General features: G+C 35.7%; 1 protein-coding gene across 2 annotated transcripts; it reads right to left on the bottom strand.

The window, feature by feature from the left end:
* Positions 1 to 293,711: 293,711 nt before the first annotated feature.
* CSMD3 (CUB and Sushi multiple domains 3) lies at positions 293,712 to 1,065,431 on the bottom strand. Of its 2 annotated transcripts, XM_084864313.1 has the most exons (71): positions 1,065,047 to 1,065,431; positions 972,574 to 972,796; positions 954,672 to 954,784; positions 901,540 to 901,734; positions 864,870 to 865,077; positions 828,481 to 828,593; positions 789,876 to 790,187; positions 772,365 to 772,442; positions 765,295 to 765,382; positions 757,612 to 757,736; positions 722,229 to 722,350; positions 694,947 to 695,050; positions 684,786 to 684,898; positions 621,169 to 621,351; positions 618,231 to 618,557; positions 615,129 to 615,323; positions 608,033 to 608,171; positions 604,007 to 604,194; positions 599,287 to 599,475; positions 595,462 to 595,578; positions 593,219 to 593,434; positions 591,425 to 591,613; positions 558,510 to 558,679; positions 547,055 to 547,211; positions 536,450 to 536,641; positions 530,381 to 530,507; positions 528,875 to 529,077; positions 516,181 to 516,372; positions 509,795 to 509,933; positions 505,168 to 505,355; positions 496,641 to 496,835; positions 476,125 to 476,241; positions 423,353 to 423,466; positions 422,733 to 422,828; positions 420,952 to 421,155; positions 414,075 to 414,199; positions 407,325 to 407,421; positions 402,149 to 402,253; positions 389,025 to 389,143; positions 387,631 to 387,700; positions 383,524 to 383,640; positions 379,536 to 379,745; positions 376,994 to 377,182; positions 376,126 to 376,303; positions 375,159 to 375,304; positions 361,270 to 361,350; positions 360,488 to 360,601; positions 357,012 to 357,200; positions 356,484 to 356,630; positions 353,444 to 353,632; positions 352,484 to 352,669; positions 351,024 to 351,218; positions 348,949 to 349,122; positions 344,839 to 345,012; positions 342,961 to 343,134; positions 341,942 to 342,127; positions 339,697 to 339,870; positions 336,936 to 337,118; positions 331,325 to 331,501; positions 323,335 to 323,514; positions 321,148 to 321,321; positions 320,262 to 320,435; positions 318,232 to 318,305; positions 311,077 to 311,188; positions 308,595 to 308,774; positions 305,946 to 306,011; positions 304,844 to 305,002; positions 301,569 to 301,681; positions 298,880 to 298,967; positions 296,693 to 296,828; positions 293,712 to 295,602 (listed from the first exon to the last, which is right to left on the bottom strand). In XM_084864313.1, exons 1-71 carry the CDS (start codon positions 1,065,222 to 1,065,224, stop codon positions 295,443 to 295,445), a joined length of 11,124 nt encoding a protein of 3,707 aa, XP_084720439.1. In that variant the 5' UTR covers positions 1,065,225 to 1,065,431; the 3' UTR covers positions 293,712 to 295,442. The 2 variants fall into 2 exon arrangements, with proteins under 2 accessions (XP_084720439.1, XP_084720440.1); XM_084864314.1 differs by lacking the exons at positions 422,733 to 422,828; positions 423,353 to 423,466; positions 772,365 to 772,442; positions 789,876 to 790,187.
* Positions 1,065,432 to 1,153,433: the final 88,002 nt, after the last annotated feature.

Below are 1,153,433 nucleotides of genomic sequence, written 5' to 3'. Positions count from 1 at the left end.
TATTAACTTTCACTGACATTAACAAGCCACCATTATCTATTATTCTTTCAAATTTATCTTCCTTTCTTCAAATTATGTTATACTCTCCAGTAGATGCTGAGAGAATAATAGGAGTAATTTATTGAAACCAAAACAATAGAACAAAATCACTATGATCTTCACCGTTAAACCTATTATCAATGGCTTATTATTGATAAAATCCAAACTCTTTATCATGGATTTTATGACCTTGTTTGCGTGATGTGGTTCTGCCTTGCTATCCAACTTCCCATAATACTAGCACCTCTTTACCTGTTATACTGCTGACCCTGGGTTATTCTTTTTCTTTACACAGGAAAGACCTTTTTGAACCTACAACATTTGCATACTGCTTCCTCTAATGCTATTATTTTTATCCAGCTCTTCACAAGGTTCTTGCATTTTTCACTTGGCAGTCTGTATCATTTAATATATTTCCACCTACAAATAATATAAACTTAATTCAAACTGGCATATAAAGTAAAATAAAGATATATTGGTCTATGTATTGGAAGTCCAGATGGAATGCTGACTTCAGGCTATTTTAATTCAATAACACAGGCTTTATTTCTCTGTGATTCTCTATGGGTTTCTTCCATGGGTAGCTTTTCTCTCACAGTGTTTTCAAATGACTACAGTGTTTTCAAGATTCAGAGCTACATTCCACAGTATAATATACAAGACAAAGATTCTTTTTCTGTTGCTTCTATGTTCCAATCTAGGTATTTTTTAATATCCTCAGGAAAGCTACTTTATTCTCAAAAACCAGAAAGCACGATCTTTCCTGAATCAATGCCTATAAAACAGGAACTATTTAAATTATGCCTGTATCAGCTACCTAACTCCTAGGTACCTGTTAGCTTCCCTCCATACATATGAGTTGTGGTTATGCAAAGTTAGTGTTATTCAAGGTAAATAACTTCTGGAGCTCTTTATACAGCATAGTGCCTACATCTAATAATTCTGTTTTGTATACTTAACATTTGCTATTTGGATCTAAATAATAATAATAATAGTAGCAGGAGGTAATTTGGGGAGGTAACGGATATATCTATGGCTTTAATTGGGGTGATTATTTCTAGGGTATATAATTATTCCCAAACTCACTGAGGTTTTGTGTTTATTTGTTGTTGTTGTTTTGATTTTTAGACCAAGAAAGGGAGAGAAAGAAACACTGATTTGATTTTCCACTTCGTTATGCATTCATTGGTTGTGTCTTATATGTGCCCTGACTGAGGACCAAATTTGCAGCGTTGCTGTATCGGGACCATGCTCTAACCAACTGAGCTACCCAAAAAAGACCCAAACTTATTGTTTTATACATTAAACATAGACATATTTTTACATGGCAACAATACTTCAAAAAAAAGTGCTTTGAGAAAGAAAAGAAATGAACTTCAGTTACTTGCAGCATTATAATAATATCAGTGAAACAATTAAAGCCTGAAGGTCTATATGCAGCATAATGTAGTTCTAAAATTAAAGACAACTAAACACAAACAAACACACTCTTTCATTATTTTTAGGAAATGAAGCAAAGATATAATGAACATGGAGTTTAAGTTGTCATTTACCTCAGGTTAGGAAATAAAGTGGTTGTGATAGGGAGGCTGCATAATTAATGTTATTGTTCAGCTCTTAGCTTTCGTTTTGATTGATAAAACCAAACCATGGGAGTTTGTGGCACTATTAAAAAATAACTAAATAACTCCTGAAAAAATATAAAAGCAGACTATGAATAAATTGGAGTGTCAGGAACCGGGATATCATGATTATGAATTAAACCATATGGTCCAAAGCAGAAAAAAAATGGGGGGTGGGAGAAGGAAGTACAGTACTGTTTTTAATTTCTTATCATTATAGCCTTTTAGAATATGTATTTTTAAAACAGGTTCATTATTAAATACAGAAGAGTAGAACAGTGTCACTTATTAAAGATAATATTAGTGCTTAATATCATGAGTTATTGACTGTTTTTTACATAACTTTAAACTTTTGAAAGATAAAAATATTTTCTGCTCTGTGAAAAATAAATGCTGTATTGTGTGTCAAAAGAATGTTAAATAAAATGAACATATGCCCATGAAATAACGTCATGTAGTTTTTTAAAGGAAATCATATAATATTTACCGCTATTAAAAAAAGTAACACCAATGTCTGAATTCACTGCTCTGATCAACACATGTAACTCTGACAAAAAAAAAAATGTCTTTGGAAATTGTAGTATTTGTCAAATAAATAAGTGAAACATCTGTAAATTATTTTAAAAGTTAAAAACATTTTTTTTCCTTAAGAAAATACATTTATTCTATTACAAAATCAACCTCAGAAAGAATTCATTGAAAAGTTGCATTTTTAAAATAGAGAAGGAAATCCTCAAAATCTGTAATTACATTTTTGGATAAAGTGATTCACTCAGCGTTAGATTCAAAGGAGATTTCCAGGTGTAATGCTCATGATCATGCAATGTGAAACTTACAGGAATAAAAACGATGTAACAGGGCATCGAAAATATCACAATTGTGCCTATATTATCATTAATCTAGGTATGCCAGAGTCTGTATTCTTTTACTTTGGGTAGCCCACATTCTCTCTTACACTTATAACCTGCTACATAGATAGATAGTCATAATCATCATGAATAATGACAACTGTGACATTAGCGAGGCAGAAAGTTAAAAATGCATCATTTTAACAGATGAAAAATGGAGCTTTTGTTAAGGAGAGGGATTGCCATTGTTTATTACAATATGTTGGTAAGCTACATGGAGATTGAAGATGAGGTCCTGAGAATATTGTTTGAATGAAAATTGTGAACCCAAAGGAGTTATTGTAATTGCTCTGCATAAAGAATTAGTACTTAGGTGAGAAATGATAGAACACAGGAAAATTTAGGGGTGTGTGTCTGTGTGAGAAATGATAGAACACAGGAAAATTTAGGTGAGAAATGATAGAACACAGGAAAATTTAGGGGTGTGTGTCTGTGTGTGTGTGTGTGTGTGTGTGTGAAAGGGGTGGATAGATATGAGCATGAGATTTGAGTCATATGTAAGAAAGCAAGAGCCAGTAGGTACAAGGCATTGGCCATATTCACTTCCCAGAGATGGTATGGCCACGGATATTGTGAGAGTAGAGAGACCTAAAATGCAGTATTACTTTGCTACATTTCCTATTCTCTGAACTCACAGCATGTCTAACACTCCCAATTTCCCAATTGTAGTGACTTGGGGCAGTGAGAGGACATTTCTGATGCCCATTTCTGATATAAAATCCTTTCATCTCTATAGAAAGTAGATCCTAAAGGTTCCGTTTATGACCATCACCAAGGTGAACAATACCTACCACTGAGCTTAAGTGTTCCAATGAAGTGGCATTTTGGGTGGAATTCAGGGCATTACAAAGATCAACCTCTTTTTCTCAAACACATTAGAGGGAAGTGACTTTAGAAAAAGGAAACACTGACATCTGGATTACAGTGATGTAATCACTCATTCACAGATGGAGAATGATTTAATTATTTCAGGGATTCCTATCTGTACGGCTACACAGCTAAACTAAGATGTTCTATGCCATTTAGAATGCTTCCAAATGTAACTTCATTCCGAGGATCATCACCGTTATGATCCAAATGATGGGAGCATTACACTGCATAACCTTATAGAGGAGACGTTTGGGCTGCAAATAGTAGTCTTTACTGAGGGTGAGGGATAGGCGCATGGCAAGTAGGAATACAGAGGAGAGCAATACAAGAGGGGGATATTCTTTACATTTTGAGATTTAGAAAATAGCCAAAGATGAGAGGGCTTTCGAGTCATGTTCTTCTATATGCAATAATCCATCTGTTAGATGACTTTTTTTTTAGTCACTTAAAGGCCGGCATGTTCATTTATTCCACCACCTTCCCAAGTGCCCATCTGCAGTAATATCAGGCAATGTGCCAGGGGCATTCCCAGGCAGAGGGCATCTGAAGAACGCATTTGTGATCCGAAAAATAGCACACCTAAAATAACGTCATCTCAGATTCGGACTAATATATAGATATAAGCAACAGCCCTTACGGTGAAGAAAAGAAAAAAAAAAAAGTACTGCTGCTGAGTTCTAAAAAGTAAATCAGAAATGTTTTGCATCTGAAGACTGATAGGAAATAAAAGAAGAAAATAACAGCATTATCAGGTTATCAAGTGCAAAAGCAGAAATACCAGATTGGGATGAAATGTAGAAGTGTAAAATACTGTCTAATATAATGAACATATGATAAATTTTCTACCTCTAGGTGGAAGTATAAACTTCTATTTTATTTATTTTCCATTGAATTTACTGGGGTGACATTGGAATATAAAATTATATAAGTTTTGTGTGTACAATTCAATAATACATTATCTGTATATTGTCTTATATGTTCATTACCCCAAGTCAAGTCTCCTTCTATCACCATTTTTCCCTTATATACCTTCTTCCATCTCCTCAGTAATCACCATACTGTTGTCTGTATCTATGAGGTTGTTTTTTAAAACTTTGTTTTTTATTGATTTTTAGAGAGAGAAGAAGGAATAGGGAGAAAGAGAATACTATCAATACAAGGATTATTGTAATTTGCTGTAATCCTTTTTACACACACACAAATACTGGCAATATTTGAATAGAAATAAACACAAAAGCATGACATTGTTTTCAATCTCCATATCTATCCCCCTTGTTATAGGCACTACAAACACTAGGAAAATGTGTTATTGGACACCCCCTGAGGTGAAGGGAGAGGGCTGTTTCTTCCTTACTTCCTGTAGGAAGGAGTTCAAATGAGTGACCCCGGATGATTGTGTTGTAGTAGAGCAAATTTATTAAAGAAATGAAGCTGAAGCGAGTAGATTTAGCTAAAAAGCAAGGCAAGAAAATCTATCAAGTACATCTGTCTTGTGAAAGCACAGATGGACTTCCAGCTAGTCTGAGAAGTGAGCCTGGTAGGGGTACAAGGGGTTTTGTACCCTTCTGTCTACAAGTTTCAAATTACTCTGCTGTAGATCTTGGTACAGAGATTAACTCACGTTTTCCCTTTTATTTTGTTACCAGAATCCCCATGCACGAAATTCATGCCAGGGGCTCGGCACTGGCAGCCCCAGTTTTGTCAGAAAGTCATCTGGCTATCTGGTCTAATTAGCATTTTACACTTTTATTATTATAGATGGCTTTTCCAGAATTTATGAGAAGCATTTGGCAATTTTATCTTGACAACTCCTGAGACTATTGCCTTCTCTGTTTAAACAGTGAGATGAAAACTCTTTTCTCTCCTTCTTTCCCAAACTAGCTGACTTCTTTGAGATAAATCTCTCTTTTTTTTCTTTCCCCCTTTTCTCCTACTGTCCTAGCAGTTTTAAGGTGATTTAGGCCATGTATTCTCTGGTTAGAGAGAAGAGTTAAGATCCCCCCGCCTCTCCTGCATTCTTTGGTTAGTGAGGAGAAGTATTAGCCATTTGTTCTCCAAGTGTCCTTGTTGGAGACAAATGAGATATTGTGGCAAACATGTTGTTTTTGGAGTTCTTTACTAATTCCAGAGACTCCTATGACGAGGTTTTGTGCAAGTCTGAATGGACCTGGGATATGGGGACAAAGAAGAGATATCTTGAACAGCATTGATTAAAGGAAGCTTTCACATGGAGGTGACAACATAAATCTTTCTGAAAAAGCAATAGTAACCTGGGCTAAGAAAGCATGGCTGTCATTTTTATTGGCTGAATGCTAGTATGTCACATTGGTGATCCCCAATGAATCGTTCCTCCTTTATTCACACCCTTTTGAGGACCTGCCTAGATCTTAGCTTCATGGTGTCTAAATATGGCCAGTTGAGAACCTGGCAATGTAATGTAAACAGAGGCTTACTTACATGCATTGTTTTGGGCAGAATGTTTATGTCCCCCCCACCCCCCAAATTCATATGTTAAATACCTAACCCCAATGTGATTCTTTGGAAATCAGATCTTTAAAGGAAGTGTTTAAAGTTATATTAGGACTTAAGGGAGGGGTGTTGATCTAATAGGGATAGTATCCTTGTAAAAAGACTCATCAAACATCTCGCTCTCTGGCCATGTGATGACATAGAGAGAACGTGGCCATTTAGAAACCAAGAAAATAATTCTCACCAAAAACTGAGTTGGCTAGAACCTTGCTTTTGGGGTTCTAGCCTCCAGACCTGTGAGAAATAAATTTTGTTTTTGTTTTTGTTTTTGTTTTTGCTGTTAAGTCCTGTATTTTGTGATGTCATTCCGAGCTGACTAAGACATGCACACTCGCAGGATTTGGATTGTGAATCCAGCTGGACCATTTTGGAAGTGTAGATTATCCTGCTATTGAGAGTCTGTGTGGAGAATCCCTGGAATGTAAAGACACCACATGAAGAGAAAGGATGTGTGGAAGAAAACTGAGAACCCATCTCCCTCTCCCCCATTCACATGCAGCCCCAAGTGACAAAACATGGGGCTGAAGACCCGACAACAATATTGAATAACAAATATTAAGTTATTGTTTTAAACCACGGAGGTTTCTGATGGCTAGTTTTGAAATAGTTGTCAACTGAAACAGGTAAGTGGCTTGAAAATGATGAACATGCTATCCCAGCCCAGCCTTACAAAATGGTGAGGATTTCAATACTCAGCCTTAATAATAAAGTGCAATATTTCAGCAACCACTAGAAAGCTTTTCTAGTATGCTCCATGTCTGGATGTCCTAATGATATCAATAATGTTGTTAATTATGTGTTGTTATTCACTAATTAAGTTAATTTTATTAAGCATGTATAAGTCATCTTCAGGCATTTTAAGAATCCTTTAAATTGTTCTGTAGAATACCTTAATTAATAAATAGACTGGCAGTATTAGAAAGCAAACATTATTGCCAATAACCATTCAAATTGGTGAGCACAAATGTAAGAATGCATTTTGGATCACAACAATCATTCATTTTTACTTGAGTCGAAATGTTTAATTGGAATTTTAAGACATCAAGTAGCATTTCTGATCCATTAGATTTTGACAGTTTAATAATATTACTTATTGAATTATTCCTTATTTTTTTTAGGGAACACATCACAAATTACTAGGAACACTAAACAGAAGGAGAATAACTAAACATGTATTTAGTTGTATATAACATAATAAATATTTAAGTAGAAAAACATAGTAAACTGTACTTTCTCATACTGAATTCATTATTGTCCTGAGACAGACTTGGAAATCATTTCACGTTAAAACACATAAATCATATATTTGACTCTCTGAACTTCCAATGAAGAAAAAGTATAAAAAGTTTAGGCCAAATGTTTTATAAAATGGTGGATTATGAGGCTGTCAATTAACTTTAATACCATAGAGTGCTAATTGATGGTAGAGATACTAACTGAAAGGGAAAAATGTTTTTCACAATAAATGAATGTTCTATGTTAATATTTAGGCAGATAATAGTTTTATTTAATACATATACTCAAAAGAATTACATAAATTTACTGTCACTTAGAGACTAGGTACTTACTTTTGAGGAAGCCATATGTAAAAACTGTAACACAGAAATATCCAGGGTGTCCTTTTAAATATATTTGATATACCTTGTTATTTTTTGATGAAATTATTAATTGTAAACATATGCTAATGGAAATGTATTATACAAATCCATGCTTCTTTTAGAAAAAGCTTTGCTTAAAGCCATTTCTAATTTTAAAAATCAAGAGATTTGATTACTTTAATTTGCTGTTATTGTTAAACTAGTCATAAGAATTGTGCACCCAGATATTCTAAAATATAATGGCCTATTATAGATATACCTTTATAAATAAATCAAAATGCTGTAGAAGTTTTTAAAATGATATGGAATTCTATTTAGAGACAGATTAGTTCTTTTTCTGTTTTAGAAAATTTTTCTTAGAAAAGATTAAAGTAAATCTACAGTATTTATAAGAAAGAGTTAAAGTTCTTTTTGCCTAGCACACTAGATTTGGTCTGTAATCTTTGGTTTGCCTAGCACACTAGATTTGGTCTGTAATCTTTGGTTAAAAGCTTTAATATATATATTTTTTTCATTACATTTTACATGTCATATGTTTATATTTCTAAATATATCTGAGAACCCATAACATTTAGCAAATATTCTCATTCACATTTCTATAACAAAATTGTATCATTCATCCCTGTACCATAATGGTATTAAATCTTACTGTGAAACATATTATGAAGAGTTTAGAAAAGATTTTATGAATCTCTGAAGAAAAATTAAGCCACCTATTATCTACTTTCTTATATTTTATTATTCAATATATGCAATCTTTAAAAAAGTTCTTAATCTTTTAAATCAAAATGTTTTTTAAAAAGCCAAGAATTCATGTACTGGAGGAATCATAAATATAAACTCAATCTGGATACTTAGAAAATGAAAAGATTTCCCAAAGCTATCATATTTTGTAGAAATATTACTTTTACCAAATAAAACAGAAGGAACAGTTGTCTACTGACAGTTAGGTTCACATGGCTCTAGTCAGCAGGAATATTATGAGTCCCTGATGCCTATGCAAATCATCGAAACATGGTTTCATTGAGAAGAGAGTGATTAGGGAACTATTTATATAAAATAAATCATTTTCTTATGGGAAGGCATCATGAGTTAGAAATTTTTGCATTCTAGCTTGTTTATTTTCTTTTCATCTTCACTTTAAATCAGAGGAAATGAATATGGTTTATTCTGTCACTTAGTGAATATAAATTCTATAAAGGTATGTACCAAGCATACTATAATATTTCAGGTGGAAAATTATTATAGGGCATTGATGTACCTATGCACAGAACAGCAATTAAAGGCCTGGATTTTGTTTTGTTTTGTCCTCTCCTTATCCATTCTCTGTGTTGGATTCATCCGAATGCTGGTAGTAAGGTGGCTTTAGCAAATCAAAGTCTTATCACATCCAGACACAGATGTAAGACAATGACTTCATGGGGAATTTGATAGAATCAAGAGAGCTTCCCATCAAATTTTCCCTATTTCATTGGCCAGGACGGAATGTGCCTATTTCTGAAATGATTCCTGACAAGATAAGTGGGATTACCTTTAGGCTTGATTTGAGAGTGATTGGGTTTACAGTTTCACCTGTAATGCAGGCTACAAGGGGGAGAGTTGTAGACATGAAAACTTTAGATTCTGTAAGGAACAGAGAGGTCAGAGTACTAAGTAGGCAACTAACAGTTTCTATCACACAAGCTATACTAAAGAAAGTAAAAATATTTTATACACTAACTGCTAAAAAGCATAATGACATGTCTCCAAATAAATGTTACAACAGTATTCATAAAACCAATCTCAGTTACTTACCATGCATGGTTTAAAATCTACATATCTGTGATAAAGTCATCATAGTGGGCCAAGGAAATATACCATGTAGACAGGGTGTTTTGTTCCCAAAAATTATCTTTTTGGTACTCTTAAGTATTTTTCAATTCATTGATTGAATAAAATTAATATTTCCCACCCTAACTGGTTTGGTTCAGTGGATATAGTCTCAACCTGCGGATTCAAGGGTGTCAGGTTTGATTCTGGTCAAGGGCATGTACCTTGGTTGCGGGTACATCCCCAGTGGGGGTGTGCAGGAAGGAGCTGATTGATGTTTCTCTCTCATCGATGTTTCTAACTCTCTATTCCTCTCCCTTCCTCTCTGTAAAAAAAAAATCAATAAAATATATTAAAAATTAATATTTCCCCCCAAATATTGATCTAATTAATTATTTATGCCAATTATTCAACAAGCACTGATTGAGCATTCTGTAAAGTATGTAGTGCTTATAATGGGGGAAAGAGGGAGAACAAACAGCAAGGAAATATTTACTGTCATTGAGTTTATAGAGTAAAAATTAACAACAGGTGCCCAAAAGCTGATAGGAATATTTTGAAAATAAGAAGGCAGATTTGTATTTGATGTAAAATGCAATGCAAACAGTTGAATATCCTTTGGAAGAATATTGAAAACCGCTATAGAAGTCTAGAAGCAACAATCAAGTTGTTTAAACAAACAATGCAAGGCCATGGGTTTGCAATGCAATTGCATAGTGTGGCGCACTAAAAATACACAGAGCCTTTACTGTAGTTATGAATTAGCTTAATTTTTCTTCTTTTAACAAGGACTATTTATACTTTTACTGACCATCTGCCTTCTCTGCTTTATCATCCATTCTCTATTCTCAAGCATGCTTTCTCCATATATAACTGGAGGTGGTTCTGGTGGTTTAGGGTTTTGTAACCCTAGCCACCAGCACTTGTTCCTTGAATAAAAAAGATGAGGCTTCCTCCTCGGCATCCATACTAATCTCTAAAAATAATTTGTATTGGCGAACCTATCTCCCCCCATTGTAACAAGGAAGGTGAGACAAGTTGACGTGGCAGGGAAAGCTGTTTTGTTTTTTAAAAGGAATGCCAAACTAATGAAAGGAGAAGTCCAATACATGATATTTAAAAAGAAAAAAAAAAAGACTTTTTTCATAGCTTCATTACAAAGGTTAAAAAGAGATGGAAACTCCATGAATGTTAATGCTCATATTATTGCTGTGATGAGAACAATACAGGTTTCATTGCCAAAACTTGAAGATATCCTATTCTTTTTTTATGCAACCCTACATCACTATTTAGTGGCTGGCAAATGTTCAACAATAAGACTTAAACGAATGTGTGTTTAGATGAGTAAAAACAGATAAACTTCGACTAATTATTGGAATGCTTTCTATGTTAAGCCTTATATCAGTAAAAATTTTAAAAGCAAGGAAGAAAATAGCCTAGACGTTATCTTTAAAAATTTGGACCCCAATAGGAAAGATATCTATATATTAATATATAAAACCAAGTGACCATTTGACCATCTGACTGTTTGACCAGTAGCTATGATGCGTACTGTTCACCAAGGGGCAGATGCTCAATACACAGGCATTGAAATATGAAACAGACTGATGAATCTCTGAGGGAATGAGGGGGAGGGCATGAAAACCTTAACCAAAGATCTTATATGCATACTAGAGGCCTGGTGCATTGATCCATGCACCAGTAGGGTCCCTTGGCCAGGCCTGTGGGGATCAGGCCAAAACTGGCCACCTGACATCCCTTGATGGGTTCTGGATTGCAATAGGATGCAGGTAAGCCAAGGGACCGCAGCAGTGCATGTCTAATGGATTTGTGCACTGGGCCTCTAGTAATATACTATGTATATATTTATGATAACAGTATCATAGATGATTATTATATGAAATTTACCAGCAAAGATCTCTAGAGGAAAAAGCATGATGTTTAATTTCAGGTGGCCTGGAAGGGTTGAAAAAGGATTAGGGACAGCGATTAGGGATAGCTTTTGAAAATAAAATTATATTTACCTTGGGTTTTGAAGGTGGATAGGATATTCAGTATGTGTTGGTAAAGAGACACCATTAAAAAGAGAATATATTCTATATCTGACTTAATATGCTTTAAAGCAATCAATAAATAATGGCATTCTTTCATGTAACAAACATTATTGAATCTGTACAATGTTACCTACATATTTCTCAGAACCAGGATTATAGAGATGAATCAAACATTTCTTATTTTACCTGTGTTATAGTGGAGAGGGTCAAATAAAGGAACAATAAAAAAGGAGAAAAATATATATCAAGAAATGTACAAACATTACAATTTATTATTTATTAGAGGCCAAGTTTATGAAAATTAATGCACTGGAGAGGGATTCCCTCAACCCAGCCTGCCCCCTCTCACAGTCCAGGAGCCCCCAGGAGCGGGAGGCAACCCAGTGGTCAGAGGAAGGCAACACCCTCCATCACACCTCTGCTGCTGCCACTGCCTGCAGTGCAAGCCTTGGCCAGCCCTGGTTACCTGAGCCTTGGGTGGCCCTGGCAGCCATCTGAGGCTTGTCTACACTGGAGAGCTGAGGGTGGGTCCGGCTGCACTGTGCACCTGCCATCCCCCAGCGGGGCTGAAAGGACTGGGTGACTCTGGCAGGGCTGAAGGGTCTGGGTGTTGCCATCTTGTGGCTATCGGCGCAGCCATCTTTATGACTATGTGATGGTCAATTTGCATATTCCCTCTTTATTAGATAGAATGATTCTCCACAGGTACAAAATTAAAACTAATATTTTCCTTACAGTATGGGTAATCTGTGCCATAACTAAAAGCATATAAACAACATGAGCAATATAATAACACTTTATGACTAGAGACTAAATATATTTATCATAATATAAGTCCTGGAGCAAATTAAATTAGCTAAAGAAATTTAACTTGACAATTCATCTTTCCTCCATAAATTAGCACATTGAGTATCATGCCAGGAGAATTGACAAAAATGATTCTTAATTTATGGATGTTAGCTTCATATATTTTTATTATACACATTATTGTCCATAAGTATCACTTGGGATTTTAAATAAATTATGTTGTTAAACTAAATACACTGTGTGAGGCTCTGTAGGGGGCTGGTAATGTGAATAGTTATTTACAACAATTTAAGAATATAATGTTATTGTCGAAAGCTATATCTATAGTTGCATTTATTGCATTGACAAAACGTATATTGAATTTACTTATACATTTAACTAGATAGTGTGAAATATTTTAATGATGAAATAATTCCTTAAATATGATTTTTCTGAAAAAAATAGGAAAGTGAAATAATTTGTTGTCTTTTGAAACAGAAATCACTGTACTGCAATGTCAAATTAAGTTGTCCTCTTTCCTTGAAAAGTGGCTTATTAAGATTTATAAGATTGTAGTAAACTGGTTTCATTCAGTGTTTTGAATATTGGCTTAATATAGATACATTTTATTCATAATAAAGGTGTTATGCATTTAGTATACACAATTACCATAGCACAGAACAGTTCAATGTAACAAATCTCTCTAAATATTTTTAAATTTTTAAAATAAACCCTTTAAAATAAACAGTTATAAATCCATAGTCATTTTTATCTTCATCACTGTTATTGCCCTGAGTGTGTTCAAATACATGCTGGCAAGATCTGTCAGGAACCAGCTGGGCTCCCTGGGCAATGCCCACAGAGGCTGAGAGGAAGCTCTCCTGGTGTTAATTGGCAGTTTGTTTTCATGGGACCACTGTGGCTAATTGATGTCCCTGGAGCTGTAGGTGGGGGCAGAAATGAGAGACAACGATGCACTTCCCTACTCTGATCCCGTAATTCTAGAAAATTGCTGAAACAAACAAACAAATAAAACATAGATTTCATCTCCAAATTTCATTGCCCTTTATTCCCATTTCACTTTGCAATCACTTCATTAACATGGATTCTGCTCACAGAGCTTTAGATCTAGTGAAAATGTTTCTGAACAAGTATTTTTTTTTCCTCTTTAGGAAGAAAATATTGACATCTGCTGTAATAGCTGAGGCAATCAATGTCCTATTCTGAAAGATATTGCTAAGTCATGGAAACCAATATGTATCCATTGTCAAGGTCACAGCTATTTTTTTTTTAATAGAAACACAGCTTTAGTGTAAATTTCCACTCATATTTAATAATTTACCATATATTTATCCTTTTATTCAGAAGGTTAACATGATTTTGCAAGACACACTCACCCCATTCCATCTTGATCTAAAAATTTACTTTAAAAATGTCTTCTATAGAAAACATATATTGATTTTTGTTGTAGTTAATATTTTACCATTTTTTTTTTTTGTAACCAAGTGGTTTTGTTTCTGCTTTAAGGAGAAAAATCCCCAGGCCCAATCTAGTATGAGTAATTGGAGATATGGGAGTGTGTGGAATATTATTTCTTGCCATTTCAGGTTCATTCCCTACACTTCCCCTCTTAGGAGAGCTTGGGATAGCTACCCACCTCACTGGACAGTCTTGCCCACTAGGTTCTTGTTGAGTTTGACTAATGATGAGCAAAATAAGAGAAACTGAAATTGGCTATTTATTCCCTTGACTCATTTTCTTTACAGGAGTATCATTAGGATGGCTCTTTTACCACATAAGGCCAGAGCTTCTACCATTGTTCTCTCTCTCTCTCTCTCTCTTTCTCTCTCCTTCTCTCTCTCTCTCTCTCTCTCTCTCTCTCTCTCTCTCTCTCTCTCTCTCTCTCTCTCTCTCTCCTTCTCTCTCTCTCTCTCTCTCTCTCTCTCTCTCTCTCTCTCTCTCTCTCTCTCTCTCTCTCTCTCTCTCTCTCTCTCTCTCTCTCTCTCTTTGTCTAGGAAGTGATCCTTTCTCCCTTTTAGTCATAAGAGGGCCAAAACCGGTTTGGCTCAGTGGATCGAGCATCGGCCTGCAGACTGAAAGGTCCCAGCTTTAATTCCAGTCAAGGGCATGTACTTTGGTTGCGGGCACATCCCCAGTAGGGGGTGTGCAAGAGGCAGCTGATCAATGATTCTTTCTCATCGATGTTTCTAACTCTCTATACATTTCTCTTCCTCTCTGTCTTTTCCCCAAAAGTCTGAATGATACAGGGAATATACTACTTTTCCTCACTATTGTTCTTATTTTTCTGAATAACTGTAGTGATTTTAAATATGTTAGAATTTATTGGAGTATAACATATATTATAGTCATGGATGTACTTTTTCCCACTGTATTAGATTGCAAACATTTTGACAGCAGACACCTTGTCTAATTCACATTACTGTCGAAAAACACCTTGCACAGGGACTTCGAGTTGTAGGAGAAGCTCGGGTTACATTTTCTGAGGGTTGAATTATTTATGGGTAAATTGATTACATGTGAATTTATTTGATATTTCCTCTATCTATGGCAGGGGGACAATACTCTCTTAAATATTTGTGTCTTTTTCTTTCCAATGTAAATTTTATTGAGTGAATAAGCAATTCGTTATCAAAGAAAATAATGCATTCCTTTCTAGTTTGAGTAATTTGGCATGCTAAGATTTGTAAGCAGAAGTTATAGAATGTAAAAAGCTTGGTTTTCATACTTGTACACATTTTTATTCAAGATCAAATTGATCCTTAAGACATCATATATAAAATGAGAAAACACATATTTTTGAAGATTATTAGTATATACAGATTATATAAACACACATTCATTTATATATAAATGACATGTGTTTCTATGCAAAGGAAGATTTTTGTACAATGCTTGGCAAATATTCGAATCTCAATAAAATATAGTGATTACATGAACCTTCTCTTAGACCAAATATTAGCACGCTCTTCTTATTCCCCCTAGATATATTTACTATTTTGAATCAATACAGCTTCTCCCTAGAGTACATCTAATTCATTTGCTTAAACTTATATTACAGCCTATAACTGATCAACAAGTACTGCATTGATTGTCCACAATTATATCTTTTCATTTTATTTTATTTTATTTTATTTTATTTTATTTTATTTTATTTTATTTTAATTGTACCATTTTATTGAAGTATGATTGGCATTTTAAAAAGCTGTAAATATTGAAAGTATACACCTCAATAATTTTTGGAAACTAACTTGTGTTTGAACTTCAAGAAATCCACAATATGCAATGAAGTTTGATTAAGCACTTTCTTCGTCCATTATTTCATACACACTTTTTATTTGCTGCTTTATCAGTTCAGCCTATATGTAAAATTGTGGAGACGGACACCCTGCATCCTGTAAAGATATGTATCTGTTATGAAGAATTTGTTCCTTAGCCATTGTATTTCTCACACTACCTTCTATTTCATCTCATCTGCATCCAATTTCCTGCCTCGCATGTGGATAACAGCCATATCAACAACTTAAGCCTCATCAATCTCCAGAACTCCAACATCTCCCCGCTATTTGTCGCACAATAAAAAGAGCTGTCCGAGATATTAAGCTTTCACATTTCCAAAACACATTGTTCCCACTTCCTGAGTGTTCTACCTCAGTGCTGTTTCCAGCTTTAAATATTGGCATCATCATCCATCAATTTCTCAAGTTACCCAAACTAAATTTCTCTTTGTAATTTATCACAAAGCCCAGTTGTTTCTACATCTGAAGTGCCTCCTGAATAGTCCACTGCTCTCCATTTTTCTATTGTTCATTTTACTTTTCTTCTGTACAGTTGCAATCATCTCTTTAATGTTTCTAGCATCCCCCAATAGTAATACACCTCGATTTTGAATTCCACAATTCTGTAATACTGGCCTGAACTCTCCCCAACCCCTGTTTGATAAATCTGGTTGTGTTATAATTTATAGAAAACTCTTTGGTTACAAAATTATCACTAATGGACACTTTGGTTACCAAATTGTTATTGAAGTTCTAATTCTGTAACTTGATATTTAGATCCTTCAGATCCTGGTATTTTCAACCTCATCCCCTCTGCCAACTCTTGTATCTTATGTTCTGAACTCACTAGTTTTCTTAGTGGTCTTTTATGACCACTTCATACTGTCACACATCAGTCACACACACTTATGATTTTTCCTATAGTCAGAGTGCCCTTTTATGTTCACTACTATTAAAACCCTACCTATCTTTTCAAGCCCAATTTTAATCTTACTATACCTACGGAGCTTTTCCATTGTTTATTTAGTAAAAATATTCAAAATCATATTGTTTTTATATTGTATATAGTACTTTATGATTAATTAATTAATTAATGTAAAACTAGAGAAGTGGATCTCCATTTTTCTCCATAGCAAAATACATGAAATTTCATATTTGGTTGCTCACTGTGACAGTGATTCTTAAGTGTGTGTGTGTGTGTGTGTGTGTGTGTGTAGTGTATGTGTGTCAAAGTTAAACTTGTAGTTAAAAAGAAGCCTCATAAGTGGGATTTTGTTTGTTTGTTTGTTTTCCAAAATTGCCTTCCTGAAGTAGGTTTCCTATTTTCTTGAGTAATCCTGTTATTTGCCAGTTGTGATTACAGATTAAAAGAGTGACTTAATAAAATCAGTAGTTTTTGGTGGGGGCTTATTTATTTCCAAGAACATTTGACAAAATCTGGAGACATTTTTGGCTCTCAGGGTGGAGAGAAATAGCATCATTCTGTGGGTAAAAGCCAGGGATACAGCTAAACATCCTACAATTCAAGAAACAGACCCACAAACAGATTATATGGCCCAAAATACTAATAGTGTCAAATTTGACAAATTGAGCATTAAACTCATGCCTACGTTGTTTAACCTAAGTTCAGTGCATGATTATGGAATTGAATTAAAATTACCCTTATATTCAATTCTTATAGCAAAAACTAGCATTATCAAGAAATAATACATTCTTTCAAAGGTAAGATGCTGCTTTTCTGTGAAAATTATTTTAAAATATCACCATTCCATTGTGACCTTTTTTTGTGTGTATGTAACCTCTCTCTGGTCAAAGATAATTTACTTTTTTGAAATTATATGTTCACATCTATCCACAGAAACACACATACCTACCCTGTTTCCCCGAAAATAAGACAGTGTCTTATATTAATTTTTTCTCCCAAAGTTGTGCTAGGTCTTATTTTCAGGGGATGTCTTATCTTTCCATGCGCTAGGTCTTATTTTCAGGGGATGTCTTATCTTTCCAATGCGCTAGGTCTTATTTTCAGAGAATATCTTATTTTCGGGGAAACATGGTATTGGACAATTTATTTTATGTTGTGGTTTTATAACTACTATCAAAATGTTGGAATCCTTAAAGTATAGTTTTGTTGACCACAAATTGTAGTGATTTTTAAAATGCTAATGGCATCTTTTTAAGTGTTATCAATCAATTGGTCAACTGTGTTAATATATAATTAATCTAATGTATCCAATTAAATAATAAAATTTATATTACACAATATGTAACAATTAATTTTGATTTTTCAACTTGGCACCATAGAAGCAATGAAATTAATATTAAAAAGGCATCATGTAGCACAATATTTATTATATCTTCAAGGCTTTAATATAAAAGTTTTTGTTTATAAATAAAAGTTTTTTATTTACTTTGTCAAATAAAATTTAATTACATTTGCAAATAAGCTCTTGTTCATAACTCCCTTTTGCTCTTACAAGAAGTGGAACTTCTGAATTATTAAATGAGTTCAACTTTTTTTTCCTCTTTCTTTAATTTTTTTTTTTTAATTTCAGAGAAGGGAGAGGAAGAGAGAGATAGAAACATCTATGATGAAAGAGAATCATTGATCTGATGTCTCCTGCACATCCCTCTTACCCCCTACTGGGGATCTAGCCTATAACCCAAGCATATACCCTGACTGGGAATTGAACTGTGACCTCCTGGTTCATAGGTCAACACTCAACCACTGAGCACACTGGCCAGATGAGTTCAACTTTTTAATATCTCATTCAGTTGAATAGGTATAAAATATTATTTTGCATATCATCTACAACAATGATATCAGAAAATTATTTCTCAAAAGTTACTATTTATATTTAAAACTGGAAAAGATAAATATGCATTATTGAATTACAACTATATATTTTTTAAAGTTGACTAGAAGTCAGACTTAGTAAAGGACAGCTTGCACTATTTTTATGGGATGAATATGAGGTGAGGGGATTTCAGCTTGTCCACAGACCTTGAATGTGTCTGAGGAAGACTGTCAGGAACTTATTCGCCTGAGATACAAGGAGTTAACCAAAGTTTTCTTACTTTAAGGAAAATGAGGAGGAAGGGAAAGGAGAGCTTTTGTGCCTATAATGATAGCTGTCACTCAAGTTGACCCACGGGGCAGGTTTGAAGGAGACTGGACAGAAAGGATTAGAGAAGTGTAGTTCTTCATGTAAACCTTTGTAAGCTGAGGAGAACCTAAGGCAACACAGTTTTGTAGGTTAGAGGGATCTAGGCTGAATGGTGGTATCTTAATGGAATTACCTTGGAGCATATTAGGGTATGGAAAGGATGGTGACCAATGTATAAAAGTGGACTAAGCACTAATTATGGTTGAGGAAGAAGCTGCTTAGTTCACCAATACAGGAAACAAGATCTAGACAGGAAGAAGGGATGTCGTATCACACTGATAATTAGCTTATGTATTTTATTGTGCATGAGTTGAGAGAATGCTAATAAACAACATTTGGTTAATGTGGAGCATTAACATTTCAAATTATAGTTTATTTTTTAATAACAGAATTTTTGTTTTAGTGTGGGAATCTATTGCCTAATTATGAAATGACATATTTGATGGTCCTTGAAATAAACATTACATTTATTGTAGTTGTATGTGGTAGAATTCTTGTACATCATTATGTTTTTAGTGCTACGTTAAGTGACATTACTTTTTCCCCCTGTTGCTTGTATGTGGAAATACAATTGGATTTCCAAATTTACCTTACAAATCTAGTCATTACTTCTCAAAGTCTAACTGCAGCTCACATGGTATAGCAATGGAAAAAAAGCAGAGGGGTATCTCAGTAACTCACATAAAAATACATATGTTGATGAATCTTCATTATACACCCAGCACTGTGATAATTACTGTCCTGATTTTCTCCTTGTATTCTAGAAATAGCAGTAGCATACTTGCTATTGAAAGGAATTTTTAGGGGTGAAATAGGCAGGTTTAGGAAATTTTGGAAATTAGGGGGTCTATGGAAAAAGCATAAAGCTACAGAGCTACAAAAGACAAAGTAGTTGGGAGAGGCAGAAGTTACATTTTCATAAGACAAGGGAGCAGCATAAGTTTTATTTCCATGGAGAAGGGAGCTGGGAGTAGCAAAGGGTACACATTCACAGAATAAAGGGAAGGAGGAAGAAAGCCCAAGAGGGAATAGGGGAACAATAAGAAAGGAGGGGAGGAGAGCCTAAGTGTCCCAAGTGAGGTTTGACCTTTGAGCTCTGGAGTTGCGATAAAGACCAAATCAGAAGGGGATATTGACGAGTTGGAGTGAACATCAAGGCATGGAAACAGGAAGTTGGTGGGACTCTTTTCCCCTCCTCATGTGGGAGTCTGTGCTGTGAGATTCTTTCCCCTTCCCCACATGGGAGTCTATACTTGTTTTTCAGTAGATTTCCACCTTTGCTATACCACCTTCCATCTATGGTTTTCATTTTTTGATTCCACCAAATAAGCACCCGGGAATGGCCATCCTGTCCAGGAAAACACCATGCTTTCCAGTCCAAAAATCCTGTTTCATTACTATCTTTGTTTCTCAGAATTTAAGAATGGCCTGCTTTGCCTGCTCATGTGAACTTCTATAAATTATGTGAATCCTGGATTGTTTCTGGTTATCTCTTCCACTTCTATTTGGATAGCTACCCTTTGTAAGTGTAGCCTAACTTTTCACAAATATAGTACATCACCTTTTTTTTTTTTTTTTTTTTAATAGAGCAGTGGTTGACTAATTAGTTTGCTGACCACTGTCTTAGAGATTAATCTCACAAGTTCATTCATTTACTTATGAATTCTTTCAGTAGATATTTACTGGTGGCTATTCTGTGCAGGCACTGTTCTGGTCACTGGACAATTAAAAAAAAATCTATCTTGCTCTGATGGAGCTTAATTTTAGTGAGAAAAAAAAGATAAATTAATTATCAAAGTCTCATTGGATCATCATTGCTGACAACATATTTCATGCATTTTCAGAATTTTAGCCACACTATCGATGCCACACTATCTATAGAGTACTGGATTTATCCGTTTAGCCATCCTATAACTACTGGAACTCCTTTTTGGATAGTTAGGCATTGAGTATGCTGTTCCACACCTCTGTATGTAAGACCTGAGCTATTGAACTCCTTAAATAACCAGTTTCTATATATTTTTTTCTTTAATAAACTGTGAAATGAGCTGGTTCATTGTTCATTTTTCACATATTCAAACATAAAATGAGAATGTATTCTTCTGACAGCATTTGTTCATTTTCCTATATGGGAGACTGAACTGTTTCATTGCTTTTCATTAGCAGCCTATTTATATAATGGGATGGTGAAAAAATAATGTCAAAAACAATTGAACTTGGAAGAGAATTTTGAGTTTACAGAGTGCAATTAATCAAATTTTTGATGACACTATAATAATAATCCTGCTTGCAAAAAGTACTGAAGAGTCTTTAAAGTGTCAGAGGTGTGGCTTTGTATTTCCTTCTAAAGAAGATGGTCTATTCAGCAAAAAATAAAGTTGAATCTCTAATTATTTTTCTCTGTGATTTTAGTAAGAATAAAAGTTTAAGACTACTAAAAACAAAGTAGTCTTAAATGTGTACTCTCACCCACAAAGCATGCTAACGGGTTTCTTAAAATATTTCTAATTATTACTCAGTAATCAAATGTATCTTTTGCACTGTAATTTGAAGTAATTTCTGATGTTTCACAAAATACCATTTCAGAAAGGAATTTTTGCTACGCCCCACAAGCATTGTTTTCATTTTTGTTTAGTTCAAAATTATGTCCAAGTGTCTCTTGTGATGTCTTTCTTGAGCCTTGTGGTTCTTGACGAGTGTGCTGCTTAACATCCATGCATTTTGGGATTTTTACAGTCATATTCCTGTTATTGATTTCTAGATTAATTCTATTGTGGTCTGAAAGCAGACAAAGTTGTCAATGATATCCAGTTGATTGACGGTGTTGTTGAGATGAACTGTGTTCTTGTTGTAGAAGACTGGAGAAACCCAAGCAACACTTAGAGAAATGGAGTCACACAGCTTTATTACACTGGCGGTCTCAGAGGAGTCGCCGCTAAACCCTGAGCAATATGGTGGGAGCTTTTCCTTTATATCCTTTTGGTGTCTCTGTCCCTCCAAAACGGGTTATACTTCTGGACCTTTCTTGGGGTTTGCAAAAAGCCCCAGGTATTGGGGATCGTGAGATCATACCTAAAGGCCGGGTCTGGTGCCAGCACTGATAACCCCCTCTGGGGGATGTGTGCTGTTCATACAGGGGTCTTCAAACTACGGCCCGCGGGCCACATGCGGCCCGCAGAAGAGTCTGATCCGGCCCGCCAGGTTTTTTGGGCAGTGAGCGCAGCCGAGGTGTTACAGTAGGAATTAGTAGTTCATATAGTCCGGCCCTCCAGCTCTCTGAGGGACTGTGATCTGGCCCCCACTTTAAAAAGTTTGAGGACCCCTATGGCCTCTGTAAAATGTGAGCATTTAGGTAAACTGGGAACAGTTTGTGGAGAAAGGGCAATGACTTAATTATAGGGTATTAAGAATGTACATTAGATTGCTGACACAGATTCGGATTGCTACCAAAGAACTTGCCCATTTCTGATAGAGAACTCCAACTAGAACAGTGGATTCATCTTTTTCTCTTTGTATTTTTATCAGATTTTGCCTCATGTAGTTTGATACTCTGTTGTTAAGGATTGTTATGTCTTCTCGGAGAATTGATGCCTTTATCATAATGTATAGACCTTTGTATCTCCAATAACTTTTCTTACTTTGAAGTTTAGTATGTCTGAAATTACTCTAGCTACCCTTGTTTCCTTTGATTAGTATTAGCGTGGTATGCTTTTCTCTATAATTTAGTTTCCATCTATATGTCTATATTTAAAATGGATAATGTAGACAACAGATAATGTTGTTGTTTTTTTTACATTCTAGTAATCTCTTTTAATTGTTGCATTTAGGCCACTGACATTCAAAGTAATTATTGAAATAGTTGAATTAATAACTAGCATATCTTTTACTGTTTTCTATTTGTTTTTCCTTATTCTTTGTTCCTAATTTGTCTTCTACTCTCATTTTGTGGTTTTTAAGTAAACATTTTTTTAAAATATATTTTATTGATTTTTTACAGAGAGGAATAGAGAGTTAGGAACATCGATGAGAGAGACATTGATCAGCTGCTTCTTGCACACCCCTACTGGGGATGTGCCCACAACCAAGGTACATGCCCTTGACTGGAATCGAACCCGGGACCTTTCGGTCCGCAGGCTGCCGCTCTATCCACTGAGCCAAACCGGTTTCGGCTTAAGTAAACATTGTACACAATTCCAATGTCTCTCCTTTCTTATCATATTCAGTATACTCCTTTTAAAATTTTTTAGTGATTCCCCTAAAAATTGTAATATGTATTTACTATTAATCTAACTCCATTTAAAAAAACAACAGCACTATGATACTTTGCAGGTGATATTCTAATACACTATTCGTATTCTTATTTTGAACAAATAGTTCTCTCTTAAATCAATTAAGTAGTATTAAAAAGTCAAAGCTTTTATTTTACTTTACATATTCCTTCTTCATTGTTTTTATTTTCTTTATGTAAATTGGAGTTTCGGGTGAAACGGAATTTTTGGACTGGAACCCAAATTCTTTGTCCACCAGAATTGAAGAATAAATCCACAGACAAAAGATGGTATAGCAAAGGTGGACACTTATTGAAGAATAAGTTCGGACTCCCACGTGGGAAGGGGGAAAGGGTCCCACTGAGTTCCTTTACCCTCTGGCTTATAAAGGCTGCAGATCCTAGTGCCTTGATAATCCCCTCTGATTGGTCACTATTCCCTTAGACTGGTTACTATAGTAACTCCTGAACTCAAAGGTCAAACACCACATGGGACAAGGGATGCTCTCCTCCCTCAATGTTCTTTTTTTCTGGCTTTCTTCCTTCTTTATTTTGTAAATATAGACCTATTTGACTACTTCCAGCTCCCTTGTCTTATGGAAATGTAACCGCACCTGGCCTCCATGTGTGATGGAAATGTACCTTCTCCCAGTCTGTGTTTTTCCATGGACCCCAATTCTAAAAATTCTCTAAGCCTGCTTGTATCCCCCTAAAATTCCTGTTTCGTTGGCACATGCCATATTTTCTTCTCATTAGAACTTCGATTAATATTTCTTGCAATGCAGTTCTACTGGCAACAAATCCCCTCAATTTTTGTTGAGAAAGTCTTTATTTCTCCCTTACTTTTGAAGGATAATTTTGCAGGGTACAGAATCCTACGTCAGCATTTTATGTTCTCTCAAAACTAAGTGTTTCAGTCCATACTCTTCTTGTTTATCTAGTTTCTGAGGACATGGTGGATCTCACTCTAATTTTTATTTCTCTGTAGGTAATGCACTTCTTTCAGAATTCTTTTTTCTGTGATTTAAAAATTAACTATACATCTAGGTATAGTTTGTTTGTTTTTTAATTTTTTTGGCAATTTTTCTTGCTTGATGTTCTCTGTGCTTTCTGAATCTGTGCTTTGGTGTGTATTAGAATTTAGAAAAATTCTGCCATGATTATTTAAAATATTTATTTTGTTCTTTTTTTTTCTTTTTAAAAATATATATTTTATTGATTTTTTTATTGACTTTTTATTTATTTATTTTTATTTTATTTTTTTTACAGAGAGGAAGGGAGATAGAGAGTTAGAAACATCAATGAGAGAGAGAAACATAGATCAGCTGCCTCCTGCACCCCCTACTGGGGATGTGCCCACAACCAAAATACATCCCCTTGACCAGAATCGAACCTGGGACCTTTCTATCTGCTGAGCCAAACTGGTTTCGGCTGTTCTTTTTTTTCTCATCTTCTCCTTCTGGTGTTTCTATTAGGCATATATTATACCCTTTGATGTTGACCCACAGCCCTTGGCTGTGCTGTTCTACGTTTTCAGTCTTTGTTTTCTTTGTTTCTTTGTTTTGAAGGTGTCTGAGGAGTTACCTTCAGGCGCAGGCTTCTTTCTTCAGCTGTGCCCAGTTTACAAATCAGCCCAGGGAATCAATCTCCACTTTGTGACAATGGGTGTGTGTTTTACCTCCAGCATCCCTTTCTGATTCTTATTTAGATTTTCATTGCTGTGCTTTTATTGTTCACAAGTTAGCCATTAAAGTCTTTAGCATATTAATCATAGTTTTACATCCCCAGTCTGTTCAGGTCAACATTTCTGCCCAATCTGGTTCTGATGTTGCTCTGTCTCTTCAAATTGTTTTTTTTGCTTTTTGGTATGTCTTTATAATTTTTCCTTGCTAGGCATGCCTGGTAAATAATGTCTTGGGCAAGGGAACTGCTCTAATAGGCCTTTCATTGTAGTGGTGATAGGGGAAGGGGCACGTGTCCTTACAGTTTAATAATTCGGTCATAGTTTTTTTTTTTAGTGAGTCTTTGCCTGGGTTCTTGAACTTCACAAGGATTTCTTGGGATTTTTTGTTGTTGTTGTTGGTTTGTTTTTTTTTCCTTTCCTCTTTATATAGAAGAGGATGACCAGAGTGGGCTAGGAGGGTATTTTCCTCCCCTGGGTCAGCGAGGCTCTGGTAATACCCCAGCAGGCTAGTGTCTGGTTAACTAGTTTCTCCTGAGGACGGGCCTTGTTAAGAACAGATACTGTCCCTCCCCCTGCCAGGAGCACGAGGCGATTCTTCTCCAGTATATATTGTGGAAACCTGGGTGGGCTCCTGACGGTCATTCTCACAGAATGGTGGCGGCAGCCCCATGACGCAGGCCTCCTGATGTTTTTCTCTCTCGGAATTGCCCACACTGAGTGTGCAGAGATTCTCCAATCACAGCCCAGGTGTTCCCACCCTGGCACCGGTCCCCACGCTGGTGTCCTGGTCCCCAGGGAGGTTTCTACTCGCGTCTCTGCTCCAGCAAGGTAAGCCATGACCCCTGTCTCCGCCTGTCTGTCTCTCCATTCCTGGGGCGCAGGCTTTCCCTGTGTCCTCACCTCCCTAGTGACTCCTACAAGAGTTTTGTTGATGTCACTGTCTGGTCACCTTTTCCCTGGTATGGACAGAACAGAAACTTCCAAGCTTCTTATATGTGGATTGCAAACTGGAAGGCCCTTGCCATGCTTTATTCACTTCTGGAAACTCTCTATTCCATACTTTCCACGGTCCTTATACTGAATGCCAGCCTCGCTTACCCGTCATGCTTATTATCCCTCCATGAATGCAATGTTTGGGTTAATGTTTTGGATTTTGTTTTCCAAACTTCCTCAGGAAAGCATTGCTTCTGCAGGCTTTTGCATAGTGAAGGAATATCAATAGGAAGGGATATCTTTATGGCTAACTGAAATGTTGAACACCTTGTGGCTGGGTTTATTGTATCATATTTGTTCATTTGAAGATTATAAAGGGAAATCATAAACTTGATGTTTATTGCCCCGGTCATACTACAGACATTTTATCAAGTAGGGATACATAAGTATGAAAATAAACATGGTCTAAAATAGTAAATTAAACTAAATTAGCCATTCCATATAAGCCATTCAGAAATTAAAAACCTTTTCAAACGATTACTTAATTTAAGGCTCATTGAATACTGTTTTCTTCTGTGTGCAGATTAATTTTATTGGCTGTATGTTTCATTTCTAGCCTGCTCAGGTTTATAGTGTTCTAGGCATTTGATATGGATAATTTACTTAAGTTGGATAGTTTTAATTAGTTCATTATACTGCAGTCAATACCCAAATAATATAAACAGCATTTTGCAAATAAAAGTTTTAAAACAATTAAATTTTATTATTTCTGGGGGGGGGAAATTAGCAGCTGCTCATGAAAAATTTGTGCCTTGCACAGGCAGACTTAATTGAAGAGTTGAGTGCTTTTCTAGTATACTCCGGAAGTGATGACAGCAATCAGGTGATTTGAAGTCGCTAGTTTTTCTTTGGTATTAACTATGGTAGTGGTCGGCAAACTCATTAGTCAACAGAGCCAAAAATCAATAGTACAATTGAAATGTCTTTTGAGAGCCAAATTTTTTAAACTTCTGCTAATGCCACTTCTTCAAAATAGACTCGCCCAGGCCGTGGCATTTTGTGGAAGAGCCACACTCAAAGGGCCAAAGAGCCACAAGTGGCTCACGAGTTGCAGTTTGCCGACCATGGCAAACTGTTTTCATCTGGTTGTGTTAGTACTGCTGCTAACTTAGCCAGGTTTGTAGGAATGGGGGGGGGGGGGGGGAGGATAAATAGAAGTTGAAAATATAAGCTTAATTCTCCTTGTTGCAAATAAGGGAGGAAACTTCCACCACACGTTTCTTAGAGCATTTACTTTGAAATACTTCCAAATGATAATATATTCTTGCCTCTTTGAAGTGGGTGAATTATTTTAAAAGCTAATTAAACCTCTTGCCAGCGTTCAGCCGAGGAATACCTTTCTTGAGACTAGGAACCATCTTCTCTTGGAAATAGATGGGACCCCTGCCTTCCCATTTGTGGGAGGGGAGGAGCATAACTTCAGTGGTGCCTCTCTTCAAGTTACAGACTACCTCTTGTCATAAATGTATAGAAAGTATATTTTTCCTTGTTCTAAAATCAATTGATGGAAAAAAAGGGTCTTCCCAATTACCAAATAAATTTAGGGTAAGTGTGACATATAGTGTTGGCCTCTTACTTGATCGTTATGGTTTTTCTTGAGGGTGTGTAATGTATGTATGTGTAATGTATGTAATGAGTTGTATCTATTTGGCTACAGAAAAGGGTGAGATTTCTATCTTTGAAATCTCTTAGCAGGTTAACTGCAATGCACATCAGGATCAGGTTTCATGCATATGCAATAATAACATTGCTTCATTCTCTTTTATCTTGGTGGAGAGGTTTCCTGAGATGAGAAAAAAATTTCATCTTATATTTCTGGACAAATAAACTACTGCTACATTATTTTTAGCACTTGCAATAAAAAGGAAGTGGACCATAATTAGCAGAGAGCCTTTAAGTCAACCAATAAAATCGTATTTTTTAAACAACGCTACTATTAAGATACCAAGATCTGTGCAGCTCTTTATTTCATGTTTTGAAGTACCAAAACTTCAAAGAATCAAACCTGCAGATATACACTTTTTTGAAAATAGCTTCAAACACTGCCTGTAGGGTTTTTTTTTATTTTATATTTCCAAAAAATGAAGTTGCATTGATTTGGGGAAACTGTTCTTGATCTTGGGCTCATAATTTGAATACTTTCCAATTTGAATTTGTTTATAATATAAGGCTTACGTTTTTAGAGTTGGGAGATGTAGTAGATCTTCTGCCATATTTTTAGGTTAGTATTTTAATTTCTCAAACAGTTATACATTCATATCTGATAATTCTGTTTCCAGCAAATATTTATATAATATCAAGGTAGCAATTACTGGAAGGTTTATATAAAATCTATATATTTTTAAATACTAGAATGTTAGGTAGCCATTAAAATGCTTATCTCTTTGTAAATCTCTTAATTTTGTAACAGCTATATGTATAAGATATTTAATTTTAAAATAATGTTTAGCAAATGCTGAGTACCTAATTCATGCTGAGTAGAGAAAAGTACATTATCGTTGATTATTTTAATGTTATTTTTAAAATTATTTTTTATTCATCCTATCATGGGCTATTCCTTGTGTTAACATTTTCCTTAAAATGCTTTTCAATGATTGTCACATATCTCCTTTTGTTATAATGAATTCTTCTGATCTGGATCATCTTTGTTTATCAATTCTTTTTTTCACTAACACTGCAATAGGAAGTCTTGTATATACATTGGAGCAACTGATACTGTAGAACTGAAAAACCAGTGGTCATTTCTTTATTGTGTATTTTTGGATAGAATATTATACTTCTATGACTCAGCTTTCTTGTCTGTGAAATTAAGATAATAAGATTACCTCTATTAATGATTTTAAAACATTAAATGATATAATAGTTACAATGCATGTGACATAATTCCTGAATATAAGTGTTTAGTAAATGTCATGTACTTTGGTTGTTACAGGTGGGAAATCTGAATTAAATAACCCTAGCCTAAATACAACCTTTGTACTATCACATGCTGAATAAGTAGTTGCATAAAGAAATTATTGTACCATAGCTTATTAAATAAAATAATAGTAAAGTATGTAGATTAGTATCTGAAGATATTCTACCAAATTAGAAGAGAAAGCTTTTATATGAAGGTAACATCTTTTGAATCTTAGAAGATGAATAGAAACCCAATAATAAAGTCCAGATGATAAGCAAAAAGTTGTCAGCATGAAGAAAAGAAGTATAGTAAAAACTACATGTTTAAGGAGAACTATAATACTGCAGGATAAAATGAGTCAGACTAAAAGAAAATATCTAATCATCACCTACATACAGAAGCAAACTGCTATCTTAGCTGTACACCTAATAACACCCAGCCCGAGATCTAGTGCAAAGTTAATTTACATGACCCCATCTGCATCCCAACCAGGGCCAGAGATTGAGTTTTCGAGCCTGCAACCAAAGTACAAAGCAGGTGCCCTTGACTGAGAATCCTACCCTTGATCCTTTGGTCCAACGGACAATACTAACCACTGAGCAAACTGGCCAGAGCAGGAGGTGTCATTTTATACCAATTAATAGAGGGTGTGATTTATTGTGAGAGAAAATGAATTGCACACAACAGAACATGCAAGGTGCTTTCAACATAGTGATTTCACTGAATACTTTTTAATTCAGGTTGTATTTAATGTACAGAAATGCAATTGCTTTCTGTATGTTGACTTTGAGCCTTGCAACTTTACTGAATTTACATATTCTAGCCATTTTGGGTAGTTTTCTACATATAAGATCATGTCATTTGTAAACAAACATACTTTTATTTTTTACTTGTTTGTTTCTGATTTGCCTATTTTTCCTTTTCTTGCCTATTTGCTAGGCTAGGACTCTCAGTACAAACTGAAAAGAAATAGTAAAAGTCAGAATTCTTGTCTTGTTCCTGATCTTAGAAAGAAAGCTTTTAACTTTTAAACTTTTAATATGATGTTAAGTAAGGGCTTGTCCTTTGTGGCCTTTATTATGTTGATGCACATTCTTTCTATATCTCTTTTTTGAGTGTTTTTATCATAAAATACTGATTTTTTTCAAATGATTTCTCTGTATCTATTAATAAAATAATGTTTTATAAGAATTTTTAATAGATTGATTAATCTATAGAGTACACTATTGGCTATGAAGTAAGTTATTGATTTAAGTTAGAGAGTTCATACCATTTTTTTGATGAAAAATTTTATTTCTGTTTTATATACTTAATTTTGTGTTGAGATCAATAGAGAATATAGAGATACATTTACATGTTGCATCTTAATTGAGATTTTCTCATATAATGAAGACACATTATTTTAGAAATGCCATATACATATATACTAATGAGTTAAAATGTCAATGAGAATATTAGGGACAGGTTAAAGTTTATCATGATTCACTAAAGGAAGGAGCCAGTGGACCCCTGGCATAATGGCTTAGAGATAATGGCATCCCTGCATGGTTATGTTAGTATTTCTACATTGCAGCCTGGGTCCTGGGACCAAAAGTAGACCTTATTGGAGAGGCACTGGAAAGCAGCTGGGTCTCAAGTTAGAGAATAATATATTTTTTTTCCATGAAGTTCTTTTTATTCGTTTGTTTAAATCTCCAAGGAACAATTTCAACAAGCTCAATGTATATTAGAATTACAAACTTCTGATAACAGTTCTAACATTAAAGAGCATGGGAGTTATAAGTCATACCCCAGAGAAAAGAAAAAGCAGAACAAACTTAACATCAGAATTATTTCTTAGACTCATCAGAGAATTGAATTTGCAGGGCAGACTGCAGTTCTGAAATCTGGAGAGAGATTTCAGCATAGTCACAACCAAGAAGACACCCCTACCTGGAACAGAAGCCCTTGTAGCTGAAACCAGCAGAAAAACAGAAATAGTTATTTTTTTTACAAGTTGCTGGAGGCTGAAAGTAGACAAAAATAAACCACTCTGCAATCATGTTGAACATAGACAAAAGATCAATTGCCTAAGATCCCCAAATGACCAAGCATTTCCCTCTCTGAACTATTGTAAGATGAGTGACTGCTCAATTACACCTTTGGCCTCAGTCTAGTCTTTCTTCTGCTAAGTAAGACTTAAGATACTCAAACGTTGAATTATCCCTGCTTCTTGACGGCATCCGATCCAGAGCAAAGTCCTGTTTTCTTAAGCCTCCTCACAGTTACCTCCCCCAAACCCAATTTATAACACATGCTTTCTAAGACACCTACTGAAACACCGTGTGGTTCCCCTTAGTGTGTGTGACACAACTTGTTCAACCACATGAGTATTTCTGGTAGTTTTACCTTTAAGGCTTTGACAGCTACCCACTTACAAACAATTACCAAAACTCATCAGGAAAATTTTAACAAAATTCAAAGGCTTTAAAAAATAATTGGGTGAAGGTCTAAGGTGGCATGGGAATCTGGTAATGGGATGCAAGGAGGTGGGATAAAAAGGGGAACACCTGTAGTACTCCCCACAATAAAATATTTTTTAAAAGTGTAATTAAAAATTTTTAAAAATATATATTCTTTAATACAATTCTAAAGACTCCAGAAAAAAAATGTTTTGAGTGCATAGTTAATTTCTTAAAATACAGAGCCTAATTAAATTTTGGTTTCCCTTAAATTAGTCTGCTAGAGGGTTCCTTATGCTCCTAGCTGTACCAGTGCTAATAATGTAAAATATGTATATAATCTGCCTTCTGCTTTTCATTTAGTCTTTTCTTATTCAATTACGTGATTTTGCCTTGTTGAATGGTGGTTCCCCAAATGTCAGCAACACTAAAGTTTTCAGTTTATTTCTTCCCGTGATAACACAACGTTTTGGAGTGTCTCAGAGAGGAAAGCACAAGTGAGAATTTACTGGAAATTTAGTTGGTTTTAGGACTGATCTTAGATAATTTTTCACCTATAGACTTAACTGTCCATCTTCTAGTGTCTATTAAACTTTATAAAATATATATGCTTGTTTTTCCATGGTATGCAAATTAAAAGATTGGTTTTTAATTCAGAGGCTTGATTCGGATCAATTAAGATTCATGTTATAACTGTTTGCCATTGGTGAATACAACAAGGTGAAGATTTTGAGACAGCCTTAACCTGTTTGCCTCAGTGAACAGAGCTTCCCCCTGTAGTCTGAGGGGTCCTGCGTTCCATTTTGGTCAAGGGCCCATGCCAGTAGGGGGCGTGCAGGAGGCAGCGGATCAATGATTCTCATTGATGTTTCAATCTCTCCCTCTCCCTTCCTCTCTGAAATCAGTACAAATATTTAATTCGATTATGAGACATAAATACAAAGGGAAGATAAGATTTGGTGGTGCTTTTTATGAAAGAGTTGATATAGCTCTTAGGAAGTTCATATAGTAAGCAATTGTTATTTTCCAAATAGTAATCTCCTAGAATATGAAAGTTATGTTAAAGAAGACAAAATAATTAAGTCATCACCAATATAGCTAGCTATTATGGAGCGGGGTGGGGTAAATAATTTCGGTTCAAACTGTGTTGGGGAAATGAAAGTATGTAGGTGGTTTCTGTTCTCGGGTTAAAATTGGCATTTTTTTCCCCCTACCATTAGTGTCTCTTTTTCTAATCTCTGTGCTTACTAAAAACTAATTAATGTCTCCTACAGTAATATTTTACTTTGGACAATCAATACCCTAAGATGACTCCCTGTTGCTGAATTAAATTGAAAAAACAAACAAAAAACAATGAGAAAACATCTGTGTTTTTCCTAGTACATGTCAGAAACTAATAATGACTTAGACATCATTAAATCCCTAGTGGCTAATCACCGCTTTGTTTCCTTTTCCAGGCGGGCTTCCTACTTGTCTTATATCCCTGCTATTTCTTTCATTCGCCCCTTCCTTCTCACGTCTATGTACTCTTTCTCTTTGTCTTGCACATTCAAGGTGGACATGTTCATAAATGAGTACATCTTCATATTCATCTTGGGAAAAACTTGGAGGATGTCTTAAGAACGTATTGTAGCATACAGGTTTTCTCACATCCCCTTGATTAAGAAATACAGCCTTACCTAATGTAGTAGAAGTGACTGCTTTTCATTCACATCCCTCAAAAACAAAATTATAGAATGCTTTTATTTGACCCCAGGAAATGTAGTTTAGGAGTTTGCTACTCAAGTGGCCGTGTGACATGGGAGCTAACAGCACTGCCTAGCCTGAGAGCTTTTATACATGCAGAACCTCAGGCTCCACCTGAAGTCTACACAGAATGGGATTTGACAATTTAGCAAGCCTTCCAGGCGATCCAGATGCACACTGAAGTTGAGGAAGCACGAGCTTAAGTGATTTGCACATCTCTGAGGGAGTTCACCTAACTGTACTAGTCGTGGGTTGGAATTAAATCCTCTATGAATTAGTAATTGGTTCCTGGCACCATAGCTTCTATCTAAGCTCCTGAAAATATTTAAAACACGGGAGTCCACCAGGAATTTTGCTTCTTTAAAGTTAGAAAAAAGATCTCTCCCTTCTACCATATGTGGTGGGAAAGGACTTAGGGAGCACTTCAACTCAGGTGGGCTTTATGCATTTCAAGGCTATATCCTTCTTTAGAGAAAATTCTTAACTTGACCGACATAGACTCGTGAGAGTCCTAGAAATCCCCAAGTTATTTGAATATTAATACACTTTATTAAAGGATAGGATACAATGAAAACTCTATAAGAACCTCTGTCAGGAAAGGTCTTTCTTAAAGGACATTTATTTTTTTGACTGGGACCTGAAAGATGAGTAAGAATTGCCCATATGAAATGGCATGTGGGAAACAGCAGAGTACCATATATCAGGCAGAAAAAAGGAGTAGAAATCCTGTTTAATATGTTCAGGAAACAAGCAGTTAGAATATAGATATTGGGAAGATCACTGGTTATATCTGAAAAACCTGATTCAATCTGATAAATAATGGTTATCTCAAACTCATGTGAATATCTTTTTACTAAGAGAAACAAGCATTTTCTTCAATTAGAATGCTATTGTATCTGAGCAGAATAATGACAATTTTTTGTCTGGAGCATTGAATACCAGAGGAAATGAACTAAAACCCACTAATTACAGAATTATTTGGACAGTAGAGTCATCATGACTTACTGTTTGGAAAGTATAGAGGGAGATTATATTTTTTAAAAAAACAGCTCTCAATTTGCTGGATCTTTTTTACTTTTGCTATCTCATTTCTTTCCTCTCTGATCTTTATTATTGAGCTTCCCTTGTTTTTCTTTTCCCTGTTCCTTAATTTTTTCTTCCAGGTTCCTTAGGTTGAGGTTTTCTATTTTCTTAATATATGTATTTATTGCTTCTCTCTTAAAATTGCTTGTGTAGTATTCCATAAGTTTGGGTATGTTTTGTTCCCATTTTCAGTTGCTCAAGATATTTTTTTAAATTTTGCTTTAGGTTTTTTTTCCTTTGACCAATTGTTTGTTCAGGAGTATATTGTTTAATTTGCACATTGTAGTTTTACAAGCTTTCCTCTTAATTGATGGCTAATTTCATATGATTGCGGTTGAAAAGGATACTTGGTATAATTTGTCCTCTTTTATTTGCTAAGATTTGTTTTGTGCATCCTGGAAATGTTTTATGTGCCTGTGAGAAGAATGTGTATTTTACTACTGGATGGAAAGTTCTATAAATGTCTGTTAGATCTATTTGCTCTAAACTATTATTTAAGTTCAACATTTCCTGGTTGATTTTCTGTTTGAGTGATATATTTCTAAAAATGCAGTATCGAAGTTCACTGCTCTTGTTGTATTGTCTATTTCCCCTTTCACATATGTCAGTATTGTTTAATAAATTTTGGTGATCTGATGTTGAATGATGAATTGACCCTGTTATCATTATATAACAACCTTCTTTGTCTCTTGTTACTGTTTTTAAAGTTCATTTTGTCTGCTATTATTATAGCTACCGTCTTTCGGTTTTCTTTTGCATGGTGCATCTTTTTCCAGCTGTTCACTTTGAGCCTAAGTATGCCCTTATAGCTGAAGTGAATCTGTTGTAGCCAGCATACATTTTGGTGTTGTTTTATTTCATCCATTCAGCCAGCCTGTGCCTTTTGATTGTTAAATTTAATCTATTTACATTTACAGTAATTAATACAAACTTACTACTTTTATTATTTGTTTTCTGGTGTTTTCTATTTATATTGTTTCTTTATTCCTCCATTTCTGCCTATCTTTGTTAAATGGCAGCTTACCATAGTGATAAGAAAAGGTCTGTTTACCTTTCTTTATCTTTTAAATTTACTCTAGGGTCTTTGTTTTGTGGTTACCATGATGATTACATAAAACAGCCCATAGAGATAATAGTCAATTTTAAGTTGATAGCCATCTAAAAATTAATTGCCTAAAAAAAAAAAAAACTCCACCCTTTTAACCCCCTTTATATTTTTGATGTCACAATTCACCTCTTTTTGCATTGTATATTTATTAATATATTATAGTAGCTATAGTTATTTTAATACCATTTTTTTCATTAAACTTTATACCAGTTAAATGGTTAACACATCATCCTATTGCTGTGTATAATACTTACGTCTACTAGTGTGTTCTACACATTAACTTATTTTTATGTCACTGATTAGTTTCTCTGTCTAATTTTGAGCCTCTTTTGTTTTGAGCTTTCTTTGCATTTCTTGCAAGGCAAGTCAGGTGGAGATGAACTTCCTCAGAATTCAGTGTCAGACTTACCTACCTCATTGGGCAAAAGAAATGCAGCTATAAAACATTCAGATAATAGAGTTTTCAGACATGCATTTTAGAGTAATTATGTTTAATATTTGAGAAAATAAAATGAGAATTTTGTTGGCAATGCATATATAAGGAAATATATTTGTGATACATGTAACTGACTTACCTACTCCCACACATAATAACAAAAACAAAAAAATTGTCATGGGGCTCAAATAGCAATTTCACACAGGATTATAGCCACAGTCATTAATTTGTGGGAAAATAATCAGTTTCATTAGTCATCAAGGAAATGCACATTAAAACAGTGATTAGCTACTTCTAAATGCATACTGGAATGTCAAAAATTGAAGAGGGACAATACCTAATGACAACAGGAAGTGGAGCAGTGGGAACTCTCTTGCAGTACCAATAGATGTATAAATTTTTATAAACACTTTGGGAAAAGCTTTAGCAGTATTTTCTATGGTTAAACGATAAGCACAAAATATGACCCATCAATTTTACTTATAGCCGAAAAGCATATGTGCAAATAGTATGTACAAGAATATTTTATAGCACCATATTTCTAAAAGCTAAAATTTAGAAACAATTTAAATAGTTATGAACAATAGAATAAATTGATAATTGGGATCTCATACAATGCAATACCAACTCAGCAATAAGATATAAGAACAATAGATTCAAACAGCAACTTGGATTTATCTCAGAAATAAAATTGTACAAAAGAAGCCAGACACTGAAAGATGCAAGATGCATAATGAAGATTCAATTTATATAACAAAAACAAGCAAACATCTGATGTTATGAATTACTACTTTTGGAATGACAGGAGTCATAATTGGAAATCAGCAGGATGGAGGCTTTTACAATGCTGGAAATACTTTAGTTAGTGACACAGATATAATTACTTCAGGGTAATTGATTTAACACAGGATTATATGTCTTGTGCATTTCTGTATATTTATATTGTCTTAATAAAAATTTTATAGCACAACTCATATTTACTGAAAAGTATATGCAAATGAGGCTACAAGATATATGAAAAGAAAAGGACACCATTTCCCAAACCTTACTATTATACTACTTTACTATTGATGATTTTTGCACACAAAGGACTGTATGCATGGACGTGGGCATGACCAATGGACACAGACAGTAGGGGGGTTAAGGGCATGTGCTGGGGGTAGGAGCGGGTAAGGAGAGATCGGTGGAGGAAAAAGGAGACATATGCAATACTTTCAATAATAAATCATTTTAAAATATATATAAACATGGTTCTAGAATTGTATATTTTAATCTCATACTCTTTAAAGGATAATGTAATATTAAGTTCTCCAAGTGGTTATTTTTATACTCTTTTTCTATTACAATTGTGTGAGATATGTTCTTGCATTTGTATTCTTGAATACAGGTGAAATTGAATGAATTCCAAGTATATTAATCAAATAATGTTAATTTGATATATTTGCGAAAATAGCATAAAATTATTTTCCTTTATACTATGTGCACCTACCTTCCTTTAAGTATCTGCAAACTACCAAGAGTTATAAGTAAAAGACAAGGATATATTGCTATGATACTGATGTATTTCATGGAATAAAAATAATAATAATAAAATAAATGGATGGAAAGTACTCTTCCCTGGAACATAACATCAAGAGTATACCCCACTTTCAAGAAGTGATAAATCATGCAGACAGAAAATCAACAAGTAAATGGACTTGAACCATACTTTTAGCTAAATGAGCCTAACTGACATATACAGAATATCCTATCCAGAAAGGGCAGAAGACACAGACATTCTTCAAGTCCACTGGGAACATTTTTCAGTCTAGTTCAGTGTTTTTCAACCTTTTTTGGGCAAAGGCACACTTGTTTCATGAAAAAAATCACGAGGCACACCACCATTAGAAAATGTTAAAAAATTTAACTCTGTGCCTATATTGACTATATATAAAGTAATTCTCTTGAATAGGAATCAAATAAACACAAAGAAAGTATTTTATAATTACTTTATTATGAAATATTAAGTAAACAAAATAGTGAAAAATTATAAAATTCTTGTCATGTCTGCACCTACGGCACACCAGGCAACATCTCGCGGCACACTAGTGTGCCGCGGAACAGCGGTTGAAAAACGCTGGTCTAGTTCATATGATAGGTCATAAAGCAAGTGCTACCAAATTTAAGAAGTTGGAATTATACCAGGTATCTTTTCTGACTAGTAGTATGAAGAAAGAAATCAATGACGAGAGGAATCACTGGAAATCCACAAAAATGTGAAATTAACAGATTTCTCAACAACAAATGAGTCAAAGAACTCAGATGAATCAACTCTGCTTCACCAACATTTGGTTTGGCTTCAACCAGTGTGGAATAATTAGACATTTGTATTCTTTTAACCCAAATTCCACTTTCCCATGCCTGGCCCAGGGTCAGAGTATTTGGCACAATGGTAGTTATGAACACACCCCAGAGTCCTGACTTACTCCTGCCTCCAACACCAGCTAGTGGAGCAGCCCTAAAAGCCTGCTACCTTTTGGATGTTTTCCACAGTTCCTGCCATCACCAAGCTGCTCAACACTTCCATGAAATCATCCCTTTCCTGAAGGCCTTACTGTGTTTTCCTTCCTTGCAAACCTAAACTCCAGGTCTTCCTTCTAGCATCTTCCAGTTTCCCTCTCTGCTGGAGCTTAGCAGCAACTTTAAAACTACACTCCCTCCAATTCTATAGACAATGTACCTGTTCCTCGGGCTTCCCCTTTATCCATTCCTCACAACGTCTCTCTTTAAGGATTCCATCATTTTTGTTCTTTAAATGGCTTTAAATCCTCAATAGCTAAAAATGTTTACCTTCCTTGAAGCAGTACTATATCTGGCCCTAGCCCCAGATGTTCCGTGATCTGGGAGCAGTCCTGCTTGTCCACGGACCTGCCAAGAGACAAGCCCATCCTTCTTCTGAAGGCAGGACCACTGATCTTGGTCCAATGTCAAATCTTGAGGGAGCTCTGTAACTTGGCTATAGCTCATCTGAATCACAGTGGTCCTCCCCATGCAGGGATCCAACAAGAGACATTCTGTCCAGGCCCCTGAGACAGGCCCACTGATTTGTCTGACTGAGAATGTTAACGATGATTTATACCAAGTCTAGCTCCTCTCATCTGCAGTCCAGAAGTGGTCCTGTTTGACAGAGACCTGGAATGAGACACACTTGCCCATGACCCTGGAGGCGGGCCAACAGATTTAAGTCCCAATGATGAAATCTGAAGCAGCCCTGTGATTCTCTTCATCCCTGCTCAGCTGTGTTCTGGGCCCAGTATTACCTGTCCAGGGACCAACCCAGTGAGAGCAGGAGCTCTCCCTGAGACCTTGCGGGAGCCACACTCAACATACATCTAGAAACAAGCCATGCCAGTGGCAGACCTGGAAATGGACCCTTATCCAAGTGCAACCTTAGAGAACAAAGTATGTGAAGCCGCCCTATCTTCCCAAGGTTCAGACAAAATCCATTTTGCCTAAGCCACTGGAAACTGTCTCACCAACCACAGACCTCACTGTGGACCTGGCCACATGACCTGGCTACAACCCTGCTCATCCGCTTTGGAATACAGTAAAGCACTAAATGCTTTTTTGTTGTTATTGAATGGAAAAAAAATACCCTTGAGAAGAGTATGGACAATTTGTGATAACAGATATGCAAACTTTTAATCATGTATACTTGTCAAAATTCTACCCATTGTCCTGGATCCCAACATCTCCGTAGAACAACTCTAAACATCTATTATAATACTACCTTTAAACATAGCTGTAGACAGCTAATTCTCTAGTACATAGTACACTGCAAAACAGAAGAAACAAACCAAGCTGTCTTTCTTTTTCTTTTGTTAATCCTCACCCCAGAATATTTTTCATTGATTTTTACAGAGGGAGGGAGGGAGGGAGGGAGAGAGAGAGAGAGAGAGAGAGAGAGAGAGAGAGAGAGAGATTGATTAACTGCCTCCCACATGGAGCCTGCAACTGAAGTATGTGCCCTTGAATGGAATTGAAACTGGGACCCTTCAGTCCTTGGGGCTGATGCTCTATCCACTGAGCCAAACCAGCTATGGCCAGTCATTCTTTACTAAAATGTCTCTCAACTTTTCCTTATAATCTTTTTATTACTATAAGCAATCTTTCATGTTTTGGATATTACATAAAGTTTCAAAATAGTAAAATAGCATCACTTATTTAGTTTCTCTGTACCAAATTCACCTATACATTAATCATTCACAACATACATTTCTGTTTCTCACCTCATATCTGCTATAAAAGTTCTCATTTCTCCTTTGCCATATTCTCAGTCCTAAGTATGCCTAATCCACATAGACTCCAAATTTTAAGGATTCCATAATGTTGTTGTCTGGTTGTTTGTGTGTTTACTAAGGACATAGTTCTTCTCTGAAAACTTTGAGATGAATGTCTTATATCTCAGAATATTTTAGAACTGGGTCTGGTGGGAGAATGGATTTTACAATACAGTCTCTGATAGCTTGCAGCTCAGTGTGGTGGAGCTCCATATATCTTTCAGTCTAGTGTCCTCTGTTTCTTTATCGGTGAGCTAAAGACTGACAACGGGACACACACACACACACACACACACACACACACACACACACACACACACACACACATCTTCTCAAGCTCCTGATTTTTCCCAAACTATCTAGGGAACCAAAGAAGGGCTGGGTCAGGTGACAGCCAGGAGTCTCTCAGGACCTCCCCAGGATATTATATATTCCGGCCTGTGCCTCACACATGTCTGGGATTCCAGCGTTTGTTTGTTTTGTTTTGTTTTTCTCCTGGCACTTGCACTTGGAGCAGAGCAGAAGAAAAGCGTGGTGACTGTCATCAGCTAGATGACTAAGCAGAACTTCTAGGATCTGCTTATTGGGGACGAAAGCCCTGCTGGGACTGTGTTCTAAGAAATTGACAGAAGCTTCCAGAGCTGCTCCGGGCTTTGAGCAACAGCCAACTCAACAATAGGGCCCGAATAACACCATCACAAAGCGAGTGAGGATGCCTTATCTCAGCGTTTTTCAACCGCTGTTCCGCGGCACACTGCCTGGTGTGCCGTAGGTGCAGACAAGACAAGAATTTTATAATTTTTCACTATTTTGTTTACTTAATATTTCATAATAAAGTAATTATAAAATACTTTCTTTGTGTTTATTTGATTCCTATTCAAGAGAATTACTTTATATATAGTCAATATAGGCACAGAGTTAAATTTTTTAACATTTTCTAATGGTGGTGTGCCTCGTGATTTTTTTCATGAAACAAGTGTGCCTTTGCCCAAAAAAGGTTGAAAAACACTGCCTTATCTCATATTTGGAAAACAAAATCATGACTGTACAGCAAAACATTATTTTAAAGAAAACAAAAACAAGCATGAATGAGGCATCAAAAAAAGAGGTGCCTGCCGAAACTGGTTTGGCTCAGTGGATAGAGCATTGGTCTGCGAACTGAAAGGTCCCAGGTTTGATTCTGGTCAAGGGCATGTATCTTGGTTGCAGGCACATCCCCAGTACCGGTGTGCAGGAGGATAGCTGATCAATGTTTCTCTCATCGATGCTTCTAGCTTTCTATCTCTGTCTTCTCCCTTCCTCTCTGTAAAAAATCAATTATATATACATATATATATATATATATATATATATATATATATATATATATAGGTGTGTGTGTGTGTGTGTGTGTGTGTGTGTGTGTGTGTGTGTATATATATATATATGCCTATAACAATAGTTTAAGATGCTTGTGTGTTTAAGGTTATCAAAAGGGGTCACTATGTTTTAGGTCAGAGGTTATGATTACACTAAGGCAAGTTTTTTACAGATCAATATACAACTTCACTATTTCAAGAAACTTTACACTTCTTAAAATTTTAAATTTGAGGCAGACTGTGTGAGGCATTGGGCATTAGAGAAGAAAAATCTGGCTTCAAAGTTTATGAAGCAAAGACTTGTATTGATTGGAATTTATACACTAGAGGGTAGATAATCCTGATTAGAAAGGTAGGCAGATGTCAGAATATGAGGGATAAACTCCACTGTGTACGGGTGGTGGCATTTCTGCTCTAAGCTAGATTTCAGGGATGTTAAAAAATGAATCTTAACATCTTAGGAGAAGTGTGTGCTTGGAAAAGACCACCCACAGCTATTTCGCCATTGTATAATGTTCAATTGATTAAATTCACGTGTTATTGAACAATACTTTGCAAACCACTTTTTTCTTGAGCATTTAAACATGGAGTATGTATTTGATTGATTAAATCTCCTTAAACACTGTAATTACAAATTGAAATACCTAATAGGACAATGAATAGTTACTTTTATGTTGCCTCAGGATTGTAGGGAAAGCCGCGTGGCTGAAAATAATAGGTTTACCACCTCCCTATACTGAACATAACTACTAAAAATAGTTCCCATATATGGCTACCATTACTTTCCCCAAGTTTCCAAAAAGGAGTATAGTAGTTTAAGGAGAAGAATGCCCTAAAATAGGGACTCATCTTCCTGGTGGGAGATGGACTTTTCCCTTCTCTTTCCTTGGGAGACAGGTGAGGGGGAAGAAAGAGCAGGGACATTGCTTTCCCTTAGTGCAAAGGTAGCATCTCTGATCGGGTAGAGCACCTAGACTATATGAGAGATGAATATTGTATAGACTCTGAATAGACTTGCTGAGCTATTAAATTTTTGCAAATTTAATCCAGGGACTAAATGAATAGAAATGGCAGGGAGAAGACATGATACCCCAAGGTCCTGCTGGTCCTTCCATGGTGTGGTCTAAGTAAATACTTTGAGAAATAGCAGGCTTGTTCTCTCTTTCTCGTATCTTTACCAAGAAAACTTATAGGAAACATTCACTCCAGTACACAAAGTGCCGGGTATGCCACAGGGAGCAGGAACTGCGGAGGGACTGGAGGAAGTCAGGCCGGAGCACATCTCACTCATAAGGCAACAATGAAGCAGGAGATGATGGAAAAGGAAAAGCTACAGAGCACGGCTTCCCGTTGCTCACATACAGACAAGAATATAGGAAGTTCTTTCTTTTAAGCCGTTAAGTGCAATAAGAAAATCACTTAAAAATATAATACATGTTGTAATGAAACTGAGCATAGGAGAGTTCTGTCTGTTGATACAGATGAATACACTGAGTGGGGGCCGGCTAGCCTGGCCAGGGAGAAGGGATATGGGCGGTTGGCCAGTCTGCCTGCTGGTGGAACTCTGGTTGAAGGGACAATTTGCATATTAGCCTTTTATAATATAGGATATACACTGAGTGGCCAGATTATTGTGTGTTCAGAGATCATAATAATCTGGCCACTCAGTGTATCTTCCTTGAGGACTCAAAACATAAGAAGTTGAGATTCTCCTGAGGTAGATTTAGCTTGGAAAAAAAGGAGTTTGCAACATAGCTTGTTATAGCAGTTAGTTGTTGCTGGATTATAAAGACTGTATCTTGAAACCCAAGACTTAGCCTTTGGGAACATGACTATGGGAATTCATGGAGAGATTTAATCTGTTGAGACAGAGCCCCAAACAATGTAAGTACTAACTTATTTCTCAGAGCTCTAAGGGAGACAAATGAGGGAAAGCTTATCCATGCTTAAGTGACTTAGATATGACATAGAGGTTTGAAGTTTAAGAATGAATAGGAGTTTCAAGATTGAAGATGCCAAATGATGAGGTCCTGAACAGAAAAGAATTACAAAATGCAAGAAAAAGCAAATCACAAAGGCCAAGGTTATTAAACCAATGGTTGTTCTAAAGTGCTTCATTAAGATTGTGTTATTTTCAGGATTTTAGGGTCATTGAATATCATGACCCAAAGTTAAAACACATTAAATCTTATGTTTGTTTTTGAAAAAAAATACAGCCTAGCCCAGCTGTTATGGCTCAGTGGATAGAATGTCATCCCACGTACCAAGAGGTCACTGGTTTGATTCCTGGTCAGGGCACATGCCCAGGTTGTGGGCTTGATCCCTAGTAGGGGACATGCAGTAAGCAACAATTGATGTTTCTCACATGGATATTCCCCCCCCCCCCTCCTTTCCTCTCACTTTAAAAATCAATAAAAAAACAAAAACATTAAAAAAAACAAAACAAAAACACTACAGCTTAGCATTCTGATATCCCATTTCTCTTTTGGAGTTCTATGACCCTCTTTTCAGAGGCATTAAAAGCACTACTAAAATATGTATCTAAGCCAGGCACCCTCCCCTGTTGTACAATTGTCTAATCCAGGCTTTCATGATCTACCAGTGGCCACCAACCTTTTGGACCTCACAGACCATCAGTGGTCCATGGACCACCGGTTGGTGACTGCTAAACAATTTCAGGAGCATTGTTATTAGCATTCCAAACTCAGTTCCTTTCTATCTCAGTTTTCTTGCCTTACATAACTCATGAGAGGCTTAAAACATGCTTTTCTCCTATTAATTAAAAAATACAGAAAAATCAATCCCATGCCTACATGCACGCAAGCCCATGAGAACCACCCTTCTTTTGTCTTTCAAATTCATAAATAGTCACCTGAGGCTCTGTTTTGATTTGCAGTTTGTCATAACATTAGAGTATTTTAACTGTCTTCAAACTCAGTTCATAATAAACTTGGCAATATCTCAAAATCATAAGTAATTTACACCTACTATCACACAATTTTTCATGACCATTAAATCATGGCATTCCTTTGGGTTTGTTGTTTCATTGGTTCTGTTGTCTGTTCTCTTTTTTTATCTTTTAATTGAATTTATCTGATAGACTTGAAATAGCTTGCTCTCTGTCCAGAGAGTGACTTGCAGACAGACGAGGTGAAAAACACAACTTGGTTCCAGTGTGCCTCCCATTACATTTTTCTGGACTGTCTTTCAGCAACTCATGCACCACAGCCCATAATAAAACTCCATTTTCCTTTTAGTCAGTAAGTTCCTGCTTCCTTAAAGAGGAGCAAGGAGTTGGACCTTAGGTGAAAAATCTCTCCGTAATTTTAAAGAATAAAAATAACCCCATTGTCCTCCTATTTCCCTAGACCTCACTTCATCAATCATTTCCATTTTTTCGGTAACCCTGCCTCTCTAATAATTTCCTGATCCATATTTATGATATACTTAGACATGTCCTAAAATAAAATATATATTTCTCTCGTATCTTTTTTTAAAAAAAAAAAAAACTATTTACCTTGCTTGCTGATTTCTTTAAGTTTCCCAGTTCTTCTATCCTGACTGCTTTGACACTCCTACACTTGTTGCATTTAGTCTTTTGTCTCCAATGTGTAGTCGGTAAATACCATCATTAGTGAAAGTTCCTTTTCATCAACTCGCTTATACTCATGTATCATAATCTCCTTTCATTATATTCTTCAAAATATTGGGTAAACTCAAGTTTGCCAGAAACTTTCCTTCCTCTTAAGCTTCATTAAACAATGCTATAATATTAAATAGCTTTTAATCGTTATCTCTATGTAATGGGAATAGATATAACAGTTATTTTAACAAGAATTATTGAGCCTAAATATTTGCTCTTATTTCTTAGAATAATTTTATCTTGCCATTTTCCAAAGAATGTGAATGACTATCTAGCAAGGAATTTCTATTGTAACCTGTGCATAGTAAAACAGTTTCCCAATATGGAATATGTTTCACAGTTTTGCCCATTCTAAGCTCAGTGTATATGTGAGTTAAATTTAGATAATTGTTTGGTAAAGACTAATACTATTCAAAATAATTAGTCTGCTAAGAATAATTATAAGGCAAGAAGGCTTTCCTGGGCCCTTTTGCTAATCCTGTGATCAGATATGTAAACATAGTTATTTAATTGCAAATGAGAAAACATTTTTTAAATATGCAAATAGAAATTATCATAGGATAAAATTAGGGTATCAATGGAAATGCATTATATCATTAAAACATAATAGTGTAAAATGTCACATACAGTTTTGCATTTTATTATCCTATCTTTAAGGTTGCTATAAAATAGTTTGAAATTTCAGTTTGTTCATTTGTAAAATGTACTAACATTTCCCCCCAAGTTTTTGGTTAAAAATGGTTGATTTGTACTTCCCTGAAGATTAGTATGTGACCATATTTTCATATATAATATATGTTGGCTATTTATATATCTTTTGTGGAGAAATGTTTAAGGCCATTGCCATTTTTTAAAACAGGCTATTTGTTCCTTTGCATTAAGGTTGTAGGAGTCCTAAGTGGTTTGTCAATATTTTCTTCCCCTCATAGATTTTTTCACTCTGCCAATTGTTTTCCTTTGCTTTGCAGAAGCTTTTTAGCTTGCTGTAGTCCCCACTTGCTTATTTGTGCTTTTGTTGCCTGTGCTCTTGGTGTCAAGTCCATAAAATCACTACTTATTAGACCAATATTATGATAGTTATTTCATATGAAGTATCCCTATGTTGAAATGGAGTATCCCTATGTTGAAATCTTTAATTCATTTTTACTAGATTTTTGCATGTGGTAGGATATGGTCCAATATTCCATGTGGCTATCCGGTTTTCCCAGCAACATTTGCTTAAGAGTTTATTTTTTTCTCTATTCTTGACACCCTTGTTAAAGATCAGTTGACCTTGATGGTTTTATTTGCATGCATGGTTTTATTTCTGGGCTGTTATTCTGTTCTATTGGTTATATGTCTATTTTTAAGTGAGCACTATACTGTTTTAATTACCGTAGCTTTGTAATATATTTTTAAATTAAGTGTGATGTCTTTAGCTATATTATTCTTTCTCAAGATTGCTTTAACTATTTTTGGTGTGTTTGTGATTCCATATAAATTTGGTGTGTTTGTGGTTCCATATAAATAAAGGTTGCTTTAACTATTTTTCTTTTTTGTAATTCCATATAAATTTTAAAGTTATTTTTGATTTTTATAAAAATGTTATTGTTAGTGAAACCAGTTTGGCTCAGTGGATAGAGCATTGGTCTATGGACTGAAAGGTCCCAGGTTCGATTCCGGTCAAGGGCATGTACATTGGTTGCAGGCTCATTCCCGGTAGGGGGTGTGAGCAGGAGGCAGTTGGTAGATGTTTCTTTCTCATTGATGTTTCTAGCTCTCTATCCCTCTCCCTTTCTGTAAAAAAAATCAATAAAATATATATTTTAAATGTTATTGTATATTTAATAGGGAATGTTTTGAATCTATAGATTGCTTTGGGTATTATAGATATTTAAACAATATAAAGTCTTCTAATCCATATACATAGTCTATATTTAAATTTATTTATATCTTCAATTTATTTTATCCAAGTATTGTGGTTTTCAGTGTACAAGACTTTGACCTCTTTGGTTAAGTTTATTTCTATGTATTTTATCATTTATGTTATTATAAATTGTATAGAAATGCAATATGTTTTTCTGTGTTCAATTTATATCCTGCAATTTTACTAAATTTATTTATTAGTTCTAATAAAATAATTATTAATAATTCTAATTTTTGTGGAGAACCATATCCTACCACATGCAAAAATCTAGTAAAAATGTATGAAAGATTTCAGCATATATGTGCAATTATATAATAATACACATATACATCGGTATGTGTATATATGCCTCTTTATTATAAAGAGGTATCTACATATGGATATACAGGGATGGACAAAAGTAGGATTATAGTTAGTTTTGAGTACACAAAACAGTTTATTGTTGTATTATTTATTAATTATTAAACTATTTATATTAACAACCATAAACATATTTTTGCCCACTATTAATTATTAAACTATTTATATTAACAACCATAAACATATTTTTGCCCACTCCTGTATTGTCAGAGTAATATATATTTATCTATATAGATAGATGTATTTTTTTGAGAGAGACAGAAGCATGTATACACGCACCTATGTATGTTGTATATGTAAGTGTTCATACATATATAAACATATATACACACACACATAAATACATAAATAAATGAGGTAATATATGATGTAATGCCATGTAGAAATAACCATTACAATAAAAAATAAGAATAAAATAAAAAGGATGGGGACATTTGAGCAAAAGTCTCAATAAGGTGAGGAAGTTTAGCCATGTAGAATCTGAATCTAGAGTGTTCTAGTAAAAGGAGACAGTAAGGCAAATTCCTTAAAGAGGTATCATATGTGAAAGTTCTACAAATAACAATGAGATCACTGCTACTAGAGTGCAATAAGAACAGAAAGGAGGTATGTGACATTGGGAGTTTTGATTTTATTTTGTGTGTTAAGGGAAACCCCTGAAGTGCTTTGAGAAAGTGACATCATCAGATTTATATTTTATAGGAAGCACTCTCTAACTGTGATATGGAAAACAGACCTTAGGTGGGCAAAATCGAAGCAGGGAGATATCCAGGAAAGCTTTTTAATGTGAAGCATAATGTTTGAACTACTATGATAGTGGTAAAGAGGATAAACATTGACTTTTATATTGGGAAGGCATTAACTGTAAATGAGTTTTTTACAAAGATACAAAAAAAAAAAAAAAAAGTCAAGGGGAATGCAGGTGTTTGGCCTGAGGAAATGTAAGAATGGAGTTCCATTTACTGAAATGAAAACTCTGTCATAGAATTGGGTTGAAGGTAAGAAAATATTAGTTTGATTTTTTTCCTAAGTTACTTTTGAGAAACCTATTAGGCATCCAAGTCAGATTTTCCTATAGACCAGAGATTGTCAACCAATATGCCAATTTTTTAAAACATGTGATACCTGACTTTTTAGTCAGGGGCACTGATCTCTTTTTCCTTAGATTGTCAAATAAAAAAAAAATGACAATAGCCAACACAATAGCCATGTGGTGTGAATGAATAAATACCACACCTATATTTTTGAGACATTGGCAAAAAATACATTTTTGGCGGGCTGCAGAATTTTAGTAATTAGTTTATGTGTGCCATGAGATAAAACATGGTGAAAACCACTGCTATAGATACCTGGCTGTATATTTTCTAAAGACAAGTCTAGACAATATCTTGAAAGTCATTAGGAAATGATTGGTTTTAAACTAAAGGGACTTGATAAGATTACATAGAATGTAACAATGTAGGTAAGAATAAAGATTCAATTTTGTGCTTTACACCAAAATTTGGAGGTTGTACAGTGTAAGAGGCTCCACCAATGTCAGAGGCACTATAGTAAAGTATGAGAAAAAGTGGTATTGATTGATCTAAAAGCAAAAAAAAGTTATCAACAGTGTTAAGTGCTTATGAGAAAGCAAAAAAACTGAAAATATGCCATTGGGTTGGGCAATTGTGGTTTCAGTGGAATGATAGGGCACAAGGGTTCTAGTCTCAGATGGGAGCTGGGAAAGCAGAGAAAGAATATAGACATTTATTCCTAGGAATTTTGCTCTATAGAGAGCATATAAATGGAGTAATGGTTGGATTGGCCCCAGGGGAATAAATTTTGTATATGTATATCTCACCTAAAACATTTAGCATGTTTGTTTACTTAAAAGAATTATCCAGCTATAGAGAGAAAAGAATGATGAAATAGAACTGAGAGAACAAATGTAGAAATTACTTAATCTATAAGAGTTGAAGAGAAATGTAATTAAATTCATTATAGGCCCAAATTTTTCACCTTTTTCTTTCACATCCTTCTGTGTTTTAATCCCTTCTTCTAGAGGGGACAGATAATTTTTCTCTGATAACCACTGGGGTCAAACAATTGTTGGATTTATAAACTAGAAGCAAAAAACTTAAAGGTAAGAAGTGCTAATCTGAAAGATGGAAGCTTAAGTTATATCTCTCAGAGGCTGCAATTTCTTCTAGTGATAGGTGTGGGGTATGACCAAGAGGATTGACAGAAGAGGAGCATAGAGAACAAGCAAAGAATGTAGAGATCATTAGATATAACAGAGAAGCAAGAATTGATTAATCATTAGAGAGAGAAAAAAAAAAAGTAAACAGTGAGTCAAATAGTAAAACTCTTTAATGAATGAGGAAAGTGAGCAGATTCATAAATAACCATAACAAGTAAAGGTAGTCTATCTTATAAACCAAGAACTATACTTTAAATCAGTTGGTTTCTAGAGAAACATCTAACCCCCTTTAAAAATTCCAGTAGTGCATGCATTATAACAGGACAATAGCCCTCACTGCAGATGCTGCAATGGAAACAGTCTTTATGAGACAGCTGGGCTTTGTATAGCAGAAGCTGAAGAAAAATTTCAGAGCTATAAACTATGGTTTTGCTGATGAAAAAAAAAAAAAAAATCCATGGGTTAATATAGGTTTGGGGGGACTAGGGTTGGTATCATGGTGGTATCGGGGGAATATATCAAATAAGGGTATATTCAGAGCTGAATGAAGATAAGATTGCAGATGAGGGGTCTTTGGAGCTTCCTTTGGAGACTGAAAACTATAGATATATATGCATGGCAACTTTTAGCATCCTGCCTGTTCAGGCAGTTGTTGCTCAGTAAACTTCACCATTATGGCAAAAAGTTGACTCTTGGAGAGGAGTAACAGATTAAAGAATAAAAACTATTCATTTTAACACATCATCCGTCCCCTTTGGAAAAGGATAAGGAAGTCACCTTCTTAATATAACTTGATGACAGTAACATTTCTATCCCAGTAACAAATAGGTGTAGTTTTATTTTATTTTGTTATTTATCATTCTCAAAAAATAAGAAAATATTCAAATGTGTTTTCAAATAACCACTTTCAGAATAAGGTGCCAGTCAAAATTTTTGCACTGATTAGTCTGAGTTTCTTAGAGTTTTAAGAGATTAGGAGTTCATAATTCATTGTTATTATTAAAAAAAAAAACTTACTTTAACCTATTTATTTAAAATAGTTTTTTTTACAGTGAATATTTATTTAAATTAACCAGGTTATATATACCTTATAACTCAATAAAGTCATATTCTATGTTCATTTGTAATGTGCTAATTGTGTTATTTAATATAAAAACAGCAATAAAGGGTCACAGGACATTGATTAAGAAGGAATTCTTTCCTTTTGAAAGTAATTATCTTATTAAGACTACTCAGAGGTATTTAATTACTATTTATGATACTTCAAAATAATGCAGAGTAATACATATAACTGTTTCAGAATGCCAGGAGATAAACTTTCAAAATTGGAAAACGTTATAATGGAAAACAAATGTTGTTGATTTTCTGATATACTTTGGTGTTTTGAGGATAGTTTTATTATTAATAATGTCTATGCAAATACAATTCTTCAACAAAGTAAATGCCTAATAAACAATCTGGGCTTTTGTAATGGCAATTAGAAAAGCTTAAAATGAAATATGCAAATAAGCAATGCTCCTATAAATTGGTTGCTTTATTTTCTCTTCTGAATTAAAAAAAAAAAAAAAAAATGCAGGCAAATAAGGAACTGTGAAAACAAGAAATGGAATAGTCATCTGCTAGCAGATATTTTGTTCTAAAAATCACATTTTACCTACCATTCCTTCAGTAAAAGTGGACCTCTGAGAGTTCACTTTGCCATGCTGATATTTGCTTTCATTTAACATATCAGATCATTAATAACGCAACAATCTTTATAGTGATCCGACACCACAGTGGCAAATGTTCCCAATGTTAAAGAAATAATTGGAATGGAAAATCTTGATGCATGCCTAAGTAAGTTTGTGTTATGTCGTAGGTTTCTAGTCAATAAATAGCAAAGTAACAATAAATTGTAGAATTAAAATCTCCCTAAATTGTAAATAGTTGATTTTTTTAAAAGAGATATTAAGTGATCAGCAGTTAATGTCACTAAGAAAATCAACAGTTGGGGATGAGACAGATCTTGGTTCACTTCCTAGTTATTTTATTTACCAACTCTTTACTTTTAGGTGATTTACTTCATTTTTCACATATAATTTACTATAAAGGGGGAGAATGTCTTGAGGTATTTTGATCAACCATAAACAGATAATGTGTTGGGGGAAAGTACCTCTGGTTGTGGCATCTAGCGGTCTCTCAATAAATAATAACAAATATGGGTTGATTGGCTTGGTAAAGGAAGAAATGTACTTTAAAACAAGAGGGATGGTAGGCATAATAGTTCTTGGGAGAAATTGAACTAATAGAATGTGTATGTGTGTGATGTGTGTGTGTGTGAGTGATTGATTGATGACCCACATTATAAAGGGCAATCTGCTTTGCCAATTAAAATGTTACTCTCATTCAAAACTACGCTCACAGAAATACCCAGAATGTTTGACCAAATATCTGGGTACCCTATGGCAAAGTTAAGTTGGCATAAAATTAACCATCACAGGTAGCATCTACCATATTGCAAAATTTAGGAGCCGCATTTGCTTACCTATAAATGGCTTGGAGACTAAATTAGGGGGAACTAAAAGAAAGCAAGGACTCAGGGCATTAAACAAGTAAACAAAACTACTACAACATGGTTCAATTTGGGGAACTGTTTTATCTTCAGCATGTAATACAAAAATTATGTTTGAGTTCCAGGGGAGAATATATTAGAAATTCATTATTACAACAAATGTCTAGCTAGTGAGTCTCCACTCTATGCTAAATGCCTAAAATTTAGCAATGCTCTATGCTAAGTTTTAGGCATTTAGCATAAAAGTATTGAAAATTCCAGAAAATATTCTTCCTACCTAAATGTATAGAGGACAATTATTTTTGAAAATTGAATAAAAATTCTAGCAAAATAAAGATATAGTATAGAAGAACAGAATGGCCATCCCTGGTTACAATTTTCATGTATGGGGCAAAGCAGAAAAGTCAAAGAAGGCCCGTGGTTTTAAGATCAGCAATTACAAGGATAAAGTTGCAATTGATAGTTACAACTCCAGTGGATGCTATGAAGATAAAGGTATTGTTCATTATTACAGAATAGACTATTGGAATTTTAAATGAAAAGTTAAACCTATTCATATCCCACATGTAAAGAATTAATGCAATGCTGTTGAGCTTTTATATAATAGATTTAGACTAAGGAATGATTATTACCTAGTTATATGAATGACTTTAAAAGGCTGGAATCACAATAATTTTATTATGTGGTACCAAGTTTATTGATAAAGATGAGATGTTAAAGCATTTTAAAATATAAATCTCAGAGTGAGTCATTTTTTGTAAAAGTATGAAGAAATTTCTTTAGACTATTACAAAAAATTTGAAACAAAAATAACCTTTATTGCGGTAAATCGCCTATCTGCTTGAATGATTTTCTATCTCTACATGACAGCTAAACATTTATATAAATGTGCATAGGTGAATTAATCAATAGATACATTCCTTAGAACTTAAATAGCAGTAATTTAAGTGTTCCTTGACCTTGGAGTGTGTTGTCTTTTTTTTTTTCTTTGCCTATTATACAACTGTGAATCAATAACTGTCCAATCACTGGGGGAAGGTAGTCCATTTTATTCTCTAGCTTTGCTTTATTTATGTCAGTTTAGTTATTCCATGGCATTTTATTCATCTGAGCATAAGATTCTAAGAATTCTTTCCTCTAGATCTTTATTTAATCATTAGAGACCCGATGCATGAAATTTGTGCAAGAGTAGGCCTTCCTTCCCCTGGCTGCCCGCACCAGCTTCCCTCTGGCACCCGGGACCTGGACATCCCCCTGGTTGCTGGCAGGCTTCCCTTGTAGCCCCAGCTTCATCTGGAAGGTCGTCCGGAAGGACTTCCAATCTAATTAGCATATTATGCTTTTATTATTATAGAAGATAATAGAAGCCAAAAATAAAAGGAAAGAAGGAGAAATACAAAATTACAAGGTCAACTGTTTATATTCATTGATGTCAAGGATTTTGTTTACTTTTTACTTGCTGAGTAGTAAAGTAAGCAGTACAAAAGCAAACTCAGTTTTATTTGCAACTTAATGTTAGTTCCTAATTTTCCATCGGTTTGCTTAAATACAGGATATATCAGGTTAAAAATAGGACATAAGACTTTCCAAATGTCTTAGTTGTACTAACATTATTAGTAATATTATCATTGTTTTGTGAATTTTTTAGAAATATGGAAAATAGCAGAGAACATACAAAACTTCTTCCAATATTATGTATTCTTGGATCCTTTGTATCATAATATCCCATTAATATTTGAAATCTTACTAATTTTAAATAAAAATATTGTTGAAAAAATTTCATGACACAGAACCAATCTTTAAATTAAGAAAATAAAATAAAAATAAATTTAAAATATTTGTAATTACATATACCACTAAAGTATTTTTATTTAGTCTATCAGTGCTATTACTAAAAAATATAGTCAAACTTTGCATCTCCAATGCCTCCCATCTTGAACAATTCAATTATTGACCAAGTTGTTAATGAAAAAAATGTCTGTCATTGAACAAAACTTTGGTTCCCAACCTGACAGCCCTTTAAAAAAGCACTTCCCAGGCCACAAACAAAAGAGAATGTGAGTCAGTTTACTGCTAAATTTGTGCTGTGAATATTTTGTTGTTGTTGTTGTTGTTTTTGCTTTTATTGCTGGCAGTGAAGGCAGTCAAGAATGCTGATGCTGCTAAGGGTGTGAAAGAAACAATGACCACAGGTAACTGAAAAGGTAGAAAAACTTGTTGATTTGGATAAAGAGCAGCATTTTGGAGGCAGTGATAATGTGGAAAAATGAAGATTGCTGCATCTAACTTCCTGAACCGACACCCCTGGAATGAGTGTTGAAAGCGAGTACTTTAAGGCTAGCAGGGGATGGTTTGATAAATTTAAGAAATGAGCTGTTTATAGATTAAACAATAATTAGACATATACTTTATATATTAAAGGTTAAAACAGAATCATTTGGGTGTGTGGAACCAATTAATTCAATTTACATGATTTCTAATGGGGGGAAAAATATTCTTTTTTTTTTTTTTTTTTTTTTTAAAACAAATTCCTGCTTGAACAGCCTTCCAGAATGGATTAAGCTTGAAAACTGAGGTTCCACTGGATCCTTTTCAAGAAAGGGAGAATTTGCCAAAACTGGTTTGGCTCAGTGGATAGAGCGTCGGCCTTCAGACTGAAAGGTCCCAGGTTCAATTCCGGTCAAGGGCATGTACCTTGGTTGTGGGCACATCCCCAGTAGGGGGTGTGCAAGAGGCAGCTGATCGATGATTCTCTCTCATCGATGTTTCTAACTCTCTATCCCTCTCTCTTCCTCTCTATAAAAAATCAATAAAATATTTTTTAAAAAAGGGAGAATTAAAACTACAGATATCCTTATAAATGCAATACTCCCTAAAAAAAGGGACAAATTATTGAATGGAAGGTAAAAATACTGCCTACTATTTGTTCACTAGGAATAGACATATGAAAGTTGCTCAAAAAGTCACTATTCATCAGAGAAATGAAAATTAAATCCACAATGAGATAGCACTTCACACTTGTCAGAATGGTTATCATTAAGAAATCAACAAACAGGAGTTGAAGAGGATTTAGAGAAAAGGGAACCCTAGTGCACTGTTGGTGGGAGTGCTGATTGGTGCAACCACTGTGGAAAGCAGTATGCTGTTACCTCAAAAATTTAATGGAACTGCTTTATGACCTAGCAATCCCACTTCTGGGAATCCTATATAATAAAAGCCTAATATGCTAAGTGTCCAATCGTCCAGTCATCAGTTCAACCAATCAAAGCGCAATATGCTAAGGCTGCTCAACTGCTTGCGATGACATGCACTGACCACCAGGAGGCAGACAGTTGACTGGTGGACTAGTCACTATGATGTGTACTGACCACCAAGGGCAGATGCTCAGTCTGGCAGGTTAGCTTGCTGCTAGGGTCTGGCCAATTGGGACTTATCAAGATGGACTGGACATGTCCTGAGTCCTCCTGAGGTCCCTCCCCAGCTGGCCAACTTCCTGCATCCCTCCCCAACCCCAATCATGCACCACTGGGGTCCCTTGGCCTGGACTGTACCTTCTTGCAATCCAGGGGATGTCAGAGAGCCAGTTTTGGCCTGATCACACAGGCCAGGCCAAGGGACCCCACTGGTGCATAAATTGGTGAATATACTGGGCCTCTAGTATATTAGAAGAAACCTGAAACACTAATTTGAAAGAATATATGCATTCCTTTGTCCTACTGGAGATGTGTCCACAACCAAGGTACATGCCCTTGACAGGAATCAAACCTGGGACCTTTCAGTCCACAGGCCGATGCTCTATCCATTGAGCCAAACCAGTTAGAGCTAGGTCTTAACTTTTAAAATGTTAGTCATAGAATGTTACAAAAGAAAAAGAAAAAAAAGATGAGGTGATTGAGGCACTCTGAAAACACAGGATTGCTCGCCATACCTGATTTGCTTTTGAATCTAGTTGAATCTTCATGATTTCTGACAGATCCTCAACCAAAAATTTTAATATTATGCAGAGGCATTATCTTCTTAATGAAATTATCTCATTTTTATTGTTTACTTCTTAGAGAAATCTCTGTTCCTTCTTGCCCTCAACAACTTCCAAATAGCCAGCATGTTTTAATGAAAGCAAAGACAAACAAAACACTGTTTGCTTTGCTATGTCACTTAAATATTCCAATTTTAAAGGATAGTTCAAAATCAACAAAAACTGATTTAATTGGATGTTTATAAAGTGGACTTTGTAGTAATCTTGAGATGAGCTGGCCACTGTTCTTATGGAAAATATTGGATTCCTTATCTGTAAGCAGTGCTCAGTATTAATGTGGTCAATAGATAATGAAATATTGAACAAGGATCACAGGCTTGGCACTTAGTTGACAATCAACATGTAATATTTTTCTAAAGGCACATCTTTCACCATCACTTTCACCACTAGAAAAAGAAAACAATAATAGCTATTACCTACTGTCTCTTAAATCACATGGACTATCTGTTATGTTCAGGAAATTAAATTGCATTTAAGAAAATGTACATGGATTTAAAGTTCACTCATTTATCATAAAATGGAGGCCTGGTACACGAATTTGTGCACAGGTGGGAGCAGGGCAGGGAGGGCTGCAGGTGGGTGGGCAGGCTGGTCAAAAGTTTGACCTGCCTCCTGGTCAAACTCGTGATCCAGAGGACAATTTGCATATTAGCCTTTTGTTATATAGGATAATTATACACAAAGTATGATTGGAACATTTGACAGTGTTGACAAAAGGTTAACAAAACCTTTCAGTGCTGTGTGTGTGTGTGTGTGTGTGTGTGTGTATAAATAAATGATTTTTGTTTCTGTTCCCCTGGAAACCTACTACAGGGAATAATGAAAACTAAATTGCTAGGCAACATCACTTATGGTTACAAATGATCTGGTTTTTGTACTGCACCTAGCCTGGGAAAACTATAAAAATGTGATAGGTGCAAACTATTTTATTTATCCCTGCAGTTACTATTTTAACTGGCCATGTCTCTTGTGAGAAACATGAAGCTCTGTTTATAGGAATATTATCAAAGATATTAATACATATAAAATACTGGGATGGTCTAATTCAAAAACTCAGGCAAAAGAAGAATGTCCAACATTGTCCTGCTGGCAAGGGGTAATTTCTGTCCTAAAATTCTTTGATTAGACTGGCATCAAATGTAATTTTTGTCTTTTGAGTCTGAATATTTATTAGTAGAATCTAAAACATATGCATGGTGATCAATGGCAAAATACCCTAAAAATATTTCTTAGATTTAATTGTTCAATATAGGACATTTAGGAGTACATTTTTTTAACAAGTATTGTTTATTTTATCTAGCCTGTATTTTTTCAGTTATAAATTGCACTTCTATTACAGAAATGATCTCAAAATCCTCATGTTAAAATATGAGAGTCTAGCTCTGAATAGATTTTCTCAGGTGGGAGTAGAGGGGAGGATATTTCTACTTGTGTAATAGAAATAATATTAACTTTATTTTCCATATATTAAATACTTAAAAAACAAAGTGGGTAATAGATATATGAATTTCATAGAGTGATAGGAAAATATATATGTTGAACTTATACCTTTTATGGCATAGTCATTTTTTTATAATCCATTCTTTTAAAAATCCACTGAATTCCAATATACTGTGCTAAAGGCCAACAAAATTAAAAAGATAAGAAGATGTTACTATTAAGGAGGAAGGGGAGTTGCAATTAATATATTCTAAAGTCAGCATGTAAACCAAAAATTACATATAGTCAATATATGAGAGGACATTGAAAGCTAAATGAACATGTAATTACAACTGATGAAAAATACAACTGAGGCAGATTTGAAAAATGTCTCTCAGCATCCATACCCTTTTGTGTCTTCCCACATTGACTCTAAGCTTGGTGGTAGTTGCTTTGGCCAATGGAAATCCGCGAAGTGGTATCATTCTACTAGGTACTTTTGTACTGGGACTTGCCCTTTTAGAACTCTGCTGCCACCATGCGATGGAATCTGGTGTAGCATGCTTTGGAATGAAAGATTATATAAAGTGAAAGGTCTATGGAAAGGTCTTGCTTCTATGCTACTGCTGTCTCTGTGGAACTATAGTCAAGCATCTGGTAGATGGATTAAGAATATTGCAGGCCCTTTAGCTGGTTTTACTCAGTAGGTTGAGCATAGGCCTGCAGACTGTAGGGTCCTAGGTTTGATTCTGGTCCAGGGCACATGCTTGTGTTGCAGGATCGATCCCCAGTAGGGGGCGTACAGGAGGCAGCTAATCAATGATTCCTTCTCATCATTGATATTTCTATCTCTCTCACCCTTCCTATCTGAAATCAGTAAAAATATATTAAAAAAGAATATTGCAGGCAAATCGGGCCAACAGTTATGGCAAGGTGGATGCAGAAGAGAGAGGAGTGATGGCATTCTCTAAGCACTGGATGATTTGGTGAATCACCCCTCCCTCTGAGTGTAGAGATCAGAGAGTTCCTTTGCTTCCACATTTCAGATTTTGTGCATATTTCCTCTCTAACACAGGGGCACACAAGTGAAATGATACCAGGAATTATATTTCCCAGCTTACCAAGTCATCCAACCTATTATATAACAGAGTCCACCTCCACATGGTGTCTATATATGCCTCTTTTAACCACATTTACCTTTAATATAGAGTAAAAGTATGCTTTCAGCTAACACGATACAACTTATAATACTGAAAATACATAAACCCTCTTTTCAAAAGTAGAAACATAAAGTCCCAAGTGGTTCTTAGTCCATCTGGGAGTCATGAATAGTTCACACTCTACTTTTGATGTCTGTAACTTAAGTACAGACATGTAAGACTGGCCACAATTAGAAAATCTACGTAAACAAGTAGGAAAGTAGAAAAAGGGGAAAAAGAGAATCACTCTGTATTTATGTGAAAGAACTGAAAAATTATGACTATATTCATCAGGTTCAGTTAGAAAAATATGAGATAGCAGTATGTTGTACAAATTATAGCTTCTACAATTGTCGATAAAGCTGGTAGAGGTTTAGGAAATAGAAATTAAAAGGGCCAGACAAAGAATCTCCAACGTCATTTTGAGAAGTCCAGGTGCCCAGTTACCAGAATGAGAACAAGGGCGAGGATAACAGAGAGGGGTCTGTGGGGAAGGGATGGCTCTCTGGAGGGCTGCAGAAAGCAGGAGCTGGCTGTGAAACGAAGGAGAGCGAGACAAGCTGGACTCAGCATTTCTGCCCCCTATTTCTGACTCTCCATCTTTCCTGGAAGCCACCCCATATTGCCTAGATCCCCCACAGCACTTATCCCCCCGGTTACAGACACCGCTTCTGACTGACAGCCCTCGGCGAAAAGCCTTCTCTGGGAATTTCCCGAAGCTGAGGAGAGCCACCTTGCCAGAAGTTATGCTCTACTTCCAGGGACGACCTTCATTTAATGATCTGTCGGTATGAATATATAAATACCTGCCCCCTTTGCTCCCAACTCAGAATAATTTTGAAAAGTCTCACTTGAAACGTCCCAAAGGCGTTGACTAAGCACTTTGAGAATGTGTGACAGCCTTTCTCCCTTTGCATGATCTTGCTTTCTTCCCTGCCTGCGAACCTCCATCCTAGAATCTCTTTCCTGGGGACTGAGTGGATATCAGGAGAAGGACTTGAGTAATTAGTGCTAGGAGAGAGGTTGGAGCTGGGTTACTCTTCAACCCGATGAAAATAGCCTGTGAGTGGTGCAGGACCCAGAGCCCTCGCATGCTGTGACATGAAATAACGCTAAAACGTTCACACATCATAAGCTGGTATGATGAGCTGGAAGAAATGTTGATGAAGTGCAGGTTTTATACAATTATAGTCCATTGCCAGCTGTGTAAATGTGTGCGCACATGGGTGTGTGTGTGGGGGGGTGCTCTATGAACTTTTAATTAAGCTACCGTATTTTCTATGCGTGCTTTCACCCTACCACAGTAAATTGTGGTAGGTGTTACAGAAGCTGTATTGTCCGAAAAGCCTCAATTCTTTACAATCTGGCCCTTTACAGGAAAAAAAAAAACAAAACAAAAAACAAAAAACTCTGCCTGACTCTGTACTAGTGAGGAAAAGGTAGCAGGCATTTGAGAAATATGGAGGAAATGTTAATTATAAGGATACTAAAATTGGATAGCAATTATTGGGGTTAATTGATGCTTGAGATGGAGATAATGTAAAGCTAATTAGGTAAAAGCTATGTGTGAAAGCCAGAGAGAGACGTTCTGGCAGTATATAAAGAGATACCGATCTCCTGTGGATGGAGAGCCCGAGGAAGCTCAGGGCCAGGACCAAAACTAATTATAAGAGGAGCAGCGTGCCTGAGAGCTTTAAATTCTTACTCTAAACAGGTCTGCTATAGCAAGATCAGGGCCCTGATTGGGGAACAGCTGGACCATCAGAATGTGATGGAGATGTCTGAGTTGATGCGCTTAAAAATCTTGAGTTCCCCTGCCGAAGGGTTTGTTTCTCTTTATATAGGCCATTAAGATGATACAATCCCTGTCATCCTGCTATGTTACTAAGAGTTAAATAACAACATCACCTAGGTGAAAACGTGCTTGGCTTACTAAGAAAGGCAAGGGATAATTATTACTCCCGAAGAAACGGTAGCCCCTGATTAACACATACCAGAAGGAGCCAGAAGAGTACATCTAGAATATTACTGAGTATACTAGATCCGGTATTTGGAACATAAAGTTGTGTGAAGGAGGAGTTGAATGATATAGCAGCATTCTCTCAGGATACAGGATCTACCATCCTCGCAATATGCTGCGAGTTAGTGCAGACACACCACAAAGGATGTCTCCTAGAAACTTGGCAAAAACAATGCTTTAAATGAAGTAAAAATTCCAGAGAATGGGACACGCTAGAGTAGACTTATTCAAGTCCAGAAAACTACCAGGTGACTATTTCTATGGAAGAGCTCTATAAGATATAACCCCCACCCAAAAATAAAAATGAAAAGAGAAATAAAGTGAAAGAACTATGCTGGTGAGAGTGATATCAGGTCATGTAGAATCTTGGTAGTGGCTCTCTGTTACTATTGACTAATAGTAAGATACCTTCAATGAACTGAATCACCATAGCAATCTATACTAATAAAAGGGTAATATGCTAATTAGACTGGGAGATCCTTCCAGACATCCTTCTGGACAAAGCCATGGTGGTGGGGCCAAGGCAGAGGCAGTTAGGGGCAGTCAGGCTGGGAGAGGAGGGCAGTTGGGGGTGAGCAGACTGGTGGGGGGGGCAGTTGAAGGTGATCAGACTGGTAGGAGGGGCAGTTGGGATGAGTAGGCTGGCAGGAAGGGGCAGGTGGTGGTGAACAGGTCAACAGGGAGGGGCAGTTGGTGATGAGCAGGTTGGTGGGGGGAGGAGTTGGTGATGAGCAGGCTGGTGGGGGGGCAGTTGGGGTGAGCTGGATGGCCGGGGGACAGTTGGTGGCAAGCAGGCCAGCGGGGCAGCAGTTGGGGGTGAGCAGGCTGGCCGGGGGGTGGGGGGTGGGGAGGCCAGTTGGGGTTTATCAGGCTGGCAGGCAGAGTGGTTAGAGGTGATCAGGCAGGCAGGCAGGTGAGTAGTTAGGAGCCAGTGCACCCAGATCGTGAGAGGGATGTCCAACTGTCAATTTAGGCCTGATCCCACACAGGGTCAGGACATTCCCCTAAAGGGTCCCAGATTGGAAAGGGTGCAAGCCAGGCTGAGGCACATGCCCTTGTGCATGAATTTTGTGCACTGGGCAACTAGTGGGATAATAAAATGCCAAAATAATAGAGAGAAAGTGGTAGTGATCAGTAGTAAAAAAGCAGGAGGCATAATTAATGAATGGCAGGGCTGATTTTGGTAGCTGGCCTGCACAGAACCTGAGTCTAGACGCCAGTTAGGTGGGCAGCTAAGGGAGTTCATGCTCAGTCTATACATTCAAAAGAAATCAGGAATGCATGATTGCCCAATTTGTTGAACTGAATCAGTTCCCTGATCTGCAACCAAATAACTGAAGGAGTGGCCAGGTTTTCAGAAGAAAGAATCTTGCAACAATATATACGTCAAGTACATATATTACTTGGGGACCTGTAGAACTTTATTCACATAAATATGCATGAATTGTAAATGGAATACTTAAACATTTCTGAGGACTTATGGATACAGGGTCCAAACTGACTTGATATAGAAGTTCCATGGTATCCATCTTATTAGAAGAAAAAAACAGGCAAACCAATAAGTAAATGGCATCTTATCCCAGGCCTGGGTTATTGTGAGTTCACTGAGTTCACTAGTTCTAAAGTTCTATCTGGTTGACATTTATTTGGTTCTTGAATGTATACTTGGAATGGGTATTCTTGGTAATTGGCACATTCCACATACACATGAAAAGTCTGTGTATTCTCACTACAGATAGCCATGTGATGGCCATCACTATATTCTAGAGTTATGCATTGTCATGCTATGTTCTGCTCTCTTGGAAATGGAACCTCAGAAAAGTCCACACCAGCTCCAGAAGGGGCATTTTGGGAAAAGGTTCTATATTCCCATGTATCCAGAGGACGGTTCTAATCGGGGAAGAGCATGGTATATAGGATGGCACATTCTCTTGGGAAGACAGAGACAGAGAAATCCATACAGTGTCCTCTAGAACCAAAGCCAAGGACAGGGCTCTCTTTAAGGCCAGCATTGACAGAGAAGAGAAACAGACTCTGAAGCTGCCTAGCTCCATTGGCTCTGGGAGATAAATGTTAAAATACCTCTCACAACATGTGGCACTGATGTATTTATTTTAGCTGGATAGTGCATTTTGATGATGGTAGAAAATCTCTCATCCTTAACAATTATATTTGAAATTTTTCTGTTCTTGAACCAACTGGATTATTTTTCTCTGCCAACTGGATTTTAGGAACTATACATCAATTTCCAAAAATAAATCTTAGGATTGTGACTGGACTTGCATTTGATTTATAGATTAACTTTGAGGGGGAAAAAATTTGTATTATAGGATAGTAAATCTTGTCCTTGAACATAATTTATGTCTCCAGTTTTGTGAGCTTTCACAGAAAATAGGACCCCTTGAGTACTACTGAGGAACCTGAATTAGCCTTACCAATAAGAACAATTTGGAAATATCAAAATAGAATAGTTGAAGGTGTAAAAGTTATATTATTTATAATTTCTAAAATATTTGCACAAGAAACATAGAAAAAGGACTTTTTATGTGAGAGTAAACTATTGAAAATTATCTAGTTGTATAAGAGTAATGGAATATATAATTATTATAATTCATACACAAATAAAAAATAAATTAAACTCTATTTGAATTCTTATTTATTAATTGAATCATATTAAAAAGAATTGGAGAGAGAATGTTTATAAACCATATAGTTAGTAAAGAACTTGTACCTAGAATATGTAATGAACTCACAAAAATTGATAGCACACAAAATTCATTAAAAACGTGCAAAGGTTAACACATTTCTGTAAAAGGAATATACAGATAATAAACAAAACTTATTAAGATATTCAATTTTATTAAAATAAAACTAAAAACCACAATAAGTTCGCTGCACATCTATAATAATAAAACTGTGATATACTAATTAGACCGAACATCCTTCTGGATGACCTTCTGGATGAAGCCAGGGCTGCGAGGGAAGCCCGGGTCCCTAGTGCCAGAGGGAAGCTGGTGCCAGTAGCCAAGGGAAGGAAGGCCTACTCTTGCACCGAATTACATGCATCAGGCCTCTAGTCTATCATAACTACTAAAATAAAAAATAGCAACAATCCCGAATGCAGTCCTGAATTTAGACAGTCCTGGTCACTCACTCGGGGGTGGTGGGATATAAAGTGAAATAATACAGCAGCTCAGGAAAACACATCGAATATGCAACTACCATGGGACCCAGCAGTTGCACTCTTGGCCATTTATCCCAGAGAAATGCAAACTTGTGGTCACACAAATACCTGTGCACAAATGTTCTCAGGAGCTTTATTCATAATAGCCCCAAATTGGAAACAGGGCAAATGTCCTTCAGCAAGTGAATGGTAAATCAAACTACAGCATATCCATGTCATGGAATCCTACTCAGCAGTGATGACAAATTGTTATGTAACAATTTGGATGAATCTCTAGAGAACTGTAAGTCAATAACAAATTCCAAAAGGTCATATATTATTGTAGAACATTCTTAAAATTATAGAGAACACATTAGAGGTTGACTGGCACACTAAGAGGGAAGGTGGTCTTGGGAGGGTGGTGTGTGTGGCTATCAAAGAGCAATAGGAGGGATCCTTGAGGAGATGAAATTGTTCTGTATCTTGACTATAGCAGTGTCAGTATCCTGGTGTGGCAATGCACTACCATTTTGCAAGATGTTATCATCTGAAAAAACTAGGTAAAGGAATAATTCTGTATTAGTTCTTACCAACTGTATTGGAATTTATGCTTATCTCAAAATAAAAAAGTTCATTAAAATATTAAAGTAAAATGAAGTGTACACATCAAATCATATTTTACATAAAATCTGAATTTTTTTGTTTGTTATGGAATTAGAACATTTGCAAACACTTCACCTATACTCTTTTCTGATATATTTGGCTTAAATTGCAGCTGCCCTTTTATGCAAAATACATTTCTCCAGGTTGCTAGGGTAACAGTTATTCCTGACTTGAATTTCTTACACTTGAATCCTTCACTTATTTACACAGTCTTTTTTTAAAAAAAAAAAAAATATATATATATATATATATATATATATATATATATTTTGTTTAAAGTATTACAAATAGTAGTAGATATATCTTCTTTATTTCCCCATTGACCTTCTCCTAGCCTTCCCTACCCCCCCCCCCCCATACCCTCCTCACCTCTTGCCCTCCTCCTCTTCCCCCAGTGTGTTGGGTCAATTGGTTATGCTTATATGCATGTATACAAGTCCTTCGGTTGATCTCTTAACCTCCCCCACCCCTTCCCAACTCTCCCCAGCCTTCACGCTATAGTTTGACAGAAGATTAATTCTGTTTGGCACCACATGACAGATTGGATTTTTGATATCAAAGTACAGAATTAAATACAAGTTTTCATGTCCATGTGGATCTAGGAAAGCTAGCTACCTATCTCAGGACCATTCTGTAACTGTCATTTCATCTACCCCATCCACCTAATTATATCTTTTTTGGTTTTCTCAGATGCCCATAGCTTTGATTCTTTTCTTGTTTTCAGGAGCAGGGACTCTATATAATATTTTAAGAACATAGCTAAGCAATATACTTTCTGAGTTAATATACTATAATAATAACTTTCTATACTTGTACCAAAAGAAAAGTCAGTAAATGTCTTTGGGGAGGGGTCACAACACCTTTTTTTACTTGGTCTCTTTAAAGTCTAAAAAGCAATTTTTACTGTCTTCTGGCACTTGGTGTTAGGAAGTTTTACCTAATGTAATTATAATTTATTCTAAATTAAAGCTATATAATTTTATTCTGGTGGAATTGTTGAAAACTTTGTGCATCTTGATATAAAAATTCACAAATCTAAGTATAGGAATATGTCTCTTTTTAATAAATTTTCCTGAAATATAGAGTTCTTTTAAATTTTCAGATATATTTTTAAATCTTAGAACACTATTCTATTATATTTTTGAGTTTTTTCCCCCTAAATTCTTCTACAGAAATCCAGTTATTATTCATGGATAGATTTTCCATTTCTGTCATACCTTTTAAATTATCTTAATAACAGAGCTACAATGTATTGAGCATGTGCCATTTGCCAAGCATTTGGCTATGTTATCTATTCATATAACTGTATTTACTTTCATAAAAATCTTATGAGGTCAGTATTTTATGGAAGAGATCATAGAGGTGAAACCATGGGAAATTGGTACAAGTGATGAGAGCATATCTGGTCTTTGTTAAAGGGCGATATGACGCTAACCATTCTACTCTGAGAGGGAAAGCTTCAAGATCCATTTCTGTAGTATTACTTTTGTTTAGCATACATGTCAATGCATATTTTAATTGTCTTTTTTTTTTCTTTTTTTTTTTTGCAGCCATTTGCCCCATTTGTTTCAACTTGATGTTTTTAAACTTGCTTAATTTTTTTTTTATGTCCAGATGTGTTAAAGTACCTGGAGTTTGTTTGAACCAGGTACGGTAAGACATACAGACAGAGCAATAGTTGTCATGAAGAAAGTAATTTTTGTTCACAGAGCCCTGGAGCCAAAAGGCAGGCCATGCCAGGCAGGGCTACAGGGGGAAGGACCTGAGTTGGTCAGGAGTCAGAGGGGCACAAGGTGAGAACTTGCCCAGAGAATTGGCTGGATTTTTGAGGAGAGCAATGAGGGACACAGGGTAAATTCCCTCAGTTAGTTGAGGATCAGATAGTTTGACTAATTTCAGTGGAATCTGGGTTATGCTGATGGTCCCTAGTGACCCAACCTGGCCCTGGAGTGATTTAGGTAAGGTGACCAGACGTCCTGCTTTTGGCAGGACAGTCCTGATTTTTAACAATTTGTCCCGCGTCCCTGGGCATTTTACCTTAGATTTAGGGCAAGCTTCTTGTATGGCAGTGGTCAGTAAACTCATTAGTCAACAGAGCCAAATATCAATAGTACAATGATTGAAATTTCTTTTGAGAGCCACATTTTTTAAACTTAAACTTCTTCTAACGCCACTTCTTCAAAATAGACTTGCCCAGGCTGTGGTATTTTGTGGAAGAGCCACACTCAAGGGGGCCAAAGAACAGCAAGTGGCTCGCGAGCCACAGTTTGCCGACCACTGTTATATGGAAATTCGATAAAGACATGATTCTGGGTGTGGGCTGGTGGCAGGTTTATATATTAGAGGTGTGCTCTAAGTAGATTCTTTGGATATCTCTAGGAATTAGCTCATTCATTCTCTGCGGTATCATGGCCTTAAACACGAGAGCATTGAGAATACACAACTGGAGAAAATAAGTATGATCAATATACTCTGTCTCAAAAAAGGCTATTTTTAAATCCTTCTGAGAAAACAAAATAACATTTTAAAATAATATTCTTTTGGTATCTTCTTTGAGATACTACTATTTCCCTTGTAGCAGTTTCATCATTATTATTCTGCCTCCTTTATTGTCTTTGTTTGATCCCATCATGCTTGATGTGGGGAGACCATTCTAGGAACGAGGTTTGTCAAGAAGGACTATAGTGTGGTGAAAACCTGTGGGTTAGGGATGGGGGGTGAGGGGATCAATGGGTAAAGAAAGGGGAACATCTGTAATACTTTCAACAATAACGACAAATTAAAAAAAAAAAAAAGAAGAAGAAGAAGAAAGCTGATGTATGTACTGTTAGGGTTTTTCATTCGCCTTATTTCAGACCAAAAGCTAGAGATGTTGCCTGGCTGTGTCAGATTCATCTTTTCTGGGAGGCTTTTTATCTAAGTTACTAGCCAGTGGGATTTGCTTCTGCTCCCACTCAGGTTCTCTGCTTAGAAGGAAGAAACAAAGTCTGGGTACTCGCAGTGTTTGTAGTATTGCTTTCCTGGATGCTTTGTGCAGAAATAAAAACCTCACAATGTGTAACTCAAAATTGTTGTCCACAAGAGGGATCTTTATGTCTCAGAATAAAAACCATTGCTACTTATCCCCATGTAGAATTTCCTCTCCCCATTCGTCACCACCAGTGTTATAACAGTGAGTTATAATCTTATGTATGGAGATAAAGAGGAAGTCAGAGTAATCCCTTTTCTACAGACTTAGCACAGAAAATCCTTTTCATTTAAGCAAGTTGATACACAATTGTGCACTGGCATAGACAACAATGCAATTGATATGATATCCCCTTATTTTAAACTGCACCATATGCAGTTACTACATAAAAAATTTAGCAGTTTTACTAAAGAAAAAAAAATTTAAATCTTACCTATTTGTCTAGGTTTTTATGTTTGCCAATATCTCCAATGGAGTAAATATACATCCCAGTTTGCACAAAATAGTCCTAATTTACATCTGTTGCTGCAGCATCCCATCTGGTTCAGAATTTGTCTCTGAGATGAAGTGTCTCAGTTTAGACAATATGTTACGTGGTAATTGTGTCTTGATCACAAAGCCTCCCACAGAAAAATTTTAAATGTAATTATATTAGGTAAACAATTTTAATCTTGTAATCTTAGGCTGTCATTTAAGCTCTCAAAACATTGGTCTCTGTCTTCATTAGAAGTCATTTAGTCAAGAAAATTAAATATTATATAAAAAAAAACTTTGCACCAGGCATTGTATTGTGCAAACATTAGATGCTATAGGAACTTGTGTGAAGTTAATATTCTGGAACTTGCCTGGCCCGTGTGGCTCAGTGGTTGAGCATCGAATCATAAACCATGAAATCATGGTTAGATTCCCTATCAGGAGATATGCCTGAGTTTCAAGTTTCATCCCCAGGAGGGGGGGAGAGGGTGTGTGCAGGAGGCAACCGAGCAATGATTCTCATCATTGATGCCTCTGACTCTCCCTCCCCCTCCCTTCCTCAATAAAAACATATTTTAAAATATTTTCTAGAACTTTAATTCTTAAGGCTTCCGAAGGTTAATACCAATCCTTTTTGAATTGCATACAAATCAATAATGAAAGCAAGTTATAAATCTAACGCTAAGTAATAAATTCACAGAATGTAAGAAGTTACAGGCAAGAAAATATTACTTTGCAGGCATTGGCAGAATGCACTGGTGGCTTACTGGAGAATATATATTTTTTAATGACAGAAAAGTATGTTTTCCCTCTAGAAGTTTCTGGTACTTGCTAAATGAGATTGTAACCTTTATCCAGTTAAAACAAACAAACAAACATGTAAGTTCCATGCTGCGCAGGATCAAATCACATTAGTTCACTGGCAGCCTCTCACACCCCTGATGGCTTCACATTGCATCTTCTTCCCATGGTTCCTTAGTTCCTAACCTCAGATGCCCATCCATGTTCACTGATCCTGTTGAAGATTGTCCAGCTCACCTTATGCAACGTGTATCACTTAAGGAGCACACACATGACATGTTAAAAAAATATATATTTTATTGATTTTTTACAGAGAGGAAGAAAGAGGGATAGTTAGAAACATTGATGAGAGAGAGAGAGAGAGACATCAATCAGCTGCCTCTTGCACACCGTCCACCGGGATGTGCCCGCAACCAAGATACATGCCCTTGACCGGAATTGAACCTGGGACCTTTCAGTCCGAAGGCTGACACTCTAGCCACTGAGCCAAACCGATTTCGGCCACACACAGGACATTTCTAAGTGTGTGTTTGATCGTTATTCAATATGGGTAATTCAACTTACAGATTTATAACAAAATATTTTAATTAATATTTTTAAATATTGCTCTTTTTCCTCATGCAGCATAGCATTTTTGTTTAAAGGTAGTGTTGAGTTTAGATTAAAACTTGCTATTTTAATTAGAAAATAATTAGGAAATAAAGTGTAAACATTGTGGTTTAGGGTTAATTTTTTTGTCTACTGTTATCTAATTGTTCCATCTCCATTTTCTGGAAAAGCCGTCATTCCGTCATTGAATTTCTTCTGTAGCTTTGTCAAAAGTCATCTGGGTGTATTTTTGTGATTCTATCTCTGTTTTCTCTACTCTTTTCCACTGATATGTGACTAACCTACCAATAGCTCACTGCCTTGATAACTGTAACTATGTAGTTGGACTTAATATTGGGTATGGTGATTTCTCCCACTTTATTTTGTTTCAAGAGCCTTTAATGATTTTAGGACTTGTGTTTTTCTATATAAGATTTAGAATTAGCCTGTCTATGAAACCTCTCTGGGATTTTTATAGAAATTGTACAAAGCCTGTAATTCCATTTGGGAAAAATTTTTTCTATGTTGAGTCTTCAAATCCATGGAAATATGTCTGTTTACTAGGTCTTCTTTGAATTTTTTTATTAGTATTTATAATATTCAGCTTATTTAGGTTAGGTTTATAATTTAGTATTTTACCTGAAATGATTACAAACAGTGTCAAATTTTTAAATTTCAGTTTCCATATTTTCCTTATTAGTATGCAGTTATTTTTAAACATAATTTTGGTCAAACATAATACAATTATAGATCAGATTTATTCTGGAATCTGCAAGGTTGGAAATTTTCCTATAGGCAGTGGAATCAATACAAAGTGATATTTTGTTGTTTAGTTATGATAAATAGCTGATAAGGACAGTAAATGGATTTATTATAGTTAGGCTGTTTCTCAGTACGAAAGTCGGAGGATTGTGTCTATGGTAAAATACTTATCCTAGCAAAGAACTAGTAAGCTATATAACTAAGGACTATGAAACAGTGTGGAATAAATATACTCAGAGCAACATAGGATGCTACATCCTGGGTATATGGTAGAAACACAATACTTGGATGTCTCATGTGCAATTGGATTATTCATACTCTGCTTGTGTTCATTAGTCTTGGCTCAGAAATTTACAGTGAATAAGTCTCTATATATGAAAGGAGCCTTAATACCTGCAAGGATATGAGAGTAGGGACAAAGAGAAGTCAACTGCTCTTATTCCCAGATAAAGGGAGAAACAAATCTTAATGTTTTTCCATATATTTCCATTTCCTACAAATGACAAACTCTAAATGACTCAAATATTTGCTTCTGAGAAACAGGAAAGATTTCTTTCTCATATCAGAATACTATTCCGTGTGTGTGTGTGTGTGTGTGTGTGTGTGTGTGTGTGTGTGTAACATCTTTTTTTTTTTAAATCTATTTATTGATAAACACTTAGGTTGTTTCCATACCTTTAACTATTGTGAATAATACTGCAATGAACATGACAGTAAAGATATCCTTTCAAGATTTTGTTTGCATTTCTTTTGGATATGTAGCCAAACAAGTTTAGGCATCTAATATGCAGCATATGAATTGTGGTTAATAATACTGTATTACATACTTAAAAGTTGCTAGGAGAGTAGATCTTAGATGTTCTCTCCATGAAGAAAAATATGAATATGTGACATGATAAAGGTGTTAGCTAAAGCTACGATGGTAAATATTTTGCCGTATACAAGTGCATCAAGTCAATACTTTCTACACCTTAAACTTAATACAATGCCAGTTATGTCTCAATAAAGCTGGAAAATAAGAAAAGGAATAGGAAACCACTTAATGTCAAGAAGAGATATAGAATAATAGATTGAAAACATGGCCACTGTTTCTCATAGATCCCATTCAGAGATGGAGGCTATTTCTCTACACCTTGAAATTGTGCTGGCCTTGTGATCTGTGTTGACCAACAGAATATTAGACCATGGGCCCTCAGATATTCCGAAGTTACTGTTCTTGCTCCTGTGGAATGCTACCCTGAGACTGTAATGTAAAGAAACTTGATCTAATCCATTGGAGTTTTGATACATAGAGTAGAACTATGGAGCCTTAACTGACAGTCCCATGGACACTGGAAGTAAGAGTAAAGACATTTGACCTCCCTGTCCAATGAATGAGCCCATGCAAAACCATTAGAAGTACCATCTGCCCAATCCATGGAACTGTCATAAATAATAAGTCATTGTTGTAAACCAGTATGTTTGGGCACAATGTAGCAACTAATGCCTGATCTATGTTTCTTATTAGTTGAGAAATTCAGAGAGGAGATTTAAATATACTTTAATTTTTGAAAACTCAGATTTGTGGGGGGTAAGAAGGCTGGCAACTAAAAATGATGTTTCAACTTTTCAGCTGTAGGATTCTTTAACTTTGTAATACTTATTTTGCAGTCTTGATATCTTGAAATTTGAACAGTTAGTTATAAATACCTTAGTAGTCCTATGCAGCAAGCCAGCCATTATTAATATTGCAAAGCTACAACCATGATAGGGATTTTCAATGTATTTTAAACACAGAAATGCCCTATATTGGTATCATCTATCCATTGCACAATTAGAAGTTATGTGTTATTGTTCTTAACAAATTGAGGCCTATAAAATTAAATTAGCAAAAGAAAACTTATTAGTTTTCATCATTTTTTTGTTTTTGTGTTAGACATCATTTTTTTGTTTTTGTGTTACTACAAATATATACACAGACACATTTGGAGTTAGATTTAAATTTATTCAATCAACTGAGGAGATTTAAACAATCAAGAGCAATGTAGGTTTATTTTAAATGTTACTAACATGAGGCTTATGGGAAGAAAATTGTGGTAATCTTAGAAAAAAAAAAATCATTGATTTGTGCCAAGAAGGTAAAATGGAACCCACCACTTATGTATTTCTTTTCCTTTACTATTTTGCAAAGTGGGTATAGAAAATACTCTTCTGCTTTCATTCAGTTAGATTCTAAAGCAAGTTCAAATTCCTTTTAGACGCTGAGAACTCATTCTATTGTTATACCTTCATCTTAAGTGTTGAGTCAGAAAAAAAGAAATAAGGCTTTCTGCTGAGTTTTGAATAAAACATTGCTATTTTTTACTATCATCTCAGGACTTTCAACTCATGATAGGCTCTGAGATTGAACAGGGGAAAAAATGTAACCCTAAAAATTACAGCTATAGAAATGCAGAGCGTTTGACTAGCTTTCAGGAATGTTTGGACATCTTATATATCCTGATTTGTCTTTTCAGCTTGTAGCTTCTGTTATGGATGGAAATTGAAATCCTGCCATCTCTACTTCCATTCACACAGTTGCTTACACGTTAAGTCATCTCACTGCTGTTATTTTAAGATGCTAAATGCAAAATAAGTGACTTCAAAGGCTCTATGATTGACAGTTTCACCTGCAGGTGACCAAAAAAATAATCAGGTTGACAGTTGAAGTTTAGGTTGCAAAACCAATAACTCACTATAGACAAGAAGAAATGTCAAATTCAGATTTATTACTCATTTATGTAGTTGGTAATAATAATTCTTTCCACTAAAAAAAATATCAAAAGAATCCATTGGACTTCAAAATTCAGTCATTGTAATAAAAATACTTTGAGTTAATAAAGGTTAATATTCACAAAACAGATCCTAAAGACTAAATTATTTTATCTACTATAAAATACTTTACAGAAAGAAATGCTGCTTGCATGTTACAAATCTAAAATGGGTAAAGTGTCATTATATTCAGACTTTTTTTTAAAATTAAATTTATTGGTGTGACACTGGTTAACAGGGACATATAGGCTCCAAGTGTACATTTCTGATATATGAATTTTATATTGCATTTTTGCCTACCACCCAAAGTTAAAAGTCATATCAATAGTTACAGTAAAAGCATTTGATAAGATACAATAGCCAGGAAAGATTAAAACACTCAATAAAATGGGTATAGAAGGGAAGTACCTCAACATAATAAAGGCCATATATGACAAACCCTCAGCCAATATTATATTAAATGGTAAAAACCTGAAAGCTTTTCCTCTAAAATCAGAAACAAAACAAGGATGCACACTCTCACCACTATTATTCAATACTAGGAAGTCGTGCACTGAGGGTTGGGGGGATCCCTCAGCCCGGCCTGCGCCCTCTAACAGTCTGGGACCCCTCACGGGGACAGGGCCTAAGCCGGCAGTCAGACATCCCTTTTGCAATCCGGGATCCCTCTCACAGTCCAGGATCCCTGGCTTCTTACCTCCTGCCTGCTCGCTGCTCTTTACTGCTTTGCTCACTGTTCCTTAGTGCTACTGAGGAGGTGAGAGAGGCTTTTGGCTGAGTGGACGCTCTCCCTGGGGGGCAGCTCCTGCATTAAGCATCTGCTTCCTGGTGGTCAGTGTGCATCATAGTGACCGGTCATTCCGCCATTAGGTCAATTTGCATACTAGGGTTTTATTATATAGGATAGTTCTGGAAGTCCTAGCCAGGGCAATCAGGCTAGAGAACAAAATAAATGGCATCCAAATTGGGAAGGAAGGAGTAGAAACACTTTTTGAAGATTACATGATCCTGTATATAGAAAACCCTAAAGACTCAACCAAAAAACTATGAGAGGGGGTGGGGGAGAGAGAGAGAGATCAGTGATAGAGAGAATCATTGATTGGCTGCCTTCTGTAAGCCCCCTATTGGGGATTGAGCCCATAAGCCAGGCATGTACCCTGATGGGGAATCAAATCGTGAACTCTTGGTTCATGGGTCATGCTAAACCACTGAGCCATACTGGCCAGGCAATATCTACTTCTTAAATAGCAACATGATGAAAGTGAAAATGGCTGAGAGACTAACAGGGATACATAGAAGCAGGTACAGCATTGCTAAGGAATTTAGGAATAGAACTTGGCATTGCATTTATTGTGGTTTTAAAAAATGGTATAAGATTTTTGTAAATCATCTAAACATGTTAAAATACTTTTGAAAAGTTGCTGGAAATCATTAGTGAAACCAATGTATCAGCAGAGACTGAACATGGAGAGAAACAGGGAAGAAGAAGAAGAAAAAAAAAACACACAAAAACAGTAGAAGCCCAGGCAGCTGCACCTCTCTCAGGGAGGCTTTTATCAGAATTGCCTGAGTAAGCGTTCTTTGCCTTGACTGAAATCAATTTAGTCATTCTTTGTTATGCTGCCTCAGGAAACAGTCTCAAAGAAACTACCTTGATGTTCAATTGTCACATGCTGCAAGTTAATCAACCTTTAATTTATGGTTGGCTTTTTAATAACCACAAAGATAATGCCAGATTGAAAAGGACGGAGGGAAGAAAAGAGGGAAAGAAAAGAGGAGGAGAGGAGAAAGAGAGCAGAGAAAAAAACAACAAAAAACTTCTTAAGATATTTTGCCTAAAGGCCCTCCTTGACATCATCAAAGCTCTGGTTTTTAACTCACTGTTTCCGGACCCGATTGCACTATTTTTATAGCTTTATTTCGGGATTGATTTAGCAGGGATGCAGAGGTGGCAGAGGATTCAATGAGGAGAGTCATTCTCCAGGGCTTATCTGCCAGTATGTGCTCTTCCCAATACATTTTATTTTCAACTATAGACACAGTCAGAATGGAAGGCCTATTTGTAAAAATAAAAGATTCTTTCAATATGTTTCTCTACCACAGCGTTCACTCCAACCCCAGAACAGAATCACGTGGCCTAGGTAACTCATGCAGAGGTCATGCAAGAACCAAGCCGAACTTCTTTCTTCCTGGTTTCTGGTTTTCAGGGAAAAGGGATTAAAACACGGGTGAAATGAAAGCTAAAATATTTTTAATATAAATCAATAAGTCAATTCTGGTCTTCCCAAACCCTGCTGTATCCAGAGATCAAGAAAGGAGGTGTGTGTGTGTGTGTGTGTGTGTGTGTGTGTTTCTCTAAACCATGTTTTATTAGCTCTCTTTGTTGATTTTTTTTTGGGAATATAAATTAAAGCTAAATCTTCTCTCATCCCAGATACTCTCCACAAATGCAGCAGTGAAATAAAACACTCTTATTATTGGACAAATATTAACCTAGAATGTGGTGGGTAGAACAGGCCAGTCTACTAAGAGATGACAGAACATCTTACCCTTTGATATAGCCATTACATACATGTTCTCAAGATAAATGATAATTAATCCTGAGTAAGAGGATTGGCAGTACCATTTGTCATACACAGTTCATCCTAGACCCCAGTGATAATTGTAGTGACCAATATGTTAGCTAATTGCCTTTATCCAGAGGAAAAACAAACCTCTCATAAATTATCGCAGGAGATAGTTTTGCACCTTGGAGCAAGCTAGGGTTCCTACCTGAATCTGAAAGATAAGGCTGCCATCTTCCTCAGTGTTTATATTTCAAAGAGATGGCTCCCAGGTTCTTGAGAAAGACATTTCTGGGTCTTAAAGCTGACAGATGTCATATTTATCTTTAAAAATTATATAATATATAATTATAAATATTAGAGATTATATATGCAATATATATAACCTATTAGTTATATGTATTAGAAATTATAAATATTCTAAATATTCTAATGTAAATTATCTAAGAAAAGGGAGAGAAGTCTCTTCTCTTATTTCCAATCAGGAGTGTTAGGCCTCTTTAATTTTTATTTATTTTTGTTAATCCTCACCCGAGGGTATTTTTACATTGATTTTTAGAGAGAGTGGAAGGGAGGGGGAGAGACTGAGAGAGAAACATTGATGTGACAGAGACACATTGATTGGTTTCCCCCTGTATGTATCCCAGCTGGGGCTGGGGATTGAGGCTGCAAACAAAATGCATGCCCTTGACCAGAATCAAACCTGAGACCCTTCAGTCCACAGGATGATACTTTATCCACTGAGCCAAACTGGCTAGGGCAAACCTCTTTAATGTCTTAAATTTATTGCAGAAACATTAATTAATAACGTTATATACATCTTGGATGTACAGCTTTGTAGCATGACATCTGTATACTCTGTTGTGTGCCCACCATCCAAAGTTTACTCGCCTTCCATCACCGTGTGTTTGACCCTCTTTGCCCTCTTTGTTCTCCCCCATAACTCTACCCTCAGGTAACCACCATTCTGTTGTCTGTATCTATCAGTTAGTTTGTTTTTTCATTCTTTGTATGTTTTATTTCTTTTTGTTTTATATTCCACCTCTGAGTAAAACCTGTCTGCTCTGGTTCTAACATTTAAATTCACACAATACTCTCAAGAACCAGCTTGTTGTCGCAAATGGCAGTGCTTCACCTTCCCTCATGGTTGAGCAGTATTCCACTGTACTCTGTAGCATATCTTTTTTATTCACCAGTTGAAGCACACTTAGATTGTTTCCATGTTTGGGTTATTGTGAATAACGCTGCAGCAAACTTAGAAGTACATAAATTTTAAAAAGTAGTTGGGGGAGGAAGTGGAGGAGGACCTAGAAAGGATATATGGTGATAAATGGTGATGAAAAAAAGAAAAAGAAAAATTTTGTTAAATAACAGCATTGGAATCTCTTCTGTATAACAGTGTTTCTCATGGAGGGACAATCCACTCTGCCCCCAGGAGGGTGATATGCTTGGCAAAGCCTTGAAGATTTTTGGCTCTGAATGGAAAGGACAGGCAGAGGGGCTCTTGGCATCCAGCAAGGAGAGGCTAGGGATGGTGCTAAGCATCCTACAATGCACAGGGAAGCCCACCCCATAGCAAAGAATTATGCAGTTCAAAAGTCAGGAGTGCTAATGCTAAGAAAACCTGATGTATTATGGTTAATTTTTAAAACAGTGATTAGCACATTCAATTTTTTTCCACACTGAGGTGTCTCATCTGGTACTGATCTACAGATCCTAACTTATAGCTAACGCTGCTATTGATTTGCACTGAAACCGAAATTATCGAGTATGAATAGATCATTACTCTAACCTGTAAGATGCTTAACAATTTTCTCCCATTATCGAATAACCTGGCGTAAAATATCTGAAGCTGACAAGATGATAAAGCAACATATGTAGTACAGAGGTAAAAGCTATCCCAAAAGCCTTCTTTCTTGACAGTTTATTGTGAAATGATTTAGTATCACAAAAACACATCAACAACGTGGAGGGCTTATCCCCAGGTTAGCAGACACAATCTGACCTGGACAATGTTTCATAGTTTGAACCAAGCAATATGTACAAATTAAATCACAGTAATAGCTCCATTAAGCATTAAAAAGCATAGAAAATCTTTGGCCACTGAAAATGACATACTTTAAAAATATAAAGTTTAAGGCAAATAATGTTTAAAAGAATTGAAAGTGAAGCCTTCCTTAAAGCACTATCTGAAAAAAGAAATATCTGGGGGAGAGTTAAATTGTATTTTACACAATGAAGATTTATATGAGGACAGACATTTTTTACCAACACATATACATTGATCAATATTAGTTTTTAAAGGTCAATTGGGTGTATTAGCTTTATTGCCCAAATTAATGTTCAAAATATAAATTTCATTACCAGAAACAGAATGTAATTTGCATATTCTGTTAATATACAATTAAAAAGCTATATGTCCATGGTTTGAGGGGTGAAGTTATAGAATTCTGATCATCATAAACTCTTTTATAGTCATCTATGGGGGATATTTAAGATCTCCTACTTACATAATATTCTTCACTTCTACTTAACCCTTATAATTTAATCAAAGTTGATAAGGCTATTCATAAAATGACTTCATGCCAAGGACCAGAAAATCTCTTTGCTATGATTACCTTGTTTCAAAATTTATTACTTCGCCAACACATCTCTGAAACAATATCACTATGATTGTATAGTATCAAAAGCTGTATCTTTTATTCACCAAATAATGTTTTTACTTTTTTAGCCCCAGACATAATTATCTTCACTTTGATTATAATAGACCCAATCTAAATAGTCTCCTTTCCTTTCAGACAAGTTTTTCTTCATATTTGTCATTTTCAGAATCACAGCTATCTGCAAACCACTTATAAAGCCCTATTCTAAATAATTACAGAAATTCTCATTTCAATTTATGACGTATGAAAGAAAAACAAAAAAAATCTTTGTGATATACTTCACATGTATATGCTTACTATATTCAGAATAAAATAAAAACTGAAACAAATAAAAGGAAATTTAATTTTAAAAAAGTAAAGGAAAAGATCTAAGGACTTAACTTAGGGGAAACATTTTATTAGTATCTCAGTTAAAAGACACATTAAAGGAAATTTCAGCTAACCACATTTTTTTCATAAAATAATTCCAAAACCCTGTGACAAGGACTCTTAAAAGAACATCTTTGTCCCCCTCTTTCATCTTTACCAATGACTTCCTGTGGTTATGAGTCCCTAGCAAGTTTGATTTCTTTGGATGAAGATAGAAAGAAAAATGGTGAGAGCTTCACTCTAAATATAAACAACAACAGCAACAAAACCACAACACATTTAAATGATCCATGATATGAATTTGTAAGGAGAAAAATTTTGAGTGTTTTCTCAACAACAGTACACAACAATTATACCACACATGCATACTTTTCTAGTTATTAGAGGGGATAAGAGACTAAACTAAGTTCTGTTTATTATGACATAGGCTTCTTGATACATTTTAACATTAATCAAGTGGCCAGCATTACTTAAAATTACTTCTATTTTCAGGCTGATTTCAATTTTAATTATATTTCTCCCCACTATTATGTTTCATGCATCCTTAATTAAATTGTTTCATGTATTCATCTAAATGATGTTCTTTGCTCCACTATTTCATGCACCATGTACCAATCTGATAATACAATAAGAGAATTCAAGACCTTATTAAATTTAATTCACTAACTCTGAACTTACATATTTATGTATAAAACTTATTGTCATCATGGCATTTCTCTCAAATACAATAATACTGTATTCTATCCTTTTTACTATATTTAAGATTAGAATATAGTTTATTATGAAATTAATATTTGAATGTTAATCTGTTCTTCACATGATATATAAAAAAAAGACCTCATCCCTAACCACTGTCACCCACTTCCTCCCTCAAAACAACCACCATTACAACTACAACCACAATCACACATTTTTTTTAGAGTTTATTTGGAAGCTGTAGAAACTTAAGGTATTTATTTCCACACATTTCTATGGTTAGAACATTGGACTAAGATTTTTGCTTTGCTCTCCTACCAACTGTGAGAAAACCACTACTTTCTCTGAACCTGACTTATTTAATCCATACAAGTGAAAGAATAGTATCTATGATAGATATAGTACATAGTTATGGTGAGGATCAGATAAGGTAAAATAGTTTGAGGGTATGGTAAATTGCAAGACAAATATAAATAATGACTCTTTTATTTGATATTTTATAAAAAAATAGTATATAATCATTAAATCTGTTCACATAAAGTAGCTATGTTTAGCACCACTTAACTATTTTTTTATTTTATTTATTTATTTATTTATTTTTTAATAAATTTTTATTGTTCATATTATTACAAGTGTTCCTTTCCCCCCACTTCCCACCCCACCCTCTGCCCTTTCCCCACTCCCCATTGTCCTCATCCATAGGTGCACAGTTTATGTTCAGTCTCTTCCCACATTCCCCTCTCCCCTTTTCCCCAAGAATCATCAGTTCACTCCCCTTCCATACCTCTGATTCTATTATATTCAACAGTTAATATTGTTCATCAGATTTTTTTTTTTAATTTCCTTGGTTTTTAGATTCACTTGTTGATAGTTACGTATTTGTTGTTCATAATTTTTATCTTTATTTACTTTCTCTTCTGAAAGAACCCCCTTCAGCAATTCATATAATTCTGGTTTGGTGGTGATGAACTCCTTTAGCTTTTTTTTATTAGTGAAGCTCTTTATCTGACCTTCGATTCTGAGTGATAGCTTTGCTGGGTAGAGTATTTTTGGCTGTAGGTTCTTGCTATTCATCACCTTGAATATTTCTTGCCATTCCCGTCTGGCCTGCATGGTTTCTGTTGAGAAATCAGCTGACAATCGTATAGGTGCTCCTTTATAGGTAACCCCCTGCTTAGCTCTTGCTGCTTTTAATATTCTCTCTTTGTCCTTTGCTCTTGGAATCTTAATTATGATTTGTCTTGGTGTGATCCTCTTTGGATTCCTCTTATTTGGAGTTCTGTGTGCTTCCTGGACTTGTAAGTCCAATTCTTTCCCCAGGTGGGGGAAGTTTTCTGTCACTATTTCTTTCAGTATGTTTTCGATATCTTGCTCTCTCTCATCTTCTGGGACCCCCATGATTCTGATGTTGGATCGTTTGAAGTTGTCCCAGAGGTTTCTTACATTATTTTCAATTTTCTGGATTCTCTTGCCTTCTAGCTTCTGCAGAGGAGTGTCTTCTGGCTCTTTATGTTCCAAATCTTTGACTTGATTCTTGCGATCTTCTATTCTGTTTTTAGGACTCTGTAGAATATTTTTTATTTCAGACAATGTATTCTTTATTTCTTGTTGATCCCTTAGCATTTCTTGTTGATCCCTTTTCATATCCTCATAGGTCTCATTTATTTTATCGGCCTTTTCTAGGAGTCTCTTGAAAAACCCTATAAGTGTGGTTTTGAACTCTATATCCAGTCGCTTTTTGTCCTCCGTTTCTTTCGTTTGTGATCTATTTGGTTTAGGCATTTTCGCAGGCAGCTTTTCTGTTGGGGCGGAGTTTCAGGGTGGAGCCTACAGCCTTGGCTTCCGTCAGCCCCGCCCTATGCGACTCCTGAGACTCAGGGTCCTTCAGTACTTGTTGCAAGCGCCTCTGAGAGAAAGGTGCCCTCGATTTTCGCCTGCTACCAAACAGTGTAAGCTCTCCCGCAATGGGTCCGAAACTGGGGTTCAGTTCAGTTGGAAGTGGAGTTGGAGGTGGCGTTCAGAGCAGTCTGGAGCCTGTTTCCTTCCCGCCAGGGCAGCCCTATGGCACAGCCGGCCGGCCCTTCTCTGCGCGCTGTGTGTGCGCCTCTGGGACCTCCTTTCGCCGCCTTACAGCCCAGCTCCCTCTGGATGAGCCTGGGTCCCCGGGGTCTGGCCTAGAACGGGGGTTCAGAGCAGTTGGGGGCCCAGCACAGTCCGAGTGTTTATCTCCTTCCCGTTAGGGAACGCCAGCCAGGCACTCGGCCTCCCTCCTCTCCGGCTCCGTACTCTCCGCGCGCGCCGCGTGTCTCCGTACCTTGGGCTTTTACAGCTCCTCCGCGCTTCCTTCTGGTTTTCTCCTTGCTTCTCGTTGTAGAATTTCCAGTCAGTTGACTTTCCTGTAGTTCTGGGTAATGTCCATTTTATATTTTAGTTGTATTTTATTGAAATTGTTGCGTGCGGCTGCGGCTAGGTGCCTACCCGAGCAGCCATCTTGGATTCTCCACTTAACTATTTTTTTAAATGTGTCAACATTCTCATCCTGCAAAGAGGATGCATTAAATCACCAATTCATCAAAATTTATAAAACATAGCAAGAATTACAGGCTCTTTAAAATGATTATTATTTTATTATTCTCTGTGTAGTTTGCATGTCAAACGTTTGATATCAATAGAAGGTAGTGTGATAGGTGGAATAACGGTCCCGTAAGGATGTCCACGGCCTAATCCTGGTAGCCTGTGAATATGTTACATTTAATGGCAAAAAAATACTGACATTTTTATTAAGATTAAGGATATTGAGTTGGGGAGATTATGCTGGAAAATCCTAATGGGACAAAATTAATCACATATATCCTAAAAATTGGAAGAAGGCAAAACTCGGAATCTGGAAGATAATGCAGAAGAAGAGATATAAAGGAATTCAAAGGACTTCACCAGCACTTGTCGGCTTTGAGATGAAGGAAGGAACCCAAGGACCAATAATGAAGGGTTGCCTATACAGAGCAGGAAAGGCCCTCAGGAGGCTGCCAGGAAGAAAAAGGAGACTTCCTTCCTACAACTGGTTATCACTGAATTCTGCCAACAACCTGAAGGGTCAAGGTCTTAATCCTCCCTTAAAAACTCCAGAATGGAAGGCTGCCCTGTCAACACCTTAACTTCAGCCTGGTGAGAGCCATATTGGACTTCTCACTAACTGAACTATCAGATAACACGTGTTGTTAAAGTCACTAATTTGTGGTAATTTGTTATGGGAATAATTAGAAACGAATACATTAGTTGATATGGCAACAGGAAAGATTTGCCAAAAGTTTGATAAAGTGCAGCTTTCCAAAAACATTTCCACACGGATCTCTTCCTTTGCTCAAATCAAAAGGTAGTATTCACAGATGCACCACATATTTCAAGAATTCACTCGGGAAGATCCTCTGCCAAGAAATCCCCAAGGAAATAATTTCCTAGGTTTACTGTGCTTTGGAGAATGCGATACGTACCACTCATCGAGCACTTGTGATATTGCATTTTAAATATGTTTATGGATCTGCTCTTCCATTAAAATTTAATTTTAATTGGGTCATATTGTTGTTGTTCTCACCGTTTCCTTCCTCTGTACCTAGCATAATGCCTGGCCTATGCTAGGGTTAGAGGAAGGAATTTTTTTTTTAAATAAGTAAATGTTCAATTGAATGTCTAGAAAAATGTAATTATGTCAACTCATCAACCACAAGTCAGTTTTCTAGCACATAGTTACTTATTTATATTTAATGTGGGATGTGGATAGCCTCTAATATATCGGTTATGAGGTAGGATGGGACCTCCACAGTTAAAGTATCTGGGGCCTACCACAGCCATTTTTAAAAAAAAAAAAATAACTTTATTTTTTAATTACAGTTGGCATACAATATTAGTCTTAAGTATACAACATAGTGGTTAGACATTTATATAACTTGCAAAGTGATCACTCAGATAAATCTGGTACCCAGCTGACACCATACATAATTATTAAAATATTATTGATTACATTCCCTATGCTGTTGTTTACATATCATGACTTTTTAAATATATAACTGCCAGCTTATATATATTAATCCCTTCCCCCTTTTCATCAGTCATCCCAACCCCTTCCCATCTGGCAACCATCAAAATGTTCTCTGTATCTACACATATGTTTCTTTTTGTTTGGTTTGTTTTTTAGATTTCACATATAAGTGAATTCACATGGGGTTTGTCTTTTCTCTGTCTGACTTAATTCACTTAGCATAATATCTGCTAGGTCTATCCATGTTATTGCAAATGGCAAGATTTTTATTCTTTTTTGTGACTGATATTTCATTGTATATAAATACTATCATTTCTTTTTTCACTTGCCTATCCATGAACATTTAGGTTCCATATCTTGACTAGTGTAAATAATGCTGTAATTAACATAGAGATGCATGTGTCTTTTCAAATTAATGTTTTAGTTTTTTTTGGATAAATAATGTGAAATAAAGTCAGGATAGTTAATAAAAAGCAACCAGAATTAAAAATCCTGTAAGCATGAAGCATAGTCACCCTGGGGTTTGCTGCTGTAGGGTCAGAATCTGCTATGAGTCCAGTCCTTCATTTATCCTTACTCAACAGAATGATAACAGACTTATCCATGAAATACACTGAGGAACATTTTTGAAAAGTCTGTAGTTTGTCTTATGTTTCCTGGATTCTTACTTGTAAGGAAACATACTGAGTTTTTCCTCTGTTTCTATTACCTAAAATTCTTTTGTTCTTCCCTTTAAACAAAATGTGTAGAAATCTCTTATTTACATATGGTTTTTCATTTATTATTTATATACTAGAGGCCTGGTGCACAAAATCTGTGCATGGGTAGGGTCCCTAGGTCAGCTCTGATCAGGGTCAATTGAGGCCTTTTGGCTGCCAGCCAGGGCCTTCCTTCCCTGGCTGCCAGTTGGGCCCTTCCTTCATTCCATGCCACCCCCTGGTGGTCAGTGCACATCATAGCGAGTGATAGAATTCCTGGTCTCTTGGTTGAACTCCCAAGGGGACACTTTGCATATTAGCTTTTTACATATATAGATTATCAAGAAAATATGCACAGACTGTTTAGCTCTATTTGAGTAATAAGAGGATTTTGTTTCATTTGAAAAATGTCAAGCATTAACAAGCAATCAAAAGAGATTTGAGGGAAATGAAGAAGTACTCAAAAATACAAGGGTTATCAATAACTGACTCTGATAATATCTCGCTTAATGAGAATAAATAATGATTAAGGAAATGGCTAATATACCTCAGGGTATTTTCCCCTTGGAGATATTAATTTCTTACATGTAATTGACTTAGTGACTGGTAGCATATCTGATTGAGACACCATGGGTTTTGTAATTTTGGATAATCTTAGTAAAATTAAATTTTTTGAAATAGTACATGTTAGGCTGAAAAATGGTTGCCCAAAGATGTCCTCATATCTAATCTCTGGAATCTGTGAATATGTTTCTTTACATAATAATAAGGATTCTACAATGCCATAAAGTATTATGAGATGGGTAAATTACTCAGTATTATCTGCATGGGTCTGGGGTAATCACAGGGGTCCTTAATAAGAGAAGGCAGAATCTCAGAGTTATGTGAGAATGGTAGGAAAGTTTGGAGTAATATGGTCACAAACAAAGGAAGGCCAGCATCCTCTAGAATCTGGAAGTGGCAAAATAAATAAATAAATAAATAAATAAATAAATAAATGACCTTTTTCCTGGGAAGTTCATAAATAATTAGTATAGTCACCACCTTGATTATAACCCTATAAGACTAATTTTAAAATTCTGACCCCCAGAAGTATATGAGAATAAATATGTTAAGTCCCTAAGTATGTAGTAATTTTTTATAGCAGCAATAGGAAACAAAAAGATTGTGTTTTGGTTTATTAACTAGAGGCCCAGTGCATGAATTCATGCATGGGTGAATTCCCTCGAGGTGACCTGCAGGGATCGGGCTGAAACTGGCAGTCCAATGTTGCCTGCTGCTTCTGCTTATCTGGGCCCTGCTGCACCTGCCACAGGCTTGCACCCAGTCAGTTGTGACCAGGAGAGGCTCACACCACTGCAGCAGTGCTTGCCAGCTGTGAGCCCGGCTGGTGAACTGCCGGGACAGGTCGGTCAGCTGAGTGGTGCTCCCGCTGTGGGAGCACACTGACCACCAAGTGGCAGCTCCTATGTAGAGTGTCTACCTCCTGGTGGTCAGTACATGTCATAGCAAGCAGATGTTGGGTCATTTAGTCGGCCACTTAGGCTTTTATATATATATATATATATATATATATATATATATATATATATATATATGTGGAAATGCTGTTATATGTTATTTACAAGTTTCTTTCAAGGGTCTGAAAAGATAACTATATAATAAATCCGGTGTATTTACTCAGGAGGTTAGTGATTATATCCCAATCTAGGTATTGCCATAAAGGCATAGTTATGATACTATGCAGAGATTTATGCTAATATCACTTAAATTGGTAATAGGCATATTATGTTCTCAAAATTGTGCTTCTATGACAACCCAATGAGCAAGTATAAAGATCTATAGTAGCTCGAATAAATACACTGTACTCAAGGAATTCTGCAGTTATAGCAATCAGTACACGTTGCCTGCTTAGAATACATAAACATTTTAAATCAAACTGAATCGAGTCCTCTGGTTATCTTACCCATAAATATTATCTGTGCCTTTTAGTGAACTGTATTACCTTCAAACAATAATGACTATTGTATAGCTAGGTAAAAAAAATAGTGGCTTAATAAGCAAATTGTTATTTGGTAATAGTCTCAACCTTAATGTCTACTATTTTGTGTTGTTTTGTTTTTGTTTTTTATACTGTGGTGGCTAGATTCGGAATAATACCATCAAATAAATTATGCCCGCTTACATTTTCCTTGCTTAGTCACACCTTATAGTGAACCTGAACTGGTTCTACTACTCTATCTTAATGAACAAATTGGCTGTAAAAGTAATTCTGTGTTTAAATTTTGTGTCCTCAGAATCCCTGAGTCGCCATGTATGGAGTCTAACTGCCCTGAAGCCACCATATGGTAAGGAAGCCCAAATAGTCCAGGTGAAGATAGAACGTAGGAAGAGAGATTGAGACACCCAGCCAGCTCTCATCTGTCCCTACTGAGTCATCTTGTAGGTGAGTACAAAGCAAACGTACAGCATGTTCAAGCAATTTTGCCATGAGGGGCCCTTCTATTTTGTATTGCTCTATGACAAATCACTCCACAGCCTAGTGGTTCAGTGCCACACAGTTCTATTTTCTCTTACAATTTTATGGGCTTTTTTTTTTTGGCAGCTGGGCAGTCCGTGCTTGGCATCTTACATGCCAGTGCTTTCAGATTATAGTTGGTAATAGGGTCATTTGAAAGCCCAGTAGGGCTGGACATCGATAATGAACGGCCGAAATATTCTAAAAATCACATCACATTAAACCACTTGGTATTGCTGCTTGTTTGGTATATGTGCGTAGGCTTGTGCACTTATGTATTTTTGTGTCTATAAACACGTGTGACAGCTTTGTTTTATCAGTTTTCATGTGAAGTGGAAGCCACCTGATGTTACTTCCTTAATTATATAATTGATATTTGAACATAATATTGAAGTAGACAGTCGACTCAAGCTCACATGTCACTATTGTCAATATTATTGCATCTTATGAAATAATTACTCTGCCGAAGTTCCCTTTAGGATTTCATAATTTTTACAATCTGAAGTAAAGGAAGTTGGCTTAGAGCTAGTGCCTGTGTTTTTGAAGAGTTATAATTATCCTAATTATCTGCTCCAGTGCAATGTTAAAATGTTTGTAACACACTACTCCATCTCCGGAGGAATGTGCTTAGTTTCCAAGAAGTGGCCATCTGTTTTTTGTTTGAACATTCACTGTAGGTTAAAAAGCTACTTGTGTGTTTAGTGCTGTCAGAGTCATCCACGCAAATGGAATATTTTAGGGCCAAATATTTTGCACATTGCTATGAAAGCAATAGCCGCAGTGCAGAGAAAGACCCAGATCTGACCATCTCTGTTCCCTCCTTTACCTAGAAAACATAGAGACTATTTTCATTCTTTTTGCAACTCTTTTCTTTCTTTTCCGCAAATGGACTTTCAGTTGTCTTTGTAACCTTCCTTAATTCCCTTCAGTTCTTTGTTAATGTCCATATTTTTATAAAGGGGTATGCGAATATTGCAATTTGAGAAAAAATATTAAAATGAGTGGAATAAAGAGGTTGAATGTCACAGTAACGTCATATTTGGATTAAATTGAATCAATGTAGAAGACATCTAAGTTTGACTTAAAGTTATACAAAATATCAACCAGGACTGTCAGTTTATGCCATTACTAGTACTGTAAACATCCAATCCTGATTGCAATTGATTGTCAATCAATAGGATAGTTTAGATAAAAGGAAATTATTTATTCTGAAAAAGTTTTATGTACTTAGTGGCTTGTAAAGTGGTATAAGGGTTATGCTTATCTCATAGAATATTTGGGAATGCCTCTACCTCTCTGCTCTTTGGAAGTCTGAGAAGAATTGACTTTAATTCTTCTTAAATGTTTGGTAGAATTCTCAGAGGAACTATCAGATCCTACGTTTTTTTCTTTCTAAAAGGTTTTCAATTACTGTTCAATTCCTTTACTAGTTACAGGTCTGTTCAAATATTTCTTTATTTTTTTATGATTCAGATTGGGTGGGGTGTAAGTTTCTTGGAGTTGATTAATTTCTTCCAAATTGTATTTGTGTACAATTGTTCATAGTAGTCTTTTATAATAATTTTTATTTTTGTGGCATTAGTTGTAATGTTTCACTTTCATTTCCAATTTTAAATATTTGACTCTTCTATCTTTTCAAAATATTAACTCTTGAATTTGTTGATTTTTTTATTACAGAATATTTGTCATATTTTTTTATTAATTAAAGACTTTAAATCAGAAAACATAATTTCATAATCTGACAATTAGTAGCATGCAAATACTTCAGGCCAGAGTAGCATATTTGTTTTTAATAATTTTACATATAAGTTCTTAATGAATGTATATGTAATTTCTTAACAAATTTACATATAATAAGTTCTCACAATATTTAATTTAAAAATGTATATATAAATTGGCTTGCATAATTAATAATTTAAATGAAAAAGTAAACAAGTTAGATTTAAACACTACTATTAATTAATGAGTCAATTCAAGGTTAGTGACTAGAGAGACATAATCTTTAAAAAAAATCTGAGATCAAAAAATCTTTAGGAAGCAACCATGAACCCATGTACATTTAAAGATGGAGGGCTAAAATCCATTCTTCATGAATACCATTAAGCAAAGGATGTACAGCATCCATCATACAGCTCTTCAGAAACAGCATGTTTCCAAAATTATACATTTCTTTACAAATAGACATTACAAGATTAATAATTATAGAGAACTCATCAGAATGAGTTTTAAAATATGTTAACTCTCACAAGGCATCCCCAGGCCATATCTTAAGCCATTTATTTTTTTATCATTTTTTTCTTTACTGATTAAGATATTTCATATGTATTCTTATCCCCCTAGTGTGCCCCCCCCCATTATGTCCTCACCCCCCTCGTGTCTGTGTCCATTGGTTAAGGCATTTATTGCTTTATCTTTATTGTTGACACTATTACAGTTGTCCTCATTTTGCCTCCTTTGCCCACCTCCACCCTCACCTCCTTCCCTCTGGCCATCAGCACACTGTTGTCTGTGTGAGTGGGTTGTGCATATATTTTAATCTTGGGGCTTTGAGAACATCTTCTTTGCTTTAATTGGTTCTATGTCTCCATTTTCATCTTCCTAACGGGCACAGTCTTCTTTCTCAGCAGATTTTATTCCACTGGTCCCCACCAAGTTCTCATACCTTATAGTCATATCTTCTCCTGACACTGTTTCATCTTCAACTTCCTCCGCTTTGTTCTTAGCACTCATCAGACACATTATGTCTCAACTGCAGATTCAATTCTCTGAATGAGATTCTCCTATTGAGAATATCTTCACATAACAAGAACTTTGCTCTTCTATGAAACTTTTTCTTTAAGCGCTGGCAGATCCCAGTTCCAGTGCTTTTCACTAATGATTTCTTTTTCATCCTGTTCTAGTTGTGTCTTCGTTTCTGAGTCCAGTTCCCTTTGCATGAGCTTCACACACAGCAGGTTCTTGTAAACCTTAGTCTGGCTCTGGGCCACCACACCATGCTCTGCCACTTGAATTTGTTGATTTTATCAATTGTTTTTCTATTCTCTATTTTACTTATCTTTTTGCTAACTTTTATTGTTTTCTTTGTTCTGCTGACTTTGGTTTAATTTGTTCCTTTTCTAGTTCCTTGAAGCATAATAAGTTTAAGTTATTTATTGAGAACTTTCTTCTTTTTTAATGTAAGCATTACCAATATAAACTATCCTCTTAGTACTGCTTTCACTGTATTCCTTGAGTTTTTATGTATTTAATCAAAATGTGGCAGTATATCAATTAAAATAACTACAAAAATAATATACTACTTCAACCCTGGCCAGTGTTGCTTAGTTGTTACTAAATTATCGGCCCATGAACAGAAGGGTCATGGGTTTGATTCCCAGTCAAAGACTCATCCCTGGGGATCCCAGTAAGGTTGAGTATGGGAGGTAACCAATCAATGTGTCTCTTTCAACTCAATGTTTCTACCCCACACACACTCTCGCTCTTAAAAAACAAAATATACCATCACTTCACTCTTCATTATTCCTCTACATTTCTACATAACATTTAACCTTGATTAAATTATTTACTAAAATTTTATTAAATGAATGAATCAAGCAACCCATTACTCGAGTATTAATGCTCTAGTATAAATAAACTCACTTGTGCTACATTCCCTGAGTTCCTGGTGTCCTATATTCTGTCAAAGACTGAAGCTTCTTGGGTCTCTTTCAAAACAGCTTGTTGTATCATTATATTCATTCTTGCCAATCAACACAAACAATGAAGTCATTCAGTTTCCTGGGATAAAGACTGTCCATAAATAAATGAAAGCCTTTCACTCTCTATTGAAGTATCTGAGAGAGATACAATTTTGTCTCTAATGTTAAAAAACAAAACAAAACAAAACAAAAAAAAACCACACACATGAGAATAATACTATTTCACAGTTGTCTCCAGAGAGTTTCATACAGGTATCAGATTTTTGTCCTCTCTGTTCTAAACTCAGTTTTGTAGACAAGATCTCACTTATTTCCTCAAGAGAATAGAGACAAAAGTAAACAACTGATTCAAGGTTAAAGCCAATTTGCACTTGATGAACTGTGCCTCGGGAGGTTACTGCTTCTTTTGAAGATATAACGCATACCCAGTCTTGGAAAATAGAGTGTTTCCCCCAAAACATGTATATACACTTTACCAAAATGAAATATATTTTTAGTAAACACTACCTTCATAATTATTTAAAATATGTGTATACATGTTTTGGGGACACTCTATATACAGAGTCAAACTATCTTTAATCCTCTAAAGATATGTTTTCTTTATGTGATTCAATATTACCTTGGCATTCAAGTTAAATTTCAACACCTATTAATTAGAATTCTGATGATGTGGCTCCGAGGAATCTACATTTTACCTAATCAGATCATATATTTTTTATGCAGGTGTTATTTTGGACTTAAAAACAATGTTGCAAAAATGCAAGCTAAAGATTTATTCTAGCTGGGAATTGTATGGGTGTAGTCTAATTCTTTCTCAGCAGTGATGGGAATGTTTTTGGTAAACGAGGGATGACTCTCTTCAGTTTCACATGGAATTCCAGTGTTGTGGGAAAGGATTCTTTACTCTGACTCTGGTTGTAAGGCATCCTCTATTTCTCCTTTTTCCAAGGGAAAACTCTCTAGGCCTGGCCAGCTAGTCAATGAGCCTGGAAAAGGGGGACACACACACACACACACACACACACACACACACAACAGTGTTAGCTCTTTTCTCATCACATTGCGTAAAGGCTAGTCTATTACATCAATAACTAGACTCCAACTCATTTTCATTAACAAATTTGGTCCTCTGATGTTTTTAAATTGTAATTTTATAAAATAAATTTGAATAGTATGGTTATGAAAACAAATCATTTGAATTAAATCTAGCTGAATCAAGTTATATCTACACTTCAAAAGAAATCATCAGTAGTAGTATTCCATAAAGAAAACCTGCAGAATTTCCTATCAGCTGTCATTTTTATGTGAATAAAATGTTTGTTTTCATCAATTAATGGTAAATTACTTAAAATTTCCCAATGAAACATTAAATTCAGTCCCGAATTAATTCTTGGTGTAACACATATGTCACTGGTTACCTTTTAGGATCATGGAGTTTTTCTAAACATCAGGGATCAAAGTAGGGAAATACACAAAATTCCAATTCTCATAGAGCATAGTGGAGACAATAAACAAATCTATATATATATATCGGAAAGTATTATGGAAAAAGAAAATTGGGCACAATAAGAAAATTGTGTGTGGCAAGGGAGCAGTCACTTTGCAAGGGAGGCTGCTTCTGTGACAGTCATTTGAGGATTAACATGGAGGTTGAAAGAGTTAGCCATGTGGATATTTGGGAGATGAGCCCTGCAGACTGAGGTAACAGGGTGAAGGTCTAAGGTTCAGCTAGAATCCAAACACAGCCAGGAGACCACTCTACCCAGAGTTCAGTGAGCATAAAACAGAGTAGAAAACAAGGTCTGAAAGGATGATGGGTCCTGAGAGGCACTGTGGGTACTTCATTATAAGGACTCTGGGGAAGCCTTCCCAATGAGCAAAGACCTGACAACCAGAGGGTCAGTCTGGCCGTTGGGAGTTACAATAACTATGGTAACAAATTCTCTATCTTAAGTTTGTTCACAGATTTATTATATAGTTCAATATGATTGTGACCCATAAAGTTTTCTTTAAAAAAATCTAAATTCTTCTGAGAAAAGAAAGTAGAAATTATTTTTAACGTCATTTTAAATATTGTAATTTAATAAATACAATAATATTCCAGGCAAGATAATAAATGCAGACAGCATAAGAATGACATATGCTTTTGAGTGAACTCTCAGCATTTTTAAGTGTTGTTTTCCTCTCCACTAGAATATCCTCTGTGTTTGAAGTAATTATTAAAGTTGGACTTCATTTTGGGGGATGTGAAAAGATATCAAAGTCACATGGAGATATATGAACTTGTATAAAGCATTTCTACAATTGAAACAATACCCTATTAACTCAATGATTTAGTGATTAAATGAAGTTCATAGTAAGAGTACTTTTATTGCCTATATAAGAAAATATATATATAACCTTGACTTTGAATTTATGAATAACTATCTGGACTTTTCCCCTAATCTGGGTTGTAATGGATCTACACCTCATATTGCTTTGTATCAATTGTATGGAATTGAGTCAATATCTGTTTTAAAGACAATTGTCTGCAAAATATACATAATAATAATGAACTATCCCGTTATACTAATTTTTAAAAATAAGATAATCTAATACATGACTTTTTAGTTCAGGTTTCTTTGCATACACACTTTTTTCCAAACCAAGGCCTTTCTGGTGCTATTTGCTTACTATCTTAGAGTTCCTTTCTTCTAGTTTTTGTCATTCTTCTGGCCTTCCAAGCCTCTGTAGAAGTAGTGCTGTATGGAAGTCATGGCTGAACAGATCATTTAAAAGCATTCCCTCCTCTTTGATCACCCAGCTCCTCTTTGTTCACGCACTTTTTTCATCCAGAGAATTTAATTGCATTTGTAGTTGTTAAGATTTTGTTTGTAATACCTTAGGAGCAGTTTTGCCCATTATGCTCTAAGCTCTATCCATGTGTGCTTTGTTCAGCACTAATGACTCCTAGCTTTTAGTGGGTACTCAGGATATGAATAAAACAATTGATCATTATCCAAATCTCTGTTTATGCCAACGCATACACATAAATTCAAACTGAAGAACCATAATTGAGATATAAATGCATGTATCAGTTTACTGTTCTAACAGGAAGGGGGGGGCGGGGGGGGGGGGGGAAGATGACATCTGTGATTCTCCCAGATATAAAAATAGACATAAAATTTTAAACCCAAAAACAACACATACAAAAATAAAATAAATGAACATATCCTTAGGTGAGAATTTTCTTAAAATTTTACCTTTCCAGGGAGCAATATATAGAAATATTTTGCAAATACTAAAGGTGTTTAAAATAACCAATAGAAACTAGATAGTAAACATTTTGTATATTTTTAAAAAATATTTTTTTATTGATTTCAGAGAGGGAGAGAGAAATAGAAACATCAATAATGAGAAGGGAATCATTGATCAGCTGCCTCCTGCTTGCCCCCCTACTGGGAGTTGAGCCCACAACCCAGGCATGTGACCCTACAGGGAATCAAACTGTGATCTCCTGCTTCACAGAATGACGTTTCACCATTGAGCCACACCAGTGGGGCAAACAGTTAATATTTTAATGGTACTTCATGGCAACCTGGTCCACCTTTAAGCATTGTGGAAATTAGTGTGCTCTCTAAAAGCAAAACTCTGGTTAAAGGAACCAAATGAAAGATACCTTCATAACCAAAGCCATTTTACAGGAGTGAAAATTACTTCTTCACTTAATCATGTTATGACAAAATCCATTATGATGATGGATACACCCAAGGACATTATTAATATTGAAACAAAATTTAAAAAAAAACTAGTTGTTTCAAGTTTGTCTGAGTTTTCTTAGTATAATTGTGGGTAATATAAGAAAAATGGATTTCATATGAAGATAGATATGGTTTCATTTTTTTAAAAACTCTATTACAATTATGATTAATAAGCATTACTATTTTAAAGGAAAAACAAATTACTAGGGAAAATGATTAATAGTAAAGTACTTATAATAATTAAACTACAGCTCTGACATTGATAGACTATATATAAGCTTTTTTGCATAAGTAACTAAAAAACCTTTATGTATAGCAGAAAGTAAGGGTATGAAGGGTTTGTATGTGTCTCCTTGGGCACACAATTAATTTGGTTGATTTGTTTTTTTGCTTAGTATATTCATAAGTGATGAGGTAAATAAACACTCTATAGCTCTGCTGATGTGGTTCAGTGGCTCAACGTCAACCTATGAACCAGAAGGACACGGTTTAATTTCTGGACAGGAACATGCCCAGGTTGTGGGCTTGATCCCCAATATGGAGGATGCAAGAGGCAGCGGATCAATGATTCTCATATTGATGTTTCTCTCTTTCCTTTCCTCTCTAAAATCAATTAAAAAAACATTATATAAAAATTTTATATAATACTTCAATACGTTAGTGTGTTCAAAAGAACTACAATGATTTCAGTTAAAAACATGTATGCAGAATTTCATTATAAATTATAAGATTTTAAAAAATTTAACGTATTCATAAATTTTATTAATGATCAGTTGTGAGGATACTCCAAAAATCATTTAAAGAGTCTTATCTAAAACTAAATGTTCCCTCTTTTCTGCTACCATAGCCTTCTGTAAATTATTATACAAATTTTTTTCTAATAAAAGTGTAGTGCTTGAAAGAAATAATGCTATATTTTTTATTATAGCATAATATCTGGCATTTGTTGGATTAATAAATAAATGAAAGCTAGTTAAAATAAATGAAAGATGTTAAATAGTACCTATCATTACCTCATCCAGTCAAGTTACATAAAAATATTGTAGTCCGAGTTTTAATTAGCATTGATTGTGTTGTGTTTTGTAATATCCATCATTTCAAAGAATGCCTTACTTCATCGAGGATGGTTCTGCCCTTTTCTTTGCCACATTATATTTCCTAATCCTGAAAAGCTCCCTAACCCTCATTCTCATGACAACCTACCCTTAAGATTCAGTCCATGAATCTCCTCTAGTGGAAAAATTTGTATTTTAATCACAATTCAGTTACATTACTTTCCTCTATACTACCATTTATTTCTATGTCTGTTTCAACCCCTTCTTTGAATAGAGTTGAGTCTTAATGTATTTCTGTATTCCTACTATATTATACTTGAGAAAATACTTTCATTTATTATATACTAGAGGCTCAGTGCACAAAATTCCTGTGCTGGGGAAGGGGGGGTCCCTCATCCTGGATTGTGAGAGGGCGCAGGCCAGGCCAAGGGACCCCATCAGTGCATGTTTGGAGCTGGGGAGGGAAGCAGGATGTTGGCCAGCCAGGAGGGACTGCAGAAGGGCTCAGGGCATATCCAGCCTGTCTCTCTTAGTCCCTATCGGCCAGACCCCAGTAGCAAGCTAATCTACCAGTAGGAGCAACTGTCCCATGGTGGTCAATGCACATCATAGTGACCAGTCGACTTTCTGCCCTCTGGTGATCAGTGCACATCATAGCAAGTGGTTGAGTGAACTTAGCATATCATGCTTTGATTGGTTGAGTGGACAACAGGACACTTAGCATATTAGGCTTTTATCATATAGGATGCTTTTATCATATAGGATGTTTGGGGTTAATTCAATATAAAAAATAGAAGAGTACTAAAAGATAAAATAAGAGAACCATTCTGTAACAATTGGGACCAAACAGATAAAAAGCAATACACATAGAATTGTACACTTGAAACATATATAAGTTTATTAACCAATGTCACCTCAATAAATTTAATGGAAAAACAATCAAACTCAAATTACCCCATAGGTAAAAATTTAAAGGATGTAGTTTTTTCTTCACAACTGAAAAATCCAGGTGAATATCCAGCATCCTCCTCCTCTTGGCTTTGCTGTAGGATACAACATGTCCACAGAGTGAGAGAGACACCTGCAAATTCCACCCCTTCCAAGCAGATCCAGGTTCTTAAAAGTTGGAAGAGGGACATCTCTCCCGGAATATATAATCATCTCCAAAAAAGAGATTATTCCTACTTATATATCTCATCCTGGACCAATCACTTTATATAGAGATAATTATTTTGAGTGGCCACCCTAGTTAAAATGCCTCATTTTTAGTCTCCACTTTCACCCCCATTAGAATCACATAGATATATTTGGGGAAGGGGTAGTTTTGATAGAAATGATAAATCAATGTTAGAGATAAAATAATATATATCCACCATATAAGTAGACTTTTGGTTCCATTTACCTCAAATGCTAAATCCGTCTTTAGCATTTGTGAGCTATTAATAGACAGAAGGTTCCTTAAGTGCATTGTACCTCAGTTTCCATTTTTAAGATGCTTTAAGAATAATACCCAGAAATAGTGTTTATCTTCAGATGATGAAGATAAGGGATATCGGGGATAATGCAGCTATAACATTCAACATGATGGTTCACAAATAATAAGCACTCAAAAATATTTGCTATTCTGACAGTAACACAATTCTGGATCTTAAGCATTTCATAGTCTGGTCCTTTGATCCCTGAATACTTTTTTTTAATGCGGCATTAATTTATCAGGTTTGAAATAGTGATTCATAGAGATCTGGGCTAAATGCTCTCTGGGGATACATAGGAAGGAGCGAAAGGGAGAGGGAGAAATTCATCTCATCTGAAATTGGAGCCAGTCCAAGTCCAGCTCTTATGAGTTTTACATGTTGTGCCTCTAAAGATTTTATTTGGAAGTGGAATTTCAAAGCTAAAATATATTTTGTAACCTGCTGCGCTAAAATATCATCTTTATAGGTCTAGGTAAATCACAAATGGCCCACCTAAGATAAAACAAGACTTACAGCAAGTGTGCTGTGCTTATTACAGAGGACTGAGCAAAGAGCAGCGGTAAGGGATGTCATACATGGCATTGCTCCGGGAAAGCAATTTATAGTCTCCACTCTACTGAGCGTATTTCAGCTGTGTCACTTTTATAGAGAGAAGACAACACTGTTGTATTATAATGCCATTAACTGTATCAAATGTCACATGTTTAAAGACCCGAGGATGCATAGCTTCTTTTTCACTGTAAAAGCGTCTTATTTCTTTCCCAAGTATAATCAGAACACTGACAGATAATACAGCAATTTATGAACTGTAGACAAAAGGGAAAGCATAAAAGCACAATCATATTAGGATTCCAGCTATGCTTATCTTGTTATCTCAGTCAGAGAGAAGAGATGTTTATGTACAGAGGATGTTAACTGTTTTCAAAAGATCATTTTTAAATATTTGAAATGGGAATTTAATAGTGTGTGTAGAACACAGGCACAGTTCTGGAAAAAAAAAAAAAAAAGCGTGGTACTTTCCCAAATATTTGTCGAAATATAACCTCTAATACCCATCTCCTTTTCTGTGATTCTCAATTGCTGAATTTTGAAAGAATATATACTTTTTCTGATCATTCTCTACAAAGTAATTGCCATTTTTTTTTCCTCTTATAAACATTAACGTCTGGAAGTGTCAAAGCCTCTGAATGACATGAAAATTTTCATTAAACTTGGAAAATAAATTATTTTTTGTATTTGGTTACAGATGTCCAAACAACTGTATTTCCACAGAATTTATTCACTAATTTCAGGTTTTTAAAGGGTTGGCGTTATTACAGACGCTCCCCAAGACCCTCAGCCTTCACCATATTGTTGTCTGTATCCATGCATTATGCACATATGTTCTTTGGTTAATCTTTCAGTCTCCCCTAAACACTTCCTCTCTGAGATCTGTTAGTCTGGTCCATGTATCCATGCCTCTGGCACTATTTTGTTCATCAGTTTATTTTGTTCATTAGATTCCACATATAAGTGAGATCATATTGTATTTATCTTTCTCTGAATGGTTTACTTTGCTTAGCATAACCATCCCCAGGTCCTATTGCAAAGGGTAAGAGTTCCTTCCTTTTTTTTTTTTTTTAACAGCTGTGTAGATAGTTTGTCTTCCTGGTGTTGAGTTATATAAGTTCTTTATATATTTTGGTATTTTACCCCTTATCAAGTGTATCATCAGTGAATATATACTCCCATATAGTGGGTTCCCATTTTGTTTGGTTGATTGTTTCTTTTGTTGTACAGAAGCTTTTTAGTTAAGATTTTTTTTTTACAGAGAGGATAGAGAGTTAGAAACATAGATGAGAAACATTGATTAGTTGCTTCTTGCACACCCCCTACTGGGGATGTGCCCACAAGTAGGGTACATGGCCTTGACCAGAATCGAACCTGGGGCCTTTCGGTCCGCAGGCCCACGCTCTATCCACTGAGCCAAACAGGTTTCGGCAAGATTTTTTTATTTGTTCATTTTTAAAATCAAGATGAGCTCTTAATTGACCATTTTCCTTGTCATTTTATCATCATCTTTATACATTATCCAACAAAAATAAGACTCTTTTGACTCATATTTTAAAATTAGCCTAAAGACTCCATGGCAGTCCGAGGGAGAGATGAGAGACATTCAGGTATCTAAAGGTGGTCTTGTACATGCTTAAAGTCTGAACTCTTAGGTAAATAGAAGAACAAAAAGAATGTGTTCATGTATCATGTTTTGTTGTTGATATTATGAAAAGAAGAAATATGATTCCAACTTAAGGTAAACAATTGTTGGGATTAGCAGATAATTTTAACAAAGTCATTGTGACTATGCTGAAGTATGTAAAGAAAGATGTAAGTTGTAGTTGATATTATGGTTAAAAGAATAGCAGCAAAATGACTAGAGAAGCGAAAGGAGGGGACTTTGAAGAATAAATAACATTCTGCAAGAAGTAGATTGATGGGCAGCTCTTGTACTACATAGACTGGTACCTTATCTTTGCTAATTAGTGAACTTTAAAATGGCCTAAGATATTCCTAAATTGATATTTATTTTTTTGCACTCTTTACATTTAGATTTCATTCTCTAGAAACTTTTATGGACATATGTTTCTCCTAAACTAGACTGTGCTTCTGTGACACAAGGGATGATGAGAATCTTAATATTTATGAATCTTAATATGAAACATGTTGCCCATAATGCATTCTCTACCTTGTTTCTCTCTTCCTGCGAGTCTTTCTGAGCAGAATTGCTTACATATTTCTACTGGTTTGTTCAAGGCAATCTAAACTTTTCCTGTTGCTCAGCATTCTTCCGCGTCTGCCACTGCCTTTCTCCAAAGCCACTTCCATGTTTTCAGGTGTTTGCCACAGAAGCAGTATACTTTGAAATCTGTATCAGTTTCTATGGCTGCTGAAATAAATCACAAAGAAAAAATAGAGGCTTAACACAAAATAATTATTTCACCATTTACTGGTCAAAAGTCTAAATTGGGTGTCACCGAGCTAAAATCAAGACCTGAATCTCCTCTGGAAATTTTAGGGGGGAATTCACTTTCTTGCCTTTTCTAGCTTCTAGTGGCTACCCACGTTCTTGAGACATGAACCCTTCTCACCCTTAAAGGCAGTGATGACTGGATGTGTCCTTCTTACATCACTGCCTCCTCCTTCCACATTTAAAGACGATTCTGATTACACTGGGCCCTCTTGAATAGTACAGTATATTCTCCCTGATTTAACATTAGCTGATTAGCAACTTTAATTCCATCTGACAATATAGAAAAAAATTGAAGAATATTCTCCTAAAGAAACATTTGTGTTGCTGGTATTATATTAATCTAAATTTGATAGAAGCACTTAGAAGACAATTTGCCTTATATGTTTGTTTGAGATTTGCATCCCTCTGATTTATCAATTCCATTTTGAGATATATAATAAGCAACACTTTATACATGTGTATTAGGACGCATGTATAAAGATACTCAAAGCATCTTTTAAAATTTTACCATTTCTTTACAAGAAAAACTAAAAATGTCCCCAATATACACTAACAATTAAATGTTTAAGTACACTGTCCAGTTGGGATACTACATTTGCCTTTATAAGCACAGATGAATATTAGAGTAAACTGTAGAACATAAGGGACAAGGTACAGATATTACATGTAGTAAAATGTAAGTATATAAAGATAATAAAATATCTAAGGTTATTACATATTTTATAAAAGCAACCTAAAAGTAACAGTAAACACAAAATCAGTGTTTTATATAACCCTTTCTAATAAAACTTTCTAATTATAGATTTCCTGTCAGATAATAAATTAGTTCTTCATTGTTCCACCTAAATATTTTAATAAAAAATGTATTTAATATTTTATGAAACTTTTGAATAACCGATCACTGATTTAAAGTTTTTGCAATGTTCTTAGTATATTATTAAAATCTAATTTAATATAGTAAAATACTGGTTCAGTTAAAACTGAATCTGGTTAGTAGAAACTTCAGGTATTTAGACTTAGTAGATTTAATGTAAATTGTGTTATTAACATATTTGGGACCAAGAAAACAGTATAAATCATGAATGTTAATACTTAAAATTAGAACTATAAAAAGCTTATAGAAGAGTTACCATTTAAAAATACATATATAAAGATTGAAATCTAATAAGCATGTTAGGTAAAAGCAGAAAATGGCTGTGTAGGTAAAAATCATGAATAAATATTTAATATTCCTATTTGAGAGTTTTTACCTTTAAGTAGAAGAGAGAGAATATATTAATGCCAGAAAAATAAAAAGGTATATGTTCAGATTTATTAAATCATTTACTGAATTTAACTCATTTTAAACACTATTGAAGGAAATAAGTTCCAATAACATACTTGGTTTGGTTTAAAACTGATAATATGCAATTTTGAACAGTTTTGTTAAAACAAGTTTTCTATAAAATATGGTATATTATAGAATGTAGGAAACATTAAAGGTATTTTCCTTACCTGTAAAGAATGTGTAAAAAAATCAATGAATTTCAAGTTATTTCTAGCCATGGGCTTCTGTGAAATTAATTCTGCTGTAAAGATGAAATATAGTGAGAGAGTTTGTCTGAGTGAAGTGAGGATGGAGGTGGGAGAGTCATTTCCAACCCACTACCCATCCTCTATTCCCACTGCATCATCAAATCCTCTTAGATTCATATGTGTGGTTTTTCCAGGAAAATGTTATCATCACTAGATTAATTCATAGACTAAATCTAAAAGTCTATGAATTCATAAAAGACAAGCCTTTTAAGTTTAGAAAATTATGATTCACAATATCCCTAATCTTCCCATTCACAACATGAAAATGGTTTTTCAATGTAATTTATATATTGGGCAAATTATAATTTCCAAAATATGGACAAAAAAAAATGTGTTGCAGAATTTACCAGGCAACCAGAAAACCCACAAAGGGTACTCAGAAGATTCAGGAAAAAAAGAAACCTGTATTCAAAGCAGCAGTGCTGCTGGCTCAGGGGATTCGAAGATACAAAGCCTGAACCCCCTTATGTATATTCCTAAATTCTTTGTTTCCTAACTTCCAGGCTTTTGTGGCAGACTCTGGCAGCACTACCTAAGTTAGTTAGAATGGGGAAGTGAGATTACAGCTAAAGGCCTGGCCTGGGTGGGTCCAGTGACCTCCCCTCAGGCTAAGTTGTTAAATTCTTGGTTTTGTGAACCTTATAAACTGGGAGTATTTAGGAAAACAGATTATTGCCCAAAGTTGGGACATTTACTTAATTATAGGCTGACAATAATGTGCCTCAGGATACTGGTTACTGGCGTGGATTCAGATTGCTAGCCCTCTCCCCACCCCCCTACCCCCTTGCCACACACACACACACACACACACACACACACACACACACACACACTGGTTGCCCCCTATATTCCTCCTCAATTGGACTGAAAATACAAAGCTTCCCTAAATCCTTTAGCCAATGAGTTTGCAGTAAGAGTTAACATTATTATTATTATTATTATTATTATTATTATTATTGGCTTATAACATTGTTCCTTTGACAGAAATCAAATACCCCCGAAAGTTAACACATTGTTACCATTAGTCACCATTCCTCAGGGTCAATTAGTTAATAAAATAGTATTTTAAAAAGTTAGCTTAGGATGACCTTTTTAGGGAAGTGAAATATCTGGATGCAGGAGATAGGACAACCTTACCAGAAGCAGTTTCCAATTGTCCTTAAAAGCTTTGGCCTTGGGTCATACAGATACTTCCTGATACAATCACTTACTGTGGGATTTAGAAATGCCACCTGAACTCTCCAGACCACATTATCTTCAGCTATAAAAGGAGGTAATTGTAGCTATTTCACAGGCTATCATAGTGATTAAAGAAAGAAAAAGCACTAAGAACAATTCATATAGAATAAATTCATATTTATTAATAAATAAGTAGTAAATATAGATACTATAGGGTCACCATGCAAGGAAGGAAAGAATGTGAAATTAGGGAGGAAAATGGAAATGCAAACCTAATTAACTCCGAAATCAGGAGGCAAGAGATGGAGCTCCATTCACAGCTCTCTGTAAACTATTTTTGTGTAGATAATTTTAACCTCTTTGCATCTCATTTGTAGAAGGAAGGAGAAATAGAATGGGCGGATAATGATTTTAAGTGTCCTTTACTTTCAAATGTTCAGTGATTTTCATAAATGTGTCCTGTACTTGCCCTATTACAACCTGAAAATAACTTCCCCACATAGTGAATTGCAATGCCTAAGAAGTAGCTTTTTCCAGAAGTTATTTTAATCTTGAAAGAGTTGGTGGGCTGGATGATAGGCTGTAGAGCAAGAAGGTCTTACAGAATGTAGACTGTTTAAATAGCAGACTGGTAAATGTGAAGAAAATAAAGACTGTTACGGCCACATTTTCTTTTTTAATTCTTAGGTTAGCAGAATTCAAAACACTTATAAGGGGGGAATTTTATTTTAGAAACACTTTGTAGTCTTTGGGTCAGGTAAGGCAGTAATTTCTCATTCGGTCTAATTGGAGGAAGTAATAAAGCAAAGGGAGAAGAAGAAAAGCTTTTTCTGTAGGTTCCCACCACCTTAAAATTACACACAACCTCATTAAGCAGTAATGGCAATGGAAATGACTTCCTCTTGTAGCTCTGATTGTGTTCCTGTTAGGTCATTTGCATACTGTTCTCTGATTGGATTACTGGTGGGGCTGAGAGGTCTCAGAATGCTCTCCTAATGCAGTCTCATCTAATTCTACTGCTGTGACTGAGGAGAAATCATTTCCTGAACTTAATAATAGGATCTTCATATGAGCATATAAGCCTTCTTTAGATTTCATATGAGCAGGAGAAGTGTAAACTGGTCTGATGTTGACTCAAAGCTGCATAATTTTTAAAAGCTTCAAATATACTTTCAGTGTTATGCCATGGAATACTAATGACTTTTTAACAGGTCTAACCATGATAAGCCAATGCATTTACAGTAATGGTTGGTAGCTAATGAAACAATGGAAATCAGAAATAGCATAACAATTTCTGGCTAATATATACTCGCCAGTTTTTTGTTGTTTTTTTCTTCTCTGCTTTCTCTTCTAGTAATTTTTATATTATTTGAGGATATGTAATTCACTCCCATTATAAGTCCCTGTGAAAATAAAAAGAGTATTTTATTTCTTTGTTGCCTCGGAACTAATACCTAATAAAGCCCTTTATATGTAGCACATATTTAACACATTTATTTCTAATCTATCTACCTTCACATATATACACACACGAGTAAAGTTTTAAAAAAGTAAAAAGTATATAGAACTCTGTCTGTATAGTCACTTCATCCTGTAAAAGGTTTTTTAAAGAATCATTCATGCTATTTACTCCATTTCAGATATTTTTTTTGTCCTTAGTGTAGAAATATGAATGATAGCCATGCAAAAATCCTGGACATTTAAAAGAAGAATCTGTCATCATCTTTTTTTTAAAAAATAAATTTTATTTTTTAAATATATTTATTGATTACAGAGAGGAATGGGGAAGGAGAGATAAAAATATCAATGATGAGAATCATTGATCGGCTGCCTGCTACATGCCCCCTACTGGGGATTGAGCCTGCAACCCAGGTATGTGCCCTTGGCGGGAATTTAACCTGGTTCCCCTCAGTCTGCAGCTGACACTTTATCCACTAAGCCAAGTGGGCTAGGACTAAAAAAATTTTTTTTTTAATTTTATTGATTTTTTTTTTTTACAGAGAGGAAGGGTAGAGAGTTAGAAATATCAATCAGCTGCCTCTTGCTGGGGATGTGCCAGCAACCAAGGTACATGCCCTTGTCTGGAATCCAACCTGGAATCGAACTCCTAAATATTCCTAGAGTATGCCTTTTATTAGTCTGTGTGTGCTAATTTATGCAAAAATAGTTTTAAGGTTAGGCAAAGGAAAGTGTAATTACAAATATAAATCTCCCCCAAAACACTCAGGACTCACTCCCTCCACACTCACATGTTCTAGTTTTCAAAAAGTTACTTTATCGATTAGAACCATTACTCTTAAGCCAATTCACTACGACTCTGGCAATGAAGCCAGAGCCTAATTATTTCTGTATTAAATGAATTTTGGTTCTGAAGAAGTCAGGTGAGATGTTTCCCATGAGGAAAATAAAAACGGTGTTACACAAGTTGTGATTTGTAGATCTGAAGCAACGTTCCCTTCCATAACCATATTTTGTGATCCTTCTAAGGTTCCTAGGATACACAAGGTATTCATTCACTTCAATATTTATCACTGAGGTTGATATTGGCAACTGGGCTAGTTTTTATTGTGCAAATGCCCTGTGCACAGCTAAGCATTCAGCATCCCTGGCTTCAAACCTCTAAATGCCTTTAACCATTTCCCTCCCATTAACAGCCAAAAACATGACTTTATCCACTTCCAAATTCTTCAGGGGCAACATCACCCTTTCCCCTGCCTCCTTAGTTGAGAATCAATGCTAGAGTAAAAATTCAGTCACATTCTTAATAATTACTGCTTCCGTTCAAATTTCTTTGTCACATGAACTAAATAGGCGATTCATTATATTAATATGGGCTTATATTCTCAATACTCATTTCCCACTCTATGCCTTTGCTCATGCTATTTTAATACAAATGGCTCAGAATTTTCTCTCTCTCTCTTCTCTCCCCTCCCCCCAGGCTAGAAGCTGTACGCTGTCAAAATGCAGCTGTATTAATTGTAGCTAAATAAACAAACTATACATTCTTCTGTGATCTGACTCTAGTGCTCACATCCTGTGTAAGGGTGGCACTTGTTTTTCCTTAGATATCAGATGTTTGACCTGCAAGCCTTTGATGGGTGCATCAAAAGTTATGAGTTTGCAGATTAATAACAACAACAAAAAAGATGGATAAAGTGACTTTGGCACTTTTCCCAGCTTTCTTCATTGTAAGTGAAAGGTGTTCTATTTCTTCTTTTCATAGCTATCTTTTTTTTCCAGTCCCATTTCTCTTATTTCCCATAGCCAATCCTTAATATTTTGACAATTCTTGGGGGAAAAGGGAGGAATGAGAAATGTGGAGACCTAATGATTGTACCACTTTCTAGGTTATTCTAGAGCTATTTTCTGTTGTCAGCTTAAAATGTATTCATGCATTTTCATATAACAGTTTTGGTTCTTTTCAAAGTTTAGACTCAAGTGTTGGTTTACAAAACTACTTGACATATAAATTCTTTTATTTAATTTTTAAAAGTTTATATTGATGGCCTACATTTTGGGGTAAGAATAGTAAGTATACTAGGTAATCTGGTTGCTGGGATGTTGAAAACAATATCTAAGAGTATTCAAGGTGTTATAATCTGGTGTGCTCTGGGCTTTATCTTATCTCCTGTATCATTTTTTTCTAGCTTAGAGGCAGGATTTACAGTAGTTACACTTTTAAAAATCCAAGCTCAGGCTGTGTATTTCAAAAGCTGGTTTTACAACCAAAGACCTATATAACCCTGGACAAATTATATTTCTAAACCCAATTCTCAAATATAAAATTGGGATAAGCGTTGTACTTTGTACATAAGACTGTCATCAGTATTACATAAGGCACTGCATAATAAACTCTTAGTCAAGGATGAAAACACACAGCAATGCTAAGAAAATATTAAAATACCGTCATTTAAATACTACCACCATTTAAAATTTTGTAAGGATGAAGCTCTAAATCACTTTTTCCCCACTCATATTTTCAAGTTTAGGGAGTGCAGTATAACCATAATGGTTAGCATCCAATAGGCTCATAACATTTTTACTCAAACTTCAGTGAGTAGACATTTTAAGAATAGAGCTTTTAGCCGCAACTGGTTTGGCTCAGTGGATAGAGCGTTGGCCTGCATACTGAAAGGTTCCAGGTTCAATTCTGATCAAGGGCAAGTACCTTGATTGTGGGCACATCCCCAGTGGGAGGTGTGCAGGAGGCAGCTGATCGATGTTTCTCTCTCGTAGATGTTCCTAACTCTCTATCCCTCTCTCTTCCTCTCTGTAAAAAATCAATAAAATATATATATTTTTTAAAAAAATAATATAGCTCTTAGGCAGTATTACTGAGGGAGCATCCTATATCATAAAGATGTAATATGCAAATGGTCGTTACACTGTGAAGCGTAAAGACCAGATCATGGATCAGCTGGAGGATGGGGCATCAAGCTATGAGTGAGGAGAAGGTAGCTACAGGAGGACAGCAGCAAGCTACTGGCTACAAGCGGGATGCAGAGAGCTATAGGAGAAGTGGGGGGCGGTCAGAGGGAGCTACAGGAGGGTGGCAGCGAGCTACTGGTGCACAAATTCATGTGCAGGCTACTAGTGGATTAATAAAGACAAAATATAGAAAGATGTCATAGTACCGTTCTGGAGAAGCTGGGATAAGGTTGGTGTAATCACTCCCAAAGAAGTGAGGGATAGAAGAAATAACAAGTTTGCCTAAAACCATCCTAGAAGCAAAGGTTGTGTTTTACTTAAAAATTCAGTGCTCATACTAGCCTGTCTAGTGTATTTGAGTCTTTATGTATGGACATTGTTGCTTGTAATCATGTTTTTATCTCCCAAATATCTTTCACGCTGTTTTAAATGTTTAGTGAAGAACTGAGTACAATGGTTATATACGAGAAAGATTTGGTTGGTGCTCTTGATCAGTCATTAACTACTTTTAAAATACAGTATGTGTTCATAAATAAAAATTATAGCTTGAGTAGGCTATTGTATGTCACTTTCAAATAATGCAAATTACCTTTTAGATTTAATAATTACACAGTAATGCTCAGTCATCCCATGATTTTTTTCTTTCTACTCTGAAATAATTATCCTATTTTCTAGTCATAGATAGCAACTTTTCTATGTAAATTTCTTTTAGAGCAGGACAAAATTGATATCTACATGAATTATTTTGTTTACATGAAATTTTTACACATTATTTCACCTAAATAACTCTGATATGAAGACTATTACAATAAATGTATAACTTTTTTCACTATAATTTGGGAAATATTGTTAATTTGCCCTTATTCTAGCATCATCTATTTATGACCATTTTTCACATTCATGCTTCATTTTCTGGCTCCCTATTTAGCTAGCAAATTATATTACTTGAAGAAAGCATTTTATTTTTAATATTATTATTTTATAAAAGTCAGTTCCATAGAGTATCTTTTTTTTTAGCAGAATATTTTTTAGCAGAATATAGTGGATATCTCTTGTTCTTGGGATCAATAATAATTATGCTTCTTTTATGTAACTGACTTTCCCTTACCTTATTGGAATACAAAATTTATCTTAGCAACCATGTTGGCTTTTGCATTGGTGGTTAGAGATTGTAGAGTAAAAATTTTGACTCCTCTGGTTAATATTTTTAACCTTGAAAGGTAGAGATCCGTAGTGTTTCTCTGATAATTTGATAAAATTCAAGAGATGATCCCATTTCTCTGTTATCAACTTCTCACACATATTCTGAAATTACTGAGCAGAGAAAGCTGTATTTTCACCTTGGCTACCTTCATTAAGAAACTGATGAGAATTTTTTAATATTTGCCTAATGTGTAAGACAAACATCAAAAGTCATTTATGTATATTAACTTCATAGATATAGCATCAGGATATTTAAAATTTTATCTTCTTTCTAAACTTTTAAATATAAATTACTCAGAGTCGAATAAATTACAGAAAGATCAGGTAAATCTTATTTCTTCCTAAACAAGGCACATTATAGGTACATTATCTAATTATCAATATATATATATATATATATATATATATATATATATATATATATATATGCCTAAGCAACAATTACAACCAAACGACCAGTGGCTATGATGTACACTGACCACCAGGGGGCAGATGCTCAATGCAGGAACTGCCCTGTTTGGAGGGCCAGCCACCCAACCTTCTTCCTGGCTGGTTGGTCCCCCAATAGGTCAGGACGAGGGATCCCACCTGTCATGAATTTGTGCACTGGGCCTCTAGTCCTGTATAGTAAAAGTCCAATATGCTAAGTGCCCACTTGGCCGTTCTACCAATCAAGCATAATATGCTAATGATATGCTAAGGCAGCTCAATTGCTTGCTATGATGTGCACTGACCACCAGGGGTCAGACACTCAGACCAGGAGGTTAGGTTGCTGCTGGGGTCCAACAGATTGGGACTGAGCAAGATGGACTGGACATGCCCTGGAGCCCTCCTGCGGTCCCTCCTGGCTGGCCAACCTCTCGCATCCCTCCCCTGCCCCAATCATGCACCAGTGGGGTCCCTCAGCTTGGCCTGTGCCCTCTTCTAATCTGGGACCCCTCGGGTGATGTTGGAGTGCTGGTTTTGGCCTCATCCCACAGGCCAGGCTGAGGGATTCCACTGGTGTGCAAATTTGTGCACCGGGCCTCTACTATGTAATACAAACAGTACCTAGTATGTTTAGTTGTCACATGTAAGTAATACTATCATCCTAATTCATTCTAAAATTAATTTATATGAAAAATTATACCCTTTGTTCAGCAAAAAGCTTATTTTGCTTCTTAAATGGACAGATTTTTCTTCCTTGATTTACTTTTACTATATTTAAAATATGTTTCTAAAAATAATTTAATTTTTATAACTGAGCATCAAATCACACAGGTAAAACTGATAAAATGAAAGATTTTTCCATAATTAATGAAGCCTCCGTTCTCTCAGTTGTTTATTGAATTTTTATTTTGAAAGTATGATACTGAATCCAGAAACTATGTGTTTTGTTTGTATCATACCCTCAGTGTCCAGCATAGTCTTGGCTATGGTACCCATTCAATCAATATTTAATTAATGAACAAATGTTAACACATACTTTATAGAAAGGAAACAATTTTAAATCCGTCTAGATTGCAACTCTATCAGACCCTGATTTTTCCTCAGGTTATTATTATTTGCCCACTTACCTCCTCTCAGTTCTTCCTTTGGCTTTTTTCACTATTTGCCCAGCTAAGCTCAGAAGCCATTTGAGGATCTCTGTCACTACTGACATAGATTGGAAGAGTGAATTCCCTGAGTACTGTTTTCGTGCTTTCTACTAATATTAAGATGTAATCTACTTAGCCACCAGCAAATTTCTTCAGCTTCAATAAATTGTTAAAATTTGGTAACCAATTTGTTCTTAATTTTAGAAAAATTCTCCAAGTTATTTTTACTTCTGTGTTTTAAGAACACTTAAAATATACTATAACTCTAAAAAAAAAAAAAAAAATTAGAACCCATTTCAGTGTTGTTTTAGATGTGATGAAGACAAAGACAATTAATTATTCTTGTCATGTGATTCCTTTTTTTTCCAAGGGTGAATTTACCTTTCAATGAATAAGCAAGGAGTTTTTTATCCTCAGAGTTCTGGCCTTTGTATTTCTGTGGTATATTAACTATTACGTAGTGTCTCATAGAGGAAGGCATATTCAGTGACAACCCTAAAACTGGGTTTCCAGGCTATAAAATATCTAGAACTTATTTTTTTATTGATATAATCAAACACTTTCCTGGAGGTTACAAATCCTTATCACATTGCTTACATTTTTATCTGGGAGTTCAAGAGACTTGCTGAGGTAGAAAAGGAAAATTGACATTTGTATTAAAGAGGCATGATAAATATAATTTTATTATATAATATTTCTTCTCTAAAATAACTATCCTATTTTTCCACTTGTATTCTTTTTGTGACATATAATAATAGTTGTAGACCTTTTATGACTTTTCACCTGTGTTTTAGAGCCACTTTAGTATATGTACAAAATAAGATTCTGAAGAGTTTTATGAATGACTTATTTCAATAAGTAACTTTCAAAGTTTAATTCTTCTTTGATACCATACTAATGTCATATAATTTATTCTTTCTTAAAAAAAAAAACTTCAGGAAAATTGTAGTGGAAACTTTTCAAAGAGAATCGAAAACAGTACTTCACAGTGACTTCTCTCACATACAAACACCAACTTTTGTGTCTTAATGACAGTTGCCCAATTCCCATCACTGCATCTTTTATATTCATTATGTTAATTGTTCTGCCTCTTTGACATTTAAGTTAAAGCATTCTATAAATATTTAAATTAGAGTCTATCTGAGCAAGGATGCTCTCAGTGAATCCTCAAGTGAATTTTAATGCTAATATGGCCTAATGATCCTTGGTGATAGTCATTAAACAGCACAGATATACTTAAAAGAGGTCATTCAAAGAGGTTGTACAACTAGAAACTAATGGAGTTGAGAGTATAGAAATTATAGTTCATTGTCAGATATAGAATTTTCAGTATGGATAGGGATTAAGAAGTACTGGCGAGCCTGGTGGAATTTTAATTAATGAATGTTGTCAAGATGAATAAGACAGTTTGGTAGCATGAAGATTATAATTCTAGGCTCAAGCCATGTTTGATGCCTATTGGCAACACATCCACAATCACAAGATTTGTGGTCAGTTTATTCAGAGAAAAATTTTAAAGTGATTTTATAAACGTAGTGGAATGAATCATTCGTCACTATTTTACATATCTCGTGATTCCATAAAGCATTACCTCCATGAGATGGGAAGTATTTGAATACTTTGTTAGTGAAAGATTCCTCTTTTTCATAAGAAATAAGTTATAAGGCAGTCAATCCCAGTTGCTCATGCCAGAAGGAAAAAAAATCATTTTGATCTCTCTTTCCTAATGTTAACTATGTCAAATGTCCATCACAAAGCTGTCCATCAATCTACTCTACTTACTCCAGTCATATGTGCTGAGGACCTGATTCTTTGCTTGAATTATTGTCCAATATTTGTTTCAATCTACTTTTTACATTGCCCTAAAAGTCATGGACTTAAAACAGTTACATTGCTGAATAACCTTTTTATGGCTGAACACTTGTTAGGACAGTGGTTGGCAAACTGCAGTTAGTGAGCCACATGTGGCTCTTTGGTCCTTTGAGTATGGCTCCTCCACAAAATACCATGGGCGAGTCTATTTTGAAGAAGTGGGGTTAGAAGAGTTTAAGTTTAAAAAACTTGGCTCTCAAAAGAAATTTCAGTCGTTGTACTGTTGTTGACTAATGAGTTTGCTGACCACTGTGTTAGGACGTACTCTTAGCATGGTGTCAAAGACTCTGGAGGGTTAATAGAATATTCAGCAGCTTTATGCTAATGTACCAAAATGAGATTTAGTCTCTTAATCTGTCTGTCCTTGGGTGTGGTTGGCAAATGACCCTTCATTAGATTTCTGCTATCTGTCTCCCTGAGGAGGGCAATTTAAGCTGTTTACCCTCTGGTTGGGGAGAAGGGCAAACCATTTACTCTTAAGTGTTATTGGTTTAGGGTCAGAGTTTCTTTCTGAGTCTGTTTATTAATAAACAGCTTAAAATCAATATCCTCAAAAGCAGCTTCTGAGTTACAAAACTTTGGTTCTCTTCAATAGACTTTAAATCAGGTTTTCAACCTTAAATGTAACTTAGTAACACTCTAAGCTTTCAAAATCAATTACCAAAAGATTTCTAGAAACTATTTTTAAATACACATACCATAAAACATTTATTTCTGAAGTTTCAACTAAAATACCTTTTATTTACATCTACTTAATTCTCAATAATATTTAGATTATTATAAAAAATTAAGACAGTCAATTACCAAGCTAATTAAACAGAGCTCTTTTTATAGAAACTATTTTTATAAATTTCCTCCCAAGGTAGACATATAGATATATAGATGATAAAAAACTAAATTATTAGGTCTCTGGTTGTGTCTTTTTATTTTTTTATTTTTTTTAAGCTATGATGCAGGCACAACAACACTATTGAGATGGTTAACTTGAAACCCAGGCAGACAGGGCAGGGGCAGACATGGCAGTTTGAGCAAGCCTAACCACAGAAACTAACCAAGTAGAAATAATAAAATGCTTCTAGACTCAAAGCAGGAGGCACGGGAAAACAAGTGAGGACTTACAATAAGGTGTTCTGGCACAGAGAAAGTTCAGCATAGGAACAGAAAGAGAACACATAGAAACGTTCAGATCCATTGCTGGGCAAGAACACTGGAGGGAATCAATCAGGTGATGACAGAGGTAGACATATAGCAGGCCTGTAGCAAACCTATACTCCTGGACTATAAGGCTTTACGGGCAGCCCATTTTTGGGTACCCCTCTCCTTGCAGGGAATCTGAATCTGCTTGTAATAATTTTTCCACACTTTTGTTAAATCTTCTAGTCTGCGGAGCTCATGTTTTGGTGTTGCGAGAGACAACCCTGAGAGGAAAAAACCTGGGCTCACTGAGCCACTTATCACTGTTAATTTATAACATTTAAATAAGCTAAGTTCATTCATTCAGATGGTTAAAGCTTTGAGATGTTTTGTTTTTGCTGAAACCGGTTTGGCTCAGCGGTAGAGCGTCGGTCTGCGGAATGAAAGGTCCCAGGTTCGATTCCGGTCCGGGGCATGTACGTTGGTTGAGGGCACATCCCCAGTAGACGGTATGCAAGAGGCAACTGGTCGATGTTTCTCTCTCATCGACATTTCTAGCTCTCTCTCTCCCTTCCTCTCTGTAAAAAATCAATAAAATATATTTAAAAAAAAAAATGTTTTGTGTATTCCTGATAAACCATTGCCTAGGCAAGGGAACCTTTTTAGCTACTTGTGATTTTCTAAGAAGTTTTTCTTCTATTTTTTGTCATTTTCCTTGGGTTTGTTTAGTCTCAGGCAGGTGTAGGTTGTGTTTATGTTTCTGCTTATCAGTAGGAAGGCCCTGAAAGCTAAGGAGACTTAGGAAATCCCATTAGACTTCTCATTTTGTCAAATTTCTGAACATTCTGAACATACACATCAGGTTTCAAGCAGAACAGAGTGCAAGAAATTTGAGATTGGCTCTATTTTATGATCCCCATCCTTTTGTTGAACTTGTGTTTTCATGTATTATTTTCCTGAGTTTGTTGAGTGTTCTCTTAAATCTAATCGAGGCTCCTTGAAATTACATTGAGCTCTGTATTCTTTGGGCCAGTTACTAAAAAATTGTTTCTTTTGTGGTGTCATGTTTTCTTGCTTTTCTAGTGGCTTTTGTTGTCTGCCTTACTGAGGAACTAGACCATCTTCTAGCCTTTCTGCCAGCTTCATTGTGGACCATTCTTCACCTGCAGGTGACGGCAAGGGTATAGTGGCATAATTTCTCTGTTCCTTCTTTTGAAATTGAGATTGGTAAAGTTTAGGGAGCCCTTGCTGATCAAAGCTACAGCTGTCTGGTAGCAGTGATGGCTAAGGCTGTTGCGAGTTGCTTGGGTCTTCCTTTTCTCCTTTTTTTTTTTTTTTTTTTTTGTGAAGGAGATGGTTGTTGAGGTCAGGTCTGGTGCACAGCTGTGAGAGCAGCTGTGGGGCTAGAGTCCTGGGATCAGGGTTATGCAGAACTACCATGGCATTTGGAGCAAAATAGCTTTAGCCATAGTACCAGGTCTGAGGTGTAGATATGTGTAGACAGCCATGGCACTAGGTTCTGTGACTCTGCTCTTTACTGCTATGCCTTGGGCCCCTAAGGACCTGCCTAGAGCAAGATGCCAGAGTGGCATGGCCCAGTGGGTCTTGTGGAGCAGCAGCCTGGCCCCAAGGATGGCTAGTCCAATGCCTGTCTTAGGACCAGAGAGTGGGGCAACAGAGCTATTATAGCGCAGGCCATTGATGGTGGGTCACAGCTGAACTCAGGACCCAGGGGTAAGGCTCCGTGAAGTCCTCTGTTCTCTTTATGTGTGACTGCCATGGCTCAACTTAGTTTTAATAAATGACTTCTCCACTTGAAAGACAAAGGATGGGCTTTCATTTTGAGATGCCTACCATGACACACCACATCAAATATTAAACGGCGGAAATTGAAAATGTCTTTAGTAAAACACTGCTGTCATCGCACCATTGTATTTGTTTTCATCTATTTTCTATTGTTGAATCACTAAGATTGATTAACCTGTGGTGGCTTCCTGTCCATCCTCAGGTAGTTGAAGTTTCAGGGCAATGCCGTATATGAGCAATACAGAGGCAGACTGATAAGGCTTATTTCAGTCATGAATAAAGGCTTATTTCAGTCATGAATAAATGGAATAACACTAATATTTATAAAGACAAACTATTTTCCTTGGAGCAGTGGTTAGGAATTTCAACATTTTACAATTAAACGTTTTACCTGACCACTAATATGATTTTTGAACTTGTCCTTTTCTGGATGTTGTCTTACCGTCTTCCCATTTTGGAAATAACCCTTTCATTATTTCTAATTAATTTCAATGTGGTAGAAACTGTATTTTATGCCCAATAACTGAATTAATAGACTTTACTTATAACATATTTAACAGTTTTGTTATATATAACTTTCTTATACTTTTTCAATTTAATGATTTCTAGTGGTTCTTAGTTGTGTGTTGCTTTTATTTTTATTTATTTTTGGTGTAAACACATTCTGTTTCCATATTGCATTCCAAGTTTACAATTCTATTAAATGAATACTCTTATTTTCTACTCGTAGACTTACCCTCTAATTTAGTTGCAACATCTAGCATTCATTCTGTTGAAAGGCTCCACACTGGCCAGGTGAAGAGACACAATAGTCAGTAGTGGTTTTTTTGTTTTTGTTTTTTTGTGTGTCCAAAATGTGTTTTATGCTTATTTGGACTGATCCCTTCACCCCAATTAGCACTAAGACCTGGTTTTAGGAGCATTTAATTTCTTTATCTTTTTGCTACAAAAACATTAAACATGCCCTGTGGAAAGATGCTTAGCATGCCATTCAATGCTCTAAAACCACAGCTTTAATTTTGTATTTCTACATCAAATCTTTGTAGAATCCAAGACAACAAAGATTTTTTTTGTGCTTTTTACAAATTTTCTATTTGCAATTTATGTTATCTTGTTCATGTAATCTCTAAACATGCCTTTTTTTTTTTTTTTTTTGCCAGTGAAATATCTCTTCTCAAATCTCACCTCCTTTGTTAAGCTTACCTTATGCCCCCCAAATAGCTTTGGTATCTGGCTGAGGCCCCATCACAGTAATTACCTTCCTTACTGGACTTAAATAAATCCCTGTCTTCTCTGAGATGTCATTCTTCCCTGTCTTCTCTGAGATTTCATTCTAACTCTCTAACCTGAGCACTCTTCTGGTTCATAAAAAGATGGAAAAGTTCTTGCTAAAATGAACTAAGAAGTTATAAAAGTCAATGCTGACTTTCAGTTCTATATTATATTTAGTATCATTTAATGCTATGAGCTATCTTCTACTTTTATAGTCAGTTTCAAGCTAATACAGAATATAGATTTTTTTTTTAAATAGCATGATTGTTTTAAAAACATACAAAAAAGAGATAGAATGGTTCTAGGATAGGATATTAGGAAAGCACATCGAAATACCCAGAACCAGTTTTGTTGTTTTTGCCACACGTAATCAACTACCATAGATGAACGTTACTATGTGTAAGAGCAGCTACCATAGATGAACGTTACTATGTGTAAGAGCCAATCTGAAAAGGCTAGTAGTGGCTAGCCAAGGCACATTTATGCCTACCTAAAATCCTACACACAGCTCTTTAGAGCTTTTTAACTAGAGTTGCCAAAACTTGAAAGCAATCAAGATGTTCTTCAGTAGGTGAATGGATATAATGTGGTATAACCAGATACTGGAGTATTATTCAAGTCATTAAAAGATAGTAAAGTTCCTCCCCATGTGAAAGATCCAATCTGAAAAGGCTATAGATTATATGATTCAAACTATATGACATTTTTAAAAGGTAAAACTATGAAGACAGTAATAAGATCAGTCTTTACCAAGGGGTAGGAGAAGGGGATGAACAGTGAGAGCACAGAAGTCTCTCAGGGCAGCTAAACTATTCTGCATTATACAACAATGTTTGATAGATTCATTATAAATTTACCATAGTCCATATAATGTATAATACCCAAGGTGAACCCTAATGTAAACTATAGGCTTTGGGTAATAATGAATAACAAAGTATCCGTATAGGTCAATCTATTATAACCAATGTACACTCTTGTAGTCTTGAACTGAGAAGACTAAAATGTCTTTAGTGAGTATGCTATAAAAACAAGTAGCTTTTATTCCTGATGGAACACACAATTTCCTGCAACATATTATTTAGTAAAATTTTGAAATTCTGAAAAGCAATTTTTTTTACCATCATTCATAACTTGTATTAATAACTACAGAACAATATGGGAGGGAAATTGTAGTCATTTTGAAGATATCTGAATATGATTTATATGAAAAGCACTCTGAAAACTGGCTGGATGCAATTTTCTTTAGTCTTGTAAAAGTGGTTGATTTTTCTTTCTAACTGTCCTTTTGTATTGCTTCATTTTACTAATTTAGAAAAGACACACCATATTTGCTGAACTATAAAATAAAAATACCTTCTTAAATTCTTTTGAGGTCATTTAATATATGATCCCAAGTGTCATAGTTAGACATCACCCACACATCCTTAAATTAAAAATAGAAGTGGGCATGATAGAAAGTGACTAATGACAAAAATGGATTGTTATATCAAATATAGTAAAGTGATGAAAGTTTATATAAAAAAACTTCTGGATATAATTATAATCAATAAGGTATAGGTTAAAAATTATGACATTTTAAAAATATTGGATCTTGTTAGATATTTTTTTATAAACAGGAACATAATAATATATTTAAAATATACCCTGTAATGTTTAAGGAAGATATGGCATTGCTCATAGTTGAATGCAGTGTAAACACGAGTGTATATACTGCTTCCTGAATCATGGTGGGATTGAATTAGTTACTATATTACTGTTTGTTTTACCCACAAACAGATTTGAATTCAGAGTTCTGGAGTAGAACACCATAATTATAAAAAGAAAGAAAAGAGAAAAGTTTAAAAAAAATCAAATTATCTTACTGAAAGGAAGATGGAGGCCTGAAGTATGTATTGTGAATACAGAGAAATCAATCTAATTTAAAATACCACAAGACTATCAGAAAAAGTACACTATTGAATCTGTTCTAGAAATACTCATTGAAAAGGAAAGTCAAGAAAACTAGAAGAAAAAATCAAACCCTATTGCCCTATATATCTTCTTTTAGTCTATTTCCTTACTACATACTACCTTTTTTAAGACAGGCTCTTTATCAATATGTCCTTGTCAATACTGTTATAAATTATAGATTGCGGCACTGATTATTATGTAGAAGCTTGTCACAAATCATAATCTACACTGAGTGGCCAGATTATTATGATCTCTGGATACATAATAATCTGGCCACTCAGTGTATATTCTATATAATTAAAGGTAATATGCAAATTGTCCCCTCGATCAGGAGTTTGACCACCAGGCAGGCCGGCCAACCACTCATGACCCCTCCCCCTGGCCAGGTTGTTCAGACCCCACTCATGCACAAATTCATGCACCAGACCTCATATACACACACACACACACACACATGCACACACTGAGTGCATTCAGAGATCACAATAATCTGGTCCCCCACTGTATAATAACTAGACCAAATTCTGGGAATACAAAATTCTTAAACATTCAGAAAATGTTATATATATAAACCATAAGTTATTCAAGTTAGGATCAGATGTCATTTTCTACCCTTTTATACTCAATCATAAATTAAAAATGTAACATTAATACAAATTACTCAGAGTAAATTTTACAATAGCAGTGATATTAATAAATTTTAGCAAGGACATTTATAGATCATCCAGATAGAATGTCACTAAGGAACTTTTGATCTTAATGACACATTAGACCAAATTTTTCCTCAAGTGCACAGGGAACATTCTCAAAGATAGACCATACATTGGGGCAGAAAACAAGTCTGAATATATTTAAGAAGATGAAAATCATACCAAACATATTTTCTGACCATAACAGTATGAAACTGGAAACAAACTACAAGAAAGCTGCAAAAAGCATAAATGTGTAGAGATATCTTATCTAAAAACAAATGAAAATGACAATATGATGTTATAAAAAATTTTGTATTGCAGCAAAAGTGGTATTAAGAGGGAAGTTGATAGCATTGCAGGCCTATCTCAAGAATCGGGGGGGAAATAAAACAAACAATATAATATTAAGCCTTAAAGAACTCAAATAATAAGAGCAAAGCCCAAAGTAAGCTTAAGGAAGAAAGGGCAGGATTAAGGAATGGAAAAAAATAATGAAACAAGGTGCTAGTTCTTTGAAAAGATTCATAAAATTGACAAACTTCTGTCTAGGCTGACTAAAGAAAAAGTGAGAAATGAAAGAGGATAAGTTGCAATGGACACCAAAGAAATATATAAGAATGCTCTGAAAGGCTATCTGCCACAATATTTGATAACCAAGAAGAAATGGACAAATTCTGAGAAGTATATAACATTCCTGAACTGAACCAGAAATAACTGGAAAACCTAAATAGACCAACAGTTAGGAAAATATAACAGCAATAAAAAAAACCTCCTAAGAAAATGAAAGTCCAGGACTACTGGGCTTCAGTGGTGAATTCCACCAAACACTTAAATAATATTTAATACCTAGCCTTCTCAAACACTAACAAAATTTTTTATTTATTTATTTATATATTTTATTGATTTTGTACAGAGAGGAAGGGAGAGAGACAGAGAGTTAGAAACATCGATGAGAGAGAGTCATCGATCAGCTGCCTCTTGCACACCCCCTACTGGGGATCTGCCCGCAACCAAGGTACATGCCCTTGACCGGAATCGAACCTGGGACCCTTCAGTCCCCAAGCCGACGCTCTATCCATTGAGCCAAACCGGTCCCGGCAACAAAATTTAAATAAGTAGAAATACTTCCTTATGAGTCCACCATTACTCTGATATCAAGGACCAAAGCAAAAGCCGGAAATTACAGGCATATATCTCTGATAAACTCAACACATTCAAATCAATCATTGCAATACACCACATTAACAAAATATAAAAATCAGATGATCATATCAATAGTTGCAGAAAAAGTATTTGACAAGATACAACACTCATTTATAATAAAAACACTTACTAAATTGGATATAGAAGGAAAATACCTTGATATAATGAAAGCAATATATGACAAACCCTCAGCTAATATCATACTCAATGGTAAAAAACTGAAAGCTTTTCTCTAGCATCAGGAAAAAAAATAAAGAAACAAGAATGCTGACTCTTACCAATGTATAGTACTGGAAGTCCTAGCCAGAGCAGTTAGGCAAAAGAAAGAAATTCCATCCAAATTGGGACTGAAAAAGAAACACTGTAGATGACACAATGCTATATAGAGAAAACCTTGGGGTTCCACCAAAATACTATTAGAAACAATAAACAGACACTGTAAAATTGCAGGATATAAAATCAATATACAAAAGTCAATTGCATTTTCATAAAGTTATACACCTGTAAACTTATGTAATACCATTAATTAATGTTATCCCAATAAATTTAATATAAAAATAAAAGCAAAATAACCAATATCTTTACATGCATTTAATTTAGATATATTTTCTTAACTTATAGTGTCATTTTAAAGGTGGTAATTCAAATATAGACAGGATTGATTTGATTTGAAATAAAGTTAACTTAATGTCAAGACTATTCATTTCAATATAAAATCTAACAAGATAATTAGGTTTTTTATTGTGCATAATATGAGTATTGTTTCATTTGCCATTCACATGTAGAATGTACAAATAAATGTGTAATTACATGAAAATAACTCAATTAAATTTAAACATTTGTAATTCATTTTCTGATACCTTGGATCCAAATGTGCTTTTAACCTTTTTTTACTTTAGAAAGATAAATGATGCATAAACAATGTACAATATTACAACCCTTTATTTCATAACCAATCACTGACATATATGTACCAAAATCAACCCACATGTGTGGGATAAAAACTTTAAAAAGGCTGACATCAGTTTTGGTCTAGCTTTATTACCAAATGAATTAAGATTAGTTTTGGATCTGTGGACAAATGAGCAAAATATAAACAAAATTATTACACACAAAGATTTTATTTGCAAAGCTTTGGGGATTACAGATGGCATATGATTGGTATTCTACATATTTTTACAAGTCTAAAATCTATGTGAATAAAAATAATAACCTCTGATATTATGAAAGAGCAATGTACTTTTCATTAAAGAAGTAGATCAGTGTTGTTGTAAAGAGTGGCAAATTATCAATATTAAAGTAATTTTACTCCCTTGTTGATTAAAAATTAACCCTAAATATAATAATAAAAATATTGATGGTAACAGTGATAAGTACATTTATTAAAAGCTTACTAAGTCTCAGATATCTCAGAAATAGCTATTAGCAGTAACATATAAATGAAAGAACAGAATCTAAAGATACTAAACAAGGTAATGCAATTAGTAAATCTTGAAACCAAAGTAAAACCCAGATAATCTAACTCAGTGGTCTGCAAACTCATTAGTCAACAGAACCAAACATCAATAGTACAATGGTTGAAATTTCTTTTCAGAGCCAAATTTTTTAAACTTAAACTTTTTCTAATACCACTTTTTCAAAATAGACTCACCCAGGCCATAGTATTTTGTGGAAGAGCCACACTCAAGGGGCCAAAGAGCCACATGTGGCTCGCGAGCTGCGGTTTGCCAACCGCTGGTCTAGCTTTAGCACAGTCTGAAACTAAGCTCAACTGCATAAATTTCTATTTTATATAAAATGTCGCTTGAATTTTTGTTTGCATCCAATTTGCAATGGAATAAATTCGGTTTTATCATTATATATTTATAATATCAATATAAAAGATAGTATTATAGAAATTGATGTTAGAAATAGATTAGATAGATAACATATCACAATGCAAATGCATGGGATTTTATTTATTTTCCTTAATCATTGGTGGCTCTGCCCATAATATTGTGGGGGTTTTTTGTTTGTTTTTTACAGTGTACATCTTCAATTGAAAAGCAGAAGGTCATATTCTATCACAGTTTGAATTGTGGTAAGTCACAGTAATGCTTTTAACTTTTAAAATATATATTTATTATATGTGTGAGTCTTTTTCAAATATTTCTGGGGTACTTGTGTTATTCTAAATTCACCAGTATTACATTTTGAAATTTGCAATTTTTACTTGAATGAACATAACATTAACTAAAGCACAAGTCAATGTAGAACCTAATAACAAAAAAAATAATCCTAAATATTTTAGTATATATATATTCTAATTTTTATTTCAACCTTATAAGACAGGTCTTATGATTATAATATTACCTTAAGATGTAGTACATTTCTCAAAAGTGTATATCTGCTATAACAGCAAAATATTACTTTAAATGACTCTTTAATTGCAAACTGTTAGATTTTCTACTATGAAATAGAAAAGCAAAAAGAAAATACTTTAAAACCTGCAAATCAATTGGACAATATATATATATATATATATATATATATATATATATATATATATATATATATATATTTGGCTATTTACAGAGCAAATCTCTTTTCCTTGTTCTAAAATTTAACAATTTTTGTATTATATTTATTGTATTTCAGTGATATTGCCCCTTTCTTGTCATTATAAAACAAATTATGTTTAGATTTTTGTAGCTAAATACCAAAACAATTGTGTATGTGTATATATGTATAGTTGTCACTGAAAGCAAAATAGTTTCTTTAACAAATATATGTGCCCCCCCCCCCTCAATCTTTTGCCCCTTTCAGTACATTGTGTATATGAATATGGATTTGGCACCAGGGTCCACTATATGTTGTTTGCAGTATGATCATGTCTTTTAATTTTACTTTTTTTTTTTTTTTTTAAATTTTGCTCTGTCACCTTTGCTTCTCAAAAATCAATACTGTAATGAAGTGGCTTAAAATTCACAAAGATGTCAATATTTGCATCAGATGTAATAGCTATTAGCTATTATATCAGGATTTTTCCTTTGTTTTTCAAAATAAAAGGAGCTTTACTATTTTGCCTGATTACAAAAGTAGTCAACATTACTTGGAAATAGGATTTAAAATTAAGAACCAAAAACAAAACCATGTAATGATAAGATCTAGGGGAAACTTAGAATTTTGAGACATTCTTTAGGATACTACTAGTATACTTTTATTCTCTCCCCTATGTGTTTCAATGCAAAAATGAAAAAACAAACAAACAAAAAACAACAACACAAAACTTTCAACCTTATGCCTGAGATTCTTTTTTTTTGTTTTGCTTCCTTTCTTTTAGGGTGAGTCAAATGGAAACAAATTATCTTAGTTTTTCTTCATCTGAATGAGCAAAAACACTTCAAAGGAATTAAAATTATAAAAAAGAAAATATTTTTCAAAATAAGAAAATATAAATCACAATTAAAATTTAAAGAAAATATAGAAAACATAAAATTTAGAAAACAATTCTGGAAGTGAAAAATACAAGGACTGAACAAAAAACTGTACTAGAGCTTCAGTAACTGAATTGATTAAGCAGACAAATCAACAAATTTGAAATAACTTGAAATTACTCCAAGGAGAAAATCTGAAAGTGAAAATAGCTTATGAGAGAAAGTGGATACCTTTAAACTAACTACCTATGGTCCAACAGTCCAACTTCTAGTTACATATCCAAAGAAAATAAAAAAAATCACTGTCAAGAGATATCTTCTATCTCAGGTTCAATGCAACATTTTTTACCATAGCCAAATTAGGAAACAACTTCAGTATCTGCTGATGAATGAATAGATGAAATAAATAAGTGTGGATTATAAACACACAGCGATGGTGATTACTATGAAAAGGAAGTGAATCCTGTTATTTCAATAGCAAGGATGAATCAAGAGGACATTATGCTAAGTGAAATAAATCAGACACAGAAAGACAAATACTGCATGATGTCACATGTGGAATCGGAAACAGTCAAACTCATAGAAGCAGAGAGGAGAATGGTGGTGGGAGGAGCAAGGTGGGAGGAAGAAACGAGGAGTGTTGTTCAAAGGGTAAAAAGTTTCCTTTGATGCAAGACAAATCAGTTCTGGACATCTGAAGTATAACAAAATGACTGTAATATACTTGAAACTTCTTGAAGGACAGATATTTTAATACTATTTTTCACACGTTTCCCCCCCCTCCCCCCCAATTCCATAAATTGCATATCCAAATATATCTATATGAAGGCTAATTAATTTCTTTAACTATAGCAACTGATGCCATTGGCATAAATCCTAACCTCTTACAGGCAACAATTTACACAGTTTTAAAGCAAGTAGATATCTACTCTACTCAAGTGCCATTAAAAGGTATGATAAGTTAAGTGCTCTGAGCACTTAAAAGGAAAGTCACCCTTGAAGAAGGTAAGGGTAAGTAAACCAGGATCAGAAAAATATCACAAAATAACACTGTTATTTTATTTCCCCCTCTGATGATTGGACAGGATTTCAGGAGGATGAATGTTTGGAGAAGGCTTCTAAGCTGAAGATTGAACAAGTACAAAGGAGTGAAGGTAACAAAACACAAACCTTGTTCCGGAGCTGTTGGCGGGCCTGGGCAGCTGCAATGCTATACAAGTGCGCAACCTAAGCGGGTAATAGGCTGGCAAGTTCTGTGGAGGTCATTTTGTGGAATTATTTAAAAAATCAGGCAAATGGATCTGTATTTAATTGAACTGATACTCGGATGTCACTTAAAGTGATTGGGCAGGATAAGGATTCAATCAGGGTTGCACTTGGGGAACATCGATCAGCCACAGGAAGTTAAGAATGTGGCTGAGCCAGAGAGAGAAATACCAATTAAATAAAGGCAACAGGCAGAGAGCTGGCGAGAGGATTAGAGGTTCTCATTAAAATCGGAATGAAAGTAAGGAGGAAGAGAGAAGCTAGATTTGAGAGTTAGGAGATACTGACAGACTCAACATAGTTAATGTTAATGTTAATGGGCATTCCATATTTTCTCCAATACAGAACTTAAGATAAAAACACAGAGGGGAAAAAGTGAGCATTTGGAATTGCCTAATGAGAATTGTCATTAATGGTTTTCCAACAGGCATTTTCCCAGCATTTTTGAACTATAACTGACGTATAACATTGTATTAGTTTAAGGTCCAGAGCAGGTATTTTTGAAGCAACCTGATTTTGTTTACAAGTCTGCTGCAGATTTTCTTTAAGGAAACAAGGCATTACCAGATTAGATTGTTTTTCCTTATGTTGCTCTCCCCTGTAACGTTGCATTGCCATTATCATAAATGCAGTGCATCTTCTCTACATGATCTTTAAAATATATATGCATATGTAGAAAAATGTAGTATTTTAGCATTTCCTTAATTTTAATTAAACTTCTATTGTTCTATAATTTGCTTTCAAAAATGTATGTCATAAGATCTACCTATATTGATGGTATGTAAATCTGGTTAATTCATTGTTAACTTTCATATAGGCTGAATATACTGCTATGTATTTTTTTATTTCCTAACAAATAAAGTTTTAGGTTGATACTTAAGTTTTATTTTTGCATTATTTTAAACTTTTCATGTTAGAACAACTTTTAATTTACATTAAGTTGCTAAGATAGTTCAGAGTCCCTGAATAACCCTCTCCAAGTTTAAATTTCACCTAATGCTAACCTTGTACATTAAAGTGATACACTTATCAAAACTTCAAAAACATTACTACTACAGATATATTTTTCTACTACAAATAATTCCATCTCTGGTAGGCATTCTAGAGAAATCAAAGAGTTGATCGGTAAGTAGGTGGACAGACAGATGTAAGGATAGAAATATGTATGGTTAGCATTTTTAAGTATGAATAATTGAAAATATACTGTATTAATATATCACATTAACATTGGCAAAAACAGGGAGGTTTTTTGTTGTTGTTGTTGTTTTTTGTTTTTTTTTTTTTGTGTGTGTGTGTGTTTTTCTTCAGAAAATGTTGGGCCTAAAATTACATGTTAAAAGACTGTGAACCCAGATGGCCATTGTCACAAAGATAGTAAAAATAATTTTTCTTTGACTGATACGCTTATGTCCTAGTCTAGGCAGTATTTAGATGTCTCTGAGTGACAATTAATTGCTAGTTGAAATAAAAATTGATTGCTTTTGGCAAAGGAAACAATGTATTGGGAGGGCTGTCACAAACATGTTAGAAGTAACCCTAAAACTTTAAAAAGCACTGGAAGAAACCTTGGAGGCTACTCAAATATTCTCGTTATACTGAGGGGCAAGCAAGATACAAGAGAAGATTAAGTGATTTTTCTCAGACATGGAACTGACAAGTGCATCCCCAGGGAGCCAGACCCAGGTCCTTGGACTGTCAGTCCAAAGCTTTTATTTCCACTGAGGAATGCTTATGTGAAACATAGAACTAAATTAAATTGTTGTAATTTATCATATTACATTTATAAGCAATGGTATTTATTGGCTTATCTTTATATATAAAAAAAGGACTAATCATTACTATCCTTAATATTGAAGAAAAAAGAGACATGTTTTTCAACTTAAAAAGACCTCATGTTAAATAGAACATCTGTGAAAATCCTTATTTTTAAATCCCTTCATTTTTGTGGTAGATTGAAAATATGACCATCATTTTTCACTTTTCCCTATGTCCATGCTCTTTGCCATGTGAGTTCCCAGCAATTAAGATCAGAGAGGAATCTCTTTCCTCTCTCTTTACGTGTATATATATGCCTTATGCCTTCTTGTGGTCATGTAGTGCAATGCAAGTAATATGGTACCACTTCCAATTCTAGGCTTCAGAGGACGCTTTGTGTACTTCCACCCTTTCCCTTGAAACCCTATATAGCCTCTGGGTGAAGAAGCCCAGAATGGCCTATAAGAGGTGGGAAGAGGAACTTGTCAGTCCCCAGCTAACCAAGCAGGTGACCTGGCACCTGACCACAGATGCATGAGCTTAGCTGAGAGGTCACTGATCAACAGAACCATCCAGAGGACACAAGGTAGATAAAAGATTAAAGATTGTTGTTTGAAGCCATTAAGTTGGATTAGTTTTAATTACAATAGCTAAATGATATTCTTTAAAGTTATTTCCATGAAAGCATCAAAAATTAGATTACATGTTACTTATGTGAAATATGAAAGTTATTTGATGACAATATGTTACATTATTTGTAATAAGGATATTACAAATATTAATACTGATATTCTGTAATATTTCACAATAAAATTTTATTTCATTGGAAGACATAAATCTAGGCTTTATCACTAGGTTAAGATGATTCTCATCAATTTTCAAAAATGATACACCCTGCTATGTTCATTATTTCTTAATATTATGTTTTTAAGATAATTATACTAATAATAGAGTAATATGCAAATTGTCTAGGACTCCATCACAGTAATGACTGAATAGCAGGCTGTGTGGGGCGACAAGGCTGACAGGGGTTAGTGAGGGATGGCCAAACGACTGAACAGCAGGCTGCGTGGGGTGACAAGGCCAGCAGGGTGGGCAGTTGGGGATGATCACATCAACAGGTGGGGGCAACCAGGCCAGCAGGGGGAGGTAGTTGGGAGCAACCAGGCCAGCAGGAGAGGGGGCCAGTTGGGGGTGATCAAGCCAGCAGAGTGGGGAGGGGCAGTTGGGGGCAATCAGGCCAGCAGGCAGAGGTAATTAGGGGGGAATCAGGCTGGCAGAGTGGGGCAGTTAGGAGTGATCAGGGAGGCGAGCAGTTAGGAGCCAGCTGTCCCGGGATGCCCTACTGTTGGTGTAGGCCTGATCCCCAATTGGAGAGGATGCAGGCTGTGCTGAGGGGACACTCCTCCCCCCACCCCCCCGCTTGTGCACAAATTTTGTGCACCAAGCCTCTCGTGTTTTATAATCTTCTTGAATTTTCTTAGTTTATTTTTAGTTTTTTTTAAGTATTTTACATTCTTTCATTATTTAGATTGTTATACCTCACAATCAATGCTAAGAAAACAAATCAAAAGCCTCAATTTTAGTAACTAAGCCTGGTTTAAAAATAGCTCCTGTTACAGTCAAACACACAGAAATAGAGTAGAACAGTTTCAGTGCCTGGGAGCAGGGGAAATGGGAGTTCCTGGTCAACAGGCCTAACGTTTCAGTTATACAAGACGATTACGTTCTAGAGATCAGCTTACTGCAAAATTCTCCCTATAGTTAACAATATTGTATCACGTTAAGTGTTCCTCTCACAATTAAAAAATAGAATTGCAAATTAAGCTTATATTTATGAGCTTAGTGTAATATTTGCATGTGACCACTAGATAGAGCTAGCATAATATCCTGAAAGAGTAACAAAAATAGATAAAACACTATCTTATGCTTAGCACATGTAGTTTGCTTTTCTTTACGATGCAGTTTATATAATGCTATGAACTCTGAATTTGTTAACTTTAAACCAATATACTCTTCTCAACTGTGTTCTGTTTTCACTAATGAAAACATCTAATCGCCAATATATTACGAAGTTTAATTAATAACAGTCATAATCCTAAAACCATAACATATTAGCAGGAACATTTTCCTAAAGCTACCAAAAATATTTTTTAAATCGTATCTTATGATATATATATATAGTATATATAGTATATAGTATGTATCATGTATGAGGCAAATCATGCTTGCTACTTCCAGATAACAATTAAATATAAAATAAAGAATATACAAAAATAAAATAAAGAATATACAAAAATAAAGGATAAGCCTAATACTGAGATTCTAAAAGCAGAATAAGTTTGTCTAAAACTTGTTTCCCCCTTCTTTTTATGAAGAGAGAGAGAACACCTCTTTTATAGAACCAATAAAGGGCAATACAATTTGTAAGAAATTTAACACTTCTATAAGTACACATCACTATCATGATCATCACCATAAAATATAAACTAACATAAGAAGTCCTTAGGGATGCATTCTTAACTGTAGTTATTTGCCAGCAATATTAGTTCATTATTTGCAAATATGCAGACATTTATTTGATAATTTTTATTGCAATGTATGTATTATTATAATTTCAAATTATATATTTTAAAATTTCAAATTAATGGCATCTGGAAAACTCAATTTCTAAATCTGTAAAATAGGTTTAATGTTATGTGATTTAGAATAAAGTTAGGAGCAATTGTTTTTGCTAGTCGATAAACAATGTCAGATCTTATTGAATATGAGAGTCATATTCAAAGGAACATTGAGCTTATCTCCAGATAGTATGACTTCATTCTGCTGTGGGCCCTAAAATATGCATTTTTAACAAGTGCTCTTAGGAGTTCTCATGCAGAAGTCCTTATACCATCATTTTGGGAGCACAGACTTAAGGATGTAGACCCAAAATTGAGATAACCTGAAGTCTAAGCCTCAGTTTCTAAATCAATGAAATGGAACAATAAAATCTAACACAACTAGCTGCAAGGGGTTAAAGCAGCTAACACTAAGAGAGCAACAATGCCGGCACATCGTAGCAGGTCTCTAATTCTGTCTGAACTGCGTGGATATTCTCTGCAAAATTTTCAGGGAAACAAATGATGATGCTAGTGACTGGTGTTTTTATTATGTCTTTGTGTTTTTATTTTTCCTTGCCATTTATGATATTATGCAGTTCCTGTTAATCACATCCTTACATGAATAGCAATGTCACTTTATCTATTAATAATTACTCAGGGCCTTGTTCTTGCTTTAGAAAAAAACAACCAACAACTATGTTTAGGAACAGATTACATGGCCACAAGGTGTACATGCCTCGTTCAGCACAAATGTAAGTTGTCAAGAAAAATAGACTGCGTGCCTTTTCTCACCAAGAGCTCTCCAAAAGGGTCTTCAGAACTCCCGCCTGGAGAAAATAATTCAACTGAACATTGTCATCTAATATTTTAAATCCTTTACTTGTCATGGGGTTGCATATAAAACTGTTAACACGTGACCTTCAGCGAGTCCATTGAACTAAGCCGCTTTTGTAGGCCTGCATTTACCTAATCCTGCTCACTGGTCCCATCCTATTACCGAAGAAAAGCATGGGCTGTGTGTAAAATACACTGACCATCTCTTAACAATTCTCTCTTCTTTGCAAAAGGATGTACATTAATAGGATGTTATTTAAATGGCTTTTGAAAAAAGCCGCTGCCCTACACTGACATAGCAAAAAAATATTTTGTATTAAAGTGATACTACTATACACTGCATGATAATGTAGTACTTGTTCGAATAGCGAGCTATTTAGAAGGTAAACTATTTCAAATGATTTTACCATGTGTTTCCTCCCAACTCCAACTTAAAATTAAGGGAGCTGGGAATCATGTTAGCTAACATTTACGAAGCACTAACTTCCTAACAGTCTTCCGAGTGCTCTGTATTTAATTTAACCCTCACACCCTCACAAGGTAGACAGCGTTATTTTCATGCTTTGACAGCTGGGACACAGAGAAGTGGAAGGAGTGGGCCAATGCTCATGGAGAGAGGAGGCAGGAATTAAATCCAAACTGTCTACTCCAGAGCCTGTTTCCTTAAATAACGTCAGAAGCGCCTCCCCTTCTTCATTCCCACAGCCCCATCTCCAGCTGAGGCCCTTACTACCTTAAGCAGAGTTTTAGGGAAGTAGGGGCATTCCAAACACTCCATAGTTTGGTTTTAATCTACTTCTCCAACCATATGGTAGTAATTCCATTTTCCATCACTTCCCTTGCTGGTATCTTAAACTTGACCACCTGGAAGCTATTGCTTAAGTCATGTGAGTTGCACGGCTTTGTTTTGAAAAACACCAATATCATAGCCATGGTTCCACACCCCATTCAAATCCTTCCTGCTTTGCAATGTGTTTTTCATATACTAATATCTCCAGGGCAATTTTTTTTTTCTGATCCTGGTAGGAGTATCTTGAAATATCAATCTGAGAAAATCTTAAATTTATAGATGACAACTAGTAAACTCGAAACCAGTCTCGACTCTGATGCACTTCTATTTCCCAGGAATCATTTTTGTGCTTTGGGACATTTCCCAACCATTTGGGTGAAATGCCCTTTATCATGTATACTGCATTTAGGAGATTTAGAGGTGACCCACGTGATGATTTATAACTCTCAGTGTGGCTATTCAGGAGGAGAATAAATCATAAGCCCTACAGGTCCAGTAACTCACCCCACAGAAGAGTCTCAATCCCACAGAAGGATTTATCTAGAGAGACTTCTAGACATGAAGGTATAAATGAAGGTGCAGTGGGTACAATGCTTAGATTTTCACTTTGAAATTCCCACTAGTTCATTATTAAACACTAGAAATGTATGTACTAGAGGAGTGGGGGGTTGGGGGAGTCACTCAGCCTGGTCCGCACTCTCTTGCAGTCTGGGAGCCCTTGGGGGATGTCTGAGGGATAGCTTTGGCTCTCTTCCCAGGGGAGTGGGCCTAAGCCAGCAGTCAGACATCTTTAGCGCTGCCATGGAAGTGGGAGAAGCTCCTGCTATTGCTGTTGCTCTTGACAGCTGTCAGCCCAGTTTCTGGCTGAGCAGTGCTCCTCCTATGGGAGTGCCCTGACCACCAGGGGGCAGCTCCTGCGTTGAGCATCTGTCCCCTAGTGGTAAGTGCATGTCATAGCAACCGACCATTCCACTGTTGGGTCAATTTGCATATTAGCCTTTTATTATATAGGACTAGAGGCCCCATGCACGAAATTCATGCAAGGTGCTCAGCCTTGCAGCCCTAGCTGCCTCAGCTGGCCCTCACAGCCCTGACCGACCCTCACAGCCCCTCACAGCCCCTCACAGCCTCGGCTTCATCTGGAAGGTTGACCAGACCAGAAGATCATTCGGCTGTTCGATCTAATTAGCATATTAGCTCTTTATTATATAGCCATGGTTGGGAAACTTGTGAGCCACATGCAACTCTTTGGCTCCTTTAGTGTGGCTCTTCCAGAAAATACCATGGCCTGGGCCAGTCTATTTCAAAGAATTGGTATTAGAGGAAGTTTAAGTTTAAAAAATTTGACTCTCAAAAGGAATTTCAATCATCGTACTATTGATATTTGGCTCTGTTGACTAATGAGTTTGCTGACCACTGTTATATAGGATTGTCTCTATCAATGGTCTCTAGCTTTTCTTTGTTAAAGAAAAAAAAGCAAAAAACTGTTCATAAATACCAATATGGTAATCATTACATATTCAATATATAAATTGTTTTAAAACAAAGGCTATAATGATTTCAGTAACAATTTGAATTTTGTTAATTCCAGTAGCACCTGTTATCACTAACTATGCAAGATACATTTTTAATCATGTAGAAGATAATATGTGGAATCTATGAATGGGAAGATTTATTGTAGTAAACATCTTGTTAGCCATGATCTGAGAACCACAAATTGAAACTTCTCAATAGGATACCTTATTTAGAACCTTACTATTTATTGCATTGTGATATTTGTCTAGTTCATACTTTTTCTGCTCTCTTCTTTTTCTGTTTCTCCCCTCCTCTTTTTTCTTCTTGTCATTTAATAATTCTTTTTTTAATATATTTTATTGATTTTGTACAGAGAGGAAGGAAGAGAGATAGAGAGCTAGAAACATCGATGAGAGAGAGTCATCCACCAGCTGCCTCTTGCACACTCCCTACTGGAGATATGCCCGCAACCAAGGTACATGCCCTTGACCGGAATCGAACCCGGGTCCCTTCAGTCCCCAAACCGATGCTCTATCCATTGAGCCAAACTGGTTTCGGCGATTTAATAATTCTTTTTCTCTGTTAGCAACTCTATAGTTTACCCTTATGATCACAATGCAGACACACATCCTGAACACTGCAATCCCACTCTGAGGTTTGGAATAGAATTTGGTTTCATTCCCACTCAAGGATATGTTTTAATGTTTTTTTTGTTCTGTTTCGTTTTAGGAGAGAGTGAGGAAGGGAGAGGGAGAGAAAGATCTATGTGAGAGAGAAACATGAATTTGCAGTTTGATCTACTTAGAATCAAACCACAACTTGTGTGCGTTCCTTGACTGGGAGTAAAACAGATGACTCTTCCATGCATAGGAAGGTGCTCCAAACAACTGAGCCACACTGGCCATGGACAGAATTCAGTTTAATGGAAGCCTGGGCTGCCTCTCACCAGCCACGGGTAATGAATATTAGTCACTCAAGATAAATCAAGGTACTTTTTTTATTGGTGCCAATGACTGGTTGTGTGTCACCAAGTAGGTTTAAGAAGGTCTGTCTCCGTTACACTTGTGAAAGACTTTCCTCCATGATAAAACATAGAGAAATTACCTTCCCCATTGATGGATATTTTTCTGTGAAGCAACAATGCCGGTGATGACAAAAACCCTGTTGCAACCCTAAGGGACCTAACGTTATGTTGAGAGTGACAAGGACACAGATGGAAGAAAACCAGATTCTAGATAAATGTTATCTACCATCACGTCAGTCTTCACACATGTTACTGTAACCTCACTGTTGAAGCATTATTAAAACGTTACTGAAAAGTCAGCTCATTCTGTGCTCATTTTAGCACTCCTACTTTCTCATCAGTGCTGTTACAAAGAAAAGTATGATGAAGGTCTACTTTAATTGTAATGATACTACATAACATATCTTTTTGTTACATTAACATAGTCTGTAAGCTATCTGAAGAATTCAGGAGACAATGTAATGTAAATTTAACTTTTCATTTCAGATAGCTTCTTAAAATTAACAATGGAGGAAATTGGAACTATAATAATGATTACAAAAGTAATTTCATAAAAAGTTTTAACCTTCTGTAATAAGTTAACTATTACAGAGTTGGCTAAAATACACAAATTTATATTAATGCAACAAACAAATATGTTTATATTATTTTAGGGAACACCATAACTTTTTTGTGGAATTTTATTGCTTATTATAATTACTTATAGCAACATTCATCATATGTTTTCATTTAAAATTGAGGCCTTAAATATGACTTAATTATAAATGATCATTATCCTTGGGGGATGTCTGACTGTGGGGAGCAGGCCTAAGTTGTAGTCGGGCGTCCTTGGCACTGCAGAGAAGGCGGGAGGGCTCCCAACCACTGGCCAGCCCTCAGCCCAGCTTATTGCTGAGCGGCGCTCCTCCTGTGAGAGCACACTGACCACCAGAGGGCAACTCCTACTTTGAGCACTGGCCCCTGGTATTCAGTGTGTGTCATAGCAACTGGTCGTTCTGTTGTGCAGTTGATTTGCATATTAGCCTTTTATTATATAGGATACATATGCATAGCCCATGGATGTGGGCAGTGAGATGGTGAAGAGCTCGAGGAGGTGAGTGGGTAGGAGTGGGAGAAGGGGAGTAAATGGGAGACATCTGTAATAGTATCCTATCTAATAAAAGAGTAATATGCAAAATAACCATCACTCTGCTACATTCACAAGCCATGCCCACCAACCAATCAGGAGCAAGTATGCAAATTAGCCCAACCAAGATGGCTGCGGCCATGGAGAGAGCAGGAGGGTTAGGTTTCCTTGGCAACGAAGGAAGCCAAGCTTTCCGCAAACCCTGGCTAACGCAGGCCACTTAAGGTTACAAAGTTTCAATTATAGAAGATAAATCCCAATAAAAATGGCGGCAGCCATGGAGCTAGAGAGAGCATAAGGCTTGAGTTTTCCCAGCAATGGAGGAAGCAAAGCTCCCACAGCTCTGGCCTGCATTGGTCTCTGCTCAAGGCTACAAAGTTTAAATTATAGAAGATAAATAAATCCCTGAAACCATGGCCTCCACTTGGTTTGCCAGGGGGAGTGGCAGGCCTGCAAACCAACACAGGCCCCTCACCCAGGCTGCCTCATGCCCCAAGGGAAACCCCAGGACACCCTTCAGGGCAAACCACCTGGCCCCCACCCATGCACCAGGCCTCTATCCTATCTAATAAAAAATATGCAAATTGACCATCACTCCAACACACAAGATAGCTGCCCCCAAGTGGTCAAAGATCCTGCCCCCATGTGGACACAAGATGGCCAGCAGTGGAGGGCAGTTGGGAGAGACCAGGCCTGCAAAGGAGGGCAGTTAGGAGTGACCAGGACAGCAGAGGAGGAAGTTGGAGGCAAACACGCTGGCAGGGGAGTAGTGAAGGGGTGATAAGACTGGCAGGCAGAGGCGGTTAGGTGCAATCAAGAAGGCAGGCAGGCAAGCAGTTGGGAGTCAGCAGTCCTGGATTGTGAGAGGGATGTTCGACTACCCATTTAGGGCCCATCCTACTTGGATCAGGCCTACACAGGCAGTCTAACATCCCTTGAAGGGTCCCAGATTGGAGAGGGTACAGGCTGGGCTAAGGGACACTGCACGGACCTCTAGTCAACAATAAAACATAACAAAAAACCTAATTCTTGATTCTAATACGTTTTATTCATTTATGTTTATCCTTTCACTAATATTTATTATCTTAATTATGGTATCTTTATATTGATTTAGAAACTGGTAGTAAAATGTATCTTTGCCCTCGTAAAGTTGGATATGCTCAGAAGGTGTAGCACTTCAATATGCAAAAGAATCCTTATGTCCCTTAAGAAACAAAATTGATAGCAACCTGTCAAGTTCACAAGCTATGTTACAATACCAATATCAAAATGAGTTTGAATCCCAGCTGAGAGTTAAATAGTGTTGGAAAAAATGGAACGGCAATAAAGAGGGCATTAGCTATACTTGGTCTACTGCTGGGTTCTGATATTGAAAGCGAAATAGAAGATAAATCAAGTATAATTTTCTAAATGTGTTTGGCCTAACTGGAGAAAAATCTTTTTAAAATTTTGAATATACATATATAAACAATATTTGCCATCTTAACCATTTTAAAAGTTTACAAGTCAGTGGTTTTAATGTTACAATGTCTTACAGCCATCACTACTCTATATTTCTAAACATTCATTGCAGAAACTCAGTAAACATTAAAGGGTAATTCCCCATTCTCTCCTCTCCCCAGATCTACTTTCTGTCACTATGAATGTGCTCGTTCTTATATTTTATATAGGTGAAATCATACCATATCTGTTCATTTGTGCCTGGCTTATTTCACTTAGCATTGTGTTTTCAAGGTTCATTTCTGTTGCAGCAGGCATCGGAATTTCATTTCTTTTTATAGCTAAATAATATTCTGTTGGATATAAGAAACCATGCTTTGTTTATTCCATTTGTCTGTTGATGGGTCCTGGGTTGTTTCTACCTTGTAGCTATTATAAATAGTGCTGCAATAAATAGCAGTCTACAAGTATTTGGGTGTGTGCCTATATTAAAACTGCTGGGCCATATGATGATTCTATATTTTACTTTTTGAAGAGTCACCATCCTGTTTTCCATAGCACCTAAACCATTTTACATTCTCACCATCCATGGATGAGGGGCCTAGTTTGTCTTCATATTCAACACCTATTTTCCTTTTGTTTTAATTACAGCCATCCTGGGAGGTATGAAGTGGTAGCTCATTATGGTTTTTAAATATATATTTTATTGATTTTTTGCAGAGAGGAAGGGAGAGAGATAGAGAGCTAGAAACATCGATGAGAGAGAAACATCGACCAGCTGCCTCTTGCACACCCCCTACCGGGGATGTGCACGCAACCAACATACATGCCCTTGACCGGAATCGAACCTGGGACCTTTCAATCTGCAGACGGATACTCTACCAATGAGCCAAACCGGTTTCAGCTCATTATGGTTTTTATTTATATTTTCCCAATGACTAATGATGATGAGCATCTTTTCATATACTTTTGACATTTTTAAATCTTTTTTTAAAACAAGTTTCTGTTCAAATCCTGTGCCTGTTATCAATGGGGTTGTTTTTCTTTTTGCTATTGAGTTTTAGGAGTTAATATTTACTGGATATAAAACTCTCATCAAATATATGATTTATAAATATTTTATCCCATTCTGTATATTATCCTTTTACTTATTTGATCATGTCCTTTGATGCCAAAAGTTTTTAATTTTGATTACATCCAATCTGCCTTTCTTCTTCACAAGCTAGTGTCTACTATCAGATAAAAGAATCCATTGCCAAAGTGAAAGTCCTCTAAATATTGTTCTAAGCGTTTTATGGTTTAGCTTTTATATTTCTTTATTCATTTTGATGTACTTTTTTTATTTATTGTAAGAGGTAGGGCTTCAATTTTATTATTTTTCACGTGGAAATTCAGTACCAGCACCTTTTGTTGAAAAAATTATTCTCTCTCTATTGAGTGGACTTGATATCTCTGTCATAAATCAATTGCACATAGACATATGGGTTTATTCTGGATTCTCAATTCTATTCCATTGGCCTATATATTTATCCTTATGCCAGTACTATACTGTTTTGATTACTCTAGTTTTATAATAAGTTTTGAAAGTATGAGTCGTTCAATTTGTCCTTTTTTTAAAAAATATTTTAGTGTTTTGTTTTTTCTCTTTGGGGACACTTAAAACTTCAAATGGATTTGAGGTTCAGTTTTTTTCATTTCTGAAAAAAAAAAGGCTGTCGGAATTTTGATAAGGGTTGCATTAACTCTCTACATCACCTTGTGTAGTATTGGCAGTGTATTTAAACATCTCTGGGCTGAAGCCTATATTAAATGATTTCTTTTTCTTTAAAAATCAGTCTTTCATAATTTATCTATTAGAGAAACATAGATTGACACATTCCATTCCCTGGATCCATATGGAAATTCTAATGTGTCAAAACTAAGAAAAAATATACTTAACAAACTTATTTATGAGAGAAGAAGGGAACATTATTTGATTTGTTGATTTATATCCTGTCATAGCAATGTTAGATTTATACTTTCAGTGGCCATTTTAAAAGCCATACATGTAGCTCTTTTATTCTCTCTGGAAAGTCTGTGCTTTATAGAAAAGAACCTCAACATTTGTTTTTGAGTGTGACAGCCAGAACAATTTTGAACTACTATAAAATAAATGTATGTCTTCTCAAGGGGAGAGGACTAGTCATTTTTCTATAAGCGGTAACTTCTATTTTAATGAAAAAAGTTAAGTAGCATAAAAGAGGGAGAATGACAGTGGTCAAAATACAGGCTCAGGATTCCTGCATTTGAATTGCAGCTTCACCGTTTACTAGCTACATAATGATGGGCAATTTACTGAAGATCTCTCTGCCTCTGTTGTCTTACCTAAGAAATGAGGATAATAGAAGTGACTTCAAATAGTTTTCATGAAATTTAAATTACTTTAAAGTAAGTATTAAGTAAAGGTTAACCATTATATATACATATTAATATATAGCATCCTGCTATTTAGTTGTTTGGTCATCCCTCACTAACCTCCTGCTGGCCTGGTCATAGGCAGCCATCTTGTGAGGATGTGAGGGTTAATGTGCATATTACCTCTATTATATAGGATTTTAACATATTATTAGTCCCCTTTCACAGATAAAGGAACGAAAATTCACAAATTGTGACATACTGAGGGCATATTAGAAATCAAAACCTATAAAGTTTTACTTACACAGGATAAGTAAGTTCTAGAGATCTGCTATACAGCATTGTGCTTATAGTTAATAATACTGTACGTTAAAAAATTTATTAAGAGCATCATGCTGAGTGAAATAAGCCAATCAACGAAAGAGAAACACCACATGACCTCACACATCGGTGGATGATAAAGATCTTTATAAACTGATGAACCAAGAGACAGATATAGAGAAAGTAAAGCAACAGGCAGACTGTCAAATTACAGTGGGGAGGGTAGGGATATCAGGGGGAGATAATAGATCAACCGAAGGACTTGTATAAATGCATATAAGTACAACCAATGGACATAAAACTATGGGGAGGGAGGGGATGTGTGGGAGGGAGGGAGGGGGGCAATAAAAAAAAATCAAGAAAATATGTAAAAAATAAATAAATAAATAAATAAATAAATTATTAAAAAAAAAAAAAAAAAACAAAAAAAAAAAACAAAAAAAAAAAAAAAAAAAAAATTTATTAAGAAGGTAGCTTTCATGTTGTCTGTTCTTGTCTCATACAAAATAAAAATCTATAAAAACAAACTATATTAAAACCAAATGCTTGTTTTTTAAGCTTATATTCTTTCCACAAGAGCAAATTGATTCCTCTTGATATTAAAATTAAACATTAAGAATAATATAGAATAAAGTTATAATAACAAGATAAATTGAAATAATGAATTTTTACAATAATCTGCAGAAAGTTAAATACCTATTCCTACTGTTCATATATTTTTTTCTTTCTGGTTTTCAGTAGAGAGAAGTTGAATTACTGGTTGTGAAATTTATGCAGTGGTTGGCAATCTCTTGAATGTGGAATCATATGTAACATTTGTACCACTCTGACTTCATTATAAATAATCACAATTTATACTAAGACCCATAACTATGAATGCAATCACATCAACAATAAGCTATACTTGCGTATCTGCTTTTTATATGAATAATCCTTGATTACTGACTCATAATTTAAGGAAATTTATTGTTCATTTTTGGAATCTTATAAGCATAAGTAAAAATGAAAGATAGCATTGACTTTTAAAAAGATTTATCAGTACAACTTAGAAAAATATAAAATATGTTAATAAGCCTATTAATTGAATTTAATGAACCAGTAATCTAGTTAGTAAATATATGTCCATGTATGAACTTTACTATTATTATTAACAACTATAATCAGAGGCATTTAAGACATTCTGATTGATGTCATGGCTTCGAATTAGATGCAAAAGAGATGATAAAGATTGGGAAAGTGATTTCCATTGCCTTCAAACAGATGTTAATTGAAAGAAAACAGTATTAGCTCTATGTCATCAGAATAACAAACATTGAGGCATCAAACACATGCACATAGGACTCAAAGTTCAATAAAAAGCATATTTTGTAATCATGGCATTAAATATAATTTTACTTATTGGTAATATCTACATACTTGCACCAGAGTTGCACATGATAGCTGAGATTATACCTATGCTGAAAGGATTATTGGTGTTTCTGAACTCTATTTAAAAGGATGTTTAGATTTGTCATTAGTCACTTAAGGTAGTAAATGTAGTTCAATTAAATTATTAATAAGTTCAGCAGTTTAGTAAATGATTATTAAATGTCCATTCCACTCCAGATACAATAGTAAATATTGAAAATACAAGTACTTAGATAGAATAAGACCTTGGAATAATATTCTGAAACCAAAGATATTAGACTCAACAGGCATAATCAAAAAGAGAAATGAAGTTAGTTTGATATAATTCAGAATAAGACTTTAGAATAACAGCCTAATATTAAACTAAACTGGCACAATAAAAAAGAGAAATGAAGTTATTCTGAAAATACTTGGTCTAGTCAAGTACTAATGATCAGTTCATTTAAAAAATGCAGCTAAAATTATTATCAAACTTCTTTTAATGGGCTTTATTCCTTAGAGCATTTTTTTTCAGTTCACAGCAATATTAATCAGAAGGAGTACAGGACTGTCAAAATTGTTATTCTCTATTGTAAATTGCTTTATTTATGTTTTGAAAATCATTTATTTTATCTCTAAAATGTAATTACTTTTCCTGTGCTACTAAGTTATTCTTTAAACTTTAAGCTGAGTTAATTCCTACTTAGTTTCACTGAAATTATATGCTGGTATAATATTTTAATAAGTGGTTAATCATTAATTATTAAGTAGTTAATTATATTTTTTCAGTGAGTACATGATATACAATTCAATAAGTAACATTTGGACAATTGTATAAAAATGAGGATGGAAAATTAAGTTCATAAATCATATCCTTGCTCCAAATAAATTTCTAACTAACTATTTACAATTATAGAGGAAAAACTATGAAAACAGTGTAACGAATGTAGAATAGTATATTAGAAAAGTAATCTAAGGGTAGAGAATTTATTCCTAAGCAAAATACAAAGTTAAAAAGCTATGCCCTGGCTGGTGCTGCTCAGCAAATAGATCAGCCCATGCACAAAGGGTCTCCGGTTTGATTCCTGATCAAGAGCGTGTACCTGGGTTCAGGTTCATCCCCAAGCCAGGATGAGGCTCATGTGGGAGGCAATCAATTGATGTGTCTCTCTCATCAGACACACTGATGTTTCTCTCTCTCTCACCTTCCCACTCTCTCAAAAAATCAATAGAAAAGATATCCTTGAGTGAGGATTTTAAAAAACAACAACAAGCTATGAAGAAAGAGTAAATACTATATTATATGTATACTATTTTCAAAAGTATTTATATTTAAAGATGTCATAAATAAAGTTGTATATTTTAAATAAACTGAAAAACTAAATAAAAACTATTTAGATTCTCTCTAACAAGACATGGCTTTTTATAAAACTATCAGAAAGAGCAGGAGGATCTATGAAGATAATAAGTCTAACTATTTAAAAGATACTTTGACAAATATATAAAATTCAAGGAAATTAAAAATTCAGTGATAGAATTGACATACATAGGTGACAACAAAGAATAGACATGATAAAGTGTAAATTTATATAATGATATAAAAAGCACTCTCAAGATAAAAATGAAAAGTAATGGAAAACACGAGGGGAAAAACAATAATAAAACAGATTAGCAGAAACCAACTTGCTAAATGATGTGTGCTCCCAACAATGAAAGAACTATCTAAAAGGAGGCACTAGCCAGACTAAATGTGAAAATAGCTTATTAACCAAGAAAAGCAGGTGAAAAAAAAGTCTCGGTACTCAGATAAAAGGGATTCACTATGTTTTAGCAAAGGGATTTCAGGGAAGGAGCATGGCTGATCGAGTGCTTCATCTTGCCTCCCAACCTTTCCACCTCCCGCATTGGTGGGCAAGATTATCCTCTGCTGGGGTTGCTCCTTGCTGAGTAATCTCATGAGATAAAATATCTTCACACACTGCCTCCATTCAGAGAGTACTATCCACACGCCTCTCCCCCAGACCTCCTTGTTATCAGTGCTTGAATTATGGGACTAACCCAGTGGATGGCAAACTCATTAGTCAACAGGGCCAAATATCAACAGTACAGTGATTGAAATTTCTTTTGTAAACTGACTTCTGCACATGGGCCACAAAGTTTCAATTGCACTGTGCGTGCGTGCCCGCATGTGGGTGGTGTTTTGTGGAAGAGCCACACTCAAGAGGCCAAAGAGCCGCAAGTGGCTCATGAGCTGCAGTTTAAACAAATGCCAAGCAAACAGAAATGCAAAGGCTTTATATTTATTTTTATTGTTTTGAGTTTGCTATAACCAGGGACTCAGCCACTGGGGCATGTTTTGGCAGAGACTCGAAGACGGGGGAATGGTGGAAGAGCAGGTGGAATTGCTAGGCTTCAGGTTCACCTTGATTGGAGGTGGTGGAGACAGTGAAGCTGTAAGTAAGTTCTCTAGGCGAAAAGTACCCTATGTGCTTGGTTAGGGGCATATAGTTGACTTTCTCTGGTTTGTACTAAGTTGAAATTAGGGTCCAAAAATAGCGGAGATGTCAATTATTAATCAAGTTGTGACTATATTGGGTCAACTACTACAGAAGTTTTTAAATCCTGGATTGTTACCAAAGATAGCAATCTGGGTTCCTGCAAGTGATTTATAGCAACTGGTTTGGGGGGCTATTATAGACTAGTAGCCCTGCGCACAAATCCATGTGAGTAGCTTGCTGCCACTTGCCTCAGCTGGCCACCCGCCCACCACCGCTGGTAACTCTCTGCTGCTCATAGCTCATTGCCCCCCCTTCCTGGAGCTCTCTGCCCACAGCCCCACCCTCCTATAGTTCCCCCTGCCTCTCCCCCATAGCTTGCGGCCCTGTCCCCTCCTGTAGCTCTCTGCCCCACCCTCCTGCTGCTCCTTGATCTAGTACTTAAGCTGTCAGTTGCTGCACCTCAGGGCATAACTGATAATTAGCATATTCCTCTCTTATTATATAGGATAAAGGGTTGGTTTGCTGATAAAATTACTTCACAGTGTGGGCAGAGTTCTATTTTTTGTGCATTGTCTGGCCATTGTCCATGTGTATACTCAGCTCCTTAGTATTGTGTTTGTCCCAAGTCCTGGATCCTTATGCCAAACCACTGACCCACTATGACTGAATCAGTGCACACCTTATCTCTGGCCTTAACTACTTTCAGGCAAATTGTACACCGGGTGCCTTACATTAAGTTCTCTCCAGTGAGAAGATTGACCTTTACATCTGTCCTTCAGAACCACCCTCAGTGGAGACCCGGTATACTGATCTCATCCAGCTTGGGGTACTGCTAGCATCTTGTACAGAATTATCTGCAGAAACATCCCTTTCCCTCAGCCAAATTGTTCATAGAGAACTTGCTGTGAGGTAGAGTATAATTTTGTGAGAGAAAAAGAAATTTGTCCTGAGTGGGTATTTAGGCCACTTACTCATCAACTTATTTGTGCTATCAGGGCTTGCTTGAGCCTAATCTTGAACACACCGCTTGAATACACAGCTGATATTGGAGTGCTTGCCGCTGTGGGTTAAAGCACATATTTCCTGGTGGTCAAGTTTCAGTCTTTATTAGGCCCAGGAGCAAACAAGAAGCTGCATCTTGCAAGGTGAATATTTATTTACAGAAGCTGACCCGTCCTTCCATGGAATCTCAAAGGTCTGTGGTGTGACTCTCCTATAGGAATTTACCACCTGTTTTCTAACCTTCCTAAATGCCAGACACTCCGCCCCCACCAGATCTGCTGGTCATTTGGCCCAATGGCAACACAGATTGTATGAAAGTCTGTATCTGTAGCAGTTTTTTTCTTGCTCTGGATCTCACTCAAAGCAGGCGACCTTGCCCTAACTGGTTTGGCTCAGTGAATAGAACTTCAGCCTGCGGACTGAAAGGTCCCGGGTTCAATTCCGGTCAAGGGCATGTACCTTGGTTGTGGGCATATCCCCAGTAGGGGGTGTGCAGGGGGCAACTGATCCATGTTTTGCTCTCATCAATGTTTCTAACTCTCTATCCCTGTCCCTTCCTCTTTGTAAAAAATCAATAAATATATATTTTAAACAAACAAACAAACAGGCGACCTTTTTTTTTTTTTTTTTTTCTTCAGTTCCCTGGGGATTGGTCTGGTGCAGCATATCCAAATGAGGAAATGCTGCTTCGAAATCTAAAGACCCGTTAACCAATGTGTTCTTTCTTGGTGATAGAAAAGCAGCTGTAGCAAATTATCTTTCTGCCAAAAGGGACAATCCAACCTTCCCAAGAGAACAGTGCACCCAGAATTTCACTGGGGTGTCACGGCCTCAGATTTCTCCGGCTCTCATGTCCCACTCGCTGGCATGCTTGTTTCTTATCAAGGCATTTAAAGTGGTTGCAACTTTCTACTCTCAAGATTTAAATATGTTATCAATATGATGAACTTGCATAATGCCTGTGGAATAGACAAGTAGTTGAGACTCCTATATAGAACACCATGACTTAGAACTAATGTACTGTACAACCCTAAAATAACACAGTGGGTGTGTATTGCTCATATTGCTCATCCTGCTGAAAGAAAACTGTTCCCTGGGTTCTTTTTTATTTATTTTATTTATGTATTATTATTATTTTTAAAACAAATCATCTGAGGATATGTTTCCATTGATTTTTAGAGACAGGGACAGAAGGAGGGAGAGGGAGGGGAAGGAGGGAGGGCAGAAGAGAGGGAGAGAAAGAAACATCAATTGGTGTCCTCCCATATTCACCCCAAATGGGGATCAAACCCACAATCTAGGTGTGTGCCCTCACCAGAATCAAAGCCACAACCTTTTGGTATACAGGACAATGCTCCAAGCAACTGAGCCCTCCAGTCAGGGCCCCCTGTGGTCTTTTTTTTTAACAAAAATGTTTATGGAATATGTTTATTCAAACAGTACATTCTGGAATCGAGGAAAATAACCACAGGGTGTGTTCAGGAACTTCCTAAACTACCATGAAATAGACTTGAGCCAGAACTCTATTAATTTCCTATGCTTCATCTTTCTCATCTTAAAAAGAGGGAGATATAACAATAACATCTACTTTATACTGTTGTGAGATATGAATGAGATAACTCTAAGTGACATTTTTATTAAAATTTTGGCACCTAGTAAGCCTAAAAATATTAGATATTATTTTTAAATGTAAGACTCATTAAAAGTAGTTTTCCTGTCCTGGCAATTCTATTTCAGCAGTACAAACTTAATTAAGTAGAAAAATTAAAATTAAGAAATCAAACCAACTACATGGTGATTATTTTTCATTATGAAATTCTGAACTTTAAAGTTGATCTTCATTATAATATTTTTGACCCACTTAGACTTTTTAAAATTTAAATGAACAATGTTTATAATAAAAAATTTTAAATAATTTGAATGTACATAACTATTATAAAATATGCATAGAAAAGTGGGAGGAAATACAATTAAATGTTTATAGTGGGCAGTAATTCTTCAGTTTTGTAATATGTATCTCTGTATATTTTCATAATATTACATATGACTGGCTGACATATAGAAGTTTATATCAAATATTGAAAACTAAAAGTCAGAAACCACTTCTGAAATTGTGAATAGCCTCCTAGGCATTGTGCACATCCTTTGTTACTGTGAGGACAGATGGGGAAGAATGTGGATGAAGTACAGACAGCCAAGGACATTCAGGACTAAAGCAAATCTCTGAGGCTTGTCAGGGAACAGAAAGGACAGAGAGGTGGTCACAAGAATGGTAACATGTGATCTGCTGCTGTCATTCCTGGGATGCATGCAGAGGATTGAAACAGCAGAAAGAACAAAAAACCCAACGTAAGAGATGAAAATGAGTAGCAGGAAGGGCTATCAGGAACCCAGGGGGGAACGCAGCAGGGAATGGAGCAGCTCTCTCCATCCTTTCTGCTCAGCAGTCAGCTTGTCCTAGTAGCTCTACAGAAACATTCCCATCCCCGCTGTGACTACCTGGAGGCACTGCTCCGCATGCCTCTGGTAGGACTGGCTTTGCTGGAACAACAAACACCACAACCTAGAGGGGCTGAACACAACTGGAGAGGATTTCTCCCTCCTGCCACAGGGTGCCCGGAGTGGAACAGTCCTTCCTCACGCAGTGACTCAGGGACGCAGGACTTCAGGTCCCCATGGCATCTTACACACAGACTGGGAAAAGAGAGCGATGGGTGGGTGAGGCCCAGAGACTGAGTGACTCCTCCTAAAAGTGATATACTTGCCCTCCACTCCAATTGCTTTGGCCTATGCCAGTGGTCGGCAAACCGCAGCTCGCGAGCCACATGCGGCTCTTTGGCCTCTTGAGTGTGGCTCTTCCACAAAATACCATGGCCTGGGCGAATCTATTTTGAAGAAGTGGCATTAGAAAAAATTTAAGTTTAAAAAATTTGGCTCTCAAAAGAAATTTCAATTGCTGTACTGTTGATACTTGGCTCTGCTGACTAATGAGTTTGCTGACCACTGGCCTGTGCTGATCACTAGGCAATCCTAACTTCTTGGCAAATAGGGAACTGTTGAGAGGCACGTGGACACTAACGGTTTCTTCCATTCCACCTTCTCCATTTCTCCCTAAATAACATAGCCTTGCTATTAATCTTCTGACAATTTTCTCCACCAATTTTAGCCCGTCTATTTCCTTGGCTATTCTCCTTTCTCAAGTACCTTCTGTGATAACCTATCACTACTAACTAGGTTGAAACTAAACTCCATATCCTGATTTTCTAAAAGCTCCATGCTTAGGTTTTACTTTGTATAATTTTAATATATTTTATTGATTTTTTTTTTTTTTTACAGAGAGGAAGGGAGAGGGAGAGAGAGTTAAAAACATCGATAAGAGAGAAACACCGACCAGCCGCCTCCTCCACCCCCTCCCCCCCTACCCTGGGTAAGTAACTTGAAGATTACTATGTTGTCTGGAATATGTAAGTAGGGAAATAGTGTAATAACGATGTACATATGTGTGCAATATTTTATTTGAATTAGAAATGAAAAGGTCACTAAAGTAGCTTACTGAGTGAGACCCAAACTAAGAAGTCATTCAAATTAAAGAAAAATATCAACATACAGAATTATAGAAAGAACCTAAATAAATAAATGAAACAAAACAGGTAGAAGAGTCAAGAATTAAACAGAGAGCCTAGACAGACTCATGCATATGTAATCAGTTAATTTATGGCATAAGAGCCAATGGTGAGTCTCTTTAATAAATGGTATTGGAAAAATTGGATGTGAAACAGTAAAACTGGATCACTGTTTTACATCATACACAAAAATCAATTCAAAATGAATTAAATACTTAAATGCAAGACCTAAATCCATAACATACCTAGAAGAAAACATGTGAGGTACATGTCTAGATATCAGTATTGGCAATGATTTTTTTTAATTTGACACAAAATCAAAAGCAATAAAATAAAAAAAAACGGGGGGATTATATCAAATTAAGCAAAGGAAATCATAACAATATAAAAGGCACCCTACTGAATGGTAGAAAATATTTGCAAATCATAGCACTGATAAAACATTATCGCTGGCAATATATAAGTAACTCACATAACTTGACAGAAAAAATCCAATTAAAAATGGGCAAGAGATCTGAATAGACTTTTTTCCCCCAAAAAATAAATTAGAATGGCCAAAGGTACATTAAAAGGTGCTCAACAATATTAACCATTAGAAAAACCCAAATCAAAGCTGCAGAGATCATCTCACACCTGTTAGAATGGCTATTATAAAAAAGACAAATAAAAAAGTTATGGTGAGAATTTATATTAAAGTGACCCCTTGTACATAGTTGGTGAAAATGTAAATTGTTCCAAGCACTATGGAAAACAGTGTGAAGGTCCTTTTAAAAAATTTAAATACAAATACTGTAGCAATTTCACCTCTGGGTATTTATCTTAAGAAAACAAAATCGGCTAAAACCGGTTTGGCTCAGTGGATAGAGCCAGGTTCGATTCCAGTCAAGAGTATGTACCTTGGTTGCAGGCACATCCCCAGTAGGGGGTGTGCACGAGGCAGCTGATCAATGAGTCTCTCTCATTGATGTTTCTAACTCTCTATTCCTCTCTTTTCCTCTCTGTAAAAAAAATTAATATATTAAAAAAAAAAACACAAAAAAATGAAATCACTATCTTGACAAAATATCTGTACTCCTTATGGAAGGTAGCATTATTTATAATAGTCAAAACATGGAAATATCCTAAGTGTTCATCAATGGATAAATATAATGTTTAATATATAAATACATATAACAAATGAAAGCCAGACTTGCAGAATATGTTCACAAAATGTATGTAATACATGTAGAAGACTCACATTTCGCTAGTGAGAATGCAAAATGTTTTATTGGGTCGGCAGCTAAGTAATTGCGGGTTTCACACACATATGGCTTCAGTTGAATTTTTAGGTTTGCAGACGTAGTACAAATGTAAAACACATTTTGTTATTTGATAGTTGCTATTCAGCTGTTAATCAGTAAAAAAAGTTTTTTGATCTGTTTTGTAGTTTTCGTTTGGCGTTCGTTGAAAAATGGAAAATCAAAAGGAACATTTTCGTCATATTTTGCTTTTTTATTTCCTCAAAGGGAAAAACGCATCACAAGCTCATAAAAAGTTATGTGCTGTTTATGGTGACGAAGCCTTAAAAGAACGGCAGTGTCAAAATTGGTTTGCCAAATTTTGTTCTGGTGATTTTTCACTCAAAGATGAAAAACGCTCTGGTTGTCCAGTTGAAGTTGATGACGCCCTAATCAAAGCAATAATCAATTCGGACTGTCACAGTACAACACGTGAGATTGCAGAGAAGCTTCATGTATCACATATATGCATTGAAAATCACTTAAAACAACTTGGCTATGTTCAAAAACTCGATACATGGGTTCCTCACAAACTGAAAGAATCACAGTTAACGCAACGCATTAGCAGCTGCGATTTGCTAAAGAAACGTAATGAAAATGATCCATTTTTAAAATGACTGATAACTGGCGATGAAAAATGGGTTGTTTACAACAATATCAAGCGGAAAAGATCGTGGAGCAGGCCAGGTGAACCAACTCAAACAACATCAAAAGCTGATATTCATCAAAAGAAGGTTTTGTTATCAGTTTGGTAGGATTACAAAGGAATTGTCTACTTTGAACTCTTACCACCCAACCGAACGATCAATTCTGATGTCTACATTGAACAACTAACAAAATTAAACAATGCAGTTGAAGAAAAGCGGCCCGAATTGACAAATCAAAAAGGTGTTGTATTCCATCATGACAATGCAAGGCCACACACATCTTTGGTCACTCGGCAAAAATTAATGGAGCTTGGTTGGGATGTTTTGCCACATCCACCATATAGTCCTGACCTTGCACCATCTGATTACTTTTTGTTTCGATCTTTACAAAACTCCTTGAATGGTAAAAATTTCAATAATGATGATGATGTCAAATCGTACCTGATTCAGTTTTTTGCTAATAAAAACCAGAAGTTTTTTGAACGTGGGATTATGATGCTGCCTGAAATATGGCAAAAGGTCATTGATAAAAATGGGCAATACATTACAGAATAAAGTTATTTAGTTCCATGAAAAAATTGTCTTTTTCTTTAAAAAATCCGCAATTACATAGTTGCCGACCCAATAGTAACCTTGCCAAATGCTTTAGCAGAACCTTATCAGATCCCGAAAATCATTTCCTAAGAATTACTCAAGGTAAGTGAAATGATATGTTCACACAAAAGCTTGTACGGTACCTGAATATTCATAACAGCTTTATTCATATTATCCAGATGCTGGAAACAAGCCTTATGTTCACTGGCATATGTATTAAAGAAGAAATGTTATATTCCTTACAGTGGAAATCTACACAGCAATAAAAGCAGTTAATTACTGCTAACGCCCAACAATATGCGTGAAAGTCAAAAGGAGCATATTAAGTGATAAAAGCATCAGACATAAGACTATCAACTCTGTACTTTATTTATGTGATATTCTGGAAAAGGTAAAATGATCATGTTGGAAAGAAAAGCAGCAGCTACCAGAAGCCAGTGGTGGGTCATGCAATAGGATGACTACATAAGGACATGGGAGCATGGCACAGTTTTGGAAATATTTAACACATGTTTTTTAAACTCCCAGAATTGTATGCTTAACATGGCTAAATGAATGTCATATGCAAGTTATATATTGAAAGTGCTGATTAAATAAGCCCCCTGCAACTTGGTTATTTAAAACAAAACCACCCATATTTTTTTTTTAGTAAATAACAAAGTTTACTAGGTAATGGCTAGTCATAATTCATAACAGAACTCAAGAGTTTTCATCTTTATAACTCATTTACTAACTGTCCAGTCAAAAATCACTGTTTCTTCTCTTAAAACTCCCACTAGAGGCCCAGTGCACAGAATTTGTGCAAGGGAGGAGGGTTCCCTTACCCCTGCCTGCCCTCTTGATTTAGGATTGGGCCTAACCAGTAGTCAGACATCCCTCTCCCAATCCAGGACTGCTGGCTCCTAACCGCTGGCCTGCCTGCCTCCCTGATCGCCCCTAACTGTGTCTGCCTGCTTGCCTGATGGCCCCTAACCACTATCTGCCTGCCTGATCATCCCTAACCACTCACCTGCCTGCTTGATCGCTCTTAACCACTCATCTGTCTGACTCATCACCCCTACTGCCTCTGCCTTGGCCCCCACCTCTGTGGCTTCACCAGGAAGGACTTCTGGAAGGTCACTTGGATGTCTGGTCTAATTATCATATTACGTTTTAATTATTATAGATAGGTTCCTTACACTCTTTTTAAAAATATATATTTTATTGATTTTTTTTAAAGAGAGGAAGAGAGAGGGATAGAGAGTTAGAAACGTCGACGAGAGAGAAACATCAATCAGCTGCCTCTTGCACACCCCCTTCTAGAGATGTGCCCGCAACCAAGGTACATGCCCTTGACTGGATTCGAACCTGGGACCCTTCAGTCCCAGGCTGACGCTCTATCCAGTGAGCCAAACCGGTTTCAGCTCTTTCACTCTTAAGAAAGCCTGATTTACACATGTACTCCCATATCTTCCATTAAATTTTAGCATTTTCAAGTAAAATACAACATGACATAATGTTCTGTAAACTAGAATACATTATAGAAATTATAGCTACTGTTATTTATTATCCTTTAATGTAAAAGTGGTTCCTAATTCATCTTTGTTTGGAAACAAACAGTGCATACACATGGTTTTTGCTCACTGTGTGCTGAGTGTAGTAGTTAAAGTGATTAGAATCCTTATTTTTACAGTTGGACTTCTTCCAAGTTGCAACATTTAATTGAGGCACCACGCGGCAGCATTATCTTGGGAACAAAAGCTGAGTAGTGACTAACGGTGACTATCTTGTGTTTCTATTGGTTTTACTCATCATCGCATTTCCTCCAAGTGAACTATTTATGGAGTTCCAGTAACACTAAGTACAAAGGACAATTAAATTGATTCTCAACAAATTACTGAGAAACACTTCCTTTATTTTAGTGTTTTCCCCTTAATTGTGAAGCCGTGGCAGTTCCACAAATAAATGGGTCGCTTAACAGACTCCACTGCTAATAACGTGAAACGCTCACATTACCTAATGCTGCTTACAGCATCTCCATTTCCACTCTGGAGGTATCCAAGAATAGAGGGATAGAGACAAAAATAACTGCTATATTTTTCACTACAAACTGCATTTACAAGCACACACACGTTAAAATAGTAAACCCATACATGCTTTAGAATGGTTTGCCCCCACTTAATTGCCTTCATGTGAAGAATTCATCTCTTCTAAGAGGTTTACACAGTAGACAAGAAAGTTACATTTTATAGATTAGAAAACTAAGTCTCCTTTGGTTGATCTATCCCCCTTAGTCCCACCCTCCCCCCTGCCTTTCCTTTGAGGTTTGAGCCTCTCTGTCTCTGGATCTATTTTGTTCATCGGTTTATAATCCACAAATGAGTGAGATCATGTGATATTTATCTTTCTCTGACTGACTTATTTCACTTGGCATAATGCTCTCCAGCTCCATCCATGCTGTTGCAAATGGTAGGGGTTCCTTCCTATTTACAGCAGCGTAGTATTTCATTGTGTAGACATACCACAGTTTTTTAACCCACTCATCTGCTTATGGGCACTTAGGCTGCTTCCAAATCTAAGATATTGTAAATTGTGCTGCTAGGAACATAGGGGCGCATATATCCTTTCTGATTGGTATTTCTGGTAACCAATGGATACAGGCACAGGGCTGGGGGTGAGGGCATGAGTGGGGGAATGGGGAACAATGAGGGGATAAGGACACTTTTGTAAAACCTTAATCAATAAAGGAAGAAAAAAAAAAGAAAACTAAGTCTCAAAGAGTAAAGTACATATATATTATTGGGGGAAAGGTAGGGGAAGAGTTCCACAATTCTACTTTAATTTCAACCCAAAACTGTTTCATTACCCAAAACTAATTGACTGTTTTCAGAAATCAAGTATGAGCTACATGGCAGTAGCTCCATGTACACATTTTCCAGCATTTTATCAGCAGTGCCAACCACATTTCTTGATCCATAACGCCTGCAACAATTAGAATATTAAATATAATGACTACTTCTGAAAGCCTACATTCCAGAAACTATCGTATATTCAATGCTCTATAATATTCAATCTCATGAATTCCCACAACGGCCTGTGACATGGGCTCTCCCACTCCTGGATTCCCCTGTACGCAGCGGCCCCTCCCTTCCATGATAACCCCCCCACCCCCGCCCACCATGTATTAGCTGTCTATAGCTGTCCTGATACAGTTCTATTACACTTAGTGGCTTAAAACAGCACACATTGATTAGCTTACAGTTCTGCAGATCCAAAGTCCGAAAGCCAAGTTGTCCACCCATACTCCTTCCTGGAAACTGGGGAGGGGGGATCTGTTTCTTCGCGTTTCCCACCTTTGGAAGGCCACTCGCCTATCTTGGCTCATGGCTCCCTTCCTCCATTTTCCAGAGCAGCAAGCTCCTCTCTGCCCTTCTGTGGTCACCTTTCCCTTTGTCCACCACCAGGAGAGAGGTGCAGCTCTTAAAGACCCGGGATTAAATTGGGCCCACTTGACAGCCCAGGCCCCTCGCCCAGCTCCAGGTCATTAACCTGGACCATGCCTTCAAAGCCCCCACTCTGTGCAACCAAACTTATCACAGACTCTGAGTTTGGTATATCATGGATGTCTTTCACGGTCATTAATCGGCCGGTGTCACCTGGATCATCAGCTCTTCAGGGACCACTCCATTGTGCTTCTGGCTAAATGGAAGGCTAGCTTCCTTTCCCCCTTTCCCGCCCAGTGCTTCAGAAGGACCTGAGGTGGGGCCTGCCTCACCTTGTTTCCACACTAATTCCCAAGCGTTATTTCAAAGCACTTATTCTTAGGAGTGTCTTACTATCCACGCAAAGTTTCTATCCACTTTTTTTCATTTTTCTCTCTCTGTCCTTAGGCTTAATCATCCACAATTTTTGCCACTGATTCCTGCGGCCTCATCCTCAAAGTTGCCTCTAAATCTAGACTCTCGATTCCAATAATTACAGGCTGTTGTTGTTCCTTGTGATGAAGCCCCTAGACTGCTGACATATAACTGCTTATTTTCCCTTGTTCATGCTTGTTTCTGCCTTTTTTTTTTTTTATACCTGTTTTGAAGAGAGAGGACTGAGTTTCATCTTTATGGGTACCAAAGAGCAGAAAGAATTAGAACATCTTCCTCCATATTAGTCTGGCTCTTAAGGTTCCTCAAAACTACAGCCAGGAAACAATGTGTTTAATTACTAATTGGCACATCTTAAAAGGCAAGTACAACAAAAGAGAGAAAAGAACCAGCCCTTGACAAAATGTTTCTGCCAGAGGTCAGGGGGAAAAAAAATTCTTTGAAATTAGCCTCCTCCAAATATTCTCTTGGTGAGTGGCACCATCCCATCCAGAACCTAACTTGGTTCTTTGCCCTGAGACCATGTTTCTATTTCCCAAGTGAACCGTTCATCAAATCTCACCATAGAACTCTCCACCCACCTCAGAGGAAAACCCACTCACATACATGGGGTTGATCGTACAGTATTGACTGAACCCATTTTTCCTTGCCCATTCATTTGCCAAGATTTGAGGAGTCAGGAGTTTGGTGTGTGGGGGGGAGAGGTGCAGAAGATATTGGTAGTGTTGGAATGAATTCTGGAACTCTACCATTAAGAAAATGGCTACACATAGATCTTTATTGTTATTTTCACTAGTAAGAGGTTAAAATATGATTGTTTTTCAACTAGTGAACCTGCCAGCTCAAGCACATATACATAATCCAAGGACAGACAGTCAGGTGGAGAAATGGTCTAATCTAAATCCAAATGGAACACAGACAACTTTCCTACTTAGCAAGCTCTTTGTCATTTCCTATAAAGAGAGTAATTCCCATTTCTTAGTTCATTTTCATCCACCCTAAGTGCCTTGTCAAAGTAGCAAGCATAATAAATTACCTCTAACTAGGTTTCTCCTTGGTTATCGCAAAAAAGGGCCTAGGTTGTTCACTCTAGTAAAGACAAAAAAAAAAAAAATGTGTATTATTCTATTTGTCTTTTGGATCTGGAGGGTTTGTAGTTTCTTTGGAGAACTGTTTGTTTTCTATAAATGTGCATTTATTCCACAGTATGGAACTGATTTTATTGCAACGGATGTGGAAATATGGAGTTTGGTGACAATGCTTAGCCTCTTTAAACACAAAGCCCTGAGTTCAAATTTTATTTCACTCCAAATAATCACTACAAATTTACTGAATCTTCTGAGCCAGTTTCCTCATCTATAAAGTGAGGACACTGTTATTCAAGCTAAAGCTTTATGTACAGATCATGCCACTTTACTAATCCTGCATGTATGCAGTTAATGCATGTATCAGTACTCAAAAAAAAAAAAATGAAAACTGTTACAAATATTATTGCAATCTAGTCTTACTTGGTTTCTCAGGTATATGTTGCTGTAAGGAAAGGATAAATAAACTGCAAACATAAATATCTGATTTTTAAGTTTTTTTATTTATAGTTTTAATTTGAATTTTTTTTTTTTTTAAATTCAAATTAAAAATTCAAATTACCCTTGAGGAACTTAGAGAGACCACATCAAGTTGTTATCTTGACTGGACTTGACTAAGCACCATGATGTATTTTTCTGATGGTAGAATCACTTCTCTCTTAGGTTGTAACTAGCTTATGTGAAAGTCACATTGAATGGGGTATGATCTTTACATAATGATTTTCTAGGACTGATTGTAGAAAATATTTTAAGTCACTTTTATTCCTTTTATTCTTTAATTTTTGTTTTTATTTTACCCTATTTAGGGTAAAGTCTGATATTTATCTAAAACTAGTAGCCCTGCGCACAAATCGATGCTGCCCTCCTGTAGCTCTCCGCTCACTGCCCCACCCTCTTGTAGCTATTCCTGCCCTCCTACCCCCTCCCCCCATAACTTGCTACCCTGCCCCCTCCTGTAGCTCTCTACCACCCACTTGTGGTTTGCTGCCCCATTCTCTTGCAGATCCATGATCTGGTCATTTTATGTGGTTGGTCTTTATGCCTTAGGGCATAATGATAATTAGCATTTATAGCATGTATCTTATTATATAGGATACAGGAGGATAGCAGTGAAGAAAGCTTTACAAATAGTAAGCTTCATATTCTGAAAATATTTTTAAACTTTTTCTATTATAACAAATGTTTAGTTTTCTTCTAATTACTATAAATATTATTTGATATGCCTATATTTGAATATATTTATAAATGTAAACCATGTTTTAGAGGTGATTTTTCAGAGGAGATTTTAATAAGTAAATTATACCAAATAGAATGTGTATTAAATATTTGGAATCATCTGAAAAATAGTTCTTAATGACTACTAATTCATGACCCTTACAAGATGAATAATATGAAGTCTTTGATGCTTACAAAATATAATTTTCAGGCATCAATTCACTCTGACTAATAATTAAGCTAATTATTTTAATTAATGAGATTTGTTGGCTATCTATTCAGTTTTATTGGAATTCATTTGAAAATTATTGTATAGGCACATTATTCTGACTGGAGATAAGGTTCTATAATGATAGTAATAAAATATTTTAAAATAGTTTATGCCAGTCATTTTATGTAACTTAAAATTGTGAAAACTATATAACTTTATTAACCAATGTCACCCCAATGAATTCAATACAAATTCTTAAAAATAAGTGAAAACTTATCTAATTCTCTGGACAATATCATCATAACAGTTATATCATTTAGCATTTTATATTCAGTTTTTCTATCCTGAGAGCTAATGTAAATCATGTTCATTTTACTCAGTTTTCTTATCTAAATTGAAGTTGATTAAGTCAAGTTAGCATTTATAGAATTAGAAATTGTTTAAAAGGTAATTTATCACTTTGCTCTTCTCTATTTTGTTCTTAAGCTGTCAGAATAATTTTATTAGTACTCACAACTCTAACATAGCAACATTTTCCCATAAAATGTGAGAGGTCGCACTAAAAGAATAAAATCAACATAATTTTATTACAAAGGAGTAGGAATTGCATTCAAAGCATTTGTAATAAAAATATCTAGCTAAACATAAAATTCTTTAAGAGATAACTATTTTGAATGAATGCAAAATAGTTACAAAAATCATTACAAAATATTTTTATGCTTTTGCTAATGTATTCAACAAAGATTTTAAGTTGTATTTGTCAGGCATTATGAGAAATTCTGATATCCTGAGAGAGTTACTATGGAAGCCAAATCCCCCTGCTGAAGGAGCTAACCACTCCTTTTATTACTAAAAATAGATATTTCTTTTCTTAAAATATATTTTATTGACTTTTTACAGAAAGGGAGAGAGAGGGATAGAGAGTTGGAAACATCGATGAGAGAGAATCATCGATCAGCTGCCTCTTGCACACCCCCCACTGGGTATGTGCCCGCAACCAAGGTACATAACCTTGACTGAATTGAACCTGGGACCTTTCAGTCCACAAGCCAATGCTCTACCCACTGAGCAAAACAAACAAACAAACAAACAAAAACTATGGTTTCTCTTTAGACTGCATAAATCTTTCTCCTTTTATTAAAAATAAATATTTCATCAGAGATGTTATTAATTAGACTTCATATAAGTCATTTTTTTTGTTTTGATGTTCATAGTATATTTTATATTTACATAGTTGTTACCCAAATTGTAATGTGAACTATCCATGTTAACATATAAACGATGCATTTAGGTTATTAATAACACCCCCCTTGAACCCAAGATTGATTGATTGTTATGTGCAGTGAAAAAAAATAATGTATTACATTAGAGCTCATACTCATTTGTTTTCATCTCTCTCTCTTTTTTTTTAGCTCAACCAAAGATTCAAAACAAATCCAAAATAAGATTTCTTAAAATAAGTGATAGCTAATTTTGCCCATACATTGTATTTAAATACATGATCTTGATCTATCTAAATACTATATATGTACTGTATATATGTGGGAATACATAACTGTCTGCACTGGAGATTAAGCCAAAAGAAGTCTGTCAGAGTTTCAGTTCAACCATTGCTCTGGTTGTGGGACTTGTGCCTGACCCCTCTGCTTGGTTTGCAATTTCAATATGAACAGAGAGAAGGGGTATGTCTCCACACTGAGGCAGGCTACAATTCTGAGGATTATTCCCTCCCCTTTCAATGGCATGCACAGGTGCACTTATTTACAAAAACTAAAAGCCTTTTTTTCTTCTATGTTTCCTTGCTTTGAGTGGGGCTCAGACAGTCTTACAATTCTTTGAAAGAGCATTCCTTATATGATCCTTCCTTTATCAATATGCATGGTTTTATTTGACTTCTAAGGTCAAATATCCTGATTATTTTTTCAATAAAAGTGCTCTTTTATAGTTCTATACTATCCCTACCAATAATGTATCTTTTTTGGATCCAAGTCTCTCATCACCTGACAGTTCCTTATTCCCCTTGCTGTTTCTGATTTGCATAAAGACACCCCATCCTATCTATTAAGATTTCCATTTTCACTCCTCGTACTGGGCAGAAGCTGAAAACTTGAATTGCTTCAACAGTCTTCTTGCTAATTTGCAATGCCCTCGAGTGATAATTATGCTGTATCTCCTTCGATTTCAACAGGGATCCAACTACTCTGAGGGACAGTCCATTTCATCATTCTGTGATTCTAAGATGAGAGATACCTTCTTTATACACAGCCAAAGCCCACTTCCTTATGATACCAAAGACTCATTCAGTATGAAGTGAGTTCTAGACTCTATGAATAAAACAAAAACAAATTGTATTATCTGTCTTGAAGGCAATACGTTATTCTAATGGGATAAACAACTACCAATGGAATAAGGATCTTGTTCTAATGAGGTAGTTGTGTAACCATACCTTCCTCTTTCTGTGGAAGAGTCCAACTAATCCTTCTAATCTCACATTAAACACCATGACGCCCCCTTGAACCTAAAAGGATCATTTGTTATGTGCAGTGGGAAAAAAAAAAATAATGTATTACATTAGAGCCCATACTCACTTTGTTTTCATCTTTTTAAAAATCCTCACCTAAAGATAATTTTCCCATTGATTTTAGATAAAGTGGAAGGAAGGAAGAAAAGGAGGGCGGGAAGAGAGAGAGAGAACAAAAACAAGGGAAAGAGAGAAAGGAAAAACATCAATGTGAGAGACTCATGGATTGATCTCTTCCAACTAGGGCAGGGGATTGAACCCAGGTATGTGCCCTTGACTGGGAATTGAACCTGAAACCCTTCATTCATACAACCATGCTCTAAACATTGAGCACAAAAGCCACGGTGTACTCAGATTTTGTCATTGGGACTATATAATTTGTCTTTCCTCCATTGCACTCTAAGCCTCATGGGAGTAGGGAGTGGACTGGATACTTTGTTCATTTTGTTTCTAATACACAATAGTATCTATTAAATGACTAAGTTAGTGAGTGAAACAGACATTTTAGTATTTGTCCCACTTTTCACCACATTATAACTACAGTAGTTTTCTACTGCTGCATGACAAAGTCCCACAAAACGAGAAGCTTAAAATAATGTGTACTTCTCTCGGTTTCTACAGATCAGGGTCACCTTGGAACTTGGCTGCAATTGAGGTGTCAGCTGGGTCTCAGGCCTCATCTGAGGCTTGGTGTCCTCTTCCAAGGTCACTGTGTGTTTTTCTAATTGTTGTGTGTGTGTGTGTGTGTGTGTGTGTGTGTGTGTGTGTGTGTGTGTTTTCCCGCAGAATCTAGTTTCTTGTAGTTTGTAGCTTCTAGAGGCCGCCTGTCATTTCCTGCAGTCGGACCCTCCCTACTGCCTGGCAGTTGGCTTCCTGAAGTCCATCAGGAAAGGCTCTCTGGAGCTTCTTGTGTCTGCTCTCCAGATTCTCTTTTAAAGGTTTTTTTTTTTTTTTTTAATTGAGTTTTTACAGAGAGGAAGGAAGAGGACTAGAGAGTTAGAAACATTGATGAGAGAGAGACACTGATCAGCTGCTTACTGCACATCCCCCCACTGGGCATGTGCGCTTAACCAAGGTACAAGCCCTTGACCGGGATTGAAACTGGGACCCTTCAGTCTGCAGGCTGATGCTCTATCCACTGAGCCAAACAAATCTGGAGGTTAGTTAAGATAAACTGCCTAGAGGTCTCTTTTGCTGGGCCAGGCAGCCGGCAGTGACTTCCCAATGGCACTGGCCCCTAAGCAAGCACGTGCCCTACCTGGATAGCAGTCCTTGCAGTCACAAGTAAAAGCAAGCTTCTAAGGTGACATCTCCAACAGCCTTGTGTTCAACAGTCTCTCTGCCTTCCAGTGCTTCCCAAACCTACCTCTTCTGGTTTGAATTAACCCATCTAGTCTGAGACTTGGAAACCTCAAAGCACTCTATCCACAGATTCTAATAAAGATAAGCTGCCCAGGCACTGTTTCCTCTCACTGAGGAGGCCCTTGGGTGGCCTCCTCAAGGCATGCCAGGTACTTGTGCCAGGACCTGTGAGGAATAAATCTCTATTCCAAATCCGCTTGTGGACATTTTGGAACCAAATAACCCAGTCAGATTATTATGCACAGAGACTGTTACTTGATGCAATTAAAGCTATGTAGAGTGACCACAGGGTATAACACAATTCATTATTTTCTAATCTGGTTGTAAAGAAAAAGAAAAAAGAATGAGAGTTCTCTTTTATATCTCCCAATAGTATACATGTTAATTAACATAATTGTATTGGCTTGAGTCATTAAAATGGGACATTTTTGAAGTCAAATATAAAGGTAATTTAAAATTAGAATGGGTACACAAAGAAGTTTGATGAACTTTTTTTTTGGGGGGGGGGTGGTTAGTAAATGTCCTTTTTTGAGAATAAAGATATAAGGAAGGGTTGAAGTTTATTTAAAATGTCAAGAATTATATAATTTATTAAAGAGAATCTTATTAAAAAGAGAGTACCTTTTTTCATTTTTTTCTTTCACTCTAAAAATTTTATTTTAACAATCTTGCAATATAAACTGATAAAATCCTCAAATAATTGTTTTTTGAACAATAAGTCAACTTGTTAAAGAAAATAGAAAACTTGTTTATAGTATATTATTGCAATTTGAGGAAGCAACTAAAAATATTAACAGATGACTAAAGTAATTATTTTTCTCTATAATGTGTTGGTGTATATAAGTATACCAAAGCTCATAGTTAAGTGATATTTGAAAAATGCCAGCTTTATCATGGAAAGCAGAAGAATAAATAACATTATAAAGAGGAAATAATGAATGCTTAATATAAAGAGATTGGGGGGGGGGAGATTTGTAAAGTATTGAGCTAGATTTTCATTCAACATAAGGAATTGCTTCCTAACTGACAAAGAATACATGGAGCATCAGTGGAAAATTTCCAGCAGGAAAGATAATTATATACATGTAATAATTAAACATCCTGTAGCTGCTAAAGGTTCATCTACGATGACACCTTCTAATTATAAGGTGTGTGCTTTTTTAAGTTCCAATACTATAAGAAAAAAAAGTATAAAAGTACATATTAGAAATGATAAATATTTCACAGTTTAGGACCTAAACTTTAGGTTATACTGACTTATACTGACTTTTAAATCATTCCCTAATTTCATAGGAGAGTGAAAGTTGGTTAAGTCCTGCTCATATTTATTTTGTTAAAGAAATAACTAAGGACTTAACTATAGACCAAAGCTAAATTTTACTTTTATTATTTCAAAGAAAGTACAGAGCTTCTTACTATATTATGGGTTTTCTCTTGAGTTTTAATAACATTGAAGGGCACTTCTTTGATTAAAAAGTAATGGCCAGATGCCAGAACATTTTGTTAACAATTTATAAAGAAAGATCCAATTTATCTAGAAAAAAGCTTGCCCCGAGTCTTTTCCAAATGACTACCACATAAATTTGGCAGAACTCCGGATAAATAGCACTAAACAAAGGAAGCTTATATCAGCTCTTACTTCTGCATGGAAGGGATGTTAAGTCCATACCAAGCAAAATAAATGCACAGAAAATATTTGGCACATTAAGCAGTGAAGACAAACACGCCTCATAATAGAAACCCCCAAATCCAAATTCACCACCTCCAAAGTATAAGGAAAGGAACTCATTTTTTATTTATTATTTTTAATATATTTTATTGATTTTTTTTTACAGAGAGGAAGGTAGAGAGATAGAGAGTTAGAAATATAGATTCGAGAGAAACATTGATCAGCTGCCTCCTGCACACCCTCTACTGGGGATGTGCCCGCAACCAAGGTACATGACCTTGACAGGAATCAAACCTTCAGTCCATTGACCCAAACTGGTTAGGGTGGAACTCATTTTTCAAAGAGAAAAATAAAAATAATATGAAAGAACAAAGTATTATAATGAATATTGTGATATTTTGAAACATCATGATGCTAAAATATTTCTGAGATCCCAGGAGCCATGATTCAAGATTTCAAATTATGATTCAAATATCACCCCCATCGCCCACTGTCAAAGAACAACTTCTTTTAGTATTTTTTATTTAAAAAAATTTAAAAAATTGATTTTAGAGAGAGAAGAAGGGAAAGGGAGAGATAGAAAACTTAATGAGAGAGGAACATTGATCGGCTGAGCCCACAACCTAGGCCCTTAACCTGAACTGAACTGTGAACTCTTGCTTCATAGGTTGATGCTCAACCACTGACCATACTGGCTGCACTAGTATTCATTTTTAATGGACAAAGTTTAATATGTTTTCCATCTGCAATTTATTTTCTAATCTATGTCTTCTTACATGCTTTATCCAGTTCTATTAAAAATCCCTTCTTACTTTACCACGTGATTGAAAGGACATATGGGATTCAGTCTTTTCAATACAATGTTGTTAACCATTTCATGGGTCTTAGCAAGGACATCTTTTGCTTTACTCTCCGTATCCATCAGATCCTGGTAGGAAACGGCATATTTTGGGTAAACTAGGAAAGTTTAATACTGTAACATTCTAAACTGTAGGCAGGGTATTACAGTGTGGTTCCCATCCTGACAGCAGGTGGTTACTAGAATAAGCACCCTTAGGTCTGAAGAGTGGAGGGAAAATAGCCTTTTCCAGAACTCAGAAAAGATAGTCACATGCAAAAGGCCACCTATATGGGAATTTAGATTGAAGAGTTCAACCAACCAAAAGTAATCCAAAAGCAAAGGAATTGGGTGAATACATAATCCAACCTCATTCTTTGTGATTTATGCTCTTGCTGGGTCCCTCCATCAGCCAAATCAAACCTGAAGGCAAAGAATAAGAACATCTCTTGATAGAGCCAAATGCCACCAGTCAGAACCCTGGGCATCCAGAGCATGATGGAGAAGGACAGAGAAGGTAGGAATGAGATTTAAAGGGATAGATGAAAGATATTCCTTAGATATTTAGAGGTAATTATATGAGATAGATGTTAGTTCATACTGAGGGTCTCAAGTAATTAAGAGTATTGAATAAAGAATAAGATAATAAATTTATATAAAAATAAGACTGCTTCCAAAGTCATCTCTGAAAGTCTTAGATGAACCCCTTCCCAAGGGTTTCCTTTTGTCCATGTCTTCAACTTTCCTATCTAATAAAAATGTAATATGCAAATTGACTATATCTCTGCTACACCCACAAGCCATGCCCACCAGCCAATCAGGAGCAAGTATCCAAATTAGCCAAACTAAAATGACTTCAGCCACTGAGAGAACAGGAGGCTTGAGTTTCCCTGGCCTCCACTCAAGGAAGCCAAGCTTTCCACCTGCCCTGGCCTCCACTCAAGGCTACAAAGTTTCAATGATAGAAGGTAAATAAATCCCAACAAAAATGGTAGCAGCCATGGAGCCAGCAGGAGGCTTGGCTCTGCTCAAGGCTACAAAGTTTCAATTATAGAAGATAAATAAATCCCAGCTACCAGGGCCTCCACCTTGGTCACCGGGAGTCATGGCTGGCCTGCAAACCACCACAGGCCCCTCGCCCAGGCTGCTCCATGCCCCATGGGAACCCCCAACCTGATCCGGAACACTCTTCAAGGCAAACAAGCTGGCCCCCAATCGTGCACCAAGCCTCTATCCTATCTAATCATATCTAATAAAAGATTAATATGAAAATTTGCCATCACTCCAACACACAACATAGCTTCCCCCATGTAATCAAAGATAACTGCCCCCATGTGGACACAAGATGACTTCCACAAGATGGCCAGCAGAGGAAGGCAGTTGGGAAGGCCCAGGTCTGCAAGGGAGGGCAGTTGGGAGCAATCAAACCTGCAGGGGAGGACAGTTAGGGGTTACCAGGTCAGCAGAGGAGGTAAGATGAGGGCGACCAGGCCAGCAGGGAAAGCAGTTGGGGGGACCAAGCCTGCAGGGGAGGGCAATTAGGGGTGACCAGGCCTGCAGGGGAGGGCAGTTAAGGGCAAACAGGCTGGCAGGGGAGCAGTTAGGTATCAATCAGGCTGGCAGGCAGAAGCGGTTAGGGGCAATCAGGAAGGCAGGCAGGTGAGCCATTGGGAGGCAGCAGTCCTGGATTGTGAGAGGGATGTCCAACTGCCCATTTGGGTCTGATCCTCTGGGCCTAAACAGGCAGTTGAACATCCCTCGAGGGGTCCCAGGTTGGAGAGTGTTCAGGCTGGGCTGATGGGCACACCCCCGCCCCATGCATGAATTTTGTGCATCGGGCCTCTAGTATTTTAATAAAACTTGTGTATCTATCCATAGTTTCATTCATATCCAAGAATATATGCATTTCAAACCACATTCAAGGGGTTCACAGAATATGTTCCCATCCTAAGATTCATCCCCTGTTCCCAGAAGTAAATTTCTCAAAGTCAGAATCCATATTTCTCAAGTAGCACCCAGAAGGGGCAGCAACAGATAGGTGCATGGAGCTGGCAGGCACTCTGCGTGGAGACCACCTGGAGTTCTTCTGATCAGATACACTTCCATATCCACCCAGTTGTCTGCAGATAACTGTAGCATACATCACACATACATGTGCACAAGCATGAACACTCACCCACAGTCACACACACACACACACACACACACACACGGAAATCTATTATTTCTCTTTGACAGTCTAAACTGCAAGGAGAAAAATAAGCATTTTCCTAACTGGAACATATTCAAACCACATAATTACCAAGGTCAACTCTCTTGAAATGGAATTATTACTTTACATTAACATTCAGAGCCGTTTTATTTCTTTGTTTATCTTCAGCTGCCCTCTATATTCAAATCTTGCCCTCTAGAGCCTAGAGAGAATACGAAATGCACCCCATTATCGTGTCACACACAGAAGATTGTTTGGGAGTCAGCACACCAGAACCATCCAAATAACAATCTATGATGACTTTCTGTGATCACTCATTTAAAACAAACAAACAGTGACAAAGAAAAGATGTCAAAATAATTGAAGAATTCTACGCTCTACAGCACAGTGTGTGGTAATGCCATTCTCTGCTCAGCTCTGAGTAACCACTCAGGAATATCTCAGTGGATCAGTGTTTATTACGTGAGCTAAGAAGTACATACCAAAGAGACAGAAGAAAATGAGGTCAAATGGAAACTTTTCAGATCGAAAATACCATAACTATCAGAAAGAGTAAAGAACTAAACGGGATATAGCTGAGTTTGTGCAAATTATGTTACCACATTCTTATGTGCATGTAACGAAGAATTTTCCGTAAGTAAAATATGCACATATGTTTTGGTGGAAGGTTATTGTCTATCATTTTAATGATATATAAGTTTGTATTAAAATTTGACTAGCCTTTGGTTGATCTCAACCACAGGACTTGTATGCATGCATGTAAGCATAACCAATGGACACAGACACCAGGGGGTGAGGGCATGAATGGGGGTGGGAATGGGGGAATAAGGACACATATGTAATATCTTAATCAATTAAAAAAAATTGACCTGTCTGAGTAGGAAAGTCAAAGTAAAATAATTATGTCTAGGTCACTGAGCTTTTGATATATCAGGTTTTAATTTAACATTTTAGGAATCTTGGTATTTTTATGAGAAATGTTATAATACCTAATACATTCTTCAGTTGATTTGTTGAACACATATACCATTTCCATTTAACATAAAGATTATATAGTACACATATACTTTGTTCACATTTGTTTTTTTTTTTTTTTTTTTATCACATCTCGCATCCCATGCTTTACTAAACCTCTCTTTTTGTTCTCTCTATGTTTTGGAATCAAGAAAGATGGGTTTCAGAAAGAAAAAAATACATGGAAATTTTTAAGTAAAACATGTCTAATGTGCTTTTTAATGATTGCCTTTGAGCAGTAAGACCGGTCTGCAAGTTCGAAATAATTGCTTTCCACTGAGATTAAGTCCTACAGATGAGGTGCTGAACTCTCCTGGGGGAAATCAGTTAATTTTTAAAAATAAATAAATAGCATACACAGAGGGAATAGAACCAAAGCCACATGTAGAAGCTTGTTTATTTGTTGGAAAGGCTTAACCTACCTGCACTGAACTCGCACTCACCGTGAAAATAAATAAATCTGCCCACTGCCCTGGCCAGTGTTCTCAATGGTTAGAGTGTTGCCCTGCATACCTAGGATTGGCTTTAATTCCTGACACTGGCCTGGTGCGTGTGGGAGGTGACCAATCGTTGTCTCTGTTTCTCTGTCTATGTCTCTCTCCCATCTTCCTCTCTCTCCCTTCCACTCTCTCTAAAGATCAATGGAAAATATATTTTTGGGTGAAGATTAACAAAAAATGAAAATAAATAAATAAATAAACCCACCTGCTTTGTCGAGCCAGCAGGTGAATTTAACATCAATTGCTGCATTTCCTTCCTCCAGGTAATAAAAAGCAGTATTTGTTGAGAGGAAAATAAACAAACGAAATGAGCACTTCATCCTGACTCTGTCACGCTAGTTTTATGCTTTGGAAAAAATGATTTAACTTCCTAGAGTCTTAGTATTATTCATTCAAATATTATTTACCCAACCTGGCCTGTGTGGCTCGGTGGATAAAGTGTGGCTCAGACTGAAGAGTACCGGGTTCCATTCTGGCCAAGGGCATGTACCTAGGTTGTAGGCTCCATCCTTGGCCCTGGTCAAGGCCCATGCAGGAGGCAACCAACCAATCAATGTGTTTCTCTCACAAAGATATCTCTGTCTTTTCCTTCTTTCTTCTACTCTCTCTCTCTAAAAAAAAAAAAAAAAAAAAAAAAAAAAAAAAAAAAAAAAGGGAAAATACCCTCAGGTAAGGGTTAAAAAAAAAAAAAAGGCACTTTCTAAAAAAAAAAAAAAAAAAAAAAAAAATCAATGGAAAAGTATCCTTGGGTGAAGATTAACCAATTAAAAAAAAAAAAAAACTAAAATAAAAATAACCAACAAAAATTATTTACCGAGAAGCTGCTAGATATGGGAGATTCAGCAGTGCTCTTCAACACTTACTTTTGTTGAGGAAAGAGATATTAAGGGTTAAATTATATATTCAATAACATAATTGAAATTGTATTAACTACTGTGAGAAGTAGTTACTGGGAACTAAGAGGATATAGGATACTTAACTGATTAACAGACTATTGCTCTTTTGGGACCTAGCTCATGTTTTTCACATAAAAAAAATTATAGATTAAAATATGTTACAGAAATGCCAGCTTCTGTTTGTTAGCAATATTTTATAATTCTATTTAATATTAAAATAATTTCAATATTAAAGCCTGCACAAAAAAATATTACATCAGGTTTTTTATTATAATCAATTAAAAATGTTGGTCTAATATTTAATTTTTTAAAAAAATTATTGACTTTATTGGGGTGACATTGGTTAATAAAATTATATAGGTTTTGAGTATACATCATCTGTATATTATATTGAGTGATCACCACCCAAAGTCAAGTCTCCTTCCATCAGTATTTATCCCTTCTTCACCCTCTTCCACCTCTCCTCACCCCTTTTCCCTCTACTCATCCTAGCCTAATTTTTAAAAGGTTGAGAACTGACTTGCTCTTTTATATTTAATTCATTTTACATTTATTGTATTAAATCTGGCTTAGCTTAGTCTCCTTTTAAACTATTCAGTCTCCTTAAAAAGCTACGGTTTTTCTTTCTCTTACTCACATGAGCCAGAGAGCATCAACTTGGTACCTTCTAAAATAAGAATTTGGGGTGTCCTAAATTGTGGATTTTTAGCAAGAAAGTGGTGACAAGTGTGGTTGGATTTCCATTTCCAGTAGGCTGATGGCGGATGAATTAGCAACCTGAAACCTCACTGACTGAATACAGGGTAGGTGGTGTGGGCACAATTTTTGAAAGAGAAAAGAAAAAAGGTCACAAGAAAGTGTTAAGACAACCAATATGCAATGAAAACAAGCAAACAAGGTAATATACAAAAAACAAACAAACAAACAAACAAAAAACCCACAAACATTAAGTTGTACTGGTTGGCACTGATTTTTTGGTTTGGAGTTTGGAAGATGCAAATTTTACTCCTTTATTCTGAAACAGTCTACCTTCACCACTTTTAGACACAGAACTTCACGGTTAGTATTTTCTGGGTGCCCTCTCTGAACCAGTCTCCAAAGAAAAAAGTGCAGTGGGCTTAATACTCAATTCACAAAGTCACTTGTGGACAAATGGAATCTTTTATTTGTATGTAATTCAGAATGAGTACCTCTGACTTCTGATTTTTCTGGCCAAGCAGCGTAACATTTTTAAAATCACAACAAATAACTAAGTATTTTCTGGACATTCCTATCTCTCTTTAGAGTTGTGCCACAATTGTATGCATTGCTGAGAAATGGCAGAGGGGAATGGAGTTTTAATATGGTCCCCAGTCAATCTTTCACTTGCAAATATAAGCCCTGAGGCTGCCATTATCCCCTTGCATAGCACCCTGTCAAAGCTATCTAGGTTTCATCTATTTTCTTTACATTTATTTGGTGCAGAAATCATTTGAGAAACTATGTATGGATTTTTCTCTAGAATGCAGGCTAACATCATCCTGTGCCATCTGAAACAGACTTCTTTCTCTCTCCTTCTTTCAGCCGGGGGTGATCCCTTACTGTTCGTAATATAGGTTGCCTATCTTATATATTCAACTGGAGGAAAGCAACAGCAGTGTTTTAATCTTGCTAAAATTCACCCTTGATGTAAACTCATAACTGCATGTATTGAATAACTCAATACAGCTTGAGCTGGGGAAAGATAAGGAAGTGGTAAAATGTAAAGTTCTAGCTGTACTAACCTATCCTATATTTTCTCTCATGTAGTTTAAACATTATCTCGAGAATATAAAATTATTAATTTGTGGTTTTTGCTGTCAAGAGAATTAGAGTCCAGCAGAAGTTGTATATTTGGAGAAATAAACACAGTCATATATTACTTCACTAAAACTATACATGGGAAAGACATATTTTAGGCTATAAAACTATCATAGGAAGTACTAAAACAGGAAGATGCAAATTAATCTAAGATGCATGTGCATAATACTGAGTGACTGGGACTCCTTAAAAGGCTCAATGCATTTAAGATCATAAGAATAAGAGAATATGAACTAAATGGGTGGGTTTTTTTGTCTATAAATATCAGATAATAAATTTCAAAGAAATAGAGGAAGAAATTGGGTACAGAGTTGATGTTGTAATTACTGTGCCATTCTCTTCTCTATGATATTCTAAGTATGAAGAGCTGTCTTTAACCTCATAAAAATTCTCCACTGACACCCTTTCAAAACTTTATGCCCACTGCTACTGAAAGAATCTGTTGCTTTGTAAGATTTTTTATAGAATGCTTTATTTAGAATGGTTTCCTTATCACATGATCTACACTTTTTATTGACTAACCCAGGGGTCCTCAAACTTTTTAAAGTGGGGGCTTGATCACGGTCCCTCAGAGAGCTGGAGGGCCGGACTATATGAACTACTAATTCCTACTGTAACACCTCGGCTGCGCTCACTGCCCAAAAAACCTGGCGGGCAGGATCAGACTCCTCTGCGGGCCGCATGTGGCCCGCGGGGCCGTAGTTTGAAGACCCCTGGTAACTCAAGTGTTTGATTTTTAAAAATCAGAATTTCTAGTAGAATGCTTGACACATTAATAGGTTGATTAATAACAAGTGTTAGAAGAATTTCTATTGCACCAGGAATGTTTATTTCTAATTCCTATGCAAGTTAGAAATTGGGCTCAGTAAGAGACATGCTTCTCCAGAAGTAGGCAGAGAAAATCAAACAAGTGAATGAAAGAGTGCCTTCCTTTCTTTCTTCCTTATTGCCTTTTCTTCTTTTTTATTTTATTCTTTATTCACGTATTTCATTTAGCAGGGAATCCAACTGGACTACTTAGATTAAGTAGATGAAGGAAACAAATTATAGAGGCAAAAGAAGGGCCCTTGGAGCTTAGGGAAAGAAAGCGAAGGTATGTGCCCAAGGGAAGAAGTGGGAGAGAGAGAGAGAGAGAGAGAGAGAGAGAGAGAGAGAGAGAGAGAGAGAGAGAGAGAGAGAATCCAATGCTATTTGTTGTCCTACCCAGAATCAGAATAGAAGAATGCATTTCTCCTATAGTACATCTTAAAAATAATGAAGATTAGGCATCTTTGCGAGATGAAAAAAGAAATTGGTTTTGTTTTTGTCCAATGAATTTTAAACAGAAAATATAGTGATTAGAAATACAGGAATACAATTGTTCCTGTCTTTAAACATTTTAAAGCCAGAGTCTGAAATACAAGTACTGGACCTCTCATGAGATAAAGATTTCTGACATGTCTTCGAGCCTTATTTTTGTCATCAATGACAGTTCAAATGAAGAAAAGGATCTCAACCTCCCGAAGCTTTATGATTCATCCATCACAAATTTAACAAAGCATTACTCACTCTGTTTCACAGGCTGTGCCAAGGAGAGGTTTTGCTAAAGCTTGTCTTTTAATCAGTGAATGTGAGGTGAGATCTTCCCAGAGTTAGGAGTGCAGAGATTAAATATAACATGATCTCATTTGCGGAATATAATGAACAACATAAACTGATGAACTAAAATAGATTCAGAGATATAGAAGCATGGAACAGACTGTCAAGCCCCTGGGAGAAGGCAGGAGTGGGTGGGAGGTGGGGGGTAAGAGATTCAACCAAAGGACTTGTATCCATGCCTATAAGCATAACCAATAGTCACAGACAGTAGGAAGGTGGGGACATGTGCTGGGGTGGTGGTGGTGGAGAGCAGACAGAGAGAGGTCAATGGTGGAAAAAGGAGACATCCATAATACTTTCAACAATAAATAATTTAAATTTAAAAAAGACATGAATGCAGAGAAAAGATATATATAATTTTCAGATTCATTATTTCTCAGAGCCATGAAAGGATTACCTACTTATTACAATGTTGATTTTTTCAAATTAACTTCTTGTGGTTTTTATTGAACAGTGTACATCTTTGCAAATCCTAGACACATATTTTATTCTTATAAGCAAATTGTTTTCATGTATGTGATTCATTAGAGATTTAATATTTTAAGATAATTTTTCCAAAATATTCTTAGTGCTTATTAAATATTTCTTAATTTAGTTTAAGAAAAGTTTTTCATTGTTTGGAAAAAAAACATTAAAAAGCGACTGAACTGTCTTGAATGAAGAGAGTCCAGGCTAATGTGAGAACTTGTACAAAGTCTTTGAGATGAGATAGAGGGGAAGTACAGATTTATGGAAGAAGTATCTTTCCTGGTTCTGGCTTATGCCACCAGCAGTATATTCACTGGCATCTAAATCAATTGACTATTATAATGAGTCCAACCCAAATTCATCAGAATTTTTACTTTTCATAGTCATTTACTTAATCAATTTGTTAGTAGCTCACTCTGAGGTTATTCTAGTATTTTATTGACTTCACTATCTTACATTCCCTATTTATTCTCTTTAGCTTTTAAGAGCAAACTTGTTTTAAATCTCTTCAGCTATGCTCATCTTCTATTGCTCCTTTAATTCTATTCATCTGTAATGATATAGCTACTGTTTTATTGTTTTACCTCTTCCATCAGCCGAGTGGAGCCCAAAGGCTCTGAAGTCACACTAATTTAAATTCAAATACAGAAGTGAGCCACATCATTAACCTTGATAAAATTTAGCTTCCTCATCTGGGAAAGGTGGATGTAAATAGTTATCTCAAGCATTGTTAGAAGACTGAGAAGGGAAATAAATATCTCTTAATGGAGTGTTCACATGTATGTTTTACTTCATCATGGATTTATGTGACACATTATTTACAATGGGGGAACTAAGGTTCGGTTAGACTGATTGCAGTTGTAGAGCTGGGATAAAGCCTGGATCTTTCACATCAAGTTTAATGTTCTGTCACCATGATGTCTTATCACAATGCTAAAGCTTTTTTTTTTTTTAATCAGAATTAATGTATAATATAGAAATATTTGAATGCACAGAAAACCCTACAAAATTCCATTTGCCTTAAACTCGCTTGCTCAGCAACTATATGAAACATGTTGATATAGTAGCAAATCCTTAGAGAATCCTCTTATATACTTACTTTATTTTTTCAAATATATATCTTATTGATTTTTCACAGAGAGGAAGGAAGAGGGATAGAAAGCTAAAAACATTGATGACAGAGAAACATCAATCAGCTGCCTCTTGCACACCCCCTACTGGGGATGTGCCTGCAACCAAGGTACATGCCCTTGACTAGAATCAAACCTGGGACCCTTTAGTCCGAAGGCCAACACTCTATCCACTGAGCCAAACCAGTTAGGGCTGTATACTTACTTTAAAAAATCTCTATAAAATCAAATAGCTTGCCCTTTAATATTTTCATCATTTATATGTTAAACATTTGTTTTACCATGATATATTAGATACACTCTTACAAAATCAATTTTATTGCAGCCACAGCAATCTATAATATGAATACAAAATATTTTCCAAGGCCAATATTACTTTTTTTTTTTTTCCTTAAAGAGGTGCTATGATCAACATCCTTGTGACTATCAATTACAAATTCTTTAAAATAAATTTCAGGGAAGAGTTCATGGGTTAAAGGCACAGGGCACAATGATTTTAAGACTTATTTTTTAAATTGCACATGAGAAGGACTGCATTATAAAAAGCTTTTCACAATTTGATTTAAGCATTGGCACTTCAAAATTTCATGAATAAATTCTGAAATTCTTTTCCCCCTGAAATGCAACACCCACACTGCAGAATAAAAATGGCATTTTATTTCACTTTATTTTATTTCTGGCATAGTCAAAGGTAATTATCTCTTACCTCACCCCTATGCTCAAAAGATTATCCTGAGAAATGCATGTTTAGGTAACTTTTTCTCTAATGTAAGATGAGCTTTCAGTCCTTTCTATTTCACAGTTTTTAAACTATAAAGATTTTTTTTTTTTATTTTGCTAGTGAAAGAATGAGTTGCCTATATTTTTTCTCATAAAGACACATTATATCATAATTTTAATCTTTCTCAAGCATAACTTTCTTTATTCCATTTTGGTCATAATATTGAAAATAAAGATAATAGAATTAGTGTCTTATTTGGAAAACGATTTTCAGTCATCAGTGGCCAAACATTTTTATATGTTTTATTAACCAACAGATTCTGTTTGCTAAGCGGTTTGTGCAACAGCGTATCTAATATTTAAGAAAGTGTTCAGCTTTCCTGGATATTCATCTGAATATAAATATGTCTACAACTAATCTCTTGCGTTTTCCCTCAAACTTTCTCATCATCAGTGTTCAACCTCTCAGAATCTCCATTTATCCAAAAGCTGAGGCAAAACTCTTGTGACATACTTAATTCTTTTGTAACCCTTATCCAAACCACCAGCAAATCCTGTTAGAACTGGCTTTGAAATACATTCTGAATCTGACTCTTACCACCAGTCCAAATGCTGCCGGCTCCTACCTGGACTGCAGCCATCATCTGCTCTCCAGCCTCCCTGTGGAGTCTGGTCCCCTCTAGGGACCAGTCCTTCACCAACGTGACACATAAAACAGATCCTGTCGCTATCCTAATCAAACCTTCCATGGTTTCTCCTGCAGTTTAGAATAAAATCCTGAATGCTTCTATGGCAACAAATCCCCATGTAATTCTTGGTTTCATCAATCTTATGACTACCCATTTCTTCCAGCTAAAAAGGCAGTTGAAAACAACTCAGCTATGTCACTTTGCTTTGGTCAGTAGAATAAGGCAGAAGTGACTGTGGGCTAATTCAAATAATCGAATTTATAAATATAGATGGCACTGACTTAGAATTGATATAGCAAAAAAAAAAATTGCTACAATAGCTATCTATTATTTAATTCTTTGACATATGAGCAATAACTCAATATTTTTCTCTCCCAATAAATTGAGCATATTCTAAGGCAAATTGAGTAAATTAATGTAATTATAAATATAGGTATACAAATTCTCTTATTGATCAAAAAGTAAGACATTTATACTTTTTGGTTCTTAATAATTATTAACAGCAAAATAATTGTGACATCCTCAAAATAAAATCACCCTTTCAATGTCAATAATGGATTAAAAAAAAAAGGGCTGTCTCAGAATCATAATTTTACATATTTTGGTTGGGGTGGGAGATATTATTTGCCCTATTTTCTAAAATATAACCCATTTTATGTTTTGCTTTTCATTTTATTGTCCATAGAATTTATACTTAGGTTCATACTTTCTGGGAATATCTTTCAATCAATTTTTCTTCCAACAGTATATCTGCTATACAATTTCATGTAAAAAGCAAGACATAAAATTTTGGAGAAGATTGATTCTTTTATTAAGAGCTGTAATTACTCAATTAAAATGTCTAATATTATAATGCTGTTACTAGATACTTGAAATATTTCCTAGATATTCCAACACTCTATGTTTGATGTCCATCTCTTTTATGTGGAAAAAATATATAGAAACGTTTGGATGCTTTTTCCTTTCTCACCTAAGTGGCAAGAGACATGTCCCATTTCAGAATTAAGTATGGCACTGACAACCCCTACAACCTCCCTCCCTACTTACCAGCATGCCTTGCACACTATTACCTAGTTGTAATGGGATTTCAGAACTTACAAAGCAGTTCTGTAAAAACTACTTTAGTAACCAATATAGAAGAAGTGCATGTCTTTCTTTGAATTACAAGACCCTAAATAATAAGATCAGAGATAAATGTAGCAATCTCCATTTATTGCAGGATTGGGAACTGAAGTGTTGAATTGATACACGCTCTTAGAAGATGTTTTTCCCTATTAATGATATTTCAATTTCCTCTAAGAGTCTCAGTTCTAGTTACTGTGCAGAATACGGTACGTGTATCTCTGGGGACCTCTTTCAAATTTAGGGTTTTGTCACTCTCAATAGGTGAGAAATAGAGGCAAGTTTTAAAAGGACTGATTCATTACTTTGGGATGTGCCCTACCATGCCACTATTGCACCTGAAAATATATGTATTTATTTCTTTCTGAAAGGAGTTAATATGAAATTTTGTAAGAGCATCATGTGTCATATTGTAAAACGTGAAGAGATTTCCTATAACTATGGCTTGCCTATAGTAAGTGCAATTTAAATTATATTAAGAATACTGAGATATTTTAAGACATTAACGATTTCGAATACCTCACTACTAATACAAGACTTTAACACATGCATTAAGTATATTTTACATTTTTTGGAATATATTAATTATGTATTTTGGAACCAAATATATTCTTTACTCCCAAATAGATAAATTGTATTCTAAAATTTTAATTATTCTCTTAAAAATCCCTTTTCATACATACCACAAATAGAAATTTAAAAAAGAGTATTTGTTTCTGGTGTCATTGTTTTGCTTATCAAAACTTGTTTAAAATTCAAGGGTCATAAATTTAGAGATGACAATATATGTCATCCTTTAATTCTAGTTCAGAATTAGCTGAAAGATTTTAACTAGAGTTTCTTTTTCTTCCTCCCTTACCCCTCTCCCTCCCCCTCTCTCTATTTCTATTTCTGACACACACACACACACACACACACACACACACACACACACACCCCATGGTACTTTGTCCAGTTCCAGGATACATCTTTCCTATTGTAGTCATTATAGATTTATATAGTTAGCATGACAGTCATCCTGCAGAATTACAGTAACATGCTTTGTGCTTTATTCAAGAATGCACAAATGTTATTTTGGGCAAGCAGAGGGGACATGTCTAATCTATGATTTGGTAGAAATATATTGCCATTGCTCCTCTTTCACTTTACTCTTTTTTTAAAAATATATATTTTATTGATTTTACACAGAGAGGAATTGAGAGGGATAGAGAGTTAGAAACTTTGATGAGAGAGAAACATCGACCAGCTGCCTCTTGCACACCCCGTACTGGGGATGTGCCCGCAACCAAGGTACATGCCCTTGACCGGAATCGAACCCGGAACCTTTCAGTCCACAGGACGATGCTCTATCCACTGAGTCAAACCGGTTTCAGCCTCTTTCACCTTACTGTTATACTCAGGCAAAAATATTAATCATGCTAAAGTAATTTACAAATATGAACTAATTTATATGAATATGATAAATCATCCTTTTATTTGTCAATATTCACTTTCATTCTCATTCAGTAAAAATTTACCATTTCTGATCCTGTAATAAATGCTGAGAAAATAATGAACAAAACAGAGAAGACCTTGCCCTCATGAGATACAGAACTTTCATTATCAAGGAAAAAGAAAAGTAGAAAATTAAAAAACACACACAAATCTATCAGAGTAATGCATGCTATGGAGAAAAATATAATATATCAAGGCAAATATAACAAGTTGTGCGTGGGGAGAGGTCCAGAATCCCCTTCAGGGAAGGCCTTGCCAATAAGGTAACATATGGGCATGGGCTGGAGGAAGTGAGGAAGGAAAGTGGGCATGAGGATACCTGGGGGAAAACAAAACAAAACAAAACAAAACAAAACAAAACAAAACAAAACAAAAACACTGAAGGCAGAGAAAACTGTAAATGCAAATCTCCTTGGTCATAAGTGACCTTGGGGGCTCCAAAACCTTCAAGAGGGCCAGCAATAGAAGAGAGTAAGAATAGCAGGAAATAGAAGCCAGACCAACAGGAAGTACCAAAACATGAAAGCCACAGTAAAGACTGTCTCCTATAAATAAATATAATAAAGACAGTGAATGGGTGTGGTTTCAGAGACTGACTTTTCAGAAAGAATGTTCTCCAAGTCACAGAGCAAAGCTTGAAGTTGTGTTAATGAATTTCATTTAAAATCTTCCAGACGTTCAGACTGGTTCCCGACAAGGGGCCAATCTCTCCACCCCAAAATTTCTTTTCCCAGAATCTTTACTTTTCTTGAATATTGATTAATCAGCTAATTAAAATTAGTCATAATGTTCTTGGATGAAACAGAACTGAGGAAGAGAGTACATGGAAAGTAGGAAAGGGCATGAAGCCGAGACCATGAAACCATTGGTTACCTTCTTTTATTATTGCATCATAAACTCTATGGTATATAGAAAACTTAGATAAATATTTTTTCCCAGTAGATACCCAGAGATGCTTATTCTACTTGCAACAAACATAAATTGTCATGTTTTAAACTAAGATAGAGAAGAACCATCCATTTTGCTGAGTTACCACACAATACTGCTACCTCTAAAAGGTATGCAGGGTTTATCATATTTTATTTCAGATTTGAACCACAAGGTGCTAATACAACGCTACAACTTATAACCTTCTCTTTTAATGACAAGATGGAGGTCCTGATATTAACTTTCACCTCTTATACAGACTTTACATGGTAGGTTCTACCATCTCTCTTAAGATTGGGGGTGATCAGGTGGGTGAGAAATGAAGGCAACATGAGGGGATGTTACTGTTTACCTGTCATAGGCTCTTATACCATTTGAGGGCTTAATTGAAAGCAAGGGAACTCTCGGCAGGAACATGCTCTATGCCCCTTCAACATGTTCCATTCATTGCAACACTGCAGTGAAGTGAATGTTTGGATGGATAAGGAACTACTTGTAACTTCCAATTCTCAACAGCGAAGTTGCAAGATGCATTTGGTATTCTCAGTGATCCACAGAAATAATTATTTTCTTATTTTATCTCACCTCTATAAACTTATAAATCTTCTACCTCCTTTTTTGGTTGATTCTGAAGAACTGTTCATTTTTTAAGTTGTCTATTTTTTTTTCCTCATTCTATTTATCTTGTTTTCACTGAACCTTAACTATGTCAATGATTCTTCATTGTTCTTTTATCTTTGCCTGTATCTTTTGTATTATCTTCTGCTAAGCCTATAAATATCCTAATATCCCTCCAATGAAAGATTTTTAAAAATTTAGAGTCTGACTATTGGTAAATATCACTGTTACATGACTACTGTATTTATCATTAGTTTTTAGTCTAAAAGAGTGGACATTCTGTCTCCACTTTCCTTTTGACCCCTACTTACCCAATAAATTTATCTGACAATAAATTCCATGATGCTAAACTCACTGGACAGTTTTTATTCTTGTCTTTTTTCTGTCTTTGAACATTTTTAACATCATTAAGTTTCTGTTCATATAGGATCTACACAAGTCTATCTATTGTATTTTTTAAAAAAAACAACAACACACAAAACACAAAACCTAATCATTTCTTCCTAAAATTCCTCACATCTTGATATCACATAAAAACGTTTCCTTAAGTTGCCTACTATTTTCTGAACTACCTTAAACCTGTTAGTGGAAATTCCTTCTCCTCCTTTTTCTTAAAAATTAGCATTCCATTCCACAAGGCTCTGTAAAATGTCACTGCTCCTCTGACTTCCTACATATGCTATCCAGAGAACCTCATCCACTTTCATAATTTTAATACTTTATTATGACATTCTCTCTGATTTATTTTTAAAGCTGGATACTTTGTGGTTTTAGACATAATCCAGTAGACATCTTTATTTTAATGAAGAGAAAGATGAAGATTAAATAGAAGGAAGAACAATAGATGAGCTTTATTAACATATGCAGATTTAATGTACACTATAACATTCATTATCATATTTAATCCTTACAAAACCTTAGATTCAATTATAAATATTATTGTATCAATCTCACATATGATGAAACTAAGGCTTAGAGATATTAATAATATTTCTACAATCCCATAGCCAAAAAAAAAAAAAAAAGTGCAAAGAATTAAAACACATGTAAAATATCTAAGCCAGTAGTCTATGCAATTTTTGCTTCTTGGATTATTCCAAAACATTTTTACTTTTTATTTCTGTATTATTTCTCCCTGTATATGTTAATTCTAATTATGACATTTGCATCTACTCAAGTCATAAAACTTGGCATTATTTCAGTTCTATGAAGAGCCCCTGTCAATCTGGCCCATTTCAGCTCCCATTACTCCTTAAAATGTATTTCAAGCTGCAATAACATTGGGCAGCTTGTATTTCCTCAATGTTGCCATGGTATTTTATTTCTCTGTGACCTTGTTCATTTTGTGTCCTCTACTACAATGCACTCCATTCCATTTTTTTAAAATTTAAGTATAGCTATAATGTAATATTATATTTGTTATATTAGTTTCAGGTGTACAATATAGTTATTTGACAGATTTCACCCCACTAATTCTAGTAATCATCTGTCACTGTGTAAATGTATAAAATATTATTAACTCTATCCCCCTTAATCTTTTTCACCCACTCATCCCTCCTCTTCCCTCTGGTATCCATCCCTTTGGTCTCTTTCTATGAGCCTGTTCTTGTTTTGTTTTGTTGGTTGGTATGCTTTGTTTTCTTAAGATTCCACAAGTAAGTGAAACTTTACAGTAGTTGTCTTTTTCTGTCAGACATATTTTACTAAGCATAATATCCTTTAAGTCTATCCATGTGGTCACAAATGGCAAGATTTTATTCTCTTTTTTATTGTTGCATAATAGTCCATTGTGTGTGTATACAAAAATATACACATATATATCACATCTTCTTTATCTATTCATCAGCTCATATTTTAAATCTAATCCTATACATGTCGTTTCTTGAAAACAAAGCCACCCCAACTCCAAGAAGTACCAGAAGACTCATAGAGGATATTTGTTTAGAGATGACAACAAACTTCTAGTAGAGGCATCCTATATAATAAAACCCTAATATGCAAATCTAGGGTTTTATTATATAGAATAATAAATGTTGGAACGACCGGTCGAAAGACCAGTCACTATGACGCCCACTGACCACCTACAGGCAGATACTCAACACAGGAGGTTGAGCTCCTACGTTGAGCATCTGCCCTCCGAGAGGGAGGTGACCAGTAGCAGTGATTGGGGGGTGGGGCCTGCCAGTGGGCAGCACCAGGCCACCAGCCAAGGTGGGTGACAGTGGGGGCCCCGATTGCTCTGCCTGCCGGTCGCCCCACAGATGGTTCTGGTCACTGGGCAGGCCTAGGGAACCCTACCCTATATATTAGAAACAGTCTCTTAGATTTAAAAATTAAAACCTGGCAAGGCTACTTACTCTAACACTGAAAGACAGGATGATGCAGTGATGACATGCATGGACTCTGGCTTGCACATTTTGTGGTCAGCCCTGATTCTGACACTTATAACTGTGTGACAATTAACTTTTCTCTGCTTCAGGTTTTTCCACCTATAAAATGGTGGAAATGGTACTACTGCCTCAGAAGGACCATGCAATGTACTACTTTTTATAGTCAGGGCAAAAAAATGGAGCTGCCCATACAACAGCAAGAAGCCTTTCACCTGTATGTAAAGTATGGTCACTGGTGCATGCAGCATCCTGGATTGTGAGAGGGATGTCCAACTGCCAGTTTAGGCCTGACATCCCTTGAGGGGTCCTGGAATGCGAGAGGATGCAGACTGGGCTTAGGGACTTCCTGCCCTCCTCTTATCACCCCCGTACATGAATTTTGTGCACTGGGCATCTAGTAAAGTATAATTACATATCATTAAGAAACATGACATCTTTTTCCTAATTTACACAAATTCTTACAAACTTTAAAATTTGAGCAAATGTCCCTCCTAGTGCTTCCTGAATCCTCCCTCACATAAATGGTTAGTTGCTTAACCCAACTATAATATCTAGCCTCTTTTTTCTCTTCTGCCAGAAAAATCCACATCACATTTGCTGTGTTCAAATTCCAAACATTTACACGTGCAGCCTCTTTTGCTACATGGGCGTGTGACCCAGCCTTAGCCCATGGAACCTGTCAGGAACTCTGCCGGGGGTAACTGAGAAAGTCTTTACTCCACAGTAACACAAAAGAGAAGGATAAGCAAGACCCATTTCTTGGCATGCTCCCTAGATGCGAGTTCTAGCACTGCCATAATTAAGCATCACACACTGAGCAGCTTAAACAACAGAAGTTTATGTTCTGGAAGCTGAAGTCCCGGATGGCGGTTCTGGCAAGGTTGACCTCTTTTGAGGTCTCTCTCCTTGGCCCCCAGAAGGCCTCCATCTTCCTACCTTTTTAATTAATTATGCCTTAGTACTCCCGGTGTCTCCTTGTGTGTTTAAATTTCATCTTCTTATAAGGACACGAGTCAGATTGGACAAAGGGCCCACTCTCATGGCCTCATTTCAACTCAGCCACCACTTCATAGGGCCTATCTCCAAATACACTCACATTCCGAAGTACTAGGGATGCAGGGGTCCTCAAACTTTTTAAAGTGGGGGCCAGATCACGGTCCCTCAGAGAGCTGGAGGGCCGGACTATATGAACTACTAATTCCTACTGTAACACCTCGGCTGCGCTCACTGCCCAAAAAACCTGGCGGGCCGGATCAGACTCCTCTGCGGGCCGCATGTGGCCCGCAGGCCGTAGTTTGAAGACCCCTGGATTAGGGCTTTAGCATACAAAGGAGCGGGGTACAATTTAGCCTACAATACTCCCCAGCAGTTATCTTGGACGTTGCCATGTAATGTGATATTTTGTATGGTGACTGGCTCCTGAGGGGAAAGGCAGAGAACCCCAGAGAAGGCAGCTCAGAACCCTCTTATCACTCATCTGCTATAGTAACCAGCCTCAGAAAGCCTCTGCCTCTATCCTGTTTTAGATTAATAAGTGTACTTACACTTTAAAGTGATTTTAGGTTACTATATTCTAGAATATTTAATGGATATACTAATATAGCTTGCATTCTAGAATATTTAATGGATATACTAATATAGCATTTCCATAATATAATAATCAATGAAACTGATTTTAATTCAAAAGCAATATTGCCTTTATCATCATTTTGTCTGCTACCCGATACAGTGCCTAACACTCAATAAACATGTATTCAACTGAATGAACTCCATGCTTCTGCACCTGGAATCATTCATTAAATTCCCTCTCCTGACCCTTGAATCTCTCTGGGAAAGTCTTCATGAAGTCACCTTTTCTTCTACCCACTAGAAAAAAAATTCTCCTTTATATTCTTTTCTCCAACTCTGCTGATATCTCTAAGTCTTTCCACATTTTGGCTTTTCTCTGCTTCCTACTTATTTGCATCTCTCAGCAGTCATGAATCAATAGTGACTTTATATTTTACAGAATAATACATATTAGTTGTGACTTTATTATATAAAATATATGACCCAGTTGATAGTTCATAGTTGATATATATTTTTTGGTTCATTCTAAAGTTCAAGGTTGGAAATAATAATTTCCTGGATTTAGGAAGCACCTCTAGTGCATTCATCTGTGTCCTGAAGCAGGCTCAGTTCTTCCTCATTTAACTCAATGGGGCTCGTTCAATAATTTTTATCAGATGAAATGCTATATTCACTTTAATATTACATTTTATGGCCTTTAAATCAGAGCAGGAGTTGTACTGCTTCTTGGAAATATGCAATGCATTGTGACATGACAATAATCTACAATTTGAGCCTTCAATTTTTAAATATTCTCAAGTTTTTAAAAAGACATACAGAAATATGGGTAGCTTCATAAAATGAATACTAATACTGCTTACTCCTTTATTTAGCTTCACAGGAAAAAAAAAATCTTTCAGGTTGACATATGTTTCATGCTTCTCTGATCCATTACTATGGGAACTCACGACTCCCCGAGTATTCGCAGAAGCTCTGAAGTGATGTATATTTCTGGTGAAACGCAGCCTTTTACTACTTCCTCTTGACAGTTGTGGGAATCACTCTTCTCCACAGCCAAAGACAAACCCAACTCCGGCCACTCCCTGATACTTTAGATCAGCGGTTTCCAACTGGTGTGCCACAAGAATTTTTAAAACATGCATTACCTGACTATTTAATTTAGTTAGGGGCACTGAACTCTTTTCCCAAACAAACAAAGAAAACAAAACAAAATAAAAAACCCAACAAAAACAACAGAAAAAATAACAATAGCTGTTCGGTGTAAGTGAATCAAAATTATACATATTATTTTTGTCAGATTGGCAAAAAAAAAAAATATGATTTTTGGGTGTGCTGGAGAATTGTAGTGGTTAGTTTATATATGTCATGAAATGAAAATGGTTGAACATTGTTGCTTTGGATAAAGAAGATTGCTTAATATCTTTGCTCTATTATTTGAAAATGACAATTTTCCCTTTGGGAAGGCTCGGGGGTTGGTGTTAGGGGAGGGAATGGAAAAGACACCATCTCCTGTTGACCTGAAAGCTGGACCCAGGGCATATGAGGCTCCTCAGACCCACCCCCTCCTTGGTGTATGTTCTGGCCAATGTTCCCACAGTGGGGACTGTCCCAAGGATGCTGCCTTCAGAGAGTAACATGTGGAGACCATCCAGATGGTATGAGTGACTGAAACCAGTTAAGGATTCTATGTAAACTTTTAAGATTCTGGAGGGTCCCTTTGAAGATCTACTCATTTTGTGCCTATGCAAGTTCCCTTGCTTATTAAATGTTTTGCCTCTTTCTTCAGTCTCTTCTTGCCTTCCTCTCCATGCACAGGGGCCAGTTTGTGAACCAACAGTTTGATTAAAAAGGAGACAGGGAATCTGTCAAGATGATTCCATGTAAACTACAAGGGTCTTATTTATATTCATTGTCATAGTAAAAGAAAACTATTGGCATTAAATTTTTCAATGGGTTACAGATATGCACATGGTGCTACATTAGTCACAGCACAGGTTCAAGATGACTGCTATTTTCTAGAAGTACAAGAATCCAAGATAACCGCAAAAGATAGTAAAACTACCCGAATAAGCAAACAAAAAGGAACTATGAGAGTTGGTGGAATTAACATTTTTTTCTTAATTAGTTATTATGTTAACTAAGATATGAAAATCACTGTGTCAAAAGCATACCTTCAGAACACTTTTCACAATTTTTTAAAAGAGTTCTTAAAATGCTGTTTTTTCTAGAGTAATCACAGCTATTTCCAAATGTTGTATTTTGTAGGGTTGTCCATAGGAGTATGTGTTTAGATTCCGTATTATATCTTTATGTGATGTTTACTATATTTATGTTCCTATTGCTTACTTCATGTGACTAAATAGTAGGATCAAATTTTCTTATAAAAATATCATCCTTAATATGGAGTTTTTAAAAAGTTATCTCACTGAATTGAACTACAGAGATAATATGTAAGATGTTCTTCATAAAATATTTTACCTACTTTTAGTTAGATTCCCAGGCATACAGGGTTGGTAGAACTGCTAAGCAGAAGGAAAAACACCCAGTTGAAAGATGGAGGTTACATACAATTTATCTTTACACAACAATCATTTCAACGGGGAAAAGAAAGGATTTGAGCTCTAAATGCGGGAAAGTGAACAATGGCTTTCCAAGGAGCTGGGTCTGTGTATTTTCGGAAGTCAAGAATAAATAAATGTTGGAGATTCCTGCCAGGGGCATCCGGAGGATGATATATGGTATTGTTGAAAACAAGCTTCTGTAAAGGACTTTTTGTGGCGTGACACCATAATTTTATAGCCACTGGGCAATTGTGAAGTGTCTCACAGAGACCTTCAGATGGTATAAAAATATATATTTGTCATTTAAAATAAAAATTCAGAAAGGATATCTTATTTTTTTTTAAATGTCTCTCATTCATGAAAATGCTGGTCAATGCCTGATCCTGGAGGACACGCAGCTCTTAGTTCCTGGAGCCTAGAGATTTCTAAAGATATCTACTGATCCTACTTGTTTGCTTTGACAAAGCAATCTGCAGCACCGAAACTAATAGCAGCCTTGTGGCATTTTAGGAAAGTGCAATAAATAACAGATTATAGAGAATACATGACAATAAATAACAGACATCGAGAAAGTGTCATTTAAAAGAAGAGGGATGATTCAGGGCAAGAAAGAAGCCAGGACACAATAACATAGCAGCTACATTTTCCACACTGAGCATTTGTGAAGCTGCAGCAAAATCAGGGGGAAAGGAGAGGATGAAAGTAGATTCCGATCACAGGTCATTTACTGGATGTACCAATAAATACAGAGAATCAATCAGCCAAAGGGCTATAGATTGGAAATGAATACGCCCTGTTTGGAAGGTTTACTAAATTCAAATAAACTTATTTCCCCCACATTCACCATTTCCCTTTAATGTCATATCTACCCAAGACCCCAAAGTTTCAGGAAAACCACCCAAACCTCATGAAATGTTAAAACTGTTGAGATTACCCTATTGTTTTCCTACAGGGGAATATACACTGTTTAATTTTGTTCTCATGAGACTTTTGAACTATAATGGATATTTAAATGTCTTTAAGTAAATACTTGGGCTACAGGTTTTTATCAGACCTGTATCTATTGTTAAATATATCAACCAGGTATACTTAAGAGTGAAAGGAGATTAATTGAACTTTTTAGGCAAGTAAGCAAGCTGTGTTTTTCACAGCTTTAGGAGAAACGATCATGAAAATAGAAGCAAAAAGAGGTACTCAAATCTACCTGAGATTAACTGAATCTACACTTGAACTCTGCACAGTAGCCAAATAGAAGCCAGACCATTCAGATTATCGTCAGATCCAGGATATTACAATATTCTCTGCATTTTACAATGTAAATGACCTCTTGAGCAATTTTCTTCTGTCTTAAATCATCAATTTCTCTCTCGGGAATATTGAGTCCATGAAAATACATACATGTAATTATATTTTCCATTTTTGAAAAAATCGCTTTTTCCCCATATCCCTTTCTAGCTGCCATCTCATTTCTCTTTTTACATCAAAGGTCCTGGAAAAATTATCCACGTACATTGTCTCAATTTCCTCTTCTTCTATTTTCTCTCCTTTCATATCCAATCAGTCTTCTTCTCTCCTGAATTCAACTAAGGCTGCTCCTATTAAGGTAAAAAATTATCTTCACTGTCTAAAGCTTGATATCAATTTTGAGTCCTTTTCATGTTGGAACTATCAGCAACATTTGACATCATCGCTTACTCTTGCCTCACTGAAGTAGGGTCTTCCCCTGGCTTCTAAGATATCACATACTTTTTCTCTTCCCATCTCTCTGGTTACTCTGCTTCACTCTATTTTGTTGGTCATTTTTCAAATGTCCAACAAATAAACATAGTAATTTCTCAGAGCCTACTCATTTGACCTACTCTGTTCTTTACACTTACTCCCTGTATTCATCCAGCTCCTTAACCTCAAATAACATCTATTTGTTGACCAATTTTTATCTCCATCCTAAGCTTTTTATTTCAATCCCAGTCTTGTATAGCCAAATGCCTACCTAACATCTCTAATTGGGTAACAAATGCATTACAAACTTAACATGATGAAAAACAGACACCTAATCTTCCATCCAAAATTCATTTCCCCCCTTAAATCTCCCTCAGTTTAGTCAATGGCAGCTGTATCTTCCCAGGTGCTCAAGCCTCAGTCAGTCATTCCTGACTCCTCTCTTCCTCACACTTTGTCAAATCCGTTAGAAAAGACTCCAGGAGTACACTTTTAAAGTGCATATGTTGTCTCATCACGTTTTATCACCCGTATTGCTACCACACTGTACTATAAAGTATCATCAAATAAACTGCATTGTTGAAATAATACCCCCTCTTTTACTGTTGCATCCCTAAAAATCTCTTCTCTTCCCAGCAGCCAAAGCAATCCTTTTATGATGTCATTCCAATCGTGGCACTCTTTGGTTGAAATATAAATGCCAATCTCCCACCATTGCACAGAAGGCTATTAGATCCAGACTTCTTTTACTATTCTATGTAATGCACTACATCCTAGGCACACTGGCTAGCTTTTTCTTAACTGCTTACATAATGTATAATATAGCCTTTTCTTTAATGCATAAGTCATGATTGAGGCCTCTGCTCTGACAGGTCCTTCTCCATATAAAAGCTCCTCCATTAATGTTCACACGCCTTGGATGTTCACCACTTTCATCTCATTTGGTCTTGACCACATTATGCAAAATAACACCTCCTGTCATTTCTAACTCCTCACATAGTCCTCCTTACTGCCTAATTTTTCTCCATTATATTTACCACTCTTGATATAATCTATAGGTCATTTACCCTTCCATTATTTGTCTCCACCATGAGAATAAGCATAGGGATTTGGAACTGTTTTGTTCATTATTTATCCTCAGCACATGGAACGATGCCTGACACTTAATAAGGTATTTAAAAATGAATGCATAAAGTTATGTTGCTAAGTTTTAAATATATTTTGTTCAGATGAATCATTTTAGTATTCATGTAACTTAAAGTTACAAAATTTTTGTAACTTAAAGTTACAAAAGAGAGAGGTACATATGGAAATTCTGAAAAATCAAGTGGGAAGTTTTCAATTGATTGACATTCATTGTCAGAATAGTGCCATGTTCAAATTTTTAGAACATTCCCTCATGTACATTGGTAATTTCTAACTTGAACTTATTGCATTAGTACAATGTTCAGTGGTGAATTTGGTAATAATATAATTAGATTGAAAGACCATAGCATATCTACCACATGTCAAGAGTTGAATTGGACAATTATTATGTCCCATCTCAAGATCTTCTCATCCCAGACCCTCACTCCAGTCATGGCTACAGCAACCAGTTCCAGGCAGAAATTGGTTTTGCATGGGGTACCCTCAGAAAATCATGTGCATCCACATCTATGCATGTACAGCTGTGATGTCAGGGTGTGAACGCTGGAGAGACAGCTCATGATCTGTAGGGAATTAGAATGGATGGACATTGATTTCATCCTTTTGTCCTCTGGGCAATCAGTTCTAAAATGCATTTAATAAGCTTTTTCATAATGTACTGGCATCATCAAACAGCAGTGACCCATAGCAGTGGTGTACTCAAAAATGCACTCTCGCATTAGCAAGCTTCCTTGTTTCACATCCCTCTGTTGACTTCTGCTTTGGGCATGTAAGGATTTCTGACATGTGGGAGCCCAAGTCTGGAACTGTATTAAACATTCAAAAATATTTTTAATGTGTTCCTTTGGAAACTTACCATTACTTCTTCTTCTTCTTCTTCTTCTTCTTTTTTAATCTCCATTTTTTCAAAAGAAGAAAATGAGTCTCATCTAATTAACATGAGTCTCATCTAATTAACATATCTCGGAAAGCTAAGAGTCAGAAGTGAAGTCATTTTTTGTCTGACTTCAAATTCATGTTCTTTCTATGGCACAGAAAGACGTAAACCAGTCAGTTAAAAGAACTCCTAAACTCATGATGCAATTTGATTTAAAAACAGAAAGTAGGGGGTACAGAGTTGTAATGCACAAAAATTAAGATTATAGGATAATTCATTACACTAAAACATACAGGGATCCTATAATAAAATATGTTAATTTGTGGGTATGTGATGGATGATTTCTGTTTGAGTCATCCTTCTTGTCTTCTATTTCTAAGAAGCTCATCTTTAAGAACTAGACAATCCAGCTCTTTTGTCCTCTGGTCACAGCTAGTTTCAGCTGGTCGGAAGCATCGTAAGAACACAGAATGGGCTGAAGTTTGGCCAGGCTATCTATTACCTCACGTCCTTCATCGCCTCTAGGAAACCACACAACTCCTGTATGTAGTTCTCTGTCTTGTGTACCAGCCCTGGGGTAGTACACCTCTCCTTGATGGCTCTATCTCTTCACCTACAACCTTATAAATTAGCTGCTTTATTAAACTCTTCTTAATGACTCTATATTTGACTGTGCCATCTGTTTCCTCCTGGGATTCTGGATCATACAACAGACCATTAAAAATCATTAAAATATAATATTCTTAAGAAAGGAGATGTTGAAAGTAATTAGGGACAGATTGTCCGCTGGGAGGGTGGAGGAATACAGTCATTATTAAGGGGGATGGTACAATAGGTATATATGGAAGAGGAGAAAATAAATGTTTTCTTTATGGGTCAAAGGGACCCTTGTGGTATAATGTGAGAAATGTAAAGATTTACATACTAACTAAATTGCTGACTCACTAACTAAAAGCCTTTGCTGTGTATATTTTGTAAAATAAATACAGGATCCAGCCTTTCATTGTTTTGGTTATCATTTGGTAATGCTCCATATACTTAACAAAATGTCAACCTTGACCTATAACATATATTGCTTATGTCCTTGATTGTAAACTGGCATATGCATTGACTGCAGAGATATTCACTGTAAGTTGTATGGTTTAGAACTTGAAATTATTTTTATAGGAAAAGCACTCTTCTCACCACTTATCGGTTTGTATTAAATGGATTTATTCTGACATAGACTTCCCATAAAATTGGAGTCTAACGTTAAATTTTATGGATATGAAACCATGAAATCCAACCTTAATAAAGAAAATTTCATACACTGCTTCAGGACTGGAGATTCAGATAGCTACCGAAAAGGGAAGATTAATGGGGTAGAAAGCCTGGAGTCCAGCTACTGCATTTCCTCCTCTTTGCAGACTTGGTGTTCCACCTCCTATCACCTGGCAATTTTCTAATCTCTCTCTTCACATTTCTCCTCTTCCTTTATGACTTCCGCTTTAAAAATTGTAACTGTTTCAGCCTTTAAAAAAAAACAACAAAAAAACTCTCGATAGCTTTTAAAATTGGTGCAAATTTCAAAATCTGAGACTTTCTTAATTATGCTCTCTCCCAATTTCTATAGAAAGAAATCATCGGAGCCCTTAAGGGCTCACAGAAAGATAGGGGACTTTCAACCTCGGCATTTCAGATAAGCATCTTTCATATTATTTTACTTCCATATGGGTTCAGCATGTTGTTGTAGTAAGCATAAGGGATACCAATCCAAAATAATGAGCTAATGTGTTCCACATACTGGCAAGGATGGTAGATGTAAAAAGGAAAGCAAAGAGCACTTAGTAGAGATAGGGCAGAGAGAAATAAACCAGGAGCTGATGGCTAGTTAGGCATGATGAACTAAAGAAAGGGAATGTGTGTTAGTAATGATTCTGGGTGGTTGGGCCAGGTAACAGAATCTGATTCTGTCATAATCACAGAGAGAAAGCAGGAGGGAGTGTCTGTCATGGAGCATGGCATGTTTAGATGCCACAAGTTGAAGAATGTAAAGAGACAACAGGAGATTAGGAGAAAATGAAAAAATAAACTTGGATAATAAGAAATACATTTGAGATCACTTTGAAAGCGGTAATGCTTCCCACAGTGATCACTACCTTGTGGTTAAATAGAAATGCTGAAGAATAATCCTTTCTATTAATACACATATGTGCTTAATGCAGCATCAAATGTAGTTGCTGTTATTTTTGCAATCCTTATAGTCAAATAATTTCATTAGTGATTTGTATATTCTACTACGGCATTGGTATGTATCACTGTCGATTATTCCTTGAATATCTGCCACTCTTTTTTCTTTCAGAACAGTTTTTTTTTCCTTAATCTTCAGTTTAATGACAAAACACAACCACTACCAGCCTCTAAGCCTTATTTTTATGACAGCGATTACTACTTACTGACCCAGTACCATTTTTTCCAACTTCATTCATAATTGAACTATGATTTATAGATGATTACCCCACCTCATAGAATGAAAACCATATTTTGTAGTTTCTTTTCTAATAATGGTGGTTTTAAAAGTAAAAGCTAAATTTCTTAGGGAGGAAACCATAAGTGAGCATTTGAGGTTTTTCTTCATTCCTCCTTCCTATTGGCCAAAATGCAAATGTGATAGCTAGAGTGTTAGCAGCCATCTGGCATGGAATAAGAAGATGGAAATTAGTGTTGTGGATGGCGGAGCAGAAATACAGAGAAAACCAGTTCCTTGGTGATTGTGAAGTCACCAAAACAAGAGAGGAGTACCAATCTGCAGATTTCTCTAATATGAGAGATAAATAAAGAAAGCCACAGCCATTCTTTTATTAACAATCAAAATTCACACTGATACTACAGCATGTTCTGTCCAAAAGCCAAATATTTCAAGTTCTAAAATCTTGAGAGATTTAGTTGCAGAACTCAAATTAGATTTATGCCATTTTACCAGTCAACTTCTTTTATAAGGGAAAAGTCTATTTTACAAAACTATTTTTTTCCCAGGTGGAGATGGCAATACTTCTCTGAAAATGTGGGGACCAGGCAAGACAACACAAAAGATGATCAAGAAACCTTTCACAAAATGTCTACTTTCTGCAAGTAATCTTGGATATTTTTAATCTTAAACAATATTCTCTTGTGTTCATTTTTAAGTGAGTTATGGTTAACATAAATAAATGAAAATTATGTGAGTAATAGTGTATGACTTTAAGCAATAAAATTCACTCTTTGAGGCTCAGAGCAAGATGTAAAATGAAATTGTAATGTCTTATCTTTATTCCTGTGTGCAGTATAAAATGCAAGATAATAGATTGTTTTAATTTCACTAATAAATATGCCATGTTGGATTGAAAAACTATGCATAATGAGAATGACAAATATTTTTGTTACCAAGAAGACTAAAACTTGATATTATAATCTATGTAAAAGCATGTGACTCATTAAATTTACTTCATAAATTCATACAATTGTCTTGACAAGGCATCTATTTCTAATGCAACATATGCTTGTTAATGTTAACAACCAACATTTTGTCATAAAGTCAAGGAAAAGTATATTTACTTGGCAGATGGTGCAATCATAACATTTCATTGGCTTATATAATGCCAAAGTTTGTTGAATTTACACTGTTAACTTTTTTTTTTATCACTTTGTGAATGATTTTTAAATTATTTAGGTGTAAAATTTAAAAAACTATTAACCCCAAATTGTAGATTAAGCTAACATAAAGTATTCAGGACATTGTATTTAATTTCTATATATAAGAACTCTCTTAAAAGTCTGAATATCTAGGTAAGCAGAAGATTAAAATGACTTTTTAAACTCTGTTTTTTGTGTGTATGTGTGTGTGTGAAAGGGGATCTATTTCTATAAATTAAAAAATGTTAGAAAATGTGCACAGAATGTTTACATTTAATTCTAAGAAAATAGAAAGTTCATATTTTGGAAAACAAAATTCCAGGCAGTTTGATAAAGAGATATATTCTTAGAGTGAATGTACAAAAATATATTCTAGTCATATTTCTGCATTAAGTAGCTATAACTTGGGCAAAGTCACTCAATCTGTCAGTTTTCTCATGCATAAAAGAAAGTTAATTTTACCTGACTTTGCATAAAGAACATGAAGAAAAAAAATGTGCTAATAGGAAATGCATTAAAGAAATTTTTAAATTTCCAGTGATGGAGCTAATCCAATACATAGAAGTAACCACAATTTGTCACATTTAACCAAGTTATATTTCAAATATTTTCAATGCAACTTAGAACATCTGACACAGAGAAAGAAGATGAATTCATGTTACTAAAGTTTGGGAAATATACTGTATATATATGCATGTAATTATATTTTAGTTTATGTATTATTCTATTCAATTAGAATAGTATGGCTGAAATGGGATTTTTACTTTGCTTTATTTTTTAGTTTGGAAATCCTGAGTAGAGTATGCTTTATAACACTCAAAAATCATAAGAACACTACTTTAACCTGTGAATGAGAAATAATAGGTTCTTATTTTATAAATTAGTTTTCATTTAAAAAAATATTTTCATGAATATTGAGTGAACTTTTGAAGTCTTTAGACCAAAGATGCACAAGACTAGAAGTGATATTATTATATCATAATCTATTATAGTGTTTCATCAAATATGTAATAAAGTCTATGTTGTAAAATACAGTTGTAAGAGCAGATTCAATATTTATTTCAAAATAACAATTGAAACATCTTTTTATTAAAGTAACCAACCCTCCTTTCCAAAGAAACAGAAGAATTACATTTCTAAAATATGCAAATATATATGCAGAAGTTTTAGTTCTAGGGTGACTGACTTATATCACTTTGACTTGGAATCTCCCAGTTAGCACTGAATTGCATGGCATGAATTGTATCAGTCCCAGGCAATCTTATTTGGGGTTTAAAACTGATAATCCCACCTTGTGAGGACACCTTCAGACCCTCATAAACCAGGACACTCACTCACAGTACTTAGTTCACTGACGAAGCCCATTACAGCTGGAGGAAGGGAAAATAAAAATTCATAGGCAGGAGGCATAAATAAGTGCCAAATCCAGACTTTCAGCTTGCCATGGGATAACTGAAATGGTTTCAACTTCGAGACAAAAGGACATCATTATATATTCTCAAGGTTGAAGCTTATTTACAACAAAAGAGACATCATTTCACATTCAACCCCTCATTATCAGATTAACAACTTTTTTTTTTAATTGCTGAAGGACAAGGAAGATCAGAGTGATAAAAATCCAGAGGTGTAGCATAACAAATGGAAAGCAACAACAGTCAACCTTCAGCCCAATCATCCCCCAACCTAAACACAAGATACTGTTAGAGGAATGTATGGCCTGTGATATATTAAGAGTACACAGAGAAAAAGCAAACACCACACCCAGAAAAAAACAAAACAACACCTGAATATATCGACCCAATTCCTTCAAATAAAGTCCTATTTCCAAGCATAGAAATTGCATTTTTTTTTTTTTAAACAAGATGTCTGGGTTTTTACCAAATATGTTAAAGCATACAAACAACAAGATAACAACAACCCATTATCAAGAGATATAGCAATCAACAAAAGCAGGCACAGATGTGACACATATGTTAGTAATATCATACAGCAAGTTTAAAATAACTGAGATCAAAATTCAGAAAAGCATTTGACAAAATTCAACACCATTTTGTGATAAGGTATCAAAACAAGTATAGGAGGTACTTACCTCAACATGATAAAAGCCATATGAGAAACCTACATCATACCCAATGATAAAGAGCTGAAAGTTTCCTCTAAGATTAGGAAGAAGATAAGGAAGCCTACCTTTGTGACTTCTGTTCTTCAACATAGTATTGGAAGTCCTAGTGAGAGCAAACTGAAAAAAACAAAAGTCATCCAAATCAGAAATACAAAGGTAAAATTATCGTTGTTGCAGATGACTTGATTTTAGATAAAGAAAACCCTAAAAACTCTATCCCCGCCCTCTCCCCAAAGAAAGCCCTGTTAAAACTATTAAATTCAGCAAAATGTATAAAATCAATGTACCAAAAATCAGTTGTAATTTAGACATTAACAATAAAATATTAGAAGGAGAAATTAAGAAAGTGATATCATTTGTAATAGCATAAAATTAAAATAATCAGGTAGAAATGTAACAAATGAAATATCTGTTCCAAAGAAATTGAAATTGTTAAACATAGTTCATTATAGATAATAAAATAAATCTGAAAAATGTAAAAACAAAAAAAAACAAAACTGAAATTGTATGTACGTATTTTTTTAATTTTGGCTAATCCTCACCTGAGAATATTTTTTACATTGATTTTCAGAGAGTGGAGGGAAAGGGTAGAGACAGAGAAACCTTGATGTGAGAGAGAGACATCCATTGGTTGCTGCCCACACATGCTCTGACTGGAGCCAGGGATTGAGCCTGTAACCCAGGTTAGTGCCCTTGACCAGAATAGAACCTGTGATCTTTCAGTCCACAGGCCAATGCTCTAACCACTGAGGTAAACTGGGTAGGGTTGAATTTTTAATGACTTTCCCCTAAAGAAAATTCAAGACCAATACAGTTTCACTGGAAATTTTTTACCATTAAAAAAAAAAAAGTAATACTACCATATTTTCCGGCGTATAAGACGACCCCCTAATTTTATAGTTAAAACATAGGTTTAAGCCTATAGTCGCTGTATAAGACTGCCCCCCACTTCCGAGGCAACACCAGTTCTTTTTTTAATAGACCGCCTCTCTGACTCTGGCCAATCTGAGCAGGCTTTTTTTCGTTTCAAAAGTCGTCTTATACGCCGAAAAATACGGTAATCCTCCACAATTTTTTTTTCCTCAATATAGAAAAGGAAGAAACACATCATATCAATAGACTAAAGGAAAATATATATATATATATATAGGCCTGGTGCCTGAAATTTGTGCATGGGAGGGGGAGGTGTCCCTCAGCCTGGCCTTCACCCTTTCACAATCCAGGACCGCTGGCTCCTAACTGTTAGCCTGCCTGCCTCATCGCCCCTAACCATTCGCCAGTCTTCCTGATCACCTCTACCCCTCTGCCTGTCCGCTCCTAACCACTCTCCTGCCTGTCTGATAGTCCTAACCACCTTTGCCTCGTCCCCTGACACCATGGCTTCATCCAGAAGGATGTCTGGAAAGGTCATTTGGCTGTCTGGTCTAATACACTTTCATTATTATTGATTAGCACTAATATATAATAATATATATATATTTGTTAGTGCTAATATATAATGTTTATTAGCGCTAATAAATAAGGAAAATAAAACCTTTAAAAAATCCAAAAGCTGTTAGTGATCAAACACTCAGCAATGAACAGAAGTTCCTACATCTAAACAAGGGCTTCTACAAACACTTGTATCTACTTCGTACTTCATGATAAAATATTAAATGTTTTTTTACCACCAGTAAAAAGGCAAGTATATTTTCTTACTACTCATACTCATCATTGCATCAAAGTCTTAGACAGTGTAATAGAGCAATAAAAATAAAGTTATCAGGATTAGAAACAAGAAAATAAAAATACATTTTTTTTCAGACAACTTAACTCTTTGTTAAAAATCCCAAGGAATCTACCAAAAACATACTAGAGATGATTCATGAGCTTAGAATTGTCACACAATACCAAGTGCTGATCAACATGCAGGGCAACTTGACTTTTCATGCATTGCTGATGGTGTTTTAAAATGGTATAGACACTTTGGAAAGTTCTTAACAGTATCTTTTTGTGTGTAATACTTGAGGATTTTTTTTATTGATTTTTAGAGAGATGAAGGGAGAGAAAGAGTTCAATGTGAAGAGAACCTTTGATCAGTTGCCTCCCAGATGTACCCTGACGGGGAAGCAAACCCTCAACATGGATGAGTGCCGTGAGAGGGACTCAAATCTACAACCTTTCAGTGTACTGGATGATGCTCCAACCAGCTGAGCCACCAGGCCAGGGCTAGCAGTAACTTATCCAGTTAATCATACAATTACCATATGACCACGTAGTCCCACTCCTCAGTATTTCTCATATAAAACTGTTGCATGAATATATGTGGAAATTTTATTTATAATAGCCCCCAAATGGAAACAACCAAGGTATTATTTTAGAAATGAATGAATAAACACTCTACAGGATAAGGGTATATACTGCTTAACCCTAAAAAGTAAAGGTTAACTGCAACACACACAAAAATATGGATCAATCTCAAATGCATTCTTGTTAGTGATAGAAGCCTATTTCAAAAGGAAGCATACTCTATATATCCTTTTATCTTTTGAAGTCTCAATGCCCTCATATCTTTCTGCCCTTGCTTACTTCAAATTTCTATTTCTTTTCCCTCATGCTTTCTTTCCCTGTGCAATGCTCCTGTTTCTCTTACCTCCTAAACTAAATATTCTCATCATTAGGATCGTTAATATCATGCTTTTCCTTTTTTGCTGATATTTCTGCAAATTTTGAGACAATATAAGATGACATTATTTTCCTGGCAATTTTACAACATTCTTGGAACATAGAATATATAGGCAACTAAAGTCCCCAGATTTATTATCACATACAATTATGAATAAATAAATATCTCCCCTCTTTCTACAGTTTATTTTTCAAACTTGTTTGTGGGGGGAGGGATATATGTGTTTATATAATATATTAAATCTCCATTAAATCATTATTTGTTTATTTTTATCAAGTTGGAATATTTTTTGCAAAAATAATTTTGTCAATGAACACATTAGCATTCTCTTTGGTTAGTATGTCCTGTGAATGTCTAAAGCATATATCTATTTTCTAATTGGAGCACACTGATAAATATATCAAATAGAGAGAGACAAGCAGATTTCTATTCTATTTTACTATTTGCAAGCATCCTGAAGTGTTTGTCTCAATTTATTTGTTAAAAATCAATGGAAGTGGAACATACATCATCATTTTCTACTCTTTGCATAAGAATATTGGTCTTGGGGAATAAATAGTATGTTTAGGAAACCAGTTATGAAACTTATCTGCACAGCATTTTTGTTCAGAGTATCCTCTTGCTCATGAGAAATGTTCCGGAAACCCTTTTTGAAATGTACGGACCTTGTGTTTTATATTATGTTTTACATCTACAAGTCTTATTTTCTTATCAGAAAAATGGGGGAGGGGACAGAATTCTTTGCAACTCCCTAATCATTTCTCTGAGTCTCCCCTCAACTTAGTTCTGCACTCTTCCCTGAGCCTGAAGAGTCAGTCCCACATGAATGCTATCCCCTCCACAGATCTTGCTCCTAACAGCTAGATTAAATTCCAATTGAGAGCAAGATAAGAGGTAAATTTCGAGAATCGGTATACAAATTCAGAAGAAAGCGAAGAGTCTGAGTTGTTGACGTGCCCAACTTTCCTAGAATTCTTAGAAGGATAGAAGATGCTTCCCTGTTGGCAAGAGGGCTGAACCTGTAGCGTAAAGCAAAGCGATCCATCAATGAAATTTTGACTTGAACAGAAGCAAGAAGTAATTACAGTCATTTAAAAAGCAATCACCTAAATGATTTCAAATATCCATTATTTCCAAACATTCAGGATTGCCTCTATTTCAGCATAAAAATATAAGGACTATGATTGACTTAAAACTGCCTTGTGTTATGATTTTAATATAAACATCACCTTGTAAGCCTTTATTCCCAAATTTACTTTTCAGAGAATGAAAATAAAAATGTTGGAATAGACAACAATTTTTCCAAAGCACATGGGAAATAAGGACGATAGCCAGTGCTCAAATTACATCCCATCTGATTCCAACCCAGTTTCTTTTAATTTTCCCATTTTGCAGTTTCAGCTAGGCTCCCTTATGAAAATGGATTCCTCTAACATTCGATCACAAACATTGGAAACTTCGGACTTATAAATGTAGAAACCTACGGTTCTATGTATTTCAGAAAAGATCAAATTGGGTTATAATTTATTAATGTGACTTAATCTAATAATTACATTATTTAAGTAAAATGGTTGCTTTTTATGATTCCTCATAAATCTATTTCAACGTGAAATACGCATGCTGCAGAGTAATTCTTTAAGATCTCTGCAGAGACCTAGAATTTTTTATTATTATTATTATTTTTTTTTTTACTTTACTCTGCCCTTTCAACTATCTTATGAACTATCTTATGAACTTCAGGAAAGAGAAGGGGAGTGCCAATTCTTCCCTTTATATTCTCCCAAATGTGTCCACCATAGTATTATTCACTCAGCGGGGAACCAATTTATTTTGCTGGCTGAAAGATATGGTTATGTAATACATTTTTCTTTCCTTCACACCAATTAAAGTAAAATAATGACTAAAAGTTGTCATGCAGCTTCCAAATAAGGCCTGCTTAGTAATGATGATGAGTAATAGAAATTATTAGTTACCACACAGTTCAGGGAATACTAATGAATATAAAGTATTTTTTTTTTTTTTTTTTTACTAACTCATTTTCTGAAATGTTCTTGGTAATAAGTGTGAGGATGGGGTCAAAGTCATTTTCGTTATTTGAAAAGGAAAGATAATGCTAATGCTCAGAAAAGAAAGCTATGCAATCTGCCAGGAATTTTAATTTTTAAGCTGACAAATGTTTTAGCACTTATATCTGATAACCACCGTTATATGCATACTCTAATCTTCCACAAGTCAAAAGTGAAATATGAGTAACAGTAATGTGAAAAATGCAATGCAACTCTGAACTCTGATCAAATCCCAATGTTATCAAATTATGTTAAATTGATGTGCCGATGGCGATGCTCCCAATTTCCATATCTAATGTCATTCTGCTCAGAAGCTATTTTCCTCTGAAAGGGAAATAGGAAGTGAAGTGGTTTCATTTAATTGAATACCTGATAAAAATAATCAACGATACTCCAGGTTTGATATGAAAAAAAAAAAATAAGTAAAAAAAGGTGGAAATGCTTTCCTGTCACCAGAGACACTGCAGAAAAATAGATGATAGGAACAGAATATGAAATACAGTTTGTAAATCTCCTTATGCTTCTGAGAACCCAGGCACTAACCTCACCTAACAAAACCAGGAAAAGCAATGGAACAAAGGCCACGGATGGAGGGAATGATTATATAAATGTCAGCTAATGGATGTATTTGATTATGTCCAATAGTAGCTGACTAAAACGTTGACTTGTTTTAAGAATTCAAAATATGGGTGGCGGGGAGGGGATTAGCAGAATTGACAGGAAGTAAAATGAAGAGGGTAGGTGCTCAAAGCAAAATCTCACAAAACCCATCCGGGTACATGGAAGTTTAGAAGCATGCAAAGGCACTGGCTGTTCTGCTTCAACCTGAAACTTGTAAATCAGGAGAAACCCCAGCAGTCAGGGAGAGGGAAACTGATAAGGTAGAATTCTTAATTTTCCGTCCATAACGTGTGGAAAGGCCTTGGGGGTCACTGCTCTTATTAGCAGAGATGAGACGTAGGACACCTTACTTTGATCATGTGGAGAGTTGCTCTGCACAGATGCAAGTCAGGAAAAACTTTCAATTCTAGGAAATTATGCAAGAGGTGAGGTGTTGAAACTTGGAGGTGAATCTAGTTTTGCATCACTGGTAACAAGTTGAAATAATGAAGTTCAATGCTCCCATAGTCCAGAAATACGTAAACGTGTCTGACTACAAACTATTTCACCACCCACAGGCACTGCTGAATGTATACTGTGTCAGTGTAACGAATGCCGCTCACCAAACAGAGCCAAACTCCTGGGTTTCATTCCGTGTTCCTTGAACATGTTTCTACCTCTGCCTGGAATACACCACTCCAGTCATGTACTAGGAAGATTGATAATTATCTGGTTGATACCTAGATCCAAGAAGACTGCCCTGGATTTTTTTTCCTTTAAAAAAAAATCCATTGAGAATTGATTAGCCTCTCAATTGCTACAATTTCTCATATCATATTTTAGTCCTCTGCATCTCTAGTCAGGCTGTGAGATCCCTGTGAAAAATCTTCATGACTTATTCATCTTTTTAAATCATGTGCTTAGCACAATTATGCTTGACATAGAGAAGTCAAACTGTGCTAATGGAAGCACATAGTTTTGATTTTTAATTTCTTATTTTTCCTATATTATCACTAAATTATAGTTTAATATGTCCCTCTGTATATGTGTATATATATGTATATCACACCATCTCTCTTTTATTCTGTTTAAAGCTGTTAATGCTTTAAATATATTTGGGGGAAAGAATAATGGTTACTTTTGGTTTTACCATGATGTGTCAAAATATTTTAAGAGTGTCATTTATGCCCAGCCGGTGTGCTCAGTGGTTGAGGGTCAATCCATTAACTAGGAGGTCATGGTTCAATTCCTGGTCAGGGCACATGCCCAGGTTGTTAGTTCATTCCCCAGTGAGGGGGTGCAGGAGGCAGTGTATTGATGATTCCCTCTCCTCATTGATGTTTCTATCTCTCCCTCTTCCTTCCTCTTTAAAATCAACACACACACACATAGTTGGTCAGAAGGTTGTGGGTTATTGTTAAGCTGATTAAAATCAATACACACATACACATATGGTAATTTATCATGCTAAGGCTTACTGTTCTCATGAATATGAGGTTTGATGATTATATCAATTTTGCAACAGTTTTAATCATTATCTCATTTAGCCTGTTTTTTTTCTTAATTTTTTTCTAGCAACCCATTTGATGCATTTTTATTTTTAAAATTTTCTCCCTATCTTTTAGCATTTTATATAGTATCTTATTTTTATCTTTCTGCTCTGTTCTGTGTTGTTGGTTTTTTTTTTTGTCAACTTTTAATTGGCTTGACTATCTTTTAAGTTTTACATTTTTTCAGTATTTTATAAATACAAAAATTGTGTCCATTTGTTTTATAGTGCCATACCTTGTATCAATTTCAATTCCTTTTACTTTTACAAATTTATTAAACATATACATTTTATAGTCTCTAGAGAATACATGCAAATTCAGCATATGCTGTAGACTTTTTGTAAAAAATCTTACTCATGTAATCTCTGTCTCTGTGTTTTTAAAATGAGTTTGTACCCCTCCTAACTACATTACAGGAATTATTTGATGTCATGGTTTAAACTGATTCACCCAAATGCTTTCCCTGTCATTTTGGCAGGTGCTGGTTGAGGGGCGGGAGAGTGGATGTTGATAAAAATCTTGGAATACATACTTCAGCTTAAATTTTTTAATGAATCTTTTGAACCACATAGATATTTACGGAAGGCAGCATTATGGTAGGAATTCTCAGGGAAAGTTTTCACACCTCCTCACATCTTCACACCCTTCTGCCTTAAAGGCGATAGCAGGCAGGAACCTGAATAATGTCTCCCTCTCTGTTTTAGTCTAGTTTTTTCTCAATGAACGGGTTGCCTTTTATAAATTCAAGCTTCACAAATGGTCTCCTGCAAAGTGCATTAAAAAAAAAAAATGACAAATCCCAGGAATTGACAGATGCCTTCTGGCACATCCAGAGGTATCCTAAGCGTCTGGATTCATGCCTTTTCATTGTTTCTCATTTTTAAGGATTTGTCTTAATCTCCTATTAGGTTAACGCATACATTTTCTAATGTGGGAATTATATTTTATGTTTTATTTTTTTTCTTTGTTTTCTTATTTCCCCCCTGTTATCTCTATCATCAAATATGTCATTTCATGGGGAATATGAACAAGTTTTAAATTATTTACCTGGAAAACTTATTATTCCAAGAACTATATTATATATCGTTGGTACTGTGGTAATTAACTAATTAATAGTAGAAAAGGATCAAAGGGGGAAGCCAGCCATTATAGGCATGTCATTTGGGCAGCTTCGACCAGGAAGCTTCGACTTTACTGTCCCCAGGGAACTACTGGTCCATTCCCTACAAATCACTGAGGGGAGGGGTCCAACCAAGGGGAAGATGTGTGCACACACAGTGAAGTCTGGATGATGTAGAGGAGATGCTTGCCTGTCAGTCTGACCTGGGAACAAAGATAATTGCTTCAGGGATGGAGCCACAGCAAGCCTACAGAGTATCTCAGAAGGCTAAAATTCCCTGTTAAAGGAATCCTCCCTCTGGTTTTCCTCTTGCTTCACTTCTGCTTCCTTGTACTCACCCGTGCTCCCTCCATACCATGTGGCCCCAGAAGCTGCGTGGCCCGTGGCCACGCAGACCCACATGCAATGGAATGCAAGCTAAGCTAGCCTGGTGCTGGACTGGACTGTGCAAGTGTGAATTAGAGCACCTGGACCCTGGCTTTAATCCTAGCTCTGCTGAAGCTAGAATGGGACTTCTTCTCCTTGGCAGGTTGGAGGGAAATGGGACCTTGGAAAACCAGGGGTTTGGTTCCACAGAAATTAAACTTCCCACAGTCACACATCAACCCACAGTGGCCTCCAGAAATTCTTATTCCAGGGGCATCCCAAGAACCCCACTTCCACTGGCAACAGGTGGGGACACAGAGAACTCCCTATGATGACAAAGTGATTAATGACAGAATACGGTGTTTGGAACCACCTCCAGGTGTTCTCTGTAGAACTGGAATTGTTCTGTCTCTCAGGCAACATCCCACATTGAAATTGATTAGTTCCATCCACTCACTCATTTATTTACCTACATCTATTTGGCATTATCACAAACTCCTAATTGTGTTGACTAATTAATCCATAGCATTAATCAATTTGATTATGCACTTCCAATGAGCAAATGAGGATATTTATCATTATTAATTTTAATGAATGGGATTTACTTTTCATCTGTTGTAAATGTAAACATGCCTCCTGATAAGAAACAATTTTCTGAAAAGACACCTCTATAACAAATTCTAATAAAAAATGACTATCTCACTGAATATTTTTTTCCCTGTAACTTGTGTATCTCAGTAATAAACAATAACTGTTAAAAATTCATCTTTGTTCCCCCCCCCCCATTTTATTTATGGCAAGGGTCCTGATATTTATAGTTTGATGACAATTCACTTTTTTTCTTATCAGTGATACAAAGATCTAGTATTAAATGGTGACCTAATAAAAATGGACACTTTTTTTTTTCCCCTTTTAAATGACCTTATGTTATTTGAAAATGACATAGGTTTAACAATGCCCTCCTTCACATGGATAAATTGTTTGGAATGATGTCCCTTCTAGTCCAGAGTTCATCAATATTTTCAATGGCTCAATAACAAATGTAAAAAGCAGAATCAGAATAAAAATTTTAGATTAAATAAACCATGAAATATAGTTAAGCTTAGATTAAAGCATTAAATTCCTTTATATCTGTGAAATACATATCAGTTCAACCTCCTGACTTTCAGATATCTTTTCTCCGTCATTATTATAAAGCATCACTATCAACATCACATAGAAGGAAAATTGAGTAATACTGATTCCTTGATCATAGTTTTAATAATATAAATCATATTTTCCATAAAACAAGAGCTTTAGCATTCTTATTTGAAACTTGCTATAAAAAAAGTGGGACACTTTTTTGTCTCACAGGATTCTATAAAAATCTTTTTGAATTTTAGATGGATTATTATTTTTCAAGCTCTACATGAAAAAAAAATATGTTCTTAAAAATTTGGGGATTAGTGATATAAAACACGACACAATGTCTATCAGTATATTTGCCAATAATGTTTCATTTTCTGTATCTACACAAGGCAAGTTTTTGGCCCAACTAGGGCTAACACACATAGATACCTTCTGCTGTGAGGGGATAAGAAAATTTGTATCAATTCTAAATTACAAAATTAGGAATTAATCAGATGCCTGGAAAAGAACTGTTTTGAGAATCATGAGTCCTTTCCCACAGTTCTTAGAACACATATTATCATTGAGATCAGTGAGCAAAGAAGAGATACAACATGTACATGAGGAAGGAAACTGGATAACTGAGCTCACTATTGGGTCCTACACAACTGAGGGTCTGTATGCTTGGGGGATCAACATGTGACTAAGTAAACACTACAGCCTCATCTGGTCTCCATATCACATGTGCTTGAGTTCCTCTAATAGCAGTGCTTATACATGACCTTTATAAAGTATAATAATGAGATATATGGCCCACAGCAGTAAATGACCTTTATAAAGTATAATAGTGAAATGCATGGCCTACAAAATGAAGTATAATAGTAAGATTTATACACCCACACAGCCATCCACATATATACATACTTTGGATATATATATGTGTGTGTATGTGTGTGTGTGTGTGTGTGTGTGTGTGTATACATATATATATATATACTTTATTTCAAACATTTCATTGCTTTCTATTTTTTCCCTATCATTTATAATGTTGTGGTAATAAACTTTGAATACATACCTTTGCACATATATATTTGTATATTAATTTTCAGAAATTGAACTAGGACATTGCCAAATAAGAAAAACAGCTTAATTCAATGTACTTTTTATTTCTATCATGTGTGCTTATTTGATTTCCCCCCACTTATTTAGAAATGAATACAGTAAATTCATTTTTCTGATAAGGAATAGAAGCTCTGACAAAATCCCCTGAACTGTATTCACTACCTAGAATATCCAAATTGTGCATTGTGATATTTCAGATTTTTAAAAACACATCCTATCTAATAAAGAGGGAATATGCTAATTGACCATCACGCCCTCACAAAGATGCTGGTGCCCACAGCCAATAAGGAGGGAATATACTAATTGGATGGCACACCCTCAAAGATGACAGCACCCAGTCCCCTCAGTCCTGCTGGGGCAGCAGGCACATGGCACGGCCAGGCCCAACCCTAGGCGAATCTGGCCACTCTGTGCAGCTGCCTCCAGAGTCTCTCAGTCCCCTCAACCCCTAGCCACCCAGGGCCAGCACAAGGTGAAGGCAAGCCTCAATGATGCTGCCCAACCATCCAGGATCAGCCCGAGGCACAAGCAAGACTCGGATGGTAACTGTCCAGGTGCCCAGGGCCACCCGAGGCTCAGGTAACCAGGGCTGGCCGAATCTGGCGCTGCCAGCAGTGGCAGCAGCAGAGGTGTGATGGGGGTGTCGCCTCCCACCCCTAAGGGCACTCCAACTGTGAGGAGACAGACTGGGCTGAAGGACTCTCTCCAATGCATGAATTTTCATTCTCCAGATCTCTAGTTTCAAATAAAAACAGTTTGGATTTTTGCTTCCAGGAAGCACATATGAGTATTATTTGTTTAGTACTCAAATGAATGACTCATGCATTTTGGCATTAGTTCTATGGATACATGCAGGTGCCCATCGGAAGTAAAACACATGAGACAGTGCAGATTTCACAAAAGTGTTTAATAAAAGTCACTGTCATTTTTTTGTTGGTTTTCACAGAAAGAAAAAAATTACACCCTTTTTATTGACCGAGGGCTGGCTGAAATGGTTCTAGCTTTGCATGAGGGTTTTTATTTCAAGGCTGTGTACAACTCAACATGCCTTTTGTCTAGCTGTCCTGCCTAGAACACTGATAAATGTTACATGAATTTCCCTGCCTGGATTCTCATTCCACATGCTTGACCCATGGACATGTCCTCACCACCACTCACCTTTCTCTCACATGCTTGTTTTCCTTGTTTCGGTGACCTCCCTGAACTTGACAACACACATTATTTTCAGCATCAAATATCCTTCTATCTGGCTGTTTATCTAATTGAGAACCTTGTCTATCCCATCGCCCTAGAGTGACTGACCCTGACATCATCAATCTTAATAGAATTTACTTTTAAAAATGTTTTCTAGAGTCAAAACAGCATATTGGTAGTAGTTTGGATAATTTTAAAAAATGGTAATATTTTCTATATTCTAGTAATTTCTAAGTTAATAGATATACCATAGACCAGTGGGAAACTACTGGATGAGTGATGAATCTAGACTCTAGTCTGTCCTCCACATTATAAAACACTGTATAATGTTAAGCTAGACGAATAAACTATGCTGAGTCTGTAAAACGGTGAATACCTATTAATCTGTCTACATCCTAACTCTGAGGATTAAGTACAGTAGTCTTCTTTGTATTAGGTAAATGCTATACAAGCACTTTCTTAAACGCCTAAGAAATATTTAGTCAGTGGAAAGAACGTACCATTTTTCTCACTTTCAGGAAATTAGAAATTAAGACTGAAGGAGGTTAAATGAGTCACAGAAAATACTGAACCAGAAGAAGACCCAGCATTTTATAGATTTCGTTTCTGCTTTGGATTTCCTTGCCCCAAATGTAGGATGTATGCCTACACTTACTGGAGTATCACGAACATTACAATTAAGTTACATTTGTTAATGACCAGGATGATAGCTACACTTTAAAGCACATGTGTCAAACACAAGGCCCGCGGGCCAAATCCAGCCCGCCAGGCCTTGCAATGTGGCCCGCACCGCGCTGTCATCACTGCACTCCACTGTCAGTTTATGACATTGTCAGTTTATGACTGTTCAGTAAACCATTCTGCCCGCGATTTAGGCTGGATTTTAGATTTTAGCCCCTTCTCTGATTGAGTTCGACACCCCTACTTTAAAGGATGTTTTAGAGGCTTGCTTTGGTTATAAAATAATTTTAACTTTTCCTCTCCAGGTGTATACAAAACGGGTTAACACAAATATTGAGGTCTTTTACAAGGATCTTTACGTAATAAAGATATTTTCGCTCATTCTGAGTTTTCATCTATTGGAATATTCTGAAATTCTGGCATCATTTTAATAATACCTCTTCTCAAAGGAATAGAGCAGTTTTTTTAAAGTCATCTTTTACAAGTGACTGCACAGTGATGGAAAGGTGCCATTTGCCCTCCCGCATTAGCATCCTCAGTCATTTTTCTCTTCAGATGGCAAACACTGACCCAGATGCCCAGCTGTGAACCACGGTTGCCCACAGCAGCAGCTGGCTCCTTGGCAGCCTCATTAAGTGGTGGCAGTGGCCCCTCTACTACTGCCTGGAGGTCTCACACGTCATTATGCTGCTGATAGCTGCTCTGGACTCATGTCCTTCTGTTTCACTCGTCCTCCTGACTAATATGCTTTCACAGATCTTGCTAATTTTACAAACTTATTAATTACTCAGTCATGATTTGGTTCTTGTACACAGGAAGAACCATCCATGAACGACATGAAATCTATCGTTGCTTTCCATCTTAATTCGATGTAAGATAAGACTGGTTATTGAAATCTCAACACGGAAAAAGGTGTTTTCTCACTACCAGTTCCCAATCTGAAAAGGAATATTATTTATGATTTACCTGTAGTGATAATGATCAGACAAAAATCTCTTCTTGAGAAGGAAATTCATAATTTTTAGCCACAGGAAAAGAGGAACTACCCCATGTATCTGTTGGCATTGTTTTCTCTCTCTAAAATCAGTTGGATTTTGCGAATTCCTAACATGTAGGATAAAAATAAAAAGATAAACCTATCCATACATTAATCATTTGGCTTTAAATAATATCAGTGAAACAAACTGACAAACGTAGCCTTCCAATGGCTACTTGGTGTGGAGAAATGAGTGTCCTAGAAACATGGAACAGACTGATGAATCTCAAAAGGAAGGAGGGGGCAGGAAGAGATCAACCAAAGAACTTACAAGCATAAATGCATAACCAATGGAAACAAGCAATTGTGTGGTAGACCTGGGTGAGGGTGGAGGGCAGAGGGTGGAGGGAATTAATGGGGGTAGGAAGTGACATCTGTAATACTCTCAACAATAAAAATAAATTTAAAATAAATAAAAGAAGTTCCCCAAGTTGAGATTATACATGAACCTTGTGCAGTGGAGAATGGCTTGACAGGGGCCTAGAAAGGAAAGACCAGAAGATGAAGGGGAAAAGGTTTGGCCTAAAGACATGAGGTCAGATATAAGGAAAAACCAGAAATGTATCCTCACAGAAATCGTATTAAGTTTGCCTTTCCTGACTACAGAGCCCCTGCAAGTACCACTCTCTGCAAGCTTAGCAGGTGTTTGCCCAGTGGCACGGATCTCACATTCACATTACAAACATTACACCCAACTAGGGGACACAAAACGCAGCAAAGGAGGTTAAAGTGAGCAGATGAGCATAGAGCACTCGGCCCATTTCACCCAGAACCCGCTGGCCTAAGAACAGGGAAACAGCCTGCTGAGGATGAAGTTGAACCTCTAGCTCAGATCGGATACCATCCCCAACGAAGCAATACACACACTGAGCCAAAGAACTTTCATGGTCCTATATTCCAGCAGGAACAATACAGAGGTGTAGGGACCAGCGGGTAGAAGCCAAAGTGGCCCCACACATCTGGGTTCTGCAGTTTGAGGTCCTGTTCTCCAAAGGAAGAACACTTTCACCAAGGAATGCAACCAAAGCCCCATTAAATACAATCTATAGCTGTTACCTACAGATCTAGTCAATTTTATTTTATTATTTTATTTTATTATTTTAGACGGAATAGTGTGGCTACACATTGTGGACACCGAGTCTGGTATCATTCATTTATTAGTGCAGACTATTGACATGGATAAATTGGCTTATCGCTTGGACTCTGTAAAGGTTTGATTTTAAGCTTTGTGAGAGTGTGTTTGCGTAACATTGGGGTGTTCACCAAGTCCATACAACTTTTTTGGACTCAAACGTCAGGTTCTATTTCACCTTCACCTTCCAGAGCGGAAATCTCTGCTCTTTCCTTTCAGCCTGCCACCTGTCCCTTTCTCCTGGGTGCACTGGTGTCCCCTCAACAAATGTGGCACTCAGTGTTCAACCAAGAATTTGAAAGGTGTTTCAACAAAGGGATGGGGATTCCCCCTAAAGGTATGGGGCTTCTTTCCAGGATCTCTTCCCTTAAGTTTCAGTTGATTTTGGCAGCCCCAAATTCTGATACCTCAAACCAAAAGACTCAAATACCCTAGTTGACACCTGTTGACTCAGGGGGGCCTCAGGAGTAAGCCATAGAGAAGTCGGTGTTACCTAGTGAGCTCCCCTTCTTTCAAGGGTAAAATGCCCTTCAGTTTCTGCTCACATTGAACATTCTGCTGTACCATTATATACTTTTTTCCCCCTGTTAAATATGTTTTATCTAAAGCTTATAACTTTTAGAAGTATCATTGCTATCACTATTTCTCAATTAGTCTAAAATGCCAATCAGTCATTTTTTATTCTCTATTGAGTGTGAATTCAACTTGGATATGGAAAATGATTTTTGTATTTTTTTTAAAGGTACAATTCATTTGGGAAATAGGTCGTCAATATGATGGGATATCTGAGGCCAGAGAGAAGGAAGTACTATAGCAAACCAGAATTTACCACATCTCGCATATTGGCTAAGGATGCAGACATAGGAGGCAGTGATACAGGAGCCCAGGTGCTAGGGTTAACCAGACGCAGGAATTATGTTCGGTCATTCTGGCAAGATTTTAACCATAAAGGAGACTCAGCTGTCAAATATATTGCCTAGGTCAGAAAGTGTGTGTGTGTGTGTGTGTGTGTGTGTGTGTGTGTGTAAGAGAGAGAGAGAGAGAGAGAGAGAGAGAGAGAGAGAGAGAGAGAGAGAGAGAGAGAGAGAGAGAGAGAGAGACACCCAGGCTTTTCTCTTCCCCTGTGCTTAAACTACTGTAAGTACATTCTGTTGGCTAAATCAGCAGAAAATTGGCCAATAAGGCAACATGTGAAAGAGAAATGGAGTCTCTCAAAAAACAATGAGAGGAAGAAGAAAATATGGGCAAGGAGGAGATTTGAGGGCAAACTAGATCACAATACTTTTTTAAAAATTCTTTTTGTGATTACCTAAAAAAATTTAATTTGCATGTTTAATTTATGTAAGTTGAAAATAATGACATTGCTTTTTCTTCCTCCTCAATAATACATGTGATCGACCACATCTTAATACTATATACCTATGAGTTGTCAGGCTTACACATGTTGTGATTTTAATGTGTCCTTTATTTTAACCCAACTGTTAAGTCATGATTACAATGAATGATTTATGCAGTCAGTATTTATTTATATGTGTCACACATCTACATCATGCTTGTCTCGTTATTCCTTCTTAATCTCACAGCCTCAATGGATATCTCTTGATATTACAAGAAAATGCTTTAGAATTTCTTCAGTGAGATTGTGCTATGGCAAACAATTTCATTCTGAAAATACTTTTTAACCCTAATTTTTGAGAAGTTCTTTCAAAAGGAATAGAATTCTTGACTTTTTGTTATGTTGTTTCAGGACACTTATAACAGCATTCCATCATTTTCTGGCCTCCATTGTTAGTATTAAACAGCATGTTGTTAGTCTACCTTTGGAGCAAATAAACATAGCCTGTCAATAGATATGATTTATTTAAAACATATAATTTTAGGACCCTACTCCTGGACCAGCCTGATAAATATACACTTACTTCAGTTCACATCAAACAGAAAGAAATGATTTGTCTGAAGCAAGAGCTTTAAAATTATACATCTTTTATTTGGAAGGTAGTCTAATATATATATAGTTCACCCCACTGGGCTTTTCAACTGCTATACTGCTCAAATAAAATATGAACCAATAAGACAGCTGTTATTGTACACTAAAACTAACTTATTTCTTCCCTTGAGTATTTTTAGGTATTTTATGACTTTATATAAATGCAGAATGAGCACAATGCTATAATTTGTTGAGAAAACAGCAGTGCTGTAGAGTAAGCTTTTATTTTTTCATATTTCTTTTTAAAATTCCCCCTTACCATCTTTATTCATTTTAAGAAGTCATTTTACCAAAATAAAAAGTACCATATACAATAATGCCAGATAGCTATTTTTTTTTAAGAATTTGCTTCTAGTTATCAGCTCATTTTCATTTACATGAAAAAAATTTTTTTAGCAGAGCATAGCAGAAAAATATAGCTAAACTATTATAAATACCCTAAAACATACTTTATTCAAGAAATGTGATATTGACATTGGCCATGAGGGATGTTGCAAAATTATCAGATTCCCAGATTCATTAATCCCAAAATCACTTATCAAGTAAATAAGAAATATATTTAGTCTTTAAATCCACAGGAATATATGATTTATACTTTTTTTACCCATATTAGAATCCTCTACTGGAATTATAAGCATGAACTAATTTTTTATGTAAACTATGTAAATGTTTATAAACATGCAAAGCAGTGTGGTAATATAAAGAATATAAACTAAAGATACTTTATTCTTAGTATCTGAAAATATTTTTAATTATTTCATTCTGGAGACCACAGGTGGAAAACTGGATATAGCTTGGCATAATGCAACATAATTTTATGTGGATTTTGTGGAAAGGATGTTCTAATTTTTTTTAATTTTTTTTTTTTTTTTTTTTTTTTTATAAAAAGACACATCTAGTTATATTGATTTTCTAGTTGCTAGGGCATGAAAACATGATGAACAAAAGATGTCCATTATGTTTCATTTTACCTCTCTACTCTGAAAGACTGTTTCTGGCAAGATCTCCATATTGGGGAGGAAAATAGTGATCAACCACTTCTTCAATAGACCAAAAGTTAATTTTACATTTGCTATGAAAACTGGTAATGCATCATTAAAATTTCTTCCAGTACTGATATTTTAACAATAGCTAGTACTTGTTGTATACGTTGTTTCCTTAGATATATTGTAAGAATTACTAATCAAGGCAATGGCCACTGTTTTTTGGAAATTTTTATTTTTAAGATTTTAATTGTAAAATAACAGATATAGAAAGCCAACAACAAATCCAAACCAGCATAGATACTTAATTTAAAACAAATATGGTGATTTGATTAACTTTACCAAAGATCAATTTAGCACAACTTATGCTACCAAATTCCAGGTAACGGGACTCAAATCATGATCAGCTAGGATGTTTTCTGAAATGAGAGGAGGAAGGATTGATAGGTAGATAGACAGATAGACAAACAGACAGACAGACAGAGAGACAGACAGAAATTGAAAGTGATAGTCTCCTTTATCTTTAGACATTTTGTCATATGACCTAAAAAGCTATAGTCAATTTAAATCAAGAATTGTTTTATGAATAAAACCACAACTTTAAAGATAGCCAATTATCACATCTTTACATCTTTTTGCTTTGCTATGTCTTTGAGCCACTGAATTTACCAATCCTGAAGGCATCATAGTACCTGGCTGTTTTGTTTTGTTTTAAAGTGACATTATAAATTGCTTAAATCAATTTGAGTTATATTTTCCACTAAGTGCAACTGTATAACAATTCACTTAACTTACTGAAGAAATGAGAAAGCAATGAACCAATGGAAATAAGGAACTAAATGAAGTTCCACCAGTTACTCAGAATATATTAGGATTTAAACCTAACTTGTCTACATCTAAATTCTATGACACCGTGGGAACTAGCTAAATTCAACAACTCTTCCCCATAAAATTCTAGAAAGCTTAATTCCAAAAAAAAAAAAAAAAGACATACATTGAAGTATGTCCATAGACACTTAAAATCAGGTGATAAAATTGGCATCTTAATTCATGTGGAATGATTCTTAATGCAAATAAAAGTATTTGAGTCTGGATTACAAAACAGTAAAGGTTTTCCCAAGTACACTTTTTGGTTTGCTGCAAGAATACATAATACCTAAAATACTAATGGTTTATCATTAGCTTTAAACCATTGATTGATTTTGGTATATATTTTGGTATATCATTTTAAGTATTTTCACCAAATTAACTACTTTTACATTTTTTTCCCTTCTGTGACTTAAAGAATTACCTTGTAATACTGTTATTTTACATTAAGTGTTACTAATCTGGGGTTCCAAATTCAATTATTTAAAAACAAAACAAAACAGATTTATTGGATCGTTCTACAAATATTCCTTTTGTTTTGGTATCTTCTTCTCTGTTTCCCATCAAAAGTTTGTTATAGAAAATAATAACAGTGGGAAGTTTTAGACAAAAATGTTAGAGGAGAAGCTAAAGAAATGGGCTTGTCCAGCTGGCATGGCTCATTGGTTGAGCATCGACCTATGAACCAGAAGGTCATGGTTCCATTCTGATCAGGGAATATGTCCAAGTTGTGGGCCAATCCCCAGTGTGGGGCATGTAAGAGGTGCCTGATCAATGATTCTCTCTTATCATTGATGTTTCTCTCTCTCTATCCCTCTCCCTTCCTCTCTGAAATCAATAAAAATCTATTAAATAACATAATTTGGCTTATAAATAGAAAAATTGTCTTAAGTCTGCAGGCTGGGGTCTTTGAGTACTGCATCCCTCTCACTGGCTTTTCCTGGAGTCAATATACATATCACAGACTTTGATCTCTTCTGCCCTGTTACCTGGTCTTACCACTCTGATTCTCTCCTGCCCGGGGGTGGAGTTCATTTTTCTGGTGACTCTATGAGATAGCTGGGGATCATAAATAGTTGGACAACCTTCTCTACTTACATCTTTGCTCTTTGATAATGGTAAGAATGTCAAAGTTACCTTAAGAAATTGAAAGATAGCAATTAGGACATTTTGAAACCCATGAAAAACTAGGTAAATGAACATTTTTGAAGTATCATATGAGTCTTTTATTTATGACTGTAGTTATATGAAGATAGCCATTCTCACATACCAGCTACTGACCATTATCAATGTTACCTTAAAAGGAAAAAGGGATCTTTGCAGATATGATTAAATTAAGGATCTTGGAATTGGGATATTATTCTGGATTACTAGGGTAGGCCTTGATCTGTATAAGAGGCAGGCAGAAGGAGATTTGATACAGAAAGAAGGCAATGTGATCATAGAAGCAGAGATTGGAGTGATGTGGCCACAAGCCAAAGAATGCCAGCAGCCACCAGAGCTGAATAAGGAAGGGTTTCATCCTTTAGAGCCTCCAGAGAGTTCACAACCTACTGACCTTCTGATTACAGCTGAGTGATACTGATGTGGGCTTTCTGACTTCCAAAATGTGAGAGAACAAATCTCTGTTGTAGTTTAAGCCACCACATCTGTAGTAATTAGTTACAGAAGCCCAGGAAATTATATATATATATATATATATATATATATATATATATATATATATATACCTGAGTTATTTTATAAGGTTATATGCTCCACCATATTTACATCTATTTTTAAGAGAAGACAACTGTGTATGTCAATCATTCTACAGGTATTCTAAATTTGGAAACCCTGCCCATACAGAGAGGTAATGAATATGTATTAAAATACCTTAAGTAACTCAAGTACCTTGCAAATTAAATTTAAAAATTGATCTCATTTCTAGATCATTATACTAGTACTTATCTTATCCTTTTTGTATAATTTAAGGAAATATACTCCATTTAGGATTTATGAGATTTAACTGTGATTATTTTGAGTCCTCACAAACTCGCTTTTACATTTAAGGGACATAAAATTTATATAAAAAAGATGAGAAATATGCATATACCATTCACATGGGAACATGTTTACACTGACAATGACCAGTGACTGTGCTGTTTGCAGCCTTTGTTTCAATTCTGATTGACAGGAGTGGTATGAATAGTATGTGCACCTTTACAACATAACCCCACCCCCTTTAAAAATTGTGCCCTTTAAGATAAAAGAGAATTTGTGCGGGCACAAAAATATCACAATGAAAAGTAATCTTATGAATCCAAAGTGGAACGTTTTTACCCAAGTTACACACGAAACATAAAATATATAATTTAGGGGACACGAGCCTTTAAATCTTTACAGTGATAAACCCCTGTTCATGGTTTAAAGAAAGTTTTATCTAAATAATAAGGATTACAGCAAGATTTGTTGCTTAAATGTGACCTTTAGTTCCACTCATGAAGTATTTCAAAAGATTTTCATCATTTTGATGACTTCGGAATTATTTTCATATTATATCAAAATGTTCCTTGAAGTTTGTATTTTTTTTTCTTTTTATGCTCATGAATAATTTTTGACAAAATAACAACTTCTGAAAGATTGACCTCCCAAAGTACAATTTCTTGGAAATGATTTGGACATGAAATTTGTTGCTGCACTGTGATTTACATTCACTGAATGGTGATTACTAAGGAAAAGAATACACAAAAACACAACAAAACACCTCCATAAAAACAAAAATGAAATGAAGTAGCTTTTAGACATAAGTAACACAGCTCTATTCCTGAACATATACAACTTCAGAAATAAAGTACAGGACTTCATCCTAAATTATATAAAAGCAGAACTGAAGAAAAATAATTAAATGCAGCCAGATAGTATGTGAAAGCTACACACCTGAAGATTCCACATAAGTACAAATTACTATGGTCCATACCTGTAGAATTCATTTGAGCCAAACTGATGACAATTGCTGGGAAGCAAAATCTCAAAGGATTGAGAAAAATGCTCTGGAGATTACCTTTTATTTTTGCAGCTTATATTATACTGGAGGCCCGGTGCACAACATCCATGCACTGGGAGGGGAGGGCCCCTCAGCCCAGCCTGCGCCCTTTCACCTTCCTACAGTCAACAGTTTGACATCTTTAGCACTGCCACGGGGAGAGAGAAACTCCCACCACCCACCACTGTGCTTTGCCAGCCATCAGCTCAGTTCCTGTGTTGTCTGCCCCCTGGTGGTCAATGCCTGTCATAGCTACTGGTTTTTGCCCCGTTTGGTTGATTTGCATATTAACTTTTTGTGATATAGGATTATTATGTAGGTCACACATGTGTCAAACACAAGGCCCGCGGGCCAAATCCAGCCCGCCAGGCCTTGCAATGTGGCCTGCACCGCGCTGTCATCACTGCACTCCGCTGTCAGTTTATGACATTGTCAGTTTATGACTGTTCAGTAAACCATTCGGCCCGCGATTTAGGCTGGATTTTAGATTTTGGCCCCTTCTCTGATTGAGTTCGACACCCCTAGGATGTTAGTCAAATGAGGAGACATAAGGGAGGCTATATAAAATCTATTTTTTGGTAGAATGAGGTGACAGAAAGAAGTTGGAGAAATCACTGAAATTGGATAAAGAAGACAGTTGCTTATACATTTGTGGATATAGGCTAGTTTAACAATCAACATTTACAGCACAAGGAGATGGTATTGGGGGAACTAGACAACAATGAGGGATTGTGGGCTCCTGCTCTGGGTGGTGGATAGACCCTGAGGGGTTTGGAAAAAGAAAATTAACATTTCAAAGGTATGTTATCTTAGATACAAACAGACAATAGGTTCACTTAAGATAAAGACAGCCCTTTTTCAAGGAAGCTGCAAGCCTAGGATGTGATTGCCCACAGTGACCCCTGTTCAATTAGGAGTTTTTATGTTCAAGCCATCCTTTGTGGTTACTATTGGTCTCCCTAAAGTCCACCATGCAGGCCTCATCTGAGCTTGTCAAGTTTACTACATGGCCCCTTTTTGTCCACACTGTGTACAGAGTTTCTTTCTCTGGCCATTTCATCATATTAAAACTTTGGGGAAAAAGATGAAAAAATGCTACAGCTTTTATTATTTTTATTTTGTCTTCTGCATGAAAAACAAAGAGAATCCACGGATACCTATCATTTTTTACATAAAATGACATTTTCAACTGATATAATTGGCATGATCAGGTACTAGTGTATCCACTAAAGCCTGCATGTTTAATTATGAAAGATTTTCCAAGCCAGAAATTCTACGTGTTCTGTGGGGAGCTCACTCGCTTAAGAACAAAACCTGAACACTAACAACACTCTTTGAAGCCTATCGAAATAAGAACTGGAGAAATCTGCCAGGATGTGTTAGAAGATTAGCGTCTTGCTGCAGAGTTTTGGAGATTTCATTAATTCTATTTGACACTAAAGAAAAAAAATGTAAATTCCTTTATGTATTCTTCATTGGATAACTCGGATGTCTCACCAAAAGCATCTACGTGGAATAAGAAAGAAAACTTAAATGCTATCACATTAAGACTAGCTTTCCTTACTGTGTGAATTCATTTCTGGCGAAAGAATGATTTATTAAATGGAGAGTTTCCATATACACAATGACATTTTACTTCAAGTCCAATTTATGAGATCTAATGCCATTTTTTTGCTAGCTGTACAAGTTCCACAGTCTATAAATTCAGATAAAAATGGAGGAAACGCAGACGGTTCTTATCAGTTATTTTATGAACCTTGAGGATCTTACTAAAAGTCAAGGTTATATATTCATAACTTATAAATTATAAACAAGTATCTAATTTACTCCAAACCTAGTCTTTAAGCTACAGTTGCAGGAGAAATTGTGCATAAAAATTTCCTTTGAAATTTAAGAACTGCTCAGGGAACATTTTTTTCTAAAAACCTACACTGAAAGAAAAATTAATAAAAACTATAAATAATTTACAGTAAAAACTGAAGAATAGTAAGAACATAACAGGAAAATATCTTACTTAAACAAAAGAAGCTTATACTTGCAACATGCTTTAGGAAAAAGACATTAATAACACCATTCTGTTAAATTCTTTACATATACTCAGGTGTTTTTATTTACTTGCTGGTTTGTTTTTTGGGTCTTGAGAAAATTCTGCAAGAAATTTATACACTGTTCATCGGTTCCTTAGGTCACTATTCTCCCCAATCCTGTGGTCGACAAACTGCTGCTTCAGAGCCACATGCGGCTCTTTGGCCCCTTGAGTGTGGCTCTTCCACAAAGTACCACGGCCTGGGTGAGTCTATTTTGAAGAAGTGGCATTGGAAGAAATTTAAGTTTAAAAAATTTGGCTCTCAAAAGGAAATTTCAATCGTTGTGCTGTTGATATTTGGCTCTGTTGACTAATGAGTGTTCCAACCACTGCCCTAATCTATACATGGCCAAGTCCCCCTTTTCCTTCAGATTTCAGCTTGCCCATCCTTTTTTCCTCAAGGTCAGGCCAGACTGCTTCCTTGTCATCCAATATGTAATTAGGTGGCCAATCAGTGTTCTCAGTGTGCCCTTCATTTATATATATTATCAACACAGAGCCACAGTCACTTATTGCAAATGCTATTTATATTACCTTCCCACAAGACCATTAACTCACTAAGTTTTCAGGGATTGTGTCTGATCATCTAGCCCTAAGGGATCAGCAAATAAGAGGTGCTCAAAAACTATTGTTATCTTACCAGGTAACACCAGGGATCAACCAGGGAGTGAGAAAACAGAAAGGACACTGGCATTGAAGACACAGGCTTGTTTATTTTTTGATAAGAGGTGTTTAATTCTGTCATTTTCACCCACTAAAAGCAGATGCTATGGCCCCCAATTAGTAGAAATTCAGAATTAGTTTCCCTGTTTACTCAATTATCATGAAACAAAGTGCTCTGAGTAATAAAGAATTCAAATGCTGAGCTTTAGAGATTGTGTCACTTTCTGACAAAGACCCAATTTTATAAATAGAAGTTTAATGAAGCCTTAATTAGCCACACCATTTTCAGGAATATAAATTGTTTCAAGCTTTGTCCATAACTCACCAAAATGCAAAACTCATGTATGTTCTGACCTATAAATTTTAAAACTATGTAAAGATACATGTATAAGAATAATTGATTATATATATATATATTAGTTAATAATTATAGACAAACCCAAACTCCATCTTTTAGAGTCTGGCTTGATACATTATGGTTCAGTTAGATAACAGGTAGCTAATTAAGTCAGTAAAGGTGATTTGAATATATTGATATGAAACAAAATTTCAAACTATAGAATGTGATTGTATTTTTTCTGTGTAGACACATACATATGTGTGTGTGTGTGTATACATCTATGTATATTTTTATAATTTAATAAACATTTTCATAATTACTATATACTAAGAAATGTTCTGTGCAGGAAATATAAAATGGCAAATAAACAAGGTCCTTGGTTTTTTACTATACATTCCAATGAGAAATAATGCACTTTTTATAAATGAATATGAGATGGTCTGGAAAAAGGCACCCAATATTTTCCAGATTCTCATGATCCAATTTGTAACATTTTGTTTTGTTTTGATTTTTTTCAGAGAGGAAGGGAGACAGAAAGAGAGCTAGAAACGTCAATGAGAGAGAAACATCGAGCTGCCTCTTGCATACCCCCTACCAGGGATGCGCCCTCAACCAATGTACATGCCCCTGACCGGAATCAAACCTGGGACCTTTCAGTCCGCAGACCGATGCTCTACCACTGAACCAAACCGGTTTGGGCCAATTTGTAACATTTTTATATCACTTTATATTCTCCCACTTAGATCGTAACTTTTGTAGAATACAAAATTGTATCCTGTTCATTTCATCCCTAGATCACCAAAGATAGTGCCTGCGGTAGAGGAGGTGCTTTCTAAAAGTGTGAATGAAAATGTGTAAATGGCTTTGGAAATTATGACCTTATTCTGAATATCTCATTTCAGATAATATAGATCATTTTATTTTTTTTTAAAAAAGTTGTAAAGCATCACACTTTTACTATTCTCTTCTAATCAAAGTGTCTTAACTTTATATATATTTTAATGATTTTTCTTTTTTTGAAAGATGAAAGATAAAGCCATTCCATTTCCAGTAAAAGACTCCACCCTCATAGAGTGACTCTCAAAATATCCACATTTGGCAGTCACATCCAATATATAAAACTGGATCACTTATTTGATTAAAAAAATGACAGGTGTTAAATGTTGTTGTGTGCCAAGCAATTTCACAAATTTTGCCATATGCGAAAAATCATTTGGGTATCAACAGACCTGAATTCTGTTTAATGAACTTTAAAGTTCCTTACTGAATAAGTTTGATGCCAAGGTCAAAATCCACTTACTGCATAAACTAAATGTCTGTTAGGCTTAATAGGGATCAGAGAAGGGATTTATGGCTTAATACTCATGTGTGGCCAAGAAATACTAGGATCAAATAGCTATTTAACATCAAAAATCAAATAAAAGCCAGGATTTTCCTCAATTTTACTAATTAAAACATGAGAGAAAAATGGATTGTTAAGGAGACTTAGTGGAAACATGTTTGATTAATTTGGAAACAGGCAAAATGCTATCGGATCACAAAGTAAATGTTCCCTCTCATTGGAAATGAGTTCATGAGAGTAACCTACTAACAAATAATGAGAAGAAAACCAAGGTGGAACACAGAACGTGATATTTGAAAATGGAGACTAGAAAGCAAGGATCATGAGATTCCCAAATGATGTACTTTACCAACAATCAAGTTGCTAAGGGTGCGAATAAGAACCTTTTTTGTTACTTTTAGCTTTTCCACAAACTCTATATCAAAGCAGTGTAAGAATTCAAGAGACTAATGAAAGACCAATAGTTTATCTGCTTCCCTGCTTTCATTTGGCCACCTCCTCTGCCATGTCTCTTGACTTCAGAATCTCACTAAGAAGTCCCCCTGTCAGGGTGATCCTTTGCAATCGAAAAGCACATGCATGGGGTATAGTATCAGAAGGAGGCACTGAAAGGTGAGTGATAAGCAGACAAAAGTTGGCTTTGGATCCATACCAGGAAAAGAGAAAGCAGCTGGTCTTAATAAAGTGAAGGATCTCAATGCTACACAAACAAAAACCAAGCATACAAATGGGCTTTTTGGATTTTGTTCCATAGAAGGATACATCAACAGATAAAATAGCATGAACATTATTAATTTGCCATTCATTCTAAATCTTTTCTTTTTTTTCTCTACCAGATTCTGGAAGACACAGGAATAACAACGTAGGGAGATGATAGAGAAAGGAAAAGGAAAAAAACAATAACAACAACATAAAAGCCAAAAGCGTGTTTCTCTTTCCTGCTATAATATAGTATTAAAAATCTGGATTAGGCCTAAACTGTGGAGGGAGTTGCTTTACAGTGTATGACAGATGGAAGTGTTTTGATGTTTCACTGGTCTGGTATTTCTAATACTGGAAATCAAAGTTGCTAATCAATATGTGAAGGGATTAGGAAAGATGTATGGAATTAGAGCAAGGAAACATACAAAAATGGAGAGGAAAAGTCCACAAGAGTGATTTTGAATGGTAGTGGTAAAACATTGCAGAGACATTTCATTTTTTATTCTTCCTGAGTCCAGCTCATTTAGTTAGTAGTGAGTCATATGTGTGTGATGACAGAGGCTTTTGAAGGGTTTTAATCAAGAACTGAAATTCTCTAATTAACAGGCTGAACATATCACTTTCCTGGATGTGGGGGAAGATTTCAGGAGAGAAAGAGAGAAAGCAAGGGGACAATCATGAAGCTATGACATCAGTTCAAACAAAAGATAGTGGTGTTTTGGGATAATGTGATTATAATTGCAGATGAATTGAAAGGGATCGTTCTGAAATGTTTCAAAAGTAAATGCAATAGGACTAAGGATATGAGAGTAAAACAGAAAAAAAAAAATGAAGAGTAAATTATATATTTTAGGCTCAAACATCTCAGCACTAACATTTATGAGATATAAAAAATGAGAAAAAGAACAGTTAAGGAGAACATTCAGAGCTGTGTTTTGACCATATTGAATCTGAGGTCCAAAGTAGTCCTTCATTTGGAGATGTGACATTTGGAATTGTCGGTAAGAGTCTGGATTTATGGAGAGAAGTCGGGAGTGGATATGTAGATTATGGAGTCTTCAGTGCACAGAGAGTATTTAAAATCCTGCATTTAAAACAAGTCATCTAAAAAAATGACTCTAAAGAGAAGGGGTGCCACGTTAGAAAACATGTGGCACCATAACATTTGGAGTTTAAGCAGAGGAAAGAATCAAAAAGGAAGCAGGAAGAACCCAGGTCAAAGTAGTAGAAGAAAAAAAAAAAAAGAATGTTTTATCTCAAAGCTATGAGAAGAATAAGCATCAAAAAGTGGACAACAGCCCTAACCAGTTTGGCTCTGTGGTTAAAACATAGGCCTGTGAACTCAAGGGTCCCAGGTTCAATTCCAGTCAAGGGCATGTACCTTGGTTGTGGGCACATCCCTGGTAGGAGGTGTGCAGGAGATAGCTAATTGATGTTTCTCTCTCATGGATGTTTCTAACTCTCCCTGTTCCTTCCTCTCTGTAAAAAAATCAATGAAATATATATATTTTTTAAAAAAGTAAACAATGTGCTGGATATTGCTGAGAACTAAAAAAATAAAATAAAATAAAAATAAAGCATTTATCATTTTATTTTATAAAAAGTAAATAATTGATGACTTTGGCAATTATTCTCAGAAAATTGTTTGAAAAATAACCCAGATTTGGAGACTTAAAGGGAGAATGCGATATGAGCAAAATCACACAGCTTCAGATGAATCATTCTCTCAAGAAGTGAATGAAAAACAAAGAACCCAGAAGTGCATCTATGGTCAAGAGCCATGAAAATAAATTAAACAAATAAATAAACAAATAAATAAAATTAAAACCTGGTTGAACGTGGAGGACATGTTTGCACACTGATGAGAATGAATCAATGGAGATGGATGGATAGAGATGGGATTAAAAGAGCAACATTCCTGAGAATTGACAGATCATAAAATACAGCATAAAGTTAGAAGGTGTGGCCCTGAGATGAGCAGAGAGGCTTCTATAGTTAGAGGAACAAGGACAAAGCAGACAGTTAGGGCAAAGACTCAAGAAGGTAGATTACTTTTATGGCATCAAGATGAGAACATTCCTAGATGAGAGCTTTAATTTGTCATCTCAACGAACGGCTTCACACAATGAGTTCCTTTCATCTCCAATTTTGAGAAGCTGATTCTCAAAGGTATGCATTCTCTTGACCTTCAGCCAGCAGAGCCATGGTAATGGGCACAGCGCCCTTTCTAGAAACAATAGCAACCCCAAACTCTTCTTAGGTTACCAGGAAACTGCTTATAACCTCCTCTACAGGATTGATTTAGAAAACCATATCTACAATCACATACACTAGTTCTATTTTCAGTCCACAGAGCAGCTTTTTATAAAAGATATATTCTACCCTTGAAGTGAGTGGTAAAAAAACGATAATGGGGATTTACATAATCCTGTTTAACTACAAACAGCCATCCTCCCCCAAATAAGCTTGTGTTTCAGAAGCCTAGATAATGTTGCTCATTTTTGGAATTAGAATAAGCTTTTCTAATTTATGGGTGTATGAGAACCATGGTTAATGCCATTAAGAGGTGAGAGATGCAGGAAATTATTTCCAATTGAATGAAAGCCAGTAGCTGGTGGGTCAGGGTTGCAGTGTACATCTTCAAGGATACCATTTGTGTGAACTACAATGTGGATAGTGTAGTTAAGTGGCAGAATGATCAGTGCTCCACAATTAGAGCAAGGGTTTGTCACAAGAACTATTTCCTAGTGGAAGAGCTCCAAAGAAATCTAAGTTAGTATATCATTGATTTGATTATAATTACTTAGAAGGTGAGTTGTAACACAATAGCCCACAATTTTACCTCCTCTCCTCTATGGTGGAAACCTTCATTCCCCTACACCTTTGTAGGTACTAATAAAATGTGTTACACTTGACAAATGAGAGAAGTACATTTACTTGTCCTACTAGTAAGAACTTTAAATAACCAAGCTACTATCTTGACATCTGTATGTAGGCACAGATTTCAGCATTCCTATTTTATAGCTTTATTGTAAAGAAGCCAAAGTAACATTATGAAAATAGGCATCCTCATGCAGTATTCTACTTTGAAAGGTCAGTCTGGCAGAGGAAATGAGTATATATATATATATATATTTTTTTTTTTTTCTCCCTAGCATCTAAAAGGTTTAGAACGGAACACAATTTCATAACTAAGAAATGGAAATGCATGTCCCCTGATATAATAAACACATATTTATCTGATTTACATTAAAATGAACCAGTCAGCTTCTATTTATCCCGTACACCAGAACATTTATATTCCTTCTATTTTTCCTCCTGGATGTGATTTATTTTTCAAGAAAAACTGAGAACACACCGATATCATGACAAATTGGCCTCATGATACAGCACATGCCCTATATACTGTACACCATGTCTGCTATAATCACCATCTTTATTACTAATCATATAGTCTAAGTTGGGTGTCTTCTTTCCATCTCTTATTCCATACTCCCATTCCCATTACACACTGCTGGACTCAGCCAGTTGAGAGTTTGTAACTGAAGGGGTGACCCCCAATACATACATTCCAATTTATCCTGTACTGTTGGTTCCCACAGTTACTCACTCACTTCTGATACTGCTCATGGATACTAGTAGCTGCTCCCAGGAATCCTCAGATTTCTAGACATAACCCTTGTATTAGTTTCCTGTTGCTGCTACAGCCAATTATCACAAACTTAGGGGATTATCAAAAGAATTCAAACTTAGTTCTGGAAGTAAGAAGCCTAAAATGGGCTCACAATGTTGCATTTCTTACAGAAGCTCCAGGGGAGAATATGTGTGAGCATGCGTGCGTGCGTGCGTGCGTGCGTGCGAGTGTGAGTGTGAGTGTGAGTGTGTGTGTGTGTGTGTGTGTGTGTGAGCTTTCCAACTTCCAAAACTGCCCCTCCTTTGCCTCATCACCCCTTTCTTCCCTATCAAAGCTAGTAGTGTTGGGCCTCAAATATTCTTCCCTCTGTCTTGTGTTTCTATATTCTGTTTTTGTAAGGATCTTTATGAGTACATCACAGGACCTAACCAGATCATTCAAGACCAACTCCCCATCTCAATATGTTTAATTTAATCACATCTGAAAAAACTTCCATTGTATATAAGATAACATGCTTTACATGTTCAGGGTTGATGGACATAGCTGGGAGACGATTATTCAACATGCCACAGTTCTCGTTTTATTCATGGTACAGCAGTGATCCAATTTCTTCTTGGTAAGTTGAATCGAAAAAGAACAAACCTCTTTTTCATCATTGACTTATTAGGAGGAGGAATCAAAAACCATGGGTCAGCATTCAGTCATAGCTTCCAGTTTAATGCTGTCTGGGCCACAAGGGCCTCCCAATTATCTGAGTCCAAAGCTGTACGCAAGGGAAGGGAGATAAGGGATTCAGATTTTAAGTGGAACATGTAAAATATCTCTTCTACTCGGATCCCTTAGTTCCTGGACTCATATTTTGTCAGTGGGGGAAGCAATACTATATATCAACCTCTGTTTTAAATAATTAATTGTGTCCTATTGAACAACAAAATAACATCAGATGAAGCTCTGATTTAATCATTGGAAGGCATTTCATCATGAATAGGACTTTGATTATAGGAAATGGCATGGGTGAGTGCCTGCTGCTGCACATCCTTTGCCTTACAGCCCATCAAAGTTGATGTTTCTCTCTCATTGATGTTTCTCTCTCTCTCTTCCTCTCACTTCCTCTCTAATAAAAACATATTCAAAAACAAAACAAACATATCTTTTGCCTTAAAGTGAGCTTCTGTCTAGCGGAAATATTACATGTGTAACATGTTGATAAACAGTGAGGTGTTGTCTTGGACTGACCATTCTGGCTCTTGAGAGACAGTTGTTAAAATTTTCAGGAATTTTGTGAATTGGTTGTGAAGCCTAGCCATTAATAAAAACTAAATGGTTTAAACTTACTTTGGGAAACCAATCTCTCCTGAGTTTTTAAGTGATTCTGTATAAGCCCCTAGCTTCCTATGACCATTCTCAAACTTTGAGAAGAATATAGTCATCTCTCCAGTTAATTTCTCAGATCCAGTAGGATAATAAAACTTATCTGACCTGACTAAAGACACACAAATAGTTACAGCCCAGACAAGGTTCTCAAGTTAATCTCCCAAAGTGCCAGGGACAATGGAGTGCTATTTCTCTAGGTTTGATACCAAGACTCTGGCAAAGTCACCAGGTTATAAAAGACAGTCACCTGGCATTTATGTGGCCCTTGACATGGCATATTTATATTCCAAAAGGTTGGAGTAAGACCCAGGATGGATGGGAGAATCCAGGATCCAAAGGAACAGAAGTGAGTTTTGTTGTTTTTCTTTTGTTAGCTCTCCTTTGGGAGAGAAGGGGGTGTGCCTGTCTCAGGGTTTCAGCATTGACCTTTATTATTGGCAAGAGGGGAAATCAATATAGCTCAGTATTGCAGTGATTTTGGTGAGGAGAAGTCTGTACTGCTGAATTCATACATAACTTCTCTTCATCCCTGTCACCAAAATAGCTCACCTGTCAGAATTGGGGGCATAGAGAGCTAGATCATCCATTTAAAGGTTGCCTATCTTCCCAGAAAGTGTGTGTGTGTGTGTGGGGGGGGGGGGGGGGGGGGGGGCGGGATGAGCCTACTTTTTAAAATATTCAAAACTAAAGAATCATCTACCTAGCAACATTAGCCAACACTATAATTAAGACATTAATCCACAGATTTTCTTGCATATTTCACAGTGAGTAGGATTAGACAGGATAAGAAAAATGAATACAATTAAAATTTTTTAAGTGGGAAATTGACTGTCATTATCTTAGCCAGTGGCATTATCCTCTTATCTAAAGAACTGAAATGATCATTTGCTGAGTGACTGTTGAAAATATGTGGAGACATTTTAAGCAGAGAATTATTTTTTATCAGGGATAATTATTTTCATGCCCAGGTGAAGAGGCCCAATGCCTGTTAAACTTCCCCAATGGCTCTATTTATGAACCTGCAAGCATTCAAGTTTGTCAGAGTTACATTTGAAATTTCGAGTTCTTTGTTAATACTATTGCAGTTGAGGAGGAAAGGCAAACATACTATTAAAGCTTATTTTTATTTCATAAAAGCTGCCTTAAAATTCAGTTACTTATTTAAATTAGAGAAACTAATTAGAAGTCATAATTTACTCCTTAATTCTAATGGAATATACTTTCCTCCCCCTCATGATTTTATTTATATATCCCCTTTCTGCAGTATTAATTTTCTGCCAAGGAACTGATTTATCTATCACTTCTCAGTCCCTCTCATATATACGTGAAGGTTGTACATGGGAATGAAAAACTAATGTAAAGCTCAGTGTAATAAAAAATTAGTACTTATATTCCCAAATATTATTATTACTTTTTGAACTTTTTAGGTTGAACCATATGAAGTTGCTATTTTTGTGGTTCAAATACAGGCTAATAATAAACATTTCTTATGGTTCAACTGAATAGTTCATGATCATTGTAACATAAGAATTAGGCTAAGAAATTAAGAATCTCTGTGGTTTAGTCTATTTAAAATTTGATGGTGAGCTAGTAACTTCATCATTCAGTAAGCACCAAATAAAGGCGGAAAGTGACAATGAAAGGAAAGGCTGGAGAAAAAAAAAATATATATATATATCAATTTTATTATTTTTTAAAATATATTTTTATTGATTTTGTACAGAGAGGAAGGGAGAGAGATAGAGAGTTAGAAACATCAATGAGAGAGAGTCATTGATCAGCTGCCTTTTGCACACCCCCTACTGGGGATATGCCCGCAACCAAGGTATATGCCCTTGACTGGAATCGAACCCGGGACCTTTCAGTCCCCAAGCCGATGCTCTATCCATTGAGCCAAACCGGTTTCGGCTCAATTTTATTATTAATGACATTCAATCAGATGTAACCACACACATAAAAAATAGATTGGACTAATTAACTGGGATCTGGTGAGTAATCATACATGGCGGTGCCATTTAGTATAAGGTACTCAGCCTATATGTGGAGGATTGAAATGGTTTCTTTTCTTTTTTTTCTATGTTAGACACTGAGGAATTTCATCTAATTGTTAAGAAACCCTGTATCTCAATCTTATTTTTCAGAAATCTGAAGTACAATAATTGACTTAAAGAGAAACAGCTGATAAATAGCCTACTTGGAATTGACCCCACATCTCACTCAACACAGAGCTCCTGTTCTTTTTGTCATCCCTGGATTGATCCAAAGCAACTCAAAAACAGTAAAACACAATCTCATTAAGAACTCCAGTGACAAGTGATATAAAGTGGGGGGAAAAAAGCAGAAATGATTTTTAAAAATACTTAAGGCCTAGGAAATGGACTGCACCACTGCGAGCTTATTGTTGGGCCAGAGAGAATCTTCGAATGGATCCTGTAAGCAGGTCTTTCCCCCATAATCCAAACAATAAAGTGCCCACAACCATCATGCTATCCCGAGAGCTCAGTGGCCTGTAAAATACCAGTTGAGAATGGACATGGTGAGTTAGAAAGCACAAGCACAAAGAACTGCCCTTGTGATCCTCCTCCTTTTCTCATTTGGATGCATTCAGCTCAAATACTCAAGTGGCATACTCATATAAATCCTCACCCGCATGACTGTGGCCTTTGAAAAGCGAATTTCATCTCCAGAATTACTATTACTGCCTGATTTGCAAACTCAATATGATAAAAAAGAAACAGGCTGGACAGAGCAACCTATTTTTAACCTTCTGAAACAATTCCAAAGTCACTCATAATTTGCTGGTGTTATCATTTTGCGTGGTAGTATTAAAATTTTTGATTTAAATAAAATAAAACACCAGTAGGAATAAAAATTAAACTATTTTCTTTGTAAATACGCACCAGGTCAAATATATTTGCATAGAACATTTGTATTTTCTGATAAAAATAAGATAATGATTTCATTTTCTAAATCAAATTTGAAATGTGTGCTTCAAGTTTTATTTTGTAGCTTACCCTATATAATAAAAGCCTAGTATGCAAATTGCCCCCTCCACCAGAGTTCTGCTGGGAGTTCCACCACTTGCTATGACATGTGCTGACTACCACGGGGCGGCTTGGGACGTGGAGGGCGTTGGCGACTCGGTGCTGGCAGTAGAGGTGCTGCAGGCCCTGGTGGGCCCTGATGAGAGTGGGACCAGGCTGGGATGGAGGAGCAGGTGAGTGGGCGGTGGTGCGGGCCAATCGCCCAGCTGATCCGATTGCCCCATCACCACTGGGCAACCAGCTGCAGTGGCGGCGGGGGACCGGGTGGGTGGCTGGGGAAAGGGAGGGAGCACTGGACAGCTGCTAGGGACCCTACCAGTGCACGAAATTCCTCTAATTATTTTATAATCCTTCGTTAAGTACAGTGAACATAAAATTTGCTTATCATTCTGTTGAATTATGTCAGTTCACGTACTCTAAACATGACAAAATATGTTGAAAGATGAGTCTTACAAATTGTTATTTATTCAGAAGATGGTCAGCAAATCCAGTCAATATCAGAAATCATAAGAATAAGTCAATGGTACAAATTTGCTCCCACCTCCTATATGTCAGCTATCTTATGCTGTCAAACATTCTTTGGTTTTGAACACTGTCTTTGTAAACAGTTAACTACATTTCAGATATTCATAACTTAAATTGGGAACTGTAGTCTCTTATTTATCAAGGTCCCAACAGTGAAAACTTTCAGCTAAAAACAATTTGCCATTAATCAAATGCCAACATGTTTTTATTATGCTTCTCATCATGCTTTACCTTCTATTATAATTATTTGCAAATAAGTCTTTTCTTCCTCTCCATTTTTTTTTTTTTTTACAATTCTTGAAGCTAAGAGTGTTTTCTCTTTCATCTTTACCCATGCACATAAATGATTTTTTTTTTTTGGTAGTTGAATGTTTTAATGTGTTAAACACTTCAAATGTGTTGTTTTAATTGACATACCACCCTGGTCCATATGTGTACTAATGGGTCTGGTCCAAGTTGAGTTAGTATTTGTATTATGCCCCAATTAAAATACTTCTTTATAAAAACGGTAATATTGCCTTTTACTAATATGATGAGTCTAAGCTTCTCCCCCTTCAGTGGTAGTAAAGAGGAGGAGAGCATCACTTTTCATTTAACACCTGGAAAATCATACCTTTATGGGTAGCATAACACTCTGTACTTGACATTGCTCAAAAGGAAGTATTTAAAAAGTTTAATCAATTGTAAGTAACCCCAACACGCGTTCGATCAGAGTAGCAATCAACCTCGATAGATCGTGATGCATATTTCTAAACATGGCTCAAACATCCACTCTCCTGAAACATCCCTGTCCCCTGGCCACAGCATGTCTCACATCCGTCCCTGTGCCGTGGTTGTCTGAATTGCTGACAAGGCTAAAAACATCTTCTGATGCATATTGGTCTCCCAGTTTTCCCCTTGAATAATTGCCTAGAACACAAACATTTTCAGACAATGCACATTCTCTTAGTATGCTACTGGAGGGCTAACCGAAAGATGAGTAAACAAACAGTAAATAAAAGCAGACCAGAGGGGACCTAAGAATCATGGGCTGGTGGGTGGGGAAGGAGGGTGGTGAAGGAGGTGCTCAGCCTGGTGCTAACATAGGAACAGCCTGGAACTGGGCAGCAGAACCTGGAAGCACAAGGTCTGGACAGGGACTGAGGGAGCGAAGAGAAGAGTCTCTCTGGAAAGACACAGATAAAAGACTTGCTGCACTTCCGCCTTCAGGAGAGTTTTGCAACTTTAGGAGTAAATTAATGAGACTCCTAAGGGGGAAAAAAATCAGCGAATATAAAAATGAGACAATTTCAAAATGGAAAAAGACACAAATAAAAGGAAAGACATTCTGTGCTCATGAATTGAAAGTATTAATATTCTTTAAATGTCCACACTACCCAAACCAATCTAACAATTTAATTATAATTCCAATCGAATTAATCCATAATAGAAATAGAAAGAAAACAATACTGTAATTTGTATGGAACCACAAAAAAATAAAACAAAAACAAAACAGTAGCAAAGAAATCTTAACAAGAACAAAGCTGGAGGCATCACACTCCCTGATTTCAAAGTATATCACAAAGATAGAGTAAGCATAACACCAATTAATTTACAAAAAAAGTAGATACATAGATCAATGGAATAGAATATAAAGCAAGATATAAGCCCTCACATGTTTGGCCAATTAATTTACAACAAAGGAGTCAAGAACATATAATGAATAAATAGTGGGGGAAATGTGCATTGCAGACAAAAGAATTAAATCAGATCACTATTTTACTCCATACACAAAAATTAACTCAAAATGGATCCAAGACTTTCATATAAGACTTACCACAATAAAATTCACAGGAGTAAACAATAGGTGGCAAGCTCCTGGATATGGGTCTTAGTAAAGATTTTTTGATTTGACACCAAAGCAAAGACAACAAAAGCAAAAATAAATAAGTGGGACTACATTAAACTAAAAAAGTTTCTGGGCAGCAAAGGAAATAATAAAAAAATCTACTTAATAGAAAAATAATATCTGAGAATCATATCTGATGGTTAATATCCAAATTTTTTTTTAAATCTTATACCACTTGATAGCAAAAAAATAAATCTAATTGAAAAATAGGCACAATAGACATTTTCCCAAAGAAGACACAAAATGGCCAATAGGCACAAGAAAGGATGTTCTACATTTCTAATCACCAGGGAGATAGAAATCAACACCACACATGGTCTCACCTCACACCCATTAGAGTAACTATTATCAAAAAACAACAACAAATAACTGGTGTCGACAAAGATGTGGAGAAAAAGCAACCCTTGTGCACTGTTGGTGGGAATGTAAATTGGTGCAGCTACTTTGGAAACAATATGAGTCTCCTCAAAAAATTAAAACTAGAACTGCCACATGATCCAGCAATTCCACTTTGGCTCTTTATCTGAAGAAAATCACGCACACTAACTAGAAAAGCTATATATATTACTGTCTTCATTGCAGGACTTACTTATAGTAGTTAAGGTATAGTAACAACTTAAATGTTTATAGATGGATGAATAGATGAAAACATTGACACATACACACATACACACACACACACACACACACACACACACTTGAATATTACTCAGCCACAAAAGACAATGAAATCTTGCCATTTGTAATAATATGATAGATCTGGAGAGCATTATTGATAGGGAATAATTAGAGAAAGACAAATATCACTTATATGTGGAATCTAAAAAAAAAAAGCTCATAGATACAGAGAACTGATTGGTTGTTGGCAGAGGTGGGGTGTGTGGGGGTGTGGGGTATGCAAAGTGTGAAAAGCGAGTCAAATGGCATAAGTGTTCAGTTTAAAATAAATGAGTCAATGTCTGTAATGTACAGCTGTATTGCATACTTGAAAGTCGCTAAGATCTTAAAAATCCTTCACGCACAAAAAATTCCCTATGTGCAGGGACAGATGTTAATTAGACTTATTATGATGATCATTTCACAATATATACAAATATGGAATCATTCTGGTGTACAACATGAAACTACAATATCAACTATACCTCAATTAAGAATAAATCCATTTACTTCAGTTGGGTGGAAAAGGTGTCCTCTGCTTACAAACAAAATCCATGCGGCTCAAATGTAAGCAGCGTATTCTCACAATAATCAAAACTCAAGCACTCTGAAATTGATTTTAAAATATTGGTACCATCCTCTGAGGCTGGAACTGAAGGAAAAAAAAAGTGTTTTTCTGTGTCTGAACAAATATTGCTCAGGAAGAGGGAGGTAGTTAAAAAATTGAAAACTCTGCATAATAAGTAATAAGACGAAGTGTAGGCTACAAAAAAATAAACTGTGGGACAAATATCCTCTCTGAGGGTGGGAAAGGCGGACCGCTGTTTCACTGGATTCCTTTGTGATTGTGTGTGTGAGTGTGCACACGTCCGCGGTGGTTTATTTAAGGGAATTCAATGAGCCAGGGTGTAAAGGTGCAGCCCTCAGAGAGGATTTGTGATTGTTCACGGTGCTCCTAGCTGGTGGTCTCTTCGAATTAATTTCTCTGGCTGGATGCTTTTGATGCCACCTATGTCCCGAGAATTTAAACTTCAATCTTGCCCAAGGGCAGTTTATGGTTCTGAATTCTCAGGAGTGACTTTCCTTCTCCCATCTGGTGCCAACACTGTGTTAAATGTGCTGAACACCCCTTTTACACAACGGGTTATTTTTAGTTTCTCTGACACTGAAATTGTAGATCTTCAGAGGTCTCCATGTGGGGCTATTATTTGGATTCCCTACCTTGCACAGCCAGGAGGACTCTGTTCTTGCTCTCCCTGCAACCATTAAGAGTCAAGAACTTGAGGCAAGTGCCCTTCGAGCAATCACGGATTCAGCACACTTAATAAGCTCCATTCCCTGCTCCTGTCTCCTTCTTGTCCTTTGAGGAGGTTGATTACTTTTTCATTTCAGCTCTGTCCTTTTAAAAGATGTGTTCAAACATTTCACGTAGCATTACAAAGGATCACAGCTTTATTGAGAAGTGACTCACATAGCATCGAGCATGCTGAATTGTTTTGTTGTAGGAACACTTACAGGGAATTTAATCTGACATATTTTTAAGAATGGGAAACATTAATATGTCTTTATTTTCCCCCTCTCCATCTTACCAACTGTGTTTAGTGTCTTTCTGGATTATTTGCCCGATACACAATCAGGCAAATCAATCTCCTCAATTCTTATCTTAATCGTGTGTGTGTGTGTGTGTGTGTGTGTGTGTGTGTGTGTGTGTTTAATTACTCTGTATTTCTTCTTTCTATATTCTTTCAACATTGTTAACCCCTGCTATCATGTTTCATTCCAAGAACTTAGTATTTCCTTAGTGTTCCTTTCTACCTAGTATGTCATTCCATTTTACGTTATAAATGCAATATATACCCTTATACTTCTGAAGATATAATTTTTGGAGATTTTACTTTTTGAATTATTTTTAGCTTGCCTTTTTTTTTTAAATTTGATATAAGAAGCATTCTGAAATAATCTACAGATTCATGGATATTCATTTATATTAAAGAGTAAAAATCTTCAGTGAAAGGTATGGTTTGTCTAACTTAGAGGTGGTAATATTGACAATATATAAACAACGAATTCACCACCTGAATCTTGGGACTGTTTAGTTTCTCTACAGAGGAGATTCCCACTTACTTGCCTAAAGTCTCAACTATGATTGACAGCCTCTTATTGATAAGAAGGAGGAGTGACACAATTTTCTTATTTGCCATGAGTATCAATTTAATTTCCCTATTTTGTTTTTTTTAATGGGGTAAGCCATTCACTGTTCTTTACCATGAGGGAGAATCTAATTGTCAATTTCCCCAGCCTACAAATCTTTATCTTTTCATGGTGGGGGAATAGTAGTCATTTAGCTATTGGTGACAGAGGAAACAAATAGTTTCGACAAATTCTTCTATTTTTTTTTTCAGCTGCATTTTTATCCACTCCCTAGAGTATCCAGAGCCAAGATCCCGATCAGTGTAGATCGTAGAAGCAGATCTTACTTTTTGTTGGCTTCCCCTCTTGTCAATCTTGGGCTTAAGCTTCTCAGCTTTCAGTCAGTGACCACTTTCTTGGTAACGTCCGTCTTTCAAAATCATGTTGACACCTCTCATCCACTGTTGTTTTCCCTCTCAATCTCTTCTTTGCTGTGCCTTTATACCATTGTTATTACCTAACGGTTATTTTAATACGTTTTAAAAAGAGAGCGGAAGAGGAACATTTCATCAATCCACCATGTTTAACTGGAATTTAAATGAACTGCTTATTTTTTTTTCTCTAGTGGTTTGGATAGCAAGCCAGGATAGGAGAGCCAGTAATTTCATAGGTGAAAGTAAAATTTGCTAGGTTACCTGGCTTTTCCTTGTCATTAGTTATATCCTCCTGCATTTATTATTCTGAGTATTCCTTTCATGAGTATTTCAACTGTTGTGTGTGATAATAGATCCACTTTTATTAGAAAAAAAGGTTTTTTATCCCAGTGTTGCTGTTGTTTTTGCTACACCACAGTATTTATGTCAAATACCTGCTACCACTGTTGTGTTATCTTGTTCTAAAGTTTCCCAACATATTTGCCCCTTATTTTAGATTCAGCTTCATTGGAACAAGTGTCTAGTGGACTGTTTAAACCTTAGAGGTATCAGGAAGCACACAGAAAAGGAACCAAATATATTTGCCTTCCATGATGGAGCATCAACAAGAAGCTGAGATGCCTGATTGTCCCCAACCCTTACTAAGACTATACACAGCATGGATGTGTTAGTTAGGACAATGCTAACTGCTGTAATAAACAAAACCCAAGGTTTAATGGCTTAATACAATAGAAGTATATTCCTCAGACAGATAGCTGCCTAACATAATATAGCCTTCTGCAGGATTATGCTAACCCAGGTTCCTTCCATATTGTGATCCATCCCACTCTTAGGTCTTAAAGTCTTTTACATTCAGCTGGAGAATGAATAAAGGCAATGAAGGGTATACCCACTGCTTAAGTTTCTTGACCCAGATACATACATGACCTCTGCTCTCATTATTGGCAATAATCTGTCTGATGGCTTCAACTACATGTAAGGAGCCATGAGAAGCCTACTAATAGGCAGATGCTTCCAATAAAAGTTCCTACATTCTATAAGAGGTAGAACAGTCTTCAGTGGACATATAATAAGCTCTGTAATGGGAGATCCCCCTATAAAGAGAAATGTGGGCCAATAAGAAGGGAATAGATAGGATGTGTAACAGGCAAAAACCTATATACGTCTGCTTCAAAATTTATTTCCAGAAGCTGGTAAGGAAGCCCATATTTTAATTTAGATGAAGTTGGCTGTACCTCCTTTATCAGAGTTTATAGCCCTTGAGGTAGGCTATTGCCCTGAGAGGTCCAACTGCTGCCGGGCTAGAATCCCCTCTGACACCCTGATGATGAAGCAGTACTCCTCCTGTATTCCTAAACTCCTCAGAAGCAGTGTATCAAGTAGGATGACTTAAGAAGGCTTAATAGAAAACCGAAATTCAGAGTGAAATCCAGAGGAAGAGGAGCCTTTACGTACAGGGTGATCAGCAGTTTAATGAACAAGTCCTTTCCATTTCTCTCCTCTGCCATTCTCAGTGCTGGTTTCATTTAAATGATATTTTAAGATATTGAAAGTTTAAAGTTTTTCTTTCAAATTTTTGAAAACCTTACTCTTGTGCCTTCAGTTATGTTTTTGGGAAAATCTAAGTAAAATAAGATATGCGTGTGTTTTTTTTTTTTTTTTTTTTTTTTTTTTTTTTGTGTGTGTGTGTGTGTGTGTGTGTGTGTGTGTGTGTGTGTGTGTGTATTAGAGGCTTGTTGCATGAAAATTCATACAATAGGCCTTCCTTCCATTGGCTGCCAGCACAGGTTTTCCTCTGGTACCCAGGACCAGGCCACAGTAGATCCAAGCCTTCAGCTTTCAGGCTTGGCTCTGGCCACAGCAGAGCCTTCAGTCTTCAGTCTTTGCTCCCTGGCTGCAGATGCAAATTAACCCGCAATTTTGTTGGGTTAATTTGCATACTCACTCCTGATTGGCTGGTGGGTGTAGCAGAGGTATGGTCAACTTGCTCCTTTCTCTTTTATTAGTGTAGGCATATTCTAGGCATATTCTTCTTTCTTGGGATCTTCATTATATTCACTCAGCTTTAAAGTTTAAGTAAATATTTAGAGGTAAATATTTCTATTTGTTTCATTTCAGTTTTGTTTAACATTCTCTCACATTTTATATAGGTTATTGATTTGGGGAAATTTTAAGTAACTGTTTCATATAGTATTTCCTTTTTATGTATTTTTCTTTTTTTTTATACTTGTGTCATTTGTTAAGACTTTTGCTTGTAATTTCAAATTGTTAAAACTTATTTTACATTTTACATTTGATTATCTTCTAATGCCCTCTGCAAAGTTCCTCAATCTGATTTTTGACTCTCTAACTCACTTTTCAGTTCATCTATACTGTTAGGCAATCCATCTGTTGGCTTTTTTATTTCAAAATTTTGTATTCAGTGTCTGAAATTGGTTACTTTAATGATCTCTTGCTCCTGTTTTATGTTTCTGTGATCCATTTTATGTCTTTGAGGATATTTATTATGCTTATTTAAAATTGTTATTTCTTAGATCCATTAGTTTTGCTTCATCTTATATAGAATTAAAGAGGAAAATATAGTCTCAGGATAGAATCTCTAATATTAACTGTAGGCTAGCCTTCCTTCATTTTCATCCCCTTCTACTGCCTGGCATTCTCTCAGTTAACATCCCTCAATATCTATTTCTCTCTCTCTCTCTTTCTCTCTCTCTCTCTCTCTCTCTCTCTCTCTCTCTCTCTCTCTCACACACACACACACACACACACACACACACACACACACACACACACACAATATTGGCCCTTCATGTAAACTCTGGAGTGGAGTCAAGAGAAGGAACACTCAGCCACTGACACATCTGCCAGATACTAAGTTGCCAATATGCCTCCCAAACTGGGACTGTCACTGGCCTTGCACTGTGGGAATAATCTGAAGAGTAAAAGCAAAGCATTCTTCTCTCGCCTCTTGTGTTTCTTAGGAATCAGCATTTTTCATTTCCATCTCACACTGAAATCAGCCATCATTGGCTACCACAAATTTATCTCCATTCAGCTCTTAGGTTAGGTTCCACAGTCCTCCGTTGTGGCTATGCACAAAGTAAGGGACAACAGCACTGGGAATTTTCTGACTGCTGACAGTCACGCTGTGCTGTTTATGAGGCGAATGTAGTTAGTTTTAAAATGATATATGTAGATAACTACTAAGAGGATTTCTGCTTCACAAGGATAGTCTGACAGTAATGAGAATAAGAGTTAAAACTATGATCCATAAGGGACCTCATGAGCACAAATCCAGTAATTGGATTAGTTTCCTAAAGTAGACTTTTTTTTTCTTTTTTAATGTCATGGTGGAAAAAGCAGATTATGGTTCTTATCCTCAAACGTTAAGCAGGATTAAGGAAAACACGTGTAAACTCCTACCAATTCCCAGATATTCTCTAAATGCTTGGGTTCTTTGTTTCCATTTTTTATTTTTTTCCTATTTGATCAATGTGTGACTAACCCCCAAGAGTTGGGGTGGTGAATTCTTTACTCCAATACAAGTGGCTTCAGGATATCTTGATTTATCAAAGATCTATCTTGTGATTTTTAGAGAATCCTGTCAAGTGAGAATCTATAAAGTAAGGTCTCCAATAATGAATCAACTAGAACATGCTCCAGAATAATTGGTTTTTTAAACATGATGAATATAATAATACTTATTCTGGACAAGGCTCACCTGGACCAGTGCTACCTAGAAACTATAGCTCCATAAAATCAGCACCATAATCCCTTATCTAGGGAATGAAAGAATTGTCTAGAGCAGATGGAGTCAATCAGTCAATTAATCAGGAAACCAGGACTGTGTGAACCAACAGAGGATAAATAAAATAAAGGTGACTAAAAGTTTTAAAAATACGATTGATTCAAATCTCTCCTGCTATCCCAAATAGCATATGTTTGGACTATTTCATGATGCAGTTTTTTTCCAGGGATTTATCATTAATTATTTACACAATTTGAAGCATAGACCTCAAGAGCTATTTCAGTCTCAAAATAGATTTACTACCTACCAAGAACAATATTTATAGAGCCTATTTTTCAAATAACTGCTCCTTTAAGAGATGAGAAACATGTCTAGACAAGTATCCTTTGGTGGTCCAGACTTAAGTGGTGGAGGAGGACAGGGCACCTTGCTTAATGGTGGTGATAATATGTTTATTTGATAATCAGTATAAGAGGAATATTCCAGTGCATAAAAAATACTGTCTTACAGTGGGACACAGATGTTTAATTCTTTGTTACTGGCTCTTTATGGCAACATGCACTGCTGAGAACATCTGGAATTATTTAACCCAACAGTCTGCTGCTATGTTTTCATTATGGCCAAAACAAGAGAGAGAGAGAGAGAGAAAGATCAATGTGAGAAGATCTAAGAAGCTAGGTTTTACCTTTGGAAACAACTTAGAAGATACGGATACTATGAGGGGTTTTTTGTCTTTGGGTATTTACAACTACATGTTGGATATGGTCATGGAACAGATGTAAGCATCCTATATAATAAAAGCTTAATATGCTAAGTGTCCAGTTGGCCTTTCACCCAAAGCATAATATGCTAATGATATGCTAAGACTGTTCAACTGTTGGCCATGACATGCACTAACCATTAGGGGGCAGACGCTGAATGCAGAAGCTGCCCCCTGGTGGTCAGTGTGCTCCCACAAGGGGAGCACTGCTCAGTCAGAAGCTCTGAGCCAAGCTCACAGCTGGCAAGCGCAATGACGGTGACAGGAGCCTCTACTGCCTCCATGGTTGCACTAAGGATGTCTCACTGCCAGCTTAGGCATGCTTCCCCGGAGCAGGCCTAAGCCACTCATCAAACATTCTCCAAGGGCTCTTGGTTGCAAGAGGACACCCATGGGTGCACCAATCTCATGCACTGGACTTCAAGTCTACTATAAGATTTCCTGTCATAATATTTATGAGATACTCCTAGTTTTGTTTATACCCATAAGTGTTTATGATAAAGTTTCAGACTGTTTTTTTAAATACATGTTGTCATAGTTTGGCTAATTTGATACGTTAAGATCTGCTTACATTCTCAATTGCTCCTAAAAGAAGGTTAGAGGTGCAGGACTTGCTGTCTACTGAATTTTACTGGTGAGTTTAAGAACCTCATCTGTGAAAAGGGTCTCTCAGTTATTGGCAGATTAAACGAGAAACCCACAGGGAAGAGTGGATTTAAATTTTTCGTTATGGTGTAATTTGTTTTTCCGATAGACTTGAGTAATGCAAAAATAATCATACAATTGGCAGGTGCCATTTATATAAATTTCCATTAATTCGTGCAAAAATATTTTTGAAGTTGATATGTTTTCTATTTTCCCATGAGTCATAGAGTCTACAGACATGACAGAGAAAAATAATTTGAAGGACCCCCAAGCAACCAGACAGAGCCTGCCAAAAATATTCAGCATGTGCAATTAAATTTCTTCTTCATAATCCTTGGAATGCAATTTAATAATATTTTACATTTTTTGGGGGGTGGGGGAAAGCGGGAGGCTTTAGATATATTTCATTTTAATTTAAGAAAAAAAGAGCTACAGAGGAAAAGTTTTAAGAAATTTAATACACTGGATGAGAAGTACCCAAGGTATTTTTAAGAGAGTTTATTAATAATTTGCTTTGAAAATATTGTCAAATTATCTCAAATTGGGTTTATAGTTTGCAATCTAGACATGGCCTTCTAATGGCATCTAAAGCAGTATAGCCTTTCAAAAGAGAGAAGAGATTTTAATATCTCCCCTGAGGTATTACCAGAGAAAATAAAAATGTAAAAGACCTAATATAAAAACCAGAACCTCATACCGTTAACAGAAAGTGGCAATGGGAGGAATAATGTCTGTGCAATTTTGCTTGGAACTCTTACTTAACTCTTTAATTTTATGTGACAAGTGCTGAACACCCAAAATTTAGAAGGCATTTAAGTTAATGCAGCTATCATTTATTCATTGGCCATCCAGAGCAATTTGGCTTTGGTTTTAGCATTTACATCGGTCTAGTCATCTATTTTGAACACACTGGGTTTTGTAGGGGTGAACCTTGCCCATGAAATCCTCAGATTTTAACTACCCTGAATTGTTGCTGCTATTTAAACGTGATTTAACTGTTCGTGTTCCATCAGTACCTGCACTGAATCAGAGAAGGAGGCTCCTCCGCCTGTATCCCCCTCGGAGCCCCACCCTTGGGCCTCTCTGCTGCCACCTTCAGGGATGGTCACTGGTTCCCTCCTGGGAAAAGGCCAGACGCGGTGCCTCCACCTCCAGGGTGCCTCTGGGAAGAGCTAGCTCCTTCTGAGGCCCTTCATTTGGGGCTGTTTTTCACCTGAGCCCGCCTTTCCTCATCTGTTTCTTTATTCCACAAGAAGTAGGGAAGCTAGACTCCAACTGCCCCAAAACTGACTTGAAACCCATCACAGTAGTCTCTGTCGCCTCGGAGAAGTCCAGGCCTTGCTTGGGAGATGCTACAGGACGTCGGCCCGGCGAACGTTAATAGAAAATGCTGGCTCTGGTGATTCAGGCTATTTTGCTATGTGTTAACTGACTTTGCTAATAGGCTTTCCACTGGTTAAAGCAGTCTATTAATAGTCTCTCCCCAACTCTCACTCTCTCACCCACAAATAAATTCATCTTTTATTTTTTTAAAAAAGGAATAGAGAGGCATTTAACCAATACACCAAATGTTCTCCCTCCACCCCTTCTTTCCCCCCCTGTTTTATGACATGCCACCTTGGCAAGGCCCAAGGCACATTCACTTTTTCCTCATATTGCAGCCTAGAGATCCATGCACAAACACAATCAGGCATGAGCAAGAAAAACTAGTTACTAGAGACTTGAATTGTAGCCTACCATACAATTTAGCCTACAGTCAATATCAAACATTTAACCAAAATATTCACCTGAGCTCATTTGTTACTGGTACAAGAAACTCACCAAACATATTTACCTTTAAAACAAGAGAAGTTGTTTATTGACACCCTATCAACAGAAGTTTAAATGTTAATTAACTAATTTTGATTTTCAACTTGGAGGGCAGGGTATCCATCCAGTCCCAGAAAACAAGCATTCTTAGCTTCTGTGTCTAAACATTTATTTTTCCTTTGAACCCAATTATTTTCTTTGAACATAGATTTTTATATCCAGACCTCAGTGAAAGAGATTTAGAATATACTCCAAACAGAATTTCACAGTAAATGTGAGGAAAACATGGAGTTTCCAGAAATTCCAAGAACATTTTTATATGCTGAAACCTCTTGAGTAAGAAAAATGCTTAACCTATGACAGTTTGCCCACCCCAAATTTGTGGTTTTATTATTAGAGAAATATTAAAAACAATTTTATATGTACCATTTAGCTTCCTAATTGAATTTAAAATATTCACAGAAAATACCAGCTGTTTCTGACTGAGCTTCTGATACATGCTCTTTGATTCCATAATTTGGATGAACAAATGCTTTGTTATGGGAATTAACTGACTTTCTGATTGATGCATCTGATGACACCGGTTTATTGGCTTCAAGCAACTGTTTACAAAGCTTTCCTGCTAATGGATCCATCATATCAAGAGCTATCATCACACTTATCCTAAGTGCAGTCACACACACAAACTTGATATCAATAATGAGCCAAAATAATTTAGCAGAAAAATCATCTGCTATAATTAAAAAGTCATACTTTACACAGTATTGTGTAATAGCCTTCTGCAACTTCCCTGGTTAAATGTCCATGTTCAGGCAACCATGTTTTAGTACCTACTAACTTGTGCAGTATATCTGATGCTTTTTCGGTAAGTGGATGGTCTTCTGATTTTCATGTGGCCAGTGATGTCACCACAGCCCCCCACGGTGGATGGTAAATGCCAACAAGTATTTTGAGTGTCACACACTTATCACCAACTTTTTGAGAAATCTAAATTCATTTATCTAATCTCTCATGGGACACACACTTGCTTTTAGTTTATTGCTGTTGAGTTTATTATAAATTTATAAAAATATGAATATCCAGTAAGACAAAGTCATTAATTGCTAATTTGAATGGTGTAGGAGTGTGCTTAATACAAAGATTTTTTTTCTTTCCTTTAACTCATTCGAGGTGTTATCCTCTCCCCACCGCAACCCCCACACACAAAATATCAAGTCTTCATCATGAAGCAGTTATTCAGCTGTATATTCTCTTTCACACATTTAAATACCAAAAACAAAACAGTCTTTCTTCACAGCAATGGAAACTAGAGACACATTTACCAAGTAGATGTTAGCACACTGGGAGGAGATATTTCAGCGACGAAACCTGATAAAAAATTAACATTTTAAAATGTATTGAACTCCCAAATTAAAAAGAAAATATAAAAATTTAAGAAAAAAATAGAAAAAGGATTTGCACAGGCAATTCACAGAATGGTTATAAATTTATGAAAATAAGCTCAATCATTTTAGTAATCAGGGAAAAAAAGTAAACTTCAACAATCATGTGCTACTACTATCCTATACTCTCTAAGATCTAGTAAGGAGCATTCTCATATGCTCTTGGAGTGGGAGTCTAATCAGTTGCTGCCGCAGCTGTACAATCTGATAGCACACAAAAATATGTAAGCACAAACTCTAGGAATAAATAGTTTAACTCCTAATATTTACTCCAGAGAAATTTCTTATAGAACCATGTGGGTTCCAGCTCTATTTGGCCTTTGGGGGGATATACTTAATTGCCATTAGAGTGAAATAATTAAGTAAAATGTGGCAAAGCATTCTTTCTCATATGATGAAACAATTTGATCAGCTGTCATAGAGAAACATACAATGTGGATATTTTAAAGTCGGAAGGGAATATTCATAACATAATGAGAATTACTTAACTCTACTAGTAGGTATTCGAAGATACCTCACACCCACAAGCAAACACAAACATGCTGGAGTAGGTTCATTTGAAGGAGAGAAAAGAAAGAATATTGGAAAGAAAGGAAAATTAACTGAATTTGCTAGACTAAACAAAACAAACACATTGTGCCATAGCACAGCAAAAATGACTTGTAAGAGGGAGTGAGACACACTGGTGATAATAGTGTGTAAGATCTGAAGAATAAAAGTAATGTCTATTGTCTGCATTTGCAGCTCAAAACAAAGTGCACACACAACACACACACACACACACACACACACACACACACACACGTCTTTATCAGGACTATAAAGTATCACCCTAGTGTGGCAAGAGAACTACACTTCCACGAAGTCACACATAGCAAATAAGGCAAATGTTGAGACCATAGACTTTGTAAGTGAAGGGTAGCAGAATATACGACCCAACCTGGGATTGCATGTGTTCAGAACATGCCACCCCAAAATATGCCCCTTTGGAGCTAAGGACTCTTTAAAAAAACAACAAGTAAAAGGAGAGGCTTTCTCTGAATTCCCCTTATCTGCCCCTAAAGGCAGATCCTCAAAATGGAACTCAGGTGTCATAAACACTTTCCTCAGTGGGGTCATTGGCTGGGGAAGGATGACTCATCACAAGAGAGGAGGCCAGAAGTTGACACCAGACTGCCTTTGTCACAGCCTGTCCTAGTTCTCATACATTCTGCTAAGGACCAAGTCATCTTCCCTAAGAATTATGGAGAGGCCCACATCCCTCCTCCCCTTTCCCAATGAAATGGAATTTAAGTCTGGATTCTAAGCCCCCTTGGGAGTGCCTCATTCATCCTGGCTATGTCCTACATGTTTATGAAGTGTACGTGTTAATACTCTGTTTTTCTCACGTTAATCTGCCTTTTATTACAGGGGTGCCAGCTAAGAACTCAGAAGAACAAAGGGAGAATTATTATTCTCTCCCTACCTAAGCTTATAGAATGAAAGTGTGACAGCCCAAAATAGTAAAAGCGATTCCTACAGACAGCAGAGAGCCTTAGGTGCATCATGGGATTTTCTACCCCCCTGCCTGCCCATATGCAGTACAATCTTGGATACAATCAGGGACATTGTGTGATGTTATAAAACACACTAAAAAAAAATACGAAGAAGTTGCCTGGGTTTGATGAAGAGACTAGATACAAAGAAAGCCTGGACAAGGAAAGGAAGTGAAAAAGTGAGAGCAGAAATCACAGGAAAGCCTGTGAAAGGTCCTAAGCTGAGTGACCTTCCAGTTAACATTAAGTATTGAGGGAAAGGAATACCCCAAGGACATTTGGGTTATTGGAGGAGGAGAAAAGCCAGTGATTTTTTGGCATTTAAGCTTTTGATTTCTGACATTGGAAAAATCAAGATTCGTGTAAACAAATGGAAAATAAATATATTTTTCTAAGCACATCAAGATCAATGGAAGAACAGACTGAAAGTCCCTTTAAAAAAAAAAATCTAAACCATTGAAATTCCCCTTTGATCACATTTGAATTAGTCCTTTTCTTCTTTAATTCTACATATTTAATGTGCATTGAATGAACAAATGCCAATTTTCAGTGTGCATTTATTTATTATTTGATGCACCATTATTTTACAGAGTAATTTCGTTCTGAGTTAAAATGAATTGGTGTTTGCTAAATTAATCCCATTCTTTGAAAGTTAATCCTATGTTAATAAGGCTTAGAAGCCAAAACTTCTTGAATTCATCTTGATATTTGCTTATGTTAATAAAAGCTTTTTTATGTTCTAATGTAAAAATAATAGCTTGATTGCAAAAATAAAAGATAGTTCAATAGTAGCATCAGATATGACTTTCATTTACTTTATAAATGAGAATTGTTATTAGAAAGAAATGAATCATAATATATGTACTTATAAGTACTTGTGGATTTTTTTTTTCACATGTAAGTTATTTGTTAGTAAGATAGCCCTTAAGATTAAAGTTATAATTGTAAACCTACTGGAAGGTTTCAAGTGAATATAGAAAGAACATTTGATTGGAAGTGAATTATAGAACTTAGCCTCATATTATGAAATTTGCTATAAAATTTTCCAAAGATGCACAAAAGTAGAGAGTACAACTAATGTCTGTATACTTACCAAAAATTAAATATTTTCTCAAACTTATTTTTAATCAACTCTCATACCATTTTGTTTTATAAGGTATTTTAAGGCATAATGCCATTGTGTACTTAAATAATTAAAAATACAACTCCAAAAATTAATATTTCTTTATATAACCATAAAACTATTATTAAATTTAACAGAAGTAATAATGTCTTAGTTACTAACATTAATTTAATCTGATATACAATCAAATAATAGTCTTCAATAATAGAAAACACTTGAATGAAAAAAAAGAATGATGGATTTGACTACTGTAGAAAATTATTTGGCATATCTACATAGCATACCCAATGGCCTCGCACTTTTTTTTATAGGTTTACTAGAAGCCCAGTGCACAAAATTCATACATCGGTAGGGTCCCTAGAAGCTGCCAGCTGGGGCCTTCCTTCACGCCTGCCTTGGTCTGGCATTGCCCACTCACTAGCTCCACCATCCTGCCACGGTCCCACCTCATCAGGGCCATCACCAACACCTGCCATGTTTGATGCCACCCCGTTAGTCAGCACACACTTAACTCCTGATTGGTCAAACTCCCATCCGTAGGGACAATTTGTATATTAGCCTTTTATTATATAGGATACCAACAGAATTATATAAAAACAGTCACGAAAAATATATACAAGAATGTTCTTAGCAACACTATGTGTAATAGTCTCAGGATAGATACAACCCAAATGTCTATGGACATTAGAATAGACATAATGATGAATATATGCTCATTCAAAGAATTTGGCAATGAAAATGAATGAACTATTCTTACAAACAACAACATGGATGAGTCTCCCTAACACAAAGTTAAGTAATGAAGCCAGGCACAAAAAATTGAAATAGTTTTAGTCACATTTCAAAATAGGCAGAATTTATCCATGGTGTAAGAAGTAATTACTTTAAGCACGGCTTTGCATCTGGAAGGAATATAAAGAGGGCTTTGGGATACCTGCACTATTTCACTTCTTAACTTGGATTTTCATATGTGTTCATTTGTATGCTTCATTTGTGAGCTGTATGCTTATGATTTTTTTTGTATATACTTGACACTTTACATTTTTTATAAATATATTTGTGTTGATTTCAGAGAGGAAGAGAGAGAGATAGAAACATTAATGATGAATCATTGATCTGCTGCCTCCTGCAGACCCCCCCACTGGGGATCGAGCCCACAACCTGGGCATGTGACTTGACCAGAAATTGAACCATCACCTCTTGGTTCATAGATCAAAACTCTACCACTGAGTCACACCAGCCAGCCTGTATTTGACACTTTAAAGATTGCTTAGAGTTAGACTATTAACTCCTAAACCCACTGATCAACATATGTATCACAACCTCCAAACGTAACTGTTTATCACTATATTTTCATTATTCTGCAGTTCTCCAACATGTTGCTTTATATGTTTGAAAATTAGTATGTTAGGTATATGTATATTTCTGATTTTCATGTTTTCTTAGCATTTTATTCTTTTTTTATTGCATATATAGTGTTCCTTTTTAACTAGATGACATTTTTGTCTTAAAATTGCCCTAAACTAAGTCTATACACCACATTTCTTCAGATTTATTTTTTCCTAATATGTTCATTTTCATCCCTTTAAGTGCAATCTTTTTCCAGTTTTTTAATGTGATTTTTTCTAATACGATATATTGCCTTGGCTGACAAAAGTGATGAGTAATCAAGGGAGAAAGACAAAGTTCAATGTATTCTCTTACGCCCTTTCCAATAAATTTTGAATAGTGTGCTTTAGGATTTAAAAACCTCCCTGCCTCCGATTTTATCATCTGTACCTCTATCTTGGCACTATTGCTTTTTCAAGACTATTGTTGTCTCCTTAAGCAAGAGTAGGCTACCTTTGGTGTATGGAAGAGCTAAGAAATGATAGAATTCTCGAAGCCAATAAGTCTGTATGTACCTATTGACATCTTATTTCCACCCAAACCATGTTTCAGAGCTACATTAGCCCACAGTGGAGGAGAGCTGTTGTTTTCTGCTTTGTGGTAACACAAAGGTAGGCAAAGAACTACTGAGAAAGGGACATAACTAGTAAGCTTTTTTCTAATTTGCTTCTTATATGTGAAACCTGGCCCCATTTCCTGAGATGATTTTGATGCACAAATAAAGAGACTCTTGCTACTATGACTTTTCCAGGAACAAGCCAATGACACAATTCAAAAATTATCTGTCCATGTGACATTGGATGATAAATTTACAGGCATGACTAAGTGTGATTTATTCCAGGGATGCAAGGTTAGAACAATATCCACAGATCAATAAACATGATACACCACGTAAGTAAAATAAAGGATTAAAACCACGTGATTATATCAACAGATGCAGAAAAAGCAATGCCTTGTTAGATTTTTCCTTTTATTGTTTTCCATTTACCGTTGCGAATATCATAAGCATTGTAGCCTAGTTTAAATTTTTTTGTGTAGTTCTTCGGTGTCAGATTCTTTGCAAATCATTGGAGTCATAAACATGGAATGTATTTTGAAGAAGTCTGGAATTAAGTGGTAACACACTGAAACCTGAAGAATGTTCCAGTTTTAAATGGAGCCATAAAACAACATCCAGTAATATTTTATTAGTAATGCTGAAATCAAATTATGACTTCAGAGGCTTTTCTCATTAAAGTAGAGTGCATTCTATTATATCATATCAGGATGATATTCCAGTGAAAAATATATTAAGTACACTCTTGCAATATGTCTTTTGTGATTTAATGTCTTTATTCACTAAGGGTTTAGGATGAGAAAATGAAACAATGTAAAGTTTAATATACGCAAAAAACAGAAAGGGGAAAATAAGCTTTTAGCAATATTTTAGAACCATCAAGAATTTTTTCAAATTACTTTGATGAAGAGAAAATTGAGGAGCAAAGAATACATGTAGAAAAACACCCCAAAATGTAAATAACTTCAGGACCAAAGTATAGTGTGTTCTTTAAAAAAAAAAAAAAAAAAAAAAAAAAGGCTGCATACCTCCATGGAATACTATAAAAGCCACAATATGTTTTGCTAGATTCTAGAAATCCTTTTTGTATTAAAAAATATTTTTATTGATTTTTTTTATAGAGGAAGGGAGAAGGATAGAGAGTTAGAAACATTGATGAAAGACAAACACTAATCAGCTGCTTCCTGCACACCCCCTACTGGGGATGTGCCTGCAACCAACATACATGCCCTTGACAGGAATCGACCCTGTGACCTTTCAGTCTGCAGATGGACGCTCTTAGATTCTAGAAGTTATTTACTTAATTTACTAGACTGGGAAATTTAATTTTGTCAATATATCCAAATATATTGAAGCTCTCTGGATGAGACTCATACTAACTAAGCACAAAAGGTAGGAGAAAAACTTGAAACTGTCAGTTATTTGATATGTAAATAAAATGTTAGTAAGACTAGGAAAATGATAAGACACTAAGTACTTTTTCAAGAATTCGCAAATATAAGACCTATTCTGAGCCTTGCAGTGTTCTAGACATGCAACATGAAATCAAGGTACTTAAGCTTTCTCTTCACAGGAAGCTTATATTTTGCTAAGGGGGTGGAGGGGTTAAAAAAATGCTCAATTAATATACGGACAAAAGAAAACATACTGTTAAAATAATTAAAATGAGTGCTATAAAATAGGGTCATCAGCGAGGCTACTGTGGCTCAGCGGTTGAGTCTTGAACTGTAAACCAGGAGATTATAGTTCGACTCCAGGTCAGAGCACATGTCAGGGCTGCAGGCTCGATCCCTAGTGTGGGTGTGCAGGAGGCAGCCGATCCATGATTCTCTCTCATCATTGCTGTTTTTATTCCTCTGTCCCTCTCCCTTCCTCTCTAAATCAATAAAAACATATCTTAAAAAAAGGGAGTCATCCGATGGCTAATTTAAATTAGATTGTCATGAAATGCTTTCTTAGGGAGGTACCATTTAAAAGTTAAGGTCTGAATGTCAAAAAGGATTCTGTTATTATAAACTCAATAGGGCTTGCATCATACATAGCAGAGATGTTTATGGAAAAACCCTAATACAAAAACATGTTGACATATTTGTGAAACCAAAATTTTCCATTGGGGCTAAAGCATAGTGGGGGAGGCAGAGACTGTGAGAGAGGAAGAGAGGGAAGTTGACAAGAGCAGGTGATACAAGGCCAAGGCCAGAATAAACAGTTTAGAATTTGCCCCTAAGTGCAAAGCAAAAGCTGTGGAGAATCTCAAGCAGACAAGTGACATAATAATGCATGTTTTAAAAAAAGACAATTCTAGCTGTTGTGTGGTGATTTGATGAGAGCAAAATTGTAGCAGGAAAAACAATTTAGGAGGCTATTGTGCTATTTCAAGTCAAAGATTACAGTAATGCTGCCTTGAGAACTGGGAGGTAAAGAGAAATCAAATTCAAAATATGCTTTCCTGGGAGCTTTGAAAGGACATATAATGGATTGGACGAAGTATGCCTATCCGTTAAGACGCTTTTAAATGCAAGGAATACAAATTTAACTGAAAGACACTTAAGTAATCTTATATAACAGCAAATACATTTCCAGAGCTAGTAATGCAATCAAGGATTCGGGATTGTTCTGCCTTTTTTGTTTGCTGTTGTTCAAAATGATTAGCCTGATTCTTAGGCTTGCCCCTTCATGATCACAGATAGCTGACATGGGTGTATACATTCTGTATGTCACGACAGTTTGTAGAAGGCATGAGAAAAGACCATCACTTTCTCCTTCTCTTTCACGGAAAAAGATTTCTCTCCAGTTGCAAAAGCGCACACGTCTTTTCAAATCCCTTTGGCTATGATGAGAAGTCACGTTTACTAGTATGTTAAATAATAAAGGGAGCAGGGACCAGGGCATGTCTAGCATTTGTAGCTTCTGAAATGGGCTCTGGCTGGTAGTCAGAGATAAAGATACTATTCCAACTCTGATAAACACACACTTCAAAAAAAACAACAGCACAGTAACTATTGTTTTCCCTATGAATTACATAGCAATGAGACTCACTATTTATTAAATCCCATTTAGCTATACAATGGGCAAAATGTTAATATGATGTTCAATATTAAATGCTATAAAAATATTGGTAACTACACATTAACCTTACTCTGGCTTCATATAAGCATTCTGGCTATTAGGGAGCAGATTTTTAGGACAATAAAATATAAAAAGAAAAAAGATGCAAGCTTTTTAAAAAATGTTAAACTGTCTAAAGTTACTAACCAAAGGTAGAATGAACATGCACTTTTTAGTATCAGTGATAGCCTATATATAATTTATTATGAATATATGAGGCATGCATATGTGCAATTTTATATACTAATGTGTCAACAGTGCAAGATACTAAATTTATTTAGTAGTATATACAAAGTTAACGATCCAGAAAATTAATGAATATATAACATATCAAACTCTAGTAATAAAGTCTAAGTTAGGCTCTATCTACATAGAAATACATTATCACCAAAAAAACAAGTCACTGGAAGAAATTTCAGTAAGAATAAAAAATTGCTATATATCATAGCATCATTTAATACTTCAGGAGCTGAGTCACTAGCATATTCTACACATGTATATATGAGTCACTAGGATATTCTACACGTTCATATGCTAGCATGATTTCCACAACAGTTGCTGACATTTCCTGCAATCAGGTCAGATGTGTCTTTTTTAATGTTTCCAGCAGAAGAGGTAAATTTGCTTAAACATTAAGTTAATATAAATCTTAACTTAAAATAAGTGACAATTTTGAAGAACTTTACACTTCCTAACGCATTTTCCCAAAAGACAACTATCAAGATACAATTTGACATAATATGACATTCAAGTCATGATGTATTAAAAAAAGAGCTGGTGGAAGAGTCAATAAGTGACTGAGGAAGGAAAGCATATTCTCCACCAAGAGAGGTCTCCAACCTGATCCTGATCAAGCCTGGGCAGGATGGAGAAGGCTTATCTTAGACTGTTGTCAACACATTTTGGCCAAATACTATCACGTTGCAGTTACATATATTATAGAGTTGATTGAACAGGAGGAGGTTTTTTTTGTTTTTTGTTTTTTTTCCCCCTATTGCATAGGAATAAAAAATGCTCTCTACAAGTTACCTAGTTTGAATCATGTTTTTTTGATTGTTATTCTTTTCAAAGACAACAAAGCCAAGTTGGCTGAAACTGTTAGAGACAATTTAGACATAGAAGGATGTGCTAAGTGACTTTGCAGGTTTCATTGGCACTACTTCACGTCCTCACCTCTTTCCTTAGTTCTTTGTTATCATCAGCTCTTCTCAACCTCTTAGGAATAAATTAAATGGCACCCAATCAGAAAGGCCTCTCCTAGGAAAATAGCACAAAGTAGCTCTCTTGTACCCCTCGATATTATTAGGTCATTCAGTCGATTCATGGGTAAATAAACTATGGCTAACAAACAAACTATCATGTCATGAAAAGACATGGAGAAAACTTAAATGCATATCACCAAGTAAAAGCCACCAACCTAAAAAGACTCCATATGGATAGTTTCAACTATACGACATTCTGAAAAAGGCAAAACGATGACGACAATAAAAACTCAGTGGTTGCCTAGGGTTGGAGCAGGGAGGGATGAAAATGAGGTATGAAACTTCTCTGTATCATACCATATGGTGGATACATGTCATTGTACACATGTGTAAACCCACAGACTGTATAGCACCAAGAGTGAACACTGTTGTAAACTATGGATTTTAGGAGATAGAAGTGTCAATACAGATTTATCAACTGTAATGAATGTACCACTCTGGTGGGATATATTAAAAATGGTGAAGACTGCCCTAACTGGTTTGGCTCAGTGGATAGAGTGTCGGCCTGTGGACTGAAAGGTCCCACGTTTGATTCTGGTCAAGGGCATATACCTTGGTTGTGAGCACATCCCCAGTAGGGGGTGTGCAGGAGGCAGCTGATTGATGTTTCTAACTATCCCTCTCCTTTCTTCTCTGTAAAAAAAATCAATAAAACATATTTTTAAAAACTGGTGAAGACCATACCTGTTTTGGGGTGGAGGGTGTGTGGAAAATCTTGGTACCTTCTCAATTTTGCTATGAACAGAAAACTGCTCTAAAATTTTTTTTCTTACAAAAAAAAAGTGTTTTTCCAACTGAGACATGATGCATCTCTTTTTGGTTTCAGTTAGTTCTACTCAATTGCTCTGTGGGTAGAAATTTTGTCAACTATACCTTGTTTGGCAGAATGACAAAATCTCTTTCCACGGTTAAGTGCTAAAATCCTGTCTTCGTGTACCATGGTAAATGTGGGACTCAATGACACAGACATTTGGTCCTTGAGTGGAGTGGGGCCCAGCTGTTGGAGATCAAAAGCAAATGCAACAAACGCTGGGACTAGGGCCTCTAGAATGGCATCTTTAGTCCTTTATTTGGGCAAGAAGTTCTATTACCGTCTGCTACACTGCTATGGGCCCAAACAAGATCACCAGCGCTCTTGCATTCTGACCCTCAAAGTAATTTCTTGAAATAGTTCCAGGCAAAGTGACTCAGTTGCAAATTGGACATTCATTGTTTCTGAATCGGTTCTCTGGACCGTTTTCACTTCTGTAGCATTGTACTTAGCAGGCATACATTTCAATAAAGAATCCTGATGTGTTCTTCATTTGAAATTCACACAAAAGCACCACATCGCCAGGAGTTAATGACCTCCCGCCCTTCAACTATTGATTATGATTCCCGATTTATTTTCTCTCTCTCTCCCCATCCTCTAGCTAAAAATCACCCTTCCTAACCCCAAGATTATTTCATTCAACAAAGTGACCTTGCTATTATTTCTTGCAGGCATAAAGATTTCAGCATCTCCATGGATTAATTTTCTGGCTCTCAAGTATTTTTATTCTTATAAATTGTCAAGGTTTCCCAAGTGGGATTCTTTCTTCTTTCAATTAGTAGTAAGTAGTGTGACTCTTTTAAGCATGAAAAACCAAAAACCAAAAACAAAAAACAAACAAAAAAACCCCGCATCTCTTCTTGTGGTTGTACATTTTGGCCAAATACAATCGTACTGCAGTTAAACCGATTATATAGTTGACTGGGTTAAACAGAAGGAGGATATTTTTTCTGGTGCATATGAATAAAAAATGCTTTCTGCCAGTTATCTAGTTTGAATCATGTTTTTTTGATTGTTACTCTTTTCAAAGACAACAAAGCAAGTAGGCTGAGACAGTTGGAAATAATTAGACATGGAAAGATGTGTGCAAGTGACTTTGCAGGTTTCACAGCCGCTACTTCAGGTCCTCAGCTCTTCCCTCAGCTCTTTGTATCTCTAGCTCTTCTCAGCCTCTTAGGAATAAATTAAACGGCCCCCAATTAGAAAGGCTTTTCCTAGGAAAATAGCACAAAGTAGCTCTTTTGTCCTCCTTGATATTTTTTATCATGCATTTTGTATTCCATGTAGAGAATTTATCAGACTTTATAGTGGTTTTATTTACATAATGACCGACGGTGCCTCTCTCACATGCCAACATAAGATCCCTTCACTTAGGTACTTTGCCTTATTCACCATTATGTTCTCCAAGCTTAGTGAGTACCGTCCTAGCCTATAGTAGGTCTTCTGTAAACACTTATTGGGGGAAGAAAGAGGGAAACAGAGGAAGACATAGACACTGTTCTTCAGTTTGATTTCTTTCCTGTCGTTTGTTATAAAACGTGGTGGACTAAACAGCGGCTTCCAAAGACTACAGGCTCTCATCTCTGAAACTGAGCATGCTACCTCATGTGGAAAAATGTTTGTACAATTATCCTAACTATTGTTGTGGCCCCTAAGTGCCACCGAGGTGTCCTTGTAAGAGAGGCAGAGGTAGATGTGATAACGGAGGTGAAGGTGGTGTGAAATCAGAGGCAGAGCATGGAGGGGTGAAGCTGTAAGCCAAGGAATGCCAGCCACCACTGTCAACGGAAGCAAGGGAGGAGTGCTCTCCCGAGCCTTCAGAGGAATTGTGTTCCTGTCAGAACCTGGATTGGGGCCTAAGGAAACTGATTTTATAATTTGGCCTCTAGCATGTGAGATAGTAAATACCTATGGCTTTAACTACCCATGTGTGCTAACTTGTTACAGCATTCATAGGAAACGAATACATGCCATATTTAAAACCGAAAAAATAAATGAAAATAGTAATTTAATACATATGCACTGCTACCCAAATGTAACAAATGGTATTTATCTTTTTTTTTTTTTTTTTTTTTTTTTTTTTTAATCCTGAACTGGGGATATGCTTTCTTATTGAGTTGAGAGAGAGAGGAAGGGAGAAGGAGAGACTTAATATAAGCCCTGGCCAAGTAGCTCAGTTGGTTAGAGCACTGACTGGATATGCCACATTTCTGGATTCAATCAGGGCACATACAAGAAGCAACCAATGAATGCTAAATAAGTGGAATAACAAATTGATCTCTTTCTCTTGCTCTTAAAAAAAATCTATAAATTAAATAAAAATTAAAAAGACAATATGGTTAACATGGTATCTTTAAATTTATCTAAAATTTAATGCAATTCTTATCAAAATTTCAATGATATTTTTATAGATTTAGCATAGCTGATACTGAAACTCATTTAGGAATTCAAGGGAGGCAGAATAGCCAAAATTGTTATTCAAAAGAGGAACAAATTTGGCAGATTCACATGTCCCAGTTTCAAACTTAGTACAAAGCTACAGTAATCCAGATATTATTGCACTGGCATATGGATATACATATAGATTGACATGATAGAATTGAGAGTCTGGTAAATAAATCCAAGCATCTATGTTCACTTGATTTTCAACAAAGGTGCCAAGATCATTCAATGGGAAGAGAATAGTCTCTACAACAAATGGAGCTGTTTATTCTCAGCTCCACTGGAATAGCCAATAAGAATGGATTACAATTGGATGTTCACATATAAAAGAATGAATTTAGACACTTACTTCACACCAAATAATAAAATTAGCTCTAAATAAATAAAAAATTTAAGTATAGGAAATGCATATATAAAAATCCTGGAATAACATATGAATATTTGTGACCTTAATTTTTTTTTATAAGGGTATTTTTTTAAAAGTATATTTTATTGATTTTTCACAGAGAGGAAGAGAGAGGGATGGAGACTCAGAAACATTGATGAGAGAGAATCATTCATCAGCTGCCTCTTGCACACCCCCCACTGGGGATGTGCCCGCCACCAAGGCACATGCCCTTGCCGGGAATTGAACCCGGGACCTTTCAGTCCGCAGGTGGATGCTCTACCATTGAGCCAAACCAGTCCCGTCTGTGACCTTAATTTTGACAATACTTTCTTAGATCTGATACCAAAAAAGCAAAAGCAATAAAAGAAAAGTCAGAAAAATTTGGTTGTCGCCAAAATTAAATAGTACTGTACATCAAAGGACATTATCAAGGAATTCACAAATAGGAGAAAAATGTTTTCACATTACATGTACTAAGAGTTTATTATGAATAATACATAAAAAATGCAATATATTAAAAGATAATTAAATTTAAGGAAGAATCAGAATAGCTATTTCTCTAAAATGAACAAATGGGCAATACACACATGAAAAATTGCTCAACATCATTTGTCATCAGGAAAACGAAAAACAAAAACAAAAATCCCACAATGTGGTACCACTTGACACTCGATGGAATGCATAGGCATATCCAAAGATATGGACAAAAACAAATGTTAGTGAGCGTGGGGAGAAGCTGAATCCTCTTGGGCTGTTGTCGGTAATATAAAAGCATGCCGCTGCTATGGGAAAAACATCTGGCAATTGCAAAGGCTAAACACAATTTTTGGATGACCCAATAATTTCTACTTCTGGGTATATACCTAGAAGTAATAAATAAATACCATATGCACACACACACACACATACACACACACACACACACACACACACACATGACTTGTATGCAAATATTCAAAGTAACATTACTCATAATCACCAAAAACTGGCAACAACCCCAAGTCCATCAACTCATGAGTGGATACTGTAAATATAATGCAGTGTTCTATACAATGGGATATTATTCATTGTTTAAAAGAAATGATACATGCTGCAATATGAACTTTGAAACCATGACCTAAGTGAAAGGAGCTAGTCACAAAAGATCACAGTATAGGATTCCATTCATATGGAAAAACCAGAATAGACAAATCTTTATACAATTGACTGTTTTCAGGAGCTGATGGGAGAGAGGATTAAAAGGAATATTAATTGGCACTTGGGTTCTTGTAGGGAATAAAGATGTTCTAAAACTAGATTGTCATGATGGTTGCACAACTTTGTCAATATTTTAATTAATTGAATTGTATACTTTAAATGAATTAATTGCATGGCATGTGAATTATCTCAATAATGCTGTTCAAAATAATAACTGGAAATAAAACCTGTAATACAAATATTCTCTAGATAGAACTGTTCATATCTTTTAGAACCAGCTGTATGAAGCCCTTATACATTTTATATAATTATTCAAATTTGGACAGAAATATTTTTGTAAAACATCATTTTTAGATCAGCTGGTGTGGCTCAATGGTTGAGCATTGACCTATGATCCAGAAGGGCATGGTTCTGTTCCTGGTCAGGGCACATGCTCCGGTTGTGGGCTCAATCCCCAGTAAGGGGCATGTAGGAGGCAGCTGATCAATGATTCTTATTATTGATGTTTCTATCTCCCTTTTCCTCTCCCCGTTTTCTCTGAAATCAATAAAAAGTATTTTGTTATATTTATTTGATTTTTAAAAGTATTTTTAAAATATCATTTTTAGTGTTTGTAGTTTGAGATACTTCTTTATGAAAATTCACATCCAAATATAAAAATGTACTGAAAGGAAGGTGGAATAGAAAATAAAAAATGTAATCTTTCCTGTTTTACTGCTTTTCCAATGACAATATCCATTAATAGGCTTCCTTCATATATTTCTGTACAAAAAGCCTTTTTATGATGTACAGGTATACTTAATATTTAGAGACATATATAACTTAGTGGTTAAGAACATAATTTCCAAAATCAGAGAGTTTGGGATAAACTCCTATCCGCCAATTACTAGTTTAATGACCTTGGCAAGTGACAATCTTTCTAAGCCTTGATTTCCTTTTATTTATTATTGGCTGGGGGGGGGTGAGGAAGGGAAGGGTAATATAAAATATTTTGTATTATAGCTTAGTTGCTGTGACAAGTAATGATGTATAGAAAGAAAAGAAATTGTCTCTACTATTATATGAAGGCTTTTTATCATGTCTGCCATATTAATTTCCCCATTATTTCCAAAACTGTCACCATTAAGGTCACTCTTTAACCTTTCTAGTGTAGTAGTCATTTTATATTCATTGAGATATTAGGATTTCTAAATGAGCTCACTTTTAGCCAGACTGTTACCATCTTTTTTAGTAAAGGACATCTGGCCACTTCACAATTTTAAAACACAATCAATCTTGCTCTTTGGTACAAAGTCAGCTATAAAGGATATAAATAGGCAGATATGTTTATGAGATTATGTAAGAAACACTGCAAATGGCAGCCATTCTGATGGGTGTGAGGTGGTACCTCATTGTCATTTAATTTGCATCTCTCTTATTAGTGATGTTGAGCATTTTCCCACATGTCTTTTGGCACTGCTGGTGGGAATTCAGACTGGGAAAGTCACCACAGAAATCAGTGTGGAGTCTCCTCAAAAACTTAAAAATGGAACTTCCGTTTGACCCAGTAATCCCACTTCTAGGAATATGTCCTTAGAAGAGTGAAACAACAATCAGAAAGAACATATGCACCCCTATGTTCACAGCAGTGCTTTTTACAATAGCTAAGATCAGGAAACAACCCAAGTGCCAATCAATAAGTGAGTGGATAAAAAAACTGTGGTACGCCGAAACCAGTTTGGCTCAGTGGATAGAAAGTCTGTCTGTGGACTGAAAGATCCCGGGTTCGATTCCAGTCAAGGGCATGTACATTGGTTGCGGGCACATCCCCAGTAGGGGATGTGCAACAGGCAGCTGGTTGATGTTTCTCTCTCATCAATGTTTCTAGCTCTCTATCCCTCTCCCTTCCTCTCTGTAAAAGAATCAATAAAATATACAAAAAAAAAAAAAAAAAAAAAAAAAAGCTGTGGTACCTTTACACCATGGAATACTATGCAGCAGGAAAAAATAGGATCTCTAACCCTTTGAGGCAGCATGGAAAGACCTGGAGAGTATCATACTAAGTGAAATATGAAATAATCTCATAAACATATCTGCCTATTTATATCCTTCATACCTGACTTTGTACCAAAGAGCAAGCACCACATGATCTCACACATATGTGGAATCTAATGATCAAAATTAAGTGATGAACAAGATAAGCACCACATGATCTCACACATATGTGGAATCTAATGATCAAAATTAAGTGATGAACAAAATAGATCCAGAGACATGGAAGCATGGAACAGACTGTGGAATCTCAGAGGGAAGGTAGGTTGGGTGGGTGGGTAGGAAGAGATAATCGAAAGAACTTGTATGCATGTATGCATAACCCCTGGACACAGAAAGTAGAGTGGTGAAGGTCTGGGGTGGACAGCAGGGGCAGCCTAGATGGGGTCATTTGGGGGAGGAAGAGAACACATGTAATACTTCCAACAATAAATATTAAAAAAAAAAAATAAAACAGGGATGCTAGGGATTTCTAGCATCTGCTGAGTGTCCTCTCTAGGCTAACCCCTCTGCCATGCCCACTCTGTAGACTTCTTATCTCCAAAACAACCTTTACGTTTGTATTGTAGTACCTACTGCCTATTTTATTATGTACGTATCCCTGTTTATAAGGAAGTTTTGTTCTCCACTTTACAAATCAGAAATTAGAGTTCCAGAAGGGTAAGCAACTTTTCAAATTTACAAAGCAAGCAATTGCTGAAGCCCAAGATTAAAATTAGATTTGCCTCACTTAGCACTTTTCTCTCACCACATTTACTATCTACTCAAATGTGTCTTTTTTACAGCCCTGTTTTCCTGTTTGTTTGTTTGTTTTTACTTCTATTGGTCCGAAATCTTAAGTATTAAATTTACTCCTTTGAAAAAGATACTAAAGCAGAAAATGTGTCTTCATAAAGACATTTAAAATACACATTCTTTCAAAATATCTAATATTCCTTTATTTCTAAAAAAAAAAAAGGGGGGGGGGCAGTAAATTGCTTTGTAAAAAAGGTTTCCTTTACATCAAGTAATAATTTTAAAATCTCCCCTACCATTTCCTTTGTTGCAATAGCTATTCATATTAGTTAACTAAAATGGAGTTCAAGACTCTTTCAAGGAGTCTAACCCATTGATTGCCATTAAAATTTAGCCATATAGTTCATCCAAAATACTTGTACTTTAAAGAATCAATGAAAAATCATCACAAGTAGATAGCATTTAAGTAGGAATTGTCTCCTATTAAAGACTTCCTGTCTGCGAGATTTGGGCAATTTAATTTTATGAACCAAGCTTTGGGGTAAATTTAAAATCATATTGCTATTATTGATCTCTAGGACATTTTAAATAGGCATTTAATAGATATGTAATTATAATCATGAACTGCTTTTGAGGAAAAAAAATACAAAGAATTATAACCATTCAGCTTTCATGAAACAGCCAGCTTTTTAAAGGTATAATGCCTTTGACAATGAAACACTTTTAATCTCTCAATATAGTTGAAATTTAAAGCTAGAAATGAATACAATGCTGAAAAATCCTTGCTTAATTACATCCAGATCTGAAGTATAAAATACAGCAGGTGGTGAATTTGGGCTTCCATTGTTTTTGATTTTTCAACCGTATGCCTGGAAACTATAGACAAAAAAGTTAAATTGCCAATTGACATCATTCACCTATGCTACAATATGATTTTCCCTTTTTTCTATTACTTAGTAGCAAAGAGAACTTTCTAAAATGTAAAAAAAAATAAGTACTAATCTAGAAATAACATAATTTTAAAATGTTTGAAAGGTTTTATATACATTTTTATACAGAAATTATGCACAGAACTAATAGTTGTCGTACCTACTGCTTGTTTTTATTTAACATATCCCTGCTTGTAAGGAAGATTTGATAAATGAATATTACTTATAATAATGTCATAAATATTCATAAAGTAATATTAAAGGATTATTTTATGGTGTCATTATTTACCATTTATGTGGCAAGAGTTAAAGTCCTCTGTATCTATAAATAATCTAAACATCAAATGTTTTGGTACATAAGTTATCTAAAATGGAAATTGAAAAATAATACAGAATACTAAATATCAATGTATATAGTTTAATCACTAGGTAATAATTCATACTGAAAGGGGTATTGTAATTCTTTATATTCATTCTTATCTGAATACTTTAATTACCTATGATAATAAAAGTGTAATATGTTAATTAGACCAGACGTCATTCCGGACGTCCTTCCTGATGAAGCCAGCTGGGTCCCGAGTTGCCAGCAGGAAAGCCCTGGTCCCGGGTGCTAGAGGGAAGCTGGTGCTGGCAGCCAGGTAAAGGAAGGCCTACTCTTGCATAAATTTTTATGCATTGTGCCTCTAGTATTACATATAATACATAATATATACAATATGTGATATATATTATAAAAATATTCTATAGAATACAAATTTATCCTAATGATGGGGTAAATTATATTTGAAGTATCAAGTGTATCATCAATTCATTTAGTTAAGATAACTACCATATATATATATATATATATATATATACATATATATATATATAAATATATTTTATTGATTTTATACAGAGAGGAAGGGAGAGAGATAGAGAGTTAGAAACATCGATGAGAGAGAGTCATCGATCAGCTGCCTCTTGCACACCCCCTACTGGGGATATGCCCGCAACCAAGGTACATGCCCTTGACCGGAATCGAACCCGGGACCCTTCAGTCCCCAAGCCGACGCTCTATCCATTGAGCCAAACCGGTCCTGGCTACCTTCTATATTTCTGACTCCCTCTTCTATCCCCACTCCAGCTGCTCAGAACTACCAGCTTTGACTCTACCAGCCTTTTACTTTTCTTCACCACACCTCACTTCCTCATTTTCTATCTTCCTCAGCTTAAATATTAAGATCCTGACTCACATACTCACCTGCTTTTGCCCCACCTTGGATGTGTCCATCCAACAGCCAAACATGGCTGAAGATACTCGATAACCACTTCAGTTTAAATCATTTTAAATTCTTGATCACTGACCTCACATGAACTATTTACAGTCACTAATCAGTTACACTAGTTCAATGTTTTGTCTTGCGGACCATTTAATAGCTTCTCCTTTCTCCTCAGACATGTATATTTTCCTCCACCCTAACTCTTGGTAATACTATTACTAAATATTTGAGAAGATGGGGGTGTTAAAAGAGGACTTCCCCTGACTCTAGCAACCACATCTACTCATCTGTGCCTGGGACCATAGACTGTGCCTTCCAGCTGGTTACTATGGGTTACATGGCCAGGTAAGATATCACATTCCCCTTATCTATAAAAAGGCCTGGGTGTGTTTTTGTTTTATGTTCTCTTTTTATTTTCCTTTTAATTTCTTCACTAACTATAATTGCAATTTTGGAGGAGAGGCAAGGGGGGAAAACAATACATTTCTTGTCATATACTATTGTGCTAGTATGTTGCTATTTTATGATGTGTTAGTACAGTATAGTACTAATAGTATAAACTTGTTTCTAACTCTCTAGACCTTGCAGCTATTTCCAGCTCCTCCTCTCCTGGACAATTTTCAAGATTCCTGAGGAGTTCCCCTGCTGGGCTCATCCCTTGATATGTCTGCTGCCTCTCCTACAGCTGGACGCTTTTATTTCAGCTGTCGAGTTCCCTCACCCTCCCATGCAGTCTTCTTTGATAGGACATCAAAGGCCAAGCACCTCCCTCTTGTCCATGGGAAATGGAGAGGTGCTTCTTGCCATCAGTGGGGGTGTGTACTGCCTACTGCAGGCCTCGGCTTTCTTCCTTCTGCCCTGCGGCCACCACTTCCTACTGAGTGTCACTCTGGAGGTCCCTCAACCACAGATAATGCATATTGGGTGTCAGGAGTATTTCAGGTGACTCCCTATAGACTCCAAATCCTCTTCCCCATGCTCTCACAGCCTAGCCCAGTGGTCAGCAAACTCATTAGTCACCAGAGCCAAATATCAACAGGACAACCAGTGAAATTTCTTTTGAGAGCCAAATTTTTTAAACATAAACTTCTTCTAATGCCACTTCTTCAAAATAAGACTCACCCAGACCGTGGCATTTTGTGGAAGGGCCACACTCAAGGGGCCAAAGAGCCGAAAGGGGCTCGCTGCTAGCTACAGTTTGCAGACCACAGGCCTAGGGCCCACTTCTGGTTGCTACTGCTGCGCCACCAATTCTTTTAAAACTCGAAGGTGTACAGATTAATCGTATTGTGCTCACAGATTCTGTGAGTCAGGAAATCAGACCGAGCACAGTGGGGATGGCTTTATCTTGCTCCACGACATCTGGGACACAGGGAAGGTGGGCGCTGACTTCTCCCTGGGGATATGGAATCATCTGGAAGGGTTTTCTGTCATCACATGTCTCATGGCTAATACTGGCTATCACGTGCGACCTCCCGTGAAGCTCTGGACAGACACTACGTTTTTGTCTCTCCCGGTGGCCTGGGGGTAGCTGGGTTTCATACAATGCAGTTCAGGCTCCAGAATCAATACCCCAGCTAACAAGGCGGAAGCCTTCCTTTCATGGCATAGTCTCAGAAAACACAGTGTCACTCCTGTCACCTCCCATTGGCTGCAGGTGTGTCACGGTTCTATTTAGATTCAAGGAGAGAGAATTAAGTTTTCCCTGTAGGTGGGGAGTGTCCATGTTCTCCAAGGGCCTTTGGGAATGGAGGTATATTACAGCCAACTTTGAAAATAGCCTACACGACTTTTCTTCTTAAGGTAGCTTTATTAATTAAATCCTTTTTTTCAAAATACATCTCCTACCCTCCCCCCCCTTTTTTTATTTTAATAAACTTGTTGTGACAGAGAGGCCTCGGTGTCATGGAATATGTTATTATGCACCGCCTTAGTAAATTATGCATCGTAAGGTGTCATGTTATCTTGCTATGCTGTCTTGCTATAAGGTTTTAACATCTGGTTATAGGAAAAGGGAAGGGACAAGTAGCCATTCCACCATCTTTACCCACCTGTCATCACCTCCACACGTGTGAGAAAAGACACCTCCACATGCCACTCACAGTGGTGCTGCCTTTCCCAGTCACAAGAATCGGAAGTCTTTCTTGCGGTTTTAAACAGCCGAGAGAGAACTTGGTTCTTTGAGCTGGAACTTCTCGGTTTTAGTCCCAAGGCTTTAGAACTATGACAAGGAAGTTGCAAATTTTGACAGTAAAAAATATCTATAATTTAATGATATGTGTAGTTAAAGAGCTTTCTCTCTGATAATAGATGCCACACACACAGCAACAACCCAATATAGTTTGGGATTCTTTGAAGTGCTATGAAGGCAAGAGGCCTGGGTTTTCTACATGATCACTTAAGAGATCGCCTTTGCTATATGAAAAGTTGATTTACAAAGATTATATTTCTACTAGAAAAAGTTTCCCCTTTTTAATAATGGGTTTCATCTTTGCTGCATGTGTTCACTATAACCTCATAGTGTGTTTGTGTGTTTATCCTCCAACGAATGTTGAGAGTTGAAGACTGCAGAGAACGTTAACAAAATGTTCAATCTCACTTACTTGGGTTAACAAATGAGAGAGTTTGATCATTAGCAAAGCCCTGTGTCTGGACTGTAACAGTGTGATGCTGCATATGGTATGATTGATGGGTAACAGTCTAGATTTTTAAAAAACAGGCATAATGTACATATATGAGCTAATCACGTTAAAGGCTCAGATTACCGCTCAGATCTCTCTTAAAGTAAGCACACATTCTGACTTTTCACTTGTTTTAAGAGGGTGGAACTGAAGACAGAAAACAAGGCCGCAGCAGGTGCACTTTGCTGTAGAGAGGGACACACCAGGCCTCTCTCTGTCCCTGCAAGGCTTTTGCAACTGCAATCTCAGCAGTGCGGATGGATGCCTCTGAAGGTATTCCCAGTGGGGAGAGATGATAAGCTGGCCTTAGCCGTAAGAGGAAGACCGAGAGCTGAGCTGGGAGGGTCATTTCCTGGATATTTTGAAATGTGGGCATCTACCTGCAAGTAATCTTTCTCTGTCTGGAAAGGCAATTGGTTACTTTTGATCTTGTTAAAAATTCCGCTTTTATTAACTATTAGTGCAAGGAGTCTAGGGAAAGGTCTCTCTTCAAACTTGGAATAAAGTGTTGGCAGGAAAAGAACCAGAGGCTTTAGCAAAGGTGGGCCGGGCCAAATGGAAGTTGATCTGAAATTGATTGCTCAACAGCTGGTCGATAGGCTAGAAAGCGATTGTCTGGGAGGGAACAAACAAGTGACAATCAGGAAAGGTTTATCTGACACATAGATTTTGTAAACTAAACCATGAGGGTCTTTAAATTTCCATTTTAATAGAGATTATAAAATAAACTGATGTCAAGTTATGTGTTTGGAGTTATGAAGTAACCAGTAAAATAAATAAATATAAGGAAAATGGCTCTCTAAGGAAAATAGAGTATTGATTTGATTTTAATATAACCATGTACATACAGTTGTCCTCCCCAATAAAGGTATACACACTTTGAGTGATTATGAAGGCAATGTTTATTAACATACAGTTCATTTTCAAAATTAAGTGAGTTATCAGATGATGCAGTGTGTATACATTTTTTGGGACATACTGTATCTCTTTTATAAAAGTTAGAACTAAGTACAAAAAATAGTTCAGCAGTTCAATTTTATATATGAGTGCCAAGGCCAGATGGCATTTGAAGTACATGTTTTGATATGCAGGAGTGAGAAAAGGAAAATTGTGCAGAGGAAGCAATTTCTTTGGGAAGGGAATTGTGAAGGGAAGGGGGGGGGGAAGGATATTATGTGTGGGCAAGAGGAGTTTAATTTGGTTGGACCACACTCTAAAATAGAAAAGTGAAAGATGGGATTAGAAAAGTTAGATGAGATTCAATTGCAAGTTTAAGGAATCTAAATCATCACCAAGAACTATGGGAAAGATATTAAATATTATTAGGCAGAGGAGTGACATGCTTAGGGACCTTTAGAAATTGGTAGCATTATGTGAGACAGTTTAGAGATAGGAGAGACCAAAAGCAGAAAGGCTAGTAAGAAATGTATTTCCATCAGTCAATGAATGAAATGGATGTCTCAGAATATGCTAACGACAGAAAGAATGGAGAACGGAGTTGGATGTGAGAGCCATTGCAAAGGTGCAGTCAATAAGGGCGGGTTATCTGGAATCATTTAGACCAAAACTAATAAATAAAGAGCATGTGAAGTAATCCTGATATTTTAAGGCTAGGTAAATTAAAACAAGTGATTCCAAAGCAGAAACAGAAAATAGAGGAAGAAGAAATATTTGGAGGGAAATTAGACAGATAGGAAACTGTGCTTAGTCTTATGTCTCCTGTGCATTTGATTTTAAGTTTCTGGCAGAACCACCAGAGGTGTTTGGTTTTGTTGTTTTGTTTTAATTGAGCAGCTGGAAATGTAGGTATAAATGTAGGTATAAACTTCTCTTATGTGTAGCACTTTTTCTTACAATCAAATACAGAAATTTTGTTAATACTATTAGTAGCCTTCCTAATATTGCATGAAATAATGCAATCACATATGGAATATGGGCATTTGCTACTCCCAATGCTAATTCCCATTAAGCATTGAGAAAAATGAAATGAGTTAGTCACATAATTTTATTATAGCAGATGTTTATGTCAGTGTTCATAGCATGTTAATCTAGGCTAGGTTAGGCAATATTCTACTATGGAAAACCAAGACTTTATAACATGCAACAGTCCCAAAAGCAGTAAGTGTTAGGGTATTAAGATTGAAGAATAGCTTTTAATACACATTTAAATGAGGATTATGATTTTTACATATGAAGAATTCTGATTTATCCTTTCAGAGTGAGAGGAAAAAGTTTTATTTTATGGCTTAAATTTTCACCTGTATACTGTTGACTTACAAATTGCATACCTGGCCTAGACTTCTTTCCTGAAATCCCACGCACCACCCTACAGCTTTCTTGAAATGTTCAATTAGATACATAAACACTAACTTTAGACAAGTTATCAAACAGATTTTTGAAAATTGAAGTGGTGCTAAACACAAGAGAATGAAATACAAAATTTTGAGGGCGCCTTTACAAAATCATTTAATACTATTAAAAATTCATGTATTAAATAATTATGTTTAATTACTAACTAATTCTTCAAAGCCTTAAATATGTATACATGAAAAGCAAAGATGGAAAGCATTGCTATACTTGACAATATTTTCTACTGGACACCAGCTTTGACACCAAAAAAATTGAATTGCAGTCATTGTTAGTATGTAAAATGTAGTATTATGTATATATTTCTTATTCCAATTTTTTCAATTTACTAACTTTAAAAATTTTATCTCATAACTTTCCAAAAACAAACTTTGTTTTCTTATCAACATTTTATTTTAAATGTTGAATCATGTATTAATAGTTGTATTTGTAATAAATAATCACAATTTTGTGAGATATTTCACCTGATCACTATGAGTGTTCAACAATTTTACATTTCATGAATTGAAATTTAACAACTAAGCTGTTATTAGAATTGTTTTTTCTACTTGACCATTTAACAACTTTTGATATAAAACTGATTATCATACTAGTACATCTGTGAAGTACTTCTGTTAATGGAGCTATTACTTCACTTTTCTATATTTGCAAATAAACGTCAAAATCCAAAATAAGAAACCAATATTTTAGAAAAGAAGTTCCATTAAAATAATAAAAAGTCAATAAATGAAAAAAGTCAATCCCCAGAAAGAGATTAAACACACCTTTGGCAGTTTCATGGATGAAATTATTATCATTGAGTGAAATATTTTGAAGTACCTATAAATGTTTGAACTAAATGTTTGCCTTCTAATTTTTATGCAGTTCATAGAATCACAGTGCCCCACTTGTGTTATGATAGTTGGCTTGGCTATCATAACAAAATACTATAGCCTGGGTGATTTAGACAAAGATTTATTTCTCAGCCTTAGAACCTAGGACCTCACTGTTATGACCTGTGAGTGCAAATTTATCTACAAAGAAGTTTAAAAATACAGTATATATATATATATATATATATATATATATATATATATATATATATATATATAATTATAAATATATAATTTTAGAGAGGAAGGGGGAGAGAGAGAGAAACATCAGTGATGAGAGGGAATTGTTGATCAGCTGCCTCCTGTATGCCTCCTACCAGGGATTAAGCCTGCAAACAGGTCTGTGCCCTGACCAGGAATCAATCCACAATCTTCTGGTTCATAGGTCAGTGCTCAATCATTGGGCCATACCAGCCAGTCTACAAAGAGGTTTTCATACATGTAATTAAATTTCTCAGGATGAGACCATTCTGGTTTGGATAGACCTTAACCCTAGCAAGTGTTCTTATAAGACAGGAGGAGGGGGAAGGACACAGAGAAGAAAGCGATGTGAAGATGGCAGTAGAGCTTGGAACAAAGTATCTACAAACCAGGAAATATCAAGGATGGCTGGCAGCCACCAGAGGCTAGAAGAGAGACAAGGAAGGAATTATCCCTCAAAATTTCTAGAAGGAACCAATTCTGTCCTCAGAGCTTTGAGAGAATAAATGTGTTGGTTTAAGTCTCCCAGTTTTGGGTAATTTTGTATGGTAGCCACAGTAAACTAACGCATTCCGGATATGCATATTTTGCTGAAATATGAAACACCAGGGATGTGTTTCATCATACATAACATAGGCAATAGGTATAAACCAAGCCTTATCAGGCGGCCTGCTTCAAGTTAATGTATTCACTTAAAATCCACATGTTATCCTCCTAGACTCTCATTTTAAATTTTCTTCTCAGTTAATAATTCCATGTTTCTACTTGCTGAGACCCAAATGTTGGAATTATCTATACTGTTCTTCTCACGCAGAGATTGAAACTATTAGTAAACCCTGTCAGCTCTACCTTTGAAATATGTCTAATTCCATCACTGTGCACCACCTTCACTATTGCTGCCTTGCTCCCAAACTGTTATCATTTACCACCAAGTCCTTCCTGCTCTCCCTGCTTCCAATTTTGTCCCATTTAGTTCCTAAACATTGCAGCCAAAAATCTATTTTTAAAATGCAATTCAGATAATGTAACTTGTATATCAAGACTCTCTGCTTTCCATGTTCTATGAATTAACTTGTGTCTCCAGAAAGACAGGTTGAAGTCCTAACCCTCAGTATCTCAGACACTGACCTTATTTGGAAATAGGTCATTGCCAATGTAATGAGTTATGTTAATATGAGGTCATACCGGAACATGACCAATACAACTCGGGTCCTTACGGAAACAGGATGGGGAGTCCCACAGAGCAAATGCCAGGTGGTGACAGAGGCAGAGATTCGAGTGATACAGATACAGGAACGCCAAGGATTGGTGGTCAGCACCAGAAGTCAGGGAGAGACAAAGAAGGACCCTCCCTTACAGCCCACAAAGGGAGCATGGCTCTGCTCACACCTTGATTTTGAACGAACGCCAGGTGGTGACAGAATAAATATATGTTGTTTTACGTAATCCACCCAGCTTGTGCTGCTTTGTTGATGCAGCCCTGGGAAACTACACAGCATGTCACCCTGAGGAAAAACCAAAGTCATTACAGTGACCTACGTGGTCTTTACACCTTGGTTCCCATCTTGTCCAGGATCTCATCTCCCACCACATTGTTTGCCTAGTTCTCTCTACTCTAGCCACACTGGGTGTGTGTGTGTGTGTGTGTGTGTGTGTGTGTGTGTGTGTGTGTGTGTGTGTGTGTTTCTCCAATATTCTAGACACACCCTTCCCTGTGGGAACTGACGTTTTCTGTTCCCTGCTCGAAAAGCTTTTTCCTCAGATATCTAGACTGCTTGCTGTGCTCATGAACCTGGACCCTTTACTCATATTCCACACCTTTAGAATGTCTCTGGCCATTATGTTAATAGTTAAAACAATATCCCTCAAACTCCTTCTCTTTTCTATTTGTTTTTTTAATTTCCAGAGTGCTTCTCATATACTTCTATTCTATTTTGTAGTAGTTAATGTACTGGTTTTTTGAAATTTTATCACCATTATGTACCAAGCATTTGATATACTAGCTGACACATAGTAGACATTCAAGGTATTTTTTTGGAAGGGTGAATAAACATGTGGCATACTCAGGGAACTCTGAATAATTGCGTATGGCTATGTTTGATTTTTCCTTCCTCGTCAGGGTCTAAGGACTAGGTCAGGCTGAAAATTAGTCAAAATCCAGGTTGTAGATGACCACCTATGCCACATCAAAGATCTGTTAACTTGTCTTTTACTTCAACTGTTTTCAAAATCGTTTCATTGCAATTTTGTTCTAGTTGCCTGCCGTGAAACACATTATTCAAATGGAAATCTAATAAAAACACATACAAGAGATAGTGTTAAGAAGCTGCTCAGTAAGAAACAAAAAAGTGGGTCCCAGAATCTTTGTTTCTTTTCTTTTTCAGAACACCTAAAGGTCACTGTATTCACCAGGGTTTCCTAAAAGCAAGCTGAAAAGCACTGCTTCAAGCAACAGAAAACCTCAGAAGGATCAAACAAAGCAGTTACCGTCCATGATGAGATTTGCATTTTATTAGATAACAAGGACAACAGTACAAAGGATAAATCAGAGGCTTGCAACACTGAAGGCAGAAAAAGGCCAGCAGGGAAGAGCCCACAGTATCCAGAAGAGCCATCACAAGAGCCTCAACCGAGACAATCTCAGTAGGGAGCATTGTCAACAAGTGAGAAATAGTGCTGCTAAACCGTGAAGAGTGGAGGGAGGGGTTGGGGGGGAGAGAGATTTCCAGGTGTCTAAGGAGGGTCACTGAGCAGAAGACCCTTTACTAACATAAAGGTCGTAGAAGAGGAGTTCAGGCCTCGGGACCTGTAGGACATTCAGGGGCATGCGCCCTAAGGGAAAGCATCATGGAGGGATTAAGCCTCGGGTATTACCTTATTCAGTGTTTACTCACTAACATAAAAACAACCAGTGGGTTCTTTTCAATATTCCCTGTGCTTTTCAAGTTGAGGGGCACACAGTGGAACAAAACAGTCACTTTTCTTTCTTTCTTTTTTTAATATATTTTATTGAATTTTTACAGAGAGGAAGGGAGAGGGAGAGAGAGTTAGAAACGTCAATGAGAGAGAAACATCGACCAGCTGCCTCTTGCACACCCCCTACCTACCGAGGATGTGCCCACAACCAATGTACATGCCCTTGACCGGAATCAAACCTGGGACCTTTCAGTCCTCAGACCGATGCTCTATCCACTGAACCAAACCGGTTTCGGTAGTCACTTTTCTTATGCATAGTGATATGAAATGACAGGCAAATTTTGAAAGGGGGAAGGGGGAACTCTGTCCTGTGTATCACTGAAAAGGGAAGAACTAGAAAAAGGCTTTGCCAAGGTAATAATTTATTGACTCTGAGCTCCAAATTCACCCTTTTTGCCTGCTCTATAAAAATGAATCTTGGTACTTTAAAAATTTTTTTTCTGTTTCCAGCTGCCATGTTGCTATGTTTTATCAGTCCAGGGAGATCAGGGAGATGGGGAGAAACCGCTGGAGGAAAGGGTTTGTTTTCTGTTTTAGGTGTGCTCACTTGGCTGCCTGTTTGGCTCCAGTGGCTTCTCTAGCACGCATTTCCTGCAGTGCACATGCATGGTTCTGCTAGTGCCTGGCTCCTGTAATCACAGCAGTTAGCATCACCCAAGAGCCATCACCTTCTGCCTGCAACCGCATGGGACAATGTGATGGTGAAGACATCTGATGAGACACCTCCCTGGGCAAAGCCTTTCCTGGCATCCTTCAGAGTGGACTTCCTGCAAGTTCTACCGGGACCTCAGCAATCCCTCCATCACCCAGCAAGTCACCGTCACACTCTCCCAAACTTCCTCAGGAGCTCCAACTCAGCCCTAAGATGGTAGCTTATGTTATGTTCTACATCCGACATTAGTTTATATACTTGCTATTCCTATATTCTTTAAAGATTCCCTAACTACTTATATGCCATTTCTGCATTTACTCCATTTTCCTATTGTCGTCAAATATTCTTTGTACCATCTATTGTCTGTGCTCGGCAAACTGCAGCTTGAGAGCCACATGTGACTCTTTGGCCCCTTGAGTGTGACTCTTCCACAAAATACCACAGCCTAGGCGTGTCTATTTTGAAGAAGTGGCATTAGAAGAAGTTTAAGTTTAAAAATGTGGTTCTCAAAAGAATTTCAATCATTGTACTGTTGATATTTGGCTCTGTTGACAATGAGTTTGCCCACCACTGCCTGGGGCATTAGCTAAAGTACAGAATAGGAGCAGTCTGGGGCCCTAACCAGCCAGGAAGTAGAAAGCTACTTATGAACTAGGGACCTTCTCATATTGAACTGTTGTTACATGATGAAGGACTACTCTTTTGTTGGCTGAAGTCCCTGGGATTGCAAGGGCTTATTTTTGTCAACAGTTGGAATCCTCATACACCACCCAATGGTGGTAAAAGAGTATCAGAACAAGTAAAAGCTATGTTTCTTTCCTTTAAAATATAGCTTTTGCCTTGCAACTTCAGACATTTATATAAATATGCTTTTCAATAATTCTTTAAAGTGATGGGTATTGTTTTAATCCACAAACCTTCCTGCATTCTCAAACACTTTTCCTCTTATTAACCAGTTCCATCACTTTGACTTGAAAATTAAAACGTATGATATACTGGACAGGCTGCTATTTTCAAAGAAAGATTTCCTAATTTTATTCATGACCAAAGGAGAAGAGAAGTCACTGATATTTAATTTGAACGTCGCTGTTAGTTGTGCGATTTATTTGTATGAATAGTGCAAACTCAGTCCCTTGAATTTTAGAAGTAATTTATGCAGATTTATTTTTAAAGAACACACATTTCCATCATAATTTAGTGGGACTCAACTTTTGTAACATTAGGCCATCTGGAAACGAAGTGGAACAGAGACACTTTGTTTTAGCATTGTGGCACTTTTCTGCTAGGCAAATGACTCTCTCTCTCTCCTGCTTTCACATGAGTTTGTGCAGGTGTGATGAAAATCCCCATGCAATAATTTATCCAACAACCCTCATAAAAATACTACATTTCCCCAACCACACATTATGCATTCCCAAAGGCTTTCGGGGAAAATGAGTACAATTCACTAATAAAAATAAGGCATGGTGTAATTAATGCGTTAAATTACTATAATGTATATAGTAAACATAAGGATTCAGGTATTTACTTACTCAACAATTATTTACTGGGTGTCTGAATGTGTCAACTAGGCACTAAAAATGAAGTGATATATCTGATTTTTTAAAACTATCTAATAGAAATATAAGGGCATGTAATGAGAACAATGATAAAGGTAAAATGAAGTGTGGTTGTAGACAGCACAGGGAAGTGCATGATCATCTTGTTTCACCTTTTTATGTTGCAATCAAGAAAACTGAGGGACTTGCTCAATTAAGGTGATAGTGGTGACTGAATACCCAATGCTTAGAGGTATAGTTCATTTCCATTCCGGAAAATACTTATCTGGAATATGAAACACTGTGCTTACCACTTTGTGGGATGCAAGGATAGACGTGAACTCCTTTCCATTGATTCACAAAGACCTTGCAGCAGTATGTGAGCGCCACACAAGGGTGCCTCAGGCTAATAATACCACAATAAAGTTATAGGAGGAAGGATTTCCATCCGTTCTGTTTTATTGCTCATCTTGATATAGCATAATTTAAAATTTGTGTCAAAGATAAATACATCTAAAAAAGACATGGCTGGTCAAGTAATGGATATATGACATATGGTATACATAGGTTATAAAAATAATTCGATTAATCTGAAGCAAATGAAGCTCAATTTCATGGTTTTCTAAATAAGGTGATATAATGTGAGTCCTGTTAAAGTCACATGTGTCTTCATAGCTACAGTTTTAGGAATTGTAATCCCCATTTATTAGGCATTTAATGGCACAGACTTCATGAGGTCATAGTTTCCATCTGTTCTCTATTCTTTTGTCTGTTCATTCAATTTTGCATCTACAAATGATAACATAATAACTGATATGCAACACATGTTTAATATGTTTTAGGGAATTAGTGTGCATAGCAATGAATGGACATGTTTGTCATAGAGCTAAAGGCCGTAACTACATCATCTCATTAAATTCTCACAACATTCTGGTAAGGTAGACATCATTACCCCTCTTTTATCATTAAAACACTGATGCTTAGGTTTAAGTAACATTTAGATTATAAAACTCTTCGGAGCCCAAGATCCATTAAAACTCTCTTTGTAACAATTATACCATCATAGATTCATTCTAGCATAACAATCCCTTGAAATACAAAACACAAACCCCATATTGGAAACAACCAGAATGAAATGGATGTTGTCAGCAATATGAATTGTGCTTTTGAGTTTAGATTTCTAGGAGATATAGGAAGGGAAGATAAATCTGTATATTTGCTTTCATTCTTTTAAAAATAAATTATCTGTACTTGCTTGTGTACTTGCTTTTCTGCTTGTTTGATATTTTCCTAGGGAATAAAATAAAGTAGGGTTTTTGTGAAAACACACATTAAATGGTAGTTTGTCTCTATTTTCAAACATAATCTCTGAACCAAATTTGTTGAATGGTTAATTCTTACAGCTATAATGTATGCAGAAATAAAGAACGTGTCTATTACAGCTGAGGGAAGGTATTTTTGTAAGTTGCTGAAGTCATGTGTTTCAAGTCCATTTCACTCTGGTCTTAAATCAGTACATCCATTACATTCTATTTCTCACAGAGAAGATGAAAATGGCATGAATTTTTGATAAATGCAAATCTTAGTAAACATCAGTCACATCTGTCACAAGTATTTGTGATACAATAGAATACTTTATTTTCCTGGATAAACATGCTTTCGCTATAAAAATTTTATAGAAGCAAAAGTTGTTCTAGCAGGCATCTGTTTTTCTGTATTTATTTGATTAGATTGTTTTTGTGTTTTTCTGCACAGAATTCATCTCTTTCTTTTTATGGGCTTGCTTTTATATGTCAATCACATGATCTCAACCCTCTATTAAAAGAAGAAAAGATACAGTTGAACAAAATTAGAAACTACCAGTGATTTCTTTTTAGGGGGTGGGGAAAGGGAGGAGAGGGGAAGAGAGATTGAGGGAGGCATGTGACCTCAAGGGAACCAGCAATTATCCTTTCTGGAAGACACTGTGGGAGGAACCTTCTGAGTGAGGAGAGGAGTCTACCCGAGAATATAAAGCCAAGGGAGGGAAAGCAGTCAACTGACAAACCACTTAGAGATGGAGTCCAGTTTACCTGGAAGTTTCCTTTAGTTTAAGCAATACTGAGTCTGTTTACTTTCACATTTAATCAATTAATATGTGCCTTATTTTGGTAGAAGAGAGCTTTGGCAGTTTCTTGAGAAAGCATGCCTAGGGAAGTATATGTTTGAGACCATACATAGTAGAATAGATGGATAGATATCCGCATCTACATATCCATATCTATATTGTCTATATCCACATTCATACCTATATACCCATATCTATATTCATTATTGGTGCAGCCTTCACACTTGATTAATGGCATGGTGGTCTAGAATTATAAATTTATAAAATTATTTTTTGCCCAAAATATTGAGAACATTTCTGTAATGGCTTTCTAGCTGCCAGTGTTGCTCTGAATCCGTTTGCTGTCATCCTGATAATCAGTCCCCACCACATATCCTATTCCCTGAACCCTAACAAATCTTTCAGGATCATGCTTTTGTTTTTGATTTTCTAAATGTTTATACTGATATGCCTCTTTTAATCATGTAGTGCACTTACTAAGCTTTTATTCATTTTTCTGAAAAACAAATATTCCTACCACTTTTTTTTAAGTCCTATCAGTCAAATACTAAAACCACCTTGATTATCAAAATTTCTCCTTCTTTTAATCTCTATCTTATTTTCTTCTCATTTTCATCTATTTTCTAGGAAATTCACATAACTTTATCAAACATGAACTGATTATAAAAATGTGTTTTACTAACATATATAATTTCAAGATCTTGTTCTGTATTTTAATATCATTTGATTCTTATTTTGTAATTTTAATTTTTATCTCTAAAAATAATTGGCTTTGTGTTTCTTATGCTCATGTATTTCTCAAGCTCCTCCACCATCCCCAGTTATGCTTTTCTTAATTATTTCCTCAAATGCCCCGTAATTTTATTATGTCTATTCATATTAAAAGTGCAAAAAATTTGTATTGGATTGAACAAAGTCCTCCTAAAATCTATTGATTTCAGAAAGGAAAGGATAGGGAGAGACAAAAATATCACTGATTAGAAAGAACCATGGATTGGCTTCCTCTTCCCCCACCCCCCACACTGGGGATTGAGTCTGCAACCCAGGCACAAAGTATAATTTTCACATTCAGAAAAATTTAATTAATGTGAGAAAATTATAAGCAACTTTGAGTTCAGCTATCACCAAGTTTATCAATTGGCATTTCTAACTAGTGTTGACCTTGCAATGTTATTAAGTGATTCTTCAGTGAAAGTTCAACATGTTTTTGTGAGACCTTGTGAGAATCCACACAATTAATTAGCATAGTGGAAATGTCTGATCTATTTGATCTCTATCTTCTTTGGACTGAAGCCTGATTTATAACATAAACATAATGTAAATTCACTATATTTAATAAAATACAACATATATTTGATATATTTATATACAAATTTTAGTTTGTGCATAGTGTATTATCTGACCATAGAATATGAATATTCTATACATATATTTGCTAATGTTTAGGTTGTTATTCATTCCTGAAATGTAAACATTGAAATAAGAAATAACATTAAAAATGAGGACAAAATATCAAATGTTAAGAAATTATATGTATAATCTAATCAGAAGCATGCTTGTTCATTTTAGTTCATAATTCCCTGTTCATTTAGAATGCTCTTAATGTTTTTTAAGTATTATGATTCTAGAAAGATAAACCCTTTAAATTTGAATGACAGGAAATGCTTTCAAAAGACAAATTATAGCTTTGTTTTGATTTTTTTTAAATCAAAGCATGACATTCACACAATAAAAAGTTGTAAATTCACTGAGATGGAGTTCTTTGTACACCCTGAGGACTGTGTGAAACACACCCTCTCAGGAGGGAGCCACTGATGATCCAGAAATGTCCAAGTGCCAGATTTGCATCCTTACTTCCCTTCAGCCTCACCAGCATTTGATATTAATACTATCTAATTGTATCAATCCGTTCCATAGAAAATACCATGTAATTATTTAAATTCTCCCTTCATGCATACCAACAAGAATGCCACATTTTTGGCCTTTCCTGTTTCCTCTTTTGTGAATTGCCTGTTTATATATTTGCAACTTTTGAAATGGTAATGTGACTGCTTTTTAAAAATTTTTTATTGGTGGGATTCTGAGTCTATTGTCCTTTATAAATACATTAAAACCATCTGCTAGTTGCCTGGCCAGGCTAGCTCAGTGGTTGATCACAGTTTGATTCCTGGTCAAGGTACATGTCCAGGTTGTGGGCTCGATCTCCAGTGTGGGGTATGAGGAAGGCAACTAATCAATGATTTCAAATATGGTTTTATTGATTTTACAAAGAGAAGAAGGAAGAAGGAAGAAGGAAGAAGGGAGAAGAGGGGAGAAGGGAGGAGAGGGGAGAAGGGAGGAGAGGGGAGAAGGGAGGAGAGGGGAGAAGGGAGGAGAGGGGAGAAGGGAGAGGGGAGAAGGGAGGAGAGGGGGGGAGAGGGGAGAGGGGAGAGGGGAGGAGAGGGGAGAGGGGAGAGGGGGGAGGGGGGAGGGGATGGGGGGAGGGGGTAGGGGGAGGGGGAGGGGGGAGGGGGGAGAGGATGGGGGAGGGGGTAGGGGGGAGAGAAGAGGGGAGAGGGGAGAGGGGAGAGGAGAAGAGAGAGGGGAGAGAGGGGAGAGAGGGGAGAGAGGGAAGAGAGGGGGAGAGGGGGGAGAGGGGGGAGAGGGGGAGAGGGGGGAGAGGGGGGAGAGGGGGGAGAGGGGGGAGAGGGGGGAGAGGGGGGAGAGGGGGGAGAGAGGGGAGAGAGGGGAGAGAGGAGAGAGGAGAGAGAGGAGAGAGAAGAGAGAAGAGAGAGAGAAGAGAGAGAGAAGAGAGAGAGAAGAGAGAGAGAAGAGAGAGAAGAGAGAGAGGGGAGAGAGAGGGGAGAGAGAGGGGAGAGAGAGGGGAGAGAGAGGGGAGGGAGAGGGGAGGGAGAGGGGAGGGAGAGGGGAGGGAGAGGGGAGGGAGAGGGGAGGGAGAGGGGAGGGAGAGGGGAGGGAGAGGGGAGGGAGAGGGGAGGGAGAGGGGAGGGAGAGGGGAGGGAGAGGGGAGGGAGAGGGGAGGGAGAGGGGAGGGAGAGGGGAGAGGGGAGAGGGGAGAGGGGAGAGGGGAGAGGGGAGAGGGGAGAGGGGAGAGGGGAGAGGGGAGAGGGGAGAGGGGAGAGGGGAGAGGGGAGAGAGAAGAGAGAAGAGAGAAGAGAGAAGAGAGAAGAGAGAAGAGAGAGAAGAGAGAGAAGAGAGAGAAGAGAGAGAAGAGAGAGAAGAGAGAAGAGAGAAGAGAGAAGAGAGAAGAGAGAAGAAAGATCAGTTGCTTCCTGTACTTGCTCCGACCAGAGGTTGAACCTGCAATCAGACAGGGTTTTGAACCCACAACTTTGATGGTGTATGGGATGATGCTCTAAACAACTGAACCACTGGGCCAGTGCTAGCACCATTTGTTTATCACACAATGCACTAATAATTTTGAAAGCTTCATGGAAATTATATAATTGCTCAACTTCACACTTATAAATTGTGTTACAATTTCTAAAACTTCTGTTGAGTTTTTCTTTACACCCAAGATATAAATAAAAATAAGCATTTTGATTACAACAATAGAAATTTACAATGGACCTCTTCACATATTTATAATGATTTAGCAAAGAAATATTCAGAATGTTCCCAAATGAAATCCTGGTTGGCCAAATTGTTTGACTTAAAGACAGTGACAGAGCCAGACAGTTTCAGAACTTTTAGATTATCTGAGAACCGTTATTGTACCTTATCTCACATTTTTCTGAAAGAGCTTTAAAATGAATATGATCATTAAATACTTTTATTGTAAAGAATTTTGAAATACGTGAAACAAGAATAAGATTCAATCAGTCTCATTTACAAAGGCCTTTAATGTTTTCACTGAACATAATATCCAGCCTCTCCCCCAGTATTATGTAAATTATGTAAGTCTGAATGTATTTTTATGTGTGTTTTTTCTAAACCAAAAGATTACTTATTACTGATATAAAGTATATCTCAGGATTTTCATGCCTTTACTTTCCTCTGTTCTATTTCCTCTCTTTAAGAATTAATCTTTGTTATCTTATACATTAAATTTCCAGTTAAATAACTATTAACAATACAATATTACTGTATTTTATACTGAGTGCTATATATAATTATTCACTTTAAAGTAATCATTAAAATTGTTTATCATTTATAGATTAAATGTTTTTATATTTATTCTTTGCTCAGCAATTTTGCATGAATTGCTAAACAAGATTCTTAATAGTATAGAAATAAGTAAGATGAAGCATTTTACATTAACCTGGAAGACTTAGTTCTATAAAAGATAAATTTATGTTACCAAGGCTAAAATCTAGCTAGAGACACAGGTATTGTCTTAGGGCTAGTTAAAAATGAGATTAAGGTCTTCTATTCAAGGAATGGATGTTGTTTTAGGTAAATAATGAGAAAATTTCTAATTCTAGATTAATTGTTATCTAAATAGATACACATAAATGTAGCCTTTTAAAGGAGAAAAGGAATAATTTGGCAAGTTGGTATGAGTAATTAAATGAAAATGAAGAGCAATTCCTGGATTTAACATAATCACATGGTATTTAGGATGTTTGGGCAAGGCTAAATCCCTTCATGTGGTAAGGGAACTACAGATGTTCTTTGATTTACAATGGGGTTCTATCCCAACAAACACATTGTAAGTTGAAAATATTATATCAAGTTGAAAATGCATCTAATACTACACTGTAGGGAGTTGCTCACCATCCTGATGGAGTGACTGACTGGGAGCTACAGCCGCTGCCCAGCATCGCGAGAGAGTTATCACACTGCCTATAACTAGACTCGGAAAAGGTCAACATTCCAAATTAGAACCATGGGTTCTACTGAATGCATGCAACGTTCTCACCGTTGTAAATTGCAAAAAAAAAAAACACACAAGTTGAACCATTGTAAATCAGGGACTATCTGTATTTAGTTAACTTATATATAAATTTGATGTATAAAATTATCTTGTTGTGTCATGAAAGTTCTATCTTAAATCTTTCTTTTGCATGGTTTCCAGTACTTTCCTAACTTCTTCCATTCATTTCTACCTTAATAGCCTTCCCCTTCTATAAACATATAAAACAAACAAACAAAAAAAAACCCAAAACCTCATAACCCTATGGGATTTTTATGTTTTAGAAGAATCCTAGAGATTAATTTAACTAAGACAGAAGTTGAGATATATTTGTTGACTAACAGCATATTTTGTTAAAAAACACACCAATATTAACTGGTAGACCTATGCTTTCGGATGAGATTATAGTAACAGAATGGTAAAATTTTGATGGCTTTCCCCTCTACCTTCTCAACCAGAACCACATTCACCTGTGAGGTCTGCCACATCTAACAGGAGACTCTAGAGAGGGTACAACTTGTGCTTAAAACCAAGTGGATGCTGGGAGTCCTTCTGCTACTGCCCTTCCCCTGTTGGGCTACCACATCTCCTGCTGGACTGATGGGGGCTAGTACATCAGCTGAACAGCCCTCGCTTACCCACCCAGCTCCTACGGGGCGCCCTGTTGGCTTTGGCCAGCACCTCCACCACCAAACCTAGGCCATCACTTGTGGGAGCAGCGACCGACTGACCGGCCGGCCGACCGGCCGACCGGCCGCCTGCCTGCCTGCCTGCCTGCCTGCCTGCCTGCCTATTAGAAAAACCCGAGCTTTTACAAGCTGAGCATGAAGGTTTTCAATCACCCAGAACTTAGACTCTGAGGACTCTGAATAAAGTTATATACATTTGTATATCTGTGTATACATTTCTGTATCTGTAAAAGGGGTAGTAAATGCTTCTTCAGGTTTCTGTGAATATTAGATGACTGAGTAATATTTTATTTATGATACTTGCTGAGATAGAAAATAATTAAATTGGAAGCTAGTGACAACATGTTATTTATTTATTGCAATACAAATGTTAACCAGTTTAGGCCAGCTTATCTGATGCTATCAGAAAAGGTCTGATATGGTCATGGATGCACCTTCACTTAAAACTTAGGATCAAATATTAGGGTAATATTAATACAAAAGTATGTCCTAGAATATATTCAAAATCAAAGTTGTTTTGGTTATGACAGAATAAATAAAATGTGGAGATTAATTCATGAATTTGCTAAATTATATACAGACTTGTTAGAGAGTGGTAAATATTTTAGAATGTTAAGATAGACATGTTGATAAGGAAAATTATACTTTATTCATGCTTACTCCTCCAAACATAATATTAAATAAATTTTATTTCTGTAGACAGTTTCAGAAACATTGAGTGATACTAAAGGCTGTTAATTCAAATTTTGAAGAAAAGCTTATGTGATTAAAATTATTAAAATTGTCAAGCATTTTACACATCAATAATGAACTATCACAAAGAGAAACTAAGGAAATAATCCCACTTACAATTGCATTTAAAGAAATACCTAGAAAAAATTCAAACCAAGGATGTAAAAGAACTGTAGTCAAAAAATTATAAGACACTGAAAAATTTAATTGAAGAAAATATAAATAAGTAGAAGCTTATCCCATGTGAATTCATGAGTAGGAAAAATTGACATCATTAAAATGTCCATACTAACCCAAAGCAATGTATAGATTCAATGTAATTCCTGTTAAAATGTCAATGGCATAAATTTACAAAACTAGAAAAAATATTCCAAGAATTTATATGGAACCACAAAAGACCCGAAACAGCCACAGCAATTTTGAGAAAGAACAAAGTTGGCGGAATCACACTATCTGATATCAATCTACACTACAAAGCCATAATAATCAAAACAGTATGATACTGGCATAAAAACAGACATATAAGTCACTGGAACAAAATAGAGACCAGAGATAAATGTTGCTGGGCAATTGGACAGATGCATGCAAAAATAATAAAACTAGACCACCTTCTTATACCATACACAAGAATAAACTCAAAATGGATTCAAGACAAATGTGAGACTCAAAACCATAAACACTCTGGAAGAAAACAGGCAGTAAAATCTCAGACATTTCTTGTAGCAATATTTTTCCCCCCTGATATGTCACCTTAGGCAAGGTAAACAAAAGAAAAAGAATGGGTCTGCATCAAACTTAAGAAGTTTCTTCACAGCAAAGGAAAGCAACAAAATAAAATGATAACCCACTGAATGGGACATCTTAAAGTTTTCACCAAATAATATTAAATCCCATATTTTACTGAAATAGTAGTGAAAATAAAGTTGCTGAATCTACTAAATAACTCTTAAAACATTTTTATTAACAGTATGTGAATTTACTATATCAAGCCACTCACTGTAAGAGTTTAAAATACCATTCATTTGAATGATCTAATTTTTTCTTATTTAATCTAACAATTCATTCAGCACCAGTACCAACTCATTCACTCTAACACCGTGGTCAGCAAACTGCGGCTTGCAAGCCACATGTGGCTCTTTGGCCCCTTGAATGTGGCTCTTCCACAAAATACCACAGCCTGGGTGAGTCTATTTTGAAGGAGTGGCATTAGAAGAAGTTTAAGTTAAAAAAATTTGGCTCTCAAAAGAAATTTCAATTATTGTACTATTGATATTTGGCTCTGTTGACTAACGAGTTTGCCGACCACTGCTCTAACATACATCACTGGATACCACTGGATACTGCTCACACACTAGATGCTAAATAAATAAAGATAAGTAAGACTCAGTTTCTACTCACATGCAATCTAACAGAGGAAATGTGTACAACAAAAGATAGTGTCAAGGTCTATTCATTACAGTCAAAGGGATATGGAAGAACCAGGGAGTGATTAATTCTAATCTAGTGTGGTTGGAAGAATGTGGTATTCAAAGTCAGAATGACCTTTTTTTTTTTCCCCCTCACCCCAAACCCCCTCAACAAACCTACATTTTAATCACGGATCTAACCCAAACCAGTTTATAATGTTATTTTCCTTTTCCAGAATCCATTTACATTTTGAACTGACCACTAACCCATCCTCATCTGAGGACAAGACAAGACTCAGGCTTGGACAATTTTCTCAAGCTTTTTAGTCAAAAGACCCATAAACCTACTCTTAGAGTGGACAACTGTTACAACATTTTCCCATAGTGACTTCATTTTGGTGAAATATTTTAAATTAGATTAAACATACCATTTCATTCGATTCCTAAAATTATTAGTGCGTATCTCTATAAAACAATATTGCTCTACTTCTATTACATAACCATTAAACCCTTACAATTCATAAAAGTTAGCAACAATTACTCAGTAGCAGAGTATATATTTGAATTTCCCCAATTTACGTAAGTTAGTTTGTTTAAATCGGGACTTAAAGACCACAGAGTTTCCCCCCAATTTACCTAAGTTAGTTTGTTTAAATCAGGACTTAATCAAAGACTGCATTTGGTATATTACATCTCTTAACTATCTTTTTACGAGTAATCCTTTCTCCCCTAACTTTTCTTTTCCTATGACATTTGTTTGTTGAGGCTGGGCTAGTTATCCTGTAGGGTATCTCATCTTCTGAAGTGATCTAAATAAATACATGCACTATTTGTTTTGCTATTGAACTCCTATTTCTAGTTTCTGAGCAACATACAAACCTAACTAGATTAAACACTATTAGACACAGGTGAAACATTTAACAAGGGAAGTGCACAGGTGACCTGAATAATGAAGATATCTGCTATTTTCTACTGTTAGGAACAAGACTGCTGACAGGGGTAAGATAGTAATAAGACTGCTGACAGGGTTAAGCTAGAGCTAGCTCTCTGCATAGTGAAGCCACACTTTTCAGTTATCGGTGTGGTGGAAATCTGTTTTTATGGGAACACCCAGGTCCGGCCAACCTCTCTCTTCTACTGCCTTCCTTCCCTGTGTCAATAATTTTATTAGTGTTGTAAACTATCAGTCGCTTAGTGATATTCTTTCTACAATTATTAGTTCACATTCTTGGGCCAAGGACTTCCTTTATCAACTGTGGCCTTACTTTTGTATCCAATACAGTTCTCATCAAACAGTTAGAAGATGAACTTAATTCTTACCATTAATTACCGTTTCCCAGTAGAAGCCACTTGGTTAACAGTCATAGAGTGTATATCATTAAATTAACATAGTAAATACTGCTACTCACCCTCACCAATATTTCTGCTGTCCGTCTTCTGGTGTCTGTCTTCTGCATTCCACTCCCTGGAAGTACAGGATGACCTGGTCAGATGAGATTAGGTTAATAGGATGCAGTTCAGAGGTCCGGCGAATGGAGTTTGCCATTCTTTCTCTCTCTCTCTCTCTCTCTCTCTCTCTCTCTCTCCACAGTCATAACAAACATCTTTCTGCTAATGGGGCTTCCACTCCCAGTGTTGGATGACTAGACCCCATGCAACTTTTGAAGTATATGTAGTACAAGTAAGAAATTGTTTTTATTGCTCTAAATTTTTTTTTTTAGTTTCATTACAACATAGCATATCTTGAGATGTATATGAAGATATTGTTACAATATCTTACAGAAGAGTTTTATAAGTATGACTTCAGAATTTGCCCATCACTAAAATACCTCCAATGCAATATGGGAGTGTTTTCAAATATTCAGATATTCTGTGCTAAGCAGCGAAAACTCAGTTAACTCTTTCTATTTCCCCCCCCCCCCTTTTCTTCCATATGGTCTCACATTAGGTATATGCTTGAGACTACAGCCTGCCAAGCTCACTGAGTGGCCAAGAGTTGCAAATCCCTTAGATACATTTTACTTAAATACATCCCTGTAACTTATCTCCAGATTGAAGTCATTGGCAGAAGACTGGAAATAGCAGCCATAACAATTGCTTAACTGAGAAATCATTATCCGTTCGTTATGTGGCTGCGGGGCGTGTGAGAAATGGAAAAGGCTAAAAAGCTACCGGTGTCTCCACGCAGCTCCCATCCCTCTCCCGCGTGCTCATGGTTCGCAGCTTTCCAGCATTTCCTCAGACTCCATCTCCCACCACACTCGGTGCTGTCGCACCATATGCTGCCTCCTGCACTTTCACACTTTCCAAGAACACTTTGAAAAGCTAAAGCCCATAGTCTAGTCTGGGAAGGAAGACGTGCTCAAAATAACTACACCACAACCGAGCGATAAATGCCAGCGAGGAACGGAGAGTGCTAGGGAAGCAGACACAGGGATCCTGTCCAGCTGTGGAACAGGAGAGGCGGTGGCTTCTCTCACAGACCTGCAGAAGCAGTTAAACTAGGATGACTATGAGGAGCAAAGCAGACGGGCAGTAAACAATGTCAGGTGAAGACAAGGAGCTATGGGAGAGGGGAGTGGGTGGTTTCGTACACCTCCCAGAACTGAAATCTGTACCTGCTCCCCACTTGGTTCCTGATTTCCAAAATTCTGAAAACCACTCTGACTACACTACTTTCATAGGATTTCTGTTCTTCACTGAGGTCACTACTAAAAATCAGTTCTTGCAGACGTTTCTAATTCTTCTCCAACTAGGTCCTGTGGTTCTGATTGTGAATCGTACATGGGGCTTTCAGGGGTCTTCAAACTACGGCCCGCGGGCCACATGCAGCCCCCAGGGGAGTCTGATCCGATCCGCCAGGTTTTTTGGGCAGTGAGCGCAGCCAAAGTGTTACAGTAGGAATTAGTAGTTCATATAGTCCGGCCCTCCAGCTCTCTGAGGGACCGTGATCTGGCCCCCACTTTAAAAAGTTTGAAGACCCCTGTATGTAGTTGATCCTCACAGCAGACAGTCCTTGTTTTTTTTTTATCCTGCTCCCTCAGCAGACTTAGAGCTCCATGAGAGAAGGCCCCAGAAATGCCTGCTGATGAAATCAAATCGAACCAGGGAAGCCTATACTATTTTAGGGGTTGGGAGCGAGTATAAGTTAACAAAAATGTACTTCAAGCTCCTAAGAGGGGAAGTTATCGAAGATAGCTCTATGGATTTTCTATTGCTGCTGTGACAAGTTATTTCAAGCCTGGAACTTAAAACAACACATTTGTTATGTTACTGGTCTGTGGATGAGAAAGCTGACGTGGTCTCAGCGTTCTAACGTCAAGAGGGAGGCAGGCCTGCGTTATTTTCTGGAGGATCTAGGGGAGACTTCTTTTCCTCCTACTTCCCAGCTCCCAGAAACTACCTGCTTACCTTGGCTCATGGCTCCTTGCCCCAGCTCCAGTTCTCACTGACGTGAATACCAACTTGTGCTGCCATCTTGTTCTTGCTTCTGAGTCCTTTTTCCCCCCTGCCTTTAAATACTCGTGTGATATACATTGGACTCACCTGGGGAATCCAGACGCCTCTCAGTGAGTCTGCTTATTAGCCAAACGAATTTCATCTGTAACTGGCATTATCCTCTGCCAAGGAACCTGACGTAGTCACAGAGTCCAGGGATTGATACATGGATTTCCTGAGAGAGTCTTTATTCCACCTACTTAAAAATATTGGAGAATACTGACAGTATTTGTGTCTAATGCAATTACTTTGAGATTCTCCTTGTGGCAATAACTAAATAAGAATCCCAAATACTCCTAAATATCAGAGTAATTAAAATCATGTGAACAGATTAGAAAAAGGGCAGCCAACGGTAAAGCCGCTATGAATAACACACACACACACACACACAGAGACACACACACACACACACACACACACACACACAGAAATGTGCGACCTAATACTGTAGCTCACAGACTAGCTTTATGTAGCTCACATTCTTTTTCTTCTTTTTAACAAAATGAATCACTCCTAGTTTACTTGGCTACACATTGATATCTTAACCTCAATAACATTTTTTTTCTAGCTGCATTCATGTCTTTTCCTTTTTTACTCTTCCTGGGTTGTAGGCATGTCCAGAGTGAATTTATTCTGCTTTATAGAACTCACAGAGTGACTTCTGTGATTATCATATGCCAATCAGCTAGCTGTTCAGTAGATGTCCGCTAACTGAATCAAGTGAGGGAATGTGGCCATGGAGCCAATGAATCAAACAGTCAAGTCACGTTATTTAGATATAAATTGAAAAGAAAGTATGCTGTGATCCAGGACTATTTGAAAATTGCTTAGGACAGAATCAAATCAGCTATAAGTTAATAGTTTCAATTCTGATTTTAGCAGACTTATAGGGTTGTAGACTACATAGAAAGTATTAGAATATTTAAATTACTGTTAAGTGATTCAGTCCATAATGTATTATATATGTGAATACTAAAATGTTACTAAAGTTGCTTCCATGAACATTTTAAGTTACTTTCAAGTAATAATTTTACATAAAAAAACACACAAGTCTTAAGGATATCCTATATAATAAAAGCATAGTATGCAAATTGTCCCCTCTATCATGAGTTCATCCGAGAGTTGGAGGGTGGGGGTGGTGGGCAGCCAGGGGAAGGGAGGGAGGCTCTGGCCAGCAGCAGGCAACTGCTAGGAACCCTACCAGTGCACGAATTTTGTGCACTAGGCCTCTAGTTTTACATAAAAAGAAATAAGTCTTCTCTACATTTATTTGGTGAGGTAGAGGGGATTAATGGCTTTCATTGTAATCAGGCACTGGGCTAGGCAGTATGAAAGTTATAAATAAATCATAAGAGTTAAATACCATTATGATCATTTTAATACACTCTTTAAAGAAAACAGGAGGGTACATTAGACAATGATACTTGGACATATAGCTGCACTTACACTTGATGAATCCCAAATCTTTGTTGGATCCTCAAATATTCCATGTTGGACAATGCCTGATTCAAGGCATTTTATTCTCTACATATTCTAGCAGTCTTCAAAATAATTAAAGAAACCAAATCCTCTGTTTCTCTGGTAAGGGCCAGTCAAAATTAGTATCACTCTGTTAAAATGTTTCCCTTAGTAAAAAATAAAAAAAATTCATTAAGACTTCTATTCTCATAACATTTACAATTTTCCTGGCCTAATTTTGAGGAACATGGTGAATTTGCATAATTAATTCATAATAACTATGGAGGTTAAATTGTTTCATCAAATAAATGCCTGCTTCTGAAAAGGAAATAACAATGTAAATAACTAAGAAAGGTAGTCACTGCTTTAGAGATGATACATATCTAGATATTCCTTTCATATAGTACTATGATAATAAAGAGATAAACTGGCATTAGCCTAAGAGCATTACTGGCACTAATCTATTTAAACCATATAGTAGTCCAAAGAACCAGGTACATCTCCTCCTATAAAGGATTAAAGTTCTTAAAACACACATTCCCATCAAGTCAAAGTTACAATACTTTGAACTACTCTCACACATATTTTCAAAGAAAACATTTTGAAGAAGTTATCTTATTCATTAATTTACTTTTGTTCATAAATTAGTCATCTAACAATGGATAAAAATTAAACTGAATTCCATTTTAAAATCAAATAGCTTAATTTATTAACTTTTCTATTTGATTTATTTCATTTTTCTTCCACATTGATCATTATTTCTCTTTCATTCAACATATTTCCTCTTCCTTCCTACAAAGTATTTTTTAAGTCTCACCTGCAGTTTCCTAACTGCCCTTTTAAGTCTATTCTTAGAGGTTATGAACCATAACTGAGTTTTCTGTCCTCAAAGGTGGCTGATAGGCTAGAATTAATTGATAATCAAATAATCAATTGTGCAATATTTATTGGGTAGCTACTCCATGCTTTACATTATGATTAGGTCTCCAGAAAATGTACAATAAATGTACATATACAATTATATGTAATACATATATATGTCCATATATATGAGGGCTTTTTAAATCTATATGTGAAAACCAGGCTAATTGAAAAAGATTTTGTAAGCTTGATTGTAATTATATTGTAGATACCCATATTTTTAAGATATAAGTTGTCAATCACCTTTAAGAACTTACCTGATAAAAGTAGAGCAATCATTTAAAATAAGTCTGCTTACTTTTGAAGTTGTTTCACCCTGGTAAGAGAATCTACTAGATAGGAAAAAAAGAAATCAGATAAAATGTCCTTAACTTTTTAAACTGAATTTAAAATTTGTTCCCTTAGGAATCTCTAAGTTCAATTATAATTTTCACAAACTTTCAGGCTCCTGGGGCTGTAGTTTCATATGGCTTCTATCGCTCTGTTACAAAAAGTGTTCTTTCTCCTTTTCATTGAGGATAGTTGAAATACATTGGTGTTCAAACAACAACTAAACAAACCTCAAAAATGAAAATAGGAAAAGAATAAAAAGTACAAAAGAATAAGTACAAAATGTAAAACATTGTGAAATCATTCCAGACGAGTTGCTCATAAATAGAAGTTGTCTGTAGTGTTCTGTCTTAACCATCTTCTTTCCATATTCTCATAGAAAACCCTACCCAACCTTTTACTCCTACAAATATACAATGATAGGAGATTAAATATCCTATATAATAAAAGCCAAATATGCTAAGTACCTGGTCATCTGGTCAGCCATTCAACCAATAAAAGCATAATTTGCTAATGATATGCTAAGGTTGCTCAATAGTTGCTATGATGAGCACTGAGTACCAGGAAGCAGATGCTCTGACCAGTAGGTTTACTTGCTGCTGGGGCCCAGCCAATTGGGACTGAGCGAGATGGGCTCCATGCTCTGGAGCCCTTCTGAGGTCCCTTCCCAGCTGGCCAACCCCTCCAAATCCCTCCCCAGCCTTATCATGCATCAGTAGGGTCTCTAGGCCTGGCCTATGCCCTCTCACAATCTGGGCTGAGGGACTATCCCCTCCCCAAGTGCACAAATTTTGTGCACTGGGCCACTAGTATATTCATATACATTTATTAATATAAATGGTTCCCCAAATAAAAATGTCTAAATTCATCTACTCTAGTATGATCCATATTTCTAACTACTTATTTGAAACATGACTGAATCCCAGAGACTAAATATATTTAATATTGAACTTAAGACCTCCTCATCACTAATATAGTGCATAAGATTCTTTATATGTGAAAAATAGAGGCTTGCTTTCCAAAATCAATTGTTACTGAATTTTGCCATTAAATGCATCATGGGGTAGGTAGAGGTGGAGGGAATTATGAAGACCTAAAATAACCTTTAAATAAAGAAACCACTTATTAAATTACTGCATAAATAATATGGTTTCTGCCTCTTTACACAAGTGCTTAGAAATATTTTAAGTGTCACTTAATAATGATACACATGTTAATTACATGGCACTCTTCAAGGTAAAAGTATTGTAAGTATATCTTAACAGAAAATTCAATGTAAAAGGCAAAAGATATATACAATCTGAAGAGAACCAGAGTATAGAAAATGCAATTAAAATTTAGATTGGATAGTGTAATTGCTTTAAGAAAAAAGAGATCTATTAACTCCATAGGCTCAAAGGAATAATCATAAAAAAAGCCACCTTCTGGTTAGGTATTTTTTAAGGTTTTTAACATTTAAAAAATGTTAGACAAAAATCTGCTGTTATTTTTTGTTTTCTAAATTACATAGAATCTACATAGAAATGTTGCTTCAGCTTCTTTTTAGTACTGTAGTTATATTTTTAGAAGAAGTTTAGTTTTCACAAGAAAAAAAAATTACTTGTTTGTCCATAATATTCTGAGTAAATTTTATGCACTGCAAACAGCTAAAGGAAAGTGAAAATATGTAGGTAATTAATTATTCAATATACTTATTTTTCATTTCTGTAACTCATTTGAATTATTTTCTGTTTAATTATTTGATTTTTATTATTTCTTATATTGACACAATTGATATGATTCACCTAAACTCAGGTTCTTCAATTGCTTCTAGAGTTGCATTTTTCTCTATGCAAAGTCATCATCAAAGTAAAATCTACTTTTTAAATTTCAAACTACTTTTTTATTTAAAGCTATTATTTTTATAATGAAATTAATGTATGTACCCTGGAAAAGAATAAAACAAAAAAAGTATAATTATTCACCTACACTCCTGATAAACCAATCTACTGTTTACATTTTATTTCTCTGCTTCAAGACATTTTTGTTTGTATATGTGTATTTGAAAGAGGAGAGAAAAATGGAGAGAAAAAGAAAGTCATTTTTGTTTTGTACACTGAAGTCTCAACATCATTAAACTTTGAGCATAAGTTTTCAAATATGGTCATTTCAAATGCAATCTCATGCCAGTGAACATTTGTATTGCAGAAAAATTTGTAACTAGTGATTTTCTTTCACCATATATAAATAATGAATAATTTTTCCGGCTGGAGTGACTCAGTTTGACCATTATACACCAAAAGGTTTTCAGTTGGATTGCTTGTCAGGGTACATATCTTTCTCTTCCTACTCTCCCCCCGCCTCCTCTCCCCTCCCCTCCCCTCCCCTCTCCTTCCCTCCCCTCCCCTCTCCTTCTCTCTCTCTCTCTCTCTCTCTCTCTCTCTCTCTCTCTCTCTCTCTCTCTCTCTCTCTCTCACCACGTCCTCCAGAGAGGATTAAAATCAATCCAATCATGTCTTGAAAAGCCTTGTCAAATCCTCCCTCTCTGTTTATTTCTTTTGGATGACCCATTAAGTAGATTTACTAAGTGAAAAAGAATACTGATTTTGCTCACCCAGAAGATAATATATTTTTCAATACACACTTGACCTTTGTCTTATCTAATTAATATTCTTGGTGCTTTTTTCTCTTAAAATAAACTGCAAATAATATTTTATAGCTAAAGCTTCAACTAATAAAGATTCTTAAGAAAACATATGCAAATTAAAGTTAAAACATACATTCTCCATTCAAACTGAGAAGAGTCTGTCCAAGAAATGCCAAATTTTCCATATAATTAAATCGACCTAATATGCAATTTTAAAATAAAATCCATCAAATTTTGATTATTCTGAAGAATATGTATTAATGCCATACAATCTAAATATTTATACCACTTAATCATTAGACAAAAAAGTAGCATCTTATTCAACAAACTACAATTTTAAAACTATCGTGCTTATAATTTCATAAAAGTCTACTTTAATTAATAGAAAGTAGTAAGTGAAAAAATACAATAGATGACAGAATTAATATTTGGCATATTTTAGATATACTTTAAGAATTTTTATAGCTTGACAAAAAGTTAGTTCAGAATAAAATCCATGTTTCTTACTTTTTATTCATCCAGTATCCATTATACCTCATAGATAGTAATATGCATAAGTTTGTTAAGAAATATTTGTTTCATTATCAAATTTATTTATTAATGACATTTTTTGATTGTTTTGTTTTCATTCTCACCTAAGGATATTTTTTCCATTGATTTTTTTAGAGATTTGGAGGGAGGGAGAAAGAAGGAGAAGGAGGCAGAAACATCAATGTGAGAAAGACACATGGAGTGGTTGCCTATCATATACGCCCCAAGCAGGGCTGGTAATCGAACCTGCAACCAAGGTATGTACCATTGACCCAAAACTGAACCTGTGACCCTTTGTTCCTTGGGATGACACTCTAATCACTGAGCCAAACCACCCAGGGCTGATTAGTGGCATTTTACTATTTATAGTCACTCCTTCATATTGGGGATTTCTTCTTAGACTTTATACTGTTACTTGGTAATCAAAGTCCACATTAAGCACTATATTTCTATTGCCATTAGTACCAGAGAGCAAACAAATGTTTTCTTTCCGGCCCATCTCAATGTACTTGCTGTAAATTCAAACCTCTAAGACAAGGTTCTTAAAATATAGTATTTCCTTTAGTAAAAAGTTGGGCAAAAATAATCTTTGCTTTTGTCACCAATAAAAAATCACACCTATTTCATGTCAAATATTATGAATATCTCAAAGTATTGATTATGATACTTTTCAAAGTTACAGAAAGTATTAGCTCCATTGATTATGTAATGCATCAGAAGAATGCATATATATATATATATATATATATATTAGTATATATTTGTATATAATTTTACATATTCATATATATGTATATTAGTATGTATGTTAAAATATTTTTAAAAATTTGTAACGCGTTAGCTGGTTTGACTCAGTAGATAGAGCATCAACCTGCAGACTGAAGAGTCCCAGATTCAATTCCAATCAAGGGCACATGCCCGGGTTGTGGGCTCGATGCCCAGCAGGGGTCATGAAGGAGGCAGCCAATCAATGATTCTCTCTCATCATTGATGTTTCTTTCTCCCTCTCTCTTCCTCTCTGAAATCAATTTTTAAAAATTTTAACTATTTTATTACAATTTATTTTGTATTTCCTTTTATGCATTTTAAAACATAATATTTAAGAGTGCCATAGTGTGGGAAAGCCCAGTTTAAGAAAAATAGGAATGCATATTCTATTAACTTGCTCTGTGATAAATGTGTTAATCTACTTACTAGGATTGCGATCATATCATAGGATATTTTCCAGATAACATTTCATTCTAACAAGTCCTTTAGGAGATGCAAAAATCTTAACTCAATGGGCTCTTTTACTTTATGCCATGTAGATGGTTTTCTATTTTTCTCTACATCTATGTATCCCATTGGTTTGCCAAAGTATGTGGGTTCCTTCCTATTTTCATAGATATGCTAACAATTACAAGCAAGTTTTGGACTTTTATGAGAGTTTAAACACAGATTACTTATATTGTGTTTTGCAATACAATTTATGGCTATGAGTTTGAATGTATAGAATATACTTTTTTTGAGATGAATAAAATGATTACACATGGGAACTTATTAAAAGTTTGGAAAGTGTCAGGTGTTCACCATGTCCATTCCTTTGCATGCTAAAGAATGAAATCTGATGTCCTGTGACCACTTCTCCTCCCCCGTAGCTTTTACATCTGCTGATAAATTGCTTTAGAATACCAAGCTCATGAAAGTGATGGCAGAAAAATATTTCTTGGATTTTTATGACATGTATAATCTTCTCAGATCAATGTTCCCTCTCCTCCAAAGTCATCCTAAAAAAAAAATAAGAAGCAGCAAATCAATATTACTTTCAGCTAAATTTCAAACTACCTATTCTAAATTATTTATAGACACATGGCTTCTATACTTCTATAAGTTACTTTATTATTTTAAATTTATAGAGATTCACAGATTAATACTTTTGGCAAACAATGTATTCTCCTATTCTCTTTAAGAGAGAATCACCTAGTTATTTTTTATTGACTCTTTTTGCCAATGTTATGTTCTTTTTCTCCCCTTCACTTGTAAGTGAATAGGAAGGGCAACATCAATCTGATCCTTTGGTCCATTTTCACAATCATTACCATCAGGCTCCAGTATCAATATCCTGGGTGGAACCTAAAGCTTTAATGTTTTTACATATAAGAGGAGTACAGGAAGACTCTTTGAAACTACTTCCTTAATTGAAATTTGCCAAGAAAATAGCAAATTTCTTACAAAGTATACATTTATTGAATCATCAAGTGTTACACTTTAATAATAACATAATTTTGTTAATTATACTTCAATAAAGTTGGGATAACAGTAAATCTGCTTCCACTAACCTTATTTTTAACTTTTAAGAGGGTTAAGAATAAAGAACATAGTAAAAAATAACTATAAAAGGTTAAAAAGAAGAAGACATGGTAAACAAAGAAATAATATTAAGAAAAACATCAGAAGTGAGAGATCAAAAATTAGAAAACAAAAAAGGAAGAAAAAGTGAAAAAAAAATACCCCAAAGAGGAAAAAATATAAGGACTAAGAAGAATCAGGGAAAATATAGAAGATATGAGAGTGAAAGCTAGAGGTAATATAGTTAATAAAATAAAACCAGAAACTAAAACTATATCAAGAACAATTTATTTCTAAAATGGAAGTGTAATAACCAGAGACAGACTTTAAATGGAGTTTGAGGTTTTGAAATATAAAGAAAGCACTATATATTTTGTGAAAAAAGAGTTCGCTAGTAAAATTGAACTTAAATAACTTGTGATTTGCACTTTATAGAAATTTGATAACTTTCTTCAGTATAAAACTTTACATGTTCCATCCTGACAAGATATAATTGTTTTTGAGCATTAGTTTAATGGTTACTGTGTTTGTACTTATGAAGCATACTAAACAGAAGTATCTCTAAGAAAATATACTACAGAAATAGAAATATCAACTATACCTAAATTCAGATAGTATTATTAAAATGTTTACATTCAAGAAAAATTCAAAGATAAGGCCCTTATGATACTATTATTTTAACTGTGAATCCATACTTTTCTAAAAGAGTGTCACAGTTGAGGAACAATAGAATATAAAGAAGAAAAACACCTATATTTCATTGCTAGGTTGCTAAGTATATATAATATGTATTTCTGGAACCTTAAGACATCAAATAAATATGGGCTGTTCATTCCTTGTACTGTCCAGCACACTGTCAGGCAATTTTTTTTTTTTAAAGAATACACATTTTACAAAAGCAATTATCCATTTTTATTTTTGTTTACATTGCACTGAAAATTTACATCATACTTTTACAAAGTTTTTTTTTTCCATAAAAATATACTTCTTTACAAAAGTGTATGCATTAATATAAGAGGAGTAGCCAGTTGCAGAAGAAACATTGTTTAAACAAGATCTTAAATGTATTAACCTTAAACATTAATGAATGAATCATTGTTATTGCAGTCATTTGAATAAACAAGAATAAATAACTGATGGCATTAAAATTTAAAACAGCATCCTGTCAGTAGAGTACAATGTTGAGAAAATTGTACGAATTTCCAAAACAAAGTATCTCAAAGTGGTTGACAAGAAATTCACCGAATGTGGTAGAGATAGATCCAAGCAGCGCTTCCGGGCATGATGGTTTCTCTTAGGCACTCTGTCTCATGGTACAAAGAGTCAAGACTTGTTTACAGAGTTCTCCATACTTGAAAGGGACAACAACAGAGGATTCACACTGGGTATATAATTTATTCAATGCAGTAACACATGCTTTTGAAGGAGGACAATGACCTATTAAACAAAATGCTGGCATGACTGTGATACAGTTGTAAATGAGACACCAATAACTTGCAAATGCATGACTTAATTTGATGGGGAGAGAAGCCTGTCAAGTCTACAACTTTAGAGGGAAAGAGGATATTGGTGATTTGAAAGAGTAGATTTTTATTTATTTATTTATTTTTTGGTCATTATGTTTAGGGACTCATCCAAATATATGTCTAACTCATTACATAAAAGTTCAAAACAACGTTAAATAAATTTGAAGGCTCAACTGGGAGGACAAATATAAATGATATAAACTAATTATAATAGATTCATAAGTTTTATTTGGTTTTTCAAAAACATTGAAAAGTTTGTTTAAGGATGATGAACTTGGTGTCTCAGTTAACTGTGAAATCATCATTGTTAGAGATAACTTTTGCCAGCTAAAGTAGTTTCCGGGTGACAAAATTGATTGAAACAATGAGTTAAACACTACCCCGATGGCTCACTGAATACTACCGGTCACAACAAAATGAGGGAAATCTGGAGGATAGCACGATGATCTCGCCATTTACAGAAATTATAAAAATAAGAATAACAATAAGATCCTAAAGAACAAAAACTAGGAAGCGTCAAATCAGAGTGGGCAATCTTATCTCTTCGGTGGCATAAATTAGCTCATAAACAATTCAGGGCTTGATTCCATCTCAAGTATTCATGGAAATAAGGAAAATAATGATTCCATTAACAGGAACACAGAGCTGATGGAGCGGTGTGAGATACAGACCGATGGGTGTGGTGCAGCACAGGATGGTTAAAGAGAAGTCAGTGATCTACCGACTCTGGTAAGTATAGCTCTTATTGTCTACCCTATGTCTTTTTTCTTTAAAACCCAGTCCCTCTAATATAGTTTATAAAGCACAGAAATACTGATATGGATGCTCCTCCAATATATGCAAATAAGTTTATGTTTTAGAATAATCTCCTTTTTTAAAAAAGCAAATAAACTGTGAGTAAGCACTCTCAGAGTGCAGCGGATTTCTGTAAAACTCTCCATGGTAAACATGAAGAAGAATTATGGTCCAGTTTATGAAAAAAAAAAACAAAACAAACAACAACAACACTCTTCTCTATCGGGAAAAGGTGACCCAGCAAGTCCTGAAAAGTGTGCTTTATTTCTTTTTATTTTACCAGTGGACTAATGTGCACTGTGTTGTGTGTCGACTTCCAAGCTTCTGAAGAAGGCGAAGGGCTGCCACGCTATACCATTGTGCAGACCGTGTTCAAATTGGGATCGAATCGTACAGCCTTCCCTTCCACGGACTTGGCATTGGTGTCGTACATGGGGTTTTCAAAAGCTGCTTGCCCGTTGTTGTTTTCATGAACCGAACATCCTGTGTACTGTGTTTTGGGTGCAGTCCTGTTGATGAGAACGTTGGTTAGCTATATGTCAGCTAGGAACAGCAGCATGGTGCTCAAACATAATATTCTTGAGTTTTCATGGCTAATGGACAATGTCACTTAAACGTATTTACTGACAAGTCATACATTCAATACATCAGATTTGAATAATCTGCCTGACACTTTTAAAATCCTGAGTGGCTTTATTTACACACAATACCTATTTATATACAGTACTGAATTGAGCAATACGAGTGTAAATAAATGATATATTATAGCTATCATACATTTTCTTATAAATATTAAATTATAACATTTATAATTTAATATTTATGAATCAGTATGTATACTATGAATACATTGTGATGATGACAATGAATTTAAATCACATTACCATTCATTCATTCGTGTATCAAATATTTATTGAGCATCTATAATATGCCAGGCATGATCCTAGGCATAATCATTGTTCTCCTGGAGCTCATATTGCAGTGACAGAAAAAAATTAAAACATAAAACAAAAAATAATAGCTAGTCAGAATTATTCTGATGAAAAGGAAAAAGGTTCCTTGCCTAGGAGGTAAAATTTAATCTGGGACTTGAAGGATCAGAGAAGCTGGTTCTGTACTAAACAGAAGGGGACTCACTCCAGGAGAGCAGACAGCCTGCCTGGGTGAAACTGGTCAATATTGTCATGTAAACAAAGGGCTTTGATCATACAGTTCTTCTTGGTTCTCTAAATAAGTCTGACAATAGATATCACCTCTTTAATTTAAAACTTAACCTAGATTTCATCTCTCTAAAGTCTCATTATGGGTAATTTAAAAATAACTTGGACAACTAGTTATGTACTAGGAGATTGATAGACCGAAGAAGAAAGGGTTAAGTTGAATGCTTGTGCAATTTAACAAAGCAATTTATTGTGTGTCTATAAGGTTGGTGAAGAGGAAGGCAGGGAAAATAAGGTTTTCAACAACTGTGGCAACATTTAGCACACAAATATTGCAACAACCCAGAAGAAATGGAAATTAAAATTTGATGTAGAGTAGTAAAAAGAACATGAATATAGATTAGGGATGTATATTTATAGTTAAAGTCAACAAGCTTACCTTTGTTTATAAAGATAAAATCCAAATCCTGCAAATATAAGTGCAAAAAAAGGCACAAGAATAGCAATGGCCACAGAACTACTATTTGTACCATGAGGTTGATTTGAAGAATTTAAACCCTCTGACATATTCAATCCTATAAAATAAAATAAAATTATAAGTACATAATCAACTCATCACAATCGATTTTTATTTTCTGAACCAAATAATTTCTCTTTTTTTTTGGAAATGCACATAGTATAAAAAATAATGACACTCCTTCAACTCATTTCCACACAATTTTGCACAATGCCTATTTTATGCATATACTATTTTCTCAGGAAAGGATACAGCGTCTTTGAACTGAAGAGTTTATATAACTGTGAGAAAACTGAGACATAAGTAAGTGGATGCATCGGGCATGAATTAATGAGCAATGTTCTTTAGGGAGGGAAGGAGAAATTCCATCTGGTGGTATGTAAGAATGTTTCTGGGGGATATACTATATGAGGTTGGCCTTGAAGAATGAGTAGAACAATGAATAGAGGAGGAAGCAGGACCATCAATCACCTAGAAATGGGAAGATCGGTGGCATATTTATGGGATGTGACAAGCATTGGGCATAGATGTGTGGGAATGACTGTGGTAGAAATAGGAGGCTAAAATGGTTAGCTATGATTAAACTGTGAAAAGGCATAAATAGTCCAAAGAGCTCAAACTTACTGCTCACTAACAGTGAGGAATAACGGAAGGTGTTCAGTAATGCAAGGTCTGGTGGATAAAGACATGATTTAGAATAGTGACTGGTGTGGAATGGACTTGAGGAGGTCCAGACCAGAAGCCAGAGTAATTTAAAGGTTGCAGTAGCAACCCAGATAAAACAAAATTAAGATGTGAATTAAAACTCTAGGAAGAGGATAGGTTTAGGGGAACATTTTGGAGTTAAACCCAGCAGAACTTGTTTGTGTACCACATGAAAGAGGTGAAAGGCATAGAAGCAGAGTGCTGAGTAAATGGCAATGACAATAGCAGTCAGAAAATGAGAAAAGTCAGGCTTGTCAACACATTGGCACATGTGTCAAGAGGAACTAATAATAATTATTTTTCAGTTCCTTTTTTGTAGGTTCTGTTTTAGTTATGCAGTGTTTGAGATGCTTTTGGAAATATTACATGATAACACTGTGCATGTAAATTACACAACTGTTTTACTGTATCATGTTAATGTTTTGTCCTATTTTAAAAAATAACACAATTTTAGGTAAGACATTATCTGAAATTACTTACCATTACTGCTCATTGAGAGAAAGCTAATTTCACTTTTTGATAGTTATATTCAACTATATGATTCCTCAGGCCGGGTTAAAAAAAAAAAGTTACCACCTTATTCTATACATATTTTTCCAGGGATTCAGAATACTTATGTAAAGGTTGATGGCAAATTGAATTTCTAAGAAAATGTCAAATAGTAGTTTTTAGAGCCAGAATTTGTTCTTTATGTAGCAACAACACAAGATAATGGCAGACAGTATAACTGAATAAAATTATACAACCCCTCCAAAAAAAAAAAAACTATACCCCCAAACTATGTTATATCCTGGAAAACTTATACATCCAAAGCTATGCTAATAAATACATTTCAGGCAAGGCCATTACATGTTTACACACATGTTAGCAGAATTGGAAATAAGAATGACAGAACCCTGTACCTCCCACAGCAAATTTACGTATCTGAAGAGCACAAAGCCCTGATGCTAGGCCCATTTCTCAAAGTTATTTTCCCTTTCCAGACCCTACGAGTTTCTCAAAGTGCCACTACATTCTCAAAGAAGAAAGAAAATTGCAATAATATTCAAACTGAAGAGAAGTATCCCAGTTCTCATGAGATAAGATAATATAATTTACAGTTTAATATTTTCCTTTATATCTATATCACTTTTTCTCCTTTTTCACTTCCTTAAGGGCAAGATAGTTTGTCATGTTTATTGGAATTATGATGAAAAACCACACTGTACAGAGGTGGTACATAGAGAACCCGATATTTTTGAAGAATGAGATTATGTAAAAGGCTATCAAAATGGATCAATGTATAGACCTGACAACGCAAAATTCAAAATGTAGTAAGTGTGCCTAATATACAGAATCTACTTTATTTTCTTACGATGTCTGGAGTATAAGTAAACTACATGGAAATGAAAATGAATACATTACCCAGTCTTTGGAGTCCAAATTGCCCATAATCTTTGCCCTGAATAAATCCTTGAAACACATAAGTAGCTCCATCAGGCTCAGCAGAAACCTAAAATATATTTATAATGTGATTAAATGTGAAGACTGCCCGCGGCTATATTTTCCCAGCCTTAATAAATATTCAATGTTATTCTGAAATGAATATTAGGCAAAGTGCCTTCCTCTAGCTCACTGGACATTGTACAAATTTGCCATCATTAAAAGCAAAATCAAAATTTTATAGGTAAATAATTCTGATATTTAAAAAGGTTGGGCTGATTACTAATATTATGATATAGATTTATAGATTTCTTTTAGGCCAGGAAAACAACTATCAAAGAAAAGAGCAAGGATATGATGAAAGAGGCAAATACTCAATTAAAAAATTAAAGTATGAAAATACCATGTTTTCAGATTAAATTACTCTTCAGCATATATGCACTTCTCCCCACTCCCATGACCTTCATGGGAAGAGTATAGTTTGCATCTCGTTGAGTTGGGTTTGGTTTGGTGACTTCCTCTGGCCAATAGGATGTGGGTGGAATTGACAATGTCAGTTCCTAGCCTAGGTTTAAGAGGCATGTTTCCCATTATAATAAGTAAGTCAGTCACAAAAAGCCACATAAAATATGATTCCATGCATATGAAAGTCCAGAACAGAGAAATCTGTAGAGATAGAAAATAGATGTGTGGCTGCCTAGGGCTGGGATGGTGATAGGGATTGGCTGGGTGAGATGATAGCTAAAGGATATAGAATTTCTTTTTGAGGTGAAAAGTATTCTAAAATCCACCGGGTGATGGTTAAACATTTGCAAATATACTAAAAGTCATGGAAGACAACACTATAAACGTAGGCTGTGAAGTGTAGGCTGTGTGAATTATACTTCAATAGAGCTGTTAAACAAGGAGGTGCGTGCTTTCCACATGTGCCTCCGTGCTTCTGATCTGACAAAAAAGAACACTAGTAAGCTTCAGGGAGCTGCTGCCAAGCCAGCCTGGGCCCCAGGACAGACTCCTGGAGCAGATCTGAATGCTGCCACAGCCTCTAATGGAATGTGGGTGACACTGACAATAGGTCTACCAAAATCAACTTCAGACACATGAGCAAGAACTGAATCCTGGTTCAGTGACTCTGAGATTGTGTGGCTATGTCTAATGCTGTAAATGCTGGTTATTAATGCATTTTTAAAAGACTATACATGGGTAGCATCTTTTGATCTCAGACATAATAAAATAGGAATTTAAACATTTCAATCTTCCTGCTAAGTAATAATAATGATTAACCCCGAAGTTTGTTCTCATTAGCTGCAAGTGGCCACCTAAGTCATGTATATTATTATAAAAGTTGTAAAACAAAACACCAACCAAAATCTTGACTGTCTTTCTTTAAAGCAAAATATCACATCAAACCATCCACACAAGTGGTTAAATTTTTTATTTTTTTTTAATTTTTTTTTATTATCAGACATCATACTCTGGGCATGGTGGTTTTTATTTTATTTCATTTATTTATTTAAAATATTTTTATTGATTTCAGAGAGGAATGGAGAGGGAGGGAGATATAGAAACATTGAGAGAGAATCACTGATTGGCTGCCTCCTGCACACCCGTTACTGGGGATTGAGCCTGCAACTCAGGCATGTGTCCTGGACAGGAATCAAATCAGGGACCTTGCAGTCCATAGTCTGATGCTCTATCCACTGAACCAAACCGGCTGGGGCTGGGCATGCAGTTTTTAAAAATGAAGTACTTCTTAAAGTAATAGCTCAAACTCTAATATTAAAATGCATTAATTTTGTTTCCTGGATGAAATAAAACAGTTAAATAGTCTACGTGCTTTGAAGACAAGATTTAATCTCCAACTCCGTGAATAGCAGCACAGATAGAAAAACAGAATGAACATTTTTTTCCTCAGGAACCAAACTTACTGAAGCCTATGACTTGCTATATATATCTTCTTTCCTGTTAGGTCTTTCTTGTAAAAGAAGGCTTGTTACTTGAGAGAATATGAGCTTTCTCTCGTGCTCATTTTTCAACAAAAGCTCCTGGGCAGTATGTGGACATAAGACTTGTTCCCAACGCCCAATTTAGAAACTCCATTCACATACGTGGCTGAAGAGGACAGGGTGACTCCGTGGTGAAACTATGGCAACTATCTCCCCACAGGAAGTGATTTACATAACTTCCTGTCCACAGACAATTTTAGAAAATATTCTAAATCTGTACTTAAATTGAATGGGAATGCTTAATTTTCTGAAGCCTTTTATTAATATGTTGCATATGCTTGAAATAGTGGTTCCAGACAAAGACTGAATTCTATTTTATTCAGATTTATTTATCATAGTACTGACTGCAGACAAAATACATTTAATGAGAACAATAAAAAAAACAACAACTATATGCTCCTGTACACATTCATATTACAAAAGTTAAGCAAAGCTCATCAGAATCCAAAAATCCTAGGCTCAAACTCTAGGTTACTAAATACACTCAGTCATTTATTTAAAAAAATACTCATAATAGTAATTTTGTCATTTTTTAAATTTATGTGTGTGTGTTCATAGTTAGCAAAATGTAGAATATTACTTTTTCCCCCTGGAATTTTAATGATGGATATAAGCACAAATTTGTTTTTAAAATCAGCAGCAGACTTTTAAAGAACTATACTTACAAAGCCATCCATAGCCCAATTTTCCTCCTTCATTTTCTTCACAGAAGCATGAGCTGGTACTTTAATAAGATAGATGTGTAACATTAGGCGAGCCTCCTGGCTTTTATATACACCTGTAAAAACAGTTATGCTTCATTTTATTATCGATAACTCCTTACATATATCATTAGGTTAGACAGGAAAAAAATAAAACAAGGCCAAGTCAAGGCCAGTTTTATCTGTGATGCTATTCACAAATCCTACAATGTCCATGTGATTTCTCTTTTAGCTAAAATTCTCAACTGACTAGTAAGTCTTCATTGTGGGTTTAAATGACCTATGCTATTAAAATTAAGCATTGCTGTCCTTAATAACATCATTCTATTATATTACAAACAAAAGTGTTTCTTCCCCTAAAGACATTTAAAATATTTTTAAAAAATGAATCAACTTTTTAAATTGTTTCTATTTTTTCTTAAAATCACTTGGGTGCCAACCATGTGATAGACATTATTCTAGATGCAACTGGATGAATATGAGTTGTTCCTATAAATAAAGATACAATGCTTAAAAACATTTCCCATTAAGTAGGAGATATAAGTCAATGTATACAGTTAACTAAAATATATGACAGAATATGATAAATAAAAACACAGAAAGGAGAGGGATTATTTCGCACTGGAGTCATCAGGAAATTCTTATCTTTAAAAAGCATTAGAGCTGGATCCAGAGAAATCAAGTAATATTTTCAGTTCAAGAAGGTCAATGAAGGCAATGGCATAAAAGAGAGAAGCCAAAATATAAACTATGTTTTCTTTTGTTGTTTATTTTAAATGGTAAATATTTTAATAGTAGAAATAAGCTGGAATATAAATGTGTTCAGTGGAATAATCCTATATAATAAAAGGCTAATATGCAAATCGACCAAATGGCAGAATGAGTCACTATGACACTCACTGGCCACCTGACCACCAGGGGGCAGATGCTCAATGCAGGAGCTGCCCTGGGTGGTCAGTGTGTCCCACAGGGGGAGTGCCACTGAACCAGAAGCCAGGCTCACGGCTGGGGTGGTAGCCTCTCTTGCTTCTGAGGCAGTGCTAACGACCCCTTAGGGTCATGGACCATGAGAGGGCACAGGCTAGGCTGAGGAACAAATATTGTATATCAGGCCTCTAGAAATAAATAAAGGTTTAAGTTAAAATGTTGTGATTAACTGATGGTTGAAAATTGAGTCAATCACTCATTCACTTAATATTATGCCTACGTATCATAAGAACATGCTGTGAATACAAAGATAACGATAAGTAGAACTTGACATAATGTAAATTATAATTAATAGGAAAAAGACATAAGTGTGATAAAAATAATATTGCTGGGAAATGTAATAAGTGACATGTACAGAGACAGTGACAGCAAGCTAATCTAATTATTCTTTTATTTATTTTTTTTATTTGTAAAAATTTGTTTAGAAAAATGCTAGATTAGAACAAGTACAGTCGACCCCAGACCAACACGGGAGTTAGAGGCACTGACTGCCCTGGTGCAACCGAAAGCCTGTGTATAACTGAAGCCTGCCCTCTACCCTGGCAGACTTCAACTGCGAGTTGACTTTTGATTCAAAGTTGCATAAATCAGTAGTCACAATTTAAAGGCACTTCTCTCGAGTATATCATGCAAATCTCAATAATAATTTTAAAGCCTCACTCAGACATGTGAAGAGAGAGAAGTATTGATGGAGAAACATTGATTGGTTGTCTTCCATACATGCCTGCAACCAGGCACCAAACCCATCACTCAGGTATGTGCCCTGACCGGGATTTGAACTCACAACCTTTCAGTTCACAGGACGATGCATAAGTAACTAACTGAGTCACTCTGGCCAGGCCCAACTATCTATAATTTTAAAAATATAATACATGTATATTTACTCCTAATACTTTTACTCTAGGTTTACGGGATCATTCGATTCTTTTAAATGATGCTTGATGGTTCTTCTAACCATGGAGTATACTTCCAAGATCCCCGTGGATGTATAAAGTTATATATAAAGAGCTAGGTAGTCATGATGCCAGATAGCTCTTTATATCATATATATTAGGATTCTCTAATAAATGTTGAGTGCATGCCTCCTTCTCAAACTATCTTATTGCACTGTAGTCACCTCTTTTATATATATACGTATATATATATATAATGCGAGATGACAGGATGCCTATGTGATGAGATGAAGTGAGAAAGATACAGGCATTGTGACTTAGCATGAGGTTGCTGTTGACAGTTCTGTTGATATACTAAGTGACTAAGGTTAAGCAGCATAAGCTTGAATACACTAAACAACGGGATGAATCACTTTCTGGCTGGGATGGATGGAGCAAGGTAGATATTTCATTATGGTATACAGATGGTTTGCAATTGAAAACTATGAAGTGTTCATTTCTGGAATTTCCCATATAATATTTTTGGACCACAATTGACCTAGGGTAACTGAAACCAAAGGGGAACTACTGTATTTAGAATATGTATACTGTCACGGTGTTTCAAACGATATATATTTCATATTTGCAATATTAATATTTTTAAAAAATATTTTTATTGAGAGCAATAATTCAAATTCATTACTTTGACAATAGTTAGGGCCTATTGTGTTTCAGATGCTGTTCTAACCTCTGCGACAGGGTCTGACTGTGTTTGTGGGGTGAAGGCTACTTTAGAAGGCTCATCGGGCATGCTGTTGACAAGAAGACATCTGAGAAAACATCTGAATGTCTGAGAAAACAGTAATCAAGGATAATGAGGGAAGCGGGCACTAGATAGAGAAAACAGGAAACTGACAATGCCAAGCAGATGGACAGTGGTGTGGGTCCCTTCTGCCTGTTTATAGTAATGTGGCTCTACTTCTTCTGCCTTAACTTATGATGTCCTAAACATTTTCATTTGAATGCATGATTCTATGACCATAAAACAGATGGCAAATCACAAATCCAGTCTTTTTGGTGTCACAAGAACAGAGCAAGGTTTAGTTATATTCAAACTGAAGTTCTGTTTACGTATTTCATGATGTCTCATTCTAGTTACGGTCCATAATAAGATTCCCAAAGGAGCTTTATTTGGTACCACGGAGTTTTATATGTGTGTAGAAATATTTGTGCATTAATACAATAACAACAAAAAACCAAAGAAAGCCTTGTTTCTGATTGAATTATGTCATAGAAAAGTCACAAATATTTCACAGTATAAAAATCACTAATAAACATGATGGAAATGAAGGCATTATTTGTTGTTCTTTAAGGTAATACCTGAAAGTAGCAGTTCCATGTTGCTGTTGCTGAGTGTGGCATTGACTCTCCCAGTGGAAGCATTGAAACTAGTCACTGTCAAGGTCATGGGTTGTTTCCTTCCTTTGAAATTGTAAGAACCTTTCCATATGTAATTTTGGGCAAACACGTCATCAGGAACTGTGAATGGATTGAATAAACACACATTAATCTTATGATGTCCTATAAATGTAAGACTTAAACAGTAGGTTAATGAAGAGTAGTTTATTGGATAGTGATATTTGATAAATACACAATAATGTGGAACGTGTATTATAAAATAAATGTTTCCATTATTTTAGAAGAAACCAAAATTGTAATACCATAGATTTGTACATGAGTCATCAATAAAAAATAAACACCAACAATAAAAGACATGAGATTTATACTTACAGTCCAGGGAAGTATCAAGTTTACTTATATTTAATCTCTTATAATAATATATTCATTATATTTTTATTGAGTCAAGTCCGTCTATATAGCAGTCCCGAGAGGCCTGCTCTTGTCCTAACAGTGGGGATAGGTTCATTGGAGGAAGGGCATAGAGATTATGCCCTCCTTACAAAATCGCCCTGGAAGACTGTCAGGAGGGACACACCTTTGTCCCCTAAACAGAATGCTAGCTCAGTTATCCCAATAATTGATGCTCCTGAGAAAGTGCTGGGCTCCACCATATTCATAGCTCTGAGGACAGAGAACTGTCACTAGAATTGTCTTTCTTTGGGGGAGACAAATGGTAGCAAAACCAAAGAACATTCTCAATGTCACAAAACTTTCACTGCAGAAAAAACAGTCTTTGTGTTAGCAAAGTTTCCATTAATCCTATATATCATAATAAAGACCCTTCTTGCCCCAGCCCACTCCCCCCAAAAAAAATCAGCTATTCATTCCATTTATTAAACATTTTAAATAAAATAATTGCTATCATTGTAATATGTCATACTATTATACTGCTGGAAATTCAATATCTCATAACACAAACTATCAAGTTCCAAATTGTGAAATATATACTGAAATGTATTCTTAAAAATAAATAGTCATTTTAGGTATCATGGCTTTTAGAAAAACAATTGAAGTTACAAACCACTTAGCTTCGGGCTGGGTGTTCCGAGTGCAGGTCTAGGGTCTTTCACCAATATTTTGGAACCAGCTATGAAAAGAAATTAAAAAAAAAAGTTTATAAAAGTTAATATAATTAATAACATTTACATACACCCCTCAAAACGTGATCCCTGTCAAATTTATTCTCTGACATATTATATACTTTTCTCCAATATGTCCTGTTCATCATAGTATGTCTGTCCCCACTCAACACTCCTGTTTCACAGCTAACAGTTTCAGTAATTATCCCTCTTATGGTCCAGAGAAATAAGGGTGAAGATTAGTGCTGCCACATGATGGGATACTATTTGATATTTTAGAGGCATATCTATCAGGGAAGCAGTTGATTCCAACTTAAAAGCTGAGACCTGTTGCAAAAAGGCTGAAATCATTTGTTTAAAAATAATAAAACAAAAGTTGAGATAGCACATAGAGTCATAAGAAATTGGGTAGGCTCAATGGAGAAAACATAAAACAAAAGCTTTAAGTCATACCACAGGTAGCCCCAAAACCAAACAAATCTTGTGCGGAGTTAGATGTGCCTAGAAAGCTATAAGAATGATGAAAGGCAGTGCTTGCAGGCCATAAAGACTTAAGAGTTTTATCCTAAGGGCAATGCAATGTCTTTAAAAGATTTGAGTGGGAGGTTATGTGGTTGAACATCACTCTGGCTGAAAGATGGAGAGCAATTTGGAAAGAAGTGGATATAGACATGGGCTATTAGAAGGCTGCAGCAATGGTCCCAGTAAAGATAATCTTCAGCGAGACTACAGTAGTAGTGAAGGTAAAACAGAAAAGCAGATAAAATTAAAAACTGTTGAAATACTGGTGAATTTAAAAGCTTAAGAAAGTGTCAAAGTGGACTACTAGATGTCTATGTATTATATGACAATGGCACCACTAAGATAGAGAATATCAAATGAAGACTTTGGTGAAAAAAAATTTATGGGTTTAGATTTGCATATATTGAGTATTGAAATGTCTCTGAGGAATTCAAGAAGAAACATCAAGTAAGCAAGTGAATATAAATTCTGGAGCAAAGAGAAGAAAGATAAACTATAAATATTAATCTGCAAATAATCTCCATAAAGGAGATTGTTGAAGCCATTGACTTAAATGACCTTATCTAGGGAGAGAATATAGAGTAAAACAAAGAGATGGCTAAGAACCAAGCCTTTAGAAAATCATGGAAACAAAATAATAAAAGAAATGGAGACTGGATAGCCATAATTATGAGAGAATAACATATTTATTTACTCAAATTATTCCTTAACACTTTCACATGCAAGGAACTGATCTAGGTGTTAAAATCACAGTTGTAAAAAGTAAAGTTTTTGTTGATATTGTATTCTAATTGGGGAGGAGCAGATGAAAAGGGCAGAGAGCGAAGAAACACAATGACAAGTAAACAAATAAAATAATATGATCTCACACTGTAGAGATTTCTACCATAAAAAATGAAAAACAGCAATGTTCTAGCTAAAAGAAGAGAATAAACACATTTCAAGAAGGATAAAGCCATTAACATTTGTGACTGCTGCAAGAGATCAAGATTTAGAAGGTCTGAAAAAAATGAAAAATAAAATAAAAGGGAAAGATAGTCTCTTGATAACTTTATCAAAAATTCTAAAAATAATTTCCTTTGCTCCTTCTTTTGGAAACATAACCCTATTCCCTCCCACAAATTCCTTAGATCTTGTCTAGATAGGGACTGTCCTGTCGAAGCAGCAAGAGCAGTTGACACTAGACCTAGAAAAGGTCAATGTACCATATCACTCAGGCTGAGTAATAGACTTGGAAATGGACTCTGTTCAAAACGGTGACAGTGGAACTCCTTCATAGTGCTTTCATGACCAAGCTTTGGGAAATATTATTTTTTTTACCAGGGTGTTAGCCAGAAGTGTATGGGGCCAGGAATGCTAGAAGCATTTTTTTTTCTTCTCACTGTGGTGGGTTGAAGCATGTATCCCCGCAATTGTACGTTCACCAGGAACCTCAAAATATGACCTTATTTGGAAATCAGGCCTTTGCTTATGTAATTATTTGGGGCTCTTAATGTGAAATAATCCCTAAATCAAATGACTGATGTCTTTATAGGAAGAAGGGAGGACATACAGGGATACAAAGAACAGGCCATTCTATGAAAGCAGACATTGAGATGAGGCAGGTCTGAGCCAAGGAATGCCAAGAATAGCCAGAAGCCATCAGAAGGTTAGAAGAGTTAAGGAATGCTTGTCCCTAGAGCCTGCAGAGGGCAGTTAGGCCTGCTGATTTTGGACTTCTACCTCCAGAAGTGTGAGAAAATAAATTTGTAGTCTTTCAAGCCACCCAGCTTGTGGTATTTTGCTACGGTTAGCCCTATAAAACTAGTACATCTACCATGAACAGAAAACTAGAAGAAGGAATAAGGGCAAGAACACCAGAACATGGAAAAGAAGCTCTAAAGATCTGAATAATATTTCTGTGCCTCTGGGTTCAGAAGTATCTAGATCCCTCCTTTCCTTAGAGTTGGCCAACGAATTTCCCTTGCTCCTAAGCCAATTTAATTTATTTGCTTTTTGTCTCTTTTATCTGAGGGCCGTCAAAATAATACATTATCTTCTGTGAAAGGTTTTATAGGAAAAATACTTACCTTCACAAACAGGAACTTTTCCAGTCCAGGTGTTATCAGATCTACACACCCTATGTTCTGTTCCACCTGCTAAGAAGAAGCCAGGCTGACAGGTATAAACTAGTGTGTACCCATGGGAGGGAAGGTCCATTCCCACTACATTTGCATGAGCAGGAGTTTCTGGCTGCTTACAGCTGTGGGCTAAAAAAGAGAGAAATGTTCATTTTTATAGACATGTTAAGAAAATTTTGAGACTGGAGTCATGATATATTTTTAAAGGCATATCAATGCCTTTATACAAATATAGTTTAAATAATTAATGAATCGAAGTAATACAAGAATGTAAATATACATTCTGATTTCATAAACTAGCATTTTCTAAACAATCTTCTGTTGAACATTATGTTACTAGGTAAACTGAGGGGGGGAAAGACTGTGGATAATTAAGCTCAAAATGTAGACTACATCATCATTCTAGAGAGTCACAATACATATGAACATTTTAAAGGTCTCATGGTAAAATACTTCTTAAAGTTTCTCAAACTCACATTTTCTATGCCAGTTTAGAAAATATTATTCTATTATTTTTAAAATGTATTACATTTACTTTAAATTGTAAAACAGTTTTTCCTAAAGTTAAGCCCAAACACAGCTTATTATGTCATTCTGATATTACTAATTCCTAATATAGATAATATAATTCAACATGTTTTCTACATATAACTTTTCTGTTTATATTTTTTTATTTATATGCTAGCAGTATTTTTTCAATTATTCAATTTTTTGTCTCCTTTTATCATTTCCTCTCACTCCTATTCTCTACCTTGATTCCACTCTACCTATACTTATGGCATTTCTTGGCCCTGACCCCCCAGTTCACCTGTTTTGTGTATTTTAAAGACCATGCCTTTCTCAATCAGAAATAGATGCTGCAATAATTTTCTTCCCTAAATAAGACAATTCTAGTCACTTGTTCATGGATAAAAATTCTTAAATGTGGTCTCTGAGAAAAGTATTCTGCAGACAAAATTGTTTGGAAAATAAATTTCCCAATGGAGATTTACAAAGCTATAAATAACATTTTTAACACTGTGATAAACATTGTATTACATGGTTTATATTTAATTAAATTCAGTTAATGAAATTTAATCCTCAAGGGGGATAACTAAGGATAAACACAAAGTCTGTCTCTGCTACATTCTTAACCCCGACATTAAGCACATATTAAAATTCTGAGATGCTTTGCAGTAACCGAAGCTGTTTATCTTCATTTAAATCATCATGTTCTAAATGTAGGTCATCAGAGAATCTTGATTTGCTATGGAATACCTAGCCACGTTCCACACAGCTGTTCTAACGTACACACTGAGGAATTCTCCTTTAAGAGATTCCCCCCATATTTAAATATAAACCAAGCAGGCTTATGACAGGACTCAGTGGAGCGTTTGGGTGCTTTTCAGCAAGCTTTCGGTCCACTGGGGCTCCCGTGATCATTTGAGGGGCTAAGAACAGGGCTAGAGTACTTTGTAGGTCTTTATTTAACTTCAGCAAGTGCTAAAAGTTATCTACCATTCTCCTCCCTCTTACTCTTTTTTTCTTTCCCCAAGAGGATTAGAATGTATAAAGATGGAGGAGGAGATAAAAAAAAAAAAAAAAAAAGAGGAGATGGGAGGGAAAGAAAGATAAATAACTCATCAGCTGAAATTTGTTACTAACTGTTAGAAAAGATTGTTCAGAGGCTTTGAATTTCATTCTAATTTAATTTCTACAGCAACTGTTCTCAATTTAGAGTCAGAGCACATTTAAATCATCATGGAAATCCTGAAGTAATATTAAAATTCTTGGTCAAGGCGTACATTTGCTTATGGGTTTTTCTAGCACTCCTCGGATGCTCATAGAGTTTCACAAGTGATAAGATTGAGAGTCACTATGTAGGAGACTCCCGTATCTGAGTGTTTCAGATTCCTAGTATTGATCTATAAATCTAAAAAAAAAAAAATCATTTAAAATTACCTGGTGACTAAACTGAACACAATTACAGGAGCTTTTAGGGAAGAATAAAATTATACCTCATGCCTTCTGCTTTCTTTAGAAAGAATGCTTCCTGATGGACATAGGGTTAGAATATAGTAATAAACATATGTACATGAATTATGTTTTATAGTAGTCTAAGGCAGTGGTGGGCAAACCGAGGTTCTTTGGACACCTAAGTATGGCTCTTCCACAAAATACCACATGCAGGCACACATGTACAGTGCGATTGAAACTTCATGGCCCATGGGCAGAAGTAGGTTTTCGGCCTGAGTGAGTCTATTTTGAAGAAGTGACATTAGAACACTCAAGGGGCCAAAGAGCCACATGTGGCTCTGGAGCTGCAGTTTGCCAACCACTGGTCTAAGGTATCAACGTGTATGGTATGTAAATACATTTATTTTCACAATTAGGAGGAAAATGCATATAAATTCTTCTGTGATAAGTATAATTTCTTAGCCACAATACTTACGTATGCACTCGGGCTGAACTCCACTCCACGTGAGGTCTGGCAGGCAGGTTCGTGTCGTAGACCCCTGGAGAAGGTGTCCTTTTTTGCAATGAAACTGTACAACACTCCCTACCTGCAGAAAATTACAGAAGACAAAAGAAACAACAACAAATGTTCCAATGCAACTTCAAATTTGGTTAAAAAAAAGAAGTTTAAATGAAAAAATGTTTTCAGAAGAACTTAAGCACCATAGAAGTTGGAGGAAAAGAAATTGAAATCTGATTTAAAATAAAATTGGGGGAGGGGAGGAATCAAGGCTAAAGAAAAAAGCATAGATCTCTTTGTGTATATAACATCTTCAAATATTTGAGTACCCAAAGTATACACAGATACCAAACTTTTTGCCAAAATATGAATAAGATATATAGGTAACAAAAAGTCAATCCTATCAAATAAAATGGTAATATGTAAATTGACCCTCACTCTGTCACAAGATGGCCACCCCCATGTGGTCAAAGATGACTGGCAGGGGAGAGAAGTTGTAGGCATTTAGGCCAGCAGTTAGGGGTGACCAGGCTATCAGGGGAGGGAAGTTAGGGGCAACTGGACTGGCAGGGGAGGGAAGTTAGGGGAGACCAGGATGGGAAGGGAGGTCAGTTAGGGGCAACCAGGCCTTCAGGGCAGGACAGTTGGAGGAGACCAGGCTGCAGGGGAGGGCAGTTGGAGGTGACCAGGCCAGCAAGGGATCATTTAGGTGATGATCAGGCTGGCAGGGGAGTGGTTAGGGGGTGATCAGGCTGGCAGGCAGGTGAGCAGTTGGGAGCCAGCACTATCAGGTGTGAGAGGGATGTCTGACTGCCAGTATAGGCCAGATCCCACAGGGGGTCTCAGATTGTAGAGGGTGCAGGATGGGCTGAGGGACACCCCACTTAGTGCATGAATTTTGTGCACTGGGCCTCTAGTAAGTTACATATGAATACAGGATAACAGACAGACAGACATAGGGTAAGAAAGATAAATTAAGGTGGATAAAAATAGACAAGAAATAAAGATTCCTAACAACATAAGAGGCAAATGAATATGGGAACAGTAAAGGCAATATGATATTAGACATAAAAGTGTTTACTGAACATTGTAAAGGCGACAGAAATATGCAATGGAAGACATGCAGTTTGCACTGAGTTTTCAAAGATGTGGACTAGAGATAAATAGATATAACAATGGTTCTCAAAAATGTGGTCCCCAGACCAGTAATCTAACCATCACATAGGAACTTGTTAGAAATGAAAATTCTGGGACCTTACCCTGGACCCACTGCATCAGAAACTCTTAAAGTAGAGATTATCAATCTGTATTTTGATAAACCTTCTAAATAATTTTTTTTAAAAAAAATCCTCACCTGAGAACATGCTTTTATTGATTTTAGAGCGAGAGAGAATAGGAGAGAGAGGAAAAGAGAAAAAAAGAGGAACATTGATGTGAGAGTGAAACATCAACTGGTTGCCTCCCACACACTCCCCGATAAGGGATCGAACATGCAACCTAGGCATGTGCCCTGATGGGGAATCAAACCCAGGGCCACTTGGTGGTGTAAGGAACAATGTTACAACTGACTGAGCCACACTGGCCAGGGCCCTACTAGGTGATTTTAACAAATATTAAAGTTTGAGAGCAACTGATATAAAATTAAACAATGTAAGAAAATGATGAGAAAAATGTATGGAAGGTAAAATATACATCATGTAGTTTATAAAAATGAGAGTACATTGCATTGGTTGACATGGATAGTTCACACAGCTGGGCTAAAATGGTATACAATGATAGTTAAAAAGAAAACATAATCCGGCCAGTGTGACTCAGTGGTTGAGCATCAATCTATAGACCAGGAAGTCAGGGTTCGATTCCCAGTCAGGATATGTGCCCCAGTTGCAGACTTGATCCCCAGTAGAGGGCATGCAAGAGGCAGCCAATCAAATGATTCTCTCTCATCATTGATCTCTCTCTCTCTCTCTCTCTCTCTCTCTCTCTCTCTCTCTCTCTCTCATTCTCTCTCTTTGAAATAAATAAAAAATGTTAAAAGTAAGAAAGAAAAAGAAAGACCCAGCCTAATCCATGCTTGGCTTTACTTTGGATTTGATCTTACTTAAGTAAGAAATATCTCATCTTTGAGATTTAACCTCCCATCTATAAATAAAGACAATAATATCTGTCTTGAGATTTGTTTTAAGGGTTAAATAAAATAGGATACATAATCTACTCCACACAGGGATGGCACATATTTTAAATAAATTCTAGCTATAAGGATTAAGTCAGAGACATAAGTAAGAAACAAGGCAAGCCATGACATTTGAAACCCTTTTTAAATAGAAGCAAAGTTGCTAAAGCTTTAAGAGCAAGCGAAAAATTGTGTAGAAAAAACTATCTTTGGGAAATTAACTGGACATTGTATAAAGAAACTATTAAACAAAATGAATGATGAATGGCAGTTCTGATGGCAAGGCTGGCACTGACATTTTAGAAATGAGTGGATAAAAGCTGGACTAACGTGTGGAAGTACATAGGAGAAGGAAGTTGTTTACCCAAAACAAATTACAAGAAAAAACCACCATGATTTATTAAATGATTAGAGATGGAGGAATAGTTAGGGTCTGTCACTTTATCCTTCCCCATCAACTGGAAGCTGAGAATGCTCAATCGCTGCCTCAGTACTTAACACAGCTACCTGCTTTCTGCTTTCCCCTTAGTTCCCACTTCCACCTGCTAAAGCAACATGAGGCTAAGCCTAATGTGACATGATTTAATACAAGATTCTATTTGGACATTGAGACTAGCTAAATCCACTATTTCTCACACTCTCATTATCTGCCAGAACCATGTTACACCAGAAACATTTGATTCCAATAGTCACTCTCTTATAACAACCCTCATCTTTCTGGATTCCTAGTATTGTGTCTCTCATAACACATTCACTTTAGCCTTTAGGAGATCTCTTACCCCACGAATGCCCCATTTTGTTCAAGGCTGCTATATTGCCCAATGCCAGAATGTTGTATTCCATATAAACAGTGGCCTTCATTCATGTTCCAGAGCATGCCATTTACATACTCCCAGAGGTTGTACAATATGGTGCTACAGATTTTTACTTTCTCCTATGGCCTGGACTCTGTAACTGATCATTGTAGATTTTGCAATTCTGTTCTTCAAATCTCTATCAATCCCACAATCCTACTTTAGGCTAGATCTCAGGTAATGGTGCCACCTATCACCCATAAACCTTCCCTCATTTCATCTATGACCAAATTTGGACAATTTTACCTCCTAAATTTTTCTTAAGGTGTCCCCTTTGCCTTTCTCCCAGTTATATCACCTGTTTTAGTCCTCAACAACTTGTCTACAAACTTTGGATCTCAAACTATAGCAGATGTCATAATAACCAGGAGGGCTTACAAAGACACAGGTAGCTGAGCACCCCTCTAAATTTTCTGACTGGGTAGAATCTGCATTTCCAACCAGTTCGCAGGAAACACTGCTGCTCCTTGGTCATGAACCACACGTGGAAAAAGACTGGCATAGACAATTATCATAATCATCTAACTTGTATCTATTTCTCCACTCTTGACCCCATTAAATGTATTTTCCACACTCAAATCCATGATCGATTTAACATAAAAGTTTGACGTTATCATTATCCTTAAAATCTACATTGACTTATTGCCCAGAGGAAACAGTTACTTTGTGTTACCTTAGCAGATAAAAGGCTCCATAATCTGACCACTGGCCACATCCCTAGCATCATCATTAGCCACTTACTTTTAGTCAAATAGTTAAAGAAATATGTATTTGGCATTTATCCCATAATTAATCTAGGTGTTGTATCAATCATTTTGACAGCTGCTCCCTTCACTAGCAATCTATTTCCAGAAAAAATATTGTTCCAATTTTCAATGTTTTAGATAAAAAGATAAATTATATTCAGTATTATTTTTTCAATACTAGAGTTATCATCATCTCTATTAAGAGGTAATTTATAATAATTATAATAATATATTAATAATTATATCTCTATCCAAAAAAATTTATTATAAGTCTATGTAGAAAAGGAAAGTGAATAAATTAACACATTAAAGAGAAAATTAAGAAAATGCCATTGCAATTCATAACTTTCTCCTTTCTCTTGTCCCTCGCAGAAGTGGGGTTACTATAGCTGTTTTTACAGAGCTCACCATTGGCCACTTGATAAAACAAGAGATAGATACAAAAGGTGGACTATCCTGATTCTCTGCAAATTTGGAACTGAGATCGAGGTAATTAATCACTTCTCTATGTGGTTGAGATGTTAATAGAAATGACGTGCCCCTGGCCATATGGCCAAACTGCAGAGAGAGAAAATGTGGTAAACCCTGAGAGTGAGGACTGAATACTGTAGTCCAGTACCTAAACTCTGGGCTCGATGACTCTCACTTAATTCCTTCCGTGTCTCAGACATACCTGAAATTTGATTTGTAATGCCTTTAGGCTTATGGTAGCTCAAAAACATATGTTACTTGCAAGAGTTTTTCTCAACTGATAAAGATGCCTTTCCTAGTTACATATGTTCATATTCATTACAATCTACCAATAAATTGATATTAGTTAGAACTAGAATTTTTAAAATTCTGTTGGCTCTATACAGATTTAGTAAATATAATTATACATTTATCCTATATAATAAAAGGGTAATATGCAAATTGACCTTAATGGGGGAATGACTGGTTGCTATGATGACCACTGACCACCAGGGAGCAGACAATGGAGGAGCTGCCCTCTGGTGGTCAGTGTGCTCTCACAGGGGGAACTCTGCTCAGTCACAAGCCGGGGCTGCAGTAATGGGAGCCTCTCCCACCTCCCTGGCAGTGCTAAGGATGTCTGACTGCCGCGAAGGCCCATTTTCAGGCCTAAGCTGGCAGGTGGACATCCCCCGAGGGCTCCCAGACTGTGAGAGGGGCAGGCCAGCTAAGGGACACTCCCCCCCTGCCAAGTGCATCAATTTCATGCACTGGGCCTCTAGTAGTAAATATAATTTATACACACACACACACACACACACACACAAGCCATATGCATGTGCAAAAGTTAATGTCTTTTTAAAAATATGTATCTTTATTGATTTCAGAGAGGAAGGGAGAGGGAGAGAGATATAGAGAAACATTGATGATGATAGAGAATCATTGACTTGTTGCCTCCTGCACACCCTACACTGGGGATCAAGCCTACAACCTGGGCATTTTCCCTGACTGGGAATCTCGAACCATGACCTCCAGGTTCATAGGTTGATGCTCAACCAATGAGCAACACCAGCTGGGCAAAAGTTGATGTCTTTAATTTAATATACTCAATATATCATTTATAATTATAATAGCAATTAATATGATTATATGTACATCTAACCATACTTGAAATCTAGTCAAATTCATATTTACCTAGATAGAATATAATAATATAAGAACAAGAAAGTTTTATTAGCCAAACAATATGAATTCGGGGCTAGGTTAAGTTTATAACAACCTTTTCTTCTTAACCCTCACCTGAGTACATTTTCCCATTGATTTTTAGAGAGTGTGGAAGGGAGGGAGAGAGACAAGAGAGAAGGAAACATCGATACAAGAGAAACACATCTATTGGTTGCCTCCTGCATTCACCCCGACTAGGGCCAGGAATCAAGCCTGCAACCAAGGTATGTTCTCTTGACAGGAATTGAACCTAGGACTCTTTAGTTCTTGGGCCAATACCTATTAAGTGAGTCAAACTGGCTAGTGCTGTAACAACATTTTTAATGATTATAATAAAATTCTTAAAATTCAATTAATAATTCTATTCATTTCATTGGATAGCTATTCCCAACTCAATTTTACTCATTTCCATTTCCATGAACTCAAAAAATATTTATTAGAAAGGACTCATATTTTTCAGAAAAAAACACCTGATACGATGCACAGACATTAACATCACAATTCTGTATTCTTTCAGGATATTGTCAACGACTTTTGATCAAAGCCAAGGCACATCTGTTTCAGTTTCTTTGTATATAATGAGGACTAATGCTGTTTAGCTAGTTGTCCAATTTTCAGGATTTAGATCAACTGATAAAACCTTTTATGTACTGAAGAATCTAAAGTTTTCTAAAAACATCAATATAATAGAGACTGAGACACTTTTTTACACTTTTGTATTAACTAGGGAGGCCTGAGGCAACCTGGGAGAATTGGAAATGCTATCAAATCAATGTTCATACTGAGCCTGAACTGTAGGTAAATGAAAACTATTTTTAGCAACAACAATATGGCACCTTTGATGAATACTTTCTTTAGAAATAGATGTTCTTCAGGTTCAGCCTGAATTTCACATAAAATAGCACAGTTTAGAAAAGCCTGCAAAACAAGGCAGCTGGGTAACGTGTAAATTGACAATTTCCTTTCAGAATCAGTAGGCACTTTGGCTCCCCTTAGGCCCTGTAATGAAACACTCGCCGAATCTCTACATAAAATCTAAATGGGAAAACGCGAGAACAAGAAAGTCAGCCACACATGACTGGGCATGCTAAGGAACTGTAATAGAACAGTGCAACTATGTGTTGTGAGACAATAGGTTATGGGTAAATTATTTTTTTAGATATTTCCCACATCAATGACAATATGCAAAAAAAAAATGTATTATATGTGCCTTACAAAGCAAAACCATTTTAGTCTTATTGCCTTATGGAGTAATCACATTTTATGTAATAGCGAGCTGTTGTCTCAGGTGTCTCTCCTTTAACCTGTTTCATCTTTATTTTCTCCCATTGCCCCCACACCTTCCTGCGGAGTTTATTCATTTACTACCTCACATACTTTTCCTCACCCTCTCTATGGACTACCTATTGCTTATGCATTTTCCTATGCTCATCGCTATGTCCACCTTTTTTCTTTCATCTTTATGGTCAGTTAGGCTACTATTCTTGAAGCATATTTTTCTTCTCTTGATTTCCTTTTATGTACCATGCTTTTGTTGCCTGTTACCTTTTTTTATAATATGTTTCTAAATGCAGTTATAAACATAACTTTTCTGCTGTTTGAATCAACAGGGCTAAATGCACATGAACCAAAGAAGCCTAAGGATATAGTTTTATACGAAAGGGAAATATGTATTTAAAGCACTCACTTGAAATCCAAATGTACTGTTCTGAGATCCATGCCGGGGCACCCCTGGGTTTTCACAAGACGTACGAGTGGGTTCTAAAAATGAAGATTAAAAACATAATATTTCTTCCAAATTTACTATTATATTTATTACTATTTTTTCAATGTTTTCGATCATGTTACTTCTCATCTATAAACAGCGTTTACACGGAGTATTTTTCTCATACAAAACAATTTTAAGCGATATCAGCTGCAATGAAATGGCCTTGGGTAAAAACAAAGGGTGTACATCTAATAGCATGTCACCGTGGACAGAGCCTACTAATCCTAAAGCAAGAAATTCAGCTTAACTGCATTTTATATAAACGAGGCAATTATTGAACTCCGAAGCCTGTATTTGCAACTAACTCTGTGGATAAAAATTTAAAGAAAAATGAAGGATATGAAAGAGGAACACATGCATAAAATATTTGCCCAAGGACTTTGAGAAATTGCAATCTCAGGTAGAATAATAGTCCCCTCAAGAAGTAAGAGTTTTTTGTTTGTTTTTTTTCCCACACTCAGGACTTAGTCTCTTGGAGTTTTCACTGAGAGCTGTAGGAGGTTCAGACATAGGAATGGTAGGGCTGGTCATCCTTGAGGTGGCTAGTTTGCATGACAGGTTATCTGGTTAGTTTACCAAATGTGTCATTTAGTTTTAGGACTGTCGTAATGTTCTTTGACAACCTGCCAGTTGTAAAAATAGTCACAGGCATATCAAGTAAGCAAAGGAAGTAGAGTCAATAATGATGCAATAACTACATATAACTGGCAAACAGATACTAGGGTTCTTGGGGTGATCACTTCCTGAGGTACAGCGATGTCTAATCACTATGTTATACACCTCAAAGTGATATAGCAGTGTATGTCAAAAGTAATTTAAAAATAAATTTAAGCTGCAACCGGTTTGGCTCAGTGGATAGAGCATTGGCCTGTGGACTGAAATGTCCCAGGTTCAATTCCGGTCAAGGGCGTGTACCTTGGTTGCGGGCACATCTCCAGTGGGGGGTGTGCAGGAGGCAGCTGATTGATGTTTCTCTCTCATCGATGTTTCTAACTCTCTATCCCTCTCTGTAAAAAATCAATAAAATATATTAAAAAATAAAAATGAATTAAAAAAAAAGAAATGAAGTGCCCTGGCCGGTGTGGCTCAGTAGGTTGGGTGTCATCCCTTGCACTGAAAGGTTGCCATTCGATTCCCAGTCTGGGCACATGCTTAGGTTGTGGGCTTAATGCCTTGTAGGAGAAATGCTGGAGGAAGCCAATTGATGTTTCTCTCTTTCTAAAAATCTATTTAAAAAAAAATATTAAAATAAGAAAATAAACTAAGAGCCATTTTAAATCAATATATCTTTTGTGTATTTTTAGATCAAGTTGAATTTCATTTGAATACATTTTTCAACCCTGCCCCCCTTTGTTCCTGCTGTATATATACTGCCATTTCAAAAATAAAGTTTGAGGCTTGATCAAAAAAAAAAAATTTAATTTAATTTTTTTTATTTTATTGATTTTTTACAGAGAGGAAGGGAGAGAGATAGAGAGCTAGAAACGTCGATGAGAGAGAAACATTGACCAGCTGCCTCTTGCACACCCCCCACCGGGGATGCGCCCACAACCAAGGTACATGCCCTTGACCAAAATCGAACCCGGGACCTTTCACTCTGCAAGCCGACGCTCTACCACTGAGCCAAACCGGTTTTGGCTGAATACATTTTATTAATGCTAAAGATCTATACTAATGTTAGTACTTAATAATACTATTAATATTAAAGCGTTTTACTTTTTTACTTTATTGATAAAAAAAATTTCAAATGTTTCTTCTGGAAGTTTTGTGTGCTAAAAATAACATCCTTTGTTTTACTGATATTCATTTTCAGTGTTTGTAATTGCTTCTATATTTTACATTTGTTTTCCACATTTAGTCAACTATAGTTTATAGGAAAACCATTCAATGTCACCATTACCTATTATAACCAGAATTATTAAGCGTAATCAACCTTCCACTGAAATTACCTATGCAGTGAGGTGAGGAGCCACTCCAAGTGCCATCCGCTTGGCAAATCCTGGTGCTTGTTCCCACTAATATGAAAGGAGAATTGCAGCTGAATGCAACCTCTGACTGGTAGATAAAGCTTTTGCCTTCTCGTTTTCCTTGGGCGGGTGTACCCGGGTCACCACAGAACTTTGCTAGAAGTGGGGAAAAAAAAAAAAAAGACAATGATGATAAAGATTTAGGATTCATTGGAGTAAACAATTTAGAAAAATGGTGAGAATATTAGACCAAAGTGACAAGAATCTATATTAGTCTATTCCAATGATTTAGCTGCATGTTCAACTCAGTGTAATATTTTAAAAATTAGTCTGAGTCAGATATTTTCCACCTAGTCGTACTAATTATTTCAGTTTCTAAAAAAATAATATTGGCCAGAATCAAACCATGGAGCGTTTATGTATATGGGCTGCAGAGGTGAAATGTAATCCTGACAGACATGTGACTCACAGATGGCTCTGCCAGAGAAAACCAGAAATAAATTTGGGGTTAAATTAAAACATTCAGCTGAGAGACACTGGACTTGAGAATAATTTCCTGGCAGATTCAGCTGAGAAGGTTTCCATTTTGAGGAATAATTTTGAAAATTAAGTGAAGTTTACAAACAAAGCAATTTAGCTTAAAGTTTTGAGTTCAAGCAGAAGGCACATAACTGTTGGATGAAAAGTGGCTACATTGGTAAATACTGATTTTTCATTAAACTTTTACGCATTGGAAGGAGTTTAACAATCTCATACTTATTCTGGCAAAACTTGAAAAATTTACATAACAGTTGTAAACTCAGGAAAGCAGTTCTAAGGGAGAAAAAAATTGGAAAATATAATTTACATAAAATATAATTATACTTACGTAAGCACTGCGGTACTTCCCCACTCCAGGTGCCATTCCCTACACAGGTCAAAACAGCGGGAAAGGAGAGCTCATAGCCTGGAGAACAGATGTAGCTAATACTAAAGCCCCAGTCGAAATTTGTTCCTTCCAACCTTCCATTGGAGATCTGGGGAGGAGTTGAGCAGGTAACAGCTGCAATTACATTGAAAGTGATTAGACAGCTGTTGAGATATTCTGGGTATGGAAAATAAATGAACAAATATCATTAGGAGAAGCATATGTGCTAACGTAACCTTTTGAAGGACACTGTGGTGTGGCACGTTTTATTCCCCTGGTTGTATCCCTGAAACATCCCTAGACTCGATCCCTCTACAGTACAACTATTATATTTCTTGACAACATAATGGCTACTGGATGAGATTCTATTACAAAATATCAAGCTGCCTGATAATAAGGGAAATAAAGGCTGATCTTCTAGCCAGTATTGTAACTGATAAATTATTGGTTTTATATTGTTTTCCAATGACCTTTAGACAGACTGGGTTAGTTAGCTATATAGACAGTGTATCAGCACTGTGGCAAGGACTTTGGTAGTAATTCTGTGATATTTCTGAAAACGTAAATCATGTATTTCATTAAAATATCCAAATTGGTTCTATTAAACACTTAGACTCATATATTAAAATTTACTGTAGAATTTTAAGTATATTATTAAAGTTTTAAACATTCATTTTTTTAAAACTGTTTTAAGATGTCCTCAAGCAGAGATAGGTTGGATGAGGTGACAGAGATGAGAGGAAAAGGAAGGGTACCAACTTCAAAATATCCAAATGAGGAATGTTTATATTTTAATGGCTAGCAACATAGCTGAATACGTTTTGGAGTTGTATAAGACTGCCTTTACCAGGATCGGTTAATTGTGTATTAAATAACTTCTAAAATATAAAATATCTGTTACATATTTTATATACTATGTACAGTGATCTGATCCAGAAACTGAAATCAAAAAGAAAAATATACATCAAAATTATTCTTTTTTGTTAGATTTTTTTTAACTATCTGGGAGATACTAAACTGTCAATTTTTAGATATTTATAGACACCTGAAAGAGAAATCTCAATTAATAAAGAATCAATACTGTTATTATACAATATAAGTTACCTTACATTGCATCTACACTGTTATACAAGTAATCAGAAAAACTGGCAGAAAATTATGAAAATGTTTTCAATAAGAAACAATTAGTATAAGGTTGCAGATCTATGCCTATATTGACTAAAGTATTAATTCTAGATTACATTCTTTAAATAAACAGTTTTTCCTCTTTAAGGAAAAATTACAGTTTTGTAATTCTGATCGACTATTTCAAACTACTGAAAGTTTTTCTCCCTATCCATGAATTACTTGACAAAGTGGACTATCAAATTAAAATCCTGACAATGATTTTAAATTGGCATGCATTAGAATTTTACAAACATGTAATACCTGAGTATTTCATCAGGGGCACTGACCACTTTTCCCTTAGATCGTCAAATTTAAAAAAATGCCAACAACCAACACAATAGTAGCCATCTAGTGTGAATGGTCTGTCTTGAACCATAACTACATAGGTCATATAATAGGTTGCATTTTATTGGTTATGTCCCATAATAAGGTTGCATCTGATTGGTTAATTCTTGGAACCAGAAATCCTTACATATATGTATAGGCACCTGATTTTTTAAAAGTCACTTTGGAGCAAAAAGAATAAATAATTATTATTTTTTTAAAAATCAATCAAAATTATATATTTTTTTTCAGATTGGCAAAAAATACAATCTATTTTTGAAATGCCACAGAATTTTCATAATCAGTTTATGTGTGCCATGAAACAAATGGTTTGAAATTGCTATTCTAAATCATTAAGGTTATATTATCTTTTAAATATTCATAAGTTAATATAAATAGCAGAGTACATGATATTTTTGCTGTTTGGGTTGCATTGAAGTTCACTGTCACTACTCACAAAAGATTTTTTGAAATATCTTTACATTCTATATGTTATTATCATCTATATGGTTTAAAATTAAAACTGAAACAATCATTTTTTTAGTTTCAAAAATGTGAAACTATACATAAAACACTATTTAAGTCTACTTTAAATTTGCATATTAACAAAGGAACTATGTGGTAGTGATAACATAAATAATTAAGAAATTACTATACCTCTGCAGGTTGGCATTACTCCACTCCATGTGCCATTGGTTGTACAAGTCCTGATTCTGGAACCATTCAATTCCATGGTATAGCCGGGCTGGCACATATAGGAAACATTGTGTCCAACCACATAATCATCTCCGTATCTCAGTCCATTGGCCGGTACTCCTGGGTCTCCACAACTGATTACTATCGATATTGGATTCAAAAAGCAGATGGTTAATGTGGCAGATATTTAATAGAGAAGAATAGTAAGCATATGGCATTCTTAATGTATCAGTAGGGAAAAATTAGTTATCATGTTCATTTTTAATCATAAAACATATGCATACTTAAACCACATCCTAACAATTATTGATTATGACCAGGTATGCTTATTACAGATTCTATACACATAGTTGAGAAATTGCAATTTAGACTTTGAAAAGGTTAAGTTAATATGCTATTATAGTGCAGGAAACTGTGACATGGTAACCTTAAAATATATTAAGTGAACGTGAAGAAGCCATCCTATAGAATCAAGATTTCTCATGTAATGTTTAATATCTATATTCTCATACATGGCTATTGAAGTTTCTGATTTTGGAGACTTGGTGGATTGAGAGTATTTCCTGCACAGTGTTACTCAATTTTATATTATAATAGTTTTTAGCAAAAACTATTATAATAGAAAATTTATTTTATTTATTCAATAAGAACACTTTTTATTGAATAAATAAAATAATGGATGAACTATAAAGTGTGAATTTATCATGTATAGAGTGGGATGCATACTTTGTGAGGCTCAGCATAAAGTAAAAATGCTACAGCTAGGGATAGAGTTAAATTTCCCATTTCCACTAACTCAATGGCAACCCAGGTAAAAGAACAATCCAGAAGAAAAAAAAAAAAAATGGGACCCTTTCTTCTGAAATCCACATGCTTCCTGGATTGGATGTGAATGAAGCGCTTCCCTCAAGGTTTCTGTCAAGTGCTTGCTAAATATGACTCAGCAAGACTAGCCCAGGGCAGAGATAGATGCTACCCGCTCTGCACCAAGACTTCACGAATACACAAAAGTCTGACTTGCCCCATGCTACATCCAGGCCCCTCAAATGGGGTGGAGAACACAGCTGCAGGGTGAGCCTCCCTCTGCTGATGACAGGATGGAACCGCTGAGCAAAGCAGTGGTGGGAATGGAGAGGCCGAAGGGACAGGGGTACCAGGTGGTGGGAGCAAGCGGCCCATAAACCCAGCCTAGGAAGACAGGGCGGCTGCTCCAAATCCTCGTCAGATGCTCCAGCGTCCAGGGGACTTCAGTTACAAATCACACTTTCAAAGATAATATTATTGATAATGCTGAGACAGCCCAAGCCCAGGCCCTCGGGCATGAGGTCCTATCAATTGCACTCATCCATAAAGCTGGCCCTGATAACGTATATCATCACTGACTGATGCCACCAAAAATTTTCAAGAAGACTTAAAACAGTATAGAACATAAAAAAATCAACCCTACTATGACATTTAAGAATAAGGCCTAGCAGAAATTATATATAGGCCACCAAAGCACTTGCTGTTTTGAATACATGATTTGAGCAATGAGCTGGCTAAAAACTTTCTTGTGGCTAAGAGAAGAGAAGAAAAAGAAAAAAAAAAACATACCAGCTTACAATTTTTCTTTTCTGGAGATAAAAGAAATGTGGCATACTTGCCTCTTACTATCCTTTTTGCCTTTTGAATCTTTTTGTTTATGAAAGAGTATAAAGTTATACCAGGTGGAGCTGAGTTATATTCCCTCATTTTTATTTTTAAGTTTTTCTTCCCAGAAATGTGAAAGTCAGAGGGTTAAAAACTAAAAATAGGTTAAGTCATGGGAGACCTTAATAGTACTTTAATTACATTGTATTTATTAACTTACCATTTAAAATGATGAATCTCAACATTTCTTTCATATTACTCTAATCTGTTGAGTCTAGCAAGTTTTTAGGACCAAGAATAATGGCAATTTAATTAAAGAGCAATATGCACCGCCCTCCCCTTCTAGCCCTCAGAGCCCTGGACCCAGTTTGCTGAACTAACACTCTGAGTGTTCCTAGCAGATGCCTACTAAGAATTTCGCATATAGAATGATTTTTTTGTTCTTTTGATTACTGATGATGATAAGATTTTTTAAAATTATATAACTGAGTTGGATAGGAAATCAAATACAGCTTATTTACCAAAAAATTTGTTATTTTATTTGCAGTTTCAAAATTCCTGGAAGTGAGTATACCCTTCAATTTATTTTGTTTTATTTTTACTTTATGTTATTTTCTATTTTTAATCTAGATCCCAACTGAGAGGAGGAAAATTAAAGAAAACACCCACAAATTGCTATTTTGTGGATAGTGCTTTACAGACTGAATTCGGATCCTGGCAAAAAGAGCAGCTTCTTTCTTGGGGAGGCACAGGAGCTGAGAGGCAGCCACCCTCAGAGAGGACAGAGGGTTTATTCTGCAGAGGAGCTGGGAAGTTCTGCGTAGTAAGGCAGCATCCTGAATGGAACTCGGGACAACAGCTTCAGAAGGATTTGTTTGGTGGCTTTCTAAGGAAGCAAAGGCCAGTCAAAGAGGCAGTTTCCAATAGCAACAACCTGTTCCACAAGTCAATTCACTCATTGCACCAGCTTGTTTTCAGCAACAAAAAGAGGCTTTTGGTCTTTTCGAGCAAAACCTTAGAACTGTAGCTCTTTAGAGCTCTACCTTAAAATTCACAGACACCAGTTGTGTGAAACAGAGTGCTATGTTTTATTGCAAGAAAATCTTTTCTAAAGTCATCGAAATCCTTAAAGACATAGCACTTATGTACACACATAAGCATACACACACATATAAGCATACACACACACACACATACACAGACACACACCAATAAACTCCACCAAGACAGATGTTTGTTTGTTTTTCAACACTGATGTATTCTCACAGCCTCTTCTAGTGCATCAAAAGATATAAATACTGTTTAAAGAATAAATCAACAAATGAATGAATAAGAAGTGATTAAATAGCTCAAATTCACACACAAAAAAAACATATATTATTTAAAGGTTTAAATTTGTTTTTGTCCTGGTCTGTGTGGGTCTGTGGTTAGTGTTGGCCCTTACACCTAAGAGTCATGGGTTGCCTCCCAGTCAAGGGCATGCACCTGGGTTGCAGGTTCATTTCCTGGCCCTGATCAGGTCGTGTACAGGAGACAACAAATTGATGTGTCTCTGTCACATTTCTGTCTGTGTGTCTGTCTGTCTGTCTCTCTTCCCCTCTCTCCCGCCTTTCTACTCTCTCTAAAAAAAAAAAAAAAAGAAAAAGAAAAAATATCCTTGGTTTAAACAAACCAACAAACAGACAAATAAATATGTTTGTTTTCATGGGAGGTATTCTCATTAGCTTCTATCATGTAATTAAGTCCATTTGGCATCATTTATAATAAATTAAGCAGATAAACCTCTATGCTAAAAAGAAAACTTAATTTAGCAAATTAATTTATGCCATTTCAAAACGTTTAACTTCTTAAATGAGCATTATAAATATGCATTTTTAAGTAAATAGGATTATACTATCCACACTTTTATAATGGAATTCACTTTTCACTCCATATCTACTTGATTATTTTTGCATGTAAATTCACATAGATCCATGTAACATTTTAATGACATAATATTCTCTTACATGTATATACATGCAATATAATTCGTGAAACCAAACCCCCCTGGATTGATGTTTGAGTTATCCCATTGTTTTCCTATCAGAGAGAATATAGCAATATTCATGCTAACTCAGGCATCCTATACATTTGCTTTGCCAGGTTTCAAGCCCAGAATAAAATTCTACTCTAGCAGGATGAAGTTCCAGAAAGGTGATCCACTCTCTCAATTCAAAAGTTGGTTTTCTTTTTAGATCTCAGTAAGGGAGATTTCATTTACCTTCATTTTGGCACTATAGACATTTGGGACCAATTCATTCTTGATCATGTGATCAGGTTGCTTTATCACTAAATGTATTTAGCATTGACCTCTACCTGCTAGATACTGATAGCCCCTCCACTCACCTGCACTGTGACAGCCGACAGTCCCCAGGCATTGTCAGATGTCCCCTGGGAAGCAAAAGCTTTCCTGTTTAAGAATCACCTCATTTAGCGATAGTGCTCTTCCCTTGAGGAGATTGAGATGACTTTTTAGCCTGATTTCACGCAGTTTCATGCTGGGATATCCCCCAGCTTTCTCTTGTGTGAAAATATCCCCATTTCCCTGGCCTATCTTTTAAAGAAAACCAAAAACCAACCAACAAAAAAACTTTGAGAATTCTCGGGTTGGTCACAAAGACTCAGGGATGGCCATTTCTGTGGTGACCACTTGTAACAAAAGCCTTAGGTTCATTTACCAAGGGATCTGATCAAGTATTTTGTACCTCACCCAAATGACAAGACCTGCCAGATGCAGAGCAGCGATCACTTTGGAAGGAGTTCTGGTAGGTTTAAAAACCCCGGTAATAGATGCTCATATTTCGTTTTAGACCTGAAAGTCAATTGTTGCTCCATTTGACAAGCCCTGATCTGAGGCAGATTTCCCCAAAACACTCTGAGCACTGTGTGCTGCTGGTTCCAGAGATGACCTGCCACTAGACAGCACAAGGTAAGGATCCTGTACTATTTATACCTGAGGGGTTTTTGTTCTGACAAAACAAGACAAAACCAGAAAGCAGAAAAGAGTAACCATAAAACTCTGTATCTCTGAATGAGTATTTACCTGTGCTTTTTTTTTTTTTTAATATTTTCTCTCAGTATGGACATCACAGAAAATAACTTAAGCAAATTTTATAATTAGTGTACTGTTATGAGCTTCCTAGAATAGTATTACATCAAATATCTTTCCTTTCCAGGTTGTTTAGTTCTATGAATGTTTCTTACTATTTATAGTTCCTCTGTCAAAGTGTGCATGACATTTGAATCCATGACCTTGATCTTATGATATATACTTAAAGAAAAATGTTTTCATTGATTTGAGAGAGAGAGAGAAACAGACCAGGTTACCAATGCTGTATGAAGCTTGTGGGTTAGCATATAGGTAATTGCTAGAAGAATTATAGGTCACTTTTAGCTAAAAGCAATATGAGGAAGTGTCCTGAAAGGCTTTTGCCAAATGGGTGCCACTCCAGCTGACACTTAAAAGGTACCACTACAAATTTTAGGGCTCGGATGGGTTGGTGTAGTAGGAAACCAGCAGAGACTATTTGTTAATTGTTAAGTTGTTCAGTCTTGCAAAATTGAGACATTATCAAAGCAAGTAGGAGGACTTCTTGCCTTCAAGATGGGGAACTAGAGAAGACTTTACTCTCCATTTGAAACAACCAAAATAAATAAATAAATAAATAAATAAACAAACAAACAAACAAATAAATGAATGAATAAATAAATAAATAAATAGGACATGATATTAAAACAAAAATAACAACAACGTAAAAACAGGTTTCAAAGGCAGCAAAGCACAGTGATCCTTGAGTGACAGGAAACAAATGAGATGCGTCCTAACACTGCCACATGGTACTGCTTTCAGAGAGTTTCCAGGCTGCAGAACAGGGAGGCCCCTGCAGTGCCCACCAGCTCCCGGGTGGAGACATGACTCTAGAGCCAGGAGAGAATGAAGAGACAGTGCCAGAGAGGACCCCCACTGAAAGAGGACTCTGGAGATCCAGGGAGAGGAGAACTGGGTGTTCAGCAGAATACTGGTCAGCTGGTGAGGAAACTGCCTATGGTGAGATAAAGAACTACCAAAAGATTAGCTGTGACAGCATTTGGTGCTGACACAGAGCCAGAAATACTACTTGTTACTGACTCTGATCAACAACTGGGACATGTCTTGCTTATTATATTACAGGCTTAAGAGTCCCAATGCACGGTATTCATGCACTTGGGATGGGGGTCCCTCAGCCCGGCCTGCGCCCTCTCGCAGTCCAAGAGCCCTAAGGGGATGTCCAACTGATGGCTTAGGCCTGATCCCTGAGGGCCTCCTTAGCACTGCCATGGAGTCAGGAGAGGCTCCTGCCACTGCCGCTATGCTCACCAGCCGTGAGCCCAGCTTCTGGCTGAGTGCCACTTCCCCTGTGGGAGTGTACTGACCACCAGGGGGAAGCTCCTGCATTGAGTGTCAGCCCCCTGGTGGTCAGTGCACCTCATAGCAAGGGGTTGAGCGGCCTTAACATATCATTAGCATATTATGCTATGACTGGTTAAACGACCAATGGGACAACTGGGCACTTAGTATATTAGATTTTTATTATATAGGATGTGGCTGCTATGTTCTATTCAGTGCATATTTCAACAACCTCTTAGCCATAGTTTGCCTACACCTTTGAAGAGACACAATAAACATGAAGTATCTCAACAGCCTTGTGGTCCACACAATTTGGTGCAAGTAAGATATTAACTACAACAAATATTCTCCCGAATTATAGGCATGACATGCCATTACTCTGATGACATCCTCCACTGAGTAGATCCATTTGACCCACTTATTCAGGATAAACACATACAAAGAATTTAAAGAAAAACAAACAAAAACGACTGATATTTAAAAGGTACCAGTAAGAACTTTAAGGCTCGGATGGGTTAGTGCAGTATAAAACCAGCAAAACCTATCAGAGATGAATCATTATCCCTCAAATCAGGTTGAACATTTCTTTATGTATCTATTGGTTGTTTATATGTCTTCTTGGGAGAGGTGTCTGCTCAAGTCCTCTGCCTATTGTTTTGCAATAGAGGACTGAATAAAGAGTATGTGGTACATATACACAATGGAATGCTACTCAGCCATCAGAAAGGATGAAATACTATCATTTGCAACAACATGGACTGACCTTGAGAATATTATGATAAATGAAATAAGTCTGTCAGAAGAATGCCAAGAACCATATCATTTCACTCATAACTGGGATATAAAACTGAAACTCGTGGAAACAAACAGCAGTGTGGTGGTTGCCAAGAAGAAGACAGTGGGGGTGAATGGGGTCAAAATATATGGTTATAAGAGATGTAGCTTCAGATGGTGGGCTCACAGAGCAATATACAGATCTTATAACATAGAAACCCACACTGAAACCTGAATGATCATATTAACCAATGTCAGCCTAATAAACTTACAGATAGATAGATAGATAGATAGATAGATAAGCCTAGTCAGGCCCTGGCCAATGTTGCTCAGTTGGTTGGAACATTGTCCTGTACACCAAAAGGTGGCAGTTTGATTCATGGTCAGGGCACTCACCCAGGTTGCAGGTTCAATTCCTAGTCAGGGCAAGTGCAGGAAGCAACCAACTAATGTTGCTCTCACCCCCTCTCTCTTTTGCTCTCTCTATAATCAAGTTTAAAAAATAGAAATAAATAAATAATGAAATAAAAAAAAAACAAGTAGTTATTGATATGTGTTAGATTGGCAAAATAAAATTGCATTCTTTGTATTAATCTTGGTTACTGCTGATAATTAATCTCTATTCTTAAGATGCTATTAAATTTCACTTAATGTCACTGATTTTCAGTGATACTTCTTTCCTCTGCCAAAAAAAAAGTAATTATTTTTTTGTTAATCTTAACTAGAGAATAATTTCTCATTGATTTTTAGACAGAGTGGGGAGAGACAGAGAGAGAAATATCCATGTGAGAGAGACACAATGATTGGTTGCCTGCCGCACAAACCCCCAATCAGTGTTGGGGATCAATGTACATGCCCTTGACTAGAATCAAATCTGGGATTCTTCAGTCCATGGGCCAACACTCTATCCACTGAGCCAAACCAGCTAGAGCTGCAAACTGATTCTTAAAGTCACTAGTATAAACTCTAACCACAGAACACTATAATCTCTTAATCTGAAATAAAATACAAATATTCAATATCTTGCATGGTTTGATTGACTACAAGTTACACATATAGATGAATATACTCAAGTAGTTTCACATAACTAGTGATGCTTAAAGATATTGAGAAGAAACATACTTGTACAGTTCGGCAAAGTTCCAGACCACGTTCCATTGGCTGTGCACTGTCTAACTGAAGGTCCAGACAAGATATAGCCCTCCATGCAGGAATAAACTATTGAACTGGAGAATGTTGTGCCATCAATCCGAAAGACCTTTCCATTGGCTGTTGTTCCTGGGTTACCACACTGTACAGCTACAAAAAAGAAAAATAATAATAATAACAGTTAAGAGTATTTATAAAAATATTGTAATTAGAAATCTCACAAAACATTAATGACTGATTTTTTTAATTATCCAAATGAGCTATAAAATCCTCAAAAATAAACATTGAATTATCGTTTACAATGGATGAAATTCAATATAAATTTATATTAATTTTATTAGGTTAATTACTAGAATACAAATAAGACAACAGCTGTTTTTTTTTTTTTAAGTTTTTGTTAGTAGCTATGGTAAAAACTTCAAAAAGTAATTACTCAAGAGTATTGCCTATGAGTACCACAAAATCTTTCAAGGATTGATTATAAGAGTCTGTCTAAAATACAAATAAAGTGAAATGGAAAGATATGAAATAATGAGATGCAACAGGAATTTACTATATAAGAGGACAGATATCATATAAACAATATAAATATTTTAAGAATCATATGTATTTTTATTTATATAAGCACATAAAACTGAACTGAATTAAAACTGTATAATCTCTATTTCTGGAACAAGGTATACAAAAAATAAACTGAATAAAAATAAAATCTCGAGATGGTTTTCATTAAGTTTTCAACATATCATAAACAGGAGTCACTAATGCAGTACCCTCTGTATTACCCTCTTTATTATGTTTAACTATTTGCCATCAATACCATGGTAAATTTTTAAAATATACTAAAAGCGAGCCTATGTTACTGTATTACTAAATTTTGTTGTAACATAAAAGTTTAAAGATATCTCTATGAATATAAAGTGTAATTATAGTTTCAGATAGTACCATCTATATCACTCGAGGCATCTAAAATATTTATTTTGCCTATCCTTCCTTTATAGTGGTGCTGCACATTTCTGTGTGTGTGTATAGAGACAGGAGACTTACACATTTTATTTTATTACTTTTTTGTTGTTAATCCTCCTCACCAAAAGATATTTTTCGACTGATTTTTAGAGATAGTGGAAGGGAAGAGGATAGACAAAGAGAAAGAGAAATATTGATGTGAGAGAGAGAAATCAATTGGTTGCCTCCTGCAGGCTCCCTGGGGATGGAGCCTGCAACTGAAGTACATGGCCTTAAGCGAAATAGAAGGTAGGGGGAGAGGTGGGAGGGGGGTGATAATGCTATATCCACTGAGCAAACCAGCTAGAGTGGAGACTTACACACTGTAAACAATTACAACAAGATCAAACTCTATGTAAAAATTTTCAGAAGAACATATAATGTTTAAAAAAATGTTTGCTTCTGCTGTTCAGAGTAATTAGCCTCTTCTATATTAGCACCGGCCTAAAATAACAATCCAGTCATATTTATTTATGTGTCATGATCCATAATCTTGAAACAATCCAAGTAGGATTTGAAAAATATCATCCTTGTTTTACAATGTCAGGTGATTTGCATTTTGAAATAGGAACTCCAGGCTCAGTCCATTTTTTTTGCACTTAATAAAAATTGAGAACTTCTCCAGTTAGGATGGTTTACAGATGTGGACAAATAGCACTGCCACTTCTGTCCCCTTGTCTCTAATTCCTCAAGGCTTAGTAGACACATTTTTCTTACCAAGAGAATTATTTGAATTAAACACAAGTAAAAATAACTTTAAATGAAAAGAGACAAGTGCATCGCCTATCATGGGTGAGGGCTGCAAGCTCTGTGGACACATGAAAAAAGCAGCAAATGCTTTGCCTCTGTCGTGTGGACATTTGGCGGGAAATGGCTTTATTGATATCTGTGAACACAGCCCCATTTATGTTAGTATTAGCTGAAAATGCCATCTCTCTTAGAAAGAATAATTTCTCAGCTGTCAATTGACCTAACCTAATAAAAAAGACATCTAATATTCACTGATAACTCACTATGATAGCCACATTTTCAATATTCTTAACCTCACAACAAATACTATGAGTTGATATTGATTTCAACACCATGAGTAGGTTGGGAACTGAAGCACAGAGAGAATAAATTAGTTCTCCAAGGTCCCACAGCTAGTTCATGGCACAGTTTCATCTAGTACAAGCTCTTCAGAAGATTCTGATAGCATATAATGAAAGTATTGGATCTTATTCAGGCTAGAAAATGGCTCAAACAATATATTTTTGTCAATTATTTTTTGTATCAAATGCATGATATAAAGAGTATTTTATATTTGCCTTATATATTTCTAGAGATAATTATTTAATTATGGGACCATTTTTTTCTTTTTATCAAGGTGACTTCTCTGAAAAGACAAAAATAAATGGAAGCATAACGAAAAAGTTAAAGATCCTTTGTAAATAAACAAAGAAATAAGTTGATAAAATATTTATATAGCTATATATATAAATATGATTACTATATATTCATTCTGATGTGTATTTTAGGCACTGTGTAAAGCAAACAGTATGCAATAGTGAAATATTGCCATTTTAAAAAACAGAACTATGCTATGCATGCTGTTTTATAATCTCATTCTCCTTACTTAACATAACAATGAGGGCATCTTTCTTTTATAAAGTTCAGTAACAGGATAGTTTTCCATTTTATGTATATTCATAATTTATCTATCCAATCCCCTGTTGATAAACCCAAAATTTAGTTTTATTTCCTTATGATCTAGCTTATTAATACAAGTATGTACATTGATTCTATTTTAAGATAAATTTCCAAGAGTGGAAGTTCTGGATAATTTTCATTTTTGAAAAATGTTATTAAAATATTTTTATATAGAGTTACCAAAGATATTGTCATAATACACAATTGGGTCCATAATGTAGAAGTTTGCCTGCTTTTATATATCCTCATCAATGCTACGTGCAATAATTGTTACAAATCTTGTCAGTTTGTAAAAAAATGATATATTCTTTAAGTTTGCCTGTTTAAATTTATTAAATTAAGATTTCTAACACATTCATTTGATAGGTTTATTTTCACATGTGTTTTATCCATTACATTATCAGAAAGATATTATAGTTTATGGTAAATTACTAAAGTGATATAATATTTCGGAGCATTTGAAAAAATAAGAGTAAAAGTTCTTCAGATTTCACCACTCTGTCCTATCATATTTTGTGTACCACTTTTTAAAAACTTTCTCTCAAATGAATATAATTTCCCATGATTTTAAAAGAGTGCAAACTTTTGAATCTTATTTTTAATTAAGTTTTATATGATTTACATTTAATCATATTGCTCCATGGCCTTTATTCTGATAGCTTATTGACTATATACTATTATGTTATATAAATATACACTTGCTTGTGTAATATTATGCCTAATATTGTTGATACCAGAAAATGTGGATATTGTTGAGTCAAGTTCTTATTTCATGAAAATCAAACCATGAAGCTGTGGACAAAAACAACTAATGGGAGCAAAGTTCATTGGGAGAGGCCAGTCCTGGAAAAGGGTAGCTCAGGTTCCAGGAGCAGACTGGTGTCCAGAGCTCCCTCTTCAGGTTAGTAGTTTGGTATCCAAGCTAATTAAAGTCTACCAGTCCATGTGTGGAGGACCACATGGCCATAAGTCTCATAGGCACAGGGATGTACTCCCCCCCCCCCCCCCCCACAACACAGGAACGAACGTCAGGAACCCATTGTTTGTCAGAAAGAAGAAAGAGGGATTTAATTTAGGGTGGGTAGTCTTGCTAGCTGCTAATTGGTCTTTTCAAAAAAATCTGTCTAAGGCATTATCCTTTGCATTGGTTTATATGCCTTAATGCCTTGTGATTGGTTATTTGCACGCTGTCTATCTTAGCAATATCCATATATTTTAAAGTCCATGCCTCTTGTGAGTGCTCTTCTCTGCCTGCCCCATTGGGGTGCCTTAGTAACTCCTCCTAGTTAGGTTCCCATTTCTATTTCCTTTCCCATGGTCCCACTCCTATCTAGCTAGCTTCCTTCTGTCTCCTCATTGTTAAAATTATTTCCTGTTGTTGCTTAATTTAATCAATTAGACATAAAAGTTGCAACTTTACTATTATGTATTTTCTTTAATATTTTAATTTTTTGCAGGAAAGAAATCCTCAAAATTCCAATTACTAAAACAGAGTTATTTACATTCTATGAATATATATGCATTTTGTCAAATTACTCTAAATTTACTGTAACAATAATCATATCTCTAGAAAGGTTTTAAAGTTCTAGTTTTGTTGCATATACACAAAAATGTCATATTAAATCTGGTAAAAGGATATTTAATTATCATTTTCTGATTAGTTGATATGTTGAGTATTTCTCAATAGGTTGCATTTTGTGCTCTTCTTTACTTTCTGTTCATTTTCTTTGTCCATTTATTTACTAGAATCTGTTTTTCTAAATTATTTGTATAAGCACCATTTATTAGAAAAATATTAATTCTGCTATTTCTTATAATTCCTTGTTCTTTTTTACTTATAAAGTGCACTTTACAGAACCAAGTTGTATTTCATCTAAAACCTCTTTTGCAGTTAAGCTGAACAAAGGGCTAGCTTCCTAATGTATGACAGCATCATAGAAACTTTCCCTTTGCAAAGTCAGTTTGAATAATAAAGTGAATAGTGAAGTCTTACTGTCTTTTGCTCAACAACTTTCTCTAGCATCTCCTTTCCCTATAATAGCAACTGAGTTGTAATGCTCTCTGAATTAAGATTTCTAAATTTGGTCCATTTTAAAAAAGGATAACTATCTTTCCTCGAATATGGATCCTAATTTTAAATACCATAAAATGTTTTTGAAATACAATCAATCAAAAACTGTCAAGAAACTCTGTTGGGAGTTATTTCCTATTTATAAAACCAATACATTTTGATATGATATTAAGTAAGTTTCAAAAATACCTCTGCATGTTGAATTTTTATACTATAATTATCTTGAAAAGAACATTTAGATTGTAAGAATAATTTTTCAGCAACATGTCATTTTTTATCCATTCTTTTAAAGATTTAACTATGTCAAAAATGTCAGTCAGAACAATTAAAATTTTATTCAAGCACTCTACATTTTAAAAATTCTAGTTTCAAACAATGTAATCTATGAATAAAAACCTCACTTATAGTTAGGCATCTTTATATCTTTCCATTGCTACAAACCTAAAAACTAAAATAGATCTTGAGGTAATGTTGACATAAGGAACAACCAATTGTTTTAGCTGAAAGAGTCTACAATAAAGCCCTGTGATAAAAGGGAAAATGAAACATTTTTAACAAATATGTTTAATTTTTCAACTCAGATGTTTGCTAAGATGTGATCAATGTTTGTATATATAAATGACCCACCAGAAATATTTTTTAAAAAAATATTACCTATCCTATATAAGATGCTGTCAGTAAAACTGGAATACTCCTGCTTTTATTCCATGGTTGGAGACACAAAGAATTGGTAAGAGTAATTTCAGTAATGCTAACAAATTGAATTTGGGTACACATTAAATTCCAGCAATTTCAATCTATTTAATTTCTGCCCGACCTTACCTTTGCATTCTGGCTGCCTTCCAGTCCAACTGCCATTGGCCAAACATGTTCTTTCTTCTGAACCATGAAGGATATAGCCAGTATCACAAGCAAAATGGACAGAACTTTTGGTTCTGAAATTGCTTTCCTGTCTAGAACCATGACCAGGGGTACCTGGATCCCCACATGTGCCAGTAGCATCACCTGTAATTCAGTACAGTACAAGTTAATTTATTTCAATAAGCATTTACTATGTTCATGTTTTTTTGTCCAATATTCTTGTAGGCATGGATTTTGTGCAAGTTGTTTTAAACATGGTAAGTTGACTAGGTAGAATCATAATTCACATTTTCCACCTGAGTCCAGTCATAAGAAAAAGCCTAAATGAAAAAGAAAGTAGTTGCAGAGTGTGGTATTATTTTCCTTAGCAGTGATATTTAGAACTATTAAATAGGTTATTGTCATATTAGTATTTCCAGAACTTGGTCAATAATCAGGTTATTGGAAAATTTACAACTGCAAGTTCTATGTTTGAAAATGGGTTTACAAAACTAAAGTTAAAGAACTAAATTTGGTAATTTGATGTGTCCTTCTCTGAATTTTCTAATTACTGACAATTGTTTTATTGTTGTTAAATTAGGATTATAATGTACCAGAAAATATAAATGTTATAATACAGTATTTCCTGTAACACTAAAATTTCACTCTTTCATTTTCTCTACCAATGACTATTGACCAAGATAAACGAGCTGCATAAATCTCATATGAAATACAAAAACAAATTGCAAATAATTGAAGATTAGAAACTCTCATGTAAGTTCTAATAAGGGTTTTGTTCATGACTAGGTGTTCACCTTTTTATGTTAGTCTTAAGAATTTGCTTAGTCTCTTATCATCTTATCTAATAAAAGTAATATGCAAATTGACCATCATTCCAACACACAAAATGGCCACTCCATGTGGACTCAAGATGGCTGCCACAAGATGGCAGGCAGGGGAAGGCAGTTGTGGGTGAAAAGGCCAGCAGCAAAGAGCAGTTGGGAGGGACCAGGCCAGCAAGAGAGGGCACTGGGGGCAATCAGGCCTGTAGGGAAGGGCAGTTGTGGGTGACTGGGCCAGCAGGGGAGCAGTTAGTCGTCAATCAGGCTAGCAGGGGAGTGGGTAGGATGATCATGCTGAAGGCAGAAGCAGTTAGGAGCAATCAGGCAGGCAGGCAGGTGAGCGATTGGGACCCAGCAGTCCTGGACATCCCTCGAGGGGTCCCAGATTGGAGAGGGTGCAGGTTGGGCTGAGGGACATACACCCCCCTCTCATGCATGAATTTTGTGCACTGGGCCTCTAGTTTCTTAATTCTAATAAAAATTGCTGCAGTGTCTATATATATTAAGAGACAGAGGAAGAGGAAGGGAGGGAAAGAGAGAGGGAGGAAGGGAGTGAGGTAGGGAAGGAGGAAGGGAGGAAGGAAGGAAGAAAAAGGAAGAGAGAGAGATTCTTAAATTTCTTAAGTACTAGAAATGCTCTCTTTCTATGTACATGTCTTTTGACAAGACCTGTGTATTTGAAACCCTTCTTTACACTTTCTCATTTTCATGAGATGTAATATTAACAACCACACAAACTTTAAGATAAGTATTTACCTTTAAATATCTATGTACAATTATTTTTATCAATTAAGCAGCAATTTCCAAATACATTGGGGTGATATGTGTAAGGTTAGTGACTACGTATAATCAGTTTTCTGATAGTTTTAAAAGTCTATAGATTAAATTTGAAGTCCCATAAAGTTACTTCATAGATATTAACCACTAGGCTATAGTGGTTAATATCTATGAAGTAACTTTACAGGTAGTAACTTTATAGAATCTCCTAGTTATAAGGAGACTCTGAAATAAATAACCCTACATGAAAAGCAATGTAAAATGAATTCCTAATAAGTGTTCACCATGCTCTTCACAGATATAAAATAATATAAAAATAATGGAAATATATAAAGAAAAACAGGCAGAAACATAAGCACCACTATCTGGTTAGTGGATCAAATAGGGAGACATCATAGATTTAAAATGTAAATCATATTTTGAGAAAAGTATTAGTTTAAACAACTCAATAAAGATTTATCAAACACTCACTCTGCAAACAAATTATTAATTAAAAATATGCCTAATATTCACTTATTTTAAGATAGTGATAGAGCAACGTGGGGCTGTGGAAGCTCAGAACTTATATGTTTTCTGTTAGTAAAAAAGAAAGGAAAGATAAATACATTTCACAAAACTTGGCTTAATTTAATTGAAGAAAACATTTAAGTCTTTATTTTAAAGTATGCTATTAAGCGACCAATTGTTTGAAAGTATGCTATTAAGCGACCAATTGTTAGAAAGTTTAATGGACACATATTCTAAGAGAAAATCACTGAAATAACATCACCTTCTGGGAAAAATTTTATTAGCTATCCACCAAAATAGAATAGCTACATAAACTTCAACAGTTCACCATTTCAATGAACATAAGCTCTTTGCACAAAATAGCATTATAAATCCAATAATTCTTTGTATTAGCCACAAAACAATTTAAAACATGCATCTGTCACTTACTATCTATAGGATTAGAATTAATTTAGGCTCTGGATTTACATTATCTTAAGAAGTATTACTGTAAATGTACAAATAACGTTATAGCTTCTCTCAGATTTTTACAAATGTATTTTATTTCTTTTGTGCATATATTTCTAATACTAATCATGTCATTTCCAACACACTTTGTCCAATTTTCTAAGCGGTACCTGAACAATGAGGTTGTGATCCGCTCCAATGGCCATTTAACTGGCAGGTCCTTGATGAATGGCCTAGAAGGCTGCGCTTCCCTGTGCAGGAATAGTGAACCGTGGACCCAAAGGTGTACTTCTCCCCAGACAGGACTGCATTAGGAGGAACGCCAGGGTGTCCACAGTCAATCACTACAATACATAATTATTGAATATAAAATTTTTTTATATCTCCTATCGAACAACCTGCACCAACTTTCTATGATCTATTTCAATATATGCAACCACCAGATATCAAACATCTATGTGAAACCTGACTTTTTAAAAAAAATAAAATGGAAGTTGGAATTCTAGGAGCAATTCTATTATGCCATTCTCAGTGAGCTTGAGTTTAACAGGAACAATGTAATAAGCATACATGATTGAATAAGTATAAGTCTGCATGTATGGGGGTGGGGACTCTATATTCATACGCACGTGTGCATGGGTTTGAAGTACATATGTGCCAAAACAAGGATGTGCAAATTAATGAGAAGACTATATGTGGGTTGGCTAATTAAGGACTATATGTGGGTTGGCTAATTAAGGACTATATGTGGGTTGGCTAATTAAGGACATAGGATGCCAATAAGATTTAAAATGAGCCCATACAGCAATTAAAAAGGAAGAGTTTTGAGGCTGAATTTTCTTTATAATGTAGAGGTAGATTGGGAACTTACTGTATGCTCCCTTTAAAATGGACTTGAAAAAATACTAAATACAATAATACTATATAATATTAAATAGCACAAAATAGATACAAACAATAAATCCCACACTATCAGAGAGTGCTATATAAAACAAAGAAAGGCAAAAAAGTATATGAGAGCTATGAAAATCCGAAGTTCATGCTTCTATGTCCTACAAAATATTTTAAGTTGAATGTTATAGCCACACAAAGCCAAATAATGAAATAAGTCAAGCTATTAGACCAGTTAATGCATAATAAGAAAGTCAAATGCACTTTAAGGAATAATAATTGACTTAATTCTTTGCATAGAATCTGAAATTTAATAGATATTGCATAAACTTTTATTTACTCATCAGAGCATGAATGTTGCTATAATTTTTTAAAAATCCCCCCACATGATGGAATTGCCTCTAAATAAAACATGATCATAAAATATTTTTATAATTTAAAAATTAAACATAATTTAAAATTATTTGCACAAGGACTTTTTTCATAGAATTTTTTCCTTTTTCTTTCTTATGCACAATGACTTTTTAAAAAACATATTTTTATTGATTTCAGAGAGGAAGGGAGAGAGATAGAAACATCAATGATGTCAGAGAATCATTGGTCAGCTGCCTCCTACATCCCATTCTGGGGATTGAGCCTGAAACCCGGGCATGTGCCCTGACCAGGATTGAACTATGACCTTCTGGTTCATGGGTCAAAGCTCAACCATTGAGCCATGCTGTCTGGGCCACAATGACTTTTTGACACAATACTCCTTCAATCTATAAAGTTATCTTGCCTATCATGTCCAAGATTTACCAATATTTTGAGAACCTTAGCTATACTTACTTAATTCCTAGAATTTATGTTCACTTCCCTATGTCCTTACATAATTTTTATTTATATCTGTTAAATTATTTTCTCACGGATTATATCACTATAGATATATGCATATCTGCTATAATTTATCTTATTTATATTCTACAACTCCAACATAACATTTAATAGAATGTACTCACTAAATATTCACTGACTTAAAAGATTTCATGTATTAATATGTACTGCATCTATATATGTATGAACCTAAGTATGATAAAAATTTATGGTCAGTATGTTTTAAGTAACACTTTTGTTTAAATTCTCAAGTATTCTGAAGCTCTAGTGGTTATTAGTATTAAGAATACTATTACCTTAAATAAAATCTGAAATAGTAATACCAAAGACAATCAAAATGTAATTGCCCTTTTGGGATGAACATGAAAAGTATGTGTTTTTCATATTCTATCTTCTCTATCAAAATTCAAAGTCAAAGAATGACAGCGTTATTCTTATTAATATTAATAAGAATGACATCTGGGGATTGAATTGGAAGACTGTAGGAAAGTGTAATTTCAAAACAATGAAATAATAAAATAAAAAGCAAATTAAAATAATAATTACAAACAAAATCCTTCTAGTATATATAGCTCTAGATATTTTCTATGAAAATAAATATCCATTCTGCACATGGCATTTTTGAAGAAAGAATTCACATTATCTACTTACTGATACATTCTGGTAAAGGTTTGTCCCATTGTCCATTTGGTTGACATATCAAAACTGAAGATCCAAATAAAAAATACCCAGGATTGCAGTCATAGAATACAACAGTACCATAGGTGAAGTTTCCATGTTCTATTTTACTTTCCCTTTTGGAATTGGGTGGAATTCCAGGATCAGAACAGTTCACCACTAAACAAATGAACGAATTTAAAAGGTATTTTGAAATAACATGTATATATCTAACATAGACTATTATAAGAAATTTAGTTGTAAAGGTATATTTAATAAAGCAAATTAAAGATTCCAGAAATAAAATTAATATATTGACTATCTAATATAATGAAATGAAATCTGGGATGTTTTTAAAATAAAGAAGAAAATAAAACATTTCTGCAATTATTTTTAACAACAGCAACTCCATAAGCATTATGCTGAGAATAAATTTTAAAAATGATAACTGTTAAACAGTAGTTAAACCATAAAATAATGTAAGGATTATGATGATTTAGTTGAATTTTATCAGACAATATGAAGTATACCATACTTCTTTGCAAAATGAAAAAAACACCAAAAATTATATTTAATTATCAATAGTTTCTATGCAGAGAATAATAAATAAACCCACTCCCAATTCAGGTATCATGTTAATTCGGGGCCTCAAACATATTTTTCCAAAATATGAAAAAAAATAAACGCAATACATAAATTCCATTAATTATGGAGTAAATAGAAGGTGAAAGAATCTTCAAGGTTTTTATATGTAGTCGCAAACTAGATAAAAGATATTAAAGTTAAGCAGCTGAAATTAAGCCTGCCAGTTTTAACTTAAAAAAAAGGAAATCAGTTAAAAAGTAAAGAAAACAGAAAACATTGGTAATGAGATGATACTGACATTAAATCTTTTTGTTTTAGTAGCTGAAAACTGTTCACCGTTCTACCCCAGTTGTTTCACATCTTATCGTCTACGTTCACACAGACACATTCTGACTCTGCTCTAAGCTGGCCCAGAGTCAGACTCTTACCTTTGCACACTGGTGGGGGATGGCTCCACTGTCTGTTGGCCTGACACTGTGCCTTTGTTGGCCCTTGCATGAGATAGCCAATATTGCAAGAGAATGTTACCACATCATTAAAGTTGAATCCATTTCCACTTGTTCTTCCATAAATCGGACTACCAGGGTGACCACAGCTGACAGCTGAGAGCAATAAGTTGGGGCAGGGGAAACACAAAACAATATTTGGTTAGCAGTAATCAAAACAACTACCCTAAACCGTTTCAAACACTGTAGGAAGAAAATACTTTTTATGATCAAATATATCTAAAGTACTTTTACTAATGTAAAGGAACAATTGAGAATGGTAAAACGATTTACTCTGAAAGGAATATTACATTAATAAGTAGACAATCTTTTGCAATTGTGGTGCACAATGGTTAGAGTTTCATAGTACCTTTTTATTCTCTTTATTTGGGGGTGGGGAAGAAGAGAGAATACTAAAATTTAAAAATCTGGGCACGACTGAAGACATCAGTAGCAGAAAGGAGTGAAACTGAACCACTTTTCCTTTTCCAGTCAAGAATTGGAAGATAGTTAAAGGCAGTGTTTTGTATTTAACTTTGAAATTATTTATTTTAGTATTTATACCATTAATATTTACAAATACTAGATTGATAAGCAAAAGTGTGTTTGAAGAATAATTTAATGAGACTATAAAATGTGAACCATAAAAATGATGCTGTATTAGAATTCTTACTGGTTTATTTTCTTCACAATTATTATTGGACAATTTAGCACAATTTTGTTTGCAAATAATGGTATCAATTAATGAATTATTTAAATCCTGTAGGTGTTATAGTTTCATTCCTGATTTTATGCAGGACTGGCTTTCCCCAAACACTCCACATTTCTATGAACTATTGCACTGCATCATCTCACTCTATGACTGGAGCAACTCCAGTAATAGCCCTTCATAACTGGGCACAGTGAAAAACCAGAGTCACTTTTAGTATCTTTGAAATTACCCAAGAACTGTACTGTAATGTCAACCTATTCATTTGGAAGTTTAACTGCATCTTATTCCTGTTAAAATTATTGATAAAGAAATCTGTTTTACTCCAAGGGCCAATTTTCACTTAGAGTTTCAATTATTCAAAAAGAAAAATAGTGGTCGTTGGCTATGCTTGAATATAAATGGGAAAAAAAAATCTAGGAAAGGCACAAACATAATTTTGCTATCTGTAAGTCATCATTAGAACATTCAGTGTTTGTGTATATGGGGGTGTGTGTGCAAACTTTAGAAAAATAGTTTTAATAGTTAAATATATGCTATATTATCTTATTATATCTCAACACACAAAGGTGTTTTACATGAAACTAGAATTTCTGTTGATTGGATAAAAATTGACAATGATGAAATTTATGCATATGGGTGTAAGTAGTTATAGAATAAATATTTTCCATGAATACACACTAAAAGTCACATGCATTATTTATCTGAAGTTGCCCAAATCTCAATTGCATGATCTTATCATGTTACAATTACAACATATTTGCAGTGTTTGTTCTCATTTTCTAACATCAGTTTTAATATAAATGTAATTGGGAAAGGAAATACTTAGGAGGAAAAAAAAGTAAGAAATCCATTGACAATGACTTATAGATCCAAAAAAAAGGACAGGGTCTGATGTGAAACTATTATGTACTGTTTGGAATTCAGTGGTGTAAGGAAATGTAATATAATTTACATATACATACACGAGTGTGTGTGTGCTTGTGTGTGTGTGTGTGTGTGTGTGTGTGTGTGTGTGTGTGTGTATACTTATATAACTTAACTAAGAAAAAAAATTACTGGTTAACGCATGAGAACAGAGGTCTCTGAATACTTCTGCCATGCTTACTTACGCACACAGGACGGGAGCTGGCCAGACCAATTGTGATCCTGCTGACAGATTCTCACTGAAGAACCAATCAACCGAAAACCAGGATTACATTGATAAACAACTGTGTCTCTGTATCCATAGTTTTCTCCAATGACTTGACCATTCACAATGAGTTCTGGAATTCCACAGTGACCCGCTGAAATGGTCAAAAAGTAATATTGTTAATACTGTCATCTACGTTTTATTTGTGTATGTATATACATATGCAATGTTACTAAACTTTTAAAGTTTACTTAGAAGCATTACATATATAATGCAAATATGACTATATGACATAAGATACTCAGTAAAATGCCATGTATTAGGGAATTAAAAAAAAATTCTAGTAACACTTGGATCTATAAGAAATTAGAATTTCAATCTAAAAATTAAAATGAAACATCAAAATTTGAGAAATACAGATTAAGCAGTGCTCAGTGGGCGAATTTATATGATTAAGTTCTTTTATTAGAAAGGAAGATATATAATCAATGATCTAAGATTCTACCTTAATAAGAGGGAAAAGAGGAGTAAAATAAAAAAGAGAAGAAAATAAAACTAAAGTATTTAGATTTAAAATTACATTAAAGTCAGTGAAGGAAATCACAAAAATAATAAGACAGAAAAACTATAGAGAATGTCATCTAAACTAAAAATTATTTTTTTAAAAACAGCAACAAAGTTGTAAAACCCCTGGCTAATCTCATGAGCACAAAATTAGAGATAACAAAATTACCAAAACAGAAATGAATGAAGTGTTACCACTATAAGTTTACCAAAAATAAAATAATAAGAAAATATAAAAAAGAGTTTGGTTTAACAGTTCAGAAGTAAAATGCTTTGAAAATGATATCATAGCAAAGTGAACACAAAGTAAAATAAAACATTTGAATAGTTCTTTATCTATTAAAAATATTTATATTCTTAAAACTTCTCCTTCCCCCACACACAAACACCTAAACAACAATAACTTAAAAATAGATCATAGGTATAAAAGACCAACTAAAATTTCTAGAGGAAAACATGAAAGAAAATCGTAGTGACTTATGATTAAGCAAAGGTTTTCTAGACAAGATACAGAAAGCAACAACCAAAAAAAAAGGTAAGATAAACTTTATCTGAATTTAAAACTTGTGCATATCAAAATATATCATTATGAAATGAATACACAAGTCACAGACTGGGAGGAAATATTCAGGAAACACATAATGATGAAGACCTTGCAACCAGAATATGCAGAGAACTCCTACAGTTCATAATAAAAGGCAATTCAATATAAAAGATACTTTACCATTTCAAAAAAGAAAATTTACAAATGGCCAATAAGCCTAAGAAACTGTACTACATTGGTACTTATCAACATAATACAAATTAAAATATTGTAAAACAGCTTTATGCACCCAGCAGAATAAATAACGTTAAAAAACTGACTCTACCACCTGCTGGAGAAATTGTGAGACCACCAGAACTCTACCAGGAATTTTACATCTGAATATCCAAAAAATAAAAAATAAAAATAATTGCATATACCGATAATAAGAGATTTATACAAATATCCATAGCAACTTTAATCAGTATGACATGACTATAGAAGCTTTGTTAATAATAGTCCCAAACTGACCAGAACCCAGGTGCCCATCAACAGAGGGATGGATAATTATTGCAGATTCATACAATGGAATTCTACTCAGTGATAAGAGAAAAGGTACTGATACACATGTCAGCATTGATGAAAGAAGCCTTACACAAAAAGGGTACATATTTTAGGAATCCATTCAAATGAATTTCTAGAACAGGAAGAACTAACAGACATGAAAAAAAATCAGAATAGTTATTGTCTCAGGGTTGGGGAGAGGAGCTGCTGACTGTGAAGGGCCATGGGAACCTTCCTGAGGTAAGGGTAATGCTCTCTAACCATACTGTGATTTGAGTTACACAGGAGTCCATACTTGTCAAAACTCACCTAAAGTGTACTTATATGTGCATTTTATCATATATACAATTTATCATAATAAAAAGGAAAGAAAAGAGAATGTTTAGGGATTATTGAACTCTGGCTAATGACACGCATGCTGAAATGTTTCACAATGAAGTGTACCAATTTCTGCAATTTACTTCAACATCCATCAAAAATAAAATGAATTAATGGATTGATAGAGGCTTGAAAGGATAATAGATAGGTAATAAGCAAATACAACAAAATGCTACTTGTAGAATCTAAACTAGAGGGTGGGCATATGAGGGTTCAAAGTTAAGTCTTTCAATTGAAAAATGCATAATAAAATGCTGGGGGACTGGAAATAAATGCATTATATTTAGATAAAGAATTATGAGCATATTTTAGTGTCATTCCAAGCCCCGATGTGTCTGGGGCTTTAAGGACACGTTGTTTTCAAACCTGAGGAGAATGACTGGACTACATGAATCTGCCAGGTCACTGTAAGCATAAGATGCTAGGATTTGCTTGTTTGGCAGCTGCACTTTCCTCCCACCAGCAGCCTTTTAAATGCCAACACTATGTCCTCTGCAATGGATGGTGATGCTGTCTTCACAGACGGAGACAATGTTTTCTCATAAATATCCCTTTTATTCCCTGTCTCTTCAGAGAACAGCATCCGGATTCTAAATAGATGAATAAAACCACCCTCTATAGCTGGGGATTAGGAGAGCATATAAAGCCAAAAAAATCATTTGGTCTGGCCTTGTCATTGCATTAGTGGTGAGTTAATTAAATGTTTGACCAAATATAGAAGGCTAACTTTTAAGCTGATAATTTTGTAGGGCTGTGAAAGATGTTATAAAAATCCAAATGGCTCTTGGCAGAAAAAAAGGTTCTCTACCCTGCTCGATAGGCAATAGTCAATAAATAATATACAATAAGAGCTCATAAGAGCATAGAGATATAAATATATAATATTTTAATTTTAGTTTTTATATGATTTTCAAATGTATAAGTCAACTAAATAATGGGTACTTGAAATCAACATATCCAAATACAGTTTAGGAATTATTAGAAAATATTTTATTTGATTATTTAACCCTATATTAATACAAAGAGATATAATTTATTTACTATTTTCTTTTTACATAGTATTCATATAGCACATTAAATGTATGTACTCTTATAAAGGAACTGTTATTGCTGTGTTTTAACAAATACGTCAGGGGAAGGAATTTTACTAAACCTCTAACCAAACATTTGCAATTTCAAGTTGTCATCGTATTATCATGAATATTTCAAGCTTATTAGCAAAAACAGTGTGCATTTTATTTATTTATTTATTCATTTATTTTGTTAATCTTCACCAAGGACATTTTTCTATTGTTTCTTAGAGAAAGGGGAAGGGAAGGGGAGAGACAGAGAGAGAGTGGAACATTGATGTTGATCAGCTGCCTCCTTGCCTCCACAGCCCAATGGGGGATCTAACCCACAACATGGATATATGCCCTGACTGGGAATCCAACCCACAACCTTTTGTTGTACTGGACGACACTCCAACCAACTAAGCTACCTGGCCAGGGCTAATTCAGTTTCTTTTACTACATAGGCTTTTTGTTTTTTTTGTTTTTTTTGTTTTTTTAATAATAAATTGAAAGAATCTTAAGGGGGAGAAATCCTATTTGTCCTAAAATTAGGTTTGAAGAAATAAATATTTTAAAGTTTTGATAGAAAGTAATATTACACATGTTGAAATTTATAAAAATTAAAAGGGAGAAAGATACTTAAATGTGGAAATTATTTTTCTTCGTTAGTAATTATATTAAGCAAATACGTGAGTGAAACTATGGTTTAGATTAGAATGAATTAATTGCTACCACGATTAATGCAGCTGAGTATTTCAGAAATTAGCTTTCTCCTTTTTATTTCTACCATGCCTAGAATATAATGTGTCTCTCCTTAATGAAATGAGTCTCTTTTGCCATACTAGTGGATTAACTTTTTGAGTTAACTGTTTAGTAGCTTTTCTACCATGAGACCTTTTTCAAGTTGAATATTTTCTAGATTTTTAGAATCCCTATACTGAGTGAATGAAAGTTTCCCCTTTTCCAGAGGGGGGAAAATGTCTGGTTAAAAGGATTTAAAATGCTGTACCTAGGCATCTGGTCTCAGATCCACTCCAAAGGCCTGAGGAAAGGCATTCCCGTACAGCTGAGCCCACAAGAATGAACCCCGCATCACAGGTGAAGATGGCTGTGGAGCCATATGAGGTTTGAGTTCCAATCTTATTCCCATTTGGAGGTGTAGGTAGTTCTCCGCAGGAAATAACTACAAAACAATAAACATGGAAAACTCTTCAATGCATAGTTAATGAACACTTGTAAAAAAAAAAAAAAAAAAAAAAAAGAACATGCTTTTAGCATTTTGCATTTCCTATAATTTTACATATTTACAAGGAATTTGACGTCTACAAACCGTGTTTGAATGGATGTGCAAATGTAGAGAAAATAGATGGCATAACTTCCCATAAAGGGTTATAAGCTACAGTGACAAGTGATGAGGCTGTTTTATTTACACCTTTTACTCAGCCAACCTGGTTTTAGAGGGGTAGAAAAATCATCAGATCTTTCTGTGACTTATCCAGTGACACAGGGCAATCCCTGTGACTTACCTGAGCCAAAGTTTCTTCATCATCAAAACAATGCTGAAATAGTCATTATAGTTACTTTTGTTGAGGGCCCTGTAGTTTATAAAGAATGCTTTATATGTGAAGCATTTGGTTCTCACAAGAACCATTAGATATATTTCACATTGTGTTTGTGGGTTTTTAAATGGAAAAAGAGAGATTAGCTCACTTGCTAGGTCATTCAGAACCCAGCTCTTATGACTCTGTCATACTTAAAGATTACAAATGAGGTCTCTTTCTAGAAAAGAATAATGGATTATGTTTATTGAGTCCTTATTTTGTACCAGAAAATATTATGAATCTTTTCATTTATGTAATTCTCAGAACAACTCTGAGGTAGATTCAGCCATTGACTAAATTGTATAATTAGGATATGATATGAACACATAGAAATTAAGTCATAAGGTCACACAGCCTGTTAATAGCTAAATCAAAATGTAAGTCCAGCAGTCTTACTCCAAATTCAGTACTTCACCACCAGCCTATATACTTCATTCTGGCTTCAGCTCCATGCTTTAGATAGCCAAGAGACAGACAAATAGAAAATTTGCAAACTTTAAATAGTTGCATATAAAACTAATAATGTATTGATGGTTTTGAACTAATCTCCAAATAATTCTTAGAGGTAATTATATTATTTATTAACATTAATAATATTCATGTATTTTTTTAATTTAAATGATGAGTAAATAATGGACCAGGAGACTTATTATTTTTTCTATTTTCTCAATGAGTGGCACTTGTTAAGAGTCCTTGACTCCCACCATTCGTAGCTGTGGGCAGGAACCTGATCATATTAATCAATTAAACCTTCTACATAATGGAGGACTGAGCACAAAGAAACCAAACATCTATTGAAAGTTGAATGTTCCTGCTATAGATCATTTTTCCTACTCTTTGCAATATCTCTATGCTATGTGACTTTTTAATGAAATTCTGTTTTTAAAAATGAGAATGAAGGCAGGGAAAGATCCTGGAAGAAAACCCTAAGGAATGAGGTAAGAATTTACAAATACAGATGTCATATTATTAGAATATCAACTACAATTTAGATATTTTGTGGATTTTAATCCATTAATATGACTATCTTATAAAAGTAAGGGCCACTTAGACTTTTATTATATAGATAATGAATAAAAGATAGGGTTATAGTCAGACAGCTTGGGTTGAGTGCTATTTCTTCACTATTAATAGGTTCTGTGAGTAGTGCAAAATGATAAAATCTGGGGCATAGGTTCCTTTTTGAGAAAATGGATACAATATCAACCAATTTATAGTAGGGGAACTAAGGAATAAAATAATACATGTAAGGGACTAAAAGCAGCGCCTGGTAAATTGTTCGTATGCAATAAGTATTTTCTAGTTGTTGTAGCAAGTGATAGACCAAGAATTCATGCAGACATTTTTAAATGTAATGAGAATAAATGACCTCTTAAGAATTATATTATGTCATTGCTCTAGTGTATTTGGCAAAGGAAGTGATCAGTGACTATCAATCACCACAGATAGCTGATGAAATGAGTTGAGCAGAGTGCATACTTACTTTGGCAATATGGTCTTTCATTTCTCCAACTCCAGGTACCATTAGGAAGGCATTCAATAGAAGCAGGACCTAGTCCGTGATAACCAGGGTCGCAGCTGAAAACTACCTTGGTTTTGTATTCATAGTGGGAGCCATTCACAATTCGCCATCTTCCATGTTCCAAGGTAAAGGAGTTGATGCTTGGACATGTGACAACTGTATAAAAACCAAGAACATAAGAACATAAATGTGAACCAGTCAGTCACATTGATTCTAACTCTTAACCATACCTCATGTCTATCCCATCATTTATATCGCCACTGCCTTCATCCACTCACTATGGTGCCATACAATGTCCTTTAACGTTTGCTTTCTATCTCTTTCCCATGTAATCTTTTCCACTCCACAGTTCGGTGGCAGAGCTTGAAGTTGAATATATCCTGTTATTTCACACTTCAAAGTGTCTGTGCGGCTTTATGGAAGTATAGTTGACAGAATGTGGAATAATGGAATCCTTATATATGTTGGTGAGAAGTTAACCTGGAACACCATTACGAACTACATACACACAGCTAGTAAAGAGGTTCCTAAAAAAAATTAAAAGTAGAAGTGCCATATGATTGAGCAATCCCCTTTTTTGATGTATATTCAAAGGAACTGAGTCAGGATCTGCTCAGAAGAGATTCTACAGTCTGTGTTCATTGCAGCATTAGTCATGAGAGGCAAGCTAGGGAAACAACCTATTCTCTTATTTCTTCACAAGTTTTGAAGGGATTATGTTTTGAGAAAAAAAAATTTTACGAGTATGGTCTTTTTATGCAAGAGTTGTGATATAAACTTTGGCTAATTCAAAACTTGCTCAATATAAGTAGAAGCACTGTTAGACATGCTGATTTAAAAAAAACAAACCCTCATTTTAATAAAATCACAGCTAATTTTATATTAAATGAAAGAAATCAAAATACAGAGACAAATTAAAGAGATTATTTAACCCAAGCATTCTCTAATCCTTTTGCTACCAAATATTTTACTAGAAGTATATTATATTACCATTTACTAGAAGTATATTATATTACCATATTCATTTACCTTTTAAGGTAGTAATGGCAGCAATGTAAACTATTCTAAATATAAGTAATCTAAAGAATATTAACAAAGTAAAAAATTATGAATCATCTCAGAAGATTTATTTATCCTTCTAAAAATCAAGGCTGAATGTACTGAGATATAATTTTATTAACGAAAGCCTACAAACATTTTTTCCTTGTGCATTAAAACACCAGTTGATTGATGGACGACTTTTTTCAAATTAAATGAAACTTTGTTATGTAAGATATAGCCAAATTACCTTTTCCTCTTAGATATCATACTTCAAGATTTCGGGGATTTAATTAGTTCTAAAACTTAAACAATACATATAATTTCAAATCATGTAAGATGCCAACAGAAACACAAATAATGATATTCACTAGCACACATACCAACACAGCGAGGGGTCTTGTTGTGATTGCTCCAAGTTCCATCTGATTGACATACGGCAGTGGTGAGTTCCTTAGATGACAATCTGTATCCATCATGACAAAAATAGGTAACTCGGGTTCCTACCAAGTAGTCTGTTGTGAGTATTCCTCCATTTGTTGGAGCTTTAGGAATCCCACAGGAAATTGCTAGAATAGATACATAGATACAAAATCATAGAAACAGAAAAATAACTTATTAGATGTTTATTAAAATATGTTTCAATGTTTATTCATATTCTATATGATTTAGAGGTTATTATGTACTAGAGGCCCGGTGCTTGAGATTCGGGTATTCAGGAGGGCCCTCAGCCCAGCCTGTGCCTTTTCGCAGGAGCCCTTGGGGGATGGCCTAAGTTGTCAGTAAGACATCCTTAGCACTGCCGCAGAGGTGAGAGAGGTCTCCACCACCACCTCTGTACTCACCAGCTGTGAGCCCCCCTCAGAGCTTCTGGTTAAGCCCTCAGGGGCAGGAGGTGACCCAGTGATCAGGGGGAGGTGACGCCCCCATCACACCTCTGCTGCTGCCACTGCCAGCAGCACAAGCCTTGGCTGGCCCTGGTTACCTGAGGCTCAGTCAGCCCTGGGCAGCTGGAAAGCCACCATTAGAGTTTGCCTGTGCATTGGCATCGCTGGATGGCTGGGCAGCCTACAGTCAAGACTTGCCTGTGCCTTGGGCCAGCCCTGGGAAGTTGGAGGGCTGAGGAGCCTGGGCACTGCTATCTTTGAGGGTGGGGCAGTCAATTAGCATATTCCCTCCTTATTGGCTGTAGATACTGCCATCTTTGAGGGTGGGACAGTCAATTAGCATATTCCTTCCCTGTTGGCTGTGGGCACCACCATCTGTGTGACAGCATGAAGGTCAGTTAGCATATTCCCTCTTTATTAGGTAGAATCTATCTTTTCTTGAATAAAATACTTTACCTTGACAAGCAGGGACAGGCGCATCCCATGCATGGTACCCATAGGAAGACTTCCTGCACACGGCACTGCTTTTCCCAACAAGTCGGAATCCTCGATCACAGGCCCAGCGGACCACACTATTAAGTTGCCCACCTGTCTGACTGATGATGTATCCATGAGGTGGGGATTCTGGTGTACTACAGTAGAAAGCTTTTCAAAAGAAAAAAAAGTATCTCTGTATAATTAGTTAACTAGAACTTCTTTACAACCCAGAGTTGTAAAAATTTATATGTGTATACTTAAAATTAGGGCAATGGTAAGATATGTACACAGATAATAATTTAATTAAAAAAACAAAACAAACAAACAAACAAATAAATAAAAATAGGCCATGGTGTGAATTTGGTTTCATATGATTATATTATTTCCTATCCTCTTTAAAAAAAAAAAACAAAACAAAAAACACATTTGCTTTTATTGATTTTAGAGAGAGATGAAGGGAGAGGGATAAAGAGATAGAAATATCAATGATAGAGAATTACTGATTGGCTGCTTCCTACATGACTCTTATGGGGATCAAGCTCGCAACCCAGGCATGTGCCCTGATTGAGAATTGAACCAGTGACCTCCTGGTTCATGGGTTGACCCTGAACCACTGAGTCACCCCAGCCAGATTATTTGCTATCCTCTTGACAATCTACTGACATAACTTTTATGAGACATAACTATCTCTGGACTCTTCTTTTAATTTTTATTGTCACCCAAGATGCCTTCTAAATTACAATGTCATATTTTCTTAACAACCTAGAGGTTCAAAAGCCCTACAAATATTTCAGTGAATTTGGAAGCTATATTTCCTGTCATTTGAAAGGCCTAAATGTCACAGCCTTGGTAGGCATATTTTAGAGCATGTTGTTTACATGTCATTTTGAAGTTATCTCCGGACACCTTTATCATGTTAGATCATGCATTTGATGTCTAAAAAAGATCCCCTACATATCATAATCCTTTCTCTCAGTTTATTAAAGAATTTCCATGCTGTCAAAAGTGCTTACATATAGAGATTTTTAAAAAGCCAATAAAATAAACTTTTTTCATCTCCGGAAGTCTGAAATGTCACAAGATAATGTCAAATGGCTTTTTCGTATATATGTACTTTGAGAATATTCAGCCTGGCAGAATCCACTTACCCTTTGAAACTTCAATATATTCATCTGAGAAAAATGAGACTTTATGGATAAATGGTAGAAAATAGATTAGACTTAGAATATTTATGTCATAGCCTATCACTTCTAAAGGAAAAATACGTAGTTATTCAACATATCCAAATTTGTTATAAATTATAGAACATAATCTAATGCTTATAATTGTTTGATTTGAATGGTTTCTCTTTAAGTTATTATGGTCTTTAAGAATATAATGTGCTCAATTTTAAATGCCATCTTTGGGCACACCATTAATACAAAAATTTATATGTTCATGTGATCTAAATATAGATTCAAATATGAAAAATCTTAAGGACTAATGCATATATTATGACTGAATAATATATTTTTATAATATTTCTCCTTTGCAAGCCTATAAACATTTTAAAAAATCTATTGTGGGATAAAACCTATATATATTAGTAATATGATGCTAGTAATAAGTTACTTCTAACATGCAAAAGACAAATTGTTAATAAATAAAATAAAACTATCATCAAGTGGTTTTATAATCAAAGTGGATAGACAAAATTGTTTTATTGTACATTTGTACTTATGCAAATGTATCTTAATGAGTAAAATTTGAGAGTATATTTTTAGAACTGAAATTGAAAACTTGTTTAAGTCTATGACTAGAACCGTTGTGTGACAACTGTTTATAAAATATTTATGAAAGTAATTTTCAGTTGAGCTAATTAATAATGACCCATGACTTAGGGAAACATATCTTAACACTGTACAGACAGAGATGACTGACTAATTCTGAAGTATTAGTTTATGGAGCATATACTCATGGCATCTGACATGAATAGGATGGCAACAAAAAGGAATACAACCTTCACATAGCGGAGAACTATTTATGTATACTTACTTGATAACTAAATAATTGATTCAGTGTCAGTAGGCCTTATAAACAGAAAGACATTGAGAAAAGACTGTTCCATGTTGATAGTATTTTTAGCCCATATCTTTCTAAATATTACTGAATGAAAAGTAGTAATGGCTAGAAAAATATATTTTAAAAAAGTTTTTGAAATGTGTTCCTCATCCTCTTCCAATATTTAATATATTTAGAAAGTATCACAAATCAATACTTAATAATGAAAACAAATATTTTTATCTTTTGTTTAAACATCATTTAAAGGAGTTCTTAAATAGATCAGATATACATAATTGAGCAACACTATTAATGTTGTGTGAGAATTCAAAAGAAAGAAATCTATTAGGAAAAAGCATTAACAAGCAAATTTGATGACACTCTAAAATACATATAATAAAAAATCATATAAGCAGTGTTTTTATACTGAAGGTCTGAGTGCATAATACAGTATTTGGGCTGAATTTATGAATATCCAATAAATATAAGTTAATTTATAATTAATTTATATAAGACATAAATATTCTAAGTGCTTTAATCTTTCCAAAAGTCATATGACCAAATAGTAAAGAGGAAACTGAGAAGGGGTGATATATAAATTGCTCAAGAATGAAGGAGCAGCCAAGACCGGTTTGGCTCAGTGGATAGAACGTCAGCCTGCAGACTGAGGGGTCCCAGGTTCAATTCCAGTCAAGGGCATCTACCTTGGTTGTGGGCACATCCCCAGTAGGGGGTGTGTAGGAGGCAGCTGATAGATGTTTCTCTCTCATCGATGTTTCTAACTCTCTATCCCTCTTCCTTCCTCTCTGTAAAAAAATCAATAAAATATAAAAATTAAAAAAAAAGAATCAAGGAGCTATGATTTAAATTCATGTTTAATTCATTACTGTCCGTGTCTGTGCTCTTTAATCACAACCATACTGGGGAGGAAGGTGAGATCTGTACTGAAGTTATATGTATATGTATATGTACCACATACCTATATATCTGATCCGGAAGCCTTTTTTGTTATTGCCATGATCGGCTGACCATTGAAGAAATACTTCATGATTGTTGCTTGTTATATTAAAAGCAGATGAATAATCGCCACTGAGGGAAATAAGCACGGGACTTTGAATATTTGGTCCTTTGGAAAGAAAATAAAACAATTTAGATGCAACTGAAAAACTATGTTCCAATTAATTTTTAGTATTTCATATCTTTAGAACAATATTAAATATGTTGAAATTGCTCCACAAATGATTTATCTCATTGACAATCATTTAAAACACAATATAAAAATGTTTATTTTACACATTTTAATTTCATACTAAATAATCTGCAATTTGTAAAACAATAACCAAGTTAAGTACAATTTTCATATGGTATATAAGCAAATTTGATGACACTCTGAAATATACATGTAATATAAAATCATATAAGCAGTGTTCTTATACTGAAGGTCTGAGTGCATAATACAGTATTTGGGCTGAATTTATGAATATCCAATAAATTTAACCATGGTTACCATCATACACCTGAAGAACATCAAATTCCTTTTCTGTCTGGAAGAATTCTACAAACATGCTGATATTATATCCCTTTTCTACGGAGATGCTCCAGGCACACATCTGAAGATTTGGGTAACTGTCAGGATATCCAGGGCTCAATATGACTCCCGTGGAGTCTAGCCGCAGTTCATTGGCGGGACAGAGCACTGGCAAAGAAAGAGATCATTAAGTAAAGTTAGTATGTAGGCCTTTGTGAAAACTGCTCTTTAGATAGTGGATACTCTACTCGTCTTCAATACTAGAAATGAGACAATACCTTGAATGATGTGTTAGAAAAAACAATTTGTATTAAGCTTGCAGTTCAAAACATGGAAGAAGGACCTTTCAAATGTATGGTATTGATTTCTATGGTTTTTATTACATAGAAGATGCTTTACTTTTCTGGACAATAAATTAATAATGAAAAGATGAGGCATCTGTTTCCTTCTGCTTCTTTGTATTCAGTCCTTGCCTTTTGCCATCTTCTTATGCCCTCTCCCCTCTGTCTTTCTTGTCTGTCTTTGCCCTTTCCCCTTCCTTCCTTTCTTAGTGTAATCTCCCCTCCAATCAGATATTTTGAACTCAGCACATTCCTACATGTTTCTGTTTCAAATGCCATTCTCTTGTTGGCTGCATTTGAAATGTTAGTGCATTTCAAGATCCAGATAGAAGTATCCTATTTGAAACAATCTCTGTACTTCTCCATCAACCCAAGCAGAATTGCAGATTTCCTTCTCAGAACCACTATAATGCATTCTTCTGTTACTGCATTAGCAATGTTATGGCTATTACTTATTTGGGGGACTGTCTTTCTAGGCTATGGTTACTGAAAAGTAAGTGTCGCTGAAACCAGGATGGCTCAGTGGATAGAGCGTTGGCCTCCAGACTGAAAGGTCTTGGGTCTGATTCCAGTCAAGGGCATGCACCTTTGTTGCGGGCACATCTCCAGTAGGGGGTGTGCAGGAGGCAGCTGATCGATGCTTCTCTCTCATCATTGTTTCTAACACTCTATCTCTCTCCATTCCTCTCTGTGAAAAATCAATAAAACATTTTTTAAAGAAAAGTAAGTGTCATGTCCTATGTAAGGGTTTGGCCCCAATGTTCTGAGCTGAGTAAATATTCCATATTATTTTCAAAACATTGATATGATCCATAATAATTCATTGAGAATCTACAAAGTAACCCATTCTCATGCAATTCAACACATACCAAGAAGCCAGACAATCATCAAGATTAAAAGTAAATATATACTTTTGATTATGACTCTATGTTAGATACTGTTAAGCAACTTTTGTGTAGTATCTCACTTATTTGTCAAAACAGCTTTAAGAAATGTGTTCAATTTTTCTCCATATTATTCATTTGAGGAAACTGAGACTCAGAAATTATAGTCTACAAAGTCTCACAGACTCAACTGGATGGAACCCACATTTTTAACCACCAAATGAAATCCTCCGTTATATTTTATTTATATCAAACTGTTTTAAATTTATCACATTTACAATTGCTTTCCATATTTTAACTGTGAGATTGAAACTTAAAGTGGATCCCAAGAAGAATTTAAAAATAATAATAATAATGATGATGCATCTCCATTTAGAAAAAGTGGAAAAAATAAAATAATTTAAAATAGACTAAAAACAATGTAGATTACTTTTAAAATATTCCAAACAACTGACTTTTTAGCAAACTTGTAAACACAAACTAAAATGTATAGTCAGCTATTTAGTTTACTAATCTGGTCCATTAATTAACATAGTAACTCAGGATGAACTCATTCTGAGGAAGGATTTATTAATTGTTAGCAAGTATCTGATGTTATTATGAGATGAAAACATATTGTCTTTTTTTGTATTCTCCACTGCAGACAGGTTAAAAAAGGTGCAATTAGTAATCTATAGGAAATTCGGATTTTAAAAATAAGATGTTGGAAGTCTAAAAGATGAGGGATTGTGAAATATCTAGGTTATTCAAATTGTTTATTTTATTTCTTAAAAATTATTAAATTTGAACCCAAATATAAAAAAAGAAGTGTTTCCCTCCAAGAGTCCACAATGCAGTGTGTATATTACGGTCAAGAAAAATGTCCTGGTATATAATTGCTTTTTTACCCCTTCCTGTGTTTCCCCAAGCAATTCTCCCATGCATCATCCCCCCAGATGACTAAGATTCTATCTTCTCCATTCACATGTCTAAACTTCTGAATCTGAGTCCTAAATCATTTATTGTAAATACCACCAAAATTAATTGTATAGAAAAAAAGGAAGTTGAATAAACATCTAACTATCAGGAATATACATGATAGACTTCAAAATACTCTACCAACTTTAAGATATTCTAAAACCACTGCCTAAGAGCAATGGAATCGGTCACATTGGCACTGGCTTATATACCTCCAACCAATTTTTTCTTTTTGCTACTGTTAAAGCCCCTTATGAAAATACTTCCATCTTCTTGTAAGAACTCCAATGACATAGAAAATCAAATATTAATTCTTACTGATAGCACATTTGCTATAATCAACATAAGTTTTGTTTTAGGCTTATAATAACAGTCAGTAATGTGCCCAGGAAATAGGCTTCCATTCCTCCGAATGAACCTCAATGAAGAAAATAATCCAAGAAAATCTGAAAAGGATAATTAAATTAAATTATAATTTTATTTGAATTAAGCACACAGTTATCATTAGTTACTATGTGGTAGATACTTCTCTGGATCCTAGAAGCCACACAATGAACAATACATGATTCCTGAGCACTACACTCTAGCACATCATTCAAGGTCCGTCATGGTCCTGCCTTGCAGCAGAGGGAATTCTTTGTAATCCACCCCCTACTGTGTTTCACTTCTGTGTCTTTATATGTACATCTGTCATTTGGGCCATCTCTGTTATATCAGAGTAAGTCTGCCTTGTAATTTGGGAACCGTGACTCAGGGCAATGCTCCCTTCAAGCTTTCACTGCCCCATAAATAGTTACACATTATATAATGATTCTAAGGTCCCTGCCATATCCCATATTCCTTATGCTACATTGCCTTCATAGACGGGACTATCTATAACTTGTGTTTTTATTTATTTATTTATTTTTCATTTTTCATACTTAACAGATGCTCAATCAAGTTTTACAAATGTAGTGGTTAGATCAGAAACTACTATTAAGTTAAGGCAATCCACATCGGAGCCTTTATTTAAAGTGATTTATTATATCTTCCACCTCTTGGCAAAAAATAAATAAATAAACAAGTTGAACTGACTTTGAAATAAGCTAGAAAAAAATTAAAACTTAGAAGAAGAAAAAAATGTTTAAAATTAAATATGAGAAATAAAGGAATTAATGAGTTGTATAGCTTTTTACATTACTGCCTGTTAAATACTAAATAGTTAAAATCATTCCTGGTCTTCAGTTAAACATAAAATAGATACTTAGGAATCAATAATCATAACAATTGGTACCTTGACAAACTGGAGGTGCTCCATCCATCTGGAGTCGTTCTCCTAATCTGCATGTGAGAATTGCATTGCCCACCAAAGAAAATCCTGGAAGACACTGATACCTAATGATGTCACCTGTTAGTAAAAGAACAGGCAGAGATGGCTTCAGATGAGTAGCAAGGTGAAAATTAACAGATGTTTCTAAAGCAATACAAACATTTGTTAATTTTTAATCAGTATAAAAATCCTATTAACAGTAAGTAGGGCCGATATTCAAAATATTGAATGACTAGTACTTCATAGGCACTGACCAATCAAAACTGAAAGCAAGAGTGAGACTGTACTGGTGCCTGCCAGTTGGATATAAGAAGTAGTAGTAAAGAAATAATCTGGTCAGTACAGGAAAGGGAGTCATTAAAACTGTATCAAGCAAGTAAAATTACCTATAGTTATTGCTTTTATATTAAGATTTAACTTACATTGGTCAATGATATTTTCTTATACTTCTCAACCAAAATAAATAGGGTAATAATAAGAGTTTACTGTGTCAACATTATACAGTTATATTATTCAAATTCCCAGTTTTCTAATTGTACATCCTGGAAATATAGAATTCCTTCTTCTTGCTTAATACTTCTTTCCTCTTTCCACTGCTGTCCATTCTTAAGAATGCTAAGCAATCCCCACCATAGAGGAAAGAGCCTCTAAGACAGGCTGTTTCTATTCTTTTTTGTTTGCTTCTTTTGAAGCAAACACCTCTGTTAACAGTGTACTTTCTTTGAAAGTAATATAACAGACTTTACCTATTTCAAACTCATCATCTTCTGTCAAAATTTCAGCATTGGGTACGGGTGGTGGAGGTTGGCACACTCTTAGTTGATAGGCTAGGAAAAGAGACAATATGTTTATTCCTTCTCTGAGCAGCTCTCTCTATATATATACTGACATGTGCAAGAAAATTATGCAAGGATTTTATATAAGAATGACAATAAATGGTAGGATTTATAAAGTTTCAATTATTCACTTTAAAAAATTCTATAACATTGAGGAAAAAGAAATCATTATTTAGATGCCAAAATATTATCCCATAGTAAGATGCTTACATTTAAAATCCTTAATTTTTACCCTTGTTCTATTTCTTTTTGTTATATGCTTCATAACACCTATTTTTTTTTCTTGGAGTAGTCACTATTTGGAATTATATATTCATGCCTGTTTATATGCTCGATGCTCTCTTTCCCAAGGCTCATCAGAGAGCCCCCAGCACCAGCGGAAGTGCCTGGCACACAGTAATAACTACAAACAAGTAAGTAATCCATGCTTCCTCTATTCCAAAAAACATTATGAGCACTTTACATATAGTAATTATATCAGTCCTTATACATTATTTATCTTATTGCTCCGTTTACATAACTATTTCTATAATTATCCCTATTTTATAAAAAAGAAAACTGTTAAAGTGGCCTTTGGAATTTGGTCTAACTCACACAGCTGTGATGTGGTAGAGATGGAATTTGAACCCAGACAGTCTGGTCCCAGAGCCCTCTATATTAGCATGTTTACAAAATACACCTATTTTACATTTCATCTTTCTAATTATTGGTATCTCTTAAACAGGTCATCCTATCAGATTAGATAGATTCCTATTTGGTATAATTTAAAAACCACTCCTCCAAATATCTCTATCACCATGACTACTAGCTCAATATATCTACATCATAATCATTTGCTTGATTAACTCCGGTTTTCACTGGTTTTCATAGGAGTATTTTTTAAAAAAAAAAATGTATTCTTGTTCATTCAAGAACGCATTTCAAACTATTATAACATTTGAATAAAATGTGTTTTATATGTTTAATTTTATCACTTAAACTTAGGAGTTATATAGTATGTACCTCTGTGCTCAGATATGGGAGAATAAGACTTAAAAGACACAGTGAATCATCTGTGATCAAAAAACTAGTACAGAGCTAGTATGTCTCTTACCTTCAAAGGCCATACCTTCATTAGAGTATATATGAGAGTACTGAGGTACATCAGTTAGGCCAGTTAATGATACTCCTATAAAAGGAGATGAATGAGATAACCAATGGACACAGACAGTAGTGGGGTGAGGGCATGTATTAGGGGGTGGGAGTGGCCAGGGAGAGATCAATTGGGGAAAAGGGAGGCATATGTAATACTTCAAACAATAAAGAATTTAAATGTAAATAAAAAAGGGAAAAATAGATATATTTTTTAAAAGAGTAAAATATTTCCAATTCTGAAAGGTAACCATGGGCATAAGAGCATTTCAGATGTAGGAGAAAACAGGCAGTTGAGTACCAAATCCATCATTAGATAACAAACCCATTTATAAGTGCTTAGGAGTCTAATAAACTGCCATGTTATTAAGACAAAGAAGAAAATTTCAAAATGTAGACAAAGAAGGACAAATCAAGGAAAATTTGTTTTCAATATCCTGCTGTTAACCGTTGTCTGTCTCTTCAAACATCTTCCTTTCTGTGCCTTAAAAAGCACTCACTGTGCAGGGAAGCTCATTTGCAAGGCAAACACAGCTCTGCACAGAAGTGTCCCCCCTAGAAGGCTTGCTGGGAAAGAAGCCCAGGGCAGAGAAGTCTAGCCTAGATTTTTGAGAAAGAGTTTAGTTGAAAATAACATTAGGAATTTTGAAAATCATTTTCCTGGACTTAGACCTTAGAAATAACAAAGAGATAAGAGAAAGGGGAGGAGATACAGAGAGCCTTACACAGAGAAATCTTTTTAAAACTAGGCTTTCAAGAAGAGCATTTTATTGGGTCTTAAGTAGAATAGAGGTCAACTCAAAAGTTAGAGAAGTGTGGAGATGCCCACATGTAAATTATTTAACTTTTGTTTGCCTATAAAGTTATTTTTAATCTTCACGATAATCATGTTATTTTCTTATTATAAAAGAAGCACATTTTTATCATTGAGGAATCCATGACTAGTGCATGTATAGAACATGCTTAAATGACTTAGATCACTCATTTGTAGAGTTTAAAAGACCAGAGATTATAAATTGTTATTAATGAGAAATATGATGCTCAGAGATACGTTATTTTCCCAAGACCTCCTGGGTGCTGTGAGCTAAATTGTTTCATTCCCTGTCACTGAGCATCACTAGCACTTTCACCAACTGTCTCTGGAGCCAAGGAACTAATTACCTTGGAGTCATGGAGGGTCTAAGGAGGCATACTGTCCTTCCCCTGCTACCTCTCCCTCAGTAAAAGCAATTCTATTTTATTAATTTTACAGTTTTGAATTCTAAATAACTTTCCTTTAAAACAAATGTTTAGTCTGCACCTATGTGGTTTCATTGATGCTTTTAAAAATATATATTTTTATTGATTTCAGAGAGGAAGGGAGGAGACAGAAATATCAATGATGAAAGAGAATCATTGATCTAGAGGGATCAAGCCTGCAACCTGGGCATGTGCCTTTGACTGGAATCAAATCTGGGACCCTTCTGTCCATGGGCTGATGTTCTATCATTGAGCCAAAACAGCTAGGGCTCATGGATTGTTTTGACTTCAAATCTGAATTCATGTTTCAAATCCCAATTTTAGATTATCAGGGTTAATCATTTCTTCTGAACTCTTGACTGCCTACCTTCCCTTACCCCTTACTGTTACTTTCTAATCATACAACTGTTTTATGGCACATGTAATCATGACTTGTTTCAAAATATATTATTGTTCATCTATTGGCTTGCTTTTTCATTGTGCCTCTATCTTGACTTTAAGTAACATAAGGGATGAGACTTTTTCATAGTTAAGTCATTAGCTCCTATCACTATGCTTATTATCCAACAAATATTTGCCAAATAACATACGGAACAAAGTCTCTAAGCACATAGTCTTACCTAAGATAACTCTCATCTCTAAAACTTCAAATGGTGAGGAAATAGGAGCAATTTTGGGTTAGGGTGCTAGAGATTGGGATTTAATAGAACCTGAGTTGCTTTTCAGCACTTAACTATATAATTCTGATTATAATATAAAGGATCTAAAAACCATACCCTTTGTGTCTGTTTTTCTTTAGACCCTTGAAGGGAAAGAATTACAAAAAGTTAAATCATAAACAGCTTCCAACAATTCTGTTTTTCATTTTTTTTGTAATGTCTACTAGTCTGTTAAAAACAAGTTCAAAATTTGTCCAGTGTCTTCTCGTTCTTGCTGCCCACATTTTAGTGTGAACCCCTGTCATTTCATAGCTTTTGTACTGGGCTGAATAGCGTCCTCCAAAATGTGTGTCTTTCTTGAAATCCCAAAATATCATTTGGAAATAGGGTTGTTTCAGATCTAATAAATTAAGTTGAAGTTACAATGAATTAAGGTGAGTCCTTAATCCAGTATGACTGGAGTCCTTAGAAGAAGAGAAGAAATAGAGACTGACACACAGGGAAGACATGTGATGATGGGAACAGAGATTGGAGTGATTTATCTGCAAGGTAAGGAATGCCAAAGCTGTCTGGCTACCACCGGAAGCTACCACAGCCTTCAGAAGCAGCATGATTCTCCCAATACACGGATTTTACACTTCTTACCTCCAGAACTGTAAGAGAGAAAAATCTGTTTCCTTAAGCTACCCAGTTGGGTACTTCATTACAGTAACCTTAGGAAACTAATACTCCTATATTATTAAATTGGCCTACAGACTGTTACTTGGTTTCTGTGTTTTTTTTGGGTACAATCCTCCCTACACACAAATAAAGTGGTGGAAGGGAATTAAGACTGTATTTACAGGAAATCCGCTGTGTGCCAAAGATTCTGCAAAGGAATCAGCAGAATTTTGTATAAAATCAACAAAGAGGCCAGGGAGGCTGGCTTGAGAGAGAACCCCGGGGAGAATGAGAAGGCATGAGAAAGAAAGGTAAACTGAGGCTGAGTCACACGGAGTCTATGTGCTGGGCTCAGGCTCGGTTTAATGTGAGGCCAGTGGGAAACCTGGGAAGAGTTTTCAGTCTGAGAGTAATGTGATCAGATTTCTTTAAAAAATAATAATAATGCTGTCTGCAGTAGGAAAAATACACACAGTTGGAAGGGGACAAAGGTGGATACCTAGACTCTACATAGCTGTGGGTGTTCAATAAACAATTGTTGATGGATTCTAAAAAACTCACAGGTGTCCACAGATGACATGATGTTAAAAGTTTTGATTAGGACCTCCAACAGTCTCTCACTTCGGTCAATCAACTTCAACCCCACATATTAACCAGTTTATATTTTTAGCTGCGAGTAAACAGGTAATTCCTCTCCTCCGCCTAAAACTCAAGGACCCAATTTGAAAAATGAAACCTGTCTACACTCTACCCCTTATCGTAATCCCTTCTATTCTCTAATCAACATAGCTCTGAAATGGTTGGTGGTGTAACATTTGATCATTCAGCTAAAACTTTTAAGTTCTCTGTAATTTTTAAATCGGCTTTGCCTTTTTGAAACCTACCGTGTTTCCCCAAAAATAAGACATCCTCCGAAAATAAGACCTAGCACATGGAAAGATAAGACATCCCCTGAAAATAAGACCTAGCGCAACTTTGGGAGAAAAAATTAACATAAGACACTGTCTTATTTTCGGGGAAACAGGGTAGCTTCCTTTCTCTTTTTAAACTTTGTTCTCAGATGACCGAAATAGAGACATTTTCACTGATCATACTACCTGGAGTTAACTCCTCACAATTACTCCATTCCATATCTCTCTATTTCCATCGGGCAGTTTTCACAATCTGTAAAAATTATTTGTTTACTGTCCATTGTCTTGCACTAGAATGTAAGCTGTGTGAGGGCAGGGGCTTATGTTTATATTATTAAGTTCTAACTCCTAAGGGCATGATACAGTAACTAACATAACAATATTCAATGAATATCTGTTGAATGACTGAATTCTAGAGAAATGAAAGAATAAATGGTGAGTTAGTATCCTACATAATAAAAGGCTAATATGCAAATCGACTGAACTGCGGAATGACCGGTTGCTATGACGCACACTGACCTCCAGGGAGCAGGTGCCCAATGCCAGAGCTGCTCTCTGGTGGTCAGTGTGCTCACCCAGAGGGAGTGCCACTCAGCCAGAAGCCAGGCTCATGGCCAGCTAGGGCAGCAGCAATGGCAGGAGCCCCTCTCACCTCCATAGCAGCGCTAAGGATGCTTGCCTGCCAGGGAGTGGACCTAAGCTGTCAGTCAGACATCTCCCAAGGGCTTCTGGACTACAAGAGGGCACAGGCCAAGCGGAGGGACTGCCCCTCCACCGAGTGCCTGAATTCTGTGCACCAGGCCTCTAGTATATATATATAAAGCACTTTCTATGATATTGAGCATCAACTCAGTCCAGACTCTTTGGATTTGAATCTTGTTTCTAAGGCTGAAAAATTGGAAAATCTTGGACAAGTCGACTATTGTCTGCCTCATTTTTCATCATCTGTAAAATAATGTTATGCCACTTCAAAAGGTATTTAAAGGATCAACATGTTAATATAGGCAAAGAACATGGAGTAGTGCCTGGCACATAGTAAGCACATTATAAGAGTAAGTCCTTATTCTATCAAATTGGAATGCCATTCCTTCCAGATAGTTGGTGTTCAAAGATAAATAAAAACATTTGTTAAAATAATAATACTTTCTGCTGTGCCCAAGTTTCCCTGTTTATTCATGAATGACTTTTTGCTTTGGTAATTACTGAAATTATTCCAAGCAAAATTTAGGCATGTTATCTTTGTTGGCAGGATCAGGGTGGAAAAGGCAATGGTGGGATGTACCAGATGAAGGCCATAGTGAGGAATTAAACTCTATAGCTCCACATCCCTTTCTGGACATGTTTCTAACAAAGCAATGAGCATCCCCGGAAAATAAATGTCTGCCAATTTGTGCCGGTTATTCATTACTTCTGTGCACATAACAGCCTACGCTGCTATTTACTCTGGAAGCAGGGTGTGTGTGCCCCCATCTCGGTCCTGCTGGCTCCATGGCCTTAGGCAAACTGCTAAGACTCTGTTCTTCAGTTTTCTCTTCTGCAAAATAAACACAGAACTAAGATTGAGCTGATAGATTGTAATGTGCTTAGAAGAGTGCCTGACACCTATTTCAAAGGGAAAGCACATTCCCTCTTTATATAAGGTTAACATGGCTGCTGGGATGGCAGCTGTGTTCTGAATACACATAATCTCAATTACTGACCTTACTCACAACCCGATGTCATTCCCAAGGCGAGTGCCCGTGGGACTTCCCAAATATATCAAACAAGTTGTTTTGTTTCTATTCTTATTCAAATCTGCTGTACTTTGCAAATGCAGAGATTACTTGCGTATTTTTCATTAATGTACATTATACTGTAATATAAAATCCTTGAGTTCAGCAACCTATGTCAAAGTCCTGTATGATATGTAACAACACTGCTAGCACAATGCCCTGTGAATAATATTCAATAAATACCAACTGATGATGAATTGAATTAAAACAATATCTCATCCTATATATTGTATATACTTTGGTTACTTTGGAAGAAAACAAACAGATCTAGGATGGGTATACCCAATATTGTACAGGTTAGCATCATAGGTTGTTTGATCTAAAAGACACCTAATAAATCACCTATTCTAATAATTTTCTTTTGATACAGGGAGGGAGAAGGTGACCTAGTATGAGCAGAAGTGAAACTTCTAAATTCTGTCATTTAAATTTTTAACAATATTAGCATATATTTTAATACATGCTTTTCATAGATTCTTCTATTTAGAAACAGCTTCAGAGTTATAACCATTAATGAAAAAGCTGTGTACTATATATCTACACATTTTATCTAAATCTGTATTATCTTTAGAAGAATCATTTATTTGACATGTCATTCAGCTTTAAAATATCATTTATAATTTAATAACTGAATGAGGGCATCATATTCTACATGTATCTTTTCTCTAATATATATGTTTTTTATCTATTTTAGTCAGAGGAAAAGAGAGGGAGAGAGAGATAGAAACATCAATGCATCAATGAGAGAGAAACATCATAGATCAGCTGTCTGGTGCCCTGCTGAGGATCGAGCCTATAACCCGGCATGTACCCTGACCTGGAATTGAACCCACAACCTTCTGGTGAACAGGACAATGCTCAATCAACAGAGCCACACCAGCTAGATTCATGTCAGTATCTTTTGAGGATGACTCTCATTTGAATTGTTCCCTGTTTTTGTTCAAATGTGTGTAGCTCTCTGGTTCTTGTTTCTTAAGATTACTTTAGGGTTTGATTCTGGCAATATTTTTGTTACATTTAATTTCCTATTTTCTTTGTCATTAAATATCCAGCCTAATTCCAGAAAAGAATGTTGCATATACCTACATCAGTTCAACTGAGTTATTAAAGGCATCTTAAAAAAAAAAAAAAAAAAAAAGACAGACTAGAACACTGGCAAATCACCATTCCTCTGAACCAAAAAAGTGTAAGTGCATAACCTTTCAGTCAGGTAAGGGCACTATTTCTTTCAGAGAAAAAAAAATAATAATAGTGGTCTCTGTTCCCTCATAAACTCTAAGATCTCTATAGTCACGGGCAGATAGACTTCCATGGTGACCCAGATTGGTTCAAGGATGATAATTTCATGATGTGGAGAAAAACTGGTGGAGAAAAAGGCTTGGCACATTTCATGTTCAGTTATGTACTTGTGGCAATGTCAAAAGTTGTGTGAAATAAGCTCCACTTGTAGGTGAACTTAAATAAATGTTCTTGTTGTTCTAATTAAGAGGAAAAGTCTGAGTGTGAATTGAGGTACCCTAATACTCTGATATTAGAAAAAAAGAGGTGACCTGGATAATCGATTTAAACATTAACATGATACCTTCTCTCCTAAGTTAATAAATATTGTGTTCACTGTTATAGCCTTCTGGTTGTTTTGTTGGCATAAGTCAGACCCTCAATAAAACGTATTTTCTCTTCACACAGGGACCATGGATCGTTAGGAGAACTATGAAGAAAAACATACTAAGTTGCGATAAATCTACCAGCATATTGTAGTTTGCTTGTAGGTCCTGGGGGAAAAGCACTCAGAAGTGTGAAGCTTCAAATGGTATTTAGAAGGGGTATTTTCTAGAACATAAGGTGACCTATCATCTTGCCAAAAATGAAAGTGATTTTTGTTAAATGTTTAAAGAAAACATAGATTTACACACCATGAAGTATACTCTATGCATTAGTTAGTATCAGTTTAGGACATCGCCTGGCACTCATTTTATTGCTGCATCTGTTTGCATTATTTAAAAAGAGGTCATGCTTTGGAGTCAGACAGACCTATTTGAATTCCAGGGAGCCCTTCTATTTATTAGCTCTCTGGTTTTATGTAGGCTACACAATTTTTATTCAGTTCTTTCATTATTAAAATGGGGATCATAAGGCTTACCTTGCAGAGTTATTACAAAAATTAGCAATAATACATGGAAAGTACCTAGCATAGCACTGGGCATATTAAGTTTTCGGTAAATGGCAGCTATAGCTATTACAGTAACCATCATAGAGAGTCAGTGTCTGCAAAAACATGTAGCTAAAAAGGTTTTGTGTAGTTTACTTTCAAAGAGTTACTGATGAGGGCTGAAAGTTGTTACTGTTTATTATAATCCAACCCCATCTTGACTCTAAGGCAAATATCAAGAAAATTCAGCAATACTGAGAGACACAAAAACATTTTCACAGAAGAAGAAGAAATATGATAGATGAGATAAAGTGCCTCAACATTTACCAATGTCCTATTTTTTTCATTGCACAGAAATTGCATTTTGGGAAGCTTTTTATGAATGTTATTTTTGATCAGGAAAGGCTTTTGAAAGTGTTCTTTTATAAAAGACAGATGGCTAGCTGGATCTCATAAAAAAAAAAAAGTCAGGTTAGAGAGAAAGGGAAAAACACTTTTTTTCACTTTTCAAACGTATTTAAAATATCTTAATAAGTAACATTTAAATGATTGATGTGACCTTCAGAAAATATATGAACGTATAGGTCTATCAGGTTTATAAAATAAATACACAAATCCTAAGAAAACCATTCCTGACTTAACAGGTCAGGGCATAACAGAAGGAGCTATTAAATCACTAAGAGAATTTAAAGAAAATTGAATGTGGGAGTAAACCATTCTAAGCTTAGCTATACTCAACCATCTTTAAATAATAAAATGTCTACTGGTTTATTTATTTTTACAAACACAAAATGACTTGAACAATTTTTTTTTATCATTACAAAAGTTCACATTGGCACTAACCTATAGGTGCTGAATATGGGCCCAGAATAGGAATATTATATTTTAGATGCATTAAATTATATTAGTTGTATTAATACTAATTTGAAAACACACATCTTTCTTGTTGCTGTGAGAGGGAATAGGTACACATCTACATACTGTAAAATAATCTTTTCAAAGGTTGTCACCCGTATAGCTAAAAATTTCAATAAGAAACTTTTTTGAAAGAATGTGAACACACTTCCAACTGTAAGACCAAAACATAGTCAATCCCAATCAGTCAATAATCCTATATAATAAAACCCTAATATGCAAATGGACCAAGTGGCCAAATGACCAGCGGAATAACCTGTCACTATAATGCTCACTGACCACCAGGGGGCAGACAATCGATGCAGGAGCTGCCCCTGGTGGTCAGTATGCTCCCGCAGGGGGAGCATCCCTCTGCCAGAAGCTGGGCTCATGGCTGGTGAGCACAGTGAAGGTGGTGGGAGTCTCTCCTGCCTCCACTGCAGTAAGGAGCAAGGGGTCCTGGATTGCAAGAGCTCAGGACTGAGAGAGGGATGCCTGACTGCCATCCCCCGAGGGGTCCAGGACTGCAGGCCGGGCTGAGGGGACGCCTCACCCAGTGCACGAATTTCATGCAACGGGGCCTCTGGTAAAATTATAAAAGGCTTACAAAGCAGAAATATGATGTGTCTTCAAAAATGCATTTACGTACTATTATTAAACTCCCGGGCTTATACAACAATACGCCATACTGTCATTAATTTCTCAAAGGTTTGATGAACGAATAAGAGCATCATAGAGAAGATGGTAGTGATATCTATGCGGGTGGATTGTCAAAAAAAATGAAGGAGGCGATGGGACTTAAGATGGGGGAGACTTAAAGAACTAAAGAAGAATAAGAAAGCATTTAGGAACCGAAGTTTAGGAGGAGGAAGTAAGAGAACAAATCTGCCTGGAGTCAGAGTGGGTAGACACTGGGGAGTGAGGTTCAATGAACCGGATTATAGGGTAGAAATAAATTTGATTGAATGTAGGCCTCATGCATTCTTGAAAAGGCGAGTCCGGATGGAAGCAGTGCTTAGGAAAACTATCCTAAGTGAGCTGTTGGAATGTAGGGCATCTGTCAATTTTAAAAGGAGCCCTAGCTCAAATTTTAAGGTCATTTTAAGATTTCCAGTGATAAAAATTTCCAGAGATGTTGATTCAAATGTTAGGATTCTCTAGGCTCTGGTAATTTTGCCTTATTATGAAACTTAAAGCATAAAATAAATGCTCTATCAGAAAATGTAAAACGTGAGATAAGACATGATAAGGAGAGGAGCACCTACTGAACATCTACTCTGTTAGGCATTATATCACTGTACATTATCCGTTGTCTCCAATTCTTATATAACCTCTGCAATGTAATGCTGATAATAGTAATAGTGACAGCAATTATTTGGGTTGAGCAATGCAATATTGAGCTTTTTTTTTTTTTACCAAACATTTCATATTGTTCAATCTAATTTATGCCAGTAATTGAAGTGATTTCCATACATACAGTATCTCATTAATCTCAACAATTCTACCATGATGTTTAATAGCTAAAACTAAAGGCCAGGTGCATGACATTTTTGCACTAGGGGGGAGGGGGGTCCCCTCAGCCCAGCCTGTGCCCTCTCACAGTCCGGGACCCCTCAGGGGATGTCCACCGAGGGGTCCTTAGGGCTAACGAGGAGGCAGAAGAGGCTCCTGCCATCTCTGTTGCACTCACCAGCCATGAGCCTGGCTTCTGGCTGAGCAGTGCTCTCCCTATGGGAGCAAAATTACCACTAGGGGCAGTTCCTGCATTGAGCGTTTGCCCCTGGTGGTCAGAGTGCATCATAGCGACCAATCATTCCAATGTTCAGTCAATTTGCATATTAGCCATTTACTATATAGGACTAGTAGCCCATTGCAGGAAGATTCCTGCAATAGGGCTTCCTGCTGCACTCTCCCCCTCCCTACCTGCTTCCCTTCCTTCTCTCCTGCTCCACTAGCTTGCTTCTCCGCAGCTTCGCTCCCTTCTGCAGTGCTTGATATGCAAATTAACCGCCATCTTCATTGGGTTAATTTACATACTCACCCATATTGGCTGGTGGTTGTGGCTTGGGCATAGCGAAGATGCGGTCAATTTGCATATTACTCTTTTATTAGGTAGGATACGTGAATATCAACAGGTAACTTGTCAAAAGTTCATTGGAAAACTAAGCACTAAATACTTAATCTATTTTACCTTATTCCTAAACTAATTCTGTTATTATTATACATGGCTGAAAAGCCTATTTACACAGCAGATGAAACATTTATATATATATATATATATATATATATATATATATATATATATGAGGCCCAGTGCACAAATTTGTGCATAGACGGGGTCCCTCAGGACTGGCAGGTCAGCTGAGCAGCACTCCCCCTATGGGAGCGCACTGACCACCAGGGACAACTCCTGCATTGAGCATCTGCCCAGTGGTGGTCAGTGTGCATCATAGCAACCAGTTATTTGTTCAGTCACTTAAGCATATATATATATATATATATATATATATATATATATATCCTATTTAATAAAAAAATAATATGCAAACTTACCATCACTCCAACACACAAGATGGCTGCCCCCATCCCATGTGGTCACAGATGGCTCCCCCCATGTAAACACAAGATGACTGCCGCAAGATGGCCAGCAGGGCAAGGTAGTTGGGAGGGAGCAGGCTGGCAGAGAAGGGAAGTTGGGGACGACCAGATTGTAGAGGGTGCAGTCTGGGCTGAGGGACACACACTCCCATGCACGAATTTCATGCACCAGGCCTCTAGTATTCACATAAGTGTCTATGTAAATCCACATTCATGCTTTGTGTGTACATATATGCATTCTGTGATCCTAATGTTTTCTATATGAATACACATACACAGAAATTTTTTCTCTGACAATATTTCCCTTTTGATATTTATCCTGCATTTTATAAGAATTGTACATTCCCTATAAGGTCATGAATATTTATAGTCCATCAATGAATTAGTCCCTTCTTTGTCTTTTGTTCTGGCAGGACACAAAATAATAAAAATTTATGCAAGGATCCATAAAAGATAAAATGTACAAATGCAGTTAAGCAACTAATTCATTTTTCAGCTTTATTACTTAATTTATTGGTTCCTGAGTTATGATTAGTTATGAAAGTAATAATTATTATGGTCTTAGACTATATCTACATAATGCCAGCAGCAATGTCCAAGTCAGTAAACAAGGCAAATGAGCTATTCTGTAAAAAGCCTGAACAAAAGTTACCAGGGGAATGCCCCTTTCTAATGGCTGTGCAGGAGTGTACATGCTGTGCAGGAGTGTACATACTTCCCTAGAGCCCTACTGTGGGCTCTAGGGAAGTACAAAGTGGGTACTGTCTACTGGCTGCTAAATGCTGAGATAAAGCAAATCGAATATCTTCTGGCCTATGCTCTGAGTATATCTAAACCTGATGTGTTTTCAATGTGAGCATAACCATATTTTTCATGGAGTATAAGATATGGGTATCAAAGCTTTACATTGTGTTAAAGGCGGTAAAAACATTAAATTGTATATTAATGTAATGGACAAAACACATGTTCATGTTGCACATTTTTATAGAACTTGCAAATTTAATTCATAGGCATTGATTCTGTGAAAGACTCATGGAATTGGTCCAACGAAGTTACATGAGGCAGAGTGTGTTTCATGGAGGTGTGGTCATAGCAGATAAAGGTATGTAATCATTAGAAATAAATTAACATTTTCTTATTTATAATGGAATAAAATCAATTTGAGATAAAATAAAAATATGTAAAACCATCCGAATGTTTTTCTCAAGAAATTACCATTATGAAGAAAAGACCCAGAAGTATACAAAGAATTAAGGTTGCAATTCTTCATAAATTATTCTACAGGTATAAAAGCCATCAACTTAATAATCTGGAATAGTCACTGAAAACTGTAATATTCTAGACTAGCTATAGTTTTGAAACAAAGTATAAATGATTGAGGAGCATGATTCAAAGCAAAAAGATATTGGATGCTAGTTTTAGAAAGATTCACAGCAGGCTGAATAGATTAAACATTTTCTATTGAGAAGTCTATTAATGTCTCAAAGTTACATGCAATAAAATATGAACAGCTGGTTCTTTCTTATTGGTTTTCATGTGGAAAAAATATTATTTTCTACTGGGTAATTACTGAGTGATTTATATCCTGTTTCCATTTGTTTAAATTCTAATGCTCCTAAATGCTTATAAGAGGTTATTCTTTGCAAGTAAATGTATTTGAAGTAATTTTTTAAGTGTCACAATTTAATACCTTTTTCAATCATTGGTTAAATATATTTTGAAGTCAATTTTCCAGGACAATTTTAAACAGCACCAACTGAAACATAAATTATTAGGGAATACGCACCATGATAACTGAGCACAAAAAAGCCACTTGTTGTGAAATCGCTGTGGAATTTGATTAGAATCTGGTTTGAGGTGCTATAGACGGACTCCAGAGCAGTATTGCCACTGAACTGCCCAATCTGAGGTGAGTTTTGATCCGGTCCATCCCTATTAGAGAGAGACAGAGCAGAGAGGGGAGAAAGATTAAGACTGATTTTTTTAGATGGGTTTTCCACAAAGTTTAATAAAGGCATTACAGAAGAGCTAATACAGTAGATGAAATAACCAATGAGCGCCATATCATATTTGAGTTTATGTAAGTGATAATATTTAAAAATATAAATTATAAAAATGGACCAGATTTTTACCTAACTGAGATGCACTCATATTGTAATTGATGACACTGTCTTTGGTTTCCTGACTACAGCCCGAGCTTCCTAAATTCTTGAGGTCTGCCCTCCTTTTATTTTCTTCAAATTAATCTTGAGTAAATTCAGAAAGAATCATAGAACTCACACAGGAGTTCTACTAACCAATTGTCAGCAATTAATTCAGATGATTTATTTATAATATATTTTTAAATAAAGATGTTTCAGTTAATGGGATAATAATACAAATATATTTTATAACAAATTATTATGAGAGAAATTCAAATGTTATATTAAGTCATTCTGATTTGTACATAAGCTTTTAAATTTTCACTAGTTTTGTAAATATGTAACTTTCTTACCTTAAACTTACCCTGATATTAATTTCTTGTTTTTTTCATATCAGTTTAATAATAAATTAAAATATTTTTCCATATGTAACATTTTTGTTCAGTGTTTAGTTACTTTATGGGCAAAATCTAAATCTATTTCTCTTCTCTGTCTCATTCTACAAACCACATACTGTCACCCTCAGTCACACCAAATTCTGTTTACAGAGGACGATGATATATTTTCATTCCTACCCTTTTGAATCAATAAGTAATAATGGCCCTGGCTTACCATACAGTAATGAAATCGTAGACTGGCTCTGTTTGAAGGACAGTGAAATTGATGTAGATTCCATTCCCAGGGGGGACTCGTACAAGCCAAAAACAGTCTTGAAAGTTGGGGTATTCATCTGGATAACCAGGAGAATAAATGGTGCCATTCATAGCAGTTATATTCCCTCCACAAAGAGCTACAGAAAAGACACAAAACAAAACGTTTAAGTCAATAACAATGAATTGATAATAAAGAGAGAGGCGCACATTTAATACTTAAGCAGTATAAAATCCATCTGTATTATGTTTTTACTTCAGTTAGGTATATAAAATAAAGTTGCAAACCATGAACAAAATATTGTTAGCTTGTATTTATTTTTCTATATGAAGCATGCTACCTAGTTTTTATTAATTATTACTAGAGTAGTAAATTATATTATCTCCTCTTTTTCCAAATATTTTATCAATATATATTTATACTGTTCAACTCTTATTTGTCTTATGTCATATATATATATAGATGGCCTTAAAAGAGGTTCAGAAATTTTTATTTAAAAGGTTTTTTTAAGAGGAAACGTACACAAATTCAGTATCTGGGCTATCGGTTTTTATAAGAACGATTATTAAACATACGCACATACAACTTCACAGACACACATACAGGAGGGGCTCCAAAGTATAAACTTTACTTTTACTGGCAATGGAGAATGCTAGGGCTTCTGCCAATAATAATACAGTCAGTTATTCATCATTGAGCCTTAAAGGTTTAACCTGTGTACTAACTATAAATATTCAACTAAAAGAGAGACTGTATGTTTCCCATGCCATTTGAAGGGGAAGACAAAACAGTGCCCAAACAAAAATGATTAAACATAGAAGGTGCATACCTTCACATCTTGGAAGTGGATGATTCCAGTTGCGACTCACTCCATGAAGGCAAGTGAGAGCTGAATGTCCAATTAGCGTGTATCCAGGGAAACATTCAAACGACACGGTTTGACCCACCGTAAAATCACTGCCAATTACAAAGCCATTGCGAAATGGGCGTGGATCAGGACAGCTCTGCAACTGATAGGCTGTGAAAGGGAAAAAGGGAAAATGTTTTTCCTTTCTGAGTTTTGAAAGACCACAGACGAGTACCACTATTCGCAATTTGAAAAGTAGATGTACTGCTCCTTGTATTTGGTGACAGATAGCAAGTCAGGTTTATGACAGATGATATTAACCAGAGTATGATATGAATTCCTTCTCATGTCTATACTTTTTCATTCAATGTTAGTATAATTTACAAAAATGCATTCAGTTTCTTCACCCACTTATGTAATTGATCTAAATTGTAAGTTTTAATGAAAACGTAAACTATAATACTATTACCACCACAGTTTTAGTCAAACATATTCTGATTCCTTTACGTAGAGTACAATAGCTTCCTGGTTACATTGCACATACATAGAATAAACACATGTGAGCTTCATTCTGAGCCCTTTGAATTTTATTTTATTTATTTTTTCTTTAAAAAGGATAAGCCACTGTTGAGTTTTTCCAAAGTATAATAGTTATGTAACAAGATAAAATACTAGAAAACATTTTCCTCCTGGTATAAATTTTGTACTTTAGTTAACACTACATTTTTGGCACTGCAGTATAACAATGTGTTCATTTGCTCATATTCCTTTTGTTCTACATTCAACATGAGATCAACGTTCCTGTGTTTTGTTTGCCATTGTATCCTAAAAGCCTTGTCCATTGTCACATAGTAAGTGCTTAATAAACACTGCTGAATAAACTTTGAGCCTATAAACAGTGTACACTATGCACTTTCCTAAATTCAGAAAGTGCTTCAAGTCTAATTGCACGATTATTTAAAAATAACATTGGTTCTGTGAGTCTGTATAAATTAACTTATTTCTCAAAAATGGCATCAGCTCAATGATATCAATGCAGTAAAAAAGAGATAGTTTTAAAAATTCAATGCAACTTACAAATAATATGTACTCATGATTATAATGCATTGTGGTTTCTATCAATAATATTACTATTAGATCAATGAGTAATAGATTCTATATTTTTATGCTTTTATTATGTAAATAAATAGTTTTCAAGGACATATTGACTAACAATGCAATTAATAAAGTTCAAATTCCAGTTTTATATCATTCAAATATGAACTTTATTTTGAGAGGGAGAAAATGAGGGCAGGGAACAGGGGTCTTCAAACTACGGCCCCGCGGGCCACATGCGGCTCTCAGAGGAGTCTGATCCGGCCCGCCAGGTTTTTTGGGCAGTGAGCGCAGCCGAGGTGTTACAGTAGGAATTAGTAGTTCATATAGTCCGGCCCTCCAGCTCTCTGAGGGACCATGATCTGGCCCCCACTTTAAAAAGTTTGAGGACCCCTGGATAAGGACATGAAGCCAGGTTTGAGTTAAATACCAGAGTGTTGGCACAAGGCTCTGTGTACTTGCTGGAGAAGGACCACAATATAGTTTTAAGTCTTTTAGGAACAAAAAAGAAAATCAATTGCTGCCCAATTGTTTTTCAAATATTTACGTTCTTTGGGAGCACAGTTAATTTTGTCTTGTGAGGTGGTAAAAATGACTCCTATTTTATGTAAAGGATGATGTGTGATATAGTGTTCTTATATTATGTCTGCAAATATACCACAAATTTTAATTATTTTGACCCATGTAGTTGGATGTTACAATGTCTATTTTAACTAGATTTAAATGTCCTCGTAGGTATATACTTTTATTCAGAAAGTATTTATTGTGCTATTATTGTCCCCTAGGCACTTGAGATGCATCAAGGAACAATACAGAGATCACTGCTTTGGAAATCACAATAAAAAGGTATTATATACGTATGAAATCCTTTAATAACTAGGGCAGAGATGTAATAAGATGTTAAGGTATTTGGAATAAACATTCATGTCATTGAAATTACATTATTTTTGTAAAATATCATAAATTTAAATATTTGATTTTAAAATTTTAGACGTCAGAGCTGGAATAATGTAATAATAATAACAGCTAAAATTGAATGTGTATACCATATATATTTTACATTAATTTTATCATATAAAGTTCAAAGTAACTTATTTGAAAGATACTAACTCCATCATGCAAATATAAAACTTTGTTATCTAGCTTCCCTTGCTTAACTACCTTGCCTTGACATGCTTAATTTCACTGTGCACTAAGACTAACTCAATTCTTTAATCAGAATTAAGATTTTCTAAGGCCTCAGAAAGGTATCATTCCCACTAAAAAAGTTGCATGAAAACTGCATTAAAAAAAAAAGATCTTTCTAATTGAAGTTTGTTTGGTGTAGGTTCTTTTTATTTCTAAAACAAAATACAGAAAATATTTAGAGTTAGATTGCTAATAACTGATTTGGGCTAAATAAAAGTTCACACTTTATCATCCATCTCACCTTGGTATATGATGTGGAACCCTTGCTTGTTCTGTGAATAGTCACTGTGGAAGTACAGGCTGGTTTCATGAGTCGTGCTGAATAAGGATGACGGGATTTGGGGACCACTAAGTCGGCCAATAACAGTGCTAGTCTCTGAGGTTCCACTTCTTACTTCCAAATAATCATGTATAGTTTCTGTAGAAAAATTTACAAACTGGAGATGTACACCTACAGAAGAAAAGCAAGCAAGATTACTTTATGTTTTCACCAAACTAAATGCACACACTCACTTCAATGCACTTAGGTATGTTTCCATTTAGGTTGAGAGGCATACTCTCGGGACCTGGACCATGGGTTTGCTGTCTGCCTGGGACATTTAACTTCAAAGTAACACTACTGCTCTCAAATGCCCACTATTTGTCACATGAGAAAATGTCTTTCATTTTACTACAATGCCCCGTTGCAAGCTAATCAGGAAAGTGGATTTCTTGCTTTTTAATATTATTTAAAATTATACCAGCCAATCATAGAAAGACAAATACCATATGATCTCACTAATGAACAAAATAAACTGATGAACAAAATCAGTCCAGAAATATGAAAGCATGGAACAGATCTACAGAACTCAGAGGTAATGCGGGAGGGGAGGGAAAGAGATTAACCAAAGAATATAAATGCATATATGCATAGCCCATGGACATAGAAAGTAGTGCTAGTAAAGGCCTCAGTGAGGCAGGGCCACAGAAGAGGAGGACAAAGAGGAAAAAATAGGAGATATCTGTCATACTCCCAATGATAAAAGTAAATTTAAAAAATACACATGAGTCTAACCAGTGGTCAAGGACAGCGTGGGTGTGGGGCATGTGTGGGGAGGATGTGGGGAATGACAAATATGTGAAATCTTAATCAATAAAGAAAAAATATAAAAACATAAAAAATAAAATAAAATAAATAAATAAAGTTGGAAAATTTTCTTTAAAAAAGTAAAATTATATCAACGAACTTTTAAAGGTGAAAAGCCACTCAATAAACTATACTTTGTAAAATGTCAATTTGAGGGCAAAGTGTATATATAATAATGTAATCAGATTCCATAAAAGTGTTAAATATTAGTCATTTACTTATAGGGGATAAATTAACTTCTCTAAAATATCATTTTGGGGTATTAGTTTATCAATGTGCTTTTTTAGCACTTTGCTTTTCAGAAGATAATACCAAATTTTATGAAATCATTTCAATAAAATCTAGTGATCAGTGTTAAGTGTTATTAAACTGCAAAACAGTCTTAATATCTTTATAAATAAAACTAAAGAATGAGATAGTAAAATGTCTCTGGGAAGGAATAAATGAAATAAAAGCCTCAATAGGATATGTTTGGTAATTCAATTAATATTCAATTTCAGTAAATTTGATCTTTTTCTTACAACTGCCATTCTCCAATTGTTAATAATAAATCTGACATATATTGAATGCTATTTACTAGGCCCTGTTTTAAGAGTTTGTATATACTCGCTTATTTAATACTAACAAATACTCATGAAAATGAGGAAGCTGAGGCACAGAAAAGCTAGACAAATATGTTAAGTTTACACAGCAACTTAAAAAAGCTGAAAAACATTAGCTGTTGAGCTTTTGCTCATAATAATTATATTGGGTCCTCAAGTGAAGTATATTGTTACTCAAAAAAGAGTTCCATGGAAAAACAGTCCCATGGACAGACAGTAAAGGTAGGGAATAATGAAAATATGCTTTAAAATATTAAACACATTCCTGTGCAATCAGACAAACTAGAATTTGGACAAGATATGTTAATATATGTGCATATTTTTTCTAAAATTTTTCCAAGTCCCCTTTTCATAAATTATCTTGTTAATAATTGTTTCAGGAGCATAAGAATATGATTCTATAATTGTTGCTCTATATTCTATTTTATTTTTTAAAATTATAAAGTACTTGTTCAAATATATTAGAACTAACATTTTATTTAACTCAAACTCAAGTAAAACTGATTATTTAAATGTAATCAACTCAGAAAGTCTCATATTTTTATTTCTAAAATAAAGATGTCTTCTTTTTATTTTTTTAATCCCTTACCTGAGGATGTGTTAATTCATTTTTTAGAGAGAGGAAATAAAAGAGATAAAGAGAAACACATATGAGAGAGGAACACCCATTGGTTGCCTCCAGTATGTGCCCAACTGGGAATCAAACCCATGTGTACGGGATGATGCTCAAACCAAGCTTTTTCTTTTTTTTATTATTATTAGAAGTGTTGATAAAAACATTTAATGAACTTGTTTCTTAAAAATCAAGGAAGCATTAGCAGCAGAAATAATGACACTATTGAAAATTTGCTTAATAATTTATTTTAACCTAATTCTTTTAGCTCCATAAGCGACAAGAGATGAGCCTTCTCAAGTAATTAGTAAAAGACATATAAGAATAACCTCACTGGTTCACATGTAATATTCAGACATGTCAGTACTCTCTTTCAATAAATGGCCATAGAACTTGACAATTACAAAAAGTGTTTACACCTTGTAGCCAGAGAAATACTCATTAGAAAGCCACTAAACACTTCAGTGGCTTCCTGTTCTCTCAAAACTTCAGTCCAATAATACAGTGTTCAGGCTTGTTGAATTTCTTTTGCTTCCTCATCTGTACCTTTCAATGTGTCACTCTATTTATCTAGAATTTATTTCCCATTCCCCATAAGGCTGATCCTCTTTGCAGGACTGTCTCTTTAAAGCCACAGTTCAGATATCACTTCCTCAGGCTGAATGTCTGCACTAAGTACAACCCTATACTCTATTATACTTTGTAGAAGGTAAAGGGGGCCAGATATATGGCGATGGCAGATAACTGGACTATGGGAGTGGGTACACAATACAATATACAGGTCATGTTTCATAGCGATGTACACTTGAAACCTATATGAACCTATTAACCAATTCTAACCCCATAAATGTAATAATAATAATAATAATAATAATAATAAAAAGAATAGGTGGCTCTCTGTATCCTCATTGTAACTGTAACTTGTTTGGAGATAAGTACAAAGTCCATTCCACTAGGCATTTTATCCCCAGTACTTAGCATGGTACCTGTAGAACAATATGTACTCAGTTAAGAATTATTAAAAGTATGAGTTTCTGTAAATTCATGTAAACATTTGAATATGAATTTGTATTCTGAGGCTATAGATGTTTTGGGGTAATCTGGTACTTAAATTCAGTCCTCAATAAGTGAGATAGTACACAATTTCTTAATTGCTCTAAGTCCACTAAGCTTCTGTTTAAGGAAGTGTCTATTCTTTCTAGTCTTCTGAAATTTAATGAACAAGCTGATCCTTGATCTGGCACTTCTATTTATGCATTTAATGACTCATGAGATATAAAGAAACTACAAAAGAATATTATTTGTGATATGAGTGAGAAAGAATTTATTAAATTCAATCCATCCAAAACACTGACAATTGTATTATTAGAAGTAAAAAGGTATTATATGCCCATGGGTATTTAAACCTAACAATTGAAAATTTATATTATTTTTCAAATGTAAAGTTTTATTTATTTACAATGAATAGTAAATGAATTGAATAGATTACTAGAAAATAATTTTTCTGTGTACTACTTGGTGACAAAGTGGAGAATTACAAAAACAATTATACATAAAAATTAGGTTGAATTTATCATTGCCACACACATCTAACTCAAGCTACATCCATATATATCAAATAGAAAATATCATGAAGTTATCTACCTACCTATCTATCTATCCACCTATCAAATTAAAAATGCCCATATTCTTTCCTTTATCCAAGTAGTCTAGTTGAAATGTATTTGGCTTATCAACAATTATCTAAATTGCACTCCTCAATTTATATAACTGTACGTAACCCAAATTAAACTACAATTTGTGAATATATTATGTTAGACATTGATATTTTTTCAAGGATACCTCTATTGATATTGAAAACATTTTCACCTGTTTTTAATATACATACCAAAACCTACAGGCAGCTTTACTGTCCACGTGCAATCTAAACTGCTGGGGTAGTTTCCAGGAAACCCAGGGCTGAGAATCACACCACTGAAGTCTGACATGGCTCCACCGCACTGAGCTGCAAAGATAATTGAGGTCCCCGGTAAGCCAGAGCAGTGGAACAGCTGACTACATTAAAAACCAGATTGAAATCATTTCAAGTCTTCAGCAAGTCTCTGAAGTAAACCTGTTTGATATACATTTGAATATTGCCAACTCTCATTCACCACACACTAGTAATGGAATATAATCAATTGACAATGCATTTTCTAAAACAGCATAAAAAGGCAAGGTACTTTCTTTCTCAGCAATAACGGCAAGTAAAAACAATTACAGCACAGCAAGGAGTAGCTTGTGTGCCCTGAATGCAATCAAACAAGAAGCACATGTCTTTTCCCACAGCGGGCAGTTTATTTCTCAGCCATACATATTCTAGTAATGTTTTGATTCTCTCCAAAGATGACCTAATTTAGAATAAAATCAAGCCAACAACATCAGTTCTAAAGTACTGCGCTCAAGAAGGAACTGTTTTCAAAATCTTGCCTTCTTTTACTCTTTTTGTAAGAAGGCTAAATAAAGAATGTTAAGAAAAATATTGGTTTCTAATGGTAATGTGTGAGAAATTTACATATCACATATGGGATATGGTCTTTATCCTACAATAATTTAAACAGGGAGTAGGGAAGTATAAGGCACAAAATGATGCGGCCAATTTTGAGAATGTAGGCATAATTTATCAATGCGCTTGTTTTAGAATCTGTTATACTGATTTACTATTGATAAGCTAAGTAACATTTATAGGAACTGATAATTACCCAAGTTCTAATTTTTGAATGATTGAATAGGACTATTTAACATGCATTGAAAGAGCAATTGCATTTTGGAAGCTAATTCTTCTGAGTATTTTTATCATTTCATCATAAAAGGACTAAAAATCTCATTTGTTAATAATTTCATGCTAAGAATAGTACCAGATAGATAAGCAAACTTCAGGATATACTGTATTAGTATATCAGAAAGGAAAGTGAGGTAAAAAGTCTATCCATGTTCTGTAGGATAGCAATAACAATTTTGGCTGCTCTCTTCATGTGATCTGAATAAATTTGTATCAAGCTGATTTTACTAGGGGGATAAATATAACCTCACAGTCAATCTGCATACAAAGCTTTTTCTTTTTTTTTTTTTTTTCAGATGTGATTATCATTGAGAGCTAAAGATATACCTGTACCTGTATACCTTCCCATTCTTCAGTGGCTTGGTATTGGACTTTTGTGCTCCATTACACTTTTTGTTAAGGACATAACCATAGCATAGTCCTCCAAGATAAAATCATCTTTGATTCTGCCTTCTAATTTGTCTCTATTACCTAAAAAAATCTCAAGTGGCTTTTCCTTTCTTCTATCAAATATCTGTCAGATTGTTTATTTTACAGTTCATCACACTGTAACCTTGGTAACTAGAGTTTTAAGATACTCTCTGAATCAGTCCCATTGCCTTCAGTTCCTCCTTATACAGCCATGACGGCAATTCAAATACTTTGTCAATCAAATATCACACAAACTTGTTCAAAAATAAGATGAGTAGAAAAGAAATAAAAATGCATTATAATTCTACTACTCACATACAAGTTTATATTTCTTTTTCTCTACAGAAATATATATATATATATATATATATATATATATATATATATGCATGTGTGTTTATACGTGTACCTATATAATGAAATAGGATAATATAGATACCTATGTTTCATTATAATAACTAATATCCTGAATGTCCTGTGTGTTCCAGGTTCAGTGATATAGATTTTAAACAGATTATCTCCTTTAATTCTTACAGTAGGCCTGGACGACAAACATTATTCCATGCAACAGGTGAGCAAACAGTAGTGCAAAGAATAAAACACTCGCCGGACATACCTAATGCACCCTAGCTGAGATTTGAATATAGATATGATGGACATCAAAATCTGTTACATAATCCTTGTAGTTTCATACCAATGTACCCCTATGTAATACAATTTACATTTTCTAGCCAAGTTTTATTAAAATATAATTTCCATTGAATACTTCTCTCATTAGTAATATACAGTAGGGAATGAATAGTTAATCAAAATGCAATACTTTACCTAAAAATTAACCATTCATTAAGAGTAATAATTGGTTCCACAAAAATAACAAGATGGAAATCATCATATAATGCTAGGTGGTATTTAACATAATAAAATTTTCTAAAATCAATTTGGCAATATTTTTCAAAGCTTTTAAGCATCTACTTGGGTAAAATCTCAAGTAAATAATTAGAAGTGTGCATGAAGGCATGTGAAAAAGATTTAAATGTGTATTAAAAAGACAAAACACTAAACTAAGAAAAAGAGTAAAACTGCACAAATTAGACCTATGCCATATGCCATGAAGCCATTTTAAAAATCCAATTTTTTAAAATATGTTATGACATGGGAAATTTTTCTAGGTTACTGTCAAGAAGAAGAACATTATAAAAATATACACATTGTGTAGAATCCAAAAACTTTATATTAATTAATTTTTTCATGAAGCAATATTCATTGGATATTTAAGATGAAAAATTTTCTAGGCATTGGCAATATAGTGATAAACAAAAGATCTTCACCACTCTCTATTCTGATATCAGTAGAATATACATAATATTTATTTTGTTTTTTATACTTTATTACGTCCCCTATTTTTTATACTCAATTGGATACACACATAAATACACCCCCCACACATAGCACACACATAATTGATATTTATCTGTATATATACATTTTTACAATAGGCATTATGTATGTCTATATATATAAATGCCAAAGCAACTGTTCGACCTTTAGCTCTGATGTGCACTGACCACCAAGGGGAAGGCGCTCAATGCATAGGCATGGAAACATGGAACAGACTAATGACTCTCAGAAGGAAGGGGAGGGGGAGGGAGAGGAGCGGGAAGAGATTAACCAAAGATCCCTGTATGCATACTAGAGGCCCAATGCACAGATTTGTGGACCAATGGGGTTACTCGGCCTGGCCTGCTGGGATCCGGCTGAAATCAACAGTCTGACATCCCTCCCCCAAGGTGTCCTGGATTGCGAGAGGGCACAGGTAAGGTCTAGGGACCCCATCGGTGCAAGATCTGTACACCGGGCCTCTAGTTTTGTATCAGTGGGTATAAAAATCACATCAATTCTTTTGATTTTGCCCTTCTTGCTATTCAGAGAGGGCTTTCTTCTTTATCCATTTATCTTAATAACAAACCTTCCAAAACCATGTAAATAAAAGGGACTGACTAATTTCTCAGCCAACACCAGTTCAGTCAATACCAGTCTCATATTTCTGAAATTGCATCATATAATCAATGGCATAATTTAATACTAAATTACTCTCATTTCATTTCTCTTATTTTTACCACTCTGAGTGGTAAATGGATATTTTAATGATAGATATCCTTCCCTACATACTTTTCACACTCTGTAGAACCCAGTATTCCAGTGGTTGCATACAGATAACAGAAATGAGGAAGAGAAAAACAATAATAATAAAGGGCGAGATAGAAATATTTGGAAGCGGCATTAAGTTAGGGCAAATGTTTATGTCCCTATTTTCAAAGCTTCTAATGCTCTTTTGACACATATCCCATATCTCCATTGCCTGTCACCACTAAAGACATCCCCTGGAGTGTCATGTTCCCTCTGGGAGTCTCCAGATTCCTTATCTACACTGGCTCAGTAGTAAGCCGTAGGGTATTTAGAATTTTCCCGATCCCTGGGTACTCCTATCATGTTATACTGAAAAAAACTCCCTGGGAGAATCAAAAAACCTAATGTCTTTTCTCAGTTTTCTTAAGTTTAAAGTCACTCATTGATATCAAATTGGGGTTAAAAAAAAAACAAAAAAGACCTATAAAAATTTAAAATAAAAAAATGAAACTTCTCAAAGTATTTTTTCCACAAAACTTGACAAAAGGCAAACTATATGTTTGAGCAATACCATATAAAGAGTGTAACTTTAAAATTTCATGAACCTTATAACTGTCTTATATTTCTTTAACTTACCCAAACAAATTGGGATCGGGTAATTCCATCTTCTTACAGGTCCAGGCATACATGTTATGTGAGAATGACCCTGTGTAAATAGGACAATGAAGTTCAGTACAGCTTTTTATTTATTTATTTATTTTTTTAATTGACTTCAGAAAGGACGGGTGAGGGAGAGAGAGAGGGAAACATCAATGATGAAAGAGAATCATTGATCGGCTGCCTTCTGCACACCCCACATTAGGGATCATGCCAGCAACTCAGGCATATATGCCCTTGCCGGGAATCAAACTGTGACCTCTTGGTTCACAGGCTGATGTTCAACTATTGAGCAACCGAGGCCGGGTTCAGTATAGCTTTTAAAAGTTAGATTGAACATAATACAGTGAAAGAATATTATGAAAACAAGGTAAAATACATACTGTCACTTTTATAGATTTTAACTTTTACTGTAAATCTTAGTATATCATTTGAAATAAGAAAGATAATTATATATACTTTTGATAAAATTTAAAAAAAAAGGTCCAGATAGAAAAATTAAGACTCCATATCATATTAGAATTGTATTTTATATTTTTTATCAAAACATTTCACTACAATGATTACACTAGTATAATGGCCATATATAGTGGTTTATAATAGCTGTACAATTCAAGATAAGATTAAATAATGATAAAAATTCTTTCATAAAGATATTAAAACAGGTGTTGAGGTATATTAAATTTTAAATTAATATATAATATCCAGATAGACCTGATTGCCCTTCTGAGACTAATTATTTGTGACACAATCATAAAGACTATAAATTATTAATTTTTAATTTAACTTCCTCTTAGATATTTATTTACTTAATATATGAAATAGTTTGTGCTTCTTTTCTTTTAATTTTTTAATAAGCCTATTCTTTAGGGAGATTTTTATGAGACCATAATTTTGGAACCCTTCAGAAATGTATAACAAAGGATTGATATAAATACCAAAAAAAAAATCTGAATATACATTGCCAATCCACTTCTTTAGGAAAATATACTTGTGGTTGATTTTTTTTACTAATTTGGGGAATTTATTGTTATGGAAATTTCATTTAATGATTTAAGTAGAACCTCTTTTTTATTTTCACATTCTAAAATCCATGAGCTCAGTTGTGACATCCTATGTGAATAGAGAAAAATGAATAATTAATTTTGATTCAAGATTCATTTTTCATTAGCTGCAATTAAAACACATTTATTTCACTTCAACAAATTTCTCTTACACATACGTTTTATTGAAAAATTCAATGCCGTTTGACTTCAGGCTAAGGAAGCCCGAGATCAATATAGTTTTAAAACTTGAAGATAATAGTAATTGGTTTGTTAAAATATCCCAAAAAGGTAATTAAAATAAAAACTATGCTTTCAAAATAAACTTACCTGCAAAGAATAGCCTTGATCACACTGAAATGACACCACATCACCAACCATGTATCTGTCTCCAATTTTAATTCCATTGCTGGGGGTCTGTGGTTCAGGACAGGAATCCAAACCAATTGCTAAGAATATTTAATAATAATAATAATATAAGTAACTTTCAAATAATGACTGCTAAAATCTATGCATATTAAATTATTAAAGTTGAATATCTGGGTCATTAAAACTACTTTTAAAGTGTGGCAATAAGAATATTACATGAACAAGATTTAACTGCAATATGTGAAGAGCAATGACTTTGGAACGCCCAATAACTTTTGAATTTTTATGCTACTAAACATTAAGCAGCTCTGTGATTATACTTAAATTCTCTTTTAACTCCCAGCCTAAATCTCTTCTACTGTAAAACAAAAATAAAAATTCATAAAATAAAACCCCACAATAAATAATAATAATTTACTGTGAAAATAAAATGAAATTGTAGTTGCAAAATGTTTTCAGTAAAATGACTAAAAATCATTTACTATTTCATTCATATCAGCTGGAAAATTCCATTCTTCATAAAGAATGGAATTTTTAATTCATGAGATATATTTTAATATGTTCATTTCATGTAAAAAATTTTAAATATAATTACAAGTAAGACTTTTTCTCCAAATATAATCAGAAAGAAGAAAAACAAGCATCTTATTGAGGCCTGAAAAGTATTGTGCGATGCATGAAATCCTCTATTTCAGAGAGGAAGATAATGATATAATTCAATTTACTTTTCAACATAAACGAATAAAAGCATACAAAATACAAATGATTTTCTTAAACAATTCATTCCAAGACTTAAAGAAAATCACTGGTTTTCTTTTGGCCAAAACATCTTTTTAAATATTAAATGTATTACATATTATTAAAATACTGGAGGTGTCTGGTGCACAAAAATCGTGCACTTGGGGGGGTCCCTCAGCCTGGCCTGCACCCTCTCACAGCCCAGGAGCCCTCGGGGGATGTCTGGATGGCAGCTTAGGCCTGCTCCCTGCCAGGAGTTGCACATCCTTAGCTTTGCTGTGGGGGTGGGAGAGGCTCCAGCCAACACTGCTGCACGCGCCAGCCTTGGGCTCTGCTCAGGGCTTCTGGCTGAGCAGTGCTCCCCCTGTGGGAGCACACATTATATTTCATAGAGCCCTTTTCAGGAATTACTGGATACAAAAAATAAACTGTGTTATCATATAAGCATGCATGCCTTGTTTTACCTTCCTTTGCTTTCTGCGAGTCCTGAACAGTACATTTATTAATCTTCACCAGATTGAGTACATGCTCATTTCTTTTCCTTTCTGTCAAGTTCTCCATTCATGGTCATATACACAGAAAGCTATTAATAACTACAAGTGTCAATATCCTCCTTTGGGAGGAGAAAAAGTAAAATTATGACACAGTGATGCCATAGATATTGAGATTCTTTTTTTAAAATCAATGTTACTATATAAAATATATATAGTGAAATATTTAGGAAAGAACTTTAACTTAAAAAAAAAATGATATGGGCCTGACCAATGTGGTTCAGTGGTTAAGCGTCGGCCTATGAACCAGGTCACAGTTGGATTCCTGGTCAGGACACATGCCTGGGTTGCAGGGTCGATCCCCAGTGGAGGGTATACAGAAGGCAGTCAATCAATGATTATCTCTCATTATTGATTATCTCTCTCTCCCTCTCTGAAACAGTAAAAAGATATGTATTCTGAAAAGTGATACAAATTCTTATTAACTTATGTTATAATAATTTTGTAAGTTAAAATTCTTATAAGTATATAATCACAGAGAAAAATGACAAAAAGAAAATATGCCAACTATTAGCAGTGGTTGTTTTGATTATGAGATTTTTAGTGATTTGTATGTCCTTCCTTATATTTCCTTGCATTTTCAACATTTTTATAAATGAACATAAGTTATTTTTGTAAGTAATGAAATCACTTATCTATTGAATAAATTAGTACTATCAGAGATTTAGAGAGTACAAAACAAATTCCCTTCTATTTTTCTAGAAATAATTGAGTTGAACCAGCTAATCTGTTGAATAAGATTATTACAGGAAAATAAGGTGATGAGGTAAACAGATAAGCAGGAGAAGTCATATAGTAATGGCCTCTCATTTCTTTGCATCCATTTTTATGCGTACTAAAAAAATAAAATAGAATCATTTGAAATCATGTAGTTCATATTTTATAGACACTTTTTTACTTATACAAATAAGCCTCTGACTATTAAATAATAATTTTAAAATGTCTTCTTTAACAGTTTTTACTTCTTTATAAATAATAAAACCAATAGGTTGTTATTTGTGAAAATCAACAACAAAAAATAATATTTGTAAAAATGTTGGAAAGTATTTCCCCTTGCTTATCCAAGGGAATCAAAATAGTCCTTTTTAGCTTCATAAGTGAGATGTAAAAGTATGCCCTTTGCAATCAAACATACTCTGACTGAATTTTTTAATGAGATTTGGATCAATTAGTCTGCAATTGTAGCCCCAAACAGCCAGAAAGAAATCCAGGAACAAATAAATCCATATCAAAAATTGCAGTGATGTCTGCTGTTGAATCACTGCGGGCAATTACCCCAACTGAAGTATTGAAACCGCAGTTCATATTTCTAACATTTATTTATAACTAAATATGCTTTCCAATTCTGTTTACAAGGCAATCAATCTAGAGTCTAAAGTGTTGTTAATCATATCATTTATATTGGATAATTCTGATTACATTATTACATATATATTACTTCCTTGTATTTCACAATGATTTTAAGGAATCTTTAATGCATGAAGAAAGGAAGTCAGGAATAAGAAAGCTTAATTATTGCTAAGATTCCCAGTAACGTTGTTTGTAAATGAAAAAAAACTCCTTCACAAATTTTACATGACAACCCATGTAGACATTTATTGAAAAGGAAGACCAAAAACAGTGGATTTGCATTCATGTGAGAAAGAAATCGGAACTGAATTGTCTCTTTGCACAAGAGGTTGTGTTCAGTGAAAATGAAGAGCTCGTTATTCTAAATATATTGCATGTCTTCAATTTAAAAACTGTCCCTAAATAATGGATATAAAAGAAAGAACTATTATTTCTATGTTTTTACTACATCTGAGGGAATTTTAATGTACTAGAATTAGCATTTGGCATCCCACATTTATCATCGTAAGACAACAGTTTGAAACTCACATAGAAGTCAGTGACAAAGTGTGAATTCAGTAAGAGCTAGGCTAATTTGAGAATGAAGAAAACTGCAATAGTACGCATGCAGACTTATTTATGGTAAAAAAGTACCTTGGAATTACTTAGTCAATCTATTAAACAAATACATATTTTGTAGCATGTAACTTGACTATGGATTTTTTTTTTTTTTTTTTTTTTTTTTAGGATGAACAATTCTGACAATAATCTCAACAGGGAACAGTGATTTAGGAACATGTGCAGACTTTGCTCATGCTTATCTTGATCCTCAACGCTTTCTTACTTTAACTCTGCTTACCTTCTCTGACATTTAACTTAGCATTACTAAGAATAACTAATTGGACATTTAGTAATAGATACTACTTGGGAAATTCTAGCCTACAAAGAAACACTAAATTAAATGATAAAATGTTCAATGGAATCTGACATGCAGGTTCCATTCATTCATTAAATCAGCCATTATTGAGCATCTTATTGTATACTCTGCATCGTGTTAGATGCTGGGAGTGTTTAAATTAGCAATTTAACCGTGCTCTTAAGAAACCCTTTTTGGAACTACAGAGGGGTTAGTTTAAAACATGATTACAGTGTAGTGCAATAATCACAATAAATAAAGGTTGTCCTTTATTTAAATAATAATTTCATAGGAAATAACCTAACTGAGCACTAAAAATGATCTATTTCACCAATTCATGACAATAAGGGAGAAGGTATATGTGATGCATTTGCAGACAAAATGGCGTGGAGTTTTGAGAGATTTTTCCTTCTTTTATAAACAAGAGAAGTGTTTTCCCCACAAACACATGTAGAAATTGGGGAAAGGTGGCAAGAAACAAAGCTGATAAAGGCAGGCAGGATATAGACTGTAAACAGTCATAAAACCTTAACTAACGTAGCAAGCAATATTTTCCTTCTGTTTAGTAATGGAGGGAAAATTCAGAGTTATTAAGAACATAACCTCTGTGTGCATTTTGGTAAAGCTGAGAGTCCTTATGACTTTTATTATATTTAGTTTCAAATTCTAGTTCTAGAAAAAAGTCTCTCTCCCTCTCTCTTTCTCGTTTTCTTTCTCTCTCTCTCCCTCCCTCAGAGACAGCTGTTTCTGCTTCTTTCTCTCTCTCCTCTCTTGCTCTAACTCTAAAAATCCATAAAATATCTTTAAGGGGGGAAAAAAGTTTTTGGTAGCTTATGTCAGCACCAAAAATATTGGCGATATTATTATTATTTTATTTTATTTTCTATATTAGGAAATAAAAATAAAAATATTTTTGGTGATATTATTATTATTATTTTATTATTTTATTTCCTAGTATAGAAAATTAAATAAAATAATAATAATATCGCCAATATTTTTCCTTTGCAATTCTTGTTTCTAATGCTTGCCTCTGCCAACGCCTGATGGATAAAGTCCTTCTGTTCTATAACACTGTCTCTACTATGTTTCCCCAATCTAGAAACTTAGACTAAAACCATCTCTAACTTAATAGCATAAAGAGGTGAAAAGTCAATGAGATGATCATGAAATAAATTTTAATTAACAGAAAAGAGGAAACAAACTATAATACAACCATAATGTCTTCACAGGGTTAATGAGTGAAATGCATTTATAAAGCTCAATTATACTTATTTGTATGTAAATTTTGAGTTAGTGGCAAGTGAAATTAGACATGACGAATATTAATAATTTAATTTGGACAGGAGGTGTTTCTATAATTAGTATTTTATGTGATGATTTGTATAAACTAGTTAGAACAAAACAATTAGTTTAAGAACATATAATTAATTTTAAAATCACTATTTTTCTCAGATAATTATCTAATTAGCCCAAGGGAGGAAACCATTTTTAGTGATTATAAAAGTAAACTCATTAAGTCCTAATGCGTTATCACTTAAGCATATTGCTTAAGGATGGGGAGCAGTAAAGTAACTATTGCACTGAATTGAATCTTTCATTATTTATAAGTTGGAGTTAAATGGTAGGTTTCTGGATGTTTACTATTTTACGACTAGCTTTGTGCTTTGGTGTATTCAGGTCCTCCAACTATTGCATGGAATAAAAAAGATGTTTTCTAGACTACCTGAAATTTCCTAGGACTTACAACAAACTTACTAGTGGCAGATATCGGGAGTGCTCTCAGGTATGGGAGGAGAGAAAAATGTATTCATTATGGTAATGTAACCACATAGAAATTGTTTCTTTATTTCGTGACCTTTTCTCCTTTCTGTCCAAGCAGCCCACTCTCTCCTTAACCAGCAAGTCCTTGGGACACTGGATTCTGGTTAGCATCAAAGTGTCTTAAAGACTAAGCCTCAGGTCTGTTGATTACAGTTGTGTTTCAGCCCCAGGCGAATGCAAGCAGAATGGCCCTAGGAACCACACCCCTCAAGAACCAGAGGGAACAATGCCATAGCTGAATTAGAGGTCCCACCCGGGCCCCAACCAATCAGTAGAACCCACAAACCTAACTCATCCTCAGGGAGCTATGTCTTTGAGCAAAAGCTCACCTATGACTCTGGGCATGGCACTATTTCCTTAAAAATAAATGTTTATTTTCTTGGCTGCAAACTCTTGTTTGCATTGGATTGGGTTTTAATGCTCCCAGGCAAATGGACCCCTGTAGTCTGGTAAGGTTAACATGTGCCTTTGACTTCCTGAGAGACTATGGAGTACGCCTAAATTTACAAACACCATTAGTGCATGTAGTTTCCCCTTTTAAAACATGTACATTTTGCCGAAACCCATTTGGCTCAGTGGATAGAGCGTCGGTCTGCAGACTGAAAGGTTCCAGGTTGGATTCCCCGGCAAAGGGCATGTACGTTGGTTGCAGGCACATCCCCGGTAGGGGGTGTGCAAGAGGCAGCTGGTTGATGTTTCTCTCTCATAGACATTTCTAGCTCTCTATCCCTCTTCCTTCCTCTCTGTAGAAAATCAATAAAATGTACTTTTTTAAAAATGTACATTTTATAATTTCAATACCAAAAAAAAAAAAACCACACCCTGCTAATTGATTTATAGATATTCCACTTATTTATTTATGCATTCATTGGTTGGTTCTTGTATGTGCCCTGACCAGAGATTGATCCTGTAACCTTTGTGTATAGGGATGATGCTCTAACTAACTTTGCTACCCAGTCAGGCCTAGTCATCTTCAAGATAGCTATAATCCACAATTATCTGAGAAGTGCTGACTTAAATACACAATACTTAGTGTTTACACTGTAATTCTGCAAGTATTTCTTTGCATGTTCTTATTCGCAATTAAGTCTGAAGGTTTTTAGGACTAGATCTTAATGCACGTTTGTAGTACTGACACCTAGCAAATATAATTCGAATTTAGTAGGTATTCAATGAATATTTAATGGCGAAACAACTGGGTTTGTTCTGATATTTGGGAAGCGATATGGAAATGTAAAATTAAGGGAGGAAATGAAGTGTTGCCTTTCTTTACTAGGTAACAATGGAAATATTAATGAGACCAAGGCATGTGAAGAATAGACTGTCCAGAAGGAACATCAGATTTGTATGATAAAAACAATAATAACAATAATAATTATTATTATAGTAGTAGTCAGGCATTCCCAAATTAAAGTGTTATGATCTCAAATTCAAAGAGAAAAAGAACACTATAGGCAGATATTTGTCAGCATTTACTTTTTAAGTAAATAAAAAGCAAGTCATATCTATATAGTACCCATGCCATCAGATAATCTTGTTTTTTGTTTCCTCTCTTGCCCCTAATCCCCTAAGACCTCATGAGTGTGTAGAAATATCAGATGGGGAAAATACTCCCTGGAAGGATGGGAGGAATTTTGCCAAATTTCCCTTTCCCAAGAGAGAAGAACACTTGTCATGTTTCCTGAAACCTTTATCTTTAAAATACTCCTTTAGGGATATAGAAAGAGTTTACCTTCTTGATTCAAAACAAATTAAGAAATCTGTCCTTTTTATAGTAAACCTTAATGTCTTAGGCATTTGTTGCTGGTATTCATAGTGTGATTATGAGACCACTGTTAGCCTGTTGTGATTCCTTCCCTATATTACCCAGCAGACAGAACTTTTATCTTTGATATTTTTATCAAAGATGTGCAGTGAAATAGGTGTATTCTCAAGGGAGAAAAGTTAATATAACTACCCTGTTTAGAACACACATAATTATGTTTTCCACTTTCACTAAACCTAAAATCATTTTTTTTTCTTTTAGTCTTTTATATTCATTAGAAAAGTACAATTTTCTCTTGTAAAGGTTATTGCATTCTCATTTTTTCAGACTGTAATACTGGGGACATCTGATTATATAAAGAAGTTCTTTAACATTTTTATTTTTAGGTCTAGTTATTATAACCAGTCTCCACCAGTGAACAGATTCTTGCATTAACACAAAATTGATGTTTCTCCACCAAGGGAAATTACTATTTTGAAACATGACAGAAATTAAGTTGCCCTTTTCACAAGCAAGACGGATTGCCGGGTGCCTTCTCTGGAGTTCCTTGAAGCAGTGTCCTCCAGCGTGCACAGTGACCGGACAGCCTTTGAGCCTGTCCTGCTGGTCACTGCGCCCACATTACCGCTTCTCTACACAGCATTTGTCCCACCAAATGCATCCTAGCAGCTATTCAATCTGTTATTAGCAAAGCAGCCAAAAATACTGCTAGAGCTTGTTCCATAAATTTGTCCTTAAAGACCAGAGCAGAAGTTATTAGTTATTTTAATTTGTGAAGCTGTATTTCAAATCTCCCCTCACCTCCCCTTTCACTTAATATTTTGCAATTACTATGTTAATGTCAATGTTAACTAGATAATAGATTTAAAAACGTGAAGGATAATGCAAAAACTTTTAAATTAATTAAAAGAACATTAGGCAGCCTCTGTCACTGATTTCACTACTGTCCACTGTATCATTTTCTCTTTCTCTCTTCTCTTTCCCAGGCCTCTGTCCTATTTGTTCAACTTTTTCCATCCTTTGTAACTCTATTTTTCATATATGTTTCTCCATACACCTTCATTTTTTAATTTATAATTCCCATTTTAATTAAATTCACTCACTTTGTTTTTAAAAAAGCACATGCAACTGGGCATTTTTAGGTGACAATATCACTAAGTGTGACTATTTAGTAAGCATTTACTTAAATTCTCCAAAAAGGAGGTTTGTTTTTTTTTATACCTGGAGAATATTTTTGCTTCTTTAAGTTATGATTTGATACAAAAAAAATGTTTTAATATAACTCAACAGGATTTTTGTAGTACTGGCATTTTAAAAATTATATTTACTTTGCTCTAGGACAGTGGTTCTCAACCTTTCTAATGCCACCAGCCTTTAATACAGTTCCTCATGTTGTGGTGACCCTCAACCATAAAATTATTTTTGTCGTTACTTCATAACTATAATTTTGCTACTGTTATGAATCATAATATAAATATCTTCCAATGGTTTTAGGCTACCCTGCTAGCGGTTCTCAATCTGTGGGTCGCCGCCTATGAACCATGAGGTCAAACTTGATTCCTTGACAGGGCACATGCCCGGGTTGTGGGTTCAGTCCTCAGGAGGGGCTGTAAAGGAGGCAGCTGACCAATGATTCTTTCATCATTGATGTTTCTCTCCCTCTCCCTCTCCCTTACTCTCCCTCAAATAACTAAAAATGTATTTTTAAAAATTGTGAGATCTAAAATCCAGTAATCATTGCTTTCCCTTAAGAGGAGCAGTCAAGTTCTAAATTCTTTGTAAATTTGTATCTACTATTTGTTGATAAGGATATGGCTCAATTTCATTGAATATAGTTAAGAGTTTAAAAAAAAAACAAAAAAAAACAATTTGAAAATATTAAAAGTCATTGAATAACTTATCCTATTAAATTTTAATGATCTTATATTATCTATCTTATACAAAAAAGGACCTTTGGGCATTTAAGAAAACATTTTATAAATGCAAAAGTCATATACAAGGGACTTAAAAAACTTGCTATAATTTCTTTATAATTATAATTACTTAATGGTCTATATTATGAATAAGTGTTGAAACATTTGCTGTTTTCATATTACGTTTTCATATAACAAACTACAATAAAGTTAAATTTCTGGAGTCATCCTATCCCTTTCAGGAGTCATCATACCTTTAGAAGCGTTAGTTCCTTGTGCTGCCTCAAACCTTAGTTCAGCTCCGTTGAACTAGTTGCAATTCTCCTAATATGCCATATATCATAGCAGTGTTTAAGCCTGCAGTATTTGTGCTTAAAGTATCTACTGCTGTCTAAGTGCAAAACTCCTATCTTTTGTTAAGACTCAGCCAAATTGTCACCTACTATTTGAAATATTTCCTGAACTTCATAAATGAAACTGATTACTATCGCTTTTGTACACTCTATTATAAATCCCTCTATTCCTGTATTCAGTGCACTGTATTATTGCTTTATCTCTCTGTCTATTCTATGCTATGATCTCATAAAAAAAAGATACTGTGACATATTTATCTTTGCTTTTCCCATGCTGAGCATAGTAACTGACATGTAGTAGGTATTTCAAAAAAAATTATTGGGTGAATGAAGAATAAATCTCATTTATAATCTATTAACATTACAATGATGCATTTGTTGTATCTGAGATTAGCAATAGCTAAAAAGTGAACTTCAAAATAAAACTAAAAGTATTGTTAAAAATTAATTTAGCCCAGCCAGGTGTGGCTCAGTGGTTGAGCGTCAACCCAGGAACCAACAGGTCACCGGTTCGATTCCTGGTCAGGGCATATGGCCAGGTTGCTGGCTCGATCCCCAGTGGGGACATGCAGGAGGAAGCCAATCAATGATTCTCTCTCATCATTGATGTTTCTATCTTTCTCTCCCTCTCCCTTTCTCTCTAAAATCAATAAAAATATATTTAAAAATTTAATTTTGTACATGCCTATCAGTGTAGCCTCTGTTTTTCCCTATAGCGAGTTTCTTTTCTCTCAGAATTTTCATTAGAGGTAATAATGTTACAGTGATAGATAAAGTGATGTTGAGAAAATAATAATCAGTTCCTTCAGGAAGCAGAAGCTGACAGAATTATAAAAACATATACAGAAAAAGGTGCTAAATACCTTTATGAACACCAATATCAGTGTAGGCATACTGATGGCAATAATATATTCCAATATTAAGTATTTTTTATCTTATATTTCTTGATGTTGTATCACTCACTCATTATTCAGTCAACAAATATGTCTTGAATACTAATAAGATTCATGAACTGGGCTCAGTGCAAGAGATAAAGAATATCCTAAATGGACACAATCCTGTACTAATGGCAGAGGGAGACAGTAAGCTCCAAATTACCCCATAATCACCCAATTAGACTTATAATCACTTTATGGAGCAAACTACAAATTCATATATGTATTTAACTTAGATGCATAAGACTTCTTTTGTATCTAAAAAAGACAAATTCTTAGAAACACATAAATACAATAAAAAACAACAACATACAAACCCTAAACTCAAAGAAAAATTGCCTCTGTTGACAGATAATATGATGTTATATACAAAAAATCATAACGACTCCACTCCCCCAAAATATCTGACTAATAAACAAATTTAATAAAGTTGCAGGATATAAAATCAACATACATAAAATAGTTGCATTGATTGCTATACACTAAATACAAAACATATTTAAAAAAGAAAGAAAATTCCATTTACAATAACATAAAAAACAATAAAATAATTGAAGAAATTTAAGTATGAAGGTAAAAGATCTACACACTGAAAATTATAAAAGTCTAATAAAATAAATTATAGAAACACAAATAAATAAAAAGATATTTGATATTCATGGATCAGGATGATAAAATGCCCATACTACCCAATGCTACCTATTGATTCAATGCAAACCCTATCAAAATTCCAATGACATATTTCACATAAATACAAAAAAATATTAAAATTCAATTAGAATCACAAAAGAACCCAAATACCCAAAACAATACTGAATAACAAACAAATAAAAATTGGAAATATAATTCTTTCTGATTTCTAACTAAATAAGAAAGGCTATAATAACCAATACAGTATGGTACTGGCATAAAAAAAGAACACCTAAACCAAAAGTTAGTCTCTTCAATAAATGGCGTGGAAATTGGATAATCATATGCAGAAGAATAAAATTGGTCCCCTATCTTACACCACTTTAAAAAATTAATTGGAGATGGATTAAAAACTTAAATATAACACCTGATATATAAAATTTCTAGAAGAAAAAAACATGGGGGAAAGCTCCTTAACATTGGTTTTGATTTTTTTATTATGACACCAAAAACACAAGCAATAAGAACAAATAAAAAGAACTACATAAAAAACAATACAACCCAAAAACTTCTGCATAGCACAAGTAACAACATAATCAAAAGGCAACCTGTGTTACTGGCAAACTTATCTGCAATGTATCTATCTGAGAAGGAGTTAATATCTACTCTCTCCTCCACAAGTGGACTGAGGTGACCTCTGAAAACGGTTTGCTATACACCTACCCAGAAAACCCTACAAAATAATACAAATCAAGAGTTTCAGATATTCTGTGCACTTTAATAATGCTTGTGACACTGCCTGGGCCATTGGGGTATGTATATCTGAAAAGCCACCAAGTATCTGAAGGATGTTCCTTAGAAGCAGTGTGTTCCATTCCTTCACTACAATGGTGGAGTTGGTAGTTGTTCTCAGGCCAAACCATGAGGCTGGACAAAGGGTCAGTGGTGAATTTTTATGGCACATACTTAAAAATACAGATTAATGCTGAACTGAAGGGTTTAGATGTAGATTCTCTGAGCACATCCAGGTGCACAAAGCTCCTGAGATGCGTTGTAGAACTTACAGAGCACACGGGTGGACTGACCCATACGTGAGCTCTCCGCACCACACTGACACGATCCTTACTGAAAAGAGCAGACTGTTCCTAAACCAGAAGAGGGGGTTGCACAGAAAAATTAAAATCCCAGAAGAAACAGAACACATGAAAATAGGAGTGAATATCCAAAAATGTATAAAGAACTCATACAACTCAAACCATGGACGCAGATAATAGTACGGTGAAAGCCTGGGGTGCGGTTAGGGGTGGAGGGAGGTCAATGGGAAAAAGTGGGGGGTGGCATACATGGTCCAACAATAAAGGTAAATTAAAAAAAGAGAAATGGGCAGAATATCTATAAGACATTTTTCCAAAGAAAACACAAATGGCCAATAGGTAAATGAAAATATGCTCAACATCACTAATGATCAAACAAATGTAAATCAAAAGCAAGAGATGTCACCCAAAATTGGTTAGAATTACTATTATCAAAACAAAAAAATTAACAAGTATTGATTAGAATGTGGCAAAAAGGGAACCCTCAAGTTCTGTTGATCAGTATGTAAATTTTTAGTCACCATAAAGGCCCCTCGAAAAATTAAAAATAGAAGTATAACATGGTCCAGTAGTACTACTTCTGGGTATAGATCCAAAGTGATTAAAATCAGGATCTCAAAGATATATCAGTTCTATGTTAATTGCAGTTTTATTAATAGCCAATATATAGGAACACCTTAAGTCTCCACCTACATGAAGAAATGAAGATGTGTATCATATATATATATATATATATAGATATAATGGATATTATTAAAACTATGGACAAGAAGGATATCCTGACATTTGCAATAACATGGATGGACCTTCAGAGTGAAATAAACCAGAAAGAGAAGACAAATATTTTATGATCTCATTTACATGTATAATATCAAAGAGGAGAACTGGTAGGAACAATGAGTAGAATGTTGGTTCCAGGGGCTGAGGGGAGGGAGGAATGGAAAGTCACCATTCAACAAACTTAAGTTATGCAAGATGAGTAAATTCTAGACATCTGCTGTATTGTGCCTAAAGTTAATACTACATGATATAATACTTACCTGTGTATTCAAGGTGAAATCCAGCAGCAGAAACACTGATGTCTGATTGAAAATTTAGATATAGATTGTTAGATGTACTATTCAAAAGATGAGGTATTGTTGTTCCTGAAATGATAATTTAAAAAGCAGGTCATCAAACACATAATAAATACTATAATAAAACTAAGTAAGCTAATTACTAATTTGCTAATAGGTTATCACTAAACTAGTGGCCCGGCACACAAATTCGTGCCTATAGAAAGGAAGTTAACTAAAAGAAATATTTTAATATCACTATTTGCCTTTTATCTATAATAGAAATGTCAACTAAATTCATGATTGACAATGACAGATCAAAACACATGTGTGCGATTGGCACCTGCGAGAGCTTTATATATTTTGTGCATGTGCAAGTCAACCCAGCCTTTTAGATCATTCTACATTACTGCCTAAAAATAGATAGGAACAATGAGAGCTTGGAAAAGTCAGAGTAGTAAGTGTTATGATCACCTAAGATAATTTTTTTTTCAAATATATTTTTATTTATTTCAGAAAGGAAGAGAGAGAGAGAGAAACATCAATGATGAGACGGAATCATCGGTCAGCTACCTGCTGCATGCGCCACATCAGGGACCAAGCTCACAACTCAGGCATGTGCCCCTGACCAGAATCGAATCTGGAACCCTTCAGTCTGCAGGCCAAGACTCCATCTACTGAGCCAAACCAGCCAGGGCTAAAATGGATGTTTTGAATTTCATGTGGACTTCAATATTCCATACACTTAATTTTAAAGTTTGCAGGTGATTATTATGGTATATTAGCTTAAGGGTTCAGAGGATATATTCATTTATTGCCCTTTAGTATAATATATTTTATATCAGGTCAAGTACCTTAATATTTCTTTTTAAAAAATATTTATTATTGAAAGTATTACAGATGTCCTTTTACCACCCCACCTCCCTCACTGATCCCCAACACTCCATGTTCACCCCCTCAGGCCTTCACCACACTTGTCTGTGTCTATTGGTTCTGTATATACTAGTATATGCACATAAAATCTTTGTTTAATCTCTTCTTGCCCCTCCCCCCTATGAAATACAACAGTCTGTTGCATGCTTCAGTATCTCTCCGTCTATTTTGTTCATCAGTTTATTTTGCTTATTAGATCCCACATATAAGTGAGATTGGGTGATACTTGTCTTTCTCTGACTGGCTTATTTCACCTTAGTCTATTATTCTCCAGGTCCCTCCATGCTATCTCAAAGGGTAATCCTTTTTTATAACTGTATTATATAACATAGTATTCCGTGGTATACCATAGCTTTTTTTATCCACTCATCTACTGAAGGGAACTTGGGCAGTTTCCAGATTTTAGCTATTGTAAATTGTGCAGCTATGAACAGAGGGGTGCATACATTCTTTCTGGCTGGTGCTTAGGATTTCTTAGGCTATATTCCTGGAAGTGAGATCACGGAATCAAATGGCAGTTCCGTTTTTAATTTTTTGAGGAAACCCCATATTGTTTTCTGTAACAGTTGCACCAGTCTTCATTCCCACCAACAGTGTACTAGGGTTCCTTTTTCTCCACATCCTTGCCAGCACATGTCATTTGTTGATGGCCATTCTGGAAGGTGTGAGGTGATACCTCATGATCATTTTAATTTGCATCTCTCTGATGATTAGTGACTTTGAGCAGTTTTTTCATATGTCTCTTGGCCATATGTTTGATATTTCTGACACTCTGATAGCAAAGCTGATAGTTAGCATTCAAAAACTCCCAGATACAAGCTAGTGTTAGTTTTGTCTTTCAGTAAATGCATCATGATGATGTTCTTCTTCTTTTTTTTAAAATATATTTTATTGATTTTTTTACAGAGAGGAAGGGAGAGAGATAGAGAGCTAGAAACGTCGATGAGAGAGAAACCTCGACCAGCTGCCTCTTGCACACCCCCTACTGGGGATGTACCCACAACCAACGTACATGCCCTTGACCGGAATCAAACCTGGGACCTTTCAGTCAGCAGACCGATGCTCTACCATTGAGCCAAACCAGTTTCGGAATGATGATGTTCTTCTAAACTTGTAAAGGAAATACACTAGTTTATTCAATTGTTGAGTAAAAATATAAAATATCTGCTTAATATTTCTTGACTATTTATCATTGAGAAATAGTTAAAGATCCTCAAGATTATAACTCAAGGAGTTTCAAATGAAAGCATAAATATGTGTCAATTGTATTTTTTAAGATAAAGTTCAAAAAGCATATCAGTCGATAGTATTAGAAATATTTTTATTAAGTAACTAGTTATTGTACACTTACATTGCACAACTCTGTGGACCTTTATCACTGATCCTATATAATAAAAGCCTAATATGCTAAGTGTCCAGTTGTCCAGTCAGCTGTTCAACCAATCAAAGCATAATATGCTAATGATATGCTAAGGCAACTCAACTACTTGCTATGATGTGCACTTACCAGCAGGGGGCAGACTCTCCGACGGGTAGGTTAGCTGCTGGGCCTGGCTGATCAGGACTGAATGAGATAGACAGGACATGCCCTGGAGCCCTCTCTTGGTCCCTCCCCAGCTGGCCAACCTCCCGTGTCCCTTCCTGGCCCCAACTGTGCATCAGTGGGGTCCTTCGGCCTAACCTGCATCCTCTTGCAATCTGGGACCCCTCGGGAGACATGGGAGAGCTGGTTTCAGCTTGAAGGTGGAATGACTGGTCACTAGCACACACACTGACCACCAGGGGGAAAGTGTTCTATGCAGGACCTGGCCCCTGGTGGTCAGTGTGTTCACACAGGAGGAGCACCACTCAGCCAGAAGCGGGGCTCATGGCTGGCGGGTGCAGCGGCGGTGGCAGGACCCTCTCCCGCCTCTGTGATGGTGGTGCTAAGGATGTTCGACTGCCAACTTATGCCAGCACCTCCCACGGGGAGCGGCCTAAGCCATCAGTCAGACATCCACCAAGGGCTCCCAGACTGTGAGAGGGTGCGGGCCACTCTGAGGGAAGCCCCCTTGAGTGCACGAATTTTTTTGCACTGTTCTCTAGCTCTTCTATAAAAGAAATCACAGTGAATTCATTACAGAACATATAAGTGCTTTTGATCTCAGCTCATAGTGTCCTAATTGAATCACTAAAGACAGAGATTAACAAAAACTCAAATGTCCTTTGACCTGCCTTTTGTCCTTTGAGGATCTAAGTTTCAGTCTCCGGCTTTGAAGTCACACCAGCTGTATTCCAGTCTCATTTGAACATTGTCTGTACAACCTTGGGCAACTTAATCTCTCTTAAGTTTCAATCCCCTATGCGGACGGCTAGAAAGACTAAATGAGGAAATGTGTGACAAGCCTCACAAGAGCTAACACTCAGTCATTACGAGCATGTTATTGACCACTTTTTATTATCTTCATCTGTGTGTTCATTATTAATAATGTATTATACCTAACCTATTATAAATAAATGTATACTCAAATTATATAAAAAATTTTTTTCAGGAAAGATTCCTGTCTAAATATCTAAAATATATCTTATCAGTAAATCAAATCACTCCTATTCTAGATATTTCTTCTTTACTTTCCTCAATGGTGATGCTAAAAAACTGGTTACAATGCCCCGTTTGAAACTCTATTAAGTCCCTGGCCCATGTGGCTCAATTGATTGGGTGTCCTTTGATTGGGTGCTGGTTTGATTTCTGGTCAGGGCACACGCCTGGGCTCTGAGCTCAGTCTCAGCTAGGAGGCAGCCAATTGATGTTTTGCTCTTACATTGATGTTTCTTTCTCTCTTTTCTTCTCCTCTAAAGACCAATAAAAATGTTAGGGAAAAAATAATATACATATATATATTAAAAACTTGAAACCATTCAAACCTATTTCAGTATGTCTGAAATGTATAAGTTAATAGATTATGATTCTATTCCTAGTATAATCTATATACATAAAAGGCTAATATGCTTAGTGTCCCTCCCTCCATCCGTCTGACTGGTTGCTATGACTGGCCCTGACCACCAGGGGAAGAAGCTCAATGCAGGAGCTGCTGAGCTGCAGTGTCTTGGCAGTGGTGGTTCAGGAGATGCACCCCCAAAACCAGAGAGAAAGAAGCCTGATTCCTCTCAGAGCCACACAATTCCACCTTCAGCCATGACATGGGCTGTGTTGTTGTAGGGGCACTATCAGCCTCAAATCTGGTTTAATGCACACTTGCATTTGAGTCCCACACCCTGTATGACAGCAACTTTGCAGAGTGATCTCTCACCGTCCAGGGCCTCTTGGGGGATATCAGAGAGCCAGTTTTGACCCGATCCCTGCAGGAAAAGCTTAGGGACTCCACCTGCTGGAGGGACCCTGCTCACTCCACAGACGCCTTCTGAGCCACTGCACCACCCTAGGTGCGGCCTGCCGGAGAGGGACCATGGGCGGTTGGCTCCAGGGCATGTCCAGCCCGTCTTGCCCAGTCCTGCCCTGCCAGCCACCTTCTAATTCATTTCCTTTCAATGTGCACGAATTTGTATACCGGGCCACTAAAGTATAACTAAAATGAATGTAAAATATATAGTTTCAATTAAAATAAAATTTAATTTCACCTCTTATATGCTAAAAAAAACCCACAAACTGTTAGATATTGAATAATTTTTTAAGTGTTAGTAATTTTTAAAACTGTCTAGTCAGTACATATGTATACATTAATTTCACATAACCTCATTTATTTAATAGAAATAAGTGTATATTCTCTTCATTGCCACTCAATAGTGCATTGCAGCTTTGACCACGTTGTTACACAGTCCCCTGATTATTTTAATGGCTGCAAAACATTCTACTATGCGCATATACCATACTTACCAGGAAATATCTTATATTTAAATATTATTGCTCCTTTTTTTAAGGGTAAGGGGCACAGCACACATATGATTGCTGAAGCACAACTGAAAATATTACCTTTAACATAAAAGCATCAATAAACACTTATACCATTACAATAAAAAGATAGTAAGGTTTTAAACAGCCATTTCTATTTCGTTATCTGTAATGCCTCACGAGCGTCTAACTTTGTGATTTAGTTCATTGCATATAAGTTTATAAAAAGCAAATTAAATCCACCAAGTCAGGGTTGTAGGAAACACTTTTTTAAAAGAGAGAGGCTGTAAAATTACGAAGTGTGACTGCACTTTGCTTAGGCTCAGCTCTCTCATTTACCTGAATAACTCCCGAGTCTCGGAGCGTTGTTGTCTGCCCCATCATAGAAGTCCAGAGAGTCCCAGTTATGTTCTGTAGCAAAGCTGACAACTTGTACCTGTGAGATAGTAATTGCTGTTAAGAACACGTACTTCTAACAAAATAGCTCAAAGCCTGGATCACATCACTTGGGCCCTTCATAAGAGAAATTTAACAGAACTGAAAGTCGCCATAATGGCACTGGCCCACAAGAGCTTTCTGTCATAAGATAGGCCTATGGGACATCTAGCAGCGTTCACTATGGTTATGACACTGGGTTTGTCACCACCTCAGACCACTCACTTCCTGAACAGCTTTGTGGGAATCTAATGTCCCAGTGTTAGGACCCCAATGCATGCTCCAAATGATTAGCTAACTTCTATGTTTTGGAGTCTAGATTCTTGCCACTGATTGAATTTTCCCATTCTCTTTAGCTATGAGGACACAACCAGAATTGTTGTATCCACAAGTATCTAGGACCTTATAATAAAAACTGTCCTCAGATTAGCCTGGATACTTATATTTCCCTTTATTTCCATAACCTTTGTTCAAATTCCTGCCGTTTTTTTATTTTTTTTAAAAAAAATTCCCTATCAAAATTATTTTATTAGGTTAATTAAACAGCTGAATGATGATTCATTTTGTTCAGTACCCTTCTAGAAAATACTTCAAGTTTTAAATGAACTTTCCATACATCAAACAAAATTAACCATACACGAAGGTTTTAACGTTATTATCCCTGATGCACATGGTTAATAGGTCTCAATATACACAACCAAAATGATACTTTGTGATGGATTTATGTACGTCTTTTATTTTATGAATGGAATGGTGATCAGTAAATCACTGTGGAAGTCCGTAAGTGTGATAAGGGAAACGGCTGGTGTGTGATTCTCTCGGTGTCTTACATTTTATTTAAAGAACGAGCATGTGTTACTTCGATGCACTTCAGTTGGCACAGCTTGAGCCTCGCAAGAACCCACAGGACCCTCACAGCTGCGGATCCTACCTACCTTTCTCTTTGCTTATCACATATTGTAAAGCTTTGGGGCAGGGAAAGGAATAACCATGAAAATACATTTATTTTATTTAGCTAAAATATGTATACATGTGAGCATGACATATTCACTAAATAATTATAACAATCTCATTCATTAAAAATATCTAATCCACAAAACAGTCCATCACCATTCTTCCATTCTAGTGCATGCCAGTGTTCCCTTTCCAGGGGTGAGTGCCACCTGGCAGCACATGGGCTGCCTGAGGGACAGGCAGAGTGCCCACTGGCAAAGCTCCAGGACAGGAAGAGGACCAGATTTAAAGCTGCAGGATTGTACCATAAGGACCACCTCCTCCATCTATGATCAAGTCTATCTGAGTTTCCCTTCCCTTCCATTCAGGAAAAGCAAAGATCACATTCCGCTTTAAAAGGATTCCTGCAGGAATTGACATTTAAGGTAAGCTCAATGTACTGTGAGATCTTCCTCCAAAAAAAATTTTTTTTATTCAGTTAGTAAAAATGTAGAGAAGTCAAGCCCTGAGGTGGAATTAGTGAACCGTTCATAATCCAATTTAGCCACAGTAGAGGGAATTTACATAAAAGGAAAGAGGCATGCAAAGTTTGGAAAAACGGAGAAAAGTTAGAGCAGAGTTAGTGAATTAGTAAAGGTGATTTTAGAGTTAGAAGGCCTGCATTTGCCACTTCACACTCGCTCTCCTCTGGAGCCTTTACAAGCATCTCTAGGGTTTCATTGACATGTCACCCTGGGAGAACAGTGACGCACTATGCCTTAGATCACTTACATAAATCACTGTAATCAAGGTGCCTGATTCATAACTTTGCTGTAAAAATCAAATTATGTTTAGCTTAGGATAGTGCTCAGTTTATATTCACCAAAAATAATTAGGCGACTGAGGAGAGTATTACACCGAAGGTTTTAGAAGGGAGTCAAGGGGACATAACCAAGACTGTGCTTTGGAGTACCACACTGGGTGAAGGAAATAAAGGCGAAAAGACAATTTTCATATCTATTGTGGTAGCCTGTGTGAGAAGCAATGAAAGACTAAAATAGGATGGAGGCAGAAACAGTAGAAAGAGTTACCCAGTTGTCACATGTGTTGAGATAGGGAAAGTTATTAGGTTCTGTATGATTTCAACAGGGAAGGGAAATGGAAAAAACAAAACAAAAAAACCACAACATTTAAAAGTAATTTATCTTTTTCTTCCTTACTCATTGAGATCAGGTTGGTGGTAAGAACAAAATTGTAGAAATCTCCAGAAAAATCCATTACCTTGGTGAGAGGAAGAAAATACATTTCATTCTGGTTCTAGATACATGTGCACGGCAGGCTAAGTGATGCTCCCAAAGATATCAAGTCCACATCCCCAGAGCTTGGGAATACTGCCTTATTCGGAAAAATATTCTTTCACATTTGATTAAACGAAGGATCCTGAGAGAAGGAGACTGTCCTGGATGATACTGGTGAGCCCTGCATGTGATCTAGCTGATTGATCTATTAAGAAGTATGTCCAGGGAGATTAGACCCAGACAGAAGAGGAGAAGGCAATGTGACCACTGAGGCAGAACTTGGAGGGATGTAACCAGACACCAAGGAATGCAGGCAGCCAAGGGAAATTGGAAAAGGCAAGGGGAAAATGCAGAGGCCAGGGCAGAGGGAGACTGGAGGCTCTCCACTCTAAGCACAGGGTTTCAGCGCATTTAAATTGACTCATGGCTTTTGGCCTCCAGCACTGTGAGAGAATAAATTTACATCATTTTAAGCTACCAAATTCATGGTAATTTGTTGCAGCAGCCACAGAAGATTAATACAATTTGCTACTATGATTCTGGGCATATCATAAATGCCAGTTGGCATAATAAAGGGTGTAGAAGACACAAGTACAACGAATGAGGACAACTATGACAAAAACAAAACAAAACAAAACAAAAACAAAAACAAAAAACAAAGAAGAGTCAAGTAAAAGATATAAAAAGAAGGAGCAACCGATTCAGTGCTTGGAAGCACTTTGTATTAGGAGTCATCCACCATGGACACTTTTTTAAGGTAATGAATTAGCAATTATTAAAGCCAGATATCCCTCATATAGATATGCAAATCTCATTCAGCTTTGTGTGAAATATTATATTACCGTAATGGTTATCATTTTATAAATTGAGGCAATTAAGTAACCAATATGTTTTTCTGTGGCTCATTACATAAAGACTGCACTTCGCTTCGTAACTCTGTTACTGTTGAATTCCTTTTGGAATTCTCCCTTCTATATACTTTGCTAAAATGAACAGGCAAGCAAATGAATGAATATCCTTCTTCCCCCAAAACTTCACACGCAATATTAACAGAAAAACTTGATCTCTTTGTTGAGGTTATTTCCAAAGGATGCTCAGCATTTCACATGGTTCTTCTCTTCTTTCCACAAGTGGTCATCCCATTTCATCTCACTAGGATTTACCGGAAATTCATAACATTCCTTATTCATGCATATATTCATTCCAACAGAGTAAAATAAAGGCAGCAGTATTTTATACCTGGTGTACTAGCCAGGTGGCTTTAAGGTGAAGTTCAAATATGTTATGTATTACATATGTCTGGGTATATGCAACTGTTACAGAATTTCCTATGACTTAGTGATATATCTAAAATTAGCACACTTACAAGAGGTTAATTAGAAAAAAAAAAGTGCTTGGTAGTCCTTTAGAGAATTTAAAATTATAAGTTCAATATGCTTCACACTCTGTAAGTTTGATAAATGCTCTGCTAAATTTGAAACTGTTTTCCATTAAACCAAATGCTTTCTAAGTAATTTTATAGTGTCATTTATGTGTGTCCAATTTTGAATAGTGTTTGACTAGAACAAGTGATATATAGCATACTTTTTCTGCAAATTCTTTTTTTTTTTTTAATCCTCACCAGAGGATTTTTTCCATTGACTTTTAGAGAGAATGGGAGAGGGAAAGACAGAGAAAAATATTGATGTGAGAGAAACACATTGATTGGTTGCTTCCTGCACATGCCCTGACAAGGGCCTAGGCCAGGGAGGAGCCTGTAACAGAGATATGTACCCTTGATTGGAATCAAACCCGGGACCCTTCAGTCTGCAGGCTGGTGCTCTATCCACTGAGCCAAACCAGCTAGGGCTGCAGATTTCTTATTAGTTCATCATATAGTGCTAGCTCCTTAAAATAATCCCAAACTTCACTGATTGGATAGGTATTCACTGGTTCATTTTCAAAATAGCACTATGCTATCTGCTATAACAGACCTGATTCATAAATTCCTGAGCTTACAAATAACTAATAGCAGTAAAACAGGATAGGTGTTTTGACAATGAAAATACAGGAATCTATGAGAATGTATGGCATGGGGACTTAATCTTGCCTTAAGTTCATGGCAGGTCTTCCACAGAAACGGTTTCTTAGTTGAGACACACAGATAATGATGACAAGTAGCCAAGGAAAAGGAGATTGTAGAGTGTGTTGCGGGCAGAGGGAGAGAGGCCCTCACAAAAGCCCAGAGGCAAAAGAGAGCTAGGTTTTCAAAAAGAACTAAAATCATGTCAATGGAATAGGCAAGGAATAGACACAAAGCACAAAGGAGTAATCAACTGTGTCAAGGAGTTAAGGACATAAGGGACAGGCAATCCAGGTATTGCAAGCAGGGAGCGATAGTATTAGATTTATATTTTTAGAAGGTTACTCTATTTGTCCTCTGGGGAGTAGACTGACAGAGAATAAGAACCCGGGACAGGGATGATGGCTATCAAACCTTAAGGGATAGAAGTCTAAATGGAAAGAAATAGACTTACTCTAATTTGGAGAAGACAGGCTGACAGTGTACTGTGAAGAGTAGAGGACAGAGAAGACCCATCAAAATTTCTGGCTTGTGCAACTGAATAGATTTAGAACTCATTCTGAGACAAAGCACTCTGGAAAAAAATCCCCCATTTTGAGGAAAAAATAACCAAGTCAATTTTGAACAGGGTGAATTGGAGATGCCAGCAAGATGTGTAACATAAAAATTCCAGTTGGACAGTTGTTTGGGGCAAAAGTAGGTTTACACAAAACAGTTTGTCCTTGTATTATTATTTATCAATTACCATATTATTTTCCATATGAACAACTGTAAACCTACTTTTGCCACACTTTGTATAGCATACAGCTTAGGTAAAAGATTTCGGTTGGATATTTAAGTTTTGAAATCATCTTTTATTCAGCCCTGTATTTTTTTAAAAATGTGTTTTGGGCACATGGTGCAATATACAGATCTTGTAACATAGAAACCCACTTCTGAAACCTATGTGTTCATGTTGACCAGTGTCACCTCCATGCATTTTTCATTTAAAAAATGTCTTCTGATTGTCTATTGTGATTCAGGTCCCAGGCATCAGCATGTAAGGACAGCAGAGGACATAGACCCAGACAAGGTGGCAGAGAGAGTGGTGTGAGGGGAGATGAACCAAGGCCATGGAAAATCGCACACATTGAAGGCGTTGAAGAGGAAGAGGAGGCCCTGTCCCTAGATGTCCAAGCAGGAGCTATAATTATGGGAAACAAAACAAAATCCAGTAGAGCACTGGTGCCTAAGAAAAGGGTTTTAGCGTGAAGGGGAAATCCCAGGACAGGATGTTACCCACAGAATAAACAGGAGGTGCAACACGATGGATTCAATGAGATGGTCCTTGACGATCACTGTGCAAGTGGCTCAGTTAGGGCAGTGGGTGCTGCAGCCACATTGCAGGGACTAGAAGGAAAATGCCAGAGTGCTCATTATTTTAGGATGAGATAGAAACGGATAAGATGATGTGAACACAAAAGATGCTTCAGATTAAATCTTCAGAGTTAGATGATGTAATAAATGTTTTATGAAGATTCTAAACATATTCTCATTTCAGATTCCCTGTTCCAAAATTATTTTTTCCTAAAATCCTTGTTAATTTTACTGCTAATAAGATAGGGTTGATTGGTTATCTCCAATTTTATAAATTGGCCATAAAGTAGTAGCACCGTTAATGGGAATGTAAGGTTATATCTACAACCCTTTGATTTTCAATGCCCTTAAAAAGACTGAACATCTACATTTTATGTTTTCTCATTGGTTTTATGACATATTTTACTCCTGACACCAGTCAAGTAATTTTTTGAATTTCCTAAAATATTATAAAGGTAAATCCAAAAATAGTAAATCTTTTGCTATTGCTCAGTACATGGCTCAGAAATAGATATGGTGGCAATTTTGATCAATAGCATGGGGAGAAAGTCTCCTGGCAGGTTTCTTGAAAAGTGATCTTAACTGTAAAGGCACGGAAGACAGACACATTGGAAGTTGGGCATCAGGCATCACTAGGCTTAGAGCTGTTCCAGCCATCTCAGGGCCATGGGAAAGGAAGCCCAGGAACTAAGCCAACAGGCTAAGGATGGCAGAGCAGAGAGATGGAACACACCTGGTAAAGAATGGTACAACTGAACCTTTAAAATAAAAAACCCTTGAGTCACCTTACCCCAAGATTACATACTATGTGGAGCAATATATTTTTCTTATTGTTTTTGCCATTTTGCATTGTCCTTCTGTTACTTGTAGGTGAAAAATAATTCCAATAAATTTAACCATGTCAGTCAAAAGGCTATTCCTTTAGTAATAATGGATATCGTATCATCTCTGAAAAGATTAATTCCAAATACACAATAAAAAGAAGTAAATTTTAAATATCCTTACTTGGATGCCAGCTCCCTCTGGCACTGTGATCTTCCATACACAATTCAGGTTGTTGTCATAAGGCTCGGGGTACCCAGGAGACAGAATTGTCCCTTTGCGCTTAGTTAAAATTCCTCCACAAGGCACTAAGAAGCAAAGCAGTCCAAGTGAGGAAGTTAATGCTGATGCAGAAGACTGAAATAAGACTAAAAAGATCAGAGCTAATATCTTGGGCAGATGCTAGACTTGCCAGTACAACCAAATCGTGCTGTTTTTAAAAGCTCTCAAGAACAATAATCAATAAATCTTCCTATATCACAAACACTTTTAGAATGAATAGGGCACATTAATGGATAACCTTGCAATTCCACATCTAAAATAACATAATTAACTCAATGATAAGCACGCCATTTATAGTACAGTACATAACTAAAAGTACGTGGTACATTGACACATTCACATTAAAAGATTTTCACATCTAGATACAAAATTTTTGAATAATTATTTTATATCTGTTACCTTTCCCTTCATGCATCCTATGAGGAGTAATAGCATCCTTTGAGGCGTGACGATAAGAATTATGTTATCGTCATAACATTTATAAAGAGCTTACTATTTGCCAGACAGTCTTATAAGCACTTTATATATTTTAACTCATTAAAACCTCCCAACAATCCACTGAGATATGAGTGCATATACTCCCCATTTTACAGCTGAGGACACAGAGTCATGAAGGAATTAAATAAGGTCTCCAACACCACAGAGTTAACAAGAAGGAGCTGGGATTTGAATCCTGGTAGTTGGACTCCAAATTCCATGTTCTTCAGTGAAAGGGACATACTCGGTATGGCAGTGCCAGTCTGGTTGTTGCCACAACAACAATTATATAAAAGAAGAAGTATATGAACCTGTTCTAAAGTTAAAAAAAAAAAGTTCCTATCAAAGGTATTAATTTTAAAGCAAAATTCTCATACAACTAGTAGTATCAGCTTGATTCGGGGCATGTCCTAATTTATAATTTTAAGTGCAGTGTGATGTTGGGAATGTTCCTTAAACTCTCTGAAACTCAGATTCTTGTCTGTGAAATGGACAAGGTAGTATAATTATTTCCAAAAGGCTTTTGTGAAAATATAGCATGATAGTTTATGTAAATAAGCTAGCATATTACTTAGAAGACAGGAAGAAGTCAATAAATCATATTTCCTTTTGCAACTATAATTATTTTTTAATGATTTTCTTGATTTTTTTGAGAGAGGAATGGAGAGGGTTGGGAGAAAGAGAGAGAGAGAGAGAGAGAGAGAGAGAGAGAGAGAGAGAGAGAGAGAGAATCAAGTCCACAACCCGGCATGTGACCTGACTGGGAATCCAATGGGTGACCTTTTGATGCATGGACAACTCTAAACCAACTGAGCAGGGTCCAACTATTATTATGTTTTGTACCAATGACATTGTTATCCTAGGGCATTTGTCCAAGTGTGGCTCTAATGGTGTGATATCAAAATACATATTTTGTAATATTTTTTACAAAGTTAATAGTACAGTAAGTACAGTGCCACTTCCAAAGTCAAATGCAAAAACCTAGGGTAATTACTCAAAAGAGTGCTGGCCAATGTTTTTTTCTTTCTTTTCTTTTCTTTCTTTCTTTTTTTTTTTTTAATAGTGTTGATGTTGATTTTAAATGAGATAATGCTTAACAGTGTACTTCATACAAATGTTGGATAGATGGATGAATCAATAAATGAGGGTTCAGATACTGTCTATATTTCTTCATCTATACCTTTCACACTGTAAGGAAAGATGATATAGATAGGTGTTGTCATGGAGCCAATGCAAATAAATAGTTCTTTCAGAGTCTCTAAAGCACTTGGAAAAAAAACAAATCCAGATAAAGGTAATGAATAAGCAGCTGATTAAAGACTCTGTGCCTAAGGCTAGTAAGTGGCAGGTTCAGGGACTTTTCAAAAGAGACCTCCCACTACAAATAAGTATGCCTAAGGCCATATATTACCAGAGCTATTAGTGGCTGCAGGGGGTTATTTGAATCACAGAGGCTCAGAGAACTTGAGGTTTTATAAGCCTAAAATTTTTTAAAAATCTGAAGCATAAAGGTCAAATTTGGAAGATGAAAACTCAGTCCTCAACATAGTTTTCAATTTTAAATTTGTTCCATGTCCAATGTTCTTAGCAAAATATTACTGTGCTGTATTGCAATTTACCTGAGAATGGCTTGATATAACAGATTTGTATAAGAATATTAAATTTTATTTATAGACTATTATTTACACGTATGTATCCCGTAACTTAGTACCTGACCACTTTCACTGTAAGCACAGCTTGCGTAACATGCCTAATGGGGCTGCTTTCCAGTCAACAATTTAATTCCAGTATGTCAGTTTAAGCAATATTACAAGACAGTTTATTGTGTCTTACTATGGCAGGATAAAAAAGAAGTGTTGATAGCAGTAATACAAACTGTGAAACTAAAACAATACAATTGAGATGGAAATCATTAAAAACATACAAAACTATTTTATTTTCATTTCAATTGAATGTTCATTTGGCTTAAGCTGTTAACTGGAGCATTCATTGAACAGTAAAGGCTGAGAAAATACAATAATTATGCATAAAATCCTGACAATAAATTGTCAAATATTATATCTACACTGTGAAGTATAGATAATTTTTTCTCTCTCAGAATAAAATTACACATACAATGTATAAATCTATTGTTTGTGTTTTATCTGTGTACTAGAGGCCCAGTGCATTAATTCATGCACGGATGGGATCCAGCTGGCCCACCCCAATCTGGCTGGCTGGGGAAGGGGTTGTGGGCAGTTGGCAGACCTCCTGGGGGGAAGGGCCGAGGGCAGTTGGCTGGCTGCCCAACTTTCTGGGGGAGGGGACAATTTGCATATTAGTCTTTTATGAAATAGGATCTTTCCTAGGGATTCTCAGAGGAGCATGAAACTTAAGATGGCTTGTAAAGATCTAAGGAAGCAAAGAGAACAAAAACATCACCATGTGGTAAAAGGCTGAAATTAAAAAGCATGGGCTCTGGGGGAATAAAAAGAGGGAGACATCTGTGATACTTCAAACAATAAAGATAAATTAAAAAGCCAGGACCGGTTTGGCTCAATGGCTAGAGCGTCGGCTTGGGGACTGAAAGGTCCCGGGTTCGATTCCGGTCAAGGGCATGTACCTTGGTTGCTGGCATATCCCCAGTAGGGGGTGTGCAAGAGGCAGCTGATCGATGACTCTCTCTCATCGATGTTTCTGACTCTCTATCTCTCTCCCTTCCTCTCTGTACAAAAATCAATAAAAAAATATATTTAAAAAAAAAAAAAAAAAAAGATAAATTAAAAAAAAAACATACAAAACAAACAAAAAACAACCCAGGGACCCTGGACTCAAGTAGTTGGCCAATTGTTCTGAGGAGTCAGAGAGAAGCTAGGTAGATAGGGGTGGGACCACAGGAAGGGAAAATAGAACCAGGAACCCAGAAAAATGCAGTTACTAAGGCACCCCACTGGGCAGGGTAGGAAGGGTGCATGCAAAAAGGCATAAACTTTTAAAAAGGACCAATCAGGAGCTAGCAAGGCTGTCTCCACCCCCAAATTAAAAGTGCTTCCTCTGGCTCTCTTCTCCCCAGCACACAATGGGTGTCTGATCTTCCTGTGGTGGGAAGCACATGGCTTATGGCAGTGTGGACCTCCACATGTGGACTAATTGACTTTAATTCCCATGGGTACTCTCAATAAACTTTGGCTCCACTAACTGTTTTTTGTCTTCTATTTCATTCACCGATTTCACAAGATAATGAACTCAGACTCAACATCCCATATTTTGGTTTTAATTTGAACTCAACAAAAATTCAGAAAATAACGGTTCTTTGTTAAAATCTAATCATTAAACTAATGTGTATTGAACACTTATTATGTGCCAGACAGATCCTCTCTCAGTTGAGTAGAAAAACAATGTAGTGGCAGGGGAGAGGTCAAGAAGATTAAACAAAATTTAAAAACTATATAATATGGTGGGTTGTTGCTGCAAAAGAAAAGCAGGGTAAGGATGAAGAGAACAAATGGAGGATAGACATCAGAATATTATTTTAGATAGGTTATCCAAGGAAAATATCGAAGTAATTCAAGTAGACCCAAAAGAAACCTCAAGGATGCATGCACCAAGGAAAAGAAATACAAAGTTCAATGTTTTATCCATTAACAGTTATTGAAAATGAACACAAATTATAGCTAATGCTTTAATAGCAATCTATGATAACTCTATACTCAACTCATATTTGAATCTTTAAGACATAAGCCTTTTCTCTTTTGAATATTTTAAGACAACCAATTTTGGTCAGAATATTTGAATCTAAAAATATTTATAGTTAAAAAATAGAAATGCAAAGTATATTTTCACTTATGGAAATATGAGCAGTTGGACCAAATGGTAAAACCTAAGCTGAGCCATCATCTAACTGTCATTTAGAATCATCGCCTTTCTACTTCTTGTCTCACACAAGCCCCCTATGTCCTTCTGTTAGTATTCCGTTTTCTATAGGGTGGAATATTTTTTAAGTGGTATAAGGTAATATGTCCTTTTCAAGTGATCTTGTCAGGAAGTAGAAGTTATCTGATACAATTTCTATCGCTAGGTATGCACTTTCAAACCAATAAATAATGAAAGGTGGTCTGCTCTATGTTTAAAGTCGCTCTACAGATGCAGTTGGCAAGTTTTTTAAAAAGCCCAAGGACCTACAAAGAAGTGGGTTTTTGCCAGAGAGATTGTAATGGCTCCTTGATATGTAATCTGTTGACCTTAAAGGAGACACTGTGGCCAAAACCATCTAGACAGAGGACAGTACATTAGTATTTTAATGTCAGCCACAGATTTGCATAATCTTTCCTGACTGGTATAAGCACCTTGCCTAGATGAATCCATTACTGAACACTAAAAAAATTATTCAATGATGTAAAAAAAAAATTTCTTTTATTTACATGTAATTTTACTTCTGATGGCAAAACCTATGGGATTGGCAACTGGATATGTTTGACACACAAAAAACTTAATAATCATCATATAGGAGTTTTACTCTAAACAAAAATAATTTATGCTTTAAAAATTTAGGGTCTTTATTCTCTACCTGCACCTTCCAAAATATTATTATTTTCTTTCCTCATCCTAAAATATTCTTTCACTTTCTTTTTCTCTTTTCGTTAATATCAGCTCATTTCTCCCCTTTATTTAACTATATGTTCTTTTTAATAAATACACACACACACACACACACACACACACACACACATTGAATTTTTACAGAGAAAAAGAGAGAGGGAGAGTTAGGAAAATTAATAAGAGAGAACATTGATCAGTTGCCAAGGTACATGCCCTTGACTGGAACTGAACCTGGAACCCTTCAGTCCGCAAGCAGATGCTGATTCCACTGAGCCAAACCAGCCAGGGCTAACTATTTGTTCTTGAATGCAGCAACTGATGAAAAGAAATTTCTGTCTCTCTAAAGAGCTCATTGTAACAAATAATTATTATAATTCTAAAAAAAATTGTCATGGTATTTTCTCAAAAATTTTAAGTGTCAAGGATAATACTGCATTCAGGGAATGCCAAATTAGTAGAATTGGAAAGAATGATACAGATACCATGCTTTAGCCCTTTCCAAGATGCAAAATCTTATGTGAAACATAGTAAATTTTAAATATAACTTTAAAGTATTAGTAAATCAACCTATCAACAAATAAAAATCAATAATATCAAATACTTTATCAACATAGCATATAAATTCTATACTTCAGATCTAATACCTTTAGAATCTATGGTGGAGGATTTGGCAACAACAAAAAAACTTAATTTTAGAATACATACTAGGTTCCAAGAACTCTGCCAAGGCTTTAAATCAGGGGTCTTCAAACTACGGCCCGCGGGCCACATGCGGCCCGCAGAGGAGTCTGATCCGGCCCGCCAGTTTTTTTGGGCAGTGAGCGCAGCAGAGGTGTTACTGTAGGAATTAGTAGTTCATATAGTTCGGCCCTCCAGCTCTCCGAGGGACCGTGATCTGGCCCCCACTTTAAAAAGTTTGAGGACCCCTGCAATCATTTAACAGCCACAATAAACCTAAGAAAGTCAGTCCTCTTATTATTTTTTTATCCATATGGAAATCAAGAATCAGATTATGTAAAATTTCCAGGATTATGTAGTAACTCACTGCTCTTCAGTGTTACAATAAAAGTCCAGACTGTTACCCAAGACTTAATTAACCCTATTCTAAGAACCTAGTACACTTCCCCATTGTTAGGATTTTATTCAGCTTTACATGATTCTTTACAACTTTACCCTATTAATTAGGACATTAACATAAGTATACAAACAGATATTTTAAAGAGTAACTCACAGTTTTACATTTCAGTACCTATACTGCATATGTAGCTACTTTAATAAGCTTCTATGAGCTTTAAAAGACGTGCAAATTCTTTACATATTGGCATAGACTTCTTTGCATAAACTTTTAAAAATGAAAAATAACATTTATTTCAATAATCCCTCATTAGGAGCATTCAAATACTATTATTGGAAATATGAGGTACATTTTATCCATATAAATCAATAAGTGAGGAAACGTTCCAGCTCATTCAAAACAACTATTTTTCATTGTAGCACACCTCAATTGCATCAAATATCCACTCTAACTTGCAAATTTACATTATAACTAATAAGTAATGAAAAAGCAATGTCTAAGATCTGAAACAGAAATACTAAAAGATACATGATAACTAATTTTGATATTAAGTATGTATAATGACAAACAGAAATACTAAAAGATACACAATAACTAATTTTGATATAAAGTATGTACAATGACAAAGCATAGAAATTTGCTACTCACCAATACAAGTGGGTAAGGAGTCATTCCACTGGGCCAAAGAATTGGGCACTGTGTCACACCTAATTGCAATGGAACCATGGAGAATATATCCTGGGTTGCATTCAAAAAGAACCAATGAACCAACAGCAAATTCATTGCCAATCCTTCTTCCGAATCTTGGTTCAGGCACAGAACTGCACTGTGTAGAACTTGTTCTAGGAACAGCTGCATACAAACAATTACTGATTTTAATTTCTACTTGGGAGAGAAATACAGACTTCAAAACATAGCTTTTTAAGATTTCAAAGAAATCTCCACCCTTTATCAAAACTTCAATTAAAAATTTGAATACATTTCTAAAAGTTTTAAAACATAGAATACAACTTAAAATGAATATTGTCATCAAAGATCTTTTAGTTAAAAATATTTTGCTTCATTCCTTTAAACATCAACTAAATTATTTTTCTATTTTTTTTGTTTCACCAAACTCTTATTTTTATAGCAAAGTAGTATGAGTAATATATATTTCAATTTTGGGGGTGATAACTGAATGATATATATTTTTTCTTTTTAAACTGGTATACTGAGGTCCAAAAATACATGCCAGATTACATGAAGTAATGTCACAATTTTTTTCATTAGTTGTTTCTTAAAAACATAGATTTTAAAAAGGAAATAAAACACTATTAATTCCATAGCATGTTTACAAACTAGTGCTCAAAACATGTTATTGATGAATACTATAACTACATTCAGACTAAGCAGAAGTCAGACAGATTAACAACAATAGAAGTTTATCTTTTAGTAATCGTACAACATCAAATGTGAAATTGCTCGTAGAATTATATTCTTTAATTTTGAGGGTGTATTTTTGTTTTGTTTTATTTTTTGGTTTAGTAAAATAGAATGATAACAGGATGTTTTTTCTTTTTAAAACACATACAGATGGGATTACAGAGTTTGACAAAAGCCCAAAAAATGATATGATGAAATCCAAATAGACTGATTCCTATTATGTGACTAGAGTAAAAGTAATTCAACTTTTAATAGTGCCTTTAAAATTCATAAAACCCTACATTGTTTACAGGGAGAATGCTATTAAAAATAAAACAGTGTGATATAACCAAGACTATAAATAAATGGACTAAGAGGGCTTAGTTAAAATATGAAATCACAAATGATTATAATTCTTAAGAAAGTTCAAGGTACATTTGAGAATACTACATGACCACATAATAACTTAAAGAAAATATTTCAAATAATACCTCAATTTAGGTTAATGATAATATAGAAAATTGTCCATAAAAGGTAAGAAAAACTGTAAACCTATGTTCAATTGCACAAAAATACTTAGTAGCCATGAAGAACATTTGAATTCTCCTGAGAATGAGAAACTAAAATTTTTGAACAAAGTAATGATTACCTTCGCCTATCTAAGTACATCAGCACAGAATTTTGTACATTTCAATTTAGAGATCTAGACTATGAGCAAAATAGATTATGCAGAAACTAAAGAACTGTCAGAAAAAGAATAAGTGTTTTGCAAATAATATGTTGGAAGAAAGGAAAAATCATACTATTAACTTGAGAATGATAATGGAAGCAAAGGTATTTTTTTTTAATTTGGTTAAGGTAATAGTGCTATATTGATGGGTAAGGAACAGAGAAAAACTGTTAAAAAGAAAAACAACTTTTATCTCTCCTATATGATTATGAGGATCTGATCATTCAATCGCTCCGAACACAGCATGGAAATAAAAAAATCATTCCTTAGTGTGTTTCTAGGCTACCGGGTCACTTACCTTGATAAACAAAGTGAAATCCCTTAGCTGTTAGTGGTCCAACTGAAGTAAATCGAATTGTGATCTGATTACCTGAACTCAGTGGAAGTGATTCTCCTACTCAACAAAACAAACACTAAGATATCATAAATAATTTCATTCAGTAAACCTAACAAGTTATATTAATTTACACTGTCATTTGAAAATGTGAGTCTACGTTCTATCAAATTATGTCAATATATCCTACCACTGGCAATATATTTTCAATGGGTTCAGCTATAATTGCAACTTTTTTTTTTAACTGGCAGGCTTTAATTACATTTCGATACATAACACCTCATTCTTTAAAGAATCCTTAAATATTTGATATTACATTAAACGCCAGAGGCTAAGTGACTACATATGATATTTACTTGATTACAATCCTAGCAAATGGTTGTATTTGTCTCAAGCATTTGATTTACTGTTAATTGTGTTTCTTTCTTTCTTTTTTTTTTTTTTTTAAAGAAATAACGAGTAATTCCAGTTTCAGTTTACTTTATCTCTAATATGGATGACATAAATCTCAACTTTCACTACAATATCAATCAACGTCAGTCTTTAAGCAATAACTGATGCACGGCAGTTCTATGAAAGGATACCTGAATGGGATCCTGAGAGGGAAGATAACAGAGAAGATTGCTGAGTTGGCCCATCATACACCTCAACAACATCGTGGAGTGATGTCTGGAAAAATACAAACTGGCCAAACACCACTGATCAACAGGAACCAGGAGAAGCAAACAAATCACCAACCATCCAAAAACAAAAAACAAAACAAAAACAAAAACAAAAAAAAATAGAAAGAGGAGGAGAGAGAGAACAAAGTATTACAATATAATAGTCATCTTTTTTTTCTACCTTTAATAAAAGGATAGGTGCCAATTGGTTGATATGCCTGACACATTTATTTCAGGTCATAAAAGTAATGACCATGGCCTAAAAGCAATAAGATTTTAGGAAGACTATTTTTTTTTTTTAAATAAATGAAATGTGTATAACATTTAATTTAGATCAGATACCATATGGTTGGTGATTAATGTTTTATAAAAACTATTTTTTTTTTAAATTTTCCCATTGGTATTTTGATTCTTATCACTTTGTGACTCTCTTCTCTTTTTCTAATTTTTTTTCTCCTCTTTTATATGAAATAGACAAAGTTTTAATTTGGGGGAACTTTTCTGTATATTGCTTTTAAAATACTATACCATTATAAATAATAGTTTCATGGAAAAATATCAATAAGATACTTTTCAGGTATAATGTTTAATAAACATTTATTGATAAACTTCTGCCAAAGTAAAGAAATTCTATTTATGATGCCTCAGTAATTGAGATATTATACAATTTTCTAAAGTGGTTGCTTTTTCATGGTTAAGTACCAAAGGAGTTTTATAAGTTTCTCTTTTTAAATTAATTTCATACTTTTTCTTAAAATCTATACTAATTTTATGTGCAGAAACTACCCTAATTATAACTTAAAATATCCTGTTCCAGAAGAGAAATCAGCTAATATTTTGTGTTTTTTAAAAAAGAAATGGATAATAAAATTAATCCTTAAAACATTTATTAGGTAGAAATACTCTAGGGCTAAAAAGAAGATGATTATTTTTTAAAGTTTGATAATGTAAAAGCAAGGAAACTTTTAATAAATTCTAGATCACATTACTGTAATTAAACTACACAGTATAATATGTATATGTATATGTATATGTATATAAAGTTCTTCATATTTTACATCTTAATCAAGGTTATGGTCATCCTTTGGTAGTTCTATGAAGACAGCCTAGTTCATTGGAAGCATGCTGAGATTTGCATATGAACAGAACACACACACAAATACTGTATACAAAGCTATCCTTATTTTGTTTTATTTTTGGGCCTGCTAAAATAAGCTGGTAATCTCAGTCCAGTTTTTTTGTGGGGTAAAAGAAGAAGAACAGTTTATGAACACTGAAGTGCTAAATTTCATAAAAAATCCTTCTTACGCCATTTCCTAGAAGTCATGAAAGCAAAATTATATTTTTACCTAGTCATATATGTGTTGTAAATTATTTAAATGGTTTACAAGTGATATAAAACATTGTCAGTTCAGATCTTTTAAAAATATCCATATTTTGGTCAAACAAACCCAAGCTATTTCAAAAATACTCCAAAAGATATTAGCACAGTTTTTGTTTTCTGTTTTTCCATTTGTTTAGATTGGCATTTGCTTTCAAATGTGTCTTTAAAAGTTTCTATTATAATTACAGACATTGCCACTGTCTTTCCTTATGCAGGAATAATCACAGGGGCTTCGCTAAATCAAGTACACTGTGAAACAAAGCTCTTGACAGATAACATTCTTTCTTTACATATTTTTGGGAGTCATTAAAAAAACACACATTAAGGTTCAACATCCTTTACTCTTTATAGCTAAATATCTCAAAGTAGCATTAGGAAGCATGTCCAATTTCCAAGCAAACTGCTACATTTACAAACAACATCTAAAACAACCAAACTACACAGTGATCCAAGAGCTTTTTCTAAGAAAAAAACAGAAAACAAGCACAGAACCTCCTTCTTTTTACTTGTTTGTAGGCTCTTGTTTTCAATTGTTATTTATCTACCATTACACCAGAATTTTGTACCACCTATAAATTGAGTATGTATGGTAGACACATCGTCTCTAGATGTTGATATTTCAACCTTTTGGTTTGCTCACCCTTCTATTTCTAGGACTATAATTAATCCCCATAGCATGGGCTGCTTATGCCTTCTGGAATCATTAGCAACAGTATATTGAGAATACAGAGACACTGAATTCTATGAATCTCAGCTCCAAGTTTCTTCCCTTTTCTCTTGAGATGTGCATGTAGATGCGAAAAGCACTCTACTCGTAGGCCACTAGAGTAGGCTATACACACCAAGCTGCTTCTTAAGAAAAACATAATTTTAAATAAAATTTTTTCCTTATTCAAGGGTAATATATGTAAAAATGTTTTAACTCTTTTGTTAAAAAAAAAGGCATGTTTATAACATTATGTAAGCTTCAGAAAAATAAAAGGGAAGCCTAGTAAGAAATAAACATGTAAAATATCCCTACTCATAAGCTTATGCATGCATCTATTATTATGCCTGAAACTACTTCTGAGCCTCTTATTTTCCATACATTTTATTATAGAATACAGTTTATTAATTCAACTAATATTTATTGATTCTGATCTATGATGTACCCAGCTAGACAGATATGAGTAGACCCTCTTAGAGGAGGAACAAGGGGACTGGAAAATAGCTTCTTATGATTTCAATACAATACAAGCTTCTTATGATTTCAATAAGCCCTCAGGACAATGAGGTTCTGACCTGTATCAAATAATCTTACCAATAAAGCCTTGGGCCTGTTGACCACAGAGACAGAGTTTTGGTCAAGCAGAGATAACATCTAGGCCTCAGTTGTATTTCAGCTCCAGGCCCAGAAAAGCAGCAAGGCCAGGTGGCGTGATGCCATGGCTGACATCAGGACTATATGTAGTGACTAACGACCCACCCCCTAGCCCTGACCCATTAGTAGAGACCACTACCCTGAAAGGACACACCTGGAAAAGCTACAACCTCCCCAAATAGCCCCACCTTTGGAGAGGAAATAAACACTCCCAGGACAGGGGACCCAGCACTTTTTCTCTTGAGAATGCCAGGATCTTTCTCCACCCCTTCTCAAATGCTCTGATTCTGGAGCACACCCTTTCTTCTTCCCCTGGGTATGTTACCTTTGCCTTTCCCTCTCCTAAGCTCCAAGGGCCCTCCCTTTCCCTCTCCTAAGCTCCAAGGGCCCTCCCTTTTGCTTCTGTACCTTGTTTCCAGAGCCCACAAGGCCCAGCTGGTTCACAGATTATCTATAACTCTCTAAGTAAACTTTTTCTTATATTTGAGTCTTGTCTCTCTGAATTCTCTCTTAGCTAGAACTCAAGCGCTGAGGCTGAGAACCCAAGTGCAATTGCTGATAACGCATCTTACTTTTCTTTGTAGATAAGGCAAGATTTATTCGTTAAATAATTTTAATAGTATCATATGCAACCTATAGAGAAAGGCAGGGTTCCCTTTATTGAGAAGTTTGGCCTGGTATAAATGTTAATTTAAATATATTTCACTCATGTGGCTCAGTTAGTTGGGCATTTTCCCATGCACTGAAAGGGGGGGAAAAAGTATAAATATGTTTTAAGGTCCATTAATTTCCTATTCTACACCATATTCTGTCAAGTCTTTTATCCATAATCATTTAACTCCTAACTTTGCCCATTGTGCTTAATTTAGTCAAATGTAAGTCAATAAGTGATGAGAGACTGTTTGGGATGGCATAAACAAACTTCTGAGCATTAGTATGGCTAAATTTTTATACTTTTATTTTTATTGAATTTATTGGGATGATATTGGTTAATAAAATTATATGGGTTACAGATGTACAATTTTATAATACGTCACCTGTATACTGTATTGTGAATTCATCACCCCAAGTCAAGTCCCCTTCCATCACCATGTATCCCCCCTTTACCCTTTTCTACTCCCGCTTTCCCTCTAGTAATCACAATACTGTTGTTGTCTATGAGTCTGGGTTATTTTTGTTTTGTTTTGTTTTGTTTTGTTTTTGCTTAATCCCTTCACCTTTTTACCTAGTCCCCCACCACTCACCCCTCTGACAACTGTCAGTCTGTTGTTTTATATCTATGAGTCTGTTTCTATTTTGTTCGTTAGTTTATTTTGTTCATTAGATCCACAGATGAGTGGAATCATATGGTATCTGTCTTTCTCTAACTGGCTCATTTTACTTTGCATATTACTCCCCAGGTCCATCCATGCTGTCTCAAAAGGCGAGATTTTCTTCTTTTTTAATGGCTATTTAGCTATTTTAAACAATAATGCAATTGTTTAAAATAATTAGTGCTTAGGCTTTCTTCAGATATATTCGCAGAAGTGGAGTCACTGGGTCATAAGACAATCACGTTAACGCCATGCTGCCTTCCACCAGCAGCTGCACCAATCTGCATTCCAACTAGCAGAGCACAGGTTTCCTTTTCTCCACACCCTGGCGGGCACTTCTGGTTTGTGATTTACTGATGATAGCCTTTCTGGCAGGTGTGAGGTAATATCTCATTGTGGTTTTAATTTGCATTTCTCTGATGTTTACTGAGGTTGAGCATCTTTTCATATGCCTATTGGCTGGGATGGATGGGTTTTACAGTGCTCAGAAAAGACCAAGTCACTCTGAAAGTCCAATTGTGGAAAGTAGATACCTGCAGTGTGGCATAAAGCACTAAGTGGTTTTTAGTGCTCAGGGAAGTGTTTGTTTGTTTTTTTGGGTTTTTTTTGTTCGCTTGTTTGTTGTTGTTGTTGTTGTTGTTATTGTTGTTTTAGCATATAAATAAACAGAGATGTTAGAAGCTCCCTTTTCTGCTAAACTGGACTCTGGAACTTAGCTGAAACATTCTATCACTGCCTACGCAAGTCAGGAACTTTTGGAAATTACATTTAATTCTTGTACCTTCAAAACAACTAGCTAGTCATTGTACAGAGGCTTACTGATTTAGTAATTAATTAACTTAGAATGAGGATAATAAAACAAACATGTGCATGATTACTCTTATTCAGTGATCAGGATTGGAGTTATTGAATAAAAATAAAAATTGGGTTTATCAAAGAAAGAAGGATTTCAGTTTTGTTTTTGTAAATTTTGTTTTTCTCGCAGAAGGAACTATTTCACAGTGTATCTTCATGGCACACTAATGTGAGAAGAGAGAAAACACACAAAACACACACACACACACACACACACACACACACACACTTACACACTACCAGAATCAGATGGTGCCCTGGCTAACAACAATTTTAGAAGACAGTGATTAAGCTAAGATGAAAATGTCTAAGGGCTTATGGTGAATTTAGTCCTGATTCAAACTTCCTTTGATGTAAAAGAGTTCAAATGTGGTGGAGAATGGCAGTAGGTCTCTTTGGGCAGTGGTGGTTCCAATAGTCAGCTGGGAGTTGCCTTTTTAATTATGGTACCAGATACTAAAATGCCCAGGTTTCTTTGCTCCATGACAGAATGGATAAAACAGTTTAAAGATTGACAGCATCTCCAGCTGGAGCATATTTAAAAGGACTAATGCTTTCAAATTACAATTCTATGGGACTGAAAGGTCCTAATAAATGATACAATAAGTGACATCAGGGCATTTTAGAAAACTATCTAATGAAGACTTAAGGATTCAAGTTCTGGGATCAGATTCTTTAGGATAGAATCCAGTATGTAACACACAGGAAAAGTTACCTTCCCATCCCTCAAGTTCCTCATTGGTCAACGAGGGATAAAAAAACATACCTAACCTAGTAGGACAAGTATTATTTAAATTGCTACTTGTAAAACATTTTGAACGGTGACTCAAACATAGGAATACATACTAGTTACTATTCCTAATAACTCAGCTATTATTATTTGCTGATAATTCATTCTGAACATTTACTGATAGACTACTTTTAACTGACCTTTGTTATTAGACAGCATATTGTATCTCAGTCTATGATTTCCATATATGCATTTTTAGAACACATGATAGAACTAATTGTTTTAGCAAAGTATTAAAGCTATTTTGGTCAAGGTTCATTATGATTTTAAAATGGCTATATACTTCCTAACCACTTGATATTACATTCTATCCCTTTGGGTGGGATATGAAAATGTAATTAGCAGCTTTCTAATTGGGCAAAGAAAATAGGAGCAAGGTCAGAGGGCATTCTACTTTTTTTTTTTTTAACTCCCTTCTCATCATAATCCTGTGTCCCACTGCTGCCAAGGAAACTCCATTTCAAAGAAATATTTTCTCACACAAGGAAGTATGGGAAGAAAAAAAATTGGAAAATATACCGGTAAACTCTTATTATATTTCAGCTTGATTCTTAACATGCCTGTACCTGCTCTTTAAAAATCTACACTTTGTTTAGTACTCTAGCTTTCATTTTGATTATTTTTGGCACTCAGATGGTTGTCCACCATGTTAATTTTTTAAGTCACTCTGCTTTGCTAAATTTGCATTTTATTAACCAATACAGTGTAGAAGAAAACACACATCCATTTACCCACACTACTAACAGAATAGAAATAAAGAATATTCAAATCAAAGATATGTTTGAAACTGTACTTGATTATATATAAAAAATGACTGCTAGTGACAAAAGCAATCGTGATTTTAAAGATTCTCTTATTTAAAAATAATTACAATGAATCCAATTAAAACTTCTGGTTTATAAAATATATAAATAAATATTACAAAAATTTACTCTCAAAAACACCAAAAGGAAGAACTTTAAAAATAATTTCAAATCAAATCAGTGTGCTACTTATTTTTAAAAGAGTCATCTAGTGGAAAAGTTTGGGGGAAAGTTGAATAAATTGGTAAACGAATAAGTGCGAGTTTCATTAGTATTTTGGAAATACAATTTCTATAGAGTTAGAATTATAATAGATGGTGGAGTCAGTCCTATGCTAGAGCAACAATGGAGAAGGAGTAGGTTAGCAAATGGCCCTCTGTCTATATCAGTGGTTTTCAACCTTTCTAATGCCGTGACCCTTTCATACAGTTCCTCATGTTGTGGTGACCCCAACCATAACATTATTTTCGTTGCTACTTCATAACTGTAATTTTGCTACATAATGTAAATATCTGTGTTTTCCGATGCTCTTAGGCGACCCTACTAGCGGTTCTCACTACCCACAGGTGGAGTACCACTGCTGTAGAGCCTAAGACCACTGGAAAGCACAGATATTTACATTATGATTCATAACAGTAGCAAAATGACAGTTATGAAGTAGCAATGAAAATAATTTTATGGTTGGGGGTCATCACAGCATGAGGAACTTTACTAAAGGGGCACGACATTAGAAAGGTTGAGAATCAATGGTCTATATTTTGACCATTTGCTTACTACATAAATCTCAAAATTGCTCATTTAACATACTATAAACATACAGGCATTGCAAAGATACCCGTCTTATAGAAAATACAGTTAAATTTTCTTTAGTTTTTTTTCTCTAGGATCAAATATATATTCAACTACAAACCAATAGCTTATCTGCAATTTGGAAGTTGTCACATTTCCCAATAGCTGAACATTAATTTGGTGTTTAAGAAGAAAGGAAATCAAGAAAAATATAGTAAGAAATTCTATAACATGTCTACAAATTTTATTTTATCTTATTTTGTTTTGTTTGTTTGTTTGTTTATTTTAAATATATTTATTGATATATATATTTTTTTTACAGAGAGGAGAGAGGGATAGAGAGTTAGAAACATCGATGAGAGAGAAACATCAATCAGCTGCCTCTTGCACACCCCCTACTGGGGATGTGCTTGCAACCAAGGTACATGCCCTTGACTGGAATCAAACCTGAGACCTTTCAGTCCCCAGGCTGATGCTCTATCCACTGAGGCAAACCGGTTTTGGCCAGAAAAATTTTAAAAAGAAAAGCAAAGTGAATATTTTATTAACACTTTTTTTAAAAACTCAATTTCAATTTGGATGATTGTTTTTCTTTAACATCCCTATGACTTTTTCCCCCTATGTATTTGGCATAATATGTCTTCCAAATACCAACCAGACCAGAAAATTTAGATCAGGAAAAAATTCTTACAGGAATAATAATATAAATTTGTAATATTTTTTTTATTATTATGAAATTTCCCACACATATATGAAATTGAGAGCATAGTAAAATAAACACCCATGAATGCATCATCCATTTAAAAAACTTATCAACATTTGCCAATTCTGTGTCATTTGTTTTCTCTTATCCTCATCCTGGGAATGCTTTAGAGCAACTCACAAAGTCATATCCTTTTCCCATAAATGCTTATCTCTAACAGATAAGGACTTAAAAAATAAGCTCAGTGTAGTTACCATATCTAAAAAAAAAACAAGCCAAACAACAACAACTAACAATGTCTTTCTATCATTTAAAAACCATTTCTTGATTGCATTTCTAGAGTTTTCTCTCCAGAAAGGTATTTTTATAGTTGCTTTGATCAAATCAGGATCCAAACAAAATTCATATATTTCATTTGATTTATCTGTCACTAAAGCTTCTATTGTATAGAATCCCTGACTCCCATCTTATTTTTAATATCATATACTTATGGATAAATATGGGCCTTTTAAAGTTAAGGGGACTATAATAAGATACAATTCAACTAATTGAAATTTTATTATCATCTAGTTAATATATATACTGAAAAACATACCACATACCTTTGTAACCTTTCTAATCTCTTCTTTTAAAGGACTTAAAATTAAAACCTTATCTAATAAAAGAATAATATGCAAATTAAACATCACTCTGCTATACCCACAATCCACGCCTACCAGCTAATCAGGAGTGAGTATGCAAATTAACCCAACCAAGATGGCTGTGGCAATGGAGCAAGCAGGATGCTTGGGTTTCCCCAGCAATGAAAGAAGCCAAGCTTTCCACACACTCTGGTAGACCCAGGCCTCCACTCAAGGCTACAAAGTTTCAATTATTGAAGATAAATAAATCCCAGATACCAGGGCCTCTACTTGGGTCACCAGGGGGGGTGGCTGGCCTGAAAACCACCACAGGCTCCATGCCCAGGCTGCCCTACGCCTCAAGGGAACCCCCACCCTGATCCAGGATACCCTTCAGGGCAAACTAGCTGGCCCCCACCCATGCACCAGGCCTCTATACTATCTAATAAAAGAGTAATATGCAAATTGACCATCATTCCAACACACAATATGGCTGCCCCCATGTGGACAGAAGATGGCTGCCACAAGATGGCCAGCAGGGCAGGGCAGTTGGGAGGGACCAGGCCTACAGGGGAGGACAGTTAGGGGCAAACAGGCTGGCAGGGGAACAGTTAGGCATCAATCAGGCTGGCAGGGGAGTGGTTAGGGGGTGATCAGGTTGGCAGGCAGAAGCGGTTAGGGGCAATCAGGAAGGCAGGCAGGTGAGCAGTAGGAAGCCAGCAGTTGTGGATTGTGAGAGGGATGTCCGACTGCCCTCGAGGGGTCCCAGATGAAAGAGGGTACAGGCTGCGCTGAGGGATACAAGTTTCATGCACGAATTTCGTGCACTGTGACTCTAGTAAAATATAATGTTATAAATAAAATAAAGTATTTATTTTTTTTATTTTGTTAAATGTAATGATTAGCAATAATGGTCACTAGTAAACTTAACAATGAAAAAAATAATAATAATAGATAATTTTGATAAAGACTTTATCAGTCATTTAGTCTAAATCATCAGATGCTATAAATGTCTTTTTAGTACCTACCCTCCCCTTGAGAGTATATGCACACATACATAATGGTGTACAAAGGAGTTGGTGAAGTAATTTTACAGAATGTGTTTTCAAGGAATATATTGAAATGTGTTAGTGGAAGAAAGGTCTTACTTATTGCTTCAGTATCCCAAAAGATTTTCTTCTATTATTTTTCAGAAAAAATACCAAAATGTTATTATCCATTATCAAAAAACGTTGTTTTTAATCTAGTGTGGAAGATGGCTACACTTCTAGATAATACAACTAAAATAACACATCTCATCAATGCTGTCTTAACAACTTCTCTTATCACTATCTCTGCTCTCATCACATAATTTTGACATTATCACTATCGAAAGCACCTAAAATGAATCCAGTTTCATGGCAAATAGGCATACCTTTATTCTGTTAGTTATAACCATGTGAAAAACACTAGAGTGATTGCTGACAAATTTACAAATGCAAATTCTAGACCTTATAAATATGAATATATTTCAGTTTTTTATATAGAGGCCCAGTGCACAAAAATACGTGTACTAGGGTGGGTCCCCTCGCCTGGCCTGTCCCCTCTCACAATCCTAGAGCCATTAGGGGATGTCCTACCTATGGCCTAGGCCTGCTCCCTGTGGCTGATCAGGAGAAAGCACCGCCTCCATTACCTCCTCCCTGCTGCCGACTCTGGCCTCCCTCTGTGGGAGGCGACCCAGTTATCAGGGGAAGGCAACGCCCCCATCATGCCTCTGCTGCTGCCACTGCCAGCCGCGTGGCTGCCTGAGCCTTGGCCCTCATTGCCAGCGGATTGCCTGAGCCACAACCTAGCTCTTATTGCCTGATCTTTGGGCCAGACCTGGGCAGCAGCAGCCACCATCTGTGGCTTACCTGAGCCTCAGGCCGCTGCTATGGCTTTGTCCGGAAGGACACAGTGTCAAGTACCCACCCACCCGAGCACACCTCGCCAAGCATACAGCCCCGCCCACCCGCATGTGCCTTCTGTGCACACAGCCGCCTGCTGATTGGTCATTATGGTGTGACAGTGTGACAACCGATTAACATACATTCACTTTTTATTATATAGGATATTTTACTAGAAATTCATTAAAGTATACAGATAGAATGGAAGAAATTTGAGATGATTCTTTTTCCCTTCACTTGGTAATTGATAGATATGCTAAAACAAACGAATCTTCCATTGAACTAGTAAAATCCCATTTTTGAGAGGCGTCCTTTTATTTACAAAGTACTGCATTGCATGGTAAATAGTGATACAAAGGCCAGTGGTAATTAATAACAGGTGGTCTCATACCAGATCAATTTACAACCTATAAATGAATTATGTTTGAAAGTAATGCCAGCAGAATCTTAAGATTTTAAAAATGCACACTCTTATGGAAATAGTATACAAATCATCGGTGCCCAGATGAACTCACAAAATCAATTTGACTTGAAATCAGTGTGTAATGCATGAAAACAACAGGATATTTTAACTGGACAAGAAATTTCACAATTATCTGGCTCAATTACGTGTTCTAGAAATGAGATAACTGAGGCTCAAAAAGGTTGACTAATTGATTTGTAGCATCAATCCCATAGGTGGGTACATTCTAAATTCCAAATAGAATAGCAAGAAACATATCCCAGCAGGATTTGGGATCCATGGGGAGAAAAGGGCTTAAAACCCCTTGACACAAATGGAAAACATTGCTTCATCTTATTTTGCCTGTTTTGCTACACTCAAAGATATCTAAGTTGATCATAAAGGTGGAGAAATGGGGGAAAAAGTGAAGTCTTTACACTCAACTGCAGTTCATATTGGAAAACGCATATGTGTAGCCTGAGAATGACTGCTCCCTTGCTCTTAAAGTAACACTTTACGTTTGAGGTCCCATTCGATTTTTTTCTGCCTTATTTTCATCAGAGTGTGTCTATCCCCACCCCTTGCCCCCACCTTCAGAAGGTGAAAGCCCTAGGAAGTATTTTGTGATGAATGAAGTATTTAAGTTCCTTGTGTTGTCTAGATATGTCAGAAATTGTGAGGTGTAAAATAATTTTAAGTAATCTAACTTACTTATTAAGCTATAATTCCAATGGAAAATAGCTCATATTATATAGTATGGAAGCATTTTACTTACATTTACAAAATTTATTCATAGAATTGTATATAGCATTTAGCTGTTAGCAGAAGCTGTGTGAAAAATGTGTTTTGGATGGTCTTCAATGGAAAAATGGTTGCAAATTAATCATTATGTTTTTTACAGCAGAGGAAGCTAAAATAGCATCACCTTCACTCCTCCCAACTTATTTGTAAGAAGAGTTAACTGTTTAAAGCTCTGGTCAATGGTAAAAATAGAAAAATGTAATTTAAAAATGGATTTCAAGAAACAACTCATCTATTAAATAATTTGATTCTAGCTATCATAACAATGATAAGAATAATTAATGTTTAACTAAGTATTTAAAAATTATAATCACATTATAATTATTAGTTATGAACCTATATATAAGGAAACTGTTATCTGTGTATGTGACTAACTTGCATTATGTGTTATTAAATGGTTTATTGAGTAATAGTAAACAGCTTCTCTGAGTTGTGTGTCTACCAGGGGTCTTCAAACTACGGCCCGCGGGCCACATGCAGCCCCCAGGGGAGTCTGATCCTGCCCGCCAGGTTTTTTGGGCAGTGAGCGCAGCCGAGGTGTTACAGTAGGAATTAGTAGTTCATATAGTCCGGCCCTCCAGCTCTCTGAGGGACCGTGATCTGGCCCCCACTTTAAAAAGTTTGAGGACCCCTGGTCTAGACCCTCTGTTTCATATCTAATCACCTCTGAAGACTCAACTCAGAAAAGCTGTCACTGAATACTCATTACCATTATATCTGCATTTATTGATTAAGGGCTGCTTAAATATCCCCTGAGCAGGTCATTTAAATTATTTTGAAATTTTTGTTTAAATTTCTTTATCCTCCACTATTTGAGATTACTTATTTGTTTATCCCATTACCTACTTCCCTGGCACTCCTCAAGTATTTGTGAAATGAATATAGAAACTTCAATTATGGGGGGAAAAAAGGAATAAAAAATGCTGAGAAAATGTTTTAATTCCTTTCAGGCATTCATGATACCTTGCAATCATTTCAAATACCCGGTGTTAAAAAAGATTGTGTCAGTACGGCTCTCTCTTTTTCTTTCCTTGTTTTGTATTACAAAGAATAAATTTATTTAAGCGATTATCAATCATATCTGACAGAGCTTCCTTAAATATAAATTGAGTTGTCATGAGTTGCTTAAAAAGGATAACAAAAATAAGGGTATTTAGTTCAGTTCACTTGAGATTGATGGCTTAGTGTTCATTTAAGGAGGTAAGACAGAAAGCTGCTAGTAAAATAAAAACAAGCTCCCTGTCCCTTTGCCAAGTCTCTCCTAACTGGAGAAAAGACATGTGCCTGGTCACCAGAACCATTTTATAATGTTTATGATGACCTATTCTGTATCTATGCTAGCCCCCAGGCACAGGGTCTGCCACCAGAGCTGCTTCCTTTGGAAAGCCACATCATATATGGCAGCACAGAACTCATTACTTCCTGTCTTTTAAATGTGTCTTCATTCTAGGCCAACCACCTGTTCTCCTCTCTGTTCCCATTACTACATCCCCAATTCTTTAACCTTCTCTGTGATGTCCCTGGGTACAAATCTGGAGCAACTCTGCTTTATTCTCCACACCTTTATGGAAGTAATTAATCTAAAATGCAAATCAGATATTACTTCCCTACATAAGACAGTTGTGCTGTGGAATTGAGCAGATGGGCTACATGAATAGTTTGATATTTTCATTTTGCTCCCCCCCCCAACTGTTTCTTTGGCATTTAATTTCTAAAGTTTATCTAGATCCCTGTCCACCACCACCACAGTGACTACTGGTAAGAAAAATACTCATGGACACCTTTTCACTTTCTGATACACTAATAAACTCTAGAGTAAGTCATATTAGTGTTTTATTAATACTTATACTTAAACAATTGCAACAGGCTTTCAAATTTTAAAATCTTGATATATAATAAAATCTTTGGAAAAGGGATCTGGAAGTACTAAAAGCCAGGGTAAGACCAGAGTATTAAAAATTCAAGTATACATCAACATTGTTCTCAAAACAGAGATATAATATAATTTCACCATAGAAAGTAAAAACTTGGATGTGCCAAGCAACCAAGTAAAGATTTAATCTTAGAAAAAAGAAAGGGGTGAAATGAAATGGAAACTTGGCTTAAAATTTATGAACAGATTAGAAGGTTGATATCCAATTATTCAACACATAGTGGTATGTATTGAGTACTGAGAATGTATAAATAAATATTCTTGGAGCTGAAAACATACAGTCCTTGCCCTCAAGGATCTCATAAACTAGAGGAGGAGACAACATATTAACCTTTACTTACCACCCTGTATGGCAAATTCAGTGGTGAAAAAATAGCGCCCTGTTCATGCTACTCCTTGCTTGGAATGCCTTCTCACTTTCCCTGACCTGTATGACATGTGCCACTTTCCCAACAGAAAACAAGGTCCATCTTTTCCATGAATCCTCTCTGAACTCCCATCCTTTAACTCCACAGATTGGTAACCCACATGAACTCTTCAAAATTTCTATCTCCACCACCCATTCCACACATGTTACTGTTAGTTCTTATTAAAAAAAAAAAAAAAAAATTCATGCTGCATTGGGCATTGGGGACACAAGTCTTAAAAAGACAGGCACAGTTCCAGGTCTCACAGAACTGACAGTCTAGCATAGAAGAAAGTCATTAAGTGCTGGATTTTAAGTATATCAAATAAGAACTATGACCCCAGGGTGTGATAGGATAACATAAAAGTACAACAATATTTCTGCATTACTAGTATGAAAAGATAAGAGAACAGCTTCATACAGAACCTCCAACATAGATTTCTTCTTAGGCAGAAACTTTCAAAATGAATTGTTTTAATTACCAAAAAGACGGTGGAAGGCTAATTTAAAACCAGGTTGAACTTTAATACACACGCACACACACACACACACACACACACACACACTGAGTGGCCAGATTATTATGATCTCTGAATGCATAATAATCTGGCCACTCGGTATATATATTAGAGGGGACATAGGCCTTTGGTCAGCCTGCCTGCTGGTCAAACTCCTGGTCGAGGGGACAATTTGCATATTAGCCTTTTATTATATAGGATATACACTGAGTGGCCAGATTACTATGCATTCAGAGATCATAATAATCTGGCCACTCAATAATTAAAAACATTTATGACCAAAACATCCAAAGTGAAAAACACATGTATAAATATGAAAGTATTTAATCTTTGCCAAAATATGTCACCAGAGAACTTATCTCCTTTTTTATAAAATATAGAAAGTTTAGAAACTATCAGTAATTTGTCACTAAACAATATTTACTGAGAAGTCATTATCCTGTGACCTTTATAGATATATAACAAATATGAGGTCACTCTTTCTGTACTTCAGCAACAGGTGGAGATTTTAAAAGCTTTGTGGTATCCGAAGTAGTTTAAAACAATATCAGTTAATAATACAATTCTAAATAACAGTCATTCATTTCTAATGTCAATCATTTTTTGCAACTGAGGCCAGTGTCTTTATATAGCCCTGATATTTTTTGCATAAAATATTCTTACAAATTACTTTTGGAATGTCTGTAAGTTTTGCCCATATGTCTGAGGCAGGGAGAAGAGCAAATATAAATTTACCAAAAGGGAGTACTTATACCTTATGCATCACATCAGGAAGCTTTTGAAAGTAGTTTTCCAACTTCAATTCTCTATTTCTCCCTTCATTACTTCCTTCTCCAAACAGATAAAAAAAAAATCAGTCATAAATGAGTGTATTCAATGGAAAAGTGACAGAGGCCAGATTAAGTAGGAAAAGAGAAGGCAGTTATCACCAACCCCCATCACCTCTCTCTATAACTCTTCCTAGTAAGTACACTGTCATGTAAAAATTATAACATGATTAAATTATGACTTTATGTAATCAGTTATATTAATAACTATCTATGGTCACTACTCAGAGTCAGCTTGAAGTATATAGGCATCCTCAGCCTACTTCCTGAGATTGGCAAAGCATTGGCTTTTAAGTAATTAAAATAGTATTCATTTTTATGTTTAAAACTTGGAATCTATGAAATATTACTTATTAAGCAGAAAACAAATATCTTAGGAGACATAAACTGTTCATGTAAATCACTTGGTGAACAACCTTATGTCAAGTTTCAGAATTTCAATGAATGGCAACTGCAGATTTTGTATAATACTTGGTTTACTAATCTGAAGATTGAAGGTACACATTATATGATGTAATATGTATTCTACATTAGCCTGTCCCAAATGTACTCAAGAGAGAGAGGTCAACAGAGGGATTTGATTTAGTTGTTAGAGATGTGTGTGTGTGTGTGTGTGTGTGTGTGTGTGTGTGTGTGTGTGTGAGAGAGAGAGAGAGAGAGAGAGAGAGAGAGAGAGAGAGAGAGAGAGAGGAGATAAAGATTTACACTTGAAGTAATTAGGAAGGGATTCTGGAAGGGGATGGGATCAATTTATTCTGTGGATTGATGCCTTAGTTCTCTCAGCCCCCAAATCAAGTTCTGAAGGTAATTAAAGCCAGTCCCTAACCTTACAGATATTAAGGTTAATAAACCTCATTAGAATATAGGCATATAATAACAGAAAAAGAAGTGAAAGAAGGCTGCATTATGCGTAGATATTACATACCTGATGTTTCCTTTTAGTTTTGGTGTGTAAAAGGCATATCTTATTTCTAAATAGAAAAAAAATAACTTTTGGCTTTAAAATTTAAAAATCAATACTTTAAAATTGATTTTTGTTTAAAGCTACTGATATTATAAAGCAGAAATGAGGACTACTTTAAGATGAATTTCAAGAAAAAACAGTCTCTCATTGTATATTTATTTATTTTATACCTAAAATTGACAGTAGTACACTTTAAGCTAATGATTGTTAGCAATGACTTAGAGAGAAGGACAGTAAGAAAAATGAATGCGGATGAGGTATGGATGTGTCTACTCTTTAATTTGTTTAGAGGAGGCAGAGCTTGAACAACAGAGAAATGATGGATGATTTCTGTAGACTGCACTACTCAATAAATATCTGAAGGCCACCTTGAGCTGTGAAGCCTACTCTTTCTACAAAATAAAAAAATAAATAAAATTGAGCTCACCCACACTTGTCACCCTGAATGTGAAACTTCCTATACTTTATAGATTGATGTTACTTTTCAGAGATTAACTGGTTATGTGGTAAGCAGTCAAGAAGTACTACATATTGAGTAATAGTCACCACAAGCATGAACATTCCAAAAATGGAGTAGAGAGGAGAAAATGCTTAATATCATCCATTTTTCTTTCCACAGAACATCTCCTTTCCCATACCAGTTTGCAAGACTTTTCTCTCTTTTAGAGAACTCTAAAGTTTCTTCTATCCTTTTACTTTTCTATTTCTGATTCCCTTTCTCCCTTAAAAATATTATATATATATATATATATATATATATATATATATATATATATATATTTGATTTTTTACAGAGAGGAAGGGAGAGGGATAGAAAGCTAATATATATATATATATATATATATATATATATATTTGATTTTTTACAGAGAGGAAGGGAGAGGGATAGAAAGCTAAAAACATTGATGAGAGAGAAACATTGATCAGTTGCCTCCTGCACACCTCCCACTGAGGATGTGCCCGCAATCAATGTAAGTGCCCTTGACCGGAATCGAACTCAGGACCCTTCAGTCTGCAGGCTAACACTCTATCCATTGAGCCAAACCAGTTTAGGTGCCCTTTCTCCCTTTGCTTGACTTTACATTACACAACACTACTGACGAATCTGAACACTTGTAAATACCTCCTAGATAGGACAAAAAAAAAAAAAAAAAGGTCAATAAAGCAAAGGAAGGAGTGATGCTAAGAACACTCATATGTTAATAAATCTATTCCTGTTACACAAATTAGAAAAACATGCCTATTGCAGCCTGTATTGCCCTTAGTTACATACTCAAGGTTTTCTAACAGTGTGCTCATACAGAATATGACATCACAACTCTAATATTTTATAATCAATTAATTAGATTAGAACAAGCATTTTTACTGAGTCAGAGCAGTGTGGAGTAGAATGGAATAGAACGGAACAGAATAGATCAGAGACAGCTCAGAAACAAATGGAAATTAATTGGGAACTGAGTTAAGAAGCAAACATTTCTTTATGTGAGATTTAGTCACAAAGTGTAAAAGTCTCTAACTATATTACATATATTATGTAGAACAATTTCTACATAAAGACAACAACTTGATCTTGACATATTTTTTAGTTTAATTTTTTGGTCAGAACTATTAAATGAGGTCCAACAATATTTTGGCATGAATTAAAGAAACAGATAACTAATCGTGGCCCAAGTAAATTCTTATTCCAAAAGTACAGGCTGATCAGTTCAAACAAAAGTTTGTGTGAGAGTAGTGTTATGATTGCTTATTTAGAAATACATTAGAAGAGTAAGCTCATATTCCCAGAAGACAAAATAATTCAGCATCATAGACAGCTTCCTCCCAAGGGCAGGAATGACCTACAACAGGGAAAGAATGAGGAATGCTCCTTTGATGTGTTCTGCCAGCTGTTTTGAACATAATATAAGTTCTTGTGTGCAGAAACATTTAGCAACGTATTTATGTATCTACTTGCATATTTTTTTGCTTTACAAATGACTTCAGAAGTACTTAAGTTAATAATTAACGTTTGAATGCAGTGAGTAAAAAAGATGGCAGTAAATCAACTATTTCTGTGAATTATTTGTGTTAGGATTGATTATTTCTTGAATTTATTGTATGAATCTATCATGGTAATGGCACCGAATTTACTGGAAAGTACCACTAATGTGGGTATGATGTCTAGTAGCTATTTTGCTTCTTAAATGGAAGAGAGAGGATGAAGTTACCAGAAAACTAGATGGATGTTCAAATATACTAACTTCAGACTACTTCCATTTGCTGACAATAAATATAGAGATCTTCATCCATGCCCAAGCATCCTGGAGGATTTGGAAAGGTAGTGTGAAGTGGTACTTATGAGTAAAGACTTATAGACTTGAGTTACAAATCCAATACTAAAACTCACTAACAGAACGATGTGGGGCATGCTAATAAAATAAGCTTACTTCATTCTACCCTTATAAAAATTAAGTGAAATAAAGATGCAAACCCCTAGCATAATGCCTGGCATATGATCATGATGACTGCATTCATTTGTATACAATTTATGGGGAAGTGCTGGGATTTATTATTAGGTTGGTTATTGAGCATAAATAAAACTTTTAATCTGCTCTACTACTTTATTATCAGCATCATGATTGGTACATGTATATTTACAAGCATGTTCCTTTTATTCTCATTCGCCAAACAGCTAAAACATTCTTTCTTTCTATTACGGACTCCTTTTAATTTATGCCATATCATACTGTTTAAGAAGTTATACCGTTGGGTAAGTGTACTATAAAGTTATCCACCAAGCTCCTGCCTTGCACAGGCTCCTTCCAAGACCTTGTAAGAGGACCATCAATGCATTCACAAAGACATATGGTTTGGCAAAATTTGCAAAAGTAACATATTCTTTTTTTAAAAGAGGGGTCGCCAGAATAGCTCAGCTTTAGATCACACAAAACCTGCTTCCATTCCCACTCTGGGCATGAACTCACATGGAGAGTTCATTTATTTGTACAGTTGCCTCCAACCTGGAATCTTTGACTCTCTAATTTATTTCAAAACACATTCAGAGACGAGTTCACCAGAGTAGGTCATAAGGTTTACAGTTCTCTTGACTAACTGCATACAGGGAAATTTACATTGTCTCAACTGCTCTTAAGATACTCTAGGAGTCAGCAATCAAGCAGCACTTATATTTTAGAAGAGTGAATGAAACCAGAGACTTTGGGAACTTTCAAGTATGGGACAATATGTTTTAAGTAAACATCGGTTTATTCAGGAAAAATAGTGTACAGAAAGATGATAACAGTAGTTATTTTTCTTAAAAATTAAGAACACATTTTGGTTATGGGAGAGAGCACTGAATCATCAAGCATGCCAATAAGAATATTGCATTAGAGCAACGAAATAATATCAACAATAAGCAGTGAGTGCTTATAAACATTCTTTTTAAACTCTAAGTAATCCTGTGAGGCAGATATTGATATTCCTTGTTTCATATATGAAGCAATTGACACTTAGCATTAAATAATCCTAACATATAAAAAACCAGGGTCCATAATAACTGAAGGCTTGCCCTACCGGAAGTCAGTCCTGCAGTCAGCACTGGGTTTCTATGTGACGAGCACTGACTGCCAAGGATCAGGCCCGGAGAGAGGCCTGGACAGAGAAGCAGGGTCTGATCCATAACCTCCGTGGCAGCTATTGATCCACGCTTGCCTATCTCTTTCTCTCCAATCTGGCCAGCAGCTGCACTTCTCTTTCTCTCTGGGCCTCCATGGGGACTGCTGATGAGCCTTGCCTCTCTAATCAGGCCCAGAGATAGGCCTGGAGATGCTGACTGGCATTGAAACAAAACCAATCAGAACCAAATCTGGGTGAACTGTGAGGAGCCAATGGCTGTCTAGGGGGCAGAGCTTTTGACACTGACTGGCATAGAAACCGACCAATCAGAACCTAATCTGGGTGAATTGCAAAGGCAGAACCTAAGGTGGAGGCTGAGGAGGGATTTTAAGGGCAACAGCTGTTTGGTGTAAGGTGTAAGAAAGCAGTTCAATTTTTTAATTGCTGGTTTGGCAGCATAGTGCATATGGCTGGCTATCAGTCCAGATATAATGATTATGTATTTTTGTCTGCCAAGAGCATCTCCTCCTGCTGAAAAAGGCTTCCCCCACCATTTAAGCAATCTTATCCTATATAATCTATCTATACTACTAAAAGGGTAATATACTCATTAGACTGAATCAACCAGCATCTTCCAGACATCCAACTTCCTTCCTCAACATTCAAGCTATGGTGATGAGGGCCAAGGCAGAGAGGGCTGTTGGGAGAGAGATCAGGCCAGCAGGAGAGGGCAGTTAGGGGCAATCAAAGTGGCAAGGGAAAGCAGTTAAAGGTAAGATCAGGCTGGCAGGGAAGGGCTATTAGCGGTAAGATCAGGCTGGGAGGGGAGAGCAATTAGGGGTTATCAGGCAGGCAGGCATAGTTGGAGGCAAGATCAGGCTGGCAGGGAAGGGCTATTAGTGGTAAGATCAGGCTGGGAGGGGAGAGCAATTAGGGGTGATCAGGCAGGCAGGCAGATGAGCAGTTAGGAGCCAGTCATCCCAGATTGTGAGGGGAATGTCCAATTTAGGCCTGAACCCACAGTTTATTATCTGAGTGATATAATTTGAATACATAAAGCTTTTCTTATATTAACAGAAAAACTGGCAATCAGACATCCCTCAAAGGATCCCTGTTTGGAGAGGGTGCAGGCTGGGCTGAGGGACACCCCTCCCCTCCACCTCCTGTATGAATTTTGTGCACTGGGCCACTAGTTTCATATTATCATACAGCTAGTAAAATACATGCCAACACTAGAACCTAGTCTGTTCCACTTTTAACCATTGTACTATTGCACATAAAGTATATATCAAACAAGAAAGTCTTAGATTTTAAAGGTAGAAAAGTAGTTGAAAAAGCTTGTTTATTTACTATAAACTCATTGCTAAGGTCAAATTTCTTGCATGTATTTCAGTGAGGTCAGATCCAGGCTTGGATATATAATGTAACATCTTAAAATATTTTTTGTTAAATAATCATTTTTTTTTCACAGCAGTTTGTAGAGTGCTTACTAAGACAAAACAATAGATGCGACACATTTTTTTAAAAACTTGGGTACTTTTCAAGATAGCTTAAAAATGATATATGATTTATATTTCAGAATTGTGCCTGATACACAGGGAACTGAATACAATGTGTTTTTTTTTTTTTTTTGTATATGTGTATGTGTGTTTGTGTATGTGTGTGTGTGTGTTGTTGTCACTGTTAACTGGTGGTTATAATCGATGGGCATGTCTTGAACACTCTGAAGGACTTTTATTTATTTTATTTTGGGGGTATTTATAGGCATAATGCATTCCCTGTATATAAAATAAAAACATTTTTAATCAGTTAAATTTAAAAATAATTTTGGCAATGTGCTGAGCCTAAGAAGATAAAGACACTGACATGTCACATTCCTTCAAGTGGTTTCAATTCCTTTGAGTGCAATGGTTGTCCAGTAGAGTTTGTGCAGGAATCAGCTTGGATGCTTTAGGAATTTAGGGAGGAGCTGTGCCTGACAACCTTAACTATAAAACTGAAATAGAGCCTAGCAAAGGGATCTACATTTTTAAAGAAGTATTCCATTGATTATTGGGTGGCTTGTCCTCACCTCAAGAAACTGATCTAATAGAAAGAATATACTTGTACACAACCAATTGCAATATAAAAATATATTAAAATTGTATAATAAAAATTATAAAGAGAAGATTAACTTTTTAATGTATATATTTTTGATTCAAAATACTGTTATAGTCATTATTCATTTGCAAAGAAAAAAATTTTAATGTTTTGTTGATTTTAGAAAGAGAGAGGAAGAAAAAGGGACAGAGAGTTAGAAGCATCGATGAGAGAGAATTATCAATTGGCTACCTACTGTGTGCCCCCTACTGGGGATTGAGCCTGCAACATGGGCATGTGCCCTGATCTGGAATCGAACAGGTGATCTTTTGGTTTTTGGACCTATGCTCAATCACTGAGCCAAACCGCCTGGGCTACAAGGACAATTTTTGAGACAAAACATGAGTATCTAATAAAAGCCCCCCCTTTCTTTTATTTCTATATAAATTATTTATAGTATTATACACTACATCATGTATTGCTGACTAGAATAAACTGTTCCAAGCTATAAAAATAGTTTTTCTGCTTTAAAAACTTTGAGGACATGTTTTACTTTATTGTGTATACATAGACACATTTTACTTCTACCTGCATTGTTAGTAATAAACGATTCTTCCTCAATTCTAGCTGGATGTTTTACGCTGGTGTAAAACCCTGTTTCCCAGAAAATAAGACAGTGTCTTATATATTAATTTTTTCTCCCAAATTTGCGGTAGGTCTTATTTTCAGGGGATGTCTTATCTTTCCATGCGCTAGGTCTTATTTTCGGAGGATGTCTTATTTTCGGGGGAAACACAGTGGCAATCTAGTAAAGCTCTGGAATACATTATTGGAAATGAAATCAGAATGTCAACAACATGAAATGTGTTACGAATCCTCACAAAGCAGAGACATATGGCATTTGGACGCACGTGAATGCCACCGTGAGTGGCCAACTGTGGCTGCTCAGTGGGAAATCCTCATGGCTTTTGTCTAGTCTTTATCCAGCGAGGGCTTTACACCTGGCAGGACGACAGGCTCTTATTCGAGCACAGCGAGAGGCTGATTACGTTTGGTTCTGGCCACACCACAATGAAATTCGCTGAATTTATATAAGCCTTAACACCCGAACCAAAAGGGATATGAAGAATTATGTCAACATTAAGATGTCGGAAAGAAATAGCTTTTGGAACAAAATCCAACAGTTGCTAATCAGTTGAAGCATCAGCAGATTTAATTATTTCCAACATGTTCCGTGTGTTTTCTGTCAATTATCATTTCTAACAAGCAAGTAAATTCTGCTATTCATTTTAAATGTCCCATAAAATGGAAAATAAAACCATAGTTTATTGTATACTTATTTAAAAGAGGAGTTTATCGATGACGTGAATATCCTTTTTTTCAGAAGAACAGATTGCAAACATCTCAGATTAGTAGTCATCTTTGCACACTGCCTTTGACATGATGGGAGCTCACTGGATGTTCACTGAACAGATGAATAAAAGAATCTTTGGCATTGGGAATAAATATGTCAATAAAATGTAGGCATCCATAAAACATTATTTCCCTCTCTTTTACCGGAAGAGAGACCTTTTTGAAGCCTTTTGGGAACTATGTACCTATACAAATCTCAATTATCTGAGTGATATAATTTGAATACATAAAGCTTTTCTTATATTAACAGAAAATACTCTTCATTGTTATTGTTATATTTTAGTGTTTTTACAATTGTACAAATCAATGGCTTTCCAGTATTTTCATTAATGTTAATTCTTACCAAAATGACACAAGGATGGTAAATATAGTAGCATTATTCAGAGAAAAAGGGGAATTTTTCTAAGTTCATGCTACTATATAAAAGCCCATGAAAGCTTTTCTAACTTTCACAAAGATAACCTCAATTACCCAGATTTTGGTAATGCCTCTCTCCTTTTCCCTCCTACATTATTCAAGGTCCATTCTAACACTTAGCATAATGATATATTTTCATTTAGTTCTATATTTGTGGTGTCTCATCTACTTCCACACACTATTAACTCTTGAAGACCAGAGACTCAAATCTCTCTCAGAAACAACCCCAGTATTGACCATGTTCTCAATCACTGAGTTACAAAGTCAACTTGGATCTCTCCATCTCATCTAATCTCACCAACCACACCCAAACAATCACGGTGCAGAAGAATTATTTCATATGCTTCTGGATTCTGTCACTTTCCTTCCATTCATACTGAAAGTTTCCATAGCAGTTACAGTGACAAAAAATAGGAATGTATAAGTGAAAACCGACCAATTGGAATTTAAAAGACCAGCTGTTGCCATTTTAAGAGACGACAGTGAAAAGAGCTGATGAGGAGGTGAAACTTCTTGGAGCTAGATTTTGATAACAAAATCTAACATGTGACAGAATGCTGACCATTCAGATTTTGGGTGCAGTCACTAAGGTACTATTTTGTTGAGTTCACTTTCAACTTTTCTATTTAAGTGACTAAAGTAATCTCATTGGTATCACATACTGACCTGAATTTCACAATGCTGTCACCAGTACTAAATCCAGCACTGGTAAAAAAAATAAATAAGTAAATAAAAATAAATAAATTCCTACCTATATTGTTGGATTTTCCATTTGAAATCTAAAGTAACAAGATATAGCAGAGTAACAGCTATTTTTAAAAAGTAAAGAAAAAATTTCAATACCTTTTAAATATTTCCTCTTTTATAATTATCTATTAAATAAATAAAAGCAAATGCCCAATTTACTCTTGGCAGTGTTACTAGTAAATTGGCCAAAGGGTCATAGATTACATCTTATTCATTTGCTATAGCTAGTGCTCAACAGCACAGATTCATAAAGAAGAGAATTTGGTTAAATAAAATTTAAAAGAGTTACAATCAGTATAGTAACTCCTTGATTCAGAATATTTACAATATACCCTTTTATACTACATTTCCAATGAGTTTTTAAATGAATTTTCTGAATATTTTCCAAAGTAGGAACACACATAATCATTCTTCAGCGACGGAACAGCCTACAGGCAGCAGACCTTATGATAATACTATCTTTATTATGCCATGTTCCAAAACCAAGTGTAAATTTTATAAACTAGTGCATATCATTTCAATCCCTTCTTTCATGTAATGAAGGCTACAAACTGCACTTAAAGGGTCTTTTTTTTTATCATGGAGGAGTAACTACTTTAATTTCAGCTTTGGCTAGATTCTTTTTTAACAGAAGTTATATTAGCAAAAGTTCTTATGGATAAATATGTCATGCTCCCACTTACATGAGGAATATAAAATAGAATCATAGAAACAAAGAGTAGAATAGTGGTTGCCTAGGGGTGGGGTAAGGGAAAATGGGGAGTTGATGTTTAATGGGTGTGAAGTTTCAGTTACACAAGATGAGTAAGTTCTAGAGGCCTGCTGAATAACCCTGACTATCGTTAAGAGTACTGCCTTGTACACTTACATTTTTGTTAATAATATAGATTTCATGCTAAGTGTTCTTACTACCACTACAACAACAAAATGTTTTCTTAAAATGGTTCTAGGAAGAAGTAAACCCTTTTCCTCCCAAGGAGATTTTATAAATATTAAAATTTAATGTTTATTTATATTTTACTGACTCAACTGAGTTGAACTTTTCTGAGTGCATATATCTAAGAAGTCTTGTGATCAGAATTTAAAGATCAGCTAGCAGTCTAAAAATACAGCTTATACTCTTAACTCATATCCTATGTGCCCCTGACTATACTGTGTCTCCTAATGGATCTCATGCTCAGTTACAAATTGTCTTACTGAAGCACAAGTATTTTCATAAATCAAATATTACGGTATTAAATATGGCAGGAACTCTAGCACAGTGGCCTGCTAATGTTGACAACATACACACTTTGAAACATACTACTAAGGGGATTTTAAAAATGTATATGTAAAAAACAGATGGCCGAAACCAGTTTGGCTCAGTGGATAGAGCGTCGGCCTGCGGACTGAAAGGTCCCAGGTTTGAATCCTATCAAGGGCATGTACCTTGGTTGCAGGCACATCCCCAGTAGGGGAGGAGGGGGAGTGTGCAGGAGGCAGCTGATTGGTGTCTCTCTCTCATCGATGTTTCTAACTCTCTATCCCTCTATCTTCCTCTCTATAAATAATCAATAAAATATATTAAAAAAAAAAAAAACACACACACAAAAAAAACCAGATGATGCTTGGGCCTTATATATGATACCCTAAAACAATTGTTTACATTTATTTTCTACTTAAGGTATCAAAGCTCCAGAATGCATACTTGTGGATTGTTAGAGTTTTGAAGTTTTATTCCATGGTTATTTTGTAAAGATTTTCTAATTCTTTCCCAACAGAAATGGTGCTAATGTTTGTTATTTTTGTGAAATTTCTTTTTTTTTTTTACTGTGAAATATTTACTTATTTACAATATTTTTAACTCCCACTCAAAAAATTTCAGCTAATTTACTTTTGAGAACCTAGGAAAGGTAGACATAGTTCATGTGAATTGAACAACTTAGTTCCATCAGTAAAGGAATAATGATGAAAATTATAATTATCAAATTTTAATTGACTCCGTAAGTGCTAAATTATTTCAAAGCACTTGAAAGAATTTAAAATGATAAAGTCTGAGTAAAGTTAAGATATTTAAGGTGTTGTTTGTTAGGAACTGGAGAGAATCTTAAGGATCATGGTTCTCTATGTGAGATGGATTTGTTGTGTTGTTTTATGGTTAAATTCATTCACTTTTTTAAAGTGTACCTTTATTTTCTCCCACCTTCTAAATTACAAACCTCATTCTCAACCCACATAATTTAGATGGGACTGATCCTACACCCCACCCAGGGATAATCTTAGTTGGTACAAGTGAATCAATATTTCCCATTCACTGGCCATTAGGAGCAGTTCAAGGATTGAAAGGTAACCCAATCAAAGTCCTTGAAATATCAGGAATGATTTTGTGGAGATCTTTGAAAGAAAACAAACAAACAAACAAATAACAAAAAATTAAAAACATCCTTTTACTTTATTGTTTAAAAAAATCAATGAGAAGATCATTCCTGTAATATAGTATAAAATCATGAGTTTTAAAATTGTCAAAGGTAGCCCTAGCCAGTTTGGCTCAGTGGATAGAGTGTCAGCCTGTGGATTGAAAGGTCCCAGGTTCAATTATGGTCCAGGGCGCATGATCAGGTTACAGGCTCGATCCTCAGCAGGGGACATGCAAGGAGGCAGCTGGTCAATGATTCTCTCTCATCACTGATGTTTCTCTCTCCCTCTACTTTCCTCTCTGAAATCAATAAGGAAATATATTTTTAAAATAAAATAAAAAATAAGATAAAATTGTCAAAGGCATTTCAGCTCCAAGAAGGGAGAGCTTTGAGTTGTGGTCTAGGGAGGGAGGTGAGGGACAAGGACACAGAGCACTGGACATCTGATTGATGAAACTGACAACCTGAAAAGCTTCCTGCAGAAACACAGAAGAACCAGGAACTGAGTGCCATGGTGTGTTTTTAATTTTAATTTTAATTTTAATTTTTTGCTAATAAAGACAGTATCCTCTGGAAATTATGAGTATGTACATTATTTATTAAACCAGCAATAACTTATATATTATGTTTTTTAGGCTCAATCATCTGAAATTTGTTTTGAAAGATTGACCTATATGTCTTGAGATTTTAGTCACTTTTGAAAGAAAATAAATTTGTCTAATTTTTCTATTTTAAAACACTGTACCTGAAGGGATTTAACACTTCAATTTGCACCTATAATCTGAAAGTAATAGTTATTCTTAAAGATAAAAATATCAGAAAAGTACAATATAAAATAAAATGTGGCATAAAAGTTGATAATATGAACTCATTATTTTAGAATTATATTTTAATAGAGGTAGATATTAGAAGCAAAACTTCAATACATGAATAAGAATACTTGGATATGAATTGATGCTATCTCCTTTCATTTTAGTTATTTCATATCAGAAACAGTTTTAACATTTACTGAGCCAAGATATTTCAACATAATAAAAGCCAATTATAAGACATGCGTGTGTTTGTTTGTTGTTGTTTTTTTTTTTTTACAATAACTTACAAGATAACAATCTTATGTTTCAAAATAAATCTCATAGCCCAAAATAAATATATTATATGCTAATATAAAGATGATTTTTAAAAAGTCTTTGAAAGTGTTCTGTAAAATTGATACTCCAAAGCAAATATTTAAAATGAAAGGAGTGCTTTGAAGTACAAACACTACTTATCTAAAACACTGCTTCACAGAATACTCTTCCACTTCAGAGTTTAGAGAAAGAACAATGAGGCTCAAATGGACCATAGGCAGCATCAGGTCAGCCTCCCAATTCATGCAGGTACCCATTTGCAATCTCTGTTGAAATGTTTTTAGGGACAGGGAGAAATCACCATGTGGTAACAAACCCCATTTCTTGTTAGAAAAACCTAGTTTCTACAATACCCTTTCTTATTCTGTGCCAAAATCTGCCTCCCTGCATTTTCTTCTCACTCATTTTTTCATTCATTCAACTCACATTATTTTTTATGAAACTTTCTTGCCAGTAATCCTTCCTTGAAATGTATGCCTTATATAATACTACCAGTGCACGAATTCTTGCACCGGTGGGACACCTTGGCCTGGCTTGCAGGATTGAGCTGAAATCAGCTCTCCGACATCCCCTGAGGGGTCCTGGATTGTGAGAGGGTGCAGGCCAGGCCCAAGGATCCCACCAGTGCATGGTCAGGGTCAGGGAGGGATGTGGGAGATTGACCAGCCAGGAAGGGACCATAGGAGGGCCCCAGGGCGTGTCCAGCCCATCTAGCTCAGTCCTGATTTGCAGGACCTCAGCAGCAAACTAATCTACTGGTTGGTGCATCTGCACCCTGGTGGTCAGTGCACATCATAGTGAGTAGTTGCGTGGCTTTAGCATATCATTAGCATATTATGCTTTGATTGGTTGAGCAGCCAATCAGTTGACTGAACACTTAGCATATTAGGCTTTTATTATATTGCATGGCACCAAGATATTTCACTATCCTTGCCAGATGGAGAAAAGAATCTGATATTTAGTGATCCTATTAAATTTTCTGATCTAAATTTTTTTTTTTTTTAACCTGTGGACTGTCTTCCTATGCTGGTCTGAACACTGGATAACTTTATGTACCATTCAAATCCCAGGACAACATCAATCATGTTTCCTACTATGACACATATGATGTGGTATCTCTCAGAGGGTGCTTAACAATTTCTATCAGTTACATTTAAGACATATTTTACTTCTTTATTTATACTAAAACTGCATTAAGATTTCAGTATTTGTTGAAAAGAAAAAATAAAGCTGATCATTTGAGATGCTGTAAACTATCTATATTAATATAAGGGTAATATGCTAATTAGACCAAAAATCTTCTGGACAACCTTCTGGATGTCCTTCTGGACAAAGCCATGATAGTGGGGCCAATGCAGAGGCAGTTAGGGGCGATAAGGCAGGCAAGGGAGAGCAATTAGGAGGATCAGGCCATTAGGGGATGAGGCTGGCAGGGGAGAGCAGTTAGGGGAATCAGGGAAGCAGGCAGGTGAGCGTTTTGGAGCCAGTGGTCCTGGAATGCAAGAGGAATGTCCGACTACCAGTTTAGGCCTGATCAGCCCTAAATCGGCAGTCAGACATCCCTTGAGGGGTCCCAGATTGGAGAGGGTGCAGGCCAAGCTTAAGGACTTCCCACCTCCACCACCACTGTCCATGAATTTTGTGTTCTGGGCTTCTAATATATATATGCCTAAGTGACTGGCTGACCAACCAACCAGCTGATTGGCTGACTGGGTGGTAGCTATAACACACACTGACCACCATGGGGCAGATGCTCAATGCAGGAGCTGCTGAGCAATAGCAACTTTGTAGAGTACCCTCTCATACTCCGGGACCCTTCAGGGGATGTCAGACTGCTGGTTTCGGCCCAGTTCCCACAGGCCAGGCTGAGAGACCCGACTGGTGCATGAACCCATGCACCAAGCCTCTAATTAATTCATAAGCACCTGAGTCTGAAAATTTAGCTTTAAATAAGCTTAAAGACTTAAAGATTTGGGGTATCTTTTATTCAAAAGCTTATTTGAAATCATGTGACTACTGATCTGTTTTAACTATATTTCTTCCTGGTTATTATTGGCATAGAGGCAAGTCAATGCATATTTCTCTTTTAGTCAGTCTGTTTTATTATATTTTAATAGTTTCATTCAATTTCTTTGAATTTTCTAATGTTCAATGGTATCATTTGCAGGTAGTGATATTTTGAGATTTTCTCTTCAATATTCATATACCTGCCTCCTATTTAGCACATTTCCAAATAAGATTAAATAATAATGCTTTTAAGACATCTTTGCTCTGTTCTAAAGTTCTAACAGGAATGTTCTATAGATTTATCAATTAAAAACATACTTTTATTTGGCTATATATCTATCTTTAAATTCTAAATAATTTCTTATTTAAAGAAATAAAAGTTTCAAGAAGACAAAATAACAGTCAGGAATGAGCATCAGAAATCCCAATACTGCAGAGAGATTGTGAAATAACATTATGTCTCTGAATAGTTCTGTTACAAATCATCTTTTCCTAAAATTACATACAATCCTTTAAAATTGTTAAGATGTTTTTGTCAAACATGTGGGAAAAGATAGACTTGGTTATTTCTATTATGTGTAAATAAAGTAATAATAATGTTTACTGAGCAGTTTCTATATTCTGGGCACTTGAATATAATTATTGTATATAGAAAATCCTCCTAATAACTATACAATTATTATCTTCATTTTACAAATGAGGAGTCTGAGGCCTAGAGAGGTTAAGAAACTTGTCAATATCATAATTATATTACGATTGGACACCAGATTTAAAAATTAGCCTGACTACACATTTATAAACCAGACTATCAAAGGTTTATATGATTTCTGAGAAGGGAAATATAAGACAATTGCATTTTCTTAATGGTAATTAGCATAAAGAATGTTGTTTCTAACAAATAGTTTGAACCACCAAAATGTAGAAGCTCTAAACATTTCACTTCTGGAATGGAAAGCTATGAAAATAAAAAAACAAACTGAAGAAATTGAGATGGTTGTAAACACCTAGCTATACTGTTTTTGTAATTGCACAGTCATTGCAAAATACCATCTGAATAAAAATTGATACGTTATAGTCTTCTAAAAAATGATAGATGCCCAAACTTAGATGTTGTAACTGAAAGGTTAAGCCCAGTTTGCAGTGAAGAAAATAAAAGTCAGGTAAAGTGAGTATAGAATCTACAGCAAAGAAGTATTGTTTTAGCTTGTCATAGTTTGAAAATTAAACATTATTATCATTGAATTATTTAACAAAAAAAGATTCTTTACACTAAAAATAATTTTCCAATTTAGTTTTTTAAGAAGACTTTAATGTATTGGCTTGCTAAAAATAGTATGCTGGCCTATTTGGCGTATACATTTCTCTGTGCAAACCAACAAAATATATAATCTGATTAAAAATTAATTGATTTCAGAGAGGAAGAGAGAGGGAGAGAGATAGAAACATCAATGATGAGAGAGAATCATTGATTAGCTGCTTCCTGCACGTTCCCTACTGGGGTTCGGGCCAGCAATCCAGGCATGTGCCTTTGACAACTCAAACTCGGGACCTTTCAGTCTGCAGGCCAATGCTCTATCCACTGAGCCAAATCATCGAGGACTGCCATCTGATTTATAAGTCAGTATCTGTAAGTGTGGTGAAAAGGCATGAGTCCCTAGAGAGCCACTCAAGGCTTCATTTGGAAATAGCAAAGCTGAGGATTAAATCTGTTGAGTACATCTGGGTACGAGCACCTTATTAGACTCCTATTAAATGTGTTTTTCTTGGACATTTTAATAGTAAGATGTACTTTGGAATTTGTAGCTGATTGATCTACAGCTTCTAGCTAAATGGCATAAGCTTTGTTTCAAAGAGCAATTGAGTACAATGATGTAGGCAATTTCTCACACTTTTTGATGGAATTATAAACTGTCTAAACCTTTCTGGAAAGCAATTTAGAAATATATATATCATCAGGAACTTCAAAAAAGTTCATGCCCTCTGACTTAGCAATTCCTATTTTGGAACCTAGTCAAGATATTAATCAGGGATGTAGGCAAAGACTTACAGAAAGCATGCTTATTGCAATGATATTTGTGGGGAGGTGAGACAATCTGATTATCCAGCCTTGTAGAAATGCTTAAATGAACTTAGGTACAAATATATGATGAAACAAAAATTATGAAACTATTAAAAGTCATGAAGTTGAAGAATATTTAGTAGCTGATAAAATACTTAAAATAGAATTGTCTAAAAATTGAATAGAACTAAATATAAAATACTAGAGGGAAAAGCTTCAATTTTCACTTTAACTATCTCTGGATAGTGGTAATCATGCATGGTTTAAAACAACTTTTCATCCAGCTGGTGTGGCTCACTGGTTGAGCATCCACCTATGAAATAGGAGGTCACAATGTAATTCCTGTTCAGGGCACATGCCCAGGTTTACAGGCTCAATCCCCAGTAGGGGGCGTGCAGGAGGCAGCTGATTAATGATTTCCTCTTATCATTGATGTTTCTTTCTCTTTCTCCCTCTCCCTTTATGAAATCAATAAAAATATATTTTTAAAAATAAATAAGCAAAACAAACTTGTTCTTTGTGTTTTCTATTTTTTCTACAATTAGTTTGAAATATTTAAAATAAGTCCAAAGTTACATCTTTAAAAAAAATTGTAGGTACATTATTCTTAAAGATTTTAGAAAGCATTTGATATGATTTAAAAATAAACTATTGTGTTCTTAAGCGTGCCTTCCTTCTTGCTTGATTAATTATATGGCCTTTTAATAATGTTAGTAAACTAACAACTATTCGAAAGTACAATATTTTAAAGGATACAATTTTAAATTTGGATTTTCATGATGTTTCTATTTTATCGGATATAAAGATGTTCATTGTTTAGAATTATTTTTTAACAAATCTTTGGATAATTTATGATCTTGGTTAGACACTAATTTTCCCCACGGCATCTGCTCATTTGGCTTACATCTCCACCACTGAACCAGTGACTGAAATCCACCCCAGCTGTGATTTATGGTCTGTTTATACACAATCTGCCAGACAACACTGCAATAAAGCCTGCAAGATTCTCAACTAAATGGAAAGTGAGGTTGTATAGCCTATCCCAAACTCCCCTATATTTTACTCTTTAAATCATAGCAAACTATAAAAGATTCTTTTGAATATAAAAGAATCAAAATATTTATAAAACACACTCAGATCAGGGGTTTCTGAAAATACCTAGTATGCTTTATCCTTCACTGCTGGGTTCCAGTTTTTAATATTTTTTTTTAAAGAGATTTCATGAAAATAGAAATGGATTAGAAAAACAACAACAACAGCTGAAACCGGTTTGGCTCAGTGGTAGAGCGTCAGTCTGCGGACTGAAAGGTCCCGGGTTTGATTCCAGTCAAAGGCATGTACCTAAGTTGCGGGCACATCCCCGATAAGGGGTGTGCAAGAGGCAGCTGGTCGATGTTTCTCTCTCATCGATGTTTCTAGCTCCCTCTCTCTCTCCCTTCCTCCTCTCTGTGAAATATCAATAAAATATATTTAAAAAAAAGAAAAACAACAACAACAAAAGATTGGAGTAGCAATGCTTTTACCAGGAAAAAAAAATAGATTTTAAAACAAATGCTATAATAAGGGGTAAAGAAGGATCCAGCTATTCCACTTCTGGGTATTTATATAAAGAACCCAAAACACTAAATCAAAAAGATATATGCATCCATATGTTTATTGCAGCATTATTTACAACTGCCAAGGTATGGAAACAATCTAAGTGTCTATCAATATGTGAATGAATAAAGAAGTAGTGGTGCATATATACAATAGAAAATAACTCAGTTATAAAAAAGAATGAAATGTTAGTGCAAACAACTAAACTTATGTGCCATGATATGGCTGCTCTGGGCATATCATCCTATACATTAACTAGTCAATTCACATGAATAAACAGGGACATTCAACCATTTAATAAGATATATACCTTTATGTAACATGGTATTTGTGTACACAAATAACATATACTGCTCAGGTAATATGCAATATGGATCAATAAAAATAAATTATTTTGTGCTGCTTAAGTTTAATTTTCAGTGACTAATATTTGTTTTTATCACTGTAACACAGATTATTAAAAAAAATTACTTTCTGAAAGCTTTTGCAGAATTCTACTTCTCATCTTCGGAACAAGGTCTAGGAAACATAGTGAATTAAAAAAATTTTTAAATCCAATTAAAATATAATAATGGTCAGAGCAGTGATATTGTAAATAGTTAAAATTAATTGAGCATTTTGTACATGCCATGTACTATGCTAAGCATACTAAATAAATTACTTCTCATCATATTCTTTTTCTAAATTATTTATTTATTTATGTTTGTTTATTTATTTACTTATTTATTTATTTATTTATTACAGAGGAAGGGAAAGGGATAGAGAGATAGAAAGATGGATGAGAGAGAAACATCATCCATCAGCTTCCTCCTGCACATCCCCTACTGGGGATCAAGCCCAAAACCCAGGCATGTGGCATGACCGGAATCAAAAGGTGACCTCTTGGTTCCTGGGTTGACACTCAACCACTGAGCTACACTGGCCAGGCCAGATTCTTGATACTCACTAGAAAGTCTTTAGGCTGGAAAAGTTATTTCCTCAGATCAAGAAACTTGAGTAGTTAAGTTAATCAAAATAACCAGCAAATAAATGGCAGAAGTGGGATGAAAAATGAGTCTCTACTACCCTCTAGAAAAGTCAGATGAATTGAACAGAAAAAAATAAGCCAAGGCATAATCAAAGTATAAAGAAATTTATAGTGAATATATCTTTAGAAATAGTATTTTCAATGCCCTTATAAATGAGGAAACTGAGACAAAGAGATATTAAATGAATTATTCAGTTTCATGTAGCTTGTTAACTGACTGAATAAGGGGTTGGTGCTGGTCTTTTGATCTATCAGAAACTATAACATTTTAAATCTAAGCAGATATAAGTTATAAGAGAATGAGTAACTTTATAATATCACATCGAATGCTGCCTCAGTGGGACAACTATCTCAGGCAATTCCTCAATCAACTGCCGGTGATGCAAATTGGAGATTAAAATACTTAAAGTTATATATTTTATATTTATTTTATCCCATTTTTAAAAAGAATGGTGGTGAGAGGTCAATTAATTTTTAAAACATTTTCATGCAGAAAAGTTTAAATGATCAACTCACAAATAGTCTAGATTCATCTATCTAAATCACCCAGCCGAGCCCCAGCCCCTGGGATTATGTGGAAGCAAATCTCTTATATCATTTTCTAAGTAAATAGAAAAACACAATTTAAAAGCAGAAAAAAAAAATGTTTGAGGGTGATTCTGTTTTAAATGGTACGAAGAAAAATGAGTGATAGAGAAAATAAAATGACTAATGATATGCTTTATAATTAGACAAGAACTGTAAGTGTAGACTTAATTTTTTAAACAGGATAACCCCAAACAATTATAGCAGAAATCAGTGAAATGAAGGGAAACAACTCGATAATTTTTTTTAAAAATTAGCAAATTGATGTGGAAGACAAGCACCAGACTGATGAAACTTATCAGCAAAGCAGCTCAAAGAGCTCAGATTTTATTAACAAAGTTTCTTTTCAAGGACAGAAAGCGCTGAGCAGAAATAAATGATTCTCTGAAGAACTGTTAATGAAATATGCATGTACTTCCTGGGGTGGAGGAGAGTCTATTATCTGGCGAAAATAAACAGAACCAGGCACTTGTTCAGCACTCAAAATATATTTAACATATAATTCTAAAACGTTGTTTCTTAAAATTAACAAATGAGAAAAATATTGAAAATGTTATAACCAACCTTTTTCTGGAGCCCTACAATTTATAATATGAACATGCATATATGCACACATTAATTTTTGTTATGCTCAAAGAGATCTTATGGATGAGGGTGGGACAGATAAATTATCCCTATTTTATATGGGATCATTTTAAAGAGGATAAATGATTTGCCCTAAGTCAGAAGAGTGGGGAGAAAACAAGACTAGAACCTAACTCATTTTAACTATAATGCATGTCTTCTTATAGAAGGGGCTGTGCTTTAGGTTTAAATGGAAATGGCTAGATACAAACCCTCATTACATAGAAAAGTAAGCTCAAAACATGATGCAAAAAACAAACAAACCAAAAAAGCTATTAAAGTTAAAAACAACAACATACAAATACTAATCTATTAGTCAATTATAAATGCAAAGATATGTTACTGAAAATTTATAAACAAAGCTAAGCCTCATTCATGAATCTATTATAAAATTGATTTATATTAATGCAAGAAAATGCATTATATTTGATATTCATTAATATTTCCTCCCTCCGTTTACAGAACCTTGCATACTCCCTTCTTCTTCCTGTATAGGATTCTAATTATACTCCTTCTACCATACTTTAGGAGATGCTGGACATAACAGAATAAAAATAACAGTCAAATTTGTACTTTTTGAGCTCAACAATAAAGTCCAGGCATCAAAATGAAGAGAAAAAAAAGGGGGGAACATGTGTGGCTAGTCAGATGGAGTTATTCCTCTGCCATATTTCACCACCATCATCATTTATCTAGTGTAGAAATGTATCTACACTAGACGGGAGAGAGGAGAATCTGCAGGCCAGCATGTGACAATGTCTTAGGTGTGTTACTGCACAGTTTTCTCCCTGCCCAAACCCGGGAGGCACCTTTGAATAGTATAAGGAGGTACTCGAGCTTCAGTTCTTGGAAGAAATTCAGGTGAGCACCAGTCCTTGGCTTAGTCCTACACACGTGGGCATTCAGCCGTATCAGGGAGAAATTGGGTGAAAGAGGCACCTTCTAGCCACCATAAGGAGGACGGAGCAGTAAATGCTGTGCTGGCACATCCATCAGAAAGAAATTATGCCTCATTGGGGACCACAGGGCTAAATGCCACATCATAACCTCCTAGAATTCCTCCTTATGTCCGCCTTGCCCACAACGCCCCATATTTACACTGGCTTGGCATTTTTTAAACTTCAAGCCTATAGCTCAAACTGGATAAGATTGGAGCTTACATTTCTTGAACAGTTGAATTTGTAATTTGAGAATTGTATCATTTCATGTATTTTAAGATTGTCACAGAATATTTCTCAACAGAACTAATTAAAATATTTCAGCAGGAAATATGGTTCACAGAACATGATGCAGGATTCTAATTAGCATTGCTTCCTTTTAGAATTTCATTTGGACTAGAAATCCTCAATAAAAATATACAGGGTCATTATGCCCAAACTATCCCAAAACTGATCACGTCACTGCCAATAAGAAACAAGTGTTTTATCACTTTAAAGATTCATCTTTCCGCTGGCCAGTTTGGCTCAGTGGGTAGAGCATCAGCCTGTGGATTGAAGGGTCCCTGGTTAAATCCTGGTAAAGGGCATATTCTGGATTGCAGGCTTGATCCCCAATATGGGCTGTGCAGGAGGCAGCCAAGCAATGATTCTCTCTCATTATTGATTTCTGTCTGTCTGTCTCTCTCTCTCTCTCTCTTTTCCCCCCTTTCCTTTCTGAAATAAACAAAAATATATTTAAAAGATTCATCTTCAACTTTGCAAATGTTATTCCTATAATTTTTTAAAAATAGAAATTTTGTGTGCCGGGCTTATTATAACACTTGTTTTAAATGTTTAATTGGTAGCCAAGGCAGATCAATAAAATAATTTAGAACCACTCACAACATGGTTGGAGCTGTGTGCTAAAATAATCAATTATAAAAATTTCCTTAAGAAATTAAGTGTAGCCTAATTTTATAAGGAATATAAAGGAATTACCAATGAAGCAAGCATCTGGTTGATGGAAAACATGGGTACACTGATTTTTTTTGCTACTAAGTATGATACATAAGATCTAGGAAAAAAATGAAGGATGCGCCATTCCCATCCAGGAGAAAAGGTTACTTGATTCAGTTATCACTTCAACCAGTCATATACTTAAAAAAAACCACACACATAAATTGGGTCTTTATAAACTGTGAAGGATTAAGTTCTTGGAATTAAATAATAAAATAAAATGTCTGATCACAAAAACCTTATACATTAATGTGATACTGCTATTGGGCCGCAACTTACAGAAAAGAGCCCCAGCCAAATATATGAAAATGTATATACGCACACACTCACAAATACACACAGGTAAGTTATGTAGATTGTCATAGTAAATGTTTTGAGAAGGCTAAGAGAAATGAACCAAAAAGACTTTCAAACATTTAAAACCCAGTATTTACAAACTTTTTTTCAGGTTTTTCTGCCGCTGACCCTCTTGCCCATGTGTAACGGTTCCCTCCTGATACTTGGGGAAAGGTTGGTGCAGAGAATTCCAACGAAAGAAATTTCTTTCCCTAGTTCCCTAGTGTAGACAGCAATACTTCTTACAGATGTAGTAGTTTGAGATACATGTCCCATAAGTATATCAATTTTCCTTTCTGATGCCCTTAACATTCAATAAAACTCTTTTCTATAATTTGATAAATAATTATATTCATTTTGTCCAAGGAGTAGATTTACTCACCTATATGGAGGGTTTTAGGCAAATAGCAAGGACAAATAAGCTTGCTGGATATTCTCTCACAATAAATGAGGTAATTGATAGTGTGATTTAACCAAGGCATGTACCTTGGTTGCGGGCACATCTCCAGTGGGGGTTTGCAGGAGGCAGCTGATCGATGTTTCTAACTATCTATCCCTCTTTCTTCCTCTCTGTAAAAACTCAATAAAATATATTTAAAAAAATAAAATAAAATACCCAATAGGCTATGTTATTTTCATAAATAGTTTCATTAGTTTCTACAGCATACATGATCCATTTCAACCTCCTCTTATCCTTTGGTTTATAGAATATTGCAATCTCCATGAATTTCCCTAATCTAATTTTGATCTTTTTGTAATTTTTTTCTTATAGCATCCTTTCTTTTTTTTCCCCTCACTCTTCATTCCCATAAGCAGATTTGCAGTCATAATTGTGTGTGTGTGTGTGTGTGTGTGTGTGTGTGTATTTAAAGTGAGCATATTTAATTATATTTAACAGGGTGACTCTCAAAATACATAATCAATATGACATGGGCCCAGACCAGTCAGAATTAATGCTAGGCTAGGCATTTATGTATCAATCTTTTAGTTGCTGAGAGGAAGGGTTAGATAGCCAGAAAAATGAGGAATCATTCAGGACTACCAACAGCATTGAAATAGTTCAAAATTCTAACAAATAAAATGTCTGTGCCAGTAAGAGCCAGGTGAATATTATTTCTAGATTGCCAGACGACTTAAATAGAGTGTATGCTACTGAGACCAATTAAAGATTTCTGTTTCATTGGGCATCAGATATCCTCAGCCTAAAAAATGTCTCTGTGAAACAGAGTGGGAACGAAATAAGCATTTTTTAATTGGTCTAAATGTGGCATAGGAAGCCTTCCATAATCTGCTCTTCCACTTTCAAGTATATTTGTCTCTGAATAGTGCTTTTCTCTTCAACCAGAGGGGAAAATATGCACTGTAGTTTCTTTCAGACACCATTTACCATATGTCTATGCCATTTCCTGTGTTGTTCTCTCTGGCTACAATATTGTTCAACTGGCTCTAAGTCTCAGGTCACACACAATTCCTTTAGGTAAATATTTCTGACGCCAATGCCGCCAATCTCTCAAGCCTGCTGTTTTTCCTTAGCGGCTTCACAAACATCTATTATAGCATTTTCCACATTCTTTTAAAATAAACTCTTCAATTATCTAATTCCTTTTATATGATCTCTTGAAGAGCAGGAACCATTGTTTATATAACCTTTGTACACAGCTTCTAGCTCCAGGCTGAGTATACATGCTGTCTGAATAAATAATTGATCCAATTAGTGAAAAAGTGCGACTTATGGGCTACATAATATAGATTTCTACCCACCATGAGGTTAGAATGAATAGAATTATATGCCTATAAATTTAGAGATGGTAGAAAAGAACACAAAGATAAGAAAAAGGAAGTCACTGAGTTTCCAAATCTCTCCACTAAACACTAAAACATACCACTAGATTGATGTCAGATTTATTCCACAGATGAGTTTTGTTTGGATCATACTGTGTTTTCAAACACTTTGAAATTTAACTATAATAAAGAGGGCATGAAATCTTTAGTTCCCCCTGGTATCACCATGTCTTACTACTAGGCCCACATCCTACTCTCATTTATTTCATTTGCCATTAAGTCAAAGCTTTAAATTTGAATTTGAATTGGCAGCCCCTGTACCAATAAAATAAATATTGTATCATATTAAAAAAAATTTCTATATAAAAGCCTAAGCGGCCATCTGACCATTTGACCACTTTCCCTGCAGCTATGATGCGCAAAGACCACTAGAAGACAGATGCTCCGACCGGTACAGGAGGGAACCCGATTCCTTATGGAATCAGCCATGGGTTAGGTTGCTGCTGGGGCATTGTTAGCCCTGAATCAGCTTTACCTGCACTCTGGTAAAATTATATCCAGAGATAATTTCGGCCCAATCCCCACAGGCCAGGCCGAGAGACCCCACTGCACACGTGTCCTCCAGTATTATATAAAATGTTGCCAACAGAAGCAATAAGACTAGAGAAACTATGGCATTTAGTTTGATATTTTAATGGAAAACATAGCCTTAGTGAATTTGGAAAATATTCTAGTTACCTATCTGTGTTAGAGGTTCCCATCCTCAGCAAAAGCAGTTAGGTTAAAATGTTAAGAGTCCGTATAAAATGTAAGAGAATGTAGTTAAAACCTTCTGAATTCAGGGACTAAAACAACACTTCTATAGTGTGTGACATGTACCATGTGTTTGTATACCAACTAGGTAATTAACACTTCATTCTTTAACTTATTTGAAATATAATTCATTGAGTTTTCCAACAAATGGATTATTTCAAAATTATTTTTTGTTAGGCCCAAAGCAGACAGATTCTATCATATGAGTCACCCAAACAGAAAAATAAAAACATCTGCATTTTAATTGTAGTCAGCGCTGGGCTGCAGTGTTGAACCATCAGAGATCATTATGCTATCCTGAAATATCAGTGGGAGAGCATCAAAAATGATGAGTATTCCATGTTTACAGAAGACTATGCCTGTGGCATGCTGTGTTCTTTTGTGAATCATTTATCATTTACCATTAATCTGTCATACTATGAAATATTACAAATGTGATTCTGCATGACAGAATAATGAAACACTAAAACAGGCTATATTTAATAATTTCTCCATGAAATCTTTTCCAGAAAATGTTATGCATACATATGCATTTTTTCCCTTTTGTGATTTCAAATGCTCTCCCATATCATATTCTGAAAGGAAGACCACCCATTTTATAGTAAAATTGTAGGTAATATTTTCTCTTAGATATGAATATTTGAGCTAATCTAAGGAATTATTTGGTACCCAATGACAGGGGAATAGAGTTAAGAGTAATCTTCTAACTTTTGAGGTGAGTAAAAGATTTAAAAAAAAAATGCCTTTAAAAGTGTTTATGGAACATTGATGAGAAATAGAGTAAAAAAAGGTAAAGATAACCACTGAGGATATTCTAATGCAATGAAAACAAACAAAACAGAAAAGAAATCAAAGAGAAAGAAAATAAAAATAATGTGGCATGTCACTGTTATACTGCTTATCTTACTTTTGAAGGAACATAAAAGATTCAGAACTTATGGTAAATTTATAGTCACCTTTATAATTAGCTGAAATTATATAAATCCATGTAATTCTATAAGCAGACTCTTGAATTTCAGAAAAAGTTGTTAGTACTTTCCTATAATTTACTTCTCTAGGTGCAAGTAAGAATAGTTTTTAAATTTAAAATTAGATTTCACTTTTCTTTGAAATGGGAAGATCCTTAGAGACCACTGAATCAAACATTTATTCTTATAAATAAAGAAAATGAGACTCAGAAAACTTAAATATCTTGCTCAAGGCCATATAATCAGTTAGAGGAAGATAAAGAACTATAATTCAGACCTTTGGATCCTAATTCAACTTATTTTTCACTATTCCACAATAACTACCCAATCTTCTCTTTATTCAGTTTATTACTGTTACCATCATTGTCTTTATTACTTTGAACCTTATTTCAAAACAATCTTCAGCACTCTGATGCCAGTAAATTGGCAATAAATAGTCTAATGAGGCAACCACTAAACTTGTCATCTTGTAAAAGAAAACAAAAAGTAAAAGCCATCATGAATTGGAAAAACACTGATATAATGAAATATAATCACTATTTAAACAAATTGTAAAATGTCTAGCTTAATATTCTTGCACTATGTTTCCAATAATCTTCTTAGAATTTTAAGAGCCAATAATGAATTCTTTTTTAAAAAAAAATATATTTTATTGACTTTTTACAGAGAGGAAGAGAAAGGGATAGAGAGTTAGAAACATCGATGAGAGAGAATCATCGATCAGCTGCCTCTTGCACACCCCCTACTGGGATGTGCCCGCAACCAAGGTACATGCCTTTGACCGGAATCAAAGCTGGACCTTTCAGTCTGCAAGCTGACGCTCTATCCACTGAGCTAAACCAGTTTTGGCACAAGGCAGATTTTAAATTAATTTTAGTAACAACTGAGCTGCAAACCTTCATGGTGTTAATACAGAGGATGAAATTAGAGTTATTTCTGGGGATCCCACAAAATTTAAACAATTTCATATCCTATAGTCTAAAGGGATTGATAAATATAAATAGTAAACAAGGAAGTATGCTTCATTTTAATCATCAGAATTATTGCCCTAACTAAATATCCCATAGTGGCCATGAAAACATTGACCAAAAAAAAAAAATGTAATAAATTAAATCATGTCTTTGGCACTTATAATAAATGGGCTTGACAAACTGAGATCCCATGGGTCTTTTCCCACAACTAAAATAGTTAATGTGTTTCAATATATATTAAAAGAGAGGCTTAAAAGTTTAAATAAAAGAATTATTTAGAGAAGTAGTATTTATTCCACCATTTCTCCATTTAACGGCCCAATTTGCCTGTTCTGAAACCTGGAAAGAATCAATGGTATCTCCTAGTAAATTACTGCAACCTTAATCTTTGGTTTCAACATTAAAGACCCCATATTCACTATTATTGAATGTACTGACTCCATCCAATCATCAGCTGGTAAATATTTCACTAGTGTTGATTTGACTCATATGTTCTGTTGTATGCCTATTTTCAAAGCCTCTCAGCCATAGTTTGCCTTCAGCTTTGACCGAATACAACACTTATTGCTTTAAACTTCATGGTCCTGGCTACCAAGGAGGTTTTCAACAGCCCAACAGCCCGGCCATCACACTCTGTCTCTGTAGGCGAGATCATGGATTGCATCCAACTGTCTCAAGCAGTATGGGTAATGACATCACACCGATGGCATCTTCTTTCAAAGAGATTCACTTGCCATGATCATTCAAGGCACGCAAATGCAGAGGAGCTCTCAAAGAGGAGCAGGTTCTATTTCCTCATCCATAATAGAAGGCCCTCGTTAAATCTCTCGTAATTATTTGGTCAATCAAAAGCAACTCCATCTATGATCCCGTTAAGAAAGTACTATTGACCCTCCTGGTACCACAATGTTAAACCCAGATCAAAACCTTTCAGGAATTCTCAGATTTTGAGGGCAACATAGTCCTCATTTACACTTTTACTTAAGCCCATTCCTGCTGTTTCTATTAAACTGATCACCTTGAATGGAGCCTCCTACAAAAAGTCTTTAGAATCTTTCCTATTAATACAATAGGCACTACCCTCTACAGACTCCATATGTTGTCCATGGACTGCTGATGTAAAAAGCTCCTTCCTAAACCCCTATTATAAGCCATGGCAGCAGCAATTCTGCATACTGACTCTCCTGGAAACTCATAGGTGCTCAGTGGCCCTGAGTCCAGCTGTCCATTATGCCTTGAGTCATGGAAGTAGTACCCTGCAAGTCGGGTATGGCCACAAAGGCTTCCTTGCTAAAATACAAATAATACTAACATATTAGAGCCAAACCTGGGTCCTCTGGCATATTCCACTTGGATAAGGATACGGCCTTCCTTTTCCTCAATTCCTTGGTAGATGTTATGATTTTACAGACCCTCGTTCCTCTTCTGGACCTGTTAGCTATTTGAGGATTTCCTTGGGATCAACTGAGTGAACAGCAAAGGAAGTCTATATACCTTAGAGACAATATGGCCACCATTATCACACATAAATCAACTCCCTGGTAAGCTGCATTTAAAAAAAAAAGTAAATCCTCACCTGAGGATACTTTTCTCATTAATTTTCTTAAAAAGTGGAAAGGAGGGGGAGAGAAAGAAACATCGAAATGAGAGAGACATATGGATTGGTTGCCTCCCATATCGGCTCTGAGTGGGGCCGTGAATTGAGATACTTGCCCTTGACCAGGAATTAAACCTGAGACCTTCCAGTACACACAGTATGATGCTCTAACCACTTAACCATGCTGGCCAGGGAGCTGCTGCTTTTAATACCTTAATCAAGCTGTTCCTGATAAAACACTCAATGATAAATACAATTGCCTAAACTCTGAGAAGTCATCTTTATCCTGGATGCCCGGTCAGTAATGAGGTCAGCAAGTAGCTCCAGCTAAATATAGACCCTTGGGCAACTGTCAGTCGTTTGGCTATGTGATCCAGCAATGAAAGCAACAACAATTCCTAATCCAAAGTTGCCCTTTTGGGGTAAAATTTTCTGGGAATATTGCCTCAGAGATACCTAAAATATAAATCAGTGCCACATATATGGCCTATGCATACTAAAGCCACAGTACAAGGCCTCACCAAGCTACTGGTACTCCATCTCCTCTTCAGCATTCTAGTTGTAAGTGACCGTGATCCAGGCACCCACAATACAAAATGCTGAGCTCTTGTACTAGATATTCAATAGGATTTTTACCTCTTTAACCAATCTCTGGAGACAGGCCTGATACAATTCCATCATGGCTTAATTAAACAAGCTCAAATTCTATTACAAATTAAGCATGGCACATTTCACTCATCGGTCAAACACCAAAACTGAATTGTGATAAAGTCTAACCTATTTTTGATGTTTGATTGCTGACAGCTTTCCAGGCTTACCCCTCTTATTCCTCCCTGCTTCCCTCTCCCCCTCTTCTTTTTGCTCCACATCTGGGCAAGCAGCTGTGAAGTGTCTGAGTATAAGCTCCTTTAGATCCTGTAGAAAGTTCAAACCACACGAAGCCCTGACCTGTGTTAGTAAACTTCCACTCCAATACCATCCCCTGAGCACAATAAAACCACTTAGCTTTCCTTGCTCCTTAAACCATTTTGAATCATCTTGAGATCCTGCCCTGTTCTGCTCAGAAAGCCTCATTACATGTCATGTGTAAGAAAGCCTACCACACTCTCTTAGTGCACATGTGGTGTCATGAGTCTTGACATTCAAATCAAATTGCAAATGGGGAGGAGTTCTGGTTCTACCTGGTGACCAAACACACCTACTGATCAAATTATATAACTAGTCCGCAAAGAATTAGATAATCTTACCAAATAAAAGAGAAACATGCAAATTAACCATCACTCTGCTACACTCACAGCCAATCAGCATGAGGTTAATTTGCATACGCAGGTGCAGAGCTGAGTGAAGCTTGCTATGAGGGGAAGGAAGACAGTGGAGGAAGCTACTGGAGTGGTGCTCCAGACAGAAGCGAGGACTTGCTGGCTGGGAGGCCTGGGAGCGGGGAGGTGCCAGCTCCCAGTCAGAGTGGGGACGCGGCTGGGGACTAGGGACTTGCTGATTCCTTGGTGGGCTGGGAGTGAAGCCAGGGGAAGGAAGGCCTATTCTTGCATGAATATCATGCAACAGGCCTCTAGTATAATTATAAACAGACAGATGGGTTAACCATATTTTTCTTACTCTAAAATGTTAGGGCCAAAAAAAGTAAGAGTTTTCTTTCTTATAGGCACAAAATTAGCATATAGTAGTCCTCCCTTATCCATGGAGGATACATGCCAAGACCTGCAGTGGATGCTTGACATCATAAATAGTACCAAACCCTACGTATACTAAGTTTTATCCTATACACACATATCCTTGATAAAGTTTAACTTATAAGTTAGGGTCAGTAAGAGATTAACAATAGCAATAAAATAGAATAATTATAATAACGTATATAATAAAAATTATTTGAATATGCTATCTCTCTTTCAAAATATCTTACCCTTCTTGCTGGGATGATGTGGGATGCTAAAATGCAAAACATATCCCTGACTCTCTGTAACCATTCTTTACTTGCAGTAAGTAGTTTGGTATCCCTCCCTCATTTCTGGGGATCCCTTGTTGAACTCTTTATATAGACTCCATTCTTTCTGGAGCAACAAGTGGCCATCAATTAGAACATGTTGTTTTGTTCCTATCTTCCACCTCAAATCCAATGCCTTTTCCATGATGACTAAGCCTTATCAGCCAGTGTGGCCATAACTTTTGTAGTGTGAAGTATGGCAGCAAAACTAATGCAAATTTTTCCCCTTCTTCAAAATTTCACAAACGAAAGATTCATTCTTATTGAGATAGTTATGTAGTTATTATCTATGTTTTAATATAATATTATGGTAATGTTTGAAATAAAAACAAAACAAAAACAAACTATAATTCTATGTTATAGTCAAATGGCATAGAGAAAGATGTTTTGAAAGAAAAAAAAATACTGTAATGGGAAGTAAGAAAGATAATGGCTGCAACTAACAAACACACATAAAATATGTGGAAGTAGGAGAGAAGTTCAAGATAAGATAGCTATTAAAAATTAAGAAAAAGCCTCTCACACAGCAATACACAGAAGGTTTTCATAACTTTATGTGCCCACTGTATAGAGTAATTCATTGTACAGAGCAGACTAGACCCATGGTCGGCAAACTGTGGCTTGCGAGCCACATGCGGCTCTTTGGCCCCTTGAGTGTGGCTCTTCCACAAAATACTATGGCCTGGGCGAGTCTATTTTGAAGAAGTGGTGTTAGAAGAAGTTCGTTTAAAACATTTGGCTCTCAAAAAAAATTTTAATTGTTGTACTGTTCATATTTAGCTCTGTTGACCAATGAGTTTGCTGACAACTGGACTAGACTGACAATAACTTTGTATTATTGGGGTATTCATACATTTGAAACCTATGCAATGAAGATCCCACACTAATAACAAGAGAGATGAAAAAGAGCATATTGACTTGGGGTGGTAAACACACAGTACAGTGCACAGATGATGTATTACAGAATTGTTTTGCCTGAAACCCATATAATTTTGTTAATCAACTTCTCCCCAATAAATAAAATTTCAAAAAAAAAGAAGAAAAACTTGAAAAGTTTTTATACACACTTCCAAAATTCTTGGGAAAGAGTAAGCTTTGTAGCTTAACAAACATGCATTCCTGTGAGTCTGTTAGGAGGTAAAATCATCTGGGACAGCGGTTGCCAACCGGTGGCCCATGGACCACTGGTGGTCCATGAGGTCTGAATGGTTGGCATGGAGACCACTGATCTGGGAGGTTAAACGCAAAATTAAGTCACCACAGATTATCCTAAATCTCTTCAAGGTGATTCATACGTTGGAATTCTCTAAGAAATCTGAATGTCAGTTTGCACTCTAAACAGCTGATATTTGATACTAAAGTACATACTTTCCATAGAGTCATCCATGTTAAGATTTTTCTATATAAAGCTGCAGCAATGCAGTTTATTCTATGTTGTGGGTTGAATAGCGTCCCCTCACTCCAATTATCTTCTACTCAAAACCTCAAAATTTTTATTGTATTTGGAAGCAGGGTCTTTGGAGATGGAATTAAACATTAAAATGAGATGATACTGGGTATAGGTGGGCCCTAAATTCAGAAACTGGTATTACTGGAAGAGAGGGTCAGAGAAACAGACAGAAACAGAGGAGACACACAGGGAGAAAGGTCTTGCAAAGACAAAGGCGGGTATTAGAATAATGCATCTGTAAACTAGCCAATAGTACAGATTCCTGGGAGTCACTAGAAGCTGGGAAAAGACCGGGAAAGTTCTTCCCTAAGGCCCGCAGAGGGCATGCGGACATAATGATGACTTGGTTCAGAGGTCCAGAGCTGTGAGATAGTACATTTCTGTTCTGTGAAGCCACCAACTTTATAGAATTCTGTTATGACTGTCCCAGAACACAAATGCACATGCTTTTACAGATAATCCCTAGAATGTAGGAGAGGGTGATTAAGGGGAGACAGGGATGAGCGAATGGGAAGCGATGATAATTTCAAAAGGTAACAGACCATGTGAAACTAATTCAGGTATTATGTTACTAAATACGAATAATTTCTTCTGAAATTATTACAGTTTTAAAGAGCTTTCTATTTGTTAAATCCTTCATCCTTCAATTGCTCATGCATCTTGCTTTGCCAATTGGTCCATTCAATGTTGACCTCTGCACTGAGTCTTTACCTAAAACAAAAGCTCCATTATCTTCTATTGCAGAAGAAAACAGACAAAAACAAACACTAGCCTTTGATTTATATCCCACTTTGGCTGCCATCCTAGCCTTTTTTTTTTCCCCAGCCAAGTTTGTTAAAATAGATATTCACAATGTTTATTCACTGATTTTACTAATTCCCCCCTCCCTGCAATTTGATGTTGGCTGTTACACTCTAAGTGTGAGTGCATATTAATAAAACTATTTCAACTCTAAAAATATCAACAGCTCTCTTACATTCGAAAGCACTTTATGTAAACCAAACTAAAAATAAAATAAAATCTGTCCTCAATGTGTTTGCCACTTAAAATAATGCACAAAACTTAAGCAACCAAACCAAAAGGGAAAGCAACTGTTATTGAAATTTGAAAGATGAAGAAACATTAAAACATGTTTTATTTATAAAGTAGGGTATTTTTAATCTACAAATCCAATTAAAATAGTTTAATTGTATAGAATAAAGTGAAATTCTAATAAATGCTATTCAACTGACCTAGAATAATTATTTTTTCTAAGTATATAGCACCACTGGAATCCAGCAGAATAAATATTCCCCAAGTGAACCTAATATCTGAAATTCAAATGCAATCCAATGATGCTTATGAAGGTATTATAATTGACAATTCATTTATTGAGATAACCTGAAAGATAGGAATGGACTGGTAGATCAAATAGTATTCATTTAATCAACCAGTAGAGTCACATATATGTACATTTAACTTATATGAATTCATTTCTACACCAGGCAAAAATAATGGAAATAATGTGGTGCCACATGACCTGTGTAAGAAACCAAAATAGCTCATCTGGTTTTATCTGAAGAAACTGTTACCTGTCCTGACACTGGAGGGAAAATGTCCTGTTAAAATTACTCAGAAGACAATATGGCTTGTGCGATGTCATGTAGATGATCCTAATGGGATATTTAAGGTATTTCAAGGGTAATGACTATATGTGATTTTCTTCTTATAGAAAACTTTGAACCTTAATCCATATAAAAAAGGTAATCCCAATGAATAAACTGATGTATTTGACAGATATTATGCTAAATAAATTTACAGACTAAAATTCTAAGAGTATATATATATATATATTCAACATATAAAAGCTATAAAAGAAGACATGGTTATAATTTGGGATAAATGACAAGAAAAGAGATAATAGTAAGAAGTGATATATTATCGAATTATATTTTAAAAATCATAAAATAAAGCCTAATGTGGCAACAGAATGAAATTATGGCAGAGTGAGGCTGAGAGGAAGCAGAAGCAAACAGGAATTTTATTTGTGCAGACCTAGTGACTATTGCTTGATCATCTCACAGTAAGTAGGCAGAGGTAAAGCTAGGAAGAGGTCAATGATCAGTACTTATTTAATTCTGCTGGTCTGCTCCCAAATGTTAGGAAATCATTAGGTAACTGGTGATCTATTGGAGATGTGAAACACAAGATATTTGTTTTTGTGCTTTCATTACACAATATAAATGTTTTATTTTTAGCCATGCTATTCTTAAGACCCTAGTCTGGCAATCCATTTTATTTCATCTTTTTTGGGGGAAGGAGTCTATGAATGTGAACATAAAGAAAAGTGTGTGTGTAGGTGCACACATGTGTATAGGACTTGCTATGTGTTATTATGCCAGTCATGTATATAAATTACTTAATTATAAGACTATGAGGTAGACATTTACCATCTCTCATTCGTAGATTTAAAAAGTAAGGCTCAGGCTGATGATTGACTTGTCCGGTGAAAAAAGCTAACTGGGATGGGCTCTGAACGCAGAAATCTTACTCTGAAACTGGCATTCTGAAACCTAAAGGTATTGAGCATGAACTATGTGAAACATACTCTGTATATACAACCTCATTTATTTCTCACGACAACTCTGCTCTGCAGGCGTAATGATCCTTATTTTGCAAATAAAGAAACTGGGTCTCAAAGAGATTACTATATGATTTTCCAAACACAGAAAGCTAAAATGTGATAGCTTAAATTAGAATCCTAGTCTCTTTAACTTTATATGTACTTTGAAATGAAAAAAAAAATGATGACACATTTATAAAAATAAAATCAGCTCCCTTACTGATGATAAGTCAAAGTATATTTGATTTTAATCCACAAATAATCCAAATTTTGTTTTAAAAAAAGTTTTAAAAAACACTGATTGGTTGCACAATTTTTAAAATCTGTTAATATACTTTTACTAGAGGCCCTGTGCACAGGATTCATGCACTGGGGGGAGAGGGGTGTGGCCTGCAGGGATCAACCCACTGTGGGAGTGCCACTCATCTCAGTCAACTGAGTGGTTGTGGACCCACCTTTTGAGTGGTTGTTCCCACTGTGGGAGTGCACTGACCACCAGGGGGCAGCTCCTGTGTTGAGTGTCTGCCCCGTGGTGGTCAGTGCATATCATAGCGACTGGTAGACCAGTCATTTTGGTCATTCCTCTGTTTGATCATTGGGCTTTTATTACATATGATTTTAATCACTATTTTGTCTCTTTTTGAACATACGTAGGCTACTATAAAACATCACTAGGTGATCAGCATATCTACCTGACAGGGAAGAAAATAACTGTTTATTCTCTTTCTCGTTCTGTGACCACATGGTATCCTAAGAACAGAATATAATAAAACAAAAAGAGGGCTTTTCAAGAGGACTCAGATAACCATGAAGTCTCTGGGACCACCATTGCCAAGATCATGTCCACAACCATGTAACAATTTTGGCAGCTGGAAACTATAACTATAACCCTTCTTAGGCTCAAAAGGCAAAAAATAAACACAATTAAGTAGATGATGTATTTCTTTCTAAACTATTGTTCTCTTCACAAAGAGGTCAACTCTGACTCAAATGGTCAAAATGCTAGGAAGAAGAAATGTTTTGTAGAGTACAGAAATAGACACCTTGCTAAGGCTGGCATCATCATTCTACAATAGTTCAAGGTTGAAATAAAAGGGTTAGTACTTCATTTCTGATGACAATGTTCTCTCATGTAAGTTAAAAACCTTGGACTTGTTTCAGAAGAGAGAAAAGGAGGATATATAGGTCTTATCTGATCATAAGAAATTGGACTGGAAGCATCAGCTTATTTTATATATTCGCAGAAACATTAAGATATGATCCAAAAACCTTGATACGACAACATCCATGTCCTTCTGCTAAAATAGTCACCCAGGCCCCACACATCCATGACAGCTATAGCAAATCCTTTTACCATATAACACGATGCTGTAAATCTAAATTCTACAAGTCTGAACTTTCAGCCCCTCTCCCACATTATACTACTGCTCACTAAATTTCCTTTGCCCATCCATCCATAAACAGAGCTTAACCTGGGTTAGATCCAGCCGGGTCTCAGATCCAAACCCTTTAGAAGCCAGGTAAGTGACTCTAAGGCTTGTGATCAGGGAGATGTAAAGGCAGCAAAGGACACGCTGTCTCCTCAGTGCCAATGCAGAACAGATTGTCAGGTTGACAAGATGAGCTGAAATGTCCTTTGCTGTCTTTCTTTATTCGTTGCTGCCCCAGGAACAAAGTCTTCAAAAAAAAAAATATTTCTTTCTGGAAATGTGTCAATATAGCATAAAACTTATTTAACTATTTATATACTTTTGTCATTATTATAATACTTCTATATTTGACTGCATATTTTACAGAGCAGGCTGCTTTATGCTCTGGTAATTTCCCATTTTATGTCATTCAAATATGAAGGCACTTGCAAAGTTACTGGATGTACTTATTTTTAAAAATTAAAAACAATCCTGTTTTCATTTTTATATTGTTGTTCACCTGTGTATTTGACTGTAAATTCAAATGGAATAAAATGACCTCAAATTTTATTATTATAAAGTTTTCTAGAAGGATTGCAAAGTAAAGTACTTTATGAATAGTACATATTTTCATTAAAAAAAACTAACATTTTTGAATAACATGTAGTGGAAAATAAAGATGTCTGTAATGAAATGCTACATGATGAGATGAATCTGACTTACCAAATTCCTTGGGAACTGCTATAGAATAAACACAATTATGTCCCACACTGTAATTTTTTGGGTAGTTTGGCGATAGGACAGTGCCTTCTGAACCCGTTGAACGACTTCCACATGGTGCTAGAAAATAAAAATGATAGCACATTATTTTTGGAAAAATCAATTAAAAATCATATTGAGACAGGCCAATAAGCCAACATAAGTAAAACAGGGAAACAGAGAGATAATTGAAAAACTGGCCGAGCAATGTACAGCCAGATACAGAACGTCACCTTCCTAGAGATAACATCTATAGCCCAGCAAAGTAGCATAACCAGGTGGGCAGTGCCAGGACCAGCTGCGATGACTAATGACCCCTGCCCTGGCACTGATCCATCAGTAGAGACCAGAACTCTGAAAGAGCACACCTGGAAAACTGATGACGATTCTGCTGAAACTCTCCCCCTGAGACCTCTCTTAAGATTCCTGCCTGCAAGAGAGAGAGAAAACCCAAAAGACAAAGGACCCAGAGTGAGATGTCCCTCTGTGGAGCAGCCCATGCCATTCCCTTCCCCCTTTTCTTCCCCAACTTCTTTCCTCACAGGCACGCATCTCTTCAACTCTAAGGGACCCCATGAGTCTGGCAACCAGGGGAGCAATGGGCAGTGGCAGCATGTCCTTCCTGGGCTAACCTCCCAAACCTGTCTCCAAGGCCCCCTTTTCTCTGACTTCCCTGTGAGCCAAAGCAGCCCAACCCAGGTCACCCCTGTTGCATCTTCTATGCTGAGCCCCTCTTTGTTTCACTGTCCCCAGCTTTAATAAATGTACCCACACAGTCACCTGGACTCCTGTTGTAAAATCCTTTCTACAGAAAGTCAAGAACCCACACCCTACTGTTTAGGGCCAGGTCCCCTGTTTGGTACCAATATTAGGAGCATTTTCTTAATATAAAAATGTGGCTTCTAGATTTAAGGCATATCATGTTTCTCCATATATTAATAAGATCTCCCATTGTCAAGTATTTAAAAAAAAATTGTGCACAAAAGATTTTAAACAAAGAGATTTTATTCTTCTCAGTAATAAAGTAATATAATAATACTAGAGGCCCGGTGCACAGATTCGTAAATGGATGGGTTTTGGCCAGCCCTCCCCAACAGGGGCCGATAGGCCAGACTGGCAGGAAGGTCGGGGAGCTGATCAGGCGTGGGGCCGGCCAGGGGGAGGGGCCATGGGAGGTTGGGGCGGGGGGATGATGGGGGACCCAATCAGGCCAGTTGGCCTGAGCAGTGCATGTTATAGCGATGGGTTGTTCTGGTTGTTTCGTTGTTCTGATCGCTTGGCATATATATATATATATATATATATATATATATATATATATATAGTAATGATGCTATCTCTAGAAGTAATGGAGGGCCTACTGTCTTTTATGATAAAACGATAATCATCTTCTTTATAATGATAAGAAATTACATATGCAAGGGAGAAACTGTTTCACTTTGAAAATCTACTGAAAAAATCAACCCTGATTATGCTGTCACCAAATTACTTCTATACATGGTACAAGGATGATTGTGCATTTACTCACTCATCTGGAGAAAATTCTCTCACCAACCTTTACCTGTTTATATGATTTACATTTAAATGTGAGGAGACACTGATGGTGTCAGAGGCAGACGTTTTGCTACCTCAGCCCTCAGTGAGCTATGTTCCTAAAAAGCTGAGGGTGAAATCACTGTGTCTAGGAAATTTGTAGGTGATTGTTTTGTTGTTTATAAGAAATGTGAATGCATCAGAGAGAGACTGAGCTACTAATAGAGATTTAGGAATAAAAGGCACAAAGAAGATACGCTGGTACTCTTTAAGTAAATGAAATCACCCAGAAAAAAAGTATGTAGAATAAGAAAAGATGGCCAAAAAGGAGATCAGCAGCATGCTCCGGTAGGATCAGACAGAGGTGGCTTCAGAGAAATCAGTTTCTTGGGAGCCAAGAGAGAAGAGAGTTTCTATTCAAAAAAAAAAAAAAAAAAAGGAGTCTAAGTAGAAAGTCCATCTGGAGTATCAGAGGACAGAGAGGTTCTTTAGGCCCATGGTTTCCTTGAGGAGGGATTTTGCCTGGAGCTGCCTGCCTGCTGGCCCCACCGCACCCCCTGGGGAGGTGGAATGAGCCTCCTGATTGGTGAGCTCAGGACAGAAACTTACTGCCAGAGGGAGCCACCTGCCTGCAGAGCATAGGTTTCCTCCTCTACAGTCTAAGCGAGGGAGTGGCCTTTCTTACTGCACCTGTAAGTGCATAAAAAGCTCCATGTTACTGACCCTCACCTTTACAATATTAAAACTGACGGCTGATTTCTTTCAGCCTACCTCTTAGTCGGCTTTGAACTTGTGCAGGATTCCCCGCAAACACCATCTATGGAGTTTCTGGCATTATTCATACAGTAGTTTCAACCAGGGAAGCTTTGTATCAGTTATAGCCGGCAAAACCAAACCCAGCCCAAGCCAAGAGAGGCTTGAACATTTTTAAAGAGTTATAAACAAAACAGAAACTAAGAACATGCAACAGACATGTGGCCAGCAAAGCCCCAAATGCCATTTGGCCTTTTAACAGAAAAATTTTGCCAACCCTTAAAATAGAGTCGAGAGGAGGGAGCTAGGCTGTAGTTGGATGAAGAACAAGTGGTGCATAAAGAAATGCAAAAGTAATCAGAATCCTAGCCATAAAGGGAAGGAGAATGTTGGGAGTAGCGGGGGCAGATGCAGAGCTCAATGAGTTTCTGTGATGTGGTTTTGTTTAATAGTGAAGGGGTTTTCACAGCAGGAAGGTAAGGGCGCTGACCTGGAGGCTTGGAAAAGATGAGATTAACAACAAAAGGGGAGTGATTGGTTATAAGAGGCATCAGGGACATGCCTCTGTACCTGAGAAAGGGCTGGAAGAGACAAGGGTTTGGGTTTATGCTGGCAATTTATCAGAGGTAATGTCGGACTTTCTGAATCACAAGAACTGGAAGGGGTGTGTCATGTGGCTTGAGAAGAGTCATGAATGTTTGAAAAAGTGAAACATTTTTGTTGATTCCTGACCAAAGTTTAAAATATAGCAACATATTTAAACACCACACACACACAAACACATACACACACACACACACACACACACACACTATGGTGTACTGAGATGGTGGCTGATGAATTAGGTCTGTTTTTCTTTTTATATTCCATAAAATGGTTATAGCTAGTTAGACTTAAAGATACTAAAATTAGAACTCCCCAGAATAACAACAAATTGACAGTGATGATAATAAGCAAAGGTGCATCACTCTCATCACTCATTATTGTTTGAAATTAGTCAGGTGTGTTCTTATTTCAGCACTGATAACTTTATTCAATACTGCTCTCAGATAATCATTCAAGGATAAGTAAGCATGTTTTATGTTAAACTTTCTTTCTGAGTGAAGATGATCCAAAATTACAATACTTAGCATGTATGTGACAAAACTCTTATTCTTAAATTTGGAAAGTATGCATAGCAATGAGAGCTTCTAATTGAAGTTTAGCTTTGTGACTTAGTCATGAATATTCTGTCATTCCACATTAATGTGCATCTGACAGCTCAATTTGTTCCGTATATTTTATTTTGCATAATTAGGGTATTTAGCTTATGTTGACAATAGAATTTATAAATATAAAAAATAAAGGTTTTCATTTTAAACCACTGGTGAATATATATGAGGTTGCATATAGCCACATCCTTATGGTGACTAATATTATGTTAGATTCTGTTATTTGTACTGGTAGCAATAATTTTCTGTTTCATCTGGTCAATGATTACAGCATGTCCTAATTCATACTGAATTGTGCTGAATATTGTAATGACTGAAAATATTTTTTGCAGCTTATCAATATCATAAAAAGGGGAAAATGAACTATGGATTGCGATAGTTTTATTGTAATCTGTTTTATACTTATTAAAATCTAAATGGAATAATAACTAAGCCAAGCTAACTTTACTAATTCTTCTAATATTGGTTCCTAAATGCTTTTCACATTCTCTCTTCCTGTTTTAATTTAATCTTGTTGGCAAGTAGAGAAAAGGACAGCCTTTATCTTTCTGGCTCTAACAATCAGTAGAAGATAAAAGGAAGCCAGGGCTTTTAATTCTACCCTTATTTTTGCTATCTGATTTACACATGTGGGCCTATTGCTTCTCCAGACAGCCTTTATTATTAGAATGCATTAACTGTAAGGATTTGCCTGTTCCTGATGATAACCTATGCTAAGAGTACCTTAAATCTGCATTTTAATAGCATTTTTGTAGAGCACCTGAATTATGGGGAGAAATGGTCCTATGGTTAACTAAGTTTGGGAGAATACATGGATAAAAGAAACAAGGTTCTTTCCTATATATTGAGACTTTAGTAAAGTTTGGGGAACATCATGCTCTTTCTTACAACTTTGTTTGATCACGGAGACGTTCCAGTGAAACGTCTCACAGGACCAATGTTCCCCAGGACACACTTTGCAAAATGCCAGGCTGATGATTCTAAAACGTGCTATCACTTTGGCAACAATTCTAACATTGATATCATTGACCGGAATCAATTATTATTTTGCAGCACTATAGGACTATGTGCTATGTACACATATAAAACCAAAGTGTTTATTTTTAGAGTCAAAGTATTTTAAAGATTTAAAATGCAAAAATTAGCCTATTATAAAGTGCCATTGTTCTTGATAAGCTCTCCCTGACTTTTGGGGTCCAATACATTATTGATCTGTAGCTTGCACCCTATGTAGCTTATCAGCCTGTCTGATAAGGTAGCTACCACTATCCAGACTCCCAATTCCCACAAGAACTCTTCCAATGGATAACCAGCTCACCTCACTTCCACAAGTTCTTACCACTGCTAGTTAGTTTTCTAACACACAAGTCTTAGCAACTCTTCTCTTCCTAGAACAGTTTTGATGAATAGTAGGTCTTCATAAATGTCAGTTGGATGATTAAATGAACTATGCTCGCAAGACCAGGCTCCTATAAAATGGTGTTCATAGTCAGCACATAAAACAAACATTTCATTTGGTTGAAATGACCCCTGAAACTCACTTACATCCAAGGCAGAATTGAGACAAACCCTCTCTTGGTAAGTCCATATACTGATAAACCTATTTTTTTTCTTTATGTGATTAAAATCACTACTATTATGTGAAAGATTGTGTATCTTTATGAGGAGGAAACTGGTCTTGCAGAACTTGTTACCTAGATGGAGAGACCATGGAACTGTGAACGATGCACTGCCCTGGGGGGAAGGTTATTATGCTGGTGCTAGGGCAGATTATGTTGATATGGCCTGGGGGCCTTCCTGTAAGCACAAGAAAGGGGGCGGAATCATATCTGCAAGACAAAGACCCCAGAAGGCTATAAAAAGTGAAGCCCTCAGCATGTTTCTTCACTCTGATTTGGAAATTATTCCCAGAATCCACTAGTGTTAATAAACAGGGTCCCTCCCTTTCTCTAGGAAGCAATGTTGGTATTTCTTTGGTCTTCCGTAACATTTAAACATTAGAAATGTCTCCAAAGATAAGACTTTTACAGTAGGTGAACCACATGGTCACTGAGTTCCACTGAGGAAACAACAACCAGCGAACTCATGTCTATCACTTCACAGTAGCAAACCCATGCTAACATTTCTTCACTCTGGAGTATTCCCTCATTGAGCAAGCGAAGCCAGCCACACAGTCTAGTTATGTGTTATTCTTTCCCTTTTCTCTTTCTCTGTCCACTTTTTAAAAATTTTTGGCTGAAATTCATTGTTTGATGTGTAATAAGTAAAATGTGCCCATGCTGTAACTATACTGTGCATGCTTCCTTCTCTCCTGAACTATGAGCTGTGGTGGAATAGACAGATGTGGTGTTTCCAGGGAAATCAGAGGATGAGACTGCAACTGAGTTTTAAGGCTTCTAATCAGCCAATGAAAATACTTCCCACTCCGGCTTGGTCATGTGTGTGGGGTGACGGAGGAAGATGAGGATGAGGATGGTGAGAAGCAGGAGGAAAAGCAGAAGCTGGAGGTGAAGGAGTCGTCTTCCCACTGAGTGACTCAGAAGAATCCCAGACCATTTATAGGGAAGAGGTACTACTTGAATCTTAGAGATTTTATAGCCTCAAGCTACTTGCAATTTCAATCTGTCTTCTCACTTGTGCAATGTATAATTTATTACCAAATATACCCTATAATGAAACTTATTATATAATGTTTAATTTTTTTCCTCAGAAAGCACGTTTGGTACTTTTAAAAGTGATGAATTCTTACAGGTCACAAAAGAGCAATATGATATATTAAATCAATAATTTACTAGATGTGGCCTGTGACTCCTTCAGTTTGAAAGAACTGCTGTACCTTACAAAAGTGCTGGCCCAGGTCTAGTACAATACTTATGCCCAGATTGAATGTCACAAATCATAAATCCCGGTGTAGAATGTGTTTGAAAGCTAAATCTCCCATGGGGTCTTTCCTTTATTTCTAAAGAAGGACTTTCATAACCTTAATCTCTGTGATGTGAATTTGTAATGCAGACAGCTAGACAGCCATTGCTGTCAGTATTGACTTTAAGATTAAAATTACTATTGCTTTTTTTTCTCTCTTTGTTCAAAATCTTGATCTTAGTAAAAAATAACCTCACCATTCATCTATTCATTTGATTCTCTTCTTCATGTCTCCTATGTAAGCATACATACTTCATTTTGTTTACCTGCCTTACATCATAAGCCTCCAATAAGGCTATAGTATCATAATGGTGATAAATACTAGTTTAAGTAGAAATCATTACTCTAAGTAACTTTTTTATTTTGCTCTTCATTTTCCTCTGCCTTATTTTGAGAGGTATACATTTATTTATGTGCCTGAGTTTTCTATTGCTTCATCTGTTCACCTAAATATAAAAAGCCAAAAAATCAGTCTTTATTATATGTGAATTAATTTTGTGTTATAATTCCGTACTCTTGTTTCACACTGAAGAAAATAAATCCATCTCAATGTTGTAACCAGTGGCGTGTAAACCATTTTAATGACCCACTAAGTCAACTTAGTAGGATATGAGCTTCTACATCTGTCACCTCACTGACTTCCTAGACACAGTCATTTGATTTTGCTGGCTAGGAAGGCATTCTCTTTCTCTTCCTCTCTTTTTATCTTTATCATTGAAAGTATTACCGACATCCCTTCTTTTTCCCCCAGTGACCCCCCTCCACCCTATGAATGCATTCTGTTCATCCTCTGGTACATTGTGAGTTCTGTTCTCCATCAGAGATGTGTTCTTGGGGGTGGGGGGGAAGAGTCATTCTATGACAAAAACATCCTTAGGAATAGCTGTATTCCTTGAATAATTCTTCCATGTTACTATATACAAATTCTAACAATAGTATTGATCTTTTCGATTATGTCTAATACCTAATCACTCATTTGTACCTCATTTTCAAGATTGGGATATAATTCACATACCGTATAGTTCATGCTTTTAAATGCATGTTTTTTCTAAAAGCAGATACAAAGACGTATAACCAACTCCATGGTCTCATTTTAGAATTTGTTTCCCCACAAAGAATCCGTGTATTCATTAGCAGTCATACCCCATTCACTCTACTCCCAAGTCCCTAGCAATCCCTAACCTATAATTTTATGGAAACTGTATGTGAGACAAGTTCTTAAAATGATTTTGATTGAGTTACTGTCACTTTAAAAAAAAACTCAATTTTTTTTCATCACTTAGTTTATTCTTATTTTTTTCTAAGAAATAGATCTTTTATTTTTAAAAATGTTAATATTAAAAATACTTAAAACAGTTAATATGTTGGTATAAAGTAGGTTTAGAGGGTAACAATATTTTATTAACTCCTAATGAATCTCCCCACAAATGCTGATTCCTCAGGAAAGTCTTCCTGTCCTCCCGACTGCTTCAGAAGCCCTCCTACTACAACGCTTGAGCAATTACTTTTAGGACACTGATTACAACTTGTAATAATATATTTATTTGTATGGTTCTTAGATTAAAGTCTGCCTCTATTTCTAGATTCTATGATCTATTAAAATTCCCATGTCTTATTTTTTTTTTAATTTTGCATACAATTTATACCCCTGGAGCCAAGGATAATGCTTGTTTATGCAATAAGCTTTATCCACAATCCTATATAATAGAAGCCAAGGTAGCATCACGTTTAATGTTGACACAAGATGACCACCACAAGATGGCTGCCCTCACGTCATCAAAAGATGGCCACCACAAGTTGGGAGCAACCAGACTGGCAGGGGAAGGTAGTTGGGAATGACTAGACCTGAAGGGGAGGGCAGTTGGAGGAGACCAGGCTGGCAGGGGAGGGTAGCTGGGGGCAATCAGGCCTGCAGAGGAGGGCAGTTGGGGTGATCAGGCTGGCAGGCAGAAGCAGTTAGGGGCAATCAGGCAGTTAAGCAGGTGAGAGGTTAGGAGCCAGCAGTCCTGGATTGTGCAAGGGATGTTCCAGATTGGAGAGGGTGCAGGCTGAGCTGAGGGACACCTCCCCATGCATGAATTTTGTGCTCTGGGCCTCTAGCAAAATTAATATAAGGAAAAATAAAATACAAATTATATTAATATCTTTTCTTTGACTAAATGTACAGAATGAAAAACTCATGGATATTTCAAAGCCCCCCCCCCCCTTTTTTTTTTTTTTTTTTTTTAGAGTAGCAAAGCAGAATGCCATATAAAACCCAAAGATTTGGAATCAGAAAAAACTAAGTTTAATTTCCAACTTCACTATCTATTGACTGAGCAGCCTTGGAAGAGAGGAAAATCGAACTAGAACAGGAAGTGTCTGTTAGATCTGATATATGAGGTGAGCTTAGGTAAAAATGAATTAAGAAACTCCTGACCTCATCCAGATTCATCTGGAGGCGACACAATGAGGCTTTCATAAAGGTCTTAGAAAGAGGACCTGACCTCATAAATCTCAGGAAGGAACATGAAGGGTAGTGAAAGGGCAGGAGAAACATCCCTGGAGTTTTTGCCAAATTCTTCTTTTGAGACCCTTAGAGGTACCTTTTATTACCCTACCCAGGGCATTGTCTCATGGTTTTTATTTTCCTCTCTTAATTTTTCCTAGGGCTGAAGAGCAGAATTCTCTATCCCAAAGCAAGAGGAACCTACAACTTCAATTCAGCTACTTTCTCAAGGGGTGCCCAACTGTTCACTCATGGTCAGTCCTCTACTTTTGTGGACTCTATTCTTTACAAGTCCAGGGAGAAAAAAGAGCTGAAAATATTCACAAAAAGGTGGAGAACCTTGCCCATCTTCTTCTTGTCTGTATTCTTCAGGGGTTCTTTTCCTGTTCCATGAATTTTAGATGGTTGGGGGAGGAGAGGGAATGTCTACATTTTTACTAGATTCTAACTGAATTTTTTTCTAGCAGGATTTTAGCATTTCCTTAATTTCAAATGTAGGCGACAAAACATAACAGAATTAAAAGTAACTGGGACTTTGCCACCAATAGAAATCACAGATATTTTTATATTACATTATAAATGATGCAGATGCCTCAAAATATTTATGCTCATCACTACTAAAAATTATAGTAGTTCTTAGACCTGATGATATAACTTTTAATTAAGGCATTGATTAAGAAGCAACATATTATTACATCAGTGTTTTTTTATTATAGATTTTAAGTATTTTGTAATTAATTTCTTTCAAGTATATGTATTTTATTTTATACACTTAAAAATATGGTTCTAAGGTCTATTTGGTTCATAAGACAGCACACACACACACACACACACACACACACACACTCACACACACAGAAACCCTGTGCTAATTAGTGTCATCTACTCTTTTCCTTAAGGGAGCTTGCCTCACAGATTGTTGCTTTGGCCTAAAGGGATCTGAAAAAAATACTAGTTTTATTGGAGGGTTCTTTCTTTCCTGCTCTTTTCTAAACTCAGATTTGGAACTTGGGGAGAAATGCCCAGTTATAGGGTTGGCTTAAGCTTAACGCTATTTAGAACTATAGCCTAAATATGGTTCATAGTTACTCACTAACTCTCCCATGTGTTTCAATGTAATTAACTAGATTCCTGTTTTGGGACTTGGAGCCAGATTCCTAGTTGCACAGAGAGATGTTCTATATTGTCTTCTTGAATGCATATATATCCATTAGGAAACTTGGAGTGAATGGCTCACTGGTTGCAGGGTAAATGTTCTAGTAAAATGAAATTTTTCTGCATTTAATGAAAGGGAGAAAACAGCAACTTCCCCTCTCCTCTTGCAGAGTGTCTCCTCAGAAATATAATGGAGCAAACCTTTTAATTTACAGTCTAAGGCTGCTGGCTTTCTGGCCTTTGGAAATATAAACACATACTTCTTAGATAAACTCATGGTTCTTTACAATATATTCAAGAGACAAGGTGCATCAACTGGTCTTTCAAGGATATAGTGTTATTTGGTTTTTTTAAAAATGTATACATTTGCATGAGATTCTGTGTGGTCTTTTTAGTGTGTTTCACAAACTGAGTACAATGTGTATTGTATTCTGGATATGCTTATTCGATAATAAAAGTGCTTTCTTTCTCTTTAAGGTTTTGTAAAATGACCTCTGTTCGTAGGATTTTTGTTTTCCTAATGAAAGTGGAGATTTGGCCCTCTATAGATCCAGTCTGGAGTCCCATATCATTATAAATGTACATATCTTGTCTTATTAACTTAATACCATTCCGTAATACAATTTAAACCACACCATGGTTTAATGTTATGTGTGTGTGTGTGGGGAAGGGGAGTCCTTCAGCCAGGTCTACCCCTTCTTTCAGTCTGGGAGTCCTCAGGGGATGTCCTACTGATGGCTTAGGCCTGCTCCCCATGGGAGGTGACCAGGTCTATCAGGGAAGGTGCCACCCCAATCACCCCACCACTGCTGTTGTGGCTGCCTACCCTTGGCCCTTGCAGCCACCAACATCTTTTACAGAAGGATGTCTGAAAGGACATTTGGCTCTCTGGTCTAATTAACATATTATGTTTTTATTATTATAGATAAGGAAAGAATCACTGGATTAATTTAACTTGATTTTTTTCAACTTTTTTTCTTCAATCCTCACCTGAGGACATGCTTTCTTAAAATTGTTTTAGAGAGAGAGGAAGAGGAGCAAAAGAGAGAAAGAGAGACATCTATGTGAGAGAGAAACATCATTTGGTTGCCTCCCATACACGGCCCTACTGCGATCAAATCCACAATTTAGGTATGTACCCTGATTAGTAATCACCCCACAACCTTTGAGTGTCCAATGAAGCTCTAACCAACTAAGCCACCTGGCCATGGTGTTGACTCAACTTTCTGTATAAATAAACTATTTTCTGTTTCTCTGCAAATCCTGGCAGCACATCTGGAAGTTATGTTTAAAGTCTGACTTAAAAATAGAGTTCCTGATAGCAGAGAATGGAGACATCTTAGTACAATGAGAAGCTACCCATCCTTGTGACCACCCCTCTGGAGATATGGAGTAGCCATTGAGATGCCAAAGGCAGGGGAAACAAAAATGATTTAAATATGAGCTCGAAATCAGTGGTCACAAGAAAATATTCTGTGAATTACAGCCATTGATTTGCAAATCAAGTTGCTTTTTTCCGTGGGAAATTTCACACAGTGTGCTCCAGAATCCACAGCAGTGGGGGTGGATTTATAACAATGTTAATGATACTCTAGACTAGCAGGCAGGCGGCCAACTGCAGTGCTAATGTACGTAAGAGTGCCTGGAAAAAGTAGGTGCTCAGTAACATTTGTCTACCTCTTTCCATTTCCTTTTAAATAATACCTTCCTCCCATCCTATGAAAATGAAATATGCTTCGGTCTTCTCCCAATACTACCATAACTTGTTTCAATACAAAATACATTTCACTTCTTTGTATAACATGGTTCTCATACATAATCTGTATATTTTTGTCTATGAACAAAATTCCTATGTGTAGCTGATGAAAGGCAGATATTTGATGATACTCAGAAATAATTTACCACTGTCTTTGTTTTATAAATCTTTCATCTACATGCTTTATTGATATCATATATTTAAATGAGATAACATTCTAATACTTCAGTATATTACACTAGATAATCTCTATGTACATGTATAATGAAATGGGACTCCAGACTTCTTTTCACGCCTCAAAAATGTATATACTTCAAGGACAGTTGAAATAAGGAATTAATCTAAGGAAAGATAATCTATTTAAGCAGAAGATCTGGAATAAAAGTTCAGCTATTTATTTATTCACAGCGTCTAACAATATGATTTAATTAAAAGTAGGCCACATGAGGTTTCTAATGAGAGATAACTATAAAGTTGGAAAGCTATAATTACAAAATAAATGTTTTATTTTATTGTTTGTTTCAAAGTTTTCTCTTCATTTGATAGGATAAGAGGGAGTTTTTAAAAAAGTTTTTATCATTCCTTATATAATTAGTTGGCAGTTGAACAAAGAATGATGTCAGATAACTACTTGATGTCTAATAGTAACATATTCAAGTTTATGCACTTTGGACAAGCTTATGGTTCATCAGTGATTGAGTTTCTTTAGTCTTTTAATTTCCATCCTCAGAATCGAAGACTTAGGTTAGCATGAATAAAACAGTTATTAAAAATAAGCTCCAGCCGAAACCGGTTTGGCTCAGTGGATAGAGCGTCGGGCCTGCAGACTGAAAGGTCCCAGGTTCGATTCCGGTCAAGGGCATGTACCTTGGTTGCAGGCACATCCCCAGTAGGGGGTGTGCAAGAGGCAGCTGATCGATGATTCTCTTTCATTGATGTTTCTAACTCTCTATCTCCCTCTTTTCCTCTCTGTAAAAAAATCAATAAAATATATATTTTTTTAAAAAATAAATAAGCTCCAGCCCTGGATGGTTTTGCTCAGTGGATAGAGCATTGGCCCTTGGACTGAAGGGTCCTGGGTTAGATTCCAGTCAAGGGCACCTTGGTTGCAGACTTCATCCCTGGACATGGTTGGGGCATGTGCCAGAGACAACCAAGTGATGTCTCTCTCTCACATCTATGTTCCTCTCTCCCCCTCCTTTCCACTCTCTAAAAACCAATGGAAAAACAGCCTCAGGTGAGGATTATAAAAAAGAATAAGTTGCAGATTTTCCAAAGAACTGAGTTAACACTGACTATATCTATTAAGGCATTTGTATTCTGTGCAAAGTTGATTCAAATAAAATGGAAAAAATGCACTTTAGATAAATGCTTTTATCTGTTATCAGTAGGGATTTACCTTCCCTTAATTCTGACACGTAGCCTGGAGGGAGATTTCAGGCTCAGTCTCACAACTCCATCTTGGTGTCTCACAACTGCATTCTTTCTTGAAACATCTAACCAACTAAAATATGCCAGGTACCCTTAGGCCCTACAGAGATAAAAAGATCAATACAGGTCATGAAGAATTAACCAGCCTACCCATAGGAAAGTGAGTAAGAGCATGGACTCCAAAACAAGACTGTTAGGCAAGTGTGACTTTGAGCAAGAGACTGAACCGCTTTGTGTGTCTTGGTCTCCTCATCTGTAAAAGGAGAATATGAGTACTCCCTAAGTCATGGAGTTGTGGTGAGGTGTAAAATGATACGGGTATAAAACTTCATATTGTGCTCAATACAGGCAAGCTATTACCTCTCATCATTCCTTCTGTGTGCTTCCCCTTCTGAGCATCTTTAATTTCTATCCAAAATGCCCTGTTTACTCTTTTTACTGTATGTTCACCTATGCTGAACCTTACGGGTTAAACACACCACCCCCTCTTATCTTTAACTTCCCTGATTCCTTCTTATTTCTAATTTTAAGATTCAGTTCATGCATCACTTTTATCGGGAAGACCCTCCCTGCTCTCTCTCTGTAACTAGGTCAGATGCACCACCATGCTGTGCTCATAGTACTTTGCTTTATTTCTAGCAATGGGCCTTATCTGTCTGAATCTCATCAGATTGTAGCTCTCTATAGGAACGGACCATAGTGAATTCATGTTTTTATCCCTGCTAGTGCAGGATCAGGCTGATAACTGGTACTTTTGAAAGCCTAAGAAAATAATGAATGATGCTATTTCTTCCACACTAGTAATCATTTAACGGTCTAAATACATATATTCTTAGGATCTTATTATTATAATTATCATTTGAATGCTCACTGCATATGCAATATACTTGATATTCCCCATTGCCATATGCTATGGAAATGGAAAAGATCAAGTATATTGCATTAGTCCAGTTATGAAATAAGTAAGTCACAGGGCTGTAATGTATCACATGATGACTATAGTTAATAATATTCATAGTTGAAAGTTGGTAGGGAGCAGATCTTAAAAGTCCTCATCACAAGAAAAACATATTTTTGTAACTATGTGTGGTGATGGTTATTAACTATACTTATTGTGGTGATCATTTGTTAATATACACAAATATCAAATCATTATGTTATTCACCTGAATACACTAATATGATGTTACATGTCAATTTTACTTCAATTAAAAATGATTATTATTGTGACCAAGGTCAATGGTTTTTACCTTTCAAAGTTCTAAGGCCTTAAAATAACTAAGGTTTTTGCACACATAAGAGATATCTTTACCCAGGATAAATTGTTTCAGTTTTTAAACATGTACATATGACTCCATTCTTGAGCTTTATGTGGTAGGAGGAGGATAAATAGAAGATTTTTTTTTTTCCTACTAAGAAGAAAAGCAATCGTATGGCTAAAGGAAATCAGAGGGCTAGCCAGTCAGAGAGCTGGGGAAATGGCATTCAGATGGAAATGCCAGCAAATGCAAAAGCCCTGATGCAGAAATGTGAACAGTGCTTTGAAGAAACATGAAGGAGGCCAGTGTGGCTCAGCTGTGTGGTAGAGAGGGAGAATAGCAGAGAGGTAAGGAGCATAGAAGAAGATTAAGTAAGACATTATAAGACTTTTGGCATTTATTCAGATTTAGGAAACCACTGGTAGATTTTGAGCAAATATGTGATACAATCTTACATGTGCTTTTAAGACTATGCTGCTGTGTTCAGAAGAGGCTGGAGAGGCAGGGAAGGGAAGGAACCAGTTGGGAAACAGGATAAGAGATGAGAGATAGCTAGCTAGCGGCCTCAATCAGGGTAGAGATGTGTTTGTATAAACAACTCCAATGCCATTAGGTGAAATAAATCAAATGATGAATTTTAAGGGGAAAATATAAATCAGTCACTGTTTTTATTTTATTACTTTTACCTAATATTGAATCAGATTATGGATAAGAATGATATAAGATAATTTTGTTTCAACAGATGCTTTTCAAAATATGAAAAATAACAAGGGGAGAAATCATTTTCTAAACTCGTTTTTATATCCAAAGGGAATTTCAGGTATATGTGTGTGTGTATATATATATCCTGTTCTGCTATCATTTAATGTATGTGACAGTCTCATGAGATAATCTGCAGGGTTTCTCATCTCTGGGCAGGATTTAGCACAGGATAATATCATTTTGGATCTACTTCTGAAGAAAATAATCTCCCAGTGTCCAACATAAGCTTTTAAAAAGATTTTCTTAAGATTTCAAATGTATACTTAATCCTTAAAAGTGATAAAAATCTATACTCTAAAATAGAAAACCTTGGTGCATTCTAATGGTTCAATTCAGGTTAAAAAAAATACTTACTTAGAGCCTCCTTGTATAAATTAACATGTTTCATGCTAAAAAATAATATATATCCCAAGACTTAGTAAGTTTATGTTGAGAGACTAAGGTGACACTAAGGCAATATTATACAAAAAAGAAAATATGTATGGTTGTATTTAAAGAGTTTGCAAAGTATGGTCATGTCAATTTTTATATAAAAATAAAAACTTTATTTCCTTATTTTGGCATTTGCTAATCACAGTCCAATAGTCCCTCCTTATGACTTCTAAAGTAAAGTCTATCAGTCAGTCAAAATCTCCAAGAAACTTGGCATCAAAGACAGCAGAGAGTAGCCACCCAACACTCAAACATTGATGAAGTTAGAGATAGCAGTATAAGCAAATTAACATGTGGCAACGGCAGTTATTAGAAAAGCCAAAAGTAATACATATCTGGAACACTGAAGAGAGGGGCTGTGGATGTGACATAACTCTTTATCTCTTATTTCTGGAAATCAGTAAATATTATCTAGAGTTGGTGAATCAAGAAACGGAGCTTCATATGTTATGCAGGGCCACAGATTGGCCCATCAGAGCAATTAGAAATAGATCTTATTAGAAGACGCATTCAAAGAATAAGAGAATAGAGGAGATGGCCATTGCTTTAAATGGTAAGCTATTCGTATTGTATTTTAGTTATAGCACATATGCATATTTTACTTTAGTGAAAAATACAAATTTTACCTTAATTAAAAATAATATATTCTTATAAACAAACCCTCTTGCTCTAATGCACATGCTTTATACACTAATTTTGACTCTTAAACTATTAAATCAACAAATAAAAGTCAGCCAGTCATGTGTATTTTGGATTTCTATGCAATAACTATGAAGGACAACAAATCAATATGTCTTATACTAATTAAACAGAAAAATAAAAACAACACTCTAAAATGTATTAACCTCCCCTTGCTGTGTAACATTAACAATGACAGGACCAAATGGTTTAAATAAGTTATTTTATATAATTTCCTAACAACCTTCAATTTACACAATATTATTTCACTTAGATATGCAAAATAAATAAACTGAACAAAATTACAGAGTTGACCCAGGCTTTTTCTTATTTTAAAGTCAGTTTTTAGAGCTTACCATATCTAATTTTAAAACATGGATTTTTCTTCTTCAAATATACTAGAAATGAACAGTTGTGGTTATATTTTTAACATAAATGTATCTTAGTTTTGCTTTAATGGCTTAAAACACACATTGAATAACTTTGTTTTCTATAATACCTTGGCATTCATTGTGGTTAAAAGTCAAGTGATATCCTCTTAATTGATAAAATGTTTTCCTTTAAGAAATATAAAAATACTGAACTCCTACACTACTTTCAGGAAGAGGTGAATATGTAGCCATACAATGACATTAATAACTTACATTTTATTAATATGAAAATGACAAAAATATACTAGTTCAACTAAAATATAACATGCAATGCATGTTTTCTAGTGAAATGCTTCTTATTGAAATTTTACTAGGTCTTCAGTATGTGTTGTGTTAATTGAGTCTTTACAATAACTTACTAAAGTAAAACTACTATCAAGTTTTAGAGATTTAAAAATCAAGACTCAGCCTGCCTCAGGCCATAGGTACAGTGAGAGAATTTGAATGAACATCTATTCTTCCTTCTACAATGTCTATAGATATTATTATTCAACCAACATTGCATAATACACTTAACTAGAGGCCTAGTGTACAAAATTCGTGCACTGGGGGGGGGGGGGGGGGGAGGGGCTCAACCCAGCCTGCTCCCTCTCACAATCTGGAAGCCCTCAGGGCATGTCCTACTGACAGGGAGTGGGCCTAGGCTGAAGTCTGGCCTCCCTCTGTGGGAGATGAGTAGACTGAGCCCAAGGCTGCCTGAGACCTGGGCCTCACAGCTGCTGTGGCTTTGTCCGGATGGACATCCAAATGGACATTTGGAAGATGTCTGCACTAATTAGCATATTACCCTTTTATTAATATAATTTGGGCTATAATTGAGCCCATAAAATATTTTTTGTTCAGAGGAATTTATTTGTATATGCTATGGCATATTCCATGCTGAAATTGGCATTGGTATGACCTATCAATAAAAATAAAAAACACTATTCAAAAAGAATAGGATTATTTTAGGCATGTATATACTTAGTGAATGCATGCTAAACTCTAGTACTCTTTTCTTTCTTACCTAAATCAATGAAAGCCATCTCTTTAATAATGTATGCCTTTTCTTAACACCTAAATACTTTTATCTATTATTTTCTGTATCCTTTGAGTTTTCTCCATCAGAATTTTTAGTTATTTTTTGGCTGGCTCCCAAAGTTTCTTAATGATCACTGATAATATATTTTGAAAAGTGCTTTAGAATATTTTTCTGGCTTAAACTGATTTCCCTTCTGAATAACTCTAAATTATACCACAATATACTCACTCTTTTTCTTAAATTTCCTATTAACTTCCATGTCATATAGTGATTTTTTTTTTTTTTGCTTTGTGAGAATTAAATCCAAAGTAATTTACTTTTTATTCTCTTCAATTTCTGATAGATGAAATCATCAATTCAAGTCAATAACTGAATGACCATTTAGTAGATATCTACCTTTTCTTTATTGCTTATAAGAGCATTTTGAAGTAAAAATTTTTAAGTTTTCCCTATTGTTTATTTAGAGACAATAAGTATAGAGTAGCTAAATAACTTGTGTATGTTAGAATCACACACATATAATTCTAATATATGAATATTACACAAATAGGAAAAATTACCACATGTATTAGACACAAAAAAAAAAAATCATATTTTTAACCATCAGATCTGTGTTGTTCACAGTAAGAAATATACTTTATACCAATGAACACATGAACACTTACATAAAGACACACACATATGTATATTTATTGCATTTTATTTATCTCTGTACATAACCAAAAACAGCTCCACAAATATTATTATTTATTCTTACTGCGTTCTTTTGATTATAGTATTTTTCTCTTCTTTTAATTTTTTTTGTTTTATTATACTAAAACTTTATGTCATTTGTAAAAATGCTAGCCATGACCCAGTGGATTAATTTTATGACTCATGGTAGTGACCTATAGTTTGGAAAGTCGGCCCTAGATGAGGTCATCTCCATGGTCAATTTTGCACAACAAATCAGAATCACTCATCTGAAGAGTCTGTGATAACTTTCCACAGTGATTTCATTGTATCTCTCTCCTTGCTGACTTTTCTCCCCACTGTGTTTCTATCCTCATAAATATAGTTACATACAAACATGATTTTTGAATGTGCAATATTATTTTTTCTAATATAATGATTTTATTTAGCTATAATACCTCCAACAGCTTGAACTAAAAATCCCCATGGTCTGCAATAGAGCTCTCTGTCATTTTAAGACTAGAGGTCCAGTGCATGAAAAATCATGCACTTGCGTGGGGCGGGGGTTCCTCAGCCAACCTGTGCTCTCTCTCACAGTCCGAGGCCCTTATAGGAGCAGGCCTAACCTGGCAGTCAGATATCCTTAGTGCTTCCATGGAGGCAGGAGAGACTTCTGCCACCCACTGCACTAGCCAGCCCTGAGACTGACTTCTGGTGGAGATCCCCTTGTGGGAGTGCACTCACCACGAGGGGGCAGCTCCAGCAATGAGCATCTGACCCCTGGTGGTCAGTGCATGTCACAGCAATGGGTCATTCTGCTGTCTGGTTGATTTGCATATTAGCATTTTATTATATAGAATGTCTGGTTTTCATTAAAATAATTTCTAAACCACTCTGTGTTTGACTTTCTGCTTAACACTAAGATCTGGATTTTTGGAAAGGCCACAAGTCACCAGTTCCATAAAGTGTTGAACTGATCTTTGTTTTGGAAAATACTTTAGGAATTTATCCAGAAATATATTTATAAAATTCTGAATCACCATCATCAAAATCTGCTCCTTTGTTACCTGGGACTTTCACAGTTTCCCCTCTTGTGCTCACTGAATGATCTCTTCAAAACCATTCCCAAAGAGCTGTTTATTTATTACAGCCAACTGCTTAGCAAATTGCACTCCCCAAATGAAGGTAGCATCTGTTTCAGGTGCCTCTCTGATCAGTAATTGCCTTAATCTCAAAAATATTATGTTTTTGCCCCTAAACTATATTTTCCTAAGATTTTCTAGTATCAGAAGTCTTCTCTTGGCTATGATCATTGTCTGATACTTTGTCAACACGATTCTGGTACCCTGGTCTTTCACAAACTCTGTGAGAGCACATCTGGCAATCTCATACCTGATATTATGTCACTGAAACCAGTTTTAGGTCCTTCTCCATCCTTCCATGCCTTTGGGTTTTCCTTGTGCTACTGAAGCTGCCTATGCAGCTCTGATTTGTTTTTTGTTTTTAGACAACCTAATTCTTAGATATATATATTTTATATGTTTCTATTTCTATAAAGACTTACCACAAAAATGACACTAAGTTATTGCATTTATCTACTTCTGTTGAAATATCAGTTTTATTGTGTGTGTTCCTTATTTACTTGGCCAGTATTTCCGAGGTACCTAATGATTTCAGGCAATCCTCTAAGTCCCGAATACAAATGAACAGAACAGGTCCTATTGCTGCACTCAGTTAGCTTGCTTACCACAACATATGCATTGCTTTAGACACACCTGGGAATATAAACCCTTTCCAAAACCATGTCTTTACTGAATCCAATTTAAAAATCTTTGATGAAAATCTCTGCATTCCTATTCCACACTTGTAGGTTGTATGTTAAGTGGTTGATTTTTTTTTTTTTAAAGTACAGAACTGACTTTAAACATTTATTGATTCTTTCTAATAATAATTATGAGAAATAGAGATATTTCTTACCATGACAGCTTGGTAAGGCTCTATTCCAGCCAGGTCTTCCATCATCTCCCATGATACAGGTGAGTGTTGAATAACCTTGAAGGACATAACCAGCATCGCAGTAATAGGTGACTGTTGACCCTAATTTATAATCCATCCCAAGTCTGGTGCCATTCATTATATTGCCTGGATCAAAGCAGGACTCTCGGAGTTTTGCTGTAAAACAACGTGGATGTAAAATGAGCTGCTTTACAATACTGTTTCCTATGCAACCTTTAAGATTTCTTCATTACTAGCACTAAATAGAAAGGAAGACACCAGCACCCTTTCAGCCTCTGAGTGCTCAAAGTATAAAGCAGCCTTTAACCATATTTCACATTTTGTGAAGTTATATCAATTGATAAGAGAATAAAATTCTTCACTGTTTTTTGCACTAAAATTATTGTCTAATACATACAGTCAAACATAGGGGGTTTTAGATTTCATTATAGAAAGAGGCAGGGCTTATTTCCTTATTTAATATTCCTTTATTAATGTGCACTTATTCCATGTTACTCCTGTCTATGCTGAGCTCAGTTCATTTCACCACCAAGAGGAAAGTAAAAGACGCTATTTTTCTGTCTTGAAAATATTTCTTAACCTACCTGCTTTATTATTCCCACATTCCCATCGGAGGTCTGCCCATTATAAATAGCAACAAAATCTTTATATACCCAAGCCAATGTCTTTTTAGACAGAGAAACTATATCAAAGCCAAACACTTTCAAAGCTAACAGTACCAGGCAATTGTAAAACTTCAGTTCAGTCACAACAAAGGAACTGTTTTCTGTGCACCCAGATAGTGAACTGAAGAGGAAAATGTGTAGAAAAAAAATATGCTAGTTCTCACAGTTTGAGAATAGGCGCTACAACACTTGGTTGTTAAATTTTCTGGTAATGCCTTAATCTTTCCATTTTATTATTATAATAATTTACTTAAGAAATAAAGAGAAATGTGTAATGTAAGGACCATCACAAATTCAGCATAACAAGTATGATTTTTTTTTATATTAGAGTTTATCTTAGTTAATGGGAAGTCAGAAGGTAGGCACAACTCTGGATATAAACCATGACATCATTGGAATCTAATTCAACAATGCCCTGGTGTTTGACTATTGCAAAAATTATATTAATACTAGAGGCCTGGTGCATGAAATTCATGCACTTGGAGTAGGGGGGGTCCCTCAGCCTGGACTTCACCCTCTCACAGTAAAAGAGGCTCCCACCACCCTGCTGTGCTAGCCAGCCATGGACCCTGTGAGAGCACACTGACCACCAGGGGATGGCTCCTGCATTGAGCATCGGCCCCCCTGGTGGTCAATGCGTGTCATAGCGACCAGTTCTGCTGTTTGGTCAATTTGCACATTAGCCTTTAATGATACAGGATAATGTCTTATTTGGGCAAGGCCTCTAATTCAATTTTTTTAGATAGTTAAAGGAAGGGGCAGAATTTTCTTTTGTGCACGAAGCTAAAATTGCCCTTAGCACAAAAATCTGCATACCACTGAGACACATCCTGGTGAGGCTTATTCTGAACCCCCACACTGTTCTGTTATGTGTATACGTATTGGGAACCATCTTATCTCTTTAGTGAAAGGAACCTTTTGTTATGTTACAATGACTAACTTGTTATCTCATGAGTTGTGTTTTGGTTTCAAGCCTGTATCCAGTATTCATGCAGCAACTTCAGATCATGAACCAGGCATATATTTTATTTTATTTTCTCAAAATCTTTCTAGATTTTTATGTATTAGATAGGAATAGCCCATGGGCACAGATGATAGTCTGATGAAGTCCTTGGAAGGGCTGGATGCAGAGTGGAGGAGATCAATGGGAAACAAACAAACAAACAAACAAAACAAACAAAAAACAAAGGGACATCTGTAATACTTGCAACAATAAAGATACATTTTTATTTGTATCTTTACAAATAAAATATCTTAAAGGAAAATATCTTAGTTGAAAAGAGTTTTATGTGGAAGCAATATAAGTAATTGCTCTGCACTGTACTTTATATTCTCAACTCCTCTTGAAAAGGTATTAATTGACCCTATGTTCACTTATATGAATTGAACCTATGTTCACTAACTGCAAGACTGACTTCTGCCATGCCGACCCAGCACTGAATGCCATGAGGGCTGCGATCAGGCCCTGCTTTTCTCTCCTGGCCTTTGTCCCGGCCTGATCGCAGCCCTCTTGGCACTGACTGCAGGACTGACTTCTGGTGTTTGGTCAAGCCTTCAGTCATTTTGGGTTCTTTTTATGTATAGATGTCCAATTCTAATGAATTGCAACAGAAAAGTATATTTTTTCTATTCATAAAAGTTTGCAGAGTTTAAATTACTTTGACATTTACAAAAAAAATTATGAGAAATTTGTGTTTTAGGAAGAGAACTAGGTAAGATTTCTACCAAATCAAAAAAAGAAGAAATGTTGGAACCAAACACTTCAATGATTTCAAAAGATAATCAAAGGAATGAAGAAGGCCACTTTCTTCCTTCTTTCTTTGCAACAAATAGTTAAAAGCCCACTACCCAGCCAACTCAGAAAACATAGCAGTAGGCATCAGAAAATATTCTAGCTGAAACCAGTTTGGTTCAGTGGATAGAGTGTCAGCCTGTGGACTGAAGGGTCCAAGGTTCGATTCTGGTCAAGGGCATGTACCTTGGTTGCAGGGTTAGGGTTAGGGTTAGGGGGATGTGCAGGAGGCAGCTGTTCGATGTTTCTCTCTGATAGATGTTTCTACCTCTCTATTCCTCTCCTTTTCTCTCTGTAAAAAATCAACATATATATATATATATATATATATATATATATATATTCTAGCTCTTATGTCTCTTAGAGTCTATCGAGAATTATATTAAATACTTATAATTGTTAATTGTGCTGAGTATGCAAAAGGGGAGGCATTCAAAAACTCACCTGAAGAACTGACATGCAAACTAAAAATTAAGAAAACTGAGTTGACTAGGTCTCAGAGAGATGAGGAGTATGAAGGGGAGGAAGTGTATTGGAATGTGCAAGTCGAATAAACCTAATTCCTGAGTTTCAATATGAAGCTAAAAATCTTGATCTCCCATGCAGGTGCATGCATGTGCATGTTCACACACACACACACACACACACACACACACACACACATGCACACGCACACACACACTCACACCATTTGCACCCATCTATTATATTCAGACTCCACTATAAAAATTATTTCCCAATCCAATAAACTATGTTTCTTGCCAGATAAATATCCACATTGCACTGTTTTCAGATAAGCCCCAGCAGGATGAATAGTAAATTTGGACACTAAGAATGGGGCTTTATTATTGGAGGGCTGGTTGGCTTATTTTAAAGAATAAAACCTCACATAGAGTCTTTCTTTAAACAAGCAGAAAAACACAACATAATTTTTAGGCAGAACAGCAGCCTAGCATTTATAGCCGGCCCTCATGAAATTGAGTTAAATCCTCTGAGGAAAAGGGAAGGATTGGAATTACTGTTTAAAAGGATTCATCTCCTTGACAGGCCTAACAGTCTAATATTCATCTTTGGAAAAGTTGCTTTTTCGTTAAAGTTTTTCCAAAAGTTTCAGTGATATATCAATGAATCTATAATCCAAACACCCTACCTTTTGAGGAGAGGAAAATATGGTAAATAAATTTAAAATATTGCCTGTGCAACAGTTTTACATTGATAGCCTCATTTTGAGAGGATTCATTTATCTCATTGTTATGTTTATACAATATTTTAAATCCTGGCGAATAGCTTTCTATGAATAATACTGCCTTTGTTTATTTCCAAGGACACAGACAGTGGGTGGTGAAGGCTTGGGGGGTAAGGTGGTGGGAGAGGGAAATCGGGGGCGGGGGGAGGAAGGGGCCATATGTAATATTTTCAGCAATAAAGATTTATTTAAAAAACAAAAATAGTCTTGAAGCACTAAAGAAAAAAAAGATATATTTATATCTGCAATTTATTTATTTACAGGGTCTCCCAAAAATGTGTATATACTTTTAACAACTGATAGACCAATTTTGAAAATGAAATGTATTTTAATAAACACTGACTTTATAATTATTCATAGTGTGTATATACATTGTTTGGGATATCCTATAGTTTAAATTTAATATTAATTTCTGATTTTTAAGCTTTACTTGTTATTAAAGATCACATTAACTCTAAAAAGTAGGCACTGCCTTTTAGGTATAAGTCTTAAATTCTTATTTTTATTGTAAATGCATGCTCTGATAGAGGATGTAACCATATGGAGTTATCTCAAAAGAAATATTGTGATCTCTTTAAAACAGTTCATTTATTCAAATCCCTATTAAACTAAAAATATGTATTCTTTGGTAGATGTCTGATCATTGCACATTACTTCTAGACATTATACTATGTTCTTGATATATAATAACACTTGGTAAAGGCAAAAAATAAAAATAAAAAATTAGTCTTGTGGAAAATAAACTCAGTGCTAACATTGTAAAAAAATAATATCTGGATTCTAAAGAATAAATTAAGGACCTCATGGTAGAATTGTGTGTAAGTGGCTGTTTGTATAGTAGCTAAGGATAGTGGGAAGTAATTGTAGGGTCTGAAAAGAATTATAGTTCAAGACATGATTATGTATTTTTATCTGCCTGTACTCTCATTTGTATTTGTATTTACTCAAAATGGTAATGATAAGTTGTCATCTTGTGTAACTCATTTTAACAATTTGACCCTCAATTTTATCATTTGTATAGGAGAGATAGCAGTACGTATCTCATAATGTTGCTAGTTTAATATTTTTGTTGCATTTATGTCTGTTCCTGGAAGGACAAAGATTATGCATTAAAAGAACTAATCACTACATAGAATAGAGTAAGTATATAATAAATAATATTTCTTTTTAAAATTTTGCATCTATGGCCATTGTCCTATGACAGCATAAATCTTAGTTTTTGAAATAATGGACACAGAAACAAACTGGGTAATAGAAAGAAACATACATTTAGCAGAGATATGCCAAATAGATTCTATCTCAAGTACTTCATTGCATGGATTTAGTGATGGCTATCTGGAATGTAAGGTGGAGAAAGAATTGTAAGGTCAAGTCCAGTTTCCATGAGAATAATATTGTATTCCATTAGCACCATCTTCCCTGAGCATGGTAGTGCTTATAATGTTCTTTCTATATCTTTTATCATAGTGATCTCTAGAAATGATTTACCAAGTATTATTTCACAAAAGTATTAGCTCTACTGACTTGCTTAAGCTCCCTCTCTCCCTCTCTCTTTTTCTCCCTCCCTCCCTCCCTCCCTCCCTCCCTCCCTCCCTCTCTCCCTCCCTTTTTTCCTTCCTTTCCTTTCCTTTCCTTTCCTTTCCTTTCCTTTCCTTTCCTTTCCTTTCCTTTCCTTTCCTTTCCTTTCCTTTCCTTTCCTTTCCTTTCCTTTCCTTTCCTTTCCTTTCCTTTCCTTTCCTTTCCTTTCCTTTCCTTTCCTTTCCTTTCCTTTCCTTTCCTTTCCTTTCCTTTCCTTTCCTTTCCTTTCCTTTCCTTTCCTTTCCTTTCCTTTCCTTTCCTTTCCTTTCCTTTCCTTTCCTTTCCTTTCCTTTCCTTTCCTTTCCTTTCCTTTCCTTTCCTTTCCTTTCCTTTCCTTTCCTTTCCTCCCTCCCTCCCTCCCTCCCTCCCTCCCTTCCTTCCTTCCTTCCTTCCTTCCTTCCTTCCTTCCTTCTATCTTTCTTTTCTGTCTTTCCTCTCTCTCTCCTCCCTCCCTCCCATTATTCCTCCCCCCTGCCCACCTTGTTTGCTGCCTTTTCCCCCCTGATCTCTTTTCCTCTTCTCTCCCGCCCCCTCTCCTGTTCTCTTCTTTACAACTGGTCTTATTTAGAAGCCTGTCAATATGCAGATATAACTAGCTATTCTTAAAGAGGCAAGTTTTCACTTACAACATGCAGGGCAGAATAGTATCTTCAAGTCTTCTAATATTTCAATAATATTATTGTTTTAGGATTCTAAGTATGACTTGATTTAAAACAGAAAAGTTAGCAATTAAATAATTATCAAACAATTACTATGCATAGGCAACATTCTAAGGTACTCATTGTATAATAGCAAATAGAGTTCTTGCTCTTAATAGGCTTGCATTTTAGTATGTTTGAGAGTTAGTGAAATAAGTGCTGGTGCAAGTACAGAGAACAGATACAGAGAACGGATTGGTGGTTGCTAAAGTTTAGGGTCGGGGTGGGTCAAATAAATAAAGGTGATCAAAAGATATAAACTTCCAGTTGTAAGACAAGGTAGTACTGGAGATGTAATGTACAGCATGGTGACTATAGTTAACAATACTACATTATGTATTTTTGAAAGTTGCTAAGAGAATAGATCTTAAAAGTTCTCATCCAAGAAAACATTGTTAACTGTGCAGTGATAGACACTACCTAAACTTATTGTGGTAATCATTTCACGAGATATACATATATCAAATCATTATGTTGTACATATAAAATTAATAAGATATCATGGGTCAATTATATCTTAAAATATATGCAGAGTTTCTGAAACACTTTCTCTGCTATTAACAAGATAAACTGGTTAACCTCTTCTGAGAGTAATTTGGCAATATGGACTTAGACTGATTATGGACTTAGATTAGCCTTCGACTCAGTAATTCCGCTCTTAGTATATATTTATTTTAGAAAGACACTCACACATATATTGAAAAAAGCATATAAAACAATTTTAACTTCATCATGATTCAATTCTTTTGGTGAAAAACTGAAACAACCTAAGTGTCTAGCAGAATGACTCATAAATTAACTGTAATACAGTCATATGATGGAATAGCATAAAGAAATGAATGAACTAAATTTACATATCTCTGTCATTGATAAACCTTAAATACAATGTAAAGGGGAACTTCTTCACAATGATGTGCACATGATGGAAATGAAAAAAATATGACATAGGATGAAGGATGTGCACATGGTAGAAAATATAAAAATGTGTATAAGCTTTCATACATGGAAAAGATAAGCATCAAACACAGAATTAGGAAGATACTGTCATGAAAAAAAAATATGGTTATGTGAAAATGGCCTTGGGCTCTCACCATGGTTTGCCTGAATTGTCAGCAGCTGGGCCCTGGAATATGATGTGGGGAGCCTCTTCCAATTGATGAGACTGATAGAATGTTCAAGATCAACCCTCCATAAGGCCAATGCTTCCTTAGCCCACAATCACAAGGTCTAAACTTCCCCAGGGCCCTCTGGTTTGGAGGAGTTAGCATCCGCAGATAGCCCCAATGAATAGCTGGCACACCAAATCCTCACTGTCTGGTGCCCACTGTCTTGTATATTCTCCCTGTGATGTGACCATATTCTTACTTTGCTCTGTCAAATGAGGGACTCACAGGGGGCTCAATGTTCCCACTGGGATAAAACCATTCAGATATTTTGCATCAGAAATGCGTGTTTCATATTGAGCAAATGCCTTGGCCCTGGCATTCATTTCCAAGGAATGATGACATTCCGGAGTACTTCAAGCATCTGCATCTTGCTGAGTTGTGAGTTTTTCCCTAAAAAAGTCTTCCTTATCTCAGGCTATGTGAAGCTGTAGCATTTATCCTGACTTTATTTGATAGGCATCAAGAGACAAACCTATTTCCATGGCAACTGTAAAAGGTGTTTAACTGTAAATGCAATATTATGTTTCTTAAAACAAGAATTAATAGAGCTGAAGCAGATATGAAACTATGTTAAGGTTTGTCAAGTTGGATGATATATATTTTGAAGTTTATTTTATGATTCTGTATAATTTTCAGTTATTGAAAATATTTCATAGTGAAAAAGCTGAGTGGTAAGTTACAAGCCAAAATATGTATTTTCAGAACTCAAAAACTTGAGATGAATTATCAGTATGTCCTTTAAGGATTCAATTATTGAAAAATAAGTTTTACCTTTAAACAACTAAGATCTAATTTGTTCTTATAACCACAGAGTATAAATATATATATATATATATATATATATATATATATATATATATATGCACTGTAATACTAATTCATTTAAATACTTACATAAATATCCTAAAATATAATTATCACTAATTTAATACCCCTATTCTGAATACTGGCATATTTAAATATCTGTAGATGTTTTGTGTAACATAATTATCACTATAATTTGTTCTCTTTATCACTGATCATAGCCTCTAAATAAAATATATTTAAGAGAATATTCAGCTTGCAAAAAAAAAACTAGTTTTTTTAAATTTTATTATTTTGTGGTTTCAGCCAACTCTCAGAGTATACTAATTGTTAATTTGTTTGCTGATACATTCCCTTTGGTAGTAATTAGGGAAATACTAATTTCCTCCCCATCGATAGGAAAAGTCAGAGTTCTTTTATGAGCTGAACTGTAGGTAGCCTGCACTGAGAAATGCACAGATAACCACTGCAGAGTTATCCTCCTGTAGAAAATACACACAAGTGAAACCATGATGCTAAAATCAAATGGTCACAATTACCTTTATATTCTAAATGAAATCCAGTGTAACTCACAGATCCATCACTCCGAAAAGCCAAATGCATGGCATTGGAGCTGCTTTCTATCCGCTCTGGCAACTTGCTGTCTTGAAAACTTCCAATTAGTGGGCTATTACTGTCTGGCCCATCGTATATATAGAGAAAGTCATAGTTTGGCTCTATGCTGAAACTAAAAAAAAAAGGAAAAAGATAGTAAGCTTAAGTGATATATATAAAATCAGATATTAATTCAGTCAATATCTTTTAAAATAACAATAGACTCTGTCAAAATAACTTAATTGGAAAACTTGCCTGGCAAAAACACACTACATAAGAATATCAAATTAGCAGTGAAAAACAGAAATGACATCTTAATATTTTCAAATATTTCTAAGTTAGCATTGTGTCTACAGGAAATGCCAATGATTGTAAGGCAAATAGTTTAGCTGATGAAAGGGTATAGGATTTGCAGCCAGAGATGTAGGTGTAAGCCTTGCTTCTGTCCTTGTTCACCTATATAGTCACATTATATCAGTAAAATGCGGAGAACAAAGAATCTGCTTCTTTTTATTCAGATATTTTGCTTCAGAAAATAAAACATCTCTTTTTCTTTGTCAGTGGTACTACTATGCCCTGAATTTCAAAGTTTATAAGGAGCTTTGCTGTTTTAAAAGACAACTCCATATGTCATATTTAAACAAAAGTTTGAGATACAAATTTGCATTTAAATTACGCAAATGAAGCACTGTACATTGTATTAGGTTTACCTTTTCTTAAAAATAAATGTATTGTTTTATAACTTCATGTAGGAGAAATCAAACCAATAAACTACTTGTCAAAACTAAATAACATGCTAGTAAAGACATTTTAACGTGTAAATTATTCCAAATAATATTTAAATATTGCATATTTGCATATTAAATTTGCTCAAGAAGTCTTCATAAGTCTGAACATTGTCCTACAATGATTATAGAACCCACATGTTTAGAAGGCAGAAGATAAGTACTCTCCTGGAACATTGGAGAGGACATTTTGAAATAATTTGTCTCTCTCTTAGCTCCTATTGTGGCAGAGAAAAAGTGGACTTAATTGGGTCATTAAGAAAAGCCAACAAGTTTATGACAAAACCAGGAAAGCTTGCCAATGTTGAACATTCATTAGTGGAGAAACTATTTTTACAAGTTTTACCATCCTTAAATCTAAATGAGAAACTTAAATGTCAGATATTTCCAAAATATACTGGATTTATAGAAGTTTACAAATCATTTATAATCCTTTCTGTCTGCATGTATAAGAGAGAGGAATCCAGCTAGCTTACTTGTGCATAAATAGTGGTGAAGAAAGACTGGAATAGCTAGAGGTTCCCAACCTTTCCACATATTAGGGAAACTGTAACATAAGAAAATTGGGGTACCACCATATTGCTATATTTTGTTTTTATTTATTCATTAGCTTCACAAGTCTAATTCAAGTAATTGCTCAAAACCTTTAAGTAGATATGAGGTCTAAATTTTGGTGACTTTTGTATAATATAGCAGAAAATGGAGAACAAGGCCTTATTTTATTGCTTACTACCTTGGTTCTAGGGCAAAACACAACCTTTCTGAACTTCATCTCTTTCAAAATCAAGATTTCATGAGGCCCTAGCTGGTTTGGCTCAGTGGATAGAGCATCAGCCTACAGACTAAAGGGTCCTTGGTTCAATTCCAGTCAAGGACACATGCCCAGGGTTGTGGGCTTGATCCCCAGTAAGGGTGTGCAGGAAGCAGCCAATCAATGATACTCTCTCACCATTGATGTTCCTATAATATCTCTCTTTCCCTCTCTATTCCTCTCTGAAATCATTAATATATCTATACTAATAAAAGGGTAATATACTAATTAGACCAGACATCTTCCAGAAGTCTTTCCAGACAAAGCAATGGTGGTGGGGGCCAAAGCAGAGGTGGTTAAGGGTGATCAGGCTGGCAGGCAGAATGATTTGGGATGATCAGGCAGGCAGGCAGGAAGGCAGAGTGGTTAGGGGCAATCAGGCAGGGAGACAGAATGGTTAGGGCAATCAGGCAAGCAAGCAGGTGAACAGTTAGGAGCCAGTGGTCCTGGATTGTGAGAGGGATTAGGCCTAAACGGGCAGTTGGACATCACCTGAGGAGTCCCGGATTTGAGAGGGTGCAAGCTGGGCTGAGGGTCCGCCCCCCATGCACTAATTTCATGCACTGGGCTGAGAGAGAGAGAGAGAGAGAGAGAGAGAGAGAGAGAGAGAGAGAGAGAGAGAGAGAGAGAATGTGTGTGTGTGTGTGTGTGTGTGTGTGTGTGTATATATATATATATATATATATATATATATATATGATATAAGATTTCATAAGAATTACAACTTCCTTATCTATCTCACCGTTAGGAGAATCACTAGAAAGAATTGCTTTGTAAATGATATAGTATAGTGGCGTGTATTATCCTTGAAGGCCAAAAGCCCATTTAAGAATGGATTGCAGTACTCTTCTTTTTAATTTCTACTTTGGGGTTAAATAAAAACTTCAAAATAATGATTTGTAACTTCTTTGAAATGGAAATAAAACAAAAATAGGTGTTTTTTTTTCATGGAAATCTCCAAATCTTAACTATAATAATTATTTTTTCCTAGAACACTGGAGAGTACATTCTAGTAGTACATTGATTTTACAAGGTGCTTTCATAAATATTAACATGGTTTTATCAATAATACTGTGGTATAGGGAATGTATTATCATTTTCTTTTTCCCAAGCCTATACTAAGAACATCTGTAGATTCCTTAAGGTCACATAATATATAACAGCTGGAAATCAAATTTAGGTCAAGCACTTCCTGTAAAACAGCCTTCTACCACTCATTTTAATTAGAATAATTTGTATAAGTAAACTAAGACTTGTAATATACGTTTTCATTCTGAATATCTGTACTGCTATTTCTTCTACTGTAAAAATGGGAATGATAACAGTACCTACCTAAGGGAGTTGTCCTCTAGCTGGGTGCTGGCATAACACTAACATCATCATCACCGTTTCTTTGTTATTACCAATGATCAATGTATCACTGAAAATTATAGAACCAAATATTCTATACGTTTACAATGTTTTCAAATATTCATGAATTTAAGCTATCCTTAATATTTAAAAAACCAACTCCAATATGTTAGAAAATGCATATTTAAGCTTGTGAACTACCAAGCAGGTTTAACACAATAGCAGGAGGAGGAGTTGTATTAATGGAACCCATGAACATCGGTCTTGGACACTGAAGATTAGTAATGTTTCTGCTTAGGAAGATTTTGACTTGCCAATACCTAATATTCCCATTGAAATGTTAAGGGGGAGGGTTAGGCCAGGTTTGGTGATCACAGGTATTGACTCCATGTGAGAAAACAAAGGCTCATTCAAGTAACTTATCCAGGTAACACAGACAACAGTGGCAGAGCCCGGGTTCAAACTCAGCTGCCTCCTTCTTCATACAAGAAGCTACCTTCTCCACTGCTTCAGTACTAAGCTAACCCTGCGACTCATTACAAAGATAAATAATTATTGTGAATTTTAAAACACTCACTTGTAAAATTCTGTCATGAGACAATTCTGCCCAGGCAGCGTGGCTCAGTAGTTAAATGTCTAACTATGAACCAGGAGGTTATGGTTCCATAATCGGTCTGGGCACATACCCAGGTTGCAGGCTTGATCCCAGTGTGAGGTGTGCAGGAGGCAGCCAATAAATGATTGTCTTTCATCATTGATGTTTCTATCTCGCTCTCTCCCGCTTCCTCTCTGAAATCAATTTAAAAAATAATATATATATATATATATTGTTTTTAAGAGATAATTCTGCTGAGAAATATGGAGATCAGTAAAATTCTTTGTTAGCTTGATTTAAGGAGACCACCAGAAAGGGTGGTAAGTGGACTATCTGTCTTCCCAAGTCCACTGGTGACTCTGCACACATGGATATTTAGATGCTACAGAAAGGAGGAAAAAAATTCTTGAAGTCCTGACCTTTTCATCACGAAGTTTAGGAAAAAGTGAAGTTCTGAAGCAGTGATGGCAAGTACAGGGAGGCAGAAAAGGTTATAAAGAGATCACATTTACTGAGAGCCAATAAACCACTCGACCTTGAACACCTTTCCTTTATGCTGGAATCTGAGAGGATGCTCACCCTCTAGCCTACTGAACTGAATTGGCATCTCTGCCATGATACAGGGCTCTGGAAAATGTTGATTGTAAAGTAGTAGTGTTGCAATTAGCAACAATAAAATATCATGCATAGAAATAAAAATCCGCCTAAGCAGACGCTAAAGAAAATGACAGGAAGATTAAAAAATATATATATATATATATATATATATATATATATATATATATATATATATATATATATATATATATTTTACAGACATGAAGGGAGAGGGATAGAGTGTGAGAAACAGGGGTGGGAAATAAACACCAATCAGCTGCTTCCTGCACACCCCCTACTGGGGAACAAGCCCACAACCAAGGTACATGCCCTTGACCAGAACTGAACCCGGACCCTTCAGTCCACAGGCCAATGTTCTATCCACTGAGCCAAACTGGTCAGGCTGACACATGTGGCAATGTATAGGCACTCACCTGATAAAGGCCAAGGAGATGACATAGTCTGTGTTGACAGTGATGGTCCAGTCGCAGTCCCTGCTGTGGGGGTATGGGTGAGGGAAGTTTGGCGAGAGAATGAAGCCTGAAGATCCTGTTAAATTGCCTCCACAGGGTGCTTTAAATGAACAAAGAAAATCCCTTAAGTGATTAGTAAAATTTATTAGCTATCAATATATGCAAAAACTGTTTTTTAAAAAGGTTTAGGAGGTTTTGTACAAACCTGACTTTTTGATAGGGCTAAATAGTTGAATATTGCATTGTACTTTAAGAAAAACCACTTAAATAGTAAATATACACATACATGGATATATCAGATTTAGCTCCTTTTACTGGCTTCAAAAGATAAGAAAAATTACATATGGACTTATGTTCCCTTCTATTTTTTTGTGTACAAAAAAAGCATTGAGAAAAGGGGTAAAGATGGTTTCCCCATTGCTACTAAAAAATAATCTGAAGGTTATTATGAACATGAGAAACAAAACAAAGCAAATCAAACCTCTAATAATAAGTGGGACACTAGGATATATGATATTTGGCTATTTTTACATCCTCCCATTACCTTTCTATATATTTATGAAGAAAGAGCCTTCAATATAGTTAAAGAGTGAGAATGGATAATTATCTGAGAACCTATACAACACTTTATAATAAAAGACCCTTACAAGGAGTGTTAGGATATTCCTAAATTCCAGTTGCCTAACTTGCTAATGAAATGGACAAGCTGCTGCAATTATTATTGCAGCCCCAAACAAAGGTTTCTTTAACACTTCAGTGGACAGGCTCAAAAAGTTCTTAGTGAAGTTCAGAGAACAGATTCTTTAGAAGATTATTGTTGAGGTCTATTAAACACAGCTTATGATCAGAATTATGTATCTGTAGGTAGATATACAGAATTAGAAGCTTCAGAAAAATAGAGAAAAAAAGATATGGAGGTCCCTGGTGGTGGAGTGGAATTATTAATACACACACACACACACACACACACACACACACAAATACCACACACACACATGTGGGAGGGAGATTCTCATGATATCTCCTACACATGATCAGGACATCGGCATTCTTATTTTAAAATTATAGTTTTTCTCAGGTACACTACCATTCAGTTATAAGGCATGCTTGGTTCTCTAACATATAACTGTTTTGAGAAGGAGGAAAATTCTGGTTCTCTTTAGTAACATTTCAGATCTCAGTTATTTTGCCCGAGTCTAGACCTGAAAATTTATCAATAAAATTGTCATCTAAATTATGGATGTCCACCATTTCCTTTCTCCATGTCCCCAGTTACCTTAGTGGTTCAGTCACTGTAGGAGACCTCAGCTCCTACTCAATGGAGAATAAATATTTTTAGTTATCGCCTGTGTATTTTTGTGGTATCATATGCCCAAATGCTTACTGGTTATCTCTACCTGATAGCCTATAGGTACCTCCAACACAATATATCCAATATATCCAAGCCTCAACTCAAATTTGCTTCTTCTGATGCATCCCGAAGTTGTTGTTTGATTAGCATGTTCATCTCCCCTAACTAGAGATGTGAAATTCTTCCCTTCTCTTCACTGCATACTTGTGTCCAGTGCATCAGGGCACACTGCCAGGACTCCACCTCACCGATCCTCCTGGATACTTTTCAACCCATCTCTTCTCTCTTTGCCTGCTACCCTATTTCTAGATCTGACCTTTTTATCTGCCCCTCCGAATTATGACTTGACTTCTTGTGTCCCATGCCTCTAAAATTCTCCAATTCATCTTTGCCCTATTAAAAATATCTAATCATACTATGCCCATCATAAAATTCTGCACTTGTTTCACAATGCCTAACACAGAATGCCTCCTCTAGTGGGGTTTTCATAACCTAACCTCTCCAACCTTTCAATTGATTCATTCACCATTCTAATCATATAAATATCATCAGGATGCTTATAGTTCTGAGTACTCCCATACCTTTGCCAACACTATTTGTTTTCGCTTTTATATTTAGATAGCCTCTACTTACATATCAGGATTTATTCCGTTTCTAGGAAGTTTTACAGAAATTTCCAGTCTAGGCTCCATAGCAACCTCTGCCGATCTCCATTATTCCCATTACCATATTTTACTTAAAGATTCCTTTCAAGTGTCTGAATTCATCACGAATCTATTAGATAAAGACCATGTCTTACATGTGACTTTATACCTGGGATTCACCACATACTCTACATTGCATACATGTTTGTGGAATTGCTAGTGGCTCTTTGTATTGATTTTGAAGATAGTTAAGACGACTACAGATGAACGTGCAAATATAATTTATATCTATGCATTTTGATAAAAATAATAGCATGTTTTGCTTTGAAACTTGTCAAATCTACATGAATTTGAAAAAAGAAAAGAAAATATGTGTCATAATAGCAGGTATATGTATGTATATAAGCATAAAAAACAAATAATAGCAAAATGTCCTTTGTGTTTCTTTTCACATATGAAGAGGTGGGATTACACATAATTTGCAAGAGCATGGTAGAGTATCATTTGCTTCAATTTTCCTTATTTTTCACAGGAAGCAGAAATTTTATATACATGTACACACTCATATACATACTTATATATGTACCCTTTTTCATAAAATATATAGAAACTTTATTACATATATTTTAAATATCTTACTGGATATATTCCATGATTATATTATGTTAATATTTATTTTTCTATTTATTTATTTATTTATTTATTTATTTATTTATTTATTTATTTTTGATCCTCACCCCAGGAGAGAGGATATTTTTTCCATTGGCCTTTTTAGAGAGAGTGGAAGGGAAATGAAGGGGGTGGGGGAGAGGAGAGAGAGAGAGAGAGAGACTGATGTGAGAGAGAGACATCAATTGGTTGCCTCCCACTTGCACCCAAAGACTGAATATGTAACCAAAGTATGTGCCCTTTACTGGGAATTGAAATGACCCTTTAGTTTGTGGGCCAATGCTCTAACCACTGAGAAAACTGGCCAGGGCCCATAAATATTTTATTATTTGGATACAAGATCCTCTAAAACTTATTTTTATTTTATTATTTAAATTATTTTTCAAGGTTTTTCTGATATATTTTATTGCTGTTAATTGATTTTGAAAATATACAAAAGACATCGAGACTATTAAAGACATTATCTGACACTTGCATATCCCAAACACTCAGTGAGTAAAGAATATTTTCTTTGCCTTAAATGTACTAAATTTTAATACCATTTGGGAAATGCATACTCATTTTGATGCATTTAATCATAAAGCATTCAGTATAAGATTCTCCTTAAGTCAAATAGATTTATGAATTACATTTTCAGTTAGGTTCCATGAAATTCTGACATTAATAATTCGTTCTGAGGGTAATTTCTTGTGAGACAGTTAGTTATAAGGGGATCTATTAATAACTATTGTATAATTGTCTTAATGCTTTCATCCCTCAGTTTTATTTGCTTCTACTGTCTACCTCAGCATCCCACCCACACCAATGTCTTTGTTATTTACCTTCATATTGAGTGCTGCTACTTTCCCTCTGGCAATGTCAGAGTAATCTTCACACTGTCAGTTTTGCTGGAATGAATTCTATTAAGTCTCTTAAAGATGGCGTCCTTCTGTGTGTCACTTGCTATAAGGCTAACTACTTCTACATGCAAGCAAAATGCATGCTCCAGGCTCTAAATTGTAGTCTTAGGGAGTTCTAAAAAGTTCAGGGTTTAATCTTTGGCATAGAGTTTCCAATCATGCAGTTTTTTCTTATCAGTTTCAGAGGTCAAACTTTCTACAGCCTTAGCAATTTTTCAGACATTTTATTTTTAGGTTCTTTTTTTCCTCAGAGAAGCTCTGATGCATCTCTTCTCCTCAAGCTATCTTTTCTGACCAAAAAATAATACCCAGCCCCATAATCCATACAAAAACTTTCCACGACACTTTAAGTATGATTTAGTGTTCAACTTTTTTTCTAGAATTAGGATTTGTTAAAATCATGTCTACAAATGAAATTTTGTAACAGCATGTATCAAAACTCGTCCTTTCTTTTGTATTTTAGTTCTTACTAGAATTTCAGTAAAAAGCTGTGCAATATTTTAGAATTCTAAACATAAAAACATATAATAGAGTCCTTTCAAGTAATTCTAGTAAGGAACACTCTTTAAAGTCTAAGAATTACAATGAAGCAAGAAATTCTACAGTAAGTTTTTGTTTTTCTGTTATTCCTTACTAGGGGCCCGGTGCACAAAATTTGTGCACTGGGTGGGGGGGGGGGGGTCCCTCGGTTCACCCTACACTCTCTCAGTCTGGGAGCCCTCAGGGGATGTCCTACTGACAGCTTAGGCCCGCTCCCCTAAGCCGCAGTCTGGCCTCCCTCTGTGGGATGTGACCGGGATGATTAGGTGAAGGTGCCACCTGCATCACCTCACTGCTGCTGCTACTGCTGGCCACTGCAGCCACCAAGGTTTTCATCAACACAGACTCCAGTCCCTTCACCATGAAAAAAAAGTCTGTATCTGCTCCTGGCTTGCTCAAGCTGCGTCACCGTGCTCAGGCATGATCTCCATCTTTTTCTGCTCTGGGCCTGCTCAAGCTGTGCCACAGTGGCTTAGGTATACCCCCCTATCTGTGTCCTGCCTTCGAGTGCCTCCGTTGGGAAAGGCCACTGCCTCCAAGACAGCCTGACATTAGCACTGGGCAGGCCTGTGTGAGCCTTCCCCTGTCCCAGCTCACCAGCTCCTGTGCACGCGCAGCCTGCTGGCCAGTTGTGACAGGGATACTGTTAGGACCAATGAGCATATTACCTCTTTATATATATACATTTATACAAAGATTCTCTCTACAAGTACTCAATTAAATTCCAATTGGAATGTGGCATTTTTAATTTAATTGGAATGTTTTTAGGTTAACTGAGGAGTAAACAAACAAAAACTTAATTATATTAGTCTTTTTTTTTCCTTTAAAAATATTTCTTAATATCTATTCCTTGCTTTTATTAGTTTAAATTATGGAAATATAAATTAAGTGATATTTGATTTAAAATTGTGCAGAGATACATAAAGAAGTGTAAGTGAGAATAATAAAGGGTAAGAGGAAGATATAGGATTTCAAGCTATGCCCTTATTTTGTGCTTTCAAAAAATGTCTCATTTTTAAAAATGATTTTCCTTTGTTATCTCCTATATTTTCTAGAACTGTCTACTTACTCTGTGGATGTTTTGAGCTATTGAATGTGTTTTGTTTTGTGCATAATTGCTCTTAAAATGCCAACATACAAAATACAAAAAAAAAATGTGATGGGGAAAAGTAAAGCTAAATAATTGAGTCCTTGAATTTGTTTACATATGACTGGGGTATAAAATGCTCATTTCCTATTACTATGTGAGTTAAAGAAATCTGTGTAAGATGATTATTTAAATGTATTTATGAGTTGAATATAAATAAAGAAAAATAAGGCTTTTTCTCCTAAGTGTGCTGAATTTGCTTATACTGAATATTATAAGGAATACAATAATAAATAACCTGTGAAATCTTCTCTCAAGTTGTTTATAGTGTAAGAAGGAGAATACGTAAAAAAAATGAGATTTTGTGTACAGAGAACATACTTTGCTCAAAATATATTATAAATTTAAGATGACACTAATTCTAAAATATTTAAGCTAAAAGGTATGAGATTATAGTTTAATGTAAAAAAGGTAACAATGTGGTTGTGAAACAAAGATTGGATAGCAGGTTTTCTCACTATTTTTATTGCAAAGGCAGTACATCCTTCTAACTTTCTCAGATCCAGTAGATATGTATCTTAATATTCTGGAGTGTAACTTGAGGATTTGAGAACAGAGCATAGAGAATGAATGCAGAGAGTTGGAAGTATGAACAAAGCAGCTACAAATCCTTAGATCATCATATTCGAAACTAATATTATTTTAGAATACACGAACTGAATAAAAAGTCAAAGATTTGAAAGTCAAGCATAAGTTCCAATAAAATGTTCTTTCTTGGAAGAAATAATCATTTTAGAGGCAAGATCAATATGGGCCATTTAAAATGTAGACTCTAAACCACTCTTTAAATATTAAAAGCAGTGGATAACTGCATTTATATAGTAGATAAAGAAGATCAGGGCTTTTCAAGAGCTTCAATTTTTAACTTGGATCTTAGAACCATTGGAAATCTAATAAAATGATGGACCTACCCCTCAGGGGAAAATAATTATCATTTAAATAGGATCATTGTACATTTTCTAGAAGTTCATTGACCTGTGAAATCATAGACTCTTATATATAATCAATTCTAGAATATTCTTACTTAATGATATGAATGCCCATTTATAACCATTTTTTATGCTTGCATAAAATTTTAATTGTTCTTTAATTCATACCTATACAGACTGGTGGGCTGGGCTGCCAGAAGTATCGATTTTCTACCTGAATGCAGGTTATTCTTTCCTCTCCTTGAAGCTCATAGCCTGGGTCACATTGAAAGACAACAGTGTCCCCAGGTTCTCGTCCATCCCCATTTCGAGTTCCATTCATGGGAACACCCGGATCACGACATGCAGTGGCAACAGAACCTGTCAAAAGATAGAAACAAACCTTTAGTTTTGATGGTTGCATATCACTTAATCTATATAACATTCTTGAAATGACAAAATGATGGGGTCAGAAACAGGTTAGTAGTTAACAGGGACTGTAGGGGTAGAAGGTGGAGGGGGATGGCTGTGACTATAAAAGAGTACCATAAGGGATTATTGTGATGAACTGTACTGTTTCTTGATGTATTGATGGTGGTCTCACAAGTCTACACAGAGCTAAATCAACACAGACAATTATATGTAAAACTAATAAAATCTAAATAAGATTGGTGGATTGTATGTCAAGTTTCTGGTTGTTATATAGTTGTTATAGTTATGCAAAAGCTGTCATTGGGGTAAACTCGGTGAATAGTATATACGATCTGTCTTTATTATTTCTTACAGTTGCAGGTAAATCTAAAATTATCTAAAAATTTAAAACAAGTATAAATGTATTGATAGAAAAGAGAAGTATGAGACCATAGGAAAAGTAACCACAGTATTTTCTATATACAGTAAATGGCACATTTAATTATGGAGTTAGCTCCAATTATTCAGGTTAAAGGAATAAAATATTATTTAGAATTATCACAAAGTAGATTTACCCTAAAGCATATGCAAATTAAGTATCAAGACAAAGAAGCTATTAAATTTTCCATTTAAGCTGTTCTTAAATTATATTTACAAATGTAGGATTCAGCACTTGAACAAATTACTTTTATAAGTTGTGTATTAGAATAATGAAATAAATTGCTGGATTACAGACACATAACTGATATTCACTCATTCATTTACTTTCTGACTTAATAAATTCCAGTTGTGGTAGGTGCTAGTCATACAAAGAAGAAACAAGCAGATGCAAATAAAATTGAACATACATCAGATTGTTTTGTATAGTGGTGGTACTAACAGATTCTATTGTATACATTTCTATTTGGTAGGTAAGTAGATAGGTAGATAGAAAGATAAATAGATGAGTCAATGGATTAATCAATCTATTAAATGTTGAAATCATATTAGAGAATAGCAAGGGTAGTGAGGTAGGATCTTGATTCTAATTTCCACATGAGTGTGTTCTGTATAATCATTTGTGTTCCTTGGCAGAGTTCCCATCATGCGTCATAGGGCTGGGGCAATTATAGCCTTTAAATATTGATAGTTTTTGTAAAATGTCATTATGTTTTTCTTGAAGCATTCTGGGATGGTTTTCACCAAAACTAAAGTTGATCATAGATTGGTTTTGCAATATCCAATTATTGTAGTGGAAATATCAGTGGAAAGTGATAGTCTATACAGATTTACATTTTTTTGAAAAGAAGTGAAAAAAATGTGAAATGTGCTATTAAACTAAAGTTCAGCTTTTAAATTGAAAAATAGAAATAATATAAATATGTGAGAAAACTTTAATTTTTGAAACGTCCCATGTGCTGGACTATGTGTCTGCAAAAAGCTTAAACCTTAATAACTTTCCCAAAAGCAAAAATATACATATAACAAAGTTACAAAAGCATACTGAAATTAAAGTAGTCAGTATAATCGTGTCTTAGGTGAATTTGAGGGGGAAATATGCTTTTACTCTTCTGTCAGATTTTCTGTGCTTAAATATTTAAGTGAAACCAAGTAGCTATAATAACATGTATAATATGCAAAAAATAACAGTTAATATATGTAAAAATATGCATTTCCTTTTGGGTTTGGTTTATTTGAAGAAAGAGAGGTGGTTGACCCCTTTTGTTCCTTTATCTCTTAATTAATAAACAAATTAGTAGTAAGATTTTAAGGCACAATGGATAATGATGGGATTTAATGAAAGACCAAAGATTTTTTTTTCTTGTAATTACTTGAATTCTAAAAGCAATTAGTTAAATACACACAGGAACAATTATTTGGTATAAATACTATAGTCTTATTTCCTTTTTTTATTGAAATCTTGATCACCACAACAGTTATATTTTGGGTTTGTGGGTAGACAAAATTATAATAATTTTAGAGTCAACCATTCTTGTTTTCTGTATTAAATAGAAACTGTAGCCATTGAAAAAAAAAAAATAACCATTAAAGGAGCCATGTTATCTCTCCTTGGAAATTAGGAGTGAAATAATCTCACATAATTATATGCATAATTTAAAAAGCAATTATGTGATGTTGGAACATGCATAAATAGATTAATAATTTTTATTTAGTACTTATTTTTCCACTTAGGTGACAATATTATTAATATTATATTTTAATTTGCTTTAATCTGTATAATCTTTGTATGTCTTCAGTTCAAAACAGTACCAAGAATTACAGAATATGAGTGAGTTCTTACCATTGTTACAACTTATTGAGATCGTAAATACATTTCAAAGTTCTCATTTTACATTTGTTTCTATCTAATTTAGAGTATAATTTTATTGAAAATATGCATTTTACCTTATATAGATTTTACAATCTGTATAGGTTTCAACTAAATTATTAATAACAGTTTGAACTATTATTCATATATAATGACTAAATTACCATCTTGATGACCGTAGGTGAATCAACATTTCAGGTTTATTATTGCATTACTTTGTATAACAAAGAATACATTAAAATCACTTATAAATTCTTGTGGCTCCTTCCTGTTCAGTAAGTTGACTCTGGTATAAACTTTTATTTTTTTTTTTCACTCAAGACCTTTCAAAGAAGAAAATCCTTGAATTTCATACTGCTGAATAAGTGATATTATCAAAAGCAGGAGAAACTAGGTTTTAGACTCTATTGTAGTAAGAAAGGAAGATTGACCAGGTTGTATAAATTTCCTGAATTTTAGCGGCCTCAACTATAAAATTGGCAGAGTAATACTTTACTAGCCTGATTTAGTATCATATAAAATCCTAAAGTTCTATTCAAACAACTGTATTGAATAATTTTTAAGAAAACATCAATTGTGAAATAAAAATTTTAAACCACTATATTTTACTATTCATTGGGTAGTTTGTCTAATGAAGTAGTTTTATATATTTTTGCAATATCGGGAGACCAGAAAAGTTGTAGCCCAAATTTGATATTCAAAAGGCCTTACCTTCCTCTCTTCTAGTTTTATTTGCTTCTAATTCTGTATTAATGAAGAAATGACACTATATTCTAGATTTCTATAAGGAAATCAAGTTGGGTAATGGGAATACTTAACCTAGAAGGAAATCCCATCCAAAGTCAAATTAATCAGAAAATATTTGAAATGCAGATGGTGACCTAGAGGTGGATTTCACCCTGGAGAATTCTGACCTTGATTGAGCCCTTGCTTTGTACAAGATCCATCAATTTTATAAAGAATGTTCAACATCATCATGGGGCCTATATTCTGCCAGCTACCCAGGAATGTGGCTATCTTTAGAATTTCATTATGTTTCTAAGGATACACTTAATGATATGGCAAGTCAGGTTAAAGTAAATGGCAGCATGACAGAGTCATTCCCATCAACTCAGGAGGGAAACCGAGCAAAGGGGGTGCAAAAGAAACCTCAAAGTCAATGTTGCAATATACTTCCAAGTAGACAAAAATCTCTTTCATTAAATACATGTTTATTAATTTATTTCACCAGAAAATTATTGACCGACAATGAAACAGGCATTATACGTAATACTGGAGTTATATTTTAATATGAGAAAACATCTCCCTATTTTCATTATTATGCTCCAGTTACCGGGGGTAAAATTACTGATATAATTTTTGTAGAGTCAAAAGGTAGGTTAAGCCCTGATAAGTGTGGTTATTCATGGTCCTGGGAAGTTGTGAGTTTGAATCCTGGTCAGGACACAGGATTGCAGACTCAGTACCCAATGGGGGGATGTACAGAAGGCAGCTGATCAATGTTTCTCTCTCTCCCCACCTCTCTTTCTGATTTCTTTTCTCAAAATCAATTAAAATATCTTTTTAGAAAGTGTGCATGTTAGTTTGAAGACTGTCAAATTGACCTATACAGAAAACTGGTTTCATTTCTAAAGATTATAAAAGGTAGTATCTATAAAGGTCTAATTCTAATAAAGATAGAATTCTAATACGTGGAGATCACCAGAATAAATTAGCAAAATCAAAGGAAAAAAACACATAAAATGCTTTTACATTATTTCTGATAGGCAGTGCATAAACAGCATGAGTATGCTTTTAAGTTTACCTTATTATTTTTTTCTTCTATCCAGATTCATTTATTATTTACTAAGTACTAAGTACCAAGCACAGGACCAAGTTTTAGGGATACAAATATCAACAGATTAACACTCCTGACCTTCAAAGTAACACAGTCTAAGAGAAACAGCAGATGTGTAGATGGCTTTAATATAATAAAATGGCTATTAAAATATGGTGACTTTTTGCCATTCAAACTGAAAAAATGGGAATCAAAAAGGAAGCTAAAATAATTTAAATTATGTAATTACTAACAGAATTGGTAATATATTGATGAACACTTCAAAATAGTTATCTTTACAAAAGCTATTTTAAAAATAAAATCATTTCTAAAAAATTGCCATATATTATTATTACTTGTACACAATAAAACACAGTCTTTATCTGAATTATCTAAACATTGAAAATAATGGAAGCAAAATAATTATTTGTAGTACAACCAATTTTAAAATTTGTTTATTAGACATATTTAGTGCCTTTTTACTCTCTTTCTGAGTAATTGTTTTTCCCATATTCTTATTTTATTAATATTGTGATAGGTGTTTTTAATACAGTTTAAATTGTTGGTATCTGCAACTGATGTCTCTATAGGCCATACTATTTTTAATTAAGAAAATGTTTTTTTAATTAAGAAAATCTTTTCTTTGTAGGTACTAAGGTAAATAAATTTAGGGCTATTTTTTTTTAATGTTGGAAACTTTTATTTAGATTATTTACAACAGCAATGTGTACTAGTATATAATCCAGCTCAAATGTTTTCACAGACACTGAATGTTTACTATTCAGAATACCTTTTGTTGACAATTTGTATGGTAATGTTATCATTGTAATTCGCTAATTAACACTAATTCCTAAAGAAAGCAAAGGGAAGTGAGATACTGTAAGTATGGTCACCTGGGAAACTTCACTGAGAAGCTACAGCTTCACACAGCATTGTCCTCCAAGATGATTAACACCCTCCCTTCCCCCAACTGGTACTGGATTGTTGGGGGAGGAAGGGAGAGATAAGCACATGTGCAGTAGAAGTCAGGGAGGCACAGGGGCGGTACTTGCCTATCAGTCTAGCCTGGGGAACAACGGATTGGCTAAGGGATTGAACCCATCAGAAGTGTGTGGAATATTGAAAAGTTCTTTGGTGAGTTTGAAGAAGCTCCTGGTTAAAATTCCCGGACCAAGAGTTCCCTCTCTCTTGTTTGCTCTTGTGTTCTTGTTCTTGCTCTTACTCTTGTTTGCTCTTGCTCTGTGACATGCGCTCACCTGTTCTCTCTCCATAGCCATGTGGCCTTAGCAGCTACATGGCCCATGGCTGTGTGGACCCCATGTGCAATGCATGACAGCTGGGAACCCAAACTACACTAGCCGAAAGCTTGACTGGACTGGACTTTAATGTGGAGCAGAAAGTATGGCCAGTGGCCTTTCCTGGGACCCTGCTGAAGGTACTGTTGGAATGGTGGGATGGACGGAGATGGGACCGTGGAGGGGACCTCCTTTAATTTTACACCAACAACAAAGCGTTCCAGAAAACCTTATCCTCCTGTAGGATCCTTAGAAAATTCCATTTCCTCGCAGCACCCCAAGAACTCTACTTCTACCAGTAACAGTAATGATTTTATTATTAACAGTGACAAGTCAGTATTTCACATTTTGATAGCAGCCTTCAACATAAAAATACCTGGCAACCATTCTCATTTGTGTTAATTGATGGCTTGAATAGATGAATAGGGCACCTTTCTGTCAAAGAGGTCAATAATCTCTACATCAAGCATGTCAAACTCACAGCTCGAGGGCCGCTTGCAGCCCACAATGGATATTTTTGCGGCCCAGCCAATATAACAGTGTAACAGTTATTTACAATTATGAAAGGAACTAAGTCTCCTGTCAGGTCCAGAATTACTGACATTCACCTTGGGTCAGTTTTGGAAGTAATCACTGCGAACAAGATTTCCCCCAAAGTGGGAAAGACAGTAGCGTAGAAGAGATGCCCAGTGTCAGGAAGAAAACATTAACTTTGTCATTGCTCCTGTTCTTTTTTCTATACTGTACTTTTTGAAATAAACCTATGTTTCTATGCAAAGTGAAGGTTTTTTTTTTGTTGTTTTTTTTTTGCGATCCACATAACCTTAAACCTTGTGTATTTGGCCCACGTTAGCCTCTGAGTTTGACATTTTTGCTCTACATGAACTATGTTTTGTATCACACAGTTTTTGTTTGTTTGTTTTGTGTTTTTTTTTAAAATATATTTTTATTGATTTTTTACAGAGAGGAAGAGAGAGGGATAGAGAGTTTAGAAACATCGATGAGAGAGAATTGTCGATCAGCTGCCTCCTGCACAACCCCTCCTAGGGATGTGCCCGCAACCAAGGCACATGACCTTGACCGGAATCGAACCAGGGACCTTTCAGTCCGCAGGCCGATGCTCTATTCTCTCAGCCAAACTGGTTTCGGCAGTTTTTTGTTTTTTTGTTTTGTTTTGTTTTAAATTACGCTGCTTTCAATATACTAGAAGTCCGATGCACAAAATTTGAGCAAGAGTAAGCCTTTCTTCCCCCAGCTGCCGGCATTAGCTTCCCTCTGGCACCCGGGACCCACCTCAGGCAGGCACCAGGACCCAGGCTTCCCTCGCAGCCCCAGCTTCCTCCGGAAGGTCATCTGGAAAGATGTCCGGAAGACGTCTGGTCTAATTAGCATATTATGCTTTTATTATTATACTTTAGTTTCAGGTGTACAGCACAATGGTCAGACAATTACATAATGTACAAAGTGATTATCTTCAATAATTCTAGTACCTAAATGGCACCATACATAGTTACTACAGTATGAGTCACTATATTCCCTAGGCTGTTTTTCACATACCTGGGAGTATTTTTTAACTATCAATTTGCACTTCTTAATCGCTTCACCTTCTTCACGCAGCCCAAACACCCTCCCCTCTGGCAACCATCAGTTTATTCTATCTATGAGTCTGTTTCTGCTTTGTTTGTTCATTTATTTTGTTCTTTAGATTCCACATATGAGTGAAATCATATGGTATTTGTCTTTCTCTGTCTGAGTTATTTGACTTAGCATAATATCCTCTATGTCCATCCATTTTGTTGCCACACACACACACACACATATATATATATATATATATATATATATATATATATGCTAAAATAACTTGTAAATGTAATAAAAAATTATTCTAGGTTTCTTCCCACTATATGTTGGTCTTAGTTTCAACTTTTGCAAGGATAAGTTTGTTTGATATTTCTCTTGATCTCTGCTTAGGATCTTCTTGACAGACCCTTCAGGTGAACTGACTGACCTTCCTTTTGGACATCTTGGGGGAATCAGCTTTCTTAAGAAATGAATATTCAGTACATACTTTTTCATTAAACTTGTACTTTAAAAAATACTTCTGCTTCCATAAATATCTGCTGTAAAATAATCTTTAAAATACTTCTATGATAAAATAAATAGTTGTGGTTTTACCACAAAAAAGGAACAAATACACATATGCAAGAGCTTTCAAACATATTGTCAAATTAAAAAAAAAATGATAACAGCCAACACAACAGTATCCATCCAATATGAATGAATCAAGGTCATACCTGCCCAGTCAGTGTGGCTCTGTGGTTCAGCATCAACCTATGAACCTAGAGGGCAAGGTAAGATTCCTGGTCAGGGCACATGCTTGAGTTGCAGGCTCAAACCTCAGTAGGGGGAGTATAGGAGGCAGCCAATCAATGATTCTCTCTCATCATTGATTTCTTTCTCTCTCTCTCTCTCTCTCAAGAAAAAAAAATATTTTTAAAAAATCACACCCATTTTTTGTAAGTTTTGTGGCGTGCCACAGACTTTTTAGTCACTAGTTTATTTGTGACATGAGATGAAAGGTTGAAAACTGCAGCTCCAGAGCTCCACAGCACATCTGCTGAGCCTCTATTTCCACGCACAATTCCCACTAATTCTGCCAGTTCATGGCCTGAGAGCTTTGTGTGGCTTTCAAACAACAGCACAGGCTAGGAGATAACTTGTAATCCTAAAGTTTTGCGCTTATGACCGTGTGGCAGTTAAAGAATTTTAAATAGAGAAGTGATGTCAGGTGGAAATGTGGAAACACTACCCTAATGAAATAATTAGCTGGTAGGCTGTGCCAGAAATGCAGGCGGTAATGAGGATGGGACTGTGGGCAGGGGCCCTGCAGTCCTGTGAGGCTGGAGCCATCAGCCTTTCCTGGTTAAGGATCCATTTCCTTGAGAATTGTAAGCAGCATATTTTGTATTACCCAGCAGGGGTAGATTCTTAAGAGAGAGGTCAAAGACTGAAGAGCACAGAAAATACTCTGTCAAAATCAACTATTCTGTGGGCAAACGGCAGCAGGATTCTCTGAGATGTCCTCCCTATGGAACTGAAGTGAGACAGGCAGATTACAATTTAAGCAGCAGCTAGAGAGGCTCACTGCTGAGACCGAGGACGCCACGTAGGACAGCATGAGGTGCGATGTCAGACTTAAGTAGCTCTGATTAAGCAAAAGTGCCTTGCAGACTATAACACCAAGAAGTGTAAGGACAGACTACAAAGAATGAATAGATCATGGAACAGCAGACAGAGGCTGCTGATAGCGGCCTGATGATGATTGTGAAGTTGATATGTGACCTACATTTCAGTTTGATTCACTTTGTACCAAGTTCAGTGAAATACTTTTCTTTGGTTGCATTTTGTCACTTAAGACTGATCTGCTACTACTGCCAGACTCTTTTCTTTCTTTATTATTTGACACCCAATAAACCACAGTTATTTGCTCAGAACAGGAATGCACATGGTGACAGTGAGGAGAATGAGGACAGAATAAAAAACTGACAATTGAAATGACACATCATGATTTGGCCACAACTGTCCTGCTTTATGCCTGTTGTCCAGATTACTTTTTAATAGCTTCTCCTTTTACTCTCAAAATTAGATTAGTAAAATAAACTATATAACCATCTCAAACATGATCTTTGTTCTTTCTAAAGATTTAGGGAGACAAAGGAACCCAAAGTATCTTTGGGAAGCAAATGTCACATAATTCAAGTATCTTCAGGACAATGAATTGTTAAACCATTTATTCTCATCTTTATTTGGAAATAAATCATAGCTGGTGCCTGGGGCATGGGCTTGACTATGCTTAATAAAGAAAGTTCAGAAAATGTTTTGAAAGAGATATTTTATAAACATTAAAAATGTTTAATTAAGAGGTCAGAAAATATTTTTTGGGGAGAAGTCTTGGTGCTGAGTCTGTATGAATGAACAAGATGGAAGCATAAGAGAGCAGACAGAGAAACCTTTAAGGTGGAAGAAGGTTTAGACACAGAGCAGTACAGCCTGTATGTTGTGTGTGTGTGTGTGTGTGTGTGTGTGTGTTTGTGAAACTAAGATCTGCCTCAGTGAAAGGGAAGCACAACTGAGAAATAATTGGTGGTAAATATGTTTAGAATATGACCCTTAAAGAACAAATGAATGAATGAACCAATGAGTAACATGAGATAAATCTATCCAGGGAAGAGGACTTTAGCAAGGGCCCTAAAGGGGTAAACTGACTCACAAGCCAAATTTGACCTAAAGTAGTGGTTTATTGGCCTATATAGCCTGTTAACATTCCTTTAAGCGTAGTTATTTTCCTTGAAAATTAAATGACTTTACACACAATTACCTATTTCAAGTTCCGCTTTTAACCTGTTTTGCTAAGGGACAAAATGACTATAGCGAGGAAGGGCAGCTGCCCCTTGTAAATGGGTATGTGTACACTCCAGCTTTCTCTTTCCTCCCCCCGTTTCACTTTGTATGAATCACCTGCCTTTCAAAGTGTGACCTTAGATGTGCTACTTGGGAGCATAATCAGAAGCACAGCTGATTAAATAGAGCTTCATTGTGACTAATATATAAATAAAAGCTTCCTATCTCTTCTAGCATATTAATACACGTATCTAAAGAATAATGATAGCATGCCCAGCCAGAGCGGCTCAGTGGTTGACAGAAGACCTATGAACCAGGAGGTGGTGGTTTAATTCCTGGTCAGGGCACAGGCCTGGGTTGCTGGACTTGATCCCCAGTATGGGGTGTGCGGGAGGCAGCTAACCAATGACTCTCTCATTGCTGATCTTCTATCTCTCTCTCTTGCTCTCTTCATCTCTGAAACCAATAAAAATATATTTAAAAGTAAATAATATTGACAGCATAATAATAATAATAATAATAACTACCAAGCATATACTATGCTCCAGACATTGTGCAGAGTTCCTTCCAAACACATATGGATTTGTGTCACAGCTCCAGGCACTGCTAACAGTTGACCTTGAACAAATTAACTCACTCTCCAAACCTTTGACTATTTATTTGGAAAGTGGGAGTGACATATCATATCTCATATGGCTTTTGTGAGAATAAAATGAATGAGATCATGTATATGAAACACTTAGCATGGTTCTTGACATACAAATAAGAATTTATTCATTAAAATAGTATTTTCAAATTTGAAATCTGGGCACTGGGAAAGCTGTGTAAGCATGAGGTACAGAAGACCTACCACCAAGAGACTAATTTTCAATGATTGATGCTGTTCACAATATATTAACCCTCAAAGGAATTTTAATTTAATGAATAAGTTTTTAGTCTCAGATCAGTAGTACAAATTTCTATGCATCTTAAGAATATTATGAAGGCAGATTTACTAAAGATCTGGCATTATGCACATTGCTTTGATAACTTTAATATGCCTGACAAATATAATCAATGTAAAAATGCATTGCTAATTTTTCAGAAAAAGCTGCATTAAAAATTCCCCAAAACTCATGTGAAACAGCCTGTTTCCCTTAACACGTGGACTTGGCATTCACAAACACTAGCCTGAGGCACAAGCATGAGTGTTTTCCTATATTTAATCACAATAACCATTTAAGTGTAAAAATATATATTACTAACTTAAGGTAAAAGAAAGGAGAACTGTTAGTTTCCAAACTATAATTAGAACTGAAATTGGACAGCAGTCATGAACAGTTCTTTGATAAATTGTCCCTAACTTCAAAAAGAGAGAGATAAACAGCAGAGAACAGAAAACACAAAAATGAAAAATGTTTGGTGTTTTACAATTAGAAGCCATTTCTGTTCACCAATTACAAATGTTTTTTTTTCTTTCTTATTTTTCATACTTTTTTCAAAAGATGTGAATTTAAAGAACAAATTTACAAACATTGACTCTTATACATTGATTTACACCTTTCACACAAGCTTGGCTTATATACAATACAAAACAATTCGTTTCTGTTAGTTAATTATGTCAAACAACTGTGTTCTCTGAACAAAAAGTCCACCAATTGTTTAAATATATTAAGTAGTCACTTATCTAAAGCAATATATTTTGTGGAGAGTCAAATTTCAAAAGTCCTTCATGTTTTTTCCATTTTTTTCAAAGAATTTCCACTTTACATTTATTCATATAATGATAATAGTGCATAGTGCATTGGGCACAAACTATCTACTCAATACCAAGTACTATGTACATATTGTTACATCTTAATAACTTATTTATGGGAAGAGCATTATTATTCCTATGTGTAACAGAATACTCAGCCTCAGGTGATGAGGTAAAGTGCCCAAATTAGTAAGGAGCTGGGGTTTTAATTCAGAGCCATTTGAAGAGTACTGGTTTGTACTATTTTTATATATGATCTTGGAAATTTAAATAGATTTCTGTTAATAAAATTTTTTAAACAGATACAATGAAAAAATCCATCAGATAACATTCGTAAGGAGACTATGTGTGTTGGCAATAAAATAAAAAATAGCAATTAAAATATTTAAGTTTCCATTTATTTTTCTCCAGCCACTAAAAACAAAATTCCTTTTGACAGAAAACATATATATTTAGTCATGCATCAGTGTCTTGGTAAAAAACACACACACACACAGATCAGCAATGGACACTGGTAATTACTTATGCATGGTCTTTTCTTGTTATAGGCAATTTTTAATTTAAAAGGTGATCTAAACTAAGTGTATCTGTGAATATAAAATTAAAAATGAAAAAAATTTTGAATGTAAATCCAGATTGCAAGTTTTTGTAATATAACTATTTCATTTGCTGAATCATTATAACACCAGTTATATTTTAAGGAAAATTGGTTTGCCAATTGAAGAGACAGTCTCAGCAATTAATATATTGGCTCAAAAGTAATTGCATTTTTCCCCAAATATATTTTACTGGAACTGCAGATTAAGAAGATCCGATAAGAATATTTAAAGTCATTAAAGTTTTAGCAGTAAAGTTAACAGAACTATTTGAATAGCATTCTTCATTTGCATGTAAGAAATAAAATAGTAACTCACTTGAAAACTGAATTGCAAATCCAGATTTGCTGATATAAAAATCCGTGTCAAACTGGATGGTTACAATGTTGAGGGTGCTATGGATTCCTTCAGGAATAAGAGATCCACTAATTTCCTTTAAAAGCATTTCATTTTCTGGTGGACCATCCCAAACTCGAAGTATATCATGTGATGCTTCCGTATCGAAAGCAAGAAACTGTAGGCTGTGGGAGAAACATATATATCTGTTGGATAATTTTAAGGACAAATTCTGCTTTAAATAAACAATATAACACATATGCACCTTTCCTCTTATTCCTTTTATTTTACCAGGTAAAAATTTGACAGAATATTTAAGCATAATACATTTTTCTTGAACAGTATAATTTATTTCTTTAGAATGATTAAATGTACTATTATATCCCCTGACAAATTATCAATTTTGAGGTATACATTCTTTTCATTGTGCATGAATTTCAACTATGGCCACTGCCAGTGACACTGACTTAAGACAGAGAGCAGGAATGGAGTCTGGGTAAAGGGGCAGAGAGCAGGTGCTCCAGAGACATGCTGAAAGCCATGGAAAACTAGTTATTGAGTTCCCCTTATATTCTTATTTTTTCTAAATGTTTATGAGGCTAAATTTATTATAACGACTGGGATAATTTTGTATCCTTATCAAAATGGTGGACTCAGCTTCTTGAGTCTTCAAGAGTTAAATGTGTAGCCAGGCAGAGTGGCTAGGTTGGTTTAGGGTCCTCCCATGTACCAAAAGGTTGCTGGTTTGAGTCTAGTCAGGGCACATGTCTGGGCTGTGGGTTTGATCCCCAGTTGAAAAGTGTACAGAAGGCAATTGATATCTCCTCTCTCTCCCCCCCCCCATCTCTCTCTCCCTCTCTCTCTCTCTCTCTCTCTCTCTCTCTCTCTCTCTCTCTCTCTCTCTCTCTCTCTCTCTCTGCCCTCCCTGTCCTCAGGGGAGGATTAAAATAAGAAGAATTAAGTGAGCAAAGTTCCAAGAAATAGAATAATTTTTCTTCCTCTGTACCTTCTTATAAATATGAGAAGTGTATTTCTACGGGGTTTTATCAGCTACCACTATGGCCCATTAATCAATAAATTATAAATTATTCTTAGTAATATTTTTATTTTTCATGTTTAACAGATAAAAATTAAAGTTTTTCCTTACCAAGGATAAAAACCTTGAAAAGTTTTTATGTTGATTGATATATATTTTTTAAAATATATTTTATTGATTTTTAACAAAGAGGAAGGGAGAGAGATAGAGAGCTAGAAACCTCGATGACAGAGAAACATCGACCAGCTGCCTCTTGCACACCCCCTACTGGGGATGTGCCCGCAACCAACGTACATGCCCTTGACCAGAATCGAACCTGGGACCTTTCAGTCCGCAGACCGATGCTCTACTGCTGAGCCAAACCGGTTTCGGCTGTTGATTGATATTATACTTAGGGGTGCCTCAGGAAATCCCGATTCCCTAATAATTTTGAAAAAACAAAATCCATTTACCTGACAATGTTTCCTGGGTCCACCTCAATCATCCACATGCAACGCAGGTTATTGTCATATGGAAAGGGGTAACCGGGAGATAAGATTCTTCCTGAAGATTCTCCTTTGAAACGCCCTCCACATTCAGCTAATAAGTAAGAAAATGAAAATTTAACTCACAGTTTCATTGAAAACAGTCTTTTGAAAACAATCTGTAAATTTTACAATAATATCTAGTAACTTAAGAAAAATAAGGATTCCCCCTTTTCTTAAAAGTATGTATTTGTACCGGCAGTATGTCGGACTCGGCACACATCATCATGTTACCATCTACCATTTATTTATAAAAAAAAGTTCTGTCATTTGGATTTTTGTCCATATGTGTGCTCTGTGTTTTTTACTATTTATTTACCATAAGAAAAGGCCAGGAATTGTTATCTTTCTTTTACATTTTTGTTACTGTGTCGTTTCATTACTGCTGTGTGTGTGCTCCATGTGAGTGACACGGGTGCTTATGTAGGTGGGTTCCAACTGACCGAGAAAATGGCGTTACTTCACTCAATAAGAACACGGATCTCTGAAGTAAACCAAGGACTTATTGTATATGGTTTCTCAGAGTAAGGTATTAATTGAAGCAAGAACATACTGCACAATAAAACAAGAGTGTCCAGTTAGATCACATAAAAGATAATGAAATGAATGCAAGTAGGGATTTAAAAAGAAAAAAAGAGAGACGCTCAAAAATTCTAAGTTTAGGATTCCAAACACTTTAAGATGTGTTGTTAAATAATGACAATTTAAAAAGGAGAAACAGATGGCCAGTTGCTTAGTGCGAGTTGGTTGCAGGCTGAATAATTCATCATCCTGCAACCCACCTCTGAGAAAAACTAATCTTTACTGCAGTCCCTCAGGCCTTCTAAATTTCATTGTCCTTTTATTCCCCTTTAAATCACTCTAAACACTTTCACTTTAACCTCCCAAAAGTCAAAGCATCATTTTTATAAGAGATTTCTTACTTCAGTGAAATCTAATTTGGTTTTGATTTAATGCAATCTCTAATTTTTATAAAATTCATCAAGTTAAAATGTAAATATTGTCATACAATCTAACAAGATTTTTATCTTTTGGGGGATTCCCTCTCCATTTTAATACTTTTTTAAACATATTGGGGTTCCTGGTGTAGTCTTAATTCTAGAAATAACTATATTCAAGAAGAGAAAACTAAATGTTTTAGTTATATATTATCAATTTGAAAATTCTCCAAATTATTTCCTACCAAAAAGGAACCAAAACAAAGCTTACTATTAGCATAAATATTTGAAGATACTCTTATATTTTTCTTGTTTTTATCTTAAATTCAATGATTGAATTAATCTTAATTTTTTTTTTTTTTTTTTTTTTTTTTTAGAGCAAAGGTCAAAGACAAAGTTTTAGCATTTGGGAGAACCTTAGAACAGGTTCAAATTTTCAGTCTCTACTCCTATGTTTGTTTCCAAGATTTAGATGTTATATTTCACTGTACTGTGATGGTTAGTTTCTTGTGGCAACTTGGCTAGGTTTACAAAACCCAGCTATTTAGTCCAACACTAGCCTACGTGTTGCTGTGAAGTTATTTCATCAACGTGGTTACCATCTGCAATCAATTTACTTTAAGTAAAGGAGATTACCTTTGAGATTGTGTTTGATAATGTGGTTGGACCTCATCTAATCAATTGGAAGGCCTTTTGGGCAAAAACTAAATTTTCTAGAAAAGAAGAACTTCTCCCTGCAGTGAAAACTCCTGCCTGACTTTCCAGTCTTTTGGGCTTTCCTACAGATTTTGGATTTGTCAGCCACCACAATTGCTTGAATCAATTCCTTAAAATGGATCTCTTTAGAAAGATAGATTATAGATAAGTGTGGATAGATCAATTGATCTAGATCTAGTATTCTATTGATTCTGTTTTTACAAAGGGATTGACACAAACATTTATGGAGGACTAGCAGTTTTTTGTATTGCAACAACAATTCAATTTAATTTATATTGGGATTAAATTTTTAATAGTTTGAAATTTATTTATTATCACTAGTATTTTTTAAAGTAAGTTTTATTGATTTTAGAGAGAGAGATAAAAGGAATGGGAGAGAGAGAAAGAGAGAGAGAAAGAAAGAAACATCATTCAGCTGTCTCATACTGAAAATTGAGGGTACACCCTGAGCACATGCCCTCATCAGGAATCAAATCAGTGACCTCTTGGTTCATGGATTGATATTCAACCACTGAGCAACTGGCTAGGATGTTATAATTTTTTAAATATGTTTTTATTGATTTCAGAAAGGAAGGGAGAGAAAGAGAGTGATAGAAATATCAACGATGAGAGAAAATCATTGATAAACTGCCTCCTGCATGCCCCCTACCAGAGATCAAGCCTGCAACCCAGGCTTGGGCCCTGACAGGGAATGGGACCTGACCTCCTGGTTTATATGTCAGTGTTCAATCATTGAGCAACACCAGCCAGGCAGAAATTTATTATTTTTAAATAAATATAAGAAGATACCAGTATTCAAGATGTCACTATCACTTGTGGTATTTCTCATTTTTTTTAACAAAAGCTTTATTGAACAACTAGAACTATATACCTATATTAATTCATTTTTCATCTTTTTTATGATTTATCAATGTTGGCATATATTTATCATGCAAACAAAATTTATTCTTAATTTTTTTCAGATTAATGTTGAACCAATTACAGGCAATTTGAGTTATGTGCACTATGTTGTATCTTGAACTTAAACATAACTTTTTTCTCTCCATTTTTCTTTACTTAGTATTTTGATTTCAAATGAGCCAGAGTGGTATGTCCTAGTGCTAGAATTCATTTCTGTGAGAAGACATGTTTTCAGGATAAAAATGAAATAGTATTTAAAGAAAGTATACTGCTTAAAATTTTAATTTTCATTTGATCAAAGTATAAGTTACAAAAATGTAATTATCCATATATTAGAGAAAAAGTTTATTTGATAGAAGAAAAAATATAGCCATATAAATATTTAATATTAATAAGCACAGAAAATTATAATCTTAGGCCAGGTTGTAAAGCTATCAATTGTTGCCAATAGAGAACACTTCCAAAATAGAATTTAATTTTCTGTTATCATGGAAATCATCACCATGTGTCCAACTGTTTTCAGCTGTTATTCCTGATCATCTATCATTGAAAAAATAAATAAATAATGTTATCCTTCTCATGAGGTCTTGAGCAGTATTAAGTCACTAAGTTTGTCTTGGGATATTTGCAAATATAAAGTGCATTGATTCATTGCAAACATAATTAAAATCTTCTGATATCAGACCAAATGTTCTTACATTTGCATATAACACTCCAAAGAATAAAGAATATTTTCAGCTTGAATCAACACATATTAAAAAAACATATGGTTTTTAGTGTATTTGTTTTGTGAATTTAATTTTCAGGACAGCATGCAAGTCAGTGTTTACAAGTTTATAGTTTTATGTTATTGTAACCTTTAATCATTTTCTTAATGTATTTCCTGTACACATCAAAGAATATAACCTAGAGAGAATTAATCAATGCTACATTTTTCTCATAATCACTGCCAGTGGGCTGTTTATTGGTCTTATTCCAGAACCCAGGCTTAATCAGTTTAGGTCAATTATTATTATAGATATTATCCTCATAATCTTCCAAAATTCAGTTGCTGCTTGAAAATAAAACACACTAAAATTGAACTTTGGTTGGATTAAAAACATGTTTGCTTTCTGCATTCATCTATGTTTTAAAAATCCAATAGAAGTCTCAAGTCACAAGGCCCTTAACGACTAAAATTCTATTTTTTTAATAGTTTGTATTCTAGCAAGTTTTGTGGAGATTCCTATACTGACCTTGTCAACTAACAAATATTAAACCTTGTGTTAAAAGGTCCTCAGACTATATACATCAAATATGTGCAGTTTTGGGGGTATTAATTAACCTTAATAAAACTATTTTAGAAAAATATTTGGCCAGTTTAATACATATAGACATGTGACAGAACAAATCTGTGCCTCCATAAATACAGGTGTAGTTCAGTGGTTGAGCATCAACCCAGGAACCAAGAGGTCACCAGTCTGATTCCCGGTCAGGGCATATGCCCAGGTTGCAGGCTTGATCCCCAGTGGGGAGTGTGCAGGAGGCAGCCAATCAATGATCCTCTCTCATCATTGATGTTTCTATCTCTCTCTCCCTCTCCTTTCCTCTCTAAAATCAATAAAAATATATTGTTAAAAAAGAATGACTAAAGAATCGTTGCATGTTTGTTCCCTACTAAGCAGTTAGTGTTTTGTTAAAATGTTGGTTTTTGTTGTTGCCCTAGTAATCCGCCCTGGCACATATTTGATTTTGTGGGGAGGCAGGGGAAGCAGCAGTCTTTACAACACTTTTCTCTCCACCCTCCCACCCACACATACCCAGTATTCATTATCGGGCTATGAGATGGTAGAGAATGATTACTGTCTAGCTTCATGTACACTATATACCTGATATCACTCAGAAGAATCTTATGGAAATTGATTAATTATATTATGCTGCGTACAGATTTTAAAAAGCACATGAAGTTCTTTAGATTTTTGAAAAGTTGAGTATATAAACAAAACCTTTTTAAGTTATTAAGAATAGTTTATTGTTTTTAATCTATCTTGATAGCAGGACAGGTAATAATTTTTTATAGTAAAACTAGAGGCCTGGTGCACAGGATTTGTGCACTGGTGGGGGGCGTGGCCTGCGGGGATAAGCCTGATGTGAGAGCGCACTGACCACCAGGGGGCAGCTCCTGGGTCGAGTGCCTTCCTCCTGGTGGTCAGTTCGCGTCATAGTGACGGGTCGACCAGTCATTCTGGTCATTCTGCAGTGTGGTCACTGGGCTTTTATTATATAGGATAAATCTGTACAATGTGATTTAACAAATTATATGGTTAAGAATCTTAACATCTTTCTGTAGTGCATTAAATGTTATCAAGATAGGAAAAATAAAATAATGCTATATTGCATCAAAAAATACTCATTAAAATCATTAAAAGAAGATCTTCACTTTCCATTAATTTCCTTCTGACAAATTTTTGCTCATTAACTTCCTTCTTTTTTTAGGTTTTGAAAATTGTGTATTTCTTACTAATATATTTTTAAAAGTTTTATTAGCTATATTAGGGTAACACTGGCTAATAACCTGACATAAATTTAATGTGTACAGCTTTATAGTTGTATACTCTATGGCAATATGGATGGATCTTTTCTTAAAAAATATGTTTTATTGATTTTTTTACAGAGAGGAAGGGAGTGGGATAGAGAGTTAGAAACATCGATCAGCTGCCTCCTGCACATCCCCCCGTGGGGATATGCCCGCAACCAAGGTACATGCCCTTGACCAGAATCGAACCTGGGACCTTTCAGTCCACAGGCCAACGCTCTATCCACTGACCAAACCCGGTTTTGGCATGGATGGATCTTATGAAATGAATTAGGCATAAAAAATAAAAAAATAAAAAAAAAGATAAGAACTGCCTGACTGACAATAGCTCCGTGGTTGAGCTTAGACCAATGAACCAGGAAGTCACAGTTTGATTCTTGATCAGGGCATATGCCCAATTTGCAGGCTTGGTCCCTAGTGTGGGGCGTGCAGACAGAAGCCAATCAATGATTCTCTTTCATATCACTCTCCCTCTCCCTTCCTCTCTCTGAAATCAATAAAGATATTTTTTCACTCATATGTGAATATAAAATAAAAAGCAACAAAAGAACACGCAAAACAAACATACAAAGAAACAAACAAACAAACAAACAAACAAACAAAAAAAGCAAACAACGAACTCATAGATACAGACAAGAGAACGGTGGATACCAGAGGAGAAAAAAGGGTAAAGGGAGGATAAAGAGCATAACCGGGGTCAACTACATGGTGACTGAAGGAGACTGGACTGTGGGTGGGAGTACATGTTAACTTCCTGACTTAAGGTATGAGTTGTGTGCAGAAAGATGGAATCACTTGAAAACCTACAGTGTATTTTGGTAACACTCTAATAGAAATATTTTCTGACAATCTAAACGAGTCTCCTACCAATACAGGAAGGCAGAGGGTAGTCCCACGCTCTTCTCTCCCCAGTCATGCACTTGAGAAGGCTACTTCCATGGAGGGTGTAGCCGGGATTGCATCCGTAAACGATAGTGCTGCCAGCAAAGTGGCCTTGGTCACTGATCTTGTATCCAAATTGTGGGATGCCAGGGTCTTCACAATGTGAAAGTTCAAAACCTGTGAGAAGAATGGAAGTTTATTAAAGGTGAAATTTAACAGAAAAAAGTAAAACTCTACAAATCATTTATTCCTATTATTTCCATACAGACACATTATCCTTACCTAGTTGTATTCTCATTCCTAGTTATAATACTTCTGCCATCTTTAATTTTGATAGTAGGCAACAGCCAAAGAGAATTTTTACATTTTTTTTTAAATTAGAATTTTTCTTGTATTTTTCAAATGATTCCCATGTTCTATATGACAATATCATATAGAACATGGGAATCATTGTCCTGTTTTAGTAATAAGCTTCTTGCATTCTTTAAGTGATTTATAGCTAGTAGATAATGGCCATTATAACTGCTACATCAGAATTGAAAACATATAAAACATGGAAACCATAATTGTCCAAATAACAAATATGTCTACTGCAAATATAAATTTAGACACTTTACGGCTATAGTCTTAGAACATGAAATAGTTTTATATTTAAAATACACTTTGTCAAAAAATAATATAAGAGTAATTAGATTGAAGAACTCTGACTTGTTATATTCTGCCTTCTCCAGAAATTTACAGCTCTGAAAAAAGTCTCAGGAGGAAAAAATCACCCAGAACACATATTATTCTTCCTACACGTGTCACTCTGGGGTGCAAAGAAAATAGTTTTGTGATTCTGCAGAGTTTGGGCTTCTTGCATTAATTTTACCAGAAAACCTGGACCCTGAGGCCCGAGCAACACTTAATAAGTTATTTTACAACTATAACATCCATAAGGTAAATTCCCGAGAGATTTTCCTAAGTTTGCAGGAGGTCTATGTTTATAGCTGAAGGAAAAATGAGGCCAGGGCCTAAAGGACATCTTTCAGATTATAAAAACTGCATGCTCAGGAGGCTAATCCGGCCTCTGGAGAGATGTCTTTACTTTATAAAGGTTAGAATGAAAAGCCAGAGTCCTTTCTATCCATCTCAAAGAAGCAAAGGTTTTTCTCTCTCCTTTCCAGACAGGAGGGCGAGACAGCCACTTTAAACAGAGAAGGCCTATTTTTCTTCATCTCTTACCACTGTTCACTTGTGTAGATTTTTCTATGATTTTCATCTTGTTACTACAAGGTTAAGGGCCGGATCAAAGGGGGCCCACAGGGTTATTATTGTTAAGATTGCATTATCTTAATAATAATTTGATCTCTCAAGATCCAGAAGACCTTGTGCATAATTCAGAATAAAATTAATAAAGATGGATATTAAAAACCTAACAATCAGAGCACAATGAACTGTTAAGATTCTGAAATAACTAGAAAATATACTTTATAATTTAAAGCAAACATAGCACTAGTAATCAAAACATAAATTCCCTAGCTATGGAGTTCTCGATCTCTAAAGTTTTAAAAAAATAAGATAATTAGGTGCAAAATTATGCAAGTTATGACTTCTGAGACTAGAAGATGAAAAAGAATTTTCCAGATAGCATTATGCATGAGGGAAATCTGTGATTTCAACACAAAAATGTTGGAGACAAGTAAAACATTTGTGTCTTAAGTTACATAATAAAAATAATTGTATCTCCTTCATAGGCACAGATCCTTGACCAAATTAGTATAGGAACTAGAAAGTAAAACTTACATCATTGGCTTTTTTACCGTATCAAATCATACATAAAATCACCAAAACCTGTAAGCTGGAAGTAATGAGTTTTATACTGTAATTTCTGTGTGTTGAGGGATACATTTGCTCTTAGAGAACAAAAGGATCCTTTTCTAGTCTCTGTTAGGTTCTTAATCATTCCCTCCTCAGTCAACTGATAGAATTACTCTGCATATTTCAATTCATTTACAGTTGTTACTTTGGTGTTTGTTTCCCTACCAACTAGAATGATTTCATTATTTTTCTTTCTCCCAAAGCCCACCAAGCACAAACCCTGGCACATAGCAGATGTTCAATAATGCTCCTGGATGATTTTGGTTTCTTCAAGGCAATTACTTTTAGGAAACAACTAAAAAAAAAACCAAAAACCAAAAACAAAACCTAAAGTAATGCTAATGAGAAACTGAAGTTAATGAGACGATTAAAAAAGCACATCTTCAGAAATTTCCCTTATGGATCAATTTGTTACAGCCCGATTTGGGTAAAAATATGTTAAGGGAAATTCAAACAGCTTCAGAGACAGAGCTAGACAAAAAGTTAGAAGTTAATTCAAATGATGACATGTGTGTGTGTGTGTGTGTGTGTGTGTGTGTATATATATATATATACATATACATATACATATATATACATATACATATACATATATATACATATACATATACATATACATACACATGTATATATACACATGTATATATATATGCACACATCCACATGCATACATGCAAACACACACACACATATATATTACATTTTATATACATATTTTATATATAACAAGATATAAGAGATACATGTTCTAGCAAGTCTTTTAAACACAGAAGTAGAAACAGCATAAGTCGTAACTGTAAAATTTCAGAACGTTAATTTGCATACTTGATACTATTTTTACTATTTTTTAATTTATTGATTAAGGTATTACATATGTGTCTTTATCCCCCCTTTACTCCCCCAATCCCCCTCTCCCTGCTCATGCCCTCACCCCCCAGGTGTCTGTGTCCAATGGTTAGGCTTATATGCATGCATACAAGACCTTTGGTATAATGTTCATTATACCCCACATATGAGTGAGATCATGTGATATTTATCTTTCTCCAACTGACTTATTTCACTTAGCATAATGCTCTTCAGTTCCATCCATGCTGTTGCAAATGGTAGGAGTTCCTTCCAGCAGCTTAGAATTCCATTGTGTAGATGTACCAGTTTTTTAAACCACTCATCTGCTGATGGGCACTTAGGCCGTTTCCAAATCTTAGCTATGGTGAATGGTGCTGCTATGAACATAAGAATGCATATATCCTTTCTGATTGGTGTTCCTAGTTTCTTGGGATATATTTCTAGAAGTGGGATCACTGGGTCATATGGGAGTTTCAGTTTTAGCTTTTTTGAGGAAACTCCATACTGTTCTCCACAGTGCTGCACCATTCTGCATTAATTTGCATTCACTTGATACTACTTTTAAAGTGACCCTGTTCAAAAACTGTAAAACTACATTCCTTCTACTAGACAAAAGATTGAATTTATCATTCAAGACACAGCCACTTTTGAACATGTATCTTGAATAAAAACAAAAATAAAAGTCAAGCTTTCTTTTCAAGGTTCATTACCAAATTCATCCTTTCTTAATGTGAATGCTCTGTAAGTGTGGTTGGCAATTGCTGGTGATGAGGTAAAATGGAGATAGTTTTTGTAAATTAAGATAAGTTATAATACTTTGCACTGTAGATGAAAATGCACATGGACAATAGTATTATAAACTATAAAGCACAACATCACTTAATCCAGTTTGGTGGAATTATTATTGCTTATTCATAAATATTCAGAACTTTATGGAAACGTTCAGCTGCCAGTCTTTTCATTGAAAAGCTCAAATATTTGAAACTTACAATTAAATAAAGGACTGTATAAATATCATATATGGTATTAATATCACCCATTCCTTGTGAAATTTGACAGTCTGATGAAATGAAAATTTCTAGAGCACAAAGATAACTGAAAAATCCCCATTACGTGAATTCTTTTTGACTTGCTGAATAACTTAAATTGAGATCTAATTCCTTTCTTGTCACCATGTAGCATAGTATTTCTTTAAGGATTTATAATTTAGTTTTTTATGTTTTTATTTTAAATTATTTTTATTGATTTCAGAGATGAAGAGAGAGAAACATCAATGATGAGAGAAAATCATTGGTTGGCTGCCTCCTGCACGCCCCACACTAGTGACTGAGCCTGCAATATGGGTGTGTGCCCTTGACTGATAATTGAACCATGATTTCCTGGTTCATAGGTCGATGCTCAACCACTTAGCCACTCAGCTGGGCTCCAATTTAGTTTTAAGTTATAATTTGAAACCTACAAAGGATAATATAACCTCACCAACTCACTCTATCACATTCTAGAATCATAGTTGCCCAAGTTAATTTTAATTCAGATTCATTTAAAGAGTTTAAAAAGTGTAATTTCCAAATGTATAAACGGTGTACTCTAATCAATGGAATGGAATTTAATGAGATATTACCAAATTACTCTTTCAGGTGGCTTTATCAAAGGTAAAGGAGGTTCAAGCTCTTAAAAATTCCATCAACACTTGGCATTGTGCACCTTTTTAATTTTCACCAATGTTACGAATGTGCAATAGCATGCTATTTATTGTTTACTCTTCATTTCTTAATTTCTACTATGCATTTTATTTATTGGCAAATGGAGTTTCCTTTACTGTGAAATTTTCTTTTACAATTTTTTTTTCTTATTGACTTGTAGGATTCTTTCTATACAGTGTATGTTTTTATATTACATATAATAAAAATATGTACCTATAATAGCTCCTAATATACATAAATAATACCTCCAAAAATTATACCTCCTAAACTGTCTCATCTTTTTAGTTTTTTGTATGGTATGTTTGTTATAGAAAATTAAAAAAAAAAACAACATAATGACTGGGGCTTGGTCAGGAAAGCAGAGCCACTTAGTATCCTGAGTTGCTAAGATTCAATATAAAAAAAAATTACAGGGAACGTGTAAGACATGGGAGGGAGTGGAGGTCAGAAGGTCACTGCTGGCCTTTGGGAAATCCGGTTCTGGGAAGCTGCCGCCACACTCGCCCAGATGCCAGCAGCACAGTCCAGCTGGAAGATGCTGGAAAAGAAAGGCTTCTTCGCTGGTCCCACCTTCCCGCTCTCAGGGGACTGCCTTTGACGGGCAGGTTCTAAGCAGAGATCTTCGCTGGAAAGAACATGGGGAATGTACTGCCAGGTTTTTAATCTCTGCACTTCAGGATGTGCTTGGAAAGGCAAGGATGGACGGGTGTTTGCTTGTCTATTTTGTTTTAGAAATCTTTCTCCTACTTAAAGACATTGCTATTCTAGGTAACATTTTTCCCCCCTCAACATTGTAAAGTTTTGATGTTCATATATGTCTCCAATCTGCCAGACATTAAATGTTATGTAAATAGTAAAATTGTAAGACTTTAAATATTTATGTTCAAAATTCACAGAACTTTGGGGATGGGAAGGCTATAAAAATGGTAATGGCTCCTCTGTTATTCCAGTACAAAGCAAGCGCATCCAATATTGTCTGTAAATAGATAATTAAGACATATTTCTTTGATATTTTAGTTAGAATATCTTATGATATATAATTCAGAATAAATCAATACTTCCTTCATTACTTGGTTAAATTCAAGATTTAAAGAATAAAGGAAATGCCAAAAATATCTGTCTTAAGTGGTTTATAGGAGACAGGAATACATGGAATAACTTTGTTGCTCTTTAGTAATTTAATTATTTTCTACTTGCATTTGCATTAAGTAAGTTATACACTAGGAATACAATTAGAGTTAATAGGTCATCTGATTATTTTTCACAGTTAACATTGCCAACAACATAACTGTAATGAATTTAAAGAGTTTAATTTCTTACATATGTATAAGGCTAGTACACAAGGAAAGGCATCAAACAATAGCTAATGCCCATCTTTAATTTGAATATAAAATGTTAAATGGCCATGTTCTATGTGGATTATTGAATCATTTCAAGCAACAACAAACAACAACAACAAGCTGGAAGGCTAAGAGAGTTCAAATATAGCTGAACCTTTTCTCATACGTCTCGGCATGTTAGTCAATTAAATGTATAGAAGTGATAACAAGGGGAAATCTGAACCCAGGGCACTACTAATGAACGGACATATCAGCTTGATAAAAGGCAATGCTATAAGCCATCAGAAAGGTCTAATTTAGCTCTCTAATAGGTAGTTTAAATATCTAACTCCTTTCTACTGGATGAAAGTGGCATAAGTACAAATTAAGAGCTAAAAGAATTTTCAATGAAATATATCTTTAAGGGACAGAGTTTTAAAACTTGATAAACACCCTGAAAGACAGTAGGAGTATGTCGTGACCCTATAGTGCATTTGGCCAATAGGAAAGCATTCGGATACCCAGGAATAAAATGACAAAGTTGCTTTGAGAAGAAGTGCATAAACATTTAAAAAATTGTCTTGCCGAAACCGGTTTGGCTCAATGGATAGAGCGTCGGCTTGGGGACTGAAGGGTCCCGGGTTCGATTCTGGTCAAGGGCATGTACCTTGGTTGCAGGCATATCCCCAGTAGGGGGTGTGCAAGAGGCAGCTGACTGATGACTATCTCCCATAGATGTTTCTAACTCTCTATCTCTCTCCCTTCCTCTCTGTACAAAATCAATAAAATATATTTTTAAAAAACTAATTGTCTTTACAGTTACATCAGTGATAAGAAAGAGTATGACTTAATGGAATTTCCAAAAACAAAATTTTAAAAATGCCCAGCCAGCATGCCACATTGACCAATGAAGCATGAACCAGGAGGTCACGGTTTCCGGTCAGAGCACATGCCTGGGTTGCAGGCTTGATCCCCAGTGTGGGGCGTGCAGGAGGCAGCCCAGCAACAAAGTCTCCCTCATCATTGATGTTTTTATCTTTCTCTCCCTCTCTCTTTGAAATCAATACAAATATAGTAAAAATAATAATAAAAAACTACAACAGGTTAGGTGCCATACAGTATGATAATTAAGAGCATGGATTCTAGAGGCAGGGATCCTCAATTCTGTCTCCATATCTGCTCTTAGTAATCACGTGACCTTGGGCAAGTCACATAACTTTTCCATGCTTTATGTTTCCTCCTCTTCTCCTGGACTATAACAGCACCTCACTCACTTATCTAGTATCTAGTAAATGGTAGATAAGTGTCAGTTATTATTTTAAATCTTCACACTTGACATGATAATATTGAAAGTGTATGCCTTTAAATAAAATCCAACCCCTTACAACAGTCCATCTCCTGTCTGCCTACTTTCCAACTTTACCTCTCACGTTGCCCTGTTTTTCTCGTTGATCCAGCTCCAGGCACACAACTCAAGGCCTGGACTCTCTCAAGCCTTTGCACTTGTCTGCCCTCTACCCCAAGATCTGAATGTGGGTTCCCCTTCTTTTAACCCAGGTGTCAATTCAGGTGACACTTCATCTGAGATGGAGTGCCAGAGCAAACTAGTTAAAAAAAAAAAAAAAAAAAAAAACCCATCTCCTGTACTATCTGTCCCATGGCCCTGCTACAAACTAATTCTAGGGGCAGTTACCTTATCTTTTGTTCATATCTTTATTTTCTGTCTTATCACATTAAAACATTGGCTTCATATGGGCATAAACTTTGTCTTATTCACTGTTTTCTTTATTTCTAGACCTTGCACATTTCCATGGGGAAAGACAAAATGTAAACCTATGACCAAATAAGTAATTTCAACAATAAATTATTTCCAGTAGAGGATTAAAAGGGAAGACAAGTCACCGAATAAAAAATGACATTTTTACAACTTAGCCTTCAGAGAGAAAAATACAATAAAAGACACCAGGGTTTTAGAAATGCATTCCTGAAATGTGTATTGAGGGGTTGAAGGAGTCTGTTCAGAATATCCTATAAGAATTTTCCAAATTATATTAGAGTGTTATCCAGAGCAGAGTAATGGATTAGCAAGGATACTGTATTGAGTCCTACATTTCTGATTTGTTCTGACAAAAAGGAATGGTAATTTCCCCCCTAGTTTACTCCCCTACACCTTCTCAGAAAAATAGCTATACCTTTTTGGAACACAGGGAAATTAACAACCAATTTGTGTTATATAAAGCACTTGAAAATATGCTTCATCTAGATCTTTATTTGGGTGAGTTTCAGATTTCTCAAGGGCAAGCGTATTGATGGCCATTATTTTGAGAAGAATAGGAGAGCAGTCTGACTCAAGGAAGTAATTACTTCTGAGAGGCTGGAGGGATGGAGAAACAGTGGGAAACCCTGCAGCAGTCAAGGTCTGATCAAGTGTCACAGAGATTTTACATTTAATCTGCATAACTGCTCCCACTTCACCTGACTAATCAAACTAGAATTGACTGAGGAACTTATTTGGGAGTAAAAGACTAAATAAGATTTGTCTCGATAATTCTAAAGGGTAAAGACTGAAGAAATGTAATTTGCTTTAGGAAATAAAGGGGTGTGACAAGGGGTGTAACATTTTCTCCCCTCAAGTTTATCCTAAGTATGTATATAACATATGTATTGTTGCAAGAAAGTGAGACAAGCCCCCTGTTTTCTTAGCATAGTGAGGCTAATATTAATAACTAGAGGCCCAGTACATGAATTCATGCAAAACTGGGGTCCCTCAGCCAGGCCTGTGCTCTCTTGCAATCTGGGACCCCTAAGGGGATGTCGAACTACCAGTTTTGGCCTGATCACAGGTCACGCCAAGGGATCCCGGTGGTACATGAATTCATGCACCGGGCCTCTGGTATGCATATAAAATCTTTGGTTAATGTCTTCCTGCCCTCTTCCCCCCCTACCCCCCGCCCTTCCCTCTGAGAGTCATCAGTCTGTTCCATGTTTCCATGACTGTGCATTAAGCATATGCCCCCTTGTGGTCAATGTTCATCATAGCTACAGGTCAAATGGTCACTTAAGCTTTCAACTAGGGTCATTAAAAAAGAGTGACCTCAAATATTTGCTTTTTAAAGTTCCTCTCTTTTGGCATCCGATAACTCATGCCAATAACAATAAAGCCAATGATCTTCCTCATGCCAGATTCCCAAGCTCCCCACACAATTAAAAAACCCAGATATGCCACCCCAATAAATTCAATTAAAGAATCCAGGTGTGTCCTACAATACCCAGTATCTTTGCATCAATAATGTCAAGATGCAGAGAGTTTAAATATCAGAAAAGAAAATTTCTATTTCCTTTAAGAAACCCATTAACATTTTAGACATGGAGAAATGCAAAATGATGCAGAACAAAGGAAGGCCATTTTATAAACACTGAGCCATGACTTGAAAAATGTCAGCAGCCCTGTTAGAAAGCAGAGAAAGGAGGAGAAGAAAGCACATTTAAAAATATTTGCCCTCCCGAAGAGATCACATCAATTATATTTGAGCAATAATCCTCAATATCATTACTTTTAGACCTTCAAACAGAATACTTGTAACATGAGTTGCTTGGATTTTCATTTGTTTTTGCAAGGACTTCATAAAAAAGATCGCATTATACACACAGTTCTCAGGATTTAAAAATAGGTATTTAACATTCACTTTGTTAATTTATTTTTCCTTCATGTTAATGCTGTAACAATTAAAGAACAAGTAGAAAAAGCCTTGACATAATCAGGGAACAAGAGTAAGCTCTCAGTATTATTCACCAAAATATGTTAATATAATGAGTAATAAACTCCCTATTTCAAATTTCATTAAGAAAGAATATTTTCACAAATGATTTTGATTCGTATTCCCTTTCGAATCCCATGTGAATAACTTTAATGCCTCACCTTTTTAATTTCCCTGTTTTTGTAATAGTTTCCACTCATCTGACCTTTTGAGAAAATTTAGAGTTGTCACTAGATTTTTTTCAAATATTCTAATACTAAAGATTCCTGAATATTGCTACTTAATTTATTTTGCTATATTAAATGAGTATTCTGAACTTCTAAGAATTGATTTGATCTGATGGTAAGTTTATTAAACACATGTAACCACTTCAATTTTATCTGTGCTTTACTTTTTAGTACAGTGTTTTACACAGAGTAGAAACTCCATAAATATATTATTTAAATATAATTTATTGTTCATTGATGTAGTCTACTTCTTATATTTTGGCACGTGTAAAATTAATTCATATAATAATGTAATCTAACTATGATTCTTGGTCTTGAACTGCTACCTGTTTAATTGTCAGAATAGTTGTTTGAGTATAATAGAATACGTTTGTGTAAAGTTATTTTTAATAAGGCAAGTCAACACAGAAAAGCAAAACAAAATAAAAACTTAGCTACTCTTTAGTGTAAAATCACCTGGAACCATCATTTCTCATCAATGACTGTCCAAATATACTATCATACACAAATTGTGTGTATTTTGCAATTACAGGTGGGAGCCAAAATATTGGATTTCTGTCTACTAAAGAGTTTAATTGTATTTCTTAAGTATTAAATGGGGAGAATAGTGCCATTTTGAAAATAAAAAAAATAAGCTCAAAGTCACAGATTACTTAACATTCCTGAACCTGAGTTGTTTCAAATGTAAAACAGCAAGTTAGAATACCTGTAATTTATGGAGTTATTGTTAGAGTCAAATGCAATATATATGTAAAAGGCAGCTGCAAATTACAAACTGATGATCAAATGTTGGATTTTACTTCACCTAGTATACTTCAATTATTTAACAAATACTCAGCATTAGTGTTTGACAACTTTATTCTTCCAAAATACTTACTGGTATAGACAAGTTGAAAGCCTTCATCTGTCCCTTCAGAATCAGAATTAAATTCTAGCCAGAGCTGATTTGAAGTACTACTGAGAGTCAGTCCTCGCATAGACGCTCCAGTGAAAGCACCTAATAGATGAGTCGTTTTATCTTTTCCATCATAAATCTGCAAAATATGTTTATAATTAAGATGTAAATGTGCCAATAATAACCAATTCAGATGATGTATTTATATCTACATAAAAGGAAAAAAATATTATAATCTTCCTAAATAAGTTTACTAGATGTTTTCAAAGGAAAATTACACATGCATATTAATTCCTATAAATATCAGGTTAAGAGTTAAAATTCACATGAGTAATTTTAAAATTCTAAACTCAATAGAAGCTAAGTAATACTCAAACCCCTGTTATATAATTTATCTCTTATTATGAAAGCAATCCTTTCTTCTTCTTTTTTTTTAATGTCAGACTTAAAAAGTTGAGATTAATTACAAAGAGATTTGTTTCCAAGGTTGATTGATTGGTTGATTCTTTTGTGTTTGTTTTTATTTGTTTGTTTGTTTGTTTGTTTTGTTTTTACAACTCGCTAAAGGGAACCAAATACCTACTTTTCTAATAATATAATTAATGCAAAATGTGCTTTCTTTTTTTGCAATTTCTATAATTTACCCATTTACTTTAACTTACCTGATTTTTACATTTCCTAAAAAAATATATATATTTTTACTGATTTCAGAAAGGAAGGGAGAGGGAGAGAGAGATAGAAACATCAAAGATGAGAGAGAGTCATTGATTGGCTGCTCCCTGCATGCCTCCAACTGGGAACAAAGCCTGCAATCCAGGAATGTGCCCTTGACCAGAATCAAACCCTTGTGTAATGACACACTGTCTAAGAATAGTCACTTTCTAGCTATCTTTCTATTGTCCATTTTGGTGAGTTAGTAACACTTGCCATTGTGTGGTTATTTTCAGTTTGAGGTAGACAGAATCTCATTCGGCTGAGATAACAATAAAGAAATGTTTTAAAACAGGCCATTGAGGTTAATTTCATTTCAGTTGTCTTTTTGCTCCATTATGTATATAATCACCAGGAAGAGCAAATAGTGGAAATAATGACTGAGAGGCTGCTTTTGGCTTGAAGTAATGGAAAACCTTCCAGTGGCTTAAACAACAAGGATATATATATATATGAGAAAGCTGACAGGTAGGTTTTGATCCAAGTGTTCAAATTAGTCAGTAAGGGTCTTGCCCCTTTCTTGCTACTGTGGCCTCCCTAGCATTCACTTTTTCTTCTCAGGCTTGTGGCATGGTCACAGGATATGCACATTCAAGGCAGGAAGAAAGAGAGAAGAGGTAGTGCCAATCACACATGCTCCTTTGATCAGAAATTCAGTCATTATAACGTGCACTGACTTTCAATGCAGTGGCTCACAGCTGGCGAGCACAGTGTTGGTGGCAAGAGCCTCTCCCTCCTCTGCTGCAGCTAAGGATGTCTGGGGAGTGGGCCTAAGCCCTCGGTTGAACATCCCCTGAGGGCTTCCAGAATGCAGAGGATGCAGGCTGGGCTGAGGAAATGCCCCCCAAACCCCCAAGGCATGAATCTCCTGCACCAGGCCTCTAGTTATTGATACATGTTTAAATGTTATAAAAACAATAAACATTTTACTTAACATACTATACAAATATAACTTTTGTTATAATTTAAATTTAATATTTAATGATTTAAAAATTCTTAAGTATCCAGTGACCAGGCCCTTCCTGTTCTCTCCCTCTATATTGAAGGAATTTATAACCTCACATGCACCCTCTAAGCACTTCTAGCTTCCTGACCTATTGTATTATACATAAAGAGGGTGTTAGAAATATGTTTAAGCCTACATGTTTATTTAAATCCTAATAACAAATGACTTACTGGTCACTGACATTTTTTTTTTTAAGGTATTTCTGACAAAACAAAACAAAACAGTGTTGATGATTTAAAGAGTGTTGTAATAATAGAGGGTTGTATGGACAAATTTTTAAAAATTATATGGAAATACAGTGAACCCCTGGTGGAATCTAATTTATCATACAAATAAGTTTCTGTTTTAGATAACAGCAATAATTTATTTGTCTTCAACAATGCTGAAGCATATGTGGAGGTCTTTTAGCTCAGAAATTTTTTTGTTTGATTAAATAAGATTCAAATTTTTATTTAAAACAATATTAATCAGGGATAATTCAGAGGCAAGGAAACATTACTTATCAGGAAATAAAGCTTTTGTGTCTGTGAGTTTCAAATGTTCAATATTCTCAGATGTCTACTTCTGAATACATTTGTTTTATGACTATATATATATGATATAATTAATAAAACCAGTGGACCTTATTTGTGGTTAATGTTGTCAAGGTAACCCCAAAGAATAGCTTCCGTTTATTTCCCTTACTTCTCATAAACATATAATTTGATTCTCATATTAAATATAAGTAATTGTTTCTTGGATTCAACTAGTTCTACTTTCATGTGTGGATGATTGTAAGAACTTCCATTGTGTCAAAAAAAGGTCAAGCCGAAACTGGTTTGACTCAGTGGTAGAACGTCGGCCTGCGGACTGAAAGGTCCCGGGTTCGATACCTTGGTTGCGGGCACATCCCCAGTGGGGGGTGTGCAAGAGGCAGCTGGTCGATGTTTCTCTCTCATTGATGTTTCTAGCTCTCTATCTCTCTCCCTTCCTCTCTGTAAAAAAAATCAATAATATATATATAGTCAAGAAAAATATAAATTAAACAACTACTTGATATAACTTAATAGATAAAAGTTGGTTGTTAAAATCTGTTTTGTTTTGTTTTTATGTTTCTCCTAATAATTTTCTCTCAATTTTTTATGGTTATGAAAAAAAGTTTAATAATAGCAAAAAACATTCTCTCTCTCTCTCTCTCTCTCTCTCTCTCTCTCTCTCTCTCTTTCTCTCTCTCTCCATATATATATATATATATATATATATATATATATATTGTTTAATTCAACATATATTTCTATGCATTGTGTTAAATGCTATCTTTCTTGACCAAAAGAAAATTTTAAAAAATGATCCAATATTTTGTTATTGGAGAGATATATTTCTTTTGAGTCTTTCTATTGTTTAAGCTAGCATAATCCTTTAATTCAAAATAACTTTCTTAGAATCATGCTTTTAAGAATGATTATTAAAAGAAAAGGCACTAATGTTAAAAATATATAACAGAAAATGAATTATCATATGCCCAGCTGGGAGGACCTAATTCAGCACCCAAACCCACTAAATAAAGATTACTGAGTAATGTACAGTCAAAAGGTAGAAAACAAACACTAAAGAAGCACTATTCTATCAACAAAATAGAATGAAGCATGATCATTCAACCATGAATTTCAAAAGCATGTATAAAATTGTTAAGTCCAATGACACAACTGTAAATTAGGAAGTCTTTAAAAAGAGAATAGTTTTATACTAATAATCAAGTCAATGCTTTTAACTGGTAAATATAGTCCTTCAAATGTATTAAAAAAATATGGACGCATACAGACAACAGGGAAGGACAATGTAGTAAAAAATAAATTACTTTGGAAAGAGACATGACTATAAGCAGAGAAATAGAGGATAAAATAACCAAAATGTATTTTCATTTAAAAGTATTTACTTTACGGAGTGATTATTGGGTCTAATCAGAAGCATACAGAACTTTTATTTGAGATTGTTATTTCTCATATTTCTATTCTTATTAAAATAAGTATCTTTAAGAATATTTTTATTTACTTGGGCCTATTTTTCATTTTTAAAAATATAATATTTTCATTATTATGACTTTCAGCATATATCTTAATATCTATTTTTCTCAAAAAGCTAAAAGGACTAAGATAACTGTATAATATTATACTTTCTAACTGGAAATGAATAAATTCTTGGTGTTTCTCACAGAAACATTCTTAGTTACTTAGCACCCAATTCAGATAATAAAGACTTACTTTTATGCCAAATATAGAATTTCAAATCAATTTAAAAATTAAGAGTATGAAAGTCATTGAACCCTTTTATAATGTTAATAAAAATCTTTGGTAAGACCAATTTGTTAAAAGGTTGCAATTTATCTGGTAGTTTAACACTAGAACAGACTAAAATTTAATATTGCCATGTTTCAATTATCAAAGCTTTTGTAATGAATTAAGGCTTGAAATGAGTTATGGTGTATAGACTCCTGGGTTTGAAAGGTCAAACATTATGATGATGAATTGCTGATCAACACTCAAAATTGTTGTTAATTTTACAATGAATGTATATTATAAGATATATGCTCAGTCATTTCTCCAATGATTTAGCAAGAAAGGTGCTATCTAAATTCAAAAACAGAGAGTACATAAAAAAGTAAGAGAGAAATTACATATGTACTTAAGTATATAAACCTTTAAATTATTCCTACTCATGGACATTACAAATTTAATTTTTTGGTTGATTTGTAAACTTAAATATGCTTTTCTAAAAAGGTAAGGAAGCCGTCAAAGATTGTTTTTCAGTGGTATATCAAAAGGGACTCTATTTGAAACCTTATGTTTTATCCAAAAGTAATATGAAACAAAGCAGAGAACTTGTATTCAAAAATATTTATGTCTCTGAAATAGCTACCGTATTTTTCGGACCATAAGACGCACTTTTTCCCCCCCAGAAGTGGGGGGAAAAAGTCCCTGCGTCTTATGGTCCAAATATAGTCTACACATATACTGTAAAAAAAAAGTTTTTTTACTTGCCCGGCTCTGTGTGGTCTCTGTGTGCTTGCCCGGCTCTAAAATGGTTCTAAATGCTGCTGTTTACTTTACAGGGTTGATTACATGTGTTTATGACTGTGATGTTGGGTTTTAATGCACATAAAATATTTTAGGACACTATTTGTTTCAGAATCTTTTTTTTCTTCATTTCCCTTCTCTAAAAACTGGTGCGTCTTATGGTCCGGTGCGTCTTATGGTCCGAAAAATACGGTATATATTGTGTCCTCAATTATATGAGCCGGCACATTATAATAAGGGAGTTGTGGCATAACGAAGGTTCCACTTCTCAGGGACTTTAGCTTTATAGTTATACTAAAGGCCTGGTACACAAAAATCCAGCCCAGCCTGCACCCTCTTGCAGTCCGGGATCCCTCAGGGGATGTCGAATTCTCTAAGCTGGCAGTCAGACATCCCTCTGGCAGCCCGGGAGCCATCGGGGGATGTCCTGTTGGACATCCTTAGTGCTGTCAAGGAGGCGGGAGAGACTCCCACCACTGCACTTGCAGCTGTCAGCCCAGCTTGTGTCTGAGCGGAGCTCCCCCTGTGGGAGTGCACTGACCACCAGGGGGCAGCTCCTGCATTGAATGTCTGCCCCCTGGTGGTCAGTGCATATCATAACAACCAGTCGTTCCACCTTGAGGGTCAATTTGCATATTACCCTTTTATTATATAGGATAACAAAGTTGAAGTTTCAACTCGACCATTAAAGCTGTATGGCCTATCATAAATCATTTTATATCTCTGATCCTCAGTATGGGAGATAGCAAAGGGTTTTTTGATGGCTACCACAGCACTTTATACTAATGAATATTTAGAAAGAGATTTTGAGAGGAGTGGTAGAGGATTAGCAGTGAACAACAAGCAGAGCTGATAGATATGTGTGTTAAACGAATGTCCTGGAAAATGTTTAGCAACCAGCTCTCAAACAAATAAAACCGGGGCATGTATATATTCATGCACGTCATTAAAAATAACTTTTGTTGACATAAAGAAAAGTTGACAAACTTTTTCTGAAAAGAATAAGATAGTAAATATTTTAGGCTGCTGGAGTCATACCATTTCTGTTGCCACTATGCCATCATGCCATCGCAGCACAAAATCAGCTATAAACAATATATCAATGAATAAACATGGCCTTCTCCTAATAAAATTTTACTTATAGAAACAGGTCTTAGGCCAAATTTGCCCCTTAGACTGTTGCTTATGAATCCCTCATTTAATGATGTGTAGCATGCAATTTATAAATAATAATAAAATATACAGTATTCATTATTGTAAATTCCATAGAGCTAATTGGTTGTCACAAACTGTTTTCAGTGTTTTTTGGACAAACCATTTTTTTCCCCCCTGCAAATTACAATTGCAACTGACAAACAGAGTAGAATATGGTTTGATTATTTTTATGTGAAGTTAGATAAAAGTGAAACATCAAAAAATAGTTATATTAGGCCTAGCTAGCATGGCTCAGTGGTTAAGCATCGACCTATGCACCAGGAGGTCACGATTTAATTCCTGGTTAGGGCATATGCCCAGATTACGGGTTTGTTCCCCAGTGTGGGGCATGCACGCAGCAGCCCATCAATGACTCTATCAAAACAAAACTGATTTCTAAATAATATGAGCAACTTTTCTAAGTGGAATAATAGTTATCAAATACTAGGAAAGATTTCTTCTCTTTTTTGTGTGTGCTATGCACAATGTAATTGCCATAGACACAACACGTCTCTACTTCAGTGTAGTTATGAGCCAAACAATAAATCAAGTCAGTATTTGTGGTGTTTGACAATGTCTGCGGTATAAACACTCCCACTATTGATACCATTGCAATTTAACCTAGTTATTAACCACTGGGAAGGAGTCAAGGGAAGGCCAGATGGTACAGGCATTCATGTGTGCAGCTTTGCCGGGAAGCTGCAGTAGAGATGCAAGCCCAGTCAAGTCCAGATGAACTAGGGAAGGTACTTTCTGTCAGTCACATCTGGGAACAGATCATTGGCGAGAGTCGGCCAGGCCACTGCAATCGCAGGAAGACAGATGTTTAATTTCCAAAACAAAGGAGTTCTCTCTCCTGGCTCCTGGTGCTCTTGGGACCCTTGCATTTGCCCACATGACCCACAGCCATGTGGACCCCACACAATGGACAGATGAACTGCAACTGGCCTACTGCTGTGCCGGATCCAGATCCAGCTCCCCCTGGAACAGAAACATTGGCCCCTGACATTGCTTCTCACTCTACTGAAACCCCAGCTGCACATCCTCTAGGGCTGGATTGAGGGAAATCGTATTTTGGAAACTCAGGGATGTAATTCCACACAAATAAATATCACTCATCCTCCCAGGTGAGTCTAAGAAAATTCTTTTTCTCGAGTTATCATAAGCACCCCGCCCTGAGCACTTATGTGGGAAAGGGATGCCTCACTTTCACTGATGACATTATAACTAAGATCACATTATAAGTGTAAGGACATCGAATGCAGAGTTGGGAAGAGATGCGCACTCTGACACAGTATTTCCACTTTAGAGATGCAACACACTGCACAACGAGCCTAAAAAAGCAGATAATATTAAACGTAGTAAAATAATTAGGAAATTTTACCTTTATTTATGACCTTTATTTTTAATATAACTTAAATTAATATAGTATAATGTAATTGTAATCTGATTTTTAATAATGGCTATGGATAACAACTAGTTCACAAAATTACTGACAATTTAACAACAGGGTCTTATAAGTGGCACTCCCAAAGACCCTCAGGCAAATTAGGAAAAAACTTTAAAATAATACATCTTAGAAAACAACAGTAACAACACATTAATAAACTTCATATCATACCCCTAAAAGAGGTTATTAATCAAGTCCTTCAAATATTGAATTTTTCATAAATATGACATTAATTTTCCTAACCCTTTTTTTTCTGGACTCTCGAAATCAATTTTGAGTTATTTTGCTGGCTCTTTTCCATAATCATCTATTTATTCTGCATAAGAAATAAGTCTTTAAACTACACAATGCTGACTGTGGTAGAATGCTTCCCTTGAATGTTGTCTCTGCTAAACACAGCAACAACAAAAACAAAAACAGTATTTCTGATTGGCATTCATTTTTCATGCTTAACAGACTGACAAGGGGAACTATTCATTGTTGATTGTTTAGAGTCTACATCTAATTAAACATCTCCTTTAAATGTGAAATGAGAGAATTAATTGCATTGCACATTTTGAGTGAGGGTTAGGAAAGTTCAATATTCTTCCTGATTGAAAGGAATCAAACCAAAGAAGAATATGTTAATAATTCCAAACCTGCTGGTCACCAGATAATCTGGAGAGTTTCATAAAAATACGTAATTCTAGGTGTAGACTAACTGAAACAGTTTCCCCAGATATAAGGAGTCAGAAAATCTTGCAGTGATGCCAGGAATAGAATACCTAGAAGGGTCATATGGTCCTCCATACCTGATATAAACTTCACTAATGTGGTTACAAATAAAGTAGTGTGTGGAAAGAGGGGGGAAGGAAAGAGCATGAGTGAGTAAATTAGCTGCAAAATAGACTGTGAACTCTCAAAGAGGAAAAGTATGTGTGTGTGTATGTCTTTAGATATAGCTAAACACATACACATATTTTCTATTGTTGTTTTTATTAGAACCCAATACAGTAATGTTATAGTTTAAGAGAAACCAGAAAGAAAAAAAAAAAAACACCTTGCAAACTCTATATGCCAATCTCTCTATATAAAAGCCTAATCCACAATAGCCAGAATTTGGAAATAGCCTAGGTGCTCATCAGCAGATGATTGGATCAAAAAACTATGGTACATCTACACAATGGAATACTATGCTGCCATAAAAAAGAAGGAATTCTCATCATTTGCAGCAACCTGGATGGAATTGGAGAACATCATGCTGAGTGAAATAAGCCAATCAATGAAGGAGAAACACCACATGACCTCACTCATTTATGGATAATAAAGAACATTATAAACTGATGAACCAAAAGATAGATATAGAGACAGTAAAGCAACAAGCAGACTGTAAAATTACAGTGGGAAGGGGAGGAAGATCTGGGGGAGATAATTGATCAACCGAAGGACTTTTATACATGCATATAAGTACAACCTATGGACATAAAACTCTGGGGAGGGAGGGTATGTTTGCGAGGGAGGGAGGGGGGCAAAAAAAAATCAATAAAAAAAAAAGCCTAAGCAACCATCCGACTGTTTGTCCAACTGTTAGCTATGATGCACACTGGTCACCAGGGGACAGACCCTCAATGCAGGAGCTGCTGACCTGCGGTGACTTGGCAACTGTGGTTCTCGGGTGACACACCTGGAACCATAGAGAAAGGAGTCCGATTCTGGGGTGTGTCACTCAAGAACTGCCCTCTTTCAATTCAGGACCCCTCGGGGGATGTCGGAGAGCCAGTTTCAGCCTGATCCCTGAAGGCCAGGCCAAGGGACCCCACCTGTGCATGAATCTGTGCATCGGGACTCTAGTAAACATTATAAGAGAATTTAACCAATCCTACCACATAAAGAAAGCAATGCGTTTAACTTCTCTTAGTAAGGGGATTCTTTAATGGCCTATTGTTTTACTTCTTATTTCATAATCTGAATGTATTAAGATAACTGTTCTACTAGGTTTAGACACTGGCTTTGCTTCTAGCTCTACTGTAACCCCAGATGCACATCTTCCAGGACTGGATTAAGGGAAATAGCACTTTGGAAACCTGGGGATGCAATTCCACACATATAAAAATCAATCTGGGGAGTGCTGGGGATTTGGGATGGGTTCTTGTGGACTAGTTTACAGTTAAAGTAACTGATCTTTCATCCTTAGAGGACTTTGGAGTCCAAAATCTGAGAATTTTCAATTTTTTCTTTGGAGGGTGCATCTGACTGCTTGTGCATGTAGGTGTCTGAACTAATCATTGGTCTTGGGATTAATGGGAGGAAAATGTAACATATATGCATCTTACATCTTACACTGACTGAGAGACCATGAAGGAGACAAATGTGGAAGGTAAAAGACCCATGCCAAATCATCTCTATAGAGTGGCTTATTAAAATCATTTTTAAGTAACAATTTAGAATAAATCCCAGGCAAGACTAGCAGTAGGACGATAATAGAATTGATATGTTTCTACTGTAACATTTAGTATATTATATTTTCAACTTTGGGGCTTATTTTAGGAAAATACCAAAATAAAAAATCCTAAAAATGTCGGGAATATAAATTTTCATCCCTTCATTAATGAATAAAAATATCATTATTTAATTAAATCCACCATTATGCATTAAAGTGAAGTTTTTTTTTTCTTTTCTTTATTTCTTTCCATTATCTCTCACCATCACATCCCCTTATGTAGTCACTATTACAGAGGTCCTGCTCTTTCTCAAGGTTACACATGTCACAAGTGCAAGTGGCCTTCTTCCAAACAAGTATGGCATTAGAGAGCATGCTGAGGAACACATTAGAGTTGTTATTTTAAAAAGAATTCACCTCATTATTATTATAATATCTCCAAATAATAAACATTATTCAGTATGGAAAAGGAATGCATACATTTCAAGCATCATGGAGAGAGCAGACAAATATTTTAGGAAGGGTGAGGAAGTGCTGCTTGACTTTAATACATAAATGCATGTTTATTATTGTTGCTTGTGTGACACAGATTAGTGGCTGGGTTTACCCTTCTGATCTATGTCTTGATGCATTTTTTTTTCTCTCGCATAGCCTGATAGAGAAAAGTGCAAAACACAGGAATGGACTTAAATTAATCCTAAAATTCCATATGTTTAGGTGTAGTGCAGGAAGTCTTCCTCACGTATGTACAAAACTTATGTGCATACAGTGCCGATTGTATTAGATAATCATGAATTATCATCAAAATGATATTCTTTTTAAAAGAAGAAAATAACCAACAATCTAAAATCACTGCTTAGATAAGAATCTCCTGCCAATATGAGATGATAAATTTTTTTTTCAAGATTTGTGAAAACAGAATTATGTTGAATTTCTAATTTGGTTTAAAAAAATCTTAACATTTAAGAATAAGGCTTGTAATTACTTTTAAAATATCTAAATCTGATTTCATAGAAGTTTTATTTTTATTATATCATGTTTATATTTATCAAAACTATACTTTGAAAAATATAAATTAACAATTATAGACATATTTATTTGCCTTAAATTATAGCTCTTTATTATCAACTAAGTTAATTTTTACTAAGTAATTTCTAAACATTGAATTTTTAGTTTTATATGGTTATGAAATACAAATTTCTATAGTCATAAATGCAAAGAATTATACATGTATCAACATAAATTCTGACTTACTTAATACATATAAAAATAAAGACACATTATTACTATATTTTTTAAAGAAATGACCATTCATGTATTAACTATGATTTTTATATAAATAGTTATTGAATAGGGAGAAAAAGTATTTTTATTTTGGTGTTACTGAAACATTCAACTTTATCATAAAATAAAAGTTACTCATTATGAATACATTGGAAACAAAACATTTTATCTCAATGAAAATAATACAAAAATGGGAAATAACATAATTTAAAGTTATGAATTATAGAATCAGCTTATGGTTGATTACATATGCATATATATGTATTAATGTATACTTAATGACTAAAAATAATCAAAATGCAATGTCTGGTTTCACCTACCTTAAGAACATCTCCTTGCGCTAAATGAAATGTTCTGGCTGAAATATTGATCCCCTTTCCTGCTTGCACCTGAATACTATAAATGCATTCATGGTTGTTTTCATAGTTGAGTGGGTAATTTGGAGAGAGCAAAATTCCTTCATTATTTGTTGCAGATGCACCACATTCAGCTGCAGGTAAAACAGAATATTGAAGTACAGTTTAATAGAAAGCATTATTGTTCTTAAATAATATAATGTATGGACCTGTAAATGCATTTGATTTTAACTGAAGCCTAACAGGAAAGTCATGTATGGAATGGCTGTGTGTTGTAGATGAGTCATTCCCTCTCAAATATTATATGGGGAGAACTACTACCTGTGGACAGGACGTACCTAAGTGGAAATAGATAAGAGTTCCAGTACTTGCCCCCACCCCCGTAGAAGGATAGCATGGAAAAAGGTCAGAGCAAGAGATTACTAGGATATATCATACATTTCTCAAAATCTGATTAATATTTTTTCTTTTGAACTTATAATTTAATTGTTTAAAGTATTGAAAGAGTCAACAAATCAATTCTGTTGTATAATAATTCTAATTGGATCTTTTTAATTTTACCTTTTTTGAATTTGGCCCTTTTTCCTCCCAATAATTAGCATTCCCCTGGTTCAAGAACTTTAGTAACAAAATGGTAAATAAATACTAACTTGCATATGAAAACTGATATAACAAGGAAAACCCACTAACCAATAATTGTAAGAAATTGGGCATCTTTAGAAATAATATTTTCCTTTCAGTTAAAAAAAAAATACAGATTAAGGCATTCTTGAAACCAGTATATTGTACTGCTAACTCCCCAGAACTAATTTTGCAAAATATGTGGACATGTTTAACCATTTAGGGAAAATTAGACATTTTCTAAATTTGTTTAAAATTTAAATTCAACCTATTACTTAAAAAACTTGTATCATTATCACAATATCAGACAAGGCCTGACAGTCCCCACACATGTTCCTTAGGTCTCTGAAATTCAATGAACTCTGGCTCCTATCTTATCTAATAACTTGCTTCATGTTACCACACCATGGGCCAGGAAGAGTTAAACTTTTTTAGAGGTTTTACTAACCAGAAAATATATTAAGTCACTATTTTCCAGAAATGAGATTTTAAAAAATAATGATTCATGGATACAGTCATAGGAAGTATACCACAGAGTGAACAATGAATTGCTTTACATTTAAATGATTAAAACATGAACAAAAATAAGGCAAAAGAAGAAAGCCTAAATGAGAAAATGAAAATGATCAAGATTGAGCAATCAGTACAAAATCAACATAGTCTAAAATAATAAGAACTCATGCTGTCACGTTAAAAATCTACCAATCACATGAAGAAATGTGGCCCGACACAGTTCCTCCAAGTTCATTGAAACAAAAGGAAACCAAGGCAAAAACTTAAAGAGTCCCAATACTAATTTAAATTTATTTTAATGTCCCATAAATATGTTCAAACACATAAATAGATATCTCCTTATGCTTTTAGCTGTCTACAATTATAATACCGAAACAACTTTACAAACACAGGAACAAAACTACAAAAACAATAAAATTAAAAATAGCAACATGCATCCAATGTAGCACACGGTTTTGTTTTCCTGAAATTAAATTGCCCTTGGCAATGTGGATAAAGAACCAGCTGCTACAGCGCTGGCTTTTGGGGTTCGCTATGCCTTTAATTACACTGTGCTGTGTAATGATTCAATTCTCCCTCATCTTACCCCTCTCTGAACTGCTGAGACACGTTAATCAGGATAGTCTAACATGACACCATGCGTCCTTCACTTGGTGGGGGAGAATCATTTACATGTTAAGTCTGCCTCATTTCCTTCTCGCTAGCTTATTAGAATCTAGGTGTGCTTGTGGGGAAATGAAGACAGATGTATTGGATCATACAAATGGTCCAGAATGCCAAGTGCATTTTTATCAGTTTGGTTATTAGAGCATGCAAACAGTTTTTAATTATGTTACAGAATCATGGAGTTCTGATAATACGTTTTGTTGTTGTTGTTTAGAGCGAGAAAGAGAAACATCAACGTGAGAGAGAAATATCAACCAATTGCTTTCCCACACATGTACGCTCTGATCTGGGGCTGAGTCTACAACCTGGGTATGTGTCCCCATCAAGAACTGAACCTGCCACCTCTTTGGTGTACAGGATGACACTCCTACTAACTGAGCCACACCAGACAGGGCCTGCCAATGTGTTTTTTATGCCAGCTTGCAAAACAGTGATATTCTGATTAAGAGCTCAAGCTTTAAATGTCAGAGATTTAGTTTACAAAATTAAGCTCCATCTTCTATCTGTATATATTTGGCAAGTTATTTATTCTCCCTCTTAAGCCTCAATAGTATTAATACTATATTGAAAAAAAATAATACCCTCCTCAGAGGGATGGTTAGTTTGTGTGTGTCTGAATGGAAAATGTATAATTAGAGCATAATCAAAGTGCTGGCATACAATAGCTTCATAAACTAGAGCTATCATTACGTACAAGTACTACAAGTTATATCACCTTATATACACACACAAAAGTTTAGGACAGTTATATTGCCCCTAATGTGACTAGCCAGGGGCAGATAGATATTTATGTGGGAAAAGCAGGAGAACTCTTCTAATTTTGGAGAGTCATTTATGATATTTAAATCATTTAAACAACTTGTATAAACTGAGAATTTGCTTAGTAAAAAGTTACTTCAACTACCCTTTAAAATATATTAATATATTGCCCAAACCGGTTTGGCTCAGTGGATAGAACATCAGCCTGAGGATTGAAGGGTCCCGGGTTCGATTCCGGTCAAGGGCATGTACCTGGGTTGCGGGCACATCCCCAGTAGGAGGTGTGCAGGAGACAGCTGATCAATGATTCTCTCTTTCTCAATGTTTCTAACTCTCTATCTCTCTCCTTTCCTCTCTGTAAAAAATCAATAACATATATAAATATATATTAATATATTATTTAAGTTCTCAACATTTACATAGGCGGTGTCTTCTGTATAATTTAAAGAAGGTTTGTTTTTCTATGAAAAGTAACGGCTTTTATTATATTTTACTATTTCTGTTGGTTGAAAATGAATAAAAAGGTTTTCCTATTCGGTGAAATAAAATCAGGACTTAAACCAGAATGAGAGAATTAAGAAAGAAAATTTGAATTTAATTAGCCCCTTTCTCATTTAATCAGTGTGACTATAAATCGTGGGGCCCAGTGCAAAATGAAAACGCACTGACCCTTATTGAAATGTATTACGAATTTCAGGAGACCAACAGAGGATTAAACCAAGCACAGGGACCATCTTAGCATGGAGCCCTGTGTAATTACATGTGCTTCACACCTGTGAAGCCAACACTCATTTATTCTTCACAACTTTGCAAGGAAAACCTCTCTTCTTCAGTTTTACGGATGAAAACACCAAAGTGAGCTTTCTTGCTAAGTCACACAGTGTATCAGAGCTGGGATTTACATCTGTCATTGAACATGGTGTTCATATAAATACTTCTGTTAGTGTGACTGGAGGCACTATTAATAAGTATTCCATGCAGCCAGTACAAATTGAGACTATTTCAGATGAATTGGTGGACAAGGTCACTTTTTTCTTTTTCTTTTAACTTCTGCACACACTATTTCAAGAGGATTAGTTTATATGGACTGGGGTATGTCCTGGAGGTCAGAACATATTTATGCCACATATCATGTATACATCTGTACTCCATTATACATTAACTAGAGACCCAGTGCACAGATCCATGCACCTGTGGGTTCCCTCAGCCTGGCCTGTGGGGATTGGACTAAAACTAGTTCAACAGCATCCCCTGAGGGGTTCCAGGTGGTGAGAGGGCACAGATCAGGCTAAGGGACCTCACTGGTGCACAATCGGGTCCAGGGAGGGACCATGGCAGGGCTCTAGGGTGTGTCCAGTCCCAACCAGCCAGATCCCAACAGCAAGCTAACCTACTGGTGGAGCATCTGTTCCCTGGTGGTCAGTACACATCACAGAGACCTTTCAAATCAGGGGAAGGGACTGTGGGAGGTTGGCTGGCCATGGAAGGTTGGCTGTGGGAGTGCACTGACCACCAAGGAGCAGCTCTTGCATTGAGCATCTGCCCCCTGGTGTCAGTGTGCATCATAACTACCAGTTGTTCAGTCGTTCAGTCACCTAGGCATGCATAGATATAGATATAGATATAGATATAGATATAGATATACATAATTATTCATGTTTAGAATGATTATCTCATTTGAAAGGAGGATCTTGAAACAAAAATTGAAAACCTGTTCAGTGTTTTACTTATACATACAGGAACATGAACAAATTAATTTTTTTTTCAATAAGGGTTCTAATAAAATGAATTATCTACTAATAGATTAAGGAGGAAAACTTATTTAATCACAAAACTGAACTCCAGGAACTAGGTGATTAATAAACAATTTATTTTTACATGGAATCTCATCTTTGAGTTTATCTCTGAAATGAAAAGATACCAAACACTGGCTTCCCAGTGCCCAAAGTAGCACTAACATTTACCTTATATAAGCTCTCTTTCTGCACTTTGCTATAGCAGTCTTGCTTGCCAACTGGAGTCGAACAAGATCTAATGTTGAAATTAACAACAAACTTTGCACATATGCCTAAGACTAGCAATGAAATGCTTCTATCTCTGTTGTATAATAAGCTGACATGATGATATTTTCCAAATGCAAATCTGCTCTTGCACTTTCCGCCTAAATTATACTCCCCATCAGCAAGTCAAAGTCCACAGAATGTCATACGAGGCCATTATGAGGTGAACACAATCTAGCTTTCTAGCTATTACACACCATTCTCTCCCCTGGGCCTTGCAATTCAGTTATCCTGAACTGCTGGCCCTTTGTCACAGTCTGTACTCTGTTTTCTCTGCATGTAAACACCACCTCAAGTCTGAAGGGATATGATTTCAGGGTCCAAATAAAGAAAAAGAAATGACTTGATACAGAATTATACTTTTATGATTCTTTTGAGCATCAGCTCTCTGTGATGATGTATGAAATAAATGAAATAATGTCACACTGAAGTATCAGGGACCATTTTCACAAATAACAGTCACAGCTGCAATGTCCAGGAGAAACAATACCACAACCACACATTTTCCTAGTATATGACACGAATAGAACAGAGTTCTCACAAAGCATACTTCAATGAGAAGATGTGACCACAAATGCGAACTGCGATCAAATATTCTCAATATATGTACAGGTTAACTGAACTTTCAACAGAACAGTTAGCCCCAGAGAGAAGGATCGTTTGGTTCTAGGGCGATATGTGATATAAAACAACATCAACTACATGGAGAAAAGGAGTTTGAGTCAAGGAAGTTCCAGAAATCCAAGTAGCAAAGGTGAAACGAATACTGTCCTCTCCTCCCAGCCATAGTGATGTGTGTGAACAATAACACAGCTGTGACGGACCAAACTAACTCAGTGACTCACTACGCCAGGGCAGCGCCAGGCTTCCCGGGCAGGTGCCATCACAGATTGCATACAGGAAGTAACAGACGTATGAGAAACATCTGTCATAACAGAAATAAAGCTATCATGTCATTCTAATATAAACAATGAATGTATTTGCTTAACAGGACATCTTGGTAGAGAGTTCCTACTAAGATAGTTAAAGAGGTTTGAGAGAGATAATAGAAAAAAAAATCGATTCATTTCATACATATTGGGCATGGGAGGTACTGGGTTGACACCCCAGAAACCATACGTTCCAGTAGTGAAGACATATTTACTACGTCATTCTTTAAATATGCTTGTTCAGTTGGTCCTCTGTATCCACAGGTTCTGCATCCAGAGAGTCAACCAACCTCAAACTGAAAATATGCGGGGGGGGGGGGGGGAGGGGGGAAGCTACATTGTTGTTGATGTTTGCTATGAAATCAGACCTATGTTGGCTGTATCTGTACTAAGCATGCATAGACATTGGGGGAGGGGTGCATTATTTCCTAAACAATATAGTACAATGACTATTTATACAACATTTACATTGTATTAAACATTGTAAGTAATATAGAGAGGACTTAAAGTTTATATATGGGGAATGTGTATAGGTTATATGTAAATACTACATCAGGATTTTCATATCCTCAGGAGTCCTAGGACCAATCCACCAGAGAACAGATAGAATTCTAAAGTCTGTGAAAACTCATAACCTGGATCTCTGACCTGTTCTGAGTAAAGTCAAGACTTCTCTGAAGGGCTGAACCTAGTAAATCAAAGACTATGGGAGAAGACAGGTAGAGGGGAACCTATTCCAGTAGGAGGGGCATTTCTGAAAACATTATTTGCGGGTGGGGAGACACACATTCTACGGACTGAAAAGCTCCAGGAAGGGAGTGGCTGTATTGATACAAGGCTGAGCTAGAGGTAGGTCTCTCAGGATGAGGGTTTCTTTTGTGGTTCCTGTGGTATGGTTGGGAACAAATGCTCTTGGGTGTAGTTGAAAGGAGATGTCATTGATGTCTCAAGGTGTAAGCAGGTTGCTGTTCTTATGGTGGTTAAATGTTTTACCTTCAGGGCTTGGAAAAGACTGAATGAGGAACGCCATATATATATATATATATATATATATATATATATTTTTTTTTTTTTTTTTCCAGTTAGAAAACCATTGCTTCAGCATTCAGGATTGCCATGTTTTCCAGAAGAGAGGTAAGCACATTTTCCCTAGCTTAACATGAACTTAGCGTCTGTATCCCTCCTGCTTTGATCTGGGATGAATTTTATGTTCTTGAGAACTGATCACTCTCTTTTACAGAGAGGAAGAGAGAGGAATAGAGAGTTAGAAACATCAATGAGAGAGAATCATCGACCAGCTGCCTCTTGCACACCCCCTACTGGGGATGCGCCTGCAACCAAGGTACATGCCCTTGACCAGAATCGAACCCGGGACCTTTCAGTCCACAGGCCGATGCTCTATCTATCCACTGAGCCAAACCGGTCCCGGCCCTGATCACTCTCTTTTAAAGCTTAAGGCTTTTAATGTGAATTTCCTACAAAATAATGAGAGTTAAAATATTAATAGGTGGTCATGTCTCTTCTCTCTGATTTAAGAGGGGAGGTCATCTTTAAATTAAAAAAATAATAATATGAAAACTGCATAATTTAGCAGAATATTAGGGAAAGTTTTTCTTGAAGAATAGGACTTCAGTACTCGTTATAAAAGTATAAGTATTTTCTGTTTGCTTATGAAGGCTTTATTTTATTTATTTATTTTTTTGAAAAACAAATCCTGCTTATGTAAAATAAAATTTTTTAAACAAAAAGATTAAGAAATATTTTGAGCTACCAATATGAAACTCTTTGCTGAGTTGAAAATAATATGTTGATGAATGCAGCTCTAGCTGGACTGGAATAGGGGAGATATGTATACTGGAATCTGGTGATAAGAGTCGCTGCTACAGTGAGAAATGCAAGAGAGCGGGCGAACCCATTGAATTTCCATTTTTCTTGTGTACTGAAAAACAGGCTAGCCCATGCATCATTAATCTCCATTACTGAGGTAAGGAAATCTGGTAGCATCTATTGTTTACACACAGTCATATATTTTCAGATAAACTGGTAAAATGTTTTTCTGTAGTTTGGCTGGGAATTTTGAAAAATGTCTATGAGTGAAGTTTGCCATTACTTTTAAGAATTTGCGTTGCAATTGAATTTCTTCTTTTGTATTATTTTGATAGCACCAAAGGCTATTTTAAAATGGTCTTATAAAAACAGTTAAAAATAAACTTGACTTGATTAAAAAATATTAGCTTTCAAACCTAAATACCGTATATGGTATGCTAAGTCAAGTATTAAGGTATAGCATTAATTAGAAATATATCTCCCATATTTTAATTCTTATTGGTGAAAAAGTAACAGTAATATGTGGTTGTGTTCAGACAGGAGGGGGTGGATTCAAACTTTCAAATCCAAATGAACTATTTCTTTTTGTCCTATATGTGAATTTGCCAATTTTGTTGTTGTTTTTAGCTAATTATGTTCCAAATCTAATTTCTACTGCATTTCATCAAATTAAGAGACTATTGATTGTAAGAGGCATCATTAATTTACATGTCTCTAAGAAAAAAAAATGTTGACAGTAACATATAACAGCCATTGATTATGAAATACATATAACTTCCAGAGATGTTAAAATGTTTTCAAAAGAGCATATGAAAATTGTGAAATGTGATGAATTGTGTTAAGATTGAATATATTTAGGAGACCTTCTAATATGCTTTTATGAGTTGGCAGTATTAATAATACATTATACCTTAGAAAGTTTTAATAAAAAATGTTTACCTCTCAAATAGTTACATGAAAAATGCTTGGATTCAGAAGGGGTTGGAAAGTAGAGGGTAGAAATAAATATTATTTTTCTTTTCAAAAACATTTCTTTTTTATTGTTGCCTCCCATATGCATTCTGACAAGTGACTGAACCTGCAACCTGGGCATGTGCCCTGACAGGGAACTGAAGCAGTGACCTTTTGGTGCATGAGATGGCACTTAAACAACTGAGCCATACCAACAGGTCTATATTAATTTCTTTACACCACTAATTAAAATAGGAGCATCCATAAATATAACTTGCATAAAGGCTGCTTTTCCATTTTCTTTGTTGTTCTTGGACAAGAGTGATGCTTAACTTGCTTTCTCTTTCCAGCATCTCTAAATACAATGCATGCATGGTTCATGTGCAAACTGATAGTGCTTGTTAAACTTACTTACATATCAAGAGTTTCTTAAAATTTTTTTCAGTGGGAGAATTTAATTTGCATTTGTTTTCTCCTTAAAATTCATTGCAATTCATTTTTATATGCATTTCAGACCACGAAAAATCATGCATTATTGCCACACAGAATTATTCTTCTGTGAATTCAGACAAAAAATGAAAAAAAATATTTGACATTGTACTGTTATGCTTCGTTCCTTAAATAGTTACTGAGCGTTTAATCTTTTAATTTTATTTACTCATTCGAAATTATGTAAACAATGATATCCAGGGATATACCAGATACTATATTAGGTGGAGAATAAGGTTTTTGTTCTCACGTAATAGGTAGTCTAGAAGAGAAACAAACATACAGATTGATATGCACACTGCTATGCAATCTATAGTATGATACAATTTTGTATCGATAATGAGGCAATAATACATTTTACAGGGGTAGTAAGATAATGTCAGGGAAGATTTCATGGAACAGGTTATCCTTGATCTGAGTGGAAGTGTTCTAAAGGTAATCAAAATGCACAAAAAAAAAGGCCAGGCAGAGGGAACTGCTTGAAGGAAAGTAGAATGAGTAAATTGGATTATCATGGTGAGGAGAACCATTAGCTCACATATTATTCTAACACATTCAGGCTTTATCATTCAGGCAGTGGAGGTCCTTATGAAGAGAACAGACCATTTGGTCAACAGTATGGGGCATGGATTATAGCCCTGGGTTCTTAGAGGGAGGAAAACCTAGAGATGATTGTATTGTGTCACCAGGAAAGGGTGAAAGTTTGAATTTACCCTGGAGAGAGGGGAAACTGAAAGCAAAAGTTACAGAGCATGGGGACAAGTTGGATGTGGAGGAAAAAAGAGAGGGAGAGATTGCCCAGCCCAGTGGCTCAGTGATTGCACTTCAACCTATGAACCAGGAGGTCTTGGTTCAATTCCTGGTCCGGGCATATGCCTGGATTGTGGGCTCAATTTCTGACTGTGCAGGAGGCAGTCTATCAATGATTCTCTCTCATCATTGATGTTTCCATTTCTCTTCCCCACCCCCCTTCTTCTCTGAAATCAATCAAGATATATTAAAAAGAGAGAGAGAAGACATGAAAAGGAGTGACTTTGGGTATGTTGATTAGCTTATTTTTGAAGACTGCATAGTGGGCCAAGATAGTTATTGGTTTATAATAAGATTTTAAAAGCATATATATTACCTTTGATTACTTTTTTTAAAACTCAACTGGTAAAATAATACTATTGTAATAATTATTAGTGTCATGTAAAAAAATGTTTGTATAGAGTAAATATATTGTTATTACTTTTATAGGGCAAGATAAAATAATCCATTAGGCAGTAGGAACATTTTTATATTTCCTAGTGAACTACTTCAGTGAAGAGAACCAAATTGTAGTCGTAAATATAGTGAGAGGAAGGCAATATCTAATAATATTTCTCATATTCAAATATTTGAATGTATGTTTTTGGACACTGTGTAAGCTCAATAAATACTGTTAATTTAATAACCAGGCAGTAGGGGTAATAATACCAAATTAGTTACCCTTGAAATAAACTTATGAAAAGTAGCAGTTGTAGAAAACAAGAACAAAATATAATTTATCTAACAGAATTTAATTACTCTGTCTACATATAAAAAGCTCCACATATGGAGGGGATGCAGGCAATAAAAATAGTTAATAGGATTTGTTAATTGCTTACTCCACAAAGCACTTTATTTGTACTTGCCAGTGAAGTAAACTATGTTTCTGTTGGAGAATTTGAAACAGGAGCAGCTAAGCTAGTCAAGATCAAACAATTGTGAAGATTCAAACACAGTTTTGCCTGGCTCATGACCCCTACTTGATATTTCCATTGAGAGATGAGTGAGATACAAACTACAAAATCGAGAAATTTTATTTTCACAAGAAAGAGAGGACCTGCATACAGTATGCTACAAAATAAGAGTAAAAGAAGAACAGACAGTATTTACAGATTTAAATTAGAGAGAAATTCTTATGAAAAAGTCAGACAATAAGGTAGCATTTTGGCTGCACTTTCAAGGAGTAGAATTCTGATGGGCCAAGAAGGGGAAGAGTGGATTCTGGGGAAAGAAGAAAATTTCATTTAAGAATATAATTAATTTTCCTGATAGAAGAAAGGAAAGGCAAGAGCAACTTAATTTGCTTAGTGAAGTCCAACAGGTATCTTCATTATCCCTCCCAACTTCGTAATAGCCATGGGAACTTTTCTTTGTAATGAATTTATTAAATACTTAATTTTTAAAACACGTTTTTATTGATTCAGAGAGGAATAGAGAGGGAGATAGAAACATCAATGATGAGAGAGAACCTGCCTCCTGCACGCTCCTCACTGGGGATCAAGCCTACAATTTAGGCACGTATTGAACTGTGACCTCCTGGTTCATGGGCCTAAGCTCAACCACTGAGCCACACTGGCCAGGCTAAATACTTAATATTAAACTTCACTTTAAACCCTAGGTATCAGGGATGTTCAAAACATGTGTCTCATTAGGAGTTTAAAATGCAGTATTTTTATTTAAAATAGTCACAGGTTAAGCAGAAGCTTCATAAAGTCCTCTACTGGACAAGAGAAGAAGGGGTAGGAAAAGGGAGCAGACAGCTTCTTTGTTCATTTTCCTGCATTAATTAAGTATGAGCCTGACTCTCTAATATTTCCAATGGAAGAATAAGAAAGCAAATAAGGTGTACATCATTTCTTAAATATTAAAGTCAGTTCCATGATATGAAAATGGGCCCCTATTGATCCAAATGTTATAGTAAGCAAACTTTTTAAAGTGTGTAAAAACACATTTAAAGATGTAAGTTGATAATCTAAACTTTCATGAGAAATATGTTAGGTAAAATACGGATTAAAACAACAACTACTACAAAAAACCCTTACAGTTACTTTATCAGAACTAAATTCTACATTAAGCAAACCTATTCATTTATGTAGAATCATAATAGTATATAAAATAAAAGTTTTATATACTATTATGAAAACTACAGTAATTTCCTCCCACTTACACTGTGAAAACTACAGTAATTTCCTCCCACTTACACTGTCCCAAATCAATATTATTTAACTTTTTCAAATTGTAATATGCAATTTTTCAATTTAATAAAGAAGTTTTTTTTGTTTTGTTTTGTTTTTTATCAGGTTGGAATAGGAGTGGGGGTGGGTTACCAGGTTTCTCTTAGTAAATATTTAAAAACTTCAAAAATCATTAAGCACAATTTCCAAGGCTAAACTCCACAAATATAATCATAATAGAGCTTAGAATTTATCATAAAGAATTACTGGCATGATAGGTTGATCCTGCCCTTACTCTAAGCTTCGGTCTTCATGAGCAGAGAAATGACCCCTATTTTGTCCTCACTTGGAAACACTATGAAGGAGCCTCAGGAAATTAAAGGGGGGGGGGGGGGGGGGGCGGGGCACATGTTTTGTTTTCTTAGGCTCCCTATCCTTCGAGGAACAAGCAACATCTACAACCTCAATGCCCTCACATTTTCCTAGCTCCTCCCATCAAGTGTGAAATGGATTTCATCAATATGAGACTCCTTGCTGTTTGAATCCAAGTTGTTGCTGATTTCATCATTTCTTTCCATCTTACTGATAATAATAATAATAATAAACCCCACAATTGTTTAATATCATCTGATTAAATAGTGAGTAAAGTCTCTAGGTCTGAGTGCCATTGCATCAGCTGAGTGTCATTTTCTGATTCTCATCCCTTAGCTAATAATCTCTGGTGGCTGAAGGGAGTGTACATTGACTGTCTTCTCTGTGGCCAATGAGTGAAATGTCACAATTACAAGAGAAGCCTCATGCCTTCCTCCTCAAATCTGCCATGCTAAGTACTCAGTAATCTTATTCATACACATAATTCTTGAAAAAGGTGGCACTATAGATGAGTTTTTTAGATGTCAGAGGATTTACTATGGATTGAAAGTTCTTTGCAAATCAAGATAAACAACATCAACATGTTAACAATTTAAAACTTTTTAGGTTGATCCTATCCTTACGCTAAGTTTAGGTCTTCATGAGCAGAGAGAAGGTAAGAGCTAAGGCTTCATAGAGAGAGAATCACTGAGAAATGCAATTTTTTTGCAGATAATCCTTGACTTTACATCTGTGAATACAAATATCAGGACCACATACGTGCCAAAAGGAATTCCTGCTGGTTGCTTAATGTCTTTTCCAAGACTCCTTATATGGAGCATGTGGAGTATTTACATTCTATGAAATATATCAAATTAATCCAAGAAAGTGAATATTGTGTTTTGCCACTTCAATGTACAAATCACTTATTATCTTCTTTATATTAATAGCAAAAAGATATAGGCAAAATTATCTTCAAAAAAGAGTTCAATTTGGAATGGGCATACACACACACACACACACACACACACACATATGCATTCAGAAATTTAAAAATAATACAATCACAGCAAAATAGCTATATATTGATAGTGCCAGTTGCATATTTTGTTCCAAGCCATGGTTTTTAACAGACTATTGGCTTTGAAGACAGCTTTCCATTCAAATGAGATATAAATCATTGATACTAGTGTGGTGCTTGTTGCTGGAAACAACACATGAGTTTTTTTATACTGCCACTATGGATTCTAGTTAATAAAATCAAATTCAAATGTGCCTTCTTGAGTCAATTGGATAACCAGGCAGCATACGAAATAATTTGTCAGCATAAAACATAAAAAATTCTAATTTCCCTTAAGTGACAAAAATCTAAGCATCTAAAATAAAGCACCTTAAATTAAAATGTTACATTTTAAACATATGATAGATGCATTGAAATTCTAGTACAGACACTTGGGTATTTGCTGGAGGTAGAGAAGAGTAGGATAAATAGATCAATTAAGTGATAAATGCTATGTGATGTGCTAAGAGCTATAAACACAATTATAAATAAGTTTGATGGGTACACTCTGAAAGGTATAACCAATTTTTCCCATGGGGTTAAGAAAAGCCTACAGAGAAAGTGAAACTTAATCCTGTCTTTAAGGCATGAAGCACAATCTGCTAAAAACAATCATGTGATATCATTGGATTTCCTAAGAAACATCTTATCTCATTATGTTCCTTATGGTTTTAAGAGGCATACTAATCATGTATATAAACATTGTGATTTTTATTTTTTTATTTTATTTTTGTAATATATTTTATTGATTTTTTACAGAGAGGAAGAGAGAGGGATAGAGAGTTAGAAACATCGATGAGAGAGAATCATTGATCAGCTGCCTCTTGCAGCCAAGGTACATGCCCTTGACCGGAATCTGACCCAGGACCTTTTATTATGCAGGCTGACTCTATCTACTGAGTCAAACCGGTTTCAGCGGGATTTTTATTTTAAGGGAACTAAAGCCTGCATGAATATGAATAAGAAACTTCCATTCCACTTCCTTTGTCTTTAACACATCAGTTTCTCAGGATCAGTAAATGGGTTGAAGATTCCTAGAAGACATTATCCTTTGTACCATTCACCCTGTATTGTAGCTGTACATTCTCTGTTTCATAACTTATTAGGTTGTAAGTAAGAAATAATACAATTTTAGGGGCATGATAGCAGTATGGGTTAACACACCAGAATATTATGATTATAGGATCAGCTGGAGAGCAGTGACTAGTCCATCTTGAGTTTTCCATCGTAGCAGTACTGATTCTAAAGCAGATGAGTTAGGAGCAGAGTTTTGAGTCAGTATTCTTCTGAAAACATTTATAAAAGAGAGAGTGACTAACATATTGTGATCCTGCAGTACATATTTTTAGACATTCCCAACTACAAACACTGAACAAAAATGTAATCTGTACATCAAAGTCCATGCATTCTAAACTGACTGAAATACAGTGATCTCTCTATACATGCTTTGAGTGTTTTTCTAGCATATTGTTACTTAAAGGTGATTAATTTTTCTTTTATCTGTGTTTACTATGCTCTTCCTTTCCTTGCTCCTATTTTCTCCACTGCTGTTATTACTGTGATAAAGATTTTTGGTTCTCTTTGTTACTTTCCCACAGAGGAGGGCACCCCCTGAGGGCTCCTGGACTGTGAGAGGGGGCAGGCCAGGTTGAGTCCCTCTTACTCCCCTCCCCCGTGCATGAATTTTGTGCACTGGTGCACTGGGTTTCTAGTTCTGTTTTATAAATTCTGTTAGATAAATCTGAACATGAAAATATTTATTTGAAATAATTATAGTTTTCACTGGAAGGTATCATCAACTCATTATCTTTGGAATTAAGGAAAGAAAATTTGTTCTTTGCTTATTTAATTTTAGGAGCAGATATTTCTATGCAAAGTGGCTATCGTCCTTCTTTGAACTGCCATTGAAATGGTAATGTTTGGGAACATCATGTTCACTAACTTGAGGTGCACTATAACAGTAATTATAAGGGAGTTGAGAGTTGAAATACCTGAGTTTTCATCAAAGCTCTCGCATCAAGCAAGCTAATCCCCTGTATTTTTATCTAGAAAATGAGGAGATGGTATCAAATTCCATATTTTCATGAGGATTAAAGAAGTTAGCACATGGAATGAATTTAAAACAGAGCCATGTATCTTCTTTGTTCCTATTTTAAAGATACGGAAATATATGACATCAACACACAAAGCTTGACAATGCTTGTGTTACACATATTGTTCTCTTCCCACTAAACAGCATTCCTATGCTATACGGTAGGTAAACTATAGGCATTTATTGAGTGCTTGAAATAAGAATATCGTTCGGGATGAGTTCTGCCATTGCCAAGTGGTCAAACAGTCCCTCGGTAGCAGTGCAACAGCTGACAAAGCCACAAAGCCATTCATTCCTACAGCTGACAGACTGGCTTGCACTCTTCCAGAGGTTTTACTGGTAAGGTGACAGCAAGCCAGTTTATCACTCACCTAGTCAGGGAACACAAGGTCAGCATAATGTCATCTCCCTGTATCCCTGTTCCTGCAGGGTGACACCAAACCAAAGAGGCCAGGTGACAGATGGCATGGGTTTGGGGTCACTATACCATTGAGGAGCTCGCTCTAAAGTTACAGGCAGGAAATTTCAGAAGCTCATGCAAAAGCTCGCAAATGTACCCTGAGAGGGAGCAGCAGAAAGTCTTGTGTGCTCAACAGAAACTAGGGGTATAGGTGAGAAACAGCCTGGTGGCAGCACTCCAGCAGGCTGTTTAGCAATCCCTCATTCCAGAAGGACCCACAGCACATTCTACTAAGAGTCAGGTAGGATGACAGACAGACAAGCCTCACACATGTGTCCCACATGGAAATGCACCAGATCGTCAGGGCACTCACTACACAACAAAGCTGTTTCCTTACAGGCATATTTCCCTTGAAAGATTTAAGAGGAATACACTGTAAAACCTTCACAATAAAATGATATAGAATCATATTAATGTATATGAACTTGATCTTCCAAGTTCCATCACAAGGAGAAAATAATGTTGTGCTAGATTTTTTCATCTTTATGCAAAGTATTAGCATCCTTGCTATAAAGGAAGCCAGCTGATTTACTTTTTTTTTCCACATGAAAAAATTACTACTTATCTAAACATGCATACTTCGGTCCCAGGCCATCGTTGAACCAGAGTAGGGAAGAGCATGAAGTAGGCCTTAAAGCACAAGTACAGTCTTTTGGAATGTGAGGTAGAGTATGTGTAAATATGCCTAATAGAAAACAACTTGAAATAGCTAAAAGTATTTTGCCTCATTAGTAAAGCAGGCAGGAGTTTCAAATCTGTAATGACTTTCCTGAATAGGGTCTCTCTTCTGTTATTTAAAAGATCACATTTCACATTGATGCTTAAAGGTCAACTCAAAATTTCAGATTATGTGAAATAAATTCCATGGCCAGGAAACATGCAGGTAACCTGCCCTTTCTCTGGATTTTTATGAGTCAAATCCTAGGCCCATTACACTGTCCAGTTGATTTCAACGATTATCATGTGTAGTATCTATCCAGATGTACACAGGGGATTCCTTTCTTTCCCCAGCCTTCAGATGCATGCAACAGGAATTTGCCAAGAAACTCAACTATGTATATGTGTTTATCTGGCTTTTTCTGGGCCTTCAACTCAATGTAGGTATAGAGAGAACTTAATTTCCTTCAGCATACATGCTTTCAGCTGGTGGTGGGGTTGACCAGGACCATGTATTTCTTTGCCTCCATGTATTTATATATAGGAGCAAGAAAAACTCCTGAGAAAAGAGGGAATGAAACCTGACACCCACCAGCCCTCTATTTTAACTCTGCCTTTGAGGCAGACACCTAAAAATGGGCCTCATGCACAGGAGTTATCCTGGTGGAGGCTCGAGTCCAGGGAAAAAACAATCTGAACAAGACCCACCATGCACCTTTGCAGAGCATGGATGTACCTGGAGAGTATTGTGCTAAGCAAAACAAGCCAGTCAGAGAAAGTTAGGTATCACATGATCTCACTCATATGTGGAATCTAATGAATAAAATAACATGATAATGAACAAAATATACTTAGAGACATAGAAGCAAGGCATAGACTGTGGAACCTCAGAGGGAAGGCAGGAGAGGGTGGGTGAGTGGGAAAGAACTTGTATGCATAGATGAGAGCAACCAAAGAACTTGTATGCATAGATGCATAACCCATGGTCACCGACCATAAGGTGGTGAAGGCCTTGGGCAGGAGTGGGGGTGGGCTAGAAGGGTCAATGGGGGGAAACGGGAAACATATGTAATGTTTTTAACAATAAAGATTTAATAAAAAATCACCATGTGGTCAGGAGGAGATAGGGTGGTAGAACAGAGACTTGAGGGGAGTGCTGAATCAGAACACCGCCTAGCGCTTCAGCTACTTGGAGCTTGGGGTTCATCTTGGACAAATTATTCCCCATGTATCAGGAGTGCCTTATTACTACAGAACTCTAAGACTTAGGGTTCAGCCAGATTACCTATAAATGCTTCCGGCTGAGTCTTACACAAAGGTAAGCACTATCTTCCCTCTCCAGAGAGAAGGTTCAGCAAAAAAGAAATGGTTCAGCTATGTTTTTCAGATGTTGGCTTTGACTTCCCCCCACCCCACCCCCTAAGCATTTTAATGGAGTTGCAGTTCTGTGAGAACTTTATTTATAGCAAATTTTTCATTGTTGCTTATATGAAAATCCTAGTAAAAAATATTCTCTTATGTTGCAATGTGTTCTTCCATACAATCTTCTCTCAGTGTAACTTTATACCTGCTTCAATCACAAGTTATTAAGGCCAGAGTACAAGTGACTCATTAAAGACTACATTGCTAGGGAGCAGTCAGTCAGGACTTAACTCCAGATCCTCTGACTTTCTAAAGCCATTCTACCACGCCAATTATTTAAAATCAGGAACATGAAGTGATTAAATAGAAGTAACTGGGGAAAGCAGTCAATGCATTCATTAGGGATGATAAGAAAGGGAAGAACAACCTCCTAACAGAGTTAAGTCTACTGAGGAAAGTGTGCTGGGTTTAAATAAAACACAAAGCAGTACAAAGACCCTTTTCCCTACCTACTATCCTGGCATATAATAAGACTCAGAATAGGAAAGGCGGGTTGGTGAAACAGAGGATTTTCACATTGTGAAGGAATTTCCTAGGAGACTCCTCTTTCTTTTAGCTCTCCAGTGAACTCAAATTGAGAAATAGCAATTAGGAACAGAAATAGAAATAGAATGAGGAACAGAAATATAATTATAAAGCCCTTGTCAAGACAGAAGGCTTATATTTTAAGGACTGGCATTGTGTCTTTGAAAAAGGAGGAGATGCAATGTTTCTGCTATCCTAATATCAGCAGGAGACATCCCAAAGCAGGTTTACCAATGGGGTGCAAATTCCAGGGGCCCTCAATGTGATGGGTTCCTTCCAAGACTCTGTACCTAATTTTATACCCATAGCTTTCCATTCTTCTTCTTAGAAAAGGCTCCAAAATTATATAGGTTTTAGTAACTACAAAACCTAAATACATGTCCTAAAACTATTAGTCCAATGTGGACCATCACGGAGTATAGACACAGATGACTGGGATTGGCAACAGAGAACAAAGATCATAAAGAAAGTTGGGGACTCAAGCCAGAACAATGGCATTAACAACAGTCACTACTTGCTAAAGGTTTTGAATCAGTATCCTAAAAGGGAGCATCAATACTGAAGTGTTCTGTAATTACACCTACATATATTACAGATATACTCATGGGTAAGTCAAGCTTACAACCAGCTCTTCGGGGCCTCATTCCTTTCCAATCTATGATTTGGATCTCTATTTTGGTTTGCATAATCTTTACATTAAAAAAAAAATCAGATCTCCCTAACCGGTTTGGCTCAGTGGATAGAGCGTCAGCCTGTGACTAAAATGTCCTAGGTGCGATTCCAGTCAAGGGCATGTACCTTGGTTGCAGGCACATCCCCACATGTACCTTGGTTGCAGGCACATCCCCAGTAGTGGGTGTGCAGGAGGCAGCTGAATCAATGTTTCTCTCTCATCGATGTTTCTACCTCTCTATCCCTCTCCCTCTCCCTTCTTCTCTGTAAAAAAATCAATAAACTATATTTAAAAAATCAGACCGAGAGCTATGATTTCTGATCCTTTGTCAAAGATATGGTACTTTATTTGGTCTCCCTGTGCCTCAGCTTCTGAATTAATAAAATAAAGACCATAATACTAGTGCCCACACAGTATTGCTCTGAGGATGACATATATATAAAATCTGAGACCAATGCTTGGTGTGTTATTAAGTGTTCAGCACTGATAGTGCTCATTTCATCACTTTCCCTGTAGTCTTCTCAGGCAGTGGTTCTTTTTCTTCTCATGCTCCACTTCCCACTCTGCCCGGAGATGGAGCAGGACTGCTTATTACTCATTGTTGCTTACTCCTTCCCTCATTCTAGGCTCCAAGCACGTTATCAGACTGTACTTCTCTTGCTGCAGTCATTACAACCCTCCACTCCCGCCCCCATAGCTCTTGGCTAAAGGTACACTCCAGGCTCATTGTTACTCTCAAACATAACTACTGTCCTATTTCTTGGTGCTCTCAAAATTTCAAAATCCACCCACTCCCCCACTCTTTTATGACTATTCACTTCTTCCTTTCTCTTCTAAAAAATGCACTGTGTCCTCCTCAGTCCTCCTAACTAATGATCTTGCCTCCTACTTCACAGAGAAAGAGAACATCTTACAAATTTCTACTAGGAGGGCACCACGTTCTCCCACATACTGTGTCTGTGCCCATGTTCTCTGCTTTCCTCCTGGGATCCACAGCTTTTGGTGATCATGTGTGTACTTAAGGGATGTACATTGTATAGCCCTTTCACATGCACATTGTTTATGCAATGACATTACTCTATTGATTGGTCATCAATTTTTCCTCATCATTTATTTTTCCTCCTCATTGGATCATTTTCATTAGCATACAAATATGTATTTTTCTGCTATCTTATTTTGTTTTACAATACTTTCAAACATGTGATCAAACAGCAACCATAATAGGGAGACATCTAAATGTTTATATAACATTTAATGATATATAAGCATCACCCACAAAGGACTATGGTTAAAAAAAAAGTTTAATCAAGAACTAATCAAAACTTTAGACCTAACTTGCTGTTTATATGACAAACAGCCAGGGGTTTATGAGTAGAGGAGTGATGTAATAAATAAGTTAAATAACCCATCAAAGAAACAATTGGAAAAATTCAGAATATATAATATTTTACATGAAAACTGTCCTAATCTCTTCAAAAAGTAATTTTATGAGGGTAAAATTAACAAATCAAAATCAAATATCAGCCTGAAACTTGATTTGGATCCTAATTTGCTGAAATCAACTATAAAAGTCTTTTGGGGATTAGAGTAATTTAAATATGGACTGAATGTTAATTCTTTCCAGGTGTAGTAACAGTATTACAATTATGCATTATGTTTAGCAATAAATATTATAATATTCTGGGAAGAAACATCTGATGTATGCAACGTACTTTCAAATGTTACAGAAAAAAATAATATAAAAACAAATAAGAAAAACTTCAACAATAGTTAAACAACATCCTATTCTTTTATGCTAGAAGCATATTTTTAAAAATATATCATAACAAGTTGGGGGGATAAAAATCTCTTGATCCAACATTTTCATCCAGCTACCATTTCACTACCCAGATATTTTCACCTAAACTCCTCAAAAGAGCCGTCTGAATTTACTCTGTAATTATCCTCCCTATTCCTCAAACCTTCACCCTATCATTCACCGAAAATGCATTTGTCAACTTCACCAACATTGCTATGTATATCCACACACCTTATTTTACTTACTCTTTCAGCAGCTTTTTGGACTGGGGTCATTTATTTCTCCTCCAAACTCTTTCTTCACTTAGTCTCTAAGACATCAGTCTCTGTTTTCTCTCCTACATTCCAGAATCTTCCTTCCCAGTCTCCTCTTCTGGCTCTCTTTTCTCTCCCAGACTTCTAAACACTGGCAAGGCCCAGGCCTTGGCTTCTTCTCAGTATATGCTTACTTCTACACTTATCTCATCCAAATTCATGGTTCTCAGTAGCATCAATATGCTGAAAATCTATAAATGTTTCTCAGCCTGCACCTCTCCCATGATTTGCAGACTGTGCATTTGGTTGGAATCCCCTCATCACCACCCCGCCATCACCACCCCCATGTTCGTAGCCTGGAGACCCTGACACAGGCGCAGTGAGGATTTCTGCTTTTGTTCTCTATGTGGTACACTCAAGAAGAAGCTGGTTCTTGGAATGGCCTGATGTCTGGCTATGACATAAAAGCAATGGAAGAGCATGAATAAGAGGAGTTCTGTGAATTCTGATTGGGAAGTCAATAATATGCCTCTGAATTGGAAATGTTTCACTAAATGATTCCAGGAATTGGGACCTTTTTGGCTGTTGCATATAACTCGAACAAATTAAGAAGTTTATAATCAAACATTCTGAAGATCTCCAGCAGAAATATTCTTCAGCTCTTAAAACTGCCTCCTCCTCTCCAATTTTAACACTCTGCTTCATGAGTAAGATACGAGAGCTCCTTCCCAATAGACTTCCCTATCTTCAGTAAAGCAAATTAGAGAAACCCAAATCATTATTCACATAATATCTGAAAGATCTTATAAAATGCAACTTTGACCATAGTACTCCTTTGTTTAAACATCTCAATGGGTATTGGTTACTCCTTAACATAGCATAAAAGATTCTCCAACATTCAAACTCTATCTGCCTCTTATCTCCTTCCCTTCTTGTCCCATTGCACCAAGCCATGAGGAATGTCATGTTTGCAGCTTCAGCTTTCCCAATGACAGATTGAGCCCTATAATTTGGTTTTCATATAAAAGAATGAATTTAAGCTCATTCATGCTGAATTAGACCTCTGTATTGCTGAGATGACTGAATGGGTCAATACAGTGGTCAGCAAACTGTGGCTCGCCAGCCACATGCGGCTCTTTGGCCCCTTGAGGGTGGCTCTTCCACAAAATACCACGGCCTGGGCGAGTCTATTTTGAAGAAGTGGCGTTAGAAGAAGTTTAAGTTAAAAAATGTGGCTCTCAAAAGAAATGTCAATCGTTGTACTGTTGATATTTGGCTCTGTTGACTAATGAGTTTGCCGACCACTGGGTTAATACAGGTAGATAACTCAGCACATTACCTCACCATGGTAGGAACTCAACAATAAACATATATTTTAAAAATTGTATCTTCAATTTACAGATGGGAGTTGGAAGAATTCAATATCTCGTCCAACTTGCCACAAGAACTAGGTTGTGAAGTCATGATTTGAACCTAGGGTGTGTTATTCCCAAGCCCAGAAATATGAAATATTGCAGAGTTATTACATATTAATATATCAGTTCTAATAAACCAGTTACAAAGCCTTGTGAAAAACACAGAAAAGGGTGTGAAATAAGAACTATTTATCATTTTAGGAAATGTGGTCTTCATGAATTGATTAAAAAGCAGAAAGAAGAAAGTGTTAGCTACATTGACTACCCCTATAATTGAACTGGGATTCAAATAGGAGCCGACCCAAAACAGATTTGTATACACATTAGTTTTACCTACTTGACTGATGTTACATTCTTTGTCTAAAATGCCTTCCCCACCTTTTCTATTTACAAATCCAGTTCAGTTTTACAAATATGTCATTTTTGAAAAGATGATCCCCACCATTTCAGATAACTATTGCTAATCCTCTTTGCTACATTATGAGTTTGATTTTTCATTTCCATCACATGATATCATAATTAGTCTTAGGTATTTACCCTTAGAGCAGAGTGGGAGATCCTGGATGGGAGAGTATGTTTATTTATTTAATAGAAGTCCACAGATTCATGCGCTGGTGGGGTCCCTCCGCCTGGCCTGTGCCCTCTTACAACCAGGGACCCCTTGAGGAGGTGGGAATGACAGACTGCCCGTTTCGGCCCAGGCCTGTGGGAATCGGGATGTAGTAGTGCGCAAAGAGACAGGAAGCCAGGTAAGAGCCCAAGCCTGGGCAGGAGTCATGCCACTCCTGCACATCCCGGCCCAAGGTGCCTGTGGCTGCTGCGGGGCAGGAGGCAGCTGTGCTTGCCAGTATGAGACCAGCACCTGGTGACCTGGTCCTAGGGTTTTATAGAGAGAGATCATTGCCATCCAACTCGGCACTTACAATCAAAAGAGGATGTTTCAGGGGGAGTTATTAGGGATATATATAATCTCAAGATATGGTAGAACCAATGATAATATCTATGAAACTGTACCTGAGACAAAAAACCTAGAACAGTGTGTTAATGTTTTCTAAGGTCACAAGAAAGCATGGCCTGCAAGGACCCTCACTGTCACATTACTCTCTTTACCAGTGGATCTCATCATTCTGTCTTCCTCCCACACGCCTGAGGGTATTTGTCATTGGCATCATAGCTGACTATTACATGATCTTGTTTCCCGGGAAGAGTGCTGGAGGTTGAGAGTGGGTAGAAGAGAAGACCATCTCAGCACAACAGGGGAGGGTTTGCAGTTTTAAAAATTTCACTAGTTTTTATTTGTCCTCTTTTAAAAGGAAGAAGGCAAGATGCCTTTTCAACAAACTACCACAGAGTAAATATAGCATGAACATGTATTAGATAAATAAAGGAATTTGGCACAAGATGGTATATGAAGCCTAGACCATACATAATCAGAGATGTTTTTTCCTACAAATTTTTCAAAAAGAAACGATAGAACCTGGTTTTTCTTTTTCAGATGTGAAACGATGATAAAGTGGTGAAGTGCTCATACATTATTTTACAGGGAAGAGACACCAAATGGTTTGAAACACCGTGAGTAAATGAGTGGGATATTATCTTACATTGTCAGAAGAACAGAACAACCTGAGGGGGAGGAGTGGGAAGAACACAACATATTCCAGAACAAAAGCCAGGATTGCTTTTAGAAAACAGCGATCAGATTCAGTTGATATTCCAATTTACATGATAGAAAAAGGTTAATATTTTATGTCTGCAGAATTCCGTAGCCAAGTGTAAGAAAACATCAACTGTGCCCTAGCTGGTTTTGCTCAGTAGATAGAGCATCAGCCTGTGGACTGAAGGATCCTGGATTCGATTCCAGTCCAGAGCACATGCCTGGGGTTGCGGGCTCGATCCCTGATAAGAGGCGTGCGGGAGGAAGCCAATCAATAATTCTCTCTCATCATTGATGTTTCTATCTCTCTTTCCCTCTCCCCTCCTCTCTGAAATCAATAATATAACAAAAATATCAACTGGATATCAACTGGTATGAATTTAAAAGGTATAGTAAAATGCATGAAATAAAACTGCCATCACATCTGAAACACAGTCTTTGTAGACTAATTAAAACTAGTAAAAAGAAAAATGTTACGTTACCTCCACATTGAGCATACCAATGATTGAACTAGGATTCAGAGAGACTACAAAGAGAAGGCTTGTGTACAATGCAGAGATATTGAAAACTGACTTATAGACAGAAATTCAGTTGTTTGTGGGAAGGTTAATAATCTAGCTCCTTAAGACACACACACACACACACACACACACACACACACACACACACACACAGGAAGGGCAATATTTGAATTTTGCAAATATCTTCCTAAAGCTTTGTTCATTTTTCCCCGTGCCTTCTCAGTAATTTACTTTGACATTTTTTATGATTACCAAGGCCATTGCTTATTTAAATAAGCACACTTTTTCATCCCTGACCCATATGTCCCTCTTGATTCTGGATTTAATTTATGGTACTTATTTTATGACATTATATTATTCCCATGGTAACTGTCTTGATATAATAAACAAAGGAGGATGACTTCAGCTCTTTTGTCCTATAGTCAAGGAGATGGCTTTCAAATTGGTAAGCTTGAACTGAGGAGAAAACAGCTAAAACAGAAAAAATGATGAAAAAATAAAATTCATTTATGACATACCCCTGATTAAACACTGAATTCACTTACTAGGCAGAATAATCAGTCCTTCCTACTCTGCTGGACACACGACAACCCAACTCCCATTAGTGCCACTGAACTGAGGGCTGATTGGTTCCTTAGTACAATGCACTGTTACTAATTGATACTTCTAGCCCATTCCAATGTTCTTTCATCTGGTTTCAAAGCCCTAGGTACATTTAAATATATCTAAGCTAAGTACATTACCAGATGACAATCAACAAAACCATTTATTACAAATCAGCTTCTGTACTAATGACATGCACAACATTTGCTATTATTTTCAATATTATGAGACTGAATTGGAGATATATATATATATATATATATATATATATATATATATATATATTACAAAAACAAATAGACACACGAACTGTATAAAAACATGGAATTAGAAGTAGTAATTTTAAAACCTTTTTTGCCTAATGTGACAATGACCTTTCTTCCCAGTTTAAAAAAGCTTTTAGGTGCTGTGGGTCTACTGCAACTTCAATTAAATCTTACCCTCTCCTGAGACTAATTCAGTTACAAGTAGTAATAACATTTAATTATCTCCTCCAGTTAACTACACTGCCAAATGATAGTATTTCCAGAGCCACAGATATCACCGTTGTAAACAAGAACTCATTCAGGATCAGACGAGACCATGTATGTTCAGGTGGAAGAGGGCATGGAGGGGATAGATGGTGTTGGAAAGATAAAGTAAACAAACAAACAAACAAAAAAAACCCCAGAAGTAACCAGTTTGGGGATATGTACAGAGTATCAGAACCACCCTGGCATATTCATGCTTTTTTTCTTTATGGCTCATATTTGCATACAGCAAACATTTGCTTCACATCTAACCTACTTCAAATACAAATTTCTTTAATATATTCTCCTAGGGAAAATTACTTAACCTTCCTGTGCCTTGGTGCCCTTAGTCCAACTTCATAAGAGCATGCTAGGTAAATAGTAAACACAGAGCGACTATTAACTTTTATTATTACCTCGGGTAAAATATTCCTCTTCTGCCACTGATATGTACTAGGGTCCAGTCACCTTCAAATTAAGTAAGGCTATAGTAGGCCAAAAACCAAAATTAGTTTTTCTAATGGCAAAGCTGACAAATTGCATGATTTATAAGTTATTACATTTAGTTTTCTTTAAAACACTAATTGCAGGTCTAACCATTTCCCTTTCTTTCCGGCAGGTTTTCCAATGAGCCTGGGCTAAGTGCATAAGAAGAAGAGGGTGAAAGAAGAGTGCGCTGTAGGTATCCCTGACCTTGGGCATATTCTCCACAAGATAAGGAAGAGGTTCATTCAGATTGTAGAGAAAGCAAGTTTCTGTGGTTCTTTGGTGAATCTTTCTGGTGTGAGACCTTCACTGTGGCAACTGTTTCAAGGACATGATCCTGAAGCACAGATTCAATAATGTGCCACTTTTTGCCCCTGTTCTGCAGCTCAGTTCTCTAAGGCAGTTAACTGCCCCTCTTGTAATCCCAAAACTAACTGTTCCGATCAGCAGGCAAATTTTGGTTTGCAACAATATTGATAGTCAGAGAACATATACGGGGAATGAAGTGTTTTTAGGAATCCACTATGTTGTCATCATAAAATTTTAAAAAATGTTCAAAGAAACTTGATATTCTAATAAACACAGAGAATCATCTCAATGAAAGAATCCTTGTGAGTGAATCGATCTGGATAGCTCTACTCTGATTAACTTGGTACAGGATGATCACATTAACTTCATTTCATACTGTCTTATGCTCAGAATGAGCACCTTACGATATGCCAATATTTATGGTAGACACACAGGAAGTGCAAAGATAACTAAGATACAGCTGCCACCTCCAAAAAGCATGTATTCACTTGCCAGCTACAGTATAATAAAAGTTTAGTAGCTTATCTACTAATGGACCACCTAGAGATATAAAAGCCTAAGCAACTGAATGAGCAAATGACTGAACGACCTGTCAACTGATTGCTGTGATGCACACTGACCACCAGGGGCCATACACTTAATGCAGGAGTGTGCTCCCATAGTGGAGCGCGCTAGGTTGACCAATGGGTGCCAGATGCAGGGCTCACAGCTCGCTGCTGCAGCCCAGAGACTCCAGAGGAGCGGCAACAAGCCTACCAAGCAGCAACAGGCACAGTGGGACCGGGATAAGCAGGAGCAGCAGATAGCACTGGACTGCAGTTTTTGGCCCGATCCCCATAGGCTATGCCGAGGTGCACAAATCTGTGCACTGGGCCTCTAGTTTAGATAATAAAATGCTCTCCATAAATCCATGCATTTGTAAATCCCAAATTAATGAAAAAAGTCATAGTTTTTGCTGAAGTTCTATTAAATAGGAGATGTACATTGATTCTTTACATTGTAGATACTCAGTTTCTATCAAGCACATCTTTTCTTCCTTCATTTTTAAAAATTTTAATAAACTTTTCATTTTAGATTAGTTTTAGATTTACCAAAAAGTTTCAATGCTAGTACAAAGAGTTCCCATATATGCTGCATCGTGTTTCCCCTATTAACTTTCATTTTTAAACATAATAATAAATAATGATCGGCATATATCATCTAAAAAGTCACAAAAGTGAGAATACTATATTGATGTGCACTGTAGAGTTATCATTTTTCCATTTGATTTATGATTACAGTAAGATGTTGTTACTTGCCCAAGGTCAGATAAAAAATTAATGACACATAAAATTAGATACAGAAGAAGATGTGTTAAATGGAGAATTCTAAGAATGAATAAGTGAATATCTTTAAAATGACTTCAAAAGGTGTGGACTCTTGCCTAAGAAAATCAGGACTAATATTAACTTACTAATCTACTTTACAAATTGTTCTTTTGTCAGATCCTTGCTAATACACAACATAACCTGGGTTAGTTCTTGGTATATTTAGAAGCTGAGTGAAAACATGCAAGTTTTTTCTTGATTAGAAATATGACAATGAAAATGACAGTTGTGGGTTTTTTTGTTTTGTTTTGTTTTGTTTTTATAATGTGACCTTCACAAAAAGAAATCAGGGACTTATTTCCTGATCCAAAACAAAACAGCTTTATGAAAGCTGATTACTTATTTTCAAAGTAATCAGCTTTCATAAACTTGTTTTTTTTTCTCTGTGACATTTGGTTGCTACTTAAAACGGTAAAAGGATATTCATTTCCTTAGAAACATGGCTCTCCAGGAAAATCACTTACATATAAAATATCTTTACTAACATAGGATTTTACCTGTTATTTTTATCTTTTCTAAAATGTAAAAATCTAAGAATATTTTTAATGTGAAACTTTTATCTTGATCACTAAGTAGTAAACGAGGTTGTATGTGTACTTACAGTACTTAGCTGCTGATAGCACACTAAAGCTTGCATCTCCTCCTCTTTCCTCTCCTGCTGGGTTGTGAAAATCACTTCTCACAGCTATCAGACATTATGGCTCTCAGGAGCACTGACAATATGGTGGTGGAGAGAGTTACAGGCACAAGGAAAAGGGACAAAGGTTCGCTGAGCAAGTGTCCTGGGTCAATGAGTGCACTGGGTGATTTACTAGTACACATCTCCCATTGCTTAGAGCTATAGCTATCTTGCATCATGGATGTGGATATCCACTTTTCTCATTTGAGAACACTTGGCAGGAAAGAGGTCTGAACAACTTCCAAAAGGCCACACAGCTTAGGAAAGCCCGGAGGGTAAATATGAAGCATGTGCTTGCAATGGAGGCCACTGCTTAGAGGGTAGGATCCCTGCTTCTGAGTGGATGGTATGCTCTCCATTTCCATCTTGATTTCTATCGAGATTCTTCTCCAGCCTCCATAAATTTCCCTGAACTTAAGTAACCCCAGATAAATGGGTCAAGGCTGTCGAAGTTTCCTCCAACTAAAATTGAGGATAGAGGACGGTATAAGTCATCTGAAGCCAAGTGTCAAGTGTAATTAAGGTCAGATTTCCCTCTATCTTCCTGAAGCCTCCAGTCAGGGAAAGAGGTGTGTTGCTGTAGACCAAGCACAGGTTTGAGACAAGGACAGTGTAATCGTCATGGGTCTTCCCCTAAGTTTGTGTTTAACCTTGAGTTTTTTATGGACATTGCATTTTTACTGATAGTTATGCTAAACCTACATTCACAGCATCAGTGGATTTTGGGGATGAGATACTACATGATATAATTCTTTATAAATTGTAAATACCCTAATATGGTATTAATATATTTTAATATTTGTTAAAATATCACCTTAAAACAAACACAAATGCAAAGGTTATTCAGGAAATTGCTTAAATAAAAGTGTTACTTATTAATAAACTGACACTCAGAATTAAGATAATATTCATGTAATTCTATCAACAGAAACTGAAAGGCACCCACTAATTTTATAAACTAAACGTAGAATCAAAACTAAACATTCATAAGCAAAAAATAAAGGCTAAAAGGTAAGTTTCCAATTTAGCTTTATCAATTACCTGCCGTACTTTCAGTCACCTGCTTACTCTATAACAATGTAAGAATAAGTCATTTTAGTATATTAGTTTTAAACTTGACATAAAATTTAAAAACCTTAACTAGTTTTGGGAATGTATCAATTATTTGCACATTTAGGAAAAGACCATCTGGATTCCAAACAACTAAAACAGAAGTAAACTTTTGAAATACAACCTACGTATAATATGGCCGCTATAACAAACTTTCTAAGATGTTGGCAATGCTTAGAACTAATCAATGGCTTTTATACAAGTATGGAATACAGAATTGGTATTATAGGTATGTGAAATGAAACAAAAAATCTACAAAGAAGTAAAACTGTTCAAATAAACTAGCATTTAGAAATGACTTATAACTTAAATGTATACCTACAGTGGAATTTATTCAGGTCCATACACTTAATTGTAAATTTCATAAACTTCAAAGCAACCATAGCTCATTTGGAATGGGGAAATTTTCCATAGAAATAATTTTTCTTTCTAAATTTGCCCCCAGGGTGGTTTTATTTCCTCTTTCCCATTAAAGATTTAGGAACCAAAAAACCTTCTCTCAAAAAAAAAATTATTTAATAAAATAAAACTCACTAAGTTACTTTTTTTTGCAAACACAGATTTTCATAAATCCACTTATTAAAATTTATTGTAAACATGGACATTAAATCTATACATGCAATGATTTCTTTTCAGCCTGCATAACAGCCTTATGCTTGGAGAGAAAAGCAACACTAACTTTTTATAGTTCTGTATGACTGAGAGTCCTTCAAAATTCACTTTTTGCTAGACCTCTTGAGATAAAATCCTCTGGTGAGGAAAAAGTTTGGTTTTGAAATGTGAGACGTTATATACAAATCATATTTCTACCATGTACAACCTTGATGCTCTTGGTTGAATAAGTTACTTAATACTAAGGCTCAGATTTTCTGATGAAAAATGAGGGGAATAACAAAACAGGATTGAAGTAAGGATTCAATGAGATGATTATAAATAAAAGAGCCTAGTAGTGTTTTGTGAAATGCAACCATATTCCTACTACTATTGCTTTTATAAACTAAATGTATAGTTTGAATAGATAGCCAATTATACTGAAAATATCCTCTCTAATAAAAGATAAGCATGCAAATTGACCATACATTGGCTATGCCCACCAGCCAATTAGGGTGAGTATGCAAATTAACCCAACCAAGATGGCGGTTAATTTGCATCTCCAGGCCAGAGTGAAGACTGAAGACAGCTTAGTAAGAAGCCAAGCACTGCAGAAAGGAGCGAAGCTTCGAAGAAGCAAGCAAGCAAGCAGGACCGTGGAGAAGGAAGGGAAACAGTTGGGGTCAGGGAGAAGGAAGGGAAGTAGGCAGGGTGTTAAAGAAGAGAGAGAAGCCTGAGGGGCTGCGGAGAAAGAAGGGAAGCAGGCAGGGTAGCAGAGACCTCAGCAGGAAGCCCTATTACAGGAATCTTCTTGCAAGGGGCCTCTAGTTGAGTCATAATAACATCTAAGTTCGGGATCCGTCCTATGTTCCAAGGACTGTGCTGGGTATCTGACTGGCAGAGCTAACCTCTTTTAATCCTCAGAACTGACTCATGACAATGCACTAGGTGCTACTGTTGGAACCATTTTGCAGATGAGAAAAATCAAGTTTGGAAAAGTGAAATAACTCAATATTAAATGACCAGGATGTACACCCAGATACTCTGCAGCCCTCATTTGGTCTATTCCCAAGGTTCTTATTAACTGGCCTTTGAAAATACACCAAACAAAAATGGAAATGGGGGCAATACAGGTAAAGAAAGGAATTCCAAATCTGGCAACAGCAGAGGAATGCACACACACACACACACACACACACACCAACAAAACAAAACAAAACAAAACAAAACAACAACAACAACAAACTCAGAAGAACTGCACCCTACATAGTTTCTTGGAAAAATGTTTGGAGAGAGTGGCTGCTCATCACCTCTCAGCTTTAAGCCTCTGAGGTTGCATATGCCATTTCTATAGAAGTCTGTGGTTTTAAAAAGAAATGCCACATGGTATGTTAACTTATTTTTTACATAACCAATCGGGGTTGTAAAAACAATACAATTACTATAAAAGCCTTCAGAACAATATTAACCTGGAGTATCATTTTTTGACTTGATTTGGAGATCCACAGGAATATATTGAATAAGGCACATGAGGTATTTTCCTCTTCATTCTCATTTTTCATCTGAGACTTCTATAGAAAAGGTCAAGGTCCTGAACCACAGATCAATTTGCTTGATCTTGTAGCATATTATAATTTATACAAATCCACAACCCACAATTAAATTTATTAATTGTAAGTTATATGCTTTTGAAAGTTTTAATAGTTTCATGAAATAATTGTAAAATGACCATTCGTACTTGTTCTGTCAAAAAATAAGTACTGATAATGGCTGAAAGGCTAATGACCTGAAGAAATTTTGGCCTCCTTATTTGTAATTTAAATAGAAAATGAATTAAATCTTACTAAAAATGTCCTTCATTTTCTTTATAGAAATGTTTTATTCTTTTTATCAATCAAAACATTCATTTCCAAAGGTTAAGGTGGTAGGTCCCAACTTTCAATACTTTAATTATTGCTATTCTTTATTCTACAACATGAGTTGCCATATTAACTAATCTAAATAATAGATTAATTTTATCGATGTTTACATTGAGTCAATCAATACACACTCCCATCACCCTTAAATTATCTTATCTATTGGGTGTCATTTCCCAAGTACTCTTGTTTCATTGATGTTAATTCTATTGTAAAATATTATCAAAACTTCATTCAGAAGTTAGAGACAATCACCTATCAACAGAATACAAGAATGCAATTTTCTGTAAGGTTTCTAAATATGATGCTTTCTGTCTGTCTATCTATCTATCATCTATCTATCATCTATCTATCTATCTATCTATCTATCTATCTATCATCACCTAGCTATTGATCTACCTTCTATCTATTCATTCCTTATACCCACCATTTAAAAACAAATTTAAAAGCATGGTTGCTTGTATGGAGCAGTTAAGAAGTTAATTGAGGTACACCAGATTGCCAAGAGGAAAAGAAATTGAAATAACTTATATGAAATAAATGAAGAAATTCAACAGATTATTTAAAAAAAAAAAGAAGGGTGTATAACCATGCAACTCCATGAACAGTGACTACACATACAAGCAAATGAAAGCAGCTGACCACGTACCCACACACCTTGGCAGAGGTGCACTCCACACTCGGCGGCCACCACCAAGACAGATGATCTCTGATGTCCCTTCCAGTCGATAACCTGATGAGCAGGAGAAGGTCAGTGTGTCACCAACTCCAAAGTTGAACCCAATTCGGTTACCATATTGAGGAATTCCAGGATCTTCACAAGGTTCAAGGTTATATTCTGTAAATTAGTGGAGAGGAGGACAAAGAAAATGGCAGTCACTTTTTAGGAATAGACTTATACTTTATAATCCTGGATGCTTTTAGGGCTTAGTAATACATTAAAAAAGTAACTATTGTCTAGTTAAGAGAACGTGCAAATGGCCCACATGATTTTCTTCTTTTGTAAAAGATCTAATAATTCAATTAATACTTTTATTTGGAAAATTCAATATAGATGATAAAATGTCACCTTCTGAGTGATAAATGGAAAATGTAGCTATTTATCTTATTCTTTCTTCTGCTTTAGAAACATATCCATTTTGTAGGGTTTTTTGTTTTTTGTTTTTACTTATAAAATTAAGATAATTGATGCATATTTTCAAAAACACACACAAAACGTCTGGAATTAAATAATTTTGGAATGCATTTTACCTGATGGCTTTAATCTCATTTCTCTATTATACAACAAATTTAATTAGTTCATAATTTAAAAACAAAACAAAACATCTGACTTCAGATGCAAGCATTTATGTAAGACTGAAGTGTCCTCACACTTTTCTCTCTCTTACATTACAGAAGCAATGAATAAGCATCATGAAAATGAACAGCTAAACACTCTTCAGAGTATGAGAAAGTAGAGTGGATTGAACAAAAAATGGTAATTTATATATCATCCTAAAAAAATATAGCTTACCTAAAAATATTCCCAGAGCACAAACTGACTATGTAATTGCAATAGTGAACAAGAGGAATTGTTTCAAGTTGATGACCATTATTGCATTGCTTAAAAACATATTTGTACATACTTTCAATATTCTAGCCTAAATTGTCTATGCTCATTCACTACTCATTCTGGAAAACCTAAATTATATAATAAGACAAGTATTTTTATGAAAATATTAAAAAAATAGTTGAAGAACAAGGTTAGCTTTTGTATATATATATATATATGTATATATATATATATATACTGTGAATATTAAATTTTTAATATTAGCAAGTTGGTATAAGATTTATTTATCATTTCTGCATTAAGAAATAACTACTTTTCCACAATTCCATTCAACTCAGCCATAGAAATTTAACTGACAAGAACAGTTTATATTTACTTTAGTCTTATAAATTTTATTTTCTGTAATCCAAGTCTTAAAGTTGCCTATAGATGAAGTTATTCTAAAATAAAAGGAGAAGCACATTAATCTTTCTTGAACATTTAGTTACAAAAGAATAAACTGCTTGTCTCTATCTTGGCCTATAAACTTTTTCAAGACACATAAAACTAGACTATCACTGGCTTAAGTCAAATTTTACTTATAAAGCCTAATTGAAGCTTTAAAATATGCATTTGAATTTCTATTTTAAGTTCACTGGGCATTTTAGCTAGTTTTTCTCTCTTTTAAAATTCTACAGGTGTGTAAGTTAAAAAAAGTAACTAGTGGATTTTTTAGCAAATTAATTAATTTATTCAAAGTATTTCAAATGTTCCTTAAAATTCGGTGACATTTATTTACTACTTTTTAAAATTACTTTTATTTTGTCATACATAAATAATGTTCATTCTTTTTTTTTTAAAGTGATTTTTTTTGTTGTCAAAATAACATTTTTTACTTGACTATTTTCTTACCAGAGAATGTAATATTGAATCCCTCATAGGATATTGAGAAATCAGAAATGAAGCGCAACTGAGCCCTGAAATTCCCATAGAGGCCAGCATTGATGGTTGAAGGAAGCTCTGAGCCGGTCAGACGCGCCAGTGGTTGTGTGAAACTCCCGTTCTCTGTGATCAGTAAGTAGTCGTGATGGTCTTCCAAATGAAAGGTGTGAAAGTTGAACTGCACACCTAGTAAGAGAAAGAGGAAAATTAGATTTACAACATATACCAAAACAATCAATGAGTTACCAAACTACCAACAAAAAAGGACCCTCTTCATAACCGATTTCTGAAAATGAGAGGCACTGCTATAAATTTTTCCAAATGTACAGTATAAAATTATCTTTTTTTTTTCCCTATCAGCATCCTTATAAGAAATATAGTGAATCATATCTTAGAAACTGCTGGAAATAAAATTTAAAAACAGTGACTGAAAAGAAATAACTCAAGTTTTCTGAACATTTCAAGGAAAATGTATATTCTCCATTGGTAATAGAACTACAGCTTTCTGGCCAACATGGTACATGCCTCCTTGAACAACATAGTGCTCAACTTCCAAAGCAAAAATAAAGAGGAACTATTTGTTAAATGAATGTACTGGCTCTCTATTTATTTATTTTCCACGTACTTCAATCTGTGCATATAATATACTGGAAAATGCTCATTGAATTTTCACAACCTGAACACACCTTTGCAAATGCACCATAGTCAATAGATAACTTTTCCAACAAGCAGAGCTCCCTTCATTAAACTTTTCTATCATTTCATGAGTTTTTTAAATGAATAAATTAACTCTTTTAAAATATTAGTACAAGCAGATTTTCTGGTAAATAAGTTTAAGTCATTTTAATATATTAGGATGACCATTTCCCCATAGTTAAGTTATTGCCTTCATCACTTATATTGCTAATTTATTATTTTAGTGGTGTTACATGAATGAACCATATTTAGTACTACAGGACTTTCATTTATTTGTTTAAAGATGTATTAAAATATATCATATGCACAGTGCAATATTATACTCTATGTGAGTTATATCTGCAGCTCTGATAAAAAAAATTGAGACACAAATATTTCTAGAATAAGGGTAAATTTATATGGGAATATAATTTTAATAAATAATCATAAACATTTTAATATTCAAGTAGATATAAACATGGACTTTACAATTAAGTGCCTCAGCACTACAAACCATCTTTGTATTTTTAATACAAACTTTTGAACTTTTAAAATCAACCTCTTAACACTATGTCAGAGACAAAAGCCATCTGTTTAAGATGTTGTTGATATGCAAATTCCAAATAACATTAGCATAACACATCAAAATGAAAGAGTTACTAGCTTCCTTAATTAGGAAAGTATAGGGAATAAGGTTGGTCCATGGGAGAGGAACACAAAGATGGAGACTTGAAGACACCAAGTGCTTATCTTACTTGTTCAGAGAATAGAGAAATCTCCAGGCTGATGGGAACAATGAAAACAGCCATAAACCAAGGACAGGGGTATCTCTAGCCTGGGCAGCTGGGAAATCAAAGGCAACTCCAACCAGCAAGATAAGGGGGGGAGAAAGAGGAGGCATCACTTGGGCTTTGAGCTTTGAAACTAATTCTATGGAGCAGAATGGCCAATGAGGAAAGCAGGAGGGTAGGGGACAGAGTCCCAAATTAAGGAAAGGGACCAATTAATAAGGTCAGATTCCAACAAAGAACTACAGCATACACAAACTGGAGACTAAGGGACACGAGGCAGGATTTTTTTATTTTATTTCTCCCATTAGAGAGAAAGAACAGGCTTCTCCCATTGGGGGGGCCCTCACCATGGCGTCCCCTTTGGGGACACCCTTACCCAGATGGAGTTTGTATTTGCTTTTAATAAACTTCTACATTTTTTTTAAATTAAAGAAACCTTTTGGTGTGTGAGTTTATTCTTCAAACTTTATGAAGACAAGAACTCTCAGGAAGAAAAGTCTGTACCCCGGAACCCCAGGTTTCAAAAAGAAAGTAAGTCTTTCTTCTCACTATTCTGGTAAAAACATGAGCACATTATAATACTGTAGAAAAGTAAATATAATCCTCTGTTGCAGTTACTCAAAGTAAATTTTACTAGTGATCTATTTTTGCTCATGCAAAAATTATATGGTAAAGGATAATGCAATAACTAGAGTTGCAATAAGAACTCAGAAGAGAGCCCAGTTATTATTCTACGAGGAAAATTACCTTTTCCATGGGTTACGTCAACAGTCCAAGTACAATTCAGAGAATTTGGATAAAATTCTGGGTAACCAGGTGATAAGATTGTTCCGCTAGGCCCTCTAACATCGCCTCCACATAATGCTGAAAATACAAAGAAATCCAGTCTTATTAACATCCATACTTAGAAAGACAGAGGCTGAACAAACCAGTCCCCTCCCTGGAGTCTGGTTTTCTTAGCTTAAGCTACTTCCTGGTAAATAGCAGGAGTGTGTAAAGACCTCCTCCAATACTGGGATATAGTTTCATCCATTGTAGCAGCACTAGAGAAGAAAAGGGTATGTAATAGCCTCAGAGAATTAGCACTGGCCCCAACAGAGTGTAGCTCAACTTGCCACATTTGAATCTGAAGTACATACTTATACAGTTCTAATTATAAGCAGCATTTGCATATACTGGTTGTGAATTAAACATGAGCAATTAATTGTTTAGCAGCCCCTCTTTTACTAAGCTTAAAGAAAACAAATTGTTAATTATAGAAATGTTTTTTTCTTTTAAATTCTTAAAGGGATACCTGCCATTCCTCCTAGAATTCCTCTTAAATTATGCAAGGAAGCTGAACATTTTGAAGGCTGCTTTTGGAATTCTGAGTTTCTATGGGGAATATCATGAACAAAAAGGTATTGATTTTTTATTTATTTTTATTTTTTGAGAGAGAGGGTATAGATTTTTAAGTAGATGTTCCAGATAATGAAAATAAATAAATATTTATGAACTGAGGTCAAATAAATTAAATTTTTATTCACTGTTCATTTATTCAAGAACAAATTAAAGTCTATATAATGCCTTCAATAACCATCAGTGGATAGGGTATGCCAAAAAATGGTATCAGTGTTGTAGGATGGGACATACCCCCAGGATGACCTTTCCTCCCCTAGCATATCACTAGACATGCAGTTTAACCCCCCTGACCTTTCGTATCACTGGGCATGCACTTCAAACCCTCCTCTGACTTTTCCTCCCCTGACATGTCAACAGTCATGTGGTTGGAACAAAGGGTCTGGAGAATAGCTTCATATGACTCCCATACAATTCCTTACAAAACCACTTTCTTCAGCATTAAGTCTTCTCCATAATGAGGTTCTGACCCACATCAAATAATCTGAGCAATGAAACTTGGGTCTGTTAACCACAGAGACAGAGCTTTGGTCAAACTAAAGGTAACATCTAGGCCTCAGTTTTGTTTAGCTCCAGTCCCACAAAGGCAGCAAAACCAGAGGAAGCCACACCATGACTGACATCAGGATAAGATGCAATGACTAATGACCCCTATCCTGGTGCTCACCAATCAGTGGAAACCAAGACCCTGAAAGGACACACCTGGGAAAGCTAATGAATATTCTATTGAGAGTCTCCCCTGAGACTTGTCCTAAAGCACACCCCCCCCCTGCTTTAAAAACCCTTAAGAAGAAGGACCCATGTACCCACTCTCTATCTCTAGAGCATGCCTGTGCCTTCTCTCTTAGGTGCTTTTCTGTGCTTTCTTTCTCCTAAGCTACATGGGCCCTTCCTTTGACTCTGTAACTTTGTAACTTGTTTCCTGAGTCCACCCAGGCCACCTGACTCACTTCTTCTACCTCTGTGACTTTCTAAATGAACACCCCCTTGTATTTGAGTTCTGGCTCTCAATTCTCTCTTAGCAAATCTCAAGGACCAAGATCCAACTTCACAGGTAACATCTGATATTGTTCAGCATTAACAGAAAGAATCAATTTATACTCAGAAATATACGTACTCAGATAATATAATTGAACTCAAAGTACTCTTTCCATATGACATAATTGATAGCAAAAAGGGCAATGCCCTGTTTTTCTATCACGCATTTCAAGTAGTGCAGAGTATCCATAAACTATTAAAAGATATGTTTATATAAAAGTCTTAAAATAAATATGTGGTATCACCGAGTAAACAAATCTATAATTACACTTTCATTTTAAATGAATTCAGGATACTCTGAACATGGAGAATGTGGACTGGAGGCAGTGCAGTAGAAGGCCAGTGCATAGGATCTGAATTTAGGCTGTCTGAGTTTGAATCCTGACTGTGATCAGCTGGTGGGATGACACTAGGCAAAGCGATGAATCTTTGCCTTCGTTTTCTTGCCTTTACATGTAACTTAGTGGTAGCCTGGATTTCCCCCATGTCTTTCAGGCAAATGGCTCCTGCTACACATAAGCTAATTATTAGAAAAATTCTGCTTGCAATAAGAGTTGATGGGATAGTGCTGTAACCCCCATTTACTAAATAGTTTTGCTTTTCTTAAAACCATATAGAAGTTTATCTCAGATTTTTACATTCTCTTTATTCTATTTCTCTTTTTATATTTATTTTTACTGACTACATTTTCCTAATTTTTGGAAAATATTTTCTGCTTTTCAGTAGTAACAATCAAAATAAAAACACTTTTCTAGCTTTCAATATTATATCCTTTTGACCTAAATTACTTTAAACCCAATTCCATTATAAGTTAAGGTTGACAAATAACATTTTGGGTAAGACTTGGAATACATAAAACACTTTCCTGTGGAAAGTAATACTGGGTGATGTTCAAATCTTTCCTTTTAGACTGATCCATAAGCAACTAGAGCTGGATACTGATGATAAAGTTAATAAAACTAGTTAATATATATAAAAAGTTCTGCTTGCAGCTTGAATGTTTGGGAGAACAACCCTATTGTCAGGAGGTGCCTATCCCAAAGAGGAGGGAAAATAAGTACAAAAAAGGACGGTTCATCAACGTTTTGCAGTGCGGGAGCCTCAAGATGTGACTGAGATAAGCAGGGGTCCATGAACTGAAGGACAGGAGAGTTAGGGATTTCAAGCTCTTCCATGGATCCCTGATGGTGCCTAGATGTCACCAACCCCCTGTGCCTTTTGCCTAAGATCCAGGTAGTCGAACAACAAACTCTGCTTTTATGCTTTAAATCCCGTTAAAATGGGGTTTCTGTCACTTACCCTCACAAGAATGCTGACTATTATTAATGGTACTGTACCAAATACAAGGCAGATATGCTGATGATTTTTTCAAACCCCTTGTTATAAAAATAAATTGGACGAAAGCGGCTACTAAAAATGATGGCACCAACAGTACTTGAAAATGTAATCATAAAAGGAACAATGAGATCTTCCACTTAAAAAAGTATAGAAGCTGGAAATAGTGTTATAAATAAAAATTAAAACCCAGAACTAAACACTACATGGATTTACATTGTGTGCTTTTTTAATAAAGCAAGTATGAAAGCACTTTCTAATCTTAAGGAAGCAGTTCCTGCCATTGTGTTTTTATGTCTTTCCTGAAAAATGAAGCATTTCTGAACTATTCTCCATGGAAACAAAAACTAATAAGGGCATTAGTATGCTATTCATCATGACCAGCAACATGCCACAACAGGGCAGTCTGGGTACCCTGCCACTGTGCTGGGTAGCTAGCTAGCATTTGGATTGGTACATGCCGCCTTCCAAGGCAGGGGGTAAATGCTCGATTCCATTAGTGCGTTCATCTGATACCAATTTGACATTTTCAATGCTATTTTGTCAAAAGGCCCACGTGCACGATATACACTTAAAATGATTTCCTCAGCACTTTAAAAAAAATACAAAGAACTTCCTATGTCTGTGATAGCTTTGGGTGATTATCGATGTTCATTCTTTCTTTTCTTTATTAATGGTTCGATAACATAAAATTTCCAAAATAGAAAATATTCATAGTGAAGTCTTGCCTCTTATAAAGGCTGTATTGATTCCTTTTTGGTTTATGAATCAGTTCATTTTGTCTATTGAATAAATCCTCACCATCACAGGTTGGAAGTGGGTGACTCCACCAGTGGTTCTTTTCACAGAGAAGGGGCTCTTCATGGCTTAGCCTGTATCCGGGGTCACAACTAAATGAAACAGTGGATCCGATTGAGAAATCATAACCATAGCGACGGCCATGTACAGGGATGCCAGGGTCCAAGCAAGAATAGGTGTTCACTGTTACACCTGGAAAACGAAGAGTAAGCTTGATGGGAATCAGATCTGCTGAAATCAATTTCTATCTTCACACAATTGTAAATGATGATTTTTACTAATACATGAATGCAATCACAGCTCTGTGCTAAAACCAACAGTTTATTTAACACATTTGTTTTAATATTTCCCTTAACCTCCCCACAAAGATCAAATTCAGATCATTTTGTTATATAAAAACTCTATGAAAATATATAGTAGTTATCAAGCATTGTATTATAATAAATGCTATCTGTAATCATAGCATTAATTAATGTTTCTTGAGCTTCTTCTATTCCAGGAACAACACTAAAAATTTTGTAAAATTTTCTTCAGTTGGTTGTTAAAAGAATCCTAGGAAATTAGTTTTACCGTGAACGTTTCATTTGATTGCTGGGTGACTCTGACTCTGGAGGCCTTGCCAACATCCAATGTCACACGTAAAATTTATTATGTGTTTTTAAAATTCTTAATCAACTTTAAATGGAAAGTTTATCATTTTGATAGCAAATATATAGGAGAGTAGGGGCATTTTGCCATATATGAAAGTGTGATCACCAGTATCTTTATAAGTAAAACTGTGCAACTGCTCTTGTGGGTACTTGATGGGACTTTTACTTTTTTTTTTTTTTTTAATATACCTTTATTGATTTCAGAGAGGAAGGGAGAGGGAGAGAGTGATAGAAACATCAATGATGAGAGAATCATTGATTGGCTGCCTCCTGCACACCCCCACTGGGGACCGAGCCTGCAATAGGATATGTGCTCTGATTGGGAATTAAACTGTGACCTCCTGGTTCATAGGTCAGTACTCAACCACTGAGCCATGCTGGCCAGAGTTGATGGAACTTCCAATAACCTGTAGTGTACATTGGTTATAATGTTCATTGAGATTTATAATCTTTACCTGAGGCCATATCATGACTATGCCTTTCCCTTTATTTTTTTTTATTTTTTTATAACATTATTTTATTTATTTTTTTTATTATATTTTATTGATTTTTTACAGAGAGGAAGGTAGAGGGATAGAGCGTTAGAAACATCAATAAGAGAGGGACATCGATCAGCCGCCTCCTGCACACCCCCTATCAGGATGTGCCCGCAACCAAGGTATATGCCCTTGACCGGAATTGAACCCTGGACCTTTAAGTCCACAGGCCTATGCTCTATCCACTGAGCCAAACCTGTTTTGGCTGACCTTCCCTTTAATAAGACATGTTAGGTTTCAGAACCTTGCCACTGTTAGTTTTGGGGCTGTGTAATTATTTGCTGTGTGCCTGACCTGAACCTTCTAAATGCCAATAGCACTCCTGCAGTTATGACAATCAAAGATATCTCCAGATAGTGTCACATGTCCCCTTGGGTGCAAAAATGCCACCAGTTGAGAACTGAGGTAAAAGATAAAATAAATAATTATCTTACTGTTCCTAGATGGGGGATTTAGACAACAAATAACCATGTACTTATTTTACATCCCCCCAAATAATAATTAGCATTTAAAAAATTATATATCATAGAATCATCAAACAGACTACGGAATCTCAGAGGGAAGATGCAAGAGGGTGGGTGAGTGGGAAGTGATCTACCAAAGAACTTGTATGCATATATGCATAACCCATTCACACAGACAACACAGACAATAGGGTGGTGAAGGCCTGAGGGGGAGGGGCTAGAAGGGGTCAATGGAGGGGGGCGGAGGTGACATATGCAATACTTTCAACAATAAAGATTTAATTTAAAAAATTCTATATCATATAAAATCCTATTAATGAGAAAGTTTTTATTTGTATTAACTACACAGTTTTAAACTAAAGCTAAACAAAATATTTTTTAAAATAAAATAATTTTAAAGAGATAAATAGTACATTTTAAGTGTATTTATCAACCACATTAATTTCATTTAAATGCTGTTGTTTTTAATGAGAAACTAAAATGTGTCAGAAAAATTTATGTTCAACACAATTACTTTGACCTGATATATCCCTCTTCTAAATGTGACCATTATTCTTCTAGGCACCCAGTTCTTTGAAATACTCATCCATCATGAATCCCTCTCAGAATTTTTTTTTCCCCCCTCTATAAAAATGTCTGAAATTCACCCTCACTGAAAAGCATAATGCAATTTATCCTCACCCTACTCAAAGGCCTGCATCACTTCAAGTCTAAAACACAAACAATAATGTCTGGCCTTTGTTTCAGTATCTTTGATCTCCCATCTATTTTATATACAATTTTGGACATCTATATCCCTAATACCTGTTATTTCATTGCTTTGTACCTTACTGTTAATGGCACCATGTTTAAAGTCAGCACTCTTAAATTTAAGGCTCCCAAACTGAACTTAATATTCTCAACTTCCATTATTTCCCCATATTCATTCTCCATTTTCAGTCAGGTGATTATCTTAATTAGTTTTATGCTTTATTTCTCTGCCAGAAATACCCTCAATTGTCCCCTTATTTTACACAATTGCCTCAATCTTTGATAGACAAGCTCAGATCTCCTCTCCTGGAAGCCTTGATCTCCTAATGCGCCAAGTGTATGTATGACTTTCCTTTAATCAGGACTCTTATGTTGGAGTGATATCTTAAGAATTCATAGAAATGAGGGTTTGATGGGGTCACACAAATGTAAATTATGGAAAAAGCAAGATCAAGCCAATTTAACTAACCAAAAGTGATTTTAATTCTTTCAGATTACTCAGAGCAGAGTTCAGTGAATAGTATAAGGTTGATCCTTTGATTTGTCCTTGCCTTTCCAACTGATAGATGAAACAAGAAGATATGTTTCTTTTATGTTTCCAACTATACTGTACATATCCAGCAGTCACACAGTACATCTACAGAAATATTTCATAACTGATTGACAAGCAAATAAGTCAAGGCAATGCAAATGTTGCAAAATTTAGAAACTCAGAAAGGTCATGATGAACAGATAGTATAATTTACTGATAAGTAATCATTAAAGTTACAATGTAATTGCTTGTTAAGCAGGTTTAGAATATTCTTATGTTTTGGAAATGTACATAATTTTCAAAGTTCATGTCATTTTAATAAAATACATGATCACTTTCTCATTTATTGTATTTTACAGAACTTGCTTTTTACTGAAGTAAAATCTCAAAATAGGTTTTCTGCTTATTTGGTTATTCGATGTGTGGATGAAAAAGGGGTGTATGGAAAGTAACCTCACAGACTCATCTGGTCAAAAATTCCTATCTGAGCAGGTCATGGTGAGCAGTCACATTCCAGGCTACTTTTAGTTAAAGGTTTATCTTTGGTTTATATGACTATTTTAGTAAAAGGTTTATTTTTGCCTTAACCAAGGTCTGTGCATTGTTTTTGTCCATAGGTTATAGCACAACATTGATTTAAACATAACCATTCTCAAGACAGCACATAATCTTGTTAGCTGTCCTGTAATCCAATCCCACCTTGCTTTCTCCCACCTTCATGTAATCTTCCTTGCCTTCCCTCTTACCTAAATGCAACAAAGAAATTGCAAACTGCCATTCTCTGAAGCATTTCAGATCTTACTTTCTGGCAACTGTCATTAGTTTTGACTCAAACTCATAAAAATTCTCTACAAGTTTGGATCTTTCTTACCTTGACATTCTATATAATAAAGAGGCAATATGCAAATTGGCCATCACTCCAACACATAAGATGGCCACCCCCATGTGGACACAAGATGGCCATAACAGATGGCCAGTAGGTGAGGGTAGTTGTGGGCAATCAGGCCAGAAGGGGAGGGCAGTTGGGGGATGATAAAGCCTGCAGGGTAGGGCAGTTAGGGGCAACCAGGCCGGCAGTGGAGGATAGTTGTTAGACCCAGGCCTGCAGGGGAGGGCAGTTGGGGGAGACCAGGCCTACAGAGAGGGAAGTTAGGGGGGACAATAGGGCCAGCAGAGGAGCAGTTAGGAGTTGATCAGGCTAATACAGAAGTGGTTAGGAGGGGTCAGGCTGGCAGGTAGAAGCAGTTGGGGCCAATCAGGCAGACAGGCAAATGGTTGGGAACCAGCAGTCCTGGATTGTGAGAGAGATGTACGACCCTAAATGGGCAGTTGGATATCCCTGGAAAGGTCCCAGATTGGAGAGGGTGCAGACTGGGCTGAGGGACACCTCCCCATGCATGAATTTCATGCACTGGGCCTCTAGTATGTAATATAAACATATAATCATTTTAACTCTGAGTTTCTCTACCCCCTCCCATTATAACAACTGCTATTTAAATTGTACTTTTTTTTTTTTGATATCTAGTATTTTCCAGAATTGGAAAAAAAAAAGATTATCTACTCATGCATATGAAAAATATGTCTTTAGAGATGGGTCTCTGTAGCTATGGGTTTGTTTTGTAACCCATTTATAAATATACAACTTGCAACCTATTAGCATTCTCATAGGTCAAGGAGAGCTCTGATTTAAAAAAAAATCTACTTTGCTAAATAATATAATGCTAAATTTAAATGTAGAGAAACAGAATAGGAAAATAAAAAATAAAAAAAAAACATGTTGTCAATACTTACTTTCATAATGAATCTTGAAGCCATTATTAGAACGGCTGTTGTCTGTTGTAAATAGAAGGTATATAAAATTACTGCTACTAAATAGAAACTGGGGCACTTGTGTGCCATTGTAAGATCCAAGCAAGGGTGATAGAAGATTTGGCCCATCATGAACTTCCAGAACATCATAATTTAGTTCAGTCTGAAATCTAAGAATAAGAGACACATGTGAAATATGTTTATTAGCATAACACTATATAGAAAATAATACCTTAGATTGCTATTTCAATCACAATTTATTTATTTTTTATTTTTATTTTTTACCATTTTAGAATCTGCTTTAGCTTATTAAACCCAAGTATCTCTGTTTCTATCCACTCTGCTACTCGGGCTAGTGGCTGGTTTTATTTTTAGATATTTGGTTGTTGTTGCTCCTACCATTTTAAATTGTTTTTAAAATAAGATGCCATTATTTTGTAAACTGCAATCAATACAGAGCTCCTTTAAACATGCTTAACATGTAAATAAAATAGCATGTTGGTTATTTTTTAAAAATTTCTCCCTTGCATTTCAAGATCATACCATATTCTAAATCTGGATCAGAAATATTAGCTGTGGAAAAAATTCACATGGAATCATGGAAAACTGAGGATTTCATTTCATTGCCCATAATGACCCTATAGACCAGGAAATTCTTTTCCCACTTTCACCCAGGTTTTCCTACAGATCTTACAGTATTCATTCAGCTTAACCATCTCCTCAGGAAGCCTTTCCATGACTTCATAGTGTAGATCAGTTCCCTCACTATATTGCCACAATATACTGTGTCTTTTGTGACATTAATCATAGTCATGTTTGCTTATTTAATAACCATCTCCTTAAGAGTCCATAAACTTCATGAGGTCAGACAGTGTCAGCTTTGCCAATGCTTTGCATGTAGCAGACATGTGATGAATATTTATTAGATAAATATAAATGAATGAATCAATGTATTTTAATGACAAAAGGATCCTTATTTTCTCTAGGGTTGTTACTAACTTGATTAAAAAAAAAGCACTAACTTGGGACATTCCAATTTTAATTATGCATTTTTATCCTTTTAATATGTATCTTGCACTACATTGTCAGTAACAAGTTATCTCTGGTACACTTTATGAAATAATTTTGAGTTAAAAAGTCCACTAATGTTCAAATAATTACTTTTATTGTCATATATACTAGTCTTTTCATCATTACAGGCATAAAATAAATTTTTAAAAAAGCAGACAAGTAAAACTCAGAACCTGGTCATGACAAATTGAGTGGAACATTTAAAAATTAAAAACTTAACTTCATTATACAATCTTTGATATTATTATGAATACGGCATGCAAGTAGTCAAAATTAAGTATGTAATTTAATGCTGTTAAGAAATACAATTGGAACACCTTTCAATATGTGCTACTGTGACATTCTGTTAAGCAACACACTTAGTAAAATGAATGGATTTCTATGTTTATCATACTTTTCATTTCACAACCTTGAATATATTGTATGTGTCTAAAATAATTTTCCAATAATATAATCTTGAATAGGAAATGTACAGGAACACAAGTGTTTGTATAAGAATGCACAATCATGCAACTGTGCATTGTGAATCCATAATTGGTTGTTTTGTGGTCTTTCTATTGTAGTATGGAAATTGGAGTTTCATTTTGATAGCTAGTCAGTTGATAATAACCGAATTAAAATGCACAGAAGAGTCAGGGATTACTTTGAGCTGAACCATAAAGAGACTTCATTCTTAATAGAATAGGACTAGTAACTGGTGATACAGGGAACATTGTGTAGTAGGAGTGAATCTTTATATAGAAAATCATCACAAATTTGCCCTAAGGGACTATAAAAATTCATTATACTAACTAAGGGAATATGATAGGGTTACACAATAATTTGAATTTCATTTTGTATTTTAAAATTGTTTGTGTAAATGTCTCATCTATTGTTGATTACATTAATACATGTATTGTTTATCATAACTTATAAAACCACTGGATGATATTAAAAAATGAAGCAGGATCTAATCTTACCTAATTTTTGTTCTTTTGAAAACATTCTTAGTATTAATTCAAAACTGTTTTGACCAAATTCTGATAGTTCTCATTGATTAAAAAACAAAACAAAACTGCTCTTTGGAATACTGATACTGATAGTTTGTGGTCAAATAGTTGAAGATAGGAAAAGGAATAGAAGAAACAGAATAGAGGATGAGTTCAGTTAGGAGCTGCCATAGATTGAGAAAATTTAAGAACTATGGGAAGATACAAAGCAAAAGTCTATCTGTAAATGAAAGGATAAGACTTGTTGTTTGACTATGCTAGGAAGAGATAAATGCTAAAAACCACCACATATGCCCATTGGTATTATTGGCACTCTGCATTGTATTTGATACAAAATTATATTTCTAAAGATTTCATTCATTTAAGCTATTTGAGACAACCTCAAGAAGCTAATGGCTTATATTTACAATGTTTTTAGGTTTTATTTCTGTAAATTAATTCTAACCAATCACTATGCTGGACAATATTAGAAGAAATAAAATTAAAAATATATATGTCACCATGTTAATTAATATTATCTGATACTTAAATTTTTTTCAACAAGATTAATTTTAGTTATTCATTAATACTAGAAAGTAAGTAACATAACTTTCTAATACATACAATTTGTTACTTGGCGCAACATGCTATTAAGACATATTCTCTGAATGAGAGGGACTATTAAAGAGTTGGCATTATCCTTAAAAGAGCTTGGCTGGAATTCAGGAGATGAGTTTTTTCAAGAACATAATTCTTGTTATATACTTCATAGATAACTTCTTTCTTAAAACAATCTTCAGGGGAAAATGAAGCACCAAGATATTATAAGGTCACCAAACAAGGAAGTGATAGATGATTTCATCTATTTGACTTGAAGTGACTATTTTATGCCACTACCCCAGTGGATAAAACTCTCATTTATTTTTTGACTTGCTTTGATACTGAACTACTATTAACCATGTAACAGCTTTCTAAGATGTATATTATTTTAAGGAACTAGTTTTCTGATGAAGTACATGGAAGTACATGGTAGCTCCAAAGCAAAATCACATACCCTTAAAGGGTCTTTGGAAAGAAGAAATGGAAGATATTTGATTTTTCTTTCAAATAGCTCCAACTCAAGAATATTATTGGCTATGTGTCTCATTTGACAAATTCAATCATCAGAACCTAATTCCACTGTATTAATATATTTATATGCTTATCACATAAATGCAATGCTTGCAGAGGTTTCTTTCTTTCCTTCTTCTTCTTCTTCTTCTTCTTCTTCTTCTTCTTCTTCTTCTTCTTCTTCTTCTTCTTCTTCTTCTTCTTCAGAAAAGGGTTTGGAAATGCAATGAACAATATAATTGGGAAATACATTAATCATTCTATTTGGATTTCTCAATAGCAGTCCAATCACAGATCAGAAGCTTCATTCTTTTAGTTATTGATGTTACAATCTTTCACCATACAGATAATTGTAATACTATTTCAAAATCAGTAATACTAATTTTCCTAAGAAAAATATCAACTAACAAATCATTAATATGAATTAATTTGATAAGAGTCATTTTTCTGAAGGACTTGTATATGTGTAGTGTAACTGCCATAGGATGCAGCAAAGTATTGATTTGAATGTGTTATAGCATCTTTGCCTCCTGAAATCTAGTACAAAATTCACAGGCCCTTCAGAGTATAGGACAACTAAAGTAATTAATTTTAAAGGTCACACATTCATTAGTCAGTAATATGCATATATATTTAAAGCTCAAAGGTATCTCAATAGTGCTGATACAGCATTAAACAAATAAAACACAGCTTGAAAAACAGGCTGACATGTTAAAAGGTAGGCCAATCACCTGAAGCATTCAAGGCACAACAATTGACTATTGGAGTGAAACTTTCCAATGATTTGGTAAATAACATGGAGGAAGTCAACTATTCCTTTACATAATATCTTTTCAAGGTTAAAAGAAATTCCAGAGACCTTTCAAATGTAATTTTGATAGAGTGTCCGGGTTCAGCTTCAATCACCCACTCACAATTCAAAGAGTTTTTATAGTATCCTGGCCATCCTGGAGAGAGAATCAGTCCGCTGGGAGCTGAGAAATGGCCACCACATGGAGCTGAGGAATGAAGTCAGAGAGTGAAAAGAGCTTTCAGAACAAGGTGCAGAAACTATTCCTAGTACTATGATTTGCACAGTGAATCTCTGCATAGCCTTATTAAATGCTTCTTTATGCAATTTTAAAAGTAAATTGCCTTCAGTCCTTTTACTCTTGAATGATTATTTTCCTTATAAAGGTAATTACTTTTTTAAAATATGGCATAACTAAAATAATAATAATAATAATAAAAGGCATAGCTATATACTCAGCATGTCAGAAAAACTAATCATTTAAAGTTCCCTAATAATATCCCTTAAATACATTCTTGTGCCTTCATCATCCTTTTCATCTTCAAAGCTTGGGGGAAAAAATATGTTAGCCTGTTTCTCTCTCTTTCATTTTCTGATTTACATTTTCAAACACTGCTAATTCATGCTACCCTATCTAAAACTTTAATTTTCCTTTTTCCAGAGTCCCTACTACTGTTATGGCCTTCATTGATTCATTGATCTTCTCTGACTCCCCATCTGCTAATGGCTCTCTTGCTTCAGTCCAGCTGTCAGAGTGTTCTTCAAATTAAGTTTCATCACACCATTCCCCTTACTAGACATGTATTATCATAACTTTGCTTTTAGCATCCAGGTTATTGAAATACTTATCAAGTATTCACTCTTGTGCTTTTCCCCACACTTACCATTGAAACCATAATGATTTCATTAGGTCTCTTAGTGTAAGCAGCTCATTTTGTAGATAAACGAAGTTCTAAGAAGAGCAACTTGCCAAAGTTCACAAGATTTGAAAGTCTCCAAAGTACTTTCAAGTCAGGTTTTACAAAATGAAACCCTAAAACCTGTCCTGTATCATTATTCCCTGTAGTATTGGTAAATAAAACTATCATCCATGGAGTTGCATAAGCCAGAGAGCTATAGCAGTCATCTTTCATATTTCCATTATCCTTGCATTGAATCCCTTATCCAATCCAGTCCAAAGCTTATATATATTATTGATTTCAGAGAGGAAAGAAGAGGGAGAGAGAGAAACATCAATGATGAGAGAGAATCATTGATTGGCTGCCTCCTATAGGGGATTGAGCCTGAAATTCAGGCATGTGCCCTGACCAGAATATGAACCATGACCTGGTTCAGGTTTATTAACCTTATTCATAGGTAAATGATCAACCACTAAGTCACACTGGACAGGCACAAAGCTCACTCTTATTCCTCTATTTCTATAGTCTGTAGCTGCCATATAGTTTAAATTGCTATCATCTCATCCATGAAGTAAACCCTCTTTACTGACAGTCCTAACTGGTCTCTTTAGTCACATTAGCTATCCTCCATAATGGAGACAAAGTGACTTTTTTAAATCACAAATCTGACTATACCCTTCAATGGCTTCTTTTTGTGTTAATAAAGCCCTGCTTGATCTGTTTTTTACTTCCTAGCTGAGACTCTGACCTTCTCCCCTTTCTTCTGCAGCCCAGCTACATTAGTCTGCTCTGTACCTTCAGGGGGTACACATAGTAAAAAAAGGAGTAAAGTGTACTTGAATTGTTGAAAATTATTCAGGAAGAAAAAAACCACAAGCGTATATCAGCTTTTCAACACATTGGAGATCATTCCCAATGACCTCTCATGTTGTATTTTTATTTTCTTTAAATCCTTCCATTTAAACTTTATTCCCTGTGTTTTTATTTTTGTTGTTTATATGTTTCTTTCTGTTTTACCTAACAAAATTTGTAAAAAACTGACATTATTTTATATTTTTCATTCTTCAAATAACTTGGTGTAACCCAAATAAAATAGTAAATATTTATAAATTGTCCTAGAAATCAAGCATTACTGAACTATATCAATTTGAAAAAAAATTATGTAAAATTGCCAGAATTTATTGCTTGTATGAGAAAAAAATCCTTTCATATAAAACTAAACTCCCCTCCTTAGAATTTAGTTATTTCTTAAAAGGCTTTTAAAGAAGACCATTTTCATGAAGATTATTTACTCTTTGTTATAATCACCTATAATTAGGTTTCCTATAGGATTAGTATGCATTTCAAAAATGAAATTATGTGCATAATAGTTATTTAAATTACTGGATTTTAAGTGATATAGTAAAGTATTTTAGTGAGAGAAGGTCCTGGAAATATGAAGAGTTTCTGACAAAAATTCTTCGTATGTGCAGGACTCCTCAAGAGGCATGAAACCTGAGAGAGATGCTCAGTGCAGGTCAGTCAGGAAAGCCTTGCCAGCACATTGATAAGCAGGCACATGACAGGGAAATGAGCACATGGAGACACCATGGTAGCAGCAGCAGAAGAGTATGGAGTGGACAAAGTGCAGGGCAGAATAAGGACACACACACACACACACACACACACACACACACACACACACACACAGAGGACATGAAGAGAAACCAGGAAGAGAAAATAAATGAGCCTGAGTAGTAAATTTAATAAAATGAAATTTATAAAAAGTACACAACTGCCCTAGCAAACAATCATAGTCTTAATAGCAATACAAATAGACAGCAATAGCTTAGTTGCCCAAACCTTACAATTTTATCATACCCATGCACTGTTTATATTATATAATTAATTTTCTCTAGATACACTTTTATTTTTAACTTAAATGACCTCTTTAGACTTTCCCTAAGCATACATACATACATGCACACTAATTAGATCTCGCTCTCTCTTTTCTTTTGGTGCTCATATAAATTGGGAATCAGATGTCTGAGATTATGATTGAGAGAGTAGAGTCAGTTAGAACCCACATAATAAGTCATGAAGGGGGTATCTTGACCTCAATCTTTTGGAAGGGGATATTGAATCTTTTTCTCCTTAACTACAGCTCCAAATTGTTGATTCCAAAAAAATGGAAAGTTTGCCTCTATACCTTGTTCTGCATTTTGTTTTTCTTGTCAGGGAGGTTGCAATAATAACAATATTCAAAATATGATGTCTCTGCCAAGAAGGACAACTTGTTTTCATTAGTTTTAACTCAGTGTCTTAATTAAATCAACAGCTTTGAGCCAACAGCATTCCTCCAACTCTTCCAACGTATTTTATTAAATGTAATCCTCTTTATCTGTAAAGCAGTCCAGTGAATGTTATTATGTCCTAATTATATTCAAGAACATGGCCATGTAATCCAGAAGGCCAGTATTTCATTTCCATTTTTGTTGAGGGGATTGTTTTAGATCAAAGGGGGCATTGCTGGCTACAGTTCAAAGGGTGTAAAAGACAAAGAGCCACGTAAAAAGAAGATAGTACACATGCATCAGAGCCTCGGAGTCCCAGAGGAGAAATGACTATGAAGAAGTTAATCCCTGGAAATAAGTGAACTGAACAACAAACTGATTTTACTGAAATGAATAGTAATAAGAGCAGAAGCAGGAGGCCAGTTTGGAAGGTATCACAGTAAACAAGAGTGGGGATGATGATTGCTGGTACCAGGCTGCCAGCGGTGAAGGAAGTAGGAAGTAGATGGATTTTGAATACATTTCAATGATAGAGCTAAGAGATGTTTCTAACTGATTGCATATGGTTGGTTGTTATAGAAAAAAAGGAGTCAGAAATTACTCCAAGAGTTTCAGCCTGAATTACTGGAAAAGGGGATGCTGTTAATGATGATGGAGAAAGTTTGTGACATATATTGTTTAGGGTGATTGGGGGTGATCAGATTAGTTTCTGACAGGATAAGTTTGAGCTGCCTATTTAATACCTAAGTGGACACTTTAAGTAGAAAGCCAAACATATGAGTCTGGACTTCAGGAAAGAGAACCAACCTGGAGATTTAAATGTGAGAGACATCGGTAAATAGGTGTTATTTAAAGTTGAAGACTGGAAAAAAATTACTAATAGAGTAAGTGGAGATAGGGAAGAAAAAACACACTAGCAGAGATCAAAGACACAAGGAGAAACCAGGAAGAGAAAATTAATGAGCCTGAGTAGTATATCTAATAAAACGAAATTTAAAAAAGTACACAACTGCCCTAGCTGGTTTGGCTCAGTGGATAGAGCATCAGCCTGTGGACTGGGTCCCACGTTTGATTCCAGTCAAGGGCACAAGCCAGGGTTGCGGGCTCGATCCCCAGTGAGGGGCGTGTTTCTACCTCTTTCTCTGTCTCCCTTCTTCTGTGAAATCAATAAAACCATATAAAATAAATTAAAAATTAATAAGATAAAATATTAAAAAGAAAATATACAACTTTTAGACTTGTGTAATTTCTTTTTCCATGAATAATTGAGTAATTTTATAGCTTTAAACTATTGAGACATTTCATTTAAAAAAAAAAAGGTAAGTGGTATACATTTCAGATTTTATAACAAAATAATAAATACATTTTAACCCAACTCTCATTTTTGGTCTGCAAATAAATCTTTCTCATCTTTCAGTCTATATGAGTACAGTTTAGTAGTATTAAAAATGACATTCACCAATGAATAATAAATCCTCATACCCAGGAACAATTTTCTTCTGTGGCTGAAACGGAGATAGGAGACAATTTATGTCTAACTGTCTCGCTTTTTAAATCAAAAAGTTCTAGATGACTTAGTGCTCTCTGACACCGAGGAAGAGAACTTTTGTGTTTTGTTCTGAGTCTCATGGGATGGTATCTCTTTCAAGTTCTTTTGGGATGCACTGGTTGGTTTATTACTGGCAAATACAGAAGCAGTCATTTATAAAGTAAAAATACAACTCAGAGGTTATCTTGAAAATAAATGTCAAAAAACTTGATCTCTCTCTTCTTTTTGTTTTTCAAACAATGTAGAATTACTTATAGTGAATAAAAGATTGTATTTACCAAGCTTCCAAGGAGACAGAATCTTAACTGAAAACTATTAGGATGGATTAACTAATTTTTCTTAGGGGCAGATCTTATGTTAACTGAGTAGGTTAGGTCTTATGTTAACTGAGGATTAAGTGCTGAGAAAAGTTTCTAAATACATATGAGTAAGAACATGGAACTGAGAAGAAAGAAGAACAGTTTCATAATGATAGAATTGTGTGTACAATCATGAGAGAGAAAAGATGATGATGATGATGATGATGATGATGATGATGATATTTACATGTATCAGCTACCTTGAATGGGAAAATAAGGAGAGATAGCTTAGGAAGATAAGTCATCTGTTTACTGCACCGTATAAAACTTTTCTATCCTAATTCTAAAGGAAAAACAAAGTAAAAATCTTTATTATTTGCTAATGTTTCTTGAATAACTATAGTTCCTGAGTCTGCCTGAATCAAGTCAAACTACCCAACTGAGCCACATTGGCAATTAAATTATTGGAAAATACTGTATTGCCAAATGGTAGAAATAAATCAGATACCCGCAGAATAGCAATACAAGCCCCAAAGGCTATAGTAGAGACATACTCTGAGATCGAAATGACAATCTGGAGAGAATGCACAGTTCAGGATAGGGTGTGCCAGCTAGACTCTGGAAGCTAGAGGATCAGACTTGAGCAGTGTTACACAAATTTACAAAAAGGAGAAACTCAAAAGACTTTCCATGAAATCAGTGTCTGGAGAATGGTTCTTATGGAAGTCCAAAATACAGCCAAATTCTTGGAACACTGGGATGTTTTCTCAAAAGAGAAAGTGTCTATGGCTTCTACCCACTCCTTTAGTCATCACACTCCCCCAGGGATTAGTGGCTGCTGTTGGGTTTCCAAGTAAAGTGGCTGTAGTAATCACTAAATCAAGCCATTTCCCTTTTACAAAATGGCCTTTCCTTCTGTTCATGAGGGGCTGTATGGGCTAATGGGAACACTTGTCAGTTATCAATGATATCTTTTTTGTATTATTATTGTTAAATAGAAAAATATTTACTTGTAACTATGTCTCTATAAAAAGTGAGATATGACACCTCACAGGTAGGTAGTCTGCTTCATCCACTCACCTATGAGTTTCAGTTACTGCCTTGCTCGTGTAAGCATCTGAGGTCATGACTCCTGATCTACAGTATTGGGCAGCAGATGCTATCTGTGGACTCAGACTCATCAAGACCTCTTCCTAATGGCAGTAAGCCACACCATATTGGGGGAATAAATATTCAGAGAAATGTGAGCTCAGTGTGACTTGTTGGAATGATATGTTTGGAATATAAGGTAAACTCAGAAATAGTTAAAAGCTAGACATTCACTAGGAAAAGTTAGGAGCTGAAGGGAAGATCAGAAACACCTGCAACAAGTTCATGACAAGATGAACTTATGGCCAATTCACAAAATAACCACAGACTCAAAGGGAGTCATCAATCCAGTGATAATTCTTAAATAAAGCCCCCACCATATTCCTATAGATCCTAAATTGATATACCATATATAAACTTGAAATATTTTATTTTTACTTATGACCATCCTTCATTCTTACTAATTTATGACTTTATATGAGTATATATATATATATATATATATATATTCAAAGATATATACTTCCAAACATTATATATAACACATATATATTGTCCTGAACTTTCTTGACTACATTTTATTGGGCCAATTAAATTGATAAAAAAAATTAGCAACTATGCCTTCAAAAATTATACATTTTAAATAATGGCTACATTAGCATAATTTATTGTAACTAATAATAGCATATTTAAAAAAATTTAATTAAGTTTATACCAAAATGGTTAAAACACCAAAAATAATGAATAGAACTATATAAAGTGTAGTATACTATCACTATAAAGTATACTAAAGAGAATTTGCACATGCAATCAATATTTACCATTTATTAATGTATATCTTTTCTTAAGAGCTCTTTTTAAAGGAAACTTCTAAAATGTCTGTAAAATCATTTTAACATGGAAAATGAAAAGTGTAACTTATTTAATTACTCTATGTATAATGTATAAAACTCACATTTCAAGAAAATGACCACAACAGTTCTGGTAGAACAATGCATTTCCTGTTACAGTCTCTAGTGCATAATCGTGATGGGGTTATATTGCCATTGTGCTTACCTCCACACCTTGGAATTGGTCCACTCCACATCACTTTTCCATCCATGAGAATACATGTAATTGTCTCCGTTCCCTGGGTTTTAATAAATCCTTCCTCACAAATGACTGAAATCGAACTGCCCAATTGGAAATTGTCCCCAAACCGCCTTGCGTTGATTGGTATTCCAGGATCAGGGCACTCATTATGTCCAAATGCTTGACAAAACAAAACAAACAACATGAGAAAATTTTTTCTGTAGCATGAAAAAGTGATTATTAAAAAAGTACGTTCATAACTAGAAAATAAATAAATAAATAAAAATTGGAGGCTCTCCTCTGCCTAATCTGTGATGTGCAATAGTAGGGATGGCTTTAACATATTAGTTTCACAAGATTTCGAAATTGAACTGTTTCTGCTTATTTCTGGACACTATTAGGCTTAGTCTATGCAAAACTTTTCAGTAAAAGCTAGTCAGAATTCCAACAAATGTGAATACAGAACACGGTAACTCTATACCATGGCAGACCTCTCTTATGAGCCACTGTTTGGAATGAAGGGATCATCTCAAAGTGGGAATTAAAGTGAAATGTTTCAATCTAGCATGAAGGTTTTACAAGTTCTTTATCATTGCTGTATATCACCTATTTTCTGCCAACTAGGAAAAGGGAAAAGAGATCATTCTTTGTAATTACCATGTTTTAGGCACTATGATAGGCGTCTTAGAAATGGTATTATCTCATTTTACATTTAGAATGGCCTGGGGAGCAAAGTATCACTACTTTGAGAGATTCAGAAAAGGCTAAAGAACTTGCCTCAGATCTAAGATAGGACTGAAATGTATCTGCTGGTGTGGTTTTCATTTTTTCTTAACGTATTATATCTTGGGTTATATGTCTGTCTCTCAAGAGAATATGAGTTCTTGAATTCAGAACCAATACCCTATTTTACCTTGTATCTCCCAGAGTGTGTATTTTTTAGCTCAGTCCCAGCAAGTAGCAGAAGTGGAATGGCAATGTGTTTCTTTAAATTTCTCAGGATTATAGATTGCATGAGGGCTACAAATTTTTCTCCTTTCTTATCTGAATGACCCAATATGTACTATAAATTTTTAACTTAGTATAATATAAATGAAAGAATATTTAATGCAGCTAAGTTAAAACATTTACATAGGGTTTATAATTTCACATTATATTTAGACTACATAAGTACATGCAGTTATTTTAAATATTCTCACTAATCATCACTTTGATATTGTTCATGAATTATATAATTTTACTACCCATTCTCATTTTTAAGTTAAACCATATAAAACAACATTAAATTCTATAATGTTTTGTATAGTTGCTCCTATACAAAATTCTTGGTGGACATTTTTCAAGAATAAATAAAAATTTCAGTAGTAAACATTAAATATAAGAATTTACATATGCTGAATTAAGTTATCTACTAGATAAATTAAATAGGGAACAAGGAGCCATATTTCTATGACACCCTGAAGATACGAAAACATTGAAATTAAAAATACTCATTTAAGACAAACTGAAAATTATTAATATAAGAGATACCATAAAATGTATACACACACTTTGAATAGTTATAAAGACACTGTTTATTAAAATGCATTTCATCTTCAAAATTGAGCTATCAGCTATTAAAACTGTATATACATTTTTGGATACCCTATAACTGTGTGTGTATTTATCTATATATCTATCTATATATCTATCTATATATCTATCTATCTATATATCTATATCTATATCTATATCTATATCTATATCTATATCTATATCTATATCTATATCTATATCTATATCTATATCTATATCTATATCTATCTATATCTAATTTATTGCAAAAAGGACTTCCAGATAAAGCAACAATTATAAATGGCAAGTCTCTATGACACACATCATCACCAATTTAATGTTGTGCAATTACATGTTGATACTTATTAGCAACAGTATTCACCACTAGTGACACTGTGAAAAGACAATAACTTTTATTACTAAATGCCAAAGCTCAGAATGGAATGGACAGGGCTATAGGTAAAGGGTTCAATTCTTTTGTCAAGAGCAGAAAACTAAATCCTACTGTTACATGACTCTTAAATATCAATTTGTTAAGTTGGTTAATTGTGGTAGTTTTAAGGAAAATCACTAGTATTCTATAGCTTCAGGTAAAACATTTACAAACAGAAGCATTAGTATCTAAGACTATTAACCTACTAAGATAGTTTTCCCTTTATGTAATTCATCCTTTGATTATATTTATGCCATTATTTTTTCAGAAAAATAATATACATTGTTTTGAAATACAAGAATGAGTGATAGACAATAGCTAAATAACCCCAAATACATTTCAAATCTAGAGCAATATAATAAACAAAATAATAAACTATCAAATGTCAAGATAAGAGTCAAAAGCCAACTAAACAGTAAGAGATGATGTTATTGATAATTTATTAAATACCATATACTCTAAGCTATTTACATTCATCATCTACTTTAGACCCAGGAGGTTTTCAGTGACAGGGACACTGAACCTCAGTTATTAAACCTGAATATGTAGACAAGCCAATACTTGAAGCTGCATAGTTTCCCTTTAAAACTCATATTTTTAATTTTTAAGAGCTGATATTTTTCCTCCTTGGTGGCTTTGCTAAATCTGCTCAGTGGTCTGCTGCCCCTAAATTAACGATTTCCTGCATTGTGGTGCTTCCTGTCATGTGAATTTATCTTTGGAATTATAATTCTGGGCTGTTATTATTTGTTAATGTCTCCTATTGGTTTATAACTATCTTAAGGAAAGTTCTATCTCCCTTTTAATAGCAGAGAAAAACTTGTGATATATAGTAGGTTGAAGTTATAATAAGACTTAATAAAATAACATATTGGCTGATATAACAATGATATTTGAAACATATTCCCTTAATAGCAGGCCTCTCATACACAACAGGGAGTAAAATATGGTTGGCCATCAGGACCAAATGAACATCCCTGGTCTAAGTATGTGTATAACTTGTTCAACTTTCCTCATCTGTGGAAGAAGAGAGCTGGTTTGCACGATTCCTGTCTAGCTGAACTTTGTAGAAATATGTCATATAGAAAGCATAAACTTACTGTTATAAGTGATGTTGAAGCCACGCCCTGACATGGAGTGGTCAGCTTGAAATTCCAACCTCAGGATGTGACTGTTACTAGTGAGATGGGAGGGCACCTCAGCCCCAGTAAAGGTTCCAAGTATTGGAGAGTCTGGAGAGTCACCGTCCTTAACAGCCAGGAAGTCAAACTGAGATTCCAGGTCAAAGTCATTAAAAGAAAGGTGGATCCGACTGCCCGGGTCAGAGATTATTGTCCAGATGCAGTTCAAATTATTTCCATATCCTTCTGGGTAATCAGGAGAAAGGACTGTTCCCATTGGTGCAGTAAAGTTAGAGAGGCAAGGGACTGTTAAAAGATTACAAAATAGAATAAATGTTAAAAAGTCATATTTTACCTTACATTGCCCTATCCTACAATTATGATAATCAATTATGCTTGAAAAATACTAACAATTTAAAATACTTTATAAGACAGAAAATAAAAGTTACCTTTTTACATATCAGAAATGGAAACTAGATGACTGTATGCCTAAATATGCGCAAAAATATAATTGAAGCAATAACAGTTACTTATTTAGACATTTATCATGTTTGTATTAGAATGCTACACAATTTTGGTCCTGTGCTTAAAAATAATATTAGAGAAATATGTTGAGATGTTATAGAAAGCAATATGCTTATGAATGATTAAAACGACAAAATATTATGTGAATATTATTAGAAATGGCAAGATGTAGCCCAGACAAAAATTGTAATAAGAATGGGATTGGTCAGTTTCATTCCTACCATGGCCATGGGATGCTCTGATAGTTTATAACATAAATAAGGAAATTCATTAACTTTTTAATTGCCACCCCTGTGGCTAGCACTGGAAAAACAAGTAAACTCTACACCATACTGAGTTAAAGTACCCACCTACCTCCAGTTTTCTTTTTCTAATTTTTAAAAATATCTGACTGAAAGGTTCACATAGAATATTTAGAAAGCAAAAGCAAAAGGAGGATTAAAAAAATAGAAGAGTAAATAATCACACCAAGGAAATCAGTTGACATAACGATGCATTTTCTTTCAGCTTTTATTACATGTTTTTAACAAAATTGAATTTATGCAATTTTGCACCAAATTTTATTTACAAAGGGTGAAAATGCTTTGAAATAGTTTGCTAAATTTCTGCCTAGAAAATTGTATTAATTTATACTGAAATATAACAAATATATTAGTGAATACAATACCCCGACCAGCATAAAAGGATCTGACTATTTTACCTTTCTTATTTGATGGAAAAATGACCAATTTTCTATCTCTAAAAAGATGAATTTATGTCTAAATGTATATAGATTATATAAAGTATGCAAAAAGAATAATCAAAATATATAAATTATAAAATTTGTCATTTTTATATACACTATCTAACTTCAATTTGCTTTTTCTGTATGGAATTATGTTAGACGTTAAAACCAAGACTTGGAAACTGAGAACCATTGGACTGAATCCAGACTGCAAAAGTGTTTGGTTTATTCTTTTCTTATGCCTAAAAAAAATAAAATAAAATCACCTTTGAATTCATCATATTTCACACTTGAGGGGACAAAATGTGGAGTTCTAACTTCACTAATGCACTACAGTTCCCTATTACTTTTTGTTAGCTTTTCTCACTCGTACCTGACTGCATCCTGACTTCATTGATTCTATAGCCTTGATCTAAATTAAGGGTCAGCCAACTTCTTCTGTGAAGGGACAGAGAATAAATGCCTTGTCTATATAATCCCCATGGTCTCCTTTGTAACTACTTAACTCTGCCACTGAAAACAGGAAAGCAGCCATGGGCAACAGGTAAGTGAAAGTGGTTATGTTCCCATAAAACTTTATTTACAAAACCAGGATTCAGGCTAGATTTGGCCACAGTCCCTAGTTTGTCAATCTGTCATCTAAATGATCCCCATTTGGAGCAAGAGCTGTCCAAAATCTACCACTCTAATTTCATCAGAAAGATAGGGAGAAGTCCTTGGTTTCATTTTCCAGGTTTCCATTATCCACAGCCAATCTTGGTATTTTAAAGCATATATTATAATCAGATAAAATGTAGGTCTTTAAAAAAAGAAAAAAAAAGGAAATGTTGAAGTAAGGTTTGTGCTAATGTCTGTGCAAGAAATAGAGGATTTCACAAATAAAAAGCATTAACATAATAAATTGAATATAAATTAAAAGCCATATTTAAAAACTAGAAAAAATTACTTTTATAATTATTGGCTTATATGCTTTCATTTGGGAATATTCAAAACTAAAATTCAAAAATTTTAATATTGCAATCACACCTGGCAAGTTGTATTTGTTGGTAATGAAGATAGTATTTAATTGAACCTAAATGTGCCTCAGTATACGATACAGATATTTTTATTGCAGTTAAATTGGAATATTTTAATGTAGTTTTTAAAAAATACTTTATTATAATCCAAGCATACTATATTTCATAAACATTAATGAATTTTATTCTGTGCAATATAAATAAATGACACATAGATATGCATTAATGTGAGCATCTACAAGCAAAAATAAGTTAAGGCATAATACACAAAATATAAGCTTTAAATATTTTATGTGTGTCTGCAACTAAGCATATACTATCTTGTGAAAATAAATGAGTTACTAGAATAAGTTCAGATGTATAATTTCCATAATAAGTATGCTATCTATAAAGTATAAAGTGCCACCAATAAAGTGTTATGAGAACATATAATATATACTTTGCAATTACCAAGTAAACTTTGTTAACTTTATTTAAATCTGTAATGAAATTTATAATTTGGCATAAACACACTTGTTAAAGATAGTATCACAGAGTGCTACTCATTCAAAAATAATTACACGGTTCCAGCTCTTTGAAATTAATTACAAAAACAATTTTATGCAAGGACAGGGTAACATATGCTATCTGGGAGAAAGCATTTGGTACTCACAGATACAGATGGGTATGTTTGCAGACCATTGGTTATTCTCTTGACAAACAATGGATTTTTCTCCTATTAATTCAAACCCAAACTGGCATTCGAACCTTAAAACATCACGGTTAGAAAATCCATCGCCTTCTCTAATTCCATACAAAGGTGTACCAGGATCGCCACAGCTTTCTTTTTCAATTTCTGTAAAAGTAGAAGATTAAAGTCACTTTCCATGGGCTTCAGGCATTTGATATCCATACATCCAGGTTAGTTAGTATATGTACACTCTATCTAGCTAAGATATTTCAGAGAAAAAGATGAAAAGTATCTGATATTATTATAAATTTTTTTGCTATTCTTACGGACATGTTTTGATAAAATTATCTGTAGGAAATAGTGTATTTCTCTGATTTGGGGGAAACTGAGGTCATCAGAGCTATTGTCTCTGTTCCAAACAGGACAGTTATGACAAGATTCAGATTTTCTTTTCTTTTTTTAAAATATATTTTATTGATTTTTTTTTCAGAGAGGAAGAGAGAGGGATAGAGAGTTAGAAACATCGATGAGAAAGAATCATCAATCAGCTGCTTTCTGCAAACCCCCCACTGGGGATGTGCCCACAACCAAGGTACATGCCCTTGACCAGAATTGAACCTGGAACCTTTCAGTATGCAGGCTGACACTCTATCCACTGAGCCAAACCGGTTTCGGCAAGATTCAGATTTTCTGACCCAGCTGGTGGGGCTCAGTGGTTGATTGTAACCCAGAAACCAAGAGGTTGTAGGTTCTTGCAGGCTTGATCCCCAGGCCATGCAGGAGACAACCAATCAATAACTTCCTCTCTCATTGATGTTTGTTTCTACCCCATCCTTTCCTCTCTCTAAAAACCAATAAAAATATATTTTTAAACAATTCAGATTTTCTATCTGTAATGTACATATACTCATCCATACACACATACATAGAGTGAGGCAAAAAGTAGTTTTACAGTTGCGCACATGTGAGACAAAGTTTATCCTTTTTATTTACTAATTATTGTATTATTTTCCATACGAACAACTGTAAACCTACTTTTGCTCTGTACATATGTATTTTCCCAAATACCAACACGTTGAGAATTAGGTTTCAAGATATGAATTTTGGAGGGACACACATTTTCAGCCTATAGCAGAGGCAGTGATGGTGGCGCCAAAGGTTGAAGACGTCTTGACGTCAAGTAGATGATGGTGTAGCTAAGAGCCAAGCAAGTAGAAGCTAGGCCAAGGAAACAGCCAGTAATGTTAGGGAATTGATTACCTGTGAAGGAGTTGAGCAAATCACAAATACATTAAAAATAAGGGTAGCCAGCTCGGCCGGTGTGGCTCAGTAGTTGACCCCGGAGGTCAAAGTTCAATTCCTGGTCAGGGCACATGCCCAGGTTGTGGAATCAGTCTCCAGTAGGGAGCGTGCAGGAGGCAGCTGATCAACAATTCTCTCTCATCATTGCTATTTTTATATCACTCCCTTTCCCTTCCTCTCTAAAATCAATAAAAATATATTTAAAAAAATAATAATGGTAGCCAAAAGCTACACTATTAAAAAAGGAATGTGGGGAAAAAAGAAGGCTATAAAGAATCCTAAGGTGATTGAACTAAAATTGGGTGAATTGTTGGAAACTCATGTTTAAAATATAAACATAGACAGATAAAAAGATGATAGATCTAGACATTAGTATGTGTATAAAAATACATACATATCAAAAATACACACATATATATGTGTATTTTCTAGCTATATCTACTAAGAGTCCTAAAACCAATATACCCCTATACTAACAACTATATTGAATGTTCAAATCTTGACCTCGATATGATTTTTCACTAAAAGGGACCACGAAGGCTGCTTCTGAGAAGAACAAGATGAGACTGGAACACCTTGTTCTGTCAGAGAACAACAGCGACATGCTTGAAGAATGATGGGACGTATCAAAAGGCAGAGAAACAAGCTTGAGGGACTCTATCACCATTCTGAGGCAGTTTAACCAACAATGTAATGACAGATTACTACTAATTGAGTACAATTTAAATTCATAAATCCATATTGATATAACTAAACAGGAGAGAAAACTCTGTCTCCATATAGAATAACATTTAAAATTGAAAATATACCTTTTGTAGCCATGATAGTGATTTTGGATTTGGGGTGAATGTTTGATTAAAAGCAAGAAACTAGTGTGGTGAAGGCCCTGGGAGGGGATGGGAGTGGGCAGGAGAGAGGTGAGTGGGGAAAAAGGGGACATCTGTAATACTTTCAACAATAAAGATAAATTTAAAATAATAATTTGAGTCCAATCAGTGTGGCTCAATCGTTAGGCATCAACCTATGAACCAGGAGGGTTCCCAGTCATGGCACATGCCAGGGTTGTGGGCTAATCAGTAGGGGGTGTGTAGGAGGAGCTGATTAATGATTCTTTCTCATCCTCTTCTCTCTCTCCCTCTTCCTTCCTCTCTGAAATCAATGAAAATTTTATTAAAAATAATAATGGTTTGAGAAAATAAGAAATAAACAAAAACAAGATATTAACATAATTTTGGATTACCCTTCTGTAAAAACACTTATCAATCACAAAAGTGAAAATGGTGATGGTACCATGGGAAAACCTAGGAGACACTAATTTTACAAGGATCTCATAACCAGTGTGGATTATCCTACCATTGCCTCATGCATGATACACTAAGTTGAGCATCATTTTTGCCTAAAATGAATGGCCTAAGTCTGTGTATGAAGAAGGACTGGACAGACCCAGATTCAGAGGCGTATTATAGGCTGAAAGGCTTGTACTTTTAAAGCTGTCATGGTCATGACAGACAGGGAAAAACTGAAAAAAACAAATTGAACAAAATGAAAGAGACATGACAAGCAAATTCAATAAAGTTCCATGGGTTGAATCCTGACAAGGAAGGAAAGAGACATTTTTGGGTAGAGAAATTTGAATGGAGTCCGTGAAGTATTTGGTAGTGTTGTACTGATGTTGATTTCCTAATTTGGATGGCTGTTGTGTGAGAGTCTTTGCTTTGCTGACATTCAAACAGTACTTGGGAGTGATGAATGAATCATTATGTTTGTATCTTGCCCTCAGAGGGCTCTTTGGTAGTTTTAAATCATGTCTGCAAATCCTTTACTGTTCCTCCTATCTGAAGGTGGACTCAGCTTCTCCTCTCTCTGGTCAGCATTATTGACTAGCTTCTAATGAGTGCAAGGTGGCACAGAGATGCTCATGACCACTTCTTTTGGCTTCTCTCCTAACACTACCAGTTGTCTCAAGCCCCTGCAGGACTGGTGTATGGAGCAACCACTGGTACAATCGCCAGGAGGCAGATTTGACGCCACCGAATTGCTGGAAGCTTTATCTTCCTCCACAGTTTCCATAAGAGGCTGCTCTGCTACATGCACACAGCCTTATGAGGACTCAATGGGATAGCTTGCCTAAAGTCTCACATTGTAAGTGGCAGAAATGGATTGGAACCCAGATGTTATGGTTCCAGAATATGAGTTCTTAAGCATTATACCCTCTCCAAGAACAGCCGAGGAATAGACAAAAGAAGGAAGAACGGCAATAAAGAATAAGCATATAAAAGTATGTGGTTCTACTAGTAAGCAATATAAGACGTCTAAAATGTGTGTAGGTATACAGAACTACATAGACAGAAAATCATAGAATGACACAGTTACAACTTTTGAATACTTTACATTTCATAGTTCTGTCATTATTGTAGGATTTGTGAGGTGGGTATTTTCTGTTTTCCCTTCAAGAACCATTCTGAACCCTTTTCTGCCCTTTTTGTTACCCCCTGCCCCAAGGATGGGGGTAAAGGCTGACCCACATGGACCCATTAATAGGCTCCTGTGCTACCCGACTTCCTGTGTGTGCACTTCCTGTGTGTGCAATGGGTGGTCAGGAAAGAGGAGGCACTGGCCAGAGGTCAGGGGAAGAGTGCAGTAAGGGAATTCCCCTCTCCTCTCCTCACCGCCGCCCAATTTCTTCTCTGCCGGATCACCCTTTACTGAAAGCCAAGTTTATTTCAGGCAGCCTTCTCCTTACAGCTGCCCTCTGAGAGCTGTGGTTCTCATTCCTGAGGATGATAAGGACTCCCTATTATCAGTAGCCAGGAGTACTGTAGAGCCCCTTGTTAATTCCCTTACACACCCAGTGCGAGGATGCCATTTGTTACCTGCAGTGCCCCTGACTAATACAATATAATTTACCATTGAAATCTCAGTTAAACGCAAAAAAAACTAATTAAGTTATTAGCCTACTGATAGTTGATTTAATTTATAATGTTTTATTCTTTTTTAGAACATAAGATGGGGTTGAGATTCCTTTAACAAGAGTTGCCCCTATTGGGAATCCTATGTAATAAAGAGCTAATATGCAAATGATCATCATGCCCTTGTGCAGTGGTCAGCAGACCTGAGGCTGTGCCCCCCAGTTCCAGGGTCAGGGGACCTGAGGCCGTGCACCCACCCAGAACCAGGCCTGAGGCTGCACTTCCCGTCTGGCAGGGCTTGACTGGGGACCTGAGGCTGTGCCCCCTGCCCGGTGGGGCTTCATGGGGGACCAGAGGCTGAGCCCCCACCCTGCAGGGCTTCACAGGAATGGAACCAGATGGGTCAGGATCTTGCATGATTTCAAGGTACATGCACGTGGGCGGGGAATTGACTCAGGGTCCTGCGGCGTAGCCCAGACTCTGAGGGGAGGGAGATTTTCATATACATTTTAATAATTTTCTCTAATCTCTGACACTTCTATTATAAAGAAAGGGCAAATAGCAATATTAAAATATTTCCTCTCATTAATTCCCATTTAATGTGCACGAATGTTGTGCCCAGGGCCACTAGTCAGGTGAATACTATGTGCCATTCACAACTAAACAGGAAACAAAGTGAGTAGCCATTTGCAGAGTCAGAGGTTGGGGCTCAAGGGATAGCAACTGGTTCTGCTCTTTTTCTTCCCTGCTGTAGGGGCAAAGAAACCAGAAGCTGAGGAAGAGGTGCTAAAATAAGTGAGACTGGAGATTAGAGGAAATATAAGGAGACTACTGGGAAGGCTCTCCTGCAGTGAGCTGAGAACAAAATTGAAAATACAGGTTTAAATGACAGTGGCTGAAATTTGTACAACAGGACTCTTTCAACACCTTTTTTTTAGTGACCAACTAACTTTGATCCTTGATGCCTAAAGTAATAAGCTTTAATTTTAAATGCAATCAGATTTCCAGCCAAAGACTAACATTTCACCCATTTTGACACAGAAATTCTTATTGATCAATCTCTGACTTGACAACAGTTGACACTTAATTCAAATACCTCGCAGAGAAACTGAGTAGGTTAAAAGAAAGTGATCTGTGAAACTTGCAGTTTTGCTGATTCTTAATGTTAAGAAGCCTCTTGAGAATCTTATTACCTTAGCAACGGGCTTACAAAGGTTGTGGAATATTGAATCTTGCAGCTATAAAAGACCTTGTGAGTTAAACTCTATTTCACCTTCAAGCATCTCAGACAAATGAGACTACAGTCAACATTCTAAGGTATTTTGAGAGGGATGTCTATAAATTCCTAGGAAAAGTGATGAAGGACATATTTATAATAATAAATGTGTAAAGTGTTTTTATAATCATGATGAAAACACTGACATTTAAAAAGCTTCAGACTTTGCACAAGCATTTAATGAAAAATATGCAAAATTCCGAATGCTGGAAAGATGCCCTGAGACAACATTCCCAAAGTGGACCTTTTCCCTGAGCTGGTATAGAAAGCACTGACCTCTGCAGTCAGGACTTAAATTATACGCTCTTCAGACATGTAGCAAAGGCACTCACAAACAAAACAGCCCTACCCCAATTCTTAATCACATTTCAACTTAAAAATTATTGAATATGTTAATATGTTTCATAGAATTAAGAACTCTTTGTTATAAAAAAAAAAAGTGCTTTTTTTGGTGCTAAATATAATGTAACTAGTGGCCCAGTGCATGAAATTTGTGCAGGGCAGGGGGTGTTCCTCAGCCCAGCCTGCACCCTCTTCAATCTGGGGCCCCTTGGGGGGTGTCTGACTACCAGTTTAGGCCTGATCTCTATGGCTCCGAACCACTCAGCTGCCTGCCTGCCTACCTGATCACCCCCGCCCCTAACCACTCTGCATGCCGGCCTGCTCCCCCCTACTGCCCCCCCTTCCAGCCTGCTCATCCCTAATTGTCCGCCCATGCCAGCCTGATCACCCCAAAAGCCCCCACCCTGCCAACCTGCTCAGCCCCAACCACCCCCGCCCCTAACCACTCTGCTTGCCCCCACACTGTCCTTTCCTGCTAGCCTGCTCAGCCCTAACTGGCCCCCCTGCCAGCCTGATCACCCCCAACTGCCCTCCCCTCCTGCCCTGATTGCCCCTAACCACCTCTGCTTCAGCCCCAACACCATGGCTTTGTCCTGAAGGATGTCTGGAAGGTCTCCCAGTCTAATTAGCATATTGCCCTTTTATTAGTATTGATTTGGCATACCATTAACTTAGATTTGTTTCTTATTGTTGTACTTATTTATTTTTGCAAATCATTTATATTCCATCATCTCAGTGTCCAAGTCTCACATTTGGAGAGTAACTGAAGGACCTACAAAAAAATAGTTGCCTAGCCTTCATAGGTGCCATGGTCTGAAAGTGTTCCCTCCAAATTCAGATGATATTAGGAGTTGGATCCCTTGAGAGGTGATTAGATCAAGAGGTCAGAGTCTCATAGATGGGATTAATGATCTTAAAGAGGTTCCAGAGAGAGCCACTGTCCCCTTCCACCATGTGAGGACACAGTCAGAAGGTGCTAGTTATAATTCAGAGAGAGAACTCCCACCAGGCAGTCACCCTGTTGGCACCATGCTCTTTGACTTCAAGCCTCCAGATGTCAGAAATAAATTCCTATAGTTTATGAATTACTCAGTCTTTGTATTTTGTTATAGCAGTCCAAGTGGACTAATTTGATAGGCATACAAACTACGAATTTGGATTACATAGCATTTTCCTCCAACACAGTGATTATCAGACTTTGGTCATGAGTTTCCTGGGGTCTTATGTAAGATCCTACTCAACAATTATAACTCTACCCTCTTTTTTTTCTCAAGAGAACATATTGGAATACAGGAGAGTAGAACTAAGAGTATTCAGTCTCATTAGTTACCTTATAATTTAGTTAAACATAAATATTGTACAAAAGTAGGTATCTAAATTATTATTCATAACATATTTATTAAAATTTCACAACAGTTCAGAATATACCATAATGTAATAACTCTAAAATTAAAAAAAAAAACTAATGCTAACTCAATAGTTTCCTCATATATAAATTGGTTCAATTGTCCAAAACAATTTAATGGAACCAGGTAGAAATTAAGTTTTTTAAAACCCCCCAAATCACTTCCTGGTGATGATAAAGTATTTTATTTCTGGGAATCTGAAGGCTATTTTTTACCAACTTAAAAATACTTAATAAATAAACTTAGCTCATTATTTACTAAGAACCAACTGTGCACTGTGTACCAAGAGGTTTGCCATGAAGTGTAACTACAAAAGGGTGTATGTCAATAGTTCCAGTTCTTAAAAAACAGTCTATAATAGCTGCCAAATAGATGTATTAAATATATGTTTTAATTTCTTGGCACACATTTTTTAAGAGAAAGAGAGGAGATTATATTCTGAACAACACCTATACTATGTTTTAAAACTCAAATCTCAAATCCAAGATAATTTGAGAAGTTGAATGCATTTCCTATGGATTCTGACTTAAAGGCTATTTTCCATATAAAATGTCAAATGACATGTCACTCCACCTTCTTGACTTGCCCTGAGGTCGTATCCTTAAAAATTGACCTACTATATATATATTTAAGGTCCTTCAACAACCTCCTTAGCATTTCCCTTCAGTTTGGGATTAGGGTACAGTGTCCATGACAAAAGGACAATATGGAGGGCTGATTGAGACTTGGATACCCAGGAATAAATGCTCAAGAGCATTTTCCCTGTAAAAATCTCATACCAATGTGACATCAATGAATAAGCCAGCTAACTATAGATAATTTCATTATCATTTTTTTTTCAGATACAGTGATCTTATCCATTTATACATCCATTCAATCACCTATTAGTATTTCTATTAAAAAAGATGTCTTGAAATTGTACTACATTCTAAATGTTGGGAATGTAGACTGAAGACAATATATGATTGCTTTCTAAGTATGCAGATACATGAAAGTATTACAGATACTGTAGTTTTAGAATAAGATAGAAAGGAGACCTGAGAAGGAAATGAGCAATCCTGCTTAGAAATAGAAAGGCAAAAAAGATTTTATAAACTGAAACATAAAATAAGTTTGGGCAGATTTTCATGAATGTGTGTGGTGAAGGGGTTGGGTATAGGGTATGTGGTAGTTTTTGATATTTCAGGTAGAAGGAACAGTTTGACCAAAGGGATGATACTGTACAAGGCCACAATTTGGAGAAGTGAAAGTAGCTCAGTACTGCTGGAATTTGGATACAAGGAGAGCGAGGTACGAGATGAGGTTGGGGAGATGTGGGATGCCCTTGTGTATTATATAAAAAAAAAACCTTTGACTTTATTGTAAGCAGACATAGGCTATTGATAAAACATTCTAATAATGCATAGCCAATAAATACTCCACAGACAGCAGGCACACCAATCTTGTGTAAAATGAACTAAACTTAATAAAGGGTCAATCAGGAGACATGACCCTACTCCCTTTCAAATGTATAGTCTAATAATGGAGTAGTAAAAATGAAAGTATTAGGAAGAATGCCGTTTTATAAGAAGACTCAACATAGCATTGTTCACTTGAAGCCTCTCTTAACCTGTCTATTTGTTAAACATTTTCCGTTGAAGTACCTTAAATGAAAGAACAAAGTGAAATATAGATTTTTGTCTAAATCTCTATAGCTACCTGTTTAAAAGAGGTTGCAAGAGGGGTAGATCAATATTTTTTGAACTGTAATACCAATCAAAGTAAATGGATTTTTCTTTTGAAAGAACCGTAACTGCTAGGAGCCTAAGAGCAGCCATTAAAAACATTTAAACATTATTGCTCTTACTATATCTACCAGGTGGTAAAAAGGAGTTATAATTATTTGAAGGCACATCTATAAAACAAGAAAAATCAACCACTCGTATTATTTCAAAAAGACTACATTGAGAAAGCCAGAGTGCAACAAGTGAGCAGAATATGCCTTCTGTCTTAAAAATAATAACACTGCTACAAACTTAGGCCTTTATGGAATTAAGCTCTGGCTCTATTCATATGATTTTTTCAATCTAAGAAACAGGTATTGAGCTCCCATATGTGTTGAGCTAGTCATTGTGGGTTGGAGGGAAGTATCTTAGATGAATTGAATTTCCTCAAGAAGATAAACACAGCATTTAATTAGGCTTTTTGAAGCACTGGTGAGAAATATGAAAATAACAAATAAATATAGTATAAGCTCTTTGGATCTGGTTTCTTCACATAATTTAGGTTTTTAGGGCTACTATAATAAGCACTATTTCATTGTATCTGGTTGTATTTCAGTTTCCAGGGGCTCTGTGCTAAATAAAATTTTATTTTCTAAAGAGGACCCTATATCAATCATAGATATCTTAGTTTGAATTTGAATGATTATATAACTTCTTGCAAGTTATCTTCTTGCATGTTGTGAATTTTAATCATCAAGTAACTTCTCATTAAGTTATAAAAAAAAAACCTGAATAAAATATAGAATGTATTTTTCAAATAAGAAGTACAAATTGCCAGCTGTAAAAATAGTCATAAGAATGTAAGCCACAGTATAGGGAATATAGCCAATAAATATAACAATACACCATGTATGGTGTCAGATAAATACTAGATTTATTGGGGGGATCACTTCATAAGGCACCTAAATGTCTAATCACTATGGTGTACGTCTGAAACTAATACAATATTGTATATCAATTGTAATTTAAATTCTGGAAAAATTAAAAATGAATATATATATATATATTACCAGGCAAATTTTAGCCTTCCTGAGGAGATTTTCCTTGAAATGTCCTAACATAAGCCAGAATTCCATAAGTGGAGACCACACCAGCACTGAGAATATTTAGACAAAATCTAGACTCTGAGAAATAGGAAAAAAAATAATGAGAGATAAAAAAATAGGAGCAGCTGAACTAGTTCAATGGACTGTGGACTCCTTGAGCAGTAAACATTTCTAAATTATCTTCATATGCCTGGGACCCAGCAAATGGGAAGTGTTATTTTCTCTTCTTTGTTTTAATGACTCATGAGGGAAATCAGAGGTAGGAAAATTAGAAATCAAAGCCAGGCCTCATTAGAAACTCTACTTTACACTAATTATTTGCAACTGTACTAATACCAAGCATCATGATCTGGATTTATGAATAGGTGCTATATTAGATTTACAGAGAGACATCATAAACAAAAGTATGACATATTATCTCCATCATTTAAAAAAAATAGTTGTTTACTATGATACTTGTATATCAAGGCGTTCTAGAAAAAAAAAACTGATTTAGGACATCATGTCTGACTATTATGTGACAGGTGGTCTGTGTGCCTCTGTGGATTGAAATATATATATATCAGGAATGAAGACAGGAATGAAGGAGAGAAAAATTGTGTGCAGAGGCCTAAGGGCGGAGAGAAGAGAGACAACAATTATTGAGAAACTGATTTTTGAACCTTTGCTGACTCATGGGAAATATTTTGATCTTAGAGAGTGAAGTTGGGGTTAGAAGAAAAATGTGTGATTCTGGGAACAAGTCAGTGGTGCTGTACGCTTCAGATGAAAAAGAAGAAAGAAAAAAGAGAAAACTTGTGCCACTCATGTCTACCACCCCAGGCATTCTCAGGGTTTAAACTGTGAGCTTACATGACCAACAATCGAAAGGTAGCTTTGTCAGCAAAGCAGGATTCTCAGTAAAATGTCATTTTATTAAAATAATAAAACATAAAGAAATAAAAATGTTTTGTCAAGTTGGTGGAGGAAAAACCAATTATAGTTTAATTTGGTAATTGTAGACAAATCCAATATTTTAAGTAATCTCTTTAGGAAACTCAGTTACTTTCTATTAAACAGATCTCAGTTCTATTAAACATATTACAGTTTAAGAGGCTGATTTATGTAAATTTTGTATCTTCTCCTGCTCTTCTTCAAAGTGGTTACATAAAGGGATGGGCCTCAGTGACATAAAAAAGACTAGCAAACCCTGGCTTATGTGTTCAGTGGTTAGAGCATCAGCCCATGTACAGAAGGGTCTTGGGTCCCATTCCTGGTCAAGGGCATGTACCTGGCTTGTAGGTTATATCCTCATCCCTGGTCTGGGCCATCAATGTATCTCTTTCACATCAATATTTCTCCCTCTATCTCTCCCTCCTTCCCTCCTTCCATTTTCTATAAAAACCATTAGGGCCCAGCCGACATAGCTCAGTAGTTGAGTGACTTATGAACAAGGAGGTTACCATTTGATTCCCGGTCAGGGCACATGCCTGGATTACAGGCTTGATCCCCAGTGTGGGGCATGCAGGAGGCAGCCTATCATTGATTCTGTTATCACTGATGTTTCTATCTCTCTCTCCCCATCTCCCTTCATCTCTGAAATAAATAAAAATATATTTAAATATAAATAAATAAAATGATTATATTTTAAAAATCAATAGGAAAAATATCTTCAAATGAGGATTAAAAAAAAAGATTAAAAAAGACTAACAAGACTAAGGAGGTCAGTAATTGTCCTATGTCCCTTGATAGTTTTGTTGTCACTGATGAAGAGTCATTGGCTTAATATCTTAATTGGCCTGGTGAGTTTTCAGGTGAAATTATTCCAGTCTAGAATTTTGGGCATTTAAAGAATCTGGCCATTTGCTCTCAAGGTATCTGGCTTTGCAGCTTTTAACTTGGGTCTCTGTGGGTCCAGCCATTAGAATTATAAAGAGCTCTGCGTGTATTCACTGGGGCAGGTAGAAGGTACTGCATCCCCACACAGGCCAGACTGTGTGAAACAAAACCAGAAAAACAGAGTCTGAAGTTTCTCCCATACCTAGGCAAAGAGAAGTTGGATTCACTCTGGCCTGAAGATTTCTCATCCAACTCAGCACTTGGAAAGCTGGTTATTACTCTGTCATTGAGGTATAGCCTTCCTTTTCCCCACAATTCTTCCAGCTGATGGTGGTGCTGGCTTTAAGCTTTTTATTTTCTCTACTTCATATTCTTCTCCTCTATTGTAATGAGTCTGAAAATCTAACTTGCGCACATTTACACGGGCATCTCTATAAAGCTCTGTGGTGATAGGATTCATAAGTGAACCATTTATAAAATGTACTTTTCTCTCTGACAAAACCTGGATTTCAAGACTATTTTCTCAACTCAACTCAAAATCACACTGGGGTAGGCAAAACCTGAGCTATCTTCTTCTCTTTGCATTACTACCTTAGTAACTCCTGTCCCTTGGAGCCTGTGGACTTGGTGACATGGGATGACAGTCATATACATAGCAATGCAACAGAGAAAAGGCTCATATAACCTAACTTAATTTCATTTGCATGTTTGGAATTCAGACTTTTCCCTACTTCACCTTGAAAACTCCTACTCATTCTTAAAGACTTATATAAGGCATCATTTCAGGCAGCTTTTATTGTACCCCCATTTTTAGCAAATCATTTCTGTTTGCTCTAAATGCTAAGCATACGTATTAAAATGACCTATTTAGATGTACCTGACCCCACTTTTCTGAAAGTCTGTAGATATGGGAACTTTGCCTATTTCATCTTTTTATTCATCTATTTCATTAACACAGTGCATGGGACACAGTAGGCAATTTAAACAGTTCTTAAAGGCAAATATAAATCTATTTATAAGATTAGTATTAGTGTTGTTGCTATTGGAAAAAAAGATTTATAACTGAATGCCTTTCCCTCAGATTTTTTTTCTTTTCTTAATTAATATTAGAGAGAAGAAGAAGAGAGAGAGAGAAATAGAGGAAGAGATAAAAAGATGGATCAGTTGCCTCCTGTATGTGCCTGACTGGGGATTGAATCTGCAACCTGAGTATGTGCCCTGACCAGAAACAAACCTGCCACTTTTTGTTGTATGAGACAATGCTCCAACCAACTGACATACACTGGCCAGGGCTGAATACCTCTTAATGGAGCAGAAATTATCCTTCTAAAGTATTTTTTAAAATTTGATGGAGATGTTATTCTGATATTAAAATATAAAAAATCAAGTAATCAGATGTGTTATAACCATATTAATTATATCAAATTTAATGTGAAAGAAAATTTACACACACACACACACACACACACACACACACACATATATATATATATATGTATATATATGTGTGTATATATATATATATATATATATATATATATATATATATATATAATCTCTCACACATGGAAGAAAATTAGAAGTATGATTATATAATGTAAAAGTAATGTTTATTTTCCAGAAAGATATTATAATTTAAGGCAGGAAGGTTGACAATATAGCAAGGCCCCAAAGAATACAAGGAAAGAAAAGTAAAGGACTAAAGGGAATTAATAAGATTTAAAGTCCTTTGCAGGTAGCATTCTCGAGGTGGATTACATATAGTCAGTCAGGTGTATTAAGGTGAGATTTGAAAAGTCAGAGAGACAGAACCCATCTGCTCATCTTCCCTGTGCTTTCTGTCCATGAAGGCATGCATGAACTTGGGTTTCACTAAGGTTGAACCCCATTGTCCAGTCATGACTTCAAAGGCACTGATTCCTGAAAGGAAGCCTTGTTGACATCCATGTGAACTTTCTGACTTCCCACCCTTCTGACTGTGGTAGAGATAGCATCCATTTGTCAGTTTGTTTCTTGCCATTGTTCTGGAAGTCTCCCATGGAAACCAGATCTAGAACCAGCTCCTTTGGCCTTCTAACAACTTCATAAAAACAAAAAAACAAAAAAACAAAAATTAGCCCTTTCTATTTAAAATGGCTAGAGAGCACTTTTTCCCAAATTATTCTTCATAAGACCTTAAAACCATCTATAATAAAAAGCCAAGTATTACTTAGTTCACTTATAAAATAATTTTCTAAACATTTATATTTTAAAAAGCTATGGCCAATGTCAATCCCAAATACACACAAAGAACTCTATCTATCCACCTACAGAACAAGTTCTGAACTGAGATGCTTATAGTTCAACTAAGTAGCTCATTCCCTTTCCAGACTGTGGGCAATTTATGCAATAAGCATTCCCTGAAACTATGTACCAAGCACAGATTCTTACCAGAAAAAATAATGTTGGTTGAGAAGCTCAAAGTCAAGATTTCAAATCATATATATATATATATATATATATATATATATATATATATATATATCAATTTATCCAAAATTCTATTAAATAATATGGAAGTGGAGAGAGAATAATCCAAGGGAAGTTTATATGACTTTACTATTCCAAAATGATCAGTTTGGAATATATCATCATCCTTCACTGTAAATGATTCTATTATTACACTTTCTATAAAGTCTACTTCAATTCCCCAATTCACCTGTGATCCCACTGTGCTTTAACATTGGAAGAAGGCCTATGACAGCCAGTTCCCATGCATATGGTGAAATGCCAATAGTAAGTTAGAAGTGTTCTCTCTGTATCTTACTTTCCCATATTTTCTTTTTTTAAAATATATTTTATTGATTTTGTACAGAGAGGAAGGGAAAGAGATATAGAGCTAGAAACATCGATGAGAGAGAGTCATCGATCAGCTGCCTCTTGCACACCCCCTACTGGAGATATGCCCCCAACCAAGGTACATGCCCTTGACCGGAATCGAACCCGGGTCCCTTCAGTCCCCAAGCCGATGCTCTATCCATTGAGCCAAACCGGTTTCGGCACTTTCCCATATTTTCATTAAAATAAAGAAAGGAAATAAAGTCATGTGTGTGTTTGTGTATAGAGTGAGACAATGTACATCAATCTGTCAAAATCTTGAAAACTAGTGAACAGTATATCAGTACCTCTTTTATCATTCTTCCTAGATGTCTTTCAGTTAAATTTTTTAAAATAAAAATAAAAAAACAAACCACTCACTTAAAATAAGTCATAAAATATATGTCATTATTAAAATAAGTCATATAACCTAAAAATATTATTAGTGTACATATTAATAGTAATCAAAATAAAACAGATGTCATAATTTAAATAATATTAAAATGATTCATTTCTAGCTGAACATAAAAAATCAAAACACATTTTCTTCTGTATGTCCCTGAATATATACAATATAATAGTCTAAAATAGAGACCCAAGTTAGTGATAAAAAATTCAGATGACATATTTTGTAAGTGACAAGCAGGTTACTTAACCATTTGTTGATGGGTAACAAAAAATAATTATCTGTCAATGCATATGTACAATGTAGAGTTAAATTATCAGTTTTAAATCTGAAAATCCAGAAATGCGATAATCATTAACTTAAGCATGTAGAACTATTAACACAGAGAGTAAGAAAAAGGAACACTGATATTACAGATCTCAACAAAAAATGACAAGCACCCATTTTCTCATGACTTTTCTTGTCAATGGTGACAGCACATGTGCTCTCCCTATTTCCTAATAAAGGAGCTATTCTGTCATGTGCAACCAATGGGTCAAACATGTCAGAACCTTTCTCACAGGCATTTCAATCTGTATTTTCTAGAACTCATGGTGAGTATATCAGACTTGACAAGTCACATCTCCCACTCATGAAGGCAGCAAATGGCTTAGTTGATATATTTCATTAAAGTGTATGATAAATTCTAAACATCAAATGCCAACAACAATTTTTCCTTCTTGTCAAGAAGTAAGGGCATTATTCTCTATGAGTGTTATGAGGAGCCTTTTTATTTATTTATTTATTTTAGAGTTCAACCCACGTTGCTACAGTGGTTTAGATGCAATAATGAGCTGATATTAATGTGGGAGGAAACAGAGTTTAGAAGCACAGGCTTTGGAGTCTAGTTATCTAGGTTTAAATCTCCCCCTTGATAATTCTGTAGTTTGGATATTTTACTTAAAATCGCAAAGATGAGATAAGGTGGGACAATGAGAGAAGGTAGTTAATCAAGGATGTCTCCAATCATTTTGATCTTAGTAAGGAAGGATCAAATTGCCATCAACTGAGATGGAAAAGACTATAGGTAAAACAGTTTGGTAGAAAATCAGTTCAGTTTGAGTTTGGGAAATCTGTTAGCTATCTAAGTAGAAATATCAAGAAAGCAATTGAATTTCTGGATCTCTAGTGGTAGTTGGCAATGTAAACGTGCGGTAACATATGGATGGTATTTACAATGTACCACCAGATGGAATCACTGAGGGGATGAGTTACAGAAGAGAACAGGACTAAGGGCTGCAGACATTAAGTGACTGGGCAGGGGAGAAGAAAGTGGGGCAGGAGAAAAACACAAAGTGCAGTGCTCTGGAACACAAGTGCATAACTTCATGCTGAGTTAATTACTGCTGATTTGTCAAGTAAGATGTGTAGAGAATGAACTACCAGGCTTAGCAAATGTGGAAATTATTTTTTTACCTGGACAAGATAAGTTTTAATACCACCATGGTAATAAACAATTGTCTGGAAAAAAAATGTCTGTGGGAAAAGACAAATCAAAGATAAGCAAAATTAAACAATTCTGCTGAGAAATTTTATAGCAAAGAGAAGCAAAGATATGGAGTAATAGCTAGCAGGGGAATCAGGGTCAAAATAACTTACTTTCCCCTTTTCTTTCTTTCTTTCTTTCCTTTTTTACATCACCATCTATCCCTGTTTGTATGATTAAGGGAATAGGTCTATACAGATAGAAAGTTTGTGCAGGAGAAAGAGGGGAAGATCGGCTGGAGCAACATTCTGGAGCAAACTAGGGGCAGTGGGTTTAGTATCCTAGTGGAGGCTCTAAATAAAAGCATTGCTATTTTATTTCTACAAACAGGAAGGCACCATACATAGGTAAAGATTTGAATATCTGTGTAGATCTAGCAATAAGTATGGCGAAAAATTAATGTCAACTAACATAAGACTAACACTAATGGGAAACTCGTGAATGCTGATTAGTTCCTTCACTTATCCCAGAGCGATTCAAATGGAAGCTGATTAAATATAAATCTATTGAATCTAAACCACTTTTACAAAACATATTTATACAAATTACTTCCTAACTCAACTGAAGTCTATTTTCTATAAATTAAAAGGGTAATTGACCAGCAACTGCTTTTATTTGCTTTTGTGACATCGGGATGTAGTACCTCAAAATGTCTTACCTAATTTAGAACAAAGGAAAAAAAGATCCAAAGCATTTATTTCCAATTAACTGTTATATAAGGTATAAAATTCCAGTTAATTTGGATTTTAATTCACTAAACATTTATTTCTTATTAAGTTTTAACCAGTGAAATGAGACTTGGGCAGGAAAGAAGAAATGTAACATTGCAGATTGTATATTATTGTTCTGAGTATGCAGGGTACTTCTTACTGAGAGACATCAATAGCAATTATAGAATTACTGTTTAGGTGGTTGAGGCCATTGATACTAACTAGCATATCATCTCTGCTTCCTCTTAGGTTTAAAGTACATTCTTAGTAGTTAGCCATTGGCTATGAGTTGGGTCAATACTCAAGATAATTTTGTTAGTGTACGAATGTGAAATTCTAATCCCCAAAGTGATGGCATTAGGAGGAGGGGCCCTAGGGAGGTGATTAAGCCATAAGGATGGAATCCTCATGATTGTGATTTGTCTTCTTATAAACTACTTCCCTGCTCCTTATGCCATGTGAGAACACAGAGAGAAGTTTGTAAACTGGGAGGGGGGTTTCATCAGATATCAAATTTACCAGTGCTGTGATCTTGAACTTCCAAAACTGTGATAAATAAATGTCTTTAATTTATAAACTCCTCATTCTGTGGTATTTTCATTCTAACAGACTGAATGGACTAAGGCAGGGAGGTAGTTGGAGAAGCTGCAGATAGAGAAAGGGTCATGCATCTTTGTAAGCCTAATACTGAGAAGAGTGCCTGGTGCACCATATACTGGTACACCAGTGCCTGTGGATAAGATATTAATTAGATTCAGATGGTATTTTGGAAGGGGGAACATTGCTCATCTAACTAATAAGGATTTTAGTCTTTACTATTTTGAAATTCTTCTTTATCCCATGCCATTATTTGCATAATTAAGATAATAAAGTGATTGAGTAATCCAAATACCATAGAACCCTCTTTAAATTATAGTAAATGATGCAGATAGGAGTGATTGAGTGATTTGATAATTGATGTATGGTGTTAAATTTAATAAACAACATCAGATAAGAAAATGATACTACATCAAATGGATAAAGACAAGAACCAATGAGGATAAAATTCAAGACAAAATGGCTGATTGAATCTCACTTTATCCCTCAATTTAATTTATGACTAAATAAATAAAATAAAAAATTAAAGGCACAAGGACTGTGCTACTTAATTTGTTTAGCATCATTCTTTAGGCATTCCTAAACCTCAAAAATACAGATATCATTAGTAGTTTCATAAGCTGTTAAATATGCTCTTTTTTTTAATTCAACATGCATATTGAATCAAAGCCAAAACTATAAAAATGTGTAATTACCAATAATCATTTTATTTATAGGAAGTTTTCTTACACTGTTTTAAGGCCCTATATAAAACCAGCAGCAACAATTTGTCAAAGAGAGAAATTGTGTCCTGCATCTGATTTTCTACCAACTGAATATAATTAATTGGATGTAGTGCTACAGATATGAGATTCTGAGCAAAGCAACATAAACATAAAGGATCTTTTTTATTGAGTAATCATAATCCTCTGTGGTTTCTTTCCAACTCTGTTTAACATGTGAACAAGATATTTTCTGTTGAATTAAACTCACAAAGGGGATGATTGAGCATTTAAACTTGGAGAATGTTACATAATGCTTCAAGATTCTTAATGACTTCAGTAGAAATGGTATAATTTTCCTTCATAGTTTGAAAATTGGCTTTTTAAAAAATGCTTACCATCAGCCAATAAGTATAATTAAAAAGGATAGAATCAAAACTAATTGTTTCCATTTTCACACTAATACCATTGTATATTTGTTATTTCGAAACACATGATTTTTGTGACCCAGGGTTGATTATATAGCATTAGTCTACTTTATATTACTTTTCTGAAATAAGTACACGCACCCAATCTTATTCAAAATGAAATGCAACAGTGAAATACTGTTGGCTTCCAAATGGTATTTTTAAATCATTTAAATTGTGGATTCACTATATGTGAAGTCATATCATTAACAAAAAAAAAAGTGACTTTGAATAAATCAGTTAATTAAATCTTAGTATTGAAAATGTGACTTATCACCGAAACTGGTTTGGCTCAATGGATAGAGCATCGTCGGTCTGCGGACTTAAAGGTCCCAGGTTCGATTGAGGCCAAGGGCATGTACATTGGCTGTGGGCACATCCCTGGTAGGGGGTGTGCAGGAGGCAGCTGTTCTCTCTCATTGATGTGTCTAGCTATTTATCCTTTTCCCTTCCTCTCTGTGAAAAATCAATAAAATATATTAAAAAAAGAAAAGAAAATGTGACTTATCATATTTTCTAGAGACTGTAAAATCTTGGGCTGTCTTGACATCAATTTGGAATTATCTAGTGTAGTGCTAATTTCCTTTCCTACAAGCATTTTCTTCTTGTTTTTTTGTTTTGTTTTGTTTTGCTCTAATCATAAAAACAAAAGGCATTCACACTGGTTAATGGATGATAGTTACCTGACAGACAATGAAGATCATTTGGAACTGTTATTGGTGGAAGTGGGTTCTTAGGATGCCATTGGAGTAAGAATTTCCTGAGGCCCCCAAAGAAGGATGAGGTACTATAGAAAGCTTTATTTCTGTGGGATCAAACCCCCTCAGTTTCTAAGGTCCCATTTCCCTTTGTCCCACCAAGGAAAGAGTCCCATTTGCCTTCAGCAAGGTTAAGATCAAAACCAGTGTCCAGAGATTCCATCCCATGCTGGAGCTCAGGAAACTGCTAGCATAGCATAAAACTACATGGGAGGAAGTAGCTAAGGATGGAGGTGGCACAACGAAAATGAAAGCAAGGAAGGAGTGTGACAAATCATCCCTGTTCAGAAACTCAAACCTTAATCAATCTTTTAATTAATCCAGTTGGCGTGGCATTGCTATTATATTTCTCTGGGACAAGAAATAGATAGTAGCCTTTACAGATACTTGAGGTTACTCTCTTAGGCTACCACATCAATGCTACTAGTCATCTCATTTTAAAGAGGAAGGGTTTATTCTAATTGTGAAGTAAATGTGTCAAGTTCTCCTGAGGTTCAGAAATTTTACCATCACTGCATCCACAAATGACATCTAATAAAAATAACCACCCGCTGAGAACAGTCATTCCATAGTGATGACATGAAAGAACATAGAATATTTATCAGAAAGCTTGGTAGAATTTCAAATTCTATATATGCATTAGAACATTATATGTACACAAATATTGGTGTCCTACAACTGATGCTTCATCTTGATTAGTATGAGTTTATATATTAGATAGCACCTGAACCACCAAAGATGTATGGGATAGGAATAACACCACTTATAGGAAAGCATTTTAGACAAATTCAGTTTTAAAAGTTCTTGTTGAATCACATCTTGTTGAAATTTGTACTGGTTCCACTCTGATTTTGTAACTCTACAAGATATACATCTACAACCTAAATTGCAGAAATCTTTCTATAATTGCTGTTCTTTTATAGTCCTGTATGGTAAAATGCCAATTTGCACTGAATTTTTCACAACCTATTCTATAGCTTGTTAATCCACTCTCACTAGAAATTTTTTTTTCAGAAAAAAATATACTTGTTCTAATTCTTCAGGCAATAATCTGTAGTAACATGCTCCATGAGCATTTGTTCTTTGACTTGAATTGGATTGTATGGATTAATATAAAGTAAACCCACAGGAAGATTATTGAAAGAAAATTGCCAATGTTCAAAAGCACACAGCAAGGTAGGAGTCAGTGCTATTGAAGGACTCATGGGGGAAAAGCCTGTCTAGATCATGCCCATGAATTTACAGGCCAATTGACAAGACAAGCAGAAATTGTTTCGGACATGGCCTTGACTATGCCACTGCCACTATAATTCTGTCTCATGGCCAGTATAAGGAAAGTCCAGTCATGCTGATTAATTTCAGAGTCCTTTCCTGTTGTTGTAGAGTGATGCAAACAGCAGGAACGATGAAATAATGTTTTTTCTCATCTTTTATCAGGCGTCCTTAAGTGTCTAGCTCTACCCTGGAGACCACACCTTTGCAACTAAGTGAGGAGAAGATTCACTATTCTTTTGACATCGAGATGCTAAGAGAGTAAACTTGTATCATAACAGATACATCCTCAAAACCTTTAAGAGCTCTCTCCCAACTAAGATAGGAAGGGATGGGGATATGCTGAAAAGGCTGGTGTCCTCTAATTTTAGTGATGGTGAACCTTTTTAATTGAACTAATTCAATTAGATTAATTTGGGATGACATTTACCAAGAATAGACATTGTCCCAATAGATCTATTTTAGAAGGCCTGCATATCAAATAACAATGATTCCCACAAATTATTTTAATTCAATCTTCACTTAAAAAGGAATGGTTCACTCTATAAAATTTGATCAAGAGAGATAGTAAAACCCACTGGTATAACCTTATATGGTTAGTAAGAACTATCAACTTTTTATCTTACAATGGACTAAGTGCATATAAAAAGAATATATAATTTACTTAAACTGAGGCGGATCAAGTAAAGGGTAAGATTGCTTTCAATATGTATTTTAAGAATATCCAGTAATTTTTATGTTAACCTTTTTCAGTTACAAATGTGTTTGACTTTTTAAATTTCATCAACTATCCCTTCACAAGTGTGACTCTATCTCCATATTATAAATTATATTTGGAAGGTAGCAGTAGTAAATAATATTATGACCTAATAAAATAATAATAATTCTCCCTCTAACAATACATGACAATTCAGCAAAAATGAGGGTGAGGATATATACAATTGTGCCATTCCAGATTTATTAGGTCATTAGTTTAATGCATAATTTATTTTACAATTTTTATATTTCTGTTTCAGCTAAAAAATATTTTTGAAAAAAAGTTTTTCAAATAGTGCTTGCTAGTTGTTTTTAAAACGAACTTGATGCAAAGTCTTTTATAAAGGAAGATCCTCTTTGTGATATCAGTAAGACTAAGCAGAGAATACAGTTTTTGTAAATGTCCCCTGCACAATTACAAATAGGATAAAGCTCAATTATGCACAAATGAATTGAAGAACTTCAAGGAAAACTGAGAAAAGCATAAATATGTAAATTTTATGGTAATTGGAATTTATCTAATAAAAAACTAATAATATGTGTACTTACTACTTTTGTAAACATCGTATTTAAAAAAGAGCTTTTAGCCCTATGATAGTGAGATTATGCTAATTCTATTCAGAAATAGAGGAGAAAAGTAGGGAGAGAGAGAGAGAAAACCTGTGAGACCCTCTTCTTGGAGACTTGTACTTGTAAAATGCAGATAATAACAAACTCTCAGAGAGGAGCTGTGAGGCTTAATTAATTTCTTCAGAGTTTGACATGAGAAAATGTATATGTCAGTTGGGCATTTCATCAATAATACTCCTCCAGGAGTTTTCTTTGATATTATCTGAGGAGGCCAGATGGAAGACTTTCAGGTTACTTAACACCAAGAAGGAGTTAGAATAGAAACACCTGTATTGAATAGCAAAACAAGTGAATTAAAAGCTAGACCTTTGAATTAAACCTAGAGCAAGTGAAAAAATTCACCACTTGGGGATGGCATAGGCATAAAAAAAATTTGACTTTATAATTTATAGTTTAACAAAAAGAAAACACACACACACATATATTTGTATGTAAGCTGAAGGTCCTGAAAGAGAAGGAGAGAGGAATGAAGAGAGAGAGGAAAAAAAGAAGAGAATTGAGATTTTTATATTGATATGTATATATCTTACATATGAAGAAAATAAAAAGGGGATGTAAAATGTGGGGGAGAGCAGCAGGATGAAGTGTGCATAGGTTAAAGTCATTGTTAAACTCTAATAAATAAAAAAAATGAATTCAGAAGGTTATGAATTCTAAAGTGCTCAGAAAGCTCTTACATCATTTCAAAATAAAAAAATGCAGAATAACAATTGATATTCAGAATCAAATGATTTAGTGAGCTGTTCAGAGAAATCATAGAATATAAGAGCTTCTAAGCAGAATAAGGACAAAATTTTTGTGAGGATTTATTGAAAAAATTTCCATGTAAACACTCAGCATGAAGTTTAGCAGATCAAAAATGATCAACACATTTTTAGGAATTACTGTTATTCAAATTATAATGAACACACTAGGTAAAGGTGCACTAATTTCTTGCTATGTCCTTTTTTCTCTTTTATGTCAAATATTTTATTTTAAATTATTAACTGTGAATGCCTGGTACTTCAAGAAGTCATGATTTGAATGATGAAGTTTTCTAAGTTATTTTCAAACTTGGGTCACATTTTCCCCACAGAATCAATGTTACATATAAATGTTGTTTGTTCCAGAAGAAGTAGTTCATTATTTTAAAATGTGACTAGCAGAGAATAATTCATTCCCTGGATATTTGTTGAACAATACTTTATACTAGTCATTTGTGAGACAATATACCAGGGGGGAAAAAATACTAGTAGTTGCTCTAAAGCAGATTACCATTTAGCGGAGAGGATTAAAATACATAAATATGTGAGTATATTACAATAAATGCGATATAAGATAACTTCCAAGTACATGATATTTAATGCATAAGAGAAAATATCCTAATAAAATGGTGATTATACAATTTAACCATCACTCCATCACAAAGATGGCAGCGCCCATAGGAGCCTGGGTGCCGGACACTGGCATTGCTGCAGGCTGGGCTGAGGGACCCCCTCACTTGTGCATGAATTTCATGCACCAGGTCTCTAGTATTTAATAAAGTTCTTCTTCCCATTACACTCATTCCTCTGTGCTTTTTACAGCTTACCAAGCAAAAGGCTATCCACAGGGAAAGGCCCCTGAATTGATAAAAATGCAAGAAAGCATGAAGGACAGCTCATTGCAAAGTCTTCTCTTTGTGACTTGTTTTGAAAGTCCCTCAGGTGGTGTCAGAGAACATACATGAATTAAACATATATAACAATTTAAAAAGCAAACAAACAAAAGAAAAAATACTTGTTATTTGGGACTAAAGCATCCAATCCTGAGAGAAATGCTTAAGTGATAATATAAAACTAAAAATAACCTATATCCAAACCTTCTAGTTACTCTACCAATCTGGCTGTCCTACATAGAGTTCAATAGACCTGAAGTCTTATAGGCTATGGCTATTTAAAGAATACTGAGAACTAAAATGAATAAACAGGCAGAATATCCTAGAAAAGCCAGCAAAGTACAATGTGAATGGAGCAGAAAATTAGGTACAAGTTTGCCTTTTCTTAGCCCCAAATAACCCTGCAAACAAACAACTTACGTATATTAAAACACAATAGAAGTCCCTGATCTTGCTAACAATGAAAAAGAATTTGAATCAGAGGTTTCCATATAACTGTTAACTGAAGTAAGCCTATAGTCAAATCTCAGATACCCATTTATCTTAATTTCATTTAACAAATTATTTACAGTTTTATGCCCCACATTTGTTCTAGACTGAATTCAAAGACATAATTCTTGCTGCCAAGTAGCTTATAGTCCAAAAGAAAGAAAAGTCTATGTAAACCAATACTTGATGAAACCTGCAGGTTGCTAAAAGGTGCTTAACAAGTTGAGGTCAGCTCTCTCTTTGAATGAGAAGTCTGGGTCTTTTGGGTCAAAGTCATTTTAGGAAAATATATGTTTCAGGCAGAGCCACTCTAATACTGATCACCATCACATTCTCACTCACTTAATGGAGAAATCTGCCAAGAATAACATAATGCCTTTTACTGTTTTTACTGATTTATCACCCATCTATAACTCTATGGATAGGCATTAGTTGTGGGGCTAAGATGTAAGAGTTTAACACAAATCCTCATCCATACATCAACAAAATCTAAAAATTATAATTCTACATTTCAGGGACTAGATTAAGCAGGAAATGGATCATATATCAATTTTCATTAAAAACTGTATTCAAATACTCTTCTCTTTAAATAATACTTTATTAGCCTAATTCATGTTTGGATGCTCACCATCTAGCATAGTATTTGGCACATAAGTATAACCACATGTAGGGTGAATAAATATGGTATTTCATTCCTTATGCATGAATTGATTCTAACCTCCTTGTCATCCATGTACTTCTCTAAGCCCTCAATATTTCCCCCATATTTCTACAAAGGCTGTTTTATACTGCTAACAAAATTAGCTTTCCTCATAAATGCCTTTGCTAGATCCTGGTAGCTCTTAGTTAAAAACCCCTTCCTGTATTACCTAGGTCCACTCACACCCTGATCTACCTGCCTTCATGGGCATCACACCCAGGGTTCCCTGCATCCTAGTCACATGCACCCCCTCACAGCTTCCTGAATATCACCTTCTCCTCTGTGCTTTCATGCTGTAGGTGAACTCCCCTCTGCCTGCAGGATAATTTTCCATTTCTCTGCTGGGTAAATGCTCACTCCTGCTTCCGGATTCCACTGGTCTATAAATTCCGTAAAGCTTTTCTAGATGAATAAATCCTTTCTGGTAGTCTTTGATGTTCTTTGCTGTTCTATAGGGCTTGGGGGTTCTATACTACTGTAATTCCATGTTTGTGCCTTCATCTCCCCTGCTGGACTGTAAGACAGAAACTACATCGACTTTCATTTTCTAGTGTAGTGCTTGACTCTAGTAAACTGTTGACTAATTAGGCAAGTGAGTGAATGAATAAACAAATGACTCTCCCCCCCAACCCGTGCCCCCAGCAAAGAATGACAGGGAATTCCTGGATCTATGTCAGCCGGGATCTAGTTTTTAACAGATATTAGAGATTTTTCATTTAAAAGGCTTATAGAAATAACTGTATCAGCTTTGTAAAAAATTATTGCTTCCACATTTCAATAGTTTTCTATTTAAAAATTTTTGAGAGTGCTTTTGTATGCCTAACATTTACTCTCCTGCACACTTTTAGAGAAGGTAAGGCAATCTTCAGTGGAGCTAAACTCTAGGGAAGAGATTAGATTGGAGGGAAGGCAAAATTGATTAGCTGGATAAGCCACCATGTAGCTTTCTGTGGCCAGCATGATTTGCTAGAAGGAAGGAATGGGTAAATATATATAAAAGAATGTATCATTTCTGAGAACTTGACATGATATCAAATTAGTAATAGGTGGAGAGGCAAGCACATAATAATACCATTTAGGGCATACTAAATGCTAAAACTTTTCAGAGATATATTTTGATTATCTACTGGTGTTTGACGCTTACCGTGATCAATAGCTAAAAGTAGATTTTTCCTGGAAGGTAAAGAGTAGATCTTTTGGCACAGAAGTTTTAGAGAAAAAAGTCCTAAGACAGGCTACCACAAGTCCTGGCTTTCCCTGGACAGTTCCAGTCTATGCCTATTATATCACTGTCGTTATTGATAACATTCATATCATTCGGAGAAGTGTTTGGGTTTGAACAATAAATTATATTTTCACCCTCATGTTAAGAAAAAAATAAAAAGAGTAAGTGGGCTGATGAGATATGAAACAAAGCTTCTTGATGAGCTGAAAACAAGTAAGAACATCACAGCAACTGTCCCTGATTCCACAGACGAATACCTTACCATTCTTAAGGAAGCTTTACTTGTGTATCTCATTTATGCAGTTGAGGAAAGTAGTGACAATAAAGAAAAACCTTTTTGACCTTTCCAAGCAATGACTTTATGAATCCATTACTGTAGCTTAAATTTCCACCCATGAAAACCTCTATTGCAAATTAAAACACGTGGTGTCTCAGGTAGATAATTTATTAATGCAAATCATTGTCTAAACTCATCTCCTATTCTTAGAGCTATGATTGCATTCTGCTGATAGTTTGATTGATAGCTAGATGAAAAATAGTCTTGATCAACAATACATCTGTAAGCTTATAGTGATGGAACCTGACCTTGGTTTACAGATGAAAGTAGGGGGAGGAGAGGTTAGCTCAGGGATCCATAAGTGTGCTTATGTGTCCGTCTGGCATTTTTCAAGTAGAAAGTCAACTAATAGTTAAAATGACTACCTCATTTTATAAATGTGAAGTTTGCATCTCAAAGGGTGATTAAATAATGCTTTCAAAGTGGAAGCATATCAAAAGTTGCAGCCATTTTATGATTCCAACTATTTATTCAGGCAAGTCCTTAGGTAAGTATTCAGCATAGTGTGTGTAGGTGGTGTTTGAACTGGGTAAGAAAGGAAGCCAACCAGAAAGAACAGTGTGTGGAAGAGCAGTGTGGAGAGTGAACAGCATGTGCACAAGCCTACTGAATGGCCCTGTACGGCAGCATGTATGCTAAGTACCACACACACAATGACTACTCCATCTTTATCTTAATCAAGTCCATCTATTGTCCTTTTGTATTTAAGATAGCATACCTTTGGAACATCAGAACAATTTCTGTTTTCCAGAAATGCCGCATGTCTTTGACAACCCATGCTGGAAGAAGTTCTCTGTAGTACACAAGAATCAGTTATCCTCTTCACAACAATTAGTTATAATGTGTTTTATAAAGATTTTCAACAAGGAGCAAAACTCAGGTTTTAGAATGATAAAGCCCTAATGCTGAATTCTGTTTGGCTCCTACAATGTAACTAGATCTTTGTTGGCAATCTTCAAAGAGTAACTGTTGAATAATGACTGCATATGGGGATAGAGCATAATATTGTGATAGCATATTATTTATTCTGCCTTTGATTAATATATAGAGTGCCTCATGTTATTCAATTTGAAAACTATACATTGATTTTACCACATTTAAACTATTTTTTATAAAATATGTCATTTGCTCAGTTCCTAATGATTATAGTCACTTAACTTTCCTAGAATAAAATTTTGATTGAAAGCAATACTATTTTTGATAAAAAAAAAACAACAACAACAACAACTGTGTCTTATAATTATAATAGCAACTTCTTATGTTGTATCCAGGCACTCTTCTAAATACTTTAAATATACTCCTTTCAATAACATTATGAGGTACTATTATTAACCTCACATTACAAGTAAAAAAAAACAAAAAAAAACTGAGGCAATATAAGTAACTCGTGGATGTCACACTGAAAATAAGTACTGGAATCCAACCCACGCCATCTGATTCCAACATTAAACTCTCAATCATTGCCCTCACTGTTTTGCCACAAACACCTCCTGCTTTCCCTGGATGACACTATTATATCATCCATTTTGTTAAAAATTTTGAGACTCAGACATGACCGCAAATAACCAATATAACATGCATCTTCTGGTTCAATACTTTCAGGAAGGAAACAAATTTTAGTTAGCAGAAGTAGATAAATGCTTAAACCTGTCTTTAGTCTGGGAGAGCAGTCGACGGTGGGGGACAGGATGCTCACTCCTGTTGGTAGGGATAGACGAGAATGATCTCAGGCAGATGCCTGATTTCAGCTATTATTTTGTGAAAACATAAAACATGTCAGTTTTACTTTTCCTATTTTATCCACAGCTGTACACCTCAATGTTATTATCAATTAAAGGGCTTATTCTATAATTACTATTAAAATCTAATATAAAAAATGTAGATCATGCATTAACAAAAATTATATGAATATTTGCTCATGAAAATCAAAGCTATTAAACTAATAGTGCCTACTCTAATGGTTTGGGGGCCAAACAAGGCATTGTATAGATAAAATAACTTTATTCTATTTCTTCTTGAATTTCTATGAGTTTTAAAAGCAATTTGTAACTTAAGGTATTTTTACATTTGTGTAGTCTTATTTTCTCCAAAATCTCCAGGATTAATCAGTTTAAAAGCAGGAACAGCCAGACCAGTGCTGCTCTTTTAGAAAGATGCTCAGTGGATCCCCTAAGAGTTCTAATTTCAATGTGTTCTGGTTTGAGTTAAAAGTCTTACGAAGCATTGATTAAAGTATCTGTTATTGGAAAAATCTCTTCTATTTAAAACCACAGTACAGGACAATATTTTTCTTTGTGAAGATGCGATTATTCACGTAAACTTGTCCCCAGAGTCAAGCCCTTTACACATGGTCTTTGAATGTTCCTAAGAAAAAGGTGGAAAATTGATTAAGAGCTCTCAATATCCCTTATTAAAGAAGTAGATGCAATCTCTGTCTCAAATTACCATGGGACACCTTCAACCCGCCTTGTCGATTTCTCTAATTTATTTACTACCATGGAGCCAACTCGAGAGTCACTTACTGGTGGACCATACTGCAGTTTCAGTTAATTCCTAGTAAACATGCTTCTGAACACAAATACCTTATCACCCACCAAAATGACCACCAATGGAATTCTCAAAAACACTGATTCTAGGCTTTGTTTGAAATACATTGTAAAATTCTTATTTTCAGTATTACAGGCATGTTGCAAACCATATAGGCAGACATGTTTATAAATATATGCAAACAGATTTTCATATTACTTAGCTAACTTAGTCTTTTTAGCCCTTTCTCTTTTACTGGATGATTTGGGCATTAAATAACATTATGCTTCAAAGTAAACTACTTAAGTAGTTTACCAGAGATAAAATCTGGAAATATTTTTTTATGATCAATCTTACCTCTTCACCAAGTGCTCATAACCAAGCATCAATTAAGACATTGATATTTGTCAAAAGTCTGGCTCTTGTAATTCTGTGTACGAAGTAATTTAGGAAGCTGTAAGACATCTTCCTGAAGAAGAGCCTTTTTATTCTCTGTGTTTAGTTCACTGGCTCCTCCTGCCTTCTGAGTCCACGTTACAGAATTCTAACCATTTTTGATATATGTAAATGGGAGCTGTCTGAGGTATTAGCATGTATGAAAGATGACACTTGGGAGTATTCTGTGGCACCATGGTGGTTTTCCTTGAAAACATGCACTGTGAAAGTATGTGACGATGGTAAATAAAAGAATAGCATATGATGAGTGAAAAAACAATTTGTGAAATATAGTTAATTATTTTTAATAACTAGGTGGGAAATATGTACTGTTACATTTTTATCAAAACAACTAATTTAAGCAACTTTACTGTTTGCATAAGTTTGAAAAATACAGAATTTTCACAAAGGATGTTAGCAAACAAATTTGAGCAGAATAGTTCAGATTCTGTGAAGGTAATGACTGTGATCTAATCAAGAGAATAGCAGCAGAAGATTCAGAAAAACATATGAGTAAAGTACATTACAGAACTGATATACAAGGAAGAGAGAGAGATAAAATAGCATGGTTTTTCAAGAAACAAAATGTTGTTGCATACGGTGAATATAGGAAATGGGGAAAATGAGGAAATGAGGTGGATAGGGTCATAAGGTCTAATAGTGGAGAGCCTTTAAAACCTTCAAAAAGATATTGATATTTGATTTCACTAAAAAGATGGGGAACCTTTTTTTTTTTCTGACAAGGGACATTTGGATACTTATTTTTTCTCACCTAAACAAAATTATCAACTTATAAACTAGTCTGCTATATTTGGCCAAACATTTAATTAACTCCTAAAGTCCTGTCATGGCCAGACCAGTTGATTTTGGGGGTCTTATCCAGCCTGTGGGCCAGGTGTTCTCCATCCCTGCACTAAAGAGATAAATGGTAGCCACTAAAGGTAAGAAGTACTATGGCAATATTTATATCTCAAATCTTTTCTCAGAGCAATTAAGAGGATAGTTTTAAGGCAAACCAAAATTAGATGGGAGATGTTTTACATGATGAGGTCCTGAGGCTCTGGCTGGAAGAAGACTAATAAGAAAATGAATTTGAGAAATAAATAAAGAGGTGCTATCAAGAAGAATCGGTGTACGTGTGGATGTGAAGACTAATAAAATGAAGAGTTTCTGATCATTAAGGTGAATATGATCATCAGTTGACTGAATACACGAGATAGAAATTTTTAAAAATATATATTTTATTGATTTTTTACAGAGAGGAAGAGAGAGGGATAGAGAGTTAGAAACATCAATGAGAGAGAATCATCGACCAGCTGCCTCTTGTACACCCCCCACTGGGGATGTGCCAGCAACCAAGGTACATGCACTTGACCGGAATCAAACCTGGGACCCTTCAGTCCACAGGCCGACACTCTATCCACGGAACCAAACTGGTTTCAGCTGAGATAGAAATTTTTAATCAGGTTCATGAAAGTATTTTGTTTCTTCTCTGCCTGTGAGCTGGCCCACCTAATACTGCTCCCATTTCCTCGGGCCTCCCCTTACTGAGTTTCCTCTGTTGGAAAAGAGTTCTAGAGGATCAGTGAGTGTATTGATGAAGAGTTCTCCTCTCTGTGCATCCTCTGCCAGGAAGGGAGGAGTCAGGGACACCTCTACTTTGTGAGAAAAAAACCCACATTAAACAACGTAACAGAAAAATTTAACCTACCCGAATTGAATCAAATCGATGTTACTCCACACTGGGAAGATTAATGGCAATTAAACTGTTCATAAGAAGAGTGTTCATGCAATATTTTAATTTGGTTGGAATTTGTAAAGACATGAAAACAACAGAACAGAGGGCCTATCTGCATCCAGGATCATAAATCAATTTTGCTTTTATGGTTTTGTGTGTGTGTGTTTTTTGCTTTTTGTGTCTTCCAGAAACTTGAATGTGGTGTTATATGATATATTTTGTTAATGAAAAGAAACACATATATTTTTTCATTATCAAAATATAAGCACTAGAGGCCCATTGCACAAAGAGATTCGTGCAATAGGCCTCCCTTCCCTTTGCTTCCAGCTTGGGTTTTTTCTGTGGCACCCGGGACACAGGCCTTTGCTCCAGCCAGCGTCTGTCCAGTTCATCTTTGCTGCTTCACTGCAGACTCTGGCTGGAGTCTGCCATCATCATTTTGTTGCAGACTCTGCAGTCTGCAGTCTTATCTTCACTGTGGCCCTCCACTCCTGTAGATCCCTCACCCCCTGCCCTCCCTCTCATAGCAGGCATCCTGCCCCACCTGGCAACTCTGTGCCTGGAGCCTTCTAATTTGCATATTCACTCTGATTGGCTGTGGATGTAATGGAGGTATGGTCAATTTACATATTTGTCTATTATTAGGTAAGATAAGCAACAGCCAACTGGCCAGTAGTTATGACACACATTGACTGCCAGAGTGCAGACACTCAATGCAGGAGCTGCTGAGTTGAGGTCACTTGACAGTGAGGGTTCTAGGGTGATGCACCCAGAACCAGAGAGGAGGGAGCCCAATTCCAGGGTGCATCACCCGAGAATCACCCTTTCGCAATCTGGGACCCCTTACAGGATGTCAGAGAGCCAGTTTTGGCCCGATCCCCACAGGCCAGACTGAGGGACCCCACCAGTACACAAGTACGTGCACTGGGCCTCTAATATATTCATAAAATATCAACAGGCCGCTGTTATTAAGATGTCTCAGCAACTGGTATCTGGGAAAATCTAATAAGGGCTATGCTGCCATTTTTTAAAAATCCGAATTTTTACTGGTGATGTAACTATCATATGGTAGACAATAAATACTAAAAACAAAGCCTTGGGAAAGCATGCTTACTGTTCTTCATGGCCCCAGGGGTAGAAAGGCCGGTTTCTTTGGTAGTTGGCCCATGTTGCTATGGCCAACAGACAATTTAATGCAAAAGGACAAGCAGTACCAGACAGAACTTATGTTCTAACTTTGGAGATCAGTCTTCCTAATCGCACAGCAAATTGCAGTAGTTAAAAACTCTGGAATTAGAACTGGGGGCTTTAAATCCCAGTTCAGCCACTTACTAGATTTGTGACCTTGGCCAAGATTGTGAGCTTTTAAAACAACTGTAAAATGTAAATAATGTCTTTGCTCTCAAGTCTCTTGTAAAGACTACAGGAGGTCAAGAGTAATAGACAATTAATTAGGGCTTAGCTCATAGGAATGTACAACAAATGGTAGAGTGATCTTTGATAATTCACTTGCTGTACAAAAGTGTGCGATTCCTGAAGTAAAAAATAAGTGAGATAAAAAAAAGTGCAAGAAAAATTTTGTTGGAAAGCTGAAACTATGAATATTGTACATGAACAAAATGTGTAGGGGGGGGGGCGCTAGTACAGAAGCAAAGTAGTTTTATAAGAATTTACAGCAAAAGATGGTACCTTAGAAATAATACAATAATTTGACATTGGGGTACTTGCAGAGGGAAAGTGGTTAATTTTGTTTGCAGACATGCATAACGAACGGCATTGTGAAACAACATAAAATAGGACAACAAATAAAACAAATGGTGGTGGATAAAAAAAATAAAGTAAAATAAGTATGTAAAAATAGCCACTGAAATAAAAAGAAAATTATATTATTGCCAAGAGAAAACAGAACTGAAATATGGGGTGATATATCAATGTAGCCAGGTAAAAAACAAACAAACAAACAAATAAAACCCAGCCCTAGCTGGTTTGGATCACAGCCTGTGGACTGAAGGGTCCCAGGTTCGATTCTGGTCAAGGGCACATGCCTGGGTTGTGGGCTCCATTCCCAGTGTGGTGTGTGCAAGAGGCAGCCAATCAATGATTCTCTCTCATCATTGGTGTTTCTATCTCTCCCTCTCCCTATCCATCTCCCTTTCTATCTGAAATCAATAATATATATATATATATATATAGATAGATAGATAGATAGATAGATAGATAGATTGATATATATATATATATATATATATATATTTATATATATATATATATATATATATATATATATATATATATATATATATTTTTTTTTTTTTTTTTAAAGACCAACAATCTATTAGAAAGGAACAAGGACATGGACACCAAAACCACATACCCTGGGTCCAAATTCTGACTTGGAATATCTATTAGTTATGTGTCCATATCCAGGTTACTAAAGCTGTCTATGCCTCATTAACCTAAGGGGTTATGTAAAAACTCTTTAGTAACAATACCTACCCTCTTTAGAATTGTAGGGAGTTTAAATTTAAGTCAATGTAAGTAAAACACTAGATTCATGCTTCTGTAAAAAATAATACAAACGGGAAATCTTCAAAGCGGATTTGGAGCTGCCATCCCAGAGGACCTGCTTTCCAAGTCTTATTCCTCAGACCCTTGGAATGTTAAAATGGGACAAAGTAACCTTTGGACAGGGGCCTGCAGCAGCACTGCCCTCCAAACAATTACTGGCAAAGCTAACAGGAAGCAGACATTATCACTATAGGACTGAATATTAAAAACATTCTTTAGAATTAGCCTCACAGTGTTAGCTTATTTGCTTCCATAGAAATCCCTTCCTTCTCTTCGTAGAACTGTTCCCTTTCTCATAAACACCCTTTGCCTTCACCTCCTAATGGGGACACTATTTGGGTTTCTGCCTGAATCAGTGCTTCCTATATATTATTATTTTGGATCTCAAATAAATGCTGTTGCCTCTTACTTGGGCCTTTTATTTTAAGATTAACATGTCACACTGACAGGTTGTTAGAGACAGGAGAGGCAGCTTTAGGGAAGGAGGCTCCATGCGGAAGGAATGAATACCTGATGGAGAGAGAGAGCTCCAAGCCTCTAGAATGTTTATCTTACAAAATGGGGGGGGGGGGGGGGAGCGCTGAGTGGGCTCTAAAGCTTTAGAACTTTGAAACTGAAACCATGCAGGGAAGCTGGCCCACTAGGAAAGAACAGGGGACACACAATAAGAAAGGGTCCAATTAGAAAGTGTCAGGAAGAGATAAAGAAGCTTCCAGCATTTATAAACTGGCAGACAAAGAGACTCATGGGACAGGACTAGGTTTTATCCCGTTTTAGAGAAAAAGAGAAGGTTTTCTCCATTTGGAGACCCCTCCTCAGGGGTTCCTTGTGGGGATCCTAGCCCGGGGAAGTTTGTATATGCTTGCAATAAACTTCCACATTTTTAAAAATTGATTTCAGAGAGGAAGGGAGAGGGAGAGAGATAGAAACATCAAGGATGAGAGGGAATAATTGATAAACTGCCTCCTGCATGCCCCCCCACACACACCCCAAACTGGGGATTTAACCTGCAACCCATGCATGTGCCCTTGACTGGAATTGAACCCAGGACCCTTCAGTCCAAAGGCTGATGCTCTATCCACTGAGCCAAACTGGGTAGAGCATAAACTTCCACATTTTTGGTTAAAATCTTTTCATCGGCAAATTTTGTTCTTCAAACTTCTTAGAACAAGACCTGAGAGGAGAGTCAGTGATATGCCCAATTTCACATATCAATACCTACTAACTGCCTTAAAAATATGGCTATTATTATATTAAATAATGCCCAGTTATATAGATGTCTAAATAATTTGCTTATGATTATCCACTATACATTAACTCATAATTTTATCAATATCAATTAAAATTGTTCTTATAGATGACCTGTTTAATTTCCATTAAATAAAACTATTTAAAAGATCTTCTCCCTCTGCTAGACAGTTCTTGGAGTTCGCTGAGCAAGGCTTTTATATCTCTGAATCTTTATTAAAGTATTACCAAATCTGGCTATACAGTATTCCCTTAGGGAAACTTATAAATGCTAATCTCTGGACTCACTTTAGATGAATAAAATTGGATTCTCTGGAGGAAAAGCTATCTCATTAAACTGTCCCAGGTAATTTTAATGTGCACCCACAAGTGAATATGTAGTGTTTTTAAAAGAAATTTGACATATTATTTATTTATGCCCTTCCTTCCAACCAAAACTTAATGATTTACTATCTACCATCTATCTATCTATCTATCTATCTATCTATCTATCTATCTATCTATCATCTGCAGGAGAATTTGACTCCCAGAAGGCATTAGTAAAAATTTCATAATACATCAGTCAGGATCCTGACAGGCAACAAATGGGACACTGAGCCTGGATGTGGGCAGAGTTTGATAAAATTAACAAAAAGTGCAGTTCCTTAGCGCTAGCAGATCAGAAAGCTGTTAGCATTTTCTCTGCCTGTCACTGCTCTCTATAAAATCCCTTCAACAACTTTCTCTCTTTTACTACTTTGGTGCTACTAAAAGTAAAAGCCACCAAATGTTTGCCCATAATCTGCTAAAAATAATTCCCCCCCCCCCCGAATATAAATCAACTATATCATTCATCATAATGTTTATTTCTCCTGCCATTTTTTTTTCCATACTGAGCCTTTATCAGTGAAAGAAGCAGTGCACAGATATACATTCTGGCACAAACTCTATCTCTTGGTGGCTTTCTCAGGCTCGGGTGATGGACCAGTACTTTGATTATCACAGTACTATATTACTCACATCAGCAAGACAACTTGCTGAATATCTCTCATGTAAAAATAAACAATCAAAACCTCCTTTGGTCCCACATTTTCCTCCAGTTATTGTCCTTTTACAGTTGCTTTTTTAGAACCACTCAAAAAGCCATTTCAATCATGCTTTGTCAAGAATACCCATTCCGAAGAAATATATATATATATATATATATATATATATATATATATATATATCCATTCTGCCACATCAGTAGTCAATTTTCAGTCTTCTTTCTTGATTTCTCAGTAGTGTAAGACGCAGTAGATCATCTGTGGCAACCCTCCCTCTAAGATACTGATTCATGTATCCAACTACCTACTCCATATGCATTCTTAAATATCAGTTGGCATCCTAAATTTATTATATGAACAACAGAATATTTTAATTTGTATCCCTGAACCTGCTCTTCTCATAGTCTAACTTCTCATAGGTACCACCTTGTTTCAATTTGCAATGATCTCTCACCTGGACTCTTGAATGCTCCCCTGCTTCAATGTTTGCCCTCCTACTGTGTTTTCTCAACACATCATCCAGAGTGATTCTTGGAAAATAAAAAGCAGATGATCACTCTTCTGTTGAAAATCTTCAGAGACCCCAGGTAATAAGTTGAAACCACACACAAAGGCATGAGAATTAGACTCTTATCAGCCTTTTCTAAAAATAACATGCAAAGTAAAGCAACAGGGAAGAGGTATTGTCAAGAAACTTAAGGGGACAGAATGCATTCACAGGATATAATGCCCAACTAAGTTGTCCTTTGAGTAAACAAACTAGTCTTGAACATGAAGAACTAATGGGATATTGTTACTACATGTGTGTGCTTCTAAGGAATGTATTTGGGAGGAGCTTTGTCTAATAAAGACACCAGTGAGAAAATTTTGGCTGAGAACTGATTACAAGAAATTCATTTTAATTTTAGAACTACCGTGTTTCCCCCAAAATAAGACATCCTCCGAAAATAAGACCTAGCACATGGAAAGATAAGACATCCCCTGAAAATAAGACCTAGCACAACTGTGGGAGAAAAAAATTAACATAAGACACTGTCTTATTTTCGGGGAAACAGGGTAGGATTAAAATAAGGTGAGGTCATACATTAAAAAAATGATTTATCTTTATATTTTCTACTAAAACACAAACAAAACAGCAGGGAGCGAATACTTAGGGCTCTTAGGAAAGTAAGACAGGCTTTCTTGCTTCCTTTCAACCTAAGGTATTGTGAGGCTAGAACAATTCCATCCATGCTGATACCCTCCTCACCCCCTTGTCCTCTTATTGTAAATGTTCTGAGCACTCTGTGTTTTCTAATTGACAAGAAATTGAAAACATACAGTATGAAATCCCACACTTTCTTGATTCCTCCCTCCTCCCCATATCTATAAATTTATCTGCATTTAAGCCATCTTTACACATTTACTACTGATATCTGACACCATGTCTATTCCTGCTCACATCTATGCCATCTATGCCGGTGATCCAATGTCTAACTATTTTCCCAGGGACATTTGAGTTTCCATCCACCTAATTGCCACCACATCTAACCAGATTTCTATTTCAGATGTGTAATATATCTCTGAATTGTGGTGTTTATTCTACAACATACTGACATGCATTATAATCACTGCATCTTAGCTGGTAGTAACTACTTGTTCCTCAAATCTTCTCATGAGAGTCCCCTATACTATACAACCAGGTTCCCACACAAAGAATCAAGATCTCTTTCTTGAATTCCAGTTGCATATTGACAGCCAATTCAATTTGATGCCTCACATATGCAATGCACCTAAATCTATTTTATGTCCTTAAGTTTACATCTGATCTTCCTTCTCAACGTATTTCCTTAATGTAACAGCTGTTCCTCCAGTCACTCAAGCAGAAGAGCTGGGTATAATCTTTGATTATCCCCCTCTACTTTATTCAACACAATTCTTACAACATCTGGTGGGATTCTAGCAATTGCCAATTGCAGCTCCAGTTTCTATTGTCTTCTTGTAACCTCAACTGCCCTTATCTTGGATTTGGCTTATCTCTTTTATGTATGATTAAAATAGCATCTTCATCTACCTTTTCCCTTTGATTCCCCTTCTATACAAATCCCAAAACAATATTATCCAAACATAGGCACAAGTTACTAGGGACTGCTTAAATCCCTCCCTAGACTCCGTGATTTTCTAAAGCCACATTCCTGGTCTTATCTGCCAGTACTCTTTCCTTCTTACAACTATGCTTAAAAAATAATAATTACTTTTGGTTGAGCCCCTGGAGTCATGATTTCATACCTCTGCCCATGTTATTTATTCTGTCTGGGCTGTTGACCCATTGCTACTCCACCGCTGCTGACCAGACATCACTCCTATCTGAAGCCTGCCCTGATCCTTTGTCCCCTGGCAAGTGAATTACTCTTTCCCATGAGCTATCATTGCAATTAGTACAAGCTCCTATTGTTGCACTCTTAACAATGCAATCTCATTTGTGTCTTTGTCTATTTCTTGTCTGACCAGGCAGAGGTTGCCTTAAAAGAAGAGCTCGTGTCCAGTCCAGAGCACCTCACAGGGTAGACACATAGAGGTATTTAATAAATGTTATTTGTGTGAATGACATGAAGTGTGATTTAAAATACCACTGGACTAAGCATTCATCCGTTTGAATTTCTTACTTTTAACTTACATCTTTAAGAATAACTTATAAATTAGGTTTTATCAACTAAATTGGAACCATTGTTCTTTTACAGTTAAATCTTCTTTAAATATTTTTGTGAATAAGTAATGCATTTAAATATTCACACAGACTTTTTCACTATAGACCAGTTAGAAGCAAGCAAATACATGTACATATTATTTGCAATTGAGTGGGTCTAAATATCACATGGTTATTTAAATTCAGCATTTGACAAACAAATTGAACATAGGAAGATTAAATGAGAGCATACTCAATACTTCTAAGGGGATGTCTGGTATAAAACAGGTATGCAAGCAATGTTAATTACTGTTCCTTTCCTTGCAGTTCTAAGCACAGATGGAGAGAGATTTTTCTGAATTGTGGAATTTGTTCTACAACTTACTGACATGCGTTATAATCACTGCATCTTAGCTGGTAGTAGCTACTTGTTCAGAGGTCAGTTACTTTTTAGAAAGTAAAAGAACCCAATTTTCATTTTTAAATTGGCTCCTAACTGATACTACATTCATCAGGGTGATCATTTCATACCTTATATAAATGTTTAATCTCTTACTTGTATACCTGAAACTAATACAACATTGTTTGTCAACTGTAATTAAAATCTAAAAATAAAAATTGTTTAAAAAAAACTATGGGAGCTCTTAACACATGAACATGCCCTGCTAATTTACACTGTCAGAGGAAGTGCACTGGATACCACAAAATAGGGCTCTACTTCAATGTGATTATTTTTTATGATTATTACATTTTTCTCCTTTATAAAAAAAATTCATATTTCTAATTTTTATTATCTTAATCAATTGCCAACAAAAAAACCCACATTATTTTTCTTAGAAAAATAAACCATCACTTATAAATATAAATTTTAAAGTTGGCTTAAACTTAGGTGGTACGAGTTTGAACTACTCAGAAATACTTCATTCATTCATTCATTCACTCATTCATTTTTACTTTTGGTGTACTTGTGACAAAATCTTATCCCCTAGCTTTCCATATCTCATTGTGGAAGGCTTATTTTGTACAGTGTCTTCAAAATTTTCCATTTGGTTGGAACTTGCTCTCCTATTTTAAAATCTAAAAGTGATGGGAAAATTGCCTTAAAACACATTGTGCACAACAAATTTAAAGTAGTCTGAGCTTGACTATTACATATTTCTGAATGTGAATGAACATTTAAACAAATTTTTAAAATGATGCTTCAGTCCTAAAGCAATGAATATTATATTGTTTCATTACATTTCCCTTAGAAGCCTTAATCTTTCAATTCTACATCTTGTTTGAAAAATACACAATTTTTGGTGTAAGGATTTTATTGATTCACTAGTGTTGAAATTGATGAGATTATAATTTAATTCATGTCATCTTACATTTTTATTGATCTTCCAACTTCCTTTGTAAAAGAACCCTAAACATAGCTATGGCTTTGGATGGAATCTGATGGTTTAGCATATAAACAGCCTTTGCACATTTATTAGTATTTTACTTTTCCACTTTGATTTCTTTTTTTTTTTTTTTTTAAATAAATTTTTATTGTTCATATTATTACAAGTGTTCCTTTCCCCCCCCTTCCCACCCCACCCTCTGCCCTTTCCCCACTCCCCATTGTCCTCATCCATAGGTGCACAGTTTATATTCAGTCTCTTCCCACATTCCCCTCTCCCCTTTTCCCCAAGAATCATTAGTTCACTCCCCTTCCATACCTCTGATTCTATTATATTCAACAGTTAATATTGTTCATCAGATTTTTTTTTTTAATTTCCTTGGTTTTTAGATTCACTTGTTGATAGTTACGTATTTGTTGTTCATAATTTTTATCTTTATTTACTTTCTCTTCTGAAAGAACCCCCTTCAGCAATTCATATAATTCTGGTTTGGTGGTGATGAACTCCTTTAGCTTTTTTTTATTAGTGAAGCTCTTTATCTGACCTTCGATTCTGAGTGATAGCTTTGCTGGGTAGAGTATTTTTGGCTGTAGGTTCTTGCTATTCATCACCTTGAATATTTCTTGCCATTCCCGTCTGGCCTGCATGGTTTCTGTTGAGAAATCAGCTGACAATCGTATAGGTGCTCCTTTATAGGTAACCTCCTGCTTAGCTCTTGCTGCTTTTAATATTCTCTCTTTGTCCTTTGCTCTTGGAATCTTAATTATGATTTGTCTTGGTGTGGTCCTCTTTGGATTCCTCTTATTTGGAGTTCTGTGTGCTTCCTGGACTTGTAAGTCCAATTCTTTCACCAGGTGGGGGAAGTTTTCTGTCACTATTTCTTTCAGTATGTTTTCGATATCTTGCTCTCTCTCATCTTCTGGGACCCCCATGATTCTGATGTTGGATCGTTTGAAGTTGTCCCAGAAGTTTCTTACATTATCTTCAATTTTCTGGATTCTCTTGCCTTCTAGCTTCTGCAGAGGAGTGTCTTCTGGCTCTTTATGTTCCAAATCTTTGATTTGATTCTTGCGATCTTCTATTCTGTTTTTAGGACTCTGTATAATATTTTTTATTTCAGACAATGTATTCTTTATTTCTTGTTGATCCCTTTTCATATCCTCATAGGTCTCAATTATTTTATCGGCCTTTTCTAGGAAACTCTTGAAAAACCTTATAAGTGTGGTTTTGAACTCTATATCCAGTCGCTTTTTGTCCTCCATTTCTTTTGTTTGTGATCTATTTGGTTTAGGCATTTTCGCAGACAGCTTTTCTGATGGGGCGGAGTTTCAGGGTGGAGCCTACAGCTTTGGCTTCCATCAGCCCCGCCCTATGCGACTCCTGAGACTCAGGGTCCTTCAGTACTTGTTGCAAGCGCCTCTGAGAGAAAGGTGCCCTCGATTTTCGCCTGCTACCAAACAGTGTAGGCTCTCCTGCAATGGGCCCGAAACTGGGGTTCAGTTCAGTTGGAAGTGGAGTTGGAGGTGGCGTTCAGAGCAGTCTGGAGCCCAAGTCTCCTTCCCGCCAGGGCAGTCCTAGGGCACAGCCGGCCGGCCCTTCTCTGCGCACAGTGTGCACGCCTCTGGGACCTCCTTTCACCACTTCCCCAGGTTCCGCCTTACAGCCCAGCTCCCTATGGATGAGCCTGGGTCCCCGGGGTCTGGCCTAGAACGGAGGTTCAGAGCAGTTGGGGGCCCAGCACAATCGGAGCTTTTCTCTGCTTCCCGCTAGGGAACGCCAGCCAGGCACTCGGCCTCCCTCCTCTCTGGCTCCGTCCTCTCCGCGCGCCACGTGTCTCCGTACCTTAGGCTTTTACAGCTCCTCCGCGCTTCCTTCTGGTTTTCTCCTTGCTTCTCGTTGTAGAATTTCCAGTCAGTTGACTTTCCTGTAGTTCTGGGTGATGTCCATTTTATATTTTAGTTGTATTTTATTGAAATTGTTGCGTGCGGCTGCGGCTAGGTGCCTATCCGAGCAGCCATCTTGGATTCTCCTCTCCACTTTGATTTCTTTTAACCTCAGAGTATCAGATTTTCAGAGGGTTATGCATCTTTTCTGACCAAAACTTGAATATGCTGTGCCACAAAATAAAAGACATGCAAATTTTGTGACCATGCACATCTTTTTAAATATGTGTAAAAAAATCAAGAATCTTGGCCAGGCTTTGTCAGATTCTTTGCTGAAGTTGAAGCAAGATGAGCTTTCTCTTCCTACATAATTTCACAGCACACAAACCACAAACAGAAAATAATTATACCTAATATAAATAGATATTGGTGTCAATGTAATTTCCTATTTTATACTCTACTTTACCCTGTATTTATTATTTTATACTTTTATTATTTGTCTGAGTCATTTCATCCTGTTTAGGACGTCCCTTTAATGTATCTAACAGTTTCATATACAGATGGGTGCTTAATAAATATTCGCTGTTAATGATGTTTATGAACCATAAAAATTGGCAGCATATATAATTATTTCATAATTATTTCAAAAAGTGTAAACCAAGATATTTATAAAAAGAGCATTTAATCCAAGTGTTTACTGTTCTTCAAAGTAATTTAGGAGTTGCTTGGAAAATGGCCTAATTTGGTGACCGTAAGCTTCACAATTGAATTACAATAGAGAGATGGAACATTTCTATCATATTGCTATCAGGGATATATTAAGCAGAGAATAACATTATTATTATTTTGAGTGGATTTTGGAGATCAATTTGAATCAAAGTTATTCCTATGCTATAAACTTAATGTAGTCTGAAATGCTGTATAAGCTACAATCAATATGAATGACAACTGAAGGTACTGGCCATAATGTGCCACTTAACGATGCCCTCAAAAAGTTGTTGCTTTTCTTTTTCTTTTTTCTTTTTCTTCTTTTTCTAGCCTAGTGGACTAAATCATACAACTATACTAACAGATCAGTGTGAACAGTAACCTAAAGCTTTCAAATACTTCCATTAATATAAAAAACTATCATTTTACAAATATTCTAAGCACCTTTATGAGTACTACTGAGTTTTACTTTTTAAAAATTTTATTTATATACTTATTTTTAGAAAAGTTTTATATTGACAGTAAAATTGACCAGAAAGTACAAAGGCTCCCTATATGTTTCTTTCCTACACACACACACACACACACACACACACACACACACACACAGAGCCTCCCTTACTATTGACATCCTATTCCACAATGGCATACTTGTTACAATTGACGGATGTAACTGACACATCATCCTCCAACGTCTTTAGTTTAAATCAGAGCTTTCTCTGGTGTTGCATATTTCAAGGGCTTTGAAAATTGCTTAATGACATGTCTTCATCACTGCAATATCATACAGAATAAACTTCCTGCCTTAAAAATCCTCCTAGCTTTGCCTATCCATCCCTCCCTTCTTCCTAACTCCTGGCAACCAGTGATCTTTTTACTGTCTCTATAGTTTTGCCTTTCCCAGAATATCATATAGTTGAAATGCAATACGTAACTTTTTCAGATTATCTTCATTCACTTAGTAATATGCATTCAAGTTGCTTCCATGTGTTTTCCTGGTTTGATAGCTCATGTCTGTTTTGCACTATATAATATCCCATTATCCTAATGTACAATCGTTTATTGTTCTCTTCAACTATTAGAGAACATATTGGTTGCTCTAAGTTTTGGTAATGATGAATAAAACTATTGTAAATATACTATGTACAGTATTTGTGTGGCTATAAGATTTCAATTCATTTGGGTAAATACTAAAGAGTGATATTGCTGGATCATACAGTAAGTAGTATATGTTTAGTTTTGCGCCGTTGAATGACTTAGTGGTTGAGCGGCAACCTATGAACCAGGAGGTCAAGGTTCCATTCCAGGTCAGGGCACATGCCTGGGTTTTGGGCTCCATCCCTAGTGTGGCAACTAGTCAATGATTATCTCTCATCATATATGTCTCTATACCTTCTTCTCCCTTCCTCTCTGAAATCAATAAAAATATATTAAACAAAAAGAATGTATTTAAATTTGTAAAATTCTACCACTAGCTGTCTTCAAAAATGATGGTACCGTTTCCATTCCCACCAGCAATGAATGAGAGTTCCTTTTGCTCCTCATATTTGGTGGTGTCCCTGTTTTTGGGCCATTATAATAGGTATTAGGGGTATCTCATATTAATTTGCAGTTTCTTAATGACATACTATATTAAATATATTTTCATCTCTGGTGAGGTATCTGTTCATGTATTTTCACCCATTTTTTATTTTATTTTAAAGACATAAATTCTTTTATTTACTTTTTAAAATTTAAATCTTTATTACTGAGAGTATTACAGATGCTCCTCTTTTATTCCCCCACTGTCCTCTCCTCCATCTAGTTCTGGGTCCACCCCAGGCCTTCACCACCCTATTGTCTGTGTCTATGGATATATGCATACAATATATTTGGTGAATCTCTTCCAGCTCCCCCTCCTCCCTTCCCTCTCAGATTTGTCACACTGGCCCATGTTTCCATGCCTCTGGTTCTATTTTATTCATCAGTTTATTTCCTTCATTAGATTAATTTTCATTTATTTTGATTTAGATTCAATTGTATGTTTGATTCAATTGCCTAAAAGTCTCTTCCAGCTCCAATGCTCTATGATTCTACATGTTAATAAATACGAGCCTTTGTCCTCAGGGGAAAGTTGGGAGAGCTGCCTACCTGGGAGCAGAGGAGGTGATCATTTGTTTCCATGGGGAAATGGACTTCGTTCACCATCACAGATTTAAGCTTGGCTCCTCACCAAAGCATGATGTGCTCTTCCCATCTCTCTAGCCTCTTCTAGGACTACTTCCCTCTTTCTTCTCTCTTCACTCTTACCATACACCCTGGAATTCAACCAGATCCTCAAATGGAACACCTGCCTGTCATGCACCCAGCTTCCAGCTTCCATAACTCCTGCTGCTCAGCTTCAGTTCAAGGTCACCTCCTCAGGGAGGCTTCCCTTTAAGCCTGCATTAGCCATTTTGTTACAGTCTCCAAAAAAGCACTCTATGTTTTTCATTCTTGGTACTTATCACATTTACAATTATTTAAGTGTCGGTCTTTGTCCCACTAAACTGAAAGCTGTAAGTCTACTATTTTTTGCTATACACCCTGTTCTCTCGACAATGCCTGGCACATAGTTGAAACACAATGAATATTTCAAAACATTACTTTTAATATTCTACTGCCACTCATTCTCATTTTGGGGGCAGAGAAACAAAGGGCTTAAGTCTATTGAGATAAAAAGTCAAATTGGATATTTTAGGAGCAGTAGTTTTCTGAAGAAACTTGATGTATTCAATGTAAAAATAAAATGTTTAAAAATCCTACTAGCTAAGAAAAAAACAAGAACAAAAAGTATAAATGTTATTCTAATGTAAATGTTTTCATGAGTCATGCTTAAAAGCCCTCTTTATTCCAAGAGGTAGGATGAAACCTTGTCATGAAAATCCCATGTAAAATGCACGTGACTATAACTTTTCCTAGGAAAGAGAAATTTCTTTTTATAGACTGCAATATGTCAACAAAGAACAGGAAAGTAATAGGAAGAGGAGAGATATTAACAGACCACAATAAAATAATAAGGTACTAAATCTGATACTAAATTTTGAGGGAGAGATTTATCTTGGAACTCATACAATAAATATCCTATTGAAGGTATACCAGTTTACTACAATGAATGAATATTGAGCTTAATATTATTGGACAGTATAATAAATATATCAACATTTAAGTTATGAAATCTAATAAGAAAATGTTAGAACTCAGAAGAAATGCAGACCCAATTTAGTTCAACCTTCTGGTTTTAAAGATAAGGAAATTGTTCTTTATGTAAATATTGAATTAGTCAGTGATATATAAGCCCCCCTCCATAAAAGGCTATAGTTATTTACATAAATGCATTTAGGCTCCAATTTAATTATATGAAAATTGAAATATATCTCTATAACATGCTAACATTATGTCAGTATATGACAAATGATTTAGTTCCTAAGAAACTAGAACTTCAGTTTTATTTTCAATGTAATTAAATATTATTTTTATTATTGACAGGATGCTTCTTTTAAAAAATATATTTTGTTGACTTTTTTACAGAGATGAAGGAAGAGGGATAGAGAGCTAGAAACATCAATGAGAGAGAAACATAAGATCAGCTGCATCCTGCATCCCCCCCACTGGGGATGTGCTCAAACCAAGATACATGCCTTGACCTGAATCTAACCTGGGATCCTTCAGTCTGCAGGCCAACGCTCTATCCACTGAGCCAAACCGGTTAGGGCAGGATGCTTTCTTTAAGAGATCAAAACATCATATTATCTAAGTATGTTCTATAGATTACTCTGATCTTGTTAAATTTAATTCATTTGAATTAAGGGACAGGATATGGAAAAATAGAAATATTTGCAAAACTGAAACAACTGTGCCATAAATAATTTTACTTCACTAATTTGACTTTATAACACTAGAAAACTAAGAAATATATGGAAACATTTAGGGTCCTTATAAATCTCAAACAAAATCTTTAAAAATATTTTATATTTACTATATATTCTATTTCATAAGGCATATTTTTAAAATTAAAGATTTAAGAATAAACTGTTAATTATATAGTAATTATTTAATACTGAAAGCCATTCTGGTTCTACATTAATCTCAATGAGCTCTCATGAAGGTTAAAGTTTGATTATTTATTGGACCATCCATATGAACTGTGATAAGTACTGTGAGTGCAATGATAGATTATTCAGGATCGCTGTATAAAGGTACTATCTAAAAGTACAAGAAGTATACATACAATTAACTTTTGCCATATACCATCATTTCTCCACTCTATAAAAATATGGTGAAAATTTTCTTTTTAACTGAATCTAATCATAAATATATCAATGCTTAATTTGGGGATTCTACAAATGATGATTTCTGTAGAAATAGCTTAATAAATAGCTTATAAAAATCATATAAATGGAGCAAAATGAAAAAAAAAAATGCTCATACAGCTAGAATTTTTTTAAATGCTTTCAATTTCAATAAGAATCCATTCCTGGAGAATCTAAGATGGCTGCTCGGGTAGGCAACTAGCCGCAGCCGCACACAACAATTTTAATAAAATACAACTAAAATATAAAATGGACATTACCCAGAACTACAGGAAAGTCGACTGACTGGAAATCCTACAACAAGAAGCAAGGAGAAAACCAGAAGGAAGCGCGGAGGAGCTGTAAAAGCCTAAGGTACGGAGACACGCGGCGCGCGGAGAGGACGGAGCCGGAGAGGAGGGAGGCCGAGTGCCTGGCGGGCGTTCCCTAGCGGGAAGGAGATAAAACTCCGACTGTGCTGGGCCCCTGACTGCTCTGAACCCCAGATCTGGGCCAGACCCCGGGGACTCGGGCTCAGCCATAGGGAGCTGGGCTGTAAGGCGAAACCCCGGGGGAGCGGAGAAAGGAGGTCCCGGAGGCGCGCACACTGCCCCCAGAGAAGGGACCGTCGGTTGTGCCGCGGGATTGCCCTGGCCGGAAGGAGACTGGGGCTCCAGACTGCTGTGAACGCCACCTCCAACTCCACTTCCAACTGAACTGAACCCCAATACCGGGCTCATTGTGGGAGAGCATAGACTGTTTGGCAGCAGGCGAAAATCGAGGGCACCTTTCTCTCAGAGGCGCCGGCAGCGAGCACTGAAGGACCCGCATAGGGCGGGGCTGACGGAAGCCAAAGCTGCAGGCTCCACCCTGAAACCCCGTCCCATCTGTAACTGCGAAATGCGACAACAAAATAGATCACAAACGAAAGAAATGGAGGACAAAAAGCGTCTGGATATAGAGTTCAAATCTACGCTTATAAGGTTTTTCAAGAATTTCCTAGAAAAGATGGATAAGGCCTATTAGGATATGAAAAGAGATCAACTAGAATTAATAAGGAGTCAACAAGAAATGATAAGGGATCAACAAGAAATAAAGAATACATTGTCTGAAATAAAAAATATTCTACAGAGTCCTAAAAACAGAAGGGAAGATCGCAAGAATCAAGTCAAAGATTTGGAACATAAAGAGCCAGAAGACACTCCTCCACAGAAGCTAGAAGGCAAGAGAATCCAGAAAATTGAAGATAATGTAAGAAACCTCTGGGACAACTTCAAGCGAACCAACATCAGAATTATGGGGGTTCCAGAAGATGAGAGAGAGCAAGATATCGAAAACATACTGAAAGAAATAGTGACAGAAAACTTCCCCCACCTGGTGAAAGAATTTGACTTACAAGTCCAGGAAGCGCACAGAACTCCAAACAAAAGGAATCCAAAGAGGACCACACCAAGACACATCATTATTAAAATTCCAAGAGCAAAAGATAAAGAGAGAATACTAAAAGAAGCAAGAGCAAAGAAGGTAGTAACTTATAAAGGAGCACCTATACGATTGTCAGCTGACTTCTCAACAGAAACCATGCAGGCCAGAAGGGAATGGCAAGAAATATTCAAGGTGATGAATAGCAAGAACCTACAGCCAAAAATAAGCTACCCAGCAAAGCTATCACTCAAAATCGAAGGCCAGATAAAGAGCTTCACTAATAAAAAAAAGCTAAAGGAGTTCATCACCACCAAACCAGAATTATATGAATTGCTGAAGGGGGTTCTTTCAGAAGAGAAAGTAAACAAAGATAAAAATTATGAACAACAAATACGTAATTATCAACAAGTGAATCTAAAAACCAAGGAAATTAAAAAAATCTGATGAACAATATTAACTGTTGAATATAATAGAATCAGAGGTATGGAAGGGGAGTGAACTGACGATTCTTGGGGAAAAGGGGAGAGGGGGGCGTGGGAAGAGACTGAATATAAACTGTGCACCTATGGATGAGGACAATGGGGAGAGGGGAAAGGGCAGAGGGTGGGGTGGGAACCTGGTGGAGGAGAGCAATGGTGGGGGGGGGGGAGGAAGGAACATTTGTAATAATATGAAAAATAAAAACTTATTAAAAAAAAAGAAGTAAAAAAAATAAATAAATAAATAAAATAAAATTAAAAAAAAAAAAAAAAAAAAAAAAAAGAATCCATTCCTCACAAGGACCACTGGGATTAAGCAGTAAGTGGTTTGTTATAATAAGTTTTAACTTTGCATAAGCCCAAGAGTGTTTTAATGAAAAAAGAAAAATAATAATACAATAGTTAGCACTGCATTTGTTGCTTAGATATAAATTTTCCTTAACATTATGTGTATTAAAGCATTGATACTCTCGTTTGTCATAGATTTTTCACCTACCAAAAAAAGGAAGAAAACTTGAATTCTGCAGTTATAACCACTTTAGCACTTAAAACATAAATTCTGAGAATATATTATCCTAAACTTAAAAAAGCATTTTGAATGAAATATTGTTCTTGTCAAAAACAGTCAAAACATTTTGTACACAAACTTTTTATATTCTCTCAAATTAATAGCATTAAAAATAACACAACTTAATAATGTTCATTTAAAACATCACTTGATAAAGTTAACATGGGAATTTTTATAGCTTCTTTGAGTTATACTTGTTGGACAATAATTTGCCCATATTTAAAGAGTATAGCTTGGCAAATTCTAATATATATATATGTGAAAAACATCACCACAGTCAAGATAATTAACTTATCTATCACTGACAAAAGTTTCATTAGATAATTCATATTTCTCCAATACATCTCAGTACCCAAAAAACAAATAATCTGCTTCTGTTACTATGAAGTATAGTTAGTATTTTCTGGACATTTACATAAATACTAGTACACATACAGGGATGTACACTTTTTTTTGGTCTGGCTTTTTTTTTAATAATATATTTTATTGATATTTTACAGAGAGGAAGAGAAAGGATAGAGAGTTAGAAACATCGATGAGAGAGAATCATCAATCAGCTGCCTCCTACACACCCCCTACTGGGGATGTGCCCACAACCAAGGTACATGCCCTTGACCAGAATAAAACCTGGGGCCTTTCAGTCCGCAGGCCAAAGTTCTAGCCACTGAGCCAAACCGGTTTCGGCTAGTCTGGCTTTTTTTTTATCAAGCATAGTAGTTTTGCTTTCATCCATGCTGTTGCATATGTTAATACTTTTCTCTTTTTTATTGAGTACAAGTATTCCATGGTGGAAACATAATACTCCATTTTGTTTCTATACTCACAAATGAATGGGGATTCAGATGGTTTACAGTTGGGAGAATTTAAAAAGCAAAACAAAACACCCTGCTATTATATTCTTGTACAAGTTATTATTGACACTATTACAGATATCCGTTTCCCTCTCTTTGCCCTCATCCACAACCCCCACCTTGCCTTGTTCACAGTATTGTCTATGTCCATCATGTCATTTCTTGGTTAATCTCTCCCAGTCCTCCCCACACTCCTCCCCTGTGAGACCTGTCAGTCCATGTCAGGTCTCTGGTCCTATTTTGTTTGTCAGTTTATTTTGTTCATTAGATTCCACAGGTAAGTGAGATTGAACATATTTGTATTTCTATGATTGGTTTAGTTCACTTAGCATAATAATTGCTAGGTACATGCACCCTGTCTCTAGGAGTAAGAAAGAGTTCTTTCTTTTTCACAGCCTCATAGTATTCTACTGTGCAAATATACCACAGCTTCTTTACCAACTCATCTATTGTTGAGCACTTGAATTGTTTCCAGATCTTGGTTACTGTAAATAATGCTGCTGTGACCATAGGGGTGTATATATTCTTTCTGATTGCTGTTTCAGTTAGGATATATTGCCAGAAGTGGGGTCCCTAGGTCAAAAGGCAGTTCAGTTTTTAATTTTTTTAGGGAAACTCCCTATTGTTCCTTTGCCCATTTTTTAATTGGATTGTTTGTCTTCCCAGTAGTGAGTTGTATAACTTCAGATGTTTTAGAAATTAACAGCTAGTCAGATGTATCGTTGGTGATTATGTTCTCCCATACAGTGGGTTCCCTTTTCGTTTTGTTGTTGGTTTCATTTGCTATGCAGAAGCTTTGGGGTTTGATGTATTCCCACTTGTTTTATTTTCTCCTTTGTTTTGGCCCCAGGAGATTGTTTCGACATTTAATTTAATTTCTTTTGGGAAAACATCCGGGAGTGAAATGTCTACATTTATAGGAGGCATGTGTTTAAGGAACTCTTAAACAGTTCTCACCAGTGCATGAGAAGTCCAGTTGTTCAGCTTTCTCTTCATCTAGTAAATACATTTTAATTCTTCATCATTCTTTCTCATGGGCAAAATAGTGGCATCTCCTTGTGGTTTCATTTATATTGCCTAAATAACCTTGGTGGTGAGCATTCCCCCCCGCCCCCCATATGCCTTTTGGCCATCTGTATCTCTTCATTTTTCAGGTGATTGGACAACTCTTTTATCCATGTTCAATTAGATTTGATTTATTCTGTTATTGGGCTCTTAAAATTCTTTATATTTTCTGGCTATAAGTCTCTTATTATGTATATATTGAAATAATTTCTTTCAGTCTATAATTTGTCTTTTTATGTATTTTTCAATGTGTTCTTGGCTGACCAAATGTGTCTTTTTTTTTTAATTTTCTTCTAAAATGTCCTAGTTGGTTTGCACTGTCATTATAAAATATAGTTTACTGGGTGGTTTAAAACACATGTAAATGCTTCTTTCTCAGAGTTCAGGATGCCAGGACTCGTATCCTGGCTTACAGACAGCTGCCTTTTGCCTGTATACCCGTGTTTCCCCGAAAATAAGACATCCTCCAAAAATTAGACCTAGCATATGGAAGGAGAAGACATCCCCTGAAGCTAAGACCTAGCGCAACTTCGGGAGAAAAAAATTAATAGAAGACACTGTCTTATTTTCGGGGAAACAGGGTACTTACAGGGCTTGTTTTCAGGACAAGTAGTTGAAGAGCCGGGGCAGACGCTCTGTGTCCTCTTCTTATAAAATCACTCATCCCAACATGAAGTCTTACCCTCCTTTAAACTAAATTCCCTCCCTAAAGCCCATCCCCAAATGCCAGCACACTGGGGTTATAGTTTCAACATATAAAATTTTGGGGAAAACTTTTCTTAAAATAAGATGACTATGCTTTTCTTCCAAAAGTTTTACAATTTTAGCTCTTATATTTAGGTCTGCTCTCCATTTTTAATTAATTTTTGTATACTGTATTAGGTAAGAGTTGTTGGGATTTTTTTGGGGGGAAGAGGCATATAGCTATCCAATTGTTTCAGTACTATTTATTAAAAAATAAATATATCCCCACCCCACTGAAATGTTTAGGACCTTTGTTAAAAATCACAGGCCATATATATATATATATGGATTTATTTATGAACTATTCATAACAAAAATCGTAAGGCAGAAAACAGAATAAAAAACATTTTACACTCATTTTTTTCCATTATTCCCACAAAATTATTTCAGTGTCATAGTTAATCGTGAAAGAACCAAGAAATTTATGCTACACATTTCAATCAATCTCATAACATGATTTGAGAATAAAACAAGACTAGGACTGGTGCTAAGCTAAGATTAATAAATAATTTTCCCACTGGGAAATACAATGTTAGTAGAAAGTAATTATAGAACTCTTGTATTTCTGTTTTCTTTCTTGAGATAAAGCAATAAAGAATTAATTATTACTTACTCAAATATAATTATTCCTTTCTGTGAGTACATATTCTCTCTTGGACCTGTCTGCAGTGTTTTTCTATGATAACATCTTTTAAAAATAAAGAAATATATATGATTTTGAAAGCATTAAACTATAATATAAACATTGATATTCTTTTTTTTTCTATGTTGAAAGAATTAAATAATAAAGAGATGACAGTCATGGTTCATTGATTTATAAGTGACAATAATTGAACTTGCTGTGGCTTAAAAAAGGAAAAGTTTACAGTCCCACACAGTTGGAAAACCAAGGTACAGTGTTCCCTGCAGGCATTTCAGAATCTCAATTATGTCCACAATACTGTTTTCATTCTTTCCATCTGTTGGTGATCCCTTGTCTCTCTTGGCAAGATATTGACATAAGGTAACAAAAGTTGACCTAGTTTAGCACCAAGTTAAATGACCCTTAGGGTTTACAACCTCAGAAAACATTTCTTTCACCCAGAATCTATATCAATTGGCCCACATCTTGGACTGATAACTGTACCAAAGGAAATTTTCATTAGTTCAGCCAAACCTATAGAGCTGTACAGATTTAGAAGAGATAAGGTTCATCAAAGCCTAGAGTAATTCAGTTACTAGAAGTGAGAGGAAGGGTTGCTGAGCAGCCAGAAAAGCAGATACAGGCAAAGAGGGAAAAATTTAGTCCTTGGAATTAATCTATATATATAAAGCCAGCAACCAGAACTCCTTAAGGACTGGAACAACCAGTCACTATGACTCCCACTATGGCCAGTGAACTGGCCTGATCAGGATGAGGTGGGCCTGCTCAGTCAACCTCCTGCGGCCCCTCTACCAAGCCGGCCCCACCCCTAATCAGCCTCTCCCACCCAGATCTAGGGTGGGGCAGCTGGCCAAATGCCTGGGCCTGGGCCTGCCCTGCCCTCAATCAGCCTGCTCCACCTGGATCAGCCCAAAGCCCTTCTCCCCAGCCTGCCCAGGCACTGATTGTCTCCAGATCCCAGTAGTGGGTGGGGCCGGCTGCCCAACCTCCTGCAGCCCCTATTCCCAGTCATCCCTGCCCCAGATGGGCCTCCACCACCCAGATCAGCTCACAGCCCCTCCCCCCAGCCAGCTCCACCCCAGTTAGCCTCCCCACTTCAATCAGAGACAGGGCTGGCCAGCCAACCTCCCATGGCCCCTCCCCAAGCTGTTGGTCCCCTACTGGCCGCCTAACCCAATTGGGGCCCACCAGCCAATCACCCTTGGCCCAACTTCCCAGCCAGCCCAGCCCTAATTGGACCTTGATTGGGGTGGGCCAGCAGGCCAATCTCCCACCATCTCCTCCTCCCAACAGGCCCAGTCCTAATCCTCCCCAATTGGGGTAAGGCCAGCCAGAGCCCTCCTTGCACAAATTTGTGCACTGGGCCTCTAGTATATACTATAAATAGAGCTACCTGGAAAGATATCATCATTATTATTTAGAAAATGTTTTTTCTTTAAAAACAAAATACATATGACATAGCAACATGTTTGAAAAGTAGTATCTATAACCTAGAAATTTTTGAAACAAAATATAAATGACCAACATTAATCTAAGAAAAGATTTGAAAGGACATAGCCATAGGATAAACATTTAAATTAGCTAAGCATTTACATTTAAGTAAAAATGACCAAATTATTTTGTAGTTACGTTCTCTTACTCTCAAGGACATGTAACTTTTTTGCTTTTATATCATTCAGGCTTTTCTATGTCGTTCAGACATTGACAAGCTTCCTTAGCCATTCTTAGAAACTTCAAAAATTCACTAACCCAACTTTGACAAAATGAACATAAAAAGAAACTATATTTCTGGGTGAAAAAGATGAAGGGATTAAGAAGTGCAAATTGCACGTACATATGACACACTCTGGTAATTTAAAAATAAATGTTGACTTGCACACGCGTGACACATATAAAGTTCCTGCTGGAACCAATTGCACATAATGGCAGGATGTATCTGAAGACCAACTATTGACACAACGTGTCTCTGAAGCTGAAAGAAAGCAGCATTGTCAACAGGGTATGCCTGAAGACCAACTTACTGGCACAAAGGATTGCAACCTAACATAAGCCAAGCTGAAGTATTAAGAGGATCTATGGAAGGAGAGGTTGTTCTGATTCCAAGAACTGATTTGTCCCCGTCTGACGCTAGCCTCCTATTTAAATTAATTCGAAGACAGTTTTCCATGATGCCAGCAATTACAATGACTATTAATAAATCCCAAGGACGAACTCTAGATAAAGTAGGAATATTCCTAACTGAATCCATTTTCGGACATGGTCAGTTATATGTTGCTTTTTCTCTTTCGTGTTTGAGGAAGTGTGTGACTTAAAGTTGTAAATGTTTCATCACTAGGGAAATTAGTCAAGCACACTGAAAGTGTTTTACTCTTAATATGGTATAGAGGGAGATATTAGAATAAGTTTAATCAATTTATCAGTCATTGTGCTTATCAATGTTGTTTTTGTATCATGTTTTTGTCGTTTTTATATTATGATTTTGCTTTATATGTCTTTGTTGTTGTTATATATTGTTGTTGCTTATTTATTAATCAATTATCAACAATTGTTTTGTATTTTAATATTTTCTATTTTAATTTTATAATACTATGTTATATATAGTATTTTGACATGTAATTTTTTAACAGTAATGTCACTACCGCATGAATCTTCTAATTAATTTCCATTCCATGTGGAATCTACGCACTTGTCCACTAGTCTATATATATATATATATATATATATATATATATATATATATATATATATATATATATATATATAAAGGCTAAGTGACTGATTGTCCATCTGTCAAACCGTCATACTGACCAACCAACTAGCCAGTACATATGACATGCACCAGCAATCCTATGAATAAAAGTCTATGTGGTCATCACGTCTCAACGAGAGATCTCCAGGAGGCTTCATGCACAGGGGATGCACATGGTTGGGTGGGGTTGTGACCCTATGCAGGTGGGCAGGGGCTTGATGCTGCATGTGCCCTGCAGAGGCGGGTCTCTTGGCTCCACATGGTGGGGAGGCTCCAGTCTACCTCTTTGGGGCAATCCATTGAGGAGCCCTGGATGGGTGGTGGGGCAAACCTCTTTGGGATGATCAATCACAGGGCTCCTGCACTATGAGCGGTCACAGGCCAGGCTGGGGGACCCTTGCCCTCACCAAGTGTATGAATTTCATGCACCATGCCTCTAGTTTAAAAAAAAAATCAACCTTTGACTCACACATGCACACAGAGCTCTTACTGGTGCACAAATCCATGCACCGGGCCACTCGTTTAACTATATGCAAAAAAAATTATAATCACATTATTAGTAAATTGTATCCAAAAATATGTTAAAATATTTACTATCGGTTTCAAGAAGGTTTTATTGCAATAATGGAAGTTTGTCTCAGCATTAGAAATCAATGAGCAGAGTTAAAGAAGTGACACAGTTAATTATATGACTGTGCCAATGAATGCAAAATATGTTTGATTCAACAGCCATTCCTAATAAAAAGTCAAAATAAGATAGGTCCGAGAAGAAAATCCCTAGACTTGATAAAGACTCTTTTCCACATATCTGAGTCAAATATCACGTTAAATGTTGAAATAATAAAGTTATGAGCATCAAAAGAAGAACCAGACAGAACTGCCAGCTTCCATCATTACAGTTTAGCAGGGTTATTAGTTCTACAATAATCTACTTCTGCAATCGATATTTGGCAACAGTGATGTTACAACTTTGTCAGTAAAGATAAATATGCTAAGGAAGGTGGAAAAAAGGATGCCTCTGTGTCTCAGATGCCAATGTTAAGAAACCATCCCAAATCTCCAGACATGCCATGTGAAAATAATAAAGTTTTTATTACAACACCATTATTTGTGTTTTCTGTAATTTGATGATTAATGCCTTTTCAATTATCACAATTCCCAATTATAAAATAATTGAAAGTACTAAAAGCATTAAATATATGACCAAATACTACACAGGCATGAAAAAATCATCTTTATAATAGAGATATAATATTATAATAGTCCTTTATAACGAGTTATAAATGGAAATATAAAATAAATATTGTTAGAATATATCAAAAATTAGAAAAATACTTAGGAATAAAGCTATCATGTATGATAAAGAAGCTGTATTGAAAATAAATAACATTTAAATTTAAGAAGACTAGCCAAAACTGGTTTGGCTCAGTGGATAGAGCGTCGGCCAGCGGACTAAAAGGTCCCGGGTTCGATTCCGGTCAAGGGCATGTACCTTGGTTGCGGGCACATCCCCAGTAGGGGGTGTGCAAGAGGCAGCTGATCAATGTTTCTCTCTCATCAGTGTTTCTAACTCTCTATTCCTCTCTTCCTCTCTGTAAAAAAATCAATAAAACATATTAAAAAAAATAATAATAAATAAATAAATAAATTTAAAAAGACTAAAGGAAATTTGAAGAGAAAACATTACATAAGAATATCAATATTATCCATAGTGATATATAAAATTAATGCAATTCTAATGAAAATTACAAATAGTTTTTATATTATTCAACAATGTTATTTCAAACAGGTGGAAATTAAGTGTAAAGGATTGTCATGAAAATTTTGAGACTGAAGAATAGTATTAGCTTTATCCACAAGATATTTTAAAAAATAAAACCTCAAAACTAGTAAAATTGTAACAGTATAGTTTGGGCAGCAAAAACAAAAGCAGCTACATGAATGCCAATTTATATGAAAACTTTTACTATTATAAATGTAAGAATGCAATTCTGTGGAAAAAATGATGACTGATTTAATAATGTTACTAGCAAAATTTTCTTTAAAACATCCATCCAGTCCACATATATAAATTCCAGATATATAAAAGTTTGAAGTATAAAAAATATTGCAACCTTGATTAACGCTTTAAAGGATGCACCACTCATAGATAAGTCCAGATTTCATAAATAAAAGGAATTTGATATTTGATTAGAACAAAAACTTGGTATAAAGAATTACTTTATAGACTCAAAATAGACTAGAAGAAAAGATTTGCAATGCATGAGTCAAAGTTAAGGGTTAACACTTCTTTTCTGCCAAAAGTACCTACAATTTGATAAGAGTAAAAAGGACAACCCAAGAGTAGACTATTATATTATGTATCAGAATAGACTAGGTTATGCTGGAATAACAAATTAACCCTGAAATCCTAGAGGTTTTGAAAGGAATTTTAGAGACAGGACAGGGAGGGAAAAGAGGGGTCCATGGGAGAAGAATGCATACGTGATGGGAAGGAGATAGCTCCAAGATGCCAGAATGCTTATCTTACTTTCATGAAGGATAGAGAAACGTTACAAGAAGAAGGCATACATCCACAGAGGATAGAGGACTGTTTCAAGATAAGAGGGAGGAAAAGGGGGAAGCACCAGGTGGGCTTTGACCATTGAAACTCTGCAGAATGACCAATTAGGAAAGCACAGGGGTCATATATTAAGGAAGAATCCAATTAGAAAGGTAATGAAGAGACAAGGAGCTACCAGCATATATAAACCAGCCACAACGAGATTCAGAACAGATTGAGATTTACATTTTTTTCCAATTTAAGAGGTGGGGGAGACCCTCTTCCCAGTGGATGTCTATATATGCTTCCAACAAACTTCAACATTTTCATTTAAAATCTTTTAGTCCCCAAATTTATTCTTCAAACTTCGTGGATCAAGAACCTACAGGGAAAGTCGGCTTGCCCAACCCCACATTACAGTTTAACAAAACAAAGGTTTGTTTCTGGTTCATGCTGCTTATACTCTATGTTGAGAAAATGGGGTGGAGGTAAGGACCTCTGTTCTCTATGGAGACACAGGCCAAAGGAAGCAACACCCTCTGTCACTGTATCCCCTGGAAGAGAAGGCCTCAGTGTTTCCTTTGAAAGAGAACATCAATAACTTCATACATGGGCTTAGAAGTCCCTCCAACCACTTCGAATTAAGTTTTAGTAGTCACATGACCACCAAACTTTTAGAGGACATGAAAGTGTAATTCTCTCTGTTCACTCAGAATGAGAGAAAAATCATATATTGTAAAAATTAATGATGACTTCCAAAAAGCATGAAGCTGAAAAATGTCAAACATGATAAAATCCAGATGATAGTAAGTCTATGAAAAGATTATCAAAAACCTTATAAAATTGAATTTATTGGGGTGACAAAGCAAAGAAAAAAGAAAGACTCATATCCCTAAATTCTAGTAAAGGAAAGGTATTCTGAGTTTCCTTTAAAATATAAAAATAAGTGATTCCAAATATTTAAGAAAAATAATCATTTTTCATGAAAATGTCACATTTCACAAATTTAGGTGATCCCATAAAGCAGATGGCTATGTGCTTTAATGGAGAAGTTTTAATATTTAAATACTAAATAAATTTAACTTCAAGCAAAGATTTATGGAAATAATATAATGTTTCTAAAAGGCAACAGTCTAAAAACATAGAACTTAGAGTCATCCGTAATTTGCCGCATACTAGCCATATGATCTTGAACAAATTAGGTAACTTGCTTTGCCTCAGCCACTTCATCCATTGAACAGGGAAAATATTATTACTTGCCTGGTAGGTTTGTTGTAGTTAATTAAATGAGATGAAACAAGCTAACAATTGTACATAATTACTCAATAAGTGCTTGCTATTAATACCATTGTTGAAAATGTATACTATTAGACAACTGGGAATTAATCAAAACATGTTAGTTTTCAAAAAAGAGATATTATCACTTTCATAGCTCCATAAAGGCTAGAGATTTTTCTTTATATGCCTCTGCTAAATATTCCTAAAGAATATTAACTGAACATGTTGAAATAAATATGTAGACATCTGAAATCAAGTGTTGTGTGTAGCTGATGAGACACTAGAGCTCTAATCTTTTTCTACTTTGAGTTTCTAACAGAATTGTTTTTGGCTGCAATGAACACAGAGATACATGTATCTTTGTGCATAAATGTTTTCAAGTATTTTGGGGGGTATATTACCAGAAGAAAGGGTGCTAAGTGATATGATAATTGGATCCTTAATTTTTGAGGAAACTCCATACTGTTTCATTCAGTATTATTCATAGTGTTCAAGATATAGGAAAAAAAACAAAGTGTCCTTCAATAAATGAACAGATAGAGAAGATGTGGTACACAGTACAATGAGATATTACTCAGCCAGAAGAAACGATGAAATATTACCATTTGAGACATCATGATGGATCTTGAAAATATTATGCTAACTGAAATAAGCCAGGTAGAAAAAGTCAAGAACTCTATGATTTCACTCATATGTGTGACATAAACTGAAAGCAACAAGTGAACAAACAAGAAAAGCAAATTAAAACTCAGACACAGTAACAGTATGGTGGTTATTAGACAGAAGGGGTGTGATAGGGGAGTAAAGGGTAAATGGAGGCCAATATATGGTGCAGAGATTTGACTTTTGGTGGGAACCTTATGCAATATACAGATGATGTATCAAAGTTGTACACTTGAAACCTATATAATTTTATTAACAATATTACCCCAATAAATTTAATTTTCAAAAATACACTGTCTTAGGTAATTAGCAAAGCATAATTTAAGAATTAAAATATATTGTGAAAAACAACATATAAATTTCATAATTTAGTCACTGCATTTAGTTTTTTTAATTTAGAAGAGAATATATACATACGCGCATAAACACACACACACACACACACATATATATATTGCAATATATGTTTAATTTATAGGAGAGCTACATCTAATGCTATATTATGCAAAATCTATAGGTGACTATATATGTGTGTGTGTGTGTGTGTGTGTGTGTGTATATATATATATATATATATATATATATATATATATATATAATGTGGAAAGCTATTTTAGCAAGTGTTCCATTTAAAACCAACACACTATTTAACAGGGAGCATGATAATTGTGAAAATTATTTTTAGTAGGAGAGGTTGCTGAAGCTATCTGCATATCAAAACTTGAAACTTCTTAAAATGAACCCCACTTCAACTTTGAGCTGAGGTTTTAAAATTATGGAGAATGTAAAATTAAGATTTTTCAGTGTAAAAAAATCATGATAAATTAATTTTTGAAGACATATTTTACCCTATGTTACATCATGTTATACAGGTCAAATAATTTGTCCAGCTTTATTGAACAATCACTAATCACCTGCGATGACAAATCAGGGAGTTACTTTTGGAAAAAATAGAGATGAATATGATATACATGAAAAGGTTTTAAAACACAGAAGTGTTCTTTTGTGATGGGTAGAGTTAAGGAAAGCTGCAGAGAAGAAAATATATTTGAACTTTATCTTCAAGGATGAGTAGTAATGTGATGGTGAATTAAAATTAGAATAGGGGTTCAGGTAGAATTTACTGAATATCCAGACAGCAGGTGTAAAACAACTTGCTGAGTTCAGAGAATTATGGATAATTTGATAAAAATGGATTGTAGGAAAAAAGAAAAAAACAGGAAGAAGGGAGCTAGAAGATGAGATCTATGAAGGTTTTGTTTTTAACTCTAGACAATGGAAAGTTATGGAAACACAGTAATAGGATTCCCTCTCTGCTGCTGGGAGATCACCGTTAGTGATGTGGTGGTTAGATTGAGGAGAACAGATTGAAGGGAGGGATAATAAGGGCATTATTCACTAAGAATCTTCAGGGTTATTTCAAATATCTCATCTTTGTGGATATTTGTGTATGAATACTTAGGTGCTTTTTTCTGTATCTGTATTATGATCTTGCTGAGATAGATCATATTTGGATGTTCCTTCTATATTCAACAACTCATTCTGTGGCTGACACAGAGCAGATCCTTAGGAAATATTTCCTGAATTATTCTTGCTGACAACGGAGCAGAAAGAAAGCAAAGCAACACTGATTTTTGTACTTTGAACTCTTGAACTGCAGTGGAGGGAAGAGCTTTGTAAACACCGAGAATGCGCTTCTGCTGCTCCAACCTGGTCATGAGCTTAATAACCGTGCTCCTTGCGGAAGCACTGTCAGTGATTAATGTCGTTTCTAAGGTTTAAATGAACGTAGGTTTTCCTTCACAGGGTGAGGAAAAGAATAAAACCAAGAGGAATATAATGATCCCAGGTTCAATGAGTCACTTAGAGGAGGGAAAAGAGAAATCATGTAGGTATTTTCAACATGAGCTGACCATTCTTTAAATTTTGTAATATTGTTTTATTCACTGGGGACAGATGTAGATTTTTTAAATGGAAGAAACATAGTATATTTTAAAGTATAATCAGGGTAACCTTTTTACTTTTAAATTGGCATTTATACAGATTTCATGAACTATTCAAATTAATATAGAACCGATTTAGTCAAAAGTTAAAAACACAGAATGCCTGTGTCCTGTCTCCCTGACCACATCATGCATTCATTTCCCTGTGTCTGGATACAAAGGCAAGGCAAGCCAAGGCCGAAAAAGGAAACTCTGATTAAAAATCATTGTTATTCAAGTAAGAGACTTTTGTACAGCCACTGTTTAATTGATAAGCTAAAGAATAATAATTGGTACCACAATAGAAATAATAAATTCAAGTGACAATGCTCTTTTATATGTTTTCATATTCTAAAACACGGATTTTAACTGAATTTGTTAACATTTATATATTTCTTCAGTTAGAATTCCAAATTGGCATTTCTAATATGTACTAGGTTGTGTGCATATATGTCCACTGTTTCTAACTTTAACCAAGGTTCACCATGTGTCAAAGATATTCATGATTTCAAAATGCTTGCACCTTATCTCTTATAGGTGGAAGTAGAACAAAATTTTTGTTATACACATGTAATTAATATATATCACTACCAACATTGGTAAGGGCAGTAGCAATTTCACACATTTGTGGTCTATCAGCTACACAGAAGTTGATAATCTCAACACTAAAACCATATATTTGATCTAAGAGAACCACTAATAAATTTTTAAAAGTATTCCCAACTTTTTAAGCCCTTTACTTGGTACCTAAGTATTTAATAATTTGTGTGTGTGTGTGTGTGTGTGTGTGTGTGTGTGTGTATAATGTATATATATGTGTGAATATATATATATTATATATATAATTAAATTCATATAATATATACATAGCCAGGCAAACTGTGTGACATGTATAAAAATACACAGTCTATTTTGGGAAGGGCTAAGAGTCCAAAGTGATTAAGGCATAGGGATAGTATAGTGGACTAGGGGAGACATGATGTATGCAAAACAGACACAATTTTTAAAAAATCATGTAAAGGAAGGTGAAATAAACATTTGTAGGTGACTTTAAAAGAAAAGCATTTTTAAAATTATATTCTTGCTTGTGTTCTGGGAAACTTACTTTGTAGACGCAATTAAACTAGAATTTAAAAGTATTCTCGGGTGGTATTAAAATAACATATTTCCCATAGTAGCAATTCTCCATTACCTTTGTAGTTAACCTTGAATCCAACAGATCCAACACTTTCATCTGTTTGAAGGTGCAGCCACATTTGGCTGCTCATGCTCACTATTAAGTCTGGCACAAAGCTTCCAGTAAGACTAAAAAGAGATGGGCAAAGAAGGGAGAAATGGGTTATTATAAAACACCTTCTGCAGGCAAATTATGAGAAAGACATGTTTTCAATGCATTCTTTGCTAGAAAAAAGCACCTGCCTGATAAACTTACAGCACTATGCAGTGATGTTACAGAACAAACACAATTTAGTGATCAAGGTCTGTTGTAAACAAGTACCATTTTATGTGTTTAAATAAGTTAGATCTTTCATATTCATGAGGCAACATACTAAATTTTATACCTTCCGAGAACTGTATACTTCTATAAAAGTCTTAAAGCTTAAAATAAACACACCAGGGATGCACTTCACTTTAACCTTTCAAGTTTCACAGAACTCTGTTCTAAAGAAATATTGTAAAAATATTTAATCACTGAGCAAAACAATAAAATGTCAAGGACTATAATATAACCCTTTGCCATACCAATGTTAGGCTAGATGTTTCCTGTATGTTTTGATGCAAATATTTCTATTTAAAAATATATTGCTAATTTCATATGGCATCACTAAATCTAAGTATTACTATCATTCAGTAACGATCAATTTTATAACCCTCTCAAGGAAACTTACTTCGTGTTTCTTTATCATTCATAATTGTTGCAGTCACATATTTGAAACAAAGCCAAATGTCATATAAAGGGGACAGAATTACTAAGTAAATGAAGTCTTGGGGGGGAAACAGCTATCAAGAATAGGAAGAGGGGAAAAATGGACTCACTGCTGAGTCAAATATCCATAGTGATTGGAAATTCCAAATCACACATTAAATATACAGTGTTTTCTTTTCAAAAGAAGAAATTACTCTAGGGGTCTCCCTCTTTCATTGCTATAAACAGAGAATTGCTGGAAAATTACATGGAGACTTCACATAAAGTTACCCTTCATCATGGAAAGGGTGCCTGCCCTAAGCAGGAAGCTCTTGGATAGAGGCTATACTGCAATGAGACCAGGAGAGGGCAGCATGGAGGAACATATCCTTGAAGTGACTGACCATTGCAGAACATGCTAGCCATCAAGACTGTAAAATATCATCAGTGGACTGACTGCATGAGCAATATAACTGCATCCCCAGTGTCCAATGTCCCAGAATTTATGGGAATATATCACAAAGAAACCAGTTAAATATCATGATTTAATTATGGACTTATCCAAGATAGTGAGGAAAACTTAATAGTATGATAGAAAGATCCTATAAGATACCACAAAGTATTAGATTATATTTAATTTTACTCGCCAAGCAAATTTAAAATAAGCACACACGTATATCCCCTTCGTAATATATAGGTGTAACTGTAAGTACACACACACACACACACACACAAACACACACACAGAAACACACTATCATTTGAAAACATCTTGCAATTAAACATTGTGATGTGAACTTTTAATTTGCAAATAGGTGAGTTAATAAGTACTAGTCTTTTGAACTTTGTAGAACAATAGGTTTATGTGCAAGAGTGAGGATTCAAGGTAGAGACATGACAGAAAGTAAAATAAATCCATTATGAAATGGGCATGAGAGCTTAAGACTGTATGATGTACATTAGATACACTATATCAAATATTCCAACGATCCTTTTCACACAAAATAAACCTCTAGCATGGTAATTTTGTCAGTTCATAAAGAACAGTTAAACCTATAGTCAACTTATTCCCTGACTAACTTGTTCTCCTATTGGCCACGATTCTAGTTCACACCTCATTTTTGGTATAAAGGTAAGAAGAAATATAAAAGGTAATAATTTCCCTGACACTGCAAGGGAAAGACAAATCCCTCTTTTGTTTATCAATTTCTTTAGAAAATTTGAAATTATCAATGATATCTGTTTCTTTCAAATGGGCAGACATCTTTTAAGCTAAATAAGCCTCTTGTCAATTTTCATGTCATGAATGTTTTTCTTGGAAGCTGTGGAGCCACCTCTGAAAAGTGACCATCCAGGACAATATCACCCTGTCTTCCTGTTTCTCTCAGGACTTGCGAGGGCTTTAGGAGGGTCTCAATTTAAGCAAATTAATTATGGGAATTTATTGGATGGATAACATTTTAAGAGGAAAGTTAAAAGTGCTTTGAATAGCCAGTAGGAAAGAATGAGAAGAATGGGAGAGGCAATGTGAGAATAGAAGGTACCTTCTCTTTCATAAAAACATTTTCTTCCTTTCTTTGTTATTTCTACTCCCTCTGTTCCCCCTACATCTCCTTATCCTTTCTTGTTTCAAGAAGATCCTGGGAAAAGGAAAGTGATGAGTTTTGAGATATACGGTTCCATTCGTTAATGGATTTCCCTTCTACGAAGGCTGAGGCCACAACTTCTTTAGCTGGTAACGGGTTACCTGCCTTGATGGAGGATACAGGCTTGCACTCCTCATTTCTCAGCCCTGAGCTCACTCTGTTTCAGTACAGATTCTATTTCGAGGAGTCTCTTATCATCTATACATCATGGGTCTAGGAAGGCAGAAATTACAAAGGGATATGTTTAGGGAGTAGTTAAGAACTTGTATTAAATTCTCTGTTCCCATATGAAGGTAACATGATTCAAAGAAGTTCCCCTAGTTACTTGGGAAAAGGCCAATGTTTTAATAAATATTACATTGACGAATACAGCAGCATGATAATGTGAGCCAAAGAGCCATACAAGCGCACATTTTTCTTGTTACAATGTGAGGAAAACTAGCTTCTCTTATTTGCTCACCAGTGAGGCTAATGCCATTGAGAAGCTACCCAGCATTGCTGCCAGATGATATTACTCATAGAAAAGCTTTCCCTGTTTCCCAGGTGTTTGTAGATGTCCTTCACAGCATGTTTTCAATTCAGACCCCCATGCTTTGTGCATGCGCACAAGCTACTGAGTGAAATTCTGCAACTGGCGACTTTGAAGATGCAAGCACCAGAACATGACCCACCACATCAAGGAGTAGCCAGATAGTCACCACCCTCCACCACTGCAGAAGACCAAAGGGCCTGAGAGACCCATCAGAAAAGATTGCTCATAGCCTGGCCTCTCAAGGTGAGCTGAAAGAAACTCTGTGTTATATTCCAAAAGAGGTGAGTCTCCTGTTATTTCCATCAGCAATTTCCATCAAAATTTACCTGCATGGATCCAGAGACACATCAAAACAATCCTCTGGTCCTACCCACCTTTATCTCAGCTCTCTTGCTGACTATCCAACTTTAAATTAAGGACAAAGTGGCAGAATAGCAAGGATAGACAGATACCATTGTAATTAACTTAGCTGTGAATAACAGAAAAGGAGCATAGGGAAGGCCAGCTACTATAGGAATGTCATTTGGGCAACTGTGTCATGAGGAGGCAGTTCAGCACTCCTCGGGGAGCCACTAGGCTATTCCCTGCAGATGGCTGGGGAGGGGACTGGACAAGGATGAGAACAGATGCACGCTCAGTATAGTGATGTCTGAGAGGTACCTGTGCGTCAGTCTCACCTGCAAACATGGGAAGACTGGGGACACTTAATTCCCTAAGCAAGGGAGTTTGCTCTCTTGTTGACTCGAGGCTCACAGGGCTCTCATGCTCCTGCTCCCCTGCATTTGCCCTCAAGGCCCATGGCCATGTGGACCACACACAACCTGATGGTGAACTGGACCTGGCTCCCATACGGAACAGAAACTGGACGACGGCTTAGCTTTTAGCTCTACTGAATTCCAGGTTACAGGAATTCAGGACTGAATTAAAGGAAATGAAACAGACTTTAGAAATCCAGCGATGCAATGCCACACAAACGAAAATCACTCATCCTCTCATGTGAATCTCAGAAAGTTGTTTTTTTCTCAGCCTATCATAATGACTCCATCCCCATTCCTCAGTGGAGAAGGGGACACCCCAAATATCCTGAAAACAAGACTATTACTCAAATCTTAGCTGCAATTACTCAGTTTTGAGACAATCCAGAACAAATGTGAAGAAGTTAAAAATTGCTGTGTTGACTGTTAAGTTAAAACTGCTCAGTAAAGGAAATATTCTGTCCAATCTAGAAAAGAAGCAATGGAAGAAACTTTGCTACTGCAAGAAGCCAAGGCACTGGGACGGGTTGGAGAGAAAGATCCAGATGATGCAGAAAATGCAGAAACAGGGGATCAGAAAAGCGCAGAAGGCTAGAGCACAATTAACAAGTAAATTGCAGCTGACTGAATCTCAGAGGTAGGAACTGGTGAAATACACTTTCAACAACTTTCTCTCAAGTTAACATATCTTTGCTTTTTATGGTAGATACTGGTACTACTTATTCTGAAATTTCCCCAGAAATCCCTCACTTTCCATCTGGTTGGTTGTTGGTATTTTGAATAAGTTTTATAATTGTGGTGTGTGTGGTGTGTTGTTTTGTGTGTGTTTTTTTCTTTCTTCTTCTTCTGTAGTTCCCACAGGAATAGATCCTGTAACTGAGATATATGTTTTCTTACTTTTTCTTGCTTCTCATGGAAGCCTATTGTAGAGATCTCTCTTGTGTAATTAAGACTACCATATTGTATACTCCATATGGAGCATCTGTGGAAAGCTCTGGAAATAAAAGCATCTGATTTTCTTACTAAAACTAGGGGTATAGCAGAGAGCGGCAGACTCACAGGGCACTGGAAAAGTACCTCGAGCAGAAACAAATCAATGTATCACTTTAGGTCCTAGGAATAATAATACTGATGTGTAGAACCAACAGCTATAGCATATCAAAAGCATAAGCCCTGGCCATGTGTTGTCAAATGCTACCCTTTGTTGAGAGCTCAATTAGAAGGAATAAACCAGTTACAGAACAAATTAGAAAAATAAGGAATAATTATAAAAGGAAACTCACCCTGTGATACCAACACTGCCAAATGTTCAGTAAAAAAAGGAAGGTAAATATGATAAAGAAGGCTGACCTTTAAAATATATATATATATATATATGGATTTTGTACAGAGAGGAAGGGAGAGAGATAGAGTTAGAAACATTGATGAAAGAGAGAGTCATCGATCAGTTGCCTCTTGCACACCCCCTACTGGGGATGTGCCCATAACCAAGGTACATGCCCTTGACCGGAATCGAACCCGGGACCCTTCAGTCCCCAAGCCGACGCTCTATCCATTGAGCCAAACTGGTTTGGGCAAGAAGGCTGACCTTTATCAAGATCGTGAAGAAGTAAATAAATTCACTATCCATTAATGCCTATATAGTTCCTATCACTGAAACATTACAATTTTGATACCATCATCTGGAATGTTTTTTTCTGCAATTTATCTATGATCTGCTTTTTTGGGATCCTGCTTCTCTAATAGACAAGTCTAAATTTTTATTTGCTTTTACTTTTAAAGAAGCCCAATGTTTATGGGCAAAGGATTGCTCAAGAGTTTCAGTGCTCTCCTATATTGCTCTAGTCATTTACAGGAAAACTGAGAGGGAAGCTATTCCACCAGAAGAATCTATTGTACAAGTATTGGCTGGTAGTCAGAAACTAAAGAGCAAAGCAAAACCAAGGCCTTTTCTTTGTCACAATCCCCCTTAGCAAGAGCATGAGGCCTCATGAGATAAATTGCATTATTGCTAGACTGAGATAAAATATTTAGGGCATTTATTGCTGTTGAGGCCCCAAAACAGTCAGCTCATTTGGCCAATGGAATGCCTTATTGCAAAAAAAAAAAAAAAAAAAAAAAAAAAAAAAAAAAAATTAGACCATTTTGGTGGCACTCAGGGATATTGTAGACAATGGATTCCAGCATTTGCAATGAGGAACATACTTCTGAAGGAATGACTGCATGGTAATTTCTCAGATCTTCTGGTTAAGTCTATAGATTCTAAAGAGGCTTGTAACATAAAATTGACTATGGTCTCAGTTTTGAAGACTCTAAGTTTTGTAAAGTTTTCCTATTTGTTTTGTCATGAAAATGAAGACCCTACTCCACAGAATACTCTAAAAAGATTGAAACCCTTGCCTTTAGTCACTTGACTTAATCACATGCCCTCTGTGTTGTTACAGCTACCTTACAAAATGCCTAAGATCGGGACTATGTGAGTGTGCTATCAGACTAGCTGTGATTATGAATTATTAGTTAATCCCAACACTCTGTTTCGGAGATGCAAACATCCTGTTTGTCTTTTATAAGATCCTGATCACATAGATGGTCATTACTGTACAACAGTAATAGAATAAAACAGTAGGCCCTTACCTGATTTGTCTGATATTCTTATTTATAATGCCGATTTAATGATGTTTGCTGATGGATCATGCGTTCAGAACGACAGTGGCCAGCCTAAAGCTTTGTATGCTATTGTGACTCCTCATGAAACTTTGGAAGATGTAATTCCTAGAACTAAGCTGGCACAACAGCTTAGTCAATGACAGTAACAAGAGAATTGCAATATGTATATAAAAGTCATCTGATGACTGTCATGAAACAGAAGAAAATTGAAAAAATTTAAAATTTTCTACTTTCAGGGAAAATAACATGTCCTACAGAAAACTGATAACTGCTTTGTGAGAAGATGAACTTCTGCCTGCTCAAGCCAGCATTCCATCACAGAGCTCATGCAGGGTGGAATGAAAACTGCAAAAGGCAATACTTTTGCTGAGAGAGCAATAAAATAAATGATGGGAATAATTTAACAAAGCAATTCCTATACCACTGTCCTTATTTCTTAATTAATAATGTTGTTTCATCATCATAATCATCTAAGTAAAAGAGATTTTAAAGACAGAATATGAAATTATTCAAAACTTATTAAGGAGATGGCCAATTTGTTAGCAGAATTCTTTACAGGATATTCCCTATGTATATGTAGGCAGTCTTCCCCAAACAACTTCACTGGAAACTTCATGGTGTTTGGATTTTATAGATTTATTGTCTATCTATATATATAAAAGCCTAAGTGGTAGCTATGATGAGCACTGACAAACAGGGGTCAGATGCTCAATGCAGGAGTGGAAACCACAGACATAGAAACATGGAACAGACTGATAAGTCTCAGAGGGAAGGAATTGGGGAGAAGGTGGAAGAGATTAACCAAAGATCTTACATGCATACTAGAGGCCCAGTGCACAGATTCATGTGGGTTCCTAGGCCTGGCCTGTGGGGATCAGGCCAAAACCGGCTCTCTGACATCCCTAGAGGGATCTCAGATTGTGAGAGGGTGCAGGCCAGGCTGAGGGACCCCACCGGTGCATGAATCCATGCATTGGGCCTCTAGTGGATAATAAAATATTTTATCCAGTTATGATGTATATGATGTCTAGAGATTCTGAAGTCTCTCCCTCTTCAGGTGCCAATGCTCAGGTGGTGGTAAGATAATGTCTCTCTTGATTCAAATATTGTCTATTTTGGGGATACTAGAGCATATTGAATCAGAGAGAGAGAGTCATCTTGTTTCCAATGTCATCCATTAATTATGCAAATGTTTGCAGATTCCCATAAGTTGAATCAAACTTATTTGCTAAGATTCAGCAATACATTAGATTAAAATGGCCTATAACTTTATTGCTAACTTCGTTAAAAAAATAGAGCAACTCCTGTAAGCAAACATTATATTTTCCCTGTAAACTTATACTTGGCAGGCTAACCATATGCCTGTCAAAGTGAAAGAGGAATCCAGGGGGATACTTGCTTGCCAATGGAAGCCAGCACCTCAGGAGGGCTGAACAGTGATTATCACAAAGGACTTGAAACTTAAATTTTCTAGAGAAACTGATAATTCCACTGAACTCTTTCTCTCTCCCTCCCTTCCTCCCTCTAAAAAAAAAAAAAAAAAAAAAAAAAAAAAAGGGAAGAAAGAAAGAGAAAAGCATGTCTTTGAGTGAGGTCTTTTTTTAAAAAAAAAAAAAAAACCACAATAACAGCAACAACAACAAAAATTCTACCTTTTGTTTCAGCAGAGTTGAGTTCAATTTCTCTTTCCTACTGAACTAGTGTTGACTCTGCTCAATACTTGGGACCCTATTCCAATAGTCTTGATTCCTATTGCAATTATCTTGAGTAAAGTCTTCCTTGGCTGTTTTACTGGCCTGCCATAATTTTTCTCTTATACCAGTATTGACATAATCTGTTATTATAAATCTATAAATCTAAATATTGACAGAGTAAAAGTGAAACCATCTAGAAAATACTGTTATAAATTCAAAGATAAAACCAAATTTTGTATCAGGAGTCATATACATAAATGGCTACAGGTCCAGGCAGCTAATGCAAATGTACTTAGAAGCTCAAGTACAAAACAATAGAAGAATTAGTAACGAAGGAGAACTTGTACCCTCTTTAAAGAACCTGTACCCACATTATTTGCTATGTGACCATCCAAGGCTAGTGTTGCCAGTTTAACAAAAGAAACCATAAATTTAGATTTTCTTGCATGTAATATCCACTTCTTTAAAACATTGTATTTCCCAAACAACAATAAACAAACACATGTACTGATCATATTAGCTCCGTGGCTGCAAATATCTAATATGATATTACAGTATAATGAAATCTAAGCTATCATGTATAAACTCACAAGGAAATCTAGGAGAAACTATAGATTATTTCTACAAGATAGTACTCCAATGTAGTAAAATACCTATCAGGCTCAACATTCTGATAATAATGCTGAGACTTTTTAAGGAGGGTGAAGTTACAAACAATTTGAGCACAACAGCCCAACATGTAAAATGCTGATGCTTTTATACATTCTATCTTAAGAATCACAAAATGGAATTATAGTAGCTCAGAGATAGACAACAAAGTTGTGGTTGGTCAATGATAATACATATTGTGGGGAGAGGAAGAGGTTAAAGTTGAAGTCAAGTATGCATGAGGACAGCTAGGAAGAGTAGTAGTTTTTTCTTTTTTTCTTCATTTTAGCTTTTTCCCCCCTAGAATTATAAAAACAAAGAAGGAATAATACTGGGGCCTATATTGTATACATAAAGTAAATCCTAGGCTTTATTATAGGATTATGGAATAATAATACTAGAAGAACTTGTAAAATTAATAATCAAAGAAAATGGGGGAAAAAGAATGAAATAAAATTAGCTTACCTTCAATCAATTTACACAATAAGAAATACATACATGATAAGCATATTGTATCTGGGAATATGTTGAAAATAATTTATAAATATTTATACCAGTAGTTCTCAAACTTTTGATGTGCATAAGGATCACCTGGTGAGTTGATTAAACATATATATTTTGTGGTGCAATTCCCAGAACACTGACTTAATAGGTCAAGAATGGGGGTCCAGAAACCTACTTTTAAAATGTGTTCCAGGTAATTATGATGCAAAATATCCCATTTTTAGAAATATTGATTTGATAAAGTCTGAATTTCAAATCAAGAGTGATGAAAGGAATTCTGAGAGAGGGCATACCCTAAGCTTTTGAAGTTCATAGCAAAGTAAACAATAGACTTTCCCTGTAACTTTTCTTCATGGGATCATCAGGGGTAGATAATTAGAATTAATAGCCCAAGAACCCAGCAATAAATATTTAATACTTAATACTTCCTTCTTTTTTCAACATAATTTCATTTTTTTAGCTCCCATTAAGAACCATATTTGGTCCATTTTAACTATCTCAGTTCTGTGATAAGAGGTACATTGCTGGTTCACTACTTCACGTTACATTGCTAAAGATTTCAAATTTAAAACCATTGACAAACTCTCAGTTCCAACTCTTGACAGCTAGGGATCAGTTTGCCACCAGTACATGAGCAACACTGACCAGTCTTTGGTACCAGTTTAAGTCTCTGGGATCTATTTTATACTTTTATTTTCAGTCTGTTTTTTAATTATGTGAGGGCAAATGTGTTTTCCATATAAGACCCAATCAACCATTTTACAATTTCACTTTAGATGTCTGTTTCCAAATGGGCTCCTGTTTGAAAATACATTCTAAGAAGTTGTGTTTGGATTAAGTCCCACTGAAGGGGATTTAATGTACTTACATGTAAGTTGATGATAACAAATTAGGGTCAACGTTTTATTGGTGGTAGTGAGACATAAAGAAAAAGAATAATAAGGGACATTTTTCAAAAACACTTGATAGGCAAAGTCAAGAGGAAAACACTGAGAACTTACACTTGGAGCACTGTTCTGGGGTCTCCAACTTCACCTCCATCACCAATTGTCAAAGTATCATAGCCGATCTCAAGATCAAATTCTTCGAAGTTTATCTGGATAACCTAGCAATAGACAGAAACAAACATCTCACATATGTAGCATTACGCAATAAAAACAAAAGTAAAGCAATGGGAAAAAAATATTTAAAATGCCCCTCAGACATTTCATACTATGGCAGCAGATCATATCGGACTATTGTTAAGGGACCAATCATTAGGATTACCAAACAATTTTCATTTGGCACATTGTACGTTCTGTGATAATTTTCAATGAAATGGCATGGCTTCTGTTTATAGAATGCTCTTACATGAAGTATTTGAAGAATGATGAATGCGTATCTACTTAGAAAAGGTTTTATAAAAAGTACACGTAGGTGGAGAGTGGTTTTCCATACATTTGCAGCTATTTTTATAAAGCTAGCTCAATAAAACACTGAGTATGCTTAAATAGTATAGCTTAAAAAATGTTACAGCTAAATTTTAATCTAGATCACCAGATTTAAAAGTATCAGGGGCAGAGTCCAAGATAACAGCATATGAAGATCCTGAATGTCTCCTCACACAAGCACACCAAATTTACAACTATATATGAATCATTTCCCTCTGAAAATAACATGAAATTTAGATGAACTTCTACTTTTCACAACAAAAAATAAAAGAACCACATTGGATGGTGAAACTGGTTTGGCTCAGTAGATAGAGCATCGGCCTGAGGACTGAAAGGTCCCAGGTTCGATTCCAGTCAAGGGCATGTACCTTGGTTGCAGGCACATCCCCAGTAGGGGGTGTGCAAGCGGCAGCTGATTGATGTTTCTCTCTCATCTATGTTTCTAGCTTTCTATCCCTCTCTCTTCCTCTCTATAAAAAAAACTCAATAAAATATATTAAAATAAGAATCAATATTGTTAAAAATTACATAAACACTATCCTATATTCAATAAGTCCTTGAGCAAAACTTAATTTATAGTAAAATCTAACTCATCATCACATAAAGAAAGTGAATGCCAATATTAATAGAAATAAATTAAAAACCCATATCTTTAATATTTATTATAACTATTTATAAATTTGGTATCATAAAAAAAACTATAAAAACAGATGTTATAACCTGGCTTTTCAAAGCTATAAAACAAATTGTGATTATAACTTTTTAAAAAAGTATTTTATATTTGCATTGACTAAATAAATTGTTGCCAAGTTTAATACAGAAGATACAAAAAAAATCTTGAATTATACATTTTACATGACTGCAATTAAAAAAAAATGTTTCCCAGCTTACCCTGAGTTAAATATAAATACTCTCCTTTAATAACTGCCTATCAATAGAGATTTAGGTTGTTTCTACTTTTTGCTATTGTAAGCAACATGTTTATGAGCAATATTAAACATCTTCTGGTTCAGAAATACAAGTATATCTCTAAGTTATATACTGAGGAGTGCAATGTCTGGATAATAAAGGAAAAATTCAATTTTATAACATTGTGCCATATGATTTTCCAAAATTATTTTATTAATTTAAATGCTCACATGTTTATATTCGATTTTATTATTTCGACCAACTTAGAGTATGTGAAAAAGATATTTGTTTTGCATTTTCTTCATTAATTATTAAGTTGCATGTCTTTTCATGTATATGTCATTTACGCTTCTTTTCCTGTGACATGACTATTTGTACTTTGGCTAATTTTCACTTGGACAGCTTGTTTGCTTGTTATTTATTGCAAGAATCCTTTATATCAGTGATTCCCCATAGTTTTCCATAATAGCACACATAAGGAAAGTATAGACACAATGAGGTAAGCTGCTTTCAATGGAAGTTCTTTTGCCCAAGATATTGAGAGCTAAGATAAATATTTATGTCTACCTGTAACTCATTCATAATGCATCATTCATAATACAACATTGAGCCTGGCTTACCTGTTGAGAAGATCAGCTTATATATTCTGGATACTGATACATTACATGTTGTGTGTTGCAATATGTTCTTTAAGTTTATAATCTGATTTTTCACTTTCCGTGTTAAATATTTAAGTCTAGAAGAAATCATCTTAATGAAGTTGGACTTATTAACCTATAAGTAGCACTTTTGCATTGGCTTATAGCCAAGGTCATAAAGGTATTTCCTGCATTTTTGGGAATTGACTTTTATAGAAAGGATCAAGTAGGTATGTAGAGTGAGTAGAATTATGACTCTCTAAGATCCCCCTACACCATGTAGATGGCCTGTATAATTACTACCCCTGGAATGTAGATGAAACCTATTAATATGATGGAGAATTATTCCCATAATTGGTTACATTATATGGATAACATAAGGGATATTATAGATTTACAGATGAAATTAAGGTTTTTATTCAATTGACTTCAAGTGAATCAAAAGGGAGATTATCCTGGGAGGGCTTGACCAGTTCAGGAAAGTTCTTTAAAGGTCTAAAAGCGAGGGATAAAACAAATCAGAAGAGATTCCTTTCCTATTTGCCTTTGAAGAGCACATTGGTGCTGTGAAGAGGCCCAGGTAGCAGGAATAGTGGGTGGCCTTTATAAATTGAGAGCCTCAATCATAAACCAGAGTAACTACATTCTTCCAACCATCAGTGAGCTTGGTATCACTGTCTCAAATGAGATGGCAGCCCTGGGCAACACCCTGCTTTTATTCTGGTGAGACCTCAATATGAGGATTCAGCTAACGTGTGCCTGAAGTTCTTTCCCATGGAAAGTGTAAGATAACAAATTCATTTTGTCTCAGGCTGCTAATTTGGGATAATTTGTTAAGCAAAAACAGAAAGCAAGCACGGCATCACTTTCAATTTTTCTTTGACTGCAATATGAACAAGAGATTGTCTCTGTAGTTTAACTGAATAAATAGTCCTCCTTTCCCCAGTGACCTGCATGTCAAACTCCAACATATATAAAGATTCTATATATGGGTGTTGGTTTGGGGGCTCCAGATGCTATTCTCCTGATCAGTTTATCTGACCCTGAATCAACACAAATTGGCTTAACTCTTTTTTTTATGCATATGCTGAAATTCTTTCTTGCTGCCGTTTAAATTTATATATATCTTTATATATGTTCAACTGTTGGTATGTAGAAATAAAATTTATTTTTGCTTAATGACCTCATATTTAGGCAACTTGATAAGCCTTCCCTATTATGTAAACATCTTTGTAAAGCATCTTTATTTTTCTATATAACAAGTATGTCTTCTGTAAATAGCATTTTAAAATCTTGCTTTTAAACCTTTTAAAAATTTTCTTTTATCTTAACTGCCTTGGATCTCTTACATAATTTTTACTAGTTAATTAGTTAATCCAATTAAACTGTATTTTATTTTAAAAGGCATATATGTAATGGCTCACCATTAAGAATATTGTTAAGGTAGGTAATACTTTATAAACATGAGGAAGTTTGCTTCTCTGGTTTTCCTTGCTGATTTACTCTTGAAATTTTCTGGTATCATAAAATAAGTTGACAAATGTACAAATTCTTTTCTCTTACGGAAGACTTTCCAATACTTTGAAAATAACCAAACACAAAAATACAAATATTGAATGATTCTACACATATAAAATATATAAATAGAGTAAATTTGTAGAGATAGAAAGTACAAGTAGAGATAGAAGTTAAATTTATAGAAATAGATGTTGCCAGGGTAATTGTTGGTTACTTACTGCTGAACTAGTGGCCCCATGCACAAACCTCATGCATGGCAGGGGGAGGAGGTGTTCCTCACCCTGGCCTGCACCTTCTCCAATCTGGGATCCCTCAAAGAATGCCCTACTGCTAGTTTACAAAAATCAGGCTTACTGGCAACTGGGCATCCCTCTCACAATCTCACCTGCCTGCCTGCCTACCTGATTGCTCCTAACCATTCTGCTTGCTGGCCTGCTCGCTCCCAATTGCCCCCACCTCCAGCCTGCTTGCCCTCAAATACCCCCCACCAGCCTGATCACCTCCAACTGCCCTCCCATGCCACCCTGCTCAGCCCCCTGCTGGTCTTCTCACTCCAAACTGCCCCCCACCTCGGTCCTGATCACCTCCAATTAGCCCTCCTGCTGGTCTGCTTACCCCCAAGAGCCCTGTCCCCCACCAGACTGATCACCCATAACTGCCATCCCATCCTGGCCTGATCACCACCCAGCTACTCAGGCTCCCAGCCCCTCATTTTTTTCTTTTTTCTTTTACCCAATGCCTCCTTGAGCGGAGACCAGGGCCTGCTGGAAGCAAGTATCTGGGATTTATTTATCCTCTATAATTGAAAGTTTGTAGCCTTGAGTGGAGGGCAGGGTCAGCCAGGACAGGAAGGAATCTTGGCTTCCTCCATTGCCAGGGCAATCCAAGCCTCTTGCTTGTTCCAGCTACATGGCCACTGACATCTTGGTTGGTTTAGTTTGCATACTCATTCCTGATAGGCTGGTGGCATGGCTTGCGAGCGTAGCAGAGGTATGGTCAATTTGCATGTTTCTTTTCTATTAGTGTAGAAGTGTTGATTAGAAAGAGAAACATGACAGAAATGCAGGCCCAGCACAGACTAAAAGAAAGTGAATAATGATATGACAGTGAATTTGAAAATGTTGTCACCATTGAATGTTTCTAGAAAAGAAAACAATAGCCGAGACCGGTTTGGCTCAATGGATAGAGCGTCGGCTTGGGGACTGAAGGGACCCGGGTTCGATTCCAGTCAAGGGCATGTACCTTGGTTGCGGGCATATCCCCAGTAGGGGGTGTGCAAGAGGCAGCTGATCGATGACTCTCTCTCCTCGATGTTTCTAGCTTTCTATCTCTCTCCCTTCCTCTCTGTACAAAATCAATAAAATATATTTTTTAAAAAAAGAAAAGAAAACAATAACTTGACTCATGAAATAATGAATGAATAAATAAATAAATAAATAAATAAAATAAGAGGCCTAAACTATGAAATAAACAAGCAGTAAAATGTCAACTACTGCTCCCCAAAAGGAGGCTCAGATGTTTTTGCAGGACAGTTTTACTTAGCATCCAAAAATAGGAGTGGAATTTCTGGGTCATATATTAATCCTATGTTTAACTGTTTGAGACACTGCCAAACTGTTTTCCAGAAGTGCTGAAACATTTTAAATCCCACCTGGAATGCATGAGGCGTCAAATGTCACCACATCAATACCACTTATTCTCTGTTTGTTTCTGTTTGCGTTTTATTTTTTATTACAGCCATCCTAGCAGGTGTGAGTGAAGTGGTATCTCTCCTGCTGCTTTTAAGATTCTGGTTGTCTTTACCTTTCCACAGTCTGACTATATTGTGTCTAGGTATGGATCTCTTTAAAATATCTTGCTTGAATATAAGCTTTGAGAATCCTGAAGGCCTAAATTGGGTATAATTTCATTCATTTTCTGTTAACTAGATCAAAAGTTTACTAGCACGCTAGTGTAAACTTATACACTCTTTGCGGGTTTTTAGATAAATGTTAAAGCTTCAAATTTAACTTCTTTACCTATTGATCTAAGAAGACTAGGCTCTAATCTTAGAATTCCATAGACTAATTGCTCTCTGCTCCTAGGAAAACAGAGCTTTATACTGACTCAATCTCCTTCCTTTTCAGCTCAATGTTCTTTTCATTATATATGTATATATTTGGATGGTATACATGCATTTCCTTTGCTTTCTTGTTAACCAGCAATGCTCTGAAGAAAAATATGCGGTTGTTTTTGTTTTTTCAGTGGGCAGACCTCTCAGAATACTTATCTGTCATCCTATTAAAAGAAGAAATTCCATGGTCCACTTTACTCCAAACATTTCAAAATAGATCCATGAGTGCATTTCATTTAAAATTTAGGAACGTCTCCTTTAAAATGGCTTAAAAAGCCTAATAGACAAGTAGATACAAAATATGTGTCTAATAAATGACTCGTTGATTGGATTGCTAATCCTCTGTAAATCTTTTGATAGTCATTATTGAATAATCATGTCCTAAAGAATTTGGACATCCATTTAATGGTAGACTTTACTTTGCCTGAATTGTAACTGAGATTCATGCATGTATATATGCCACAGTGAGAACTCCATTCAACTTAAAGTAAGTGATGGGTTGATTACTCAATAATCCATATGCTTTCTGATGAACACTTAACCACTGAGCTGACACTAAAATTTTAGACAGTTATAATTATTGAACAGTTTCAATGACACCCCATCACTAAGAAGCTAGAATAGTCTGATTTGTGGAAAACATTCGTTATCATGTAATTCACTGGGGCTTAATTTAAATATTGCTTCTAAAATAGTAGTTTAAAAGTAAAATCTACGTATTAAAAAAGAAATAAAAACTAACTTTCCCTCAGATGGTCACACTTATATAAATAAAGCATGCTAATAAAATGCAAAAATAGTACATTAGATACTCCCAGTAGAGAAAATATTATTTGGTAGAATATATAAAGGTAATTTCAAAAATTGAAAAAACAAACAAACAAACAAAAAAAACACACACCATACTTTTGTCTGTGCAAGAATATAAAATGTAGCATCAGGAGTGTGATGTGAAATTTTATTTCTACAGATTTAACTATAATATGGAGTTGACCAAATAGCCATTTCCATCCCTTTAATTGGCATAATGTGGAAACAAGGTAGAAAGATTTTAAAAAATCAACAAATCATCATCAATATGATATGAATGCTTTCTTTACATGTTTAGTTGGCATTGGGGCTGAAATAATTAGTAGGGAAACAGGAAGAATATCATTTTTTTTTTAGTAAAGAAAGAATTGTGATATATTTTTGCTTTATATGCCCTATTATTAATCACTTGTGAGTAGGAAAAGAGAGCTGCATTTAGCTCAAGAGTACTGCCAAAAAACCTATGATAATAAAACGTAGAAATTACTTATAATTGTCTTGATTTTTAAAAGCAATTACTTCCATTTGTAGGGGGGTAATTCTAAATGGCTTATACAGTGCTGCTTATTGAGGGTTATTTAAAACTTTGAAGCTACTAAGGCAGTCAGTTAAGAATAATCTCATGCATTTTAACATTGGCTTTTCAGAAACTTGAAATCTGTAATTAGCAATAAACATTAAATTATCAGTAGTTTCATTTCCTATAAGCTTCAATGCATGGATTTTTTAAGGTATTTTGACAAAACTGACGTAAAATTCATGTCTCATAATTTTCAATCTCCCCATTATTCCCAGCACCATGATTTCTACATCATTTATCTTATTAAGTCATGTGAAATTCATGCTTAATTTTAAACTGCATATCTGTTACCAAGGAAAATTTAAAATTGACAAATATTTATGATGTGTAAGACACTAGGATCATTATTCTATATGCATTTCCTTATTTGAACCCTGAAACTGTATGTAGTGTATATTTGTACATTCATTTGGCCACTTAGCACCTAAATATCCACCTTTAATTTGAGGGATTAGGCACATATTTTTCCAATCAACAGAGTATAGACATTTGACCTAAGGATCAGAAACTATGGATTCTGGCAGAGGGAGGCAAAAACAACAGAAACATCTAATTTCAGATGCAATAGTGTTTATGATACTAAAATCTTACAGCAGCATTGTCCAATAGAAAAAAAGAGTATCTTCTCAGAAGTCAGGACCAGAATCCATGTCACACTGTAACAGAGTAAGGTCCTAGAGCTACAGAGTTCTGCTGCTTGCCATGCTCATCAAGGAACTCATTCCACTTCCAGAGATGGTAGTGCCTTCACCAATCTTGTCCAACAGGGTATTGTTCTATGGATTTTAGTACTCTCATCTACTGAATGGGAGTATTTATGATGGTTATCACACTTGTTTTCTATCATTATAGAAGGGATGTGATGATAACCTGTCTTTTGAACCATAGGTCTCTGGATAATGGGAAACTACACTGGAAATAATGGAGATGCCAGTGCAACACTTGGAGACTCTAAGCTCATTGTATGTAGTGACAGGCTGATATTTTGGGTTTTGTCCACTAACAGATGAAGAATATGTTTCTTGTAGGCTTTTTTTTTTTCTTTTTACAAAGTTAATGCACAAGAAGGTTTTATCTATATTGAAATCTAGTAATCAAAAGGGAGCACTGGCGGAAATAATTGATTGCCTTCCCACAGCACTCCGGTTTGTTCACCACTGACCTTTCTCTTCAGAGAACACTGGTTTTGTTCAACTATGCATCTTACTCTACACATCCACATGCTTTATGGATTGCTGACCACATTCTGAGCTCTATGGAATGGTCCTAATCAGCCTATGCCAGTCTTAGCAGTCTCATTTCAATTTGTCATGGATAAGATTATGTATTAGTATGTGACCTAATTCTGATCAGAGAAAAGTGAGAAATCAACCGGAAGGCTTTTGGGAAAGAATTTCTTGGTGCCGAAATTAAATGCTATGAAAAAAAGTCAGACAGAAAAGAACAAGAATTGTATAATTTACTCATATATGGGATATAAAACAAAAATAACAAGTAAATAAGAAAAACAAATAAAAAAGCAAACTCAGATACAGACAACAGAATCATGGTTACCAAAAGGGGAAGGATTGGGCAAGGATGAAGAAAGTAAACTATGCCAAATGCATGGTGATGACAAAGACTTAGCTTTGGGTGGTAAGCTTACAACAGAATACACAGATGTCTATGATAAAGTTGTATACCTGAAATTTATACAATTATATTAACCAATATTACCACAATAATTTAATTAAAAAATCAAGAAGAAAAACAAAGAATCAGTCTGCTTTGGAAGTGACTGAATGTATTGACTGGCACTACTGCAGCCATTGTATAGCGTGGTTTGAGGACAAAGCCAGCGCATGAAGTTGCCCAGAGCCAAGATTAGATGTTTTTACTGAACATCTGAGGATTGCATACTTCAGGACAGCATGCTGTGCCAAATAATGCATTTCCTTATTATTTAAACCATTTGATTTATGGTTTCCTATATTTAAAACTGAAAACTTCCTAGTGGATAAATAGGTCTAATCTATTCTCTCTCTTTTTTTTTAAATCACCTTGTTCAAATAATTTGCCCAGATTTATTTGGCAAACACTGATGGCGCTAAAATCTATTTCAGAGTTGTCTGATGCCACAATCTGTGTGCTTAAACATCACACTATTCTGTGTTTGTATAGGAAAGTCTGCAATTTAGGAAACCCTCTCTGTCTGCCAAATACTGGTATGTAATAACAATTTCTAACTCTGCTCTTTGATGTTGGGCATATGCCCTATGTGTTAAATACCTCGTAGTGTTGGCAAGGGAAGGTAATTTCTAATATAATAACTAATAAATAGCATGTCAAATCCTTGGGGGAAAATACAGCAAAGGTGGATTGGTATAAGCTATTTTATATTCTATGGTAAAGCCTGGTTTGTTTTTGTTGTCTTCTTCAAAACAATTCTGAAAGCAAATGAAATTTCTCAATATTTCTCTAGCACCTGACGCTGGTATTAGACATTTGTACCAATATATTGTATTTAGTACAGAATTAAAATAATCCCTTGATGATAATCAACTGAACAAGTTAATGATAGTCGGACTTCAGTACCATGCTACACTTTTTAGTAAGACAGAATGACATCGTCAAGTGCACAAGCAAAGCCTAGGGTACTAAAGCCCATTACTGCCATATAATGTTATATTACTTGGAGGGAGTCTCTGATATCTATAAAAAGTTCATACTTTTTTTTCAGATTGAAGCAAGTATTTAATTAAACAGAGTTTATAAAAACAACATATATGTACTTGATATATATAGTAGATCCTCAATAAGTGGCACTTATTATTAGATATGATAACTAATTCAGCATTAAATAGATGCTCATATCTGTTCACTTGAGAATAAAGTTCTTTTGGGTTCTGGTTGTCTGTTTGTTTTGCAATGCCCCTACGATTAAAAAAAGAGATTTCCCCAAAAACTCTAGGGTACTAGAAAATTTTCTTTTCTGGAAATAGTTTTCTCCATTACGTTCACTTTAGAATATTAATAATTCACTCCAACATTAACAACTATTTTTGTTGCCCAATGAGGAAATCCAGAATGCAAAATATATGCATAAGTACAAAAATATACACAGTTTAATTAAGTTTCAGCTATGCAATGCCATGCCACCCAATCAATGTAACAGATAATTAAAGCACTTCCTTTTCCACATGCTTTCCAGAGACCTTGACAATCACAACACAATGGGGAGACACGAGGTAAGCAAGATCAGTGCAGCACTGTATTAAGTGCTTTTGGACATGGACACACAGTGTTACATGGAAGCAGAGATGAGAGCCCCTAATCCAACTGGAGAGTAAAGAAGAAAGATTTCCCCCAGGATAAAACTCCCAGGCAGTGCAGTGGAAGGTGTAGACGGGAACTGGGAAAGAACACTGCATAGGGGAATGGACAAAAAAATGGCACAGTGGAAAGGAATATTCCTTTTGTTTCTGCAAATAGAAACCGTGAGAGAAGAAATGATGAGAAGAAAGACTAAAGATGGAAGTAGGAAACAAATTGTGTTAAGAACTTTGTAAATGAAGAGCTGCAAGCAGTGAGTTTTGAGCAAAGGGTTGACTGGGCTGCATTTGCTTTCCGCTTGCTTCCTTTGGCAGCAGGAACATGAATCTGAAGGGGAGCAGGGCAAGGTTAAGGTCAAGAACTTAAACTGGCTTTGGAAGTAGGAGTGAGGAAGAGTGGACTCCCTCATGAGTCTTTACCCCAAATTAAAATAATTGTAATCAATCTAGCCAGTTTGGACCAGTGCATAGAGTGTTGGCCTTCAGACAGAAGAGGCCCAGGGTTCAATTCAGGTCAGGGGCATATACCTGGGTTGTGGGCTCAATCCCCAGTGGGGGTCGTGCAGGAGCAGCCAATCAATAATTCTCTCTTATCATTGATGTTTCTGTCTCTCTCTCCCTCTTCTTTCCTTTCTGAAATCAATAAAAAATATTTTTTTAAATAATTATAATCATTTTTTAATCTTTTTTTTCTTCATACATATAAAAATACCATTCAAACACTACACTCAAATAGTCACTCACGTGACTATTTTATCAAATTTTATTGAGTGTAAAGTATAGTTCAGACAGAGCAGAATATGCAGTCCATTTGTTTTAAAAGCCCCATTTTAGAACAACCCTAAAATGTGCCTGTTTCTGTAATACATGTTGTATGTGGTAAATATTTCCTATGGCTATTGAAAATCAGTGCTTAATAATTGTTTAATTAGTAATCATCTTAATTTGCCTATTTTTTTGTAAAAAAATATTTACAAAGCTACATTCACACGACATTTGTGAAATAGGTAAATATTGTAAGATATAAAAGTTTAAATAGGACACATGCAAATCCAACATTTACTCATTTGAGAGTGATTTTGTCTCTTTAAAGTAGAGGATAAATCTCAGATTCTAGAAGAATTACATGCTGTAATAGAATACATGGATACTTTATGACAGAAGACATAGTCTATGACTGATCTAGACCATATAACATGAGAAGTGCTAGCCTAGGCAGTTCTCCAGGTCCCTCCACTTTGCTGCCAGCACCAGGTTAATAGTGTCCGTTCTTACAAGGGCTCATACATTAGAGGCAGGAGAGGCAAGGAGCCTGGAGACACAGAGATATTGATGGGATGATGAGAGCTCTCAGCTTTGTTTTGGTTTGCTTATGACTTTTGTGTCTGTACACGGCCTTGCCCTTCAGGGGACCGCTGGCATGTAACAGTGACAGATTAAATATGGCATTACAAATGTTCCACTGAAGGGAAGAAGCTACAAGAGTAAAAATAAAAATCGCAGCAAATATTAAATCTATGACACAACAGTACAAAATGGTAGGTTCTTTTCTGTCGTTTAGTCATGCTTAGCTACTAGCTGGCGTAATTTAAATCTTGTTGTACATATAATTGATCAACTTGAATTTAAAATTTTTGAGGAAAATGTTTTTAGATAATGTCATTGGTTTTAGGAGGATATTCATTGCAAATTTGTGTATATTAGGTTGTACATATCCAACTATTTTGGAAACAAATAAATATGTTCACTAAAATGAGTTTGATAAGAAGGGCCTTTGGCTGTTTTTTTCCTCTTTAGTAATGGTTAGCCTAATCTATATCTACTTGTTTCCCCATTTATACAACTATATCTATTTTTATACAAAGAATCTTTAACTTGAAACATTCTTTTAAAAATGAGATTAGTTCACAACACTATTGTAGTGAGAATCACCTGCTATACACTTTTACATGTAATGAATCATGAAGTGGACTCTAATTCCCATCCTCCATCAACCTGACTAACACCCTCTACCCTGCCCTGGAGATTCCCCGAGACCCACGCCACCCACCCAACCCCTCCGCATCCAATGGCTTCTCCACTCAAATGGCCTGTCTCCTCTGCACAGGCTATGAACTTTCCTAAAACCTCTCAAAGGTTCACAACCCCCAAATCAAGCAGTGGCTGGCCTCATCATGCCCTGGACCTCTTGCTAAGTGGCCCCTTTAACATTTCTAGCTGCAGCTATTGATGATGGGCAGCTGGAGCGGAAAACGATGTCCCACAGTGGTGACTATAGCTCTCCCTCACTCCAGGGCTGTCATTGAGATAACCGTCTAATTTATAATAAAGCATCTCAATTCCTTTTACAGGCTCTTAGCAGAAGACCATTCTGACTTCTTAGAAGATCTGCTGATGGCTCTGATGACTAATTTCAGCAGCGATTCTCCACGAGGTTTTCCCAGTTCTGCAATGCGTGAGAGCCTGTGCTATCAGCACAGTAGAAAGGTAAGCTCAAATGCTGCTGGAGGCATTAGGTCTCAGAACACTCGGGGAGTATGCTGCTGCTGCTGGTGCTAGTAATAGCAATAACATTTGTTGTTGTTGTTGTTGTTATTGCTGCCATTTTTTGAACACGTACTATATTCTAGACTCTGTTCCCAGGGTATTGTGTATATCACCTCATATAATCCTTCCTAAACCCCCATGAAGAAGGCATTATTAACTTTATTTATTATTGAGAAAACAAAACCCCAGGTAGGTTAAATTACTGGTGATCTGTGATTCATTATATCATTATGCAATGTGTATATTTGCATACAAATAGAAAATTTTACATTTTATATTAGAATATATTAAAATAGTAGCACTGATTATAGAAAATACAGAAAGGAAGTAGAATAAATATTTTATTTTTATACTAAACAGTATAACAGTAGGTAGGTGGTGACTCACTTTCCGCAGAAAGTAAAATGTTGAAAGTCTCTGTTATTAAAAAAACATGATGAAAACCTCATGTTATTAAAAAAACATCAACACGATGTTGCTTTAGTTTTTCAAGATGTAAATGAAATGACATCTAACTTTATTAAAACTGCAACCTAGAATATTGGTCGTGTAATTATGGAATTAAGTAGTAATATACATGCGGTGAGCTGTTAAATATCATCCTATATAATAAAAGGGTAATATGCAGATTGACTCTCAGGACAGAACGACCAGGGAGCAGATGATCAGTGCACTAATATTCCTCATTTACACATCAATTTTGGACTAAATGGGTATAATAGGGTTTGTCAAACCTTCTCAAACATCCTATTAACCTTTCTTCCAGGGTAGTTGGATTTTTAGTTGATGCCAAGTTACCCTAAACAAAAGTATATTTTCCATTTCTCTTGCAGCTGAGTATGACCATTTTCCTAAGTTTTGGTGTAAACAAAGAAACAAACAAATAAATGTCTTTTTTTTTTTTTTTTTTTTTAGCAGATTGCAGAAACCGTTCTTAAGAAATAGCTTGCATCTGTCCATTACCCCCTTCTTTTTCTCTCTTCCTGCAATACGCTGTATTGAATGTGTGAGACACCTTGCTGGAACCTGAGGGTAGGGGGCCCTCCCTAGGGATGGCAGAGTAGTGAGTTAGTCTGTCACTGAGGAATTCCTAAAGCAGAGGCCCCGTGAGTCTTGGACCACATCTTGTTTAAATCTCTCTTGTAACGGGGTTTTCTGTCACTGACAGTCCTAACTGGTAAGTCTGTGTATACTGCTTCTTTTAATTAAGGATTTCTTTGTCTAGTCTCTCATTTTGTTATGATAAGGCAGGCCCCCAATTTGTATTTGGTTATATAAAGTATACTAATTGCCACCATTTATGTGAATTAATAATTATGATTAATTACCATACAGCACAGCTCTGATCATTCAAAAACAATTATAATATTGAAATAAATGTGGTAGGGGACACCAACAGTTAGTAATGGGAGGAGTTGTGGGTGGAAAACAACTAAAAGAAAAATGACTGTCTTTTGCATACTTTGTCTCCTTTTCCTTTTTTTTTTTTAAGAGCCACAGAAGTTCCCAGGAAAAGCTAATAAATATGCAAATACACCAGTGAAATTTTTACATGGGAACATTTAATTAGTTCTTTCAATATTTGTTTTAAATACTCCCACCTAACATTTAGTATAGCTACTCTACTTAACGTTAAGGATGCAAGGATTCAAGCATGATTTTTGTCTTTAAAAGTTAAACTAAAGAAAATAGATGAGTAAACAGAAAATCACAATATAATGTGATAACTGGTGAGCAAGTATGCAGAGTAGGATCCTAAATTAATCTAAGAGAAGACCAGAAAGTCTTCCATGGAAAAGTGAAACATGAATTGAGGCCTAGAGAATAAACAGCCAATAACTAGGATCACATGTTTAAAGAGGTACAGAGTGTGGAAAGGTATTCCTTAAAGAGAGAGCAGCGTGTCTCCACAACAGAGGGGTCAGGTAATGCACTGGCATGAAGTATGCTGTTGGGGTACAGCTCTTACATATCTCAGAAAGGTGAGAGTCGTTCAGATTGCAGATCTATTTAATATTTTACCAAGGAATTTTTATTTTATTTTACAATAAAATGTCACACTAGATTTGTCAACAGTCTTAAGGTAAGCAGTAAAATGAGATGAAGCTTCTCTAGAGTTGAAAAGTTGATTGATAATTTAAATGAAAAAGAGGAATTAAGCAACTCTGAGGCATATTCATGAGCTATGCTGAATTTGTCGGATTTTTATTTAGATGTGTGAACGAAGAAGAAAATAATTTATAAAAAAAAATTTGAATTCAGAATACTGAAGGACATAAATTTTAATAATATGGTAGAAGAAGTTGAGTACTGAGAAAAGACTGAGAAGGTGGGAGAAAATTCAGGAATCAGAAAATAAAAGCCAGAGGAAGAGAAAGTTTCAAAAAGCAGGAAGTGATCAGCAATGTCAATTACCCTCTACCTATATTGTTGTTGTTGTTGTTGTTGTTGTTGTTTGTTTTTGTTTTTTTTAATATCTTTATTGATTTTTTACAGAGAGGAAGGGAGAGAGATAGAGAGCCAGAAACATCGATGAGAGAGAAACATCGACCAGCCGCCTCCTGCACATCCCCCACTGGGGATGTGCCTGCAGCCAACATACATGCCCTTGACCAGAATCAAACCCAGGACCTTTCAGTCCACAGACCGACGCTCTACCACTGAGCCAAACTGGTTTCGGCTGTTTTTCAAATTAAGTTGTATTTTTAAACTATATTTTATTATAAAATATAATATGTACTATTAAAATTTTAAAAAGAATGCTTTTGTGAGCATAAAAGAAATAAAGGCATTGCTCTATCCAAGTATAATCCTTCTAACGTTATGAAATATTTATTTTCCCTTTGTTAATATTTGTGTGTGTTTTTTAGAAGCCAGAGTTTATTTCTATATAAAACAATCTTCTCAAGGTTTTAAAGGGTCCAAAAGACCAAAGATATTTGGGTTTAATAAAAATTATAGTCTAGTGTTTGCTTTCGCTGCCTCCATTTCACAATAGATAATTCTGAGCCTCTGGGTGTTTCTAAGGTTTGATAATTCTTCTGAGCTGAAAGGTGAATCCGAGTTTTGATGTGTGTCATAGAAAATAAACATTACAATAATAACAACAAAGACAATTCCAGAAACAGCCATTATCATTGCAAGAGAAAAATGTAGATGATTCCTTAAGAAAGCAGCCATAGCAAATCCCCAGTAGCAAAGTGATTAACCCGATCTAAAAAACCCAGATACATTTGTCCAAATCCTGGGAAACCACCCTGCCCTATTCTCAGCAACCAGCTCTGCTGGTCGGAAGCTTCAGAAAGTGGGATCATGGTGAGTCTTATCTGATATTAAATGCAGCTCTTGGACAATGGAAACCAGCAAATACCCTTCAAGACGAAATGGATATTTGTTTATTTTTAGATGGTTAATCAATATGCCCACCTACAGTAATTAATTTTATATAAAAGATTTCAACTAAATGAGCCATTTTGACAAGAGGACGGGTGCTGGGAATAATCAAGAAGTGCTACCCAGGCCCTGACCGGTTTGGCTCAGTGGATAGAGAGTCAGCCTGCAGACTGAAAGGAGTGCTACCCAGACAGGTGTGAGTGAGCCAGAAGGAGGGGAAATGAAGGTCAGCACCTCTGATAGCTCCCCTACACTCAAGGTGGGGGTGTCTTATAAATGGAGATCACAGCCACTCTGCCTGGCTTGGGGATAGGAGCTTCTAGTTTGTTCCTCTGATTTCTAACCTATTGATCTCATGTTACCAGTCCTCCTGAGCTCTTTCTGAATCATTACTTGGTAAGACTTGGTAAGCCCAAATGGCGTTGATTTCAGTTTATCCCTGAACTTCTCCTCAGCTTCGCTCCCTCTAGTTTCTACTTAGTGTAGCAGACACTGTCAATACTCCACCCAGATCTCCTTGGATGCTTCCGGTCCTTTTCTGTTAACTGTTTGCTATCTTCCATATTCATTTGCCTCCAAGTCTTCTGGAGACTGCCTTTGGGCTGTGGGGACTAACTGCTTTCTCCCTACATGAGCCCTGAAGGACCAGGTAACCCTTAGCCCACGATGATGGCTTATAGAATAAGAGATCCCAGCTCCCCTGCTCCAATGCGGGATATACTTCCAGATGTAATGTGCATTGCCTGGGATCAGGCTGCACCTGGGATTTTGCCTGAACTTGCACTCTTGTTTAACTGTACTTATTTTCTACCTTACTCCCCCGCTATCTTAATCATTTCCTGGGCACACTCTCAATAAATCACTGGCATACAAGTCCTTACCTTAGGTATGCTTTTTGCAAAAGACAGCTGCAGCCTACAAAAAAATAACACTCTGATCTCTGGCTGAGGTCTCAGACCTGGCACTGAGGTTTGGCGTAGGTCCCCAACCTCCAACGATTTGGCACAAAGAACTAGTGCCTAAAGTCGTCAGGCTAAATTAAGTGGTAAAAGGGTAGCTTCGGTGATGGAACAGTGACAAGAAGGAAAGACTCCTAATGACAGTGCTATGGTGGGAGTCAAGGATGTTTTCTGACGCCTGCAGAGTCTACAGGAAGGAGCACTGTGTGGGTATTTTATGGATCTAAACGCAAACCGTGGGCTTAAGTGTTGCATTAAATGTATTTTACCAAGTCATAAAATGGACCTTCCTTCTTCTTTCATAAATAAAGAATAAAGCCCCTCTTAGAAAGGGGTTGCGTCCCCCTTCTAGAAAAGGTTGGCCCTGTTCCCTGCATTTATGTTTGAAGAGGTAAGGGGAGAAATTCCCATCTTGTCACTTCAATAGGTAACAAATCCATGTGAGGATAATAGTGAAATTTTAGCAGGACTATACGAAACAGCCATGAACTCTGTTTTATGATAACATTAGAGAAAATAATAAACAAGTGTAAATGTTATTTAATATCATATAAATATAGTTTACATTTATTGATAAAGCAGTATGACGACAACAAAATATTTTCTATCCACTGTCCACTAATTTTAGACTATGTGGCAAAAGAATACCTAATAATTTCTCACATGTTTTATATATATTGCTTATTCTTATCTATTAGTTTGTTTGTTTTTTTAATTTATGCAGCAAATGTTAACTTATAAAACCCACCCATTAGGTACTATTTTTAGGTTTGATCATCTTTAATTACTCAACATATCTAAACCTATGTTTTATAGTCTATCTGATAAGATCATCCACCTAAAAAATCTTTGAAATAGGTCTGAGATAAATAATAGGCATATATAATAGTTCACATCTTCAAGGTAATTTTCAATGTATAAAGTGTTGTTTAACTTGTTGATCCTCCAACACTTGTATGGAATGGAAAGCATGGGACATTATTCCTGCCTGAAATAGGAAGAAACAAGAGTCAAAGAGGTGATCTAATCTACACGAGAATTCAGGGCTGTGTCTCTTAGATCAAAACTCTGTACTTACATCATCTATAATAATAAAAGTGTAATATGCAAATCGCCTGAATGGACAAACAGCAGAACGACCATCTGGTTGACTGCGCTATGACTTGCACTGGTGCCAAGTCAGCCAAGGCGGGTGCGATGCGATTGGTTGGAGGGGGCACCATCAACCCATGATAACTCTGCCCACCCGCTGCAGTCCACCAGTCAGTGGCCTGGGCCTCCCTCTTTATGGTGACGATCGCAGAGCCCCCTGGTCAATCACTCAAAAAAAGAGGCACAGGCTACCTGGCCAGCAGTGCTGTGAGGTGGACAGGACCGACTGTAAGAGGGTGCAGGCAGGGCTGAGGGACCCCCCCCCCCCCACTTCAGGGCACAATCCTATGCACTGGGCCTCTAGTTCTACATCTATACTAATAATGTGCAAATTGTCTGGGACATTATCACAGTAACAGTAAAGACTAAACAGCAGGCTGACTGGCTGCATAGGGCAACCAGGCCAGCAGGAAGGTTAGTGAAGGACGACCATTTGACTGAACAGCAAGCTGCATGGGATGACCAGCCCAGCAGGGGGGTAAGTTTGGGGTGATCAGACCAGCAGGGGGGAAGTTGAGGCAATCAGGCAGGCAGGAAGGTGAGAAGTTAGGAATCAGTGGTCCTGGATTGTGAGAGGGATGTCCGTCTGTCAGTATAGATCTAATTCTCTGGATCAGGCCTACACTGGCAGTCAGATATCCCCTGAGGGATCCCAGATTGGAGAGGGTGCAGGCTGGGCTGAGAGAACTCCTCACCCCTGTGCATGAATTTCGTGCACCGGGTCTCTAGTATAATAATAACAAAGTTATATACATAAAACAGAAAGTTCCAAAGTGGGTTCTTAAATATATACAATTTAAAATCATGCCAGCCACTGATCCTCTTTACTGATGTACCTAGGTTACAGTAAACAATATCCTATGAATCCTAAGGTGCAAATTTGAGCCACATTTAGAAAAAAATAAAATATTCAGAGCCTTGTAGTAGAAAAAATATTATGCTTTTGGCTAGTGTTACACAACATTAAAACAAAACTGCCAATTCTTATTCTCTCGATGATCAATTTTATTTCTTCTGACACTTGAGATGCCTGCTAACCTACTGAGAGTTATAACCTAAACTGAGGTTGACCTCATGTGCCTGTCTTTATTCTCTCCGAATTATATTCTTCTATGCTCAGTTAATTTAATCTTTCATTACTCCTGATGGATTTTATTTTCTTCATTGTGAGAATTGCTGACATCCTGGCAACATTAACATTATTCTTCTGATAATCATTCAATGTGGATAAAAATGCATTCCACTTAAAGTGAAAACAAAAACTGGTCAAAAAAAATTTTTTAAATTGTGTTTCACATTTTTCCTCTTGGTTGTGCATATTACACTGAATGCTTATTTAATTAAAAGACTATTTGACTTTACTATTCATTTATTTGTTTATATTTGAAGAATCACTTCTCCAAAGGACATCAGAAACCCAAGAAGTTAAACATAGCTAACATTATCATATATTGGGATAGATTTCTCCTACTTATATATAGACAAGAACAGAGGAAATGTGCATATTATCAATTTGCAAAATATTCTGTAATGTATCAGAGGGCAAATTGGCAGAGCCAAACATTGCAACAGACTCCTTATGCTAGATCAGAAGACAATAATAGAAACAGCAACTGTATCATTACGTTCCCGTCTCAGTGTTCCTTTGTGACAATTAAAAAAAAAAAAACAACAACACTATTTTGGCTGACTTAAGAAAAACATGCAAGTATATAAAAATATAGGGTAGTTCAAAGAAATAAGCAAAAGCTAAAAATCCCTTGTTGAAGAAAGAACAAGGAGCCCAGTGAGACTTTGGAAGTGAGGTAGTAGGGAGAAAAAGTGAACAATGTAAGAAACATAGTATGTGGTTAAGAATATTGTCTCTGAAAGTTACACTATGGTGTTGGAAAAATTATCTACCAGAATCTGTTTGTTTATCTGAATAATAATGGTACCTACAATATAGGAGTGTTGTAAAGCTTAAATTAAAATGTTATATACAAGGGTTTAGAACAAAGCCTATTATATAGTAGACATTTAATATAGATTAACTATTGTTATTAAATATTATTCTGGTCTCTTCTTCTTTAACTTTTATGTACTGAAAGAGAGAGAGAGAGAGAGAGAGAGAGAGAGAGAGAGAGCGAGAGAGAGAGAGAGAGAGATTTGTTACTCCACTTATGCATGCATTAATTGGTTGCTTCTGGTATGTGCCCTGACTGGAGATCGAACCCAAAACCTTGGTGTATCAGTATGATGCTCTAACCAACCAAGGGATATTTTCTTATTTGAAATTTGAGTTCCAGTTTCATAAAGCCCCCATTATAAATTCTTATATTCTGTAATACCATCTTTTCTATTGTCTTCCTCCAGCAGTTAATATGATGTCTGTCTATACAGTTATTGCTTCTATATTAATTTGTTATTTTCAAATTAAAACACCTGCATAAAAATCCTCCAAATGAATTCCATGTATTTTAAATAACTAATGTAGTTTATACACTGAGTGGCCAGATTATTATGATCTCCAAAAGCATAATAATCTCGGTACTCAGTGTATATTTTATGTAATAAAAGGCTAATATGTAAATTGTCCCCTCGACCAGGAGTTCAACCAGCAAGCAAGCCGGCCAACTGACCATATCCTCCCATTTCCCCTCAACCGGACCCCACCTATGCATGAATTCATGCACCGGGCCTCTAACACACACACACACACACACACACACACACACACACACACACACTCTGAGTGGCCAGATTATGTACTCAGAGTTCAGAGATCATAATAATCTAGCCACTCAGTGTATTTCCTGAATAGACCTTGATTGATATATCCTTTGGTATCAAGAAGAGCCCAATAAATAGTTTCTCTAAGATGGGATTTTTGGAGAGTGCTTTGATTATTTTTTGGTCTTAACATGGAGCTACTGGTCTGTAGAAAATGGCATAAAAATGATTTAATTCATTATTTGTGATTAGAATGAAACAGTTATTGAAGACAAGGCTTGAGGGAGCAAGACAACTGGTTGATGCGTTTGATGATCATCATACCCAAAACTATTAGGATTATGGGAGGAGATGACTTTACTGAAGTCAGGAAAAAAAAAATCAATTATAGTTTAAGTCATGGTCAGAGAACAAGAGTCCTTCCATGGTGACACTGTAGCACTGGGCAGATAGGACTGAAACTCATACCCATGATTTAATTACACACATTGCATAATTACAGTGTATGACTAATTTATAGATTCACAATTTATCATGTGAAAATTATAGCAATAATTGAGAGTGATCCTGAAATCTGAAATAGAGACATCTGGATGCCTCAGAATAAAGCTAGAAGCTTAAAACCCCAAGTCCTCCAGAGCTGCCTCTGGAATGAGATCATTTCCTCCTACCTATCTTTCCATGAAGCTCCTACAAAAAGGTCACTTGAGGCAATTCCCTTGCAATGGGGCATTTATTCTCGTCCAGAGTCACCATCATCATTTTATATTATCTAAAGAGCAGTCAAAATTGTCAATATTTCCCCTGTACAGTATGGTAGCTGCCAGCAACATGTGGCTATAGAGCACTTGACATGGGGCTTGTCTGAACTGAGATTCTACTAAGTGTTAAACACATTTTAGATTTCAAAGATTTAGAATGAAAAAAAACAACAACTGATGATAAATTACCACATTAATACTTTTAGGCTAATTAAATGTTGAAATTATAATATTAGGATTAAACTAAATATAATACTAAAATTAATTCATCTTTTAAAAAACAAATAATAGAAATTGTAAAATTAAGTATGTGTCTCACAGTGTATTTCTATTGGACAGTGCTGGTATAGAGAGCCTTCAAATACTTTTACACAAATAGATCAAATATTTTTAAAAACTACTTCTTAACACAATTTTAAACAGACATATATTTTCTTTTTAAATTTCACGTGTGAGTAGATTCAAATTATGCAATTTCTATTATACTCTAACTTTATATATACCTCAAATACAGTTTTCTTAAAATCTTGCATCATTAGTTTATTTGACTTCTATAAAATGTCCATATGTTAAAAATGGATAAACTATAAAATTAATCAGACAAATCAGGAATGTTTTCTGTTCTAAAAGCCAAACTTTGTGTTTCAACTCAATTGGCATATAATATATTTTTATGTATTGTGAATTCTAGTTCTAGGATAGATAGAGATAAACAGAAAGATAGATATATTAAAAATAGATGTATAGTTACATAGATGATAGATGATAGATAGATGATAGATAAATGATAGATAGATAGATAGATAGATAGATAGATAGATAGATAGATACTTATGTGCAAAGATGCATAAATAAAGATACGGGGCATTTAATAAGTTTGTTGTTTGGCTAAAATAAGATTGTCTCCTTCAAATATATCAGTGAATCTATGTTTGGATTTGTTCTCAAGGACTCTCACTTAGGAGCTCTAATTCAGAATTTCTTACTCTGAATATTCAGAGTTTTATTTACATTCAGGTGAAGTAGGATATTAATATTTCAGCTGGAAAGTGATGTATGCCTTTCTTTTGACACTGCACAAGATAATCACAAAAGGGAGAGCGGTAAAAGAGAGCAAACAGATAGAAGAGGGTCATCAGGCAGGACAGTGGTAGAAAGTGGAATATCTTAAAATAGTGTCCAGGCCACTCAGGTACACCTTGGAAATTATTTTTGTATCCCACATACCTGAGATTAAAGACAAATGCACCAGACCCACCTATGATACCGAGGAAGATCAACCTTATAAAAAATTAAGAAACTGTTCAAGACAAAATTATTTCACACAGAGTGCATAATAAATGCATATCTTAATGCAAGGAAAATAATTAATTTAATGATCAGATTATTTAAAATATCAGCTCTAATATTTTAATTTGCTCTTATGAAGAAATCCTCAATTGTACCCATTACTGAAATGCTATAATTAAAGGAAATATTCCCTTACAGAAGCTACTGAAAGGGGTATAAAATAACCTTAAAATTACATATGACTTTAAGATTGTAAAGCTCAGTCATTATATTTTACAAGAGGCCCAGTGCATGAAATCCGTGCACTTGAAAGGGAGGGATCCCTCAGCCCAACCTGAACCCTTCTCCAATCCAGGAGACCTTGGGGGATGTCCAACTGCCAGTTTCGGCCTGATCCAATCTGAGACCTTAGACTCCTAACCACTTACTTGCCTGCCTGTCCTAACCACTCAACTTACTGCCTGATCCCACTAACTGCCCTCCCCTGCCAGCCTGTCACCCCTAACTGCCCTCCCCTGCTGGCCTGGTCACCCCTATTAACTTCATTTTTAATCTCATCCCCTTCACACACAATTGTATTTGACTTCCTTATTGGCTTCTCCCACTCGCACCATTTTTCTTTCTTCTTTAGGTAACACTTTTTCCTACTGACTCATCATTGGTAAACTTTTCTTCCCTCCTTATTTCCTACTCCTGTTCCATCATCCTTCTTCCCATCTTTCTCGAACATTCCTTCTTTCCTTTATCTTCATCCCTTTCCTCTCCCCCCTTTTCTTTCCTTCCCACCTTAATTTTTTCTTCACTTCCTTCCTTAGACATGCTTTGCTCCCTGCTCCCTCCCCCATTTCTTCCTTCTTCACATTCTCCTTTTCAGCTGTACTGGCTCCCCTTTAAAACTTTTCTCCCTTCCCTCTTTGTCTCTCATCCTACTTTTCCCATGCATTCGTCTATACTTATTTCTACTGTTTTAATATCTATCTATCTACCTGCCTAATTATTCACTATCATTTATTATCTTCTTTCTTTTCTGACTCCTAATTTTAAAATCTCTCCTCTGAAAACAACTATACTTGATTTTCATTACAGCTCCTATAGTTCACTCATACATCCTCTTTCCTTCTTTAACTCTGCTCTCTATTGACTCCTTTATAAAGGTCTTCCCTCCCTACTTTCTTAAAGCTTCCATTCGCGGGGGGGGGGGGGGGGGGGGGGGGGGTAACTAGGGCTCAGCCCCTGTCAGGTGTTCACCGCGCCCCCTTCCCCAGACTCCCTGCCACCACCCTGTTCCCATTCCCTGTCCATGAAGCCCGGCCCAGAGAGGGTAGCCGAGGCCTACAAGGGAATGGATGTGAAGCAGGCATCCCTCTGCCTAGAAGGCCTCGGACCATCCACCACTCCATCCCGAACCCATGAGTGCCTCCCTCACCAGGCACACCTACTCCCCACCTCCACATTTTCCCCAAAGGTAGCCATCCCATCCCACATGCAGCCCTGGGTTTCCTTCCCTTTCTGTATTTCTGTTTCTCCTCTCAGCCTGTCTGCATGCAGGCCTGCCTTCCTCTCCTTTCTTATTCCCTCCTATCGTATCGTATCCTATCCTACGCCGGGCCTTGCAGCTGCCTGAGCAGAGGGCGGGGATGCAGCCTGCTGATCTGGTCAAGATGTGATACTGTAATAGATAATTTGAATATTTCTATATTATTAGTATAGATTTTTAGTAAGTTTAATGGCAGCGTTGATAGCATGATCAGTAAAACGACTATAATTTAATGTTTAATGTTTTTAGTATAAGACACAGTCACCTATAAATTATTCTGCCACGTAATCAAATGTGAAAGAAAAAAGTACGTAGTGTTTTTCTACATTAATACATAAGTTAAATCTCTCAAATAACTGAAGAGAAGCAGTATATTTCCTGATGAGATGGAAACATTTGGCAATGATAATCTCTATCATTCAAAGTGATCCTGCTCTGAACCACACATTTCATGCTTTCATATCTAATCATAAAACAACTTTATGATATGGTGTTATTATATCTAAAAGATTAAAAAAATACATAAAACTTTGGCTCAGAGGACTCAAAGATGAAACCTGCCTAAAATTGTATAATTTGTCAAGAGGGAAAGGCCCAGATAGAAAACCAGTTTCATCCAGTTTCATTCAGTTTCAAATCTCAGAATTTTTTCACCTATTATAATATATATTTGTTTTGGACATTTAGAATACAATGATTACTTTTCAAGTTTACCAAACATAATGAAAAATGTGAGCAATAACATTTGGAGAAAATTACAGCTATTGAGGAATTAATTAGGAGAGCTGTGTTGTCTATAGTTCATGCCAGTAGCTGCCTTCCAAAACGACTTTCTACTGTGATAATCCCTGGAAGCAAAACTATAAGCAGTGTATTTTTCAAACTATGTGTTGTAACTTCTTAGTGCACCGTGACATTGATTTAGTGAGGCATGAACAATACTTTAAAATAGATGACAATAAATTAAAAAATAGGGAAGTACACTTTTGTAGTAAGATAAAATATTATTTTGGGACAATGTGTGTGTGTGTGTGTGTGTGTGTGTGTGTGTGTGTGTGTGTGTGAGAGAGAGAGAGAGAGAGAGAGAGAGAGAGAGAGAGAGAGAGAGAGAGAGAGAGAGAGAGATCTGGGACCCAACAGCACAATGTAAAATATAATTCTAACTGAGTGTCATGATTAAAAATACTTGAAAAGCAATTTTTATACATTATATGAAAATGGAGGTAAACCAACAGGTTAAAAATTAATGTCCTCAGTCATCTATCTGAAAAAAAGTATAAAGAGGTGAAAGTAATTATGTCCTCCTTAGAAAATACATTGAAAAAAAATTTGGGGGGTTGAGGGGGTGCGAAGAGAAAAAAGAAGAGATAAAAGTTTGGCAGATTAGGTAAGATAAACAAGAAGAGATGAGACGACCTCTGTGAAACTTCAGGTAACTCAGTAATGAGAATAAATTAAATTTAGCAGAGCAGATATCTTATAGCATAGAACATAATTACCATATTGTGATGAAAATTATAGGTAATTACCATGACACAAAAAGATTTTATATCTCCATGCAAGATTAATTCAAAGTATTTGTTCTGTATTTTACAATGAACTCACTCCCCGCTTATCTTAGTGTAAGATACTTACATCTTAGAGTGAGATATATCCTCATAAATAGGATAAGCTCTGACCTTTACTATTTATGTGAACTTAGGCAAGTTATTAGCCTCTCTGTCAAATGAAGAAATAAAACTACCTCATGGGAGGAAGGAGATTATAAAGATTAAATAATTCATGAAAAGTGCTGTAATTTTTACCTGGCATGTTACTAAGTGGTCACTAAACTTGAGTTTATTTTTCAAGTACTTCATGATTTTTTATTTTCTCAACAAGCCATAATTTGCACAGGAAAGGAAATCAATAAATAAACATTTGTTGAATTGAACTGAACTGATGACACAAGGCTGGGTGGTTAAAACTATTTCCTCTATATTTTTACAAGGAAAAGCAGGATAGAGCAGGAGAGGAAAATTAGCTAATTTTCCAGCCTCTCCTGCACTCATTCAGCATAATAATTTTGTTCAAAATGTTGTAGCACATACATATCTGGATGTATTAGTCACTTTTGGTGAAACAGAAAGACAACCTAACCTTTTCAGACGTTATTATATGAACTTTGAATAGCGCTGAGCACATTAAAATCAACAATTTATAATAAATAAAAAAATAGCTGTGCGGCAGTAGAGAAACATTAAAAGTCAGCTATGTTTAAAACACCATATCCCTGAATAATATGTCAAGAAAAAAAAAGATGTGAAGTCAAAAGCCATTATTGATGACTTGTTTTTTAAAAAGAAGCAACATACACATACAACCTTTCAAAACATGTCTCCGAAAGCACTGATTTATTATGTTACTGTGTTGACAATTATATGTTAGCAACTGGGAGTAAAATTATATTATTTTAATTTTCCCCCAACATTTTTAGATGAGTTTATGTTCTTTATAACAGATAAGTAGAAAATACTGCAGAGATCATACTTGAGACACGAATTTCCTTTGCCGCACGTCCCTCACGATCGCTTTGTCTCTGGCTGTGTGATCTGTGCTTTTCTCCCACGGGTGACGTTCTTACCTTATTTGTATTCGCCGCCGTGATGACCCAGACGCACTGTGCGTTGCTGTCATACTGGAAGGGAAAGTTGGGGGACGTAAAGGTTCCGCTGGGTCCTTGAAGGTTAGAGCCACATGTCTTCACTGGAAGAGAAATCGCATTTTAAAAGGTGAGCGTACACCAGGTGCAAAGTCATAGCGATGAAATAACTTGCAAATGGATTTTAAATGCAAAACTGCACAATTATAACTGTGTTGATATATATGAGACGGCCTGGGAATGTTCACGTATCAAAATGAGAGTGTTTTTTACACACTGCAGTTCACGAGTTCAATATTTCCAACAACAATGGAAAACTAGTGATGAGTAAGTGTGAGGAAATGCCTTCTGACTGCAAATAGGTTAGTTTAATTAGAGAAAGGCATACTTATCTAATATTAGGTTAACAAAAATCTACAGAGAAAGAAGCAAAGGCTTGGATTGATTAAGCAATCTAAAGGGTAGAGTTTATATTTATTCATTTATATTTATTAAATACCCTAGGACACATAATAGTATAATTGAGGCATAAATATTAAAACAACTCTTTCTGTTCTTATCACTGTGAATCAGACTGCACAATAAACTACACTGAAATAATTTAAAGTCCCACAAAAGTTAAATGTTATAATATTTCCTCTAACCCTTCTTTCTTCGTCTTAACTAAAGAGCTTGTCACCACACGGCATCTGTCTTCACTTCCATATTTTTCTTTAACTTGAAGTGTATATCTTACAGTGATTTAATGATTACTTTTCTTTTTTTTCTTGTTTGTGTCTGATCTATAAATTCTAAACAATAAAGCTATGTCATTTTGTAATGAGAAAATAATTGTTTTTTATCCAACATTAACTACCAATCTTTAATTTCCTATTCACTGCCTAATTTCTTTATATTCTTGTATGCTTACTATTTCCTTTTCTTCTCTTCCATTTACTCCTATTTGTTGTTTTCAAGTCACATGGTATAAATAGTCCCATCTTGGCTGATTTTAAGCTACCAAAGGCTTATCAAGACCTCACCAATTTCTGAATATTTCACAATTGGCTCTTTTGACCAACTCTATTGACTAATTAAAATGTGATTTTGTGTAAATTGAAGGTGCCCAACATTATTTGATAAATGTATTTTGCAAAGTAATAAAATCAGTTAAAATAAGCATTTCAAATAATTATTATTTGTATATGTGCTTGTGTGGTAGAATATTTGAGATCTCTTACACTTTCTTCGCAATATGTTAATACATATTATTAACTATAATCACCATACTGTACATTAGATCACCAGAAGTTATTCATCTTACACTTCCTTTAAACAAAATCTCCCCATTTCTCCTAACACCCCAGCTACACCTCTGGCAATTTATACTCTATTTCTATGAGGTTTTTGGTTTTATTTTTTAGATTTCACATATGAGTTAGACCACTACAACATTTTATAGATCATCCATGTTCACTACTTCACTTTCTTCCCTCCATTTACTTCTGAAAGCATTGTAGTCTGATTTCTCCCGTTCCAGTGTTGAAATTGGATTCTCCATGCTAACAAAGATCATCTACTTGCTAAATTTAATAATATCTCTTCATTTTTTCCACAAATTTAATTCCCACCAGTAATTGAAAGTAATGATAAACTGTTTGGAATTCCCTTCCTTTCCTCACACAGCCCTGGACTCTCTTGAATTTTGGTCCCGTTTGTTAATATTAGTTATGTTCCATACTCTGTGTCCTGGTTCTATTTTTTTTATCTGACCCTGAAATAGCATAATTATAAATTGACTTAATGGCCAATTTTCTCTTTCTTTAATGATCTTTCTGAATAGTTTATCCAGTTCACCTCAAAAATGGTCACTCCTATATTGGTAGCTTTCAAACCTGCATCAATAATTTTGCCATTTATCTTGATTTAGAGAGTAAATACAGGCCTGATGCATGAAATTCATGCATTCCTGGGGGTCCCTCAGCCCGGCCTGTGCCCTCTAGCAGTCCAGGATCCCTTGGGGGATTAAGAAGCTTAGGTCCGCTTCTTAAGCTGTCAGTCAGACATCCTTAGCGCTGCCTCTCCCACCACCGCCACTATGCTCGCCAGCTTTGAGCCTGGCTTCTGGATAAGTAGTGCTCCCCCTGTGGGAGCACACTGACCACCCGAGCACAGCTCCTGCATTGAGTATCTTTCCCCTGGTGGTCAGTGAATGTCATAGCAACCAGTAGTTCCACAGTTGGGTCAATTTGCATATTAGCCTTTTATTATATAGGATTTTCTGTTTGCTGGACATTCCATTTAAATGTTTTAAAGATTTTTAAAATATGTTTTTATTGCTTTTCAGAGAGGAAGAGAAAGGGAGAGAGAGATAGAGACATCAATGATGAGAGAGAATCATTGACTGGCTGCCTCCTGCATGCCTCACAGGTGCCCCTGACTGGAATTGAACCTAGGGCCCTTCAGTCCACAAGCTGAATGAGCCAAACTGGCTAAGGCTAAAAGATGTTTTAAATTAAACCTTTCTTCTCTAACCCCTCTCCACACTTAAGTACTCTTAAAGACCTATGCACTTCCCTTCTAAACATCTTAAAGAAAAAGAAAAGAAAAAAAAAAAAAAATATATATATATATATATATATATATATATATATATATATATATATATTTGATTTTTTGCATAGAGAAAGGAAGTTAGAAACATCTATCAGCTGCCTCCTGCACACCTCCTATCAGGGGTGTGCCTGCAACCAATGTACATGCCCTTGACCGAAATTGTACCTGAGACCACTGAGCCAAACCGACTAGAGCTCTTCTAAACATCTTGTTTTCCTTCTTTCCCTCTCAATATCCACTGCTTCATATAATCTTTTTCCAGGACTAGAAAGAGCTACTTAAATCCTTCCTATACTCCATTTTCTCTCTCTGTTTCCTCTTCACTAGGGCTACTAATTTCTCTTTTTAAAAATATAGATTTGATTATTTTACTAAATTAAAACTGGCTTATATAGAACATAAAATGATTCCTGTGAGGACCTATATTGCTTTTCCAATACAATTTCCTGCCATTTTATACAGCCATATGTGCAGCTTCTGCCGGAAAAGAATCCTTGCCCTTCCTTAAATGTACCATACCCTTTGCAATTTTCTGCTTTTGCTATGATGGTCTCAAAGTCTAAAATTTTATTCCTTCTTGCATTTGCGTGCAAAAATAATATTCATTTAAACAATGCCACGCTGATGTGCCACTTTTTCTATAGGAAGTGTTCCCATATCTTCTATTCCGTGTTTGTAATGGATAACAGTACTCACGGCACATTATTTGAATAGGTGTGTAAGTGCTAGTGACTAATAGAAAATGTAGATATAAATATTTTAAGAACTTAGAGCAATACAAAATTTACATCAATCAAATAATTGGTTTGAAGTTAGTAGAATGAGCTTTCTGATGAGACATAGTGCTTCTCTGAGTGGCACTCACTACTTCGTAATTCTATTACATGCTTCTATTATATTTCTAAAATGTAATATACACTTTCAGTCTATTGTAGACAAGGCCTTGTTTATCATCTTCATTCATTAACTGCTGCGGTGGCTTTCATGATGCGAGAATGTTTACTATAGGGATACCCAAGTTCCTTGGCACAGCTCTTAAATAGACTCTAAAATAAGGGTCCTCTACATGCTGATGAAGAATCCTTAGCAATATGTTTCAGAATGAGAAATTTTCACTTTTGAAAATGATTTTCTTTCAGATAAAAATAAAGAATCCTCATAAAATGACAGGTAAAAATCACCTGTAAATATGTTATTCTTCCTGTTTGTTACAGTCATCCAAACCAAAGAGTAACCTACTTAAAAAGTTAGGTTTTATTTTTACAGACATTTTCCTTTTTTGGGTGTATGTGCTTTTACACACATCATGCTTTGTTGTAGTTTAAATGGTTTTTATTGATTTTAGAGAGAGGAAGGGAGAGGGAGAAAGAAAGAGAAACATCAATTGGTTGCTTCCTGCATACCCCGTACTGGAGATCAACCCAGCAACCCGGCATGAGTTGGTATCAAACTGTTACTTTATTGCTCATTAGACAGGGACTAGGGTAAAAAAAAAAAAAAGTAATAATTTTAAATTTCCTCTGAGAATAACTGGCCATTGGCCATGGAATAAACTGTATTTCTTCTGTTACACAAGAGGTGATGGAAAAAGCAGGAGACACTAATTTTAACTTAGTAGAGTTTCTATTTCTTCTAGAATATCCAACTCGTACCTTCAAATTAGATAGCTTAGTAAGCTATACTAGTAACCATGTAATAATAATCAAGTATGAACAGCTCAAATTTTATAAAGTGCATCAAGTGACAGTGGCTTAGACCTTGGGAAATATCCCAATAAGAGACTTAGTTGTTTAATGGTTTCCAATGGGGCCTTGTAAGTCAGGACAGAAAATACTGTTAGGGACAAGTATGAAATTCCCAGAAGTAGATAAATGCTGGCCCCTGATGATGGACAATTTCTACTGTCCCTGGAAATTGAACACGGAGAGACATGGCTACTTTCTAGACTTAAAAGGGAATTATCCCTGGTCTCCTAGAGATAAGAGAGTGCAGGTGCTACCCACTATTTCTTGCTAATCCTTCTTTTTCCACCCACCACCACTGGTATTTGAACTCTGATCTTGCCATCTATACTTTGCAACATGCTTGCGATTTCATCATGACCTTCAATTAAAGCACAACGTGGGGTTTTGGAGGATGGCTTTTAATTATTTATTTTCTCTCCAAGAGGCAAAGAATGTCCTCTGGGACTGAGTGAAGCCCAAGAGAGAAAAGTAAAAGACTGATAACAGTGTTCCCAATGATTTAATGATAATTTTTAAAAATATTAATTTATTTTATATTCTAAGCTAATGGAGTAAGCACATTATCCTATATCATAAAAGAGAAATATGTAAATTGAACATACTTTTGCTACACTCACCAGCCAATCATGAGTGAGTATGCAAATTAACCCAACAAAGATGTTGGGTTAATTTGTATACACAGGTGCCAGGAGAGCCTGTGGAGACTGGAGCAGCATGGGGAACTTGGCTCCCCAGGCCTCCAGACAGAGAGCAGAGAGCAGAGAGGGAGAGCTGGTGGCACAGAGGACTTGGTAGAGTGGGAGGAGAGGCCCTGTGTGGGAGACAGAGGAAAGGGGAGCACCAGGAATTCTGAGAGCAGTAGTTCTGGTGGCAGATCCAGAACCAGAAGTGGAAGCCCAGCTCGGGGAGCACCAGGAATGCTGGGAATCATAGTTCTGTGGCAGAAGGATCTCTTAGACACTAGAGCAAAGTGAGCCTGGAGCAAGTTATTGTTGTGGTGGGGGATAGAGGGAAAGCAAAGGTGAGAGACAGACGTAAAATCAGAGTGTCTAGAAAAAATTGAAGGGAAGATATCCTAAAACTTCCAGGAAATCTCCACCAATAAAGCAAAGGGGGGTGGGGGGAAGCCTCTATTATTCTGTGAGCGACAAACCAAACTGGGTTGGGGGTCTCAGAATTCGCTCATATGATTGCAGAGATGGACAGAAACTCCCGGATTGGAGAGGGTTCCTCCAAGGGTTCCCAGATTGGAGAGGGTGCAGGTGGGGCTGAGGAACCCAACCCCTGTGCATGAATTTCCATGCACCAAGCCACTAGTCTATTATAAATATTACGGTTGGTTGTTTAAGAGAATCAGAATTATTATAGTTTGGAAATTTCAATAAGAATATAGAATTTAAAACACTCTATGTCTATGATATAAACTACTATTAAGATTTTTATCATATGTTTTATAGCATATACTATATAAGCTGATATATATTACTATCATAGCAAAATCTGATTAATGCCAAATTAATACTAAAGCAAAATTAATATTTTATTATTTATTGGTCAAATATGTTCTACACTTAAAACATATGACCTAATGGTTAAGAATTTTTAATTAGTTAAATATTAAATCAAATTGTTCACTGGGAAAAAAATCAATATTTATATTTCAATGTATATTTTCCTAGTAAATTCTACCTATTCAATATTAAATAATATGTTTAATCCATTTGTAAAAGTTAAATGCTGTGAACATTTATTCTGCAAATTTACATATTTCACAAACATTAAATGATTGCAAATTCTCTTTGAAACACTATGCTGGATATTGGAGGTGGCAAGGTAAAATATTGTTAGGGACAAATATGAAATGACCAGAAAGGAATAAATATTGGTCCCTGATCATGGACCGCATAGTCTAGCAGAAAAAAAAAATTCTGAACTAGTAGATAGAGTTGGGTTTATAAAAGGCTAGGAGAATAAATAGATCAGGAAATGCTATGGATTTAGATTAAAAGTCAGGAAAGGCTATTCATAGGAAGTGACATAGGAAAATAATTGCTTTGTTTCTACATTTGGCCCCTCACCCATGCCCTCTCAGAGTAATTTGGTAGTCTTTTCCTATGGCTTTTGTAGAAACCTTATAAACAACAAACTCATTCTAATCAAATTGGGGTGAACTTGTACACAATGACCCAGTTTTCATTTCCATGGCAACATTTCATGAGACATTATCTTTTGAAATTAGCATGTGATCATTACTATTAGAGGTGGCTACATTGAAATGCTTTAGGAACATTCTCAGAAAAAAATCATACCATGTTGGCAGATGAATGTGCTTTGAATACAAAACAATGCACTGTGAAAAAAAAGGACGTTGAGAAAATATATTGGTTTGGAAAATTAAATAACTCCTAAGACAGAAGTCATAGGAAGTACAAAAGATCTATTAGCTCAAACAAAATAAATATTTCCAAAGTGGTAAAAAAAAAATACTTTATAAATTAATGTACATATTTTTAATGAAATGACTAGTAATCTAGGAAGGGGGAAATGCTCAGAAAAATGAAAAGGGTTGGGGAATTTTCAACTCAGATCATAAAAGATTTACTTTTAAAATATTCATAAAAATTGGTAGAAGCCTGTTATCAAAGCGGACAAAGGAAATAGGGCATGTGAGAAGAACAGCAGCAGAAATAGAGTGGCTGCTGTCTTAATGGACATAAATAGAAACTCTGAAGTTTTCACACAGAAAGTAGAATTGCATTAAAAGAGATACAGATTTATGGATTGAATCACAATTTTAATCTTCCTGCATGACATCTGGCATATATATATATATATATATATATATATATATATATATATATATATATGTTTTGAAGGACTATGCTCAACCACACTTCATCTTTTTCCTTGCACTTTCTTTCTTGGATGTAAACTTCTAGTAGTTTTGAAAGTCAAATACAATTTTATTTATATGATAAATTAAAATTCTACCTTGGAATTTATAACAAGCTACACACAAAAGTGTGGATTTAAGTGATGCCTTAAAATATGGCTGTAACACTTTTAGTATGTTAGGATTTTATTTTGTTTGTATTTTACTTTGTTTAATATAGTATATAAGATACCTGAAAAATGCGGAATTATTTACCTAAATATCAATAAACTCTTATTAAACTGTAGATAAACAGGTATAAAAACTGTTCTCTGAGTCAATTAAAATTCAGATTGTTGATTGTTGGTCACGAAACACACACACACACACACCTGAAAGTGAATGATAAAACCTATTTAAGTCAGTGTCTGGAACTATCAATAAGTAGTTCAGTTTAATAAGATTTAATTGAATATCCTAGTCTCTATGTCTTCATGAGAAGCTGATAAAATGTCAGAAGTAGAGTGACAATTAGGACTAATCTTCAAATTCATCTGTCATCTACATAAGAATGGAAGTCTAACCTATGTCTTCACTGATAGGAAGCATATAAATGTGAAACAATAATGAAATAAACCCAAAGCAGGGGATTGAAAAACATAGGCGATGCTTTGAAAGGAACAGAAATAAAATCAGCAACATCAGATTGCACAGGATCAGATAAATTTAATTAAAACCCAGCAAATGCAATTCCTATTAAAAAGAGGAAATATAATGTACATATTTGTTGAGGGGGAAAAAAGCAAGCAAATTCTTCTTCCATAACCCACCCACGATTCTTGGTTGTTAGTAATTTACCCTAGTAATGAAGGTCATGTTTATTTATACAATACTTCCTCTGCTTGTTTTGCTCCACTGAATCACCTATTTGTGTGCTGGGATGAAAGCACATACAGTATTCTATTAGTAATAGAAATGATTTCTATGAGTTAATGATTCATTAAACTTCTCCATAAAAATAAGAGAAAAATTTTAGAAGACAATTTCCACCGGGAGTTTGATCGTTTGCTATGACATGCACTGGCCATCAGGGGGCGACACAGAATGAAGGAAGGCCTTGGTCAGCAGCCAGCAGCTGGGGAAGGAAGGTCCCATTTGGCATCCAGAATACCCCAATGGGCCCTGGCTACTGGTCGGGCCTAGGAACCCTACTCGTGCATGAATTTTGTGCACCCAAACTCTAGTTTAATATAAGTTTGTCAGAAAGAAAATTAGTTAAATTATGTTGTAAGACAGAATGAGATGAATTGGTATGCATAAATATACAGAAACTATAGCGCTCTTGAGGCCATTCAAGAGGAAAGGTGATTAGAGAAGAAATGAGAAGCAGAAAGAAGAGAAAAATATAAAAAGATGGCATGAGCAGGACAATGGTAAATAGTGAAGGCAGGAGTGAACAAAAACAAAAAACTGTAAGCAGCTGGCTGGATGAAGGATTTAAAAGATAAGAATAAAATTCAGTCACAAGTTGACTGCATATTTTGTGTAGACTGCTGCCATTCTTTCCCAATTGAGCAAGTTACCTCCTGTACATTTGAACACTGTTCTTGCTTGTTTGATTAGATGAAATTGTGAACAATGGCTACTTGAATTTATGTAAAATTTACATAACACAGAAAATAAAAAAAAGCAGGAATTTGGAGTATTAACCATTAAACATTAAGTTTTCACCAACTAGTCCAAGAAATACACTGAAATATTTTAAAAGACTATGCACCTTCCCAAAATTTAAAATCAGGTGTTAAACTATCAAATCTAAAAAGGCAGCAAACTTCACTTGACAATTTGTAATTTCAAAGTGTACCGTGCTCTAACTCACTTCCGTAGCTTTTCACATGCTGTTTCCTTCATCTAGAATATTATATTTTAGTTCTTAACTTGTAGCTAAACTCATTCTTCCACATCTTTGCTTGTATTAGAGCATTAATACTTTAATTATTTGTTTACCTACTGAGTTTCTCTATGTCCACAAACTACGTCTTTCTTCTTGTGACAAGAAGATGGCTTTGAGTATAACACAAAGTTAATGCTCAAAAGTTTATTTTAATAATAATTTAATGAATAACATGAAATGCACCTACACAGAAAAAAATAAAAATGTCAAAGTTTACAATTTAAACGTTTCAATGAAAATGCAAGAAAAAAGCAATTTATCAAAACAAATATCTAAGGGATATTTGAATGTCACTTGTCACTCTATAAAGGCAATCTTTCCTCCTAGCAGAAGGTCAAATAAATATTTTATGATGATTTATTATCATTCTTTTATGAATATATTTACTCAAGACCAAACTTTGACTTACATTGTTTCAAAGCCAAAATGAAATCAGAGAGAATCCTTTAAGGAACTCGAAGTCTTAAAGAGGAGTTAGACAAACAAGTTATTTTAATAATGTAACTCCTGAGTTAAAGGTAAGATAAAGGTGTCATGGAAATGTAAAAGGTGGACATTTTTGCAACTTGGGAGGTTAGAAAAGGTGTCTTTGAGATGATGTCAGAGTTGATTCTTGAAAAGTTACAACACAGAAACACCAAGTAGAAATTCAGGATGGGTTTCCAAGCAGAAGGGAAAAAGGTGCACTAAATAACATACTGAATATAAGAAAACTTCATAATCCTCAAAACACCTAAGATTTGAGCTGGTGAGATTCTTTAGATGAGATGGAGAGGTAAAACAAAAACAGTTCTAGGAGAGCCATATATGATACGCTATGGCAGTTGTTGGATTTTTGCTTTATGTCAAAACTAAAGGAATATTTTTGCAGGTACTAAAAGAAACTTGACTTAACCATGACTGAATTGAATTGGATCAGTCCAGGAGCCATACTCAGGATGAATTTAAGAAAGTAAAAACTAGAGGCCTGAACACATGCATAAGAGTCAAGTATTGATCCCCTCTACCTATACACTTATTCTTAAAAGGTGGGTCTATTTAGTTTTAAATACAAAGCATAACACATTTTTTTCACTAACTTATTTGCTCAGTCATCCATTCAATTAACACTGCATTCAAGAAATCAGTTACATTCAACTGTATGAGAATTAGTGATCATACAGGTGCTGCCTTTACACAGCTCTCCTTACAGCAAGAGAGACAAACCTGAAGCAGTCTCTAATAAGATTATTTACACAATCATGAAAAATGCTACAAAGGAAATGTACAGGGTGTCCCAGTAGAGGTACAAAGCATGTTTTAAAAATCTAAATTATTATTTTGAAGAACAAAATAGAAGTTCTACAGAATGCCTGAGTGCCAATATCACTTTTATTTCTACTATACATCCCCATTCTTAATAGATTGTCATATAGGATGGCATAGTTACATTAGTCTAAGAAGCACCAGTAACGATAACCTTATCATGAGGATTTACTATATGCCAGGCACTCTATAAAGCTCTATTTTATATAATTTAATCATTAAAAAACACACAAAAAAACAAGAAAATACAGCACCCAGGAGGTATGTAGTACTTTTGAGAACTGTAGCTCAGTCATTGGAGCCTGACTATATGGGTTCAAATCCAGGCTCTGCTGTTTATCTACAGTGAATCACTGCCTCTCTCTGTGCCTCAGTTCTTTAATCTATAAGAGAGAAATGGTAGCACAGTCTCTCACAGATTCCTTGAGAGGATCAAGTGAATTGATATAATTAAAGCTTGTGTTAGTGTTAGTTTCTATAATAATTTAGATTTTTTATTATTATTTGAATTTTACAAAGAATGTAACTAAGAGTAGAAATTTAAATTACGCCCACAAATTTATTTGAATTCATAGTAGCTACATGTCAAAATATAAGTTCTTAGCTAATGTGCTATAAATATTTGTTATAGTATTATCAATTTTGGTTTACTTTTTAAGTAAAATTATGATCAAATATTACTGAGAAAATATTCTAACTGGCCACTGTAGCTTTTTTATTTGTTTATATAAATATATTCTAATATAAGTAAATACTAGTATACCATTACTTATGTGCACTTATAGTATGTCAATTTTTTTCATATTTGATTACATGAAAACATTTCATATATATATGTATATATATATACATATATGTGTGTGTGTATATATATGTGTGTGTGTGTGTGTGTGTGTGTATGTGTGTATTGTTTATACCAATACTTAAAACTCTCCTTAATCCCTGGATCCTAGAAGAATAAAGTCTTATAAATAGGTAATACATAATTTTCCCCCACATTTTCTGCATATTATTATAACTATATGGATAGTATACTTAATAAGATTTTAAAATTCATTTGGCCTCCAAAGGATGAACAGTCCATAATCTGTTTGATAAAAGTCTTTATGTAGGAAAATAACCCTCACAATCCAAGAACTCAGGATTATCAAGAACTTCCCACAGCATGTAAACCATTACCGAAAAAGAGACGGTAATAAAGTCCCATTTATTTAGTCCTAGTCAATTCAAACCATTAGTGTTCCACCTGGTAATACAATCCCATAAGTCACTGCAAAATGTGTACACAATGCACTGCTGGGTGGGGAGTTAGGTGACATTTTCAACTCAGTGGTGAGTCCCAGTAAATTATTTCAGCACCTGCTATTTCCCCCTTTGAGTATATATAAATTATAACCACAGGACAGAAAACAAAACAAAACAAAACACTAATAACATAAAACTAGAAACCAAGCCTATCTACAACACAATTATACATTTTGTGAAGAGACTGACCTCAATTTCTATTCCCTATAAACATATCAGCAATCACACCATTCCCTAGAGATCAGCACATACAATGCCCATGTGTGTTAGAAAAACACCTAAATTCCTTTGGAATTAGGACCATCCATTGAACCAAGGGAGCATGAAACAGGCGTTTGCTATCCTAAATTTCCTATGTGTTCATTCTTGAGGGATATAAATTTATGATTAGTCCCCAAACATGGGTAATCTAATTATATGACCCAGAGTAAAAGGTCAAGTAAGGATTAATTGGAGCTATCAATGATGCTATCTCATTTCGAGAGCAATGAGATACCATCACTTGCCTGATGCTGATTGAGAGCCAAAGAGGAGGGGCAGAGAAGGAGCCCACAAAGTGACATCTGAGATTCTGTTACCCAGAATCTATGCCTGAAAACAAGGGCTTATGTGTGACAGGTTTAACTGGTGATATGTTCTCAGGAAGCAGAAATGAGCAAAAGTTGGGAGTTAAACAGGCCTGAAATGCAGGAAAGGCAATACAAGGATGTGTTATCCAATTGGCTACGGTATTGGACCCCATAGAAACTTCTGGTGAAATACCTCTCAGAATAACAGAGAAAACTGCAGAAGAAAGGAGGAAGGATGCATTTCTTTGCTCCTATCTTCATGCAGATCACAAGTAAGATTCCTAGAGCATTAGTTCCTCAATTTCTGGTGGTACCTTGTAGCACTCCAGCCATTTCATATACTTCCTGGCCCGTCTCAGAGAGGACCCAGGTTAGAAACTAAGATGCAGAGAGAGAGGCCTGGTCAAGTGCACCTGCAAAACACTTACCTGTCACCACAACAGTTACTGGGATAAGACGGGATGCATAGACTAGAGAGAGATATTGGACACATTGCCTCCCTCATTAAAATTCTAATACTAAGGCAACCAATTAACAAAAATTAATTACACTTAATATATTTAGAAAGTTACATTGTTCAGGAAATGCTTTAAAACTTAAAGCAAATCTCTAGTTTGTAATATTGCATTCTCAACTGGGAAAAGAGAAAGTTAAATGCACTGTGGAATTTTCTCCAAAACCTTCTGCCCACAGCCCTCTATTTTTCACATTTTCCTTTTAATGCTTATAATTGAAATGCCAGGAAAATCCCCTGCTCTATTTCTGTCCCAAATAATAGATTTAGAGAGCAATGAGATACCATCATTACCCTGATGCTATTCAGCTGTACCATTCATTTCCTCTGGACTCAGATGGCACTCAGCCTCCATGCTCTCTTCAGCGGCCAAGTCCAGAGGAAAGATGAGCTGGCACACATCCAAACCATTAGAGACGGAGAGATTTGGCTGGGATGCTCAAGAAACACCAAGGGACTTGAAAAGAGGAAGTTTGGGCTTTCTCGGATGAACAGACCTAGTGTCAGCCTATTTCTAGATCTCAATCTGCCCAGGCATTTCCAGGCAGTGCCTATGGAAATGAGGGCCTTTGTCTTCTTTTATTTAATTTGAACCTCACAAACCTTATCCAATGACTTGATGTGTGCCTGGGAAATTTTCACACTGACTTATGAGCAGGTAAGCGAAATTGGTGCTGATTATGTTGGTTCTATGAAACTGATAACTTGGAATTCCTCAAAAGAAAAAAAAAAAAAAAATATATATATATATATATATATATATATATATATATATATATATATATGTTATAGATGTAAAGTCTTTATTAACTCCTTTTTTTAAAAAGTAATTTTAAACTAGAATACTCCAAGTATGCTGAGGTCTTACTGATTCTACCCTCCCTCTCCACCTCCAGACAGTCTTGTCAGAGGATATATCCAAAGATAAGTTTTCAGGGCAGAATTCATTTGTAATTGACCTCAAGTGTAAAACTCCAATCATTTGATATGTCCTTGCAGCTTGACAGATCATCACTGCTGAAGTTGCCTTCAGAATGAATTTATGAGTGAGAAATATATGTGAAATAAGCTTAGTTTAAAAAAAAATAAGAAAGCAATTGTCAATGTTTAAATAAACAATTTTACAGTGTCATTGATGTATACTGTAGACAGTTTTGTCATTAATGGTCTATTTCCATTTAAAATTCCTGGGAGAATTAAAACATCCATGGCATTCCACCAAAATGCAACAGTGACAATGGGATTTTTGCCACTATCCAAGACAGATGAAAGTTCTTTAAGTGGTTGCCAGCACTTCTGGAGGTGATGGTAATGTCTTTATCATAAGTCTGTGGCATAGAGAGAAAACAAATCTTGACATAAGGACAGCTACTTTAGAAACATGAGGTAATACTATCTTTTTCCCCATTCTATAATACATATCGTTTCATAATAATGACAGAAACAAGGCCAAGTAAAGTTATTTTTCGTTAAATGACTTCACATTGCAATACCCAGCTAAAATAAGCAGATGATACCCAGGATAAGCCCATGCTACTGGAGGAGGCACCTAGATTCAAGATTTTACTTGAATTCCTGAGCCATGTGGAAATTCCGCACATTAACTTTTTGAAATCTATGTTCTCTTAAACTTTTGTGCATCTTGGGGAAAAAGCATACACTAAACATGTAAATGTCATTGTCATTATTATATGATTTTCTCAGATAGGTGCTCAATTGCTGAAAGATAAATATAAGTGGGAGGAAAACCACATATACACAAAAAAACAGAGAGCTCATTTCTCCGTACGGTAAGGTGCCTTTATGAAATAACATACAGAGAGAGGAGGTCTGCATCCTGCCGATATAAAGCAAAGGCCAGGCCCTTAAAGCCACACCTTTAAACACCACTATAATGCTTTAAAAAGCACAAGTGTGTTACAAAAACATCGTGCTGTGACATGATAAAACAAAATTAGGGAGATTCCCAATACCAAATACATTTCATTGTAAGCAAAGTCTGACAATTAAAAACAAAACAAAACAAAACAAAAAAACCCTAAAATGTTGATAATATGTCCCTCTTACAAAACTTGGGTTATTTTTGAAAACAGATCATTTCAAACATTTTTACTCAGTTAGGTTCTGAGTGAGCATTATATCTCAAAGTCTGACAATGCTTTCCAAGATGATAACCCCATCAGAGAGAGATTTGTTTGTGTATCACTTTAGGCCAGATGCATGCACCCAGACAAGGCAATGCATTGGTATTAGTTACCATTATAGGTAAATAACACAGGACTGAAGGGAGGAAGATTGGGGTTGGAAACCCAGTCCTGCCACTTTTTAGCTGTGGACATGCACTTTAACATCTCTGAGATGCATTTTAACTACACTTAATTACACAGTATTATTAACTATAGTTACTATGATATACATTTTATCCCCAGAACTTACTAATCTTATCAAAGAGAATTTTAAAAGAGAATAATTAGTACAGGGAAGCACATTAGCAATACTGGTCATGGGCGCCTCACCAGAGAAATGAATGAATAAAAGAAACCAGATATGTTTTGGGTAGAATTATTCCATAAAGAACAAAATCCTAAGGAGATAATGAGTTGGTACTTTCTAGAATTAGCAAGAAGGTCACTTTTCCAGAATACTGTGAATAAGGTGGACTTGACCCTATCTGGCATTTGCTTGCAATTGGTACTAAGGGAAACAAGTCAAAAATAAACCCAAGAGTTTGAACCAAAATGGTTTCTCCATTAACTGAAAAAATGATTTCAAGATAAAGAGAAAATTTGAGGACAAATAAGGTGTTTGATTTTAAACAAGTTACACTAGAGATGATGGAGACGCATCCTAGGGACAACAAGCAGCTGGAGATACAAGTGCTTCGATGAGACGTCAAGGTTAGATACATTTTAGAAAACAGATTTAGAAGCAATAGATAAATTCATGAAAAAAGGCAGAGGATGCAGAATAGCAGCTTACAGAGCAACCAGAATCAGAAGAAATGATTTCTTTTTCCAAATATCATCTTTTTCTATCATGTCTCTCAATAGTGGGTCTAATCTGCCATCCAGTTCTCTCTATACTTTTAAATAGGTCCACAAAGTCCACGGGTCTTGAACAGAAGTCAGCCTGATTGACCTGTTTCTAAGGAATATCACACGGTAGAGTTGATGCTGAGTGATTTCAGGGCAGAGTCATAAAAGGCTCTACAGCTTCTGCTTGGCACTCTCTCTCTCGGTGTTTATCCTTGAAAGCCAGACACTATTCTATAAGAAGAAATTTGGCTGGGGGAAGTCGGGCACCTACACAGAAAGTCCACATGTGGGTGTTCTAGCCAAAACTCTAACACATTTCAACATCACTCAGCATCACACTCCAGACCTGTGAATCAGAGAAACTTCAAGTGATTGTAGTCTGAGCCTTTGAACTTTCCAGCAGATGCCAAATGATACAAAGATGAGCTTCCCTGTTAAGTCCTTACTTGCAGATACCGGAACAAAATAACTATTGTTGGTATTTAATCTATCAGTGTTGGAAGGATCTATTACATAGCTACACATAAGTAAAAATGATATAAGCCAAATATTTGGAAATCATTTATGATTCTGAATCCTATGAAGTTTTCCACCAGCACCTCCCAGCCTTCGCCAGACTGTCATCTGTGTTTGTGGGTCATGCATATATGCATATAAATTATGTGTTTAATCTCTCCCCTTCTCCCTGCCTTCCCTTTGAGATTTGTCAAACTGTTCCATGCTTCTGTGCCTCTAGATTAGGGGTGTCGAACTCAATCAGAGAAGGGGCCAAAATCTAAAATCCAGTCTAAATCGCGGGCTGAATGGTTTACTGAACAGTCATAAACTGACAATGTCATAAACTGACAGTGGAATGCAGTGATGACAGCACGGTTCGGGCCACATTGCAAGGCCTGGCGGGCTGGATTTGGCCCGCGGGCCTTGTGTTTGACACATGTGCTCTAGATCTATTTTGTTCATCAGTTTATTTTGTTCATTAGATTCCACATATGAGTAAGACCTTTGCCTTTCTCTGACTGGCTTGTTTTGCTTAGCATAATGCTCTCCAGGTCCTTCTCATTTTTAACCCACTTTCCCTTCAACCAAAGTCTGCATATACTACATCCTCTGCTGGAAATTTTTTCTCTCCATTTCTTCAGTTTTACTCATTCTTCATAGGTCAATTTAATCATTATATGGTCAGATAAATCTTCCCATTTCTAGGCAATCACCCAATTTAATGTTTTTATTGAGCTAAGTGTTCCTTAGAAAGTCAATATTCTGAAAAAGTTGCACTTATGTGTATATGTAGGTGTGTGGTTAATTGTCTTCTTGCCCTACTAAACAGTAAATTCAATGAGATGGGACTGTGTCCACTATAGTTCAATGAATCTAGTATGATGCCTGAATTATAGAATGCAATCAATAATCTGCAAATATTTGTAATAGAATACATTAAGAGTGGATATAAAAACATTTTAGTCAGCAGTATAGAAGGAAATCATGATGCTAACAGTTTAAGAAGTAAAGGAGAAAGGAATAAACTAGATGTCAATCTGCAGGGCTTTGTTCTGCCCGACTGATCACCTTCTCTGACTTATTCATATGTTGAGTCTCATTGAATAAATAACTCAGATTAATGTGAATATTTGCATTAATGGAATGATATTTCTATATATTTTTACTGATTTTAGAATGGAAGGGAGAGGGAGAGAGAGATAGAAACATCAATGAGAGAGAATCACTGATTGGCTGCCTCCTGCATGCCCCATACTGGAGATCAAGCCTGCAACCTAGCATATGCCCTGTCCGGGAATCATAGGTCAACACTCAACCACCATGCCCCACTGCCTGGCCTGTAATGGTAACTTAATATTTCAGGAAAAAAGGCATTTTAATAGAGAATTTCTGAAGATACAATTGGGGTGTGTGTGTGTGTGTGTGTGTGTGTGAACAAAAGTGGGAGCAAGAAGAGATATGAGTGAACAACATAGGCACAGAATAAAGTAAAAGAAAGACAATGAGAATACACTCAAACTACAACATAAACAGGATAATAAGTAGATATGGCAGTCAATTGTATTTATATTTGCTAACCTACAGGTTAAAAAACAAACAACAACAAAAACACTAACAGGACAGACATTGAGTGGTCCCCTCTTCAGTGACTTACTTACAAAAACCAAGATGGAGGAGTTCAAGTTTAAAAGTAGATATTGCCAAAAATAATAATAAAATAAAATAGATATTGCCTACTACCCTTGTATTTGCCAGCCAATTCATTATCCACATACAAATATTTTTATAAATGTAGCATTTTCACTTATCATTAGCAAGATTAGCATTACAATAACATCTTAACCAACCATCTATAACTAGATCGTCTTTTTTAAATTTTTAAAAAATATATTTTATTGATATTTTACAAATAGGAAAAGAGAGGGATAGAGAGCTAGAAACGTCGATGAGAGAGAAACATCGACCAGCTGCCTCTTGCACACCCCCCACCAGGGACGTGCCCACAACCAATGTACATGCCCTTGACCGGAATCGAACCTCGGAGCTTTCAGTCCTCAGACTGAGGCTCTACCACTGAGCCAAACCGGTTTCGGCTATAAGTAGATCTTCTTATTAGCTTCAGCACTTAAAAGATTTATTGTCTGATATTCATTTCATTGGTTAGCATAAATTAATTCAATATGGATTATTATAATGCTTATTGTAGTAAATTATCCTGATTTCATACTGTAAATGTTTTTCTCTCTATTTTCTTTCACTTGCTACCAATGGCCATATTTTTCTAATCACTGTGTCCCTGGGAAGGAGAGCAATCAATGCCCTGTAAAGCCATCATGGCATCCTATCCCACGGAGTCCCAGCAGGCTGCTGAGGAGAATTTGGTGCCTTCAGGATCAAAAAGGGACAGCTGGGAGTCAGTTTTCTGAACGCAGAACCATTGTTTTGGACTATATTTCCAAGAATTTTATGAGGCAAACAGCCTCAGAAAAGCAAAACAGTATTTCCTTCTAGAACAAATTATATATTTACTTACAATTTTGGAAAATAAGGATATACCTCCCTCCAGGGTAAAAGGTTAGAGTTCCCCAACCACAGAATTCCTCTCCTATAATGCACAGCATGTACAGCTGATGTCTTTCCTCCTTATCTGGCCATGTGAAGACTGGGGCTCCAGATATTCTCTCCATCTCCATTCTCAGGTTTCACTCTATTATTTATTCCATGGGGTGAACAAATGCAACCTTCTGGTGGCATAGATAAATAAGCCAGAGAGTCCCTCCAGAAACAAGAGCTGAACTCAATTATTTGAACTTAACTGGGAAACCTAAGTCTATCAGCCATGTGAAGGCATTTTTAAAGGCATTATCAGCTTGGTTCTCTGACTAATAAAGGTTTTTCTTGGGAAATGAGGGCAGTGCTTCTAAACAAAACTTTCCTCCTAGAGGCATGATACATATACTGGGGACTGTTCTTATGTAGAAGATATATATATTAACTATCCTCCTTTACCAAAATATGATGACATGCACCTTAACAATCTAAATAAGAGATACCCACCAGTTTAATAACACCACCACATGTAGGCCATGTAGCTATAAGATAACTGTGAAGCTCTTACATCTTGTCTACCTTGGTTACTTGGGAGCTACTAGATGGAACAGCTGATTCATTATTTATGAGTCCCCTGTAGGCACTCATCATATAATAGTGAGACATACTGAATTAAAAAAGGCTGCAAGAAATTTGTCTCTGACTTGAGCTAAACTGATAAATGACACCACATTGATTCTGGAAGTCATTCAGGTCGAATGCAAGTTACTGTCCAGAATTGTTAGAGATGGCAGAATTGCCCAAGATTTCTACCTGGAGGATCACAGCAATTGCTAATGGATCCCAAGTTCTTGGATCAATGCCTTGGGACAGTGCAGAGATAAATACTGAAATGAAAGAAGAAAGCCATCTGGCTTTCTAAAGTAGACATTGATAGTTGATGTGATTTGTTCTGCTAGTTCAATATCGGTCCCTGTAGGTTAGCCTCATTCTCCAGATTGGAGTCCCTCTGAGGATAATCTTAATTAAATGCTCTATGATAAAAATTGAATGGATTTGTTTCCAGCCTCTGGCATTCAGATTAATCAGAGCGTCATACTAATAATGGAAATCCTCATGGGAAAATGTACCAGAAGTTAAATGTGATACAAATGATGGGTGGTTATTGTCAGGAGGCAGTTCTCTATGGGTCTATCATAGTGGTAGACATCTTGCATCCAAAGGCACTAACTGCCTTTGTTTTGGAATAACCTGCTAACATTTTTTGTATATTGAAGAATATGTCAACCATTTGATAATCTTGGAAGATGGAGAGAGGGTCTCCCTTATATAACAAAGAGCAAGTTTATTTACAGTCTTGGGAGATACAGAGAGTATATCCCTCCAGAGCAAAGGAATAGGCATACATACTGCCTATTATAAACTGTTTGGATTTCTTATATTCTTGATTCCTTTCCTGTTACAACTCATTGCATGAGCAACTGTTGCCTGGTCCTCTTCGTGTGTCCATGTAGGAGCAGGGGTTCAGGGAAGTGGCAGCAATGCTGATAGTCTAGCTCCCATTCTTGCTGTGAGTAGTAAACTGTCTTTGGTCTCTGAACAAGGGGTCCTTTTACTTTATCTTAGCAACTGGAAAACTGTGGCAAGCTAAAGCTAACTTGTTAACTTGTAATTCTGTGAAATCTCAGGCCCTTCACACTTCTTGACACATTCCTTTGAACATCCTGGGAGGTGTACATTGGATCCGCAGGCTGAAAGAGAATGACTACTGTTTATATCACCAGAGTACCTATTTGGCAATCAATCAAAAGCCTTAGCAAAAGAACAAACCACATATCGGCTGTAGTTTAATGAAATCAGCCTCTGTAACAATTGAGAACTCTCAATTTCACTAAAAATAAACAAAAACCCTCTAATAATTGGAAAAGGTGACAACTGCCCTTGATATTTATTACCTATTTTTCCCTAGCTACTATCAACAACTAGATCAATTATTTAAGGTTTGAGACGGTGGGGCAAGGTAGGGAGTTTACATGACAGCAACACAAACAAATTTAAGATTTAATATTAGATCCTAACTTGCTTTTCAACGAATGTGAGCTGGAAATGGCAAAATGACAAATCGCCATCCTATGCAGGCAGGGAACCTGGCATCATCTATAATGAGGACAACAGTTTGGATACCATTGTAATAACCTGGTTATTTATTTAACAGGAAAGGAGCAAGGGAAGACCAATAACATAAACATGCCATTCACACGGCTTTGCCAAAAGGCTGCATGTAACACTCCAAGTCTATTCCCCACTGATTGATGGGGCAAGGGACAGGGCAGGGCAGTTTAGACTCAGACACATGTCCAGGAAGGTCTGAGTGACAGAGGAAGATGCCTACCTGTTTGCCCATCAATCACCCCTGAAAGCCAGCCATGGCCAGAGTAGGTATAGCCACTGCAAGGGAGAGAAAGTTAAATATATAAAACTTCCAAACTAAGGAAGTTCTTGCTCTCCTCTCTCTGGCACACGGGTTCCTGGTTCTCCTGTGACAAGGGGATGCATTCTCCTTTTCCGAAGCTATCACAAGAACTTCACTCCCAGAAGCCACAGGGGGTTTTGATTCACCCGTAAGAGTAGCATCAAGGACTTCAGAAACATCCCTGGAATTACTCTGTACGCTGTGAGCAAACTGAACATTTCCAAACTGCTCCTGATGGGCATGTGGGCTGTTTCTGCATTTGGGCTGAACGTGCTTTCCACAAGTTAGAAGATCTGTATGGCACTCGTTGTAAAGCCTACATATAGCCTTCCCATCTACAAGGTGCTCAATATGGATCTTAGCAGAATCTTGAAATGCCCAGATGTCCCAAGAGCTCTCACACACAAGAAAATTCACCTCAGTCCTAAAGAAAAAGCCACTGAAAAGCCTGGGAACCACGTCGAAGCTAAACCCATGTGCAAAGACCATGTGCCAAAGGCCATTCTTCACCAGGCCAAGGACCACAAGCAGCAGCACCAGAAGCCAAGTCAGAGGAGAAGGGGATTCCAGGCAAGAAGCCCATGGAAGGGGATGTTGGGAAGGTGGCTGTTGGTGCGACAAAGCAGAGGAAAGGAGGGAAGGCTGCAGCTTCCAAGTCACCAGCAGCTGAGAAGAAGCCCTAAGAAAAGGAACCCGCCACAGAAGAAGCCTGAGGCATGGATTTAAGTGTTTGTTCCATAAAGGTCAAATCTCTTCGGACAGCTAATTTTGAATGAAAACTGATCAAAGGCAGTAAGAAAAAAAAAATTAAAAAATAAATAAATAATAGATACTCCTCATAATCATGTCTTCATCAGACCCAAGAATTTCTAACTGGCTTCTGGTTCCCAAGGCTCTGCTGTCTTTCATATTGCTTTATATTCCTTCAGCTTTCTAGATCTCTCCTCTTTTCACTCTCACATCCAAAGTCTTTGCTCAGTAATTTTTTTTTCCTTTATTATTCCAGATTAGGGTAATAGGATCTGAATATCTGAATGTAACATTTCCTGTTTCCTTCAAAACTATAGTTGATGTATGGATTAACACTAACCTCAAGCTCCCCCAAATACATTATTGAAGAATCATTAGGTATGCCAAGGCTTATCACAATGTTTGCCTATGAATAAAATAAAGGATGAATATGTGAATAGCCAACTATCAAGTCGGATTAATTACATCTTGGAATTTGGGGAGAAACTTAATTTTAAGAAGAAAGTGAGAACTTTTCCAAAGGACCACTCAGGGGATGAGTAAGAAAAGGTACATGTTATTGCAGAAAATTTACTTGAAAAAAATCCAGAAATACTGCTGAGTTGGGGTGTAGGTGGCACAGGAATTAGCAGTTCCAGCCCAAGGAGGCCAAAGTCATATATAGGTTAGAACTGGAATCAATCTTATTTGCAAGAAACTTCCTAAGAGCCAAAACTTTACATGACCGTTTGCAAAATGTAACTGTTACTCATGGACACGGTTTGTATATTTTGCATCTTTCGGTGTTTTGAGTTATTTAATTCAATGGGGAATAGTGAACACAACGTGGGTTTTGAAATCATACACATCTACATTTTCACCTCAGTTCCTGCACGTAAGAGCTGTATTTCCTTGAGCGATTTACTTGGCCTATTTTCTCAGCTATAAAGGGCAAAATTATTGCATTAATTATAGATAATATATGTAAGGTAGTCAGCCAAATTTTGTTACAGAGAGTAAATTAAAATATTGATATATAATATTAGCATACAGTGCAATGGAGGAGGTGGATCTTGAAACTAGGTATTGTGACTCTAAGTCTGGGAACCTTTTCACTAAGGAAACATAATGGAATGAAACATAGGGTGTGGTCATATATACCTTTCTGAACAGTGATTATGAATGGGACTAAGAAGAAATAAAGCTGAAGAGACATTAGGGTCATTTTTTAGAGGCTCCAAAATGTCAAGTTAACACATTCTGACTTGAATAGTAAACCGACAAATTATTTGTAAAATAGAATGGTACACTGAAAGTGAGTTTTTGTTTTGTTTTTAATATTTTTCATTGATTTCAGAGAGGAAGGGAAAGGAAGAGGGAAATAGAAACATCAATGATGAGAGAGAATCATTGATCGGCTGTCTCCTGCACGTCCCTTCCTGGGAATCCAGCCTGCAACCCAGGCATGTGCCCTTGACCAAAATTGAACCCGGGATCCTTCAGTCCATAGGCTGACGCTCTATCCACTGAGCTTAACCAGCTAGGGCCTGAAAGTGGTTTTTAAATAAGGTACTCTAGTAGTATTTGAAGCAAAGTTGAAAAGATGAAACTAGAGGTGAGAAAAGTTAGGAAATTAGGGCAATACTACAGCCCTCAAATCAACAGCTTCCAAAAATTTTAGTCCAGGTTAACATATTTTGGGAGATTATGCTATATGCTATATTTCTATTTTTGATGATAAACAGAGGAGATGACAATATTAGAAATTCTGACAAGTTATGCAAAGTAACACAACAAATTATATATTTGGATAATACTGAGTTCCTTTTATGCAAGTTCATTATTAATATTCAAAGATAACTAGAAAACACTAGCCTAAATGAATGACTATACATATATTGATTTCCTTACTTCATATATGTAAAATTTTTAAGTTAGGGTTTTAGCATATTTCACAGTTCTAATTTTGGCTTTAGACAGCCTGGCAGTGTTCTTACAAGTGTGTATTACATATTAACTATTTAATACTGATAATATGTGCATCCATGTATGATTTGTACTTTCTGTTTAAGTCCAGAGTTCCTCAGCCATGACTCTGTAATGCCACCTTAGTTTCTTCAGATGTCTTCCCTTTCTATGTTCTATTTTACTGGAGTTTTCAGCACCTGAGCTTTAATAGCTTTATAAGTTTATTGGTACATTTCAACATGTATTTTATAATTTGAATAAAATTATTTTTAAATTCTAAATACAATGTCTGATAATGCCCACTATTTCCCTCAAATATTCTAATCATATTCCTCCCAGGTTTTACCTTTATCAGACAGTTTTGCCTTACTGAGAAACATTTTTTAAAAAGTCCACATTAGCCAGTCCTGTAATTACTTCTGAGGGGTGAAATAACTGAAAGGGCAAGCAAAAAATAAATAAATAAAATAAGAGGCTAAATATGACCTTTGGTATTCATAGGTCAGAATGAATGTTAATGAGTAAATGCTTTTATGGTTATGAAAATAAAGAAAGCTGCACTCCTTTTTTGAAAACCTCACAAAACATTTTCCAATAACATAGCTCTTATGTTTTCATTTTCTATTTAAAATCCTCTAAACAGGTAGAAAAAAATTATACATGCCATCCTTCCATAATTTGAAAATAAATTCAATGCAGGAAAGAACAAAATAAATGTGAACAATGGTAAGGCATTCAGAAAACATTTCTTATAGTCTTACAGAAAGCCACGCTAGATCCTTCAGGAACAGATTTAGATAAGCAATAAAACAGTTCATTTCTTTTGCTTTATCTTTTTTATATCTAAAGATTTTTGTTGGCTTTTTTATCCTTTAGAATTTGGTACACATTTCCAGGGAGATGTGAGATGTGTTCATGTTTATTAAAAGCAACAATGTCATAAAACCCAAAGTATTTATTTTCAGAATATATGATTTCAGATCATGCTAAGCATGAATATTTATCCTTCAGAAGTTGAAATAAAAGCTTACTCAATACCAAGAAAATGACCATGAAATTTTATTAACTTTAAATAGGTTCAGAACATTTTTTAAAAGGTGAACATATAAAATTAGCCAAGCTGTCTCTTTTTTCCTCTGCTAGAACTAAGAAAATATTTTTCTGATGAAATAGCACTTATTTTAAAGAATCAGTCATAAATATCAACCTTAATAGTATAATGGGAATGTGAAATTAAAATATATTTCATTTTTCATTGTTCCTGAATTTTCTGGGGTGACATTAGTTCATAAAACCATAGAGGTTTCAGGAGTACAACTCAATAAAACATCATCTGCAGACTGCATTGTGCACCTATTGTCCCAGGCAAATTTCATTCTGTTCCCCTTTTTCCCATCTTTGCCCACCTACTACCATTCCCTTTTCCCTGTGGCTGTCACCACACTGTGGTCTGTGTGTGTGTGTGTGTGTGTGTGTGTGTGTGTGTGTGCGTGTGTGTGTGTATATATATATATATATATATATATATATATATATATATATATATATATATAATCTTTTTTTTTCTTAATCCCTTTACCTTGTTTAATCCAACACCCAACTTCCCTCCACTCTGACAGCTGTTAGTTTGTTCCATGGATCCGTGTTTCTGATGCTATTTTGTTCATCAGTTAATTTTGTTCATTATAGTCCATATATAAGTGAGATCATATTGTATTTGCTTTTCACTGACTGGCTTATTTTACCATGTTGTTACAAAAGGTAAGGTTTCCTTATTTTTTTGTGACTGAGTAGTAGTCCATTGTTGTATCCCCTCATCTACTGACCGGCATTTTTATCCACTCATCTACTGACAGGCATTTGGGCTGTTTCCAAATATCAGCTATTATAAATAATGCTTCAATGAACATAAGGGTGCATATATTCTTTCAAATTGGTGTTTTAGGTTTCTTCGATATATTCCCTTAAGTAGGATTTGGGGGGAGGGGAGATTCACAAAGTCTCTCTTTGGGGGTGATGCTGGCAAAGCTATAGATGGGGGAGGGCACTACTTCCCCTTTCTGGGCAAGAGACTTTGAGGGAGACTGTGCTCCAAAGGTCCTTGCTCTGAGCAGCTCTCAGATTCCCACCCCCCAGAGGGACTGAGCTCAGCAGGGTATGGCACCCAGCTGCCTGAGACAGGTCACATGAGTCTCCTATTGAGAGCATAACATGAGCTGAGCTCACAGGGGAGCCAGTATTCCCTCCACACACACACACACACACACACCCACCACCACCAACACCACCAAGATATAGCCACAGAATCCAGCACCCAGCAGGGGACCAGCCCTTCGCACATCTCTGCCCTTCTTACCAGTCTCTTCTGTAAATTCTTCTTTATATTTCAGTTCAGTTAGCCTTAGGTTGGTTACTCAAGTTTGCTCTATAATTTAGTTGTAAATCTGGTTTGGTGCTTGGAGGATGAGTCCAGCTTCCACCGAATCTGTAGGCATCTTGGAATCTCCAGAAATATATTTTTTATAGAATAATTTAAAATAAGCCAATGAAGCAAATGCTGAATACATAAATTGGATTATCAATACACAAAATCAAGAAATACAAACGTATTGCATATGTAGAAAGGTTGGCACTTTTGACAAACTTTAAAAAAGAATTCATTTTTCATAAAGCCATACTTAGTTACTTAATTATATTCTCAAGATTATTTCCATGCTGCAAACCTACACTTGTCTTGCCTTGTTCCCTTGGAATGGGTAAGCTAAAGGTGACTGAGAGGGGCAGTGGGAATGCAAGTGGAGTGCAGCTCCTCCAGGGTGACCCCATTTCATTTCCTCCCAAGAAACACTTAATTCAAAGTAAATCAATGCCATTTCCAGCTGCTGATACATGGGGTGTATGAAAATGAGTCCATCTTTGACATTTAACATGCAAATTTATATTGCTTTCAGTGTCCGTATGTGTCCAGTAAGAGGAGGAAGCAGTTAGCTGTTCCTTCGGCTCTGTGACCTGAACACATCAAACGTGGACTTTGCCCTCTGTAGAACAGGGACATGACATGTGTAGCTAAGTGTTCCAACCAGCCTGGCAGTGAGTACATTGCTCCTTGGGAGTGAAAGAGAGACCCTAGGAAAACAGAATATCATTTCAAAATATCATTATTTTTTTTTTGAATCCTCAATGCAGTTAAATTGACCGATGTATCTCAGAGGGGATATACTAATTGAATTATCCTCCCAAGACTTTGACTTAATTGTTTGGGTTGGGACCCAGGCATGGGTTTTTATTTTCAGAGCTCTCCTGTTGGCTGTAATATGCACTCAGGGATGAAGACCACTGGGCTAGATGAAACCCGCAGGATATGATGGTGTTTCTCAGAGGCTCACTGCTTGGTGACTTCCCCAGCTCCCTATTTTTATTAATTTCATCTTCAGTTCCATCCTACTTCATCGCAGAACTGCTGGATTTCGTCCTGTCCTTGTAGAGGCTTCACTTACTTTATAGGAAAATAATGGGGAGCGGAATAGTGCACTGTTTGAGAATGATGCTGCTTTCTGCTTCCCACCTGTGAAATTATCCTTACCTTCACTGACTGCTCCCTCACAGGAGAGAGTACACTCCTATCTAAGGGACATGCCGTCCCCTCTATTCTTAATCCCAGACCCTTCATGTCCTGAACTATATCTTCCAATTTTGACCCAGTTCTCATCTGTATCTCATTCTCTTGGATTCACTGGAGATTTGTCCTTGCTTTTAAACCTCTCATATCTTAAAAAAAAAAAAAAAAAAAAAAATCCCCAATTGCATTCCCATCTCTACTAATTTAGTTCTTGCCTTTGCTTCATAGTCAAGTTTCTGGTTTTCACTTGAAGACTCAATTTTCTCACCTCATTACTCCTCAACTATAGCCATATGTCTTTCACATAAACAATTCCAATGAAAATGATTCTGCCATGGTCACTGGTGACCTCTTGGTTGTTGTATTCAATGAGCTCTCATTTTCTTGACCAGTTTGCCAATTTTAAATGTTGACAACATGTCAGTCATTTGTAAGATCTCTCTCCATGGTGTTTATATCACCATTCTCTCATATCATCCATCTGTTTCCAGCTGCTCCTTCCCAGGCTCAACTTCCTCTCCTTGTCTATGGCATACGAGTGTCCTTGCAGTCTACTTCTCTTTTAATCCATTCTCTGCATTTCTCTCATCACTTTAGTCTGATAAAGTAATATTTTAAACCAGAATTATTATAATAGCTTCCAAACTGGAAACTCTGCCTTCCATGTTGCTTCTCTCCTTTAATACTCTATTTTCCATAACATTCTGCACCCTGGTATTTTGTTATCTTTGCCCACATGGTTCCCTCTAACTGGTGTACTCCTCATATCCACCACCATTCTCATTGGCCTTGTCAGCTATGTGTTAAGGGTTAGCTCAGGTGCTTCTTCCTGTGGGAAGCCTTCTCTGATGAGCCCCAGGACGAACACCTTTTACATGACTGTAGAGTTTATGATAAAGTAATATAACTCTATTAACTTTGGAATCTCCATTTCCCCCTACTACTGAGCAGGTATGGCCTTTGCCTGAGCAGGTATGGCCTTTGCCTTAGCTTATTTTTTTTAATATATTTTATTAATTTTTTACAGAGAGGAAGGGAGAGAGATAGAGAGCTAGAAATGTCGATGAGAGAGAAACATCGACTGGCTGCCTCTTGCACACCCCCTACTGGGGATGTGCCTGCAACCAACGTACATGCCCTTGACCGGAACCGAACCTGGGACCTTTCAATCCGCAGACCGATGCTCTACCATTGAGCCAAACTGGTTTTGGCATGCCTTAGCTTATTTTTATGCCTAGTACCTGGCACAGTGTCTGACTCACACATAATCATGACTCAATAAATACTTGTTCAATGAATTACATTAATATAACATCCCATGCATATTTTTAAAGGAGAAAAGCAAAAATTTCCTTTTCTTTATATATCTAAACTAAAACCCAATATTCACCTTGGCAATGACATATAAGACCCTTCACAATAAGTTCAACCCTGTCTCCCAACTTTCCCCCACCCTCAATAAGTTCATGCTCTTCCACAATTCATTCACCATTGTCTCACTCTCTTTCTAATATGGTCTCTTTCATACTCCGCAACTTTATGTATAGTATTCTCTGTCTTCAATATATTTCCACCTCTCAATTTCTATGCCTATCTGCCTTTCATTCTTAAATCACTACTCATTTTTAAATAAAATTTTCTTGTCGTTTTATCATCTTTGAATCAAAGCACTGTGTTAATTTATCTGAAATACCTCTTATTGTGATGTAAGATAATGTATATATTTCTGTTTTTTTGTTTCTTTTTTAATTTTGCATTAAAATAGACCATGGATCTCCTTGAGGGAAAGATAATTTATTGGTCATATTTTTGTCCCATTACCTAATAAAGAATTAACACTCAAATATCAATATTGTTAAATAAATTATTTTCAAAATAAAGATGTAGTCATACTCAACTCTGAGATAAAGTGACTAAGTAATATTTTCAAGGTCAATGGAATTTATTTCATGGAGAATAATGTTATCATTTCTGTCTTTTGTTTTGAATTGTCCTTATGACTTAAATATTGTCTATGCACTATGCTTCTGTTGCTTAAGGGATGTTCTGTGGTTGTTTTATTTTGAATGTACTGTATTCTCAATGAGACTGTGAAGTCTTCAAGGGCATGCTTTGTTCAGTTATTTCCTGTGTTTCTTAAATTGTGTCTAGAATAGTGAGAAGCAAAACATTCATTCTTTTAAGTATTTGAGTGTCTGGAATGTGCTGAGCATTGCTAATTGTTGGGGATGTAGATGCTTTAAGCCTATATCCACATAAGTTGCTGTAACACCAGCTAAGCAGTACAACATAGTTTATACGTTAATATTAAAAAAAAGGTCTGTCAGATGTGATAAGCTTTCACATTAAGTGTAAAAGTCATAATTTTTAAAATTTCAAATAAAGTTAAAAATTTAAGTATTACAAATGTCCTTCTTCTCACCAATCACGTCTGTTTATATTTTGCCTATGCCTTTTGTTTATTTTTTGGTGTCTATGTTTTTCCCAGGTTTGTAGTTTTATTTCACATTGTATCTTTCACTCTGCATCATACAATTTAATATTTGTGCCCACATGCAAAGTGTCAGACATTTCAGCTGTGATCATTTTATATATAAACTCACTTTTGTTTTAAGATAGTAGGTGCTATTCTAAAACAAAAGTGAGTTTTCACTGGGGAAAAGTAAGGAAGTAGAATCCTCACTCCACTCTCTTTTCTTCTCCTTTCCACTAATTCTGACCAGAATTCTGACCAGAATTAGTGGAAAGCCTATTAAGTCATCACAGACCTTCCAGGTGCTTTGTGCTAACTGACACATCCTGTCAGCACACACAGAAAATAAGGCTTTCTACATCACAGGGGAATGAGAAAACTCCATACTGTTTTCCATCGTGGCTGTACTGGTCTGCATTACTACCAATAGTGCACTCAGATTCCCTTTTCTCCACATCTTTGCCAGCACTTAATTTTTGTTGATTTATTGATGATAGCCATTCTGACAGGTATAAGATGATATATCATTGTGGTTGTAATTTATATTTATCTGATAATTGATGACATAGAGCATCTTTTCATATGCCTTTTGGCCATCTGTATGTCCTCTTTGGAGAAGTGTCTATTCAGGTCCTTTGCCCATTTTTTAATTGGATTGTTTTTCTTCCTAGTGTTGAGTTGTATAGATCCACAAACCCCAAACAAGTGACAGCTGGCATCGGCATGCCCTGTTCCTCTTGCTGAGTGGCCTCAAGCCCAGCACTAATGGCAGCCAACCTCAGTTCACAATAAAACCCTTCCCAGGCACCTCTAAGCAGAGGCAACTGACAATTGCAGATTACTTTGTAGCTCCCACCAAGTTGCCCAGGGCCAGGCACAGGCAGCAGCTGAGCTTGTTCTGCATCAAGGAGAGCCCAGGACCAAAGAACTTGGTGGATGATTTCAGACTACACCAGAACACCACCCAATTAGCACAAGAAAGGACACTCTCAAAGGGTGTCCTTGGCAGGCACCGAGCCCTGCTAAAGTGAATCGTTTTCCATGGGCTCAGCCCTCACACAACAGCTGTTCTACCGTAGTCATGGCCAGTCCTTGAGGCCAGTCATCTGAGGGTCAGTCCCACTCAGTGATGTGCCATCAGCAATCAAGGCTCAACTACAACAGAAGAGCACAAACAACCCACACAAGGGACACCACTGGAGCACTCAAAAACCAAAAATCTACAAGAGGTATACAATAAATAAAGAGAAAGGAACCCAAATACAACAGAAAGTCAACATACAGAGAAGAGAGCAAGAGAATAAAAAAGGAACAGAGGACTATAAAAACAATCAGAAAATAATTAATAAAATGACAAAAACTACATCCCTATTAATAATTACTTTAAATGTAAATGGATGAAATGCTTTAATCAGAAGATGAATGCATAAAGAAAAGGTGGTACATATATACAATGGAATATCACTTGGCTATGAAAAAGAATGAAATCTTACCATTTGTAACAAAAAGGTGGACCTAGAGGGTACTATGCTAAGTGAAATAAATCAAACAGAGAAAGACAAATACCATATGATTTCATGTGGAATCTAAAAACATATAAAGGAACATACAAAACAGACACAAACTCATAGATACAGAGAACAGGCTGATGACTGCCAGATGGAAGAGGGTGGAAGAACTGAGTGAAAAAGGCGAAGGGATTAAGTACACACTGGCAGTCACAGTATAGTCATGGAGACGTAAAGTACAGCTTAGGGAACATAGTCAGTAATATTGTAAAAGTTACATATGGTGTCAGGTGAGTGCAAAATTTATCAGGAGAACACTTTGTAAGTTATACAAATGTCTGACCACTAACCACTATGCAGTATACCTGAAACTAACACATTATTGATTATCACAAAAAGCGACTCCCTAATTTTTACCCAGTTTCCATTTTTTGGGTTTTTATTTTTGTTTGTTTTGTTTTTTTATTCCTTTTGCCTTCTTTTGCCATGTACCTAATAGACAAAAGACATTACTTATTTGGGGTTTCCAAACATATACTAATTGAAAATCAGTCAACATTTTTAGTCAAATCAATCAGTACGGACTCTCTTAAATGTATCTTAGTTAACAAATTATCAATTCTTAAACAAATGCTACTCCTTTGAACATCATCAATGTCTAAAATAAACATTCCATAGGCCATTAAAGTGCTTAAGTCCACTTATTTGCATAAGCTCCAGATTTTGGATATCTATTGCACTTTCAACAAAGAAATAATGTTTCCATAACTGTAAACTGACAAATATTTAATATAGATATCCTATTTAGGGAATAAAAAATATTATCTGAGTTTGTGTAAAATAAATTATTCTTAATTTCTGAATTGCTTTTACTTTCAATTCATAATTTGCTGTTTGTGAACTTTAATTTTCTATAAAACCCCCATTTCTTCATTGCTCAACCATGCAACACCTAGACAGCAGCTATATTAATAACCTCTCAAAGGTGCAGTGCACTGATACGGCTATTTATGCCGCTGTCTGGAGAAAAGCATATTTATTCTGTTCAAGTACCCATGAGACATGAAAACTATTCTTTCTTCAGCCTCACAGTAGATAGTCATTTCAAAACTTCAATTACTATTTCAGCATGTTCCCTCCATTACCGTTTCCAGCACCACAGCCAGTAATTTCTAATAGCAAAATGTGCTTTATAAACCATACACATGTGTGCCTTGCATGCAATGAACACATAAAGCTATGTATAAATGATTAATATCTGCAGAAAATATCAATATATAAATCTTGAATATGAAAATTTTATACCTCCCAGCTACTGATGAATAATTGTTGAATGTATGTACTAGTATATATCATACGTATATTCTAGTACATCGTATATCTTAGAATTGAAGAAAAATAATCATAAACTAACATTCAAATATTTCTTGAGATTTATGTCAGTACAGAGTTGTTCTTTGTGCTACAGTTTATGAAAAATAAAGTAGCATTTCTGTCTTTGAACAACTTATAATAATAATAAGTATTATTATTCTTTTTATTGAAATGAGAGGACTGAATGAAAAAAAAGATGGTTTATAGTCTCAATCTTACTTTATGCATACCTTAAATTCCATGATCTGGTTATAATTTCTCTTCTTATGTGACATTTTGTTTCAGTTTTAAATCAATCTCTTTTTATTGAATCTATCATTTATTTCCCCATTCTTTTTGCCATAAAAAGTGCATACATCTAATGAGACAGGACATTTGGATCTCGCCATTTTGAAACATGATTTTCAATATATTGTCTCTTAGAAATAGAATTTGTCTTAAGTGGAGGACACCATAAAAAATTCAGCCTTTTGCAGTTTACTGTTCTTTAATTATTGGGATATTGATGAGTGTAATCCCAACACACTTATTACTCAGTGTTCAATAAAGAACAATGCAAGGTATTTCAGACCCCAAAGCCAGGAAAATAGTTTTCTTAAAATAATGTTTCCCTATTTGTTTGGCAGCTCCCATATTTGTTTACCAAAAAAAAAAACCTCTTTTTAAAACTGATTTTTAGAGAGAGTAAGGGAGAGAGAAAAACATCGATCAGTTGCCTCTTGCACACGCCTCGAACCAGGAATTAAACCTTTTGGTACACAGGACAATGCTTCAACAAACTGAGCAGCACCATAAGCATCCTTAAAAGTTTTTGATGAACTTGTATGTAAGCTTTTGTAACTATTTTGTCTTATTTTTTCATTGACCCTATTTCAATATTTTATGCTACCATACTATATCTCATTTTTCAGCCTTTCAAAGCCAGAAGGATAATGAATAAAAATCTACCTGTAGCCAGAAAGTTTTACTTCAACCTGAGAAAAATCTAGATTCTTATTCTTACTCTGCATTGCCATTGTCAAGTGAGTGGAATATAGCTGTGGCTTCCATTTTATCATTTTCTCCTTCCTCCGAAATGTGCTGAAATCTGTCTTCCCTCTCCATTCTATAGATAGCTTTATTAAGGACTTTGCTATTTCCTAGGTATTTGAACTTGGGAAAGTAACTGGATCTCTCTATGCCATATACTCCTCACTTATAAAATGGAGATGAAAATGCCTCTATCAGTTTGTTCTGAGAATTAAATGAAATGGAGTACCTGCAGTGGTTAGCAATGCGTATCATGCACTAAGTGCCTAAAACATGGTGCTGATAGCAATGTTGTAATAAAAGTGAATAATTTCCCACACAACCTGATTTTTCAGTTCCTTCATACTTTTAACAGCATGAGATTTTTCTAGTCCCATAGGCATTAACATTCATCTTTGACCCTTCTTGTCACTTTCTCCTTCCTTATCTAGCCAATTGTTAGATTGTCCTTTCCTCTTTACCACAGTTCTCAACTGTGTCTTTTCTCTGTCCCTCTGACAACACCCTCATTTTATCAGAGAGTGATCTACAGGCTGTGGTGAATCCGTGAAAATATTTTCTGAGGCAGAAGAAGAACTAACAGGATTTTGAGTATGTAAGACATTGAAATATGCAGAGATACCATAATCACAAATAAGCAATCAAGAATGCCAGGAGGCTAGGATGAGGTGCTTATCTTCAAACATAGCTCAATGAAGTTTATGAAAAAAGGGGGCTTCATTTAATTAAGATGGAAATATTTAATTTGTAGAATGGTGGTAGGAATAAATTTTATTAGTAATTACTGGTAATATGAAAACTAGAATATTCATTATTGATCTTAGATTAAATTAATTAATTATAGAACTTGTGCTACACATCCACTGCCCCAACATCACTACTATGGGACACATAAGTGATTAAAATGGCAAACTGTACAAACAGAGGTGGAATTACAGTTAAAAATTCATCTCATCCATATCAATGCCTATACAGATTAATTTGTGATTTTTAAAAAGGCCAATAAAGTTACCAGTGCCTTGCTTTATATATTTTATGCTCCAATCTGTTGCTATGTGATTATTAGATTGGAAATTCCTTCTGAACCTAAGATAGTGGTTCACATATTACAGATTATTAAATACATGAGCTAAACATTTGCTTAAAGACTGCATTATACCTCAAAGAGTCCATTAGCATTAATACTCAACAGATCAAAGTTCAAACTACACAAATGTATGAAAAGACCATTTTTATTTTAAAGACTTTACCTTTACATACGGGCCTGTGATCACTCCAAGCAGCAAAGACTTCGGCTATTCGCTGACAGGTGATGCTCTTAGCTCCCTGTAGGACATAATCTTCATCACAAGAAAACTGCACAGTTGATCCCAGACTAAAATAGAACAAAGGATTAAAAAGCAAGATTAGAAGCATATAACATAATGAGTCGGCTCCATTTCCATTGGCAATATCCAGCAGGTCAAAAGTGTTTCATGGTGACTAACGTGTCTACTATGAAAGCAGAAAATGCAAAAGTGACTTGAGCAAATGTAGAGTAAAAGTCATAAAAAGATTAATCTATTGCAAGTCAGTAACATGCAGATATTGGTAGGAATTGTATAAAAAATGTCACCCAGTTTAAGTATCCTGATATTAATTGTAGAAGCCAAGATTAAATAACTGAGTGTCTCATCTAAGAAGGTGGTGATTGTGAGGCAAAAAGTGGGTTTCCTAACTTGAATCCCAGTGCTTGTATTCATACCACATAACATTACTTCTCTAGCAGGTTTGAATATGTGTACTAGAGGCCTGATGCACAAAATTCATGCAAGGGGCTCGGCCCTCAAAGCTCTGGCTTCATCCAAAAGATGGTTCAGCTGTTGGGTCTAATTAGAATATTACGCTTTTATTATTATAGATTGATTTGAAACATATGTGAATATATTTACATATATTTAGGGCTGCAAAATGGTGATCATTTCCATAAAATTAACCCATCCTTTATTATTTATCCTTTTGTAATTAGAATTTTGCTTCCCTTCCACTGAAAGTTAGTTACTAACATGTTTATTTTTAAAAACCCTAATTGCTAGGTATAACAAATGTTTTTTCTGAATTAAACAACCATGTTTAATTAAGGATTAATTAAATGTTTAATTAAAAAATTAAGGATTTTCTGACCATGCATTTTTGTTCAGAAGATCCTTAAACAGAAACTCACCAGCAATATAGATAGATAGATAGATAGATAGATAGATAGATAGATAGACAGATGATAGATAATCCAATTTCTTTAACATGACATAAAATGTCTTCAATCAGTTAAGTCCCTGGCCATTCCCACACATGTTGGGCACTTCCAGCGGCTGAGTTTCTGTGCCTGCCTGCCATGCCGCTCTCTGTCTGCACTGCTCGTCTGGGCCCTTCCTGACCAGAGGGCCTTCCCTGCTCCCTCTCACCCGCCCTGCACCAGAACATCTCCTCTAGTTCCCTGAGCTCTTCATCCAGGCGAGCACCTGGTCACACTTGTGCTGCAAGAAAATATCTCTGGAACAATGCGAAGGGCAACTTAAAAGGAAGACAAATAGAGAAAGGGAGGCCACTAAGAAAATAACAAATAACTTAGGCCAAGAGTTAGCAAACCAAGTCCTGCAGCCCAAATCTGGTCCCCTGCCTGTGGTTACACAGCCCTGGAGCTAAAAATTGTCTTTATATTTTTTAACATTTGAAAAAAAAATCACAAAATTAATACTATTTTATGAAATGCAAAAACAAATACATCAAATTCACATTTCATTGTCCATAAATAAAATTTTATTGAAACACAGACATCCTCATTGCAAAATCTATGGCTGTTTTCATGCTATAATGTCACAATTGGGTAATTGCAATGGAAACACATTGGCCTATCAAAGTATGAAATGTTGACTACCTGACAATTTAAAGAAAAAGTTGTCCAGCTTCTGTTCTAGGCTAATGAAGACAAAAAGATATGAAGTAAGTGGTGGCATGGCAAAGAACAGAAAGGTTTAATATAGGGGAAATCTAGGCATTAGAATCTAGTCTTCACCAGAGTTATTTCCTTTCTTTCTTTTTAAAAAGTGGTTTTATTTTAAATATAAAACAAATCCACAAAACAAAATCCACAGTTAATTGAATTATCAAGAAGGAAACACTCAGATATCAAGAAATAGATGATCTCTAGGGTCTTACTGGACTTCTTAATGACTCCCAATTCTTATTCAGATGACCCTGCAGCCTGAGCAGCCTTAAACTTTTACTAATGATTAACTTTCTACTTTTTCTTCCCCATCCTTCCAACTGAAGATCAAACTCCATCTTTCCAACTGATGATCAAAAACCATGGAGTCATTCTTGCTGAAACCGGTTTGGATCAGTGGGTAGAGCATTGGCCTGTGGACTGAAGGGTCCCAGGTTCGATTCCGGTCAAGGGCATGTACTTTGGCTACGGGCACATCCCCAGTAGGAAGTGTGCAGGAAGCGGCTGATTAATGTTTCTCTCCTCTCTATCCCTCGCCCTTCCTCTCTGTAAAAAATCAATAAAAAATATATATTTTTTTAAAAACAAACATGGAGTCATTCTCTAGTCATCTTTTTCTCTTACTTTACACACCCACTCCCCATGGAACAAATCCTGTTAGCAACACTTTCAAAATCAAGAACCTAACATTTCTAACTTCCTACAGTGTCACCACCATGATCTGAGCCACTGTAATTTCTCATGAATGCTATTGCCAGTAGTCCTTTTGCTATGTATTGGTTTCCTATTTCTGTTCTTGGCTCCTTGCAATATATCCTTAAATGGCATCCATGGCGATCATTTTTAGAAAATGGCTCAAATCATGTGATTCCTATCCATCAAACCTTCTATTGTTTCCCTATTTCTCTCATTTATCCTTCAATCTCTGTTCTTTAGCCACATTACATTACTCTGATAACAGTGAAAAATGCTCAGTAACAAACCCATGTCTGTCACATCCTCATTCCTAGTTTTTCTTCACATCACCTTGTTCATAAGGTCCTCCTTGACTATTCTCTATAAAACAGCTAGTCCCATTCCGTAATCTTCCCCTATGTTATTTCCTTTACATTTTCTGATACATTGTGCCTTTATTTGTCTACTTATTGCATCTCTCATCCTACAAGAAAAACTCACAGCACTTATCTGTTTTGTTTCCAAACCTGTCCAATATATCTTAGTATACAGTAAATTGTTAGATATGTATGTTCATACATACATGTATTATAAATTTTTAAATGTCTATTCATACAAAAATATTTGAGAGTGAATAAATGCTCTTTATAAAGTATGTAATAAGCAAAAATATGTATTTTAATATTATATCCCTTTAGTTGGAAAAAATTATTCTCAGGTAAAATACCTTTTTAAGGCTACTTTAATGACTTTCAATCCACGTGCACTCACCTCCCACCACTAGACACACTTGCTGTGGTCCAGAAACAGCAAAGAAAACAATGTATCAGAGCACAGCAAATGAAAGACAGAGGTACAAAGTTATGTTAAGGAAGCAACTAGAAATTGGGGTCAGATCATTTAAGAATTTGTAGGTCCCAGTAAAGTTTTTAACCTTTAGTCTGAGGGAATTGGGCAGCTAATGTAGGATTGAAAGCCAAAGGAATGACTTTATGTGACTTTAGACGTTAAAGTGATAATATTGGAGCTCCAGTAGCACAACCAGTTAATGCGAGGTACTTATAAAGTGATAATACTGGCACTGGGTGAAGAATGGAATTTAAGGGCAAAGGCAGAATGAGAGAGCATGGTTAACAATCTAACCAGAAGTCCTAGCCCTCATGGAGATGCTGTGATGGTGGTTTGTACTACAGACGTGGTTTTCAGAAACTAAAGATGGTGAAAAAACATTTTTAAAAGGCCTTAGAAAAGGCCTGGTCTACAGAAGTAATTTTAATTACTAATTTCTTACTAACTTAATAAATTAATAATTCTGTCAAGGTCACTCTACCTATCACATGATTATAATATGTTTGCTTGACAAGGCTCTTCTTGCTGAAAATAATAAATTGCAACTTGTAACAAGTGTTTGAGCTTGTTTCTTTTTATTATAGCAAAGCAATCTGCTTACCATGAAGACAGACAACTGGCAATAACAAACAACTGAGTGCATTGCTATGATACCAAAGACTGGCCAGGTATTTGCATCAAATACCCTCCCCTTCACCCGAGGTTTAATAGTCATAACAAGATTTTCTTCTTTTACTGCACTGGAGAAGTAGTTTAGGACTGCAGTTAACAGTGTGAGCTGCAGAGTCCCAGAGGTCTTTCAAACCCTAACATTTCCCTCGTTCAGCTTTATGGCTCGGAGACAATAAAAATCTCTCCAAGCTTCTTCAGCTGCTGTGATCATATAATGAAATATAATTTATAAAGTACACAGGGCTTAACACACATTGAACACTTAGTTATTCCTCTCCAACTGGAAATAATTGTGAAAATTACTAATTTCTTACCAATTATTAAGAGAAATACTCTTTGTCATCTGCAAGCACTATTACCCAGGATCTCAGTTAAACTATAAAATATTCTGAACCAAAAAATATAGAAGTACTAAATAACATAGACAGGATAAAAATCACCGAAATAACTGATCTTTCCAGTAAAATCCAGGCTCAGTAATATCCAGGAAATGGCTATCATGAGCAAATGCACCACCTTCATTTTATGAACTGATTTAATATTTGAATCAAATTTAAAGGAACACTTACAACTAAGCTTAATAAAAAATATGTATTTCTTGAATCAGTATTTAGTTATACTGCAGTGACAATAAAGGAAGACAAGCTGTGTTCACTATAATTTCTCTGTCACCACTGAAGAGACACCTGCCTAGTCCAGCTAAAAAATACTTTCTAGTTTAGTAGGTTACTCAATTTGATTGTATGCCCTCAAATAAATTATTGGACACATTTTAAAACTGATAGTACTAAATAACCAAGCATATATAATATGCAATTACATTGTTTGAGAAACAGTGTTGATTTTCAACATGATTACGCTGGCCTACGTTTAAGTGCTTTTATCTTTTGAAAAAAATTGTACATATTACTGCAAAACAATTACAACATCAAAGCTCTCAGGGAAAGAATATATGAATTTTTAAAAATACATGACTTTTTTTTTTGCATGTCTCTGTCCAATTTTCCCAACACCATTTATTGAAAAGACTGTCTTGACTCCATTGTATGCTCTTTCCTCATTTGTCAAATATTAATTGAGCATAGTGATTTGGGTCAATTTCTGGTTCTCTATTTTATTCCATTCATCTATAGTCTGTTCTTGTGCCAGTACCAGGCTGTTTTGAGAACAGTGGCTTTGTAATATAGCTTGATACCTGGTAATGAGATCCCATGTCCTTTTTTTTTCTTTCTTAGGATTGCTGCAGCTATTCGGGGTCTTTTTCTATCCAGGTGAAATTTTGGAGAGTGTGTTCTACGTCTGTGAAATATGCAGTTAGTATTTTAATGGGGAGTGCAATGATTGCTTTGGATAGTATGGACATTTTAATGATGGTGATTCTACCAATCCATGAACACGGTATGTTCTTCCATCTGTTTATGTCTTCCTCTATCTCTTTTTGCATTGTCCTGAATTTTCTGAGCACAGGCCTTTTACCTCCTTAGACCACTAACTTACACATACACCAGTAAACTCAAAATGGATAAAGGACATAAACATAAGATGGAAAACCATAAAAATATTAGAAGAATCCACACGCAAAAAAAATCTCAGACATATGCTGAAGCAATATCTTCACTTTACTTTCCTGGAACAGCTAATCAAGGTGTTCCTCACTCTGAGGCTCTCCCTTCTTTGTCTGGTGAAGACCAGGGAAGGGGTTAGCGGCTGGGTGTAAGTGAGCAAAATGAAGAACATCTGTAATAGTGTCAACAATTTTACAAAGTCCATCAAAGAATGAATATATACACAAAATATGGGGGGGGGGGTTGTTCCAGTAAATATGAGAGTGGGACCTTCTTAAATTGAGTGGGCTTCCACCATGACACTTTTATTCTCTCTCTCATAGAACACAGTTTAATTCTTTTTTACTTTAAAGCACTTATAAATTTGTGATTACATCTACACGTGTTCATTTTATTTTTTTATTATTTTCTGCCTTTAAATTATAAGAACTATGGAAGGCGTGTATTATGTCTGTTTTTATCAGTTTCTAGTACAAGGCCAGGCACATGATGGGCATATAATAACTGTATATAGATAAAGAATATATCATTTTTTTCCTGAATTTCCCTTCCTATCTATACCAGATTCTAGTAATCCTTCAGAACCAGTTCAATGCTAGCATTTTATGACCCTTATTTCCTAGTCTCCAAAACACCATACCTTGTCTGTGCTTCCATAACATTTCATACATTCATATATATATATATATATATATATGTATATATATAAATTTCAGAGAGGAAGGGAGAGGGAGATGTAGAAACATCAATGATGAGAGATAACCACAGATTGGCTGTTTTTCACATGCCCCAAACTGGGGATTGAGCCCGCAACCCAGGCATGTACCCTAACTGGGAATCAAACCGTGACGTCCTGGTTCATACACAGGTCGATGCTCAACCACTGAGCCACACCAGCAGGGCACATCCTCAAGTGATAATGACCATATTATAATGTACTTCTGTGTGGGATTTTTGATGCCTAACATCTACCATGGTGCTTGAAACATAGCTGAAAGATGATCTCAAGACATGAAATCCACAATATTTAATGATATTTAACTCACTCTATTGCTTTTATAATAAATTGATCTCTAATAAACCTTATATTTTTGCAAATAGTGGGGCTAAGTAAATATTAACATTAATAAAAGTCAGTTTATAGCATGCCATAATAGCACTACCACTGAGTAGTTGTTTTGTTTCAAGCTCTATGATTACTACCACACATAACTTATCTCATGTAATCTTCCCCTCAAGGATATGAGGACATAAACGCTTGTAGAAGACAAGATAGTTTATGGCGAAGATGGAATTTGAATGAAGTTTGCCTTGAAAATATAACGTAATGTAGTGACTAAAAGGTCAGGTTTTAGATTCAGGAAGTAATGAGTTCAAATTTCAGTTCCATCAAGTTATTAGCTGGGTAAACAGATCATCAATTTTCTCATTTGTAAAGAGGGGCTAAAATAATAAATACATGATGGGGAATGTATAATAAATAAAGAATGCATGTACATGCTTACTATTTTGTAGTCTATAAAATATCAATTTTATTTATCAAAGCTGAGAATTGTTTATTTTTAATAAGTCACTTAGTATCATTTAGTATTTTATAGATTTTTTAAACATTTTAATTTTTAAAATGCTATAACCAGAGGACAACTGAAAATTCAAGATTTAAAAAATATTATTTATTAGTAATGTAAAATAATGGCTACCATAAGTATAACATACACTCTCCAGGTTGTTAGTAACTTAATTTAAAACTAACTAAATTAATACTATTTTAAGATGGAGATAAAACATATTCAAGTTATGTTTACTTCCAAAAAAAATACATATAAAATGTTTGCAGGAATGTTTTGCAGGCAGTAGTACCTCATTTGAAACTCACCTTCACATGTGGTAGATATGATTTACATGTTGCATAGAAGGAAATTTGGACAAATGAAAGTGAGTGACTTACCCAATATCAGACAACTAATAAGCAATAAAAATCAAATTAAAATTCATGTCTTTCAAATCCAAATCCCATGATTTTCCCTTAATATATGATGAGAAATTAATCATTTCAACTCCAGAAAAGCTCTTTAATGTTTCTTTTTCATTTGATATTTTAAAATAATGAAATAGTATTACTAGTACACATCAATTAAATTTTAACTAAAATAAACTTTAATAAAATGAAATAAACAATTAAATATTACCTAAAATCTGATCCAACTCTCTTTCCATTTTCTGGTTCACCTGGATCTGGACATAAATTGGAAGCTGTTTTAATACCGCCCTCATTTACTGTAACAACAGAAAAGAGGAAAAAAAGAATCAAAACCTTGGAAAAGAATATTAATTTTAAAAATTACATAAAATACATTCATGTATTTTGTCATTACAGTTTAAATATCCAAATTAAAATATAATTATATCATCTAATAATGAATACAAAACCAATTTTTCTATTTGTATACCTAAAATAATTAAGTTTGATGGTCATATTCTAAATGGCATACTTTTATGATAGTAATACATCAACAGTTAACAATTTATTTTTAATTACCATTAAATTGTGAAATCTCTGGATATGCATTCTCAGGGCATCGATACCAGAGGTTCCACTAATTATTGGCAGTAAAGGAGGCATACTAATTATAACTGTGTAATTGGGATACCTATTATTTTTAAAGGTACAATAGAAAATTAAGAAACTATGAAAAAGTTTAAGGTTATCAGCACTTTTCATGTGGTCTATAACAAAGCAATTTAGTCTAAAAATTTAGGCTACAAATGCCAAAATAAAATTAAGGTGCAAATTACCAAGCAAAGCATAGAATCTATCTATAATAATAAAAGTGTAATATGTTAATTAGACCGGACATCGTTCCAGACAACCTTCCGGATGAAGCTGGGACTGTGAGGGCCAAGGCAAGCCGCAGTGGCTGCAAGGGCCGAGTCCCTCCTTGCACGAATTTCATGCATCGGGCCTCTAGTTATAACATAATGCTGAAAAGCAAAATAATTACGTATCCTCTAGCAATTTTCATGACTATGGTTTACTCAGCCATTGTACACATTTTAGTAGTTTCTTCAGAACACCCAGTTAATGAAATATTAACTAGTATGTTCAGTGAATGTGACCACATGGTATAAATTCCTAAGATATATATATTTTAATGAAAATATTATTAAACCAGATAATTTGAAAATATCTGACTGATATCATTTCATAAATTCAGTTGTATAATAAACTGGAGAATAACTTCTATTCTGCTCTTCATTGACTTGGGTGGTAAGCACACAATGCAGTATAAAGATGAAGCATTGTAGAATTGTACACTTGAAACCTTTATAATTTTATTAGCCAATGTCAATCCAATAAATTTATTTAATTTTTTTTAAAAGAAAAGAATAGTATCTTTCAGTAAAGATTTCAGAAAAGAAAAATATATATAAACCTTGTAATTGTAATGGTTCTCATCTTACACAATGGATTAAACTCACTGTGGTGTTTTCTTTAAAGAACAAAGATGACTACTTCTATCTCTAAGTAATATATTTACTCTATGGCAGAATCCTGGCATCAATTTTGTTTGTTTTTAATTTGTCATAACCCTCAAAGTGATTCTGATGTGAAGTCAATGTTGAGAACAACCGGATCCCTACATCATTTAGTTCAGACTAGCCAATGAGTTTACACTGATTTATCAGATAGCAAGATAATTGTCAGATGATGGCCTAACAGTCGTGGCTCTAATAAAGTTGACATAGTTTCAATTAGATATTAAATTTTACTTTTGTGTCTTTTATTTAATTTAAAAAAAATCACTTTCCTAAATAGCCATAGCCCAACAATACTCTTATTGCTGACTTTATTATATATTCATTGGTCCATGCAAAATATGTGATATTTGTGTTTCCCTGGTGTTGACTTGCTATTTAATTCCATTTTATCTGTCTTTGGTTTTTTTGTTTGTTTACTTTTTGGTTTTTTGTGGGTTTTTTTGTTTGTTTTTGGTTTTGTTTGTTTGTTGTTTTTTTGGGGGGGTGGCTATTCTGTTACTTTTGCTGATATCACATATAGTGGACAAATTCAAAGGCACTGACCAATAGTTATCTACAGTTTATATTTCCCTCACAGCTTGAAAAATTACCTCTTTGCTCATGACTTCCAATGTATGGTTTTGCCATCTTTTCCAAGTTACTTTCTTATTCCTACAATGATTTACTAACCCAACAAAATTCTTATTGTCATCTCACGTGCATGCTCTAATCCAACCTGACCAGGATGCTTTTGTGATTTCATTATTACTCAGCTCCAATGCTTCTTATTTGAGGACTAAACTTCCTCAAACACAGTTTTTATTACTGTTCAATTCTATTATTCTGGATTTCTGCTATATTAATTATATTTTCCGCTGGTCATCAAAACAAGTCCATAATTCAAGTGCAACAGGTTGCTTATCACTCCCCAATTTTACTTGTTATTTCCAACAGGTCAAACATGTCTCCTGGTGACAAAAGTAGTTAGCCTTGCTTATTCTATGCTTTGTGCTTTTTCCATGTTTTCCATTTCTTCAACTTTATCAAATTCCTATTTAATTTTCAAGACTCATCTCATGTACTTTTTACAAAATTCAACCTTTCATTTTGTTCCAGTTTATTCACATGCCTCTTTTTATATAACGTGGGAAATGTATAGGTAATATTAAAGTTATTTTATGATATTATAAGAGAGTAGTTTCACATTCTTTAGTCATAGGTATACAACAGTATATCCCTGATAAATATAGTGGGGGTACTTATAATTATTTTAATATACCCACAATATCTAAAAGAACTTAGTAACATACCATAAATATGTCCTAGTTGTATGATTAATGACTAAAACCTTGTATATGATTCAGTGAGTCAAGTATTTTCTATGGGAAACGCTATCTTTTCTATCTTTAAATGGCTTTTATAAAAATTACTATATTTTATAAGAATAAGCATCTTCCTTTATTGATAAATAATTTTTAACATGAGATAGAGAAGGAAAATAAGTGGTATGACGATACTTACCACTTTATTATATTATACAACTTTATTATATTTCAATATATAACATTAAATTACAATATATAAAGTATTATGGGTTGATAATCTAGAAGTACTTTACCAACACATTATTTGAAATAAAAGTAATTAAAACCTATATTTTCCATTTTTTGTCATTATTTTAGGTTGTATAAATTTTCATAATAGGTAAAATACCTACATAGCACTAACTACCGGTATGTATCAGGAACTATTCTACATCTATTTTACCTGTATCTGCTCTTCACAACAATCTTTAGAGTTTCTAATAATATTATATACTTCCTTCAGGTGAGGAAACTGAGGCATGGAGAAGTTAGAAATGTTTCCAAAGTCACACCATTAGTTAATGCTTAATCTCGGTTTAAACTTTAGCAGATTAATTCAAGAAATTTTACTCTTAACTCTTGAGCCCTATATATTGTCTAGAAATCTCACCAGGACAAAACATTATCATTAGTTAAAACTGAAAATACATTCTAGATATTTTATCTTAAAAAGCAAAGCATAGATATTACTTTAACCATTTTTACTTAGTTAATCCCAGATATTATTATTTTAATTGTCAATTATTTTTGTCTATTTGGGGTTGCCCTTTAGAACACAGTTTTTTAACGCCTGCAATAGGGAAAAGACTTCTCAATTTAAAATGCAAAGGTAACAGGAAACCTTCTGCATGATACATGTATGTAATTCCCATTGATTAAAAACATTTAATATAAAAATAAGGAACAAAATATATAATTGTTTAATTATCTGATATTTAGATATTTCATAATTGCCCATAGCTATTGATGCCAAGACATTCAAATGAAGTTAGCATTCATTGAATCGGATGCTTCCACTACATAATGCTATTTAGGTAACTGAACAGATTGATCACTTTTAAAATATATATATTTTTATTTATTTTAGAGAGAAAGGGAGAGATAGAAATGTCAATGATGAGAGAGAATCATGGATCAGCTGCCTACTACACACTTCCTCCTGGGGCTTGAGCTTGCAACCCACACATGTACCCTGCCTGAGAACTGAACCATGATCTCCTGGTTCATAGGTCAGTGCTCAACCACGGAGCCACAATGGTGAGGTGGTTGATCACTTTTATTTCTTGCAGAATGGTAAGAACATAAGTATTGTTTAAAAGTTTAAATACATGAAAAAGTGTACTGCCTCTTAAAAAGAGCATCACTATGAGGCATACCCTTTTGCTCTGATCTTTAAGGGTATTGTTACTATTATCAATATTTCAACATGAGTCCTTTCCCCCAGACATCTGTGACAAAAGAGAGGACAAAACTGATAGCATTTTAAAAATAAAATAAACTGTCACTTCTTATAACACTGAAATGTCTTTATTCTATGTATTTATAAATTGCTATATGAGACTATACTTTATTCATTTATCATTTTACCTTCTAGCATGGTGCTACAATGGAGAAGTAGCTCAAATAGAATTATGGAATGAATGAATGAAAGTATGGATTTGAAGAAGGTGAAAAAAATAAACAAAATGATGCATTATAGGAAGCTCACATTTTCATTATTACACCTGAATATTCTAAAAGAATTTAGTAGAAAAAAAATGGCAAGATTTCTAGCTCACCAAATGCCACATTTTTAAGTATAAAACTTGTATATATATTTTTCCTTTCTCAGCAAATGTACTCTTTTTGATGAAGAATAACAAAGGAAGAATATAGACTATTTAATTTCACTCACTAAAGGTAGAAGAAGAATCAGAATTAGCCATCTAAACAACCCAATGCTCTCAGGAGGACTACCTGCAGCTTTCCAAACTTCTTATTAATGTGTTTCTTGATAAACTTTTCAGGTGCTGTTGTGGAAAGACATGCTCTGGCAGTATGTGTGGTTAATGTCCTCAGCAACTATGCTCATTTCTGGCAGTTCCAGTAACAGAATTTATTGTTTTTATAATGACCACAAGCTTTACTTTTTTTCTTCTTCATTTGAAAGTGAGTGTCAAAAAAAAAAAAAAATCCCTCCTTTTAAAGTTATTTGGCCCTGTGTTAAATATATGGCCTCAAAGAAATGAAGCCCCAAATGCTTATTTGATAACAGATATAAAATAATGATAAAATTGAAATATAATATTTTTCTCTAAACAGCCATGGAGAATATATTTTTGAAAGTAGTGATTAAATATTAGATAAAAAAATGGGGATGAGGACACATATCTAATACCTTAATCAATAAAGAAATTTTAAAAAGTTATACTAAAATAAAATGTAAAATAATGGCTTAGTATTTTGTGACTATAAAAATTTTGCATAACTTGTTTTGATTGAAGTGGGATTATTTATATTCAAAAATAAAAATAAATAAGTATAAGTATTTTCCCTTTAAATGCAATACAGAAGTACAATTTTTTAAATAAAATTATTAAGTAAATTAAATTTTTGTTGTTTCATATTAATGTTTTTTGGCCTATTAATTTTATTGAAAAATTTAAAGCAAATATTCTTCAAAGGAGTTTTTTAATCTAGGTCACCCCCATACCCTCCAAATACTGCTATGTCTGTTTCCTTTCTTGATTATCCTCATAACTCATGTATAAAAACAATGAACAAAATATATATGCCCACTAAGGCAATATACCAAGTATACAGAGTTACACACATCTTAATGTCTTAATAAATCTATTAATATGTTTTAGTATAAATAGCTTGAATTTTCTAGCATATATTAAAGTATAAAGCAGTTAGCATATAAAATATAAGTGTAGCCAAAATGAGAAAAAGGTGAATAGTCATGTCTTATAATTCAACCAATAATTCCAAAATAATTATATTGGCCAGACAAAAATATTAGAATAAAGGCAGTAAACCTAATATTTAACACTGCAAACATTTCACTCTTATTTCCCATCGACATGATGAAATTAAATATCTCAGAAAAATTATACCTGATTTTTTGTGTTTATATTTTCTATTCTAGGAAAAATAACTTACTTTCCAGAATATAACAAATAATTAATGAAAATAATTATTGCACTACTTGTTTTCCCTAAACACTAACATATCAAACTTGAAAATATGATTGAAACCCAAATATATAACAAAAATCATAATGATATACCTAAACACTTTAAAATGAAGTGTTTAGTGTTTTCCTAACAGATAATTCAATTTGATAAAAAGAATTTCCAACAACCAGCTACCTATTTTGGTTTAGTATTTTCAAATCTAACATAATATAAAAATCACATTTTAAAATTATGACACTTAAAAAATATTTTATAGCATACAGGTTCCAAATTTATTTCTAGATAATTGATTTAACTGCTCAATTTGTATCACCATCTGTTATATATAGAAAGCAATAAACATGTAGGTACTTTTTGATAGAACTATATTCAATGAATATTTAAAGAAATAGTGTTAAACAAATTTTCTTGGATGATTTGGAAAAAAATAAAAAACAATCCTAAAATATACTCTTATTATAATAACACATTAATTACAGTACATAATCTTATTTACTACCAACATGTTACTGTAGAAGTCAGATGCTATGCCATAAGTGACTTCTCTCAAAATTTTTAATATCTATCTGTATAAAATCAAGGCAGGGAGTTCTACAAACTATTGATTTATATTATAAAAATGCATACCTCTCCTAAAATTTTTATATGTTTATGTACAGTAATGTAAATAACTGCACTCATTCAGGGATTCCTAATAAGATTCATGGATGAACATCATAATTAATTCACAAAAGACTATTGAGTTTTTATATTTAAACTCAAATTAAGTATATCTTTTTCCTTAAATGAAAAATTATTCTTAATGTCTTTCCTTAGAAAAGTAATTTTGTTGAAATTTAGATATGATGAAACAAAAATTCCTACAAGAATCCCCTGATTTGAGGAATTTCACTCTTTTTTTTTTTTAATCTCACATCCTTGAATTACAAAATTAGAGTATTATCAACATACTCCGTAAATTAAAAGAGTTTATTTATCTTTTAAAATATGCTGAGCTTGGGAGTTTATCATATTAATCCATTAACTCAATTCACTTTTAAATACAATAAGATACTGAATAATAATCATGCATGTTATATAGATATTAATGCAGTTAATTTGGTAAATATACAAACTTATAAAACACACACAAACAACACAGACATCACAAACTTCACTCTTGCACCAGAAAAAGTAAAAAAAAAGGGGTACACTCACAGATAGAAAACTTGTTGCTGTTGTCTTTCCCTGGAAACAATTTAAATCCTCTAGATTTAAAATCTATGGCCTTTTTCACTAGTTAAGAAAACAAACAAAAACATGTATCAGGATATGCAATTTTAAAATGAAATTCAAGTTAACAAATTTTGTTAGCATGGATTTATGCAAGTAAAAACAAAAACAACAAAAAAAACTGCTTTCTTAAGCTTAATATAGGGGTAACCAGAAGAAAATTTTAGAAAAGAAAAATCAGCAATGCAATCAATAAATAGTAAAATACGAAGCAGTAACGAAGGATTTTTAAGACTTCTATGGGGAGACTCCTGCATATATGTGTAGGTATTTTTTAATACTATTCAAGATTTTTATGAGAGCAAAACATTAATACTTTATCATAAGCCACTTGAATTCTTCAAATTTTATGTGTATTAAACTGGAAAAATTAAAATACTGAGACACAAAAGTGTAAAGAATTTAATGAACTTGGTCTTTAAAGTAAACTAATGCATTTTTAGGTAACTTAGCCTAACTAAAATGTTAGGATACATTTATTAAATGGCATACCTGAAAAAATTAAAATATACTTTAACATTTCTGCCAATAACCCTTTCCTTTCATAGTCATTACTTTTGACAGTATGTTTGATATTAGTCCATACGGTTTAAAATTTGTGAAACGGAATTGCAGCTACTTGGAGTTAATCTTAAAATGCCTACTACTTTTCTAAAACCATTTTTTAAAGTATTTTAGATGAAAAAAAAGAATTGTTTCCTTTTAAGTAAAAATTATTGATTAAAGTTGCTATATCATTTTTTAAATTGATAAACCATACTTCAGAAGACTATTTAAAAATTTAATGATACCAAGTAAAATAAAATCTATTTAACTGGAACTCTGCTAATTAAAATAGTTATGCAATCTTATCTAAGAAGGTATTTAAATATAATTTTCTTAAAAAAACAAAACAAAACAAAAAAACCCTGAACAAGTATGCAAGATATAGTTAACTTCCTCAAATATAACTTAGAATATTTTACATATTGCTCTTTATGAGGCTTATAGGTAGAAAACAATGGGCAAAAACAATAGGCAATTAGGTTTTATTCATGCCATGAATTTAAGAAAAACAAAACTGCTTTTTGTTAGTTTAAAATGACCACTTCACTAATTGCCCTTTTTCATTGTCCCCAATTATGGATATGTTATTGGTTTTTAAACAGTTTATGGTTATTTTTTTTTCTTGTTAATATTTTCAAAAGTAGAAACATAGAGACAGGATCTGATGGGCTACTGAAATATATAGACAACTATCTATCCATATTACTTTTTTTAAAAGAGGAAACTGATCATTGAAGCAATATTTTAAAGAGACCTGATTCTTGCCCTGGCTGGTTTGGCTTAGTGGTCAGTGTTGGCCCAGGGAACCAAAGGGTCACAGGTTTGATTCCTGGTGATGGGCAAGTGGTAGCAGATTCTATCCTCATGTGTGGGAGGCAACCAATTGTTGTTTCTCTCTCATGTGGATCTCTCTCTCTCTCTCTCTCTCTCTCTCTCTCTCTCTCTCTCTCTCTCTCTCTCTCTCTCTCCCTCCCTCCCTCCCTCCCTCCCTCCCTCCCTCCCTCTCTCTTCCTTCCTCTCTCCCTCCCTCTCTGCACCCTCTAGAAACCAATGGGGGGAAAACATCCTCAAGTGAGGATTAAAAAAAGAGAGAGACCTGATTCTTAGCAAGTATTAGTTGTGTGGTTTTAGACAAAAACCTGCCTTTTTATGTTGGTCTCTTTTTTTCTTTATTTTAGTTTTTCTTAATCTTCACCCGATAATATTTTTTCCCATTGATTTTTTTTTTAGAGAGAGTAGGGGGAAGGGAAGAATGGTGGGCAAAGAGAGGGAGGGAGGGAGGGAGAAAAGGAAAGGGAGGGAGGGAAGGAGTGACATCAATCGACAGCCTCCTTCAAGCACCCCAACAGGCCAATCTCCAACCAGGCTGGATAAAACCAACCATCTACCTGCCCATTGGGTGCACAGGGAACAGCTCACTAACCACTGAAACACACAGGCCAAAGCTTGGCTTCTTCCTTCTCTTAAAAATATAAGCTATGATCAGGACTGCTCAGTCTTTTTACAGGTTTGAGATTATTTATGACCCTTTACTTATAGTGTAAAAATGACTACAATCTCTCAAGCTGTGCTTCTTGTTGTAATTCTTTCACCCTTATGGTAAGCTAAAGTTTAGTTCCACTGGAGTTTTCAACTGCTCTAAATTTTGTGTCTGCCATTTGTGAATGTTCTAGCAGTCTTAAAATTCCCTTTAACAAATTTTGCATTTTATATTTTGAAGCATAATTGTCATTTTTGCCAATTCAAACATGTATTATAAGTAGGAATTCTACCTCTACTTTTTTCTTCCTTTTAAGATTTAATTTTAAGTATTACAAATGAATCTGAAGATTTCATGGTAGTTCCACCACAAATTTGTGATTCTTTAAAAAACAAATAAAAATTGAAAAAAGATTATAAGCCCACAGAAGAAAATTGAAGAAAAGTCCATATGGTCAAAGAGCACAGTTGGATAATGTTGTTACTATTATAGGAATAAGAGATGTTGAACACTACAAAAGCTGTGTGTGTGTGTGTGTGTGTGTGTGTGTGTGTGTGTGTGTCTGTCTGTGTGTGTAGAGGATACATTTCTGTGATGTGCTTATGTCTAAACTTGAATATTTGGTTGGGTGAGGTTAGGGACAACACCTAGCTAAGAAAGTGTCACCTCAGACCAAAAAATTTGAAATAATTTCCTGGTTCTAAAGGGCCTTAACTTTATATGTTTTCTTTATAAAGTATTTGCCAATTTAAATTGAAAAGAAAAATCAATATTTTTTAAAAGTAAAAATTATAAATATTGTAATACAAATGCAAAAGATGGAAGGACAAGAGAATATCTACTGTAAGAGACAAGAAGGAGTAAATTGAAAACAACACAAAGTTTAAATACACAAAGATTGTAAATGTTAAACGATATATCCATACTTAGGATGCGTTTATAATTTCAATAGAAAGAACACAATGTGCATCTCTTTTTGAATATATAAAAAGGATGAATATTTCAATTACCAATTGCAAGATCCCACTCTAAGTCATTCATCAATGAAATGTTAAATCTGAAGTACATGCTATAAAAATGTAAATTTTGTGTATTATATAATGTATACATTAAATATTGACATGATCAAGCAATTTAGGGCATCTATAAATCATATTAAACATAAAATTAAAATGACATTTTAATAGTTGTATGTCAGTAATAAGCATCTAAAATTTATTTTATCATAAAGATAAAGTATGTTGTGGTCTTTCATGTTTCAATTCCTTCCAGTGTATTGTGTTTACATTTTTAAAAGCTAAATATATGGAGGAGACATAGGTTAAGAAGGTCACATAAGTTTTTAAGTGTACATTCTTATGATATGTGACCTATATCTTGTGCGCCCATTACCCAAAGTCAGATCATCTTCCGCCACCACATATTTGGGAAAACTTCTGAAACAAAAGCATAGTATTATACACCTGCGGTGCTTGCATGAGTGTACAACTGAATAAACAAACTCAATGCTGTAAATTCTGGCTCACTTAACAAAGGCAGTTCTGGGGAAAGAATTTCCTTTACTAACCATGAATTAGGAAGGGAGGAACTGACAAAGAATGTTCAAGGCAAAACATTTTTATATTCAAAGCTATTTTTATTTATTTACTTATTTATTTTTAAATATATTTTATTGATTTTTTTACAGAGAGGAAGGAAGAGAGATAGAGAGCTAGAAACATCGATGAGAGAGAAACATCGACCAGCTGACTCCAGCACACCTCCTACTGGGAATGTGCCCGCAACCAATGTACATGCACTTAACCAGAATCGAACCTGGGACCTTTCAGTCTGCAGACCAAAGCTCTATCCACTGAGCCAAACTGGTTTCGGCCAAAGCTATTGTATTTTTAAAACCATAGAAACTATATATGTTCTAACAATTACGTAATAAAATTAATTAAATGCAAGACATAGACACGCACAAGCATCTATTTCCTTTGTTTTCTTCTTGTTTTCAAATGTTAAGCATTTTTATTTATTATATTCACTGCTTTTTAGATTTGACATGATTTTTTTTAGCATAATATAAATATTTTATAATGTGGGGAAAGGTCTGGCAGACCTTTATTTATTATGGCATTATTTAGTAAATGTTATCAGAACATCCCCACCCCCTTTCATGTCCTATTTAGATGATATTCTAACACAAATAAAGAGAAAATGAATGCAATGCAATATTCATTTTATTATCTTAACCCTCTAAATTTATACTACTTATTTTTACAACAACTTATCTTGCAAGTAGCAATAGCTGCATTACCAATGTGTCATTAAATCAGATAAGTTTTCTGAAAAATAATATTTTTAGAAAGTGGTTTATATCTTATTGTTATTTTTTTGTTTATTTTAACTTTTCAAATGGACAATAGTACCTTTCTCTCCCACTGCATTTTATAACATGAAAGCTGGATGAAGAATCCCTACTTGTTATTTTTAATTATTATTTTATCTTTATATTTATACTCAATAAACTATACTGATAAAATGATTTTTAATTTTCATTTTAGTTATTAAAACCAATGTGTATTTGAATTTGATATGGCACATATCACTAGTGACAGATTTGTTTAAATGGGTAACAAAAAATGTAATCTATCACTGACTCAATAACTAGTAATTCCAACATAGGTCAGTGTAATGTTAAAACCCAGTGCGTTACTTGTGGCATTTCCGCCACTGGATTAAGAGTTGGAAGACCTGTGTTCTAGTCTCATAATACACAGGGTATACTGTTTAATTTTTCTGTTTTATTTCTTTAAGAGATTCTTTCCTTTACCACTAAGTTTTCAGGTGTAGAATCTGAACCAAAGGAAGAAGAAAAGACAAATATAATCAGAATTCTCAATTCTATCTGGAAGATTAAAATGTGTTTAGCGATTACAAAAGTATGTAACTGTGTTAGGAGGATAAGTTTTCATCATTTTTTAAAATAAATGGTGGATCCCTGCTATGGGCTTAAAAACATTCATTACAATTTAACACTTTTTCTTATATCCTGAACTGGTAAAACATAACAATTCTTTTGCTTTTGTTTTTCTTCTTGTTTATGTGGCTTATATTTATTAATATCAATTGCATTAAAATTAAAAGCACATTTGAAGGTGTTATTTCTAAGTAAATTAATAAGTAATAAACTCATTTCATGTTAAATTTTATTTAAAAATTATTTAAAATGAAAAACTGTATGACATCCTAACTTCTATCTGCCTCTACATACAATATGTTGCATTATATTAGACTAGAGTTTCTTCATATGCTTCAACCAAAACAGTTCTTTAGAACATATTTATCATGGAGGCTACTATTTGGTCACTCCTTCCATATTATCCTTAGAAGAAGAAAGATGAAGACACTATACGGACACAGGGTAAAAGCTAGCTAGTATTCCTGTGGTGATTGCTTTACCATATTTCACATAAAGTTTACCACTCTACAAATTTCTGATAAAATGATATTTGCTTTATAATTTTTCAACAAATACTGGCCATCATTTGATGAGAAAAGTAGTGGTATGGTACAACTAACGCTCAAAAGTACTAAAAGATTCAATTGTTCAAACTTACATGTTAGAGATATGCAAGATCCAACATTTTCTCAAATTTAAAATGATGCAATTAGAACTAAATTTAGCAAGAAATTATGTATATTCAATTTAATAATTATTTAAAATATAACATAGCTTCCTTTTTTAAAAAAAAAATCACCAGAGAAAAGCAATATGGCTCACACACTCCAATATTTTCTTAAGTCCTGATTTCTATTTAAGCTAACATGCTAATTTGTGGCTAGCATTTATTCTTGCTATATAATGTATAAATATACAATGTAAATATAACATTTATGGGATGCCTGATTTTTAGTTGAAAAAAGTCAATTATATATTCTAGCATCATGCTTCAAATTCTACTATAAATTCTATGAATCAGTATATAGCAAAAGTTCAGTAAATGTTAGTTATTTTCATTACTGCTATTATCAGTTCCAATTTTAAGATATACTTAGTTTCTGAGGCCTTTCCAATTGGTTGTGTGCTATATACAACTTTTTTTCAATTGTTTTGTGTTGTCTTTTTCATGGTGTAGAAACTTACCCTGGATTTCTAACTTTATTATATATTTTTATTGATTTCATGGCTACTGAAGACAGCAAGGCATGTGTCTTAACCCATCTATGTCCTATTTTGCCTATACCCCTTTCTGGACCTATTCTCCTCCTTGTTCTTTGTACAGCAGGTTGGTATGAATCGGCTACAAACAGTTATGCAAACAGTTGCATTGCACTAGCAGCACTGGCATTACCTCTGGGGGCTTATTAGAAACAGTGACAATCAAACCCCCCACCCCCAGGCCTACTGAGTTACAATTTATAGCTTAACAAGATCCCCATGTAATTCTTACTAACATGTAACTTTGTGAAGCACTAGACTCTATCCACAGACTCCCTTGTCCCTTGGGGAATTCCAGCAGGAGGATGGAGAGTGGGAAGAAAAGTAAGTTTAGTTCACAGTGTCCCTCACCATTACATTGACTGGTATTGACTAGGACCCTTCACTGAATGTAATGAGTCCTCTCAAGCCAGTCAACTATACACATCTCTCTGTCCAACATCTCTCTCCCCTCATCCCAATGGGCTGGGAATGGGAACAGCCTGCCTGCTACTACTCTACGTGATAGCACCATCCCTTGGGGTTCCCTTGCATCCATTCATTTAGAAATAATCCTCCTGTAAGTAAACCCTCCTTAAAGCAGCCCTTGTTCCATTGTTTCCAAATGGACTCTGATGGGTAAACCACTGTTACATGGAAATCGTTAGAGATTAGACTTTCTTTAGTGACTATATTAAACAACATCTCTTAATGTATCTATAACCATTCTTATAATCTTCAAAAGATTATGGTTAAGTAAGATGATAGGTGGCTAGTGGTGGTTTACTTGTGGTAAACAATGGTGGTTTACTTATTTCCTAGGAAATGTTTTGAAGATCTATATCATACACATTTGCTCTTTCCTGGAAACCATCTCCCCAAGAAGCATAGATAATTCACAAGAAAAAAAATAGGTACTAAAAGGAAAGTCAAGTGAGTTGGTTATCCTGAAGTTACGGAGTAACTGAATTAAGGTTAAAAATGGCAAGGAAAAAATATGGTGCTAATAGAAACTCAAGATGAACTGAATGTAACACATTTCTTTGGTATAACTTGTACATGAGTTAAATATAAATAGTAGTAGCTAGAATGGTATATATTAGTTGTTTCCATAAGTTTTTTTTTAATTAAACTATGTATTTTACTTATAAGAAAATCAGATACCTAAGGTATTTAAAATTATGTGCTATTTTCTTTGTTTAAATATATTTTACTTTATGAGGTTTTTATATAAGGAAAACATATGTTTTATTGTAAAAGTGCCACAAGGGGACAGTATCATTTATTGGATGTTTTTCTTAAGTGCTGGTACTCCATGCCAATTGTCTGCTCAGAATGGGATTATTGTTCTCCTTCCTACAGATATAAAAGTAGAGAAGGGCTAAGTAGAAGTCAAGGTCTTACACATATATGTTAGCAAAGCATGTTCATTCATGGACTCTGAAATTTCAATCCTAGCATTTATACAACCACCTGCTGTGAATATCAGCACTGCACATATTCATTCAAACCCCCAAGTGCATATCCTAGAAAACCACAAATAGATGGGATTGGTGTACCCTGTCCTCATTTCTTCTTTTCAAGACAAACCAATAGTAATGTCAAAAGTTGAGTAGTCAACAATATCTGACCTTAACACATTAAACGTCCTGTCACTATACTTTCCATCCAGAAGATAAAACAGGTGGGCGCTTAATGTGTTAAGCATGTTTACTTAATACAGAACAGAACCAACTTTACTAATTAAATATAATACTGAATTAAAATATCGATTATGTCATTGATTATGTATAGATAGTGCTCAGTTTAATCGCATGGCCTGGAGCCTTTTAATACTTTATGTTAAAAAGTGAACAAATTAAATAAAAAGGCATAGCAAAAGCCAACTGCAATATGACATTCAAATCACCGTAGAACCATTTTAGTATTTTAGTAAATCATCGCCTGCATTCCTTTCTAATGGAAACGTTCAGGAGAGTTGATGAACTACGTGTCCTTTATGTGAGGCAAATAGAAAAGTTTGAACCTCTCTGAGCTCTGGATAAAAACAATCTAGGAATTTCTGTCATGTTCATCTCATTTGGTATTCTGAAGAAATGCCATTTGAAGACTATTGTAAACAAAGAAAAATCAAGCAGCAACACTGAATACGATAGCCCATCACTTAGAATGCAATGGTGTGATTATGAAGAGAAAAATATTCTATGCAACGCACCCCAACCTACCACCAGGCTGTTCTGCCACATGTGAAGCCTCGGCTATTCCTAACATGTTAAAGCTGTGGTTTCGCTCCGTGCACAGCAGGGCAGCCATATGCTCTAGAACACTACATGCAAGGGAAGCAGCTTGTTGCAAAAGTGGGTGAAAACGCCCTGAAATAATTCTGAACAAGATAAAAATGTCTCTGACATAGGACCGCTTCTGCATACTCCAAAAAGCAGAGGAGTCAGCCCTGGCACCAGCTTTGAGCACAAATAGAATGTCTAGCCCCTTCAAACTATTTTTAAAGGAGAACAGACTTAAAAGTCACCATCGTCACGTTCACTGTGACCACAGGATGCAAAGGTAAAATAATTAATTCTGGTAACCATTGGCAGAAATCAGTTACACACAAAACCAGTTTCCTTTTCTATCTTTAAAGGTAAACCTTCTCTTTTAATTTACTGCAGTGCATATTATTATCTTCCTTTTTTTTCTTACCCATTCTCTAAAAAAAAAATGAGGAGCTATATGTTAAAACAATGAACAAGCTACTAAGATTTCTGTTCATGATTACTAGTAAGCAGTGTGGTTGAAAATCTGAAAAAAATAATTTATGCATCGTTATAAAATGATGGTTCCGGTTAAATGTTAAAAGAAATATGCTTCCTAAGATCTATTCAAAGGAAAAACAAAAGCATTGTTCATCAGTTCTTAATCCTAAATTATAAGAGGGTATTATGCAAATTGACCCACTTGGTGGAATGACTGGGAACTACCAGTGCTATGATGCACACTGACCACCAGGGAACAGAGGCTCAACACAGAAGCTGCCCCCTGGTGGTCAGTGCGCTCCTACAGGGGGAGCTCTGCTCAGCCACAAGCAGTGGTGATGGCTGAGAGGGCAAGTGCGGTGGTGAGAGCCTCTATCACCTTCTCAGCAGTGCTAAGGATGTCTGACTGATGGCTTAGGCCCACTCCCCATTGGGCTCCAGAGCTGGCAGATGGAGGTCTGACTGATGGCTTAGGACTGATTCCCCAGGAAGCAAGCCTAAGCCCGCAGGTGGACATCCCCTGAGGAGTCCTGGACTGCAAGAGGGCAGAGGCCAGGCTGAGGGACTCCCCCAAATGCACTAATTTTCGTGCATCAGGCCCCTAGTATCTATATAAGGATAAATTAAAAGCATGGCTTATATCTATCTAAGAATAAATTAAAAGCATGGCTTGAGAGGTAGCATTAGATGTTCAAATATTATTTGCAGACTTGTCACTAGTGAAAAAAATAAACTGCCATTGCTTAATATTGTCATGAAAGCATTCAGAGTATTTTTATCTAATACCTTTTAAAATGCACAAATAACTTCTCAAGTAAAGTCTAACACTTCTTTTTCATTTCTCCCTAACAGCAACTTATTCTACAAAATTAAAATAATTAGAAATATAAAATATAAATATGTTTACTCTAATGAAGGACATAGTTCTGACAATTTCACAAATGTGATGAAAGGTGGTAGTAGAATATAAATGAATCATGATATTCAATAAATTATTATGTGTTTTAATAATAAATTGGTATATTTCAAGACATGGATTTTTAAATTGCTAAATATCAACACTGACCACAGTTTCCCACAAAATAATATAATTATAAAAAAATCATTAGAACTGTAAAAAATTATAAGATAGTGATAAAGCATTCAAGAGTTAATATATCTAAGAAGTAAATATGTATTTACCAGTACGAAAGTTCCTACTCAAAAATTAATTATTAATTTAATAGAATAAATATTTTACAAGAAACATATAGAACCAGATAATTTAAAAAAATTTTTTAACGTCTCCATTAATTATTATGTATGCTGAACATGCATGAAAATCAATACATTAGTCTTATAAAGGACCAGGGAATTCAATCAGCAAGCAAATGCAATTTCACCATTTGTATAAAATAGAAGATAATACTTAATTTTTCAAAGATTAAAATATTTTGCCCAGCTGACATAACTCAATAGTTAACCATCAACCTGTGAACAAGGAGATCACAGTTGAATTCCTAGTAGGGGCATATGCCCAGGTTGTGGCTTTTCAGGAGGCCGTCAATCAATGATTCTCTCTCATCTTTGATGTTTCTATCTCTCTCTCCCTTTCCCTTCTTCTCTGAAATCAATATATATATTGCTTCCATCTATCAGTCTTTCAGGGTTTTTAAACATGGTAAGTAAAGAAAAAATAAAATCTTATACCTTAAAACTATTTTTTCTGTTATTTGATAATACAATTAAAAATAGTTTTAAGATATAGAATTTAGGGTAAAAATTAGAAGTAATAAGTTAAAACTTGACTTGGGAATGTCTTCATCATTTATTCACATATTCATTATCTTTTCAGTAAAATCATAACTAACCCAATCAGCTCTATCTTAAGGACAGACAGAATTTACTGTTATTAAAGTTAGTCACAAAAATCCTTTCATCCTAAAATATCCTTTCTATTCATGAGTTTGCTACCATTCAACTCATTCCTATATAACCTAAATCTAGCTTTAGTGTATTATCTGAGATAGCTTGTCAATACTATGATTATTCTAATGGAGAACAAGTTCTCATGGAGCCAGGAGAGAGAGCAGGCACTATTTGATATGCATCGCTCTCTCTGCTTGTTAATCATGCTCATCGGTGCTCATGTTATGCAGTGTATCAGCATACCCTGTAATCTTGTCAGAAATGCAGAACTTCAGATGGCACCCAGGTTTCATCAAGTCACAATCTGCCTTTGGGTAGGACTGCCCACTGATGTGTGTTCACAGTGAAGTTTGAAAGAAGCGTAGTCTGACTCATACTCCAAGTCCCTATCAACTCTTCATTCCATGTCTGTGTGCCTGCCTTTAATGACTTGTCATTTATTTTTTTTTCATTTCTGCTAAAATCATTCTTTAAAAGAGTTACATTAAATAACACCACTTCCCTGCTAAAGCCCACCAATGGCTTCCTACCTCATTTAGATCAAAACGAAGCTCTTCCCCGAGGCCGCAGAGCCTACCTATAATATATGGTCTGATTCTGCCAGTCTCCCCGCTTATCGCCACCACCCTCCTCATCCACTGAGCAAGCGCCAGGCACACTGTGCTTTCTTTTTCTCAAGCAAAACTCAACTTTTTACTACCTATTGTTTTCTCTGATATGCTATCTCTCCTAATCCTAAATAAATGCTTTCTTACTGTTATTTAGGTCTCAGTTTAAATTGTAACACCTCAAAGAGGCCTTTCTCAACCATCTAAATATATTTTATATATTATATATATATAACCTGTTTTGTGTTTTGTTTTTTTTTTGTAATATGTTTTTATTTATTTCAGAGATGAAGGGAGAAGGAGGGAGGGATCAAAATATCAAGGATGAATCATTGATCAGCTGCCTCCTGCACATCCCCTACTGGGTATCAAGCCTGCAACTCAGACATATTTTGACCAGAATAGAACCTGGGACCCTTCAGTCAGCAGGACAATGCTCTATCCACTGAGCCAAGCCACCTAGGGCCATAACCTGTTTTAGTTTTCTGCACCGCTCTTGTTACCATCCGGGAGATATCTGTTCATTAGCTTATAGTCTTTTTCTACCCACATTAACATAAGCTTCAACGAAGCAAGGTCTACTTCATTTTGTTCAATATTTGATAGTCAAGAATTGGAAGAAAATCTGGCCTAAAAGTACACAACAAAAAGAAATAAATAATAAAGGGAAGGAAGGGGAAGGAGGAAAGGAGGAGAAAAGAAACAGAATGAAAGGAAAGAAAAAATAAAACAGAAAGAAAGAAAAATGCAAGATGAAAGAGAGGAAGGGGAGGGGAAGAAAAAAAGGAAGACAGACGGGTAGGTCTTTAAGAAAATAACTCTTGTTGTGGACACTACGTGAAAGACAAGCTAGAGTTAGATCCTCAAATGGAGAGTTTATAAATATGCATTGGGCTCTGGGAGAAATATTGATATATGTGGCTGAGTTCCCATTTACTGCAATTAGAAGAGTGCCAATCTCTAACTTTCTTGATGGTAGCAACGGCCACTTCTTTGCTTATTTAACACTGGCTATCCAATTGGACAATGATAAGTTTGTGACAACTCAAAGATTAAGTAAAAGACTATAGATGGTGATAAATATATTAATATATAATATCTCTGAATAAATTCATAAACACTTAGGTCTAGACAGTACGGTAACAAGTATCTTGCTACAACACCCTTTAATACTTAAATGCTTCCTAAATACCCACATTTTCCATCAAGCTATGCTTAGATAGCTGATTAGTGATTTAGGGATTTAATATAATCAAAGCAAATGCAATGTGAGAAGTGTCTACTTGTAGTAGTAAGCGAGTTGTATCTTTAATGGTTCCATACACTAAGTTCTACAACTCTGAAAAGGTTTGACTTCTCTTACAAATAACAACCTGTCACATTTGAAGACAGATATAACTCATCCCTACTCACATATCATACTCATTCTGGATCAACTTTTCTCTTAGAATTGAACAATAAAGTTTCTCTGTAGTCTTATCTCTACAACTTTTTCTTTTGAAATAGACACATCTTATAGACACCATATCTTATACTTTTAAATTCATCACATACTTAGCACAAAGATACCATGTTCAATAAAACCCTGACACATAATAGATATGTATCATTATCCATTAGTAGCCATAAATTAACATCCATAAATTAACTTCCACATTGTGATATTTCTTATGATGGCTTAAAAAAAAGATGATGCTCTGAATTTACAAATTAATGCTCTATAGAGGTATTAACAGAATTTTTTAACACAGTATTAGTTGCTTACAGTTAAAAAAAACTTTTAAAAAAAGTTACATGTAGCCAAATAACCTATTCATGAAAGGCACTTAGTAGGCACCCAAAAACTATTATTTCCACATAATAAGATGCTTTTCATATTACAATCTAATCCTTTGAACAAAGTTTTGTCTATTATAGAATATCACTTCTGAAAAAAATGGAAATTTAGTGTAGACATGTGTATAATAGTCCGCTGTGCTCCCTTTTCTGCGGAGCAAGGTCAATGCTCAGATGATCTTACAAAAAAAATTTTTTTTTCTTATGATAAAAATGAAGAAAAAAAAAAACCTTCCTGCTTTTGTTTGGTTTAAAATCACTGACCTAAAATGACAGGTTTTATGCTAAATTAGCCATTCTTAACCAGAAGTTGAAAATAATAAGAAGTTCCACTTTAAAAATGATTCTTAAAATCAACTTCCTTTTAATCTGCCCTTATTGGTGGTGACGGTGGTGATAGGTGTTCTACATACAATTTCAGTTACACGTAGGTAATTTTGAATTACACGAATTAAGCTAAAATCATGCTTAACCCTATAGATATATTCACTACCAATTAAACCCAGTATGGAAGAATTGACTACACTATGTCAAGACAAACACCAGCAATGGGCTATAAATGTTCATAACACATGTTAGATCACATATGTTACAGCCATCTAAACTAAATTTCCACTACAAATAATTTAAAAGTGTGTGTGTGTGTGTGTGTGTGTGTGTATATAGGTCCACATTTTGTACTTGAAAAGAGAAACTACCCAGGTTGCTCATTAACAGCTGACTGAACTTGCCCATACATATTGAAAAGAAATGTAATTCTAGTACAATACACAAGAAAAACAATGTTAAAATAAATTATGTGGAGTAAAATGCACTTTAATGGTTATTTTTGAGATGGTATGACTATAAACTTCTTGCGGAAGAAAACTCAATTTTGCTTATTATCTCCATTATGGTACTTTAATTTTAAGTGAACTAAAATTCAGTCAATAAAAGCTGAATTCACATCTGAGGACTACTGGTGACTAATATAAGACATCGTGGTATGGTATTAATACAGTTTAGAAAAGATCCAAACCATATTTTTATTAGTATTTTAATTCCTCTTTTCCTTATTTTTTTTATATCAATGTCAACAGACTCTTAAATGGTGAAAATTGAAAATGACTTTTTAATGAAAACAAATAGAAAGCAAAATATAAATATGTTATATTAAGAATGTAATTTAAATTAAAATAGTGCTTTTTTAACCCTAGTACAATAAATAAATAAAATTAGTTGGATTAAATACCACAGAGAAAATTGAAAATATCTTTTACAAATATTCCAACTGTTTTCAGATTATAATTAATTGTGCAGTTATTTATAATAAATTAGGCACAGTGATTTAAAATTTAATATACCATAAATTAATGCATAGATTTTGAGTCCACATTCACACACAAGTACCAAATACTATATGCAATTTCAGTTTCCAGGTCTTCTTTGTGTTGATAGTGATAGTAATGGAAATTATAAGTGTTTTATTTGCTCCAGGTTATTAATAATAAATTAGGAATCATTAATAATAAAAAAGCATAAAATGAAAGTTTTAAGTTCAGTGTGAATAGAGAAAAGTGATGAAAAATTGTCACACAAAGCAGAAAAGTATGGTCTGGTGGTCATCAAAGATGACTACTGCACTCTCTTGTCATAAACAGCAAAGTCAGCAAAACTGCATCTATTTTATTATGTTAATATTTATTCATATGAAATTCATTGACTATATATTTCCTGTGTTTAATTATAAATTTCCTTTAACTTGATAAACATATAAAGGTTATAGCCAAGGCACTTATATCAAGTTTGAAGTGCTAATATAATAAAAGCAATATATTATTGTGGGTTAACAGGAATGTTGTTCACTATAACAGAGATAAAAAACGGTCTTTTTATAAATGTGCAAAAAGTAGTTACCTTTAATTATGAAATATATAGATATATAGATATTTGATTAGAGTGAAATAGAATTTTGTGTCTTTAAATAATGGAGGTGAATGCTCTGGCTAATAAAATTATAAATATTCTTTATTTTAGAAAACATTGTGTTAATATATTTATGGGTCAGAAGCTATTTTAGGCACTGGGAATGCAACACGAACAAGACCCATCTATTTTTTACCTCTCGGAATTTAAAATTTATGAGGCTAGAGCTGCTGATGACAAAAGCAAGGGAAGTTCAGTGCTGTGTGGCGAGTTATAACAGGAAAAACCAAACTTCGTGGATGTAACAATTTAAACTAAACCTTGGAAAAGAAATTAGAATGACCAGGTTTCAAGAAAGATGAAGTAGCTTGTGAGAGTAGAAAAGTAGAAAATAACATGGTATGCTTGACAGACTAAAAAAAGCTCTGCTTCCCCAAAAAGGGAGAGTGACAGTGAGAGTCATATCAGAGAAAGTCAGAGATGTGGACAGAAGCCAGACCAGGAAGGTTCCAATAGGCTATCGTTAAGCCTTGATTTTATTCCTGAGGTTGTTAGGAAACCACTGGAAGGTTTAAAGCAGTGGAGTGATGTGATCAAACTTTCATTTTCAAAAGGTAATTCTGACTATACTGTGGAGGATATAATGGAAAAGTTATTTTTCCTAAAATATCTAGACTAAGCAATTAGTTTTGTATCATGTTTACTGATTTAAAATGTCAAGTAAGTGACTCACTGCCTGCATACCCTATATCTCCTTTAGTTGTATGATCAGCCACAAGCTTCAGAAAACCTTCCTTGTTTCACCAAGATGGGTTTCTCTAGTCCAGTGTTTCCCAAAGTGTGGTACGCGTACCCCCAGGTATGGTGGAGGTACATGTTGCACCGGAGTTTGGTAGGGATATGCACTGCACCGTGCTTAGCTGCGCCTAATGCTACGTTCTCATGAGTACGAGGGGTACTCAGCGTTACGGAAATTATAGAAGGGGTGCACATATGTCAAAAGTTTGGGAAATTCTGCTAGTAGTCATCCACTTTGTCTTTAAAGAAAGGCATCATGTGTTATTTATCTTTATTTCCCAAAGATCAGAGCATCGTACTCAGTAGGAATTTCAGGCATGTTGGTTAAGTTCACATTATTTTTTAAATGAATACTGATTTGATGTCAGCCAATTCCAATTTTGAAACTTGGCTCTAGGTGTGTGGCAAGCATTGAACGGAACTTTATTACTTATATATAACACGCTTAGTATAAACCATGCCTGACCCCACTACATAAACCATAACCATTTTAGGGAATATATGATAATGAATCAAAAACAGAGTTGGAGTAGATATTTTGTATCTCAAATAAGTTCAATTAATTAAGATTTCCAATGATGCATGTATTGCTTTAAATGAAATCCATTTGTTTTTTGACACTACATTGACTTTTCCTGAAACTTGTTACCAAGAAACAGGAAAATATGCTTGCTAAACTCCCAAATTTTGTGAAAGGTAGGCAGGCTAATATGAATCAACTAGAAAATTACCAATATATGATTTCGCTTTGTGATAACTTTTCCCTAAAAATTAAATTAGGAAGTCAAGGAACATTTAAATTTGGAGCCATAATTTCAATGAATACCTGTCACTTTCCAAAATGAGAATCTGTTCCCATATGGGTCAGGCAATGGGTTATTTAGAAATAAAAGAGTAAGCTATGCAAAACAATCACTAGACATAATGTTTCCATTTTTACCAAATTATCTATTTTCTCAATCATTAATTAGCATTTATTTGTGTAACATAAAAACCTCATGCAAATACTGAAAATTACTACATAGGATACGTCATCAATGTGGAAATATGTGCACATTAGTAGATACTGGCTATTTTATTCTCATGCTATCTCAACAACATAACTGGTATGTAATATGCAGTAGGTGTTGAGTACTTGGTTTTACTACTCTTTCTGCATTCTCTTTTTTTTTCTGCTTTTACCCCCTCCCCCTTTAACATTCCCATTGTACTTTGGTTTGTTTATTTTACCTTCTGTGCCTTCAAATTATTCAGGTTTTGGCAATACTATCTATAATCTTCAGCTACAACTTTGAACTCTTTCTCTAGCTTCCTACATCTTGGTTGTCTCTCAGTTCGTTCTCTAATTAGAATCATTAACAAAAATAAAGCTTTGGCTGTTAACTAAATGGACACAAGTAAAATAACATCCAATACCTCTATGAGTAACAACTGCAAGCTCGTTAGTTCTTTCTATCTGTTCAGCATTTCTTGGTCTTCTCCGTGTACTTTGTGTATCTGCTTGATGAGGAGGGAGCCCGTCCTTGGACGTGTTGGGGTCCAGACCTGCATTTCTGAGTTTCATAACTTGCACTCGCTGTTCCTCGGAAAGTCTATGGATGGTGACAGCTGTAACACTGGATACAGTAACATCTGCAGATGTGCTAGCAACAGCAATAGCACCAGTGGTAGTCCTGTTATGCTCCTCTAACTCACCAGTGGAGGTAGTGTGGGTCAATGTAGAAGAACCTGTGGGACACAGTAGCACTAGATGCTAACTTTTTCTTTTAAATTGTATTTTTTGATAAGTTTAATAAATTATATTCCCTTCTATCACCTTAAGGATAATCAACATTAAAAGGCAAAACACACACACACACACACCACTAAAATCTGAAGCAACCAGATCCAAGGGTTGGTTTGCATCCAATCAACCCATGAATGGATACACAGAAATATTCCAAATTCTAACTGTAACACATTAAGGGGAGAAGGTGAAACAGTAAACCCTTTATGTGGCCCTGAATCAGGCCTCTTCATTATTTATCTACAGATGAATTTTAACAACAAATGCCATTCAGGGGACAAGTTTTGACAGAATGGATAACTAAGTAACCACACTTTTCTCAAAAGGACAGTTTGAATAATATGCGCCATCTCTCTTTACAATTTCTGGGGGGAAATCAAAACAATCTATTTTGAGACAAGCAAATGGAGAATTCATAGTCAAAATAAAAAATGATTTTAAAAAATTAAACTGAAATCATTGCTCTTTGCAAATATCTATCTTAACCTTATTTGCCAGAAAACAAATATTCATGAGCTATTCTGTGAGTTGTTTTGGGGATTTCTCTATTTTAAAGTAAAATTTGAGATTAACCAATTTTAAGTAATTAATATTAAACGGATCATTTTATTTAGGAATTACTAAAAATTGCTCTAGTTGGTTTGGCTCAGTGGATAGAACATTGGGTTCAATTCTGGTCAAGGGCACATGTTTAGGTTGTGGGCTCCATCTCCATTGGAGTGGGGGGTGCAGTTGATGTTTCTATCTTTCCTTCTCCTTCCTCTGAAATCAATAGATATATTTTTTAAAATTAACTAATTACTTTGAAATATTTATTGTTACAAAAATAATTTTTAAAAAGGTTGATAATTTCCAAATATCTCATTAGTATTTACATATATATATATATATATATATATATATATATATATATACACACACACACACACACACATATTGATGTGTATATATATATATGTATGTATATATATATGTGTGTGTGTGTGTGTGCGTGTGTGTGTATCCTCATTTTTATTATTAAAATTTCACTATAATTTAAAAATATGTTTTAAATATTCCAAATTAGAGTTTATTTCTTTCTGTTCACTTAAACTTTTTATAAGATTGTCTATGGTAGTAAATAATTCTTACATAAAGAAAATAAGTAACCTTATAATAGATGCATGAAACTGAAAGAAGATATATTTAAAAGAATCTTGACAGTTAAAATACTTTATAAGAAAAAATTACTAAAATTTTTATGTATAGCTACTAATTAAAAATAACAGTCAGATACTGGTTAGAACACTTCTGAATATTTTTTAAAGCCAATGAATGGCATAGGCCTTCATATATAGTACCTTTCTTCTCAATAAACTGCCCTTAATACTTCAGTCCACAAAATAATTAGAATTTTAGACAAAAATAGCGAGATATTTAACCATTCTGCAAGAAGAAAATAGTTGCATTGATTAATGTGTTTTGAGCATGCTTGACCTTTATTTCCTTCTTGTAGGCAGGTGATTAGTAGGACAAGTAATCCTGGCCTTTGTTTTAAATTCAAAAAAGAAGTCAAGCATGGGGCTCACTCATTCATAAGCCAGTAAAGGGACAGATGTCTGCTAATAATTCTTTGAATTTTGTCTAATTTTGTTTTAATTTGATGTAGAAATTCAAAAATGTTAAATGATTGTTGTATTTTGACAGGGATAAGGGTAATGAGGTATGATAATCACCAGATTATTTTACAGATTTTTAATCTATTTTAAAGCAAAAAAAAATTAAGTTGCTATTGAATATTTATCTAAGGTATTTTGTGAAGATTAGAATTTACTCAATTCACATTGGCTATTCAAAATGGCCAGTATTATTTACTAAACTAATATTTGCTAAAGGTTTCCACTAATCACATGATTAAGTAATAACTATGACTGCTCAGCTAATGTTCAGTAATTGACTTCCTGGTAAATTAAACTTTTGGGATGCCCATGTACTCATTGCTATAAAAATATTAACCTGATTCATATTATTCTCCTGCATAATTTAATTACCCCTTACATTTTTAAAGGAAAATATGAAATAGAATTAAAAGCTAATACTTTAAAACTTTCTATAACTTTATCATAATTTCCAGGTTTTTTGATCATTTGCCTAGCCAGTATTGTTTCTCAGTGGTTGAGCATTGGCCTATGAGCCAGAAGGTCATGGTTCAATTCCATCGGGGCATGTGCCAGCTAGATCTCCAGTGGGAGATGTGCAGGTGGCAGCCTATGATTGATGTTTCTATCTCTCTCTCCCTCTCCCTTCTGCTCTGAAATCAATATTTAAAAAAAAAAAAAGAAGAAGAAGAAGAAGGGAACCATTAACTACAAACTTGTTGCTATATATAATCCAAATGTATGAAAAATAATGACATTTTTGTTCTGTCTCAAATCTCAGTGTTCCTACCTTTAAAAAGGAAGTAAACTGAACAGATACTATATTCTTTCACTGAGGTTATTACAATGAAGCCCAAGTAATCTCTCATATTTAGGTCAATAAATTTGTGGTAACTCTTGGAAATGTATCTAAATTGCTTTTATAACTAATCTTCAAGACTTACAGACCAATTCCAAACCCATTTTCTTAAAGACCCCAGATGATAAATACAGTTTCTGACCAAATCTGAGAGTCAGGACTGATCTTTAGTAGTATTTAGACCTAGAATTTGCCAGCCATTCTCATAACAGGGCTCCATTTCTGGCTAATGGTGGTGATGATTCAGTACTATTTTCTTAACCCAAGTGCACGGCATGTAATGTTAGAATAAAGCATTGAACACCCCATTTGCTTAATAAGCACAGTCTAACCAGATATATACTTCAGCAAGATATTTTACTAACTAGTTTTTATGCTTTGTGTTTTGTGTTCACATTCTTTCTCCCCATACTAGAATGTAAGGTCTCTGAAGGCTGTTTTTGTATATTCTATTCACTAGCATCTTGCTTATTGCCTGGTACATAGTAGATGATCAAGAAATATTTCTCAAAAGAAATAATTAATTAATTTCCTTAATAATAATGCTACTATAATATTAACAGTAATAAAAAGAATAAATTTCACAAAGGAAATATGATTATAATGTGTAACATGGCCAAGTAGTATTTAAAACAATAAAATGATTCAAGGGTAATTAAAAATGAAAAGAAAAACAATTTTATTTTTAACTTTCAGAAACATCACTTTGAAAAAGTGTGGAATCTGTAGATAAGTAATAAGAGTTACTTTAAATATTTTGTCATCATCTCCAAAACATAAAAGCTTACATTGTTGTGTAAAATAGATTTACTTAGAATGTCCAAATTTCTACAGAGTGAAAAGTGGTTATATTTTATATGGTCAGAGGCATAAGTGCATCTAATTTTAGTTAGATATGTTTGATATATTCAGTAGAACTATAAAGAAATAATACTTATTTCCATAATAGGACCATAAAATCATCCTTTGTCATATATTTATATCATGATGATCTAATAATTTAATTTAAAATGCAAACCACTGTAGAATACTTATTTTGGTTAGACTTTAAATTGAATGTGTGTGAAACACAGATTTTTAAATTGTCAAAATGTACTATTTAACAATTTAAAGACACTCAACATTTTGCATACATAATTATTCTATGAAGTAATTATCAATGCTATAAAAAGCCTTAGAATTAAATATAACAACAATTCAATGTTAAATATGTAATATATCTAATCTAAAATTAAAATATATATTTTACTTTCCTTAAAAAGGTTAGAATTACTACACAATTATGTAAATATTATCTTTAATAACACAGTATTAAATGCATATGTTGTAAAACACACAACAAAAATTTTTAAGAAAAAGTACATTCATAAAATCCATTCTTCACTTGAAATCAAATCATGTATACAAGATGGTCTATCACAATTAGATTAACCTGTCATTAAATTGCTTGAGATATATATAAAATTACATGTTTACAATATAAACACATCTAAAAATAATTTATTAATATCCTTTAACAAAACATTTCCAAATATAACAAAAAAATGAAATGGTTTACATATATAAACATGCTTCTAGAAATCATAACTACATGTAATCTTTGGAATTATGATAATGAAAAATGACATACATTACACATGTAAACTGGCAAATTTGTTAAATAGTAATATTTACAACATTAAATTTAGATTTCATTATGAAAATAAAAATGTTTTTAAGGCTTTTTTATTTCAGTATTATATCTGCAAGAGACTAACCATAATTCATGAAAAGTCATTTATAATGTGTCATTTAAAAAGTGTACCAAATACATCATAATTGATTTTTAATTTCTTTTTGATTAAATTTTTAGTAATATATAATTTTAAAACATGCTGAGTTTTATAATTATTGTCTAACTCATCACAGAAATAAAGAATAGAATATGTTGCTATAGTTATAACTGGTGGCCACATATACATCTATAATAATAAAAGGGTAATATGCTAACTAGACCAGATGTCCTTCTGGACATCATTCTGGATGAAGGGAGGGCTGGAGTGAAGCCCAGGTCCCAGATGCTGGTGGGAAGAAAGGCCTACTTTTGCACAAATTATCATGCATCGGGCCTCTAAAATATATAAATATATACTTTATATATATATAAAATCATTGCATATTCAAAGTGGTAGCTTTTAGATATTTATTTGGCATGTTATTTTATATAAAAACATATATTCTATTTCGTCATTTTCAGTAATTCAAATAAAATATTTGAAGAAAATTTAACTTACAAAATAATTCTAAATGAATAATTGGTGGCATTATATCTAATGAAGAAAATTACAAGACATTAAACATGAAACATGCAAAAGGAAATATATACAAAATAAAATTTAAACAAAACTAATGCAACAATTCAATTTGAGTCATAATTTAAATATTCTATAAACTTTAGCATATGTAATTTAATATTGTATTTATTTTATTTCATGTTTCTTATATGAAACTTATAAGAACATGTCAATAAGTGAAGTCTCTTGAAAATTAATTGAAATATGAGGGGTAAGTTAAACAAAGCCACTGGCTTTGTTACATGTTACAAGTTTTAGGAAGCATGCCATATTTGGGAAAATAAATATTTTGCATTTTAAACATTACTAATTCCAGTAACCCAAAATCTGTATTGCTCAGTATTTTATTGCATAAATTGGTGAAAGTGTTTGTAGTATGAATATTCAACTTAAGAAAGATGGGTGAACTGAAATGGAAATCGCCCTTTAAGTGTAAAATATAAATGACCTACATTTGATTAACTGTTTCCCAGTATAAGAGTTTCTAACTAGAATTTTAGTGAACAAATATTGAAAAACATTTCAATTTAGTTTTAAAGAGTAAGTCTTCATTGATCTTATAAAGTTCTGATTTTAAACTAAAATTCGGAATTGATATTGAAACTAACTATGATTATAAACTTAAAATTTCTAGTTAAATGAATATAAGATATACTTGACTGTAAGATAGATTCACCTTTGAGAGAAAAAAAAAAGGCCAATGAAACTATGACACAGTAATGCAAAAAATGCTGTCACCTGCATACAATATTCTGAGATGTTAAAATGTAAAACAAATTGATCTTCATAGAGTAAAAAAACAATCAGTAGCACAAGTAAAAGACTTTCTATGAACATGAATTAATTAAATTACTAAGTTAAAACTAGAACTGAGAATTTAAATACAAATAATATTTCTGAATTGAATGACGTAACATCTTATATTTTTGTTTCTACTTATGTTGCATGTTTCTAAAGAGATTTCTAAGCATTAATAGGAAAACCAATATTAAGTTTTGCAAATAGATTCGTTATTGTTTATCAAGTACAAGAGATCTTACTGATTTAATATAAAAAATTAAAGAATAAGTATTTACAATCTAAGTGGAAACTAATGATAGCAAGATTTAATGATGCATTTACTAAATCCACTTGCTAAGAGTAAATAAATGATTGTAAAAATACTCAACAAGTATGTAGTAATGTCAAGTTGTTTACATGCAAGATAAAAACCTCATATTCTGAATTTTGAAAATTTTATAAACCCGCATGCCAAAAAAACATATCTTTACCTAAGTGAAATATGAAAAAGTATCAAATTTTAGAAAGCATGTGGAGAGTACGGTCTTAGTCAACTATGACAAAACCACATACACACACACACACACACACACACACACACACAGACACACACACACACACACACACACACACACACACACACACATATATATATATGCGCACATATACCAATTACATCATGTTATATATATTAACTATGCTGCAACTACATCTTATCTATGATAATCTATAATAATAAAAGCAAAATATGCTAATTAGACTGGACATCCTTCTGACCTTCCAGAAGAAGCCAGTGCTAGGAGGGAAGCCCAGGTCCCGGGTGCCTGCTGCAGCTGGAGGGAGGAAGCCAGTACTAGCAGCTTGGGGAAGGAAGGCCTACTCTTGCACAAATTTATTCATTGGACCTCTAGTATATTCTATACATCGCACATATATTATATGTTGTAAATGCATGAATGTTATACTAATTATCATCACTGTTTTGTCATAAAAATACGAGAGGTCAGCCATCTCATTTCTTAGAATAAGAGAATGCGAGGATAAATTTATTTTAGTTATTTTTATAATCCTCACACAATGATATGACTTATTGATTTTGGAGAGAGATAAAAATATATCAATGTGAGGGAGAAATATCAATCAATTGCCTCCTGTATGTACCCCAACAGGGGATTGAACCTGAAATCTGGGTATTTGGTCAGACCTGGAATGGAACCTGTCACCTTTCAGTTGTACGATGGGATGACACTCCAAACAACTGAGCCACACCAGCTAGGGCACGGAAAATGATTTTAAGTAGAGGATCAGAGTCTTGAAGATATTCTTTCTCTCTCTTAAAGGATTATTTCTTCCTTTAACTCCTTGGTTAAAATAAACTTGCAGATTCAAGCCTCAGCATCTGATCACCTTCCCCCCCCCCCCCATATATTTTGGAAGTCTTGACAATGTGCAGCAGTAGGTCATTTTTTATTATGCCCAATCTCACACGCACACACACACACACACACACACCACTCACAGGAATAAATATCCACAAAATATAAACCGAAGTTTAGTATTTTATCTTACTTGGTGACTAAGCATAATGTTCTTCCATAAAGTCACAGTACTGAGACCAGACTTGAGATAAAGGATTTGAAAGAGATTCATGCCATCCTGGTCACATTTCATACAAATAAGAGAAAGGGATAGAAAAGTCCCTCCACACCTTTCTAATGCCATCTCCCGGAACCCTGTATTTTTAGATCTCGTTCTTGCAACAGCTCTTATCTCTTAGCTAAAGTAGAAGTGTTTTATTCTGGATTTCCTCTAAATAAACAAAACATGGGTTAGCACACATTTGGTTAATTTTCCGCACAAAGTCTTACGGAATTGCTGCCAGTTCTCATAGAATATTTAAAGGCTTTTTTTTTTTTTTTAAAGGATACCACATGTCTTTTATTCCAAGAGTTCCCGTATCAGGAACTCTTTTACTTTCAGAGCTTGCAGTCTCTGATAATCAATGCATTAATAACTCTTTTGAAAGTAAAGATCGTATCTTAATGTGTGCATCCCCCACTTCCCCTTGAATGTTTAACAAGTATATGAGGAAATGATGAATGTGGCTCGACATACCTCTCTCTTATTTCTCAAAAATACATTATTTTATGTTTAATTAATATTTGGTGCTACATGTGTAGTTAAGGAGGTAAGAAACTGAACCTGTCCTGATGTGTTCAAACAATATAAAAACCACATAATTATAATTTCACATTGTCTAATAAAAGCACAGAAAAAAGAGGAAGAAACATTCAAGAACACGGAAGTCACTCCACTGGTATTTTCTCAATGAGGGTAGTATTTCCCTTTTCTCCCACTCCCAGTAACCTCGACCTTCCCCCCTCAAAAAAAAAATTATAATGACAAAATTCCCTATGGTGAAAGAGAGAAAAGAAAGTGAGAAAAGAAACTGGTGAGGTTATCCTTTAACCAATCATGGTGGAAAGGAAAAATAAGAGGTTTTATCCTAACCAGCTAGTCGTCTACCTGAGTCCTGCTTACCTGCATTACTGACTGTATCCCTGTGTATTCTCTATTTAATCCTATAAAAGCCTATAAGTCGGGGAGGTTGAGGATTCATCGTTTTTCATTGATTGTAAATGTTCCTGTTCTTAATGCTTAAGTTAGAAAATGTACACAATGCTTGGATAATACATGTGATGTGACTTAAAAGGAACCAAGGAGCTATCCTTGCCTCCACATGTTTCTGTGTACCCAGATGCTACAAAAACGATGCTCTATGAGGTATTGCTTTCAAGGTTGTCTTCTTACCACCAGAGAAATATCTGGTTAAGAGTACTGCCTCCTACTGCGGTTGCTTAGCTATTTAATTTGAATTAGTTTATTTTAAATAAGTAACAGGGACCGTTTGAGAAATGCATGTTTTGGGGAGAAGAATGAAGCCTGCAGTAAGATCACTGAAGTAAGATAACTGTTGAAGCATTTATCACATGTTATCTCATGTAATGGTTATATAATTGGAAAAACTGAGTTCACTGTTAGCAGGTGGGTTATAAGGGAATGGTGGGCAGGTTGGTTGGAAGGGATGACATTCTGAAGAAAAGACAACTCTATTGTTGATTATGGAAAGGTTGCTGAGCAACTGGTGATTAGCTGCATAAATATACTGAACTTGAGCAGCCTAATAAGAAACTCAAGCCAAAAACGTCTTATTTTCCTGAATCATAAAAAGTCTTTAAACACTTTTATTTTACAGCAGCTAATTAATTGGTAGTAGGAGTGATTTGTTTAAAAATAAGTACCAATCTTCTTAGAAAAATAGCATGTTAAAGGGAAAAGAAAAAAACTTCAGAAATGGTAAAAACCTGCAAGTTTTAGCATCAAAGGCTACCATTAACTGGAAAGACAAATAGATTATACATTATGTACTGGGGAATTAAATATAATTGTATTAGAGACCTGGTGCATGAAATTCATCTTGTGGTGGCGATCTTGTGTCCACATGGGGATGGCCATCTTGTGACTTGGAGTGATGGTCATTTTTCATATTACTCTTTTATTAGATAGGATATACCATATATAATACACATATAGTCACATATAAAATATAGACACACTTATGCTCTATATAAATAAGTAACTATAAATTCTGATTTTTTGAGTAAACAGGTTTTATTTTTATCAAGCTCATATACATTTTAATTGGTTGACTTCCTGAGGAAAAATATTAAGTCAAAGGTAATTTTCTTAATCATTAGAGGGGTTTTAAATATCTGAGATTTATATCTGCCTGAATAACTTTTGTACATTCCAAGTACAGGTAATAATATAATTATCCAATCAGTTTCATGAAGGATACTTTAACTCCTATAAGGATGATGGAGGCTTGCTCCTCTCACCTGCAGAATGTTTTTTTATATCTCCTCAAAGTTCTGAATAGAGGTACTTAAAACACTGTTAAACATATCTGACATTCCAACATGTTTCCTTAAAATGACTAGATAACAGAACTATTTGAACAAACATGTTGTAAAAAGCAACCAGTATTTACTGAGCATTTATTATGTTCTAGGGTATAGTCTTAATTCATGTCATCCTCAAATATACCTATAAACCAAGGATATTAAAGCTTAGAGCAGTTCCAAAACATAACCTGACTCACTTTGTTAGTAAGTGGAAAAGCTGGGATTTGGATCCAAATTGTATAACCCCAAGCCACAACCCCAAATACTTTAAAATGAGTATATTTCTACTTGTCCCCATTCCCCCTCCCTGCCCCGCAATACAATACAGCACTTATGTCTGCATCGACATGTACATTTTCGTTATGGCTTTGTTTTCATTTTGTTGTTGTATTTCTTTCCCATCATCTCCTTTCCTTCCATGTCTGTTTCCATATCCTTCTTGAAATTCCTTTGCCTTGGGGGAGAATGGTTCTACGGGGCTGAAAGATAAATTTGCTCTAAGATCTCTCCATAGCTTTTATTTCCGGAAAGTCAAGGTCTCTTCAGGGGAGTGCACCAAGTGATAGGCGATGGACAAAGACTAAGAATAGAGGTTGGAAGTTCAGGAGAGGGCACGGCATACACACCCTCCCTGTGGCATTGCAGGAAGTGCAAGGGTCCTGAGCCTGGATGTTCACCTCTGGCTTAGATTCCCCAGGCAGGCTGGTCACTGGAGGCAGAAGATCATCACCTTCCTGGGGGATCTGGGCTTGGACAATGTCCAGGCAAGACAAAGAATTCTTGTGCAACTCAAGGAAAGAATGCGCCAATGTTTCTTCCACTCTCCCTTCAAAGGACTGAGATAGAATTTTCCTCTGCTATCTGCCAGGAACAACGCGGGCTAATTGATTTGTATTTAGGAGAACAAAGTAAATCATACAAGTCTGAGATTTAGATTTCATAACTGTTTCACTTGCAAATACAGCAGAAAAGCACACCCTAAGCCAATATCCTGTCTTTTGTTTGTTTGTTTGTTTGTGGGGTTTTTTTATTTGTTCGTTTTTCTCTTAATCCTTACCCCAAGATATTTTCTCCATTGATTTCCAGAGAGATTTAAAGGTAGGGGGGAATGGCGATAACACAGGTGTTCAACCACCCTGGCCACTCTGGGCAGTGACCAGGCATGGAGCAGGCAGGACCGGGCAAGACACATGTGAGGAGGTGCCGGGGAGAGGAGTGGAGGAAGCTACAGGAGGGCTGCAGGGCCAAAGAAAGGGTGAAGGCGGCTCTTGCCAGAGCAAAGGTGGAAGGCAGCTCTGGCCAGAGTGAAGGCAGAAGGCGGCCGCCAGAGCAAAGGCTAGGGTCTCAGGTGCCAGAGGGAAGCCAGTGCCAGCAGCCAGCAGAAGGAAGGCCTATTCTTGCATGAATCTTCATGCATCGGGGCTCTAGTATTATTATAATTTATACAAAGGTGAATAACTTGATTGAAGACATTCACTGGTGTTTTCACTCAAGTTGTTTGTTGACTTAGGCAATTCCTTTTTCATTCATTCATTCATTCATTCATTCATTCATGTATTCATTCAACAAGAATTTATTGAGTGCCTACTCTATGCCAAGCACTGAATGATTCAGGAGGGTAGTAGAGACAGTATGTTTCCTGAAAAGATTACACTCAAGTGGGAGAGACAAAGATCAGACAGATTAGTATAGTAGCTGGTGGTGAAACAGAAAGTGACACGTGAGTTAAAACCTTAATAAAATGAAAGAGTGAAACAAAAATATAAGACCAGATAGATCTGGCAGTTTTATTCAGACTGACATATTCCACAGCTCATATTTTTAAGCTTGGTGACATACTGCTTTCTATACAGTTATAAATTGGACATTTTGCTTTCTCTATAACTACATTCCACAGTCTTTTATGCTATGAAATAATATGTATTTTCATTTATTATAGTAAAATACTATATATTGAGGTTAAAATTTAAATATTTAAGTTCTATGCTTCAGGAATAAAATTTAAATTAATAGCAATAGAATCACTACTTTTTCTTCAATGAAGATATATATATATATTTATATATATATATATAGATATAGATGATATAGATATAGATATAGATATAGATATAGATATAGATATAGATATAGATATAGATATAGATATAGATATAGATATAGATATAGATATAGATATAGAAAATCTCCTACCACTTGCTAGCCACTGTTGCATTCTAGGATACAATCATGAGTGAGCAGAGAAACAAACAAACAAGAATAAAACAATAAAGTATCATTATGATATGTTGTTATATTAGGTTAGATGTAGCCTCAAATTCTTTACAATTCTCTCCATCAAGAGGTAGTTTATTTCCCCACTCCTAGGATCTGGACTGGCCTCATGACTTGCCATGACCAAGAATATAGCAGAACAATATCAGGGGATTTCTCGAACTTCAGTTGCAAGAAACTTTATAGCTTCCAACTTTGCTGTGGGCTGTTCCCCTGAAATTGCCATAAGCAAGCATGCCCAGCCTACTAGAAGATGAGAGGCACAAGGAGGAGAACTGACATGCCTCAGTTGACATACTACGTGGGAGGCCATATTGGACCCAGGAGCCCAGTCAACACTAGAATTTAATGTAGCTCCATATGTGAGCCAGAAGCAGTCTGCCAAGCAACAGAATTGTGAAAAATAATAAATAACTGCTGTTTCAAGTCTGCAAGACTTGGGGTGACTTTGGCAAGCTATGAATAACTGACACAATGCGTAGAATAGAGTTTTATAGGAACATAAAATAGTTACATGAGTCTGATCTTAGGGGTCATTTAACGAAGAGAACCTTTCTCAGAAAATGTTTTAGATTGAAACCAGAAAGATGCATAGGGATTTCCAAGGTGAAGAGGAAGGAAAGAGGTGACCCAGAGTATGCTTTATGCAAAAAGGCCATGAGGAAAGATAGCTTGTGTTGGTTTTCAGGAATTGAAAACCATTTAGTATGGCAGAATGATATCATGGGAATTCATAGCATAGACTGCAAGCAGAAAATCACAATAATTTAAGCGGAAAACATAGGTAACGTGCATATTAGAAAATTTAGCACAGGAGATATGGTAAAAGGCATGAGAAGATATTTGGATCTTGTAATGAAGCCACAGAAAGAGTCCCTCAATCCCACTCACTCTATTCGCACCATATTTCTTGCTTGCTTTTCTAAATTTAGTCTCTTGATTTAAATATGTATCTCAAGAAGACAAGAACCAAGGTCTTGCCATCTCCTCCATAATAAAACTGCATATGGTATGACTTGAAACAAATTGGAATGAAAAAAAAATAATATTCTAATCAGTCAATAACATAAACTGAGGTTTGGACTGTAAAAACTATACATAAATTATATGTAGAATATTTTCTTGAGTTATCCCAGTTAAATGATCCATTGTAATTAAGTATTATTTTGAACATGACTACATCTATGCTTTCACTTTCTGCAAAAATGTAATTATTTTGAATACATTTTTAACACCACTTCATAGATTAGTATATAATGTGGGGGAAAACAGTGGTTAGAAATTAGTTCTGGGTGCCATGTTGGCTATGCTGAAATGCTGAAGCTAGGAATAAAAGTGTAGGTGATTTGCCTTAGTTTCCTCACTTATCATATGAAGAGTATGGACTGAATTAGTGGCTCTCAAATGTTTCATCATGAAATGCTACTTGCATTATATTTCCCTAAGAAATTATATTTTTGAAAAAACAAAAACAAAAACTTTTTAGCCTACAAATAACTAAATCAATTTCACAGCAAGAAACATATGCACATCTAAAAACACCAATCATGGTATCTGCTAACCAGCACTTCTAATCGCCATGAGGTAAACAACTACCACAAGTCAACTTAATTATATCGCTAAGAAAAGAAATCTGATATTTTAGTTAGCACATGACGCCCTATAATGGGTACATTTTAAATGTGGTTTTTGAAATAAAGATAATAACGCACCATTATTATTATTTCAGGGAATCCCAGAAAGCTCTACTAGGCTACAAGGTGGTTAAGGTCCATCCAGCTCTACAAACCCATGGGAACAGAAAATTTAATCTAAATAATACATTTATTTTAATAGTTGTCTGCCTGCTTTCCCCTTCCTCCCCCAGAACTCCTTTCTTTCTTTCTTCTTTCCTTCTATGAACGGCATTTAGAATTTAGTACATTCCAGCCATTCCAGGTTGCTAAAATGATCAAGGGAAGAATGGAGATACCAAGAAAGCAAGCAGGGAAATTTCAGGAATGTTAGTACTTTTTTTTTTTTTTTTTTAATCCTTACCTCAGGCCATGCTTAGAGAGAGAAAGGGGAGAGGGAGAAAACCATCAATGTGAGAGAATCATCTGTCTGTTGCCTTCAGGGCATCAAATCTGCAACCCTGGTATGTGCCCTGATGAGTCATTGAACCAGCAATCTTTTGGTGCCTAGGACAATGCTCAGACAACTGAGCCACTCTGGGTGAGCTGATATGTGAGTGCTATTAAAGCACAAATACAGGAGGCAGTGGTAGTGAATGCCTCGGTTGTTGAGGGTAGCCTAATTCATACTGGCTTATCCTGAGAAGGAAAGTCTTGTGCTGTCACTGAATGGTGAAAAAAGCCTGCCACGGGAAGACTTAGACAGAACAGCAAATACAAAGAACCTAAGGCAGAAAAAAGGATGGCAGTGAGATAATGCTGAATATTAAGAAACTAAAGGCCTGATGCTTGGGCTACAGCCACCTTTCCCCCTTCCCATGCTGCCCAGAGGCCCAGAGCAGCTGGGGGGAAGGGGCTGAACACCTGCATTATTGCCATGGCGGCAGCACAAGAGTCTCCCCCGGCCCGCTGTTTGGCACCTGTATATGCAAATTAACCAATCTTTGTTGGGTTAATTTGCATACTCACTCCTGATTGGCTGGTGATCATCTTGAGGGTACAGTCAATTTGCATATTTTATTAGTGTAGATTAGGAACTTGTATGCTATTGTAAGAAGTTTGGACTTTTTTTTTTTTTTCAAATTGATTCTAAGTAAGCAATGCAGAATGAAGAGCTAACTCAAATTTAAACAAATCACATTGCTTTTAAAAGGCCAATTGTCTTGGTGCATTTTTGGGGCATGACTATATATGCATATATTCACGTATGTGGGGAATTTATGATGTTATTAGTTTGCTGTTGTGACAAGAAATATGTGTCACAGTAGCAGTGGAAGAAAATGAAGTCTATTTCCTGGCCCTTGCCCTGACCAGAACATTCCAAAGATTAAAAGCTTCAAAAATAGCTATTATAGAGCTTCTGTAGCAGAATGCACATGTGCAAAGATTGAAGAGGTAAATAGATCAGACCAGAGACCCCATATTAAGAGCCACAAGCAGATCCATGCTGAATGAAGAGCGGCCTGGGATGATATGGAACACACAATGAGTACTGAGGTTTAAAAAATATCCAAACGGCTAATTGAAACTGATGTTTCAAATAGATCACAAAGCGAGGGGAATGCTAAAAGCCGAGGGTGAGTCCCTGAAAGAAGCAGGTGCTGTGAGCAGCAGGGAGACGCCAGCATAACTGGCACAAACATGACTGTGAAGAATGCTCTTCATGACCCTGCAAACCTCCAATCCTGGCTGGGGAAGTGTATTCAAGGTATTCAGAACATTTTCATCTTTGAATTTTTTTAGAAACAAGAAGGAGGATGCCAAGGCTAAAATGAAAAGAAAATAAGACTAGGCATTCTACAGAACGAAATGAGATGTTAATTCTTGATTCATTTAACAAATATTTATTGAGTGCCTGCCGTGTATTAGGCCCATTGATGCTGAGGATCTTTTTTTCAAGAAACTTACAAGTTTAAAGAAGAGAACTATAAGCCAATGAATTATCAAAGAGAGGAAATATCCAACAGTGAATTGAAGAAGAAAAAAAAAATTTAAGTGGCAGAATGGAGAGAGCCTGGAGCCTGGAACATAAAGGTCTCTTTGAGAAGAGACCATTTATATTATGACCCAAAAGATAAGAAGGGGTTGAAATTACCTGAAGGCTGGGAAAAAAAATTCTAGAAATAAAGTCAGTTTTGCTGAGATAAGGCAGGGTGGAGGAGGGTTGTGATGAGTTTGGTGATATAGAGGAGGGTTGATCATGGAAGAACCAAATAGCTGAGTCAATAATTTTTGTAAATAATGTGCTGGCAAATAATGGTGAGGTCTGGAGTTTGACCTGGTTTATATTTTACAAAGTCACCTTACTTTTGCTTAGAGAATTGAGAGACAACAAAGTCAGAGGTCACAGACCTAAAAAAAAAAAAAAAAAAAGAAAAAAGAAAAGGCTGGTGAAGTTTTAAAGGATAGAGATATTTCTTGATAATTGGGGGCAATGGGTTGACTCAACAAGCAAATCAATAATCATGGAATAATAATTAAAGCTAAGATGAATTTCAAATTAGATAATACTTACTTAAATATTCCAAATATCAATAACACGTTTGTGTTGTGTAGTTTCCACCAAGCAAGGAAGTTTTAAAAGCAGAGTCTACATATGTGAAGTAATGTTCTTTATTTTGATCACAAAAGTACAGCTCAATGAACATGTAGACTGACAGCTACTAACAGAAATAGGGTTGTTGTAAAGAATAACTAGATGAAAAAGGCATCTGGAAAAGACCACAAGCATCTTCATTATTATTATTACTCTGATGAAGAGAATAATTACAATAAAGGAAGATTATTTTGCCAAGCTTTTTTTCATGAAAACTAAGCATAATGGAAAACAGTTAATTAGCTATATTAGTCCTTAGTATGTCTAAAGAGGCAAAGTAATGTGATAAATTCTTTCAAAACTATCACAGGCTATATACAATACAAATAGTATCATATATTAGAAAGTATTACTGTTTTATCCCTAATAAAATTGAGATTCTAAAGGCTAAGAATTTCACGGGTTTGAGTCAAAGTCCAATAAGTGTTCTTTGTTCTATGATACTGCATTGACACACTACATTTTTTTGTTAATCCTCACAGAGGATTTTTTTCCCCTCATTGATTTTTAGAGATAGTGGAAGAGATGGAAGTAGGAAGTGGAGAATAAAAGAGATAAACAGAGATAAAGACATAGATATGAGAGAGACACACTGATTGGTTGCCTCCTGCTTATGCCCCAACCTGGACCAGGAATTGGACCTGCAAGCCAAGTACATGCCCTTGAACAGGAACCAAACCAAGTCCTTCAGTGCACAGGCCAAAGCTCTAATCACTAAGCAACACCAAACAGGACAGCGCCCTATATCTTTATATCCTACATCCCTTTTTTTCCATATTATACTGCAGACAAGTATAAAACCAATACACACCCAATGCATATAATCCATATTTATACATAGAAATTAGAATATGTTTACAAGCAACTTAGTTCATTCCTTTCCAAATGCAATAAAATATAGGGAATTCAAACAGGGAAGAATAATAGCCTTGCCAATTAAAAGTAATAGAATTAGTATCAGTAGTAAGCATGCATTTTATTCTTATTGGAAAAAAATACATCCGCAAGAGTCGAGAAACAGATCAAATGTATCTGATATAAAATATTTTATAAAAATAAATGAATACAGCCAAAACCGGTTTGGCTCAGTGGATAGAGTATCGGCCTGCGGACTGAAGGGTCCCGGGTTCGATTCCGGTCAAGGGCATGTACCTTGGGTTGCGGGCATATCCCCAGTAGGGGGTGTGCAAGAGGCAGCTGATCGATGACTCTCTCTCATTGATGTTTCTAACTCTCTATCTCTCTCTCTTCTTCTCTGTACAAAATCAATAAAATATATTTAAATAAATAAATAAATAAATACAATTTTACATATACTCATTCTATAAAAGATACCTAAATTTATCATTTCCAAGATACTATTCTCAATCTGAAGATAAATATAAAGGTTAATAAGGCATATATTTTAACTTTAAAAAGTTATAGGATTTAAGCAAATTACCTACAATCAAGGGGAAAATAGAAAAGGATAAAAATCATATCAGAATTGCTATATAAGGAAAATATGGAGGCTTGTATTTAAGAGATATAGGCAATTGTGGCATGAGGCAACTAAGGCTTAAAGAAAGGTGTGCATAAGGATCAAAAAGAATAAAAAAAGATAGAAAATAGTTCAGTTTGTGCAGATAATGTAAGAGGAATTAGTATACAAGAAATCTATAAAGAGTAATGTAAAATATATTAAACAGTTTAAAGCAATTCTTAGTTACTATTTGGTAAACCAGAAACCTTAGTGAGAGTATGAGAGATTTGTTTGAAGGATTTCAACTTGTCACAAGTGTCAGTATTTTATCTCTAATTTCTAATTCTCTCTAAGTCTCACTTAGAGGTGTGATGAATATTTAATTGAAATTTACATTAGGAAAATTTAAGTAACTGAGGAGTTCAAGTACTTAAGTTATAAATAATTAAGGTGCCTTAAATAATGCAAGTAACCGATACAGTCATAATTTAGTTTTAATTCCTAACACATTTTATGAAGATAAAAGCAGAAATACTCAAACGAAAAGGAGAATATTTGTCTCTCACTTTCACATCCTTAGTATTTCTCAGACTGAAAATTTCCATTCAAATGACTTGAACTGTAAAGTGTAATTTTTCCATAAATTGTGTTATCTCTGATTAAATGGGTGTATTTGCAGCTGTTCTTACAATTCCCAGTTAAATGATATAATTAAAAAGAATATTTATCTTTGAGGGACAGGGCATTTTAGGTTTCCTTCCATCTTAGGAAGTTTAGGATCTAATTATAATGACTGAGTAGTTCTGGGAGTTACATAGTCACAGGAAGGGCAAACCTTACCCTAAATATAAGAAACATACATGGATAGCAATTCAGTTAATGAGGCCCTCATGGAGATAAATTAATTAAATACTTGTTTTTGCATAGCTGTCACTTGGATATTTTAAAAAAGTTTTGTTTTTGTTTTTTTTGGGGGGAAGGGTCTGTTTCAAGTAGATGGATGTAAAAATGCCCAATAATTTTTTATTAGGGGGTGAACAACTATGACAGAATTTGTGTATTTATATGGCCTGTATCTTAGAAGCCTTAAAAATAGGTGAGCTCTGGAATAGAGAGGAATTTTAATTTAAAAAGGTTAATTATAAGACTCAATGTAACAGCATTTCTGAATCTAGAACTTGGTCCTATGGTTATAGTCTTTGCTCTTCTGTATTACCCTCTTAATTTATATGGTCATTTCTACAATTCAAAAATATACTCTCAGAGTTAAAAAAAATAATAATAACATACAGTAAAGTAGAAATATATGCTGATCTTACATTTCACTCTAACCAGCTTCACATTTCTCTCTTCCTTCTTAACTGAATTTCTTGAAAGTATTATTAACACAACCTACTTTTACTTTCCCACTTATTGTTTACACCTTTTTAAAATTTTATTTAGAATTTTGCCCACATTTTACCACTAAAATGCCCTCTATGTTACCAAAACTTATACTATGTCCTCAATTTACTCACTTGACAAATATTTCCTGTGCACTTAGCACACAGCAAGAACTCGTCTAGTCATTCAGAAGATAGCAGTCTGGAAGAGTGAAATATTCCTGACTTCAGGAACTTATATTCAAATGCCAAACAGCACTATGAAGAAAAAATGGGAAAGGCGGAGGAATGCCAGGAAGCAGATACTGTTTGAAATAGGATATAATAAAAACCCCACTGAGCCCGTCCACTGTGGCTCAGTGGTTGAGCATCGACCCATAGACCAAGAGGTTGCCAGTTCCATTCCCAATCAGGGCACAATCCCCAGTAAGTTGCATACACAAGGCAGTTGATTGATATTTTCCTCTCATCAATATTTCTATTTCTCTCTCCCTCTCCCTTCCTTTCTCTCTAAGATCAATAAAAACGTATTTTTAAAAAACCAACGATAATGTAAGATTTAAGCAAAGATATAAAGTATATCAGATATTGAACCATGCAAATTATCTGAGGAAAGACCTTTCTAGACAGAGAGAACAATGAATGCAAAGGATCTAGTTCAGGAACATTTAAGAGACTTTGAGAACCAGCAAGGATGCTGCTATGTAAGAGAAGAAGTAGGGAAGGAAGGAATGAGGTCAGCAACTTAAAAGCCTAACTCCTCTAAATAAATTAGATAGGCTTTTACCCTGATTGGGACAAAACCATTACGGGGCTCTTAGCTGAGGAATGGCACTATCTGATTTAGAGTTTAAAAATATTATTTTGGCTGCTTTCTTTCTAACTGTTGATGGAAGATGAAGAATGTAAGCAGGGGGACCTTTTAGGAAGAAGTTGCAATGACAGAGGCAAGAAAGTGGTGGCTCAAAACTGGTTATTTGCAATGAAGGTGAAAGGAAGTAGTTATATTATGTATATTTGAAGGTAGATTTTGATCATTACTTCCTGATATGTAAGGGAAAAAAGAAGGCATCAAGAATGATTTCAAAGATTTGCCCTGATTAACTGGAAACGAAGAACTGTCTTTGCTAATATGAGGAAGACAGAATGGAGTAGACTGTGTAAGAAAACTGTTCAATAATGGGGATGTTAAGTTTGAGAAGCATATTAAAAGTCTAAGTAGAGATTTTGTAAAGGAGCTTGCATGTTGACACTATATTTCAGGGCAGGTGGTTTGATGTGGAGTACAATCTTGGGAGTCATTAGCACAGATTGCTTAAAACCGAAGGGCCACATGAGATGCCAAAGAACTCTGTGAGGAGAACCACCAGTGAATTTGGGGCAAAACAAGGAAATACCATTCTTGAGGCCAAGTGCAAAAAGTGTTTCAATGAATAGGAAAAAATAAATTGTGTGAAATTCTATTAAAAGACTAAATAATACACAATTTGAGAATGTTGACCTCTTATTCATCATAGGCATAGAGTGTTTCCCAAAGTGTGGTACGTATACCCCCAGTGGTATGGAAAAGTCTGGTGGGGGTACGCGTTGCACCGGAGTTTGGTGGTGATATGCACTGCACTGTGCTTAACTGCGCCTAATTCTACATTCTCAGGAGTATGAGGGGTACTCAGCATTACAAAAATTATAGAAGGGGTACACATATGTCAAAAGTTTGAGAAACACTGGTAGACAATTAAATGCTCTAAGACAGAATTAGAAGAGAGGAACTGCATACAATGAATTTTTTTTAAATTATTCTGAGAATTTAATATAAAGGAGAATAGAAAATCTTATAGAACCCATCATGCATTTGATCCTCTTTTTGAAACATTCTGTTTTCTGGGCTTCTACAAAACTACTCTCAGGTTTCCATCTACCGTACTTTACTCATCTTGGTAGATTATTTTCAATCTCTTGTGGGTTCTGTTCCTCCACATAAGATGTAAATAGTGAATTTTTCAGGGCTCAGTCCTAGGTTGTCTTTTCTCACTCTGCATGTTTTCTGTCTTCATGGGGAAGTCATCAAATCCCACGGATTTAAATGTTTAATAGGCTCAATACCAAATGAAACTTCAGTGTATAACCCTTCTTGAACTTCAGATAAAAATATCTGTCTTTCTTTTTAACATACCTATATGGTCATTTCTATAATAACAGAAATATACTCTAGAACTCAAATATAACAGCCTCAAAGAGGTGTTGTTGTTTTTCTTGCCATATAAAAATTTTCTCCTTAAAGTCTTTAGTATCTTACCAAGGAAATTTTAGAAATCATCCATAATTTATTTTTTCCCCATCAGATCAACTTCTAAATAATCAGTAAGGCTTGTCAATTTCAGCTCAAATTTATATTAAATCTGCTTTCCTTTCATTTTCTCCTCATCATCCTAACTCAAGCAGTCCATATCTGTCACCAGAATAGGACAACACAAGTCACCTTTTCCCACTTTCATTCTTGTTCCTCTACAGTTTTCACACTGATATGGAAAAAAAAAAAATATCTCCTCAAAGATCAAACCATATTTCCCCTCTCCTCTGCTTAAAATTATTCTATGTATCCCTTACCACTGTCTGAGGACAAAATTCTACAACATTACTTCAGGTCGCTCTCACTTAATTCTGCTGTTTCGGCCACGTGGGATGTTGTTGGTTCTTCAAATATGTTTTTCTTCATCAGGAACTTTGTTTCCACTGACTGGCCCATTCTTGTCAATGCCACTGCTCTGTCACTGCCTCCCCCACTCTTCTCATAGTAAGCTTCTTCTCCTCTTTTACATCATTTCACCGGGAATATATCTACCTAACTTAGATCCTACATTTCCTATTTTATTTCCTATTCTAGCCCCTTCATTTATTTATTTACTAGAGGCCCAGTGCACAAAATTCATGCATTGGAAGGGGGTCCCTCAGCCCAGACTACACCCTCTAGCAGTCTGAAAGCCTTCAGGGGATGTCTGACAGCTTAGGCCCAAAATCCATAGGGCACATGCAGGAGGCAGCCAATCAATGATTTTCTCTCTTATTGATGTTTCTATCTTTCCCCCTTTCTTCCTGTCTGAAACCAATAAAGTATAATAAAATATATCTTTTTAAAATGTTTTTTAAGTACCATAAAAACAAAACAAAAACAAAGCAACAACAACAACAACAAAAATAAACTACAGAAAAAACTCAGAAATAATATCCTAAGTTGGTCCCATTCAGATTCCCAGATTGATTTTGGCCTACAGCCCTATTTATCACTTAGTTCAATGGGAATGCATTATGCAGAGCTATTAAGTAAGTCATGTAGCAGAAGCAGCAAGGAAATGTAGCATGAAAACACATTACAAATTATAGAGAAAGAATTTTCTCAGGAAGATAAAAGTATATTGCAGGGTCATCAATACACAAAGGTATGCTAAAAGCATTTAGCAGTGCCTTCCCTCCCCCCCCCCCCCCGGCCCCCCGCAAAAAAAAAAAAAAAAAAAAAAAAAAGACAGGAAATAGAAGAGTTATTGAATAATGTAGAGAAAGGCTTAAAATATTGGGTGCTTTTTTGCAAAAAAATATATTTTCTTATAAAAAGAACTTGACCTCATTTCTTTTCCTTTGCAGTTTTAGAAAGATCATTCCAATTTGGAGCATTTACCACTAGATTAAGTTAGTGTCTCTTTTTTAAGGTAATTTAATAGCTGCAGAATCAACAGTACAACTCAATTGGAAAAATTAAAATTTGTACATGAAAAATAACTTTAGTACATTTTAGTAACTCTTATTCAGAATTTTAGGTAAAGGAGGTAATCAGAGGCTAAGGTTTGAATTTACTAAATAAAGTATTAACCATAGTTGGCAAGATTTAGTAAATATATTTGCAAAATACATAAAATGGAGAGCAGGCCAGAGTGGGATAGAGAGGGTCAGAAAAAAGGAGATGATTTTAATACTTTCAACAATAAAGTCTAAAAAAAAAAAAAAAAAAGACACATAGATGGCAATAGAAAAATAAAAGATGTTCAACATCACTAATTTTAAAAAAAATACTAATAAAGCATAACTATTTATACCATAATTAAAAATCATGTAGAATTGATAAATAAGTGTATTTTATTAAACTTTACTATTATTTCTATGTCCTGTGTAAGATTTCAGGGTGTACTTTATTATATTTTATAGATATTTTCAAACTTATCTATGTACTACCTAAGACAATGCGTTTTTCAAAAATCAGTTTATGTATAAATAAGTAAATAAACCTTTTGAGTTAAAGAATGAAAAAATAAATAAATAGATAAATAGATAATTTAATAATAAAGCTGTCAAAAATAATTTTAATGATAGAACTTGTGGCCTACTTAAATTTCCATAGGTGAGTAATTTAACTTGCATCAGTGTTATCTATCTAGAATCTATCTCTCTCTCTCCCAGAAAGAAGATGAAAAAAATAAATAATTTTGGAACAAATAGAAACATGATTTGACTCTAGACATTCTGATGGAAGAGATTTAGAGAAAGAAATGGCCAAAATAAACCCTTACCAACTATTGTTGAGTCATTGCATAAACTAGAAAGAAGTACATATCCATTTCCTCAATCAGGTCTTCAACTGCCACATTACACAATTAACAAATAATTGTGGCTACATAGTCATGGTTTATATTCCCTGAGATTTATTACAAATCTATATATATATAAAAGCTAAGTGACCGGTCATATGTCCGCCCAACTAACCAACCCGCACTGGCAATTTAAAAACAAACATTGACTCATGCATGCATATAAAGCTCCCTCTGGTGCCAATTGCAAACGTGTTTTAATTTTATAATACTATATTATATATACTATTTTGACATGCAATTTTTGGTAGTAATGTAATTACCAAGCAAATCTTTCTTCTGATTAATTTCCTTTCATTGTGCATGAATCCATGCACCAGGCCAGTAGTAAACATATAAATGAATAAAGTCATCATAGGAACACGTATGCTATATGTTAACATATTCAGAAATCATGAACAATGTAACTTAAGACCCTAAAGAAATGATGTCTATTTGATTAATTCTCACTTAAAGTCAGCGCTCAAATAACAGCTCCCTTAAATATTTATTCTCATAACTATATATACAAATTTAGAGCAATACCTGAAATGTAAACACACTATCAAATGTTCTGTCATCTGCAAACAATTCACTGAAAGTCATTAATATACAATTTTTTAAAAAAAGTAATTATTCAATTTTAAAACAACTCTAACCCCCCAAAAGTGTAATAAATATGTTAATATATCTCCCTCATTTTATTTAGAGTAAATTAAGATTTAAAGACATCAACATTTTTTTAAAAAGTTAACCAGTAACATAATTAGGATTCTAACACACTAGAGGCCTGGTGCATGAAATTTGTGCACTGTGCAGGGATGGGGAGGGGGTCCCCTCAGTCGGGCATGCATCTTCTCGCAGTCGGAGAGACCTCAAGGAATGTCCAACTGATGGCTCAGACCTGCTCCCCAGGCTGAGCAGCACTCCCCCTATGGGAACAGGCCAAAAATGGCTCTCTAAGATTCACTGAGGGTTCCCAGATTGTGAGAGGGCACAGGCCAGGCCAAGGACCCTGGGCTGAGGAGAGACACGGGAGGTTGGCCAGCCAAGAAGGGACTGTGGGAGGGCACCTGGGTATGTCTTGCTCAGTCCTGATTGGCCCAACCCCAGCAGCAAGCTAACCTACTGGTTGGAGCATCTGCCCCCTGGTGGTCAATGCACATCATAGCAATTTGTCAACTATCTGCCTCCTGGTGGTCGGTGCATGTCATAGTGAGCAGTTGAGTGGCCTTAGCATATCATTAGCATATTATGTTTTGATTGGTTGAATGGCCCACCAGTTGACTGGACATTTAGCATATTAGGCTTTTATTATATGAAATAATTTTAGATTTTTTGGCTTAATAAGAGTGTATCTCTTAATTTCTCTTATTAAAAAACCCCCAAAACAAATTTGAAGTTGCTAGTTTTCTATTTACCTCATATTTACTTTATGCTCCAGAAATTCCCTACTATTGGCTAATTTTGCATTACCAATACCTTGTTGGGTTTTTCATATTTAGTTTATGAATTATAGAATATCACGAAAGTTCAATCTTAATGTGAAAGATAGGTTAGTGGGAGAGAAAATTCACAACTAAAAGAAAGCAACATTATATAATACATCATATGCACAAATACCATACCAATGATAAATATAAATGATAGATGTATATGATAAATATAGTTTCCATTAGCTATTAAACATTCTAACAACATGTAAAGACTGGCTTCTGCAACTGTGTAAGCATTTCCACATATTTATATGTGTATGAGAGGACTGCATATCAGGAGGTAAAATTGGGGCTCTCCCTACTTAAGTTTAAATGGAAGCATTGATTTAGTAGATATGAAGATACCGTGTTTCCCATAAAATAAGACCTAGCGCATGGAAAGAAAAGACATCCCCTTAAAATAAGACCTAGTGCAACTTTGGGAGAAAAAATTAATATAAGACACTGTCTTATTTTCGGGGAAACAGGGTATTTCAGTGACTGTATGACATTCATCTTCTTATACGAATCAGTTTCAATGGAAATGTAGGCTAATCTATCTTGAGACTTTTGGACTCTTATGACACAACTAGATGGAGAAAGGGGACAACAAGGAGAGGAGTTCGGCGAAATTATTTCCTTTGAAAGAGTTCCTGTAGATGGGTCAGTACCCTTCCCAGCACCACTTATAGGGAGCAGTGGGAAAATTATACCCTCTAGCGCTAGTCTGGTAAGGTGGGATTAAGTGGAATCACTCATATATGAAATCTGTTTCATCACTTGGCACACAAAAAAATTGTTGTCTATTCCTGTCTGACAAAGCTGAAGTCAATCTCACACAGGAATAAGGTAAAACTGACATCTGTTGAGGAAACCTAGAGGGAAAAGGAGAGCTCCTGTGTTGAAATAAGCATGATTTTGTGTGCGTGAGTGTTTCTCAGAGCTAGGATTTGCTTCCTGTTTCACCAAGGAGGATCATGCATTACAGAGATTCAAAATTGGCATCATCTGAGGACCTGTCCAATCAAGCTACCTGAAAGGTAAATATATCTTAACAGAAGAATTGGGGATATCTAGTGACTGGGGACAAATTTGGGGAAGTATTTGTTGAGGATACAGATGCATTGCCCTGGGATTAGAAATCACAGAAGAGGGAGACCAGTTGAAATCATTGTCTAGGCCCCAGTTGGCCTGGAGAGTAGACTACAGAGCATGTAGCTAGCTTGGGACTTAATTCCAGGTCAGACCTTTTTACCCCCTTTCTCCTTTACACTGTTTTATATTTTCTTTTTCTTTTTTTTAAATGTTTTTTATTGATTTTAGAGAGAGGAAGGGAAAGGGAGAGAAACATCAATGATGAGAGAATCATTGATAGGCTGCCTCCTGCATGCCCACTACTAGGGATCGAGCCTACAACCCGGAATATGTGCCCTTATCAGGAATCAACCTGTGGGTCAACACACTCAACCACTAAACCACACCGGCGCCGAAACTGGTTTGGCTCAGTGGATAGAGCATCTGTCTGTGGGCTGAGAGGTCCCAGGTTCGATTCCAGTCAAAGGCATGTACCTTTGTTGTGGGCACATTCCCAGTGGGGGATGTGCAGGAGGCAGCTGATCGATGATTCTCTCTCATCGATGTTTCTAGTTCTCTATCACTCTCTCTTCCTCTCTGTGAAAAATCAATAAAATATATTAAAAAATAAAAAATGAAAAAAATAAAAATAATAAACCACACCAGCAAGGCTACTCTGTTTGATCTTAATGAAAGCTAAAAGTGTGTGTGTGTGTGTGTGTGTGTGTGTGTGTGTGTGTGTATCACTGTGAAGTTGAGCTATCATTAGGCCAACTTTTGTGAGTTAGTGGCACTGGGAACAGATTAAGCCCAACAAATTTTAGACCTGGAAAAAAATATATTGTTCCATTATCTAATGACCTTAAACTTCTGAGATGCTAAGGGATACATTCAGGTTCACAGTGTGGAGTCTGTACCAAAATTTACCTACTTCTAGTTCAGCGCTCTTTGTAGTAAAGTGTATCCCTGGGAATCTTTCTCTCTCTCTACTTTTCCAATATCAGTTTTTATTGTCATTTATCACTTAAACAGCTGCCCCATTTAAAAGTTTACTTAATTTTTGTCATATTGATAAGCTAGAAAAATTAGTATATGCTTGAGAATTCAACAGAAGTGCATGGCCATAAAACCTGGAGGCGCATGTTAGTTATGGAAACGCTATGTAGAACGTGTTACATTTTCTGTAGGAAAGGTTGTTTTCTTGTTAGATCAATAGCATAATGTTTAAATTTGACCTTTTCCAACAAAAGTGCACTTGGGTATTCTGAAACTACTGCCTTTTCTGATAAGGGTTATTATACTTCTTTCACCATAAGCTATTTTATAGTTACAGATTCCTCCTTGGGTTTTCCAATAACAGTCAGTATTCCTAATATAAAGGATAAATAAGTCTGTAAGAGAAGGTGGTTTTACTGCTGTTTCATCCTATGCACATATGAATATATGGCTGATATATCACACGGTTAATTTTTAATACATATATGTGTTAAACATTTGATACAGTTTTACTAGAAATAAATTTCTTTATAATATCTACTGTAATGAAGCCTGTATTAAATTCATTCCTTTTAAAAAATCAACAACCAAGCACTTATGTTATCAAGTAAACATGAGTCTGCAACATAATATTATGAAATGTTGGATATTCTTATTTCAGATAATACTCCTATTACCAATAATATGCTTGAAATTGCCTTCCAAGTCATTTGTAGTCAAACAATAAAGGTGACAATGCTTCTCCTGCTGCTATTACTGATAATAGTAATAGCAGCTAAGATTTTATATATAACATTTTATATGACAGCTCTGTCAGACATTGTTCAAGGCTTTATGCATATTAACTAATTACATAACTAATATAATTGCTTTATTAACGTCACTTTTAATCAAGAACAGTCTACTGACACTATTTTTTCTTTACTCACCAAATCTCATTATCAATGAATTTTAGCCTTTTCTAAAAATAAAATAAATCCATTGTAAATTTGAAAATTTGAAGATAGCTAAAGCTGGAGTTCATAGTAAAATTATCATAGGTCTTACAAGAAACAAAATAAAACAAAATAAAACTATAAGGGTGTGGACTTGGCTCAACCATTTTCTAATACAATTTTGGCTTAATACTTTTTCTGAACGGGCTACAGTTAGCTCATATTGAACCTCTGAGTGATTTAGACAATAAGCATTCTCCTTCACTCTTTACAGGAACTCATAATTAATTAATTTTAATATTTCATATTTTTCTTTTAATATAATATACATTCATCTTTTCAAATCCTATGGAGGAAACTCTCTGAATTCTGAGACTATGTACTATCAGAGCCTAGAACAGCGTCTTGTACAAAGTAAGTGCTCAGTAATATTTTTGTTGAACAAAATGGGATAGATGGGCAAATGAAAAATAAATAAATGTGCCATAATAGATCTCAAATGGGGGTTTTAATTTAAGAAATTATTTTAGTTTCAGCAAACAGCATTAGCAACTTACATGCCTCATATATAACTTTGGGTAATTAAATAACTAAAGAAAAGGTCAGGCTAACTAATGATAAATGTATCCTGTTTCCCCGAAAATAAAACAGTGTCTTATATTAATTTTTGCTCCCAAAGATGCGCTAGGTCTTATTTTCAGGGGATGTTTTATTTTTCCATGAAGAAGAATACGGTACACATTTATTTTTAAATGAAAATAAAGGAAATTTGTTACCTGTATACAGTACAGTAGTACGGTAGTTGTCAACACAAACCAGACAAACTGTGAATCCTACAGTATCAAGAATTTACTCATTTATTCAATGACAATCATGTCATCATCTTCTGGAACATCATCATAACAATCCAATTCCTGAATTTCCTGGTGAATTTCTTGTGATTCCATTTCTTTCAGAATCAGTGGACCAAATCTCTCATGTTTAGCAATAGCATTCTGAGACAGAGCCTGGGGAGAAGGGGGGGAGGGCACCTTATTTTCGGGGGGATGCCTTATATTTCACTCAGAAGGAAACCTGTAAGTAGGTCTTATTTTCGGAGGATGTCTTATTTTGGGGGTAACACGGTATTGTCACATGAAGTTAAATCTGACTATCACGCCTTAGAGCACATGTGTCAAACACAAGGCCCGCGGGCCAAATCCAGCCCGCCAGGCCTTGCAATGTGGCCCGCACCGCGCTGTCATCACTGCATTCCGCTGTCAGTTTATGACATTGTCAGTTTATGACTGTTCAGTAAACCATTCGGCCCGTGATTTAGGCTGGATTTTAGATTTTGGCCCCTTCTCTGATTGAGTTCGACACCCCTACCTTAGAGGATCATTTCCCAAAATATGGCCTGAGAAACAAGTAATTCCAAAATAAGCTGAAAGGGATTATTTGCTTAAAGAAAACATTTCGGCTTAATTTTTTTCAATCCAATGTTTACAAAGTATTCATCACTTTACAACTCTAAACTAAAGGAAAATCGAAAGTTAATATCTTTATCATCTGAATAAACTTTCCTAAATTGCCTTTAGCTATTTCTGGATATCTTTGAATTTGAATGAAAATATCTAGGGATTTAAATTTCATGATGACATTTTCAATTTCATGATAAAATTGCCTATAAAATTAATATAAGGAAGGTCCCAAGGCTTGTTTCCTCAGACCCCATTTTTTACACCGACATGGAGGATCAATCATCTCCAATGTGTTTGATGGCTTTGTACCTGCTGTGCTTGACTAATGCTTTTGTAGGTCATTTTGTGCAATTACTGAATCATTATAAAAACAAATTACATGTTCAATATACTTGTAACATCAACAGAATTTACAAAACACTGAATTTTGTTTATTTTTACACCTAATTAATCCATTATCACTTGTTATGTGCTTATCCTTAGGTGATATAATAAAACTGCCCTCACTAGAGGCTTATGTGAGAGTAAAACTATCAGGTATATCATAAGCAAACAAATACTAATTGGAACAATAGTACTAACATTAAACAAAGCAATTTCTGTAATCCACCAGATGCACTTTAAATGCAAGAAATTTATACAATCACAGACTAAAAAGTTTCACTCATGAATTCATTACATTATAATAATTTAAAATACTTGACAGAAACCACATTAACTAAAAGGAAAATGCTAAGCCAAAGTTAGATGGGATAATAAAGATAGCAAATATTATAGACTTATGTATATTTTGAAAAAAGCAAACTGCAGCTGTAAAAGCAACTTGAACATTATTAAACCAGTCTGTAATAATAAAAGCATAATATGCTAATTAGACTGGACATCCTTCAGGACAAAGCCAGGCCAGCAAGGGAAGCCTGGGTCCCAGGTGCTAGGGGGAAGCCAGTGCCTGCAGCCAGGGGACAGAAGTACTCTTGCACGAATTTCATGCATCGGGCCTCTAGTATTTAATATATTCTAGGCTTATTTACCATGTTTCCCTGAAAATAAGACATCCTCCGAAAATAAGACCTACTTACAGGTTTCCTTCTGAGTGAAATATAAGGCATCCCCCCCGAAAATAAGGCCCCCCTAGGCTAAACATGAGAGATTTGGTCCACTGATTCTGAAAGAAATGGAGTCACAAGAAATTCACCAGGAAATTCAGGAATTGGATTGTTATGATGATGTTCCAGAAGATGATGACATGATTGTCATTGAATAAATGAGTAAATTCTTGATACTGTAGGATTCACAGTTTGTCTGGTTTGTGTTGACAACTACCGTACTACCGTACCGTATACAGGTAATAAATTTCCTTTATTTTCACTTAACAGTAAATGTGTACTGTATTCTTCTTCATGGAAAAATAAGACATCCTCTGAAAATAAGACCTAGTGCATCTTTGGGAGCAAAAATTAATATAAGACACTGTCTTATTTTCGGGGAAACAGAGTAGGAATGATAATATAAATATTTCTTTGAGGAGATCAATTTCTCACTGAATAAATAGGGAAGCTATTTAAAAATTTGTAAACATGTATTCCACATTCCTGTTAATTTTGACACTGTGCACTTTCCTCATTCTTTGAGTCCCTTGGATTACTCTGTTTCTATCCAGATATTAGTCCTGAGAGTCATGGTATGATCAGAGAGATTGTGAATTTCAAAGTTTCCTTTTCCGCTCCAGAAAAAAGTCTGGAAGACTTGGTAAAAAGCCACAATTAGTGAAAACTCGGGACATGCGAAAGAAATGCTCTCCCATAATCTAGCAGAATAAAAAACCCTAAACTGTCCCTTCATGTAAACATTTTCATGGAGGATGGAGTAAGGAAGGCTACACATATCTCTATAGATTTATTAATCTCCATTTGCTAAATAAATTAATGCTGAAATCTTACAATATGGACTTAGAGAAAATGTAAACACTTTAAAGACACACCTGCATTCAGCAGAACACCAGAGTAATATGTGACCAGCACGTTGGTAGGCTTACACTGTGTTGAACAATGGTATTTGGTGGCAGATAAGTATAAGAAAAAAATCTAGAACCCTGACACAGGGCTATCATCATATAACAGAAAAGAAAAATGTGGATTAAAGGGTTTTAGCTAAACGGGAGATGGAAGACCCAGCAAAAAAAAAAAAAAAACTGTCATGGAATAGAATCAGAAAGATAGAAAATGGACCTTGCTAAAAGAACATGGCTCAAGTTGCCTTGAGGACACCAGCAATAAATGCAGGATTCGTTACAAGGTGATCTCTCCACTGAAGTCCACTGATATCAATAAGAACAAGCATTTCTATAAGGACCAGTCAGTTTCATCCTACCACCACTAGTGCTCAACGAAGAGCACTTGTATTAGAAGCTTTATTTAAAAAGGAGAAGGCAGGGATCTGAACTTTAAAAGTTTGCACATTTACCCCAAGGATGCTGAGTTAACACAAGAGAGACTTTGCCCTAAAAGAGATTGGCTAATTTATTGTTTATTCTGTCATCAGCAGGAATACATAAGCCAAACCAAAATGTTGCTCTACAGTGATTTTTTTTTCAGTTTTGCAGGTAAGTCCTACATTTTAAACTTATTACATGTTTCAGAAAATATTGACCATATTACAACTGGATACGGTATAGATTATTTCCCATCCACAGTAGTTGCTCTATTTGAAGATAGCAATCTAAATCACAATTTTACTAAACTATTTCTGGAACCTTGTGAATTTCATCTGATTATAATATAAGGTTAACGTAATTTGCCTTTCACTTTTTAAGGTATATCAATACAAAGTTTACATATATGGATTGAACACTGATTCAAGAAATATTATTTCTCAAACATTAAACAATTATTAAGCATTAATAATTTTATAAAGAAACAAAGCACTGGCTTACAAAGAATTCTTAGCAAAGTAAACATTAAAGAACTTTTTTAAAAAGTAACAATTGTGATATTTTCCCTCTTAACTATTATTCCTTGTCACTCTCCTATCAATGAAGATTAATTCAGTTCTTTAAAAAAGACTAAAAATCTCCATCTACCCCTTAATATAATTTCATCACTATTTCATAAGCATATACATTAATTTATTTTATAATTTCCTGCTATACTAGTACTTTTCTAAGAAATCCATTATCATTTGATTTTAAGCAATCCTCTTTATCAGAATCTGAATTTAATTTTCCCAAGTTTAACTTTTTCTAATGAATATTGTCCTTCATGAGTAGTCTCTGTGTTCATGCATAACATTAACTCATAACCAGAATAAAAAGGACTATAAAACAGCCAACATAAATGAAATAACAATATTTCTAATATTATTCTTTATTTCTAAATCTCATTATATATATATATATATGATATATATGTGTGTATATATGTATATTGTATATATATGTGTGTATATCTATAAACTGTAAAACTATATTTTAACTCTAAATACAGCCTCGTGGCTTAATTTTTAATTCATAACTATTAAAATGTCTAACAAGATAAAGTATTTTACTAGAAATTATATTTGAATAGAGTTAAGCAAATAAGTCACCAGCATTGTGTTTCTGATATAAAACCCTTAGCTCTGTTTACCAAGTTGTGTTGAGTGGAATTTCTATTTCAGAAAAACTTGTAATTAAATGACAATTTACCAGTTACTGTCAAGCATACCCACAATTTATCAACAGAACTGTGAGCTGAAAGATATATAAACTGGCAAATAAATTGTAAGGATTGGAATGAAGAAATAAATCTAGTTAAGCTATGGAAGATTTGCATGCAATCATTATTATCATCTAACTAGAAGCCTGGTGCACAAATTTGTGCATGGGTGGGGTCCCTCAACCTGGCAGGCGATGGGGTAGATCAGAGCCAATAGGGGATGGCTGGCCAGGAAGGGACTGCAGGAGGTTGGCTGTGGGAGTACATTGACCGCCAGGGGGCAGCTCCTGCATTGAGCATCTGTCCCCTGGTGGTCAGTGAACTGTCATAGCAACAGTCGACTGGTTGTTCGGTCGACCAGTCAAAACAGTTGCTTAGGCTTTTATATATATATATATATATATATATATATATATATATATATATATAGAGAGAGAGAGAGAGAGAGAGAGAGAGAGAGAGAGAGAGAGAGGTAGCTAAAAGTCTTAAATTTCATATTGCATGACTATAAAATTAAATTGGCACCCAGAAAATAATGTTATTATGAGTTTTTAATGGCTATTTTAGACCAATGTTTATTTATACAGATAATTTGACTACTAAATATGTTATTTTGATTATATCTGATGGTTATACTATTTAAGATGATATATTCCATTGACTAGACAGGTATATAAAGCAAGAAGTAAAAAGAAGTTTCTTATTTTTAACCATAAAAGGAAAGGGAAGGAAAAGGAAGGGAAGGGGAGAAGAAAAAAGAAAATCCAGGTAAAAGCAATTATTTTGAATTGAGAGAGATTTGAAGAAAATTTATGTACATAATAATAAAAAATCAGAAGAAAATAAAACAAAATATAGACCAGAAATCATTCTCAAAAACTAAACACCAATGAAACTCTCCTCCTATCCTGTCAAAACACAGTAACTAAAAATAACTAGCTTACTTCACAAACTTAAAATAAAGCAGTTTGTCTATGTATGAAAAGGATATTTTTTGAGATAAGGATTTAATAGAGTTTATGAATGTTCCCACTGCAGATACTCACTAAAAAATAAATAATACCTACTATAATATAAAAAAATACATATTTGTACAGACTTTTTGAATTGTGCCGGCAAATCCTTGTTCACTGTCTTTACCAGAAAAGCAGTCTATCTGCCTATGTCCAACATTCCTATGACAGTGAACTACACCTACACTGTCTGATCCCAAAGTCTTGAACTTCACATATTTACTCTTTAACCACCAACCTTGAAATCATGAACATGACATGCTGACAGTTATCCAATTAGAGGAGGAGTTTTACAATTAGAATGGTGGGATGTGACTCGCCGTCTTTTATTAACAATGGATATTTAAACGTACAACAACAAAAAACTGATATCTAAACAAAATTAGAAAAAAATAAATAATTGGTAAAAAAGTTATTTTGATGCTGTGTTCTGGGCTATATATATATATGATTTTAAAAATTCACATTTACTTAAGAAAATAAATCCTATTTTGAATGAGTTCTAAGTTGAAACGTGTTTTTTTTTTCCCTAGAGAATATGGGCTGCCTCATTTCTGATAGTAAGAAATATAAAACCAAGTGTTTTCCCTTCTTAATTGTTTACTGAATTTAAATTTTATGTTGGATCATAATTTTAACTATTTTATACCTCAGGGTTGAAAAGTGTTTCTCACCATTCCAAATAGCTGGTCACCTCTTTCCATTGGAATGTATGGATTCACTGCATGCCCAACTTTTACTATTAGAAATCTTAATACCTTTTGCTTTACACCACAACAGTATCTAGCTATTGTGAATATTTTAATTGATGGGAAAACTAAAGCTCAGACACTCAAGCAGCAGTGGGTAATTTCACCCTCATTTTCTGACTCCAAGTCCTACTCTTTCTTATTACACTATGCTGACTCCCCAATAATCTTATTTACCTTTGTTCAGTAAATAAGATTATTTTTAATAATCTTATTTAATTTTTAATTTTTCAAAACATTTTCAAGTGTAAAATATGGAGTAAAAACCCCCAAAACATTAATTTTTCAAAACATTTTCAAGTGTAAAATATGGAGTAAAAACCCCCAAATTATTTTCACATAAATTACCTACATCTAAAATACCAAGGGCACCTGTTTAACGGAGGGTATTAGCAGTGCACTTTCAATACAATTTGAAACTTTGGTCCATTAAATATGTTTTCTTACCAAAAAATACACTGGTGATACCAAAATTGCTATAAGTTCTTTGAGAACCTATATAAAATATTTTATTCATAAATTTAAAATAGTCCCTATAATTATTAACATATCTTTGTTACATTGAAAATAACTGTCTACAAAATATTAACCTGCATAAGACTCACATGCATGGGGAAAACCTTTAAAAATCAAAATGAGATCAACTATAAAATGATGTAGAAGACTTAATCTATAATGTAGAAATAGTACTATATTTAGACATTTGAAATCAATTAAATAAATAAAAATCTAGTACCATTTAGAAACTGAGTTAATTTTCTTGGTATTTTATATAAGACCTCAGGTTAAGCTCCAGTAAAATACTAAATATTGAAAATAATTAATAAATTAATAATTACTGATTATAAATTTGATTTATTAATAAACTATTACATGGAGACTAGTTTTTAATTACTGTATAGTATGTTCCACAAATTTTCTACCTTGAATCAGTTTTAATTCTATTTTAATTTAGATACCACTGAAATTAAATGGTAGCATGGAAGGATCTAAAAAACATGATCATTACTTCATGCTGGGGAATGCATTTCAACATGTCAGAATTATGATTTTCATAGCTATTTAAGATAGTTTATTTTTTTCAATCCTAATTTATTTATTGTAGCTTTAAAAATGACTTAACCAACTGAATTTATGTAGTGTAGGTAAAATATTATTTGGCGATAATGCAATTAGAAAGTCAAGTCTGAATCAGGAATGTCTTAAAAAATACAATACAAAAATGTATTTTTATGTAATAATACTTTTTTAAATCTTATTATAAAATCATTGCTTCTTTTCTATTAGGCCACTTTATTTCCTCTATATTGGGTAGATATAGATTATATCCAAAATTACCATATTTTAAGCTCCTTTCCCTGCTGAAAATAGAAATAATTCATACCCCATAAAACACTTCCTTACTATTTTACTACAGTCAATTCAATAACGTGCTATTTTTCAATGATGAAACAAGCGAGGCAATGGCAGAAAATAAAACTGAATCCTGAAACTACCATAAAACTCAATTTAAGATCAGCAAGTAGAATATTAAAAATAATAATTAAATACACAAATCTACTCGCAGCTTTGCACTGCTGTCTTCTAATGTAAAATCACCCCAACTATAGATTCTAGTTTCATGAAACTATACAGCATAAAGCAAATTAAGTACCATTTTATTTTTGAGAGATATCTAGTTTTCTTCCAACAAAAAATTAAATTTATATTTAAATACAAAATAAGTGTTATTTTTTTTATATTAGGATAAATCAGAGGAGCCATCTTATTTAAAAGGTTCCATGACCACATGAGTCAAAGATAACAAGTCTTGCATTTCTTTACTCAGGGCAGTGGGGAATCAGAGCCATCAAATGATGTGGTTGGAAAACTCAAGAGAAAGGGTTAACCTAGAGAAAAAGGAACTCCACAACCATTACTTCTTTTCGATAATAATAATAAAAAAGCCCTCTGATTTCTGAAGTGCACAAGCACTTTTTAAACTAAAATAGGAATCTCAGAATATTGTTCAAATTTAAAAGCAACATTAGGTTAAAAGGATAAGATTCAAGCTATTATACTATGATTTTAGTGGTTATTTTTAATGAGATATAAAAATAAACATTTCTATGAATATTTAATTTTAATTTTAAAATATAGTGTTATAAGGTGAATAACATTCTGAGAAATGTTAATAAAATGTATAGCATTAAGAGCATATTTGAATTCATACTTCTATTTGAAATAACTATATTAGAAATAGAAATTACTGATTTTTTTATAGTAAATTTTATGTAAAACCTTTACTTTCAAGTTACTTTCTCAGTGAATTTTATGACAGTGGTAGCAAATATACTATTATAAGGGTCAAAATACCATCACATTAATGTGTTGCTATTATTGTGAAAAATCCCATTGATAGGATCTAAAGAGAGGGTGCTGGTTCTCAAAATATAAATTGGTTGTTGAAATTTGTATTCTAGAAAACAATATGTGGTCTCGTACTATTTTAGATATTAATTATAAGCTGGCTAAAGTCCTTATATTAAGCTTTCAAAGCACATAAGTCTGAAGACTATTACATCTGAAATCATTAAATAAAACAAACGGATAAATGGAAAAATGTAACTGTGGCAATGCTCACCATTCCCTGAACAGTAGCTGATACACTACTGAGAATGAAATGAATTATTTACATAATAGTCTGAGGATAAAGGACACTAAGCCCATAATATTACTAAACACTGGAGAAGCTACAGTTTCATTTGTAATCCATCTTCATGACTATCTTGCCCTAAACAGAGTGTTTTCAAGTGACTGCATCAAATATTATATCCTACTTATTCAAAAGTATGCCTCTTCATATAAATGTTAGGTAATAATCCCCCTCCCCCCCCCAAAAAAAAAGGTTAATTGAACTATCAAGAGCAGACACACTGTATATGAAAAGGAGCTTCAATTTATGAAAAGACTATTTACAACTGCGGGTTTTTTGCAGTGTGGTGTGCTGCAGCTTTAGGCAGCGTGTCCGATTGCTGGAGCACTTCATGGAAGTAAAATGCAACATCTGTCACATATGACCTTGAGAGGTCATGATATCCTTGATTCTAAACACTGTGTTATGAAAATCAACTAACTTCTATACTGTAATTTAGTTATGATCCCATCACTGCCATGGCTAGATGATGTCCATTTTGTTGCTTATTCAAATGATCACAAAATGTACTTGTGCATACCAAAAACATTCTACACATCAAAAGAGGCAGAAGTATTCATCAAATATACCTTGATATGGAGCACTAAATCCACGGTATCTGTGATTGCTGTCTGTAACAAAATGCAGTCTGAGCCAGTTTTTGTTGCTGATAATTGGTGGTGGTATATTCATTCCAGATAACCTGAATTATGGAAGACAACAACAAAAAACATTTAAAAAGCCTTGCAGCACTAAACAACTTTACTGAATTGGGACCCCTCCCAAATTTATATACATGTATGCAATATTCATGACTCTGCATTAACTTTTTAATTTAAAAAAATGGAACAGTCGTTTTAGGTATAGAAGATTCAATCCTGAAATAGTGAAATTCAAAACATGCATTATTCCACTTATGTTGCATGCATTTATAAATTCAGTAACCTACCAATGATTTTGATTCACCCAAATTTACTGCATTTCTACACTAAGAGAAACATGCAAATTGACCACACCTCCGCAGCGCCAACAAGCCACACCTATAAGCCAGTCAGGAGTGAGTATGCAAATTAACCCACCAAGATAGGCTGTGGCCCTGGCCTCTGCTCAAGGCTACAAAGTTTCAATTATAGAAGATAAATAAATCCCAGATACCAGGGCCTCTGCTTGGGTTGCCAGGGTGTGTCACTGGCCTGCAAACCACCACAGGCCCCTTGCCTAGGCCACCCCATGACCCAAGGGAACCCCCACTCTGATCAGGGACACTATTCAGGGCAAACCAGCCAGCCCCCACCCAGGCACCAGGACTCTATCTTATCTAATAAAAGAGTAATATGCAAAATGACTATCACTCCAACACACAAGATGGCTGCCCCCATGTGGTCAAAGATGGCTGCCCCCAAGTGGACACAAGATGGCCACCACAAGATGGCCAGCAGGGGAGGGCAGTTGAGAGGGACCAGGCCTGCAAGGGAGGGCAGTTGTGGGCAATCAACCCTACAAGGGAGGGCAGTTAGGGAAAATCAGGCTGACAGGGTTGTAGTTAGTCATTAATCAGGCTGGCAGGGGAGTGGTTAGAGGGTGATCAGGCTGGCAGACATAAGCGGTTAGGGGCAATCAGGAAGGCATGCAGGTGAGCAGTTGAGAGACAACAGTCTTGGATGTGAAAAGGATATCCTACTGGGATCAGGCCTAAATGGGCAGTCAGACATCCCTCGAGAGGTCCCAGATTGGAGAGGGTGCAGGCTGGGCTGAGGAACACACACCCTGTATATGAATTTTATCCACTGGGCCTCTAGTATAATAATAAATATAATGGAAGCTGATCTTAATGGTGTTGGTCATTGTGTTCCTATGTTTTTATTGATATAATATAGTTACAAAACAGAAAGATTTCAAAGCAGTAGATATACTTTTTCTACCTAATATATTCTCACTATTTCACATTTGATGGCAAATTTCACAATTTAATTTCATAGGACAGAACTATTTTAATGTAATTTCACAATACTATAATTTTTTATTATTAAAATTCCCTATAATGCACCAGAATTCTACTCAAATTGACAGACAGAAAATATTGTAGTTTGGGTATAAACATAGGGTGTATCAAAAATGTATATACACACTTTGAGTAATTATGAAGGTAGTATTATTAAAAATGCATTTCATTTTCAAAATTGAGCTATCAGGTGTTACAATATGTGTATACATTATTGGGACACCCTGTATTTAATCTCTACATAGCAAGTCATAAAGAAACCATTTCATAATCTCCTTAAAGCAAGTCACTTAAAGCAAAATCTTGAAACTATGCCCACGATATTTCCAGGTGTTTGTTACAAAGCCAAGGTAAAATATTCTCAACTTTTACATAGTTAAGAATTTTAGACTGAAGTGTTCTAATAACCAGTATCTCGTGTATCTTTTTCATTCCGCAAAGCTTACACTTTTCTTTTGCTTCATCAGAAGGCAAAATAGGTGTGTGTGCATATGTGTGTGTGTGTGTGTGTGTGTGTGTGTGTGTGTGTTTTCATGGTGATTACAATTCTTTTTCTCTTACCTCCCCAAACCAACCTTTCCTAGGATGTTTTGGAACTAATGGACACTTACATTGAATGATTATGTGCTAAGTCATGGACATATGAATCCACATTTATTGTATAATTGTGCCCATGAGTATAGAGGATGTGCTTGGAAGCATTATACATAACCCAATTTTCTTGCATTCTAACATGAACAAGGTGGGTTTTATTCCAAACATTTCTCATTTATCTTCCTTCTTTGGAATGCATCTTTAACTTTTCTCTATCAATACTCTATTTTCTCTTTTATAGTGGTGTTCCTATTTATGGTTCAGCTGGGTGTTTTTTCATATCTAAATTTAGTAAATATATATAATTCACCTATAGAAGTTTAAAACTCAAGGTATAAAATTTCACTTCATTGCTTTCAGAAAATATCCAAGTTATGTTTACTTCTGTTTGCTTGTTGGCTGGTTCTGTTTAAATAGCAACTCAGTTTTAAAAAATTGAGTTTGATATAATTTTATTGTCAGTAGAGTAGCACAGTTCATGTCAGATTTTGATTTACAATGTTTCTCCTCAATTCCTTGATTTGATAACCATAAATATCCATTCACAAAATTTTAAATTATTTTGACAGGCTGTACACATTTCTAAATATAATGAATGCAATATTTGGAGAGAGGACCAAACATTTTATCTCAACAATTAAAGTGAGATAAAAAAGAGGATTAAAAGGATAATAAAAGTGACAAATGTCCCTTGTCTCAGGGACATCAAAGATAATTTTACCAACAAAGGGTAGTTAAGACTAGTAATGGCTACCAAGGCATGATAGGTTGGAGCCTAAATGTACCTTCAGAAATTGACAAATGAGGAGCTAAAGATACTAGAACTGCAGTAGCTGGGGTATAATGTCCATGAGATGGGACAAATAATGGCAAATTAACATGGGGTGGAATTAAGATGACACTCCTGATACCCTCAATGCTTCAGCTCTTGGTGGGTAAGCCAAATGGTGGGTAAGCCAATACACTGAACTAGAAAGCAACTGTGTCACAGTACCCCTCTGCTGCAGACAAGAAAAGCATCTTTACTGGTTCTAAAGCAGTTATATGGGATTTCCAAATTGCAGTCACCTAGTACTTAAACACAATTTACACAATATGACTTTATGGTTTATGTAGAACTCTAGTAAATGAATCTACTTATCTTTGTACCCGATTTCACATATTATCAGAGGAGATCTTGAAAATGGAAGATGGAAAATATATGCCACCTAGAAAGATTCAACTAAGCTCATTATTTTAAAGAATCCTATATAATAAAAGCCTATTATGCTAAGTGTCTGGTCGTCGAGTCATCCATTCAACCAATCAAAATGCGGTATGCTAAGGCTGCTCAACTGCTCGCTATGATGTGCACTGACCACCAGGAGGCAAACACTCAAAGCAGGAGCTGTCCCCAGCCCACAGGCCCCAGGCCAGCCAAGGCAGGTACCAGTGGGGCCTTCCTCACCCTGTCGATTGCCCCACAGATTGGCCCTGATCATCAGCCAGACCTCGGAACCCTACCTGTGCAAGATTTCATGCATTAGGCCTCCAGTTAATTTATAAAACACTGCAGGAGGTATTTCTTAACTATAACTAATTGTTATCTCTATGTCAAATCACAAGCAGTTATGTGTGCATTCTCATATTAAGTCAGTAAGAATCAACACTTGATAATGAAGAGATTAAGTATAGTCAATGATTATAGATCACTTACTACATGGCAAACGTTATGCTAAATAAGTACTGGAAATAAAGTAGTACCAAGATAGATCAATCCGTGATCTTACAAAGTGAAAATACAGAAGAAAACGTAAGTAAATGACTGATATAAATTCAGATGGTATTAAATGATGTAATAAATAAATATAAATAAGAATAACATGATCAAGAATGTCTAGAAATGGCAAATGTCCCAATTGATTACACTCAAAGCAGCCATACTCATGATTATGTCTTAGATTACTAATCTGGCTTTTAGAAAAATAAAAACAAATAGAATTATGATAATTATAAAATGGTCTGAATTTGTAATCTAATTATCTGTATTAAAAAATAATTCAAAATGTATCTTTTGAGTAAATTTAAAGAAACCTAATAAATTAAGGACATTGAATTTCACTGAATATTTAATGTATAAATACTGAAAATAATACAGTACAACTTTCCATAATTAATCTTTGTATAAAGTGTTTATATAATTTTTCTGCAGAAATAACTAAATCATATTTTTAAAATAGCTAGAATATTTTCTTTTATAGATAGTCTTTAAGTATAAGAAACCTAAGAGAACCAAAGGTCTTTACCATTTTTAAAAAGTCCCTAAAACTATTTTGACCTTAACCTTTGGATAATAATTTTCTTGTCAGATCCCTATTGCTGTCACCAATTGATCTCTGATTCTTAACTTTCTCAAAACTGCACTTGTAACAATAAGTGTCATATTTGGTGCCTCTGACATTTTTTTTTTTTTTTAATCTTTCCAGGTTTCCTTCTCTCTCCTAATTTTACTTCTTTCTCTTCCTCTTTTACTCTCTAACTCCTTGGTCCCCTATTTTACCTCCTTTGATCTCCCTCTTCCTGTGACAATTAGATAAGATGCATTCTTCACATGCTGTTTTCCAAGATCTTGTTAGACTAATTGCCCTATATTGAACTACATCTAATTAGTTGCTAAAATGCATTCCTTCATTTAACTCAAGGTCTTTTTATATATTCCTCCTTGAGACTGAGTAAAAATAATATTTTGCACCTTGATTTATTTTACCCTTAAGCATTCTCAGAGAAGCCAGCCTTAAAGTTTCAATGTTAAGATAAATGCCTAATCTCCTTCTCTGTCCACAGAGAGCACTTATCACATCATTTATATTCTATATAGTAGTGAGTTTTCTATCAACATTACTTTAAAGGTAGGTCATTAAATTCCTAGTGCTGCACAGAATGATTGACACATAGTATGTGTACAGTGATATTATTTACCAAGAAATAAATTAGCCCAACCGGTGTGGCTCCATGGTTGAGTGTTGACCTATGAGCCAGGAGGCTACAGTTTGCTTCCTGGTCAGGTCACATGCCGGGTATGTGCTTTAATACAAAATTTCTTAAATTTAACAAGCACTCTTTTACTTCCATGTTTTGCCATCAATTAAAATAACATGCCATAATATTATTTTATAGAACTCTTTAAGAAACCACTACCTGTATTTATTTCTTCATTTCTGAAAACTAATGCATTTCATAGTTTCAAGAAAATACAGCATCTTAAAATAGTCAAAAAGGAAAATAAATTTATATTATTTTCTGCAGTATAAATGGAAGATTTATTATTAGCAACAAAATTAATCCATGTCTCAGGTGAAATTACAAGCACTAATATGCCATGCTATGTAATCATGAATACTCTTGTGTGGAGTGTACTAATATCCACATGACCAGGCTGAGCTTTTTTTGTCACAGTTGACTGTGTTCTTGTTTGGATATGCAAAAAGTCAGTGCCTGCAGAACATACAATAATATGTAGTTTTAACAAAGGCATTAAGAAGCTTAGTGCTGTGTTTTGCAATCCAACTATTCTGAAACCAGATGTTATAAAATATTTGCAAAGCAAATGAGAGAAGTGGCTATACTAAATTTCCTTCACTTTCTTTCTCTCCTCCACTTTCACACACATACCCCACTTGTTATCACCATCTATACCTCCACACTGGTTTTCTACTTACCCCCCATGATCTATCTATCACATATCCTATATAATAAGAGAGGAATATGCATATTATCCGTTACACCCTGAGGTGTAATGACCAACCGAGTAACTACCGGATCACGGATCTGCAGGAGGGTGAGGCAGAGAGCTACAGGAGGGCAGGGCAGCAGCAATGAGGAGGGCAGTGGGTGGAGCTACAGGAGGGTGACAGCGACCTATTGGTGCATGGATTCATACACAGGGCTACTGGTTCTCTTACAAAAAATGCCTCCACAGAGAAATGTTTTATTTTGTCTAAACACATGCTTCAGGAAAATACATTTATATTTTAGATATAACATATATGTATTCAACTATCAAAATTTAATTAAAATAAAACAGAAAAAATGAATAACCATTTCAAAATTAAAAAGCAGGCAAAATATCTCCTGATCCAGGTGTTTTTACTAGAGAAATCTACTAACCAGATAAAAAAAAAATTTAACAATTTTATCCATTCTTTTTACAGAAAACAGAAATAAAGAAACCCTTATGAACTCATTTTGTAAAGCATTACTCTAATAATAAAACCAGAAAATATCAGTACAAAAACAAAAAAACAAACAAAAAAACTGTACACCAATATCTCTCATGACCTTAGCTTTAAAAATCCTCAATAAAGTATTAGTAAATAAAATTCAGTAAAATAGAAAATAATTATATGCCAGGATCTAGTGAGATTTATTTAAGTTCTATAAGGCTCATTCAACATTTGAAAATCAATCAATGTAATCCATCATATAGAAAAAATTTAAGTGATCAAATTAATAGACACAGAAAAAGCATTTGTCAAAATCCAACACCCATTCATGCTAAAAACTTTCAGCAAATTAGGAATAGAGGGAACATCCTCAAGTTGATAAAGAGTATATATAAAAGTCCTACAGCTGACATCCAACTGCATATTAAATGATACTTTTGATTAAGATTAGGAATATGGCACATCATTCTTATTCAACATTGTGCTGGAAGTTACAGTGAGTACAATAATTAAATTAAATAAATATACATTAAATAGAAATAAACTATTCTGATTTAAAGATGAAATGATTATTTATGAGGAAAATACAAGAAATCTACAAAATAAACTCCTAGAACTAATGAGTGTATTCAGCCAGGTAGTATATGCATAGCCCGTGGACACAGGCAATAGTGTGGTAAAGGCCTGGGGTGGGGCAGAGGCTGGGTGGAAGGGGAAAATATGGGACATCTGTAATAATGTCAACAATGAAAAAAATAAACTTAGAAAAAGGAAATACTCTATTCTCATTTCTTATGGAAATGTTTATCAAACCTCATTTTTCAATATATAATAGAATACTACTTGGTTTCATTGATTCCATCTGTTTTCATGTATATTTACAATACTGTTTTAATTACTGCATCGCTGTATTTCTATGTTCATGGCTAGTATAAAGATCTATGCTTCTTATTTAATTTTTGAAAAGTTTTAGTTGTGTCCACCTGTATTTGTTCCCAAACTCGTTATCAAGTTTCTAAAGGATAATTTCTGAAGTTCTGAGTAGACTATTATTATACTAATTTGGAAAGAACAGCTTGGATAATGGTTAAAAATAGTTAACAACTGGCACAGCAGAATCACAAATCAATTTAAAAAGACAAGAAAGGTATCAGGCATTTTTAGTTTGTTAAAAAATTTTCTTTTAAATATTTTTATTGGTTTCAGAGAAGAAGGGGGAAGGAGTAAGAGAGAACAGCAATGATGACAAGAGAATCACTGATTGGCTGCCTCCCGCATACCCCACACTGCGGATTGATTCTGAAACACAGGCATATGCCCTGACTGGGAATCGAACCATGACCTTCTGGTTTAGAGGTCAATGCTCAACCACTGAACCACACCAGCTGGGCCTTTTTTATTTTTTTAAGAAAACACCACAGTATTTTCCATAATGACGACACTAATTTGCATTCCCACTAATGATGCAACAGAGTTCTCTTTTCTCCACATCCTTGCCAACACTTGCTGTTTGTTGATTTATTGGTAATAACTATTCTAACAGGTGTGAGGTGATATCTCATCTAGGTTCTAATTTACATTTCTCTGATGATTAGTGACACTGAGCATCTTTTCATATGTCTATTAGCCATCTGTATGTCCTCTTTGGAGAAGTATGTATTCAGGTCCTTTTTCCATTTTTAATTGGATTATTTGTTTTACTGCTGTTGAGTTGTACAAATTCTTTATAACTTTTGGTAATTAATCCTTTATCAGATGTATCATTGCTAATATGTTCTCCCATTCAGTGGATTGTCTTTTTTTTATTTTGTTGATGGCTTCTTTTGCTGTGCAAAAGCTTTTTAGTTTGAGGTAGTCCATCTGTTTATTTTATTTACTTTCTTTCCCTTGTCAAAGAAAATACTAGTATATCAGAAAAAAATATTGCTATAAGAAATGTCTGGGATTTACTGCCTATATTTTCTTCTAGGATTTTTATGGTTTTGTGACCTACATTGAAGTCTTTAATCCAGTTTTAGTTTATTCTTCCTTCTGGTGAAAGAGGGTGGAATTGTCTTGTGGATCAATAATATATATAAGAACAAATATAAGAACAGGAATGAGACAGGGATGACCATTTTTACCACTCCTGTTTGACATAGTTCTGAAGTGCTAGCCATATCAATTAGACAAGAAGAAGAAATAAAAGGTATCCAAATTAGAAAAAAAAGACATAAAATTGTCATTATTCTCAGATGACATGATACTGTACATAGGAAACCCTAAAGACTCCATCAAAAAACTATTATACTTAATAAATGAATTTGGCCGTGTATCAAGATACAGCATTAACACCAAGAAATCTATAGCGCTTTTATATACCAATAGCGAACTTACATAGAGACTAAAAAAAATAACAATTCCATTTACCATCACGCCAAAAAAAATTAATATACCTAGAAATAAATTCAGCTAAGAAGGTAAAAGACCTATACGTGGAAAACTATAGGACATTGAAAAAAAAAAAAAAAGAAGAAGACATAAACAGATGGAAGAAGATAATTTGTTCATGGACTGGTAGAAGCAACTTCATTAAAATGTTCATACTACCCAAAGCAACTTATAGATTCAATGCACTCCCCATTGAAATACGAATGGCATATTTCAAAGACCTAGAATAAACTCTCCAAAAATTAATCTGGAATTCAAAAAAAAAGACTCCAAATAGCTGCAGCAATTCTGAGAAAGAACAAAGTAGGTGAAATCTCAATACCAGATTTCAAGCTGTATTACAAAGCCACTGTTCTCAATACAGCCTGGTACTTGCATAAGAACACGCATATAGATTAATGGGATAGAACTGAGAACCCAGAAATAGACTCAAACCACTATGTTCAATTAATATTTGACAGAGGAGGCAAGAACATACAATGGAGTAAAGATAGTCTCTTCAATAAATGGTGTTATGAAAATTGAACAGATAAATGAAAAAAAAAATGAAACTACACCACTAGTTTGAGATACATGGTACAATAACCCAACTATTGAGAGACACGGAGCAGATATAATTTCATAATATGTTATAAAGTCTTTTTTATTACTAATAATTGAAATTCCAAAGTTTAAAGTAATTCACTTCATATAAAATTTTGTGAATTCTTAGGTGACTTATCAAAAAAGCTGGAGTTAGTATTAGTCTTTAACGCTGGTGTAAAAGTGGGAATTCATGAACATGAATGTTCCCCACCTGTGTCACCAAAGTCCAAAAGTCACTGATCTGTACCTTTTCATCATTCTTTTGACTCACTTCCCATCTCTCATTTCCCTCCAAACAACGCTTTCTTTTTCTCCTTTTTGTTTATGCTGTTTGCTTTACTTTCTCAAATGCTGTTCCTGCCCAAGCAGCTTGGCAAATTGCTCCTTTTCCTTAAAGATTCAGCACAAACATCATTTCTCTGTGAAACTGAACTTTCTTCTTGATCGCATAACATTCTGTGCTGCCTCTATTATATAAGCGATTTTCTCAGAATCACATAAGTATTGTCGGCATGCCTTATTAGTCTCTAAAACCAAAGATACAGGCTAGTGCAAACTTGGAGTGTTAGCATTTACAAGTCTTTGTTGAGTAAAAAAAAATCTAAAGAAAAAAAGAAAAAAAAGAAAAGAAAGTTTAGGACACTTAGATCAAACACCTTCAGATGCTTGTTTGAATGTCTGCAGAAACATCCTAATGCAGTTACCCAAGATCACACTTCAAGTAGCAGGTACTCGTGTTTGATATAGTTTTACTAACTCCAACTATGATGTTTCACATTTCTTTCTATCTTTTTGTCCTAACATAACCTTTGGACCGCTGAAGAAAAATTTAACTTTTTTTTTTTTTAATGCCAGCAGCTTTATTTATAAAACTGAAAATGTGAAAATAAACAAAACCATAGACAAATCAAAGGATATGTGGGTAATCCAAATTATATATTTCTTAGCAACAAAAAAATTAACCATTTACATAAATGTCATTGGTGAATCTCAAACTATCTGTGTAGCATGAAGGATGCTAGTGTTTATTTTCTTTTTCTTTTTTTTTTTAACTCTTCTTCTACTAAATTAGGGGTGTCGAACTCAATCAGAGAAGGGGCCAAAATCTAAAATCCAGCCTAAATCGTGGGCCGAATGGTTTACTGAACAGTCATAAACTGACAATGTCATAAACTGACAGCGGAGTGCAGTGATGACAGCGCGGTGCGGGCCACATTGCAAGGCCTGGCGGGCTGGATTTGGCCCGCGGGCCTTGTGTTTGACACATGTGTACTAAATGCATGTCCTCTAACTATGTAAAGGCAATGACATATGCCAGTAAAGTATAATTCTATTTTAACCTATAATTCCTAAATTAAAATCATTGATCACATTGCTGTCATTAAAACAAACCATAAAGAAAATTTAATTATTAAGCCAATTATATACAATACTTACCTACTTGAATAATTTCTATATTGTACAAAGTAGATTTACCCTAGCATTTGAACTGAACTAGACATTAGGAACTTGGATGTGGCCCAGAGAACACATACCTCTGCTAATATATTATTTCCGTGTCCCTCCATACTTCAACCTAATTGAACATGATACACAGGAAACACTGGCCACATCACATGGCTTTCAGTTTTTTAAACAAAAGCAGTTGTGGATGAAAAAAAAATGTAAAAAAACTACATACTAAGTATCCTTGCAATCTTACAAAGATCATTTTTATGACAAGTGTTTATCATAACTATTCCTTTATTTTATGCCAAAATATCTAGAAAATTAAAAAATGATCATTCTTGCTTTTGTTTGCCTTTAAATGAATACATGGACTTAGCTTTTCAATGTGATATAACCAAACAAACAAATCTTTTATTGAAGGGATTCCAAGAAAGAATGGGTTCTCAGAAGATCTGGACTGTTGGTTCCATCATTCTCAAAAGCGTTTCTATCAATTATCCTATTGCTTACCCAGCTGCATCAGGCATTACTGTGTCATTTAGACTGACTCTGACTACTATGTTTTAAATTGTTACGTATCCCACCCCAGCCATTCAGATCTGACACCTTTCACTATTGTTTCTATTGTTTTCCCATTGGCATTTATCACCTCCTAAATATATATATATATATAAACATATCATTTACTTAATAGCTTTATTCTCTATCTCCCTTTCACCTAAAATTAAGCTTTGTGAGGTAATAAATAATTATTCTTTTTTTATTTATTAATCTATTCTCTAATTGTAAACATCTCCGGTATAGACAGTATAGGTATGGGTAATAAATATTGCAGAATAAACTAATTCTAAATTATTTTTAGTTGTGGTCATGGGATTCAATAACAAAAGTGCCAATTGGTTACTACAAAAATCAACAACATAGATTAGATGGGCATTAAAATATTAGCCAAATCTTGTAAAAAATATCCCTGAACAGAGGTTTTTGTTTTGTTCTGTTGTGTCTTTCCCCCTATTCTTGAATTTACCATAATGAAAAGCCTAGAGTATTGAACAATTAAATCCCAAATGGTATATTTTCACCCAATTGTCTTAATGGGAAACAATAAAAAAATAAAATAAAAAGTATCATGTGCTGATAAACAAGTTAAGTATCCTAGAAATCTAAAATAATTTGCAATTTCAGAAATCATAAAATTTTAGATAATTTATCACTCGTGAGTGCTTAAAGACATGACTCAAAACTGTTACAGAAGTCAAACAAATTAAAACGAATTATGCTTAGTGGTGTGCATTCAACTCAACCAATAATCAGCAAAGGGCTGGGTGTGTGTCACATGGACCTTAACAGGCACAGCCAAAGGCTGCAGAGATAGTAACTGATGCAGATAATTGCACAGTATTGTTTCAGAACATTACCGGGACTTTCTTTGAAAAAAAAAAAAAAAAGTCTGCATTTTATAAAGCTTTATGTTCCTCTTTTTTTTATGGCCATGTGTACCAAAAAAAAAACACACACTTTCTAGGGAAATGAGTCAACTCTGAAATAAAGCCTAATAGAGGGCGGTGCACCATAAGGTAGTTTGATGTAACTGCAATTCCTACTGGCAGAAAATGGCATGATGTGAATACATAAGGCTTCTCTACACACACTTGTTTATTAAAGAGCAGAAAATTAATGAAGTAAAATGCACGTCTTAAAAAAGCAGTGATAACGAACATTATGCAATATTTTCTCAAAGGATACTCTGGATTAAAAAGCAAGATAATTAACTATACACATTTATGTATTCCTATAAATTGTATAAAGTGTATTAATACACATGATGCCATTTATCCTTTTACATGTAAGATCCATTGGATCTGCATTGTCTTTGCAATACAATATTAAGACACAGACAGCAGGGAAATAAAAACCATGAAAGATTTGGCAAGGTTCTTCCTCCTGGTCCTGTACTGGCTTTCACTTTTGACTTTCTGAAAGTAAACCAAAGTCAAATGAATAAGTACTTAAACTTAGTTGATTTAATGATCATCAGGATCTACATGTTTGAATGTTCTCTATAAAAATCATTGAGCTAGCATTTAATGATTTTTACGTCTCTGATTGAAGCCATGGGCATTCTGATTTTTGTACAAATCCAAACTCCAGAATAACCAGAGGCAGGTGAAAGCAGCAGGCAAAATATTTGGGAGCCTATATCCCAACACCCCTGATGACTGAGTGGTCTTCTTCAGTTGTCTCTCTTCTAAAACAAAGTGCTTGGAGCTTCTAATATTCAAATCAGTTGTGCTACTATTGAAAGGACTCATCCACTGCTCAGTACAGAATTGGTTTTTGCATAAAAATTAATATTTTAATAATAAAAAACAGATAAACACAATAGATGCAAAACAAAAACAGAAAATAAATACGAAGATCTCAGAAATCAAAGGACAAGCTATATTCTATGGCACAGGTACATATAATCTTTAATTGTACAATGGTTTTAAAATAAAATTTGATGCTGGCACGTTTTTAGAAGCAAGCTTGGGAAGGAATGTAAAAATTTAAGGGAAGCAGTTAAAATAGTTCTTCCCAGTTTAAAATCTACATCAATAGTGACCAGGAGTCTGTTTTCAGTGATGTTTAAGTATATGATACACCCATGCCCACATGATATAATAGGGTAAATGTCACACTGTTTTCACATTACAGAATTTTCATATAATGTCCAACATCAGAGCACACCTCATTAACTTACAAAAATACTCTCAATGGCAAAATTATGATTCATGAGAGGATTTTGTTTTTTAACAGTAGATACAATCTGTTATCTCTAGAGGAAATAAAACAAGAATTTTTCATTAAGGAAATTAACCTCAATTTTAATACAAATCAAAAAATTCAAAACAGATATTTAAACACTAAGATTTCTAAAGTCAAATACCATGTTTATACATTTAGAGTCATAAGGCACATGTCTGGCTTGCATGAATGTAGGTAATGTAATGCATATTAGGACTGAGAAGAGGAAATGGGATACAAGAACAGAAATACTAATTTATTTTGTAAACTTTTAAACCTACTTAAATCTAAGATGTGCAAAAACATTGTTCTAAACATATTTGTATTCTATACTGCACGTTCCGTTACCTACAGAAGTGAATTATGTATGACCTGGTTTGTAAGCTTGCCAGCAGAGTTCAGAAGGCAGTGTTTCAGAGACAGAAAGGCTACCACGTCCTCAAGAAGGAAATGGCATAAGAGAATTAACCACCTCTTCCAGTGATGTAAAAATAACACGCCAAACCAGAATAAGACCATATCAAGCTTTACAGAGTAATGCTGAAAACTTAAAAGATAAACATTTTTAAAGCATAATATATATATATATATATTATTTATATATATACTTCCAGTGAGTAAAGCACATAGTCTGGATGGACAAATTATTACCCATTCAATATTTAATTGTTAAAGGAGGTAATTTTATAAACTAACTTGGAGATATCTCAAAAATTAATACCTTGGGTACCTGTTCAAAGTATATATGCATTTTATATCTCTCCCTTGGTAAAAAAAAAAAAAAAAAAAAAGAAACAATATATTGTTTTTTCATGTTAAATGTGAATTCTTTTTTTTTCTGAATTCTATGTTTGCAAACGTTACTGTTTTTTAATCTTTAGTTACTCAACTTTATGCACAAAAGAAATTTTATAAATAGAATGTTTAAGATGTTTATTGGCTACCAACCATATAAGCAGGATACAATGTAAATATATATTTAAATAATTTTAAGGCCTCATGCATCGACTTCAACAAAAATGATGATTTGTGATAAGACACTGGCAACCACGTTGGCCACTGAACTGTAGTATAATTTCCTCAGGTCAGGGATTCACCTGAATTCCTCACAGTGTTTATAGCACAAGCATCTTCCAGGTGCTCAGTAAACGCGTCCTGAATTGCATTAAATGTCAACATGTAACCTTCAGGAAAAAGTCATCACATTTTCCGATAAAGGAAAAGAGCAAATGTGACAAGATGCTATGTCAATAACAAACTGCGGGGAGAAGAGTGGTTGTTTTTTTACGTGCTATTTTCTGCACGCTAATTTTTTTAAGAGGGGATTTTGTTAAGGACTTCACTCTAAACTTACTTTCACTTTCATAATAAATTTGGAGAGCTGTTTCTGGTACACGGTCAAAATTTACTTCAATTACCTGTTAATAAGCTTTGGATATTATAATGGCGCATGTAAATGTTCGGCATTGTCATCATTACAGAAGGAAATTTGGGGGACATTTATCTGAATGAGCTTGGAATAGATTAAGGATAGATAAATGTCAGATATTCCACGTTAAAGTTGTATCATACAGTACTCATCTGTACTCACATAAAATATTTCATTTCAGACAAGTTCTTTACACTCTTACGGAGAGACCCTGCCTCCATGATGTGTTTTCCTCTAGCAACGGCCTCACTTCATTCCTTTGCTTCCCATCAAAGTGCCACTTCTGGGAAAAGTTCTATGCACACACACAGTTTTAATTTCCTTAATTTCATCTAACTTTCTTTCCCACCCAGTCCCTTTAAGCTTCCGACCATTCTATTTACTTAAACGAATCAAAAGGTGCCAAGAGTATTGCACTTAGTAATTCTTTATTCCGGAACACCTTTTCAGACATACCTGCCTTAGTCTCACTCATTTTCCTCACCACACCCTGTCTGTGTAAGGGCTAACCTAACCATTCTAAACCTAGAGGCCGGATGCACAAAATGTGTGCAAGAGTAGACCATCTCCCAGCTGCCATACTGGCTTCCCTCTTGCACCCAAGATCCAGGCTTCATCCAGCCACCAATACCTGGGATCCAGGCTTCCCTCGCAAAGAGAGGCCCCTCCCACCCACCACAGCCTATCGGTGGTCTGGGCCTTCCCCTCTTTGAGGCTAACATAGAGGCCCCCAACTAATCACCCCACTGGTCAGTGGCCTGGGCCTCCCTCTGCAGGGCAATCATAGGGCGATGGCTGGGCCCCAGAGCGATGGCTGAGCCCTGGACCAATCACATCGCAGTAGCCTTGGCTGGCTTGGCACCAGTGGATCTCATGGCAGGTTGTTGAGATGGTCTTTCTGCTGGCCGATTTGCATATTATGCTTTTATTATATAGGATTTTTATCTCCTCTCTGCATTTTATCTCCTCTCTGCATTGTCTATCCCCTTTTCCTGTAATATTTTCTTTCAGAAACTTTTAACCACATAGTATATTTTATAGTCTACTAAATCTGTTTATCTGACACACCAAACATTGCTTTATTCTCATCTCTTAGCGTCTCCTATAACAGTTTCTTACAACAAGCCAAAACCGGTTTGGCTCAGTAGATAGAGCGTCGGCCTGCGAACTGAAAGGTCCCGGGTTCGATTCCGGTCAAGGGCATGTGCCTTGGTTGCGGGCACATCCCCAGTGGGGGGTGTGCAGGAGGCAGCTGATTGATGATTGATGATTCTCTCTCGTCGATGTTCCTGACTCTCTGTCCCTCTCTGTGAAAAGTCAATAAAATATATTTAAAAAAAAAAAAAAAAGTTTCTTACAACAAGAAATCAAAAAACAACTTCAACCTTGCCAATTCCCTTCACATCCTAATATTATTCAACCTCTCAACAGCATCTATACAATTAGTACTTTGTTACTTACTATCATTCATTCCACATCCACACTCTATATTTCCTCCTGTTCTATTAGCCCATCATTTTCAATGCAGTGTACTAGCTCCTTTCCTTGTTATAAAATATTTGGATCCAGTGTCCTGAGCCAGTCACGGGCCACCTTCTTTTCTGAGTATGCACTCAACCAAGTGATCTCACCAAGTCGCCAAGCATTAAAATTCCCCATAGTCTTGATTCTGAAGTCTATAATTGCAATCCTGATTTTTTCCTTGAGCTTCAGACTTTTGTAAAATTCTACTCTGTGGTTGGTTTATAATTTCAAATTGATTGTCAACTACTAAAATACACATATACATCAAAAAAACTACATAGCTCAAAAAGCATATTGAATATAATATAGACTTCAATAAAATGATTTATAAGTATTCTTCATTATTAACTAACCAATTTTATTATAGCTAGCATGGCAAGAGGTGACAGGCACTATCATCATCGGGAAATTGGCGAACTATTTCAAAAAACTGCCTAATATTCATGTTTTATAAACATAGCACGGAGTCCATTCATGACTTCCCTAAAATATTTCATCATTATTCAACTGCACAGCTTATAAATGGACAGTAAAAACACAAAGGCTCACACCTCTAGGCAACTGAAAATAATTTGAACAATTTTTATTTTAAATTATATATCCCAAAACTTACATTCTCATCACTGCACAAAACCAAGCCTAGTACACTTGTGTTACAAGACACAAATCTAGCACATGGAAAAAATGAAAATAAAGACCTGTCCTTTATTTAGAATTACCTGATCATAGTACCCAATGCCAGCTGCCCTTCAATTAATTCTACTACTTCTATAGCCTCCATTCTACCTATTTCTTTCCTACTTCATACATAATGCCTTTGATGCAGGACAATACATACTAACATATAAATCAGATACAAATGCGGTAATCATAACTGCTGATTCACTGTAATAAAGCAATTGCTTAAAACTGCATATAAAATTATTTGGTCTGTTGGTAAATTCTAAAAGTGTGTATTGCCTAACATGTTAGAAAAGTCTGAAATTATAGCTTTATGAAAGACACAAATCTCACTTGCTAACTAACCTGAGTATCTGAACCCTGAATGACTTTTGAAACTTAAGTTATTCTAAAGAAAGTTTTATCTATTGAGAACAAAGAAGAAAGGAAGACATTTATTTAGATACTAGAGGCCCGGTGCATGAAAATTCATGCATTGGAGGGAGGTGGGGTCCAGGAGCCCTCAGCGCCAGGAGGTGACCTGGTGATCAGGGGAAAGCAATGCCCCATCACACCTCGGCTGCTGCCACTGCTGGCAACTCAAGCCTCTGCCAGCCCTGGTTCCCTGAGCCTCGGGCAGCCCTGGGCAGCTGGGCAGCCACCATCTGAGGCTTGCCTGCACCTCTGGCTGGCCCTGGGTGGCTAGGGGACTGAAGAGACTAGGAGACTCCAGAGGCAGGCATGCAGAGCTACTGGCAGGGCTGAGGGGACTGGGCGCCTCCATCTTTGCAACAGGGTGAAGATCAATTAGCATATTCCCTCTTTATTAGATAGGATGGGCTGGCCCCTTTGCTACTGGATTTTTTATTGGAAACATTTGGGTTGGAAAAGTAGGCCCTAGGAAATTTCTGTGTGAGAGCAGAGGAAAACAGAAAGCGTTTCTAGGGAGCAGCTAGAGACTCAGCAGCAGATGAGTAAAGTATAACACTTTTTTTTTTTCTTTTAATAAGATCTACAAGTTAATTAAGAGCAATTAACCTAGCAGTAGGTTCTGAGGACTGCAGGGCCTTGTTTTCATGCCAAGGTTTATGTGGCACTCTGAGAATGAAGAGACTTGGAACAAAATACTGTAAACCTGACAAACTGGTGACAAAATACAATTAACCAAAATAAAAATACTTCTCAGTTCTATGTGTGCTTATTTAAGATATTTGCATAGGGTCCTCGCCAGTGCGGCTCAGTGATTGAGTGTTGACCCATGCACTAAGAAGTTACTGGCTCAATTTCCAGTCAGGGCACATACCAAGCTTGTGGGCTTGATCCCCAGCAGGAGGTGTGCAAGAGGCAGGCAATCCATGTTGATGTTTTCTCTCTCTCTCTCTCTCTCTCTCTCTCTCTCTCTCTCTCTCTCTCTCTCTCTCTCTCTCTCCACCTTTTTCTGTATTTAAATTAATAAAAACAGCTTTTTAAAATATCTACATAGGGAATATAGTCAAAAATATTGTTATAATTATATGTATAGTCCCAATGGTACCATATTTATCTAGGTGATCACTTTGTAAGGTATATAAATGTCTAATCACTATTTTGTAATATAGTATCTTAATAATAATTGACAATTTAAAAAAATAAAAAATAAGTGTTTTAAAAAATAAAGTATTTGCTTGAGAGCTATGTTATTCATAAACGTCGTAAGAAGTACTACATATTATAAAGAAATATCATTTATTTTCAAGAAAAAAAAGTGCTATATAGAACACACCGTAGAAACTATGCAGTTGGCTTTCCCCTTCTTTTCTCTTCCGTCAGAGCATAACTCAATCTCCTTCCATGTGTACGCCTGCTTCTCCTCAGATCCTTTATGATCCCATATTTCCCTTCTCTCGAGTTTGAAATCTCATACTATGATTCTTGCAAAGTACACTCCCCTGAAAAATCTTAGCTACTTCAAAGGTTTCTGCATCGGCTATTTTTTTTAAATTTATTTTTGGTAAGTATTTCAGATACCCCCCTCTTTCCTCCTTTTTGCCCCCCTTCACCCAACACCTGCCCCACCCACAGTACTGTGTCCATGGGCTATTCCTATATGTTCTCTGGTTAATATCTTCACGTCCCCACCCAATTACCCTCTGACCTCTGTCAGTTTGTTCTATGCATCCATGCCTCTAGCCCTATTTTTTTTTATCAGTTTATTTTGTTCATTAGATTCCACATATGAGATCATAGGATACTTGGCTTTCTCTGACTGGCTTATTTCACTTAGCATAATAATTTCAGGTCCATCCATGCTGTTGCTGTTGTTGTTTACAGCCATATGGTATTCCATTGTAATGTACCACAGCTTTTTATCCACTCATCTATGCATCAGTGTTCTACAGAGTATGAGCATTAGTGCCAAACAGACTGTTCTGGAATACTAGAGGGGTCATCATCCAAACCCTAAAAGCATCCAAGATAACTGTGTGAATCATAATGCAGAGCAAATTTGTACGTTGGAAAGTTAAATCCTTGTTGAAGTGCTCAGGACATGACCTGGATATCGGATTAGTCGGGGGAAGGAAATGTGAGGCTGAGAAAAAACATACAAACTGACATTGTCAGTATTTTGGAATTAATGATAGGAAAGCCACAGACGGAATTCACTGTTAACATATTTCAAATAAACTTTTGTCATAAAGTTGTTTTTACTTGTTTTGCTTTATTGTTGAAAGTATTGCAGATGTCCTCTTTTTGTTATATTTTCCCCTACTGACTCCTTCACCTCCCACCCACCCCTCCCAGGCTTTCACCACACTACTGTCTGTGCCCATGGGTTATGCATATATGCATGTAAATTCCCTGGTTAATCTCTCCCTCTCTACCCCTTTCACACACCTTCCATTTGAAATTCATAAAGCTGTTTTTAATTTAAGAACTGGTTTAGTTCCCCTTGTGTTTTTAATATTTCATTGCTGTAGCTCTATAATTTATACCCTTAGAATTATGTTCATGTTTTATAGTAGAAATACTTTATTCTATTTTATTGGGACACATAAGATAATAAAAAAAATGTAAGCAGGGTATCAAACAATCTGTAAGAAGGCACATAAATTCTTAAATACTATATCTTTATATATGCAGATGTACTCATTTATCTAACTTCTGATATAAACCCAAGATTTTTTCTTTAAATAAATGTCTAATAGTTTCAATGGTAGTTAATTTTGATAGCTTTATGTGTAATTCATGAAGCATAATTTCTTGTCATTCCAATTTCTTTAAAATTAAATAATAACAAAAGATTTTTTTTTTGTTAATCCTCATGCAAGGATATTTTTTTTTCTATTGATCTTTTATAGAGGGAGTGGAAGGGATTTAGGGTGTGGAGAGAGAAACATGGATGTGAGAGAAACACATCCATTGGTTGCCTCCCACATGTGCCCCTAGGGCCAAGGATGAAACCTGCAGCACAGGTAACTGCTCTTGACCAGAAATTGAACTCAGAGTCATTCTATATAAGGGCTAATGCTCTAACCCTAAGCAAACCAGCCATGGTGAGACCCCTATTAATCAATTTCAGTTTTTAAACCCCGCTCTTATTTTTTCTATTTTCTGTTACTTTATAATCTTATTATTTTCTGGTATTGTCTCCCTATCCTTGATATGAATCTGTATCTTATTCATATCTAACTTGCAGATATTTTTAGTCATATATATATATATATATATATATATATATATATATGGCTAATATATAAAGTGTTCCTTCCGGAGTTCAGCCAAAAGACTGAGTTCAATCACTCTTTATGACGTGCACTGACCACCAGGGGATGATGTGCAATGAAAAAAGGCCCTGATCCTCGGTCAGGCCTAGGGACCCTACCAGTGCATGAATTTCCCAAATCTATGGTCTTGGAATTTGTTTTGCAGAGCCATATTTATACCATCACTGAATTCATGTGAAACTACACAAAAATATTTCCTGCTTTTGTGGGTGATTCATATATGTGTATATGAAAGGAATTACACTTTATTATAGATACAGAGATTTCTGATTATCATTTTGTTAAAGGAAATTTATAAGTAAGAACTAATCTGAATAACAATTTAACTGTTTACATAAACATTTTTTCTTTTTTCAGAAGTAATTCAAATGTTTTAATCATTTAAACAGTTTCCCTTTATTTTAACTAGTACAAAATACGAACAGAAAATTAAAAAGAAAAAGAAAAAAATATTTACATCCTTATAGTGAAAATTTAGAATTCACATTTCAGTTTTTATCTTTCCAGTGTGCACTACGGAATGAAACATTCTTCCTTCCTCCATGAAACTTCCTACTAAATTACTATTAAGTCATTACTTTGAGTCAGTAAGTTATTTGTTCAAAGCATATCCTCAATTCATAGATATTCATTTAAAAACCATATTGACTTAAAACAGAAATTACATTTTCCATAAAATAGCATGCTCCATGTTTAATATAGAATTTGTTTTGTGCATTTCTGATTTATATTTAATTTGCTGATAAAATTGCAACTCAATCCATGTCAGACCCACTACTTATCCACTTGGTTTCCTTTGAAAATTAAAGCACTAACATGAAAAACAAGCATACTGTTCAGGGACACTATCTTATAAGTCTGGTTGTTAGCTTCCTGCTGTTCTCAACAAATCAGTCTGCAAACTACTGATCCATGTCACAGCATTTTCACCTCCATTTGCTGGAAACAATTGCCTACAAACTAAATGCTTTTTTGAATTTGTTCAGTTAAAGATATCTTATTTCCTTCAGTGCATTTTATGCTTATTGATTTTTATAGCAAGCTAAATATCAATGAATGTAAAAATAATTATGGATTAAAAAACCATATGTTAACAGGCTAAGTGCTGTTATATTGAGCAATATATTAAAGGAGTTTTCTAAATTCTTTAAATCATAGTTTTCATTATAGGTACAATTGGAAGAGGTTTATTAAATCAGAAAGTTTAAATAATTTCAATAATTTTAGTCCAGCCACCATCGCTCAGTATTTGAACATCAACCTATGAACCAGTAATTCACAGTTTGACTCCTAGTAAGAGCAAGTTTCCAGTTCGATCCCCAGTGTGGGGAATGCAGGAGCAGCTGACAGATGGTTTTCTCTCATCAGTGATGTTTCTAACTCTCTCTCCCTTTCCCTTCCTTTCTGAAATCAATAAAAAAGTATATATTTAAAAAATATTATTTCAATAACTTTATATTATGCCATTTGCTTTTGACTTCATCTTCAATCAATGTTAAGTAGCTTAAGTGATGACTTAACTTTAAATAGTTTTGAGTGGTGTATAAGATTTTTAAAAATTTACGAATACAATTAGTATGCATCAATAATGCCTCATTTTTGTCCATTTTGCTAAAAGATACACACAAGTTATATATTTTTCTTTATTTAATATTAAGTTTAGTTAATATGTTTACAAGCAAGCAACCTATAAGTAAATAATAATAAACAAGTTACACAAAACCTGGAATTCTTTTAAGACATTTTTAAAATAATTTATTTTTCTAAGCTCACTTCACTCTCAAAAAGCATTTGATACTCTTATTAATAATACAATGGGATAAACCTAAGCTATTAAGAAAATCAATGAAGGGCAATTAATAGAAGAACAAGATAAAGCCAACCAGTGGTAAGCTGATGCTTCCTAGTACCAGCTTGTTGAGTCTAATTCTGTACATCTTCACACTCCATGTTCAGAGACCGCAGGTTGGTAGCTTGGACCATGGAATGAAACCACCAATTAGGACAAATGCTCCCTTTATTTTGGGAGAGGGAACTTAACAGCACATCGCTGAAGCTAGTCCACCTCTGCAAATATCAATTAGAAAACATTCTGGTTCAACTCCATTACTAAGACTACACCCTAAGCACATGGCCATCAGTATTATGGATCCACATTAAAGACAGAATAATCTAGAATTCACTGAAACGGTAGAATGTAGATTTAAGAAGAATGCCACCAGTCTTTAATATAAAATATTTCCTACTTGGATGTGATATTAGCAGGCAAAATGGACACTGAAATATTTGTAAATTGACAGAAAAGGTGATAGTAGAAAGGAAAATCCAGAAATTATCTGCTTTATTTTGATGCTTTTCTAATCCTATGTAATGAAACTTAATATGCTAAATGTCCGGTTGTCTGGTTAGCTTATCAACCAATAAAAGCATAATATGGTAATGATATGCTAAGGCCGCTCAACTGCTCATTATGACATGCACTGACCACCAGGGGACACACAGTTGACTGGTCAACTAGTCACTGTACCATGAACTGACCACCAGGGGGCAGATGCTCTGACTGGTAGGTGAGCTTACTTCTGGGGTCTGGCTGTTCTTGTCTGAGCAAGATGGGACAGACATGCTCTGGAGCCCTCCTGTGGCCCCTTCCTGGCTGGCCAACTTCTTACATGCTTCCCAAACCCCAATGGTGCACCAGAGGGGTCCCCTGGCCTGGCCTGTGCACTCTCATGATATGGGACCCCCTCAGGGGATATCAGAGAGCCGGTTTTGGCCCTAACCCACAGGTCAGGCTGAGAGACCCCACTGGTACACGAATTAATGCACTAGGTCTCTAATATACTATGAAATATTCTCATGTTTCTTTTTTCTTCTAAATTTAGCACCCAGGAAACCAGTGATAGTGGAAGTTCATACATAGTGTGCTGATAGTTTGAAAGAAATAATATGGCTTTTTAACTTGAAGATAGTAAATGGCCTGAGAGAATCTCCCATAGCACGATCCCAAAATCACCAGGGCAACCTTTCACTTTGCTGGTTTAAAAGTGCCCTGGTGGTTTAAAACATAATTGCACTTCTCTGGACACCTAATTGACTACAGAGACTGGCTTAGCTACACTGAATACAATTTCATTACTTGAATTACTGTTCAGTTAAGTGTTCCAAAGTTAAAACCAAGTGTTCATGTAAAAAATCACATTTCCAGGAAAAAGGGGTGGGGGAAGGAGGGTGCTATCTAAAGTGAGTTTATTTTTTTTTTAGCAAATTCCAACTTTTCAGTAGAAGTTAAAAGTTTGGGTGAAAGTAAAGGGATTTTTATTGATAAGGCTTATTTAATGAAGGCAAGCTTTACTGTCAAGTAACAGAAGGAAATATTTGGACAATTGAAAATAATAATAATAAAAATGTCTAAAATGTATTGTGCATTCAAAGTAAGCTCATTCTGACCCTTCTGTGTACAACTTACGTTTCCTTGGTGGGGGGCATTTATATTATCATGCTCATTTTAGAGAAGAATAGAATAAAGCCGAGAAATTTTAGTTATCCAAGGCCACCCAGCTTAAAAGAGGTGGGCAAGGATGCAAAATAAGACTGTTTGGTTTCAGAAATTGTTTGACCATCACATTATTAACAAAATCGAAGGGTAGATAATCTCAATAGCAACACCATTTCCTGTTTACAATGTATGACAAGCTCGTTTAATACACCATGTTACCTAATCTACAAAACAAACCTTCTCCTCTCCATACGTCACTTGGCCCATTGGGAATGAATCACTTCCACTAATAATGTGTAATAGTTTGCTAGGATGGCCCATCACAAAGTACCACACTGGATGACTTAAACAAAGGCTTTATGCGAACAAGATGACAAATAATTTAAAAGAGAAGAGATAAAAAAAGACATTTCTGATATATTTCAAATTCCTTGCTCTGTGACACAATGACCAAATCAAATAAACGTTATTAGGCTCTCTAATTTAATTTAAAATGTGCTTAATTTGGCATGCACTTGCAATGACACCTAATAGTTTAAAATATATCCTATATAATAAAAGCCTAATATGCTAAGTGTCTGGTTGACCATTCAACCAATCAAAGTAGTAATATGCTAATGATATGCTAAGGCTGTTCAACTGCTTGCTATTACATGCACTGACCACCACGAGATCAACCAGTCACTGTGATGTGCACTGACCACCAGGGGGCAGAGGCAACTGGTAGGTTGCTTGCTGCTGGGGTCCGGCAGATCGGGACTGAGCAAGCCAAGCCAGACATGCCTTCGAGCCCTCTCATAGTCTCTCTCCAGCAGTTCTACCTCCCACGTCCCTCCCCAGCCCTGATTGTGTACCAGTGAGGTCCCTCGGCCTGGCCTGCACCCTCTTGCAATCTGGAACCCCTCAGGGGATGTCAGGAAACCCTTGTTTTGGCCCAACAGCAAAACGAGCGGTTGCTAGGACATGCACAGACCACAAGGTGGCAGACACTCAAATCAGGAGCTGCCCCCTGGTGGTCAGTGCGCTCCCACAGGGGGAGCACTGCTCAGCCAGAAGCCCTGAGCAGAGCTCAAGGCTGGCGAGTGCAACAACAGTGGTGGGAGTCTCTCCCCCTTCTGCAGCAGCACTAAGGGTGTCAGTAGGACATCCCCCAAGGGCTCCAGGACTACGAGATGGCACAGGTTGGGCTGAGGGACCCCCACCCCTATGAGTGCACGAATTTCGTGCACTGGACTTCTAGTATATCTACAATAATAAAAGCATAATATGCTAATTAGACTAAACAAAGCCAGGGCTGCAAAGGAAGCCCAAGTTCCGGATGCCAGAGGAAAGCCGGTGTCAGCAGCCCAGGGAAGGAAGACCTACTCTTGCATGAATTTGTGAATCAGGCCTCTAGAGTGTGTGTGTGTGTGTGTGTGTGCGTGTGCTTGTGCGTGTGTGTGTGTCCCTAATTTATTTAAGGGAAGTCCTCTTATAGTACAGAAAATAGCAAAACAGCAAACCTTTGGGTTCCACTGTTGAAAGTTTGGAACAAGCCCAGCTGTTTCAGCGCCCACCCACTGATGGTGCTACCTCTGTCTGCTTTTGTTTCAGTAACATAGAATTTGAACAAAAAAAAATCTAACGTTTTAAATTCCATGAATGAAAACTAATGTATTTTGAGAACTAATTTAAAATAAGTTAAACACTTCTTAAATCTGTTCGAATTATACTTGCCTTCCAGATACAAAACTTGATTTACAGTAGCCCCTAATAAGCAGGAGTATGATGTTGTCTTATATAGCAAAATTTTCAGAGTTGGCATTTCAGGGTTGATAAACTTCCCAAGGTGCCTTAGAGGATTGCATCACTACTGCTCCCTGCCTCCCAGTACTCCTGCCCTTCCTGAGCACTTTGAAGATGTGCACTGCTGCCCTCTCACAGCCAGGCAAGGCCCTGGGACTAGTTCAGGCCAACAGACAAGGAGCAGAAGCCTAGTGTTACTTTCAGCCTACGGCGGTTAAAAGCCCTTTTCTGACCCTTTCCATCTCACTTCTTCCCTCCCTGGACCTAGAAACCCTGTGCTGTAACTGCGCACACAAGATAGTAACAGCTAAAATCCCGGAGCTACTATTTAAAAGGCAGTTGCCCTAGAGCAGCAATTTTCAACCAGTGTGCCTCAGGAATTGTTAAAGCATGCAGTGCCTGACTACTTAGTCAGGGGCACTGACCTCTTTTGCCTTAGTCAAATTAAACAATGACAACAGGCAACACGACAATAGTCATCGGGTGTGAATGTCCTGTGTTGAACCATAAATATATAGATCATATAATAGAGTTGCATCTTATTTAGTTGTCACATGTCCTAATAAGGATGCAACTGATTGGTTAATTATTGGTACCGTCAATCCTTATATAGAAGAACTTGATTTTTTTAAGTCACTTTAGAGCACAAAAGATGTATAATTATTATTTTATAAATCAATTAAAAGTATACCTATTTTTGCCAAATCAGCATAAAATGTACTATATTTTTGGTGTACCGCAGAATTTTGGTAATTAGTTTATGTGTGCAGTGAGGTGGAAAAGGAGGAAAATCCCTGCCCCAGAGAGATGATAACTGTAACTGAGAAATAAACCAGTTTAGTACGTGACTGAAATGTCAGAATTAATTTGTTTCACTCCTAGACTCTGGCTAATTCATAATGATGGCTTTCATCATCAGGCTTGCAGTTAGATAATCGCCATCCTTTTAGCCATCATTATCACATTTCAGGCCAGGAGGTAGGAGAGAAGGTGAAGGGGAAATAGTGAAAGAAAATCCTAACCAATTATGCTTTTTCAAATCTCTCTCTCAGAAGGCAAAACTCAATGACTTGCACACAAATTTCATTGACCAAAAGTTTTTCACATGGTTATTTCGGTTACCTGGGAGTATTAGAAGGTGAATATTTTAAACTGAATACTCCACCATCCCCCAAATTGAGAAGAAGGGAGAGAAATTTGGCATTAAGTTATTTCCAAAATTTTTAAGGGTCTTCTAGTTTCCAAATGCTTCTAAATACTTCTTTCTTGATTTTTGAGTTTCAACTTTCAGGAACACTATCCACCCTGAAACTGTCCCTCTCCCTGCTTCCATAGAACCTCTCTTTCTGTGTTCTCTCCCTTCCCTCTTACAGCTTTCAAATCTTGTTCACTAATATCTCCTCCTGTCCATATCTCAAGGTTGTTCCTTTTCAGTTTTTATTTTCCACAATTTTCTTTGAACTCAGGTATCCTAGAACTTCATCTGTATTCCTCAAAATTATTTTCTCTCAACTTCAAAACCTCTCCTACCAATTATTTATTGTCTTATTCTTTGAAAATTCAATATTTGAATAATTATACATTTGTCTCCCATTAAACTACTACTTTTCCAATATTTATGATTTGTTTAGGCATGCTCAATTCCCCCATCTCTTATATCCCATAGACTTTCAACTAATATGCAAATACCAATGACTATCTACTAAATTAAATTTATATAATCCTCCTAACCTTCAACCTGAGAACAACTTTATTGGTTCTTATTCTGTTCTTCACTCACAGGGGCCAATTTTCAAAGATTCTGAGTTGGCATGCGTGCCTACATTTTTTTTCCATCCTCGATCAATACTCATAATGACACTTCCAATTTCAGGTCAAATTATGTAATTTATTTATTTAAAATAATTATGTGTCCCCATACTCCTGATCAACCTTCAGAATAACAGCCAACTATATTAAGAAAGTATGGCAAGATCTTCATGATAGGTAATCTCCCTGGAATTCCCACTTTTCAAGGAAAAAATAGGACACTTTTACCTAAATGAAACTTTAGCATTTTTTTTTTTAAATATGCTTTTAATGATTTTTTTTTAAAGAGAGGAAAAGAGAGTGAGAGATAGAAACATCTATGAAAGAAATACTGATCAGTTGCCTCCTGCACATCCCCCTTCCTGGGGGTTGAGTCCACAACCTGGTAAGTGCCCTGATGGAAAATTGAATCCAAAACTTTTTGGTGTAGGGTAGTATACTCCAACCAATGGGGCCACCTGGCCAGGGCATGGCACCATGTCTTGTCACCCTCATTAATTATGTCTTTTTTTTAAATATATTTTATTGACTTTTTTCAGAGAGGAAGAGAGAGGGATAGAGAGTTAGAAACATTGATGAGAGAGAATCATCGATCAGCTGCCTGTTGCACACCCCCCACTGGGGATGTGCCCACAACCAAGAAACATGTCCTTGACCAGAATCGAAGCTGAGACCTTTCAGTCCACAGGCTGACACTCTATCCACTGAGCCATACTGGTTTTGGCATAAGTCTTGATTTAAGACTTTGCTGCAATGTACTCCCACTGTGCAGTTTCCCTTAAATCACTGAGCCATCTTTGCCTCTGTGTTGCTGAAGATATGCTTTATGTGAGAACATCTCATGGAAGTGTTTATTTATAGACAAATTCCTTACCAGATTGTGATCTTGCTAAGTATTATATCTGGTTTTGACTGTATATATCATACACTGCCTGGCTTGTAGTAAACACTAAATGACCTTCTTAAAAAAACAAATTTGTTGATAGATTTTCTTACATGTGCTCTCTCATTGTTTTCCTAAAATTATAACACAATATAACACCCATCTTAAGCAAGTTGCCTGTAATTATAATTGTCTTTCTAAAACAGAAAATGCAACAGCTGCACCTACTCTGAAAATGGATCCTTGGAGAGTATAATTAAGTTATTTCAATTTGAACTGAATATTATCAAAAACTATGGGATGTATAACCTTAAGGCATACCTTTCTACCAGGTTTTTAATGGCATGTCATTTGTAGAAACTTGTATAATGAGGAAATGAGAATGCAATATTTTTTGCCTGCTCCAATCAGAGGTTAAATGAATGAAATTTGGTATCAGATAATGTTACATGCTAACAGAACCTTTGGTAGACCATATATAATAGCTAAGGAGGCGAAGGCCATGTGTTTATTATCTTTGCAATACTCCTAATAGCTCTACTTACATTGTTTTACTGCTATAGAGTTTCCCTGTAGTCCACAAAAATATTGCACAACTGTGTTTAAGTCACAAAGTGAATCTGAAAAGAAAGCCATTCTAAATTGCTAACTTCTCTAGAAAAGTCTATTCCAAGGTCATGAGTGGTTTTCTATAATTATGCCTTCATATTGTAAAATGACTAATTTTACACTTGGCAATTACTTTAAGGGATATTTTATGTTTAAATAGTTCAAACGCTATGATAAAATAGTGTTTTCAGACATTTGTTAAATTTCATTTCTTATAATTTTACATTTTATAGCGGCATACATTTTTATTGCTGAAATGATCAATGTATGCTAATCAATGGGTATTGCAGCAAGCATTGTCTCTAAGCAAAATCCAGGCTATATGGAATTTTATTTGATGAATATATATCATTTGATGCTAATAACATATGGTAAGTACTGAAAAGATTGCCAATAAAAAGTAGAAACCTAGCATTGGAAAGATATTTTAATAATCATTTAGAATAATCACTATTAACTTCATGAATGATTTATTGCCAATAATCAATTGATTACACCTATATAAACAATTTTCAAAGAAAGAAACTTATTACCTATAAGCAATCATTTATTTTTGGGGTAAAGCATTAATTATTTTAAATGTCTATTTACCTTGAACCAAATTTTTCCTTTTATGATTTATAACTATTACCTTTAGTTTTTCCATTTATTCAAACATATAATCCTTCCTTCAGTGATCTTCTAGAAAGGTCAAATGTTCTACCCATAACAAAAAACCTGACTACTGCTGTAAATTTTATGATTTATCAAAGATAATTTGACAGGAAATATTAGGTAAAAGAATCAAGAAGTCATAATTTCTTCTGGTCTCTACAAATATTGTATTCCTACAGAGCATTTACACTGAAAGCCAACTTTAAAAACTGACTAAATTTGATCTGGTCAGGTAGTTCAGTTGCTTGGAATGTTGTACCATGCACGGTAAGGTTGTGGGTTTGATTCCTGGTCAGGGAACATACTTAGAATCCCTAGTCCTGGCACATGTATAGAAGGCAACTGATATCTATCTCTATCTCTCTGTCTCTCTGTCTCTCTCTCTCTCTCTCTCTCTCTCTTCCCTCCCTCTCTCCCCCCTCCCATTTCTCACTCTCTAAAAATTATTAAAAACAGATCCTAGGGTAAGGATTAAAAAAGAAAAACAGACAAAGTTTAAGGAAAACAAACACAATAGGAAATTTGACTTACAATGTGAAGTAGGAACTCATGGATCTCATTATTTATATGTGATAATAAGGTCACAGAAACAAAAAAAGTATTCAACTAGAACTTAAGTTAAACTCATGGATGCTATACACCACATGTGTCAAACACAAGGCCCGCGGGCCAAATCCAGCCCGCCAGGCCTTGCAATGTGGCCCGCACCGCGCTGTCATCACTGCACTCCGCTGTCAGTTTATGACATTGTCAGTTTATGACTGTTCAGTAAACCATTCGGCCCGCGATTTAGGCTGGATTTTAGATTTTGGCCCCTTCTCTGATTGAGTTCGACACCCCTACTATACACAGTAAGTTACCTATGAGAGTTCTACAATAGATTAGGAATCACACAATTAACCTTTTGAAGTTGATGCCTATTCAGCAAGCTATCCATTGCCTTGCTGCCATTATCAAGGACAAATTCATGAACTAATTTTAACATTGGTCTAATCCTCGATAATATACATTCTAAATAATTTAAATAATAAATTAAATATAGAGGGCAATGTCACAATACCCAGAAGGACAATATTAAAAAGTTCATTAAGTATTCAAAAGCACAATGGAAATTGTGAGAGATGTAAAACTCAGAAATGATAAATCTTATACCTGAGCTTACCCAATAATTTAGTAGTAGAAATAACACATGTGTACATGATAATTGCTTATTCTCTTCAAAATATTTTAAAAGGTCTTTCTTTGTGACATTTATGAATACAAGTTGAGAAACTTTATCTCATTACAGCATATCCCCAGTTACAGGATAGAGTGACCACCAAGTGAAAAAAATATAATAAAACTATAACCTATGGTTATAATAGTGTGGGCCATGTTTTATTACATGGGAAATTCTAGGAAGACAATTCACAATTATAATGTCACCAGAAACATAAATATGTCAAAATTTTAATCATCTGATAATTAATCATCTTTTTATGAAGATATGGTTTAAAAAAACATAATAATATGTAACATCAAGTGTGCATTCTAATTTGACATATGTATGTGCTACACAGTTATCACCCTAAAAGTCCAGTTACGATCTATTACCATACAGTTGGCATATCTGGATTTGGTACACAGTTGGTAGTCCTTGTATGTGGAGGGCTGACTACATGTATTCACCTGTAACATTTTATATAGGGGACTTGAGCATTCATGCATTTTGTTATCCTCAGTGGATTCTGGAATCAATTCTTCATAGATACTAAAGGACACCTATGCTTTTGGGGAGTCAAAGTTATGCACAGTCTTTCAATTGTACTAAGGGTCAATTTTCCTAATTCCTGAGTCATTCAAGGGTCAACTACATAAGTACAAGGTAACATACTTCAGGAAAGAAAAGTTATCCCAGGGTGATTTTCAGTTACATCTAGTATGTAGTTTTTATTATAGCAGACAAATGTGGTTCTATCATCAAGAAGATCATAAAAATACAATGCAATAACAATAATTATTTGTAAGAAGAGAACCAGTGGTATTCTGTACAAGCTCTGGTCCATTAGTGTTTAATATCATATGGTATAATATCTAGAAAAGATAATATATTATATTCTCCGTGTGATCAGAATTCATGATCACATGGAGAATATAATAAACAAGGGGACCATTAAATATATCCCCCAGGACAAAGTATGATATGTTTGTTGAATGAATGAAAACTAGACCTTATTTTTAGCATGTATTATGCATCCAGGCTTCTGCCAGATTCATTTTTCCTAGGAAAGATATGGTCTATCTATAATAACAAAAGCATAATATGCTAATTAGACTGGACAACCTTCTGGATGAAGCTGGGGCAGCAAGAGAAGACCAGGACCCGGGAGCCAGAGGAAAGCCAGTGCTGGCAGCTGGGGAAAGGAAGGCGTACTCTTGCACAAATTTCATGCATCAGGCCTCTAATATATATAACAGAATTCAAGAACAGGCAAACTTCAATCAAGAAAACTTGTGAAGATTTTTAACAAGGCAAGAATGGAATAGAAAAGCTAGGAAGCAAAATCTTAATCTAGCAGATTATAACTTGTCCAGTTTACATAGTGTGGGAAAGAAATCAACTCAGTGGAACAGTCCACCAGCCCATAGACTTGATAGTTCTCACGCCTTTGGCAAGCACGTCACTCTGGAATGGCTAAATTTGGCTATGGTAGCTTAGGAATGTTAACTGCTTTTTTCTGTTCTAATTCTGTGATTACTGAGCAAGCTTCTAATTATGGGTTGCCATAAATATCTACTCTTGGGGAGAGACTATGTTGTTATGATGACATGTTTCCTGGTGCATGAAATATTGTAAATAAAAATAACATCTATTCATTCACTTAAAACTCATGAGGTACATCATATGCTCTCTGGACACAGCCCTAATATTTTTAAATTTTAAATATAAGCTCTAAACTAGGAATTTAAACTCCAGTGGATATTAAAAGATGTAAACAGTGCTGTGGAGGTGCAGAGGGATGATTTTACCGACTTCAGATACTCAGGGAAGACATAAGAGAAGAAGCACTTTTTAAACTGTAATTAGAAGAGGGAATAAACATTAGTCAGGTGACTTTAAAAAAAAAGGAGAAAGAGGGGCAGAATATTCAGGAAAATTAAATAGTATTTGCAAAGGACTTATTAATTGTGTCCTATTTTAAGAAACTGAAGGGATGCCATTATTACTGGAGCATGGGAAGAAGGGTGGGAGTGAAGATGAGAACATGGTGAATAGCTAAATGAGCACTCTATTTTGTGTGAGTTTGCATAATGCCATCCTGCTCTAACAAGACAGATTCAGTTCTGTCACAATCCATGATCTCATTCCAAAAAGTGTCTTCATAGCAATCCAGCACTCAGTGATTCCTAGTAACCCGATCCTGTCATTCTCCTTCAATCATTCCCTCAAGAAACAGAATAATTTCAAAAAGTGCAATCCACGAAGTTTTAGAATTTATCATTACAAGTGGTTATAGTGGAAGATAAACTGTGCTTATAGAAGAAAGAAGAGTTAAAAAAGAAAAAGAAAAAATATATATATATATAAGTATATATATATATATATATATATATATATATATATTAACAATAGATAATATGACAAAGGTAAATTAAGTACAAAGACATTATTGGAAGCATGTGTGCCTGGATGTATATATATTTATTACATTAATATAAAGAATATATATAAAGAATTCGTGTAATTTACCTGAGGATTCAGCAAGACATTTCTACCAAATATAATGGTTTTATTTATGCTCAAACTTGAAAAGTTAAGTATTTACTTTTTAAATATGACCTCATCTAATCTTTTTTTGGGTGGTATTATACTTTATTTCCTGAGTAAATTGAAAGTATAACTTGAATTTTCTTTTTAACTGAATTTTCAGTGATAATGAGTATGCATTTAGTATGTTCATGAACTCCAATTTTATTGAAAAAATATTGCTTAATTATGAAACACTAGAATTTATAAAAATCCTTTCCCAATCACAAATCCTTTAAAATCTTGATTTAAAAGTATTATTTCCTAAGAAACTGTACAGCACATCCACACCATAAGGAAAATATGAAAACTTAGAAAAATCATTGTTCTTTTTCTGACAATTTACAACGTTGTGAGAAGACAGAAGGTTTGTACTTTGCTTACTAGTACATAAACCACATACCTTGGGATCATATGTTAAAAAGATATGAATTCTCTTCAAATCCTGGGGCAAATGTTTCAGGCTGTTTCAACAGATTTTAATTGCCAACATTACCTCATAAGAATGGAATTAAGAATTAAATTTCAACCCAGCTGAGCATATATCTTTTTTTAACATATTTATTTTTATTGACTTCAGAGAGGAAGATAGAGGGAGAGATAGAAACATCACTGATAAGAGAGAATCATTGATTGGCTTCCTCCTGCATGCCCCCTACTGGGGATCAAGCCCACAAGCTGGGCATGAGCCCTTGACTGGAATTGAACCTGGGACCCTTCAGTACACAAGCTGATGCTTCATCCACTGACCCAAATCAGCTAGGGCCTGAGCATATCTACTTAAAAAAAAGAGTAACATGCTAATTGAATGTACTTTTATGACACCCACCAGCCAATCAGGAGTGACTATGCAAATTAACCCAACAAAGATGGGCTATAATCTTGTTGAATATAGAGATGAAAAAATCCTGAACATATTTTACTTCATGAAAGATAATTAACATTAATTTTTTTTAATCCATTACTTTCAAATATAGGAGATACTGAATTATTAATTGTCCGGTTGTATGTGGTATATTGCAAACACGGCTAAAATCTCCATGCTTTCCTTTACACAGCCATTGACATTTCACTGCAGCTTCTCCCAAGAGTCTGTCATCTGCTTTCTTTTGAATTGAAAAGTTCATATCAATTTGAAAATTCATTCTTTTCACTGTCCCATGCTTACTCCAGAAAATAAAACAGCCCAAGTTTTATGTCATTGGTGCACAGATTTAGTCCCTTTCCACTCTGTCTTCTCATTCCATCCTGTCTCTATCTAGCCATGATTACTGATGTCTACTGGTTCAATTACCATCAATGTGAACTACATACCAGTTATGCTTCTATTCAGAGCTCCTGAATCATATAGTCATAGTTATCTAGTAGATAATGTTGATAGAATGTCTAAAAGATTCTTCAAACTAAATATATCTTTAAAATTTTCAATATCCATATCATCCCTACTGCAGAGTTGACCTTCATTCAACATTTTCCAATATGCCTTTAACAATTTGTATGTTAGAAGATGATGTTTTATTTTAGCACTATCTTTTCTTTTATCATTCCTCAATCCACTACAGAGTCCTTTTCTTTATACCTCCTACATAGCTCACAATTCATTCCACTTTTTTATCTCCATCAATACCATCATAATCCAAGCTACCTTGATTTGTTTTTAGATTTCAGCAATCACCTCTCAAGTAGTCTTCCCACAGTTAATTGAGCCCCACTGAAAAATCAATCTTTACACATAAGAATAACCATTTGAAAAGGCAGAATTTAGACCTCTTCATGTAATTGTTTTTAATAAAAAGACTTTAATAAATTTCTATTGTTCTTATCAAATCCTTCACTTGGCTTAAAAGGCCCTTCCTAGTTTAATGTTTATAATTTTTTTTCCTTCACTAATCTTATAATTCTTTACTCAATCACTGATTCATAATCTACTTTACCCTTTAATAATAAGTTCATTCATTTTTTTAAATGGCAGAATGGAACATTTCCTTTTAAAACTATCATATCCTAAAATTATGTTATGAAAACTGCAGTTTTCTGAACATGTCTTGAGTTTCTAAAGAAAGAGCCCATACTCAGAATACACTGTTTAAATTTTACTTTTAGATAAAAGGGTATATAAGATTTAATTACAAAAATAAAGCCAAATTTCTTCCAGAACTATTCTATTAATTTGAAAGGAATCATCAAGTATGGACAGGCATACTAAAGAACACAACTGTAGATTATATTAGAAATGTAATTTCCTTATTCAAGTTTTGATTAAATCACATTACTTCCCATGAATAGAGTGATAAAAAAAAATACTGATGGGAAGCTCTGTCTTTCAAAATACCAATCTATTTGCTCTATCATTGCCCTGACTTTCTAAAATATACCTTGGCTCTGACAGCTGCCACATATAATTTTCCTGTTAATTATAAATTCTTTCAAAACTTTAAACCCTTAAACACCCACACATAACTATTCTTTGATCCCCAATTTGTCTTAGGTAACAACATCAATGGTAAGTTACTAAAAAACATCTACTTACCATATTGTAGGTGGCTCAGAACCTTCAATTTCTAAGTAATCATACTTTTCTTCCATTTGAAAATCAGTAAATATGAGTGAAATTGTGTCCCCAGGCTCTGCTACAATGGTCCAAGTGCAATCGGCATTGTTGTGGTATTCATTGGGAAAACTGGGGCTTGATATAATGCCACTAGATCCTCTCATTGTTCCTCCACATGCGTCTTCAGCTGTTAAGAGCAAGAATGAAATGTTCAGGTATAAATCATTAAGAGAAATGCAACTCTTTTAACATTTTCAAATAAAATAACAGATCAAATTATGTGATACCAAGTACATATACCTAATAGAGATAAAATAAAATGAGAAATTTGTGGAAAAGAAAATTAAGCACATATATAAACTACCCTGAGTGGCCAGATTATTATGATCTCTGAATACATAATAATCTGGCCAGTCAGTGTATATCCTATATAATAAAGGGCTAATATGCAAATTGGCCCCTCGGCCAGGAGTTTGACCAACAGGGAGGCTGGCCAACCACCCATATTCCCTCTACCTGGCCAGGCTGCCCAGACCACACCCATATACACACACACACATACACACATTCACACACACACACACACACACACACACACACATACACACACACACACACTCACACATTGAGTGGCCAGATTATGCATTTAAAGATCAATAATCTGGCCACTCAGTGTGTATCTTGATAATTTTTAACCATTGCTTGACACAGCAATACAAGTAAGTAAAATCTAAACTCCAATTGATCTCAGGATAACAGAACCAGGATTTTCTTTTCATTGATTAGCTGATAAAGTGAGTAAAATAAAAGAAACATCATCCGTAAATGATGTTTCTTTTATTTTGCTCACTTTATCAGCTAATAAAGTGAGCAAAAAGTCTGTAATGAGAAGTCTTTAATCACTTTGTACATGTTTATGGTAAGGCTGAGCTTTGTTTTTTTTGTTTTTATGTAGTAAAGAACAAAATGAAAAAACAATTTGAGAGAGAATATAATAGAGTTTTATTAATGGCATGATTCAAATGCTATTGAAAATATTTGTGGAATTGCAATTTAAATAAAAATACATCATATGTCCACAAAACTTTAATTAGAGAGAAATAACATATTAACTAATATATTATTGGTAATAAATTCCCTACTAAAGGCCCTCAGACCAGCTCTCGCAGTCTGGGAGCCCTCAGGGGATGTCCGACTGATGGCTTAGGCCTGCTCCCTACCACTGCTACATCCTCTCCAGTCTTGAGCCTGGCTTGTGGCTGAGCAGCGCTCCCCCTGTGGGAGCACACTAACCACCAGGGTGCAGCTCCTGTGTTGAGCATCTGTCCCCTGGTAGTCAGTTCATGTCATAGCAACATAGCTCTCCAACATCCCCTGAGGGGTCCTAGACTATAAAAGGCAAAAGGGTACAGGCCAAGCTAAGGGACCCCCCCCCCTCTCCTCCAAGTGCATGAATTTTTGTACACAGGCCTCTGGTATAATACATATTTTTCTAGGGATTCACATGATATATGGATATACAATATTATAAATTTTCTATTAACTATACTTGTGGACTTATGGTTTTCATTTTCTAAATAGGAATTATCTACTTTTGACCAACAGTGTATAATAACAGAGGGGCTACATGACCAGCTATGTTTAGTGTGAAAGTATAAAATCAAGATCCTGATTAATAAAGAGATTAAAGCTATAAAATCTATCTTGTCATAACACTGTTTAGACCAGTCAAGTTAATAAGTTACTAAATTACTTGTGCAATAAATTGCCTCAAGATTTATGTTGTTGTCTTCATCCACTCAGGGAATTCTTCCAATTCAAGTCAACCATTTGAGGAAAAATCTAGTTCTATAATGACCACTTATTATTTCATGTAAAGACTAATACTTCATGGTTTTCATAAACAGAGATGTGCAGCATCCTATCTAATTTCACAGAGGGCAGGAAATAGCAAAATGCCTTGATACTGGTGATAACTTTATTACCATGTTCTTTTATGCATTAAATGACATTAGCTTCCTTCTGGCCCACACTTTAGCCATTTAATGCCACAATTCATAAATTTAAAAAAAAAATATATATATATATATATAGATAGATAGATAGATAGATATTTATAAGTAATATATATAAAATATTTATAAAATATTTATATATTTTATAAATATATAAAATATTTAAATTAAATCGCAAACTATGTAAATATGATAAATATTTATTTTCATTACAAGTCCTACCAATTTTTAGAGTAATTAAAATGAACTGGTGCTCCTGTCCAGACTAAGAGATATAGGACTATAATTTTCTTGCCAGAGCACACAATGCCTTCCCTCAATATTTTACCTTTAGTATCTGATAAATGTGTCTGGCTGCCCCCATCCTCAAATACCAATTAGTTCTACTTTTTTTCTTCTCAGTACCAATACCAAGGTTGAGTACTGCATTGGAAATAAAATGTTACACTATTATATATTTTAGTGGAACTGGTACATAACCTACGGAAATCAGCTCTGTGAGTTATTTATTTCTGTCTCCAGATAAAATTATAGGCAGACATTTAATATTTCAGCTCACACTCAGATTAAAGGAATACATTTCTCCATTTTTTAATTTTAAAAAATGTCAACTGATCAATTAATATGTCCAGTCTTGAGTAGTCACTTACCAATATATATATATATATATATATATATATATATATATATATATATATATATATATATATATATATATATATATTTCATTGGCTTAAAGTTCTTTGCTCCCCATAGCTTGGGCTTGTGGCAAATGGGGCAGAGCTGAGGAAGAGAAGTGGCTTCTTCCGCCCCATGCTCCTTCCTAGTATTTCTACTCCTCCCCACTACTCACTGAGCTCCTTGGGACTCCTCCTGAGGCAGGAAGAAATCAGGGGACACGAATCTTTTATTTCCCTGGTCCTGATTTGGCACAAGTTTCCAAGAACTATGGCAGATGATCAAAAAATTATGGTTCTTTTGGTCATGAGCCTTTTTATGGGAACCACCAAGATATTCCAATCATTCCTTCCTGGAATATATATTTCTCTGCTGACTGCTTACATTTTCCTTCATAGCATGGGTATAGAATAGTATATTTCCATCTTGTTTGTGACTATGACTTCTTATCACTGAGGTGAGCCTCTTGGACAGGCTCTACGACCATTCCAGGCCAGAAATCCCTCACAAAAGCCCTGCATTTAGTCAATGGGAAACATGCTCCAGGTATTCTTCCTCTGTGGAAATTCAGTTTCTTCCCAAACGCAGCCCTATGTGTTTGCAAGAGACATTTAACTATTTCATCCATGGTTTTAAAAATAATACATTGTGTTCTCCAAGCTCCAGGGCATACAAATAAAATTCTTTGTATGACACATGAAATGGAGAGCAACTTGTAGAATAGATCACTCGAGGCAAATTCTTATTTTACAGCAAAATGACTTCAAGCCTAAAATGGATCCGCTTAGGCTTGAAAACAAGAATAAGAATTCAGGTCTTCTAGCATACACAGCAAATGCTCTTGCCAATTCTTATACCAATTTCTTTGTTCAGCACTGCTGTTTGATATCTTTATTACTACACAAACTATCATAGAATCCTTACATGACAGAATTGTGAAACGGGTAAAAATTGCTTTATAGCACATGCCAGATAGGCAGAATTTTGTCTAGATGGCACAATTTGAGTGCTAGAACCTATGTGTTATGATCTGGCCTGAACTTAATACAGTATTTATAAAAACCAATACATTTTCTGCAATCATAGACTCAGAGAGCAGAATATACTATAATAAAACTATTTTTTTTAAGTAGAGATAGGATACATAAAAGACAGCACTGGAACAAGCCATGACACCCTTGAACCTAGGCCTGGACTCTCTGCTAAGTAATATCGCCTGTTCTATGGTCAAAGTGAGTTGGTACAAATCCTATCAGTAGCCTTTATTTTTTTTTCTAACTGAAGTATAATTGGCACACAATATCCTATTAATTTCAGATGTACATGATAGTGATTCGATATTTATATCCATTATAAAATGATCACAACAATGAATTAACATGTCACCATAAAATTTATTATAATATTACTGACTATATTCCTAAGCTGTATAACTTGTACTTCTTAATCAACTATTTTACCCATCCCCTAAACCCTTTACCCCTCTTGCAACCACCAGTTTGTTTTCTGCATTTATTAGTCTGTTTATTTTGTTTCTTCATTCCTTTTGTTTAGATTTCACATAAGGGTAAAATCATGTATTTGTCTTTCTCTATCTGACTTATTTCACTTAGCATTATACCCTCTATATTCATTCCTGTCACAAATGGTGAGGTTTATTTCTTTTCTATGGCTGAGTAATATTCCACAGTATATGCATACCAAAAATTATGTACCCATTCATCTATTGATGAACACATATGGTGCTTCCATTTCTTGGTTACTATAACTAATGCTGCAGTGAACATATGGGTACTTCCATCTCTTCAAATTCATGGTTTTTGTTCTTCTGATAAACACCCAGAAGTGAAATTGCTAGATGATGTGAGAGTTCTATTTTTAATTATTTGAGGGACCTACATACTATGTTCCAGAGTGGGTGCACTAAATAACATTTCCTCAACAAGGTACTAAGGTCCACTTTTTTCCCATATCTTCAACACTTAAGCACTTTTTGTTTTTTGTTAATAGCCATTTTGATAGAAGTGAGGTGATATCTCATTGAGGTTTTGATTTGCATTTCCTCAAGGTTTAGTAATGTTGAGCAATTTTTCCTATGCCTGTTGACCACCTAAAAAAATGTCTATTAAAAATCTCTGCCCATTTTTTAATTGCGTTGTTCATATTTGATATCAAATTATGCAAGTTCTTTATAAATTTTGAATATCAACTGCTTCTTTATATGTACCATTTGCATAACAAAAGGTTAGTATATGCACACACAGACTCTTGTCCTAATGGAATAGGTTATAAAATTTATAGTGTGGTAATTCTTTTATGTATGTATGCATGCACATATACATAAGCTGAATGACTGCACATTGCATGTTAATAACTTTCAGAGTCAATGTGCTGTAAAATATAGAGAAAAAAATTGATACAGCCAATAGAATCAATGAGAGTAATGCAGTCTTTTAAAAGAAAAATTTTTTAAAAAACTAATACTTATGACTTTAAATTCTTATGAAGATATACTATCAATTGCCTCTTAATTTATTAATGTTTTCAAGTCTATTGCTAAAAAGTATAGATATCCTATCTAATAAAAGAATAATATGCAAATTTACAGTCACTCCAACATACAAACCGGCTGCCCCCATGTGGACACAATATGGCAGCAACAATATGGCCAGCAGGGGAGAGCAGTTGGAAGGGACATGGCCTGCAAGGGAGGGCAGTTGTGGGTGATCAGGCCAGCAGGGGAGGGCAGTTGGGAGGGACCAGGCCTGCAAAGGGGGACAGTTGTGGCAATCAAGCCTGCAGGGGAGGGCAGTTGGGGGTGACCAAGCTGGCAGAAGAAGAAAATTCAGGGCGACAGGGCCTACAGGGAAGGACAATTTGGGGGTGGGAACCCAGGCTTGCAGGGGAGGGCAGGTAGGAGTGACCAGGGTTGGAGGGGAGGGCAGCTTTAAAATAAGTGAATTTATGTAAACTTGCTAAACAATCTTCTTTAATGTCTTGCCATAGAGCAGGGGAAAAGTACAAAAATAAAATCAAAATTAGTTTTATTTAAGTGCAAAAAGTAGGCAATTATTTCAGCACCTTCCAAAAATGTATTTTTTCATAGAATTAAATTTTATTTACTCTCAATTTCTGTTGGACTTATTAGGTACCAAAAATACCTGACCTTGTTTTGTCTTTAGATCTTACATTACATTTAATGTATGTCTTTAGATCATACATTACATTTAAGATATTGTAAATTGAAAGTGTCCCCAAAGCATGGCAATTTAACAGCTTCAGATACCACTAGAACGATTTTCTGTAACATGTAATTTCAGATACTGATCTCTGTGCTCTGCCCTACTAGTTTCTTGTGAAATAGCTTAGGGATAGGGGTAGGTAGACCGTAAATATGCTTGTTTATCACAAAAGAGAAAGAACTGTAAATTTAGCAGATTAGTACACTTGGTCAATTCCAGATGTGAGGCATTCAATCCAATCTCCAAGTTTATCTTGGGAAAATGTTCTGCAAATCTCCTTTGCTGAATCTCAACATTCCATCAGCCCCATGAGCTCACAAATAAAGCAGACATCTATGTGTTCCATCTCAAGACACTTTTGTCTGCCTCTTAATTAGACAAAATATTTAAATAATACACTCATTAATTATTACATTATATATACAGGGCAGCAGTTCCATTAGTATAACTGTCCTTGTTTGCATCTAATAGTTCAGCCTTATGTATCTTTGTGTTTAAAAAAATAATTTTTTCTTGATAGAGAATTAAGCACCTGGGTAGTTAAATGGCACATCCAGATTGCTAGTTTTATTTTATGTTTGTCAAGGAACAACAAGAAACAACTGTTCTAAGTTTTAAAGAAAAGTGATGTTTTTTTATTATTATTATGAAGGAAAATTAAAGAGTTTTAATCATCTGTTTTTTTTATTATTATTATTAAGGAAAATTAAAGAGTTTTTCTTAGTCCAGGTCCTTTCATACTAAAACAGATGAAATTAAATTTATCTGGGAAACAGATTTCTAAGTCAAAGAAAAACATTCATCATTCATTCAGTTGACACCTCATGGAAAGAGAAAAACAAAAAAACCTATACATAATGGCATATCAGAATGGAAGGTTTATTCCTGAATACTCAAATATGCTTTTGATAAAATATTCCATGTTAATTTATAACTATCTTCCTAAGAGACATGTTGAGAAAAAATGAGAGGGATAGTTAGTGCACTGAGGCAAGTAATTAATAAATATGTAGATTATAGTTTGATTGTTCAGTTTTATATTCAGCTTAAAATACTTTTCAGAATCTAAAAATAAAAAATACAGGCATTTGTTTATGATAGTTTAAAATATTTTTTTTCAGCAAGAAGCCATGCAGAGGGTCAGGGAGGAATTTTACATTATTTTTTTAATTAGCAAAATATAATTATTTTCAAATATTGACCCAGAGCCATACAAAATGTGATCACAGGAAAAAGGGAGTAAAAGAGGAGAAATCCCTATAATTACCTGGCTTTCTGTCTAAGCATATTCAGGACAATATGCTACGGAGGGTGATTATGAGTAGAACATAGTGTTCTCCCTGAGCTGAGTTCAGGGACCATGAGGTCTGTAGATAGAATTCTAGAAGAAAGGAAGCTTTTCAGAAAAAGAACTCATAAAGCCTGCATTGTGGCCCCATCGGTCTTAGCTAAACACTAACAAATGTATGCTATGGGTGAAACTACATGAAGTCAGACAAAGAGAAGCCAGGGGTCTGGTTGCTGATTGGTTCCAACCAAGGATGCACACAGGGCTGGGAATTCAAAAAAAAAAAAAAATTAGAAACATGTTTATTGAGAAATAATTCAGATACTATAAAATTCATCCAAAGCATACAATTAAATTATTTTCTTTGCTGTAGCATGTCCTAGTATAATCACATTCTATTTTCAATAATATTCAATTATATTGATATACCATCTTTTTAAAACATCCATTTTATTGAATGGTGCTTGGTCCATTAGTTATCTACCCAAATAGTCAATTCCAGATGAACTATAACCTAAATGTAAAAGGAAAAAACAATATAGCTTCTGAAACACAATATAAGACACCACCTTCATGTCCTTAGAATTGACAAATCTTTCTTAAATAGGGCCATCACTCTACATTAAAATTAGGAATTCTATTCCTTAAGTGATTTCACTAAGGAGGTCCAGGCACAAAGTGGAAGGTATTTCCAATACACAAAGCTGATAAGGGCTCATTAAAAATCTATAAAGAACATCTATAAATCACCAAGAAAAAGGACAGCAATAGAAAAATGGACAAAAGCCTAGAATGGCATCTTACAATGGAGGATCAACCAACCGTCAATGGACATACAAGAAAGGAACTCAGCTCATTAGTCATCCCAAATTCAAATTAAAACCACGATGATTCTCTATTAGACACACACCAGGATGTCTAAAATGACAAAGATCGATACCATAAATACTTAGCAAGGATATGAATCAACTAGAATTCAAATTTGCCCATAAATTAATTCTGTGAATCAATTTATGAGAGAATCTTCTGTAAATCAGTAGAGCCACTTTAGAAAACTCATGAGAATCTGCCTAATAAAGCTGCCCATATCCTATGACTTAATGTTCCCACTACTAGGCATTTTCTCAGATGTGCATCAAGTGATGTTTATGGGAATAGTCACAGATACATCATTTATTCTAGCCAAATCTAGAGACAATCCAAATGTTCATCAAAATATCACATAAATAGTGATTTAGTCCTATAATGTACAACTATAATCAATGAAATATGTGTAATCTGTTACTACATACAACATGATGGATATCACAAAGAGTATTACTGGTGGAAGGGTAAATTAGTAAGATTCCATTTTATAAAAGTTGAAAATGGGCACACACAAAAATCTGTGGTGCTAGAAATCAGAGGGGGGTTTGCATTCAGGGAAGGGCAAGGTAGTGACTGGAAGGAAGTATCTGAAAGATTTCTGACGTTCTGGTACTATTTTCTTGCTCTGGCCTGTGTTCATTCTGTGAAAATTCATCAAGTTGCACACTTGTAATTTGTGACTTTTCTGTATAGTATATGTTTAAATAAACATGTTATTAAGTAAGAAGGAGAATTCTTCAAAAGCACATTGTCTTCCAAGCTCTCTATTATTCTCATTATAAATACAACTTTTCTCCCAAGATGGTGTTTTCTATTCTATTCACTTCAACTACCCTCCAAGTATCGATATATTGACCATCCCACAATCTTTGTCATTTAGCTTCATCTTCTTCAGCACCCATCCAACTGCTGAAGAGGAATCTTTAACATTAATAAAACATATTCACTAATGTGGTTAGCAATCATCCTTTCCAAAATCCCTGTTCATTTCAGAGTGATTGACTGTATAAATTTCAATAGGAGTTATTAATTCCCATCTGAAGCATGAGCTCTCAGAAACTGTAGGAGTTTCAAAGAGTGGCTGATGATAAATAAAATGAAGAAATAGTTATCATTTATACACGAGGAATATTTGCTACCAAGATTCTGATAGCAAATATTATGAGGCAGAATTAAGATTATGTGTGTACTGACCTATTTCCTCAGAAAGTTTGGTTGGACCCATTGGAGCTAATGGCTGTGCAATGAGAATTGAGCAAAAGTGACTTAAGATTCCTCTCTTAGAGTATGACTTTAACCCCATCTTCTCCTGTCCCTTTAAAACTTATTTTCTACAACAAAATCTAGAGTATTTTTAAAATCATATCATGTCACACTTACTTCTATGTTTGTAAGATTTTAATGGCTTTCCTTAAGTTTGGAATAAGACAAATGTATTTACCATGGCCTTAAATGTCCTTAATTCATAGACTTCTCAAGATAAGAATACATAGATGGGAATGGAATAACTACAAGATCAAATGGGTCACCACACCTATGATGGATATTGCATGGCTGAGAAATAAATATTTACTGAATTAGATATTTGTGATGTCAAGATGTGTTTATTATTGCAAATGGTAATCCATCCTACTAGAAATCATTTTGTCACGTCCATTCTGTTTTAATTTCCAAAAATAAGGAATTTCCAATTTCAGATTTATTAGTAAATGTGATGCATTTTTGAGAGACATCATGTCTTGTGTTTATTTTTATAAATCTCAGGAAGTATTTTACTTTATCTGAAATTACAAAACTTGAGCCTAGTTTACTTAAAAATTAGAAAATTTTAAATTTGGGTGCATCTGTTATTTTATGGAAGGTTCAATTAAGCAAAAAGAATTTAACCCTCTATGTCTATTTTTCTCATTAACATATTTTCAGTGCTTCAGTGCTTAGAAATATGTTTGCCACTAACATAGCCAAAATAGCTATCTATGTTAAATGATACTGAACAAAATGTCTTTGGAGGATATCACGGACTTTCATGTGGACTTTAAATGATTCCTTATAAAATTAAAGCATTTCCCTCTTCAATTCAATCTTTCTGACTCTTCTATTGTATCATTACAGTTGTGTGTGCAAATCCTTTTATTCAGAGAAATAATTTTAACCTTGTCTAACACTGTTCTAAGCATTATAATAAATAGTCATTAAACTTAAGATATGTGTATTTCTCATACCTTTCCAGATAAACACTGAGTTCTTTGAACATAGATGTTCAATACAAATAATAATAGTTATGTATCTGAGTATTCATTTTGTGCCAGTCACAATGCTATCAATTCTATCTAATAAAAGACAAACATGCAAAATGACTATACCTCCACTACTCCCACAAACCATGCCCACCAGCCAATCAGGAGCAAGAATGCAAATTAACCCAACAAATATGGCAGCAGACATGGAGCTGGAGCAAGCAGGAGGGTTGGGTTGCCCCTGGCTTTAGAGGAAGCTAACCCTCCCACCCACCCTGGCTGGTGCTGACCTCCACTCAAAGTTACAAAGTTTTAATTATAGAAGATAAATAAATCCCAACAAAAATGGCGGAAGCCACAGAGCTGGAGAGAGCAGGAGGCTTGGGTTGCCCTGGTGATGGAGAAAGCCAAGCTTCCCTCCTAGCCTCCACTCAAGTTTCAATTATAGAATATAAATAAATCCCAGATACCAGGGCCTCTCCTTGGGTCACCAGGGGGCATTGCCAGCCTGCAAACCACCATAGGCCCCTTCACCCAGGCCACCCCAGACCCCAAGGGAACCCTTACCCTGATCCAAGACACCCTTTAGGGCAAACCAGCTGGCCCCCACCCATGCAACCAGGCCTCTATCTTATCTAATAAAATAGTAATATGCAAATTTACCATCACTCCAACACACAAGATGGCTGCCCCCATGTGGTCAAAGATGGCCACCAGAAGATGGCCAGCAGGGGAGGACAATTGGGAGAGACCAGATCTGCTAGAGAGGGCAGTTGTGGGCAATCAGGCATCAGGGGAGGACAGCAGAGGAGTGAAGTTGGGGGTTACCAGGCCTGCAGGGAAGGCAGTGGGGGGGGGACTCAGGCCTGCAGGGGAGAGCAGGTGTGGGGAACCAAGCAAGCAGGGCAGGGCAGCTAGAGGTAACCAAGCCTGCAGGGGAGGGCAGTTAGAGGTGACCAGGCCTACAGAGGAGGGCAGTTAGAATATGACATAGAATGGCCTTGTGATAATTCATTATTTTATTATTGCAATGTTGACAAAATGTACAGTATCGTGAAATATTTCCACTTAGTTAAAAATTGCAGACTGCCAATATACATCAAGAAATTCATTCATATTAAGATTAAAAAGCATGACTAAATCTGACCCTTTGAAGATTTTGTTCCTTATTTTATTATTTACTCTAAAGTAAGTGAGAATTTGTATTTTTTTGTACCACAAATGTACATTCTAAGCATCAATGGTCAGATGAATTTTATTTCACACCAGTTTGGTATGCTTATTTTTGTTCTTTTCTTCATTTCTTTTTGTTTGGTTGGTTGTTATATGGTAATAATATAATACACAATTATCTGTTAAAATGAGATGGAAATCAAATGGGAAATTATGCACATTATAACTTTGCTATTTTTATTCATTCCCCTTTAAGTGTAATACAACATCCTATTTCAAAACAAAGTGTTTTTATATACATGTGAATGTGTTTATAAAAATTAGATTTTTATATGATTAAAAGAGTCAAAGGTAATAAAATGAATACCTCTAATCAATGACTTAGGCTAGATGTAAAATTAAAGTGTTTTCATTTATTCAGCAGATAATATGAATACCAAGCTTATATAACATACTACTATAAGAAATATGTACCAGGCTATAATACAATAAAAATTACTATAGCAAAAATTCATTTATCAAAAATCACAGCCAGTCCATATCTCACCTATAAATTTTAGCTGTATTTTTCAATCCAAAACCTTGCTACCTTCTATTTGTCTGGGTCACCTTTTCAGGACGTCACTTACCACGTGCTACCTAGGGAATGCATGCTGACTATTATAGAGTCCAAACCCATTATAACGGGGGAGGTAAGTGAGAGCCAAATGTAAATGAGTTTTGGATACTCTGCTCTTTTGCATAATTTCTCTCCTGGCGTGAAAAAATAAAAACTTGGCTGTGTAGTTGCACAGGGATGAACAGAAATATAGAGCATCCGTATTTACATGGAGGGCCCCAGGACAAGCAAAGCTTACGTTTTTATAAATGGTTAATTTTAGCATCCATCCGAACATCAGTGAGCCCGTTAGTGAGGTATAGCTGCACTTTAAATGATGTCCAAAGGCTTTTTACACAGAGTTAACATTTCCATAAAATCAGATTTTTTGTGTGTGTGCCTTATGTTTCCAAATCAATTTAGCTTTGTGTGCTAATATTTCACTTGAGCCCTGAAGATAAAGAAGCATATAGGTCAGCCATGTGTGCTGCTAAATCCCCAAAGGAAACCTCCTCTAAAAACCAAAAGATTGACACCAGACAAGATTAGCAAAAGAATTAGTCATGCACAATCAACTGTGTTAAATACTGAGGGGAAACCATCTGCTTCTCTTGTCCTCAGGAAAAGGCTATCAGAATGCACTCATTGCTAATGCTCCCAGTATATATTATTATATGCTTCGGAGTGTACCACTGTTTTCTATGAAAATGAATTTATTAGAACCAACAACCATAGCTGCTTTAAATGCTACTAATGAGGCACACAAGTAAAAGCTTCGAGTCCTGTGCTACTTTACAATTCCCAGTCCTAGCTGGGCCCTGAGACCTTCTCCCCAGGAATACAATAGTTCAGTGTTTTCCCCTCAATCTAGAGCCGAAGAGGCTTGGGCTCTGACCTCAAAATGCTATACAGTAGCTGTAAATGTCCAAACGAACCAATCAATACACAAAAATATTCAAAAAATAAATTCTCTCCCAAAAGGGCTTATTATCTAAAGTTTTCTATTAAAACATAAGAAGAAAATCCTACCAAAGATCATTAAAACTCAATATCTGGAAAAAATGAGATTTGTTCAGAGTTCTTCTTGTGAGATCAACCAAAAGACTTGTATGCATGCATATAAGCATAACCAATGGACACAGTCACTCAGGGGTGAGAGCACAAGTGGGGGCTGTAGGGGCAATGAGGGGATAAGGACACATATGTAATATCTTAATCAATAAAGACAAAAAAGATCTCAAAGACAACTAAAATAGAAATATTTTAAAATAAATATTTATCCAAATGTTTCTCATATCATTAAATAGTATTTCAAATATGGATTGAGGGGATTACTATCCTATCTAATAAAAAGGGAATATGCTAATTGACCCTCATACCATCGCAAAGATTAAGGCACTCACAGCCAATAAAGAGGGAATATGCTAATTGACTGCCCTGCCCTCAAAGACAGAGGCACCCACAGCCACAAGATGGCAGCATCCAGTCCCCTCAGCCCTGTCTGGGCAACAGATGCAGGGCAAGGCAGGGCCAACCCACAGGCAGGCTGGGTCACTCTGTGCTCCGTCCTCAGGTGTCCCCCAGACCCTTCAACAACCCAGGGACAGCCCGAGGCACAGGTAATCCTTAGATGTCAGCCGCCCAGCCGCCCAGGGCTGGCCAGAGGTACAGTCAAGCCTTGGATGGTGGCTGCCCAGCTGCCCAGGGCCGCCCGAGGCTCAGGTAACCAGGGCTGGCCAAATCTTGCACTGCCGACAGTGGCAGCAGCAGAAGTGTAATGGGTGCATTACCTTCCCCTGATTATTGGGTCACCTCCTGCTCCTGAGGGCTCCCAGACTGTGAGAGGAGCCAGACCAGGCTGAGGGACACCCCCCCACCCCCCAATTCAGTGCTTGAATTTTCATGCACTGGGCCTCTAGTTAAGAAATAAACAAGACAATAGAAAAGATCATGATGTATAAAAATAAGTGTATATAATGTTGTACATTTATGTTCATTCAGTCTATCTCGTTCCCTTCTTCATTCCACATCAAGGAAATAAATAACTTTGACTGAAGGGTTTTAGACAATTATATGGTTCCTTCCTAAGATATCATTTCTTTTGACCTGAAGTTACAGGGACCAGCTAATTGTGATGGACACTGGATTTAGTAGTTTCGTTGACTGAACATATATTCCATGCAAACCATTTGTTAAGACATTTTATTTGTATTGCTTAATTTAACCATATTCACAGAAATATTTTAAACAGGAAGAAATTAGCTCAGAGAGGTTAATAAATGTATCCCCACTACACAGCTAACACATAGCAACGTGTGGATTTAAAAAAGATAGTGTTAACAATGTGTGGTAGGCAAAAATAATACCTACTCTAAAGATGTTAACCCTAATAACCATGGTTATGACTTTATAAGGCAAAACAGGAAAAGTTGCAGATTAAGGTTGCTAATCAGATGATGCTGAAATCAAGACATTACTCTGAATTATCCCAATAGGAGACAAATTGGAAGAATGTTTGAATTCAACACACACACACACACACACACACACACACACACAGGCTCTTGTGTAAAAAACAGAATGTATAAATTTGAAAAAACATACAGCATAAAGTATATACTTGAAAATAATATAGTAACAAAGATAAATAAATATCATATAAAGGTGATACTCCAAGAATAAAAAAAAACATATAATTTGAGTGGGATCAATAAAGGTAATTTTAATGAAATAAAATTTGAGAGAGATTGATATGGAAATGGTAACATAGATTGTCAAAATAATTTTTTTTAAATATTGGGGGGAAAAGTAAAAGGAAGAGAATGGGGGAAAAGAGCATCAGACTCATCTTATGTTGTCTTTTATATTGTTGTTTACTGATCAATTTAGGTATTCTTATATTTGTAAGAAAAAGCAGAAGATTCCATTGACTTTCCAGGATTCAGTTCTTTCTGCAGCTCACCTCCACCACCTCCTGCTCCTAATGCACACAGCACACACTCCCCCTATCAGCACAAGTCTTGCTGTTTCCTGTCTCCTCCTCCAGAATTCCTTCCCCTTCTACCTCCTTTACTAACTAGATAATTTTTTAAATCTTTGTTGAAAGTTTTACACGTCTCCGTGTTCCCCCATTGACCTCTTCTCGCCTAACTAGATCACTCTTAACTCTTGCTTTCAGCAGCATGTAAGTTAGCATTTTCTTTAAGAATGGCTTTTCTGACTTCTTCAGGCCAGAAAACTATTTCTATCTGTTTGGCCAGATAACTATTTCTATCTGTTTGAACAGCACAATCACACTGCATTATAGTAATATATTTAATTTTCTGTGTCTTCAGGACACTAGAGACGCTTTGAGAGCAGGGCTGTGTCTTACATCTCAATAGTAGTTTTGTTTGTTTGTTTGTTTGTTTGTTTGTTTAAATAAAGGAGTTCTAGCTTCTGAAAAGTATTTCATTAACATTTGTAAAGATTACTAAATGAAGAATTATTCACAAATTATAGATGAGAGTTCCAAAATCACACATAACAATCACCTGTCATATCCACTTGGATATCTCACAAGCATCTTAACCTTCATATCAACAAAGATAACAATTTTCTTTCATATCCCTCCATTGCGGTGACCATGCAGGCATGCAACAGTAACACTGAGTGCTCTGTGCCAGCCTGGACTTGATGCTCTTCCGACCACCAGCACTATCGACCACTTGGGAGCTCAAACAGGAACCCTCTGTACTTTTCATGCTTTCCCTCCCCTCAATGCCCCAGATCTAAGTCAGCAGCAAGTCCTGCTCTTTCCATCTCCAATAACTCCTCAATGTGCCAACTTCACATCTCCCGATCCAATCCTTTGATCCAGACTGTCATCTGCATCCTCCTTCTCAACTAAATCTTTACACAACCCTAAACCCCTTCAATTGTATCTCTCAAGCAGCAGTGGAATGTATAGTCTAACAATATAAATCAGAACATGTTACTCTTCTCCCACAATGCTTCAATGGATTTGATTACATTTAATCCAAACTGAGAATTTTTTTTCCCTGTAAGCCCATACAAACCAACACAACCTGGTCCCCCAATTGTGCCTTCCCCATCGTGATGCCAGCTGCAGTTCACCATATACTCTAGCCTACTTCAAACTGCAAGGCATGCTATGACTTTTCTTCTGCCTAAAATATTCTTTACTCCCCAATGGGAAATGTATCATCTCTTGGAGTCCAGATAGGTATCACCCACTGAAAGCTGACTTTCCTGAACACATGCTGGAAATAGTTCTCTATTATTCTTCATTTAATCCCTTTATTTCATTTTATCCTCTTATTTTTTTTTCTTTCATTATCTGTATGCAATTTACAATTTTTGTGATTACATGTCTTTATTGTTTTGACTTATGTATGAACTAAATATAATATCCCAATGAATACTTAGTTCCTAGCAGAGTGCTTAGCTTAACTGAAGCTTAATAAAATTTGTTTGAATGAAAGGGGAAAAGGAGAAAGTAGAAAGGAAGGTAAGCAGCCAAGAAGGGATGCAAAGTAATAGCTTGCTGCTTAGAGTTTTTTCCCCACAGTGAGAAAAATTTAATGACTAGCTCACAGTAGAACAGATATGACAATTTAAAAATATGTTAGAGCCCTAACCAGTTTGGCTCAGTGGATAGAGTGTTGGCCTGCAGAGTCAAGGATCCCAGGTTTGACTCCGGTCAAGGGCATGTACCTTGGTTGTGGGCACATCTCCAGTAGGGATGTGCAGGAGGCAGCTGATGGGTGTTTCTCTTTCATCAATGTTTCTAACTTTCTCTCTCTCTCTCTCTCTCTCTCTCTCTCTCTCTCTCTCTCTCTCTCTCTTTCTCTCTTTCTCTCTCTCTTCCTTCCTCTCTGTAAAAAATCAACAAAACATATTTTAAAATATATATATGTTAGAAAACAATGTGTGCACTTGGAATTTTGCTCCTTATCGATGGTTATGCCAATGTAAATGGTAAAGTACTATATTATGTAAATTATAGTATAAAAATGTGTTAAAATCATATGAAAGAGGATAACCCAGATGCATTGATTTAAAACATTAATAAATAACTAATTAAAATTCATTTCTAACTATAAAAAGAAGCTGTGTATAGCTGAAGGATGCCCAGGACCAAACCAGAGATGGTGGGACCTGCATCAACACCATTTGTCAACCAACCAGATCTGAAATACAATGGCTGACATGTACACATAAGGAACTGTTTGACATTGAAATGGGGACTCAAAAGAACTGTTGGCCCAGAAAGGAACTCACTACAGACTGATTCATTTGCCCTGCAGCATAACCATTATGGCTTGTCTCAGTTTCAGTCCTTATAAGGGAATCCTTTGTATCACATGATCTAAGGCATCTAAAGGAAATAATGAACAACATAAATTGATGAAGAGAAACAGACCTGGAGACCGAGAAGCAACAATCAGACTGTCAGACCTCAGAGGGAAGGTAGGGGAGGGTGGGAGCAAAGGAGAGAGATCAACCAAAGGACTTGTGTGCATGCATGTAAGCCTAACCAGAGGTCATGGACAACAGGGGGTGGGTATATATGGGGAAGGGTTTGGGATGGGAATGGGGGGATGAGGACAATTATGTGACATCATAATCAATAAAGAAATTTTTAAAAAAAGAAGTTAACATGTTTAAAAACTATAAAAGATGCAGTTAACATATATGCTGAGAAGTTTCCTTATTTAAATTTGAACATATTTTAATATATAAACCAATTCTAGTAACTGTTTATAATTTCAAAGAATTGTTTTTTGTTAGTGTTTTCTTATCTTTGCATTAATGCATAACTACTGACTGAATTCTTACAAGTAATATATGTTATATGAGAATACACTTCCTGAGTGAAAAAGTCAACTAAATTGCATAAACTTTTATGTTAAATTGGGTGATATTTTATAAAGCTTCAAAATTCATTTCTGCACAAAATATTCTATTTACTAAAATGTTAAACATATTTGAGAAAAGTAGTAATCTGTTATTAGATTGTCTTCTATTTGAAAGTAATCAGAAGTTTCACATTTTCTTAACAATGATAATGGCATCCGTTAACTGTTTCAGAGAAAACAATATTAAAATGCATAATGAAGACTTAAATTTTACATGCCCAAACTGCACACATATTTTTATACTTATCTTTTCATACTGTACACATAAACCTGAGTAACAGAATTTCAATCACTGCAACTCAATAGGTCTGACATGTTTTTCTTAGGGGGAACACGCACCTTGTGAAAATCTAGGGGGCACTCCCACGTGCACTGTTGACGGGAATATAGACCAGTGCAGCCACTGTGGAAAACGGTATGGAGTTTCCTCAAAAAAATTAAAAATGGAACTTCCTTTTGACTCAGTGATGCCACTGCTGGGAATATATTCTACGAATCCAATGTGGAAGAATATGCACGCCCCTACATTCATAGCAGTATTATTTATAATGACCAAGAGCCCAAGTGCCCATCAACAGAAGAGTAGATAAAAAACTGTGGTACATCTACACAATGGAATACTACAGGTTGTAAAAAAAAAAAAAAAAAGAGGAAATCTTACCCTAACAGACTGCATGGATAGACCTGCTGAAACACGCTCTGCTGGTCTTTTCTTATGTCTCTAGGAGACTTCACTATTTCTCATTTCTTGGATCTCCCACTATTGTAGGTCTTATATATATGTCTGTACCTCTCGAAGTAGTTTTGGGCTTGCTTCTCTTCCCCATTCCACACTTCTTCTCCAACATTTATACTCCAAAGATTCTCAGATATATATATATATATATATATATATATATATATATATATATATACATACATATATATATATATATATATATATATATATATACACATATATAAATTCCATTTCTTTTTCCTTTACCATTTAAATAATATATATATGTATGGTATTTATTAAAAATAAAAATGTGCAAAACTACTAATATTTCCTGGTTCAAATATGCTTCCCTGCCATCATACAGGTCAATGAAAGGCGAGTTCCCCCCAAAAAATATCTTGTTTGATAACTTCATCACTCATCCACACATCCACTGATTTTCAAAAATCTGAAATTTATGTTTATCCCTTCCTAAAAATGGCTCCTATTCATCACATCACTCTCTCTCTCTCTCTCTGCTCAGATCATCCTTGCCCAAGCCAGCAGCACCTCTTGCAGGGAACACTGCAACAGCTCCCTCTCAGCTCCTGCTCCCCATGTTTCCTTGGTCACTAGGAGCTTTGAAATGCAAGTTTGATTGTCACACAACACCAACACTCTTTCTCTTCCCAGAGTATTTAGTGGTAACCTACTTCTCACAGGATAGTCACAAATTCTTAAAATTCATACAATGCCCTACAGCAGAGTCTCATTTATAAGTAGTTTTACACCCACATTTCCACTCCACTTACTATGCTGCAAATGTAACAGACTTTTTTTTAGTTTTTTGAAAATCCCAAATTCACCTTCTTTTGACCACGTTCTTCCATCTACTTACAAAGCTCTCTTTACCAACCTTTCCTCCTCACAGCCTTTCGCTGTGTTGGCTTTATTTAATCCTCATATTGCAGTCTGAATGCCATTCCCTTGGGTTGCCTTTCACAACCCTCTGTATCAGTTAAATATATCAGAAAAATTTATCACTTCCTCATGGCACTTACAACCACTGCAATTGTACCTTCTGTATAATTCTTTAAGTTATACATCAAACTGCTTTTTTACAGATCAGTAACCACCAGGAGGGCATGAAATGTGTCTGTTGTGCTCACGACTATATTTCCAGTATCTGGTACAGGAAAAAGACTCAATAAAATACTGCTCAATGAATAAATGAACAATGAATGAATGCAGATATCATTCAGCACACGTGGAGACTGCCAACCCAGCGCTGCTTATTTGTCTAAAAGTGTCACCAGAAGTATTGCTTTTCCACAATAAGATATCTCATTTGAGAGCACAAATAATTTCCCACCAGTAAGTAAGCTGTTGGGGATGAAATGTTAGCATCATAGAAAAGGAAATTAGGTTTTAACTTTGGAGAATACACACTAGTTGTGGGTGAAAAACTTGATGCTGGCAAGCCTCTCGGCTGTCACATTTCTCTGTACATCACTAACAAATCCCACATCCATTCCTCTGCCTCAGGACAGTGCATCCATTGTTTCACACCTTACAGTAAGCATCCTTATCTATTTTCTAGCCTTCTGGCTTAATTGTTATTTATTATTTTATTTACTGCTTATTTTAACATACTTTGTTCATTAATATTTTTTCTCAATTTAAAGATGGTGCTAAGATCTTTTTTGGAAGCCAGTGGGAACTATCAATTATCACATTTTAAGGCAAAACAAAGGAAATATATATGTAATGTATAAAACATCCTATCAAATAATAAATGATATAAAATAGTAACAAATACAAATTTGAAGATCAAGTTTATTTAATTTTAAAATATAATAATATTAATAGAAGTTTCTCATATGTTCAGAGAAATTTAGTCAGTTTTGCAACAGATTTTTTTTAACCTAAAATTGCAAATAGAACCAAAGAAACTGTTATTTTACAGATACTTTGATATGGCGAGAGAGAGAGAGAGAGAGAGAGAGAGAGAGAGAGAGAGAGAGAGAGAGAGAGAGAGAAAAGAGAAGAGAAGAGAAGAGAAGAGAAGAGAAGAGAAGAGAAGAGAAGACAGTGTGTGTTTGGAATAAAGAATATTTAAACTTGCATTTTACTTCTGCCATTATCTTACTGTATGATCTTGGGAAAATACTAAACTTCTCTGGTAAATATTAGAAATTTTAATCATAAGTTTGGCAAGGCATAACAGGCATGACCATGCTTTAGTAGTGGGAATACAACCAGGTGTGGCCATTCTAAAGAAAGCTTAGAAATAATTAGACAAGTCAAGAATTCATTTTCACTTATGTCTTTTATAAGAACTCAAAAATAAAGGATGCCACATACACATCTGAGAAGTCCTCATGTGGGAGATGCATGAGAATATGAAATGGAGATAAAATAATTTTATATATATAATTGTAGATATAGATATAATTATATATCCACATATAAATACCCATATCCAGACAAGAAAAAGATCTTGAAGTCTTGCAAAAATTCTGATAACAATATTTCAGGAACACGATTAATTAAATCTCCTGTACCTAAGCTACAAATACCAATGGCAACCGAGATTATATAAAACTAGAGGTCCAGTTCACGAAATTCTTGCACAGGGTCCCTCAGCCCAACCTGCACCCTTTCCAATCTGGGAGCCCTCAGGGGATGTCCTACTGATGGCTTAGGCCTGCTCCCATGGTCCTCTACTCTCTGCTGGCCTGCCTCCTCATCGCTGCCATAGGCTCTGGTGCCTGCTCTCTGTGGGGGCCTGCTTGCCCCTCACTGCAATGAGGGCTAAAAGGACGATTCCAGCAGGGCTGAAAAGGCTGGGTGCCACCATCTCGTGGCTATGGGCACTGTCATCTTTTGGGAATGACAATCAATTTGCATATTCCATCTTTATTAGATAGGATAAGGGAATAGGACTATTTAATCTTTAAAGTCCTTTTTAGTTTATACTGTATGTTTTTTGTTTGTTTGTTTTTGTCTAGATTGCTTTTTCTAGTATATAAACTGATCCAGTTAGAAAAGTTCTCTTTCTTTGGCTAAGTCTAAACTATAAAGTGAAAATCCTATATAGTGGAATACATGAAGATTTATGCTTATTAAAAGAAAATAAACAATGATTGCTATGGAAAAGGAAAGACTTGGTGATGGGCACTAGGACTATGAAAATTGTTTTCCAATACTTGAAAGACCTCCTCTCCACCTGTTGTTTTTAAAATTGAAACAATATGAATCACTAGATGAAATTCATGGGGATTTCATTTTAATACAACAGAGACTTCTATATAAAGCTGTTAAAGACTGTGAGTCACAGTCACTGGAGTGTTCAAAAGTAGCGAGGATGCAACAGGAAGCAGTCATATGTTAGTGCTACTAAAAAATGACTGCCACGCAGATTGATTTATCACAGGCATACTCTTCTACCCTCTTTTTTAGGTTCTATGATCAGAAATGCATATGAATATTTTTAAGTTCATAAGTACCAAATTAGATGACTTAAAACAATTCCCTTCAGCTTATAATATTATACTATGAGAGGTAAGAAATGAACCTATCCACTGCATCAGTCCAAGATCAGTCTATATTCTAATATACATATCAATGTCATTATAAGATAAATTACATTAAAATAAAAGTCAAATTTGATGCACAACTGTCAAACATACCATTTACTGCAAAATTCTCTAATTATTGGTTCTTTTTCATTTTGACTTGAGTTTTCATGTACCTTTTAAAATTAAAAAAAAATGTATGCACAAAGAAGAATGAGCGATTTAATGCTCTTAAGAGAAAATCATCTAAAGAACTGAATAATTATAAACAGTTTAACAGTGTGATTATTGACAGGACATCCAAGTATAACTGAGAGAAAACTTTGAGAAGATCATAAAAGTTTTGATCACTGGAATTTATCAAAGCAAAATAAGAGAGTATCAAAGCTGGAATTTGGAGACTATGAAATTAGTAATAACTTTTATGTATATAGTTACAACAAAGAAATCTGTTAAGAATATCTGTCTGTCATGGTTATCGCCTACCTTTTAAAATAATTTGAAACTCAAAGGGTCATACTGAATTTCCAAGTGTAAAGACCTCTTAAGCCACTAAAAGGAGCTTTTGAAAAATACCACTTTATCTTATTGAAGGAAAAGATCTCTCAGAAGCCCTGACGTTTGTATAAATGGGGTAGTGCAGGGCTCATCTTCTCTCAAGGGACTCATGTGCTTGTGCCCCACTTACGTCCACCCACTAAAACAGGGGTCTTCAAACTACGGCCCGCGGGCCACATGCGGCCCGCAGAGGAGTCTGATCCTGCCCGCCAGGTTTTTTGGGCAGTGAGCGCAGCCGAGGTGTTACAGTAGGAATTAGTAGTTCATATAGTCCGGCCCTCCAGCTCTCTGAGGGACCGTGATCTGGCCCCCACTTCAAAAAGTTTGAGGACCCCTGCACTAAAAGCACTAGAAACATCTGAGAGCCATCTAAATACCTGGATTTTCTAAATTTCCCTAGGATCTCTGATATGAATTACCATTTACAACATGATATATCTCAGAAAAATAATTTTTGAAAGTATTTAAGACATTTTTGTATTTTTCATCAACAAAGCTGATAAATATGACAAGCAACAGATTAAACCATAATTGCACAAGTTGGTGTGCTGTATATAAGGACATCTGTGATTATTCTCACTAGATGAACACCAAAATATTTAAAAATCATTATTTTTTTAAGAAAGGAAATTAGTAGACCCTTGGGAAGAATGTATTTGGAACTTAACACAAATACATCTTCTGAGCTTAACCTTATGTTACATGCACTTTGAGGCCAAAAAAAAACAAGCAATAAAGTTAGTTTGTGTTGGTTACTAGATGATATTATATTTCTGAAAATTTATATTGGCTGTTATAGGGCAAGAACTAAAGTCAGGGAAGTGAGGCACTAATCTCAGAAGCTAAAAATTCAGTAATCAAGACAAGTTGTTTTAAAAATATGAAAATCAATGCAAGAATTCTATGATGAGGAAGATATAAAAATTTTTGAAAAGACACAATAAATGTTCTCTTTCCCACCCCACTTTTATATCCTTTGACTCTACTGTGACTGGGCACAACATTAAGTGTTTGTCTTAAACTACCTTTCTAAGGACATTAGTATAACAAACAGCACAGGGAGATAAAGAGAGGATCTCCCTCTGGATCAGAAAGGAGATTTCCTGACAAGGATAATAAAAATAATGTATTGAAAGTTATGGATCCCCCACATGACCATTCCTATTTTTTTAAGTTAAAGGATGTTTGAAGTTGGGTGAAATGAAGAATTGGCTTCCCATGGTGCCACAAAATGAAGAGAAGAATCTTAGGAGTAATTAATCCTTAATGATCCAATGTGTTTACTAGGGCTGTACTTGACTTTTAAATAAATTATACAGTATGTGTAAGAGTATAAAACCTTTGATAAATATTTACAACACTCACACACAAGTAATGTCTTCCTTTGGGGCAAGTATTAGGCAGGTTTGCTAAATCTGTTTTTACATTATTGGAGTTTCTTAAGTTTGACTCCCTCAGCATGACACAAAGTCACTGCATCTAGTGTCCACCTGTGATAGTTCACATTGCTTTGTGGTTCTCAGGGGGCACCTTATGCAAGGTGAACTGATTTGACCATGAAACTCATGATGTTTGCTGTGTTTAAATTAATAAAGTCCTTTGTCTCTGTCCCTATGGTCTCATGTATTTTGGGGGTTTCTTTTTTGTTTTGTTTGTGTTTTGTTTTAGCCGGTGTATATAACTCTGTGGCAGGATAACTTGCTAGCTTCTAAGTAAGGCAAAATCTAAAATCTTAACAGTTGTTGACAATATTATTTTTTATTTCTTTGTTTCTCCTCAATTTCCTCAAAGGCTAATAAAAATCTGGGAAATTTCTGTATGCTACAATATAAAGGCATTTCATCTGATACAGTCTACTTATGCCAAAATAATTAATGTTTTAAATAGCTTCATGCATTCTTAATGCGTCAAGGTCCTCAGATGTATTTTCCTCACAAAATTTTACACTAAATACTAAATTAGGCATTGATGGAGTTGATGAAAATCATTTCATATACTTTCTCTGTTTGCACTCAGCATTTCAGAAATAGACGCTCAAAATGCAGAAATAGTTCTATTTTCACAAGATGAAATATGTTTATGAACACACCTCTCCATAAATATATAACTTCTTTATGCTGAATTTAAATCTAATTTTGTGACAGCTGTAAAAATGGCTACCTCTCAGAGAAAAGCAAAGAAATCAAATTTATGCTATTCTCTGGGAAGTTACAATGCTAACTAAAGTATTGTTCTGAATTTTAAACCACAACATTTCCGCCTCTAGTGAAGTTCCTGAGAAAATTCAATTCTTAGAATATGTTTATAGATTCGCTTTCATGGTGACAAATTCTGAAATAATTTCCAAACGTCAGTAGTAGTAAAAGGAGGGGCGGAACTGAACATGGAATATATTTGTTCACAAACATCTAAGGCAGAAAAAAATATACTGCTATCACCACTAACCAAACCAAGAAGACAAAAATGGGGGGGCGGGGGGTGGAAATTGTTTAAATCAATCTGCCGAAAGAAAAGCTGACATTACTGATTCTGCGATGAGAAGAGAGGCAGGAACAAGAACAAGAACGGAGCATTTGTGGATCTTTGAGCTGCAGATCCCCCTCCCGCCCATCTGCCCCCACACTGATTTTTTTTTTTTTTTAATTTTACTTAAGAGGTGACAAAAGAGAACAATAAATTAAGTTGAACACCATCCCTTTCAGTTGACTTTGGCCAACCTCATAGTTTTCAAATGCAAATTACCCAATTTCATTCTTTCTTCTTCCTCACCTACTAGAGTAACTAAACTTATTTATTTTTAATTTCATTTATTGGGGTGACATTGGTTTGCTACACCATACAGCTTTCAAGTGTACAAATCAATGAACCATCCTCTGCACACTGCACTGTGCACCCATTACCCCAAGCAAAGCCTTTATTTTTTTAAGCAAATTGAAACAGGTAGTGATATTTTCTCTTGTCCTTCTAAAAGTCACAGAGCCTTTCCCTGAATAAAGTTGCAAATTTAAGCATAATGGCCATTCACTCTAGACAGCATATGTAATATGGTGCTGTGAAAAATATATGATCAGAACCATTTGGTTATAAATGTCTGTATATAGATCTAGATTTAGATATGTAAGTACTGTATAGAATTTTAAAGGCCCTGTTTGATTAAAAAAAAAAAAAGATCTGATGATGGGCATACATCCTAAATTTATAGTAATAATCCCTTTTACAACACCTGCATGATGGAGAACAATGATGGAGGAGAGTAAAGAAGTTGGTGCTAAATGATTTCTTAAAATTAGCAAGATTTCTCTAAAGAGTTATTCAAGTGTCTGAGATACTTAGCCTGTTAGCAGAGATCCATATTGCATTTTAGCTCAGGAACAGCACTTGCTCAGGAAATCCGGATATAATTTCAGTTCCAGAAAGACACTTGGTATTACGACTCTGCTACTTCTGGGCTAGTGGTAGGCTTGTACTTCTCTACCAGTCTAACGTATTTGTAGACAGGTGAATTTTATTTTTTATTTTATTTATTTGTTTGTTTGTTTGTTTATTTATCCAATGTAATAAAAGTGGGCATACCCCGTGACACTCACTTCCGGACCAAAATTTTAATTGCCATTTGTACTTTTTCTTTCCCACCCCCTTTTTTTTTTTTTTTTTTTTTTTTACTTTGCCATAGCAGTTATGGGGAAATGCCCTGAGAAGAGGCCTCTGTAATCCTGAGATAGCTAGTGACTACGGTAAGTGAAGTCCACTTGCCACTGGATAGGCAGACTGAGAAAAAAAAAAATCAACCTTCATTTACAAAGCTACTGAGCATGTGGGGTTATTTGTTACTGCCATGTGACCTAGCCTAGTCTGATACAAGCCACACACCAATTTTTCTATATTAAATGAAATGAAATGAAATGAAATGAAATGAGGCTACTGCTCACTAATCTATCCGGCTACTAAATCAGAATATTATAGAATGAAAATCCAAACACTTGCCCTCAGGGGAAAAAAACTCTAAAAAAGCTATGTCAGAGAATGAAATAAATGTCATTGATATTTTTGTAAATAATTATAGGTGAGAGGAATACCTTGATTTTTTCTGAAAACATAAGTTATTTAAAGTTATGGAGTCAACTACTTTCAATTATCCATTTATGAAATTAGGTGACAAGTTTTATTGGGAAATTTTTGGGGAAGTTTATAATGATGATTATAACAGAAATAATCTTACTAAATTTTTCTTCTACACTAATCCATAGAAGTCTTAGCATGGTTTTTTAACATATTCCTCAATAATAAAATGCTTAAAATGCAAGGTGCATCGATGCATATTAGATCAGTGTTTTTCAACCTTTTTTGGGCAAAAGCACACTTGTTTCATGAAAAAAATCACGAGGCACACCACCATTAGAAAATGTTAAAAAATTTAACTCTGTGCCTATATTGACTATATATAAAGTAATTCTCTTGAATAGGAATCAAATAAACACAAAGAAAGTATTTTATAATTACTTTATTATGAAATATTAAGTAAACAAAATAGTGAAAAATTATAAAATTCTTGTCTTGTCTGCACCTACGGCACACCAGGCAACATCTCGCGGCACACTAGTGTGCCGCGGAACAGCGGTTGAAAAACGCTGTATTAGATGATATCCATTGATTCAACTGAAAGAGTAATATATTTTCTTAAATGTTGAATCCAATAAATAAGAATGGCTAAGTTACACAATACTTCCAGTCATATAACTGTTATAATCATTTTCACATTTTCTTTTACTACTATTTTTATTCCTTTTCCATCTTTATTTTTAACTTTCACTCCATGGGTTTTATGTTGAAAGTAGTTTAAACTAGGAAGAATTCTTAAGTTTATAGTTGGTAGAAGAATGTCTTTGTATGAAACAAACTAATTTTCTCAGGACCTGTGTATCTATAGCATACAAAGGAAAAATGAACCATAACTTGTAATATTTACTTTGTTAATCTAAAATTAAATTTAGCTACATTTTAGAAAGATTCGTGGACACAAATTATCCCCCTACAATTGAATTTTATCTTTATTACTAGGGATTGCTGGGGAAGGGAATCATAAAAATGTCCCCATTGAATAATCTACTCCCATATGCCATACAATATCTGTTAATCTCTGACCATTACCAAGAAATTCTCTCTTTAATCTTTAAAGTAATCATCTTTACTATAATTCAGGAACAATATGCTTTGTTCAGGGGAAGGATGTTGAATCAAAACAGACCATGCACTCAAGATGCTAAAATTATGGAGAAGGAAAGAGAGTCCCACAAGGAATCTAATGATGGTCTTTCTAATAAAATGTTCCTGAGCCAACTGCAGCATGTTCCTAACTAAACTTTTACTTGTTACTAAGGTAGATATCAACAGCCACTCAATTTTTCTCACTACAGGGAATTTTACTCTATCCTCTGAGCATTCACAGTATCCCAGGGAATGGATCTTAGCTTGTCTTAATTAGCAATGGTGGATTCACTCCCCTTTTACAAGCAATTGGGATTGTCTTTCCATAAATTCAGAGTGTTATAAATAGGAAATATTACTCTAATTGTACATTTATAAAAGTTCTAGAATTTCACAAAGATGTTATAAAAATGGTTCTAGTTTACTAGGTTTAATCCCCATTCACCATCAATTTTGGCAAGATTTAACCTCCATTTGCCTCATTAGATACTCAGAATAAGAAAATCCTAATACCTATATGGCAAGCTTTTATAAAGGTAAAATGAGATAATTCTTATATAATCCATAGAACTATCCTTAGAACATGGTAAGGACTTAATAAACATTAATTATTATTACTCCTGAGATGGTGCCATAGATGTTCAAACTGCATGTGATGTTCAAAAATTCATATGTTGAAGTATAATGGTGCCTTAATCTTATACTTCCCAGCATCCAGAATTGTCAGAAATATATTTCTGTTGTTTATAAGCTACCCATTCTATGTTATTTTGTTCCAGTAGTATGAAGGAATGATGCAGATGTCAAATAGAAACTTCCCTCAATGATCCTCCATTTCTCTGCAAATTCTTTTTGTGTATGTAAAAATGGAGGACAAACTTTCTGCCTATTGTTGATGGTCTCTAATTTATGATGAATGCGTTTAAATGAACAGCATTTGCCATATTGTTAAAAAAAAAACAAAAAAAAAAAACAGGTTTACTATCTTAAAAAACCTTTCAAATATACTTAATGGCTTACACCTGCCTAGAGAATAAGTTTCAAGCTCTTTATTCTGCTTAAAAACTCTCCAAAAGATGATTTTAACACATCTTCTCAGTTGAAATTATATTATCTCCTCTCTACCCAAAGTAAACTCACTTTTAGTTTTCCCAAGTTATACAAACAGCTATAAACATTAAATAAATGACTATACACATTATATATGACTAAATACATTTGTTCCCTAAACCTAGAAAGTACTTTCTCTATAATTACTCATTAAAATATTTTGAAATTTGAAAAAGTGTTTAGTGAAGAGAAAAAAATATACAAACAAGAAAAGATAATTCTTAATAAATTTTGAGTTGAAATAAAGTAGAAAACAAGACAGTCACTCGACAATAGGTTGTTTTAAGATTAAGACTTCTGTTTGGTTGGTTGGTTATGTTTAATTTAAGAGGAAAAAAAGGTCTGAGAAGAAGAGAGAATGGGGTAGTGGGATTATGGGAGGAAGGAGGACATCTGTAATACTTTCAACAATAAAGATAAATTTTAAAAACAAAAATGCTAAAACATCTGCATAGGCTAAGACTAAAGAAAAAATGCAAAAAAAAAAGTTTCATAATCAAAACAACGGGAAAGAGAGCATAATACAGATGGTATTGGAGCCAAATTGCTTGATTTCAAATCCTAGCTCTACCTTTTACTAACCTTGGGAAATTTTCTTAATCTTGTTTAAGAAAACAAGGAATCTAGGTAGAATGAGTATAGATGATTAAATTACAATGTATCTTCTTTGTGATATAGTACATACAGAATTTCTCATTCTGCTTAGTAAATTTATTTTTCCACCTCAAATTATTTTCTTTTACTTTGTCAGACTATGAACTAGTATTTTTCAGATGTTTATATTCCCATATGAATTAAAATGAAGTAAAATGCTGATTCTATCAAGCATCTAAAAATGCAGAACTTTACGCTTGTGTATAAACCTTGCTCTTGAATCTTATCCTTTTGTTATTTTCTTTTAACATAGATATCCCTATTTGCATTTAACTTATTTGCTATTTTTATCATGTTTTCATGCTGCATCAACTGACATTTTATGTTAGCTATAAGTTACATATAAATATGCAATAAGTGACCTTAATATTTAGAATGCTACAGTATCCTCAAATATAAGGGTCAATAAATAAAGACAAAATTGCTTGGTCAAAACCATAAGAAATTAGTAAAATAAATATGAAAATAACAAAAATAATAGACAAAATAGTTATTTTTCAAGACTTCATTTTTAAGATAGTTACTGCCAGTTTTACACACATAATAATTATGTAATAAAAATAAAATTATTTGTTCTTTGGGGTCAGATCCATAATTGGAAAAATAAGATTAAGAAAACAATAGAAAAAATTTTAGATTTCAAGCACATTCAGTAAAAGACCAAAAATTAGAGTTACTAAAGGCATACAAGTTTAAACACTGGATTTTGTCATCTATTATTAACTGTATGGAAGATCTTTCATCATTGAATGTCTCAACCACACATACCTTTAACATATCTTATCTAGATTAGTAGTGACCAATCAAACTTCATAGAGGAGAAAGAGCTCAATATTAAATGTATACAGTGTTTTTGCAGAATAATTCTTATAAAAATTCTTATTATTGTGCTTTCTTAGCACACAAAAATAAGGACTTCTGACATGGCAATAGTCCGTTAGAATATGTGTCACATAACATTATCCAATGTCTCTGGTGCACTACCATCCTCTTCCTCCATTCATTTATCCTAAATTATTTTTCCTTATCTTTAGACTGGTGGCTTTACAAAGAGCAACAGAATACCAGATGGTCATTATTGTGGTTCACTGAGTTTATGTCCTAGCAGGAAGTTAGAAGATTGCTTTCAAGGTTCTTATCATGCATTGAGCACTCTACTTCACCACAGGGAATTCTGAAGCTGTCAATATATTTTTGGCTAAGCATGCCCCAAAATTTTTCATTTAAGTCATGGTCCCACATAATCATTTGAATAAAAGATAACATAATTTTTATGTTTACACATTTTGCAAGTTTGGTCTGGTATAGAAAATCTCACAATAGAAGAGTTTCATTTTTCACTTTGCAGCTTATTAATATGTTTAATCACTATAAGGGAATGAGCCGAACATGACATTGAGTTATGTGTTTGGGTTTTCAACTCAAAATCACAGTTTCCAGTTTTCTTCATTTTTAATTATTTTTACTTGGCTTTTATCAATAACCAAATCTATTATTAATGTAGTATCATATCTGTGGATATCAAATCTCAGCATTTATACATGCATAAGTGTGTGGTCAGTACATATACACAGAATAAATGGCATTTTCTGTTTTCTAATGCCTTTTGAGATGGCTTCCAGAGACTTAAGCATGGGAACACATAAACACAGTGAACATCTTTTCACCAGCCCCTTTCGCCAGTTTAATCAATAATTTCTTACAAAGTGCACTTTTTTTTAACACACTTTGCTAGGTCTTCTGATTGGTTATTTGTTTTGCCTTTAACCTTTGATCAGAAGTCACTACCTCTTTGGAGGACTTTTGGTATAATTTTCATATAGAGAACATCTAGCTAAAACCCCCCCTTTCCCCTTTCCCACCATTGCCTTTAACTGCTCATCCCAATTCCATGTTTCGGTATCATGCTTTGATCCTGAATCACGGATAGAGATTTAAAGGAGGAGAATAATATTATGTTTTGACTATACGAGCTACTGCTATTTTTTCCATTAGCTATTTTCTTTATCATGTTGCAGTAGAAGGCAGACTCATTCCCAAGAATAAAACATAGAAGACCCTTTCACTCTTCACTGCTCATTTACATAACTGCAATTCCTTTTGCTTTGTCAGAGACAACAGTTCACTTATTAGCCCTTTTGCTTATCTGTACTGTCAATCGTTTGCTTTAGATGGCACCAGCTGACTAGGACATCTACATCACTAACATCCAAGCCTTCCCCCATCAGCATCTCACCTGTCAGATCAAAATAAATGTCAATATTTTACATTATACACATCAATGATTTGTGCTATCCTGAAACCTTACATAGAGCACGAGATCTTTACTTTTAAAGTTATCAAATCATCCAAGGAAATATAACACCTTTCGAATATTTTTTTCTAATTTATCTAAAATAATCCTAATACAAGCTTAAATTGTTTTTGATTGACTCCTTAAATCTTAAAATGTTAATTCTTCCAGTCAAACAGCATGACGTGTGTGTGTGTGTGTGTGTGTGGTGTGTGTACACCCAGATTTAGCTGCACTGATAATACTATGATGTATGTGTAACTTTTACACATAACTTTATTAGTTTGCTCTGAGATGTGTATATCAAATGCCATTCTTACTACAAATAACATTATGAATTTCAGACTGTTTAACCTAGGAGAGCATAGTCATTTTACACTGCCTGCCAACTGTTCTTATTGAGTCAACAGTGCTGGGAGCAATGGGATGAAGAGGACTCTGAGGCCACATCAAAGCTCAGTGGCAGCCCATGTCACGCGCATGTCTACTGAAGGAGGGATACAGAAAAGGCACATGTGCCCCGCCTTTCCATTCCAGACCGAGAGCACAGGATTTGGTTTCACTTTCTGTGAATACTCTTCAGCCCAGCATCAGGCAGTTAGCTGCCTTTTACCAACAATAGCAGATAGTGTTGATGAAATTCATCTTGCCTTTGAATGAACACAAAAGCCCTTTGCTCCATACCCTCTAGTGAGTCTAGGGTGACATGGCATTCATTTTTCTTAATTAAACTATCATTGTTAGGAAGCATCCAAAGAACTCCCTGAGAGACAAGAGTTTCATCAAGGAGAGACTCTCTGTAAAGTCTAGGAAGAGCAATAAGGATATCATTGCAGGGTTATCAGCCTCCTGTGAGATTATAAAACAAAGAATCTGCATGCTATCAAATGGCAAAGAACAGAGGAGGGAAGCCGTGGCCTGAACAGTCTCTCCTCATTTCTTTCAGGATGAATGGCAACTACACAAAATCAGAATGCACTTTTCCTCCATGGTTTCAGTTTTCATTTTTGAAAATGATCAGTGGGAGATAAACTGCTCCTTAAAAAATTAGATCATGTGCTTTATTAAGTGGCACTTTATATACTCTACCTTAGCCAGGGAATATTAGTAACACTGAGAACTGTTTTTGAGGTTAGAAAGGAAAATGATGGCTTCATTGAAAATGTTCTTGTTCTATATAGTTTGTGTTTTTAGCAAGACCTCTCTGTGAGTTTCTCTTAAAACACTGTCCCTAACCGAATTTCCTTCCACTCAACTGATAGAGTCTATGATTTTCCTTATCAAGGTGGCTAACACACTACACATTCTGATATTAAAGCAATTATCATATATTAGTTTAATTATATGATTACATTATGATGAGCCACAGTAGAATTTGGTTTTTAAAGGCAAAACTTGTTTCTGAATCATGTTTTGATCCTTGGTACAAGGAATAATGCTTTGCACATCGCAGGTCATTAATAAATATATTCTGATGAGTAAATGTATTCATTAGTATTACTGCTAAGGAGAAGAAAATGCAAATTTGACAGATGAAGTTGAAGAGGCAGAATTTTCAAAAACAGTAGGTGCCACTTTATTTTAGACTTTTTTTTAACCATAGAGGTTAGAATGGAAGTCAAAGAGTCAAAGGAAGTAATTTTGAAGGTACTTGAGGGTGATGGGTAGGGAAGTTGAGTATATGGCAAAATCAAACAAAATATCAACAATAACTGAGAATGAAACGTTGTTTTAGGTTTAGAGGCAGATATAAGAATAATTGATTTTGATGCAGTTTTTGTTGGCGTAATTCCTTTCTCTCAGAAGGAGATGGTAACAAGTGCTAAAGAAAATTAGGAAGATAGAGTGCCATAAATAATAACTTAATATGTTCCTGGCCCTTTACCTACACTATCATCTTGAACTCTAACAGTAGTGCAATTTTTGGTATTTCTATATTTTCATCTTATTACAGCTAAAGAAATAATATCCAAAATAACAATAATTTTTGCTCAAAGGCCCTAGTCAATATGTGACAGAATTAGTATTTAGACTCATCTTTCTTATTAAACAGGCTCTAAATTGAGAGAGAGAGAAGCAGCCCCATAACAGAATTTGATTTTTAGATAGAATTGAAACTGCTCCATTGAAACAGCTTACTAGTACAAATGTTTTCTGGTTTTAACTATCTTAAGTCCTTTTGACAAAGGGAGTTTTACACTTAAAAAAAAAAAAAAACTTGAATATATGTATTTTGGCTGATTCATGTATACCAGCACCATTTCCTCTCATAATAAAATTCTTCTGAAGAGAGATGCTAATTATTTTGGTGAAGTGCCAAAGTGGTAGCAAGCTCAGGCTTTGAAACCAGACAGAATGGGTTCAAATCTGACATCGCCATCCTACCCAATTCACCATTAGCAGACATTTCTTCCTAGGACTCTAAACAGTTCTGCACATCTTTGTACCAGACTGCCTCTTCAGAGATGTTTGTATAGCAAATAGACACAAAGAAAAAAAAAATAGTGTCTTCCACCAGATGGAAGGACAAGTTCGCTTACAAGCTTGAGAGACAGGGGTAAGACCTCTCTCCAGAGCAAAGGGCAGGTGTGCCATTTGTAAAGGATTACACTTCCCTAACTCAGTGGTCCGCAAATTCATTAGTCAACAGAGCCAAATATCAACGGTACAACGATTGAAATTTCTTTTGAGAGCCACATTTTTTTTTTAAACTTAAACTTCTTCTAACACCACTTCTCCATAACAGACTTGCCCAGGCTGTGGTATTTTGTGGAAGAGCCACACACAAGGGGCCAAAGCGACGCATGTGGCTCGTGAACCCCAGTTTGCCGACCACGGACCTAAGTTCATGACTCCTCTCTGATAATGCCACCAACTACATATGGAAACATCTCCCATTCTTCTTCTCATTCTATGAGAATCTGGCTTGCAGAGCTGACACAAATGGTGATACACTAGGTCCTAACACCCAGGTGAATAATGAACTTCCTTTGTTTCTGACCCAAATGACTTGTGCCTTCTATGACTATTCAAGTAACTGTGGCAGACAAACTTGTTAACTTGCAAGTTAAGTAAAATCTCATACTCTTCATAGTTTTTGACATGTACTGAGCAATCTCGAACCTCGGTTCCCTATTGTTATGAAACTGAAAAGTGATTATGCTTATAATATCTTAGTACACTAGAAGTGCACAAATAAATGGTAGCTAATAGTGGTCACAGAAATATCAGCAGCAGCAGAAACAGCAGTAGTAACAGTGTCACAGCAGCAGTGGTAGCATTGCCATTAGTAGCAGCAGCATTGAAGGGAGCTAACATTGAAAGAATGTCATACACGGCAGACATTTTACAAAGAGGCAGGTATAGATATCTTACGTAATCCTCACAACAAATGAACAGGTGGTGGTGGTTGTTTTCTCCCACTGGTTAAAAGAGATAAATCTGAGATAAAGCTCAGAGAGTTGACGATTTGTGTGATATCACTCACATGGTAAAGGTCAGAGCCGGTATAAGAAGTTAGCTGTGTCTGATTTCCAAGGGTCTCTCTTGCATGCATTTGTGGTGACATGTTTAATTAAGAGTAAACTACAAAGTAATTTAGATGAGGGGTTGGACATATCTACATCCCATCTGTAGAGGAATTACAAAAGCTTATCAAAAGTTAAATGAGATACTCTTTTGTTGGAAAATATGAAGCCCAGAGAGAAAACAGCATTGTGCCTAGTATTTCTATGGACACAATTCATCCATGAATTCAGCTAATGTTGAACTTGCTCCATCCTCTAGTCTCTGTAGTTTGAATCTTTGTCCATCCTATATAATAAAAGGCTAATATGCAAACTGTCCCCTCTGGAGAGTTTGACTGCTTGCTATGATGTGCGGTAACCACCAGGGGGCGATACAAAATGAAGGGAGGCCCCCGTGAGCAGGCAGCCAGCCAGCAGCTGGGGAAGGAAAGCCCGATCAGCCCTGATGGCCAGCTAGGCCTAGGGATCCTACCTGAGCACAGGGCCTCTAATATTATTATATTATTGTGTTTTCCCTATAATACAAATAATGTTCATCTGTACTGGTAAGAAACTATACAGCATTCTTAATGTCATAATTTCCTATGCAAAGTTCTCTACCGAAATCTTTAAAAGATTGACAAATCCAGTCAATATTTCAAAATTAAAAAAAAAAACATGACGAAAGTCTAATTATATTTCTAAACATAATGAACTCCATATTTTTCTAATATAAATATGAAGACACATATACACAATGTATCATGCAGAAATATGTATATAAATATAAATGTATTTACTGTCCCATTTTATAAATAAAGTATTTCCTTAGCATTTTTTCCCCTAAACTTTTCATGTAGTATATAATATGTATATATAGTTTTTAAGCTTCAAACATTATAAAAGAAGCAATCACGTTTTGCAAATATACTCTCTGACTGCCACTCTTCCTTTCAGAATGATGTTATTGTGTCAAATATTCAATCAGCATAAAAACTAAGATTGTATTTCTCCATTTCTCCTTACCTCGGCAGATGGGTACAGGGAAATCCCAGGAGGCTGTGTTCACCGTGTTGGCTATGCACGTGAGTTGAGGGTGGCCGTCCAGGATATATCCAGTTACACAGCTATAGCGGATCTTGTCCCCAACATCAAACCTTGTACCATATAATACTCCTTTGGGAGGGACTCCTGGGTTTCCACAGGAGCTGCTCTGTAATTCTGTAGAATACAGGGAAAGGAGAGCTTACAGTTATTTTAATACACATCTTAATGTTTTAGATTTGTCAGAATGTCGATCAAGATGTATCCTATGCTTTTAAGAGGAGTCACACAAAAAAGTATTTCATTTGAATAAAAGGAACAGAGAAAATTGGGAAGGGAACAAAATTTTATTGAACAAATGTAATTTTCATGAAAAAAAAATGTAGATATTTTATATTGCTTAATCTTTGTAGTCATGCTAAAATCAGTATTACTCATATTGTACATATAATTAAAACAAAGTAATACTTTGCTTCTTTAAAGTTACATTTTACTAACTAATAATAATCAAGTAAAATCACTCTCTCTCCTTACTCTGAGACTTGTACTTAAGCCTAAACCATGAGCATTCATCTGGGGGGGAGGGGGGGAAATACACATATGGGTGGAAATTTTTTTCACTTGAAAATATAGTGCAGTAAAAATGAACACACCTTTGAAGTTAGAGATTGGGCTAGAATCCCAGCTCTGTTATTTGTTTAACCTTGAAATACAATAAGTATATAAAATTGTGAAGTTTTGCCGAAACCTGTTTGGCTCAGTGGATAGAGCGTCAGCCTGCGGACTGAAGAGTCCCAGGTTTGATTCTGGTCAAGGGCATGTACCTTGGTTGCAGGCACATCCCCTATGGGGGTGTGTGCAAGAGGCAGCTGATGGATGTTTCTCTCTCACTGATGTTTCTAACTCTCTATCCCTCTCCTTCTTCTCTGTAAAAAAAAAAAAAAAAAATCAATAAAATATATTTTAAAAAATAAAAATAAAATTGTGAAGTTTTAATTAGATAAATATGCAAAATATCTGGAAAATACCCAATTATGTCAGGATACTTTTCCCATTGTCATATATCTTATTAGTTAATGATTAAAAATATATGAGCATACAAATATAAAATATTTAAAGTAATATTCACTTCAGACAAAAATACAATTTTACTTTTAAAATAAAGTAATGCAGAGAAATTTATAGAAATAGAAGAATTTATATAATATAATTAAGTTAGAGGGAATATTTTTCCCTTATATTTTCTAAATTTTCTAATTTATAAAATTATATTATTTTTATTCTATAAGTAATAATCATTAGGAATACTAAAAAGTATTCTAGTTTTAGTAAAGCCTAAAGTCTAGCTAATAGTTTTATTCAAATGTTAATTTCCTGCCAGAAACTTAGTTTGGACACTCAGGTTATGATTAGGTATGTAACTAATATTAAGGGAAGCTGGATAAAAAAATATATGAAAATTCTGTACTGTTTTCATAAATACCTAAAAATATGTAATTACTGCAAAATAAAAAGCTAAAAAGGACATTGCAAGGCAAAAATTAAGTATCTTTACATTTTTTATATTCATCCCAATTGTGCAGTTAGTTAGAGGAAGGAAGAGGGATGGAGAGATAGAAATATCAATGATGAAGAGAGAACATTGATTAGCAAGAACATGCATATTAATAATTGGTTTATAATCTGCTTCATTGCATATGGTAGAGTATGTCTTCTTTTCCCCCTGAAATTAAAAATCTTATTTAATTTTTCAATTAATTTACATTCATTATTATTCTGCATTAGTTGCTGATGTATAGCAGAGTGGTTAGAAAACCACATACTTTTACAGAGCAGAACAGACATTTATTTGTTGTGAAGGGACTAGAGTCTGTATTTATGAAAACACCTTGGCGGCTGCGGTGGCTGGCAGTGGCAGCAGCAGCGGTGTGATGGGGGCAGCACCTTCCCCTGATCAGCCTGGTCACCTCCTGCAGAGGAAGGCCAGACTGCAACTTAGGCCCGCTCCATGGAGGGAGCAGATCTAAGCCATCAGGACATCCCCTGAGGGCTCCCGGATTGGAAAGGATGCAGGTCAAGCTGAGGGACGCCCCCACTAGGCACAAATTTTGTGCACTGGGAATCTAGTAAATATATAAAAGAATCTCCCCCATGTACTGCAATCTAATTTGAATTAATTCTTGGAATCTATCTCATGAGATAAAGTCTGTAGATAAAAGAGAAATACTTAGCCGAGACCGGTTTGGCTCTGGATGGAGCGTCGGCCTGCGGCCTTGGGGGTCCAGGGTTCGATTCTGGTCAGGGGCGTGTGCCTTGGTTGCAGACATATCCCTGGTGGGGTGTGTGCAGGAGGCAGCTGATCAATCATTCTCTCTCATGGATGTTTCTGGCTCTCTATCTCTCTCTCTTCCTCTCTGTAAAAAAATCAATAAAATATATTTAAAAATAAAAAGAGAGAGAGAGAGAGAGAGAGAAATACTTAGATTGGACAGTTTTTAGAGAATTGAGAATATTACTGTAAAACATATCTGAAGATTTTACCTTCAAAACACTTCTCTGAAAATGTCAGAGACCCTCTATGTAAGTTTACTTCTATATCCATAACAAATGATGGAGTAATTAAAATATATGTGTGTTTTTTTGTTTTGTTTTGTTTTTTATGAAAAGATGTATATTTCATATATTCTGTCTCCTCAGAGTTATTGCGATTATCAGCAAGTAAAATGAAGGCATTCTGACAATATAAACTATTCTAAAGTGTAAAGTATTGTTGATGGATCAAAAAAGTAACTTGGAAGAGATTTAAGAAAAACAAAAATTCCAATTGTGTTATACAGAGGTTATAGTTGAGTGACACTTGTCAATATTAATTAAACAGAAAAATAATTACTGTACTTGGTAAGTGATATGACTAATTTATTCATTAGAAGCTCTTGAGGGTTACTATTAACATTGCTCTGTGATATGCACAAGTTAAAGCAACACCATCTTCTTTGCTTTCTAAGAGTTTACAATTTAAGGAAGTTAATTTAACTGTTGAGGTCAGCTCTGAGCTATACTGTTTTAGCACATAGACATTCATTTTCCCAATTACATCTCATAAAACACACAACAACATATATGACTCCCCCACTGTAGAGAAAGGAAATCTTGAGGCTCAGGTAGATGAAGTAACTTTCTCAAGGCCACCCGACTAGTAAATGGTACACTTGTGGCTCGAGCTTAGATGTTTTCAAGTTTAAAGTCTCAGATCATTTTACAATTGCATGCATTACCCATGAAAAGCAGGTGTTCTTTTTACAAATGATTATTTAGCAGCTATGATGGGCAATACTCATGGCAATATAGATTTGCAAATGACACACATAGTCCTGATCTCATGGAGTTTATAACCTGATGTTGAGGTTATAAATAATTGATTACAGAACAGTAATTATAAAGTGACAAGTGAGATAAACAAATGTGTAAGCTGTAATGCAGTATATGATGGAGAAAACAATTAGTCTTGATCAATAGGAGGTCTGAAAAGAATTTCATGATGAAATAAGGTTTAAATTGAGATCAGAAATAGGAAAAGAATTATCTGGATAAGGAAAAGAGTTAACAAGTATATTGAAAATTTTAAAAGGATCAAACTACTATAATAGTTATTAGATTTAGCAATAGAAGTAGTACAAGTTCTATGAATATGATACGGTAGAAACTGAATTTGGGGGAGGAATCCATATGGGTTGACCAAAGACAAATTCATACAGTGAATGCATGGACAAGGCATAGGCTTATGAATAGAAAGAGGAACTATTTATGTCATTTTTTTCTCTTGGGGGAGATACTGTAAGGTCTTCAGAAAAAAACAGAGGATAAATTACTGAAATCCATCCAAAATATACATGAGCAGAGATTTTCCTTTGTATGATATATACTGTGAGTTTACAAGCTTAATACTAGAATAATATTGAATATGAATGATTTTTAATAGATCAAAATTAATTTTAAAACAATGAGCAGCCAAAGTAATATATGCATACTACTCAGGTATGATAGTATCAAATAGAGCTGTTTATTTATATACTGAGCAAGCACTCAATATATGGAAGATATTATTAGCTCATCAAATTGCAGTTTTATTATTATAATTAACTGCATTTGAGACCTCTAAATTAGGTGTGATTAAGTTATAATCTATTAGATATAGAGTCATGTCTTTATTAAATGTTAATATACTATACAATGTCATTCTGTTGTCTTAAAAATTATTCAAAAAATAGCAATTTAATCAAAGGTAAAACTGGGTTAATTATCTAAGTCAGATATAAAATTCAAGAGATAAGCTCAACTCCTGGTAGAAGATTTGTATAACCAAATTCACAAAGCTTTCCTATAGTTGTCATTAATTCATGCATTCCTTCCTCTATTAGCTGATACGATTTATCAAGCACTATGCCAGGCACTATATTATAAAATGATATATTTGATGTATCACAGTCTAAGAAGTCCACAGTAGTTTGTTTTGCTTTGTTTTGTAAAGAAAAAAGTGTTTAAAATAAAATGTAAATCCTGAAAGAGGGCATATGAAAAGAACTATAGAAGAACAGTGTTTTCATCATGTGTTCCTTGGAGAAATTTAATAAAACTCTACCAAGCAATTTAGAAAAAGTGACTTACTCGTAAACATGTTAAAACAAACTTGGCTCCAAAAAAACCCAAATTAGTTAAGAGCACATGGGTAATTATAAAAGGCAAGATATTTAGCAAAACATCAAGAAGAAAACCTGATCTACAAAATTGAATGAAAGAATAAGGGATACCATGACTCTGGAATTCAATAATTATTCATTCAAACAGATGAAGCATAATCCTGCTAAGACCAATTAGCAATGCTTTAAAACATTGTAAAATTATATCTACTAAGGGAAGGAAAATCAAGTTGTTTGTACTTCTTACAGAAAATTAATTTCAGGGCTTTATTTCCCAGATGATTAAAATAATTCAGAAGAACATAACATTAAGTTAAACCACCTAGTACCTCGTATCCTGAGACTTCAAAGCACTTAACAAAGTAATACGCTTTTTCATATTTTTTAGTGGTACAAAATGTTATTTTATTACAGATACTGAGTCATTGAGTCATTCCATTTATATAGGATATAAATGGTGGTGCTTAAGAATTCTCTTGGAGACTTTGTTTAGCAAAAATTCTGAGATCATTTTGAATCAGTTATTTCATCTATCAGGCTCCCATGGACTTTAATTCATATATATATACATATATGAAATTTATTTCTTTTAAAAATATTTTATTGATATCAGAAAGGAGAGGAGAGGGAGAGATAGAAACATCAATGACGCAATAAAAATCATTGATTGGTTGCCTCCGGCAGGCCCCACTAGGAATTGAGCCTGCAACCTGGGCATGTGCCCTAACTGGGAATCCAAAATGTGACCTCCTGGTTCATAGACCGATGTTCGACCACTGAGCCATCTTGGCCAGGAAAAATTTGTATCTTTATCTTTCCTTTTTTTCTAGACAATAATCATATCTAGAACAGGGTTGTGTTTCAAAAATTTAGCATATTGTCTGATATATTATTAACAAGCAAAAGAAAGAATTGATTTATTTCCTTTAATGGAAAAACATAAAAGATGTTTATCACACAGAGTTTGTAAAGAGTAGATGTTTAGACACAAAACAGAGTGGAATGGTAGAATATCAGAGAACTGTAGGAATATCATGAATTAAACTAATGTTATGATATGCACTGGACCACATTAGCAACATGTGATCTTGTATGGGTCCAAGCATGTCAAACTGAAAGGATAAAATGGGCCAAAATAATGAGGTATGCGGACCATGAGCTACAAGTTTGACATGCTTGCATAGGTCAAATTACATACTGTGTCATTCAAATATTAGTATGCCCACTGCATGGGATACTAATGTTTTTTCCAATGTTATCACCGATAACATTGGTTTAATCTCCAACATTTTCAGGGAACTCATACAACTTAACAAAAGGAAGATATACAATCCAATAAAAAAAAAATTGGGCAACAGACCTAAATAGATACTTTTTGAAAGAAGACAGAAGGAAGGCAAGAGACATATGAAAACATGCTCAAAGTCACTAATTTTTTGAGAGATGCAAATCAAAACGACAATGCGGTACCATCTCACACCTGTGAGAATGGCTACCATCAACAAATCAACAAACGACAAGCTGGCGAGGATGCAGAGAAAAAGGAACCCTCATGAACTGCTGGTGGGAATGCAGACTGGTGCAGCCACTGTGGAGAGCAGTATGGAGTTTCTTCAAAAAGCTAAAAATGGAACTCCATTTGACCCTGTGATCCCACTTCTAGGAATACACCCCAAGAAGCTAGAAATACTAATCAGAAAGGACATATGCACCCCTATGTTCATAGCAACACAATTCACCATAGCTAAGATTTGGAAACAGCCTAAGTGCCCATCAGCAGATCAGTGGATTAAAAAACTGTGGTACATCTACACAATGGAATACTGTGCTGCAGTAAAAAAGAAGGAATTCTTACCATTTGCAACAGCATGGATGGAACTGGAGAGCATTATGCTAAGCGAAATAAACCAGTCAGAGAAATATAAATACTACATGATCTCACTCATTTATGGAATATAAGGAACAACATAAACTGATGAACAAAAACAGATCCAGAGACAGAGAAGCAGCGATCAGACTATCAAACCTCAGAGGGAAGGTAGGGGAGGGTGGGGGTAAGAGGGAGATCAACCCAAGGACTTATGCAGACAAGCATAACCAATGGACACAGACAGCAGGGGGGTGAGGGAATGAGTTTGGGTGGGGTTAATGGGGGGATAAGGACACAAATTTAATAACTTAATCAATAAAGAAATTAAAGATTAAAAAATACTAATATGTATATGTTTTTGTTGTTTTATGAAAGTACATTAACTTCTTTGATAGTTCTTAAATATGTGCACAATTTGTAAACTACTGGTTACACCTGTACTCACTGAAATACTAGAGATGGAGCAAACAATAGGCCACATTTGCATTTTGAAAGCCATACTGAAACTTTGAAAAGCTTATTTTCAGATTTGGCAATCAAAAGGACGAATGTCTGTTACAGCCTTTATTCTTTTCACTTAATGAAAGAGAATTCTAACAAACTACTTGTTGCTAGAGGAGAAATGACAGCAAATTAACATTTTCTTAGCTGTGTGTGTAAAAGGAAAATAGCCTGTACTCTGACTAGGTGGGAGGAGGAGAGGATGCAAATATACAACCAAGCATTTCAAGCAGTAAAAAGATAAAAGTCTATTGCTACACCTTTTTTTCCCCCCAAATTAAGATAAATCTTCAGGAGGCTGAATATATTTCCAAGTAAAGGAAGTATGAAGTAGTGCAAGAGACAGTGTGAAATCAAATACATAAAAATGTACGTATGCTGTCTAGGCAATATGACTCTGCTTTTACTTTTTTATTTTTTTAATATATTTTATTGCTTTTATACAGAGAGGAAGGGAGAGGAATAGAGAGTTAGAAACACTGATGAGAGAGAAACATCGATCAGCTACCGCCTGCACACCTCCTACTGGGGATGTGCCCACAACCAAGGTACATTCCTTTGACCAGAATCGAACCTGGGACCTTTCAGTCCACAGGCTGACGCTCTATCCACTGAGCCAAACCAGTTATGGCATGATTATGTTTTTAAAGGTACAGCTCACAGGCAATATTGATAAATGTTTGAGAGTCAGTTAAAAAGCCATAAACAGATAACATGAAAAAAATGCAATTGCACAAAGGACTAGCAATTATTGGATATGTAATTTTGAATATGTGAATGAAAGGAAATTAATGTTCTTTCAATTTCAAATATTTGTGCCCCTTTTTTGGCAAAACACATGTTCCCATCTAAAATAAACTGATGAAAAACATTATTTTTGCAAACTATTTAACCACCAATGTAATAAAGTATTTAAAAATATGATTATTTAAACCTAACTCTATCCTGTGCAGCTACCAGAATATTCACAAAGTATATGTTAGCAGCCATCCTCACTTTACAGTTTCTAAAAATGGAATAATGCTACATCTGGCATGGATAGCATTTGATAGCTTGATTCAGAATAATAGAAAAAAAAATGAATAGACTCTCCTCTCCTGATGACAGAATTGGGACAAGTATCTGTATTAAGACTTTCAGATAAAAGTAATTTAATTCTTTTTTTAAAAATGTTAAGCTGATTGTGGATAATTTACTAAATTATATATTCACCCAATGAGTGAGAGATGCCACTGGATTTCAGCAATTAATTAATCACCAAATAATTATTGAAGCCTGAGATATAAATGTAAGAGGGATATAAAAATAGGACACCAATTCTGTTCTTTTTGTAATTATAACTCATTTAGAAGCATAAGCATGCATAGTGATCTTCTGGCATTTAAATAATAAAACAGATTCCATAAAGCTATATATTATATACTTTTACAAAAGGAAGAATACTGTATGAGATAAGTAGGATTTTATTTGGGGAGGAGTCAAGAGTAAAATAAATTATATGAGTAAAGGCCCAGAGAAAAGAACGTACAATATGTGCTCAAGGGAAAAATGCAAAGCAAAGGGCTTAAGCAGAACACTATTCATATGAGGAAACACAGAATTCAACTTCAGAGAAGAATGTGAGTGGCACACTTTGGAGAGCCTTTCAATGAGCTGTCTCTGGCCATAATGCTATGCAAATTCTGCCAAAAGGCCTCAAAATAAAATGGTTTAAAGAGATAGCAGAGATTTTTCTGCACACGATTCTCTGGCTGGTCTAGGCCTAGGATGGATCAGACTATTACCTCAGGTTACCAAAGACCCTGATTTTTTTTTTTTTCCATTTTATTGCTCTATCATCCTGTGGGGCTTTGCATTTATATGATGAAGCTAGACTATCAAAAAGTCTGAAATCTAAGCTACTGGGAGCTGAATCAGAGGATGTTCATAGAAAGAAACTCTCCCTCCCTCCCCATTACTCCTGACAAAACCCCTTCTCATTACTACATCCTTCTCAAACCCAAGGTTTCCCAGAGAAGCACAGAAGCTTGTGTGTGTGTGTGTGTGTGTGTGTGTGTGTGTGTGTGTGTGTGTGTGTGTTTTCCATTAAGGCCAGCCATACTTCCTCATGGATCAGTGACCCATCAGAGAAGAACAGTCATGGAAGTGAATAAGTTATTTTGGTCAGAAGTTACGAAGCTCCTCCTCTCCTGGAAGGCCCTGGTCCCATCCTTGAGAAGGTGCTGCCTTGTCTTGTATCCTCTGCCAGCCCCGGGCATTTCCTGGTGAACAGCTCTTCCTTGCCCATAATCTCTGCAGAAAATTGGAGGTGAGTGTGGGAAGGGAGACTATCCTTGGAAGTACACAGTTCTTGCAGGTCCAGCGCATGAAAACAGCCTCAAGGACTGAACAACCAAAAGGATTTGGCCAATGAGTTTTAGGATTTATTTGGCTCAAATTTCCTTCAAAATCTTATAGGCAATTGGTTTGTTTGCTTCCAGCTACTTCCATGTGCCAGTCAATAGTCAGGCCCTATCCAAAACCTGCTTTAACCATTTCTCTCTCTCTTTTCAACTGGGGCCACCAAGGCTGATCTGAAGTAATGTGCAGGCATGAGATATTCTTTACCTAATCTTTGCCCCAGGGCTGTCGTGAATAAGAAAATAAGAAACTTACCAAGCTTTTTTACCCCTACTGTGCAGTAGCAGTTGACTTTTCCAATCTATTTAACCAGGATTTTAGACTACATTTCCCTAAATCTCTCCTCAAAAAATAAGCCAATATATTCCTAAACTCTTGACTTTGTTGTAAAAGGCAGCCCAGAACAGGCCACACACACCTAAACAACATTCTCATGAACCTCAGCCTTTTGAGCTAAGGCTTCCGTGGTCTGCCATCCACATTGTCATAAACAATTACTTCAATACACTTCCTATAATATATTCCCTTTGCTACTATTCCTAACCACAAACCAGTAACAAATGTCTTAGGTTTTTTTCTTTCAATGCACCACTTCTGTTACAAATACTTCATCAATGTCAGAAATAAAAGCCAATTTCAAAGCGTAAGTGGGATTTAATAGATTTTAGGAATAGGTTCTAGGCTGGACCTCTTGATTAATACAGCATTAGCCCAATAAGGGGACTGCTTCCTTGAGGCCACCTCTGAAATCAAGTTTATCTGCAATCACTGCCACCTCACCACCATCCCCGGAACAGCAGGAGACTGAAAAGGAGTCAGTTGAAATTATATTTCAAGCATAAGGGAGTCATAGCGAGAGGCAGCAAATGCAACAACTGTGTTTCACTCACAGGAAGCTAGAAAATGCTGGGAGGGGCTGTAGGAAAACACTGAGTCTGCAAGACAATCTAGGCCTGTGCCTAGATTCAATGTTTCAGGCTCAAGCAGGTACATACAGATGTAATACTTAACTCAATGAACTATATGAGACTTAGAAATGGGATTTCGTTTCTTTATAAAATTTTTCAGATTGAAAAACTGTATAATGGAGATCAAGAGAATGTGTCTGATCCAACTGCCTGATATGCAGGTATTCCCCTTTTACCATTTTTCAGAGATTATAAATTAATTCTTTCAAAATACCCCTAGACAATCCTTCAGACTCTGCCTAGAGAAGAAAATCCAATATCTCACCTGACTGTCAAGATCCTCCACAACCAGACCCTTTATGCATTGACTATATCATCCTACGCACTCCTACTCACAGGCTCTATTTCAGCAAATAGTCACTTCCCTCCAAGATGTCACATGTGATCCTGCTTCATAGGTTTACAGCATTTTGAAATGTCTCCTGTTTCTATCTAAATGTTCTGCACTTGAAGATTTAAACCAATCCCTTTGCATAAAGCTTTCCCAAACACTTCAGTCCATAGTACCACCTTTGCTCTAGTACTAAAAGTTTCTATTTTCTATTATAATCATTGAACATGTATTCAAATATCTTATGACATTTCATTTTGCCACCTTTTTAAAATTCTTCACTGTTCTCTAGCTTTTAATGGGTAAACCTTATCAACTCAATTGACTTGTGGCCATAATCAAGGCAGATACTGTGCTTTTCCTGTGCCTCTTTCAACTCTTTAATTCAGATATACTTGGCTCTTAATATTTATTTAGTTCCAGAATTAACTTAATTCAAAGAATAATTAGAAAGTTAGAAATATCTAAGAAGTCCAAATTGTTTCAGATCTACTTGAGAATTCAATTCCCTTAAGGGGGGGGGTTGGGGGGTGGGAAGGGCCAAATCCCAGTTGAAGCAAAGGATGATATAATAAACTTTATGGGGACATGAACGGTAAGGAAGTGAAACCAGGGCCTGGAAGAATTTCTGGATGACAAGGAGTATAATGAATCCACACTATTTTACTCTTCCAAAATAATGCTCAACCTTTCCTCCCGATAGGGCTAGCTCTGAAAAATCTGGAAGAGAAGTAAAAACTAAAAGATCAAAAAAAGTCTTGATCTAGCTGATCTGCATTCTTGCAGTTGACCTTATCATTAGAAAGTGAAATATAAAGAATCTGGCTTTGAATCTTACCTCTGACATGTATTGATTTGTGGCCAATGTGGATTTCAATACTGCAGCTTCTTTGCTACCGTAGGCATTACTGATATTAGTATGGGCTACTTAAGCCAATTGATAGTAACTCACTATGATTTTAACCATGCTATGTGTTTTTGATATCTCTATATTCTGAAGTTCATTTTTAATGAAATTTATTGGGGTGGCTGGCTAATAAAATTATATAGGTTTTAGGTGTAAAATTCTATAAATCATCTGTATATTGTATTATATATCCCCAAGTCAAGTCTCCTTCCATTACCATCTATTCCCATTTACCCTCTTCTTCCTCCTCCCACTCCCCTTTCTCATTACCAGCCTCTCCAAAGCTCCTCCCCTCTGACAGCTATCAATCTGTTCCCTGAATCTATGAGTCCATTTTTATTTTCCTTGTTTGTTTATTTTGTTCATTATTTTCCAGATAGGAGTGAAATGATGTTACTTGTCTTTCCCTGGCTGGCTTATTTCACTCAGCATAATACTCTTCAGGTCTATCCATGCAATTGTAGAAAGTAAGATTCCCTTATTTCTTTATGTCTGAACAGTATTCCATTGTGTAAATGTACCACAGTTTTTATACCCACTCATCTACAGATGGGCCCCTTGGACTGCAATGAACATAGTAGTGCATAATGGTCACTTATTTCGTACTAAAAGACAGCTGTTTGCACATGTACTCATTTTCCTCAGAAAATATGTGTTTACGAGGCTTGAGCTCATTGAATCTGTCTAATTTCATTGCATTTAGAAACCACATCACATTACACAATGACAAATATTTCCTAGCAATGCATTTACATTATTCAATTCATTTATCTTCACTAACATCTTAACATTTAGAATATATATATATATATATATATATATATATATATATATAGTCCTTGCCCAAAGATATTTTTTATTTATTTGTAGAGAGAGAAGGGAGGGGGGGAGAGAGAAACAGGGGAAAGAGAAACATCTATCGGTTACCTCCCACATGCACTCAACCAGGGATCAAATTCGAAACCTCAGTCTGTGTCCTGACCCGGAATCATACCCACAACCTTACCAGATATCAAGCACATGAACTTTTGGTGTATAGGAGCAACCCAGCCAGGACAAGGATATACTTTACCATTTTCATCACTGACACACAGTAATCATGACAACTAGTTTTGGTACTTGTTATGACTCATGATAAAGTACAATAGAAACTGCTTCACCAAAGCTATGAAAAACTAATTGAAAACAATTATGACAATTATCTCTCTGCTCATTTGCTTGCACTAGACTCCTCATTCCATACTGACAGAGTGCAGACAGTTTTCCCTGGTGCAACCTAACCAATTGTATTTCAGGCTTTATTCAGTGATCAAGCATACTTCTGATTAAGATTAATAAGAGCTATGCATAGATTGAGTGAGGACTGGAGTTATTAGGATTGTAATATGAGTATAAGCAAAAACTAAGTATCATTGGACCTTCTTATTTTAATTACGTACCCAAACATTTTTAATCAGCATATAATTAAATTTAAGAGGAAATGCATTTGTGTGCTAATTGCCATTGATTATTAATAATATGCTTATTTATGCATGCAAACTCTATAATGGCACATATCTCAACTGTTTCTGAATGACAATAACTGAGCTCTGCATAATGAAATTGTTAATGAAATGGAGTCTCAAAAGAACTATCAGACAATAAAATAGCTCTGATCTCAGAATTCTTTTTCTCTAACTTTTCCTTTTGAAAAATTAGAGCAAGCCACGTGAATTCAGATAAGAAAACATTCATAATTATATTCTGCTGACTTTTATCAATCATGTTTTATTTTCTGGGATAATATGTGTTTTGAGAATATTACATTAAAATATACATAATTCATGTGCACTAAAAGCATAACCATTTAGTTTTTAGCTCTCAAAATGTTCTTTAATTTTACTCAGCAACTATATACAATTAGAAATTACTTTCATTATAAGCTGATGTTCCATTTCCACTTATTTATTCACTTATATTATCTAATGGTTCCTTGTTTATTAAACATCTACTGCATGCCACACATAGTTAGTCACCGGGAGCAATGTATACTCCTTCCCTCATGCAGCTTGTTTAGCTCAACTTATGAGATGGTGGCGGAGAGGTGACAAAGATAATATTTAGGGTATTTTTCGATAATACGTGTTAAAGAGAAATATAAAGAAAAAAAGAAGGAAACCAAAAGGTTGATGGGGAAGGTAGAGGTTTTATACATGTTAGCTAGGGAAGACAAAGCTGAGATGGTGACAGAGTGCAGATCTGACTAAAGGAGGTCAAGGAGCTAACCATAAGGCTATCCCAGGGAAAAACATTCCAGGAAAGAGAGCTGCAAGTGCTAAGACCTTGTGGCACAGAATGCCTTGCGAGTTCACGGAATGGTACAATCTGTTGTAGTCGATGTGCATTCCTGGGAGTGTGTGTATGTGGGGAATTAAGGGACATTCGGGGGGGGGGGGGTGATATCTACCTCTGTCTCTGAAAAAAAAAAAAAGGTTATATTGCTATTTCATGATTTGCTTTTTAAGGCATATATATATATATATATATATATATATATATATATATATATATATATTATTTTCTCAGAATGGAGAAAAAGATTTACGCTCTTTTGTCACCCCAAACTATCTCCCTCCTACCACATCTCCCCATAAAAAATTCAGTTTAAATATGTAGTGTTAACATTATAACTATGTAAGTGCTATTCTTAGCATTCTTAGAATAAATATGCATTAAGTAATGGCTATTTTTGTTTCCTGCATACGTTTCTGTTTCTGATAGTATTAATAATTTCCCTTTTTGAAAAATTCCACATTCAGTATAAACTCAACCTCAAACTCTGCCATTTATCTGAATATCTTCCCAAGCATTCAACTTAAACTCATTGAAAGTTACCTCATTGCTTGTTTGTTTCTCTCACTGCTTCTTAGTTGGATTTTCAACTAATCTTCCTGTTTTATGCGTGACTTTCACTGCCTCTTGTAGAGGTTCCTGTTGCCACCAATTTATAAGACTTTCATGACATTCAGAAAGGCAAACTCAATTTCTTCTTGGCTTTCCCAACTTGTGACTGAAGATCCAACTTTCTGGTGAATTCTTAGTCTCATTACCACTGGCTCATCCAATTACTAGTTCCCAAATTTTGTCTGTTTGATTTTATCCTCTCCCGTTACCTATCTATATTCCTGTGAGTTTTTGCCATTTAAAAATCCTTTTATGTTTCAGGAGAGAATAATAGTCAATGTGTTTACCTTTTTATCTTGACACAAAAATGCATACCCAGTGCTCATTCATCAATCGGAAAGCGATTAATGAACTATAAAGTGAGCATCACTTAGTAAGCATATGGCACATTTGGTTACAGGTGTATAAAAGCTCTGTAAAATCCTAAACCCAAATGATCTCCTTCTAGTGAGATATTTTAAGTACACACTATATCTCTGAATTAATTAAAACATATTTACTATGAATATGTACTGTTTTTAAAGGATCCGCAGTCATCCAATTAGCAAATACGTTGGATCTACCTGCATATAAGTCATTTTAATTAAAATTAAAATTAAATGTGCACACTGTTTCACCTTCTGAGTCTGGAGAAACAACGTACAGTAACATTAAAATTGTAAAACAGAATGCCTATTGATTTCCATAAACTGAACAAATATGAAAAGTTCATTGCATCAAGAACCAACTGCCTTTGGAAAAAAAAAAAAAAAAAGCTATACACTGTATATTTTAAACTTGTTGTACCTGTACAGGAGAGATTGTTTAACACGATGAAACAGCAAAGAACACTGCCAGACTGCCCTTGAATCATTTCAAAAGGACAACTATATGATAATTATGCATAAGGATGCATGTTAAAATATTTAATTCTTACTGTAATATTTAACTAAATGTACTTTACAACAATGCCATATGTTTCTGAAACTACAAGATGGATTTTCTTTGTCCCTATTGTTTGTATAGCACACTGCTTTATGTAAAGTATGCATTCAAAGATACGTGAATGAATAAAGGAAAACACTGGAGCAGGGGAGTGATGACTAGGCCAAGAGCTCAAAGGATTTTCAGGGCAGAACAATAGCCTGTTTGATATTGTAATGATGGATACATGCCATTATACATTGTCCACACCCCTACATTGTACAACAAGAGGAGTGAACTGCAATGAAAACTGTGGATGTGGGGTGATATTGATGTGTCAATGTAGGATCGTGGATTATAACAGATGTTCCATTCTGGTGCAGTGTTTCTTAGGCAGATGCCCCAGTTCATAGACAGTATTTTCATTAGATGATCTTGGGGCTAAATTATGAGAAAAGTAATCATTTTTATAGACTTCAAGAAAATACTGATTATAAACATTTTAAGTCTCATTTTTCTAATTAGTAATCTTAAACCTACTAAGCTGTGTACTGTAATAAACCTCAATCAAAAAGCACCTATCTCAGAAGGAAATATTTTACTATCATAATTAACAATGTTCATTATATGCTAGGAAAAAAAACTTGTTCAAATTCCTCCTAAATTATATGCCTGAGCACCACTTCTACATACATACATACATACATATATATATATAATAAAAGGGTAATATAATAATATAATAAAAGGGTAATATAATATATATTCTATATTCTATATATTCTATATAATATTATATAATATATAATTATATAATTGTATAATTATATAATATTATAGAATATATAGAATATATATTCTATATATTCTATATAATATTCTATATAATAAAAGGGTAATATGCAAATTGCCCCTAACAGTGGAATGACTGGGAAAGACCAGTCGCTATGACACATACGGACCATCAGGGGGCAGACATTCAACACAGGAGCTGCTCCCTGGTAGTCAGTGTACTCCCATGGGGGGAGCTCCGCTCAGATATAAGCTGGGGTGACAGCTGCAAGTGCAGCGGCAATAGCAGGACCCTCTCCCACCTCCCAGGAAGTGCTAAGGATGTCTGACTGCAGCTTAGGCCACTCCCCGCGGAGATCGGACCTAAGCCATCAGTAGGGCATCCCCCAAAAGCTCCCGGGCTGCCAGAAGGATGTCTGACTACCAGCTTAGCCCTGATACTCTGGGGAGTGTGCCTAAGTTGGCAGGAGGACATCCCCCAAGGAGTATCGGGCTGCCAGTGGAATGTCTGACTGTCAGCTTAGGCCCAATCTTCCAAGGAGAAGGCCTAAGCTGGCAAGTGGACATCTCCTGAGGGGTCCTGGACTACGAGAGAGCCCAGGCTGGGCTAAGGGACCCTCCCTCCCGCCCCACGAGTGTGTGTGTTTGTGTGTGTGTGTGTGTATGCGCGCACATGTGTGTGTGTATGATATATATATATATATATATATATATATATATATATATATATATATAATCAAGGGCATAAATCTAAGATGCATAATAATCATTATTGATTTAAAAATAGGGGGAGCGATGAGTATATAGAGTCAAGGGGTTTAGAGAAACTTAGCATATTCTGTTCAATTTTGCTGTGAACCTAAAGGTCTAAAAATGAAGTCTATTAAAATAATAGTAATAAAATATGCTAGTTAACATTGATGCTATTGAATTTCAAAGGCTTTCTGCTACTTGACCTTTCCTATGGATAACACATAGCTTGCCACCAAGTAGATTTAACATTATTTGTCCAAGTGAAGAATTGCACTTACTATAGGCTATAGAAATGTTCCTCCATTTTTAATTGTCCCTGTTCTCTCTCTGCTTTAGTCCCCTCCACTTAATTTCAGGTCTTTGTGCTTCTACTTCAGTGACATCAAGAGATTAGGGCATTCATCATTTTCTGTATATCATGTTATATATTATCACTGTAAAAGCAAGTTATTGGTATATTGTTTTATTGCTTTATTTCTTATTAAAAAACACTTAGTACTGACTGAAAATAATTTCCCATGACACTGCCAGTTCTCTATATTACTACCCATTCCCCATCCCAAGAATCCTTAATATACTTGTGTTTTTCACACTTAAAGTGCTTGTTGACAATTTTATATTTTATAGAAATGGCATTAAGACACAGAATATTGACAGAGATTTACTCAAAACATTTGGTCTTAGAAGTCAAGAAAAGAGTTTTGGGACTAAGCCTTCCAATGGAATTTGTGGTCCAGAGAGAAATAAGCATTGTGAATTTCTTTTTATTTTTTTTATAGGATTACCAGATAAATTAGAGAAAGTGCATTTACATTTGAATTTCAGACAATGAATGAATGATCACTTACTATAAGCATGTCTTGTATATCTTAAGTATTGCATAGGTGTCCCGTATTTTTATTTGCTAAATTTAACAACCCTAATTCTGCAGGGAGATCATTTACGGACTCCTTCTGGGTAAACAGAAGAAGGGTCCTGGGACTCACCAATGCATAACAGACTTCATCTCCTATATCACATTCAGAAGGGGCCTAGAGCTAAATGTGATTAAATGTTTAAAAATTAATATAGCTTTTTTTTTTCATAACAGTGAGTGTATTTTGGAATAACTTCCTATCCATCATAACTTTTTTAAAAAAATTAGCCTACTTTCCTTCACTCGCATTCAAAGGAACAGTTATAGATCCCACCTATACAGATATTCGAAGACAACGTATGCAACGAGAAAACTTTGTCTTCCAAAGCCTTTCAGTCCATTTATCAGGAAATACCGTCCTCTTCTTAGGTCTGCAGAAAAATGTCACTTTCTCACTCCACGGGAGACTGGTCTCACTGCTGACATGCAGGAGGGCCTCTTCTGTCTGTTGTCCCCGAAAGCTGTTTGTCTGAAAACTTTTATATATTCCTGTCTTTTTTTTTTTTTCCTGTGGAGTAAACTCATGGGGAGGCCCAGGCCCTGCAGGAGAGCCATTCCATTTACCATCTGTTCATTTTGTGGGTGAGTAGGTATAGCTGAGAGGCTAAAAGTGGGAAGCTAGATCTAGGTCCTGGGCTTAGAGTAATGAAGATAGTATCCTGATCCGTATATCACTACTATGATTACTGTCTAATCGTTTCAAAATGCAGACAGACAAGGTCACAGAGCACACATTCTCCTAACAGCAGCACATACATTTCTTATCTATCCTGAAAATTCTTACTGTTTTCTCCATTCATTCCTTACACCATTATTGGCTTTGGCTTTGTGTGTGCCCAGCATGGTGCTGTGTCTTCCCAAAAATTCTCTCTGCTCTGTAGACATTCTCTAGAAGAATCAACTCTCTTGGATATTATGATATTAGTTCATATAAAAAATGCCGTGGGAAAAACAGAAAAGAAAGGGGGGGAAAAGTTAATTCTACTTAGAAAACTCGGAGAAAATATATATTGAACTGGGTCTTAAATTACGCATAGAAAAATCACTTGATGAAGATGAGATAAAAGGCACTCAGAAAAGGGGCCTTTGTAAAACCAAGACACATAAATACACAAGACTTGTTTGGGTAAGACAGGCAGATTGGAGGGAACAGAGTTTAAAGCATATGGTCCTGTAGACAAACAGTGGCAAAGTCAGAAAAATACATTGGGGCCAGTGTGTGAATGCTGTTGATTACTTTAAGATTTGGCCTGGGTACATGGAAGGCTTTCACAAAAGTTAAATGACATGACCAGGATTATGTATTGAAAAATATAATGATGCAACAGAATCAAAGCTGAGAGCAAAAGGACACTAGAATCAGCGAGGAAGTTTTCTTCAAGGAGAGAAAAGAAGGCCTGATGCGGATGGTAAACTGATTTCCTATTCATCAGCGAAAGTCACTCCCGTGGCTCAGGAATCCATCATGTCTTTCTATTTCCCACACAGAAAGCCTCACATTTTCTGGGCATCAATGACACCCACAATGTTAGCTCACTCTTCTTATATAATCATTTCTTATTATAGTGTCTTTGTAAGAGCCCTCCTAAAACGAGTTAAAAAAAAAAAAAGTGATTTCAAGAAGATCTGAAATCTAGCTCAGGTCCTGATACTCTGGTGTGTGACCTCTGGTGAGTATTTTAACCCTTTTGTAGAGCAATTTTCCTTTCCTGTAAGTTATATACTAGTAGTATAGTATATTTCTAAGTATAAAAATACAATTTGGGTGGGATAGTCTCTTTTTTTATTAATTCTTTATTATTGAAAGTACTAGAGGCCCAATGCACAAAATTCGTGCAAGGGGCTCAGTCTTCACAGCCCCAGCTTTGTCTGGAAGGTCATCCAGAAGGACGTCTGGAAGGTCGTCTGGCTGTCCGGTCCAATTAGCATATTACACTTTTATTATTATATATTACATATGTCTACCCCAAAAAAAGGACTCTTACCATTTACAACAGCATGGATGAACCTGGAGAGCATTATGCTAAGCAAAATAAGCCAGCCAGAGAAAGATAAGTGTCACATGATCTCACTCATTTATGGAAATATAATGAATATTCATGAATATAAACTGATGAACAAAAATAGATCCAGAGACATAGAAGCATCAAGCAGACTGTGAAACCTCACAGGGGAGGGTGGACGGGAGTGAGTTGGGGGGGGACGGGGCAGATTAAAGATCAGCCAAAGAACTTGTATGCATATAAGCATAACCAATGAACACAGACAATAGGAGGATGAAGGCCTAGGCTATGGAGTGGAGGCGGACTGGGTGGGATAATCTTTTAAACCACAATCAGGTATTAAACTACTTAATTCTTTTTAGTAAACCCCTTAAGTTAAAAATTGCTTCATCACGTGTTTTGCTTTTTTTTTTTACTGTGATATATTTTAGGTTGAATTCCCCAACAGAAAATAGGCACACACCTATTCTATTGGTGCATAGGGTATTTTTAGCCGCCTATTTTCATGGAGGATGAATATATAAAGGCTCAGACACATTGAAGCAGACTGTCCAAGTTCAAACGATTCATAAGTGGTGGCTGCCAGTTTTGATGTGAGGTGAATGATTTCTTCCCCCCATTACACCATGCTATATATAAGCAATGTGGAAATTGTAATTGCCATGACATTACGAAGCGCTGAGTAAGTGGACACATAATGAAATGATTTATTAGAGGTTAGAAAAAGGGAAATAACTATCTGGGCATCAATGTGCTTCCTTCCGGGGGGGGGGGGGGGGGGGGACTGCTCTCTCAGGGCGAGGGCCTGGGCCATCGGAACATGAGTAAGGAGAACAGAGCTTGATCACAGGCTGAACCTCCCTCAATTATCTCAGCCCAACCTCTTCTCTGTGCTCCTGATTCATACACCCACCTGCCTAGTTCACATCTCCATTCAGATGCCCTCTTGGCATCTCAAATAATACAAAAGGTCCAAAATGAGCTTCCTGTTTTCTACCGGGTCTTTGCCAGGTTTAATCGCCAGTGCTGCCTCCTTCCCAGCTGATAAAAGGAGAAGGCTGACAGTCCTCTTCCTGTCTTTGACTCAACTCCTAGCTTTTCTTCCATTCATATTCAAATTCTGCCATAACTCATCCCCAGAATATACATCATACCTGCTCTCTTCTTCCCATCTCCACGGCCGCCACCTTATTTCAGCCAGCACTCTCTCCTGAATGCTGCCACATGCTCCTATGGGTCTGCCCATGCACACTCTTGCCTCCCTGCACTCCATCTGCTTACATAGCACCCGTGATAAATGACAGCATGGCACTTCCCGTTTAAACCTTGTAACAATTCTCTTATCATTTATAGCACCACCATGTGCTCTAGAACACACTGCTACAGCCTGAACAGTCCTCCTTTCAGTTTCTTCAGAACAAAACAAATCCATTTGCATTCTTAGTCCTTCTTCCTCATCCAAACTTGCACTGACCTGAAGGTTGTATATATATACATACATAGATGTACATACATTTATATGTATAGTACATGCATATGTTGTTTAATAGCATTTATGCAAAAAAGTATTGACCAGTTTATTATTCATGGAGACTACAAATCTCTTCAGGTTAGAGGCCTTGTCTCTCGTTCACCAACGGTTCTACATGCATTGTGTAACCCCCGCCATCTAGAAAGTGCTAAGCACTATTGAATTTTCTTAGAGTAGAAATTTCACAAAGGAACAAGATCCTTGCTGAAACCGGTTTGGCTCAGTGGATAGAACATCGGCCTGCAGACTGAAAGGTCCCAAGTTCGATTCCGGTCAAGGGCATGTACATTGGTTGTGGGCACATTCCCGGTAGGGGATGTGCAGGAGGCAGCTGGTCGATGTTTCTCTCTCATTGATGTTTCTAGTTCTCTATGCCTCTCCCTTCCTCTCTGTAAAAAATCAATAAGATAAAACAAAAAAAGAAAAGAAACAAAATCCACTATCAAGTTAAAGGGAGCAAATCCAGACCATTTTTATCTCAGAACTCTTTCTACAGACAGCTTCATATTCAAGATCTTGCATTATCTTGATTTAGATGGCATTGTATGGAGCTTATTTATGGGTTCAAATCATTCCCTACAGTCATAGGTCTGCTCTAAGGAGTCTACGCTCTGATAAATATCCTTATTTCAAAGCTGGGTTTTGCAGTTCTTTATTTTCTGAACCTCTACTGGCATCATTTTAAGAATGCATGAAGTTAATTGAAAATTCAGTCCCTTGCATTTTATAGCAGTTGTCTTTGGGTATAGTACAATGTCATAATCCTCCTGTAGCTTACTATCGAAGGTTTATTGAAAGTGGAAATGTTACAATACAAAATTATGATGAGCTTTATGTAACCAATCTTCTCTGCTCATCTGTGTCCCAGAATGGACTAAATTAAACATTAACTAGATTTTGAGCTAAATGGTAAATTGTTTGATGCCCTGTTTTACTTTTTCTTTGATTACTGCATTACTACCAGAAAATATATCATTACAAAAACACGTGAATTCTTCACAGAATCTGTTTAAAATGGAGTTTTCCCAGAGTTACATAGTCATGATGTTTTTAAGGTGGCCCTTGCCTTTTCAAAAGACATGTGACTTTTTGAAATTGTATGTTTGTTTACTTTAAAAACTTTAGCACAGAAAGTTTTGCTTTTATGTGATCCCCTGTAAATCAAATTACTGCATTTTTAGTTCATTTTTAAAGTGCATTTAATAAATGGTTTACAAGGAATTGGAATAGCTCAATGTGTACCTTTTAATGTACCTACCCCTCCACCCAGTTCACTGGGATCGTTTTAATTTTATAAATGGAATTTCAATATAGATTTTTTGGCATTACATACCCAACAACTGTAGCCCAACCTTCCACAACTAACGCACCACGTTTTGCTTCTAAAACAGAAGGACAAAACTGGTAGAAGTAAAGAAAAATCAAGGCTCTACTGACGACACTTTAATGAAATTATAAATTTACTGAAACCATGCTAAATTGTAACACTTGACATCATACCCATTCTGTTGCTATAAACCAGGGTTAATATCAAGCAACTTTCCGCTGCATAATGGCTGCTGTTTTTGCTTAAAATTAATTGCACATGTGTTTAATTACATAGCAGTTTTTTGAAAGTGAATATATAAAATGTTATTTATTCTTGGTCTTGCTCAGATTTCTCAAATTATCGTTCTCTAACTCTGAAAGCAACAATGAATTTTAATAAAGGGCAGGGTTTGCAAATTACTGTTGCCCGGTTATTGCCAGTGAGGAAAAGCCTCTTTCAGAAACTGAATAAAGTTCTATTGTCTTTGTTCATCTGGGAGAAGGGACTTGAATTACTTGACTAGGCCACCAGAGGGCACTCTGATGATGACCAGTAGACATTCCTCTTGAGAGGCCACTTAGAATTGCCTTTATCATGGAACTGCTATGCAGACCTTCTTTGATGTTGCCTTTCATTCTGAAAAATTTTTATCTGAAACTCCAAAAGTAATACTATAAGCGACCCTCAAATAACAACTATACTCAGTACATTTAAATAGCACTTAAGCCAAGATGGCCTGGGTGTATTTTTTTGTCATCATTTTCAGAACCTGATGTGACTCAGGCACATGTCTACATAGACTGATTTAGACTGATTTATCTTTGGTTCAAGCTGCCAACCCAGTTGTACTTAATGTGAAAACAACAGGATAGACTCTAATGATTCAGAAACCTATTTATAACATGTAATATAGACACTGAATGATTCAGCAACCTATTTATAAGTAGACTTTACACTAACATGTAATATAGGCGATGAATATATAGCTATATACAATATAATGACATTTAAGGAAGAAAGTGTCCTTGAATCATCTTTTAGAATCAATCTACTTTTCATCGAAGCAGATGTCTAGGTATTAGACTCTGTTAAAACCAACCTAGTTTTGGACAATTTGTAGAATTACAGAAGGATAAATCAATCGCCATTGGTGATCCAATTTTGGCCTGATTATCAACTTAATTTTTTAAGTGTGCTTTTATAATGCTTTCTAAGCTTTTTCCTTTTATTTTTTTTGTAATTTTTATAAAATGTATATAAAAAAGCATCCAATACCACTGACTTGTAATAAAAAGCTACTTCTATATATCATGAGAAAAACATCACATCTACTCTCTAGATTGGATGCATGAAGATAAAATATGTGAAAGCACTTTGTACAGTGACTGTTACATAACAACCAGTCATTAAATGTGAGAAGTGTCACCATTTTACAAAACATATTCCTGAAGTGTACATTTTTGTCCACATTATATTACAATATGTAACATAGATCATTCTTTATTTTGGTCCATTTCCTACCTATAGTTTTAAAATATTACCCTAAAGTTTCCCAGCAAATCTATACAGTATACAGGATAAATAAAACATGAAGACCTGAAAATTAAAATAATACAAGAAAATATCTCACTATTATGACTTTTCCACATAACAACAACAATTTATGTGTATATACATAGCATTACATACATTCTATATGTGTATGTGTATATATAATATCTAAGTGTGGGTATACATATATTTCTGTATTGATATGCATAAGTTGATTTTTCTCTTTTTAAATAAACACATGTTCTGAAAATGAGCATTTTTTTTTTTAATATATATTTTATTGATTTTTTACAGAGAGGAAGGGAGAGAGATAGAGAGCCAGAAACATCGACCAGCTGCCTCTTGCACACCGCCCACCGGGGATGTGCCCGCAACCAAGGTACATGCCCTTGACCGGAATCGAACCTGGGACCTTTCAGTCCGCAGACCGACGCTCTACCACTGAGCCAAACCGGTTTCGGCTGAAAATGAGCATTTTTTTTTTTTTGCTTTCTACAGTAGAGAATCCATTTTAAAACACCTTTCTAGAGAAAGATCCATTTTATATTATTATTTTATGAACTATAATAGATCATGCAGTAAGTTAGTACTTTAAAAAAAGTCTTGTAGAGATTCTTTGTAAGAAAAACACCACTGTTTCAAAAGAACAAAGGTTAAAAGGAATCTGCAAAGACTCACAATGTGTGACACTGTTTTATTCACTCTTTCCCTAAACGTGTGGCATCTACACAGTAGCAAGGAATGTGCTTGCCACTTGTGACACAGTGTGAATGCAACATACCTGTGTTCTCTGGCCTCTCAAAGGTTATAATATACTGAGGTATATGTAAGTTAGCAATTATATTAAATGCAATACTTATTTTTTTAAGGGTGTGAGTTGTTCCATTATATTTAGGGTTTAAGATTTTTCCACTTATTATACTTTCCACCTATTTTAACAGTAAGTATAACAGGTGTTGCTACCAACGTTCTGAAGTAAAACACCTTATCCAAACTTGGGAATTTGAGGAAGTCTCACACTGCTAAGATGACATTAGAGGTATGAATTATTCAGAAAGTTTATTTTACAAAATACATACAGCACAATTTGTACTAAAGGAAGGCTAAGATAATCTGAGCTATAAGTAGAGAGCAGGAGTTAAATACAAGGCAAATGATAAAGGAAATTTCCAGTACTGTAGCTCACATTTATGCCTCCTTGTGGATGAAGCAGAAAAATAAAAAATACATAGACTCCTTTTATCCACAGGCGATATGTTCCAAGACCCCCAGTGGATGCCTGAAACTGTGAACACTACCAAACCCTGTACGTACAGTATTATGCATTTCTCTTATAAAGTTTAATGTATAAATTAGGCATAGCAAGAGATTAGCAACTATAATCTACACTAATAAAAGAGAAACATGCAAATTAACCGTCACTCCACTACATCCATAGCCAATCAGGAGCGAGAATGCAAATTAGCCCAACCAAGATGGCAGTGACCACAAAGTTGGAGAGAGCAGGAGGAGGGTTGGGTTGCCCCTGGCAATATAGTAAGCCAAGCTTCCTGCTCTCCCTGGCCAGCCCTGGTCTCCACTCAAGGCTACAAAGTTTAAATTGTAGAAGATAAGTAAATCCCAGATACCTGCTTCCAGCTGGCCCTAGCCTCCACTCATGGAGGGGCTGAAAAAAAAAGAAATAAAAGAAAAAAATGAAGGGCTGGGTGCCTGGATCGCTGGGGGCATGGCCAACCTGAAAACAGCCCTCAGCTCCTCACCTAGGCTGGCCACACTCCCATGGGGTGAGGGTATCTGCTGGGGGTCTTGGCAGCCTCCAAACAGCCATCAGTCCCTCACCCCATCAGTGGGGGTCAGAGCTGATCAGGACGGGGGGGTGGGGGAGTATAGAGTGAGCAGGCCAGCAGGGATCGGTGGGGGCAAGCAGGCCAGTGTGGAGGGATGGTGGGGGCGAGTAGGCCAGCAGGGGAGGCAGTTTGGGGTGAGCAGGCTGGCAGGAGAGGCAGTTGGGGATGAGCGCATTGGCAAGGGGGCAGTTGGGGAAGATCAGGCTGGAGGGGGAGCATTTAAGGGCAAGCAGGCCAGCGGCGGCGGGGGGCAGTTGGAGTGAGCAGGCTAGTAGGAAGAGTGGTTAGGGGCAAGCAGGCAGGCAGGCAAGCAGGCAGGTGAGTGGTTAGGAGCCAGCATTCCCAGATTGCGAGAGGTATGTCTGACTGCTGGTTTAGGCCCGATCCCTATAAACCAGCAGTAGGACATCCTTTGAGGGGGTCCCACATTGGAGAGGATGCAGGCCAGGCTGAGGGACACCACCTTCCCCTATGCATGAATTTCAGGCACCGGGCCTCTAGTAATAATAGAATTATAACATTGCTGTAATAAAAGTTATGCGGTCTCTCTACTCCAAAATATCTTATTGTAACCCTCCCTTACTTTAGTAAGTGACTTGGTATAACTCATTTCACATGATCCCTTCCTGAAGTCTTTGCATTGGCTCAATGCTTTTTGGCATAACATGCTGCCATCAATTGAAATACCGTTTTCTGTTCAGATCTTCCACCAACAAATGTAATGCCTTTTCCATCTAAACTAAGCACTTATCACACACTGTGACCATAAATTTTGAAGTCTGAGGTGTGATGACAAAACTAGTACGAGATTCTTTTTTCTTCTTCAGGATTTCACAGACCGAGCCAGTCAGAGAAAGACAAGTATTACATGATCCCACTCATGTGGAATCTGAAGAACAAAATAAACTGATGAACAAAATAGATCCAGAGACATTGAAACATGGAACAGGCTGATGAATCTCAGAGGGAAGACAGGGGTTGGTAGAAAGAGATTAACCAATGAACTTACATGCATATATGCATAGCCCATGGACACCTACAATAGTGTGGTGAAGGCCTGAGGCACAGGAAGGTGGCAGGCTAGAAGGGATCAATGTGGGGGGAGGAGGTATATCTGTATAACTTTGAATAAATTAATCTTTTAAAAAGCAGTAAGAGCCGAAACTGGTTTGGCTCAGTGGAAAGAGCGTCAGCCTGTGGACTGAAAGGTCCCAGGTTTGATTCCAGTCGAGGGCATGTACCTTGGTTGCGGGCACATCCCCAGTAGGGGGTGTGCAAGAGGCAGCTGATCAATGATTCTCTCTCATCGATGTTTCTAGCTCTCCATCCCTCTCTCTTCCTCTCTGCAAAAAATATCAATAAAATATATTTATTTTTAAAAAGCAGTAAGAAAATATACTGTGATAAAGAAAAATATGTATACTGACATCTATTTTTACCCAACCACTGCCATCTGTTTACATAGAGTGTGTTTGTGGTGTAATAACTGGGGAGGTGTTATCTTATACATTCATAGTAGTTCCTTGACCACCACCCCTTGTAAATTCATAATGCATGTTAGATGTTTTGATTATGGCCCTAGCATGAGCATCATACATTTATGGAGAACCTTACATTAAATAACTCTCTTAAAAAATCTACAAATCAGCCAAAATTGGTTTGGCTCAGTGGATAGAGCATCGGCCTGCAGACTGAAAGGTCCCAGGTTCAATTCTGGTCAAGGGCATCCACCTTGTTGCAGGCACATCCCAGTAGGGGGTGTGCAAGAGGCAGCTGATCGATGATTCTCTCTCATCGATGTTTCTAACTCTCTATCCCTCTTTCTTCCTCACTGTAAAAAATCAATAAAATATATATTTTTTAAAAATTCTACAAATCATTTCACTTTTTCACCCTCTGAATAAACTTGTTTCGGGGGGGGGGGCGGGGGGAGAAGGAATGCTTGAAAGTACTATGATGATGGTTTAATAAAGATAAACTTACAATACGAGGTTGTTTTTATATATTATTCATAGCAGACAATAATGCAATTCTTTAAAACAAACCTTAAATATATCTCTAGTCTGAAATATACAGATCAATATATGTTTTGGTCATCTTAAAATGAAATAATTTCTGAATACCTATAGATCAGAAACACTGTAGAATTCTATATATAATAGTGATACCAACACGATATGAAACTAAGAGATGATTCTAGGAATCAGATAATTAAGACTCTTAACACATTTAAGTCTTTTATAAAGCATGGCCAGGAAAAGCTCATGTTTATAATAATAAAAGGATAACCTGCTAATTAGAGCAGAAGACCTTCCAAAGCCAGGCCTGTGAGGGGAAGCCTGGCTCCCAGGTGCCAGAAGGAAGTCGGTGGCAGCAGTTGGGGAAGAAAAACCTAGTCTTGCACTTATTTTGTGCATCGGGCCTCTGGTTTTCTTAATAAAATACCATTTTTATGGTTTGAGAGAAGCAAAAGAATTCACTGATCTAAACTTGTTGACAGACTAGCTTTGTTTGTGATTTGAACAACAAAATGTAATGACTCTATTTCAAGCTTCAAGAAGAGGATAAAAAGTCTGACATGTTTTGATTGATCAAGTTCAAAATAAAACCTAAGAAGTGATCAACATCGGCTGCAAGAGTTTCCATGTAATATTTTCTTGTCATAGATAAAAAGCCAAAGGAAAGCTAAACATTAATACAATAGGCTCAAGTTGTTCTTCAGAACTTTAGATTTGTAGATTTAACCTTTATCAGGTTGGTGGACCATTTGTTGTTAATGGTATCAGTGAAATTACTAATCAAGATAAAAGTGCCTTCAAATTAATTACAGCTGACCTTGGAAAAAATCATTATCTTCTCAATGGATGTTCAATTAAACGTGAGGGAATGTCAGTGTGACTTTGGGTCATTATCTTAAGACTGCAAATCTTTTCTTAAAGTTGTTTACTCTCAAGTAAATATGATAGTAATTCAGTTTCACACTAATATTTCCAACATTATATGGTATAATGCAAGCATATGTAAAACAAATAAGAAAACCTTGATAAATCCGACTATGTTCACTTGCCTTTTCTGTACTAGTGTTTTGTTTTTTTTGTGGCTACATTCTCCACTAGACTGCATAACCTTTCAAACCCTCATCATCTTTGAGCCATTTATAAATTTTTGAAACAGTTTATAATGCTTGATTCAGTCTTTTATTCTACCTCAGTCAAGCTAAGCTTCTGTAAATAATTTTCAAAAGAAATTTGGTAAGAGAGAGAGAGATTTTCAACTTATAAATCTATTTTGACAAAGAGGCAAGAAAACCAGCATTTTCATACATTGTTGGTGAAAAAGAATTGCTCATATGCTTTCAGATAATAATCCAAAACATATTAGAATGTATTACTCTAACCCAGCGATACAACATACAGAGAAAAAGCAATAAGAACAAGAAGCTTACTAACTATATTTTGTAGTAACAATAACCTAAAATTCTGAGCCACAGATAGTTGAATTGTTACTCAGTCATACAATGAAATAGATCTATGAGTTACATACATGAGATACTCATTAATGATAAAGGTACCTGCTTAGTTAAGTATACATTAAGCTAAGGAGTTATGATCTAATTGTTTATCCACATGGAAATGAGACATGGTTAGGAAACTTTTATACTATGCCATTAACACCGGTGAGCTTGAACAGGGAATGAGGTATATGGAATGTTGACAAGAGTTCTAATAACCCTGTTTGCATTTTTCAATCTATCATAATAAAAGCAAAATAGGCAAATTGACCAAACAGTAGAACGACTTTCTGGATAACCTTCCAGACACCCTTCCGAATGACCTTTTGGACATCCTTCTGGATGACCTTCTGAACAAAGCCAGGGCTGTGAGGGCCATGGCAGCTGAGGCTACAAATTTTCTGCATCAGGCCTCTAGTCTATATAATAGAAGCCTAAGTGACTGATAGGGCAAAACAACCAGAACCACCGGTGGTTATGATGCACACTGACCACCAGGAGACAGACACTCAATGCAGGAGCTGCCCCCAGTGGTCAGTGCGCCCCCACAGGGGCAGTGCCGCTCAGCCAGAAGCCTGGCTCATGGCTGGTGAATGCAGCAGCAGTGGTGGGAGCCTCTTCCACCTCCGTAGCAGTGCTAAGGAGCAGCAAGCAGGAGGGCAATAAGGAGCGAGGGATCCCAGACTGTGAGAGGGCACAAGCCAGGCTGAAGGACCCCACCCCACCCCAGTGCACAAATTTTGTGCACTGGTCCTCTAGTTGTGATAATCAACCCACATTTTTTGTAATTTGAAAAATTAAGCAAGTTTCAAAAAAAAATTAAGAGAATGAAATAAATGTGTCAACTGACAAAATTGAAATATAAATGTAACATTTTGTTGATGTTGAATATACTGAAGTTGAAACTGCACTCCATGTAGAAAGCATCCCTAAAAAATGTACACTGAATAATAGAAGTAATAATTTACCCTCAAATGGCTTAACACGAAATATATATATATACACAGAGAGAGACTAAGACAAGCAGACAGGGCAAATAAATAAACTGGTCTTAAACTTTGATAATAGGTCAATCTGAAAAAAAAATATATGAATATACTTTTCCCTGTTTTTATTTTTGCCACTTTTCTTTAAGTCTAAAAAGCTATTTAAATATAAAACAATATAGGGGGACTCAATTTATCTTGCCACTGACTTATAAGTACCTCTTCTTTTTGGCTTCCTCATCTTACTTTCTTCTACCTCCTTGTGTTTTTTTTTGTGTTTTTTTCCCACACCCCAAGCAAATATCACTGTTTGCTAAACCATGGATTTAAATTATTCACCCTTTAAAGACTTATTTTGCAAACTTATTTTATTCAGGTCTACACTCAAATATTGTCTTATAGAGACATCTCCGTATTAGTTTTATGAAAAGAACACTCTCATATATCTAATTATATATCCTAAATGCGCTTTATTTTTCCTCAGAGCACTTTATTTTGTATCTCTCCTGAACAGAATGCTAGTCAATGATCACAGGGTCTTCATTTTGGTAATTACTACAATCCCCAAACGCAAACAGTTCTTGAAGTAATGTAGACACTAACTGAGTGTTTGTTGAAAGAAGCAATAAATGCAACGATTAGACATGAAGATTAAATATGGAATGTGAATTTATAAATGTCAAATAAATAATGCAGATAATGTAAGAAAGATAACTATACCTACATATTTTTAAACAATTTTTACTCATAATGCCTTTAGAAATTAGGTAGAGTTCCAAAATTCTTACATTCTAATATGTTATACTGAAATGTTTTTTTCTGATAATTACTTATATTCAACAAATAATTTTTGTTGAAAATCTCAAAACATACTCACAATTCAATAAAAAAAACAGGGTAGATTCTTCTTTCTTCTAATATTTGCTTTTATAATAAAAAACAATGTACTTTATAATATTTTGAAAAATATCTAGTAATACATATGGCAAATTATCATAAAAAATAGCAAATGCATCATTTCAAGGAAACAAGTCCCAAGAGTCATAGAACATTAATTTAAAAAATACAAACTTAAGTAGAATAAATTTTTCAAAATATAACATAGTTACAAATAATTAAATGAATCCTGAGAATTATGTGAGAAGAAATAACTATCATTTATCATCATCACAAAGTTAAGAATTGCCCATGGTTACTTCATATATTTGAATTATTTCATACCAAAATATATTACAAATTAAAATGCTAAATGTACCCTCTTTATTAGCACTTGTAAATTATTGTTGCTTTAATATCATTTTCCCTAATGGAAACATTTCTAAACAACTCATTGAAATATTTCATTGCGCTTGGCCAGTACTGCTCAGTGCTTAAGCTTTGGCCCAAGAACTAGGAGGTTGCAGTTTTATTCCCATTCAGGGCACATGCCTGGGTTGCAGGCTCTATCCCCAGTAGGGAGCATGCAGGGGGCAGCCAATCAATGATTCTCTCTCATCACTGACACTTCTATCTCTCTCATCCTTTCTCTTCCTTTCTATTAAAATCAATACAAATGCATTTTGTAAAGAAATACTTCATTTGACCTGTTTTTATTAATTAAGCATATAACTTAGTTATAAACTTCATTTTCATAACTATTCTTATGGCTTTATATACAATGTGGCATACTTTGAAAGGAATAGGGAGGATCACCCCATGTTATGCTTTTGTCATTAATTTTTTCTGCTTTTGTGTTTTGGTAGTTATCTATAAGGTAAGATTAATTAAGATGAGATTAATTGTAGGCAGTTATTGCAAAAATAAAGTATTATTCTGGGATTATGCTCCTCCTGTTTATTACATCCGGACATATACTTTACTTCTTCTTAAAAAGGGTTATTTAACATTATTTCTTTTTCTAATAACTTCTTTTATTAACTAGGTCATTTTAATATCTGGGATTTATTTATCTTCTGCAATTGAAACTTTGTAGCCTTGAGTGGAGGTCAGGGCTGACCAGGGCAAGCAGGAAGGCTGGCTTCTTCCATTGCCAGGGGCAACACAAGCCTCCAGCTTGCTCCAGCTCCGTGGCTGCTGCCATCTTAGTTGGGTTAATTTGCATACTTGCTCCTGATTGGCTGGTGGGTGTAGTGGAATGATAGTCAATTTGCATGTTTCTCTTTTATTAGTGTAGATTCCTGATCATTTGTCTCTAGACTCTATGCCACTTGAAGGCAGGGTTTATGACTGCTTTATTTATCACTATGTCCACCATGCTCAGCATGCAACCAAATGCAGAGAGGAAAATTATCACAAGATTGTTGACTTGAATTAATTACATCCATGAAAGCATGTTTATGGGATGTTGAGATAATATTCTGAATCCTTTGGTTTCTGCTGTTTTAAACTCACACATGGATAGAAATTGAGAAATAGCAGATCTGTTAATGAATACCTTCATTAAATACTTTGTCTAGATTTCCAGATGTTTTAAATATACCTTTTATAGGTGCTGGATAAACAGTGATTACATCTGTTGACTTAAGTTTAATGTCACATAATATCTCTGAACCTCAGTTTCATCCTTTGTAGAATGGTTGAAATGATCTGTAATCTTCCTTTAAGTTTCAAAACGTATTTGCTATTTTTGTGTGACCCAATATACTGTAAAATGATTAAGATTGTTCATACAACCTTCAGATCTTTGTAGAATCTCAGATATATTTTGTCTGAAAATAAGAACAGCACTATTAAATTGTAAGAGTTTAAATTTTTTTTCAGCCCAGCTTCCATCAAATGCAATGCAATGATTCTCTCCGAAAACATCCAATACAAGGGTAATTCAACTACTATTGTTAGTTGTCTCAATTTAATCCTTTAAGAACCCTCAGAGGTTCCATCATCTCCACTTGACACATAGAAGAAACTAAGGCTGATAAATCACATAATCTGTCCAAGGTCATGAACATACGTAGTGTTTACGTGCGGCAACTCAAAGGTACAATTTCTCCTCAGCTACTTAAAAAAAATGGCATATTGGGTGAATTATTAACTTCTAGGCTTCAATTTTTTCATCCCTAAAATGAGAATAATACACTAACTTCGTCTTAGATTTGTTGCATAAACAAAATGCTTGTAAAGTGCTTATGACAGCATCTGGCTTATAGTATGTGCTCAACATTAGCAGTGCTTTTTACGTTACTAGGTATTGCCCAGAAATGCCATTTAAGTTCTAACGGTTCTAAAACTCTTGAGTTTTAAAGCAACTACGAAACTGTTAAGTCTTACACTAGAAAATATAATAACCACTTAAAATAAATTTGATTCTATCATAGATAAACCACCTTACTACTACTTTTTGTACATTCTGGTTTTACTACATGTGAACCCAGTAAAAAGAAAAGGAAATTTAAAAGGTGAAATAAAGCCCATACATTTTGAAGTAGCCTTTATTGTCAATGCTCATCCATTTAAACATAGACCTATACTATCTTACTTACAGGTTTAAATTTTGTTTTCCATTAACAGTGACATTGGAATCAATTTTTTTCATAGCACTTTTTTTTTTCTGTAAACTAGAGAGGTTGAAGATGTGACCACTCAAAAAGTATTGCTGAAGATTCTCTAAATTCTTTAAAGATAAAATTCTTCAAATAATGTTCACAAGTCACACTGAAACGCCATTTAAAATTACATTCGTTGCAGTTACAAAGCACTGGACCCACACTTTCCTGACAAAGTTCTACTATAAGCTCTCCATGTTGCAATTATGGTCAAGCATTTTCATTTCCTAGGACTAATTATGAGCTGCCCACTTTTCTATTTTATCACAGTTCATTTCACTTTAAAAGTAGTTACAAGTGCACCATCTTATTTGTCCCACCCAATAGCCCAGGGGTCCTCAAACTTTTTAAAGTGGGGGCCAGATCACGGTCCCTCAGAGAGCTGGAGGGCCGGACTATATGAACTACTAATTCCTACTGTAACACCTTGGCTGCGCTCACTGCCCAAAAAACCTGGCGGGCAGGATCAGACTCCCCTGGGGGCTGCATGTGGCCCGTGGGCCGTAGTTTGAAGACCCCTGCAATAGCCCCTAATGGTGAGGCATCCAGGAGACTTCTCATTGGAAACCAAGGTCATCTGTGAGTCTAGTTACCATGCTGGGCCTGGGATTCAAGTCTCTTTGGCCTCCATTTATATTTACAGCCAACAGTCAGGAAACCCCCTAAAGCTATCTTGCAAGACAAAGGGAACTCTGTAATTGAAAGGATGCAAATAGCATCACTACCAAAACTGCAACAACTTCTGACAAACTCTTAACCCCTCGTGGTCCTTGGAAGATAATGTGCTAGTTCAGAGGTCTGCAAACTCATTAATCAACAGAGCCAAATATCAACAGTACAACGATTGACATTTCTTTTAAGAGCCACATTTTTTAAACTTAAACTTCTTCTAATGCCATTTCTTCGAAATAGACTCACCCAGGCCATGGTATTTTGTGGAAGAGCCACACTCAAGGGGCCAAAGAGCTGCATGTGGTTCGCAAGCCGCAGTTTGCCGACCAGGATGCTAGTTGAATGGTTAAGATGATAAGGTGTGGAGGGATGCTGACAACCCATCTTCAGATCGGTTAGAAAATGTTTGTGCTGCAAAATTCACTCTCATAACACCGATCATCCTATCCTCCTCATGACCCACTTACCCAATTTGCTTGCTTGTGCACCCTGGCTGGTGCACAGACCTCCCAGAAAATTCTTTCCCTCTCCTCTAAGTGTAATTATAATAAATGGACATCATGGTAGTGATTCCACTCATGAAGCCCAAACGCAGCTGTAAAAAGGACTGAGATACAGAATAGCCATAAATGTGACATCAGCTCCCAGGAAACAGGACTTAAACAACTCAAAGACTACAGTACCAGCCAGTGACCAACAATATTCGGACTATAACAATTTATCCCAATCGTTTGTTCATAGGACATGCTTCCCTGACCATTTTAAACACAATTTAATTCTAAGAGCAACTCCAGGCATCAGTATATCTATTATTTGGGGAGGCAGGTGCACAGAGGGGGAAATAAGGGGTCCAAGTTCACATAGCAACACCTGGCAGCTGAATCCCAATGTGATCATTAAGCCAATTACGCAGACCTGGGCCAGTCATTTAAGCTCTGGGCCTCGGTGCCCTCCACTTCAAAACAGCCTGCCTTCCCTGCCCTCAACGCCCTTGGAATTTCTGAAAGGATTCCTCCCCATCCCCTAGCTGGTCTGCAAACTCATTAGTCAACAGAGCCAAATATCAACAGTACAACGATTAACACATCTTTTAAACTTAAACTTCTTCTAACGCCACTTCTTCAAAATAGACTCGCCCAGGCTGTGGTATTTTGTGAAAGAGCCACACTCGAGGGGCCAAAGAGCCGCCTGTGGCTCGCGAGCCACAGTTTGCCGGCCACGGTCCTAGCAGGTGAAACTTTCAAGCCAGTATCAACCACTCCGGGTTCTGGTACAGCCTCCTTACCTTTGGCGTGTTAGGGTCCAAGCTTCTCATGGGTGACTTATTTTCTAATAGTCGCCCTATAACAGTGAACCTACATGGTCTCTCTCTGTCGGCCATCACCTTTCCCCACTCCTAGGGGTGCGGACTAGGCCAGACCTTCCTCCATTACCTCCAATCTTCCCCCGGTTACCCCCAATCTTCAGCATGTTACCCCATACCTTCCCCCAGTTACTTCCCATCACCTCACCATTTCCCAGACCACCACCTAAAGGCCGAAGAACCCCCTAGAAGCAAAGCCATAGGAAAAAAATAGGATGTCTCTAGGACACTTGCCCCACCCTAAAGAGGGGCCTGGGCCTGGCTCCTCCATGGAGGTGGCGGGTTGGGAGATGCCTCCTCACTGCAGGCCCTGCAACCCCAGCAGACCCGCTTCCCCGGGGTCCGCACGGGTCCGAGGTCACGTGCAGGCCGCCGGTCTCACCTGGAACCTGGGGGCCCTCCGGCAGAACCAGCCCCCACACCTGCACCGGCTCCGCACACCTAGCACCACAGCAGAGACTGGGGCTCTGGGGTTCAGGCCAGACCTTCAAGGACCACAGCGCCAACCAGAGGCCTCTGCTGAGGAAGCCCCGCCCCGCCCTGTAACAGGTGCTTTATGTGCGAGCTTATTGTGTGTCTAGGGGCTTAATCACAAGGAACAACAGCCCGTAATTATTGCAATCAGGAGTCTAGGATCCCATCATTGTATGCTGACTGTGTAGGGGTGGGGTTGAGGGGTTGGTGGGTGGGGGGGCGGGGGGTAAGATAACTCAGCTCTCACAGTTCCTGGCCTCTGAAACTGGAGGGATGATGTTCCTCAAGGATCTGTGTCTGAGTGACCTCATCTTCAAAAGGACACAAAGGGTCAGACTGTGGACATCACTTTTGAGTAAGGTGACCAGACGTCCTGCTTTGGGCAGGACAGTCCCGATTTTTAACAATTTGTCCCGCGTCCCACAGCATTTTTAAAAAGTCCGGATTTTGGAGAAGAATGCACAATAATCTAGGGAACGGCTGGAGAACGAGAAGAGAATATACGGTTTTCGGCGGCCATGTGGCTATTTAGCCAGGATGTGAGTTTTATATTATTTTTGTCACTTTTATAATGTTAAACTTTAATAATAAATAATTGTTGAGAACTGACTATCGAGAACTGCTTATCAAAGTTCGCACTGTTGATCAGTTATTAGAATTTGACCACCATTGTTTGGACTTAATGAACCATGGCATTTTTTGGGATTGGCAACGATGAAAACATTTTGTAACTGTCTCTCAGATGATACACATCGTACTGTCTGCTAGTAAGCTAAACAAGTGATGTCATTACAAATCAGCTATTCAGATAATTTAGGTAAGTAATTTATTTCATAAATACATACATTTTCTTGAATTTAGCAGATAGTACTCATATTATTTATATTTTATAGTGGTGGCAAAAAGTCTAGCGCTGGCCTTGAAAGTCATACGACTATACATAATCTTTTTTTATTTATTATATTTGTAAATTGTACTTATGTTGAAATTTTTAAAAATATATTACAATACTATTTTTGCGTTCTATGAAAATTTTTGTTGCTCCATATAGACCAAATTTTTAATCAAGAACTCCCCTCCCTCTCTTCCCCCGTCAATGGTGTCCCACTTTAGCAATGTTGAAATCTGGTCACCTTAGTCTATACCCTGACTGGGAATTGAACCCACAACCTTTTGGTGTATGGGATGCTGCTCCAACCAACTGAGCCATTAGGCCAGGGCCAGATGGGTTCTTTTAAATGCCAGGTATTTGAATGACTAGACTCTTCTGAAAAAGAATGTCTTAAGTACAAAGAAAAGTAAATTGCAAAATGAAAGCAAAGAAGCGCAGTTTTTCTGAAAGGAAAACACTCTAAGATCTCTCAATAAAAGAGGTAGGTCCTACGGCATTAAGTATTAGAAATTTCAAAGAATGGATGTCACTTCAAAATGAAAAACATCATTCAAGTGGGAAGATTCTATCTTGTCCTCTGACACACATCACTGACTTTTTTCAGAAAAGCTTCCTTGCTGACACAAGAGAAGTGCTGTGATTATTTTTATGTTTGCATGTTTTCTTTTTCTTTTTCTGATAGGTCTTGATGTGCTCTGAATATTAGACTTGGTAAACAATATAACTGTTTATGTGAAAAATAACTAAATATATTTACACAATTTTAAACAGGCAAATATGTGTTATACTAAAAATATCAACACCTTTCTATATACAGAAGAATATCATTTCAATTTTCCATTAAGATGAGTAACTGCAACATGAATTTAATTTTTTTTAAAATAGGTTTCAGAGAGAAAGAAAGGGAGAGAAACATTAATGATGAGAGAGAATCATTGATTGGCTACCTCCTGCATACTCTCTACTAGGGATCAAGCCCCACAACCTGGGCATGTGCCCTTGACTGGAATCTAACCTGAGACCCTTCAGTCCAGAGGCCAATGCTCTATCCACTGAGCCAAACCAACTAGGGCTGAATTCAAAATTTAACATTTAAATTTTAATAAAATAATAATTGTGAAAACTAAATATTTAATGTCAACATATTAAAAAGCTTTATGTTACTTATATGGAAAGAAAAATCAACATTTTAGAGTTATCCTTGGTGCTTTTAGAAACATGTAGTTACTTACATACATTTTAGTTTAATGACCAGAATGAAATATATATATATATATATATATATATATATATATATATATATATATATGCCTAAGCAACCAGCTGACCATTCAACTGGTAGCTGTGACAAACACTGACCACCAGATGGCAAATGCTCAATGCACAGGCATAGAAACATGGAACAGAGTGATGAATCTCAGAGGGAAGGGGGAAGTGGGGAGGGCAGGAAGAGATTAACCAGATTTTATATGCACACTAGAGGCCTGGTGCATGAATTTGTGCACTGGGGGGCGGGGGCGTCCCTTGGCTTGGCCTGGCCTGTGGGGATCAGGTCAAAACTGGCAGTCCGACATTCCCCAAGAGGTCCTGAGTTGCAAGAGGGCGAAGGCCAGGCAGAGAGACTCCATCAATGCATGAATCCATGCACCGGGCTGCTAGTATTAATATAATGAAGTTCTTTTTGTTTCTCTAAATATTATCAGGTATCATTTCTGAGGCTGAGGAGACATTTAATGTTTTTAATTTATTCCAATCTAGTCATTCAGCTCTGTACTATCTCTGTGACTTGAATTTTAATGTCCAACTACTTACAATAAGTGTCGAAAATTTCTGTGGCAGCTTCCAGAATTAGCTGCAGTTTACCAATCTGAAAATCAGAAATCAAGCTAACACCACAGTTAAGAGATTAGATAATCAAGATTAGATAATCATTACACTGTCTCTGCTTCCAACTGTGTCATTATCAGCAATTCTTCTCTATTGTGAGAACTCATTGTTAGGTAACAGAATGAAGTTTGAGGTCCTTTTGAATTTTTAAGGGAAATTAATTTATTTTTGATGCAGATTTGTGTAACAAAGGAATGCATTTTACACATGCAGTGTTTAAATACGAACTGTTTGCAAGCATACTTTTCTCATTACAATATGTAAAACCCTGCTATATAAAACACGATTTTCTGTATTAAATTGGAACTTTCTATGGGGCGGGGGCGTAGATTATACCTAGAATGTAATGACAGGATTTCTCAAAAGCCTTTATTAACTAACCTTTTATAATACAGTTTTCAGGAGAAAAATGAGAAGGTTTCTCTCTTTCTATAAATGCAGACAAAATGTCCCAGAGACTTTCACAGCCTACTTTAAAAATTTTGATACTCAACTATAAGAGAGTAAAAGAAAAATGGACTGAAATCTATCATAGATAGATTTGCATAAGTATGTGCTGTTTCTGTGGCAGAGACTTGCCTATTGTTCCTCATAGGCCTCTATTCCTTTTTATTTTTTTTTTCCATAGTAATATAAGTTTTAGCTAGGCACATTAAAATCCTGAATATACACCATATTTCCAACCTTCCAGTGCACCCACAGTCCATGTGACTATAATCTGGCCAATTGGAGAAAAGTAGAAGTCTCATGTAAATTTTTTGAGTAGGGAAGTGCATTCTTTAATAACTGACCATTATTAAAGAATGCACAGGTACTAGCAAGGCAAGGGGAAAAACTAGGAAGCCAGATAAGTGTCTAGGGTAGTAGTCTAATTTAATCCAGGGAAGAAATGATGGTTGCTAGGACTCGATCTTAGTAGTAAAGATGTTCACCAAGTGTTAAGATTCAAAATATATTGTTATTCAATATTTTCTTTTGATTTAGATGTAAGTTACTAGATTAACAGTGGAATAAGTCATGACATCATAGTTTCTGAACCATTGTGATGCCACTTATAGGGATGAAAAAACCAACTGAGCCACACCAGGTCTATGTATTCAATATATTGATTATTAGGTCATTATGTAATATTAAGTATATATCTATAATGTCAATATATAATATTGTATATGTATGGTGGAACTGAAAAAAATACTAGCTAAAATGTATTGAATAGTGATTAAACAAGAGGCACTACTCTGTAGATGTTGCATCACTCACTCCCTTGATCTTCAAAACAACCTTGAAGGATCAGTATATTACTCATTTTTCATTATGAAGAACTGAGCCTCACAACATCTGAGTGATGAAGTCAGCATTAAATATTAGGTTTTATAACACCATGTCTAGCATTAAAAAACAAACAACATTTCCATTACCCTAAAGTTACTAGTAAGAAGAAAGACATGCTATATCAAATATGCACTAATATTAAAATGTAATCCTTAAAAATAAAAATCTAATGTACACTTTAATCATATTATAATTAAATTGCATTTAACCCATGCATTAACATATTAAAAATATGCTATTTACTGACCTAATTTAACAAAGTAAAGGGGAAAATGTAAGTAATCCATTAAGTGTATTTCTTTTTAATTAAAAATAGAATCATTTAAGTTAATTGATTATAAAATGTATCTTCTAAACTTGTTCTTTCCCTTCTTATATTTTTTATCTCATTTTCAACTATCATCTAAATGAGTAACTCAACATGACATATGAGGCATAATTCTAAGATGGGTTCCAAGACTTCTGTCCCCTCTCCTGAGTGTAGGTGAAATATTTGGCTATGGTGGAATAATGGCTCCCTCTATTAGTTTGCATTATACTAGTATACCAGTGGTGGTGGGACAGTCACTCCTGAGATTATGTTATAAGGAAACTGGAGCGGGAAGTAAAGTCAGAGAGATTCCTCCCGTTGAGCTGGAAGAAAGACAGACTGAGAATTGTGAGTAACAATTAGGAGCCACAGACAGTCTATAAAAACTAAGCAAAGTTCCTGGTCAATACCTGGCAATATAAGGACCATAATTGCATTGCTGCTAAGCAGTGTTATTCCTGCAACAAGTGAACTTGGAATAGAACCCTGGCCTTAGGTTTAATCAAAGTACTAGTCAACTCTTTTTGACTGCAGCTTTTTGAGATCTTAGTTAAGACCCCAGCTGACGCCTGCCCAGTCTTCTGACCTACAGAATGATGAAATGATTATGTATGCTATGTTTGTCCAATAACTAATGGCAATTTGTTATGAATCAATATAAAACAGATGGAAATTATAATTTTGTGGGTGGAAAACCCTTTAAATATCCCAATGAGAAACAAATGCACGCCAAGCATGTCAAACCTGCCGGTCGAGTTTGATTATGTTTGGACCTGGAAAGGCACAATGAAATTTTGTATGAAGGATAGCTAGTGATGACTACTGCCTGGAAGTTATGACCAAAAGAGCTCACTGTCAGAGATCTGTTTGTAAACTGAGGAATAAAGTTTTCCATGGGAAGCACCATGATAGAAGCAAAAGAACTGAAAAGTGCCTTCAAAGATGACTGAAAATCAAATAAATTATTATAAATTCAAATTAATATGAAGAAAACTACTTTGAAGGATTTAATTATTTTAACTATATATTTGGGAATATTATCATTAATTTAATAATTAGATTTTTTTTTAAAAAAAAAAAAAGCAATATGGAGTCCTAACCGGTTTGGCTCAGTGGATAGAGCATTGGCTTGCAGACTGAAGGGTCCCAGGTTCGATTCTGGTCAGGGGCATGTTGGTTGTGGGCACATCCCCAGTTGGGGGTGTATAGGAGGCAGCTGATCAAAGTTTCTCTCTCATTGATGTTTCTAACTGTATTCCTCACTCTAGCTCTCTGTTAAAAAAAAAAAAAATCAATAAAATACATTATAAAAAAGAGAGTAATATGGAATGAATATTTAGTCACCTGAAATGCTAAAAGTACCACAAACAGTGCCTTGAGGTCAATTCACATTTGGTTTCATGAGGAAGAACCAATATGTTGTTCAAAGAGTATTGTTAATTAACATTGCTTCCGATTAGATTCTTTTGATTTTTTATCATCTACTTCCCATCTACTTTAGCCAATTATGGCCTTGCAGGAACTAAGATTATTCTCCCACCCACTCCCCCAACTATAGCCAACTGAAAAGCATGCTTTTTTTTTTTCCCCCCTTTCTCACTGTGGCAGTCCATTAAGTAAATATTTATGACTTCCCACATTCATTAAGATTAAGGTTCACTTTTAATTTTTTTTTTATTTAAAGAGTATACAAAATCTAAATAATATATTTACAAGTTAACATATCATACTACATAGAAATAGTATATACTTTTTATTAAAATAGTGAAGACATTTTGTAAACTATGCTGTCCGATGTATATGGTGAAAATTCCTAAAAACTACATCTTAAAGCTGAGAATTGTGTAACAAGTACTGAAAATGGAATTTAATGGCATAATTACTTCTCCTTGAAGATATATAATTTCCTCTAATACAGTAGGTATGTTTATTGAATCAAAATGATTGATACCTGTTATTATTCCTATTGAATTATTTCATTTGCATATTTTATTTTAGCTGTGTTTACTTTTTCCTGAAAGTAAATGTTACCCTATTAAATAGTATAATCCTATATAATAAAAGCCTAATATGCTTAGTGTCCAGTCATCTGTTCAGCCATTCAACCAATCAAAGCGTAATATGTTAATGATATGCTAAGGCTGCTCAACCGCTCTCAATGATGTGCACTGACCACCAGTGGACAAATGATTCAACTTGTAGGTTAGCTTGCTGCTGTGTCCAGTCAGTCGAAACTGGGCGAGACAAGCCAGACATGCCCTGAAGCCCTCCCTGGCTGGCCAACCGCCTGCATCCCTCCCCAGCCCCTATTGTGACTGGTGGGAGTCCTCAGCCAGGCCTTTACCCTCTTGCAATCTGGGACCCCTAAGGAGATGTTGGAGAGCCGGTTTCAGCCCAATCCAGTAGGCCAGGCCAAGGGACCCCATTGGTGCAGGGATTTGTACACTGGGCCTATAGTATTTTAATAAAGAAGAATCCATGTTAAGTTTAATTTTCTGTGATATATTATCATACTTAAAAACAAATAATAAAAATAAAATTAATTTTTCTAATGTGCCACATTTTGGTAGTAGGGAAATCAAGATAAATTCACACATTAATCTCTTGACCTATCTCATATTATGCTGTTTAAAAAAAAAAAAACCTCTATTTTTGTACTATCAATTATAACAACTTGTCCCAATGTATGGCCTTTGACTCTGTGAAACACAAAATTACATTTGACATATAATTAGAATATTGAATTAATCACTGTCTCAATTACACTTAATTCTAGCGTTCATATCAAAATGATAAATTATAGCAGTTGACAAATATGACACATTCAGCAACCTATATAAAAGAAGGAAATTCAATGTGAAATGAAATTACCTGCTAGGTTTAATCATTCTATTTCTGGAGAATAAAATACAACCTTGACTACCATCTCATCTTTTCCACATGAAGCACAAAGATTAAGTAGGTCATATATCACTGACTTTAGCAATTTTTCATTTTCAGCTTGTTTTTTTTTTCTTTTTCTTTTTCTTTTTATGTTCTATGAGCATGAAATACTGCCCTTGGCCAGCGGGGCCACCTGGGAGGCCCCGCTCCATCACCCCCTCCCTCCCAATGCCCTGTGTGCTCCCTCAGGTGCAACCCTGGCTGCTGTGTCGCCCCACCCCAGCGCTAGTAGCCTGGGAGGCGATGTTGAGGCCTGTCTCCAGCAGGCTTTTCTGGCCTTTCATTGCTCCCTCCTGATGCAGCTGCCTATATTCACCTCAGTCATCTCCACCAGGCTTAGGCCAAAGGGTTCCCTCCCCACCTCCAGGCTGGGGAAGAGCCAGCAGCCACCACTCTGCAGGGGCTTCAGCAGCACAACTTGGATCTCTTCACAGGGCATCTCAGAACCAAGAGACAGATGGTCAGACTGGGTGCAGACTGAAGACTCACACCCGTCCTGGAAGAGTGTCATGCACAGAGAACCCGCACCCAATCTGGCGAATTTCCTAACCAGGTTTAATTTGCAGAATCTTCTTTGCAGTTCCAGGTTACATGCGTGCCAGGTCCCTGGTTCCCTGGCTCTCCTGAGCAGGGGTGTGGAGGTGAGCAGGGCAGGCTTGGCCCTGCTTGTTTATTTAACCCTTTCCCTGACCTGAGGAGCGAGAGGGGAGGCTGGGTCTGCTCAGGCCTCCCAGCACCTCCCTCTGGGGTCGGACCTCTGACCGGACGGATATTTCAGATGAGTCTGTCACTGTGAAAATACACATTCCACTGCAAGGACAGGGTCAAGCCAGAACGAAAAAAGCGATCCCATGCTCATTAAATTTGCTTAAAGACAGCCTCCCACTCTCTCCCCCTGAAAGACGTGGGCTGGGAATGGCACAGGGGTCAGCCTGTAAAAGGTGCAGGAGCTAACAGGGAGCATTATTTAGAGGACAGAAAATATGCGCCGGGACTTAGCCATGTTTTCAAATAACTATAACGTATTTCACCAGTGCACTTGCAAAGTTTATAAAAAATATCCATATTTCTTCCTTAGACTCTAGTTACCAGTGTGACAACTAATATAATAATGATTGTATTATTAATGCCTGTGGTTAAGCTGTCTAAGGCAGATTGTATGCATTTCCCTTGTCGACTCTATGGTAGTTAATAAAATAAAACACACCCATCACATTTGTGTTTAGGGAACAAGGAACTGAACACACCACTGGTTTGTTTTTCTATTAGAATAAATGGCAGGCAGCCACATCTGAATGGCTCTGAGTAGGGCTCTTCCAGATGCAAAGGGACTTTCTGGACTCTGGGCACAATTCATCAGCACCAGCGCTGGGCTGAGGGGCTGGTACTCAAGAGATCTGGCATCTACCATGTTCACAAATGAAACTTTTGTGATAATATTGGGGAGCATTCCACTGATCTTCCTAGAAATAGGGGTGTTTAATTTCACTAATATGAACATGAAGAAGTTAAGACATCTACAAATAGGTGACTACTTCCACAAATAGAACAATGGGATAAGCTGTGAAGAGCACAGACAAACTACGTAAGGTGATGTATACCACAGAAGGAAAGCTTTATTATCCTTTTCCAAGCCCTTGCTATGAAAAGAACATTCCCCAAATGTTGGGACTGTGACATGGTAAATAAAGAAAGTAAACTGGCTGTGCAGGCCACCTGCCTGAAGAATTACACCTTCATAGTCAAACATGTCTGCTTAACTCCAGTGACTCTGATTCTTCACAGACACCCATCATCAAAATACCGTGTTTGTTTTGTGTTGTTTTTCTGAGGTTTCTCGGGATCATGAAACAATGGTGCAAGTTTGGTTCAGCAGAAATTTGCGATTGAATGTAGCTTTAACTTTCTGGGGAAAGGGAATTGTAAGTGAACTTGTAGCTTGTTTTGGTAAAGATAGAAGACCTTGGAGTGGGGGTGAGTGGCCTTTTTCTATTGACCAATAATTTACAAAAGACATTACACCGCACCTTGCTGCAGTGTATACTTATTGTCTCTAGTAAAGACACCACTTAAAAAAAAAATTAAGAGTGTATTGTAGTTGCTTTAAAAGGTGGTCATCAGAACTATCATCCCAAATAGAAATTGCAAATGATGAAAATATTCACATTTTAAAACCATTAAGCAATTGTAGGAACAAGAAAACCATCTAACTTTGGTTCCAGGATAATACCGATAATATAGCTAAGGACGTACGTGCTTACTTATTACAGTTGCATTGAGAGACTTCATTAATTAAAGAGCATTTGGTTATACAAAACATCCCTGAACTACTTGATTTAAAAAAAAAAAAATGCCTCATAATAAAATGGCAAATTGTGGAAGAAATCAAAACCCTTTTTTTATATATATAGCCACATAATAAAAACACTAACAAAACTGTAACAATCTGCTTTATATTTAAGTGAAAAATTATCTGAAAGAAACAACTTCAATGAGGTGAAGATGCCCTATGAAGATTATTCACTTGGATGCATTTCTATTTATATGGTTATTTGGTAACACTGTCTAAAAATACTGGATCTTAATGCAATCCTGAATAAGAAAATACCTTACATTATGTGGAAAAAAAATAAGAAAACATTACTAGAAACCACAAAGATGAATCATTACTTTTTTAAAGATTGTATTTTATAAGAAAACACTCAAATGCGTGTAACTATTTTCTTATGTTGAAAAGACTTTGAAAGTTCAAAACATCATAGCAAATAATCAATTCTAAAACCGATGGGAAATACAAGACATTGTTGGGGGGACTAGCAATCTGAATCTGTGCCAGTAACCTGCCTTCTAAGGCACACTCTTGCTAGCCAATAATTAACTCCATTGATGCCTTTCCTGCCTTGCAGAACCTATTTCCCAGAATACTCCCTTTTTGCAGAGGCCATAAAACATGAACCATATACAAACCCTGAGGGGTTATATGCGGGGAGCCAATTCCAGCATGTCATAATTGCAAGAGTTTCATCACAAGGTTGATGGAACTTGGGGACTCAAAAAGGACTAAGTCACATATTATCACTTGTTAGGAATGGCCGAAGGCATTTCCCCAAACCTAAAAAGGATGCATTAAATTGATTGTTTGCTGCCAGACAGCTCAAGGGCATCTTAATCTACATGTTATTGCCTCCTACTGGCCAAATACCTGAACAGCAGTGGGCTATTCCCCAATCTGACAATAGACTAACTCTGGCCTTTAAAGTGTTATATCTCCACCTTGCCTTAGGACAATTTGTGTTAATAAAAAGCAAGAGGTGCTGAGACAAGGAGAACTTGGTTTCTTTAACCACGCTCGTCTGCATACCCACCCCCCATATGCCTTTCAAAATTATGCTTCATCTCTGGACTCTTATTTAATTTACGCACAGCCCCTTCTCCAGATTCCTGAATGCCAGATCAAGATCACTGGCGTTAAATGTCGCCCAACATCCAAAATTAGTTATCAGTGCTGGTGCCAGGCCAGGCCTTTGGGTGTAATCTCACATCCCCCATCCCAACACATGGGACATTTCACAAAGCCCTCAAAAGGACCAGAAGCCTGATCCATATTTGGGGGACAAAGAAACAAAAGGGTATAAAGGATAAGCTTCCTCCATATTCACTCACTCAGGGATTTGGAGAACTGACCCCCTGAGTCACTGTACTGGTACACCTGAAACATCTGAAAATAAATGGGTTTATCCTGAATCTCTGAGTACTCCCTGTGTATTTTTCCGTCTCCTGGTAAATTCTGTAACAGAACTTTTTATCCACACTGAGATACTGTGCATACAAAATGCCTTAATCATTAATAAGTGAAGGTGTGTGAAGCCAATATCAATTTTAAAAAATTAAACCAACTATGCTTCTGGCATGAATAAAGCATGGGATTAAATCAGGGCTTTCCATTCATGTGAAAGGTTATTGTTAAAACTTATTCCACACCATTTATAAAATGTGTGAATATTTTAAATATTCTGGCTTAACGGCTTTAAGGAAAAGGCTGATTTGCGTCATTCTCTGGATTGGGATTTTGACTACTTCCAACTGTTTAAATTGAAGACAAGATACTCATGATTTAGCAAGAAGGCACCTGTAGAATTAGGATGTTTCAAATCCTAAGTAGGCTGCCTTTATGGAACCCAAAAGGCAAAAGACTTGAACTTGATCAAGAAGCAAGCAAGAAAGAAAAAGTGTTCGCATGTATGATATCTCCTTGCACTGTCTTTTAAAAAAATATTTCTCATTTATTCATAAAAGTGTTTAAGATGAAGGTTCATTTACTTCTTTTATGAATCTAACCTGCCTTTATTGCCAGCCAGCAAACTATGTATATAATTTTATTTTAAATTTATCTTCTCACAATTCAACTATCTTGCCAGAAGCATAATTCACTTGATTCTAAACTATAAGCTCTTCATTAAATCTTATACTTCAGTTTAAATTGTTAAAGCTTAGGAATTGAAATTAACCCCTGAAATTAAAATCACTAAAATAACTTGTTGTTTTCAAAGATAAACATTTAATAAACATGTGTGACAGAAAGCTGAATAGAATAGTAAATAGTATAAATATTCTTTTGTATGTCAATTACTTCAGAAGGACAAACAGCCCTAGCCAGTTTGGTTCAGTGGGTAGAGTGTGGATCTGTAGACTAAAGGGATACAGGTTCGATTCTAGCCACGGGCACATGCCTGGGTGGCAGGCTCCATCCCTAGTGGGGAGGTATGCAGGAGGCATCTGATCAATGATTCTCTCTCATCATTGATGTTTCTATCTCTCTCCCTCTCTGAAATCAATAAATGATTTAATTAATTAATTTAAAAGGGCAAATAATACAGAGGTCACATATTATTTACAAAAATTTGTTGCAGTTTTTGTAATACATATTGTTTCAATACACAACACTTTAAGTAATTTTTATTTTTGTATTGCTCTTTCATACTAAATTGTATGTGGTTATATCTATAATGGAATTATGTTTATAGTTATATATAAAAATAAGTCTAAATGTATACAATTTACCGTGTTTCCCCGAAAATAAGACATCCTCCGAAAATAAGACCTACTTACAAGTTTCCTTCTGAGTGAAATATAAGGCATCCCCCGAAAATAAGGCCCCCCTAGGCTCTGTCTCAGAATGCTATTGCTAAACATGAGAGATTTAGTCCACTGATTCTGAAAGAAATGGAGTCACAAGAAATTCACCAGGAAATTCAGGAATTGGATTGTTATGATGATGTTCCAAAAGATGATGACATGATTGTCATTGAATAAATGAGTAAATTCTTGTTGCTGTAGGATTCAGTTTGTCTGGTTTGTGTTGACAACTACCGTACTAGCGTACCATATACAGGTAATAAATTTCCTTTATTTTAATTTAACAATAAATGTGTACCGTATTATTCTTCATGGAAAAATAATACAGCCCCTGAAAATAAGACCTAGCGCATCTTTGAGAGCAAAAGTTAATATAAGACACTGTCTTATTTTCAGGGAAACAGGGTACATTTATAGGGCATTTAAACATATTTTTACATTAAGGTTATTGCTTTGTTAAATCCCTGCTCATTACAATTTTTTAAAAATTTTCAGTGTGAGAAAAATCCATATAAAATATTTAGCACTGTGATTGGCTGAAAAGCAATTACTCATTAAATGATACCTAACAGTAGCAGTGTCATTAGCCAGATGATTCTAATGCATGTGGTCCAGTGTTGGCATTTTGACAAACATAGATAAATGCACACATATCACTAATAAATAGCATTTTCATAAATCCTAATCCATAAGGACAAAGTCTTGGGAAAGTTTTTTTAAAATGAAGAAAATAATACATTATTATGTAGAGGGAGTTGAAAAGAAAATAAATGAGATTCAGACATTAGGATCATCTTGAAATAAAAAAAAAGGGATGCAAGGGTAAACGCAGAGAAAATGTCTAGAGGATTAATTTTACTGCAGCATGGGTAGGGTAGAGTTGTAGTGTGAGGTAACTGTAGATGGTAACCTGGATCCAAAATGTGAGGGTTGAGGTGAGTATTGAAGAACGGGCTTGATTCAAGAGTCTGTTCCTTGCTTCTATGTCTCTAGATCTATTTTGCTCATCAGTTTATTTTGTTCTGCAAGGGTGGAAAGGTGCGTGGGAAGAGATCAACCAAAGAACTTGGATGCATATATGCATAACCCATGGACACAGACAGTGGGGGGGGGGGGGTCTGGAGCAGGGGGGGGGGGAGTGGCTAGAAAGGGTCAATGAGAGAAAAAAAAGAGGGACATATGCAATACTATCAACAATAAATTTTTTTAAAAAGAAAGGACAGCCTTTGGAATTTTAAACTAAGTGTTAATGTCACAGTTAATATACCTGTTGGCTTTTATAGCGCCTTTGACCCTGGTTAAATAACGGATGCTTATAGCTGTGCCCTCTGTAAAGTGCTACACAGCTTTGTGCCTGGTGCAGTAGGACAAAGGAAGACCACCAACACCTGCTCCAGAAAAAACATCTCTGGAACCTGTTCATATGTTAACATGCTATGCTACACGGCAAGAAGGATTTTTCAGATATAATAAAGTTAGTCTTGATTACTCGGGTAACCTCCTGGAATCGCATAGAGTAGACCATTAACAGCTGAGAAATACTCCCAGCTGAAGTCAGATATGTAGAGGGGCACAAGGGAGAAAATAGCAGAGAGATGTATCGGGAGAGGGAGGCAGGGAAAGGGACTCAGTGTTCCAGTGTTGGCTGTCAGATGTAGGACTCACGGAAGAGAGTGTAAGGAAGAGAGAGGCCTACAGCAGCCATCAGCAATAGATTCTTTACGGAGTCCTCTGACAAGAGCTCAACAAGCTGACATTTTTATTTCAACCTTTGAGACCCTGAGCAGAGTAACTGGCAGAGATCAAGCAGGACTTCTTATCTTCAGGATGTGAGATAATATATGTCCATTGTTTTAAGCTGCCAAACCTGTGGCCATTTGTTATGGTAGCAATATAAGACTAACAGACATAGTGAAAGATAGCCATCGCAAATCAATACCTGAAGATTCTGCAGCATGATAGCCAATCCTTCGGTTCTACCTGGATGCCGAGTACCTCATATTTTAAGTCAGGAACAACCACACATACATTTAAATGTCCCAAAAACATATGAGTCCATTTCACTGAAGCACAAATGTCAGGCAGAAATTTAATGTTGCTTATGCAAAAACAATGGGGAGCCTTAAAAAATATATCTTAATGTATTTCATATAATTTGACGGTCAAACCAGAAAACACAGCAATATCATAAGTCATCTTCCAAGTTGCTACATTTTCAGCATACTTATTACTCACCGAAATAATAAACTAACCTAAAATATCTTTATATGTACGTGCACAGAAACAGATTTTCCAGTAAGGAGTCTTTAATAGAAAAACTATTGCATTACTAACTCTTTCAATGTTGCCAAAATTACATTACTTAAAATTAAACTTTTGTGTTTCAAACTATGAATTAAGTTGCTGAGATTAAAAATATTCAACTGTGGTAAAAAAAAAAAAAAAAAAAAAAAAAAAAAAAACAACAACAAAAAAAAAAACCTTAAAATAATGATTCTTACTATCATAAATGGAGGAAATGAAGTATTGAGATGCATCCTCCATTGCTAGACTAAAGTTCAATAATGTATTAGGTACAAAATAGCGCTGAACACTGCTGCAAAAGGAGCATTATTTGAGATGGGAAAAAGACAAAACACTTTTACTCAATTGTTTACTAGAAGGTATTTTGTTTTCTAATGAGAAAGGTAGCACTAGATGAGACATTCAGTTTAAAATCTGCCCCACATGCAAACTCCTAACCTTTATCCTAAAGCAATACCATTTTATATAAGGTTGTTTTCTAGTGTGTTTTTGAAACATATCATATTTTGAATGATCATGTGCTTTAGCGAGTAACCACCCCTGCTACTATGTTTTTGTACTTATGACAATATTAGATCTGGTGTGATATAATCCTGGGGAGCTGGGCTGAAGTCTAATCTGCTATTTCTATGAGTAAAGCAGGGGCTGTTACCCAAAGTAGGTGTGAATTTTATTGTCACATCGCATATGGAAGAAATTACAAGTCCATGACCTCTATCTGAAAGCCTCAGGAATAGATTATTTTGCCATTAGAATACTTTCACATTTTTAAAAAGGAAAACATTCTATAGATTGTTTTCAAAACATTCAAAGATTCTATACATGTTTAACACCCTCAACAGAGCCTGGGTTACCATCCCATTATCAAACAATATTTCTGTAGTGAACACGTAAATTCCCACACTAGGTGAGATCAATCAAGATGACGTGTCCTCCAATCAGTACAAGTCATGTTTTGATGCCAAATGAACGTGTACCAAACTTCTAGATTAAAATCTTCAGCATCAGGACCTTTTTCATTTTCCTCTTTGTTGTTAAGGGATTCTAGATCTCTGGGTTTGGAAAGGTTGGTTTAAAACAGCAAATGTTATCTCTTATGTCTTGGTGGGATTTTTTTTTTTTTTCTTGACTTGAATTTGCAGAGAAGACAGATTACTGGTTTGATATTTGGCAGAGAGGCAAAGCTCAGAGGGGGGCAGAGTGGAGACCATGCTGCCTGAATCTCTCATCCAGCCCAGTTTCCCTTAAGCTCTCAGATTTTATTGCTTTTGTTAATCTTTAATCAGTATAGTAATTTCATGGTCTTCCTAAGATTTCAGGGAAAGATGGTTCTATGTCTAGGCATACTGCTAGGAAGCATTAATACCCATCCATTTCAGCATTTTATTATACATTAATGGTGAATAACAAAGTGACCTGAATTTGAGGGAACAGGATAAACTGCATCTTTCTTCCGGGTGATGCTTCCATTTCCACCCTGGAGAATTTCTTTATGACTATGTTAGGCTCTGCTGTGGTTCTTTTGTATTACATCACTTACCTTCATAGTATACTTTAAACCCGTGAGCACTCACTGCAAAATCACTCGTCAAACGTAGCGAGAACACAGATTTGGTGCTTGTTACTGGCGGTGGCAGATGGAATCCTGTTAACCTAAAGACATAAAGGAATTAATTGTTAGTTTCTCAGACATTTTACCCAATACGGTACAAAAAGCATTAGAGTAATTTCATCATATCCCCAAGCTTTGTATAAGTATGTATGTACATATATGTCTATACATATGTATGAATTTATGACAATTAGATCTTACTTATCAAAAACAATTACTGTATATATAAATATAAAAATGTATTATTTTCTTGTGAACATGTACACATTAATGTTTATTGTATCTATTATATTCATCATCTATATGGAAATATTAATTCAAACTTTGAGAAATGAATTGTGAGAGTATGTGTTTGTGCATATTTTCTACTGCTGATTTTAACAACTGAGCATTTACAATTTTGTCAAATAATTTATTGTCCTAATTGTTAAAAATGTAGGTGAAAACGGGAAATATTTAGTGAAATTTAATACTGAAATAAGAGATGTGCTCTAATTATGAAATATTGAAACTGAAATTTCTAAAAATGAGAAGTGATTTTGTTTTTATCAGATTCTAAAATTCCACTAAGTTCTATTACATTTCATTACATTTTGGTTAATATCGCATATGCTTACATAATAAATATTTACCATCCTACTCATAATTTAACACTTAACTGGTTAATACTTTATTGCATAAAATTACAAGCTCAATTATATATAAGGTAATTTACAATTGACACTTCCAAAAGAAAATATTTTTAAAATTTTTCATGGAATATAATGTTCCTAAAACAAATGAAGATACATAATTTTTATTTCTATGAATTGCTTTTTCTCATTTTAATTATTTTGTAAAATTACATGCAATGTAATTATATTTTTACTAGAAGCCCGGTGCATGAAAATTCATGCACTGGAGGGGGGGTCCCCTCAGCGCAGCCTGCCCCTTCTCACAGTCTGGGAACACTCAGGGGCAGGAGGCGATGCCCGCATCACACCTCTGCTGCTGCCACTGCCCACAGCGCAAACCTTGGCCGGCTCAGGTGCCTTATCTATATAGAAGAGTGCATAAATCAAAAGTATATGTACTGCTGAATTATCACAAATTAAATATATTTCAGATAAAAATAAATAAAATATTGTGCCTGGTCATTATGGCTCAGTGGTTGAGTGTCGACCTAGGAACCAGGAGGTCACGGTTCAATTCCCAATTAGGGTCCCTGCCTGGCTTGTGGGCTCCATCCCCAGGAAGGGGCGTGGAAGAGACAGCTGACCAATGTTTCCTGTCATTGATATTTCTGTTTCACTCTCACTCTCCCTTCCTCTCTGAAATCAATAAAAATATTTTTTTTAAACATTGCAAGGAATATTGAGTACTTGCTAACGTTCCTTCCCATTTGTTACTATCTCACTCCTCTCCAAAGATTATCATTATCATAAATTCTACAAAACAAATTAGTTATTCATGTCTTAGAGCTTTATATAAATGAAATTATACAATAAAATTATTTTGCATATGTCTTTTTTGACTCAACATTATGTTTGTACTTTTATAGTCTTACTATGGAATTTAACTTTCATGGCTATATAGGATTACACTTTATGAATATGCTTTAATTAATTTATCTATTCTGCTGTTGGTGGGATATTTTTACAGCTAGGTCTTTTATGAATAATACTGCCATAAAAATTACTATAATTTTATTAGCATATGTACATATTTCTATATATCCAGTAGTGGAATTGCAGGGTCATTGGGTAACTAATTAGCTGTTAAATATTTTTATTTCTTAATAAAACTGGTGTCAAAATAAAATAGTTCCCACTGTGACTAAGTTCAAATCTTGAGAAGAAGAAAATACCCTAGATTATCTGGATGGGCCCAAAGCAGTAATCCACAGGGTCCTTATTACAGAGAGGCAGGCAGGTCAGAGGAAGAGAAGGAGATATGATAAAGAAAGCAGAGGTCCAGTGCCATTACTGGCTTGAAGATGGAAGGGGACCACAAGTCAAAGAATGACAAGCAGCCTCTACAAGCTGGAAGAGGCAATAGACAGATTCACTCCTAGAATATCCAGGAAAAAATGCAGCCATGCTGATGCCTTGATTTCAGCCAAAACTCATTTTGGATGTCAGCCTTCAGGTCTCCAGGATAATAAATTTATGTTGTTTAAGGCACCAAGTTTGTGGGAATTTTTGGCAGCAGCAATAAGAAACCAATGCATAGCTCTTTGGGGGGCTCTTTAATATAATTTTTAAGCTTCTAAAATATTAGCTTATGCAATAATTGAAAATAGAAGTCACATGAAACCTAGTGAACATTGAGTCCCATGTTGATGTTGTACATACAACACAAGCAGATGCAGAGCCCATTAGTGTAAAACTTATTTGATATTACTTTAAAACATCTCTCTATGTAGGTAAAACATTCAATTGTATACTCATATTAAAGGATACAAGAAATGGAAAATTAAACAACTTGATCAAATTCACAACAGAGTCATGTCTAAGTCTGTAACTTATTGTGTCCCATTTTCTAGTGAAAACCCTGTTCATTCTCTTTATCTTTGGCACATTAATTAAATAAAAAGCCCTAACTGTTTTTTCACAGTAGATAGAGCATTGGCCTGTGGGCTGAAGGGTTCTGGGTTTAATTCCAGTCAAGGGCATGTACCTTAGCTGTGGTCACATTCCCAGTAGGGAGTGTGCAGGAGGCAGCTACAATGTTTCTCTCTAATTGATGTTTCTAACTCTCTATCCCTCTCCCTTCATCTCTGTAAAAAGTCAATAAAACATAGATATATTTTTTAAAATAATAAGTTTAACTTTTAATGTACACATAAACATAAAAATTATTTTATATGCAATCTCAGATTTTTATACTCACTTTGATATGTTCAATAATTAAATGTTTTTAGACACTATTTAGAAGATTTTTAGTATTAAATTCTCCAAGATAATAGAAAGGATAATCTGAAAATGATTTTCTTTTCGTTTTTTTTAAAATCTAGTTTTCTGAAGTTATCTTTACGGTAAATAACCAGCTGTACTGTCTTATATAATGGGATATTTTTTATTTCAGTAAATAAGGGAAGATTTATGCTTTTAAACTTATTTTTAACAGTTGTAGCATTATGAGGATTTGCTCATTTTTTACTCCCTCCTGTTGCTTAATTTGAAAATAAGCTCTTTCAGTTATGAATTCCTTTAGTTACATTCTTTACAAGTCTCCATATTACAATTTAATATTTACAGGTATGACTATTTACTAAGCATGTCTCTTTCTCCTTTGGACATGAAGTTTTGTGAATTCATTGCTTACAATTAACTAGTTTATAACCAGTGCTTTCATGAAATGCATACTTGTGAAAGGTCCTCAATAGATAACAGTAAATTAAGGAATTGGGATGGTAGGAGAAAGTGAATTCCATCAGAACACTTTAACAAATAAAAAAAAAATTGTGTTTTTTAACTAGTATTCTCAAGAATCATAACAATGTAAAATAACTCCAATTGTTTAAAAATAAAACAATTAGCTGGTTTGGCTCAATGGATAGATCACTGGTCCATGTACTGTAGGCTCCTGAATTTGATTCCTGTCAAGGGTACATACCTAGGTTGCAGACTCAATCCCTGGCAGGCCACCCCATCAGGGGGCACCTGTAGAAGGCAACCAATCCAAATACATAGATGTTTCTTTCTCTGTGTCTCTACCCATCCCTTCCACTCTGAAACAGAGACAGACAACAGTATGGTGATTGCCAGAGGGAAAGGACAGTAATTTCAAAGGCAATCTATTTGAACAACTGAGAAATATGAAGTGCAGAAAAGCTATGTCAGTCAATTGAGTGGAGGCAGAAGAAGGTAAAGGGAAATAAATGGTGATGTAAGGAGACTTGACTTTCAGTGGTGCATGATGCAATATACCATTAATATACTGAAGAGCTGTACACTTGGGACTTGTATCACTTTATTAACCAATGTCACCCCAATAAAGTCAATTAAAAAAAAGCCATAGCATATTTCTGCTTATAATGAGGTTGAAGGAAAATAGACGAGGAATGTAAAACACAGACGAGAGGCTTTATTTAACAATAAAAGTGGTAACATCACCAAAATCTCAGATTTTTGTGATTGTTAAATAAGAGAATTCATGTGGAATGACCTACTATATTTTCAGGAACATAAAAAATAGCCACTAAAAATTAATTTCATTAGTGATATGACTCCAAACATGCTGCCCTTTTGTCTAAACCTGAAATGCTGTGGCTGAGATAAATTGCATTATAACACCAGCCTTTTCACAGTGATCTATCATGACTTACAATAAGATTCCTGGATATGAGTTATCTTACCATTTTATTTTAGTTATACAGTTCTCAAAAATGAAACAGGTGATATAGAGGGAATTCTCTGCTGAAACAAACTATTAACCTACTTAATTTCAAAATGAATGAGCAGAGCGCAGGAACAAGTAGATATTTAAAGTAATGACTGTTCTGTGAGAATAAATCATGCATACCCTATTGATATCTGGGTACATGAAGCACAGCAAATAATTCATGGTTATGTCAAGATGGCAGTAATTGTACTATTAAAGAAAAAGATGGCCATGGCCATATTTGAATAATTAGATCATTTGCTGAGAGTAAATGATCTGAAGCTTCTCTCAAATACAAAATTCCCGGAGAGGACATCATGTGTGAGAAAGGCAAATTCATAATGTTAGGACCATGTACTATGCACAGCCCTAGATATGGAAATTGAATAGATTCTGATATACATAGGGATATTGATAGGGATCGGGGGAGATACGGATATGACTGTGAACATAATAAACATATAGATAAATGGGTAAGCAGCCAGAACTCATTTCCACACTTTTCTTAATCTTTTCACTGTATTCAAGTGCTTTTAAATCTTAGAACTACACTTGCCAAAATATCTCTCATCATCAGTGGTGTTCTCCATTAGATTTTACCAAAGAACACACTTCCATAAAATTTGGAATTTAAGTTCAAAGTGTCAGCTATCATTATGTCTTGGCAGGTATGTGCATAGGCTGCAATGTGTGGTTAAAGGTCAGATTATTCCACCAGCTTGCCAGAATTCTTATTTAAACAACTGTTTTGGTGCTGCAAACAATTGAACTTATCACTGGTTATTTTTTTACAATTTCTACAAATTCCTTATTTCCTGAAAGCTACTGTACATTTTCTCTGATACTCATGGTCCAGCCTTAAATTGGAAATTTTTATTATTAAATATGTTATGATTTAGGTATTTCCAAGTTTTTCTGTTTTGCTTGAATCCCAAGGGATGCACAAGTGCTAAGAAACCTCTATTCAGCAAAGAAAATAACTTGAGAATATGTTCAGCTCATGTCTACAGTCACTCCATTTACATAAAACTCACTTTTCCATTGGTGTTGAAATTTCATCTGCAAGACCAATATTTTATCCGAGAACCATACAATATATTTCTAGAAAATTCCTTCCAAACTCAACCTTTACAGTTTCTTCTCTATCTGCTACAAATACCGCTCCTGCATCCAGATCTTTTTTTTAATTCATTGATTCATTTATCTTTAAAGATATAAATGATCATAATTTCAAAGGCAATCTATTTGAACAACTGAGAAATATGAAGTGCAGAAAAGCTATGTCGGTTAATTAATCAATGTCAGACATTTAAATCTATTTAACAGTGTCTCCAGCTTGCATAAACACCTTCAATTGTTAATGAACATATTATTTTCAACTTTTGGGCCTTTAGAAAGATGAAGTTAGTGCTTATGAGCTTGGATTCTAGAGTATACAAATGGAAAAAGATATATTCTACCGCTTATTCATCAATTTGATATTGAGTAAGGTTCAATTCTAAATCAAATAAGTATGCGTGTAATATTAGAAGTTATCCCATAGCAATATTCAGAGTATTGGATGGGATATTGCTTGTAAAAATGTAACACAGTGCCTAGCACATGTTAAATATTATTTCTACCATAAATTGATCATAAACTTACCCAGGACTCATCTAAATAGCATAAACACATTAAGTGATAATTCCTGGGTTAATTACCTGGAGTAAATCTCAATATTGCCATGTACTATTTTGTGGCATTGGGCAGGTTACTTTCCACCCATTCTGTTTTCTGTCAAAAATGTAGATGAAAATCTTTATGACCTACCTTTTAAATTCTTGTCGGCTTTAAATAAGTTAATGCAAGCATTCCACTTGGAAAATGGCATTTAGAAAGCATTACATGCGTAGTTGCTACCATTGCTATCCACTCTTGATAGCAGATATGAGAATCAGAAGATTCTTTCACACACCTATTAGAAATTTCTACTTGTGGCACCAATTCTTGATAACTTATAATAAACTTGGGTTATTTGGACAAGTGTAATCCTTCAAATATGTTCTATTATGCTTTGTTGTGTTGTTGTCTTCTTTCCTCCAATTTAGCATTTCTAGACTTATGTATTTTGATTAGTAAAGACAGATTATATATTGTTTGCTTAGGGTAAATTTAAGACAAAAGTATGAGAAGAAAGATATGAGAGCATTATTACACCCCAACTGTTAATAAAGTTTTTCAATTAGACAAAGCAGGAGAAGGAGGAAGAGTGGGAGAAAGGGAGGGAAGAAGAATCAAAGAGATGAAGAGACCAGATGAGAACACCTGCCTTTAGGAACACACAATTCATGAGACTGGAGTCAATTTGATTCCCTCCAACCCCCAAAACCTTGACATTATTTTGGGAACATTTCAAAGATGTCTAACAGTCATTTTATACACATGGGAATTTTGCTTTATTTCTTAAAAGGGTCATGTACATTTAGTAAGGAGAAAAAAACATGACTAAAAATGTATACTTTGCATTCCTCCATGTTGACAATTCTTTGTTTGAGACAGTTATACAATGCACATCCACAAGAATTAATGGCTTTCTATTTCCCAGAAAGGCATTATTGCTGAACTGTTAGATTTAGCAAAACATAATTTATATGAGAAATATTATTTGTATACTAGAGGCCTGGTGCATGAAATTTGTGCACAGAGGGGCTTTCTCAGCCTGGACTGCACCCTCTCCAATCTGGGAACCTTCAGGGAATGTCTGATTGCCTATTTAGGCTTGATCCCTAGGACGACTGACTCCTAACCACTCGCCTGCCTGCCTGCCTACCTGATAGCCCCTGTCCTCTCTCCCTGCCTTCCTCATTGCCCCTAACCACCCTCTCCTGCTGGCCTACTCTCGCCTCTAACTCCCCTCCCCTGCCAGTCTGATCGCCCCTAACTTCCCTCCACTGCCAACCTGATCTTGTCCCCAACTGCCCTCCCCTGCTGGCCTAATCTCCTCTAACTGCTTCTGCCATGGCCTCCACCACCATGGCTTTGTCCAAAAGGAAGTTGGACATCTGGAAGATGGCTGGTCAACCTAGTCTAATTAGCATATTGCCCTTTTATTAGTATAGATAGATTATATAGGATAGGATTGCTTAAATGGGGGAGGGAAGTTTTTTTTCAGCAGGAAGAGATGCTCTTGGCAGACAAAAACACATAATCCCTATATCTGGACTGATAGCCAGCAATATGCACTATACTGCCAAACTGGTCATTAAAAAATTGAATCACTTTCTTACACTTTACTCCAAACAGCTATTGTCCTTAAAATCCCTCCCCAGCCCCCACCTTAGGTTCTTCCTTCGCAGTTCACCCAAAATAGATTCTTATTGGTCTGTGTATATGCCAGTCAGCATCAAAAGCTCCATCTCCTAGGCAGCCATTGGCTCCTCACAATTCACTCAGATTTGCTTCTGATTGGCAAGTTTCTATGCCAGTCAGCATCTCCGGGACTATCTCTGGGCCTGATCACAGAGGTGAAGCTGATCAGCAACCGCCCCATGCTGCTGGTGAACAGGCTGAACTGCTGACTTCTGGAAGAGAGAGAGAGGCTTGGCTGCTGCGAGGTCCAGAGGGAGAAACAGGGACTGATCATCCTGATTCTTTCTCTGGACCTTGCCAGCAAGCTGCTACTGCTGCTGATCAGCCCCACCTCTCTCCCTCTTTGAGAGGTCAATTCAGCCTACTTGCCTGCTGCACACACAGCCTGGTTATTTATATATATATATATATATATATATATATATATATATATATATATATATATATATATATAATAAGTATGGAATTTTGTTTGTCTATTTTTTCCAGGCATCAAAGGGGTTTTTTTGGAAAAAGAGAAATGACTGCACATTCAATGTCCCTAAATAGGACAGAGATAGAGACAGAGGTAGAGATAGAGATAGATACAGTATATATATATCTATCTAGAACCCAAACATTATATATAGATATAATGTTTGGGTTCTATATTCTTTGTGACATGTTCCAGTGATGAACAGATGATAACTGTAATCAATCTAAAATGATTATAGGAAAGTTTTTGACATTCTATGCCACCCACTAGTTTTATGGATTTATATAAGTAATAAATGCATTAAGAAGTAGTATTATGTGGTACATTAAAGAGAACACTGCAATTGCAGAGGTTTAAATATAGCTTTATGATGATAATGATTGAAGATGTTATGATAAAGATACTATACAATTTGACTTAGTCTAAAATTTAGGAAAGTTTTTACTTTTTCAGAAATTTTGGTTTTGTTTAACTTTTTAATCTCAAAGCTATTAGATAGAAGTAATTGAGAGCATAACCACTCTTACAAGATCTACATAGACATTAATTATATTCACTATGCCCAAAATATACACTGAGTCGCCAAATTATTATGATCTCTGAACGCATAATAATCTGGCCACTCAGTGTATGTACATATGTGGCCACTCTAACATATATATTAGAGGCCCAGTGCATGAATTTGTGCATGGGTGGGGTTCAGCCAGCCTGGCCAGGAGGAGGGGACATAGGCAGTTGGCCAGCCTGCCTGCTGGTCGAACTCCTGATCGAGGGGACAATTTGCATATTAGCCTTTTATTATATAGTATATACACTAAGTGGCCATATTATTATGCATTCAGAGATCATAATAATGTCTCCACTCAGTGCATTCACACACACACAAAATTGGTGAATGTATAGCACCTTATAACTTTCTCTAGTCATTGTAGGCTAAATAAAATTGTAAGCTTTCTTCATTAGAATACATTATGAAGAAAAAGTAATATGAGAATGCAATGACATAGAACATATGTATGGTCATTTGTCAAACCTAATTAATTAGTGAATTTAGACATGATTTATGAACTAATTTAGTATTATCAAATGAAAATTTTAATGTCAAGTGCAAAATTATTCAGTCCATTAATCTATTATTTTTAAATAATTATAATTCAGATCAAAACATTTTAATTGGACTAGTTAAATTTAAATTATAAATTATTTGTATACTGTTATGAGATGTTTTACTGTATATAAAGCACTTTAAAAAATTCTTTTACACTGTCAAGATAAAACAATTATAAAATTTTAATTGCATAATACTGATGATGATTAAGATAAATATTAGCAAACATAATTAAATAATGATATAAATATTGTATTTTTATTTTAGAAATAATGTTTTTTTATATCTTGATGTTTCACTTTTAATAATGTGATTTTTAAATGCTCTCCTAAAATGCTATTATAAAAACAACAGTATTTAAATTAGTATGGTATTAGTTTAATTGTTAATAAAAAGACCTATGAGATAGAGTCCAGACAGCGGGTCACAGATAAATAGCTACTTGACTTGGAATAATCTGATGTGGAGTAGAGAAATATTTATTTCCTACATATGATGCTTAGTCAAGGATATACTCATATTTAAAAAAAAAAAAGGGAGGGGAAAAATGAAAATATAAACCTTGCTCTCTACTTCATACCTTACACAAAAATCAATTCCATATGGATTATTTAACTAAATATTAAAAGAAGGTAAAAAGTATTTGTTCTAGATCTGTGAAATATGCTGTGGGTAATTTAATAGGGATTGCATTGAATCTATAGATTGCTTTGGGTAGTATGGGTATTTTAACAATATTAAATTCTACAGAGAGTACAACATCCCTTGAATCAATATTAGCTAATCTTCATTATTAAATTAGAAAAAAAAGGAAGTTGCAGAGAAAAAAAAATTTAATGTCAAATAATAGGGAAAAAAAGATTAATTTAAGGAAGATGTCTGCTTGATTGGCTGAATCTGATTATAGCAGTTTTTTCTTGAAGATCTCAAGTAGACTTCAATACTAGATGATGAAATCTATTTAGGCATATAGCTAAGGAATTATATGTTATACACACACACACAGATGTGACTTTTAAAGTCATATGTTTGGATATATGTAGTTATAGGTGATATGATGGTCCTTGATCACAAAAATTGTGTTACTGATCAATTTATTACCAATACCAATTATGCAGTTGCTTTGCAATAATACTTTTTCACAACATTTTTTTAATATATATTTTATTGATTTTTTACAGAGAGGAAGAGAGAGGGATAGAGAGTTAGAAACATCGATGAGAGAGAATCATCGATCAGCTGCCTCTTGCACACCCCCTGCTGGGGATGTGCCCTCAACCAAGGTACATGCCCTTGCCCGGAATCGAACCCGGGACCTTTCAGTCCGCAGGCCGATGCTCTATCCACTGAGCCAAACCGGTCCCGGTTTCACAACATTTTGTATCAGTTAGCCACTCATATTTATCTTACATTGTCCTTATTTTTATCATTTTTATTTACATAACACACTGGAATTGCATGTTAGAATTAGTTCAAGGACCATAGTAAGGTTAACTAAGGGAACTGAAATGTGAGAAATTTAACTAACAATCTGACACAATAGTAAATCAGATAGGATAGCTAAATAAGTCAAATAAATCTTCCCAAGAAAATATTAAGCTTAATTTGGACAATTTAATAAAATTGTGTAATCTTATATTTAAGCTGTTACATATAGTTATGATCATCTCAGGCCACTCATTAGGCTAATGTTAATGAATAGTTACATCATTTTAGTAAATATCAGAGATATAAAAACAGATAAAGTCTTCCTTAACCACAGAGACTTTAAGCCTATTTAAGACCAAGAAGAGCTTATACTAGGTTTTTATATTAATTGTTATACAATCTTGGTAAAAACTATTTTATATTTTAAAATGTTAGTGAAGAAAATTTATGTAATTGTTACTTTGTAACATGAACTTGGCCAATCTACAAAATAATAGCTATTTGTAAAATTTTTTAGAAAAATGTCAATTTTCACTTTTGTTCTATATCATGCAGTAATTTAGAGGTGACAGTATGCAGAAGAGGCAATATGTACAAAGTAAAATTGATTGATATAAACAAAGTTGAATTTTTTAACCAATAGGTCTTAACCCAATGCCCAATAACATATTAGCTGCATGAACTAATAGAGAATAACAAGATCAATTAGAGAAAGTATGAAAATAAGATTGATACCATAATGAAAATTTAGTTATTCTATAGCACGAGGGAAAGGCATTATGAGAGCATAGTTAGGTCAGAATTAAAAAAAAATGAAAACTTAGGCTTGTACATGCAAGTATTTCCCCAAGATTTTCATTAATTCTAGGGCTCTCTCAAAACATTTTAAGAATACTGAAGTGTTTTAAACTACATGAGGCTTTTTCTAAAATAAAAAATCATTTATAAATTAGTGGCATTCATTTTATATTTATGAACCTTTAAAATATAAACTTATGTGATCATTTTCAAAATTTTATTTTCATTGTTGACCAAGAAATTAAGAAGTAATGCATCAGTTTGAATCAGTTTCTATTTAGGGTTTGAGATTTCTATACGAAATTTTCTTTTGCTAAAACATATATGAGAACATCAACTAGTTCTCTGTGAGATTATCAAACAGCCTTTAGATTATGCCATTTTACAGGTGAATAAAAATGAATGTTTATGGAGAATAAGCGACTTGCACAAAAATAGCTCTAGTTAGTACTTTATTAACCATGCATAGTTTGCTTTTAGAGTGTCAGTGCTGTTTTACTAAAAGCGGAGGAAGAGTAGTTAATGTTTCACAGATTTTCTATAAAAGATTGGATAAATATTAATCACGGAACAAAGAGCTTAAAATTGATTGCTGACATCTTTTGTTTTATGTATTAACCCCTGTGTTAATGGTTTAATTAATTCCATTTCTTCTCTAAAAGCCACCTCCATTCTTTTTGGCAACATGCCTAGTATAAACAACAACTGACAGTGTATACCCTTGAATCCCTGCCTTGCTCGGATGTGAAAGAGTCCTTTGTGTTGACAAAAAGTTTAGAAACCTCATCCTTGAGATCTATCCAATTATTAATTTGAATGCTCCAAAGTGAGGCATGCTATCTGAGGAGAAGAGCCATTAACTGCCTAAGGTGCATCGAAATTTTAATTGGCTTTTTTCTCCTAATTCGATTGCATGCCCTGTGGTGATACAACAAATCTTCAGTAAATTAAAGCACTGAAAAGGAAGGTACTAACCACAACACATCTTTTTCAAGCTTGCCCAGAGAAAAACCTATTTCTACCCTCACTCCTGTGTGACTTGTGGTGGAATCTATATATTATATACAAGGCTATTATCAAGGTCACGATTAACAGCAAGCAAAATGCATGACGTCATTAGATGGAACTCATTCATATAATATATAAACATGCAAAACGGGTCTTGTTTTTCTTATGGAGCAAACAGTTGTTAATATCACATGCAGTTTACACACACACACACACACACACACACACACACCACACACACACAAACACACATATTTATAGCCTCTGCATTTTATTATATAAGAGATAATCAAGATACAAGGATTGGTTCTAACTCTATAGAGGGATGTCTTCAGAGACAGCAAATCAGACTGGGTTCTATCCTTCTCAGTCAAACCTGGGTAAACGGGGCCAACCTTGGGAGAACAATGAAATCACTAGGGTGCACTGCCACAAAGAACACTCTACGGCCATTTACGTCTATGGCCTAACAGGTCCTTTTGAATTTTTCTAATAATTGTTGTGGGAAACCCGTTTTTACCACAACGTTGTACAGGAAAGGAGAGAGATCACTGAAGTATAAGGAGCAGCAGTTAGGGTGAGGAGGGGTTGTAACATGAGTATTAGGAAGTGATATGGGAAATCCAGGGAGCAGTGGAGAAAAGAAAGGAGACAAGATTAATTATGTCAGAAGAGAACTCCAGTGGCTGCTGGAGAACACTTATGGGCACACTGCCAGCATTTTCTGAGGAAGAAAAGGCCTACCAATTACACAAGTGGGAATTCAGGCTTCAGATTGCTGTTTATTCGTTCTAATTACTGTTCCTTGATTATGTCCCCAAGGCTTGTGAATTCCATGATTATGTCAAGAACCCAGAAAATTTATAAAAATAAACAAGAAATTATGGCAGAATATATTACTCTTTTTTTTTTTAAATGTGACTTTTTAGATTAGTTTCCTTTTTCAGTACTTGTCACTTTTTTTAAAATATATTTTATTTATTTTGTACAGAGAGGAAGGGAGAAGGATAGAGAGTTAGAAACATCGATGAGAGAGAGTCATCGATCAGCTGCCTCTTGCACACCCCCTACTGGGGATATGCCCGCAACCAAGGTACATGCCCTTGACTGGAATCGAACCTGGGACCTTTCAGTCCCCAAGCCGATGTGCTATCCATTGAGCCAAACCGGTTTCTGCTATATCACTCTTTTATATCTGTCTTCACAGGACTGAGAACACAAACTGGTTAAATAATTGACATTCAAAAACAATAAAAGGATAAATAAAACACAGAGTGTAGCTACAGTAATTGAAGTATATTTTATAACTATGACCAAAAGAAATAAATAGATTATGGGCAATTACAATGTAAAAAAAAAAAACTGAAAGGGTAAAAAGTTTCATCATAAAATAGGAAAAAAATATATGACAGAGCTTGTAGCAAAATTCAGTTGATCAGGTAGTAATTGAAAAAAAAAAAAAAAAAAAAAAAACTCCTTGAATATACTGAACTATAGTTGTGCTCAGAAGCAGCCAGCTGGGACTTATAGCTTGAATTATCATTCCTACAATTCATTTAAACATAGGCCATGCTAATTCTTATTCACTATTACACCCACATGAATCTAGGCTCTTGTACACCTTAGAACCAATCATAAACCTATACATGTCCTGAAATTTCAGGAGAAATATAGCACTATCTTTTCTATCTTTGGATAAGCAAATATTTATCAGACTACATACAAAGCATTATCAATATATATTATTAATTAATTAGACTTTGTTTAAACTTCAGCTCATCAAAAGAAAGTGTAATAAAAAGCAAGTCACAGATTTGAAGAAAACATTTACAATGTATATATCTGTCGAAAATGGCATAAAGATTGCATCAAAACACATAACTCAATATCAAGACAAATCAAACAACCCGTTTAGAAAATAGATAAAATATTTGAACACATTTTATAAGATATATAAATAAACGGTTAAAAGCACTTTTTAAAAGTGTTCAACATTATTAATTATCACAGAAATGCAAAATAATAACACAGTAAAGCTTGACAACCTCAAATGTTGACAACAATATGTGCAATTATAACTCACATAGAATTACGGCAGAATATAAAATGAAGCAACTACTTTGGAAACCTATTTGGGAGTTTTCTCCTTGTGTCTTTTCTATTCCTCTCTATAAAATTACATATATCGATAGATACTCAATAACCCAATAATTCTATTTCTAAGTATTACCCAAGACAAATGAAAATGCATCCAACAGAACTGTACATGGATGGTCATTGTGTATTTACAGTCCCAAAAGAAAAACAATTTAAAGGTTCATTAACAGGAGAATAAACAATTCATGGAATGAAATGTTACTAAAAAATAAAAAGTAAAAACAAAAACAAAAACAAAAAGCACCTGTTGACACACAAAAATGCGCAGGGAATCTCAAAAGCATTAAAAAAACAAACAAACAAAAAAACAAAAAACAAAATGCAATACCAAGCAGCTGTAAAAAAGAAGGATCTCTTACCCTTTCAGACAACTTGGAGAGACCTGGAGAGTATTGTGCTAATCGAAATAAGCCAGTCAGAGAAAGATAAGTATCACATGATCTCACTCATATGTGAAATCTAATAAACAAAATAAACTTTTGAACAAAAAAGCATGCAACAGGCTGACTTATTTCCGAGGAAAAGGGCAGTGGGGTGGGAGGGGGAGGCTGGACAATATGATATTTGGGGCTTAGGATGGACAATATGATATTTGGGGCTTATATTTCTTTGTTATGTGTGTTTTATATCTTTGTTATGCATGTTTTAAAATTTGTTTTTATTATTTATCTTACCATATTTTATTTAAAAATAGGCTTAAATTCATATGTGAATAGATAAACCCTGGCAATTACATACATATATGTTAACTAGAGGCCCGGTGCATGGAATTCATGCACTCAGGGGGGTGAGGTCCCTCAGCCCAGATAATAAGAGGGCACAGGCCAGGCCGAGGTACCTCACCAGTGCATGATCAGGGCTGGGGAGGGCAGGGGAGGGTGGCCAGCCAGGGAGAGACCTCAGGAGGGCTCCATAGCATGTGTGGCCCCTCTCAGTCCCGATCTGTTGGACCCCTGCAGGAAGCTAACCTACCCGTCTGAACGTCTGCCCCCTGGTGGTCAGTGCAGTACAACAGGCATCACAGCTACTGGTTGACTGTCTGCACCCTACTGATCAGTGCATGTCATAGTGAGTTACAGAGGGGTCTTAGCATATAATTACCATATTACACTTTGATTGGTTGAATGGTTGGCTGGATGACCAGACACCTAGCATATTAGGCTTTATGATATAGGGTTATGAATTGCATATTATGCATTAAATATATTTTAAATGAACATGAGCTCTGAACTAAGAAAAATCTGTGTCGCAATGATAATTCTGCCTTTTCTACTTTCAATAGTATTAAACGTGGACAAGTAACATAAGCCTCATTTTCCCCGTTGTAAAATGATGATAATAATGGAAATCTTTCACATTGTTTGAGTAAGAGAAAAGTTAAATAATAAAATGAATAAAAAACACTTAGCAGTGTTCAGTACAAGGGACTCAATAAATGATTAAGTGTTAGGTAATTGAGCTTTCATTACATTGTAATACTCATACTAACTGGTAAGTGCTATTATTCCTTCATTTACAGATTAAGAAGCAAAGAATGAGGACAAAGGAAATTGATTTGACCCATCTGACAAAGTCTTTTAACTTCCCAGGAGCCACAATTATTGTTTTTAAGGAGGCAGCAGGGGTAAAATAAAAATGTGTTTTCATTTTTGAGGGGATCTAGAGAGAATAGATTCTGACACAAACCAAACTATCTAAATTGGTGCTTAGAAACTGCCAGATAGCCTAGTGGGAGCTTTATTTTTTTATACCACTTAAAAAGCATACATTGCTACTATAAAGAAAATATACAAAAGTCTTTATTTTTAAACTTGTATATACACCATTTTAGCTGGCTTGACAATCTGAGAATTGTTTACCCTATTCTCTTACAGCCTGTAATATGATTGACTGGGTACAGGTGAAGGCAGACACTCACACCTCCACAGTACGACAGGCAAGCAGGAACACAGAAATTGTACCATCTACTTATTACCTTGACTTAATGCTGTCATTAACAATCAGCATCCAGTTTTTTAATGATAGTGGCAATGATGACAAAATAACACTGTCAAATAAGTCAGCCACACTGTATATTTTTAATAGGATGAATACTGAATGACTTACACGGTGTAAAAGAAAGAAGAAACTAGATATACTCTAATGAATGTATCACAAATAAAAATGGAAAAACAAAACTTCACCTATAATCATTCCAGTGACCTTTTCTTTGCATAGACATGTGGTTTGAAACAACAATTCAGGCATTTTTAACTGTCATTCTGACTGGAAACATAGTCAAGTATGTAAAAAGCCTTTAATTCTTATAGGTTATCTGCTTAGAATATTTTGATTTGGAAATTCGAAAAACAGTTTACTACAGTTAAAGGAATGTGTACATGCTTGGGTGAAATTTTAGGACTCAATGAAATCTGTAATATCTGGCACTTTGAACTTGGTTGAATAAAAGTTGATCTATGTTTAGAAGGAATCTTTGGTAAGACAGCAAGAATATTTATATTTACATATTCTATTTGCCAAAAAGAAATTCTGAAGAACCACTGAAATAACAGACAGGGTGCCAGCTAATTTCACATCTGGCTTATCAGCAAGCTTAAAATTAAATAATTTCATTTGTATGGACAGAAATGTGAATGTACCAGTTGGTGACATAAAAGGGGCTATTTTTCAGATATTTATTTTTATAAATCATACACATAATCTACAAATCATGTATTCTACTACCTTATGAATATTTATTTTAAGCATTCTGCATATTGTTATATATTAAAATTAGGCACATACCACTAAAAAAAAAAAAAAACACATTTCCTGGTATGCATTCACTTTATGAAAAGTTATTCCCATAAAGAATAAAGCCTTGAAATAAATATTTTTAAAAACACAATATCTTTAACAACTCTAAAGAGGTCACAATTCAATTAATATTAACATTTTTGCAAGATAATATCAATATACTATTATCATGAACTCAGAGATTCTGAGTTAATTTATTCATGGGATAATATATTTCCAAATGAGTAACACATGGTGTATATGACTTTATTATAATTGCACCACAAATATTAATCATCTTTTGTAAGATAAATTGCCTTTACTCATAAAATATTTTCTTTCCATTCTTCCATTCAAAACACACTAACCTTGTCCGAAAGTTCGTAGGATGAGGATGTCCATCATATAATGATAAGTAGTCGTATTCTTCTTCTAGAGCAAATGATTGAAAAACAATTTGTATTCTATTTCTTTCTTCTGCTATTATTACCCATGTACAGTTTGCACCATTTGGATATCCATATGGGAAACCAGGGCTTTCTATAGTGCCATTAAGTCCTTTTAAAGTGCCACCACATGTATAAATAAATCCTGCAGGAAAAATAAAAAAGACAAATAAACAGACATTAACACTATGTAAAACAAGAATAATCCATACCTGTTATTGTTTTTCCAAGATCAATGTTACAATCATTTTGGAAATGACAATTTCAGAGCTATGTAAATTAACAATTTTTTTAAAAAGGTAAGACATACTAGAAGACTTGTCATTTATCATATATATTGTGTTTAGTAATTTTATGCCAGTAGATGAAATGAAATCTTCCACATATATGACTCATCATCTATTACATGATTCAAGAGACAAACACAGTTCTAGAATATGATATCTTCCCTGAGGTAGTTTCTGATCTAATTTTGGATTCTCATAACTGCATTGCTGGAAAAGGTGGAGGTATTAAGAACTACAAGTTGGTAGTCACAAAATAGTTCCAGGGAATTAAAGTACAGCACAGGGAATATAGTTAATAATATTGTAGTAACTATGTTTGGGACTTGAAACATCAGGGGATCACATTGTAAAGTATATGATTGTCTAGCCACTATGTATACACCTGAAATAAATACAAAATAATATAAAGATGTAAATTATAATTGAAAAATAAAATAAAAATGATTTTAGTATGCACTTTGGACCTTAAAAAATTAACTCCACTTTTTCTTGGTAAAGCATGATAACTCTTTTGGGTATCTATATCTCTAACATCTATTAATGCATTTTAGGATAATCTGTCCCACACTAATTCTAGCAGACTCAGACCTAAAAAAGTAAAAGTAAAAAAAAAAATCAATATAATTGCTCTGTCATAAACCACAGTGGTTGGTCCAAAATGAGCACAATCCGAATTTAATTGCCAACAAGTGAAACCTGATGTTGGGGGGAGAAAATATTTTGAAAAACTGAATCTTGGGCAACTGTCATCAGTCATTTTATAGATTTCCTACTAGTTCTATCGAAGGTCTAAATTATTGAGGGTTTGACTCTCGGACAACTCTTTACCCAGGTATCATTTACATATTTTTGGGTCAAACTTGAAGCTTAAGTGCCATGAAAGTGTCACTCAAAGACACTGAGCTAAGCCAGGGAAGAAGAAATTAGCTACTGTGGCTAATATGGAATATCATACTACCCAAAGCATCTGTGTCTGGAAGTAGTTGTTGAAAATGCAGGCAACTTGGGGCTGCTCTCTCTGGGAAGAAATGAGTTTTTGTTTTATAGGCGGGTCTTTTTTTAAAGTGTGAAGACATGGAAACATGCAAAGTCCTTCTGTAGATGGTTGGATAAAGGAGATATGGTACATATATACAATGCAATAATACTTGACCATAAGAAAAGATGAAATACTACCACTTGCAACAAAATAGGTGGATCTTATCACGCTAAGCAAAATATTGTAGGTCAGATAGAAAAAGTTAAGAACCACATTATTTTAATCATATGTGGGATATAAACCTGAAAGCAACAAATGAATAAAGAAGAAAAGAAAGAAGAAAAGAAAAAAACTCAGACACAGATAATAGTTGGTGCTTACTATAGGAAACAAGAGTGGGGTAGTAAAAGGTAAAGGGGGTCAAAAACATGGTGACAGACGGAGATCTGACTTTATGTGATGGTCACACAATGCAATAAACTGTAATCTATCATAGAAATGTACACTTGAAACCTGTGTAATCTTATTAACCAATATCACCTTAATAAGTTGAATTTTTAAAAAGAAACAAAAACAATAAAAGTGTGAAGAACTGCTGAGGTTCTTGTCCCAGCATTACGAAGGGTTCAGCAATCCGGAGAAAGGCTGTGTGTAGATTCAACAAGGAGTCCAAAGACGAAAGACAGTTTTGAAAGGCATGAGGGGGTCAGGGGAGCTTCAGATAAAGGAGCTAAAGACTCTCTTTGCCTCAGGACCCCATGCTTTTTATTAACACAATTTTTCTTAAGGCAATAATATACTTCAAAGGGTAGGGTATCAAAGGGTAGGATTGACAGAAGCATTGTCAGGTTGGGGAATAGCCTACAGCTTGTTCAGGTGTTTGGCCAACAGGGGGCAATAACATGTAGATTGAGATGCCCTGAGCTGTCTGGCAGCAAACAATTATCCTATTCAGCTTTAGGGGAGATGCTTTTTAGCTGTTCCAACAGATGATTACATATATGGCTCAGCCCTTGTTGAGCCCCCAAGCTTCATCATCCTTTAATGAAACTCTTGTAATTATGACATGCTGGAACCAGCTCCCGGCAAAGAACCTTGCAAGAAAGATGGCAAGCCAGATTGTAGGTTGTGGCAGACAGAGGCTGATTTGGGATGCTGTACGTTATTTCCACACTCCGTTCAGGAGCACCTTCCTTTTGCTAGCTGACAATACTGACTAGTGGTGAGACCTATGGCTGGGAACTGGATGCATCAACATAACCCTGTGCTCCTAACCACAGTAACTTCAGGAATCTACTCGTTATCTTCATAGAGGGCAAAGTTCTAAGTCTGGGATATTCACTGAGACATAAACCTGCTGGTCTTATGATTCTTTTGCCCTTTAAAAAACTTACTAAGAAGTTGAATGAGGTAGACGTTTTTAAAAGCCAGTATTTGTGTGTATACATGTATTTTTGCTCCAATGCCAAATGTCAAATAGGGCATTTTATTATTTTCGAAGTAAAAAAAGGGAAAGGTCCCTTTTAAATTGCTTCTTGCAGAGCAATTACTGTGAAGCCTTAGGTTAATTAGCTATCACGGTTTCTATTAGTTTTCTGCCTGAACAGCTTCCAATTTGAACTTCATAACTAAACGCAGGTATGAATCCCTTCATCTGCAAATGGATCTATGGGTGGTTTTATATGTTCTCAAGCCCCATAACCCTGACAGTTTTAGAAAGAGGACTTATGTCCTAAAATAACATGCTCAGCTTTGTCCACTAATTCCTCAAGGGCCTGTTGATTCATGCGTTTCAATCACTTTCCTTTTTTTTTTTATTCTCCAGGCAAACTAGAAATTATACCTTTTCCCAAGCATTTTTATCTGTACTCTTCATTTCATTTTTTATAGCTAAGCTTGTTTGATGAATATTACATTATTCATAATAAGACAGTACATTTTTTCCAACACAAAAGAATCAGAAGTAACTAGAGTTTTTTAAAACTAAAATAAGCCCTAGTCGATTTGGCTCTGTGGATAAAGCATCGGCCTGCAGACTGAGCTTGATTCCCATCAAGGGCACATGCCCGGGGAAGGGAACATACAGGAGGCAGCCAATCAACGATTCTCTCTCATCATTGATGTTTCTGTCTCTCTCTCTCCCCCTCCCTTCCTCTGTGAAATCAATAAAAATATATATTAAATAAAATCTTCCCTCATTTACTTATGCTTCATAAGGTTAATCATTGTTATGAACTAGTGTTTATCATTTGAGGCCACTTCTGGGCACATACACTTATAAGCATATTTTTATTATATATATATATATACTTATATATATTAATATATAACATATGGAAATATATAACATATATATAACATATGGAAAAGGTATACTATGTACATTTTTCTGAATCTATTTATTTATTTTTGTAACATATTACTGATCCCCATGTGCACTTCTACTACATTTTTTATAATGACTACAGAGCTAGATGGCATAAGGTATGCCTGTACTATGATTTATTTAATAAATTTCCTGTTGAAGGCTTTATTCTTTGGGATTACAAAGTTGTAAAAAATAACTTTAAATGTATATCCTTGTATACTTTTGTGAAATAGTCTTCAGATGGAGTTCCAGTAATGGAACTGAAAGAGCCAAACTATCCTCAATAAATATATTTTTTTAAAAAAATTTCTTCCATCACCAGGTTATGAAGTGTTTCCAACCTTCAACCCCAATTTTGGCAAGACCAGATTTTTCACAAGGCAAATTTTGCAAGACAAAAAAGTCATGTATTTTATCTTGCATTTCTCTGATTCCCATTGAAATCAAGTATCATATGCTTCTCATTCATTCATAATTCTTATTTTACGTATTGCCTCTCCATAGCCTTAACATGTTTTTTTTTTAAGGGATGCACCATTGACACTCACTTGTCTTTTTGACAATTACTTTGGTTTCTATTTATTGTTTGGTAATACACATTTGCCTTTTCTGAATGAAACAATAATTGCTTATGCTTTGTAACTCATTGCTCTCATAAATCCACAACTACTTATCGATCTTTATAGTTCATGTGAAGCATTATCTCCTTTCCCCCCCATCTCCTCTGATAATCTTGCTTCCACATTTGCTCATGTATTCATCACATATATCATGATTAAAAGGACATTACCTATCTCCATGGAACTGACAAAATACAACATGCGGAAGCAGAGATATGCAGATCATTATTATTTACAGAATGACTGGGGTAAGCATACTTTGCCATGAAAGTAAATTAATCAAGATAATTTGGTATGTGTTTATGGAAAACATGTCTCAAAATTGGCATGGAAAATTTCCATAGATTTAGCCTTTAACAGTTTCTGAGTGCCTTACATTGTATTTTTCACACCTTAACTTTTAATGTCCACTAAAATTAAACAGTTGATTTATTCTTAAAAAAAAATTTACAATATGTAAGAATTGGTTTACATTGTCAACAAGAGTTTTATTGACAATAAATACTTTATTTTTTTTTCTTTTTTGATGCCATATATTACCTTTCCTATAGAATAAAGAATTATGCAAAGACTGTACAGTATTTTAAGGAATGTGCTTAAATTTATTTTATTCTATTTTATGCTAACCAAGTTCCATGATAAACCAACATTTACACTTATATTTACTTTTTACCTTTTTCACACTTGTGTTTATTTACTGCAATCTGGATTTTGTGCCCAATTATATTGACATGGCTCTTTCTGTTCATCATCAAGAGTTCACTTTTTCTTATAGAAAGCCTTGTGTGCTAAAGACTTATAAAGTAAAAAAACTTAACAGTCAGAGTATCCTTTTTATTTTTGTTCACAATACATAATATGAAGTCTATCCTCTTACCAATTTTGAAAGGTACAGTACTGTTAACTCTATGTACATTGTACAGCAGCTCTCTAGAACGTTATCATCTTTCATGAATGAAATGCTATGTCCATTAAACAATAACTTCTAATCTTCCCATCATCCTATTCCCTGGCAACCACCATTCTACTGTCTGCTTCTATGAATTTGAATAATTTAGATGCTCTATAGGCATAAAGTAATTTAGTATTTGCCTTTCTGTGACTGGTTTACTTCACTCAGCATAATAACCTCAAGATTCAACCATGTTGTGGAATATGACAGAATTTCCTTTTTTAAGCTAATTTCAATTGTGTATGTGTACCTCTTTGTCTTTACTCATCCTTTAATGGATATTTAGATGGTCCCCCGCTTCTTGGCTATCATGAATACTATTTCAATGGGCATGGAAGTGCAATTATCTCTTTGAGACCCTGATTTCAACTCCTTTGGATAAATATCCACTCATGGGATTGCTGGATTACATGGTAGTGTGCTTTTCATTTATTGGAGGACCTCCATATTGCTTTCCATAGCAACTGCATCCTTTTCCACTCTCACAGCAGTGCAGAAGAATTTTTAAATCTCCACATACCCAGCAACACTTATTTTCTGTTAGTTTATTCCTTTTGGATGTTTTGAATGATGGCTATCCTAACAGGTGTGAATATATCTCACTGTGGTTTGAATTTGCATTTTCCTGATGTTTAGTGATGTTCAGCATGTTTTCTTAGACATGTTATCCATTTAGTATGTCTTTCTTTCCTTTCTTTTTTTTTTTTTTGAGAAATGTCTAAGTCCTTTACCCATTTAATTGAGTTCATTGTTTTTAGTTAGGAATTACAGTTGGTGTCCTAGTCAATAGACCATTGTTCAAACCAATGCCAAGAAGCTTGACCCCTATGTTAATCGTTACCCTACAGAGTAAAATGGGTGTCCATGTTTATTAGGGTAAATTATACATTAATACTGATCACTTCCTGAACAAAGTCAGAACATCAGAGCATTATAAGTCCACCCCTTTCCCTTAATGTCTGTACTACTGTTTTTGTAGACTTTAGTTATACATCCTCTCAGCATCTATTTTCAAAAGACATATTTTTTCATTCCAGAAGCCTATGTCTAAACAATATTACAATAATCAACTGAAATATTCATTCAGGCAAAAATAATTCAATGGGAACTCAATAGTTCAAGCCACTATCATTCATTGAGCATGAGAAACTCCTTCTCTCCAATCAAGTACTAAAATAATAAAATTATTGTGAGGAATACACAAGAAAATCATCACAAAGCATAGAAATTATAAAATAACTTATGTGACAATAAATATTGCTTTAATGATCTTATGCTTTGCCATGATTAAGAATATAAACATGTATTATGTACTCTATTGTTTGTAGCAAATTTACAGCTTTGGGGTACTAGTGGAAAAATACAACATTTGCAATTGCATTTTCCTTATGTTTAGTGATGTTCAGCATGTTTTCTTAGACATGTTATCCATTTAGTATGTCTTTTTTTTTTTTTTGAGAAATGTGTAAGTCCTTTACTCATTTAATTGAGTTCATTGTTTTTAGTTAGGAATTACAGTTGGTATCCTAGCCAATAGACCATTGTCCAAACCAATGCCAAGAAGCTTGACCCCTATGCTAATTGTTACCCTAGAGAGTAAAATGTGTGTCCATGGTATCTTAACATTTAACTTGCTTTTCCACGATTGCTTCTTTATGACAAAATAAAGATACCATGGGCAATAAAATTATTCCAGATCATTATATTTGGGGGCACTGTTAATTCCATCTCCCTTCTCCTCACACTTGACAAAATCCAGAGAGACTTGTCCGATAGTCCTCCAGACATGAGCTGCCTGTCTTGTTTATTTAATGAACACTTCCATTTTTAAAAAAATCTTTGCAGGAAAGTGCTGAGCTGGAAAGAGCAGAGAAAATATTTCTATGCCAATAAAGTAACTGAAAGGCATTCAGGTTGTATTTTCCAACTTATCTTCCTTTTGACATTTGCTTTTCTTGACTGCACCTGCAATAATATGATTTCCCTCTTTTTCCCCCCTTCTTATGATTACCTTACACATGTTAACCTAGTGCTAATAATAATGGCTCTGTGTATTATCTTCTTCCACACCTCTGTGGATTTTTCTATTGGCCTAGAGTCACTGTTTACTCTAGAAGGAATAGTACATTGAAAGGCTTTTTGTGATTCCAAAGAGCAGTGATAGCCCTTGGCACATCAACAAACAAATCGCAAGGACTTCTGAATTCTCTTGTAGGTTTTCTTCCACACGCTGTTTGAAGGCAAGTGAAAGCATGAGCGACAGCTGAGATGATACTGCCATTTGCAGGGGACTCAAATTCTGCAGATGACGCAGTGCAGGGGAACAAAAGGAGGTGAGAGATAAGTTGTTGCTGAATGGGTTTTCACACCATGGAAAGTGTATTTCAGCGTAAGGCTAGTGACAATCCAGCTCCAACCTGCTGACAGATGGCTGCTAGCAGCACGATATATTTGAGACTGACTGTCAAGATATAAGCTTTCCTATTAACCAAAGAACATGCTTTTCCTAAAGAGTATCTCAAAGGATGATGAAAAAAGCAGAAATGATATTTAACACATACATTGGGGAAAGAATATCTGAGAACCCAAAGCAAGGCCCAAGTTGGCAAAGGGAAGATAAATAAATGTCCTAGGAGTGAATACCTCTGAGAAAACAGTAAATCCTTAAGAAAAAGAGTCAGTGTTGGGCTGGGGCACTAAGCCCAAGAGGGTAAGAGAGCACACTGAAAATGGCAAAAGTCACCCAATAAGTACAACTGAGAAAGACCTTTTGCCTCAGCTTCTCTCAGCAGAAAATTAGAAAAGAGGAAGCATTAATTTTAATGGGTCCTGACCACAATATGCATTTAGCAAAGACTGATATCTATTCACTGGAAACTTAAAGGTTAAAGGCAATTATTCATTCATATGTGTGCACAGTGCTCTTCTAAACATTTTTAATATATATTTTAGTGATTTTTTTATAGAGAAGAAGGGAAAGGGATAGAAAGTAGAAACATCGATGAGAGAGAAACATCGATCAGCTGCCTCCTGCAAACCCCCTACTGGGTACATGCCCACAACCAAGGTACATGCCCTTGACCGGAATCGAACCTGGGACCTTTCAGTCCGCAGGCTAATGCTCTATCCACTGAGCCAAACAGGTTTTGCCTAAACCACTCCTTTTAATGTTTCTCATCAGAAAATATTAGATTATAAAAAGATTTTTTCTCCCTATGTGGGATTATTATAAATTTTATATCTTATAGCAAAAGAATTGCTCGCTCATGAAATTTTACCATCACTGTCGAAACTAGAGAAAGTTACAAATGCTTAATGCATTTATAGAGATATCATAGGTCTCAAGAATATTTCACGGCCACATGCAAAGAAAAAATAATTTCTTATATGCCTATATTAAATTGTCAGTCGGAGGAATAACCTGTTCTGTAAGCATTTCTAAGTTACCATATACCCTTAAATTTATATTACCTACTTCAAAGAAGATATTAATTAGGAAAAAAAATAATATCCTTTCAGAGATGATCTGCAAAATCATTACTGGGTACCCTTATTCCCCATACCTCCTATACAACTCTTCTCCGATGTATTTGTAATTCCTAATGTTGCTGCTTTCTAAAACAAGTTAAAATCATACCTAACATACTTTTCTTCAATGGCTTTCCATTATCTTAAGAACAAATTCCACATCCATGGCAGGGCTTTCCAGCCCTCCATGATGCAGGATAGTAGCAAGTTTCCCAGTAATTCCTCCCATCCCTACATCCTCATGTCACCCATCAAGAAGAGAAATCTATTTTTCCTCCTTGAATCGGAGCAGGCTGCAGGAACTGCTTTTTCTAATAGGATGCCCCTGAAGCCAGTTCTGGGCCTAGCTCTTGGGAAGCCGGACAGTTTCCAATTTCAGTCTTGGAGCGTCGGGCCACCATGTCACAAATCAAACGCCTTGCTGAAGAAAGACACAACCAGTCACAGGCTTCCGGCAACCCTAGAAGAGGCCCAGGACATGCTTGTAAAGCCATTTTGGATTCTGGAGTCCCGACAGGGGCCCTAGGTTAGGCAGACCAGACCAGACTAGAGTGACCCGGGGTAACACCCCATGGAAGAGAGAAACCAGTCGCCTGAGCCCAGGCAGCCCAAAGAATGGTGAGAGGTAAAACACCATTTTTTGTTTTAAGCCACTACATTTTGGGTATAATCTCTTTCCCAGCTTTAGATAACTAAAAGCTATCAAAAACTAAGAGACAATAATTAAACTGAAAAAAATTAACTTCACACTCTCCTTGGAAAGTTCAGACCCTACAATAAAACTGTTTCTCCAAAGGCAAGATGATGATAACTGTTAGCACACATAAGAAGAATTATATTTTCAAGAGTGAACAATTACTATTTAAATGGGCTTAAGTCACCTAAATTAATTGAGAGGTGACATCCAATTTTCATTCTCTCTTTTTTTTAATTTATTTTTCTAAGCCACTTTTTTAATGTTACTCGAAGCTAATTCCATTCTTTTCAACCTCACTTATCAGGTAAAGATTAGGCCCTTCTCACTTCTCCCAAGGATTACTAGGTACGCTTATTCCCTAGTAATAAGGAATAACATACACTATAAGTATCCTGAAGGTTGTCTGTAAAATAAATATAAATATAAAATACATTTATATTTAGAAATAATGAAAAGAAAAATAAATGTAATGACTGGGAAGTGATAATTTACCTTAGATTGTAATTGTCCAAAGAAATTAACTATTTGATCATTGTAGTTTTAAAAATGATTTTGAAAAAAAAAATTGGAGATAAGTAAAGGCAAATTATTGAATAGAATTAGAATCATATATTTAAATTAAGCAATATTTTATTAAGTCTCAGAATTGAATTTATTTACCATTACAATGAGACAATATTGAATGCAGCTGGTGAGTGATCCATAAACTCCAGGCATTGTACTAAGTGCTTTGCAGACATTATCAAGTTTAATTCTTAGGGAAACTCTGAGACAAGAATGAGTATCCTCCCCTTAAATCTGTAAATTAAATTTGTCCATGTTGTCACTATTAAAAAATGGCAGAGCCCTAGTGAGATTTCAGTTTTAACCCATGGTTTCTTGTCATCAATGGGAATGGAAAACAGAATAAAACTGTGGAATTCCCTGCAGACAAGAATTTTTATTTTAAAACTTACCATTTCTCTTCAATTGCTTAATAATTTCTATTTATTACATGAACACTAATCCTCTTAGCACCAGGATTTTACTTTAGCTTCCATGAATGACTGTCACTTCAAAAGTCACATTCCTTAGAAATAAGGGATATTTCTTACATATTTTACAATTTACTACGTGCCATTCAATGGCCATACAAAAGCACCTGTGTGTAGAAGGTTAACTAGTGTCCCTTCAACACAGATATTTTCACCCTCTGAATGTGACATGATTTGGAATTAGTACATTTTCGGATATTACTAATGCGAGGACCTCACCAGGAGATCATCCTGCATCAGCTGGGGCCCTAAATCCAATGACCGTCATCCTTAGAGAAAGGAAGACACCTGGAGACACAGAGGCCACGTGAAAATGGGCGCAGAGAGAATTAGAAGTGTGCTGTCACAATCAAAACAACGCATGGCAGGAGTCGGGGGAGGATTGGTAAGATATGTACACATATAATACCTTAATAAAAAAATATAAAAAAATGCATGGCACCCCAGATCTGATAGAGGCAAGAGAGGAGTCTCCCTGGAGCCTTTGGAGGCAGCCCAGTCTTGCCTATGCTGCAATTTCAGATGCCTAGACCCCAGAACTGGGAAAGAGTTACTGGGTTGTTGTTGTTGTTGTTTTTTATTTATTTTTTTAAATTGATTTTTTTTTTACAGAGAGGAATGGAGAGGCAGAGAGAGTTAGAAACATTGATGAGAGAGAAATATTGATCAGCTGCCTCCTGCACACCTCCCACTGGGGATGTGATGCAACCAAGGTACATGTCCTTGACTGGAATTGAACCCGGGACCCTTCAGTGCGCAGGCTGCCGCTCCATCCACTGAGCCAAACTGGTTTCGGCATGGGTTGTTGTTTTTTTTAAACTGCCAAGTGTATTGTAATTGTTACTGGAGCCCTAGAAAACTAATAGAGCACCTAGTTCCCATCACTGCACACCTGCCAAGAGCAATGTCATGCCTAGGGCAAAAACAGCACAGGAATGCCTGAGTTGTGTGTATGCGGTGGTTAGTGAAGGTTCTCTTGAGGGGGTGACATGTAAGATCATACCAGGAGTATTTCAAATAGGAGGGAACAGACAGTAAGATGACTGCAAGGAATAGACCATATACAAAGATGAGAAGAAACTTAAAGTGTGCAAGGCAAGAAGGAGACCAGTGTGGCTAAAGTGCAATAGATAGGGAACACAGGTGGGTTTGGGAGTTATAAAAAGAAGCCAGATCCTGTAGGTCTTTGTACAGTTTATTGAGGAAACTGCCTTGCATTTTCAGTTCAATACAAAGCCACAAAGCAATTTCATATTTTCTGTGGAAGTGTAAAGAAGACACAAGCTGAAGAATGCAGGATCCCAATGTATGTTTTACAGCGATGATATGAAGTGCTGGCATGAGGAGAGCAAAACCAGAAGCTAAAAGGCTGGAATGAGGGAGATGAGCAAATAGGCTTTTGCAGTTATCTAGGAGATGAAACTGGGTTTCCGGTAGCAGCCATGATAATTGAGACACCTTGGAGGGACTTTGTGGAGGTCCTACTCCCCATGGTGATAGATAAGAGGGAAGGAAAGTGAAACATCAAAACTCTGCACTGAGATACCAGAGGACATGAGAGGGTTACAACACCAGCAACTTGGTGTGGATCAAATTAGTAGGTAGGTGAGAAGTGCAGAAACTTTACTGGTATTGCAAGCAGAAGAAACTTTACTGTAAGCAGATACTATCTCTAAAACTATAATTCTAAATTCCTAAGAATTCAGAGGGACAGAGGGGTCCCCTAAGGCGGCCGCCTTCTTGCGGCATTATAAAGGCTGTGGCTCTTTGTCTCCTCATGGCCCTTTCCAATTGGACTCTTCCCCAACCTGGAACCACCATGCTTTCCTCACTGGTCACTCTGCTAAGGCCAAAGTCCACATGTGCCCTCCTTCTTTCCCCTATTTGCAACATTCCTCCATTCGCTGTGAAAATAAGTTTCCTTTGTCCCGATATTCTGTGTCTAGTCTTTGTCCTTCACATACGGCACTCATCTTATCTGTTAGAGTTGGAGTTACTTTTGATATACCTTATGGTACCTAGCAACCTCATCCTGCCAAGCCTTGAGACTGAAACCACTGGCTTCTCTGCTCAACTGAGTAAAGCAGCTTCTTTCTCTCTCTCTCTCTCTCTCTCTCTCTCTCTCTCTCTCTCTCTCTCTCTCTCTCTCTCTCTCTCTCTCTCTCTCCCCCTCTCCCTCTCCCTCCCTCTCTCTCTCTCTCTCTCTCCCCCTCTCCCTCTCCCTCCCTTTCTCTCTCTCCCTCTCTCTCTCCTCTCTCTTCTCTCTTCTCTCCTCTCTCCTCTCTCCTCTCTCTCTCTTGGCCAGAGATGTATTACCTTTATGGTTCTCCCAGCTGTTCAGGCAGGCCAGAGATATCTCTGTCCTTCCCTGTCTTAATTTAGCTAGAATATGTTCCTCAGAGGAAGAGATTCTTTATCTATGAATAAGAGTGGCTTACTAATTTTATAAACGTCTCACATGAATGTGGGAGACAAGAGGCTGGAGAGAGAAGGGTTGATAAAAGTATTTTTGTTCTAAATGCTCTTCTAACAAGACCAATTCTCTGTTGAGCTCTGTTTATATCCCTTTGACTATAAAGAATAGTAATTATGTACAACACTGACACACTAAATTATTTAATTGCCTGAAAGTTGTGAACCTCACATTCTTTTCCCATGTGCCCATTTTAGGACCATTTTCAGCATCAAGACATTTTTGGATTTGTTTCAAATTTGGCATTATTTTATTCAAAGTGAGTTTATTCAACACTTTCACTTCTTCCTGGCAATATTTTTGCTTTTCTCACCAGTTCTGCATAATGACCTTAAGGTGGATTCACTCTTTAGGCAAGGTTCTTTATCGGTTTTTCACACTTAGTAGTAGAGGACAATTTTTTTCCCCCACCCTGAATCATGTAATGGTTCTCTTTATAAATAGTTTTCTGTGATTTTGAGTCAAGCTATTCCTTCTTCTTCTTTTTTTTTTTTTTAATCGCTGGCTGGAGCATACCTTTTAAGAATTACTTCATTTTTTAAAAAGATATTTTTCTGCTTGCCTCCATGACCTACTTTCCTTTTTTAAAACTCTCCACTAGCTTGTTTCTCTGGTCCCCAAGCTTTCTCATAGGATCTGCTTTCCTTGTAGCAAAACATTCTAGCTTGCTGTTATCTTTGCTAAAGGAATACAATACCCTTCGGTCGTCCTTTGCACATGTGAGTCACCAGTTTAAGTTAAGGAAAGACCCTTGCATGTATATAAAAGGAGATGCCGGATAACATCAGAACACACTGTGTCAAGGAGAGTTCAAAGGTCTCCTCACTTCCACTTCTTACACAATTCTCATTCCTGGAGCATAAAGCAACTGCAAAAGGGCACTTTTCAAAATTAGTAAACTTAGTTTTGCACTCCTAAATTTGAATGCCTGAATTTACTCTAAATTTTTTTTTAAGTGAGTTAGAAGAGTTTCAATAAGAATTTATTTACTCTATCTTGGGGACTGTCCTTGAAGTTTCAAGAAAAAATGCCTAACACAAATCATAGAATTAGTTTCTGGAAAAAGTAGTACAGACTAAGAATGGAACTAAATTATGAAGGGTTTACCAAAATTAGTGAATGATACTGGTTCATCCTGCTAAACATTTTTTTAAATATACTTTATTGATTTTTCTACAGAGAGGAGGGGAGAGGGATAGAGAGCTAGAAACATCGATGAGAGAGAAACATTGACCAATAAGGGTACTTAAATATTATTTCACTGAAAATACTCTAGGTTTTACTAGTAGTGAGTGAACAGTCCTAATTGAAAAAATGACCACTTATGGAATTTTATTTTACATAACAGCCTTAACTCCAGATTATGTATCAGTAACAAAAGCTCCACCTGCTGGCTTTTAATTTCACTGCAAACTCATTGTGATTCTGTCCTTTTCTGAATTGATTCCCTTCCCACAACAACCACTGTGCATATCATTACTTCTCTAGTCACTATAATGTCACACTATGTTACATAGCTTTATATTTCAAATTCAGTGATCATGAATTAATAAACAAAATAACTAACAGAATAAGGCTTGCAGTATGATATAAACCTGTATTTTGAACCCATAGCACATTTGTCACTAGACAACAATAAAGCAGTGGAATTTATTATGAAAGAAGAACTTATGATGTATAAATACCTTAAATACTTAAACAAATATATTTTCATATAATGTTTATTAAATACCTTCATTAGTTCTTCTTCTGGCAGAAATAAAAATAATTTGCTCATTAAAACACTTCATGGAAATACCATATTTTTTAATAAGTTGTCAAAAAAGTTAGATAAGACAATCTATGTTCCTTCTACCATGTGGTGTAAAATAATAATTAAACACTAATATAGTCTTAGTAGAACAATAGGTCATTTAAAATTTATTACTGTGAAATTGTAATTTTAAGTAACTGAACATTCATGACATTTATAGGAACTGTATCATTGCACAAGCTATGAAGCACAATTTATACTGTAAATCATACGAATAGAAAACAATATCACTAGTTCATTAATAGCAGGAAATATAGTCCTAATACAAACTAATCATAATGCTTCCATGACCAATTTAAGCTATGCTCAGTATAATTTCTAATTTTACATACAAGTGTATATTAAGATCTAGACTGATCTCAAAGAGAAATTGAAATAGATTTTTTTAAAGTATATTCCTAAGCTTTGATTGGCCTCAAGCTCAAGCTATATAAATAAGTTATCTGGAACAGTCTATATCTCTGTAAAGCAACCAGGGAAACAGCATTTGTAGCTTACAATTGGAAAGGATGCTTTTGAAATTTAAAACTGAAGTTGGACACAGAAGACTAGCTGTTCAAACATTTTGATTTTAAAACTATTAAAAAAACAAAACAAACAAACAAACAAACAAAAAAAAAAACCACCAAAAACTATGGGCTAGGAACTCTGCTAGTTTGGGGGTATACAAGGATAAACAGAACACAGCTGACAAATGTGACATCCATATAGACAGGGGGAAATATGATTAAACCAGAGGCCTGGTGCACAAAATTTGTGCACTGGTAGGTTCCCTAGGCCTGGCTGGCAATCAGAGCTGATCTGTGGGGCAACAGTGGGGCGATTGGGGTTTGGGGGGTCCCCGCTGGCACCCACCTTGGCTGGCCTGGGGCCTGTGGGCTGGGAGCAGCTTCTGCATTGAGCATCTGCCCCCTCGTGGTCAGTGTGTGTCACAGCAACCTGTCCTTCCACTGATCATTCCATGTTTGGTCAATTTGCATATTAGGCTTTTATTATATAGGATAATTGCAGCAGTAGAGGTCATTATTTAGTTATACTATAATAGTATGCTCCACAGAAAAGAGGCAAAGAGAAAAATAAAAAATATTTCTCATTTGATAACCTCCTTGATCAAAAGTCAGTATATTGTTTGATCTTCACATGGTATTTTCTTGTATACTTTTTTGTAATAAAAATAATCTGCATAAAAGTTGAGAACAATTTCCCTATAGTTAGAATGCCACCATTCCTTATACTGTGCTATGGTAACAAGTCTATGACAGTGTGAAGTAGTATTGCTTAATATTTTAATGAGAATGTTTAGCCTGTGGCAAATTGCATAGCTTAGGCAAAGCGGCTATCTCTCTTCACTCGATATTTTTAATATCAAGTAAAGAAACATAAGAATGTTTGTTTATATACAGTGTTATTAAAGCTATGATAATATGGACTATCACACAATATAACCAATAAATATTTACAATAAGTATGTAAAATAAAATAAAAATATTGATGTACTCAGTAAATATTTGCGAGTGATAATCATCAGGAGTTCATATTCTCTGCGCAATTCCACATCTAAGAATCTATCTGAGATAAAACTATCATCATTACAACACTTAATTGTATGCAGGTATGTTTTCCATCATTATTTATAATAGCAATATTTGCGAAACAACTTATTTGACCCTGAAGAGAAAGATTTGTTTTTAAAAATTATAACATTACTTTGTAGTAAAAAACAACATGCACCATTTAAAAATAATGAAATACACTATTTGCCTGACCATGAAATTCTTAAGGAAAAAAAATGCTAGTTGTAGTAAAATAATATCAGCAATGAAAATGATAAAAAAAAAAAAAAAGAAATCGTTTTATAGTACAGATGTACTTAGCCACATTCAAGAGGAAATGTAAAATGAAAAAATGCTAGTCCTAAATGAATCTAGAAAATAGTGACATATTGAGGAGATTGAGGTGAAATCAGAAGACAGAGACTACCACAATTTATTTTCAAAATTCTAAAATTCAATATAAATATTGGTTAATATTTACTGTATATGGTATATATGCATTTGAAATAAAAGAGGCAAAAAATCAAGCAATAAAATGGCAACATGATAGTCCAAACCAAAAGGACTTTATAAAACCAACAGGCAGAAATCTCCTACAGATACTAAACATGATTATTCTAAATCATCTTTTACCCCATCACACTCCCAATAAAGAATGATCATTAACAGCAACAACCAAAGATGGGGGTAGGTTACTTTAGAAAATGATTTCATTTAATATTTCTCTATTCCATTTTCTTTTCAAACCACTGCAGCCCAAGCCACCCGGATCTCTTGTCAGGATTGCTACCATAATCTCCTCTCTTCCTCCCCATTGATCTTCACAGAATGTCAGGGTGAGTGCCACATGTTCTTTTTTTTTTTAAATATATTTTATTGATTTTTTACAGAGAGGAAGAGAGAGGGATAGAGAGCTAGAAATGTCGATGAGAGAGAAACATCGACCAGCTGCCTCTTGCACACCCCCTACCGGCGATGTGCCTGCAACCAAGGTACATGCCCTTGACCGGAATTGAACCTGGGACCTTTCAGTCCGCAGACCAACGCTCTACCACTGAGCCAAATCGGCTTCGGTGAGTGCCACATGTTCTACATGAAATCTCTCATTAGTTCCTCACCGTATTCACTCTAAATCTCAGAGACAGAGCCTGGCCTTTCTGTCAACTGCCTCCCACACCCCCAAAGAAGAAAATGATTTTTAACCTGAGCAGCAAAGACTTACTAATTTGTCACCGTCTTACAGTGGGAAGGAAGGAAAAATTTCTCCTCAATTTAAGGAACCCACTGCCATCATTTCTAATGTGCGTGGCCAGAAAATAGAAATCTTAATTAAGATAGTGTCTCTACATCGCATCCATTCCTCTCCCTGCATAATTATGTCAGCTCGAAAGGAGATCTCTTTGGGTGGATCATTTTTCATGGTAATGTATAGGTGGCTTGAAGGATGGGCTCATTTGCCAGGGTCCTATGAAACACAGATATTGGATAGCCTTAAATACATCCCATCATTTTAGAAACGTCAGCTTCCAAAAGCTCCATTGGCCAATGCACCTGCAGTGCCTTGGGGCAGGTATATTTCAATTGCATCCTTCAGGTGATTACTGTATACTTATGCCTGCCAAAAATAAAAAATAAGTATACAGAAAGTGCAGGTGCAGCAGTGAGCATCCATCCCATGATACTCTCTAACTTCCCAATAGAATGCACCCACATTAATGGAATCAGAACTGTTTTTCAGCTCTCAGGCACAACTGCCTACACAGAAAGGAGGTAATTCTGTTCAACTGAGCTTCATTGGGGGCAACTAATTAAACATTTATCTTATTTCTACTAGCAAAATACAGAAATAAATGTAATTGAAATATTCACACATCAACTCCTCTCACCACTCAAGTTTTCTTCAGAGAAGACCTTTAAGAGCATAACAGAGCCAGGACCGATTTGGCTCAGTGGATAGAGCGTCGGCCTACAGACTGAAGGGTCCCGGGTTCGATTCCGAGTAAAGGCATGTACCTTGGCTGCGGGCACATCCCCAGTGGGGGGTGTGCAGGAGGCAGCTGATCGATGATTCTCTCTCATCGATGTTTCTGACTCTCTATTCCTCTCTCTTCCTCTCTGTGAAAAATCAATAAAATATATATTTTTTAAAAAGAGCATAACAGAAAGTTATGTTTGCGTGTGTTTTTCTTGCCCAGTAACATATGCTACCACAAAATAGAAAATTAGTGCAAGCACTGCTCCTTTTCTAAGTAAAAATGTTTTCTGACTTTCATTGACTTTTAAAAGTAAATGTGAAAATCATAGCTTTATTATCAACTAATACCAATCCTATTCAGATACTATAATAATATTTACTCAATATGTGCCAGTACTGTACTAAAATTTTTATATATTTCATATTATGGCTTATACCAGTCTGCTTTAGTTACCATTACATTGTCGTCTTACCAACTGGGAAAGACTCCTTTAAGTAGTAAAAGGAGTCACAGTTAGCAGGTGGCATATCAAAAATTTGAACCCAGCCTGGCCAGTATGATTCAGTGGTTGAGTGTCGATGTATGAACCAGATCATGGTTCGATCCCTAGTCAGGGCATATGCCCAGATTGTGGGCTCAATCCCCAGTGTGGAGCATGCAGAAGGCAGCCAATCAGCGATTCTCTCTCATCACTAATGTCTCTATCTCTCCTTCTCCCTTCCTCTCTGAAATCAATAAAAACATATTTTAAAAAAGAATTTGAACCAGGTGTGTCTGTATTTTGAGTCTCATTGCTTTACCGTGAAGTCACCTTTAGTCTTATAAGGTTAATCATTTATGACTCAGTGGTTCAGGGTCTTGGCCACAATTCTTTTTTGAGTTCATAGTCAAATTACACAAAATCATTTTTTTGCATCAAAGACTTCTTTTATCACCTGTTAATCGTTCACATGTACCTTTGAAAGATTCTGAATATAGGTGCTTCAACAGATAAGATCTGCACATACTTTCTCCTGGTTCACTGCTCCTCTTTTTATTCTTTCAACAGTGTCTTTCATGGAGTCTGTTAGTTTTGGTGACTGCTATAAAAAATTACTGCAAAACTGATGGCTTGCAACATCAGAAATGTATTCTTTCCCAGGTTTGGAGACAAGAAGTTCATTCATCCAACTGGGATACAGGTGTCAGGAAGCCATATTCCCTCTACGGGTTCCTGGTGAGACGTTCTAGCTTCCAGCTCTGGGTGGCAGTTGGCATTCCTATATGACTGTACCTTCATCTTCACCTTCTTCTCTTTTCCTGTCTAATCTCTCTCTACTTGTTATTTATAAGGATTAGATTTACAGACTGGATGGGTAATCCAGAGTAATCTCCCCATGTCAAGATCCTTAACTTAATCAGATTTAAAATGACACTTTTTCCCTTTTAAGGTAACTTTTGTAGGTTGCAAGGATTAGGACTCAACCCACTATACAGAGCAGAAGTTTTTAATTTAATAATGTCCAACCTATGAATACTTTTCTCTCATGGGTTATGCTTTTGGTTTTTTGTTTTGTTTTGTTTAATATATTTTATTGATTTTTTTACAGAGAGGAAGAGAGAAGGATAGAGAGTTAGAAACATCGATGAGAGAGAATCATCGACCAGCTGCCTCTTGCACCACCCGCACTGGGGATGTGCCCGCAACCAAGCTACATGCCCTTGCCTGGAATCGAACCCAGGACCTTTCAGTCCGCAGGCTGACGCTCCATCCACTGAGCCAAACCGGTTTTGGCTGCTTTTGGTTTTGTATCAAAGAACTCATCACCAAACCCAAGATTACACAGATTTTTCTCTTGCGTGTTCTAGAAACTTTCTAATTTTTCATTTTTCATCTATTGAGATCCATAATTAATTATAAGTTATTTTTTAAAAATCACCTTATATATGATTGACATTCCACAAACGGTACATATTTAATGTATACAACCTGATGAGTGTGGAGATAAGTATGCTTTCATGAAGTCATCCCCACATCCCAACATAATATAACAACAACTCTCTTGGCAAATTTATAAGTATACAAATACAGTATTATTTTAGGCTCTAGCTGTGCAATGGATCATAAGCATTTATTCATCTTGTATAAATGTAATTTTGCACACTTTAAATATTAATACCACTCCTTTCCCCTCCTCTCATTCTGCCCCTAGACACCACGACTCTACTGTCTGCTTCCACGGGTTTGACTATTTTAGGTTCCTTATATAAGTGAGATCATACTGTATCAAATTTCTGTGTCTGGCTTATATATTATTAAGCATAATTTCTCCCAAGTGTGTGTCTATGTTTTTGCAAATGGTAAGACTTCTTGCCTTTTTTTAGGCAGAATAATATAATAATAGTGACATAAATATATCACATTTCATTTATTCATCCATTCATTGATAAACCTTGAAGTTGTTTCTGTGTCTTGGTTATTGTAAATAGGGTTGCAGTGAACATGAGAGTGCACATATCTGCTCAAGATTCTGTTTTTATTTCATTTAGATATATACCCAGAAGTGGAATTACTAGATCAAATGAGAGTTCTATTTTTATTTTTTTACAGACCTCCACATTATTTTTCACAGTAATTTTAATAATGTATATTTCCCCCAATGGTGTGCAAGGGTTTTCTTTTCTCCACATTCTCACCAATACTTATCTATTTTTTTTATAATGATCACCTTAATGTGAAGTGATATCACATTGTGATTTTGATTTGCATTCCTATGATGACTACTGCAGTTCAGTACCTTTCACATAACTATTGACCATTTGTATGTCTACCTTGGAGAAATGTTGAATTCGTGATTTTGCCCATTTTTTTAATTGAGTTTGTTTGGGGTTATTGGGTTGTAATAATTTCTTATACATTGTAACTACTAACTCTTTATTATATATTTAATTTTAATAAATGTAAAATATCAAATATTTTTTCCCGTTTTAAAGGTTGCCTTTTCATCATTGATTATCTTTTTAATTGTTGATTATCTATGGATAACACAGGAGGACATGGATAGAAATAGAAATATCATCTATTTGTGTATAGTTGAAGAGATCTTATCACCATATTGCCTTACCTTTACATTTATATTCTCCAAGTAATTAATTGCCTTCAAATGGAATCCTATATAATAAAGAGGTAATATACAAATTGACCATCACTCCAACACACAAGATGGCCACCCCCATGTGGACACAAGATGGCTGTCACAAGATGGCCAGCAGGGGAGGGCAGTTGCGTGGGTACCAGGCCTCTAGAGGAGGGCAGTTGGGAAGGACCAGGCCTGCTATGGAGGGCAGTTGCAGGTGACCAGGCCTGCAGGGGAGGGCAGTTAGGGTCGACCAGGCTGGCAAGGGAGGGAAGTAAGGGGTGACAGGGCCAGCAGAGGGAGGAAACAGTTTTCTTTACAAGTTTCTTAAAACCTGTAATTAGTTACAGTTATGTGCATTTTAAAGTTGAAATTAATGGAGCAGCAGAATTCTCAAACTGATGGCCTTGGAAACCTTTTTTCAGGACTCACATCTCAGTATCTTTCATGAGGCCATTCATATGAGATATTGAATACATTTGTAGGAAATGTTGAACTACAAAAAGGCCTAAGGCAAGGACTGGTGAGCTTTCCTTATGGGAAGTGAGAAGGGGTGTATGAGTTTTCACAGTAATTAGAGTAAATATAAGCAGAACAAAATTTTTAGATAACTCACTTTCATGTGGAAGTGTCAGCCACAAGAGTTGAAAATTAAGCTGCTATTAAGAATTCAAAATCGTCAGACTCTATCTCATTAGATTTTGAGACATTTACTTTAATCATAATTCATAAATTACTTACATTTAAAATAATACATTTTCATAATTCAGGAGTAAAAATAAATTCAAAGTGTTATTAAAATAAATTGAATTTGCAAATTAGTTCAAAGAAAAAACATGTAATACTTTGGAGATAGAGATTCACATTAAATTTTCAATTTTACATATTTCCATGTAACTTTAGTGAGAATGTTTTCATGGAAGTCATAGAATTGAAACTAACATGTTCACATTTACTATCACAAACATTGCCTGCTGTTGCATTTTTTAAATTAAAAGGAAACTGTAATGTATATTTTATATTTAATATTTTTAAACCATAGTGTTTTTTAAAAATATATCTGTATTGTTGAAAGCACAGATGCCCTCCCTTTTTTACTCACTGTCCCCATCCACTGGTTCTTGCCCTGCCCCAGGCCTTCACCACCTTATTGTGTGTGTCCATGCATATAAGTTCTTTGGTTAATTTCTTCCCATCCCCTTTTCTCCCTTCCCTCTGAGATAGTGTTTTTTATTCGCTCTTTAAATAAAATCTACTACTTTTTAAAATATACCACTTTTTAATGTCCCGGGATGATGTGTTAACCATGAAAACATATGCTTCCAGAATGATACTAAGAAGACTCACAGTTATGTAAATCATTGGTGTTAAAGCCAAGTGGCTTTCTTCTCTCCACAGTATTTAAATATGTAATAAAACCTTATTTATTAAAATTGGGTTATTTCCTTGAAGCTAAGGTTTCAAAAATAGCTTTCAAAACATGCTGTACTTCAGTGTTCGACTTTATCCTTTGGACAACTGTAGCATCGATGAGTAGTTACTAAAGCTTAAAAATGAATACTGTGGAAGATCATTAGAGACCATTTGTTGAATACATGGATAAATTTCCTCAAAAATAGGTTATTTATTTTCCTGAAAGAAGGAAATTAAACTCCGGTAATGGCATCCAGAGCCATTAGCAAATGCCTTTGTCCAACCTTTCAAAACATAATCACCACCCTCAAGCTATCTATCTTTTCCTAAACAGATTATATACTTTTACTTGACAGTGATTTTACTCTGCTGCTATGACAAGAAGTCTCTTCTATAACTTACATCCCTCTTGAACCTCCTCATTCTCCGAGCCCTGCGCTGTTTATTGGTCTTTCCCACTAGGCGTACTCTAATTCTCCCATAAAAATGATTCATTTTTTCAAATGTCCTCAGCTTTAAGGGGCTTGGCTTTATCTTAAAGTCAGGTAATATAAAGATATTGTATGCTTAATAATGGATTATCTTTATTCCTTGGATGTGTCTCAAAGTCACATATGAGTAGGGAATAGTAATTACAAGTATAAATAAAACAGCTTGGCTCCTTGAAATTGGTTTTGGCAAGGAGTGTTTTTGGATTTGACACCAAGAGCAAAGACAACAAAAGGAAAAAGAAGCAAGTGAGACTACAACAAACAAAACACTTCTGCACAGCAAAAGAAACCATCAGCAAAATGAATAGAGAATCTACAGAATAGGATAAAATACTTGCAAATCATATATCTGATAAAGGATTGAAATCTAATATATATATATCATAAAACTCAATAGCAAAAGACACTAGACAATTCCATTAAAATATGGGCAAACTAAATAGACATTTTTTTCTACAGAATACAGAAAAGTAGTCAAAAGTACATGAAAATGTACTTAATCATCAGGGAAATGCAAATTAAAGCCACAGGCTGTTATCAAATAGATGAAAGATAATATTGGCAAAGATGTGGAGACAGGGAATCCTTGGGCACTCTTGGAGGGAATGTGAATTTGCTCAGCCACTATGAAAAACAGTGTGAAGGCTCCTCAGAAAAATAAAAAAACAGAACTACACCATGATCTAGTAATTCTACTTTTGGGTATCCACCCAAAGGAACTGAAATCACTCTCAAAGAGATTTCTGCACTCCAGTGTTCATTGTACCATACAGTAACCAAGACATGGAAACAACTTGTGTCCATTGATGGATGAATGGATAAGAAAATGTGATATTTCAGCCATAAAAATAAGGAAATTCTGCCATTTATTACAAATGAATGGAACTTGGGGGCATTATGCTAAGTGAAATAAGTCAGAAAAGACGAATACTGTATGATCTCATTTATATGTGGAATCCAGAAAAATTGAAACAGAACATATTGGTGGTTGCCAAAGGCAAGAGAGGGAGAGCAAAATGGATGAAGGGGGTCAAAGGGTACCTACTTCCAGTTATAAGATACAATAGTTTTGAGAATATAATGTACAGTGTGATAACTCTAGTTAATTGTACAATATTGTATATTTGCAAGTTGCTAAGAACTTAGCTATTAAGTTTTCAACATAAGAAAAATTTGTAATCATATTAGGAATGGATATTAACTCAAGTTATTGTGGTAAATATATACAACTAGAAGCCCAGTGCACAAAATTTGTGCACAAGGCGGGGGTCCCCTCAGCTGGCCTGCACCCTCTCCAATACAGGTCCCTTCAGGGGATATCTGACTGCCCTCTTTTTTTTTTTTTTTTAATATATTTTGATTTTTCACAGAGAGGAAAGGAGAGGGATAGAGAGCCAGAAACATCAATGAAAGATACATAGACCAGCTGCCTCCTTCACACTCCCCACCGGGGACATGCCTGCAACCAAAGTACATGCCCCTGACTGGAATCGAACCTGGGACCCTTTGATTCAGTGGACAGAGTGTCGGTCTGCCAACTGCCCTCTTGCAAACCTGAACCACTGGTTCCTAACCACTTGCCTGACTACCAGCTTGATCAATGTCTAACCACTCCCTTGCTGGCCTGATGGCCGCCAACTGCCCTCCCCTGCCAGCCTCATGGCCCCCAACTGCCCTCCTCTGCCAGCCTGATTGCCCCTAACCACCTCTGCCTTGGCCCCCACCACCATGGCTTTGTCTGGAAGGAAGTTGTATGGTAAGAAGATGTCTGGTTTCCCACTCTATTTAGCATATTACCCTTTTATTAGTATAGATTATTATGTTGTATACCTTAAACTTATACGTCAATTATAACTGAACAAAAGCTGGAAAAAAACCTCTTAGCCATGAGGTTATAATTGTCTAAGCTGGGTTATGGGTATATGGAGATTATATTATACTCTCAACTTTTGCATATATTTCAAATTGTCCATAATTTTTAAGTATAATATTTATAAAATTCATGTTATTTCACAAGAATTTAGATAATTTTTAAGTGAATGTGAAATGTTTCTACTATAATTACTAATTGCTTACATAGTTGTCTTCTCAAACATATTTCTCAACTATATCATTTTTGAGGATAAAGACGACATTTTATCAATTTCCACATTATTTTTTAAAGTGCTTTCTCAAGTATAAATAAGCATATGAATAAAATTTGAATAAATCATATTGAATACTGGCAGTATATGTATTGTACTTTTAATTTTTATTGTAAGTTTTATAAATTGTAATATATATTTTTAAATATATATATATATATATATATATGTGTGTGTGTGTGTGTGTGTCAGCAGTTTTTGCTATATAACAGAGCCAGAATTGTTATTTTGTTTTCTTCAATTTATTTTTCATGCAAATTAAGTTTATTGTTATTATTATTATTATTATTATTATGTGTTTTGCTTGCTTGGATGACAGCTACCCTGAAACTCAGCAACAATGTTCATAAGGTTAATGTGACTTAATGATATTGGAAGGTTATCACAACAAACAATAGTTGGATGTAGGTAAAGAATCACAGACTAATTACACATATGAATTGTGAAGTTAATCTTTAAGTAAAGAATAGTGTTAACTACTTAATTTGGAAAGGGAAGTTAAGAGATTCTGAAGAAATCAACAAAAATATTAAAAGATTCTGAAATAGGCTCTAGGAGAAATGAATTGTAGTTATTACCTTATAAAAAGCAAAGTCAGAAAAGTGCTCAGACGGGAATAGTTCAATGAGAACAAAATTACAGCAAGTAGAAGTTAAAAACACTGAAAAGGACTTTAAACTCATGTGACTATAAGGCAAAAGCTAGTTACGGTCTACAGATCCATACTAGTTAAGTACAGGAAAGGTGAGGTCAATATGATTAAACCCATGGATTTATTGTTCACTCAGGATTTGTTACTCCGCAAGGCCAATTATAATTGTTCCTGGTATTGTATTTGGAAAGAAAAATGATTTTCTATGTAAGACAATACTCTTGTTCCTCAAGGTAACATGTAATTTTTAAATTCTATGAAGTCCCATAACAATATTATTTTGAATATGTTCACATTAGCACACAAACCTACAGTTAATATCACTTTTCTCTTAATATCCTTAGTAGTTAGCATATTAATTTGGTAAACATTTTCTTGGCTGGCTCTAGGTAGTTTAGATGTCTGAGGCCACAGGGGATGAATACAAGGATTAATCTGTTAATACTTTGGGCCTCAATTTCCTGATATAAAACATGAGGGACTGGATTGTATGATCTTAATTTATCATTCTGCTGATGTTTTAGTTTTTCATGAGTGATTTAAACACTGCTTTTAATGCAAATAAAGCAAGCAGATAGCGAGTAGAGGGAGTCCTGATGTTATCCCCAGAATTACAGAAATCCTTAGATTTTGGCAAACCATTTTAAGAAATCTGGCTGCTTTTTCCACACCATTCTAAGACACATGCGGAATGTATATTTATGCCAAGTTTGTAAAAAAATTAAAAATGTAAAGGTGTATTAGGATGTAAAATTCTCTGATGTTTTAAGAGAATTTTTTGAATGTTCAAAATTATCATTTTCATTTGATCATCAGGATTAACTGCTAGTCCCAGCACCCACTCTAAAGCAAAATCAAATCCCCTAATCTTTCAGTAACAGTGAGAGAAAAGATTTTGGCTAGAATTAGGCATACACAGATGGTATTCCTATATTCTGTGCCTTCATACATAACACCTGCTACAAATCTGTATTCAAAATGGCTTTGGGGGAAAAAAATATTTATCTGTGTTGATTTATTTGAAAAAATATTTTTATTAATGTATTATAAAATAAAATAATTTGTGATGCTAGCTTTGATTTTATAAACACAATATTAGACTTTTATTGTGGCCCCAGTTTAGTATATTGATATTATACCTGACTTCTCCCAATATTTTTTAATTTCAATTCTATTTTCATCTTTCCTTAGTGTAAATAACATAATAAAACTTATAAGTAATCTTTCCTTAGTGTAAATAACATAATAATACTTATAAGTAATTTAGAATTTACTTAGACTTGATCTTAGCCAAAAGGCCGAGAAGCGATTAGAATTTTCGTAGAATAATATATTGTTTTCAGTAATCTATACTACCTCTTTTAGGAGAGTTGTCCAGCTCAGTTTCATTAAATGCATAAAATAACATTCATTTACATTTAAAAATCATTACTCTGGGAAACACTGGGCCAATGAAAACCATCTCTCTCTCTCTCTCTCTCTCTCTCTCTCTCTCTCTCTCTCTCTCTCTCTCTCAGCAATATATATATATATATGAAAAAAAGCAACCTGCATATCCCCTTTTGGTAATAAAGAGTTTTCTGTGAATTATGCATACACACACATTCTGAGCATTTTGTGGGTTACAGAACTGCATGCGAGGAGAGCAAACACAAGAGTGCCAGTAAGGAAGCTATTACAAATGTTCAGGAGGAGCATGAATAATACAAGCTTGTTCTAGGAAGGAGGCAATAAAATGGAGTGAACTGCGCGGATTTAAGACAAACAATGGAAGTAAGATATGAGAACTGGCTCAGAGGCTAATGCATATGAGGACAAAGACATGGTTAGAAATACTTCCCAAGTTTTTTGCTTTAGCACTTAAGCAGATTAGGAGCCAGTAAGCACGGTAGAAAGGACGTGGTTATGAAAGAGTTTTGCAATGAGTTCTGTCTCCAAATGCTCCACTCCCTCTGTAAGTTAATAACATTTTGATTCTGCGTTATTCTAATGATATAACCTTTGTGCATTTTATTATATTTGAACAAAGGTTAGATTTATCTTAGAGCTACAAAACAGAAAATTATGATGTTATACTTTAATGATCTTGTATGTACAGGAAAATTTTGTACATCAATAGAAAACTATGCATTATTTATTCACCCCTTTGGTTTATCTGATTCCTGTTCTATGGAAGCTACTTTACAACTATGCAAATTGTAGAAAACTGATAGCAATGCAAATGTGGCCCTTTCCAGTAGATGTTCAATTGACTTTCCAGTTTGCCTCCATTTGCACATTCATTTCAGTATTTCTGTTCTAAAAATGTGTCTATTCCTTAAATGATGCTCTTTTTAACCATTTATAATATCTATCTGGTTCTTTCATTATTAGTACGTACAATAAAAATATAAACATGTGTCCATTTTAATATTTTTATGACCTATGACTTAACCTTGGCTTGGAAAATTATCATTCCAACATGCGTATTTTACTACATTTTTAATTTTACAAGACATGTTTTTCTAGTTCATTTCAAGTCGTTTGCCACCACATCCTTAAATTCTTCAAATTAGGACATGAGTAAAATACAGTTTAGAAAAATATCCAATCTGTCAACTATACTTTCCTGAATATTCAGGGTGTGGCAAAAGTAGGTTTGTGCCAAAACCGGTTTGGCTCAGTGGATAGAGTGTCAGCCTGCGGACTGAAAGGTCCCGGGTTCGATTACAGTCAAAGGGCATGTATCTTGGTTGCGGGCACATCCCTGGTGGGGGGTGTGCAGGAGGCAGCTGATCAGTGTTCCTCTCTCATCAATGTTTCTAGCTTTCTATCCCTCTCCCTTCCTCTCTGTTAAAAAATCAATAAAATATATATATATTTTTAAAGTAGTTTGAAATATGGTAGCACTCATACTTGGGTAAAAACTGCTGTTTGAATTTTAACCTTGCTATCTGACTTCGACCTTTGATTACTTGCTTGAACAATAGGGTAGTTGCAGGAGATTGACTCCCACTGACTCAGTAGCTTCAGGGGTAGAGACTGTAGATAACCTTTAGTTCTGCTTTTGTATTATGGGCAAGATAGGGCCACATTCCAATGTCCAGCAGGGTATGACTGGGAACCATCCCTGCTGGCTGTCCCCAGTCTTTAGAATTTAGTCTTTAGGATTTAGGAACAGACAACTGATTGGCCAGTTCTTTGTCCTGAGGGGCCAATCAGGGTTAGCCGAGGCAGTGACATCACCAACCTGAATAAAACCCCTGGACTGGGCGAAATTTGCTCTCTTCCGCCATGCTGCCGGCGTGAGTGGGACAGCCCATGCTAGCATGGAAAAGGCTTTTTTGTTTATTGCATTGGACTCGGCTCCCTGGTGGTCCTTGGGGATCACAAATTCGTCTGGTATCCCCAGTCAGAACCATGAGGGACCCCGGTCCGGAGAGCCTGACTGGCCGCGGTAGGTGTATGTTTGTCTGTGTTTTTGTGTGAGCGCTCTGGAGGGCTGCCCCTCCATCAGGGCTCTCACCTGGGTGTTTGCCGGCTGCTGCGTCAGCCAAGGTTTGAGCCCGGATTCAAATCTGTAATAAATTCTAGCATGCTTAATCAAATTGGCTCCGGTGGTCCATTTCTTGGGGACTCGCTCCGTAACATAGTTTGTAGTTGTTTGTATGGAAAATCATACAAAAATTAATAAATAGTTCAAGAATAAACTCTGCTTTGCATACACACAACTATAAACCTACTTTTGTCCCACCCTGTATTACTGAAATATTTGCACATATAAACGGTTATCTGTTCCCTCTCTTATGAATTTAGAAAGAGGAGAAATAATTAGGAAAAGAGGAACCACTATACAGTTCGTTTATGGAAATATATCTTCACCCAGCTCTAATGTTCCTACAAACTGCCGATCAAAATAACCATGGCCAGTTTGCCAGAAACTGGCAATGCACATCAATTGCAATTTACTGACACGTCCAATTTCAAAACCAAAGTACCCCCATAACCTTTCATTCAAATGCAGAAATGATTTTGAACTAGTACTGAATTCTGTGAAGCAAACACTAGGTACTGAATTGATTACGTTGAACTTATAAATAAGTCATCAAATAAAAGTTCCATCCTACCCAAAGAAGGCTTTATATTCTCATGCCTTTGAGGATGTGTTCCTCAGAGACAAAATGCTTTGCAAAATGTGTGATGTAACCAAAATACAGTGCCTTGAAGTCCTACAGTCTGAAGTAAAACAAATAAGCCAAAAAGAAGAAAGGGGGGGGGGGGAGGCAAATCTCACAAGATTGCTTCTCACTTCTTCCCTCCGGCCTTTTCCAAGCAGTCAGCTCTCTCTCGGCTAGGAATAGATCCAAACTCTGTCTCCAGACATAAATGCCAAGTTTGCACAATATTTCTTGACTCCAGGATTAGATGTTCCTCTTCAATAAAGTTATCAAATTATTTTTAAGAGATTTTCTTTTTTTGGCGCAATTGATAAGAATTTATCACGACAGGTAAACTAAAATGGTTTCTTAGATGCTATGGAAAAGGGAACACAATGAAATTGTTTTCATAGAATAATTAAGCTGGAAGTGGAAAACCAATTTATATAATATATTTGAGCAATACAGAGGGTTGTATAAAATGAAACATTAACATGTGAAGGAGAAATTTATGAATATAACGAACATTCAAGGAGCAGGGACAGATTCTGGCTTTTTTTATGCCTGAAGTTTATTCTGCTGGGAAACTGACTCTAAGATATTGAATGCAAAATTACAAAAAGAAAAAAATCACTAAACTCTTTGCTGTGTTTTTAAGAGGCTTGAGCAAATGCAGGACAAGGGAGCTCAAATTTCATTAAAATAAACCCATCCCTATTAAAGAAGGAAAACTCTTTTTTAAGTACTGTCCAATTATCTACTCATTTGTTAAAAAACGTTTAGGGCACCTCATGTCCCTCACATGGAAGTTTCTGAGGAATATAACAAGGAATAAGAAGAGCGCATGGTCTAGGAGGTCAGAAACACATTAATTTAACAACCAAATGGCCACTTTGGTAAAGGAAGAATATATGAAAAAGGCTTATCTAAAAAATTTAGAAATCCGGGACCGGTTTGGCTCAGTGGATAGAGCGTCGGCTTGCGGACTGAAAGGTCCCGGGTTCGATTCCGGTCAAAGGCATGTACCTTGGTTGCGGGCGCATCCCCAGTAGGGGGTGTGCAAGAGACAGCTGATCTATGATTCTCTCTCATCAATGTTTCTAACTCTCTATCCCTCTCTCTTCCTCTCTGGGAAAAATCAATAAAATATATATTTAAAAAATTTAGAAAATACACAATTATAAGGAAATAATAATACCCATAGTCCCACCGAGGAGACAGAAGAAAGCTAGGGAGAGAGAGGTGGGACCATGGGAAGGGAAAAATAGAACCAGGGAAGCTAGCAGGAGGAAGTTAGTAAGATAACCCAACTGTGGGAAGGGGAGAGAGAGGGAACCCATGAGTAAAAAGCAAGCTTTAGAATGTATACCAGTAGATGTTGTAAGATAGGCAACAGGCAGGTAACCAATCACAAAGCAGTGATGCATACAAATACATCCCAAGAATGTTACTAAGACAGAATTCTTGAAAGGACCAGTCAGGAGCGAATAAGCATATATATACAAAAGGCCCTAGTGCTTCCTCTCTTCTCTCTCTGGTGGCACAAGATTCTTGGGTTGATGGCAGAATACATGCTCCTCCGCACCCAATCAGCTGCCCTGTGAGCATGTGAGAAAGCATAATGAAGTTGCTTTGGGAAGTACGAAAAGATTCCGGAGGATAGAATAAAGTGTAAGCGCTGACATGAAAGTCCACAAGGGAGCTTCACTACCAGGAAAAGCAAACAAGACACAAATATCTTCTCCTCTGTCAGGCTTTTCGCTTGCTCTCCAGTGACCTTAGCTGTGGAACCTAGTCATTCTTCCCAGCGAGGCGGCCAAAGGGATCATTTGAATTTGTATAACCTCTGCATCAGTACCCAAAACAGACTCTATGTTTTACTTTACATTCAAATCTGATGGATAAACTTGGAGCTTAGAAAATAATTTAATAAACAGTATATGCACAAACCAATTTGACCTTAAAATGTAAGGTCTGGGGGGAGGGGGGCAGGGGGAGGGGGGATCATACACATTCAAAAAAGAAATAATAAAAGATGACTTACCAATGTCCTAAAACATTAAGATCTTGCTTATGCCCAGCCATGATGACATAATGGACACAATAAGATTGAGCTCACTGCTGAAACCTGTTTGCCTCAGTGAATAGAGTGACAACCTGTGGACTGAAAGGTCCCAGGTTCGATTCCAGTCAAGGGCATGTACCTTGGTTGTGGGCACATCCCCAGTGGGGGGGGTGCAAGAGGCAGCTGATTGATGATTCTCTCTCATTGATGTTTCTAACTCTCTGTCCCTCTCTCTTCCTCTCTGTAAAAACTCAATAAAATATATATATTTTAAAAAAAGAAAAGAAAAAAAGATTGAGCTCACTGAATTCATGAATGCCCCCTGGTTGGTTTGAGGAGTACCCCATGAATAAGAGGTGCTCAATTGACACTATGATGACTTCACACCATGGCTTTGCCTAACATTTTTGGTTCTTGTCTTTTGTTGGGAGAACTGAAGTATTACATTTGATTTTGAACCTCAAATAAGATGACAGGGCTGAGAACAAAATTTGTGGAGTCTTTAACATTTACTTGAAATGATGAAAGAGAATAAAATGTCCCAAAGAAATTTGCAGACAATGATAAAGTACCCAAGATTGTACTTGGAAAGCAAGAATATTTCAAGTTTATGGCAGGATGTGGGGAGAGAAAAGAAGAGAATGGAAAGCATGAAAAGATGTAATTCAAGAGAGATGGGTCCTGCTATTACATTGCTATTTTAATTTGCATTTTTATTAAAATCCAATTGAATAGTTTTCTCATACTTCGTGGTCATTTATTTTTGGTGTGAGTTTTTTTGTTTTGTTTTTTGTTTTGTTTTGTTTTGTTACATGAGGATTATCTATTTCTATTAGGTTTTCATTTTGGAGCTTTCCTGATTTTCTTTTAGACATTTCTATGAAACTTCCTATCTAATAAAGAGGGAATATGCAAACTGATCATCACACCATCACAAAGCTGGTGGCACCCAGTCCCCTCAGCACTGCCAGAGTCCTCCAGTCCTTTCATCCTGGGGTGGCACATGATGCAGCCAGACCCACCCTCAGTCCCCAAGCTGCCCAGGGCCAGCCAAGATGTAGGCAAGCCTCAGATGGTGGCTTCCCAGATGCCCGGGGCCATCCAAGGCACAGGTAACAAGGGCCGGCCAAGACTTGCACTGCTGGCAGTGGCAGCAGCAGAGGTGAGATGAAGGGAAGGTTGAGGGACCCCCACGAGTGCATGAATTTTCATGCACCAGGCCTCCAGTTAAATATAAAGTTGTATTGTTAGATAGCAGCAAAAAAATTTAATGAGATTCTAGCTGCTCCTCTAGAACTGCCTTGAATTTTAGTTGCCATTTAAGAAATACTGTGCCAAAAAAACCAAAATGTTTTGGAAAAGCCCAAATATATGGAAATGCAGCAGAAGCTGTGCCAGTATTCTCTTTTCCTTTTCCCTGTTCTGCCTTTTCTGTTTTTGTAGGCAGAATCCGAACGTGGTTGTTAAGGGTGAGGAGTAAGATATTGCTCAAGCAAAATTCTTGGATTTCCATCTTATTTTGACCAATTACAAGCTTAGGCTCCTGCGTAAATTATGCACCTTCCCTGACTCACTTTTCGTTTTTGAAAAATGAGAAAAAGTTTTGTCACTAAGTAAAGTAATTGTGACTATTAAGTGAATTGATACGTGAAGCCAATTTAAATCGGTGCCTGCACATAAAAAAAACCTCTTAAATAACAGCTTTTACATTTATTCATCTCTGTACTCCTTTTGCCTCACATAATCAGTACATACTGTTAAGAGACACCTCTCTATCTCTCAATATGTATCTGTAAACGAGCACAAACGAGTATTTTGCCAGCAAGAAAACGGAAGCCTAAAGATATTGATATGTTGACCCTAAAAACAACAAATGGGCACCCAGTGACATTCATAGTTGTTAGGGTACATCCACCAATCTTTTTTTGAAATGTGATCACAGGCCACCAGATCAGATTAAGCTGCAATGCTTATTTAAAGAGATTACTGACCTTGACTCCATCCCACTGAACAATAGTCTATGGAGATTAAGCCCAGAAATTGCATTTTACGCTGCCACTTCAAATGCTTCTCAAGCATACTAAGTGAGAACATCTTTGTGCAGAAAATATATAATCCAATTTAAAAAAAAAAAAAAAAAAAAAAAGAGAGAGAGAGAGAGAAACCTGAAGGAAGAGAGCTTCCGGTTTCCAGTGATGGCATATATGAAACTTAAAACACCATGAAACATTTGTAATTAAACCTTAGAAAAATGATCCCCTTGACCCAGAAAGGCAAGAGATATTTTGAATTGGAAGTGTTCCTTTACATCAGAAGGCCATTCTGTTGGCTCTGAAAGAAGATTCAAAATGAGTGAAGTATGGCTTTGAGAGCAAAGTCCAGCTATTTTTTCATTCATTAATTGGAAACATGCTTGCTGGTTTAATGGTTAAATATCCAGCTGTTGGGAGAAAAAAGCAGAAAATTTATTTTCTCATTTACTGTAGGCATACTAGTAGTTACATTTTACCCTTATAATAACTGACCTCACATCAGCGAGACTGAAATTAGATGCCTGTCGAAATGGTAACCTGTAAAATGTAATGGACTAAGAAATGGTTGTTATGATTCTTTTAGGAATACAGCAGTATTTCCACATCACTTGCCCACCTTAGATAGACCTTTATTAGCAGGTATATTAGTGACCTACTATATTTCAAAGACTACATGAGGCATAGTGTTAAGAAGATAAACAAGATACAATTCATGGCCACAAGTTTTTCTTGCTCAGTTAAAGAGTTTGAAAGATGAATAGCCTAATAGCACAGAGGTGATTAGACATAGTGCATGTAGAACAGAGATGGGAGATTTTAACTCTTCCTGAAGGTGGCTGGGGAAGATGAAAGATATATGGGAAGGTGACAAGGATCTCATAATGTGAATATTATTGAAAGGGATAACAGAGCAGAGGAGCAGTGGCATGTAGAAGAACCAGACCATGGCATAAACATAAAGCTAGATGTCCTGCTATTTGGGGAAGGTCAACAATGAACTTGGATAGGTCAATAGCTAATAAATGCATTCATTCATTCATTCATTCATTCATTCATATATTAATTGAACCAATTATCTGTATGTGCCATGCTAATGAGTATAGATTATACAGAGCTAAAATACATGATGTTAAGCAGGGGATAACCCATAATCAGACTTTCATTTTTATGTGCAAGATTGAGATGAACCAGAGGCAAATAAAATTGTCCTCATGGACAATTATACCAGCATGGATTAAAAAGTGCCACTGGATTGTGGTGGTGATAAAAGATATGAATGAATATTGGAAAATAAGGGAGAAAGACCACGTTTCTAGTTTGGATGAATGAATAAATAAACTTTGTTACCACCCCCCCAAGAAAGCCATTTTGAATGCAAGATGATTAGTTTGCTTTCTTACCTTCCAATTCTCTCTATGGCATGTTGCCCTCTCTAATCATAGCCTTTTCTGAACCATCTGACTGAGTTTGAGTAGGAAACTGACAACTTTTTAAAAAACGTTTAACACACAGTACGTAAACCAGTGTCTGGCACACAGTACATACCCAGACATGGCCATTGTATTGAATTGAATATGCATACTGTGGCTTTTCAAATAGGCTACCGACCTAACAAAATCATCACTAAGGACATTCAATCCAGAGAGAAACATTTACATGACTGTGGTTAACTCAAGTTCTGAATTTACCAGCGCACATTCCTTTCAGAAAAGGCATCATTCAGCTCTCTGAATTGCTCTTTTCACAATGCTAGCTTCACTGACTTCCATTTCAGAGATATTTTTAGCACCCAGATATTAGCTCCTGAGACATATTTGGTAGTCAGACAAGAGATACCTGTTTATCATGAGCTCTAAAGCACCATGGGAGTAATTATAGCCTGAGTACCGGAGTGCTTGCATTTCTTGAGCTTCAGCTGTCTTCCAGGACAGCTGTCACTCCTCTTGCCAGTCTCTTTTCTTTCCTCTGACTCATTACCGGGTGAAATTTATGAAAATAAATCCAGATGTAAATGGCAAGCTACCACAACACAGTTGTTGATGGAGTAGAGAAGGGCCAGGGGAATTAGTGTTAAATTTGTGTTACTCCAGTTTACAGAGACCTGTCCATCTGCAGCTAATTTCTATTATTAACAGGCTGCAATGGACTGAGAATACATATTTGGGACCAAATCAATGGCCTTTTACACCTGAAATTCATTATTTTAAGCACAGAATTTATTATGTTATCACAAGTAAATCTATGCCTCTTCAACTTCCTCCTAAATTAATGGAGCTGCTACCTAGTCAATCTGTAAAACTAAAAAAAACAAACAAAAAACTAAAAACAACAACAACATCAACAACAAAAAACAACCTATTGTTGCTGTTTAAAGTTTTTCAGATTGACTAGATAGCAACTCCATTAATTTAGGAAGAAGTTGAAGAGGCATAGATTTACTTGTGAAAATGTAGGCAGCAATATATCAGACATGTCCTAGCAATATCTTCACCAATAGAGCTCCTAGGACAATGGAAACTAAGGAGAAAATAAACAAATGGGACTATATCAAAAGCAAAAGCTTCTGCACAGCAAAAGAAACCAGCAACAAAACAACAAGAGAGCCCACTGCATGGGAGAACATATTTGTCAATGTTATCTCTGATAAGAGTTTAACCTCCAAAATTTATAGGGAATTCATACAACTTAACAAAAGGAAGATAAACAACCCAATTAAAAAAAAAAAAAAAGTGGGCAAAGGACCTAAATAGACACTTTTTGAAAGTGGACATACAAAAGGCCAAGAGACATATGAAGACATGCTCAAAAAAAGATGATGCAATTTCGAGAGATGCAGATCAAAATGACAATGAGATACCATCGCACACCTGTCAGAATGGCTATCATCAACAAATCAACAAAAATACAAGTGCTGATGAGGATGTGGAGTGCACATTCTCATGCAGTGCTGTGGGCATGTAGATTGGTGCAGCCACTACTAAGAATAGTATGGAGTTTCCTCAAAAAATTAAAAATGGAGCTCTGATTTGACTCAGTAATCCCACTTCTAGGAATATATCCCAAGAAATCAAAATCACTAATCAGAAAGGATATATGCACCCCTATGTTCATAGCCCCACAATTTATAATAGCTAAGATTTGAAAACAGCCTAAGCACCCATAGTAGATAAGTGGATTAAAAAACAGTGGTACATCTACACAATGGAATACTACATTGCTGTAAATAAAATAAAATAAAATAAAATAAAAACTCTCACCATTGGCAACAGCATGGATGGACCTGAAGAGCATTATATTAAGCAAAATAAGCCAGTTGGAGAAAGATAAATATCACATGATCTCACTCATTTGTGGAATATAATGAACAACATAAACAGATGAACAAAAATAGATCCAAGGACATGGAAGCATCTAACAGACTCAAACCTCAGAGGGAAGGCAGGGGAGGGTGGAATGGGGGTTCGGGGGGGCGGGGGATGAGGTAAGAGATAAACCAAATGACTTATATGCATACATATAAGCATATCCAATGGACACAAACAGTAGGGGGATGACAGCATGTATTGGGGGGTGGGAGCAGCTGGGAAGAGGTCAATGGGGGGAAAAAGAGACATACGTAAAACTTTATACAATAAAGAATTTAAATTAAAAAAATAAATAAAAACACCAGCAATAACATCAAAAACAACACCCTTTAAAAACTCTTGAGCCCTTAACTCACTCTGCCTATTTTGCTATCATCAGTTCATTCTCCTATCTTTCCTAAAAAAAGATTCATATAAAATTTGTGCAGTCATGAATAAAGTGGCTAACATGTATTGAGCACTTCTGATGTTCCACACACTGGCTTATTAGGCACTGGTATGGATTATGGCATTTTATTTCCATCATTAAAACACTCCATGAGGTGGAAATTGAGGTTATTTTTACTCTGCCCTTGAAGAAACTAAATCATAAAAAGATTAAGTAACTTGCCCAAGGATATATATGCTCCCAAGGTAAGATTGTCTAAAATTAAATTCTGTCTCCACCATATACTAAATGTTTGATCCTGGGTGAACTGTTTACCCAATTCAAGACTTAGAGGACCAACAATCCAGGTTTGCACTAGACTGAAGGATGTCCTAAAAGGCAGGATGGGTTTTTAGGGCTAAAATTGATATAGAATTGAATAATGGATCACCCATATTTGAAAAGCAAGACTAGCAAAACAAAGCAACTTTAAGGATTTCGTGGAGTATTAAATGATAACCTATAGAGTATTAGCAGCACATACATGATGTTCAGTACTGTTCGTTCTTATTGCTATTGTTTTCTCCTCTGTCATCCTTATCTTAGATTCCCTTGCTGTATTCTGTTGTCCATATCGCTGCCAACATTGTCCTATAAAACCCAGACTGATAATGCCACCCTCATGTTAAAAATCATGTGTGGTGACTCCACATTTTCTACTTAGTAAAATATCTATTATGTAATATTAGATTATTTTCACTCCATCCTTTACACTCTGTAGTGAACTCCTTGAGGCAGTATGTGGGGTGTAAACAGGTCAAGCTCTGTTGGCAGATATTGTTCCAGGCTTTGGATCCAGTTTACAGTCTCTTGCCTCTGTGGCCTTGGGAAATTCTAAACCTCTCTACACTGCAGATTTTTCATTTTTAAACGATGGGTCATGATTTCTACTTCATTGAATCTCTATAAACATTAGAGAAATAATGATTATAAATTATCTGGCCAATAATGGGTCTCCAATCAAAGCTCATTTATTTCTGCCCTCTGGGTTTCTTAAACCTGCCTTACCTTTCAAATCTGTCACTGCTCCCACACCTATAAACCCAACACAATGATGCCAACAGGGTCTCAACACAGTATCTCGTTCAATTATGCAGTTTCCTTTCTACATCATTTCCGACTTATTAATTTGGAGAAGTGTTCTTATACTTAAGACCCAGAAAAAAAATGTTATTTCCTCTTTGGTGGCTATGACATGCACAGACCACCCCGGGGGCAGGTGCTCAATGCAGGAGCTTCCCACCCAGCACGCAGGCCCCAGGCCAGCCAAGGCAGGTGCCAGCAGGGGGCTCCTGATCACCCCACCATCCATCACCCCACCATTGTCCTGCAGAGGGAAGCAACCTGCGGCAGCAGTGGCAGGGGGCAGGGCCGGCCAGCAGGTGGCGCAGGCCACCTGCCGTCACCCCACAGATGATCCTGATAGCTGGCCAGGCCTAGGGACCCTACCTTATACATTGGGAACTGTCTCTTAGATTACTCTAACACTGAAAAAAGGCTACTCTAACACTGAAAAAACAGGATGATGCATCGGTGGCATGCATGGACTCTGGGTTATTAAATAAGGGCTTGCATATTTTGTGGTCAGCCCCAATTCTGACACTTATAACTGTGTGACAAAGCCAATTACTTAACTTCTTTCTGCTTCAGTTTTTCCACCCCTAAGATGGAAATGCTACTACTGCCTCAGAAGGATCATGTTATGTACTACTTTTTATAATCAGGGCAAAAAAATGTAGCTGCCCATACAACAGCAAGAAGCCTTTCGCCTGTATGAAAGTATGGTCACTGGTGCATGCAGTGTCCCAGATTGTGAGAGGGATGTCCGCCTGCCTGTTTAGGCCCAACATCCCCGAAGGGGTCCCAGATTTTGAGAGGGTGCGGGCCAGGCTGAAGGACCTCCACCCCTAATAAAATTCCAGGATACTCTTATTGCACTATTTAACTTCCTTAAAAAGCATAACACATTTTAAAATTATTGATTTCATTATTCAGTTCTTGCCATCACCATGTGTGAACCTCTTCCGAGTTTTACAGATTATTTAATTATGGAAAATAATCCTCTTTTTAAGATCCTTAAAATTAATGGATAAAATGACTTGTTTTACTGTCTCCTATATATGGACTTGGGCTCAATCAAGATCTGTTACTTAAAAGAATTCACAATTCTTCATTAATAAATTATTAAATGGAAGTATAAATGATGTTATCTTTAGTTTATATACATAGTGGAACTTCTCTGGGACCTACTACTAGTATTCCTACATCCGAAAGCAGGGGAATCTTAAGAGAACTCCGTTCTGTGACTGCAGTATAACATTTATAAAGGAAGTTCCATGTGAGGAGAGATAGGAAAAGATTTTTTACATTGGAGACAGAACTGGGAAAGCCCCTAGTTCTTTCTGAAATTGACAGGCTTGATGCACGAAATAGGAACCACAATGGGGTGCACAGAATACTGGCAAAGAAATACTGACACATTCTCAGACATCCCATTGATATCACATGGATGAGATTAGCATATCTGTAGTTAAGTAGATATTTATATTCAACAGAAATACCTGGAAATATTATGATACTATATAGGAGATCCATAATAAAGTGAAGCAAAATTTGTTCCAGATATCGCTGCTAAAAAAATAAATAAATAAATAAAAATAGGCACTACGTATGCATATTTTAAGTGTTCAAATATTCCAAGTGTTCTTCAAATTGGCTTGCTATGATGAAACACTGTAATAATTAGAAACCAAATCAAATATGTATAAATGCTCCACTTGGTTTCCCCTGGTAGTAACATGGGATAATTAGTTTGTACATGAGACTTTGCATAAATTCCTCAAAGAGTTTCCTGACTTTAAAAGCAATTTATTTATAGTAGAAAAGCAATGCCATAACTGTGACAATGCATGCCATTAAGAAATTATGAGAAGTTATAACTGGTTTGGGAGATCTTTGAACTGATCAATATATCTCTTGATTAAATCTGAAGTCTTACAGTAGGAAACTTTTTGTTCTAATAAAAAGTTTAGAAACATTTCCTAAAGGAAAATTCCCCATCTAATCTAAAAACTCTTATTATGACCACTAATTATACAGGAGGAAACAGACAGAGAGGTGTCTCATACCTACAGTTGACAGAGATAACACTCAAACTCTACAAACAGCAAAATTAGAGTTTGTTTTTAGAGTAATGTATCAATAATCTTTTGTCTGAGGTGCTGGTTGGTCTAGATGACAATTGAAGTGGAGAATATTGACCCACATATAATACAGAATTAGGTAGCAGAAGAGAGAAATGTCACTTATACCAGATGAACAAAAGAGTGCTGATACATTTCCTTTCTGTTGCTTGGGAGCTGACAAGATAAGAGGGAGGAATAGAGAGAACTGAAGTGTCCCAGATAAGTTGTAGCAAAGGGATTACAATTCAGACACAGTTTAGCCTGATGCCAGGACCTATAGGGGTTCCACTGTGTGTCCGTGTGATGCTAGGAGGTTTGCTTCCTTTGTCCCTCAGTTTTATGATGTTAAAATAGCATCTAATCTTGGAACATGATAGCAACAAGGGTAGCTAACAGACTTAGTATATTCCAGGTGACAGGAACAGCTAACACTTTGCTTATATTAACTTTTTTTTAAAAATAAATAAAATATTTTATTGTAAAAATTCAAATATGCTTCCTGTGAACTGTCCATTTATTAAGCGATCACAATTCTACACATTATATTTAACATTAAACCACTAGTCCAAACTCCCTAAGTGCCTATTCTGTTGCATTTTGTTTGTATGACATTGTCAGGTGAGTGCTACTGTTATGTAGTAACTGGTTCTTATATCTTATATTAACTTTTATTTAATCTTAACAAAAATCATATGATAGGAGAAACTAAGATGGCGGCATAGATAAACACCTGAACTTGCCGCCTCACACAACCTTTTGAAAACTGCAACTAAAAGACAAAACGGGTATCATCCAGAATCACAGGAAGGCTGGATGAGTGGAACTTCTACAACTAGAAGGGAAGAGAAAAGCACACTGAGACTTGGAGGAGGAGTGGAGGTACAGAAGTAAAGTGAGTAAGGTACGGAGGCACATGGGGAGGGCTGGCAACTGGATGTGCAGCTGGCTTTGTCAATCAGGAGGGAAACACAAAGCTCCCAATTACTCTGAACTCCAGTTCTGGGTGGACTCTTGGGATCTAGACTCATATGGGGAGAAACTGGACTGTCTGACATCAGACGGAACTCGAGAACGGCTTTCTCTCAAAGGTGCTTGCAGCAATCATTGTTCCTGCAAGGTGTCGAGGGATACAGAGACACGGGACCTCTTCCAGTCGGGGCTGACGGTCAGCCATTGCTGTTTGCTCCACCCTGGTGATTCCCTGAGACCCTGCGCCACCCAATTTGTGCACAGATGCTTTGGCATATGAATGGCCTGGGCCTTTGCAATCTGAAACCTAACGTACTGTAGCTGGGTCAAAGAGCCCCAGAGCCTACAAAAGAAGACCCAAGGCTCCACCCCAGCTTGCATTGCTTCATAGCTGGGCCTCATCTGGGCACCTCAATACCCCAAACAAAGAAGAGGAATCTGCAGATTTCTCTGTAGCTCCTACTGGGTGACCTTTCTCCTTGGAAATACAAGAGCCAATGTATCCAGTGGTTAGAGACACACTCAGGGGACAGACTCAGCAAGCGCCAAAACCCCACTGAAGCAAATCTTGCCTCATAAGGGATGTCCAGCACAGAAGTTCTTCCATCATAGACACAGCTGATCCTCACAGCCAATTGGCCTTGAGGTCAATTCCTCCTAGGGATACCAACAGCAATCAAGGCTTAACTACAGCAAGACTCTGCACACATCCCACAAAAGGGAACACCAAGCGTGTCCACCTCAGGTAACTAGGGAGTCTGAGCCACTGAGCCTTATAGGACACCTAGCACACAAAGCTACTCTACCAACTCAGGGAAGCAGTGAAAATGCGGGAACAAATATCACAAATGAAAGAAATGGAGGAAAGCAAACTACTGGATATAGAGTTGAAAACCACAGTTATAAGGGTTTTCAAGAATTTCCTAGAAAAGGCCAATAAATTTAGTGAGACCCTCAAGGATATGAAAAAGGGACCAACTAGAAATTAAACATACAGTGACTGAAATAAAAAATAATGTACAGAGATCCCACAGAAGAATAGAGGGTCACAGGAATCAAGTCAAAGATTTGAAAAGTATGGTGAACACACAATGCAATATACCAGATGATGTATTATAGAAGTGAACTCTTGAACTCTATATAATTTAATTAACCAATGTCATCTCTATACATTTAATTTTTTAAAAAAGAACTGATGATAACTTTCTGGTTTTTCCATTGCACATTTATATTCCCTCCCTTCTTTGCCCTCATTCTATATATGCTATCATGCTATATTTTCTAATTTGTTGTACAATTAACTTTGGTGTAAAAGTGTATAATGTTACATGTACCATATAGGCATGCTTTGAAAGAAGTATGCATCTTATCTCTCTATAGGTTGAGAAAAAATGTATGTCTTATATTTTATTTCTGTACACTAAAGAATCTGAAGAGCATACTGTGTTTGATAAGAACTGTTGACAATTTGCAATTGGTGCTAAGTAGCTTTTGAAAGCTTCATAGACAGGACTTTTGTATTTCCCTTTCTATTGCACAACACTCAAGAACTCATGGAGTTTTGAATCTTCCCTGAAAAATCTATAAAGACATATGTACAAGATATAACAATGGATGATCAGATGAAAACAAGTAAGCTTGAAAGGAAATTCATCTTGTCCTTATAATGACAAGAGGTATTTAACCTGAAAAGCAAGATGAAGTGGGAGAAAGCATGATAAATATGCTTCATGATTAAGGTGCCTACAGTCTCCACTTCCATATACCGAGAAGAAATTAAAATGCAGTCTTCCCAATGTTAGAGTGGGCAAATACTACTACTTATAGACTTCCAATGGGTGTTAGTTGTTAGTGAAAAGAAAAGAGACAGCTGCATGACAGTTTCACAGTGGGTACAGCTTCATTGGCACCAAGGATAACAAACGCAAATGGAAAGCACGAATACATTCCAATAAATACAAAAGCTGTTAGATTTATTTTTGTTAGATTTCTTACACATGGACAATGGAAAAAACTCATGTTTGGAGATTCTTTCACGGTCAAGAAAACTGCTATTCTGTTCCTCGATTTTATTTGTGAAAAAGCATCCAACATAAACATTTAATGTGAGGGAGCTCTTTATCTCCGCATCTGTTTGAAAATAAAGCAGACCCCCTGGCACACATTTATAACATCAAAATGAAATAACATAATTTTAAGTTCTTTATAAAACAGTTCCATGCTTTATTTTATCAAGAAAGGTGTTTTTTTTTCAGTTTTAAAATATACTTAGAATGTATGGAATATGTATTCTGGAGATTATTTTGTCCCTAGATACCTTGCTGGCAATGTAAAATACTAGTATATTCTAGCATTTTTGTAAGTAGATAATAAGGAACTCTATTGTTCATTGAAACACACACATACACACACACACACACACACACACACACACAAGGTTTCATGATCAACCACATTAGGAAAATGCTGAGTTAAAAGTTAAATAGGATTATTGCTTACAAAAATTTTCAGAATCTCTTACACATTAATGTGCAATGTGAACTTCCAAATATATGACTATTGTCTAAAACAAATATGTCATTTGAAATCCTTATTCATTGAACACCTATTAACTTTATGTCTCCTGGAACAAAATCAGGAAATGTTAAATTGGTCATTTGACCTATCCTAATTGTGTTTTTATCTCTAAAATGGAAGTGTGGGCGAGAGAGAATATCCTTAAAGTGCTAAATAACTCAGAATTTCAAAGTGTTTTTCACTTTAGTGTAGCAAAGGAAATTTTTAAGCTACATTTTATAACATTATTTTCTAAGCTACAATCTTAAGTACCTCTGTGCTCTTCAAGTTAATGAACATTTTTTTCACCTACCAAGTGAAAAGAAATTGCTAGATAATAAAAATATATAGATGAAAGGCATAAACCCTGTCTTCAAGAAATTGAGTATTATATTGAAAGAAACCAATGAAATCCTAATTAAACATATTAAGAAATGCAGTCCAGATATTAACAAGGTGCCAAGAAAACCAGAATAAAGTACTGACTGGAGGAGTCTAGGAAGATTTAGCATAAGATGTGACTGAGTTTGGCCATAAAGGATGACATGTCATTGGATGCTGAGAAAAGAATAGAGAAAACCAAATCTTAAGGTAGGGAGCATGAAATAGCATAGTAGTATATGTTCCATTAATGTCAAAAATTACATAGTGGATATATATGAGCTCTTTAAATATGTTCAATGTGATACTACTTTAGTGACAATTTTTTTTTTTCTGAAATCATTATGGCCCTTGTCAATAAACTACCAAAATTTGACATCAAACACAAATACAATAAATAGTTAATTTTTTTTAAAAAGCAATCCATTTAATTTATTAACCTTTCAGTCCCCATATTCACTAATTCATGGCTTTATTGAGGCTGTCAATGACCAATTTGACTGCTTTGTCTTAAAAATTAAAAAATTTATATGAAGTATCAAAGTCTGATTATTTTTAAACATTTCTGTGTAGTCATTACAGACATTAAATTTCCTAGTATTTTCAGTAAATCTCCTTACTGAGCCTTACTTCATCATTATTGTTCCCTGATCTTATATCTTTGCTAAATGAAGTTTTATTTTCTGTTATTTTATTCAAAACTATCTTTAATTATTAATACTTCCTATTAACAAATTTCCTGTTCTATGATGGGAACCTTTTCCTACTTAAGTTTCTGCTCGGAGTTAGTGTTATCTGGATCTCAGAAGAGAAGCCAGCTTGGGTATCGGTTTTCTCCTGCCAACAACAGTAATTGATTTTCTTCTTCCTAAGTTAAAACCAGTGAGGAGAGGAACTCCGAATGACAATCAATGTCCACTCCACTAACCATGTCATAGTTAATTACATTAAGAATGCTATATTTCCTTCTTCTAAGTAACTCTCTGAGGGAGGAAAAAGGATTTAATTATGCTTTAAACACACCTCAGAGCACTCAGACTTGGTAGTCAGACAAGATTCCCATTGGGAATCCTTTTTTTAAAGTGATTATTATACATAACACCATGGAGCTCTTAGATGGCCCAGAGGACCTTGTATTCTATAAGAGACATACGGGTCACACGGGTAGCATTAAGAAGTGTCCAGGAGCAATAGGAAAGTTTTAATAAAGCATTCTATCAGGGAACAACCGATCAGTTGCTAAGTTACCTGTACCGCCACATGTAGATCTGAGTTACAATTACTCGTGATTATTGTACTTCCATTTAGTATGCAGGAAGTTAATGTATGTATATCCTACTCATTTAGCTCGGTTTTATCATCTGACATCTATAAACTTGATCCGTGAATAAATTCTCATGTACTTTTTCTTTTTTTTCAAATGGGCTATAAGATCTTCAAATGCGCTGATGTTTTTATATTTTCAAATATGTCGATATTTGTCATAGGCTCGGAACAGTGCTGGCACATACTAAATGCTTTAAATAAAAGAGGCATGTGGCCCCCCGGCCACGAGTTTGGCATGCTTGCAAGTGCCTTTCTGAATAATTTATTAATCAGCTTGTAGATTAGTACCAATTTAATCACCTGCTGTTTTGTATAGTAACACACTATACAGGCTTGTAGCCAAGGAGTAAAATGCTATGACACATAACCTAACTGTGTAGTAGGCTCTACCATCAGGTTTGTATGAGTGCACTCTATTCTGTTCGCACAATGATGAAATCCCTTAACAATGCATTCCTAAGGATGTGTCCTAGTCATCTGTAATAGTGAACTCACACATTATACTTCAGAAATACGATAACCTCAACACTTAGAATTTAAGTCTGAATGCAAATCCATAAAAATATACAAAGTTAATTTAGTTAAAAAGCTAATTTTTGAGAATGTAACTAGCTTGAGTTACTCTAAAATGACTGGACAAAGAATTTTGATACAATGAAGAATTTAAGTTCAAGATTCAAAGAAGTGATTAATAATCTACTTAAACTACAAATATTATAGTCAAAATACAAAGACAGGGTATTTTCAGTGACCTGTAAGTTTAAAAAAAATGTACAAATGATAAATTGTCCCAAAAAATCAAGAGAGACATGCCATGAAGTTAGATTTTAAAACGATAAGAACGCTGGAGAAGTAGGATGGAGTCCTAAGGAATAGTTTGAAGAAAAACAAATCTATTGCCGAAACTGGTTTGGCTCAGTGGATAGAGCATTGGCCTGCAGACTAAAAGGTCCCAGGTTTGATTCCAGTCAAGGGCATGTATCTTCGTTGCGGGCACATCCCCAGTAGGGGGTGTGCAAGAGGCAGCTGATCAATGATTCTCTCTCATTGATGTTTCTAGCTCTCTATTCCTCTCTCTTCCTCTCTGTAAAAAAAAAAAAAAAAAAAAAAAAAAAAAAAAAAAAAAAAATCAATAAAATATATATATTTTTAAATCTATTATTTCCTATAACATTGACTCTGCTTCACTAAGTTAAAAAAAATCAAGACTGTTTTATATATACTTATAATATATAGAATGGCATATCACTTGAATTATTGAATAATTATTACATTAATGGTGCCGCTTCTTTATTTCCCCTTATATTCATATTGTTTGCTCAGTAAATTTACAATTTCTCTACTTCCAGGCTATGTTTATTTTCTTGCCCATTGGTTCTTAATTTGGCATTGGCCAAGGGTATGATAACATATGTGATTCATGTAGAAACATGACAAAGCACTTCTACATTTTGGCCTCGGCTCTTCTGCCTTAGCCATCACTGTGAACAGATGCCCAGATTTGGGTGCTGGAATTTGAGGCAGGTAGGACCAAGTCATCTCACTTATCTCAGCCATAGTAAACCTATTTCCACTGATAGCCAAGCATTACCTGATCATGTGATCAAATCCAGCTAAGATCAGTAGACAATTCCAACTAACTTTAAAACTTTGAGCTAAGCATATGCTTTTGCTTTAAGTCAATGGTATTTGAAATGGTTAGTTGTACAGTATTTTGACAATGTATACTTTTACATGTACAAATGGCATTTACCAAATTCCAGAATGTTTGTTTATACAGATCAAAAACTATAAATTTGTAGTTTCCTCACTAAGGACATTCTAGGCATCATTAATTAAATGAACCCTGTGTAATTTAGTTAATAAACATATATTCATCAGTTGTGCAAAGAACTGTTATTAAATATGGGTATATTCACTAAAAACCTTGGATATTCTAGGATTTCCCAGGTTTATATTCAAACAATAAAGCCCCTGTAACCATAAGAAAGTTAAGATATTAAAACTGAAATAGTAGCCAAGGAGTGAAAACTCAACATTGGGGGAAAAAAAATAAAGAACATATTTACAGGAAATCATAACTAGGCATTAAAAAAAACTCCTGCCAAAACTGGTTTGGCTTAGTGTCTGTGGACTGAAAGGTCCCAGGTTCGATTCCGGTCAAGGGCATGTACATTGGTTGCAGGCACATCGTCAATAGGGGTGGTGCAGGAGGCAGCTGGTCAATGTTTCTCTCACATCGATGTTTCTAACTCTTTATCCCTCTCCCTTCCTCTCTGTAAAAAATCAATAAAATATATATTTTTAAAAAACAAATACAAAACTCCTGCTTAACTCTTCTGAAGGTAATGCCATGTTCAAGTTTAGTTAAAATTTACTAAAAAGGCTTTTAACTGAAAATGAAGAACGCAAAGCAGTAGAGGAGCTAAAAGAAAAGGAGTGCTGGTAAAAGGGGGAAGAGGAAGGACAAATAAAGAGCAAGAAGTTGCAATGAGGAAGAGGCCAATCACTGAGATAAAATAAAGAAACCTTCAGAACTCTGTGCACCCTATTTTCTCTAAATTTTGAGGAAAGAAAATTAAAAGAACTACAAGTCCTTGGAAACATTATCCAAAAGAGAAGGTGCTCAACGTACATCTAATTGGCAAAATAATTGGGCAAGACACTGTGTAGTTATCAAAGGCAGGGTGATACACTTCCACGAAAATGAAAATTTTAGGAGCAATGTTGCAATGGCCAAAATTTTGATAGATAACTACACACACACACACACATACACACACTCTCTCATAGTGCATGCATGCACACCATACCCCAAAACAATACCAAAATAAACAAAAAAGAAAAAAAAACAAAAATGACATAAATGGAAAAGGAGTAGATTCACAAAGGTAATGGGTAAAAATGGAAATAAACCTGTCTCATTTTCATATGGCAAGTAATTCAGTAAGAGCAGTTGACCTAGAAATCTTGCCAGTTTGTATAACATAATCCAAAAAATCATTTCTCAGAAAAGGAAAATTAAAAATGTATTTGGCATCTCCTTTGGCAAAACATTTGCACTTATAGCTTCACATTTGATCCTTTAAAACCATTTTTGTATTTTTAAAAATCATGGATAATGGCTTCAGGGAGATTAAGTAATCAGACATAACATATGCAGCAGAAAAACCATTTACACCCATTTAGAAAATTTTGTTTTGTTTTGTTTTGTCCCTAAGTCTTCTAAACCAGAAAAGTGCTAATTCATAGATTTTTCACTTCCAGTAGGAAAAAGGGAAATGTTTGATAGGGTCCCATACTGAGTTAAATAATAACTCATGGGATGAAATGGAATCTATCAGTTCTAAGTTGAAAATGTGTGTTGTTTTGTTTGTTTGTTTGTTTTTTTGCGAGAACCATCTTCTCGCAATCCAGGACCTCTTGGGGGATGTCAGAGAGCTGGTTTTGACCCAATCCCCACAATTAAAAATGTATTTGGCATCTCCTTTGGCAAAACATTTGCACTTATAAGTACTTAGAAAAATTAAGTTCTCAAATTCTCAATTTTGTCAATTAAAGAAGGAAAAATAATAATAGAAAATATTTCATAGAAGCATTTAACACAGCACCCACACATTGCTGAAATTCAGAGCCAGCTCTGATTTGTACTTGAGATAGTTGTTAAAAAAAATAGTAAATTTGAATGTACAATAACATGGAGGAAATGACCAATGCTTTGAAATCCACAGAACCTTATTTGTAATCAGACTCCAATATGAATTATTTGGGACTCTTAGCATATGATATAACCTCTCTCCACATTTGTGTGTGTGTGTGTGTGTGTGTGTGTGTGTGTGTGTGTTTTACAAAGGGCTCTAATACATACTTTCAAAATTGGGGTGGGGTTTTAGGGAAAAATAAATGTAAAGTTTCTGGTCCAGTGTCTGACAGGTAAGAGGCATCAGAAATGGTAGCATTGGGTGGCATTTCAATGAATTACACTTATTAATATTTTGCATATAATATGTAGCAAACATAAAGAAGAGAGAATGTTGTTTGAGTGTTCTTTACTGCTTGCTCAGAGTTCTAGAAATATGTTCCTCTGGATCTATGGAGGGATGTTTAGCGTCACAGCATGCTGAAATTTAAGCAGGAAGAAACTCAATGAGCACTTATTTGAATGTATTTTATAGACGGAGAGTATGAGATTCATTATTTTGCTAGGTCATTTAAATAACTGTGCTAGGGCTTGGACAAGAATTGGGTTTTCTGATATTTGCTTCAGTGGAAAGGAGTCAATTTCAGAAGTCCTCATCCAAGAAGCTGAAAAATGTGATACAACAAAAAAAAAAAACTTGATAAATTTGAATGGGTAAGCAAGAAGGGAAGACTTCCAGGGTGAGATAAGGGAAAAAAGCAAAGTGTATAGCTAAGTTTAGAAGCTGGGTTTCCCACTGGCTCTGAAAGGGAGTTTCCATTTGGAGGAGCTGAAAGAGATCATGAAAATGTAGGTTCAGAGTCTTGTGGACTCGTGAATGCCTGGATTATGTGGGCACTATTCTACAACGATCGAGAAGTCATAGGGGCAATAATAAAACTGGCCTTTGAGGTACCTCATGCTGTTTGAGATCTAAGTGAATGGGCAGGTGAAAAGGAAAAGAGAGCATTATTTTTTTCTTAAGTGAGTTTGGAACTAAAACTAAGTAGACAGAAATGCAAGATATAGGCTAATACATATCTATATATATAAAAGCCTAAGTGATGGGTGCTATGATGCACACTCACCACGTGGGGGCAGACAGAATGCAGGAGCTGCCAAGCTGCAGTCACCTGGCAGCAGCAATTCTTGGGTGATACACCCAGAACCGGGGAGAAGAGAGCCCAAGTCCGGGGTACCTCACCTGAGAACCATCCTCTCGCAATCCAGGACCCCTTGGGGGATGTCAGAGAGCTGTTTTTGACCCAATCCCCACAGGCCAGGCTGAGGGACCCCACCAGTGCACATATCCATGCACCGGGCCTCTAGTAGTATATAAAGAAGCATATAAAAGGCAACTAAGACCTTCAAGTAATCATAACTTTCACCTGAAATACACAGATTTTTAAAAAGACCCAAGGAAGTGAAATGATTTCAATAGCTTCTTAAAAATGTGTTAAAGTTAGTAAAGCCAGATTAAGAAAAAAAATGTATGTGTTAATGCCTTTAAATGCAGGAATTTCCATCAAGCACAATGCAGACCATTAGAAAAGTTGGCATCTTTGCTTCAGGCAGATAGCTCTTCATGGCTTTGACTGTCATTTTATATCATCATTTGAGAGGCAAACAGTCTTACCTTAATTTTCTGATTTGACAGCTTTCTTCAGGACTAAGGACTATTAGTTATTATCACCAAAGTTTACACATCATAATAAAATTAGCCATCATAGTAAGATGACATTAATTTACATTTGATACTCTTTAGGAATTGAGAGAATAGTTGTGAAAGCAACTAGAATCCCTTGCCAAAAATAGCAATATTATGTTTCAACTTTAAATAAATTTAATACCTACCTATTATACATACAATTTCTGGATTTCTATTTTCTTTAAAATGTGGGTTGCTATAAAGCCAGGGTTTAAGTACAGGAGAAGTTGCTTAAAACTAATCAAAAGAATATCTGTGCCTTCTGTGAATATTGCAAGTTAGATGGTGAATATATAATGTCCCGGAATTTAATAATCTAGTGAGGATATTTATTAATATAAGATAAAACATCTGGCCTAATCTTATTCACTGTTATAATCATCTTCCTCATTCTTTCTGATAGTGGTGCTTGAAGGAAAATTGATAGTATTCTTTGAAGCCAGATATTTTTTATCTTAACTTTAAAAAAGATATGACTACTTTTAAATAAATACATCCATTACTGATATTAAGATATAAGTAACTAAAAATAGAGAGGAACTCTGAGATTTTCGTACAGAGTAAAATATATTTTTTTCTTTTTTTTTCTTTTTTTTTTCCTTTTTTTACAGAGAGGAAGGGAGAGAGAGAGCTAGAAACGTTGATGAGAGAGAAACATTGACCAGCTGCCTCTTGCACACCCCCTACCGGGGATGTGCCAGCAACCAAGGTACATGCCCTTGACCGGAATCAAACCCGGGACCTTTCAGTCTGTAGACCGACGCTCTACCACTGAGCCAAACTGGCTTCGGCTAGTAAATAACTTGTTATAAAAACAACAACAATGTGCCCTAGTAAATTATGTCTCTAAAGTAGCTGGTTCATTTTTTATAGCCTCCATTTTTTTAAATTTTTTTCAGGAAATGTGTTTTCATTTTGAGCATTAAGTTATAAACCAGGTGCCCTATTGATATCAAGACACAACAGAATAACTATACAAGCATTAAATACAACTGCACCCTCCGAATATAAAGACCAATTTTTCCGTCCTTACTCAGGCAAAACTATCTTTAGAATCAGTGGGAGCTGTTAGGAATGAATTCGATTTAATAAACCTGCAGCTGTGTCCATTTTAACATTGCTTTTTCACTGGGATTCGTCCCATTTTTTAAAACTTTTAACTAATGAAAAACTGTTTGTATTACAAATATGATGAATAATTAAACAGCCAGAGACCAATTTGGACAGCTCTATTTCTGAGAGTCTTCTTGAAAAGATAATTTCGCTGGAGTACCATAGAACACGCCTGTAAAAGAAAAGCCAAGGATCTGTAATGCAGAATCGAAAAATTTTAAATTATATTTACGTTTGGTTTCTATGGTACCTTCTATGGATATATTTTTGGATCTGACTAAAAGAGTCTCTGGTCTGAAAACAATTATTTCCAAATACATAAAGAATCTGAAGGTCATCAGAAGGGAATAGGCAGACAGGGTGACAGGGTAGGGAAGGGGGAAGTGCAAAGGAAACCACTTGAGCTACCCAAATCCATAGACATATCTGTCTTGCAGAAAACAAGATGTCACAGGATAAGAACATGTATCTTGCAAGTGCAGGATGTTGCAAGAGAAGAGGAAGAAGGAGGGGAAGCACTGGGTGGATTTTGAAATTGCTGCTGGGTGCACAGCATGAAAGGATTCTGGCAGTGGTTACCCAAAATCCTCCATGGTAACCCCGCCATCAGTCTCCTGCCCATCATATCCCAGGCTCCTGGAGAAAACCTCTCCTCTGACAATGAGACCCACACCTAAACCACACTTGGTCTCATCCTGACCCAGGGGTATATCCCTTAGTGAACGGGCAGGTGGAGAATTTTGCCCCACCCTGGTACAGGTGCCCTTTTCATTCTAGGAATTTTCCTAGAGTACTTTTAAGTTGTCTTAAATCCCAGACTCTAATTAGAATCCTAAAATTGAGATGTGGAAGATAAAACATTGTTGAGGGCCTCCAATGTAGAAAAAAAAAAAGCCTATTAATTACTCTAAATTGGCCACCATTAATCAAGGGGATGATGAAAGCCCCTCAGCCTTTTTAGAGATACTCAGGGAGGCACTGTTAAGTACACCAATATGACCCCAGACACAGAAGAGGGATGACTGACTTTAATGGACAAATTTATCACCCAGTTGAATCCAGACATCAGGAGAAAGTCACAAAAATTAGCTATTGGTCCCAAGAGTACCTTAGAGAATCTCCTGAATGTTGCCATCTCTGTATTTTATTATAGAGGAGGAAAAGAGGAAAAACAAGAGCAACCAAGCCAAGGCTATGAGAATGGAGAAGGTCATAGTAGCTGCACTCCAGGAAGCTAATAGGGTCTCAAACCAGGAAAAAAGCCATTGTTCTGGGTAGTTCTCCTAGGGATATTTCTTATCTTCTTTGACTCAAGGGCTCTGCACTGCTAGGGTCATCAGGGTAGAGCTATTTCTTTGTATGGTGCCAGGATAAGTAAAATACTTTTGCTTTTCCTTAACCCCTACACAACAGGGGCCTGGAGAGAAAATACTTCAGTAAATTTCAAGGCTATCCTAGCTCCCCAAACCTCTGACTGTTGGCTGTGTTCTGAGCAGCATACCTCAGGGTCAGATGTCAATGATTAGGTGTTCCTCTCTCCCATATCCCTCTTGGAGTCACCTAATCTCTCCCTCACAGGAGCACCTTTGAGCATCTCCAATTCGTTGATTATCATTCCTGGAGTTATTGGAAACACAGCCTTCACTACTCCAGGGAATAGTATTCCTATATGACAAATACAGATCCTAATTGTAAGCAAACCTGAGACCCCAACTGCCTCGGTGAATCATATTCAATACATTCAGTCTCTCAGGGGAACCTTTCCTGTACTTCCTCTCAGCAGGCTGTTTGCCATAATAGCATCAGGAGCCGTACCTTTTACAATGCAACAATTGTCCACTCGGGGTTACTAGTGAGAACAGAAGCTGTACTATTATGAACAGCATTAATTACAACTATGGTAAACAAAAGCCATATACCAGCAGCTTATGAGATACTCTACTAAGACCTATAATTTCCAGCACATGCTCCTCGGAAGCACTCTCCTACACTTTAAACCTTCAGGATTTGAACAGATCGACGCCACTCTAGATCCTCATTCCACTATGATTATAGATATCCAGAAGGCTCTCTATTTACAAGGGGCAATAAATCAGAATCATGGAAACTCTGATGCCTAGACTGGAAAAATTGTGCTGGACTTTCCATCATTCAACAACATTTCTTCTCCAAGTCATCAAAAGGCTTAATCCAACACAAACGAGAGCCTATCACGCAGATTGTCCTAGAAGTAATGGCTGATGGTGGCTATTTTATAATTAAGGTGGGAGTCACTTATAATGCTGTCCCTGTCACTAATCTAACCAGAACAGTTTCTCAAGACCCTGAGGGCACTGGCCAAAATTTCAGGCATCTTCGGAAGTCTGGAGACTCTCTAGTCCACATGGTCCTTAGATTATCTGTTAGCCTAACAAAGTGGGGTTTGTGCCATCATTAATACTTCTTTTTAAAAAATATATATTTTATTGATTTTTTTACAGAGAGGAAGAGAGAGGAATAGAGAGTTAGAAACATTGATGAGAGAGAATCATTGATCAACTGCCTCTTGCACACCCCCTACTGGGGATGTGCCCGCAACCAAGGTACATGCCCTTGACCGGAATCGAACCTGGGACCTTTCAGTCCACAGACCTACACTCTATCCACTGAGCCAAATAATACTTCTTGCTGCATATATGTGAACACCTCTAGTGAGGTGGAGGAACATACTTCCCGAATCTTCCAGCAAGCAGCCTGGCTGGAGGAAAGGGACTCACAATCTCTCACCCGAGAGGTCTGGACACAAAGGAATGATCTCCTCTCAAGAAGCTGGCTGACTACTCTTCTTGGTCCTTTATTTGTGCTAATTTTATTCCTTATCTTTGGCCCTTGCTTATTTAACCTCCTGGTGAATTTTGTTTCTTCTCACAAAGAGGATATAAAACACTCAATGGTCCTACAGATGAAACCACAAATGAAAGCTACCTCTTCCCTGGATCCCCTAGATCAGTGTTTCCCAACCTTCTCTCATGATGAGAATCACCTGGTGGAGTTGTTAAAACACAGATTCCTGAATCCCAACTAAGAAGTGCTAAACTAGAATTTTTGGGAACATATAGGTAAAATTGTATACTTAACTAGTGCTCTAAGACAGATGTTATATACAGAGCACTAAGTTAGGTATGCAATTTTACCTATATGTTCTCAAAAATTCTAGTTTAGCACTTCTTAGTTGGGATTCAGGAATCTGTGTTTTAACAACTCCACCAGGTGATTCTCATCATGAGAGAAGGTTGGGAAACACTGCCCTAGATCACCCAACTCCAATGGGACCCTGACAGCTGCTTCCAATCAACACCCCTACTCAGCAGGAAGCAGCTTTAGTGATCACTGCCCCTGTTTCCAACAGCAGTTTGGATTTCCTGATTGGAGGGTATACTGAGAGGAGTCAGAAGTGAATAGACAGACTAGGTAGGGACACGGGAAGGAGAAAGTGCAAACATGACCACTTGAGCTAGCCAAAATATTTGTCTTGCAAAAACAGGATGTCACAAGACAAGAATGTTTATCTTTCAAGTGCAGAATGTTTTAAGAGAAGGGTACAAAGAGGCAGAAAGATGGGGAACACCGGGTGTATTTTGAAATTGTTGCTAGAGAAGGAAGATAGAAGGAGCCAATCAGAGAATGACACAGATAGACAAAGAACGGGTCCATAGTGCATAAAAACCCCTAGACAAGTGAGATTTGGTGGCAACCCTCTCTTGGCCCCTCAATTCCCACTCCTCCCCTACCCCCACCCCCATGTGAAGAGTCTGTATCTACTTATAAGTTCCATGCTTTTGCTTGATTCTTCTGGTCTGCACTTTCATTTTTTGACTTTGTGAGACACGATCCCAGAAAGAACCTTGGCTTGCTGTTTGGGTATCAAATCCAGGGCAAAGAAGGAAACTAAATATAAAAATCTGGCAAAAGCACCAGGCTGAGGTTTGAAAACTTCCCATTCTCCCTGCTTCTTTTTTTCAGAAGACATAGAAAGGAAAAAAGCCATAATAAAAGATGATTGCTTACTATGATTATGAACTTCTGAACAAAAAGCAATTTTTTGCATTAATATTGTGAAAAACCCAGAACAGCTGTTTTAAATGAAGCCATAGCAAATGTAAAAATAAATACTTCTTTTAAAATTATAATGATAAAAGTTTCATCTTATCCATTAAGCCATATTTCCCGACTATAAACATTTGTTTGGCTGAAAATAGGAAGCTTTTCCATCCCTAAATGATAGAAAAAATTTCATTGTCCCCATCTGAACCAGAGTAGTTACTACTGTACTTGTTGAAGTTTCATGTATGACACAATAATGCTTTATGATCTAGTCACATGAAAAGTTTTAGTTTCAAGCAAAAGACACTGGAAAAAAATCAACCACCAAATATATTACCGAAGCCAACTTAATGAAGTAATTATATAGACTTAAAACATAAATAACTACTTTCTTGAAATGTTATATTTGAATAATTTTTTAATTAAAAATGTATACTGTAGAATTTCTAAAATAAATCCAATATACAAATTTAGATTTCTTCCAAAATTTAACAGATTGGGTTAAATACATGCTCTATATTTTAAAATTTTATGACCATATTTTCATATGCTCTCTGAATAACAAAAATGAATGTCAATGCATGCAATTTTTATAATAAATAAAATACATAATATAAACAAAATAATGTATTTCTATTACCATGGCTTTATATGTAACAACCAAATAATTTAGTCATGCTCCAAGCTATTGAAAACACCTTAATAAACATGCAGTGAATAAACATGTCTATTAACATAACATTAAAAAGACGAATTAACATGTTTATTCATATTGATAAACTATGTAAGTTTCATATGATCACAAGAGAATTTAGCCTCAAATTCCTTGCAGGCAGGGAGGTCTTTTTTATATTATATATAGAACCCAATTCAGTAACTGAGATTTAGCAAGTTTTCAATACTTGTATTTTGTTATAAATTGAGAAATTACATATTATAAAATGGGAACTTTATTATAATTCTAATGTAATATCCTGATATCTGTCTGGATAGGATATCTCTTCATTTGCTCACATTGTTCAGCAAACATAGCAAAACCATTTTGGGAAAAGAAAGACCCACAAAAATGACACAGGTTAAAAACCAAAGAAACCAGCTGACAACCATTTCTTTTCTTTAAAAATCTATATATGTATAAGTTATATAAAATGTTATATAAATTTTATAAAAATATGTGTGTGTGCTATGAATGTGTTATGTGCACGATATGGAGTTAGGTCCTTATTATATAAATTATAAAATAATGTTCTAATGAAGAGCATGTTATTAATGGTGTACATAAATTGTCTAGATTTTCAATCTGAGTCCATGAAGATCACTTAACACATTACTCCTTTAGCAATCTCATAAAGCAGTAAAAGCAGTTTTCTTTATATGTAACCCCAACAGACATGAAAGGAATGAGAACTGTTATTGTAATTTTCATATCGCTATCAATTTAAGATTGATTTATATGGATATATACATGTGTACACATGTATACAAATATCCTTATTATTAGAAAAATAATTTCCATAAAATTAATATTAAAAAATTATAGGCTTCCAAAACCTGAAGCCAGAGGAGGCATTACCTGTTAGGAAATTCATGAGCTTTCATATGAGAAGATGTGGATTTAAATTGCATTTCTGTCATTAGAGAGATAGGTACCTGGGAAAATTTCTTAATATGACTTATTTTCTCATGAATAAAATGTGAATAATAATTTCTATACACCCAAATGGTGTATGAAAGTACTTATAAACTGCAAAATGAAGTGTAATATCATTTTTATTAGTTGACAAGATGAAATAAGGGGAGTAAGACCTATAAAAATACAAATAAAAATCTGGGAATCATTATGATAAATCATTGTAATAATTAGGAAAAAGAAAACTACATTAATTTCAAAGGAAGCTTCATATAAAATGTTACATAAAAATCCAGAAGGTGGGACAAGCCAGGAAGGGTAAGTACAGTCCAAGGTTAAAGACAAACGAAGGCCCTAGCCAGTTTGGCTCAGTGGATAGAGCATTGGCATACAGACTGAAAGGTCCTAGGTTCAATTCTGGTCAAGGGCATGTACCTTGGTTGCAGGCACATCCCCAGTAGGAGGTGTGCAGCAGGCAGCTGATCAATGTTTCTCTCTCATCAATGTTTCTAACTCTCTATCCTTCTCCCATCCCTTCTGTAAAAAAAAAAATCAATAAAATATATTTTTTTTTGAAAAAGACAAATGAAGATGGCAGAACCTGTATGATCAATATCAGGCAGACTAAAATTTAGGGCATTTTAAGTATTATAAAATTATAAGTGCAAGGGCAACGACAACAAAAACCTTTTTAAATGTTATCTTCAAAACTGACAAATGAGGGGGTGGGGAGTATTGGATAATGGTCCACAGCATAAAGTGAAAGCATGCTTTTTCTTTTTTTCTTAGAGAGAGGATAGAAGAATCATGATTAAGAGTGGCTTGAAGGTCAGTGTGAGAGAGAGGATTATTTAGAGGATATCAAACTGTTTTAAATGAGTTATGTTGAATTATGTCCCTGGATAATATAACAACTTGCAGATACCATTTTACAACCATTGTCATCATCTAATAAATCACAAGGCTAAGAAGTGGTGTATGTGATAAAACAGTCAAACTTCAGAGTAAGAGAGAAAGCAGATTTCAGAAATATAAGAAAAACATTTGAAGCAAAACAGTGGCACAAATCTGGAACAGAGATATTAATTCTAGTTGCAAATATCTATTATACATTTACCATTTTAAAAGCTGTATCCACCCTGGCTGGTTAGAGTATGGGCCATGCACAATGAATGGTTTCAGATTCAGTTCCTGGTCAAGGGCATGGGTTACAGGTTCAATCCCTGGCCCCAGTGGGAGGCAACCAACAGATCTCTCTCTCTCTCTCTCTCTCTCTCTCTCTCTCTCTCTCTCTCTCTCTCTCTCTCTCCATCTCTCTCTCTCTCTTTATCTTTCTCTCTCTTTCTCTCTTTCTCCCCCTACTCTGCCCTCCTCATCCCCCCCGCCCCCATTCTCCCCCTCTCTCTAAAAATTAATGGGGGGGGGGGGAATCTTCCTGTGAGGATTTAACAAACAAACAAAGGTTAAGTTCAATTCTGATACTTAAAGATTCACATAAAATGTATACTCTTAGCATACCAGGATGATGGAAAAACAGGCATGTGATAAGGGCTGTGATAGATGTGTATACAAATGCTAGGAAGCATGTAAAGGTAACACTAGTTTTATCTAGAGAAGAGATGATAGTATTTATTCTGGAAATAATTTTTAATCTGAATGTTAAGCAGGTAAATTGGAATCTTACATAAAGAAACATAGATATTTCAGTGCATTTGAAAAACAAGATGCCAATAATAGTTTACTAAGAACAAATGCTATAAAGCATGGCATGATTAGACAAAACAACAAACCAGGAGTCAGTAAATATGGGTTATAGTATAATTCTAAACTACATGAATTTAATCAAGGTATTAGGAATATTTTATGTATATGTATTCTGGCTCTAGTTTTTTAATATATCAAATAAGGATTATGCTACAGTCTTTTGTTTTGATTTATAACCAACTAAAAAAGGAGAATTCCACAGAGTATATGCCTTGAATTAAACAATAAATTTGTTAAGTATTAATGATCAAATTAATAATCAAAACTAGCATTTATTAAGCGCTTATATAGCTATCCTATTTTATCACGGAGGTACATACTATATGAATAATCCAGGGACATATAAAGTGGTGACTTGCAGATATTTCTAAAACTGTATTGACAATGGTCTGTTAGTAAATTTATGGTCAGCTGAATATAGTCTTTAACAGAGAATATTTCCAACAGTATTGAGTACATACAACAGCACACATGTTGTGTTTACCAACTTAGTAGATTACAGAAGTTAGAAAATGTAGCTAAATTAGACTTTTATAAAAATTATGCATGCTAAAATAATAGGCGTGGAATAAAAGCAATTTCTTAAAAAAGATAAATGTGAAATCTTCCAATTAAATTAAGAACTAAAATCAATAATGTTTGATATTAATAGACTGTAGAAGTTTTATCTTACCACTAAAGAATTTGTCTTTAAATTCCTTGAAGAAAAGATATATGTCTTTTTTGCTCTGTCTAGAATCTAGTTCAGTGATTGGGGTGTAGCAAGAGTTCATTACATATCTCCTGAATTGCACTTCACTGAAATTTAAGTGAGCCAACATGTACAATAACTTTACAACATTAAAATTAAAACTACTTCAACTACTTTATCCAGGATGAGGATAAAGTCTATGTCTTTGTGCTCTGTAGATCTAATTTGAGGTACTGCTACATTCAAGGAGCTAGCTATACTTAAGGTATTCACTGACAATGACTTTAATACTACATTGCAAACTTCATCATAGTTATCCATGTAAATCTCTGCTCACAGATACACTTTGAATTCTGTGTGAAATACTATGTGCTAACATGTGGTATGATAGTACTCAGAGTATATAGTATTTACCAGTAAAGGGGCTATAAAAAAAAAAAAAAAAAAAAAAAAAAAAAAAAAAAAAGCCCTGATTTGTAGCATTTGCCAAAATTAACACTAAGTAATTCCACCAAAGCCAATGTACAAATACCAATAGACTCCCCATTGAATTAATATTCTAAGTAACTCTTCAAAGTACACCTAGGATCAATGTTTAAAGTGATAGAAAATAATGTTTTTAAACAGTTCATCAAAGCTATTTTATAAAATAGTGAAAAAAAATTAAACAAACATAAAATTAGTCACCTGTCTTCAGGAATTCTACCGGAATATTCTACAATATGCAAGGAAATCAAGGACCTAACTCAAAGGTTTCCGAATCTCAAAAAATAAGAATATGGGCAACAGAATTTTTTATAGTTCTTCAGTTGAGTTTAATGAAAAGCCACCAATCAATGGAAATTTTCTGTGGTTCTATATTATAGTTACAAGTAATTAAAAGCACAAATTAAAAACAACCCACACAAAGGAAATTGTTTTCAATAGTTGAAGCTCATGGTAATGAGGTAGGCAGTAGACAGACATGAGCAGAGCCAAGATGACAGGCCAGGTACAGAAGGTCACCAGGTCAGAAAGCCCTGCATGGCTAGCAAAGGACAATTGTAGGGTGGGACCTCATCCCCAGGTTGATGGTCTCCCCTTGCATATAGCTGGTCATGCAGTTTGGACCATCTGACCTTTCCTCCCTGTAGATAATCTCTGGGCCTCAGTTGTATTTCAGCTCCAGGCCCAAAAGAGCAGCAAAACTAGCCATGGCTGAGGTCAGGAACATTGAATAATGACCTCTGCCCTCGTGTCTGTCAATCAATCAGGGGAGACCACCACACACCTGGAAAACTGCTCCATTTTCTACTGAGATGTTCCCCTGAGACCTCCCCTAAAATCTTCACCCTTAACACCCTTAGGACTGAGGGCCCAGAGCACACCCTCCTGGGACACTGCTCCCTTCTGTCTAACCCTTCCCCCACCCCTCAGGTGCATTACCATTAGCTTCCTCACTCCCAAGCCCCTAAGGCCCTTCCCCTTCCTCAGCCCATGTCTTCTATGAAATACCTTTACCTCTGTCGTTTTATAAATAGATGTTCTCTTAGAGTTGAGTCTTGGCTCTGAATTCTTTCCGAGCCAGAACACAAGTACTAAGGTTGCTGAACCCAGGTCAGTCCCATCCCATGGGCCTAATACGGGGTGCCATTCCCACCGCCTACAACAGTTAAGACCTTCCTCATAAACTTGGAAATTAAAGAAATGAAGTTGCCAACATTCACTGACACAAGTAGGCTGACGCACAGGGTTAGAGGCTAAAATAATAAAAGAGGAAACTCAAGAAGTTCTTTAAATTAGGTAATATAGATATAATTCTAAACATGCGGGGCTATATTCTATAATGTTTGCATAAGCAAGGGCATTTCCGATCTAAAGAGAAAAGAAAAGCATTAGCATAATATTAATATTATTTATATTCATAATTAAGAATCAAAAATAAATGCTAATTAAATGAGCAAAGAGGTATGAACACCATTTCCAGATAATGTAGAGAGAATATCTGCAACAAAATTTCCAATGTTTCCAGGTGCAGAACCAATAAGTGATTTATTTCTGAAAAATATTCCTGAATGAGACATTGTGTTACATTATCTAAATTTTTAGTTCCTAACCACTTTCATTAAAACAACTCATGAAGCTTGACTGCAAAAAGCGAGGCACTGTAAGTCTCTTCAGAGCATATCTTGACCAGCATCCTGAATTTATGCTTAGCACAGTTCCTAGCAAGTAATAAAAATTTACATATGTATTTTTAAATAAAGGGATTACCATAGAGACAGCAGGGATCTGTATCCTCAGAAAACTCCTCATTCTCAGTGGGAATTAATAGATTGAAATTCTTTTGTCAGTCTTAATTTTTTAATACAGTTTAAATATATATATATATTTATTGATTGCAGAGAGGAAGATTTTTAATTGCTTGCTTTTGTGTTCTATTTTATAGTGGGTATTATGTATCCAAATTCTTATTCCCAGGGCTCCAGGAAATCCTGTTCTATTCACCCCTCCAATAGCCCACATCAGAGGTTCATTAAGGAAACTGTGTAAGTGTGTCTACATGTTATCATCACCCGTGATCTTAATTCCTTGCCAATTGATTTATGCCTCCACCACTCTATGGAAACAACTCATTAAAAGGTTGTTTATCAGTGGCCAAATCCAATGAACCTTCCTAAATTATTTTTCTTTTAATCTTTAATTCCTTCTGTGTTGTACATCTCTGCCTCCATCTTATACACCCTTATTTTTCTTTCCTACCCGTGAACCCTCAAGGTTCTTTTCCAACTCCCATCAATTGGCCTTCTGTCTCTTTCATTAGGCCATGATCTACTTTCTGCTTTTAGAAATGCAGAAGTGGTCTCCAAGGTTCTACCATTGACATTGTACTCTTTTCATTCTGCGCACTTTACACTCCTCAACTCGGGTGCTTTCAAAACAATGGCCGCACAAGAAGTCTCCTAAAGGATGGACTGCTGTGAGGATTAACTAAGCTCAAACGTTTAAAGAGCTTTGCAATAGACAAATGGCAGTTGAATAGGCAAACCTGTCATGCACCTCGTCCCAGGGCCAGATTGGAAATACAACTAAATGGGAGAACATTAGCCCGGAATTACCAAATGAGGCCCAGCTGAGGAGGAGATGGAGCGCAAGGAAGGACAGACAACACCTGGAGACCCGGCGGAAGGGCACCGAGGTCTCCAGAGGAGTGGGCCCAACCCCAGGAGGGGGCACGGTGCTTACCAGAGACTCTCCTCCCTAAGGAAAACAGAAGCCTGGCCCAGGCTGAGCACCAGAGCCACGTCCAGCAGAGGCAGGTGGGACATCCAACTGAGAACAGGAAAAACCCCAGAGCTGCCCGCTGCCTGGGGGTCTGGACCCAAGACCCAGCCGAGAAAGTGGTCCCCGAAAAAGGTGATGTCACCAAAGGGGAAAGCGGCTCAGCATGGTGCTGGTGGGAAGGAAGGTCGCAGTTTCATCGTCATTTTGTTTTTGTTTTTAAACTCTGAACCCAGAACACAAGATTTTTCCGTTGCAACCACTCACCTGAGGCTTTGGTGCAGGGAGGGAGGTGTGCACTTGAGGTTGTGAGAAGTGAGGGAGGGATGCAGGCAGGGAGACCTGGAAGAGCAGTAGCCAGGAGTCCTGCATCAGATGTTCATAGGCTTCCAAACCACAAGGGCCATTCCTCTGGAAAGGAGCTAGCCCCGCCCCATAGCCCAGGGCAGGTGATATAGCCTGCCACGCCCAGCAATCTAAGCTTTACAATTGGAAACAAAGGGAGAGGCCTAGTTTAGGGACTAAAACAATTTCAAGAGGCCTCAGTGACCATCTGCTCCACTATTCTAGGAACAAGACTGATAAAAACTCCAGCCAAAACCAGTTTGGCTCAGGGGATAGAGAGCATAGGCCTGAGGTCTGAAAGGTCCCAGGTTTGATACCTTGGTTGCAGGCACATCACCAGTAGGGGGTGTGCAGGAGGCAGCTGGTCGATATTTCTAACTCTCTATCCCTCCCCTTTGCTCTCTGTAAAAATCAATAAAAAATATATTTTAAAATAAATAAATAAAAACTCCATGGTCCCAGCTGACCCCATTGAACTCCATACAAGGATCTCTTTCCAGAGGCAAGCCCCATGTGGCTAACCTTAGTGTTGAGGACAGACTGACCCCTCCTGCCTGTGGTCAAAGTTTGTGGAGACAGACACAAGTGGTGGATCAGTGAATCCTATCTCAAAAAAACAAGAACTTGTAATAAGTTATCTAACCCTACAACTTAAAAAAAAAAAAACACAAAACAACAACAACAAAAAAACAGAGTAAGTGAAAGGAAGAAAGTAATAAAGTTCAGACTTATTTGGTTTGGAAATAAATGACATACAGACCAAATATATATATAATCAATAAAACCATTAGCTGGTTCTTTGAAAGGATAAACAAGATTGATGAGGGTCTATCCAGACTCACCAAGAAACAAAAAGAGAGGACCCAAATAAAATCAGAAAGAGGTGACCTGACCTGACCCCACAGGAATAAAAAGAATTATAAAAACATAATAACAAAATACTAGGAACAACTCTATTACAAAAAACTGGACAACCTTGACAAAATGGACATATTCCTAGAAAAATGCAATATTTCGAAACACTCAATCAAGAAGAATCAGAAAATGTGAATAGACTGATAACTACTGATGAAATTGCAACAGTAATAAAAAAAAATAAAAAAACTTTCAGGAAAAAGAAAAAAGAAAAATCTGGTCCAGACAGCTTCACAGGAGAGTTCTACCAAATATTCAAAGAAGAACACCCATCCTCCTAAAACTAATCCAAAAAATTCAAGAAGAATGAACACTTCAAGCTCTTTATATGAGGCCAGAAGTACCCTAATCCCCAAACCAGATAAGGGCACTACAAAGAAAGAGAATTACAGGCTAATATCCCTGGTGAAAGTATCACATGTTCTCACTCATATGTGGAATCAAAATTGAACAACTTAGTATATCCAGTCCAACCTCTTCCTATTGTAGAGAAGGCAAATGAGACCCTGAGGTGTAAGGATCTCTGATGTCCACACGGCTGATTCAGGCAGAATCAGATCTGCCCCCGCCATCTCATTTTCTTTAGAACTTTATTATGGGAAAGTCCACTTTAAACTTATAAAACATAAAAATAAAATGCTGTGAGGTGGGAAATGAGCCCTTTGTTAACCTCTCACAGAGGGGCAGTGATCTGTACAGGTATTTCCTTATAAGAAATTGTGTCAGAAAAACAATCATTCTAGCTTATGAGATTGCTGACTGTCAAGTATGGAATCATGCTTTGTGGCCACAACTCCACATACCTAGAGTCCACCGATGTCCTGCTAAGGCCCCACCCACCAGAGACATAGAGGCCACAGTAACTTTAGTCAGGAAACAGTGAGGCTAGGATTTGGGTGGCACCAACACATTTTCTATGCTGCTTATCTTTTCTGACCTGTGCCTCATATCAAATAACTAAATTGGCTTCTTTAAAAATACAATACCCTCATTAGAAAAGTAACCTTTATATTTCTTGAACTCAATGAACAAAAATATATGTCAATGCATGTATGAATTCTGGGTTTTCATAGGGTTCTAATTTGAAAGCCACAAACTTCTGTAAGTAGTTTGGTTTGTGAGACTGAATCAGCTGAGCTAGCTTTTTTCAAAATTAGGACACAATGCCTCTTAAGTACGTAAAAGCCTAAAACCAATGATTCATTCCCTCTGCTTATAGACATTAGAGCACTCTAGACAAAAAAGAAATACTGGACTCATATTTCCAAATTAATCATACTCATTAAAATATTAATTAAGCTGTTGAACTAATCCCTCATTGGCAACATATTCATGGGACTGACAGTTTCAGAACAAGAGCCTTTCAGTCCATTAGGTCAGTTTTATGATTGAAAAAAATTATTTTTGAATTATAACTACTGCAAAAGTTTCTTATCTGCAGCATAATCGTTATGATTTTGGACTTTAGAAGTCAAAAATGTGTGGGTTTCTCAAGGGTCGTGGGTTTGATTTCCAGTCAAAAGCAGATACCTCGGCTGCAGGTTCCATCCCAACTAGGCTGCCTGTGGGAGGTAACCAGTCCACATATCTGTCTCATATGGATGTTTCTCTCACTCTCCCTCACCCTCATCCCTCTCTTCCACTCTTTCTCTAAAGATCAATGGAAAAAATATCCTGGGGTGAGGATTTAAAAAAAAAAAAATGTATGTATTGAAATCCTGTCTACCATTAATAGCTATGGACCCAGGCAAATTATTAATATTTATAAAATGTGATTATACCACACTTTATAAATATTGTGTGTTGCTGTTATGATTAAATGTAGCCTACAGAAGTAAACCCTGTAGAATATTTGATGTTTTTATTGCTATTATACATAAGAGGAAGTATCACTTGTCACAAAATATTTTTATTAAGTCAATCTCTGTACCTGTTTTATTAGCCAGGACCAGTTAGGGAAACACAACTTTGAGCCAACTTGAATCCTTGCACAAGAATAAACTCAGGCATTAAGATTTTAGAGCAGTATGGTAGACGATATGAGTTTCTTTTTCAAGGGATTTTGTGTCTGCAGTTTTGCTTTTTCTTCACCAGATGGAAGTATTAATTGAACTAGGAGGACGTAAAGAGTCAGGAAGTTGAAAAAGCTAAGGTTAATTGAATTTCTCTAAGAACAACAACCCATAGACCAGTTTCCTTTTTATGAAATAAAATATACTACTTACTTGAAACTTTATTAACCTATGGTTAAAATGAAAATGCTTGCTATTTTATAAATTGAAACATCCAAATCTCCAGGGGAGGCCACTTAAGAATGAAAGATCATAGTTTAACTTTCATAATTAAATGTATGAAAATAAAAATACCTAGTCAGTTTATCTCTCACATATGTACATCACCACAACTTGGGGACCAGGGTACTAAGAAATGCAGGTGAAGAAACATGGTGTATAATTAATATATAATATAACAATAGTATATATTTATAATTAACATATAATTAATAGGACATGATACATTAACCTGACCCATATAAATCATCCATAGCTACTTTGAAATTATAGTTATTAAATTGCTATTACATTTAGGTTAATCACAAATGCATCTTTGGTTGACTTTAGATGTATTAATTATATCCTAATAATACTGAAATTAACTTTCTATCACATAAAGTAGCAAGGTCACAAACTTAAAAATGCAACTTGAAATATGCTTTATAAATATATATAACCCATTTATAACTGAAATTATTTTTAAGGTGAACAGAATTTAAATAAATTGTATATTATTCTATTTTTAAATGGTTTCACTTAACATTATACGTCACAGAAAATGGCAGCATTCTATACAAATGACATTTCAAAACAGACTAGTTTTAAAGTCTAATGAAGGAAAATCTTGTTATTTTATTGTAATTGCAAATTCTTCTCATCTGCAGCATAAAAGAAGTCTAGGTATTTAAAACCCATAGTTGTACAGTTAACTAAGCTTCATTGTGCAACTACTTTGTGCCAGGTCTGAAGGGAAACCCTCAAAATAGAAAAATTAACAGTTCTCATACTCCCAAAACTCTAAGTCTTGTGAAATGGCAAATATTCATATTACTATAAAAATAATGAAATACAAAAAAAGAACACAGAAAGTAATGTGGAGCATTCCTAAGGCATGGGATATGTTATCAATATATTTTGAAGAAAAATACTTAACATGCCTTTTCAATAGTGGTAAGGAATTGGGGTTTTAGAAGGCTTTGTTCAAGTGGAAAGAAAATGGAATAACACTGAAATAACAGGAAAGTTAAGTGGATTTACAGATCTTGGACAGAATTAGTTGTGAAACTGATAGGCTTTTGATTTTGTGTGGAATCACGTCTTTCAAAATTGGTGAAAAAGCTTCTCAATATGAATGAGACTATTAAAAAAAACATTGCTTCACAATCTATTCATTTCTTTATTATTATTATTTTTTAAGTCTCTATGAAGCAATTTGCTTATTTTGTAACACATTCCCCACGTGTTTAGTATACACAAGCCTCCTACTCTGAGAGTTGTATAAAAAGCATAGTATATACAAGTATGTACATAATACTTGATGATGATAATGAATGGACTGTTACTGGTTATGTTTACGATACTAAACGTAACACTATTTTAAAGTGTATTCTTTGTGCTTATTAAATTTTTTTTTTTGCTGTAAAACAGTATGCCATGCTGTATCAGCAGCAGCTGCATACATCTTGTGTTTATCACATTTTTTTCATTGCATCCTTTTCTCTTGTGCTTGACTTAATCTCATGCTGTGTTTTTTTTGCAGTGGCGTGCTGTGCAGCTGTAGCCATGGAGCAATGGGCCACATAGAGCCTAGGTGTGTAGCAGGCTATACCATTTAGGTTTGTGATGATTTGCACAATGATGACATCTCCAAATGAGGCATTTCTCAGAAAGTATCCCCATCAATGTATTTGCATGCATTAAAAAAAAAAAAAAAGAATTAAAAACTGCTGAACATACTACTGGTTCTGCTGGTAGCACAATGCTCTCTTTTACTCAGCCCCCAGCAATAGATAAAATGGAATGTGTGGATTAATGAGTGAACAGATTGTGGAGTTCTGTTAACTTATACTTAAGAAAAAAATAGTCTTGTTTTGTTTTTGTAATCCACACCTGAGGATATTTTTAGAGAGAGTGAAAGGGAAAGGGAGAGACATGAAGAGAGAAACATTGATGTGAGAGAAACACATTGACTGGTTGCCTTAAACATAAGCCCCAACGAGGGCTGGGGATCCAGACTTGACCAGAATCAAACCTGGGACCCTTTAGTCCATAGTCTGACACTCTATAGTCTATACCAGTGTTTCCCAACCTTCTCTCATGATGAGAATCACCTGGTGGAGTTAAAACACAGATTCCTGAATCCCAACTAAGAAGTGCTAAACTAGAATTTTTGGGAACATATAGGTAAAATTGTATACTTAACTAGTGCTCTAAGACAGATTTTATATACAGAGCACTAAGTTAGGTATGCAATTTTACCTATATATTCTCAAAAATTCTAGTTTAGCACTTCTTAGTTGGGATTCAGGAATCTGTGTTTTAACTCCACCAGGTGATTCTCATCATGAGAGAAGGTTGGGAAACACTGGTCTATACACTGAACCAAATTGGCTAGGGGAAATCAGTCTTTTTTTTTTTTTTTTTTTTTTTTTTTTTTTTTTTTTTTTTTTATAAGTAAAGCTACACTGTACACTTATTATTTTTACTTTTTATAGGCTGTGTATTTATCATATAATCCCTACTTTTATTGTATGCCAGTGTCACTTAGTTTTTTAAAAAGATATTTAGTACGATTTGCCAGATTATTTAGGGCCTCTGGGAATACTAAAAAATATTTCCATATAATTTAGTGGTAATTGTTTCTTCCCTTTATGCCATTTCAGCTTATATACTCTACTTCTGGACAATGGGAGAAACCTGTACATAAATACATAGTATATGTTCAAATACTTTCCTTCTCCTTTTACTATGTCCTACACGCTTTTTTTATTATTGTGGAATGTTAAGTGTGGTACTTAAATTAACTCATCAGAATCTTTTACTTTTATGGCTTTAATACATCTTACCACAATTAATGTTCAGTGGATGAAGCAAAGTGATGATCAAATTTAAAAACTGGGTAAAAAATCCAATATGGAGCCCACCATTGGGAAATGTTCTGCTTCAGATTTTGTTGGTGGTAGCTGTGCTATAAAAGTTTACAGAATTTTGCCACCTACATTTTATATTTTTGTAAAGCATTTTCCTGGTTTACATTTTTTCTTCTTTTTTAAAAAAATAAATTTTTATTGATTTCAGAGAGGAAGGGAGCATGAGAGAGAGATAGAAACATCTATGATGAGAGAAAATCATTGATTGGCTGCTTCCGCATGCCCCCTGCTGGGGAGGGAACAGGAAACCTAGTAGCATGTGCCCTGCCTGGGTACTGAACCGTGACCTCCTGGTTCATAGATGGGTGCTCAACCACTGAGCCACACTGGCCAGGCTACATGCTATATATTTTACAGCAATTTTATTCTGCTTGCCAATAATATTACATTGTAACAGCAGTTTTCCTTAGGCAGTCCTATATAAGCTATTAAATTTTTAAAGTAAAAAAAAAAATTGGCATTGGAAATTATTGCATCTCTAAAACAAATGTCAGGTTCATTCATACTGTGGAGAACTATTATAATTTTATGTCTATAAACTACATCGGTTTTGCAAATAATCACTCGCATGTTACATCTACCTGAGCACCGAAAGCTGCTTTTAGAATCCGAAGCTCCCCTGTGCATTTGAAGCAGCAGTAGTGCAATAAAGTTGCTGGAGTATACCGCTTTTCTCACTTTCTGCTTCATTCCCACTTAACCAAAAAGTGAGTAAAAACAGAGCATTCATGGCCAACCCCCTAACTAACTATCTAAGCATTTTTTCAGCTATGTGATTGGCCTATTGTAAACCAGTCAATTGGTAAGGTCATATTATTTTTACTAAAAGCATTTTCTACAGATTAAATATATCTGAATTCATATGCTCTTAGTTGGTTTCTTTATTATTTTCTGAATCAAGAGATAAGCTAACAATCATAAAATGCCCTGTGTATCAAATTGGAAAAAATTTGATGTCTACTGTATACCTACTCTGAGGAAGAAGACATTTGATTCTTTAGAAATATAACTACAACATGGTAATATATAAAAAAGCACTTTATGGAATGATAAGCAGCTTTGATAATTATATTGTAGTAATATAACTGGCTGCCTAGAGACAAAAGGAAATTTAAAAAAAAGTTATTCAATAGTACATAACAAGCAATAGTGTCTCTCAGAGCAAATCCTGACAACATCATTTTCATTCCTCCAAAGAGTTCTCATGCCCAATAAGAATAGAAAGGAACAATTTGGTGAGTCAAACAGTCACAGAGAGGTACAGAGTTTTCAAAATGCATGGGATTTTAAATATCTGTCCCAACTTCCACAAGTTAAATATAATAAATGAAGACATAAGTAAAAAAAAAATTAAAAATGAGAAAATAACGGTTGAAAGAGAATCTTATGTTCTGATAGATAATATCAATAGAGATGGAGGGTGTATTGGAAGCAAACATCAAAGATACCTTCAACACTATCATTGCTTTAAACCTCAAAAAGGTAAAAAGGAAGCTCATAACATAGGATTTTATGAGTGAACTGATATACATCTTGAAGAAGTGGGAATATCTAAGAGAAAGAGATATAATGCAAATAATAGGCTATCTCAATTCTAAAATAAGAAACCTAAAGCAATGTCATAAACTTTCAGAAGTAAAAATAATGCTTCAAGAGACGTTTCAAATTCTAAAAGAGGTAAAAAAAAAAAAAGACAAGCAAAAGAAAAGTAAAACATTAACAAGGGCAGGTTAAATGGCACAAAATCAAGTCTAATGGCAACTTACAGAAAATGACAAAGGACTAAAGTTTAACATAAAAGATTAGAGGGAATAGAAAAAAGGATAAATATTAATATATTAATTATTAATTTTTTTTAAATAGCCCAGCCAGCATGGATCAGTGGTTGAGTGTTAACCTATGAACCAGAAAGTCATGGTTCGATTCCTGGTCAGACCATATGTCTGGGTTTCATCACAGTGGGGGGCATTGCAGGAGGCAGCTGATCAACGATTCTCTCATTATTGTTTCTCTCTCCTTCCCTCTCCCTTACTCTCTGAAGTCAATAAAATTTTTTTTAATAATAATATACAAAGTAATATTTAAAATGTCAGAATATGGTAGGTCAGTTCATATTCTATTGTATTTCAGTATAATTTAAAGCAAGCAACATTTGTTAAATTTCCACCTCTAGAGAACTGCTAGATTCCTTGGAGATACATGATTGCTAAGTACACAGCTACTGACCTCCCATATTTTTCTGTTACGTGAGGGAGATAGAATATGCATAAATTGCTAAATATGAGGCAGATAATGGTAATAGCTGTAATTTTGATACAAATAAAATTTAGGGTTGATGTGGGGAAAGAAGAGTTTAATTTCAACTTGAAAGCATTCAGAGACATGTTTCTGAGGAGAGATAATATTTCAATAAGGTAGGGCATATATTTTAAACTAGGGAACTACAGAGCAATTTGCCTGATTGGTGGGACTCAATAGATCATGATTCGATTCCCTATGTAAGGGCACATGTCTGGGTTTCCAGCTGGATCTGGAAATGTGCAGGAGGCAGCCAACCAATGACTCTCTCATCATTGATGTTTCTCTCTCTCTCCCTCTCCCTTTCTCTCTGAAATCAAAAAATATATAATTTAAAAAAACACACCAGTAATTTAAAACTCACTGCAGAAATAGCATATATAGAATGAGAAAACAAAATAAATAAGCACATTTTAGATGACTATAATGAAGTGCCATGGTCATCTATAGTAGGTGAAGAACATTACATTCTATGTGTTATATTGCTAAGTATAAATGAAAGGAATTTTATTCTGTTCAGAATGGCTATTCCTTCATTTGCTCCCATATTACTGAACCACTAAGAAGTCTAAGATCATATCGTAGCAAACCATTTCCTTTGGGAGATTATGGTCTGCCTCCATAGGTTATTAACCGATTTAATTCTGTTTCAAGAACAGTATCAGGAAATTAAGCAGAAGGAGGAAATACATCAATGGTCAAAGAAGAATGGCAATAATTTAAATTAAAACCATGTTAGTGCCCTAACTGATTTGGCTCAGTGGGTAGAGCATCGGCCTGCGAACTGAAGGGTCCCAGGTTTGATTCTGGTCAAGGGCATGTACCTTGGTTGCGGGCACATCCCCAGTAGGGGGTGTGCAGGAGGCAGCTGATCGATGATTCTCTTTCATCGATGTTTCTAATTCTCTTTCCCTCTCCCTTCCTCTCTGTAAATAAAATATATTTTTTTTAAAAAGAAGGGAAAAAAAACATGGTTAGTGTATTTGGAGCTTTTCAACAGGGGAAAAAGCTTTCATAAGCAACCAATTTGATAATTAGAGAATCACATTAGCACCATAACTACTGTGTCTGCCAGATTTTCAGGGGCCTTTTGAAAAAAGTATTAGGTTGTTAGGAAGGCGAAATATAATTTCCTCTTACAATCAACCCCCTTTCTAAGAGCGATATGTTCTAAGACCTCCAGTAGATGCCTAAAACCACAGATAGTACCCAACCCTATGTTTTTCCTAAACATGCATACCTATGATAAAGTTTGGTTTATAAATTAGGCACAGTAAGGTATTAGCAATAACTAATAAAAAGGTACAACAATTATAATAATACACAGTAGGTTCTCACTTACTGTCATCATGTGGTTCCTAGAAACCACAACGTGAAGCAGTATGAAGTACTACGGAACCCACTGTACCACAGGCTAAGTGACAGACTAGTGAACAGTTGAGTTCCTGCAGCATAGGTCTGTCCACAAAAACATCACCGCACTCCTAAATAAAGATTGGAAACACTTTGAATATTAAACATTGAAATAAATGTGAGCTATGCATTTAAGAACAATGAACAAAAGCAAGTTAGATGATGATTTTCCAATTTTCTTATTCAAATTCAGGGTCATGAGTGGCCAGAGCCTGTCCTGACTGTTCAGAGTTCCAGGCAGGCACTCCTCTTGGAGAGGACACCCTTCTATCACAGGGCTACACACACACACACACACACACACACACACACGAAAGATGTGCACATCTTTTGGGTGTGGGAGGAAACTTGAGTACCCAGCAAAAAACCACATAGAGGCAAACATGCAAGTGCAAATGCCACACAGACATGTCACCAACTGGGAATCTTTTTTTTTTTTTTCCCATCACAGTTATATCCAAATGAAGTTGAAGGAAAGAATGCTATTCGAGCATGCGCTCTACTTTAAGAAAAGTCATGTCAATGAAGCTCTCCCTCTGTCAGTTTCTCAAAACCTCTTATTGTACTGTGTTCACCATCTCTCGGATGAAGTGAGATGATACAATGCTATGTGATGAGAGGAAGGTAGGCGAATTATGAAGGCATTGTGACATAGTGTTAGCCAACCATTACGTGCTGCCATACCCGCCAGGCATCCTATGGCTTCTCTTTGGCCTATCTGATTTGCCAGCACCGGTATTCTTGTGCTTTGGGGCCACTGTGGAGTCAAATGAGGGTTACCTGTTATCGCAAGCACTGTGATAGCACAACTGTACACCTGGCAGCCTAGACTTACCTGGTTACCAAATGGCATGGATACACTGGACAAAGGGGATATCCACACCCCTGCTGTAATGGAGGATGGCAGGCTTCATCACACTGCCAGGAAAAGGGGGCTACTTCAAACTTACAAATTGTTATTTCTGGAATTTTCTAAGGAACATTTTTGGACCACTGTTGCCTGAAATTATAGAAGGTAAAACTGAGGAGAAGAGGGAGCTACAGTATTAAAGAGTAAACAATGATCTAACATCTCATATATGTATATGTAAACTTTTTAAAGAGCCTTGTCATGCAGTCAAATTTACCCATTGTACGCCATAAGTGTCTGTAGAGGCAAGTGGCAGACCTTCCCCACGCTGAGCGCATCTATAAAAAGAAATGTTTTCCCTAAGTGGCAGCCCTGTCCAACTCTAACATCATTTTTGTGAGAATTTTCAGCTGAAAATATTCAAGAACACCCGAATTGTAATATATTTATTTTTATAATATTCGTTGCAAATTGATTTTTTAAATTACATTCAAAATATCACGGTATGTGGGGAGGTTTCCGTTTTGGATGTGTGGTAGTTAACTGGTTAAATATATTTCATTGTGAAAGCCAAAGAAATACATTTGAAATGTTTGCCCCATGGGAATGTGAGACATATTTACTAGCAGCATCCTTTGGTGGTTTTTAAACGGACTGACCTGCAGATAAAGTTCTACTTGGTGATGGAGGCAGATGTAGAGAAGGTACAATAAAAATATGATTTACAGCCTTGGCCAGGTGGTTCAGTTGGTTGAAGCATTGTCTGTACACCAAAACGCCTGTGGGTTCGATTCTCAATCAGGTTTGATCCCACGCACCTTGTGTTCCTGAGGCTACCAAGCAGTGTTTCTCTTTCTTATCTCTCCTTCTCCTTTCTTCTCTCTCTCTAAAAATTAATAAACAGCCCTAACCCATTTGGCTCAGTGGATGGAGCGTCAGCCTGCAAACTGAAAGGTCCCAGGTTCAATTCTGGTCAAGGGCATGAACCTTGGTTCTGGAAACATCCCCAGTAGGAGATGTACAGGAGGCAGCTGATCAATGTTTCTCTCTCATCAATGTTTCTAACTCCCTCTCCCTTTCTCTCTGTAAAAAAAAAACACAATAAAATATATTTAATAAAATAAAATAAAAATCAATAAACATATCCTGGGCTAAAGATTAAAAAAAAAAGTTGCACAGTAGAGTCCTTCAGCCTGGAGGGCTGCTGTCTCTCATGCCCCCAGTCTGACAAACACAGGTGCAATACTCAAATCATGAACCTCCTATAAAACTTATCTCCTCTTTCTCAGGCTAGTTTACCATTTTATTTGAAAATATGTGCTACAGGGGTCTCACAATGAACAATTATTTTGATGCCAGGGTAATTTATCAGGGCTCAGTGTTTCTTTGGGCTCTTATTCTGATTGTAATGGAATGTAGTGATATTTTAACTAAGGAACTTTATACAGAATGCTCAAGTAAAAGAAACTGCATTAAACATTCCAAAGTGAAAGTAGCAAAGGTAATTCATTCTTTGATATGTTGAGCAGATAGACAAAATTTTTATGTATTCTTTTATTTCCTAGAAGTTGTTGGATATCATTAGCCACTATTGAAAGGGTTGGAAACATTTGAAGTTTATGCAACTACAAGATTTGGGCAATATATATTGATTTTCCTGAATGCAGGTTAGACTTAAATTAAATTAATGAATTCAATTAACTTTACTCCAATTCAATTCTCCTAATATTTAAGGAGTACTTACACTGTTTATAAAGTACTAAGTTAGGTATAGAGATCCCATGCTAGGTGATTTATGATCCTTGACAAACTCTTTTGCTCAGTAGTTATGAATTAAGGACATGTTTCATTTCCTTTACATTTTTAAGAAATAAATTCATAGGAAGTTTCCATAAAGTCTTGGCTGTTGAAAATAAGGGGAAATATAAGTAAATATGAAATATGGCCTTATACATACATTATAATTATGACTTTCTACCTATTTTAATTTATAAAAAAATATATACAATATTAGGTAGCATTAAATACAACACCTATTATATATATAATACATATATGTACAAATGCACATATATGTACATACACCTACATTTATATATGTGTAATTTAATAAAGATTCAACAAAGTATGCTCAAACACTGGCATGAGGCGTGTCCCTCTGGTAACCTAACCGGTCTGACTTTTCTGAATTCTCCTGGTTCTATAGCCTTCCCTTCATCTTGCAGCATATGAAATAAATCGTTTTATGTTCATAAATACTCACTCCAGAAAAGAAATAACCTTGTACATGTGAACAAATTAAGAAGTCATCTCAATCTCTGGAATTTTTCCCCCTCAAAGTCAATTAAGTCCTTTTCAATGTGGTAAAAAAGAGCAAAGGCTTTGAGGTGGGCAAGCCGGATTTGAACTCCATTTTCTGCACTTGCTGGCTCATTTCCTCCTTCTAAGTTGTTTCCTCAAATTTAAAAAGGCACTAAGTGTACCTATCATGGCACGTTGAGATGCCTAAAGGAGAGGCACTCACACTCCAGAGCAGTGGTCAGGGACAATCAGTTTCCTTTTCTGCCATGAAGATGACAGCAGAAGTGAAGATTCTGAAGTAGAAATGTCTAATGACATATCTTACTGAGGAAAATGTTTTCACAAGTACTCTAAAAAAAATGAAACATTGTGAAAGTTGAAGTAAAAATGTCGGAGACAGAATTCATAAATTCTGAATATTTGTGCTTAAATATATAATCAATAATACTGAATATGTTTACTGGGCATTGTGTTTATTCACTATCAACAAGATTTTGGGAATAAATAGTGAATACATTTTGGAATTTAAAGTACTTTAAGAGTCCTCTTTCATCCAAACACCTTTCTTAGAACTAGCTGAGTAGGCAAACATCACCAATCTATGATCCCTTCTAATTTTCTACAAGGCTGTCTGTGTATCATAACAGGCGACTTCTGTGAGATTCTCTTATGTATTAACAACTAACAAGGCAGCTTGAAAACCTCTCTGCTTCATTATAAGCAAGGAGTCCTTGTTATAACACTGTCGTTATATATATAAAGTGTCAGTAATACTTTGAATGGAAAAGAGAGTTGGAGATTGAGAAGAAAAGATGAAACAAATGGAAAGGCAGTGCAGGGTTTGGTTATTTGTGTAATGAGCTTTGTGAAAAGTAAAGGGACCACTTTCTTTGTTATGGCAAAGAAAGGAAGAAACTTAGACATTGGTTTTGAAATGTTGATGAAAACAAGTCAGCATATCCTGCAGATTTATCTCCCATGCATTCGTTTTGAGGTTTCAAGAAAAGGAGCTAATCCTAAGTATTGTGGAAAGTGTTGGAAATTCACCATGATGCATGTGGAAATTTCTTCCTTTAGTTTTACCAAGTTAAGTAGAACAATCCAAAACATATTTTAGGCTTCTGAATTTACCTTTTCACCCTGCTGAAGTAATCAAAACAGAGAAGATAGCCAATTTACATAGATAATAGATGTGTTTGGTTTTTATCTTACATGAATAAGTCAAGATTTTGAGACTTAGAAATTGAAAAATCTTCCACTATTTGTTGCATGAATAGACACCACATCTGGTTTCTTACATATTACATTCTCATTATTAGATAATGAAGAAGCTTTATGGAATGTGAAAGGGACTAAGGAGATGGAAATTATGAAATAGGGTATTGGTGCAAACATTAAAATAGCATGTATCATCAAAGCAATCAATGTGGGGGAAATGAAATAAATATGAAATACTAGATCAAATTTGGTGAATATCCTAACCTTATAAAGATAGGTTATTTTATTTGACTCCTATGTATCAAAATTGGTATTAATTGATGCCAGTATTTCATCCTATAGCCATTCATAAATTATTCTATTGCTCTTTATATTACAGATTTTTAAAAAAGCAAAATGAAATATAATCTCCTTATTTAAGTCTCCAATAAAGACAATAATAAGGAATAGAAAATTATAACAGAAACTGTTATATTTACTTATTTGTTTGGCCCTTTGCATGTATTCACCTTGTTAAGTTAGCTCAAGGCTCATTTCATACGAGTCACCAAGTGAAGGGGCAGAAATTTAAATTTTAATCTGAAAGTATTAGCAAGCTAAGTGAGGAGTGCTGAAGCAAAAATTAACATGGAAAATAGAAAGGGTAAGCAGCACAATTTGCTGATCACAAGCTATTATATAACTGTACAAACATTGTTACAAAAGTACATGTGGGATCATCATTAATACTGGATAAACTAGTTAATATCAGTTGGCTGAACAGATGGGAGTCAATAAACATTTTAATGGAAAATTACAAGGGAAATTGCATTAGATTAAACCACAAAATGATGCATTTCATTGCAAAGTTTCAAACAATGTCTATAGAATGTTAATACTTACCTATGATAAGATAATGACTTAATATATAAGATATGTAAATAAAGGTGATATGTTTCATGATAAAAGAAGCCCATTGAAGAACGAAACAATTTTACAGCCACCAAATTGCTTTGGTATTATGTTTGCCTACTTCAAAATGAAGACTATGTCTTCTTTTAGGGTAGTAACTAGGTATACTCTTTATTTTTAATTATTTTTTTATTATTTAGAAAGAGAGGAAGGGGGAGAGAGACATCTATGTGAGAATAAAACATCAACAGGCTGCCTCCTGCACACCCCCTACTGGGGACAGAACCTGCACCCTGCCTAACAGGGAATTGAACCTTACCACCATTAGGTGTATGGGACCACAAGTAACCAACTGGGCCCCACAGGGTCAGGGCCCTGGCTTCCCAACTCTAAGCAAGGACTTCACCTACATTCTGGTCCTTAATAAATGATTGATAGCTGAAGGAATGTGTTGATGAGTTCCAGAAATGATCAAATAAGTCAGCATTTCTTTTTGTAGTCATAAAATCTACTGACCACTGCATCTTTCATAGCTCTTAACTTAAAATGTATCAAAGCTACACTATTCAAGATAATACTATTTTAATAAAAGACATAATAATCAAACTTGACTTTAACCAAAAGAAAATAGAAACAATTAAGATTATATTTACTAGCACAAAATATAACCTAGCATCTCTAACATCTTCCAATTTCTTTTTGAGACCTTTGAGAATTTTGCCTTTCAAAGAATTGCGTAATTAGAAAGAAGTCTTTATAAAATGGGGAGACTTTAATAATGGATGCAATAACAGGTAAAAATAGGTAGTAACCTTCAAATTCTTGAAAAAATGGCCTATTTCTATGGACTTACATATTGGTAATACTTAAAAATTAAGTTCAAAATGTCATTTCTGGTTTTCATCTGTAATATGTTAATGAGTACCGCCAAGCTAACACAGAAATTAAAGATTTCTTAGCACTTTGCTAGAAAATTGATTTTAAGAGTTACTATTTGACCTCTTTTATAAAGATTTAACAGATGAAAAAGCACTGAAGTACTAGTAGGATTTACAGATGAAAGTTTTATTTTATTTATTTTTTTTTAACTCATGAACAGAGAGCATTGAACATGAATTAAATACAAGCAATCTCGGCCCAGTCAGCATTTCTATTGCAAACTTCACTTAAGAGAGTTTATCATCTCTTTCATCTTTAGACGTTATGAAGCTGGAAACTGGCACACAAATTAGCAGTCTGGATGCAAATTTGTTTACATGAGAATTTGAATCAGTTCAGCTGTTTTGATTTAGACATTAGTCAAAAAACCTTAACTCGGGTTTTTTATGTACATGTGGATACTGAGTAAATATTTTGTCTAGACTACATAGCTCAGTCCATCAGAGCACAGAGCCAATAAATCCAATATATACTGTGTTTCATCTCCAGGAGATTCAGTTGTGTTTATTCTGCCTGTTCTCCTAACTTTGATCTGTTATCTTGCAAATGCAGCTTCTAGCAACACAGGGCTCAATGTTAGATAGAACATGCAGGTAGATCAGCATAAATTCACTACCAACATTTGGGGGAAATTCAAATTATATGTCCCATAGCAGATTCAGGAGAGTCATTTTTGTATCTGAAAATATAATTTAAAGACTGAAAGCCAAGTCATTTCTAACAATTGTAAATTACCTGAAATTAACAGTATCTTATTATTCTTTAATAGAATAAAAAAGTAGACTCGTATTCACTTCTCTACATTAAAATACTCATAATAAAATACAGCTTAACCTTATATTTTTAAAGTATCCACTTAGTTCATAAACCTCAGGTACCCGTTATGTGGTGTTATAAAAGAAAACAAAATAAATATTTTTTCTTCAGAATTTCAAATCAGAGAATCCTCATAGGGTAAACAAACAAAAATAATAAAAGATATGTCCCTATAGAAAAATAAAATAAATATTTGAGAAATTAGAATAATATAAAATAACACAACTGACAATTTTATTAAGTAACTAGGAAACAAGCAGTTAATGGGAATGTGAACAAGCTTTAAAAATATATTTTAGTTAGCAATCCACTTCCCCTTCCCATCACCAAAATCATCAAAGCAAAATGTCAAGACAATTTCTGATTTAAAATTTCAATGAACTAGGTGAATTATTATAAAAATAGAGTTGATATTAAAAGAAAGAACTTGGCTGACAATCAATTCTTAACATTACAAAACTTCTGGAATTCATAATTATAGGAAATAGACTTGGAGACATATTGTAGATGTACCTTTATCTCTGACTTTTGCCAACTGAGGAGAAATCTACATCTAGCTATTATAAGATGCAAAACTATTTAAATAAATAAGGATGTCCCATTAAAAAGAAAAGTGTTCAATGTAACAAGTATGCTCTACGAACATTGTACATGAGGGTATTATTAGAATATCTCAGCTTTAAAATTTTAAATGTAGATAAAAATAACGTCTCTAAAATATATACCAACAAAAAAATAACTTTTTAATAGTGCAAGAAGAAAAAGGCTAGTTAATATTGGGGGTGTCTGAAGTTCAGAAAGGACAAAGGATAGTACTCTTGTTACATATGAAAATACATTTTATCATGTTCACAAGAAAGCGTAATCTATTAAATAGATGCATTTTTTATAGATGATATATATATTTCAATGCTCGCATTTAATTTTTAGGTCAATCTTTAAATTGCATATTAAGTTTCTCATTTACATGTGTGTATGTGTGTCTCCTAACACAATTGCTTTAGGAAATACTATTTTACCATAAATCTGGTTACGATTTTGGGGTAAGCACAGTGTGCTTTCATCTCAAAAAACTTTACTCCCATAAACCAATTAGGAACAATTAAGGAGGCTTATAAGGCAGCATCCAATAAAGAGAAATGTGCCCTCTTCAGGAAATGTAAAGTCTGTTTGCACTCTAGCTTGGCAAGTCACTTCATTTCTCTTACCTGCTTCCTCTTTATGTGAAGATAACCAGCTACCCCTATACATTTTACCAGGGTGTACTTACAGAATGACAGAATGGAGTAGACTGTATTGATGGAACTTGGGAATGAATATTTTTAAGTATCTTCCCTTGGCCCACAAATAAATCTAATGTACATTTCCTGACTATTTGACACTAGTCCTGGTAGTAAAAATGGGTTTTCAGAGCTTTCCCATCCTTAAATTTCTACAGAATCAAATGGAAGATTTAGGTACCAAAGGAACAAATTTATTTTACAAGGATCATAATACAGCTCGTAAACCATTTTTATGCCCATATATTATTTTATAGGTGAAGTCCATAAATTCATCTGCATTCATAAATTGTTAATTTCACTCAAGACGCTGGGTTGGAATCTAAGAGTTATAGTTGAATTGTTTTTTGCACTTAATACACTAAAGAGTTTTATGTGTTGTATCAACATATTTAACTTAGGTATTACTGCACATTTACTTCACTTACTATTGCTTATAAAAGTAGAAAATATTTTTCACATTTATTTTATAGAATCTTTTAGAGAATAAAGGAGGACAAGTAAAATATGTTGAAAAATTACAAACTGAGACCTTATATGTCTCTGTTGCTATAAGTTATATAAATAACATAAATATTAATTTTAGACTTTCTTTTAAATTAAATTCTTGAAGTCTCAATTTTTCTCTTAAAAATGAAAAGATTTCATTAGTAACTTAGTCATTTATAGCTTTAGTTTTTGATAAGTCTATGAACTTATAAATCTATTATCATTTCAGGTTTCACTAACAACTAGCTAATCATATAATCCTGGAAAGTCTATGCACCTCTCTAGAATTTGTAATGTGGATAATTTGTAAGTGAAGAGAGTAATCAGTACATAGGAGGTAACAGCTACCTCACAAGATGCTTGACAGAATTCTAAGCATGAAAATGAGGGAGAGAATCATTGTGTAAGATGTTAATGACACACTAAAGGGCTTAGTATACAGCTTCCCACATAAGAAAAAAAAGACATAAAGAATTATGTCCTGATACTATTTCCCAAGACATAACAATATCTTATATCCTCTCTCTAAATGAAGTACCTCTGAACATTTTGGAGTCAACCAGATAGATTTGTTGTATAATAGAAAACAATGGCAGGAACTCCTGCTTTTTCAAAGTTATTAACATTTAATAAATCAATTTCTGCAGAATCTATTTCCACTTATAATTTTCCTTTCAAAATGGTATCCAACCATATTTTAAATGTAATATTTTTTATAATTCTTACAATCATTTAAAAATATATAATCATAATTATTCCTTTTAAATCGGCTAATATAAAGCAAAGACAGTAAGAAGATTTTCGTAATCTTGAACATTACAAACTCAGCTTTTAAGAGAATCACTCATTACTTTTCTTTATTTCAATCACATTCTGAACATTTAAACTTCTCAAACTTACTAGCATTCATTATTTTGGATATTTTACTCCCATATCCCATTCTTTTGGAAAAAAAGTAAAAAAGATCTTCCATATCAATAAAATTAAAGATAACCCATTAATATCATTGATTGTTTTTATGCTATTAATATATATAATGTACTATTTTTCCTTTGGTAGAGTTTTGAATGACAGCATTTTCTCATATAGCCCAAGTAAAAGAAATATGCACATGAGAATGCAGGTGACTGAGAATAAATAAATTTTATGTTAATAAGATTTAAACATAATGAAAATGCAGAAAAAAATTAAGAACAAATTTTCTAGATTTAAAAGCTTTTAAATACAAAATTGTTCCAGATTATAAGAAAAAATAAATAAGAATTTCATTCTAAGTACTACCCCTCAAAGTTCACTATGAGATATAAAATGCTGTCAATACATTGATTTTATTTTATAGACATATTGTTATGAAATAGATTATTAAAACATGATTATTTATTTGACATACATAGTACGTATTTTAGAAATTGTTTTTATTACATACCGGTAATTATTTCTTTTTGTCTTCTACAAAACAAGTGGTTAGCACTTTTAAAATTTGACCACACAACATATAACCACTAATTGATATGTGGTACTTAAATATTAACTGTTGTGATTTTCTTCATTGGTGCCATTTGAGCAAGCTCTGTAGTAAAACTGATAAGGCATAGTACAAAGAGAGTTGAACATGAAATTGAATGTCAATGATCTAGTCTCAGTGCTGGAGCTAATGATCTCTGTAACCTAGTAAAAATCACTTCTCCTTCCCAGGCATGTGCATTTATTGTATCAAAATATTAGCATGGAACTAGCTGATATTTAAGAATCCTTCCAGCACTGTAAACACTATGATCTGTGACAAGATGAATAACACAAGTTCATGTGTTTGCATTAATTGATCGATATTAAAATAAATCAATATGGAAATGTAACAGATGAAAGGAGCCCAGAATCGGGGGTCACATTTTGAAGCTATGGTTCTGGCCTTGATTCACAGAGCCAGCCCCTGAAGTAGCCGAGGAACGGTGATAAGTAGACATTTCAGAGTGTTTCTCAAATGGATAACAACCTGGGAATTTGGCCAATGTGCAATAATAGCTAGTGAGAAGAGGCTGCATTTTTTTTTATTTACTGCTGTGGGAAAGTTAAGGCTGCTTGGGTAAGGGATAAAATGTGTGAAAGTTCATATGCCTTTGCACATGGACGTGTATTTGATAATACTGATGATTGCTAGTGTTGGGCACTATATATGTTACCTCTATAATCTCCTTAGAGTCCTACTGATATCTTAAACTTTTTAAAAAATAGATATGAAAATGAAGCTAAGGAAGTTGAATTGCTAGCAGAACCATTATTTGACATCAGGGTCATGGTGGCTCCAGAGCCCTTGCTCTTCCCACGTTACCCCTGTGATCCTCAAATTGTAGAGTGCATCAGCATGACTTGGATGGCTTATTAAAAATAGCAATTGTCTGTGCCAAACTATCGGGGCGTCTGGTTCAATAGACCTGCAGTGGGGATCTGAGAGTTCATATTTCTAACATGTTTCCAGAGGGTGTTACTTGCTCAGGGACATTTAGAAAATCACTGTAGAGCAACCACTTAAGAGCCAGTAGAATAATATTGCGAGATCTAATGCCACATGCTGGTCATTGATATTCCTGCTATCCAATTACAAGGCATGTGATGATGCATATGGTAATGGTTTCTTAGAAGAGATTTCAAATTGCGTTGTGGGCAACAAGCCATTATTATATAAAAAATATTAATCCTTGTGAATTCTCAACAGGCACCAAGAAATAGTTTAATGAAGGGCCTCACGGCATGACACATTTCATGGCTGCAAGATGGGAGGATTGAGAGAAGGTTTATCATTAGTACTAAGACCAGGAATACTGGAAGACACTCAATAAATTAATTTTTTAGTAAAAGTGATAATCCTGATGAGAATGGGAGCCTCATAAGGGTCTAATTCTGAGGAAATCTTGAAGACATGAGATTGATCTCCCTAGAAAGTACCATGAATCACCCTTACCACCACCACTCATTCGGAGAGAAAAGATGAATTCGCTAAGAATAGTGTCTGTTCTATCACCCCTACCAGACAGACTTCATCCAAAATCCCAATCAGAACTGCCATTGTATCCCGAAATGATAAACCCCTTTAAATTATGAGTAAAGGGAATGGAAGAAAGAATAGAAACAGGAGTTATGTTTTAATGTATACATAGATCAAATAAAATTGCCTTACATTTTTTATTTGTATCCACACATTTTTTCCCCATAATCTCTTCCTTTGCAAGCATTGTACTACTAATCTCCCAAACACTGGAATTCCAAATGCAAGATGGCAAATTTACTCAAATAGTCATGTTACCTAGAGTAACAGGTTCCTTGCCAGACATATTGTTGGGTGCCTCCAAGGTAGTTTACAAACTGGACAAACATTGAAAGCATTTGATATCCTGAATTGCATTCTAGAGATCCTGATGACTACATAGAAGAAAATCACCTCTTGGAACACATGGGGGACATATATTTGGAGCCCAAGAAACTGAAGTTTAGTTTGTTTTACTTACTGCTATTTGAGATCGTAGAAAGCATTTAACATGAGTGCTTGTTTCCACATAAGCACAAGGCATTATTAATGTCCTACTTCTCTTACCACTTTGCTTTCCCAGATCTCACTTATAATAGAGTTTTACTGACACTATATTTACAACTCTGTATAGATACCATTAGCCTACTGCTTCATTTTATAATTCCATTGTTTCTGTAGACACCAAACTGGGTGTTCAGGGGAAAGACATGTACACCCCAAATCTACTTAGTTACCCCACGAATAGTAACGCTAAGTAATATCACGAACAGTTACAACTCCTGCAGCTGAGCATGGGCTCCTGGAGTACCTCACAGAATGAGTGATTACACCCCCGTTCTCCTTGAAGCATCTCCACGGAGCTGGTACTGGGTTTGCAAGAAGCTAAAACGTGCTCCTTAATCATTTCTGCCCACACTTTTGCTACCATTGGTGTGTGTGTGTGTGTGTGTGTGTGTGTGTGTGTGTGTGAGAGAGAGAGAGAGAGAGAGAGAGAGAGAGAGAGAGAGAGAGAGAGAGAGGAGCCCTTCCCAAACACCAGCAGATTCGGGGAAAATATGTCGCTGCACAAAAAAAATGACATTTCAGAACAATTTCAACCAGGTAACTGTCCAGGGCAAGTCCCACTCAGCCTTCTGGGTACCCATTCAAGCCTTTTCCGGGCGGCACATCGCTTTGGCTTAGCTCCTGGGCAGTGCCAAGCCTCCCCGAGGCGGGTGCTCAGGGAGCAGGGACCCCGCCTGGTGCCCGAGCGGATCTTCTTTCCGGGAGCCCTGCCTCATTGCTTATTCTGCAATGCTCTGCGGGCCCCGGCGCGTCCCGCCCCCCGCCCTGGGCTGGGGGAAGCGGGTAGGACCCCCGGTGCCCGGGGTGACCCCGCGCCCTGCCATCCCTCCCGCCCTCTCCAGGGTCCACCGAAGCCACGCGCCCTGGAACCCTGGCGCGGGCTCCCCCTGCTTGTGGTTCAGCGACGGGGCCAGGGCGGGGTGCGGGCGATGGCAGAGGATGGGCAATCCCATGACTGGCGGCTTCCCGGGAGGTTTCCCAGCTCCCCCGCGCCTGTTGGAGTTGCAGTTGGGAGCGGGCAGCACCGTGGTCAGCGCGGGGAGAGGGAGCTTTGGGCGCCTGGGGCAGAGGTGTGAGGATGGCAGGGGCTCAGCTCACCCCACCACAGAGTCTGGGGAACAGGAACACTCTGTTCCCGAGGACTCCCCTCCCCGGGTTCACCTGGCCTCCCAGAGGCCCCTCCGTGTCCATCCACGTGGACATTCCCCTCCGAGCGACACACACACACACACACACACACGCACACACGCACACACACACACGAAGGCAGGCACGCGTGCAGATCCAAGGCAGGCTCTCAGCTGCAAACCCAGAGGCCCTAGGGAATGTCGGGGAGGCTGGCCTTCTAGAAGACAGGAACTCATACTCCCAGAGGGGATAGATGGCGGGGAGAGACACCTGTCCACACGCGGCCAGACAGGGACGCCTGACTCAGGCGCAAAGGTCATCATCTCCCAGCAGGAGGCTCAGTCTGGAAACCCCAGGGAAGGCTTTGGCTGGGGATGCTGGCGTGGGGGGGTGGGCGGTCTTTTGTTTTCTGTTATTGTTTGGTACTGACCTTAACCCAGCCCAGCCCTCTTGGAAAAGCTAATTTCCGGGGGGGGGGGGGGGGGGGGGGGTGTCAAACTCTAGATTTGAGGGCGGGGATGGGAGGGTGTCAGCCCTGGGAGGTCAGGGCAGGGCCACCCTAGGCTGGGTGCAAGGTGAGGACACCTGAAACAAGACCCTTTCCAGCGGTGATTCACTGGGAGGGAGAGAGAGAGAGAGAGAGAGAGAGAGAGAGAGAGAGAGAGAGAGAGAAGCCCCAGTCTTGCAGAAGAGCATTATGGTGGGAGTGAGACCTCCTCGGAGTTCTAAGGCTCCAGCAAACATAGATCCTTCTGGAAGTCCAGGGTCCCAGGAGAAACCCCAGATGAACGCCCAGGCTTAGGCTTGCAGGACCAGCGCCCTGGCTCTCACCTGCTGGGGGCCAAGGTCAGTGTGTTCTGTGCCCTGGGTTCGCTGGGATCCCAGGAGAAGGCGTGTGGGAACCCCTCCCCCCCCCCCGCCCCACGCGTGTGTGTTGACGTGGGCGGGACTTTCCAGCACGACCTGGAGATCCAGCTCCTCTCCCAGCGAGCCTGGGCAGGCAGGCAGGCTGCAGCTGCAGGCTGCATCTCAGAAGCTTCTGCTTGTGTGTTTCCCTTGCAACAAGCCAGCCTCAGTTCCGAGCAGCCCCTGCCCTGCGGGCCCCCAATCCCCCCAAATCCCTATCCCCACCGTCCAATGTGCTGCCCTGCAAATGTAGATGATGCCCATGGGGATAAAACAGCCACAGGAGGTTGCCTCTCTCTTCAACCCACTCTGGAGGCTCAGGCCTAACCCAGGGCCCCTCTGTCTCCCAGGGAGCCCCTCTGTCTGTGCTGTGGCTGTCGGAGGGGAAGGTGCAGGGATGGCGAGGGCGGGCACCGGGTGCCAACCTCCAGGCGGAGCTGCTCGCTGGGAAAGCTGCGCCCCCTGAACTTCTCTGCGCCCCTGAGCCCGCGTGGGCTCCACCTGCCGAGCCTTCCTTCCAACGACGCCCGTGCCCAGCTGTCCCGTGGGCCCAAGGGTCCAGAGGAACCCGCGTGAGGCAACAGCGGGCAGGGACAGGAGGGCAAGCAGCATGGATGCCATGTCAGCAGTGCCCCCCCCCCTTTTTTTTTTTTTTAGGAAAGCCTGGAGACTTCGGTGAAATGGAAATAAAGATAGGGAGAGAGGGAAGGAGCAGCTGTCCCCCCTGGCAGCCCCAGACCTCAGGGAGCAGGTCTAGGGCTGCAGCCGGCGTGGGTGCCTCCGAATGTGGGGACCGCGTGCCAAGTTGTGCCACAGACGAGGTGCCTTCCAAGGGGCAGAGAAGGGACTCTCCAGGACCTCTCTGCCATGAAGCACGTTTGGTTTTTTGTGTGTGTTTTTTTGTTTTTTAAAAACGGTCCGGTAGAACCTCGGTTCTGGACGGGACCAAAGCAGAGTGTGCCGCGCGACTTTCCTCCCCATGTCCCCACACCGAAAAATCCTTCGTGGGGACCCCTTAGCTCCACGCAAAGTTGCAAGGAGAGGAGAAGGGGTCCCGTTTCCGGTGCCATTGGAAGCCAATGCAGGCGCTCTTCCTCCCCGCCCCCCGCCCCCCCCTACCCCGCCCCCCTGATTCTGCAAACGCGGGAGGTGCGGGCCGCGGGGCCGGGATGCAGGCGGCAGGCTCGCTGTTCGTGGGGCGGGCGGGCGGGGATGCTCTCTCTGCGTCGGAGACCCCCCCCCCTCTCCCTACCTGTCCCCTTGGATACGTTTTGGCTCAACAGGTTACCCCTTGGAAACTCTCGCTTCACCCCGGGTCACCCTCTCCTGCAAGAGCCCCCCCCCCCCCACGTCTGCCTGCGCCGTGCCGGCTCCCCCAGCCCATCGCTCCTCTAGCAGGCAGCCCCGGGCCATCCATTCACCAAGGATTCCCGGGACAGGCGAACCAAGCATGCATGCCAGGTTCCCCGCACTTGGAGCCGGCGACGACCCCCCCCCCTCGCCGCCGCCCCCCTCGTGCAAGCAAGCAGCCCCGAGCCTCGTCCCGTGCACCCCCCTTGCAGTTATGCAGCTCAGAACCATTGGAGGGCTCCGGGCTGCTCGGGGTTCCCAGGGCTGGGGGTGGAGGGGGTGGGGGATCCAGCTCAGAGGAGGAGCAGGTTGAGATTGCAGGGCTGTTGCTGCCAAAGGGACCAGGGCGACTTCTTGGCATGTGGAGGTGCACATGAGCATTCGAGACGTGCCCCCCCCCACCCCGCATCGAGGGTCCTCAGAGAGGGAGAGGGAACCCCTCCCACCCAAAACATGAGTTATCATTTCCACGGAATGCAAATGGGCTGCCTTCTGCAGGGGCGGGGGGACAGCCAGCTGCAAGCTGGACAATAAGCTGTTTCATAGAGACCCGGCGGGTTGCGGGTTCCGAGGGGCGCTCCCCCACAAAGGAAGAAGCGGCCAGTTTGTGTGGACAGCCTTGGCGCGCCTGGGCCAGACACCCCCTCCCCCCGCCCCAACACACACACACACACACACACACACACACACACACACACACACCGCCTCCCCGTGACACACAGGCGCCCGGGGATTGGAAACTGGCTTCCCTGAGAGCCAGGGCCATCGTGTCTAGGAGATCTGACAGGAGTATGGGGAGGTGATTGTTCAGAAAGGATGGCATGAGTCATAAACACCCCCTGAGCATTCTTTGCGGCAATTAATGGGGAGCAGGGCGCCAGATAAGTTGTGGAATAGAGCTAGGGATCTATTCCTCTCTCTACCCCCACCCCCCAAGCCCCTCCCCAGGACAGTTCTCCTTCCAGTGATCCTGACTGTCCCCCTTGCCTTCCTGTTTGGGAATACACTGCACATCCCACCCACCACCTCCCCTTGTCTGTGCATGTGACACTCACTCTACCTGTCTGAACGCCCAGACTTGCTGGGGATTTTTTTTTTCTTTTGGGTCCTCCGCTAATGACTTTCCTCCTACCTTCCTTCCATCCCCAAGGGTGGATCTGGACACTTCAAGGTGTCTCAGACCGTTGGAAAGCCTCGTTTTTTTAAGCCAAACCTCTGCCACAGGACTCAGAGAAGCTCAGCTCCCCTACCATGCACCAACGGAGAAGAGCCCACATAGAATGTGTTCACATATGTTCACATAGACATGAAGATACGTATGTGTAGGAAGACCCTGTGCCCCAAGGCATTGAAAACCACCACATTCCCAGCCTGCCGGTAACTTTCCCACCGGAAAGGGTTAAAGAGAGAGAGAGAGAGAGAGAGAGAGAGAGAGAGAGAGAGAGAGAGAGAGAGAGAGAGAGGCATTTGCGGGTCTTTCATATGAATATTCCAACCCGGGCATCAGACGCCACTGGTCTGAGTAGCCATCAAGGCAATCCCCACCGCCGAGAAAGTCTTTGCGGAGGAATGCTGCCTTGGACATCCCCTCCTGACAGGCTCTAGGAACCAACTCACGTCTCCGTTTGAGCATACTGCAAGAATATTTATTGAGCACCGGCTCAATCACTGCATTGAACGCCAAATCTGGCAAGCAAAATGCATTTCCTATCCGAGAAAGGGGAAGGGGGGGAGGGAGAGAGAGAGAAGAGAGAGAGAGAGCTGTGAATCAACTCCTTCTTCAGTATTATTACGCTTATTTTCATCGGTGCAAATTACAAAGTAACCTACCAGCCTCTCTCTCTCTCTCTCTCTCTCTCTCTCTCTCTCTCTCTCTCTCTCTCTCTCTGGTGACAAGTCAGCTCACCTCCATCCAAAGCAGACGGGACCCCCCCCCAAAAAAAAAATTAAAATAAAATAAAATAAAATAAAATAAAATAAAATAAAGCAGTCCTACCTTTCACACAAGACACCGTCAACAAAAAGACGAGGTTCCCGAACGTAAATCCACTTTTGATGCCCATGTTCCTCAGGAGGAGGAGGTCGAGGCGGCCGCATCTAGCGCATCTCCCGGGGCCGGGCTGCCGGGGCTGGGCGCCCTGGGCCCGGCGCTCGGCTCCGCGGCCGCCGCTCATGCTGTCCGCCCGCCCGCAGCCCGTCCCGCTGCCCGCCCGGCGCCGAGCTGCGGCTGTGGCGGTGGCGGTGGCGGTGGTGGGTGCGCGGTCGGTCACAGCTCGGAGTGAATGGTGTTTCTGGGATACCACAGCAACCTTGACGAGGACTCAACCATCTCTCCGACGGGGGCACCGAGGCTCCGTACTCTGGCTGCCGCCTGTGCCTGTGCGTTCTCCCCTCCCCTCCGCCCCAAACCTGCCGCCGCGATGCTGCCAGCTCCTTGCAGGAACCAGCAGACACCACTAGTGAGCCCTCTGCAAGCCCAGCTCCTCCGCGCTCTGACAAACTCCCCACGATGTTTGCAAATCCGGGGGGGGGGGGGCTCGGGGTGTGTGTGTGTGTGTGTGTGTGTGTGTGTGTGCGCGCGCGTGTCCCTCCTCCCCTCCCCTCCCCTCCCCCGGAGGGATCAATTCTGCCCGTTACAAGCAGCCCGAGAACGATGATGGGAGGGAGCACTCCACGGCAGCCGGGGAATCAGAGAGGCATGCGAAAAGGAGGGTTTTTGGTCGGAGGATCGGGGCTGCTTTGGGGGGAAACCGCGAGGAGAAGGGGAATCGAGCCCCATCGGCGCCCACGCGCTCCAACGGGACACATGTGTTACTACGGTGGCTGCAGCACGAATCCGGGCGGGCGCCTCGCGTTGATTATCCTGCGATTTAATTGAAAGGGGGAGAATGTATTTGCACACGGGCATTTGCATATGCAAGTGCTTACGCGTAAACCGGAAACCCCCCCTTTTATTTTTCTCCTTTTTTAAAAAAAATTTATTCCATAAACCGACCAGGCCGGGGGTGGGGTGGGGTGGGGTGGGGTGGGGAGGGATGCGGTGGGGAGAGGGAGTCAGAGTCATTTTCCCCCAAATAGTTGGCCCTGTCCTCGCCCCTGCCGCCTTTTCGGCTGATGTGCGCCGGCAGGGAAGCTACTTTATCTGCGATCCTTTATCCAGGACAGACCCATCTGTCTTCCTTCTGAGCCGGCCCCAAATAATGTACAGGGAAGGTTTCTTTCCAAACGGGAAATGCACGCATCCCTCTGCCCGGCTGGACTTGGCAGCCCCCCGCGCCACGCAGGGGTTAAGGTTGCGCAAGGGAAGAGCTCTCGCGCCATCTACTGGCCGTGGCGAGGGCGCCGGCTTCTCCGCCGTCTCGCAGGGACCCCTTTCCCCCACCCTCCCTGTCCGGGTGAGGGGGAGCCGTGCTGTGTTGCTGTGTCAATTTCCTAATTTTTTTTTCTCTCCCCCAGCTGTCCTAGATCTTACAGCCAACAGGTTCCTTTGACCAGGCGCCTGACTGGTGATCGGGGGTCTGATCCCATCTCAGAAGCGGGGAGGGCGACCCGGCTGGCTCTGGAATGGATCACTGGGGGGGGGGGGGGGGGGGGGGGGGCGCGCTTCTGGCTGCATGTGCACATGTGCATGCTGAAGGCGACCCGGGAGATGGGCACCTATCTACAGGACTTATTCGGGGCACTGCCCAATCTGAGTGTGGAGCTCCCCACACTGCCTACCCCGGATGGCTCCCGTCCCAAACACCACCAGCGTGCCCCGGCCAGCCCCGTCCCCGGGTCCTGGGTGGAGCTGGCGGCGCAGGGAGCCAGGCGGTTGCACCGGCAGAGAGTTAGGCAGCGAGCCGCCTATAAGGCGTGCATGGTGAGGGGGTTCCATCTGCAGCATCGGAGGGAGTCTGAGCTCTACGGGTGCGTGGCATTTTGTGATTCTCCCAGGGATTGAGTGTGTGTGTGTGTGTGTGTGTGTGTGTGTGTGCACGTGCGCGCTTTGTGTTGTTGTAAAGGGTAAAAGAGTGCGTGTGTATGGAAGGTGATGGAAGGTGTGATATTCCATGCGTGGGTGTTTTCGTGTGTGTGTGTGTGTGTGTGTGTGTGTGTGTGTGTGTGTGTGTGTTAGTTGGGGAGGGAGCCTTACCTAGAGGTAAAAGCTGCAGACACCCGCTGACCTCATTACGCAGGGAGAGGAACCTGCAGGGCGGGGTGGCAGAAAACAGCTCCTTCCCCACGGAGCTTCCTTCCTAGGTCACATATGCAGAGAGATCTCTAAGGGGACTGGGCCACAAGCTTGGGGCTACATGGTGATCTGGGAGGGTCCACAGTGAAAACCTGGCATTGTTATGTTTCTGCAATAGCTTTGGAAAAGCTCCCTCAAAGAGGAGTTGGCTCTGGCACTGATTGCAGCCAAGATGTCAGGGTGTGCTGCCGCTGCTGCTGCTTTTCCTGGGCCGGACAAGGAGTTAGATGCAAACAGGTCCTTGAGCTTAATGAGGATCGTGGACCAAACCCTCCTTACCAGTGTGCGGTTAGTCACCTCCACTGAATTCACTTTTCACCAAAGGGGGGAGGGGGGACATCCAAACTCTTTGGTATATGTTATCCTCATGGACACGATTATTTAAAGAGAGGAGGACTTAAACAAACAAAAACCGCCAAAAATCTCTATTTCTCAAAAGTCAGGAATATTTTAACAAGAATTATTGTGAGGGGGAAAAAAAAACCACAAAAAAGACTTTGACTGTGGGACTATCATGACTACTGCAAGATACCAATTGCTGATACTTCTTTTCAAACATGCTAATTCTGTAATCCTGTTATCTTATCCTAAACGAATCCTGCCTATCATTTTAAAGTGAAGTTGTTAAAAGATTAATCTACTAGTTCCTAAGACGTTGAACAATATACTCTAGTTTCTAGTTTCTCTAGCTCATAATAAATCACAAACATTTTCCTTACATGCTCCGAATGGAAAATCCTACTGTGCAGATGGGAAAAGTTAAGGCCTAGAGAAATCAAATATTTATCCAAGGTCATCATCAGGAGCATGGCCACTTAATCCAATACATTTAGTGCTGGATCGCATTCTTGTCTTTTAAGCTAAACCAACTCCTCTTTGAGGGAGCATTTCCAAAGCTATTGCAGAATCATAACATTATCAGCCAGAATGCTGCATGAGAAACCCCTCAGTTTCTCTAGAAGGGAAAAAACTGTGGGCATTTAGGAGGTAGAAATCATATATCACATCTGATCTGTAGAAAAACAGCACTGGTGTGCACCAATGTATTTAAGACTTTTAGAAAGAGAAGATTTAAAAAAAAATAGCTAACATAATAGCAAACATTAAGTGCTTCCTATGTGCCTGACATTGTGTTATGTTTTCCTGGCATATGTTATTCAGTCTCAATACTATCGATACTTGCTGAGACAAGTACTACAATTATCTTCATTTTATAGGTGAAGACATTGATACACAAAGATGTTAACTCTCTTGCTTTACTCAAGGTAATATGTCTAAGAGGAAATATGAACCACTGTTGTCCAATTTCTGAGTCAATACATTTGCAGACTTTGCTCTACTATGCTAGCTCCCAAAGATGCTTGTTCTAAAATAGTCTAGTAACAAAAATATAACTGTTATAGTAAACCATTGAAAAACCTGAATCTGTATAACCATAGAAAAACAAAGATTTATAAGATAATCTAAAGGTGATCAAGTTTAATATAAAGAGAAAACTTGTTTATATTTGCCAGTTACTACTGCCATCATCCTTTCTCTCTCTCTCTCTCTCTCTCTCTCTCTCTCTCTCTCTCTCTCTCTCTCTCTCTCTCTCTCTCTCTCTCTCTTTCTTCTTGCAACCTACTGATCTTACATACAGGTCAAGGAAAAAAAGTGACTTGGCAAGGATCATTAAGCCAATCACAATGATTAAGTACACTTGATAGCTTTTAAAAAGACTCTATATCAGAAGTGGACAGGGTTTTTAAGTGCCAGGTTTCCATTCCTTTTCAGTTTTGCCCAGAATAGTTATGTAATATCATTAAGCATGATCTTTAAAAAGGGCTCAGATGGCTCTTGAAAGGGAGAAAATAAGCACCTTTTCAAAAATTGCTCTATATTAAACCTGATCCTCTCTATGTATTTACTCTGGTTTAGCATTATAGGGGCCACATCACAGAGAAATGAGCAAAGGAGAGTGAGAACACTGAGCAAAAAGCAAAAGACTTGAAAAAGGGTTACTTTTAATTTTTTAAAAGAAGTGCATATCCTTTTGACAGAGTCAGGAACTTAGAAAGTGGTGTTTTTTTGTGTGTGGGTTTTTTTTTTTTTCTTTTTCTTTTCTTAACTGATGTCACAGAGATACAAGTTTCCATGGGTATTATTGTCCAAATACAGTATTTATTTTGTTATAGAAAACATTGCTGCCTTTTAGAACTGAAGGCCCAATGATTGTAGAGATATACTTTTCAATTCAAAGGCTCACATTCAAAACTGTGAGTCTGTGGGGGAAATTAGAGTAAATTAAAATTTTTAATGATCTCCAGCAGGCTTTTCCCCCCTTTGTTTGCATTTTTTTTTTTTTAAATATAGAATTTGTTGCAGGAGAGTAGGAGAAAAAGAGGAGCTTATTTCCTCATTTTTCTATAAATGTCCATTCTTGGAACTGTCTTTTCTGACCTCTCTCACTCCTGGGAAATAAAATATTGGAAGGCAAATGTTGAATAATGAGGGAATTCTGATTCAAGCCTAAGTTTTCCTTCATTTGCAATAGTTCCTATTCGGGTAAGAAGAAAAGAAAGAGCTCTAATATTCATGATAAAGCAACTTTTTAAAAACAATCACATTTAAGAAGATCAATTATGAGGTGGATAAAAGTATGTGTCCCACTGTTAATCAGGAAGCATTGTTGAAAGATGGAGACAGGCTCTTAGAAATGCTGTTAAGTGTGCCTTCCTAGGGATTCTTATATCCTGACTCCCCTGAATTTCATGAATAGTGAGGCTTAGCAGGCTTTCCAGAATTTTTAAGCTTTAACAACATTAAGAAAATCAGAGAATAAAGTTTCTATATTACATAAGGATATTAATATTCTATTCATAATGGGAGAATGGAAAAAATGTTACAACTGAAAACAGTATTTATTGCTGTATTCTTATAAATAAATCATACTTTGACTAAAACACACACACACACACAACAACCCAAAAACTTATTTTTGACATGAGCAACATACATAATAAATTTAGTACATTAACATTGAAATTTTATTAACTAGTGCCTTTTAAATATATACTATATAGTATACAATTTATAGAAAGTTTACTGTCAGTGATATGAGCTCATTTCACTGAAAGAAGAGAAATATGGGAAGAAACCAAGATGACGGCATAGGTAAACACCTGAACTTGCTGCCTCACACAACCACTTCAAAGCTACAACCAAAAGACAAAACGGACATCATCCAGAACCACAGGAAGGCTGGCTAAGTGGAAATTCTACAATTAGAAAGGAAGAGAAAATCACACTGAGACTCAGAGGAGCTGTGGAAGTAAAGTCCAGAGGTATGGAGGCGCGCACGCATGGAAAGGGCTGGCAACTGAGGACACGGCTTTTTCAATCCGGAGGGAGACACAAGCTCCCAACTGCTCTGAACTCCAGTTCTGGGTGAGATTCTGGGGACCCAGACTCATACAGGGAGAAACTAGACTGTCTAGCAGTGGGCAGAACTCTAGGGCAGCTTTCTCTCAGAGGTGCTTACAGTGATTACCAAGGGACACAGATGTGAGGGCCTCTTAGAGAAGGGCTGGTAGGAAACCATTGCTGTTTGCTCTGCCCTGAGACTCCGCCCCATCCAGGCTGTGTGCAGAGGCTTTTGCATATGAATGGCCTGGTCCTGTGAAATCTAAACTTACCATGATATAAGGGAAGAGAAACAAGGTTCCTGACAAACTGCAGCTGATTCAGAGAGACCAAGAACATCCAAAAGAAGGCCCAAGGCCCCATAGCAGCTTGCATTGCTTCACAGCTGGGCCTCATCTAGGCACCTCCAAAACCCAAACAAAGAAGAATCTGCAGATCTCTCTGTAGCTCCTGCTGGTGACCTCAGGCAGAGGATAAATTAGCACCACCTTGGAGATCCAAGATCCAGTGTACTGAGGAGTCAGAATAGGACCATCCAGATTACAACTCCTCAGATCCATAAGGGACACACTCAGGGGGCAGACTCAGTGAGCACCAAAGCCCCACTGAAGCAAGTCTTGCCTCATAAGAACTTCTCCAGCACAGAAGTTCTCCCATCATAGACACAGCTGATCCTCACAGCCAATTGGCCTGGAGGTCAATTCCTCCCAGTGATACCAACAACAATCAAGGCTTAACTACAAGACTGTGCACACAGCCCACAAAGGGGTGCTCTTAGAGGGTTCACCTCAGATAATGGGGGAGGCTAGCCACTGGGCCCTATAGGACACCTAGCACACAAAGCCACTCTATCATCACAGGTAAGCAGCCAAAATACAGAGGAAAACAAAAAACAAAACAAAACAAAACAAAAAAAAACAGGTCAAAATGAAAGAAATGGAGGAAAGCAAACTACTGGATATAAAGTTGAAAATCATGGTTATAAGGTTTTTTGAGAATTTTCTAGGAAAGGCCAATAAATTTAGTGAGACTCTCAATTATATGAAAAAGGACCAACTAGAAATTAAGTATACACTGACTGAAATTTAAAAAAATAATATACAGAAAGAATAGAGGATTGCAAAAATCAAGTCAAAGATTTGAAATACAAAGAAGCAAAAAACACTCAACCGGAAAAACAAAAAGAAAAAAGAATCCAAAAATATGAAGATAGTGTAAGGAGCCTCTGAGACAACTTAAAGCATATCAACATCTGAATTATGGGAGTGCCACAAGAAGAGAGAGAGCAAGATACTGAAACCTATTTGAAGAAATAATGACAGAAAACTTCCCCCACCTGGTGAAAGAAATAGACTTAGAAGTCCAGGAAGCACACAGAACCCCAAACAAAAGGAATTCAAAGAGGACCACACCAAGATACATCATAATTAAAATGCCAACAGCAAAAGACAAAGAGAGAATATTAAAAGCAGCAAGAGAAAAACAGTTAGTTACCTACAAGGGAGTACCCATACGACTGTCAGCTGATTTCTCAATAGAAACTATGTAGGCCAGACAGGAGTAGCAAGAAATATTTAAAGTGATGAATAGCAAGAATCTACAACCAAGATTATTCTACCCAGCAAAGCTATCATTCAGAATTGAAGGTCAGGTAAAGAGCTTCACAGATAAGAAAAAGCTAAAGGAGATCATAACCGCCAAACCAGTATTATATGAAATGCTGAAAGGTGTTCCTTAAGAAGAGGAAGAAGAAGAAAAGGGTAAAGATAAAAATTACGAACAACAAATACATATCTATCAACAAGTGAATCTAAAAATCAAGTGAATAAAATATTTGATGAACAGAATAATCTGGTGAATATAATAGAATCAGGGACATAGACAGGGATTCAACTGACAATCCTCAGGGGGAAAGTGTGTGTGGGGTGCAGGAAGAACTGGACAAAAATCATACACCTATTAATGAGGACAATGGAGGGGCAGTAAGGGCTTAGTGTGGGGTGGAAACCGGGTGGAGGAGAGCTATGGGGCAGGGGGTGGGGGGGAGGGGGGAACAACTGTAATAATCTGAACAATAAAGATTTTTTTTTTAAAGAAGAGAAACATGTTGGGGCACGTGTGGGTACTAATCCTAAAAGAAAAGAGATAAGAATTGAGAAAATGTTTAAAGACTTTTCTGTTTGTCTTGAGGTGTATTTCACTTAGGCCTATATCATTTGTCTCTGTGTAGAGGAATAGAAATAAATAAAAAGTTAAGCAAATGGTAGCTTCCATGAATAATAAAGATAATCCAGGTCACTTCATAAGCAATAAAGTTGTTTTGCTGTCATGATCTGAATAAATCTCAATTCCCACGTGTAGCAGATCTTTTTATCATCCCTTTCTAAACTCTAATGCAGATATGTGGTATCAGCCTCAAATTCACTTGAGAATATGTACATATTTAGAGAACATAGAGTGCATTTCAAAAGACACCAAGATTATCAAAATTACTATAAAAATGCAATGCATATTTTATTTCATGCCCTGAAATATCTGCCAATAAATTCATTGTTATCTCCTACAAATTAACTCTGGCTTTATTCTCATCCACATATTCTCTGCTGATCTTCAAACTTGATTATAAATTCTTGAGATAAACACATATTTTCAAATATTCAGAACATATCATAGTAAAACCCCAATACATTTTATTTGCAGCTTTCTAGTTTATCATAGATTAGGTAGCATGTATGAGATTTTATGTTTTATTTCATTTACTTATTTAAACATAAGTTTGTGGAGTTTTCTTGAAGAGTCTAAACACTAGCAATAATCAAACTTACAACTGAAAGTGAATTCTGGAAAGTTGTGAGCATTTGTTTTCAAATTATAATTGGTCATAATCTCAGAAGTTGATTTAAAAACTCACAAATTTGAAGTCTATAATCCATTTAGGTCTATACATGTGCTCGTGTGTGAGCCATCTTAAGAGAATGAATATCCATTTACTGCATAATTTGTCCCAATGTTTAAACTTCCCCATTGATCAGAAACAAATTGTTATTTCATTGGTTTTCCAAATTTATCTAAAATGAACAAATGTTGAAATATTTCCTATAATAAGAGTACAGGAAGCCAAATACTATAAGCATTCTTTCTTCAGAGATAACATTTACCTTTGCTAAGAATGATCATTTTGGCCACCAAAGAGAAGAAAATCAATGCAGCTGATTTTGCTTTAGCTGCACATAATCCAATTTGGGTTGTAAGTACAAATATCTGTCCCACATGGGCAGGGATCAATTTCATCTTTACACTTTATGAAGCAGGTATCATTTTCATCCGTGTGCTCATTCATTTATTTGAGAAATCATTTTGAGCTCCTATTGCAAGGAAACATAAACAAGAATTACACATTATCCTCAAGGAGCTTACAATGTAATAGGATGGATAGAATATATTTTCAAGTAATAATGGTGAATGTCAATACAGTATAACCACTTTAGAAGAAATACCTGTAAAATGCTAAGATGTTGGGAGATTATAGCTGGGGGAATTGAAAGAAAATTCAAGGGAGAGATATACATTTGAGCCTACTAGAACAGCGTTTTTCAACCGCTGTTCCGCGGCACACTAGTGTGCCGCGAGATGTTGCCTGGTGTGCCGTAGGTGCAGACAAGACAAGAATTTTATAATTTTTCACTATTTTGTTTACTTAATATTTCATAATAAAGTAATTATAAAATACTTTCTTTGTGTTTATTTGATTCCTATTCAAGAGAATTACTTTATATATAGTCAATATAGGCACAGAGTTAAATTTTTTAACTTTTTCTAATGGTGGTGTGCCTCGTGATTTTTTTCATGAAACAAGTGTGCCTTTGCCCAAAAAAGGTTGAAAAACACTGTACTAGAACATCTAGGAATGTTTGACAGTAACATTGGAGGGGAGGTTGTCTTCCAGAAATATAAGTAAATTTTATCTGCTATAAACATATTTAGGATTTAGTCAATTAGGTAAAGGGATACTTTTAGAGAAGATATGGGAAATGAGGCCAGAAAGATAAAATTAGTCAGAGAGAAGTTTGAAATGGGAAGTAATGAGTCCTTGCCAATAATTCCTACATTTTTTTCTTTAATGGACCTTAATGATTGGATAGTTCAAGTAAACCCTCAGTAGCACATTTTTTAAGCAGCTCAGTCAATGAATTGTTTCATTGAATAAGCGGATCAATTTGTTTTGGTATTTTGCATTGCAGTGATTTATAAAGAAGAATCAATTTAGCCTTTTAGTTGATTGAAGTCTTCAGGCATTTATTATAAACACACTGAATAAGGTTCAATCATTTTTAAATGATATAAGATACTATAAATGTAATACCTAATACCTAATACCTAAACTATACAACATCATATCGATATATAATCTGAATCAGTTACTAGACCTAGATTATTTTTTTCTTTGCATATAGTAACACTATGAACAAATGCTATATTTGAAAATGCTGTATTTGAAAATTTACCTCATTATCCAGTATATGAATACCAATTTGAATTTTGGGAGATTTCACCTGTTTAGGTTAGGCTTGAATGAACCATGAGTTGAATGCTTTACATAATATGTCTATATGGATATAAAGTCATACAATTTCTTAGGAGGTTAAGCTATCCATTAATTACGATATCATAATAACTCAATTTGTCCTATTTAAAAATTTTAGAGGGTGTTTCTTCTGGGACAAAATGAATCTTGTTCTTTATTTTTCCCAATTAGCTTTGCCCTTTTCTAAATAAAAACAAACAAACAAGCAAATTCCAATCAGCAAGCAACAATGACAAAACAGACAAATAACTCTATGCCTGTTTGGAAAGCTTGCTCACTCGAGTGATGAGAAGATGGTGAGGAGAACGGATGTGACAGATGAACACAAATTCTTCCTTTCCAAAGGAAAAGCAATAAAATCAATGCTTTTCTGAGTCTGGGTCAATATGCAGTGATGTCTCTAAGATAAAAAAACAAACAAACTGGTATTGAAAATGCCTTTAGGGTAAGGGAGCTATCACTTAATTTTTCATCTGTAAAATGAGGATAACTGTTTACTTCACAGAATTTTAGTAATTCACTCAACAGGTATGATAGTAAAAGAAATTGCCTCATCACTCTATACCTTTTCATAGTACCTCTAATTTTGGTTGAATAGTGTGGGGCGAAAAAGGTATTTCCACATCCTAACCCCTGGAACCTGTGACTGTGACTTTATTTATTTATTTTTTTCAAAGAGTCTTTGCAGATATAACTAAGATAAGTAAAATAAGAACCTTAAAATGAGATCATACTAGACTTACGGTGGACCCTAAATCCGATGATGTGTCCTTAAAAAAGAAAGAGACTTAGACACAGAGACACAAAAGAGGAGACAATGGGAAAAAGGAAGCAAAAATTGGGATAATGAATCTGAAGAACTAAGGAACACCAAAGAGCGCTGGCGGTCACCAGGATTTAGGAAAGGGGCAGGGAATGAATTCTCCCTAAGAGCCTCCCAAAGGAATTGATCCAGTCAACATCTTGACTTTAAACTGTGTGAGAATAAATTCCTATTGTTGTAAGGTACCACGTTTGTAGTATTTGTTATGTCAGCCCTAAAAAACCACAGTACCTGAAATTGCCAAGACATTGATCCTATGAACATGGCTACTGGATTTCAATTTGATGATGGGTTCTTCTTTCTACCTCCACCCTAAATTTGGAGCATTCTTCATTGAAATATTTTGAGACTTCATAAATTATTATTATTATTATCCCTTTATTGTAAGAACAGTTATGTCTTCCTTTGACACTTACATTTTTTAGAATGAGTTTTATTATACATAAATATTTGAGTCTGATCTAGTACTTTCAAGCTCTAGCTTGAGTCCTAGCTGTGCATTTTATTATCTTCCTAAAATCTCAGACTCAAGGTAGTAATATTGCACTCATCTTCTCTCATGCACTCCTTCCCCAAATTTCCTTCTTCTGATTGAACTTTTTTGTACTTACTCCCTTTTTTACCGCAACTACTGAGTCAAAACCCCATTTTTGTTCCTCTGTTCTTCTCATATTTGCAGTAGAGTTGAACACTAATATATGAAAATATATCCTTTATCTTCAACTCCACTGTGTATCTTTTCATCTATTCTATTGCCATCACCTGAGCTAGGTAATAATGATCTCAGGCATACGTTATTTCCAAGTTACTCTGACTGTCTTCAGGCCTCCAGCTTCTACTCCATTCTATCTTGTCCTATGTATAATCATCTTATTATGGTTCTTCTCTTCTCAAAATACCTTCTTGTCTCTTCATTATCATTATCTTCCAGAGAAATCAATGGTCTTAACTCTCACAATCAGACCCACTCAGGGATGTTCCCTCTTTCTGGGAGTCCATTCTGATCAATGTACACAACTGAATGTGTTTGCATTCTGCATTTAGGCCTTTGTTGATATTGCTCTCTTGGCTTTTAATACTTGCTTATCTTTCACTGGCCTCTCCAAATTTCAACTTTGAATCAGGTCTTATTTTCTCCAGTCCTGTGGTATTTGTTAATTTCCATGGAATTTAAGCATATCTTTTTTTTTTTAAGTCTACAGATTGTTTTGTGACATTTATACTACTTTGCTTTACTTAAGTTTTGTTATTTACAGTTGTTGTCCTTATAAATATATTAAAATATGTTAGGGTTTATTAATAAATGTATCTTTAAAATGTTTTCAATAGACCCTTTTTAATACTATACAATCATACATTCACTGAATGCCTAGTATATAACATTTTGACAATTTAACTCTTTGAGTTTGTTCTTTTTTTTTCAATTGGCAGAAACATTGGTGTGTATATAGTTATGGGAGTTGAGGAGAGAGAGGGGGAGATGGGAGAGAATGCACATTGTGCAAAGAAAGCAGGGAAAGGAACGTGTTATGTCCACTAACATTAATTATAGTAAAAGGTTTGATAACTAATTTCAGAAAGAGTACTCTGATTTCTTCCTTGGCTCTGAGACAGTCCAATTTCCAATGCAGAGGCAGTTCTGTCTGTTTGGCAGATTGTTTGAGCTGGAATTAAATGTGCACAGCTGGTACCATCTGCTGCAAATTCTTTAATTCTTGTTATCTCTCAAACAGCTTTTGGTTTTGTTTTATTCATAATTCATTTATGGAGGATGAGGAATACCTATTGGGCTCTTAATAATGGGTTCTTAATGGATGTATTGCTGGTTCTCAGATGAGTAGCAGACAGTAGTACTCTGGTTTATCAATATTGCTAAGAATATCTACTTAGTTCATTGATGACTAGACGGGCTTATGAACTAAAACCAAGGCTAGTTTTAAGTAATCCAATGGAATCGTTACTTAAGATTATATAGTTTAATGATATTGTTTGAAATAGTTCTTATGTTTTTATCAAATTTTTAAAATTTATTTTCTTGTTTATTTCACAATTAAAGCCTAGAAATTTTGAATAATTACCTAGACAGCAGACAAAAGCAGAGAAACCTAGAGTTTATTCTTAACCCCTCTCTGTCCCTCACCTCTTCCAAAATTTGTTTTTCAGTGTCTCTCACCTCAGTATCTTCCTTTGAATTTCAGCCTGACTTTGTGTGGGTCTCACATGTCATACCCCAGGCCAATTTAGTGCATTGTCTACTGAGGATTTAGAGTCATCTTTCTGAGACATAATACTAATTAGTCTTTCTTCTTAAAATTCTCTAATGTCTAGATGTTTTCTTCAAAAATATATTTGAAAAATCTACCAGTTTCCGTTGCTCCTTTTCCCTGACATTTATTCTACTTCTATTCCCACTTTGCCTGGGAAACAGCAAACCAAAATTCAGGTGCCTTTGTTATTATTGTTGGATTCATTTCTCATTCTCCTGGGTTTGAACAAAATGGCCTTCTTCGAAGTTTTTGTAGAAATTTGTGCATAAGCCTGTTGGAACATTTATTGTCATCCCCCCCCCCCTTTAGTTTTTGTATTAATGTTTGCAGTCCTGATGGACAGAGTGTATTTCCCCCCACCTTCAAAACTTCAAATACTAGTATAGAACCCTGCAATATTGGACATTTGATAAGTCATTTAATGGATGAATGGATGGTTTAACAACTACATCATTAATGGTCTTGGCAGAAAAGGATTCATTTCATAGTGAATAAGTAGAGGTCCCCTTATAAATGAAGCAAGGAAGTTATTTTAATTTGGTAACAGACACAAAAACACATATTAAAAACATCATTGTTTCTCGTTTTATTTTAAAATTATCTTCAAGGAATTTGACCCTAATCAATGAAAGGTTTTAAACATCTTCAATCAATGGAAACGAGGGCAGCCAGGGGAGTTGCTTGGGCTGCTTAGGACTAAATTTAGTTTAGTATTGACATAATTCATGCTGGTTGGTTCTCTTTACTTGCTACTCTGCACTGAGGCAAGCCGTTGGCTTTTCCTTTACTCTGAGATTTGTCTGATCTGGCGTCGATAAGATATATTATGCTCAGGGCATCCTGCTAAAATGCAGAAAAAAATATGGGGAGGCTTTGTCAGACCAATACATCGTGTAAATGTCTGTTCCAAAGAATGTACAATAGTACATGGGAGGAGAAGATGTGCAGGAAATACAGCAAGGTTTCTGGGATTCTAGAAGTCATGTTGAAAACCTATTTATGGCATGTTGAGAAGCTTGCTGGCCATACTGCAAAACACTAGAGAGAGAAGTTAGGACATAAGGCTTTTTCTGGCAAATCATGACTTTGTGTTAGTCAAATTCTGACAATGTTAAAAGGTGATCGCTCGGGAAGTGACATTTGTATTTTTCTGTACCATCTATGGGTGAATTTTTAAGATTTTGGTGTACATCAAAACGACCTGACAACCTAATGTATCACAAGGAATGGGAGCAAGGCTCCTGCATTCTATCTTATTTTATTTTACTTTAATATATTTTATTGATTTTGTACAGAGAGGAAGGGAGAGAGAGAGAGAGTTAGAAACATCGATGAGAGTCATTGATCAACTGCCTCTTGCACACCCACTACTGGGGATATGTCGGCAACCAAGGTACATGCCCTTGACAGGAACCAAACCAGGGACCCTTCAGTCCCCAAGCCAACGCTCTATCCATTGAGCCAAACCGGTCTCGGTGGCTCCTGCATTTTAAACATGCATCTTTATAGCAGTGGTTAAACGAGGATACTGAATTTCACATAGGTCAATTTTCCCATGAAGGAGAATAGACATCTCCCACCCAGGTTTACTCAAATAAGCTTTTGGGTGTCAATGGCTATTTAATGAGTGGAAAACAGGTGTAAAAATATTAAAGAAAGCCGTAACCGTTTGGTTCAGTGGATAGAGCGTCAGCCTGCGGACTGAAGGGTCCCGGGTTCGATTCTGGTCAAGGGCATGTACCTTAGTTGCTGGCACATCCCCAGTAGTGGGTGTGCACGAGGCAGATGGTCGATGCTTCTCTCTCATTGATGTTTCTAACTCTCTATCCCTCTCATTTCCTCCCTGTAAAAATCAATACAATACATTTTTTAAAATTAAAAAAAGTATTAGAGAAAGAAAACACACACCCACTTTTACAATGAATTCAACTGAAATATATATGTAAAGATTTCCCTCAATAGAAATTACAATACTGGATTTTCGGGATGCTGTTATAATATCCGAAAATCACTTATCAGCTAACATACTTGCTGGAAGAGCTAGAACAACAGGGAAAGAGCATGTCATTGACAAGTAAGTTATGTTGCTGCTCAGACCAACAGTTCTGCATCAATTATTTTGCTGTTATAAAACTTGCATGCAGAAGAATCCTGAAATTGATCATCTTCATAGAGGAGCACAGAGAAATGTTTAATGCACCTGTAAGCTTTTATTTCCTTTTCCTTTGCAGAGCAAACCAGTGTTTCATTCAGAAGTGGTATGTAATCAAAAGCTATTGCCATTTACATCTAACAAACTTACAGTGTGTTAATTTGTTAGAAAATTAATGAGTGCAGAATGCTAAAATATCACTGACTTCTACATGTTGCATTTAAATGTTGTGTACGTGAGTAGCTCTATCAACTCTTCTATATATATTTTATAGGCTATCTATGCGATTCTAACATGGCAGTTTTTCAGTATTGTGCATATATCATAACAATAATAGAAGTATTTGTCTCAGTTATTCATAAATATGGGAGAAGACTTTTTAAAAATATAAAAACTATATTTGTATTGATTTCAGAGAGGGAGAAGAAGAGGGAGAGATAGAAGCATCAATGATGAAAGAGAATATTCCATCGGCTGCTTCCTATGCCCCACACTGGGAACTGAATCTGTAACCTGGACATATGCCTTGGTCAGGAATTGAACCAGTGACCTCTTGTTTCATAGGTCGATGCTCAATCACTGAGCCATGCTGGCTAGGTGAGAAAACCTTTTTTGAATCAGAACTTCTTAAATATGTGAGGGCATAATTGCTTAAGTATCATTCAAAATAGTTGTTTCAAAAAGCAGTACATATGTTCTATATTTTAAACAATTTTTTGAGCCTCAAATAGTAGCTATTAACATCAATTTTTCTATGGTGGAATAGGATCTCTGATGTGACTCATGCTTTGGTTGACAAGGAGATTGAATTCAAATTGCAGCTCAAATCTCATAACAGTATAGGGTCTTCAGACTTGCTTATCTTTCACTCTCACTCTAGTTAGATGATTTAGACACGATATTATTGGGTATTATTCAGATATTACTCTAGCCTGCGTATGACTCCTGTCTAACCAGCATGCACGTAATAGCTTTTGAGATACTTATTTTAAACAATAATTTTTGTTTTTGAATGTTTTTGCTTTTATTTTTCTATTCATATCATATAATCTCAACTGTTATGTTTTTATTTATAATTAGACCAGTATTATTTTATCTTTTCCATCACCATTTATCCTCCCTATCCCCTCTTCCAACTCCACCCATCCCCTTTCCCCCTGCAATCACCACATTATTGTGCGTGTCCAGGAGTTTCTTTTTTTTTTTAATTACACTTTTATTTCTTTTCCAGTTATTATCTCTCTCTCCTTGTCAATAGTCTTTATAGAGCTGTCTGTCAGGATTTTCTGGAGATCCTTAGACATACATGGACACAGGACTTAGCTTTGTTCACTGCGACTTACTTTAAATTCTTTGAATCTTGGACAGTGTCAAAAAGTCTTGAAAATATGGCTGTGAATGAATTCCCACCACATAGAATTTTTAAAAAAATATATATTTTATTGATTTTTTACAGAGAGGAAGGGAGAGGGATAGAGAGTTAGAAACATTGATGAGAAAGAGAGAGCTGGCAACCAAGGTACATGCCCTTGACCGGAATCGAACCTGGGACCCTTTAGTCCTCAGGCTGATGCTCTATTCACTGAGTCAAACCAGTTAGGGCTACACAGAATTGTTTATTTACTGGTCCTTCACATTTCTAGTCTATTTTTTGTGTGTGTGTGTGTGTGTGAGTGACCCCAGTATCTCTAGAGCTCTTTAATTAATTTACATTTTGTATCTGCTAATCAGAATTGATTTTTATTGCTTATCTCCACAATAGTAACAGGTCTGTAATGCCTACAAGGTCAAGATGGCAAATAAAAAAATAAATACATAAATAAATAAAATAGTCTTAGTTTGAAAAGTCCTCTGTTTTCATTTAAGGTTCCTCTCCCCTCCCCCCCCCCCCACACACACACACTTAGCATAATGTTCTCCTAAGCCAATAAGAGAAAGATAAGTACCATAGGATTTCACTCTTATGTGGAATTTAATGAACAAACTAAACTACTAAGCAAAATACAGACAGATTAATTGATAGAAAGCAGGCAGACAGTTCTGGTTGTGTTTGTGTGTGTCCATGTGTGTGGGGGAGGGTGAGGTGTGGTTGGGAGAAGGGTGAAGTATTGAACCAAAGAGAGAGAGAAGAGAGAGGGAGAGAGAGAGAGAGAGAGAGAGAGAGAGAGAGAGAGAGAGAGAGAGAGAGAGAGAGAGAGGGAGAGAGAACTCATGGACATGGACAACAATATGATAATTGTGGAGTAGGGAGAGGGAGGAAGTGGAAGAGGGGATAGAGTGGATAATGGTGATGGAAAAAGTAGAATAAAATTATATATATTGCTTTCACTTGAAACCTTAAGTTAGATATAAATTAGATGCAAAAATTAATCTGGGCTTCAATGGGGCCATTTTCTTTTTTTAATAGACATGTTCAATATCAACTCTATTATTCAAAGCACTCTCATAGTCACTGGTTATTACTGAACACACTATCACACCCACAGCTCTTAGCTTCTATTCCCTTTGCCATCATAAAGGCACCCTCCCTTGGAATGGATATGGTGCACATTCTCCAGCTCCAGAGCTTATTGCTAGCTCCTCTGGGGATGAAGGAGGTGGCCGGGTGGCAGCACAGGGGCACGACTGCTGGAAGGTGTGGACTGGAAGGACCCTGCAGTGCTGACTCTACTGCACAAACCACCTTCCCTGGTCATCACTCCTTCCTACCTCGCTGCCTGGACACGTTTGTTCTTCCTTTCCTTAGATAGTTTATGTCATTTAAAATAAGTTCTTTTAAGGGTCATATAATGTATTTGAAATAAGGCAGACAATGAGCATAAACATGTTGTGTATATTTATGTTAAATGAATACAAATCGACTTCATGCCCTAGCTGGTTTGGCTCTGTGGGTAGAGTATTAGCCTGCAGACTGAAGGGTCCCAGGTTTGATTTTGATCAAGGGCACATGCCCGGATTACGGGCTCGATTCCTAGTAGGGGATGTGCAGGAGGCAGCTGATCGATAATTCTCTCTCATCACTGATGTTTCTCTCCCTCTCCCTTCCTCTCTGAAATCAATAAAAAATATTTTTAAAAATTGATTTTATAATTGAGTCATTTATCTGATTTTTATCTTTTTTTTTAAGTCCTATGGTATTTTTTTGTTTGTTTTGTTTAAAGTATTACAGATGTCTCCTTCCACCCCCTCCATTGGCCCCTCCCCGGCCACTCCCACCCCCCAGGACAAGCCCCCACTGCCCCAGTGTCCATGTCCATTGGTTATGCTAATTTTTATCATTTTTATAATTCACACTTTTCTGGTGGGTGGTTACTTCTCATTTCTCTCCAGTCAAGCTGTCTCATTGTCTGCAGTTCTATATGGAACAGTCTATCTCTCACCTTATTTATTTATTCTAGTTTTGCAGGAGCTTGGAAACCACACAACTAAATTCTGTAATTTTGATTCAACATAATAAGAAATAGAGTCTCAGAGAGAAAATGAGAACCACTACTGTGAATAGTGTGTGAATTTTAATGTGAGTAATTTGTACTATTATTTCATACTGAAAAAAATGAGGTAGATGTGTATTAATGGACATGAAAAATTGCCAAGACACATTATTAGGTGAAATAAGAAAATATACAGTATAATTCCTTTATATGAATTAAATCTCTTTCTACATATATAGGGAAATGTTGAAGGCATGTGCAACAAATAGTTATGTATTTGCTTTAACAGTCAATTTTCTCTGCTTAGAGAACATAATTCTCTATTATATGAAAAATTTACAAGAACATATTCATCTGTCATATGTTACAAATGGAAAGATCTTACATCCATAATCTTAATCTCTGTTAGATCAACTTTTACAGAAAATGTTTCCCTTTTCAATTTTTGCTTCCTTTAAGAGTAATATACATAATTAAATTCTGGTAAAGATTCTGTGAATAGGCAAGAAAAATTCATCATTAAGATGAAACTCATCTAAAAATTTATTACTTAATTAAGTAAATGTCCTATATTTAATTATTAGTATTCATTATTGGTTATTGCCACATGTCATGAGTAAAAATGAATTGTATTTTCCTCCTAGGTTTCTTCCCCCTGTATTTTTTAATATAGTGATAAAAAAAAGTTAGTGGGCATAACTTTTTAGTAAATGGCACATTTAGTTATTATTATTGTAAGTCATTGATCTTCTATGATGTTCTCACTGGGATGTGGCTAGAAAGTGGTGAAATAAGATAGATGTGTTTCTCTTCATCTTTAAAGATTTCTAATTATACATCTTTTGCAAAATAAATCAACATTACTATAACGGCCAATACTGGTAATGTACATTCATTTATTATCTCGGTAGAGACTGTCTTCCAGAATGTGGTACAAATAATAACACAAAAATATTATTTATAGTAATTCAACAATATAACGCAAGAAGTTTGGCAATACTTGTGGAAAAGAAACTAGTGTCTAGAACCAAGTTTTGTTTTCACTGTTAAGACATTATTTCTCAAAAGCTAATTCTTTATCTAAATTTGTTTATTTTTACCCCTTAAAAATGAAAGCTCAGATATTTTAATTCCACCATTAGTTGGTGATGAGACCAATGATGACAAGCATTTAGGATTTTCCTCAACATTCAAATAGTCATTTATTTTATGAGAGATCTAGAACTCAGACCTTCTGACATTCATTCCAGTATTTGTTTTATGTCTAACTAAGTTATATATATTTCTGAACTAAAGGAAAAACAGCAGAGCATACTGCATGAAAGGGCATAAACATATGATTAATTAATCCTTACAATGACAATTCACGCGTTTTTACCTTACCAGCTGCAGCCACTTCTTCCCTTCTTTGCCTGAGTGAGCTCAGTGCAGCTCTGCAACAAGTGTTTTAGATCAGCCAGTGCACCGGGAACATCTGTGTGATCACATGGAGTGTGGGGGTTGAGGGGTGGGCCACAGCATCTAACCCAAGGGCCACTGGTTCCCACCTAGAGCACTGGGGATTCCCACTTCTCAAGTCTCTTTTCCAAAACTCATGTTGTCTGTCTCCTCATTGGCTCACTCTTTGTTGGTTCAGAAACTGGCCCTGTACCCAGGGGGCAGATGGAGACCCAGGAAGAGAAGACTCCGGCAGGTAGGCGACTGGATTATTAAATAAGAGAGCTGGCAAAAGAGTCTTGTTTTGTGCGGCTGTGAGCGGAGTACATCTCCATACACACATAGGGGTCTTCAAACTACGGCCCGCGGGCCACATGCGGCCCACAGAGGAGTCTGATCCCGCCCGCCAGGTTTTTTGGGCAGTGAGCGCAGCCGAGGTGTTACAGTAGGAATTAGTAGTTCATATAGTCCGGCCCTCCAGCTCTCTGAGGGACTGTGATCTGGCCCCCACTTTAAAAAGTTTGAGGACCCCTGTTAGAATCTTAAGTGTTTATATAGAGGTCTTCAAGGGACTCAGTCACATATATCCAAGTTTCCCCATGCACTGCTCTTTCAAAGGCTGTGTCTTGGAAAACACCTTCCGCTGTGGGAATAGAGGGCAGAACATCAAGTCCAAGGACAGGAAAGGGGTAAGAAGCCTCCCATGGCCCGGCTTCAGCTGGCTGGTCAGCAGGTGATGGTCATGTCCTCTCCCTTACGGTAATGCATGGTAAAGACTGAGCTGCTTCTACAAGGGCGGGAAGGGGGAGCAGCAGGATAGTGAGGAAGAGGGAAGACAAGACGAATGGTGAAGACAGGGCAAAAATGCAGCATCGGCGAATCCCTTCACACATTTTTTTTCCTGTTCAATACAGAGCCAACTAGCATTTTCCTCAGAACCGATTTTGAGTCAGGCTCTCTGCTGTGAACTTTGCAAATATATCTTACATTTCAATAGAACTCATTTAAAGCAGGCATCTGATCTTTCATCAGAGGCTCAGAGGCTCAAGATTTCACAACCAATGAGGGGAAGAAGTGAGTTATAAACCCAGGCCTTTTCTCTCCAGGTCAGGAAACATAACTCATCTTGGCCCATCCTGACTATATGACTGCATTCACCATGCATTAGAGCAATAGAAATTCCTTAATTTCTTTTCATGTGTAAATGCCATTGATGTTAAGAGATTTCTAGTGGTCAGCAAATGGAAAGACGATAGAATCAAGCAAACCTTTCTGTATTTCCTCTGTCTATATAAAATCATGCTGCTTCTTTTGTAGCTAATTTGCTGTTGCAAAAGAATAAAATCTATCCATTTGTTAGTTATGCAATTTATGAGCTAAAAAGGAAAATATATTTTCTCATCTCAATATGAGAGTTACTAAACGCAGTGCACTTTACGGTAGGAACCAGGTTTTCATGGGTTTGCCAAGGCCATTTCTTAGTGCTTCAAGATGATGAAGCAAATTTCAAACAAAATACTTTATGACATAAAAAAAATATCCTCAACCCTTAAAAATTAAGTCTCATCCTAGGCAAGATCCCTTAAGTAAGTGCTGTAGTGTAGTGGGGGGGAAAAATTAAAGAGGGTAAAAACATATATCTAACAGCCAGGAAAAGTAAATTGTATAAGAAATATTTTACCCTCTGGTACGTAGAGTGAAACCAACTCATGGGAAATAACATTAAAGACAGCATTAGAAATAATGTAGAACCACTTTAAGCTACACATAATTCTCTGAAAAATGACAAGTTGACAGCTTAAAGAGCCTCAAGCTTCATCCTGCCAATGTCCATTTCTTTTCTGCTTTTTCATGCGGAGATGCTTTTAAAAGATAGGCACCATCAGAGCATTCCTGGCAATGCTAAGTGAGTGCATCCAGAGGGTAAAGAGGAGTTTCCCTCACTTCCAAGTTTGGTTGGCTCTAGGATGTCAGTTTTTAAATCTGTCTTCAAAGATGTGCAAACAGTCATCTAAATACTGGTATCATTAGAAGGCATATTGGAACTTGATGAAGCTGTCACTTCTCAAAATGCCTTTTTTAGCATTGACATTCTTAATAAACTCTTTTTTTTGTTTTTTGAGACAGAGAGGAAAGGCTTCCAACCAAATTAAAATCACCTTGCCGAAACTGGTTTGGCTCAGTGGATAGAACAACGGCCTGAGGACTGAAAGGTCCCAGGTTCGATTCCAGTCAAGGGCATATACCTTGGTTGCCGGCACATCACAGTAGGGAGTGTGCAAGAGGCAGCTGATTGATATTTCTAACTCTCTATCCCACTCTCTTTCTCTCTGTAAAAAATCAATAAAATATATTTTTTAAAAATCACCTTAAACTAAAAGGTGCATATCTGTTAGATAGATATAGGTAAAAAATAAATAATATGAAATAAGAAAGATGAAAATACGTGCTCATCTTCTCTATGGATTTATGAGACAAAACAATCATTTTCATAAAAATTAGTAGTTGATTCTGACAAAAATAAAATCTTTTCCCTGAAATGTAATTATTATGTTTAATTAATATACCAAGAAAATTAAACTAGGATATTATAGTTGCAGAATCGTACATTTCTACCCCGTTGGATAATCAGGAGGCAATTGCTTTCATTATAACATGAATGGGGCAGATGATTTTTCCTTGACTACAAAGAGAAATTATGACAATGACAGAAACAAAACAAAAAAAATCAATAGTCTCATTTCACATACAGCTATGCTCCTCTTAGTGCTTTAACATGATATTGAACAAAAGTAGCAGTATATCTGCTTATTCAAGAAAAATTTGCCTCTTATTATAAAACATATAAATACAGAAAGAGAAAGTTACTTCCAGCTTACATGTTTCTTTATTTTTTATTATGAGCTATACAGTGTGTTAAATGATGATTATAAAAATGAAGACTAAAGCCGAAACCGGTTTGGCTCAGTGGATAGAGCGTCTGTCTGCGGACTGAAGGGTCCCAGGTTCGATTCCAGTCAAGGGCATTTGCATTGGTTGCAGGCACTTCCCCGGTAGAGGGTGTGCAGGAGGCAGCTGGTCGATGTTTCTCTCTCGTCGATGTTTCTAGCTCTCTATCCCTCTCCCTTCCACTCTGTAAAAAAAAAATCAATAAAATATATTTACAAAAAAAAAGAAAATTTAGACTCAAGACATATCTTAAAAAACTCACAATGGCCCTAACCAGTTTGGCTCAGTGGATAGAGCATCGGCCTGTGGACTCACAGATCCCAGATTCGATTCCAGTCAAGGGCATGTATCTTGGTTGTGGGCATATACCTCTCTATTCCTCTCCCTTACTTTCTGTGAAAAATCAATACAATATATTAAAAAAAAAAACACCTCATAATGTAATAGAGGGGACTGATTTGATAATATATAATTATGATCATATGTAATGTTTGTAACTGTAGTATCAACACAGTGCTGTAAAAACAGTTACTATGGGGCTGGAAGAGCCGGGTGAAGTGACCTTGGACTGACTATAGAGTTATGAGAGTTAGCTTTCTGTTGTCGCAGGAGTGAAGGAAGGTTTTCATAGGCTACAGTATGTGAAAATTCACTTTGAATTTTGTCTTCTTTAGAGAAGATACTTGTGTTGCACACAATCCAATACTTTTTTCTATCATATTCAAAAATAGGGTTCTTGACATTTTCTGTCGGACTTATTCCACTTAGCATGATATTCTCAAGATCCATCCATGTTGTTGTGAAAACCATTCATATTGTTGGACATGAAACTGAAAGAAAAAAATGAAAAATCAAACACACAAAATCATAGACACAGATGATAGTATGGTGGTTGCTAGAGGAAAGGGGAGTGGGAGGTAGTAAAGGGAAAAGAGAGTCAAGTATCTGGGGACAGAAGAAGAGTAACTTTGGGTGGTGGGCACACAATGCAATATACAGATGATGTTTCCTAGAAGTGCACACTTGAAACTATGTAATCTTATTAACCAATGTCACCTCTGTAATTTATTTTTAAAAATAAATAACAACACCCCCAAAACTGTAACCATCACCACCACAGTCAATTTTAGAACATTTTCTTCATCTTAAGAAGGAATTTTATATTTATTAGCAATCACAACCCTAATTCCCTCTCAACCCTAAGCAACCATTAATCTACTTTTTGTCCATATTGATTTCTATAAGATATTTACTTAGTTTCTATAATTATGTTCATTTATGACACAAGTCTGTATTTCTAATATTTACTCATTTTTAATTTTTTTTAATTTGGGGATTACATTTCATTTTTGAATGAGCCAACTCTATAAATTTAATTATCAATTCTGTGGATTTTCTACAATTCCTATAAATTTTATCATCATATTCCATCGACTTTTTATTACCACTTTTATTATAATTTTTCAAAAATGGTTGATTTATTTCATTTTCATATCTTCTTTGATTATCAATGAAAACTTTTAAATATGAACATTTTTCTTGATTACAGCTTTGCATTCAATAAGTTTTGATGGGATGAGCTTTTGTATTTTGTTTTATTTTATATTGAAGTTTCAATTCCTGCTGAGCCAACAATTTTTGTAAATATTTTTCAAGTTCTAGGAATTTTAGAATTTCATTTCATTTCATGGCTTGTTTTTACTAATTTATAGAATTAATTTAATTTGGTTAACTTGATGAATTCATTATATAAACAATATGACTTTATGTTGGGTTGATTAATTTGCTAGAGCTGCCATAATTAAGTATAACAGCTTGTATGGCCTAAACACATGAAAATTTGTTTTCTTAGAATTCTGGAGTCTAGAGATCTAGTTGTCATCATGGCTATTTCTCCTGAGCCCTCTCTCCTTGGGTTCTAGGTGGCTGTCTTCTGTGTTGTCATATGGTCTTCCCTCTGAAACTGTGTCTAAGTTTCCTTTTTGTAGAAAGATATAACTCAGATTTAGATTTACTTTAGTTATTTTTGGTGATGTGCATGTTGTTGGGCTTTATTCTTTTTTGATATACTTCTTTTTGAGAAGTAATAGTAGTAGTGCTATTTTTATGATTGTGCCCTTAACTGGTTAAACTTAGCATTAATATTTTACTTTTCTAACTGGAGAGATGAATCAGCACCATTCTTATTTAATTATTGAAGGGAATGTATATTTGTGTACAGTTTTAAAAATGTTTTGTCATACTTAACCTTTCGAATTAATAGATGATAATGGATAGGTTGCAACACCATTAAAAAGTCTTACTGTAGCTTTCTTGTATAACCTTGATGATTTAAAAATACCATTAAAATAAATATTTTGTTCTTAATTAGATAAATAAATACTTAAAATGTATTTAAACAAAATATTAGATTCTGTATTAAATTTAAATCAACATATAAACACATTTTTATGTTATCTCTTAGAATCATTTTGCTCTATGGGAATATCTATAATTATGAAAAAGCCTAATATGCTAATTAGATTGGACATCCTTCCAGATGACCTTCCGGATGAAGCTAGGCTTGTAAGGGAGGACCTTCCCAGTGCCAGAGGGAGGCCAGTGCTGGCAGCCAAGGGAAGGAAGGCCTACTCTCGCATGAATCTTGTGCATTGGGCCTCTAGTTAGTTAATAATTTAAGTTTAGCCTAAGTAAAACATTTTTTCAAAAAATAAATGTTTTCTGACATTTCTGCCTAAAAGATTCTTTTAGCATAAGTCTTTAAGCAAGTGTGCTGAAATTAAAACAAAACAACAAAACAAAACAAAAAAAACAATAAACACCTCAAGGCAAAATTCTGTTTAAAATTTTAATGTAGTTTTCTTTGGAGAAGTATTTTGCAAATGATCCATAAAAAAAAACCCCAATATGATTAATATGTTTAAGTGAACTATATGAGGCGATAAATTTATACAATAGGTAGATTTACAAACTGTTAGTCTATAACCAACTATACAAACCTTTACAAACAACTAAAAAACCAAAATACTGTTTTAGTCAATATTGGTGGGTTGTTGTTTTTTATAAATTTCTCATAAGCTAGCATCTTTATAAGTTGAAGGATAAAAAGCAAAGAGTTTTACACACCCTGGATTACATAAAAGATGTGGGCTGACCTTTCAGAACTGTTTAGTATTCTCTTGTGCATATAATAAAGAGAACAGAAACAACATCTGTGTGTTTTGCAGTGCCTGAAGGCATTTCAGAATGTCTAGTCCACCACACAGCTGGGGGTGGAAGTCCACTGTGTATTTTGAGCAACAAAATTGCAATTATAAAAAAAAAAATATTTCAGTTAATGCTTGGTATAGTGTTAGCTGCTAAGTTAGGCTTGGAACCTAGATATCGATAAAATGAAGGAATATTATGATGCCAATAGGTAAGTGTACAGGGTGATATGACGCAAACACAATTTATTAAAAGTTTATTGTTCAATAAGAGGTGGTAAACCTACCATGGAACCTTGAATGGAAAAACAAATCAGAGAGCCAAGGATGGAAACTTAAAGGAAATCTTGAGAGCCAGGAAATGTAAAATGGTTTTCTCTCTTTTAGCTAAGTGATTTTAGCCCTGTCAAGTTTGTTAGTATAAAAATTAACTGTAAAATAAATTTAAAGATAATTAGAAAAGAGGATTATTGCAATGTGAAGATGTTATATCTTCATGTATCTACAATCTACACCAACAGTTATGAATGAATGAACCTATTGAATAAATTATAAGCTAATATATTGCTTTGAAGAATTGATCAATTGCTTTGTTGAATTCAGTCAAGTGGTCAAACAAGTCACCCATCCCGATAATATTTTCTCAAAAACAAATTCTCTGTTTGAGACACCTTCATATATAATGTTAATATATAATGTTAACATAGATACATATATATAATGCCAGTATATATACATATACATATATATACATCCAAATTTCAGCTATCCATATTGTGAGCAATCTTGTTTCAAGGTAGATTTTGTAAAACAGGTAAATTTCCTACTGCGGAAATTTGGGAAGAGCAATGTTTAATTCAAATATCTGAACATTTAGTTTGTTTTTGTGCCTTTTTTCCCCCTGTGGGGTACTTCAGTTTTTGGGTCATTGTGTAACTGATGATAAAGTACATATAAGAGCCAGTTGAGGTTTTTCTCACAAACTGCATGATATGGCAGCTTTTGGAATGACATAGGAATAATTGTCTCTATATTCATTCTAAGACTTTCATAAGCTAGTATATGCTTAAGAGCTATATTTTTAAAAATATATATGTTTTTTTATTGATTTTTTTTTACAGAAAGCAAGGGAGAAGGATAGAGAGTTAGAAACATCAATGATAGAGAAACATTGATCCTCCTCCAAACCTCCTTCTTGGGGATATGCCCGTAACCAAGGTACATGCCCTTGTCTGTAATTGAACCTGGCCAATCCACTGAGCCAAAACAGCTGTATTTTATTAGATTATTAACCATAAGCAAGTTAATATGTTACAAAAATATAGAAAAATGTGTTTATATAATGGGCTAGAAACACTGATTAGATCATTAAAGCAAGCAGTCTTGGCACTAAGGTAATTCATTGTGAAATATGTTGTTCATAACATCAGGACTTATTCCTCATTCTATTTCACTATGATAAATTTTGAAATAGAAATGTATGAATGTGAGGACAGTTATGTGAAATAACTTTTCCCTCTCCCTGCCAGGCACACAGAGAGCATGTAATAAATACTTCCTAAATTAAACTGTTATTAATGTCCTCTCCTCCCTACCTACTTTCTCCTCATTGCATTTCTGCATGGACGCTTTGCTCAAGAAAACATTGATAAACTTATTCAAGAATAGTTGATTAAATCTCATTGTAATGTGTGATAGTATCTGAATTCTGATTACAATTCCTGACTATAAGGCATTGGGTTTGGTTCTTTTAATAAAATGGAAAGTAAAATGCTCTTAACTGGACTTCAGGGAGAGGATTCATTCCGTAAACATATCATTGGTCTAAGACCGGGAAACCTAGGTTTCTAGAGTAACTCTAGAAAGGATATACCAATAGTTTGAGTAACAGTATTTCCTGGAGAAGAGCCTAAAAACCCCTATCAAGCAGCTTCCCTGGTGGAATTAAATAGACTGAAAAGAGCCTTTATCTCTATATGTCTGTAACATCAGTTAGGATAGTGATTTCCAATTTTTTCAAAATCATTAAAATTAAAGAACTTTATAGTTATGATTCATTCCTAGTGAACTTAAAGCATGCTCTTCCTCAGGGTGTGCCATGGTTTTTAATTGACTCTCCTACCCCCAAAACAATGCATACAAAACCATACTTTAATTCTAAATAAACTTTGGAAAATGTAAGTGTAGCTGAGTTAAAGTGGTATCCTCATCACATGTCTCTTCTCATTCCATTCATTATGCTCCATATTCATTGTCAAATGAATAAAAGTTCTGTAATATGCCATCATTCCAGGACTTCTTGTATCCCAGAATGCTATTATTTATTATTATAATACTATTATTACATATTAACAGTGCCTGAGGTTTTATCATGGAATAATAGAAGCAGCTTTTAAGAAAAGATTGATCTAGGCTATTTTTAATGTAAACTTTTATTTTTGAAACAGCTTTCGATTTATGGAAAATTACAGACAGTGAAGAGAGTTTCACCCTATTATTTAGGACATTACATAAATATGGTATATTTGTTCCAATTAATAAACCAATATTGATGCATCCTAATTAGATTTTCTTTATTTTTACCAAATATATATCCTTTTTCTGTTCAGTATCCCATCAAAGATAGCAGATTATGTTAAGTCATCATGTTTCCTTAGGCTCCTCTTAGCTATGACATTTTCTCTCAGACTTCCTTTGTTTTTAATGACCTTGAGAGTTTTGAAGAATACTCATTAGATACTGTGTAGAATATTCCTCAATTTAGATTTTAGATTTTTTATGTGTTTGTTTTTTTTTCTTCCCCATAATCAGGCTGGGGATGTATGTTTCCCAAGACCCAATTCATAAAGGACAGTAATAAATTTGTCTCGTATTTATTTTTGTTATATTACATTTGCACATCTCTCAATGTCTTTATATATCACTTTATGTCATCTTAGACTTGTCACCAGAGGTTTTAATATACACTTAAAACATGAAGCAATCAGTGAATTATTTTTATGGAAAGCTCAGTCGCAAATGTTCAACATTTTGCATGAAGCAAGGCATACCATAAGGGCATGCTTGATATTGCATCCCTGCAAGAACCAAATGCATGACTTAAATAGAGAAGGAGCACAGAGTCACTGTATCTGGGTAAATTCACACAGAGCAGGTAGTTACGATTTTGTCAAATTTCAAAAAGGCATGGGTCATCTTATTTTTCCCTTGGTGTGGGCAGGGTAACCACATGGCGTTACCATGAGTAAAAACCGGCAAAAATGCCCCATGAATTACTTCACATCCATTATCTTCATGGTGGCTTGCAATGCCAACGTTTTTGCTTTGCTTGTCAAATTAGTGTCTGCCCTCATGCAGGAGACTTACTATACCAGAAAGCATTTGTATGGCCATTCCTGCAATGGAATCATTTCCATCGAAAGCTTGAACTCCTTGCTTGGGGAGGGAGAGGGGGAGGGACGGCACCTTTGACCTGAATTAGGGAAATCTCAGCTGACCGCCTCTTGTAGGGGCTTAGCATCTTAGCAAGCCTACATGGTTCTCACCACGCTTGAGCTCTTCTTCCCATTTGGGATCACCCAGGGAAGTGTTTACACTTGTCAGCTCCCACTGGGCTGCAGCCTTTTTTGAGGAATTTTACCCTAATTTAAGTCACCTTATATTGAAAGAACATACATTTATTTGCCCACTCTGACACTTTCCAGCAGAGAGACTGTAGCTTTAAACTACAATTTTTAAAAAAATCTATAAAAAACAGGAAATATCTTTTTTTTTTTTTTCTTGACACGAGTGACATGGGGAGGATTAAGATGCACTGAGAATCTGTCCCTGGTTTCAGCCTCCAGCCTGCTCTTCACCCTTCCCCCCTATTTCAATTAGCTTCAGCCCAAAGAAGCCATTTTTCTCTCACCAAAATTATGCCAGAAATGGGCATATGCATGGTCCCAAGACCACAGTAACTCAACATATCAGAATCTTGAACCGATAAGAATGTGACAGCTTATATTTATTGAGTACAGCTCTAGGTGGTACATCCTCTGGCATATTTTTTTTATGATTTAATTCTGTAGAAGTGCTTTTGCGCAATGACTATAGACCCTACAATAATGCCATTCCTTTGATGAACAGGAAGCAGAGATCCTGATGAAAGGAGTTAAAACAGAATTAGTAAGGGGTGGAAGAAGGGGGAATCATGGAGCTAGCTGAAACAAACAACATGTTTTGCAGAAAAACAGGATGGGTAGCAGAAAGACAGCGTGTTTTGGAACCCGGATGTTTTTCTTGCAAGCGCAAAACAAAATGTTGCAAACAGGCCCGTGATCAATCAGAGAAGGGCACAGATAAACAGAGAGCAGGTCTTTCACAGATGTAAGAGGAAGAGCTGAGTGTTTCTGGGCAATGCATTTGACTCTCCATCCCGAGCTAGTGGCCTGTATTTGTGTGCAATAAACTCCTGCCTGGTTTCACTCCCCTGGTCTGTGGGTTCAGTCTTCATTCTTTGATTCCATGACACAGGACACAGGGAAAAGTTCCTGCTCACTGGTTCCAGTATCGCTAATAGTCCTTTAATGAGTGGGGTTGTTCTGAACAATGATGCCATGTAGCACTCAATACGGTGCCACCTTATTTCCGGCCAGATCACATACCCAGACCCACCATACTTTATCAATTAAAATTTTCTGTCTCAAGTACTTTCACATTTGCACTTGGAGGCCACCTGTTCTAATTAGAAAATTATTTCTGATATCCAGCCTTCTGAATGCCATTATCTGTAACCCAATTAGCTTGCGCAAAGCACAGTGCTTGGTCAGTGCTCTCATTGCAACTGCTGCCTATAAAAGCAGCAAGATGAGCTCACACATCTTAAAACAGTTGCAATTAAAAATAATAGCAAAACTTTAAATGACTTTGTCTCCTTTCTGTGATCTGATGTCCTTATCTTACCTGCCCCCCTTCCTTTCTGGCTGTTAGAACTGCATTGTTATGAGGTAAAACACTTCTTGGCTCCTTTTCTTACCTTTTCCCATATCCAATACCTCAGTAGTTTGCAAATGCATGCCTAGAAAGTTGCTTCCTGCCAGGCTAGGTCTTGCAAGGCCCACAGGACCTCAGCCAATCACAGCAGCACCATTGCAGCTGTCTTCTTTCCGGCCATGGGGACCACAGCTTTAGTATCTGCTTCCTTGCCAGCCAGACATCTAATCTGGTGGTTTTCTTTTGCAAAAACCTCAGGTGCCTCTTCTATTGAGCCATTAGAAGCCACAGGGAAATGATACATTTTGCTTACTTCAGATTCTAGCATTTTTTTTTTTTATTATTAACCAGGTGGACAAAGGGCCAAAGTGCCTGGAATCAAATTTTTGCAACTGGTCTCAGTTCTCTGGCTACTCAGCATTTGTTGCCTGGTACCAGGAATGGTTAAAGCTATGATCCTGTTTTATGCTGGGATCAAATCCTTCCACTTTCTTTAAGTCCCCAATTCACTTGGTCCAGAGTGGGATGCTTTGTATGAAACTTCCTTTAGGCATCCATTAGCAGGACTTCCATTGTGAGGGTGGTGCCAGCAAGGTGACTGCAGACTCAGTCCAGTGTCACAGGCCCTTGAACACACACAAAATGGCTATTCAAAGGCAGGAAAACAATAGTTGTCTCAGACAAAGGGACAAGCTGCTGTGACTTTCGTATCCCTACAACAGCACCCAGTATCACCCCCTGAATATAGTGTGTAACCCATTACTCCTTTTCCAGAGGACTCTGCTATTTTTAGGGGGGCAGGATATGTGTGTAGACTTGAGTAATGTCCCCGCTTGCCAATGAAAGGCACATCACTTCTTACTGCTTACATATATCCCTTAGTGTTTGCTGTGGGACTAGGGCAGTGGTCGGCAAACTCAATAGTCAACAAGCCAAATGTCAACAGTACAACGATTAAAATTTCTTTTGAGAGCCAAATTTTTTTAAACTTAAACTTCTTCTAATGCCACTTCTTTAAAATAGACTCACCCAGGCGGTGGTATTTTGTGGAAGAGCCACACTTAAGGGGCCAAAGAGCTGCATGTGGCTCGAGAGCCACAGTTTGCCAACCATGGGATTAGGTGAATCAGAGCTCAGTGGGCCAGGTGTACCATTTCTTTATTATTCCAGGTTTCCTTGATGAATATTCCTATAGATAATTGGCTCCAATTTCTATCTACCTTTGGAAAGAAGTTGCACAATAATTAAAGAGTAGCACATCACACAAATATTACCAATGACTAAATTGGGCTCATTGACATGAGCCTTGGGTATTATGCCCTTTGAAACTGCATCTACCTCAGAAACACTTGGGATGCTTCTCTTTAATGATGTTAGATCATTGGTAACTTGTATAATACTTTGAACGAGATTCGAACCAAATGGGTCTTTAGGAAAAACAGCATCTATAGTAAAATCTGGAGTTTGGGACCCAAGTTGTTCAAGTGACTACAACTCAAGTTCTAGATTGGATCCAGGTGGTCTTCTTTTAAAATATATCTACACTAATAAAAGAGTAAGATGCAAATTGGTCATACCTTTCACCAGACAACCGGGAGCAAGTATGCAAATTAACCCACCAAAGATGGCAGGTTAATTTGCATATGCAGTCATTCTGCACTGCTCCAGCTGCTCTGGGTCTTTAGGCAGTGTAGGAAGGTGGAAAGGTGACTCCAGGCAGGAGCAAAAAGGTGGCTTAGGCCGGAACGAAGGCAGTGTTGGCAGCCAGGGTAAGGAAGGCCCATTCTTGCACAAATCTTTGCATCAGGCTTCTCTCTCTCTCTCTCTCTCTCTCTCTCTCTCTCTCTCTCTCTGTCTCTCTCTCTCTAACATCAATATATGTTAATAGTATTACAGATATCTCCCATTCCACCAATCCCCATTCCTAACCCCCCCCCCTCCAGGTTTTCACCACCCTATTGCCCGTGTCCACGGTCTATAATATAAAAAGACCCTATTCTCAATAAGCTTACAGTTGTGTGGGATGGAAAACAATAAAAACATGAGCTATTTCACTATAGTATGATGTAAGCCTTCATACTGAGCATTTAGAAATAGTTTCCATTATTGTGTATGAAATGCCACTAAAAAAAAGTTAAAGGATAAACAAAAATATGGAGAAACAGGATTCAGGTTTTAAAAATGCTAATTGATTTTCTTTTTACATTAGCATCCTCACAGATTCAACCTTGGGGCACCAAGAAAGTAGGCGGTGATTAGTGGTGTGGGCATGTTTCATATTTCCCTTCATAAAGATATATCTGTCTGGTACATTGTGTCTGAGGATGTTTGCCTCTCATAATTAGAGTTTATATTACCAAGTGTTATTTATTTTTTTCTCCTTGAGTATGTTTGTTAATAGAATAGTTTGTCTTACTCAATATTGGGTTCTAGCTTGTTGTGTTAATAGCATCTACTGAATCATTTGTATTGTTTTTTTATTTAATCAAGAATTAGAAATCATAAATAAATTTAAACTGTCTGTCCAAGGATTTTATTGTTGTTTTCCCTACTAGGACTGTGTCTTGTATTTTTTACGTTTATAAAAGAATAAAAGATGCTGGTTTGTACTGATTGATTTGTCTTGCTGTTAGCATTTAATATATATATATATATATATATATATATATATATATATATATATATATTTAATCCATCTTAACTAAATTTTCATTTCATTGCTTTTCATCTCCAACTTCTAAAGATGTGTGTGTGTGTGTGTGTGTGTGTGTGTGTGTGTGTGATTGGTAAATTATATGTGTCATTTACTTCTTTAAAACTTACTCCTGGAGTAATTTGGACCTTTAATTATCTTAAGAAAATGATTGGGAGAAAACTGTGTAGCTTAAAATATTTTATTCACATGTATTGGAACTTGAAAAAGTCTACCAATCAGAGGTAATCAATCATTGGCATACTAATTTGCCTCAACAGGAAGATTTTATATTTCAACATATTATTATTATCATTATTAATCCTCACCCAAGGGAAAAATAATATATATATTATTTTATATAACAGGGGCAGGGGCAGGGGCAGGGGCAGAGGCAGGGGCTGAGGCAGGGGCAGAGGGAGACATCCATGGGAGGGAGAAATATCTTTTGTTAGTCTCCTGTATCTACCCGCTTGGGGATCAAACCAGTCACCTAAGTATGTGTCCTGATGGAGAATTGAGCACACAATCTTTTGTGTGTATGATGATTCTTTAACCCAGTGGTCGGCAAACTCATTAGTCAACAGAGCCCAATATCAACAGTATGACAATTGAATTTTTTTTTGCGAGCCAAATTTTTTAAACTTAAACTATATAGGTAGGTACATTGTTATTAACTTAATTAGGGTACGTGGTATATTGTGGAAGAGACACATTCAAGGGGCCAAAGAACCGTATGTGGCTCGCGAGCCGTGGTTTGCTGACCACTGAACTAACCAAACCACCAGGCCAGAGCTCAACATCCTTTTGATCTATTTTCTCTTAACATAAAAACAATATTCTGAATAGCACACATATAGGGCAGGTGTTCATGCATGCACACATTGTCTGCGTGGGAAGAATTCTGTCTTAGTATAAGATGCAAGATCCTGGAATATTTTTATTCTTTTAAAATAAAGATTAGAGAAGTCTGATCATTGGAGATAACTAGAAATAAACTTATCCACCAAAAAGCAAATCAGATAAGACTTTTTGCCCTCCCGGGGTTCAAAATTCAATAGAGAAGACAATTTATCACTTACTACATAGCATCGTGGTCATTTCTAGGAGGAGATACACATCGTTGCTAAGGCTGTATAAATATTATCTAGGAGGGGGTTGGGAAAGTGAAGAATAAGAAAGAATTAATTTGTAGTTAAGTACACAAGGAGCTAAGGCACTAAAAGAAGAATAAACAACATATGCAAGGTAATGGAGATGAGAAAACAAAGTATGCATTTGGGAAATTTCAGCAGTTGGGTTTGATTTGAGCATAGGGAACATGAGGTAGGGGGGATATTTATGGACCAAATCATGAGGGAACTTGTATCTGTGCTACAGTTATCCTTACTAAAGGAGAGCCATTAAAGTCCTTCAGTCAAGGAGATGCCATAATTATATCTGTGTTTAAAAAAAAAATATGTTGCAGGAGAAAAGTTCCAAGAAGAGGGGTAGGGAGTTCTCGTTAGTAGCCATTATATTTAGCAAAGAAACAAGGTGTGAATGGAGAAAAGGGACTTGTGATATGTTCATCAGGAACATTGATAGGATTTGGAAACCACTCAAGTTTGTTGTGTTTGTTTTTCTCATAATCAGATTGGTGATCAGGTCTTATAAGTGAAAATATCATGATTGAGAACAGTCGTAGAGAATAGGATGAGAAAGTCTCTTTGGAAACAGTGAATTTATATGACACTGGAATGCCCTTAATAGGCCGTTAGAAATGTTCACTTGAACTTCCATAAAATGTGTGATGTTAGAATTATAGCATTGGAAGACATGCAGTTGTGTCAGAACTCAGCATTCATTACCTTTCCAGCTCTCATTCTCTGATTTCTGGGCTAAATAGGATCATTGGCCCTCATTTGTGTTTTTCTCTTCCATAGCGATAGCCATTCTGCTCTTCAAATGTATATTTACTTGCATTAAGCTGGTAAGGTTTTTTGTTTGTTTGTTTGTTTTGGTTGCAACTTATTTGTTTTGATCCAAGAAACAATTTAAGAGGGTTAAGCAATGGGATTTAGACAAGGTTAAACAATAAGGCATTTCTACTGTTAGACCAATAGTACACAGTCAATAAACATTCATTAAATGCCCTCTATCTCTCCCTTTCTTCTTTCTTTACATTCCATCCTTTCTCTTCTTCTTTCCAGCCTTCCTCTTTCCCTCTGTCCCTGCCTTCCTGCTCTCATTTCCCCACTCCTCTCTTTATTACTTTTTAGGGAGGTATTTACTGAGCATCTACTACCTGGCAGTGTAAGATACAAAGTGGCCAACATCACAGACATATTACCTGATCTTTGGATATTTTACTCTGATAATAAGGAAAGACAAAACATACAAGTAATTTAAAAATACACATTTAATCCAAGTTGCTGTAAGTTCTATGAAGAAAATAAAGAAGTAGTCTTTACATGTAGCACTTATGCTGCATATCCAGAATTCCACTCAAGACTTTGTGATATTGAGAAAGCATATAATAAATATATATTGAGTGAATGAACAATATGTTCAGGGAAAGATGAACCAATAATGCATAAATAACCAGAATCCAGGTTTTTCTGACTCTTAGTACAGAAAAGTTCAAATTATAGCTTGAGTTTTTGAAAAACAAACAACAAATAAAAAACTCTCACATTTTTGTATTCTGAAATCAAGGCTAAAAACTAGAAACATTATATCAATGCTATGGAATTGCTCTTAAAATTTGAGAACAAATTTTTCTTTTTATATAGTGTCTATATATCTCACACCACCCCTGCCATACAAAGCACTTTTAAGTTATTTCTTAGGTAGTTACATAAGCAAGTAACTCCTCAGTGAACCCTGGTTTACTTTCTTCATGTAACTTCTGACTGTCATGTTTTTAATTTTTCTATTTTAATCTTACCTCAACTAGAATGAAACTAGAAGACAGAAAGTCTATATATCTTAAAACTCTTGGTTTTTTAGCTTCTAGTATTCTAAATAAATTATAGTTAAATGAATAAATAAATGATGGTGAATCATAATTTAAAAGTCTCTGTAAACGTTTTAAGGGTTTTAAAATTAACAACAACAAGGACATTATTTTATTACCAGAGAACTTCTTGTGGTTTTCAAATCATGTTTTCTTTCAAGGAAGTACACTTATGCTATATTGAATACCATCTGCTGTTATAGAGTTGGAGTAGCAGATCCAAGAGTAAATTTTACATTCCTTTATGAATGCTTTGATTTGTATATAAATATTTTATTTTGTCAAGGTCTCACTTTGGTATCTGATTGAATAGTACAGGCATAGTTTTAGTTTGAAATCTAGAATTAATATTGATTGTTCCTCTGGCAACATTTCTTTATAATAAATGTATATATTCATGATCTAACTCTTTTTCCTTTGCTTTATTTCTCTTAAAACAGAGTATCTAGGCCTCACAGTTTTATTTTCACAATATGATCTCTTCAACAACGTTTTTCTTTTCCCAAACTTTTTTTTTTTTTTTTTTTTTTTTTTTGGCAGAAAACTTTGAACACATTTTCTCAGAACTTCCTAAGACATTTAGCTTGCCAAATCTTGTGTTTAGCTCAATTCTGAGATCTCTTATTTGTTTTAAAAACAAGTTTAAAAATCCCTCTGCAGAATATATATATATATATATATATACATATATATATACATATATATATACGTATATATATATATATATATATATATATATATATATATATATACACACACACACACACACACACACACACACACACTTTTTGCCTTTGTGAGATTTCAGACATTTTCTTAGCTCATGATATTATAATTAACTTTTCATATTGGTTTACTGTAAAGATTACTGATTTGGGGCTGGCTGGTATGGCTCAGTGGTTGAGTGTCGACCTATGAACCAGAACCAGGAGGTCATAGTTCAATTCCTGGTCAGGGCACATGCCTGAGTTTCTGGCTCAGTCCCCAGTAGGCATGCAGAAGGCAGCAGATCAGTGATTCTCCCTCGTCATTGATGTTTCAATCTTTCCCTCTTTGAAAATCAATAAACATATATATATATATATATATATATATATATATATATATATATATATATATATTAAAGATTACTGATTTTATTCTTTTGCAAGCATAGAATATTAAAAAAAATTCATAGGAAGTCTTTAGTAGCATGATGAGTGAATGCCTGTTCTGCTTTGGTCAGCTCTGAGCTTTGGGCTTTTCTATAAATTAGAAAGGCCAGCCAAAGGTCTGGAAAAAAAATTGAAAAGTTTATTTCATAATCGTAGTTTTAATCAGTTTTGAATATTAGAGTAAGTTTTCCTCTTTAATAATTAATTCCAAATTCTCTCCTTTCCCAATTCACTAATAAAAATTTCCCAAATTACTTTGTGCTATTCATTTTATGCCTGATAATTAATGGAATTCCTTCCTAGAATATTTTTCAGAGAACCAATTTCTAATAGTTACTGGGGTTCATCATATTCATTGGCAGCCAACTTTATACATTAATTCCAATGGCAAAGTGAAAGCGTGAGGCTACACTTTCTTTATTTTGTTAGTGTTTTCTCATATCAGGTTATACAATGTATTGGGAAATGCCTCTATGGACATCTTGTGATTTTATTAAACTAGGGTTTTTGCTAAAAAATTGTGATGGTTTCAGCTATTGGCTGTGGAAAAAGAAAAAGGAAATTCATTGAATAACCACTTGTTATAGAGCTAGATGCCATATTACTGCAAGGAAAAAGAATTAATAAAATTGAGGCAGCATATATTTATTTCTGTCCATCTTTGTTCCCATCCAAGCATCTTGGCAATGTGAATTCAACCCCTCTAGTAGATCTTTTAGAAATTGACTGGCAAGAAAAATTCAGGCCACATTCAATTAACAAGGCAGCATCAATTTAGCACCTTATTAATTGAATGTTTAAAAGTTAGACAGGAGGTGATGTGTGGCTCACGAAGAGCTAAATGATTGGAACTTGGGCGGACGCTGAATCTCTCTGTTTACAATGGCCTCTGAGTGAGCTGGGGGATCTGGGGATCTGAAGGAAAGGAGTGGGGGTTTTCACAGCACTTTCTGCTGTGAACAAATTAAGCACCATTTTTTTTCTAGACTTCTAAGGAGCATAATATTTATTAGGCATCAAGTAAAAATAGCCATTAGCCAACATATACCTCTACTCAATATTATTTCATCCTGGATTTGAAGGATGGAATTCCATGCAGATTTCTGGCTAGTGATGGATATCATGGTGATGGAGTGATGCTCCTCAGACCAGGACTTAGGTGCTGCTACGATCCTGCTTCATGTTCTTATATGTTCTCACAATATCTTCTGATGTCAGGCAGGTTGAATATTTAAAAGCTATAGATTTTATTGTTTTAATAGTTTTTTTTTTCCTCCCTTAATCACAGAATCAGGAGTTGGACCTGCATTGGAATGAAACATTTTTAGAATTGCTACATAGATGGTGTGTCTGTGTGTGTGTGTGTGTGTGTGTGTGTGTGTGACTCTGGACTTACTTATTACTAAAATTCCACACAAAATTTGAGAGTCCACTTCTCATTGGTTGAACTGTTGCTATGTTTCTATTGTTTAGTGCCTCGTATCATAAAACATAACTGTTATTTTTATCTCTTGTTCCTTTTATCTCCTCTATATTCCCATGATGTCCTTGCTGTGGGCAATGCTGACTGCATTTTTGAAAGATAAGCAGCTTACACAATATCCCTTGGTAGAAACAGGCGTGCATACCGCCCCAATAAATTTTAACTACCGATATGAATTTTTAAATGCATAAAGAGCTAAAATTTTAGCTCCAGTATCATAGAGTGTTAAATTGAAATCTTCCAATGAAACAGAAAATAAAGACATTAATCATAGTGACCTTATTGCAAGTCATATTAATAACTTTGTATCCGTTGCCTCATTGTGTGTAATTGTTGAAGAATAAATAGTAATTTTAGAAGAAAAGACCTATAAAGTTGTGTGCATCCAAATAGCTGCCATATATGTTTATTTAAATAAATAAATCTGTGAAAACTGGCCTTTTCACTTAGAGAACTATAGGCTATCAAGAGAACTTTATAATTGGGTGGAGAATGAAGGAGTAGTGGGCATGATGTCCGTACTGACAAGCAGTAGATCAGTTGGGAAATTACTTAAGTAGTGGAGGCAGATATGTTGAAGACACTGATTGGTGAAAATTCACAAAAAGTAGAGCAGTGAACTGGTATAGCCTATGATTTTGGAGGTTTAGTGCCAGGACAAGTTGATGAATAAAGTATGTGTAAGGAATTATATAAAGAGAAGAATCAAGAATGTTCTATCTTTTGCATTGTTCTATATTGTTCGCTATGTCTTTTCCCAAGTGTTAAAATTTGTTGGCATCGAGAGGAAGAGGAAGAAGTAGTGACCCCTTGCATAGTGGCTAGCATTGTTTTCCACTCCATGCTTCCATCCAATAGAAATGCTTCTCTCCGTTACTTCTTTCTGAGAACTTGCTGCCATCATTTTATTTGGAAGGCACTGGGGTCAATGAGTTGAACACTTAGCCGCGGACTTGGTTTTCATAAACCTCTCACTTCAGTGTGCTATATGTTTGTTCTCCTAAAGAGGTGTATTTTTAATCACATTGGTTCTCAAAATGCTTCATCTTGTTCACACTGTTTTCCCTTTGGCTGAAATACTTCTCTCACTTCTGTACCTCCCCAAGCCCATTCTTTTCTCTAAAACCATCCTGCTCGGTATGCCCTCTCTGAAAACATCTTTGTCTTTATGCCACCGAGTGCTTTGCATCGGCTTCTCTTAGACCTCTCATCCCAGGGTGCTGAGTAAGGACTTGTTTACATGTCTGAGTCCCCAACTAGTTTGAAGGCAGAGCTAAGATAATTTCATCTCTCACAGTGCAATGCACTTAGCAAGCCTTCAAAAAAAATGTTGTGAATGATTGCAAGTAAACAATAAGTAAATTAAAAAAAATAGTTTATTTTAAAGAATTGAGAAAGGAAAACATTCAACTACACAAGCCAGCAGTTTGCTGTTCCATTGCCTGTATGTTGAATTGAAATGCCTGCACTTTCGGGGAAAAAGAAAATTGCATGAAAGTGGAACACAATCTAAAAGCTTATCAACAGGAAAATTGGCTTTGGGTGGTCAAATTCCGGGACTATTCTGAGATCATGTCTTTAGCATTGTCTCAATGAAGAAAGCTACGTAGATTGGATGAGATTTTCTCTGACCCTTGTCTACCTGGCCAAGATTACCCTAATAGTACCAGCCTGATGGGAAAAAGAAACCAAATTATTCCCAAAATTCCACTCCGACATACAAGTTTATTCAAATCCAGACAGGAATAAATTTCATCTTTTCAAAGTATTCTATGACCAATCTAAAATAGCATGAATAAGAAGGGATTCACTTACAAAGAAATTATCATTAATGAGTTACTAGAAATGAATAATCTGAATTATGTAAAGTACAAACTTTCATATCTGCAAACTTTTAACTTTCATGAAGTTTAGAAGTCTAATCTTTTCTCATCATTACTTCTGATATTTTTCCTCCCTGTTTCATTTCTGATTATAAATGGAGGAAGAAAAATTATGAGCAATGAATAATTCACATGGGGATGTGAATCACACATGGTAAGAGAATTTAAATTGCCTAAAAGTTGACAGATCCATCATTCTGCTCAATATCACTTCTCCTCCATGAACGGAATCTTACCCCCTACATATCCACCTTAGTTCTATAAACACTTACTGAATATATATTACATGGAAACCACTATGTCAGGCCATGGACCATTGGCAAAGTTTAAGCAGAAGTTATAGAAAACCCAAATATATATTTATATTTTAAATCTTTAATATTTTTAGAAAAAAATGCTAATAAGTCATTTAACTGATTGATGGGATTTGGGGACCTATGGAGAACTAATACGTTAAAGTAAAAGGGCACAATCTTCATCTTAGATTGAGCTTAAAACTTAGAGACAAAATTATAAGTAAAACCACTTATAAGGGAGTGGTTTTACTTATAAGTAAAGGGAGAAGATAATAAAAATTATAAGTAAAACCACTTATAAGGGAGTGGTTTTACTTATAAGAAAGGGAGAAGATAATAAAAACAGTGAAACGTTTTTATATTTGTTGAAGTATTTCAAAAGTATTTAAAAATATTTATACTAATAAAGGCATGTTAAAGTTGAAATATTGAAAAAGTACAAATCGTTGTTTCCATACATACATTGATATTTCATATTTTTAAATTTCCGTCTTTATAAATAGAGATAGGTGAATATAAGAAAAAGACAGAAATAAAGTCAAGTGTGCATTTGGAATTATGCTAATATACCATCAGAATTATATGTAGTTTGATTTGTTTTACTTAGCAGTTATGATTTCTCCTGAACTATCCACAATATTTTTTCTGATAACTGTAGTATCAGTGTTAAGTATTTACCAGGGAACTGACATTCAATTAATATTAAGATGACACATTATTGGATTGGAATAAATCTAATTACATTTTGGAGTGATGTCACTCTTGCCTTTGGCTTTATTACCCATACATCCTGGTCACCTGGAGCAGAATTTAGCAGAAGACACATGCATTAGTCATTCAATTTAATTCAAGACTGAGCTTTGACATTTACTAGCTTAATTTAAAGTAAAGAATAATCTAAATTTCTTCATTTCTTTCTAAATAAGACCATGTGGTGACAATGTAACCTAACACAAATGATTATATAAGATAATATGTGCTCAAGCACTGTAAACTGTGAAGAAATATGTACACCTGATATGAGTATATGGCTTATTATATACATAGGGGCTGCATGCCTGTGGGTTTTCCATTCAAATACTTGGCAGAAACAATGTTTCATGCACCATGGTGAATGCCAGTGCTAGAGGAGGCTTAGAAATGGCGTTTTCAAATACATATATTATATTTCAAATTCAAATATACAAAATTCTATGAAAATGAAATATTCAGATCTGAATATCAGTACACCATTTTTAAACTCCTAAAAGTCTGTTTATATTTTTTTATCAACTTTCTAAATATTTGCCTCATTCAGCACAAATGGTAATATGTTCCTAGACACTCACACATAAGCAAAAGTAAGCATGGATCATGGTGATTTATACTGCTAGCATAACCACAAGTTAAAGGGACCCACCAAGCCTTGGGAAGTATATCCAGTTCTTCTTAGGTGTGATAATTAACTGGAGTTAAGGATCTTTAAAATATTTTACCTGTAGGCATGAACAATAATTTTGCTGCGTGAAGGAATTCCAAACAGAGGAGAAGGGAGGCCAATAAAGCGGAGACTGCAAAAAAAGTGCTCTATACTTTAACATTTTTTAACTGAGAGATTCAGAAGGAAATATAATAATTATGAAAGCCACAGAGTTCCATTATTTTCTTTCACATGAAAAAGGGATGAGCGGGGCAGTTTGTTGGCAGGTATGTGTGAACTGGAAAGGCTCATGCAGATGGGAAAATGGGGTATTCAGGTTTGAAACAAAATGGACCATAAAAATGGGTCAAGCTCTCACCTGTCATCAAACAAAGCAGTTATTCCATAGGTTCAGTTTCTACTATTCTCCTTTTCCCCCATACACAAGTTATTTGGGGCTGATAATAATTCCTTGAACATCCCAGGGCTTTTGAGATGGTCTATGACGCTCTCCTTGCCTTCTTCTTTTCATGTTTTTAATGTCTACTTTTTATTTTGTAAATGTCAACATTTCATTATTGTCATAATGGTAGGTTTTGTATTTGTAAAGTATTTCATATTAATTAATGTATTTATAAAGGTGATACTCATCATTTATAAATAATGTATAATACTTGAAATGTATGCTGTATGTACATTAAGTTGGAAATGCTGGTGGGTAATATTTGTACCATTTCTGTTCTTACAAAATTCATCCCATTTTAAAACCACCCATTAGTTTTTCACTTTCCATTTTTTAAATAAAAATATTTGATTAGAGTAATCATGAACTTTATTTTACCAAGTTTTCAGAAAGTCAGAATTATAATAAATATATCAAATGATTATCTTAATGTTGCCTGACTTTTGGGTTGTAAAGTTTTATTTTATAGCAGCATTTTCCTGCAAACTGTATCCCTTAAGATGTATGCATTCTTCAGACTATGATATTCTTATCCACAGAGCTTTTTGCTTTGGTCCTCCATAAAATCACCACCCTCTGCTAGAGTGTTTCATTTATTCTCTAGCTATTGATTTTTCCCCTTCCTAACACTCAATTTCTGCCAAAAGTTTAATGCTCTAAAATCAATGCATTAAGAAATGTAAGTAATATGTAAACTTTCTTATGATTTTAAGTATCTTCTTACCATTTTTGTAATAAAATAAACAGTTACATCCAAAAAAAATTAACTGAAAGTTTAAAGGGAAGAAATGCAATAGAAATATGTAGAGAAAATAATAGCATGTCAATAAACTGCTCACCAAGAATACCATGAGCAGCAGTGATAAAAACAATAATAGTGCAATCTGCATAGTAAAAAGGAAAAGCAGGAGAAGGTCAAGAACTCAACTTGCTTTCATTCTGGGCTGGTAATTTTCCATTAGTCTCCCCTACACACCATTGCCTTCAATATATTTCAAAGCTGGATTATTCAAGGTAGTGCAGCCGGTGATACATTTTGGAAAAGACTTCGCTGTGCTTTGAATAGGCAATTGATTGCCCTTTGGCCGGTAGGGCACGTTTTCTGATCATGTTCACCCATTCATTTGACAAATATTTATGTGCCTTCTCCAATCTGGGGATAGAACCATGAAACACATAGTTTCTGTTCTCAAGGAGATTGCTTTGACTCTGGTTACCAGCAGACACCAGTATTAATGAGGAGGCGTTCTGGCCAGGAGAAGGGATCCTGTTTCAAACAAACTAGTCCGTCTAACGGGACTTAAACCTGACATCATTAAAATGTCTCTTGTAAGTAGAGGCTTTGTTTATTGTTTGTTTGCTTTTATGTTTGTAAAACCCTACAAAGGATGCTGTCAACTTTTAGAGACTCAGGTGATTTTGTAGGAAGCTTGTTTCAAATGCAAATTTCCGAGACGCACCTTCAGAGATTTTGATTTAGTAAGTCAAGGCTGATGCTCAGAAACCTGTATCATTATCTAGTATCTCAGGTGTAGTCCTTATTTACTAGAAAGAAAAAAATCTTCAGTGTACAGAGTTCGTATACGTTTGGAAATACATTTCTGGGTTTAAGTATTGTCTGTGGTGTGTCTCCCTTCTTTACAGAACCTGAACCTTCTTTCAATCTTGTGGCAGTTTCTTGGATGCCTATGAGATATTTCTGTACAGATTTTGTTTTCTCTCTCTCTTCACATGAATTCTTTTAAAGCTTAAAAATATATATTATTTTTATATATATTATTTCTATTACATAAAATAATACTAATGTAGTGGCAGGAAAGGCTGAAAATGACCAAAAAAATTTAAGAGAAAAAACTCGGAAGTCTTACAGTTTCAAGTAGAGCAGTGGTGGAGGCCACATACTTTCCTTTCCTTTCCTTTCCTTTCCTTCCCTTCCCTTCCCTTCCCTTCCCTTCCCTTCCCTTCCCTTCCCTTCCCTTCCCTTCCCTTCCCTTCCCTTCCCTTCCCTTCCCTTTCCTTTCCTTTCCTTTCCAACACTGAACCTTCCAAGTCAGGTCAAGGGCAATGGACTTGGAACGCTAGCACCCTGATTAACCCAAGTTGTCTGATTTGTAATCTCTTAAAAGTGACTTTTCCCTTTCTTTTTTAAAGAATATATTTTATTGACTTTTACAGAGAGGAAGGGAGAGGGATAGAGAGTTAGAAACATTGATGAAAGAGAAACATCCATCAGCCGCCTCCTGCACACCCCTTCCTGGGGATGTGCCCACAACCAAAGTACATGCCCTTGACTGGAATCGAACCTGGGATCTTTCAGTCCACAGGCCAACACTCTATCCACTGAGCCAAATCAGTTAGAGCAGTGACTTTTCCCTTTCTGTTGAAGTTCTGCTTTATTCTCTATGGATAAAATGTTTCAAATTTGCTGTGAACTGGCTAATTTTTCTCTGTGGTCATACACACCTTCAGGTCAACTGCAGGTACTACACAGGTTAATGCAGAGTACAAAGTACCATTTCTCTCAAAGACAGATCTCTGTGTCCATCTGTTTCATTTCTTCCAAAGCTGGGGATTTCTCATAGATCCTCTAACCTTGAGAGGTTTGAAAGTCATAGGCAGAGAAGCTACTGATCAAACTAGGGAGTGCTAATAATGTGCAGTATGTGAACTTGGTTTGAAAATACTCCAAAAAGTTAGCACCTACATTTGCATTTTAAGCTATGATTTTCTCATCTTCCCTAAGTTGTTATAATCACTTGGTGACTAAGTTTCAACGACTTAAATAGGAACTGCAGTATTCAGTTAGTAAGCGCAGTTAAATCAAAGAGAATTGAGATGCATTATTTTAAAAATAAAAATTTCAGAATATATAGAACTCTCTATTTAGGGAGAGTTCTACATATTCTGACATTTCTGAGAATGTGTATTTACATATTTTTCTATTTCTGTTATTTTTAATGTAATGAGAGCATTTACTTGTTTTTACCTAAGGGATTGGCAGCATGAAACCAAGAAAAAGTAAATGAACCACCAATCCCACTATTTCTAATAATTTTACATATTATTTGAGTGGAAATTTTTGTTATTGGTATTTCAATATATTTAACTCTACTTAAGTTATTACCCATTTGTTCTGTTTTTGTTTTTTTTTAAATATATTTTATTGATTTTTTACAGAGAGGAAAGGAGAGAGATAGAGAGTTAGAAACATCGATGAGAGAGGAACATCGATCAGCTGCCTCCTGCACACCCCCTACTGGGGATGTGCCGGAAACCAAGGCACATGCCCTTGACCAGAATCAAACCCGGGACCCCTCAGTCCACAGGCCGACGCTCTATCCCCTGAGCCAAACCAGTTTCAGCTCATTTGCTCTGTTTTTAAGAATATTCTCTTAAAAGACATAGTAATCCGGGAAACAATTCAATTTGTTTCAGTTAAATCAGCTCTATCTCAGCAGTTCTCAATTTATATGGAGGGGGGAAAAAGTAATGAATTTAACTGAAACATGAGTAATATAGGTTAGATAAAAAGAAGAAATTTCTGACAATAGGATTTTAAAAGTATGAAATGAATTACAGGAGGAAGTTTACAATCTTTACTCAATTGAGTCATAAACATACTAGAGGCCCAGTGCACAAATTCATGCACAGGTGGGGTCGAGCTGGCCTGGCCCCAATTGGGATGGCCAGGGGGAGGGATCACAAGCCAATTAGGTGGAGGGGCTGATCAGGGGCAGAGCTGGCCTGGTGGAGGGGCCACAGGCACCTATTGGGGTAAGGGGGGGCAATCAGGGGTAGAGCTGGCTGGGCAGAGGGGCTGCAGGAGATTGGCTGGCTGGCTCCACCCCCTACTGGGATAGGGGGGCATTTGGAGGTGGGACCTGCCAGGGGGAGGGGCCATGGGAGGTTGGCCAGCTGGCCCCACCCCCAATCAGGCCATTCCCTGGCTGCAGTGGGTGTAATAGCAGTCAGTTATTCCTGTTGTTACAGCGTTCCAGTTGCTGGCTTTCCATATATATATAATTTACATCTTTCGGTAATGATTCTAGGGTTTTCTTTGTTGCATAGAAATGCTCTTGAATATAAATAACCTCAAGATCTATTTATTTATAAATTCATATTTTTGCATTTAACATGAATGAATTTGCCCTTTTAGCTCATATAATCAACACTTCTCATGTATGGCTTAATAGAAAGTATTGAGTTTGCTAGTTAAGAGAGGTGGGAAAGGTAATAGTATTTCTGATGTATTCTATTTGGATAACTAATTTTTATTTTTCAAAAGAACCACTTAAATGTCAGCTTGACTAATGGGTTTTATAACAGATAATGGAACACCCAAACTTTCTGTATTTTATTTTTCTTAAATGTAATTCACATAACAGAGAAATGCAAACAATACAGAGGATAAAAGTTCTATAGGATTTACTACCCTAATCGGGACTTCAAACAACTACTTCTAAACATATAATAAAGTTATTTTCTCTGCTTGAATATACTTGTCTGGGGAATTGGCACCCTTCAGAGATTCAAAAATTTATGATAAAAATGGTGCTGGATGAGATGATCTCTAAGGCCCAATTCAGCTGCATGGTGCTCTGATTATTTGGAAGCACTGGCATGGTCACAAAGTATGTGACCGAATCCTCCCCTTGTCCTCAAATGTGAATACATTGCTTCATATTTGCATCTTAGAGGCTAATATAAATGAAGAAACTATTCATTTCCTATTCTGTTTGCTGCAGAATATCATATACTTGAGTTCATTGTTTATGTAATTTTGAATGCATAGAACTTAACATTACTTAACCAAATGATTGCTCGCTAATGATTCAGTGTGAAACTATATTTTTCCTTTAGAATATTCAGATTAGAATATTCCCAAAGTGTGCTACTTAAAGAATAGTTTAAATGCCCCCAAAAGGAATAATGAATTAAGCAATGTATAATTTAATAACAGAGAAACCAGAGACTGAATGCTATATTTATATTCTTTTTTTTCTATTTAGAAGTGCAGCCTTTTTCAAATGTTAAGGAACACCCGTGGTCATATCATCATTATTTTTGGGGCATGGGGTGGGATGGAGAATAGATCAAACACACACACACACACACACACACACACACACACGTGCACACACTACTGCTAACAGATGCATATGAAGTGCTGCTACCAACTGACTTCTCGGAATGACTAAGTTCATCTTATTTTTTTGTAAGCTTCCAAGTTATGAATTATTTATATTTCAAAGTTGTTTATAAATGCATTTCATATTTCAGGAATATGCTTTTTTGGGGGGAAGCAATGCTATAGTTGGTGCCGAGCTACCAAATCAACCCATAATAACTGAATTACTTCAGTCCTGGGTATATAATTGCATTACTGGAACAAAAAGACAAAGCTGCAGAGATTTTTAATTCAAATATATAGTTGTGAGAAAAATGGTTAATTAAAACAATGAAATCAATTCAGGTAATATTCAATAGGCAAGGCATTGAACAGATGATACAAAAGTGGTTAAGAACTAGGGCACAAAAAGAGGTAGATAAACTGTCCCTTCCAAACCAGAAACTGGGTGTTCAGTGGAAAGACATTATTATTACTTGCTGGGGTAAACCATGGTGCGGAAGATAAGGTGTGAACTAAATTGCAGGAGACTATTGCCATTATGTTTTCAGCAGAAACGATGTGCTCTTCTCCCACTGTACTTAGAGTTAACTTTGTTATGTGTAAGTGTGTTTCCTTTTCACTAGATTGCCCTCCGGTCAGGAAGATAAAATAACTTATTGGGAGTCAAGCGAATGTACAGGGGTGAGTAAAAACAGGTTTACAGTTAAGAGTATGCAAAACAAAGTTTATTCTTGTATTATTATTCATTCACTAGGGGCCTGGTGCACGAATTTGTGCACAGGTGGGGTCTGGCCGGCCTGTCCTGATGGGGGCTGATTGGACCTGGTCAGTGGGTGGAGGGGACCCAGGAGGTTAACTGGTTGGCCCTGCCCCCAATGGGGGGGAGTGATTGAGGTGGGGCTTGCCAGTGGGGAGGGTCTGCAGGAGGTTCAGTGGCTGATCAGGACCTGATCAGACCAGTTGGCTGCTGCAATACGCATCATAGAGACTAGTTGTTCTGGCCATTCTGGTTATTCTGTCATTCTGCCATTCAGGTTGCTTGGCTTTTATATATATAAACTAGAGGTACAGTGTGTGAAATTCATGCTTGGGGGGTATGTGTCCCTCAACCCAGCCTGCACCCTCTCCAATCTGGGACCCCTCAAGAGATGTCTGACTGCCTGATTATGCCCAGTAGAATCAAGTCTAAATGGGCAGTTGGACATCCCTCTCACAATCCAGGACTGCTGGCTCCCAATCTCTCGCTTGCCTGCCTGCCTGATTGCCCCTAACCACTTCTGCCTGCCAGCCTGATCACCCCTAATCAGTCCCCTGCCAGCCCAATTGCTCCTAACTTCCCTTCCCTGCAGGCCTGGTCCCCCCTAACTGCCCTCCCCTGCCAACCCAATCATCCCTAACTGTCTTCCTCTGCTGGTCTGGTCACCCTTAACTGCCCTCCCTGTTGGCCTGATTGCCCACAGTTGCCCTCCCCTGCTGGTCATCTTGTGACATCCATTTGTGTCCACATGGGGGCAGCCATTTTGACCACATAGGGGCAGCCATCTTGTGTGTTAGAGTGATGGTCAATTTGCATATTACTTCTTTCTTATATAGGATTATTGTATGATTTTTCATTTGAATAAATGTAGACCTACTTTTGCCCACCCTATGCATTCACTGTGATCTGAGACTCTCATGTATTTATATTTTATTATCATGCTCTTCAGAGGAGCTAAGTAAAGGTTTGTTAGAATTGATTGGAAAACTAGTATATGCCTACATTCATCACAATTCAAATGGAGTCTTGAACAAATCACGAAACATCTTTTTTGTGAGCAAACATACCAGCCAGCGACAGGGGTGAATTATTGCTTTTAGTGAAGCTTTGGACAACTTCAATCATCGAAGCTGCTGGAAAGCAGCCCTCAGTTTTGGCAGAGACTTCTTGCTTGACAGTGAGGTCCCCCCGAAAGACTTCCTTGGGGAGAAAACAGAAGCAAGCAGCCAAACACAAAGATGTTTTATTCAGAGTGCTGCTTTAAATGTCAACATCCAAGTGTTAGTTTTCAACTGTAGAGCTCTTACACGGATTCCTCAAGGACCTCTGAGAGAGGTTAAGATGCGTGGGATTCAATGTTTCATGTAAACTATGTCAATACCTCAAGCTGTACAGTGGTTAGGATTTCTTGTGATTATCAGAACTTCATGTAGAAATCATCTTGAAGGACTTGCTTATGTAACCTGGGTAAGAACCCTTTGTCAGATACATGGTGCAGACATTTTTCCCTGGCCTGTGGCTTGCCTGTTCAATTTCTTGCCACATCTTTGGATAAGCAACAATTTTTAAATGTGGTGAAATAAGTTCATACATTTTTCTTTTATGGTCAGTGAAATGCAAATTAAACTATAGTGAGAGATCACTTCATGCTTAGTAGGATGGCTATTAACAAAAAAGAAAAGATAAGTGTTGGTGAAGATGTGGCAAAATTGGGACACTTGTACACTGTTGGTGGGAACAAAATGGTACAACTGCTATGGAAAAGAGTATGAAGATTTCTCAAAAAATTAAAAATTGAACTGCCATATGATCCAATAATTCTACTCTTGTTAATTATTTAAAATAATTCAAATCAGTAAATTGAAGACATATTTGCTCCTATGTTCATTGTAGCTTTATTCACAATAACCCAAGATGTGGGTTAGGAACAAACTAAATATCTATCTGTTGATGAAAGGATGAAGAAAATGTGGTACACACATAAACTGAAATAATATTGAGCCTTAAACAAAAAGAAAATCCTGCCCCATGTGACTTCATGGATGAACCTTGAAGATATTATAGGATAGATACTAATTTAATTACATTCCTATAACTGAATAATCCACAGTCATTTAAAATTAACCATTTACTTAAGTGAAAAGGGTCAGTCACAGAAAGACAAATACTGCATGATTCTATTTATATGAGATATCTAAAATAAACTCAAAGTAGAATGGTAGTTTCTGGGAGCTTGGGAAAGGGGACCATGAAGAATTGCTATTCACCAGTATAAAGTTTCATATATGAAAGATAAATTCTAGAGATATGCTGTACAACACTGCACCTATAGTTAACAATAATGTATTGTACACTTAACATTTTGTTAGGGTAAATCCTTCTTTTAATGTATTTTTATTGATTTCAAAGAGTGGGAGAGTAATAGCGAGATAGAAACATCAATGATGAGATAGAATCATCCATCAGCTGTCTCCTGCATTCCCTCACTAAGGATCAAGCCCACAACCCAGGCATGTACCCTGCCTGGGGAATCAAACCATGACCTCCTGGTTCATGGGTTGACGCTCAACCACTGAACCACACTGGCCAGGCAAGAGGGTAAATCTTGTGTTAAATGTTTCTATCACAATTAAAAAAAAAATTATGGCATAATTTGATGAATCTATTTTACAGATAGTCATTAGATGAAATTTATAATAAAAAGTCAGAAAGAAATCTAAAGATATTGGAAAAAGAGGATAGGATACTAATTTAATTACATTCATATAATTGAATAATCCACAGTCATTTAAAATTAACCATTTATTTTTAAATGTCCTATTTATAAAATCAATTGGTAGAAAAATGTAGATTATAATATACAATTTATTTGGGCTCTAAACAAAAAATCTATGTATAAATTTCATTTGTAACCTAGTTAACAATTATGAGTCCATATATGTTTGTATCTATCTCTGGATTCTATCTGTGTTACTGCTTTGGTTGTTTATCTTTATATCAGTGCTATCAAGTCTTAATTATGGTTGTAATACTTCAATAAAGGGGTTATGCTACTAGGCATAAACAAATGAAAAGGTGATCAACATTATTTTTATCGGAAAAATGGAAGTTAAAACCACCTTGAGATATGATACCGCTACTAGCACAGCTGAAATAAAATCAATAGAAGTTTTTTTTCTGTGCAATGATATAAATAGCCACTAATTAGAGAGATCACTATGAAGTTCTCTCAATATAGAAGTTAAAGTTTAGAATACCCGGGGCTCGAATTTCTTTCTATGCACTGCATCTTTCATTAATAACATCATGACTTCAGAACAATGGTTCTTTCCCTGGATTTGCATTCGAATCTCTTGGGGGAGCTTTTGAAAACATGATTGTTAGGTCTCAAAACTCGCCAATTAGATAAGATTCTCTGCGAGTGGAACCTGGGCTTGAGAATTTGTAAATGCAACCCAAATGATTTTAATGAGCAGTCAAGTTAAAGCTTTGTTTCATTACCATCTGTGGGAGAAATGAATTTACACATTTCAATTCTAACATTTAACTGAAAAGAAATAGTAAGAAATGTAGGAAATATAAGTTGGGCTGGGAATCTAGAATTTTTAAACCTTAATTCTTTTCTATTCCTACTTCAAAAAGAATTTCTGCCTTTATGAGTTGTATTGAAAGCTTTGTGGTTATTGCCTGGGAAGCATGGAGTGAAGTTTTTATTTTCCAAGACTTTTTTTTTTTTTTTTACTGCCAATTCTTTAAAATGTAAAGTTGTTGGGCCATCGTAGCGAAAATGCAAGGATGCTCTCTTGTGGAAATACCCTTAAACTTCAGGTCCATGATCCCTGAGCTCTGAACTTTTACACACTGACAGCACATACCACATTAACCAATGCTAATTTGTGTGTGTGTGTGTGTAGGACAATTACAATATTTGTTTTTGCTGGATAAAAACAATAGGTCCCAGTGGGGGTTGAAATCATAATTATGATACTCTAACCAACAGAAAATGTTAGCCAAAATGAAATAAAAAATAAATAATTAATAAGCTTTAAAATTATGAGCGATGACTGGTAAAAAGGATAATTTTCTTCATGAAATGTGCTTTTTTAACAAGCAAGTTATTTTTATCATATGAATTACAAATAAAGTTTGACAAAACTGGACTGATCGAGGCAATTATTATTATAGTTTCTGGGCTGAGAAAATTGCTTACATTCATACAGAGTAGAGAAGGTACCAGCTGATAAATGTAACAGAAGTCAGATCTTGTACCTGTACTCATCGAATATGTGTAGACTAAAATCTGAGAAGCTTCATGCTAGCTCCCCGGACTCTTATTATTTTTGTATTACTAACAGATGTCTTCAAGAAACTTAAAGTATTTGGAAAACATTTAGACAAAAGTTGATAGAAATCCAGTATGCATTACCAAATGCATAATATACATAATATGACATTAATATTCACAAGCTTAATATTAATGAAACTACTGATGGAAGAACTCCAATCAATTGAGATTTCATATACTGCAAATCTGTCCTTTCATTATGAAGCTTTGCTTCTGGAAAATAAAAATAAAAAAAAGGTGTTTTAAATACATTTTCAAAACATTTATTTCTACTTGTATCTTTTTTATAAATTGATCCCCAAACATGACTATTGCTTTTTCTAAATGTTAACTATTTGCATGAAGGTTTGATAATATAATAACAAAATTACAAAATAAATCACATAGGAGGAGCATACTTTTATAATTCCTATACAAAGGGTGAATATTACTTAATTAAAAATAATATTTTGGCAAAAACATCAGACAAATGTGGGGGGTAAAAGCAATAAAAATGACATTTATTCCCTACTGAAAGGAAATTATTTTAAAAGGAAATACATTGGAAGTTTACAGAAATGAATGTAGGCTGGGAATCTAGGCTCAAATCCAACAGGCAGCACATGGGAAAGGAAATAGGATCATCATAAAGTTTTAAACAAGAACATCCAGAAATAATGTTATCATTAGCATCTGCAACTATTTTCAAGCCAAGATTTGAATTCTGGGGAGATTTTGCCACAGTCACATTGTGTACCTGTCCTTTGACTTGCCCAATAAGGAAGAGAAAGTTTCTCAAAACATGGTGTTGGGGTAACATTACAAAAGGATGCTGAACATCACAGAATAAACATGTCTTCCATATTGAAAAATAATTAAGATTGGCTGTACTGAAAATTGGAATCTGAAAGATTTCTTAACACCCAGCTTACTCAAAGAGGTACAGACAGTACCAGGCTTCCTACATGTATATAGGTATCTAATATTTTCAATTTTTTTTTCCAAAAAAAGTAAGTTTTTTGAAGATTTAACTTAGGTCCAGATGCAAAAGAATGAGCTTTATTACTGTAGGCTTCACACATCATAACAATTGTGTACTAAAAACCAGCCACATGCTGATCACAGGTGAGCATTATTCAAAGTCAAAGTGGAATGAAATGAAGACTGTTTTCAAATACCTGCTGATAAAGTAGGATTAGAAGTATTGTATCTACCGAGCTAAGAATCCCATTATCCTGGTTTCTAAATCCAGGCTCTTTTTCAGTTGAAATATTGATACCACATTTGATTTCCAATTTCCATTATAATGTGTCAGGTAAAACACTTGTATTTTTCTGTAAGCCATAAATGATATAGACAGGTCATGTGAGGATAATACAAAATGAAAACTTGGATCATTTTATTCTTGGAATATTTTATTTGGTTTCATGTTTACAGAGTTATCTCCATCCTCTTGGATTTGGGAAACTCTTTCAAAGCATGGTGTATGATAAAACATTTGTTTTTAAATTTAAAATGTCAGTTGTGATATGATATGACTACACATCATATTATACATTTCCTTTTAATGCAGTCTTTAATTATATTTTAATGTGTATATTAGACATGTTTGATTGCTTTCCCAACAGGCATTTTTCCTCTTCTTTACTTGCAAACAGATCTCAAATAAAATTTCTACAGTAAAACACGCAGCCCAAGAGGGTAATTATTTTGAGTTTAATTCTATAAAGATATTCAGATTTTCCTTTATCAAATGATTTTTCTAGGAACAGGCATATGATAAACTTTTAGCCAAAGAGACATAGTGAATATCTGTTTATGGCTTTGGGCAAGATTTTCTTCCCTAGGAGAAAGGGGATTAAGAGTTTTTCCTTATCATGGATAGTGTTCTGTAAGATTGTGATGCTTTAGCTGCTATGCCATATTAAGGTCATGCGAAAAAGCCAAGAGACAGAGAGGTGACTGCTGCTAGCCTTCTTGAAATATGAAACAAATGTCAAAGTCATGTATTCTGTAAGCTATAGTCAAAAACATTTCTAAGGGGTGCACTAGGAATATAGAAATTTGGTGTTTTTTTATTTTTATTTAACAAATGATAACCATCATTCATCTTAAATTATACAAAAAAAATATTTTGGTTGACATTTACAAATTCCTTATAGTATCATTTGTTATTTGGATTAATCTGAGTTTTAAAATAGAAAGATTGAAAGTATCTTGAAGTTATTACATCAAAAATAAAACAAATGGTGAAAAATGGTCAGTATATTATAAATGTTATTATACTTATCAAAGTAAAAGGATTTCAGGCTGCCCATTTGCAAGAACTTACAAAGTTTACATTGTGATACGCTTTCTATTTCAAATAATTAAGAAAATTCATCGATGTTCTTCACTTGAAGGACATGTTGATAACTTAACTCACTTTTCAGTTAAAGGGAGCACTTTATGGCTTCACTTTCACAAATCCAAATTGCCAGCTTTACCAGTCTTGTGCTTTGGAGCCATTATTAAGTAAATAAGATTTACTTTAACACAAGCACTGCAGTACCATGATGGATAATCGACATGGCAACTAAGTGAGCAAAGGGTGGGTAGCCTGTACAAAGTGGATACACTGGGCAAAGGGATGATCCACAGCCCAGGTGGGATGGAGCTGGTGCACAATTTCATTCTGCTACTAAAACTTATGACTTGTTTACTGGTATTTCTGCAATTTTGCATTTAACATTTTTAGATCATGGTTGATTGCAGGCGACTGAAACCTCTAAAAGTAAAGCTGTAGGTCAGAGACTTCTCTAATTGATTATAATAAACTGAAATAGGGAATTATGTGTTTGGACGAAGGGCTGTTCCTTCGAAAAGGGTTGTTTCTCTATACACCTCTCAGAAATTGTGAAAGTTTATGATTTGCCCTTCCTTTAAATAAAATTATATTTATCATCTACCATCTCAAACAATTCCCAAATATTTCTGAGGCATTATAACAAGATTTTCAACTTCAAAAAATGACTGGATAACAATGTGAACATTTTAGTGTTTTTTAAAAAATTAATTTCCACCTTATTATTATTCTACTCGGGGGATTTTACTACTCATAAAAGATGTATTAGACCAAATCAAATCTATAAATCTCCAGGAAGTTCTGAAGCTAATCAGGATTGCATGTGGTTACATATTTCTCATGCTTTTCATGATGTAGATTTCTATTTAGAGTGATGTATTTCTTTGCTTTTACTTATTTTAAGGGACTAAATATCTTGGTTAATTTGTAGCAAGAAATTTAGATTAATTAGGACCAATACACCTAAATTCATGAATTATTCTAGAAGGATTTTAACAGAAACAGAGGAAAGAAAGGTTAATTGTCACAAGAAGGGTCAGAAATAATGACTATAAGTTAAAAAAAACTCAACATACCCATTAATTTCTAAGATGGTAGAATAAGATACTAAGAGTAACTATATGAAACTTAGGGGAAAAAATGACTGTGCAAAGTTATGTGATAAAGCTAGAGATTTTCCCCATAGGTTTTAGAATACAGAGTATATCTAAGTAGATTTGTGTTCAATAACAAAATGTTTTGCAAATCACCTAAAGAAAAATACCCATTGGGCTACATCTGCATAACCAAAACACTTGATCATAATTGTTTGAAATTGACAGTCATTAACTAGATAATGTCTCACTATTTCAAATTTGTTTGCTAGAATTGCAAACCTTAAATTTTAATTCAGCTAGAGTAATCATTTTTATTTTTAAATTATAGTTAACATACAATATTATATTAGCTTTAGGTATATTACATTATACTATACGGTGGGTAAAGAAAAAAATTGTCTTTTTAATTGGATTCTAAGTTTCAACTGTTTCCTCATATGAAGTTTGTGATTCAGAATGCTAGGGTTTATCTCATAAAATGAGAAGGATGAAAAACCAAGACACCATGTTAAACACTGGCAACTAATTTAACATATAGCCCTACTTTCTGACTCTTTATGTGCACAGCTAGATACTTAGTACTCCCTCTTTTTGTTTTTGTTAAAATCCTATCTTTATATTTGACCACATAGAATATCCAGGTTAATCACCTGCTCAGTATATTCCTTCATTGGGTTTGCTTCCTTTTGTTAACTTTTTTGGCACTGCCTTATTCTCTAGAACTAAAGTGAGGAGAGTTTTTAAAAATTATTCAGACTAATGAAGGTAGAGCTATATTTATAAGTGGATTGGGTATCTGCATATATTACATTTTATAATCTGTCTTTCAGTCCTTTGACTAAGACCCCTGCCCCCATCAAACTAGTTCACATTCTTTTTTTAAAAAAATATATATATATTTTTTATTGATTTTTTACAGAGAGGAAGAGGGATAGAAAGTTAGAAGCATCGATAAGAATCATTGATCAGGTGCCTTTTGCACACACACACACACACTCCCCCCCCTCCCCCCCCACTGGGGATGTTCCCGCAACCAAGGTATAAGCCCTTGACTGGAATCGAACCCGGGACCTTTCAGTCCGCAGGCTGACGCTCTATCCACTGAGCCAAACTGGTTTTGGCAAACTAGTTCACATTCCATTAGCACAACAAGTCATCAAGAGTGAATGTGCTTTCCAGCCAATCAGAAGAAATTATAATTATTACTCATTCTGCCCATTGCACCAAGACTTTTTTAAAAGAGAGATTGTTCATGCCATAGCAATTTTGCCTTAGAAAAGGTGATGTGAGATCTTTAGAAAAAATGGAGGACTTTAGACTCAGAGAAGAAAGAAAAGTTCAAGGCCTTGTGAAATTGAGTCCTTGTAAAAAGTTGTATTTTCAGCCAATCCTACTAAACCCTGATCAAGTTGGTAAATGAATAAATCTCCCATATTCTTAACTCACTTTGGAAGAAAACACATAGGTTTTTAGCCTGGAATGGGACTTTCCTTATTGTCTGTTAGGTAACTTTACTGGAGAACATTTATGGCCAACTGTTTTAAGAAAGTTTGTTTGAAAACCACCCATTTACCAAGAAGTTCATGTATATATTTTTGTATTAAGGAAGATGAGCAAAACTGCATATTGTTCTGCCCTTACTAAAATGCTTTCTCTAAAGTGCTGCCAGGGCCCAGAGGTCAGCTGGGACCTTCCCTTCCATGCCATACGCCTGCACTTCGATCACTTGCCAGGCCTAGGGACTGCACCCATGCACAGATTTGTGCACTGGGCCTCTAATTTTATTATATATGTCATTGGTACCTCAAATACATAAAAGTATGGGAAATAAACATTTAAAAATATTTAACACATAATAGTGTTTTAGCTCACCAAAAAATAAAGGATTTTAAAATATAACCTTTATCATGAAAATAAATTTATTCTATAATATCTACAGCTGGCAGGTTATATAGGGATTATATGAAAGAATACATTAAATCCTTAACTATTTACCTTATGTGTAATAAGTGCATATAAAGTCCAAGGCTATGATATATGTGTGTTTGTAAAATCAAGCCTTCTAAAAATACTGTTGCAAAGATTGTGCAAGTGGTCTATTAACCTAATTTTTCTATTATAATTACCAAAAATATAAGTTTTATTATAAATGATCTCTATACATTAACTCCTAGTAATATATAAAGCACAAGATTACTATTTTTTTAAAGAAATAGGAATTATATATAATGCATCTCAAATGAGTTCCCATGAGAAAAATAAATTTTGAAAGCCTTATTATTGTAATTAGTCATCATGTATCTATGGAAATAATCATTTATTCATACTCAAAATAGAGAATTAGGTCCACAATTATGTATCCAGAATCAGCCCAAAGGTGGCCTAATTCTGCACAGTCTGCCTTTTATACTGTGCATATGTAAATGGTTATTAGTGCTTCTTCTAAGGGAAAGAAGAGAACTTCTGGACATTCTTTTGGACAAAGCCATGTTGGCGGGGCTGAAGTAGAGGTGGTTAGAGGTCAGGAGGGGAGGGCAGTTGTGGGTGATCAGGCTGGTGAGAAGCGGGGCCAGCAGGGGGGCCAGCTGGGGGTGAGCAGGCCATCAGTGGGGGTCAGTTGGAGGTGATCAGGACAGGGGGGGGGACAGTTTGAAGTGAGCAGGCCAGCGGGGGGGGGTGGAGGGGCAGTTGAGGGTGAGCAGACCGGGAGGCAGAGTGGTTAGGGGCAACCAGGCATGCAGGCAGGCAGGTAAGCAGTTAGGAACCAGCAGTCCCAGATTGTGAGAGGGATGTCCGACTGCTGGTTTAGGTCAGATCCCTGTAAACTGGCAATAGGACATCCTTTGAAGGGTTCCAGATTGAAGAGGGTGCAGGCTGGGCTGAGGGACATTCCCCCCTACTCCCGTGCACAAATTTCATGTACCGGACCACTAGTACTTATAATAACACAAGAATAAACTGTTTCATGTATTCACAACTGAACACCTCCTTTGTTTAACCCTGTATTCGAGAATCCCCAAAGGAAGAGGGAATGGATTTTACTAATTATCTTATTGAATATTCAATGAGTGTGTATGCTATAAGCCAAGTACTATAGGAGGTACTGAGGACAGAGCCCTGAATAGCTTAAACATGGTTGTTGCCTTTGTGCAAAGGTTCTCTTGGTTTTCATAACTTTTAGAATATAGTACAGAGACTTTAGAAATTTTCATTTTCAATTGAGATTTATAATATTCAAGTTACTTATGGTTATGGGTAAGGAAATATGCATATCTTTGTATTAGATCCCCCCGCCTGCCCCCAACTTGAATTAATAATTTTAGAATGTTATCTTTTTTTTTTGTAATGGAAAGTAATTTTGAAGTATATTGTACCTCCCACCAAATTTGGTAGATTACACTTATGTTTTGGTGGAATTAGAACTCTAGGTCATTTTACATCAAATTATTCTTAGTGAATAACTGATAAAATGCATAAGTGGTCTTGTCCAATGGAATATACTTTTTTTCACTTTCAGGTGATCAATAATTAATACTAACCAAAAGTAAGATTGTTCAGTTGTCTCTCATCTATATTTTACACATATTGATTACTATTTACTTTAAAAATATTTGTATCTGGAAGTTGAGAGAGATTGTTCTGTGTGTGTGTGTGTGTGTGTGTGTGTGTGTGTGTTATGTATAATTTAAGTAGATCAATAACAGTTTATTTTTTCCCTCTGGACTACCTTGTCAAAAATAATCAACACTATGGTGAATGCTATTGTAAGATCTGTGAATGTCTAATAGGAGTGGAATGTTTTATGCTTTCTTTATACAAATTTCATAACTTTGCACTGTTTTCAGATACCAATGAGACATTAGGTTGATTAGCACATAAACAACCGCAATAAAATGGCACGCAATTAAAAGGTAAATGCAGTCATCACATTTTCTTTATGCTAACAATAAAAGTCTCTTCCAGAGATCCCCTAAAGTAAAACATCCCCAGATCCCTTTCACTGTTTGCCACAAAAGCAGCTGTTTGATTACTTCAGCTTAGTTTAGAACATTTCACAATTTTTCTGTCTTCAGGAAATTAACAAGAAACAGATGCTTCATTTGACTCTTCTCTGGGGTAGACCTTTCCTGAGGAAGTAACTGTGTTAATGGCAAATGTTCTCAAAAGTCTTTGCCTTTGATCTTGAGTCAGATCCTGGTATTTTTATGTCACATAAATTTAAAAATTACTTTGATTTATTAACGCAGGACTGTTGATGTGCTACGTGGTTGATAATTACTTTTTTCATTGATTCAGAATTATTTTTCCCAAGAACATATTTTGGATGGTGTCTATTAAAGTTGTAAAAGTTGTGGAGAGGATACACTTCTATACAGAGAAAGATGCAGATATATGTAGATATCATTTTTCACATGGAGCAACTGTAAGTATTTTTAAAAAGAAAATATCCTTTCAGCTACTTTACATTATCTGGGGCTACCCAACTAACCAGGAAGAATGTTTTTTAAGTGGCATCATAGTAGCAGCAGCTATCTTACGGTCCTTAGTTTTTTCACGTGGTTAATGTTGTGTCTAATTTATTTATTTATTTATTCATTAATATTTTTTATTGATTTTCCACAGAGAGGAAAGGAGAGAGCTAGAGAGCTAGAAATGTCAATGAGAGAGAAACATCGACCAGCTGCCTCTTGCACACCCCCTACTGGGGGTATACCCACAACCAATGTACATGCCCTTGACTGGAATCAAACCTGGGACCTTTTAGTCCACAGACCGACGCTCTATCCTTTGAGCCAAACCGGTTCGGCGTGTCTAATTTATTTTAAATTTTGTTTATATTCTCTTTTTTTGAATGTAAAAAAATGAAGAATTGGGTCTAGTGATAATATAGTCAAAAGAATATACCATGAATATACCATATTCTGAATATACCATGCTTTAAATTTTCCTCATAAATATTTTGCTATATAAATGAATAAGTAAGGTTACCAGTGAGGATAATGTTTCAATATATTAATCTGTATTTGTCTTACTAGTATATTCCTACTAGTCTGTATCTTTCTCTATAAGTCTAGATAGATAGATAAATAGATAGATAGATATAGATAAATTATAGATATTATTTATTGACAGTTTTTCTCTCTCCACTACTTCAAAAGGACTTGAATCCTTTTCAAAAGAGTCTGGTCTTCTCAGTCAAGAAAAGATGATTTGTGCTGTGGAGATTTTATTTTTTATTATTTTTAAAAAATATATTTTATTGATTTTTTTTTTTACAGAGAGGAAGGGGGAGGGATAGAAAGTTAGAAACATCGATGAGAGAGACACATCAATCAGCTGCCTCCTGCACATCCCGCAACCAAGGTACATTCCCTTGACGGAATCAAACCTGGGACCCTTCAGTTTGCTGGCCGACGCTCTATCCACTGAGCCAAACCAGTTTTGGCTGGAGACTTTATTTTAATTCAACAAAATAACACTTCAACCCAGGAATTGTTTTAAGCTTACATTGTTAGATTAAATGATGCCAGTAATAAGTCTGGAAGTGGGAGGTTTGCTGTGCTCACATAGATAGGGTTACTTGGAAGTCGGCACCCATGGCAGATTTTGTTAGTGGACCGAGTGCTGTGAACATTTCCTCAGATGAGACCTTTGAGGGGGTGGCGGAGGATTCCTGGAAGGTGAACATTGACAGCAGATGCTCTTTGACAATGCTTAGCTTGGAGGAACTGGAGCTGCCTTCCTCAAATGACAATACCTACCGGTACTTATAACTCAGTTCTAGAAACTACCATTCTGAGGCTACAGATCAAAAAGCCTTTTTTTAAAAAATTTCCAGGTATCTCATAAAGAACCACAGCCTTAGGATTCTCATACAATCTTAGGAAGCCGGAAGGATGGCCCCCATTCCTCATGGTGCAGACGCGCACTTCCTATTCTCTCTCTAATCGGGTGAAGCTGAGTCAACATTCATCAACTTTAGAATCAATACAATTATGTGAAGCTTCTTAAAATGTAAGGGCTGTTCATCATATTCTTACTATTACACAGAAATCTGCGTGACATACTGGCGTCAAAGCAAGATTAAGAAGACCATATTGGAGCTGTCATCATAGAGCAGCAATGATGTATATCGTAACAGCTGAATCATAGGCTTGATTGATCATTTTCATTCACATTCATCAAGAAGGGCCACAAAGCCTGTCTGAGCATTCATTAGTGCCTATTTTACTTCAAAAACTCATTTTTATTTTATTTTTTTGCCAGATGACAAACCTCAGATCAGATTCTTGCTATGATGAAGGTCCAATATGAAGGAAAAAGGTTACCTACATACAAAGGCACAAATAATAAAATAAGGAAAGCATACTCTATGATATTTAGAGAACACAGTTTCTTAGAAATAGTAAGCATCTAACTCTATGTGTTTACATTTCATATTTATTGAGAAAATGCAAAGACAAAATTGTGTAAGCGAAGTTTAGGGAGAAATTTTGAGAAGTGTTTGGAAAATGTAAGGTTGTTGCAAGCCATATGTCTCTAATCTAAGTAGTTCTCCATTCATTAATTATTTATTCAACTATTGGTCATTGAATGTCCCTTGGTGGGCACTTTGCCCCTCATTTTAATGGCCACTTCATATTTTATAGCAAAGAAACTCAAAATTCATTAATTTGACAATCAATTGCTTGAAATAAGATATACAGAAGAAAAAACAACAGAGGTTCTATGGTCCTCTTGAGGCTTATTTTGAACAACTTATGCAGATATTGGCCATTTAATTTCTATCTTGCTTTATTCATATTGCATTTGGATTGTGGCCATAGACATGCTTCTCAGTGTAGACTGAGCCAAATGATGGGAAGAACCAGGAGGCGCTGGAACACTTTGGTCTGGTAGATCAGATATCAGAGAGCCTTTCTGGCTGCAGAATGGCCTCTGGGGTCTGGGGAGCAATGGGGAGATTATCATTCTGCCTTTTAGCACCTGGCTTTGGGGCAGGGAATTGGCATCTCGGCAAAGCCTATGAGAGTCGATGGCATCGGAAGGGCTATTTGCAAACCAGCACAGAAAGTGCTCTGTTGAAAGAGACAGTCTTGGTGAAAGATGGTGTTCACGGAAGTGGAGAAGGGAACAAGGCTGGCTTTGTCCTGCGCTCAAACCTAGGAGGCCACTTGAGAGAGGTTGACCCAGGGCACAGCCAAGGACAAGCAAAGAAATTAACTTTCCCATAAAGTGCTGGTCAGGCGTAGCTGCAATGCAGTAACTACTCTATCTTAGGGCAGGGGCAATGACTCAAGCAGTATAAGCCACTGTAGACAGTGCACCCAGATGCAGGATCAGAGGTACCACATGGAGACTACAGAAGTTGATGCTTCTGATGGGAACAATAAAATTCATTTTTAATGCCCTCTGAGCCCTCCTAGAGACAAACATGAATGAGGGAACTGGTTTCCAACGGTCAGAAAGGCAGCACTATACAATGTTATTGCCACATAGAAGTAGTTCACAGTTCCCTTCATTAGGCTGGTGTTTAAAAAAGATCCTGTAATCAATAGTGGGACAAGCCGGAGGGGGTCACTGAGGGAAAGGGAGGGACATATGTTATACTTTCAACAATAAGATTTGTTTAAAAAAAAAAAGATTCTATTAAGACAATCTGGGCTCCTTTCTTTGAGGTCCTAAATACTGTTTTCCTTGTCAAGACCACAGTGACTTTGGAGCTGATGCTACTTAAAAACCTCTGTGTACATGCAGTTGCCTGTCAGCCACATTCATCAGGGATAACCTTCACCACATCAAGCTCTAATTCTTACAGACTCTTATCAGACCCAGCAAATGTAGGGGGTTGTAGCTTAACCATCCTCCTGGTGTAACCAATGAGGTCATCCTTTACCCCACCGCTAGTACTAAGCCCTCTCATCAACCGGATTCTCAAAGTAATCTTTGAGAAGTCACCTGTCAGATTCTACCCTATAAAACTTAGTGAAGAAAGTTTTGAGATTTGTCACAAACACTATACACTATATTTTTATTCTTAAAACAGCTGATATTCAGGTGCAGTATCATATACTTCAAAAGTAGAAATAGATATTTTTTTTTGCAGAACTATTAAGGAGCAGCTTTTCCAAAGACTTTCTGGAGTGGGGTAAATTACTTCTTGTTGCCCTTCTTTTGAATGTTGAAAGTTTCTATGTACTCCAGTTCAAAGGGGAATCCCAACAAGTGCCTCATGGAATGAATAGACCTTGCTGTTTACTAGCTCTTTCTGTTGGACATTCTCTAACATATTGGCTCCATTTTTGTTCTTCCTATTAGCAATGAAAAAACCCAGAAATGCTGTTAGCTTATCCATTGTTCTTACCTGTTTCTTTCCCCTATTTCTAGACCTATGCTAGGCCCAAGACCCACTACGTAAGAGCAGATTGCTACTTTCATTTGGCTTGAAAATAGCTGAATGCTTTATGGCCTAGTTCAGAAATGGCTTTGGGATGTCAGTCCTTCTTCACTAAGGAAAAGAAAGAGGATGGCCCTGGCCCATGTTTCTCAGTAGTGAGCATCAGCCCATGCACAATGGGTGGTGGTTTCAATTCCCAGTCAAGGGCCGATACCTGGGTTGCGAGTTCACTCCAAGCCCCTGGTTGGGGCCAGTGCAGGAGGCAACCAACTGATATTTCTATCTCACATTGATATTTCTCTCTCTCTTTTCCCCTTCCCTTTCCCTTCCACTCTTTCTCTGAAAAGCAATGAAAAAAAAATATCCTCAAGATTAACAGCAACAACAACAAAAGTCTATACTTTTCTATGGCCTTGGATTCCTGATAATCCACCATGCCCTCTGCCTTGGTTTGTATTTCCATGCAGCTCTCTAGGGATGCATAAGGCCACTCACAGCTGAAGGGAAATCTTGACTGTTGTACACAAGCTTATATTCTGGGGAATCAACACAGCCCCTTATATCCAAAACATCTATGTTCTATTTTTCACAGATCTGTATGTTCTGGGCTCCAAAGAATTCTTTGAAATACAACCTTCACTCAGTTTGGGGACTGGGTAATACCTAAAACAAGGCAGAATTTCTTGAAGATGTGTGGTTTTTTTTCCCGGTATCTGTTTTTCTAAATCTTTTTTTTTCCAGCTTGTAGTTGCCTATTTCAGTTCACCCAGACAGCAGGTGTTTGGATTCTCTGTTGCCATTAGTCTCAGCACTTGTTCTGCCCAGCTGAGTTGTTTGCAGCAGGCACTTGTGAGCAGCAGTCAGAGACCTCCTGGGTCAGCTATCAAATAACAAAGTCAACCACCAGCTCCCATAGCCTTCTGTCTCAATGTGGTGTCTCTGAGGGCCCTTGGTTACATGTAAGATCAGAGAAAAGCAAGACACCTCTACATTATTCTGCCGTATAGATATCTGACGTTACTCTCCGTCATTTACTGAAATAAAAGTGAATTTTAATAGAATTGGTGTTGAACTTGTATTTTTCATGTAGCTAATCAAATAGTAACCTGCCAGCGGCAATATTCAAAAATCAATGAATGTAGCTTAATGCTGGAAAGAAAACAATAAAGTGGAGGGGGTGAGGAAGGAATACAACATTAAGGAAAATGTTAAATTCTATCTAATATAAATTATTCAAAATGTGATCCATAATAGTTATATTAACTTTTTAAGAGTTATCATAAGAATCCGCCATCAGTAGAAACATCCCTTGGCAAGATTTTGCCTGTAGTAGATGTGTGTTTGCACTAGAAATGGAGAACAATAGGAATTAACATGAGAAAAGGGAGATAAAGTGGCTAGCATTAAAGAAGAAATAGTTCTCAAATTCAGCCTGAGGAGAAATGAAACTGATTTAAAACAAGAAAGCTGAGTCAAAATCTCCAGGGCTTCAAATCTTTTTTTGTTTGTTAGCAAAAGAACTAATATGAGGTGTACCATATTTTACAGGTTTAGGATTTCTGGCCAGAAATCTTGTATCAGTTGATTATACCTTTGAAAATATTTCAGTCAAACTTAAAAGGATATTGTAGACTATGTTACAGTCAGGTTTGTTTGTTTGTTTCAGTCTAAATGTAGAGAGAAATATACAAATAAAATTCACCGTACAATTTCCTTAAAAACATAAATAAGTAATTATGTTTGGCATCTCACTCTTAGCATTCCTTCTACTTTCCCTAACTTGAAAAATACAATGATGTGTTTTGATTTACTTAAAATATAACTATTTCAATTAATTTGTATATATTCTTTTACTTCTAACCCTAACATAAGTCCATATAAGTATTATATAAATTGGGCTTTCATATTAATGTTTAATAAAAATTAGTTTTTTTAAGAAAACATCATTTATAGGGTTACTGGTCCATTACTTTAAGTTAATTAAGGTAAAGATACCTTGGAATTTTAATTTTTGTATAAATGTTATTTTAAATAATTGAGGTTCAATTGATATACAACATTATATTAGTTTCAGGGAAAGAACATAATGTTTGAATGTATTCAGGAGTGATCACAATAAGTCTAGTTAATATATACCACTATATATAGTTCACAGTTTTTTGTGATGAGAACCTCTAAGATTGAATCTCAGCAACTTTCAAATATACAATACAAGATTATTAACTACAATTACCGTGTTGTGCATTATGGCCCTATGAGTCACTGATTTTATAATGGAAGTTTCTGGCCTTTTGAATCTCATCTCTCATTTAACCATCTGCACACCAAACCCTTCTGGCGACCACTACTCTGGTTTCTGTATTGACATGTATATATTTTTAGATTCTGTATATAAGTGAGATCATATGGTATTTTTGTCATTACTTGTTGGGCTTATTTCATTGAGCATAATGCTCCCAAGGCTAAACTATGTTGTTTTAAATGGCAAGATTTCATTCTTTATTTCTTTATTTTAATTGATTTTAGAGAGAGGAGAAAGAAGAGAAAGAAAGAGAGAGAGAAACTTGAATGTGAAAAACGCACATCAGTTATTTTCCATATATGCCCTGACCAGGGATGGAACCCACAGCCTACATATATGGCCTGACTGGGAACTGAACTTGTAACTTTCATGTATAGACAACGCTCCAACCAAATAAGCTGGTCATGGCTCATTCTTTATTTATTTATTTATTTTTTATAGCTGAATCATATATATATATGTATTTCATTATCCATTTTCTTCATTCATCTCTCCATGGATGGATTTTTCAATATTAATGCTCATAATTTACCTAGCATTTTATAATGTAGCAGGAATCACAATAGACTTGGTATTTTAAAGCTTTGGTTCTCATTTCTGTGTTGTATTATTAATGAAGTTTTGTGTTGAAGTGTCCATTTCTTCTTTTATAAAAGGGAGTTTATAAATTTTATGTTCCTCCCCCACCTTTTCTTTCTGTGTATATGTAAGAGTCGATACAAGTCTTTCTAATGCAAATACTACTCTCTGTTGTAGGCAGTCAAATAGGAATGCTAATCTTTCTACTTAGGGTATTTGGAAGAAACCATTGAATTGAGTGGAATATATAAATAGATTGAGCTATAACTTTACTAACACACCAATTTAAAGTTTCTAGTAAAGAGACAGGTATGTAATTGTATTTATAGCTATGCTCCTAAACCCACTTATTTAACTAACAGCTGCAAAGTAACTTTTAGTATTTCACAGGTGTATCCACCTCAAAGACGTCTCCTGTGTTAACTGCCAAGTGGTCAAACATCAGAGCCCTCTCTGTACCTGCAAATGGCTATATATTTATAAACACTCTATTATGCTGGTAATTTTTAAACTTTTGGTTTATTTATGGTAGTGTCTACTTGATATCTGAATCCTGTGCATACATATTTTATATTGTTGACATGACTTAATAGGTTACTATCTTTCCATATAGTTTGAAAAGTACAATAATAATCAGGTCAAAAAGTATTGTTTTTTGTTTGTTTGTTTGTTTTTTGTCTTTCATATAAAAGTTTTTACGTGAATATTTTATCTTTTGGCCATCTTGCATCCACATGGGAGCAGCCATCTTTAACCACATGGGGGCAGCCATCTTGTGTGTTGGAGTGATGGTCAATTTGCATATTACCCTTTTATTAGATAGGATATACATGCATACAAATACAAGTCTATTTAGCTTACTTAAAATGTCTATTTCTTTACCTATAAGATAGGGATATTAACAACTCTGGTATTATGGAATTGGATTTATTAAGTGAGGAGAGATAATACATATAAACAATTTAGACAATGCAAGGCACATGATCAAAAAGCAATAAATTCATTTCTGTTGTTATTATTAAAATTATAAATATACTTTCTTATTCCATTTGGTCACAAAAGAAATAGCCTAAAAAAAAACATAGGAAATAGGAAAAGGAGTGAGATAGGAAGATAATTTTTATTTTACATAATATGGACCCATGTTTAATAAATTTTCAAATACGCCGGGACCGGTTTGGCTCAATGGATAGAGCATCGGCTTGGGGACTGAAGGGCCCCGAGTTCGATTCCGGTCAAGGGCATGTACCTTGGTTGCGGGCACATCCCCAGAAGTGGGTGTGCAAGAGGCAGCTGATCGATGACTCTCTCTCATTGATGTTTCAAACTCTCTATCTCTCTCCCTTCCACTCTGTACAAAAATCAATAAAATATATTTAATAAATAAATAAATAAATAAATAAATAAATAAATAAATAAATTTTCAAATAGGATATGTGGGTCTTGTAAATTAAGTAAGTATGATGATACTGATGATGGTGGTGGAATGGTAGATTTGATCTTTAACTTCACTTAGAAATCACTTAATTTGATTTTGTTTGAAAAATCTTATGTTCCATTTAAAATTTTACCATTAATCTATAAAAAATTATAAGTCACTGGTATACAAGTTCCCTAGAAAAGGTAATTTGTTGATAATGGTTCACAAATATTTTTATTATAGCTGTGGAGAACACACCTTAGAAGAAATATCAAAGTTAATTAGTTTAGTAAGCTTTATTTATATTTGAAATAATTCTATGTAAGTCTGGAAGTATGTGCAAAGAAAAAATTGCTTCATGAAAAATCTCTAGTTCTCTTAAACTGAAATTTGTGAGCTATTACCAGTTTATAATTGATCTTATCTATGCTGGTTGAAAGTACTGATTTTTCATGATTCATGCCCTTGATGTTTGAAGTTGGTACTTATTATGATATTGTTATTGAATGAGAATGTACATGACAACAAAAGCTGATGCAATTAGTGATTTTTACAAGAAAGCCTTCCTATACCAATCTTTCTTATCGTGGGTGTTTGTAATCATTATTTATCATGTTATCCCTTAAACTCATAATTATTTTCTCTAAATAACTAATTTCATTTTGACTTTTGTTTGAAAAAAAAGTGTTTTCTATTAGTATCTCTTCAGGATATTAATTAAGGCTGTCGTGTTACCAATGTGTCTATAAAGCTCTTCACACTGGGACTCTTTGCATTGTCCTAGTTCACCTTGTGATTCAGTCCCTGTGGTCCCCATCTGTCTTGCATGTTTCCTGACTTGCAAGACCCTGAAGATTCGTGTGGTGAACTCATCACAAGAGTATTTCTTATTCTGAGCTATAGGGCCAAATCTTACTCCTGATCCTGTATTAACATCAGAAAGTTCTTTCAGGGAAGTACTGAATGGTTTGGTAAACCCCATCACTGAAACAATAAGAAGAATAAATGGAGTGTATAATAATGATAATAATAATAATAATAATAATAATGTAAGTTAAACTCACATCCCTGAAAGATTAACTTGTTTTGGTTTGTATTTTCTCCTGCTCAGTCTCTATCACTCTGATGCCATCTACTTATTTCCTTCCAGACATTTCTTCAAAGTTCTGAATTACTGGTGGCATCTTGTTCCATTACTAGCATTGTTATAATTTTATTTTTAATTTGTATATGATGTCATTTCAATGACATTTTGAAGGGAATAGGAAATAAATATCTTTTTTCATTCATCTTTTATTGCAAATAGCAATCTAATTTCATTAAATCTGCTGTCAGATAGGGGTTTATAAATGACAGTAAGTAATATGGAGAATAATGATGGAAATGTGTAAATATTTCATTTTCATACACTAGATCAAAATTTTGATCTTAGATGTGAATTAGGAGATCAATCAAGCAAACAAACATGTAAAAATTATGCTAAGAATAGTAATACATTTCATCTTCAAAAAATTATTTCCTCATTTTTCAAGAGCGAGAATCATATAGCATTTCATTCAAAGACTGCCTTCATTTGTGTGTAGGAGTTTTTAATGATAGACTAGAAGGAAGAATGTTTCCACCTGGGTTGTAATAAGAACAGTAGCCAGAAATGGGAATCCATCACCATTTCCAGTGTGTTGGTGGACAGCAGTCACTCACATTAATCCTGCCAGCATCAGTTTTTCTTTTAACGTAACAAATCCATTATGTTCACCAATGAACTGACAAGCAAAAAGTACAATATTAAGAAGTATCTTTCAACCTATCTAAATATTTATACATGTATATAATGAATATATGTATTTTTTAAAATATCTGAGTGTGAAACTGATCATCTTTTTATGCATTGTTATAATTTTTATTTTTTTGATTTAACTTTATCCTTAATGTATATTACTTTACTCCCTTTTAAAATTTTGCTATAATTATCATATATATGTGAAATTATGTCATCAGATTATTTAGTTATAATTCATATTCCAGATTTTTATAAAATAAATCTATTTGTCAATACTTTAGTCATATTTTTTTATTGAATTATAAAAATATTGACTTCTTTTCATTTCTGAAGTTACCTAATGAATGGGGTTTAAGATTATAGGAGAGATCTAAAATATCTATCTTGATTATTGGGACCATGACTTTACTGGGGAAATATAGTTGGAAAGTAGTCCAAATAAACTAATAGCTGTATTTCCCCTCCCCCCCAAAAAAATCATTTTTAAAAAGTATCTAAATTAAAGGATGTAGGATGATTAATTTTCTGTGTCAACTTGACTATGTTATGGTGACCAATTCTTTTGTCAACACGAGTCTGGATATTGCTATGAAGGTATTTTATAGATGCCATAAACATTTACAATTGATATATTTTAATAAAGATTACACTTCATTTTGTGGATGGCATCCTGAAATCAATTGAAGGACTAAAAAGGAAAAACTCAGCTTTCCTAGAGAAGACAGAATTGTATCTTAAGACTGTAACAGTCAGTCCTCACCAGTTTGGCTCAGTAGATAGAGCATCAACCTGCAGACTAAAGGGTTCCAGGTTCCCTTCTGGTCAAGGGTACATGCCAGGTTGCAGGCTCAATCCCCAGTGGGGTGCGTGTAGGAGGCAGCCAATCAATGATTCTCTCTCATCATTGATGTTTCTATTTCTTTCTCCCTCTTCCTTCCTCTATGAATTTAACAAAAATTTAAAAAATATATTGGCCTATAACTTAAAAAAAGAAAAAAGAAAAAGACTACAACAGAATTTCTAGCCTTCCGGCCTATCCTACAGATATTAGACTTGCCAAATGCAACAATCAATTCATCTTGTTAGCAAATTCAAACATCTTAATAGTTCTGTTCTTCTGAGTGTTTTGATTGATAGAGTGTGCTTGCATATAAGTTATGTTGAACTTCATATAAGTTATGAACTCTAGGTTGGGTAAAGATAAATATGACAAGAAGGAACAGGGATAGATTTGATAATGTTGTGAGGTCAATGGGGTACCCTGCCATTGAAGAAGAGCTGAGTAGCATGACACATCTGAAGAATTTCTAGCATTTGCGATGAACAACTGAGTTTCAAGAGGTAAAATGAAGAGCTTTTGAGAAAATGAGAAAAGGAAAATTAGTGGGATTGTGAGATATGAAGTGTGATATAGAAATAACATTCTGGGTGATAATGCATATATTAGAAGCCTAGAGTTTATGGTATTGAATAAGGTAAACAGGCATATTGATAGAATCATAGAATGGAGGGGTCTTAAGTCTAAGCTGTTTTCTGTGCATTTCACTGGGAATTCTCTGTACCCTAAGGAACTCACACCTGTTGTTGGATGGCTGATCCCACTGTAATGATGATGATAATGATAATAATAATGGCAAAAAGAGGAAGAAAAGACAACAGCTAATATTCCTCTATTATGCACTATGTTGGAATAACCAACAACAATAATATTAACAATGACAAAAAGAATGAGAAAAGACAAAGAACAGCTAATATTCCTGTACTGTGTACTATATTGGAATAATAACAACAACCACAATAATGGCAATGACAAGAAGAACAAAAAGACAAAGAACAGCTAATACTCCTGTACTATGTACAGTTTAAACCACTTCCCATATATTACATATTTAATTTAGTCATTGAAGCTGTTAGTTGAAATAATTATCCACAGTTTAGAGGTGAGAAGTAGCTTTTTCAAGGTGATACAGATACTAATAAGACCTTGCAAAATAATCTCTATTTATCTGCCTCTGTTTTATCATATTTATTAAGAAGATAAACAAATAGCATGACAGATTAGATGAACTCAACCAAGCTAAAGACACCTACATAGTTGTATCAAAGTAACTGACCTGACCAGAACACACTTCCAGTGTTAGAGAAAGAGAAATAAGTATGGACTAATAAGGGATATAATCTTATAATATAGCTCATAAATGGGAACCTCTCTAAATGTAGACCTGCTCTGCTGTGTGCACACACATGTATTCACCAATTGCATCAGTCATGGTACTTGGAAGAAACAGATTATACACATTACACAGGTAATTAAAATAAATTTAATTAAGAGAAAACACAATTATTTATAAAGGTGTTGGCAGAGTTAAGGGAAACCAGAAAGATAGTGAAGCACACACTTCCAAGCAAGTGCGGTGGAGCTATTATCACAACAAGGCCTGAAGGAGAAATGGGAAGGAGCAATAATGCAATAATCAGAGCATTCCCTTGGTAGAGGGTAGCAGTCAACCTTTGCTCTGACCATTCTCTTTCCTACACTGAGGAGTTCATTTTGCAGACTCATATGAAAAGACAGAAGGCTATCTATGCTGATGACACAAAAGGTAAGATTTCCCTTTTTTTTTTTTTTATGGCTGAGTAGTATTCTTTTGAGTAAATGTATCGTACCCAGATACATTTTTTACTCATTCATCTACTTATGGGCACTTGGACCATTTCCAGATCTTGTGGGTATTGTAAATAATGCTGCAATCAGGGTGCATAGATTCTTTTGAATTAGTGTTTTGGTTTTCTTCCAATATATTCCCAAAAGTGTATCACTAGTCAAAAGGCAGTTGCATTTTTAATTTTTTGAGGAAACTCCATCTTGTTCTCCACGGTGGCAGCTTCAGTCTGCATTCCCAGCAACAGTACACGAGGGTTCCTTTATCTCCACATCCTCGCCAGCACTTGTTATTTGTTGATTTATTGATGGTAGCCATTCTGGCAGATGTGAAGTGACATCTCATTGGTTTGAACTTCATCTCTCTGATGGTCACTGATGTTGAGGGGTTTTTTTGTTTGTTTGTTTTTTTCACATCTGTAAGTCATCTGAATGTCCTTTTTGGAGAAATGTCTACTCAGGTCCCTTGCCCATTTTTTAAAAATATATATATATTATTGATGTTTACAGAGAGGGAAGGAGAAGGATAGAAAGTTAGAAACATCCATGAGAGATAACCACCAATCAGCTGCCTCTTGCACACTCCCTATACCTTTGACTGGAATCAAACCTGGGACTCTTGAGTCCACAGGCTGATGCTCTATCCACTGAGCAAAACAGGCTATGGCCCTTGCTCATTTTTTTAATTGAATTGTTTGTCTTCCTAGTAAGTGAAATAAGCCAGTCAGAGAAACACATGCCATAAGATCTCACTTGTATGTGGAATCTAATGAACAAAATAAACTGATGAACAAAATAGACACAGAGGCATGGATACATGGAACAGACTGACAGCTGTCAGAGGGGAGGGGTTTTGGGGGGTCTGGATGAAAGAAAGGGAGAGGATTGACCAAAAAACACAAACAGCAGGGTGGTCATAGCCAGAGAGAAAGGGGCATGGGAGCTAGATGGTGGTGGGCAAATGGGGGAAACAGGGATGGAAAGAGACTTTGCTTGGGGTGATGGACGCATGATGCAGTGTGCAGATGACGTGTTGTTGAGTTGTACACTTGAAACATGTACGGTCTGCAAACCAATGTCACTCCAATAAATTCAATTAAAAAGAAAAGAGAGAGAGACAAAAGGCTAGGGAAGCTGCTGATGAAACCCACAAATATCCGCCTTCCAGAGCACAGAGAACAGGGTGGAAGAGTGAGCAGTTTGAGAAACAAGCTTCTCTCAAGCTCACTGAAACTCCACACTGCAAACATCCATGGACAAAGGAAATGCAGAACGTCATGCATGTTGGAGACAGGCCGGAGTGATTGCCTTACAGGTGAAACATTCTCTGACAAAGCAATGAATGCTATGTGACCTTTCTGTGTGCAGACTATGTCCTAACTTTTATCTGCTTTAAGAGTTTCGTCCTCTACAAACCACTTTCCACAAAAGTAATATGAAAACTAAGATTAAGGAGTTAGAGATGCCCAATTTGTAGTTACAAAGTGACCAAAGGCAATGATCTTTCCATTTCAGCTCAGCTTCCTGCCGAGAATCAACCTGTGGCCCAAATCTTTGCCTTCTCACAGCGAGTTAATCTCACCTGAGGCACTTTCATTTTTATCCCTACCAAGATGCCTTTCTTATCGCCTTCCCTTTCCCCTGCCCTGCCACTTCTTCACTTTTTACAGGTTATTTCAATATATTTTTTTCTTTCTGTTTTTTTCCTGTGTCGCTCTCTTGGACCTAAAAGAATCTCATTAGTCTTTTTATTAGTGGTTTCTTTCTGTAAATAAACATAGCAGGCCCTATTTAACTGAAAATATTTCCCCCCTAATTTCCTCATCTCTTACCTCTTCAAGTTTTTCTAACATCTTTGAAATTTTGACACATTTCCAACTCAAAGTATTTCTCTCTTATTTATCTTGCCCATTTCATTCTGAATTCTGACTGTGTAGTTAGTTCCTCTGAAATGTTTCCTTTGAAATGATTTGAGGAGTTTAGGAAAAGTGATCTCCTAACTTTTTTTTCCCCCTTTTGAATACTCATTCCTGGCAACCTATCCACAGGATTTAATTTGTTATTAAGAAAATCTTTTTAAAAAATTGTGTTTTATTGCCTGGCCAGCATGGCTCAGTGGTGAGCATCAACCTGTAAACCAGGAGGTCACATAGTTTGATTCCCAGTCAGGGTACATGGGCTCAAGCCCCAGTGAGGGCTAGGAGGGGGGGGAGAGGCTGCAGGAGGCAGCCGATCAATGATTCTCTCTCATGAGTGATGTTTCCATCTTTTCTCTCTCTCTCCTTTCCTCTCTGAAATCAATAATGATATATTAAAAAAATTAATTGCACTTCAGTAATGGTGCCAGATATATTTGCATTAAGAGTTGCTGTGAAAACTAGATGAATGTTACTGGTATGTAATAAGTGCTCAATAAATGTTACCAGTTGTTAGTATTTATTATCATTTTTAAAGTCTTTTATCTCTCAAAGAGATATTGATGTTTTTGGTTAGCTTGTATAGTTAGTCTGTAGTTCACAGCCTACAAAGGCCTTAAATCAGTGCATTCGTTTTCTATTGCTGCTGTAACAAATTATTATTAACTACTTGGCTTTAAAAAAAACACATAAATTAGTTATTTGTTAAATAACATAAACTATGATTAAGTTAATGTAATATTTCTGAAGGCCAGAAGTTCGTAATGGGCCTTAGCACACTGAAGTCATCTTATGGGCAAGGCTGCATTCCTTCTGGGGAACTAGGAAAGGGGCTGCCTCCCCCACCTTCAACAGGCCACTTGCCTTTCTCACCTCTGGTCTTCTCCTGTCTCTTCAGGGCCGCCTGAGTAATAGTTTCAAATTCCTCTTTCTGACGCAATTGTTTTTCATACATAAAGATCCTTGTGATTCCCCTGGAACCAACTGGATAACCCAGGATAATCCTACCTCATAATCTTTAATTTACCCTATCTGCAAAGTCCCTTTGCCATGTAAAATATTCACAGTTCTCTGGGATTAGCAAGTAGACACCTTTGGTGCTTATTCTTCTGTCTGCCATGGGCAGGTTCTGGAGATTTTGTTTCATTTTAATTGAGTTTCTACATTACTTAGTGTATATTTCTGCATCTACGGGGTACAATGAATGTCTGTTGAGTAGATACATCAATAAATGAAAGTATGAATGAATTAATAATAGGACATTTAGAAAATACTTTGATTTTTTTTTTTACTCTACTGCTGACACTACTTAATTATTCACACCGGAACTTCTTACACTCCATTAGGGTAGCAACCAAGGCATGGAAGATCTATCTGTTATAAAAATGCTTGTCTATGTACTGTATTATATACATGGGATTCAGCTCCAATAAGAGGTGTGCTCTCAGGGACATCCTACATCATCTTCTTAATCTGACTCTCATCCATTTATGTAATGTATTTCCAATGGCAATATCGGTTTGGATGAGTGACATATGTCAGGTATGTTTCTGGAGTTTGCACTATGAGTTTTAGTCATGCTTAGAAAGTTCTAAGTTGTGATTTTTAACATGAACACTATGTCACTTTATAGAATGCCAAAAGTTTTTCTATATTAACTAAAAATAAATAAATAAATAAATAAAAAGAAAGAAAGAAAGAAAAAAGATACCTCTTTTAATTCATAAAGGCTTAATAAAAAATGTTTGATAAACTCCAGTTACTTATATAGATTGTAATGTTCTTTATATATCAAAATCCTGGCCTTAAGCTATAGTGAAAGAGCTTTGAATTTGAATGTTTTTATTTATAAATTGCTCAGAGCAGTTATTCAATATTCCGTTTTAAAGGCTTTACAAAGCTCAGTGGAATTTAGTTCATCCACTTAAACTTTAATCATGGAAAAGCAGTACATAGATAATGATTTATTGCTTCAAAGTAGAACCATGAAATGACATAAAAATGCTCATATCTTGATTGAAATATGAGTATTTACAAGGTTATTATATTTAATTCGCTTTATATCAGCAGCACTAATGGAGTTTTCAGTGTTATGATTCCATATTTATTTGCATTACAGACTGTCATATTGAAGGTTGTTATCTCAATCTGTTCACTTTGCTGCAGGCTGAAAATTCTGTACATGACATTTTTGTCATCTATGTTTCCTTTACAGATGAGTTTTAAATTAAAACATTTTTTTTTAAATCAGCTACATTTATTCATTTAAAAGAACACTCCCCATATTATGCTATTGACTTTGGTATTTTCTGAGAGATTTGGAGTAAAATAAGAAATACCTTCCACAGAAGTTTTACCAACATTCAAAACTGTCTGCAGTGTGCCTTATTTGGAATGCAGACATTTTGGAAAATATTTAATTTATAATCACAAAGAAAAAATACTGATAGATGTAGGTACCCCGACAGATATGTGATTTTTGTTTGTTTGCTTTTAGTTAATGCTTACTGAGAAGAGAAATAGAATAATAGAAGTGCCAAGAATATTGCTAAGCAGACCCAGGGGCTAATCTTAAATCCCTAAAAAAACAACAACAACAACAACAAAAAAAAGGAAAAAAACAAACAAAAAACACACCAAAAAAACCCCACAAAAATATGTCTGTTGAAAAATTATAGAAAGTATCCTAAGGTGAGACATTCCAAAGACTGACATTAGTACAGAACTATAAGAAAGGACCTGTAAATCTAACAACAAAAAAACAAACAACTATTTTATTCAATTCAGATGAACTTAATAGAGTGAACAAACCTCATGGTTTGCTCCACATAGTCCCGGTTTCTACCTGTTGCCTCATATAATTATTAATAATCTTTCCTGATAGTCTCAGAGTGTTCCAGTTAGAGTGATAAATGATATGATCACATAAAATTTATAGGCCTAATACTTTAGATCCCAGAGGACTTTTCACTATAGAGAAGAAATTGTTCTCTCTCTCTACACTGAAAAGATGCCCCGGTTTGAGCATCTTTTGCTATCCTGTTGGAATAAAAAGCCATGAAGTTTGAAGTCCAATTTTTGCCAACTGATCTATTTAATGTGTATATATTGCTTGGTCCAGTGTGTGACTGTTTCATTAAATTGGTGTAATTTTCTTCGGCAGAAAAGTGATTGTATGTGATTTCAGAGCCAAATCTCTTGAGAACCCTAAGCTAACAATTGCAATATGAGAAGCTTATCAACTATTTAAATTTCATGTTAAGGATTTGTTATGCTTAATGGAATTTTTTCCCCAAGATTTAAAAATTCTGGAGGAGAATGAAACATGAGACACTTGCTTATAAATTACTATTCTGAGAAGCCCGGAGCACAGATTCGTACACTGGTGGGGTCTCTTGGCGTGGCTTGTGGGGATGGGGCCAAAACTGGCTCTTTGACACCCCCTGAGGGGTCCCAGATTGCAAGAGGGCGGTTCTCTGGTGACACACCCTGGAATCTGGCTCCCTTCTCTATGGTTCCAGGTGTATCACCTGAGAACCGCAGCTGCTAAGTCACTGCAGCTCGTCAGGTTCCTGTGTGAAACATCTGCCCTGTAGTGGTCAGTGTGGGTCATAGCTAGTGGTCAGAGCATCTGCCACCTGGTGGTCATTGTGCATCATAGCTACTGGTCGGATGGGCAGATGGTCACTTAGGCTTTTATATATATAGATTCTGAGGGAACATTACAAATCTCAAAATTAAAATAATGTTACACTTGTGCTTGCTTACCAATGATGTTTCTGTCTTAATGTGTGTGCTATCATTTAGTAAGGTGTACAGCTTCTTATGAAATGACCTAGATCAGTGGTCAGCAAACTGCAGCTGGCAAGCCACATGCGGCTTTTTGGCCCCTTAAGTGTGGCTCTTCCACAAAATACCACAACCTGGCTGAGTCTATTTTGAAGAAGTGGCATTAGAAGAAGTTTAAGTTTAAAAAATTTGGCTCTCAAGAGAAATTTCAATCGTTGTACTGTTGATATTTGGCTCTGTTGACTAATGAGTTTGCTGACCACTTCTCTAAGGGTTGTAACTTAACTGAAGTTTTTTTTTTATAAAACCTCAATCTGTTTAGAGACCCAACTCATGGTCTTCATCAAAGTACTCTTCCTTAACATGTGTAAGCATCCAACCTGTTTTGTCTTCCGGATGGAAAGTAAGTGTTAGTCACAGGTGACTGACTGGGCACTTAATGTGTTAAGAAAAATTTATTTGAAATCTTGGGCATAGATTACTAATATAAGGAACAATGGGGGGATTATATAAAGAATTATACAGTCCAGAGTATGATAATTGTCATATATAGAACATAAGAGCTAGTTTGGCTAACAGAAACTCAACATTCCTAAAATATTTCCTCTGCTTAAGAATGTGATGGGAAATGGCATCTTTGAAACTCCATCATCCCAAATTCCTAACTGGTTCTCTTTTTCATTATTGTGTTTAGAACATTTGATTAGGATTTGTTGGACAGGACAGTCATAACATATGAGAAGGAGAATAATATTTCCCAATCAGTCATTGATCCATTTGGGTCTGGATCCCCTTTTCTCTAATACCGTTAATCACATGTAGTCCTTGGATGACTGGAATCCTTCACCTTTCCTTCCTCAGAGATACATCCTCTAACCTTGTGAAGTTCAGTTTTTTATATTGTAACTCATTTCTAAAAAAAGATTTTATGTTTTTTAATAGATGCATATTTTTGTATCATTAAATAACTGACCATTTATTTAGTTCTCCTATGTAAGACACTGTTCAATGTACTTTTGTGTATTCAGTTTCATTCTGTATTAACAATCCCAAGTATCTTCAGTTTGCAGATAAGGAACACCTTAGACATAGATATGGTAAATTGTTGAAAATCATCCTGTCAGTACTTGTGGGACATGGGATGAAAACACATCTTATTTGTTTTCCGAAATATTCTCTTTAACATAGTGTATAAAATTAAGATAAACCTTCAAGCAGGGCTTCATGTTGCTACAGAGTTATTAATGAGGCCATAATTCCTACTTCTTCACACCAGGCATCCTTAGGCAGCTTTAGATAGGCCGGTTCAAATTGAATTCTCCATGCTGGCTAAAGGATGGAACCATGAAGTAGCTAGATATCTTTGGATTCATATGGCTTATCCACAGACTCTTAGGTATCTCTCTCCATTCTTTGAGACCAAATTGGCACTGGATTTTTTAATTACATAAGCTCTGACCAGAGCTTAATATTCTGTGACTCAACTTGTGGTTTTACCCATTAAAAATGTTTGATTATAAAAGAAATATGAGTGATAGCCTGCATATTAAAATAAAGTGTGACTTTTATGACTTGAAGCAGAGAAACAACTTAAAGAAATGATTGCAAACTAATAAGGCAGCATTGATGATCTGGGTCTGGAGTCCTTTGAGTCTCTGAGTCAGTTTGGCTTAAAAATCAAGACGAAACTGGATTGATTTGAGAAGAGTGCTTCAGTTTAATGATCAGGATAGAAACAGTACGGAAATAAAAACAAAATGAAATAAGTGATTAAATTGGAGAAAGAGATATTTTTTAAAAAGAGGTTGAGATCTTAGAGGACAGATTAGATATATCTAAGAGGGAAATGAGATCTTGAAGGGCAGGCTACACTGATAAGTACTGGTATATAACTGCTCTTAACAGGGCCATTAAATGAAAGAAGTATTTTAAATACAATTGAGGAAAAGTGACTGGCACCCAAAGAAATTTAAAAGGTAAAAAGAAAATAGCCCAGAGTAGATAAAAATGACTCCTAAAAGGGAATCAGTACTCAGGAAACCTTTGAGAGATGCTTCTGAAAGCTATGGTTTTGGAATTAATAATAAGAACAATTGGGAAATGACCCATTAAAATTATTACAGACATATGTAGAGGTTAAAAACTCTAGATAGATTTGAGAGAGGGAGAATATAGCCATTGTAGGTGGATTGATGGCATATTTACCTGTACCCTGGGGGAATATGCCCAAACTAAGAGAAGACACAGCAAAGACATTCATGAAAAGATAAAGACTATTTCTGGATTAGAGGTTCAGCTGAATAAAACATACCTCCTAGCTAGAATTATACAATTCAGGGAAGTAAAAGTAAACTACATTTTATTAGATATGTGTGGCTTCGAAAGATGGCAACTTCTGAAGCTCTGGAGGAATTGTGCCCGTGTCAGTGAGAGACTTCAGGGACAGTGACTGGAAGAACCCCAGCTGTTCCCAGATGTCGAATTACTCTCTGAGTCTCGGAGCAACTCTGACTTTTTATTCCTCTCATGGCCAATGCCAACATAGCTCACTCTCCCAAGTCACCCACCCCAAATCATGTGTAAATGGTGCCTTTTGAATGAGGCTTATTCCAGCCATTCTGTTTAAAACTACCATCTATAGCCAAAACTGGTTGGCTCAGTGGATAGAGTGTCAGCCTGCAGACTGAAAGGTCTCAGGTTTGATTCCAGTCAAGGGCATGTACCTTGGTTGCGGGCACATCCCGGTGGGGAGTTTGCAGAAGGCATCTGATCGATGTTTCTCTCTTATTGATGTTTCTAACTCTCTATCCCTCTTCCTTCCTCTCTGTAAAAAAAATCAATAAAATATATTTAAAAAAATAATAAAAAATAAAACTATCATCCGTAGCTTTTGCCCCCAAATGACTATTCCCTTTACCCTTGTCCAATAGCACATTCAAGGATTTTATGTAACTTATTTAATGTATTATTAATTGTTTAGCTGATGTCATCTTCTCTCAAAAAATGCATGTTTTATTCACTAATGTGTCCTAAGAATTTAGAAAAGTGCCTGTCACACAGGAGACAATAAATATTTGGTTAATGAATAAATGTAGGATTTATGACACTTGAGAAAAACAAATGCAACTTCTGGGACTCGGCAGGAAACAAACAATTCCAGAGATGTAATTTCTGGCTCCTAGCAAGCTCCTATCAGGAATTTCTTTCAACAAAAACATTAACCGATTAAGAGAAATGGGAAAATGGTTAGGATTTAATCAATACTTTAGGATTTAATCAGTAATCCACAATTGAAGAGGGTTTTATTTTGAACTTCAATTCATTGAATTTTAACATCATTATAAGGATGTTTAACCTTTGAATTTGATTTTTTTCCTAAAATGTATTAGAAACTTTGTGTTACATTAGAAGGCATTTCTATTTTTGGTATATACTTATTTTTGAAGTATATTTGTATGTATCATTACTTAGGTATTTTTATGTTATTTGCATTTGTTGCGTTTGTTCTAATTGATATGAAATATCAAATAATCTTGCTGCACTTAATTTGGTATGAAAACAGAAGAAGAAGGTATTTTTCAGCTGACAGTGTAGAGTGATCTTACAGTTGGTCTAATGAATGTGTCGTTTTGATTTATAGATGTTTTGAGAAACTGACTCATGAAATGCACAGAACTACTCAGATAAACTGCTAATCACATGAGCCAGAGGAATATCACAAAATTCTTTAACCATGGTTCCATTCCTAAGCCCGATATGTCAAGGGGAAAAACTAGGACAGAATAAAGAAAACTTTCTCCTCATGCTGATATTTTCTTCCTTTAAATAGAGGACTGGCCTCTTACCGCTTTTACTAACTCGTCCCCAGGGATGTATGTTACATCGCCCTATTGATAAATTTGAAAAATTAATTAATTAATTAATTAATAACTGGACATACTGAACTCAGTTTCAGTTGGAAGGTAACCAGCCCACAGAGAGCGTAATACTTCTCTGATCCTGCTCACGGGAGGACTCTTCAGGTCCAAAATGGCAATGACTGCGAAGCCGGTTTGGCTCAGTGGTAGAGCATCTGTCTGCGGACTGAAAGATCCCAGGTTCGATTCCGATCAAGGGCATGTACATTGGTTGCGGGCACATCCCCCTATTTCTGCAAGAGGCAGCTGGTCGATGTTTCTCTCTCATCAATGTTTCTAGCTCTCTATCTCTCTCCCTTCCTCTCTGTAAAAAATCAATAAAATATACTTTTAAAAAATCAATAAAATTTAAAAAAAAAGATGGCAATGACTGTTTGGGTAAATTTGCCTCATTTGGGGATCTAGTTGGGAGTCCTATTTTGTGCAAAACTAAGCTACACCCTACACATTAGTCTTCTGTCATAAGGGGGATGATATAGTAGCCTCTACCTTTACTCTTTGTTATTCAGACTCAGGTGGACAGGAGTCTGCTCTTTATTGCCCCTTTCTTAAGGAGCCCCACACATATTTTCTTGCTGGTATCTACTTGAGTGAGAGTTCCTCATTTTTTTTAAAATATATTTTATTGATTTTGTACAGAGAGGAAGGGAGAGAAATAGAGAGCCAGAAACATCGATGAGAGAGAGTCATCGATCAGCTGCTTCTTGCACACCCCCTACTGGGGATATGCCCGCAACCAAGGTACATGCCCTTGACCGGAATCGAACCCGGGACCCTTCAGTCCCCAAGCCGACGCTCTATCCATTGAGCCAAACCAGTCCCGGCGATAGTTCCTCATTTTAAGACGGTGGGGAAGACCTGTTTCCACCTAGTTTGCTTTATCCTGTATGATGTCCTCCTGGAGCATCTTGGATCTTATCTCTTTCACTCACTGGCACGACCTTTTCACTCCAGCCACTCCAAGCATGGCAGGTCCAGGGGGCTGCTGTCTCGCTCTACGAGGGCCAGAAGGTCTGAGACCCGTTGTTTCCCTCCTACCAGGATTATTTCCTTGGCACCGAAAGTCTAAATAGAAGCTTTTCACTTAATGGTTGTGTAACTCTGTAATGAGATCCAGACTCCACAAAGAAAGGTGAACATTTTCACTCTCCGAAGTAATTTAAATGTACTCTGTTAAGTCTTCCTTCCCGAAACTCCTCACCGTCCTTTAGAGAAAGGCTGCATTTCTGTGCATGAAAAAGAATATAAATCCCTGAAGCTATTTTCTTGTCCTCCTTGCAAAGTCCTATTTCTGTATCCATTATTCTGCAGGATCATCCATTCTTTGGCCTTCAGGTAATGTAATTCACGACAGCATTTGTACTTCTCTACGAGAGGCCATTTGGAAATATTTGGGAACATGTTGGTTGTCAAAACGACGAGGGAACAGTACTGCTATTTTTGGTGGGCCGGAGGTTGATAATTACACTACAATAAGAAAGACACTCTCATCCAAATGTCAAACGCACCCCATTAATTAAGGTGGGAAAGTTTGTTTCAAGTTTGGGTTACTCTGAATGGCGCTGGGATGATTATTGTTGCACATGTCTCTCTCTGCCTATGTAGACAATACCAAAATGGCTAGATATATAGAGGGTGCTTTTCTAAGCTTTCATAGATATTATCAATGAACTTTACTAAGCGGTTGTATAGAATTTATATTTTCATGAACAGTGTTTGAGTGTTCCAGTATCAGGCTTGTTTCCACTTGGTGTTTTATTATTTTTATTTGTTTTTAGGTTTACTTGTATTGTTGGATGAATAGTGTTATTTGGCTTGATTTATCTGATGACTACTGTGGTTGAGAAAATTTTCACATGTGTTTAGGAAATTGCCTCAGATTCTGTTTTGAAATTCCTGTGCAAAATTCTCCTACTTTATATCCTGCCTTTTTACTCTTTAAATTCTATTGTCTGATGAACCAAAATTGAGCAATTTATTATTTTGTTTTTTAAATGAAAGTATTTTATTATTTAACATTATTAAAATAAATTCAAATATTTTAAAAAAAATTTCTCATGTGACTCTTTGACTCATGGGTTATTTAGAAGTGGATAATTTAATTTCAGTGTATCTTGGAATTTTCATGTTTTTCTTTTCTTTTAAACATATTTTTATTGATTTCAGAGAGGAAGAGAGAGAGGGGGAAAGAGAGAGAGAAACATAAAATATGAGAGAGAATCATTGATCAATGGGATGCACCCCCCATTGGCAATAGAGCCTGCAACCTGGGCATGTGCCTTGACCTTTTGGTTCATAGGTCGACTCTCAACCACTGAGCGACACTGGCTGGTCTGTCTTTCTGTTTTGACTTACAGTGCATTCTCTTGGAGTCAGAGGAAATATTTTATTTAACTTTTAACTTTTAAAATTTTTAAATTTCATATTCCCCCAGCTTTAATAAGCTATAATTAATAAATAACATTGTATTAGCTTAAAGTATAGAACATAATGACTTGATGTACATATATGTTTGAAATGATTACCACAGTAAAATGAATATATCCCTGACCTCACATAATTTACTTTTATTTGTGTGCTTGTGGTGAAAATGCTTAAGATCTACTCTTTTATCATATTAAGGTATACAACACAATGATATTGACTATAGTTACCATGCTGTGTATTACCTCCAGAACTCATTCATCTTATAACTGGAAGTTTGTACCAGTTCAACCAGTATGTCCCTATATTTTCCACACCTAGAGTCTGTTAACTACTTTTCTACTCTCTGTGAGTTGTTTTTTTTTTAAGATTCCACATATAAATGAGAATGCAAAGAGATCATGCCACTTAATTAAATTTATATTTTGATAGACAAATAGATGAGAGTTTAGTCCTTCATTTCATAATTTAGACTTTTATTCAGCAAATAGCTATTGAGTGCCAGGTACTCATTAAAAGGACAAGCGTAGGCTTGTCAATAAAACAACAATGGCCCTGCCCTAATAATTAGAAATGAAAAAGGATAAAAACATAATTGCTTAATATAAGTGTATATTTATAGCCATATCAATATCGATGCCAATACCTACATCTATATCAATGCCTATACCTACATCTAAATCTGTCATCTATCTATACGTGATATATAATATGTAATGTCAAGTAGTGACAAGTACTATGAAAAACCTTAAAACAGTACAAGGAGATAAAAAGTGAAGGAAGGGGCACATTCTTTGAAACAGAATAATTAAGGAAGTCATCTACTATGGTGAGAGCCATATCCCTATGTAAGGGGAAAGCACTCTATGTAAGAAAATCAGCAATTGAAAAAATTTTGAAGAAAAACAATGTTTTAACAAGACTGGTAGGGGTAACTAGAGCTCAGATCATGTAGGGACTAATAAATACATTGATGCCTTTGGATCTGGGCTGTATTCTAATCAAATGTGAAAGGTTCTTTTGGATCCTGTACAGAGAACAGCCATGTGAGCAGTGGAGGCAGAGAGGTCAGATATGAACTGCTAAAGATACAGAGTAAAAGAATTTTAGCTGGGCTATTGTCAAATCCTTTTTCTGTGTGGGTGTGTGTTATTGAGAAATTGGTGGAACATTTGGCACTTCCCGATAACACAGTTAGGTGTGCTTAATAACTTTTTTTTTATGAGAATACCAAGAGAATGTTGATTAATGATTCAATGTCAACTTGAAATGAACAGAGGGATAGGACTCGGTTCTTATTATTATCCTGTTGAATATCTTTATCTGTGATTCATTTGGGTGCATGGAAAACATGCTAATGAAATTCACAGGTTACCTGAAGCTGGCAGTAAGCCATTGAAACAATAGGTAGGTATAAAATTGCCACAACAGACTGGAAAATACAGTCACATTTTCTAAAGAAATTGTACTATGCTTTTAGAGGACTAAATCTAGGACACTAGACAAAAACTCCAGACAAAATCAAGATCTCCTATCCTGTAAGCTCCCATGTCCCGTAAAAAGTTTAAACAACAAAACAGAGTTCAGACTAAAGCTACAATAACACATAAAAACAAGAAAGATTGCCATCAATGTGTCAAAAGTCTTCGGAAGTTTCTGTCAGTAAAAAAAAGAGAAGATTTCAGCTTCAGATTCTAGAGAGAAACACATCTAGG

The sequence above is a fragment of the Pipistrellus hanaki genome, assembly GCF_964339955.1.
Source record: "Pipistrellus hanaki genome assembly, chromosome: 17".
NCBI lineage: Eukaryota > Metazoa > Chordata > Mammalia > Chiroptera > Vespertilionidae > Pipistrellus > Pipistrellus hanaki.
This window is presented reverse-complemented; position numbering and strand designations above follow the sequence as displayed.

What these genes read in the sequence shown, in the direction of transcription:
- CSMD3 (XM_084864313.1), bottom strand. Translation starts at nt 1,065,224, where the DNA reads ATGAGCGGCGGCCGCGGAGCCGAGCGCCGGGCCCAGGGCGCCCAGCCC. An exon ending in CCCTCTGCCTTCCTGTATTG is followed by an intron (nt 530,508 to 536,449) that starts GTAGGAGACTCG and finishes CTTACTTATTAG; the next exon opens with CTGAATGTGGAGGGCGTTTC. An exon ending in ATTTGGACTCCAAAGACTGG is followed by an intron (nt 296,829 to 298,879) that starts GTAATGTATTCA and finishes TTTATTTTATAG; the next exon opens with GATTGAATATGTCAGAGGGT.